The following is a 1,153,433-nucleotide window of genomic DNA, read 5'->3' as shown; positions in this document are numbered from 1 at the left end:
AGGCTGAGGCAGGTGGATCACCTGAAGTCAGGAGTTAAAAACCAGCCTGGCCAACATGGTGAAACCCCGCCTCTACTAAAAATACAAAAAGTAGCCAGGCATGGTGGTGGACACCTGTAATCACAGCTATTAGGGAGGCTGATGAGGCAGAAGAATCGCTTGAACCTGGGAGGCAGAGGTTGCAGTGAGCTGAGATCACGCCACTGCACTGCACTCCAGCCTGGGTGACAGAGTGAGACTCCGTCTCAAAGAAAAAAAAAGAAAAGAAAAGAAAAGAAAAAACTAAGAGTTGCCTAAGTACCTGACACCTATAACTCATTCCATTCTCCTCACAATCTTATGAGAGGGTTGCTGCCGGGTAGTCAGGGTCTTATCCCATTAATGCAAATCACAGAATTACTATACTCTTAAGTCTAGAATAGAGGTTGGCCAGCTTTATCTATAAATGGCCACGTAGTAAGTATCTTAGCCTTTGCAGGCAACGTGGTCTCTGTTACAATTATTCAACTCTGCCATTGTAGTGTGAAAGCAAGATGTAAATAAATGAGCCTGGATGTATTCTAATACAACTTTATTTATAGACACTGAAATTTGAACTTCATATAATTTTCATGTGTCACTCAACATTATTCTTCTTTGGATTAAAAAAAATCAACAATTAAAAAATTTAAAAACCATCTTGGCTCATGGACCAGACCAAAACAAGCAGAAGGCCAGATTTGGTCCCTGAGTGGTAGCTTGCTGGCCCTGGGTGTGGAAGATACCTCAAACTGGTTAACTTGTCCATTTCTGTCTCCAAATAAGTTCATGCCTAAATCATCCCAGGTCAAAAGACTGCTACTATGCATTTAAAGACAGGGAAATATCACAGCCCTTCTTAAAAGACCATTCTGATGTCTCATAGCCCCAGTTACGAAAAATGAAAAGTAATGTGAATATGCTTTAAAAACCTCTAGAGTGCTAAGTATTCTTACTACTGTTGTTATTATTCTATTATTATAAGTCCTTTCTTATGGCTAACCTAATGTACTCAGGCACACCAATTTATTTGGTTCTTTTACTTAGCAGGGACACAGAGCAGATACTTCCCATTCTCAGAATGGTATCTGAATACAGCTCTACTACCTTTGGGCTAAAAGCCATTCTAATTCCTTTAGCTTTTACTGATTCTTATTTTCTAAATGATTCATCATCTGTGTGGTTCTTACTTTTCCCCAGGTTTTTCTAGAAGAACCAGCACAATGCCATAATACTACTGATAGATATGAGCATACTTAATGCTATTTGATGATGATTAAAAAAAACCTTTAGGAGTTGGCAGTTCAGGTGGTTGTCCAGTGCTTTTCATTCTGTTCAGCTGCTTCCTGTGACAGCGGCATACTAAACATGGGTGGGTTTGGGACATTTGCATATATTCTGGGAACAGACAATGACACATGTGTCAGATCACAAGGTCTGAATCTTTTGTGATGTGTACAGCCAGGACGCTGATTCCAACAGCAAAACCCAGCTCCCTGGCCCATCTCTTTCCTGCCCCGCCTTCTCCCTTTGAGTCCTACTATCTAGCTCCTGACCTGGGCTGCCCCTGCTTAGCTGACAATATCAGACAAGATCACAGCCGTAGGCAGTACAGCTGCTGGCAGAACCTGGTGGCCCCCTCTGCAGCTGCTGTTTCTTGTGTCTGCGAAGTGTCTGGCTTGTCAGCCACATCCCCTCCCTGGAGCAGTCTTTGTTAACCAATTCCACCTCGGCCCACTGAACGGAAGATGAAACGCCTAGAGCTCCTCCAAAACCAACAAAGGCAGCAGCCATTACCAAGTCCCCATTCGAATCCCTTCCCCAAGGTGACTCAGAGCTGGCTTGCTGGGCATTTTTAACCCACAGAGGGGAGAGCTGAAGCTTGGGATGGGAGATGGCAGGTGCAGGGAGAGCCGTCTCCTCTCCCAATTCCTCCCCACTCCATCCTACACCCTGTCCTGCTACAGTAACTGGTGGAAATCCCTGATCACCAACTCCCTACATCATATCTGAGGCATTAGTTGGGCCATAGCAGAGTCAACAAGGCCCTCGGGAGGAATCTTCAATTACCTCTTCCTAGTGCTGGATCAAGCTAGGGTCAGGAGGAAGGAATAGTTCATACCAAATGCTCTTGACTCAGCTGTTGGGCATTCTGGGAGGTGGGAGCTGCACTCTTTTCTAGGGTTCCCTGGCAACCCATGTGCTGGCTTTCAGTCCTTCTTTGTAGCTAGTCCTGACCATTCATTTCCCGGTCATTTTTTATCCTGCTGATGCCCTTGTCTCCTCTCACCCTTCTCCTTCCCAAACTTACAGCCCAGGTCTAAGCAGAAAAAAGAAGACAGGGAGGCCACGAACACAGGGGTGAGAAATTGATGCAGAATGAGCAGTCTATTTGTTGGTATCTAGAAAAAGCCATTAAGAAAATAAGCACTTAAATGATTTTCAATCTGCCCATGGAAGCCATCTATCTTCATACTGGGAGGAAAAGGCCCATTCTCCAATCCCGGTTTTGACTGACTGGTTTCCAATTCTCTAAGCATTTCCCATAGGAGCCTCTCACCTATCTCCCATAATCACAGGCCTTTGCATTTCCAGGCAGTGTTTTACATTTATTTCCGATTTGCTCATAATGGTCAAAAATCTCTCTCCAATCCAAGGCATTTCTCCAGCAGCGCACGGTTTCCCTCAGGCCAAATAGCTCAGCTGTGATCCACGGAAAATGAGAATTTCCCAAACACATCTTTGGACTAGGGGAGGGTCTGGCATCACACATTCAGATGGAAAATTTCCCACTGTTATATCAATATCTGGGCTAAGAAAGAAATGCCACAGGGGCAGAGAGCTGGAGCAAAATGATTACAATCGGCACAATTACATTCACCGGCAGAATCAGCTCGCTGATTACTCCCAGGGATGGGGAGCTCCCGCTTCATCCACCACAGGATGGCTTGGGAATTAGAACATCACTCAGCATTTCATAATTCGACAGATATGCCCGTTGTCTTGGCATGAGTTCATTTTTCCCACATAGTACATCCCTGTAAGAGGAGTCATTTCAAGGAAAGAAGGAAGGAAGGAGGAAAGAAAGGAGGAACAAACAATGGAAAAAGGGAAAGGAAATCTCAGAGTATATGAGAGGCCAAAGCTGGTATATTGCAGGCAGAGATTAGAATATGCTGCTCTGGAATTTCCAGGTCAGGGATTTCACATTACATCTGCTTAGGTGTGGTTTAAGCCAGGTCCGTCCCAGAATCCCTCCCAGCCGGGACCCCATTGGGTAAAAAGGACTCAAGGAAATACACCTGAGTGACTTCATACTTATTTGTTGAGTAAGAAGTTTACTAGGGCCGGGCACAGTGGCTCATCTTATAATCCTAGCACTTTGGGAGATCAAGACAGAAGGATCGCTTGAGGCCGGGAGTTTGAGATAGGCCTGGGCAACATACTGTGTGACTCTTGTGTCTACAAAACACAAAAAATTCGCCAAGTGTGGTGGCTCACGCCTGTAGTCTGTAGTCCCAAATATTTGGGAGGCCAAGGCAGGAGGATTGCTTGAGGCCAGGAGTTTGAGATAGGCCTCTGCAACACAGCGAGACCCCTATTTCTATACACACAAAAAATTAGCCAAGTGTGGTGGCATGTGCCTGTAGCCCTAGAAACTCGGAGGGCTGAGGCAGGAGGCGCTCGCTTGCGGCTGCAGTGAGCTGTGAACGTGCCACTGCACTCCAGCCTGGCTGAGAGTGAGACCCCATCTCCATTAAAAAAAAAAAAAAAGAAAGAAAAAAAGTTTGGCCAGGTGCAGTGGCCCCTGCCTGTAATCTCAGCACTTTGTGAGGCTGAGGTGGGCAGATCATGAGGTCAGGAGTTCGAAACCAGCCTGGCCAACAAGGTGAAACCCTGTCTCTACTAAAAAAAAAATACAAAAATGAGCCGGGTGTGGTGGTGAGCGCCTGTCATCTCAGCTACTCCAGAGGCTGAGGCAGGAGAATTGCTTACACCCGGGGGCGGAGGTTGCAGTGACCTGAGATGGCGCCACTGCCCTCCAGCATGGATGACAGAGCAAGACTCTGTCTTGGGAAAAAAAAAAAAAAGTTTACTAGGTAAGTTTTCATTACCTCTGAACCAATCTGAAGTCCTTTTGGGGGCCACAGAAAAAAGACAGTCAGCTGAGAGCAGGGATTTCCACTGCATCTTTCCTCTGTTGAGCTTCGAAGAGGCAGAGCTCTCGTTGCTATCTTGCTGGTGGTGAATGCTGGGTAGGCGGGGGCCATGGCAAATGGATTGGGCACACTGCGCGGCTCTGTGTACTGACACCCGCCCCGGGGCCCATGGTGTCCCTACCCCCTCCCAATCTTCTCTTTAATCCCCCCAACCAGATAATGTGGGATTTGGAAGCATGTAATATCCATGAGACTCCATTATAGGCTATTACGAGCTTTATACCCACTACCTGGGGGATGTACCAGGCCGCTGCTGGGCAGTGCAGCAGCTGCAATGGAGAAGGACCACGGGAACGGTCCCAAAGGCCAGAGTGACTCTTCCATTGTTTCTATCCGTTTCCCCCCAAAAGGGAGCTCTGGTCTCTTGTGACAGAGAGGCAGGAAGCATGAAAGAGAAACAGCTTTCACTCCCTTAGGGAGTAAAAGCATAGAGGGAAATACAGGGAGAAACAAAATCACAGTCACTGGATGTATTGCTGGAGCCCTAGGAGACCATCTACCGGTGTTTCTGCATGAGAATACCATTGGAATTTGGGGTGGAATCTTCTCGAGCATTGCAGGTGTAGCATCCCGGGCCCCTGCCCACTAAATGTGAGAGGCAGCACCAGGCATTGTGCCAACTACAAAAATGGATCATGCCATTTTCAGTTGTCCCTGGGTGGGCAGGTGAGTGGGCGGTACCACCCTGGTGTGAAACCATCAGTTGTTCAACAGGCACGTTACAGAGGAGGAATCTGGGCCCAGAGAGGTGAGTGACCTAATCAAGGTCATGGGCAAGGTGAAGCCAGGACTAGAGACAGAGCCAGATCTCTCAGTTTAGGACCCTTTCCACAAAACAGGCAGCCTCTGAGGAATGAGAGACAGAGACAGACACACAGGAAGGGACAAACATATATGACAAGAAAGAAAAAGAGGGAAGCGAGGAGGGCAGGGGAGAATACAGAACAGAGAGATCAAAATAGTGAATGGGATCAGGGGACAGGAGGAAGGGAAGAAATTTCATCAAACTGACTGAATTTCCACCACTTCCAAGCCATGGGACATGAAAGAGGACTTAGGATCTCTGCCCTCAAGGGCAGGATGAGTCCTGAGAAGGGGCATAGAGGACAAGAAAACCAATAGTGAGAGCCCAAGGGCAGACTTGGGAATGGGCTGGAAATCAGCATGAGAATACTGGGATTCTACCGACTGAATCTAGATGGCTTCACCTCTTCTCTGAACATGAGGCCATGACTCCTCTCAGGGCCTACACCTGGACCCGAGATCCCTCCTGAAGGAGAGCAAATGGCCCAGGGCTTTGCTTTGTTTTGCTTTGAGACAGGGGCTTGCTCTCTCATCCAGGCTGGAATGCAGTGGTGCAATCATGGCTCACTGCAACCCTGACCTCCCTGGCTAAAGTGATCCTCTCACCTCAGCCTCCCAAATAGCTGGGATCACAGGCATGTGACACCACGCTTGGCTACTTTTTAAAAATTTTTTACTTTTTGCAGAGACAGGGTCTCATGATATTGCCCAGGCTGCTAGTGAACAAATTAGTGGCCTCAAGTCATCCTCCTGCCTCAGCCTCCTGAAGTGCTGGGATTACAGGCGTGAGTCGTCACATCAGGCCCAGGATTTTGAAACACACCTTCACCTAGGTGACTTATTTTTTAACAGGCAGACTGGATTACTGCTGCTGGGAATGAAAGAGAACCAAGAATTAAAGACAATCCAGGCCAATCTGTCGAGGCAGAGGGTAGAACACCAGTGTCTTTCATCTGAGGAACTGAAGCAACGTTTCCCAAATATTCGGTTGCCCAGGGGAGAAGTGGGGCTCTTGGACAATTCCGGAGGAGTTATCTATGCATATAAGGCCCTCAGAGCCCTGCAGGTAATGTTGTATAGCACTGGGGCAATGCAGGTGCTCCCTGCTCTGGGTGTCCTGGGTCCCAAGCAGCCAGCCCAAGACCCCCCTCTGGATGAGGCCTTTGCCCTGCAGGCTTTAGTCTTGACTTTTCCAGCAGGGCAGTGAAATATATGCGGCTGGCCTTGTCAATACAAGACAGGTCTAGATTCTGCACTCTTTTCTGCCCCAGGCGAAAGGCTTTCTGTCCACCAGGGTGAACCACATACAGAACTAATTCACCTTTCCCTGCTCCTGCCCTTTCAGGATGCAATTCGACAGCTAGGAGGCATAGTGCGTGACGGAGAGAAGGTGGTGGAGATAAACCCAGGGCTACTGGTCACGGTGAAAACCACCTCCAGGAGCTACCAAGCTAAGAGCTTGGTCATCACAGCAGGTCCTTGGACCAACCAGCTCCTCCGTCCCCTGGGCATTGAGCTGCCTCTCCAGGTAAGAGGAGCTGGAAGCCCGAGAGTTGGTGCTCAAGAGAAGCCTTGGAACCAGATGGAGTCAAATTTGAGTCCTGGATCTGCCTCTTGCTAGTGGACAACCTTGGGCACATTCATTCACCTCACCGAGCCTCAGTTTTATCATCTGTAATATGGGGGATGATAGCTACCTCATAGGGCTGTTGGAGAATTAAATTATTAGGCTGGTGCAAAAGTAATTGCAGTTTTACCGTTCAAAGTCATGGCAAAAACCACAATTACTTTTGCACTAACCTAATATATGCTGTATATAAAGCCTTTAAGAGGCCGAATGTGGTGGCTGACACCTGTAATCCCAGCACTCTGGAAGACCAAAGCAGGAGAATTTCTTGAGCCCAGGAGTTCAAGACCAGCCTGGGCAATATGGCGAGACCCTGTTTCTACAAAAACTAAGAAAAATTAGCCAGGTGTAGTGGCGTGTGCTTGTAGTCCCAGCTACTTGGGAGGCTGAGGCAGGAGGATGGCCTGAGCCCAGGAGGTTGAGGCTGCAGTGAGTCGTGATTCTACCACTGCATTCCAGTCTGGGTGACAGAGCAAGACCCTGTCTCAATAAAATAAAATAAAATAAAATAAAATAAAATAAAATAAAATAAAATAAAAATAAAGCCCTTAGGACATAACCTGGCTTATAGTAAGCACTCAATAAACCTGAGGTCTTATTAATTCCCGAAAAGAGACAGAAATATGGCTGGGGGCTGGGTGTAGTTATGGGAGAAAACTAAGAATGGGAGAAGAGACAGAGGCTCAGAGATCTTTGTGCATCATAACACATGTAACAGGTAAACAACATGAGAAGTGGGAGAGACAAACATGGATGAGTTCAACTGGGTGTCCAGGCTTGTGTTAGAGGGCCGCAGGGGCCCAGAGAAACTGCTTTCATTGCTGTAGAGTTCTATGGCTTTTCTTCATTTCCCACTTCCTCTCCCTGCCTCAAGACCCTGCGGATCAACGTGTGTTACTGGCGAGAGATGGTTCCTGGGAGCTATGGTGTGTCCCAGGCCTTTCCGTGCTTCCTGTGGCTGGGCTTGTGTCCCCACCACATCTACGGACTGCCCACAGGAGAGTACCCAGGGCTGATGAAGGTGAGCGGAAAGACCGAGATAAGGCAGGTAGATGCCAGTGCAGATTAGGGGAAGCTGCTCTAACTTTCCCCTCCATAGATGCCCTTGGGTCTCGGGGGCAGCAGCAGGAGCCTGCTTCACTCATGGCGATTTGCAAGGAAAGACCCTCAGCTGCCCTGAGGCCCAGCAAAAGGAGCCCTTCCTTTGCAAACATAGGGTGGTTGCAGGGACCAATAGCTAAGCAGCCTCAGGTGACAACCCACAGCACCTGCCAGGAGTGGGGAAGGCTGGAATGATGGATGGGGCTGTCCTGTGTACACGCCTGCCCTTCGGCTGTGGGTGTGTGTGGAAGGCCAGCCCGCACCACTCATGCCACTCTGATTGGGAGCCAGGTCAGCTATCACCACGGCAACCACGCAGACCCTGAGGAGCGGGACTGCCCCACAGCACGCACAGACATCGGAGACGTCCAGATCCTGAGCAGCTTTGTCAGAGATCACTTACCTGATCTGAAGCCCGAGCCTGCTGTCATTGAGAGCTGCATGTACACGGTAAGGGGTCTGGGCAGCCTTGCTGGGCCCCCTCACCACTCTACAGAAGGGAAGAAGGAGACAGAGCTTGCACTGGCCAGGCCCGATTGTTTGACCCCTGACATAGTGTGTGACTTTAAACAAACGGTCTCATTTCTGTGGGTAGGTTCACCTCTACCAGGGAGGGGCCTGTTCGAAATTATTCCTATTCTTCTTCATTAGGAAACTAGGCTATGCCTGGCAGTCGGTCCTTCACTCTGATTCCCAGAAGAGCTCTAAAAGATTTTCTGGCAAGCTCCTCCAGTTGAGCAGGCCTTAGGGACAAAGAGAAGAGACAGATGTCACCACGGCCTAAGGCATCTTGGCTAAAGTTAGTTTACAAAGATTAACTGAACACCTACTGTGTTTGTAGCTCTGTGCGAGAAGAAAGGCAGACGGACACATGAAAAAGACTGGCACACCCAGAGGGGCACGGGCATGCGGAAAGCATCCTTGTGCCTCATTCCATCCTTTCTGGAAAGAAATCCAGCCCATCCCCTTCCAGTTAGAGCCTGCAGTTCTTTCTCTTCCCTCGAGCCTCAAAGAACACAAGGTGTGACTGTTTCTTTCTAGAATACCCCTGATGAGCAGTTCATTCTCGATCGCCACCCAAAGTATGACAACATTGTCATTGGTGCTGGATTCTCCGGTGAGTCTGAGCTGGGGGGAATGGGGTGCCTTAAAGCTGACCTACCTCAGTGCCAGGTGAAATGGTATTTTCCACACTCTTAGCTGCCCAGATAGGTGCTGAAACCTGGACATTGTAGGTATAAGGAGGCTGGGCAGTCAGAAAAGGGGTATTCATGGTGGGAGGCCACTTCTGGCTTTGGGATGTGACCAGGAGGACAGTCAGCCCTGTCTGGGTAAGTAGGGGATGTCCAGAGAGCTCAACCTCTCTGTCTGTGAAGCTGCCTGAGAGTCTGCTCTTCCCTTCCTAGGGCACGGGTTCAAGCTGGCCCCTGTGGTGGGGAAGATCCTGTATGAATTAAGCATGAAATTAACACCATCTTATGACTTGGCACCTTTTCGAATCAGCCGTTTCCCAAGCCTGGGCAAAGCCCACCTTTGACCTCTGGCCAGAAGCCTCCCTTCTGTGCACAGGAGCCAGTTTCACAGATGGAGAAGATGTCTCAGATGAAGGGAGTGTCCCTGAGATATCATCCTTTTCTTCTGCCTCGCCTGAATCCCCCATAAACACCAGATGATTGAGTCTACCTTCTTTCCTTGGCCCGCTCCCTTTTTCTTCTGCCTCACTTGAATCCCCCGTAAACACCAGACGATTGAGTCTACCTTCTTTTCTTGGCCACCTCCCCATTCACAACTACTTTCTCGCTCCCAGAAGGTTGATCAGATATTCTACAATCACAGAGTAGCAAGGACCTTTGAGATGGGTATATCAGTAAGAAGAGGGCACAAGAACTGGCTCTGGAGACCAAAGCAGTTGTTAAAAATTCTCTTTGCTGGGGGCCGGGTGTGGTGGCTCACACCTGTAATCTCGGCACTTTGGGGGGCCGAGACAGGCGGATCACCTGAGGCCAGGAATTCAAGACCAGCCTGGCCAACATGGTGAAACCCTATCTCCACTAAAAATACAAAATTAGCGGAGTGTGGTGGCGCATGCCTGTAATCCCAGCTACTTGGGAGACTGAGGCAAGAGAATCACTTGAACCCGGGAGGTGGAGGTGGCAGTGAGCCGAGATTGCGCCATTGCACTCCAGCCTGGGCAACAAGAGTGAGACTCTGTCTCAAAACAAACAAACAAACAAACAAAACCAAAAAAAACCTCTTTGCTGGTATATTTGAAGAGCTTGGGATGGATTTGACTAAATCTGCCCCGAGGAGGGTGAACAAGATGATCTCAGAGATCACTACTGCTCTTGGAGTTCCTTCTCCTAAAGCTAAGGCCAGCCTCCATCACAAATGCCCATAAAATCTGGCTCATCTTTGATGAACAATAAATATTTGTTGAACAAATAAATAACTGCCCTGCATTAAGTCTGTAGCGGGCTTTCTTTTCTGTGTGACCTCATTTCTTCCAGGCTCTAATTGTCTAAATTAGCACCACAGAATCCATTAACCCAGGAACCCTTGGAGTCTTTATCCCCTCAATGCGCTGAACCCCCTTTCTCTGGATTCTTTGTCTCCTCCTCACCCCCTCTCTGGTTGTGTGAAGATGCTCAGCTCCCCAGTCTCTCATTAAGGTGTATTGTCAGGTCCTTATGAAGATGGAGCTGTTATACCAGAAAGAAAGAGAGAGACACACTCGCTTAGAAACCCTGTTCAATGTTTGAATGTTAAATGTGCCATTTTATTATCATTAGGATTGCTCCCACTTAATGAAACAGCATTAGCACCGAGTCGGCTGGCCTCCTTGCACTAATTGCTTTGGAAGGGAACAGGCTTATAACCACCCCAGGGTGGGTGGAGGGGTGAGGGGTGGTAACAGGGACTCGAGCAAGTCTGGATGCACTCAGATGAAACCCACCTGGAGGATCTCCACATCGGGCCAGTTCAATCCCAGAACAGGAGTTAAAATGCTCTAGAGAGAAAAACTGGGACTGGGCGGGGCAGATGTGTTAGGGGGAGTCACAGAGTGGGGAGGAGCAGGCAGTGAGAATGACAGTACAAATATCCCCAAAGGAAATACAACACAGAGGAAATGGCTCTTCAACTGCCTGAGTCCTTAAGGTCCTAGGCACATGTATTAGCACTGATTCTCCAGTGAGTTATAAAAGCCAGCCAAGGCCGGGCGCCGTGGCTCATGCCTGTCATCCCAACACTTTGGGAGGCTGAGCGGGGCAGATCACCTGAGGTCAGCAGGTCGAGACCAGCCTGGCCAATGTGGCGAAACCCCATCTCTACTAAAAATACAAAAATTAGTCGGGCGTGGTGGCGGGAACCTGTAGTCCCAGCTACTCAGGAGGCTGAGGCAGGAGAATTACTTGAACCTGGGAGGCAGAGGTTGCAGTGAGCCGAGATTGCACCACTGTACTCCAGCCTAGGTGACAGAGCAAGATTCAGTCTCAAAAAAAAAAAAAAAAAAAAAAAAAGCCAGCCAAGCCTGTCAACCCCATGCCAAGTCTGCTTTTCGTGTGATCTCAGATGGTTCCCTGAACCTCAGCCTCTGTAAAATGGGAGTATTATATCTGTAAATGGGAATAATACTGCCAACCAGCTCCACAGGGGTGTCTGAGGATCAAATAAGATCATTCATTCATGCATTTGTTCAAAACACAAATACTGAGTGAGCCTCTATTATGTGTCAGGCACTATGTGAGGCACCGTAGATACATCAGTGAACAAAACAGATAAAAATCCCTGTTCTAAAACAGCATGGTTGTTCCTCAAAAAATTAAAAATAGAATTACCATATGATCCAGCAATTACACTTCTGGTATATGCCCAAAAGAACTGAAAACAGGATCTCAAAGAGTTATTTATACACCCCTGTTTAGAGCAGCATTATTCACGATGGCCAAGAGGTAGAAACAACTGAGGCATCCATGGATGGATGAATGGATAAACAATATGTGGTATGTACATACAATGTAATGTTATTCAGCCTTAGAAATAAACGGAATTCTGGCTGGGCATGGTGGCTCACACCTGTAATCCCAGCACTTTGGGAGGCCGAGGGCAGGTGGGTCACTTGAGTCCAGGAGTTGGAGACCAGCTTGGCCATCATGGCAAAACCCTGTCTCTACTAAAAATACAAAAATTAGGCAGGGTGCAGTGGCTCACGCCTGTAATCCCAGCACTTTGGGAGACCGAGGCAGGTGGATCAGGAGGTCAAGAGATCGAGACCATCCTGGCCAACATGGTGAAACCCTGTCTCTACTAAAAGTACAAAAATTAGCCAGGTGTGGTGGTGTGTGCCTGTGGTCCCAGCTACTCGGGAGGCTGAGGCAGGAGAATTCTTGAACCCAGGAGGCAGAGGTTGCAGTGAGCCAAGATCGTGCCACTGCACTCCAGCCTGGCAACAGAGCAAGACCCTGTCTCAAAAAAAAAAAAAAAAAAAATTAGCCAGGTGTGGTGGCACAAGCCTGTAATTCCAGCTACTCGGGAGGCTGAGGCATGAGAATCAATTGAACCTGGGAGGTGGAGGTTGCAGTGAGCTGAGCGGCAGAGCAAGACCCTGTCTAAAATAAATAAATATAAATAAATAAATAAATAAATAAATAAAGGGAATTCTGATACATGCCACCACATGGATGAAACTTGAGGACATTATGCTAAGCGAAATAAGCCAGTCACAAAAACACAAGTGGTATTATTTCACTTCATACATATGAGGTATCTAGGGTAGTCAGAGTCATAGAGACAGAAAGTAAATAGCGGTTGCCAGGATCTGGAAGGAGGAAGAAATGGGGATTTGTTTAATGGGTACAGGTTTTCAGTTCTGCAGGATGAAAGGAGTTCTGTAGATTGGCTGCACAACAGTGCGAATGTACTTAATGCCACTTAGCTGTAGACTTACAAGTGGTTAAGATAGTCAATTTCGTTACGTGTTTTCGACCACAATTTTTAAAAAAATCTCATTTTTTTTTTTTTGAGACACAGTCTCACTCTGTTGCCCAGGCTGGAGTGCAGTGCTGCGATCTCAGCTCGCTGCAACCTCCACCTCCTGGATTCAAGTGATTCTCCTGTCTCAGCCTCCTGAGTAGCTGGGATTACAGGCATGTGCCACCACGCCTGGCTAATTTTTTTTTTTTTTTTTTTTTTTTTTAGTAGAGACGGGGTTTCCCTATGTTGGCCAGGCTGGTCTTGAACTCCTGGCCTCAAGTGATCCACCTGCCTTGGCCTCCCAAAGTGCTGGGATTATAGGCGTGAGCCACCGCGCCTGGCCTAAAAAAAAATCTCATTCTTACGAAGCTTACAGTCCAGTGAGAAGGAGACACATAGGCAATTCACGTAAGTAATTATAAATTAGAAGGTGATAAATGCTTTGGGGACAAAACAGAGGCAGGTGATGAGGAGGTGACAGGGAGTGCTGGGGGAGGGTCTGACCTTTCAGGTGGGTGGTCAGAGGAGGACTCACAGAGGAGGGCCTTTGAGCAGACTTGAAGGAGAAGGAGTGAGCCATGCAGGCCTTCGGATGCAGGTGAAAGAATGTGATGAGTTGTAAAGCAAGGTATTGTGTTATCACTGGTGGGGACAGACAAATGAGACACAGAGAAGGACCAGAATAAGATCCCACCAGCTCCCAAGCCGAGAAAGTTGGGAAGCTAAGATGCTCAGAATGCCCCCTCTCACCCCACAGCTGCCTGCAGTTCCCTCTGGCTTCTCTCAGTGCCACCCCTTCCCCCAGCCAGCTGCAGCTCCCCTTCCAAAATATCCAGCCTTATTCAGCTTGTTGGTGACAGCTAAAGGATGGACCAGTGTCTCCCAGAGGCTGAGAAAGGACGAGTGGGGGCTGCTCCCAAGCCCTGCCTCAGCTGGCGGAGGCCTCTCTAGATGAGCACAGGAAAGAGTGGGAGGAGGCAGGGGGGTGAATGAGGGAGGATGGGTGTGGGGGGATGGATCGGGCCAGCGAAGAAAGGAGACAGACAAGAAGCAGGAAAGAAGAGACTGGCAATGTGCAGACCACAAAGGCAGGTCAGGACCTCCAGGGATGCCACGCACCCCTAAAGCCAAAGGAAATGGGCCCAAAGTGCCCAAGTGGGAGGAAACCAGCCATTCTTAGGTGGGATGGGGTGGGATAGTAGAGGAGATGTTGGGAATAGTCTCTGGGCCTAGAGGAAAGCTAAAGTCATTGTAGAAACTTGAGGGTTTCAGTTATATCGAAGGATTTTCCAAAGCAGATCAACCAGTATTCTCTCTCTGCTTCCCTTCTGCCTGAGCGTGGCCAGGCATCCCCTTTCAGGCAGGCCGTACATATCTTCAGGATGGAAGAAAATCAAAATCAATCGGGCAGGCAAGAAGAGACCTCTGGAAGGGCAGCTGGGGTCTGCACAGGCTGCAGGGGAGAGATAAGGGCAACGAAGAGAAAGAGGCTGGCCTGGTTGGCAAGCAGACTGAGGAAAGCAGAGGCAGGCTGAAAATAGATTGGGGGCGGGAGGAAAGAAAGCCAGGCCAGGAAAGAAGGGAGAGCAGAGGCAATCGATGCCTTCGTGACTCTGACCCAATTTTTCATTTCAGCCTCACCAAAAGATGAGGAGATGGTGGGGAAATCGGGAAAGACTGGCAAAGAGGGAGGAGAGTCAGGGCAAAGGAATTTGAGTTCTAAGACCCAGGCGATCGTGGGGTACCAGTCAGGGATCGTGGTGGGGAGAGGAGGAGGTGTATACTATCCTCAGTACCAGTTTAGACCCCAGCAGAGTTTGGCATCCCAGAATGGGTTTAAGAGCTTAAGGAATGTGAGTGTACCCGGGAAGGAGGGTCAACTATCTAGAAAGGTCAAAGGAGACAACATGGCCGAGTCAGTCTGGAGACAGTCGGCTACAAAGTAACTCCAAGCCTGCATTTTCTTCTCAGAAGAGTGATGAAAGAGAATTTGGTTTTTTAAGTGGTGGGCTGTTAGAGCAGCAAGAGGGATTAAAGTTAGACTTCAGGAAATCCATCCCATTAGGTAGATTCATGAGATACTAAAACATGTAGATGAGCATACTTATATTCTTTCCTTGGAAATCTTAAAAAATTAGAAGCTCTGCTATTTGGGCCTGTAGAGGCTCGTCTGAAGGCCAGGGCCTCCCCTCAAAACTTCTGGATGACTGCTGGCTAGAAAGGGGGGTCTAAGATTTTTATTACCCTGGGGGTAGGGTCTGAAATAAATATCTGGGCCTAAGGCGGGGCTAATGCAGGCACCTGGGTTAGGGAGAATGGGGGAGGCCCAAGGTGGGCTGGATCTGTCAGCCCTGAAGGAGCCACAGAGACAAGGGGTGGGATTCTAACAGGCAGGACCTATGACATTTACATAACTTTGAATAATGAATAAGCCCAGCTCTGGGGTTCCTAGTTAGCACTGCTCATCTGCATCTTTATTCAGCTTTATAAATGATTCAGCTCCTACCCCTTCCCCCAGCCCCTGCCCAGCCTGCCCTCAAGCATCGGGGTAGTTGATTGCTCATTATTTTAGACTAGATTTGTTTCACCAACATTCAGTGAGACATGGAATGGGGGTGGCATGGGAGAGAGGAACAAGTCCAAAAGGCAAGTGGAGTGAAGGGGTCGGGGGCTGGAGAATGGAAACAGCAGCCGTGGGAAGGGAGGCTCACAGCTGCGAGCAGAGGCACAGAGCTAAGGACGTGGGCATCACTCTCCAAAATGCTCCTGGGGCCAGCATCTTCAGGAGAGAAAAGTTTCTTAGATTCTCCGATATGTGCCGGGTTCAAGTCCCACTCGAATCCCCGGGCTCCCTTACAACTGCTGCCAAGGCCCCCAGCAGGCCCCGTGCTCAGCTCCAGCACAGCACTGAGGCGTTGGAGCAGCCAAGTGAGTACAGCCCCCAGGGAAGTTCTCACTTTTTCCTGAGGCAGGAATTTTGCTATTTTCACGCAAAAAAAAAAAAAAAAAAAAAAAAAAAAAAAAATCTGCTACGCTTGTAAGGCAGGAACACGCACCAGGTATATTAGGGGAGAAAGAAATAGGAACAGATGTACATGGTATGAGAATCTGTAGGGAAAGGGAATGCTGTATCCACAGGGAGTTAGCACCCACCTTGAAAGAGGAACCTGGAGAAGATGGGCAGCCCTCACCTGATCGGAGCGGCTCTGGGAGCTGCCTGATCAGCTGGTCAGAAACGGGGAGAAGTATTTAATGGCATGAACATGGAAGAGTTGGCCGGAAGCTGGTAGGGGGAAAGGCAGAGCATTTCTCAACCCTGGCTGCACATTATAACCACCTGGGGAGCTTTAAAAAAGATGATGCTTGGGACCCACCCAAGACCATTTAAATTAGAATCGCCAAGGGAGAAGGCCCTAGGCACCATATTTTTTAAAAAGCTCTTCAATTTTATTTGGATCCTAGTTTAAACAGACCAATTTTAAAATATATGTTATAAAATACATAACAAAACTATATAATAAAATCAGGGAAGTTTAAACATTGACTGGATGTTTTGTGTTAAGGAATTATTGATCATTTTTTAGGTGTGATAAGAGTATTGTGATTATGTTTTTTAAAGAGTCATTTTCTGGCTGGGTGTGATGTCGCATATCTGTAATCCCAGTGCTTTGTGTGGCCAAGGTGGGAGGATCACTTGAGGCCAGGCGTTTGAGGCTGCAGTGAGCTATGATCATGCCATTGCCCTCCAGCCAGGACAAAAGAGCAAGATCTTGTCTCTATTTAAAAAAAAGAAAAAAGTTGGCTAGGTGCAGTGGCTCATGCCTGTAATCCCAGCACTTTGGGAGGCTGAGGGGAGCGGATCACGAGGTCAAGAGATGGAGACTATCATGGCCAACATGGTGAGACCCCGTTACTACTAAAAAATACAAAGAATTAGCTGGGCATGGTGGCACACGCCTATAGTCCCAGATACTTAGGAGGCTGAGGCAGGAGGCTCACTTGAACCCGGGAGGCAGAGGTTGCAGTGAGCTGAGATCATGCCACTGCACTCCAGCCTGGCGACAGAGCGAGACTCCATCTAAAAAAAAAAAAAGTCATTTTCCTTTCCTTTCCTTTTCTTTTCTTCTCTTTTCTTTTTTCTTTTCGAGACATCCTCTCACTCTGTTGCCCAGGCTGAAGTGCTGAAGTGCAATGGTGCTATCACAGGTCACTGCAGCCCTGACCTCCCAGGCTCAAGTGATCCTTCTACCTCAACCTAGCTAATTATTTTTATTTTTTGTAGAGATGGAGTCTCCCTATGTTGCCCAGGCTGGTCTCAAACTCCTGGGCTCAAGTGATCTGCTTGCCTTGGTCTTCCAAACTGTTGAGATTACAGATGTAAGTCACCGTGCCTGGCCTCATTTTCTTTTCTTTGAGGAATACTAAACTATTTCCTGGTGAAATGACATCATGTCTGTCAGCTTCAAAATAATACAGTGAAGAGAATGGGGAAGTGGGCAGCGTTGCCAACAAAGCAAGATTCCCTGTTGATAACTGTTTTAATTATTCTTATTTTAAATTAAATTAAGGCCAGGTGCGGTGGGCTCAAGCCTGTAACCCCAGCACTTTGGGAGGCCGAGGCGGGTGGATCGCCTGCAGTCAGGAGTTTGAGACCAGCCTGGCCAACATGGTGAAACCCCGTCTCAACTAAAAAAAATACAAAAATTAGCTGGGCGTGGTGGCATGCGCTTGTAATCCCAGCTACTCAGGAGGCTGAGGCAGGAGAATCACTTGAACCTGGGAGGCGGAGGCTGTAGAGAGCTGAGATTGTGCCACTGTGCTCCAGCCTGGGCAACAGAATGAGACTCCGTCTCAAAAAAAAAAAATTTTAAATTATATATATTTTTTAAGATACAGGAGTTTCACTATGTTTCCCAGGCTGAATTTGAGCTCCTGGGCTCAAGGAATCCCCCCATCTCAGCGTCCTGAGGTGTGATAACTGTTGAAGCTGCTTGATGGGTAAACAGGTGTATTAGTCCAGTCTCACACTGCTATGAAGAAATATCCGAGACTGGGTAATTTATAAAGAAAGATTTAATTGACTCAGTTCCGCATGACTGGGGAAGGCCTCAGGAAACTTACGATCATGATGGAAGGCATCTCTTCACAGGGCTGCAGGAGAGCGAATGAGTGCAGAGCGAAGAGTGGAAAAGCCCCTTACAAAACCATCAGATCTCTTGAGAACTCACTCACTATCACAAGAACAGCGTGGGGGTAACTGCACCCATGATTCAATTACCTCCCACCAGGTCCCTCCCACAACACAAGGGGATTATGGGAACTACAATTCAAGATGAGATTTGGGTGGGGACACAGCCAAACCATATCAACAGGTTCATTCATTATACTATTATTTTAAAACTTTTTGTATATAAACCAAAACAGCCAGGGGTGAGAACCTCAGAGCCAGCCACTTAGAAGGACAAGTGCCACCTCGGCAACTCTGCGGGCAGAACCAGCTTGGAGGAGAACAGGTTTGCAGGACCCTAAATAAGAGGGGAGGGCTCAGTCTCCAATGTCCTGGGCCCTGGGCAGCACAGGGCCACTTGGGGAAAGAATAACTGGCACTTAGAGATGCAACTTGGGGTTTGGAGGGCTCTGCAAGCTGCTTCACTGTAAGCCCACACAGCCTCTGGAGTTCCCATGTTTTGTGTACCAGGCCTGGAGGCCAGACTGAGGGTGCCGGCTGACTGAGGCAACCAATGCAAACAATCAGCTTCTTCTCTGTCTCCCTGCCCTCTCCTGACCAGCTCCACAGGGATTCAGACCCCCATCTCAGTTGACATCCCCCACTGCCCATCACCACTGCTTCCCTGCACTGTCACTCCTCCCATGGGCTCATCTGCTAGTGCCAGGGAACGTTAGCCCAGCTGACTTCTTCGGGGATCGGGGGAGGCTGAACGCAAATCTGTACAACTGTGGGCACCCAGACACCCATCGACAGAGGGAGCGGGAGAAGACCCCAGTGGTTGCTGCCAGAACTGTGTGAGCTGCTGAGAGATTCCCTGGTAGATTGACCCTACTTGCACATCACTCCTTCAATGAACAAATCAAATGAATCCTAAATGCTTAGGTATCTACCATCCTGGACTAGTTGAGTCTCCTCAGCCTTGGCCCATGGACCAATACAGGAATGCCCATGTTCTCCACATGCTCCTGAGAAATAATTTCCTGCGCCACTGAAGTGGATGCCCCCACCCTGCTGCACATCTCAGCCCTGTCCTCCACCCATTTCCGCTGGTGGCACTACTAGCTCCGGCCTCCTGCTCAGTTTGGGGCTCTATCTGTCTTCTGTGCTCCATTACCTTCCCCCATGGCCTCTAGGGGCTGGGGAGGGGAGAGTTGGAGGGGGGCTGCTTAAGAGATTTTTGAGATCAGTGCCTGCGCATCACCCGCTGCCATGAGTTATTTCAGCGCTGATGTTTGTCTCGAGCTGATTATTCCAGCCCGAGAACAGGTGGAGCAGCCTGCGGTGGTTTATTCGTCAGCCAAGGCCATCTGTTCCCAACAAGCTGAGATTTGTAGCTGATTTCTACTGGGGAGCAAGGAGTAGGGGTGGGGAGGGAGAGGGAGATCACACCCACACCCCAGGGGACTTGCTCCTCCCAGACCTGCCAGGATGCCTCAACCCCCGGGCTTCCCTTTTACTAGGGATCCCACATTTTCCAATTTCTCAGAGAAACTCACTGGTCACTCAAGTCAGCAACAATACTTCCCTAAGGGGCTACACCTTCTTAGATGGAACCATGTATTAGAAGCACAAATCTACCAGCCAGGCACAAAGTCTGGCCACTGAGCCATGTCCCCACCTTGCAGATCTTAAAAAAAAAAAAAAAGTATATCACTATGACACAAATGTCCTAAATGACCTTCTCAACTCTTGGCTCCTCCTCATCCCAACCCCACTGCCAGTCCCTTTAACAAAAACAGCCTCACCTAAACCGATCACCTGCAGGGCTCTCAGCTGCATGGGAGGGCTTGATCTAGATGCTCTTGTCTCATCTGCGCTGCTCGCCTCCCCTAAATACCCTGTTCATGTTCCACCCTCCAATCTGTTCCTCTTCCAGCTTCCCTCTCAGCCATGCCAAGAGAAGCCTGCTGCTTTAAGAATGGCTTTCCCTGAGCAAGGGATCTAAGCAGTTTCTAAGCAGATTTGCCACACGGTTTACCCCCTCCCGCCCACCCGCCTGCTATGATTTCTGTATATGAAATGTTGGGAAAGAAGTGATTCTTATAATCATGCTAATATGACAATTTGGGGCCTTCTTTGGTGTTGCTACACACATCTGTACTGACTTTTAAAAATTGTATGAAAACTTGGTATTGAAAGCACAGCCACTTCATCTATAACCCCACATCCCCAGGTAAAACTACTTACAGTTTTCAGAGGTCCCTTCTAATATTTATTTATTGATCTGTGTTTTCCCTCCTACTTTTGTCATGTCTATATGTAACCTTAGGAACCCATTAACAGAGCTGTAAGACTGCCTCACTTTCTAGTTGGTTCTCTAGGCTTATTTTGTCGGTTCCTGGGAGCAGAAGCTCCTTTCTACTATTAAAACCTGCCCAGTGGCTGAGTATGTTTCCACCAGAAACAGTAGCTCCCACAGATGTTCTCCGGAACCCACAAAGGCAGGCCATGAGACCTGTGCTTCCAGGGCAGAACCTTCCAGGGAGTGCACTCACTAGGGTCACTCTTCCTTGGACAGTAGTCCCCCAGCAGTCCTCAAGCAAGGGTGCCAACCTGCAGTTGATGCCAGGCCCCAGGGTTAAGATGAGCCATGAGACCTCTTTCATCACATACAATTTTATATTTGCCTGGCTGCCTGTCACTCACCGGTCTTTCAAAGTCCTAATGTTTCGGAAGCTATTGGCTATATCTTCCCCATACAGAGATTTTTTTAAACTCCTTTTTTTCTTTTTGAGACAGAGTCTCACCCGTCACCCAGGCTGGAGTGCAATGGCATGATCTCATCTCACTGCAAACTCCACCTTCAAGTGATTCTCCTGCCTCAGCCTCCCGAGTAGCTGGGATTACATGTTCCCGCCAACACGCCCAGCTAATTTTTTTTTTTTTTTTTTTTTTTGAGACGGAGTCTTGCTCTGTCGCCCAGGCTGGAGTGCAGTGGCTCAGATCTCTGCTCACTGCAAGCTCCGCCTCCTGGGTTCATGCCATTCTCCTGCCTCAGCCTCCCGAGTAGCTGGGACTACAGGCACCCACCACCACGCCTGGCTAATTTTTTGTATTTTTTTAGTAGAGATGGGGTTTCATCGTGTTAGCCAGGATGGTCTTGATCTCCTGACCTCATGATCCACCCGCCTCAGCCTCCCAAAGTGCTGGGATTACAGGCGTGAGCCACCGTGCCCGGCCTAATTTTTGTATTTTTAGTAGAGAGGGGGTTTCACCATCTTGGCCAGGCTGGTCTCGAACTCCTGACTCCAGGTGATCCACCCACCTCAGCTTTAACTCCTTTTTGTTTTAATTTCCATTTTCAAATTCCCTAGTGTCCTCTCTTTCCCAAATCCATTTGCTGCTTTTCCTAATCTAGTCAGATCATAGATGTGGCACAAAACATATAAAAATTTATTAAAATGTGGAAACTCTTTGACTCTTAAGCCACTTCAAATATAATTTGGCTGGATAGTGTCAAAACGTAATATCCTTTTTGAATTTTCTTTTTTTGTAAAACTGTCATAGCTGACTTTTGATATCTACAGCAAATTCTATCTGCACATATAAGTATTCCACTGGGGGATTTATGTGACTGACTTCAGTCGCAAAGCACACACTCTTTTTGGAATCTCCCTTATGTTTATGACCCATCTCTGGGGCTCACACTACAGAAGACTCAATTTCTCTGTACAATTCCTTCTAAACACATCCAGCATCCTTGTTAACTCCAAAATGGCTACTGCTCTGGAAATCTTTCCTCCCAGATCAAATAGCAGGGAATGGTCTGGATTGTTGTTGTACTGTAATGAAATTAGACTGAAGTGAATATAGCTTAAAATATGCATTCTGAGCGATGTGGAACTGTTATTCATATTGCTGGCACAGTGGGAGTGAAGTGAAAATGTGATAATATATGGGGGATGCTCTGAAAATTGTGAAGAGCGACGCAAATGTGAAGTAGATATTTTCCCCCCAAATTGCCAAGAAGCGTTTCCTTTCTGAGGCCAGGACTTGGCGAATGCCAAGCACACGCGATTTGAGATGAGGACCATGGTAGTGATTCTTTGCTTTCTTGCCTCTCACTGCATCCTCTGCCAAGGCCAGAATAGTTAGGAGACGCCTGGCCAGCTGCTGGAAGCAAGTTGAGGACTCTGCTTAGAAAGATGACATCACCCCTCAGCCTCAGTTTTCTTTCCAGGATGACGTCTTCACAGAGTTGTGATGGAGGTGAAATGAGATTTTGTAGGGCAAAGTGCTTAAGCGCTGGGGTCATCATAGTAAGTGCTCAACAAATGGGAACTGTTGTTAGTCCTTTTTTTTTTTTTTTTTGAGATGAAATCTCTCTCTTGTCCCCCAGGCCAGAGTGCAATGGCACGATCTTGGCTCACTGCAACCTCTGCCTCCCGGGTTCAAGCGATTCTCCTGCCTCAGCCCCCCAAATAGCTGGGATTACAGGTGCCTGCCACCACGCACGGCTAATTTTTGTATTGTTTTTAGTTGAGATGGGGTTTCACCATGTTGGCCTGGCTGGTCTCGAACTCCTGACCTCAGGTGATCCACCCTCCTGGGCCTCCCAAAAGTACTGGGATTACAGGTGTAAGCCACCGCACCCAGCCAATTATTGCTCTTATTACCCTCCTCTCACTACTGACAGGGTAGGAAGGGGCCTGTCAGTCCCAGTCACTGACTCTGGGCCTCAGCTCAGGCCAGAGTTCCAAGGGCCCTTAAAAGGGCGGGAAACATTATTTCCGGGTTGCTCGGAGAGTAGACCGGTCCTAATGCCGCTGTAATCATTAAAAGGGCAACACAGATGGGCTGCCCATCGGCGGCTTGAAAACCCATTTCTTTTAAGGGGAGTGGCTTCTGGGAAGTGCGTAAAGAACCTCCAGGCAGGGGCGGGACCAGAGGGCCACGTGTGCCAAAGAAAAGTGGATATGCAAATATATATGAATATGCTAATGAGCTCTCGGTTTCCCAGTGAATGGTAGGGCACAAGCCTGGACTGGCAGAGCGGGCTAGGGAAGAAGAGGAAATGAGAGGACCTCGAGGTTCAACCGAGTGTCTGAATGGAAACTAACTCCCAACAGACCATGCACAACGTTTCTTCCGCAGCACCCGGATCTCGAAGCCCCACTGGCATCAACTGTCAGTCCCTCACTAGGGGGGATGAAGGGGGAGGGCGTGGGAGATTCTTTTGGCTGTGGTAAGGAGCTCTGAATTTAGAAGCCAGAAGGTTCTTGCCAGCAATACTACCTTGTTTCACAGATGGGGAAACTGAGGCCTGACAGGTTAAGCCCCTTCTCCAAGGTCGCAGTGCTAGACGCAGAAGAACTCAGTTTGGCAGGTTTTGTCTATTTTTGCTTTGTTTTCATTACTGCAGGGGGGCACCACTCTGGAGGTGAAAAGGCAGCAGCCTGAAAGGCGGCAGAGCTTGGTACATTACCGAACGTGTCGGACTGCCCACCAGGCTGGAGGTTTTAGAAAATATGTCCTAGGGGAAGATGGAAGGAGTCAGGGTGGCCACCAGTAGAAGCAGGCAAGGACAAATTATCATAGACTTGTCTGGAATGTGTTGCTATATAAAAGGTGACGAAGTGTTCCAGCTTCCCAGAGAACCGGTGCAGTGGAAATGAACAGGGAACAGAAGGGATTAGGGTTAGATTTAAGGCAGTACTTTCTCCCAGGGATGATAATGGGGCCCTTCATTCAGTGACCAAGGCAGGCTAGGGACTCATCCCCCTCCCACTTCCGAGGCCTTTGGGAATCCATCTCCCTCCAGTCCCACACGGCCTGCTTGGAGGTCAGGAATGAATTAGATGACTTTGAAAAGTCCCCACTATTCAGGTAGGCGACCCTTTCCCTGGATGGGCCTCCTGGGCTCTTTGCTGAGGGCAAGGACAGCAGCCGCTCTGGCTCCAGGGCCCTGGGGAAGAAACAGCAGTCATGGCATCTCTGGCAACACGCTCCCTGCCAAATTGATTCAAATTGGCTTGGATATGAACATATGATTAAAGGAGCGGCGCGATTCATTTATCAGGAGAGATTAAAGAGCGGCATCTGCGCAGCCTAGCTGGGGGACAATTAAGGAGCAAATCGCTAAGTGTCTGTGCCACCAGGCAAGGGGGTGGAGGATGGGGGAAGGACAACTGGGATAATCTGCCAAGGAGACACAAAGACAAAAGAAGACCATTTAGGGGTCACTGCCTGCCACTGTCTTTTCTGGGCACAGACTGGGCACCATGGGGAGTCCCACAGGGGCACTGGTTCCCGCCCATGCTTATTCAGGAGTCAGAGCAATCCCGGGGATCTGCAGTTATAGAGGAGGATCTAGCAGGCTGGCTTTGAGCCTGGCAAAGGGCCAGATTTGCCTTCTGCAACATCTTAGGGACCAGAGGTACCATGAGCGTACAGGTAAGGTCAACAGCAGAGCCTTCAAGGTACACCCAAAATAAAGATGGGCTTTGGTGGCCCTAAAGGCTCCTGGACTCCTCTGGGGCCAAGGGAATTGTCTCCTTCTCAACTGAAACTTGGAGAAGCACTGGTCATGTGACAATGCACAGCCAGCCTGTGGCATGTTCTACCACCACCTCTCTTTCCCTGCCCCAGGACCTTTACTTAAACTCTTCTTCTTCTCAATATGCCTTTCCCAGCAACTGTACCTGTGGAAGTGCTATTTTCAAGCCCTGGTCAAAATAGCAGCTCCTTTTAGAGGCTTTCCCAATCCTTCCCGCCAAAGAGAGCATCTCCCTCCATGGTATGTCCAAAGCAACCTCTTCATCCTTGTTAGGTCTTACGTAATTATTTCCACATGGGTCTGCTCCAGCCCTCGTCCGCAAAACCCTGGAGGATGGATACTATGATGTGTTCCTCTCTACCCACTGTAAGCTTATGCATACTAGCAGGTGCAGCATGTATTTTGTGTCTACCTTCCTCCACTTTATGAAGGAAGGGAACTTATCCATCGCCAGCACCCAGAATGGGGCCTAGGCACAGCAGGCAGTCATGAAATATTTCTCAACTGTTAAGCAAATGAATATGTTTTCTGACTTGAACAAAGCTTTTTACCCCAGGCCGGGTTATTGGAGGTTGATGTTGGAGTTTCCAGTTAGCCAGAGGCTTGACTCAGTATGAGTGAACAGATTTGGGAATTCATCTAAAGGTGGCAGGGAGTTTGTCACACTAGTTCCTAGTAGAAACAGAAAATGTACCACGCTATGTGAAAACAGGAATAAAAGATGAGAGTGACAGAACTGAACATAAGCTAGCAGCCTTTTTTTTTTTTTTTTTTTTTTTGTAAAAAAAAGTAACTTAGGCCAGGCACAGTGGCTCACGCCTATAATCCTAGCACTTTGGGAGGCGAGGCAGGCAGATAACTTGAGGTCAGAAGTTCGAGACCAGCCTGCTCAACATGGCGAAACCCCGTCTCTATTAAAAATACAATAATTAGCCAGGCGTGGTGGTACACGTCTGTTAAGTCCCAGCTACTTGGAGGGTTTAGGCAGGACAATCGCTTGAACCTCGGGAGGTAGAGGTTGCAGTGAGCTGAGATCATGCCACTGCATTCCAGCTTGGGCGACATAGCAAGACTCTGTCTCCAAAAGACAAAAAGTAACTTCCCTTTTACTATTGTCTCTATCCTCTTCTCTGTTCTATCGTGGGGCAATGGAGGGGGCAGTCTCTGTTCGAGACGGATCCACTTCACACTCTGTCCCATTCATTTTGGGGGAGACTTTTCTCCCTTCTTCCCTTTTGGACTCTTTCTGGATGGCTGACATTATCAGAGCCTCGGCACTTGGGCTGTTTGCTATCTTTTCCCACCCATCTGTCCAAACTACTTTATTCATTCAGGGATTATAACTGGCCACACTACAGAATGAGAAGGTAGAAGGTAGAAGAGGAGGAGGGGTGTCATTTGTTTCTTGCCTTTCTGCATGAGCTGCCTCTTAGCTGTCAATGAAGGAACAAAGCATGGAGTAGGGCATGAAGACAGGGACCGAGCAGGGCAGAGACAGCACTCCCAACCTATTCACATTGCCCTGTGGGCCCGAGCTAGTTCTGCCAAGTTTTGATCAAAAAGTCACCTTTGAAATGGCTAAAATTAAGCTTTTAAAAAATGTTCTAATGAGAAGGGCTTGAATCCAAAAAGAAAGAGAATGAAAGAGAGAGAGAGAGAGAGGGGAAGAGGGAGAGGGAGGGAGGGACGGAAGGAGGAAGAGAAGAGAATCTCTGTAATTGGTGAGATTTAACAATCAGAGGGACCTCAACATTCCCTTGTGGAGGCTAGGGAGGATGAGGCTTGGAGTCTCTGCCACCCTTGCTAACCTGAATCACAGTCCCTAGGCTCTTCACATAAAAGGTGGGGCTTGTGTCTTCCTTGGCCAATCCCCTCATTCCACTACCTCTGCCTGCCCCAAAATGAGCTGCCTAGGCTCTTTAAGTGGCACTGGTCTGACACTTTGGGGAGCAGGCCAGAGACCAGGGTGATGCCCTCGCGGTCCCCATCAGAATCCTGCCTCTGCCCACCACCCCCAGGACCAATCCGGACTTTGCCTGAGCCTGAAGGAACAGGCAGGAAAACTGGCGCAGCCAGGAGGAAAAGGGCCTTTATTTCCATACATCGGGTAAACAGGGGAGAGCACAGCCCAGTGAGTACAAACCAATTGCAGGAGAGAAGGGGGGCGGCAGATGGGAGCAGCACCAGGCACTGCACTTGGGCTCCCAAGTCTGGTGGAGTTCTCAGGGATAACCTTTTTAGGGTGGGGGCTGGGACCTCCAGACCACATGGTGTTGTGTCTGGGATAAGTGTGTGGGGGCAGGGAGGTTGGAAGAAGAATGACACGGGCTCAGGACACAGAGTGAGGACTCATGTCTAATGAGCACTGGCCAAAACTTCCATCTTCAGTTTTTCTGATCACAAGTCCTCAACCCCAAGCCTTCCCTCTCAAGTTGAGTTTATGGTCCAGACCACCTGGACAGAGCAGGAGGGAGGCAGTGCTTGGATCAGCCCTGAACTGCTGTAGTTGGAATGGGTTTATCTTAAATAGGTCATTGCACATAACACGCTGAGACAAAGAGGGTGGGGTGGGGGCTGGAGGTGCGGATGGTCCACACACACACTTGTCTGCGTAGGCTTGCTCAACCCAGCCCAGCAGCACCGGAGAGCCCCTCCGCACCTCATTCTTAAGAACCTGGACCCGGCTCTCCTCACCAGCGTCTCCAGCTGCACAGAGAAAGGACTGCTCTCTGAAGGGTGAAGATGGAGATGACATTCCTGAGTCGTTCTTGGGAGCCCCAGCTACCACTGCAGCCCCCTCCCACTCTCAGGGATGCAGCTGTGATGGAGAGGTTGGGTATTTAAATTAAAAAGTAGAAAGACAGCAGGCACCAAGAAGAGAGAGCCCCCACCCCACACGAGAGGGAAGGCACTGCTTCTCCTCCCCCAATCCTCCCCATGGACCCGCAACCTAGAGTGTCCCAGTAGGCAACCTGTCCACCGTTCCTGAGCAGGGAGCTGAGAGGGAGGTCAACGTGCTGGCTCCATGCAGTGCCAGGCCACCTGCCACTGCCCACGGTGACCCAGGGTAGAAGCCAAGAGTCTGGCATTTTGAGACAGAGGAGCAAAAAGTTCTCTTCAGAAACTCCTCTTTCCCCCACCTCTTCCACGTGGAGACATCAGACACCCATAGCCTGGAAAGTCCCCCTGACAGAAGGTCAGGGTGTTTCCCATGCAGATCAGCAGTCGGGTGGGGGAGACTGGTGCCCCACCACTTCCTGGGAGAGGCGCCCAGGCAGCCACAGGCCCTGGGGTGAGAGGGCTGCCAACCACTCCCCTGGGCTATGCGTTAGTCTCCGTCAGCTTGGCCTCTGTGTCGCTGTCACTCAGATAGCTGTGGGAGTATCGGGGTCTGGAGGTGTTGTCGAGAGGGTCGTGCTCATCATCTGACCGATCAGGGGCAAGGGACTTCCAGTAGCTGGTGGGGCTGCAGGGACCGAGGAATAAGGTTAGGGACAAATGACACTCCTACCATTAAGCACCCACGCCTTTGGTTCTGGAGGCCCACAAAGCTGCGTCAGAGCACTCCCCAAAAGCCAAACATTGTTAAGTAAAAACCTTCCTTGGCTTACTTAGAAGATACTCAAAGTGCTAAGAGGAAGGAGACTCTGGAAGCTTTTAAAGCTCCGAGGAAAGGGATGCTGAGAGCAGTGAGTCTCGGACTCAAGCGTGCATAAGAATCTGATGCAGGTTCCTGGGCCCTTCCTCTTAGAAACCTTGAATCGCTGGCTTTTGGGTACAACCCAGCAATTCTGCATTTTCAGTCCTTCCCCAGAAGGCTCTGAAGCAGGCAGTCCGTGAACCACATTGGCTTGGAGACTGGAGGTCTGGTGAGCACAACTTGTCTAGGGTAGGGGCTCTCTTAGGCGAGTGATTCCTAAAAAGATTCCTTCTGAGGAGGAGGCGCTTTCCCTGTCAAATACTCCCAGATCTGAACCCTTTCCCCTAATGATGGCTCCCTGAGGCCTGTGAGAATTTTCACCTTTGACCATGCCATCATCTACTAACAAGAAATGGAGGCTCAGGAAGGAGAGGCTGGGAAGACCTGTTTTAGGATGGCCCAAGGGGAAAAGCCCCTTTCTTGGTACAATAACATAACTCAGAGTCTTCATCAGGCCTCTGGCTCTGGAGGCCTCCAGCTATCCCAGATGTGAAGAGGCCTCTTCCCCCCGGATGGAGCAGGATCACAGCACTGAACAGGGAAGAGGGGACCTCATCTCACAGCTCCATTCACCTTCTCTTTTCTTTCTCCCAAAGCCTTGGGGCCACCTTTCCCGTACTCCTCCTGCCTCCACTGCCTCCGTCAGTTCAAGTGCACTCTCGTTTCAACACCACTGGAGAAAACACAGCCCAGTGTGGCTCCTCTCCTACTGATGCCCCACACTCGGCGTGGTCCCTGGAGCTGCAGCCCTGCCTCCAGATCCTAGAGTTCCAACTTGGGCAAGCAGGAGTTCCATGTTCCCTGCTGCCTATAATTCTGACTTAAGCTGAAAAGGGACCTTTGTTTACTAGCCCTTTTAAAGTTCTATCCCCAAACCAAAATAGGAGGAGTCAACGTTCTGCAGCAAGAACCACCTTAGCTTTTCCCAAGGTGGCAGTGAGAGATGCAGAGGGCAAGATTTGGTCACTGAGTACTCCTATGTGTAAGACACGGCCTAGGCATGTGAGATAGGCTGTCTTACTCTTCACAATAACCCTATCAAATATTACGAGGAAGCCAGTCCAAAGAGATGAAAGGATCTTCCCCAAGGCCACACAGCCAGTATGTAAACTTGAATCTGGGACTCTTAGACCTCAAAGACTTTGGACGACTTCACCCCGCCACTCGATTGGTTGACCTGAGATAAAAAAAAAAAAAAAAAAAGACCAAACCTGAATTCTCCTGCTGGCTTGGGCAAGTGCCCAGGGGTTATGTAAAGAAAGGTCGGTCTCTATCCCTGGGGGAAAGGAAAAGGCTGATAGAATACATGTTCAATTATGCAAAATGGTTCAGGAATGGGGCAGTCTGGTTAATAGTTATCGTATTTCTCATGAATGAATTACCATTTTTAAAGGAATCAGGATAGCACAAAACACATTTAACACAAACTAGACTGAACATAAATGAGTCTTACTTTGATAGGCCAAAGGCACTTAGGGACTCTGGGGGGGTTTCTAGGACAAAATTATAAAGCTCACTGATGACTATGCAACATAGAAAAAAATTGGGGTTATTTTAGCTTTGGGGTTGTTTGAATTCTAAATTAGTGGGAGCCTGGTTTGGTTCTCATTCTTTACATAGAATTTCTGGGCACTCAGGGCTAGGGTCTGCCGTTAGGCTAAGGAGTGCCTGGCTTCGTGGAAAGACAGTGGGGTTACTTTGTGAGCAGAGGGGGGCGAGGCAGATGCCAGGGCTGGAATCCAGATGCAAATGAGGTGCTGCTGGCGAGCTCCAAGGCACTGTAAATTGCTGAATCAGGGCCCCTCTGGTCCTTTCCATTGCCTCACCTCTTTTTAAGGTGGGGGCTCCAGTCCCCAAGCCCACATTCCTGTACCTGCTAGGCAGACACCTGGATAAATGACAGCCGTGTTTCCATACTGTTTCATCAAGACGCTGGGCAGTAGCAGGAGCTGCCGGGGAGGTGGTAAACTCCATGTCTCTCTCTGCCTTGGGCTGCGGACCCACGAGATTGCCCTTGCCCGTAGCTTGGGTGATCTTTAGCCATTCTTAGTGGCTTCCACTGCTCCAGCCATCAGGGAGTCAACAGCAGGCCGCTGCCCTCCTCTCCAGGGCAAGAGTCAGAGCTGGCAATTTGAACATTTTAACCAAATTGTTTAAAAAAGCCTTCCTCCTCACAAGCCAGTGTCTCCTGCTCAGCACTGTCACAAACAATTTGGTACATAAGCTAATTCCTGCCAGGCAAGCCCAGGGCGGCAGCTCCCCTCCCCCTTGACTTTGCTATGGAAGCTGCGTTCCTGTTGCAAATTCTTGCTGGTCCTCATCACCAGATGGGAAGCTAAGTGACTGCTCCATCCCATGCCCCCACCCCAAAGCCAGTTGATGCTGAGCACCACTGAGGTCCTCCCTCCCCTGGCCTTCTCCTTCTGGCTCCGTGTTGGTTGGCTAGGTTCTGGCTTGATGCCACTCTACCAACAGTGAATCCAATCCTCCTTGGAGCGGGTGGTATATATGGCGTCAGGACTACTCCAGCTTTCCTGGTGGAAAAGAGGAACTGCGCTGGTGGCTGGTGGAAGAAACAGGCTTTTGGTCTTTTTGTTATTGCTGGTTGTGGGGTCAAGGGTGATGGTGGGCTGAGGGCTTTGGGGTCTGAAATCTGCCAGGTGCCAGTCAGTGTGGGATGGCCCAGCTTTAGGCCCATGTCCATCTGGGGGTAGAGGCGCAGTGTGCAACAAGGCCTGGCCCTCTTTGCTTTCCAAACCCCTCTCCCAGGTCCATCAGCTGACTTCCTGCCCTAGGGGTGTGGGGCACTTAGCAGGGCTGCTAAGAGGAAGGCTGAGATGCCTGATCAAATATTGACTCATATATATATATATGTTTTTTGAGATGGAGTCTCGCTCTGTGGCCCAGGCTGGAGTGCAGTGGTGCGATCTCGGTTCATTGCAACCTCCGAGCCTCCCGGGTTCAAGCGATTCTCCTGCCTCTGCCTCCCACGTAGCTGGGACTATAGGCATGCGCCACCACGCCCAGCTAATGTTTGTACTTTTAGTAGAGACGGGGTTTCACCATCTTGGCCAGGCTGGTCTCAACTCCTAACCTCAGGTGATCTGTCTGCCTCAGCCTCCCAAAGTGCTGGGATTACAGGTGTGAATAACTATGCTCGGCTGACTCTTGTCTTACTATGGAGCCAACACTGGTTCCTTGGTACAACAGAGATGCTTCCTGTTCCTCCCAGAGCACCCAGTAACCATCTGCTGCATGGGGGAAGTGACAGAGCAGGGCTGAGCCATTCCACTTGCTCCATTCCTTAAAAGGTCTTACATCAGTCCATTTGGTATAATCCATTCAAAGTCAGCCTAGGTGTCCAGCCGCTCCACAGCACAAGCATGCGACAGGTGTGTTAGTTCATGCATCTGGGAGACAAATGTCTGTGCCCCAGGGGCTGCACTCGGGGGACATACCTTCTGGGAAGCAGCAAGCTTGCCCTGGGAGGGCAGCATGCCAAAAACAGCTTCACATAAGCAGGGTGATCTAAAATGTCACCACCCACCAGGGAAACTGGCAACAATGGGATTCCAATGAGTCAGGCTCTGCCCTTCTTCCATGGTGGGGGTGTGGGCATAAAGGGCCTAACTGCTAGATCTCCCTCCCCACAGGGAGAAGAGCTGGGGGAGGCAGGAGAGCCAGGGGGAGGCTGTCACTCAGCAGTTGCTAATTTCTATTCATTAGAACTTTACAAGATGAGTAGAACCAAGGTGACGCCCATGTGTGGGCCTTTGGTGGGAGGGCTGGGGAGGGAGTCAGGCATCTCCTGGGTCTGCTGTAGGGTGTGGTGCTGTGTGGGCTGTAGCCCTGGGAGCCTTGTACTCCTAGGCTTGAGATCTATGCCAGAGAGGAAGGTAGCTTTGTGGGGGCAGGGTAGGGGAGGGAGAGCTAAGCAAAAGGCCCAATAATAGCTTAGGGCCACTGATGTGCACCAACCACAGCTGGGGTATCAGCTTGGGACCTTTCCTGGCCCCAGCCTGTTGGCGCCATGAATGAAAGCTCCTGAATGGGTGCTGCTGGGCACACACAGTAAACATGTTGCCCATGTGCTCTGCACTGGCTGCCTGGAGGAGTGGGTAAGGGCAAGAGTGCTGGAGTTGGGCAGACCCCATTCAGACCCTGGCAACAACCCTTCCCAGCTGTGCGTGACCACATGGCAAGTGACTTAACCTCTCCAAGCCTCAGCTTCATCTTCTATGAAACAGAGCTAATCAGACTTTGTTACGGAGTTACTGTGAGGGATAGTGACTAAAGTGTGGAAGGTATGAAGGACAGTCCCTGGTTCAGGGTCAGGACTTGTAAGTGGGAGCTATGACATCACCAGCGAGTTCGGCTGACAGGGCTCAGGGCTCAGGATGACTGACCAGCTTGGCTGGCCCCTGCTCATCAAGGCAGCCAGGAGGCTCTCCGAGGCCAGGCATGCCCGAGAGGAGTGCGGGTGGGCCCTAAGGTGGCGGCCTGAGGGGCAGGGAGGACGTTAGTTCACACAGGGTGGGACACGCCATGCTGAACCCAGGCCAGGTGCCACCTACTGCGCTAGTCGCTCTCGGGCCGGTACAGGTACCGCATCATCAGGCTGTCCACCTCTTTCTTGCGCTTCTTTTCCTCCTTCCTTGACGGCCGGTGCGTCTGCCCAGTTTCTTCACTTTCTGCAGCTGGGCCCTTCTTCACACTGGAGCGGCTGTGGCTGGAGACGGTCGAGCCGCTGGATGACGACGAGGAGGACTCAGACTCCGTCTCCGTTCTCTTTCTTCTCGACTTGGACTTCTTGCTCTTCCGAGAGCGCCCCTTCTTCCGCCTCTTGTGCTCTGAGGAAGCTTCGGAGCCGGAGCTGGAGCTGGAGCTGGAGCTGCTCCTTCTGCTCCTTCGCCGGCTCCGGCTCTTCCGGCCGCTGCGGGACCGGGACACATCAGCAGCAGAGGCGGAGCGGCGGATGCTGGCAGCTCGCTCCGGGGGGTCCAGTTGGGCGCTCCGGGCACTTTGGATGCTCTTCCTGTCATCCTCCTCGGAGTCGGGCTCCAGGCTGCTCCGCTGGAATGGAACAGGCTTGTAGCTCAAGACCTCGTTGATGGCAGCCTCCAGGTCTGGGTCCAGGTAGGAGTGACGGCTGACGGAGCGGACGCTGGAGCTGGGAGGCTCATCCACTGCCGAGGCAGAGCTGCGTGGCCGGGGTGGCACCGACAGACTGCGGGCCAGCGACGGGTGGCTGTACTGCGAGCAGGCCTCGCTCAGGGCCATACTGGCTCCATCATCCCACTCCTCTAGGCAGCTCCGGCCCAGGGACAGGCGAGAATCAGGGCTCTCCCGGCCTAGGCCAGAGGCCCGGCTCAGGGAAGGGCTGAGTGTCCTGGAGAGGCTGTCGAGCCGGGAGGTGCTGCGGCGGGAACCGGGCGAGCCCGACAGCGAGAAACTCAGGGAAGAGCCAGCCCTGTCCTCGCCAGAGCCCCGCCGCGTGGCCGAGGAGGCCCGGCTGACCGGTGCAGAGACGGTGGAGGCCCGGCTGAAGTCGGAGCCCCACCGCTTCTGCGGCCCCCGGCCAGCGCGCCCCCCGGTCCCCGAGCGGACGGAGCCGCACTCCTCCGGCTCCTCGGACTTCCTGCCTGGGCATGGCTCCTCCCTGGGGCCCACATGGGCCTTCCTAGGGGGCCTCTCGGGGGAGGCCGCCCGCTCACTCAGGGAGGTGAAGAGCGAATCCGCGTCCCCGGTGCCCCCGATGGAGTCCTTTAGGGTGAGCCGCTTCCGATAGCTCAGGGAGCTCACCACCGAGGACGGCCTCTCCTCCACCCCCGGGGCCTCCTTAGAGAGGCTGTTGAGGGCCGTTCCGAGGGAGGATGCGAGAACCAGACGTGGATGAGGGCAGCAGGGAGAGAGGGAGGTTGAGAGAGAGAGAGGAACAAGTATTAAACTCAGAGAATAAAGACACAGGGGGAGGGAGGCGAAAGGAGGAGAAAACGGCAGCAGCCCTGGCAAAGTGGTGGTGAGAGCATCGGAGGAAATGAAGCAAAATAATTTGCGTCAGTGAAAATAGCTTCATGGAGAATGTCATGTAAATTAGACTATTGTTCTATTTCATCACTTTTCCCCCTCTAAACGTTTAGTTCAATTTATTTCATTGTCAACTACCTGGAGCCTCGTGCCATGCCGTGGTGAACCACGGCAGTGGGGCGGGGAAGCCGGCATTATCTGCAATAACAAAATGTTGTTTGGCCGAATAAATTAAACCAATTAGAGGGGGCTGCTGGGTGCTTCTGGTGAGGGGCCAGGCTTGGGGAAGGGGCCTTGGGGGAGCTGGAGAAGGGAGGGAGAGATGTTACTTTTTCTACCCAGTCTACCTGCTGTCTCTGGGAGAGGATGAGGAAGGGTGTGTCCTGGAGGATCAGGATGGGCTTGATCAGGGGGTTGGGATTCTATGTTGTGGGGGGAGCAGGGATATGGCTTTGTGGGGGGTGAGGGGGGAGCGAGGGCTCTTCTTTCTCCCTGCTGCCACACTGGCCAGTAGGAAAGAGATGGGCAAGGGGAAGCTCTGGATTCCAGGGGTAGCTGTCTGTATGATCAGAGGACTATGACTGGCTAGAAAACAGGGGAGTACATTCCCCCAGTGGATGGGTATTAGGAGGAAAGAAGTGGGGGCAGTGAAGAGATTAGAGGAAGGAGAGAATGGGCAGAAAAAGACAGAAATGTGCCTGTAACTGGGTCAAGAATCAGTGGAACTGGTGCCTCTTCTGCTGCTATTCACGGTAAGACGTCAGAGATCCAGAGCTGGCCAGGGCTGTGGGATTAAGAGTCCCCTGTGCCCCATCCCAGTTTTGATTCCAAGGGTCTGAACTATCAGGAAGCTTGATCAACATTTGTTGAATGAATAAGTGGAGGTGACATTTAACTTACATCAAACCAAAGCCTGGAGCCTAATGGGAAAACATTCCCTGGAAAAAATAAGGGCGATGCAGCCCTGGCTAAGAAGAAACTTCCTGTGCCCATGCACATGCCAGGAGCATGCCCGGGCCGCAGTCACAAATGCCAGACAAGAGACACAGGCCTGCCCTCATGGGATCCAGGCGCTACTTGTCCATTCCTTGTGGCACAAGGTGGCTTTTCCTCCCAGCTCAAGGCCATATGCTCACCTGGAACTCTTTAAGCTGCCATCATCAGAAGCTGCCTTGGAAGGTCCCCTGTTTTTTGACAACCAGGACTTGACCCCGTCAACACGGTCCTCCAGCTCCGAGTCCACATCAGAGTCTCCCTCACTGTAGGGATGAGGAGCAGAAAGGTAGGCAAGGCATAGGCACCTGCTGCCCACGAGGGGAGCAGATGGGGGTGCAGGGGGTGTCTTGGGCAGGGGGGATGTGGGCAGCATGCACGTCGGTGAGTCGGGGGGGCGGGAATGAGAGAGGTTAGACAGAGCACACCACTCACAAGGAGCCTGTCCCCACTCAGCAGCCACACTGTGTGACAACCACCAAGAAGACCCTCAGGAGCATGGAGGCAGCTCCCAAGCCAGTTATCTGTGACAGGCCACTGACCAATCGAGGGAGAATGACTTAAAGACCATCCACTCATCAATTTCAGCTAAATGGCTCTGAGCTAAAAAGAGGAGCCCTGGGTTCTTCAGTGACTCCTTGAGGCCTACTCTGCTGTTTCTTGTCTGCCATTCCTCAGATTGTGGCTATAGCTGCTGTCAATTTCCATGCCTTTGTTACAAGAGCTGGGCTGCCAGCCACAGGGCAGAAGAGAAGGGCTTCGTAGGATTTGGAGTTAGCTTGAACCTGAAGGTCTCCTTAGTGGATGGCAGCACCAACCTGGGCTCTAGGTTAAGGAGGCCCAGGCCACATCCCAGATCCACCCTGTGGCTTCTCTGGCTCTTAATAAACAGAGAAAGGAAAAGGGGCGGGGGGGCGGGGGGCATCGGCATTTCCAGAGGGACTAGCAACAGTTTCAGTATCTAAATTGTCCCTGGAGACCCAGCTGGGCTCAGAAAGTCCCACACCAGAGCCCTGTCGCTCAAGGTCTCCTCTTCCGTCCTCAGGTAGCCCCCAGCCCTTGCTCACAGTGCTTCAGCCGGCAGAGCTGACCTTAGCACTTGCAAGAAAGCCCAAAGGAGTCCAATTCTGAGGCTGGAGTCATGGCCACCCCCTCATGAAGCAGCTGGGCTTGGAGATAGCTTCTGAGTAAGATTGCTTCTAAAATTCTGCAGAATGTCTGCTCACCAAGTTGCCCTGCTATGGATAGGCTAGGGTTTCTCCTCGATATAAATTTCCTTTCCTCTGTGTCAAGAGGAATGGCTCCATTCCTGAATTATGTTCTTAAATAAACAGCCACACAGACATGTGTGCGTGTATGTGCACACGCGCGCGCACACACACACACACACACACACACACGAAACCAGCAGACTGTTCTGGGGACCATGCGAGAGCCCAACTCATAGAGAGGGGAATAAAGAGGCATGTTTTATGGGCTTCCATCAAATACAGAATTATAACAAAGACGAGGCTGGCTGATGCCCCGGGTAAACAGGAGTTTAGCAGACAACCTCGAAACTGCTAATGCAAGCCCTGTGCCCGTCCGAGCCTGGCAGATTTACTGTGGTGCATGGGCCCCATGGAACACCAATACCACCTGATTTATACACCTGTGCAAAAAACCTCCCTCTCTAGCTTCAGAGCCTGTAATTTATCACCACCGTTCATAACCATATTGATTGCCTTTAGAAAGGAGGTGCTGTATGCATCGCAAAATCTATGTCTACATGTTAAAAGCGTTTCCGTATAAATCTCCCTTAATACCGTGCTGTTTACTGCTTTCATTAAGGTTATGGCAATAACAACTGTATCTCTAAGTAAATCGAAACATTATTTCTCTGCCTGCCTTAGTGCGCTGGGCTCAATAACTTGGAGCTGGGGCCCAGAGCTGCTGAGGAAGGAGCCACACCACCTCTCTGCCATCAGTCGGAACCTGGTTAGAGCTGCACGTCCCCATGCGTCTATGTGAGCACACACCAGTGTGTGTGAGTGTGTGTGCATGCGTGGTGTACCTGTGTGTGTGTGTGCCTGGCAGTGGTTTAGAATATGATCTTAAATGCGCATTTTATCAGCCCTTGAAGCTCTTGCCACACAAGGATGGCAGGGTTGAAACACACAGGGGCCCAGTTGTGGGCCCAGAATATGAATTTTCCTCCTTACATTCAGAACAGTGGATGGGTTGCAAAGCTGGCCTGCCTGCCCTCGCCTTCCCTTTAGTTGCAAGCATCTAGAAGATGTTCTTTTCCTTAAATAATCAGGCCCGTAAACAAACTCCAGGGGCAGGCAGGCTCAGGGGGCAGTTGAAATTTTAAATGGTTGGAATTAAACCTCACGTCAAATACAATTTATGTCCGGGCTCATGTGCTATTAGTTAACGGGGAGCCGAATCGCGGGGGAACAAACAAACGGAGACAGAACGGCGGGGGATATTAATTGTGTGTGACAACCAGGCTCCAGCGGCCCTCTATCACTGTTACACACTATTACATTTATCATTAGCTCTCACTGAGTCCTGTGCGCTGCCACCAGCCCATCCTGGCCAGGGGAGGGGGTCCATCAGGCGAGAGAGAGTGGGGGAAGAAACCCAATGCCATGCTAAAAAAAAACGACCTCTAAAAAACAACCCTGTCGAACTTGATGGAGGATCAGCCCGCTCTGCCTGAAGGCCTGCGCATCTGCATCCGCTGTCCAGCTCCCACCCAGAAAGCGGGAAAAGAGAGGGCTGGATTTCCTGGGCTTCCTGCCACCTGACAGTACCAGCACAAGCGCCCGCTGGGGCCTCCCTTTGCCCACGGTACCGCAGGGAGTAAAGTAAACACATCTGGCTGTGTTCCCTTCCCTCGCCACGGCGAGCAGCCCATGATTAGCTGCCTGAATGCTTTCTCCAAACAAGAAACTGGGAGATGCCCCTCACCTTCTACCCTTGTCTGCCAAGAGAAGGTGGTGGACCTTTAAAGATGAAACACGCCCGCTTCTTTCAGGCAGCTCAGGCTCCCAAGGAGCCCAAGGATGTGGACAGATCCAGCCCAAACAGACTTTTCCCCCCAGAGAAATAGGCCAGGGAGGTGGCCACACTTGGTTTTTGAGGGAGGAACGTGCTGGAGCTCAGGAAGGTAAACTTCTCAAATAGGCTGCGCTTTCCTTTCGGCAGGAGCCCCCCCATCCTGCCCGCCCACCAAGGGTGCACGGGCCAGCCCCAGCCTTCTGGGGAGCACACCTCATTGCCCGCTCCCTGCCTCCCCCGAGGATAGAGTCAGCATGTTAGCGTTAGAGACCAGTGAGGCAGGAGTGTGGGGAGGCTGTATCCACATGCTGCGTGCAGCGGCCCCAGGGTGGGAGCCAGTGTTAGGGGTGGTTAGACACCCGCGAGGACAGGCAGAGAGCACATGCGCTCCAGTCCTCACAGTTTATTCTTTCTTTTCTGATACTTTGTCACCATGTCCTGCAAACTGGAAATAGAAGGAAAATGGTGGGCAAGGGGTCCAGAGGAAACAGATGAAATCAATGGGCAACCCAAGGTGGACCCCTTAGCTGAAGACCTCTCTTCCCTCAGCAAGAGCCAGCTCTGGCTGGTTGAGACCAGGTAGGGGGATGCGTGATGGCACTGTCCTCAAAATCTGATGCGGGCTGCCCCTGGCACCTCTCCCCTGCCCCAAAGCAGCAGGGTCCCTGCGCTGCCCCAGACCTGCCTGCAGGATGGGCCCCAGCCCTAAGGTGGGAAGGGGGCAGGTCTAGGGTCCACCTAGGGCAGCCCTGGGAGCTTCTCCACGGCCTGGTGCCACCCCGCACTGCCGGCCTTCCTTCCTCGTGACTGTCTCAACCTAAGACTACAAATCTCTTTCTCTCCAAACCATTCCCTGGGTGGGTTTTATGAGAAAATCTCTGGCATAGTAACAAGGCACCACAGCCTTTAAATCTCTGCTCTCCCCAGAGTGGGGCAGGCGCCATCGGAAATGCAGCTAAACGGGAGAATAACTCATCTTGAGCGGGCAGAGCTGGAGGGCCTGGTCCTGGAGAGGGGAGACTGGCTGGGTGGCCTCGATCAGGGTGCACCTGTCTCACCGTCTGCCCCTGCAGGACAGGCTGTGCTGGGATCTGGCAGTAAAGGGAGGGTGGGTTGGCGGCTTGCTCATGGGGAGGCAGAGGTTGCAACTGTTCTACCCAGTGGTCTGGTTCCAGAGGCGGTCAAGAGGGCCTCCGTGCTAGCTGCAGATGCCCCAGAGGCCACTTCTCACCTGTTGATGAGGTCCTCATTTTCATCACTCTCCATCTCATCCTCGATGGCAGCCTGCAGGTCCCCGATGCGCTTGAATGCCAGCTTTAGGTCAGCCTGCAGGCTCTGGTTAGCAGCCTCCAGGCTTTCTAGATCCATCTCCTAGGAGGAAGGGGGCAGCCCAGTTTGCAGGAGGGCTAGCTTCTCCCCTAGATGGCCAGAAGAAGCCTGCTTCAAGTACTTTCCGGTCATGGGGGTACTACCCGAGGGCTGACACAGGCTGCCAGAGCCTTTTCCGCTCTGTTGCTGCTGGGCTGTGGGGTCCAAGCCTCACCTGAGGGAGTCTCCAGTGCCGCTGGCTTCCTGGCCTGCCCTCTTGATATGCTCCTCCTCCCTCCCATTCTCTGACTCATGTGCAGTTTCTTTGCACCCTATGCCCAACCAGGCCAGAGTGAGGCATACACTCAGCAGCTAGTCAGGGGGCTGCCATGTGGGCCCCGTGGGGGACAGGGGGCATTACCAGTTCGTGCTTCTTGCGGCTCGCCTCGGCCTCCTTCCTGGCAAGCTCGCCCATCTCCTCCTTGGTGTCCCGGAGCTGCCTCTGTAGCCGCTTGTTCTGTTCCTTCTCCCGGTTCTCGGCTGCAATGCGCTGATCCCGCTCCTCAGTCAGCTTCTCCATGTTTTCCTTGAGACGGCTAGCCAGGCTCTGGATAGGTAGGTGGGGAAGAAAGACACAGCAGGTAGGCCCATCAGCCAGGCAGAGGGAGGGTGTGGCAGAGCTCTGGGTCAGGAGGCCTGGGGTCGAGCTCTGGCTCCACCGTTCATTGGCTACATGGGCAAGCAACCCCGAAGCTTCCCTTACTTTTCTGTAAAATGTGGGGAGAATAACACCTAACCCCCAGGGGTCTTCTAAGGATGAATAAGGTAATGAATGTGAATGCACTCTGAAAGATGAAAGGTGCTATTATCGTTATTACTACACCAAGACTGAGGGAGTGTTCTGGGTACAGCCTGGTGGGCCTGTCGGTATTGACACTGCATGTAGAGTCCCCTCAGGTCAGCAGGGCTTCCCGCAGGGACTCTGAACCCAGAAGCCCCAAAAGCTAGATCCTGTGCTCAGAGGTAAATGGCTTTGCTGGAGTTCTGAATTAGGAGAGACTAAACAATCATCAGATTCCAAGCAGAGAGCATCTCTCTAAGCCTAATGAATCTCCTGCCAGGCAGTGGGATGCTGAGCAAAAAATGACCTGGAGAGAGGGGCTGAATGTGAGGGAAGAACCCCGCATCTGCTTGTAATCCTGGTTCTAACTCGGACTGGTCCCCCAGCCTCTATATCCCTAAAATAACAGAGCCAGGCTGCAGGATTGGGCTGTTTGTGTTTAACATCCTATGAGTCTAAACCACAAAACTCTCTGAGCAGAAGGGAACCTGAGGGGTAGAGGTGCGGGAAGGGACTAGGCCCAAGAGAAAAGGAGACAAGTCCTGTGGGCCTGTCCTGTGTCCACCAGACCAATGGCCTCTTCTGTCCCTTGATAGCTTTGTGACCTTAGGCAACCCACTTAACCCTTCCTGTATGTAAAATGGGGATCAAAATATTATCAGCCAGCCTGGGGTTGGGGTGGGCAGAAAATAAATAAATTCTTTTTTTTTTTTTTTGAGACGGAGTGTCGCTGTCGCCCAGGCTGGAGTGCAGTGGCACGATCTCCGCTCACTGCAGGCTCCGTCCCCCGGGGTTCACGCCATTCTCCTGCCTCAGCCTCCGGAGTAGCTAGGACTACAGGCGCCCACCACCACGCCCGGCTAATGTTTTGTATTTTTAGTAGAGACAGGGTTTCACCGTGTTAGCCAGGATGGTCTCGATCTCCTGACCTCGTGATCCGCCCACCTTGGCCTCCAAAAGTGCTGGGATTACAGGCGTGAGCCACCGCACCCGGCCGAAAATAAGTTCTTAAGTTTCCCCTAACTCTCTCCAGCTCTCCTGAGAACTGTGACCCTGCCTTGGGAGGGTCAGTTGTGCTCTCTTCCTGTGTCCAGGTTATTAATGCCATCTAGATGCCCACCTGTTTCTATCCCTACCTAAATGCCTGCTCCATGGACTGCGAGCTGATGGAGGAGGTGACAGGGCTGCCCCTCACCAACCACACTCATCAACACAGGGCCCAGGGAGAACCGACGGTGTGGAGACAAAGGCTTATAAACTCAAGGAGAACTTAAAAATAAGGTGAGAGGGATGTAAACCCAGGAGATAATCCTTTCTGCCTCTCTCTTGCTATCTGCTCTGCCAGAGATGGAAGGGGCTGGCCAATACTGGCTTTGGGAGACCGAAAGAAAAAGGATTGGTCCAGCATGGTGGCTCATGCCTGTAATCCCAACACTTTGGGAAGCTGAGGCAGGCGGATTGCTTGAGCCCAGAAGTTCAAGACCAGTCTGAGCAACAAGGCAAAACCCTGTCTCTGCAAAAAATACAAAAATTAGCCAGGCATGGTGGCACATGCCTGTGGTCCCAGCTACACAGGAGGCTAAGGCAGGAGGATGGGAGGATTGCTTGAGCCCAGGAGGTCAAGGCTACAGTGAGCCATGATTGCGTCACTGCACTACAGCCTGGGCAACAGAGCGAGACCCTATCTCAAAAAAAAAAAAAAAAAAGGGAAGAAGAGAGAATTAACCTTATAATAAAGGGAGAGGAGAATGGGATGGGAAGAGGGTAAGAAAGAGAAATAAGATTGGAGAGAGGAAAAAATATAAAATATTTCATGCCTGTAATCCCAGCACTTTGGGAGGCCGAGGCGGGCAGATCATGAGGTCAGGAGATCAAGACCATCCTGGCCAACATGGTGAAACCCCCTCTCTACTAAAATACAATTTAAAAAAAGCGCATGCCTGTAGTCCCATCTACTCGGGAGGCTGAGGCAGGGGAATCGCTTGAACCCGGGAGGTGGAGGTTGTAGTGAGCCAAGATCGTACCACTGCACTCAAGCCTGGCGACAGAGTGAGACTCTGTCTCAAAAAAAAAAAAAAAAAAAAATGAAGGGAGAAGAAAGAATAGGATCATAATCAAGAAAAAGGGAAAGAGAAAAAAAAAAGCAGAGACAGGAGGGCAGAAGAAGTGAGGAAGAAAGGGAATGAAGCAGGGAAGGGGAGAGGAGCAGAGCGAGGGCAGATGAGAGAACAGACTCCAGCCTGCACAGAAGTGGCACCATCCGCTGCATATTTATGACCCTGCCAGAGAACCGGTTGAGGGGAACAGGCGGGGGGAGCTCGTGGTGGAGGAAAATATGAAGACGAAGAGCTAAGCTGCTCTGGTCCCTTGGCAGAAAGCAAGCACGGAAACAGAATGTAAAGCAGGCGGGCTCCACGGTAGCCAGAGAGCAGGCCAGGCGGGGTGGGAGAGAAGCACCTGCCCGTCAGCTGGCCTGGCAGCGAGGCACAGGCCTCTGAGGACTGTCCGGGGGCCTGTCCAGCCCTGCTGAGCATGCGCGGCTCCAGCGCTGGGGCAGCTCTGCCGTTTGGTGCGGCCCGGGAGAAGTGTGAACCCACCTCCAGCCGTTTCACTTGCGTCCTTTCAAACTCCAGGCGTGTCTCCAGCTCCCGTATCTTAGCTTCCTGCCTGCTCACCAGGGACTTGTCCACCATGGACTGCTCCAGGAACTCCACCTGGCTCTGGAGGGCTTGTAGCTAGAGGTGGGGGACAGGAAGAGAAGAAAGAACTGAGCCCAGAAAGGGAGGAGACTGTGTCTGGGGCAGGCAATATCACCACAGTGACCAGAAGGCAAGGGGAGGGAGGGATGCACCTGGGAGGAAAGAGAATGGAGCCCTGGGCCAGAGGCCTCCCCCATCTGCCCCAGTGCTTGGCACAGATCTTGCCCTTCAGAGAGAAAGGAGAAAGCTAAGGATCGGAGAGGGAATACAAATGGGAAATGAGGCAGGGAAAGCCCAAATGTCTGCTATGGTGACATGGCTCCAAGCCTAGCTCTTGCTCCTCATTTACGCTGCTCTGTGGATTACTGATGGCAGAGAAAAGCGCCTTCTAAACTGTGAACTTGGGGGTTCCTCCCACACCTAGTGACCCTGGCACTCTCTCTCTCCTGAGGGAGCCCCTGGTCCTCACCTTCTCCTGCAGCTCCTGCTTCTCTTTGTTGGCTTCTTCTAGCTGAGCTTGGAGATCATTTATCTGAGCCAGGTCCCGGGAAGCCTGGGAAAGGAGTGAGAGCATCAGAAGCAGGATCCCCCATAAGCATTCAACCAGCCCAGCCCAGCTGGAACACCAGGGGACCGAGGTTCCCACTCCATCACCTCCCAAAACAAGCGGTTGTGCGGGGGACCCATGAGGAGGACCAGAAGGATGGTGACGGTGCAGAGTGTGACGGGCACTCCTGGCAGGGGTACCTGAGCCACGGCAGCCTTGTGCTTCTTCATCAATTCATTCATGTCTTCCTGATCTTCCTCCAGCCGGTTCTGGATCTCATTCTTCTCACGCTGAAGGCGGCTCAGCTGCTCCTCCAGCTGGAGAGAGGCAAAGACAGATCAGAGGGCCTCAGGCCCAGTGTGCCTGTGGGCTCCAGCTGCCTCCAATGGCAGGGGCATTGTAGAGAAGATGATAATGGGCTGAGCCTGGCTGCTGGGGTGGGTCCCAGGACTAGTGATGCTCAAGGAGCTGCCTGTCCTGCTCTGGACCAGGGAGATGAGGGAAAGGGCTGTGTGCAGTACAGGCAGACCCTGGGCCTCTGAGCTGAATGACAGCTGCTTCCTGGCAGCTCCTTTGAGGCTAATGAGAAGGCAGAAAAGGTCTGCCCAGAACAAATGACCCATCATCCTGGCACTATCAGTCCAGGCCCTGGCCTGCGTGCACTCTGCCCCCTTCAGGCCCCAGGGAAGGACCCCTCAAGTCTGCGAAGGTCTCCTGGCTTAGACTCTCATTTTCCCTGGGACTGCCCACTCCCTGGGCATCCAGCCCCCACAGCCAGTCCCCTCCTTGGGGGAGGGGAAGAGAGATCCAACAGCAGCTTCAGGAAATGAATGAATCTATTAGCCTGTAATTCCAAACCAAAATGACTGTGTTGGCTCCTTCTCTGCCCCATCCATCTTGTTACTGGGCTGTGGGGAGCTGGGGAAGCCTCCGCCAAGAAATTTATTAACTCAGATTTAAATAAAATGGTAATTTCATAACAACCTTTTTTAACACAATTAAGGAATTTGAATTACTCACCTGAAAACTGCTGAGGAGCACAAATGTCATGGGGATAAATCAAGCCCGTGAGATTGGCATCTCTCAGCAGCTAGGTGACTAGCTCAGGGGCCATGAAGCCACCAGCCAGCCCAGCCTCCTCCCCTGCCCCATTCCCTGCCCAAGGGGCCTGCCCACTGGGGTGGGTCCCAGGACCAGTGATGCTCAAGGAGCTGCCTGTACTGGCCGCATCCCAGTAATGAATTCTCTGCCGATGGATGGGCCGTGGGAGAGGTGGGAAATTAAAAGGGAGGCATTAAATAAGAGCTCTAATTAGCTGCCGCTTGGGCTTGTCAGTGGGCTGGGCAGGGGGAAGGGGAAGGAAGCCAAGCCATCCTGTCCTCTTATCGGTGCTTCTGCTAATCTCTAGGCACCTGTTTACATCCCTCAGCCACATTAGCTGCCTTTATTTATGGTGTTGGGGCCTGCGGCCAAGCTCCCGTAGGCAGGTGGTTAAACAGGGAGATGGGCCCTTGCTGTCTCCCTCTTCTGCCCGCTCCTCCCCGAGGCCTCTGCTCAGTGTGGAGAGACGCAGAGGAGGGGAGGCCTGCTCTTCCTGCAGCAAGTCCTGGCGTGAAAGGACCTGTCACAAGTCCTGACGTGGAGGGACCTGTCTAGGGTGAAGGGAGCCACAGAGGCAGCTCTATTCTGCCTCAGCCCCCCGAGCTCTGCCCCGGGCACCTTGGCCCCTCACCGCTGTCTTGGCTTTGGCGATGTCATCAATCTGCAGGTGCAGGTCTTCGATCTCCACCTCCATTGCTTTCCGTGCTTTCACGGCTGCCGCACAGGTGAACTCTGACTCCTCCAGCTGGACACAGACCACCCCCGCCCCAGGGAGAGATGTCAGCCATTCCTTGGGGGCAGGAGGGCTGTACAGGAAAGAGGGAGCTCGGATGCCCTCCTTCTCCTCCTCCATTCACTTCAGACCCCAGGGCCATGGCTGTGTGGTGGTGCACGCGTGGGGATCTCCTCCCGTGACATGGCTGGTGGGCACCAGGCCCCATCCACACCATCCCAGGCTGGGTGGTGAGACAGTAAGGCACACGCAGAGCCTGGGGAGTCTAGCTGCTACACGTGGCTCTCCCCTCTTTCCTGTCACTTTCCTTCCCAAGGACTCAAGAACCACTGAGAGGAGCGAGAGAGAGAAAGAAAATGGAAAGGTAAGCTCTGTTGTGCCTGGATCAGCCGTGTGCTCTCTGTGGATACCTGGTTCTTGAGCTGGGCAATCTCTCGCTTGCTGGGAGCACTGTTCTTCAGGTGGTCCAGCATGAGCTGGGCATCTGCCAGCAGGGCCTTGGTGCGCTTCAGGTCCTTCCGCAGCCGCTTCTCTGACTCAAAGTCCCGCCGGTTCACCTGGGTGGGCACCAGCAGTTGGGGTTCTGGGCTCTGCACAGGGCCTCCTCCTATCTTCCCCAAGCTCCCTCCTCACCACGTCCTCATTATCAGTGTCCCCATAAGGATGCTGGAAGAGCCAGGATCATGCCAACCAGCGATAAAGGGCTGGGTGTGCCAATGTATGGTGATGCCCCCATCCCACAAGGGATGACGATGGGCTCTTTGCAGCATCCCCACCCCCGACAGCTCTGTTCGTGGCTCCCCATCCCTAGGATCCCCACTCCTCAGGCCGCATGGGCAGGCAGCCGGCCAGGCTTGGTGGGTGGAGCATCCCCTGACCTGGTCGCTGAGGGTGGCGAGCTTGCCCTCCAGCTCCCGCTTCTCTCGCAGCACCTTCTGCTTGTCCTCATACTCTTCCTCTAGCTGCACCTCCATCTGTTTTAACTGGAGTACCGTGGGGACAGAGACCCGTCCGTCCCTTTAGTGCCTGGTGCCAAGCAGGCCCCTTCCATTCTGGGTTCCCCACTCCAGGAAAACAGTGGGGCAGGCCTGAGCACAATGATGTTGGTGGAGGGGTCAGAACCTAAATTCCAGGTTTCTAGGGTTTCAAAGCAGCCTGGGAGGGCGAGGAGGGATGGCAGGCCACATGCGGTGGCTAGCCAAGACAGAGTAGGAGAGACCTTGCCGCACGGTGGAGACCTGCCCGGCCAGGCTGGCTGACTGCAGGCAGCACCAGTGCAGCGTAGCACAGCAGGGGCACAGGGGGCTGCCCCTGGCACAGAAAGCAGGGAGCGTTAGTTCCTCAGGGGCCCAAGCTTCTCTACAGACTCTGAGCCAATACATCCTGCCAATGCTAGGATCCCGAGAGGCGCTTCCTGGCCCAGAATGACAATGGAAGACGATGTGGCTGAGGTAGGGAGGTGGAAAGCCCCTTACTTTAAAGCGGTGATGGGAACAGGTGTTTACGCTGGACAGGTAAGTACTCAGATACCTTACCTTCTTCTGACACGACTGCCGGGCCTCCTCCACCTCCTCATCCCGACTCTCCATCTCCTTAGAATGGGTCTGTCTCATCCGCTCCATCTCCATCTCCAGACGCAGCTTGGCCTGGAGGTGGTTGGAGTAGGGTCTGGGTTCCCTCCCCAGCTGTGGCCACCCCCTTCCCACCTGTGCATGGCTCTCCCTAGGCTCAGGGGCTGAGAACGTCCACCAGCCAGTTCCCTTTGCTGGCACCTTGCTCCCGTGGCAGCAGCTTCTCCAGAGCAGCTGAACTCCCTTACTAGAGGTCTGGCATAGGCCCACAGAGAGGCAGCTGGGGTGGGGACAGTCCTGCAGCTTCTCCGTCTGCCTGCAGGCTCCAGCTCCCTGAACTGACTTGGTGGCTGGGTAGCAGGCTGGGTGGGCCTGTGGCCCTCAGCTGCCATGCATCCTGAGCCCCTCCCTACTAGAGCTCCATCAGATTTGTTTTTGTGGAAAGTTCCACGAGTGCGTCTTCACACTGTGGCTGGCACAGATCAGGTGCTCACTCCACATTTTGTGAGTAGGTGAGTGAGTGAATACGCGAATGAATGGAGGCAGGATCCTCTGGCCCATGCCTGAGGCTGGCTGTGGGGATGGTGGCGGACTCGCTGTACCTCACCTCTCCCTTGGCCAAGCCCTCCTGTACCTGTTCCAGCATCTGGATAGTCCCTGCCTGCTCATCCAGCTCTTCTTCCTGATCCTTGACTTTGGCCTCCAGGTCCCGGAGCTGTTTCTTGACCTTGGCTAGAGAAGCCTCATCCTTGGACTCTTGGGAAGAAATGTCCTGGAGCTCTGCCTCTAGAGACACAACCTTCTGGGTGAACCCTGCAATGTCCATGTCTTTTTCCTGGAGCAAAAGAGATGAGGCTGGTGCAGGGCTGACCCCAGGTTGTGAGGGGGACAGGGCACAGATGGTGGGTGGCCCTACCCACCTCTAGTTGCTGCTTCAGGCTGAAAGCCTCAGCGAGGAGCATGTCCTTCTCCCGCTGCAGCTTCTCCCGCTGCAGCTTCTCCCGCTGGGCCTCCTCATGCGCCTGCGAGAGCTCACTGTCAAACCTGCGAGGGAGTGTGGCGGCTCCATCAGATGGGGAAGAGCCGGGGTCCCCCACACAGACACTGTCAGGAGGTGGTGCCATGGACAGGACTCAAGCAGGGGTGGGGGGACCCATGCAGCCCTAACGTGGGGCCAGTTGTAAGGTAGCGGTGACATTTAGAGGTGGCAGGTCAGGCCACTGAGGCCCAATTGAGCAACTGGCTCTGGGATAGGGAGCACTCAGGTGAGCCCTTTCACCAAGTAGGCCTAAGAGGGACCCACAGACTGCTAAACAGGCCCCCTCAGGAGTTAAGTCTCTACATTTTCCATTTCAACACATCAAAGAATGAGGGACCCAGGTGAGGGTGGGGTGGGAAAAGGATAGAGATGAGCACCCTGCTTCCACTAACTCACTTTCCACAGTTTGGTTCGACAACTGTAAGGGCAACAGCTGGCTCCTTGCCCCTGCCTCTGGGCACCAGCCTTTGGCCAGGACCACGCACCCCAGCAGTGCCGGCAGGACACCACCAGGACACCCCATACTGGGTTCAGAGCTGGCATTCCCACTGTGCCCAGCTGGCCACATGCCTCAATGGGCACACAGGGGGCCTCGTTCTTCACTCCTCCACTTGCCAGCCTTCCATTTCCCACTAAATATGGAGCAAATTGCTCAAATTCCTCTTAACACCTTCCCTAAATAGCTAATCAGGTTCCTGTGGAAGTTGAACGCTCCCCTTACCCCAACTCCACATCAAAAAAAGTAAGAAAACTCCGGGCAGCTGAAACCTAATAAGTTGCCCGGCGGGGAGCAGGGCAGCACAGTAACTAGGCCGAGCTGGCAATGTCATCGGGTGCTCAGAAGGGGGGTCGAGCTAAGGGTGCCAGCCTTTGGGTAAAGGGGTAGGGTGGGGGCAGAGATGAGAATGAGGGAAGTGGCGGTCATGGTGTCAGGTGGGAGGAATAGAAAACCTTCCTATTTCCCCCAGCTGGGGAGATGGTGGTTGGTCCAGGAGGCCGGGGGTAACCCAGGGTCACTGGAAAGGTTCTGTTCTGCCATCCTCACTCCCAGCGTTGTGGGTGTGGGGATACCCCTTCACAAAGGCAACCAGTGCCTCTGCTGAGAAGCCCTTCCCCTGCAGAGGAGAAATGGGCACTGTTCCCGCTCGCCAGGGCGCCCTGCTGTTCCTAGGGTGTGTGGGTTCCTCAGTACTGCTAATGAAGGCGTCCCATCCTCATTCCCAGCCCCGGAAATTAATTTAGATTGGATTTTCTCCTGTGAGGGCCACCCCCCTCCTTTGTATCATTACCATAATGAGATGGAAGTGGCACGGTAGTTTAACGACATTAGTCAGGAGAGTGTGTTTGTGTAGCTGAGGCAAGTGAGGGAGAGGCAGAGCTGGGGGCTGAGGGCAGGGACATAGAGGTTCCTGCACAGGCCCTGGTTGATGCACTTCCTGATGGGGCCTGGCACGGGATGACAGGCACATGATGCGGGGAGCACCTCTGAAAGCAGAGGCCTGGGCAGGCCTTCAGTGGGGACACAGCCTGAGTCCACCCTGGAGGTCAGGAGGGGGCCCCTTCACGTTCCAAGATGAGTGACCAGGCAAGCAAGGCCCCTGGACAAATTCAGGTCCTTCCTTCTTTCCTCCCTGGAGGGCGAGGAGGCAGTCCTGTCTGTGGCTGCTCCAGAAGGTTCTCTGGGCCCAGGGCAGGGGGCCCACCCACCTCCTCTGCTTCTTCTCCAGTTCGTGGTTGCGGACCTGCTGGCCCTCCAGGTGCAGCTTGGTGTCTTGCAGCTCAGCCGTCAGTCGCTGGCACTTCTTCTTGAGCTGCTGCAGAGCCCGCTGACTCTCCTCACTATCTGCCTGCAGGTCCCCGAGCTAGGGGCCAAGATGGGGTGCATATACAGAGAGACCCAGAAGCATAGGTGGAGAAGGTGAGGAGAGGGAAGTGGGTGAGTGAGGGGAAGACCCAGGGATGCGGGAGGAAGTCGGGTCTCCCAGGGAACTGAAGAAGCTCTAATGATAGCTTGCTCCTGATTGCCCCTGCACCAAGAAGCTAACATGCCAGCCTCCCCGATCCATTCCAGCCAGGCCTGCCTGCCCCCAGCGTTCACTGGACCGACACAAGGCACCAGTCCTCTCCTGGCCCTCCCAGGCACAGGCCTCAGCTCCTCCCCAGCCTCACCCGCCGTTCCAGCTGCCTCTTGTTCTGCTGCTCCACCTCCAGCTTGTCCTCAAACTCCTGCTGGAGCCGTTTCTTGGTGAAGTCCACCTCCCGCACAGCCCGCTCATACTTCAGCCGCCACTCGCCACCTGTGGGGTTGAGGCAGACAAGGGAGGATGGAGGTGCTGAGAGTCCCCAGAAGGGGCAGAGGGGAAGGAGGATGGGGCAGGGGGAGCAGCAGGTGGAGTCAGCCAGGGCTCAGAAAGCTCTCTGCAATGATGGCTTCCTCCCAAGGCAGAAGGAGCCACTAGCCAGGAGAAGACCAGAGCAGGAGATGTGGCTACATGTGCTGTGCCCCCCAAAGGACTGCTGGGACCACGGCCCTCAGTCTTTGTCATGATCATGGTTGTTTCAGCTCTACCTAACAATCCCCTGCATTTATTGGCACCTCTGCCTTCTCATCTGTTTCTTTCAGTTTAGCCCCATGGAGGGGAGACAGGCCTGGACAAGGGGCATGACTACCCAGGGGTGGGCATCAGGGCTCGCATTGCGGGCCACTGCCAAGCTCCTTGGGCCTCAGGCCCACCTGCATCATCATCATCCACTTCCCCGTTGATCTCCGCTGCCCGGATGAGACGGGCCTCCATCACCTCCATTTCCATAACCTCCATCTGCTTCTTCAGTGCATCGTACTGGGTCTGCAGAAGACAGGGTTTCAGGGTGTGCCATTCCATCCCCTCATACCCACTCCCCGAACCACACAGACCATGATCACATGCTTACCAAGGGCAGACAGGGATGCTGGGCTAGGGGTGAAGATGCCAACTGTCTTTGGGGGGAGCCAATGGGCACTAGGGTATGGCAGTCACCAGCCTGCTGTTCTCACCCAGGCCCTGCCCTCACCTGCAGTTCCTTCATCTCCTTCTCAGCCCGGAGCCTCTCTGCTGTCTCCGCGTCCAGCAGCTGGGAGGCGGACTCTCCTGTGTTACGCTCATCTGTCAGCTCCGATGTCAGCTCTGAGATCTGGGGTTGGGGGTAGGGAGTCACCACCAGTTGAAGTGCCTGCCTCACTCAGTCAGAACACCTGGGGGACCTGCAGGGGCTGGGTCTCCCTGCAGCCATGCCCAGTCGGTGTGGTGCCAGGAGTCACTCACCCGGCTCTCCAGCCGGTCACTGTTGAGCCGCAGCTCGTTCCTCTCCTTCTCCACCTTCTCGAGCTTGCTCCGCAGCTGCTGGATCTCCTCCTAGGGTGGACCAAAGAGGGCAAAGTGAGCCAAAGGCACTGCGAGGGGTTGGGGCCCTGGGTCTGCACCCCTGTAGTGAACGAAGCTGATGAAGCTTGGGCCAGGACGCCATGGGGAAGGCATGTCCCCAATAGCAGAGCCACTGCCTCCTGGGGATCCTGTCCCTAGACGCTTCCCAATAAGCTAGGGATGCCCAAGATTTTATCGTAAGAGGCTGTCCAGGGGCTCAGCCAGCACCCCAGAGGGACATCTTCTGTTTGATGAGCACATTTCAAGGATGCCAGCTCTCTGGACTAAACGAAGAAGCGCCTGGAAGCCCAAGATAAACCGGCAAGGCCTCCCCCTACCCAGAGACTTGGCCCTCTCAGGCTGTCACATACGTCTTTGTTCCGGATCTGCTCCTCTGACAGCTGTACTTCGATGAGGGGCCTCACTGTGGTAAAAAGCTTCCACCAAGGCCAGTCCTTCACCCCTTTGTTCTTCTTGATGTTCTTCTGTACACAGCGAATGGCCAGGTCCTGGATCTGCAGGTGGGGTGGGGGTGGTGCACAGCGGGGCTCTCAGTCACCCTGGCCAAGCTCGGCCCAGGATCCTCCCCACCACCAGCACAGGCCCCCAGGGCTGCTCCTCTGGCCCCCTGACCCCGAGTCAGATACTTATGCTCCCCCTTGCCCCAGGCTCACTCCATCCCTCAAAGGGTGGGCAGCACAGAACCCAGCCCTGGGAGCACTGCGCTGGGCACTAGCCACTCCACTGCCATTAGGAATAATTTCATCTGCTTTATTTGCTGCCTGATTATTTCCAGCACCCTGGCCTAGCTGTGCTATGAAACCTAATCTTGCTGAAACACAAGAGGCGGCAGTGCTGGCTGTTTTATGGACTTGCTAATAAGAAAAGGAGTCGCTGACACAGCTCCTTAATCTTCATGGAGCAGCCTATGATCCAGAGCCCACCTTTGCCTGGGCCCTGATTCCCCTACGCCTCAACAAAGCCCTCCAACCAGGCCCCGTCGCTGGGCACACCAGCACACTTGCTGGCACCAGGGAGCTGCCTGTTCCCCACCCTGGCCCAGGACATGGTGTCCTGGGAGGTTCCTGCCTCTTCTCCCCCTTATAGCCCCCACCCCAGGAACTTGGCTGTGCCCATCTAGGTTGGGGAGGGGGAGGGGATGTCTCTAGAGCAGCACCTTTCTCTTCTTGAAGTGCTGGCGGGCCAGGTAGCCCCTGCAGGCTGCTTGGAACAGGGTTAGGTTCCTGCTGGTTTGTTCATCCCGCTGCTCCTCCAGCCGTGCCAAGGTGCCCGCCCGGAAGAACACCTGTGAAAAAGCAGGCCAGGTGAAGGCAGGATACTGGGCCAGCCCAGCAGAGGAAAGGCAGAGAAGGTGAGGAACTGGAGAAACAAGCAGGCCAGGGAGTACAGCCCTTGGCTTGGGAAGAGCCTCAAAATCCAATTGTCCAAGAGAGGAGGGGAGGAGCAGGAAGAGGCCCTGGGAAGGTTGAGGGAGAAGGGGCTGGGGAGGTTTTGGCAGGGGAGGGGTAAGGTGTGAAATTTAACTTCAAAGAGAGATGAAAGGAGAGGGAAGGTAAAGGGAAGATACCTGGGGCAAGGAAGGAAATGGAGCAGTCATCGGTCAAACAGGGAGGGGGCGTCCTGCCACATCTGTGAGGGCTTCCTCACCCAGGACTGCCAGCAACCCTGTCAATGCCCCCTGTGCCCACAGCCCACTGCAGGGCCCAACCTGGGCTCCAGGCCCCTCTGACTCCCAACTGCTGGGATCGGGTGAGTGGATGCTGGAGAATGTCTGTGTGAGAAGCAGCGCTGGGGAGCAGCGTGCAGAGGAAAAGCGGGGAGAATGGGAAGGGGGGTGGTGGGAAGCTCCTGCCTTCTCCTCCCCCTCCCTGCTAGTTTCATTTCAGATGGTCTCCTCTTTCATGTGCCACCCCCCAACACACACCCAAGTTTCACCTTCTCATGAAGAAGCCAGTGAGGTGGGCGGGGGTTGGCCCAGCTGAGGGACCTGTCATACAGGTTTGGGGGCTGGAGGGCAGGCATGTGCAGAACCAGCTGGGTGCCCCCACGCCCGGCCTTTCCTTAACACTCTGTGCCGCCCTGAGATAGGGCTCAGTAAAATTTGCCACACGCCACAAAGGGAAGTGTGTGTGAAACGGGAAGGGTCAGGTGAAAAAAATGGCTCTATCCATGAGAGTGGGCAGAGACACCTAGGTATAGGCCTACCTCCAACTGGCACAGAACACAGAAAATTCCTTTTTGTAGGGCAAAGAGAAGATGTGAACATCATGGGAAACACAGGTTACATAAATGCACTCAGCCAACAGACACAGTATCCCAAGGCCCCCTTCAGCAAAGATGCAAACAGAGGGCCTAAACTTTCTGCTGAGAAAGCTCTACCTCTGGCAACTCCACAGAAACCTGGTCCCCTGAGGCTGGCCTTGGAAAAAGCCAGCTCAGTCCTTTGTGACACTTCCCTAAATCCCACCATCGAACATGGGGTTTCCCATGGGTCTTAAGTTCTACCTGAGCCTCAATTTCTTTTCCTTAAATTTATTTTGAACAGTCTTGCTCTGTCACCCAGGCTGGAGTAAAGTGGTGTGATCATCGATCACTGCAACCTCTACCTCCCAGGCTTAAGCTATCGTCCCACCTCAGCCTCCCCAGTAGCTGGGACTACAGGTGTGCACCACCATTCCCAGCTAATTTTTGTATTTTTTGTAGAGATGGGGTCTCCCTATGTTGCCCAGGCTGGTCTTGAACTCCTGGCATCAAGCAATCCTCCTGCCTCAGCCTCCCAAAGTACTGAGATTACAGACATGAGCTGCTGTGCCTGGCTGCTCAATTTCTTTCTTTCTTTTTTTGGAGACAGAGTCTTGCTCTGTCACCCAGGCTGGAATGCAGTGGTGCAATCTCTGCTTACTGCAACCTCCACCTCCTGAGCTCGAGCGATTCTCATGCCTCAGCCTCCCGAGTAGCTGGGACTACAGGTGCCCGTCACCATGCCCAGATACTTTTTTTGTATTTCAGTAGAGATGGGGTTTCACCATGTTGCCCAGGGTGGTCTCAAACTCCTGGGCTCAGGCAATCTGCCCACCTCAGCCTCCCAAAGTGGTAGGATTGCAGGCGTGAGCCACCACGCCTGGCCCCCAGCTGCTTAATTTCATATAATGTGCAAGCCTGAAATCCTGCTGGGGGTAAGGAATATCCAAGTCCCGCTGGAGGACAGCAAACACGCTTGGTTAGGACACATAGCCACCTGACCAGGGCAGAAGTGAGGTGCTGGAGTAGGGGGTGGATAATGGCTCAGAGACACAATGAGAAGAGAAAGAATGGTCTAGAGGCCAAAGCAGTGAGCCTCAAATCTCTCTTGAACATTTGGGGGGTTAAGGGTCCTTTTGGGTATTGGGTGAAAGCTCAGGGCCATCTCCTCCCCAGAAAACACATTCATACAAATTTTACAATGTCAGGAGGCTCTGAGCCCCCCCAGAGTCCTTATTGAAACTCTCAGGGTCCCATGGCTCAGATGAAGACCCCCCTCCTCTGAAGCAATGTGACACACAGGGAATCCTCGCCCATGAGTCAGTGTTAACCAGAGCCTAGACGACCTGAACTTTCTTTCCCAAACTAGATGTGAGCAGGCACCCAATGTTGACCCAGCTCTGCCCTTGAGTGACAGTGGGCCCTGGGGCTTGCCTGCCTCAGCCGGGCACCTGGCATGGCTCAGGACGACAGAAGGTCTGAGATGGCAGCTGGGGAGAGGATCAGCCTGTAGAGGCCCTTTCCTGCCCTTCCCGAGATAGGCCTGGGAACCCAGGCATGGGCTGGAGGAGGTGCCATCCCCAGTGGCAGCCAGCAGCAGCTCAGCCTGCTTGAGAGGCAGGAATCCTGGCGGGAAAGACCAGGGTGAGTGGACCCAGGGAGAGACCCCGCAGCTGAAGCAAATCCTGACAGCAGATAGCCCTAGGCAGGGGCCCAGCTGGCAGCCCCAGCTTAAAAAAGCAGGAGGAGGGGAACAGAGAGAGAGAAAAGAGCTGAACCAGACACAGAGGTAGACAAAGCAGTGACACAAACCAGAAAATGACACAGAAAGTGGATGGGACACAAAGACACAGAGAACAAGGAGAGAAACAGAAAAACAGAACTAGAAACCAAGGAATAGAGACCAGCAGGGACAGCCAGAGACAGCAGAAGCAAAGATGGGAAGACGCAAAGACACAGAGATGGGAGCGATTGACAGTGAGGAAGGGCAGGAGGAGCCAGGAAAGTGACTCAACATGCAGGGCCGAGAGGACCAAGCACACAGGACAAGTGAGACTCAAGCCTCTGCAAGCACCTCCTTCCACCGCACACGCCCCACGGGGCCCTGCAACCGAGAGTTCCTTCCCTCTCTGCTGGCAGACAACTGGTCCAGAACCCTCTCTGGCTCTCCACTGGCCTCCCTTCCACCCTGGCCCTGGGGCACACATGCGGGTGCCACCTGTCCAAGCTTCTTAGGCTCGGAAGAGAGGGGCATGCAGGGCTTCCTGCCTGTGGGAGGAATGCTCAGCTGACCCTTTGGTGAGGAGTGACGTGGCAGACTGGCACCCAGGGGCCAGCGTGCCTGCATTTTACGCATGGCGTTCCATTCAGATGAGGAATTTGGCCTGTGGGCAGGTGGTGGTGGCACAGCCTCACCATGTCCTACTTGCTCTCTGGAACCCAGCAGCCCCAGATAACTCTCCACAGGGGCTGTACCCAAGGCCTCCTGCCTCTTCCAGCCCACATCCTCTGGGTCCAGCCCTCCTGTCTCCCCCACTCCCCACACCAGGACTCGGGCCAAGTTCAGGGCCACCTTCCACCCACTCTCTCCTGACATCACAGAGGTGTTCCACTGAACAAGCCAGTTATCCAGAATGAAGGAAAGCCAGGTTGCTGCATCTGAAACCTCTAGCTCCCTGGCCCCTGGCCCTGAAGGGGGCAGCCCCTGAGTGGCTGGGCGGGGTGGAGCTGGGGGCAAGACTCAGAGGGCACCAGGAGACTGGTGATGTCTGGCTGAGCAAAGAGAACAGGAGGAGTGGGCCAGCCACCTGACAGGGGCCCCTGGAGTGAGGCCCGACTGCCCTCCTGTGGGACAACTCACCCGGCTCAGGCCCATGCAGCAGCTGCTCTTCTCCAGATCCAAGCACTCCAGCAGCTCCTCCACTGCCTGTGGAGAGAGGCCTCTGTCAGGCAGTCCGCCTGGGCCTCCCCTCACCATGCAGGGCTTTCTCCAGGCCCTTGGCCCTTCCCCTCCCTCCTCCTAGACAGTCTGTTATTCATGCACTTGCGTGGGCTTCCTCAGTGTCAGGCACTGGGTTGGACTCTGGGGACATAGAGATGACTACGAGAGGAACAAACCGTCTTGCTGGGGAGCAAGACAAGTGAACTTGTGCAGTGCCCACAGGAGGTCGCACCTACGCAAGGCACCTCAGACAGCTGTTGGTTGTGCTGAGAACTTATGATACAAGTGAGAATTTGTTGGACAAAGTAGGGGAGAGGGCATTTCAGGCAGAGGAACCAGTGTATGCAAAGGCCTGGGAGCACAAGACAGCAAAATGCACTGAGGAAACTCCAAGTCACTCACTGGAACTGGGGGGTGGGTAGTGAAGGTGCAACTACAGAGGGGGCTGAAGCCAAAGCATGTGGAGCCCCATGTGCTTCGGGAGCCCCTGAAGGGTTCTCTTAGGGATGGGCATGATCAGGTCTGCATTGGTAGAGGTCTCACTGGCAAATGGGTAGATGGATGGAGACCCACCCCACTTAGGCAGTAATCCACAGGAAGGGAGGCTAGAGCCTGGCCCAAGGGAAAGAGAAGAGGAGAACACGCAGCAGGTGTTAAGGAGACAGAGCCTTGCTGGATACGGGGATAGGGTATGTAAGGAGGAATCTAGGGCTATACTGAGATTTCCGATTTACGTAACTAAGCAGATAATGATGCCATTCCCCAAAGTAGGGAATATAAGAGAAAGAGGCGGCTTGTGGGGAGAATGAGTTTGGTTTGAACAAGCTGAGTCTGAGATGCCATAAGGGATAGGGTAGAGAAGTCCAGGAGGCAGCCAGATAGAAATGTATGTCTGGAGCTCAGGAGAGAGGCCTGGGCTAGGGGTATTGATTTGGGAGTCATCAATATATATGTGATAATTGAAGTGATGAGTGTGAATGAGGATGGCCAGGAAGAGGGTGCAGAATAGAAAATACATATGGCCAAGGACAGAGTCCTGAGGAAGACACCTCTTTACTTCAGGGGCAAGTGGAAAAGAGGACCTCAGAGGGAGTGAGAACAGAGTCAAGGGGGAAACCAGGAGTGGCAGCAAAGAGGCCCAGGAGAGAATGTCCCAGAAAGAACGGAGCCCCATGCTGCTAAGAATTCAAGTAACAGAGGGATAGTAAAGTGCCAGTTGCGCCAGGCGCAGTGGCTCACGCCTGTAATCCCAGCACTTTGGGAGGCTGAGGTGGGTGGATCATGAGGTCAGGAGATCAAGACCATCCTGGCTAACACGGTGAAACCCCATCTCTACTAAAAATACAAAAAATTAGCTGGGCATGGGCCTGTAGTCCCAGCTACTTGGGAGGCTGAGGCAGGAGAATCGTGTGAACCTGGGAGGTGGAGCTTGCAGTGAGCTGAGATGGCGCCACTGCACTCCAGCCTGGGCGACAGAACGAGACTCTGTCTCAAAAAAAAAAAGAAAAGTGCCGGTTGGCTCTGGCAATATGGAGGGCGTGAGGGATGAGAAGACCAGTGCCAGGGCATCAGGGAGAGGGACCAGGCAGCCATGGGCAGTGAGGGCAGCAGGAGGAAAGCCCAGGGCAGGCAGGAGGCAGAGCACAGTCCAGGGAGACGATGATAGAGGCTCCTTCCAGAGAGCAAAACCTGCAGGTCTGTGGGGAGTTTCTCCATGGAGAGAAAAGGGCCAGGAGAAAGAGATGCCAGAGGAAAAAGAGAGAGAAGTGAATTCACACTGATGGAATGGGTCTCTGGGGAGACCCAAGGAAATGGACTCCAAGGCACAGGATCAAGGGACTGGATGAGAGGGACCCTCCCCACCAAGACAGAAGGGGTACGGGAAGAAGGAGGCTGGGGAAGAGAGGTTTGCAGGAGGCAGAAGAAGCTGGAGCCTGATGTCCTGAGATCTGAAGGCTGGGCATCTGCTGGGAAGGTGAGCCAGGAAGGTGGGGCAGAGAGGATTTGAGAAGAAAGATGGAGAATGCAATAGCAGACAGGAAGCCTGGAGTCACGGCCAGATAAGGAGGGGACATTTAGAAGACTTGCTGGTCCCCCTGAGGGCCCACCAAAGGCTGAAGACCATGAACCTGTAGGAAGTCAAGTCCACAAAGTTGTATAATTTTCTCCCACCACCCTTGGGAGCCCAAAGCAAGGAGTGCAGACACCCAGAGGCTGGCGCTTCGGTGGGAGTTGGGCAGGCCAGGTGCTGCGGGAGGCTCAGGAGGGCTGAGGGTGAGGGAGGCCGAGTGACTGCAGAGTGAACCATGGAAAAGGAGACAATTCACAGAGAAATGGAGTGTGATCCAGAAAGAGAAGTTCTGATGGAGCCAGAGAGCGGGTGTCCTGAGGGGAAGAGAGGAGTGGGACCAGCAGGCACGAGGCTGTAGTCAGAGAAGGCCACGCTGGGATTTATGATTTTGGAGCTGGGGCATTTCCAGAGCTGATGAGGTACTGGTGTAGCCACAGGTGGGAGGCTGGAATGGAGGCTGAGGGCCTGTGAGAAGGGGGCGTGGGACGGGCATCTATGTCCACATGAGGTTGCCCAGGCCACCAGCAGGCCAAAGGAGGGAGGGAAGTTCTTCCGAGCCCCCTCCATGAATTCAGGTCTTTAAGGCAGGGGTGGAGGGGCAGGGGGGCACACACAGAGACAGGCTGGGCACTCTGTGGGCTTTCTGCCCCATTCTGCAGCATCCTCTCCATTTAGGGAAGCCATCCTAAGGTCTGAGGTGCTTTCAGAATCAGGCTGGGTGCCTGAGGCCCAAGCACAGTAAAGGAGGGGTCCTCTGCTCTGGGAGCCCTGTGACTGTCTAAGGGGCTGCCTCTGGGGCTCAAGGTGATAGCCCAGACGGGCAGGGAGACCCCTTCCACAGCCACAAGTTCACCAACCAGGGCCGGCAAACGGCCCGGCAGCCTATGTTCACCTGGCACCACGGAGGTCTCACCATATCCACCTTCCTTCTAGGAGGAATGTTCGCCCAGCCCTGGACAGCTTCCTGCTTCAGGAACCAATCCCTGACATGGGGGTCCAGGTGCCATCGGTGGGGCTCCCAAAGCACTAATAATTCTCATGCACCCTCAGTGCGCCCAGGCCCTGCTCGCTCCTGGATGATTGTCTGGCTCACCAGCAAGCAGACACCCCCAGCTCAGGCCTCCAAGGAGGGGGTGGCTCTTCTCCAGCTCCTATGGTCTGGGCCCCAGGACACAGCTGGGTGCTTCCAAAACTGGGAGCCTGAGCAGGGCCAGATGAGCTGTCTCCAGGGAAGGGAAGGCAGATGAGTCTGGAAAGGGCAGCTGCTTGAGGGGCCTGGGCAGAGGGAGAGCGGTCTGGGGACCTGGACCTACCCGCCTTTCATCCACCACGATGTAGTTACGCCCGTGTTTCTTGGTCAGGTGCGGGGCCAGGACATCAAAGCGGCGGCGGAACTCGGAAAACACCATGTGGTCAGGGTAACCTAGAGAGAGCAGCCCAGAGCCAGGCCTGTCAACGCCACCTGCTCCCAGCACACCCCAGTAGCCACTGTGCCTGGGCAGTCAGTGGAGAGTCACCAAAAGGGAAGAAACTGCAGGGGGTGGGGAGCCTGTGGTTGAAGGCAGGCCTAGAAAGGAGAGTGGGTAGGCAGGGAAGAGGAAGAGAAGGCCAGGAGGACAATCAGGCCTGCTCCACAGGGGGATAGGAAGGCCCAAAAAAGGAACAGCCTCCTTCAGAGAGAAGTAAGCTCCTAGTAGTCAGTGAGGTATGCAAATGGGGGGTTGTGGGGTAGCTGACCAGCTGGGAGGAAGGCTACATCCCAATCCCCAAGATGCTTTCCAGCCCTCAAAGTCTATGCCTCAGTGATAACCCAGACAAAATAATGTCTTATGGTCTTAAAAAAAAAAAAAAAAAAAAGACACCAGGCCAGGCGTGGTGGCTCACGCCTGTAATCCTATCACTTTGGGAGGCCAAGGTGGGAGGATCACTTGAGGCCAGGAGTTTAGACAAGCCTGGCCAGCATGGTGAAACTCTGTCTCTACCAAAAGTACAAAAAAGTAAGCCGGGTATGGTGGTGCATGCCTGTAGTCCCAGCTACTCAGGAGGCCGAGGCAGGAGAATCGCTTGAACTCAGGAGGCAGAGGCTGCAGTGAGCCAACATCACACCACTGCACTCCAGCCTGGGAGACAGAGCAAGAGTGTGTCTCAAAAAAAAAAAAAAGGCACCAGAGAGTAGCTGAGAGGAATCGTGCATTGGCTAGGTGCTGGATTCCTGGCCCTGCCTCTTAGGATCATGTGACCTTGGGCCAGTCACTCAACCTTTCTGAGCCTCAGTTTCTTCACCTTTAAACAGCGGCCCTCGCACTTATCTCACATGGTAGTCATGGAGATTAAATGAGAAACCAGGTAAAAAGCACAGTGTGACTCACTTGGTTGGCATTTAATAAACACTCCTTTTCCCCCTCTGTCCACTAGAGCAGGACATGAGAAAGGCTGCCCTCCTTGCCTCACTCTGACCTTGAGTCCTAGGCCAGGTGACCAAAAAGACTTGTAGATTCTCTTTCCCTGAAGAGTGTCTGGGCTTCAGGTCAGGGGAGGTGTGACCTGACTTTTGGCTTGGAGCAAAGTGGGTCAGAGCAGTGGCTAGCAGGAAGTGACCCCAAGTCACCCTGATCTTACCAGAGCCCAGGGTGGAGGGCCACGAACTCCACTCCCACAAAATCACAGAATTTCAAACTAGAAAGGGATCTTAAACCAGATCCAACTCATCTGTCAGACACAGAAACGGAGGCCTGGGAGGAGCGACTGGCTTGCTCAAGGTCACAAAGGCTGCTGCTGGGGGCAGAACTGGCTTCCAAACCTGGACTCCTGACAGCTAGCCAAGGGCGTGCTCCACAGCAATGATGGGCTAGCTGGCTCTGGGAAACCCTCCAGCTGGGAGGTGAGGCTGATGCATGTGCCTGATAATTGAAACAGGAGGTGGGGGCTGCTGAGGGGCCAAGACAAAGTGAGCTATTGATTGTATCTGAATTGCAATTAAATTGATGGGCCGGGATAGCAGGTCTGGACGCCTGGCATCTTAATTAATCATCAGTGCTATAGTCGGTGGCTGGGGGCCGGGTGAGGGAAGGGGGGCCTGCCGCTGCTGGCCTCATCGATCTGCTTGTTTGAGTAACGCACATTGATTTTGGTTCAGAGCGGTAACAATCTGGTTTTGAAATAATAAACACCAACTCCATATCAAGACGTGGGGACAGATCGATGATTTATTTAGAGCAGGGCAGGGAGCCTGTTTCCTGGCTTGGGCTGCTAAGGAAGTTTTAGTGCCCATGGGAATGCCTGAAGGGGACCTGGCTGTGGGTGGGTGGGACCCTACCTGCTCTTCTAGTGAAGGAGAAAAACAGCAGAAACCCAGCAACTCATAACTTCTCAGGCAAAAAACAACAAAAAAAACCAAAAAAACCCCACCCTACTTGAGAGACATGAGACATGACTCTACAGCCAGCCTGCCTGGTCAAATCCCACTCTGCCACTCAGGAGCTGTGTGACCTTGGGCAAGCTACTTAACCGCTCTGAGCCTCAGTCTCCTCATCTGGAATGATAGCAGTGTGCTATCCCGGTCCCCAGCCACCGATAACAGCTTCTAAGGACTCTAAGTAACCACTAATACTATCATCCTGTCTGTCGCCTCCTTTAGATGGATCCATAAAAAAGGGTCTGTCTGACCTTTCTTGGGAATTTTAAGTACTTCAGAAAGATTTAGCACCTCATTTCTCACTGGGCAGATGGCTCCGAAAGGGCACTGGGTTTGCTGCTGTGGGCAAAGCTGAACTGTCCAAACTAGGGACGTGGGAAGAAAGGGAGCTGTGGACAAATGACAAGGTGCAGGGTGGAGCTAGGAAGGGAGGGGGACAAAGAGAACTGAATATGGAGGGGAGAGGAGGAGGCAGGGACTCTGCAGGATGGAAGGAAATGGAGAAAGAAAGGGGCTGTGGGCTGGGAGAGATGAGGAGAGACCAGAGCAGAAAGGATCGTGAGGAAAGACAGGAGCAGCCCCACTGCAGCCCACGGGTCCCAGGTGGGAGGTGGGGCCGGGCAGGGCCAGCTCTGGAAAAGAGAGCCCAGAGTGGAGAGGAAAGGAGGCCCCACCTTGGCGGTACATGCGCATGGCATCGAGCAGGCGGGAGCCGCGGAGCTGGGTGCGGAGCAGGGGCACGTCGAGCTGCAGGAGCCCAGCCTCACAGTGGTCTCCCGAGGGCAGGTCCAGCTCACTGCTGCTGCTGACTCGGCGGGAGGAGGCGGAACGGGGCTCCCCAGCCCAGCCCTCAGCTACAGGCAGGAAGCAGTGCACAAAATGCAGCTTTGACTTCTTGATGGTGTCGATGAGGGCGTCCTGCCGAGGGGAAGGGACTGCCCTCAGTGGGCTCTGATGGCCTGTGCTCAGAAGAGCAGGGACTGGTGCCAGCGTCTCCACTGCTCACGGGGTAGCAGGGGCCCCAGCACCAGCCAGGACATGCTAAACCTGGACAACTCTGCCCTCGCCGGGCCTGGGTGGCCACTCACAGGTGGCAGCACTGAAAAGAAGACCCCCACCAGCAGCCATTGAGTCACAGTGGGACGCTGAGTGGGCACCAGATGGCCTCAGTGTGCTCGGAGTCCCCAGGCCTGCCTACCAGGGGTAAGGAAGGGTCCCCAGGCCTGCCTGCTGGGGCCCGGCTGGCACTCACCACCTGTAGCTTCATCTGGATGCACAGTGACTTCTTTTTGACAGCCGCCATGCCTGTGGTAAAGGTTTTCCGCATGCTGGTGGCCCGGCGCAGTGCCAGCTGCGAGCCGCCCTCCAGGCCCGCGATGGAGCCAGAGAGCACCGTGGCACTGCCTGCGCGGCCCAGAAACAGGTTGCTGATGATTTTTCTGCCAGAGGTGGGAGGATAAGGGAGGAAAAGCAGTCACATCGATGGAGTGGGAAAGGCCGCTCCTCCCCCAAGGCCCCAGAACACTAAACAGTCCCATTCAGCCACGTCCAGGGGCCTGGCTACCTGAACTGCATGCCCCACACCCTACAGAGAAACAAACTGTGGAGAAATTTTCAAACAGTAAGGAGAGAAAGCCAGAGGTGGGCAGAAGCCAAGGGGTGGACAGGAATCGGACAGAGGGGAGCAATCTACTCATCTACTTCCCCTAACCAGGGAGGGCAAAGGTGTGGAAGAGTTTCCAATGTGACAGGAGGGGTTAGGGTTCAACATCTTCTAACATACGATATAATTTATTTATTATGTTTATTGTTCATTATCTGTCTCTCCCATTAGAATGTAAATTCCACAAGGGCAGGGAGTTCAGTTTTGTTCACTATTATCTGCCAAGCACCTAGAAGCCCCCGTCGCAGGGTAGGTGCCCACTAACCATCTTCTGAAGAGTAGAACGGATGACAGGGCCCGTGGGGCTGGGGGTTCTAAGGCCGCTCAGGGCCTATGGGGCTGGGGGTTTCTAAGGCCACTCCTGCCTTCTTTGACTTGAGGGTGTTCTTCACATTTAAACCATAGGCTCTCCCACCATGTCTGCCTCCCACCTCTACTTCAAGAGGCCCCTCAAGCTCCTCAAGGCCAAGTGCCCTGGGCTGTTGCCTCTCAGGAATAAAGGCCATCTACTTTGCTAGTGAGGGGGCCTCTGAGACAACCCCAGGGGGAGGGAGCCCCAAAATCAAAACAGTCCTGGGTACAGGACAGGGGCAGAGGGAGTGGTGGTCTTACTTCTGGGAGTCCTGCAGGAGCCGGGGGGCATTCTGGGTGGCTGGGTTCTGCTTGGTGTAGTTCAGCCAGCCAGTCACATTGTACTCTACCCAGTTGGTGCCATGGCTGTGGCCCAGGAGAAAGTGGTGTGGTTTGCTGCTGTGCAGAAGGGGGCTTTGGCCTGACGGTGGGAGAAGCAAGATTTAGGTTGTCAGGGTACAGGCACAAAGTGACCCCCGCCCCCTCCCAGGGAGTGCCACCTGGACCCACCTGTATGTAAGAGGAAGCAGAGGAGCTACCCTCTAGGGATGCCACCTACCTTTTTTGTCACCTTCCTGGGGGCCATAATAGGAGAAAAGGCGCTCCAGGAGGGCGTCCTCACTGGCCCCTGGCACCAGAGCCTCCTCTTCCAATAGCCAGAGCAGGCCCCTCGCCTCGTCTGTGCGGGCCAGCGAGCGGACCTACAGAGAAGGAAGGAAATCCTTCCTTGTCATATGGAGCTGTGGGAAAGGGGCCAGGGTGGTGCCGGGCCCAAACACACCCTACAGAATGCTACACACGTGCACACATGCACACACGCACACGCCGCAGCTCCTGCCGCTCACTGCTGACACCTTGTGGAGGAAGCGGGCAGCCCGGGGAAAGGGGAGCCAAGAAAGTGAGCAGAGGGAAGCCCACAGCAAAAGAGGGTGCTTAGCACTCCAGTCCAAAGTCACCAAAGACTGCAGCCTTCCTGCTGGCCCGAGCCCGCGCCCCGAGGCACTCCTCCACCCTCGTCCCCTCGGAGGTCACCAGGGACTTGGATGAACCCCACATTGCTCTCACTCCCTGGCAGTGGGATAAAGTCTGGAAGGCCCTGAGCACAAGAGTTGGCCCTAAGGAAGCTGTCAGTAAGTGACAGCTGTGAGGTTAATCCTGGTCTCTGAAAGGAGAGAACCCAGAGGGGGCTCAGATGGCTGCCGGTGGGATCACTGCAGGGTCACTCAAGGGCCAAAAGAAGACAGGTGACTTAACGGACGTGGCAGCCAAAACGGGTAGAGGCTGGGGCAAGCTAGAGAGCAGGTATCCCTATCCAAAGGGAAAAACCACCACTGAGCTGCAGCCAACTGCTCTCCTGGAAGAACACTGGCCTAGCATTGATAAACCCTCTGGTTCTTCAAGAGAAGGTAGAAATATCTAATTCCAATTTCAAATATCCCATGAAGGCCAAACAAACTAGGCCTGTGGCCACATCTGGCCTGAAGGTGCCTTTTCTGTGGAGTTCCTGCATCTCTCTTGGGCAGGAAGGATGGAACCTTCCCCACACCCTATTCTGGCCTGGCCTTCAGGGGCTGAAGGAAAAAAGAAGTGAGAAAAGGGCCATTTTTCCTCTCTTTGACCCCAGCTGCCTGCATCTCCTCCCGGCAGATGCCCAAGGGAGTTGGCGTGATTACCAGAAGGAAGCAGAATGTGGCCAAAGGCCAAGGCAACTCTAGTGGCAGGAACCGAGTAGTAGGAACGAGCAATGAAGCAATGAGATGGGAAGACAGGCTTGGCACCGAGGGCCCCTTCCCCAGGGGTGCAGCCGCCCCATGCCAAGGTCCATTAGTCAGGAGAGACCACAGAAGAGAAAGGAGAGCCAAGCTCTTCCCACATGCTGTCTGACTCCTGCTGCTCATGCTGACATCCCCCCTCTCCCGGGAACCTCAGAACGGTTCTGAGTGAGGCCACCATAGGAGCCCAGGTGTCAGGAAAAGAAAATTCACTTCCCTGGGGAGATGCGGTGCTTGGGCACTTTAAACATCTGTCCCCGGGGGGATACTCACTCTTTCGCAGCCCCACCACTTGTGCAAGCCAAGCAGGGCCTCATGGCAGAGAAGAGGGAGGGAGAGGTAGGAATCAAAGCAGAGCAGGGAGGTCGGCAGCCTCGCAAAAATGCCAGTTCTCCAATAAAGCACCTTATGCAATTTCCCTAATGGCGGACAATCGCCAAATGCCAAGAGTTTGCTAGGCCAGCCAGTCCCCCACCGAGTGCCAAGGTGCCCAGGACACTAGCACAAAGGGTGACAAAGCCTGCCCCCAAAGTTGAGGGGCGAGGGTTCATATCCATGACAGTCCCCCAGAGGGCATTTGACAGCTTAGCACTGTTTCCCCTGGGAGCGGGAGGCTGGCTCCTGGCCCTGTTCTGTTAGGTTGCACCAGTCCTCTACTTGGGGACAATGGGAGGGAATGACTATGTCCTTGGGGTCTAGGCCCTCACCAGCTGGGACTGGTCACCAGGGCTCCTAGCAGACATACTGGAGGCTCAGCCAGTCACCAGCTGGGGCCCGAGCCTCAGCTGCTGAGAAAGGAGATATGCTTTCCTGCCTGACTGGGACCCCCGTGGGCTGTGGCTCCCCAGGGCACCAGGGCAGAAGAAAGTGCCACCTTCCTGGCCAGACTGCCTGAGTGCTGAGGGGCAGAGCCCCAGCACCACAGAGTAGCTGGTGTCTGGGCATAGCTGCTGGACCCTCCCTCAGCCCACAGTGGCACCCCCAGCAGCAGCTCAGATGGGGAGGGCTCCACCACGGGGAGAGGGGTGGGGAACGAGAGGAAAGGCTTGCCCAAACCCTCTCTGGAGCTCCTACCAGGGACTGATGGGAGGCCTGGTCCACAGCAGCCACAGAGTCATCCGTGGGGGGCTCCAAGTCGTCAAACGCCAGCTCGATGTTCTCCTGGGAAAGAAGGCCGAGCGGTACTGAGCATGGGGGTCACATTGGGGGGAACAGCCTTGTGAGCAGGCTGGGAAGGGGCTCTGAGATCAGCAAAGCCAACCTCCTTCTGTGCCGTGCAGGAGCTCCCTCCATCATCCCAAATGAAACAGCTCCCAAGGAAACACACTGTATTTTTTGCACAGCTAAAATTCTCAGAACCTCTTTTTATCCGAAGCCAGAGTCACATTCTCATTACTCACATGAGTTGATTAGGCAACACAGAACAAGCCCACTCTCAATTTCACACAATCATCCTTGAAACACTTGAAGACAACTGCCATTTTCCTTCTGAATCCTCTCTCGCCCCAAATAAATATCCTGACAATTCACTCAACTCACTTCCAGATGAGGCAGGATTTCCAGTTCTCGTCCCATCCGGGACACCCTTTTACAGAAGGCACTAAGTCATCACCTGGCACCCTCACAGATCAGGGAAGGGAGACGGGAAGGCCAGGCCCAGACACACTTGGAGCAGGAACCACACAGTGGCAATCACCAGGCCTGGGAGGTGCCTCAAAAGAGGCCAAGGGTAGACTCCTGGGGGCCTTCAATGCACCTGTAGGCTTCCTGGAGAGTAAACTCTCCACCAAGTAAGAACGTAGCCAAAGCCAGAGGCCACGGACAAGGGGGCAAGGAACGACTCCTGCTCCAGAGAGCGCAGGAGGACAGAAATGGAGAGTAAGGTGATGCCTTCTGCATCCACAGATGCCCTCGCTGGGGGTGCCAAGGCCAGAATCTGAGGCTAGATGAGGCCCAGGCCCCAGAGCTACCTCCTTGTATCTTTCCAACTCCTGCACGAAGGTGCGCTCGTGGAAGAGCCTCTGCAGCCGGTCCTGGGTGTAGTTGTGGCACAGCTCCTCAAAGGAGGCTCCGCGGGCTGACCCACCCTGCTCAGGGTTCTGGAAGCCCGGGGTGTCGACAATCATCATGGAGCAGAGTGAGTGCTGGCTGGACTTGAGAGCCCTGGATAGGGACAGCCTGGGTCAGAGCCTCGCTGGTTGGCCCCTGGCACCAGGAAGCCCCACCCTGCCCAAGCCAGACCTCTATCCCTGCCCAGGACCCTGGTGGGGAGGGCGTGCTGGCCTTGCTCATAGCCCATGGGACAGGGAGCCCCTGCTGGAAGAGACCGGCTCTGCCTCGGCCAACAAGGCATGAAGGCATCTACTCCACCTCTGCCAAAGCAGGAAAAGCCCTGGGTCCTGCCTGGCACTCACCTATTCACCAGGGAGACGAGAAGGGTGAAGAGCTCGCTGTAGAGGCCGGCCGCCATGCCCTCAAGGCACTCCAGTGCACTCAGTTTCGGGCCTGTGGGGCAGGGGGAGCAGCGCTATCTCCTTCTCCCCAGGGCTCCCCACCTGGGTAAGCCCCTGACCTGCCCAGGGCCCAGTCAGCACGGGGCCTGGGGCGGGGCCTCTGCCACTGACAGAGCATCTGTTCACTCCAGCAGTCCCCTCCCCCCCCAGGGATGGCAGCAAGCCCCAGATGAGGCCTCACGCTCACAACTACCAGCCAAGGGACAAAGGGTACCTGTCCCATCTCCCAGGCCACTCTCCTCGGGGCCCTGGCGGAAGGAGGTGGAGCGCTGCAGGGTGCCACCCTTGTGCTGGTGCTTGAAGATGGCTGAGGACAGCTCCTCCAGGCTGCAGCCCAGTAGGTACGCAGCCTTCTGGGCCCACTCATGGCGGGCAAACTGCTTGCGCCCAGCTGTGGAGTGGAAAAAGGGATCTGGCATCCTGGGTCTTTTTCCTTAGGCCAGCTGATGACCTGATGACCAGCTGATGACTATGCATCTTCTGGAGGCAAAAGCCAGCCCTGATGACACCTGATGGGCTTCAGGCAGAAGAGGGGCAGCCAGCAGTGGCCAACATTTCCTGTGTCCCGTGGGGATGGAGAGAATGAGCAGGTCCTAAAGGAGGAGGTAACTCCACATGCTGCCACCGGAGGGCAACAAACCAGCTGCAAAAATCCCTTTTCAGATGGCTTAGCTCCGGGGGTGCCCAACTAGGGGAAGGGCGGAGTCAGAGGATGAACCAGCCCACCTGGGATGGGCACAAGAACCCCGTGTGCCTGTGGGGGACTTATCTTGAGAGATCGCTCATGCCTCCACATTCCCTGGGTGCATTAGAACCCTCCCTCTTGCCCCCTGGCATCTGCCAGTGGAGACCACAAACACCCACTGATGGCCCAACAGTGGGGAGGCAAAAAAGCCACAGGGGAAAGGGAACAGCCCGCACAGACATATGTGCCTCAGCCAACATGTGTCTAATCACGGCAATTAGGGAAAGCTAACAAGAAACAAGGTTTTACCTTCAGCAGCTTCTGTAAGGCAAAGGACCAGCATGCAGCATGCAAAGAAAAACAGTGTGTTAGCAAACAGTCATCAATAGAGCTCGGCGCCTCGGAGGGACCGTGGGGCAGGGGTGTTGTGAGGATGAGCAGGCAAGAAAACACAACCACAGTCAGACTTGGGACAAACGCACACACACACACACACACAGTCTCCAGGGAGTATGTTTGTGGGTGTAATCACACTGACACACACAGAAAGAGACCCGCAAAGACATTTGTGCACACGTGTGTGTGCGCACACACACCCTCCCCCCCCCCCCCCGGAAAACACTGGAAGCTCTGAGGCGCTAACAGACATTGTTTGAGAAGATCCCTGTGCTGACACCCGGAGCTTTCCGCTTGCAGTTGGGGCTGGGTAGGTTAGAGGAAAGCTAGGCTTGTCACCGCCTCAGAGTGAAGTAACTTCCCTCAACACACAGCCACAAGCCTGCCCGCCTGTCTGTCCTCCACATTCTCGAGAAAACTTCTCTAACCTAGAGCCTGGCTCCTCCTGGGCAGGGATGCCACTTCTTGGGGTCGCTCGCACGGAGCCTCACGCCTGGGCACCCATTCCTCCATACACCCACCACCTGCCAGGACTTTCTCACTCCAGCTGAGCAGCCTGGGGCCCTTCACATCCCAGAAGGGGACAAAGCCAAAGCCCAAGGTGCTGTTCAGCGCCAGCATCCCCTTTCCCTAAACTGGAGAAAAAGGGGGTGAAGAGGTGCTCGAATCGCCACGCTCCAACGTAAGTCATCTTGAAGGATGGAGCAGAGCTCCTCCAAGCCAGGCCAAGTCCCCGAGCGCAAGTGCCAAAGCTGCAGCCCATTCGTTACCACGGTGCCTGCTGCCCCCTAGTGGCCGCCACCCTGACATGCAAGAGGAAGATACGGAGCTACCCAACCAGTGGAGAAGGGAAGAGGACTGGGGAAAACCGGTCTGGGGAGGCCCCAGGTAGCAAGCCCACCCTACCCCACCCCACAGTGGGCATCCTGAGAGGTTCCAGGATTCAGATCCAAAACTGGCAGGAGAAGCAGCTACTCCTGGGACTCTAGGACACCCCACAGCCTGCAGGCTCCACTTCCATTCTCAACCTCCAGGCTTCTCCCCAGACCAGTCCTCTCTGCAGCAACAGAACAAGCCCAGCCCCTAGAAAGTCCTGGGCAAGCACCAAGACAGGGCACGGTGGCCCCTATACCCAAGGGCGGGGCCAAGGTCAGTTACCCGCTTGCTCCTCGGGGGCCTCTGTCAGGAAGGGAACAAGAAGGAGAGTTATTCCAGCGGGGCTGCCCTGCCTTAGTGCCCTTCTCATCCCTCAGCCTCTGAACCCCCAGCCCTCCATGCTTCCTCATGGTGCCCCCCAGCACAGCCAGCTAAGTCCAGGCCTCGGGTCGTCACTGCCAAAGATGCTTCCCGGGCCTTCTGCTCTGAAGTGGGGGGCTGAGAAGAGGCACAAGCAAAAGAGGGTTGTCTCAGAACGGCTAAGTCTGTGCTGGGCAAGAATAAACTGGGAGTGGGCAGGGTCCCTGTGAGGTCACCCAGGGGACAGGCCAGCCTACTGGGACCCACTGCAGGTTACCTTTGGTGGCTCCCGCAGCCCCCAGGTGGTAGATGGCAGCCAGAATGAACCAGCAGGCCTTCTGTTCATCGGGGGAGATGCCCAGCACCTTCATGGCCGCCTGCAGCTTACTAAACTGCTGAGCTGCCTTCTGCTTTTCCTCAGGCTGTGGAGATAGATGACCTCAAAGGGCTGTCCCTCCCAGCACACCCCCATGAGGCTGGGCCCTCAGGGCAAGGCTTGGGTAGAGCCAGCAGCTGGAGCTGGGCTCCCACTATTCCCACAGGACCCATGGAGGCTTCTCCTACCCCCAAGGCCCAGGGCTGGCAACCCAGACCCCACAGACCCCTCACCTTAGCCAGTGGCACAATCCCAAACACATTGTTCTCTGCCAAGTGGTTGAGGTGGAGCTCTGTCCTAGGGGTACAAATGAGGCATCAGCACGGCACTTGGTCCCCATGCCAAGGCCATTTCCGCCCAGGGTGGAGACAGACAGACTCAGCTTCCAGACTCCAAGTTTTGTCTGCCCATCATCCCATCATCCCCAACTGGCGGGCCAGCTGTCACTGCTTTCCTAACTGGCCTGGATGCCTGGTTAGAGTACCATTCTCCTGAGGACAAGCCACCAGACATGCCCTGGTGAGAGGATGCAACCTGGCCCCCGGAAGGGAGCAGGGAACCTGCCCGAAGGGTGAGTCCAGCCAAGGCAGAGACGATGCCCTCAGTTACAAGAAGGGCTAAAGAGGACAATGGCCTGGGGCTGCTGGCTCAGCCTCATCATTTATCTCTTTTTAGTGAACACACGCAGCAAATCTGAATGTCTGAAGGGAAGAGCGTGGCAGAGGCAGCCAACGTGGGGCAGGAAGGGCTAGTCTGGAGGGCACTGGAAGAGGCATGGGCTTTTGGCCCCAGTGTGGATTCAAATACCAGTTCAGCCCCCTACCAGTCATGCGACAGTAGGCAAGTGCCCAACCACTGGTACCTCAGTGTGCTTTGCTTTCCAGAACTGGCTTCATGGGTAATGGAGATCCTAGCTAGGCCCTGGCAACACTGAAGGGCTGGCTGTTCCCCTCCCATATAGCCAGGCCCCAGTACCCAGGACCAGGGAGTTCTTGATAGGCAGGGACTATGTCTCATCCATCTCACTGTCCCTGGGGCCTAGCTCAGAGCCTAGCACATAGCAGACATGCACTGACCAAACAGTGCAGGATGCGATCAAGTGGCTTTAATTCTGGATGCAATCAAGGTCCAGGAGCCCAGTCAGTGGGCTGGAGTTCAGAGCACCCTTGTGTACCCTCTGACCCATCTCACCTGAGGGTGCCATCCCCACAGGCCAGCAGGTAGTAGAAGACGTTGAATGTGGCTTCACTGGCTGGGCGCCGAGCCACACGCAGCTTCTCCAGAAGCATTGTCTGTGACACAGCATGGACGTGTGGGTAAGGAGGGTAGTGCCAGATCAAGTTTCTCCCACCCCACATCAGAAGGAGTCAAATACATGGTCCTCTAGGCCCTGGGGAACAAGCAGCTGCATTTTTTTTTTTTTTTTTTTTTAAGATTTGAGATGGAGTCTCACTCTGTCACTCAGGCTGGAGTGCAGTGGAGCGATCTTGGCTCACTGCAACCTCTGCCTCCTGGGTTTAAGCAATTCTCCTGCCTTGGCCTGCTGAGTAGCTGGGATTACAGGCATGCACCACCATACCTGGCTGATTTTTGTATTTTTAGTAGAGATGGGGTTTTGCCATGTTGGCCAGGCTGTTCTTGAGCTCCTGACCTCAGGTGATCCACCCACCTCAGCCTCCCGAAGTGCTGGGATTACAGGCGTGAGCCACCGCACCCAACCTGCATCTTGTTTTTTAATTCTTTTTTTTTTTAAGATAGGGTCTCGCTCTGTTGCCCAAGCTGGAGTGCAGTGGCGCAATCACAGCTCGCTGCAGCCTTAACCTCCCAGGTTCAAGTGACCCTCCCATTTCAGCCTCCCAAGTAGCTGGGACCACAGGCGTGCACTACCACATCTGGCTCAATTAAGCAGGTGCATCTTATTCCCAAGGTGCTCAATCAGATACCAGATCCCTCTAGGATCAAATGGGGGACAGAAACCAGAATGAGGTGGAAGACGACAGGCCCAGCTCCCAAAGGGGCCCTGCTGCTCTGCCCAGCCCCCAGGTGCCTGCCTTCTGGAAATGGGAGCTTGTGGTGAGGTATTTAGCATGGGAAGGAATCAGCCTTGGCTGGGCCTTACTTTACTGACAAGCCAGTCCTCTGCTAGGTGAAATCGGCCCGAGAGAAGCCCCGAGCATGAATCTCAGAAAGTGGGAAGTAAGGCTGAGGCCCAGCAGTAGAGTGAGGACAACCCCAGGGTTGGGAGAGTGAAGGGAACTGGGCAGAAAGCTGGACTGGGCCCCATCCAGGGCAGGAGGCCCTGAGGGCAGAATGGTGATGCCTCTGGATAGTGCAGGCCAACCCTGCCCATGCCTGGGTCAATTTTGTTAGGGTAGAATCCCAGGAAAATGAGGCATGGGAGAGAGCCTGATGTCTAGGTCATGAAATCATGTGGCCCGTGTCCTACTACCCCGAGTCCTGGGCAGCACTCTCACCTGAATGGAGGCTGAGGCCACCTGGCCAGCTTGGTCAAAGTCCAGGGAGAGGATCTGGGAGAAGCGGGTGGCATTGCCATTAATGATGGTGGGGCTGTTCCCAAAGGCTTCCAGGAGGGTGTACAGAGCCTGCCACTTCTCCACTGCAGAATACAGGCCCAAGGGGATATCAGGAAAGCCAGGGGCAGCTTATCCCCCAGCTAGGAGCTCCACCAGAGGTATGAAGGCTTGGGGCCATTCAGACCAGAACTGCCCATGGACAGAGGGGTTTCGGGGGGATGGAAAGGCCAGGGAGAAAAAGAGCTGGCACTTAAGAGGGTGCTCTCTCCTCACTCCCCTCCCCTCACCCCACTTTCAGTTTTCTCCCTTGTCCCTGCCTCACCAGAAAACACCTTGTTCCCGCTGATGCCCGCGATGGTGGCCAGGTACTGCACCAGATGCTGGCAGCTGGTGGTCTTGCCACTGCCACTACTGCCCAGGAGGATGATTGACTGGTCCTGACGGCTCATCAGCATCGCCCTGTATGCGGTCTGGGCCACTGCATAGATGTGGGGTGCCATGTCCTCCCGCCGACAACCCTTGAACATGTGCATCACCTTGGGCAGGAGAGCAAGGGAGAGAAGGGGTTGGCTCTTAGCTGATCCCATTAAGACACCCCTCACCCCCAAGGTCCACATCTTTCTGGATTTTCCCTCCTGTAGTGCCCAGGGATTCCAAGGCCAAGGCCATGCATGGAAATGAAGACACTAAGTCCTGGACTCCATCAAAGGTTGTGGGGAGGTCCTGTCCCCCATCTCTTGAAATGACTCCTCTTCCCAAGGTCAACTGTGAGAGTGGACAGGAGCCCAGTGGGGTGCCACAGGGGAAGGGCAGAGAGCCAGGGCAGGGGGTGGGACCAGGAGTCTGCAGGGTAGCCTTGAGGGTGCTGCACCTTCTCAGAGTACACAGCAGGGGCCCCACGGGGGCCAAGAACCAGCAGGCTGGGGCCAGCATACGTGTGCAGCAGGCTAGCGCCATAGCGCTGGCGCAAGGTGTGCAGGACGCTGGACTCATTGAGGTACACCAGTGAGGCCAGATCCTCCAGACGGTCGCAGGAGGGAGCATTAGCCTGTGTGGGAGGACAGGCGGGTGGGTATTGGAGCAGCAGAACCCATCTCCACTGCCAGAGGATGGGCCTGCCCTGCCCAGTGCACTCCTGAGCCTCCTCCCCCACACCCAGCCCCCTGCCCACCTTCTCAACATCATCCTCATCCACATCCAGGATGGCCCCATCGTGGTCCAGCTTCACACGCACCTTCCCCTCAGGCAAGTTGAGCTCCTCAGATTTGAGTTGACTGGCTGCAGGGGAGGGACAGACAGCTGGGATGGGCCTGGGAAGCCTCTGCTACTCCACTTGGGAACTTCTCGGTCCTATCCTCCCCCCCACTGCATCACCAGCCTCTCCTTGCTCACTGCTCAGCCCTCACCAGATGCAGAAGGCACATTCACTGCCCAGCCCTGAGACCAGTGAGTCCTGACATGTGCCCCCAGACCCTCTGAGACTCACCCAGTGAGAAGCCGTCCCTATGGACCAGCCACACCTTCTCCGTCTCATTCCAGGCCTCTTCTGCTGCAATCTGTTCTTCTGTTTTCGCCTGTCAGAGAGAGAGAAGAATAAACAGGCCCTGCTATGGAAGACAGGGACAAGGACAGCCATAGAGGGGAGACAAGTGAGGGCATGGGCTTTGAGACAAGCCACTGGGCAAGGAATGAGTTAGGTGACAGACACAGAACACAGGGACATCAGAGGTGTCCAGGAAAGAGGGTGGGGAAGCTAGGAGGCAAGGGTGGCTCTAAGGAGCCCTGAGGACAGGACACAAAGGCTAGAGACCGTACCATCAGTGAGGGTCTGGCAAGACAGGGACACAGGGATCTTGTGCCCAGGAAAGAGGAGACCCCAGGAAAGCAAATCACCAGGTTCTCCCTCAGCCACCCTCTGCCCCTCCACCCTGTCAAGCCCAGGAGATCAGTGTCCTGAGTCCAAGGCCCTAGACCCTAGCCACAGCTACTAGGATCTTCCGTGCCCAGCTTCTCCCTTCATCCAAATGATAGGGCCTCCTTTGCCAAGCTGGAAGAGGGCATGTCCTCAGATCTCAGCGGGGAGTCGCCTGGACTTCGCAGTACGGAATGATAGGTGGGCTCGGAGCCCTGGCCTCAGCCCTGGCCCTCCCCTCCAGAGGGTGCTCTACCCGGACCGGGGGACAGTGCCCAGGTGCACACATCAGCCTCCCTGCTCCTTCTCCATGCCACCATCAGCAAAGACCCCTGTCACACAGACCTAGTGGACACGCTAATGCCACACAAAGGCACGAGGCAGTGCGGCCAGAGATATGGGGGTAGGGGCAGCCCTGCCCTGTCAAACACAGGGAGACGCTTACACGTTATACAGATGGGCACAGGAGCGGTGTAAAGGGGCTAGAAGCCCCCAGAGGCCTCAGGAGGTCACCAACTCAGACATAAGCATTCATAGGTACTGACAGGGTGTGGGGCTGTCAAACCTGGCACCCTCTAAGAAGGACACTTGAACTGGGAAGAAACGGTGTCTGGGGGAGCTGGGGAAACAGACGAGGGACCCAGGGCCCATCGGGCTCCTCTTGTTGTGTGTGGGCGAAATGGCAGCAAGGTCATCCCGTGCCCCGGGTGGGGGATGGGCACCCCAGTGGCATGGACCCACCCTCAGGTTAGCCTGAGCCCCTACACTCTCGGAGGGCCCCAGCTGTGAGGCACAGTCAGCCTGAAACCTGAGGCCCAGGCGTGGACACTGGCTGGGTCCTGACCCCCTGGGTGAGAAATCAGGAAAAGATAAGAAAACATAAGAAGTATGTTCTTTGTCACATTTCTTGGAGTTGAAAGTAAAGGAGATGTGGGCTCTCCTCTCAGGTTGGCTTCTGGCTTTAGACAGATCCCTCCAGTGCTGGATGGCCCTTCCCCAGATTGGAGTAGGAGGGCTGGGCTGCACCAGTGGCTCCCACATCTCTGGGTTTCACGGACCCATGAAATAACTCTGAATAGGAGGATCACCACGTGGCTGGCCACATTTCGGTGTGTTAAGTGAGGACATTAAAAAGGCTAGTTCTTTATATTTGAAGAACTATAACTATAAAAATCATGGCCAGGCGCAGTGGCTCACACCTGTAATCACAGCACTTTGGGAGGCTGAGGTGGGTGGATCACGAGGTCAGGAGATCGAGACCATCCTGGCTAACACAGTGAAACCCTGTCTCCACTAAAAATACAAAAAATTAGCTGGGCATGGTGGCGGGCACCTGTAGTCCCAGCTACTTGGGAGGCTGAGGCAGGAGAATGGCGTGAACCCAGGAGGTGGAGCTTGCAGTGAGCCGAGATTGCGCCACTGCAGTTCAGCCTGGGCGACAGAGCGAGACTCCATCTCAAAAAAAAAAATCATTACAATGTTGTATATATATATTTTTTCTCAAATCACATAAGACAGGGGAGACCTTTATGTTGAATAGACACCTTCTATGGGCCAGGTATTTGGGGACTGATGAATAAGGTGACATCATAGCCTGTAACTAACTCCCTTAAAGCTCATCTGAAAATGGGTTTCTCACATTGGCCAGGAGGTGGAGACAGAGAATGTCTCACGTTCAGGCATGGGCTGGGAAGAGGGCAGAGATTCTGCCTTTTCAGCTTTCTCTCTCCAGAGTGAGCAGAGTTGAAACACCTAGAACTCAACCAGGCCCCCCTTGGGCTCCAGTGGCTGAGAACCACATGCCACATGGGCCCAACTTGAAGGGTGACACTCGGTCTAGATGCTCCCCAGGGGCCTGACACAGAGCTGCACCATCTCAAGCTCCCGGCACTACCTCCCGCTGGGGTCCTCCCAGACACAGGGTGGGAGCCTGGAGGGGAAAGAGGCCTTACACTCCAGCAGGAGGCCCGAGCACAGACGCCAGCCCAGGTGCAGGCCAGTGGGGCTAGGTGGTCACCGGAGGGAGCGGAGGGCTCCTGAGTGGGGGGAGAGCACCCTACCTGGCTGTGGGCATGAGAGGCGGCCTCAGAGTCCAGCTACCGACAGCAAGCAAAGGAGAGAGAGAGAAGAAGGGTGAAGATAAGCAGACCACTGGCACGCCCCCTTCAGCAAGTGCTCCTGAGTCAAGTGGGCCGGCACTCTCTAGTTGTCCAAGGCTCGGGGTGAAGGTGGGGGAGCTTGGTGCCAGGACCTGGGACCTGGCCTGAGCAGGTGAACTGCACCCAGTCAAGGAGAGGCCAGGAAGGTGAAGAGACACTAGTGACCATCAGGCCTCTCAGAGGAGATGCTCCTGTAAGTCATTCCTGGTGGCCCGGGCAGGAGTCTGCCACTCTGCCTCTGGCCGCAGTCTCTCCTGGGCTGCCATCCAGTCTATTCTGAATCAGGCTCCCTCTTCTGTGTGTCTACCAGGCCAGGCCACCTCACCACACCCAAGGCCTGGGCCCCCTTTCAGCCTTTTGCCTTATCTCCAGAGCATTTCTCAGCCTAGCTCCCCTGTGGCCACCAGCACAGGGCTGTTCCTTGCCTTCTAACACAGCCCAAGGGTGCCACTCCCTAGGCCAAGGGCTGTGTTCAGAGCTGTCGCCCTGCACCTCTCATAGAACACAGCTCCCAGCAGCTTGCAGTCTAGAATCTCTTCCTCAACCCCGACGTACCCTATAGCACTCCCACCTCTGCCAGCCAGGCATACCGACCCCATCTAGATCCAACCTGGGGACCACTTGACAGCTGCCCAAGAGCAAAGGCACTGTGGGCAAACCCTGTGGCCAGCCGTGACCTCTCTGGTTACTTAAAGCCCTGAAAAGCCTTTCTGGGGAGGAAGGTAAGTCAACCAGGACTTGGATGTTACCTGTTAGAAATGGGCAAGGAGTTATCAGGCCCCACCTGGGTCTAGAGAGCCAGGTCACCAAAAATAGCGACAGCAACCTTCCTTACCACCCGCCAGGCCCTGACACCAACACATGTCCTCGAGGCAGGACAATGTGGCCAGAGAAAGGGACTGGGCCCTGAGCGAGGAGGGGCGCCCTCCCACATGCACAGGACTTTGGGCTCTCTGGAGGAACCACTCTCCCCAGAGCACTTCTCTCATTTCTTTAAGAGAGAGCCCAACATGAGGGCCCACAGGCCGCCATGGAGCCATCTTCACGGTCAGCGCGCCTACAGACACACACAGGGTCCTGCCGCCAGCCTCAGGAAGAGGGCGGCCAGGGACTGGGACCCACACACAAGAGTGGCATTACAGAAGCTGTGAAGATCCTCTCCAGCCGCTGGTGGGCCTCTTCCACGGGGGTCAGCTGGACCTTGGCAGCTCCTGCCTAAAGGTTAAACCACTATTAGTCCCAGCCCAGAAATGGCGAGGCCACAGCACGCGGAGCTCCCAGCCCAGGAAGCCACTGGGACCCACTAGGGAAGGGGAGCAGCGCCAGGGAGCAAGCCGCGCGGCAATCTGAGTTTTTAAACCATCAGATTAGAAAAAAAAGAACAAGTGCCTGGGAGCTCTGGGGTTATTTCTTCCCACCTGCCTATCTTGAGCACCAAATGGCCCTATTATCCCACTTGCCCTCTGGACCCTTCCCCAGGCCCAGGTGACAGGTGGCTAAACTCCAGGTCAGGGCATGTCTCAGCTCCCAACTCCTCCCTTGTGAGAGGAGGAGGGACAGGGAGGAGGGAGGGGAGGGCAGCCGCCCGGGAACAGGACCACGACACTCCCCACCTGCTTATGGGTTCTCCAGAGCGACCAACAGTTCTGCCCATACCCTGCCCAAAATGCCCATGCCAGCTCCTCCCTGTGAGCAGGAACAGGCACTTCCCTGATTCACAGAGTGGGCCAGGTGGGTGGGGGAAGCGGCGGCTGGCTTTTCTCTAAGTGCTGCAATGCCCAGGAAGAATGGGGAGCAACAAGGCTCCCCAGGTCCCAGGAGGTAACAGTCAGGGAGGGCCTCAAGGCCTCTCAGGCTATTCCCCCATACCCTCCAGACCCCTCTCCTTCCAGCCAGAAGGAGCCTGCATGAGCACAGGGAAGTAGTGGCAAAACTTGATGCTCCTCTCCCACACCCTGGGAGGCCTCAGCAGGGTCCAAAAAAGGGAAGCTTGAAGAGAACTGTCCCCAACTCAGAGGCCAGCCAAGAAGGCAACACTTTCCAAGGGAAAGAGGCTGGACTGACCCTCCCTCCTGCTTCTCAGCCTCCTGCCCCACCCAGAGAACACTTTCTGGGAAGATAGGGTTGCCCCTATATCCCAAGGGGCCCACTGTACCCATCTGCCATCCAAGCACAGGGCTCCTCAAGAGTCCTGCTGCCAGAGGGTCACGCTGGCCAGGCCTAAAGAAGGCAGTGATGGCAGTGAGGGCATCAATAACAACTGTTATTAGCACCACTATCAACGCTACCATTTATGGAGCACCCACCATGCCAGGGACCGGCTTGGAGTATTATCTGTATCATTTCTAATCTTCTGGTTACTTAAAACCCTTATTAACCCTTATTTGCAATTCCAAAATCCCAAAAGCCCCCCCAAACAAAATATTTTTCTTAACTATTTTGGCGGCAAAACCTGGCAGTTTATCCTCTATGCCCCTGTAATGTGAATATTCATAGATTTTGCTTTGGAAATATTAATGTTTGTTACACGTTGTTGCTCATTATGTATACTGTATGGCACTAAAATACAAAGATTACTAATTTCCAAAATACTGCCACATCCAGGGTATCAGAGAAGAAATTTTGGACCTGTATTATCCCCACTCAACAGAGGAAGTCTGAGATGGGACTTTGCTGAGGTCCCAGGGGATGAGTGGCTGGGAATGCAAGCCCAGATCCCTGACTTGAGAAAACAGTCTTTCCGCCCGGAACTGATCTGCTGAGACTCTGATCCTCAGGTTTGGGTCTCAGGCCTCAAGCTGGCGCCATGTAGCTGGGGACCAGGCCCTGACTCCCATGGCAAGGCCAGCATGCTGGTTAGCAGTTTCCATCCCAGCCGCCAGGCCAGAGCCCAGGCAACTGCAGGGTCCACATTGGGTTAGGGAAAGCCATGCAGCCCCTGCCGGCCATCAGCACACAACCCTGGGCCCAGCCTCTCGGTCATGCGGGGTTCGCTGAGGTCGCTTGGGGAAGCCGGCTGTGAGGGTGCCTGGCCCTTGAGCTAGGGTGGTGAGGGGCAGGAGCGGTTAGTGACACACTCTTGTACCTCCTGCTTCACACCAGGGACTGGTGACTTGGACTGCTGCTCTCCAGTGAGGTCTGACTTCGGGCCGGTGGAGCCTGGGGTCACCAGCTCTTCCGGTGGGGCTGGGGAGCGCTGCTTCTTTGGGGCTTCAGGCTTGGCTGGGGATCCTGCTTTCTCAGGGGAGTCCGCCCAGTCTGGGGAGCCTGGCTCCTGGCTGGAGGGCTTCTCCCCCTTCCCAGGAGACTGCTTGCCGCGGGCCTTGTGCTCCTTGCCCCTGCCCCGAGACATCAGGCTCCGCAGGCCCAGGGAGAGCTCATCCTTGGCTGCCTCCTTCTTCACTTCAGGCTTAGGCGGAGCAGGGGGAGGTGGGGGAGGGGGTGGCGGCTTGGGACTAGAAGCTGCCTTTTCTCCCCTCTTGCTTCGAGTCGGGTGCTCGGGGGACTTGACTCCTCTGCCTGGGGTCTCCTTGGCATTCCCAAGCTCCTCGCTGGGCAGCACCCTACTCACCACCTTCCTCACTGCATTTGCCACCCGCTTCCGGGACAGGCCCTGGGCCTCTTCGCTTAGGCCTTCTGCTGTGGCAGCTCCCGGGCCGTTCATGGCGAGTGTGGGTGCAGGGCTCCTGGCTCTCTGGGAAGTCTCTGGGGGTATCGGGCTGGTGGGAGGCTGAGGACTCCTAGATGGGCCACTGCCTTCCTTTGAGCTGCCCTCTAGCTACAGTCATACAAATACAGGTAGACATTAGCATCACCCCTGCAGCCCTGCCCATCCCATGCAGAGGGAATAAGAAGGTGTGACCTCACGCCCTGGAACAGATCTCCCATTCATCTACCAAGCAACACATGGCTCCACGAGGCTACCCCAGGAAGCCCACTTTCCATCTTACAGATAGGACAATTGCAGCTAAGAGTTTGGCTTCTTTCCCACAAAGCACAATCAGCACAATCAGGTACTACTGTCACCTGCTGTCTATCCCCAGACTTAGCATGGACCTGCGAGATGCCGGCACAGAGCGCCGAGAGGCCTATGAGGTGCTCTGGGGTTACTGGCTTTGTGTTAGGGCAGCAACCAAGTCCCATTCTAGGTGAGCCCACTGCCTCACAGCCCAGACACTGCAGAGATGGAGCATGGAGAGGTCAAACAGCCGAGTCCCACCTCCATTCCTACCACCAATCCCAGGCCTAACTCCAGGGCTTCCTGACCTTTGTAGTCCTTGGTCCTTCCATCACCTGTTTTCCGGGCAGTCAGACCAAGAGCCTACCCATCCTGAAGGAAAAAATGATCAGGGAGCTCTTCCTGGCCCCAAGACATGCCAGGCCTCCTCCTCACAGCGTCCCTCGTCTGCGGCCACTGTCTGCCCTTCATCTATGTTCTCAAGCACTGAGGAGCCCAGCACGGGCCCAGGAAGCTTCCACTTCAGCCTGCTTTCTGCCAGTCTCTTTGCAGTTTTCCTCCTGCAAACCTCTCAAGGGTTTGGAGACCCCCTAGTTCCCAGAGTGTGTATAGCCCTCAAGCAGCCTCAGCTCCAATCTTCCCTGGAGTGGACTGGTATACTCTAGCTGGTGTGCCTACCCTTCCCCCACACACTGGTGCTAACTGTCTGGGTCCCAAGGGACTGCCGCTGGAAGGCCAGGCTGGCTAACGGCAGGATAGAGTTTCCCATAAAGCCAGCTCCATTGCCTGGGGGGCGTAAGGGCAACCTGGGTTCTCCTTGTTGGCCAGGCAGAGCTCTGTCACCAGCTGAGCTGTGCTTGAGTCCTCGTTACCCAAAACAATGATCTTGGTTCTAGAACACATATGGGCACTGGGCTCCGTGAAGGCCCACCTGCCCATGCTTGCTTGGATGCAGGAAGACGCTCACAGTAGGCGCACCTGGGAGCTGCTGCCTCTGGATGCCACAAGGAGAAGTTGCTCCACCTTTTGAGCAGAGCTGAGCCAAGGGCCTTAATCTAGGCCCTGGTTACAGGTTGGCTCCGCTGAAGGGATAGAGAGAGTAAGGGCTTGAAGGTGCCTCTTCCTCAACCTCTTAGGCCAAGAGTGCTCAATGGCATGCCAGGGCACTGCAGAGTTGGCCAGTGGCCCTAGCCACTGGATCCTACACTCCTCCCCTCCCTCTTCTGGCTTTCCTCCCATCCCCCTTCCATCATTAAGATGATGACGATGGGCCAGGTGTGGTGGCTCACGCCTGTAATCCTAGCACTTTGCGAGGCCAAGGCAGGGAGACTGCTTGAACTCAGGAGTTCAACACCAGCCGGGCAACATGGTGAAACTGTTTCTACAAAAAATACAAAAAGTAGCCAGGCTTGATGGTGTGTGCCTATAGTCCCAGCTACGCTACTCAGGAGGCTGAGGTGGGAGGATGGCTTGAGCCTGGGAGGCAGAGGTTGCAATGAGCTGAGATGGCACCACTGCATTCCAGCCTGGGTGACAGAGTAAAACCCTGTCTCAAAAAAAAAAAAAAAAAAAAAAAAAGAAAATGATGACAATGATGATGATAGTAATTGGTAAGACTTACACAGTACTCACTATGGGCCATGGCACTCTTCCAAGCACTTTACATGTAGTTTTTGCAAAATAAAATAAAATAAAATAAATTCTGGGCAACTCTGAGGCCTCTCCCTCACACACACACACACACACACACACACACACACACACACACACACACCCCTTTCAAATCACAGGCTGGCTTTCCAGGATTGTTTGCAGATCAGGTGGAAGCCACAGTGCCTGGCTAATCAAACTGACCAAGGAAGTGCAGGGAGCCAGGACAGCCACCATCTGGGGTAATGAAGTAAGAATATGTGTTGTGATCCAGCTCTGCCCCAGAGCCCTGGGCACTCCTGCCCCCTGTGCTACCAGCTGCCCTCTCCTAACTACACATCTTTGGACTTGGCTATTCAGAAACCTAAGGCTATTCTTGCCTTAGGAGAGTCCAGGTTTATTCAGGGTCTCTATCCCAATGCGCTGGGGCTGGAGGCAGTGAGTAGCTGGAGCCTGCCTCCAGGTCACCTGCACCAAGCAGCTGACAGGGTCTTGGAAGAGACAGCAGCGACTACAGCGAAGTCCCTCCATGCCTTTGCCTTGTGCCACCCAGAGCAGGCTGAAGAATCCCAACAGCTGAGCTCTCATTCGACGCTCCCTGACCTAAGAGTTTGCCCACCCAAGCCTCTCCAGGCCCAAAGGGTTCAGGAAACCAGAACCAAAGGGAGGCAACTTAAGGGGATTGGGGAGGAGGTTAGGGGAGGTCCCCAAAGCACCTTGGCCATCTCCTTCACACACCTGAAGCTGGCATCACATACACCATACTTTCTTCCCCTTTACTAGAATTCTCTTCAGCTGAGCCACACAGGAAGGGGCCCCCTGCAATCCCCACCTACTCCATGGAGCTGTCTCACAGGCTAGTCCAGGGCTAGTGGGTGCAGGGGCAAACACACACACGCACACACACATGCACGCATGCACACACACATGCCCGCACACACACACGCATGCCTCGGAGCACTCAAGGATGCACTTACAGCCCCTTCCTCCTTGCCAGGAGAGCCAGGCTTTGGCAGAGTTTTGTCCTCCTCTTTAACCTGAGGGAGCAGATGAAGAAGTCACTGGCAGGTCAAGGCTGGGAGACCCAGCACTAAAAGCACAGGGAGAGAACATTCAAGGGGCCTCCTTCACCCTGAGGTGGAGCTCCTGAGTCTTTAGGAATACCGGGGCTAGGGGACCTGGGCAAGAGCTATCCTATCCTAGAATCAGAACTGTTCAGTGATGACTTCAAGAATGAAGAGTCTGTGGGGGGAAAAGCCAAGTACCCTTGCCCTCAGCAACCAGCCACTTTGCCCACTTTGGGGGCTGTCTAAAGAGGTCCACCCACAGTGCCATCGTGGCTTTGGTTACGTGGCAGATGGGAAGATCCAGCTAATTTAAGTCATCCAAACTACAAGAGTCATCCCTAGCTCAGGCAAGAAGTGGTTTGAACAAAAAGCTCCAGATCTAGTGACTGAGGAGGTAAAAGTAACCCAGTGTGGGTACCTGTGGGCCAGCAGCTTTTAGAGTAGAGTGAAGGTTGGCCCCTATTGGGCTGGCTCTGGCTTACTTCTTGATCCTGCACAACTCCCCCAGCTCAGCTGAGATCTTGCTGGAGGCAGGGAGTGGGGCAGAGGCGGAGATTCAGGAGGCCAGATATTTTCTCAACCTCAGACCCACAAAACTGCCAACCACGCAGCCGAGGGAGGGAACCCTGAAGTTAGGGGCGGGGCATGGAGGAAGGAAAGATGCCTAAGCTCTGGACACTGGGGCCAGGGGTTTGTGCTGGAGCCCAGGAGCTGGCTGGCCTGAGTCAGAGGGGAGGAGTGGAGTCGTGGAAACAGCAGATACCATCACACATCTGGAAAAAGGGCAGATGATGTGGAAGCTCTGAAGGTTCTTTCAGTTCAGAAACTGGCTCACAAAAGATTCAGAGAGGCCAGGCCTCAAGTTTAAAAAAGTCTTCTCCTTTCCCCTCACCAGTATCTCTCCCTCCAAAAGCTCAGGCAGTCCTATGGATTTAATTTCTCCTCTTTCCCGCGTCACCTAGGACTACAGGAAAAAGACAGCCCTGTTACCAACCCTACCTCCTCCTCAGCGTGCCTCTCCTTCCCAGCACAATGTGGGTAGGAGCATGGCAAGAAGTCCTTGATTCCTAAGGGAAAAAATCCTTAGAAACATCCAGAATCATTTACATGATCCACTGGGGGGGACTCTCCAATTTTAACCAGTGTCTATGGCTAATTTTGAGCTCAAATTAGCAGTGCCAGGGGCACTGGCTGGCGTGATGGCTGCTGCAGTTTTAAAGCTGCATCTTGTCCACAGAGCTATCTGCAACGGGCTCAATCTTCATAGTTAGCTCACAATGCCAAGGACGAGGGGAAATGGCAAATATTCACCAGAGTGGAGCCTACTTCTTTAAGAATTGGAATCGGAGCAGAGAAAGGGAAGGGAGGGACTGGTGGACAGAGGGAGGAAGAGTGGCAGGGTCTAGGTCTGTGCCTGCTGCCCCCCACCAAGCCATCACTCTCCCCCTTGCTGCCCCAGGGATCACACCATGCAGTAGTTCTGGGGCACACAGGTTAGTGGGAGGACAAGTGTTCGCAAACCACACAGACACACTCATTACTGCACGCAGTGCTGTTAACTTGGGTGCCGGGGTAGCCCAGATTCCAAGTCCACTCTGTGTTCTTCACCAGCTCCAAATCTGTCCTCCCTCCAGTGGCTCAAGTTTGGGACCCCAAATGTCTGGCCCAAGGTGTGGCATTGGGGAAAACACTGGGTGCCCCCCAAGTGTCTGAAACACTGGGCCCAGCTCTGAGCTCAGCTCTGGATTTAGCATCAGGCTGACTCACTGCTCCCTCCCCCATCAGAAGGGCTCTGGCTGTTGTAGGTCACTGCCCAGCTGGGGACTATGCACACGCATAAAGGCACACACACAGGCAGTCCCAAGTCTGTGGCCTGAATCACCCTCTGGACCCAGGTGGCCAACTGGCCTGACTCCCCACCCTTGGCCCCTTGTCCTCCTACCCACTGCAGCCCCCAGGATCAGGGAGACCCAGTTCCAGCGGTCCCTCCACAGCAGCCCACGTTCCAGGGGTGAGTCAAGGCAGCAGGGTGGTGGGAAGGGTGTGGAGGGGTTAACCCAGAGGGACACCAGCAGGACAAAAGGCAGCTCACCTTACCAGAGGTGGGGCTTAGGGGAGGAGCATGACTCAGTGCAGGAGCCCATCCAGCCAGAATAGGGAGTTCACCAGCCCCCGTCATTCTCCCTGCCACCCCCAATTATACACACATGCCCCAATCCATCTCTAGCTTCCAAAGCTCCCTCTCCCACAAGCCAGTCTCCTGCCTGCAGATACAACATGCCAAGCACACAGGAAAAACATAAAGATTTTAAAATCCAACTTTCCTTTTGCTCCCAGAAGGCGAACCTTGATGAAAAGGCCATGGCGCTGAAGGTAGCCTGTACCCTGGGTCAGAGAAGAAATGGGGGGCCGGGTCTCTCAGTGTCTCAGAGTCTTCCCAAAGGCCAGAACCTGCCAGGATAAACACTGCGGGCAACAAGGGGAAAGGAGGGATGGAGTGGAGGAGGAAGGATTACAAAACTCAAAAGGGCATTGGAGTAAGGAATAAAATATTAAAGGAAAATGAAGGAAAGTAGGCACAGAACATAGCACTCCCTACCCTTGGAAGCTGTGTGCTTTGTTTTTATTTTTTTATTTTTATTTTTTGAGATGCAGTCTCACTCTGTAGGCCAGGCTGAAGTGCAATGGTGCCATCTCGGCTCACTGCAGCCTCTGCCTCCCGGGTTCAAGTGATTCTCCTGCCTCAGCCTCCCCGGCACCACCACGCCCAGCTAATTTTTGTACTTTTTAGTAGAGATGGGGGTTCACCATGTTGGCCAGACTAGTCTCGAACTCTTGACCTCAGGTGATCCACCCGCCTTGGCGTCCTAAAGTGCTGGGATTACAGGTGTGAGCTGACGTGCCCGGCCAGAAGCTGTGTGCTTTGAATAAGCCACTTCGCCTCTTTGGGCCTCTCTGTAGAATTAGGGGCTAGTCTAGATAATGGCTCAAGGCCTCTCCATGTCTGGCACCTTAGGAGTCTACGTGGGGAGAGGCACTCAAACTCTATTTATTTATTTATTTATTTATTGAGACGGAGTTTCGCTCTTGTTGCCCAGGCTGGAGTACAATGGTGTGATCTCGGCTCACTGCAACCTCCACCTCCCGGACTCAAGCGATTCTCCTGCCTCAGCCTCCCAGGTAGCTGGGATTACAGGCACCCGCTACCATGCCTGGCTAATTTCTGTATTTTTAGTAGAGACAGGGTTTCTCCATGTTAGTCAGGCTGGTCTCGAACTCCTGACCTCAGGTGACCCACCTGCCTCAGCTTCCCAAAGTGCTGGGATTACAGGTGTGAGCCACCACGCCCAGCCAACACTCAAACCCTTAATACAGTAAACCAAAGTTGCGGGCCTGTGACCTAGGAGAGGAATTGAGGAATCTGCTTCAGGACCCCAGCGACTTTGCCTTCCAGCTGTAACACACAATTACGTGGGGCAAGAGGCCTGGAGAACTGCAAAACTGTCCATCTATGGATTAGAAACCAGAGCTGGGCCGCTTGAAAAATCAAGTCAGAATCTGCCTCAGTCCAGGGAGAGGCTGCATCCAAAGAATCAGGGCACTTCAGTGGAGTTTAATAACTGGTTCTTTTTTTTTTTTAATTGAGACAGAGTCTCATCTCACTCTATCACCCAGGCTGGAGTACAGTGGTGCAATCTTGCCTCACTGCAACCTCCGCCTCCCGGGTTCACGCCATTCTCCTGCCTCAGCCTCCCGAGTAGCTGGGACTACAGGTGTCCACCACCATGCCCAGCTAATTTTTTGTATTTTTTTAGTAGAGATGGGGTTTCACCGTGTGAGCCAGGATGGTCTTCATCTCCTGACCTCGTGATCCACCCGCCTTGGCCTCCCAAAGTGCTGGGATTACAGAGGTGAGCCACCGCGCCCGGCCAAGAACTGGTTCATTCTTAAAACTGCTTATCATGAATGAATAGTTAAAAATTAGGAAATGTTTTGTTTTCAATTAATTATTTCTATTTTGCTTTGTTGACTTCTGTTTTATTATTCAGTTAATGTGCTAGAGACTTTAAGTTTGTCTGTTGGTGTAATTTTAACTCATTTGATCTTTGATCTCTTGTTCAAGTTTTCCTACTTGTCCATAGAGGTCCCATCTGGCCCAGGCTGTGAGGACACTGGACCATTTCCACCCAGGCCTGTTCCTCTGCATCAGCTGTTCCTATGAGCTTCACTCTGAACACAGATGTGGGGCTCTCCCCAGAGGAAATTCTCTCTGTGGCTTTTATGCAGAATTGCCTAGACAGTTTTCCTCTCTCCCTTATCACTGAATTTGTTTAGGATCAAGAGCAAGTTATCCTGGAACTGGATTGTTTATAACCCAAAGGATAAATGCTTGAGGGGGTAGAGACCCCATTGTCCATTGCCCAAGCACATGCTTGTTTCTCAATGCATGCCCATATCAAAACAAAACATCTCATGGACCGGGTGTGGTGGCTCACGCCTGTAATCCCAGAACTTTGGGAGGCTGAGGTGGGTGGATTACTTGAGCTCAGGAGTTTGAGACCAGCCTGGGCAACACGATGAATCCTTGTCTCTACCAAAAACACAAAAAATTAACTGGGAACGATGGTGCATGCCTGTGGTCCCAGGTACTGGGGAGGCTGAGGTGGGAGGATCGCTTGAGCCTGGGAGGCAGAGGTTGTAGTGAGCAGAGATCGCAATACTGCATGCTCCAGCCTGGGTGACCGAGTGAGACCCCATCTCAAAAGAAAAAAATATATATATATATATAAATATATATATATATATATATATGTAATGTATCCCATAAGTATATAAACCTACCATGTACCCACAAAAATTAAAAAAAAAAAAAAAAGATCAAGTTACTGTTATCCAAGACAGAATGGGTAAGGAACTCAGGCCCCAAAGATGGTGGCAGCATCTGTGTTGGGAACATATGGCTCTCTGGAGCAAGGGTGTTTAGATCTAAGGCCTCTCTTCCTCGACTTGTTCTCTCTCTAGAGATTTCAGCCATTTCCAGCAACATTACTGAATATGGAGCACCTACAATGAGATGGGCCCTATACAAGGTATTGAACATTTATTTTCTAATGTAAATCTTACAACAATCTGAGGATTGGTGATAAGAGAATTATTATTATTCCCATTTTATCGATGAGGGAAAAGATTCAGAAAGAGATTAAGTCACAAAGTTAGTTAAGTGGGGGAACCCAGACTTGAACCCACACTGGTCTGCCTCCAAAGCCTGTGCTGCTTCCTCAGTGCCCACCTTTTCTGGTATGTTAGGCAGGCATCAGCTTTGGTAGCCAAATCTGGTTGATAAACTTCATCAGCGTGAAGGTTCAGAAGATCTGGTCAAGCCAAAGCATGGATTGATAGTGTGTTTTACTAGTGTGCAACTCTCCAAATCGAGTTTTTGGATATGCAAAAAGGGAGACCCCACCATGATTCTGCCACTCTGCAGGTCTACCCACCTCCTCCCTCTGTGGCACTTCTGAGGGACAGCAAGAGAGACCAACACTCACTGAACACTTACTATGAGCCAGGCACAGGGGAAGGCACTTCATACAGGTCTCCTCATTGAATCCTCATAACAACCCACTTTCTAGATAAGGAAATAAAGAAGGTGAGTTGCCGAGAGCGCTGCAACTATTAAGTGGCAGAGCTGGGAGCCACAACCAGAATGTATCTTGGGGAGCTGTTTGTGCGTCTTTGTCATCCCTGGACTGTGATTCACCTCTGAGCAGAACTTACCCATCTTACTCATCATACTGTAGGCGCTTAATAAATGTTAGCTGCACGAGAGTGCTGGGACAGGGGTTCTTTGCACAAACCTCTTATTCCCATCTAATCTCTTCCCCAAATATAAACTACAGAGAACAACACTTGCCCATTCTGATTCCCAGGGACATGGTACAAACAAGGGAGGTATAATCTCTAAACCTGCTCACAATAAATACATAGTGAACTCAATGCCTGGGTTTGCAGGGAGGGCAAGGACACTGAAATTGCTTAGTAGCTCTTTATGAACAATAGCCACAAAATGCATCATCCTCTGGCCTAGCCATTCCATCTTCAGGAATGTATGTCCAGTGAGCTGACTTAAAGAAAGAAAAAGAAAAAAAAAACGCAAAGATTTTTATAGATGCACTCTATATAACAGCTCCAAATTGGAAAGAGCCCAAATGCCTAGAATTAAGAAATGGTTAGGTACAACCCGTTGTTGTATTGCCATTTAAACTGACAAATGTGTGGACAATGTAACCATATGGAAAGCTCCATATAAAATGACATCAATCAAAAAAACTGGAACCCAAATAGTATACAAAGAGTGATCATAATAATCTTGTAAACTGTGTGAATTAGACACAACAGGAACACCTGGTATTTATTTTGGTAAGTATTTGTTACTTACTGCTTATTTTTATTGTGAAGATGGCTAAATAGTCAATAAAAAAAAAAAAGCAAAGGAGATAATAGCTAGAAGCATTTGTTCTCAAAGAGGAGAAATCCAAGAAATGTACTGAGGGACTGTCAAGCCTCAGCCCCAGGAGGCTTCTGACACTCTGGGAGCAGCTGGGGTTTACCCTCCACCATGCCAGCAGAGCCTACCCGCCCTTAACCTGCACTCTCTGGGCCCCTCACAGGAGGGAATGGGGGCACAAATGCTCCTGGGAGAATAATGCCACGCCTCAGGCAGCCCCTCAGGCCTGGAATGCCTGGCCTGGACAAATGCTTTGAGGCCCAAGCATCCACACCAGACATCTGCACACTGCAAGCCCTCGAGAGCAGCAGGTAACTCTCAAGAGAGTGCCCAGAGGAAGCCGAGACGTGGCTGGTGGCCGAGGTCACTTTCCCGCCTCGCCGCTTCTGACAGCACTCACACACCGGAGGCTTCTCCTTCTGAGGACCAAGAGGCAGGGCATTCTCCTCTCCTCCCTCTTTCCCATTCAGAGGCACAGAGGGCAGCTCCCAGGAGACTGCTTCCTCCCAGTCCCAACCTAGCACCAACTTATCTAGGGATTGAGGGCGAGGAAGGGTGGCAGGAACAAAGGAGAAGGGAAGAAATACTAGCATAATAGTAAAAAACGGTTAATCATTATTGAGCATTTGGTATGTGTCAGGTGCTGTGCTGAATCCCTCACATGAATCATCTCATTTGATCCTCACAACATCCCTCTGAAATAGATACTAGTGTGACTGTGTGACTGCTACTTTACAAATGAGCAAAAGGAGGCTCAGAAGGTCAGGTGACTCGCCCAAAGCCTCACAGCAGCAAGTGGCAGATCTGGGACTCACACTCAGGTCTCCTGCGAGAGCCCTCCACTGCTCACTTTAAGGGATGGAGGCACGCCCTGCCCTCCATTTCCCCTGGTTCACCTGCACTGTTGTCCTTCTACATCAGCTGCCAGAAGAGCAGCTTGGGAGGAAAGCAGGGGTTCCCAATGATGACCCGCCCCTCCACCCACCAACCTGAATATGCTTTACGTGGAACTGCTTGAGAGGAAGGGAAGCTCTCTAAGGAATGAACTGAAGGCCATGCTGCCAGACAGCGGGGAAGGGGGAGATGAGCTTGGCAGGGACAACCTGGCCCTTGCAGTCCAGCCTCCAGCCAGAGCCCTCCCCAGCCCCAGGGCGGAACAGAAAGCAGCCGGGCACCCGCCTCACTGCAGGCCAGCCCAGAGGAAGCAGGTGCACTGGAATGGCTTCCTGCCGCAACTGCAGTTGCAGAAGGGTCTTGGTTTCCTCCTCCAACGACTGAACCTGCTGGAGGCCTCCCTTCCCTGGGAATGCTCACTGCCCCTCTGGAGGGCACTTTGCTGTCTGCTTGGATATCACTGTGCATGGCCCTGAATCTGTGACCTGGTGCTAGTGGCCTGGGGGTGGCTGGGGGAGAGTACCCTAGACCAGGAAGCGCCCATCTCTCAGGGTGAGGAGCTCTCTCTGACCTCTCCCCCACCCCCGGGCATACTGCCCACACAACTCAGCCCTGGTGCCAGTTTGGGGGCTGAGGCAGGGCAGTCCTGAGCACAGAGAGATACAAGTACTCACGGGTACATCTCAGGCTCCTGATGCACCTCCGCACCAGGCCAGCCCACGTACTCTGCCAACTGCTGACACAACTGAAAACCTTACCCTTGGTGGCTGGGAGGGGTAGAGTCAGGGGAACAGAAAGGACTGGGAGCAGCTATGTCTCTCCTCACTTTCTTTTTTAAGGAACTTACTTATCTGGAGTAATCTCTACTAAAAAAGAGACTTAGGGCCAGTCAGAGCATCCCCAACACGCCATCTGTGCCCCTTGCAAGTGTCCTATGCACAGAAATGGAGGTGGCCATGCTAAGACTACTCTTGGGGACAGCGAGAAGGGTGCTCCCTGACAACTCCAAGGACCATCCCCTCTCAAGGAGGAAGAGAGGAAAGAGCTATACCAGCAACAAAGCAGAGACAAGACTACCGAGGACCTTGGGTGCTGTGGGGCTGGGGCTTTGGAAGAAAACAGTGTTCTAAGGAATGAAGGCCAAAAAAGCACTAATGGTTGGTCGGGAAGGCGTGTCACAGCCTTGGGGGTGGATGCAACCCCAGGAAACTGAGGTTCAGAAGACAGTGCCCCTCCAAAACTCCTGAAGTCATGAGTCAGGCCCAGGATGCCCTGCTCCTAGCCACGGAGGGGTTTTGAGGCTTCCGGGGCTGAGTAACTCCCTTCTTACCAAGAAGCTTGGAGAGGAGCCCCAAGGCTGCCCCACCCCTCTCCCCACCTACTTCAGCCACATCTGGGGAAATCACAAAAAGGTCCCTCCTTTCCTAAATGAGGAAATAGCATGAGGAGCCTGGGACATTTGCGGGGTGGGGGGTCAGAGGGACACTCACCCGCATAGCCTGGCCTGGAGCAGCCCAGAGCAAGGAGACTCCGCTCTGATGCTGCTCTGGCTCCGTTAGCAGCTCAAAATAGCACAGGCTGTGGCCCCGCCCAGTTCCCGCCCTCTCCCCGGCCCCTCCCGTCCCGAGCTGCCCAGCCCTAGTTGGAGCCAGCAGCCCGGAGGACTGCGGGTATCAGGTATGCCAGGAGGGAGAGGGTGATACAGCAGCGTGTGTGGAAGGGAAGGAGAAGGCTCTTAGGGTAAAGCCATTGGGGTGGGGGGCAGGCAGTGTTAGGGGGTTAGGGCAAGGACAGGGAGGGTGAGACTTGCCTATGGACACACACCCCAGCTCCGGGACAGCTGGGCTGATATGGCTCCTAAAAATAGCAGAGGAATTTGAGACCTGCAGCCCCCGGCCCCACAGGCCAAGCTTGAGACAAGCACATGTGCACTCATGTACATGTACACGTATACACACACACACACACACACACACACACCAGCATGCACGAACATTCAATCAACACAGTGTTCTTGAGAACACCCAAATCATAGGCCTACCCTAGCCATCTAATTACTGCGGCAGAGGCCAAGACAGCCACTAACGTCACATCCAAGACAACACACGGGGCCCACTGCACACTGTGCCCAAACAGCAGCCGCAAAGCAGTCCTGTAAGGTCTGGCAGGAGCAGAGACCCACACGGGCAGGCCCACTTACTGCCCCACTGCCATCAGCACACAGGGGACATGCAGAGAATCAATTGCACTCTCTTTGTTTACATCCCTCTCCCCTCCACAGACGCCAGGGACTGCACAGGCAGAGAGGAGGGTGGGGTGGGCCTCAGCCCTGCAGACAGAGGAAGTCATGGGTGTCTAGCCAATGAGTGATGGCTGCCTGTGAAAAGCCAGTGTTTCTTGTGAAGAGAAATCCTGGCCTGGCTCTCCAGTTAGCACCATGGGATGCCTAGACCAGGACTAGGGACCCGCTGAGACGCTGAAATGGGAGCTGGAGAACAGAATGTCAAGGGGCCAAAAGACAGGGAGAGCAAGTCTCAGAAGCCGTCAGCTCTGCAGAAAAAAGGAAACAGTCATTGCCTCCCTCTTCCTCTTTAGGATATAAAAAAAAAAATGGGGTGGGGGTGGTGCTAGGAAGCCCTGATACAGAACCACCTCCTAACCAGTCTGGCATACACCCCATGCTTCTTGCCCCTGGCCAGCTCTAAGGGCCATTGGTTCTATACATTGTCTGACTTTCTCCATGAAAAGATTGGTAAGCACTGCCAGAGAGGATGGAAACCCAGCCCTGCCTCCTACCTGCCATGCGCTGTCCAAGTCTCACTGTCATACAGTCACATACACAGACTCTTAGGACACGGCACTTGTGTCCTGCTCTCTAGGGAGTGGGATGTCTCCCCAGGGGAAGCATCTGGCCCTTCTGAAGCACGTGCAGTGTCACAGGTCTTCACATCTTCAGTGGCTACTTAGAACAATGGTGCCAGCCTCAACTGCTCACTGAAATCCACTGGGGAACTTGAAAAAAATACTGATGCCTGGAGCCCACCCTTTCCCTCTCAGTTTCTGACATAATTGGTCTGGGAGCAGGGGCCTGGGCACTGGGATTTTTTTGTTTTTGTTTTTTTTTGAGACGGAGTCTCGCTCTGTCGCCCAGGCTGGAGTGCAGTGGCGTGATCTCGGCTCACTGCAAGCTCTGCCTCCCGGGTTCACGCCATTCTCCTGCCTCAGCCTCCCGAGTAGCTGGGACTACAGGTGCCTGCCACCATGCCCAGCTAATTTTTTGTATTTTTAGTAGAGACGGGGTTTCACCATGGTCTCAATCTCCTGACCTCGTGATCCACCCGCCTCGGCCTCCCAGAGTGCTGGAATTACAGGCGTGAGCCACTGCGCCCGGCTGGACACTGGGATTTTTTATTGATAAAAGCTCCCCAGGTGATTCTTACATGCAGCCAAGGCTGAGAACTGCAAGACTCTAAGGTCAGCATAAGGCCTAGCACAGAAATGTCCATTTGTTAAATGAATGAGTGAATGAATGAATGATTTAGCTGTGTGAACACAGGCAGGTGACTTAAATTTCCCTTATCTGTAAAATGAGGATTACACCTTTACTGACTCTTACCCAACCAGTATGAGACTGGTACATAATGTATGTGAAAAGGCTTTGGTTCTCCAAGTTCTCAGGCCAGCAGCGTGGGCATCCCCTGGGGACTTGTTGGAAATGCAAATTCCAGGAACCCAACCCAGACCTGCTGAACCAAGAACTCTGGATATGGGGTGCAGCATCTGTGTTTTAACTAGGCTTCCAGGTGATGCTGAGGCACATTAAAGTCTGAGAAGCATGGCTTGAAAGGAATGATTCACAGCATACCATGGTTAGGAGTATGACCTCCAGGGCCACACGGCCTGGTTTAATCTCAGCTCTTGCATGAAGTAAACTACACAACTTGATCTCTCTGTGTTTCAACTTCTTTTCATTTGTATTTTATTTTTTGAAATAGAGTCTCACTCACTCTATCGGCTGGAGTACAGTGGCTCCATCTCGGCTCACTGCAACCTCCGCCTCCCAGGTTCAAGCTATTCTTGTGCCTCAGGCTCCTGTGTAGCTGGGATTACAGGCATGCGCCACCACGCCCAGCTAATTTTTGTATTTTTAGTGGAGACGGGGTTTCACCATTTTGGCCAGGCTGGCCTTGAACTCCTGACCGCAAGTGATCTGCCCGCCTTGGCCTCCCAAAGTGCTGGGATTACAGGCGTGAGTCACCATGCCCAGCCTCTGTGCTTCAATTTCTTCATTTGTAAAATGGGAAAATAATAGCACCTACCACATGGGGTTATTACATGGGTTAAAAGAATTAGTACATACATAGCTCTGAGAACAGTGTCCAGCACATTCATTTTCAATACTTAAAACAAAACAAACAAACAAAAGCTCTTTTGCCCAGGCTGGAGTGCAGTGGCACTATCTTGGTTCCCTGAAATCTCCATCTCCTGGGCATGCACCACCGTGCCACCATGTAGGTTTTTTTTTTTTTTTTTTTTTTTTTGCACAGATGGGGCTTCCCTATGTTGCCCAGGCTGGTCTCAAACTCCTGCACTCAAGCAATCCACCTGCCTCAGCCTCCCAAAGTGCTGGGATTACAGGCATGAGCCACCACATTTGGCCTTAATACATTTTAACTATTATTATCTACCTATGATCATAAGCGAGGGAAAAAATGAGGCATTGTAAGCAAAATTTCCAGGTAACTGGAGCCTACCCTTTTTAAGGGATAAAAGATTTAAGTCATTTTCTAAATTCTATACTATTTATAATCCTAAAAATAACCAACATATATACCCTGCTTCCTTAAGTACAACACTCCTAATTCATCTCAAAGATCTCACACTCTGAGCTTTCCTTCTTGAACCCAATCCATTTCTGCTCCATCCTGTACTGAAGGGCACGCCATCTCCACCATGATGACTCCTGACTTCCTGGCCTGGCTACAGCAGCCTGGCTTCTGCCCCACCAATGCCCCAGCCTCTCTCCAAGGGCACCAGCCCCTCTTAGGCACCACCATGCTGAAGCCTTGCATATGCCTATATTAGGAAGGCCAGATGCCCTTTGTGGCCATATGTCTGCTTTTTAATTCTTTTGTCCCCTACCTCATTAGGCCATCAGCTGTCACTCGTCTGTCAGTGTGCCTGTCTCCACTCAGCTTCACATGCAACTACAGCTAGTCCCTCTGCTGCCCAAAGCGTGGTGGTGCAATATCAGGGCATGGTCCATTTCTTTGATGAGTCTAACTGATGGCTCCAGAGGCCATGTGGACACTCCCACAGCCAGCCAGGCCACCCAAAGCCCCTCAGCTTGCCTCCAAGGACAGCTGGAAGCTATAATCTGGCCCCTCCTCAGACTTTACTTTCACTTTTCTAGTCTCTTCTCCCTCTTCCCAGCCAGCCTGGCTCTCCGTCATTTGCCTGCCCTTGTCACCACCAGAGCCATTCCTTACGAATGTGTCTCTACCTTGGCTGACCCTCTCCATCTCTCCAGGCCCATCTCAACTCCTGCCTCCCTTATGAAGCCTTCCCTGAAACCCAAGACCCACCCGGCAATGCAAAGAACGTGGGCTTGGCAGCCAGACACACCTGGGTCTGAATCCCAGCCTCTTTCTTGCTGTCTGACCTAAGGGAAAGTTACTTGACTTCTTAGAGTTTCTACTTTTTTGGCCTTAAAATAGTATGATATCCACCTTATGAGGCTGTTATAAGAATAGAAAAGGCAGTACATGTAAAGCAACTGATGTGCGGCCTGGCAAATTATAGTTATTAAATTATTAATATCATTATTATCATAAACCATAGCACTCACTGTCCACACCTGAACACATTACATACATACGGTTCTTGGTTATACTCAATATGGTGCTCTATTATATACAGTGGAGTCACACACTATATGGGGTTAGATTCCAAAGTCAGCATGTAAGGCAAAAATAGAATATAGTCCAAAACTCCTGAAAATCCCTTAAACTGCTCACAGAGTATAGTACACATGATTTTGAGTATGCCATTTGATATAATATAGCTGCAGGAAAGCATAATAGTCATGTACAGCATATAGTAAAAACACACAAAATATTATTTTTATAATTTTAGGCTACAGTAATATAGTTTCTTTCACAACCATATAGTTGAACTTATTGAAATTTACTGTCCACGTGCCATGACTATACAGCATAACTAATGTTCTGAATGATAATCGATTCGTGTTGAATGTTTAAGCCTGCTCTCCCTGGAGAGCTGGGACCATTTCCTACTTCCTTTATATCCCATCCCGTTCCCCAGCACTAGGCACACAAAAGGTGTTCCACGAAAATCCATATGGATTTAACCAACTGATCTGAACGGTGCACGCACAATAAGCGGGCTGGAATACAGTGGGGAACAAGGGGATCTCCATGTGTGGTGACAACTTCAACTGCTCTGCTCTCCCACATTGGTGGCGTGGATGAGTGGAAGGTCCTTGGCTCTGTTTCAGGCACTTGACCAGGCAGAGTGGCTAAGCAGAGCTGGGGGCAGGCCAGACAGGAGGCTCTGAGGGCTGGAGGAAGTCGTTCACTTATTCAACTAGCTGTGAACTGTAATACCTCAAGGCGAACACTGTGGGGAAGCACCGTGCCTGCTTCTTTTTCAGCTTCCCTACCACAGACTGAGCTTCCTGAGGCAGAGGTTGTGTGTTGTTCATTGCTCTATCCCCAGCACTCACCTAGCACTGGGCCCTGCTCAGAGACAATATGAGGCACGTTTGAGTGACTGAGTGAAAGAAGATAATTTAGTTCTTGTTTTCAACTAAATACTTCCTGATTTAAAAAAATGTACAGATCAGCAGAGGAGATAACAAATGTACCCCAATAATTAAAATTCAAGTCAGAATGTGCTCAGTGCTCCAACAGGGACGTCAATAACAGTCTAGGGAAGTTCAGAGGCAAAGATTTGTTCCAGTTACGGTATTAAGTAGACAGCTTACAGACAGCTTGGAGCTAGGCCAATGAAAGAGAGAAATGTTATAATGTGGCAATGAGGTAGGAAGGGAATTCCAGGGTGAAGAAGTAGTGTAAGAAAAGGCAAAGAGGGGCCAGGCAGGCGTGGTGGCTCACGCCAGTAATCTCAGCACTTTGGGAGGCCGAGGTGGGCGGACCACCTGAGGTCAGGAGCTCGAGACCAGCCTGGCCAACATGGTGAAACCCCGTCTCTACTAAAAATACAAAAATGAGCCAGGCGTGGTGGCATGTGCCTGTAATCCCAGCTATTCAGGAGGCTGAGGCAGGAGAATCACTTGAACCCGGGAGGCAGAGGTTGCAGTGAGCTGAGATCACGCCACTGCACTCCAGCCCGGGCGACAGAGAGAGACTCCATCTCAAAAAAATAAAATAAAAATAAAATAAAATAAAAGGCAAAGAAGTGGAAAAGCATGAGATGTGGACAGTAAGTCTGGAAGAAATGTATGACACATATAGGAAACCAAGGAGGGATAAAGCTGGGAAGGAAGCTGGGTCTCAAATCAAGCAAGTGTGTGCTGTAGTGGACATGTGTTGTTTCTGCTGCCCACCACCCATTCCTCCATCCTCTGATTATAGCACTCCATTTTCCCCTCTGGGGACCCACCCCAGCACATGACTTCGCCCTGGCCAATAAGAATATCCTGGCCAATAAGAATATCCTCAGGCTATAGGTTCATGGAGGGCATGTGACCCAATCAGTTTCAAGGATACATAATGAAACTTGGGGATTATTCAAAGAGTCACACATCTCTATCCACACAACTAGAACCTGGGGCTGTGACATTTTGCAATTACTTGTCTGAGGACCAAGGCTGCCTAGAAGATGGGGTGAGAGACAGAAAAGGTCAGGTCTTGGTCACACTGTTAATGTTTCCAGATAAGGCTGAGCCTGTAGCCGGTTCTACTGCTGGACTTTTCAGATACTGGTGACAACACATACCTTCTTTTTAAGCCAGTTGAGCTGGGCTTTCTGTTACTCTCACCTGAAAGAGCTGTACCTGAGATGAAAGCAAGGTGGGCAGTCAAAGGAACAAGAAGGTACACACCAAGCACTAGCCATGGCCAGGCACATGCTACTGGTTTTCCTCTCAAAACCCTGCGAGGTAATGAGAAGGGGAATTGTGGAATGGGGAAACGGGGTTTACAGAGGTTAAATAATTGCCTGTGATCACACAGATTGTGACTGGCCAGGTGATTTGAACTCAGATTGTTCAGATTCCAGAGCCCAGCTCCTTACACACCACCACCTGCCTGGAAAACAATGGGAGGCACAACAAGCTTTTGGAGAGTGATGGGGCATGATTTAACCTGTGCCTTAAGAATGCTGAGCAGGTCAGGCATGGTGGCTTATTCCTGTAATCCCGGCACTTTGGGAGGCCGAGGAAGGCAGATTGCTTGAGCTCAGGAGTTCAAGACCAGCCTGGGCAACATGGCAAAATCCCATCTCTACAAAAAACACAAAAATTAGCTGGGTGTGGTGGTGGCATGCCTGTGGTCCCAGCTACTTGGGAGGCTGAAGTGGGAGGATCACCTGAGCCCAGGGAAGGTCAAGGCTGCAGTGAGTCATGATCACACCACTGCACTCCAGCCTGGGTGACAGAGTGAGAGACCCTGCCTAAAAACAAAAAACAAAAACCAAAAAACATTCTGAGCTAACAGGATGCAAGAGGAGGAGAAAGGAGGCTGGAAGGTGAAAGAACATTAGAAAGTCAAGGTAGTCAGGCATGGTGGCTCATACCTGTAATCCCAAAACTTTGGAAGGCAGAGGCAGGAGGATCACTTCAGACCAGGAGTTCAAGACCAGCCTGGGAAACACAGAGACCCGTCTACAAAAAATTTAAAAATTAGCCAGGCGTGGTGGCCTGCAACTGTAGTCTTAGCTACTTCAGAGGCTGAGGTGGGAGGATCAATCACTTGAGCCCAGGAGTTCAAGGTTACAGATTACAGTGAGCTACGACCATGCCACTGCACTCCAGCCTGGGTGACAAAAAAAAAAAAAAAAAAAGGAAGTCAAGGTAAAAGGTGATGCCAAATGAGAGATAAGAAGGGTCTGCCTAGGATTCTGGCAGTTGATGGGGAAGAGAGGGTGACTCAAGAGAAAAAATAAGCTGGACTTGGTGACTATTTGGGGAAGAATGGGAAATGGGCACAAGCGGGTCTGGGTGGAGATTGAGAAAAGTAAGGAAAGATACCAAGGTTTAAAGCTTGGGAAGATATATTTTGTTAAGATATATCTTAACAATGAGATATATATATCTTAACAAAATATATCTTAACAAAAGAATACTTCTCTGACCCCATTTGTCCCTCTAGTTCCCCTGTAAATCGAAACTCCTAAAAAAAAGTCTATAAGCACTGTTGCCATAAATGGGTACTAATTATATGATCCTTGTATTACAAATTTGCGGTGTGTAAAGTGTCAATAATAGAACTCTATTTAGGGAGTTGGGGAGAGTCCTGTTTAAAGCACTCAGAGCTCAGGGCCAGGAGGGCCTGGAGCACTTGCTTTTGAAGTGGGAGGGCCCAGCCACTAGGGTGGCAGGTGCACTTCCAGGATGACCACTTCAGAGGTCCTCAGCACCAGCCCTAGGGCCAGTACTAGAGTCTACACCTGTCTCAAAGAAAATGCCAGCGCAGGAGTCCCTTCCCTTTCTTGGGAGGAATTATCCTTTATTCTTTTGTGTGTGTGTGTGTGTGTGTAAGTAACAAAATGTCACCTCGTATGAAACAGTAGTGTTAGGAGACAGCGATTGGTATTGAGGTGCCAAGATTTTTTATGAAATTCTACCAGTGCCGATAGCCAGTGGATTCTGAAGGGTTATAGGGCAGACTCCCTTTAAGAAGCCTAGGGATGGTCTCAGAGAGGAGAAGGAGGGCTGAGAGGAAACCTGGAGTGACCAACGGCGCATGCCCAGGGCCACCCCAGCCACTCAGCACCCTACGCACGGGTCAGGGTCTGTGAGGGCCGAGTCAGCCCCAGGCCCGCGGCGGCACTTCCCGGGTTGGCCCACCAGCCAGCCGGAGCCTGAGCGGGGCCAAGGGGGTGGGGCCAGGCCCAGCACATGCGCCTAGAGCCCTGGAAGCTCCGCCCTGCAGCGCCGCTGGCGCCCAGCAGAGGGTGGCAGCCCCCTTCTCATCTACCCTCCCGCTTTGCTGGGGCCGCTTTCACCTCCGCCAGGCCGGCCTCCGGGCCCCACCCCCAGGAGGCGTCCCCCAGGAGCTCCGGCCCGAGGGGGCTGCGGCGGCAAGATGGCCTCTCGCCGTCCCCAGGACGCGTACGGCAAGAAGAGGCAGGGATGAGCTCGGTGCCCACTTTGTTTTTATCACCGCTCTATCCCCAGAACCTAAAACAGTTCCTACATATAGTAGGCATTCAGTAAATGCTTATTGATGGAATAAATGAATGAATACATGAATGCAAGGTCAAAAGACGCCAGGAAAGCCTGTTCTAGAGAGGGGCCCAGGACAAGCAATCAGGAAGGTCAGTGGGTATGGGACGGCGAGCCACAGATCACTGCCCCAGAGGTGGTCGCCGAGGCTTGGGGCTCTGACACTCCCCCCAGCCCCTACACCCACCCAGTCCCTGCATTGGCACACCCATCAGTTTGCTCAGAGCCATGTGCCACCACACCTTTTCGGGCACAGAGCCCAAGTAGGGACGCCTGGGCTTGTCCTCTCTGCCAAGACCCTGAGTCAATCCCCAAAGACTAGGCAGGCATATGCGGCCGACTGCAGGGACCACCTGACTGGCCCGACAGCAGGCCTGCTGCTCTCTCAGCTGCTGGGGATTTCCTCATGGCCCCCGGGGATTTCCAAATTGCCTCTGCTTTGCCAAGCTCCCCCAAGGCCCAAAGCCATGAGCCAGCCTTGAGGATCGTTTCCCAAAATCCTCCACAGCCCTGCCCCACATCTCATCAGGACTTGGGTCACTTCTGGGTCTCCTAAATGTACCACATGCACTATGTTCTCCTACCCCCCCCCCTCCCCCCCCCCCCGGTAGACAGGAGGGAATAAACATAATGAAGCATTGTTCTGTTTTTCATATAAATGACAACTCTTCTCCATTTCCACAGAAGAAAAAAAAAGGAAGCCAGCTTAAGGGTCAGCCACAGCAATTTAAATAAAATATCAGTCAGGTCTTCCTGGGTGTGAGAGATGGAGGCCTGTGGTGCTTATTCTCAAAGTCAGAGAAGTTCTTCTAGACAAGCCTCAGGTTCCTCGTAACACTGGACATCCAATAAATATTTGAGAATCTGTGTGTTCACCTCTGGAGCCCCTATTGGGCCTGTTTCTAAAACCCTCTGAAGTAAAAAATAAAGCACAAACCCTATGTCCATAGAAACAGGAAGAAGCAAAAGCCTCTACCTTGCCTACCAACCCACCACCTCTGTGCTAACAGCCTGGGCCAAATCCACTGGGGCATGTGAGTACCTGTGTGTTACAAAGCTGGGCAGAAGACATCCTTGGCGAGGAAAGGAAGCGCTGCCCCAGTTGTGGCGGCACACAGCCAGGGACCTGCTGGCCCTGGGGCATTAGGATTCCAGAGCTGGTGGTGGTTGAGGTGTAGAAACTGCCAGAGAGGACAGCTCTTCCTTCTTGAGAGGAAGGGGAAATGCCACCATCCCCTGCCTCACCAGGGGGACTCTGAAGGAGGAAACAAACCTTCAAGAACACCCAACTATTTCTTTCTGGGAGCTGTTTAGAGCCGTACTGTTCAATATGGTAGCTACTAGCCATGAGTGGCTATTCAAATTGAAGCTGGCCGGGTGTTATGGCTCATGCCCATAATCCCAACATTTTGGGAGGTCTAGGCAGCAAGATCGCTTGTCTTCCTTTGATGACTGATTTTGAGGTCTCTCTTCTGTGCCTCTGAAAGACCCTATAGAGGGTCCTCTACCCTTTGTCCCACCCATTTTCTTCAAAATCCCAAAACTGTAGCTCTTATTGTTGCTGTAGAAACAGATGCTTGTCAAACATGAAGTTGGTTGGAAGGGCTAGTTTTGGCTGCAGGAATTGCTTTCAGCTCATCTGGGGAGGAGAGAGGAGGAAGAAAGGAGGAGAGAAAGGGCCCCAGGCAAGGGCCCACAGGTCAGGAGTTGCGTGTGGTTGCAAAGGTGTTGTTAACACAAGACCAGCCTGGGCAACACAGTGAGACCCCGTCTCTACAAAAAAAAATTTTTTTAATTAGCCAAGTGTGGTCCCAGCAACTTGGGAGGGGGAGGTGGGAGGCTCACTCAAGCCCAAGAGTTTGCTGCAGTGAACTGTGATGGTGCCACTGCACTCTAGCCTGGGTGACAGAGCAAGACCCTGTCTCAGAAAAAATTCCAGTTAAATGGAAACAATGAGGATACTTCTGATTAAATTAAAATCAAATAAAATTTAAGGTTCAGTTCCTACTAAGTTGGATAGCATTATAGACCATTTCCACCCTTGCAAATTGTTCTGTTGGGCAGGTCTGGTCTAGAGGTTCCCTTTCAGTGTGTCCTGGTCCCTCTACCAATGCCTCCTTCAGATGATGCCCCCGCCTACCTGCTGTTGTCTCCCTTCCTCACCCCAGAGTCTGCTTAGACTCCTATCCACACATGCCTTGCCTTGTTCCCTAGGCCTCCAAAAGAGGTGGAGGAGGGGACTGTAGTCACAATTTAATACCCAGCTGGGAGCAGAAGCCAAGGCTGAATGGAAACCTACTCCCACCCCAAGGCGTCCCAGGCCTGGGAGAAAGCCCCTCAGTGCCTGCACAATCACACAATGGTTCCTTGTTTCTGCATTCTCTGGGCCAAGCACGAATAAGACATCTGGAATGCAGTGGCCTGAGGGCTTCCCCAAGCCACCCGCTGCAGGACTTATCTGATGTTAGTACTCCTATAGAATCAGAAGTCCCAACAGAATCCTGAACTTTCAACAGCAAATAAGGCCAATGAAGCCTCATCCAGGGCATGCCAGGATTTCTGCCATGGAGCAGTGAGGCCCATAACTGGACACCTCCCTGTGTCACCAACTAGATGAAGCAAAGGAGGAGTAGGAAGGGGAGGACACGGTGGAGAATGGACTCTGGACATATCTGACATGCTGGAGAGGAGGCTCAGAGAAGCCCCCCAGCCCCGCATCCACAGAAGAGCAAAGGAACAGATTGGCGGGTCTGACCACTGTTGTGTTCCATCACAGAGACTTCACTGGAGGTTTTGCTGCAGTAAAAATCACAAGTGGGAGAGTCTAGGCATGCTCATATGGGTGGTGGAAGGAGCAGAGGACAGACTCTGGAACTGGCAGGTCAGGACTGTCTTTCTGTTTTATGCTTCAATTCCTGCTTAGTCCTAATCTAAATGGGCTGTCAGGAGCAAGACAGGTGTGAAGAAACAAAATAAATTGTAGAAAGACCAAAAAGTAGGGTAAGTTTGTTCAAATGGAAAACAAATAGGTAGAAAGACACCTGGTACTCCAGAGGTCTTGCCATCAGCTAAGAATCTGACTGGAGGGAGTCACAGAGAAAGCAGCCCAATTTTAAAAACTGGAATCAAACTTCAGACCAGATTGGAAACTCAGGCCAAAGCAATCCCTCGCTAAGATTACTGTGCAGCCCTGAGTAAGCTTAGGCCTGTTCCCCATCTCTACCTGAAAGGCACTTTGGGCATAAGCATCAGCGTGGGGACAAGAATAAAGCAGTTCTCCAACACTCCCCGTGAGCAGAGCTGAGCCATTAACAGGAACAGCACCTGTGACATTCCTGCGGGTACCAAGCTACCAGGCACCAGTGCTTCCTGACGTACCAGAGACAGATTAATGAGGATGATGATAATGTTCACTTCTTCTTTTTTTTTTAAACAGGATCTCATTCTGTCACTCAGGTTGGAGTGCAGTGGTGTGATCATGGCTCACTGCAGCCTCAAACTCCTGGGCTCAAGCGATCCTCCTGCTTCAGCCTCCTAAGTAGCTAGGACAGGCATGCACCACCACACTGGGCTAATATTTTTACTTTTTGTACAAAGTAGCACTATCTTTCCCAGGCTGGTCTTGAACTCCTAGCCTCAAGAGATCTTCCCATTTCAGCCTCCCAAAGCACTGGGATTACAGGTGTGAACCACCATGCCTGGCCAATGCTCACTGACTCTAGGCACTATTTTGAGGCACTGCTCTAAGTGGTTTATATGTATTGATTCATTTAATCCTCAGGACAACCTTACAAGGAAAGTACTATTATTTTGTGTTTGCTTGTTTGTTTGAGACAGGGTCTTGCTCTGACACCCAGGATGGACTGCAGTGGTGCAATCACGGCTCACTGCAGCAAACTCCTGGGCTCAAGCAATCCTCTCACCTCAGCCTCCTGAGTAACTGGGACTACAGGCACACACCACCATGCCCAGCTAATTTTTGTATTTTTAATAGAGATGGGGTCTCACCATGTTGTCTGGGCTTGTCTATGTTGCCCAGGCTAGTCTTGAACTCCTGGGCTCAAGTGATCCTCCTGCCTCAACCTTCCAAAGTGTTCAGGTTACAGGCATGAACAACCACACTGGACTAAAACTACTATGATTATTCTCATTTCATAGATGAGGAAAATGAGGCACAGAGGAATTAAATAATCTGCCCAAGGTCACTCAGCCAGTAGGCAGCATGGCCAGGATTCAGACCCAAGCAGTCTGGCTCCAGAGGCCAAGCTGTAGCCAATACTTAGCAATGTGTTAACAACACCTTTGCAACCACACACAACTCCTCACCTGTGGGTCCTTGCCTAGGGCCCTCTCTCTCTCTCCTCCTCTCTTCCTCCTCTCTCCTCCCCAGATGAGCTGAAAGCAGTTCCTGCAGCCAAAACTAGTCCTTCCAAGCAACTTCATGTTTGACAAGCATCTGTTTCTACAGCAACAATGAGAGCAGCAGTTTTGGGATTTTGAAGAAAATGGGCGGGACAAAGGGTAGAGGACCCTTTATAAGATGGGTCCCTCTTTTAGAGCACAGAAGAGAGACCTCAAAATCAGTCATCAAAGGAAGACAAGGGGGCTGGGGGAGGACCCCAAAGCCCTGATTAAAGCAGGAAAACTGATTCCCCTACCCCAGAGACAAAGTCCTCTGGTGCGAAGCCAGCTGCTTTCCTCTGGACAGAGAAGGAAAGGGCTAGAAGTAAATGGCAGAAATTGGAGGGGTCTGGGAGAAAAGGACAACCCACTCTAAATTCTGCAGTGTGTGTGTGTGTGTGTGCGCGCGTGTGTATGTGGCACCTAGGCCATTCCTAAGCTGGGTGTCCTGCCACAGAACCCAGTTCTGTGGTTCTCTTCCCCAGGTCGAAGTTAGGTGATGATGGGTGGAGGCAAGAGTGATCAGGCAGCCCCGGGAGAGGCGTGTAGACAGGCCTCAGTGTGCCCGCACAGGGTGGCTCGCCTCCCTCGAGGGAGGGCAAGGGCATTTGGGGTGAGGTGGTCAGGCTGGTACCCCTAGGAGAAGGCTTCATTCCTGCCTGCCCCTCACCTCATCTAAGCAAGAAACCCCTTTTCTTGTTCAGAAATCCTGAGGCCAGAATCTCAGGCTGCCAGGGCAATCGGGGCTCTGCCAGGCAAAGCCAAGTGCTAAGGGGAATAGGGATGTTTGCTGGTCACCGATTCCAGGAAGACAGGCCACAGCAGTCCCCCCAGGCTTCTCAGGCAGGGGGCCCAGTTTCCCTCTTGCCTCTGTTGATCTTGAGGCATGGCCAAGTGAGTGGGGACTCGACCCAGCCTGTGCCCGTGTCCTTTAGGGAACCTAGGTGCCTGCTGAGAGGAGGCAGGGCTGTGCCAGGCTCAGCACATGCTGGGTTCCCCCCATGCCTGAAGTGCCAGGCACACTAGCTCCCACAGCCTGGACAGCTCTGGGGAGGGCGAGGCAGAAGATGCCAGCCCAGCCGGGGAGGAAATCTTTTACTGCTCTGAGCCCAGTGCTTCTGCAATCAGCTTCACAACCAAAGCAGTCCACACATGAAGGAGGGGCAGGGGCATGAGGGAAGGGCCCCCAGCAGGAAGAACTAACCACACAAGGAGATGGTATCAGACCCTTCCCCTCGCCATGTCCCTGGAAGGTTCTACTGGAATCTCTAGATACTTTCCCCTTGATGTGTTGGGGCAGGGCATGAAACTGGGTGTCACGGAGAGTCATGACAGTCTCATGCTGCCTGACGGTGCTGTCACTGCCTGGCCTCTAGCCCATGCCACCCAGGGCTGAGATAGATCTTCCTGCACATGTCTTCTGTCCTTGCAGAAGCACAGGCTCCATCATCACAGGGTGCTATCTTCAGCCTTTCTTCTCCACAGAACCAGGCTCAGGGGCTGACACGGAGCAGTGTTCATCAAGGTGTCCTGACGTCCCACCCTGATTGCAACAAGGCTCTGGGGACATCCACATCTGGCCTTTCCTACAGCACAGAGCTCTGCCTCCTCCCCACCACACATGCAGCCCTATTCTGCCCCAGGGCCGGGGCAGCCTCAGTCCTGCTGCCAGAGAAGAGCTCCATGGGAAGGACCTGCCGCCCTGTGTGGACCCTGCTTGCCCCAGGGCCTGGCAGTGAGAGGTGCTGGGGAGGGAGGGAGGAAGTGAGTCAGCTCCCTGCAGAAATGGGAGTGGGAGGGAGGAGCCAGCAGAAATGAGATCGGGGGCAAAGGGCACAGGAGCCAGAAAGGTCACTAAGAGAGGGAACCAGGCCCCGAAGGTGTTGCGGGACCCACAGAGTACAAGACAGATACAGGTGATGAATTCGGCAGGGCCACCTCCAACCGAGGCTGGGTGGCCCCAGTAGGCCAGAGAACCTGGGTCCAGAGGCCTGGCCCCACCTGAGGATGGAATCCGAGGCAGCTCCCCTCCCTGACTCATGTTCACACCAGAGGTAGCAAGGCCTTGTGGGACATGGCCAGCCTCATTCTCTCCTCAGAGATGGAGTCTCTGGGCTCCAAGGCCTCCCACTCCCTCTCCTGAGCCCTACAGCTCCAGAAGCCCAGGTTCCCCCTGACCTGGCCTAGTAGGGACATGCTAAGGTCCTACAGACAAGTCACCTAGGCCAGTCAGAGCGGGAAGGTTCCAGGAACCAAAACTGTCTCCCAGAGGGGATGGGAGCTGAGCCTGGGCCCCAGGAGCAGAGCAACTGGGGCTGCCTTAGCACCCACTCTCTCCTCCCTGGTAGGGACGTGTGGGAGCTGTCCCCAGGCTCCAGCTGGAATCCATTGCTGTGACTGGGTAAGATCCTTGCTGTGAAAATTCCCATCCTGCTGACATTCCAGCATGAAGGCAGTTCAGGGAGAGCAGCGGAAGGGAAGAGGAAGCCCCACTGGGCCACATTCCAGCCCCTCAGAGACCTGCAGCCAGTGAGACAGGCGCATTCCTCCAAGGTCTGAGACAGACACTGCGTAGCCCCCATGTAATCCTGAATCTTCTTCTCACCCAAGCCTGGCACCTTCATGTGGGCTCCTGTGTGGGGGCAGGAGGCAGCCTGTCCCCAGGACCTCCCTTCCCAGGCTCCTGCTCCTGGATGCCCACAGAGCTGCCTCTCCTCCAGTCCTGTGAGAGATGCCAGGCCCCAGGCATGCAAGAAACAGTCCATGGGTGGAGATGGGACACGCTAAGGTCCTAGAGACAAGTCACCAAGGTCAGTTAGAGCAGGAGGGGTCCAGGACCCAAAACTGAGCTAAAGTTTTGGTTCTGGTCTGGAAGACCGAACAGAGAGAATGAGAAACCAGTTCCTGAGTACAGAACCATTTCTTTCCTTCAACAAATATCCTCTGCCCTCATGCAGTGCTCCAGCACTGGAGAAGGAATGAGATAACTCAGTAATTACCATCTTGTGAATGCTATGAGAAGGCTGGGGTGTTGCCAGGTGGGGACCTGACATGGTCTGGGAGGATCAGGGACAAGTGATATTCAAACTGAAGCCAATGTGTAGAAGTGTACAAGGGAGGGCAGGGAAAGGGGCTACAGACAAAAGGAACAGCAGGAGCTCAAGGGTAGACGCCAGTGAGAAGCCTGCATTGCCCCCACCACTGCTAGGCCCTCTGCCAGGCTGTGCTCCGCCACTGTTTTTCCACAACACACAGAGGAAACAACAGCGTGGCCCTGAGCAACACGGCAAGCCCACTCTTGGTCAGAGGTGACACTGCAGGGATCCTGTCACCCCAAGTGCTATGGAGATCAGCACTAGCATGCCAGTATGGGCCAAAAAGGTGAGAGGGGCAACGTCCCAGACTCCCAGATCTAGCATATGGCCCTCCACTCCTGGGGACCACATCAAATGCTGCCAATGTAGGTGCCACTTCTCTTCTTAAGGCGTCCCTCTTCCACCCTTCCCTCTCCCGGCTCCCACAGGATTGAATCCTGCCTGCTGCCACTTGGGCTCACTTCCTCTGGCTAACCCTCAGGAGACACTGAGAGCAATGGTCACACCCTTCTGCAGCACACCACCACAGCTCAAGAATGGCCCATCACTCCTGGTTTCCTTCTGGAAGGATGACAAGGAGGTGAAGAGGCTTTTAGTGACAGGGCAGCAGGAGTCAGAAGGTCTGAGTTAGGCAGTGGATTTATATGGATATCCGGATACTGCCTTGCTCTCCCCTATACAGCAGACTAGTCAAGAGCTGATGGCCTGAGTTCAAGTCCTGGTGAGTCACTTAATACCTGTGCAACCTTACACAATTTGCCTAACTTTAACCTCTCAGTAATGCAGTTTCCTCACTTTAAAACAGATTGTTATGATCCTTCAAAGGGTTGTTGAGAAAATTAAATAAGTGAATATATGTAAACACTGAGAACAGTGCCTAACCTACAGTGAATGTTAGACGTGATCCTCACCTTGCCAGAACTTTTCATGCCCTTCCCCCAAGGCATTTCTGTTTAGCTCAGTCTTTTTTTTTTTCTTTCGAGACAGGGTCTTGCTCTGTGTCCCAGGCTGGAGTTGAGTGACATAATCAATGGCATAATCACGGCTCACTGTAGCCGCAACCTCCCAGGTTCAAGGGATCCTCCCACCTCAGCCATCCAAGTAACTGGGACAGGTGTGCATTACCACCTCTGGCTAATTTTTGTATTTTTTGCAGAGATGGTGTTTTGCCATGTTGCCCAGGCTGGTCTCAAACTCCTAGGCTCAAGCGATCTGCCCACCTCAGCCTCCCAAAGTGCTGGGATTATAGACGTGAGCCACTGTGCCCTGCCTTGGCTGAGTCTTACCCAGATCAATTAAACACCACCTAGGGCACGTGTCTACACTATGCACCATACTGAGCGCCACAGAAAACACCCGGCGAACACCCGGCAAACACCGACATCCTGCCCTGGCCCAGAGTCTGTGCAAAGCAACCAGGCTGAGTCGCACCAGGGCAGAACGCCATGCCCTGATTCTGGAGAACATATGGCGGGAGATTAAGGGAGCCCGAGGGGTGACCCAGGTCTAAGGAAATAGTTTCCCAACCAAACTAGAGCCCACAACTGAAAAAATAAGCTTTGCTAACACTGTCCCCTGTATTTAACAGAACAGAAGCTGCTGCCAAACACCATGCGGGACTCTTGAATTGGCTGCCCCCCATCAAACTGCACAGCAGAGGTGGGGGCCCTGAAAACTCCGCTCTTTCCCAGTGGCTGTCTGGCATGGTGGGCGTCCTCAGTGCTGCCAGATGCCTGAGGCACAACCATACCCGCTGCCCAGGACTGACAATGGAGGCGCCAGGCTGCCTGCCCAGGCAGCAGGGGAGCCCTCACCTCAGCTGGGTCACCAGTCCCCACCGTCCCCCCAAGACTGCAGTGAGTAGAATACAGCAGCTTAGTGCAGTGGGGTGGCGGGAGCCCTGCTGGCAGGCAGCGCGTGCCTGTGGTTTCTGGGAAATGCTGTAGAGATTTGCAGCATTTTTAAAATACTTGTGTTCCCACCCGCCACACACTCCCCTTCACCCTACTCCCCACTCACCCCCAGTCAGGGTGTTTGCATATCTGGTATTTTCCAGAACCATTCCAATGTAAATAAGAGAGATTAGAAGGGAGCAGAGGGCAGGGTGACTTGGGGTGTCAGGGCAGGCAGGAAGGGACCATGACAGGAAGAGCCAAGGGCAGGCTACCTTTAAGACCCTGCCCCTGCACCAAGGCTCCAAGCTGTGCCCACAGAAGCAGCCATGACCATGTCATGTACCCATACTCAGGTCAGTGCAGCCTGGGCACTGTGCCCACCACCCACAGGCTGGATGGCCACGGTACTCCAGGGCTGCAATTCATCGAGCATCTCATAAGGAAGAAGGCAGAATGGTGCCTCCAAGGACAGAGAAGGGAGCCCTGGAAATGATCTAGTCCACTGCTTCGCCCTGACAGTCCCATGCATCCCACTACTCCACAATAGACAATCCCAAAGACCTTTCACCCACCACGTCCCATGCCCTTGACACCTGCCCCCTGCCCCCAGCCCTTCATTACCTAAAGGACTTAGATAGGGTCCCTCACCGAGCCCTCAAGCCAGGATTCTCACATGGCGAGACTCAGATGCCAGGGGTGCCTGAAGCTTTGGCACAAAATGAAGACAAATTTCCTGTTTTTAAAAAAAAAAAAACAAAGCAAACAAAAAAACAGAAACAGAAACCAAAAACCCAAAGCAAAACAAAACAAAACAAAAACGCTCCAAGGATCACTTGCAGTAAAATCAGGAACAGAAGCATTGTAGAACACTGAGCCAGGCAGCATACAGCTGCTCCACCACCAACAGAAGGCCCTAGGAAAGCCCAGTGCTCCAAACCCGGCCTGGCAGACCTAGAGGCAAGACCATTTTGAGTCTTCCCTTGGAATCCTGCAGGCCCCACTCCTGGCAGCAGCCAGGTACCCTAGGGACAAGGTTGATGAGGCTCATACAGTTTCTACCCAGGGGTCTAGGGCTTCCCCTACAGCAAAAGGGCTCTCCTGTCCTTCTCCCAGATGCAGGCAACCCTGACTTGCCCATCTCCTGCAGGGCCACCAATGGCCAAGCCTGCAGGCCCGAGAAGCTGGCCTCTAATAAGCTAGAAAAGGATAGGAAGCACCCAGAAGGCCATCTCTCCCTTCAGATGGCTGTCTATAAGGCTAGGGCTACAGGAAAATCCAGACGAAAGCATCAGAAAACCTCAGGAGCAAGGATGGGTGAACACTAGGATGGATTCATTAAAGAAGCTGCAAAATTACCCTCCCAGGATGGCTTTAGAGACTGGGCACAGGGAAGGGAAGGGTACTAATGTTTCTAAGCATTTACCACCTGCCAACATCTCACATACGTGAACTTGCCTAACATAAACATGCTTACCTTATATAAAGACCCACAAAATATACAGAATAAAAAGCAAGTCTCCTTTCAGCCTGCAATTCTATTCTGCTTCTCAGAGGCAATTGGAGTGAATTCACTGGGTATGCATCTTTCTCCAACTTAACCTTCTCAACCTCTGGGAGGATAGAATAGGCCTATTTCATAGAGATCACAGGTCACCTTCACCAGGAGGCCTCTCCTGATTGCCCCCCACTTCCCCCAGGCAGAATTTCCTCCTGCCCCACTGTATGCCTGCACAGACTTCTGCGATAGCAGCTTTGCATTTCTTTACTTAGGTCTATGCTTCCTCAAGGAAAGATTATATTTTGTTTATTTAATCCCCCAGTGCTAGCACAGTGCCCGGTCCTTAGGTCAACTTCATTAAATATTTACTGAGGGAAAAGTGAACACTGAGGCTCTGAAAGGTTTGATAACTTTGGTAAAACCCAAACCCAGGTCTTTCTGGCTCCAAAGCCCATGCTCTTTCCACTGTAACATGCCCTCTCCCAAACCCACCTGAGCGTGGAGGTGGTTTACGTGAACATGGCAACCTCATGAGGAACCCGACAGCCTGAAAGCCTTTGACTAGAAACTCCACCCCACACACTAAAACCTCCAACTAGCAGCCTCACGGTCCACCAGGAGAAGTACCCCTACCACAGCGACTAGACTTGGCTGGGAGGGAGTGGTAAGCCTTCCTTTAAGACCCCCTCTCCCTTCCCACCACATTCTCAAAAGCTCAGGGAGAGCCAGGTGTAGTGGCTCACGCCTGTAATCCCAGCACTTGGGAGGCCTGAGGCAGGTAGATAGCTTGAGCTCAGGAGTTTGAGACCAGCCTGGGCAACATGGTGAAACCCTGTCTCTAATAAAATATACAAAAATTAGGCTGGGCTTGGTGGCTCACGCCTATAATCCCAGCACTTTGGGAGGCCGAGGCAGGTGGATCACCTGAGGTCAGGAGTTCGAGACCAGCCTGACCAATATGGTGAAACCCCACCTGTACTAAAAATATAAAAATTAGCTAGGCGTGGTGGCAGGCACCTGTAATCCCAGCTACTCAGGAGGCTGAGGCAGGAGAATCGCTTGAACCAGGGAGGCGGAGGTTGCAGTGAGCTGAGATCGCGCCACTGCATTCCAGCCTGGGTGACAAGAGTGAAACTCCATGTCAAAAAAAAAAAAAAAAAAAATAGCCAGGTGTGGTGGTGTGTGCCTGTGGTCCCAGCTTCTCAGGAAGCTGAGGTGGGAGGATCGCTTGAGCACATAAGCCAAGATTGCCCCACTGCACTCCAACCTGGGTGACAGCAAGACCCTGTCTCAAAAAAAAAAAAAAAAAAGAAAAATGCTCAGGAGGCCTTGCTTTCTGGCCAGCACCTCTGGCTCTCCATGGCAGGACAACCACATTGGCCAGGGTTTAGCTGGGTGGGCTTTTCTGAGCTCAGCAGAAAAGTCCTATACTCCCAGATGCAGGAGGACATGCCTCGTCCTAAGGGACTCCATTTGTCCTCCCCTAGGATGGACCAACTGAGGATACAGACAGACTCGCCTTCTCCTCTCCCAGGCCCTAGTCTCCAGCCTGGCCTCTGCCCCTTCTCAATGGGCCTTGACTTTCCCATCCGGACTTATGGAAGTGGAGGAGGGAATTTTTGATCCAACTGGGGTTTTGAGATCCTCAACTTTACCAACATCTCCCCTAATCTCACCAGACTTAGGAAACACTTGGCCTTCAGCAAACTTAAGAGTAACTGATCCAAATACAGATGCCCCCCAAGAACTTTCCCTAAGGAATCAAAGGGGAAAGAATGTAGCATCTTCCCAGTACTCTGGCGGTCACATGACCCCTCCTCTCCCTCAGGCCCCTACCAGTGGGTCACCAAGACCCCAGAGTCTGACTCAGTTGCTCGAGTCTGAGATGGCTCTCCATCCCACTGCCTCTACCTGAGTCCAGGTCTCCATCCATTCTTCTAGGATCACAATCACTCCCTCACCACTCTCCCCACAGCCAACTTTGCTACACCCTAGAGCATGCTCCATAAGCAGCTAGAGTGATTTCCTAAAACCTGTTCCTATTGCTCCCTGATTAAATTGCTTCAGTGCCCTTTGGTTAAAGTTCACGTTCCCCAGCACGGCTCACAGGGGCCTCCATGACCTGGCTCCCGTGGATGCCTCCTAGTGCTTCTCCCAGCTTTCCCTTCCCACACACCGTCTCCCAGCGTTATTCCTGAAATATGTGATTCTCTCTCCATAACTTTAGGCCTTGGCATGTGTTTGTGACAGTGTTTCCCTTCCTCTTGCCTCCCCTTCACTCATCTACTACCCAGATATCAGCTTTCGCTGACCCATCCACAAGACTGGACTTGAAGCCCCTCTGCTGCACTCCCAGCACCAGGACTGGCCCCTGTGGTTGAGCTTCTCAGAGGGTACTGTCATGGTCTGCTACTGGACCATCTCTCCCGCTTACTATGAGCTCCTTGGGGCTGGGATTATGTGCTGCTCACCGCTGGAGCCCAGGACCTAGTATGCAGTAAGTGCTCAACAAATGCTTCCCTAATGGATGGGCAGGTGGAAGGATAGATGGCAGAAGAAAACGGTGTTCTCCCAGGCCTGCTGGTTGATTTCTACCAGGCCACAAGTCTACCCTACCACTGTGGCTCACCCCTGCTCCCAGCGGAACCTCATCTAGCAGCTACCAGGACACATGAAGGTGTGAACCCAGCATTCTGGACACACGCCATGTGAGAGGGAAACCCAAGGGGCTGTGTCTCCCTGGGGCCTTCTAAACAGGCCATGGAGAGGAGCCGGGGGCCTGGCCCCATCTGTGTGCAGGAAGATAACAGATGGCTAGTCAGCTCCCTCAGAGCTCCCTGGGGACAGGCAATGTGTGGACACAGTTGATGGATGGCCTGATGGCAGGGTGGCCAGCAAGAGGTGTCCCTGTGGGGCTACAGTCATCAGGGTATCCCTCCCAGGAGTCTGGAGGAGGCGGGAAGACTTCTCTTGGCGCATAACTGGGATTAGAACTGCTGCCAAGACAGGGAGTAGGAGGAGTAAAAGGAAGAGGAGGAGATACAGGCTGAGGGTACAGAAGAGGTGCAGCACCCCACGCCACTCCCAGCCCTGTCCCAGGAAGCTGGAAACGCTGGGCTCACCCTGGTCCTCTCTGCTTGTGGCATGAGTCCCCACCACCTACCTGGGTGAGAAAAGATACGGGCTTCTTTCAGCCCTATGTGTCTCCTTATCCTGCCACATGGCTCTAGGAGATGCATGGGGATGGGGTTTGCTACTGTGTCCTCTGGCAGATGAAACAGGCTGAGGCTCGGGGAAGAAGTCCTCTGGGCACCAGCTGGGCTTACCCCATAGGAGCTAGAGCGAGCCAGCATTTCAGGGATACCAGCTATAACTTGGAATCCACCAGGGCCTCCAAAGCTAAACCATCTACTTCCCCAGGGATGGGATAGCAGCAGATAGTTGGGAAGGGAAAGCTAGGAAAATCTGAGATGCCAGGATGATCCCTGTGCTATAAAGAGAAAACCAAACAGCATCTGGGATGCCAGGCCCAGGGCCCCACAGAGGCCTTGCTGTGGTTCAGCAGGGAGCTGGCAACAATCCCCTGGGGGATTCATTCTTTAAGAAGAAAATTCCATCTGTTAAAAGCAGCGTTAGCCTGGAAGAACGCAGACAGGCATGGCAACATGTTAGTCTTTCCTTCTGTTATTGTTTTTGAGACGGAGTTTAGCTCTTATTGCCCAGGCTGAAGTGCAATGGCTTGATCTCGGCTCACCGCAACTTCCGCCTCCCGGGTTCAAGTGGTTCTCCTGCCTCAGCCTCCTGAGTAGCTGGGATTACAGGCATGCGCCACCACGCCCAGCTAATTTTTGTATTTTTAGTAGAGACAAGGTTTCTTCCTGTTGGTCAGGCTGGTCTCGAACTCCCAACCTCAAGTGATCCACCCGCCTCAGCCTCCCAAAGTGCTGGGATTACAGGCGTGAGCCACCACCACCCAGCCCAGTCTTTGCTTCTGACATAAAGACCCCTCCTTGTTCTTCCCTCTCTACCTCGTGGTTCTCTGAGTTCCACCTAACCTGGTGGCTAAAACATAGTAGGTGCTCAATGTGTGCTTCTGGAATGAAGAGTCCAGGTCTTCCACACAGGCCTCCTCCTCCCATTCACTACTCTTCCCTGACTAACAAAGCTGCCTAAACCCAGCTAGCTCCGGGTTAAAGGAAGGCCTGGAACCCAACTACAGTGCTTCCTGACAGTCTGACCCTACCACTGCCAGCCCCTCTTCAGGCCCAAGGTACTACTGGGTTGAGTAGCAGCTGCTTCCCCTCCCTGGGAGAAAGCTGGGACCGGGACTCTGCCTGTTTCCTCCCATTAGCACTTCCTCCTATTTCTGACTTTGACACATCTGGCTGGTCACTTAGTACCAAAAGGTCCTGGTCAAGCAGCAGGGGCCAGATCTGGACGGTCCTAAAACCCACAGCTGGGAAGGGAAGATGGCCAGAGGTGGTCAACTTGTCCTTCGTATACTATCTCCAGGCAGGACATTCAAACTGCTATGTAGCCACCCTATCAAAAGACCCCTGGGATTAGTGAGCTTGATGCCCCATGGAGATCCGCTCCTCCATCTGATCTAAACCTCTCTGCTCCTGTGCCTCCTGCTGCTCTTTTTGCGCGGGCAGCTGGGGTCTCAGTGACAGTCAGGACATACTATCTGTGTAGGTTTTATCCCTCTTGCTTTTCCAGGTCCATGCTTTTTCTCCTTCCAGGAGAGGTAATAAAGACTCTTGGAGCCCAAGTGACCTTTATAAATCAGATCCAGTTACTCCCCTGCTTCGAACCCTTCAATAGTCCCATTTCACTGGGATGAAATCTGAATTCCAACTGTGACTTACAAGGTCCTTTATGATCTGCCCCTGCTTTCTCTGCAGCCTCACCTGATATTTCCTTGCTCACTCAGGGGCAAGAGGAGGCTCTGGCCTGAGGTCATCTTTCCCAAAGATATAATCATACCAGCTATACATCTCAGATGTTCCATGACGGCCCTAATTTGAAATCATTTGTCCTTTTTTATCCCCAAGATCTAAATACCATGGAAATATTGTATTTTACTGTCCAGATTGTCTCTTATATCTGGAAGTGACACATGTTAGCCTATACACCCCAATTTAGGGCTCAGGAAATATGGTGCCCAAACCCCTCACCTGTCCTTGTAATGAAGAAGCTGAATACTTTCACGGTAATTACTAACCAACAGCAGAGCTCTCTCAAGGGCTCCAGGGCTGAAACTAAGGTTCAGGCAGAGCTTGGTCTAGCCCAGCACCCTTGAGAAAGGCATTCCGCTGAATTCAGTTAGGTCAATCCAACAGACACAGAACACGGGAGGGAACCATAAAACCATGAGGCCTGCCCAAACTGCTCAGAACTCTACCGCAGTGAACCTTTGGGGACTTGTCCTCAGCTCCCAGACAAGGTTGAGAGACGAAGGTGTGACTCCTTTAATGTCCTTGTCTTTCTTCATTAGGTTAAACCTGGTGGGGGTGCTGTTTGTAGGGGTGGCACCCCCAGAGGATTATGAGCATGGGGCACCTTCTCCTGAGTTCATGCTTCCCCACAGGCTCAGAGAGCAGCAGGGCTTCCCCACTTACACACTGCTAGGCTCTGATAGCAGCTCTTGGGTAGCCCGATTACCCAGTCAAGCAGGAGGTGCCCACATTCCCCATCCCTGCTTAGCCCAGGTGCCCAGGGAAGCACTCACATCGGATGGCTCCCTGCGAGGTCCCTCGCCGCTCCGCAGCCAGCTCCTGCTGAGCTCGCTGAGCTCTGGAATGGGCTGCACCTTGAGCCGCACGCTGTCCCCTGACTGCCGGATCATCTCCACAATCTCATCCCTGGACTTGCTCTCCACATTGTGCCCATTAATCTCCACCAGTCGATCTCCTGGCACCAGCCCCAGGGCCAGGTCCTTGGTGCCTGCACCAGGCTCAGCAAAGTGGACCACACGCCGACAGGCCTGGCCCTCGGGGCCCCGATCCAGCATGGTTGTGCGCCTCAGGGAGAAGCCAAAGTCTCCAGTGGGCCGTCGTTGCAGCTCCAGCTCCCGGAGGGTAGGTGGGGGCAGGGGCACCACGGGGGGCAGGCGCAGGTCGACTGGGAACTTTTTAGTCACTAGCTCAGGGGCTCGGGATCGGTGCCCTGGTCGAGGGATGCCTGGGCCAGGATGCTGCACCAGCTGTCCCTCTAGAGTCCTCACCTCCACCTGTGGTGAGGGGGCGGCAGAGTGCTCTGAGGGCGTCGAGGTTTCTGAGGCGCTCTCATCCCGGCTACGCTGGGAGAAGGAAAAGCGCTTGACAATCATCTGTGAGTTCTGCTTGGCCAGTGAGCCGAACTTGGCTGCCCGCTGCAGCACCGAGCCACGGAAGCTACCCTCCTCACCCTTGAGGTCATCGCTGGAGCTGGCTGTGCTTAGGTGGCCCGAGTCCAGGATGACGCTGCCCCGGTTACTGTCGGAGTCAATGTCAGTCAGGTGCAGGTCAGAGCCGCTGGCCACCTTGATGGGGATGGGGTTGGAGATTTCCAGGCGCGTCTTGGATTCACGCTTGGAGGAGCGGTTCAGGTTGAAGAAGCCACGTCGCAGGCTCATCTCCTCCAGGCTCCGAAGCTCTGCCGCTGACATCCGCTCCTTTTTCTCCTTTTTCTCCTTCTTCTCCTTCCGCCCGCCATCTTTGTCCTTGTCTTTCTTCATTAGGTTAAACATGGTGGGGGTGCTGTTTGTAGGGGTAGCACCCCCAGAGGATTATGAGTGCTTAGCACAGGGCCTTGGTGCCCCACTTTGCTGCTGCAAACAGAAACACACAGAGAGAAAGGTTATTCGAACAGAGCCTCATGTGTCTCCAGTCCAGACATAACCAAATGATACAGCTACTCCTCACTGGGTGCTAGCTATGTGCCAGGCACTCTGCTTTACCCAATATTGTCTCCATTGATTTAATCCTTACGACCCTTCTATAGGTAGTTACTATTATTACCCCATTTTACAAATAAGGAAACTTAAGGTTTAGATAAGGCGGTAAAAGCCCAGATTCCAAAAAGGCGGTAAAAGCCCAGATTCCAAAGCCTGTCATTTCCTTGAATCTTTGATAGACCAAGGCTTAGGTGTATCTGGAGGTAGTATGTGGGAGACCTGACCTCCTGGTGAGAGAATGCTTCAAACCAACCTGGGACCTGACTTAAGATTCAAACACAGGCCAGGCAGGGTGGCTCATGCCTGTAATCATAGCACTTTGGGAGACTGAAGCAAGAGGATCGATTGAGCCCAGGAGTTTAAGACCAGCCTGGACAACACAGTGAAACCCTATCTCTAAAAAAATATTTTAAAAATTAGCCAGGCATGCTGGTGCATGCCCACATTCCTAGCTACTTGGGAATCTGAGGATTGCTTGAGCCCAGGAGGTCGAGGTTGCAGTGAACTATGATCACACTACTCCAGCTTGGGCAACAGAGTGAGACCCTGTCTCAAAAAAAAAAAAAAAAAAAAAAGATTCAAACTCAAAGGAAAAAGAAAAGGGACTCAATGCAACATCACCTCCCACAGACAATGTTCGTTTAAGCAACAGACATCCCATTCTTTGGACTCTTTCCTGAGCCTGTTATCCCTAGAGTAGCACCCTTAGCCACCGCCTAACAGAAGAACTCAAAGGAACCAACATTTATTTAATGACTACCACTGGCTAGGCCTAATGCCAGGCACTTTACAGGCACTATCTCCTCTGAACCTCACAGCATTCCTACAAGGTAGATATCATTATTTCCACTGTACAAAGGAAGAAAATGGGATACAGAAAATTAAGTATATGTTAGTTGTCACACAGCTAATAAATGGTGATGTTGGGATTCAGTGGCAAATATTGTGTTCTTTCTAGGGCCTGGGTGACCAAAGTAAAGCAGCAAGAGAAGGAAGGGAAGTTCCAGACCAAACAGAGGATAGACAGCTGCGAGGTGGGGGTGGGGTAGGGTCCACTGGATAAACAGGATCCTAAAAAATTCACATCCTTTTCCCCAGACCAACACCTAAATATAGCCCCAGGAAGAAAACTGTGGTAGCCTGAAAGAAAATCCCAGCCCCAGGGTGTGTGAAACCTACCCACCAACCTACCCAACCCCCTGCACATCTAACTGGGGACAGGACCCATAAAAACCTGGTGGGAAGAGTTGAGAGAGTCTTTCTTGTTCTAACCAGCAGGGAAGAAGAAGAAGAAATAGGCCATGCCACCTAATTGGAAATTAAATGACATTTTTTCTCTCTCTCTGAAAGCCTACCCCTCTGAGTTTCATACAGAGGATCTACAAGCTTATCCCTTCTAGTAATGGCCTCTTGCCAGGCCCTGGACAGGCCTTTCCTCTCTGTGTGCTCCACCCCTACAACCAAGCAGGGCCCTCCGGGATCCCCAGTCTACTGAGAGGGACCATCCTTCAACCCTGGTACAATGCTCAGGAAGGTATCAAGGTCAGAAATTCCCAAAGGCCGTAGTGCAATGGCTAATTGCTTCCCCCTGCCCAGCATCCTGACTTGTGTTGCTCCTGACATACCAACTCATCTCCTTTCTAGAGCAGTGCTGTCCATAAGAAACATAATTCAAGGCCAGGTACAGTGGCTCATGCCTGTAATCCCCAATACTTTAGGAGGCTGAGGCAGGCAGATCACTTGAGGTCAGAAGTTCAAGACCACTCATGCCTATAATCCCAGCACTTCGGGAGGCCGAGGTGGGCGGATCACCAGAGGTCAGGAGTTCGAGACCAGCCTGGCCAACATAGTAAAACCCCATCTCTACTAAAAATACAAAAACTGGCCAGGCATGATGGCGCATGCCTGTAATCCCAGCTATTCGGGTGGCTGAGGCATGAGAATCACTTGAACCCAGGAGGCAGAGGTGGCGCGATCTCGGCTCACTGCAACCTCTGCCTCCCGGGGTTCACGCCATTCTCCTGCCTCAGCCTCCCAAGTAGCTGGGACTATAGGTGCCCGCCACCACGCCCAGCTAATTTTTTGTATTTTTAGTGGAGATGGGTTTTCACCGTGTTAGCCAGGATGGTCTCGATCTCCTGACCTCATGATCCACCTGTCTCGGCCTCCCAAAGTGCTGGGATTACAGGCGTGAGCCACCGCGCCTAGCCTTGAACTTGTTGGTTCTAAATGCTACATGCACAGTACCTGGGAGTTAGAAAACAGGAAATCTAGGGCCCAAAAGGCACACAGCCAGGGGCCTTGGCCAGGTAGGTCTGGACTGATTTGGGGTGGAGGAGTACCTGACAGCCAGCATTCTCTCTTCAGGGCTCTACTGTGACAAGGGGAGTCTCTCTCCTCCTGACTGTTGATGGGGTGTGGCACAGACCTACCATAAACCAAGATGTGGGGTCTTCAGCTGTTACTGCCCACCTTATACCTTACCCACCACTGCCTGCACCATCTTAAAGGGATGGTTTAGAAGATAACTCCAGGGGCACTTGTGGAAGAAATGAAGAAAGAAATCCACCTTGGGGACTTGGATGGGACCAACAAGAGTATCATGGCCTCAGTTCAACCACAGAGAACCCAACTGACTAGAATGCTGTCCCACCAAGACGCCCAATTCTCGATCTATAATGCTTACCCAATCCTGGCTCTTTGCTGGGGGCTAGATCGCTGAGTAATATGAGTGGAAAGGATCTCCCAGAATTCTAGGATCTTTGGGCTGGAAAGGTCCCTGAAAAAGTCTGAGCAAAAGCTTGTTCCTCACTGTCATTGCAGCAGGCAGGACAGCAGACGGTCACAGCAGCAGCACAAGGGATGGCGCTGGCCAGAAGTTTCAGGAGATTTGGTATCTAGGCCTGGATCTGCCAAAAAATCGCTGGGGGACCTTGAGCCTGTCACTCTGCTCAAGGTTGAACTACATGATCTAGATCTCTTCTGGCTCTAAAATTCTAAATATCTAAGTCTCCTGTGGACACAGGTTAAGTTATTAACCTTCTGCCAAAGGCACCCCTCTCATCCCAACCCTGGGGCCTTCAGAAAATGAGGCTATGCCAGCCCTTCCCTCACCACCCCTGTCCTGCCACCACAATCTTCACAGCTCACAAGGCACCTCTTCCCCACTGCCATCCCCATAATCGCCAGGCCTGGCTGTGGACTGGTTCTCTCCTGAGTCTAGAGCTGCCTGGCTGCCTGCAGCCTCCCGTCCAGGATCAGATCTGCAATGCGACTGCTGCTCCATGGCCTTCTTGTAGACCTTGCACTTTCCGGCACCTCCTGGCCTCAGGTCCAAAGTCTCCAACAGCTCTGATACCACTACCTTCCTACCCCCTATCCCAGGCTGCAGTTTCCATCTGCCTCCCATTCCTCTCCTACCCTCTCCCTCCACTCCAGTAAAGGTAACCTTAGAATTTTCCTGACTTCCTTTTCTGCGTTTCTCTCCCCATCATACTCTAAGAAGTTTTTCCTAATTTTAAGAAAAGGAAGGCATCTATGTAAGTTAGGGTATGGACCCGAATTATCTTGCTCTTACTATCCCCAAAAACAAAAAGAAAGTACAATCTGTCAACTCAGCTGCTCTATCACTTTAAGAGAGTAAGCATCCCGAAGGCAATGACCATTAACCTCAAATATACATCTATCTGTCCATCAGAGTGCATAAACAATGCTCATATTCATGCAATGGAATACTACTCAGCAAGAAAAAGGAAACAACTAAAGATACACACAATGGGGATGGACTTCAAAATCATGATGTCAAGTGAGAGGGAAAGAAGTCTTTGACAAAGAGCACATATGGGTATGATTCTCTTTATATGAAGTTCTAGTGCAGGCAAAACTAACCTATGGTGGGGGTAGGAGTGGGATCGCACGAGGGAACTTTTTGGGGTGATATTCATGTCCTGTATATTGATAGCGGTTTGGGTTGATAAGTATATGCACTTGTCAAGTTATCAAATGGTGCACATAAGATTTGTGCGTTCAGCCAGGCGCAGTGGCTCACGCCTGTAATACCAGCACTTTGGGAGGCCAAGGCAGGTGGATCACGAGGTCAAGAGATCGAGACCATCCTGAAACCCCGTCTCTAATAAAAATACAAAAAATTAGCCGGGCGTGGCAGCACGCACCTGTAGTCCCAGCTACTAGGGAGGCTGAGGCAGGAGAATCGCTTGAACCTGGGAGGCGGAGGTTGCAGTGAGCCAAGATGATCGCGCCACTGCACTCTAGCCTGGGAGACAGAGCAAGACCCCATCTCAAAAAAAAAAAGATTTGTGCATTCATTGTTTGTAAATATTCACTCAAAAGAAAAGAACTATAAACAAATGTTGAACTCTAGTGAATGATATGTATGTTAAAGTATTTGGGGCGAAATATACTGATGTCTACATTTTACTTTGAGATGTGTAAAATTTTAAGACAGCTTGATGAGGTTGGGCAAGGTGGCTCACATCTATAATCCCAACACTTTGGGAGGCCGAGACGGGCAGATCGCTTGAGCTCAGGAGTTGGAGACAAGCCTGGGCAACATGGCAAAGCCCTGTCTCTACTCAAAATACAAAAAATTATCTGGATGTGGTGGTGCATGCCTGTGGGAGCTACTTGGGAGGCTAAGGTGGGAAGATCACCTGAGCCTGGGAGGTCGAGGCTACATTGAGCCACGATCATGCCATTGCATTCCAGCCTGGGTAACAGAGTAAGACCCTGTCTCAAAAGAAAGAAAGAAAAAAAACAAACAAACCATAGCCCGATGGATGGATCAAGGGATACAGATGTGTAAAAGCAAGGATAGGAAAATGTCAATTGTAGAATCTAGGAAATGGAGGGTATTCATTGCAAAATTCTTTAACTTTTCTGAATGTTTGCAGGTCATTGTGATAAAATTTTGGGAAAAAATATGTATCTATCAGCCACTTCCTAAAGGCAAGCAACATAAAGATAAATAAGCCCAGTGTCAGAGCTCGGGCTTTGGATATCAAGTAACAAACCTGTGAACAAATCTGAGTAAACAGGGCCGGGCGCGATGGCTCATGCCTGTAATCCTAGCACTTTGGAAGGCCGAGGAGGGCAGATCACCTGAGATCAGGTGTTCGAAACCAGCCTGGTCAACACGGTGAAACCTTGTCTCTACTAAAAATAGCTGGGCATGGTGGCATGCACCTGTAATCCCAGCTACTCAGGAGGCTGAGGCAGGAGAATCGCTGAAACCTGGGAGGCAGAGGTTGCAGTGAGCCGAGATCATGCCACTGCACTCCAGCCTGGGCGACAGAACAAGACTCTGTCTAAAAAAAAAAAAAAAAATTAAATAAAAATGAAAAAAATATGAGTAAATAGCTATGAAATCTCAGGCAAATCACTTAAGGCCTCCATGCCTCCATTTCCCCATCTATAAAAATGGAGATAATAATGGTACCTACCACCTAAGGTGGGGGAATTAAATGAAATATATTTAATTACCCTCAGAGAGGTACCTAATAGTAGCAGGGCACAGTTTTTGCCGTCTAAATGACACAGTAGAGAGGATAACAGAGTACACAAGTATGACTAAAATAAGTCAAAACCTTTGTACATGGAAAGTAAAGCCCAAAGAAGTGAAGGTAACTTGATAAGCACAAGGCCAAGCTGGATCACACTGGCTTGAGTCCAGAGGGCCCACGTAGCTAGTGCCAAGGATACTATGGACAGGCAATTTGTAGGGGCAGAAATACAAATGGCCATCAAACATGAACAGGTATTCAGCCTCCATAACATTCACAGACATGTGAAATTGAGGTATACTATTTTCAATTAGCAGTTTAGTAAAAACTATCAAGGTTGATAACATCAATCAATTAGGGCATGGGATGCAGGGAGTCTCATAAGTCTTGGTGGAAACACAAATTGGTAGGTTGGTGCAAAAGTAATTATGGTTTTTGCCGTTACTTTTTTTTTTTTTTTTTTGAGACGGAGTTTCGCTCTTGTTGCCCAGGCTGGAGTGCAATGGCCCGATTTCAGCTCACTGCAATCCGCCTCCCGGGTTCAAGCAATTCTCCTGCCTCAGCCTCCTGAGTAGCTGGAATTACAGGCATGCGCCACCATGACCGGCTAATTTTGTATTTTTAGTAGAGACGGGGTTTCTCCATGTTGGTCAGGCTGGTCTTGAACTCCTGACCTCAGGTGATCTGCCTGCCTCGGCCTTCCAAAGTGCTGGGATTACAGGCATGAGCCACTGCGCCCGGCCTTTTTTTTTTTTTTTTTTTTTGAGATGCAGTCTTGCTCTTTCACCAGGCCAGAGTGCAGTGGCACGATCTCTGCTCACTGCAAGCTCCGCCTCCCGGGTTCACGCCATTCTCCTGCCTCAGCCTCCTGAGTAGCTGGGACTACAGGCGCCCGCCACCGCGCCCGGCTAATTTTTTGTATTTTTAGTAGAGACGGGGTTTCACCATGTTACCCAGGATGGTCTCGATCTCCTGACCTCGTGATCCGCCCGCCTCGGCTCCCAAAGTGCTGGGATTACAGGCGTGAGCCACCGCACCCGGCCTGCCGTTACTTTTTAATGGCAAAAACCTCAATTACTTTTGCACCAACTAATGTATTTTCAGAGGTCAAGTTAGTGGTATCTGTGAAAAAAAAATTTTTTTTTAAGAGACAAGGTCTTGCTTTGTCACCCAGGCTGGAGTTTGGTGGCTCAATCATAGATCACTACAGACTTGAACTCCTGGGCTCAAGTGATCCTCCTGTCTTAGCCTCCTGAGTAGCTGTGACTACAGGTGTGCGCCACCATTACTGGCTAACTTTTAAAAAATTGTTTTAGAGACAGGTTCTTGCTATTCTGTCCAGGCTGGTCTCAAACTCCTGGCCCCAAGCAATCCTCCTGCCTCAGCCTCCTGAGTAGCTAGGATTACAGGCACCACCACTGCACCTGGCATATGAAAATATTTATGTACATATTCTTTGGGCAATTCCATTATAAGACATCTATAGGTACATTCACATAATATACATGGCTAATCCTTGCAGCATTGTTTATAATAGCAAGTCTATAAATATAAAAGTCCTTACTAGAGAATAGTAAAACTGGCCAGGTACAGCGGCTCAGGCCTCTAATTCCAGCACTTTGGGAGGCCAAGGCGGGAGGACTGCTTGAGCCCAGGAGTTTGAGACCAGCCTAGACAACACAGTGAGACTCTGACTCCACAAAAAAATTTTTCAAAAGTAGCTAGGCAGTGGTGCACACCTGTGATACCAGCTACTTGGGAGGCTGAGGTGGGAGGATCACTTGAGCCTAGAAGTCAAGGCTGCATGAGCCAAGATTCGTGCTACTGTGCTCCAGCCTGGGTGGAGGGAGATTATGTCTCAAAAAATAAAAAATAAAAATAATAATAAAATGCTGGGCATGGTGGCTCACAACTGTAATCCCAACATTTTGGGAAGCTGAGGCAGGCAGATCACTTGAGGTCAGAAGTTCGAGACTAGCCTGGCCAACATGGTGAAACCCCATCTCTACTAAAAATACAAAACTTTGCCGGCGTAGTGGCGCACCTGTAATCCCAGCTACTCAGGAGGCTGAGGCAGGAGAATCGCTTGAATCCAGGAAGTGGAGGTTGCAGTGAGCCGAGATCACGCCATTGCAGCACTCCAGCCTGTGCGAAAGGGCGAGACTCTATCTCAAAAAAAAGCTAAATTATACAACTGAGCAGTTGTATAATTAAAAGTAAAAAGAATGAAGTAGATTTGTATACACTGACCTGGAAAGATTCTATACTATATTGTTAAGTGAAAAAACAGGTTGCAGGATAGTTTATAATTTTGCTAAAATTTAAAAACCTATATCTATATATGTGCATGAATATATTACATGTACATTGTGTACAATATTTGCATATGTGTAGGAAAAACATATGCTCTGGGGAGGAGACTGGAATTTTAGAAGGGTCAAATAGACTTGTGTTTCATCCATATTTTAATTTTTTTTCTTTTTTTAAATAACAGAGATGGGGTCTCACCATGTTGGTCAGGCTGATCTTGAACTCCTGGCTTCAAGTGGTCCACCCACCTTGGCCTCCAAAGTACTAGATTATAGGCATGGGCCACCGCACTCGGGCTATATTTTAATTTTTTATAAGAACATTCATCTGGTAAATGTGTATTTGCTTACACCTAGGAGTTTCAGGGAGTGAGATTATCTATCATTTTTCTTCTACTTTTATTTCATCTTTTTTTTTTTTTTTTTTTTTTTTTTTTTGAGACAGGGTCCCACTGTGTCCTCCAGGCTAGAGTGTGGTGCGATCTCGGCTCACTGCAGCCTCAACCTCCTGGGACTCAAGCGATCCTTCCCACCTCAGCCTCCTGAGTAGCTGGGACTACAGGCACTCGCCACCACACCCAGCTAACTTTTGTATTTTTTGTAGAGACAGGGTCTTGCCATGTTGCCCAGCCTGGTCTCAAATTCCTGGGCTCAAGCAATCTGCCTATCTCAGCCTCCCAAAGTCCTGGGATTACAGGTGTGAACCACTGTGTCCGGCCTCCTACAGAAATTTTTTAAATATTTATATAAGATGATATTTTATAAAACATATATTAAACTATAAACATATATAATGCCTAAAATATATATATAACAAGCTTTTAAAAAGCAGTCTGGCCAGGCGCAGTGGCTGCTTTGGGAGCACTTTGGGAGGCCGAGGCAGGTGGATGACGAGGTCAGGAGTTCAAGACCAGCCTGGCCAAGATGGTGAAACCCTGTCTCTACTAAAAATACAAAAAAGTAGCCGGGTGTGGTGGTGGGCGCCTGTAATCCCAGCTGCTCGGGAGGCTGAGGCAGAGAATTGCTTGAACCCCGGAGGCGGAGGTTGCAGTGAGCCAAGATTGCGCCACTGCACTCCAGCCTGGGTGACAGAGCGAGACTCCTTCTCAAAAAAAACAGCAGTCTGGAAAAATTCGATCCAAAAATTTATCAGTGGTCATCTCTGGAGAGTAGGGGAGAAGAAGGGTAACACTTTAGTAACGCTTTAGCTTTCTACCTAATGATTCAACTTTTTTCCAGACTAAAAAAAAATGGACAAACTAGTAGGTAATCCACCAGCAGTAAAGCTGCAAACAGGGTAATGGTCAGTTTAAGGATTGCCTTCATGTCTTGTAAAAGACATGAAAAGCCTGACACTGAAAAGTGGCTTGGGGGACTTGGTTAAAATAGAGTTCACTGGTGTCTTGTGGCTGTAAGTGGGGACACATTTAAATGGGTCACCTAGCAGCTGGCAAAAGAAAAAAAAACCCAGGAAATGGAAACTATAACGTTAGAGTCCCAAGACAAGGGTGCCCAGAGTTGGCTGTGGTGGATAGATACTTAGGTCAGTCCTCCCACCCCCACCCCCAGACCACACTCATAAATAAATACAAAGGAAATACTTTCCCGAGAGAGCCGGCCTCTCTCCCTTGGCCTCTGACCTCCCTGAGCGGCCGTTTCCTCCAGCCCCGGGACCCCGGCTCTCTCCCCGCGCTCTGCCCCTCGCCAAGGGTTGTAGCAGCGGCCGGAGGGGTAGCCAGCACCTGGCCTGGCCCCGTGCTCCAGGGGGAGCCTCCTCCCGGCCGGCTGTGCTGAGCTCCGCAGCGCCGGGTGACTCCCTGCCAGGTCACACGGAGCTTATCTGGCTCCAGGTGTGCTCCCTCACGCCGACTGCACGCTTCTCACGTGACATTAGCCAGCCCTCACGCCGCCGCGCGGGGAGCCGGGCGGCCCTTGGCGTTTCCCCGCGGCTGGGCCGGCGCAGCCGCAGCCCCGCGGCGCCTCCCGCTGCGATCCCATCTCCCCCGGAAGGCAGCAATCCCGCGGGCCATGGAGGAACGCGAGCGGGAGAGCTCCTGCGGCCCCGCCAGGTTCCCTGCTGCTCTTCCAGGTGCACCGCCTGGCGCTCAGTTCCGCTAACATCCCCTTCCGTGTGACCTTGAGCAAGTCCCCTCCCCTCTCTAAGCCTCCACTATTTCAGCTACAGTATCTTCAAGGGCCTGACAGCTCAGATTTGGCCCTCAGCCTCTGCTGGAGAGCTATTCTGCTCAACCACACACTGCAGGTTGTAATCCCGCTCTGCCTCTGACTTGCTGTGTGACCTTCAGCCCATCATCCAACCTCTCTGAATATTAGAGAATAATCACAATAATCTCTTGTAAGTGATGATAAACTACTTGGCAGACAGAAAGGGCCCTGGGTCCTGTAAAATCATCAGTCTAACAACCAAAGCTGCTGCCTGACTCTAAACTGTTTAAAATGTCAAGGGAAATTGACATTTTACAAGCCCTGCAATTCCTACCTCAAGAGAAGGGCAGGGAAGTGAAGGTGGGAAGTGGAGGCTCACCAGGTCTGCTCACCACCCCTCCCAATCCAGCTCCTACCTCGGCACCTCCCCACCTCCTCTAATTCAGGCCACCTTGGAAAATGCTAGGGGGAAAAAATGGTGATAGGGGTGGGGTGTGCAGATCTTAAAGCACCCGGGGGTCTGACCCAAAGCAGAACTTAAACTCCATCAAGCTGCCCTACCAATCCCAAGTCCTGTGGGAACCTGTCAATTACAGCAGACAGTGGGCTGGGCCCTCCTACTGCCCCAAACCTTTAAACTACAACCAGCCAGAGCCCCTCAGTTTTCCCACCACACTCAGGCCTGGGACCCCAGGCCACCAACAAAACCCAGCTCACGTGGATGCTCTGGCTCCTGCCTGTGGCGTCCACCCCAGGTGAGAGGATCTGGCTGAGGAGAGACCTCTGGTTTGAAGGATTAAGAACAACCCTGCTGCCCTGAAGACCTGTGACACAGCAAGTCCAGATAAAGGCTTCCTGAGTTCCAACAACTCCCAGCTCCACCTCAGCAGGGTGGATTCTCCCTTCCACATGAGCCCCAGTTCTGCCCCACCCAGTCCACCTTTAGGTACCTGCCTCTGGGGGACCCAGAGTTTTCAGGCCCAGTTTCTGAAGACACATGCAGTCCTCAATGAATAGCCACTACCAGGGCCAGTGAGGGGGCCTCCAGGGAACTGGCTGGCTACCCAGAAGGCCCAGGAGTGAGGCTGAGAGACCAGGTGGGAGTCAGGAAGGGCATAACCCACATGAGGAAAGTCTGGGGCGCAGGAGGAAGCCCTCAGGCACACACTCTGGCACCTGGGCCAGGCCAGGAGAGAGTAAACAAACTAGACACTCAGAGCTACCAGGCACCAGGTCATCAACTGTTCAAAGTTCAAAGCTCCCAAAGGAAGTGACCGCCAGCCTGTGGCCCCTCCCATGCCCACCCTCCACCCCCACCTACAACCCTTCTCATTCCCCTAATCCCCTCAACACAATAGCTGCCCCCAAAGCCATGGTTTTCCTGGAATTGAGGCCACAACCCCCATGTCCTCAATCCAAAATGGACAAGCACACCTCCACCCGAGGCTATATATAACCCGTCATGTCAAATCCAGAAACCAGGAGGATGTTTCCTGGAAAGACTTCATCGCAAAAAAAGCGAGAGGAAGCTGAGGAGGTGGGAAGCCATGGACAAAGAGCCAGTGAGGCTTGTCAGGAAGCCAGAGACCTCAGGAGAGCAACTTTCAATATCTCCAGATAGAAAGTAGCCCCTGAACTAAAAAGGGTGGGGAACATTAGGCCAGGCCTGTTGCCACCACAACAGGGCACCAACCTGCTCAAGAAAAGGGCTCCAAAGCACAAGGGAAAGGCGGCTGATTCAATGGGCTCTGTACTCACCGTCCTGCTCAGGTGATCTTGCTCTTAATCACCCAGGTGGCCTCCCCTCCCTTCCAGCACACCCCAGTGCATACACACTTCCCAGAGCTCACTTGCCACAGGGGCACTGATGAGGCCTTCTCGGCCACAGACACGCCAGGGGCTCCAAAAGACAAGACGAACCCACACTAACTAGCCCAAGTCATTGGCAGGGTGAAGCAGCGAGGGAATCCAATTCTTTAATTCGGGGCGGCCATCTGAGGGAATGAAAGCCCTAGCCAGGACAGTCCCTCTCAGGAAGCATTCCCCCAGCCCTCCCCACACAAATACAAACTGAGGCCAGCGCCAAACACATGCCCCATTGGCAAAGTGGTCAGGCAAAATGAATACCCGCTCAAAAACAAACTGGCTGTCTTCCTCCCCATCTCCCCCACCCCCCACCTCTAGCTCATTCTGTCCGCAACCTTTCCAACTAATCAGCAAGACACATGTGCCTTGCAGTAGGGCAACTCCCCCATCTCCACCCCCAAAACAAAGCCCCAATGCCTGTCCCTGCGGGCCTTATCGCACCCAGGAACATGACCCACACTCCTGGCCGGGTTTGGGACCAAGGAGCGCACCCCCACTAACAAGGGGCAGGGTGAGGGGGCAGCCACCCCTACCACCTCCCCTTCCCATTGGCGAAACAACTGGCATGACAGGTTAGCAGGGCGGGGCGTCGGGGCGGTCTCTCCAGAGGCCTGGGGCAGCTTGTCCGACCTTCCCACACGCACCCCACCCCTCTGCAGGGAAAGGTGAGGTGAGCATTCAGTCGCAGGGCACAGCCTGCACTCCCTGATCCCCAAAGCCTGCCACCATTCACCCTCTCATCTTCTGTCCCAAGAGGAGGGGGCCCAGGGAAGCGGGGTCTCCATTGTTTTGCCAGCTGTCTAGCAGCTGCTCCTTTGAGAGGAGCCCGCAGTCTGCCCGGCAGTGAAAGAGTGAAGGCCGCTGGGAGGGATAAAAGGGCCGGTAGAGGTGCTCCCCTTCCCCGCTGCCTTCCTCAGCGCCCCGCTCGCTCGCTCCATCGTGGGGCCTGGACGGGGGCAGGAGAAGTCCCCCCACCCTCGAGGCTGCAGCCCCCACCCCGCAGCTCCGGGCCACCTGGGCGCCTCCAAGCCCCAAATCCCCCCACACTGAAGGCAACCCTGTCCTGCCTCCCTGCGCCCCCCAGGTTGGCTGGAAGGGCCGGTGGTTCCCCCTTCCCCGCCGCTCCCGATCGGCCCCCACCCCCGGGCGTCGAGCTCCACGGCGCCGCCAGGGACGGGAGCCGGGAGTCCGGGCCGCTGCTTCCAGGGGACGGGGGAGGAGGAGGAGGAGCCGGCGGGCCCCGCCGCCCGCCCGCCCTCCCTCCCGGCCGGAGCCCGCCCCGCCGCCCCACCAAGCCGGGCCCGCCACCGAGCGGCCGCCGCCGCCGACCCGCACTCACCGGCCACCGGAGCCCGCCCGGCAGGCAGCAGAAGCGGAGACGCGGCATCCAGCAGCCTCGGCCCGGTCAGGGCTGGAGCGGAGCGCAGCGCGGCGCAGCTCAGCGCCGCCCCCAGCGACCGCGCAGGCCGAGCCGAAAGGGAGCTCCCTGCTGGCGGCTGTGGGGATAAACGCCCGGCCTGCCTGGCAGCGCCAGTGCGCGCCGCCAGACGTGGGCCAGGCGGGCCGGGCGCTGCCCTGGCAGCCTCCGTCCGCTGTGGACTCCGAAGCCCCTCTCGCTGTGTCTGAGAGAGGCCCTGCCTGGAGTTTCTGTCTGCACTGGGCACTGGAGGCTGTCCGAAAAGGGTCCGAAAGGGGCTGAGTGGCACTGCCTAGGACAGGCACCAGGGTCATGATGAACGTATAGAAGAGGGGCTGTCCAAGGCAGGCACCGAACTCTGCAGGCTGTGTTCAAGGTAGTGCTGTCTAAAGGAAGCAATTAAGTCTTACTGGCCGCCTCCTCCCAAGGTGGCTCTGCAGAGGCACACACACGGCCCTGCTGGATGGTGCCCCAGGCTCAGTCCAGACCAGGTACTGCCTGCCATGTCCGAGATGGCACTGCCAGAATGCACTCCCCAAGGTAAAAACAGACTCCCAATAGCTTGGTCTGATACAGCCCTGCCTCAAAATGGAGTGGATCAAGAGGCGTACCAGGGCCCGGGAGCCATGGCTGTAAGTGCCACTCACTCCCTAAAGGAGTTCGCCAATGCCAAGATTAACACTTTCAGAAGCTCTTTGGAATGCAGTCTGTCCCTGGGTCCACTGTGTGCTGTAAATATCAAGTGAGCTGCTCTACCCACCAAGAAGACAGTTTATACTTCCTGGGAGAGGCCAAGGGACATCCAGATACCAGGCCTCCAAGATAGGTGCTATGTCTAGAGCTTGGAGAAAGAAAGAAATGGGGACACTTCCCTGGGCAGTGTCCATGCTGGAGTGGGGTGTGCCAGAATGTGGAAGAAACTGAGTGGGGTGGTGCAGGAAGAAGGGTGTAGCAGACAAAGGCTGCTGCCTCCCTAGACAGCCCAAACAGGAACTTCTCCAGGCAAGGGCAGCCCAACCTGACAGACCAGGGAAGGCTGGAGCAAGGAGGCTCAGAAAGCAGAGAGTTGAGTAAGAGTTAGGGAGTTCCTGAGGAATAGACCCAGGCGGGATACACATTTTGGAATAACATGCAACTCAAATTCAATTTAACAAACTGCCTGCTAAGTGCCAAGTGCAGCCCCAGGCACTTGGGGTGACACAGAAGGAGATCAGACATGGCATATCTCCAGGGAAATCACATGGGGAACAGGTAGACCTGAGCTGTGACAGTAGTAGGGTTCACCATGCTGGCATAACTTGGATGATGAGATAGGTGCTATGATGGGAGGCTTATTTGGCTTGAGGAGTGAGAAGAGCAGCTTCAAAAACATGACATTTGAGGCCAGGCATGGTGGCTTATGCCTGTAATCCCAGCACTTTGGGAGGCTGAGGTGGGCAGATCACTTGAGGCCAGCGTTCAAGACCAGCCTGGCCAACATGGCGAAACCCCATCACTACTACAAATACAAAAAATTAACCAGGCGTGGTAGTGCATGTCTATAATCCCAGCTACTTGGGAGGCTGAGGCAGGAGAATCTCTTGAACCTGGGGAGCAGAGGTTGCAGTGAGCGGAGATTACACCACTGTACTTCAGCCTGGGCGACAGAGCAAGACTCTGTCTCCAAAAAAGAAAAAAAAAAACCCAAAAACATGACATTTGAGCGGAACCTTGCAGGCTAAGTAGGACAACGACTATCATTAGTGTTTCCTGAGTACCTACTATATACTAGACACTATCTCTACTCCTCACAATGAACCTATGAGGGAGACATTATTATTATAGATAGGGGTTGAGTGCATGGACTCTGGAGCTGGATTGCCTGGATTCAAAATCTCAGTTCTGTAAAGTACTAGCTGTGTTACTCTGGGTGATTTTTTATAAATCACCTCTCTGTGCTTCACTTTGTTCATCCAAAAAATTGGGATAATAACAGTGACTCCCTCCCTCAAAATTTGTTTTGAAAATTATATAAGCTTAGTCTTTTCAACACATGGGGCTTTTCAACAAACTGGACATCCACATGCAAAAAAAAAAAAAGGGGGGGGTCTAGACACAGACTTTATACCCTTCACAAAAATTAACTCAGAATAGATTATATACCTAAATGTAAAACACAAAACTATAAAACTGTCTCCTAGAGGATAACATAGGAGAAAACCTAGATGACCTTGAGTATCACAATGACTCTTTAGATACAACACCAAAGGCACCATAAAAGAAAGAGCTGATAAGCTGGGCTTCATTAAAATTAAAAATGTCTGCTCTGCAAAAGACTGTCAAGAGAATGAGAAGACAAGCCACAACTGGGATAAAATATATGCAAAAGACATCTGATAAAGGATTGTTATCCAAAATACTCAGAGTTTTAAAAACTCAACAATAAGAAAATGAACCACCCAATTTAGAAATGGGCAAAAAACCTGATCAGACACCTTACCAAAGAAGATATACAGATAGCAGTAAGCAAAAGAAAAGATACTCAACATTGTATATCATTAGAGAATAGCAAATTAAAGCCAGGTGCGGTGGCTCACGCCTGTAATCCCAGCACTTTGGGAGGCTGAGGCAGGTGTGTCACGAGATCAGGAGCTCGAGACCATCCTGGCTAACACGGTGAAACCCCGTCTCTACTAAAAATATGCAAAAGACATCTGATAAAGGACTGTTATCCAAAATATGCAAAGAGTTTTAAAAACTCAACAATAAGAAAATGAACCACCCAATTTAGAAATGGGTAAAAAACCTGATCAGACACCTTACCAAAGAAGATATACAGATAGTAGTAAGCAAAAGAAAAGATACTCAACATTGTATGTCACTAGAGAATAGCAAATTAAAGCCAGGTGCAGTGGCTCACACCTGTAATCCCAGCACTTTGGGAGGCCGAGGCAGGTGGATCAGGAGGTCAAGAGATCGAGACCATCCTGGCCTACATGGTGAAACCCTGTCTCTACTAAAAGAACAAAAATTAGCCTGGTGTGGTGGCATGCACCTGTAGTCCCAGCTACTCAGGAGGCTGAGGCAGGAGATTCACTTGAACCCAGGAGGCAGAGGGTGCAGTGAGCTGAGATTGCACCACTGCACTCCAGCCTGGGTGACAGAGCAAGACTCCATCTCAAAAAATAATAATAAATAAAAAATAAAAGAGAATAGCAAATTAAGATGACCATGAGGTAAAACTACTCTATTTACCTAAATTTGGATTTTGGCCAAAATCCAAAATGCCAATAACTCCAAATGCTAGCAAGAATGTAGAGCAACAGGAACTCCCATTCTCTGCTGGTAGCAAAATGGTATAGCCACTTTGAAAGACAGTTTGGTGGTTTCTTAGAAAATGAAACATATTCTTACCATACAATCCAACAATCCCACTCCTTGGTATTTATCCAAATGAATTGAAAACTTATGTCCACACAAAATCCTGCACATGATGTTTGTAGCAACTTTATTCATAATTGCCAAAACTTTGAAGCAACCAAGATGAACTTCAGTAGGTAAATGGACAAATAACCTATGGTATATCTAGACAATGGCATATTATGTGGCACTAAAAAAGAAATGAGCTATCAAGCCATGAAAAGACATGGAGGAAACTTAAATGTATATTAATAAGTGAAAGAAGCTGATCTGAAAAGGCTACATGTTGTATTATTCCAACTATATGGCATTCTGCAAAAGGCAAAACTATGGAGACAATAAAAAGGTTAGTGGTGCCATGGATTAAGGTTGAGGGAGGGATGAAAATGCAAAGCACAGAGGATTTTTAGGGCAGTGAAACTCTTCTGTGTGATACCGCACTGTTGAATACATGTCATTATGTGTTTGTCAAAACCCACAAAATGTACAACACCAAGAGTGAATCCTAATGTAAACCATGGACTTTGGGGGATACTGATGTGTCAATGTAGGTTCATCGATTGTAACAAATGTACAACTCTGGTGAAGAGTGTGATCGTGGGGAAGGCTGTGCATGTGTCGGGGCAGGGGGCATATGGGAAATCTCTGTACTTTATGCTCAATTTGGCTGTGAACTTAAACTGATTTTTAAAATAATATTTATTATTATTATTTTGAGACAGGGTCTCAGTCTGCCACCCAGGCTGGAGTGCAGTGCTGTGATCTCAGCTCACTGGAACCTCTGCCTCCCAGGTTCAAGTGATTCTCCTGCCTCGGCCTCCCAAGTAGCTGGGATTGCAGGCATGTGCCACCACACCAGGCTAATTTTTGTATTTTTAGTAGAGATGGGGTTTCATCATGTTGGCCAGGCTGGTCTCAAACTCCTGGCCTCAGGTGATCCACCCACCTTGGCCTCCCAAAGTGCTGGAATTACAGGCGTGAGCCATTTTGCCCGGCCTTGTATTTATTAATTTTAAAAAATTACATGATTTAATATATAAAAAGAACAATGCCCAGCACATGGTAAGCATTCTATAGCTGTTAGCTTGGTTATCTTTCCTAACTCATAGTTGTGGAAATGAAGCACAGACAGCTTTGTGACTTGTACCCAGCCTAAGAGTAGCAGAGTCAGGATTCAAACTGAGGTCCCTAAGGCTCCAAAGCCCATTCTTTTCCCTACACCATGGCAGTGAAATGAATAGGTATATTAACAACTCTTTTTTTTTTTTTTTTTTTGAGAAAGAGTTTCACTCTTGTTGCCCAAGCTGGAGTGCAATGGTGCCATCTTAGCTCACTGCAACCTCCGCCTCCCAGGTTCAAGCGATTCTCCTGCCTCAGCCTCCCAAGTAGCTGGGATTACAGGCGCCCGCCACCACACCTGGCTAACTTTTTGTATTTTTAGTAGAAACAGGGTTTCCCCATGTTAGCCAGGCTGGTCTCAAACTCCTGACCTTAGGTAATCCGCCTGCCTTGGCCTCCCAAAGTTCTGGGATTACAGGAGTGAGCCACCACGTGCCAGTCAACAACTCTTTTATTTACATGTGTCTACACCTAGGGCACTCTCTGGGTAGCATATGGTGTCCCTGAGAGCTCTTCTTGCCTGAACCAGGAACCAGTTTCAGACACTAAGCAAGACTGAAACTCCAGGGCAGCACTCACACTGACACAGTAACTCTGGTTCTTCGTCACTTGATTTTAGTCTTTTCCTTCCCAAATGCCAGAATAAACCCTGCCCTAGCTCTAAGTAAAAGTAAAAGTAAAGCATCCCTCTCCTCTTCGCACAGAAAAAAGCCAGAGCAGTATCCACATAAAATCACCCAGATGGTCATGGGAAGGCCAATTTTTCCAGAAGATTCCTAAAGTCCTAAAATGATCCGACTTTAATCAAGAAGCCCTCCACCCCAGAAAGAAGCTGGGTAATAAAAATCACTTATATCAAGGGAGCCTAACTATGGGTCAGGCACTATGCTAACCCCTTAATCCACTGTCTCACTTAATCCCCAGAATTACCATATTAGGGAGATGCTAGTCTTATCCCCATTTCACAGATTAGAAACCAGGCTTGGGAAAGTGAATTAATTTGCCCAAGGCGCTGTGACTAATAAACAGCAGAGCCTGGAATGCTTGCCCTGAAGCTCTGGGCTGCATCCTGGGTGGAGTGGTGAGTGCCTGGGCTTTGGGGCCTCACAGAGAGGATGCTTGGCTCTAGCAGCTGCCAGCAAGCTCCTTAGCCTCTCTAAACCTCAATTTCCTCATCTATAGAAGAGGTATAATAATGTGGCCAGGCGCAGTGGCTCACGCCTGTAATCCCAGCACTTTGGGAGGCCGAGGCAGGCAGATCACCAGGTCAGGAGATAGAGACCGTCCTGGCTAACATGGTGAAACCCCGTCTCTACTAAAAAACAAACAAACAAACAAAAAAATTAGCCGGGCGTGGTGGCGTGCGCCTGTAGTCCCAGCTACTTGGGAGGCTGAGGCAGGAGAATGGTGTGAACCTGGGAGGCAGAGGTTGCAGTGAGCCGAGATCCCACCACTGCACTCCAGCCTGGGGGACAGAGCAAGACTCCGTCTCAAAAATAATAATAATAATATTAATATTGCCTACCTTGTAAGGATGTGAGATAATAAAATAAGCAAATTCATTTAAAGCAATTAGCCCAGTGCTCGAAACACAGTAAGTGGTTAACAAGTGTTAGGAATTATTAATCTCTCTGAACCTCTATTTCTTCATCTGTAAAATGGAGGCTGATAATAATATGTAGAGTTACTGTGAGGCTTAGAAGATATAGCAAATGGTAAAGTGTGTAAGATGATGCCTATCATGTGGTAAGTTACCACGATATGACTCTCCAAAAAGAATTGAAAATAAGCAAGTCTGCTTTTTTAAAAGTCCACAGAATTGCAAATCTGCCTGATAGCTGGTGTTGTTCAAACGTCAAAAGCACACCTTTAAATATTGTTCCTCAAACATTTATTAGCTTATTGCATTTATTAGCTTAAGATCCTTTACCCTTTGTGCAGAAACTTGGAGTGTGGGTGGAGAATGCTCTCCAGGAAACTTAAAGCTAAATTCTTAGAGTATTGGCTGAAGATCAGTCCAAAATGAAGAAACTCGTCTCTGAAATGAGGTAAAAAAGCTACTAACAGGAAGTCAAACACATATACATGTAAACAAAATAGTATAATAAACCCCCAAGTAGCCAGCATACAACTTCAATAGTTATCAACTCACAGAAATATTGTTTCAACTATCTTTCCACCTACTTCCCAACCCCCACACTGAGTATAATTTTGAAGCAAATCCCTGATATCAAATAATTTTATATAAAAATATTTCAGGCCGGGCCGGGCGCGGTGGCTCATACCTGTAATTCCAGCACTTTGGGAGGCCAAGGTGGGAGGATCATGAGGTCAGGAGATTGAGGCCATCCTGGCTAACACAGTGAAACCCCGTCTCTACTAAAAATACATAAAATTAGCCGGGCATGGTGGCAGGAGCCTGTAGTCCCAGCTACTCAGGAGGCTGAGGCAGGAGAATGGCGTGAACCTGGGAGGCGGAGCTTGCAGTGAGCCAAGATCATACCACTGTACTCCAGCCTGGGTGACAGAGTGAGACTCAAAAAAAGTAAAAATCAAAAAAAAAATTAGAATAAAAAAAAAAATTTCAGGCGGGTCGTTGTGGCTCATGCCTGTAATCCCAGCACTTTGGGAGGCTAAGGCAGGCAGATCACTTGAGGTCAGGATTTCGAGACCAGCCTGGCTGACATGGTGAAACCCTGCTTCTACTAAAAATACAAAAAAATACAAAACAAAAAAAATTAGCCTGGCATGATGTGTGTCTGTAGTCCCAGCTACTTGGGAGACTGAGACAGGAGGATCAGTTGAGCCAGGGAAGCGGAGGTTGCAGTGAGCCAAGATCACACCATTGCATCCAGCTTGAGCAACAGAGCGAGACCCTGTCTCAAAATAAGAAAAAAGGCTGGGCACGGTGGCTCATGCCTGTAATCCCAGCACTTTGGGAGGCTGAGGCGGGTGGATCACTTGAGGTCAGGAGCTTGAGACCAGCTGGCCGACATGGTGAAACCCTGTCTGTTAAAAAATATATATACAAAAATTAGCCAGACGTGGTGGCACACACCTGTAATCTCAGCTATTTGGGAGACTGAGGCAGGAGAATCCTGTGAAGCCAGGAGGTGGAGGTTGCAGTGAGCTGAGATTGTACCACTGAACTTCAGCCTAGGCAACAGAGAGACTCTGTCAAAATAAGAAAGAAGAAAGAAAGAAAGAAAAAAAAGAAAGAAAGAAAGAAAGGGAATTTCATTGTGTTTCTCTAAAAGGTAAGGGTTTGACAAGGTCTGGCTCTATCACCCAGGCTGGAATGCAGTGGCACGATCTTGGCTCACTGCAACCTCTGCCTCTGGGGCTTAAGTGATTCTCCTGCCTCTGCTTCCCAAGTAGTTGGGACTACAGGTACGCACCACCATGCCCAGGTAAATTTTTGTTTGTTTGTTTGTTTGTTTGTTTTGTAGAAACGGAGTTTCACCATGTTGCCCAGGCTGGTCTCCAACTCGTGAGCTCAAGCGAACCATCCACCTCAACCTCCCAAAGTGCTGGGGTGACAGACGTGAGCCACTGCGCCAGCCAGGATTATTTTTTAAACAAAACCATAATACAATGGTCATACCAATTTTTAAACAATAATTTTTTTTTTTGAGACAGAGTTTCACTCTTGTTGCCCAGGCTGGAGTGCAATGGTGCGATCTCGGCTCACTGCAACCTCCGCCTCCTGGGTTCAAGTGATTCTCCTGCCTCAGCCTCCCGAGTAGCTGGAATTACAGGCATGCGCCACCACGCCCAGTTAATTTTGTATTTTTAGTAGAGATGGGGTTTCTCCATGTTGGTCAGGCTGGTCTCGAACTCTCAACCTCAGGTGATCCACCCGCCTCAGCCTCCCAAAGTGCTGGGATTACAGGCGTGAGCCACCATGCCCGGCCTTAAACAATAATGTTTTAACATCGTCAGACATTCTATTATCTCCATGATGGAATGATCTCCATAAATTCCAATTGTCTCCGTAAATGTCTTTTTAAAAAAAATGTCTGTTTGAATCAAGATCCACACACTGCAGTGAGTTGACATGACTTTTAAGTATATTTTAATCTACAGGTTTCCCTTCTATCTCTTTCTGTTTTCCCCCTGCAACTTATTTGTTGAAGAAACATGATCATTTATCCTATAGATTTTCTCACAGTCAGGATTTTGTTTATTGCATCCACATAATGTAGTTTGATATCCTATCATTGGTAGATAGATCTAGAGGCTTGATCAGCTTTGAGTTTGATTTTTTTTTTTTGGCAAGAATATTTCTTATATCTGGAAGCACATAGTATCCAGTTGTCTCTGAAACGATACTTTAAGATATCAGAAATTAATGATTGTCTTCACTTGAAATATAAGAATATAAAAAGAGTCTATCCAGCAACAGATAAATGGATAAACAAAATGTGGCATATACATACAACGTATGCACATTTTTATTCAGCCATAAAAAGGAATGAAATTTTAATACAGGCTACAACATGGAAGACCCTTAAAAATGTTATGCTAAGTGAAAGAATCCAGACCCACAAGGACAAATATTGTTTGATTCTCCTTATATGAGCTAACTAGAATATGCAAATTCATAGAGACAGAAAATAGAAGTTACCATGGACTAAGGGTGGGGGGAACTGTGAGTCATTGTTTAATGGGTATGGAGTTTCTACTGGGGATTATTTAAAGTTCTGGAAATGGATAGTGGTGATGGTTGTACAATATTGTGAATGTACTTAATGCCACTGAATTGTACACATAAAATAATTTAAATGTACACATAAAATAGCTAAAATGCAGAGATTAACTATTTTATACATAAAATAATTAAAGCCCAGGAGTTCGAGGCTGCAGTGGGCTATGAGCACATGACTGCACACCACCCTGGGTGACAGAGCCAGACCCTGTCTTTAAAAAAAAAAAAAAAAAAAAGGTAAATTTTAGGTTATGCATATTTTACCACAAGAAAAATTTGTTTAAGAGCCTGGCTATTGCATAGAATATGGCCCCTCTTACAAACCCCTGATGGCATAAGTTTATGTAGTGGCCTTTCTATGAACCTACAGCCTTACTCTTGCACTGATCTACACATAGCTGTGGGGCTCCTTCTACACTTCCAAGAATTTCCTGACCTCTGCCTGATTCTACAGTGAGCAGGGGATCCATAGCCCTGCCAGCCAGGAGCCCAGCTCCCCAGACTATGGACATCTACAACCAGGAGGCAGCCAGGCAAATGCTTCTGGAGTTAAAAGGCTGAGATTGAGCCCTGCCTTTGCCACTTACTTGGCACAGGTGCTTCATCAAATGCCAACCTCTCCATCTCCACTCCTGTGCAATTGCAGCTACAAACTCCTACCTCGCAGGGTTATTGTAAGGATCAAATGAGGTCATACAATGGTCAAGTGCTGTACAAAGAGAGCTTTTTGTTATTATGGTTGGAGTGATTCAGAAAGGATCAACCTAGTCACTTGTGCCCAGGAGTTTGAGACCAGCCTGGGCAACACAGTGAGATACCATCTCCACAAAAAATCAAAATGAACCAGGTGTGCCTGTAGTCCCAGGTACTCGGGAGGCTGAGTGGAAGGATTGCTTGAGTGTGGGAGGTCAAACCTGCAGTGAGGTGTGATCGCGCCACTGCACCCCAGCCTGGGCGACAGAGCAAGACTCTGTCTCAAAAAAAAAAAAAAAAAAGGTTCAACTTAGGACTTAGGTCATCAACTTTAAGGAAAATTGATACCTTCAGAAGCTAGCTCTTTGCAAGCTAAACTTTTCTTGACATCACTCATGGTAAGGTCAGCAGTAGGGTGACCAACTCTGCTGGTTTGCCTGAGACTGAGGGCATTCCCAGGATGGGAGTTTTCAGTGCTAAAACTGAGAAAGTTCTGGGTGTGAGTTGGTCACCCAAGCAGTAACCGCCCAATTGCTAATTCTAGAGCCTGCCTCCCTGGCCTGCTAGTCAATGCCTATTCGACCTGCCTTCCTTCTAGAACTTGGCCTCCAGAAGTACTTGTGGATCTCCTGGCTAGATATACTTCCTCTGTTTGACTTTCATTGCTGACACTTCTCAGGATTTCTTCCTTTGCCTTTTGCTCTTATGATCCTACACTCCCTCCTTGGGAGATCTTGTTCATTCTCAGGACTCCTAAACACCTCCCACACAGTGGATAACTCCCAAATCTCCACGCAGACATTACTCTAGAGGCCAGCCTGGTATTTCCACCATCACTTACAAATACCCCAAGCTGTATCCAAAGTGAAATGTATAACCTTCACCACAGACTTTTTCCTTTTGGTTAATAACCCTAACCCTCTTTTGCTGGGGCCAGAAGTCCACTTTCCCTGCCTCCTTCCTCTCCTTCAGCCACCATCCTCAGGCACCAAGTCCTACTGATCTAATCCCTAAATATCTCTCAAATCTAGGTTGGGTGCAGTGGCTCATGCCTGTAATCCCAACACTTAGGGAGGCCGAGGCAGGCAGATCACTTGAGGTCAGGAATTTGAGACCAGCCTGACCAACATGGTGAAACCCTGTCTCGACTAAAAATTAGCTAAGTGTGGTGGCGCATACCTGTAATCTTAGCTACTCCGGAGGCTGAGGCACAAGAATCGCTTGAACCCTGGAGGTGGAGATTGCAATGAGCCAAGATCATGCCACTGCACTCCAGCCTGGGTGACAGAGCGAGACTCCACCTCAAACAACAACAACAAAAATCTCTCAGATCTCCATCAGCCACTCATTCCCACTGCCATCGCCTCAATTCAGGCCTTGTCAACTCTTAGCTGGACAATAGCAACGGCCTTCTCGTGGTCACCTGCTTCCACTTCATCCCCTCTAACTGGTCCTCCATGTGGCTGCCAGAGTTGTCTTTCCATAACACAAATATGATCATGTCACTTCTTGGCTTGGGATTCCTCAAAGGTTCCCAATGGCCCAGCTCAGGGGTCAGCACACTTTCTGTAAAGGACTTGATGGTAAATAGTTTACGCTTTGGGGACCAGATGGTCTCTGTCTCAACTACTCAACTCTTATTGTGGCACAAAAGCAATACACAAATGAATGGGCATGGCTGTGGTCCAGTCAAACTTTATTTACTCAGCCAGGTATGGTGGTGTGTGCCTGTGCTCCCAGCTATTCGGGAGGCTGAGGTGGAAGGATTACCTGAGCCCGGGAGTCGGAGGTTGCAGTGAGTCAAGATCATGCCACTGCACTCCAGCCTGGGCCACAGAGTAAGAGGCTGTCTCAAAAGTAAACAAAAACAAAAACAAAAAAACTTTATTTACAAAAACAAGTAGCATAACAGCCACCTCTCTCTTTGTTTGACCCAAGGGCAGTAGTTTGCTGACCCCTGGCCTAGGGAATAGAATCCAAGCTTCTTTTTCTTTCTTCTTTTTGAGATAGGGTCTGGCTCTGTCACCCAGGCTGGAGTGCAATGGTGCAATCTTGGTTCACTGCAACCTCTGCCTCCTGGGTTCAAGTCATCCTCCCACCTCAGCCTCCCAAGTAGCTGGGACCACAGGTGTATGCCACCCCTCCCAGCTAATTTTTGTAACTTTTGTAGAGACGGAGTTGTACCATGCTGCCCAGGCTGGTCTCAAACTCCTGGGCTCAAGTGATCTGCCTGCCTAGGCCTCCCAAAGTGCTGGGATTACAGGTGTGAGCCACCATGCCCAGCAGAATCCAAACTTCTTAGCATAACCCAAAAGACTTTTTACATGCAGCAGCCATGGGAAATGCCTTGCTCTCCCCAGAACATAGCACCATGCCTTTGTATGTGCTGCCCCCTCCATTTGAAACATCCTTCCCCATCTCCCAAGTTGAGGGAGTCCACTAGTTCTTCAAGGTCTATTCCAAATGTTAGCTTCTCTGTGGAGCTGCCCCACAACCCCTTCAGGAGGAGTTGGTCGTCCCTCACCGACTCCAGCACTTTCTGTCTCTTTTACCACATTTATCATTCTATGAATGTATATGGAATTTATTTGTCATCATGTCTTTTGACTGTGATGCTTCAAAACCAGTCTTATTTATACTTCTTCCTCCCCCTAGTCCCAAGCACATTGCTGGGATTATGATAGGGTAATAATAGCTACTGCTAAACACCATATGTGTGTTCTCATTTAATACTCTCAGCAAAGCCCATGGAGGTAGGCACTGTTATCCCCATTATACAGATGAGGAAATGAGGCGTGGACAGTAGAAGTAACTTGCCCAGGTCACGCAGCTAGTAAATGCATAGCCAAGACTAGCACTCAGATCTCTGTCCCTGAAGCCTAAAGTTTGATTACCATATTATACTGACCAGTAGTTATTTGCTTAATTAATAGATGTATTAAGACAATAAATGTATTAATTATTTCCATGGCACAAGATGTCAAAATTACATGGAAAGTGGCTTTCCCTTCAGTCAAGAGCCCTGATTATAGTCACGGAGAAGAGCTGGCTAAATTCCCTGAGAACAGATGGGGCCCAGGAGAAGAAGGTCACTGACTAGCTGATTATGAGCATGGGAAAAAGGACCTGAGCTATATTTCCACCATGTACCAAACCAGAGCAAGGTGGACCACTCCCATTTTAATCCTTCCAACAACTCTGCAAACTCGATGTTGTTATTTTCCTATTTAAATGAGGAACTGAGGCTTTAAAAGGTCAGAGATTGGCCAAGACCACACAGCTATTATAGATAATGTCAGAGGCAGGATTAAAACTCAAGTCTCAATGGCTCTAAAACCACAAGTAATTTCCACAAATCCAGTTTGTTCCAAAGAAAGAGTAACCACCAGGGTCTCCTGATTTCCCACATAGCATCCAGCAAATCCTGTCACCTGTCTCCAGCTCAGAGTTCCCACTTATAGAGGGGGGCTATAATCCTCCCAGCAGAGACAGAATGAACAAAACCAGGTTATGTCTCCATTATTCTTTCCTTGGAAAATGGCTCTACATAGAAATCTATTTGGGCTGGGTGCAGTGGCTCACACCTATAATCCCAGCACTTTAGGAGGCCAAGGCAGGAGGAGCACTTGATCTCAGGAGTTCAAGATGAGCCTGGGCACATAGGGAGACCCCATCTCTACAAAAAATTAAAAAATTAAACAATAGCTGGGTGCAGTAGCTCACGCCTGTAATCCCAGCACTTTGGGAGGCCGAGACGGGCAGATCACTTGAGGTCAGGAGTTCAAGACCAGCCTGGCCAACATGGAGAAACCCTGTCTCTACTAGAAATACAAAATTAGCCGGCTTGGTGGCGCATGCCTGTAATTCCAGCTACTTGGGAGGCTGAGGCAGGAGAATCGCTTGAACCCAGGAGGCGGAGGTTGCGGTGAGCTGAGATTGCACCATTGCACTCCAGCCTAGGCAACAAGAGCGAAACTCCGTCCCAAAAAAAGGAACAAAGGAAGGAAGAAAGGAAGGAAGGGAGGGAGGGAAGGAGGGAGGGAGGTAAAGAAAGAAAGAAAGAATTACTCAAACTCAGTTTGAACACTCAGTACCACCCTGCATTATCCTCCCCCTTCCCAGGGGCAACCACTATTCTGAATTGGATGTTTGTTATTTCCATGCACTTCCATACGCTTTTATTACATAGCATATATCCTCAAACAATATAAAATATTATTTTACCTAGTTTGTAAAAATAATACCACACTGTCATTACTCTTCTGAAACTTGCTCTTTTTGCTCATCATTGAAAGATTCCTATTATTTTTAAAAAAAAGAATAACAAAATAAAAAAGAAAGATTCCTATTAATATGATTAGCTCTAATTTATTCATTTCACTGTTGTATAATATTCCATGATGTGAATATAACACAGTCTGTCTATTCTTCTGTTGATAAATATTCATGGTTGTTTCTGGTTTTTGCTATTGCAAAATAATGCTGCTATGAACATTGTGAGACATATCTTCAGGTGCTCACTGTGCAAGATATTTTCTGGTGCATATATTTAGGAATAGAATTGCTGGGTCACAGGAGGTTTATATCTCCAATTATCCTAGATATTGTCCCCCTCACTTTTTTTTTTTTTTTTTTTTTGAGATGGAGTCTTGCTGTGTCTCCCAAGCTGGAGTTCAGAGGTGTGATCTCGGCTCACTGCAACCTCCGCCTCCTGGATTCAAGTGATTCTCCTGCCTCAGCCTCCTGACTAGCAGAGACTACAGGCGTGCACCACCATGCCTGGCTAATTTTTTTTATTTTTAGTAGAGACGGGGTTTCACCATGTTAGCCAGGCTGGTCTCGAACTCCCAACTTCAGGCAACTGCCCGCCTTGGCCTCCCAAAGTGCTGGGATTACAGGCGTGAGCCACTGCACCTGCCGCCCCCGCCACACACACTTTTTAGGACCTAAACATCAATAATCAGAGGCTGAAAAGCAGCTTCAATTGCAGCAAGCAGGACTCAAATTAGACCCTGCAAGGAACTTTTTTAGTTGTTAAAGGATTGTTAGAAATCGGCCCAAGTTGTGGAAGACACTGGAGGAATGTCTGTCACTCTGCTTTTCTGACATGCCTCAAGTACAGCTCAGTCTGGACTCAGTTCTAATTGTAGCCTAAAGATTTCAAAATTAATTAAATCGGCATATATGAGTTGAGCTCCTATTCCACGCAAAGTGCTAAGCTGGGAGCAGAAGCGTGTGTCCTCTTCCTGCAAAGCACATCGTCACAACCCCTCCTTGCAACTGAGATGAAAGACCGATGAGAGACATGTGCAAAGTTACACAGCAGGATGGGATTTAAATAACTGCTGAAGACCACAGTAAAGGGGAAGTCACAAAATACTGCGTGACTAATTGTTAAGTGAAATTGCCTTGGAGGCACAGAGGAAAAAAATCAGAGCAGTGGTCAAGGAACGTTGCACAGAAAAAAGGTAGTATCTGAGCAATAATAGTAGAATGTAGGTGATAATCATGGCATCTACTACTCATTGATGAACATTGTGTGCCTTGCACTTTACTCAGAGTATCTTGTTTAATCCTCACAATGACCCTGTGAAGAAAGTATGATTAGTCTCTTCTGACACAGCAGGAAACTGATCACCAGAAGACCAAGTAGCTTACGCAAGCTCACACAACCACCGAATGGCGGGGCAGGATTCGAACTTAGTCCTGAAGCCTCCCACGTCAGAGGTCCCCGGGAGGGAACACAAGCAAAGGGTGGGAGGTAGGGGAGGGAGCCTCTGAAGGGAGGGGAGGGAGCCCCACGCACAGCTCCTGGTGTGGCTAGAATGGAGGGCTTCTTTGGAAAAAGTAGGTGATCCGGCTAGAAAAGGAGGTCCGGGCTGGCTCATGGAAGATGCTGGTTTCCAGGCATAGGAACTTTAAGTGATTAATTCAAGGAGATTCCACAGCCAGGCAGGTGTATGTTGGAATGGAGGGAAGGGCAGTGCAGGCAGAGAGGTGCCTGGCAGGTTCAGCAACAGCAGTGCAGGGGGCCGAGAATACAAACTTGAACAAGGAAGATGACTTGGGGACCCAACAGAGGGGACAGGTGTAGGAGAGACTTGCAAGGAAGAATGTGTGGGGACTTGGCTTCCAACAGCAGTAAGAGCAACTGAGGGAGGAATTGACAATAGATTCCACGATTGTGGGTGGCCCAGGAAGCTAGGCAAGCAAAAGCAACGCTGTAGGCAGCTGAGGTTAATACAAATGGCTAACGTTTGTTACCAGCTACTATCTATAAGCACTTTACATGTATAAACTCATTTCACCCTCACAGCATTCCTATGAAGTAGGAGTGAGGATCTATTACGATTTCCGTTTTTCAGGTAGAGAAACTGGGGTACAGAGAAGTTAAGCAATTTGTCTGAGGTTACATCGCTGGTAAATGGCAGAGCTGGGATTTGAATCTGGGTTCCAGAGGCCTCACTCTTCATCACTTCACTAAACTGTGTCTGTTGAGGTAACGTCTTCAGGAAGAAGCAGGGTTTTCCACTCCCACTCCACATTCCCCACCCTCAAAGACCAAGCAGGATGGCAGGATTTTTTTGCTGAGTGGCATTGTTGGGGGGGAGTGTCAGGTCTCTGCTGCTACCCTAAGCCAGCTGCTTCTCACCACCGGGCAGTGAGCATGGGGCGTGCGGTGCTGGGGCCTGCACTGCCGGGGCACTCACCAGCAGGAGGGCACCTGGAGCACGGTCCTTCCTCATCACAGTGGAGCAGAAGTAGCACTAGCTGGTGCAGGCCACAGAGCGTGCCTGGCAAGGGAAGACCCAGCCCAGGTAGCACAGCTCCATCGGGTTCAGGAGGAAGCAGCCCAACCCCACCTGCACATGAAGTTCAGGAAGATTTTCTTCCTCATGGCTCTGGACACAAAGCAGTCAGGACTGGAGGGACAGGGGAGGAGTGGCAGTGAAGCAACATGGCACATCACACCCAGAGAGTAGACCCCACCAGGAAGGCCAGCTCCATGCAGGCCCGCAGCACCACGTGGGCAGTGCAGACAGCCGGGACCCTGTAAGACTGCAGGCTGGGGTACCAGGTGGCAGCCCCAAGGCATTTGGGGAAAACCCTCCTCTCCTACTAAGAGCTGCCCCTCTAGAAAGAAAGAAGCCCCAAGGGGCCCCAGCCTGGGTCCAGGGAGAGCCCCTCCAGCTGCCAGCTCTTGCACGGTTTCCAGCAGGTACCCCTTCTCCACATCCACTGTCTCCCCTTCACCATCTAGTGCAGCACACAGACAACAAAGAAGATGGAGGGTACGGCCACCAGCACAATCTGGAAAGCCCCAGCGGAAGTGGGAGAAGTGGTCATTGGTGCAGCCAGGCCGCAGGGTATTGCAGATGAACTTGCAGTGCTCATCCCACAGACAGCATTTCCCAGCAGGGCGACAAGCAGGATGTGTAAGACCAGGACAGTGAGCCATACCTTGCCAACCACGGTGGAATCGTTCTGCACTCGGGTCAGGAGCCAGCCCAGGAATGACCAGTCGCTCATCTTGTGATTTCTGCGGACACAGAAATCACAAGAAATTGAAGTGAGGGGACAGGAAGGGAAGGGGACGAAAACATAATGCCCCCACAGCCAGATATTTGCAAAGCTATTTCTGGCCCACAGCAAGAGCTCCAGCTCCATCTGTGCCTGACGCCCAGGCATGCCACTCGCTGCCTGACAAGGATGGGAAGAACAAGCTGGCAGAGAAAAGGACACTGCAGAAGAAAAGATGGAAGCAGTGACTCCCAGAAGGAGCCCAACGCAGCCCAACATTCACCAAGACAGGCTGCACACTTCTATTACAGTTAGGCTTCCACTGAACTCTTCCTAACTCAACAGGCTTTCGGGCCTCCCAACTGTCTTGGCATTTTCTTCAGATCGACATAGTACCAGGCATATTTCTCCCAAGATGCCACGGTGGAAATTCATGACCTATATTGTGTTTCTTCCGAGTCCAGGGTAACATGTTTTTTGACTACTATGTCAGGGTTTGAAAGAGACAGGCCTTACATCCTCCTGTCTCTGTCCAGTGGATTCTCCTTAAGGCCTCATATTGCAACAATCTCATTTTACTTTACATTTCTGCAGCTTCTGACCCTGAGAATTACTGAAAAAATTCCCAAGGTTATAGCTTGTGGGGCATTTACACCCATTATTTCTGTCAACACTCTCCCTTCTGCCTCTCAAATAAACATGTAGTTTATTTATTTATTGTATTTTTTGAGAGACAGGGTCTTACTCTGTCACCCAGGCTGGAGTGCAGTAACATGAACATAGTTCACTGTAACCTCAAACTCCTAGGCGCAACTGATCCTCCCGCCTCAGCCTCCTGAGTAGCTAGGACTACAGGTGTGTCCCACATGCCCAGCTAATTAAAAAAAAAATTTGCCGGGCACTGTGGCTCATGCCTGTAACCCCAGCACTTTGGGAGGCTGAGGCATGCAGATAACTTGAGGCCAGGAATTCGAGACCGCCTGGCCAACATGGCAAAACCCCAACTCCTGACTCTACTAAAAATACAAAAATTAGCCAGGAGTGGTGGCGTGTGCCTTGTAGTCCCAGCTACTCGGGAGGCTGAGGCAGGAAAATCGCTTGAATCCAGTAAGCGGAGGCTGCAGTGAGCCGAGCTCATCATGCCACTGTACTCCAGCCTGGGCGACAGAGTGAGACTCCATCTCAGAAAATATGTATGTGTGTGTGTGTGTGTGTGTGTGTGTGTATGTACGTGTGTGTATATATATATATATATATAGTAGAGGCATGAGGGAGTCTTCTTATCTCACCCAGGCTGGTCTCCAACTCCTGGCCTCAAGCGATCCTCCCACCTCAGACTCCCAAAGTGCTGGGATTACGGTCGTGAGCCACTGCACCCAGCTGACACAATACGTAGCCTGCTTACTATGCAGCAGTACGTAGCATGCTTACTATACAAACTCAGGGTAAAGACCAGACCCCAGCCTTCCCTGTAACTGATTGCCTTCCCTAACTCCCTCCTAAACAGAATCCTGGAGATCCTACTGAGACCCTTCCTTCTTCCTCCTTAACTTTCAGGAAGCCAAGTTGTCTTGACTCTTATCTCCCTGGCTGCTCCGTTTGAGTCAATGTGCTGTTCTTCTCTCCACTCTGTAGACATTAATGTTCCTCAGGATACTTTAAGCCTCTTACTGGTCCTGGAGGATGCAGTCCACTAGGATGGCCACAGGCATTTCCAACTCACATTAAACGTACTCTCCTGGGCCGGGTGTGGTGGCTCACGCCTGTAATTCCAGCACTTTGGGAGGCTGAGGCAGGCGGATCGTCTGAGGTCAGGAGTTTTTGAGACCAGCCTGGCCAACATGGTGAAACCCCAGCTCTACTAAAAATACAAAAACTAGCTGGGTGTGGTGGCAGGTGTCTGTAATCACAGCTACTCAGGAGGCTGGGGCAGGAGAATCACTTGAACCTGGGAGACAGAGGTTGCAGTGAGCCGAGATCGTGCCACTTCACTCCAGCCTGGGTGACAGAGTGAGACTCTTTCTCAAAACAAACAAACAAACAAAACTTACTCTCCTGGAAAGGAGTGTTATAGTGGCTATGAACTCGGACTTAGACACCCAGAGCTGTGTAACCTCGAGCAAGTTGCTTAAACTCTCTATGCTTCTGTTTCTTCATCTGTGTAATGGAGATTCTAAGGGGATTTACCTCATAGAGTTGTATGGGTTACTTGAGTTAATGTATGTAAAGGACTTAGAAAAGTGCTTGGCACATGGTAAGTACTTCATTAATATTAAGTATTATTATGTCTCCTCCAAAGCTACTCCTCTTCCTGTCTTGGCGAATGGCACCATCATCCAAGTTGCCCAAATCCTGATCATTATCCATCATTTCTCCCTCTCGCTTCTCCTCATCTAATTGGTAACCAAGTCCCCACAGTACTACTTCCTTAATATCTCTCACACCCACTGCCTTCTCATCAGTCCGTGGCATAGACTTAGTCCAGACCTTCCCCTTTCTCTTGCCGGCATTATTACACTAACCTCCTAGTAACTTGCTCTGCCTCCAGTTTTGTCCCTTTGATCTACCCTCAAATGGCTGCATTCCTTATAGATTTTTTTTTTTTTTTGAGACAGAGTCTTGCTCTGTCGCCCAGGCTGGAGAGCAGTGGTGTGATCTCAGCTCACCGTAACCTCACCTCCTGGGTTCAAGCGATTCTCCTGCCTCAGCCTCCTGAGTAGCTGGGACTACAGGCATGTGCCACCACACCTGGCTAAATGGCTGCATTCCTAAAATGCATATCTGGTTATGCATATGGTTTCATCTCCCTCATTAAAACTCAGCCACGTGCAAAGGCTCACGCCTGTAATTCCAACTCTTTGGAAGGCCAAGGTGGGTGTATCACTTGATCTCAGAAGTTGAGACCAGTCTGGGCAACACAGTGAAACCCCGTCTCTACAAAAAATACAAAAAATAGCTGGATGTGGTGGTGCATGCCTGTAATCCCAGCTACTTGGGAGGCTGAGGTGGGAGGATCACTTGAGCCTGGGAGGTGGAGGTTGCAGTGAGCCAAGATCATGCCACTGCACTCCAGCCTTGGTGACAGAATGAGAGCCTGTCTCAGAAAAAATAAATAAATAAATAAATAAATAAGTAAGTAAATAACTCTCCAATGGCTTCCATTGTCCTTGGGATAAAGCCTAACTCCCCAAGAAGGCATGTAAGACCCTCTCTAATCTAGTCTCTGCCTACACCTCCAGCCCCATCTATGCCCTCCTTACCCTTCAGCCCTTAGAATTCCTGGAAGCCCTACACACCTGCAGACAACTTCATGCTCCTGAGCAGTCACTCACACTCTTCCTCTGCCTGTCCAGCCCCACTGTCTTCCAGCCAATTCTTACTTACCTCCCAACATTCAGTTCAAGCAGTACCTTCTCCAAGGAAGTTTCCTGATCCTATCCCAGAAAGGACTGACCATGCCCATGGTGGTCTCCTGCTTAGTGCATTGTCTGCTGAACATAATGTCTATAATTTCCATTTATAAACAAATTTCATTTAAAACATAAGAATTATCTCCATTACTTGACTGTGAATCATTCAATGGCAGAAACTGTATCTTATTTGTCACTACTCTTATTATTTTTCGAGATAAGGTCTCACTCTGTACTCAGGCTAGAAAGCAGTGGCACAATCTGGACTCACCACAACCTCTGCCTCAGAGGCTCAAGTGATCCTCCTACCTCAGTCTGCCACCTCAGCCTCCCAAGTAGCTGGAACTATAGGCGTGCATCACCATGCCTGCCTAATTTTTGTATTTTTTGTAGAGACGAGGTTTCACCATGTTGCCCAGGCTGGTCTCAAACTCCTGGGCTCAAGCGATCCGCCCGCCTCGACCTTCCAAAGTGCAGATTATAGGTGTGAGCCACCGCACCCGGCCATCACCACTCTAAATATGAAGTAAGTGTTTAATATATGTTTATTAAATGAGTGAGTGAAAGAATGAATGGGTAGATGATAGAATTCCTCCATCATTGGGGTTCCCAGAGCTCCAGAGAGAGGCGTACTCTCCAAGACTTCTGAATTATTCCCATCTCCAAGAACACTCTTTGCTTTTTCTTTCATCCCAACCCTACCCACCTCTTGAGACCCACTTCCTCTAGGAATTCTCCCCTGACTATTCCAACCCACCCCGAATGCCTGCATCCCTGAATTCCTTATGCTCACTGCTATGCAAGATCCCTGTGCACATTCTGGCTGGCCTCATTCCCTGTTATCAAGCCTTATCTTGTTGTTGTGCCCTACAGAGCAGCCAGCACAAGGGAGCCACTCAGATAGACTCACACACTGGTCAACTTGTCCAGGAACAGAAAGGCCTGAGAGGAGGGAGGTTCCGGAGGAAGCTCTGCCAGATTTTACTCAGAGCCCAGAGCTCACATTTCCCCCACTGCTGGCTCCTCCTTACCACAGCTAGGAAGGATGTCAGATGAAATTGGGGAAACAGAGGCACCAGGCAGGAAAAAAACCCACCTGTTCTCATTCAAAGCTCCAGGCCTAAATTAGGTAGGTCAGAGAGAGAGAGGGACACCCAGTCAGCATTCCTGAGCAAGTTGTCAGTGGAAGGGAAAGAAAGAAAATGCAAGCCTCCTCCATTCCTCACCCGTACCTCACTTCAGACAGCTCCTCCATTCTCCCTCTTTGCCCCTCCTTTCTCTGGCCTTTGGAGCCAGACAGAACTGGGTTCAAATCCTGGTTCTGTCACTTGCTAGTTGTGTGACTTTGGGGCCAATTACTTAACTCCTCTGGGCCTGTTTTCCTGTCTGTGAAGTAGAGATTTTTAACATAGAATGACAAAGACATATTGACAATGAGAGATAATGTATTACTAAAAACTCTGCCCAAAATTCATAGAGGCAGGAAGTAGAACAGAGGTTCCCAGGGGCTAGGAGAAGGGGAATGGGGAGTTATTATTTAATGGGTGCAGAGTTTGGGATGATGAGAAAGTGCTGGGCATGGAGAGTGATAACAGCTGTGCCACACTGTGGAGATACTTAATGCCAATGAAGTGTACGCCTAAAAATGGCTAGAATGGCAAATTTTTATTTTATTTTATTTTATTTATTTATTTATTTATTTATTTATTTATTTATTTATTTACTGAGACAGAGTCTCGCTCTGTTGCCCAGGCTGGAGTGCAGTGGTATGATCTCAGCTCACTGCAACCTCCGTCTCCTGGATTCAAGTGATTCTCCTGCCTCAGCCTCCCGAGTAGCTGGAATTACAGGCACGCACCACCATGTCTGGCTAGTTTTTGTATTTTTAGTAGGGACGGGGTTTCCCCATGTTGGCCAGGCTGGTCTCAAACTCCTGATCTCAGGTGATCCACCCATCTTGGCCTCCTAAAGTGTTGGGATTACAGGCATGAGACACCGCACCCGACCAGAATGGTAAATTTTATATGTATATTTTACTACAAAAAATTATATAATTGGCCAGGCACAGTGGCTCATGACTATAATCCCAGCACTTTGGGAGGCCAAGGTGGGCAGATCACTTGAGGTTAGGAGTTCCAGACCAGCCTGACCAACGTGGTGAAACGTTGTCTCTACTAAAAATGCAAAAATTAGCCAGGCATGGTGGCGCACGCCTGTAGTCCCAGCTACCCGGGAGGCTGAGGCACAAGAATCACTTGAACCTGGGAGGCGGAGGTTGCAGTGAGCCAAGATCGTGCCATTGCACTCCAGCCTGGGCTACAGAGTGACTCTCTCTCAAAAAAAAACCAAAATGGCTGGGCGCGGTGCCTCATGCCTGTAATCCCAGCACTTTGGGAGGCCGAGGTGGGTGGATCACTTGAGGTCAGGAGTTCAAGACCAGACTGGCCAACATGGTGAAACCTCATCTCTACTAAAAATATAAAAATTAGCTGGGCATGGTGGTGCGTGCCTGTAATTCCAGCTACTTCTGAAGCTGAAGCATGAGAATCACTTGAACCCAGGAGGCGGAGGTTGCAGTGAGCCAAGATCACACCACTGCACTCCAGCCTGGGCAACAGAGCGAGACTCTGTCTCAAAAACAAAAAACCCAAAAAGCTTATATAACCAAATGGTGGGGGGTGGGCAGGACCTTCCTCAGTACCTGGCACCTGGTAGGGGTGCTCAGTGATAAATAGAAGCTATTATTATTGCTCTTAGCAGCTCCTCTCCTGCTGCCCCAAACCCCTTCTCTTCACTCTTCAGGAAGAAAATACTAGAAACCCCCAGTCTGAGTATTTAAACTCCTCACCACCACCATTTAGGAAGCAGAAGTTCCTGCAGGGCTGGAAGTTTATGTATGCCTCCTTGGTCAGGCAGCAGGCACCTGGGAGATGGAGGCACTTGGGAGATGGAGGCTTCTGGGCATTTTCTTTCCCTTTTTTTTTTTTTTTTTTTTTTGAGATAGGATCTCACTCTGTTGCCCAGGCTGGAGTGCAGTGGTGCGATCACAGCTCACTGCAGCCTCAACCTCCCTGGACTCAGGTGATTCACCCATCTCAACCTCCCAAGTAGCTGCGCCACCACACCCGGCTAATTTTTGTGTTTTTTGATGAAGAAGGGGTTTCACCATGTTGCCCAGGCTAGTCTGGAGCTCCTGGGATCAAGCAATCCATTTGCCACAGTCTCCCAAAGCGCTGGGATTACAGGCATGAGCCACCACACCTGGCCTTCTTTTCTGGCCAAGCAAAGACATCCAGGAGGGGGTGGCAAAAGGAAACTACCTGCCCCCCATGGTTCAAATATTTATTAATCATCTGGTGAGCTCCCTGCTCATCCTTGTCAGCTCCTGTCTTCCTGGCCTGCCTCTCCACAGAGCAGAGGCTGGGGCTCATTCTCAAACCCCAAAAGCCAGAACTGAGCCCCTGCTTCTCTTGATTTGAGCCCTGGTGGGAGAAGGGTGAAAAAGAGAGAAATCAACAAGGCATAGAATAGCGAGCGGGAAATGCCAGTTAGCCCAAGAAGAGAGTGGGGATTGAGGAGCTTGTTTTCTATCTCTCTTGAAGTTAGAAGGGAAAAAAGTTATAAAATAACAATAGGAGTGAATGAGTTAGAAGTTTCTGGTTGCCAGAGCTTTAAGGCAATGGAAGAGAATATAGTCTCCCAGGAGAACTTTGAAAATGGGGCAGGGATCTATCTTTATAGGCCAGGGTTTCCTAACTTCAGCTTTAACCTCAGCATATTCACATTTTGGACTAGATAATCTACAGTGTAGGAAACTGCCCTGGGCATTGTAGGAGGGTTAGCAACATTCCTGGCCTCTACTCGGTAGATGCTAGTAGCACCCCTGCTCCTGGCCACGACAACCAAAAATGCCTTTGTTGTCAAATGTCTTCTGATGGACAAAATTCCCCCCACCCTTATTTGAGAACCACTGATATATGCTAAACAAAGTGTTTTTCTGCTTGGAAACCCGGGAGAAAAGAATTGACCTTTATATTCTAGGATGTAAAATGTAAAACTCGGCCAGGCACGGTGGCTCACGCCTGTAATCCCAGCACTTTGGGAAGCCAAGGCGGGGGGATCTCTTGAGGCCAGGAGTTCGAGACCAACCTGGCCATTATAGTGAAACCCCATCTCTACTAAAAATACAAAAATTAGCTGGGCATGGTGGTGGGCACCTGTAATCCCAGCTATTCAGCAGGCTGAGGCAGGAGAATCACTTGAACCTGGGAGATGGCAGTTGCAGTGAGCCGAGATGGCACCATTGCACTCCAGCCTGGGTGACAAAGCGAGACTCCATCTCAAAAAAAAAAAAGGAATGAGTTCATGTCCTTTGCAGGGACATGGATGAAGCTGGAAGCCATCATTCTCAGCAAACTAACACAGGAACAGAAAACCAAACACTGCATGTTCTCACTCATAAGAGGGAGTTGAACAATGAGAACACATGGACACAGGGAAGGGAACATCACACACGGGGGCCTGTCGCAGGGTGGGGGGCAAGGGGAGGGAGAGCATTAGGACAAATACCTAATGCATGCGGGGCTCAAAACCTAGATGACAAGCTGGTAGGAGCTGTAAACCACCATGGCACATGTGTACCTATGTAACAAACCTGCACGTTCTGCACATGTATCCCAGAACTTAAAGTAAAATTAAAAAAAAGAAAAAGAAAAAGAAAAAACAATACAACGTCAAACTCCACAAGGGGTAAACAACATGTTGTGACCGGCTGGAAGTCAGGGAGAATAAACATAGGCCCCATATCCTAGGAAATTGTGAAGCTCCAGTCAGCTGCGCAAAGTCACACAGCAAGGATCTTGTAGGGTCGGGAGTGGTGACTCCCCAGGTCCTCAGCAATGACAAGCCCTGTCATGCAAATCAGCTCCACTGTGGATGGATTCCGCTCCCCTTCTAAACTCAGATCTTCTGGGGTTGGGGCAGGTTGCTAAGCAAGCATTCTCTGGGCCTTCCTAAGAGCCACATGGAAAACAGAAGCCTTCAAGAAGAGCCAAGGTCTGGAAGGAAGTTTCCCAGCTTCAGATCTTAATGTATCCTTGCCCTCCCCAAAGCCCTAGAACACTGGGCCAGAGAATGGCACTGATGGTGCCATTAAGCTCCATTAACAAGTGCACATTAAGCTCCCCTAGTCCCAAATCAGTATTATGGATTTTTCCTTTTGCCTCAGGCTCCAGTGTGCCCTGGCATGATACTGTTACTGATTCTGTCTTTATTGAAAACATTTTGTTCAATATGGATTTTTTTTGCATTAATTTGATTGCTAAAAAATATGGCATTGGCCAGGCACAGTGGGGTGCACCTATAGTCTCAGCTACTCGGGAGGCTGAGGTGGGAGGATTGTGTGAGCCTAGAAATTCGAATCCAGCCTGGGCAACATAGAAAGACCCCACCCCTAAAAATTTTTTTTAATATGGCATTAAAATATTGTTTATTTTGATTACTGAGTTGTTTGCATCCCATTGAGTACTATGACTGAAGTGAGTGCCTCACTCCCCTCACCCTAGTCCTGGCCCTGCTCAATGGGTCCCTAACAGGAGAGTTCATGAGGCATGTGTGAAGGCAGAGGGGGGCCCACAGGCTGCATTCTGCACACAAATAGGTTTTGTTTGGCTGGCACTATGTTTGCAAAAATGTCTTCACTTGTTGCCAATTTTCTTAAATCAAGAGAATCACATAAAAACCCAGATTTCTGGGAAAGAAAATTGGATAATCTGACAACCCTACACATCATGGGCAATAGCTTTTGGGACCTGGTTAGTGGTTTCCCATTTAGGAAAGGGGGTGCTGCCCAATCTCCCTTAGCCACACCCTGCCAACTTCTCCTGTTTACAAGACCCACCTTCTCTCCTGAGCACGGGTGAGCTGCAGCCAGCTCGCACCACTTCACAAGAGCTGATTGTCAACTTTTCAGTCGGTTAAGCACAGTCATTATAAAAAATTAAATTATATAAGCTTACAATTAAATAAATTATCTTCAAAACAAAACTCATAACTTTCTAATTATTTTACTACACTTTCCTATTATCTATGTTCTTGAGATTATGAATGTCTATTACATCTGTGTGGCGGAAGTGCAATACTGTGGTGTGCTGCTGTAAATCTCCTCCCAACTCCATGCTCAGTGATGTCACATTGGTAGCATGAACTTGGCCATGGTAAGAGTATGGAAATCAGCAAAACTGCAAAACAGGGCTTGATCTATTGTTTCGTTGATTGTTGAGACTTAAAATATTGATGGAGGCCAGGCACGGTGGCTCACGTCTGTCATCCCAGCACTTTGGGAGGCTGAGGTGGGCAGATCACCTGAGGTCGGGAGCTCGAGATCAGCCTGACCAACATGGAGAAACCCCAACTCTATTAAAAATATAAAATTAGCCGGGCATGGTGACACATGCCTATAATCCCAGCTACTCGGGAGGCTGAGGCAGGAGAATCACTTGAACCCAGGAGGCGGAGGTTACAGTGAGCTGAGATGGCACCTTTGCACTCCAGCCTGGGCAACAAGAGCAAAACTCTGTCTCAAAAAAAAAAAAAAAAAAAAAAAAAAAAACAACTGATGGAGAAATTGTTAATTATGTAGATTAAACTTAATAGTGTGTCTTGTCTGTAGCCATTACGTTATGAATAGCACAAGAATTCAAGGAAATATTCTTCCAGTGTTTGTAAACTACTATCTGATTCACCAAAGAGGTTGCTCACGTCATTGAATAAGGAATGAAATTCAGGACAAAAATTTTCATTGTTTCACTTTCATCTTCCTCCTCAACTTAAATGAGAGTATCAACCAACATTCCTGTGAAAACTACAGTTGTCTATCATTCATAACCTTAGGTTGGTTACTGGTACAAGTATTCCTCAAAAATCAATGAAAGCATTTTGAATGAATGGCTATATGGAATTTATAATAAGGATATATACAGTTATTCCATATATATAATTATATATAGTTTTTCCCATTTTATGGATGAGAAAACTGAATGTCAGAGCTGGGATTTCAATCTAGGTCTGCTGTCTCCAAAGCCTATGCCCTTTGTACTCTGCAGCCTCCAAAGGAGAGATGGTAGGACATGAAAGGCCTGTACATCTCATGATCCCAGAAGACAAAAAAAAAAAAGAGAAAAACTTGAACCAAACCCACAGACAAAACCTGCTCCAGAGCCTCATTCTCCTCCCCATCAGCAAGATGCTCCTTCAGTCTATCTTAAATCCCTCTGAGTATGGTTCTGCCTTCTGGAAACCCCCAGAGCCAGGACCACCATTCTCTTACCTGAAAGGCAGTAGTTGTCTCTGAGAGCTGGAGGTCCAAATAAATCTGCTGCCTGCTTAGGGGTACTGCAAAGCAGGGAATGTGCAGAATGTGGGCTGTTTATCCCCAGGCCTTGGGGGCCCTGCAGGAGGAAAACTCAGAAAAAGCTGGGACAAAAGCTGGGAGACACAATGGGCATCCCTCGTGCTCAAAATCCTGCCCACTCGGCACAACAGAAGCCACGAGAATCCCCCCACTGCCAGCACTCAGGACCTAGCTGTGCCCATGGCCTGCCAGATTTGTTAAATTTGCTCCACAGGTGTGAACGCCCTGAGGGTCCTGTGTGGTCACCCGTGTGGAAGAGCAGATGAGGCCTGGCTTGGAAACCACCTGGCCCCCAAGAGATCTTGGTCTACACTGGCAGGAGTGAATCAGGAGCTGTGGCTTATCCCTCCCCAAAGCAGTTCTTTTTCCCATTTTGGTGGAAGGGGCAGCGAAGCTTGGGAATGAAGTTTAGGAGCACCTTCCCAAGAGAGGGCCACCTTCTCCAGAAAGCCTGCCCAGCTTCTCTGGCCTTCCTGACCTCTCTCAGCATTCAAGCCTGAAACCAAGGATCTAGGGCTCTATGGCTTCCTGTGTGACTTTGGGCAACTCACTCTACATCTCTGGTCCTCATTTGTGTAGGAGAACCAACAAATATTGAGTGGCTTTCCAGTGCTAAACACATAAAAACTTTACATCCCTTTCCTTATTCAAATCCTCCTACCAACTCTATGAGATTGATATTAGGATCCCCACATTGTAGCAGAGGAAACTGAGGAACAGAGAGGTTAGGTAACTTACCTTGGGTCACACAGCTGGAATTCAAACTCAGATCTGGGTTGACTCAAACTCCATGGCTTCACATCATAAATTATACAGTACTTGACACAAGTGTAGCAGGAATGACTCCACCCTCAACTGCAGGGTATAGGAAATAGGTATTAGCTTTTGTATAACTCAGTTTAATCCCAGTCAATTTTAGTTTCCCCCTCCTTCTGCACCAGGAAATTTTCGAAGTGTCCAAAGGCAGGGGTGGAAGCGCTCTGCCTCTGTGTCATCTGCTGCTGATTAGTATCATTGTGTCATCCACTGTTCAGCTAGTCATTGGCTCACACATGGGTGTTTTTTGTTTTTTGTTTTTTGTTTTAGAGACAATATCTCGCTCTGTCACCCAGGCTGGAGTGCAGTGCCATGATTGTAGCTCACTGTATCCTTGAACTCCTGGGCTAAAGCCATCCTCCCGTCTCAGTCTCCTGAGTAGTTGGGACTACAGATTTGTGCCACCACGCCTGGCTTCTGGTGGCTTTTTTTTTTTACTACATTCATGCCAGCCTTGATGTTCCAGGATTCCAGGGAGGCAAGTTCCCATTTGCCCAGCCTCACAATGGGGCCATTCTCTTTCTGCTCACCTAGGCTGTGGTCCCAAATACACAGTAGAGTTCTTCTTGCTGGAACTCATGGCCACCTACATAGTCATCGCTTTTCATCTGCCACCAGCCTGGAGGAAGCTTCTTTAGTTTCTAAAGGGAAGCCCACTCCCCTTAAACCTACCCCACCCAGCTTTCACTTATGGTATTTCCTTCGACTATGTGGCCGATGTTCAGAAGCCTCTCCATTCCCCTAAAGGCTGGGTTTCTGGAGAACTAGGCCAGGAAGCAACTTTATTTCTGCAGCATCATCTTCTGCGGCAACGAGCACAGGACAGTCCAGCTCCTAGAAAAGGGGCCAGTGGTGGCCATGAAGTGTTAAAATGCCAGTAAGGAAAAAATAGGTAAGGTCTGCAAAACATCACATCAAGTTCGGGCGCAATGGCTCACTCCTGTAATCCCAGCATTTTGTAGGGCCAAGGTGGAAGGATCATATGAGCTCAGGAATTCAAGGCCAACAAAATGAGACCTTGTTTCTACAAAAAGTAAAAAAAATAGCTAGGCATGGTGATGTGCTCCTGTGGTCCCGGCTACTCGGAAGGCTGAGGCGGGAGAATCACTTGAGCCCAGAAGTTTGAGGCTACAGTGAACCAAGATTACTCCACTGCACTCCAGCCTCACTCCAGAGTGAGACTCTGTCTCTAATAATAATAATAATCAATAACTATATCTGAACTTATTGTTATTATTATTTCTTCCAATTTCCTTTTTCTTAGAGCCAGAGATATTATAGCCTGGCAGGACTTAATAGCAGTAATAATCATGGCTAATATGTGTTAAGTGCTTGTTATGGCCAGGCATTGTGATAAGCGCTTTACCTATATTATTTATTTATTTTTTTTATTTTTATTTTTATTTTTATTTTGTAGACGGAGTCTTGCTCTGTCACCCAGGCTGGAGTCCAGGGGCACAATCTCGGCTCACTGCAACCTCCGCCTGGAGGTTCAAGTGATTCTCCTGCCTCAGCCTCCTGAGTAGCCAGGATTACAGGCGCCCACCACCATGCCCAGCTAATTTTTGTATTTTTAGTAGAGACGGGGTTTCACCATGTTGGTCAGGCTGATCTCGAACTCCTGACCTCAGGTGATCTGCCCGCTCGGCCTCCCAAAGTGCTGGGATTACAGGTGTGAGCCACCGTGCCCGGCCAATATTATTTCATTTAATGCTCATAAAAGTCCTACAAGGCACTTATGATCCTCATTTTAAGAGGAAGCTGATCCTCAGAGGGCAAAATCATCTTGCATGAGGTCATCCAATCACTGAGCCACACCGTTCAGATGCACCACAAGACTCAGCAGTGTTCCTCAGGCTGCCCAGTCACGAGCATCGGGAACCGCTGTCCATGAGCAAGTAGATGGGACGGGTGCCTCCCTGGATGAGGATGTGATGAAATGCTGGCGTGAACTGGTTTTGCCATGCAGAAGCAGGAAGATGGCTAGGAAAGACTTAATGTCTTACCTAGCCATCTTCCTTCCAAGGATCAAAAGGTCCAACTGTAGGTCCTTCAGCCAGGTTGGCCCACCTGTCAATGGCTTCCCAGCCCACACTCAGAAGCGTTGCCCAGGGTTCTAGGCTGGGGCCACCTCCTGCCTGTCTTCCCTCTTTTCTGGAAGATGCTAGGAAAGTACTGCCCTAATCCAGGGTCCCCTCATTCACCCAGAAGTGACTGTGGGTACAAGGAAGTGGGTGGCACCACCACCAGGTGGAACAGGTGCCAGGAGTATAGTCCTGGGAGGTGACAGGGCAGGCCTGGGACCAGAAGCTGCAAATTCCTAGTCCATCTACTGCCTGGATGCTCCTGAGCTGATATTAAAGGCCCAGGACACTATCACTTCCTGTGTGACTTTGGGCAGCTCACTCTACCTCTCTGGTCTTCATTTGTGTAAGAGAACCAACAAATATTGAATGACTTTCCAGTGCTAAACACATATAAACTTTACATTACACACACACACATGCTGTGACAGAGCTAACCTTCCTCTAATATGAGATTCCTCTTCTTCTATAGTAATTGGATTTTTATTTATACCTAGGCAATGTCCGCCCAGAATAAAGACTTTATTTTTTCCAGCCTTCTTTTCAGCTAGGTATGGCCATGCGACTACTCCCTGGTCAACAAGGATAAACACTGTGTTGGTAAGTGCATCTTCCGGGCAAGGCTCAGCTGGATAATTTTTTTACTCCTTGTGCCACTGACTGAGGTCACTTGGTGGAGTTTAGCTGGTACACGGGTTGGCTCGGAGGGTCCATGACGGCTTCACTCATGTCTGGCATGCTGGCAGGGGCAGCTGGAAGGCTCAGCCAGAACTGCGAATTGGAACATCCACATGTGGCCTCTCCAGCTCTCAGGAGAGTTGGACTTTCTTACATGGCAGCCCAGGCTTCGGGAGCAGGTATTTCAGTGATCAAAGTAGATGCTCTATGGCCTGTTACAACTGAGCCTCAGAAGGTACTTGCCATCACTTCTGCCTATGCTAATAGACCTACTGTTTGGGTCAAGGCAGTCACAAGTCCACCAACATTTAAGGAGAAGGGACAGAGAACACTTAGAAACTTTACACACACACACACACACACGCTGTGACATAGACTACTAACCTTCCCCTAATATGAGATTCTTTTTCTCCTACAGTAATTGAACCTTTTATTTATAGCTCAGTGAGGCTGAGTCTCTCACTGACCAACTGCTCAATGAGAGAAGTGTCAAAGAATTTGCAACCTGCTGGGTGCAGTTGCTCATGCTTGTAGTTCTAGCACTTTGGAAGGTCAAGGTGGGAGGACCACTTGAGGCCAGGAAGTCAAGACCAGCCTGGGCAACAGGGCAAGACCCCATCTCTGCCAAAAATAAGAAAAATTAGTCATGTGTGGTGACGCAAACCTGTAGTCGCAGGTTCTCAGGGGCTAAGGCCAGGAGGATGGCTTGAGTCCAGGAGTTGGAGGCTGCAGTGAGCTGTGATTATGCCACTGCACTCCAGCCTGGGTGACAGAGCAAGACCCTGTCTCAAAAAAAGAAACACACACACACAAGACACCACAGCAATCCTGGACCACTTGGGTCCGGACCCTTAAGTCAGAGAAAAATAAACTTCCATTTTGTTGAAGCCACCACTCCTTTGGTTGTCTGTCACTCACGGCCAAATGCAATCCCAACAGAAACACACATATGCACAGACAAGCACATGCATACACACATACTCTCAATGACAGTGCATGCAGCCCACAAGACACAAGGAGAGACGTAAATGTTGAAATCTCACTAGGTTAGGAGTATTCATCTACTCACATGAACTCATACCACACACCAGTTTCAGGAGCTGTCCTTCCCCGAGGTTCACATCTCACTCCGCACTTCCCCTGCCACAACCCTCACTGTGGTATATTATAATTAGAATATACTTGTCCATATCACCCTTCCCCTGGTCAACCCTTGGACCCCATCTGTCTTGTTCATCATCATTCATTTAGCACCAAGCACAGGACTTCAATCAACATTTGACCAGGTTTGTATTTTACAAACAGCCTGCAGATGACACTTTGAGCTGCTGGGGACTAGAGTCTGAGTGTAATGAGACTGATGAGAAGCCTGCCTGGATGTGAGGAGACCCTGAACTGGAGCCTCAGTACTGGAGATGGGGATGAAATGGAGAGAGCAGGAGGTGGGATTGACAGGCATTGGGAGTGATTGGGGGGCGAGGGAGAAGTAGGAGTCAAGGAGCGCACCCAGATTTCTAATCTGGACGATGCAATAACAAATGGTGGCACTCTTTGCTGACAGCAGAAACAAGGGCGGAGCAGAAGACTCAGGAGAAGGTAACAAGCTCAGTTTTGCCTATCTGTATTTCAAATGCCTGGGGGCCATCCAGGTGGACTCATGCAGGAGGCAGCTAGACGGTTGGATGGAACAAAAGACCAGTGAAGACATGACCACGCTTTCCGAAACATTCCCATGCAAGTCATTCATTGTCCAGACAAAGTGTTGGAGGAAGCGGGGTGCAGGGCAGGGCCCTGGGTTGGAAGTTGACAGACCCACATTCCCTTCGCCACTACTACCTGATGTGTCATCTTGATGGGCAAGGGACACTGCCTTCTGGCTTGTAGTTTTCTACTTAGTTGTAAAAATGAGAAGCCTGCCTCAAACCTCTGTGTTTCCTTCTAGCTCTCAGATGCTATGGCTAAATATTTGAAATATTTGCAGGCCTACCCTCTGCAGGCTACTGGGCTGGGCCCTGACCCCATTTCCACTTCTCTCAAACAACAACAACAACAACAACAACAACAACCACCACCACCACCACCACCACCACCACCACCACCACCACCACCACCAAAAAGCAGGTCAACTGCAGGAGGAAACTGGGAGGTGAAACACACTGTAAGCTCCTCTGCTCCAAACTGCTCTTCTTTTTCCCCATTCCCTGCACCAAGGTCTCTGTCCACCCAATACACCAGAACGCCCTCCTTAGGTCTCCAGGACCCTCCGGCTACTCCCAACAACTATTTCCCAAAAGACCAACTAGGAATAAAAATTATCCCCATTCCTCCCCTTTGTGTCACACTTTACATTTCTACTTTCTCCAGTATAAATGATATTTACTGCACGGGAACCATATGGTAGGCACCATGCCAGGCTCTGGGATGAAGACCACACAGACCCTACCCTCAAAAAAGCAGGGAAGAGAGTTAGCAATGTAATTCGAGGTGAATGAACCACACAGGGGCCGTAGGAACATAGATGAAGGGAAGTGGTGTGTGTGTGTGTGCGTGCGTGTGTGTGTGTGTGTGTTCAGGAGGATCCTCAAACCCTGTGAAGTTTTGGGTTTTTTGTTTGTTGGCATGTTTGTTTAAGATAGAGTCTTGCTTTGTTGGCCAGCCTGGAGTGCAGTGGCTTGATCTCAGCTCACCGCAACCTCCACCTCCCGGGTTCGAGCAATTCTCGTGCCTCAGCCTCCCAAGTAGCTGGGATTACAGGCATGCACCACCATGCCTAGCTAATTTTTGTATTTTTAGTGGAGACAGCATTTCGCCTTGTTGGCCAGGCTGGTCACGAACTCCTGACCTCAAGTGAGCCACCCACCTCAGCCTCCCAAAAGTGCTGGGATTATAGGCATGAGCCACCATGCTCAGCCATTTGTTTGTTTTCTGATACAGGGTCTTGCTCTGTTGCCCAGGTGGGAGTGCAGTGGTGCAATCATGGCTCACTGCAACCTCGACTTCCCAAGCTCAAGTGATCCTCCCGCCTTAGCCTCCCTCGTAGCTGGAACCACAGATGTCCGCCACCATGCCCACCTAATTTTTTAAATTTTTTGTAGGGACAGGATCTTGCTGTGTTGCCCAGGTTGGTCTCAAACTCCTGAGCTCAAGCAATCCTCCCAACTTTGCCTCCTACAAGTGCTGGGGATTACAGGTGTGAGCCACTGCACCTGGCCCCTGTGAAGTTTTTATAAAACATTAGCACTGGAAGGGATCTCACAGACCAATTAGTCCCACTCCCTCATTTTACATGTGCAGAAACTGAGGCCCAGGCTGGCCACGCATGGTGGCTTACACCTGTAATCCCAACACTTTGGGAGGCTGAGGCAGGAGGATCATTTGAGCCCAGCGGTTCAAGACCAGCCTGGACAGCATAACAAGAACCCCCATCTCTACAAAAAAAATTAAAAATTAGGCCAGGCGCGGTGGCTCACGCCTGTAATCCCAGCACTTTGGGAGGCCGAGGTGGGCAGATCATGAGGTCAGGAGATCGAGACCATCCTGGCTAACATGGTGAAACCCCGTCTCTACTAAAAATACAAAAATTAGCCGGGCATGGTGGCAGGCGCCTGTAGTCCCAGCTACTCGGGAGGCTGAGGCAGGAGAATGGCGTGAACCCGGGAGGCAGAGCTTGCAGTGAGCCGAGATCGTGCCACTGCACTCCAGCCTGGGTGACAGAGCAAGACTCCGTCCCAAATAATAATAATAATAATATCTTAAGAGGTATAAGAGCTAATATGCTTCCTTCCGGGCTTCATTCTAAGCTCTCTAGATGGATTGATTCGTTTATTACTCACAACATACCTGAGAGTTAGGTTTTTATGTTCCCCTAATATGACAATATTGAGTCTTAGGTTAATTGACTTGCCTGAGGTCACACAGTTAACACAATATTGAATACAGGTAGTCCAAATAAAGAGCCATGAGCGTGGGGGGGAATTGCCTGGAGGCCTTAACATATGATTTCTATACCCTACCCTCAGAAAGTCTGATTCTCTCGGCCTGAAGTGAACAAGCTGGAATTTGCATTTTAGCCATGCACCCTAGGTGATTATGGTTTGGTGGCTATCGGACCACTCTCTGAAAAAACCCAGTTCGAATGTACCTTTTTTCTCAATTCAGAGTTTTCTGGCACAATCCTTCCCTTCCTTGGGACTCCCTGTCCTCAAGGGACCCCGCTTTCCGGAGTCTGCTGGGAATAAGGGTACTCTGGAAACGGACGTATGCCCCCTGGTGGTCAGAAATTAGAGGCTAGGCGCTGCAGCCAGCAGGGTCCCGTCAACCGCACAAATTTGTGAACTTTTCTAGAAGTTCGTTCAGCCAGTATTACTGAGGTGCCACTATGGGCCAGCACTGAGCCATTGTAATACACAGCACATTGGAGAGAAAGAAGACTTCTGGGGACAGAATTTTTCAAGGTGACTGCTCACCTATTTTCATCCGTGGATACAAAGGCATCAGTTTCAAGCTGCAATTGGACAAATTTCACCTGGTCTAAGTATTCGTATCTGGCAACATATAGCTCTGATCTTAGGTCTTTAGGAGGCTGAAAAAGAGTTTTTTGAAAAAGGCTGAGTCCACCCTCGGGAAGGAAACACAGGAGCATGTATATTTGCAGTGCAGTGAGAAGAGCCCAAGGCTTTGTAGTCAGGCTGTTCCAGCTCTGTTACTTCAGGCTCTGGGACCCGGGAGCAGTTATTTCATCTTTCTAAGCTGCAGCTGCTTCACCTGAACTATGTGAATAATAACAACACCTGTCTCAAAGGTTTGTGTGATGAAATGGTCTCTTAGTGCCTGGCACAAGTTAAACGTTCAAAAAAGTTGTAGGTATTTTGAAATATAATACTTTGTAGTTATATACCATAAAGTATACACTATATATACCAGGGTTCTAACATCAGCCTTAATTCATTCACCTTAAAAAGGAACACAAATGGGCCGGGCGCGGTGGCTCACGCCTGTAATCCCAGCACTTTGGGAGGCCGAGGCGGGTGGATCAACTGAGGTTGGGAGTTCAAGACCAGCCTGGCCAACATGGCGAGACCCTGTCTCTACTAAAAATACAAAAATTAGCCGGGCGTGCTGGTGCGCGCCTACAATCCCAGCTACTCGGGAGGCTGAGGCAGGAGAATCGCTTGAACCCGGGAGGTGGACATTGCGGTGAGCCGAGATCGCGCCACTGCGCTCCAGCCTGTGCAACAAGAGCAAAACTCCGTCTCAAAAAAAAAAAAAAAAGGAACACGAATAATTCTTGAGGCCAGGCACAGTAGCTCACTCCTGTAATCCCAGCACTTTGGGAAGCCAAGGTGGGAGAATCACTTGAGGCCAGGAGTTGGAGACTAGCCCAGACAACACAGTGAGACCCCTGTCTCTCCAAATAAAAAAAAATTAGCCAGACATGGTGTCATGAACCGGTAGTCCCAGCTATACAGGAAGCTGTGGCAGGAGGATCACTTGAGCCCTGTAGTTGGAGGCAGCAGTGAGCCACTCCTGCCTGGGTGACAGACCAAGACCCCATCTAAAAAAAAGAAAAAACTCTTGATCCACTGTAGTTGAGAGACAAGATTTCCTCCAGTTTTGAATCCTCTAATATGTGATGCATAGACATCTAAACTATTCCACACTGTTGGTGGGATTGCAAGTTAGTACAACTTTGAAAAATTGTTTGATAGCGTCTGCTAAAACTGAGCATATTTATGGCCCAGCAATTTATTCTTAGGTATATTCCCAAAAGAAATGTTTACATATGTTACCCAGAAAACATAAACAAGCATGTTTATAGCAATACTATTTATAACAGCCTCCAAGTGGGGAAATATCTAAGTGTCTATCAACACTACAATAGGTTTTTGTGTGTGTTTGTTTGTTTGTTTTGTTGAGATGAAGTTTCGCTCTTGTTTCCCAGGCTGGAGTACAAAGGCAAAATCTCGGCTCACTGCAACCTCCGCCTCCCGGGTTCAAGCAATTGTCCTGCCTCAGCCTCCTGAGTAGCTGAGATTACAGGTGCCCGCCACTACGCCTGGCTAACTTTTGTATTTTAGTAGAGACGGAGTTTCACCATGTTGGCCAGGCTGGTCTTGAACTCCTGACCTCAAGTAATCCGTCCGCCTTGGCCTCCCAAAGTGCCGGGATTACAGGCATGAGATATGGCGCCCGGCCTAGATGTTTATTTTTTATTTTATTTTATTTTATTTTATTTTATTTTATTTTATTTGAGACAGAGTTTCACTCTTGTCGCTCAGGCTGCAGTGTAATGGCAGTCTCGGCTTACTGCAACCTCCACCTCCCAAGTTCATGCAATTCTCCTGACTCAGCCTTCTGAGTAGGTGGGATTACAGGCGCACACCACCCTGCCCAGCTAATTTTTATATTTTAGTAGACACGGGATTTCACCATGTTGGCCAGGCTGGTCTTGAACTCCTGAATTCAAGTGATCCGCCTGCCTCGGCCTCTCAAAGTGCTGGGATTACAGGCGTGAGCCACCACGCCCGGCTCCAGCTACATTTTTAAATTGTGGTATTTTCATAGACTAGAACACTACATGCAGTAACATGAGTAAATTTCACAAATATAATGACAAAAGAAGCCAGACACTGAAGAGTCCATACCGTATGATTTCACTTATATAAAGTACCAAATGGTTGAAATGAAATGCCATTAGAAACTGGAATACTAATTGCCTTTAGGTGCAGAGTGGTGATTAGAGGGGGGCTAAAGGGGTTTCAGGGAGGGGATTGCCAATAATGTTCTATATCATGATCTGTGTGGCAGTTATACAAAGTGTCTGGACTTTATAAAAACTAATCAGACTGATTGCTTATGATTTGTGCACTTTTCTATAGTATGGATTCATAGATTTCAATGAAAAGTTAGATTTTAATTAAAAGTTTACCTAAAAACTCTCCATGAGTCCCTCATGACCAATCACAGAACACACCCAGTCCTCACTTATCATAAGCCCAGAGTCCCCCAGGGTATCAGAATCAGAAATTTAATGCCCTCTGGGGATGGGAAATGTGGCCTCAGGCCCATGAGCTGCAACCAGGTTTCCTGCTAAAAGTCAAGAACAAAAGAGTTGTCTTGTAGATAAAAACAGGTTCCAGAAAAACTGCACCAGAGCAAAGAGCCAGGTGTCTGCCTAGAGCCTGTGGGTGAAAAAATCACCCCTCCAACACTGTGCCAATCAGAGGGGTGGCACCTGAGTACACACCAGACTTGCTGTTTGAGAAACCCAGGACAAGAAATTAGTAAAAATCACCCACAGGCAGTGAAACTGCATAAAATACTTGCATAGAGAAACACAAAATAGCCTCACAGGAGTTCGTCCAAAACCTAGAGAATGAGAAAGACCCTGCTCCCTTAGGAAATGAATGAAGAAACAAATGCCATCATAAACAGATGGCAGATGCAAGGAATCAGAAAATGTGTGCGCCAGAAATCACAGATAAAAGGACAGTTTGAAAAAAATGTTTCAATTCATGAAACACAAATGCTAATTTAAAAGAAATGTGTTTCAGACTGGGTGCAGTGGCTCACACCTGTAATCCCAATATTTTGGAAGGCTGAGGTAGCAGGATTGCGTGAGGACAGGAGTTTTAGACCAGTCTGGGCAACAAAGTGAGAGCCTATCTCTATTTCAAAAAGAAAAAAAAAACTTTTTTTTTTTTGAGACGGAGTCTTTCTCTGTCACCAGGCCAGAGTGCAGTGGTGTGATCTCAGCTCACTGCAACCCCCACCTCCTAGGTTCAAGTGATTCTCCTGCCTCAGCCTCCCACGTAGCTGGGATTACAGGCATCCACCACCACACCCAGCTAACTTTTATATTTTTAGTAGAAAAGGGGTTTCACCATGTTGGCCAGGATGGTCTCGACCTCTTGACCTTGTGATCCGCCCGCCTCAGCCTCCCAAAGTGCTGGGATTACAGGCGTAAGCCACCACACTTGGCCCTTTTTTTTTTTTTTTTTTTTTGATACGGCATCTTGCTGTCATCCAGGCTGGAGTGCAGTGGCACCATCTTGACTCACTGCAACCTCTGCCTCCCGGGTTCATGCCTTCTCCTGCCTCAGCCTCCCGAGTAGCTGGGACTACAGGCGCCTGCCACCACACCCGGCTAATTTTTGTGTTTTTAGTAGATACGGGGTTTCACCATGTTGGTGAACAGGCTGATCTCAAACCCCTGACCTCAAGTAATCTGCCCGCCTTGGCCTCCCAAAGTGTGAGGATTACAGGTGTGAGTCAACATGCCAGGCTAAAAAGAAAAAAAAAAATAGATAAAAGTTTTGTTAAAAAAACAAACAAAAAAAACCTGGGCTGGGTGTGGTGGCTCACGCCTGTAATCCTAGCACTTTGGGAGGCTGAGGTGGGTAGATCACCTGAGGTCAGGAGTTCGAGACCAGCCTGACTAACATGGTGAAACCTTGTCTCTACTAAAAATAGAAAAATTAGGCAAGAGTGGTGGCACATGCCTGTAATCCCAGCTACCCGGGAGGCTGAGGCTGCAGTGAGCCAAGATCGCATCACTGCACTCTAGCTTGGGCAACAGAGTGAGATTCTGTCTCAAAAAAAAAAAAAAAAGGAAAAAACCTAAATGGCTATACGATTTATATTTCTAAAATTTTAGTTCTTTTTCAAACCCACCTTTCCTCCCATAATATCTCAGTCTCACCGTATTTTCTTTCTTCTTTCTTCTTTTTTTTTTTTTTGAGACGGAGTCTCGCTCTTTCGCCCAGGCCGGACTGCAGTGGCGCTATCTCGGATCGCTGCAAACTCCACCTCCCGGGGTCACGCCATTCTCCTGCCTCAGCCTCCCGAGTAGCTGGGACTACAGGCACCCGCCACCGCGCCCGGCTAATTTTTTGTATTTTTAGAAGAGACGGGGTTTCACCGTGTTAGCCAGGATGGTCTCGATCTCCTGACCTTGTGATCCGCCCACCTTGGCCTCCCAAAGTGCTGAGATTACAGGCGTGAGTCACTGCACCCGGCCTCTCATCGTATTTTCAAACCCACCTTTTCCCTCATAATATCTCACTCTCATCATATACATTCTACTTCTTCCTTTAAATATTTGAACATTTTAAACATATTTCTTTTATATTTTATTTTATTTTAAGAGACGGGGTTGCCAGGCGTGGTGGATCACGTCTGTAATCCTGGCACTTTGGGAGACCGAGGGGGGCAAATTGCTTGAGCCCAGGAGTTCAAGACCAGCTTGGGCAACATGGTGAAACCCCATCTCTACAAAACATACAAAAATGTGGCCGGGCGTGGTGGCTCACGCCTGTAATCCCAGCACTTTGGGAGGCCGAGGTGGGCGGATCACGAGGTCAGGAGATCGAGACCATCCTGGCTAACACGGTGAAACCCCATCTCTAGTAAAAATACAAAAAATTGGCTGGGCGTGGTGGCGGGCACCTGTAGTCCCAGCTACTCGGGAGGCTGAGGCAAGAGAATGGCGTGAACCTGGGAGGCGGAGCTTGCAGTGAGCCGAGATCGCGCCACTGCACTCCAGCCTGGGCGACAGAGCGAGACTCCGTCTCAAAAAACAAAAAAAACAAAAAAAAAAAACATACAAAAATGAGCTCGGCGTGGGTGCACACCTGTGGTCCCAGCTACTTGGGAGGCTGAGGTGGGAGGATCTCTTGAGCTTGGGAGGTCGAGGTTGCAGTAACCAGAAATTCTGCCACTGCACTGCAGTCCCAGCAACAGAGCGAGACCCTGTCTCAAGGGGAAAAAAAAAAAAAAAAAGGGTCTCGTTCTGTTGCCTGGTTGGAGTGCAGTGGTGTGATCATGGCTCACTGCACCCTTGTACTACCAAGCTCAAGAGATCCTCCCACCTCAGCCTCCTGAGTAGCTGAGATTACATGTGTGCATTACTACATCCAGCTAAACAAAACTTAGTAAACAGTTAACTAGATCCTGCTATACAGTGAATTAATGAATTAGAACAAACATGAGGAAATCATTCAGGAAGTGGTAAAGAGATAGAAAATAAGAAAGACAGAATGAAAGACATGGTGTATAGCATGAGAAGCTCCAAAACAGGAATTCAGAAGGAGAAAAATCACAACAGTGGAGGGAAGGCAGCAGACAAAGAGGTAATGGGGGAAGTTTCCTGAACTGAAGAAAGACAGGAGTTTGCCAGCTGAAGAAGCAGAAGTCCTGAGTAGGATAAATAAAAGCAAGTCTATATCTAACACATTCCTGTGGGATTGCAGAACATCAAGGGAGATAGAAAATCTTAAAGGCTACTAAAGAGAACAGATACCTACATCAGAACAATAGACAGACTGATAGGGGATTTCATGTCATTGCAGGAGTTTCCAGAAGACAATGACATGTCATCAAAGTGTTGAGGGAAATAACTACCAACCAAGAATCTTATTTCTAGCTATACTTACATTCAAAAGTAAGGCTGAAATAAAGTTGTTTTCAGACACATAAATATTAAGAAAGTTTATTACTTATAGATATTTGCTGAAAGAACTACTAAAAGATTATTTCAGTATCTATCTTTATTGTCTTTACAAATCCAGAAGGAAGGAGTGAAATACAAGAAGAAATGGTAAATATATAAATTGGTACATCTAAATAAGTATTGACCACTAAAACAATAAAATAAACAACCAAACCAAATATTAACATAGAAGATGGGAATGGAAAGTTCCCATCTCTATCTTGTTCAGAAGGGTAGAGAAACTGAAAACATTTAAAATGAAAGTGTAAATTTACAAATACTAGAAATAGAATGTATACCTTTCAAATTATTGGAGGGGAAAAAAAAGAGAATAAAAAGAAACACCAGCAAAAGGCAGGAATAGAGGGCAAGAAGCACAAAAAATGATGAAAAAGGTCAGGCGCAGTGGCTCACGCCTGTAATCCCAGCACTTTGAGAGGCCACGCTGGGAGGATTGCTTGAGCCAGGAGTTTGAGATCAGCCTGAGCAACATAACTATAACCTGTCTCTTAAAAAAGAAGAAAAGAGATCGGGTGCGGTGGCTCACGTCTGTAATCCCAGCACTTTGGGAGGCCAAAGTGGGAGGATCACCCTAGGTCAGGAGTTCAAGACCAGCCTGGCCAACATGGTGAAACCATTTATCTACTAAAAATACAAAAAAAATTAGCGGGGCGTGGTGGCCAGTGCCTGTGATTCCAACTACTCGGGAAGCTGAGGCAGGAGAATCCCTTGAACCCGGGAGGCAGAGGTTGCAGTGAGCTGAGATCGCGCCATTGCACTCCAGCCTGGGCAACAGAGCTAGAGTCTGTCTCAAAAAAAAAGAAGAAGAAAAGAAAAGAAAGAGGTTGGGGTGGGGGTGGAGGCGGGGGAGGGAGGGAGAAAAGAAAGAAGAAAATAATGAAAAAAGAGAGATACAAAGTAAGATTGTAAATTGTAGCATATTCATGCTGTGGAGTACTACACAGCTCATAAATTGAGTCAACATGATCTACATGTATACATATGGACAGATTTCAAAAATATGTTGAAGGGAGAAAGTGATTTGCAGATTTTTTTTTTTTTTAGACAGAGTCTCACTCTGTCACCCAGGCTGGAGTGCAGTGGCGCAATTTTGGCTCACTGCAAGCTCCATCTCCCGGGTTCACGCCATTCTCCTGCCTCAGCTTCCCAAGTAGCTGGGACTATAGGCACCCGCCACCATGCCCGGCTAATTTTTTGTGTGTTTTTAGTAGAGATGGGGTTTCACCGTGTTAGCCAGAATGGTCTCAATCTCCTGACCTCGTGATCTGCCCACCTTGGCCTCCCAAAGTGCTGGGATTACAAGCGTGAGCCACTGCACCTGCCCTGATTTGCAGATTTTATGAGTCATATACATCATATACAATGTACATGTACTTTTTTTTTTTTTTTTGAGAGGAGTCTCACTCTGTTGCCCAGGCTAGAGTGCAGTGGTATGATCTTGGCTCACTGCAACCTCCGTTTCCCAGGTTCAAGTGATTCTCCTGCCTCAGCCTCCCGAGTAGCTGGGACTACAGGCAAGCGCCACCACACCCGGTTAATTTTTGTATTTTTTAGTAGAGATGAGGTTTCGCTACATTGGCCGGGCTGGTCTCAAACTCCTGTCCTCAGGTGATCCACCTGCCTCCACCTCCCAAAGTGCTGGGATTACAGGCATGAGCCACTGCGCCCGGCCTACATGTACTTTTTTTGTTTTTTGTTTGTTTGTTTGTTTTGTTTTTTTAGACGGAGTCTCACTGTATCGCCAGGCTAGAGTGCAGTGGTGTGATCTCAGCTCACTGCAACCTCCGCCTCCCGGGTTCAAGCAATTCTCCTGCCTCAGCCGCCCAAGTAGCTGGGATTACAGGCACGTGCCATCACACCAAGCTAATTTTTGTATTTTTAGTAGAGACAGGGTTTCACCATGTTGGCCAGGCTGGTCTTGAACTCCTGACCTGAAGTGATCCACCCACCTCAGCCTCCCAAAGTGCTGGGATTACAGGCGTGAGCCACCACACCCACCCCTTCCTTGCTCTTTCGAAACACACAGGAGCTGGGAGCGGTGGCCCAGTCCTATAATCCCAGTGCTTTGGGAGACTGAGGTGGGCAGATCACTTGAGACCAGGAGTTCGTGACCAACCTGGGCAACACAGTGAAACCTGGTCTCTACAAAAAAAATAAAACATTAGCTAGGCATGGTAGCACACTCCTGTGGTCTCAGCTACTTGGGAAGCTGAGGTAGGAGGATCTGCTTGAGCCCAGGAGGTCAAGGCTACAGTGAGCTGTGATCACGCCACTGCACTCCAGCTTTCAGGCCACTGCACTCCAGCTTGGTTGACATGGCGAGACCTTGTCCAAGAAAAAAGAAAAAAATAGAAAACCTCAGGAAACTCCCCCTCTGCTCCCCCACCATGGATATGAACAATGAAGAATACAGCCCCAATTGCTACTGGAAAACACCCAACAATGATGAAAGCAGTCAGCCTTAGGATGAAGTCAACAATGAATTCAGTAGGACGGAGATGGAAAAAACCCGAGTCATGGAAACATCACTGAATCAACAAGCCTGAGGCTTACCTTACTGTGTATTTTTTGTTAAGTGAACTAAATAATTTTTTTTTTTTTTTTTTTTGAGACGGAGTCTCGCTCTGTCGCCCAGGCTGGAGTGTGGTGGTGCAATCTCGGCTCACTGCAAGCTCCTCCTCCCAGGTTCACGCCATTATCCTGCCTCAGCCTCCCAAGTAGCTGGTACTACAGGTGCCCGCCACCACGCCTGGCTAATTTTTTTTCTTGTTTTTCAGTAGAGACGGGGTTTCACCGTGTTAGCCAGGATGGTCTCGATTTCCTGACCTCGTGATTTGTCTGCCTCGGCCTCCCAAAGTGCTGGGATTACAGGCATGAGCCACCGCGCCCGGCGAACTAAATAATTTTCTTATTGGCTATGCCAATTTGCATTCGGTTTTCTATGACTTGCAGCCAAACTTATAGTAAATGATACAATGGATATGGAGAAGTGGAGCCATATAGGACTATTAGGGAGGTAGAATTAGCAAGATTCAGCCAAAAGTTAGATATGGTGGTGAGAAAGAGAGAAGTGTCAAGATTGATCCTAGACTTCTGGCTTGAGTGGTACCATCTCTGAGATGGGGAACATCAAAGGAAGATCAGGATGGGGTTAGGGACACTAGTGGAGATCATCTGAACAGCTTGGCTGTGTTGGGTTCAGGGAATCTGTTGGAAGTCATCTAACTGGAGATGTCTGAAAGGTAGTTAAAGAGTACACTGTGTTGAATAGTATCTCCCCAGAATGCATGTCCACCTGGAACCTCTGTTTATGACCTTACTTGGAAACCGGGTCTTTGCAGATGAAATAAGGTAAATTGAGATGAGTTCATACTGGATTAGAGTAGGCACCAAATACAATGACTGGTGTCCTTATGAGAAGACCATGTAAAGACACAGTGAAGGCCGGGCACAGTAGCTCACACCTGTAATCCCAGCACTTTGGGAGGCCAAGGCGGGTGGATTGCTTGAGGTCAGGAGTTCAAGACCAGCCTATCCAACATGGTGAAACCCCATCTCTACTAAAAATACAAAAATTAGCCAGGTGTGGTGGTGCGTGCCTATAATCCCAGCTACTTGGGAGGCTGAGGCATTAGAATCGCTTGAACCCAGGCAGTAGAGGTTGCGGTGAGCCAAGATTGTGCCACTGCACTCCAGCCTGGGTGACAGAGCAAGACTCCATCTCAAAACAATAATAATAATTAAAAAAAAAAAAAACACAGTGAGACACATAAAGAGTGCTATGTAAAGACAGAGGCAGAGATTAGAGTGATGCCTCTACATGCCAAGGAGTACTAGGCATTGCTGGCAACCACCAGAAGAAAGGAGGGAGGTCTGGGACAGTTTCTGCCTTAACTTTCTCCTTAAGTCAAGGAACCACCCTTGATTTAAGACTTCTGGCCTACAGAACTGTGAGAGAATACATTTCTGCTGTTTTAAGCCAAGTTTGTAGCAGTTTGTTACAGTAGCCCTAAGAAACTAATACAAAAAGAGATGTGTGAATTGGAAATATAGATCTGGGAGCCACCAGCAAAGTAGTTATTGAACTCTTGGGAGTAGATTAGATTACCTCAGGAGAGTATAGAATGAGAAGCGAAAAGAAGGCCAAGAACAAACCCTGAGCAAGACTGACATTGATGGAACCGGAAGAAGAAAAGGAGTGGACAAAAAACAGTGAGCAGGAGCAGCAGAGAGAGGTGATTTGGAAGTTAAGGGGAAAGAGGTATCTAAAGAAAGAAGTGTTCAATAGTCTCAGTGGTGTAGAGATATTACATGTAAGAAAAACTGAAAAAGAGTCATTGGGTGTGGCAATGGAAGTCACTTGTCTTCCCTACCAAAGCTGTTTCAGAAGAGTGGGAAGGATAGAGATACGAATGCTATGATTGAAGACTGAGTGGCCGATGAGGACATTGAAATGGCCACCATTCTTTTAAAGCCTGGGGCTACGAAAGGCAGAGTGAGAATGGATGATTCTCCAGAATCACCTTCCAGAAAGGGAATTAGAGTCTTTGGTGGGTTTTATGTTTCATTTTGAGATGAAAGAGATTTAAGCATGTTTACAGGCTGAAAAAAAGGATCTTGAAAAAGGATCAGTAGAAGAAAGTTTAAAATTGCAGGAATAGAACGTGGAGACCAAAAAACAGAAATTCAAACTAGTAGATATAACTTGTTAGATCTTTAAGACAAAAAGCGAATGAGAGTCTTCAAGGAGGGGCCATAACTCACCACTCCCTAAGTGGGGGCTGTGCATGGTGACTTTCTTCCAAAGAAGGCAGTAAAAAGGAAGAAAATAAAGTAATTTTTTAAGTGGAGAAACCTGACAAACTACCTCACGCCAGCGATAAGTCACTTGATAGTACGTATCCTTGACATGATGTGATGTGATGAGAATGGCTCTTTCTCTCTACGATCTTCCAAAAACATATTACCCTAGTCTAATCATGAGAAAAACAACAGACAAATCTTAATTGAGAGATAAAAATATACCTGACCAGGCCAGGTGCGATGGTTCATGTCTGTAATCCCAGCACTTTGGGAGACTGAGGAGGGAGGATCACTTGAGGCCAGGAGTTCAAGACAAGCCTGGGCAACATACTATTACAAAATAAAAACAGGCCAGGCACAGTGGCTCATGCCTGTAATCCCAGCACTTTGGGAGGCCAAGGAGGGCAGATCACTTGAGGTCAGGAGTTCAAGACCAGCCTGGACAACATGGTGAAACCCCAGCTCTACTAAAAATACAAAAAATTAGCCAGGCATGGTGGCGACACCTGAGGTTCCAGCTACTTAGGAGGCTGAGGTATGAGAATCCCTTGAACCTGGGAGGCAGGGGTTGCAGTGAGCCGAGATCACGCCACTGAACTCCAGCCTGGGCGATGGAGTGAGACTGCATCTCAAAAAAGAAAACAACAACAAAAAAATAAAAACAATTAGCCAGCCAGCCATGATAATGCATTCCTATAGTCTCAGCTACTTGAGAGGCTGAGGCAGGAGGATCACTTGAGCCCAGGAGTTCAAGACTGCAGTGAGCCAAGATTGCGCCACTGCACTCCAGCCTCGACAACAGAGTGAGACTCTGTCTCAAAATAAATAAAATAGGCCGGGCGCGGTGGCTCATGCCTGTAATCCCAGCACTTTGGGAGGCCGAGGTGGGCGGATCACGAGGTCAGGAGATCGAGACCATCCTGGCTAACACAATGAAACCCCGTCTCTACTAAAAATACAAAAAATTAGCCGGGCATAGTGGCAGGCGCCTGTAGTCCCAGCTACTCTGGAGGCTGAGGCAGGAGAATGCCATGAACCCAGGAGGCGGAGCTTGCAGTGAGCCGAGATGGTACCACAGCACTCCAGCCTGGGCCACAGAGCGATACTTCGTCTCAAAAATAAATAAATAAATAAATAAATAAAATAACAGATTGGCAAAAGAGTTTGTGACAGAGAGAATTATGGCCCTCTAGAGATGTCCACATCCTAATCCCTAGAATTTGTAAATATGTTCTTATGTGGCAAAAAGACTTTCCAGATGTTATTAAGGAACTCGGGATAGTGAAGCGAGATTGTTCTGAATTATCTGGATATGTAATCACAAAGATCGTTATGAGGGAGGCAGGAAGAAAGGTCAGCATCAAAGAGATTGAAATTTGAAGATGCTGTGCTGCTGGCTTTGGAGGTGGAGGAAAAGGCCATGAGCCAAGGAATGCAGGCTGCTTCTAAAACCTGGTAAAGGCAAAGAAATAGATTCTCCCCTAGAGCCTCCAGAAAAAAAATGCAGTCCTGCTTCCAGAATTGTAAGATAATAAATTTGTGAGGTTTCTTGTGTTTCTTTGTTTGTTTGTTTGAGACAGAGTCTCGCTTTGTCACCCATGCTGGAGCACAGTGGCGCAATCTCGGCTCACTGCAACCTCCGCCTCCTGGGTTTGAGTGATTCTCATGCCTCAACCTCCCAAGTAGCTGGGACTACAGGCTTCTGCCATCACGCCCGGCTAATTTTTGTATTTTTAGTAGAGGCAAGATTTCACGATGTTGGCCAGGGTGGTCTTGAACTCCTGACCTTAAATGATCCACCCACCTCGGCCTCCCAAAGTGCTGGGATTACAGGCGTGAGCCACTGTGCCCGGCCAATTTGTGTTGTTTTAAGCCACTAAATTTGTGGTAATTTGTTTTTAAATTTTTTTTTTTTGAGACAGGGTCTCACTGTATTGCCCAGGCTGGAGTGCAATGGCTCAGTCTCGGCTCACTGCAGCCTCGACCTCCCAGGCTCAAGCAATTCTCCCACCTCAGACTCCTGAGTAGCTGGGACCACAGGCATGCACCACCACACTTGGCTAATTTTTTTTGATGTTTTTGCTTTTGTTTTGAAATAAGGTCTTGCTCTGTTGCCCAAACTGGAGCGCAGTGGCATAATCTCAGCCTACTGCAGTCTTTTTTTTTTTTTTTTTTTTGAGATGGAGTCTTGCTCTGTCGCCCAGGCTGGAGTGCAGTGGCGCGATCTCGACTCACTGCAACGTCCGCCTCCCGGATTCAAGCAATTCTCCTGCCTTAGCCTCCTAAGTAGCTGGGATTACAGGCGACCGCCACCATGCCCAGCTAATTTTTGTATTTTTAGTAGAGACGGGGTTTCACCATGTTGGTCAGGCTGGTCTCGAACCCCTGACCTCGTGATCCACCCGCCTCGGCCTCCTGAAGTGTTGGGATTACAGGCGTGAGCCACTGCGCCCAGCCTACTGCAGTCTTGACCTCCCAGGCTCAAGCAGTCCTCCCATCTCAGCCTCGCAAACAGCTGGGATTACAGGTGCGAGCCACCACAACTGGTAATTTTTTTTTTTTTTTTAAGTAGAGACGAGGTCTCGCTACGTTACCCAGGATGGTCTCGACCTCCTGAGCTCAAGCAGTCCTCCCACCTTGGCCTCCAAAAGTGTTGATATTATAGGTGTGAGCCACCATATCCAGCCATTTTTTTAATTAAAAAAATGTTTTTAATTGGAATAGCTTTTAAGGTACATGTGATTTCTGGCTACATGGATGAATTGTAAAGTGGTGAAGTCTGGGATTTTAGTGCACACATCACCTGAGTAGTGTACATTGTACCCGATATGCAGTTTTTTATCACTCACCTCCCTTCCACCCTCCCCCTCCTGAGTGTCCATAGTCCATGATATCACTCTGCATGCCTTTGCATATCCACAGCTTAGCTCCCACTTCTAAGCGAGAACATACAGTATTTGGTTTTCCATTCCTCAGATACTTGACTTAGAATAATGTCCTCCAGCTCCATCCAAGTTGCTGCAAAATACATTATTTTGTTCTTTTTATGGCTGAGTAGTATTCCATGGCTGGGTGTGGTGGTTCATGCTTGTAATCCCAGCACTTTGGGAGGCCGAGGCAGGAGGACTGCCTGAGGTCAGGAGTTCGAGACCAGTCTGGCCAACATGGTGAAACCCCATCTCTACTAAAAATACAAAATAATTAGCTGGGTGTGGTGGCGTGTGCCTGTAATCCCAGCTACTCGGGAGGCTGAGGCAGGGGAATTCCTTGAACCAGGGAGGTGGGGATTGCAGTGAGCCAAGATAGCGCCACTACACTCCAGCATGGGTGACAGAGTGAGACTCCTGTCTCAAAAAAAAAAAAAAAGAAAAGAAAAGAAAAAAGAAATCTCCATACTGTTTTGCATAGAGGTTATACTAGTTTACATTCCCACCAGCAGTGTATAAGTGTTCCCTTTTTATGGGGCAATTTGTTTTAGCAGCAATAGGAAATTAATAGGGGTTAAAAGCTAAATCAAGGAAATCTCTTAGAAGTCAGAAAAAAAGGCTGAGAGCGGTGGCTCATGCCTGTAATCCCAGCACTTTGGGAGGCCCAGGCAGGAGGATCACTTGAGCCCAGGAGTTTGAGACCAGCTTGGGCAACATGGCAAGACCTCCATCTCTACTAAAAATACAAAAATTAGCCAGGCACAGTGGCGTGCACCTGTGGGCCCAGCTACTCAGGAGGCTGAGGCAGGAGGATCGCTTAAGCCTGGAAGTGGAGGTTGCAGTGATCCAGATCGCGCCACTGCACTCCACCCTGGGCAACAGAGTGAGACTCTGTCTTAATAAAAAAAAAAGTCACAAAAAAGACAAAGAAACATAAAATAGTAGAGACATATAAGAAAACTAGAATATCATTTCAGGAGGTCCAACATCCAACCAATAGAAGTTGCAAAAAAACACATTAAATACAAATGAGAAAATGATTTTTAAAAAATTACAGGAATATTTCCAAGAATTGAAGAACATAGATTTCCTAAGGTTGGAAAAGTCTACTAAATGCCCGGAAAAATAAAGAAAATAAGATTTTCACCAAAGCATAGCCTCAGGAAATTCAGATTTTTAGGGATTAAAAAAAATCCAAAAACTTTTAGAAAGAAAAAAAAAATCTTATACAAAGAATCAGAAATCAAAATAGCATCATACTGGCCAGGCGGTGGGTCACTCCTGTAATCCCAGCACTTTGGGAGGCCGAGGCGGGTGGATCACCTGAGGTTGGGAGTTTGAGACCAGCTTGACCAACATGGAGAAACTCCATCTCTACTAAAAATACAAAATTAGCCGGGCATGGTGGCTCATGCCTGTAATTCCAGCTACTCGGGAGGCTGAAGCAGGAGAATCGCTTGAACCTGGGAGGCGGAGGTTGCAGTGAGCCAAGATCGCGCCATTGCACTCCAGCCTGGGCAACAAGAGTGAAACTCTGTCTCAAAAAAAAAAAAAAAAAAAAAAAAGCAAAAAAAAAGCATCATACTTCTCAATAGCAACATTGCCCATAGAAGACAAAGGGGAAGTATTTTCACAATTTGTAGAGTACTGTTACCGTACTCTATATCCAGCCAAACCTTCAATAAAATGCTGCTGTACAAAAATACATTTTTAGACATCCTGATCTCAAAAAAAGTATCTCTATGTACCATGTCTCAGGACACTATTAGAGAATGTGCTTTACCAAAACAAGAGGATAAACTACGAAAGAGGAAGATACAGGGTTCAACGCTGAAGGCAAGCAAAGGGAATGCCCAGGACATCAGTCAAGAGAAGTCTCTGGGCAGTAGCTATGTACAGGGAGAAAATTCCCCAGATTGGAACCGAACAGAAGCTTCCAGGCTGGGCATGGTGGCTCACACCCGTAATCCCAGCACTTTGGGAAGCCAAGGTGAGCGGATCACTTGAGCCCAGGAGCTTGAGGCCAGCCTGAGCAGCATGGCAAATATCCCCGTCTCCACAAAAAATTCAAAAATTAGCTGGGCATGGTGGCATGCATCTGTAGTCCCAACTACTTGGGAGGCTGGGGTGGGAGGCTTCCAGAAAGGAGGTCTCCTGGGGGAAAAATGGAGCTGAGACATGATCTGAGAGGTTCAAATGTAGAATATCATATTAGAAGTATTTTTTTTTACCATTTTTTATTATTATACTTTAAGTTCTAGGGTACATGTGCACAACGTGCAGGTTTGTTACATATGTATACCTGTGCCATGTTGGTGTGCTGCACCTGTTAACTCGTCATTTACATTAGGTATATCTCCTAATGCTGTCCCTCCCTACTCCCCCCACCCCTGTGTGACAGGCCCTGGTGTGCGATGTTCCCCACCCTGTGGTAGAAGTATTCAATGAAGTTGCTGGGAAACTGAACCTATGAAAAACATTAGGCATTTTCTTAACTCCAGAAAAAGCAAAACATGGTTCAAGAAAGGAAATGTTATTAAATTTTGCCTGGTCAGCAGTGAACAATATTTACAAACTCATAGACAAGGAAATGCTGAATATGGATTTAAGTAAAATTTATAATACATCCATAGGATGGTGGGGAGGGGGAGAGAGCCATAAGAAGGATAAAATCTTTTTTTTTTTTTTTTTTTTTTTTTGAGACAAGAGTTTCGCTCTTGTTGCCCAGGCTGGAGTGCAATGGCGCGATCTTGGCTCACCGCAACCTCCACCTCCTGGGTTCAAGTGATTCTCCTGTCTCAGCCTCCTGAGTAGCTGGGATTACAGGCATGTGCCACCACGCCCAGCTAACTTTTTTATATTTTTAGTAGAGACAGGGTTTCTCCATGTTGGTCAGGCTGGTCTCGAACTCCCAACCTCAGGTAATCCATCCACCTCGGCCTTCTAAAGTGCTGGTATTACAGGTGTGAGCCACCGTGTCCGGCCCTTTTTTTTTTTTTTTTGAAACAGAGTCTCACTCTGTTGCCCAGGCTGAAGTGCAGTGATGCCATCTCGGCTCACGCAACCTCTGCCTCCTGGGTTCAAGCAATCCTCCTGCCTCAGCCTCCTGAGTAGCTGGAACTATAGGAATGAAACACCATGCCCAGCTAATTTTTTTTTTTATTATTTGTAGAGATGGGGTCTCTATATGTTGCCCAGGATGGTTTCAAACTCCAGGGCTCAAGTGATTCTCCCACCACGGCCTACCAAAGTGCTGGGATTATAGGCATGAGCCACCACACCTGGCCAGAGGGATAAAATCTTATCTGCCAAAACCTATAATATATAATGTCAAAATTGATGAATACCAGGAAAAAAAAAGCTTAAAAAGTTGAAAATGGTAACCTCTGGGCAGGGTAGCTGCTGGGTTTTTTAAAAATATGTAGGCCAGGTGCGGTGGCTCACACCTGAAATCCCAACACTTTGGGAGGCCGAGGCGGGTGGAAGATCACTTAAGGTCAGGAGTTTGAGACTAGTCTGGTCAACGTGGTGAAACCCTGTCTCTACTAAAAATACAAAAATTAGCTGGGTGTGGTGGCGGGCACCTGTAATCCCAGCTACTAGGGAGGCTGAGGCAGGAGAATTGCTTAAACCCAGGAGGCAGAGGTTGCAGTGAGCTGAGATCGTGCCATTGCACTCCAGCCTGGGCGACAAGAGCAAAACTCCATCTCAAAAAACAAAAAATAAATAAAAATAAATAAATATATATATATAAAAATATATATACATATATTATATACCTTTGATGCACCAAATATTTATCACACAAGAAAATATGACTTCTTAAGTTATACATAATTTTCTAACAAAATATAGCAGTTGCTTTTTAAAATACTAGATAAAAAGGGGCTATTGATTAAATGAAGTTCCTGAGATGGTAGGAAGGTGTATAATCCAGGACAGGAAGTGCTGATCATCTGGGGCTGGAGATAAAGAGGTGAGGTGGGTGTGGTAATAGATACTCCTGCAGGTATTGCAGGTTCCAGGGGCAGAAAGTTGAGGAAATCCATGCCTGATGAAATAGGTTGTAATGTCACCTGCTGGGAGCAAAGGGAGTCTAGGCGTTGAGCAGCTTGAAGACAGTGTGAAGGAACATACACATGGAGCAGGATGTTACTGTGGAAATTTCAGGCTGGGTATGGTGGCTCACACCTGTAATCCCAGTACTTTGGGAAGCCAAGGCATGAGGATCACTTGAAACCAGGAGTTCAAGACCAGCCTGGGCATCATAGTGAGATCCTGTCTCACAAACATTTTTAAAAATTACCCAGGCATAGTGGTGCACACCTGTAGTCCTAGCTACTCAGGAGGTTGAGGTGAGAGGATCACTTAAGCCCAAGAGTTCGAGGCTGCAGTGAGCCATGATCGCACCACTGCACTTCAGCCTGGGTGAGATAGCAAGGTCCTGTCTCTAAAAAAAACAAAAAAGAAAAATCAGCTGAGTCACCAAAGTGGTAGATATTAGAAGCCAAAGTAGTGAGTTGTGCAACAGACCATTATACAGAAATTTCTTTTTTTCTTTTTCTTTTTTTTTTTTTTTTTTTTGATACACAATCCACTCTGTCACCCAGGCTGGAGTACAGTGGCGCGATCTCAGCTCACTGCAACCTCCACCCCCAGAATCAAGCCATTCCCCTGCCTCAGCCTTCCCAGTAGCTAGGATTACAGGTATGTGCCACCATGCCCTGGCTAATTTTTGTATTTTTAGTAGAAACAGGGTTTCACCATGTTGGCCAGGCTGGTCTCCAACTCCTGACCTCAAGTGATTCACCCGCCTCGGCCTTCCAAAGTGCTGCGATTACAGGCATGAGCCATAGTGTGTGGCCTACCCTTCCTTCTTATACCAAGAATATAAAAGAATTGGAGACAGAGACAGAAAGAAAATTTTGGGAGATAGCTGTGTTGTGAATCCCACTGCCCTTCAGGGGAAGGGGTGAAGGAGCTTCACTGCAAGGCAAAGGAGAAGGCTACGAGGGGCCCACTCTGAAAGCTTAAGATGCGTCCCCTGCAGACTAGAATCTAAAGGTCAGAAGTTAGGCTGGGCAACTGCTGAGGGATGAGGCCAAGCAAAGGAGGCCGATTGAGTAAGAACAAGCCCACATGCCAGAATTGGCCACAGCAAAGCATGTGTGAGTGCTTCCCATGGATGAAAGGGAGGTCATGCCTGAGAGGGAGCTGGAATGGGGTTGTAGCGACTTAGACCTGGAGCACAGATGTGTCCTTAGCAGAATGACACTGGAGGTGACCACCAGGTACCTAGGAGCTGTAGAAGGAACAGGTAGCCAGAGTGGAGATGCATAGACCTAGATCAAAGTTATTGCAGGTGGGGGCTCTCCCAAGAACCATTAAGTGCCCACAAAACTGACAGCTGTGAAGAGTTGCCAGATACAGAGTAGTGTGAAGCCATCTAACCACAGGACCAGTCAAGTAAGAAATTTTCTGCCCTCTTCCTCTCTTGTTCCTTCCACTCCTGGAAGGGTCAGAAACCAGTGAAATAGTGGGAGAAAGAAAAAAGGTTCATGCTGGGCACGGTGGCTCACGCCTGTAATCCCAGCACTTTGGGAGGCCGAGGCAGATGGATCACGAAGTCAGGAGATTGAGACCACGGTGAAACCCCGTCTCTACTAAAAATACAAAAAATTAGCCAGGCGTGGTGGCGGGCGCCTGTAGTCCCAGCTACTCGGGAGGCTGAGGCAGGAGAATGGCGTGAACCCGGAAGACGGAGATGCAGTGAGCCGAGATAGCACCACTGCACTCCAGCCTGGGCGACAGAGCGAGACTCTGTCTCAAAAAAAAAAAAAAGAAAGAAAGAAAGAAAAAAGGGTTCACTTTCCCTGGGTCCCTGGGTCCAGGATTTCTGCCTAAAGCATGTCCTGTCTGGGATTACAAATAGATGACTTACTTTTGAATGGGGATTGAAGTTTTGGTTGCTACCACCATACACTGAACATACGCATTTAAAATTGAGATTGTCTTTTTTGTGATTTAAAGTAACTATCTAGGCCCAGTTGAGGTGACTCAGGCCTATAATCCCAGCACTCTGGGAGGCCAAGGCAGGCAGATCACCTGAGGCCAGGAATTTGAGACCAACCTGGCCAACATGGCGAAACCCCATCTCTACCAAAAAATACAAAAATTAGCCAGGCATGGTGGTGGGTGCCTGTAATCCCAGCTAATTGGGGGGCTGAGGCACAAGAAACACTCGAATCCGGGAGGTGGAGGTTGCAGTGAGCCAAGATCACACCACTGCGCTCCAGCCTGGGTGATAGAATGAGGCTCGGTCTCAAAAAAATAAAATAAAATAGGCCGGGTGTGGTGGCTCACACCTGTAATCCCAGCACTTTGGGAGGCTGAGGCGGGCGGATCACCGGAGGTCAGGAGTTTGAAACCAGCCTGGCCAACATGGTGAAACCCCATCTCTACTAAAAATACAAAAATTAGCCAGGCGTAGTGGCGGACACCTGTAGTCCCAGCTACTTGGGAGGCTGAGGCAGGAGAATCACTTGAACCCAGGAGGCAGAGGTTGCAGTGAGCTGAGATCATGCCATTGTGCTCCAGCCTGGGTGACAGAGCAAGACCGTCTCAAATAATAATAATAATAAAATAAAAATAAAATAAAAGTAACCATCTAACTTTTTATTACCAACAAGTGTCAAGAAAAGCCATGAGACCATTCAAATTTACACCTAAGGCAAAGAAGAGAAACTAGCCCCACCAGAAAAAGAAATAAATAAAGGGGCCGAGGAGATGAGAATAAAGTTGCTTTCCTGGCTACTCTGTTGTTCACACAAGTCAAGAGGAAGAGGGATGCCTATAAGCAACATGATAAAAAATACAGATTTTTGAAACAAAGAGAATTGAGTTTGTAATGTGGCTCTGCCACTTCCTAGCTTATGTGGCCTCAGGTTGATAACATAAGTTCTCTGAGTGTTTTCTGCATTAGAAAATGGAGCTAGTTAGGCATATCTCCCAGGGTTATTTGGGAGCACTAAACTAGATAACATTTGGAAAAAGACTTAAAAACATATTGGTTTTCTTCCTTTCTCCTCTTTGTTATAGGATGCTGTGGTTGGCTGGTCAGCCTGGGTAAGCCAGGGAAGATTTCCTGCAGGTGGTGACTCTTTACACTGTCTTCTCCAAAGGACAAAAGAGAAGCAGATTGGCAGAGGCGGATCATGGGATGCTCCAGACAAAAGCAAGATGAGACTAGGGTTGGCAGATAAAACGCAGGATACATACCCAATTAAAGCTGAGTTTCAGATAAACAACAAATATTTTTTGAGTAGAAAAAAATGTTTGAGATCTACTGATACTGAAAAAAAAAGCCATTATTTACCTGATATTCACATTTAATTTAGTGTCCTATATTTTTACTTGCTCAGTCTAGCAACCCTGAATGATACAGAGTTGGACTGCTTGGCTACAGTGGAGAGAGTGGGCTGAGTGTCACACAATAGGACAAGTCCCATCCTTGTACCTACTTTTCTAGCTGTTTCATAGGGGTTCTAGTTGAGAGGAAGTGACTAAATCTGCAGTATTGAGAAATTCACTTAGACTGAGTTGAATTGAGATGCTCTGAGTCATTTACGCACAGAGCAAGCAGGCTGTGGAGGTTGGGCCCTTAGGACAACAGCTCTCCCAGCAGGTTGGCATCCTTTTATGCCTGGAAGCAGAGGAATGGATGACCTCAGAAAGGGTTCAGAAAGAAATGGAGGCAAGTTCTCCCCCAGTGCCTGCCCTACTGCCTTTTCAGGCCCAGCCAGGCCCTGGCTCCCCTGCCTGTTTAAAGAGGTAGAAAGGCACAGGGCAAAAAAACAAGATCCTGCAGCAGCAGCCCCTCATGGGGGAGGTGGGTGCAGGCTGAACGCTGACTGGGCCCTTTGCTTTGTACCCATCCTGCTTATTCCCACACAACAAAAGTGCTGCTCAGCCGCCTGGCCAGCTCCATTGTGCACTTACCACAAAGTGCTGAGTCCAAGGGCTTCCCTGGCCCCATGACCTCACTCCCTCTCCCCCGGCCTAGAGGCAAGGCCAGGGAGTCAAAGCCATCCACAAAATTCCATTGAGCATCTATGCTGCTTGGCATGTAACCCGGGTGTCCAGAAGCCCAAGGTTCGAAATGCCCTGGTTACATATGGGGAGCTGTCATGGTCCTCTTAATGTCAGATATCACCTCTAAATCTAACAGCGCACCCCGCTGGACAGCCAGTTGTCTCATTCAGTTGTGCAATGAGTGTGCAGGCTGAGAACACAGTTTGCAACCTGTGTCCCCAAAAGATCCATGCCCTCTAGAAAACTAGACTGACAGAATACACTGCTAAAATTTAATAAAGAAAAATATCGGAAAACAAGAAAAATGGAGTGAATTTTCCAAATTCACAGGAAACATTTTTTATCTGAATTTTTTTTCTAAAATCTGTGCTACTTGCTCCCACTTGTCTCTATGAGAATTTAGCAAAAGATGGTATCTGACTTGGCACAGTCAGTAATGCAATTACCATGTGGTGATGAGTTCTGAGTACCTAGCATTGCTCTAAATCCCTTTATTTCCCTTCATCTGATAGCAGTGGTTAAGGTAGATATTATCACCCTACTTTGTGCCAGGAAGAAAGAAGATGGGCTTTGCAGTCAGATAGACATGTACTGAAGTCCCTGCTAGGTTCCCTGGCCCAGAACTTTCCTGGCCTCTCAGAACCTCAGTTAGCTCATCTGTAAAATGGGTATTATTGTCTACTTCACGGCATTGTGGTAAGGATTACAAAGACACTGTCTGGTTTTGCAGTCAATGCTCAGTAAGCTGTAGTTATTATTAATAAGGATGAACAGGAGAGACCCAAACTCAGCCTGGGAGAAGGGATTCCAAGCTGGTTGCTCCCTTCATTACCACTCTTTGAGTGGCTCTGCTTTAACTTTCCTGGAATGAGATGGGGCTGGGGGCTGCCGCAAGGGAAGCAGCAGTGCCAGACAATGTCAGAGGGGGAATCCGCCAGAACTCTGTTAAAAACTATATTGAGTTGACATTTGGAAGGCTTGGTGGTCAGTACTGGAGAGCTGAGAATCCTCAATCTTTCAGGACTTAAGGTGATTGAGAAAAGTGGATTGAGGCCAGATGAGGACTTATGACTCCAGGAATGTATGATGGATATTTGTAAATTGTTCTCACAATAACCCTGATTCCCACCCGACCACCACTATAGTTCTGTGCATGTGTGTTTGGGCTTTTCAATCAAACATAAAAGCCTCGCTTCTCTGCAAAAATTAAAAATTAGCTAAGTTGATCTCCATGTACTAGCAATTCAGTAGGATGTAAAGCCCCCATATTACGATGCTGAGGGTGTGTGAAGCCCAAGCAGGCCAGTTGTGGCTGGGGTGAGAAGGCCAAACTCAGCTGGGTGCTCCTAGCAATAAGGACTATGCCACCAGAATCACAAAACCCAGTCATTCATTCATTCATTCATTCATTCAGAATATACTTATTGAGCTAGAAGTTATGCTTAGAGCCGAAGACGTAACAATGAACCAGGCAGGGTGCAGTGGCTCACACTTGTAATCCCAGCACTTTGAGAAGCTGAGGCCAGTGAATCCCTTGAGTCCAGGAGTTCGAGACCTGCCTGGGCAACATGGCAAAACTCTGTCTCTACAAACAAATACAAAAATTAGCTGGGCATGATGGCGCACACTTATCATCTCAGCTACCTGAGAGGCTGAGTTGGGAGGATCGCTTGAGCCCGGAAGGTGGAGGTTGCAGTGAGCCATGATCATGCCACTGCACTCCAGCCTGGGCAACAGAATGAGACCCTGTCTTAATAAAAAAAAAAAAGAGAAAGAAACAACCAAAAAAAAAAAAAAAAAACCCAGTGAACTAGACAGATGAGGCTCCTGCCCTAATAGAGTATGGAGGCTAGTGGAAGAATTAGATAGGTAAACAATGTTTTATTTTTTTAAATCACTTAGTTTTAATAGAAAATATGTTCCCAATGTTCAAAATTTAAAGATTACAGAAAAATATACTATGAAAAGTCTTGTCCTATATCTGAGGCCCAAGTGCCTCAGTTCCCCCCAACCTTTGGAAACCAGTACTTCTAGTTCCTAAAGCAATTTCTGCAGCATGATCAACGTGATCTTGTGTAATTGGAAAAGCACAGGATGACATGAGGACACACTGTGAGGGCCTAAGCCAGCCTAAGAGTGGATGATTGAAAAAATGACTAAATGAGTGTTTCCCAAAGACCCTAATTCTGGAGAAGAAAGGAAGGAGGAAGAGAAGGGAAAGGAAAGAAGAATCACCAACCATAGACAGCTAGTGCTTTAAGCCCTTGCACAGCCACCAGGTGGCCAGAGCATGCTATGATACCAAAAGCAACTCTGTCCCCTGCCAGACATCCGTCCAGACATCACGAGTTAATCAAGGCATCAGAAACATCCTTGGGGCGATGTGCCATGCTTAGCATCAGATTTATATGTCTAACAGCAAGTTTGTCCAACCGGCAGCCTGCAGGTGGTATGTGGCCCAGGACAGTTTTGAATGCATCCCAACACAAATTAATAAACTTTCTTAAAACATTATGAGATTTGTTTTGCAATTTTTTTTTAGCTCATCAGTTATCATTAGTGTTAGTATATTTTATGTGTGGGCCAAGATAATTATTCTTCTAATGTGCCCCAGGGAAGCCAAAACATTGGACACCCCTGGTCTGGAACATTCTACCCAAATCTGCAAATACTCGAATACATACCAGACCTCACCCCCTGATTTTTGGTTCTGAAGAAAAGGGGGCACTGATGAAACGAGTCGGGGACTGGAGTGATTGCAGAGGAATTGGGAGAACTTTCTTTTTCTCTCCAAGCTGCTATGAAATTTTCTTTTTTCTTTTTTTTTTTTTTTTTTGAGATGGAGTCTCGCTCTGTCCCCCAGGCTGGAGTGCAGTGGCACAATCTCGGCTCACTGCAAGCTCCGCCTCCCGGGTTCACGCCATTCTCCTGCCTCAGCCTCCCAAGTAGCTGGGACTACAGGCGCCCGCCACCACGCCCGGCTAATTTTTTGTATTTTTAGTAGAGATGGGGTTTCACCGTGTTAGCCAGGATGGTTTCGATCTCCTGACCTTGTGATCCGCCCGCCTCAGCCTCCTAAAGTGCTGGGATTACAGGTGTGAGCCACCGTGCCCAGCGAAATTTTCAATAGTATCTTTCATTGGAAAGAGAGTAGGGTAAGGAGTCATAAGCCTACAATGTATCAGGCAGATATTCTATTTTTGAGGTTGAGAGAGTCTAAGTGACTTGCTTCAAATCTCCCAGCCAGGAAACTGGGATTTGAACCCACATCTGCCTGGCTCAAAGCCTTCCACATCCATTGCAGCCTCTTGCTTCTCACAATATCTGTGATGCTTGCAGAACACATCTTCCCCTTCAGGGCCCCTGGGGAGGCCCACGATTCCCCTACCTTACCTTCATCAAGTGTCCTGAAGTTTCTGGGAGAAGTCATTTTACACTTTAAGGTACTATACGCATAGTAACTTGGGCCTGTGAGATTTCCAAAGACCTAAAACAATTCAGTAAAACCTCAAAATTGGCCGGGCACAGTGGCTCACGCCTGTAATCTCAGCACTTTGGGAGGCCGAGGCAGGCAGATCACTTGAGGTCAGGAGTTCAAGACCAGCCTGGCCAACATGATGAAACCCTATCTCTACTAAAAATACAAAAAAATTAGCCGGGCATGGTGGCAGGTGTCTGTAATCCCAGCTACTCAGGAGACTGAGGCAGGAGAATCACCTGAACCTGGGGGGCAGAGGTTGCAGTGAGGCAAGATCGCACCACTGCACTCCAGCCTAATCAACACAGCGACACTCTGTCTCAAAAAGAAAAAAAAAAATTGGTTTTGAAGGTGTGGGTGGCAGGAATTCTCGCCCCTGGCCTGGGTGAGCTAGAGGGGAGAAGCAAGGACATCTAGGTCCCTATCACCGCTTGCCTAGACAACTTCACAGGAAGGCCCCCAGGAATCTGAGATGGAGCAGGTGAGCCCTTTACATCTAGATGGTGAGTCCAAAGGAGGTATTCAGAGGGTTGCCTTCTTCCCCTTCCTACTGCTGCCCAACGATGACCCGCAGGCTGAAAGAGCCCTTTCCTCCTGGAACTGATGTGGGACCTGGCCTGTTTGGGAGCAGAATGGTGAAAGGAATTAACATGGAAGACAAAGGGACAGGCAGCCAAGATCATTTGAGGAGGAAAAATTGCTTCATTTCTAGGCTCCTTCCCCTTTTGAAACAGATAAGTTACATCCATTATATGCTCAGTGTTTATATTCAGAACTGCAGTTCTAGCCAGGGGGGTCTCTTTCCTCTCCTGGAATTTTTTGGGCCATTTATGCATTACTCCTGAGGGAGGGCCAGTGCAGGGCAGTGACTTTGGTGTTGGTTAGAACTGGATTCGAGTCTTGGCTCTGCCATTATAAATACTGTGACCTTAGGCAAGTCACCTGATTGTTCTCTTAGTTTCTTAATCTGGAAAATGGAGGTGAAAATAGCACTGTTGTGGTGACTGTGAAAAAGTATTTCTTTCTTTTGTTGTGGAAAAGTATTTAATTGAAACTTTTTAAGTAAAGCATTTAGCACATGTCTAATATATAGGAATTATTCAATAAATGGTTTAATTCTTTTTTAAAAAACCCAAAAGTTATAGCTCCAAAATTTTTAAAGAAAATTGCAAAATTAAAAGGAATATTTAATAAAATAGCTACAGAGAGACACATGTCTGCTAGTCAACTATAATTGAGGTCAACCCTTACATAGTTATATATAAATACAGCATAATAAAGATTCCCAAGAATACAATGAACCATTTTTTCTCATATTGAGTTCAGAATTACAATAATTCTTTCACATTTTTAAACAACAAGAAATGCACATCCTGTATGGAAGTGAGGTGCATTTTGATGTGTTTGATATGACATGGGGTCTCCCAGGGTCTTAAGGTCTTAGGAAGATCCCAAGGTGGTGTGAGGAACCTGGAGAAGGACAAGAGACAAATACTCATGGCAGAGACTTCTGTCCTCACCCCCTAGCTGCTCTGAGATTAAGAAAGACTAGAGCAGCCAAGGCCTGCAGCAGCCAGCCACGCCCACAACAGAGGGGCCTCTCTGGATTTCTGTATCCCTGGTTTAAACAAAGGCCCCAGCAAGCTGAGCCACCAAAGCTCTGGGGATCATGAGGAACAAAGGCAGAGGGAGAGCAGAGTGCTGACAGGGCCAGAGGCCAGAGGCCGCAGGGCTATAAAGAGGAGGGCCACAGAGCAAGTGGTACCAGATGGAGACCCAGGCTGAGCAGCAGGAGCTGGGTGAGTAAGGCCCTCAGGGTGCCCTTGCCCTTCCTCTCCTTGCCCTGCAGAGACATGCCCAGGAGAGGGCCCAGTTCTCCTGCCTAGTGTGTAGAGCCTTCTAGGGTGGCTGGAGAAGAGTGGGGAACTCTGGCGGAAGACAGCCTTCTCTTGTCACCCCAAGAGGAGTCACTTATATAGCAATAACCACTGCCCTAGCAACTAAGGCTGGGGGATGGGCATGGGCCCCCAAGAAACAAGCAGGGAGAAGGTATGGGAGCAGGACCTGGGAAATGTTGCTTATTCAGAGATTCAGAATGGAAAAATATATTACAGAGTTTACATGCATCATTCCTGGGCCCAATACCAGCCAGGAGGAGGGCCATGAATGTCTGTCCTAAGAAACCTAATACACACCTGCCTGTCTTCCTTCTTCCCTTCCTCCCCCACTTTTCCTTCCTCTTTCTTGCTCTGTCCTTCCTTTTTTAAAACTCGTCCTACCATCTTCACTGTCTACCTAACCTCTTTGAGCCTCAGTATCCTCATCTGTAAAATGGGGATAATGATAATTCTTAATTCATAGTCTGTATGTGAAGATTAAATGCATGAATGCATGTAAAGCATTTAAAACAGGGCCGGACATGTAGATAGCCATTTTTGAGTGTAAGTATTATAACTCTTTTCTTCTTCACTTTCCTTCAATAAGTCTTTTTCAATGTCCCCCTGATCCCTCATCTCCACATGTGCTCAGCACGATGCTATACCAATCCCCTAGAAGACCGAGGCCTTGCCATTGAGGTGCTCACCAGGACATCCAACCAGAACACAGATTGGTACTGTGATGAGTGCTATAAATCAAGAAAGTAAGCAAGTGGCTGTGGGCTGGAGAAGGCTGGAAAGCCTCTGAGGAGGCAAGGTCAAGGCTGGATAGGATCTAGGAGATAGAAAAGCAGAAAGGAATGGCCGGGCGCGGTGGCTCACGCCTGTAATCGCAGCACTTTGGGAGGCCAAGGCGGGCAGATCACCTGAGGTCGGGAGTTCAAGACCAGCCTGACCAACAGGGAGAAACCCCGTCTCTACTAAAAATACAAAATTAGCCGGGCATGGTGGCACATGCCTGTAATCCCAGCTACTAGGGAGGCTGAGACAGGAGAATCGCTTGAACCTGGGAGGCGGAGGTTGCGGTGAGCCGAGATTGCGCCATTGCACTCCAGCCTGGGCAACAAGAGTGAAACTCCATCTCAAAAAAAAAAAAAGAAAAAGAAAAGCAGAAAGAGGCCAGATAAGGATGAGACCGTGAAGGGTTACGAGGGAGTCTGGGGCTTGGGATCCTGGCATGGCTGGCTGTTTGGCCAGTCACATGAGGGGTCTGGCCTAGGTGGTTGCCAAAGAGTTTATATTGCAGACAGAGATAATGCTGTCACCTGAAAGCAAATGAGAGGACAGGGTCTCAGTGCTTTACCTGCATTATTGTTTCTGATCCTTGTTTTTTTTCTTTTTTTTTTTTTGAGATGGAGTCTCACTCTGTTGCCCAAGCTGGAGTGCAGTGGCATGATCTCAGCTCACTGCAACCTCTGCCTCCCGGGTTCAAGCGATTCTCCTGCCTCAGCCTCCTGAGTAGCTGGGACTACAGGCGTGTGCCATCATACCCGGCTAATTTTTGTATTTTTAGTAGAGACAGGGTTTCACCACGTTGGCCAGGCTGGTCTCAAACTCCCGACCTCAGGTAATCCGCCCGCTTTGGCCTCCCAAAGTGCTGGGATTACAGGCGTGAACCACCGTGCCCGGCCTATTATTTCTGATCCTTACAATAACTGCATGTCGAAGCTTTACCAATGGAAAAACTGAGGCTCAGGCTGGGCGCGGTGGATCACTTGAGGTCAGGAGTTTGGGACCAGCCTGGCCAACATGGTGAAACCCCCGTCTCTACTAAAAATATAAAAACTAGCTGGACATAGTGGTGCATGCCTGTAGTCCCAGCTACATGGGAGGCTGAGGCGGAAGGATCACCTGAGCCCAGGAGGCAGAGGTTGCAGTGAAGTGAGATTGTGCCACTGCACTCCAGCCTGGATGACAGAGAAAGACCCTGTCTCAAAATAGCAACAACAACAACAAAAAACCCCGAGGCACAGCTAGTGAGCAGCAGAGCCAGAATTCCAACCAAAGTCTGTCTTGCAGACTTCAAGTCTCCTTTACCTTTCGAGGCATTCCCTCACCTCACCCTCCTCCCAAGAGGCCACATCATTCGTGTGTGCTCTGTCTTCCAGAAACCCTTCCAACCACCAAGATGGCTCAGACCAACCCTACGCCGGGGTCCCTGGGGCCATGGAAGGTAAGCCCACCCCCATCACATCCAACAGGGCAGGGGTGACATGCTGCACAGAGCAGGCCCCAGGCCTGTGCTCGTCCATAAGGCAGTGACTGACCAGAAAAACCCCAGTTTGTAGGGGAAAGGTCCACACAAGCTCCAGTGCTGTCGAAGGAAGGATCTCTCAGGATGTCCCACTGGACAAAGGAAGGATGACTGTGGATGCCATTGATGGGTGGGAGATGATACCTAGTTTCCTAACTCCTCTCTCCTCCCCACTAAAGTCATCTTAAAATACAGCAGCCCAGCAACAGTTATGTTCATGGAGAAAATGAGGGCCCATAAAGATATTTACTACTAGATCCCAAATAAATTACAGGACTCAGCCTCCCATCCTGAGGTTGGCTTTAACCATTGGCCGAAGTGGCTGATCCTCAGGCTTCTCACTGGCCTCTCTCCAACACTCCCCACTCTCCTCATTGGGTCAACTCTGAGGCCAGCTCACAGCTTTGGGAGTGGTCCTCTGGCCAGGTCCACGAGCCAGGTTTTAGTTCAATGTACAAAAAGGGTTGACCATAACTCTCCTTTACACTCTAGGTTTCTATAGGGGGTATGGCTGGAGAAGCTAAGAATCTATAAGGAGCTCCTGGGACTCCCAGAATCCTGGCCTCTGGGCCATGCTTATGAAGGAACTGTGGTGGAATGGGAGCCCATAAGTCCTTGGCCTGTCCATTGGTCTAGATATTATCCCTGGCAGACCATTTCTATCATAAACCAATCCTCCTTCCACCTCATCCCTACTCTGGGCAAATGAACACCAACCAGTGGCATTAATTCAAACCCCTTCCTGCCCTGTCTACACTGGAAGAGACCTCATCAGGCATCCCAGGCTACAGCTGGTAACAGAAAGCACAGAGTCAGACTGAAGTTAAGCTGTTGACGTGGACCTCTGTTTTTCCTGATGTTCTAGCTCTCTTGCGCCATTCAATCTCATTTCAGATAACCATCTACGATCAGGAGAACTTTCAGGGCAAGAGGATGGAGTTCACCAGCTCCTGTCCAAATGTCTCTGAGCGCAGTTTTGATAATGTCCGGTCCCTGAAGGTGGAAAGTGGCGCGTGAGTATGGACTTCCGCAGAACCGCAGACCTGAAGGTCCCTTCAGACAGGGGACCATAGAGTGGGGATAGGGGAAGAAGGATGTTCCCCTAGGCTCTAGTCATTTCTCGGAGACAGGCCTCGAAAGAAATCACTACATGCATAATTTAGTAAGCCAAAGCTAGAAGGAAGGAACATGAGGTTCTTAGTGGCTTGGTACTAGATTTCAGGGGCTGGATAAAGAAATACATACAATGGGGTGGGACAGTGGCAGTAATCAAAATTTTGCTTCTGGAGCTCACAGGCTGCTACCTAGGGTGCCCTCAGAACAGCCACAAGACCCTTGAGTTTTTCTTGCCTGCAGAAAATTGGTAGAGAAGAAAGTGTCAAGTGGCTGCCTCTTCATGGCTAACTCTCCTCCTGCATATCCCAGAGCAGACACTGTTAGCTAATTTCTTTATGAAAAAAAAAACCTTAACCCCACGACTCCAGAGACATATTAGCTCCTGATTCATCTTTCAGGCAGTTTCTTGTTGATGGTTAATCTTGGTGAGGGAGACCCTCTCATTTTTGTCCTCTGACTCTTGGCAGAGTAGTTGAGGCCTTTATCATTAGCCTGAAAATACCTAAGGAAAAGACTCACCCTTGACTAGGCAGAATTGGCCTTGCATGTGGATAGGCTTCCACAAGTTGCTTGCCACCAAAATTAAGCTCTTCAGTCCTTTAAAAGATGTAACACTTTAAGGTGTCATCACTAACTGAGACCCAGTTGTGAAAAACTGAGCTGAGTGTTTCAAGTTTTAAGTACAGGTATGGGGCACTAGGAGAAAGAACTCGCAAGTCACAGGAAGAAAAAAGACTAGTAATCCATCAGTTGCTTGTTCATCCCTGTGCTTTCTTAAGAACAAGCCAACAGGTTTGGCTTGAGCCAAAGCAATAGTCCAGGGGTGTCTAATCTTTTTGGCTTCCCTAGGCCACACTGAAAGAATTGTCTTGGGCCACATATAAAATACCATAACGATAGCTGATGACCTAACAACAACAAAAAAAACTCATAATGTTTTGAGGAAGTTTACAAATTTGTGTTGGGCTGCGTTCAAAGCTGTCCTGAGCTGCATGCAGCCCTTGGGCAACAGGTTGGACCAGCTTGCAACAGTCACTAGATCCTGAAACAGGTAGAGAATAGGTGATTTGGAGAAAAAGAAAAAAAATTTTTTTTTTTTTTTTTTTTTTTTTTGAGGCAAGGTGTCACTCTGTTGCCCAGGCTGGAGTGCAGTGGCACAATCTTGGCTCACTGCAGCCTCCACCTCCAAGGCTCAACCCTCAGCCCCCTGAATAGCTGGGACTGCAGTAGTGGGTCACCGCGCCTGGCTAATTTTTGAGTTTTGTAGACGGGGTTTCGCCATGTTTCCCAGGCTGGTCTCCAACTCATGGGCTCAAGCGATCTGCTTGCCTTGGCCTCCTGAAGCGTTGGAACTACAGGCGTGAGACACCACACCCAGCCAGGAAATATTATTTTAGATTGGCTTTGCTAATACACTTCACTCAGACCAGTGAAGTAGATAGACCTTTTCAGTGATAACCCCCAAACAAATATTACATTCACTAACCTGCTTAGTATACCTGTCAACTCATTCCTCAACTCTTGTGACAAATTACTTTGTACAGCTCTACTGGGATTGGCTTGATATTTTACCCCACTATTGACTTATCTAAAACAAAAGATGCCTTCTCCCCAAGGCCATATAGGCTTTGAACACCATGAACAAACACTACATGTCTTTGGCAGCTGGATTGGTTATGAGCATACCAGCTTCTGTGGGCAACAGTTTATCCTGGAGAGAGGAGAATACCCTCGCTGGGATGCCTGGAGTGGGAGTAATGCCTACCACATTGAGCGTCTCATGTCCTTCCGCCCCATCTGTTCAGCTGTGAGTCTCTGAAATTTCCACTTCCGTGCATATGAGGGATGGGACAAGAGGGTGTGGACAGACTGACGTTCATGCTATTCTATTTCTCATCAGTTATGCTGAATGTGGCAGGAAAAAAGACAAAAGTAAAAAAAGAGAAAACATCACTTTCTTCTCTAAGCCTGCTATTTGATTTTTCTCCACCAGGTGGTACTTCCCTTAAGCTAAAACTAAGGGTCTTACAAGTGGCAATAAGTGGATACTCAAGAGCCCAGTAAACTTGTGAAACACTAGTAAATGAGTGAAAGTGCTTACCCTGCAGCAAAAAGTAAATCCTTGGCCAGTTAAATTTCAATCTGTGTAACATTTTTACTGCAGAAACAGGAAAATGCTGAAGTAACCTTTCAGTAAGTGGGAATGACTGAAGAAATAGGCAAGTCTTCCAGTATCGATCTACACTGATTGATAATAATCTTCTTGTTCTGAACACTTAAGTATTACTCAATAATGCATCAGGCTGGGATGTTTCTGGTCTTTGGAAACAGTTCAAGCAGAAAGCAGAATGACCTTAAGGGGTGTGTTGAAAATGATCCCTGTATTAGGAGTTAGGTTGGGCTAGAACCTTTCCAAATATTCAGTCTATGTGTGAGTTTCTCGTGATTTTGGTTAATAATCTCATCTTGGTTCAAAGTCTTGCCAAAATTCAACTGGTGGAGAAGTTAACCTAAATAGTTCTAATCCAAATAAATAGTTGCCTGTCTGGAAATTATTTCAATCTCACTTTTAAAAACATTTCATTTGCCCACCCTAAGGTATAACTGACATACAGTAAAATGCACAGATCCTAAGTGAATATTCTCATGAGTTTTGAAAAATATATAGATCCATGTAACCAACACCCTAACCATATAAAGAACATTCCATCATAGTTCCCTGGTGTCCCTTTCCACTCAATTGCTCCCCTACCACTTTCTATTACCAAACAGTTTTGTCCATTTTTGAAGTTCATACAGGTTAGTCTCTGTCTTTTTAATGCTTGTGTAGTATTCATGTCCCCTACTGGACATACAGGTTATATCCAACAACACACATACACACGCAAGCGCACACATACATATTTGGGCTTACTTTTTGTAATAATCTGTGAGATCTTTTTTCACATTAGTGAATATTAATCCCTTGGTTGGCTGCATTTTGTTAGTACTTTTTCTCACTGTCAAATCCTCTTCATTGTTCCAAAATAGTATATCAGTTATTTGTACATTCAAAATGTTATGGTATTTAAATTGGAATAAACAAAATTATGGGTAACTTTTTTCTCACAAATCTGTTGCCTTAATCTTTTTAAATTATCATGTGCTTCCTTGTATAATCCAAAAGTGTTTCAATTTTGAAAAACATGAAGAATGATAGCCATAGCACTAGTACTAAACATTTTAAAACAATTTCTGAATTACAGAATCATAAGGAGTCTAAGATGACCATCTTTGAGAAGGAAAACTTTATGGGACGCCAGTGGGAGATCTCTGACGACTACCCCTCCTTGCAAGCCATGGGTTGGTTCAACAACGAAGTCGGCTCCATGAAGATACAAAGTGGGGCGTAAGTACAAAAACAGGGTTGGAATATACTTCAAAGTAACTCCTGAGGTTGCATCAATGGTTATGTTTTAATCAGATTTCATACGTATCGGTATAGATGTCACATTCTAGTTCTACATAATTTTGAATCTCAATTTCTTTATACCAACTACCACTTAAGGTTGCAGATTTATCTCCCCCAGACATGCCTCTATGGAAGAATTTACGTTGACTACTTATACCTGTTTTGATGATTAAGGCTAATTAACTAGCTATAGCCATATTATGCTTACAAATAGTGCCTGACACATTTAGGATAGCTATTTTTTCTAAGCCTAAAAGCATCTCATACCATTGTGTTGAGTAAAGAGGCTCAGGTTTTGGGGTATTAACCAGATTTTAATAATGAAATGTACTTTGAATTTCCTAGCTGGGTTTGCTACCAATACCCTGGATATCGTGGGTATCAGTATATCTTGGAATGTGACCATCATGGAGGAGACTATAAACATTGGAGAGAGTGGGGCTCTCATGCCCAGACTTCGCAGATCCAATCAATTCGCCGAATCCAACAGTAGCTGATTAAAACCTCCAAGTACGATAATTCCTCAAGCATGAGACCTTGCTAAGCACTCTAGAATAAGTTTTATGTTCTGCTCACAGACATTGCTTTCAAATGTTAGCTGCTGAAATCCACAATAAACGTCATTTAAAAAAAAAAAAAACTTTGTAGACTGAATTAACTACCATGCTTCACATAAGTCACACCTAAGTGGATGAGAATTTTTTTTTTTTTTTTTTTTAGTTATTTTGCTCTTGTTGCTCAGGCTGGAGTGCAATGGCGCTATCTTGGTTCACCACAACCTTCGCCTCCCGGGTTCAAGTGATTCTCTGCCTCAGCCTCCCGAGTAGCTGGGATTACAGGCATGCACCACCACACCTGGCTAATTTTGTATTTTTAGTAGAGACGGGGTTTCTCCATGTTGGTCAGGCTGGTCTCGAACTCCCGACCTTAGGTGATCTGCCCGCCTCGGCCTCCCGAAGTGCGGGATTACAGGCGTGAGCCACCACGCCCGGCCTGTGGATGAGAATTTTTGTTGTTGTTGAGACAGGGTCTCACTGTCACCCAGGCTGAAGTGCAGTGGTGCGATCTGGCTTACTGCAGCGTCATTCTCCTGGGCTCAAGTGATCCTCCTGCCTCAGCCTCCTGAGTAGTTGGGACTACAGGTGCCTGCCACTATGCCTGGCTAATTTTTGTACTTTTTGTAGAGATGAGGTCTCACTATGTTGCCCAGGCTGGTCTCGAATTCTTGGGCTCAAGTGATCCACCCACTGTGGCTTCCCAAAGTGCTGGGATTACAGGTGTTGAGCCACTGCGCCTGTCTGGATGAGAATTTTTTAAGTCAAGCTTCCATAAAACTTCACATTCTCTTTTGTGTCCTTGCAAGTCACTCACCAGGCCAAGGACAATTATTCCTTATCTCAAAGAACAATAAAGCATATGACCTAAATGTTATCAATCTCTATAGCGACTGACACTTTTGGTAAATGTTTTTATGTCCTTTCCTCCCGTCTCCTGCTCTTTCTAATAATGTTCAAGTTGGCATTGATTTTCCTTTCACCTTGTGACAAATCAGTACTAAAGAAACAGGAAGTTTCTCCAGTGTGTACTGCCACATATTTCAACATAAAGTTATGAATAAATCCAGAATCTTGGCAGCTTAACATTCTAGTTGCTCAACTGCTTAGCTCAATTTTGATTTATTTCAATTGGAAGGGCATAAGGCTTAATGTCCTGCAAAAAGGCAGGATAGCTCTGGATTTTTCAATAAGCAAGCTAATTCTAAGCACTGTAAAAACCTGTATGATTAAACAAATTTTTAAAAATCATAGGACCACAGTATACTGAAGACTTAAATTCTTCACATATTTGACCCTTTGGAAAAAAATCATTATCAATGTCACAAACTTAGTTTTCAGTTTTTTGTTTTTTTACTTATCAGCTGAATTTAAGATTAGTCAGTAAAGACTTTTTAAAAAATTAAAGCACACAAAAGATAACAAACACCTCAGAAACTTTAAAATTTTTTATTCAACAATGTACACTTATTGTCTCTCAATTTGATCTACAAATTTCTCAAGTTTTTTTTCTGATAAAATAAGTAAATCTGGGTATGGTTGTAGAGTGTTTGTAATTTATATTTTTAAAACACTGAACATGATGAAGACATCAATAAAGGAAGATCATCACGTAAATGACACTTCCTCAGAATCCACGACATCAGAAACAGCTATAGCAAATACCTAAGCATTTAGCAAAAGGGAAAATTTCTGGTGACTGTTCTTATATGTAGAAAAGACCTATATTTTTGACTGGGCAAAACAAACATTGAAACTTTTTTTTGAGCGGGGGGAACATCCTTTAACATAACTGTACTCCACTTATTATCCATTCCCCCAGATTAAGAGGTAACTCAGCTCCTAAGTGCCTCTGCACAAGACAGAGAAATTACTTCGCTCTTCCAGTAGGTTCTAAGACTGAACATAAGTGAACTACTGACAGATGCGGAAGAGGAACCATAGCCATCTAAAATGATGCTTGCTACACTCCTGCATTTCTGCCTTTTAAGGCCATGCAATTAATATGGGTCACCTTTTAAGTCTTAACTGGATAACTTAGTTTTTAACTGCCACTATCAATGAAGATACATATAGAAGGGTTTTGCTGTGTCCTCAAAGGCAACAATATACTTGATGAAGAAGTAACCCTCTTCTGTATATTGAAAAAGCTATAAAATGGAAATATTTATTTTTTATGTAGGAGCATGGGGAAAATGCTATCAGTAATATCTTCTACTTAAACATATTAGCCTCTCCTACAAAGGTCCTGAACCAATTAAAAAACAAAAACTTTAAAAAAGATGATTTGACAAAACCTGGGTAGTACATCTACACATTATAAGTACACATACACAAAGTAAAGCTATTTAGTACATGCAGATTGCAGCACTTGAACCAAATGTACCCAACTTCTAAACTTGTTCTAATCAGCTTGGGCAATTTTTTAAAAGATACATGTTATCTTTAAAACAACCAGTGCTTTCATCTTACAAACAACTGAATAATTCTAATCTCAAGTCAGTCAATTCAGTAAACCAAATTTATGCTAAAGCAATAAAGGTAAAAGGCTATCCTACCTTTAAACCAGCTTTAAGACATAAAATCGTCACCAAGTTCCATATGACAAAAAAGGGTCTTTCAGTTTGAATTACTTTCCATTTCTATTTGATCAAATAAACCAAAATATTACTAAGGAAGAGCATCCAATGATTTGTAAAGCTGATAAAACTGCCCTGTTTCAAGAAAAGCCCTTTAATAGATACAAGTCAAGCTCTCGTTTAAATTGAACTTTATTAAAATAGGTGCCAGTTTTCCTCTCTCCTAGTTCCACTGATGAGCTAGCCCAGAACTATGTAACTTTGAGCCAAGTTTCCAAAGATGGTAAAGCTAACAACAGCAAAGTAGTAAGGACAAATCGGTCACTTTTGGTAATGACACACAAATTAAACTTTCAAAACATGTGCATAGCTTTATTCATCTACTTAGATCTAACCTTTTCACGGAGCTTCGGCAAAATTCGAGTGTGCAAAATGCATTTCTAAAACGTAATGCAAGCAAAGCTTTCACATTTACACTGGCAGGAAATACAGAGAGAAACTAACAAGTCACATTTGGGAAAATTCAGATTTTTTTTTTTTTAATGACAAGAATTGCACAGTTTATTATTTTGAGACAATTGTTGCAGACATAAATATTTAAAATTTTCTAAGCAAGGTGCTTTTAACAAAATTTTTAAAGTTGGAAAGAGCTGATAACCTGGATTATAGCTCACACAGAATTCCAAATTAAAGTGGACTCCATTATCTCCCTATATTTTGCAAACAATGCTTTGTATAACACTTCTTTAAAACACTAAAAGAGACAGCAAGCTGAAACTTTTTTCAAAGCACACAAGAAATGTTTACTTGAAGAAGGTGCTGAGGGGAGAAGGGAGTGAAGAATCCTTTTACTATTTCCCACTACAGGACAGCCACTAACAGACTAAGAACAAAAAAGATACAACAAAAAAAGTAAATCACTTCCCCAGCTTATAAAATAGTTCCAGTTTCGCAAGATCTGTAACTTTAAACAGAGAGCACCAGTTGGGCAATAGAATGAGCATTTCATACTGCATAAAAATTAGTGAGGTGGTAAGAACCATCGACTATCTCAGGCATTACTACATGGCGTTTCCAATTTTTTTTTTTTAATATACATGCAAGGCACATTGATATAAAAATAGATCTCTGGCCAACAAATATATTAAATAAGCAAATTAAAATTTTGGCTTTGCGATATTGGCAACATCAAAATATAACCAGATAGCTTTGGCCCACACATCTTTCTCATTCCTCCACCTCATTTGGTGTTTCCCACCCATTATTTTGGGTTCAATCACCTTCAAGTTTGGGTATGTGCTTGAGAAATGACTTTTCTTCTTGTCAAGTAGCATTCACTAAAGTTTTCCTTTGCTAAGTAAAAAGACAAGAGAAACAGCTGGAGTTTTGATTGATTTGATTTAAACTAAATCTGATTGGTTCAGGGCAGCATTATTTCCCCTCTATATACAAACAAAAAATAAGTCCCCAGCTTACATAGACAAATGTTTTCTAAAAGATCAGCAACAAATCAATGACACCACGTCCTTTAAGCCATTCTTCCCAATTCCTCTTTCTGAGGCAGAGAGAGGGAATAATAGAAACAAAGCTAAGATTTAAACTATTTTCAGTAGTAGAAGACATTTAAGGCCAAAAAGTGTACTATTAACAGAATTCTTATATTCCTAAGTTATTGTCCTTCACAGGACAATATCAGCTAAGAATTAGTTACTTGTATTGATTCCCTCCCAAAAAGAATTTTATAATTCATTCATTCTTGTTAGTGGCTGTGCTACAGGAAAGGTATCAAAGCAACCTATGGTATATGTATGGTATATAGTAATGTAAAAAGTGCATCACATTCTTGATTTTCAGTTTCTCATAGCAGCAGGATTAATCTAAGACAGAAAACAGTTGTATTTTCATTCTTAAAATGCAACAATATCTAATGAAATGTATTCAAGATCATGAAAGGATCCTCCTCTATGAAGGATAAATGAAAACAGATTAATAATAGACAAACAGGGTAAACTAAAGGCATTCATTCATATTTACATATTAAAACCACTTTTGTTAACACCAAATCTTTACATCTAGCAAAAGAAATAAGCATTTTAAGAATAAAGCAGACATCACTAAAGCAGTATCCATTTTCAGAGCCTTTGATTAGCACCTGAGGAAAAAAGGGTACATGGAAAGCTATGTAATTTGCCCTCAAGTTAATTTGTTGGTCTGAAGAGTACAACAACTTTGATATGCACTGAAAGTAAAACTAAATTGGAAAATAAAGGTTTGTAGTTAGTTTAATAAGGCTGTAGAAAAGAGATACTTGGCCGGGCACGGTGGCTCACACCTGTAATTCCAGCACTTTGGGAGGCTGAGGCGGGCAGATTGCCTGAGGTCAGGAGTTCGAGACCAGTCTGGTCAACATGGTGAAACCCCGTCTCTACTAAGAATACAAATTAGCCAGGTATGGTGGTGTGCGCCCGTAATCCCAGCTACACGGGAGGCTGAGGCAGGGGAATTGCTTGAACCAGGGAGGTGGAGGTTGCAGTGAGCCAAGATTGCGCCACTGTACTCCAGCCTGGGCAACAGACAGTCCGTCTCAAAAAAAAAAAAGGTGGGGGGGGGATACTGCAGTATTATAAAATGGCTTTAGAACTCTGCACATAACAAAATTGTATGGAAAATAGGGAAGTCTGAATCAGCAATCCCATCACATATGAGGATGGCCATTCCATAGTTTCTAGCCCATAACTGATTTACCATTCCCAATAATGCAAGAGCAACATACCAATCATGCTGCAATGGGTGTTTTTATTATGCAGACAACCGAAAATTCTATTCGCACTATTGCTGGCATCCTTTAACTACCTTAAGACCTTTCTTGAGCAGCAAAACAGTGTGAAATTTAAAACTCAGTAAAGCAATGCTTTTGAGTGGAGCCAATGATTCATCACTCTCCCAGGTGGTCCTGGTTCTCACACAGGTGATGTATATTTTAAAAGAAACATTTTAAGATACCAAAACAGAAGCCCACCCTTTTCACCATGAAAGAATCTTGGTGCTCTGTTGATTAATTACATTAGTAAAAATAACATCGATATTAAGAACTAATGTTAAGCTATGTGCCTCTGGCAAACTTAGAGCAGCTATTTATGCTTCTAGTCTTTTCCTCTGCCTCTCCCTTTTAAACAAATTATCAAAATTTTGTGGCGGGTAAGGGGACAAGAGCAAATCCTACGTTTTCCTTTCAAATCCAACAGTTAAGTCATGGGTAGGGTTACTAAGATACTGCCCTATCAGACTCTACCTTGACTGGTGTGGCATCAACCAATCTGACCATAATGACCATTATATTTGTCCCATAACATAACTGTTCTGCACAGTTAACTTATTTATACAAGAAGGATCAGCTGTTGTTGAGGATGTGGCCCAGCGGCATAACTATACTAATAATACCTGGAAATTGGACTTTTAACCTATTTCTCTGAAGAGAGCCTTGTAGGAATGACTCCCTCCTTATTTACAGTGGAATTAAAATTGAGTAAAGTCCATTTCCAATGGCCATTTGATACATGACAATTTCACACTAAATGGCTTATTTTAAAAAGTTTACAGCAATTACAAAAGATAAATCATTAGATGCCTCTGATGTGGGGAAGCAACAAGCCTAACAACCAAGTATGATATTATCACTATGTAATGTTTTTTCAAAATTTTGTATTGTGGACAACTCCCAGAGTTGAGGTTTGTCATATTTTCCCTACAAATTGTTATTTGTAAAAACAATGCAGCACTTTTCCTTTATGAAGTTTCTGCAGATTGAGTAATGACTAGGTAAGCAGATGATTAAGGAGGACAGCAAAATTCTAAAATGGAGAAACTCTGGCCATTTATTTCAAAGAAAAAAAAATCTGTCATTAAATTCCTAGTTATTGGCTATCCCCTCCTAGAAAGTAGAAGAGGAAGGGCTGGCTACTACAGACGCTGTAAATACACTTTATGTGAAGGTTCATTACTAAGGAGGTTAGAAGAAAGGCTATGTAATTAACTTCAGTTCAGCAAAGTGGGGGTGAATAAAGAGAAAGATAATACACCCTGTGTATTTTGTGGGAAAAGGGGATTATTGAGGACACCTACAAGAGTGGTATGTGACACAGAAGCCTACAATAATCAAAACAGATTTAAAAAGAAATCTTCACCCATAATTAGTATCTTCATAGCTATTAAAAAAATAGGTCATAATTTCATTCTTAGTGCCATTTTTCAATACTACCCTTTTAAGGATTTAAACCACCTGACTTTTTTCTGTGTAATGAAAACAAATGGCACAAAATAAATACAAGTTCATTCTCTGAATACTAATGTCTTATACACATTCATTTACTAATTTTTAATATCTCCATCTTTTCCTCACACACACTCAACACACATATACATACATACATAAACACACACACACACACACCCCTTTTTCAGTCTTTATACTGGAGGGATGTTAAAAATCCCCTCTAGACTGTATTTGGTTTATGCTACAGTACTAATACTCTGAGTTGAAGGAAAATTCTTTATACCAAACAATAACACGTTATTTAAATGTGCTAAATTAATCACAGCTGAAGTTTGTTTAGAAGCTTACACAAAATAATCAGAAAACAGATCAACTCTTAAGATTTTTTTAATAAGTGCTCTGTAAGGAATTGTGTGAGGACCTAAGGAGAAAGATTGCAACAAATAGAGTTAAGTGTTACCAAACAGCACAAAGAGATTTGTCCCAAAGTCCTGCTTGTACCTAGGCAATTAAGTCTATTAACCTAATGCCCCCAAAATACTGACAGTTAATATGATGGGGCACTAGGGTTCTCAGAAAGTTAACAGACATTCCTAACTACATACCTCTAACCATATAATCAAGGAAATTTCAGTGGAGAAATCAAAGTGAAATGTTGCATTGTTTCATTTAGAAGTGAGACTCTCAAAAACCTTTGGACAGACAGAGAAGTGATACATTCTTTTTGGCTTCTCTGAACACTGAGGCCTGAGGGATATGGAAGGAAATTAGAAAAGCAATAGCTTTCTAAAGATGTTTAATCAAGTGTTGCTTCTAAGTTAAAAAGCCCAATTCAGGTGGGGTCTGGGTTTGTTTTTTGTTTTTTCCTTTTCAAATATATACTCATTCAACCTCTGTATGTCACAAACCCAGAAAGTTTCTTGTGAGTTGTGAGACGGAAGAACTTTAAAATTCCAGGCAAGCAAAATGGACATTTAAAAAAGGGGACTAGAGAGGGGAATCTGGCCCTAAGGCGACAAGTGGTTACACAAGGCAATTGAACACACAGCAGAACTTTAAAACCTGTAAAACAAACTGGAGCCTTTTTTCCCTTTAATCAACCTTATATGTCTTTTTTTTTTTAACTTTTTGAAAATTTTTATTTAAAAAAACACAAAAACACAGACTTTTTTCACTTCAGTTATGTGGTATGTTGCATTTTCCAGTTTGTTCAATGCTTTAAAGCTCAAGGATGCCTCTGCTTTCAATTGTACATGGGGCCTGAAGCATCCTAGCTTTTGGCAAGCAGGCAGGAGACTCAACAAAAATCAAAATAGGAACAAGGCAGACTAAATGCAGGGCACATCTGTAAACATATTATACATTTGAAAATTACAATATCAGTCAAAGTGATACAGTTTACAGGTGAAATGAAACTATCTGGAACTGGCCTACCACAAGTTTCTGAACCTGGACTGATACAATAAGTTATTTTATATATATATATATATTATGTATAAAAAAAAGTTTTGTTTACATCAAGTGGAATTGGCAATCCATGCTTATACTTTTAAAATCTAAGCAGGGCAGAAATCCAGACTAAAAAGATAGTTACTCTACTCTATGTTGAGTCCAACAGCTTCTTTCATGAACTACTTGTTTTAAAAGCCTCAAATAATCAACAAAACAAGAAAACCCATCCATACTACAGTCACTCAAAACTGGACATTTCTAGGGGTAGAGCAAAAGTAGTTACTTTCTCCCCAAATACCCCAGGGGATCCAGTCTACTTTTATCAGAAGACTACAACTCTTTATATAAATGCCCTGATATTTTAACCTGTATTTGACATACATGGATATACTAATTTGTGTGTGTGTGATGTGATGCTGTGTCAGGCCAGACAACTTGTTATTATGTTACTAACATCACCCAATCTCAATTGGACCCTTAATTTCTGCACACACACACACAAAAATTTATTTTAGCATGCTATACACAAGCTGCAGTGCAACAGGATGGCAATGTAATGATAAGACAGGGCTAATGCTCTTCTCTGCCCCAAAGAAAATTTCCAGAATTTCACATTATTTTCCTTAAAAACCCATCTTGCTCTAGTAATAAAATATATTTATTAAGATATAATTAGAAGCTAACAAGCTCAGAAGTATAGTTTGCATGAAAACACACCTTCTACAGTCAGGGTTTATTATCTTCTCACTGGCTAAAAACATGAAAAGTTTTAGTTTTCATGGACTTTTTTCTTCCCCTTTTAGATTTTGCTGAGAAATTAAAAGATAATTTACAGAAAGGTCTAAGTTTGTCTTAAATGTTTGATGAAAAACAAGGAAAACAGCACATTTAGTGTTAGTGACGGAGAGCAAGTCTGGAGCACCTACAGTTGAAAAGCAGAATATATTTTTGCTCCCAGTTATACAATTACATTAAAATATGGGCACAGGAATATTTTTCCAGATTGTATATCTAAGCCAATTGCTTGTTCTGCAACTTTTCTTTAAATGACACGCATAGATTCTTCAGTTGTTAAAGTCCAATATGTAACCGAAGCCAAGTTAACTATGTACCATCAACTAACTATTCCAGAATTGTAGAACTTCAATGCCCTCCCCTATCCCCGCCCCACAAAAAATAAATGGAAAGAAATAAAGTATTTCCCCAACACCCACAGAGGCCGCTTAACTCCTGGCAAGACATGCAAATCATATTCGCTAAAAAAATACACCCTGCTAACTTCAAGGCATTTATCCAGCATTCTCGCAGGGCTTAATTAAAGTAAAACCAAAAAGATCAAGGGAGGAGTGGGGGGAAAATGTTGAATCATTCTGGGTTCCCCGTGATTAGTGTATCACTTCAGTCACAGAACAAGATACAGAGATCTTTTAAGTGGATTTGCCTTTCCAGTGGGTCATTTGTTGCCCAAGTTGATGACAGCAGGAACTTTAGAACCACACTTGTTAAGTCTGTATTCATTAATCACTTGCATTCACACTTAAAAACAAAAACTAACAGAAGAAAAAAAACCTATTCAGTACCGGAGATTAAATAACCATGTGTAGTCTCTTGAAATAAATTTGATTCCTTAAGAAGTCTAATTACTTTCAGTTGCCTTTTTTAAATAACTATATATATATATATATATGTATATATATATATTTGTATATATTATCCTGTGATTCTACTTATGGTTCCTCTGCTGCGTTGAAGATCTAGGAGCATAAAAGCCTTGTGTCCCCCATGAACGATGGCTCTAATGCTGCAGAAAGGTTACGAATAGGCAGTCTGGTCCTTCATTGATCTGGACTATCCATGGCTTCATTGTAAGTGATTATCCTTTTGGGATCTAGAAAGGTTAAAAAAATAAATAAAAATAAGGTCTAGAATCTCAAAATGCCCGTATTCCAATAACAATCCCAAATAACCATCATTTAAACTGACCAATTTTTTTATGAAAACAAAACTTCAAGCCCATTTCCTCCTTGTACCAACACATGTATGATCCAGTTTCTCAACCTGGAAGTAGCTATTTGGAATTCCAATGAATTCCAAGTACAGGGTCCTCTAGCCAGTGAGGGCCTCAACTCCTGCAGATCAGAGATGGTTGAGTTCACTTAAGGGTTTTATGTACTTCTACTGATTACAAAAGCAGTGTATTTGAATACAGCAGCCAAAGAAAAAAGCTTGTCACCAATAATCCAATATTAAAAGAAACACTTGGATTTTTCTTTTGCTGTTCCCAGCAAATGAAGTCAAAATTTATTTTAACCAGTGTGGGAACTATCTAAGTAAAACCTGCCACCAAAAACTTGACGTTAAATTAATTAGCAAAACTGCCAATTCAGTCCTAATCAAGACTGACTCAATTTCCCACAGTAACACCAGCCTTTATTCTCAGCACTAACAAAAGACTATGGATCTTTCAGATTCAAAACATAAAACTGTTAGAATGTGTCTGGAAAAAGACTCCAGGGTTATTCTAAATTCTTACTATTTACGCTGCGTGCTCCCCTCTTCTGGAGGGGCACTGTTTTTATTATATATTATTTTATTATATATATTATATTATATATATACACACACATATAATTTCTACCTTCCCTAAGAACTTTTTCAAGTGTACATGCTTAAAAAAAAAAAAAAAGGCAAGTCAATACAACTGGTCACCCAATGGAAAATTTTAAAGGCCTGAAAATAGTATCAGAAAAACTCAAGTCCACTTCAGCTAAGAATCAATCTAGTTTAGTCCAGAGATAATATAATAATATCCTTTCTGGGACTCCTAGGGCCACCCATTGGAAATGTGCCATGAAGAATATGCTCATTCCTAAGAGTTAACGGCAATTTTACAGTAAAAACAGGTAGGTCTACTTTGCAGGGTATATTTTCTTTTCCTTTTTTTCAGATGAAGTTTCGTTCTTGTTGCCCAGGCTGGAGAGCAATGGTGTGATCTCAGCTCACTGCAACCTCCATCTCTCGTGTTCAAGCGATTCTCCTGGCTCAGCCTCCCTAGTAGCTGGGATTTACAGGCATGTGCCACCACGCCTGGCTAACTGTTTTAATAGAAATGGGGTTTCACCATGTTGGCCAGGCTGGTCTTGAACTCCTGAACCTCAGGTGATCCACCTGCCTCCGCCTCCCAAAGTGCTGGGATTCCAGGCGTAAGCCACCGTGCCCAGCCTGCAGGGTGTATTTTCTAGTCTATGTTTTTTTCATTTGTTTGGTAAGATACACAGAAAGTTAACTCCAGAAGAAAGAGCAACGTTGGGAAATCAGGGGAAGCTACATTCTAGTCCTGCCACTTTCTAGTTTACAGAAACCTCACTGGGCCTCACTTTCCTAATATGTAAAATAAGAGAAATTTCTACACATTTCAAGTCCTGAAATTCTAGGAATTTCACATCCATCTGAAATTCACTTATATTAATTAGCAAAGTAAATGAGGAATAGGATACAATTCAGGAATTGTATACTATTCAATTCAAAATGAATAGGATACAATTCAGGCTCCTATAACAGCTAATATTTTTCTGAACTATGAATTTCAATTCTTAGGCTGTTTGTTGTCTACCACACAAATACAGAGAAAGACCAGCCAAAAGTGGAAATACTTATTCTTGTTGGTTTCCTACATTAATAACATTTATGGCTTGTCTTACTTTCATAACCAGGAGGGGAAAAAAATCATTCATATCTTCATCTAGTAGGTAAATAATACTTTCATCTGTTTTTTTCACTTACAGTATTGCCCCATCCTCGCCAGTCCTGGTATGGTAGTGTCTTTTTGTTGCTGTTTTCTTTTTTCGTATTCACTCTTAATACTATCTTTTTTTTTTTTTTTTTGGAGATGGCGTTTCGCTCTTGTTGCCCAGGCTGGAGTGCAATGGCACAATCTCAGCTCACCGTAACCTCTGCCTCCTGGGTTCAAGCTATTCTCTTGCCTCAGCCTCCCAAGTAGCTGGAATTACAGGCGCCTGCCACCACGCCCAGCTAATTTTTGTATTTTTAGTAGAGACAGGGTCTCACCATGTTGGCCAGGCTGGTCTTGAACTCCTGACCTCGGGTGATCCACCCGCCTCAGCCTCCCAAAGTGCTAGGATTACAGGCGTGAGCCACTGCGCCCGGCCCTACACTTTTTTTTTTTTAATTTAAAAAATAGAGACGGGGTCTGGCTATGCTGCCCAGGCTGGTCTTGAACTCCTGGACTTCAGCAATCCTCCCGCCTTGGCCTCCCAAAGTGTTGGGATTACAGGCATGAGCCACCCTGCCCAGCTGCTAGTGCCTTTTGATTGCAGTTATTAAATAACTCAAAATACAAAGTCTATTTGGTAAATTACCACCCATCTGTTAATCCCACCCAAAAATAATGTCCAGTGGTTACTTATCAGTGACATTTTAAGTAATCTAATCATTCTTACCTTGCTTCTGCAAATTCCAAATAGATTCCATTTCTGCAAAGAAAAAAAGAGAATTACATACTAAGTTTTGGTGAGCAAAGTCTGAAGTGATGCTTTTCATTTTAAATCTAAAAATCCTAGACTGATTACTGCCAGACTGGAGGTAGGGTTGAAAATGGCAAAATTCTATGAAGTTCAGATAAAGCATTCATATTTTCCTATAATTTTCTTTTTTTTTAAGAGACAGGGTCTTGCTCTGTTACTGCAGCCTCAAACTCCCAGGCTCAAGTTATCCTCCCACCTCAGCCTCTCAACTATAGCTGCATGCCATCACACCCAGCTAATTTTTCTTTTTTTCTTTGGTAGAGATGGAGTCTGTTGCCCAGGCTGGTCCTCCTGCCTCAGGCGTGAGCCTGGATCCTGTAACTCTTTTGTTTTTTTGAGACTGAGTTTCGCTCTTTGTTACCCAGGCTGGAGTGCAGTAGCCCGATCTCGGCTCACTGCAACCTCCGCCTCTCGGGTTCCAGCGATTCTCCTGTCTCAACCTCCCGAGTAGCTGGGATTACAGGTGCCCGCCACCACGCCCAGCTAATTTTTGTATTTTTAGTAGAGATGGGGTTTCACCATGTTGGCCAGGATGGTCTTGAACTCCTGACCTCAGGTGATCCGCCCACCTCGGCCTCCTAAAGTGCTGGGATCACAGGCGCAAGCCACTGTGCCAGCCCGGCTGGCTCTTATAATTCTTAAGTGTCATGTAGATTATTATCTGAAATCAAATTGCCAGAATAATTTTGTCTTCACAAATTGCAAAGATATGCAAGACACATGCTACAGATAAAATAATACTTCTCATAACAGCTCATCATTATTTAAAAAACACCAAGTATTTCTTGGTAATCCACTGACTCCTCAATGAGGTGCCCAAATTTTTTGAACAAAGCATTCATCAAATTTGACTAATTAAAATTGAAGTTTAATTAGTTTAACCATTCAGGCAAGTAGTTCTAACCTCTAAACCACACCTCTTTTTTATTTTTATTTATTTATTTATTTTTACCCCCGGCACGGAGTTTCACTCTTGTTGCCCAGGCTGGAGCGCAATGGCACGATCTCGGCTCACCGCAACATCCCCCTCCCGAGTTCAAGCGATTCTCCTGCCTCAGCCTCCCGAGTAGCTGGGATTACAGGCATGCGCCACCATGCTCAGTTAATTTTGTATATATATATATATATTTTTAGTAGAGACGGGGTTTCTCCTTGTTTGTGAGGCTGGTCTTGAACTCCCGACCTCAAGTGATCCGCCCACCTCAGCCCCCCAAAGTGCTGGGATTACAAGCATGAGCCACCACGCCCAGCCCTAACCACACCTCTTATTTTATCCTTTAAGGTCAGAATGCCAATCCACATCTATTATTAATGGCACACAATCATTTGTTCTAATTTCATCCAAAATGTCTACAATGTGCTTAGTTTGGCATCTTAAGAAAATTATGTACATGTACAAATTATAGCGACATACACAGAGAATGCAGTTAAAAACTCTACCTGTGATACATGAAAGCTTCAGGGGGCTATACATAGTCAACAGTAATTGACTATTACACAAGAACCAAAGAATTGGACCTTGAAAGGAAATATTCTATCTGGAGATTAACACAAACTACTTAGTAACAAAAATGAACTATAACAAACATTAAGGATAAGTAGTCTTCTGTGGTAATAAAACTATCATTTTGAAAGGACAAAAAGATTATTTTAACCCTGCTTAACTATTATGTGTAACTACATTCCAATTTAACAGCAATCAATTATTAAAGAAAAGGAAAAACTGAAACTCATTAAGATGGGATACATCTAGACTTGGGTTACAGTTAAGGCACAACATAATCCCTCCGTAGGACAAAATAAGATACAGATCTAAAATTATTATTTTCTGATTGTATGTGTATAAATAGGGGCAGGGAATGGTAGAATCACATTCCTATCTCTCTCCCTACTCCCCTAGCAAAAATTAAAACTGTAAAAACCAATTTTTTTTTTTTTTTTTTTGCACAGGGGGACAAGGTCTTGCTCTATAGCACAGGCTGGAGTACAGTGGCATAATCATGGCTCACTGCAGCCTCAATCTCCTGGGTTCAAGCGATCCTGCCTCAGCCTCCCAGGTAGCTGGGACCACAGACACATGCCATTTGTAGAGATGGGGTCTTGCTATGTTGCTCAGGCTGGTCTACTGGGCTCAAGCAATCCTTCCACCTCAGCCACCAAGTCTGGCACTTTTTTTTTTGAGTCGCCCAGGCTGGAGTACAGTGGCGCGATCTCAGCTCACTGCAAGCTCCGCCTCCCGGGTTCACGCCATTCTCTTGCCTCAGCTTCCCGAGTAACTGGGACTACAGGTGCCTGCCACCACGCCTGGCTAATTTTTTGTATTTTTAGTAGAGACGGGGTTTCACCGTGTTAGCTAGGGTGGTCTCGAACTTCTGATCTTGTGATCCACCCGGCTCGGCCTCCCGAAGTGCTGGGATTACACGTGTGAGCCACCGCGCCTGGCCAAGCCTGGCACTTTTAAAAAATATTTTTTACAGTACTCTCAGCTTTTTGAAAATTTGTCAGATCCATATACTGGGATCAATTAATAATTCAGGAAGAATAAGATAATTATCCAGATAAAATCCCATTCAAGATATTACAGTGATTAAACCAAATCTGGGAGTTTGCAGTAAAGGTGCCAATTGTCCAAGCTTAGTTGTATGGCATGTCCATCAAATCTCTGCGCAGACACCTATCCAAAGAAAGGCAGGAAAATTCCCTTTCTCCTGAGAGGTCTAAAAACGGGAGAACTATAATCAATCTAACCTGGAGAAAAAAAAAAAAAAAAAGATGACGATCGGAAATTCTAGTCACAGAAATCACACTTATCACTCCAATATAATTTCTTATTCCATTAGTTTCAAACAATGAGGAACAGTTAAATGGTCTTTATTATCTTACAAATTTCTGGATTTCAGAATGGCCTATTTTAAAAAGTCCAAATATAAACCTTCTCTTGGTTGACCTACTGCAAAAAAAAAATTGATCCAATACAACCAATATTTTTTATTTTAAAGCACAGAAATTTCATATTTTGTAGCAAATAAATTCCTGAAGAATTTTGTATATAGTAATAACTTGATATTCATTTTGTCTACTGCAAAGATAAATCTATATTTAGTCATACGCTGAAAAAAAAAATTGGCCAGGTGTAGTGGCTCACGCCTGTAATCCCAGTACTTTGGGAGGCCAAGGCAGGAGGATCACTTGAGGGACCAGCCTGGGAAACATAGGGAGACCCTGTGTCTATTATTAAAAAATAAATAAATAAGAAAAAAGAAAGAAAAGAAAAAAAGTTAATCCAACTTTTCATGTTAACCACCTATAAGTAACATTTCTTTTTTTCTTCCCCACTGGAAACTCAACCTATCCCTGCACTTTCCCCTTTTTTTGAGAATACACTTCAGAGTCACAGTAACAACACTGCTTTAAAAACAAAGCAAACATACATATTTTAGAATAAAGGCGGCAAAACAACTATTTGCAAACACCCAAGTTGAAGATACTTCTTTACTGCAGCTTAAGGTTTTACTCAAATACTATACATTTAAAAATGATTTATGATAAAATGTTATTACTCTTAAATGTGAGCTCTAGAGTAGTGAGTTTGATCATGACTTCTGAGGGGGAAATAGGGATGTATGATGTACCTATAAAACTAGCTATGAAGCAAGCCAAGCTTCTAGCAAAGAAATAAATCAGCATATTCCTGGTGCGGAGGGGCTCACATCTGTAATCTCAGCACTTTGGGAGGCTGAGGCAGGTGGATCACGAGGTAAGGAGTTCGAGACCAGCCTGGCCAACATGGTGAAACCCCGTCTCTACTAAAAATACAAAAATTAGTAACGCATGGTGGTGCACGCCTGTAATCCCAGCTACTGAGCAGGCTAAGGCAGGAGAATCACTTGAACCCCGGAGACGGAGGTTGCAGTGAGCCGAGATCGTGCCACTGCACTCCAGCCTGGGCGAAAGAGCAAGACTCCGTCTCAAAAAAAAAAGAAAAGTAAAGAAAGAAATCAGCATTATCAGAAATGCTGAACTAAGAAGTGAATGCAATTTCCCTTCCTGTTACTTAATATTAATTACTTCTTTGACTACTAGCAACTTCATTTACTTGATCAAAATTTAAAAGTTTCCCTGAAACTCAAACAAGGTTAGGATCAGAAAGAGAAAATGAATCAAACAGCATTTGCATGATGCTATGCTTAACCTTAACAAGACTAACAAGAAATGACATGGCCGGGTGCGGTGGCTCTCACCTGTAATCCCAGCACTTTGTGAGGCCAAGGCAGGTGGATTACCTGAGGTCAGGAGTTCAAGACCAGCCTGACCAACATGGTGAAATCCCATCTCTACTAAAAACACAAAAAAGTTAGCCAAGTGTGGGGGCGGGCACCGGTAGTCCTAGCTACTCAGGAGGCTGAGACAGGAGAATCACTTGAACCCGGGAGGCAGAGACTGCAGTGAGCCCAGATCACGCCACTGCACTCCAGCTTGGGCAACAGAGTGAGACTGTCTTAAAAAAAAAAAAAAAAGAAAGAAAGAAAGAAAGAAACAAATGACATTATCAATAGAACACATAGGAAAGGGCTGACATTACATTCTGTCCTCAAAAAAAGGTTACAAAAATCTCAATTCAGATTTTAAATATGAAATGTGTTCTTTTTTTTTTTTTTTTTTGAGACAAGAGTCTTGCTCTGTCACCCAGGCTGGAGTGCAGTGGCGCTATCTCGGCTCACTGCAAGCTCCGCCTCCAGGGTTCACGCCATTCTCTCGCCTCAGCCTCCCGAATAGCTGAGACTACAGGCGCATGCCACCAAGCCCGGCTAATTTCTTGTATTTTTAGTAGAGACGGGGTTTCACCGTGTTAGCCAGGATGGTCTCGATCTCCTGACCTTGTGATCTGCCCGCCCTGGCCTCCCGAAGTGCTGGGATTACAGGCGTGAGCCGCTGCACCTGGCCCCTCGTTTGTGTGATTTAATGTTTTGACTATCCCTGAGAAGCAAAACAAGTGAATAGTATAAAGAAGGCTAAGGAAGGCAATTTGAATTATACAAAATCATCATACACATACAAGTTGAGTATCCTTATCTGAAATGTTTGGGACCGGAAGTGTTTTAGATTTTGGAATGTTTCCATTATATTATTGGACAAGGAGCATTTCCTTTTTGAACATCATGTCAGTACTGAAAAATTTTGGATCTTGAAGCATTTTGGATCTTAGATTCTCAGATTTGGGATGGTCAACCTCAGTAACTGATTTTTTTTTTCTTTTCTTTTCTTTTTTTTGAGAGAGTCTTGCTGTCGCCCAGGCTGAAGAGCAGCAGTGGTGCGATCTCAGCTCACTGCAACCTCCACCACCTGGGTTCAAGCTATCCTGCCTCAGCCTCCCAAATAGCTGGGATTACAGGCACACGCCACCAGGCCCAGCTAATATATATATATATATATATACACACACACACATATATACACACACACACACACATATATATATACACACATATATATACACACACACACATATATATACAGGAGACAGAGTCTCACTGTCACCCAGGCTGGAGTGCAATGGTGAGATCTCGGCTCACTGCAACCTCTGCCTCCTGGGTTCAAGCGATTCTTCTGCCTCAGCCTCCCAAGTAGCTGGAACTACAGGTGCACGTCACCATACCAGCTAATTTTTGTAGTTTTAGTAGAGATGGGGTTTCACCATATTGGCCAGGCTGGTCTTGGAACTCCTGACCTCGTGATCCACCCGCCTCGGCCTCCCAAAGTGCTGGGATTACAGGCGTGAGCCACCGCGCCCGGCCAATTTTTGTATTTTTAGTAGAGACAGGTTCCGCCATGTTGGCCAGGCTAGTCTCAAACTCCTGACCTCAGGTGATCCACCCACCTTGGCCTCCCAAAGTGCTGGGACTACAGGCGTGAGCCATCACGCCCAGCCTTGATCTTTTAACACTGCTCTCTTCTACACACACACACACACACACAGACACACAGCACAAAATCTAACTTGCCAGTTCTTTTTGAAGAGTGATCACAGCATCTAATTATGCAAATATTTATTGAGAAATGCCCACAGGGCCAGACCTAATAGAACGTAAGTAAAAGTTTTTGCTCTTAAGATATACCCAAGTAGGCAATTAGGCCTAATAGAACCTAAGTAAAAGTTTTTGCTCTTAAGATATACCAAGTAGGCAATTTTGTTAAAATTCTGTATTTTAAACCACTACCACCACCCAATCTGAAATTTCTTTATATCAAAACTTATATTTAGCTATGCCACTCAAATGAAAAGTTAATGTTCAATTTCCTAGAGCAGACTTTCTACATAATACCTCCCTATCACAATGCTTCCTATAGCGAAATGTCCAGTTTTCTACAAGTTCTTAATTCCAAGTTGATTGAAAAAAAAATACTACTCACCAGCTCAGGGTATGAAAAAAAACTACTACTCACCAGCTCAGGGTATAGATGCAAAACCAAAGAGTCTGCCCTCTGTGAGCTTACTCTAGTAAGCAACTTCACTGGGAGGGTGGGTTATCAGTAAGAGCATCAGCAATGAACAAAGGTCGGTGGTATGTGTGTGCTTTAACAAGGTGTGTTTGAGCAGGGGTGAACAAACAATTACTATCCACCATCTGTTTTTGCAAATAAAGTTTTAATGAGGGCCTGTGGTGGTTCACACCTGTAATTGCAGCACTTTGGGAGGCAGAGGTGGGAGGATCACTTGAGACCAGCCTTAGCAAGATGGTGAGACCCTATGTCTACAAAACATTTAAAAACTAGCTGGGTGTGCTAACAGCACATGCCTGTAGTCTCAGCTACTCAGGAGGCTGAAGCAAGAGGATTGCTCGAGTCCAAGAATTCAAGGAGGCAATGAGCTATAATCATGCCACTGCACTCCAGCCTGGGCAATAAAGTGAGACAACCGTGTCTTAAAAAACAACAAAAAAAGTTTTAATTGAACACAGCCACATCCACTGTATATGTACCATCTATGACTGCTTTTGAGCTATAATGCAGAACCAAGTATTGAGTGGTTGCAACAAAGATGCTACGGTTCACAAAGTCACTAAGAATGAGAGATTTAGAGAAAGAACATTATTCAGGGGACAGAGTAAAAAGCTACATATGAAGTAAAGTTTGTTATTTCATTATATAGGTGAAGGGAAGCCACTGAAGAAATCTAAGGTTATTGTACTAAATAGTGATGATTCTTCCAGGTAATGAACAGAACAGATGAAGTGACAATAATATACAGAGAGTCCAATAAATGTTAAGAAGAGATGAAGACAGTATGCGAGATAGAAAAGAAAAAAATGGAGATCTTAGAGAAATGATCCATATCATCTAATGACAAAAAATTGGGTTAATGCTAATTCACTAAGAGCAAGAAAGAAAAAGCAGGTTTTGGAAGAGAATGAATTCAATTTAATATACATAGAATTGCAGCGATGATATGGAATATATACGGTCTGAACTCAGTTTTTTTTTTTTTGTTTTTTTGAGAAGGAGTTTCACTCTCGTTACCCAGGCTGGAATGCTCGATCTCGGCTCACTGCAACCTCCACCTCCTGGCTTCAGGCAATTCTCCTGCCTCAGCCTCCCAAGCAGCTGGGATTATAGGCATATGCCATCATACCCAGCTAATTTTTTGTATTTTTTTTGTACATACAGGGTTTCACCATGCTGGCCAGGCTGGTCTCGAACTCCTGACCTCAGGTGATCCACCTGCCTCGGCCTCCCAAAGTGCTGGGATTACAGGCGTGAGCCACCATACCCGGCCTCTGAAGAAGTCTTAAGCCTAGTATATATAGTAACAGAACTGGACGAGATTATCCAGGGAAATTGATGTAACATGAAAAGGGAACTCAAGGAACAACATTTGAGAAACAGAGAATGACCCCAGGAAGGTTATAGTAAAGGTATAGGATATAAGAGTGGGTAGAGTCAAGGAAATTCAAACTAAGGAATTTACAGAGGCAATGTTCAACTCTGGTAAATCTTAACCAAAGGTAAGACACTTGCAACTTTCTAGTCATCTCTTTTTCTCCAGCCCAATGTCATTGCCCTGGCTCAAGCAGTAGTATCTTTTCAACATTTATGCAGTTGCCTTTTAACTGGCCTCCTTTGCCATTACTCAGGCCTCACTTTCTGTCTTCTACAACCTGGCTAACCATTCTTTTCCTTTAAAAATGTAAATCTGACAGCCGGGTGCAGTGGCTCACACCTGTAATCCCAGCACTTTGGGAGGCCGAGGCGGGTGGATCACTTGTGGTCAGGAGTTCGAGGCCAGCCTGACCAACATGGTGAAACCCCGTCTCTACTAAAAATACAAAAATTAGCCGGGAGTGGTGGTGCGTGCCTGTAATCCCAGCTACTCAGGAGGCTGAGGCAGGAGAATTGCTTGAACCCAGGAGGCGGAGGTTGCAGTGAGCCAAGATTGCGCCACTGCACTCCAGCCTAGGTGACAGAGTAAGACTCCGTCTCAAATATATATATATATCTGAAAGTGACCACATTGCTCAAAACTTTTCAATGGATTCTCACTGCCTACAGCAAAAGCTACTAGCACTGTGAAATTGAATTTGTGTCTCCTAGCACTTGACACAATAGCTAGTACATCAACAGATTAATTAGATAACTAACTTAAAGGACTTTAAACTTGTACCATTCATCTTCCTTTAAACAAACTGAATGGCTGGCAATCTTCAAACACTATTATTTCCTCCACCTAAAGTAATCTTACTCTCCGGGCACAATAAACAGACTAATGCCCACTTCTTTTCGGAATCCTGACTGCCCTTCCCTCACCTTGCCCCCATCTTAAGGGTTCCAATTACACTTGGCACAATCTTGGCTCACTGCAACCTCCACCTCCCAGGTTCAAGCGATTCTCCTGCCTTAGTCTCCTGAGTAGCTGGGACTACAGGCACGCGCCACCATGCCTGGCTAATTTTTGTATATTGTTTTAGGAGAGATGGGAGTTTCATCATGTTGGCCAGGGTGGTCTCTAACTCCTGACCTCAAGTGATCTGCCAGCCTTGGCCTCCCAAAGTGCTGGGATTACAGGTGTGAGCCACTGTGCCCAGCCAACAATAGTAATACATTTCTTTCCATATGTTTCACTATTAGACCAAGTTTCTTAATGACACAAACTCTCACCTCTCATCTATTTATCACTACTGCTTCTCACAGGGCTTGGTGCAATAAGTAGATACTGATTTGAACAAATACTATTCATAAGTCAGCCAGGAAGTAATAATATAACTGTAAACAGTATTAGGCAGACCCATTTGGCATTGCTCACACTCAACTTCTTCTGACCTACAAAAACAGCAATTTCATATAGTCAAACTGAACAGATACAGCATTTAATTATTAAATCCCTCAAGGAAAAAGACTGAAGCTAAAAGGGCTAAAGCTAACTAGAAGCTTATTTTTTGCATTTAAAAATGAATAATACTATTGTCTCAGCTAATAGAACATTTTGTTTTTGGAGACAGTCTCGCTCTGTCGCCCAGACTAGAGTGCAACAGCACAATCTTGGTTCACAGCAACCTCCGCCTCCCAGGTTCAACAGATTCTCCTGCCTAAGCCTCTGGAGTAGCTGGGACTACAGGCACGTGCCACCATGCCCGGCTCATTTTTGTATTTTTAGTAGAGACCGGGTTTCACCACACTGGCCAGGCTGGTCTCGAACTCCTGACCTCAGGGGATATGCCCACCTCAGCCTCCTAAAATGCTGGGATTTGCATGTGCCACCGCGTCTGAACCTAGAACATCTTTTAAAAATTAACATCTAAATTAAATGGCTCCACCAGAGATAGATAACAAATCAACATAATGCCAAACAAACTGACTCCCACAACTGAGAACCCCCAAATCAATTTATCACTAATCATGCCTTCCAATCCCTTATTAAGCCATTTTGGATCAAATTCTGTAAAATTCAGCAAGGATGGTGACATGGTAAATTAAAATTCTGCTTTCCCCCTCCTAATTCAGATTTGCCCATTTTTTGGATGATTACAGGTTATTATACCATGTTTTGCTATTCTGATTTCCTTTTTCTTAACCAGTCTGCCATACTTGTGCCTATTCTTTTACAAAGAAGCTTGTCAGAAATTTCTACCACCCTTTTTCAGTTTGACAATACCCAGAGAGAAATATAGCATGTTTTCCGGCCAGGTGCGGTGGCTTATGGCTGTAATCCCAGCACTTTGGGAGGCCGAGGTGGGTGGATCACCTGAGGTCAGGAGTTTGAGACCAGCCTGACCAACATGGTGAAACCTCAGTCTCTACTAAAAATACAAAATTAGCCAAGCGTGGTGATGCAAGCCTATAATCCCAGCTACTCAGGAGGCTGAGGCAAGAGATCGCTTGAACCCAGGAGGTAGAGGTAGCAGTGAGCCGAGATCGCGCCACTGGACTCCAGCCTGGGCAACGAGAGTGAAACTCCATCAAAAAGGGAAAGGGAAAGAAAAGAAAAAGAAATACAGCATGCTTTCAAGTAATTCTGAATTAAGGTAGTTGGAAGTCACCACCTTTTCAGTAGACCCCTTAATGAACTCTTTTCTGAAGCTACAACAAACCAGGATAAGAAGAATTATCCAGACTACTCCTAAATAGAAACTCGGAACTCAAGTTGTTTTTGTTATTTTTCTCTTTTCTATTGCTCTTATTCTAATCCCATGTACTTTATTTTTTTTTTTTTTTTTGAGACAGAGTCTCGCTCTGTCCCCCAGGCTAGACTGCAGTGGCGCGATCTCGGCTCACTGCAAGCTCCACCTCCCGGGTTCACGCTATTCTCCTGCCTCAGCCTCCCAAGTAGCTGGGACTACAGGTACCCGCCACCGCGCCCAGCTAATTTTTTGTATTTTTAGTAGAGACGGGGTTTCACCGTGTTAGCCAGGATGGTCTCAATCTCCTGACCTCGTGATCTGCCTGCCTCGGCCTCCCAAAGTGCTGGGATTACAGGAATTGAGCCACCACGCCCGGCCCCCCATGTGCTTTATAAGGGTAAAAGTTGCTTGGAATGAAACTGCTACTACTATGATAGTAATAAACAATTTCTGGTTTTGCTACTATCATTATAGTAACAGCGTCTGCTCTTCTTACAGCATAGATGGTTATTTCCCTCACACTCAGGACTTAAGCTAGTGAAATCTGGAAGTTAAATTTTAACTTCCAAAAATTCCTTACAAGTGATCTTTCACCAGTATCAAGGTGAATATATTATTACTGTATTCATAAAGCAGACATCATGAAACATCAAGCAGTCAGTATGGGTGCTAAACAGCCAGTATGAGTTCTCTCACTGGGAGAAAGGGGACCTTATCCCATATTAGGAATTATTTGTTATATTCATTACTATATGTCCCACATTATTATATCTTCATAAACAAGTACCCTTTCCAAATCTAGGGAATCCAACCAGCGCTAAAACCAAGGCAAATCTTAAAACTGCCAAATTTGCAGGCACACATTAATAAGCTTATTAGAAAGACAGCTGTGATGTCAAATAGGCATTCAGGAAGCAATTGCAATGAAATGCAGTAAACGTGAAAATACTTATTCACATTGTGTTTAGAAGAGAAAATTTAATATTCAGATCCTTCTCTGAACAATGTCCAAACTGTACACCTAGTCCCTGTCAATTTTATGGATTAATCATAATTTGTCTCTTCATATCCTGTTTCCCAAATCTTGTTATGTAATCTTATCTGTTCCCTTATGCCCTTTCCCAATCTAAAAGCTTTTTAAAAATTTTTTTTAAAAATTCAGATCATTTACATGGTTGAAAATACAAAGCAGAAGACCTTTATTATACCTCTGCCTGCACTATTCCAAGAAACTGATCTTCTAGTCAACAGAAAAATGGCTTCCAGTCTACCCAAATTGGTGCCATATTAATCTACCTCAACACAGATCTGTAAGTAATTGCTTAATACCAACTGTTGTATGTTTTTGAGACAGGGTCTCACTCTGTTGCACAACCTTGAGTGCAATAGCACGTTTATGGCTCACTGCATCTTTGACCTCCTGGGCTTGGTGATATCCTCCATCTCAGCCTCCACATGCCACCATGCCCAGCTAACGCTTAAAATTTTTTTGTAGAAATCAGGACTTGCTATGTTGCCCAGGCTGATCTCAAACTCCTGAGCTCAAGTGATTTTCCTGCCTCACTTCAAAAATGCTAGGATTATAGGCAAGAGCCACAGTACCCAGACTTTTTATTTTCATTTTTTGAGGTGAAGTCTTGCTGTGTCTCCTAGGCTGGATAGAGTGCAGTGGTGTGATCTCAGCCCACTGCAACTTCCACCTCCCAGATTCAAGCGATTCTCCCACCTCAGCCTCCCAATTAGCGGAGACTACAGGCCTGCACCACTATGCCTGGCTAATTTTTGTATTTTCATAGAGATGGGGTTTCGTCATGTTGGCCAGGTTGGTCTCAAACTCCTGACCTCAGGTGATCCACCCGCCTCGGCCTCCCAACGTGCTGGGATTACAAGTGTGAGCCATGTCTGGCCCCAGCCTATTTTTAAATGAATATTCCAAAATGTCAGCATTTCAAATGCTTCATATCCTTCAGTGCCATAACAGCCATGTAAGACAGATCAACCCAGTTTAAATTGGCACTGTGACCAAACACACAACTCGTATCAATTATTATTTCCAAAGACTTGGCTTCAAATGACTTTCAACCATTTCAAAATCAAAAGTTTACTTCAAAAAGTTAGGATCTAGTGTTCAAAGCTTTTAAAGTCAAGTCAAAGAGAGGCTTGCTAAGCATTCTGAGATAACTACTTTTAAGAAGGTACAGTTATATGTCCCAGGTATGTACACTAAGAGCCATCACAAGCTAAGCATGGTGGCTCATGCCTGTAATCCCAATACTTAAGGAGGCTGAAGCAGAAGGATCACTTGAGGGCAGGAATTCCAGACCAGCCCAGACAACATGGGTGGCAGCGCAAACCTATGGTCCCAGCTACACAGGAGGCTGAGGCGGGAGGATTCCTTAAGCCCAGGAGTTCAAGGGTGCAGTGAGCTAGGATCATACCACTGCATTCCAGCCTGAGTCACAGGGTGAGACCCTGTCTCTTAAAAAAGAGCCATCACAGCCAGGTGTGGTGGCTCATGCCTGTAATCCCAGCACTTTTGGAGGCGGAGGTGGGCGGAGAACTTGAGGTCAAGAGTTCAAGACCAGTCTGGCCAACATGGCGAAACCCCGTCTCTACTAAAAATACAAAAAAATTAGCCGGGCACGGTGGTACATGCCTGTAATCCCAATTACTCGGGAGGCTGAGGCAGAATCGCTTGAACCCAGGAGGCAGAGGTTGCAGCGAGCTAAGATCGCACCATTGTACTCCATCCTGGGTGACAGAGTGAGGCTCCGTCTCCAAAAAAAAAAAAAGGAAAAGAAAAGTTAGGACAGGCATGGTGGCCCACACCTGTAATCCTAGCACTTTGGGAGGCTGAGGCAGGAGGATCCCTTGAGGCCAGGAGTTCAAGACCAGCCTGGGTAAAATACACAGACACCGTCACTATATGTATATATACATATATAAAAAATACAAGAATTGGCTGGGCAGCCGGGCACGGTGGCTCATGCCTGTAATCCCAGCTACTAAGGAGGCTGAGGCAGGAGAAATCACTTGAACCTGAGAGGCGGAGGTTGCAGTGAGCCGAGATCACGCCACTGCACGCCAGCCAGGGCGACAGTGTGAGACTCCATCTCAAAAAAATAAAAATAAAAAAATTAGCTGGGCATTGCGGTGCACACCTGTGGTCCCAGCTACTCAGGAGGCTGAGGCAGGAGGATCACTTGAGCCCAGGAGCTCAAGGCTACAGTGAGCTATGACCACACCATTGTACTCCAGCCTCAACAACACAGCAACACCCTGTCTCAAAAAAAGAGAAAAGTTAATGGCATAACATATTATATAAAAAGCTAAAAGATCCCAGGCATGGTGGCATACACCTGTAGTACTAGCTACTCAGGAGGCTGAGGAAGGAGGAGAGCTTGAGCCCAGTTCCAGGCTGCAATGAGCTACGATAGTGCCACTGCACTCCAGCCTGGGTGACAATGAGATCCTGTCTCTTTAAAAAAAAAAAAAAAAAAAAAAAAAAAAAACAGCTAAAAGGAAAATCCCAAGAATTAGAATCCACACAAATCCCGCCCCCCCCCCCCTTTTTTTTAGAAGGAGCCTTGCTCTGTCCTCCAGGCTGGAGTGCAGTGGCACGATCTCAGCTCACTGCAACCTCCACCTCCCGGGTTCACGCCATTCTCCTGCCTCAGCCTCCCAAGTAGCTGGGACTACAGGCGCCTGCTACCACGCCCAGCTAATTTTTTGTATTTTTAGTAGAGATGGGGTTTCACTGTGTTAGCCAGGATGGCCTCGATCTCCTGACCTCGTGATCCACCCTCCTTGGCCTCCCAAAGTGCTGGGATTACAGGCGTGAGCCACCGCACCCAGCACAAATCCCCTTTTTATGCTCTATTGTATCTTTACTTCATACCCTCAATTGTACTTAACACTCAAATTTTTAAAAATCCATAGTACGCTTAAGGTTCCAAGTAATTGCTTAATCTAAAAACTTCCTGTATAAAAAAAAACCCTTGCCAGAAGCTGCCGCCATGCACTTGGACTTCCCAGCCGCCAAAACCTTGAGTCAAATAAACACCTTTCTTTGTTGGGTGCAGTGGCTCACACCTGTAATCCCAGCACTTTGGGAGGCCAAGGCAGGTGGCTCACGAGGTCAGGAGACCAGCCTGACCAACACGGTAAAACCCTGTCTCTACTAAAAATACAAAATTAGCCAGGCATGGTGGCGTGCACCTGTAATCCCAGCTACTCAGGAGGCTGAGGCAGGAGAATCGCTTGAACCCAGGGGGCGGAGGTTGCAGTGAGCCAAGACTGTGACACTGCACTCCAGCCTGGGCGACAGAGCAAGACCCCATCTCAAAAAAAAAAAAAACCACCAAAAAACAAAATAAAAACACCTTTCTTTATATAAGTTAAATAAATAGTGCACCATTCTTAAAGAAGTGATATAACGCACTCTCTTACCCACTATTTCCAAATTAAGTTGCTGAAGAGCTTATTTTTGAAGTCAGGAGAAACACAGAGAACTTCCAATTCTAAGCCCAACTTCAACTACTCACTTAGAGATTACTACTGAATATCTGAAAACTACACTAAAGCACAAAGAAAATAATACAGATGTTCTTAAAGGATATTCCAGTAGCCCAACTGATTATTACTTCTTTTAGAGTTAACTTTAAAAAAAAAAAAAAAGCCTTCACTTATAAAAGATCTTCAAATATAATTCAAGTAAAGAAAAATGAGTGGCCAATGGACCACTAATGGACCAATCAACATTTGGCAGGAATTCAAAGAACTTGCTACTCTGGAACCCAATTGAACTGAGTATTATTTATTGTTCTAGAGGGGTAAAAATTTTGATGCCAATCTGATTAATTTCCAATCATGTCCAAATACAAAACTCAAGATGACACTTTACCTACAGAAAATTTTTTCATTAATACCAGCAAAACTAAATATAACTGCACCCATATAGGGGTATTCAGCTTATATAAATACCACTGATTTCATATTCAGCTAGCCCATGGATAGGGAAAATGCATAAAGAGTAAATTCAGGTTAACATTCCAATTTAAAAATGGCCTGCAATTCCACATAATAGAAATTGTACATAAGAACTATTAACCAGTTACCTAATGGAACATATCCTACACATTTTGTTGTTTTGTTTTGAGACAGGGTCTCACTCTGTTGCCCAGGCCTGAGTGCAGTGGTGCAAACATAGCTCACTGCAGACCGGGATCTCCCAGGGACAAGTGATCCTCCCTCCTAAGCCTCCCAAGCAGCTGGGACTACACATTGTTGCCCAGGCTGGTCTCAAATTCCTGAGCTCAAGTGATCCTCCCACTTCGGCCTCCCAAAGTGCTGGGATTACAGGCATGACCCACCACACTGGGCCTCCCAGAATATTTTGGAGGTGGTAAGAGAACACAACACAACCAGATACCCTCTCAGGCTCACACAATGATCGCCAGTGCAAAATACTTCGGTAAACATTTTCCAGTAATAGTCTCTAGAGGGCAGACGGCACAGAAAACAATACCAAAAAACTCAACTCTCCTGGCAGAGGTTAACTAATGTATAACACATGTCTTAAAAAACGAAGCATTTATCTTTTTGCCCTAACATTGCTAAAAACAACCAACTCCTGTATTTACCTCCAAAGAGCAGAGCTGGAGAATAAGTGAAATCAGGTAAATGTTATCTGTGAGGATTCCTAAACTTCCATTAAGCAATTCTACTACTTCCATTTTTAAGGAAGTAAAATGATATTAAAAGGACATCTATTTATTATACTCAATGTCCTCCAGCTTGCAGATAAGGAAACGTATGCAGACTAGGAAATTTGCTTAGAAGTCACATAAATCGCTTTGTTATTCATCCCTGAGGCAGTATTTCTTCCAGAGAGAATATGGTAATTACCCAATTCCCACAATCTGGTATGGTCCCCTTTCCCTGCAATTGTAAGTCACTGCCTAAATGAGCCACTGTTAAAATGGGAATGTGCACTATGTATTAAGTGTGTACATGCATGCATGGAGCATACATTTCTGTTAGAGAAAGGAGGAAGAGGTAGGAAAGATGGGAAGACTGAAACCCACTGTTCTCAAAAGCAAAAGGATATAAACATCATTGTTAAACCTCATTATTTGCTCTAAGGATTTAGATTACAGTTATGCCATACAGCGAATTTTTCTTTAAGACACAAACAAACCACATTCTAAGAAAGTGATTAACATGAGGCCTGGCACGGTGGCTCACACCTGTAATCCCAGCACTTTGGGAGACCCAGGCGGGTGGATCACCTGAGGTCAGGAGTTTGAGACCAGCCTGGCCAACACGGTGAAACCTCATCTCTACTAAAAATACAAAAATTAGCCAGGCGTGGTGGTGGGCACCTGTAATCCCAGCTACGTGGGAGGCTGAGGCAGGAGAATCACTTGAACCCGGGAGGCGGAGGTTGCAGTGGGTCAAGATTGCGCCACTGCACTCCAGCCTGGGTGACAAGAGTAAGACTCCATCTCAAAAAAAAAAAAAAAAGAAAAGAAAGTTATTAGCGTGAAACTTGAAAGATACCTGGTTCCCTTTAAACTTGGGCTTTAGGGCTATGAAAAGGAGAATCCCAAGAGCCTGGTCTCAACTATGCTAATCATACTTGACACTGTAATTTGTCTAACTTATTTTCCAGTTACAAACTGGCATCCATTACTCCAAGACTTATCAGACTCCTCTTCAAAAACAGTGCTTCTACTCATTTTAATCAAATTAGAACTATTAAATGAGCTCACTATTAAAGACGCATATGATATAAAAAGCAAAGGAGAGGCTGGGCGCCGTGGCTCACACCTGTAATCACAGCACTTTGGGAAGCAGAGGCGGGCGGATCACGAGGTCAGAAGTTTGAGATCAGCCTGGCCAACACGGTGAAACCCGTCTCTACTGAAAATACAAAAATTAGCTGGGCGTGGTGGCGCATGGCTGTAATCCCAGCTACTCGGGAGGCTGAGGCAGGAGAATCACTTGAACCCAGGAGGCGGAGGTTGCAGTGAGCCAAGATCACACCACTGCACTCCAGCCTGGGTGAGAGAGTGAGACTCTGTCTCAAAAACAAATAAACAAATGGGTGTGGTGGCTCACACCTGTAATCCCAGCACTTTGGGAGGCCGTGGGTGGATCACAAGGTCAAGAGATCAAGACCATCCTGGCCAACATGGTGAAACCCCGTCTCTACTAAAAATACAAAAATTAGCCAGGCATGGTGGTGCGTGCCTGTAATCTCAGCTACTCAGGAGGCTGAGGCAGGAGAATCACTTGAACCTGGGAGGTGGAGGTTGCAGTGGGCCGGGATTACGCCACTGCACTCCAGCCTGGCAAGAGAGTGAGACTCCATCTCGAAGAAAAGAAACACAAAACAAAACAAAAAGGCGAAGACAAAAAAGCCAAGGAAGGAGAACATATGTTCAATAAAATTTTTTTTCAAGCACTCAGTCAAGAGAAAATATAACATCAATACCTTTAAGCAAGTTCTCCTCACTTCTGTTCTTTGAACCAGGTAGGTCAATTATGTTTGTATTTTTAAAAATCCTTTTAAGTTGGAAAAGTGAACATTTCTTCTAAATTTTAATCATACTAGTTCCAAGGACCCTGAATTAGTTTGACACCAGCTGCTTATCCACATTGTCATTCTCTTAAAATACTCTTAATATGAACAACTAATTCTCTTAAAATTCTCTTAATATAAACAGTATACTAAATTGGCCAATAAAAATCTTTGTATAGGAAACAAATGAGTTACCTTTAGTGTGATATACAATAGCAGCCCTCAGGTCAAAAGAACCCCAGCTATCATTCCTTTCTAGGCCTCTCTGGTATCTCTGTTCTTTGGCAGAGCCTAACAAAGTGTTCGTAGGAGAGGCCAGAGGATTTTGACTTTCTATCTCGTAGTCCTTTGAGAGAAACACTAAAGCACCTTGACTACTGGTGTCTGCTTTCTGCAGGTCACCTATATGACTGGGTTCCAAGGATAAGGCTCCACTCTCACTAGTAGTCCCAGATTTTAGAATGCTACCCAGAACTTGAGGACTAGTCCGTTTCTCCAGCTCGTAAGCCTTGGGAAACACAGGATGCTCAGTTCCTGAGGGAATTATTTCAGCACCCTGTGAAACCAAAGTAGCAGGATATTCTCCTTGAAATGTCACCTCCATCACTTTATGCTCTGATGACTTCCCAATAACAGTCTCAGGGCCAGCACTGGGCTCATTTATAAATGATAAACCCCACTGATTCTGGAAGATATCCCCCAGGTTTTGCTGATCTGTCTGAGAGGGCAGATCCACTTGTGCTGTGCTCAACAGCATAGTTTGCATATTTGAAGGATAGATAAAAAGGCTAGTCTTAATTTGTTCAACAGCTGCTGAAGTTAGACTCATGTCCTGGAGAACTGAATCTGTCCCAGAAGAGATGGGTGTTAGAGTATTAGCAGCAGTAGTTAGCAGTGGCTGACCCCCTGGAGGATAAACATTTCCATCAGTCCCTGCTAAAACAGGCCCATTAGAAAAGTTGGCAGAAGTAACAGATTTCAGCGCTGACATAGGGACCTGGGATAAGCGACTTGATGATTGAGTCTGAGTTTCCCCGGTAGATGATGAAGATGATGAAGATGAAGTTGGTGACACAGAAGAGTTCTGTATAGTTTTGTTGAGGTTTTCCTTAACTTTGCTTGCATAACTTATTTTAGGAACTATTTTAGCACTGCTATTGTCCACTGGAAAAACTGGGGGTGGTTTAAATAGGGTCCACGAGTCCTCTTTGGAGGCAACAGCTGAAGCATGCTTTCCTTTGGGCCGATCATCAAACTTTTTGCTGCTCACACCAGGTTTACCATCTGAGCTTTTCCGAAGCATATCACCCACAGCAGGTTTTCCTCGACTTGTTCCTCCAGGCCCAGTTTCATACTTCCAAATGGGCTTTGAACCATCTACTCGATTTCCCTTTTGTTCACTATAGTCAGGCTTGAAAGTTTCAAGTCCCTGTTTTAAGGTTGGGACACTGGTCTCTTGTTGCATTATTTTGTCCTGCACTATATTAAGGTTTTCACAACCCTTGGCACTATTGCGCCTAGCTTTCCTTTTTTTAGGAGTTGTATATCCACTCTCAGATCCACTACCATCATTATCTGCTCCTTTACCCATATAACCATTAGTAATATAACCAGAATTATTTGTTACCACACCATTTGGAATTGGTATAGTATCAGACTTATCTACAGACTGATTCTCTCCAGATTTATTTTCATAAGACTTCCCATTCTTTTTGTCCATACTGTTTTTCTGAATGAAATTCTTGGTTTTAATTCCTGCTTTCCCAAAGGTGTTGGCCTTTACAGTCTGCTTCAGGCTAGTGTCTACAACTTGCTGGTTGCCATTGAGGACCCTGGAAATAGGGTTGGTGGCTTCATCAGAACTCAGGTTCTTTAAAGGTATTTCTCTTTCTCCAGCATTACCGTTTAGTTCACCATAGCCTAGGGGAGGGAAAAAAAAGGATTAAAAAAAAATCACAACATGTAAATTACACTAATACCTAACATTTAAGAACTATTTACTGTATGCTAGACACTATGCTATGAGCTGTAGCTTTATATTATTTCACATCTCTATGAGAAGACACCTGTCAGCCCCATTTTACAGACTAGGAAATGCAACCTACTGCTAAGCAAAGCAAGAGGTAGAACTCAGCAAAGATTCAAACCAAAGTCTGAGGCCAGAGAAGACAAGACCTCTTAAGCAGTATGCCAAATACCTCTCATCTAACAGAATCAATCTACCCATCACTCTCACAAGGCTGTTATAAAATTTTCTTTTTTCAAGACGGAGTCTCACTCTGTCGCCCAGGCTGGAGTGCAGTGGCGCTATCTCCGCTCACTGTAAGCTCCACCTCCCGGGCTCACGCCATTCTCCTGCCTCAGCCTCCAGAGTAGCTGGGACTACAGGCGCCCACCACCATGCTCGGCTAATTCTTTTTGTATTTTTAGTAGAGACAGGATTTCACCATGTTAGCCAGGATGGTCTCGATCTCCTGACCTCGTGATCCGCCCGTCTCGGCCTCTCGAAGTGCTAGGATTACAGGCGTGAGCCACACGCCCGGCCTAAAATTTTCTTTACAATTCAGAGCAGAGATGCCCTCTGGGCAAAAATCAAGTTTTATTGAAACAGTAATTATTACAAGGAAATTAAAGACTTCATTTCTACAAAACCATAAATAGCTGGTAGTCACTATCAGCAGTTTCCAAGGCATCTATCAGACAAATATCTAACACTTGTCAACTTTTTCTAAAGTATTCTTAAATTTCATTTTGACATTTCCCAGATATTGGATATTGTTAATACGTGAAACCAAAATATCTATGTACCAATGTTTCCAACCTTTATAAAACATACTTTCTTCATTTTACATTTAGATAAACAGACTTTAAGAGAGATGAAGTAAATTGCCCAAGTCAAAGTGACAGAACTGGAAATCTGACCTCCAGTCTATCTGCAATCCATGGTTTCCTATCACTATGTAATACTGCCTTGACTCAAAAGATGCAATGAGAAAATATTTACTAACAAAACTACAATAAAAAGCATCCAATTTTTTAGTGTTATGGTATTCAGGTTTAATTAAAAGTCTTCAACTGCCAGTGGATCATGTCTGTAAACATAGCACTTTGGGAGGCCAAGGCAGGCAGACTGCTGGAGTTCAAGACCAGCCTGGGCAACATGGAGAAACCCTGTCTCTACTACAAATACAAAAATTAGCTGTGCGTGGGGCATGTGCCTATACTCCCAGCTGGGGGAGCTGAGGGAGGAGGATAGCTTGAACCCAGGAGGTCGAGGCTGCAGTGAACATGCACTGAGATGGCACAACTGCCTTCTAGCTTGAGTGACAAAGTGAGACCCTCTTTCAAGAAGAAAAGAAAAAAAAACCTTCAACTACCATAAAAAGTCAATTCTATTATAGGTGATTCAAATAGTTTTCCACTGTAACAAAATGGTGCTATTAGTTATCTACCTTTTTATGAAATGTTCACAAAAGCATCTTGAGGTCAAGTCATTAGAAACAGATATACAAGGCCGGGTGCAGTGGCTAATGCCTATAATCCCAGCACTTTGGGAGGCCAAGGTGGGTGGATCATTTGAGGTCAGGAGTTCAGGACCAGCCTGACCAACATGGTGAAACCCCGTCTCTACTAAAAATACAAAATTGGCCAGGCATGGTGGTGCACGCCTGTAATCCCAGCTACTTGGGAGGCTGAGGCAGGAGAATGGCTTGAATCCGGGAGGCAGAGGTTGCAGTGAGCCCACACTGGGCCACTGCACCCCAGCCTGGGCAACAAGAGCAAAATTCCACTTCCAAAAAAAAGAAAAAAAAAGAAAAAAGAAAGATACACAATAGAAGGACACTCCACACACACATTTAAGGCAGCAGGAAGTGAGGAGTCTAATAGGAATACTGCCATTTTTATAAGTCTGAGAACCATTGTTCCAAAATAAATTAATGTAGAAGTCTATTAGATTCACAACAGGACTTACTCATTCTACATTAGAAAAAAAAGTACAAATACTAAAACTGAATAAAGGCATTTTCTTCTCCTGTATTAAAGTAACCCAAGAAAACATACTCAATGCATAATCATTCCTAAAACAGACTGGCACAAAACTTGTACCACGAGAGAATACATCTTATAACAGTTATTTTTTTTCTTTTTTTGAGACAGATTCTCGCTCTGTGGCCCAGGTTGAAGTGCAGTGATGTGATCCCAGCTCACCACAACCTCCACCTCCCAGATTCTCCTGACTCAGCCTCCCGAGTAGCTGGGATTACAGGCATGCACCACGATGCCCAGTTCCGCCATGTTGGCCTGGCTGGTTTCGAACTCCTGACCTCAAGTGATCTGCCCGCCTGGGCCTCCCAAAGTGCTGGGATTACAGGTGAGAGCCACCACACCGGCCTCCTAGATTTCTTAGAACTCTTAAGAGTTCTTAGATTCCACAGGGTTACATTTTTAAAATTTTTTTGGCTGCTGGAAAAGCTATGATAGCCAATCAAATCAAATTTTTGGTGGCACAATTTTAACTATGAAACAGGAAGAAAGAGATTATTGCTTAGGATGTTTTCTAAAAGCTTTTTTCCTCAGAAAAATCCCAGGCACAGTGGCTCACATCTGTAATCCCAGCACTTTAGGATCCCAGGCAGGTGGATCACTTGAGGTCAGGAGTTTGAGACCAGTCCGGCCAACATGGTGAAGTCCTATCTCTACTAAAAAAAAGAAAAAAAAAAATCAGCTGGGCGTGGTAGCATATGCCTGTAATCCCAGCTGAGACAGGAGAGTCGCTTGAATCCAGGAGGCAGAGGTTGCAGTGAGCCGAGATCATGCCACTGCACTGCACTCCAGCCTGGGCCACAGAGTAAGGCTGTGTCTCAAAAAAAAAAAAAAAAAAAAAAAAAAAAAAAAAAAGAAAGAAAAGCATAAAGTTCCTAAATAAAGGCTCTTCTCATCATTTTTAACAGATATAACTTTATCTCCTTACCTAACTCTGGATAAGACCTACCTGTATCATTTAATATGCTAACAGGTTAAACAAAGGTTTGTATCCTTGGGCCCATTAGTCACAACTTTTCAGATTTCAATTAAAGATGAGCAATCTGAAATAGCAAAAAATCCAATCTCCAAACTGAGCTGAACCAAAGCTAACAAGAATAATTCTTCCTAAGATTACTAGTATGTAGCGACTCAGATACTGGAAATCACCAAACAATGAAAAAACGGCTTAGAAGCCACTGTGCTCCCACCCGCAAGTTTTAATAACAAAAAAAAAAAAAAAAGAAAAGAAAATCTTGTTTAACTACATAAAGTTTTTCTCATGACAACCTTGTTGATATGTATGAAGTATGCTGGAAAGAAATTTTCTTTTTAAATAGTAGATATTTAAGAAAAATGTAAACATTATAGAATAAATTTAAGAAATTAAAGGATTCCTAGCGCTTTATTTAGGGCTGCTTATACTAACCCTACTTCCAAAAGACTCAGCAAAACTTGAGTCCTGATACATCTAGCTTTTCAATTAGAAACAAATTACTCAACACATTTGGCCTTCTCTTGCGCCCTCTTCTGGATTAAAAAAAACTGTTCCTCTTTAGGTTTGTGAGCAATGGATTACCAAAGCCTACCTCAACATGTTACAGATAAATTTCAAAAATATTGTAATGTTTTCTTAGTTATTAGCATTATGCATGTCAAAGCAACAGTACTGTGACCAAATCATACACTCGCCCCAAATTGTTTACATTCTGTCAAAACTGCTAATTCCAGTTTCCTCCTCTTTATCCACCCCTTCCAAGATAAGAAATATTTGGAGGAATACCACCTTGAATGGTTCAGGGGTTGCTTCTACATGTAGAGAGAAGTCTGGCAAGAGTATATTAACCTGACCGATGAGATACAATTTTTCAATCTCAACAGTAATATTGCCTTATGCAGCCATAATATGGTAGTATTTTCTCATCTTTTGAACAAGATCTAATGCTAAAAAATCTAGTTATACAGTCCCTAACAGTTTTTAAACTGTTCCAAATCTTTAGGATTAAAACACCTAACTCGTGCGTATGTGTTCACTTCTATTGCATACTATCGGGTCCCTACGAAGTCCCAAAATGGAAAATCTGACATTCTAATTTCAGTCTTCAAGTTACAATCTGCAATAAAAAAGCACTTAGTATTTCTCCAGCTCTCAACAATTCCTTCTATCAAATTTGATACGCTGGGTTTAACATACGCTTTCTTACGCTTCATTTCTCTTCGATTTATAAAGAGCCCTTATTTTTTAAAATCTGCGTGGGTTATAAACTTTTAAACTCACTTCTCGTGAAATACTTTCTTACATGACTTTTACCCTCAATTTCTCGTTTATTAAGATTAGTTTGGGGATCAATATCGATTTTAAAATACGAAAAACACCTTTCTTTTTAACACGGAGAGAAGCCTCATCCGAGGCAAGATGGTAGTAGTCTAACCTCATGGATGAGCCACTTGGGTTCACCCTTAAGGACAAGAAAGAGGGGTCAAAAAGCTCGCACTCTTCCCCACCCTAACATTTTTTAAAATCCCTCACCTCAAAGACACTACCCAAGCTCAGAAGGTAAGTGCTGGGTCGGGAGGGGAATGGAACAAGGTTTTTGGATTTTTTTTTTTTTTTTGGTAGAAAATGAGCTGCTAGAAGGAAAAGGCCCAAGTGAAAGCCTCAGAGGCGGAGTCGTGAGCGAACCTGGCAGGAGACGAGGTTCCTGTGGCAGAGAAACTCGTGACCGGGGAGCTGGGTTCCCGCTGGGTACCCCACCCGGCCTCAGGCACCGCCTCTACCCAAAATGAATCCCCCCGCCGCCCCCCCAGGCCTCCTGCCCCTAGGAGCGCCGCGGCCGCCGCCCGCGGCCTCCTTCCCTCTCAGCTCCGCTTCGAGGCCGGCTCCCCGCCCCGACTGCCCGCGCCTCCCGCCGCACCCGGGAGCGGGAAACGCGGCCGCTGGCGCGCGGGGCCCTGCGCAGGCCGCTCCCCTCGTGGCCGCTTCCCTCCCCCACCCCAACCGCCCCCGCCCCTCACCCCAGGGACCCGCCCGGGGCCGCGCGCCGCCACCGGGTTACACAACCCCGGCCGGCGACGGGGGGAGGGGCGGCCGCGGTGCGGGGGGCGCCGGCGCCCCCGCAGTGCAGGGGGCGAGGCTGCGGCCGGTGGTGATCCCGGGTCACCCGGCTCCGCCGCCCCGTGTGGCCCTCGACACCCTTCCCCCTCCGCTCCTCAGTGGGCCGGAATCGGTGACAGGAATCGGCTTCCAACATGGCGGACAGGAAGCGGCCCCGCGAGGAGGAGAGAACATTCCAGCCGCGCCGGCTCTGGGGGGAGCGGGCGCGGGGCGCCGGCCTCGGGAGGAGCCGCGGGACAAGACTGCGGGGTCCGGCGCCCAAAAAGGGCGTTTAGTGGTGGAAATGACCCGTGAGATGAGGGGTCCCAACAGCCCCCCCCACCGAGACGGGGAGCCCCAAGGCCACAGGTGGGCTTGGGGTGGCGGGTGAGGGGCACTTCCTCAACTCACCCTACCTACCCACTCCTCGCCGCCTGCAAAAGGGTCTCGCGACACCATCCGAGTCGGGATTCGCTAGGCCTTCCTGAGTTACACCTCGAGGGATTTTTTGGGGGGGGTAAGTTTACCCCATCTCAGGGCCCCCAAATTGAGGTAACTCCAGGGACGCAGGGAGGTGAATGGGAAAAGAATAATGAGATTGGACTTGCAAGGCCGACCCAGCAGGTCTCCCTTCAGCCGGGGCCGGGGCCAGGAAGGTCACGCTGGCCTGGCTGGGCCTCTCCCATGCTGGAGGGAAGGAGAGGGCGCTGCAAACCCCATTGCTCAGCCCGAGCTCTAGAATGAAAGGGGCATCCCCAGAGCCGGAGGGGACACACACACACACACACCCCGACCCCGTCCGCGCTTTTCGGATCCAGCCCCACCCCCATCTCTCCTGTCCTCCACCCCCAACCCCCTTCCCCCACCCGTCCTCCCTCCCAGACCTGTTTTCTTCTTCGGCGTTTCCTGGTGCTGCTGGAGGGTGTGTTTCTGCTCATGTTTCAGCGGCTTTGGCTGGGCCTTGGGGCTGCCCTCGGCTCCATGCTGCAGGTATTGGTGAGGCTGCTGGTGATGATGGTGGTGGTGGTGGTTGTGGCTGTGGTTGTAGAAATAATAATGGTGGTGGTGGTGCGGCTGCTGCTGCTGCTGCTGAGGGTGATGGTGCGGATGGTGGTGGCTGTGATGGTGCTGAGGCTGTGGCTGGCCGGGCTTCTCCTCCATTGAAAGCGGCTGGGACTCCCTGGCTGAGGCTGCGGGCTGCTGCACCGTCAGGATCTGAGACTGCTTCTCAGGGCTCACTCAGTATATCTGAGCGCGTCTCGCCAGCGCACTGGTTAACCGAGCGATTCTGCGAGATTGGCAGCCGCACTCCAACAATCAGGAGCCACGTTGTGCCGCAAGCCCCGCCCCCAGCTCAAATCCTCTTTCCTTCCCCTTCGCCGCTGCCGCCTGGCCAACGCCACTTACCCTGTGCAACCTCACAGGGCCGGGCCTTCAACGTCAGCACTATGGCTCTCTCTTCTGTCGCTTTCTCTCCTTCACCACGCAGTCTGTGAACAGCACTTTCTACACTCCTCGCCGGCAAGCAGGCTCGTGTCGAGGGTAGCAGATTCCACTGGCGATTCCACTGGCGCTGTGAGCCATCTGCTGGCTTTGCACCTCTTAGAATCTGGTGTTTTTTTGTTTTTTGTTTTGTTTTGTTTTTAATCCTTTTCCGGGTAACCAGAAAGGGAAGCTCAATTCCCTTAACCCCGAGACCACTAAAGGGGCAATACAAAAAGAGGAAATAAATACATTTTTAAGCATACAAGAGCTTCACAATCCAGTAGATCATTTTGTATTCTGGATTCATTTTGCTTTGTATTCATATGCTAATCTCTTCCTTTCCACGAAGGGATTATAGGGTTCCACAATGGGGTATCTGTGTAATTTTCTAAAAGGGCACAAAGGGTTTAAATCATTGTTTCTTTGTAGTTGGAGGCAAGGGAGAGCAGGAGGAATGAAAATTTACACTGAAGGTTTTTTTTTTTTTTAATTAAACTCTGCAGGTGAGGTCAACTGTGGAACCAAAATAGGTTTTAGAATCAGAAGTTTCAAGAGCAAAGGAAGGGGAGAAAGAGCACTTAAAAGTTATTAGGTGGGGTGTTTTTTTTTTTTTTTTTTGGCACTTATGGAAAAATTGAAATTAAAAGAAATATTCTGTAGCGTTTTGTAGTGTAGATTTAACTTATCCTGCATTACCACATCACAGTATATGATTTTCAAAAGCAAATGTTAGAGCCATGATAGTGATTACTCAGGAAGGAAGAGGGTTGTGATGGGGAGGGACACAGGTTACTCTGATAATATTTCATTTTGGGGGCTAGGTGGTGATTACATATATTTGCTTAGTAATTATTTGTTAAACTGAATATACAGGTAAAATGCACTTTTCCCAATGTATGTTATAGATTGGGGGATTTTTTTAATTGTAAAATATTCATAATATAAAATTTACCATCTTAATATTAAGTGTATGGTTCAGGTGCATTAGGTACATTCGTATTGTTGTAGAACCATGACCATCATCTATCTCCAGAACTTTTTCATCATTCCAAACTGAAACTTCATACCCAATAAAAATAAATGTCCTTTCCCTCCTCCTTCCATCCCTTGATAACCACTGTTCTGTTTTCTGTCTCTACGAACTTGACTATTCTGGGTACCTCATATAAGTGGGATTGTACTGTATTTGTCTTTTTGTGACTAGCTTTTTTGCATAATGTCTTCAGAGTAGCATACATCAGAATTTCCCTCTTTTTTAAGGCTGACTAATATTCCATTATATGTATATACCACATTTTGTTCATTCACTCAGCAACGGACATATGGACTGTTTCCTCAATGTATGTTACGTTTTTGAATTTTTAAAATGTGGCTTGAATTCCTACAACAGGACAACATTAAAGGAACAAGAAGCTTGAAAGCAAAAAGTTTATGCTATGAAATTAATGAATGTCAATGCAAAAGCTTATTTAAAACATAAAAGCTGGTTTCCAATAACAAATGTCATTGAATCCTGAAAACCATGACCAAATTTTGGCATGTTCTATACAGTAAGGATTTGTGTTGCCTTGCTAAATTTTATTTTATTTTATTTTGAGATGGAGTTTTGTCCTTGTTGCCCAGGCTGGAGTGCAATGGCATCATCTCAGCCCACCGCAACCTCTGCCTCCCGGGTTCAAGCAATTCTCCTGCCTCAGCCTCCTGAGTAGCTGGGATTACAGGCATGTGCCACTGTGCCAGGCTAATTTTGTATTTTTAATAGAGATGGGGTTTCTCCATGTTGGCCAGGCTGGTCTCGAACTCCTGATCTCAGGTGACCTGCCCACCTCAGCCTCCCAAAGTGCTGGGATTCATGAGCCACCAGGCCCAGCCAGCTTTGCTAAATTTTAAAGAAAAACCTCTTTGGGGGTAACTTTACCCAATTTTGAGAATGAAAACCCTAATAATATCATATCACAATAAGTCTTTACCATTGAATAATATTCTGCCACGTTCCCAATTATTAAAGAAAAAACAGGTCAGGTGTGGTGGCTCACACCTGTAATCCCAACGCTTTGGGAGACCATGGCAGATCAGTTGACCCAGCAATTCGAGACCAGCCTGGGCAACATACAGAGACTCTCTCTCTGCAAAAATTTTTAAAAATTAGCCTGGCATGGTGGTGTGTGCCTGTAGTTGGGAGGCTGAGATGGGAGGATCACTTGAGCCCTCAAGGTGGAGGCTGCAGTAAGCTGTGATTGTGCCACTGTACTCCAGTCTGGGCAACAGAGCGAGACCCTGTCTCAAAAAAAAAAAAGAAGAAGAAAGAAAGAAAAGTATATATACAATTTAAGATTATGTTGGTATTTTTTGTTGACTTAGACATTTAGTTGGAAGGCTTGAATTTCTGAGTTCCAACTTCCCTGTCTAGGTTTTCTACATTATACCTGCAGGCAAACCAAAAGCACTCATTCTGTATTTCTGATTTATCACACTTTTGCCTGCCTTAGCTTTTCACTTACAGTTGTACTGACTGAGTTTAATAAACTAAATCTTATTCTCAGATGCTGTAGTTACTATGAATGTTGCCTTAGTAGTATGCAGTAGTATGGAGAAAGGCTTATGATATAATGTAAGAAAAAAAGCAGAATAGTACATTCTTGTATACATTAGAATCATAATCTTGAACACGAATTTTAAAAATAAGAATGGAAATACAACAGTAAAACACAGACCTTTTTTCTTCTTGATTTTTCTGAAGTTGTTTTATATAAAATATAATTGGGATTTGCCATGAATGTGAAATATTCCATTATAATAATGCCCTTAGCCGGGCGTGGTGGCACACTCCTGTAATCCCAGCACTTTGGGAGGCCAAGGCAGGCGGATCACGAGGTCAGGAGATCGAGACCATCCTGGCCAACATGGTGAAACCCCGTCTCTACTAAAAATACAAAAACTAGCTGGGCACGGTGGCACATGCCTGTAATCCCAGCTACTCGGGAGGCTGAGGCAGGAGAATCGCTTGAACCAGGGAGTCGTCGGAGGTTGCAGTGAGCCGAGATTGTGCCACTGCACTCCAGCCTGGAGACAGAGCGAGACTCCGTCTCAAAATAATAATAATAGTAATAATGCCCTAATACTAAACTTTTGGTGAGAAGAAAATAACTGGGTCTACTTATTTCAAGCATGTTTTTATAAAACGGAATCTGCATTAATGAAGAAAACACAAGAAGGGAATATAGCATAAGTCTGATGAAATTATAGGTGCTTCTTTTTTTCTTTTCTCTGTTTTCCAAATGTTCTGTAGTAGTTGTTACTTTTCATATACATTTTTTTTTTCTTTTTTGAGATGGGCCTCACTGTGTTGCCCAAGCTGGAGTGCAGTGGTGCCATCACGGCTCGCTGCAGCCTTGACCTTCCTAGCTCAGGTGATCCTCCCACCTCAGCCTCCCAAGCTGGGACTACAGGCACATGGCACCATGCCTGGATGATTTTGGGGTGTTTTTTTGTTCTGTGTTTTGTTTTGTTTTGTTTTTGAGACACAGTCACGTTCTCTCACCCAGCCTGGAATCCAGTGGCGCAGTCTCGGCTCACTGCAACCTCTGCCTCTGAGGTTCAAGTGATTTTCCTGCCTCAGCCTCCCAAGTAGCTGGGATTATAGTCATGAGCCACCGCACCTGGCCTTGTGGAAATTTTAAAAGTAATCTATTTTTGTATTTTTTTATTTTTCCCCAAAGATCTCACAAAGTCAATTTTTTTCTTCAATTTCTGCTGACCAGAATCTAGAAGTCATTAGAAATTTCTGCTTTTTTTTTTTTTTCTTTGAGACGGAGTTTCGCTCTATCGCCAGGCTGGAGTGCCGTGGCACATCTCAGCTCACTACAAACTTTGCCTCCTGGGTTCAAGCGATTCTCCTGTCTCAGGCTTCCAAGTAGCTGGGACTACAGGTGCACGCCACCATACCCAGCTAATTTTTGTATTTTTAGTAGAGACGGGGTTTCACCATTTTGGCCAGGATAGTCTCCATCTCTTGACCTCATGATCTGCCCACCTTGGCCTCCCAAAATGCTGGGATTACAGACGTGAGCCAGTGCGGCCGGCTACATTTTTTTTTTCTTAATGAGAGTTCCCCAAAACCTGGATTCACCTCTACTTATGATCATTTCAGAATTCGACTTAGAAGTATTGTAATTGCAGTAAGTACTTTAAAGGATTATATTTCATAACAATACGGAAGAATGTGGGCACCAGTAACTCAAGTACAAAAAGCAAAGCAACAAATTATATGTATGTAGTATGACTGCATATAAAATATAAATTCAGGCTTGGTGCGTTGGCTTAGGCCTGTAATTCCAGGATTTTGGGAGACTGAGGCGGGCGGATCACTTGAGGTCAGGGCTCGAGACCAGCCTGGCCAACATGGTGAAACCCCGTCTCTACTAAAAATACACAAATTAGCCGGGCATGGTGGCGGGTACCTGTAATCCCAGCTACTCAGGAGGCTGAAGCAGGAGATTGCTTGAACCCAGGAGGCAGAGGTTGCAGTGAGCCGAGATCATGCAATTGCACTCCATCCTGGGTAACAAAAGCGAAACTCCATATAATAATTATATGTATATATATAATTTCAGCCAGGCACGGTGGGTCGTGCCTGTAATCCCAGCATTTTGGGAGGCTAAGGTGGGTGGATCACTTGAGCCCAGGAGTTGGTGACCAGCCTGGGCAACATGGCAAAAACCCATCTCTAAAAAATGCAAAAAATTAACTGGGTGTGGTGGCATGTGCCTGTGGTCCCAGCTACTTGAGAGACTGTGGTGGGAAGATCACCTGAGCCCAGAAGGTCAAGGCTGCAGTGACCCATGATTGCACCACTGCACTGCACTCCAGCTTGGGTGTCTCAAAATATATACATATGTATTTTTTATTTATTTTTTAAAGTAATGAATATATATATATATATTTTTAAGGACCATGAGAGAATTTGAAAAATGAAAGCAATTTTTTTTTTTTTTTTGAGAGGGAGTCTCGCTTTGTCGCCCAGGCTGGAGTGAAATGGTGCAATCTCGGCTCACTGCAACCCCGGCCTCCTAGGTTCAAGCAATTCCCTGCCTCAGCCTTTCAAGTAGCTGGGACTGTAGGGACTACAGGTATGTGCCACAATGCCTGGCTAATTTCTTTGTATTTTTTAGTAGAGACGGGTTTCACCATGTTGGCCAGGTTGGTCTCAAACTCCTGACCTCAGGTGATACACCCCCCCCTCAGCCTCCCAAAGTGCTGGGATTACAGGCGTGAGCCACCAACCATGCCCGGCTGCAATAAATTGTTTTATTCATTTGTTCACTCACAAATAAGTATTATGCAACTTTTATGTACCAGGTATTATATTTTTTAATTTTTTTCATTTATTTATACAGCTTTAGAAATTGGTTAAGTATATTTGCAAGACTGTCTCAATTATCAAATGAAAATTTTCACAGGCCATTAATCTTATACTTTGTGTACTATGACAACCTAAAAGAGACAGAAATGTTTAACTCTCTGGGCTTCAGTTTTCTCATCTCTAAAATATGGAGGATGAGGTAGGTGGTCTCTAAATTTGTTTCTATTCTAGCATTCCATGGTCATATTCTCTGCTCTTTCTTCCCAAACCACGCATTTATTTCATTATAATAAAACCGCACAACCGCAGGACATTTTGCTGAAAAACATCTAGTTTTCAACTGTAACAATTGGCTATAACTTTACAGAAATTATAATCAGAAACAGTATTATGTCATTTTATATAAATGGAAATTGGCTCTCTGATGATAGTTCCAGTTTCAAAATGAGGCAAATCACTGGTAACACTCACTGTTTTATTTCAGCAGGAAAAGAATTTTATTAATGTATATTTCTTTTAGATCTTAAAATTTTTGCCTAGAGACACTAACTTCAAAAACTTTCAAAGGAATGGTACAGAGGTGTGGATAAATTAGGTTGGTTTTTTAATAACTGGAATCTGACGATTTTTCTGACTATGAACGTTTTTTTAAATGACATTTTGCGTTTTTAAAAAGTATAATGGGGAAAAAGTTTGAGGGAGAAACTACAGCAGAGTGGTGTGAGCATAAGTTTTATAGTCAAACAACTGAGATGGAATCCCTTTCATGAAACTCCTTATTTTTATGATCTTTTTTGGGCAGATTACTTAACCTCTCTAAACCTTAGTTTACTCATTTGAAAACTGAGGGTAATCTTATTACCCAACACACAAGGTTCAGTGAGGTTTAAATAAAATAATGGAAAAAAGTTGTCTAGTATAGTGCTTATAACATCAGTAAGTGGTACTAATTTTTTTTTTTTTTTTTTTTTTTTTGAGACAGGCTCTTGTTCTGTTGCCCAGGCTGGAGTACAGTGGTGCAATCTGGGCTCACTGCAACCTCCACCTCCTGGGCTCATTCGATCCTCTGACCTCAGCCTCCCTAGTAGCTGAAACTATAGGCGCACACCACCATGCCCAGCTAATTTTTGTATTTTATTTTAGTTTATCTGTTTATTTTTTGAGATAGAGTCTCACTCTGTCGCCCAGGCTGGAGTACAGTGGCGTGATCTCGGCTCACTGCAACCTCTGCCTCCTGGGTTCAAGCGATGCTCCCGCCTCAGCCTCCTGAGTAGCTGGGATTACAGGTGCCTGCCACCACGCCTGGCTAATTTTTTTTTTTTTGAAATGGATTCTCACTCTGTTGCCAGGCTGGAGTGCAGTGGCATGGTCTCAGTTCACTGCAACCTCCGCCTCCCAGGTTCAAGCGATTCTCCTGCCTCAGCCTCACAAGTACCTGGGAGTACAGGCGCCTGCCACCATACCTGGCTAATTTTTTGTATTTTTAGTAGAGACAGGGTTTCACCGTGTTGGCCAGGCTGGTCTCAAACTTCTGACCTCATGATCTGCCCACCTCAGCCTCCCAAAGCGCTGGGATTACAGGCGTGAGCCACTGCGCCCGGCTCACCTGGATAATGTTTGTATTTTTCAGTAGAGACAGGATTTCACCATGTTGGCCAGGCTGGTCTCAAACTCCTGACCTCAGGTGATCCATCCACCTCCACCTCCCAAAGTGCTGGGATTATAGGCGTGAGCCAACGCGCCCAGCCTAATTTTTGTATTTTTTTTTTAAGAGACAGGGTTTTGCCATGTCGCCGAGGCTCGTACTAAATCTTAAATGTTTGTGATACTGAGTTATTAGAGATTAGATATATACAGCTAAACTTTCAGATATTTCATTAAGGAAATTGAGTTTTAAAGAAATCAATTATCTGTTTAACCAAGGATAGAGTGTTTTCCCAAGTTTTGAAAGGAAAGGCAAATGCTGTCAACTGAAATTCAAGAGCACATTCAGGCCGGGCACGGTGCTCATGCCTGTAATCCCTCCCTTTGGGAGGCCAAGGCAGGCAGATCACCTGAGGTCATGAGTTCAAGATCAGCCTGGCCAACATGGTGAAATCCCATCTGTACTAAAAATACAAAAAATTAGCTGGCCATGGTGGCGGGCACCTATAATCCCACCTACTTGGGAGGCTGAAACAGGAGAATCACTTGAGCCCAAGAGGCGGAGGCTGCAGTGAGCTAAGACCATGCCACTGCACTCCAGCCTGGGTGACAGAGTGAGACTCCATCTCAAAAAAAAAAAAAAAAAGTACATTCAATCTCAATAGCAGTCCTGTCTAAGTGTCAGATTCAAAAGTGACTTTCGGCCAGGCGCAGTGGCTCACACCTGTAATCCTGGCACTTTGGGAGGCCAAGGTGGGTGGATCACCTGAGGTCAGGAGTTCGAGACCAGCCTGGCCAACATGGTAAAACCCTGTCTCCACTAAAAATACAAAAAATTAGCCAGGCATGGTCGTGGGCCCCTGTAATCCCAGCTATTCAGGAGGCTGAAGCAGGAGAATCACTTGAACCCAGGAGGCGGAGGTTGCAGTGAGCTGAGATCACGCCATTGCACGCCAGCCTGGGCAGCAAGAGTGAAACCCTGTCTCAAAAAAAAAGTGACTTTCACTTTCTTTTTGTTTGTCTATTTCTCTAAATGTTGAACATTAAATATTTATTTCTTTTCTGTAAAAAGAAAAAAGCGTTTTTAAGGAATGAATTCAGCATTCAACTGTCTTATAAACATTAATCTAAAATAAAGACCAAGGTTTTTTGTAGCCGGGCATGGTAGCTCACACTTGTAATCCCAGCATTTGGCGAGGCTGAGGTGAGAGGATGACATGAAACTATGAGTTCAAGACTAGCCTGGGCAACATGGTGAGACTCATCTCTACAAAAAAACAAGAAACTTTTTTTTTTTTTTTTTTTTTTTTTGAGACCGAGTCTCGCTCTGTCGCCCAAGCTAGGGTGCAGTGGCGCGATCTCGGCTCACTGCAAGCTCCGCCTCCCGGGTTCACGCCATTCTCCTGCCTCAGCCTCCCAAGTAGCTGGGACTACAGGCCCCCGCCACCACGCCCGGCTAATTTTTTGTACTTTTAGTAGAGACGGGGTTTCACCATGTTAGCCAGGATGGTCTCGATCTCCTGACCTCGTAATCCGCCCACCTCGGCCTCCCAAAGTGCTGGGATTACAGGCGTGAGCCACCGTGCCCGGCTACAAAAAACTTTTTAAAGATTAGCCAGATGTGGTGGCCTGCACCTGTAGTTCTAGCTACCTGGGAGACTGAGGTGGGAGGATCACTTGAGCCCATGAGTTCAAGGCTGCAGTGAGCTATGATTGTGCCAGCCTGGATGCACTCCAGCCTGGCTGACAGAGCAAAAACCTATCTCTAAAAAAGCAAACAAAATAAAGACCAAGGGAATTAGTATGCCATTTTGGATGCCATTTTAAATCTCCAGCAGCCGTGATGAATTTATGTATGAATGAATCAGTAAATATTTAGTTGTCAGTAGGTATATGCAGTATGTTGGAATCAATAGTTAGATGCAAACAGAAGTTTGTCTGAAGGTGATCCCTGAAAGTAAAACTAGTAAGACTCAACATAAACTGGATTAAATTAGCCACTAATAAGAATCTAGTCAGTATGATTTGATGTCTAAGAAGCTATAAAAAAACTACAACTTATTGGCCAGGCATGGCAGCTCACACTTGTAATCCAACACGTTGGGAGGCGGAGGCGGGTGGATTGCTTGAACCTAAGTGTTCGAGACCAGCATGAGCAACATGGTGAAAACCTATCTCTAAAAAAAAAAAAAAATACAAAAATTAGCTGGGCATAGTGGTGTGTGCTTGTAGTCCCAGCTACTTAGGAGGCTGAGGTAGGAGGATCACTTGAGCCCAGCAGATGGAGGCTGCAGTGACCCATGATCACACCACTGTAGTCTAGCCTGGGTGACAGCATGAGACCGTGTCTCAAAAAAAAAAAAAAAAAAAAACCCACAAAACTACAACCTATTGAATTTATTTCCTTCCTCTATTCTATTTTAATGCTTCAAATTAGTATTTCACATCGTATGATTGGTATTGTTAGTTATTGCTACTAACAATTTATCCCAAAACTTAGTGCCTTAAGGCAACAAACATAGATTGTCTCACAGTTTCTGTGAGTCAGGAATCTGGGTGCTGATTAGCTGGGTACCTCTAGCTCAGGGTCACTCATGAAATCAGTGGGAAGATCTACTTCCAAGCTCACCCATGGTTGTTGGTAGGACTTAGTTTTCAACCCCATGAGGTGTTGGACTGAAGAACTCAGTTCCTCATGACTTTTCACTGGAAGTTTCTCCATAGGGCAGTTCACAACATACCAATTGTCTTTCCTCAGAGCAAAGAACAAGAGAAAGTTTTCAAGAAGAAGCCACTGTCTTTTTGTAACCTAATCTCTGAAGTGGCATCCTGTTATTAATACTTCTATGTCCATTTGTTAGAAGTGAGTTATTTAGGCTGGGCACGGTGGCTCATGCCTGTAATCCCAGCATTTTGGGAGGCCGAGGCGGGTGGATTGCTTGAGGTCAGGAGTTCGAGACCAGCCTGGCCAACATGGTGAAACCCTGTCTCTACTAAAATACAAAAATTAGCTGGGTGTGGTGGCACACATCTGTAATCTCAGCTACTGGGGAGGCTGAGGCTGGGGAATCGCTGGAACCTGGGAGGCAGAGGTTTCAGTGAGCTGAGATCTCACCACTGTACTCCAACCTGGGCAAGCCTCCCTCTGAAAAAAAAAAAAAAAGTGAGTTATTCAGTCCAACCTATATACAAGGGGAGGGGAATCACACAAGCTGTAAATAGTAGGAGGCAGGGATCACTGGGGGTCTTCTCACAGGGGTCAAACCCTACTACAGGTATAAAAGCATTCATTCATCAAACTTACTCTGCTTGCTCTGATGCCATCACTATATTCTGAATGTAATTTTATTTCATATATGAGTTGTCTACAGGGAGAGAGAGTATACTAACCAGCACACAGGTGTTCCTTATCATTTATTAAATTAATAAGTATTTTTATATGCTTGAATTTTGTCATTTGCTAGACTTGTGATTTTGATTACTGTGATTCCATGTCCCTAATGCTGGTCAGTATCTGAACCTGAACTTATGACCAGATCCAGGACTATAGTTCTGCCTTGAGATGGCCTACCTGAGCAGATAGGAGGCTGCTCTGGGCAGCAGAAGTGACAATATAAAATGCATACATGAAAAAAAAATGCATACATGGGCCAGGCAGATAACTTAACTTGAGCTACGTTACTTGTGTATAAGCAAAATTCGGTGTAAGAAACATTTCTCCCAACACAGCATCAAATTCTATAGTTCTATTAAAATATATACCCGTGTACCTTAAGAACTAGATGACTTAATTTCTCAGTGCAGTATCTGCAAAAAGATAATGCACACACAGACACAGACATACACAAATAAGTGCATGTGTAACAGGTAAAATCTGAATAAGCTCTATGGATTATACCAGTCTCAACTACCTGATTTTAATATTGTGCTATAGCTGCGTAAAATGTCAACATTTGGCTGGGCGCGGTGGCTCACACCTGTAATCCTAGCACTTTGGGAGGCCATGGTGGGCTGATCACTTGAGGTCAGGAGTTTGAGACCAGCCTGGCCAACATGATGAGACCCCCGTCTCTATTAAAAACACACACAAAAAAAATGCCAGGCGTGGTGGTGTGAGCCTGTAAACCCAGTTACTCGGGAGGTGGAGGTAGGAGAATTGCTTGAACCTGGAAGGCAGAGGTTGCAGTGAGCCAAGGTAGTGCCACTGCACTCCAGCCTGGGCGACAGAGCAAGACCACGTCTCAAAAAAAAAAAAAAAAAAGTCAACATTTACAGAGGCTGGAGGAAGCGTACATAGGAATTCCCTATATGTTTCTTTGCAACCTCCCGTGAACGTGTAACTATTTTTTTTTTCCAAGATGTAGTCTCACTCTGTCACCCAGGCTGGAGTGCAGTGGCTGGATCTCCGCTCACTGTAACCTCCACCTCCCAGGTTCAAGCAATTCTCCTGCCTCAGCCTCCCGAGTAGCTGGGATTACAGGCACATGCCACCACGCCTGGCTAATTTTTGTATTTTTAGTGGAGATGGGGTTTCACCATGTTGGCCAGGCTGGTCTTGATTTCCTGACCGCGTGATCCAATTGCGTCAGCCTCCCAAAGTGCTGGGATTACAGGCATGAGCCACTGCACCTGGCCCAAAATGAAAAGTTTTTTGAAAAATAATCTGTTCCCAAAGTAAATTTAGCCCTCAACGTCTTCTGTAATTTATTTATTTATCTTTAAATGTAATTATATTGTAAAGCCTTACTTGCTGCCGGGCGCAGTGGCTCACGCCTGTAATCCCAGCACTTTGGGAGGCCGAGATGGGTGGTCAGGAGTTCGAGACCAGCCTGGCCAACATGGTGAAACCCCGTCTCTACTAAAAATACAAAAGTTAGCCTGGCGTGGTGGCGGGCGCCTGTAATACCAGCTACTCGGCAGGCTGAGGCAGAGAATTGCTTGAACTTGGGAGGTGGAGGTTGCGGTGAGCTGAGATCGTGCCAGTGCACTCCAGCCTGGGTGACAGAGCAAGACTCCATCTCAAACAAACAAACAAACAAACAAAAAATTCTAACTTGCGTAATATTGACTTAGAACTAAAAAGTATTAATTAGAAAAGAGGCCAGGCACAGTGGCTCATGCCTGAAATCCCAGCACTTTGGGAGGCTGAAGTGGGCAGATCACGGTCAGGAGAGAGAGACCATCCTGGCCAACATGGTGAAACCCTATCTCTACTAAAAATACAAAAATTAGCTGGGTGTGGTGGTGCACGCCTGTAGTCCCAGCTACTCAGGAGGCTGAGGCAGGAGAATCGCTTGAACCCGGGAGGCAGAGGTTGCAGTGAGCCAAGAATGCGCCACTGCACCCCAGCATGGCAACAGAGGGAGACTCCGTCTCAATAAATAAATAAATAAATAAATAAGAGGCCAGACACTGTGGCACATGCCTGTAATCGCAACACTTTGGGAGGCTGAGGCAGGAGGATTGCTTAAGCTCAGAAGTTCGAGACCCAACCTGAATAACGTAGTGAGACCCTGTCTCTGCAAAGAAATATCTTTTTTAATTAGCCAGGCATGGTGTTGCATGCCTGTGGTCCCGGCTACTCAGGAGGCTGAGGTGGGAGGATTGTTTGAGTCCAGGGATCACTTGTGCCCGGGAGATCAAGGCTGCAGTGAGCTATGATCGCACCACAGCACTCCAGCCCGGGCAACAGAGCAAGACCTGTATCAAAAATTTATTAATTAATTAATATTTTAAAAAATATCTGGCGGGGCGCGGTGGCTCATGCCTGTAATCCCAGCACTTTGGGAGGCCGAGGCGGGCAGATCACGAGGTCAGGAGATTGAGACTATCCTGGCTAACACGGTGAAACTCCGTCTCTACTAAAAATACAAAAAAATTAGCCGGGCATGGTGGCGGGCGCCTGTAGTCTTAGCTACTCAGGAGGCTGAGGCAAGAGAATGGCGTGAACCTGGGAGGCGGAGCTTGCAGTGAGCGGAGATCGCGCCACTGCACTCCAGCCTCGGTGACAAGAGAGACTCCGTCTCAAAAAAAAAAAAAAAAAAAAAAAGAGAGAGAGAGAGATGGAGACCATCCTGGCCAACATGGTGAAACCCCGTCTCTACTAAAAATACAAAAAATTAGCTGGGTGTGGTGGCGTGCATCTGTAGTCTCAGCTACTCGGGAGGCTGAGGCAGGAGAATCGCTTGAAACCGGGAGGCAGAGGTTGCCGTGAACCGAGATCGCACCACTGCACTCCAGCGTGGCGACACAGCGAGACTCCATCTCAAAAATAAAATAAAATATCCCTCTCCTTAAAAAGTTTCTTTTAAGACAAAGAGATATGAATACTTATGGAGCATTTTGTCAAGCATGAAAGTTATGTCTACATACATAAGGTAAAATGAAACTGTTTAGATCAAAGTCACTGTTATGTATCAAAAGGAAAATCATGGGTAACTTAGCAGTACAGCATGGAAATTTCCACAGCCGTTTGTTAAAAGCAGATTTACCATTTGTCAGTTATTTAGTAAATGTTCCTCCCTCTATATATCCATCTATCGTTCCATCCATCAATTCATCCAACAATGTCTTCTATCTTGAATTTGCAGACCATTGTCACTTCTTCTGTCCATCAAATCTCCCTCTGACTCACTCTTACAGACGCTTGTCATTGGATTTAAGGACCACCCAGATAATCCAGGACAAGCTCCTATTCTCAAAATCCCTCATCACATCTTTTCACATAAGGTAGTATTAACTCTTTTGCCATTATGAGGTGATATCCATTGGTTTGGGGGATTAGGACACGGACATATCTTTCTAGGGACCAACATTCAGTCCACTATAGGGGCATTATCTATAGAGAATTTTAGAATAATAGTAAAACTGACTAAAAGTCCACCTACCTTTTATTATCACCATGTGCAGGCAATTTTATTTATATTTTATTTGTTTATTTATTTATTTAGAGACAGAGTTTCGCTCTTGTTGCCCAGGCTGGAGTGCAATGGCGTGATCTAAGCTTACTGCAACCTCACCCTCCTGGGTTCAAGTGATTCTCCTGCCTCAGCCTCCCAGGTAGCTAATTTTTGTATTTTTAGTAGAGGTGGAGTTTCTCCATGTTGGTCAGGCTGGTCTCGAACTCCCGACCTCAGGTGATCTGCCCGCCTCAGCCTCCCAAAGTGCTGGATTACCGGCATGAGCCACCATGCCCGGCCTATTTTATTTATTTTTGTTTATTTATTTGGAGACAGGATCTTACTCTGTCACCCAGGTTGGAGTCCAGTGGTGCAATTCTTGGCATACTGCAGCCTCAACCTCGCAGGCTCAAGAGATCCTCCCATCTCAGCCTCCCAAATAGCTGGGACTACAGGCATGGGGCAGCATGCCTGGCTAATTTCATTTATTTTATTTTTATTTTTGGAGAGACAAGGTCTCACTATGTTGTCCTGTCTGGTCTTAAACTCCTGAGCTCAAGCAGTCTTCCTGCCTCGGCCTCCCAAAGTGCTGGGATTACAGGTGTGTGCCACCTGCCCAGCTGGCAATTTTATTTATTTATTTTATTATTATTATTATTATTTGAAACAGAGTCAGTGAGATGGAGTCTTTCTCTGTCACCTAGGCTGGAGTGCAGCGGCAGGATCTCAATCTCTGCTCACAGCAACCTCTGCCTCCCAGGTTCAAGTGATTCTCCTGCCTCAGCCTCCCTAGTAGCTGGGATTACAGGCATGCTGCACAATGCCTGGCTAATTTTTGTATTTTTAGTTGAGACGGGGTTTCGCCATGTTGGCCAGGCTGGTCTCAAACTCTTGACCTCAAGTGATCTGCCAGACTTGGCCTCCCAAAGTGCTGGGATTATAGGCCTGGGCCACTATGCCCAGCCTCCAGCTGGTAATTTTAATTGTCAGTGATAAAATACTCCCCATGGGAGCAGATCACTCCCAGCCACCCCCCTTCTTGGTGCACCACTACTGAATATTCCAATACAAGCTATTTGGCCTACCTTAGCTTTTCAGGGCCAAATACTGCAAGACAATTTGGTTGCTCATCACCCCCTAATCTTGGTATGTCTGGCTCCCCATCCTTCAGGAATCAGTAAATGTCACCTCCTCAAGGAAAGTTGCCCTAAATATCCTATCCAGACCCTAAGTACCATCCCCTGCTTTTTTCCTGTATTTGTTTCTTTCACACCACTCACCAAAATTTGTAGTTATTTTATCTGTAAGTTAACTTTTTTCCATCTCCCTTACTAGTTTATAAGCTCCTATACTTGTCTGTCATGTTCTGAGTTATCCCCAGAGCCTAGCACAGTGCCTGGCACATGATAGATGCTCAATATATGTCTATTACTATTGTGTTCTCCTCAGTTTCTGTGCTGCCAGCAAAGTGTATTTGCTTAACATTGGACAAATCCTTCTTTCTTCATCTCATGTCCATTACTAAAATAAAATAGCTGCTTGTTGTCTAAGATCGGTGAAATAGAAAGCCATTTAGCAGCATAATTCAGAAACAGCTGCAGCACCATGGATCTTAGTAAAGTTGTTTTCTCTCATTCCAGACTCCAACTCTGGCGTGATTAGGGATGTTTTATTCTGAAAATTCATGGAGATACAATAAGACTGAATCATAAAATAAACTATAAATGTAGCATTAACATTTGAAAAGGGACCTATATATTTTGCTCAGGCACCGCATTAGGAACGACAGGAACCCAGTCAGGACCCCAAACTTGTCAAGTTCCAAACATAAATCATCAATTTCCTCTCTAAACCACATGCTCCTCTTAATTTCTTTCAGCATTTCTTTTCAGTAACATATCTGTTCACCTGGTTAGTTCTCCAGGCTCAATTCTGGGATTTCTTTTCTTTCCTTTTTTCCCTACCCTCTCATTAGTGCTGGTATGGGCTCTCTTTTCTACTCTCTACATTGTCTTCCTAGGAGATCTTACCCATTTCCAGGGCTAAAATATTATCCCAGTAGTGTTCACTCCTAATATATGTCCTCAGTCCTCTCCTCTGAGCTCCAGACATGCAATTGTCCAGTTGTGATATCTTTTTAGATACATCACAAGCATTTCAAATTTATCATGTCCAAAACCAAACTCTGGCCAGCCGCCGTGGCTCATGCCTATAATCCCAGCACTTTGGGAGGCTGAGGCGGGCAGACCACTTGAGGTCAGGAGTTTGGGGCCAGCCTGGCCAACATGTTGAAACCCCGTCTCTACTAAAAATACAAAAATTAGCTGGGTTTGGTGGCGCGTGCCGGTAATTCCAGCTACTCAGGAAGCTGAGGCAGGAGAATCACTTGAACCCAGGAGGCAGAGGTTGCAGTGAACCGAGATCATGCTGCTGTACTCCAGCCTGGGTGACAAGAGCAAAACTCCATCTCAAAACAAAACAAAACAAAAACAAACAAACAAACAAACAAAAAAACTCTTAGTTTTTCTTCTCCAAATCCCTTTCTCTCTGATCTTCACCATCTGTAATGATACCACCATTCCCCAGTGACTTGCTCCAGAAACTTAGGAGTCATACTTGTTTCTTCTTTTTCTCCCACCCCCACAACTAGTTCATTGATAAGATCTATCAACTCTATTTACAAATGTATACTAATTGGATTTTCTTCCTTCTATATCCTCTACATCCTAGTCTAAGCTACAATAGTCTCCTAATAGGTCTCTCTACTTTCATTCTTTTTTTCCCCCTCAGTCTTGCTGTCATCCTATCTACTTTCTTTCTCAAACTCCTACCCATTCCTGCACAAAACACATGGCGTAATCTTAAAACATAAATCTAATCACTCCATTCCACTCTAAACTCATTTTATCTCACTCTCTGCTCAACCACTGTGTCACCACCATTCACCATGAATGGTGATGGGCTTTGCCCAGGTCAGAGCCTTAGCATATTCTGTTTATTCTGCTCTTCCCATAGTAGATTCCTGCTCATCCTAAGGCTTGATTTAAGTGTCACTTCAAATAATCTTTTCCTTCCTGCCCTGTCAAAGTATTTCTTGCCTCTCCTACTCTTATTTGCATGTATTGTATCCTATACATTTTCTTCATAACACCTTATGTAATTAATATATTTGATTAATTTTCCTCCCTGGGAACTATGTGTTGTCTGCTCATGTATATCTAGCTCCTAGTGCAGTGTCTGGCATACAACAGGTATTTAATCAGTTGTTGAACAATTAAGTTGTCCTATTCTGTTTTGGCCTATAGGTTACAAGTGTGATGCATTTGCACAACGTTGCACACAAGGAAGAAAAAAAAATTTTTTGAGACAGAGTCTCACTCTGTTGCCCAGGCTGGAGTGCAGTGGGGCAGTCACGGCTCACTGCAACCTCCACCTCCCCAGGCTCAGGTGATCCTCACACCTCAGCCTCCTGAGTAGCTGGGACTACAGGCACACGCCACCATGCCTGGCTGATGTTTTCTATTTTTGTAGAGATGAGATCTCTCTGTGTTGCCCAGGCTGGTTGCAAACTCCTGAGGTCAAGTGATCCACCCACCTCAACCTCCCGAAGTGCTGAGATTACAGGCGTGAGCCACTGAGCCTAGCCATAAGGAAGAAATTCTTATTCCTTCATTTCATGTCCATCACTTCTAAAAAGTCACATGTCTAAGACTAATGACAGAGAGAGCCACTTATCTCCATAGTGCAGAAATAGCTGCAGTGTCATGGATCTTAGTGAGGATAATATCTTTTCCCATGACTAGGAAAATTCCATACTGAATCTTATAGAAATTTCATTTAACAATTGAATCATAAAATACAGGAAGGTTTAATAGCATAAGGGGGGTAGAACAGAAAAGTTTTACCTGGCACAATAAGATATTTTCTTTAAACTTCTGAGATAACCATATAGATGTTTCTTTTTGCACACTTTCAAATCATCTCACAAAAATAGACAACGTCTGTGGCCTGTGCTGGCCAGAAGTATGAAAGTTGTTTACAGAGGCATAATTAACCCACCAAGAGGGCTTCATTTCCATAAAGAGGGGAGGCAAACTAATTTCAGATAAATCTGGTGTAGTAATTTGACCTAACAGAAAAGTGAGACTACATTTACCACTGTCTTTTGTTTTGTTTTGTTTTGTTTTTGTTTTAGAGACAGAGCCTTGCTCTGTCGTCCAAGCTGGAGTGCAGTGGCGCGATCTCGGCTCACTGCAACCTCCGCCTCCCGGGCTCAAGCAATTCTCCTGCCTCAGCCTCCTGAGTAGCTGGGATTATAGGCGTGTGCCACCACACCCAGCTAATTATTATATTTTTTTAGTAGAGATGGGGTTTCACCATGTTGGCCAGGCTGGTCTCGAACTCCTGACCTCAGGTGATCCACCCGCTTCAGCCTCCCAAAGTGCTGGGATTACAGGCATGAGCCACCGCACCCGGCCAACCACTGTCTTGAATCTTACACAAGATGACAGTGTCCAAAGCAGTGTCTCTACCTCAACTATACTTCAGAGCTGTTTTGCATACCAGGGCTTCCCAGCAACCAGGCCTCATCTGCTATCCCTCAAGCGCACACTCTTTGGTCTAGCTCAAAAGTGCTCAAAGCTATAATAGCATTCAAACAATAACAAAAAGCCCTCAGATTTCCTTATTGTCTGTCTTTGAACAGTTCAAAGAGCTTCCACATTTATTTTTTTCATAGTGCTTTCTCTGTCACACTATGACGTAAGAAAATCTAAGATTAGAGAATTTGAAGTTCAAATGGTTTGTTCAAAGCTGCAGTGAAATTACATATCACAATCAGAATCCATTCTCTCATTTCCCACTAGACCATGTAGTTTCCCAAGGGATTTGAAACCTTTTATGAAAAAATGTTAAAACTACATATAATTATAAGTCTTGAGCATTTTTTTCTAACCTTCTTCACACAGAAAAAAAGTGTTATTTTGTGGTTTTTAAATAAAATGGCTTTGCGAGGACAGGCTTCTAAATTGCCTCATTCTAAATTCACATTGAAATGATCAAAGGAATAAAAATAGAGGGAAAATTTTCCATATGCCAGAAACTTTGAGGAATTTCTGCTAGTTAGAACGTAGACGTTCCCAATTAGAAGGAGAGGTCAGATCAAGATTCTACTTCTATAAAATATCTTATCACCCCATTAGAGTTCTATGAACACCCCATTACTCAGGGTTGAAGACTAGGTGAGGGCAGTGGAAAGGGAAGATAGGGGATATACTAAGACCCATTCCAGTTCTTTTCTTTTTTTTTAGACAGAGCCTTGCTCTGTCGTCCAAGCTGGAGTGCAGTGGCACAATCTCAGCTCACTGCAACCTCCACCTCCCAGGTTCAAGCGATTCTCCTGCCTCAGCCTCCTGAGTAGCTAGGATTAACAGGCATGCACCACCACGCCCAGCTAGTTTTGTTTTTGTATTTTTAGTCGAGACGGGGTTTCACCGTGTTGGCCAGACTGGTCTGAACTCCTGACCTCAAGTGATGAGCCTCCCAAAGTGCTGGGATTACAGGTGTGCACCACTGTGCCCAGCCACATTCCAGTTTCTAATAGAATTCACCGCAATGTTCATTTAAGTATTATCGAAAGCTGGACAAGCATAGACCTCTTTATGTTAAGATGAGCAAGTGGTGGCCAGGCTCAGTAGCTCATGTCTGTAATCCTAGCATTTTGGGAGGCTGAGGCAGGAGGATCGCTTGAGGCCAGGAATTTGAGACCAGCCTGGGCAAGATAACGAGACTCTGTCTCTACATCCCAGCTACTTAGAAGGCTGAGATACGAGGATCGCTTGAGCCAGGAAGGTAGAGGCCACAACGAATCACGATTGTGTCATTGCACTACAGCCTGGGTGACCAAGCGAGACTGTCTCAAAAAACAAAACAAACAAACAAAAAAACAAATGGAGAAAGATCATAGGACTATGAAAAGATGCTATAGGCTGGGCACAGTGGCTCACGCCTGTAATCCCAGCACTTTGGGATGCTGAGGTGGGCAGATCACTTGAGGCCAGGAGTTTGAGACCAGCCTGGCCAACATGGTGAAACCCATCTCTATTAAAAATACAAAAATTAGCCCGGCATAGTGGTGCACACCTGTGGTCTCAGCTACTCAGGTGACTGAGGCATGAGAATCGCTGAACCCAGGAGGCGGAGTGCAGTGAGCCAAGATCATGCCAGGCGACAGAGCAAGACTGTTTAAAATAATAATAATAATAATCTCTGAGGAACAAAAGTCAAGCTGGCCTCAGAATTCTGCAACTCTGTTTTTTTATTTTATTTATTTTATTGAGACTGAATCTCCTTCTGTCGCCCAGTCTGGAGCGCAGTGGCGTGATCTTGGCTCACTGCAACCTCCACTTCCTGGGTTCAAGCGATTCTCCTACCTCAGCCTCCCGAGTAGCTGGGACTACAGGCGCCCACCACCACGCCCAGCTAATTTTTGTATTTTTAGTAGAAAGGGGGTTTCACCATGTTGACCAGGCCGGACTTGAACTCCTGACATCAGATTATCTGCCTACCTCAGCCTCTCAAAGTGCTGGGATTACAGGTGTGAGCTACCAGTCCAGGCAGAATTCTGCAACCCTGTAAGCCACAAGTCATTAAAGCATATAGTAGAGAATTCTGAGGGTAATTTAAGAATTCTACATTCAGCTAAGTTGTCATGCAATTGTGAAGACCTCAGAAATAAGTACTCAGATATAAAAGACTCAAAAATGATACCACCCAGGTTATCTGTTCTGAAAGAAAACTGCTCAAAGATATACTTTTGCTGAATGAGAACTTAAGAATAAAAAAGAACTATAAAAGAGGCCAGGCGTGGTGGCTCACACCTGTAATCCCAGCACTTTGGGAGGCCGAGGCGGGTGGATCACGAGGTCAGGATATCGAGACCATCCTGGCTAACACAGTGAAACCCGGTCTTTACTAAAAATACAAAAAATTAGCCAGACGTGGTGGCGGGCGCCTGTAGTCCCAGCTACTCGGGAGGCTGAGGCAGGAGAATGGTGTGGACCCAGGAGGCGGAGCTTGCAGTGAGCCGAGATCATGCCACTGCACTCCAGCCTGGGCGACAAAGCGAGACTCCATCTCAAAACAAAACGAAACAAAAAACAGAAACAAAAAAGAACTATAAAAGGACTTACACATAATAGAACTTTACTTAAATGTCCAAAATAACTTTTGTAAGAAAAAATTGTAATGTAAAAAATGAAATGTCTTTTTCCAAGAGGAATAATAAAGGTTTAAAAGGACAAACAATATTAATAAAACTGAGCTGGGAGGGTTGGGAGTGGGAGATAAAGAATGAGGGAAAATAAAAGTATGCTAAATACCCCAATCATACACGGGAGAAATCAGGAGCTGCTGTTTCATTTTAACATTGAAAATAGGTGGGTTTTTTTTAAATTTAAAGGTAGGCACTTTTAGAATAAAACCCAGATGATCATCTTTCGAAGCAGTAGACAGCATTTTAAAAGCAAAGAAAACAGTTCATATAGAAAGAGACAAAAGGCCGGGTGCTGTGGCTCATGAGGCCCAGGCGGGTGAATCACGAGGTCAGGAGATCGAGACCATCCTGGCTAACACAGTGAAACCCTGTCTCTACCAAAAATACAAAAACTTAGTTGGGCATGGTGGCACGCACCAGTGGTCCCAGCTACTTGGGAGGCTGAGGCAGGAGAATTGCTTGAACCCGGGAGGTGGAGGCTGCAGTGAGCCGAGATCGCACCACTGCACTCCAGCCTGGGCGACAGCGCGAGACTCTGTCTCAAAAAAAAAAAAAAAATTAAGATGATTAAAATAATCTCAAACATCAGAACATCTATTCAATCCAAGCTATACCAGTGTGTGTATGTGTGATAAACAATATCTTATTCATTCATTTATATTCCTTAATCTTATAGATCATAAAGTCATGAAAATTAAGTTAGTAAAACATATGAAATGCTGTAAGAGCCGGGTGCGGTGGTTCACACCTGTAATTTCAGCACTTTGGGAGGCTGAGACAAGCGGATTACTTGAGCCCAGGAGTTCCAGACCAGCCCGGGCAACATGGTAAAACCTCATCTCTAGAAAAAAATACAAAAAATTAGCCAGGCATGGTGGTGCATGCCTGTAGTCCCAGCTACTCGGGAGACTTGTTTTGTTTTTTGTGTGTGTGTTTTTTTTTTTTTTTTTTGGAGAGAGAGTCTCGCTCTGTCGCCCAGGATGGAGTGCAATGGTGTGATCTCTGCTCACTGCAACCTCTGCCTCCCAGGTTCAAGCGATTCTCCTGCCTCAGCCTCCCGAGTAGCTGGGACTACAGGCGCCTGTCACTATACTCAGCTAATTTTTGTATTTTTAGTAGAGATGGGGTTTCACCATGTTTGTCAGGCTGGTCTCTAACACCCCACCTCAGGTGATCCGCCCACCTTGGCCTCCCAAAATGCTGGGATTACAGGCGTGAGCCACCGTGCCCGGCCTACTTGGGAGATTGAGGTGGGAGGATTGCTTGAGCCCAGGAGGTTGAGGCTGCAGTGACCTGTGATTGCACCACTTCACTCTAGCCTAGGTGACAGCGCAAGACCCCACCTCAAAATAAACAAAATTATTTCTATGGTAATTCCAGTTTGATTTAAAACATAGAAATGTACACACAGCTATATAGCATAATGATTGAGATTATAGACTTTTAGATCTAGATTTGCATCTCAGATCTACCATTTACTAACGACATGACCTTAAGCAAATAAATTGATACTCTCAGCCTCCGTTTACTCATTTATAAAGTAAGAATAAAAATATCTTCTCATATAACTATTGAGAGGATTACAAGAGTTAATATGTTTAAAAAGGAAATGAAGTTTCCTGGCATATTCAGTAAATAACTAGTATATCCTTATGTATGTGATCATTTTTTTGAGACAGAGCCTCACTCTGTCACCCAGGCTGGGAGTGCAATGGTGTGATCTCGGCTCACTGCAACTTCTGCCTCCCTGGTTCAAGAGATTCTCGTGCCTCAGCCTCCTGAGTAGCTGGAATTACAGGCATGTGTCACCATGCCCAGCTAATTCTTTGCATTTTTAGGAGAGGTGGGGTTTCACCATGTTGGCTAGGCTGGTCTCCAACTCCTGGCCTCAAACAATCCGCCCACCTTGGCCTCCCAAAGTGCTGGGATTACAGGTGATAACTATTATAAATATGCGTGTGCACCTACCCAAACATACACATAGAAATAAGGCTGAGCTGGCCAGGCACGGTGGCTCACACCTGTAATCCCAGCACTTTAAGAGGCTGATGCAGGCAAATTGCTTGAGCACAGGAGTTTGAGACCAGTCTGGGCAACATGGTGAAACTGTGTCTCTACAAACAATGTAAACAATTAGCCAGGCAGCTGGGTGCGGTGGCTTATGCCTGTAATTCCAGCATTTTGGGAGGCCAAGGTAGGTGTATCACTTGAGGTCAGGAGTTTGAGACCAGGCTGGCCAACATGGTGAAACCCCATCTCTACTAAAAATACAAAAATCAGCCAGGCAGGTGGCATGAGCCTGGAATCCCAGCTACTCAGGTGGCTGAGGCATGAGAATCACTTGAACCCTGGAGACGGAAGTTGCAGTGAGCTGAGATGGTGCCACTGCACTCCAGCCTGGGTGATAGAGAGAGACTCTGTCTCAAAAAAAAAAAAAAAAAAAAATTGGCCAGGCGTGGTGGCATGTGCCTGCATTCCCAGCTACTCAGGAGGCTGAGTGGGGAAGATTGCTTGTGCCTAGGAGGTTGAGGCTGCAGTGAGGCATGATTGCACCACTGCACTCTAGCCTGGGTGACAAAGCAAGACCCTGTCTCAAACAAAAAAAAAAGAGAGAGCGAGAAAAGAAAAGAAATAAGGCTGAGAGAAACTATACCAAAATGTTAGCAAGGATTATCTCTAATGATGAGATTCTGAGTGATATTTTTTGTTTCTTTCTACTTTTTGCTTTTCCTTCATGCTTTTCTGCATCTTCTAAAATTTCTACAAAGAACATACTTGTTTTTACAATTAGAAAAAATACATTATTAAACTATATAATACAAAGTTTGTAGGATATCAGTACAAATAGAAATATTATTTAGGCCAGTTGCGGTGGCTCATGCCTATAATCCCAGCACTTTGGGAGCCCGAGGCGGGCAGATCACGAGGTCAGGAGTTTGAGACCAGCCTGGCCAACATAGTGAAACACTGTCTCTACTAAAAATACAAAAATTAGCCGGGCATGGTGGCGCATGCCTGTAGTCCCAGCTACTTGGGAGGCTGAGGCAGGAGAATTGCTTGAATCCGGGATTTGGAAGTTGCAGTGAGCTGAGATGGTGCCACTGCACTCCAGCTTGGGCAACAGAGTAACACTTTGTCTCAAAAAAAAAAAAAAAAAAGAAAGAAAGAAAAAAGAAAAGAAATATTATGTCCATCCAAAAACAATGCCCACTCTTGGATACCTAAAATGCACAAAATTATCTATAAATGCAGCTGTGTCTTTCATATAGTTTAAGTTCAGTTTTAGCAAAACAAAACAAATGTCTTTTCCTTTGCATGGTGAATGCCTTGGAGTTACTCCAGAATAACATTGAATTATTCACATTGAATGGTGAATGCCTGGAGTTAATCCAGAATAATGTGAAATCAAACTTTATTTCAGTAAGAACCTCTAAGCCTAAAATCCTGTAAACTGAATCAGTCTTGGTACACGTATCTGTTCCAAAAACTAGTCTCCAAATATACAGAGATTAGGGCTTGGCACTAGGAGATTATATGTGGTAGACAAATGCTACTTGATGGTGAGGGTAGAGATGGGGTGATGGTAGAGGATGCTTAAACCCAACATCAATCATTTAAATATTGTTAGTAACATTTATTTCTACCCCAAGCTATCCTTTACCAGAGTAGCATGTAATAAACAACATTTCATTCATTTATTCATTTATTCTCTCAATTAATATGTATTTAAGAGCCTGCTATACATGCAGCATGCAGCACTGTGTTAGGCATTGTGTTAACATGAAGAACAAAACAGATGGGGGGCTGGGTGCAGTGGCTCACGCCTGTAATCCCAGTACTTTGGGAGGCTGAGGCGGGTGGATCACTTGAGCCCAGCAGTTTGAGACCAGCCTGGGCAACATGGTGAGATCCTACTAAAAATACAAAAAAAAAAAAAAATAGGCTGGGTGCAGTGTCTCACACCTGTAATCCCAGCACTTTGGGAGCCCGAGGCAGTGGATCACCTGAGGTCGTGAATTCCAGATCAGCCTGGCCAACATGTTGAAATCCCATCTCTACTAAAGATACAAAAAATTAGCTGGGCATGGTGGTGGGCACCTGTAATCCCACCTACTCAGGAAGCTGAAGCAGGAGAATCACTTGACCCCGAGAGATGGAGGCTGCAGTGAGCTAGGATCGTGCCACTGCACTCCAGCCTGGGTGACAGAGATTCCATCTAAAACAAAAACAAAAACAATAACAAAAAAATAGCCAGGTGTGGTGGTGTGGTGGTGCACAGCTGTGGTCCCAGATACGCAGGAGGCTAAGGTGAGGTGGGAGGATTGCTGGAGCCCATGGGGTGTGGGTGTGGAAGTTGCAGTGAGCTGAGATCGCGCCACTGCATTCCAGCCTGGGTAAGCGAGCAAGACCCTGTCTCAAAACAACAAACAAACAAAACAAAACAAAAAACAAAACAAAAAGACAACAAAAACAGATGGTATCCCTGCCTACATAGGGCTAAGAGCCTGTTAGAGAAGACAAATACATACACAAATAGACATATAATTGCAAATTGTGATGAGTACTCTGGAGGAAAGTATAAAATACCGTGAAAGAGAATGAGGGAGGTAGGGCAGGAGAGGGACACCTAAACAGTCTCTCTGACATCTCAACCAGGACCCAAAAGATAAGAGTTAGGGGAGGGGCCAGGCACGGTGGCTCATGCCTGTAATCCCAGCACTTTGGGATGCCGAGGCAGGTGGATCACAAGGTCAGGAGTTCAAGACCAGCCTGGCCAAGATGATGAAACCCTGTCTCTACTAAAAATGCAAAAATTGGCCAGATGTGGTGGTGGGCGCCTGCAATCCCAGCTACTCGGGAGGCTGAGGCAGAGAATTGGTTGAACCTGGGAGGCGGAGGTTGCAATGAGCCAATACAAAGGCCATTAAGATAGAAAAAAAGCTTGGAGCCTTGGGGTAACTGAAAGAAGACCAGTGCAACCTCTTATGGAAAGGCGTGTGTGGGCTTCACTGTTCCTCATCCCAGTAAGAACAGAGCACAGTGCAATGATACAGTGCACAGATGGCAGCAGCACAGGTCTTTCTCAGGTCTGACACCTAACTTTAACTTTATTGCTGGGCCTTGTTTCAGCATCTTCAAAATGAGAATAATGGATTTCCTTCCTGAATCCCTTGTGAAAATTCACTCTATTTCATCTGCACAATACTTGCCCTTTTTATGATGTTACGTAAGCATGTATGTCATGTAATAATCAACAAAATGTGGCATTTTTACTATTAAAATGCACATTCTGAGGAAGAAGAGTAGAAACTCCCTACCAGTATAGGAATAGGAAGTGAAAGGAGAGAATTATATTCGCGCATTAGCAATTGTCATTCAATTCCAGAAGGCTAATTATGATCATGAGCTAGGTCACCTATTTTTGTGAAAGTAAACTGTTATTTGCAAGGAAATGGTCTATTTGAAGCTTTCTCAATGGGAATCCACTGGCTTAGCCTGAGAGTTTTCTTGTAAGTTTTCTAGATCGTCATGGTTTTCACTTAAACTCTTGCTTTGAGCCATGTGGTACCTGGATAAGTGTCAGAATCAAACTGACAAGAATATATCCAGAGCGAGTCTCACCCCAACCTCTACCACCATTCTGCATTGGTCCTTAACTCCCATTTGGTAGCTCTTATTAAATAGTAGAAATGTAATACTGAAGTATCACCCCCTTATCACCTTATGTAACTTTTCATAGAATTTTACTACCATAATTTGTTACCATAATTTGCTGAACACTTGCATGCAATAGTTTAGTTAAGCCCTGCAACAACACTATGTATGAGATAGTGAATTGTTGTTATTTTTAGTAGTTGTATTTTTTGTTTGTTTGTTTTAAGACAGAGTCTCGCTCTATTGTCCAGGCTGGAGTTCAATGGCGTGATCTCGGCTCACTGCAACCACTGCCTCCCGGGTTCAAGCAATTCTCCTGCCTCCGCCTCACAAGTAACTGGGATTACAGGCGCCTGCCACCATGCCCGGCTCATTTTTTGTATTTTTAGTAGAGACCGGGTTTCACCATGTTGGCCAGGCTGGTCTCAACTCCTGACCTCAGGTGATCCACCTGCCTCGGCCTCCCAAAGTGCTGGGATTACAGGCGTGAGACACCGCACACGGCCTATTTTTAGTAGTTGTGTTTTATAAAGTATCCACGAACACTGAATTAGTGAATAGCAAGCCATTGCTCCTAGGGGATACACAGGGTTAGGTTCCTTCGAGCCTCTGATCACAATATTTTCTTTTTTTATTTTTGAGACGGGGTCTCGCTCTGTCGCTCAGGCTGGAGTACAGTGGTGCGAACTCGGCTCACTGCAAGCTCCGCCTCCTGGGTTCATGCCATTCTCCTGCCTCAGCCTCCCCAGTAGCTGGGACTACAGGTGCCCACCACCACGCCCGGCTAATTTTTTTTGTATTTTTTAGTAGAGACGAGGTTTCACCGTGTTAGCCAGGATGGTCTCGATCTCCTGAACTAATGATCCACCCACCTCGGCCTCCCAAAGTGCTGAGATTACAGGCGTGAGCCACCGTGCCTGGCCTTTGATAACAATATTTTCATCAACCAATCAAAGACATTATGTTCAATACATACTGTTGACTCCTTAACATTAAACCCATGGCTGGGTGTGGTGGCTTATGCCTGTAATCGCAGCACTTTGGGAGGCTGAGGCGAGAGGATCCCTTGAGCTCATGAGTTTGAGACCAGCCTAGGCAACATAGTGAGACTTCATCTCTAAAAAAATTAAAATTTAAATTTAAAAAAATCATTGAACTCGTGGCCAGCAGCATTATAACTCATGCTTGAATGAAGCTTATCTAACACACATCTTTTTTCCATCTTTTCTCCATCACAATTTTCTTGCACTTAAGAACTGTAGACAGAACTTCAGCAATACACTTGGGGGCCATTTTAACAGTGAAATCACCAATAAAAAGCACAGAAATGTAGAAAACATGGCACTAAATAGACGACAATGAGGATACTTGTTACAGTATGAGAGCTAAAACAAGAAGGCAAAACATTGCCTTGTTCCACCTTGGCTAGGAACATGCATTTTGGGCAGCTCAAACATTTTCCTCTTCTGTAGTGTCAAGCAATGAGTGAAAAAACATCATGAGTATTGATTTTGGGGTTACAAATAAATTTTGGCATGTAAGCAAATTCATAAATACAGAATCTGCAAATCATGAGAATAAATTATAGGTTAATGATTTTCACAATTCAGATGAAAAAATTGAAGATGAGAGAGGTTAAAGTCACTTACCCAAAGTTACTCTGATAATAAATGATAGAGATGGGATTTAAACACACATCTGCCCAACACCAAAGCCAAATGCACTTGACCACTATTATCTTCTGAAGTCCTTTAATAAGGAACTAGTTAAACAAATTATGGTAGTAAAATTCTACGGAAAGCTACATAAGGTGATAAGTGGGTGATACTTTAGTATTACGTTCCTACTATTTAATAAGAGCTTCCAAAAGAGATCTTAGATGCTATATAAGGAATTTTCTATTTATTTCTTTCTTGATTCTCACAGTTACCCAATGAAGTAGGTGCCATCAGAATTACCATTTAATGGATTAAAAAATTGAGGCTCAGGCTGGGTGCAGTGGCTCACGCCTGTAATCTCAACACTTTGGGAGGCTGAGGCAGGCGGATCACTTGACGTCAGAAGTTTGAGGCCAGCCTGGCCAACGTGGTGAAACCCTGTCTCTACTAAAAATATGAAAAGCCAGGCATAGTGATGCATGCCTGTACTCCCAGCTACTTAGGACGCTGAGACAGGATAATCGCTTGAACCTGGGAGTCGGAGGTTACAGGGAGCCAAGATTGCATCATTGTACTCCAGCCTAGGCAACAAGAGCAAAACTCCGTCCCAAAAAAAAAAAGAAAGAAAAGAAAGAAAAAGAAAAACAAATAGAAGAAGAATCATTTCATTCTGTAGGTGTCTTATTACTAGCATGAAAAATCTTTCCTCAAAGACATTCTCACTCCCGCCAGCAGAACTGTTTTTATATATCATTAGCCGTAATTATGTCACATGCTCATGCCTAAACCTTGACTGGCTTAGACCAATGAAAATTCACCTCTTAGCGATAGGGAGGACCCAGATATCTGTATCTTAATAAAACTGGGATTCTGTTAGAAAGAAAAAAATGAGAGGAGGGGGCTGGCCATGGTGGCTCACACCTGTAATCCCAGCACTTTGGGAGGCCGAGGAGGGCAGATCATGAAATCAGGAGATCGAGACCATCCTGGCTAACATGATAAAGCCCCGTCTCTACTAAAAATACAAAAAATTAGCCAGCCGTGGTGGCACGCGCCTGTAGTCTCAGCTACTGGGGAGGCTGAGGCAGGATTGTTGCTTGAACAAGGGAGGCAGAGGTTGTAGTGAGCCGAGATCATGCCACTGCACTCCAGCCTGGGCTACAGAGCGAGACTCCATCCCAAGAAAAAAAAAAAAAAAAAAAAAAGGAGGAGGGAACAATAGTTGGGTAGGCAAACAACAAGTGTCTATCATACTGCCCAGTGCAGTGGCTCATGCCTGTAATCCCAGCACTTTTGGAGGCCAAGGTGGGGCAGATCACTTTAGGTCAGGAGTTCGAAACCAAGTTGGTCAACATGATGATATCCCATCTCTACTGCAAATACAAAAATGAGTCAGGTGTGGTGGCACATGCCTGTAGTCCCAGCTACTTGGGAGGCTAAGACAGGGGAATCTCTTGAACCCAGGGGGCAGAGGTTGCGGTGAGCCAAGATCACACCACTGCACTCCAGCCTGGGTGACAGAGCAAGACTCCATCTCAAAAAAAAAAAAAAGAAAGAAAGAAAATATACTGCATGGGTACTAATATCCTATACACATTATAGATGTCATTGATTAATAATGGTGCTCTTTAATGAGTCATATATTCAACATCACAAGTTTACTTTTTTTATAAGAATACTATAAATAACTTTCTCCCCAATTTACTTGGATGAAAGTTGACAACATTATGTCCCATTACCCACAAATACAGTATGTAATTAGAGTGTAATTCCTACAAACATAAATATTCTCCTACATAACCACAATACAATTATCAAAATCAGCAAATTAACACTGATACATTACTACCATCATTGTCCCTTTAATGCCCTTTGTAGCTATAGCATTCAACCCAAGATCGTATGTTGCATTTAGTTGTGTCCTTTTATCTGAAACAGTAGTTCCTCAGTCTTTCCTTGACTTTCAATATCTTACACTTTTGAAGATTACAGGCCAATTATTTGGTAGACTATTCCTCAGGTTTGTCTGATGATTCTTCATGAATAGAGTCAAGTAATTTATTTTTGGCAAGATTATCACAGGAGTGATGCTGTGTTTTTCTCATTACATCCTATCAGGTGGTGCACAATTTCAATTTGTCCTGTTAGTGGTAATGCCAACTTTGATCACTTGATTAAGGTGGTATCTGCCAGGTTTCTCCACTGTAAAGTTACTTCTTCACTTTGAAATTATGAAGTATTTTGAGAGGAAGTATTTTGAGACTATACAAATATTCTGTTCCTCATCAAATTTTCACTCACTAGTTTTAGCGTCCACAATATTTCCTGGCTGGTTTTTTGTGGGTTTGTTTGTTTGTTTTGAGACAGAGTCTCACTCTGTCTCCCAGGCTAAAGTGCAGTGGCATGAACTCAGCTCACTGCAGGCTTTGCCCCTGGGCTCAAGGGATTCTCGTGTCTCAGCCTCCCAAGTAGCTGGGACTACTGGTGCACACCACCACACCAGGCTAATTTTTTGTATTTTTAGTAGAGATGGGGTTTCACCATATCGGCCAGGCTGGTCTTGAACTCCTGATCTCAAGTGATCTGCCCGCCTCAGCCCCACAAAGTGTTGGGATTACAGGCGTGAGCCACCGCGCCCAGATTCCTATTTTATATAATTCATTACTATATTATTTATTTTGATGCTCTTATTGTCCCGAATTTAATCCCATAGAGCTAGCTTCTGTGTTGTTTGACATGCTCCCATTATTCTTTGAATACTATCTTATTTTGGCACAATATATTGTTCCAAGCTTATCTTGTACTTTTCATATCCCAGACCCGGAATAAGCTGTATTTCCCAGCATCCTTGAAATCTTTTAACAGAGTACCATATAGAAACCAAGATATCAGCTGGGCAGTGCGGCTCACACCTGTAATCTCAGCCCTCTGGGAGGCCGAGGTGGGCGAATCGCTTGAGTCCAGAAGTTCAAGGCCAGCCTGAGTAATATGGCGAAACCTACAAAACAAAAACAAAAACAAAAAACAGAAACCAAGATAAGGGCACTTGGTGTGCTCATTGATATTGGGTTGTTGCTGCTCCCAGACCGTATATGAGCTAAAGGATATATATCTGCTATAGTCTGAACATATGTGTCCTCTCAAAATTCGTATGTTGAGGCTCGGCATGGTGGCTCATGCCCGTAGTCCCAGCACTTTGGGAGGCTGAGGCAGGCCAATCACTTGAAGTCAGGAGTTCGAGACCACCCTGGCCAACATGGTGAAACCCCATCTCTACTAAAAAATACAAAAAGTAGCCAGGCATGGTGGTGTGCATCTGTAGTCTCAGCTACTCAGGAGGTTGAGGCATGAGAATCACTTGAACCTGGGAGGCAGAGGTTGCAATGAACCGAGATCGCCACTGCACTCCAGCCTAGGCAACAGAGAAAGACTCTGTCTAAAAGAAAAAAAAAAGTATATGTGGAAATGCTACCCCTAAGGTCATGGTATTAAGAGGTGGGGCTGGGTGTGGTTACTCATGCCTATAATCCCAGTGACTCAGGAGGCTGAGGTGGGAAGATGGCTTGAGGCTGGGAGTTCAAGATGAGCTGGGCAACATAGCAAGACTCTGTATCTAAAAAGCAAAAAAATTAGGCCCAATGCAGTGGCTCATGCCTGTAGTCCTAGCACTTTGGGGGGCTCAGGCAGATGAATTGCTTGAGCCCAGGAGTTTGGGACCAGCCTGGGCAACGTGACAAAACCCTGTGTCTACAAAAAAATACAAAAATTAGCCAGGCATGGTGGTGTGCACATATAGTTTCAGCTACTCAGAAGGCTAAGGCAGGAGAATTGCTTCAACTCAAGAGGTTGAGGCTACAGTGAGCCATGATCACGCCCCTGCACTCTAGCCTGGGTAATGAAGCAGGACTCTATTGGGAATAAATAAATAAATAAATAAATAAATAAATACAAATTTTAAAAAATTAACCAGGCAAGGTGGCTCATACTTGTAGTCCCAGGTACTTAGGAGGCTAAGGTGGGAGGATCACTTGATCCCAGGAGTTTGAGGCTGCAATGAGCTGATCGCACCACTGCACTCCAGCCTGGGCAACAGAGTGAGACCCTGTCTCTAAAAAAAACACAAATGACAGAGCCCTTGAGAATGGAATTAGTGCCCTTATAAAGGAGGCCTGAGGGAGTTTTTTGCCCTTCTGCCGTGTGAGGACATATAGAAGGTGCCATTTCTGAGGAACAGGGCCCCTTGCCAGATGTCAAATCTGCTGGCATCTTGATCTTGGGCTAGGAAGCCTCTAGAACTGTGAGTAATAAATTTCTGTTTTTTATAAATTACCCAGTATCAGGTGTTTTGCTGTAGCTTCCCAAACACATTAAGACAGTGTCTCTTATACATTTAAATTTAAATAAATCACAACACTTAAGCTAGAGCCTTGCTACTACTCCACAGACCAGTATCATCAGTATCATCTGGGATCCTATCAGCAATACATGACCGGGCGCGGTGGCTCACACCTGTAATCCCAGCACTTTGGGAAACCGAGGCGAGCAGATCACATGAGGTCAGGAGTTCCAGACCAGCCTAGCCAACATGGTAAAACCTCGTCTCTACTAAAAATACAAAAATTAGCTGGGCGTAGTGGCATGCGCATGTAATCCCAGCTACTTGGGAGGCTGAGGCAGGAGAATTGCTTGAACCCGGGAGGCAGAGCTTGCAGTGAGCCAAGGTAGTGCCACTGCACTCCAGCCTCGGCGATAGAGCAAGACTCTGTCAAAAGAAAGAAAGAAAGAGAGAGAGAGAGAGAGAGGGAGGGAGGGAGGCAAGGAAGGAAGGGAGGGAGGGAGGGAGGGAGGGAGGGAAGGAATCTCGTCCCACACCCTAGACCTACTGAATCAGAATCTGCATTTAACAAGATCCTCCCAGGAGATTCATCTTCGTATTAAAATTTGAAAAAGATTGAGGGCTGGGAGCGGTGGCTCACATCTGTGTAATGCCAGCACTTTGAGAGGCCAAGGTGGGAGGATCTCTTGAGCCCAGGAGTTCGAGACCAGCCTGGACAATATAGGGAGACCTCATCTCTACAAAAAAATTAAAAAAAAAAAAAAATTGAGCCCAGGAGGTCAAGGCTGCAGTGAGCCATGACCATGCCACTGCACTCCAGCCTGGGTGATAGAGCAAGACCCTGTTTCAAAAATAAATAAAAATAAAAATAAATAAAAAGCACTGAGTTAGAACAGTCACCAGCTAGTAGCAAAATCTACTCTGGGTTTACTCACAAAATGTAGGTAGTAAAAGTTCATCTCCTCTAGCCCTAGAAGTCAAGGATAAAAGTATATACTCCTAGCCAGGTGCAGTGGCTCAGGCATGTAATCCCAGCACTTTGGGAGGCTGAGGTGAGTTGATCACTTGACATCAGGAGTTCAAGACCAGCCTGGCCAACATGGAAAACCCCGTCTCTACTAAAAATAAAAAATTAGCAAAGCCGTGGTGGCGCACGCCTGTAGTCCCAGCTACTCAGGAGGCTGAGGCATGAGAATTGCTTGAACCTCGGAGGCAGAGGTTGCAGTGAGCCGAGATCGGGTCACTGCACTCCAGCCTGGGTGACAGAGCAAGACTCCATCTCAAAAAAAAAAAAAAAAAAAAAAAAAAATTAAATACTCCAGCCAGCAGTGGCATGCACTTATAGTCCCAACTCAAGTCCCAAGGCCAAGGCAAGAGGATTGCTTGAGCCCAGGAGTTCACGTCCAATCTGGGCAACATAGCAAGACCCTGCCTACTAAAAAAAAAAAGTGAATATTGTATCTTATTTCTTCCCTTGTACTACTATTTTTATTCCCTCACTTTCTTCTTCTCTTCCTATCTGTCTGCCTGCCTCATCCCTTCCTCCTCTCCTTTTTAAATGCCTCCTTCCCCTAACTAGGTGATACACAGCTTTATAATAAGAACTATTTGTTCTGCAAGTTTACAGTGTAGTAGGCAGATATCAAAAAGCCTGGCTAGTGATTTACACACTAACTTCAGGGGAGCTATATCTAAAGAGTACAATGAAATAAAGCCCAGTTAGATTGCTCTAGTTTCAGAATTAGCTCCAAATCAGAGGAAAAATTATTTTTCATTATTTTTCTTACTAGAAAATGTTAGCATTTCAATTCTGGAATCAGATAAACCTGGATTCAGATATCATTCTTCAACTGTGGGCTGTGTAATCGTGAGCAAGTCCCTTAAACTCTCTGAACTTACATTTCTATTTTTGGACTGCCTAAGCTCATGAGCTTTGTAATTAGAGAGACTAGCTTTCAATCCTGCTTCTTCTTCTTCTTACTTATGTAGACTTGAGCAAACTATTTGCTCTCGATAAAATACAGACCTAGGCCGGGCACAGTAAAATACAGACCAGGCCAGGTGCAATGGTTCACACTTGTAATCCCAGCACTTTGGGAGGCCAAGGCAGAAGGATTGCCTGAGCTAAGAAGTTTGAGACCAGCCTGCACAACATAGTGAGACCATGTCTCTAGGACAAAATTTTAAAACATTAGCCAGGTGTGGTGGCACACGCCTCTAGTCCCAGCTACTCCAGAGGCTGAGGCAGGAGGATTGCTTGAGCCAGGAGTCTGAGGCTGCATTGAGATATGATCACACCACTGCACTCTAACCTAGGTGATGGAGCAAGACCTTGTCTCTAAAAAAAATAAAAAATAAAAAAAATACAGACCAGGCAGGGCATGGTGGCTCACACCTGTAATCCCAGCACTTTGGGAGGCCAAGGCAGGTGGACCACTTGAGGTCAGGAGTTCGAGACCGGCCTGGCCAACATGGCGAAACCCCATCTCCACTAAAAATACAAAAATTAGCCAGATTGGGTGGTGTGCACTTGTAATCCCAGCTACGCAGGAGGCTGAGGCAGGAGAATCACTGCCAGGAGGTGGAGGTTGCAGTGGAGCCGAGATCACATCGCTGGGTGACAGAACAAGACTCCATCTCAAAAAAAAAAAAAAAAAAAAAAAAAAATGCAGACCTACTTCAAAGGTTTATCATGGGAAAATGTATATCAAGTGCTTAGCACAGTTCCATGGCACATATCACATGTTCAATAATTATTAACTTTATGTTCTTTTCTTCCATTTTGAAATAAGAATAATAAAAATCTACAGCAAAAGTGCTTGTGAAGACTTAGATGAGATGACACACAGTCTGAAAAGTATCTGGCACAAGGTAAGTGCTCAGTAAATATTAGCTATGATAGGCACACAGAGTTGTTGTGAGGACTCATTGGGATAAGATGTATGATACTCATAATCATTGTTGTCCTCTCCTGACAAGGGGAAATTCTCACCCTGAATTCAGAGAATTTTGACTATACCGTTTTTTGTTTTTTGGATTTTTTTGACATGAGTCTCGCTCTGTTTCCCAGACTGGAGTGCAGTGGCGCAATCTCAGCTACTGCAACCTCTGCCTCCCGAGTTCAGGCAATTCTCCTGCCTCAGTCTCCCGAGTAGCTGGGATTACAGGTGCCTGCCAACAAAACTGGCTTTTTTTTTTTTTTTTTTTGAGATGGGGTCTCACTCTGTCACCAGGCTGGAGTGCAGTGGCGTGATCTCGGCTCACTGCAACCTCCACCTCCTGGGCTCAAGCAATTCTCCTACCTCAGCCTCCCGAGTAGCTGGGACTACAAGCACGTGCCACCAAGCCCGGCTAAGTTCTTGTATTTTTAGTAGAGACGGGGTTTTATCATGTTAGCCAGGATGGTCTCAATCTATTGACCTTGTGATCCGCCCTCCTCGGCCTCCCAAAGTGCTGGGATTACAGGCATGATCCGCCACACCCGACCTTAACTATACTGTTTATAACCTGCGTGGGGTTTTAAAAAGCCATTCCAGGCTGGGCACGGTGGCTCACGCCTGTAATCCCAGCAGTTTGGGAGGCCGAGGTGGGCGGGTCACCTGAGGTCAGGAGTTCCAGACCAGCCTCAACGTGGGGAAACCCCGTGTCTACTAAAAATACAAAATTAGCCAGGCGTGGTGGTGCATGCCTGTAATCCCAGCTACTTGGGAGGCTGAGGCAGGAGAATTGCTTGAACCTGGGAGGCGGAAGTTGCAGTGAGCCGAGATCAAGCCATTGCACTCCAGCCTAGGCAACAAGAGCGAAACTCCATCTAAAAAAAAAGAAAAAAAAAGCCATTCTACACCTTGCTTAATCCCTACACTTATCACTTATTTACATCCTGCGATGCTCTAGAAGTCAGCAACCAGGCATTTAGATTCAGACCAGTCTTGGTAGTGTCCTTTTGATCCTAAGGTCCTGCTCCTGAAATGGCCGGTGCCATCCAGCTCTTCCCAGATGAATGGCTGGACCAGACGTCACAAAGAGAAAAGGAAAAGCAGATGGAAAGGAATGTTCCAAAATCTTTAAGATAAATGGCAAGGACTACGTCTGCCTGGGAAACCACTTTAAAGGCCATGCAAAGGATAAAAGGAGGACCAGTGGAAAGAGCAGTATCCAATTGCTATGGCAACTGAAATTTTGCAAATAAATACTTCAGCATAGCTTGTTTATCAAACACACTGACCTATTCTTTCCGTTCTTTGGTCCCCCTCCTGCTTCCTCATCCTTCCTTCATCAGTATACACCCATTCCTACCATACCTTGGGACAAAAGGAAAAGTACTCCCATTCCCCCCACCAAATAAAATCTAGCAGTATACTGTTTGTTCATACAGTGGAACAGGAAGTGTCTTTACTATATATCGTGAACTCTGTCCCTTTACGGGTGTTGTCATATTGAGCTCCTGGGAAGTATGGTAAGCCAGGAACCTTTTCAAAATCCTGACAATCAAAGGCACACTGGTGTACTAATGACTAGCTGAGTCACCAAATTTCTCTAAGCCTCCCTTTCCCTGTGTGCATGAGGGAAATACTGCTCTAAATTATAGGAAATATGGGCAAGATTTGGGTCATTTGTATTCTTATTCAACTGACCCAGTTTGGGCCCAGTCTCTCTTTCTAGCCTAAGCTCTCACTGGTCTCCTGTGCCTTAGCCAAACACGTCTACTTGTTCCTGGCACACACATTTCTGTGCCTTGGCTCTTGCCATTCTTTCTGCCTGGAACGCCCTCTCTCCTTCTCTCCATTTCCTCCTTCTATTTCATTAAACTCTCATCTGTCTTCCTATATGTCTCAAACCAAATAGCACCTCTTCCACAAAGCCTTCTCTGATTCTATAGCTGGTAGAGATCTTGCTTTTCTTATTTGTGTGCTTTTCTGGCATTTGTGGTTGCTTATGTGCATCTTTCATCCCCCCTGCCACCCCCAGAACAAATGAACACCTTGAGAGCAGAGACCATGTTTTCACCTTGAGCACCCCAAATTATAAGTGGCCTTTTAATTAGATGTATCTCTCCCCAATTAACCTTTGACTTATAAGCTCTTTGGGACCAAGGGCTACTTCTTGTTCCCTGTTATCTACCCAGCACCTAGCTCATTGCTTGGCACATAATTGGTGCTCCAAAAATATTGGTTAAAGTAATGAATAAAAATAGATGCTTTGTGGGGAAATGAAGTAAACAGCTTGTAAACTAGAGCTTTAATGGGAAAAATATGTTGAGCAGTTACAGCTGTATGGGATTCATTCATTCATTCATTCAGCAGTGATCAAACCAATTTTTTTTTTTTTTTTAGACGGAGTGTCAGTCTCTTACCCAGGCTGGAGTGCAGTGGTACGATCTGGGCTCACTACAACCTCTGCCTCCCTGGTTCAATCAATTCTCCTGCCTCAGCCTCCCAAGTAGCTGGGATCACAGGCACGCACCACCACACCCAGCTAACTTTTGTATTGTTGGTAGAAATGGGGTTTCACCATGTTGGTCAGGCTGGTCTCGAACTCCTGACCTCAGGTGATCCACTCGCCGCAGCCTCCCAAAGTGCTGGAATTATAGGCGTGAGCCACTGTGCCCAGCCGGCAATTTTTCTTTTTTTTTTTTGATACAGAGTCTCGCTCTTGTTGCCCGGGCTGGAATGCAATGGCGCTACCTCGGCTCACTGCAAACTCTGCCTCCTGGGTTCAAGTGATTCTCCTGCCTCAGCCTCCCAAGTAGCTGGGATTACAGGCATGTGCCACCACACCCAGCTAATTTTGTATTTTTAGTAGAGACGGGGTTTCTCCATGTTGGTCAGGCTGGTCTGGAACTCCTGGCCTCAGGTGATCAGCTGGCCTCGGCCTCCCAAAGTGCTGGGATTACAGGTGTGAGCCACCACAGCTTGCCAAAATATATTTTTTTTTTTTTGAAACAGGGTCTCACTCTGTCACCCAGGCTGGAGTGCAGTGGCACAATCATGGCTCTCTGCAGCCTCGACCTCCTGGAGCTCAAGCAATCCTCCTGCCTCAGCTGGGACCAAAGGTGCATGCCACCCAAAAGACTAATGTTATGATGATTTTTTTTTTAGTAGAGATCAAGGGGTTCTCATTTTGTTGCCCAGGCTGATCTTGAACTCCTGGACTCAAGTGATTCTCCCACCTCAGCCTCCCAAAGTGTTGGGATTACAGGCGTGAGCCACCGCACCTGGCCACAAATGAGCAATGAGAATCTTGACTTTATGAAACTTATATTGAGGCCGGGCGTGGTGGCTCATGCCTGTAATCCCAGCACTTTGGGAAGCAGAGGCAGGATTCCATCTCGAAAAAAAAAAAAAACATATATTGTAGTGGAACAAGTAGAGAATTAACAAATAAAAAATAAATAAATTCACGTTGTGAATAAATAAACAGGGCAATGAAATAGAGTCATTTTAAGTAGGATGTTATTTATAGTATTGTTTGTAGGATTTCCCAACCTCTGCACTATGGACATTTTGGGCTAGATAATTCTTTCTTGCAAGGCACTGTCCTGTGTACTGTAGGATATTTAATAATATCCCTAGAGGCATGTAGTGGCCTCTAACCACTACATGCCAGTAACAAACAATCCCTAGGGTTGTGACTATCAAAAATCTTTCTAGAGATTGCCAACAATCTCTGGGGATCAAAATTATCCCTACTTGAGAACTACTGTGTTAAAGGGGTGCCTCTTTGAGTGAATGACATGAGCTGAGACCTAAAAGACAAGACAAAAATAAACCTTCAACACTAGTGAAGTGTATTCCAGGCAGGAAAGTGGACAGCAACACAAACAATGGGACCACAGTGGCCGAAGATAATGAGTGAGGAGGGGAGTGATATATCATGAGATTGGAGACAGAGGCAAGGACATAGATCACACAGTTGCTTGGAGTCATATAAGGAAACTTAGATTTCATTTTAAAGCAGTTGAGACCATAAAAGTTTCATGTGTTTTTGTTTTGTTTTGCTTTTCTTGAGATGGAGTCTTGCTCTTGTCACCCATGCTGGAGTGCAGTGGCACAATCTCAGCTCACTGCAACCTCTGCCTCCCAGGTTCAAGCGATTCTCCTGCCTCAACCTTCCAAGTAACTGGGATTAGAGGGGCATGCCATCACACCTGGCTAATTTTTGTATTTTTTTTGTAGAGATGGGGTTTCACCATATTGGCCAGGCTGATCTTGAACTCTTGGCCTCAAGTCATCTGTTCGCTTCAGCCTCCCAAAGTGCTGGGATTACAGGCCTGAGCCACTCACTGTGCCCGGCCAAAAAGCTTAGTTTACTTAGCATAATGTCTTCAAGGTTCATCCACATTGTATCATACATCAGAATTTCACTCCTTTCTTCCATCTGGGGGGCCTGAAGCAGGGAAGGAAAAGAATTTCATTTTAAGGCTGGATAATATTCTGTATATATATATATATATATATGTATATATATATATATATACACACAGTATATATATACATATATATACACACAGTATATATACACGTATATATATACACACAGTATATATACACGTATATATATACACACCGTATATATACACGTATATATACACACAGTATATATACGTATATATATACACACAGTATATACGCGCGTATATACACACAGTGTATATATACATATATACTGTATATATATACTGTATATATGTACATATATACAGTATATATACATATATACAGTATATATATAAATATATACTGTATATATACACATATATACAGTATATATACATATATAGTATATATATACATATATACAGTATATATACATATATAGTATATATACATATATACAGTATATATACATATATAGTATATATACATATATACTGTGTATATATACATATACACAGTATATATATACATATATACACATTATATTTTGTTTATTCATTTATCTGTCCATGGACATTTGAGTTTCCACCTTTTGGCTATTGTGCATAATGTTGCTATGAACATGGGTGTACAGATATCTCTTCAAGACCCTGCTTTCAATTCTTTTGGGTCCTAAAAGTGTAATTGCTAGACCATATGGTAATTTTACGTTTATGTTTTTGAGGAGCTGCCATACTATTTTCCATAGTCTCATACCATTCTACATTCCCACCATTAATGCATGAGGGTTCCAATTTCTCTACAATCTGACCAACATTTCTTGTTTTCTGTTTTTTGGTAATAGCCATGCTGATGGGTGTGAAATGGTATCTCATTATAGTTTTTTGTTTTGGTTTGGTTTTTGGTTTTTTTTTTTTTTTGAGACAGGGTTTCACTCTGTCACCCAGACTAGACTGTAGTGGCGTGATCAAGACTCACAGCAGCCTCAACCTCCCATGCTCAAGTGATCCTCCCACCTCAGCCTCCTGAGTAGCTGGGGCATTAAGCGCATGCCACCATGCCCAGCTAACTTTTATACTTTTTGTAGAGACGGGGTTTTGTCATGTTGCCCAGGCTGGTCTCCAACTCCTGGGCTCAAGCGATCCACCCATCTCTGCCTTCCAAAGTGCTACAATTACAGGCATGAGCCACCACACATGGTTGACTTGTATAGTTCTTCAAAGATTCGGAATATTAATTCATTATTCAATATGTAATTTGCAAATATCCTATTTTGTGGATAAGATGGAAATTTTAAGATTTGGTGCCTGATTAAGCAAATGCTGTGAAACAACTTCACCAAAACAAGCTCTAGTCTTGTTTCAGCTTGCTCTGGAGGTCTGGGTCAAGGTGATATTAAATAGTGGCTTAAAACAGTTCATGGCTGGGCACAGTGGCTCACGCCTATAATCCCAGCACTTTGGGAGGCCAAGGCAGGCAGATCGCTTGAGTCTAGGAGTTCGAGACCAGTCTGGCCAACATAGCAAAACCCGTCTCCACTAAAAATACAAAAATTAGACCTGGCGCAGTGGCTCACGCCTGTAATTCTAGCACTTTGGGAGGCAGAGGCGGGTGGATCACTTCAGGTCAGGACTTCGAAACCAGCCTGACCAACGTGGTGAAACTCTGTCTCTACTAAAAATACAAAAAAATTAACCAGCTGTGGTGGCGGGTGCCTGTAATCCCAGCTATTTGGGAGACCGAGTCAGGAGAATTGCTTGAACCCGGAAGGCGGAGGTTGCAGTGAGCTGAGATCGTGTCACTGCACTCCAGCCAGGGTGACAGAGTGAGACTCCGTCTCAAAAAGAAAAAAAAGAAATACAAAAATTAGCTGGGAGTGGTGGTGCAGGCCTGTAATCTCAGCTACTCTGGAGGCTGTGGCACGAGAATTGCTTGAACCCGGGAGGTGGAGGTTGCAGTGAGCCATGATTGTGCCACTGCACTCCAGCTTGGGAGACAGAGAGAGACTCCTCAAAAACCAAACAAACGGTTCATATCTGCTCCAGAGAACCCTCCTGAGAAGCTGGTTGTGTTTCACATTTACCCCCTAGATATTTTATTTTCCTCCTTAAAGATCAAAGAATCAAGGCAGAGGAAGCCATGAATGTGGGAGTCAAGGTAAGGCTGGAAATAAAAGACTGTCCTATTCTTATCACAGATGGATTATTCTCTTATTTTCTAACTTAGTCTGTAAGTTTCTTCATGGCAGGTACTGCTATATAAATTTAAAACCAATATTCTATTCAGCACCTAGCACATCAGCCTTTACATAGTAAATGCTCAATAAATTATTGTTTATTGACATTAATTGATTAGCAATTCCTATAATTCTAGAAGATTGTCATGAAGTGGTCTATATTGTCTCATATGAATAATAACAGATTGCATTCTTACTTGAATATTTGATATCAAATAAATATTTGTATAAAGTATTTATAAAATTATAAAATAAAGATATGCTACAAAGCTTCTTCTTTCTTTTTCTTCTTCTTTTTTTGAAATAAGATCTTACTCTGTCCCCCAAGGCTGGAGTGCAGTGGCACAATCATGGTTCACTTCAGCCTCGACCTCCTGGGCCCAAGCAATCCTCCTACCTCAGCTTCCCAAGAATCTGGGAGTATCTGGGACTACAGGCGTGTGCCACTATCCATGGCTAATTTTTCTGTAGAGATGGGATTTTGCCATATTACCCAGGCTGGTCTTGAACTCCCGACTCAAGCGATCTGCCCACCTTGGCCTCCCAAAGTGCTGAGATTATAGGCGTGAGCCACCATGCCCAGCTAAAATTTATTTTTAAATTCAATAGACATGAGGGCCAGGCTCAGTGGCTCACACCTGTAAATCCAACACTTTGGGAAGTAGAGGCGGGCAGATCGCTTGAGGTCAGGAGTTTGAGACCAGCCTGGCCAACATGGTAAGACCCTGTCTCTACTAAAAATATAAAAATTAGCTGAATGTAGTGTCATGCGCCTGTATCCCAGCTACTGGGGAGGCTGAGGCACAAGAATCACTTGAACCTGGGAGGCAGAAGTTGCAGTAAGCCAAGATCTTGCCCCTGCACTCTAACCTGGGCAACAGAGTGAAACAGTGTTTCAAAAAAAACAACTTTGTTAATCACTAGACCTGTGATAGATTGGGAGGATTCAAAGGTGGACAAGGCAAATCCTTAGAAGAATTTGCAGTTTCATAGTTAAGTAGACAATAAGCAGCAAACATGCCATGATAATGGAGAGCTATAATACAGGTAAGCACTGGATGCCATGGGGCAGAACATAAGGAACACCTAACTCGGTTCATAATTGGAAGAAAGGGAAGTTGGAAAGGTTCCTGAGCTGCTTCTTAAAAATAAGTATGGGCCAGGCACAGTGGCTCGCACCTGTAATCCCAGCACTTTGGGAGGCCGAGGAGGGTGGATCACCTGAGGTCAGGAGTTTGAGACCAGCCCTGCCAACATGGCAAAACCCCGTCTCTACCAAAAATACAAAAATTAGCCAGGTGTGGTGACAGGTGCCTGTAATCCCAGCTACTTGGGAGGCTGAAGCAAGGCGAATCACTTGAACCTGGGAGGCGGAGGTTGCAGTGAGCCGAGATCGCGCTGCTGCACTCCAGCCTGTGTGACAGAGTGAGACTCTGTCTCAAAAAAAAAAAAAAGTATGATCAGTTCTTATGAGTACAGAAATAAACTCGCATTTATGGTCAATTGCTTTTCAACAAATGTGCCAAGATGATTCAATAGGGAAAAGAAAAATCTTTCCAACAAATGGTGCTAGGACAACTAGATATCCACATATAAAAGAAAAAAATTGGACCCTTTTCCAACACTACACACAAAAATTAACTCAAAATAGACCACAGACCTAAATGTAAGAGCTAAAACAATAAAAATCTTAGAAGAAAATGTAGAAATATGTCTTTGGGAACTTGAGTTAGTTAAAGTCTTCTTAGATACGAAACTAAAAGCACAAAGCAGCAAAATAAAATAAATAAAGTGAATTTCATCAAAATTAAAAACTTTTGTTCTTCAATGAAAGGCATCCAGAAAGTAAAGACACCTCTCAAGATAGGAGAAAATATTTGCAAATCATATATCTTTTTTTTTTTTTTTGAGATAGAGTCTTACCCTATTGCCCAGGCCGGAGTGCAGTGGTGCAATCTCAGCTCACTGCAACCTCCACCTCCCCGGTTCAAGCGATTCTCCTCAGCTGCCTGAGTAGCTGGAATTACAATCATGCATTACCACACTTGGCTAATTTTTGTATCTTTAGTAGAGCTAGGGTTTCCTCATGTTGGCCAGGCTGGTCTCGAATTCCTGGCCTCAGGTGATCCGCCTGCCTCAGCCTTCCAAAGTGCTGGGATTACAGGCATGAGCCACTGCACCTGGCCATGCAAATCATATATCTTAAAAGGGATTTATATTTAAAATATCTAAAGAATCTTAAAATTCGATAATAAAAGACAACCTCATTAAAACATAGTAAAGAGAAGGATGAAATAAAATCATCTTTGTCACAGATGACATGATTATGTAGAAAACTGGAAATGACAAAAGAAACACCTGGAACCAATAAGCAATTATAGCAAGTGATGATAGTTGCAGAATGCAAGGTTAGTATACAAAAGTCAGCCAGTTGCGGTGGCACGAGCCTGTAGTCACAGCTACGCGGGAGGCAGAGGCAGGAGGATCACTTGAGCCCAGGAGTTCAAGGCTGCAGTAGGCTCCATGGAGTGGCTCATGCCTGTAATCCCAGCACTTTGGGAGACTGAGGAGCACAGATCACTTGAGTCCAGGAGTTTGAGACCAACCTGGGCAACATGGTGAAATCTCGTCTCTACAAAATATACAAAAATTAGCTGGATGTGGTAGTGCGTGCCTATAGTCCCAGCTTCTTGGGAGACTAAAGCAGGAGGATTGCTTGAGCCTGGGAGGCGAAGGTTGCAGTGAGCTGAGATAACACAACTGCATTCCAGCCTGGGCAACAGAGTGGGACCCCCATCTCAAAAAAAAAAAAAAAAAGCCAATGACTTTCCTATATCTCAGTAATGAACAAGTGAGCAAGACTCCATCTCAAAAAAAAAAAAAAAAAAAAAGAAAGAAAGAAAAAAAAGAAAGCAAGCACAATTTCATTTACATTAGGCACCCTCCAAAATGATTTTTTTTTTCTCGTGGACTTTCGCTCTTGTTGCCCAGGCTGGAGTGCATTGGCATGATCTCAGCTCACTGCAACCTCTGCCTCCTGGGCTCAAGCAATTCTCCTGCCTCAGCCTCCCAAGTAGCTGGGATTACAGGCATGCGCCACGACACCCGGCTAATTTCGTATTTTTAGTAGAGACGGGGTTTCACCATGTTGGTCAGATCCACCCGCCTCAGCCTCCCAAAGTGCTGGGATTACAGGTGTGAGCCACTGAGCCCGGCCTGAAATGCTTTTTTACAAGAGCATAAATCTACTTTTATTTATTGACTTTTCATTAGTTTAAATCCTTGAGGGGTACAGCATGAGGGTACAGCATCACTTGGATTCTGTGTCCAATAGCCTTAGCAGGAAGATTGCTTCGGAATTTGGCACAAGCCATGCCACTGTTTCTGTGGGCCAGAGTTACCTTTCCCCAGATTACTCTGGTTTTGTTTGGTTTGCCGCCAGGAGTCACTTTGTTGTTCTTTGCTTTGTATACATAAGCACATCTCTTGCCCAAATAGAATTCTGTTTCATCTCGGGCATAAACACCGTCAATTTTAAGGAAAGTTGTGTGCTCTCTTTGGTTCCGGAGACCCTGCTTATAGCCAGCAAAAACGGCCTTGGACCACAGCTTCCAGACATATTTTCTTTTAGAAGTCTTGTTCCCAGCAGGATCCAAGATGGCAGGAAAAACCAAAATGAAATATTTTGATATAAATATATATATATTTTTGAGACAGAGTCTTGCTCTGTTGCCCAGGCTGGAGTGCAGTGGTGCAATTTTGGCTTACTACAATCTCTGCCTCCTGGGATCAAGTGATTCTTCTGCCTCAACCACCTGAGTAGCTGGAATTACAGGCACCTGCCACCACACCTGGCTAATTTTTTTTTTTTTTGTATTTTTAGTAGAGACAGGGTTTCACCATGTTGGTCAGGCTGGTCTCCAACACCTAACCTCAAGCAATCCACCCGCCTTGGCCTCCCAAAGTGCTGGGATTACAGGCATGAACCACTGCACCTGGCCTATATTTTGATTTAAATCTAACAAAATATGTTTAAGATCTATGAGGAAAACTAAAAACTCTGATTTTAAAAAACCAAAGAAGAATCAAATAAATAGGGAGATATTCAATGATTGTGGGTAGAAAAACTCAGTTATCAAGACATCAGTTCTTCACAACTTGATCTATAGATTTCAATACAATCCCAATTGAAATTCCAGCAAATGATTGTATGGATATCAACAAACTAATTCTATAGCCAACACAATACTGAAGGAGAAGGCAAAGTTAGAAGACTGACAAGGTCAGAGGACTGATATTACCTGACTTCAAGACTTACTATAAAGCTACAGTAATCAAGACAGTGTAGTATTGCTGAGAGAATAGACAAATAGATCAATGGAAAAGAATAGAGACCAGAAAGAGCCCTGGCAGAAAAGTAGAGGGGGAGGGTGGTAGGATGGGGAAGGGAAGAGGGTGGAGAGGAGCGAAGAGTAGGGAGGGGAGGTGGAGGACAGGTAGAAGATTGAAAATGGATGGAGGGATGATGCCTGGAATACAAACCAGGATGTGTTCTAGAGCACTTATGGATAGGCTTGGAGAGAAGGCAGGACTCTTTTTCCTTTGAGACTAGGGAGAAAGATGGAGACTGCTGGTAAGACAGAGATAATTTGTTCAGAGGCAGGGCAAGAAGTTGAGGGAATCCCTGACTGATGTAACATGTTATTCATCCAGCAAATGATTATTGGGCAACATTTATGTGTCAAGCCCTAAGCCTAGTGCTAGAGATTGAGAGATGAATGAGATAAAGCGCTTGCTCTCTCAGAACTTAGAGTCTGGCCAGGCATGGTGGTTCACTCTTGTAATCCCAGCACTTTGGGAGACCGAGGCAGGCAGATCACTTGAGGTCAGGAGTTTGAGACCAGCCTGGCCAACATGGTGAAACCTTGCCTCTACTAAAAATACAAAAAATTAGCCAGGCATGTTGGCGTGCACATGTAATTCCAGCTACTCAGGAGGCTGAGGCAGGAGAATCGCTAAAACTCAGGAGGCAGAGGTTGCAGTGAGCAGAGATCGTGCGACTGCATTCCAGCCTGGGCAACAGAGCAAAACTCTGCCAAAAATAAAAAAACTTAGAGTCTAATGGTCTCTACTTTCTTTCTTTTTTTTTTTTTTTTTTTTTTTTTTTTTAGAGAAAGTCTCACTCTGTCACCCGGGTGGAAGTGCAGTGGCATAATCTGGGCTTACTGTAGTGATTCTAGTTGCAGGATATAAGACATCCTGGGGCTCAAGTGATTCTCCCACCTTGGCCTCTGGAGTAGCTGGGACTACAAGCACCACAGCACCTGGCTATTTTTTGTAGAGACAGGGTCTCACTGTGTTGGCCAGGCTGCTCTCGAGCGATCTTCCCGGGCTCAAGCGATCTTCCCGCTGTGGCTTCCCAAATGCTGAGACTACAGGCATGAGCCACTGCACCTGGCCCTCTACTTTCTTTATGAAGTAGAAGATAAAGTTTTGCTAGAAGGAGGTATGTGGGAGACGTAGGGGACTTGAGTAGAGTGGCGAATATTTAGAATACTTTTTCAGGAAATGAGAAACCAAAAATGAATAGGAAAATGTTGTAAGAATTGCTGCTTGCCATGGATTATCCAGATGAGAACAGATATGTTTATGGTAGTATGAATCCAAAAAGCGATGTTATTTTTTTCCTACTAAATTTCTTTCTTTTTTTTTTTTGAGATGGAGTCTCACTCTGTCGCCCAGGCTGGAGTGCAGTGGCGCGATCTTGGCTCACTGCAAGCTCTGACTCCCGGGTTCACACCATTCTACTGCCTCAGCCTCCCAAGTAGCTGGGACTACAGACGCCCACCACCGCGCTCGGCTAACTTTTTGTATTTTGAGTAGAGACGGGGTTTCACTGTGTTAGCCAGGATGGTCTTGATCTCCTGACCTCGTGATCCGCTCACCTTGGCCTCCCAAAGTGCTGGGATTACAGGTGTGAGCCACTGCGCCCAGCCTTTTCCTACTAAATTTCAGTAGCCCAGATGAAGTAGCAGAGGAGATTGAGGGATAGATTTATCTGGAATTGGAAGTTTATGAGGCAGTTGCAATAGAAGGACAAGGAAGAGAGAGAGTTGACAGTGCTGGCAAAAGAAGAATTGAGCTGATAAATTACTGGATGGGACATTAGTCTCTTTCAGTTGGCAAGAAGCAGAGATACCCTTAGTTCAGGTTATCACAAAGGCTGAGGTAGAAGATAATGACACTGAAGTAGAAGGCAGGAAGCCCAGGAAACTTGCTCCACAGACAGGCATCGGGGAGAAACGAAAAAATGCCTAGAATAGGATGCAATAGATGTTCTAGTCTATTGAATAGAATTTCACCCCAATGTCAGCTCTAATCATCTGGTTTGCTTCTACTCTCTCAGAAGTAAATGCCCATTTACTCCTTTTTCCGGGAATTCTCCCATATTCATAACTCAGCTTCTTACTGCCTAGTTTCTCTCTCTCCTCTTCTGCACATACTTACTACTTCTCCCTGTTTGTATTAATTTTTCTGTGACTTGCATCCAAATTCCCCCAAAAGAGGACTTATTGAGTCAGTTAGGTTCATCCAATATGGACCACATTAAAGACTTCTGGTCTTCCCTTATGTTTAGCCTATAAATGTTTATCTTCTGCTATTTTATAGATTTCTGATCTAATCAGCCACAACCAGGGTAACACAATGATGATGCTGGAAAAAGGTCCCAACCCAGACCCTAAAAGAGGGGTTCTTGGATCTCATGCAGAAAGGAATTCAAGGCAAGTCACAGAGTGCAGCAAGAAGAGATAATTTATAGAAAGCTACTCAGTTACAGAGTAGGGCATCCTTAGAAAGCAAGCGGAGGAATGAGCACTGTCTTTGTTTTGTTTTGTTTTGTTTTTGAGACAGAGTTTCGCTCTTGTTGCCCAGGCTGGAGTGCAATGACGCGATCTCAGTTCACCGCAACCTCCGCCTCCCGGGTTCAAGCGATTCTCCTGCTTCAGCCTCCTGAGTAGCTGGGATTACAGGCATGCGCCACCATGCCTGGCTAATTTTATATTTTTAATAGAGACAGGGTTTCTCCATGTTGGTCAGGCTGGTCTCAAACTCCCGACCTCAGGTGATCTGCCCGCCTCAGCCTCCCAAAGTGCTGGGATTACAGGTATGAGCTACCGCGCCGGCCACTTTATTTTAAACTCTTCTTATATAGAGGTCTTATCTATGTAAAAGCTAAGCTATGTCTACATGCAGGTAGGCTGACAGCATGACAACATTTATTACTTTGTTGATTTAAAGATAGTTATCCTTGGCATTTTAGTGCGTAAGTACATCAAAGCATGACTATAATCATCTTAAAAGCATATATCGTTATGTGATATCGGGGCATCTGGACATTCTGTGGTTGCAGGAGTTTGTCCTTGCAGGCATTATTAAGCTGCTTTCTTAGCCGTAAACATCTTGTGACCATGGGTCATGAACTGGTGAGGAATGTGCCTTGCTAGCTTTAAGATGGAGTATATTTTAAAATGGTGTCAACCTTGCTCTCTGATACTCCTGTTTCCCTAACAATTATATAACATAGAGCATGGCCACCCCAGCCTACTTTTCTCAGAAAGGAATTGTGAGTAGAGCTTCACAGACCATGGAGGACTCCATCATAGAAAAGGAAAGAAAAGCAGGAGGGGGATTGATGGCCAGGTGTGGTGGTGTGTGCCTGTAGTCTCAGCTACCCCAGAGGCAGAGGTAGGAGAATCGCTTACACCTGGGAGCTCGAGGCTGCAGTGAACCCTGATCACGCCACTGCACTTCAGCCTGGGTGATGGAGCAAGACTCTGTCTTTAAAAATGTGTGTATATACATATATAGCTCCATAATCTTAAAGAACTTGAGTATTAGGAGTGGGGAAATGAAAGAGCTAGAAGGAACGATAAGGAATTTCAGATTGTTAGAAGAGTGAAGATAATGGGATGGTATAAGCCAAAAAATGTTGAGGACAGAATCTTAGGTGGCTCATCCACATGAATAAAGTTACACAACTCAGAAGACGACAGATGCCGGGTTGAAAAAAAGCCAGATTATCGAAGTTTGCAACAAATGTAGAGGCATGTCTTGGAAGTCAATACAAAACAATGATCAGGAGAGATAAAAGGTAAGATGAGGAAAGCATGGACTGGAAAGGAGGATAGTGTAGTGGTTGGAAATGCATCTGAGGAATGATGACATAATCTCTCATCCCCAAGATGCAGGGGACATGAGGGAATGCATAGGGAAACATGTATGTTATGTAAGACAAAATTAATGCATAGTGTATATTAGGAGGTGCAGTGATCTATAAAGTAAGTATATAAGACACAGAAAGTACCATTCTATTGTTTCACAGCTTTTGTCTGAAATTAGTGTATGTGGTATAAGAAACATTAAATTGGCCGGGCGAGGTGGCTCACGCCTGTAATCCCAGCTCTTTGGGAAGCCGAGGTAGGCGGATCACCTGAGGTCGAGAGTTCAAGACCAGCCTGATCAACATGGAGAAACCCCATCTCTACTAAAAATACAAAAAAATTAGCCGAGGTGGTGGCGCATGCCTGCAATACCAGCTACTCAGGAGGCTGAGGCAGGAGAATCGCTTGAACCCGGGAGGCGGAGGTTGCAGTGAGCTGAGATCACACCATTGCACTCCAGCCTGGGCAACAAGAGCGAAACTCCATCGCAAAAAAAAAAAAAAGAAACATTAAATTTCAAAATTAATGTTTATTTTGCTAATAGTGTTAGAGATGAGGTAATTAAGCATCCTCATTTTACAGAAAGCTTCAGAAGGTTTAGTGATTTCCTTAAGGCATGCAGGTGATTAAGGCTGCCCAGGCTGGAGTGCAATGGCGCAATCTCAGCTCACCGCAACCTCCATCTCCCGGGTTCAAGGAATTCTCCTGCTTCAGCCTCCTGAGTAGCTGGGATTACTAGAATTTAGAAGTATTTTTTAAGCACCTTGACCTCCCAAAGTGCTGGGATTACAGGCATGAGCCACCACGCCCGGCCTAGAATTTTGAAGGATTTTATGGGGAGGATGATATTGTTGGCCCAGACCTGTTAAACTGTTAAAGTGTTAAAGTTTGATTTGATTTTTTTTTTTTTTTTTGAGACAGAATCTCGCTCTATTGCCCAGGCTGGAATGCAGTGGCGCAATCTTGGCTCACTGCAACCTCCACCTCCCGGGTTCAAGCCCAGATTTTTGTGCCTCAGCCTCCTGAGTAGCTGGGACTACAGGCAGGTGCCACCACGACAGGCTAATTTTTGTATTTTTAGTAGAGATGGGGTTTCGCCATGTTGGCCAGGCTGGTCTCACCTGGCCAGGCTGGTTTGACCATGTTGGCCAGGCTGATCCTGACCTCAGGTGATTCCCCCCCGCCTTGGCCTCCCAAAATGCTGGGATTACAGGCATGAGCCACTGCACCTGGCCCCTGTTTGTTGTTTTTTTTGTTGTTTGAGACAAGGTTTCACTCTGTCGCACAGGCTGGAGGGCACTGGCACCATCAAAGCGCATTGCAACCTCAACCTCCCTGGTTCAAGTGATCCTCAGCCTCCCAAGTATCTGGGACTACAGGCATGGGCCACCACACCCAGCTCATTTTTCTTTTGTAGTGATGGGGTCTCCCTGTGTTGCTCAGGCTGGTCTAACTCCTGGACTCAAGTGATTTTCCTGCCTTGGCCTCCCAAAGTGCTGGTACAGGTATGAGCTACAGCACCTAGCCCTCTTTGTTTTCTTCTTTTTTTGTTTTTTTGAGACAGAGTTTTGCTCTTGTCACCCAGGCTGGAGTGCAATGGCATGATCTCGGCTCACTGCAACCTCTGCCTCCCAGGTTCAAGTGATTCTCCTGCCTCAGCCTCCCAAGTAGCTGGGATTACAGGCGCCCACCACAATGCCCGGCTATTTTTTTTTTCTTTTTTTGAGATGGAGTCCTACTCTATCACCCAGACTGGAGTGCAGTGGCGTGATTTCAGCTCTCTGTAACCTCTGCCACCTGGGTTCAAGCAATTCTCCTGCCTCAGCCTCCTGAGTAGCTGAGATTACAGGCACCTGCCACCGTGCCCCCCTAATTTTTGTATTTTTAGTAGAGATGGGGTTTCACCATCTTGGCCAGGCTGGTCTTGAACTCCTGACCTCGTGATCCACCCGCCTCAGCCTCCCAAAGTTCTGGGATTACAGGTGTGAGCCACCGCACCCTGCCAATTTTTTTTTTTTTTTTTGGTTTTTTTTTTTCAGACGGAGTCTCGTTCTGTCACCCAGGCTGGAGTGCAATGGCACGATCTCAGCTCACTGCAACCTCTGCCTCCCAGGTTCAAGCGATTCTCCTGCCTCAGCCTCCCAAGTAGCTGGGACTCCAAGTGCCTGCCACCATGCCCAGCTAATTTTTTGTATTTTTAGTAAAGACGGGGTTTCACCATGTTAGCCAGGATGATCTCGATCTCCTGACCTCATGATCTGCCCGCTTCAGCCTCCCAAAGTGCTGGGATTACAGGTGTGAGCCACCGTGCCAGGCCCAATTTTTGTGTTTTTTTAGTAGAGATAGGGTTTCGCCATATTGTCCAGGCTGGTCTCAAACTCCTGACCTCACGTGTCTGGGAGGCCCGCCTCAGCCTCCCAATCTTTTTTTCTTAATAAACTTCCTTGTAAACCAGAGTACAGTTTTCAAGACCAGCTCCAGCTCCACTCCTAATATTCTAGTTCTGAGTAGCTCCAGCTACTCAGGAGACTGTGGTGGGAGGATCCCTTAAGGCTATGATTGCATCACTGCACTCCAGCCTGGGTGACAGAGTGAGATCCTATCTCTAAAAAATAAAATAAATAAATAAATAAATTTCCTTGTAGCAAAGAGACACAGTCAAAATCAGTCTAATGATCTTCAAGCTGTTTCTAAAATTAGGAGCTCCATAAATATTGTGGTTGATGATTATGGCATTTCTCCCATGGAAGGCATATTTTAAAGTAATGGTTGACGAAATACATCTCCCTTTTTCTTTCACTTTCCTCCTCTACACATGCAACTCTTGGATGACAACTTAAGCCAATCACTATATCTCGTATTCCTTTAACTCCTCTCACTCCCAGATTGGTTCAGGAACAGGAACGTAATCATATGACCCAGCTAAGGATATTCAATGCTAATAAGATCAAATTTTTGGAACTTTTTCCAGCTATCAGGGAAATCGAGTCTCTTTTCTACTGGATGGAAGTACATAGCTTCAGGACCTATTAGCAGCCAGCTTGGCACCATGAAAGGATAGCCTGCCCAGAAACGGAGTCATCACCAAGGAAGAAGATGTCATTTGAACCCTGGATCAAGTTTCTTTCAAGAAGAAGCAAGAAACTGTTTCACTGGCATATGAGCAATAATAAACTCTTTGTTGTTGTTGTTGCTGTTAAATCAGTTCTAGTTGGATTTTCTACCATTTGTAACATACAGTCCTAACTAATACAGATAAGTTCTGGTATACAAAACCATAGTAACCATGTTTCTGTTTTTTTTTTTTTTTAAGACGGAGTCTCACTCTGTCACCCAGGCTGGAGTGCAGTGGCGCAATTTCAGCTCACTGCAAACTCTACCTCCCAGATTCAAGCGATTCTCCTGCCTCAGCCTTCTGAGTAGCTGGGATTATAGGCATGTACCACCACACCAGCTAATTTTTGTATTTTTAGTAGAGACAGGGTTTCACCATGTTGGCCAGGCTGGTTTCGAACTCCTGACCTCAAGTCAGGCCCACCTCGGCCTCCCAAAGTGCTGGGATTACAGGTGTAAGCCACCACACCTGGCCATAACCATGTTTCTTAATACAAGTCTGCATTGCAACTAGCTATATACAAAGATACAGTTTTAAACTGTGATTTTTGGAATTCTTGAGACTCTTAACATGCCATCACTCCACTTCACACTTTATTGGAAAACCAGCAAAAAACAAAAACAAAAAAAAGGCCGTGTCTTAAATACAGATTTATAAAATCTATTCAAAAATAATTTCCTCTTAATAAAATGGAAATCACTATATCCCAAAGTCAATTCAATTGTTGCAACAGACAAAGGATTTCTTTCCATTTTCTATACTTTGCTTTCACCCAAACTTAGATTCAAATTTAAACACAGATGTTTTGAGTGATACATTAAAATACTGCTTCATATTTGCTAAGATAGATATAAAATGAATCTCTGACTTCCCATATAGTACTGTGCTTGTTTTATGCAAAAACTGGAAATAAAGAAGTAAAAAGTGGTTTTAAAAAATGTGATATAGGTAGGTCTTAAATAAACATTGTTAAGCTGAGTAGTAAAAAACAGTAAGTGTCATAAAAGGGATATACACAAAATGTTTTTGGAAGCCCAGAGAAGGGTAAAGTAATGCTGGCACAGCCAGAGAGGAAGTGACATTTGAGCTATGCTAAAAGATTGGGAAGGAATTTACCAGGCAGAGAAGAAAATAGTTATACTATACAGGAGGAAGAGTTATGGCATTTTCCTTTTTTTTGTTTTTTGTTTTGTTTTGTTTTGTTTTTGAGACGGAGTCTTGCTCTGTTGCCCAGGCTGGAGTGCAGTGGCGCGATCTTGACTCACTGCAAGCTCTGCCTCCCGGGTTTACGCCATTCTCCTGCCTCAGCCTCCAGAGTAGCTGGGACTACAGGCGCCTGCCACCACGCCTGGCTATTTTTTTTTTTTTTTTTAATTTTTAGTAGAGACAGGGTTTCACCATGTTAGCCAGGGTAGTCTTGATCTCCTGACCTCGTGATCTGCCCACCTCGGCCTCCCAAAGTGCTGGGATTACAGGTGTGAGCCACTGCGCCTGGCCGAATTATGGCATTTTCAAAGTCTGTTATGTAGCTAAACTTTTCTCTGTCTGTCTTAAAAGCTAAGAGCTGAAAAATTACCTATTATTATTTGGGTCTGGGGTTGATGACTGTGAAGGCAATGTAGAATATATAGATTGGAAGCTGCAATGCCTTTTATGACCTAGTCTCTGAACTCAAATACCATCACTTCTGCTGTATTCTTTGCATTACAAGCAAGTCACTAAGCCCAGCCCACACTCAAGAGGAGTGGGATTAAACTCAGTCACTTAAAGGGAGGAGTATCAAAGATTTCTGTGGACATATTTTAAAACCACAACAAATATCTAGCACACTGTTACTCCTTGAGGGTAATCTTGGACACTCTTTTCTTCTCTATTATAATCTTTTCTTTCTTTCTTTCTTTTTTTTTTTGAGACGGACTCTCACTCTATTACCCAGGCTGGAGTGCAGTGGCGCAATCTCAGCTTAACCTCAACCTCCACTTCTCTGGTTCAAGCCACTCTCCTGCCTCAGCCTCCCAAGTAGCTGGGATTACAGACGTGCACCACCAAGCCCAGCTAATTTTTTTGTATTTTTAGTAGAGACGAGGTTTCACCAGGTTGGCCAGGCTGGTCTTAAACTCCTGATCTCAAATGATCCACCCTCCTCGGCCTCCCAAAGTGCTGGGATTACAGGCATAAGCCACTGCGCTCAGCCTGTTTTTTTGTTCTTTGGTTTGTTTTTTGAGACAAGGTCTCAATCCATCAGTGGTGTGAGCCACCATGCCCGCCTATTTATTTATTTATTTGTTTTGAGACGCAGTCTTGCTCTGTCACCCAGGCTGGAGTGCAGTGGCATAATCTCGGCTCACTGTAACCTCTGCCTTCTGGGTTCAAGCGATTCTCCTGCCTCAGCCTCCCAAGTAGCTCGGATTACAGGCGAATGCGCCACCACACCAGGCTAATTTCTGTACTTTTAGTAGAGACAAGGTTTCACTATGTTGGCCAGGCTGATCTCAAACTCCTGACCTCAAGTGATCTGCCCATCTCAGCCTCCCAAAGTGCTGGGATTACAGGTGTGATCCACTGTGCCTGGCCTTCTCTATTAATCTTGATTTGCTTCCAAGCCTGGTCTTCCGTTAGCTTTCCCCTTCTTAGTAAATGACACTACTTCCACTTAGTTACTAAAAGCCACAGTCATCCTTGATTCTTTTCTTTTCCTCAATCTCCATTCCCTAATAAATCCATCAGCAAAGATAAAGTATATACCATGTTCCTTGGTATCTGTGGGGGACTAATTCCAGGTACCCCTTGGATACCAAAATCCATGGATGCTCAAGTCCTCCATACAAAATGGCATAGTATTTGCATATCGCCTACACATATCCTCCCATATACTTTAAATTATCTCTAGAGTACATATAATACAATGTAAATGCTATGTAAATAATTGTTATTTATAAGCACTGTTTACAGAGTAATGACAAAAAAAAATGTCTGTATGTGTTCAGTACAGATGCAATCATCCATTAAAAAAAAATTTCCATTCACAGTTAGTTGAATCCAGGGATGCAGAACCCACAGATATGGAGGGCCAACTGTATATGTCATTTGTTTATTCCCTCTTCTGGCCATTAATCCATGCTATCATGAACTCTTGCTTACTTCAGTGGCATCATAACTTGTCTTCTTCTACTTTTGCCTCCCTACTGTCCATCTCCACACACCAGCCACCTTTTTTTTTTTTTTTCAGAGACAGGGTCCTCCTCTTTTGTCCAGGCTGAAATACAATGGCAAAATCATAGCTCACTGCAGCCTCAAACTCCTAAGCTTAAGTGATCCTCCCATCTTAGCCTCCAGAGTAGCTGGGATTACAGGGGCACACCACTATGCCTGGCTGATTTTTAAATTTTTAATTCTTATTTTAATTTTTATTTATTTGTTTATTTATTTATTTATTTTTGAGACAGGGTCTGGCTCTGTCACCCAGGCTAGAGTACAGTGGCATTATCTTGGCTCACTGCAACCTCCGCCTCCCGGATTCGAGCAATCCTCCCACCTCAGCCTCCTAAGTAACTGGGACTACAGGCACATACCACCACACCTGGCTAATTTTTGTATTTTTTTGTAAAGAAGGAGTTTCACCATGTTGGCCAGGCTGGTCTCTAACTCCTAAGCTCAAGAAATCTGCCCACCTCAGACTCCCAAAGTGCTGGAATTACAGGCATGAACCACCACACCTGGCCTAATTTTTAAATTTTTTGTACAGATGAGATCTCACTATGTTGCTGATCATAGGTGTGAGCACCAGTCTAGACTGGCCAGTCAGCGTTTTTGTTTGTTTGTTTGTTTTAAGACAGACTCTCACTCATTGCCTGGACTGAAGTGCAATGGTAAAATCATAGCTCATTGCAGCCTCAAATTCCTAAGATAAAGTGATCTTCCTACCTTAGCCTCCCAAGTAGCTGAGACTACAAGTGCATGCTACCACACCTGGCTAATTTTTTTTTGTAGAGACAGGGTTTCTTCATGTTACCCAGGCTGTCCTTGAACTCCTCCGTTCAGGTGATCTGCTTACCTTGGCCTCCCAAAGTCCTGGGATTACAAGCATAAGCCACCACATCTGGCCCAGCCAGCCACCTTTTATTAAGCATGTACTTTGTGCTTTGCAGAACGATAAGTAATTTGCATGTATCATCTAATTTAATCATCACACCTGTCTAAGAAATAGTTATTACTATTTAACACCCTTGCTTAAAAACCTATTTTCACTATTATAAAGATAATGCATCTTCACAAATATATTTTTCCCTCTCCTGTTAAATTACTTTTCTTAGGATAAATTTTAGGAAGCAGAATTACTAGGTTAAAGAATATAAAGATTTTAAAGCCACCAATAACTCTTTTTCTATTCTTACTTGGAGGACTTGTCAGTTCTCTTTCTTTATATTTAATTTTTCACGGTGGTGGGGGGTGGTCCTCCATTTTCTGATGTCCTGTCCATGAGTAGATACATGTTCCTGGAAAATAGTCTAGAATAGTAGTTCTCAAGTTCAACTGCACATTACAATTACCTAGGGAGCTGTTAAAAATATCAATGCCAAGGACTCTAGATATTCTGACTTAATTAGTCTAGGGGAGCATGAGCATGGACTTTTTTTTTTTTTTTTTTTTGAGGCAGAGTCTCACTCTGTCGCCCAGGCTGGAGTGCAATGGTGCCATCTTGGTTCACTGCAACCTCTGTCTTAAAAATGTCCATGCTTGGCCAGGTGCGGTGGCTCACACTTGTAATCTCAGCACTTTGGGAGGCCGAGGCAGGCAGATCACTTGAAGTTAGGAGTTTGAGACCAGCTTGGCCAACACGGTGAAACCCCGTTCCACTACAAGTACAAAAATTAGCTGGGCGTGGTGGCGGCTGCCTGTAATCCCAGCTACTTGGGAGGCTGAGGCAGAAGAATTGCTTGAACCCACGAGGGGGAGGTTGCAGTGAGCTGAGATTGCGCCATTGCACTCCAGCCTGGGCGACAAGAGCAAAACTCTGTCAAAAAAAAAAAAAAAAAAGAATATCCTTGATGAAACAGAAAAAAAATATTGGTTTTATTAGATCCCTCAGAACATGTTTTTAATTATTTGGTATGACAAGATATGTATGCATGAAGCACTTCTGTTGCATATCAAAGAATGATTGGTGGTTGTCTTGAGGAAAACCGTTTCTCTAATTCATTGAGCTATGAGCTGACCTTTTTCATTGACCACTATTTTTACCTGAAAAAACGACTAACAGACAAACTATGGCTATCAAAACTTGGGTATTTGGCTGAAATTTCCCCATAATGAAGAAAGTGAGCTTGCATGTCAAGAAAAATAACTGATAAACTGATATTGTTTCTTGCCAATGACAAAATTTGAGTTTTCAAACAAAAATTAGAATTTTGGAAAACTTATATCTACTACCATGAGCTTGACAGTTTCCCAATACTTAAAGATTTTCCTGATGATAATAAATGTGTTTTTTTTGGGGGGGGGACATCATATAATGAAATGTGTCAACATTTGGAAGATATGCATATCTCAAGGAATTAATATTTTTCAAATGACTAGGGCATATATTAAATCATGCATGGGTAAAAGATCCATTCAAAGAGAAAGACAGACCAGTGGATTTTATTTTATTTTATTTTATTTATTTATTTTTTTGAGATGGACTTTCGCTCTTGTTGTCCAGGCTGGAGTGCAATGGCAAGGTCTCAGCTCACTGCAACCTCTGCCTCCTGGGTTCAAGCAATTCTCCTGCCTCAGCCTCCCGAGTAGTTGGGATTACAGGTGCTCACCACCATGCCTGGCTAATTTTTGTATTTTTTTCAGTAGAGACGGGGGTTTTACCACGTTGCCCAGGCTGGTCTTGAACTTTTGACCTCAAGTGATCTGCCCACCTTGGCCTCCCAAAGTGCTAGCACTATAGGTGTGAGCCACTGCACCCAGTCCTAATGGATTTTAATGAAACAGAGGACAAAAAGTTCATTTAATAATGTTTCAGATTCTACATTGCAAATAACTTTTTTTTTTTTCTTTAAAGACATCAGATCTCACTGTGTTGCCTAGGCTGGACTCAAACTCCTGGGCTGAATTAATCCTCCCACCTCAGCCTCCTGAGTAGCTGGTACTATAAACCCGCACCACTGTGCCTGGCTGCAACCAACCTTTAAGAAATTACCATTTGTTGGCCGGGTGCGGTGGCTCATGCCTGTAATCCCAGAACTTCAGGAGGCTGAGGCAGGTGGATCACGAGGTCAGGAGTTCAAGACCAGCCTAGCCAACATGGTGAAACCCCGTCTCTACTAAAAATACAAAAAAATTAGCCAGGCGTGATGGGGCACACCTGTAATCCCAGCTACACGGGAGGCTAAGAGAGGAGAATCACTTGAACCTGGGAGGTGGAGGTTGCAGTAAGCCGAGATTGTGCCACTGCACTCCAGCCTGGGACAGGGTGAAACTCCGTCTCAAAAATGAAAAGAAATTACAGCTTGTTGCATTTCCATGTACTATCAAAGAATAACCACAATGGTCAGAAAAAAACTATCTAAAAACTTCTTCCAGCTACATATCTGTGTGAAGCCAGATTTTCTTCATATCCTTCAACTAAAACAACATATTGCAACAGACTGAATGCAGATGCATAAATGAGAATCTATTAGCTAAAGCTGACGTTAAAGAAATTTGTAAAAATGTAAAACATTGACACCCTTCTCATTATATTTTTTGTTTTGGAAAATATAACTGTTTTTCATAAAAATATTTAGGTTAATGTACAATAAGTTTGCTGTTATTTAGTTTTAAATTCTAATACAGTAATTGATAATACACATACATATCCCACATAAACGAAAGCTCATTAGTTTTTAAGACTTCTTGGTTTGAGAACTACTACTCAAAATTTTTTGTTTGTTTTGAGAGAGGGTCTCTGTTGCTCAGACTGGAGTGCAATGGCACAATCATAGCTCCTGACTATAAACTGAACCTCCTGGGCAATCCTCCCATCTCAGCCTCCTGAGTGGCTGGGACTACAACACCTAGCTTTTTTTTTTTTTTAATTATTTTTAGTAGAGATAAGGTCTCGCTATGTTGTCCGGGCTAGTCTCGAACTCCTGAGCTCAAGTGATCCTTCTGCCTCAGCCTCCAAAAGTGCTAGGATTACAGGTATGAACCACTGGGTCCTGCCTAGAAGTTTTACTAAATTTTAGAGGCCTAAAATCTGAAATAGTTAAGAACCACAGACCTTTGAAAAGGAATAGACGAACTGATTGCATATTCTCAGTGAAGATTATTTTTCTCAGTTAAAAGCTTTTGAAAAGTATGAAATGGCAATGAGTTCTAGATTCTATTCCTGATAAGAACTTGCCAACAGCTCTGATATGCCAATTAACTGCTGACCCTTAATATTAATGGGTTTTAAACAACTCTTAGATGTTCAAATCCCAATTCCTTAATATGATATACAAAGCATCCTGTATAAACTGTGCTTTCCAAGAATTAACTGATTTAATTTGTGACAACTCTATGTAGTAGGTACTGTTACCATGTATGATTTGTACATTCTGTTCAACAAATGAATGAATACAATGAGTAAATAAAATTAAGAATTTTTTTTTTTGAGACGGAGTCTTGCACTGTTGCCCAGGCTGGAGTGCAGTGGTGCGATCTTGGCTCACTGCAAGCTCCACCTCCTGGGTTCACGCCATTCTCCTGCCTCAGCCTCCCGAGTAGCTAGGACTACAGGTGTCCACCACCACGCCTGGCTAATTTTTTCTTTTTTTGTATTTTTAGTAGAGACGGGGTTTCACCGTGTTAGCCAGGATGGTCTCGATCTCCTGATCTCGTGATCCACCTGCCTCAGCCTCCCAAAGTGCTGGGATCACAGGTGTGAGCCACCGCGCCCAGCCAAAATTAAGTTATTTTTATTTTTATTTTTTTGAGACGGAGTCTCGCTCTGTTGCCCAGGCTGTAGTGCAGGGCACCATCTCGGCTCGCTGCAGCCTCCGCCTCCTGAATTCAAGTGATTCTCCTGCTTCAGCCTCCTGAATAGCTGGGATTACAAGCACGCACCACCATGCCTGGCTAATTTTTGTACTTTTTAGTAGAGATAGGGTTTCACCATGTTGGTCAGGCTGGTCTCAAACTCCTGACTTCGTGATCCGCCAGCCTCAGCCTCCCAAAGTGCTGGGATTACAGGCGTCACCGTGCCCGGCCTAAGTAATTTTTTTTTTTTTTTTTTTTTGAGACTGAGTCTTGCTCTGTCGCCCAGGCTGGAGTGCAGTGGTGCAATCTTGGCTCACTGCAAGCTCCACCTCCCGGGTTCACGGCATTCTCCTGCCTCAGCATCCCAAGTAGCTGGGACTACAGGCGTCCACCACCATGCCCGGCTAATTTTTTCTTTTTTTGTATTTTTAGTAAAGACGGGGTTTCACCATGTTAGCCAGGATGGTCTTGATCTCCTGACCTTGTGATCCACCTGCCTCAGCCTCCCAAAGTGCTGGGATTACAGGCAGGAGCCACTGCGCTGGCTAGTAATTTTAAAATCTAGATCCAAGTCCAGTTTAGAAAAGAGAAACATTCTCAACTCCAGCTCTGTTCATTCAATTAATGATCACTTCCTGTCTTTTTCCTCATTATTTGCCTATCTGCAGTTTTCTTCTGTGTTTTTACTGCCATCTGCCTCTTCTCTGTTTCATCTCTTCAAAAGTCTCACTGTTAATTCCTTTCTTTCTTGGGATTTTAGATCCCTCTAAATCTGCATGCACCTTTTGAAAACAAATACGAACATCACAATATTTACCAACTAGTCTCATAAGAGCTAACCTTCATGGAGTAATCACTATGTGATACATGCTTTACTGCATGACCTTACTTAGTCTTCATTGTACTACGGTACTATTTTTATCATCCCTATTTTACAGGGATGGGACAACAGAGGTTAACAGAACTAAAATAACTTGGCCAAATCTCACAGCTAGATAGTGGTAGAGCCAGGATTTGATTTAAACCTGTGTCTTTTCCTCCTACAGCTTTAATTAGAAATAATTTATGCATTATAAAATTCACCTATTATAAGTGTACAGTTCAATGCTTAGTAAATTTATAGAGTTGTGCAACTATCACCACAATTCAGTTTTTAGAATATTTTCCTCACCCCAAAAAGTTCCCTTGTGCTCATTTGCAGTCAATTCCTGCTCCCAACCCTAGCCCCAGACAACTACTAATCAGCTTTCTGTCTCTATAGAGTTGCCTTTTGTGGAACTTACATAAATGGAATCCTACATTGCATGTAAATAGAATCTTTGTGTCTGGCTTTTTTCATTTAGCATGATGTTTTTGAAGTTCATCCATGTTGTATAGTGTGTCAGTCATTCATTCCTTCTTATGGCTGAACAATATTCTGTTGTACAAATATACTGTGTTTTGTTCCATTCACCATTTGGGTCGTTTCCACTTTTTGGCTATTATGAATAATGCTGTTGTGAACATTCACATACAAGCTTCTGTGTGGTCATATATTTTCATTTCTCTTGAGCAGTACCTAGGAGTGAAATTGCTGAGTCATAGAGTAAGTTTATGTTGAACTTTTTTTTTTGAGATGGAGTCTCACTCTATCGCCCAGGCTAGAGTGCAGTGGCGCAATCTCGGCTCACTGCAACCTCTGCCTCCTGGGTTCAAGCAATTCTCCTGCCTCAGCCTCCCAAGTAGCTGGGACTACAGGTGCATGCCACCGGGCCCGGCTAATTTTTTGTATTTTTAGTAGAGATGGGATTTCACTGTGTTAGCCAGGATGGTCTCGATCTCCTGACCTCGTGATCTGCCCGCCTCAGCCGCCCAAAGTGCTGGGATTAGAGGCTTGAGCCACCATTCCTGGCCTATGTTGAACTTTTAAAGAAACTCCAAAACTATTTTCCAAAGTGGCAGTATCATTTTATATTCCCACTAACAATGCATGAAGGTTCTAATTTCTCCACATCCTCATACACATTTGGCATTGTTGGTCTTTTTAATTATAACCATTCTAGTGAATGTGAAGTGGTATCTCTGTGGTTTCAGTTGGCATTTCCCTAATGACTAATGCTGTTGAATATCTTCTACTACATTTGTTAGCCATCCATATATCTTCTTTGGTGAGAACTCATGACTACAAAGTAAATGCTACTCAACCAATGTTTCTCAAACATGCCATACACATTCTTGCCTCTCTGCTTTTTATTTATTTATTTTTTTGAGACAGGGTCTCCCTGTATCACCCAGGCTGGAGTGCTGTGGTGCCATCACAGCTCACCGCAGCCTCAACCTCCTCGAGCAATCCTCCCACCTCAGACTCCCAAGTAGCTGGGACTCCAGGTGCCCACCATCAAGGCTGGCTAATTTTTGTGTTTTTTGTAGAGATGGGGTTTCGCCATGTTGCCCAGGCTGGTTCAAACTCCTGAGCTCAGGCAAACTGCCTGCCTTGGCCTCCCAAAAGGAGACCTCCCAAAGTGCTGAGATTACAGACATGAGCCATCGTGCCTGGCCACCTCTCTGCTTTTAAGTATACTCTTCTTCTAATCTAAAATGCCCTGTTATTTTATGGTCCAAATTTACCATTTCAAAAAATTTATCGGCCAGGCATGGTGGCTCATGCCTGTAATCCCAGCGCTTTAGAAGCCCAAGATGGGTGGATCATCTGAGGTCAGGAGTTCAAGACCAGCCTGGCCAACATGGTGAAACCCCGTCTGTATTAAAAATACAAAAAATTAGCCAGGAGTGGTGGCGCATGCCTGTAATCCCAGCTACTCGGGAGGCTGAGACAGGAGAATTGCTTGAACCCAGGAGGCAGAGGTTGCAGTGAGCTGAGATCGTGCCATTGCACTCCAGCCTGGGTGACAGAGCGAGACTTCCTCTCAAAAAAAAAAAAAAAAAAAAAAATATATATATATATATATATATATATATATATATATAAACTAGCCAGGCGAGGTGGTGGGCGTCTATAATCCCAGCTACTCAAGAGGCTGAGGCAGGAGAATCATTTGAACCCAGGAGGCAGAGGTTGCAGTGAGCTGAGATCACTCCACTGCACTCCAGCCTGGGCAACAGAGTGAAACTGTCTCAAAAAAAAAAAAAAAAGGCCAGGCGCGGTGGCTCATGCCTGTAATCCCAGCACTTTGGGAGGCCGAGGTGGACAAATCACCGGAGGTCAGGAGTTCATGACGAGGTGGCCAACATGGTGAAACCCCGTCTCTACAAAAATACAAAAATTAGCTGTGTGTAATCCCAGTTACTAGGGAGGCTGAGGTGGGAGAACTGCTGAACCTGGGAGGCAGAGGCTGCAGTGAGCCGAGATCGTGCCACTGTACTCCAGCCTGGGCAACAGAGCGAGACTGTCTCAAAAAAAAAAAAAAAAAATTACCCACAGATTCTCATCTCCTGTAAGAGTAATGTTGGTCCAATCCTTTACACTTCCTATCTGTCACAGTATTCTCATACAGCAATAAGACAATAAATGTTAAGTTTATGAATGAACTTTGACCTGGTTAAAACATACAAATTCTATTCCATTTCTGAGCAGAACAGATCCTCAATATATATTTCTTGAAAATGGGTACTATAGAAGATACAAAGACAAATAAAGCAAAATAAAATATAAAAATGTTTTATTGGCCGGGTGCGGTGGCTTATGCCTGTAATCCCAGCACTTCAGGAGGCTGAGGTGGGTGGATCACAAGGTCAGGAGTTCAAAACCAGCCTGGCCAAGATGGTGAAACCCTGTCTCTGCTAAAACTACAAAAATTAGCCAGGCATGGTGGCAGGCGCCTGTAACCTAGCTACTTGGGAGGCTGAGGCAGGAGAATCGTTTGAACCTGGGCGGCAGAGGTTGCAGTGAGCCAAGATCGCGCCACTGCACTCCAGCCTGGGTGACAGAGCGAGACTCCGTCTCAAAAAAAAAAAAGTTTTATCATCTAATACGATGCGCAGATATGGGTCCTGCTGTGGTTTGAATGTGTTCCCCAAGGAATACATGTTGGAAACAATCCCCAATGCCAACAGTGTTGGGAGGTAGGGCCTAATGGGAGGTGTTTAGGTCATGAGGATGGAGCCCTCATGAATGTGTTAATATAATATCCAATTAAAAAGGGCTTAAGGCTGTGAGTTCTATGGCCTGCACTCACCCTTTGCCTTTCACCTGCCAAGGGATGACACAGAAAGAAGGCCCTCATCAGATGTGGGTCCCTAGAACTTAACCTTCCCAGCCTCCAGAAATAAATTTCTTTTCTTTGTAAATTACCCACTCTGTGGTATTCTGTTATAACAATACAAAACAGACTAAGACAGGCCCAAATGATGCAAAAGTATGTCCTCTGCAATTGTACTACCACTTCAGGCCTAAATAAGACCCAAAGGCCTAGTATCCATATATCTATTAATTTGTTTAACAATGATTTATTAAGCATCTTTAATGTATTTGCCACTGTGTAATTGCTATTGTTAGAGGGAGAATAGAAGTAATAGATATGATCTTTCTATTTGTTCATAGAAAGATGAAGAGAAGTGACAGGTAATCAAATAATTTTAATACAATGATAAGTGCAATAATAAAGATAGCTCCAGCCAGGCGCGGTGGCTCACACCTGTAGTTCCAGGACTTTGGGAGGCCTAGGCGGGCGGATCATGAGGTCAAGAGATCAAGACTATCCTGGCCAACATGGTGAAACCCCATCTGTACTAAAAAAACAAAAAAATTAGCCAGGCGTGGTGGCCCGCGCCTGTAGTCCCAGCTACTCAGGAGGCTGAGGCAGGAGAATCACTTGAACCCAGGAGGCAGAGGTTGCAGTGATCTGAGATCGCGCCACTGCACTCCAGCCTGGTGACAGAGCAAGACTTCATCTCAAATAAATAAATAAATAAATAAAGGTAGCTCCACCTGTAGGACTGCACATGTTATCACAGTGTCACAAAAGAAATGACTTTGATTTGGTTCTTTAAGAAAGAATATTAGCCAAATGAAACATAGGGCTTCCTGGTGTCATCCTGGCCCAGCTCTGGGTTTTTCCCTCACCACAAACTGTCAAAAAGCCTGATCCAATTTTGTATCAGTAAAATAATCAAGACATTTGAAAAAGTGCTGGACTGATCTGGGTTCCTGGGGTTATTGGGATAATGTCAACAACAGCACTTCCCCCCACATTTCCCCTTTTCTGGACTCATTTCTAGGTATCATCCTGAGTTTTTAAGACACTTAAATAGTTTTAGAAATCAACAAGGGTAGTCTGGGTGCAGTGGCTCATCCTGTAACCCTAGCAATTTGGGGGGCTGAGACCAGAGGATAGCTTGAACTCAGGAATTCAAGACCAGCCTGGGCAACATAGCAAGACCTCATTTCTACTAAAAACCAAAAGAACTAACTTGGCATAGTGGCACATGCCTGTAGTCCCAGCTCTTCAGGAGGCTGAGGTGGGAGGATCACTTGGGCCCAGGTGATGGAGGCTACATGAGCTATGATCATGCCACTGCACTCTAAAGAACCTGTTTCAATACAAAACAAAACAAAAAAGCACAACACACAACAACAACCAAAAAAAAAAAAAAAAGGAAAGAAAAAAGAAATCAATAAGGGTAGGAGGACTTGAGGACTAGATAAAAAATGAACCTCTTGAAAAAGACTGTCTTTAGCAGTCTGATCTCTCCAAGCCTGGAGGAGAGCCCAAGAGATGGAGGTGAGCCAAAGAGCTGGAGGCTCTTTATTGTAAATAGGGTTAGTTGTTTCCAGGTAAACCATTAGGTTTTTAGATCCCCAAATTCTGCCCATTGGTATTGCTCAGTTGTTGTTTGGTTTTAGCCCATACGGCCTTTTATTTAAACCTCCCTTGGAGGGCTTAATCTGGAAAGCAAAAATGGATGATGGCCAAGGAAACAGGGAAAATATGGAATAGTAATATTTGTCCTGGGCATCACGATTCTGAATAACAGGAAGTTATTTCTGTGGCCATCAACCTGTTGTAATGAAAGACATTCAAATTTCAGTCATAATTTGAATACTGACGCTGAAACCTTGTTCAAACTATTCAACACTATTAAATCAGAAGCTCTTTAACAGAAAAATAATCTACCTTTAATTCTTTGGTGAAAATTAAAAGAAAGTATGTAGCGACCCCTCGTTATCAGTTTGACAATGGTGATGATAATACTAATACTTCTACTAATCACTTACACTTATAGAGCGTTGTCTATGCACCAGGCAGTGTTTCAGAGTGCTTTGTATGATAATGATGATTTGTTGAATTTCTAAGTCTCAGTTTCTGATATTTATATCGGCTCTCCACTATGCCTGTATGAAAGACGAGTATATTGCGGATCACTTGTGGACAGGAGTTCCAGATCAGCCTGGCCAACATGGTGAAACCCCGTCTCTACTAAAAATTCAAAAAAATTAGCTGGAAATTGCTTGAACCTGGGAGGCAGAGGTTGCAGCGAGCCGAGATCGCGCCATTGCACTCCAGCCTGGGCAACAGAGCGAGACTCCATCTCAAAAAAAGAAAAAAGGGCCAGGCGCAGTGGCTCACGCCTGTAATCCCAGCACTTTGGGAGGTCGCGGTGGACGGATCACCTGAGATTGGGAGCTCCAGACCAGCCTGGCCAACATGGCAAAACTCCATCTCTACTAAAAGTACAAAAATTAGCCGGGCCATGGTGGTGGGCACCTGTAATCCCAGCTACTCAGGAGGCTGAGGCAGGAGAATCGCTTGAACCCAGGAGGTGGAGGTTTGCAGTGAGCCAAGATCGCGCCACTGAGCTCCAGCCTGGGAGAAAAGAGCGAGACTCCGTCTCAAAAAAAAAGCAAAGCAAAGCAAAAAAGAAAGACCAGTGTGTTGCTGTTTGTCTTAGGCAGCTTGAGGTGCTGTAACAAAATACCATAGACTAAGTGGCTTAGACAACAGATTTTGGCCGGGCGCAGTGACTCATGCCTGTAATCCCAGCACTTTGGGAGGCCAAGGCGGGTGAATCACCTGAGGTCAGGAGTTCAAGAGCAGCCTGACCAATATGGTGAAACCCCATCTCCACTAAAAATACAAAAATTAGCCAGGCTTGGTGGCAGGCACCTGTAGTCCCAGCTACTCAGGAGGCTGAGACAGGAGAATTGCTTGAATCCGGGAGGCAGGGGTTGCAGTGAGACGAGATCACACCATTGCACTCCAGCCTGGGTGAGAGAGCAAGACTCTGTCTCAAAAAACAAAAACAAAAACAAAACAGATTTATTTCTCAAAGTTCTGGAGGCTGGGAAGTCCCAGATCACAGGGTCAGCATGATCAGGTTCTTGGTAAGGGCCTTTGCCCTGGCTTGCAGATGGCCAACTTCCAGCTGTGTCCTCACATTGTGGGAGAGAGAGACACACACACACACAGAGGTCTGGTCTCTTCCTCCCTATCAGGACACTAATCTCAATATGAGGCTTTACTCTCAAGACCTCATCTAAATCTAATTACCTCCCAAGGTCTCACCCCCAAAACCCACCACATTAGGGGTTAGGGCTTCAACATATGAGTTTAAGAGCGGCATATTCTGTCCATAACATCATTCTAAGAACTGCTTCTCCAACCTGGCTGCATATTTTATCATTCAGGGAGGCTTCTAAAAAATACCAATGCCTATATGCTAAACCAATTAACTCAGAATATCTGGAAGTAGAGCCTAGCTCCTCTTTGTAGATTGAACGAGAGTTAGAAAAGGGTAACTAAGGCCAAGTGCGGTGGCTGACACCCATAATCCCAGCACTTTAGGAGGCTGAGGCGGGCGGATCACCTGAGGTCCGGAGTTCTAGACCAGCCTGGCCAGCATGGTGAAACAGTCTCTACTAAAAATACAAAATTAGCCGGGCATGGTGGCGCATGCCTATAATTCCAGGTACTCGGGAGGCTGAGACAGGACAATCGCTTGAACCCGGGAGGTGGAGGTTGCAGTGAGCCGAGATCGCACCACTGCACTCCACCCTGGGCGACAGAATGAGACTTTGTCTCAGAAAAAAAAAAAAAAGAAAGAAAGAAAGAACAGGGTAGCTCACATTCACATTTTCCCTAAGTAAGGAGCATCCGACTTTTTTTCTTAAAGCCTTAGTGGTCAGCCCAAGGAGTCCTGATTTCACTCAATTTTCACTCAATTTCTGGGTTTCTGTTTTTCCATGTGGGAAGAGAAGCTTCTTTGAGGATTTCTATGTTTTGTTTTAAGACCAGGTTTTGTTTTGTCACCCAGGCTGGAGTGCAGTGGCATGATCAGGGCTCATTGTAGCCTCAGCCTCCAGGGCTCAGGTGATCCCCCTACCTCAGCCTCCCAAGTAGTTGGGACTACAGGCCTGCAACACCACGCTGGCTAATTTTTGTAATTTTTTTTTAGATGGGGTTTCGTCATGAGTTCAGGTTGGTCTTGAACTCCTGGGCTCAAGTGAGCTGCCCCGCCTTGGCCTCCCAAAGTACTGGGATTACAGGCATGAGCCACCGTGCCTGGCCCATTGCTTTTTTTTTTTTTTTTTTTTTTTTTTTGAGACAGAGTCTCACTCTGTTGCCCAGCCTAGAGTGCAGTGGTGCGATCTCAGTTCACTGCAACCTCTGCCTCCCGGGTTCAAGTGATTCTCCGGCCTTAGCCTCCTGAGTAGCTGGGAATACAGGCGTGTGCCACCACGACTGGCTGATTTTTGTATTTTTTAGTAGAGACGGGGTTTCACCATATTGGCCAGGCTGGTCTTGAACTCCTGACCTTGTGATCCGCCCGCCTTGGCCTCCCAAAGTGCTGGGATTATGGGCATGAGCCACCGCACCCGGACACCTGGCCGATTTCTATGGTTTTTAAAGAAAAGATGTTTCTGAGGCATGATTAACACAGTATTTGCCTTTTCTCTTTTTATTTTATTTATTTATTTTTTTTTTTGAGATGGAGTCTCGCTCTGTCGCCCAAGCTGGAGTGCAGTGGCGCGATCTCGGCTCACTGCAAACTCTGCCTCCCGGGTTCACACCATTCTCCTGCCTCAGCCTCCCTCCCGAATAGCTGGGACTTACATGCGCCTGCCACCAGGCCGGCTATTTTTTTGTATTTTTAGTAGAGACGGGGTTTCACCGTGTTATCCAGGATGATCTCGATCTCCTGACCTTGTGATCCGCCCGCCTCAGCCTCCCAAAGTGCTGGGATTACAGGTGTGAACCACCACGCCCGGCCTTTTCAGTATTTGCCTTTTCTCAGAGTCCTATCAGGTCTCTTATTGTTGGTTTCTGGGATAACTTGTGTTTTTCTTTTAAAGATACTCTGCCCTGGATTTACTAATTTGCTTACTATATATTGACTGCATTCCATGCATCAAGAGCTGTACTGAGTGGTGGGGATTTAAAGAAGATAACAAATCTCTTATCCCTAAAGAATTCACTCCTTGGGGTAAGAGACTCACACAAATAACACATAAAAAATGTGAAAAGTTAATGTAAAAGTATTGTGAAAGGCTCTGGGAAGGAAACAGTTAATTGTGGACTATCAGGGAAAACTAAAAAGGGAATGCGCTTGCCCTTTGAGTTGAGCTTTAAGGACAACATGACAATATGGGATGGGAAGTAGAGGGAGTACAGGGGGGCATTTCTGGGAGAGGAATAGTGCGAACAGTGGGTTGGAGGTGCGATGGAATGTTAAGTGGTCCAGTTTAACTCAAATTCAGGGCATTTAAGGAGATTATAGAAAATGAGAATAGTGGCCCGATGTGGTGGCTCACTCCTGTAATCCCAGCACTTTGGGAGGTCAAGGCGGCCAGATCACCTGAGGCCAGGAGTTCGAGACCAACATGGTGAAAACCTATCTCTACTAAAAATACAAAAAATTAGCTGGGTGTGGTGGCGGGCAACTGTAATCTCAGCTACTCTGGAGGCTGAGGAAGGAGAATCACTTGAACCTGGGAGGCGAAGGTTGCAGTAAGCCAAGATCGCACCACTGCACTCCAGCCTGGGCAACAAAAGCGAAACTCTGTCTCAGAAAAAAAAAAAAAAAAGAGAATAAGATAGTAATTTCTACCCTATTTTAAGGAGGTAAAGATTAGAGGAGGAAGTTTGAAGAGAGTGGTATAGCTTTGAAACAGCCATTTTGCAGAATGAAAAAGGGAGTTCACTAGGAATAATGACATCAGCTACTATTTATGAGTGCTTACTATGTGCTAGGCATTCTGCTAGGTTCACCATATATCTTGATGAACTAAGCAGCCATGGTCCTTGTTCTCATATGGAGCCTACAATCTAGTAGGGGAGATAGAAAACAAATAGGTATATTCTTTTTGGGGGGTGTAGGGGGACAGGGTCTCATTCTGTCACCCAGATAGAGTACAGTGGTATGATCACTGCTTATGGCAGCCTTGACCTCCAGGGCTCAAGTGATCCTCCTGCCTCAGCCTCCCAAGTAGCTGGGACCACAGATGGAAGCCCCCATGCCTTGCTAATTATTTATTTACTTATTTATTTTTTTGAGACGGAGTTTCGCTCTTGTTGCCCAGGCTGGAGTGCAATGGCGCGATCTCGGCTCACAGCAACCTCTGCCTCCCAGGTTCAAGCGATTCTCCTGCCTCAGCCTCCCTAGTAGCTGGGATCACAGGCATGTGCCACCACACCCAGCTAATTTTGTATTTTTAGTAGAGACAGGGTTTCCCCATGTTGTTCAGGCTGGTTGCAAACCCCACCTCAGGTGATTAGCCTGCCTTGGCCTCCCAAAGTGCTGGGCTTATAGGCGTGAGCCACTGCTCCTGGCCTGCTAATTTATTTTTATATTTTGTAGAGAGACGAGTCTCCCTATTTTGCCCAGGCTGGTTTTAAACTCCTCTTGTTTTTTCAGACAGGGTCTCACTGCGTCACCCGGGCTGGAGTGCAGTGGCGTGATCTGGCTCACTGCAACCTCAACCTCTTGGGCTCAAGCAATCCTCCCACCTCAGCCTCCCAAGTAGCTAGAACTACAGACATGCACCACCACATCCAGCTAATTTTGTTTATTTTTTGTAGAGACAAAGTCTCACTATGTTGCCCAGGCTGGTTTCCAACTCCTCAACTTGAGTGATTCTCCCACCTTGTCCTCCCAAAGTGCTAGGATTACAGGTGTGAGCCACCTTGCCCGGCCTAGATTAGTATTTTTTTACATAGGTCTGGAGACTATGGGCCAGCCGCGGCAACTCACACCTGTAATCCCAGTGCTTTGGGAGGCCGAGGCGGGCAGATCACCTGAAGTCAGGAGTTCAAGACCAGCCTGGCCAACATGGAGAAACTCCATCTCTACTAAAAATACAAAAATTAGCCCGGCGTAGTGGTGGGTGCCTGTAATCCCAGATACTCAGGAGGCTGAGGCAGGGAGAATTGCTTGAACCCGGGAGGTGGAGGTTGCAGTGAGCTGAGATCACGTCACTGCATCCAGCCTGGGAGACAAAGCAAGAAAAAAAAGAGGAGACCTATGGAGTTTTGAAATAATAAGATATTGAATAAAATGGCATTCACTGGGCATTTGTCTCTTATACAAAATGCCTAAGTAGGGTCTCTATAAAAAACTGTAACTAAAGGGGAGTGAAAACAAACCCTTTGCTTACAGTTTCAGTGGGTTTAATGAAAATTTATTTATATGGATGAGCCAGTCCACCCCACATGCAATTTGTATTTAATGTATTTGGATTTAGAGTTCTTGCAAACAAATTCAAAAACACTAGAATAGATTCATTGTGTCTCCTCTTTTCTATAGGAGAGGCAGTACAACCTAATTGTTAAATTGAGGGCATTAACATTAGACAGACCTGGTTTTGATTCTTGCTCAGCCACTTCCTAGCCCTGGGACCTTAGGCAAGTTATTCAACCTCTCTAGGCCTAGTTTTCTCATTAGTGCTGTGCAGATAACAAAAGAACCTATTTCAAAGGATTGTGTTGTAAATATTAAACGAAAAATTAAAGCATTTAGCCCAGTGCCTGGAAGGCAGTCACTGACACATTCCATTGCAGAAAGACATAATAGAAACAATATAATATCAAACACTTATTATGCCAGCTACTGTGCTAAGTACTTTAAATTCATTATTTCATTTAATCCTTTGAGATAGGCATTATTTCTTATTCGCATTTCACTTGAGGAAAGGGTGGTTTAAGGAATTTCAGTAATCAGAGAACTATAAAAACATCCAGTTAGCACAATCACCCTCAGGTGTGCACGTGTAATTTGATGCAAACATATGCATGCATACAAATGCAAGAATATTTACATAGTCATTATTGCCTGTACCATGTTTCCTGGCACTTCCACCTGGATTGATGGTGCTGTAATAACATAGTGGCATTAGTGGAACTGGCTGGAAGAGCACCCACTCAACCAGAATGGGTGTTTTATTGGAAAGAGTGATGCATTGCAAAAGGCCCAACTCTGTCTCTACCTTGCCCTCAGACCTTGAATAAGTCATTTAACTAAATCTTTGGGCCTCAGTTTCCTCATCTGTAAAATAAGGGGGCTGGCTCAGGTCTACTCTAATCAGCTCTGAATCAAAAGCAGCCCTCAATCCTGCCACCTTGTATAGGCAGTTCTATACAAACACACTCGCCCCCATGGCAACGGCCACTCAGCTCTCAGAAGCACTGGTATGCCGCTCTACTCCAGCCAACAGTACTATTTCCATCGCAAATTCCTGGGTGAATAGAGGGCTTGGATGGGGGAGGGATCTGTTCATCAGTAATCTTAAAGCCCCTGGCATTAAAAGAAAGTCTAGAATAAATTGTCTGTGGGTGGTGCATATGTGCTAAATCAGAAACAGCATCAGCATTTAATTCACAATATTATCCTTCTAGGAGGTGGAGGAGCTATCTTAGCTGAGGTGAAATTTAGAGGGTCACTTTGCCACTGAAGTGCTGAGTCAATGAGTGGAGGAAACTGTGACCCAAGTTATTTAAAATTGGGGAGGATGCCAAAAGAACATTGCCAGAGGGTGTTTAAATCAATCTGGATTTTTGAGAAGCAATTCCAGTGTTTATTTCCAAGCTACATAGATAGACTCTCTTATTATCTTATCACAGCAGACACTTATCAGAACTTCATCTTGGAAGCACAGAGGCTGTAGGGCAAATGGACTGAGAATAAAGATGCAAGAAAAAGAGAACATCTCTTTTCAAAAAAAGGAGGAGATATCCTTGAGAAGGCTGCCCTATATCTGCCCTACCCTCTATTTTCAAGCCTTCACCAAGTTGTTTCTAGAGTCTGTTGCTGATAATGGTGAAATGGTGACGATGACAATGATGAATTCATGGCAAGGATTAGCTCTTGCCTTTTCTTCCTCCACATTGCATAGATTTGAGCCAAAGGGGGCACTATTCTTTTATAACTCAGATGAAAAGGAAGTAGATGCTCACTTAAGATAGAGTTTGAATTGCCTTTCTCACAAGGAATGGTTCCAGGAGAAATGTAATAGGCACTACACTAGGTTTCCAGCTGAGGGCAGCCGTGTTAGCCTTTGCTGACTCCTTACGGCTGCCTACTGAGAGATCTGCAGAGGAAAGGCACTGAAAACAGGCAAACAATGTGAAGGTGGACTGGGAGTTTGGAAATCAGGCTGGTGAGAGTTCCCAGAAGAAGGCTGTCTGTAGTTAGAGACCGACCTGTGTCCATGAGCTGGGGGAATCCCGGAATGAATGGATGGTCTTTGCTGAGGATTGTATGAGCAGCAAAACTTTCTGAGCTATGACGTGCAGGGCAAATCAAAGCTGGCTGCTCCTTACAAACCTGTGGAGTTGGACTTGCTGTTTTTCCTCTTGCCACTAGAGGGTAGAATATGAAAAGAAGATTAGCATGTTTTCATCCTTGCCTAGTTAGCCCTGTAGGAATTCTAAGTGTTAAAGGATAAGAAATCTTGATCTTGCTAACACATATATCTGTCCAAGCTATTTCCTGGCTTACACATGTTCAATGGCTCCCTAAAGTTTCCAGAATAAAGTCTGAGTTGATGAGAATGGCATACAAGCTCTTCCCAAATTCGCCTTGGTCTTCCTTCATAACTCTGCCCTTCAGTCCCCTGCTCTTCATCTACAATACAAATCCTCGGGGAAGTAGTGTGGTAGAAGGAACATAGGTGTCGGAGACAACTGGAAGTCAGTTAATCATCCCAGACCACTTATTTTACATCAGTACCACATGCAACTCACCACTAATTCCTGTCTATTCTATCTCTTAGAGAAACTCTTTGAGGGCAGGGACCATGTCTACTTTGCTCAAATTTGTATCTTTTTTTTTTTTTTTTGAGACAGAGTCTCGCTCTGTCACCCAGCCTGCAATGTGCAGTGGTGCAATCTCGGCTCACTGTAACCTCCGCCTCCCGGGTTCACGCCATTCTCCTGCCTCAGCCTTCCGAGTAGCTGGGACTACAGGCGCCTGTCACCTCGCCCGGCTAATTTTTTTTATTTTTAGTAGAGATGAGGTTTCACCATGTTAGCCACGATAGTCTCGATCTCCTGACCTCGTGATCCATGCACCTTGGCCTCCCAAAGTGCTGGGATTACAGGTGTGAGCCACCGTGCCCAGCCTCAAATTTGTATCTTTACTGCCTAGCACTCTTCATGGGAGCTCATTCAATATTTATTGATCAAAATAATAAATGAATGATTACATCCATAGCACTGTTGTCCTCCTAGTCCAAGTTAATACCATCTCTCACCTGGTCTGCAGTGGGGTCCCAAGTGGTCTCCCTACGTCTCCTTTTGCTCATTACAATCCATTTTATACTCTGCAGCAAGAATGATCTTTCCCAAATGCAATTTTGCTTTAAAACCCTTCAATGGCTTCCCATTGCTCTTAAAATAAATACCATTATATTCTGAATATGACCCACAAAGTAAATATAATTTCATTTATTAGCAGTTTGGCCACTTGCTAGTTATGTGATTATTAGTAAATTAGTAAATCTCACTGAGTTTTGGTTTCCTCATCTTAAAAATGTAAACAATAGGCCGGGCACAGTGGCTCACACCTGTAATCCCACTTTGGGAGGCCGAGGCAGGCAGATCATTTGAGGTCAGGAGTTCGAGACCAGCCTGGCCAACATGGTGAAACCCCATCTTCAGTAAAAATACAGAAAATTAGCTGGGCGTGGTGACAGGTGCCTGTAATCCCAGCTACTAGGGAGGCTGAGGCAGGAGAATCACTTGAACTTGGGAGATAGAGATTGCAGTGAGCCGAGATTGTGCCACTGCACTCCAGCCTGGGTGACAGAGTGAGACTACATCTCAAAAAAAAAAAAAAAAAAAAAAAAGAGGCCCGGCACGGCGGCTGGCGCCTGTAATCCTAGCACTTTGGGAGGCTGAGGCAGGTGGATCACCTGAGCTCAGGAATTTGAGACCAGCCTGGGCAACAGGGTGAAACCCTGTCTGTACTAAAAATACAAAAAAAGAAAAAAAAAATTGGCTGGGCATGGTGGCACATGTCTGTATTCCCAGCTACTGGGGAGGCTGAAGCAGAAGAATCACTTGAACCCAGGAGGTGGAGGTTACAGTGAGCCGAGATTGTGCCATTGCACTTCAGCCTGGGCAACAGAGCAAGACTTCATCTCAAAATATATATATATGAACAATAATTATTCCTACCTCATGTTGAGAGGATTAAATAAACTAATACATACAAAATAATGAGCACAGTGTTCCGTTCTGTGTTCAGTAAATGGTAACTACAGTTTTTAGCACCTGAATGACATAGTCCCTGTATATCTCTTGCTATTCCCCCTCATTTTCTGGCAGTCTCATTAAGTTTCTTTCAGATCCTGGAATCCCATGCTCTTCTTTTTTTTTTTTTTTTTTTTTTTTTTTGGTCCAGGCTGGAGTGCAATGGCAATGGCGCGATCTTGGCTTACTGCAACTTCCATCTCCCAGGTTCAAGCGATTCTCCTGTCTCAGCCTCCCAAGTAGCTGGGATTACAGTAGCCCGCTACCACGCCCAGCTAATTTTTTTTTTTTTTTTTTGAGATGGAGTTTCACTCTTGTTGCCCAGGCTGGGGTGCAATGGCGCGATCTCAGCTTACTGCAACTTCTGCCTCCTGGGTTCAAGCAATTCTCCTGCCTCAGCCTCCTGAGTAGCTGTGATTACAAGCATGTGCCAGCAAGCCCACCTAATTTTTTGTTTTGTTTTGTTTTGTTTTTTGAGACGGAGTCTCCCTCTGTCACCCAGGCTAAAGTGCAGTGGTGTGATCTCGGCTCACTGCCACCTCTGCCTCCCAGGTTCAAGCGATTCTCCTGCCTCAGCCTCCTGAGTAGCTGGGATTACTCAGCTACTCAGCACGTGCCACCACGCCCAGCTAATTTTTGTATTTTTAGTAGAAACGGGGTTTCAACATGTTGGTTAGGCTGGTCTCGAACTCCTCCCCTCGTGATCCACCTGCCTCGGCCTCCTAAAGTGCTGGGATTACAGGTGTGAGCCACCGCGCCCCCAGCTAACTTTTTGTATTTTTAGTAGAGAAGGGGTTTCACTATGTTGGCCAGGCTGGTCTCAAACTCCTGACCTCAGGTGATCCGCCCACCTTGGCCTCCCAAAGTGCTGGGATTATAGGCGTGAGCCACCACCCGGCCTGCCATGCTCCTTTTTATTCCTACTTCTCTATCTGGTCCCATGTGGAGTTTCCTTCCTCTAAGAAGCCTTTCTTGACATCCCATGTCTTGTTCGGATGGCCCTGCAATGGGCTCCCATGGCATCCTAACACTCCTCAAAGCATTTGTTATCTATTCCTTACATAGTGACTGACATTTAGCAATCCTTCAGTAAATATCTGTTGAATCAACTCCAGACACTGCATTTCTCTTTCCCATGCTCTTTGTACATGTTGTTTCTTATTTCTTTTCTAGACAGAACATCATGACTGCTACATCCACATTTCCTTCCCAAGGGAAACTTTCCCACCCACAGCCTCTGTTGAAGAGACAGCCTCTAGGTAGCCATAGTTATGTCCCTTTTGCCTTAGCTGACTGGACCAGAATTGGCATCTGACACAATGGTGGATAATCCAGGACCTGGCTAGCAATTTCCAACATATCTGGCAATTAAAAAGGAGTAGGTTGATCAGACACTGTCTCTCTTTTTAAAAACTTATTATTTTTTAAAAATATGTGAAATGGGGTCTCACGGTTTTGCCCAGCTTGGTCTCGAACCCCTGGGCTCAAGGGATCCTCCCCACCTTGGCCTCCCAAAGTGCTGGGATTACAGATGTGAGCCACTGCGCCTGGCCCAGATTCTCTTTATTTATTTATTTTATTTTTATTTTATTTTATTTTATTTTGAGACGGAGTCTTGCTCTGACACCCAGGCTGGAGTGCAGTGATGCAATCTCGGCTCACTGCAACCTCTGCCTCCCAAGTTCAAGCGAGTCTCCTGCCTCAGCCTCCTGAATAGCTGGGATTACAGGTGCGTGCCACCATGCCTGGCTAATTTTTGTAGTTTTAGTAGAGACAGGGTTTCACTATGGTGGTCAGGCTGATCTCGAACTACTGACCTCGTGATCCACCCCCCTCAGCCTCCCAAAGTGCTAGGATTACAGGTGTGAGCCACCGCGTCTGGCCTATTTATTTATTTATTTATTTATTTATTTATTTTGAGACAGCGTTTCACTCTTGTCACCCAGGCTGGAGTGCAATGGCACGATCTCGGCTCACTGCAACCTTTGCCTCCTGGGTTCAAGCAATTCTCCTGCCTCAGCCTCCCAAGTAGATGGGATTACAGGCACCTGCCACCACACCCAGCTAATTTTTGCATTTTTAGTAGAGATGGGGTTTCACCATGTTGGCTAGGCTGATCTCAAAGCCCTGAGCTCAGGCAATCCCCCTGCTTTGGCCTCCCAAAGTGCTGGGATTACAGGCATGAGCCACTGCACCCAGCCTCTCTTAATGTTTAAATTTTGAGTTAGCAAAAGGAGAGAATGCAGCCTTTTTTTTCTTTTTCTTTCTTTCTTTTTTTTTTTGAGACAGTGTCTCACTCCATCACTCAAGCTGGAGTGCAGTGGCACAATCTTGGCTCACTACAACCTCTTCTGCCTCCCAGGTTCAAGCAATTCTCCTGCCTCAGCCTCCCATGTAGCTGGGATTACAGGCACCTGCTACCACGCCCAGCTAATTTTTGTATTTTTAGTAGAAATGGGGTTTCACCATGTTTGCCAGGCTGGTCTATGAACTCCTGACCTTAAGTGATTCACCCACCTCGGCCTCCCAAAGTGCTGGGATTACAGGCATGAGCCACCGAACCCAGCCCGAGGATGCAGCTTCGAATGATAAGAACACAAGCTGAAATGATACCTAAAGAAAAGCTATTAATATTAAGATAAATTCAGAGCCATGAGGAATCAAGGAAACCTACAAGGAAGTAGAAACTATGAGGTAGAGAACATTCATCTGAAAGGAAGAATAAAGAATCAATCAGTACTGGTGGAAGAGGCCCTGCCAGGAGGAAAATAGCTAAGTCATGCTAATGAGTGAACATCAGAGTGAAAACAATAAAAATGCCATCTCTTGCTCTTCTGGGCTCTTAGTTTTCCTGAGTTTCTGTGACATAGATCTTTAAAATAAAATTGTTGAACTAAATGAAGCAAGTTATTATTTGCAACCCAGAGTTCCTAAATGATATACCATTTCTCTGTTTTGGGAAAACCCAGCCATCCTCTAAGGGTAAATTTCTGGCTCTCTCCTCTGTTTTCTCTCTTTGTTTAGAGAAGCACTTGTCACATTACCTACATATTGGCTTGTCTCTCTTTACCCAGAGAATATCAGGCTGTTAACTCTTTGAGGACAGGTTACATTGTCTGTGTTTCCCAGCAGCATACTGTGTCTAGTAGTAAACTTGATATAAAAAAGATGCTCAGCATATAAAACCAGCTACTGTTCTAAGCACTTTATAGATTTGAATTTATTTAATCTTCCCCAAAATCCTCTGAAGTAGATACTCGTATTTTCCTCATTTTACAGATGGGGAAAGGTGAGGCACAGAGAAAGGCTTACGAAAAGTTGCAAAGTAGAAGATTCAATCCAGGAAATTTGGCTCCAGAGTCCCAGAGCTTAACTACTATACTATATAGCCTGAACTAAAGGGGAATGAGGACAGGGAATACTAGTTAATATGAATATTTGAGCACTTATCTAAAAGCACTTTCACACATATTATATGAGGCCATCAAGAGTCTCCTCATTGTGGGAAACTAGCCAGAAGTTTATCCCTGAAATACCAAATACTCAGATTCTTCCTATAGGCACAGAAAAATGAAAATCAGTAAAGGGTACATGCAGACTTATTTTGTAAAAAATTCCATGGACACCTGGTAGGTAGGTTTGATTTATAGGCTAATGTCTAAGGGAAGAATTGTATTAGAGTATGAAAACCTTTCATATGGGGCAAAGCAGCTACTTTCTCAGCTATTCCAAGAACTGTGAGTCTCTCCCTAAAGCCAACAATTGAGGGTGTGTATGTGGGGTGGTAGGAAGGGTGGATATAGTGGTGATTCCCTAGTGTATTATTGTTTTTAAAGGAGTCTGGCTTTAGGGAGCTCTTGCAGATGCCTTTATTGGCAGTGTCAACCGTTTCTTTTGAGTTGCCATGGCACCCAAAAGACAAAGTTGGGGGGCTGTCTATTAGTGAATGATTAGGAGCCAAATAAAAAGGAAAGTTCTTTGAGGGAAGGCTGGGGTTGTTTGGGGAGCGGGGTGGAGCTGGGTGTTTTAAGTATTGATATAGGGTTAATCCAGACAACTCTTGGCATGACCCATACACAAGCAACAAAGACCGGAACAAACAGGAAGGCTACCTAGGAGCTTTCCAGCATGGTTTCTTCTTCCTAATTGCCTATGTCTAAGAGAGATCTCAGTAAGTGACCAGAGGAGAGGTCTGAAGCTAGCAACTGTTCAGCACTGAAAATGTTAAGTATTAATGGTGCCCTGTAGGGACAAAAAGAGTCTTTGGGCTCCTCAGAAAGTGAGGGAACAGCAGGAGCTGCCTGTACCTGAATAAAATTCACCAGGGAGGTGAGTGAGATTTCTGTTTGGGATGAATTCCTGGTGACACAGCCATATGGCTTTTACTGACTGCCATCCTCCAGACAGTATACTCTTTTTGGGGAGAAGCTAAAGTATACAGAAGATTGTGCTTTCCTCACTGTCATCTTTAATCCCTCCCCCATCATTAGCTGGAACTCTTAAATGAAGACTCAAGTGTCCCAATCTATCCTTCCAGCCTGAATTCCTGCCCAAGATCAAGGGTCCTCCTTCCCTTTCCCCAAGCCACTTCCCCACATCTCTGATTTTCTCCCTAGAGTAGGAGGCTCCAGGGGACCACAGCTGACTCTGCCAGGCACAGAGGGTTGAGTCATTCTGCAGGCGTCAGAGCTGTTAGCAACAGCTCTGCTGATCTGTATGCAGCTCCAACTCCCTCTCCAGTTCAGAGTTTTGGAGCCGTCTTGTTCAAAAGTAAAGAACAGAACACAGATGGCTGGTAACAGGATCCCACAGGGGCCTCCTTTCCCACTGAGCCCATCCTGCTAATCCTTTTACAGAAGACAAAATAAATGGTGAGTAGAGAGAGAGGAAAAAAAAAAAAGAGTATCGGCTTCTGCACTGTTCTGTGGGTCCTAGTGGAAGGTCTCTGGTAACAACCCCAAGCTACTCACTAAATTTCCTAGGCATATTCCCTTCCTGATCCTTCTTTCTCTTCATCCACTTCATTTCCCTTCCAATCTCCCATTCTGCAACCCAGTTTCCTTTTCTCTGTAGTATCTTTTAATCTGATGGAGTATTTTGCCCAAATGCCTTCTATTTGTGCCAGGCAATTCTAATCCTTATGTGTATAGGACAATCAAAAATACTAGGAGTTCTTGGCTGGGCGCGGTGGCTCACGCCTGTAATCCCAGCACTTTGGGAGGCCGAGGTGGGCGGATCACGAGGTCAGAAGATCGAGACCATGCTGGCTAACACAGTGAAACCCCATCTCTACTAAAAATACAAAAAATTAGCCGGGCGTGGTGGTGGGCGCCCGTAGTCCCAGCTACTTGGGGGCCTGAGGCAGGAGAATGGCGTGAACCCGGGAGGCGGAGCTTGCAGTGAGCCGAGATAGCGCCACCGCACTCCAGCCTGGGCGACAGAGCGAGACTCCGTCTCAAAAAATAAATAAATAAATAAAAACAAAAGTACTGGGAGTTCAGAGTCGCTCATTTCATCAACCTTATCTCTTGGGAGGTCCCCATAGTTCCTTCTCTTCTACTGAGGTAGCACTGTGCATTATAAAGAACACAGACTTTAGGTCAGGACGGTGGCTCACACCTGTAATCCCAGCACTTTGAAGGCCGAGGTGGGTGGATCACTTGAGGACAGGAGTTTGAGACCAGCCTGGCCAACACAGCGAAACCCCATCTTTACTAAAAATACAAAAAATTAACTGGGCGTGGTGGTACACGCCTGTAACCCCAGCTACTCAGGAGAATGAGGCTCGAGAATCGCTTGAGCCCACGAGGCGGAGGTTGCAGTGAGCCAAAATAGTGCCATCACACTCTAGCCTGGGTGACAGAGTGAGACTCCGAACCCTGTTCTAAAAGATACATAAACAGGCCGGGCGCAGTGGCTCACGACTGCAATCCCAGCACTTTGGGAGGCTGAGGCGGGCAGATCACGAGGTCAGGAGATGGAGACCATCCTGGATAACACGGTGAAACCCCGTCTCTACTAAAAATACAAAAACAAAATTAGCCGGGCGTGGTGTCGGGCGCCTGTAGTCCCAGCTACCCGGGAGGCTGAGGCAGGAGAATGGCGTGAACCCGGGAGGCGGAGGTTGCAGTGAGCCGAGATTGCGCCACTGCACTCCAGCCTGGGCGTCAGAGTGAGACTCCGTCTCAAAAAAAAAAAAAAAAAAAAAAAAAAAAAAAAAAGTACATAAACAAATAAATAAAAAGCTAAAAATTCTGCTCTGCCATTTACTAAAGATGTGAGCTTGGGCAATTTACTTAAACTCTATGAACTCCAGGTATGGCATCTGATGATATCTATAGTAGCATCTACTTTGCCAGCTGGCTTACAGATTAGATAGAGGTAAAACATACTATCTGGAATATAATAGGTCCCCAATAAATATTAATTCTCTCTCTATCCCCCTGTTGCTGTAAGTGCCAGGTCCCTGTTTTCAACAACTGAAAAAAAAAATATCCCACTGAGAAAGTTAGCATTCACGCTCAATTGCTGCTGATACAGTTGAGGTAAGAGAGTGGGAAGTGTGGGTGAGTTTTGCAAGACTAGAAGTCTTTGTAAAAACTAGCATGTGAATACACTAATGTTGGTTTTCCCCAATATAGGGATTCTTGGTGAAGAGTGCTGGTTTCCTCATGTTGGTGCTGCAGCATGGTTGATACTAATTTATTTTCCTTAGAAAATAAGATGCTGAGGCCGGGCACGGTGGCTCACACCTGTAATCCTAGCACTTTGGAAGGCCGAGGCAGATGGATTGCCTGAGCTCAGGAATTCTGGACCAGCCTGGGCAACACAGTGAAACCCTGTCTCTACAAAAATACAAAAAAAAAAGAAAGAAAAGAAAGAAAAATTAGCCAGGTGTGGTGGCAGGCACCTGTAATCCCAGCTACTTATGAGGCTGAGACAGGAGAATTGCTTGAACCTGGGAGGCAGAGGTTGCGGTGAGCTGAGATCGTGCCATTGCACTCCAGCCTGGGTGACAGAGTGAGAGACTCCATCTCAAAAAAAAAAAAGAAAAGAAAATACGATGCTGGTTTGCTGATTGTGTGGCTTTAGGTAAGTTCTTATCCCTCTCTGGGCTTCACTAGAACAAAAGATTACTGCTCCTCTTCACTCCAGGAAATTAGGAGGATTCGTTGAAGTTTGTGTAAACTCCAGGTGAAAAGTTAAGTACAGGATGGTATTATCCTTGGCACTGAGAATCCTGGAAGTGTTTTTGCACAATCAGGTCAAATGCCATTGTTCAGTTTATGTGATTACCAAAGACTCAGCTGACACAGAGTTATGGTTTGACATGGTTCCTTTGTTCCGGATAATAAACATGTGTAATGTCAATTATACTAATGTGTTTTGTTCTAGTCGAAACAAGAAGGAGGCTGGTGATGAGGCTGGGACATCATACTTCATTCTCTCTGACCAGGCGCACTCTGACAACACGTTTTTCCTGTCTCTCTTTGTAACTGGTAATTAGGTTCTCAGCTGAGCTGTTAGGAATCTTGATAGGTTTCCCAGGCAGTCACCATCTGACAATTTACAACTTTGGGCTTTTCACAACTGGCGTGTTCCCTTCCAGGGAACAAAAGTTTCTCAATCCTGTGTTCCTCCTATCATTCAAAGAGTCTGATCTGAGAGAAATGCTAGCTTTCTCAATGCATTATCTAATTCCAAAGCAGACTGTTGGGTCTCTTAGCAGTGATGGGGAAAATCTCTGTGTTCATGTGTGTCCTGAGCAATGAGGGTTGCCCCTATGGTGTAATAATGGAGTGAAAGTCATCAAAGCCAGAAGTGGCACGGCAGTATGGGAATTTAACATAGCCTTTCAAAAGGAGAGGAAATAATAGTAAAAATTAGTACAGTTGCTTTTTCTTTCTTTTTAAAAATAGACGGATCACGAGGTCAGGAGAGCGAGACTAATCCTGGCCAACAGGGTGAAACCCCATCTCTACTAAAATACAAAAAATTAGCCAGGCGTGGTGGCACGCACCTGTAGTCCCAGCTACTCAGGAGGCTGAGGCAGGGGAATCACTTGAACGCGGGTGGCAGAGGTTGCAGTGAGCTGAGATCATGCCACTGCACTTCAGCCTGGCAACAGAGCAAGACTGTCTCAAAAAAAAAAAAAAAAAAAAAAAAGAGACGGGGGCCGGCCACAGTGGCTCATGCCTAGCATTTTGGGAGGCCGAGGTGGGCAGATCACCTGAGGTCAGGAGTTCAAGACCAACCTGGCCAACATGGCGAAACCCTGTCTCTACTAAAAAAATACAAAAATTAGCCAGGCACAATGGCGCCCACCTGTAATCCCAGCTACTCGGGAGGCTGAGGCAAGAGAATAGCTTGAAACTGGGAGGCGGAGGTTGCAGTGAGCCAAGATCGCGCCATTGCACTCCAGCCTAGGTGACAAGAATGAAACCCCATCCCAAAAAAAAACAAAAAAACAAAGAAAACAATTTTTTTAATTTTGTAAAGGTGTGATAATGATATTGTGGTTATGCTACAATAAAGGTCTTTGTTACAGATACATACTGAAGTATATACAGGTGAAATGTTATGATGATTTATAAGAGGTTTATTTAAAAATACTCCAGGGGCCTGGGTGAGGTGGCTCATACCTGTAATCCCAGCATTTGGGAGGCCGAGGCGGGTGGATCACGAGGTCAGGAGTTCGAGACCAGCCTGGCCAAGATGGTGAAACCCTGTCTCTACAAAAAATACAAAAAAATTAGCTGAGCATGCTCTACTAAAAACACAAAAAAATTAGCTGGCGTGGTGGCACATGCCTATAATCCCAGCTACTCAGGAGGCTGAAGCAGGAAAATCGCTTGAACCTGGGAGGCAGAGGTTGCAATGAGCCAAGATTGTGCCACCGCACTCCAGCCTGGGTGACAAAGTGAGACTCTGTCTCAAAAAAATAAATAAATAAAAATACTCCAGGGGGTGTTGAGTGGGTGTGATGGCTCATGTCTGTAATGCCAGCACTTTGGGAGGACAAGACAGGAAGACTGCTTGAGTTCAGGAGTTCAAGAGCAGCCAGGGACACATAGTGAGACCCCTATCTCTACAAAAAAATTTTTAAAATTAGCTGAGCATGGTGGCACACACCTGTAGTCTTAGCTACTTGGGGGGCTGATGGGGAGGATTGTCTGAGCGCAGGAATTTGAGGCTGCAGTGAGCTATGACTGTGCCACTGCACTCCAGCCTCGATGATAGAGCGAGACCCTGTCTCTAAAATAAATTAAAAAAATAAACAAACTCCAGCAGGGAGAATAAAGGTTTATGGGAGAAGAGGTAAAAGATAATGATAAAGTGTTTATACTAGTTGAAGCTAGGTGATGAACACCTGGAAGTTTATTATTTATTGCACTCCTTTTGAATGTTTGAAATTTTCCATAAAAAATTTAAAAAATACTAGGGAAAGCCTGAATCTCTTTCCACTCCCAAATATATGAAATAACTAGAAGAGAACATTCTTGCTATAACAATTTCAGGAAAAGAGATCAGGATTGGAGGGACATCTTTTAAGGGGTAGGTGAAGGAAGAGGACCCTGCCAGGACAGGAAGGTGGAAGGAAATCTGGTTTTGAGTGGTGTTGAAAAAGCCAAGGAGGAACACAGTTTCAAGATGGAAGCAGTGTCAATGACGTCAAATATTGCAGATGACAGGAATAAAACTATTAAATGACTTCACTAGACATTGCAACCAGGAAGTCAGTCTTGACCTTGGCAAGATCAATATTAGTAGAGGGGGGTGGGAAGATAGATAATTTGAAATTCCAAGAAGCTTGGCTATAGACAGGAGAGATGAAAGTAATCTTTCTTTTCTCCCCAAAGAAGAAGAAACTAGGGCATGTTTTTAATGCTGAGGGGGAGTTGCCATTTGAGAGTGGTTGACAACATAGGTGAAGAGAGGAATGACCAACTCAAAGAGCAAGGACCCTTACTACAAGAGGTAGTATTGAGAACAAATCATATACACATCGCATTGAAGCAGATAGCTTCCTTTTCTGATCCTTAGAGTTAATTTTTATTTTTTTATTTTCAAGACAGAGTCTCGCTCTGACACCCAGGTTGGAGTGCTATGAGCCACTGTGGCTGGCTGTGAGCTTTTAAAACAAACAAACAAAAAGCAGGTTTGGTGCAGGGGCTCACACTTATAATCCTAGCACTTTGGGAGGCGGACGTGTGAGGCCTGCTTGAGGCCAAGAGTTTGAGACAAACCTGGCCAATAAAGCAAGACCCTGTCTCTATTTTTATTTTTTATTTTTGGAAACAGAGTCTCGCACGGTCACCCAGGCTGGAGTGCAGTGGCACGATCTCAGCTCACTGCAACCTCTGCCTCCCGTGTTCAAGCAATTCTCCTGCCTCAGCCTCCTGAGTAGCTGGGACTAGTCGCACATCGCCACGCCCAGCTAATTTTTTTGTATTTTAGTAGAGACGTGTTTTCACTGTGTTGCCCAGCCTGGTCTCAAACTCCTGAGCTCAGGCAATCCGCTTGCCTCGGCCTCCCAAACTGCTGGGATTACAGGCGTAAGCCACCAAGCTCAGCCTTTTTTTTTTTTTTTTGAGACAGAGTCTTGCTCTGTTGCCCATCTCACTCAAACATGTCTACAGAAGGATGCCTGATAGAAGTGTGGTTTTACAGGCTGGAAAATAAAGCTGATCATATACGGAGTTGCTTCTTGAGCTCTATATTCTCATATAATGTGATCCATTTTGTGAAAATCTTTTAAAAATGCCAATCCTTTTAAAATGCCCTGCACATGGAGGCAGCATATTCTTCTATTTTAACCTACAAGAATAGATAAATACTGGGCCAAGGTACGTAACAGTTGGTAGAATACAACTCGATATAAGAAAGTCCTGACCTAGGCCGGGCGCGGTGGCTCAAGCCTGTAATCCCAGCACTTTGGGAGGCCGAGGTGGGCGGATCACGAGGTCAGGAGATCGAGACCATCCTGGCTAACACGGTAAAACCCCGTCTCTACTAAAAATACAAAAAAAAAAAAAAAAAAAAAAAATTAGCCGAGTGTGGTGGCAGGCGCCTGTAGTCCCAGCTACTCGGGAGGCTGAGGCAGGAGAATGGCGTGAACCCGGGAGGCGGAGCTTGCAGTGAGCCGAGATAGCGCCACCGCACTCCAGCCTAGAGATGAGTGAGACTCAGTCACAAAAACAAAAACAAATTGACTTTGGGTTGGGCATAGCGGCTCACTCCTGTAATTCCAGCTACTCAGAAGGCTGAGGTACGAGAATTGCTTGAACCCAGGAGGCAGAAGTTGCAGTGAGCCTAGATCGCGCCACTGCACTCCAGCCTGGGCGACAGAGCGAGACTCCGTCTCAAAAAAAAAAAAAAAAAAAAAAAAGACATTGACTTTGGAGTTCCACTTCCATCACTTACTAATGTCGGTAGCTGCCCTTACTTTGTGTCATTCTCATAACCAAGCTGAGGATTCTTTTCTTTATCTGTAAAATGGAGTTAATATTACCTTCTTCAGAGGGTCATGTGAAGATTAAGTAAGTAAGATTAAGTAACATGTAAGGTGCTTAGCACCATGCCTAGTCCATGGAAAATGTTTTAAAGTGTTAGGTATTACTGTGTATGTGCAAGGAGGTAAATATTCATCCCACTTCTCTGACACTACCCTCTGGCAGGCATCCCATGATCAGTGCATCATGGTTGATTGTCTGGGACATCTGTGGCTATAGGAAGGGTTGGGCAGCATGTTTGTGGACTGAGAGGTTTTTGGAATGTATCTTCAGGACCAGTTGGTGATTTTATTATGCCCTTTGCTATGGCTGACATCTGCCAGGATTTAAAAAAATCTACATGAATTCCTACCAGATTTCTGCCACACATCATATGAAACACAAACAGCTGGCAATCAACACATAAAATAAGTTAATATTTTATTGGCTTGGGATTTTCTTTAGGCTTCCTCTTTGGACTTCTCTTTACTAAATAGGAGTAATATACTAGTAGGAAGTCTTTTGGGGCCAGGTGCACTGATTCATGCATGTAATCCCATGACTTTGGTAAGCCAAGGCAGGAGGATCACTTGAGGCTAGAATTCGAGACCAGCCTGGGCAACATGGCTAGACCCTGTCTCTACAAAAAATAAAATAAAAAATTATCTGGGCATGGTTGTGTGTGCTTGTAAGTCCCAGCTACTTGGGAGGCTGAAGGTGGAGGATCCCTTGAGCTCAGGAGTTCGAGGCTGCAGTGAGCTATGATCACCACTGTACTTCAGCCTGAGTGACAGGGCAAGACTCTGTCTTAAAAAAAAACAAACAAAAAAAGAAGTCTTGTGGTTGAAGGTGACAATTCAAATCAGTTTGTTTTTTTTTTTTTTTGAGACGGAGTCTTACTCTGTCGCCAGGCTGGAGTGCAGTGGCGTGATCTTGGCTCACTGCAACCTCCGCCTCTTGGGTTCAAGCAATTCTCCTGCCTCAGCCTCCCAAGTAGTTGGGACTACAGGTGTGCGCCACCATGCCTGGCTAATTTTTGTATTTTTAGTAGAGACGGGGTTTCACTATGTTGGCCAGGCTGATCTCGATCTCTTGACCTCGTGATCCGCCCGCCTCGGCATCCCAAAGTGCTGGGATTACAGGCGTGAGCCACTGTGCCCGGCCCAAATCAGCTTAAGGGTGGGAAAAAAGAAATATATTAGGCCCTGTAACTGAAAAATCAGTGCCACAGGAGCTTAAAAAGTTTTGTTAAGTGTTTGACTCTGTCTCCCTTTTTTCTGTCTCTCCACACACCACACCCAGCTCCCAATCCCTGGGTATTTTTCTTTATAGATTGGGTTTTGTTATAAAGTTGAGTGTCCATACTGGGGCAGGGGATACAGCTGGTGAACTGGGGACTTGGGTGCTTCCCACTGCTGCCACCTAGTTTTAATACACCTCAACACTGAATGCTGTCATGGATACTGTCTACACACAGGAAATGAATCAGGAAAATTTCTAATATCTGTTTTAATCAAATGCTTCCTTTGGCCAGGTGCAGTGGCTCATGCCTGTAATCCTAACAGTTTGGGAAGCCAAGGTGGGCAGATCACTAGAGGCCAGGAGTTCGAGACCAGCCTGGCCAACATGGCGAAACCCCTTCTCTACTAAAAATACAAAAATTAGCCCAGCATGGTGGTGCATGCCTGTAATCCCAGCTACTCAGGAGGCTGAGGCACGAGAATTGTTTGAACCCGGGAGGCAAAGGTTGTGGTGAGCCGAGATTGTGCCACTGCACTCCAGCTTGGGCAATAGAATGAGACTCTGTATCAAAAAAAAAAAAAAAAAAAAAAAATCAAATGCTTCCTTTACTGATACGTTGTATTATACCCACTAGAGACAGTGAGTGTCTCAAAATTCAGGTTTTAAACAACCTCTCCTACATAACCTGCTCTCTCCTACTCACTGCCCAGAAACCCCCGAAGAAGGGACAGAGGTCTGGCCCAGTTATCATATGGCACCATGTAAATGGTTATCATGAAACTTGCCTTTTATTTCTCCTCTTCATAAATTTACTCAACACAGAAATGTTAGAATGTTGTAAATGTAGAATTTGAAGGCATTTGAGACTTTGTGAGGATGAGATCAGAACTTGGAGCTTATGAACCATAGACATGCTTCTATAAGCAATTTAAGCAGGCTTCACATAGATCATATGGAGGAAAGCTTGCATCTTGGTAGTTTATTTTATGCAACAGAGGGATGCTGGATGAGGGAGATGGGGTCTGTGTGGGAGGAACTCCATAGAAAGTCTAGATTTACATCATCCCAGTTTATGAGCCCAAAGGCAAAGCAAAACTTCTCACTCTCACAAAGCAGTATATAAAATCCAAATGAACATCTCTGAGTGGTCCAGCTTGGGCTCTGGGTCATGTACCCTTCCCTGGCCCAGTTGCTTCACCAAGGGGTGAGCTATTTTGGTTGCCCACGCTGTGACGGTGTGCCCATCTGTAGCAAGAGGCCCAGAGTAACAACCCCACAAGAACTCCACAGAACAACAGACAGGAAAGTTCTCTAAGAACTGTAGAGTACTTAAAAAAAAATTTTTTTTGAGACAGGGTCTCACTTTGTCACCCAGGCTTGAGTGCAGTGGTGTAAACAGGGCTCACTGCAGCCTCAACTTCCCAGACTCAAGTGATCCTCCCACCTCAGCCTCCCTAGTAGCTGGGACTATAGGTGCACACCAGCACACCCAGCTAATTTTTGTAGAGATGGGGTTTCCCCATGTTGACCAGGCTGGTCTCAAACTCCTGAGCTCAAGTGATCTACCTACCTCAGCCTCCCAAAGTGCTGGGATTGCAAGTGTGAACCACCACACCTGGCCATAGGGTACTTTTTGCCAGAAGAAGAGGGAGAAATTTGGGACAGACAAGAATAACAGATGTTCACTACAAGTGGAATAGAACTGCTAGTGAGGCTAACTGATACATTTTTTGTGGGGATGCTAGCTAGAGTAGAATATATTAGCACTTGTGGTCAGGTGAAATAAAGCAGCTATCACCTGGATACAACAGAACTTTCATATCCAGACAGGATCTTCACTATAAGTCTGAGACATGGGTAGGGCATATTCATTTTACAGTATATGCTTTTGGGAGTCAAGAGACACAGAGAAGCATAGCAGAAAACACATCATTTACATGACAGGACCGGCTATAACTCTGATACGTACATCAGTTTGGGAAGCAGGTGACTTCTAGACATTCTTAGAACCTTAGACAATCCTGAAAACATCTGACATGTGTAAGACTCCAGAAATACCCATTGGCCAGGCACATAGTGCCAAAGTGACAGTAACCTCCAGAGAACTCTAGCATGTGTGTACACCTTTTCCTAGAGTTCTCTGTCACACTAACATTTGCAGCAGCTATTCTTCCATACACTCCAGGCAAACGGCTTTCATTCACTCACTCTTCTTGACATCTCCCACACCTAACCCAATTTCTGACACATAGGAGAAAATGTCTGCAGAATTATTGAACTGATAGCAAACATTTGTTGAATGTCATTATGTACATTATGCTAAGTTTGTGGACATAGATATAAATAAGACAAATATTCATATGCTTGTGAAGATCACAGCCTGGTGGGAAAGGCCAAAAAATAAACAGTTCTGTGTGAGGACTATTTGGTTGCAAACAAAAGAGAACCAGACCCAACGTTAGCTTAAGAAAAATAGGAATGTTTTAGCACACAAATGCTAAAAACTCCAGGGTCAGGACTGACCAGACAGAGTTAGTTCCAGGGCTTCAGTGATCCTTTTTTATCTCCAGAATGTGTTTCCCACTGAGTTGCCTTTGTTCTGGGGCTTCACAGCAAAAGGCAATAGCAATTCCAGTCCTTACATTCTCTCAAGGAGATAGAATGTAGTGGCTCTGAGAATTGCTTGAAGCCGGGAGGTGGAGGTTGCAGTGAGCTGAGATCGTGACACTGCACTCCAGCCTGGGCAGCAGAGCGAGACTCCGTCCCAAAAAAAAAAAAAAAAAAAAAAAAAGAATATAGACCAAGCACGGTGACTCATGCTTGTAATCCCATCACTTTGGGAGGCCAAGGCGGGTGAATTATGAGATCAGGGGTTCGAGACCAGCCTGGCCAATATGGTGAACCCCCCGGTCTCTACTAAAAACACAAAAATTAGCCGGGCGCAGTGACACGCGCCTGTAGTCCCAGCTATTCAGGAGGCTGAGGTAGAAGAATTGCTTGAACCCAGGAGGCAGAGATTGCAGTGAGCTGAGATCGCGCCACGGCACTCCAGCCTGGGCGATAGAGCGAGACTCTGTCTCAAAAAAAAGAAAAAAAGAAAAAAAAGAACACAGTGGTTCTGGATGAAAGCTGAATTTGACAACTGGCTTCACCACAAACTGGCTATAAGAACTTTGACAAGTTAATCAAAATTCTTCTCTGTGCCTCAGTGCCACTCTTTCTTTCTTTCTCTCTCTCTCTCTTTCTTTCTTTTTGACAGAGTCTCGTTCTGTTGGCCAGGCTGGAGTGCAGTGGCACGATCTCCTCTCACTGCAACCTCCGTCTCCTGGGCTCAAGCAATTCTCTTGCCTCAGCCTCCTGAGTAGCTGGGATTACAGGCGTGTACCACCATGCCCGGCTAATTTTTTTCACAATGTTGGCCAGGCTGGTCTCGAACTCCTGACCTCAGGTAATCCGCCCACTTCAGCCTCCCAAAGTGCTGGGATTACAGGCATGAGCCACCGCGCCAGGCCCAGTTCCACCATTTCTAAAAAGGAATAATAATTATACCCACCCAATATGGTTATTGTGAGGAGTAAATAAGTAGAGTGTTTAGAACTCTCTCTGGCATATAATCAGCACTCAATACGTGTTAACTATTTCACTATTTTTGTTATTATCATCATCATCAAATTTCAGAAACTTTGCGCAGTGGCAGTATTGTAGCCAATGAGATTTATCCGAGGTGTGATTATTGCTCATTGAAAAATCATAGGCTGGGCACGGTGGCTCACATCTGTAATCTTAGTACTTTGGGAGGCCGAAGCAGGTGGATCCTTTGAGGCCAGGAGTTCAAGACCAGCCTGGGCAACATGGCGAAACCCATCTCTACAAAAAATACAAAACTTAGCCAGCACGGTGGCATATGCCTGTAGTTCCGGTTACTTGGGAGACTGAGGTAGCAGAATCATTTGATCCTGGGAGGCAGAGGTTGCAGTGAGCCAGGATCACACCACTGGACTCCATTTTGGGAGTTCAATATATATATTACATTTTTGGGAGAAAATAAGAAAGTTTCTTTCCCAAAAAGCCAGAGAAAATCTTATTGTACCCATTGGCTCTAATTGGATCATGTGCCCATCCCTGAGCCAGACTAGAGGAAGGTCATACATACACTGTATACACGGATTGCTTAGGCCTGATCAACATGCTCCTTCCTTTGAGCACAGATCTACTGTGGCCAGCCTGGTCTCGAACTCCTGACCTCAGGTGATCCGCCCGCCTCAGCCTCCCAAAGTGCTATAATTACAGGCGTGAGCCACCGGGCCCGGCCCAGAGTTAATTTTTATTCATGAAACTCATATAACAGGTTTATTTATTTCAGTCGTTTTGTTGGTTAAAGAACCAAGATTTTTTATGACTACACTTTGTGTACACTTTTAGGTTCTCTTTTTTTTTTTTTTTTTTTTGAGACGAGTCTCACTCTGTCGCCCAGGCTGGAGTGCAGTGGCGCAATCTCGGCTCACTGCAACCTCCGCCTCCCGGGTTCACGCCATTCTCCTGCCTCAGCCTCCCGAGTAGCTAGCTGGGACTACAGGCGCCCACCACCACGCCCGGCTAATTTTTTTCTATCTTTTAATAGAGACGGGGTTTCACCGTGTTAGCCAGGATGCTCTCGATCTCCTGACCTCGTGATCCGCCCGCCTCGGCCTCCCAAAGTGTTGGGATTACAGGCGTGAGCCACCGCGCCCGGCCTTACACTTTTAGGTTCTTGAATAAGTACTGAGGGAGTTTTCCCTAAAAAAAAAAAAAAAAAAAAGTTTTGAGATAAAAGAATAAAAACTCTACTTCTTCTTTGCATAGGAGTCTTTAGTTTGTTTGCTGCTCTTGTTCCAAAACTTCTCATTACTCAACCTACTAAACTCACAGACACTTTTCAAGAAGTTATCTCTTTTCTACATCACCAATATATAGGGTGGCTTAGATCTGTATTTCCAAGTCTTACTGTCGTTCCAAGAATTAGTATCAACTATTAGAATCTCAAAAACTCAACTGCATACTGATTGAGCTGCCCAGTGTACCTCTGAATCCCACGGGGGAGGGGGTGTAGAACCGAGTTGTGCAGGAATGGGATATTCCACACTTCAGGGCAAACTTACTCGCAGGATCAGTGGCGGGCTTTGGAGGTGGGAAGCAGGAAGGAAGGGGAGTGCAGAAAAACTCTTCTTCTTCAGATCTCCGGGGTGAAATGAATGCACCTGACGCCCGCGTGGCATTAGAAGCTCCGCGAACTCAGTGAGGCCATGCTGGACAGAGGCTGGGACTCCGGGCCACCGGGACAACTCTGCCCGTAGCAAGCCTTGCGCGCTCCTGTGAGGGCGCGCGCGCGCGCATGTAGTCGTGTCTCGCGCAGGGTCCGGCCTGTCAGGCGGGAAATCTCGCGAGATCGGAGACGGGGGATGACGGTCGGGAGGAGGGGAGTGGTGTCGGGTAAAGGGGGGGAAGCTGGGCAGCGGCCGGGCTCTGTGGCTTCAGGGCTCGGGGAGAGAGAGGGAGGGTGGCAAAGAGACTGAGTCGGTGCCGCCGCCTGCCTGAGGAGAGAGGAGGGGTCCCGCTCGCCCTGCGCCCTTCGCGGGCCGAAAGCACTAGGCACTCGCGAACATCTGAGGCCTCCCGGCCCCGGGGGACCCCGCCCCGCCGTCCGCCGGCCGGCCCGCGGCCTCCCTTCCCTTTGTGAGCGCCTCCTTACCAGGGGTGGTGTTGGTGGCGGAGGGCTGCGCGTGGGCCCGCCCGCCGAGGGGCCGCGGCGGGGGACCGAGAGGGCCTCGGCTGTGTGAGGACTAGAGGCGGCCGAGGCCCGGGCCGGTTCCCCCGAGGCGGCGACGGAGACGGCTCCCGGCACTTCCCCGCGCCATCTTAACTGAGCCCAAGCGCTGAGGGCGCCTCCTCGACCCCGGTCGTCCCCTCGCCCCCCCCCCCCCCGCCCCGCCGCCGCCGCCCCTTGTTGCAGAGCTTGGGCTGGGCGGCTTGCTGGGGCTCGGGGGTGGGGGGCGGCGATCTGTCGCCGGGCCCCCTCCTCCTCCTCACTCCTCACCCTCCAGGGTAGCGGCTACCGGAGCGCTGCAGGGGGCTGCGCCTGCCTGCTCCGCCCCAGACCTGTCGGCGAAAGGGTAAGGGCACCTCTGCTTTGGGAAAGGGGGATATAGAGGGGGGCGGGGAAATTCGGCCCACTCGGGCCTGTGTGTGGAAGAAGGGATGTGGGAGTGGGGTGGGGGAGGGAGAAAAGGAGGGTCTGTGATTCTGTGGGTGGGGTGAAGAAGCTGGTGAGCTGGGCGCTCTCCGGTTTTAAGGGGCGAGAGCAATTCCATTCCTTTTTCCTGAGGGTCACCGGAAGGGGTGGTGGAAGGGGGATGTTTCGAGGAAGGTGTGGCCCTCACAGGGAGACTGGGTTGATGTGCACCCCGGTTTAAAGGCGCGAGGTCCCTTTCCCCTCTGGTGCCTTTGCTCCTCTTCTCCTTTGTAGTGTCTGTGTATTCTTGGGAAGGGAGACTGCTCTGGGTGGCTTGCTGGGTGGATTCCACCCCCTAGCACAGGAAATCTATACCCCTCTTCTGTAGGGGCGATGGAAGCGTTTCTCTCCCCGTACCCTTCCCCCTTCCCCATCCTCTAGTCTACTGCAATGCTGCAGAAGTCCAAGGCAGTTTCTTCATACACAGACCCATGTATACACAGAAGGGAGGGGGAGCAGGAGAGGGAACTAATGGCGCTTCCCTTGAAAAGGTTACTCTTTTTCCTTTGGTTTTAAATCGACGACAGTATCGTTTTAATACTCTTCCCCTGAGATCTGTCCATGGGAAGTGTATCTGTTCTGGTGTTATTGTTGGGGGATATGACTTCTCGAGAGGGACACCTCTCCTGTTAGAACAGTTTTGATGTCTCTCTTTTTGAGAGATGTCTGGATTGACATTTTTTTGTGAGCAGGTTGGATTTTAGTTAGTATTCAAATAAAATAATTTTGTACCTCCTCATCCTCATTTCCCTTTTCTTTTTCTATGACTTTTGTAGTTCATGAAGAATTATTGGCCGGGCGCGGTGGCTCACGCCTGTAATCCCAGCACTTTGGGAGGCCGAGGCGGGCGGATCACGAGGTCAGGAGATCGAGACCATCCTGGCTAACACGGTGAAACCCCGTCTCTGCTAAAAATACAAAAAATTAGCCGGGCATGGTGGCACGCGCCTGTAGTCCCAGCTACTCGGGAGGCTGAGGCAGGAGAATCGCTTGAACCCGGGAGGCGGAGGTTGCAGTGAGGCGAGATGGTGCCACTGCACTCCAACCTGGGCGACAGAGCGAGACTCCGTTTCAAAAAAAAAAATTATTAACAATTATTACATACAGACAGCCTGTCTGATGGGCATTTCTCCCTAAGCTGTGAATTTTTAGGGTTGATACTGTTGTGTATAATATTGAAATTGGATTTTTTTTTTAAATGGTAAGGTTACAAACCTTTCTGCAGCTGTTTCTTTGTTCTTATTAATCTGCCTAATTATTCTATGATCTATTTTCTGTAGTCAGTCATTTTTCACTTCTTTTGCTACCTGTCATGTTTGTCTGAAAGCAGATCATCTTATCTGGTTTACAGTAGTACTTGTTGGTTTTGTTCTTAGTTGAGTAGAAATAAATAAAAATTTAAACATTCTGGAAATGTGCTGCCAAGTGCTTTTTGTGACCAAAGAGTAGTTTTCAAGTCTCCATGTACTGATGATACATTTTTTTCAAGTGTTTAGTAAATACTGGTGATGTGATTTCAAAATATTCCACATATGACTATTAATAGAATTAATTTTTTCCCAAAGTGAAGAAGAAGACTAAAATGTGTACAGATAATGAGTTGTCTTTGGTGTATTTAGTGTTTTCAGCTCTACTTAGTGACTTATTTTTAAATACTTCAAATGCCATCTACATTTTATGTTGTCATTAAATGTTGTCCAATAGAGCTTTTGTGGTGTGTTTGTTGCATTTTGAAACCTGTTTTAAGATAGGGATTTAAAGGTGTTAGTAGTAGCGCTAGGCACTAACTTAGTTTCTGTCATTTTATATCATGATTTTGATGTAGGAGACATGGTATGTTAAATAAGTTTTATTATTTTTTTTCTCAGAAGATGGAATTCTCTTTGCTTTCTTTATTCCCTTTTAATGGTCATCTCAATTCATTGAAATAACACTATTCATTTGAGTATTTATTTCATGGGACAAAGCTGCATGTTGTTGATATGTAGAGTTTTCTCCATAATGGCGAATTATGCCAGGAAGTCTGATTCTCCGTATTATGGCTTGTTGTTGATAATTATTTCATATATACTAGCATGTGTTGATCGAAGCATACTGCTCAGTAAGGAGTGACTGCTTTTACCTTGGAAAGTTGTAGGCAGAGAGGATTTATCAATAGAGGCTACAAAACTTAAAGGATTTACATAGGGTGTAGGTTAACTATTTACTTGCTGTATTTCAGCATGCTATAACTAAGGACAACCGGAAAAAAAACAACTCTCTTTTTTCATAGCTGGTGGGAATGTTGCCTAAAAGTGGAAAAGTATGTTCATGATCAATTAGATAAATACATTATTAAGGAAAAATTGCCTGAGGGTTATTTCAGATGACCTCTGATGCCACTGTCAGAAAGAAAATGCTGAGAGCTGTTAGTCTGAGTTGATTCTAGATTAGTATGGCACTTCTTATGTTTCTAAATAGTTCATCTACAAAATGGCAGTGTACATCACTTCCTGTTCTTTCACAACTGGCTCTTTCACTGGATTCTCTTTTAATGACTTAATTTTTGGCATTCTGATATCTGATTTGTTAATTTGGTTATAATTCTCATGTTTTATAGGTGGAAGAATTTCTGAGAATCAGCTGGATTTAAAGGCTTTTAATAGTTTAAGATTATCTTGACAGTAACAAAACATTGCTTCCAAACTAAAGGATAGTATTGCAAACAAATTTAAACTCTGAGAGGTTTTAAAGAAGTACAGCAATGTACAGAATCAGAAGTATGAGGGCACTGAATAGAAAATAATTATCGTATTTTTTATAATGTCGATTTTGGGAGAAGTGAGGATATGGCAAGTAATTGAATGGGTGTTGATATAAAATAAACTTTCTGTATAACAAGGTGTATACATGATATTTGGGCCCATGTTACGATGCCATTTTAACAGTAAGAAAGCAACTCATTAGTTACAGGATACTAGAAAGACTGGATGCTCATAACTAACCATGAGTATGATTTATTTTAATAATTTGCCAGTTCTTTTTTTTTTTTTTTTTTTTTTTTTTGAGACGGAGTCTTGCTCTGTCGCCCAGGCTGGAGTGCAGTGGCACGATCTCGGCTCACTGCAAGTTCCACCTCCCGGGTTTACGCCAGTCTCCTGCCTCAGCCTCCTGAGTAGCTGGGACTACAGGCGCCTGCCACCAAGCCCAGCTAATTTTTTGTATTTTTAGTAGAGACGGGGTTTCACTGTGTTAGCCAGGATGGTCTCGATCTCCTGACCTTGTGATCTGCCCGCCTCAGCCTCCCAAAGTGCTGGGATTACAGGCTTGAGCCACCGTGCCCGGCAAATTTGCCAGTTCTTAATAGACATGAATATTTAGTAAATCCAGAAGATATCTAGGGGTCAGTTGTTGGCATTGAAATTAGAGTTGAGATTAATCTGTCTTTCATGTCTTTCACCTGGAAATAAAGTCTGTGTTTTGCATTTGGCTTATTTGTATATTAAAATCACTTAATTTTTCATTTGTATCTCTGTTTTGTTTTCACTAGTCTCTGTTACTTATAACAATTAATTGCACTCATACTAATTTAATCTTTTAGAAATGAGGAGCATTTTTGGTACATATTAGTTGAGGGTTGCTGTTTGGATGAGGATCATATGTGAACGAATCCCTTCAAAAAAGTGTTATTTCTGGGCTGGGCAAAGTGGCTCAGGCCTGTAATGCCAGCGCTTTGGGAGGCTGAGGTGGGAGGATTGCTTGAGGCCAGGAGTTCAAGAGCAGCCTGGGCAACATAGCATGACCCTGTCTCTACAAAAACAAATTTTTTTTTTAATTAGCATGGGCTAGGCATGGTGGTTTATGCCTATAATCCCAGCATGCTGGGGGCTGAGGCTGGAGGATCACTTGAGCCTAGGAGTTTGAGGCCAGCCTGGGCAACATAGTGAGACCCTGTCTCCAAAAAATAAAAAATGAAAATATTAGTGGGGCGTGATGGTGCGTGCTTGTTCCAACTACCTGGCGGGCTGAGGTGGGAGGATTGCTTGAGCCCAGAAGATGGAGGCTGCAGTGAGTTGTGATCATGCCACCGCATTCTAGCCTGGGTGACAGAGTGAGACTGTCTAAAAACAAAACAAAAGCCTGTGTGGTGGCTCAAGCCTGTAATTCCAGCACTTTGGGAGGCCAAGGTGGGCGGATCACCTGAGGTCAAGAGTTCGAAACCAGCCTGGCCAACAAAGAGAGACCCTGTCTCTACAAAAATAAAACAGATTAGCTAGGCATGGTGGTGGGTGCCTGTAACCCCAGCTACTGGGGAGGCTGAGGCAGGAGAATCACTTGAACCCAGGAGGTGGAGGTTACAGTGAGTTGAGATCGCGCCACTGCCTGACAGCCTGGGCGGCAGAACAAGACTCCATCTCAAAACAAAACGAAACAAAAAAGTGTTATTTCTCTAGTAAAGTTTCGCATAAAATTGAGATGTTCATTAAGCAGAGTACCAACATATGCTCACCTGCCTTTAGGTATGTGTACTTTTTTTTTTTTTTTTTTTGAATTTGAGACAGGGTTTTTGCTGTGTCGCCCAGGTTGGAATGCAATAGCGTGATCACAGCGTATTGCAGCCTCAGCCTCCCGGGTTCAAGTGCTCCTCCCACATCAACCTCCCAAGTAGCTGGCACTACAGGTACATGCCACCACGTCTGGCTAATTTTTTTTTTTTTTTTTTTTTTGTAGAGATGGGGTTTTGCCATGTTGCCCAGGCTGGTCTTGAACTCCTCAGCTCCAGCTATCTACCTGCCTTGGCCTCCCAAAGTGCTGAGATTACAGACATGAGCTACTGCACCCAGCCCGATTTCCGTACTTACTATTAATGGTTGGATTTTAAAAATTATTCTTCAGGTTTTCCTATTATAAAATATGAGAGGATACAACCTGTATTAGTTCATTCCATTCTTAAAGTATTTTAGTTTTTAGTAATAAAAATTGATGTTTAATTTCATTAAAGATGTCTCATACCTTCTAAAAATCTACATGAATTAAAAAGTTGTGTGGAGGGACTAGCAACAATTATTTTCAGTTGGGACGTTTCTGTCATCATTTGGTAACAGTTATTTCTGTATCAGTCTATTTGTGCCAGAAGCAGACTTTTTGTTCTAAAATACAGTCTAAGGCTATACCTTTTTGATGACAAAATTAAGTATCCTATAAAAGTTGGAAGAGTTTTTAAAATGTTAAGTACCTGGCATGTAAATAAAGTAAGTAAAAGTATAAATTATTAAGTGCCTTGCATAATAGATATACTGCAGCCTCCTAAAAATGCCAGTGACCGTTGTGCTGTAGGTTGTTATTTAAATATAATGGCACTTAATTACCATCTAATTTATCTTTAAAGCTGAGAAGGGGTTAATTTTTCCTTTTGATAAAATTATTTGATCAAATAGTTTTATGCAGGTTTAGAAGTAGATGAATTACTGTAACATTTAGAAAGACATTCAAAGTTTAGTTTCTGAGAAATATTATCAAATAATAGGATGGAACAAAACTTTCTGGTTTGCAGCTACCAATAATAAAATTGGCACTTACTATATATTAATGTTGGCTGGGCGTGGTGGCTCACGCCTGTAATCCTAGCACTTTGGGAGACCGAGGTGGGTAGATCACTTTAGGTCAGGAGTTCAAGACCAGCCTGGCCAATGTGGAGGAAACCCGTCTCTACTAAAAATACAAAAAATTAGCTGGGCGTGGTGGCGTGTGCCTGTAATCCCAGCTACTTGGGAGGCTGAGGCAGGAGAATCGCTGGAACTTGGGAGGTAGTGGTTGCAGTGAGCTGAGATTGTGTCACTGCACTCTAGCTGGGCAACAGAGTACAACTCTGTCTCAAAAAAAAAAAAAAAAAAAAAAAAAAAAAAAAAGCCTGGGCATGGTGGCTCACGCCTGTAATCCCAGCACTTTGGGAGGCTGAGGCGGGTGGATCACCTGAGGTCAGGAGTTCCAGACGAGCCTGGCCAACGTGGTGAAACCCCGTCTCTACTAAAAATACAAAAATTAGCCGGGCGTGGTGGCACGTGTCTGTAGTCCCAGCTACTCGGGAGGCTGAGGCAGGAGAATCATTTGAACCTGGGAGGCAGTGGTTGCAGTGAGCCAAGATCGTGCCACTGCATTCCAGCCTGGGTGACAGAGTGAGACTCCATCTCAAGAAAATAATAAAAAAGTTAAAAAATGGCTGGGTGCCGTGGCTCACGCCTGTAATCTCAGCACTTTGGGAGGCCAAGCTGGGCAGAACACAAGGTCAGGAGTTCGAGACCAGCCTGGCCAGCATGGTGAAACCCCGTCTCTACTAAAAATACAAAAAATTAGCCGGGCATGGTGGCGCGCACCTGTAGTCTCAGCTACTCAGGAAGTTGAGGCAGGAGAGTTGCTTGAACTCAGCAGGCGGAGGTTGCAGTGAGCCGAGATCGTGCCATTGCACTCCAGCCTGGGCAACAGAGTGAGATTCCGTCCCCCCCCCAAAATATATATATATACATGTATACATGTATATTCATGTATGCATACATGTATATACATATATACACGTATATATACGTGTATGTATATACACGTATATATGTATACATGTGTGTATATTCATGTATATATGTATATTCATGTATATATGTATATACATGTATATATATGTGTATATATATGTATGTCACCATTTACTAGTGTAAATGTGTAACTTTTTCAGTTTTTGTTTTTTTGGTTTTTTGAGACGGGGTCTTGCTGTGTCACCCAGGTGGGAGTGCAGTGGCACAGTCATGGCCCATAGCAGCCTCTGCCTTCAGGGCCCAAGCCGTGAGTAGCTGAGACTGCAGGCCTGTGCCACCATACTTGGCTTATTTTAAAGTTTTTTTCTAGAAATGGGGTGTCTATGTTGCCCAATCTGGTCTCAAACTCATGGGGGCTCAGCAGTCCTCCCTCCTCAGCATCCCAAAGAGCTAGGATTACAGGCATGAGCCACAGTACCAGGCCTGTGGTAACTTCTTTATTTAACTATTTATGCCTCACCTTTTCTTTTCTTTTTTTTTGAGACGGAATTTTGCTCTTGTTGCCCAGGCTGGAGTGCAATGGCATGATCTCGCTCACTGCAACCCCTGCCTCCCAGGTTCAAGCGATTCTCCTGCCTCAGCCTCCCAAGAGCTGGGATTACAGGTATGCGCCACCGTGCCCAGCTAATTTTTTGTAATTTTAGTAGAGATGGGGTTTCTCCATGTTGGTCAGGCTGGTCATGAACTCGTGACCTCAGGTGATCGCCTGCCTTGGCCTCCCAAAGTGTTGGGATTACAGATGTGAACCACTGTGCCAGGCTTCTTTTCTTTTCTTTTCTCTTTTCTTTTCTTTTTTAGAGATGGAGTTTTGCTCTTGTTGCCCAGGCTGGAGTGCAATGGCGTGATCTCGGCTAACTGCAACCTCAGCCTCCTGGGTTCAAGTGATTCTCCTGCCTCAGCCTCCCGGGTAGCTGGGATTACAGGCATGTGCCACCATGCCTGGCTAATGTTTTTGTTTTTTTAGTAGAGACAGGGTTTCACCATGTTGGCCAGGCTGGTCTTGAACTCCTGACCTCAGGTGATCCACCCACCTTGGCCTCCCAAAGTGCTGGGATTATAGGCGGTCATGAGCCACCACACCCTTTAATGTGAAGATAGTATATACTGGGTTGTTTAAATAGGATAATGCTTGCTAAGTACTCAACTTACTGCCTGATACATGCTAATACTCAATAAATTGTTGGCTATCACACACTAGCTGCCTAATATAAATGTTTATGAGTACATTGAGATAATTTTTTTTTTTTTTTTTTTTGAGACAGGGTCTCACTCCTGTCAGCCAGACTGGAGTGCAGTGGCACGATCTCGGCTGCCTGCAGCCTTGACCTCCCAGGCTCAAGTGATCCACCCACCTTTGCCCTCCAAGTAGCTAGGACTACAGGCAAATGCCACTGCCTGGCTAATTTTTGTATTTTTTGTGGAGATGGGGTTTTGCCATGTTGCCTGGTCTGGTATCGAACTCCTGAGCTCAAGTGGTTCCACCTGCCTCAGCCTCCCAAAGTGCTGGGGAGAGTCTAATATTTAAGGATGAGTTGCATTATATAATTTTGATTTGATATTGGATTTATTTTTATTTATTTATTTTGAGACGGAGTCTCGCTCTGTTGCCCAGGATGGAGTGCAGTGGCACGATCTCGGCTCGCTGCAACCTCTGCCTGCCCTGTTCATGCCATTCTCCTGCCTCAGCCTCCCAAGTAGCTGGGACTACAGGCGCCCGCCACTATGCCTGGCTAAATTTTTGTATTTTTAGTAGAGACGGGGTTTCACCGTGTTGGCCAGGATGGTCTTGATCTCCTGACCTTGTGATCTGCCCGCCTTGGCCTCCCAAAGTGCTGGGATTACAGGCGTGAGCCACTGCGCCTGGCGATATTGGATTTATATATCTGGAGTCTGACATATATTTTTGAAAGAAATAGTTAGAATATCAAGGTAGCTTAGTAACTTTTTGCACCTATAATGGACTACTGTGTAGTACTTAATGGGAGTTTTTTTCTTTCTTTGGGATAGATTCTCGCTCTGTCACTCAGGTTGGAGTGCAGTGGTGAGATCAAAGTTCACTACAGCCTCAATCTTCTGGACTTAGCGATCCTCTCACCTCAGCCACCTCAGCAGCTAGGACTACAGGCGTGCACCACCACACCTGGCTAATTTTTTTTTATTTTTAGTACAGACAAGATCTCACTATGTTGCCCAGGTTGGTCTTGATCTTCTGAGTTTAAGTGATCCTTCTGCCTTGTTCTCCCAAAGTGGCGAGATTATACACAGGAGCCACTGTGCCCACCTCTGATGGGAGTTTTTAATTTATCACAGGTTTTCTTTTTCCTTTGCTGGATATAAAGCCTGTCTTAAGAAATGACATTTCAGGCCGGGCGTGGTGGCTCAGGCCTGTAATCTCAGCACTTTGGGAGGCCGAGGTGGGTGGATTGCTTGAGGTCAGGAGTTCAAGACCATCCTGGCCAAAGTGGTGAAACCCCGTCTCTACTAAAAACACAAAAATTAGCTGGGTGTGGTAGTGGGCACCTGTAATCCCAGCTACTTGGGAGGCTGAGGCAGGAGAATCACTTGAACCAGGCAGAGGTTGCAATGAGCCGAGATCACGCCATTGCACTCCAGCCTGGGAGACAAGAGCAAAACTCCGTCTCAAAAAAAAAAAAAAAACAACAACAAATGACATTTCTTTTCCAGTACTTACTTTGTTTATTTAAGAAAAATTTGGTATCCCTCTTCTACCTCCTGGAGCTCTTTTTACCATCCCTGTCTTTGAAGGGATTCAGAGTACCCATGCTCTTCTACGCATTTTTATTTAGGTATCTTTTGTAGGTATGTCCTTACCTTGAAAGTGGCTTACGTTCCAAAATGTATTAATTCAACAAACTTTAAGTGATTATTATGTGCCAGATAAGACAGTATTTCAGCCCTGGGAGAATTCCACCTTCTGAATAGTTTTCTCAAGCTAGATAATCATAGGAAAGCAAGGACTTTCCCATAATTTTTAGTTCCTCTAAGCCAGTGCTTTCAAACTTTAGTTTGTGATCCATTAATGGCTTGTAAATTCAATTTAGTGAGTCACAATAACAATTTTAAAAAGTAATGGGGAGTGTCAGTGTGGTGCATAAAGTAAGGGTAAACATTATTATGGGAAACTTTTGTTTGCCTCTTTTTTTTTTCTTTTTTTTTTTGATGCCAGGGTCTTGTTCTGTTGCCCAGGCTGGAACGCAGTGGTGTGATCATAATTCACTGCGGTCTCCACCTCCTGGCTCAAGTGATCCTCCCACCTCAGCCTCCTGAGTAACTGCGACTACAGGTGTGCACCACCACACCCAGCTAATTTTTGAAAAAATTTTTTTGTGCAGACAGGGTCTTGCTATGTTGCCCAGGATGGTCTCAAATTCCTGATCTTAAGTGATCCTCTTGCCTTGGCCTCCCAAAGTGCTGGTATTACAGGTATAAGCTATTGTGCTCAGCAGTTTGCCACATTTTTATATGTTCTGGGTACCCAGTTACACTGTTACAAAGACATACCTGAGACCGGGTAATTTATAAAGAAAATAGGTTTAATGTGCTCACGGTTCTGTGGGCTATACAGGCATCTGCATCTGGGGAGGCTTCAGAAAACTTACAATCATAGCGGAAGTGGAAGTGGGCATATTTTCCCATGGTTGGCAGGAGAGACAGAGGGAGAGTGTGCATGTGTGTGGACACCCAAGCGAGTGAAGGGGGAAGTGCTACAAACTTTCCACTTTCTGACAACGGTAGCTCTTGAGAACTCACTATCAACTAGAACAGCAAGGGGGAAATCCACCCCAATGATCCAATCATTTCCACCAGGTCCCTCCCCCAATTTTGGAGATTACAATTTAACATGAGATTTGGGTAGGGACACAGAGCCAAACCATATCACTTTCTTTTTCTTCTCTTTTTTTTTGAGACAGGGTTTTACTCTCTTGGGAGGCTGGAGTGCAGTGGGGTGATCATGGCTTGCTGAAACCTCTGCCTCTTGGGCTCAAGCAATCCTCCCACCTCAGCCTCCTGAGTAGCTGTGCCACCACGCCTGGCTAATTTTTGTACTTTTTGTTCTTTTTGTTTGAGACGGGGTTTCGCCATGTTGGCCAGGCTGGTCTTGACTCCTGGCCTCAGGTGATCTGCCCACCTTGGCCTCCCAAAGTGCTAGAATTATAAGCGTGAGCCACTGTGCCTGAACTAAAATTTCTTTTTTTACCTCATCCCTTTTACTTCTAATCTTCTGTCTCTGAAGTATGCTTGTTTTAGTTTGCTTTTTCCTTTTTCTTTCAACAACTCTCCTTCAATCTCTACTGATTCATCTGTAGTCTATTTAGTCGTTATATTGGGTATATTTACCTTTCTAGGTTTCAAAGCTTAGGAGATAGCAAGGACTTTGCCTAAAAGATCCTGAGCAGGGTACCAGTAGTTTTGGATAATCATGGTAACTTCTGAGGTTTTTGTATTAAGGAACGTGTTATCAGATATCTAATGTCACACACTATGTGTGAGTGCAGTTTCTCATGAATTGCAGAATTTTAAAAAAAGAAGACTTTTTATTTAATTTTTTTAAGACGGTCTCAGTCCCCTTCCCTATGCTAGAGTCCAGTGGCACACAATGATGGCTCACTGTGCCTCTACTTCCCGGGCTCAGGTGATCCTTTCACCTCAGCCTACCAAGTAGCTGAGACTACAGTCATGCGCCACCATACCTGACTAATTCTTTTGTATTTTTTGTAGAGATTAGGTTTTGTCACATTGCCCAAGCTGGTCTCGAACTCCTGGGCTCAAGCAATCTGCCTGCCTCAGCCTCCGAAAGTGCTGGGATTACAGGTGTGAGCCACCATGCCTGGTTGAAAACTTTTTATTTGGAGGATATTAAGAAAATATCTTTTATTTTTATTTTATTTGGGGACATATATAGATTTAATTTAATTGAAATACATCTGTTCATAAAATTATTATGTGACTAATTAAGTATATTAAGTATATTTTAAAAATGCCAGGCCAGAAGTGATGGGTCATGTCTGTAATCCTAGCACTTTGGGAGGCCGAGGTGGGTGGATCACTTGAGGTCAGGAGTTCAAAACCAGCCTGGCCAACATGCTGAAACCCTGTCTCTACTAAAAATACAAAAAAATTAGGCCCGGCACGGTGGCTTACGCCTGTAAGCCCAGCACTTTGGGAGGCCGAGGTGGGCAGATCACAAGGTCAAGAGATCAAGACAGAGCAAAACTTAGTCTCAAAAAAAAAAACAAAAAAACAAAATTAGCCGTGCATGGTGGCGGGCACCTGCAATCCCAGCTACTAGGGAGCCTGAGGCAGGAGAATTGCTTCAACCTGGGAGGTGGAGGTTGCAGTGAGCCAAGATTGTGCCATTGCACTCCAGCCTGGGTGACAGGGCAAGATTCTGTCTCAAAAAAAAAAAAAAAAAAATCAGTGTGCTGCAATGTGTTACATCTAACCATAATATTTATGTTTTAGTTGATGTTTTTAATTCACTCATGGTAGTAGTTACAAACCTCTAGTTTGTATTTTGGATTGATTTGTTACAATTTATTCCCATTGAGGCTGAGAAAGAGGTTTCAGAAAAGGTTGATGAACAGCATTACTAAACAAGGTCAAGGTTTTTCCGTTTTTAGACTTGGGGAATTTAGGGTTACTGAAAATTGGAAAAGCTTTGTCTTTTTGCCAAAACCATCCATATCCTTGATTGTACTTGATAAGGAAACTTTGCTCTTCCTTGTTGTACAGAAACTTTGTATAGTATATGTTGTTTTATTTAATACATAGTATTTAAGTAATCTCCTGCTGCATAAATGGTAGATGATGATGATGTTTTATAGGGCTCATTACTTGATAGGAGTATGGTATTTCAGTTGGTTTTATTTACTGGAATTAGAGTTTTGAGTCCCAGAGGGGCAGTATAATGTGCTCACTTTCAGATTCTTTTTTGTTTTTTGTGTTTCTTTTCAGACAGGGTCTTGCTCTGTCACCCAGGCTGGAGTGTAGTGGCACAATCACAGCTCACTGCAGCCCTGACCTCTTACACTGAAGCAGTCCTCATACGTCAGCCTCCTAAAGTGCTGGGATTACAGGTGTGAGCCACCATGCCTGGCCTAGATTCTTTATTTTGACATGTCGCTATTAGTGATAATGATTTTTTAATTCTCTAGAAAAGTACAAATAATTTGAAAATGGAGTAATTAAAAGATCATTTTATCTTCAGCTTAGGTAGTGAAAAAGTATTTTTGTGTTTTATGTGTGAATGTCTAGTTCTATAAAATAATGCCATTAATCTTTAATCAAGAATACAAAAGTTGGCTGGGCATGTAAAAAATAAAACAGTGTTGAGATATGAAATATTTCTGTGTGTGTGTGTGGGGGGGATTTTGTTTTGTTTTGTTTTGTTTTTGAGACAGGGTCTTACTCTTTTAAGAACCTGTTGTAGGACTCCAGACTGGAGTGCAGTGGTAGGATCACAGCTCACTGCAGTCTTGACCTCCTGGGCTCAAGTGATCCTCCTGCCTCAGCCCCACAAGTAGCTAAGACTACAGCCCTGTGCTACCACACCCAGCGAATTTTTTGTATTTTTAGTAGAGACGGCTTCACCGTGTTGCCCAGGCTGGTCTTGGATTGCTGGACTCAAGTGATCCACCCAGCTCAGTCTCCCAAGGTGCCAGGATTACAGGCATGAGCCACCACACCTGGCCTGAAATATTTGCTAAAATAAGTAAAATAACTATGATATAAAAACTTTTGGCTAGGCATGATATCTTCCGCCTGTAATCCCAGCACTTTGGGAGACTGAGACAAGGGGATCGCTTGAGCCCAGGAACTCAAGACCAGCCTGCCAACATAGTAAGGCCTCATCTCTACTAAAAATAAAAAATTAGCCAAGTACGGTGGCATGTGCCTGTGGTCCCAGCTACTCAGGAGGCTGAGGCAGGAGGATTGCTGGAACCTAGGAGGATGGAGTTGCAGTGAGCCATGGTTGTGCTACTGCATTCCAGCTTGGGCAACAGTGAGACCCTGTGTCTAAATAAATAGGTAAGTAAAAACTGTTTAATTTTTTGACAATATGTTAAAATACACTACCATTCTGTATTTTAACATAAATTTTATTAGATTCAAGTTAGGTGGAATGATAGCCAAGATTTTAGTATCCATTATTTTACTCTATTTTATTCAAATGGCACTATGATATGAGTTCAAAAAATTTTTGAAACAGTGTCCTTTGTTTTGAGATGGAGTTTCGCTCTTGTTGCCCAGGCTGGAGCGCAATGGCATGATCTCGGCTCACCGCAACCTCCACCTCCCAGGTTCAAGTGATTCTCCTGCCTCAGCCTCCCAAGTAGCTGAGATTACAGGCATGTGCCACCAGGCCCGGCTTATTTTTGTATATATATATTTTTAGTAGAGATGGGGTTTCACCATGTTGGTCAGGCTAGTCTCAAACTCGTGACCTCAGGTGATACACCCGCCTTGGCCTCCCGGAGTGCTGGGATTACAGGCGTGAGCCACCTTGCCCTGCTGAAACAGTGTCCTTTTAAAAATCCTTTCAGAGCACAGTCATTAAGCCAGTTGGTTTACTCATGCTGCAGTAAATTTGGAAATAAATTTCAGTGTAATACTCTTTTGAGATATTCACATAGTTATAATTTGTAATTTGTTGGTATGTACTATGAAAACACCAAGTCAAGATAGTGATTGATGGAATTTGCTTTTAAAGACCACAAGTTTAGGCCAGGAGTGGTGGCTCATGCCTGTAATCCCAGCATTATGGGAGGCCGAGGTGGGCGGATCACCTGAGGTCAGGAGTTTGAGACCAGCCTGGCCAGTATGGTGAAACCCCGTCTCTACTAAAAATGCAAAAATTAGCTGGGTGTGGTGGCTCTCGCCTGTAATCCCAGCTACTCGGGAGGCGGAGGTAGGAGAATTGCTTGAACCTGGGAGGCGGAGTTTGCAGTGAGCCAACATCGAACCTCTCTACTCCAGCCTGTGAGACAGAGTGAGACTCCATCTCAGAAAAAAAAAGACAACCAGTTTAGCCAGTAAATTATGTAGCTTTCATATCAAAGTAAGATTCAGCAATGACATACGTATTTCTTATATTTTTTGAGTGTAGCATTCTAGGCAGTGTGGTTATTAAAATAGGTTCAGTAATGACACATCTGTATTTATTAATACATTTTTTTGGTGTGTTATTTTGTAGATACTGTGCCAGTATACAGAAATGAGTAAGACTTGATCCCTCCCATTTTGTAGTTTAGTAGGGATACAGGCTTGCAAGTAAATACATACAATAGTGTAGTGCAGGGTTTCCCAATCGTGGTAGTATTGACATTTTGGGTAGGATAATTCATTGTTGTGGGGATCTGTGCTATGCATTATAGGATATTTTGCAGCATCACTGGCTTTTACCCATTAGATGCCAGTAGCGTCACCCCTGGTTGTGATGATCAAAAAATGTTTCAGGTATTACCAAATGTCCCCTAGGGAGCAAAATCACCTGATTGAGAACCATTTATTTAACTGTTATACAGGTAGAGTTAAGGGGTGTTTAGGAGTAGTGACTCCTGAGGGAGTGAGATTTTATATGGGTCTTGAAAAAAAAATAAAAGTACAAAGGGTATTATATACCTGAGAGCATGAATGATCAATATTGAAGAGGGTGATTACTGATCATATGTGGCTATAGGTTATTTATGTGATTTGGGATGGGTATTTGGTAAAATGAAGCTGAAAAGGTACTTTTGGGCCATATCTTTTTTCTTTTCTTTTTTCTTTTTTGAGACTGGATCTCACTGTTTTGCCCAGACTGGAGTGCAGTGGCACAATCACGGCTCACTGTAGCCTTGCTTGACCTCCCTGGCCCAAGCAGTCCTCCCACCTCAGGTTCCCAAGTAGCTGAGACCACAGGAGTGCACTACCCACCCCCCCAACTAAGCAGCTGGGAGACTGCTGGCGTACACCACCATGGCCAGCTAATTTTTGTAGTGACAGGGTTTCTCCATGTTGCCTAGGCTGGTCTTGAACTCCCGGGCTAAAGTGATCCTCACACCTCGGCCTCCCAAAGTACTGGCATTACAGGTGTGAGCTACCATGCTTAGCCATTTTTCTTTTTTTAAAACTGTTTGAGGTATAATTAATGCAGCAAAGTGCATAAATATGAAGTGTAAGCCTGTTGAATTTTTACAGATGTATATGTTCATGTAACCATCACAAAGAACAAGATAGAGAACATTCCTAGTACCTCTTACAGTTCTTTCTTTTTTTAGATACAGGGTCTTGCTCTTTTGCCCAGGCAGGAGGGTAGTGGTGCCATCATAGCTCACTTCAGTCTTGAACTCCTGGGCTCAAGTGATCTTCCCATCTTAGCCTCCTGAGGAACTAGGACTGACTATAGGCACATATAGGAATGGGGACTTGCTGTGTTGTGTAGGCTGGTCTTGAACTCCTGGCCTTAAGCCACTCTCCTGCTTTGGCCTCCCAAAGTGCTAGGATTACAGGCATGAGACACCATGTCTGACTGTCTTCCTTCTTAAAATTTGTATTTTACTGGTTGTTCTTTCTTACTGCTTTTAACAGTAGGTGTCTCTCAACACAATGCTCTTTTCTGTCTCCCTCTCTTCCTGCTGCCTCCCTAACTCCATCCTTTATACCCAATTGCCTGACGGAGATAATCTTTTTTTATTTTTATATTTTTTTGAGACAGAGTCTCACTCTGTCACCCAGGCTGGAGTGCAGGGGCACAATCATGGCTCACTGCAACCTTGACCTCCCCAAGTTCAGGTGATCCTCCCCCCTCAGCCTCCCTAGTACCTGGGACTACAGGTGCCCACCATTACACCTGGCTAATTTTTGTATTTTTTGTAGAGATGGGGTTTCGTCATGTTCCCCAGGCTGGTCTCGAACTCCTGGGCTCAAGCAATCCGCCTGCCTTGGCCTCCCAAAGTGCTGGGATTACAGGCATGAGCCACAATGCCCAACCGAGGTATCTTACTCTTTTTGAAGACACCTTGAGGTGAACATATCTAAATTGAACTCATCTTCTTAATCTTTTGCAAAAGTTTCTCCTTATTTACCTACCTATTTCAATGTTTTTTTTTTTTTTTTTTATTGATCATTCTTGGGTGTTTCTCGCAGAGGGGGATTTGGCAGGGTCACAGGACAATAGTGGAGGGAAGGTCAGCAGATAAACAAGTGAACAAAGTTCTCTGGTTTTCCTAGGCAGAGGACCCTGCGGCCTTCCGCAGTGTTTGTGTCCCTGGGTACTTGAGATTAGGGAGTGGTGATGACTCTTAACGAACATGCTGCCTTCAAGCATCTGTTTAACAAAGCACATCTTGCACCGCCCTTAATCCATTCAACCCTGAGTGGATACAGCACATGTTTCAGAGAGCACAGGGTTGGGGGTAAGGTCACAGATCAACAGGATCCCAAGGCAGAAGAATTTTTCTTAGTACAGAACAAAATGAAAAGTCTCCCATGTCTACCTCTTTCTACACAGACACAGCAACCATCCGATTTCTCAATCTTTTCCCCACCTTTCCCCCCTTTCTATTCCACAAAACCGCCATTGTCTTCATGGCCCGTTCTCAATGAGCTGTTGAGTACACCTCCCAGATGGGGTGGTGGCCGGGCAGAGGAGCTCCTCACCTCCCAGTAGGGGCGGCCGGGCAGAAGCGCCCCTCACCTCCCGGACGGGGCGGCTGGCCGGGAAGGGGGCTGACCCCCCCCACCTCCCTCCCGGACGGGGCGGCTGGCCGGGCGGGGGGCTGACCCCCCACCTCCCTCCCGGACAGGGCGGCTGGCCGGGCAGAGGGGCTCCTCACTTCCCAGTAGGGGCGGCTGGGCAGAGGCGCCCCTCACCTCCCAGACAGGGCGGCTGGCCGGGCGGGGGACTGATCCCCCCACCTCCCTCCCGGACGGGGCGGCTGGCCGGGCGGGGTGCTGACCCCCCCACCTCCCTCCCAGACGGGGCGGCTGGCCGGGCGGGGGGCTGACCCCCCCACCTCCCTCCCGGACGGGGCGGCTGGCCGGGCGGGGGGCTGACCCCCCCACCTCCCTCCCGGACGGGGCGGCTGGCCGGGCGGGGGCTGACCCCCCCACCTCCCTCCCGGACGGGGCGGCTGGCCGGGCGGGGGGCTGACCCGCCCACCTCCCTCCCGGACAGAGCGGCTGGCCGGGCAGAGGGGCTCCTCACTTCCCAGAAGGGGCAGCCGGGCAGAGGCGCCCCTCACCTCCCGGACGGGGCGGCTGGCCAGGCGGGGGGCTAACCCCCCCACCTCCCTCCCGGACGGGGCGGCTAGCCGGGCCGGGGGCTGACCCCCCCACCTCCCTCCCAGACAGAGCGGCTGGCCGGGCAGAGGGGCTCCTCACTTCCCAGTAGGGGCGGCCGGGCAGAGGCGCCCCCCCACCTCCTGGACAGGGCGGCTGGCCGGGCAGGGGGCTGATCCCCCCACCTCCCTCCCGGATGGGGCGGCTGGCCGGGAGGGGGGCTGACCCCCCCACCTCCCTCCCGGACGGGGCGGCTGGCCGGGCAGAGGGGCTCCTCACTTCCCAGTAGGGGCGGCCGGGCAGAGGCACCCCTCGCCTCCCGGACGGGGCGGCTGGCCAGGCGGGGGGCTGACCCCCCCACCTCCCTCCCGGACGAGGCGGCTGGCCGGGCAGAGGGGCTCCTCACTTCCCGGTAGGGGCGGCCGGGCAGAGGCGCCCCTCACCTCCCGGACGGGGCGGCTGGCCGGGTGGGGGGCTGACTCCCCCACCTCCCTCCCGGACGAGGAGGGAGGACGCTCCTCACTTCTCAGACGGGGTGGCTGCCGGGCGGAGGGGCTCCTCACTTCTCAGACGGGGCGGTTGCCAGGCAGAGGGTCTCCTCACTTCTCAGGGCGGCCGGGCAGAGACACTCCTCACATCCCGGATGGGGCGGCAGGGCAGAGGTGCTCCCCACATCTCAGACGATGGGCGGCGGGGCAGAGGCGCTCCCCACATCTCAGACGATGGGCGGCCGGGCAGAGACGCTCCTCACTTCCCAGATGTGATGGCGGCCGGGAAGAGGCGCTCCTCACTTCCTAGATGGGATGGCGGCCGGGCAGAGACGCTCCTCACTTTCCAGACTGGGCAGCCAGGCAGAGGGGCTCCTCACATCCCAGACGATGGGCGGTCAGGCGGAGACGCTCCTCACTTCCCAGACGGGGTGGCTGCCAGGCAGAGGCTGCAATCTCGGCACTTAGGGAGGCCAAGGCAGGCGGCTGGGAGGTGGTTGTAGCGAGCCGAGATCACGCCACTGCACTCCAGCCTGGGCGCCATTGAGCACTGAGTTAACGAGACTCCGTCTGCAATCCCGGTACCTCGGGAGGCCGAGGCTGGCCTATTTCAATGTTAATAACATGTTTTGTTTAGTTTTGTTTCTGAGGCAGAGTCTGGCTCTGTCACCCAGGCTGCTGGAGTGCAGTGGCATGCGCTGCAGCCTCGAACTCTTGGGCTTAAGTGATCCTCTTGCCTCAGCCTCCCAAATAGCTGGAACTGCAGGAGCATGCTGCCATTCATTCCTGACCAATGTTTTGATTTTTTGTAGAGATTTTCTAGATACTGTGCCAGGATACAGAAATGAGTCAGACTTGATCCTTCCCTAGCCTTGCCATATTGCCTAGGCTGGTCTCAAACTCCTGAGCTCAAGTGATACTCCTGCCTCAGCCTCCCAAAGTGGTGGTATTACAGGTGTGTGCCACTGCACCTGGCCATAAGGTTTTTTTTTTTTTTTTTTTGAGACACAGGATCTTGCTGTGTCCCCCAGGGCTGGAGTGCAGTGGCGCAATCTCAGCTCACCCCAACGTCTGCCTCCGGGGCTCAAGCTATCCTCTCACCTCAGCCTCCCAAGTAGATGGGACTACAGGAGTGTGCCACCACACCTGGCTAATTTTTTAGAGATGGGGTTTCGCCATGTTGCCGAGGCAGGTCTCAAACTCCTGACCTCGAGTGATCCGCCTGCTTTGGCCTCCCAAACTGTGGAGATTACAGGCATGAGCCACTGCACCTGGCCCATAACGTTTTTTCAATCAATTTTACCAAGCTTTAATTTATTTGCAATAATTTCACAAATTTTTAATGTACAGATCAGTGGCTGTAACAATCACTTTAATAATAGAGTAATTTTTACTTCCCCCCAAAATTTCCTAGGCCCCTTTGCAGTCTCTTTTCAGTCTTATTCCTGTGCAGCCGCTGATGTGATTTCTTTCTTTTTTTTTTATTTTTTTGGAGATGGAGTCTCACTGTGTCACCTAGGCTGGAGTGCAGTGGCACAGTCTTCGCTCACTGGAACCTCCGCATCCTGGGTTCAAGCAATTCTCCTGCCTCAGCCTCCCAAGTAGCTGGGATTACAGGTGCATGCCACCACGCCTGGCTAATTTTTTGTATTTTAGTAGAGACGGGGTTTCACTGTATTGCCCAGGCTGGTCTCGAACTCCTGAACTCAGGCAGTCCACCCGCCTCAGCCTTCCAAGATGCTGGGATTACAGGCATGAGCCATCACACCAGGCCTCTGATGTGATTTCTATTGCTGTATATGAGATTAGTCTTTTCTAGAGTTTCATAGAAATGGAATTATACAGTATGAAATTTTGTGTTTGGCTTCTTTCTCTTGGCATAATAGCTGTGATATTTATCTATGTTGCGTGTTTCATTAGTTCATTTCTTTTTATTGCTTAGTAATCGTCCAGTGTTTGGATATATCACTGTTTGTTTATGTTCACCTGTTGATTGATAATTGAATTATTTCCAGTTTTTGGCTATTATGAATAAGATTGCTAGCAATATTTGTATATAAGCCTTTTTATGGACATATATATATATATATATATATATATTTTTTTTTTTTTTGAGATGGAGTCTCACTCTGTTGCCCAGGCTGGAGTGCAGTGGTGAAATCTTGGCTCACTGCAAGCTCCGCCTCCCAGGTTCATGCCATTCTCCTGCCTCAGCCTCTCGAGTAGCTGGGACTACAGGTGTCCGCACCATGTCTGGCTAATTTTTTGTATTTTTAGCAGAAATGGGGTTTCACTATGTTAGCCAGGCTGGTCTTGAACCCCTGACCTCAGGTGATCCGCCCGCCTCGGCCTCCCAAAGTGCTGGGATTACAGGCGCGAGCCACCACACCTGGCCTATATGTATAGATCTTAGAATAGTACCTGGCATATTGTGTTAACATAAGTGTTAGCTAGGTTTTTTGTTTTTTGTTTTTTGTTTTTTTTTTGAGATGGAGTCTTGCTCTGCCGCCCAGGCTGGAGTGCAGTGGTGTGATCTCAGCTCACTGCTGCAACCTCTGCCTCCTGGGTTCAAGCGATTCTCCTGCCTCAGCTTCCCAAGTAGCTAGAATTACAGGCGCCCACCACCACGCCTGGCTAATGTATTTTTTTTTAGTAGAGACGGGGCTTCACCATGTTGGCCAGACTGGTCTTGAACTCCTGACCTCAGGTGATCCACCCGCCTTGGCCTCCCCAAGTGCTGTGATTACAGGTGTGAGCCACTGCGCTCGGCCAGCTAGTACTATTATCTTAATTCTACTTTACTTAAAAGGCTGTCTTTTTCTCTCCCATTTCAGTTCCCCTTACATATTGGTATAAGACTTATCTCCTTATGTAATATCTGATTTTTTACTTCTACAAACCTACAAAAGTACTTTCTTTTTACTGTTTTTTTGAGACAGAGTCTCACTCTGTTGTCCAGGCTGGAGTGCAATGGTAGGATCTCAGCTTACTGCAACCTCTGCCTCCCACGTTCAAGCAATTCTCCTGCCTCAGCCTCCCAAGTAGCTGGAACTACAGGCACACACCGCCATGCCTGGCTAATTTTTTTTTTTTTTTGGTAGTGATGGTGTTTCACCGTGTTGGTCAAGCTGGTCTCAAACTCCTGACCTCAAGTAATCCACCTGCCTCTGCCACCCAAAGTGCTGGGATTACAGGCGAGAGCCACTGTGCCTGGCCTACAGAAGTACTTTCTATATCATAATCTGGCAACCATTTGTGTGTATTTTTTTCAGTTGTGATGTACAAACAATAAAGTGCTTAAGTGAATTTTTTTTTTAACCAATGTATCTACTAAGATTAAGTTATGGAAAGTTTCCAGCATTCTTGAAGGCTCCCTCATGTCCCTTCTCCCTTAATAACCAATCCTCCATATCTGTTCTGACTCTTTACCATAAATAATTTTTGCATGTAATTGTTTTTATTGTTTTTTAAGATTATCTTTGATTGACCCCTCCATATCTATGCAGCTTGCTTTTCCTTCCTTCCTTCCTTCCTTCCTTCCTTCTCTCCTTCCTTCCTTCCTTCCTTCCTCTCTCTCTCTCTTTCTCTCTCTCTTTCTTTTTTTGAAACAGGATCTCACTCTGTCACCCAGGCTGGAGTGCTGTTGTGCGATCTCAGCTCACTGCAACCTCCATCTCCCAGGTTCAAGCGATTCTCCTGCCTCGGCCTCCCGAGTAGCTGGGACTACAGGCATGCGCCACCATGCCTGGCTAATTTTTGTATTTTTAGTAAAGACGGGGTTTCACCATGTTGACCAGGTTGGTCTCGAACTCCTGACCTCAAGTGATCCGCCTGCCTCGGCCTGCCAAAGTGGTGGGATTACAGGTGTGAGCCCCCACGCCCAGCCGATACAGCCTATTTCTGATTACTGCCCAGCACACTTTGCCTATGTTTATGATGTCTCTTTTAGTGCCCTTTTGGTCTCATCTCTTCTTTTTCTCTGTCCATTCAAGTCCTCTTCCATTCAAGTCCTCTTCCATGAAGTTGTCCCCAACTGCTTCAGCTTATACTGTCCTTGTTCTTCTCTAAGTTCTTTTTGGCTCATTTATCAGTGTCCCAGTTTAGTACTTAATGAGATATTTTCCTTTTTTTGTAAGTACTTAATTGTCTTAGCTTTTACTAGGACTATGGTTATTTTGTGTCCCTCCCATTTAATGCCTAGCATAGGACATACAGTACTAATTGTTGAATAGAATCTAATTGAATTTTTAAAGTTTAAGTTCTTTAAGTGTTGGATAGCAGCTAGCAGTTATAATAGAGAATTTGGCAGTGAACTAGGGCAACTATTTATACAACGAAAGTAAAAAGCACAGCATAGCTTCATGAACCCGTGTAAATGTTGATGCTATTCCACTGTATTAGACCGTAGTAGAATCAGAAATGCTGAACCCATGGGAATTGCTTGTGTAAGTCTTGCACAGGAATTGCACAGTAGGTCTTTGAACTTTCTGAGGTTGTGTACAAATTTGGTATGAATATGCACATGTGCATTTTTCTAGGGTAAGAATTCATACCTTAATTGGGTCTTCAAAAGTATCTGTGGCTAAAAACATTAAGATCCTGTGGTCTAGCAAAAAATGTCATTTTACGGATGAGACAACTGAGACTCAGAATTAAGACACAAGAGGAATGGCTTACTCATAATCATTGTTATACATAATGGTGATCCTGAGTCAACAGGAAATATTAATTAGGTTCGATGTGGTCTGCCTTATAAAAAGGGAAATAAGACTCCATAGAAGTGTCTAAATACAGTTAGGAAATATTTCCATCCCAAATAGCTAAACTTAAAAAAATTGAGGTGAAATTCACATAACATAAAATTAATCATTTTAGGCCGGGTATGGTGTGGCTCATGCCTGTAAGCCCAGCACTTTGGGAGGCTGAGACCGGTGGATTGTTTGAGCTCAGGAGTTCAGACCAGCTTGGGCAACATGGCAATATCCTGTCTCTACAAAAAGTACAAAAATTAGCTGGGCATGGTGGCATGTGTCTGTAGTCCCAGCTGCTTGGGAAGCAGAGGTGGGAGGATCACTTGAGTCCGGGAGGCGGAGGTTGTAGTGAGCGGAGATCACGCCACTGCACTCCAGCCTGGGTGACAGAGTGAGACCCTGTCTCAAAAAACAAAAACAACAACAAAAATAACCATTTTAAAGTAAACAGTTCAGTGGCATTTAATACATTCACAGTGTTGTATAGCTACCGTATGTATGTTCCAAAGCATTTTCCTTAACCCTCAAGCAAACCATGCACCCATTTATTATAGCAGTTGCTCGCTATTTTCCTCTCTTCCGTCTCTGATAATCACCAGTCTTTGTTCTATGTCTATGGATTTGCCTATTCTGGATACTTGATAAAAAAGGAATTGTACAATATTTGACCTTTTGTTTCTGGCTTCTTTTTTTTTTTTTTTTTGAGATGGAGTTGCTCTATCGCCCAGGCTGGAGTGCAGTGGCATGATCTTGGCTCACTGCAAACTCTGCCTCCGGGGTTCACACCATTCTCCTGCCTCAGCCTCCCTAGTAGCTGGTCCTATAGGCGCCTGCCACAAAGCCCGGCTAATTTTTTTGTATTTTTAGTAGAGACGGGGTTTCACTGTGTTAGCCAGGACGGTCTGAATCTCCTGACCTCGTGATCCGCCTGCCTCAGCCTCCCAAAGTGCTGGGATTACAGGCGTGAGCCACCACGCCCAGCCTGTTTCTAGCTTCTTTTACTTAGCATAGTGTTTTTGGAGCTTCATCCATGGTGGAGCATGTATCAGTACTTCATTATTATTTGATACGGAGTCTTGCTCGGTCGCCCAGGCTGGAGTGCAAGTGGCATGATCCCAGCCCACTGCAACCTCCACCTCCTGGGTTCAAATGATTCTCCTGCCTCAGCCTCCTGAGTAGCTGGGATTACAGGCACACGCCACTGTGCCTGGCTAATTTTTGTATTTTTAGTAGAAATGGGGTTTCACCATGTTGGCCGGGCTGGTCTTGAACTCCTGACCTCAAGTGATCCACCCGCCTTGGCCTCCCAAAGTGCTGGGATTACAGGCGTGAACCACTGTGTCCAGCCCAATACTTTATTTATTTATTTATTTATTTGAGATGGAGTCTCACTCTGTCACCAAGGCTGGAGTGTGGTGGCACAATCTCGGCTCATTGCAACCTCCGCCTCCCGGGTTCAAGCGATTCTCCTGCCTCAGCCTCCTAAGTAGTTGGGACTACAAGCACGCACCACCATGCCCAGCTATTATTTTTGTATTTTTAGTAGAGACGGGGTTTCACCATGACGGCCAAGCTGGTTTTGAACTTCTGACCTCAAGTGATCCGCCCGCCTTGGCCTCCCAAAGTGCTAGGATTACAGGCGTGAGCCACCGCACCCTGCCTACTTTATTTTTGTTTATGGCTGAATAATATTCCATTATATTTATGTACCACAGTTTGTTTTCCCATTCATTTGTCGATGGACATGTGAGCCGTTTTATACCTTTTTTTTGCTCGGAGGTGGAGGAACGGAATTTCGCTCTGTCGCCCAGGTTGGAGTGCAGTGGCGCAATCTTGACCTAGGCTCACTGCAACCTCCGCCTCCCAGGTTCAAGCGATTCTTCTGCCTCAGCCTCCCAAATAGCTGGGATTACAGGTGCGTGCTACCACACCAAGATAATTTTGATATTTTTAGTAGAGACGGGGTTTCGTCATGTTCCCTGGGCTGGTCTGAACTCCTGAGCTCAAGCGATCCACCTGCCTCAGGCTCCAGAGTGCTGGGATTACAGGCGGTGAGCCACTGCGCCCAGCTGTTTTATACTTTTTGGCTACTAGGAATAGTGCTAATGTGAACATATTTGTACATTAATATGTACTGTTTTCAGTTCTTTTGGATGTATACCTAGAAGTGAAATTGCTGGGTCACATGATAATTATGTGTTTAACTTTTTAAGGAAACGGCCACCTATTTTCCATAGTTGCTGAACCATTTTACATTACCACCAAAAATATATGAAGGTTCCAGTTTCTCCACATCCTCTCCAACAATTATTTCCTGTTAAAAAAATTTTATAGCCATCCTTGAGTGTGAAATGGTACTTCTTTGTAGTTTTGATTTGCATTTCCCTGGTGACTAATGATGTTGAGCATCTTTTCGTGCACTCATTAGCCATTTGTTTATCTTCTATGGAAAAATATAAAATAAACTTCTAATTCTCAAAGAGGTCTGCTTCAGTTAGCAAGAAAAGTCTTTGAAGATGTAAAGTATTTGGTGTTTCTATATAATTAAGTGCCAAACTGGTACAAATATAAAATACTGTGGTAATTAAAAAGAGAAGATATGGTGAAACTGGTTTAAATTTTGAAAGCAAGTGTTTAAGAACCCGTCTACTATTATGTACAGTTATAAACTGTAATGCAGATAAATTGATTGGAGGTTTTTCTTGCTTCAAATATTCGCATATTGCCCTTTGACTTGGCATTGAAAGATGTCTATTCAATTTTCTGCATTAAAAAAGAACAGTTTTGCCGGGGCGTGGTGGCTCATGCCTGTAATCCTAGCACTTTGGGAGGCTGAGGCAGGCGGATCACCTGAGGTCAGGAGTTCGAGACCAGCCTGGCCAACATGACGAAACCCCATCTCTACTAAAAATAGAAAAAATTAGCCGGGCATGGTGGCGGGCACCTGTAATCCAAGCTACTGGGGAGGCTGAGGCAGGAGAATCGCTGGAACCCAGGAGACAGAGGTTGCAGTGAGCTGAGATTGCGCCACTGCACTCCAGTCTGAGTGACACAGTGAGACTCCGTTTCAAAAAATAAAAAAGATTATGTATAGGGATTTTATTGCAACATTATTTATTTTTATTTTTATTGGATAGATTTAGAAGTCTGATACTTTTTTTGCTCTTCTTCATTTCAACGCATAGAGAGAAATAGTCACATGGAAGATTCACAGTACCCATTAGATTTAATGGGAAAAAAAGCTAGTCTTAAGACTTCTCAAAGAGAAGTCTTAGAGAAATTAATTGGATCATCGGAAAAGGGGCAGTTATACATTGGAAATGTATACAACAAATTAAATATTACATTATTTAATTAAATATTACATTAATTAAATAATACAACAAATTTAATAGAACACATTGAGTGGCTTCTTTCCTTATTGCAAGCCGAAACCATGTATTTGCCATCTTTTAGGCTTGTTTAATTTTAAAACTTTGCTGAGTAAAATATTTTTAAGTAAAACTTGAGATTTTAGTTTTCCTCCTTGGAATTGTATTCAGTGTCATGTTTGATACTACCGTAGAGAGGCAAAATTTGAACTCATTAATTTTCTAAAAGGGGTAATCATCTTCAGGGCAGGGTTATCTTTTATTCTTTTGTATCTTTTAGTTTATTTAATAAATATTTGTTAAATGCAATTACGATCAAGTTTTTATCATATTTTCCCATCCCACTTCATTGTTTCTCAACCCAGCATCAAGGACAGTGCCGGGGATATGGTAAAGGTCTGGTAAATATTGAGTGAATTATCCTTATTTTAGTTTACCAGTTTTTTTGTTGTTGTTGTTGTTGTTTTGAGATGGAGTCTCACTCTGTCGTCCAGGCGGGAGTGCAGTAGCACTTTCTCGGCTCACTGCAACCTCCACCTCCTGGGTTCAAGCAATTCTGCCTGCCTCAGCCTCCTGAGTAGCTGGGATTACAGGCGTCTGCTACCATGCCTGGCTAATTTATGTATTTTTTATTAGTGAGGGGTTTTGCCATGTTGGCCAGCCTGGTCTTAAACTGCTGATCTCAGGTGATCCACCTGCCTTGGCCTCCCTAAGTGCTGGGATTACAGGCGTGAGCCACCGCGCCCAGCCCCTTCCCTCCATTTTTAAGTTGGGTTGTTTGTTTTCTTATTGTTTAGTTTTTAATTCCTTATGTATTCAGGATAAGCCCTTATTAGATGTAGGTTTTGCAGATGCGTTTTTTTCGTTCAGGGCTTTTTGTTTCTTTCCACAAAAGTTTATTCTTAAATGTACAACAGGCTCCATTACAACACTTCAGTCCAGCTATAGGTGGCAAAAGATGTTATAGTAGGGAATGAAATCAAGGGTCACCATTGCCTCAGGCCCATGGAACAGCTTACTTTTTGCCAGATTTCTTAATTCCACCTGTGGCCAGGGGCCCCTTCCCTATAGTTTCTTCTGGTCCTCTTTTTGTGTCTACTTGAAAGCCTTGCCTTCCTTGTATATCTCCTTGGCCTGCTTTCTGGGCTGTTTCAGGGGTTTCTTCTTGCCATCTTTGTGGCTGGACATGGCACCTGCCGCCCTTTCCCCAGACCCTGCCACTGGAAACCCAGTTACGGCTTTTAAAATTTTTTCTTAATGGTATCTTTCACAGAGCAGAAGTTTTTAATTTTGATAAAATCTAGTTCTTTGATTCTCTCTCTTCTCTCTCTTTCTTTTTCTTTCACAGCGTCTTACTCTGTCACCAAGGCTGCAGTAGAGTGGCGTGATCATAGCTCACTGCAGCCTCGACTTCCCAGGCTCCAGTGATCCTTCTACTTCAGCATCCCAAGTAGCTGGGATCACAGGCGCACACCACCACACCCAGCTAATTTTTGTATTTTTAGTAGAGACAGGGTTTCGCCATGTTGCCCAGGCTGGTCTGAACTCCTGAGCTGAAGCAATCCATCTGCCTCAGGCTCCCAAAGTGCTGGGATTACAGGCATGAGCCACTGTGCCCAGCTTCTTTGTTTTGTTTTGAGACAGGATCTTGCTCTGTTGCCGAAGCTAAAGTGCAGTGGTGTGATTATAGCTCACTGAAACCTCAAACTCCTGGGCTCAAGTGATCCTCACATCTCAGACTCTTTAGTCGCTAGGACTGCAGGCACATGCCACCGTGCCTGGCTAATTTTTAAACTTTTTTTATTTTTTATTTTTATTTTTTGTAGAAATAGGGTCTTGTATGTTACCCAAGCTGGTCTCCAACTCCTGACCTCGAGTGATCCTCCCACCTTGGCCTCTCAAAGTGCTGGGATTACAGGTGTGAGCCACTGCACCCAGCCTATCATAGCTTTATATAGTCATTCCTTGGTATCTGTGTGGGATTGGTTCCAGGACCCCTGTGGATACAATCCATGAATGCCTAAGTCACTTATATAAGATGATGTTGTATTTGCATATAACCTACACACATCTTCCTGTATACTTTAAATCTTCTGTAGATTACTTATAATACTAAATGCATTCCCTACACATCACTTCATTCTTCTGGATTCACTGTACTACTTGGTGCATGGCAAATTCAAGTTTTGCTTTTTGGAACTTTGTGGAATTGTTTTTTTCAGAATATTTTTGATCCGAGGTTGACTGAATCCAGGAACGTGGAACTAAGGATACAGGGGGCTGACTATAGTAAGTTTTAGCATCAATTAGAGTTCTTCACGTTTATTCTTTTATTCAAGTTGTTTTGGCTATTCTGGGTGCTTTGCTTTTTTTTTTTTTTTTAAATGTATGTTTTAGAATCAGTTTGTCAGTTTCTTCAAAAAAGGCTGCTGGTTTTTTGGGATTTTGTTGAATCTTTGGATCATTAGTGGGACCATTGATATCCTGACAATACTGAGTCTCCCAGTCTATGAATTTAGTACATTTCTTCATTTATTCGGGTCTTTTTCTTAACTTTTCTCATCAGTGTTTTGTAATTTTCAGCATACAAATCGTGCACACATTTGTTAGATTTATCTCTAAGTATTCTGTAAATTTTTTTTTTTTTTCTTTTTGAGATGGAGTTTCACTCTTATTGACCAGGCTGGAGTGCAATGGCATGATCTCGGCTCACCGCAACCTCCGCCTCCTGTGTTCAAGCGATTCTCCTGCCTCAGCCTCCCCAGTAGCTGGGATTACAGGCATGTGCCACCACACCCGACTAATTTTGTATTTTTAATAGAGACGGGGTTTCTCCTTGTTGGTCAGGCTGGTCTCGAACTCCCGACATCAATTGATCCACCCGCCTCGGCCTCCCAAAGTGCTGGGAATGTGAGCCACTGCGCCCGGCAGTATTTTTTTTTTTTTTTGAGATGTAATCTCTCTCTCTGTTGTCTAGGCTGGAGTGCAGTGGTGTGATCAAGGCTCACTGCTGCATTCATCTCCCAGGCTCAAGCAATTCTCCACCTCAACCTCCTAAATAGCTGGGACCGCAGGCACACACCACCACGCCTGGCTAATTTGTTTTGATTTTTAGTAGAGATGACGTCTTGCTGTGTTACCCAGGATGGTTTTGAACTCCTGAGCTCAAGCGATCCTCCCACTTCAGCCTCCCAAAGTGCTGGAAGTATAGGCATGTGCCACTGAGCTCAGCCATTATTTTTAATTTTATTGAAAATGTTATCTCCCCCCTCCACCAAATTTCAGTTTCATTATGAGTATGTAAACATAAAATTGTTTTTTTGTTTGTTTTTTGAGACAGGGTCTCACTCTGTTGCCCAAGCTCAAGTGCAGTGACAGAATCTTGGCTCACTGCAGCCTCAACCTCCCGGGCTCAATTGATCCTCCCACCTCAGTCTCCCAAGTAGCTGGGACTACAAGTGTTGCTGCAACACCTGGCTAATTTTTTTTTTTTTTTCTTGAGATAGGGTCTCACTTTGTCACCCAGGCTGGGGTACAGTGGTGTGACCTCAGCTTACTGCAACCTCTGCCTCCTGGGCTCAAGCAGTCCTCCCTCCTCAGCCTCCCAAGTAGCTGGGACTACAGGTGCATGCCACGACGCCTGGCTAAATTTTTTTATTTTTTTAGAGATGGTTTCTGCATGTTGCCCAGGCTGGCCACAGACTCAAGCAATTCACCCGCCTCGGCCTCCCAAAGTGCTGGGATTACAAGAATGAGCCACAGTGCCGACCATAATTGATTTTTTTGATATTGACTTTGTATTCTGCAACCTTGATAAATTCACTTATTTCTGGTAGCTATTTTGTGGACTGGGATTTTCTGTGTACACAATTATGTTTATTAGTACAGTTTTATTTCTTCCTTGCCAGTCTGAATGCCTTTTTTTTTCTTCTTGCCTTGTTGCACTGGCTAGCTCCTAAAGTACAATGTGAGGGTGGATATCCTTGTCTTATTCCCTATCTTATGAGGAAAATACTTAATCTGTTTTTTTTTTTTTTTTTTGAGACGAAGTTTCGCTCTTGTTGCCCAGGCTAGAGTGCAATGGCATGATCTCGGATCACTGCAACCTCCGCCTCCCGGGTTCAAGCGACTCTGCTGCCTCAGCCTCCCGAGTAGCTGGGATTACAGGCATGCGCCAGCATGCCTGGCTAATTTTGTATTTTTAATAGAGACAGGGTTTCTCCATGTTGGCCAGGCTGGTCCTGAACTCCTGACCTCGTGATCCGCCTGCCTGTAATCCCAAAGTGCTAGGATTACAGGTGTGAGCCACCGCGCCCAGCCGGAAAATACTTAATCTTTTATCATTGCATGTGATATTAGCTATAGGGATTTTTTGTTTTTCTTTTTGAGGCAGTGTCTCGCTCTGTCATCTAGGCTGGAGTGCAGTGGCTCAGTCTCAGCTCATTGCAACCTCTGCCTCCCAGGTTCAAGTGATTCTTCTGCCTCAGTTTCCCAAGTAGCTGAGATTACAGGCACCCACCACCACGCCCAGCTAATTTGTGTATTTTTTGTAGAGACGGGTTTTCCCCATGTTGGCCCAGATGGTCTCAGTCTCCTCGACGTTGTGATCCGCCCGCCTTGGCCTCCCGAAGTGCTGGGATTACAGGCGTGAGCCACCGCATCCAGCCGGTTATACATTTTTAGACTAATAAAGTGAATTATATGGATTGATTTTTACTCCTGAGAGGAATCCCACTTGATGATGTTATATTCTTTTTATAAACTGCCAGCATCTATTTGTAAATGTTTTGTTGCAATTTTTACATTATATCTGTTTGAGATACTGGTTTATAGTTTTCTTGTTGATATCTGGTTTTGGTATCATGGTAATGTTGACCTCATAAGTTGATAAATGTTTATATGCTGGAAGAGTATATGTAGAACTGGTATTATTTTTTCTTAGATATTTGATAGAATTTCCCTGTGAAACCATCTGGGCCTAGAGTTTTCTCTAGGCAAGGCTTTTAATATGAATTATATTACTTTAGTAGAAACAGTAAGTTAGGTTATCTTTTTTTGTTTGTCTCGCTGTGTCACCCAGGCTGGAGTGTAGTGGTGCCATCACAGCCCACAGAAGCCTTGACCTCCTGGGTTCAAGTGATCCTCTTGCATCAGCCTCCCAAGTAGCTGGAACCACATGCACATGCCACCACACCCAGCCAGTTAAAAAATTTTTGGGGGGTAGAGATTGGGTTTTGGCATGTTGCCCAGGCTGGTCTCAAACTCCTGGGCTCAAGTGATCCTCCCCACTCGGCTTCCTATAGTGCTGGGATTACAGGTGTGAGCCACTGTGCTATCCTCTATTTATCCTTTTTTTTTTTTTTTTTTGAGATGGAGTCTTGCTGTGTCACCCAGGCTGGAGTGCAGTGGCACGATCTCAGCTCACTGCAAGCTCCATCTCCCGGGTTCACGCCATTCTCCTGCCTCAGCCTCCCGAGTAGCTGGGACTACAGGCGCCTGCCACCACGCCCAGCTAATTTTTTGTATTTTTAGTAGAGACAGTGTTTCACTGTGTTAGCCAGGATGGTCTCAATCTCCTGACCTCGTGATCCACCCGCCTCGGCCTCCCAAAGTGCTGGGATTACAGGCATGAGCCACCGCGCCCGGCCTATCCTTTTTTTTAATTTATTTTTTGAGATGGAGTCTCGCTCTGTCGCCCAGGCTGGAGTGCAGTGGCGCAGTCTTGGCTCGCTGCCATCCCCAACTCCTGGGTTTAAGCGATTCTCCTGCCTCAGCCTCCTGAGTAGCTGGAACTACAGGCGCGTGCCACCACACCCAGCTAATTATTATTTTTTTTTTTTGTATTTTTAGTAGAGACTGCATTTCATCATGTTGGCCAGGCTGGTCTCAAACTCCTGACCATCCTCAGGTGATCCGCCCGCCTCAGCCTCCCAAAGTGCTGGCATTACAGGCGTGAGCCACTGCTCCCGGCCCCTCTATTTTTGAATGAACTTCGATAGTTTATGTTTTTTCAGAGACTCTCCATTTCATGGGAGTTATCAGATTAACTGGTAAAATTACTTATAATAATCCCATATTTTTCTTTTAATGTTGATAGCGTCTGTAGTGGTATCACCTCTTTAATTCCTGATACTGGTAATTTGTTTTTTCTTTCTCTTTGGCATTAGTTTGTCTACAGAGTTACCTAGCTAGCTTTTGAGGATGGGCGTGCTACTGCACGCCTATAATCCCACCACGTTGGGAAGCAGAGGTGGGTGAATCACGAGCGAGGTCAGGAGTTCGAGACCAGCTTGACCAACATGGTGAAACCCCCGTCTCTACTAAACATACAAAAATTAACCGGGCGTGGTGGCAGATGCCTGTAATCCTAGCTACTCAGGAGGCTGAGGCATGAGAATCACTTCAATCTGGGAGGCAAAGGTTGCAGTGAGTTGAGATCGCCTCATTGCACTCTAGCCTGGGTGACAGAGCAAGACTCCGTTTCAACAATAACAACAACAAAAATCTAGCTGTTGGTGTCATTGACTTTTCTTTATTGGTTTCTTTTTTTTCCCCCATTTTTTTTTTTTTTACTTTGGCTCATTATTTCCTTTTGCTGTGTTGTATTTAATTTGCTCTTCCTTTTTTTTTTTTTTAAGTTTCTTAATCTGGATGCTTATATTTTGGTACTAAATCTTTCTTCTTTTCTTTTTTTTTTTTTGAGACAGAGTCTCCCTCTGTCTCCCAGGCTGGAGTGCAGTGGCGCGATCTTGGCTTACTGCAAGCTCCACCTCCTGGGTTCACGCCATTCTGCTCAGCCTCCCGAGTAGCTGGGACTACAGGTGCCCGCCACCACGCCCGGCTAATTTTTTTCTATTTTTTAGTAGAGACGGGGTTTCACCGTGTTAGCCAGGATGGTCTCGATCTCCTGACCTCATGATCCACCTGCCTCGGCCTCCCAAAGTGCTGGGATTACAGGCGTGAGCCACTGCGCCCAGCCTCTTCTAATATAAGGATTTAATGTTATAAAATTTTCCTGTGTCCCTGTATTTCAATTCAGAATATTTTCCAATTTCACTTTTATATTTCTGTTTGACAAACCATGTGTATTTAGAAGTGTGTTGTTTAATTTTTAAATATTTAGGAATTTTCTTGATATTTTTCTGATTTTTGATTTCTGATTTAATTCTGTGTGGTCGGAAAACATACTGTCTGAATTTAATTCTTTATTTATTAAAACTTGTTTCAGGCTGGGCGTGGTGGCTCACACCTGTAATCCCAGCACTTTGGGGGGCTGAAGCAGGCGGATTGTTTGAGGTCAGGAGTTCGAGACCAGCCTGCCCAACATGGCGAAACCCCGTCTCTACTAAAAATACAAAAAATTAGCCAGGCATGGTAGTGGACGCCTGTAATCCCAGCTACTCTGGAGGCTGAGGCAGAAGAATTGCTTGAACCCGGGAGGCGGAGGTTGCAGTGAGCCAAGATTGTGCCACTGCACTCCAGCCTGGGCGACAGAGTGAGACCCTGTCTCAAAAAAAAAAAAAAAAAAAGCAAACTTGTTTCATGGCCCAGTATATGGTCTATTTTGGTTGTTCTGTACATACTTGAGAAGAATGTGTATTCTTGATTTGTTGTGTATAGTGTTCTATAAATGAGAATTAGGTCAAGTTAGCACTTTGGGAGGCCGAGACGGGCAGATCACAAGGGCAGGAGATCGAGACCATCCTGGCTAACACAGTGAAACCTCGTCTTTACTAAAAATACGAAAAAATTAGCCAGGCATGGTGGCGGGTGCCTGTAGTCCCAGCTACTTGGGAGGCTGAGGCAGGAGAATAGCGTGAACCTGGGAGGCGGAGCTTGGAGTGACCCAAGATCCCGCCACTGCACTCCAGCCTTGGCAACAGAGCGAGACTCCCTCTCAAAAAAAAAAAAAAAAAAAAAAAAGCAAATAGAGACACGGTAACATTTGCTAAGGAAAGAAGACAAATACTGGGCAGAAAAATAGGAAGACTCATCCACTTCTCCTTGGTTGCTAAAGTATAGAAGTTGGGTGACCTACATATCTTTCTTTGGAAGTTGTGCTTATCAGAAAAAAGGAGGTCAATAGTAGGAGATGCCTGTTTTTGTGTCATGTATTAGATTACTTGTCAGAAGTTTTCTTTGTTGACTGCTGACCTTTAGTTTCTCTTTTTGCCGTTTAGAAAATAGTTTGAAGTTTTGTACAACTTACATAAGTTTAAAATTTTTTTTAATGGAACATTTCATGAATTTGTATGTCATCCTTGCTCAGCAGCCAGGCTAATCTCTGTATTGTTCCAGGTTTTTAGTATATGTGCTGCTGAAGTGAGCACATGTAAGTTTCTTTTGGAATATTTTAACAATTTTGGGGGGATTGTCATTTTTCATTATAGATTATGTACAAAATGTATTACTCTACCTGTGCTAAAGATTAATGTGCTATTGAGATATACTACTTTGTCTCCATTATAACAACCAGATAGTTAGAAGGAAAATTATTTAAAAGTTAGACCATTAAATTTATTAGTAAATACTTATTGGTTTTGGTTTTTTGAGGTAGAATCTCACTCTGTCTCCCAGGCTGGAGTGCAGTGGCACGATCCCGGCTCACTGTAACCACCACCTCCCAGGTTCAAGGGATTCTCCTGCCTCAGCTTTCCCAGTAGCTGGGATTACAGACACACACCACCATGCCCGGCTAATTTTTTTCTTATTTTTAGTAGAGATGGGGTTTTAACATGTTGGCCAGGCTGGTCTCAAACTCCTGACTTCAAATGATTCTCCTGCCTTGGCCTCCCAAAGTGCTGGGATTGCAGGTGGGAGCCACTGTGTCCGGCCCATTTTTGTTCACTTTAAAACTTATATCCAGGCTTGGTGGCTCCTGCCTGTAATCCCAGCATTTTGGGAGGCCAAGCCGGGTGGACAGCTTGAGTTCACGAGTTTGAGACCAGCCTGGGCAGCATGGCGATACCCCATCTGTACAAAAAATATAAAAATTAGCTGAGTAGGGTGGTGTGTGCCTGTAGTCCCAGCTACTCGGGAGGCTGAGGTAGGAGGATGGCTTGAGCCTGGGAGAGCTGAGATTACACCACTGCATTCCAGCCTGGGTGGTAGAGCCAGATCTTGTCAAAAATGAAAAACAAACAAACAAACAAAACAAACTTTTTACTTTAGTAAGGGAGATATGAAAGATGATAAATTATGTTTGAAAATATCATTCTTGTAATCTAAGATCAAGTGAAATTAGATTCTGTTAAAATTGATAGGTAATTTAAATATTGTAAAATTTCTCTTATTTTAATGCATTTTACATAAGAATGAATCAGGTTTTTTTTGTTTGTTTTGTTTTGTTTTGTTTTTGAGACGGAGTCTCGCTCTGTCGCCCAGGCTGGAGTGCAGTGGCGCGATCTCGGCTCACTGCAAGCTCCGCCTTCTGGGTTCACGCCATTCTCCTGCCTCAGCCTCCCGAGTAGCTGGAACTACATGCGCCCACCACCACGCTCAGCTAATTTTTTGTATTTTTAGTAGAGACGGGGTTTCACCGTGTTAGCCAGGATGGTCTCGATCTCCTGACCTCGTGATCCACCTGCCTCAGCCTCCCAAAGTGCTGGGATTACAGGCGTGAGCCACCGCACCCGGCCAAGAATGAATCAGTTTGATTCATGGTTACATTGATTTGGCACCTACTATGTTTAGGTGCTATGTAGTAGGTGAAAACGTAATGGTGAAAAAATGTGACCTGTGTCTGCAGAGAGCGTATTGTTCCAGGGTAGGAAATCAATGGAGAAAATAAATAATTATAAGCTAGTATGATAAGTGCAATATCAGAGATATTTTTATATTACAGAAACACAGAAGAGGGTTCTGAATCCAAATTAGAGATTAGGGAAGACAGTAAGTATAGTAGTCTGGGAGGACATCTAGGAGATAGTTGCTGAGCCAAAGGTAGAAAAAAAGACATTCTGAGATGCAGTAAAAGGCTAGAGGAAAGACAATATGGGAAGTATGTGTGGCTCTAAGCCAGGGGCATCTGTCAAAGGGGCGAGTGAGGACTGAAATTAAGTCTGTGCTCTGTTATCCATTATCCATGTCTTGTGCTTATGGAGTTGCATATCCTTAAAAGGAGTCCCTTTTTCAAATTTCTTCAAAGGTTCAGTAGCTTAAGAGGCCCTCATATGTGGGACCAGCTGTTGGTACATTGTATGATTTGTTATGGATTTTGAATTTGATTTTCTATGCCTGTTATTCTCTAACTTAGATCTGAGCAACTTCAGGGTGTTTTGGAGTGGCATCCTGGTGAGATTAAGGAAACACCTAAATAACTTCTTATATTTTCCTTGAATATTTTATAGTAGAGCAAAATAGATTATATGCTAGAGCTAAGCTGTCCAATATGGTAACCCCTAGCTACCATAAATTTAAGTTAAACTTAATAAAAATTAAATAAAATTCAGTTTCTTAGTTGCACCAACTACATTTCAAGTGGAATTGGATGAGAATTAATATACTAGGGAACAATGAAATAGATTCGGAAGGGTGGGTAGGATTTGTAGGCAGACATGGGGGTTTTGTGGATAGCATTCCAAGTGGAGAGAATAACATTAATGAATGTAATGCCATTGGTGGAAAATAAGTTTAGAAATGTAGTTTGGACCGAAATGGGGAGAACCCTGAAAACTTAACCTGGAGAAGATTATATAATATTGAGAACTTGTAGGTTAAAGTTTTTGAGCAGGAAGATTGAGTAATTCTTTAGAAGTGCTTTAGAGATCTTGGCTAGGTGCGGTGGCTCACGCCTGTAATCCTAGCACTTTGGGAGGCTGAGGCGGGTGGATCACTTGAGGTCAGGAGTTTCAGACCAGTCTGGCCAACATGGTGAAACCTTGTCTTTACCAAAAAATACAACAATTAGCCAGGTGTGGTGGTGCACGCCTGTAGTCCCAGCTACTTAGGAGGCTGACACAGGGGGATCGCTTTGAACTCTGTCTCAAAAAAAAAAAAAAAAAAAGAAAGAAATGCTTTAGAGATCTTATTTGAGTTAGGAGTGATGTATCTGTTAGGGTTTTTGGAAGCAGAGAAGTGATACCAACTATCTTAAGAATTTTCTTGGCCAGGCGCAGTGGCTCACGCCTGTAATCCCAGCACTTTGGGAAGCCAAGGCGGGCGGATCACTTGAGGTCAAAAGTTCCATACCGGCCTGGCCAACATGGTGAAACCTTGTCTTCACTAAAAATACAAAAATTAGCTGGGCGTGGTGGTGGACGCCTGTAATCACAGCTGCTCAGGAGGTTGAGGCACGAGAATTGTTTGAATCCGGGGGCGGAGGTTGCAGTGAGCCGAGATTGCGCCACTGCACTCCAGCCTGGGCAACAGCGTGAGACTCTGTCTCAAAAAAAAAAAAAAAAGAAGAAGAATTTTATTATAAGACTATTAAGTTGCTCGCAGACTGAAAAGGAAGGCGGAAGAGAGTCTAGGATAGCTCCTGGGGTCTTGATACAAGGAATGAATAGACAGTTTCATCAGGATGCCACCCAAATGAATAAGTGCCAGCCGTTTTTTTCCAGACTTGTATCATTTGTTCAAGATTCAGAATTTCCAAAAACCAAGTACATGTTTCCTAGAGGGGAATACCTAGGCAGAGGAGAGGTAATATCTCAAAAGGAAATCTAAGACCATTACTAAAACATCCTCATAGATGTTGGGAGGCTGAGCAAGAAGCTGTTCTTTACAGGTGTACAGAATGGACTAAAGAGAATAAGACTAGAGATTGGAATGCTTGAGAGGTGTTTTGCTGTAGAACAGACAAGAGGTAACAGAGACCTAAACAAAAGGTAGTGGCAGTGGGATTGGCAGTGAGGGTTTTGATGTGAAAAATGCCATAGAGGTAGAATCTGTAAAATTTAGTAACAAATACTTCTTTTTAAATACACAGATGACTGTAGAGTGCCTAGATAACCTAGAGAAAGTTGATGATGAGGTATGGAAATCTGGCTCTGTTACCTAGTAGCTATATGATAGTGAGCAAATTACTTACATTCTTTGAACTTCAAGTATAATTTGAGGTGGTAATTATTTTAAAACAGTTGTGAGAATTATATATATATTTTTATTTTTTGAGACAAGATCTGGCTGTTACTCAGGCTGGAGTGCAGTGGGTCAACTGCAGCCTCTACCTCCTGAGCTTGGGGGATCCTCCCACCTCAGCCTCCCAAGTCGCTGGGACTGCAGTTGCACACCACAACGCCTGACTAAATTTTTTTTTTTTTTTTTTTTCTGTAGAGACAGGGTTCCACCATGTTGCCCAGGCTTGTCTCGAACTCCTAGGCTCAAGTGATCCTCTGCCCTCGACCTCCCAGAGTGCTGGGATTACAGGTGTGAGCCACTGCCCCCACCCCAGTTATGAGAATTAAATAAGCAAAATGCCTGGAATATAGCGAGAAGTCAATGAGTGTTAATTCCCTTCCCTATTAAACAGAAAAATAGAGAATATTTCTTTTGATTGTTTTTTTGTTTGAGGGTGCTGCAGGCAGGTGCTATAGTTTGTTATCTCTGTATACTTGGTTTTAGAACTTAATGCCTTTCTAGGTGGGTATTCTTATGGAAGCAGATGGGAAGTATTCTGGATTAGAAATCAGTTTCAGATTTAGAATTTTAAAATAAGCCTTTTGTTTTTACTTAATAATTTCAGATGTACAGAAAAAGTGCAAAGAAGATAGTACAGAGTTCTTGTATACCTTTCATCTACTTTCCTCTGATTTTTTTTTCTTTTCTTTGTTTTTTTGGAGAGTCTCACTCTGTCCCCCACACTGGGGGACACTACACCCTCCGTCTCCTGGGTTCAAGTGATTCTTGTGTCTCAGCCTCCCAAGTAGCTGGGATTACAGGTGCACGCCACCAGGACTGGCTAATTTTTGTATTTTTTAGTAGAGACAGTGTTTCACCATGTTGGCCAGACTGGTCTCAAATGCTTGACCTCAAGTGATCCGGCCACCTCAGCCTCCCAAAATGCTGGGTCTACAGGTGTGAGCCACCATGCCCGGCCTTTCCTCTAATGTTAACATTTTAAATAACCATGGTACATTTGTCAATGCTAACAAGTTAACATTGTTACAATATTATTAACTAAACTACCAATTTTGTCCAGATTTTCCACTAACATCCTTTTCCTGTTTCAGGATCTAATTTAGGATACCACCTTGTATTTAGTACCTTTAGGTTTTTTAGTTATAGTTTTGTTATTAACTGTGACCTTAAGCACACCACCCAACCCTTCAGGCACTTGTGCATCTAAGATACCTTTTATCTCTGAAGTTTTGAGTTTGTTTAATATCTGTCATACAGTGTGCCCTATTTTTATTTTGAAATAAATAAGACTATAAGATCTAATCAATACAACTGATCTTGTTGACAGTAAAATTTAATTTTTATCTTGTAATTTTACTTTAGTATTAAAGGAAAACTATAATAATGTTGAATTTTGGGAAAACTCACAAGAGCTTTTTCTTCCATTTGAATCAAAAAGATAAAAAGAGAGGGCTTGTATTTTTGTCACCAGTAGAGGGTCATGACTCCAGGTTCTTGGCGTTTTGGACAAAGAATTGGTTAAAATGTCCAGCAAAGCAAAGAAAGAATGAAGTAACAAAAGAACAAAAGCAGGGATTTATTGAAAATGAAAGTACACTCCACAGTGTGGGAGCAGACCTGAGGAGCGGCTCAAGGAGCCCAGGTGTAGAATCTTCTTGGGTTCAAATACCCCCTAGAAGTTTCCCATTGGCCACTTCATGCTCACCTCATGTAACTGAAGGGTAGCCTGCAATCAGTCTGATTGGTTGGGGAAAGCAGCCCACCAGAGGCTGATGTGAAGTTACAAAGGTCACACTCCTGTGCAAACATCCGATTGGTTGCAAAAACTTTGTAACTTCGCATCTGCAAAAAGCAACCAATCAGAGGCTAGGGTGAAGTTACAAAGTTGCAAACGAAGACTCCACCAGCAAATCAGTCTGATTTGCTGGGGACAGCCAATATCCCATCTGCAGTGCTCAGGAAAGGTCAAAGGGAGTCACCTCTGGTCCTTTTGTTACTTAGGCATGGAAAGTTAGGGTTTTCCTTTCAATTTAGTTCTAGGAAATTGACATGAAACAGCCTTAGGTTCCCTGCCTCCAGACCCTATTCTCCTGCCTCATCTTCCTCTGAGAGACATGATCCCTATAAATCTTTATGGGAGGCAGAAGGACTGAAGGTCTTTCTTCTGTAACTGCTTCATGCTGATTTGGGGCTTAGTCCCTACGTGTTGGAGATCACGGAACTCTCACCCTGTTCTGTCTAGTGGAAGGAGGGTAGCTTTTTGATGGCCAGGGGTAGTATCTTCACCTGGAACTGGCTGGAACTTTGCTGCATGATCATCTGAAGTTTGGTGGTCTCTAGGCGAGGGGAAATGAAATTGATTAAAAGACTTAATGGGAATTTTGGGAGTGGATACCTATGCTGTTATAGAAATTTGCTGGAGAAAAAACAAAACCTGCTCTGTTCTAGAATCTGTGTGTTTCCTTAAAGTCTTAGCACAAGTGATTCCATTTTGGTTTGGTTTGTTGGGGCCCAGTGCATGAGCTTAGTCCAAAACAATGACCTCCCAGAATTTTGTTTAAAAAAACTCCCCCTTTTTGGTCAGGTTCTCACTTAGGTGAGAGTGCTTGCACTCTGGAGTTTGAGGCCAGCCTGGGCAACATAACAAGACTTTGTCTCTACTAAAAAGAAAACATATTAGTTGAGCATGGTGGTGTGTGCCTGTAGTCTCAGCTGCTTGGGAGGCTAAGGTGGGCGGATCACTTGAGCTCAGGAAATCAAGGCTGCAGTGAGCTGTGCTTGTGTTACTGCACTCCAACCTGGGCAACAGAGCGAGACCCTGTCTCTAAATAAATAAATTTTTAAAAAACCTTAGGTTTTTGTATTACTAAATTGGATACATTAGTGTGACACACTTTAATTTTATAGGCAACTCAGAAAGAAGATTGGCTTGAATGACTAGATTATTTTGAGTTAGAAATTTCTTTGAGATATTGAAGTGGAGACATACGGTTTTATAAGTAAATAAATGTAAATAAGTATAAGTTAAATTTTTTTTTTTGAGACAGAGTTTTGCTCTTGTCACCCAGGCTGGAGTGCAATGGCGCAATCTCAGCTCACTGCAACCTCCGCCTCCTTGGTTCAAGCAATTCTGTCTCAGCCTCCCGAGTAGCTGGGATTACAGGTGCCCACCACCATGCCTGGCTAATTTTTTTTTTTTTTTTTTTTTTGAGATGGAGTCTCACTCTGTTGCCCAGGCTGGATTGCAGTGGTGCGATCTCGGCTCACTGCAACCTCTGACTCCCGGGTTCAAGCGATTCTCCTACCTCAGCCTCCTGAGTAGCTAGGACTACAGGCGTGAGCCACCACACCCTGCTAATTTTTGTACTTTTTAGTAGAGATGGGTGCCGAGACCAGCTCTGTGTGCGGAGACCAGCTCGGTCGTGGAGACCCTAACCCAGCGTTGCTAGAGGAATTAAAGACACACACACAGAAATATGAAGTGTGGAGTGGGAAATCAGGGGGCTGACAGCCTTCAGAGCTGAGAGCCTCAAACAGAGTTTTACCCACATATTTATTGACAGCAAGCCAGTGATAAGCATTGTTTCTATAGATTATAGATTAACTAAAATGGGAAACAAAGGGATGGGCCAAAACAAAGGTATGGGCCCTGGCTAGTTATCTGCAGCAGGAGCATGTCCTTAAGGCACAGATCACTGATGGTATTGTTTGTGGCTTAGGACCACCTTAAGCAGTTTTCCATCCTGGGTGGGCCAGGTGTTCCTTGCCCTCATTTCGGTAAACCCACAACCTTCGGCGTGGGCATCATGGCCATCACAAACATGTCGCAGTGCTGCAGAGATTTTGTTTAAGGCCAGTTTTGGGGCCAGTTTATGGCCAGATTTGGAGGCCTGTTCCCAACAGATGGGGTTTCACCATATTGGACAGACTGGTCTCAAACTCCTGACCTCGTGATCCACCCATCTCGGCCTCCCAAAGTGCTGGGATTACAGGCGTGAGCCACTGTGTCCGGCCTGCCTGGCTAATTTTTGTATTTTTTAGTAGAGATGGGGTTTCACCATGTTGACCAGGCTGGTCTTGAACTCCTAACCTCAGGTGATCCACCCACCTTGGCCTCCCAAAGTGCTGGGATTACAGGCGTGAGCCACCACACCTGTCCAAATTTTTTTTTTTTTTAGAGAGAGACAGAGTTGTGCTCTGTCTCTCAGATCATAGCTTACTGCAGCCTTAAACTCCTGTGCTCAAGGGATCCTTCTGCCTTAGCCTCCTGAGTAGTTAGGACTGCAGGTGTTTGCCACCACACCTGGCTAATTTTTAAAGTTTTTGTAGAGACAGTGTCTTGCAATGTTGCCTAGGCCAGTCTTGAACTCCTGGGCTCAAGCAGTCCTCCTGCCTCGGCCTTCCTAAGTGTTGGGATTATAGGCATGAGCCACTGAGTCTCCAGGGCCTTACCATAGTTATCTTTTTGAATTACTAGTAATGCAAGAGAATGTAAGTAGAGTTTGAGTCTCAGTTATAGGGCTAATAAAATAATGTAGCCAGGTGCAGTGGCTCACGCTTGTGAGCCAGCACTTTGGGAGGCCAAGCCGGGCGGATTACGAGGTCAGGAGTTCAAGACCAGCCTGGCCAACATGGTGAAACCCTGTCTCTACTAAAAATACAAAAATTAGCTGGACGTGGTGGCGGGCATCTGTAATCCCAGCTACTCAGGAGGCTGAGGCACGAGAATTGCTTGAACCCGGGAGTGGATGTTGCAGTGAGCCGAGATCACTGCACTCCAGCCTGGGTGACAGAGCTAGACTCTGTCTCAAAAAAAAAAAAAAAAAAAAAAAAAATGTAAAAAGATTCTTCACTCTAGAAATCAACTAAGGCAGCTCTGTTAGCATTGCAGGACTTTTCCTTAGTTCAGCTGAAGAACTTGTCCGTCCCATGGCTATGAAAATTCAGGCTTGCAGACAGTTTAAAGGGTGAGTAAAGCAGAGGGTTTTATTGGGTGAAAAGGGAAAAAAAGGGGAAATAGGGATACTCCACAAGGCCAGAGTCTCCTGCTAGAGCACTTCCCGCCCTGCCATTCAAATCTCAGGTTCCACACAGGAAGAGGAGGGGCCACACTCCTCCCCACTGCAAATGGCATGAACCTCCTGAGGCTCAGCTCCAGTGGGCAGGCTTGTTGTAGTTTCTCTGGGGACCCTCTCCCACCTGGCTATCTCATTTCCCCTCTAATCTAGCAATTGTTAGATTAAGGACACGGACGAAGACCGATCTTAACTGCTTCCTGCTGACAGGGGCCTGTTTTGGGGGAAACAGCAGTCAGAGCTCCCTAAGAGGCCTATTTAGGGGTTCCCAGCAGAAGGGGCCACCATCAGAGGCTCCGGTTGCATGACCATTTGGAGTTTGATGGCCTGAAGGCAAGAACAGACAAACCGGGTTATTAGAAAACATGCATCAAAACGAAACAAGGGGCGGGGTAAGGAGAGCTGAAAAATACTGAGGCCTTTTACCAATTTTCACAGGGAGAGGGAGGCCAAAAACCTGACTTTACCCTTTTGCTGGCATGTTGGGCTTTTGGGTTCCCTTCCTCTGAGCCCAATCCTAAGCCAACCAGTTTAAAGTTTGGGAAATTAACTCTTTCTAGTTCGGAGGATGCATTTGAGGGGAGTGTCTTGTAGTACAGAAACACAATTATCTATTAGTGAAGAGAGAACTGAGGAGAAAAGGAAAAAGCCTCCTTTTAAAGGAGTCCCAGAGGTTCAGGATGCATTTGAAAGGGGTACAGATTGAAGATGAATGGCTACCAATCTAGAAAGAGGGAAGCAGGCCTCCCTGGTTCCCTTATTTTCCTAGCATATACCCAGGATACGTGAGGGTGAGAGGAAAGAGTGTCCTCTTTCAGTCTTCTGTCCTTGCATCCCCGAGTTCTGGCGACCTTGGCAGGTGCCACCATGAGTACCAAAGTGGCTTGCACCCATGAAACAGGGGCGTCTAGACAATAGGAATTATTTGTCTCACCTATGTCTCTTTCCCACCTACTGTCAGTAGCTTTGGAGTCCCTAGGCCTCATTTATGCCATGGATATTAATGTGGCCTTTATCCATGAAACAGGAAGCTTGGAGTTGGCTTAATCAGCAGGAGTCAGCCACGCTCACCTGCAATGTGCCTTTTAACCTCTGTTGTCATTTGCCTCTGGATCCCTCAGATCCAGTTTTTTTCCTAGGGCTTTGACCTGAAATTTGGAATTGAGTCTGGGACAAAGATGTGTCTCAGGGGGGTTGCATGGACTCCTTGTAAGCCAAATGCTAAGGTGAAACTGTGGAACCGAGTCCTCCTCCAGTAAGGGAGAGGAAAGGATGTCTTGGGACACACCCAGATAACTGGTGGCTCTAGTTATGCTTGCTAGGATTTGGGTGCATGGTGCTTGGCTTTGGTTAGCTCCCTTGGTCTTACTTTCCCAAAAGGAAACCTCTGTGATGGGCATCCTATGTATTCCCATCACCTGGAAGAATTTGAAGGATAATTGCTCAGAACTAGAATATTGGTCCAGATTTTTACATTACCCATCCCTGTTGTTCTTTCTGAGATGCAGCTGGAGATTGCTGGTTAATTCACAGGAACAAGCAGGGTTAGTCTAAAATGTAGGTGAAAACTTAAAAACAACTAATGAGTTTAGAATTTAATGACAAATGTATGGTAAATTTTGGAACATGATCTCTCTCTTTCCAGTCCTCATTTTTGTTAAAAAATCATGATAGGACTGAGTGGTTTGCAAAATCCCTTAGCCCTATACTTGACCTGATTATTTGCCTAAAGTATAGCAAGAATAATTATGTCTACATAGGCCTTTTAGATTGACTTTGATGGAACTCTATTCCCCAAGGAATCTCAGATAAGACCTTGAAACACCTATGAGTTGGGTGATCCTCTCCTCTTAAGGTCCCAAGATAAACTTGGAGCTCCTAGAACCTGTTAGAAAGTGACATTCTTTACTGACCACAGGTCAGGAACCCTGTACAAGGACTGCGAAGATGAGGGTATTAGGTCACTTTCTCCATGGGGCTTTTGTTGGTTCTGCAAGTTCGACTTCGAGCTTGACTCCTTAAAGGGGAGCATACCCTTCCAGTAAAAGCCTTGTTAAAATAACCATTTTCTCCAGTTGTATCCTGTTACAAAAGAAAAATGGATTCTCATTGCACTATTGCAAACACTTATATTGCCATAAGAATACTCACAGATAGGCGGGGTGCGGTGGCTCACGCCTGTAATCCCAGCACTTTGGGAGGCCAAGGCAGGCTGATCACGAGGTCAGGAGGAGTTCGAGACCAGCCTGGCCAACATGGTGAAACCCCATCTGTACTAAAAATACAAAAAATTAGCTGGGCGTGGTGGCTGGTGCCTGTAATCCCAGCTACTTGAAAGGCTGAGGCAAGGGAATCGGTTGAATCCGGGAGGCAGAGGTTGCATTGAGTTCAGATTGAGCCACTGCACTCCAGCCTGGGCAACAAGAGTGAAACTCTGTCTCAAAAATAAATAAGTAAAAAACGTTTTAAAAATTTAAAAATCAAAAAATTAAAGAATACTCACAGACAGTTTTCAAATTTTAGAGGCACCAGGCAGAGAGAAACATAACATGCTCCAAAGTTTTTTTCGTAGGAATATACCTTACTCAATTATTAAAGGCCGTAAATAGTTCAAAATGAGTTTCCTTGACTCTGAAAAACCAAACAAGGATCAGCAATATTCCAACCAAAAGTCAAAAAGGTTGCTTCAGCTTTCTGAGTTCAGTCCATTTAGTTAACTCTTGTTTTGCTTGATATTTGTAAACATTTCAGCTCTTCATGAGTCCTGTTCATTTTCCTTTATTAAAATGTTAACAATCTCCAAAGTTATCTGAAGTCTGTATTTGAGAGCACCTGTTAAAGTCTTACAGTCTATTATAAACCATCTTCTGAAAAGGATTAACAAGACAACAAACATCTGTGAATAGCCAAGTTGTCAGGGTAATTATAGTCAGAAACACAGTTGGCAAAGAAGTTTGGTTATCTCCATGGTTTACAATAACTTAACAACCTTAATTATGATTGATAGCAAATATGGAGACATTAGAACTTTAGAAATCCCATGCAATTTTGGAGCATACATAAGCGTTATTTACTAAGATATAACCTAGAGAAGATTAAACACCATTTTGGCAATTCCGTGTACGTAAACGTGTCACATAATCCTGTTTGCCTTTCTTTTCCAGACACTTCAGGGGCCCTCTGAAGTATCTGAAAAGCCAGGTGCCAGGGAAGAAAATTTTGAAACTGAAGTTTGATTTTGGGAAGGCTGCTAAATGTTTGAGGTTTAAAACACTTGATATTATAAAATAAAATTTGAGATTACTGCAAGTTTAAAGAAGAAAAAAACCTTTTTTGTTTGTTTGTTTGTTTGTTTTTGATATGGAATCTGGCACTGTTGCCCAGGCTGGAGTGCAGTGGTGTGATCTTGGCTCACTGCCACCTCCTCCTCCTGGGTTCAAGCGATTCTCCTGCCTCAGCCTCCCAACTAGCTGGGACTACAGGCGCCTGCCACCACGCCCGGCTAATTTTTGTATTTTTAGTAAAGACGGGGTTACACCATGTTGGCCAGGCTGGTCTCAAGCTCCTGGCATTGTGATCCGCCTGCCTTGGCCTCCAAAAGCACTGGGATTACAGGTTTGAGCCACTGTGCCTGGCCTAAGTTTTGCATTTTTAGTAGAGATGGGGTTTCATCATGTTGGCCAGGCTGGTCTTGAACTCCTGACCTCAAGTGATCTGCCTGCCTCAGCCTCTCAAAGTGTTGGGATTACAGGCCTGAGTCACCACGCCGGCCTATGTATTTCTTAAAATTGGTTTTATAGAGTATATTTAACCTATTATTAAAAGTTATTTCTGATTAAACTCATTAATCCATGTCTGATTAATTTTGGCATATAATGTATAAGATATAATAATCTAACTTGGCTTTTTGAAGTAGAAAACCTGGAAGTGGGAAATAAGTTTTGCATTCTATTTCAATTCTGATAAAGTGAAGGAGTACTTATGCCTTTTGAACTGCCTTTATATTCTTCTTTTTTTTTTTTTTTTTTTTTTTTGAGATGGAGTCTCACTCTGTCACCCGGGCTGTAGTGCAGTGGTACGATCTCGGCTCACTGCAACCTCCGCCTCCCAGGTTCAAGCGATTCTCTTGCCTCAGCCTCCCGAGTAGCTGGCATTACAGGTGCCCACCACTATGCCCAGCTAATTTTTTGTATTTTTATTAGACATGGAGTTTCATCATGTTGGCCAGGCTGGTCTCGGCCTCCTGACCTTGTGATTCGCCCGCCTTAGCCTCCCAAAGTGCTGGGATTACAGGCGTGAGCCAGCGTGCCCAGCCGTAACTGCCTTTATATTCTATGGGGAAAATGATATGGTGGATCAGCAATGTCTTTCTTCCATAGGTATAAGGGGATGGTATTGAGAAGACTGTTACAAAACATTCATATGTATAAGCCCAAATTTAAACATTGTTCCAATATTGTATTTTTTAAATTTATTTTTATTATTTTTATTTTTCGAATGTTCCAATATTACTATTTGAATATTCTATTGAAAATACCATTTTTATATGAATTCAGAGTAAAATTAGTTTGTGGATTTTTCTTTTTCTGTTGTTTACTATTAGAATTATGTGAGCATCAAAACAAATTTAAGTTTCCTACTTTTCTCTGTTGAAGTTTGCAAATACCTATAAAGCTATCTGGTTCTGGCTGGATGCAGTGGCTCATGCCTGTAATCCCAGCACTTTGGGAGGCTGAGGCGGGCGGACCACATGAGCTCAGAAGTTCGAGAATAGCGTGGGTAACATGGCAAAACCTGTTGTCAAAAAATACAAAAATCAGTTGGGCGTGGTGACACATGCCTGTAGTCCCAGCTACTTGGGAGGGTGAGGTGGGAAGATCCCTTGGGCCCAGAGCTCAGGAGGTCGAGGCTGCAGTGAGATCGTGGCACTGCATTTCAGCCGCATAACAGAGTGAGGAGACCTTGTCTCAAAACAGACAAACAAATAAAGCTATCAGATTCTAAAACATGATTAGAAGTAACAGTTTGTTACTCTTTCTAATTACTGTCTAACAAGAGACAACAGTCCCACCTCTTGAGCGAGTTTTAGTAATTAATTATTTAGTCTACTGTTGTTGGACTTTAGTAATTATTTAGTCTACTGTTTAGGACTTTCCAACTTTTTATTTTGAAAAATGTAAAACTTATTGAAAAGTTGCAAGTCTAGTAAAATGAATAGCCATTATACCTTCATGAAAGCTTACCAATTCATTAACTTATTGCTCTATAACATATATTGCTATGTTACGTAGACACTTTTTTTCCCTGAACCGTTTGAATTAGTTGCAGAATCATGACCCTAAATACTTCAGTATGTATTGCTCAAGCACATTTTCCTGCTAAGCACAATATAATTGTGATAGGAAATTTAGCAGCGATATAGTATTCTTATCAAATATACAGTCTGTTAGATTTCCTCAATTTGTCATGATAATTTCTTTTTTTTTTTTTTTTAAGACTGAGTCTCACTCCTCTGTCACCCAGGCTGGAGTGCAGTGGGGTGATCTGGGCTCACTGCAACCTCCGTCTCCCGGCTTCAAGCAATTCTCCTGCCTCAGCCTCCTGAGTAGCTGGGATTACAGGTGCGCGCCACCATGCCTGGCTAATTTTTTTGTATTTTTAGTAGAGATAGGATTTCACCATGTTGATCAGGCTGGTCTTGAACTCCTGACCTTGTGATCTGCCCGCTTCAGCCTCCCAAAGTGCTGGGATTACAGGCATGAGCCACCGTGCCCAGCCGATAATGCCTTTTAAAGCTGGAATTTTTTTACCCAATCTGGGATTCAGTCAAAGGCCATACATTGCATATTGTTGTCTTGTCTCTAGTCTCCTCCAGAACAGTTACTTATGTATTTTTTGTCTTTAATGATGTTTTGAAGAGTCCAGGCTAGTAGTTTTACAGAATCTCTGTTTTGACAGAAAATCATTCTTGTTAGATTTTTTAGTGTGGAGTTATAGATATCTAAATAGTCCATAATTACAGGGCAAGGACTACCAATCTGTAGTCCCAGCTACTTAGGAGGCTGAGGCAGGAGAATCTCTTGAGCCCCAAGAGTTTGAATCCAGCCAGGGCAACGTAGTGAAAAAGACTCTGTCTCCTAAAAAAAAAAAAAAAAAAAAAAATTTTTTTTTTTTAAGATAGTCTGTAATATAATAGTGGGGAGTTATAGTTATAATTTGACAGTCCTACTTCCACTCCTCATCCTCAACCTAAAAGTAATCTTTTAGGAGAATGTCTTCCAGCGTATGCGTGGAATTTTTAAAAATGAACAAAAATCTTTCTACTTTGCAAAGTTGTAACATAGATTTTGAGCTATGATATTAAACTTAAAAAATTCCTGCTTCACCCCGTCTTGCATTTACCTTTCTGACACTTGAGAATAGTCACAACTCTGTTTTTTTAACTTGCATTTTTAAAAATCACACGAGCAATGTTAATTTTAAGCAAAATAAACTAGAAAATTCTGGTAAGGAAAATGACAAAAATAAGTCTTATATAAGTCCTAGCACTCACATAGAAAAACTGTTAACATTTTGGGTCAATACTCTTTCAAACTTGAAGGAATGTAAGTGCTTGTGAGAGAGACATTACAAGAATTTTGTGTCATATTATAACTCTGTGTTGTAGTCTGCTCCACAACCCCCCAAAAGTGGCTACAGTATTAAATAATGAAAGCATGGAAAAGTAGAGGTACCATATGAGCTTATTAAAAGGAAACAGCTGGAAGGAGAGGCTCTTGTCTTATCAGTCAGTATTTAGATACTTATCATATACTGTAAATAATTCTTAATGGTTATATCAATTACTTTTCTTTTTTTTTGTTTTTTTGTTTTTGAGACAGAGTCTGCTCTTTTGCCCAGGCTGGAGTGCAGTCACGCGATCTCAGCTTACTGCAGCCTCTGCCTCCTGGGTTCAAGCAATTCTCCTGCCTCAGCCTCCTGAGTAGCTGGGATTACAGGCGTGTGCCACCTCACCCTGCTAATTTTTGAATTTTTGGTAGAGATGAGGTTTCACCATGTTGGTCAGGCTGGTCTTGAACTCCTGACCTCAGGTGATCTGGCCACCTTGGCCTCCTACAGTGCTGGGATTACAGGCATGAGCCACTGGCCCAGCCTGTTGAGTGTTTTTATTATGAAAGTGTGTTGCATTTTATCAAATGCGTTTTCCATATTTATTGAGATGATTGTGGGTTTTTTCCCTTCATTTTGATAAAGTGATATATTACATTGATTTCTTTTCATATGTTGAATCACCCTTGCATTCCTAGAATAAGTGCCACTTGATCATAATGTATAATCCTTTTAACATGCTGCTGGATTCAGGTATTTTCATTGAGGATTTTTGAGTCTATATTCATAAGGGGTATTGGTCTGTAATTTTTTCTTCTTGTGATATCTTTGTCTGGCTTTGGTATCAAGGCACTACTGGCCCATAAAATGAGTTAATTCTTATTTAAATATTTGGTAGAAGTCTGGCTTGGTGGTGCATCCTGTAGTCCCAGACTTTGGAGACCGAGACTACAGGATCACTGGAGCCCATGAGTTCGAGTCCACTCTGGGCAATATAGCGAGACCCTGCTCTTTAAAAAAATTGTAGAAGTCATGAGTGAAGCCATCTAGTTCCAGGCTGTTTCCTCTGATAGTTTTCTGATTACTGTTTTATCAACGTCTTTACTTGTTGAAATTAGATCTAGGTCAATTTAGTCTGTTGAAATGTTCTGTTTTCTTGAGTTAGTTTTGGTAGTTTGTGTGATTTTAGGAATTTGACCATTTCATCTAGATTACCTAATTTATTGGTTGTTCATATTATTCTCATATCCTTTTTATTTCTGTAAGTTTAGTAGTAACATCTTTGCTTTGGCCAGACACGGTGGCTCACACCTGTAATCCCAGCACTTTGGGAGGCTAAGGCAGGTGGATCACGAGGTCAAGAATCGAGACCATCCTGGCCAACATGGTGAAACGCCGTCTCTACTAAAAATACAAATACTAGCTGGGCGTGGTGTGTGCGCCTGTAGTCCCAGCTACTCAGGAGGCTGAGGCAGGAGAATCGCTTGAACCCAGGAGGCGGAGGTTGCAGTGTGCCAAGGTCGCCGCCACTGCACTCCAGCCTGGTGACAGAGCAAGACTCCGTCTCAAAAAAAAAAAAAAAAAAATCTCTGCTTTCATTACTGATTTTAGTAATTTGAGTCTTCTATCTTTTTGTTCTTTTCTGTCTGGTTAATAGGTTTGTCTGTTTTGTTTCTTTTCAATAACCAACTTCTTGAAAGTTGGCTTTGTTGATTTTTCTGTCTTTTTTGTTTTTTGTTTTTTTTGAGACAGGGTCATCCAGGTTGGAATGCAGTGGTACAATCATGGTTCACTACAGCCTCAACCTCCCTGGCTCAAGCAATCCTCCCACCTCAGCCTCCTCCCAAGTAGCTGGGACAACAGGCATATGACACCACACGCAGCTAATTTTCACATTTTTTGTAGAGATGGGGTCTCCCTAGTTTGCTTAGGCTGGTCTTGAACTCCTAGGCTCAAGTTGTTTTCCCACCTAGGCCTCCCAAAGTGCTGGGATTACAGACCTCACCACTTACTGAGCCACTGCACCCAGCCACTTTTTCTCTTTTTATGGTTTATTTTTTTCTGTTTTTTTTTTTTTAATATTTTCTATTTCACTTATCACAGTTCTGCTAGCATATTTTTGTAAGTTTAGTGGCCATTTGTAACCTTATTCTTTGAATTGCCTATTTATGGAACCTATTTTTTGTTATTGTTTTTTGTAGAATGCTTTATGTATTGTGGCATATGTTAACAGCACCAGGACCTCTGAACAGTGTTGAATAATAAAGGTTTCTTCTTGACTGTAATGTAAATGTATTTCACCATTAAATAGGATAGTATGGTTAAGAAAGTTTCTTCATCTTTCTAGTTTACTAGGAGTAGGTAATTGTGATGTATAAGTTTCCTACAAAAATCTAGTGGTATATCCATACAATAGGATACTGCTTAGCAATAAAAATGCTCACAACAGGCCTGGCATGGTGGCTCATGCCTGTAATCACAGCACTTAGGGAGGCTGAGGCGGGCAGATCACTTGAGCCCAGGAGTTTGAGACCAGCCTGGCCAACATGGTGAAACCCCATCTCTACTAAAAATACAAATGTGTAGGTAAGCCTGATTCGTCCTATAATGTCAAATTTCTTGCTGGTATTTCTCAGTTGTATTATCATTTCATTTATTGTTATAATTACATATGTGTGTGTGTTTGTGTGTGTCTATCGAGGGAGGATATAGTAGATAGTATAATCTCTACCAGTTGAGTGTAAAGAAGCAATTTTCTTTCTCTAAAGGGACTACACATTTTACTAAATTGGCTGTTTTCTAAGCCTGAACACTTTGACTAACAGATGTAGGGAAAAGGGCTTTATAATATTAAATCAACTGCTTAGGACCAACAATGTCCTTCTTGTGAAAATCTGAAGGTTCTTAAAAGATGAAATACTATGACATTATCATTGTTGATTCAAAGAGCATTCCTCAAGTAATACTGAATGTGCTGTAATTATCAGTACCTTCCCCCATCTTCTTTTTGTTGCTCTTGAATGATGTTATTGTCTATTATTTGACTATGTTTTGCAAATTTGGAACAGTTACTTAATTCTGAAAATCCTACTTTGGTCTGAGATTTTAAAATAAATTATATTGGATTTTATTCTTGTTTTATCAGCTTTCTTGGAGATGTATGGGTTTATGATTGGATAAAGTGACACCACCCACAAAAATTATGTATGCCTTTCACATTTGCAAGTGTAAATAGCCTAAAAAGTGCTAGGCTTCTCTGGTCTACTTTTGTGGAACCAGGAATAAATTAGATCTCATTGGCTGTTGATGTGATTGTTAGTTTCTTTTTATTGTTCACTTTATTAGGAAGGATATGGTAAATTGCTTTAATGATACTTTCCTGTAAGAACAGATTAGATAATTTAAAAAATGTAATCTAATAGACTTTCTAAATGAAAATCATATATGCTGTTTCATAGTACCTTTAAAAAACTTGTTACAAATATTTATATTTTTAAAACCTGATCTAGGCTGGGCATGGTGGCTCACACCGTGAGCCCAGCACTTTGGGAGGCCGAAGCAGGCAGATTACCTGAGGTCAGGAGTTCGAGACCAGCCTGCCCAACATGGTGAAACCCCGTGTCTACTAAAAATACAAAAATTAGCTGGGCATGGTGGCACACACCTGTAATCCCAGCTACATGGGAGGCTGAGGCAGGAGAATTGCTTGAGCTCGGGAGACAGAGGTTGCAGTGAGCCGAGATGGCACCCCTGCACTCCAGCCTGGCTGACAGAGTGAGACTGTCTCAGAAAAAAAAAAAAGGCCTGATCTATAGTTTATACACTTATATTAGTCCTACATTTTGTTTAGGTATTTCTGTATGTGTATTTAGCAGACTAGAGAATTATGGAGTCTAGGATTGCTGTGAAAGCTCCTTGCTGCTGTTTCTTTCCTGTAGTTTTTTCATGACAGCTATTAAAAATGAACAAGACCTTTCTATGTTAGTTTACATTGACAGCTCTGTTGTAACAATATTCTGAATAGGTGCAGGGTAACCAGGATGGTGCTAATTTTTAATAATAAAGTGCTTTCAGGAACTTTAGTATGTATAGAAAAAGAAGCAGTTATGCACTGGATGCTGTTAACTCTAGTCTAACAGTGTAATGATGTATTTCAGGGTTGTCTTTTGGGAGTTCTCGTGTATTTATATATTTTATTTTTTACTTTTTCCTGTCTTCTAACAATCCAAACAATATACATAGGTGTTATTGGATCTTCAGGTAATATGAGTGCTTCACCTTTATTCTTTTTAAAAAGTTATTTTGGCTACTTTGGAGCTTTTGCCTTTTCATATACAGGCTAGAATCAGTTTGTTGATATCTACAGAAAATCCTGTTGGACTTTTGAGATTGTGTTGAATCTATGAATCATTGAATTTTTGGATCAGTTAGAAGAGAATTACCTCATAACAATATTGAGTCATTCAGTCCATGAATACAGTACATGTCTCCATTTAATTAGGTTGACTTTGATTTCTTTCACCAGATTTGTATTGTTTTTACTGTATAAATTCTACCCATATATTATTAGACTTATGTTTACTCAGTTTTTTTCCCATTGCTATTTTGTACATTTTTGGGATTTTCTCTGTACACAATAATATTGTCAATAAGTAGAGACAGTTTTCTTTCTTTCTGTTACATATGCCTTTTAGTTCTTTTTCTTGCCATATAACACTGACTAGAACTTCTAGTACAGCGTTGATTAGGAGTCATTAGAGTGGATATCATTGCCTTCTTTATAAATTTATTTTTTACTTTTAATTTTTGTGGGTACATAGTAGGTTTATATATTTATGGGGTACATGAGATGTTTTGAAACAAGCATGCAATGCGAAATAAGCACATATGAAGAATGGGGTATCCATCCCCCCAAGTGCTTATCCTTTGAGTTGCAAACAATCCAATTATACTCTTCAAGTTATTTTAAAATGTACAAATATGGAACACTTTACAAATTTGCGTGTCATCCTTGTGCAGGGGCCATGCTGATCTTCTTATTCCAATTTTAGCATATGTGCTGCCCAAGCAAGCACCCGTTATGTTATTTCTAATCTTTAGAGGAAAGCTTTCAGTCTTCAAGCATTAAGTATGATGTTAGCAGCAGGTTTTTTGTAGATACCTTTAATAGGTTAAAGATGTTCCTTTCTATTCCTAGTTTGAGTGTTTTATCATGAATGGATGTTATCAATTTGATTTTCTGCCTCCGTTTATATTTCTTCTTTAGTATGTCTAGAATGGAGTATGACAATGATTTTCTAATGCTGAACCAGCCTTGCGTTTCTAGATAAATCCTGCTTGATTGTGCTGTGGTGTCATTTTTATATATTGCTGAATTTAATTTGCTAATTTTGTTGATGATATTTTTGCTTTTATGTTGATGACTTTTGCTTTTATATTGGTCAGAAATCTTCAGTTTTTGTCAGTGTTCTGAAGCCATCAATGTCATGATGGCTTCATAAAATGAATTGGGAAATGTTCTCTCTTCTAAGCTTGAAGAATTTATGTAGAATTGGTATTATTTTTTTCTTTAATGTTTAATGAAATTTGATAATGAAACTATCTAGGCCTGGAGTTTTCTTTTATATTCATATGACTAATCAGGTTACTTTCTTGAGTGACTTTTTGGTAGTTTATATCTGTCAAAATAGTTTGTCCATTTCATCTGTGTTGTCAGATTTATGAGCTTACAGCTGTTCATTGTATTTCCTCATCTTTTTAATGTGTGTAGGGTCCGTAGTGATATACTCTCTTTTGTTTGCATTATTGGTAATTTATGTCTGCTTGTTTTCCTTTGTTAGTTTGGCTAGAGGCCTTTCTGTCTTACTGACTTCCTCTGCTTCCTCCCAAATAACCAATTTTTGACTTGATTTTTTTTCTCTATTGGCCTTTTGTTTTCTATTTCACTGATTTCCATTCTATTTAGTATTTCCTTCCTTATATTTACTTTTGGCTTAACTTGCTTTTTTCTTTCTTTCACGCCATTCTCCTCCCTCAGCCTACCGAGTAGCTGGGACTACAGGTGTGCACTACCACGCCCAGCTAGTTTTTTGTGTTTTTAGTAGAGACAGGGTTTCACCGTGTTAGCCAGGATGGTCTCGATCTCCTGACCTCGTGATCCGCCTGCCTCGGCCTCCCAAAGTGCTGAGATTACAGGCGTGAGCCACTGCACCCAGGCTGTATTTTAGTTTTTATTCAGTTCATAGTCTTTTTCTAATTTTCCTCAAAACTCCATTATTGACTCATGAGTTACTTAGAAGTATGTCACTCACTTTCCAAATGCAGTCATGCACCATGTAACAATGTTTTCAGTCAACAGTGGACCACACGTACAACCATGCTCCCATAAGATTATAGTAATTGTATTTTTACTGTACTTTTTTTTTTTTTTTTTGAGATGGAGTTGTGCCCTTGTTGCCCAGGCTGGAGTACAATGGCACAATCTCAGCTCACTGCAGCCTCCGCCTCCCAGGTTCAAGCGATTCTCCTGCTTCAGCCTCCTGAGTAGCTGGGATTACAGGCATGCACCACTATGTCCGTCTAATTTTTAGTATTTTTAGTAGAGGCAAAGTTTCACCATGTTGGCCAGGCTAGTCTCAAACTCCTGACTAGGGATGATCCACCTGCCTTAGCCTCCCAAAGTGCTGGTATTACAGGAGTCAGCCACTGTGCCTGGCTTTTTTTTTTTTTTTTTTAAGGGAAGAGGTCTCACTTTGTTGCCCAGGCTGGAGTGCAGTGACTATTCGCAGGCATGATCAGAGTGCACTACAACCTCACACTCCTGGGCACAAAGTAATTCTCCTGACTGAGCCTCCTGGGTAGCTGGGACTATAGGCACCCACCACCATGTCTGGCTTCCCCCGTTTTTAGTAACTATATTAGGGGTATTAGGATGTTGTCCATTTCTTCTCTGTTTTTCAAAACTCCACATTGTTAAGGATATTAACTCTTATGTAAGTTTCAAACTTTTTAAAAGTTTATCTTATTATTTGAGACAGGGTCTCGCTGTGTCACCCAGACTGGAGGACAATGGCACAGTCTGCTCACTGCAGCCTTCACCTCCCGGATTCAAGCACTTCTCCCACCTCAGCCTCCCGAGTAGCTGGGACTACAGGCATGCACTACTATACCTGGCTAATTTTTGTATTTTTAGCAGAGACAGGGTTTCGCCATGTTGGTCAGGCTGGCAGGCTGGCCTCAAGCTCCTGACCTCAAGTGATCTGCCAACCTTGGCCTCCGAAAGTGTTGGGATTACAGGTGCAAGCTACCTCACCCGGCCTTTTTATTTTATTTTATTTATTTTTTTTTTTTTTTTTGAGACAGAGTGTCGCTATGTTGCCCAGGCTGCAGTGCAATGACACGATCTTGGCTCAGGGCATCCTCTGCCTCCTGGGTTCAAGCGATTCTCCTGCTTCAGCTTCCCGAGTAGCTGGGATTACAGGTGCTTACCACCGCGCCCGGCTAATTTTTGTATTTTTAGTAGAGACAGGGTTTCCCATGTTGGCCAGGCTGGTTTTGAACTTCTGACTTCAGGTGACCCACCCGCCTCAGCCTCCCAAAGTGCTGGGGTTACAGGCGTGAGCCACTGCACCTGGTCTTTTTTTTTTTTTTTTTTTTTAATTCTTACAGATGTACTTCCTGCTTTCATACCGAGTTTATCTTTTTTTTTTTATTATTTTTGGTATCTTTTACTGTGTTCCTCTCAAGCTTTCTTTTTTATATTGTCAAATATGTTTTTTTCTTACTGCTTTGCATGTAGATCATAGATAAGTTTCTTCACACTGGTTACAAAGAAATTTACTCATATTTCCTCCCAGTACTCGTATAGTTTCTTTTTTTATATTTGTGTATCTGATCCCTATGTAATTCTGATGTTCGGTTTGAGGAAAAGGTATAATTTTTCTCTCACATGGCTATTAGGCGCTCTCAAAAACACATTTTTATCAAATCAATCTTTTTCCCATTGATTTGAGATGCCTTTTTTAGCCATTTAGCAGTAATGTTTACGGTAAGATATGTGATAGGCATATAACTTTTTTTGCAAATGGATTGTCAAGTTTTCTCAACCTTTATTTCTTCTCCTTTAACTGTGTGTGTTAAATTCGAAGATAGACATACATGGGTTTGTTTCTGGGTCTTTTAGGTTATTAATTTCCTTGTCTTTTTGTTTTAGTATTTTACTCTTGTGATGGTGATAGTATTGTGTTGTCCTTTGGTCTTTGGTAGAACAAGTATTTCAATTCCCTAATTATCTCTTGTCTCTCTGAATTTCTGGAAGTTGCTATCCTGCATTTTCTCTGTTCTTAACAACTTTAAAGTTTTTGTATATCATAGTCTTATGCATACTGTTTGTTCTGTAAGTATTTGTGGAAGTGAAATCATTTTTAGGAGTTACATAGAAGATAATTAAGTATATTGTTTTATTCAGCAATATTTATATAATAACTGTAGATGGTAAGGGGTAGAAGCTGGAGAGATGATACAAAAATGAATGAGACACATTGTGCCTGCTTGTTTAGGAAAGAGAGAGTTAAATAATTGCAATATAATACGGTAAATGCGGCAGGATGCTTTGGGGGCATAAAGGGAGAGTAACTGACTTTTCTAATAGAGTTAAGGTTCTGCAAACATTATGACATTTAATCTAAATCTTGAAAGACTTTGAGTGGGAATTTGTTAGGTAGATAAGAAAGAAGATGCCCATCATGGACTCAGCTAGAAAATTTTAATGTAAAATAATTCTTGTAATAAGGGCACTAAAACTTAATCATTCAAAATTCTTAACTATGGTCTTAAGTAACACTGAAGTTTGTTTTTTTAATAGTTTGATTAATTGAAAATTAATACTTTATATGGAATTTAGTTCAGCCTACTCAGTTTAGGGATGAGAAGTTAAGTGACTTTGCTATGGTCACATATTCTTGGAAGAACTGTGATTGAGACTGCTCCAGGGAACTTCTAGAACAGGGAAATTGGTAAAAGTATATGGGGCAGCCTTGGATATATATTAGAAATTGAATGCAAATTAAGAATTTATATATTTTTATTGCAGTGTGGTGTTAATTTAGGGGGGTGCAAAAGACATATAAATGTATTTTATATAGTTACAAAGAAGTTTTCTAGCAAGAATTAAAATTGCTTGTTACTTGACAAGAATTGGATGGAGCCGTTTTTTTCTCTTAAAAGTCTGATGAAATCAGGCCAGGTGTGGTGGCTTATGCCTGTAATCCCAGCACTTTGGGAGGCTGAGGCAGGCAGATCACTTGAGGTCAGGAGTTTGAGACCAGCCTGGCCAACATGGTGAATCCCCGTCTCTACTAAAAATACAAAAATTAGCCGGGGGCGGTGGTGCGCGCCTGTAGTCCCAGCTACTTGGGAGGCTGAGGCAGGAGAATTGCTTGAACCTGGGAGATGGGTGTTGCAGTGAGCTGAGATTGTGCCATTGCACTCCAGCCTGGGTGACAGAGTGAGACTCTGTCTCAAAAAAGGAAAAAATAAAGCCTGATGAAATCAATTTTGGAGTTTTTAAAAATTGTTGAATTTGAACAAGTTAAAAGAAAATAGCTAACACTTACTATAGTGCTTATTACTCCAGAGTATTACTCTATGCTTTCATTTATTAACTCATTTAACCCTCCTGATTACACTGTGAAGTAGATTATTTCCTCCTTCCTTCCTTTCCCTTTTCTTTTCTTTCCTTTCCTTTTTATTTCCTTTTTCCTTTCCTTTCCTTTCTTTCATCTGACAAACAGGGTCTCTCTCTCTTGCCCAGGCTGGAATGCCATGGGGTGATCATCACTCACTGTAACCTCGAACCTCTGGGCACAAGTGATCCTCCCACCTCAGTCTCCCAAGTAGCTAGGACTATAGGAGCACACCACACCACCCAGCTAATTTTGTAATTTTTTTTGTATTGGAAGATCTTGCTGTGTTGTCTGAGCTGGTCTCAAGCTCCTGGCCGCAAGTGATCCTTGCACTTTGACCTCTCAAAATGCTTGGATTACAGATGTGAACTTTCACACCTGGCCTATAGTCATTTTACAGATTAGGAAAATGATACTACCTAATTTCAGAACTAGTGTTGCTGGGATTCCTATCCAGCAGTGTCATTCCAGAGTCCAGGTTCCAAAGCCTCTGAATTATGACATCCAGTTTTGTTTTGTTTTGTTTTGAGACAGGATCTCACCCTGTTGCCCAGGCTGGAGTGCGGTGGTGTGATCATAGCTCACTGCAACCTTGACCTCCTGAACTCCAGTGATCCTTCCGCCTTAGCCGCCAAAGTAGCCAGGACTATAAGTGCATGACACCACTCTTGGCTAATTTTTTAAATTTATTTTTGTAGAGACAGGGTCTTACCATATTACCCAGGCTGGTCATGAACTCCTGGTCTCAAGCGATCCTCCTGCCTTGACCTCCCAAAGAGCTGGGATTACAGGCATGAGCCACTGAGTCTGGCTATGACAGCCAGTATTAAAACTGGGTAATCTGATATAAAGGAATTGATAGGACAACTGCCAGGAAGTTTTCTGGTTATCTGTATTTCTACTTATTTAATGAAACAGTTGATAAAGGGCATATTTTAATGTGAATCAGGTGAATCAAGTTTATGGAGAAACAGTTGTCTGTGAAATACATTACTTTCTCCCACTATATTTTTCTTTGAATGTCTGTTAGAGTTGATTAGTACACTAGCATACGGTATCTGAAAAGAAAAGAAGTTTCCTGTTGTCAAAAATACTGTGGGCACATCGTGCGTTATTGTGTATTTTTAAAATAGTCTCTTTTATATTATCTTCTCTATTGATGAGATGACTGCATCAGAAGTGGATAAATTTTTAAGTATTGACTTAGAAAACCTCCCAAGATACAAAGATTATCTCATTTTTTTAAAGTGCTGTATAGTAGGAATCTGTTTTTGAAGTACCATGGTGTTTATGATGATGAAACAGGTTTAGGAGCTACTGCAGTAGTACCCACACTGCCTTTTCAGTGAAATTCTAGACATGAGATAAATTTGTAGATCAGTATATGACCTTATACTAATTATTCTTAGCAGTTTTTGCCTTTTCTGACTTTTTTTTTCTATTTTTCTACAGTAGTTTATGCCAACGTGACTTCATTCATACAGATGAACCAAGGATCGGGATAGCAGTATAAAATTAGAATCAAGACAGCTGACTGCTCAGCAGGATGCCATCAACTAACAGAGCAGGCAGCCTGAAGGACCCTGAAATTGCAGAGCTCTTCTTCAAAGAAGATCCAGAGAAGCTCTTCACAGATCTCAGAGAAATTGGCCATGGAAGCTTTGGAGCAGTGTATTTTGTAAGTGTTAGTGGCTTGATGTCAGTGACTAAAATTTACTTAATGTCCACTCCTGACAGAGCAAAATATAGTAATGAAAAGAGATATAGGCCATAGTCATTTTATAGTCACTTGCATAGGGGGAAGAGAGAGAGCGCAAGAGCGAGAGCGTGGGTGAGTGTGTGTGTCTGTGTGTGTGTGTGTGTAAAATTCAAATATGAAAATAATTTTATTTATTGAACTTCTTGGATTATTGAAAAAATGAGAAAGAATATTATTTTGTGGGCCAGGCTTGGTGGCTCACGCCTGTAATCCTAGCACTTTGGGAGGCAAGGTTGGGTGGATTGCTTGAGTCCAGCAGTTTCAGACCACCCTGGGCAACATGGTGAAACCCTGCCTCTACAAAAAATACAAAACTTAGCCAGGTGTGGTGGTGCACACCTGTAGTTTCAGGTACTCAGGAGGCTGAGGCCAGAGAATCACCTGAGCCCAAGAGGCAGAGGTTGCAGTGAGCTGAGATTGTACCACCGCATTTCAGCCTGGGCAACAGAGCAGATCCTGTCACAAAAAATAAATACATAAATAAATAAATAAACAAATGAAAGAAAGAAAGAAAAAGGAAAAAAAAATTTGCTTTAACTTTTTTTAGAATTCTTAGCACACCTATTTTATAAGTCTCATGGCTTGCATTGCTATAGAGTTAAATACTGCAGAACACAGACTTCCACTGATTTCTACTTCTGTAAAGTCCCATTCAGAGTCAATCTTAGTCTTGTGGAGGTCTAGGATTATTATTTGACAGATATACCAAAGTCTGTTTCTTTTATATGCATTTGTGTGTGCGTGTGAATTAAAAAAACTTATCAAATTTGCTGTTTTAATTATTTTTTAACATTTGCACAAACATTACCACCATCTACTTCTAAAACATTTTCATCACCTGAAATAGAAACTCTAGATCCACTGACAGTAACTCCCATTTCACCCTCCACCCAGCCCCTGGTACCTGTAATCTCCCTTGGTCTCGATGAATTTGCTTAGATATTTCTAGATATTCATAGAAATGAAGTCAAACAATATTTATTCTTTTGTTTCTAGCTTATATTATTTAACTGATTGTTTTTGAGCTTCATCCATATTGCAGTATCTGTGAGAACTTCATTCTTCTTTATAGCTGAATAATATTCCATTGTATATTAAACCATAATTTGTTTATCTATACATCTGTTGATGAACACATGGGTTGTTTCCACTTTTGACTATTGTGAATGATGCTGCCATGAACATTGATGTGTATCTGGTTGAGTCCCTGTTTTCAATTTTGAGTATGTACCTAGGAGTGGATTTGCAGGTTCCTACAGTATTCTGTGTTTGTTTGTGGGACTGCCTAACTGCACCACAGCAGCTGCACCAGTCTTTGTTCTATGTCTATGGATTTGCCTATTCTGGATACTTCATAAAAAAGAAATCGTACAATATTTGACCTTTAGTTTCTGGCTTACTTTTTTTTTTTTTGAGATGGAGTCTCGCTCTATCGCCCAGGCTGGAGTGCAATGGCGCGATCTCGGCTCACTGCAAGCTCCGCCTCCCGGGTTCATGCCATTCTCCTGCCTCAGCCTCCCGAGTAGCTGGGACTACAGGCGCCCACCACCACGCCCGGCTAATTTTTTGTATTTTTAGTAGAGACAGGGTTTCACCGTGTTAGCCAAGATGGTCTCAATCTCCTATAGGCACGTGCTACTAACCCCTGGCTAATTTTTGTCTTTTTAGTAGAGACGAGGTTTTGCCATGTTGGCCAGGCTGGTCTCAAACTCCTGACCTCAAGTGATCCTCTTGCCTTAGCCTCCTGAAGTGTTGGGATTACAGGTGTGAGCCACCACACCTGGCCTATTTTGAGTTAGATTTTTTTGTTTTGTTTTGTTTTTGTTGTTTTGAGACAGAGCGTCGCTCTGTTGCCCAGGCTGGAGTGCAGTGGTGCGTTCTCAGCTCACTGCAACCTCCGCCTCCTGGGTTCAAGCAATTCTCCTGCCTCAACCTCTTGAGTAGCTGGGATTACAGGTGCATGCCACCATGTCTAGCTATATTTTGAGTTAGTTTTTATATATGGTGTGAGGTAGAGGTCTAACTTCATTCACTTAGATTTTTTTTTTTTTTTTTTTTTTTTGAGACAGGGTCTCTCACTCTGTTGCCCAGGCTGGAGTGCAGCAGAGTCATCATGGTTCACTACGTCCTCAGCCTCCGTGGGCTCAGGTGTTCCTCCCACCTCAGCCTCCAGAATGGCTGGGACCACAAGCGTGCACCACCAGGCCCAGCTAATTTTTTTGCTTTTTTTTTTTTTTTTTTTTTTGGAAATGGGGTTTTGCTGTGTTGCCCAGGCTGGTGTTGAACTCCTGGGCACAAGCAGTCCACCCATCTTGGCCTCACAAAAGTGCTGAGATTATAGGTGTGAGCCACCACACCTGGCCCCAACTTCATTCTTTTGTGTGGGTAAATCCAGTTTTCCCAGTACATCTGTTAAAGAGACTGTTATTTCCCCCATTGAATTGTCTTGGCATCCTTGTCAAATCAGTTGATCATATTTCGTAGATTAATTTCTGATCTCTTAATTCTATTCCATTTATCTGTATGTCTATCTTTATGTCAGTACCACACCGTTTTGATGACTGTAGCTTTGTGGTAAGTTTGAGATCAAGAGGTTTTATTCCTCCAACTTTGTTATTCTTCTTAAGGTTTGTTTCAGAGCTCCTTGAAATTTCATATGAATTTGAGGATTGGCTTTTTTTTTTCTTATTACCACTTTCCAGTTGACGTGGCTTTTTTATTTCTGCAAAAAAAGACTTAGAATTTTGATAGGGATTGTGTTGACTCTATAGATCACTTTTGGTAGATCTATAGATCACTGTCTTAATAATATTAAGTCTTCTAATCCATGAACACAGAATGTCTTTCTAAACTTTTATTTATAGCTTTAATTTCCTTGAGCATTATTTTGCATTTAGTTGCAAATGTTTCACCTCCATGCAACATATTCTTAGGTTTTTTTGTTTTTTTTGGTTTTTTTTTTGTTTTTGAGACGGAGTCTCACCCTGTCACCCAGGTTAGAGTGCAGTGGTGCGATCTCGGCTCACTGCAACCTCGGCCTCCCGGGTTCAAATGATTCTCCTGTCTCAGCCTCTCAAGTAGCTGGGACTACAGGAGCATGCCACCATGCCCAGCTAATTTTTTGTATTTTTAGTAGAGACGGGGTTTCACTGTGTTAGCCAGGATGGTGTTTTTTGTTTTTTGTTGAGACAGTCTTGCTTTGTCACCCAGGCTGGAGTACAGTGGCACGATCTTTGCTCACTGCAACCTTTGCCTCCCAGGTGATTCTCCTGCCTCAGCCTCCTAAGTTGCTGGGATTACAGGCGCACACCACCACACTTGGCTAATTTTTGTATTTTTAGTAGAGACAGGGTTTCACCATGTTGGCCAGGCTGGTCTCGAACTCCTGACCTCAAGTGATCTGCCTGCCTCAGCCTCCCAAAGTGCTGGGATTACAGGTGTGAGCCACTGCATCTGGTCATTCCTACGTATTTTATTCTTTTAGATGCTAGTGTAAGTGGAATTACTTTCTTAATTCCATTTGAAATTGTTCATTGCTGATGTATAGAAACATAGCTGTTTTTTGTATCTTCATCTTGTACCCTACAACTCTGCTGAGTTTGTATGTTCTAGTATCTTTCTGTTGGATTCTTTGAAATTTCTACGTACAGTATTATATCATTTGCAAATGGAGATGGTTTTACTTCTTTCTTTTCAACTTGAATGGCTTTCGTTTTTCCTGTCTTAATACCCTGGGCTAGAACTTCCAGTACAGTGTTGAACAGCCATGGTGAAAGTGAGCATGTTGTCTTGTTCCTGATAGTAGTGAGAAAGCCTTTTCAGCCTTTTACTATTGAGTATGGTGTTAGCACTGGGTTTTTAATAAATACCCTTTATCATGTTGAAGAAGTTCCCTTTGTTCCTGTTTTTTTGAGTGTTTTTATCATGAAAGTATTGGATTCTATCAAACGCCTTTTCTGCATCAAGCTGGATCATGTGTTTTTTTTTCCTTCATTTTATTAATGTGGTATATCAATTGATTGATTTTGTTAGTTTAAATCACCCTTACATGTCTGTGATAAATCAAACTTCATCACGGTTTGTAATTCTTTTAATATGCTCTAGGTTTCTGTTTGCTAGTATGGTGTTGGGAATTTTTCATTCCACATTTGTAAGAGATGCTGGTCTGTAGTTTTCTTGTGATGTCTTTATCTAGTGTTGGCATCAGGGTAATACTGGCTTCATAGGGTGCGTTAGGAAGTGTTCCCTTCTTTTCTATTTTTTGATAGAGTTTGTGAAGGATTGGTATTAGTCTTCTTTAAATGTTTGGTAGGGCCGGGCGCGGTGGCTCATGCCTGTAATCCCAGCACTTTGGGAGGCCAAGGCAGGCAGATCACCTGAGGTCAGGAGTTCGAGACCAGCCTGGCCAACATGTCAAAACCCCGTCTCTACTAAAAATACAAAAATAAGTTGAGTGTGGTGGTGCATGCCTGTAGTCCCAGCTACTCGGGGAACTGAGGCATGAGAATCGCTTGAACCCGTCCGTGAGGTGGAGGTTGCAGTGAGCCAAGATCATGCCACTGCACTCCAGCCTGGGGGATAGAGCGAGACTCTGTCTCCGGGAAAAAAAAAATGTTTGGTAGAATTTCCTAGGGAAGCCATTTGGTTCTGAACTTTTCTTTCTTGGGAGGTTTTTGATTACAGATTCAATCTCTTTACTTATGATAGGTCTGTTGAGATTTTCGATTTTCTTGAGTTAGTTTAGTTTGTAAGTTTCTAGGAATTTGTCTATTACAGGTTGAGCATCCCAAATCTGAAAATCCAATGCTCGTTGGAGCATTTCAGATTTTGGATTTTCAGACTGGGGATACCCAGCCAGTAAGTATAATGCAAATATTCCAAAATGTGAAAAAATTTGAAATCTGAAACACTTCTGGTCCCAAGCATTTTGCACAAGGTATACTCAACCTATAATGTTCTCATATAGTTCTATTTCTTTTTTTGTTTTGTTTTGTTTTTAAAACGGAGTCTCGCTGTGTCGCCTAGGCTGGAGTGCAGTGGTGTGATCTCAGCTCACTGCAAGCTCTGCCTCCCGGGTTCACTCCATTCTCCTGCGTCAGCCCCCCAAGTAGCTGGGACTACAGGCGCCTGCCACCACGCCTGGCTAATTTTCTGTATTTTTAATAGAGACGGGGTTTCACTGTGTTAGCCAGGATGGTCTCGATCTCCTGGTCTTGTGATCCGCCTTCCTTGGCCTCCCAAAGTGCTGGGATTACAGGCGTGAGCCACAGCATCTGGCCATATAGTTCTATTTCTGTAACGTTCTCCCATTCTTTTCTTCTCTTTTTTTCTTTTTCTTTTTCTTTTTTTTTTTTTTTTGAGACAGAGTCTCACTCTGTCTCTGTCTCCCAGGCTGCAGTGCGGTGGCATGATCCTGGCTCACTGCAACCTCCGCCTCCTGGGTTCAAGCACCTCTCCCACCTCAGCCTTCCAAGTAGATGGGAATATACAGGTGCATGCCACCATACCTGGCTAATTTTTGTATTTTTTGGTTGAGATGGGGTTTCACCATGTTGGCCAGGCTGGTCTTGAACTCCTGACCTCAGGTGATCCGCCCGCCTCGGCCTCCCACAGTGCGGGGATTACAGGCGTGAGCCACCACCCCTGGCCTTTTTTTTTTTTTTTTTGAGACGGAGTGTGGCTCTGTAACCTAGGCTGGAGTGCAATGGCGTGATCTCGGCTCACTGCAACCTCCACATCCTGGATTCAAGTGATTCTCCCACCTCAGCCTCCTGAGTAGCTAAGATTACAAGTGCGCACCACCATGCCTGGCTAATTTTTGTATTTTTAGTAGAGACGGGGTTTCACCATGTTGGCCAGGCTGGTCTTGAACTCCTGACCTCAAGCGATCCACCCATCTTGGCCTCCCAAAGTGCTGGGATTACAGGCGTGAGCCACTGCACCTTGCCTGAGTTTACTGATTTAAGTGCCATCCAAACAATGCCTTCGCAGAAACATATAAATAGTATTTGACTAAAGATCTGGGTACCATGGCCTAGCCCAGTTGACAGATAAAATTAACCATAACAAAAGGCCAGGCACAGTGGCTCACGCCTGTAATCTCAGCACTTTGGGAGGCCGAGGCAGGCAGATCAGGAGGTCAGGAGATCGAGACCATCCTGGCTAACACGGTGAAACTCCGTCTCTACTAAAAATACAAAAAATTAGCCGGGTGTGGTGGCGGACGCCTGTAGTCCCAGCTACTTGGGAGGCTAAGGCAGAAGAATAGCGTGAACCCGGGAGGTGGAGCTTGCAGTGAGCCGCGATTGCGCCACTGGGCTCCAGCCTGGGTGACAGAGTGAGACTCCGTCTTGAAAAAAAAAAAAAATTAACCATAACACTGTTATATGATTACTCCACAGTTTGTTTCTCCATTCTTCTGTTGGCAGAAAGCTTTACTGTTTACGGTTTTTGGCTATTATGAATAAAGTTGCTGTGAACAATTCATGCACAGTTATTTTTTATGGATGTTTTGATTTCAGTAAATATCAAGGATGGGGTTATTGAGTCATCAGGCAAGTTTATGTTAGTTTTATAATCAATTCCCAGATGTTTTTATCAAGAGGGAGAAATTTTACAGTCCCATCAGCAGTGTATGAGAATTTGGTTTGCTCTTTATCGTCTCCAACATTTGGTATTGACAGTCATTTTAATTTGCATTCTGGTGGGTGTGTAGTAGTATTTCAATATGGTTTTTTTTGTTTTGTTTTGAAACGAAGTCTCGCTCTCTTACCCAGGCTGGAGTGCAATGGCACAATCTTGTCACACTGCAACCTCTGCCTCTGGGTTCAAGTGATACTCGTGTCTCAGCCTCCCCAGTAGCTGGAATTACAGACATGCGCCACCACACCTGATTCGTTTTTTGTATTTTTATTTTTTGTTTATTTATTTTATTTGTTTTTTTTTGTGAGACAGAGTCTCACTCTTTTGCCCAGGCTGGAATGCAGTATTGCAATCTCGCCCCACTGCAACCTCTGCCTCCTGGGTTCAAGCAATTCTCCTGCCTCAGCCTGCCGAGTAGCTGGGATTATAGGCGTGCGCCACCACGCCCAGGTAATTTTATTTTATTTTTATTTTTTATTTTTTTGTATTTTTAGTAGAGACAGGATTTTACCATGTTGGCCAGGCTGGTCTTGAATTCCTGACCTCAAGAGATCCACCCGCCTTGGCCTCCCGAAGTGCTGAGATTATAGGCATGAGCCACTTTGCCCAGCCTAATTTTTGTATTTTTACTAGAGATGGGGTTTCACCATGTTGGCCGGTTACTTAAGGAGAATTTGTAGATTTTTGAGCTTCTGCTTTTCAGCTTCCTTTTCTGAGATTGTGCTTTTGTTAGCTTCTGACTCTGGCTTCTGTCTCCTCAGCCTGGCTTTCTTCTTGGACTCTGTTTTCCTTTCACAAGTTCAGAGATGAAGCTGGGGTAAATTTGGAGTTCATTTTGCATACTGTTGTTTTTTTCAAGGATTGTAGTCTCTAAAGTTATGCCTGCATTTGTTGCTCTCTGGTAATTTTATATAATTGTTTTACATATATTGCCTGCTTTGTCAGCTCACTGCAAACACCGCCTGCTGGGTTCAAGTGATTCTCCTATCTCAGCCTCCCGAGTAGCTGAGATTACAGGCGCCCGCCCCTACTCCCGGCTGTTTTTTTTTTTTTATTTTTAGTAGAAACGGGATTTCACCATGTTGGCCAGGCTGGTCTCGAACTCCTGACCTCAAGTGATCCACCTGCCTCAGCCTCCCAGTTACAGGCATGAGTCACCACACCCGGCCTCATTCTTTTTTTATGGCCGAATAGTACTTCATTGTATAAATGTACCACATTTTCTTTATCTATTTGTCTGTTGGTGGACACTTACATTGTTTCCAGCTCTTGGCTGTTGTGAATAGTGCTGCAGTAAACATGAGAGTGCAGATATCTCTTTGATAATACTGATTTTCTTTATGTTGGGCATATACCTAATAGTTGGATTGCTGGATGATATGGTAGCTCTATTTCTAGTGTTTTGGAGAACCTCCATCCAAACTCTTCTTCATAGTGGTTGTGCTAATTTACATTCCCAACAGTGTACAGGGGTTCCCTTTTCTCCACATCCTCACTAGTCATATTATTTGTACTTACCTGGGCTTTTCATATATCCTTCTGTAAAGATGTGGTGTTTTGGAGCAGTGGGTCTTTCATTGTTATATTGGAAAGTTTTGAATTTCAGCAGGTTTTCCTCAGACCTCTTTAGGCCTGCCTATATGATCTACAAAGTGGTGAAAGTAATGTTTCTTGCCCTTTTCCTTTTATTAAAGAGACAAAGTCCCATCTTGGCAAAATATCAATGATTTAACTTTTTCAAAATAAAACTATAAAATTGCATTATCCCAATTCTAGAACTTTGTCAGTAGTCTTTTTTTTCTGAGACGGAGTCTCACTCTGTCACCCAGACTGGAGTGCAGTGGCACGATCTCAGTTCACTGTAACCTTCACCTCCCGGGTTCATGCAATTCTTCTGGCTCAGGCTCCTGAGTAGCTAGCATTACAGGCATTTGCCAGCACACCTGGCTAATTTTTGTATTTTTAGTAGAGACCGGGTTTCACCATGTTGGCCAGGCTGGTCTCGAACTCCTGACCTCATGATCCACCCGCCTCGGCCTCCCAAAGTTCTGGGATTACAGGCATGAGCCACCACACCCGGCCTGTCAGTAGTCTTTTTTGACAAGTATGACTGAAGTTGGTATGTCTAGGATCAAGGGTATAGTGGGAACTAAAGATGTAATGGGAGAAAAGAAAGATAATCAAGGGCTCTTGAAATACCTGCTACATTACCCTAAGAAATATGGGCTTTATTCTGAAGTCTTCAGGGAACCACTGAAGTACAAAAGAAATATTTTATTTCCATTTGTGAAGTAAAGTTTACTCTTGTATTAATGTAGAGGAAAGGTTGGCATGTATCAGAGATCGAAGCAGAGAGACTGATTAGGATGCTTTTATAATAATTTAGGAAAGAAATGCAGAGAGCTTAGTAGCAGTGAGAGTGGAGAGGTAAGTAAACAGTTGAGAATGAAAGTTTTAATCAGTAGAATAAAGAGTATTTATATTCTGATAAGATAAAGGGTGCATGTGGTAGTGTCTCACTCCTAGAGTAGAATTATTAAAGAGAGTGAGAGGAAGTGATTCTCTGTTGTTTGCACCTCCTTATGTAATAATTGCTAAGATTCTTCTACCCAAGCTGGATGATTTCAGAGAGCTGTAGTTGAAGGTCTCATAGTCTCAGAAATAAGATTCTAACAAGAAAACAAAAACAAATTGTTGTAAGTCAGATATCTGGAGCTGATTTAGGAGAGACTCGGAAATTAGGCATAATGTGTGATCCTGGATTAGAAAAAAAAATCCTGTAAAGAGCATTACTCAAACGTTGGTGAAATTTGAGTGCGTACTATGTATGCATCTGGATAATGATATTATATCAGTGCTGAATTTTCTACATACGGTAATTGTACTTTGGTTATTCATGAGAATGTTCTTGTTTTTAGGAGATACATGAAGAAGTGTTTTAGGACTAAGGATCAGAATATTCTCTAATGGCTCTTTAATTATAAAATAATGATAACAAAAGGTATATTTAGATAGAAAATCTCAAAGGAAATGTGGCAAAATGTTAACCAAGAATTTTTCTATAGACAGGGCCAACAAACTACAGCCCTGACACCAAATCCAACCTGTGATGTGTTTTTGTTCAGCTCCTAAACTAAGGACAGTTTTAACATTAAATAAAGAAGAATATGCAACATAGATTGTATGCGGCCCACAGAGCCTGAAATTTCTACTACTTGCCTTTTGGAGAAAAACTTTGCTCACTTCTGATCTAAAGGAAGGCGTAAGAAGGGTTCACTGTGCTGTGCCAACTTTGTCATATGTTTGACAGATTTGTGTAATGAAATGTAGAGAGCGAAATTTTTTTTTTTTTTTAATGCTGATTTAGGGGGCCAGGAAACTCTCCAATTCAGGTTAGGACCATCCCAGAAACAATTGAATGAAAGCACAGAGGAGTCAAGGTTAATTAACTCAAAGCAGGTTTTTTCTGTTATGTTTATTGATGTGTGGGAAACATGAACATGTAGATGAGGAAAGTTTGAATGTAGTCCAGAATTGAATCTTTTTGCTGCAATTCTATTTCTGGGTCACTAATCTTCATATTTTGTGGTATCAGAGAAACCCATGCACACACTGTTCTGTTGTTACATTTCCTCTCATCCCCACTCCATGACGGGATGAAATGTGCAGTGTTTGTTTATAGACTATCTAAAGGAAGGACCCTCTGGTCAAATTTTTTTAGGTGGCTAAAAATAGCTCTTTAACACACTTCTGAATTTTAATTAATTGGCAGGGATCACCTTAAATTAAAAAATACTCAAATTGAGTCAGCCAGCATGGCTGTTTCATCAGGCAAGCTAATCAAGGACTGGTATCGTAGTGAGTATTTGAAACTAAACCAGAGTCAGATGTCCAAAAGGATCACTGTCTCTAGATTACCAGGAAGATAAACATAATCTTTTAGTTTCCAACACCTTAAATAGAACCAATGTGATGTCAGTAGATGGGTCACACAATAAGAAATATAATATAAAAGCCAAAGAGAACACTGGCTTGGGAACCAGGCAGCTTGCTAACAAATATGGTAGACCATGTATGGTCCCAGCAAAATCATTTATTTACTTTCTAACAAAGTGGGTTTTTGTTCATTTCTTGAAACGGGATGTAATATTTACCTCTTGTTTCCTAGTATAAGATTTTACTAATCTGTGCTCTCTTAGCAGGTTTGCAAGTTTTATATTTTCAGTGATTACAGTAAATTGTTCGGTGTTGTTCACATTAGTCTCATAAGACCATTTGTATATAATTAATTGATATACTGATTTCAGATCATTCTTATGAATTTATTAAAATAGATCCCAAATGTATCTTCACAGACAATTTCCTAGTTTGAAACAAAATTATTTATTGTGTGTATTTTCTTTTTCCTACTCTCTCTGACTATTTCTGTTCCCGTTTTTCTCTCAACAGCATCTAGTTTGTCTTTAGGACTACAACTTATTTTGTTTTTGCTCTTTTTCTCTCTGGAGGTGAGAATAGATGATGTGTAGTATTGTGTTCTTCGTTAGTTACTTATAGTTCATTTGGTTCTGTTCTACACAGTGTTTTATTATGTAAACAAACACTTTTGCAAGCTTTTCTTACTGTTACTTTCTACTAGAACATTCCATCTTTTTTTCAAGTTCATTTGTTAATATTCTGTCATGTCAAGTAAAATGTAGAAATTATTTATCCCTTTCCATATTCTTTATGCTATTCTTGTCATATGTATTGTATCTACATATATTATAAACATATAATACAATGCCATAATTTTTGTTTTAGGTAATTTTTTGCTTTGTAAATGCAAAATAATGAAATTGGACTGCTGCCTCATACTATATATAAAAATTAACCCAGGCCAGGCACGGTGGCTCATGCCTGTAATCCCAGCACTTTGGGAGGCCAAGGCGGGCAGATCACCCAAGGTCAGGAGTTTGAGACCAGCCTGGCCAACGCGAAACCCCATCTTTACTGAAAATAAAAAAAATTAGCCGGGCATGGTGGCATGTGCTTGTAATCCCAGCTACTCCGGGGGCTGAGGCAAGAGAATCACTTGAACCCGGGAGGTGGAGGTTGCAGTGAGCCGAGATCGCGCCACCGCACTCCAGCCTGGGTGACAGAGCAAGACTCCATCTCAAAAAAAAAAAAAAAATTAACTCAAAATAGATGACAGACATAAGTTTAACAGTGAAAACTATAATACTCTTAGAAGAAAATGTAGGGATAAATCTGCATAACATTTGTTTTCACAAAGCCTTCTTAGATGGGACATTAAAAGTGTGAACAACAACAACAGGATAAATTGGACTTCTTCAAGATTAAAAACTTTCCTGCTTCAAAGCAGTGAAAAGACAACAGGAGAAAATATTTGCAAATGGTATATCTGACAAGGGACTTGGGTCTTGAATATATGAAGAACTCTTACAACTCAATAATAAAAAGACACTCAATTTTAAAAATAGGCAAAGGACCTTGAATCAAGATTTCTTCAAAGAAAATATACAAATGGCCAAGAAACACATGAAAAGATCCTCAACCTCATTAGTCATGAATTTTGACTTTATGCTAAATGAAAGAAGTCAATTACAAAAGACCACATATATGATTACATTTATATGAAATGTCCAGAATGGGCAAATCTCTAGGGACAGAAAGTAAATTACTGCTTAGGTCTGGGAGGTAGGTAAGGAGACAGGAGACTGATAGCTAAAGAGTTTATGGGCCAGGCGCGGTGGCTCACGCCTGTAATCCCAGCACTATGGGAGGCCAAGACAGATGGATCATGAGGTCAGGAGATCGAGACCATCCTGGCTAACACGATGAAACCCCGTCTCTACTAAAAAAAAAAAAAATACAAAAAAATTAGCTGGGCGTGGTGGCGGGCACCTGTAGTCCCAGCTACTCAGGAGGCTGAGGCAGGAGAATGGCATGAACCTGGGAGGCAGAGTTTGCAGTGAGCCGAGATTGCAGCGCTGCACTCCAGCCTGGACTACTAAGCGAGACTCCCATCTCAAAAAAAAAAAAAGAAAAAAAAATGTTCTGCAATTGACCGTTCTAATGGTTGCACATATCTGTGAATGTACTAAAGGCCATTGAATTGTGTACATTAAAATGGGTAAATTATATGGTATATGAATTATTTCTCAATAAAGCTGTTATATGACCTTTTAGTCCTATTAATCAAAATCAGGGGGCTCACAGGTAGGTGAGTAGAGAACATTTTGGAAAAAGAAATTCATATCTAACAAGACTTATGTGGCTAGATCTACTTCACCCTTTACAGTGAGTGGTACAGGTTTCCACTAACCAATCCACTAGCAGTTGAAATTAAAATGTCCTTAGTTCTTCACAGTACTTATGTAGCAGAACACAGATAATAAGCTCTGTCTTTTTTTTTTTTTTTTTTTTTTTTTGATACAGGGTCTCTGTTGCTCAGGCTGGAGTGCAGTAGCGCAATCTCAACTCACTGCAACCTCTGCCTTCTGGGTTCAAGCGATTCTTGTGCCTCAACCTCCTGAGTAGCTGGGACGACAGACATGTGCCACTATGCCTGGCTAATTTTTATATTTTTGGTAGAGACGGGGTTTCACCAAGTTGGCCAGGCTGGTCTTGAACTCCTGACCTCAAGTGATCCACCCGCCTCGGCCTCCCAAAGTGCTGGGATTATAGGCATAAGCCACCATGCCTGGTCTTATTTAATTTTTTTTTTTTTTTTTTTTGAGATGGACTCTCACTCTGTTGCCCAGGCTGGACTGCAGTGGCTCAAGTGCAATGGCATGATCTCGGCTCACTGCAACCTCTGCCTGCCATGTTCAAGCGATTCTCCTGCCTCAGCCTCCTGAGTAGCTGGGATTACAGACGTGCACCACCACACCTGGCTGTTTTGTATTTTTAGTAGAGACGGGGTTTCACCATGTTGGTCAGGCTGGTCTCGGACTCCTGACCTCGCAATCCGCGCGTCTCTGCCTCCCAGAGTGCTGGGATTACAGGTGTGAGTCACCGCGCCTGGCCCTTACTTAATTTTTTAAAGCAACCTTTATTGAGGTATAATTTTACAGGTGCTGTCCTTTTTTAAAAAAAAAGTTTTTTGAGGTATAATTTACATACCATAGGTCTACCAGTTTTAAGTGTACAGTTCAATTATTTTTAGTAGATACAAGTTTTGTAGCCATCACTACAATCCACTTTTAGAACATTTTGTCTTTGGGAATTCATTAGAGCCTGAATTGAAAACGAGTTCTTGCACAGATGGTTTGAGATGGTTTCTAACCCTTTTACTAAACTCATTTTAAATATTTCACAGCTATTGCCTTGTACTTTCTTAATAGTTATTTTTTGTGTGTGTATAGTGGGAGTTTCGCTCTTGTTTTCTAAGAGTTAACTGTCAAGTTTCTGTGCTTTTTTTTTTTTTTCCAGATTTTCCACAACAGTATTAAATAATCATCATGACAGCATTTTAAGGAGTCTGGTCTTGATCCTGATTAGCAGTTGTTTTCAATAGACAGCATATGTTGAGGAATTACCTTGCTAATTTTGTTTTTCTAAGAGTTTGGCCTTCTCTACAATTGAATACATTTAGCGTTAGGCCTGTCTCACATTTTCAGCATTTATTGAGAGTTTATATATATTTTTCCCCTTGACTTTTAAAAGATGTGGTGAATTATGAAATGTTTTTCTAGTTTCAAAATCTTTTGCATTCCTGTGTGTTTTGTTTTTTGAGACAGTGTTGCTGTCCAGGCTGGAGTGCAGTGGCATGGTCACGGCTCACTGCAATCTCCGACTCCCAGTTTCAAGCGATTCTCCTGTCTCAGCCTCCCAAGTAGCTGGGATTACAGGCGTGCACCACCACACCCGGCTGATTTTTATATTTTTAGTAGAGATAGATTTTCACCATGTTGGCCAGGCTGATCTCGAACTGCTGACCTGAGGTGATCCACCCGCTTCACCCTCCCAAAGTGCTGGGATTACAGGTGTGAGCCACCATGCCCAGCCTGTAATAGTATATTTTATCCAAAGGAAAAATCTTTTAATGCCCTGTAAAATTTGGTTTGCTAATTTTAGAGTTTTCCCATCTATATTCACAAATGCAATTGGTACCTAACTTTCAATTTTGTACTCTTTATGAGGTTTCAGTTATAGGGTTAAACTGCCTTTGTAAAATTAATGGGATAGCTCTTCTATTTTTCTCTTATATATTCTGGAAAGTTCCTTTGGTAAAACTGTTTTTCACTGAAGACTATGTTAAAGATCATTCATTGGTATTCTTTTCAATCTGCCATCATTGTTTTACTCATGTTATTGTCTTTAGGTCAGTTTTAGTAATTTATTCTTTCTTAAAAAGTTGTCTGTTTCATTGAGATTTCAAACTTTATTAGCATAGACTTTTATACACTTGTATTGCATTGTCTCTTTGTTTATAGTACTACTCAAATTTCTGTATTTTTCTTCTCAGATTACTCAAAGGTTTATTTTCTTATTTTTTTACTTTGCTTTATTTTCTTTTTAAAGTACTAGCTCCAGGATAATTTTATAAGTATTGCTGTATAGTGTTATTTTTAAAATTTTCTTTAAAAGTGGTTTTGATGTCCTTTTTGACATGGTAGTTTACAAATGCTTTTATATTCACAAAGAAATAGTTGCCTAGATTTCACCTGTTAATTTTTACAGTGCTTCTTTCTTTCTTTCTTCTTCAGGCACGAGATGTGCGTACCAATGAAGTGGTGGCCATCAAGAAAATGTCTTATAGTGGAAAGCAGTCTACTGAGGTAGGTTAAATATGTACATTCTTGTTTTTTTCTTATATTTATCTCAGAATAAATATATACATTCTTTTTTTTTTGAGACTGAGTCTCGCTCTGTCGCCCAGGCTGGAGTGCAGTGGTGCAATCTTGGCTCACTGCAAGCTCCGCCTCCCAAGTTCACGCCATTCTCCTGCCTCAGCCTCCCGAGTAGCTGGGACTACAGGCACCCGCCACCACGCCCAGCTAATTTTTTGTATTTTTAGTAGAGACGGGTTTCACCGTGTTAGCCAGGATGGTCTTGATCTCCTGACCTCGTGATCCGCCTGCCTTGGCCTCCCAAAGTGCTGGGATTACAGGCGTGAGCCACCGCGCCCGGCCAATATATACATTCTTATTGGTATGTTAGAGGAAGACATAATTTTTAACTGGGGAGGAAGGTTGGGAATTTTTTAAGTGTTAACAGGTGAAGTATACACATCTTAAGTGTATATCTCAATGAATTTATTTTCACAAACCGATGTACCCATTTAACTCTAATAGTACTGAGAGCCATAAACAGAGCATTATTGGTATCTCCAAATCCCCCCTACTCTTGCCTCCTGCTTTTATTTTTATTTATTTATTTATTTATTTTTATTTTTTTTAGATAGAGTCTCGCTCTGTCACCTAAGCTGGAATGCAGTGGCACAATCTTGGCTCACTGCAACCTTCGCCACCTCTCAGGTTCAAGCAGTTCTCCTGCTTCAGCCTCCAGAGTATCTGGGATTACAGGTGTGCGCCACCACACCTGGCTAATTTTTGTATTTTTAGTAGAGACAGGGTGTCTCCATGTTGGCCAGGCTGGTCTCAAACTCCTGACTTCAGGTGATCCACCTGCCTTGGCCTCCCAAAATGCTGGGATTACAGGTGTGAACCACTGTGCTCGGCCTGCTTTCAATTTTTTTTTTTTTTTTTAGGAGCTGGAGTCTCGCTCTGCTGCCCAGGCTGGAGTGCAGTGGTGCAATCTCAGCTCACTGCAACCTCTGCCTCCCGGGTTTTAGCAATTCTCCTGCTTCAGCCTCCTGAGTAGCTGGGACTACAGGTGCATGCCACCATGCCAGGCTAATTTTTTGTATTTTAGTAGAGACAGGGTTTCACCATGTTGGCCAGACTGTTCTCGAACTCCTGACCTCAGGCAATCTGCCTGCCTCGGCCTCCCAAAGTGCTTGGATTATAGGCGTAAGCCACCGCTCCCAGCCTTAATTTTTTAAACTGTCATTTTAAATATTCTCTGTTTATCTTGGAAAGATTATCAGTTTCTAAAAAATTAAAGTAAAATAAGATGTACTTGACAGTAAATTATACTGGATATGATCTTTTTTTTTTTGAGACAGAGCATCTCTCTGTCCACCAGGCTGGAGTGCAGTGGCGCGATCTTGGCTCACTGTAACCTCCACCTCCCAGGTTCAAGTAATTCTCCTGCCTCAGCCTCCCAAGTAGCTGGGATTACAGGCGCCTGCCACCACACCTGGCAAATATTTTGTATCTTTAGTACAGGTGAGGTTTCACCACGTTGGCCAGGCTGGTCTTGAACTTCTGACCTCAAGCAATCCACCTGCCTTGGCCTCCCAAAGTACTGAGATTACAGGCGTGAGCCACCGCACCTAGCCTGTGATCTTTAAAATGGTTTAAACATTGTTTAATGCCTGTTTTAAACAAACTTTAATCAACATGAATGTATATCTAGTCTGAGAAACGAGCAATGTATAACAATTTGAAAAATTAGAAAATGAAATTATTAATGCTACACTGAATGTACTTTTTAGTTCACTAATATTCTAATTAGTTCTCTTCAGATTATATTCTACCTAATTTCATAAATTTATTTATGAAATGTAGTCTGCTTTTAAAAATCTGCAATTCTGCCTGGCACTGTGGTTCACACCTGTAATCCCAGCACTTTGGGAGGCCGAGGTGGGTGGATCATTTTGAGCCCAGGAGTTCGAGACCACCCTGGGGAGCATAGTGAGATTTCCCCCCTCCCCCGCCCCATCTCAGTCAAAAAATAAAATATTTATAAATGAAAAAAGAAAAAGAAACTCTAGAATTCTCTTTAATCTTTAAATTTTTTAAAATTATTTTTAATTGTGGTAAAACATACAACATAAAATTTGCCATTTTAACTATTTTCAATTCCACATTTCAGTGGAATTAAGTGCATTCACATTGTTGTGCAACCATTATCACCATGCATCTCTAGAATTCTTTTTATCTTGCAACATTAAAACTCTGTAGTCATTAAACAATAATTCCCCAGCCTCTTGCAACCACCAGTCTACTTTCTGTCTCCATAAATTTGACTAGGTACTTAATATAAGTGGAATCATTTGGGATTTGTCTGTGACTAGCTTATATCACGTAACCTAATATCCCCAAAGTTCATCCATGTTGTAGTTATGTCAGAATTTCCTTCCTTTTTAAGTCTGAAAAATATTCCATTGGGTGTATGTATATCTACATATGTATCTATATCTGTCTGTTTCAGAGTCTGATTAGTCACACCTAGAACAAAAATTTTCATTTACCACATCATCTTTTAATATCTAATGTTGGCGTCCTTCATGAAAATTTTTTTATATTAAGGAATACATTTTTTTGAGTCTGCCTTCCAGAGTATTCAAATTTGAAACTTAAAGACCATAGAACAGATTTTCTGGATTTAGCATTTTATAATGTATCTTCCACATTTTACACAAAACACCGGAACATATTTTGTTGTGTTCTGTTAAGGCCTTGTGAAATAACATAGGAGGTATATGATCTTAAATCTAGTATACAACATTTCTTATTCTATTTATACTGCTTTCCTTGCCATTAAGAATATAGCCCAAATCAGTGATAAAACTTAAAATAATTAAAAAGAGCAAAAACAGATTTCTAGTCCTCCTCTCACACCTACTGAATCTGTGGAATTTCTGGGTATGGACCAAAGGATCTGTATTTTTAGAGTTCTCGGGTTGCTTCTTAAGAGTAACTATGTTTAGGATGTGGCCTAAGTGTTTAAGGTTGTCATGAAGTAGCTTAAGACCAAAGGTTTAACTGTATTTCCTGATAGGTATAGGTATTAGTGAATAAGCCTCTTAGTAAACTATGTAGGAAAAGATTTTTGTACTGCTTGGTTTTTTTCTGTGAACTTTTATATATAATAGCTAATTATTCACTAGCATTTTAGAGTCTGCATTTAGGAACTTAAATCTCAGAGGAATTACTTCATTTGAGTTAAACCCTAACATTTGGTAATAGAAATGAGCCAAAAACACAACAGGTGAACTTTATGGTATATAAATTATATATCAATAAAACTGTATTAAAAAAGAAAGGTTGGACTTTTGAAGAAAAATCACTGAATATGGTATATAGTTATCAACATGATTGGTGTATGGTTGTAAAATTTTAATGAGTCATTAATGATAAATTTTATCAAACTCAAATTTGTCTTACCTACCTTGAGTGAAATAATTTTGTAAATTATATAATTGAGTTGTAAACTATAGGCATGACTTGGAGATATTGTGGGTTTTGTTCTCAACCACTACAATAAAGCAAATATCATAATAAAGCAAGTCACATGAATTTTTTGGTGCCCAGTGCATATGAAAATTATGTCTAGGCCTGGCACAGTGGCTCACGCCTGTAATCCCAGCACTTTGGAAGGCCGAGGCAGGCGGATCACTTGAGGTCAGGAGTTTGAGACCAGCCTGGCCAATGTGGTGGAAAACCCTGTCTCTACTAAAAATACAAAAATTAGCCAGTCGTGGTTGCAGGTGCCTGTAATTCCAAGGTACTTGGGAGGCTGAGACAGGATAATCACTTGAACCCAGGAGGAAGAGGCACGAGAATCACTTGAACCCAGGAGGCGAAGGCTGCAGTGAGTCAAGATTGTGCCACTGCACTCCAGCCTGGACAACAACACAAGATTTCATCTAAAAAAAAAATATATATATGTCCATGCTATACTGTAGTACCGTAGTCCATTAAGTGTGCAATAACATTTTGTCTAAAAAAGACAGTGTATGTACCTTAATTTTAAAATATTTTCTTTCTTTTTTTTTTTTTTTTTTTTTTTGAGATGAAGTCTCACTCTGTCGCCAGGCTGGAGCGCAGTGGCGCAATCTTGGTTCACTGCGACCTTCGCCTCCCGGGTTCAAGTGATTCTCCTGCTTCAGCCTCCCGAGTAGCTGGGACTACAGGTGCCCGCTACCACGCCTGGCTAATTTTTTGTGGTTTTAGTAGAGACGGGGTTTCATCATCTTGGCCAGGATGGTCTCGATCTCTTGACCTCGTGATCCCCCCACCTCGGCCTCCCAAAGTGCTGGAATTACAGGCGTGAGCCACTGCGCCCAGCTTAAAATATTTTATTTCTAAAAAAAAGTTAATGAAAATTTGAGCCTTCAGCATGTCATACTATTTTTGCTGGTTGAGAATCTTGCTTCCATGTTGATGGCTTCTGACTGATCAGGGTAGTGGTTGCTGAAGGTTAAGGTGGCTGTGGCAATTTCTTAAAATCTGACAACAGTGAAGTTTGCCCATCAGTTTTCTCTTTCACAAAAGGTTTCTCTGTAGAATGCAATGATGTTTGACAGCATTTTACCCATGATAAAACTTTCAAAATTGGAGTCAATCCTCTGTAACTCTGTTACTGCTTTATCAACTAAGTTTATGTAATATTCAGAAATTACTTTCTTTGCCCATCTATTACAAATAGTTTCTCATCCACTCAAGTTTTATCATGAAATTGCAGCAGTGTAGTCACATCTTCAGGCTCCATGTGTAATTCCAGTTTTCTTGCTGTTTCCACCACATCTGCAATTATTTCCTCCACTGAAATATTGAACCCCTCAAAGTCATCCATGAGGGTTGGAATCCACTTATTGCAAACTCCTGATAATGTTGCTAATTTGCCCTCCCATCAGTCGGAAACATTCTTAATGGCATCTAGAATGAATTATTTCCAGAAGATTCTCAATTTACTTTGCCCATATCCATCAGACAAATTGCTGTCTATGGCAGCTATAGCCTTTGTGTGTTCTTTTTTTTTTTTTTGAGATGGAGTTCATTCTTGTCGCCCAGGCTGGAGTGCAATGGCATGATCTCGGCTCACTGCAACCTCTGCCTCCCGGGTTCAAGCGATTCTCCTGCCTCAGCCTCTCGAGTAACTGAGATTATAGGCCTGCATCCCCATGCCTGGCTGATTTTTGTATTATTAGTAGAGACAGGGTTTTGCCATGTTGGCCAGGCTGGTCTCGAACTCCTGACCTCAGGTGATCCACCTGCCTCGGCCTCCCAGAGTGTTGGGATTACAGGCGTGAACCACCATGCCCAGCTGCTATAGCCTTTCTTTCTTTCTTTTTTTTTTCTTTTTTTTTTTTTTTTGAGATGGAGTTTCGCTCTTGTTGCCCAGGCTGGAGTGCAATGGCACTATCTCGGCTCACCGCAACCTCCGCCCCACTGGGTTCAAGTGATTCTCCTGCCTCAGCCTCCCAAGTAGCTGGGATTACAGTCATGCACCACCACGCCCGGCTCATTTTGTATTTTTTTAGTAGAGACAGGGTTTCTCCATGTCGGTCAGGCTAGTCCTGAACTCCCGACCTCAGGTGATCCGTCTGCCTCGGCCTCCCAAAGTGCTGGGATTACAGGCGTGAGCCACTGTGCCCTGCCGGCCTTTCTTAAATAATAAGGCTTGGAACTCGAAATTATTCCTTGATCCATGGGCTGCAGAATGGATGGTGTATTAGCGGGAATAAAAACAACATAAATCTCCTTTTATATCTCTATCAGAGTTCTTGGGTGGCTAGGTACACGGGCAAAGACCAGTAATATTTTGAAAGGAATCTTTCTGAGCAGTAAATCTCAACCGTGGCCTTAAAATATTCACTAAACCATGCTTAAATGGATGTACTGTCATCCAGGCTTTGTTGTTTCATTGAACAAGCACAGGCAGAGTAGGAGTTTTGGAATGGTAAATGTGCATTGACTTCAACTTAAAATCACAAGCTGCATTAGCCCCTAACAAGAGAGTCAGCCTGTCCTTTGAAGCTTTGAAACCAGGCATTTCATAGTTGCTCTGTAGCCATGAAAGTCCTAGATGGTATCTTCTTCCAATATAAGGCTATTTCATCTACACTGAAGATCTGTTGACTGGGCATGGTGGCTCACACCTGTAATCTCAGCACTTTGGGAGGCCAAGGTAGGTGGATCACTTGAGGCCAGGAGTTCGAGACCAGCTTGGCCAACATGGTGAAACCCCGTCTCTACTGAAAATAGAAAAATTAGCCAGGTGTGGTCGCAGGAGGAATGCTTGAATCCAGGAGGCACAAGTTGTAGTGAGCCAAGATCGTGCCACTGCACTCCAGTGTGGATGGCAGAGTGAGACTCTCAACAACAACAACAAAAAAATCTGTTGCGTAATGTAGCCACCTTCATCAATGACACATTGGCTAGATCTTCTGGATAACTTGCATGTAGCCTCTACATCAGTACTTGCTGCTTCACCTTGCACTTTTCTTTCTTTCTTTTTCTTTTTTTTTTTTGAGACAGAGTCTCTCTCTGTTGCCCAGGCTAGAGTGCAGTGGCACTATCTTGGCTCACTGCAGCCTCCGCCTCCTGGGTTCAAACGATTCTCCTTCCTCTGCGTTTCCTCCCTAGTAGCTAGGACTACAGGCACGCATCACCACACCCGGCTAATTTTTGTGTGTTTAGTGGAGATGGGGTTTCACCTTGTTGGCCAGGCTGGTCTTGAACTCCTGACCTCAAGTGATCTGTCCGCCTTGGCCTCCCAAAATGCTGGGATTGATTATAGGAGTGAGCTACCGTGCCGGCCTACCTTGCATTTTTATTTTACGGAGATAATTTCTTTCCTTAAACCTGATGAAGCAACCTCTACTAGCTTCCAACTTTTCTTCTTCAGCTTCCTCACCTCTCTCATCCTTTGTAGAGTTAAAGAGAGTTAGGGCCATCCTCTAGATTAGACTTTGTTTTACGGGAATGTTGTGGCTGATTTGATTTTCTATCCAGACCATTAAAGCTTTCTTCACATCAACAATAAACTTGTTTTACCTTCTTATCATTCATATATTCACTGGAGTAGCACTTTAAATTTTCTTCAATAACTTTTTCTTTGCATTTACAACTTGGCTATTTGGTGCAAAAGGCCTAGCTTCAAAGCCTGTCTCAGCTTTTGACATGCCTTTCTCACTAAGCTTAATCACTTGTAAGTTTTGAATTGAAGTGACAGATGTGTGAGTATTCCGTTCACTTGAACACTTAGGGGTCACTGTGGGGTTATTGATGGCCTAATTTCAACATTATTGTGTCTCAGAGAATAGGGAGGCCCAAGGAAAGGGAGACAGACCGGGGAATGGCTGGCTGGTGGAACTGTGAGAATACATGTTTATTGATGAAATTCACCATCTTATATGGGCACAGTTCATGGCTCCCCAAAACAATTACAATAGTAATGTAAACAATTACTGATCACAGATCACCATAACAGGTATAATAATAATGATGAAAAAGTTTGAAATATTGTGAGAGTTACCAAAAGGTGACACAAAGACATCAAGTGAGCCCATGCTATTGGAAAAATGGTGCTGGTAGACTTGCTTTGACACAGGATTGCTACAAACCTTCAATTTGTTTTAAAAAAAAAAGAAAGTAACATCTGTGAAGTACAATAAAGCAAAGTGCTGTAAATTGAGATATGCCTGTATATGAATGTTATTTATTTATTTATTTGTTTTATTTTTGAGACCGAGTTTCGCTCTGTCACCAGGCTGGAGTGCAGTGTGGCTCGATCTCGTCTCACTGCAACCTCCACCTCCCGTGTTCAAGCTATTCTCCTGCCTCAGCCTCCCGAGTACCTGGGACTGTAGGTGCACACCACCACGCCCAGCTAATTTTTGTATTTTTAGTAGAGACACGGTTTCACCATGTTGGCCAGGATGGTCACAATCTCCTGACCTTGTGATCCACCTGCTTCAGCCTCCCAAAGTGCTGGGATTACAGGCGTGAGCCACTGCACCTGGCTGAATATAATTTATTTAAACTTTTAAATTTTGACATTTTATCTAAAAATGACCATATTTTGGGAGGCCAAGACAAGTGAATCACTTGAGGTCAGGAGTTTGAGACCAGTCTGAGCAATGCAGTGAAACCCCATCTGTACAAAAAATAGAAAAATTAGATGAGCATGGTGGTGTGCGCCTGTAGACCCAAATACTTGGGAGGCTGAGGTGGGAGGATCACTTGAGCCCACAAGATGGAGGTTGCAGTTAGCTGAGATTGTGCCACTGCACTCCAGCCTGGGTGAAAGAGCAAGACCCTCCCAATAAATAAGTAAAACCAAGCAAAGTTGCATGTTCTTGTTAACTCTTCTAAATTTAGTAATTACTTTTATTCTTATATAACTTTCTGAGGAAAAGTCCTGTTCATAATTCTTTACCTTTTTTCTCCCCACAGAAATGGCAGGATATTATTAAGGAAGTCAAGTTTCTACAAAGAATAAAACATCCCAACAGTATAGAATACAAAGGCTGTTATTTACGTGAACACACAGCATGGGTTGGTATTTGTTCTCCCCTTGTTGCAATTTTAGCTGATTTTGGTTTATAATGCATTAATTCAGAATATCTCATACTGGTTGTGTAAATGCATGCAAAAAACACCTGAAATGTTAGTTCATACTGAAAGAAAACAAGCAATATTTCCTAGAACTTGTAGGCAGTAAGAGATAATAGAACTTTTGCAAGTCTCACTGCAGAGATTTTTCAGAATTCTGTTGACCTTTGTATGTATGATAAAATGTCCTATGACAGTATTAGTAGTACCATTCAAACATTGTGAAAACAATCATGTTACTTGAGGTTGAAAGTTAGCATATGTTTTCTTGACATAAATGTACTGTAATGCATTTAACCAGAAAGATCTTGGTGAAATTTGGGTGAATCCTGGTGAAATTTGAGCTGATCACGATTCCTTGGTCGAATAACACTAAAGATAGAGAATTGTTGCACTTTATTATAAGAAGTAGAAATTTATTTTGCCCTTTTGTTAGCAGGAATGGCCCCTTATTTTGAATAATTAATAAGTCACAGCTAAGTATCATTTTAGTATACGTACTGTAGATTTAGATTTGTAGTGTTTGGTGCATTTTTATCCAGTTTGTTTTGGTAGTGGTAGTGGTGACTTGTAAAATTGAGGCTATGATTAAAGAAAAAGTAACATTAGATGGGTAACCTCTCTGCTTCTCGGGGTTCTCCATCCATAAAACAAGGATACTAATAAGACCTACCTCATAAGATTATTCTGAGGATTAAATTGGTTACTATATAAAAAATACCTGGCACATAGGAGGTGCTCTGTGTTTGCTTTCAAAGAAACGGTTGTAACCTAAGCTTTGTATAGTTTTTCCTCAGTATCTGTGGGGGATTTGGTTCCAGGACACCCACCCCCAGGATACCAAATCCCTTCTATAAAATGGAGTATCTGCACATAACCTGGGCACATCCACCTATTATTTATTCAATCATCTGTAGATTAGTTATAATACCACAATGTGAATGCCATGTAAATAGTTGTTACGTTGTATTGGCTTTTTGTTTTATTTTTATTGTTATATTGTCATTTTTTAAAATTTTATTTATTTATTTATTTATTTTGAGACAGAGTCTCGCTCTGTCGCCCAGGCTGGAGTGCAGTGGCGCAATCACGGCTCACTGCAAGCTCCGCCTCCCAGGTTCATGCCATTCTCCTGCCTAAGCCTCCCGAGTAGCTGGGACTGCAGGCACCCACCACCACACCCAGCTAATTTTTTATATTTTTAGTATAAATGGGGTTTCACCGTGTGTGCCAGGATGGTCTCAATCTCCTAACCTGGTGATCTGCCTGCCTTGGCCTCCCAAAGTGCTGGGATTATAGGCATGAGCCACTGTGCCCAGACAATTTTTTTATTTTTTCAATTATTTTTGATATATAGTTGGTTGAATCTACAAATCTAGAACCCACAGATGTGAAGGGCTGACTATACATATAATTCTAGAGAACACAGTTTTCTGTCTTCTAACAATGATCAATATTGTTACTATAGGTTTGTAGTAATGGAATAGTACATTTTTAAGAAATAGTGTATTTCTTTATAATTTTAATTAGTAATTATATATGAAATACACAGCTTATAGAAGTGATTATATGTTGGCATTATTAAAAGATTAATGTATCATTGGCTTGACTTTATGCATTTAACAAATCACTGAATACATAACTTTTTTATTAAAAAATTTTAAAAATATATTATTCTGAGTAATATCTATATAACTATTTTTTTAAGGTAAATGGTGACTAGAATTTTACTTCAAACTATGTTCTTGATCTACTGTGTGAACTTATTTTATCTTAAATTTATATTAAATCTTTATAATATATTTTAATGCTTTTATAACTTTTCCATGTAGCTTGTAATGGAATATTGTTTAGGATCTGCTTCAGATTTACTAGAAGGTAAGTTCCCTTTGATTATTTTTTTAAAAGTATTCACAGAATAAAATGATAATTTAGACATTATTTAAATGATATTAATACCAAATAATGTAAAACTTTCCAGAAAGAGCAGAACTCTTAGTCTTGTTCAAATTCTCAGCATGGTATATGCTGTCCTTATTAAATATTATATGTTATACAGTAGCTTAAAATAGTCATGTTTTCTCATTGTGACTTTACAAGTATTTTTCTGAATTCTCTGTCATTCTGCTCCTCTTGTTCAAAACAAAGATAAGTGAGAATAAAGAGAGAACTCTGTTACTATTGTTTTTACATCACCAAATAATTATTTAATATTGTTAGCTAAGAGAAGAATTGGCTATGAACTGTACTTTAACAACTGACACAACTGCATACAAGTTATAAAGTTTAATAATCTTTATCATCTTGGAAAATAAATCTCTTCTTGCTAAGTATCAGTTTTTAAAAATTGCCCCATGTATTAGATATGTATTTTTTTAACAAAAATGTTCTGTGTATTAATTATTTTGAAATAAATTTTAAGTTCACAAAAAGCCATTACAAGAAGTGGAAATAGCAGCAATTACACATGGTGCTCTTCAGGGATTAGCCTACTTACATTCTCATACTATGATTCATAGGTAAGTGCTTTGGAAATTATCATATATTGATAAGTAAATGGCTTGTTGCATATACCAACTTTAGAATTTATTAACTCTAAAGTTTTTATTGGTTAAAGCCAAATAAAATAATATAAGCTCATATTTTTTTAGATTTTTCATGTCCTAAAATGAACATAGTTGTATACTTTATCTCACTAGGATAATTTTTATCTTTGCCTACATGTGCTGCTGGACCTTGTAAAAATATGTATACTTTCTAGATTTGTGGTAGAAATTTAGCTATAGAATCATTTAATTTGCAAACTGGAATGGGCATTAGAGAATCATACAGTTTTTCTTTCTCATTTTACCGGTAAAATCACTGATGTCTCAATTTGTGACTAATTTCCTAAAGGTTGCAAAGCTGAGTAGATAGAGCTAGAACTAAATCTAGATCTTTTGTCTTCTGGTTACTGATAATGACATATTTATTCCATTGATTCTATGACATGGACGAATAAAAGCTGCTTAAGGCCAGGCGAGGTGGCTCACACCTGTAATCCCAGCACTTTGAGAGGCCTAGGCAGGTGGATCACTTGAGGTCAGGAGTTCGAAACCAGCCTGGCCAACCAATATGGTAAAACCTCGTCTCCACTGAAAATATGAAAATTAGCTGGGCTTTGTTGTGGGCATCTATAATCCCAGCTACTCGTGAGGCTGAGAGAAGAGAATCACTTGAGCCCGGGAGGTGGAGTTTGCAGTGAGCTGAGATTGTGCCACTGTACACACTGTACACTGTACCACTGTACAGCCTGGGTGACAGAGTGAAACTCTGTCTCAAAAAAAAAAAAAAAAACAGAAGCTGCTTAAGACTTTTTATGCTTTTGAGCTGTGGTCCTTGATAATCCTTGATAATGGATAGTAACTTTGAAGTTAAAACATTTTATAATGTATTTTTGGCACTGGTATTGGTTCTAGCTGTTTTAGAAGAAAGTTAGCATTTTCTTATTACATATATGAACCAGGCAGTACATTTTAAACTATATAATAGAGTCATTGTGAGTTAATAGGTTATCATTTTTTAACATGAGGATAAGATCTGAGAGATACCCACAAGCTAGTAAATAAGTGAGTGCCATAGTTGGAATTTCAACCTAAGGTTTTCTCAAATTTAAGATACCTCTCCATTTAAAAAAAATCAAATGGAGGAAAAATAGATTCACTTCGTGTTATGCTCTAAAATATTATAGTGAGAATTAACAAGGGCTTGGAAATTCAGCACTTTAATTTCTATTTTAATTTTTGAATGATTAAGTATATATTATAATGCTAATTAGATGGACAGTCTTATTATATAAATACATGTTTTCTTAGTTTATATAGACAGTATGTTTGCTATTTCAGAAAAGTAAATTTGGGATCATTGATACTACATTATCCATATATTTCAGTTTTTATTTTATATTTAGGAAAACTATGCTGACGTTTGGAAATGATACGAATACATCTTTATGTATTTATTTATTTTGAATAAGTCTTTTAAAAAGTTTGGAGAATAAGGTTATTTTATATTTTCTTTTTTGTTTTTAAGTTAAGTATGGATACTCAGAAATCTTACGTATGATGAAGAGATTGTTTGCTAATTGCAATGTATTTTAAAAACCATTGTTTCTACCAATAAACAGAAACTAAAATATAAACTATGCTCCAATGAACTAATTTTCTTTTTTTTACTGCTATTTGTCTTCTCTTTTAGAAAATTATTACTATATGTTTATTTGAATTCTGTAGTTTTTTGTTTTCTAATTTGAATATTAATTCTCCTTATCCCAATTGTGAGATTACCCCAGCACTTAATTATTTTGATTTCTCTTTCTCTATCCTATGAATTCTTGTTTTATTTTTATCGTTTTAAACATAATCTATTGAGGGAAAGTTAAGTAATTTTCTGTATTCCCTAAACCTAGAGATATCAAAGCAGGAAATATCCTTCTGACAGAACCAGGCCAGGTGAAACTTGCTGACTTTGGCTCTGCTTCCATGGCATCACCTGCCAATTCCTTTGTGGGAACGCCGTATTGGTAAGAATAGTTAAAGCAGTCAGCAGCCGTTTTAAGTGTCTGTCTATGTTTAACATGAAATACAAATGAAGTGTAAGGTAAAGTACTGTCAGGAATGTTAAACTCGGCCAGGTGCAATGGCTCACACCTGTAATCCCAGAACTTTGGGAGGCCGAGGCAGACAGATCACTTGAGGTCAGGAGTTTGAGACCAGCCTGGCCAACATGGTGAGACCCCATCTCTACCAAAGAATACAAAAATTAGCCAGGCATGGTGGTGCATGCCTGTAGTCCCAGCTACTTGAGAGGCTGAGGTAGGAGAATCACTTGAACCCAGGAGGCAGAGGTTGGAGTGAGCCGAGATTGTGCCACTGTACTCCAGCCTGGGCGACAGAGTGAGGCCCTGTCTCTCAAAAGAAAAAAGATTAAAATTTTAAAAAAAGAATGTAGGACACTAATTGAAGACATGAATTAGTGATTAGTGCTTCATTTACAAATAAGATGCCCATAAGATTGATAATTGTGTGATTGAGTTGCAAGCTGCCCTAGCCACGTTTATCATGGAGCACCATTTTTATTTGAAAGAAAGACACAAACAAACTATGATTATTCAGTCTTGGTTATTGTGGCAGATAATTTTCTTTAATAAATGACATGAGCTTATAACTTCAAGGAAAACAACTGACAATACTTGTTGCCAATAGTAAAATTCAATCTTTTAAGGAAAAATTAGACTTTTTTTTTTTTTTTTTTGATACGTAGTCTTGCCCTCTCGCCCAGGTTGGAGTGCAGTGGTGTGATCTTGGCTCACTGCAACCTCCGCCTCTTAGGTTCAAGCGATTCTCCTGCCTCAGCCTCCTGAGTAGCTGGGATTACAGACAGCAGCCACCACACCCGGCTAATTTTTGTATTTTTAGTAGAGATGGGGTTTCACCATGTTGCTCAGGCTTCTGGAACTTCTGACCTCGTGATCTGTCCACCTCAGCCTCCCAAAGTGCTGGGATTACAGGCGTGAACCACTGTGCCTGGCCAAAAAATAGACTTTTGTAATGGGATCCTGAGACCAAAATATTTGAGAACCACTGGCCTAAAGGATATGAAATATTATAATCTGCAAACTTGAGCAGATGCAAAATATAATTCTGCCTTGGGAGCCTCTTTCTTTTGGGGTGGCTGTTACATGATAATGATGGATAGTGAAAATAAATCTCTCACTATGGGCCAGGTGCGGTGGATCACGCCTGTAATCCCAGCACTTTGGGAGGCCAAGGCGGGCGGATCACCAGGTCAGGAGATCAAGACCATCCTGGCTAACACGGTGAAACTCCATCTCTACTAAAAAATACAAAAAATTAGCCAGGCGTGGTGGTGGGCGCCTGTAGTCCCAGCTACTCAGGAGGCTGAGGCAGGAGAATGGCGTGAACCCGGGAGGCAGAGCTTGCAGTGAGCCAAGATTGCGCCACTGCACTCTAGCCTGGGTGACAGAGCGAGACTCCGTCTCAAAAAAATAAATAAAATAAATAAATAAATAAATAAATAAATAAATAAATAAATCTCACACTATATATGCATTGCTAAATATTTACCTCACAACCTGTAATGCACTTAGTTCCCGTTATAAAAATTCTTATGTCCAGATATATTGGCTAGAATTCAAACCAGTGATCTCCATGTAGATGACTGTTACATTCTCAAAGGATAGTATACTTTTTTAAAAAAATCTTTAATTTAAATTAACGTTTTGTTCTAGGATGGCCCCAGAAGTAATTTTAGCCATGGATGAAGGACAATATGATGGCAAAGTAGATGTGTGGTCTCTTGGAATAACATGTATTGAACTAGGTAAGCATTGTTCTTCATTACTATGGATTAAGTTTTGATCAATGTTTTACCTCAATTTCTGTACCAATCTATAAAAATTATAGATTTTTATCTTAAATGTCACTTTATAAGGGGGGCAATACATTTATTAAGGTTTTCACTTCGGTTATTTGGTAAGTTTTATTTATATTAGGGTTACCTATATTATATTTGCTCTGTTCCATTATATCTAAAATAATTTTCCACTGTGGTTTTAATTAAGTTTGAGGAATCTATGTCTAACATTAATGAGTATTTGTTAAACACCTAGAATATGTTTATGATTACCAGATTTACCAGCTATAGAAGATCTGTAAGCCATTCATAACTAGCTGGGGTAGTTACTACTTTTTTTTTATTTTTAATTAGGGATGAAATTAGATGTCAGACTGTCATACCTACATACCATTTTGTAACAGTTTGATATATATATATGTATATATATATATATATATATATATTTTTTTTTTTTTTTTTTTTTTTAGGACGGTAAGGCCGACTTCATTCAACAGGGGCCATGATCCATAGGTATATGGATCACTGTAGCAGGGTCTTGCAATGAGAGAGAGAGACAGATTGGACTCAATTTCCTGTAGCAGTTTGATTTTAAGCACACATTTTATTAAGTTGTTCATAAATAGAACTGTGCTAAAAAGAGTGGACCATCATAACTTCTGTGAGCCAATAAACTGTCACTGTAATTGAAGATGCTGGCCGTCTTCTTGCTCTGGATTTCCCAATGGAGGTCTACCAGCCCAATAGTCTTTTCCTTTTTATCTTCTTATAAGAGCATTGCATTAAATTTTACTTATTTATTTATTTTTGAGACATGGTCTTGCTCTGTCACCCAGGCTGGAGTACAGTGGTGCAATCTCAGCTCACTCTAACCTCTGCTTCCTGGGATCAAGCAATCCTCCCACCTCAGCCTCCTGCATAGCTGGGACTGCAGGCACACACCAGCACACCAGGCTAATTTTTGTATTTTTAGCAGAGACAGGGTTTCGCCATGATGCCCAGGCTGGTCTTGAACTCCTGGGCTCAAGCTATCTTCCTGCCTCAGCCTCCCGCAGTGGGGGGATTTCAAGCATGAGCCACTGCGCTCATCTAAACCATTCTAAAAGGAGTGACTAAGGATGGAAAATAATACATTAAAAGTAAAATCTGTTGGTAATTTTGATTAATCATTATCTACTCGAGTTTGCCAGTAGTTTTCTAAAATAAGTATAGGGAAAATGAGGTAAAATGAAGGTAAAATCTTGCTTATTATTACACAGTAGATTAAAGTTACGATTTCTATTACAACCAGACTACCTTGCAGTCCAGTTTTTTTTCCCTAAAATGTAATCTTTAAGTATTTTCACTTTTGTTGGAATTCCTCTGTTAACTACTCCCTTCAAGCTCCACATCCTGCTGTTTGTTTTATAGTTTAACAACATCAACAAACAGAGATTTGGAGATTACCATGTCATACTTGGGATTTCTTTGTCTTAATTTGAAGTTTGCCAAACTATTTCTTCCATTTGAAAGTACCTTTAGGTGTCCTAAACTCTAATCTCTATTCTTTTACCTATGATTCTTTTTCCTACCCATAGATCCTAATTTAATTTCTTAAGAAGCCTGGGTATACATGTACAGAAGCTGGTTAATGTACTCTTTGCCCATGGGGTCCTTTTACATTCTTAATGCTGGCCAATGCATACATGTGCCCCTCAGTGATAGTGAAATTGCATTAATGGACCTGCTAGATTTCATTGATATATTTTAAGATTTATTTGATTAGAAGGTATTTGTTGGCTCATTGTTGTGCTTAGAACAAAATCTACCTAAACTTTGTAGTTTCCGTGAAATGGCTTCTTCTTTCTAGCTTCTTTTTATTCTACTTCATAAAAGAGTTCCTTCACAATAGAAGTTTTTATACTTAAAGGAACTTTAGATGTGACTGCCTTTAAATAATTTTGCATGGGAGAAATATTTGAAATAATTTCTTAGAATTTTAGGCATTCATTTGGTATCTTCACTTTTGTAATCTTTCATAATAACTTTAAACATTTTACTTACAAATGTTTTGAATATTTTGAAGTGCTAAGTCAGGAACTATATTTTAAGCCTGATTATGGTTCTAGGTGAAAGGTCTAAAGTAGCACAGGCCAGGAAAACTTTCTGCAGTGAAGGAAGTGTTCTGTAGCTATGGCTTTTCAGCTAAAGGAGTGAATTTTCTAAAATTTTATTTAAATACATTTGCATTTAAATAGTCACATGTGCTAGTTAGCTACCTTTTTAGATAACACAGGTCTAGAGGTATGATTTTCATTTTTTTTCTTTTCTTTCTTTTTTTGCGGGGTGGGAGGGAGACAGAGTCTCGCTCTGTTGTCCAGGCTGGAGTGTAGTGGCACAGTCTTGGCTCACTGCAACCTCCGCCTCCTGGGTTCAAGGGATTCTCCTGCCTTAGCCTCCCAAGTAGCTGGGACTACAGGTGCCTGCCACCACGCCCAGCTAATTTTTTTATTTTTAGTAGAGATAGGTTTTCACCATGTTGGCCAGGCTGGTCTCCAACTCCTCACTTCAGGTGATCCACCCACCTCAGCCTCCCAAAGTGCTGGGTTTATAGATGTGAGGTATGATTCTCAATGCAAATCCGATTCAGTCTTGGGACACATATTTATGATAATATCCTTTTCTACTTTGGAAGAGTTAAGGATAGCAAATTAAAGCAAACCATTTTCTTACAGTATAGGTAATAGAAAAAATTTACATCAATTTTACCATTATTGGTCTTGATAAACATAGTTGTGAGTAGATATGACTCTTGCTTTAGTGTCACAAAGGTTGAAATTACTTGGTTATGTCTTAATACCAAGAAATCTTATAATACATAATTTTTCATGAGTGGGTTTGCTTACATGTTTCTTTATAGTTAATCTGATGAAAATTCTTAGTTTGTTGTTATTCAAGCTGCATGATTATATAATCTTTATAAAAATATAATTTACCATTTTTAATTACATAAATATATGTTTAGGGTATAAAATTATAGAAATACAAAAGGAGCGAAAAGAAAATAAATTATTCATAGTTCTACTCTCAGCTGGATACAGTGGCTTACATCTGTAATCCTAGCACTTTGGGAGGCCAAGGCGGAAGGATTGCTTAAAGCCAGAAGTTTGAGACCAGCCTGGGCAGCATAGCAAGACCTTGTCTCTACCAAAAACAAGACAAATAAGCTGGGCACGGTAACCTCACACCTGTAGTCCCAGCTACTCGGGAGGCAGAGGTGGAGGACCCCCTTTAGCCCAGGAGTTTGAGGCTGCAGTGAGCTATAATTATGCTACTACACTTCAGCCTGGGTGATAGAGTGAGGCCCTTTCTAAACAAACAAATTAATTAAATTAAAATAAAACAGGAAACAAAAGTACACATAGTCATTTTTCCCATTGAGAGGAATAAATGAAAATAGTAAAATTTGAACCCATTTATCTCACCCTTTGGTGATTACTCTTCTGTATAAGTATATATAATTTGAACTCTTTCTCTGGAAATTTTATCACTGGACATTGTTTCTGAGATTTACTTTTTAGACCGTTCAGTTCTTCTATCTCAGTTTCATCTAATTTCCTCTTGAGTTTTGGAGGTATTAATTTTACAGAAGCAATCCAAATTTATGGGTAGAGACGTTTTAGAAACATGCACAAGATAATAAGAAATAGTATCTCTAACTTAAAATAAATTTGGTTTAAAATTAAGTGGTGGCTCATGCCTCTAATTGCAGCACTTTAGTAGGCCAAGGTGGGAAGATCGCTTGAGCCCAGGAGTTGGAGACCAGCCTGGGCAACATGGAGAAACCCCATCTCTACAAAAAATACAAAAAAAATTAATTTGGCATGGTGGCATGCACCTGTAGTCTCAGCTGCTTGGGGGCTGAGGTGAGAGGATCACTTGAGCCCAGGAGGTCAAGGTTGCAGTGAGCTAAGATCGCGCCACTGCACTCCAGCCTGGGTGACAGACCAAGACTTTATCTCAAAAAAAGAAAAAAAGTTTAGTAGTAGCTTATAAAAATTTGAGATAAAAAATATTTGGCTGAGTGCAGTTCAGTGGCTTATGCCTGTAATCCCAGCACTTTGGGAGGCCAAGGCGGGCAAATCACTTGAGGTCAAGAGTTTTAGACCAGCCTGGCCAACATAGTGAAACCTCATCTATACTAAAACCGCAAAAATTAGCTGGGCGTGGTGGCGCATCCCGGTAATCCCAGCTACTTGGGAGACTGAGGCAGGAGGATCTCTTGAACCGGGGAGGCGGAGGCTGCAGTGAGCCGAGATCGTGCCACTTCACTTTGATCTGGGTGACAGAGTGAGATCTGACTCAAGAAAAAAAAAAAAAGTTATTTGAATTTATGAGAGTCTAACACATTGTAAATTTGGTGAATCTCTTCTGTGATTTTTAGGCAAGTTTAATGTTCTTTGATAAAATTGAGAGATTTTTAATTTAATAGTGAATGACAAAATTAAAAAGATATGTTCTAGTTTGATACAGGTTTGATATATTGACGGTATACCATTTAAAAGGCTTAGTGACCAAGAGGTGAAGTGGAATGGGGATTCAGAATTTGAACAGAGAAAGGAGGGCATCTGTTTAAGCAGAGAGAAGATGGTCACAAAGATGGGATATTGGTTACATAGGAGGAATTTATCAGATAGAAAAATATATTAAGGGCCAGTTGCTGTGGCTCATGCCTGTAATCCCAGCACTTTGGGAGGCCAAGGCGGGCAGATCACCTGAGGTCAGGAGTTCAAGACCAGCCTAGTCAACATGGTGAAACCCCATCTCTACTAAAAATACAAAAATTAGCCGGGCATGGTGGCCCATGCCTGTAGTCCCAGCTCAGGAGGCTGAGGTAGGAGAATTGCTTGAACCTGGGAGGCACAGGTTGCAGTGAGCCAAGATTGTGCCATTGCGCTCCAGCCTGGGCAACAGAGCGAGACTGTGTCTCCAAAAAAAAAAAAAAAGTATTAAGGATAATGAGAGCAGGGTTTCTCTCATTGTCAAATAAACACTATGGTGTTGGATTGGAATTTGAGATATTGTAGTAAATTTATTGTTTTCAAATATAAGTATTCAATATACATCATGTATTTGTACAGATAGGTGTATAAATGTATTATGTACATGTATATATTCCCAACTCTGTTCATTGAGCGTGTCTGAGAGCAGTGACACCCCAGTAGCAGTAAGCACACCTAGCACAACAGCCCCTTGGAGAAATGATTGATCCAGGGTCTGGGCTAGGGAAAGCACAAGATGAAGCTAGGACATCTTAGTGTACCAGAAAGCAAGAAAGTAACCAAATAATAATGGGGCCATGTCCAAAAGACGCAAGCCAGCTTAAAAAGGTTTCTACTGTTCAAATATGGGATAATTTGAACATCAAAATAAATGATATAACTTATTAAATAAAATAAAAAATCTGTGACTCCATACAATAAATAAATAAAAGAATAAAGTTGAAAGTTTCATGAGAAGCAGAATATTTATGTAGATTCAGAGTACCATCTTACAAAATGCTTATTAATTACAAAGGAGAAAAGAGAAACTTTATCATGAAGAAGACTGGCAGACATGGGCCTTAACCAAGTGATCAAAGTGAATACCATCAGTAACAGAACTTCTCAAAATCATGTGCCGCCTCATAGGATATAAATTATAGCATTACCTCTGTGATACTCCTGCCAAAGGTGTTTAGCCTAACTCTAATAATAGGAAATGTCAGAAAATCTCAAACTGAAGGACATTCAGGAGTCCTGTATATCTCAGAATCTTCAGAGGATTGGTTCCAGAACCCCCTCAGATAACAAAATGTGCAGATGCTTAAGTCTCATATAAAACGGTGTAGTTTTTGCATATAACCTATGCATATCCTACCATATACTTTGAATAATCTCTGGATTACTTATAATACCTAATACAATATAAATGCCATGTAAGTAGCTGTCTTAAAAATTTGTATTTTTGGCTGGGCGTAGTGGCTCACACCTGTAATGCCAGCACTTTGGGAGGCCGAGACGGGTGGATCACCTGAGGTTGGGAGTTTGAGACCAGCCTGATCAACATGGAGAAACCCTGTCTCTACTAAACATATAAAATTAGCCAGGCGTGGCAGCGCACTCCTGTAATCCCAGGTACTCGGGAGGCTGAGACAGGAGAGAATCGGGAGGCTGAGACAGGAGAGAATCGCTTGAACCCGGGAGGTGGAGGTAGTGGTGAGCCAAGATCGTGCCATTGCACTCCAGGCTGGGCAACAAGAGTGAAACCACATCTCAAAAAAAAAAAATAATAATAATAATAATTGTTAATTTTTTAATTGTTAAAACTTTTTTTCGCCAAATATTTTCAGTCTATGGTTGAAATATTTCAGTTGGTTGGTTCAGTCTGTGGACGCAGAACCTACAGATACAGAAAGGCGACCATACTTCAATTTGTCAAAGTCATGACTTCAACTTTTACCTTAAACTAAAACAAAGAGCAAATTGAACACAAAATAAGCAGAAGGTAGAGGATAATAAAGATCAAAGCAGAGATCAGTTGAATAGAAAACTGAAAAACAGTAGAGAAAATCAGTGTGGATATTAAAAGAGTAATGGGGAAATATGAACAATTTTCTGTCAATAAGTTTGACAACTTGGATAAAATGAACAAATTCCTTGAAGATTGCCAATACTCAAAGCTCATTATTGCTACACGGGATATTATTGGGACATTTGAATGAAACTTGAATGTAGTTTGAATGTAGTGTAGTCTTATGTCACTATTAAATGACCTGATTTAATGGATGTATTACGGTGCTTTAGGAAAATGTTCTTCTTTACAGGAAATATACACTCAAGTATATATTAAAGATGGTGAGGCTTCAGGTCAGCAATTTATTCTCAATTGATTATTTGAAGAAGTTCTTGGAGGCTGGGTGCAGCGGCTCACACCTGTAATCCCAGCACTCTGGGAGGCTGAGTTGGGAGGATCACTTGAGCTCAAGAGTTCAAGACCATCTTGGGCAACATGGTGAAACCCCATCTCTACAGAAAATACAAAACTTAATTGGGCATGGTGGTGCACACCTGTGGTCCCAGCTACTCGGGAGGCTGAGGTGGGAGGATTGCTTGAGCACAGGAGGTCAAGGCTGTAGTGAGCCGAGATTGTGCCACTGCACTCCAGCCTGGGTGACAGAGCAAGACCCTATCTCAGAAAAAAAAAAAAAAAAAGCTCTTTGAACTCTACTTGCAATTTTTTGTGTAAGTTTAAGATTGTTTCAAAATAAAATCATTTAAAAAAAAAAGGAAAAACGTGCCCAGGACTTGAGTACCCCTGGAACCTATTTTAACAGGAATGTTTCCTTTCTTTTACAGCGGAAAGGAAGCCTCCTTTATTTAATATGAATGCAATGAGTGCCTTATATCACATAGCCCAAAATGAATCCCCTACACTACAGTCTAATGAATGGTGAGTATTGTTAATATATATATTGCTCAGTGTTGAATAAATGAAATGCTTTTTCATAATCTGTTATCAAAGTGATTTAATTTCAGTTAGGTAAAATGTATCACCTTATAAGATATTAAAATAGATGTATTTAACCCTTTTAAATATATTTATTCTTTATCATGTTTCCATTTCATGGCATACGTATAACTGAGTTCAGAAAAGGATGGATGATGTCACATGAATGCAAAAAGTATTCATTTTACAAGAATTTGTATTTTACTTTCTCTTTAAATTTAGGAATACCTAATCCTAATTAAATAATAAATAGCATTTAAGCATTAATATTTTATAACTAAAATATATGTATTATTACAACCTATAGTGATATTTGATTGGAGGATGGTTTATAATTTATATGATATAAAAATATAAGTAAAATGATTTGACTTTATCAAAATTACCAGGTAATTAAAAATATTGGGATCACTCTAATTATCATATTTGTTATTCAGTTTTATCTGATATTCCTTCTAGGACTTCCTTGATTTGTTAAAATTTAGTTCATTCATGTAAAGAGGTTTATGGACAACAGATTGACAATTTTAGAAAACTAGGATTTTTATCAACAGTATAAAACTGTAGTAGAAAATTAATTCCTCAGGTGTACCTAGCATTCGATAAATTCTAGGGGGATATTTAGCATATTTAATAAATATTTTGAAATTCACAGACATATAAATTAGGGGTACTTAATTATTTAAAGAGTACATAATTATGGCACATTCATATAAGTCTTTGCCACTTAAGAATGTGCCATATAACTCTACTAAACTAATAATGCTAAAACTCTGTGCCAAAAGATTCTTTCTATATAACTCTACTTTGTGTTTAGAATTATATAGAACGAATCTTTTGACACTGAGTTTAGTGTTATGGTATGGTTTAGTACATTTTGTGCTGCTGTAACAGAGTATCAGAGGCTGGGTAATTTATAAAGAACAGAAATTTATTTCTCACTTTCTGGAGGCTGGGAAGTCCAGGACCAAGGCACTGGCAGGTTAGGACCTGGTCCTCCTGCTTACAAGATAGTGCCTTTAACTCTGCATCCTTTGGAGGGGAGAAACATTGTGTCCTCACATGGCAGAGAGCAGGAGAGAGAGAACCCTCTCCCACAAGCCCTTTTTATAGCAGAATTAATCCATTCATGACCTGAACAACTCGCATTAGGCCCCACCTCCCAACACTGTTGCACTGGAGATTAAGTTTCAACATCAGTTTTGGAGAAACAAAAACATTGAAACCATAGTTGATACATATAAGTAATAAATATATTGAACACAGACTGTCTTTACACTGTGTTTGAGACTTGGAGATTTATAAAAGAATTCTTGCCTACAAGGAACTTAAAATCTTATTTGAATATTGGAGACAAACATTGATGGAGTAATTATTTACTGCCTTACTGAACTCTTGTCAATAACACTATATAATAATGTGTTACAGACTTCTAACGTTTTTAAAAATATCTTAATTGGTTTTCTAGGTTTAATGGAAGTCTTATCCATTTGCTCAGGGGCACCAAATACTCAGGTATAAAAACACTCTCTCCAGAGCAGATAGAGTGATATTCTGAAACATGCTATATAGAAGAAGATCCAAGGGGCAAATAAGAAAGAGCTTATTATAAGAAAGGCTTAGCAAAAAGGAAAATAGAAAGGAATGTTATCTTGGGTTTGAAAGAAAAAAAAAAAAGTAGATAGGCTTCCCTCATTTTGCCTCAATATAGTAATATGAGTTGTGATATTTAAATATGTAGGAGCAGGATTTTAAAGTAATCTGTGTGAATTTATCTTTGGAAAATGGTGAACATTCATTGGTTGCTTTAGATAGATCTTCATAGACTTATATGAAACTATATAGTCTCTGCTTTTTTTTAATCATTCCCTTTCCATTTCCCCTCCCACCAATAGGCACGTGTCTTAATTTGTGAATGTATTTTTAAAGGAAATAGCAATGTGTTCACTTGATACTTTCCTTTACAATAGGTCTGATTATTTTCGCAACTTTGTAGATTCTTGCCTCCAGAAAATCCCTCAAGATCGACCTACATCAGAGGAACTTTTAAAGGTCAGTTCTATTATAGTTTATTTATTTATTTTATTTTAAGACAAGGCCTCACTTTGTCACCCAGGCTGGAGTGCAGTGGCACAATCACGTCTCCTGCAGCCTTGACCTCCCAGGCTCAAGCGATCCTCCCACCTCAGCCTCCCAAGTAGCCGGGACTACAGACACACGCCGCTGAACCCGGCTAATTTTTGTATTTTTGTTAGAAGTGGGGCTTTGCCACATTGCCCAGGCTGATATCGAACTCCTGGGCTCAAGTGATCCACACCTGCCTCAGCCTCTCAAGGGCTTGGATTACAGGCGTGAGCCATCAGTTCCATTATACTTTAAATTTGTTCTTACCCCTAAGAAATGATTGTAAAGAATGTGTTTTATTATTTGATTCTGAATTAGGATTAAGTATACTCTACTAGTTTTTAATAAAATACTAGTTTTTTATGCCGTTGTTTCTGATAACTTTTCTTAGATACTAAATTTTTGTATTTTGTTTTTCAAATTGATTAGCTGCTCTTACCATGTCTAAATAGAATATGTAGTTAAGTATTCAAATAGCTCAATACTTAATATGTGCAAGAATATAATCATGAGTTATAAATTTTAATTCATGTGGAACAATGTCTTATTTCAAAGTTGATAAAACATAGCTTAGCCAGGCGCGGTGGCTCACGCCTGTAATCCCAGCACTTTGGGAGGCTGAGGCAGGCAGATCGCGAAGTCAAGAGTTCAAGACCATCCTGGCCAACATGGTGAACCCCCCGTCTCTACTGAAAATACAAAAATTAGCTGGGCGTGGTGGCGCATGCCTGTAGTCCCAGCTACTCGGGAGGCTGAGGCAGGAGAATCGCTTGAACCTGGGAGGCGGAGGTAGTGGTGAGCCGAGATTGCACCATTGCACTCCAGCCTGGGCAACAAGGGTGAAACCCCTTCTCAAAAAAATAAAAAATAAAGAAATATAAGGTTTTATGTTTTTGGATGAAACAATATGGTAAATAGTAGGCTGGGCACGGTGGCCCACGCCTGTAACCCCAGCTCTTTGGGAGGCCGAGGCGGGCGGATCACTTGAGGTCAGCAGTTTGAGACCAGCCTGGCCAAAATGGTGAAACCCTGTCTTTACTAATAATACAAAAATTAGCTGGGTGTGATGGTGGACTCGTGTAGTCCCAAATACTCAGGAGGCGGAGGCACAAAAAGCTTGAACCCCAGGAGGCAGAGGTTGCAATGAGCCAAGATCGTGCCACTGTACTCTAGCCTGGGCGATAGAGTGAGACTGTGTCTCCAAAAAAAAGAAAGAAAGAAGAAGACAATATTGTAAATAGTGGTACACATCAAACTAAAGAAAAAGTAAGAATGGCCGGACGCGGTGGCTCACTCCTGTAATCACAGCACTTTGGGAGGCCGGGGCGGGTGGATCACCTGAGGTTGGGAGTTCGAGACCAGCCTGAGCAACGTGGAGAAACCCTGTCTCTACTAAAAATACACAATTAGCCGGATATGGTGGCGCATGCCTGTAATCCCAGCTACTCAGGAGGCTGACGCAGGAGAATCGCTTGAACCCAGGAGGCAGAGGTTGTGGTGAGCTGAGATCGCACCATTGCACTCCAGCCTGGGCAATAAGAGGAAGCTCCATCTCGAAAAAAAAAAAAGGAAGAATGTGACTGGCTTCTTACATTTGCCAAATAGAAGCAAAAGAAGCCTTTCTAATTCAGGTAGTAGTAACCCAGCCCACTAGTATTTGGTGATTAGATCCTAAGTCTGCATATATTAATAGTATTCATTTGCCTGGCCCCTAGTGTATATTATCACAGCCCTATTTGAAATGATAGGAAATAGTTATCATGAGCTTCTTATCTTTTGGACTAATTACATTTCTGTTGCAGTCTATCATAAAGAAAAAAACTAATAAAAAATTTTAATGTATGAAGCTATTTATCATGGAATTAAAAATTAGAAATAGCTGCCCCAAATTAGAGTAATGGTTAAGTGATTTGGGCACAAACATTTGATGAAATATTCTACAGGCATTATGTTTATGAGTTTGAAATAATAATAATTATTATTTTTTTGTTTTTGAGACAGAGTCTTGCTCTGTCACACAGGCTGGAGTGCAGTTACATGATCTCAGCTCACTGCAACCTCTGCCTCTGAGGTTCAAGTGATTCTCGTGCCTCAGCCGCCCGAGTAGCTGGGATTACAGGCCTATGCCTCCACATCCTGCTAATTTTTTATATTTTTAGGGTTTCACTATTGGCTAGGCTGGTCTTGAACTCCTGGCCTCAAGTGATCTGGCTGCCTTGGCCTCCCAAAGTGCTGTGATAACAGGTATGAGCCACTGCGCCCAGCTAAAATAATAATACTTATGACTGTGAAAATTGAATAAAATAGTGTATAGAGGCTGGGCGCAGTGGTGTAATTCCAATGCTTTGGGAGGCCAAGGTGGGAGGGTCACTTGAGGCCAGGAGTTTAACTCTACCCCCCACCCCCCAAAAAATAAAATAAAATTAGCTGGACATGGTGGTGCACACCTGTAGTCCTAGCTGCTTGAGAGGCTGAGGTGGGAGGATTGCTTGAGCCCAGGAGTTTGAGGTTACAGTGGGCTGTGATTCATAGTTACAACTCTTTGCATAAAAAAGAAATAAATTTGAGCTAACAAAGGAGGTAAAAGTTGTCTTAAGAATTCAAGGATAGCTGGGCGCGGTGGCTCACACCTGTAATCCCAGCACTTTTGGGAGGGCGAGGCGGGCGGATCACGAGGTCAGGAGATCAAGACCATCCTGGCTAACACGGTGAAACCCTGACTCTACTAAAAATACCAAAAATTAGCCGGGTGTGGTGGCGGGCTCCTGTAGTCCTAGCTACTTGGGAGGCTGAGGCGGGAGAATGGTGTGAACCCGGGAGGCAGAGGTTGCAGTGAGCCGCAATCGCGCCACTGTACTCCAGCCTGGGCGACAGAGCGAGACTCCGTCTCAAAAAAAAAAAAAAAAAAAAAAAGAATTCAAGGATATTTCGTAGAACTCAAGGGATGGCAGAATATGTCTTTCTGGAATTTACATGCTACCTATGTATCTACAAAACATTTTATACATAGAAAATTTATGAAAAGAAGTATATTACAATGTAACTGTGATCATCATAATGGTGGAATTGTTTTTTTCTACTTTTTGTATTTGATAAGGTGAAATTATATTAAATGCTAGTGATTAAAAAGTAATAATTTAATGGCTTTTAGCCTGTGTTAGTATTTTATAAAGAATATTGTTCACACAGCTTATAAAGGAACCCAATATCTAGTGTCTAAATTCATCTTTCATAATTCACCATCATTAAATACATTCCTGTTGAAACAAATATGACTCAGAGCTGAACATGTCTTTTGTGTGAAATCATCAGTTCTTAGAATATGTAAACCTTGAGAGCTCTGATTGGACTTAATTCTTAGTGTTTAGACCCTTCAGTTATTTTAACTCTGCATTTTTAGTTGGCCAACAAAAATATTATGTTCAAAATAAAGAAAAAGAATAGTTATGTATGCACAGAGTATATGTATGTAAATGATAATTTTATAAATAGAGGAAATTTAACAGAATTATGTAGCTATAGATTACATGCATTATCTATCATAGGATATTATCTCTAGGGTCTGAGAAGGAGTACCTTGTCACTAATTGAAAAAAAAATCAACCTTTTACCTTCTACCCTATCTAGCACATATTTGTTCTTCGGGAGCGCCCTGAAACCGTGTTAATAGATCTCATTCAGAGGACAAAGGATGCAGTAAGAGAGCTGGACAATCTGCAGTATCGAAAGATGAAGAAACTCCTTTTCCAGGAGGCACATAATGGACCAGCAGTAGAAGCACAGGAAGAAGAAGAGGTAAGAGATAAAAAAATGACTCCAATATTGAATTTTCACTATTGGTTTCTTTCCTTATGCAGCTTGCCCTGCCATAATTTACCTTATATACCAAGGGTTTCCAGGTTGTATTTTCTCAACACTGGTCCTATAAAATCCCAGTTAGGAATAAAAAAAGGTCCTTTTTTCTTGGAGAAATAAGAAAAGTTAAAAAAAAAATTTTTTAAGTCTTTAATCATGTTAGATTGCATGCTCTAAATCCAACCCCTTTATGGTACACAATGTCATAATGAAGGTTCTGAGAAGTCCTTCGTTAAAGAAACTTGTTCATCTTTGTTTAGTCTAGGCCTTCTCTAATTTCTTGACCACTGAACCTGTTTTTTTATTTTTTAATTTTTTTATTTATTTTGAGATGGAGTTTTGCTCTTGTTGCCCAGGTTGGAGTGCAATGACATGATCTCGGCTCACTGCAACCTCCACCTCCCTGGTTCAAGCGATTCTCCTGCCTCAGCCTCCCGAGTAGCTGGGATTATAGGCGCGCACCACCACACCTGACTAATTTTTATTTTATTTTATTTTTTGTATTTTTAGTAGAGACGGGGTTTCACCACATTGGCCAGGCTGGTCTTGAACTCCTGACCTCAGGTGGCCCACCTGCCTCGGCCTCCCAAAGTGCTGGGATTACAGGCATGGGCCACTGTGCCCAGCCTGAGCCCTTTTTTGACTGATTGTCCAGTTCCATATGATGTGCTTTTGGAAGTTCTTGAATTACAGAATGTGAAGGTTGAATGTACTCTCTCAGAAGTCATGAGAAAGTTAGTAGGCATTCGACTGTGTCACCAAAGAAACTTGATTTCATTCCATCTACACCTTTTTTTTTTTTTTTTTTTTTTTTTTTTAAAGACAGGGTCTTGCTCTGTAGCCCCAGTTTGGAGTACAGTGGCACGATCTCGGCTCACTGCAATCTCCACCTCCCGGGTTCAAGCGATTCTCCCCCTTCAGCCTCCCGAATAGCTGGGACTACAGGTGCGCCACCACACCCAACTAATTTTTTGTATGTTTAGTAGAGGCGGGGTTTCGCTATGTTGGCCAGGCTGTTCTCCATCTCCTGGCCTCAAGTGATTCATCTGCCTCAGCCTCCCAAAGTGCTAGGATTACAGGTGTGAGCCACCGCACCTGGCCTACACTGTTCTAAAATACTCATTTTACAGATACCAAAAGCAAGGCCACAATAAATTAAGTTGCTCACTGTAGGTAGAGGAACATGGGTTCAAATTCATACCTCTTTTACTCTCAAGGCCAAGTTCTGTGTTGCCTCTTAGGGAGCATGGAAATACAGATTTGCTATAGAAGTATTATAGAACTTCCTCATGAAGCAATATACATATTAAGTATATTATGTGTAAAGCTATTTTTTCCCTCTAAATATTTTGTTTCTTCTTTGCCCCGTCAGAATTCATAAAATTTTATTCTTTTCTATTGCTTTCCATCGAGAGAGACCACTTTGTATTCTGAAACCGTGCTCAATACTTTCTTTTCTCTTTTTAATATCACTAAATAAATAATGAACTGTCAAATATAAGACTTTATAAACTTACAATTTTTGGTTTGGGGATTATTTTTAGTTCTTAATGATAGTCACTAGAAAATTGGGATGATTTCAGATATGTGAAATACTTTAATAAAGTGAAATTAATAAAATTCTATATAGTTAAATTGTTAACAACATCTGTGTTAGGCTGGGGATGTAAGAAAAGTCCCTATCTATATATGTGTCTGTGTTTATTAAATTCTGCATATCTTAAAGAATTCTGGTATGGTAAGACTACTGTAATGTTAGTGCCCAGATACTACAGCTGCCCGTTTACATCAGAAAAACATTCTTATGATTGTGATTTGAAACAATATAATATGTAATTGTTAGTTTACACAAGAAGAGGTAGGAATTAATGTTAAATTATTTGGTGGTAAAAAGATAATCTAGAGTTCCCCAAAAACCTATTGAAATACAAAAAAAAAAAAAAAAAGAAAGACAAGAAAGGTAATCTAGAGACTATGTTTTCCGGAAGAAAGAAGAATCTACTTATGAAAGGCTGATTTAATAAAGAAGAATAACAACTACAATGAAGTTTCTAGTACTTTATTTTTTTTTAAATGCTCCTTATGGAGCAGGGCTACCCCGTAGGCACTGTGCCCAGAATAGCCAGTGCTTTTTTTTTTTTAAAGGAGAGATTTGTATTAACCAAGAATTATTGAGAAATAAGCAGGATCTCTATATATACCCCATGAAATGTATTGTAGAAACGGTTATTTTAAAATATCAAGCAATTTAGATAAAATATTGTACTTTGAAAATCACCCAAATCTGATCAGCTGACTTTGTTTTAGACAGTTGGTTGAATTTTTTTGTGATTTACTTGTTGGTCATTTTTGTTTTTCAATAAACTAACAGTTGATAAACTTCCTGGTCTTGGAAAATAAAAGCAATTTCTCATGATAGACCAACTTTCTGAGACTGTCTGCCAAGTGGTATGCTAGGTGCTTATAGTCAAGAATTCAGAAGAGAGAGAGATATATATATATTTGAACTGAACTGAATGTCCTTTTCTTTTAGGAACAAGATCATGGTGTTGGCCGGACAGGAACAGTTAATAGTGTTGGAAGTAATCAATCCATTCCCAGCATGTCCATCAGTGCCAGCAGCCAAAGCAGTAGTGTTAACAGTCTTCCAGATGTCTCAGATGACAAGAGTGAGCTAGACATGATGGAGGGAGACCACACAGTGATGTCTAACAGTTCTGTTATCCATTTAAAACCAGTGAGTATTTGGATTTCAATGAAAAAAATTCAATGTTGGTAAACTGTTTTCTTCATCTGTTAGTTTAAGAGAAGGAAGAAGGAAGATAAGGAAGTTTCCCGAAGTTTGGAACATGGCTGGGCTCAGTGGCTCATGCCTGTAATCCCAGCACTTTGGGAGGCCGAGGCGGGTGGATCACTTGAGGCCAGGAGTTCAAGACCAGCCTGGCCGACATGGTGAAACCCTGTCTCTACTAAAAATACAAAAATTAGCTAGGCATGGTGGCACGTGCCTGTACTCCCATACTCCCAGCTACTTGGGAGGTTGAGGTGGGAGAATCGCTTGAACCTAGGAGGTGGAGGTTGCAGTGAGCCAAGATCCCACCACTGCAGTCCAGCCTGGGCGACAGAGTGAGACCCTATCTCAAAAAAAAAAAAAGTTTGGAACATTTTTTAATGGAAAAAGCCTTGTTAACTCCTAACCTGTTATCTCCATTTGGAAAATTCATGTTTTGAGAATACAAAAAGAATGTGGAACTATTTCAAAATATTAGAAGAAAAAGTACAGAAACTTCAAATATATTATTTGACATTATTTACATGAAAAATAAAATACTAAAAAATAGGAAGGATACACATAAAATGATAATGGTTGCCTTTGGGGAGTGAGAAATGGTTGGGATGAGTGATGATCAAAAGTGAATTTTATGTTATCCATAATGTTTATATCTTTTTTTTTTTTTTGAAATGGAGTCTCACTCTGTCACCCAGGCTGGAGTGCAGTGGCCACAATCTTGACCCACTGCAACCTCCACCTCTCAGGTTCAAGCGATCCTCCTGCCTCAGCCTCCTGAGTAGCTGGAATTACAGGTGTGTGCCACCCTGCCTGGCTAATTTTTGTATTCTTAGTAGAGACAGGGTTTCACCATGTTGGCCAGGCTAGTCTCAAACTCCTGACCTCAAGTGATCCACCTGCCTCAGCCTCCCAAAGTGCTGGGATTACAGGTGTGAGCCACTGTGCCAAGACGTTTATATCTTTTTTTTCTTTCTTTCTTTCTTTTTTTTTTTTTTTTTTTTTTTTTTTATGAGACAGAGTTTTGCTCTTGTTGCCCAGTCTGGAGTGCAGTGGCGCGATCTCGGCTCACTGCAACCTCTGCCTCCTGGGTTCAAGCAATTCTTGTTCCTCAGCCTCCTGAGTAGCTGGGATTACAGGTGTGCACCACTACGCCCAGCTAATTTTTTGTATTTTTAGTAGCAAAGAAGTTTCATCATGTTGGCCAGGCTGGTCTCGAACTCCCAACCTCAGGTGATCCACCTGCATTGGCCTCCCAAAGTACAGGGATTACAGGCGTGAGCCACTGCACCCAGTCTGTATCTTAAAAATAAAGCTGAATGTAATTGTAGAAAACTGTAGATTCTGGGTTTAGGAAATGTGGGTGTTTGCTGCATTACTCTTTACCCTTTTGAATATAAAATGTTAAATCTTCTGAAAAATACTGGAAAGTCAGGTAACTCCTTTTAACAATTAACAGGAATGCTAAGGCTGGGAGTAGAGGCCCACCCCTGTAATTCTAGCATTTTGGGAAGCTGAGGCGGGCAGATTGCTTGAGCCTGGAGTTGGAGAACAGCCTGGGCAACATGGTGAAACCCTGTCTCCACAAAAAAATTTAAAAATTAGCTCGGCATGGTGGTGCATGCTTCTAATCTCAGCTACTCGGGAGGCTAAGGTGGTAGGTTCACTTGAACCCAGGAGGTAGAGGTTTTCAGTGAGCCAAGATCGTACCACTGCACCTCAGCCTGGGTGATAGAGTGAGACTGTATCTCAAAAAACAAACAAACAAAAAATAGGAATGCTTCCTTTTTCACTTCACAGCTTGTGTTATTATCTAAAAGTAGTAGGTACAATGGCTAAAAGCTGGAAACAACCCAAATTATTCATCAACGGATGTATTAACAAATTGTGGTTTATAGGCCAGGTGTAGTGGTTTACACCTGTAATCCCAGCACTTTGGGAGGCCGAGGCGGGCGGATCATGAGGTCAAGAGATTGAGACCATCCTGGCCAACATGGTGAAACACCGTCTCTACTAAAAATACAAAAATTAGCCAGGCGTGGTGGCACACACCTGTAATCCCGGCTACTCAGGAGTCTGAGACAGAAGAATCGCTTGAACCCAGGAGGCAGAGGTTGCAGTGAGCCGAGATCATGCCACTGCACTCCAGCCTGGTGACAGAATGAGACTGTCTCAAAAAAAAAAAAAAACTGTGGTTTTTACATCCAGTAGAATATTATTCAGCTATAAAAAGGAATGAAGTTCTAATACATGCTGCCATATGGTTGAATCTTGAAAACATGTTAAGTGATAAAAGCCTAGACACAAAAGGACAAATATTGTATAATTAAACTTCTATAAAATATCTAAAATAGGCAAATTCATAGTGACAGAAAGTAGGTTAGGAGTTACCAGAGACTGGGTGGAGGTCAAAATAGAGAGTTATTGCTAATGGATGCAGAGTTTCTGTTTGGGTTGATGAAAAAGTTTTGGAAGTAATAGGTGATAGCTATACAACGTTGAGAGTATAATTAATACCACTTAAAATGGTTAAAATGGGCTGGGCACTGTGGCTCATTCCTATAATCCCAGCACTTGGGGAGGCTGATTCAGGAGTATCACTTGAGGCCAGGAGTTCAAGACCAGCCTGGGCAACATAGGGAGACCCCATCTGTTTTAAAAAAAAGAAAAGAAAAGAAAAGAAAAACAGCCAGGTGTGGCATATGCCTGTGGCCCCATCTACTCAAGAGGCTGAGTGGTGGAGGCCCACTGAGTAGTGGAGGATCAGTTGAGCCTGGGAGATCAAGGCTGCAATTAGCCTTGATCATACCACTGCACTGCATTCTGGGCAACAAAATGGAGACCCTGTCTCAAAAAAAAAAAAAAAAAAGATTATTCCCACAATTAATTGGTTGCTACTTAACTGATGTTCTCTTCAGCTAACAAATTGAGTTCAGGGAAGGATATCAGTCCTTCAGTTTTTTACAACTGTTTTTGTTTTTGCTTATTTTGGACAGATGGCAGAAGTATTAAAAAGATAGCTCCATTGCTTCCAAAACCCAAGAGCCTTTGAGCAATTAATTTTCTGCTACTCCTATTTAAAACATTGACTATATTGGCTACATGTTTCATCAGCTTTGTTTTCAAGTTATGTTAAAGCTTTTCAATTTTGCATATAATCGGTAGGATATAAATCTAGTCATGTGCCAGGCACAGTGACTCACGCATGTAATCCCAACATATTGGGAGGCCAAGGCAGGCAGATTGCTTGAGCCCAGTAGTTCAAGACCAGCCTGGGCAACATGGCAGAACCCCATCTCTACAAAAAATACAAAAGTTAGCTGGGCATGGTAGTGCATGCCTGTGGTCCCAGCTACCTGGGAGGCTGAGGTGGGAGGATCGCTAGAGCCCAGGAAGATGACGCTGCAGTGAGCCATTGAGTGTTTACCACTGCACTCCAACCTGGGTGACAAAGCGAGATCCTGTCTCAAACAACAAACAAATCAATCAGTCAATCTAGTCATGTGCATTTTCTTGTCCTGAGTCTGTGTACTATTTTATACCCTGTACAAATAATTTCTTCTAATTATATTGAAAATAAAGTTGGACATATTGGCTTCCACCTGTCATCCTAGCACTTTGGAAGGCCAAGGAGGGAGGATTGCTTGAGCCCAGGAGTTCTAGACCAGCCTAGTCAACATAGGGAGACCTTGTTTCTAAAAAAATAAAATTAGCCTGGCCTGATAGCCCGTGCCTGTAGTTCCAGCTTCTCAGGAGTCTGAGGTAGGCAGATCGTTTGAGCTTGGGAGGTTGAAGCTACAGTGAGCTATGGTCATACCACTGTACTCCAATCTGGGTGACACAGTGAGACCCTGTTTCTAAAGAAAAAAGAAGACCAGCATTTCTACTTTTTGGCTTTGCTTTTTAAAATTATGTCTTTGAGATTGATTGATCAAGTTGTCTTTAAACTTTAATTTCCATAAAGATTCAAACAAACTGTTCACCTTACATAATATTGTCTTTTTTTTTTTTTTTTCCTAGGAGGAAGAAAATTACAGAGAAGAGGGAGATCCTAGAACAAGAGCATCAGATCCACAATCTCCACCCCAAGTATCTCGTCACAAATCACACTATCGTAATCGAGAACACTTTGCTACTATACGGACAGCATCACTGGTATGTACTTCCCCGAATTAGAGATAAATATATTTTTCATGTGGGACCTTGGCAATATAAACTCAAGTATAGCTATATATTGTTTTGTATTTGGGTTTTATTTTACGAAATACTCATTTAATATTTAAGTGCCTATTAAGAGAAAGATGTTATTCAGAGAACTCTGAGAAATGTTAAACTAACAATGTCTTCATGACACGTACACAAAAAACGAGTATGTTAGAATATCTTAAATAAGATAACTACAAGGCACTAAAGAGGAATTCAGATAACTTTTGATTAGGAGCATAAATGAAGTATTTATGAAATAGTTTGAGTGTTTAAAATTAGTTGGATTTAGGCACAGCAGGGAGAGGAGAAATGAATGGTATTTCCATATAAGAAGAATGTGGGCCAGGCACAGTGGCTCATGCCTGTAATCCCAGCACTTTGGGAGGCCGAAGTGGGCGGATCACGAGGTCAGGAGATCGAGACCATCTTGGCTAACACGATGAAACCCCATCTCTACTAAAAATACGAAAAATTAGCCGGGCGTGGTGGCAGGAGCCTGTAGTCCCAGCTACTTGAGAGGCTGAGGCAGGAGAATGGCGTGAACCTGGGAGGCAGAGCTTGCGGTGGGCAGAGATCACACCACTGCACTCCAGCCTGGGCGACAGAGCAAGACTCTGTCTCAAAAAAAAAAAAAAAAAAAAAAAGAATGTGGACAGTAAGGAAATATATTATGTGGGGCTCACCAGAAAGAGGGGAATATTGGAAATGGCAAGCAGTACAATGTGGTATACTCTAAATGTCATTCTGATTTTCCATATAATATGGATTATCTGTTCATTACAAGGATGCTATAATGGGGCACTTAAAATCCTAATCAGACAGATAAGTAAAACCAAAGCATGATAAAGGATACTAAGGATACAATGAAATTACATTAAGATACCATAAGAAAAGTAGGCTATTAGAAAACATAATGTAAAGGCTGGGTATGGTAGCTCATGCCTGTAATTGTAGCACTTTGGGAGGCTGAGGTGGGCGGACCACTTGAGCTCATGAGTTTGAGACCAGCCTGGGCAACATGGTGAAACTCCATCTCTACAAAAAATACAAAATTCAGGTGGGGTGCGGTAGCTCACACCTCTAATCCCAGCAATTTGGGAGGCTGAAGTAAGTGGATCGACTGAGGTCAGGAGTTCAAGACCAGCCTGGCCAACATGGCGAAACCCTGTCTCTGCTAAAAATAGAAAAATTAGCTGGGCATGGTGGCGTGTGCCTGTAATCCCAGCTACTCAGGAGGCTGAGGCTGGAGAATCGCTTGAACCCGGGAGGCGGAGGCTGCAGTGAGCTGAGATAGTCCCTCTGCGCTCCAGCCTGGGTGACAGAGGTAGACCCTATCTCAAAAAAAAAAAAAAAAAAAAAAAATTTCAGCTGGGTGTGGTGGCATGTGCCTGTAGTCCCATATACTTGGGAGACTGAGTCAGGAGGATTGATTGAGCCCAAGAGATGGAGGTTGCAGTGAGCCGAGATCACGCCACTGCACTCCAGCCTGGGTGACAGTGCCAGACCCTGTCTCAAAAAAAAAAAAAAAAAAAAGGAAAGGAAGAAAAAAGAAAGAAAGAAAAGAAGAGAGAGAGAAAAGAAAGGAAGGAAGAAAGGAAAGGAAGGAAATGAGGAAATGAGGCCAGGCGTGGTGGCTCACACCTGTAATCCCAGCACTTTGGGAGGCTGAGGCGGGTGGATCACCTGAGGTCAGGTTGCGAGACCAACCTGGCCAACATGGTGAAACCTCATCTCTACTAAAAACTACAAAAATTAGCTGGGCGTGGTGGCGGGCACCTGTAATCCTGGCTACTTGGGAGGCTGAGGCAGGAGAATTGCTTGAACCCAGGAGGCGGAGGTTGGAGTGAGCTGAGATTGCACGATTGCCCTCCAGCCTGGGCGTCAGAGCGAGACTCTGTCTCAAAAACTAAAAAATAAAAAAAAGAAAAGAAAATATGATGGGGAAAAAAAGATATGATAGCTATCTGACTTCTCAACTATGTAATAAGCAGATGTTGTAAATCCTATGCTGTAGTTCATGAATCTATATGACATGTGGGGTCGGGAACATAGTACCCTACCATAAGTCAGGTTATTCCTACTATTCTGCAACATGTAAATAACACTTTGAACAGAGCAAGTGGTAAAGATTGCTTAATTTTTGCATGACTATTTTGATAAATATGTTGAGAAGGACCAGCTCAAAGGAAAACCTCTTGGTAACTTGGCATAAGTTAAATGTTTCCCAAGAAAGTGTTCTCTCCCAAAGTTTGGCTTCCTCAAATCAATTAAGGACATTTTAAATTTATGGATTTAATGAATCAAAAATCTGAAAGAGATTTATATTTTTAAAGCCAGTAGTTTCATTTACTTCACTTAAAATATTCAGAGCATAAGTAGTTTTTTAATACAAATAAGCATAGCTATATTATTCATTATAAGTGCTATATACCATAACTTAGTCTACCTTCTCCTGCCTTGGATTTTTTTCATACAATAAAATGCACAGATCTTAGGTATTCAATTTGAAGAATTTTTACAATTCTGTACACCTGCCTTAACCGTCTGAAACAAGGTACAGTTATCCCTCAGTATCTGTGAGGGATTGGTTCCAGGACTCTCCACAAATCCCAAAATCCACCGATAACCCAAGTGCCTTATATAAAATGGTGGGCCGGGTGGAGTGGCTCACAGCTCTAATCCCAGCACTTTGCGAGGCCAAGGCAGGCAGATCACTTGAGGTCAGGAGTTCGAGACCAGCCTGGCTAACATGGTGAAACCCTGTCTCTACTAAAAATACAAAAATTAGCCGGGCATGATGGCAGGCGCCTGTAATCCCAGCTACTCAGGAGGTTGAGGCAGGAGAATTGCTTGAACCTGAGAGGCGGAGGTTGCAGTGAGCTGAGATTGCGCCATTGCACTCCAGCCTGGGGGACAAGAGTGAGACTTCGTCTCAAAAAATAAAAAAAAGAAATCAGGAGTTCGAGACCAGCCTGGCCAACATGGTGAAACCCTGTCTCTACTAAAAATACAAAAAATTAGCTGGGTATGGTGGTGCATGCCGGTAGTCCCAGCTACTCAGGAGCCTGAGGTGGGAGAATCACTTAAACCTAGGAGGCAAAGGCTGCAGTGAGCTGAGATCGTGCCACTGTACTCCAGCGTGGGCAACCCACCGACCCTGTCTTTGAAAAAGAATTGAAAACGTTATCAACAAGATGAAAGATAACAAGTATTGGCAAAAAGGGGAACTGTTACACATTGTTGGTGATAACCTAAATTAGTATGGCCATTTTGGAAAATGGTGTGGAGGTTCCTCAAAAAACTAAAAATAGAACTACCATATGATCCAGTAATTCCACTTCTGGGTACATATTTAAAGGAACTGAAATTAATATGTTGAAGGGATATCTGCACTCCCATGTTCATTGCAGCATTATTCACAATAGCTAAGTCATGGAATCAACCTAAGTGCCTATCAGTGGATGAGTGGATAAAGAAAATGTAGCATATATACACAATGGAATACCATTCAGCCTTAAAAAGGAAAAATCCTGTCATTTGCAAGAACATGAATGAATCTGGAGGATTATGCTAAGTGAAATAAGGCAAGCACAGAAAGACAGATACCACATGATCTCACTTTTATGTGGAATCTAGAAAAATAAAGTTGAACTCATAGAATAGAGGTAGAGAGTAGAGTGATAAGTTACTAGAATTTAGGGAGAGAGAGAAATGGGGAGTTGTTGATCAAAATGTACAAAGTTTCAGAAAGATAGGAGGAATAGGTTTGGAGATCTTTTGCATAGCCAGGTGACTATAGTCGACAATAATATATTGAATATTTTGAAATAATTAAAAGTAGATCTCAAATGTCTCACCATAAAAAATGATGCATAAGGTGATGGATATGTTAGATTGATTTAATTTAATATGTTGAATACATATATCAGTATATCACATGTACTCCATAAATGTATACAATTATGATTTGTCAAAACATTAACATTTTTTAAAGCAATTGAAAACAGGTACTCAGACAAGTGCATGTACACACAGTCACAGCAGCAGTTTTCACAGTAGCCAAAAGATGGAAAGAACACAAATGTCCATCAATGGATGAGTGGATAAACAAATTGTGCTATATATGTACAGTGGAATTTTATTCAGCTATAAAAGGAAATGAAATACTGATACATACTACAACATGGATAAACTTCAAAAACATGCTGAGTGAAAGAAACCAGCCATAAAAACTCATATGACACTACTTATATGATATATGCAGAATAGGTATATCTATAGAGACAAAAAGCAGATTGATGGTTACCAGGAGGGGAGAATGGAGAGCAACTGCTTAATAGGTATGGGATTTTCTTCTGAGGTGATAAACATGCTTTATAACTAGATAAAGGTGATAGTTGCATGGCATGGTAAATACACTAAACATATTGAATTGTTCACTTTAAGGTGATTAATTTTATGTCTTGCATTTTATCTTGATTTTTAAATTGAGGTTTGTTTTTTGTTTTTTTTTTTCTTTGTGGTCAGTGTTTTTTGTGTCCTGCCCAAGAAGTATTTGCTTACTCCAAGGTTATAAAGATATTTTGTGTTTCTGCTTTCTGATTCTGGGTTTTACATTCAGTTCAAATGATCCTTCTCAAATTAATTTTTATATATGACATAAGTGATATAGGGAGTCAAGGTTTATTTGTTTTTTCCTATGTAAAGAACCACTTGTTTCAGCAGGATTTGCTAAAAACACTATCCTCTGAATTAACTTGACTTTCTTGGTAGAAAAATCAATTGAACATATGTGGATCTCTTTCTAGTTTTTATTCTATTTCCTTGATCTACTTAGCCTATCTTAAAGCCAGTATCACATTGTCTTGATTACTATAGTGCTGCATGTCCTCCAAATATTTTTTTTCCTCAAGATTGTTTTGGATATTCTAGGTTCTTTTATATCCCCATATAAATTTTAGAACCAGTCAATTTCTTTAAAAGACTTGTTGGAAATTTCCTTGGAATCTGCTAACATTGGGATATTTTACACTAATTCCCTACTTAGTTAATATAGAATTGTCTAAAATGCTTTTCGAAGAAGAATGTTTTATTTTCTTCTTTTCCTTACATTATTTGTATGTCTAGGTTACGAGGCAAATGCAAGAACATGAGCAGGACTCTGAGCTTAGAGAACAAATGTCTGGCTATAAGCGAATGAGGCGACAACATCAAAAGCAACTGATGACTCTGGAAAATAAGCTAAAGGCTGAGATGGATGAACATCGCCTCAGATTAGACAAAGATCTTGAAACTCAGCGTAACAATTTTGCTGCAGAAATGGAGAAACTTATCAAGAAACACCAGGCTGCTATGGAGAAAGAGGTGGCTTATTCAGTATTATTACTTTGCTTATTTTAGGTTTTGAATGTCTCAGAATTAACCAACATGGCAGTTTGATGTTAGCGTATCTGTTCCCAGGAACCAAGCAAATTGGGGAAAAGGAGAAGCATTTATGTGACTTATATAAAGGTTTCTGTAAATTGATATTACAAGAAAAGGTGGCACCTGTGTGTTTTATCTCTCACTAATTTTGTGTGTGCGTCATTTAAAACAAATCAGTCTTAAAACTGTTCATTGGAGTAGTCCACTTTATAGTTTTTGTAATAGCCAACAAAATTTTGAGTCTGAAAAATTGATGTGTTTTAATATCAAGTACTAGGTCTGGGAACTAATAAGACATGGGACCATTTCCTGATTCTTGATAGTTTTGTAGTGTCACAATAGGTAAGTTACTCAGTTATTTTAAGCTTTTCGTTTCCTAGTTATCTGAGGAGTTTGCTAAATCTCCTATCATTAGGTGATTTAGGTCTCAAAAAGTCACTTTTATTCTCTTTTTTGTATTTTTTGGAAACTACCCTTGAATTTCTGGCAGCATTTTAATATCAGAATGATTTAAGATTACTGTAATAAATACAGATAATGTTGGAGATTATAAGTTATGAAAGATTCAGATTCAGATTGAGCTCATTTGATTACTGACAAATAATTGTCATTATTTTACATGATAAAAGTTAGTTTTTAGGATTTTTGTTATGTGAAACCTTTTCTTCTAATGTTTTTGGTGTCCCATTGTTTTACTTTTTTTGATAGCCATGTTTGTCAAGTAGAATGTAGACTTCTCAGTAAATTCACACAATATCATTAAAATATGTCCAGGTAGTCTGCAGTGAGGCATTATTTATCATAGCTACCCTCTTCTCCCTTTTCACAAAAAAAGAACATTCTTATAGTAGTAGGGACCTTGACAAAATAATTTATAGTATAAATACATATTTGATTTTGAAATAATTTGATGAAACAATGTATACATATTTAAAATCCTCTGGGCATTGGATATTTTCATTTTTTTATTTTTTATTTTATTTTTATTATTTTTTGAGACAGAATCTCCCTCTGTCGCCCAGGCTGGAGTGCAGTGGTATGATCTCAGCTCACTGCAACCTCTGCTCTCCAAGTTCAAACAATTCTCCTGCCTCAGCCTCCCAAGTAGCTGAGACTACAGGTGCATCTACTATGCCTGGCTAATTTTTCATCTACCATGCCTGGCTAATTTTTGTATTATTTTTATTTTAGTAGAAAAGGGGTTTCACCATGTTAATCAGGCTGGTCTCAAATCCTTGACCTCAGGTGACCTTCCTGCCTCGGCCTCCCAAAGTGCTGGGATTATAGATGTGAGCCACCACACTTGATAGATATTATTTTTAATAGCTTGGGAAAAGGCGATACTAACATATTTAGGAAAACAATTCCTGAAGCAGATATGCAATGTGGTAACAAATTTGTTTTAAAAGTATATAACCAGGATGGGTGCAGTGGCTCACACCTGTAATCCCACCACTTTGGGAGGCCGAGGTGAGATTACTTGAGCCCAGGAGTTCAAGACCAGCCTGGGCAACATGGGAAGACTCTGTCTCCACACACACAAAAAATAAATTAGCTGAGCAGGGTGGCATACGCCTGTAGTTCCAGCTACTCAGGAGGCTGAGGTGGGAAGATCACTTGAGCTCAGGAGGAGGCTGCGATGAGCCATGATTGTACCACTGCACTCCAGCCTGGGTGACAGAGTGAGACCCTGTAACATATTTTTTGAGACAGGCACTCGCCCTGTTACCCAGCTGGTCTAGAACTCCTGGGCTCAGGTGATCCTCCCACCTCAGCCTCTCAAAGTGTTGGGATTACAGGTATGAGCCACAATACCTACTTAATTATATACATACAAATATATGTGTGTATGTGTATGTGTGTGTGTTTGAGACATGAACATTTATAGAAAAAATTAGAGTCCGGGCATGGTGGCTCACGCCTGTAATCCCAGCACTTTGGGAGGCCGAGGTGGGTGGATCACCTGAGCTCAGGAGTTCAAGACCAGCTTGGCCAACATGGCGACACCCCATCTCTTCTAAAAATACAAAAATTAGCCAGGCGTGGTGTCACACACCCGTAGTCCCAGCTACTTGGGAGGCTGAGGCAGGAGAATCACTTGAACCCGGGAAGCGGAGGTTGCAGTGAGCCGAGCTCGTGCCACTGCACTGCAGCCAGGGTAACAGAGCAAGACTCCATCTCAAAAATAATAATTTAAAAAAAAGAAAAAATTACAAAAGATATGCACCAAAATGTTTACATTGGTTATCTCTGGATGCCAAAATTATGTAAGATGTTTCTTGTTTTTCTGTATTTTGTAAATATTCTACAATGAACGTGTATTGCCTATAGAATCAGAAATAAAATATAGCATTTGTTTTGTTTTACTGAGGGATTGAGGGTTGGGAGGAAGGTATACTTCTGTTAAATGAAATAAAAAGTTGACAACATTTTTGACCCTGTAAGAGATCAACATTTCAAAGATGAGTTTCATCTTACTGATTCTATGAAGTTCAAATTATAAGGATGCCAAGTAGCACATGTTTATAATTTGGTTCAGTCTTTTATTTTGGTAATGTTTCTAATGATTTCTTGTTCTTAGAAAATAAAAGGTATTCTTAATGATGTATATTAAACCACTACTTTAAATCTATCTACTTAACTAAATTTGATTCATTTTTTAAACTTCATATAGGCTAAAGTGATGTCCAATGAAGAGAAAAAATTTCAGCAACATATTCAGGCCCAACAGAAGAAAGAACTGAATAGTTTTCTCGAGTCCCAGAAAAGAGAGTATAAACTTCGAAAAGAGCAGCTTAAAGAGGTACTTATGTCATAAAACTTTTCAAGCAAATTTTCTGCTTATTAATTATATCCAATGGTGACCAACTCATAGAAGCATTAGGATAAAATTATCTTTTGTTGTTTATGGTCACTAAATGGGTATTAGTTTAAATGATGACATTGATTATAATCAGTTACCCTTAACTGAGTTATTTAGTTGAGTAGGATTTAAAATGAATCATTTCCTGAAAATATACTTTTTTAATGTTTTTATTTTATATTTATTTATTTTTGAGACAAAGAGTCTCGCTCTGTCACCCAGGCTCGAGTGCAGTGGCGCGCTCTCGGCTCACTTCAAGCTCCGCCTACTGGGTTCACGCCATTCTCCTGCCTCAGCCTCCCTAGTAGCTGGGACTACAGGCGCCCACCACCACACCCGGCAAACATTTGGTATTTTTTTTAGTAGAGACGGGGTTTCACCATGTTAGCCAGGATGGTCTCGATCTCCTGACCTTGTGATCCGCCTGCCTCGGCCTCCCAAAGTGCTAGGATTACAGGCATGAGCCATCGTGCCTGGCCTTATGTTTTTATTTTTTGTGTGTATTTTTTGAGACAGTCTTATTCTGTTCCACGGGCTGGAGTGCAGTGGCACAATCATAGCTCACTGCAGCTTCGACCTCCCGTGCTCAAGGAATCCTGCTTTAGCCTTCCAAGTAGCTGGGAACACAAGCACACACCACCACTCCTGGCTGATTTTTAAATTTATTTTTTGTAGAGACAGGGTCTTGCCATGTTGCCTAGTCTGGTCTCAAACTCCTGGGCTCAAGCAGTCTGCCTACCTCGGCTTCCCAAAGTGCTGGGATTATAGGCATGAGCCACCGCACCTGATCACATTTATTACTTTAAAAGTAAACAATAATGTCTTACTTTTGGATCAGAAGATTATAATAATTTGTTTTTATGCCAATTTAAATGTAGAATAAGGGAGATATTTGCTTATCAGGTTTTTTTTAAGTAGAATATGCTGATTATTTCTTTGTGGCTACAGGGTTTCATATTTGTTTGCCCTTTCTTGTGCTGCCCGGCCTCCCCCCCACCCCCCGCTTTTGAGACGGAAGTCTCACTCTGTCATACAGGCTGGAGTGCAGTGGTGTGATCTTGGCTCACTGCAGCCTCCCCTCCCCCCAGGTTGAAAGGATTCTCCTGCCTCAGCCCCCCCGAGTAGCTGGGATTACAGGTGTGTGCCACCATGCCTGGCTAATTTGTATATTTTTTTTAGTAGAGACGGGGTTTCACCATGTTAGCCAGGCTGGTTTCAAACTCCTGACCTCAGACGATCTACCCACCTCGGCCCCCCAAAGTGCTGGGATTACAAGAGTTAGCCACCACTCCCGGCTCCTGTGCTGCTTTTTGTTTGTTTGTTTGGTTTGGTTTGGTTTGGTTTGGTTTGGTTTGGTTTGGTTTGGTTTGGTTTGGTTTGAGATGGAGTCTCACTCTGTTGCCCAGGCTGGGGTGCAGTGGCATGATCTCGGCTCACTGCAACCTTTGCCGCCTGGGTTCAAGTGATTCTCCTGCCTCAGCCTCTTGAGTAGCTGGCATTACAGGCGACTGCCACCACGCCTGGCTGATTTTTGTATTTTTAGTAGAGATGAGGGTTTCACCATCTTGGCCAGGCTGGTCTTGAGCTCCTGACCTTGTGATCCACCCGCCTCAGCCTCCCAAAGTGCTGGGACTACAGGCGTGAGCCACAACATCCAGCTGACAACTTTTTTTTTTTTTTTTTTGAGACAGAGTCTTGCTCTGTCACCCAGGCTGGAGTGCAGTGGCGCGATCTCGGCTCACTGCAAGCTCTGCCTCCCAGGTTCACACCATTCTCCTGCCTCCGGCTCCCGAGTAGCTGGGACTACAGGGACCCACCACCACGCCCGGCTAATTTTTTGTATTTTTGGTAGAGACTGGATTTCACCATGTTAGCCAGGATGGTCTCAATCTCCTGACCTCATGATCTGCTCGCCTTGGCCTCCCAAAGTGCTGGGATTACAGGCGTGACCCACCATGCCTGGCCCGACAACTTCTTAAAGAGGATCATTATTCAAGATAGTCACTAGGACAGAAAAATGATATGTCTTTTAATTTATCCACCCCCCCGTCTTATAGGATGATTGAAATTTTTAGTTCATATAATTAATTAGCATACTATGATACATCGATTGATTTTGATAAAATAAGTATAATCAATTTGATATTAATGATTTTTGTATGTGTAGGAATTTGCCTTATAATCAGATACGTATGTCTTGTTGTGTACATATTGGTGGCACAAAGACTTGCTCTATATCTTGCCAAGTGAGCTTCACTGACAAGATTTTTACAACTCTAAATGGTATAATTTGCAGTATACTCCCATGACTATAATTCGAAAGCCAAACTCTACTGGAAGTTTGAGTTTGAAACAATAGTAAATAGAGTTTCCAACTATAAATAAATCTCCAACAAAATGCAGTTGTTTTGTTTTCCAGTGAAATCAGACTTTAGCTTTATGGATTAGTTTGTTTAGATAATCCTTTAGGCATATACCATATAGTCAAACAAATAAATGCATTTTCTTTTAGAAGCTAAGTTGTTGTGTATGTATTTGTGTTCATTTAGAATAATGATTCTCAGTAGAGAGGAAGGGACATATCAGAGTCTTGGAGGGGAGAGTTCCCTGGCAGAAGATTTTGAAAAAGATACCCAGGTATGGCCAGGCGCGGTGGCTCACCCCTGTAATCCCAGCACTTTGGGAGGCCGAGGCGGGCAAATCACAAGGTCGGGAGTTTGAGACTAGCCTGCCCAATATGGTGAAACACTGTCTCTACTAAAAATACAAAAAAATTAGCCAGGCGTGGTGGCACATACTTATAATCCCAGCTACTCAGGAGGCTGAGGCAGGAGAATTGCTTGAACCCGGGAGGCAGAGGTTGCAGTGAGCCGAGATCATGCCACTGCACTCCAGCCTGGGTGACAGAGTGAGACTCCATCTCAAAAAATAAATTAAAAAAATAAAAAGTAAAAAAATTAGCCAAGCATGGTGGCACACAACTGTCATGCCAGCTACACAAGAGGGTGAGGCAGGAGAATCCCTGTAACTTGGAAGGTGGAGGTTGCAGTGAGCTGGGCCACTGCACTGCAGCCTGAGCGACAGAGCTAGACTCTGCCTCGAAAAAGAAAAAGATAACCAGGTATATAGTCTACTTGTGTGCCCATGTTATTCCTTTCTCTTCCCATAGCGTGCATACACATAAACTCTTAAGTAATAATTTATGTGCTTTTTATTTTTATGTGTTTGAATATTTTATTAACTAAAGGGAAAGACCATGAATGAGGTCTAGTAGTCTCTGAAAAATGATCCTATACTAAGAAAAATGAGCTATTTATATTCTAAACAATGTTGATGGTGTTTTGTTTTGCTTTTTTTGAGACAGGGTTTCGCTCTGTCACCCATGCTGGAGTGCAGTGGCACAACACTGCTCACTGCAGCCTTGACCTCCCAGGCTGAAGCAGTTTTCCCACCTCACCCTCCCAAGTAGTTGGGACCACAGACGCATACCACCATGCCCAGCTAATTTTATAATTTATTTTTTGTAGAAACAGTGTTGCCATATTCTCCAAACTGGTCTCAAACTCCTGGGCTCAAGCAATCCTCCGGCCTTGGCGTCCCAAAATGCTGGGATTACAGATGGATGTGAGCCACCATGCCTGGCCACAGAATGCTAATACTAGTATATATTTTACCAAAAGAGTATCAAGGCCAGAGTGGTGGGTGGCACATGCTTATAACAGCACTTTGGGAGGCTGAGGTGGGAGGATCGCTTGAGCCCAGGAGTTCAAGACCAGCCTGGGCAACATGTTGAGACCCTGTGTCTAGCAAAAAAAAAAAAAAAAAAAATTCATTAGCCAGGCATGGTGGGACACACCTGTGGTCCTAGCTACTCGGTAGTCTTAGGTGGGAAGATCACTTGAACCTGGGAGGTCCATGCTGCAGGGAGCTGAATTCGTGCCAGTGCATTCCAGCCTGGGTCACAGAGTGAAATTCGATCTAAAAAAAAAAAAAAAATTCTAGTTTGCTCCATTGAGTATATTGCCAGTTTTTTCACATTGCTCAATATAAATGCATTCCTGTTGAGATAGTTTATGAGCTGGTATGTAAAACAATGTAGAAAATCATTAATTTTGATTTGTTCAGTGGTTATTAATGCTGAAAATTAAATACCACTCATAAAGTATGTCTCTATTCTCCCATGGTTTTGTTTATTTTCCATTTAATTTCCAGTTTTCTTATGCTGAGTCCTTCCATAATTTTGCCAAAAACTTAGCATCAAGGATGTCAAAAACCAAGAAGCGAGATGTTTAACTGTATTTTTGTCCTAGTTCACTCGTGATTTTTACCTGAAAGTACTATCTTCTGTCTCTTCTTGGGAAGGTTTTAAAGAAGGATGTGTTTTACTTTATTAACCAATCATTGTGTACTTCGAAGTTAGGAACCATCAGAAACGTAGCTGTGCAGAGACAAAAGGTACACATGTTTTCTGGCGTACATATCTCTCTTTCCTTTCCGATTGAGTGGGTAACTCAAGAAAGATCTAAAGGCCGGGTGCAGTGGCTCACACGTGTAATCCCAGTACTTTGGGAGGCCGAGGCGGGTGGATCACAGGGTCAGGAGATCGAGACCATACTGGCTAACATGGTGAAATCTCGTCTCTACTAAAAATGCAAAAAATTAGCTGGGCATGCTGGCAGATGCCTGTAATCCCAGCTACTCAGGAGGCTGAGGCAGGAGAAATCACTGGAACCCGGGAGGCGGAGGTTGCAGTGAGCCGAGATCGCGCCACTGCACTCCAGCCTGGGCGACAGAGCAAGACTCTGTCTCAAAAAAAAAAGAAAGATGTAAATACTACTTGCCTTCCGGTTTTGTGGAATGGAGAGGGGGGAAAGGTGGGGAGAGGATTGAGAAGTCGGATGGTTGCCGTGTCTGTGTAGAAAGAGGTAGACATGGGATACTTTTCATTTTGTTCTGTACTAAGAGAAATTCTTCTGCCTTGGGATCCTGTTGATCTGTGACCTTACCCCCAACCCTGTGCTCTCTGAAACATGTGCTGTATCCAAAAAAAAAAAAAAAAAAAAAAAAAAAGAACTTACTGAAAGTTAAATATGCTGTTAAAAAAAAAAAAAAAAATACTACTTGCCTTCTAGAGGTCATTGCCCTGCCTGAGCATTAGAGAAGAAACACAATTAAGAACTTTTATTTGTTTATTTTAATTTTTATTTATTTATTTATTTTGAGACGGAGTTTTGCTCTTGTTGCCCAGGCTGGAGTGCAATGGTGCGATCTCGGCTCACTGCACTGCAACCTCCGCCTCCCAGGTTCAAGTGATTCTCCTGCCTCAGCCTCCCGAGTAGCTGGGATTGCAAGCCTGCACCACCATGCCTGGCTAATTTTGTATTTTTAGTAGAGATAGGGTTTCTCTATGTTGGTCAAGCTGGTCTTGCGCTCCCGACCTCAGGTGATCTGCCTACCTCGGCCTCCCAAAGTGCTGGGATTACAGGCGTGAGCCACCGCGCCCAGCCAAGAACTTTTATTTAAAATTTACTGATGCAAAATGATAATATTCACGTAGGTAATTTTTATGGGGTTTTCGTTGTGTTGTTGTTTTTGTTTTTCTGAGACTGAGTTTCACTCTGTCACACAGGCTGGAGTGCAGTGGCACAATCTTGGCTCACTGCAACCTCTGCCTCCCAGGTTCAAGCAACGCTCCTGCCTCAGCCTCCCAAGTAGCTGAGACACCAGGCACGTGCCACCACACCTGGCTAATTTTTTTTTTTTTTTTGAGACTGAGTTTCACTCTTCTTGCCCAGGCTGGAGTGCAGTGATGCCATCTCAGCTTACTGCAACCTCCACCTCCTGGGTTCAAGCGATTCTCTGCCTCACCCTCCCAAGTAGCTGACATTACAGGTGTGCACCACCATGTCTGGCTAATTTTGTATTTTTGGTAGAGGCCGGGTTTCTCCATGTTGGTCACGCTGGTCTCGAACTCCCAACCTCAGGTGATCTGCCCGCCTCAGCCTCCCAAAGTGCTGAGATTATAGGCGTAAGCCATTGCGCCCGACCCCTGTTTTTTGTTGTTGTTGTTGTTGTTGGTTTTTTTGTTTTGTTTTGTTTTTGAGACGGAGTTTCACCAAAGAGTGCAGTGGTGTGATCTTGACTCACTGCAACCCCTGCCTCCTGGGCTCAAGCAATTCTCCTGCCTCAGCCTGCTGAGTAGGTGGGAGTACAGGCCCATGCCACTGTACCCAGCTAATTTTTTTTTTTTTTTTGAGACAGAGTCTCGCTCTGTCACCCAGGCTGCAGTGCAGTTGCGAGATCTCAGCTCACTGCAAGCTCCGCCTCCCAGGTTCACACCATTCTCCTGCCTCAGCCTCCCAAGTAGCTGGGACTACAGGCACCTGCCACCATGCCCAGCTAATTTTTTTTGTATTTTTAGTAGAGACAGGGTTTCACCGTGTTAGCCAGGATGGTCTCGATCTCCTGACCTCATGATCTGCCCGCCTCAGCCTCCAAAAGTACTGGAATTACAGGTGTCAGCCACCACGCCCAGCCTGATTTTGTATTTTAGTAGAGACAGTTTCGCCATGTTGGCCAGGCTAGTCTCAAACTCCTGACCTCAGGTGATCCGCCCACCTCGGCCTCCCAGAGTGCTGGGATTACAGGCGTGAGCCACCGTGCCCGGCCTATTTTTACCTGAGTTGTTTTTTATGTTGCCAGGAGCTAAATGAAAACCAGAGTACCCCCAAAAAAGAAAAACAGGAGTGGCTTTCAAAGCAGAAGGAGAATATACAGCATTTCCAAGCAGAAGAAGAAGCTAACCTTCTTCGACGTCAAAGACAATACCTAGAGCTGGAATGCCGTCGCTTCAAGAGAAGAATGTTACTTGGGCGTCATAACTTAGAGCAGGACCTTGTCAGGGAGGTAAGTTTGAGTGATAAGAAATTTTAAATCCTTTATCAAAAGAATCTTTCCTGAAAATATTCCAATTCCATTCTAGTCTCAGGGACTTTGCACTTATACTTGCCTCTGTCTGAATCATTCTTCCCCAGATATTCACATGGATTGTTTGCTCCCTGTATATCTTTACTCAGATGTCATTTCCTCAAAATCTCTTTCTTAACCACCAAAATTTTTTTTTTCAAGACAGTCTCTCCATGTCGCCAAGCATGGAGTGCAGTGGCTCCATCTTGGCCCAGTGCAACCTCCACCTCCTGGGTGCAAGTGATTTTCGTGCCTCAGCCTCCCAAATAGCTAGGATTACAGGTGTGCACCACCACACCCAACTAATTTTTGTATTTTTAGTAGACATGGGCTTTCGCCATGTTGGCCAGGCTGGTCTCGAACTCCTGGCCTCATGCGGTCTGCCCGTCTCAGCCTCCCAAAGTGCTAGGATTACAAGCATGAGCTACCATGCCTGGACTTCACCACCACATTCTTCTGCTTTCTTTAAATATTATTCTTTGCAGCCAGGTATGGTAACTGTAATCCGAACACTTTGGGAGGCCAAGGCAGGCAGATCACTTGATCCTAGGAGTTTGAGACCAGACAGGGCAACATGACAAATCCCTGTCTCTACAAAAAATATATGTATACAAAAAAATTAGCTGGGTGTTGTGGTGTGCACCTGTAGTGCCAGCTACCTGGGAGGCTGAAGCATGAATATTGCCTGAGCCCAGGAGGTTGAGGCTGCAGTGAGCCATGATCATGCCACTGCACTCCAGCCTGAGCTACAGAGCAAGACCCTGTCTCAAACAGACAGACAACTAACTAAATACATATGGTCTTCTTTGCACTCTCTTTCTCACATGAACATGTGTGTGTTCACAAAACCATGTGTTTCTGTAGGGTAGGGAGGTTGTTCCTGACTCCCTCACTACAATGGAAGTTGTATGAAATCACAGAATTGATGCAATTTTTTATATCTCCAGTTTCTGACTCACAGTAGGCATTCAATAAATATTAACCAATCCACAAATGAAAAATTTTAAATGTTGATTTTTATTTTTTATTTTTACTTTTATTTATTTATTTATTTTGAAACAGAGTCTCGCTCTTTCACCCAGGCTGAAGTACAGTGGCAATCTCGGCTCATTGCAACCTCCGCCTCCCAGGTTCAAGCAATTCTCCTGCCTCAGCCTCTCAAGTAACTGGGACTACAGGCATGCATCACCACACCCAGCTAATTTTTGTATTTTTAGTAGAGACGGGGTTTTGCCATGTTGGCCTGGCTAGTCTCCAATTCCCAACCTCAGGTGATCCACCCACCTCGGGTGGATCCCTCCCAAAGTGCTGGGATTACAGGTGTGAGCCACAGTGGCCAGCCTTGATTTTTACATATGAGGAAATTCACTGGGCAGTTTTTGCCTCTGACCTGAAATGGGTTCCATGAAGTGTGTGCTGCCCTTAAATACATTTTTATCATCATGTAATTATTAATTGGGTAAATGTTGTAGAAACTCTTCTGCCAATGAAAACAGTTATTCTTGGCTGGGTGTGATGGTTCATGGCTGTGATCCTAGCACTTTGGGAGGCCAAGGCAGGTGGATCACTTGAGGTCAGGAGTTTGAGACCAGCCTGGCCAACATAGTGAAACCCCATCTCTACTTTTAGTAGAGATACAAACAAATGAGCCGGACGAGGTGGCGGGCGCCTATAATTCCAGCTACTCAGGAGGCTGAGGCATGAGAATCAACTGAACCCAAGAGGCGGAGGTTGCAGTGAGCTGAGATCGCACTGCTGCACTCCGGTCTGGGCGACAGAGCAAGTCTGCATCTCAGAAAAAAAAAAGAAAAGAAAAAAATTATTCTCATTATTAGGATACCTGTGAGTATAGATAAATTTATTTCTGAGAGTGGGTTGAAATAAGCTTGTAATATAGCATAATTGTGCGAGTTTACTAATAAATTCAAATTAAAACAGTTGCATCCATTATGTAAGAAAAATGTAAAAGATACAATCAATCCTAGTAATAGCATGTGTTAACAGACACTATTAGTAAGAATATAAATTGATATTGCCCCTTTGGAGCATGATTTAACAGTAGCTTTTAAAATTTAATACGCACATAGCATTTATCCATCAAATCCACTTCTAGAACTCTGTCCTACAGAAATAGTAACATGATTCTGTGATACAGTATACATAGATATTTATTGAAACTTTTTTCATAAAAGTGAAACATGGGCTGGAGCAGTGGCTCTCACCTGTAATCCTTGAGGTCAAGAGTTTGAGGACAGCCTGGTCAATGTGGTAAAACTCTGTCTCCACTAAAAATATTTTTAAAATGAGCTGGGTATGGTGGTGCATGCCTGTGATCCCAGCTACTCAAGAGGCTGAGGCACAAGAATTGCTTAAACCTGGGAGGCGGAGGTTGCAGTGAGTTGAAATCACACCACTGCACTCCAGCCTGGGCGACAGAGTGAGACTCTGTCTGAAGAAAAAAAAAAAAAAAGTGAAACATGGAAACAGCTTAAATGTCCAACCACAGAGGAATGATTGAAAGAATTAAGGCGTCACAAAGCAGTAGGTTACAATGAAACTTTAAAAATTTCTATGTACTGGCTGGGTGCAGTGGCTCACACCTATAATTCCAACACTTTGGGAGGTTGAGGTGGGAGGATCACTTGAGGCCAGGAGTTTGAGACTGTCCTGGGCAACATCGCAAGACCCTGTCTCTACAAATTTTTTTTTTTTGAGACTCTGTTGCCCAGGCTGGAATGCAGTGGTGTGATCTCGGCTCACTGCAACCTTTGCCTCCTGGGTTCAAGCCATTCCCCTGCCTCAGACTCCCAAGTACCTGGGACTACAGACATGCACCACCATGGCCTGGTTAATCTTTGTATTTTTAATAGAGACTGGGTTTCACCATGTTGACCAGGTTGGTCTTGAACTCCTGACCTCAGATGATCCGCCTGTCTCGGCCTCCCAGAGTGCTGGGATTACAGGCGTGAGCCACCGTGCCCAGCCAAAAATTTTTTTTTAATTGGCTGAGCAGGCCGGGTAGTAGTGGCTCACGCCTGTAATCCCAGCACTTTGGGAGGCTGAGGTGGGCAGATCACGAGGTCAGGAGATCGAGACCATCCTGGCCAACATGGTGAAAACCCATCTATACTAAAGATACAAAAATTAGCCAGGCGTGGTGGCACATGCCTGTAGTCCCAGCTACTCGGGAGGCTGAGGCAGGAAGAATCACTTGAACTCAGAAGGCAGAGGTTGCAGTGAGCCAAGTTGGTACCATTGCACTCTAAGCCTGGTCGACAGAGTGACACTCAGTCTCAAAAAAAAAAAAAATCTTTTATGTACTGATCTGATCCGGATACGTGTATATTATATTATTAAATGAAGAAAGCCAGTTATGTGCCTAAAACATATATTGTTGTTCAGATTTTAAAACTGTATGTTTTTGTAAAATAGACTAATCTGAATAAACTTGGGGAAGGTTGAGAAGCACATGCACCAAACTGTTGGCCTATGGGGAGAGAGTCTGCAAAGGCAAAAGGAGCAAGTTTGACTTTTACATTATATATGTATGTGTTTACTCGTTTCCAATATGAAACAAAATTTTAGAATCTCTTTAAAAAAATGTTTAGAGCCCTGTGAGGTCTAAAATAAAGGAATGACATTTGTTGAGTACCATGTGCTAGGTATTATTCTGAGAACTTTTTGTTTATTAACTGATTTCATCTTCACATTAAATCTGTGAAATAGCTGTATTATTATATGCATTTGAGAAATGATGAAACTAAAGCACAATTAGTTTAACTAAGTGAAGGTCTCACTGCTCACAAGTAGCAGAGCCAGAATTTAGAATACAGGCAGTATAGCTCTCTAGTGTCCATGTTTTTTTTCTTTTGAGAGGGAGTCTCGCTCTGTCGCCCAGGCTGGAGTGCAGCGGCTTGATCTCAGCTCCCTGCAAGCTCCGCCTCCCGAGTTCATGCCATTCTCCTGCCTCAGCTTCCCGCGTAGCTGGGACTACGGGCGCCCGCCACAACGCCTGGCTAATTTTTTGTGTTTTTAGTAGAGACGGGATTTCACCCTGTTAGCCAGGATGGTCTCGATCTCTTGACCTCGTGATCCACCCGCCTCAGCCTCCCAAAGTGCTGGGATTACAGGCATGAGCCACCGCGCCCAGCTGTGTCCGTGTTCTTAATCACTACACTAACCAGAGTAGACTGCGTGTAAAATAATTGAATAGAATACTCTGAAGAAATTGAAAGGATAACTTAGGAGCCCTCTTCAAATATAAAATTAGGAAGTATACAAAAGAAGAATGTTAAACCTCTTGATATAGATTTAGTCTTAAGCTAATGGTAATAAAATAATATGAATAAATAGTAAATGAATATAAGGAAATTTGTGCTACTAATTGCCCATTTAAAGAGGTAAAAGCCACAACCCTCATATTTACTATGCAACTATAATAAAATAACAGGGTTAATTACATCTGTTTACTGGTTATTCTGTTAATTAGGACTTTTTTCTGGCATTATACAGCAGTAAATTATACCTTTGTCTTTTGTGTTATGGATTAGGAGTTAAACAAAAGACAGACTCAGAAGGACTTAGAGCATGCCATGCTACTCCGACAGCATGAATCTATGCAAGAACTGGAGTTCCGCCACCTCAACACAATTCAGAAGATGCGCTGTGAGTTGATCAGATTACAGCATCAAACTGAGCTCACTAACCAGCTGGAATATAATAAGCGAAGAGAACGAGAACTAAGACGAAAGCATGTCATGGAAGTTCGACAACAGCCTAAGAGTTTGAAGGTATGGTTAGCCTAAGCTTTTTGATAACAGGGAAGAGAATGAAAAGGTATCCATGTAAGCAGGAAAAGTCTTAAGATGATGTCTAGTCATAAAGAAATTGACTAAGCTTCTTTTCATTTTTAGCATCTTTGGTTGACTTTAATATTAAATGCCTGTTGCTACAGTCTTTTGCTTATGTATTTCTCATCAGAGTACAAAAAAGTGGCCAAAACTTTTAACCATGGGAAGTGCCAGTAGATAAGAATCAAGATTCTTGTTTTAAACTTATCCAAGGGCAGGGTGCAGTGGCTCACGCCTGTAATCCCAGCAGTTTAGGAGGCCAAGGCGGGTGGATCACCTGAGGTCAGGAGTTCAAGACCAGCTTGGACAACATGGTGAAACCCTGTCTCTACTAAAAATACAAAAATTAGTTGGGTGTGGCGGCACATGCCTATAGTCCCAGCTACTCGGGGGGCTGAAGCAGGAGAATCCCTTGAACCCAGGAGGCAGAGGTTGCAGTGAGTCAAGAACACACCACAGCACTCCAGCCCGGGTGACAGAGCAAGACCCTGTCTCAAAAAAAAAAAAAAAAAAAAAAATGTACTCAAATGTCCAAGGCCGATATTATATTCTACATGTCAACAAGCTTACTATTTGGCTTCTCTCTGTTGTTCCAAGTAAAATTTTAGAACCCTAATTTGCTGTAAATATGACTTGTACAAGATTTAAAAATATGAAAGTGCATTATAAAGTAAAAAGTTTAAAGCTGCACAGCTACTAGTTAGAAAAAAAAAAAACAAGAAAAAAGTTTTCTTCTCTATGCTTGTTCCTCCAGCCACCTGGTCCATCTCCCTCCATCAAAGTCAACTGCAGTTAACAATTCTGAAGTTTTTGTTTGTTTGTTTGTTTGTTTTTGAGACAGTCTCGCTCTGTCGCCCAGGCTGGAGTGCAGCGGCATGATCTTGGCTCATTGCAAGCTCTGCCTCCTGGGTTCATGCCATTCTCCTGCCTCAGCCTCCCTAGTAGCTGGGACTACAGGCGCCTGCCACCACGCCCGGCTAATTTTTTGTATTTTTAGTAGAGACGGGGTTCACCGTGTTAGCCAGGATGGTCTCAATCTCCTGACCTTGTGATCCACCCGCCTCGGCCTCCCAAAGTGCTGGGATTACAGGCATGAACCACCGCACCTGGCCACATGAATCTTAATATACAAAACCACCCACTATCTGTCATCGATGATAAGCACCTCAATTGCTCTGTACATATCTGTACGTTTAAAACTTTTATTTATATTCAGTAAGGTCCAGTTTCCACAGTATTTCCTATTTAAAGCTTCTCCTGTACTCCTACCCAGCCCTTTTTATAAGCTATTTGATATTTAAACTATAAAATGGTTCTTGGTTTTACTCTGAATAACTATGCTGGAGTACAATGAAATTCATTCACAGAGGTAATGTGTGTCAAAATCTAGAAGCTATAACACACTCAATGGTATTCCCAATGCCCACCCAACTCCATTCAAACAAGCTGTTCTGAACAAAATATAGAAACAATGTTAAGATGCTTTATTGTTTTCATGTGAATGTGAGTAAAATTTCACCTTGCTATATCTTCAAAATAGGTAATTATTATTTACAGAGTAGTTATGTTGACTACTAACATAATCTTCCTTAGTTAATGCTTAGAAAAATTAGAATTATAATGATTTTTTAGATTTGTTTTTGCAGTGGGGAGATACATAATCATTTAGCTACAGAATAGACAATCTCCCATGAACAGATTTTTAAACCAACATGTCAGCAAAGTCAATTATGATTTTAAAGCCAACAGCACCGAGGAATAAACCAAACTGAAAGTTGTACCGTAAATCTGATATGACTGCATTTCTCTGGGGCTTGGGTGATGGATAGGTGTTTGACATTTAACCATTTCTTTCTGTCATTAGAACCTTTCCGTTTTATAAACAGTAGTCCGATTCTCTCAGATAGTACGTTAAAATTGAGGAGAAAATAAAGCTTCGTTATCATAGTCAGGCTTTAAATAAAATGCCTTTCTGATTACAAGTGAGCTTAAGGTTTCCTGTTAGGAAAGAAAAATCACCATTTTCCTCATATTTAGGTGTATCTATTTACTTAGTCAACTTGAACATTTTAACACCAAGTCATCACATTTCTATTTACTTAAGTAATCGTTGCCTCTTTCAATTTTCTCCTTTAGTAGCGGAGGCAGAATTTAGAATATAGCATCAACTGTGTTTGATGGAGGAGAGGAGACTGCAGTTGGAACATTTTATTTATGTTGATTAGGATTTGTAGGGGTGGGGTGCTGTTTCTATGGAAAGGGTTGGGTGAAAATCTGCTGCCTACTCCGCTGTTTCTTCAGCTGCCATCCAGATGATGCTTTGTCAGCACTAAATGAGTAGAAATAACTGTAACTTGCCTTCATCTCGCTTTCACTTGAGTCACACATTGAGGGATATAGTTTATTCTTAGTATAAGCATTAATTTTACTCTTGTTAAAGAAAAATTTTTCAAAGAGTTATTTTTTTCTCATTAGGCAGGAATGTGGAATGATTACAGTATTCCTGGCACAATGTTTGTTTTTTTGTTTTGTTTTGTTTTGTTTTGTTTTGTTTTGTTTTGTTTGAGATGGAGTTTCGCTCTTATTGCCCAGGCTGGAGTGCAATGGCACGATCTCAGCTCACCACAACCTCCGCCTCCCTGGTTCAAGCAATGCTCCCGCCTCAGCCTCCCAAGTAGCTGGGATTAAGGTGCACACCACCACGCCCGGCTAATTTTTGTATTTTTAGTAGAGACGGGGTTTCACCATGTTGGTCAGGCTGGTCTCAAACTCCTGACCTCGTGATCCGCCCGCCTCGGCCTCCCAAAGTGCTGGGATTACAGGCATGAGCCACCATGCCCGACCTTGTTTTCTTTCTGAGACAGAGTTTCGCTCTTGTCGCCTAGGCTGGAGTGCAGTGGCATGATCTTGGCTCACTGCAACCTCTGCCTCCCAGGATCAAGCGATTCTCATGCCTCAGCCTCCCAAGTACCTGGGATTACAGGCGCCCACCATCACGCCCTCGTGTTTTTAGTAGAGACGGGTTTCACCATGTTGGCCCTGCTGGTCTTGAACTCCTGACCTCAGGTGATCCACCCACCTCAGCTTCCCAAACTGCTAGGATTACAGGCGTGAGCCACCGCACCCAGCCCAGCACAATGCTTTAAAAATAAAAACTTTTGGCTGGAGTAGTCACTCACACCTGTAATCCCAGCACTTTGGAAGGCCGAGGCAGGGGATCATGAGGTCAAGAGACCATCCTGGCCAACATGGTGAAACCTCGTCTCTACTAAAAATACAAAAATTACCCAGGCATGGTGGCACGTGCCTGTAGTCCCAGCTACTTGGGAGGTTGAGGCAGGAGATTCACTTGAATCCAGGAGGCGGAGGTTGCAGTGAGCCAAGGTCGTGCCACTGCACTCTAGCCTGGCGACAGAGCGAGACTCCGTCTCAAAAATTAAAAATAATGTCCGGGCGTGGTGGCTCATACCTGTAATCCCAGTACTTTGGGAGGCTGAGGTCGGGAGTTCGAGACCAACCTGACCAACATGGAAAAACCCCATCTCTACTAAAAATACAAAATTAGCCGGGTGTGGTGGCACATGCTTGCTCTCCTAGCTACTTGGGAGGCTGAGGCAGGAGAATCACTTGAACCCGGAAGGCAGAGGAAGGTGGAGGTTCCGGTGAGCCAAGATCGCGCCATTCCACTCCAGCCTGGGCAACAAGGGCAAAACTCCATCTCAACAAATAAATAAATAAAAATAAAGCCTTTTAAAAGAATGGATGCTATTTTACTGAGGCAGAAGATACTATCTAAATTTCATTGTTTCATTTCTGTCTAGAAGCACTTGGAACAACTTTGTTAACCATGAATGGTTTTTTTGTTTGTTTTTGTTTGTTTTCGCTGTGTCACCCAGGCTGGAGGGCAGTGGCGCAATCTCGGCTCACTGCAACCACTGCCTACCAGCTTCAAGTGATTCTCCTGCCTCAGCCTCCTGAGTAGCTGTGATTACAGGCATGCACCACCACCCGGCTGATTTTTGTATATTTAGTAGAGAAGGGATTTCACCATATTGACCAGGCTGGTCTTGAATGCCTAACCTCAAGTGATCCACCCACCTCAGCCTCTCAGAGTCTTGGGATTACAGGCATGAGCCACCACACCCGGCCTAAGAATGGTATTTTAAAATGGTGCTACTCAGCCTGAGCAACATAGTGAGACCCTGTCTCTAGAAAAAATTACCAGCCTGGGCAGCATAGGGAGATCTCATCTCTTTAAAAAAAAAAAAAAAAAAAAAAAGACAGGCACAGTGGCTCACGCCTGCAATCCCAGCACTTTGGGAGGTTGACGTGGGCAGATCACGAGGTCAGGAGATTGAGACCATCTGGCTAACAGGGTGAAACCCCATCTCTACTAAAAATTAAACAATTAGCTGGGTGTGGTGGCATGCACCTGTAGTCCCAGCTACGCAGGAGGCTGAGGCAAGAGAATCACTTGAACCAGGGAGTCGGAGGTTGCAGTGAGCTGAGGTAGCGCCACTGCACTCCAGCCTGGTGACAGAGCAAGACTCTTTCTCAGGGAAAAAAAAAAGAGGCTGGGCATGATGACATGCCTGTGGTGGTCCCAGCTACTCAGGTGGCTGAGAGGCAAGAGGATCACTTGAACCCTAGGAGGTTGAGGCTGTGGTTGAGCCATGATCATGCCACTGCACTCCAGCCTGGGTGACAGTGAGACCCTGTCTCAAAAAAAGAAAAGAAAAAGATTCAAAAGCCAGGTGTGGTGGTAGCTCACACCTGTAATCCCAGCTACTTGGGAGGCTGAGGTAGGAGGATTACTTGAGCCTGGGAGGTCAGGGATGCAGTGAGCCATGATCATGGCACTGTACTCCAGAGCCTGGACAACAGAGTGAGACTGTCTCAAAAATAAAAACAGTGCTACTAACCATAGCTAAACTAAGAGTTTCTCTTACTAGCTAGACATTTCTTGACCCCTCACAAAATAAAGACATATTACTAGGGTCTAGTGCCTCAGATGGTGAAAAATACAGAAAGGCATATTTAATGTTGTAGTATTGAGGGGAGTACTTTCTCTTAGACAAGTGTGTAAATTTGGTTACATATCCATTTGTTGCATGATGAATCAACCAACCAATACCTGGCAGTATTTATATTAAGATAAAATAATTTCAACAATAGGTTCTGCCTCAGTGCAGTAAATGAATGTGTTCTCACTTGTAGGATCAACTGGTACACCTTACAGAAACAGATCTCATCTTATTGAAGCTTTTTAAAACCTGAGTTCATAGAATACCCAACCTACTGATTAAGCAAACACTAAAGCCAAAGATCTTCTGTCTCTAAACTTAAATATTTTCATCTCAGAAATGTTTATATACTGTAGTTCATGTCTGTTACCCCACGAAGAGGATTGTCTCCTCCGTTACCACAGAAGTTTTGTTTAACCTTTGAAAGATTAGTTTTGTTATTTTGTTTGTTTGTTTGTTTTGTGTGTGTGTGTGTGTTTTTGAGACAGAGTCTCACTCTGTTGCCCAGGCTGGAGTGCAGTGGTGCAATCTTAGCTCACTGCAGCCTCCACCTCCCGGGTTCCAGCAATTCTTGTGCCTCAGCCTCTTGAGTAGCTGGGATTACAGGCACATGCCACCACACCGGGCTAATTTTTGTATTTTTAGTAGAGACAGAGTTTCACCGTGTTGGCCAGGCTGGTCTCAAACTCCTGACCTCAAATGATCTGGCCACCTCAGCCTCCCAAAGTGCTGGGATTGCAGGCGTGAGCCACCACGCCTGGCCAAGATTTGTTAACTTGACTGACTTTTAAGTTTTTGCTTGTGTTAAAGAGTAAACCATTGCGAAGTATATCTCTACCTAGTTTATTCTCTTAAGGAAAAGACCATTGTAATAACAATATTAATAATTCCTAATAGAGATTTCCAAGTCAGCCTCACATTTGGTACATAAACTGTATAGTTAGAGTTGAGAGTGTCATGAAAAGAAATTGGGGGCAAGGCACAGTGGCTTATGCCTGTAATCCCAGCACTTTGGGAGGCCAAGGTGGGCGGTTTGCCTGAGGTCAGGAGTTCAAGACAAGCCTGGCTGACATGGTGAAACCCTGTCTCTACTAAAAATACAAAAATTGGCTGGGCGTGGTGGTGCAAGCCTGTAATCCCCACTACTCAGGAGGCTGAGGCAGGAAAATCGATTGAACCCAGGAGATGGAGGCTGCAGTGAGCTGAGATCACACCACTGCACTCCGGCCTGAGCAACAGAATGAGACTCTGTCTCAAAAAAAAAAAGAAAGAAATTGCAGCAAAGTGTTTCTAAAACGAACAGAATAAATGTGCTTTATTTTCTATCTCTAGATCTGATAAGATATTGTCTCACCAATAAAGTGCTTTTATATCTTTTTTTTTTTTTTTTTAAGAGACCAGTGTCTCACTCTATTGTTCAGCCTAGAGTCCAATGATGCAATCATGGTTCACCGCAGCCTTGAACTCCTGGGCTCAAGTGATCCTTCTGCCTCAGCCTCCCTAGCAGCTAGGACTACAGGTGAACATCATTATGCCTGGCTAATTTTAAAAATTGCTTTGTAGAAATGGGGTCTCACTATGTTGGCTCAGGCTAGTCTGAAACTCCTGGCCTATAAACAATCCTGCCTTGGCCTCCCAAAGTACTGGGATTACAGGCATGAGCCACAATAACTCTATTATGCTTAATTCATGAGAAAAAATTTAATTTTCTAAGCCAGGTACAGTGGCTCATGCCTATAATTACTGTACTTTTAGGGGCTGAGGTGGGAGGATCGCTTGAGGCCAGGAGTTTGGAACCAGCCTGGGCAACATAGGGAAACTCCATCACTAACAACAACAACAAAAATATCCAGGAGCTGGGTATGGTGGCTGACACCAGTAATCCCAGCACTTCAGGAGGCCAAGGCAGGTGGATTGCTTGAGCCCAGGAATTTGACACCAGCCTAGGTAACACAGTGAAACCCTGTCTCTACAAAAAATACAAAAATTGGCCAGGTGCAGTGGTTCACGCCTGTAATCCCAGCACTTAGGAAGCCAAGGCAGGCAGATCACTTGAAGTGAAGAGTGCGAGACCATCCTGGCCAACATGGTGAAACCCCGTCTCTACTAAAAATACAAAAATTTGCTGGGCATGGTGGCACATGCCTGTAATCCCAGCTATTCGGGAGGCTGAGACAGGAGAATCGGTTGAACTCAGGGAGGCGGCGGTTGCAGTGAGCCAAGATTGCGCCATTGGACTCCAGCCTGGGTGACAGAGCGAGATTCAAAAAAAAAAAAAAATTAGCTGAACATAGTGGCGCACACTTGCGGTCCCAGCTACTCAGGAGGCTGAGGTGGGAGGATTGCTTGAGCATAGGAGGTTGAGGCTACAGTAAGCAATGGTTGCACCACTGCACTCCAGCCTGGGTAACAGAGTGAGACTCCATCTCAAAAAAAAAAAAGAAAAAGAAAAAGAAAAAATGTAATTCTCTATCATGAATATGCATAGTAATCAAAGCTAATTTTAATATCTACTCAGGTCACTAACTTTATTAGTGAAACAACAGATATTGTTACAAGTCCTATCATAAATGGGGCTGTTTATGCCCTAATGTTTTAAATGAGGTTTTTTGTTGTAAAACTGCATAAAATTCAATCAGCGGTTTGGCCAAATAGCCAAGTGCAAAAAGTACCTGCAACCTGATGATCTGACCTGCTTGGCTTTCCTCTCATTTTTTTCCTAGTAGCCTTTATTTTCATGTATGTAAGCTTACCGCATACCAAATGCCTTTCGTTACAACTTACATAAATGTATTTTTTTTTTCTTCCCAGTCTAAAGAACTCCAAATAAAAAAGCAGTTTCAGGATACCTGCAAAATCCAAACCAGACAGTACAAAGCATTAAGAAATCACCTGCTGGAGACTACACCAAAGAGTGAGCACAAAGCTGTTCTGAAACGGCTCAAGGAGGAACAGACCCGGAAATTAGCTATCTTGGCTGAGCAGTATGATCACAGCATTAATGAAATGCTCTCCACACAAGCCGTGAGTTTGCTTTTTTTTGGGCAAAACAAATTTAGTGCCCCTTTTCTTCCACCACCTGAATGAAATCACAGCAATTAAAGTACTAGTTGGAAATGATAGCTCTCCTGAAGCTTGGGAAATGTGGTGGTGGTTCATTTTCTTCCTGTTCTCAACATTGCTTGAAAATGTCATGATGCATGTAGAATTCTCATTGATACATTTAGACATGAGGTTCTAAATAGGCTCCCTGCCAGCACAGATCCTAACACCTTATTGAGATTAGAATAGCAGCTTTGGGAAGCAGTGAGCAAAAGGTATGATTGTAATGGGAATAAAAATGGTTGTGTTTGAGTACAAATACAAATTTTTTTTTTTTTTTTTTTTTTTTTTGAGACGGAGTCTCACTCTGTCACCCAGGCTGGAGTCCAGTGGCGCGATCTCGGCTCACTGCAAGCTCCGCCTCCCGGGTTCACGCCATTCTCCTGCCTCAGCCTCCCAAGTAGCTGGGACTACAGGCGCCTGCCACTATGCCTGGCTAATTTTTTTTTTTTGTATTTTTAGTAGAGACGGGGTTTCACCGTGTTAGCCAGGATGGTCTCGATCTCCTGACCTCGTGATCCGCCTGCCTCGGCCTCCCAAAGTGCTGGGATTACAGGCATGAGCCACCACACCCGGCTACAAATTTTTTATTTATTTATTTATTTTTTTTTTTTAGATGGAATTTTGCCCTGTGGCCCAGGCTGGATTGCAGTAGTGCGATCTCAGCTCACTGCAACCTCCACCTCCCGGGTTCAAGGGATTCTCCGTCCTTGGCCTCCCAAGTAGCTGAGATTACAGGCGCAAAATATTTTCTATATAAGAGCTTTGTAAACTTTTTTTTAAAGGGCCAGATAAGGCTGCGTGCAGTGGCTCACGCCTGTAATCCAAGCACTTTGGAAAGCCTAGGCGGGTGGATCACCTGAGGTCAAGAATTCGAGAGCAGCCTGCCCAACATGGCGAAACCTCGTCTCTACTAAAAATACAAAAATTAGCCAGGCGTGGTGGTGGGCGCCCATAATCCCAGCTACTCTGGAGGCGGAGGCGGGAGAATCACCTGAACCCGGGGGGCAGAGGTTGCAGTGAGCCGAGATTGCGCCATTGCACTCCAGCCTGGGCAACAAAACGAGACTCCGTCTCAGAAAAAAAAAAACAGGGCCAGATAAGACTTTTTAGGCAGGAGGCAAAACTAAGGCTATTATGTGGGTACTTATATAACTGCTTAAGACGTAACCCTTTCTTTTTCTTTTTTTTTTTTTTTGAGACGGAGTCTCGCTCTGTCACCCAGGCTGGAGTGCAGTGGCACGATCTTGGCTCACTGCAAGCTCCACCTCCCGGGTTCACGCCATTCTCCTGCCTCAGCCTCCCGAATAGCTGAGACTACAGGCGCATGCCACCAAGCCCAGCTAATTTTTTGTATTTTTAGTGGAGATGGGGTTTCACCGTGTTAGCCAGGATGGTCTCAACCTCCTGACCTTGTGATCCGCCCGCCTCAGCCTCCCAAAGTGCCGGGATTACAGGCGTGAGCCACCGCGCCCGGCAATATGTAACCCTTTCAAAATGAAAACACCACTCTTAGCTCATGGGCTGTAAAAAATAACAACAAAACAGGCGCCTGCCCATACTTTGCTTGTAGACTATAGTTTGCTGGTCTTTGTTCTATAGTTATTTCCACTAGAGAGGAAGAGATTCAGAGATCTAATGAGATTCTAGGTTTTTCTTTTTTGTTTGTTTTTTTTTTTTTTTTTGATCATTCTTGGGTGTTTCTCGCAGAGGGGGATTTGGCAGGGTCATAGGACAATAGTGGAGGGAAGGTCAGCAGATAAACAAGTGAACAAAGGTCTCTGGTTTTCCTAGGCAGAGGACCCTGCGGCCTTCCCAGTGTTTGTGTCCCTGGGTACTCGAGATTAGGGAGTGGTGATGACTCTTAAGGAGCATGCTGCCTTCAAGCATCTGTTTAACAAAGCACATCTTGCACCGCCCTTAATCCATTTAACCCTGAGTGGACACAGCACATGTTTCAGAGAGCACAGGGTTGGGGGTAAGGTCACAGATCAACAGGATCCCAAGGCAGAAGAATTTTTCCTAGTACAGAACAAAATGAAAAGTCTCCCATGTCTACTTCTTTCTGCACAGACACGGCAACCATCCGATTTCTCAATCTTTTCCCCACCTTTCCCCCCTTTCTATTCCACAAAACCGCCATGGTCATCATGGCCCGTTCTCAATGAGCTGTTGGGTACACCTCCCAGACAGGGCAGAGGGGCTCCTCACTTCCCAGTAGGGGCGGCCGGGCAGAGGCGCCCCTCACCTCCCGGACGGGGCGGCTGGCCGGGCGGGGGGCTGACCCCCCCCACCTCCCTCCCAGACGGGGCGGGTAGCCAGGCGGGGGGCTAACCCCCCCACCTCCCTCCCGGACGGGGCGGGTGGCCGGGCGGGGGCTGACACCCCCACCTCCCTCCCGGACGGGGTGGCTGGCCGGGCGGGGGCTGACCCCCACCTCCCTCCCGGACGGAGTGGCTGCCGGGCGGAGACGCTCCTCACTTCCCAGACGGGGTGGCTGCCGGGCGGAGGGGCTCCTCACTTCTCAGACGGGGCGGCTGCCGGGCGGAGGGGCTCCTCACTTCTCAGACAGGGCGGTTGCCAGGCAGAGACGCTCCTCACTTCCCAGACGGGGTCGCGGCCGGGCAGAGGCGCTCCTCACATCCCAGACGGGGCGGCAGGGCAGAGGCGCTCCCCACATCTCAGACAATGGGTGGCCGGGCAGAGACGCTCCTCACTTCCTAGATGGGATGGCGGCCGGGAAGAGGCGCTCCTCACTTCCTAGATGGGATGGCGGCCGGGCAGAGACGTTCCTCACTTTCCAGACTGGGCAGCCAGGCAGAGGGGCTCCTCACATCCCAGACGATGGGCGGCCAGGCAGAGACGCTCCTCACTTCCCAGACGGGGTGGCGGCCGGGCAGAGGCTGCAATCTCGACACTTTGGGAGGCCAAGGCAGGCGGCTGGGAGGTGGAGGTTGTAGCGAGCTGAGATCACGCCACTGCACTCCAGCCTGGGCACCATTGAGCACTGAGTTAACAAGACTCCGTCTGCAATCCCGGCACCTCGGGAGGCGGAGGCTGGCGGATCACTCGCGGTTAGGAGTTGGAGACCAGCCCGGCCAACACAGCAAAACCCCGTCTCCACCAAAAAAATACGAAAACCAGTCAGGCGTGGCGGCGCACGCCTGCAATCGCAGGCACTCGGCAGGCTGAGGCAGGAGAATCAGGCAAGGAGGTTGCAGTGAGCCGAGATGGCAGCAGTACAGTCCAGCTTCGGCTCGGCATCAGAGGGAGACCGTGGAAAGAGAGGGAGAGGGAGACCGTGGGGAGAGGGAGGGGGAGGGGGAGAGGGAGAGGGGATTCTAGGTTTTTCTTAAGAAAAATATGGTTATTCAGGCATCTTCCAAATAGCTTATGATAGCTTTATCTTCATACCGATATTATTGGTTATTCTGCGTTTCTTTTTCAGAGATGTTTACTCCAAGATACAAGAGAGAAAAATTATCTAAACTAAAAAAGAGTAGTCTGTCTTCTAACACTCCTCCTCCTTTCCATAGGTCATGAATTGATAGCTAACATTAGGATATATCTTTTTTTTTTCTCTCTCTCTCTCTGTCTCAGCTGCGTTTGGATGAAGCACAGGAAGCAGAGTGCCAGGTTTTGAAGATGCAGCTGCAGCAGGAACTGGAGCTGTTGAATGCATATCAGAGCAAAATCAAGATGCAAGCTGAGGCACAACATGATCGAGAGCTTCGCGAGCTTGAACAGAGGGTCTCCCTCCGGAGGGCACTCTTAGAACAAAAGGTATAAGTAATAGAAGGAAAAATCATTGTTTTCGAATTAGCTTTTGTCAGAAGCGTTTTATAAATATATTTTCATGTTGGCAGAGGTCACATTAGATTTCTTTCACAATACCACATTTCCTGAATTCTAGTTATGGCAGCAGATTTTTCTTTAAAGTTACTGATTCACTGATGAACCTTATCATTAATGAGCTCCAGAAATCAAGGGAATATAATTAAGTAGTAATTGCTAGAGAAAAGATATGGGTGCGTGAAGACAGTCAGCTGAATTTGAGAGTAGCAGATATGGCTCCATTTTCCTCACTTCTGTGTTCTTAGCTTGCTCTACCTAAGGAGGTTGGAGAAAGACTTAACTAGTGAAGAAAGAGAGCTGCATTAATTGCCTGAGAGAGCCAGGGACAAAGGATCAGGAATATTTACCTTACTCATACATCCTTGGCCTGGAGCTGTACAGATTGGTAGAGGATTACTAAGGGACAGAAGGTAAAATCAGTTCCACACAGGTGAAAAGTCAGGCTGAAAAAATGTTATTTCTAGATGCACATCTTTACTTTTTCTGAATTATTCTTGTCAGATATATTGGAAAATAGAACTAGAATACCCAAATTTCCATCCTTCAGGATACTAAGGTGTGTGTGTGTGTGTATTAGGGAAAGGGCAATGGACAGAAGATTTTGAGAAGTAAAGAGAAGAAAGGCATTTGTTGCAAGAAGTGGTAGATTAGGCTGGGCTTAGGCCTCCCAGCACTTTGGGAAGCCAAGGCGGGAAGATCGTCTGAGCTCAGGAGTTCGAGACCAGCCTGGGCAACACAGGGAGACCCTATCTCTACAAATATTTAAAAATTAGCTGAGTGTGGTGGCTCACTCCTGTGGTCCCAGCTACTTGGGAGGCAGAGGTGGGAAGATGGATTGAGCCTAGAAGGTTGAGGCTTCAGTAAGCCATGGCTGCACCACTGCACTCTAGCCTGGGCAACAGGGCAAGATCCTGTCTCAAAATAAATAAATAAATAAATAAAACAGTGGTCGATTATCAATTGTATCCAGGATTCAGAGATACATTCCAGAACTCTTGAGTCTTAAATTCCCAACAGCTGATGTAGTCTTAGGTCCGTCAGTTATCGCATTTAATACTTACCTAATGATCTTCCTAAAGTTGTCATTGTTTCTGGACCATAGGCCTGTAGATTTTTCCTCTATTTCCTATAGTTCCTGTGATAAAAATAGAATGCCTTATTAAAGTAAAAAATATCTTTTAAACCAGGTGTTGTGGCTCATGCCTGTAATCCCAGCACTTGGGAGGCGGAGGCAAGCAGATCGCTTGAGCTCAGGAGTTCAAGACCAGCCTGGGGAACATGGCAAAACCCTGCCTCTACAAAAAATACAAAACTTGGCCAAGTGTGGTGGCAGACACCTATAGTCCCAGCGACTAGGGAGGTTTAGGTGAGAGGATCGCTTGAGCCCAGGAGGTTGAGGCTGCAGTGAGCTGAGATCATGCCACTGCACTCCAGCCTGGGTTACAAAGCGAGACCCTGTCTCAAAAAAAAAAAAAAAAAAATCTTTAAAAAAATCACCTAAATAAGATATAAGATGTTACTATTTCTCTAGCACAGCTGTCTTTATTACTGGCTTCTTTGAGAGGTATTTGCATCTAAATATTATCTCAATTTTATTTCTCATTCAAGATGAGAAAGATAAGGCCAGGCACAGTGGCTCACGCCTGTAATCCCAGCACTTTGGGAGGCCGAGGGTTGGGGGGCGGATCGCCTGTGGTCAGGAGTTCAAGACCAGCCTGGCCAACATAGTGAAACACCATCTCCACTGAAAATACAAAAATTAACCAGGCGTGGTGGCAGGCGCCTGTAATCCCAGCTACTCCAGAGGTTGAGGCAGGAGAATCCCTTGAATCAAGGAGGCAGAGGTTGCAGTGAGCCGAGATGGCGCCACTGCACTCCAGCCTGGGCAACAGAGCGAGACTCTGTCTCAAAAAATAAGATGAGAGGCCGGGGCATGGTGGCTCACGCCTGTAATCCCAGCACTTTGGGAGGCCAAGGCGGGCGGATCACAAGGTCAGGGGAGATCGAAACCATCCTGGCTAACACGGTGAAACCCCGTCTCTACTAAAAATACAAAAAATTAACCCGGGCATGATGGCGGGTGCCTATAGTCCCAACTACTTGGGAGGCTGAGGCAAGAGAATGGCGTGAACCTGGGAGGCGGAGCTTGCAGTGATCCAAGATCACGCCACTGCACTCCAGCCTGGGCAACAGAGCAAGACTCCATCTCAAAAAATAAATAAATAAATAAATAAGATGAGAAAGATAGAAACATAAATCTTGAAAAATATAGCTTCTTCCATGTGCAAATTTCCTAAATCCGTGTCATTCAAACTTTTTTTTTTTTTTTTGAGATGGAGTCTGGCTGTGTGGCCCAGGCTGGAGTGCAGTGGCGTGATCTCTGCTCACTGCAAGCTCCACCTCCTGGGTTTACGCCATTCTCCTGCCTCAGCCTCCCGAGTACCTGGGACTACAGGTGCCCACCACCACGCCTGGCTAATTTTTTTGTATTTTCAGTAGAGACAGGGTTTCACCATGTTAGCCAGGATGGTCTCGATCTCCTGACCTCGTGATCCGCCTGCCTCGGCCTCCCAAAATGCTGGGATTACAGGCGTGAGCCACAGCGCCCGGCCGTCTCATTCCATCTTTTATATTTAAAATTTAATCTAAAGTTCTCTCTTAGGATTCAGTATTATCACTAAATGGAAAACTCCCTATAATATTTCAAGAATGGTGTTATGAGAGAAATATTGGCACTATTAAAGTATGGTTATAATTTTAGCTCCACCTAGTGGTTAACAGTTAAACAGCACTAATTAGCATCTTAGTCTTACTTAATATCCTAACCAAAAACTGCATGTTAATACAAAGCCATTACAATGCAGGCATAAAATCAGTACTCATTGGTGAAGGTACAGTGACACTTTTATACAGTGTTAATACATCTTGGAAAGCAATTTGGAGTTGGGTGTATATATACTTGTTTGTTTTTTTTCAAGTGTCAACATAGTCTCACTCTGTTGCCCAGGCTGGAGTCCAGTGGTACAATCTCAGCTCACTGCGTTCTCCATTTCCCAAGGCTCAAGCGGTCCTCCCACCTCAGCCTCACAACTACAGGCATGCACCACCATGACCACTGATTTTTTTTTTTTTTTTTTTTGGAGGGGGCAAGGATAGAAATGGGGTTTCTCCATGTTGCCCAGGCTGGTCTCAAACTCCTAGGCTCAAGCAATCTGCCCACCTCGGCCTCCCAAAGTGCTGGGATTACAGGCATGAGCCACTGCGCCTGGAGTTGTATATTTAGCCTTGTAAATGTTAAATGTTTAAAACTTTGAGGAAAAGAAATCCAAATTACAGGGAAAAAGGAAAAGAAATCCAAATTACAGGAAAAAAAAGGACTGCATAAATATGTTAATTATAACAACTTTATAATAGTTTAAAACAACCTAACTATTTAAAATAGAGATACGGCTGGGTGCGGCGGCTCACGCCTGTAATCCCAGCACTTTGGGAGGCTGAGGCAGGCAGATCACAAGATCAGAAGTTCAAGACCAGCCTGGCCAATGTGGTGAAACCCCGTCTCTACTAAAAATACAAAAATTAGCTCGGCATGGTGGTGCGTGCCTGTAATTCCAGCTACTCGGGAGGCTGAGGCAAGGGAATCGCTTCAACCTGGGAGGCAGAGGTTGCAGTGAGCTGAGATCACGCCACTGCACTCCAGCCTGGCGACAGAGCAAGACTCCATCTCAAAAAAAAAAAAAAAAAAAAAAGGTAAACATGGCCAAGCCAATAAAAAAATCTTATTCAGCCATTTAAATGATGTCTGCAAAAACAGTATTAATATGGAAAAACGTTTATGGTGTGTTGAACAAAATTTTAAAAGACAAATCCTACTTGAAGTAATGTTAGTAGTGGCTATGTTAATGTGATAGGTTGATTTTTTTCTCTGTTTCTTTTTTAAAATATGGTTTTATTCATTTCATAATGGAAAAATGCATACAATTATTTAGTATTTAAAAGAGTAAAAGAACAATAGGACGGTACATCTATAGTACTTCAAGATGTTACTTGGTTTTTATGGCTAATATTTTGCCTTTCAAGCGAAGTATGTGACTACAAGGCAGGCTGGGGTCAATTAGCAATCACTAAGACCCTGTACCTCTCTACAAAAACTTTGTAAAATCTTAAAAGCTGTGATTTCTGCACTTTATGCTTGCCGGTTGTACATACAGATAAGAAGGAGACATCTGAAAATAAATAGAAATGGAACTGGAGTGAATGTTAGTTGATTCTAGATGAAAAATCATTCTGTTTGAAGATTGTTGTAAGTCTCCAAGTGAACCAAAAATTGTTCATTTAGTTTGAGACAAAATGAGCCTCACATGTACATGAAGTCTTGTTTCAATGTTTCTCATCCTTCATTTACATTAAATTTTTAGATAACAACACAACTATAAATGTTAAATTATATGTGAAATATATATATATGAAAAGTAGTAGCATTTCCAGAGTATAAATGACCTTTTTTTAATCATCTCACTTAATTTTCTCTCAAGATTTCACTTAGTATTAACATCATGGTTAGTAGTGTTTTTAAGTAAGAATTAAAATTTGGGGGTGGGTGCAGTGGCTTACACTGTAATCCCAGCACTTCGGAAGGCCGAGTGGGGCGGATCACTTGGTGCTCAGGAGTTTGAGACCAGCCTTGGCAACATGGTGAAACCCCGTCTCTACAAAAAAAAAAATACAAAAATTAGTTGGATATAGTGGTGTGCGCCTGTAGTACCAGCTCCTCTGGAGGCTGGGGTGTGGAGGATTGCTTGAACCTGGGAGGTAGAGGTTGCAGTGAGCCAAGATTGCACCACTGCACTCCAGCCTGGGCAACAGACCAGACCCTGTCTCAGAAAACAACAAACATATTTTTGCGTAGGAAACAAAAAATTGCAGAAGAGGCCGGATCGCTTGAGATCAGGAGTTTGAGAGCAGCCTAGGCAACATGGTGAAACCTCCTCTCTACCAAAAATACAAAAAATTAGCTGGGTGTGGTGGTGCATGCCTGTTTTTTGTTTTGTTTTGTTTTTTGTTTTTTTGAGATGGAGTTTCACTCTTGTTGCCCACGCTGGAGTGCAATGGCACTATCTCGGCTCACTGCAACCTCTGGCTCCCGGGTTCAAGCAATTCTCCTGCTTCAGCCTCCCGAGTAGCTGGGATTACAGGCATGTGCCACCATGCCCGGCTAATCATGTATTTTTACTAGAGATGGGATTTCTCCATGTTGGTCAGGCTGGTCTCAAACTCCCGACCTCAGGTGATCCTCGTACCTCAGCCTCCCAAAGCTCTTGGGATTACAGGCGTGAGCCACTGCGCCTGGCCAATTTTTGTATTTTTAGTAGAAATACCCAGTTACCCAGGAGGATAAGGTGGGAGGATAGCCTGAGCCTGGGAGGTGGAGGTTGCAGCGAGCCACGATCGCGCCACTGCACTCCAGCCTGGGTGACAGAGCAAGACCCTGTCTCAAAAAAAAGCAAAAATTGCAGTAGAATGTGGCAAAATATAATAACAGATTTATAAAGTATAGCAGAAATACAAACGTATAGGAGTGATGTACTCTATAGCGGAGGGAAAGTGGGGCAAAGAAATCTCAGGGAGATGGTATAAAGAGTGCTTTCTGAAGGAAGAATAGGTTAACCAGAAACACAAGGAATGTGTAAAGGCATGGAGAAATGATAAAATAAGAAATGTTTGGGAGAAATTACAAACAGGCCAGGATGGACTGGAGTAAGAAGAGTTTGAAAATTGTTATTCTAAAACATGTTGTTAAAGAGGCATTAGGCATTTTTTATGAAAGTTGAAGGAGGACTTAAACATGGAATATTCTTCTCAGGGAAAGATACCAAATGTCTGTATGTCTGTACCATCTTCTTTGAGACTTATTTGCTCCACTTTTCCTCCCCTATAGAGCAAACCGTTCAATACTTTTTTCTGTTTTTTTGTTTTGTTTTGTTTTTTGTTTTTGAGACTAAGTCCCATTCTATTGCCCAGGCTGGAGTGCAGTAGCCCCATCTTGGCTCACTGCAACCTTCGCCTCCCAGGTTCAGGTGATTCTCCTGCCTCAGACTCCTGAGTAGCTGGGATTACAGGCACCTGCCACCACTCCCGGCTAATTTTTCTTTTTCTTTTTGGGTTGTTTGTTTTCTGTTTTTGTTTTTATTTTTGTTTTGAGACGGAGTTTCACTCTTTTTGCCCAGGCTTGAGTGCAATGGTGCTATCTCTTCTCACCGCAACCTCCGCCTCCTAGGTTCAAGCGATTCTTCTGCTTCAGCCTCCCGAGTAGCTGGGATTACAGGCATGTGCCACCACGCCCGGCTAATTTTGTATTTTTACTAGAGACGGGGTTTCTCCATGTTGGTCAGGCTGGTCTCGAACTCCCAACCTCAAGTGATCTGCCTGCCTCAGCCTCCCAAAGTGCTGGGATTACAGTCGTGAGCCACTGTGCCTGGCCAATTTTTGTATTTTTAGTAGAGACGAGGTTTCACCATCTTGGCCAGGCTGGTCTCAAACTCCTGACCTGAAGTGATCCACCCACCTCGGCCTCCCAAAATGTTGAGATTACTAGGCATGAGCCACCACGCCCGGCCTTGATACATTTTTTATTTCTGTAGTACCTTATAAATATCTTAACCCATTCTATTGCAATTTTTTATTTGTATTTGCTTCCCATGAAAAAAATTTTTGTTTTGTTTATTTGTTTGTTTTGAGATGGAGTCTCAGTCTGTCGCCCAGGCTGGAGTGCAGTGGTGTGATCTCTGCTCACTGCAGCCTCTGCCTGCCAGGTTCAAGTGATTCTCCTGCCTCAGCCTCCCAAGAAGCAGGGATTACAGACGTGTGCCACCGCGCCTGGCTAATTTTTGTATTTTTAGTACAGATGGGGTTTCACCATGTTGGCCAGGCTGGTCTCGAACTTCAGACCTCAAGTGATCTGGGTAGCCTCAGCCTCCCAAAGTGCTGAGATTATGGGCGTGATCTACCGCGCCCGGCCCAGATAGGACTTTTGACTTTAATGTAATCATAATTCCACTGTGATATCTAACAGAATTCATAATAATTTTTAAATGCATGTCTAAATTTCCCCTATTATCTCAAATTCTCAATCCCAGCACTTTGGAAGGCTGAGGCGGGAGGATCATCTGAGGTCAGCAGTTCAAGATCAGCCTTGCCAACATGGTGAAACCCCATCTCTACTAAAAATACAAAAATTAGCTGGATGTGGTAGCACATGCCTGTAATCCAGCTACATGGGAGGCTGAGGCTAGAGAATCGCTTGAACCCAGGATGCGGAGGTTGCAGTGAGCTGAGATAGTGACATTCCACTCCAGCCCAGGCGACAGTGCAAGACTCCGTCTCAAAAAAAAAAAAAAAAAAAAAGGAACTTGATTGTACTTTTTTTTTTTTTTTTTTTTTTTTTTTTTTTTTTTTTTTTTTTAGCTTACAATAAGTATTTTATTCTCACATTACAGTTTTCTGTGGTTTGGCTGATCTAGAATGGGATTGGCTGAGAAGTTTTACTTCATGCTACAGGTTGGCTCAGCTAGGTTCCAGGCTGAGTTTGGTTTTTGTCTGTTCCACACGTATTTTTTTTTTTTTCTTTTTTATTGATCATTCTTGGGTGTTTCTCGCAGAGGGGGATTTGGCAGGGTCACAGGACAATAGTGGAGGGAAGGTCAGCAGATAAACAAGTGAACAAAGTTCTCTGGTTTTCCTAGGCAGAGGACCCTGCAGCCTTCCGCAGTGTTTGTGTCCCTGGGTACTTGAGATTAGGGAGTGGTGATGACTCTTAACGAACATGCTGCCTTCAAGCATCTGTTTAACAAAGCACATCTTGCACCGCCCTTAATCCATTCAACCCTGAGTGGATACAGCACATGTTTCAGAGAGCACAGGGTTGGGGGTAAGGTCACAGATCAACAGGATCCCAAGGCAGAAGAATTTTTCTTAGTACAGAACAAAATGAAAAGTCTCCCATGTCTACCTCTTTCTACACAGACACGGCAACCATCGGATTTCTCAATCTTTTCCCCACCTTTCCCCCCTTTCTATTCCACAAAACCGCCATTGTCTTCATGGCCCGTTCTCAATGAGCTGTTGAGTACACCTCCCAGATAGGGTGGTGGCCGGGCAGAGGAGCTCCTCACTTCCCAGTAGGGGCGGCCGGGCAGAAGCGCCCCTCACCTCCCGGACGGGGCGGCTGGCCGGGCGGGGGGCTGACCCCCCCCACCTCCCTCCCGGACGGGGTGGCTGGCCGGGTGGGGGGCTGACCCCCCACCTCCCTCCCGGACAGGGCGGCTGGCCGGGCAGAGGGGCTCCTCACTTCCCAGTAGGGGCGGCCAGGCAGAGGCGCCCCTCACTTTCCCGACGGGGCGGCTGGCCCGGCGGGGGGCTGACCCCCCCCACCTCCCTCCCGGACGGGGCGGCTGGCCGGGCAGAGGGGCTCCTCACTTCCCGGTAGGGGCGGCCGGGCAGAGGCGCCCCTCACCTCCCGGACAGGGCGGCTGGCCGGGCGGGAGGCTGATCCCCCCACCTCCCTCCCGGACGGGGCGGCTGGCCGGGCGGGGGGCTGACCCCCCCACCTCCCTCCCGGACGGGGCGGCTGGCCGGGCGGGGGGCTGACCCCCCCACCTCCCTCCCGGACGGGGCGGCTGGCCGGGCGGGGGGCTGACCCCCCCACCTCCCTCCCGGACGGGGCGGCTGGCCGGGCAGAGGGGCTCCTCACTTCCCAGAAGGGGCGGCCGGGCAGAGGCGCCCCTCACCTCCCGGACGGGGCGGCTGGCCAGGCAGGGGGCTAACCCCCCCACCTCCCTCCCGGACGGGGCGGCTGGCCGGGCCGGGGGCTGACCCCCCCACCTCCCTCCCAGACAGAGCGGCTGGCCGGGCAGAGGGGCTCCTCACTTCCCAGTAGGGGCGGCCGGGCAGAGGCGCCCCCCCACCTCCTGGACAGGGCGGCTGGCCGGGCGGGGGGCTGATCCCCCCACCTCCCTCCCGGATGGGGCGGCTGGCCGGGAGGGGGGCTGACCCCCCCACCTCCCTCCCGGACGGGGCGGCTGGCCGGGCAGAGGGGCTCCTCACTTCCCAGTAGGGGCGGCCGGGCAGAGGCACCCCTCGCCTCCCGGACGGGGCGGCTGGCCAGGCGGGGGGCTGACCCCCCCACCTCCCTCCCGGACGAGGCGGCTGGCCGGGCAGAGGGGCTCCTCACTTCCTGGTAGGGGCGGCCGGGCAGAGGCGCCCCTCACCTCCCGGACGGGGCGGCTGGCCGGGCGGGGGGCTGACTCCCCCACCTCCCTCCCGGACGAGGAGGGAGGACGCTCCTCACTTCTCAGACGGGGTGGCTGCCGGGCGGAGGGGCTCCTCACTTCTCAGACGGGGCGGTTGCCAGGCAGAGGGTCTCCTCACTTCTCAGGGCGGCCGGGCAGAGACACTCCTCACATCCCGGACGGGGCGGCAGGGCAGAGGTGCTCCCCACATCTCAGACGATGGGCGGCGGGGCAGAGGCGCTCCCCACATCTCAGACGATGGGCGGCCGGGCAGAGACGCTCCTCACTTCCCAGATGTGATGGCGGCCGGGAAGAGGCGCTCCTCACTTCCTAGATGGGATGGCGGCCGGGCAGAGACGCTCCTCACTTTCCAGACTGGGCAGCCAGGCAGAGGGGCTCCTCACATCCCAGACGATGGGCGGTCAGGCGGAGACACTCCTCACTTCCCAGACGGGGTGGCTGCCAGGCAGAGGCTGCAATCTCGGCACTTAGGGAGGCCAAGGCAGGCGGCTGGGAGGTGGTTGTAGCGAGCCGAGATCACGCCACTGCACTCCAGCCTGGGCGCCATTGAGCACTGAGTTAACAAGACTCCGTCTGCAATCCCGGCACCTCGGGAGGCGGAGGCTGGCGGATCACTCGCGGTTAGGAGCTGGAGACCAGCCCAGCCGACACATCGAAACCCCGTCTCCACCAAAAAAATACGAAAACCAGTCAGGCGTGGCGGCGCGCGCCTGCAGTCGCAGGCACTCGGCAGGCTGAGGCAGGAGAATCGGGCAGGGAGGTTGCAGTGAGCTGAGACGGCAGCAGTACCGTCCAGCTTCGGCTCGGCATCAGAGGGAGACCGTGGGAAGAGGGGAGAGGGGAGAGGGAGCTCTATCTACCACACAGTCTTGGGTGCAAAGTCCCCACACGTATTTTTTTCTGTAGCCCAGGCTAAAGTGGTCTGATTGTACACATTTTAAAAATATAAATTGTGCTGATTCCTAAGGGACATCTCTTTTTATTTTTTTATTTTATTTTACTTTTTATTTTTTTTATGAGACGGAGTCTCGCTCTGTCGCCCAAGCTGGAGTGCAGTGGCGCGATCTCGGCTCACTGCAAGCTTCACCTCCCGGGTTCACACCATTCTCCTGCCTCAGCCTCCTGAGTAGCTGGGACTACAGGGGCCCGCCACCACCATGCCCGGCTAATTTTTTGTATTTTTAGTAGACACGGGGTTTCACCGTGTTAGCCAGGATGGTCTCGACCTCCTGACCTCATGATCCGCCCGCATCAGCCTCCCAAAGTGCTGGGACTACAGGCGTGAGCCACCGCGCCCGGCCTTGATTTTTAAATGTATATCCATAGCATCAAATAATAGACACTAGAGACTACAGAAGGTGGGAGGGTGGGAGATGAGTGAGGGTTGAAAAATTACCTATTGGATATAGTGTTCCCTATTCAAGTTATGGGTGCACTAAAAGCCCAGACTTCACCACTACGCAATATATGCATGTAAAAAAATCTGCAGTTGTACCCCCAAATATATAAAAACTTTAAAAATTTTTTAATAAATTAAAGGGAAAAAGTTTAAATAAAATTTGAAACTCATGGACAAATATACATCCATAAAATAGGCACTTCAAAGCTGAATAATTATTGCTTCCTTTCTTTATAGACTTAAAAATAATAAATTGGCTTTCATTTTTCTTCCAATCTCCAACAGATTGAAGAAGAGATGTTGGCTTTGCAGAATGAGCGCACAGAACGAATACGAAGCCTGTTGGAACGTCAAGCCAGAGAGATTGAAGCTTTTGACTCTGAAAGCATGAGACTAGGTTTTAGTAATATGGTCCTTTCTAATCTCTCCCCTGAGGCATTCAGCCACAGCTACCCGGGAGCTTCTGGTTGGTCACACAACCCTACTGGGGGTCCAGGACCTCACTGGGGTCATCCCATGGGTGGCCCACCACAAGCTTGGGGCCATCCAATGCAAGGTGGACCCCAGCCATGGGGTCACCCTTCAGGGCCAATGCAAGGGGTACCTCGAGGTAGCAGTATGGGAGTCCGCAATAGCCCCCAGGCTCTGAGGCGGACAGCTTCTGGGGGACGGACGGAGCAGGGCATGAGCAGAAGCACGAGTGTCACTTCACAAATATCCAATGGGTCACACATGTCTTATACATAACTTAATAATTGAGAGTGGCAATTCCGCTGGAGCTGTCTGCCAAAAGAAACTGCCTACAGACATCGTCACAGCAGCCTCCTCACTTGGGTACTACAGTGTGGAAGCTGAGTGCATATGGTATATTTTATTCATTTTTGTAAAGCGTTCTGTTTTGTGTTTACTAATTGGGATGTCATAGTACTTGGCTGCCGGGTTTGTTTGTTTTTGGGGAAATTTTGAAAAGTGGAGTTGATATTAAAAATAAATGTGTATGTGTGTACATATATATATACACACACATACACATATATTATGCATGTGGTGAAAAGAATTGGCTAGATAGGGGATTTTTCTGAACACTGCAAAAATAGAACGTAGCAAAATGGCTTCAGTTATCACTTTTGGGTGTCTGTATCCTAAGAAGTTTCTGAAAAGATCTAAAGCCTTTTTATCCCATATCCCAAATTCTTATGAGCCACTCACAGCAGGCAGCATATGTTGAAATAAGTTATTACTGGTACACACCTGCATTGCCTCACCAGTGTATTTATTTGTTATTAAATTGATCTGACTTCTCAGCCTCATTTGGACTAAAAAAAGAAAGCAGAAATCCATGAACACATTGCTTCTCGGCCTTTTGGCTAATATCAAGTGTAGAAATCCATGAACACTAAAGGACTTCATTGACTTTTTCAGAGAGTAGAAAACAACTTAGTTTTTCTTTTTTCCTGAATGCGTCATAGGCTTGTGAGTGATTTTTGTCCATTCAATTGTGCCTTCTTTGTATTATGATAAGATGGGGGTACTTAAGGAGATCACAAGTTGTGTAGGGTTGCATTAACAAACCTGTGAGCCTTCAATGGGGAAGACCAGAAGGGTGAGAGGGGCCCTGAAAGTTCATGTGGTGGGTATGTCCCGCAGCAGAGTGAGGAGATGAAGCTTATGTGTCCTGACGTTTTGTTGCTTATACTGTGATATCTCATCCTAGCTAAGCTCTATAATGCCCAAGACCCCAAACAGTACTTTTACTTTGTTTGTACAAAAACAAAGACATATAGCCAATACAAATCAAATGCCGGAGGTGTTTGATGCCATATTTGCAAATTGCCATCTATTGAAATTCTCGTCACACTACATAGACATAATTGTTATCTCCTTTTGGCTTATGTGATTTTCTGTTTACAAGTAGAATAGCCAATTATTTAAATGTTTAGTTGCCACAGTGAACCAGGAGTCACTGAGCCAATGACTTTACCAGCTGCTGACTAATCTTCATCACCACTGTAGATTTTGCTGCATGTGCAGGTCCTCTATTTTTAATTGCTGTTTTCGTTGCTGCAGTACTTTACAAACTTCTAGTTCGTTGAGACTTAGTGACCATTTGGCATCAAGTTAACATCACACAATAGGAAACACCACTTCCACAAGTCTCAAGCCTCAGTGCTAAAGTACTACTGAAAAGGAACTAGGAAGTTTGGCCAATTAAAAAAAAAAAGTAAAATAAGTTATAGTGGTCAGGGAATCTCTTGACGAAAGCTAACTCTTATTTTTCAGGGGGCACATGTTTTGTTTTGTTATGTTTTGTTGTACAATGAAGGATGAACCCAATGCTAAGAAGTCAGTTATTTTCTTGGTTTTCCATTTCTTGTATAGAAATTGTGTTGGAGGTGGGTAGGAAGCTGTGAGTATGACTTGAAGAAAAATATCCTTTTCAGTGACAAATCAGAGTTTCTTACAAGTTATTGTCCTGCTCCCTTCCAAGTTGTCTTGAAGAATCCTTGCTGCTAACTCTGGATCCTGCTTTTCCTATAGTCAGAGGGCTCCAAGGTAGAACTCTCTAAGTCCCTCTCAATGGCACTCTTTGCCTAGACCAAACTAATGACCAAACAGTAATCAATCTATCACTCTTGAAGTCCTGGTTTTCTCAACCAAATTTTAAGTCTTTCCCAGGTATGTCAGTCGAGTTGCCATGAATCCTCACCTGTAGGAGTTTCTGGGATTCATTTTAAGGAAACTGGAAGAAAATTAATGTTTTAATGTAAATGTTTTTAAAACCAAGATCACCATAGAGTTCACACAAAATTTTAGGCAGTGTTTCAAGAAGCACTCTTATGTGTTGTTCTTTCAGCCCATGCTCCAGGTCACCGGTTTTTAGGTAAACATGAAATGACATGTACTTGTAATATCAGTGAAAGGGGCTTTTAGTCGTCTCAGTATCTTTTTTGCATTCAGGTATTATAGCGTTTCCAACAAATTAAGAAATTACTTATTTGGTGTAAAATGACGAGAGAGCTTTAGAATTTAATAAAATGTCAAAAATACAATTTGATACCCTTAAAAATTATTCATAGATCTGGCTGCTGTGTACTACTGGATGGGTGGAATAGGGAAGCAGATCACTTTTGCATAAAAAAACTCTTTCAAACCCAAAATATTATTGGTGGTACATTTTAAAGTCCAATTGTGGACTTAAATTAGTCAAATTGAGAGTTACTGAGTCCATTCAGATCTCCAGTAGGGTTTTGTATCTAATGTATTTGTTTGGCCACCAGTTTTACATGTAGGTCATGACTATACCTGGATTTTATCATTAAGTTAACTTTAAAGTATATACAGTTTGCAAAAAATGATTCAAATTAATTGGTTTGTATATGTTTGTGAGATCTAGCTTCTGAGGAATCTCATACATAGTAGGAACCATCATAGAGTAAAGCTTGTAGCAGAAAAATTGGAAGGGTTTTGAGATATCCTAGAGAAAGAGCAAGCACTTTCTGAATCAGTGGGGAAATATCAATATTTGATCAAATTAACACTACCTCCTTCCCAGTGTTGGTGTTCACTCACTATATGTCTTTAAGAAAATTAAAAGTATGGAAAATTTGTCTAGCATATCAGAAGTTGTAAATGCTATATCTGGTATCCAGAGGCTGGCTGTAAAAAGTTCCTTGGGGTCACTCTATCTCCCATTTTTTTTGGTTAGCATTTTAAAAATGCAAAGCCACATACTTTGAAATATATTATTCCAAATTGAGCTCCCTTCCCTTTGCACATATTTTTTCCCTCCCCTTATTGAAGTCAGCTCTAACCCCAAATTCTAGTATCCAAAAGTATTTTTATTTGTATAATGCTATCTGAAAAATGTGTTTATATTTTCAGAGCTGCAATTCTTATTCGCCATTTCAATACCTAGAGATAAAGAGTCTTGTATTTGAAGCCACACACACTGGTGTAATATGCTTAGTACTCTAGGTCAAGGATTTGTTGGTAAATGGAACATTTTAGCATAGTCATGATTTTTGGTTGCCTAGACATCAGGTAAACATTCAGTACACTAAAGAAACTATCCTGGACACTCCCTCCTGCTTCCACCAATTTTTTTCTCACCCCCTTTTCAAAAATTGAAAACTCTATGAGTGTCTTTTTGAGACCATAAAGCAGACTTTAGTAACTTTCTATTTCTGTAAGTACTAAATGTCTGGCATTTTAAACTTTTGTAGAATACATTATGTTGGACACTGGAATAATACTATTTATTTTCACCTGTGAAAAATGACTTCATTGTACTTGAAACACCTCCTTTGCATTTCTCCATTTGTGCCATTCACTAGTGGAAATAAATTGTATTATACCATGATCTACTGGCTTTTTAAAACTGTATTAAATATGCACATTTTTGGTATAGCTATTATCATTTGTATGTATATATTGTATATACATATGAGTGTCTGTATGTGTGTATAGATGGATGGATGTAACTCATACTGTACATTTCCATCAGGGCACTTAAAAGTTCTGTTATTTTTGTTTGGTTTTGTTATTTCAGTCCTCAGTTAAGGCAAGAATGCATGTGTTTCTTAAGAATGAGTACTCTGCGTTGATGTTTATGAGAAGGTGGTCATTAGATGCAGTCTTTTCCTTTTTAATCCCCTCTTAGCACTTGTGTGAGTGGAGAGGACATTAAGTAAAATTTGGAATCATAAGTTGCAATGCAGTAAAATGGTGCTGGGGAAGGAGCCAGTTAGTGTTTCTGTGAGTTTGTGTTGTGATGCAATAAGAGATAAGTAATGCAGAGAGAAATGAACCATGGAAAGTAAGAACACTGATGGTGATTCCTCTGCAAAGATGATAAGAAAAAGAACCAATACATCACACAATCTTTATGTGCTTTCTATATGTATTTCTTAGTAGTGATACCATTGATCCTCTTACTTTTTTTACTCCATTAATACTAATAATTATATACTTTGCTGAGGATCAAAACAGCCAAGAAAGGAATTACTGCTAAAGCATCTAAGATTCTCCTGAACTGTAAAATCAACAGGAAATGGCCACTGGGAGAGAAGGATTTGGTATTGGGTGAGGGGCTTTCTCCCTTTACCTGCCTCTTCTTGCTTGCTAATAGTAAGTTCTTTGTGCACCTTCCACCACTTCTGAGCCACTACTATTCAAGTAGAGATTTGCCCCAACACATTAACTTTTTCCTTGGAGATTTATATGGTCCTGCATTTTGTCCTATGCTCACAATGTGAAGTGTCTTCTGTATTCAAATCAAAAAATAATATATTTAAGGTATATAAGTGTGAATCTCCTATAATGATGGAAGAAGAGGTTCTCTTGTCTTAGATAGAAAAGAGCCTTCTCCAAGAGCAATGTCAAAACTTGGGCTGTCATCTTTGAGCTGTTTACCAAAATACAGACCATTATTGAAGAAAAACAAATTATCTATTTTGTTTTCCCCCATCTAACATGATAGTGCCCCCAACCAGGTTGTACATTGCCTTTTAAAAGAGACTCACTCAACTCTTAGTTTTTAAGAACTGGAAATTTCCCATCCTCAGATCCCTTAAAGGATGAAGAGTTGGCTGTACACTTAGCGGACTTGCCTCTTGTATGCAAGGACTACTGATTGAAGTCTGTTTTGCTGTGTCTGGTTATGTTGTCTGCACTTTTATGAAATCACTACAATAGGTCTGCATTGGAAATGACTATTAATTTGTAAAGAAGTAAGTTTTATTAAACACTGTCTAGAAAAAGAAAGTGAAGCTGAGAACTCTTCCTTTATTGTGCATTTATATTTTCTGCTGAATTCCGGTAGTTCCCTTTAAAGTCATGTTGACTAATGTTTTCCTCCTTGTTCGTATTCAGATTTCCAAAATTTCACTCATACAAGGGAAGAGACTCCATTTAGCTTAACGGTAGTCTTTAGATCATAAGAAATATATAAATTAGTATGCACCTTATCTGCCTGTTGTGGGTTTCTTAAACTTGCACTTCCTACCCACCCAAAGATAGATATCCTTTAAAGAAAATAAAGGCAGAGAATTAAAACTGGGGAGCCATTTACTATGTCACCATCACTGTTAACTGTTTCCCAGCAATCTAAACTTTTTGAAGTTTCAGAGGTGTATTTTTTTTTTTTTTGTATATATGTCTGTGTGATTGTATTGTTTTGTTTCTAAATATACAAGGAATTCTTTAAATAGAGAAAAAGGTTAATCCTCACTGAAACACCAGGATGCCCACTGGATATACTAATCTGAACATCTGTAGGTAGTTTGTCATGAAAAAGTGGAGAGAAGATGAGACTTTTGAATGAATGAAAAAGGGTATCTTGATACCCAGAATTCCCCCCAAAGTACGGGTAATTCAACCTGCACAGTTTTCTTTCACTCAAAGTGTTCAGCACTTGTGAGTGAAAAATCATGTAATTATCTGTAAATATGTAGCTAACAAATTGACCTAGTTTCTGTATTTTTTTGTTTTTGTACTAAAGTTTATAGGTCTGTGCCAGCTAGAGAGAAGTTGCTGTCATTACCAGTTGTGGTCCTAGCATCTAACCCTGAAACCATCCTAGGTGACATTTTTAGAATTAATACTTAAATGTTAAACAGGGGGAAATGAAGCTTAATCATGGTCAGGTTTGAGATCTTTTGCAGTGAAATAATTTTATTTAATATAAATGATCACATGTCCTCAATCATGAATGAGGTAGGGAGCCTCTCTCCCCCAGTGGCCATGTTTACAAAAGTGTGTTTTGTCTATAAAGTGCAAGTGTTTTAATGTTTATGTAAATTATGCAGGTGATAACATGGTTTGGAACTGTTTATTGGGCTCTTTAACTGAATTTTCAAATGAAATGAACTATGCTTATTGCTGGCACATTGATCCCATTTCTGGAACATTTTTCCTATTTCCAGAGTTAATATGTTCTTTTGTCATTACCCAATTTAACCTCCCTTTCTCTGATATGCCTTGTAGCCAAAGTATTAAAGGCTGATGAACATAGACAAGGGAAATGCATTTCTTAGAAATCCGTGAACCCTCAGTTGTATGCTTTCAGTACTCGTGTTAATATGTTTCTATGGCAACTCTGAGGTCAGTGGTTTAGAAATGAGATACCAGTGTTAATGAAAAGTGTGTGCTCTTTGCTTTTGCATGGCTTGGCTTAGTATCCAAGGTATATTAGGGCCACTTGAAAGCATGAAGACCAGTTATATAGGGAACAGGTTTCTCTCAGTGGCACATTTTGCTTTTTCTGAGCCCCAAATACATTGCCTGGGCATGAACATTGTTACCGTAAATTGCACATGGTCATGGACTGAATTATGTGACTTTAAAGGATGTAACTGCCCAACATTTGCAGATTCTGGGTGGTCTCTGTGACCATTTGTCTCGTATCTGAAAACCCCGGGGCTATTGGAACCCTTCCAACACTTTTTCCTTTGTCATAGACAAGTTTATATATAACTTACCAAGATGTTGGCTGTCCTGGTGTATTGCCAGACAGCTCTCTTTTGGTTCCCATTCCAAATGTGCTGCTGTCCTTCTTTGCATTTCACAATATCAAAGAAACCACCACCCTTCTTCCTAACAGCATTTTATGCCTTTTATTCCACATTAAATGGGAATTGTGCCTACTTAGGAGTGCCCCTCCAATTAATTACATGTGTCCAAGAATAATCCAAGCTAGAGACACAAGGTGGGAAAACATTTCAAAAAAAAAAAAAAAGTCCTCTTAAGGCCAGTAATTGATCTGAAAAGGTATTTTATCACACCTTGGCACCTTATATATGAGCCTATTAGGAGCTGCCGGTGGTTTCATAGGGTAAAATCCAAGAAAAGAGAAGGATGTGTGGGGTTTCTATTAGAAGATAATTTTGTTCTCATTTTACCTTTTCTTTTATGATCCTTCTCTGCTAGAACAGGTTAATTCTCCAAATTTGTTTTGTTTTGTTTTGTTTTGTTATTTTTTAGGGAACTTTTTTGCAAAAGCAATGGTCAGATGTAAATAACATTTAAAGTATAGTGCACATAACTTCCCCGGACTGTTCCAATCTGATAATTTGTAAATGCTTTAGAGTTTTTTTAATTAACACTTGTGTTGCTAAATTCTATTTATGTAAGTCTGCTAAAGTTTTTTAGCCCACTTAAAACTTAAGACAACCATTTAAAATAATGGATGGGTTACTATGAGCAATTTCGCTTTCAGAACCCCCTTGTTTTAGTATATGAAAAAGCCTAATGCGCATTAATGAGGTTGAAGAGACTATGAGAAATATGTATAGTGTATATTTTAAAACAGCTTTGCTTGTATTGTGAAGATTTAAAAACAAACTTGAGATTTTTAACGTAACTATTAACACAGTTTTAACATAAGTTATCCCACTGGGTTTAAGAGCATCTTGAATGTATAATCCTTTTTGTAACCCAGGTTGGTTTCTACTTTTACCAGTCACCCAAACATATTTATGTTTTTAGTTTTATGTACTCATTTCCCTTTGTTTTCCTCAAACAGCATGATTTTTTTGCACATGTAGAAATTTTTTAAAAGAAAGAAATTAGTACATCATTTTCTCTGGATTTTCTTCACTTCCCTCTTCCTTTCTACTAACTCCTTCCTTAAAGGCCATATCACTCCATTTGCATTATTTGTGCAAATGCCAGGGTTGGTTTTTATTTTTATTTTTGCTATTTACCTAAAAAAAGAAAATGCTTCAGTCAATTGCTTTTTTATTTAAAAAAAAAAGAAAAGAAAAAAAGCTGTAACCTTATCATTTCTGAGTATACCATTGAGCGATGAATGCACACCTGTAGTAGCCCAGGACCAGCTGTGGTGGCTAAAGGGAATATGTTAATTAAGCAAGAGGTTCTTTTCTAAAAGTGGTATCTGTTATCCACAATGTATTTTAGTTATTCCCACAAGTCAGGGGTCCAGATAAAATGAGGGTTATCAGCTAACTGATATGCTATCATTGAGGTTCATCAATGAATTTGTACATTTCTAGTTCCCTTTGGTGAAGGGAAAAATGATGATTTTGCAAGACCTAGATTTTGGCTTGGTTTCTTGCCTCCTTTTTTGGCAGCCTTCATCTTGTCATCTCCCAAACCCCCTGAGCCCGTAGGGTTTTCATAGTGGACAAAGAACTTGTGGTCTTTTAAAACTGGGACTGATACTTTTTTGAGAGAGTATCGTGTCGAAAGTGTGATGTTCTACCACTTTACCAATAACTAATTTTAAATACACATTGTCCTCTCGATTTTTGGACCAAACAGACGCTCACAGTGGAGGCTTATCAAGGGTTGCATTGGGGAAGAAGCCTCTCCCTCTCTGTCAGCACCAGCTGGTAAAGGTGACTGTACAGATGTGCATTTTCTTTTTGGTATAAATGGTCCACAGCACTAACTGGTAAGGCTTATTGTACAGTATATTGTCAGTATTCTTCTGGTTCAGCATACCTTATAGTTCATATATAACCTGTATTAATTGTATAGATTGTGCATTAAAAGCTGTTACCAAGTTGTCAGAACATAAGAGCGAAAACAAGGTCATATGTAATATTTTGTTTGTAAGTATCCTTTGTATCATAGCAAAGGAAATGTTTAAAAAAATCAACTGTAATAAAGTAATTTTAGTACACAGTGTCTGTCCAGTTTTTTTAAGCAATTTTATTCCCATGAAGATAAACTCTATTGAGTGACTATTGGATAATTACTGAACCTTAGGCAGTGTGCTGAATGTTGGGGTTACAAAAATGGGATTACCACTCAGATGGTAAGAGTGTACCATCTGATAAAAGACATAAACCCTCATCCGGGTGCGGTGGCTCGCACCTGTAATCCCAGCACTTTGGGAGGCCAAGTTTGGTGGATCACCTGAGGTCAGGAGTTCGAGACCAACCTGGCCAACATGGCAAAACCCTGTCTCTACTAAAAATGCAAAAATTAGCTGGGTGTGGTGGCGGGTGCCTGTAATCCCAGCTACTCGGGAGGCTGAGGCAGGAGAATCACTTGAACCCAGGAGGCGGAGTTTGCAGTGAGCCGAGATCGTGTGACTGCACTCCAGCCTGGGTGACAGCGAGACTCCGTCTCAAAAAAAAAAAAAAAATATATATATATATATATATATACCCTCTAGTCTAATTGGCTCACCTTCTGTCTGCCCAGAGTGAAGTGGCCTATTGTGTTCTGGGTGTGAGATTATTCTAGTTGAAATTCTGACTGCTTGATGCAAGTTCTTACGTTTTATTTCTACCTTGTGGTCTGCATAACTACAACGCCGATACACGGAGCCATAAATGTAAGCAGTTCTCTTGGGTCTTGTACAAAGCCTCAAAAGGTGGTCTTATCTGGGCTTATCTCCCTAGATTTGAAAAATCAAATTTTAGCCCTATGTGGGGGCAGTAAACCATGGAATCAAGTCCTGTTTAAAACACTGTGACTTTTTTTTTTGTCAGAAGACTAATTCAGAGGGAGAAATGCTCAGGGGCTGGGATTTATGTTTTTTAATTTAAAAAGAAAATAGGGCCGGGCGTGATGGCTCAACCTGTAATCCCAGCACTTCGGGAGGCTGAGGCAGGCAGATCACCTGAGGTCAGGAGTTTTGAGACTAGCCTGACCAACGTGGTGAAGCCCCATCTCTACTAAAAATAAATGGTGAAACCCCGTCTCTACTAAAAATACAAAAAATTAGCCGGGCATGGTGGTGGGCGCCTGTAGTCCCAGCTACTCGGGAGGCTGAGGCAGGAGAATGGCGTGAACCCGGGAGGCAGAGATTGCAGCGAGCTGAGATCATGCCACTGCACTCCAGCCTGGGCGACAGAGCGAGACTCCGTCTCAAAATTAAAAAATAAATAAATAAATAAATAAAATAAATACAAAAATTAGCCAGGCGGTGGGTGCCTGTAATCCCAGCTACTAAGGAGGCTTAGGCAGGAGAATTACTTGAACCTGAGAGGCGAAGGTTGCAGTGAGCCAAGATCAGGCCACTACACTCTAGCCTGGGTGACAGAGTGAGACTCCATCTCAAAAAAAAAAAAAAAAAAAAAAGAAAATAGCTTTTGGGTTTTTTGTTTGTTTTTTTTGTTTTTGAGGCAGCCTCTCTCTGTTACCCAGGCTGGAGTGCAGTGATGTGATCTTGGCTCACAACAACCTCCGCCTCCCAGGTTCAAGTGATTCTCGTGGCTCAGCCTCTGAAGTAGCTGGGATTACAGGTGTGTGCCACCAAGCCCAGCTAATTTTTGTATTTTTAGTAAAGATGGGGTTTCTCCATCCTGGCCAAGCTGGTTGCGAACTCCTGACCTCAGATGAACCATCTGCCTCGCCCTCCCAAAGTACTGGGATTACAGGCGTGAGCCACCACACCCAGCCAAGAAAATAGTTTTAAGTACCATTTTTAAAAGTATAATTTAGGTTGGGCCGGGCGCGGTGGCTCACGCCTGTAATCCCAGCTACCCCGGAGGCTGAGGCAGGAGAATGGCGTGAACCCGGGAGGCGGAGCTTGCAGTGAGCCGAGATCGCCCCACTGCACTCCAGCCTAGCTTACAGAGCGGGACTCCGTCTCAAAAAAAAAAAAAAAAAAAAAGGATAAAGTATAATTTAGGTTACCTACCATATTGAAAAGAAGACTTAAAGTGGCAGTTTTTTAACTCCTAGAATGTCGACATTTGAACTATTTTGAGATTAACATTTCTATAGTGTTTAATTTGCTTGCCTCAAACAGCTGTGTGGCAGCCAGATGCAGTGGCTCATGCCTGCAGTCCTACCACTTTGAGAGGCTGAGGTGGAAGGATTGCTTGAGACCAGGAGTTTGAGACCAGCCTGGGCAACATAGTGAGACCCTATCTACAAAAAAATAATAAAAATATTAGATGAGCATGGTGACACATGCCTGTAGTCCCAGCTACTTGGGAGGCTGAGGTGGGAGGATCGCTTGAGCCTGGAAGGTTAAGGCTGCAGTAAGCCATGATCATACCACTACATTCCAGCCTAGGTGACAGAGCTAGACTTTGCCTTGCAGAGCCAGGATTAGATCCCAGACCTCATCTCCAGTATTTTCAATATACCCACCTGAATTTGGACTAACTCAATGGGATTAAAAAACAAGATTTCTAGGGCATAGAGGCTCATGCCTATAGATCCCCCCCTACTCAGGAGGTTGAGGTGGGATGATTGCTTGAGCCCAGGAGTTTGGTGTCCAGCCTGGGCAACATAAGGAGACTCCGTCTCTAAAAAAAGATTCTTTGTTTTCTCCTCACAATTGGGTTCTTCAAATTACAGTGGGATGAAAGATTCGAGTTATGCTTAGAATTTAAAATCTATCCTACCTGACTATAAAAGAAATTTGAACATAAAATTAGTCATGGGAGGTCGGGCACGGTGCCTCACACCTATAATCCTAGCACTTTGGGAGGCCAAGGCAGGCAGATCACTTGTGGTCAGGAGTTTGAGACCAGCCTGGCCAACATAGAGAAACCCTATCTCTACAAAAATACACAAATTAGCTGGGTGTTGTTGCGCATGCCCGTAGTCCCAGCTACTTGGGAGGCTGAGGCAGGAGAGTTGCTTGAACCCAGGAGGCGGAGGTTGCAGTGAGCTGAGATCATGCCACTGCACTCCAGCCTGGGCAACAAAGTGAGACTCTGTCTCAAAAAAAAAAAAAAATTAATCATGATTGTCAGCTAGCTTCACAGCCCCTATGCCATCACCTACATCACATTTCGCCAGCTGCAGAATCAGGGTCTTCCTGTATGTGTCCTGGGCAATTAATGACTTTACCTTTTGCTACCCTATTTTCAGGTACTTGTTCTTAACGGATACAGGGAGAGAAGGCTGCTGAGGGTGTTAGCTCTGTGCAGGCTGTGCAGTGAAATTTAAAGGGTGCCATTTGTAGATAACGTGCATGGCTCCCCCCATGCAGTTGTGCACCCCGGCAGCTCTGAAGAGAGATTCCCTGAAACCCCCACCCTTTTGTTAAAATCCTTTACATTTTGGAGTCCAAAATGGACATTGTTTAGTATCATCTCAGACAGTGATTAGGAAAAGGCAAATAATGTATGGCATAAAGAGCACTAATTTGGGTCTGGTCTTAGCCCCACCACTAACCATGAGATCTTAAAAGTCACATCGTCTCTGACCTTCATCTATAAGAAATAGAAATGCAGATGGTTTTTGACAAAAATTGATGTGAAACCAATTAGCTGTGACATAGTATCAGTGTGTGTGTACATATATGGGGGTGGGGATGGGGAGAGTTTGTCCTCAACTGGGCAACCCAAACCCAACTTGTGAGGCTCAAAGGTGCTGCTCTTCCAGGCCCTTCCCAACTTTGCAGTGCAATTAATAACTGGAACTTCTTAGCCTTATAAGATGTTGATCAGAGAATAAAGACTGTGATTTGAAAGCAGATGCCCCTTCATCATGGAGGTCTTTGAGCTCTGGTTGAGGAATTAAATAGAGTCTTGGAGAATGGGATCTGTTTGCTATTAAGTATCTCATTATATCCTAACAGACCTTATAAATTAAGGCCTATACACATTCCTAGTCTTTTCATATGGAACAACTCATAAAATAACTTTCTCAGGGTCACTTAAGTCATAGATGAAGTAGAAACTGGAACCCACATCTCCGAACTATTACTTCAGTATCCTATCAACACACAAACACTGTTTGCCCACTGAATAATATATTTGTTGTAGGCACCATCAATGATCAGGGAATTGTGCGCCTGCTGGGAAATTATTAGCCCAGAACAGGAGACCTGGTTATTGATTAAACAGAGCTGCCGCTGGTTAGTGTTAGGCCACACGAGGCTAGATCTACAAAAGTGAGGCAACATCCAGTGGCTAGAGAATGTGCACTGAGGCTCTGCTAAACGCCACAGTAGGCAAGCATGGCTTAGTACACAGAGGACTTCAGAAGACAAACAGCACATATTTGTTTCTGGAGATTTAAAAAATAATACATTCCAGTGTTACTGGGAGACTGATTTACTATTCAGAGGCAAATAAGTTGGAGAGAAATTTTTTGTTCAACCATACTAAATACTAAGGCAAGGTATTGCATTATTACAAGGTAAGACTAGAGGGACTAGAGACTTACTTTTGATGCATGAGTGTCTTATTGTTTCAATGAAGTATCATTTTACCTTCAAAACTTTAGCTCCGGCCGGGTGCGATGGCTCACTCCTATAATCCCAGCACTTTGGGAGGCCGAGGTGGGCGGATCATGAGGTCAGGAGATCGAGACCACAGTGAAACCCCGTCTCTACTGAAAATACAAAATACACCCCGTCTACAGGCGTGGTGGCAGGCGCCTGTAGTCCCAGCTACTGGGGAGGCTGAGGCAGGAGAATGGCGTGAACTTGGGAGGCGGAGCTTGCAGTGAGCCAAGATGGTGCCACTGCACTCCAGCCTGGGCGACAGAGCGAGATTCCGTCTCAAACAAAAAAACAAAAAAACAAAAAAACCTTTAGCTCCTCTGAGCAATTGCGACTAGAGCATAATCATTGGCTATCTTAAAAATATACTCTGATGCCAGGTGTGGTAGCTCACATCTATAATCTCAGACTTTTGGGAGGCCAAGGTGAGAAGATCCCTTGAACCCAGGAGTTCGAGACCAGCCTGAGTAACATAGTAACAAACCCTATCTATACAAAAAATACAAAAATTAGCTAGGCATGGTGCTGCACACCTGTAGTCCCAGCTACTTAGGAGTCTGAGGTAGGAGGATCACCTGAGCTCGGGAGGTCGAGGCTGTGGTAAGCCATGATCACACCACTGGGCAATCCAGCCTGGGTGACACAGCAAGACCCTTTCTCTAAACAAAACAAAACACTCTGGGCTGGGAATGGTGGTGGCTCATGCCTGTAGTACCATCACTTTATGAGGCTGAGGCGGGAGGATTGCTTGAGCTCAGGAGGTTGAGGATGCAGTGAGCCAAGATTGCACCACTGCACTCTAGCCAAGGTGACAGAGCAAGACCTTATCTCAAACAAACAAACAAAAACCACAGACACACACACTCACTCTGGTCACTTTGGCAGGTTTATTTTCATTAAAATTTATGTTATCTCTCAACTCCCAGGATCCTAGTCAGGTCTGTGGTTTTCTGATCCTTGAGCCCAGAAACCCACCTTAAGTTGTTACAAACACTAAGATCATTAGCATTATTTATTTTAATTCACAGACCTTAGATGAGAAGAAACTGGATATCTGATCTAGTTCATCCTCATTTCTTGCCACATGTTCTCTCCATGATATGTGCCAAGGGGCAGTCTAGCTTGAATATCCCACTGATGATGTGCGACTTACTGTTTCCTGAGGCATTCATTTAATCTCTGAGTACTTGGACACTCCCTATGTATAACTTCTCAAGCCTTCCTGAATGCACTCTTATCTCTGCAAATTGTGATAATGAGTCAAAGCAATTTCTGGTGTCATCCTTTCTGGCTTGACTGAAGAATCACAAATACTCCTTTTATTGGCATTGTTACCAAGTTCTACCAGAGTGGCCAAGTGTATCTGCTTGTTTAAGCAGGGAGAGGAATTCATGCTAAAATTCATCTCTAAAGGAAGATACCTTGGCATTCATTACTAAAGGTGACTGATTGAGAAAGGACCTTGTGGTTTGGGATGGAAGATGAGTACAGAGGAGTTTCTGACTCTAGGTGGTTCTGAGGTTATGTATAAAGCCAAGGTGACACTTCCTTGTTTTGAGACCTTTTCTCTTTCCTTTTTTTGAGACAGGGTCTTGCTCTGCTGCCCAGGCTAGAGTGCAGTGGCATGTTTACAGCTCACTGCAGACTTGACTTCCTAGGCTCAAGTGATTCTCCCACCTCAGTCTCTCTAGTAGCTGGGCCTACAGGCATGCACCACCATACACAGCTGATTTTTGTATTTTTTGTAGAGACAGGTTTTCACCACGTTGCCCAGGCTGGTCTCAAACTCCTGGACTCAAGCGATCCACCCACCTCAGTCTCCCAAAGTGCTAGGATTACAGGTGTGAGCCACCATGCCTGGCCAAGGCCTCCTTCCTTCCTTCCCTCCCTCCTTCCTTCCATCCTTCCTTCCTTCCTTTTTCTTTCTTTCTTTCTTCTTCTTTCTTTCTTTCTTCTTTTTTTCCTTTCTTCTTTCTTTCTTCTTTCTTTTTCTTTATTTCCTTTCTTTTTTTCTTTTTTTTGAGACGGAGTTTTGCTCTTCTTGCCCAGGCTGGAGTACAATGGCGCAATCTTGGCTCACCGAAACCTCCACCTCCCGAGTTCAAGTGATTCTCCTGCCTCAGCCTCCCAAGTAGCTGGGATTAGAGGCATGCACCACCACACCTGGCTAATTTTGTGTTTTTAGTAGAGACGGGGTTTCTCCATGTTGGTCAGGCTGGTCTCGAACTCCCAACCTCAGGTGATCCACCCGGCTCGGCCTCCCAAAGTGTTGGAATTACAGGGGTGAGCCACTGCGCCCGGCCAAGACCTATTTTCTATCAGTATCCAAGTCTTAGGATATCGTCACTCAAAACAGAGATGATGTCTTCTCAGAGAATTTAGTGCTGTATTTTTCATACTGTCATCTCCAGCCAAGCCACCCTGGAAATCTATGTATAAATACATAAAATACTAAATTATGAGAATTAAGTTATAGCTTAGCACAATCTTGATATCAGAGATCAGAACTTAGAACTCACAGAAAATTTCAGAAGCAGTTGTCTGCTTTCTGCATTCTGATCCATGGCTAGAGACAGAGGACTCAATTGCCACTTCTGAATTAATGCCTCCTTTTAGTCATTGGCTTTTTGTTTTTGCTTTATTGTTTTCATTATGATTTTGAGACAGGGTCTTGCTCTGTTGCCCAGGATGGAGTGCAGTGGCGCAGTCTCAGTCCACTGCAGCCTCTGCTTCCCAGGCTCATGCGATTCTCTCACCTCAATCTCCCAAGTAGCTGGGACTACAGGCGTGTGCCACCACACTCAGATGGAATTTCACCATGTTGGCTAGGCTGGTCCTGAACTCCTGGACTGGAATGATCTGCCTGCCTCGGCCTCCCAAAGTGCTGGGATTACTGCACTTTGCAGTGAGTCACTGCACCTGGCTCGTTTCCTTATTTGTATTTATTTTTTTATCTTACCATTTGAAGGTGTTGGTAAATAACGGACACCAAAAAGGAGGCAAGCAAGTAATGAGGCCTGAAGATTACTGAAGACCCACCACCTGGAAAGTCCAACTCAGTGGTTCTTAGGTGTTCGGGAGGGGCTCACTGAAGTCTCGACCTCCAGGGCTGAAGCAGTGCTACCACCTCAGTCTCCCGAGTGGCTGGGACTACAGGGTGCACCACCATGCCTAGCTAATTTAATTTTTTGTAGAGATGGGGTTTTGCTATGTTGGCCAGACTAGTCTCGATCTCTTGGCCTCAAGTGATCCTCCCACCTCAGTCTCTCAAAGTGCTGGTATTGCAGGTGACAGCCACTGTGCCCCGCCTATTGGTTGGTTTTGTTGTTTGTTTCTTGCTTCCTCAAACTCATAACTTGCCATTTTGTTCAAGGGCCACCCATTCACAGAAGAGTGTGCCTGGGGCTCCTCCAGCTGGCTTCACACAATTAGCTATTTACCAAAGCAGAATTCACCTGTGTGATTCTTGAATCATTAGGCTAAAGGACAGGGCCATCCAAATCTTTCCTGCTTGAACAGAAATTACACTTTCTTAGCACAAAACAGGCATTTCAGCCCTAGTCTTCAAGTAGTAATGGGAAAATCAGAGAATGTTCTTGGGATATGCAGTGGGTGCATCTGACACAAGGGCCACGGAAGAGAAATACTTTAGGGTTCGGGTCACTAGAGTTCAGGGTTCAAAGGAATTAATGGAACCTGAACTGGGGCTGATTCTGCCATTCTTCTGACTGTAACTACAAAGTTTATACATTTCTCTCCCTGGAAAACTTTCTTTCCTATCAAAAGGGAAAGGAAAACCAACCACTATTTCTCCAAAAGCTATTCTCTTGAAGAACCAGAGTCTTGCGTTATCTGGATAGTTTCTAGAGAAACTATGCAGATTTTCACCCTTAGGGACTCTTTAAGCCTTAGGGTTTAAAAACCACTAGGCTGCTTCCCATTTTGCAGGGCAACTGGGACTGCAGGACCCTAATTAACTGAAATCCTCACTGTCCCAGATGTGGAGGGCAGCTGGTGGTAGCGGATGGCCAGATGGCAGTAAATCTCCCTCACCAAGCCTTACACCAAGGCTGTTGTTCACCGGCAGTAGAGCAGCTTAATTTCAGTTCCTTTTTATTTATCCTGCTTAGAAATGGCAAAAGAACGTCAGATGAGGAATATGGAGGAGGAGAAACAAGAAGTGGGGAGAAGGGAGATAATTTTTCTTTTCTTTTTTTTTTGAAACACAGTCTTACTCTGTCGCCCAGGCTGGAGTGCAGTGGTGCGAACTTGGCTCACTGCAAGCTCCGCCTCCCGGGTTCACGCCATTCTCCTGCCTCAGCCTCCTGAGTAACTGGGATTACAGGCACCCGCTACCACGCCCGGATGATTTTTTGTATTTTTAGTAGAGATGAAGTTTCACTGTGTTAGCCAGGATGGTCTCGATCTCCTGACCTCGTGATCCACCCACCTCGGCCTCCCAAAGTGCTGAGATTATAGGTGTGTGCCACCGCTCCCAGCCAGGAGGAGATAATTTTTCACAACAAGATAATGTCCCTTAGATTATCGAGTGCTGTCTACATTTCAGTGCAGATTCTTGGAGTTATTTCAAAGTTTCTTCTGATTTGATCTAGAAGAATAAGATCTAGAATCTGGGGCAAGATTATCCAAACCTGAAATCATGGCCTCAGGAATACCTTATACCAAGTCTTGGAATGTGGGTTTTCGTATAAGCAGCTCTCTTCTTTACAACAGCTTTGCTGTTTTTGAGGTCAGAACAGGAGCCCTCTTTCTCAATGACGATTAAAATAAAACTTCAGGGCAAAGTTTTTGAATCTTAGCAACACATGGAAACATATGTCCTGTTGCCAAAAAAATTTTAATTGCCTAATCCAAACCAGAATATTTAGATCAACCTGTATACTATATATTATCTCTGATATACTATATCTGTAGTCCTCAGCATTATTCTTCATAAAACCAAATACCCACTTATTCGCTGAGTGGCCAGATCTAAGAGGAAGCTTTTCTGCCTTTACAGGGATGGCCTTTTGAATAATTGAGCAGATGAAGCATTGGAATGTGAAATATTTGTAAATCAATGGTCAGCTCTAGTCAACCTCTTGGTGCTTTTGTTTCCTCTGGTCCCAGATGTGTCTCCTGGCTCTGGAAAGGGAGAGGCCAGTAGTAGGATCAGAAAAGGGAGCAACTAACCAGAAAACACCTAAGTTATGAGGTTTGTGCTTTTCCTGACTTAGAGAAAGTCCACATCTCAGGAGATAAACAGTTCTGGCTGCAGCTCTCTGGAGTAATCCCCTGAAATGGTGCCAGAGGGAGCATGCAGGGTAGCCAAGATTCTGACTCCTTGAACCATGGTCTAGCAAAGCCCTCAGATCCTGCATGAGAGCGCTTCCTATTTGTAAAATACCCTGGGGATCTCTCCAGTGAGGCTTGGGGGCCAGATCAGCCCCATTCCTAGCTGAGACTTGCAGAGCTCCTCTGAGAGATTGGACCTTCGCATTCCCTTGAGATGGACGTTCACATTCTCTACCTGCTCAGCCCTCAGCGAGCCAGCCCCACTGCCTCTGCCGCCCTTCTCACACACACAAGCCTGCTGCCGCAGTTGCCAGAGCATTCGGTCAAAGCAGGGCGCCACAACCACAGAGCAAATGAGGGAAGTGGGGCCGAGACACAAACATCCTGTCCTCATGACATCAAATGGCTCCAGCTTGAGAATCGGGGTCACTGCCCAGTGACATACACAAACGTCTCATCCCTCTAGCCACTGCCAGTAAGAGGGCATTTTCTCCTGAGTCCATGGATTGAAAAAGTGCTATCCTTTGGCTTGTGATGTCAGTGACAGGTGACAGTGACTAGAACGCGCCGCTGCTGACCGGATGAGTAGGGATGTGTTGAGCAGAGGCCAGGCAGGAGTTCTGCTGAGGATGAAGTGAGTGCAGGCTCGCAGGACGTTCCTTCTCTTTCAAGGCACCAATTTAAGAGAGAGGGACTGAATGAGGAGCACAGAGCTGGAGCTCCCTCTGTTCAGTCCGTCCCATCTTTCCAGGACTCCCCCTTGCCCAGCTCTGTTTTTCTTTGCAGGACTTGGGGGTTCTCGCGCCAGGTCTCTCACCTTGTGTATGACCGCTTCCAGTTAAAGATCTCCTCCAGGTTGGAAGAGGAAGAGACTTCCCGCCTCTGCAAGGCTCCCCCACGACGACGGCCCCCAAGGAAGGAAGCTCTGTGCCTGCTCAGCCCTTTAATCCTCTCCTCCGTTCGGAAGAACTCAGTCAAGGTCCGGAAGGACTCCAAGATGACCTCATGGCTCCAGGCTGGCAAGGGCTCCTGGCGCAGGAAGCCACAGTGGCCTCCGTGGCGACTGAGCAGGAGGAAGAAGTAGGGGTTGCTGTGGAAGAGTTCAGTTGTCAGAGTGTGGTCTGGGGGTCCACACACGGGGTCGTCAGCACTGCAGATACACAGCACAGGCACGGCCGCCTCATCCACATCCCGGAGGGGGTCGTTGCGGTCCCAGTAGGTATCCCAGCTGATGGGGAAGCTTTTCGTGTGGCAGAAGAGAGCCTCCTCAAACTCTCGAAGGGAACGGCTCCTGAACAGTCTGCTGGTGTCCACAGTGTCCTCCAGGGCTGTGGCATACCTGGCAGCGAGATGTTTAGTGGGGAAGGTGGGAAAGAGAGGGAAGAATGAGAACATCAGGTGACAGCAGATGAGACAGACAGACAGCCCGCAGGCCAGATCTGTCCACAGAGGCTTTCTTTGGCCATTTAGGGCTTCGAAAACATTTAATTTCATGGCCATCATTTAAAACCAGATAAGGCTGGTTGCGGTGGCTCACGCCTGTAATCCAAACACTCTGGGAGGCCAACGAGGTGGGTGGATCACTTAAGTCCAGGAGTTTGAGAACAGCCTGGGCAACAGGGCGAAAACCCATCTCTAAAAAAAAAAAAAAAAAAAAAAAATTAGCTTGGCATGGTGGCTCAGTCCCAGCTATTCAGGAGGCTGAGGTGGGAGGACTGCTTGAGCCTGGGAGGTCAAGGCTGCAGTGAGCTATGATTGCACCATTGCATTCCAGCCTGGGTGACACAGAGAGACCATTTCAAAAAATAAAATAAAATAATATAAAATAATAAAATTGGCCAGGCGCGGTGGCTCATGCCTGTAATCCCAGAACTTTGGGAGGCTGAGGCAGGTGGATCACGAGGTCAAGAGATTGAGACCATCCTGGCCAACACGGTGAAACCCCATCTCTACTAAAAATACAAAAATAAGCTGGGCGTGGTGGCACACACCTGTAGTCCCAGCTACTTGGGAGGCTGAGGCAAGAGAATCACTTGAACCCGGGAGGCAGAGGTTGCAGTGAGCCGAGATCGTGCCACTGCGTTCCAGCCTGGTGACAGAGCGAGACTCCATCTCAATAAATAAATAAATACATAAATAAAATAATAAAATTAGAAGATTTCACATAAAATGCAGGTGTCTGGCTTCTCTCGGGAAGTGGGAAGATCCAGCCACATGGGTGGGCATTTCTCAGCACAATGGGTTCCTCCCTCCTTCCTGTGTGATGGTGCCCACTAGGCCTGTCATTCACAGCATCACTGCACCTGTCTATGTGCCCTAGGGGCAGCATTTGACTTCACAGCTGCTGACAGTTCTCCTAACCTCAACTTCTGGCCCTCTGTGGAGAACTTGCTATGAACTGTAACCTCCTAAACTGCTCCTAGAAGAACTTGCTGCTCAGAGTATCCAAACCAGCAGGTGACACCTCTGCTAATAATTCACATTTGACTTTAGGTTGCATTCATTGTTTTTATTTTTGTTTTTTAAACTAACATCCTGTCCTGGTAATGTCACATGACTGTGATGTTGATCAGGTATACCTGGGGCAGATATTCCTAGAGAGTGTGCTGCCTGGCAGAGGAAGCAATTGAGTCTGTCATTAATTTACTGAGTGGATTCCTAAATGGGGGCCTCAGAGCAACTGCTTTGGGTAACAGGGAACATCTTTGCTGTTTCTAGCCCCCTGGAGAGGGCTTGGCATCCTGACAAGGAGGCCAGGATGAGCAGCTCCGTCATTTGAATAGCTCAATCCAGCCTCAGACAGTTGAAATTAGATGTTAATCTCTGACCAGGCATAGTGGCTCACACCTATAATCCCAGCACTTTGGGAGGCCAAGGCGGGTGGATTCCCTGAGTCTAGACATTCAAGACCAGCCTGGACAACATGGCACAATCCCATCTTTATGAAAAATACAAAAATTAACCGGGCATGGTGGCATGTGCCTGTAGTCTCAGCTACTCGGGAGGCTGAGGTGGGGGTCTGGCCCCCACATCCCAGGTCTTTCTGCTACACCACACTGTTGCCATAATGACTTCGACCTCATTCTGCCATCTCCTAAGAAAGCCAGAGTGCAGGCTGGGAATGTCACCTGAGCCCAGGAACTCAAGGCTGCAATGAGTGGTGATTCCACCACTGCACTCCAGCCTGGGCGACAGAGTAAGATCTTGCCTCAAAAAACAAACAAACAGCTGGGCACGGTGGCTCACACCTGTAATCCTAGCACTTTGAAAGCTGGGGCAGGCGGATCACTTGACATTAGGGGTTCCAGACCAGCCTGGCAAACATGGAGAAACCCTGCCTCTACCAAAAAAAATTTAAAAATTAGCTGGGTGTGGTGGTGCACGCCTGCAGTCCCCAGCCACTTGGGAGGCTAAGGCAGGAGAATAGCTTGCACCCAGGAGGTGGAGGTTACAGTGAGCCAAGATCATGTCACTACACTTCAGCCTGGGTGGCAAAGTGAGACTGTCTAAAAAAAAAAGAATTAAAAAAATAATGATTTTAATAAATGCCTACATATATGCGTGTGTGTGTATATATATATATATATATAAATTTTTTTTGAGACAGGGTGTTGCTCTGTCACCCAGGCTAGAGTGCAGCCTAGACCAAGGCTCTCTGCAGCCTCGAACTTCTGGGCTTCGGTGATCCTCCCATCTCAACCTCCTGAGTAGCTGGGACCACAGATGCATGCCACCACACCCGGCTAATTAAAAAAAGAAATTTTTGTAGAGACAGGTTTTCCTATGTTGCCCAAGTTAATCTCAAACTCTTGGGCTGAAGTGATCCTCCTGCCTTGGCCTCCCAAAGTGCTGGGATTACAGGTGGGAGCCACTGCACCTGGCCTCAAATGCCACCATATTTCTGATTCCTGTCACCTCCAGGCTCAGAGACTGTGAGTAAACATTCTGGGCAGATAATCGTTTGCAATTGCTTCCAGAGTGCTCTTTGCTGAGTTGTCAAGCTGTGGGCTAAGTGGTAAATGTCAGGTATCTCTGCTGTCGTGGGCCAGGTGCTCAGATTGCTAGGATACAGCAGGGGGTGCTGAGATGAGGCAAGGGGCCGGGGCAGGAGTCCCTGCTCTAGCACAGTGATACTAGCTGAGTCCATCGATGACCTTTAAACCCGCTTCCCCGGTTCTGTCTAGATTACAGGGTTTGGAAGGCTTTGGAAGATGTGTTCAGAGAACTTTGCCCAAACTGGCCCACGCCTGTTCCAATGCTATGCATAGCTGTTTCTGATTCTTAGCCAGCTCAGGCCCTCTATTGTTTCCATGCTGGTCTGCGGCCTCCGTTACCCACCTGCTGAGGGCGATCTTCTGGTGGAGCAGAAAGCCCCGCTCGTAGGGCCAGGGCAGGCCGGCCTCGAACCACTCTCGGCAGCGCAGCACGGGCGAGATGCAGGCGGCGCCTGTCACGTAGCTGGAGGAGCCGCACTCGCCCAGGTAGGACAGGAGCAGCGCCGAGCCCGAGCCTTCGCTCACCGCGAACAGCGGCGCCGCCGGGTGTCGGAAGCGGATGTATGTGACCGCCTCCTTGAGGTCGGACGGGTCCCCGAAAGGCTGCAGCCGGGGGCTGACCAGTGGGCAACCGTGGTGGCCGCGGCGATGGAAGATGACCGGGTAGTAGCCGCGCTCCAGGGCGAGCAAGCAAAGGCCGAGCACGTTGCGGGTGAGGCGACCCCACGCATTGGGGATCACCAGAAGCACCGCAGGAAGGCCCCCGGCGCTGGTGATACGGCGGCCCCGAACACAAGGTCCCACCACCCAGTCCAGGGCCACTAGCCCATCGTCCGCCAACTGCAGGTACTCCCGGGCCAGCTCAGGCCCAGACGCCACGGGCAGGACGAAGTGGCAGAGGGTCTGCAGGTGGGGCCCGGAGAACCAGGAGCGCGGGCCGGCCTCCAGCGCCTCTGAGCGCCGCAGGGCACGCAGCAGGCACTGGGCCAGGGCCGACGGCTTGCAGACAAGGCTGCACCCTCCCGGCAGTGGCTCGCGCCCGTCGCTGAACTGGTCCGCCGGGCCTCCGCCGTCCGCCTCCTCCCCGTCGCCTCGGTCTTGGGCCCCCGGCAGGGTCCTCCCTCCGACGGCGCGCCCCCAGGGTCCCCGGAGCCGCGGGCCGAGCAGGCCGAGAAGGGCGAGCACGGCCAAGATGAGCGCGAGGGCGGCGCCCCACGGCGGCATGGCGAAGCTGGAGAGCCCCGGCGGGCAGCGGGCGGCGGGGCCGTCTACTCGGCGAGCTCCGCGCTTTGCCCGCGGCTCCGCCCGCCGGCGGCGGCTGCCCAGGGCCCTCCCGCGCGGGCGCGCTCTGGATTGGCCGTGGCCGGGCAGAGGCAGCCAGTTTGGGCCCGGCTGCCCTCGCCCGCCCCCCACCCCGCCCCGGCCCTTTGTACAGCAATTGCAACAAGTGGGAGCAGAGGGTGAGAGGAGCCGGGGCCACCAGGGAGGGAGGGCGCGCCGGCAGCCGGAAGGGAGTGGGGAGGGCACGAGCCGGGGAGAGCGGTGTTGGCCATGGAGAAGTGGGGAGACTGGAGGCCGAGGCTTGGGGACCCGACTGTCATCAGTGTCTTCCGCCAGACCCTGGGCGCTGCGCCCTCAGAGGCCGATGAAAAGAAGCAGAAGGGAGAGGTGAGTAAGTCGCAGCTCCGGGCGCCGGCTCCCGGGGCCCCGTGGGGCGGCGGCAGCGCGCGCGCTCTGCCCTCGGGCGGCCCCGCTCTCCCCCGCCCGGCCCCGCAGCCCCGCAATAACTTGGCTGGGCGGGGTCCGGCACTGGGCTAGAGAGGTCGAGCGCGGCGTCTTGAGCCGCTGGCGGGAGGCTGCTGCTTCCCCGCCTGCATCAGTGCGGGTCCCGCGGACTCCTCGCCCCCGTCCCCGCGAGCTCGGGGCTCCACATCAAGGAAATCCTCAGCCCGGGAGTGGCTTCCCCAGAAGCAGCAGCCCCAAGCCTCCGAGAGTCAGTCGGAGAAAAGGACACACTCAGGCGCCCTGCGACAGGGATGCCCGTCCGACCTACAAGGAACGCCTCGTAAACCGGGGTGCATGGGAGACCACGGAAATAACACGTTCTCGCTGTTTCCAAGCTTTGGGATAGGCATCTCGACCCTCGCTCTCTACCCACGTTTCCCCCCCAAATCCTGGAGAGGGAACCAGAACCAGCGCCCCGCTGCGGGGCGGGCCGGCCAGCGCACCTCCTGGGGGTGAGGCCTGTGGCGTCCCCATCTCGCGGCGACCAATCTCTTTCTAGACGCGCGCCTGCCACCGCTGGGCGACGGCGGAGGAGGGGAAGACAGCAGCCTCTCGGCTGGCTCCGGCCTCCCGGGGCTTCTGGGTTTGGAGAGTTTGGGGAGCGGAGACACCTCCCGAGGCTCCTCCGCGTTGGACCCTATTTGCGAGGGCGGGAGCGGGGTGGGCCGACGGCGAAGCTCCAGAGGTGGGACCCTCTCCCTTCAGCAGCTCCTCCTGACTTCATGATCCTGCCCCTCTTCTCGTTGCAGGTCACACCGACAAATCTGAAGCGGGTTTGCCAGGGGAGTGTACCCGTCTCCCCGGCCTGGGCCACCCGGTCCACAGGGATTCCATTTCCGGCCTTACACTCCGCTCCACGATCCCATCCAGGCGCTGCAGCTGTGCAGCTGCTCTACAGACTGCAGGGACCTGCTGAGACGAATCCCCGGACGAGGAAAGGGGTCCCCCGCCTGCCCTACTGAGCCTTGCGCGCTGACCCGGCTCCTACACTTAACTTTTCCGGCTTCGGGTTTAAGACGCGTGCGCGCACACTCCGCTGCTGTGGGCGGGCATTGGGGCGGGGCGATACCGGGGGCCCACTGTCTGGGGAGGGGCGCGCGCGAGCCCAGGGCCAACGGACGCGCGGGCGGCGTGGGCGGCGCGGGGGCGCCGGGGCTGGAGGGGCGGGACGCGCGCGCTCCCTCGCTGGCGGAGCGGCTGGGCGGCGGGCCGGGCCCGGGGCCGCTTGGAATGGCGCCTCCTCCGCCTTCGCCCCTACTGCTTCTCCTGGCAGCCCTGGCGAGGCTCCTGGGTCCCAGCGAGGTAAGGTGACCCGCTCCTGGGAAGGCCTCGGCCGGGGAGCTCAAAGCGCTTTGCCAAAAGTTCGTCCTGGAAGGAGTGGCGCGCCGAGGGGGACGCGGAGTTCTTCCGCTGGCGGGCTGGGCCTGGGGAGAGAGAGGGCAGGGCCTCGCCGTGTCCAGCGCCCCAGCTCTTCGCTTTGGACCCACAGGTGATGGCTGGACCGGCGGAGGAGGCGGGAGCCCATTGTCCCGAGAGCCTGTGGCCTCTGCCCCCGCAGGTAGGAGCCCTGGAGGGCCCAGGGAGAGAGGGATGTGAAAGGCTAGCCCAGTCCCGCTCCGTTCTCGCCGCACCCTCCACAGTCACTATCTGGGGACCTCTGCCGGTTCCTCAGTCCTCAGTAGCCAAATTCTCCATCCCAGCCTAGCGCTTGGGGCCTGCCGTCCGCTCCCCACCACACACACACGGAGTCCCCCAACTGCCCTAAGCTCTGTTCTTTCCCCATGTATAGGTGTCACCAAGAGTGACCTACACACGAGTGAGCCCAGGGCAGGTGAGTACAAGCAGGGGCCCACCACCCTTGGTGTCCACGCCTGGAGACAGGCGCTCCTAGCAGGCTTCGCCGCCTGTTCTGCTGATCGGCCCCATTCCTTACCACTTCCCTCAGGCAGAGGCAGGGTTCTAGTTCTCCGCCCCACCTCCAAGCCCAGGACAGATCAGCCCCAGGACAGATGGCTCAAAGACAGTGAGCCATAGGCCTGTCATCTGCAATGCTGTGTCAGGATGCTGTTGGGTAGCTGGCTCTGCGGACAAGTGGCTGTGAGTGGAACTCTCTCTGAGAGTAGCTGGAAAAAACCCAGGCTCCAGCTCCCTGAGAAGACAGCGGGAAGTCTCCTGACTTTGTGGGCCCCAGCTTTCTGTAGGAGAGGGTATTAATTCTGTCTCTACCTGTGAGCAGCGAGGGAGGGTATGTGCCAGCACCGTGTACAGTACAGAGCTGCATCGTGCAAGGAGTGTGCCTCCAGTTGCCAGGCTCCACACTGCGGGCTCAGCTTCCGTGGCAGCGTCTCCATCTTCATCGCCAGCTCCTCTGATTTTTCCTTTGAAATACTTATTATTATTATTATTATTTGAAATAGAGTCTCACTCTGTTGCCCAGGCTGGAGTGCAGTGGCACTCACTGCAACCTCTGCCTCCAGGTTCAAGCAATTCTCATGCCACAGCCTCCCGAGCAGCTGGGATTACAGGCGTGTGCCACCTAGCTTAGCTAATTTTGTATTTTTAGTAGAGACGAGGTTTCACCATGTTGTCCAGGCTGGTCTTGAGCTCCTGACCTCAAGTGATCTGCCTGCCTCAGCCTCCCAAGTGCTGGGATTACAGGTGTGAGCCACCATGCCTGGCCTGAAATACCTAACTTAAATTGGCCAGGCATGGTGGCTCACGCCTGTAATCCCAGTACTTTAGGAGGCTGAGGCGGGTGGAACACCTGAGGTCAGGAGTTCAAGACCAGCTTGGCCAACATGGTGAAACCCTGTCTCTACTAAAAATACAAAAATTAGCTGGGCGTGGTGGCACACCCCTGTAATCCCAGCTACTTGGGAGGCTGAGGCAGGAGAATTGCTTGAGTCCAGGAGGCAGAGGTTGCAGTGAGCCGAGACCATGCCACTGCACTCCAGCCTGGCCGACAGAGCGAGACTGTCTCAAAAAAAAAAAAAAAAAAAAAAAAATTCTCTGTAATAGCTCCAGGCCAAGAGTTGTTGCCTCACGCCATCTACCAGATTCCTTTCCTCAAACAGCCCTTTCATGAAGTCATTCCTCTGTTCACAAACTGTCAATGGCTCCTTATTTCCCACCTTATCGTGGCCATATTCTCCGGCCTGGCTTTTCAGGCCTTACTTAAGTAAGCTTCGTCTGACCTCTCCACATCCTTGGTTCCTCTCCAGTTGTGCCAGGCTGTTTGCCACACAAATGAGTGCCAGCCTCGCCCTCACCACAGCCCCTTTGCTCCTGTTTATTCTCCTCCACACCTGGCCTATCCTGACTCGGAGAGTGCAGCTCCCTGCCCTCCTGCCATACTCCCCCAGCCATCTTCCCAGCCCCAGCAGGCATCAGCACCCCCTGAGACACTGCCCGATGGCATCAGCCTTTATTCCTCCCCTCCTCCTCTGAATCTATCTCTGATAATTTAACAACTAATCACTAAGTTTTATTAGTTTGCTGTTTTATTTGCATTAGTTGTTTCCCTGAGTTTCTTACACACTCCTTGCAAGCAGAGTCCAGGAGTTCTTTGGCATCTCCCACAGCATCTAGCACAGCACTGAGCACCAAGTCAACTCAATCAAAGAATAATGAATGATTGATGGAGTATTTCCATCCTGAGATTGTGCACCTGCTGCCTGCCTGCCCTGTATTTGGATGCTCTTGGGAGATTGTATAGATTGGATCGATGGTCTTCATTTGGGGGTTGCTTATGGCTTGGATTGTGGACCTGTAGAGCCATCGTTACACCTGCAGGGAAATATGGCTACAGTGTGGTCTGAGTCTGGCAGGATTATCCAGGCATGCTGTGAGCTTTGAAGGGTGGCACTTGATGGAGAGGAAGGGTGAAAGGAACACTCAGAGGCAAGAGTGGGTACATGCCAATACCCAGGGCCCTTTGTCCTTTCCTGGGCCCTGAAGGTAGAATAGCCATCCAGCTATCCTGGGAGTACCTTTAAACTGGTCCCCTGGATGGGAGAACTTGAGATTCTCTGGGAGGGCTCTGGGCCTGCTTTGATGTCTCTGTGCCTTTCCTCCAGGCTGAGGATGTCACCTTCCTCTACCACCCCTGTGCCCATCCCTGGCTGAAGCTCCAGCTTGCCCTCCTGGCCTATGCTTGTATGGCTAACCCTTCCCTCACCCCTGACTTCAGCCTCACGCAGGATCGGGTATGTAGCTGATGAAAGGCACTTGCCTGGCCCTGGCAGAAGGCTATGGCCCCGTGTGCAGGGAATGGAAAATTCAAGGGTTTCCTCTTGCTTGTCCCCACCTTCCTCGTAGCTCTAACAGTTACCTCCTCTCATAGCCCCTGGTGCTGACTGCATGGGGGCTGGCGCTGGAGATGGCCTGGGTAGAGCCAGCCTGGGCTGCCCACTGGCTGATGAGGCGGAGGAGGAAGCAGAGGAAGAAGAAGGCATGGATCTACTGTGAAAGCCTTTCAGGGCCTGCTCCCTCCGAGCCAACCCCCGGTAGAGGGAGGCTGTGCCGAAGAGGGTGTGTGCAGGTGAGAGACGCTGGGCCCAGGCTTGTTGGCCCTCGGGTTCTCTGAGAGGGGCAGCAGGGTGATTGCTCTCTCCCCTCTCCTTAGGCCCTGGCTCTGGCCTTCGCTCTGCGGAGCTGGCGGCCCCCTGGCACAGAGGTGACATCTCAAGGGCCCAGGCAGCCCTCTCCCAGTGGTGCCAAGAGGCGGAGGCTGCGGGCTGCCCTTGGTCCCCAGCCCACTCGCTCAGCCCTGAGGTTTCCCTCTGCTTCCCCAGGGAGCTTGAAGGCCAAGCAGCCCATGGTGGGAATCCCTGGTAGGGAGAGTAATGCCCCATCTGTGCCCACTGTCTCCCTGCTGCCGGGGGCGCCTGGAGGCAATGCCAGCTCCAGGACAGAGGCTCAGGTGCCCAACGGGCAAGGCAGCCCAGGGGGCTGTGTCTGTTCAAGTCAGGCTTCCCCGGCCCCTCGCGCAGCAGCGCCTCCACGGGCAGCCCGGGGCCCCACCCCACGCACTGAAGAGGCCGCCTGGGCTGCCATGGCCCTGACCTTCCTGCTGGTGCTGCTCACCCTGGCCACGCTCTGCACACGGCTGCACAGAAACTTCCGACGCGGGGAGAGCATCTACTGGGGGCCCACAGCGGACAGCCAGGACACAGTGGCTGGTGAGGAGTTCCCTCCCTACCCTACCCGAGGCCCCCGCCCCACCTTGCGTCGCCCGCCGCCCCCCATAGTTTCCCTGCCCTCCCGCCCTTGACTGCTCGGCGCCCGGCCCACAGCTGTGCTGAAGCGGAGGCTGCTGCAGCCCTCGCGCCGGGTCAAGCGCTCGCGCCGGAGACCCCTCCTCCCGCCCACGCCGGACAGCGGCCCGGAAGGCGAGAGCTCGGAGTGACGGCCTGGGACCTGCCACTGTGGCGTGCGGCTCCTCCCCGCGCCGCGAGGCCGCGACCTCTGCCACGTGGACCGCGCGCGGGGCGCCCCCTGGTGGCGATGGCGCGGCACTGGCCGAGCACTGCGGGGACTTTCCTCCTTGTTGGTTGATGAGTGGGCGGCCAAGGGGAGAAAAGGAGCCGCTTCTGCCTCCCTTGCCAAAACTCCGTTTCTAATTAAATTATTTTTAGTAGACTCTGGAGTTGAGCTTGTGCATCTGCCGCACAGAGACTCCCACCCGGACCCTAGTCCTAGGCCATGGAGGTGGTGTTTGAGGCAGCCCGCCCCCGCTGGCCAACCTGTCCCTGGACATGGGGCTTTAGGAATGTGCTCATGGGAGGGTGGCGTTATCATCATACATGTTAGCTTTGTTATTCGCAAACTAACTCTTCCACTAGACAGACGTTCCCAGCACAGGGGCTTCCCTAGGGCGGGGGTCCTGGGGCACTTGCAGTCACCCTTCATGTCTGCCACCTCCTTCCAGCCCCCATTCTCTAAGCATCAGAAACAGCTCATGGTCACTTCTTTATTTTTGATACAAATGTACATGACACGTCTTGACAGCCCACCCACCACCACACAGGTAGGGCCTGGCCCCCAGGGAAGAAGCGGGATGGGGAGAGAGCTGGTGGGTCCCACCGTCTGCCTCTCCAGCCTTCCCAGGCTGCAGCCAGGTTCCCAGGCCTCCAGAGGGTGGGACCACAGCAGGTGCAGGTAGTGATGGTGGGTGCTGGCCTTGCCGAGGTTACGGGGAAGGGACTCAGCTCCACAGCCACCAGCTGAGTCGGGGACCCCGGGGAGCCAGCCCCAGGCTCAGGTGCTCAGTCCTCCACCCTAGCCAGCACACATTCCCCCTCCACGCAGGAGCAGGAGGAGATGGAGGGAAGTGGTTTTTGATTTAAGTTCATAGAGAAGGGGCGAGAGTGGGGAGGGATCAGGGAGGCAGCGGGCAGGACCAAAACTGGCTACCCGGACAGTCCCTGGCTCCAGGTGGGGAAGGGAAGCTGATCCCCATGCTGGTCCCACTGCTCTGGTCCCCTCACCCCTCAAAACTCCAGATGGACCAGGCCTCCGGAACGGCACTGCCGCCCACACACTCAACACGCAGGCACGCGGGGGCACTCAGTTACCACAAAGTTAAAATTAAGGGGTGGGGAAGAAAAAAGAAAAAAAAAAAAACAGACTTTCCAGTGTTTGCTGCTGGGGACCCCAGCACACAGGTTGGGGCCTGTGCCCTAGGCAGGGGCCATATGGCATTAAAGGGAGAGCAGCAAGGGGCTGGTGGCTACAGGGCAGGGACATCCATGGAGACTATGTACAAAGGAGGGGATGCCCCCGCTCAGCCCCCAGTAGGGCTGAACTGGCTCATGGGGGTGGGGCGCATGTACGGAGAGCTGCCCCACTTGGAGTGTCCCCACCTGCCCCTTTGCTGAGGGTACCCTAGAAGGCGAGGGGCTGGGAGTGATGCCTTGCAGGCCCCTGCTCACTAGGAGGGGGGAGATGCTATATACAGAGGGGAGGTGCATGGAATGTGGGGGACAGAAGCTCCTGCCCCCCCACCTCCCCATCCTTAGGGGCTCGACGGGGTGGGCACCAGGGCACCTGGCTGCCAGGGAGTGTGGCAGCACTAAGGGCACTTGTGCCAGTGGCTCTGTTGGGGTGGGGATTAATGTCTGGAGTGGCCCAGCTCCTATGGCCAGTGAGGTCCTAGGGTGCAGGTGAGGGTGTGGGGAGAGAGGTCACTGCTTCTTCTCTCGGGTGGTGATGGTGACCAGCTGCTTGGCAGCCTTGGCGATGTCATAGGCGCACTGGATCACCTGCTGAGTCAGCAGCTGGAAGTCCACTGGGGCACCGGGCTCTGGGGGCACTGTCTTCCGGCACTCACTCTGCAGCCGGTAGGCGCTGGCGTTGAGCAGCCGCAGTGAGCTCCGCACTGGCTCCAGGGCTGGCCTCTGGAGGGGGCAGGAGTGAGGCTGGACCTTGGACTTTAAGCCGCCAGCTGAGATCAGGGCCCAGTTTGTCTGTGTCTCCACCCGGGTAGCGATCAGATGGGATTCTCCACGCCTGCCCCAGCTCGAGGCCCTCCCACTCCTGGTCCTCTCTTTGGCCCCTGTACCTTTGGGAAGAGGGAGGCCATCTCGGTCACAGCCAAATGGATCTTCTCTGAGCAGGGCACGAAGCTGCGGGGAGAAGGGAGGCTATAAAGCAGGGGGCTCTCAAGGGAGGTTCCCAGGGACAGCAGAACCCAGGGCCCCTCATGCTCTCTGCAACACCCTAGAAGCCAACAGGAACTGCATCCCCCTCACCTCCCCCTCCACTCAGTACCTGTCATGCTTGAACTCCTGGGCTGCCCGCAACAGTTCCTGAATGTTCTTGGTGACCTGCTCTGTCTTCAAGATGACATCCTCTGTGCTGGGAAGCCCAGGATCTAGGTCTCCATCCAGGCTTTCCAGCTCTGGGTGGAAGTCTTCCTCTTTGCCCAGCTCTAGAAACCTCTTCCCTTCCAGCCTGAGGCCCAGGTCCAGAAAACAGAGACAAAGATACATATAGAGAAAGACACGTTCCAGCCTCAGAGCCGCCCGCCTTGGTCCTCACACACTGGGGGCCCTCTCAACCTCCCCGCCTCGGCATGTGAGCAGGCTGGACTGGAGACCCAGGGAGCCTCACCCCAGCAGTGGGTCCCCACTTTGCGTGTTCTCATAGTCACTGTCGGCTCCGCTGCCATGGCGGGAAAGCTTGCTCTGGAGGGCGGAGGGAAGGGGCTGTGAGCGCCGTGTTCCTGGACCCACACTGCCCCTAGCCCACACGGCCCCCAGCCACCCTGTGGGCACTGGGCATGGAAACATTACCGTGTGGCGGCTTCCCTCCTGGGAGCAGGACAGCAGCGGGGAGGAGGGAGTGAAGGGCACGGCTGAGGCAGACACCCCTTTCCGGATCTGAAACCCAGGGCAGCGCTGGATGGAGTCAGTGTGCCCCACTGCCCCCTGCTCACCAGCAGTGCGGCAGGGACCAGGTCAGTCTAATCATCTTAAGCCCCGCATTCAGCACAGAGCCCAGAACCCCCTGGGGCTCAGAACCTACTGGCTAAGATGGACACGCCTTCCCCAGGCTTACCCGGTAAAGGCCAGCAGGGACGTGCACTGAATAGATGGCGTCGTCCTCTAGCTCCTGGGGATGTTAGCACAGCGAGCGTCATGGTGGACCCTGCGGCAGCCCCACCCATCTCCCCACACCTTGAGACCCACAGGTGACTCACAGTGCTGTGGAAAGGCTGCAGCCGCGTAGTGAGCTCGTCCCCAGGGGGGCCCCCAAAGGGCTTCAGGGCAGAGCCAGGTTCATACATGGAAAAGGCCTGGCGGTCCCTGCGGTGTGTGCTCCCGCCTGGCGCCATGGGTGTGTGTTCCGCCCGTTCAGTGGGGAGTGGAGGTGTGGGCACCGGCCCTGGAGGCTGCCGGAGCTGCAGGTTCTCCGCCTGCAGCTTGTGGATCTATGGGTGCAAAGTGCTGTCAACCCCCTGGAGTCCTGGGACTCCCCCTCCCACCGAGGCTGCACCCTCACCTCTCGCTGCAGCCTCCGGAGCTCGTCGCTCAGGCTACTGTTGACCTTCATGAGCTGCTGCACCTTTGCCTCTGATGTAGCCAGGGCCTTCTTCAGCTCCAGGTACTCCTGCAGCGTCACAGCCCCGTCAGACAAGTCCGAGGAGTCCATGCTCTGCAGAGAGAGACCTAAGCCGGTCAGCACCTGGGGGCAGGGAGGCCAACACCCGCAGGGGGCAGTTATTGAGGCTAGGAGCGGCCCACCTGTCCCTCAGGCCCCTGGGCTACAAGAGGACAGAGCTGGGCCTCGGCGAAGGCCTGGGTCAGGGCACAGGGGAGTGGGAAGGAGGGTGGGACTCAGACCCGGGCGCGGTTGCTCCGAGTGGCGCCGGTGCTGCGCAGGGGCTCCTGGTCTGTGTCCTCGTCAGAGGCCACGCTGTCGTAGTCGTGCTGGTCGTCGAGGTCACTCTGGCTCCGCAGAGACAGCTCGAGGTTGTCTGAGGACACAGGAGTGTCACTCAGGCCACACTCCACCACACAACCCATCTCTCAGGTCACCACTGGCAGGGAGAGCCATGCAGGAAAGACCCCTGGAGCCCCGCCCACTTCCCACACCCTCCCACACAACCCTCCCACCTGTGGGGCTGCTCAGGCTCTTGCCCTGCTGTCTCCGCTTGGCCTCACTGAGAATGTCGATGATCAAGGTGGCAAACTCTCGGGCATTAAAGCGGGCCAGCTTTTGTCGCCCCTGCAAGGCAGAAAGGGCCAGGCTGGCTTCAGGGGACCCCTTATGACTGACGCAGGGTGGCAGGGACCAAGTAGCAAGGCATGGCCCTGCCATTTAATTTAACCCCAGCTAAAGCATCCCAGCCTAGCTTCACCTGGCTAGTCAGCAGCCAAGGCCACCCGCGGCAGGGTATGATAGAGTAGGGTGCCTGAGCAGAGGCCGGAACATCCACCGGAGCTGCTCCCCAAGTGCTCAAAACAACAGCCTCCTGACCTTCCCAAATCCCAGTGCCAGCTGTGCCCTGAGGGAGGCCCTGGCAAATGCTGGAGAGCTGTCTCAGGCCCCAGCCCACTGCCGGATGAGGAGGGACTGCGGGGATGAAGTAGACCACCCCAGGCCCCCAATCCAGCCCCCTCACCTGATTCCGCGTGGCTGAGTATTCCGGGTTAACAGGCAGGAAGGGCACGGCACTGCGCTCTGTCACCAGAGTGCTGTGGTTTTGGGTAGCCAGCCACACTGTAGGGGACGGACAGGAGCAGATCAGCCACGGTGGCCAGGCCCCCAAGGTGGGGGTGGGGAAGCACTGAGCCCAGCCTTCCTAGCTGCCCCCACGCCTACTGAGCACTGATGTTCAGAACAGGAGTGGTCTTTGGGCACACAGAGCTAGGCTGGGCCAGGGCAAGGCTGGGCGCGGCCGGCTGGGGACAGACAAATGGAACAAGGCCAGTCCCACTCATCCAGACCCAGAGTTTGGGCTGGAATCCGGCTGTGGCCAGGAAGGAGTGATGCAGGGGGGTGGAGCGGTACCAGGGAGACAGCCAAAGTGGGAGGCTGCCAGAGCAAGAGGAGCCCCAGTCTGAGGCTGGGGGAGGAGCACGCTAGCCGCCTCCCCCTCAGCACTCTACCCAGCCTGGGACGCTGCCCAGGCAGGCTCACAGCCAGCAGGGGCTCATCTGCAGGCCTCTGAGCAGCCCCAACCCCAGGCACCCCTTCTTAGCCCAGTAAAGGACCAGAGACCCATGCCTGGGCCGCTCGGGTCCTCCACGCCAGACACTCCTGCTCCCTGACTCACCTGCATCATTTTCTCTTCGATCCACCTCGTCATACACGTCCATGGCGAGTTCCTCAAAAAGCCGGTTGCTGAGCTGGAGGAAGAGAGGGGCCCAGATGTTGTCAGATGCATCGGCTCCCAGTGCCAAGGCCAGCTCCCCAGCATGTTGTGAGCCTTGGGGAACCGGTGGCCTTCCTTGTGCTGCCCAGCCCCTACAGTCTCAGAATGGGAAAGTGGGAAGGGATCATGTTCCAAACTCCAAGGTGGGAGAGAAGGGACCAGTCCATCCCTTTGTAGGGAGGTCAGGGAGAGGGGACTGCTGAGGCCAGTGAGGGGACAGGTCAAAGACTTGGAAAAGGTCATCGAGTCAGAGGCAGGGGAAGCAAGAGCAGAGGGTGGGGGATCAGAGAGGGGCCAGCTTCAAGTGTCAGGGCACTGTTGGAGCAGACTTACCGCCTGCAGCTTCTTTTTAGCAGCTTTGGCCAATTCGGATAAGTCAAGGCTGAGGGCAGAGGGAGATGGGAATTGGGAGGAGAGGAGAGACCTGAGAGGTGGCCAGGCCCATGCCAGCAACCTCCCCAACATGCAGGGATCCCAGGGAGATGGCACCCCAGATGCTGCACACCAAATGCCTCCCTGCCCTACCCCACCTTCAGGCCTGCTGCCCCGGCAGGCACCATATACCTCTGAGACATGCACTTTTGCCGAGATCTAAGTCCAGAGGAAGGCAGCAGAGGGAAGAACAGGACAGAGGCGGCAGTTACCCAGGAGCAGGGCAGCACATGCCTTTTCACATCAGGCCCAGACCCATCTCCACGCACACCCGGCCCAGAAGGGACAAAGCTGAATTCATCTCACCGCGTCCCCCACCCCTCCTCCTCTGGCTTGCTCTTCCTCTCAGTGACCTGTTCGTCCACCACCAGTGTCAGCCACCTGGCAGTCACCTGAAGCCTCCCTCACCCTCCAGTCCTAGTGAAGCTCCCCAGGTTCCTCAATCACCTGTTGCCTGGGCTTTGTAAGTTTCTTAATCTCCCTCCTTCTAGTCTTGTCCCTACAATCCTGTTCCACCCAGCAGCCAGGGTGATTTTTTGGATACACCTGGCTGCACTACCCCTTGCCTTAAAGCACTGCAGTGATAACACGTGCATATGGCACACTCCAAACATACTTCATCAGAATACCCTAGGGCCGGGCGCAGTGGCTCACACCTGTAATCCTAGCACTTTGGGAGGCCAAGGTGGGAGGTTCGCTTGAGGCCAGGAGGTGGAGACCAGCCTGGGCAACACAGAGATACAAAAGCAATTTAAAAATTAGCTGAGCATGGTGGCATGTGCCTGTAGTCCCAGCTACTCAAGAGGCTATGGTAGGAGGATCGTTTGAGGCTGTGGTAAGCTATGATCAAGCCACCGCACTTCAGCCTGGGCAACAGAGCGAGACCCCAACTCTTTAAAAAAAAAAACAAAGGCTAAACATTTTGCATACATTCTTATCTAATCCTCTCCTCCCTGAAAAATAGATGCTGTCATCTCCATTTCCAGGAGAGGTAACCAAGGCTCAGAGAGGTCAAGCAGCCTGCAAGTCACACAGCCAGTAAGCAGCAGAGATGACTTCACACTTCTGTGCCTGGAACTCTCCGCTCTCGGGATGGTCACTGCTCCTGCTGATGCTCTCGGGGCTGCTCATTCTCCAGCTCGTCTCTATCCCAGTCTTGCTTGTAGGGTTCCCTGCCTCCCATGCTGTGCTCCAGCCCGGGGGCTGCCTCAATTCCCATGCAGCATTTCTACCCTCCATGCCTCTGCCTCTCTTGCTGCACTCCCCCATGAGGACTAGAATCACCTGCCTAGGCTGCCTCCCCAGCTAGATTGTGAGCTCCTTAAGGGCAGGGATTGTGTCTCAGGTGCCTCTGTGCTCCCAGTGCCAAGGGCAGTAGCTGGCTCCGGGAAGGTGCTCAGTTAATGTGCTGTTGAATGGAGCCCATATGTGGGTGTATTTACCATACACATGCACGCATGCACACACAGCCCAGGTAGAATCAGACCATAGAAGTAGGAGCCTTGGGGTCTGGAAGAGGTCTGGGTTTAGGATCTGAGTTGCCCAGGCCTGGTTATGCCCATCTGCCCACACAGGCCCTTGGGGAGGAGAGCACCTCCTCTCTCCAGATCCAGGCCAGCAGGCACAGCCTGGCATGAGGACGTGGCCATCAGAGGTGGCCACCAGGTGGCACCAGCATCCATCTTATGTGCTGGGTGAGTGGCAGGGGGTGTCCCACACTGCCTCTCAGACGGAAGCAGAAACACCTCATTCAACCAGCCTCAGGGCACCTGCCTAATTCTGAGCACGCTAGAGGCCTAGCCAGCAGTCACAAAGTTAGTCACATCCCTGAAGCCCACTCATCTTTTCAGCGAAGAGCAGAGGCTTCTCTAAAGACAGTGGGGTTGGTGCCACTGGGACAGAACCCAGTGGCCCACCCTCCCAGCCGGAGGTAGCTTCTTTTTCTTTTTTTTTTTTTTTTTTGAGACGGAGTTTGGAGTTTTGCTCTTGTTTCTCAGGCTGGAGTGCAATGGCGTGCTCTCGGCTCACCGCAACCTCTGCCTCCTGTGTTCAAGCGATTCTCCTGTCTCAGCCTCCCAAGTAGCTGAGATACAGGCATGCGCCACCACGCCTGGCTAATTTTGTATTTTTGGTAGAGACGGGGTTTCTCCATGTTGGCCAGGCCAGTCTCAAACTCCCGACCTCAGGTGATCCGCCCGCCTCGGCCTCCCAAAGTGCTGGGATTACAGGCGTGAGCCACCACGCCCGGCCCACAGGTAGCTTCTCACACCCGAGCCCTCCATGTACTTGACAGTCACGGGGCTCAGACTATGCGGGCCACATACGGAGCTGACATTTTTTACCTGCCTTGGGGCCCAGCATTAGGGACTGAGGACTAAGCTGTGCCTCTAGTCTCTGGGGGGAGGGAGCAGGGTCCTAGGCCTCTGAAACCTGGGCTGGGAGCTCTGGGGGTCAGCCACCCACATGGCATCCAACAGCCTCTGGAAAGGGGCATCAGGTGGGCACTCACCTGTCAGCCATCTGTGGGATGATGTAATGCCCATTCTTGTGATCTGAACAAAAATAAAAATGCCAAGTCACTCACTAGTGCTGGGTGGCCTCAGCAGCTGGGAGCCCACCTCACTGCCATGAGCAGGGCTGGCACCCAGAAGTGTCAGGGGAAAGTGGGGAGGGCAGGCCACCCCCAAGAATGCTGGGAGCTCGCGGGAGGATGCAGGATGCCCACCCCCACTCCCTAGCCCCAGCGATGCTATGGCCCAGAGCCTGCAGCAATTTCACAGGAGCCAGTTGCCTAGCAACATTGCTCCCCAGCCGCTCTGTCACCATAGCACCTGCTGCCGGGTGTGTCCAGGTCCCACCTGCCCAGCCCCAGCCAGGCCTGCCACAGCCAGGCGCCCCCCAAGCTCTGCTCACCCGGCTTGCGTCCACAGAGGTAGAAGGCCAGCCGGTCAGTGAGCTCATATTGGCACTCAACCAGCCTTTCCGCCAGCTCATGGTGCCCCGCCTGCCTGTGAGGAGGGGGTATGGCTCAGACCTGCAGCAGCAGCCCTCACCCACACCCCCACCCACCCACACTGCACCCTTCAGCCAACCCTCACCTGGCATAGTCAATGGGTGTGCGGCCATTAACATCAGGGGAGCCAGGGTCAGCCCCATACACTACAAGCAGCTCGGCCTGCAGTGTCTGCCCTGCCTTGGCAGCCACGTGCAGAGGTGTGGTGCCCTTCTCTGGGTGGAAGAAGTTGGCCTGGGCACCCAGGGAGAGCAGGCGCAGACATGTCTCCAGGTTGCCTGTCCGCACGCTCGAGTGTAGTTGCTAAGAGGAGCAGAGTGTGCAGTGAATACGCATGTGCGTGAGGCGCACCTCCCCACCCACAAGCTGCACCCTGGCTGCCCCTGGGACACCTAGCAGCTCCAAGGAGGCCTGCCCAAACCAGGCTATGTCGGGAGGACAGAGGCTTCCCGCTAGGGGTTAATGCCAATTAATAAACGCTGCCGTCAGTCACCATCTACCACGTGTGCTGTGTGCCCGGCTTAGATACTATTTATGAAGTAGATGCTGTTATTTCTTTCCCATTTTACAGATGAGTAAACTGAGGCTATGAGTGGCTAAGCAACTACCCCCAGGTTTTCCCAGCTTCTGAGTGGCAGCTGTGGGCTTCTAGCCTTGTGTGTCTACTTGGTTGCTGGGGAGCCTCAGCCACACACGGCCTGACCTAACAATCTGCTCTCTCCATCCTGTCTACTGTTACCCCGACCTGGCTGCCTTTGGCGCCCAGGGCTCAGTGGGGACAAAGGAGAGGCCTTCAGAGAGTCGTGGATGGGAAGAAGAGGAGGGGGCCACCCATCTGTTGTAGGGCCCCTCAAACCTTGCTGAGGTCTTTGGCGGTGACCCCATCATCGTCCCGGCAGGGAAGCTTGTGCACAAATGCCAGCATCTGGTACTTGGCCCTGATGAACTCTGACTTGATGGGGCTGCATGGGGCACACAGGAGGAATGGGGAGCATGGTGGGAGAGGGTGGTCACCTTGCCACCTCCCAGGGCCCTGTCCCGGACTGCGCAGTCTCTGCCCACCACCCCTCCAGCCCCACTCACTGGACTTTGTCTTGGGGGTTGGCTTTACGCCGGCCGCTCTGCACTTGTGCGGGGTCCAGCAGGGAGTGCTCCCAGATGGAGTTGGCCCCGTTGCTGGCAAGCGTGTGCACCATCTGCAGGGAAGAGATGCCAAGTGAGAGAGTGCCCACTGCGTGCTAAGCAATGGGGGAAACACCTCCTGAGCGCCTGCTGTGGCTGGCGTAGCTGGAAACGGTACCAAGGGGGCCTACTGTGTGCCCGCACAACCACACCTCCATCTAGTCCAGCTGCCCAAAGACACAGATCCCATGAGTGTGCCAAGGCTCAGAGAGGTGAAGCAACTTGCTCAATGCTACACGACCACGTTGATAAGTGGCAGAGCAGGGGTGTGAGCTACTCTTCTGCATGAAGTGAGTAGATGGGAGGAAAGGGTCAGGATTAGGCTCTGCCCTAGGGGGGTGCTGCCCCTTGGAAGCTGCAGATTCCAGATGGGGGTGTATGTGGGTGAGGGGGAAACGCCCTCATGCTCAGCACACTCTGCCTGAGGGGAAGGAAGAACCACCCAACTGAGCCCTGTACCTGCAGCAGCGTGGGAGGCCAGGCGCTGTGACGAAGGTGCTTGACAATGGAGATGTGGCGTCCCAGGCTCCGGTGCACGCTGCAGCACTCGTCACACACCAGCACACCCCTGCTGATGGATGCCCAGCCAGGGTCTGCCAGGGTGAGGGCAAGGGTCAGCCGGAGCCAGATGATGGGCCAGACCTCCTGAGCACCTGCTCTGGCCCGTGCCAAGCCTAGTACTCTCCACACATTCACTCACTCAGTCCCCAACAGCCTAGGAGCTGGGACCATCACTACGGCCAGGTTACCAGTGAGGGATCTCCCCAAGAGCTCACAGCTGGGGGCTGACACAGCCGTGCCCTTTCCTACATCCTTACCCCTCTGGGACATGCAGTCCCCAGGGCCCATTCAGCAGGCACAGTTTCCTGCCCTGCAGCCACTGCTACCAGTCACTCAGCCTTTTCCCAGGAAACGAGGTCTCTGCCCCAGCCCGTCCCGAAGGGAGGAAGGGATCCCCAAGGGGATGCAACCCAGATGCTGCTGCATGCCAGATGCTGTTGAAACATGCCTGACAGATCACACCCGTCCACAGGTCCTGCCTCTGGCCTCCTGCCAGCAGGTGAGGTCCTTTCATGCTGGAGCCTCCTGCCATCATCACTGAGGGTGTAAGCTGGAGCCCTCTTAAGGAGGATGGACAGAGCAAAGGAGCTGGGCTTGACTGGGCACCCACTAGGTACCAGCTGGGTACATTATGTGTGATGCTGCTTGCAACTGTCAGGCAAGGTAGGACATGCTACCTCTGTGATGAAGAAACAGTGGCTCAGAGAGGTTAAAGGGCTTATTCAAGGTTGCAAGGCTAATGAGTAGAATTGCCAGGATGTGGCACTTTTGATGCCTGAGACCATGCCATGTCCACACTTGCTGCTGTCCCTCTGCCTCTATAGCCTGCTCTCCACTCTTTTGGGAAAAGTGAACTTTGGAAAGAAGAAGCAGGGCCAGGACTGGGTGGGAGTTCCGAGGTTCTTCTCAAGGGTGGAGGAGATGCCACCCATCCTAGGCCCCTTGGGAGACAGCTGCATACGACTCAGGCTGCGGAAAGGTCACGGGGGAGAAAGCAGCCATTGTGTGCCGCCTGAGAGTGGGGGCAGGGCGCCTCTCTCCCAGGACACTTTGCTCTGCCCAGCGGCCCCCACCCTGTCTCAGGAAACCCTGTCCTGGGGTGGGGGTGGGGGACTGGCTCTCTGCCTTGCCCTGTAGCGCTCAGGGTGTTCAGAAGTATCCCCATCAGGGGAGGGACAGGCTTAGGGGGATAAGAATCTCTCCCAACTAGAAGGCAATTCTCAGGCCTTTCCCCTCTAAGGACTTCCACCAAAGTTCCCAGGAAAATTGAGGAGACTCTGAGTCAGGGGCCCAGCCTGAGCTCTGCCCACAGCAAGTGACCCCCACTGAGGCATGAAAAGAGGAAGTAAAGGAGAGAGGCCTGTCTTTGGGTTTAGGCTTTTTAAGGGACCCCCTCCCAATCAGGGCAACAGAGGGATGCCCAAGGTGACCGCCAACACCTTCCTGGGGGGCTGACTCCAGGGCTCAGGAGGAAGGGACCAGCCTCTTCGCCAAGAGGGGGAGCCCTAGCATGCACTTCTGGGCTGGCTTTACCCAAATAGTGAGGCACCCCAGGTGTGGAGAGCTCCCTCTCCCCACTCCAAACACCACTGGGTCAGGGGGCTGCCAGCTAGCCACCTCCAGCAGCCCAGGCAGGAAGCCGGAAATGATGCAGCCCAAATTCCTCTTGGTGGGGTTTCCTGTAAGTGGGGAGCCGCCCAGGGCAGGATCATAAATGGGCTGACCTGAGGTCTGTGGTCCTACCGGAGAAGCCGGGCGTGGAAGGCTGACTATATATCCACGGCCAATGGCTCCAGAGCCCTAAGCCATGGGCAGACCAGACGTGGTGAGTGACCCTGGCTATGGCAGTAACCAAGACCAGGATGCAGGAATGTGGTCCAAGGGTTTGCCTGGCACTTTCCCCCAGCCTGGGGGAGGGGTTCTCCCTCTCCTCCAGGTGACCTGAGAAGAATGGTAGGCAAAGGACACTGTCCTGGTCTGGGCAGCCGACATTGGTGTCAGCTCATTTCTGGATGACACAGATGGGACGCCCACCCTAACCATTCTGTCTCCTCCCTCTGTGCAAGTGCCCTTGGGACTACCCAGATTGTAGTTTAAGGTGAAGGGATCCTTGCATCAAGAGGCTCCTTGGACCAAACCTGGGACGGAAAGGACAGGAACTATAAGGGAACTCGTCAGCCCTCCCCCTGCGCTTCTGGCTCCACCGGCAGGGTATGGGTCTGTATGTGTGGAGAGGTAGCAGGCGTGATCCTGGGATCACGTTAACCAGTGCCAACCCCATGGAGGCCTCTACTACGGTGAATTCCTGCCACCACCTGAAGCCATCAGTGGCCTCCAGGGCCAGTAGGTTTGCACATACAGGCCAGCCTCAGGCCTCCCTCCCCTGAGCTAAGGGCCAGATCTCCACTAGACTAAGGGAAAAGCCCACATCATGAAGGCAGGCGAGAGTAGTCCTTGGGGTAGAGTCAGAATGGTGGTTACTTCTGGGGTGCACGGACTGGGAGGGGGTACTTGGAAGCCCCCTAAGGTGATGGAAATGTTCTATAACATGCTTGTCTAATCTGCAGTCCATATGCGGCCCAGGCAGCTTTGAATGTGGCCCAACACAAATTCATAAACTTTCTTAAAACATTATGAGACTTTTTTGTGACTTTATTTTTTATTTATTTTTTGCTTGTTTTATTTAGCTCACCAGCTATCATTAGTGTTAGCGTATTTTAGGTGTGGCCCAAGAAAATTCTTCTTCCAATGTGGCCCAGGGAAGCAAAAAGATTGGATACCCTTATTCTATAACATGATCAGAGCGGTAGTTACACGGGTATACACACATGTAAAAGCCCATCAGGATGAACACTCAGGTGCAGGCATTGACACACACAAATTCTACCTCCATAAGGGAGGAAGAGGAGCCCAACATTTGTCCCACTCTGCAATCTACACTATGAAGAGACAAATCAGCCTGTAGCTTGTCCCGTAACATGTCCCCGGCCTTGCTCACCAGAGATACCTACAGGACAGGCATCTTGAGGCCTTCACTCTCACCCCCAGGGTTGCCAAAGTGGAAAAGGCTGAGATAGAAGCCCATGGGGTGAGGAGAGGCCCTTGACTGAGATCGTGTGGCAAGGTGGGCCAAGGCTAAGGAAAGGGGAAGATGCACATTCTCCAGGGCTCCCTGCCCCCTTCCTCTCTTGGACTCCCCAGGCAGGCAGGAACACACACGGTGCCTGACGAGGTGGCACAAGCTGCCAGAGCAGCCATGTCATGTCCAGCTGCCTAGCAACACACTCACACTTGTCCCGTGTGCCCATGCCCGGGAGCAGAGGGAGGATGGGGCTCTCTGGGGACAGGCTGCATCTCACCTCTGACCTCCATGACCCCCCAAATTAACCAAGCACAAAAAGTCCCTGGCCCCACTCCTGTGGTTGGGACTGCAGGGCTCCTATCATAATAAAAGAAGCCTGTGACCCTGGGGTGGAGCGATACACCATGGGGCTGGCACTGGATCTGGACTCCGGACTGCTGGGTACCCTCATGCCTCTCTGCCTGAGATGCCACAGGACCCAGACCAAACATGCCGCTGCATGCCAGGGCCAGCATCCTAGGGTCCAGGTGTGGGATAGTCCTAAGCAGCCAGCCAGGGTCCTAACAAGCAGCCAAACACTCAGGGAGTGCCTGCCATGTGCTGGACACCTCGCTGGGTGCTAGGTGGGCTGATGAGTAAGACTGTCCACATCCTCCCCACCCCACCATCCTCACCTTCTCACCACCTTCCTGACTTCTATTGTGAATCAGGGGAAAGGAGGCATCTGGGGCACAAATTCCTCTGACGGATGAGGACCTGGGAGTAGGAGCTGGGCAATCCAACACATCTGATGCCCACCATTCCTCCCTGAGCCCACTGGGCATCCAGAGGCTGTGGTCGGACATTCAACGCAACATAGAAAGGACAACTGCCTTGCTGGTGCTGCCCTTCACCCCTCCACCCCAGAATCAGACCATAGATTCGGAGATGGCAGCCCCCCAAAAACCATTTCTACTCCAACTTCTTTGCCTCTGAATTGAGGAAGCTGAGGACCCCACAGTGAGGAAAGTCTTGTTGGGATTACAGAGTAAGCTGGGAACAAAGGCAACACTAAGCCCCAGACTCCCCCGATTGGGCGCCTGCTAAGACTCTCCTCCACATTCCATGCCATGCTTACCCCACGGAGTTGTGGAACAGTGGGGAGACATTTATAAGGCAAGGTGCATCCTCAGCCCTGCCATCCCCAGACCTGCCTGCAGCTCGGGGAACGGAGTCACAGTTTCTTAGGGGTATGGACCCTCAACCCCAGGGCCCTCTAAACCATGATAAGCCCCTAGGAGGCCTTGGTCATAACCACCTATGGAGTATTTTGTGCCCAAGCCCTGCTAAGTCATAGTTCCCAAATACTCTAGCTTGGCACCCCCAGAACCACCAGAGCATCTGTGAGGCTCAACCTGTGGGGTCCTGGGCCTGCTCAAGGGGTGGCTGAAAGTTACGGGCCCACAAACCAGCACCCCATACTCTCACTCTTAATCATGCCCACAGCCCCGCTAGAGTTCACGGACCTCCGAAGCCTGATCAGGGGCCTACCAGGGAGATAGCTTCTTTGCTAAAGAAAGAATGGATGTGGGCTAGAGCTTCCTTCCCAGGCCAGCTGCAGAGCCCCGTCACTGGCTGTCCTCCCTCATCAGAAGGGAGCAGCCTCTTGGATCATTACCCCTGACTTCCTCAGCAGGCCTGGGGGGTTTCACTCCAGCCCAGTCCTAACTCTGTTAGGAAAAAGAAGGGAACCACCATGTAAATACAGCCAGGAGACAGGCCAGGAAGCCAGCAGGATACGGGGAATCTCGGCACGGCCTCCCACCCATTTCTGGCCAGACTGGGCTAGGGGACAGGGAGGGGCCCGCGCCCAGGATAGCTTGATGCCAAACTCACTTTCCCAAGCAGGCTTTACCGGTGAACAGGAACAGCAGGGTCCAGCCGAGCTGTTCCCAGTCACCACCAGCAGGCCTGGGGATGCCTCCTGAGAAGACAGCCGGGTCTAGACTGGCCCTGAACGCCAGGCCCGGCAAGGAGCGCTAGCCTTAGGAACCCGAGGCAGGGAGTCCTGGGAGTAGCCACCGCTCATCTGCTCCTGAGGAGACGGTATTCAGGCCCCACTGGCGCATCTGCCCGGCCCTCTGCTCCTTGCCCTCCACCACCCCGGCAGGCGTACCGACCACGCGAGCAGCAGGTGCAAGACGCGGGGGTGGCACTGAGATGACATAAAACCACACTCGCCCCCACCTCCCAAGCCCTGACGGCCTCCGCCACGGCCCTCCTGCCACCCCAGGCTGGCGCTTCCGTCGGATACAGAGATGGAGGTGGAGGAGCAGCCAGCTGCCCGCCTCCCTCAGACCGAGGGGCGGAAGGCGGCGCCGGGAACGTCCTTCCTCGCTAGTCCACGGCCTCCAGGGAGCATGGGCACCCCAGGCCGGCCCTCCCGCCAAGGGCGCAGCTCCGCAGTGGCCGAGGCGGGGGCCCAGCCTGGAGGCCGCAGCCCCCCGCCCCGCCCAGCCCTCCGGCCCCGCACAGCGCTCTTGCCAGGCCCCGGCGCCCGCCCGGCGGCGGCCTGGCTGTGCGGTCCCGCCCCCGGCCCCGCCGTGCTTACCCGGGGCGCTGCAGTCCGCACACACCTCCGCTCGCGGCCCCTTTCGGGACATCCTCAGCGGCGACGCGGCCGCAGCCCTCTGGGCCAGCGTGGGGGGCGCGGGCGGCGGGCCCGGGCGGCGGCGGCGGCCCCTGCTGCCCGGCCCGGCTCCGGCGAGGCCCCGGCGAGGCTCCGCGCGCCCGGCCAACCGTCCGCCCCGGGGCTGGCCCGGAACCCGCCGTGCCCGCCTGCCCGCTCGCCCTCGGGCGCCCTCCGCCCCGCGCCGCCCCGCCGCCTCTCGCGGCTCCTCTCTCCGCCCCCTGCGCGGCTCCCAGCCGCTTCTGCAGGAAGCGGCGCAGGCCCTGCCCACAGGGGGAGGGGCCGCACCCCCGCCCCGCCGCGCGCTGCCGGCCGCGCCCCCTAGAGAAAGGAAGCCCGGGCGCGGGCGGGAGGGGGCGGGGGCGCTTAAAGGGGCCGCGGCAGATGCCCGGCCCCGGCGGGCAGCGTGGCCTGCGGCCCTGGCCTCCGCTGCAGCGCTCGCCTGGCCCGGAGGCAATGTGAGTCACCCTCACAGCCCCCTCCCCTTCACTTTCCGCGTGGGGTGGACCGGGGGACGCTGGGCCCACGGACGGCGAGGGCGGGGATTAGGGAAGAAGGACTTGGAGGCCCAAGTCCCGCTCCAGGTCAAAGGGGCTGTGCCTTGGGGTACCAGTCTATCTCTGGTTGGGGTGAGGTGTGCGTCCCTGTCCCGTAGGTGTCCACATCTGTGTGTCCAGGTGTGTGTGTGTGTGTCACACTCTTGCTGAATACGCCCACTGCTAACAATATGGACGCCCAGGTGCCAGAAAGGTCAGGCAGTGTATTCCCCTGCCTCCGGACTAAAAATATATCTATTTTTAGATAGATGCATCCTTCCATCCAGAGAGGAGAGAATCTGGGCGGTTTTTAAAGACCTCCCGAGGAGTGACCACTGTGCCTGTGTGCACTCACATCCACTTGTCATCCGCCTTACACGCACCCACGGTGTTTCTGGGCCACCAGAGGTGTGTGTGTCCAGAAAGGGTGCATATAACATAGAGGGGCCGTTTCAGGTGACGGCCTTTCTTCCTGGACTTCACACGACGAGGCAGGCAAAGGCAAGGCAGGTGAGGGACGTGGGTGGGCTGGGGGGCAGGGAGCCTAGGTAGAGGCCACACATGAGCGCAGCCCCCGCACTGAGCATGCGCCCCCATACGCGTGTGCCGCGCGTGTACCCAACCCCCAATCCCTGCAGCAGCAAAAGGCCCGGGCACTCTGCTTGTGGGGAGAGGGTAGAGGTCCCCAGGGCCAGACCTGGGGGCCAGGTCGGTGGTGACAATTGAGGAGGGGTTCTCCAAGAGTCAGAGACTCCTGCTTGTTAAGATGGGGGCAGTCTTTTGGCAGGGGTGCTCAAGTTGGTCGATTATCCCAGCGGTGCCAGAGCGGCAGTGATTTGTGGGTGGGCAGGCTCCTTCCCTAGGGGAGACAAGTAATGCTCATGAGTCACACCACCCGAAATACATGCAAAGCTGCCTCCATCGCCTTTTGCTGCGGCCCAGATTGACAAGTTTGTTTGAAATCGCGATCCATGGGCTTTATTTATAATTGCACCTTAAAAAAATCTTGCAGGCCTCCCCTCCCTCGACAGCCAGCCGCTCAGCTGGTGGGGCTTTTGCAAGCAACGATACCTAGCTGGTGTGTAGGGGGGAGCACCACCTGCCGCCCCGAGCTGCTCTCTCACCAAAGAGTCCATGGGCTTGGTGGCCCCAGCGGGAAGGGGGTAAGGGGCGGGGGGAGTGAGACGGGAGGAGTGGCCAGGCAGCCCGTGCCAGGCGCTCAGTCCACGAGCGGTGGCCGCCCGTTCACCCCCGATCGACCCCCAGCTATGGAATTTCATTTATTAAATGTCGAGGAGGCTGCTGGCAGCCCTGCCGCTTGGCTGTCTTTGTTTCTCCGCTGTGTGGGCGCGTCTCGAGCACGTGGCAGCTGAGAGCGCGGGCCGAAGCGCAAGCGACCTGGGTTCAGTGTCTACCGCCGCCTGGCAAAAAAAGAACACGGCCGCCCAGGGGACAGCTCCCCAGAATCGACAGCTCCCCACAATCTATCCTGAACTCCCCCTGTCCTCGGACTCCTGGGCTTTGCTGGGGAAGAAGGATGATTCACTCTGCTTACCCCTCCACCCCACTCCCCATCTCCTGGTTGGCTCAGAGACTACCTGGGAGTGGCCCTGGCGCGGACACAACGTCCAAACTTTGTTTCCCCCGGCCCCGTCACAGCCAAACTTCTGGGCCTGGGACTGGAGATAAAAGGGTTTCTGGATTCCCCCGTGGAGATGTCACCACCCCAGGAAGCAGGACTGCTACAGTGGAATCACACACAAGGTTCAAAAAACAATTTAATAAGGAAATGCACAGGCATGCTCCCGGCCACTCCTAGATGCCCCTCAACCGCGCCAGCCCCCTCCCCTGCACTGGCTGCAGCCACGACACTCTGCTGACCCCTGGTGGTGCAGGCGGGCAGCGGTCCCGGGCCGCCGGAGACGCCAGCTGGCTCCTCCCAGGCGGGAGAAAGGGGCGAGGCAGCCCGCTCCTCCCTCATCTCTTCCCGCTGGGGCCTGGCACCACAGGGTGTGGAGGAGGAAGGAGGGAAGACCACACAAAGAAACCTGAGAGAGTTTGCAAGCTTTTGCTGGCACCTCCCACACAAACACTTCTTGGATTGTTGTTTTAAGTAGGGCCGGTGTGGAATCCCTTATTCCTGCCTTGTTCTGAGGTGGGCTCAAGAAGGCACCGTGCCTGGTCCCGCCACCTGTCTCGGCCCGCCTGGTTGGGGGAGGGAGGCGCTGTTTCCAGGGCAGTCATTATCCTTAGCTCACCCCAGGAGGTAGTATCTAGATTCTCATTTTGAAGGGGAGTGGACCGAGAAAGTCGGAAAAATTAAGCAGTTTGCTCTTTTAAGGTCAGGCAGTTGGAGCTATTCGAACTCTGGTCTCTCTGACATCACAGTCCCCTCCCTCCAGGGACTGGTCCAAGCCTCTTGGTCCTTCCAGGCCTTGCAATTGGCGCTTGAGAGGCCAATTCAACTTTTACCACACCCTCTGCAGGGACCATTCTGGAAGTACCTCTTCACCCTGGGGTCATTCAGGAAGGAGACAGTCTCTGGAATCAGTCACTTCCCTTCCTGAAGGGCCAGCTGGGTGGAGGAACGGAGCTGCCACCTGCTGCTTTTTCTGTCCAACCTCACTCTGGTTCTTGCTGGGGACAGTGTGCGGGGGGGGGGGGGGAAGGGACCGTCTTTCCCGCGTTACTGGACATTCTGTTTCCAATGACATGTGTGGAAGATGGAGTTTAATTTTCTAACAGGGCAGGGAAGACTCAGAAATGTTCCAGGGGCCAGACCCCTGGCTGCCCCAATGACCCTTGGTACTGATGCCCCACACCTTTCTCAGGAGTTCCCAATCAGACGCTCTCTTCTGGGAATCCGGATCCTTCTTCATGGCCCCTGGGACCCAAGCTCAATTCTGAAGACCACACCTCCACCCAGTCTCCCAAACGCTCGACCTAGGCCCGTGCCCCCCCCACTTCCCCAGCAAAAGGCAAAATGCCAGCGGGGGAGGTGCGTCCTAGCCCACCTGGCGTCAGAGCCCCGCCCGCGTCTGGGCCAGGCCTGACTCCCCGCCCACTCTCCCACGAGATCCGGGGACAGTGCAGACCCTCTTCGGCCACCTGCCACCCCCAGTTTCACGAGGCGCACTACAAACCCCATGATGCCGCGGGGCTGAGCTGACAAGCTCTACCCGGGGCGCCTGGTCCCCTTCCTCTCTCCCCATCATCCCCACATCCCCGTATCCCGCGCCGGCCGCTCGGGCTGAGGGCCGGGCTATGCAGCTGTGGGGACCCGGGGGCTGCGGGCGCGCGTCCCTGCGGCGGCGTCCCCGGGGCCCGCGTCCCGTGCGCCCCCGCGCCCGCTGCGGGCGCCTGCTCCCTCCGCCGAGCGGCGTCTTTGTGTGCGGGGGTGTGGGAGGCGAGCGCGAGTCCGCGCAGCGCCGCCGAGTGCCCGCTCCCTCCCAGGGCGGGTGGGGGCCTCTCCGCGCCGCCCGCCGCCGCCGCCTCGCGAGGACGCCCGTCGCCCGCGCCGCCCGCACCGCGCCGGGCGCGCCGCCCCCGCCCGCCGCCGCTCGCACATGCCCGAGCCGCAGCCCCGCGAGCAGGCAGCGCCGGCCCCCCGCCCCGCGGCCCCGGGCCCCGGCTCCGGCGCCGTCCCTCCTCCCCGGCCGGGCGCCGCGGCCCCGGCATGAGGAGCGGGCGATGATCCCCGCCAACGCCTCCGCCAGGAAGGGGCCCGAGGGCAAGTATCCGCTGCACTACCTCGTGTGGCACAACCGCCACCGCGAGCTGGAGAAGGAGGTCCGCGCGGGCCAGGTAGGAGCGCCTTCGGGGCGCCGCGGGGACCCCGCGGCCGGGCACGCCCGTCCGGCCTGGGGAGGGGGTGCGGCGCGGGCTGTCCCGCCTCCCTGGCGAGTTTGCGGCGCGTCTTTGTTTGCGGCCGCGGCTTTTGTGCTTGTTGACCCGGAAAGGGTGATGGGAGCGGGCCCTGCCCGCTCCCCTCCGGCCGGGACGGGCGGGACCACACGTGTTTCGGACTCTCCTAGATGAGGGTAGAGGCCTCTGTGCCCCTCCTCCGCCGGGGCAGTGAGGGCTGCAGGGAGGGGCTGCGGGCTAGGTCGGTGTTCCATGTGGTGGAGAGTCCGCCCCAGCCAGTTGAGCGGCGACACCTCCCGAGTGAGGGTGCGGAGGTGGGAAAGGCTTGCGTGGGGAGGGGGCCATAGGTCAAGAATGGCAAGAGGCTGTGTCACACTCCCAGGCACCCCAGCCCCACCCAGCGCCCTCTCCCCAACGGTGAGCTCTTTCTCTTTTAGCTCTCAAACTGGGCAGATCCTTGGATCTCTCAGAGCCCAGCCCCAGCTCAGGAACAGGGAGTGGAGAAAGACCCTCTTGGGAGGCCCCAAGGGCCTTGTCCAGGTGCTGAAAAGCGCTCTCCTGCCCTCTGGTGCTGGGGCCTGGTTTCTAGGCGCAGAGGAAGCTGAGGGGCCCTGGCTGCTGGAAGGACTTGAGGTTCTGCACACCAGGTGGGCTCCCTGGTTTCTGCTGGTCAGTAAGGCCACGTGGGTCACCAGCTTTGGGCTGGGCAGTGGTCTCCAGAAAACAGGGGAAGGGGGGATGTCTTCTGGCCATGCTTCAGGATGTCTTCTGGCCATGCTTCAGAACAAAGGCAGGCACAGGTCACAGATTGCCACTTCTGCCCTTGGCACCCAGGCCACAGGTAGGCACTCATGGCAGATATGACCCCCCGCCTCCAGGGTGGGCTGCAAGAGCCAGAGCTGGGCCCGGGTCCCATGGCTTGCTGCAGGCTGAGAACCCCAGTTTTGGTCAGGGTCTGAGACCTTGGGGCCATGGGCTGGGGGTGGTTAGCGCAGTTGCCCGCTGTGGGAATTTACCTTCTGAGGGCTGCTTATTGAGTCATGAGAAGTTCAGTCTGAGGAGCTGTGCAATCGCCAAGGGAAGCATGGAGGTGGAGGGCAGGCCATCGGACTGAGCAGGCTGGGGGTCAGGATGTGTCTCTGAAGTCCCATGCTGAGCCAGCCCCCAGGCCTGCATGGCATCCAGCTCTGCATGGCAGTCCCTGTAAATATGCGAGTGACCTGTGCCCGCAGGCCTCTGGGCTGGTCTGGGTGGCCACTTCCTGTTACCTGTGCCTATGCCAGCACTCTCCGAGTTTCTCCTCAGACTGAACTCCTCAGACCCTGTCTCTGTTTATCTATCATAAAGGCAGTGCTCTGCAGCTACGAGAAGCCTGTTAAAGAGAGTGGGTCACAGTGCCCCCAGGAAACAGATGAACAAACAGGGCATCAACCCCTGCCCTCAAGGAGTCTCTGTTCTGGTGAAGCAAGTGTGAACAGGGAATTCCAGGGTGATGTGCAAAGCGCTAAGACATGGCCAGCCAGCCTCTGCTGGCTCTTCTCTGCTTTCCTTCCCTGAAAGCAAAAGAAGACAAGCCTCATGTGGGAAAAACTTCCCAGGGGTCCAAGGATCACTAGGCAGAAGGCTGAATCTCCAGAATGCCTCAGTCCCACTCCCTTGCCTGAGGGTGGGTGGTCCTTTTACTGCAGAGACTGGAGAGAGGCAGAATGCCCTGGGAGAAAAGACTTCTCCAGCAGGCCTCTCTGCTGATAATCCTGAAGTGGGTGGCCATCTTGCTGGGGTAAGGTTGGGGTGGGGGGCACCGGAGCCGCTGCAGGTAGAGGTGTTGGGGGCTGCTCATGTGTTTCTCTCTCCCACCCCTCTGGCTGCCTCAGAAACAAGGTCCCAGGTTCACCCCTACCCCTGCCCCAGTGAGTTAATGTCTCCTTGAAATGGACACTGCCTGCCCTGGATCCAGGCCAGGGGGAATATAGGGCACTGGTGGAGGTTAACCCTTGTTCAACCACAGAGGAGCCAGGCCAGTCCTCTCCTTCCCTCAGGCGTGCCAAAAAGAGGAATGCCAGTCCGTGTGGGTGGGAGAGTTCCCTAGCTGTCTCCCCTCTCGAGGACTGGCCCAGAGTGAGGCTTGTATCCAGATGTACACTGCCTACTCCCCAGGGCACCAGGCTCTGTTTTCTGCAAGGGGGACCTGGGGACAGCCACCTAACATCATGAGAAAAGCACTGTGGAACCCTGGCATCCCAGCCAGGGGTCCCTGGCCTCTAGTCCCCCTGGTACCAGCTGCCACAGAAACAGCTCGGCTTTCCTCAAGCACTCAGGAGCCAGGTTTCCCTGGTCTTGGCTTGGCATAGCTGCCTCTTCTTCACTCCAAGAAAGCCCCGCAGAGGCCCTCCGTGGGCAGGCTTGGCAGTGCAGCTGGCTGAGGAGGGGGCCAGCATGGCCACCTTCAGAGCAGGTTAATGGGCTTTGCTCAGCCCCGAATTGCTCTGCTGGAGGCTGGAAGCAGGGAGTGATGGGCAGATAGGAGGTGCCTGGTGAAGGGAAGGGGCACCCAGCAGTGCTGTGATGCCAGCCCGGTGCCCTGCTTGCCGCTATGCATGTTCTCTGCCAGGTCGGGGGGGACAGGGTTGTAAGCCAGGGAATGTGCCAGTTCCCCCTTGCCTGGCATGGCCAGCTGGGCATGGTCCTGGTTCTGGAGTCACGAGTTCCTGGTGTTCCCTGGGGTGGGAACAGGGGGAAGGGTTAGCCTGTGCGGCTCCCGTGGGAGGGACATGTGTGGGCTGGGCCTGGGGAGCAGGACTCTGCCCCTGGCAACCAGAACCCTGAAGTGGGCAGATTGTGGTCCCAGAGAAACATTTTCCTTCTCCCTGGGGCGTTCTCCACCGTGGGCTTGCCTCCTGCTTTCCCTGTTCACCCTTCTGACCTAGAGGCAGGGGAGATGGGTTGTGGGGCCCAGGATGTGCGAGGAGCACCTCAGACCCCTCCCTTTGCCTACAGTGGGCAGTCCTGGATGTGGGGCATCACCACAGCTGGTAAGCTAGGAAGCTCGGGAGAGGGAGCCGCAAACCCCAGAAACCAAAAATCAATGTGTTCTGGGATGAGGGGGAGGGGCTGCAAGGGCAGGATGGGAGGGGTGACATGGAGGGAGAAGTCCAGGGTGCGGTCCCCACAGCCCGTGGCCTCCTACGCAGCTTAAGGATGCATCCTGCCTCCCTCCCCTTGAATGAGCTCAGGCAGACCTGCCCCTGCACCCCACGTTGGGCAGGAGAGGTCAAGCAACGACTACACCAGACTCCTGCCTTCCTCCTCGTGGGCTGGGGAAGGGGCTGAGCAGGCACCACCTTGAGCACAGGCTCTGCGTCCCTCACCTTCCTCGCAAGCACCATGTTTAGCCCATACATTAGGTGTATGCTTTTCATACTTCCCTTAACAAAAGGATTCTGCTCATGCTAAAGGAGTTTGGAAAGTACCCTGCTAGTGCACATGGGTGTGAGGGGTGTTCCTGTGCAAATACGCACACACACGTTACACAGGAGTGGACTCCTGCAGGGCCAGAAGGCAGCTGGGCATTTATGTGCTTGTACACTTAAGGGCACACGTGAGTACCTATGAGCGTACAAGTGTGTATCTGTATGGTACCTGTGTGTACTAGAGTGTGGTGTGTGTGCCTGAGTGGAGGTAGGGAGGCTCTCTGCCCAGGGACCCCCAGCTACAAAACTCCAAAGACCACCTTTTGACTCCAGCTGAGGCCTGCTGGGATAAGGAATCTCCGTTCTCTTGGTGGGGAGGGCTGGGTGTTGGGTTTCATGGGAAACCTTTTCATTCCAGCAATTAAATAGCTAGAGGCCTCTGCTGAGGAGAAGCTGGAGGCCTCTGCTGAGGAGATTAATGAATTCTCCTACCTGGGCCCAGGGCAAGGTGCCACTTACACTGCAGGCGGCACTCTGGGCTTGTGGGGAGAGCTGCTCTGGAGCTTGGCTGAGTGTATGGGGTTCTGCATGGGGTGTATGGGGTGCTGAGCCATCCAGGCCTCCCTGGGGAGGCACCCTGGGGAGCGCTCCTGAGGTGTGGGGATGGGGAGGGGCACCCTGCTTGCAAGGAAGTGCCAGCCTCTCTCTGGAGCCTGGAGCTGAGGCACCTGATGGGGAGGTGGAGGCAGCATCTGGAGCCCTGAGGCCAGGCAGGGGCCTGCCAGCTCCCTAGGGTCTTATTAGCTGCAGCGGCTGCGGCTGCAGCATCTGGGGCAGGGCTGGGAGGCCTGGATTGCTCAGCACTTCCCCAGTCAGCTCGGGCCCTGTGGCCCTCTCCCACTCCCGCTGCCAGGCTCAGGACCCCACCCAGGTTGCAAGCCCGGGAGTCCAGCCCAACCAGGATTGGACAAGAGTAAACAACGCTCCTCTTCTCTGTGAGGGGCCACAGCTCAGAGGCCAACAGGGGCCAGGCCCGCTGGTTTTTTTGAGGCTCCCAGTATATTGAAAAATGAAGAAATTCCAGGACAAGGCTATAAAAATTATATAAATAATCTTAAATTATTTAAAATGTTTCATTTTTGACAATGGAGTTCATGGTCATGCTTTAAAATATTTAACTGTTGCTAGAAGATGCGTAATGAAAAGCAGTGCTCCTTGCTCCGCCTCTCCCACCTCCCCAGCACTCTGGACTCCTTTTGTCATTTACCTCCCTAATTATAAACAATATATTGTTTATATTGCCCTCTCCCCTCCCCTTCTCCCTCCCTCCCTCCCTTCCCTGCCTCCCTCCCTTTCTCTTTCTTTCTTCTTTTTTTTTTTCTTTTTTCATGAGACAGCATCTCACTCTGTCACCCAGGCTGGAGTGCAGTAGTGTGATCACAGCTCAGTGCAGCCTCTGCCTCCCAGGCTCAGGTGATCCTCCCATCTCAGCCTCCCAAGGAGCTAGGACTACAGGTGGTGCCACCATGCCTGGCTAATTTTTGTATTTTTTTTTTGTAGAGATGGGGTCTTGCCATGTTGCTCAGGCTGGTCTCGAACTCCTGAGCTCAAGTGATCTGCCTACTTTGGCCTCCCAAAGTGCTGGGATTACAGACGTGAGCCCCCCGGCATAAACAATATACTTCTGCAATGATTTCTTGGTTAATTACCTTCCCCTCCTTGTGCCCCCTCAGCCTAGTACTCTATGCATTTGTCTAGCAAATATTTATGTGCCAGGTGCTGCCTGGGGAGTGGGGAACCAGCAGTGAACAAAGCAGACAGGGACCTGGCTGATGGGGCTTCTGTCCGAGGTGCAGGAGGTGCTCAACAGGCACTTGGATGGGCAGTGGATAGAGCCATAGCAGCTGTCACCTCAGATGGGCTGTCAGGGTGGGCTTTTCTAAGGAGGTGACATTTGAGCAGCAGCCTGAGTGAAGGGAGGGAGAAAGCTTTGGGGCTCTCTGGAGGATCCTGGAGAACATTCCAGGGAAGGCCATTGGCGAAGGGTGGAGCAAATGAGTTCAAAGAGAAGTCTGGGGCCATTGGATTCCCTGCTACCTTCGATGGAAAGCCACTGGAAGATTTTGAACTAAAGAGTGTCAGGACCTGAGTAACACTTCACAGGGTGACTTTAGCTGCCATGGGTGAGGTGGACGATAGAGCCTGGCAACCAGGGGAGCAGCAAAGAGGCAGTAGGGGGCTGCCAGTGAGAGATGGGGGGGCAACAGCTGCAAGGTAGTGGAAACTGGGAGGCTTCTAGGTCTGTTTTGAAGGCAGAGCCTATAAGTTTTTCTGATGGGTTAGATGTGGAGGGTGCGGGAAAAAGAAGAGATGTAGACAGTTTCAAAGGTGGTTTTTTTTTTCCACCTGAAAATGAAGTAAATTCAGGTGATGTTTACTGTTTATGGGGGCAGGTGCAGCTGTCCAGGAATGCAGAAAACAAGGAAAAGTTAAGAAAGTCACTTCCAGAATGAAGAAGGCAAGAGAAAGGGCAGGAGACGTCATGGAAAGCCAGGCTGTCCCATTTTGTTTCATGAATTCAATGATCTTTTTATATTTTTCCTGAGGATGTAAATTACTGTTTTCCCCCAGAGAGTTTTCTTTTATTCCCTGCATCAAGAGAATTTCCTCTGGGTTCTTAGCATCTAATTTGTTTTTTTTTTTTTTTTTTTTTTTTTTTGATACGGAGTCTCGCTCTGTCCCCCACGCTAGAGTGCAGTGGCGCAATCTCGGCTCACTGCAAGCTCCGCCTCCCGGGTTCACACCATTCTCCTGCCTCAGCCTCCTGAGTAGCTGTGACTACAGGCGCCCGCCACCACGCCCAGCTAATTTTTTGTATTTTTAGTAGAGACGGGGTTTCACCGTGTTAGCCAGGATGGTCTCGATCTCCTGACCTCGTGATCCGCCCACCTCGGCCTCCCAAAGAGCTGGGATTACAGGCGTGAGCCACTGCGCCCAGCCGTCTTAGCATCTAATTTGTATGTTTTGGTTTATTTCACATGGGAAGCTTTCATCAAGTGTCCAGTTTCTCCTGGCTGTTGGGTCATATTTAAGAATGGGGCTGTGGAGCTCAGGGATGTGTGGGTGCTACTGTGAGGTGATCAGGTGGCAGGCTGGCCTGTTCATTGTAGGGTCACCAGATGTCTGTATTCTGAGGTCTTTGGGACAACTTCCTACTCGGGTAGATAGGGTGGTGGTGGTGTGACCTGGCTGCCAGTGGTTCAGGACCCAGGTAGGGAAGGGGCTGGGGTTTCACGGATCACTGGCTTTCAGCACCATATCTCATCCTCTGCTGTGGCCAATGCTCCTGAGTCCAGAGCATCTCATGCCCAATTTCTACAAAGAATAAACCCCTGGTGTCCTGTGGTGAGGAAGGGGGGCATCTCCCAGCTTAATGAGGCTGGGAAGGGGACCAGGGGATCCTGAATTGTAACCAGCCTCCCTGCACTCAGCTCTAGCTTCACCTCCACCTCTGCCATCCCCACTGCCTGCAGGTCCTACCTACACCTTTCAGGGGGGCTGGGGGTCACCTGGCTTGCTCCTTATGTGGACGTTTCCCTCTGTGGCTGCTTTAGTTTCAGCTTCCTCTGCTCCCCTAAGTCAGTTGTGAGGCCCCAGCCACTTTCCATGTTCTAAAGTTGTGTTGAAGTTTCTCATCCGCTGACATCTCTTCTCTTTATTCTTGTGGGTTTTAAATATTTTATTGACTTTTTTTTTTTTTTTTTTTTTTGAGACAGGGTCTGGCTTTGTTGCCTAGGCTGGAGTGCAGTGGGATGATCTCTGCTCACTGCAACCTCTGGCTCCCTGGCTCAAGGGATCCTCCCACCTCAGCCTCCCAGTAGCTGGGACGATAGGCATGCACCACCACGCCTGGCTAATTTTAGTATTTTTTTGTAGCACAGAGTTTCACCACATTGCCCACGCTGGTTTCAAACTCCTGGGCTCAAGTGATCTGCCCACCTCGGCCTCCCAAAGCTTACAGGCATGAGCCACTGCGCCCAGCCTGACATTCTTTTTTTTTTTTTTTTGAGACAGAGTCTCTCTCTGTCACTCAGGCTGGAGTGCAGTGGTGCGATCTCTGTTCACTGCAACCTCCACCTCCCAGGTTCAAGCGATTCTTGTGCCTCAGCCTCCCTAGTAGCTGGGATTACAGGAATCCCCCACCACGCCCAGCTAATTTTTGTATTTTTAGTAGAGATGGGGTTTCACCATGTTGGCCAGGCTGGTCTCAAACTCCTGACCTCTGGTGACCTGCTCGCCTCGGCCTCCCAAAGTGCTGGGATTACAGGCATGAGCCACTGTGCCTGGCCTCCTGACATTCTTATACATTTAACATTTTTTGGCACTCTTCAATCCTTTGTACAGATTCAAGTTTCTATCTGGGATCATTTTCTTTCCACCTGAAGAACTCCCTTTAACATTTCCTGCACATCTGGCAATAAATTCCCTTAGAATTTGTTTGTCTGCCAACATATTTATTTCTTCTTCAGTTTTGAAGAATATTTTCACCGGGTATGGAATTCTAGGTCAATACCAGTCATACTGGATTAGAGAGAAAAAAAAAAAAGAATTCTAGGTTGAAAGTTTTTGTTTTTGTTTTTTTCCCCCAGCACTTTAAAGATTTCATTATATTGTTTCCTGGCTTGCATAGTTTCTGATGAGAAGAATATAGTATTTCCTGTATCTGTTCTTCCATACCTAATGGACCTCATTTCTTTGAATGCTTTTAGGATTTTCTTTTTACCACTAGTTTTCAGCATTTGATTATGATGGACCTTGGTATAGTTTACTTCGTGTTTGTCTTACTTGGGGTTCATTGAATTTCTTGGTTCTTGGCTTTATCTTGGTATTAGTTTCCACAACAAATTACTACAAACTAGGTGGGTTAAAACAACAAATATTTGGCCGGGTGTGGTGGCTCACGCCTGTAATCCCAGCATTTTGGGAGGCCGAGGCGGGCGGATCACGAGGTCAGGAGATCGAGACCATGCTGGCTAACACGGTGAAACCCCGTCTCTACTAAAAATACAAAAAATTAGCTGGGCGTGATGGTGGGTGCCTGTAATCCCAGCTACTTGGGAGGCTGAGGCAGGAGAATGGCGTGAACCGGGGAAGCGGAGCTTGCAGTGAGCCGAGATCACGCCACTGCACTCCAGCCTGGGCGACAGAGTGAGATTCCATCTCAAAAAAAAAAAAAAAATTTATTCTGTCACAGTTCGGGAGACATAAATACAAATTTGAGATGTTGGCAGGGTGGCAGTCCTTCCAAAGGCTCTAGGGAAGAGTCCTGCCTTGTCTCTTTCAGATTCTGGTGACTGGGCCACAACCCTCTTGGCTTGTGGCTGCAGAACTCTAGTCTCTGCCTCCGTCTTCACATGGCCTTCCCACCTCTCTGAGTGTCTTAGAAAGACACCTGTCATTGGATTTAGGGCCCCCTGGGTGATCCAGGATTATTTCATCTTGAGATCCTTAACTTAATTATGTCTGCAAAGACCCTTTTTTCAAATAAGGTCTCATTCATAGGCTGTGAGGGTCAGAATGTGATGTGGACATGTCTTAGGAGGGGCACCATTCTTCAACCCACCATAGTAGTTTTTATCAAGTTTGGAAAAATTTTGGACGTTCTTTCTTTCTTTTATTATTTATTTATTTATTTTGAAATGGAGTCTCCCTCTGTCGCCCAAGCTGGAGTGCAGTGACACGATCTCGGCTCATTGCAACCTCCCCTTCCCGGGTTCAAGTGATTCTCCTGCCTCAGTCCCCGAGTAGCTGGGACTACAGGTGCCCACCACCACGCCTGGCTAATTTTTGTATTTTTAGTAAAAATGGGGTTTCACCATATTGGCCAGGCTGGTCTCAAACTCCTGATGTTGTGATCCACCCGCCTTGGCCTCCCAAAGTACTGGGATTACAGGCGTGAGCCACCGCACCCGGCCTATTTCTCTAAATTTGTCTTATTTGTCCTACTTCTTTATTCTGTCCTTTGGGATTCCAATAGATATATGTTAGAATGCTTGATAATGTCTTACAGATTATGAGGCTCCATAGAGACAGGGTCTTGCTCTGTTGCCCAGGCTGGAGTGCAGTGGCGTGGTCATAGCTCACTGCAGCCTCGAACTCCTGGGCTCAAGGGATCCTCCTGCCTCAGCTTCAGAGGAGCTGGGACTACAGCTGCTTGCCACCATGCCCAGCTAATGTAAAAGTTGTTTTGTTTTGTTTTCTTTTGTTTTGTTTGTAGAGACAGAGTCTTGCTGTATTGCCTGGGCTGGTCTTAAACTCCTGAACTCAAGCCAACCTCCCGCCTTGGCCTCCAAAAGTGCTGGGACTATAGAAGCCCAGCCAACTTTATTTTTCAGTACTATTTTTCTCTTCTGTGCTTCAGTTTGGAAAGTTCTATTGCTGTCTTCAAATTCACTGATTTTTAAATTGTGCAGTGTCTAATCTGCTGTTATTTCTATTCAGTGAATTTTTCATTTCAGTTACTGTACTTATTATCTTTAGATGGTCCACTGGGTTCTTTTTTATACCTCTCATTCCTCTCCTCATGAACATCTTTTTCATGTTTTTCTTTAAACTCTTGAGTATATTGAGCCATCTATCATCTTTATCATTTCTGAGTTTTGTTTCTATGAAATTATTTTTCTCCTGATTATTAGTTATATTTTCTTTCTTTCTTTCTTTCTTTTTTTTGAGATGGAGTCTCTCTCTCTGTTGCCCAGGCTGGAGTGCAGTGGCGCCATCTCGGCTCACTGCAAGCTCGATCTCCTGACCTCGTGATCCACCCGCCTCAGCCTCCCAAAATGCTGGGATTACAGGCTCACGTGAGCCACCGCACCCTGCCTATAAGTTTTATTTTCCTACTTTTTGGCATATCTAGTAATTTTTAACTGAATGTTGGACATTGTAAATATGATGTTAAGCATCTGGATTTGTTATTGTTCTTTAAAGAGTGTTGGGCTTTGTTCAGGCAGACTAGGTAAATTACTTGCAAATCAGTTTGACCTTTTTGAGGCTTTTTTTTTTTTTTTTTTTGAGACAGAGTCTTGCTCTGTCACCCAGGCTTGAGTGCAGTGGGGCAATCTCAGCTCATTGCAGCCTCAACCTCCTGGGCTTAAGGGATCCTCCTGCCTCAGTCACTGAGTAGCTGAGGCTACAGGCACATGCTACCATACCTGGCTAATTTTTTGTATTTTTTGTAGACATGGGGTTTTGGTATGTTGCCCAGGCTGGTCTTGAACTCCTAGGCGCAAGTGATCTGCCTGCCTCAGCCTCCCAAAGTGCTGGGATTAGAGGTGTGAGCCACCGTGCCTGGCCTTTGATGCTAATTTTTCTTTTTCTTTTTCTTTTCTTTTCTTTTTTTTTTTTTTTTTGAGATGGAGTCTTGCTCTGTCACCCAGGCCAGAGTGTAGTGGTGCAGTCTTGGCTCACTGCAACCTCCGCCTCCTGGGTTCAAGTGATTCTTGTGCCTCAGCCTCCTGAGTAGCTGGGATTACAGGCACCCATCACCACGCCCGGCTAATTTTTTTGTATTTTTAGTAGAGATGTGGTTTCGCCATTTTGGCCAGGCTGGTCTTGAACTCCTGACCTCCGGTGATCTGCCCGCCTCCACCTCCCAAAGTGCTGGGATTACAGGCATGAGCCACTGCACCCGGCCTGAGGCTAATTTTTAATCTGTTAGGGTGGGTCTAGGTGAGCCTTTTCTCTAGGGATAGTTTAGCTCTACTGCTAAGGCATAACCCTTCTGAGGTCTGATTAAATATGCATCTCCACTCTAGGAGGCTGGAGCTTGATTATCTCCCTGCTTTTGGTGAGCTCTGAGAATTTACCATTTTATTGCTCCTTTTTGTGTGGTCTTACTGAGTTTCACTATACACATGTGAAGTTTAGTATTCAGGAAGACTTGAAGAGACCCCTATGCAGATTTCTGGAGTTTTTTGAGTAGTTTACTCTTTTCCAGAACTGTGCTCTGCTGCAACCTTTAATACCTTGGCTTCCCTGAATCCTGTCTCCATCTTCTCAACTCAGGAAGAGCACCATGCTCTGCTCCGGCTTCCCCTCCTTGAATTACAGTCTGGAATGTTCCTCCAGGCAGAAATCCAGGGATGTTACAGAGCTCACCTTGTTCATTTTCCTTACTTCAGGGATCACAGTTCTGGACTTCTAAAAACAGCTATTTCTCTTTACATATATTTTCTATATAGAGAAATATATATATATACACACACAAACACACACACACACACACACATATATATACACACACACGCATATGTATATATATATTTGAGACAGCGTCTCACTCTGTTGCCCAGCCTGGAGTGCAGAGGTGTGATGATACCTCACTGCAGCCTCAACCTCCCAGGCTTAAGCGATCCTCCCACCTCAGCCTCTGAGTAGCTGGGACTACAGGCACAGGCCATCATACCCGGCTAATTCTTTTGTATTTTTTGTAGAGATGGGGTTTTGCCATGTTGCCCAGGCTGATCTCTAACTCCTGGGCTCAAGCAATCCGCCAACCTTTGCCTCCCAAATTGCTGGGATTACAGGGGTGAGCCTCTGTGCCCAGCCTTCATATATTTTGCAGCAATAATTTTCTCATTGTTTATGGTGGCAGAGTAATTTCATTTATTATGGTAGGAGTAGAAGCCTTTTTACTGGCGTTTTAATCAAGTTCAGAGAAGAGGAGGGAGTTACATGCATGTGGTCAGTTCACTGTTCTTTCTTTTTTTTGAGACGGAGTTTTGCTCTTGTCGCCCAGGCTGGAGTGCAGTGGCATGATCTCGTCTCACTGCAACCTCCGCCTCCCGGGTTCAAGCGGTTCTCTTGCCTCAGCCTCCTGATTAGCTGGGATTACAGGCATGGGCCACCACGCCTGGCTAATTTTGTATTTTTAGTAGAGATGGGGTTTCTCCATGTTGGTCAGGCTGGTCTCGAACTCCCAACCTCAGGTGATCTACCCGCCTTGGCCTCCCAAAGTGCTGGGATTACAGGCATGAGCTACCGCGCCTGGCCTGTCAGTTCACTGTTCTTAACTAGAAGTCCTAGACTCTTGAAATATATTTAAATACTTATGTTTAAGACCAGGCGTGGTGGCTCACGCCTGTAATCCCAACACTTTGGGAGGCCAAGGCAGGCGAATCACTTGAGGTCAGGAGTTGGAGACCAGCCTGGGCAACATATCAAAACCCCGTCTCTACTAAAATTCAAAAATTAGCCTGGCATAGTGGTGCTCGCCTGTAATCCCAGCTACTCAGAAGGCTGAGGCACAAGAATCGCTTGAACCTGGGAGGCGGAAGTTGCAATGAGCCAAGATGGCACCACTGCACTCTAGCCTGGGTGACACAGTGAGACTCTGTCTCAAAAAACAAACAAACAAACAAACAAACAAACAAAACTTATGTTTAACAAACATGCTTTCTAAGCCAGGTGCAGGGGCTTGTAATCCCAGCTGCTTGGGAGGCTGAAACAGGAGGATTGCTCAAGCCTAGGAGTTTGAGACCAGCCTGACATAGTGAGACCCTGTCTCAAGTAAAAAAAAAAAAAAAAAAAAAAAAATCTTTTGTCTGGGCACTGTGGCTCACACCTGTAATCCCAGCACTTTGGGAGCCCGAGCCAGGTGGATCACCTGAGGTCAGGAGTTCAAGACTAGCCTGGCCAACATGGTGAAAACCCATCTCTACTAAAAATACAAAAAATTAGCCAGACGTGTTGGCGAATGTCTGTAATCCCAGCTACTTGGGAGGCTGAGGCAGGAGAATCGCTTGAACCTGGGAGACGGAGGTTACAGTGAGCCGATATCACGTCATTGTACTCCAGCCTAGCCAACAGAGTGAGACTCCGTCCCCAAAAAAAAAACCCAAAAAAAAACCCAAAAAAAGCTTTTATCACTTTTATCACACGACAGAAATCTCATGCAATGTAATCATGTTATTCACAAAATTATAGGATTTGTACAAATTTTAATGCATAGTGTCCCACAAGCACAGGACATGGTTGTGAAATTGTATTAATACCATGAACTTGTTATTTCATTCCTGTCTGTGTATTACTGTAACCGTTTGTTAAACCTCACTCAGTGATAATGTCAGTGATCTAAATTGGTAGCTCTTCCTGAAGGTGGCCTGGGACCCTTAGGGTAGGTCTGGTCCCAGGTGAGCTCCTTGGCCAACAGCCTCTTTGCCACCCCACTTCAGTCCCAGGCTTATTCTTGGTAGGCAGGCCACTGGGCCCTGGAGGAGAGGACCCAGCCAGGGGCCCTTGGTGGACAGGAAGGGAGGAAGCCCTCCCTCTTCCAGAGTTACTTTCTGTCCTGTCTTCTAAGCCCCTTTCCATCCACGTGTCTGTCTTTCCGTTGCTCATAGTGTCTGTCTTTCCGTTGCCCATAGTGTCTGTCTTTCCGTTGCCTTGTGAGGTTGGTGAGGCAGAGCAGCCCCAGCAGGGGGTGGGGGTTGCTGCCTGCTCCAGGGCTGTCTGGCTCCGGAGGGCTGCCTCCGACGTGACTGGGGCTATATCTTCCACTCCTCCTCCTCCTCCAGGTGGACATTGAGCAGCTGGATCCCCGCGGCCGGACTCCCCTGCACCTGGCCACCACGCTGGGGCACCTTGAGTGTGCCCGTGTGCTCCTGGCGCACGGCGCAGACGTGGGCAGGGAGAATCGCAGCGGCTGGACAGGTGGGCAGCCCTGCTCACCCCAGCCCCACAGCCGGGGCCTCCCCAGCATCATAGACCTATGGTTGGCTGAAGGGTCCTGCCCTGTGACCTTGCCTCCCCCTCCCCCAGTGCTCCAGGAGGCTGTGAGTACCCGGGACCTGGAGCTGGTGCAGCTGGTGCTTCGGTACCGGGACTACCAGCGGGTGGTGAAGCGGCTGGCGGGCATCCCCGTGCTCCTGGAGAAGCTGCGCAAGGTGAGGCCCAGCCTCTCAGCCTCCACGGGAGCCCTTGAGCCCTTCTCCAGTGCAGACTTAGCTTCTCTCCCCTTCGTCCTCCAGGCCCAGGACTTCTACGTGGAGATGAAATGGGAGTTCACTAGCTGGGGTAAGCGGGCTGCAGCAGGTCGCTTCTGGGCTCTCCCACTGTAGGTCCTGCGCTTGCTCCCCTGCCTGGAATGTGTTCTCATAGCTCTTCCGGCGGTTCCCTCTATGCCTTAGCTCAGCTCAGGGCCACCACCTCAGCTAGGCCTTTCCAGATTGCCCCAGATACTGTCTTGATTCCATTATTATTCTCTTCACTCTGTCATGATTTGCTTACTGTATTCATGACCTGCAGCTCCTTGTTAGAAGGTAAGCTCTGAGAGAGCAGGAGTCCTGTCTTTTTCACTGTTGTATTCCCAGTGGCTGGAACACTCAGTAGGTGTTTCATAAATATTTGTTGAAAGAATGGATGAAAGAGTGAGTGAATGAATTAACAAATGGTGGACACTAGGGACTTAGTGGTGACAGAAACATGCCCGTCCCGACCTCAGGTTGCTCTTCTGTGTGAGTATGGTCTACACTGGCCAGGGAGGGGGTTTTGGAGGAGAGGCTGCTCTCTCATCAGTTCCCTCCCCTGTTCCTGGCCACACGGATCCCAAACCCCATGCCCTGAGCTGGTCCAGGCCGCGTAGGCCAGACCAGTCAAAGCCACCTCCAACCTCCGCTTCCACCAGTGCCCCTGGTGTCCAAGATCTGCCCTAGTGACACCTACAAAGTGTGGAAGAGCGGCCAGAACCTGAGGGTAGACACCACACTCCTGGGCTTTGACCACATGACCTGGCAGCGAGGGAACCGCAGCTTTGTCTTCAGGGGCCAAGGTCAGGCAGGCAGGAAGTGGGGCAGGGTGGGGACAATGGGAGGCAGCCCCAGGCCACCCCTGATCCCCCTGTGCTGTTCCGTGGCTGGCAGACACAAGCGCCGTGGTCATGGAGATTGACCACGACCGCCGGGTGGTGTACACAGAGACTCTGGCACTGGCTGGGCAGGACCGGGAGCTGCTGCTGGCTGCTGCTCAGCCCACTGAGGAACAGGTGCTGAGCCGGCTTACCGCGCCCGTCGTCACCACTCAGCTTGACACCAAGAATATCTCCTTTGAGAGGTGGGTGGACATGGCCTTGGTCACCCTTGAGCCAGCCCGGTGGGGTGCCTGCCTCACCTGGACCACTCTGCTTCCCCAGGAACAAGACTGGCATCCTGGGCTGGCGCAGTGAAAAGACGGAGATGGTGAATGGGTATGAAGCTAAGGTGAGGCTGCAGCTCCCAGCTGCCAGCCCAGCTGCACTCTTGCCTACAGCAAGCTGTACAGGGGATTCTGACCTCCCTTCCCCAGCCCTGGAGGTACAGAAGCAATGCAGCGTGGTCAAGCACTTATATTTGGGTTCAAGGCACTTCTCTGGTGTTTTATATGGATGTATGGATGTATACACAGGGCACGTGCACACGCACACACACACACACACATTTATTCCTCACAGCAACCCTTTCTGGTAGGTGCTGTTCTATTAGTATTCCCATTTTACGCATGTTTATTGAGTCCTTTCCTTGGCATCCCATTTACTCTTCACAACAACCCCAGGAAGTAGGGATGATCGGTCCATTTTATGATGAGGAAATAGAGGCTTAGAGTGGTTCTGTGACCTGTACAAGGTCACACAGCTGTTAAGTGGCAGAGCTGGGGTTCAGATCCTGGCTGGCCTGACCCTAGAGCCAGGCCTTTATCCCTAAAAATGACTGCCTGGCCGGGCATGGTGGCTCACGCCTGTAATCCCAGCGCTTTGGGAGGCCGAGGTGAGCGGATCACCTGAGGTCAGTTCGAGACCAGCCTGGCTAACATGGTGAAACCCCGTCTCTACTAAAAATACAAAAAATTAGCCGGGTGTGGTAGCAGGCGCCTGTAATCCCAGCTACTCGGGAGGCTGAGGCAGGAGAATTGCTTGAACCTGGGAGGCGGAGCTTGCAGTGTGCAGCGATCCCGCCACAGCACTCCAGCCTGGGCAACAGAGCGAGACTCCATCTAAAAAAAAAAAAAAAAAGGCTCTGCCTGTTACTCTGGGACCCCTATGTTGCCCACGACATGAAAGCAGGAACTAACAAATGCCATGGGTTTTGTGTGCGGCATCTCCTCTGAAAGCCTCCCCTGCTTCTGTAGTCTGGGAAGGCCTCTGTGCTACCCCCACCAGTGCATGGACCATGCTGTTATAACTCCATTTTATTGTCTCCTTATAGAGATTGTAAGTCTCAAGAGGGCAGGGATCATGTTTGGCTTGTTTACTGTATCCCTGATGCCTACCTCAATGCCTGGCACATAAAGGCTCCTCAAAAAATGTTTGTTGAATGAATAAGTGAATGAATGAATGAATGACCTCATATATTCACTTACCCAAAAGCCTGAAGCAGAGTCTCTCCAGGACCCTTTGCTACAGGGAGTGTTCCCAGTGCCCTTAGGGGTAAGACACAGGGTAAGACCAGAACTGCCTATGAGCCCTTTCTTCATCTGTCCCCAGGTGTATGGGGCATCTAACGTGGAGCTCATCACCCGCACACGGACAGAACATCTTTCAGAACAGCACAAGGGCAAGGTCAAAGGTAATGAGGCAGAGCTGGATGGGGAGAGGTGTTGCAGGACTGCGGGAACCAGCTCCCACTTCAGTGCTTCCATCAGTATTCCCACTGGCATCCTAGCAAGAGGCTGGATGCTTTATTCAGGCCGATAGATTTCAATTCAGGTGCCAAGCCCTAAGGATGGGTAGTGGCTGCCTAGAGTACTAAGAAGATTCTAAGGACTCATCTGGGTTCAGTGGAAAGCCATACTGCAAGTGATTACTAATGTTGCTGTTGAATTTGGGAGGGGAGAGAAATGCCATGTATGCCATTTATTGGCCATTCTAGTCTAGTGGGACATATCCTAGGTAGAAGGTCAGGGGACCTTGCCACAGATTCTGTATGCCCATTGATGCCACACCTGATTCTCTGGGTACCAGATACCGTGTCCGAGGTGAAAAAGCATAATTTCTACCTCACAGGGGAACAACATGAAATCATGCCAATGGAAGTGCCTGAAGCAAACACACACACGCACAGGCACACCCCACAATGCCCACCTGGGTGCCTATGGAAGTGCCTGAAGCAGAACACACACACGCACATGCACACCCCACAGTGCCTGCCGGGGCAGGCGTTTTACTGTCCAGGGTCACCGAGCTGGAGAGGAGCACTTTTGGAAGTTTCTTCTGACCTCTAGGCCTTCCTTTTAGTGTTTTAAGCTGTGCTCACAGAGGCCCTGGCCCCTGGCCCTTGAAGCCCTCAGTCCCCTTCAGGTGAAGGTGCCTGAGTATGTGGTTGGGTGAGCAGGCCCCACCCCAGGAACCGGCCTCCTCCCTAGGTCTTGGGTGCTGTCACCTCTGATGAGGTGCCCAGGTGTGTGTGGAGTTGCAGTGTCCTCTGAGATGCCACATTTCTTGTAGGCTGTAAGACACCTTTGCAGTCCTTCCTGGGAATCGCTGAGCAGCACGGGGGCCCCCAAAATGGGGTGAGTGTGTGCAGGGGTACCCGTAAGTGGAGGGATGTGGATGTGGCTCAGGAGGAGGCTTGGGAAGCGTCCTGCTTAGCATGGCCTGTGTGGACCTCCTTTCCGCAATGCCCAAGGCCATGTCAGCGCCACACTGGCAGAGGGGACAGCTTGGGGGCCTTGTGACAACAAATGAGCTGGCCTGGCATTAGGAACTGAGGGGAGCTCCTGGGCCCCTCCCCATGTGGTACAGACCCTGATCACTCAGACTCTGAGCCAAGCCAACCCCACTGCCATCACTGCAGAAGAATACTTCAACCCCAACTTTGAGCTGGGCAACCGTGATATGGGCCGCCCCATGGAACTGACCACCAAGACACAGAAGTGAGGCCCCTGCCGGTGCTGGGAAGGTGGGGGGCCGGGGCTCCAGGAGATGCTGGGAGGCCATGGCTTCCTGCAGTGTCCCTTACCCCTTGGGATCTGGTGGGGGCAGGTTCAAGGCCAAGCTGTGGCTGTGTGAGGAGCATCCCCTGTCCCTGTGTGAGCAGGTGGCCCCTATCATTGACCTCATGGCCGTCAGCAATGCGCTTTTTGCCAAGCTCCGGGACTTCATCACCCTGCGTCTGCCTCCTGGCTTCCCAGTTAAGATTGGTGAGACCGCACGGCCATTTCTCCTGAGCCCGTGGCGGGCCGACCGGGGTTTAGATGAGGTCGGGGTGGGGCTGAGGCTGAGGTGTGAGGGGCTGAGTGGTGGCGCCTGAAGGTTTCCTCATCCTCAGAAATCCCGATCTTCCACATCCTCAACGCCCGCATCACCTTCGGGAACCTCAACGGCTGCGACGAACCGGTGCCATCGGTGCGAGGCAGCCCCAGCAGCGAGACGCCTTCCCCAGGCAGCGACTCCTCCAGCGTCAGCAGCTCCAGCTCCACGAGTGAGGCCCCCTCCCCGCGAGAACGCCTGCCCCTCGGCTCTCCCCGGGGTGGGTGGGAGGGGCGCGCCCGGCCGTGCCTGACCCAGCCCCCGCGCCCCCAGCCTCCTGCCGCGGCTGCGAGATCTCCCCGGCGTTGTTCGAGGCCCCGCGCGGCTACAGCGTGATGGGCGGCCAGCGGGAGGCGGCGACCCGGGACGACGACGACGACCTGCTGCAATTCGCCATCCAGCAGAGCCTGCTTGAGGCGGGCAGTGAGTATGACCAGGTGCGTCTCCGCGGGCGCGCGGGGCCACGGGACTCCGCGCCGCCACGGCTAACGCCCACGCCTCCCCGCAGGTCACCATCTGGGAGGCGCTAACCAACAGCAAGCCAGGCACCCACCCCATGTCCTACGAGGGTCGCCGACAGGACAGGTCAGTGCCCGCTGGGCCGGAGAGAATCCTCCGGAGAGGATCCTGTCTCCCCTAAGCCAGGACACAGCCGGAGAACCCGCGGGGCCCTCGGCAGGGACCCTCCTGGTATCGGGATGGCTTCTGCCACCACTCCTGCCTCCGAGGCGGCAGGCAGGGGTCAGGGATCCAGGCTTCACCGCGGAGTTCAGACTCTCCCCAGGCATTGAGGGGAGAACTTGGTAGGGTCTGGGCTCCGCCACGACCAGGTGGGGGCCAGGACGCCGCGGGACTGACCGCCTCCACTAGAGGGTGGTGGCCGCGGGCCGCCCTGGAGCCTCCACGCCGTGTCCCGGCCCCGGCCGGTGGGTGGGTGCGCCCGGGAGCCCGCGACATTCCTTCCCCACCCCCAGGAGCGCCCCGCCCACGCCGCAGCGCCAGCCTGCGCCCCCGGCGTCAGTGCCCAGCCCTCGGCCCAGCTCAGGGCCAGGTTCCGGCGGCCACGTGTTCCGGAGCTACGACGAGCAGCTGCGGCTGGCGATGGAACTGTCGGCGCAGGAGCAGGAGGAGAGGCGGCGGCGCGCGCGCCAGGAGGAGGAGGAGCTGGAGCGCATCCTGAGGCTCTCACTGACCGAGCAGTAGCGCCCCCTGCCGGGACCCTCGCCAGCGCCACGCGCGCCACGCCCAGGGCCAGGAGCCAGACAAACCTCGGCCTGCGCGCCTGCAGAGCGGCGGCTGGAGACTGGAGCCACCGCCTCGCGGGTGCAGCAGCACAGCAGGCACGGTTCGGGGAGGGATTCGGCATGGCCGCGGGGTACCTTCCCAGGCCAGGGCCCTGGAGGCAACTGGCACGGCCTGGTCCCCCTGCTTTGCTGTATTCTGATTCCCCAACCCGCTCCCCTGGGCTCAGATCTGTCCTGTCCTAGGGCGGAGCCAGGCGGTCCTGAGGGGGAGATGAATCCTTAGAGGAGCGCTGTCCCTATCCCTTGCTCCTTCTGGCCGGTCCGCATTTCTGTTCACTAACCCCACTCCAGGACACTGCCCCTGAAGCCTTTGCATCTCTGCTCTTCACTCCTGGGGGGCAGCTGAGCTCCCCGCGTGCTGTGTCACTGCTTTGTTCCAGACACAAACCAGCACGTCTAGGGCCCAGCCCCTCCCCCACCCCGGCATTTCAGCGTCAAGTGCACTTAGCGGGGTACCCGGCTCCCCCAGCCCCCACACCCGTCCTGGGTCTCAGGGTGGTTCCAGCTTCTCCTTGGGCAGCCAGAAGTTGGAGTCCCATCCCCCAAGGCACATTTTTTTTTTTTTTTTTTTTTTTTTGTGATCAGGGAGTGTGTCCAACGTAGCCCCCTGGCCTGTGCAAGCCCTGACTCCCTCATGGTGCCTCGGAGAGTGGGGAGCATATTGGGCTGGGGTAAGCACTAGACCCGAGTAGACTGGACACAAAGGGCTCGCCCAGGGCCCAGGCGCCACCCCCACCCCTTCCCACCAGCTGCTGCTAGCCTCTGTGGTTGTACATCCCACTTGCCCCCACACGGAGACTGACTCTAAAACCCTTCATCCAATGGTGCTAACCCCCGGCTCTCCCCTGCCCCACCTCACCCACCCAGAGAAGCACAGACCCCGCCAGGGGCAGGGGCCCACCGCACACCCTCGTCCCGGGCCTGTCTGGGACTGGCCTTCCCGGCTCAGCCAGTGAGGCTCAGAAGGGACACAAAGAGGGATGGAAGAAAAGAACAAAGAGAAACTGTTCCTCCCACCCCCTTCCCTGATGCCAGGGGCACCAGACTGATTCTGAGGCACAAATAAAAGAGGCTTCATACCGGAGGCTTTTGCTACCTAACTTTACTTGGGGGGAACGCCTACGGTGTGGGTTGGGGTCCTTCTGAACCTCAGAGTGGAGAGAGCTCTAGGGTAAGAGGCTGCCCGATGGGCCCTGAGCCCAGGAGTGCATCGCCAGGTCTCCCAGGAGCCTGGGGGTAGCATTTGCAGAGGCTGGGGGTCTCGTTCCCCTCACTCCCACCCATGCAGGAGGCACAGACTGAACGCTTAGTAAAATATTTCATTCAGTACGTCTTGTTTTTCTGAGAGAGGCAACGGCAGAGGGTTGGGGGCAGTGTGTGTGTATTTGTGATGAACCTAACTCCTCATGCCAGTTCTGTCGAGATTTCTTCGCGGGGGCTGCCGCGAGGAAGCAGCCCTCGCCCCTGTCGGTGGAAAGAAGGAAGAGAGCTCTCTACCACAGACCGCTGTGGGTGTAGCTACTGGGTCCGGCTCTGCAGCAAAGGGGTTGTGTATGTGTCTGCAGAACTGGGGTGACGCCCATCTGGTTTACCGCTCAGGGTGATGGAATCCAGTGAGCTGATTAGGAGAAGCGCTGTCATTTTCCCCAGCCTGGGGGTACCCATCAAATCGCCACCCGTTTGAGGTCAAGCTCAGGCTCCAATATCCCCAAGCATCACGCTAATACTAAGCACTTTCCCTGCCCTGGGCGGAGGACAAAGGGGGACACCACCTCGCCGTGCAGCACCATTGCTGAGCCCCCCAGGTTACCACGGGCCTCCCTAGGCCAGCTCCAGCCGAGTCCCAGACGAGGCTCGCAGTCCAGCCTCCGCTGGAGCGACGTGGGTCTCCCCTAAGCTCCAAGAGTTCTGGTCTCCCGCGAGGGGCGGAGTTCCCTTCCCAGTCCCGCCCCCGGGCCCAGCCCAAGAAGGCGGGGTCCGGAGTTCGGGACTAAAAGCCGGGGCGGGGCCGAGCTTGTGCGCCCCGCCCCGCCCCGCTCCGCCTGCCTGGCGCGCGGGGCTAGTCCGTGCCGTCCACCAGCTCGCACAGCATGTTCTCCAGAGCCGTGATGCGCTGCTCCTGGGCCTGCACCCGCTCGCGGAGGGCCTTGATCTCTTCCAGCAGCGTCTCCAGAGTGTGCTGCTGCTGGGGCGGAGGACAGAGAGGTCGTGTCGTATAGGGGCGGTTGGGGGAGATGTAGATTGGGCCAGAGTGCAGCAGGGCCGATCTTACCGACAAGGGGGCGTCGCTGGCCGACTGGCTGCGGCGGGGGCCGGAGGGCGGGCGAAGGTCCAGGATGTTGCGCTTCGTGACCCGGAGCTCGCGGTGCTTAGGGGGCACATAGCCGTCCCTCAGCGAAATGAGCACGGGTTCGGCGTCCTGGCCGGATAGCCATTCGTCCGCTTCTAGGGCCGGCTCCGGGCCTGGCGTATCCGGGTACAGATCGTCCTGGAACAGGTCTGACTGCGGGGGTGGGTGGACAGGAGGACCTGCGTGAGAGGGTGCGGGGCTTGCTCTGCTCCCTTCCGCCTCGTAGCCCTGCCCAACCCTTCTCAGGCCCCTCACCTTGCGGGGCACAGTCATGATGATAGGTTCACACTTTCTTTCGTGTAGCTTGTAGAACCTATAAGGGAGCAGGGTTCAGCACCCCCGCAGACTTCCACGTCCTTAACTTCTCCTGTCTAAGACCAAGGGGGTTGGAGGCCAACACTTGCTCAGCGCCTACCATGCATATTGCACATTACACACATTATTGGTTCTGCAATAAAACACCCTGATGGTGTGTTCACCATCATCTTATAGATGAGGAAACTGAAGTTGAGAATGTAAGGCTAGTGAGCGGTGGGTCTGGCACTGAAACAGAGCTGTCTTATCCCCCCGCCCCGCTTTTCCAAAGCACTGCATTACTGGGGAAGCCCCGTGGCTAGGACCCGACATGAGTGGGGGACAGAGGCGTGTAGGTGTTCAGGAGGGGCCAAGGCTGCTGACCGGGCGATCTCACACTTGCTGACATCCAGTCCCCTTTTGGGCATGAAACCCATGCCCCGCTGCGGCTCTTTGCTGCTGAACGTGTTCAGGTAGTGCACGAAAGGCGGCTCGTCGGTAATCTCAAAGTACCGAATGCTGCTGTCGCCCTGCAAAATTAGTCGGTTCAGGGGCGCGCCCGGACAAGGCCCTCCACATCTCCATCCAGCGCCCTGTTCTCCCTGCCCGGCCGTGAGCACCTTGCCACACAGGTAGACGATGCTGGAGTCGGGATCGTAAAAGGGCAATAGGACCCCGTTGCTTGTGTCCATCTCCTGCAGTGCCACTGGCTCCTCGAAGTTGTTCTGCCCGAGCACAGGAGGCGTGACCAGCCCTGCCCCACCCTCCCGTGCTACTTCGGGACCCCCAGAAGCCCCTTTACGCTTCCTGGCCTTCCCAAACCCTATGCCCCAAACCTCTAGTGACCAGAGTTGCAGGCCCCTCCCCTGGGCACATCTCTCCTCCTCCCCTGCGCACATAGCTCCTCCTCCCCTGCACATATACCCGCTGCGCGCCGCATGCAGTCACAGCAAACCACCCCCAGGGACTCGGCATCACCAGGTGGGGGCGCCAGCGCAGGATCCTTCACGCGACGCAGCAAAACTGGGCAGAGGGGTGGGTGTGAGAATGGCAGGCGCTGCAGAGGTGGCAGCAGCCTTCAGTCCTGTCCAGGTGGGCATGCCCTGCGGGTGGGGGGCGCCTGGCCACTCTCCCGTGATGCCAGTCCCCGAGGCACACACCCCAAGCCTCCAGCTGCGTTACCGGGTCCCACAGGCCCAGCTCTCGCTGGCTCATGCGGGTGAAGCCCGTGGTGAAGATATGGCCCTGGCGCGTGAAGACGGCCCGCATGGGCCTCATCCCCTCGTGGGCCGCAAACCTCTCCTGGGGGGAGGGGGAGACAGGGAGGGACATCACCCAGCTGCCTGCCCTGAGGAGCATGGAGGGATGAGCAACCAGCTTGCTAACTTGGGTGTCCGGGGTGGAGGAGCGGATGCGGGGAAGAGACAAATGGGGCCTAAGCACTCAGCTTCCTGCGGGGCCACGTCTGGCCCCTGACCTGGAGAGCATCCGGGCCTGGAGAGAGCAGGAGGCACGCGGCTCTCAGCCGATCCCGAACCCTTAAGCGCGCTCAAAGGCCGATCCCTAGAGCAGCGGTGTCTGCTGGCTCCCCGGAGTCGCAGCGAGGCTTTTCCCGAATGGGAGCTCCCCGCTCCGCTCTGGCCTCTTGGGCGCCAGCCACAGCCCGGGAAGGCGCTCCCGGCAGACCCAGAGAAGGAGCGAGCTAGCGCGCCCGGCGCGGCCTGGCCTACCGGGTCCCAGAGCGCGAGTTGCCGCTCACTCATCCTGCTGAAGCCGGTGCTGAGCAGCTTCCCGTCTGCGGTGAAGACAGCCCGCAGCGGGCGGGCGCCCTCGTGAGGCCGGGCTTGCTCCTGCTCGCCGGGTTAGTGGGTTAGAGCGCCCCGGCGCCAGCCCCGACCGCTCTCGGCGCGCTTGCTCCACGCAGACATGCACGCGGCCCACGCACCCGCACCCCAGGTTAGACTTGAGGCTAGCGAGGCCAGGGCCGCCGCCCTCCCAGGGCACCCGGCTGGGATAAGCAACGCGCGAGGGTTGCCCCCATCCCCCGCCCAGCGGGTCCACAAGGAGAAAGGGCCAGCCCTCGAGCCAGTGTCAGGCCCCAGACCCTGGAAGATGCGTCTGGGTGCCGGCTGAGAGGAGAGGGGTCCAGGAGCTCAGGTTTCATGCAGGTTCTGGTGGGAGGATGGAGTTTCCAGCTTCTCCCCTCCTCAATCCCAAAGCGAGGAGCCCTTCTCTGAGCTTCTGAGATGCAAGGGAGGGGAGGGAACAGGAGCCGGGCAGAGAATTGCAGGCTGGGGGCTTACTTAGGGCAGAGACCTGTGGTTGCAGAGACGGGGGAAGGGGGCTAGTCTCTGGAGCAGGGATGCGACAGGTGAAAGCCGGGACCAGGGACTCTGATAATGGTGGGTACAAGGGTGCTGACAGCTGGCCACTGGTCAAGGGGTTCTGGGGAGTGGCCAGGCCAGGCACTCACCGCCACCACTTGGCCTTTTCTGGGGTCAATGATGCGCAAGGTCTTGTCCTTGCAGGTGGTGGCTAGCAGGCTACCGTTGCTGTTCCAGCACACACTGTGGATGACGTCTGGGTGCATATCATCCAGGCTCAGCAGCACCTCCCCGGTGCCCACATTCCAGATGATGATCACATTGTCACCACCTGCCCAGAGTGGCCAGGCATGGTCACCTGGGTCCCACCTTTGCCACCACCCACCCATCTATGGGGGACCCCTCCCTAGCCCCCAGACCTGCACTGAGCAGGACATTCCTGGCAGTAGGGTGCCAGGAGAGGATGCCCACACGCTTGGAGTGGCCCTCAAGTGTGATGATAGGTTCCGTAATGTTGCGCATGGGGGTATAGTCTGGAATCTGCCACACCTGGGTAGGAAGAAAAGGTATATGGTGGGTGGAATGAGGAGCCACCCTGTCCCTCCACTCCTTCCCTACCTTTTTTTAACCCTACTGGCTCTCTTGAGTGGTAAGGGTCAAATACAGGGCAAGATGTGGTGGTGCATGCCTAGAACAGAAGCAGCTGGGAGCCAGGAGGGGGCACTGCCAGCTCTCCAGAGACCTCCCATTCTCTCCAGCAGGGAGACTTCAGAGCACTGCCCTGCTGCTCTCCAGGCACCAAGTTGGCCATGGCTATAATTAGTCCTAAGCAGTGCATCCTGGGAGGGGGTGGGCATGTAGCTAAAAATAGTCCAGGAGCTGGGCAGGGCAGGGCCCTGGGACCCAGCACCTCCCTTATTACCACCCTTAGCACCTTCCCCAGCACAGGTGAGGCAGCCTTCCCTGCTCCCCTGCTCAACTGCCCAGCAGTAGCCACCTGGCTCCTACCATGATGGTGGTGTCGTCTGAGGCACTGGCGATAACGTTGTCATTGTGTGGACACCAGTCAATATCCAGCACAGGGGCAGTGTGCCCAGTGACCAGTGGGTAGTTCTTATCCACTCGCCCTGTCTGAGGGGTTGGAGAAGAAGATGTGGGGCTACTCTCCTGTGTGTTTTTTGGGGAGTGGGTAGCAGATCTGCTTACATCTCGATTCCTTATTACCTATTTTCTCTTTGCAGATCCCTCTCTGCACTTCTAACCCCATCCAGTCCACTTCCTGCACTTTACTGAAGGCAGAGTTGAAATAATTTAATGTTAGGGACTCTGACACAGAGAGGTAAGATGGCCTCATCAAGGACACACAACAAGATACTTGCAGAGCTGAGATTTGAACTTTCCCACCCAGTGCTCTTCCAAAGACACCTACTTGGAGGAGGCTGTTCTTCAGCCTGTTCTCCTGTTGAAGTGTCTGTGGGAATCTCCTGGTGGAAGAGGTCAAGGTGAGATAATAGTGTAGTGCTGGACAGCCCTTTCCTGGCCTCCCTTGGCAGATCTCTTCCTTGTGAACCACTTTTACCTTGGAACCACAAGCAGCAAGCAGTCCTGGTGCCTACTATCCCCAAATGGGAGCTGGGGACCCATCTATTTTTTGGTCTTCACAGGCTGCTTGTGGGGGTTCTGAGACCTCTGCAGGGGCAGACACTGGTCCAGACCAGGCAGCGGGGGAGAGGGTGGCTATGTGGTACTGAAAGAGCAGACATATTGGGGGAGGAGGCAGCTCTGGCTGAAATTTGAGCCCTGGAGCTGTGTCCCAGGATGATGTCTGCATTGTCTGGGGTGAGTCACTGGCTTTTTCAGGCCTCTTCCTGACCCCGCCACCTGTGGAGCCTACCCTAACAAGGTGTAGGGGCCAGAATCCAGGTCAAGGTCATACCTTGGGGGTTGGGGGAGAGTCATCCTTGGGATGTGGATGGTCAAGGGGCTTAAGGTTATGAAGCTAATGTGGTAGTCATTGCCTGGTCCCCATCCTGAGGGTAGGGAGGGCTCTGGCTTTATGTGTCATGTCCCCCTTCCTTTCCGTTCCCTTTCTTTCTACTTCACTGCAAGTGTCCTTGGAGGTAACCAGGGACTCTTTGGATAGAGCCTGACCCTGTCCTCAGTTTGCTGCTCTGGGATGTGACTTAATCAAATGGTCATCTTGGGCTAGGGAGGAGGTTCTCCACACCCAAAACATGAGGGGATGCGGCATTAGGAGAGGCAGTGATGGAATCTGGCCAGGCTTGGCTGTGCTGTGTCCCAACCATCTCCATCACCCGGCTCCCCTCCTGGTCCCTGCTGGGAATGGGGTGGTGCATGGAGAGGTGGGAGGGCTAGGGAGTGGGAGTAGGCCACCCTGATGTTAGGGTGGGGTGGGGTGGCCTCCCCTCTGGTCCTTGAGGGCTTGGGGAATAGGGAGGAGCCAATCCACACAGATGCTTCTCCTGACTATGGAATGGAACTAGGTGAGAACAAAGGCTCAGGAGTTCCCAGGGGCCCCAGCTAGTGTCCTCCCACTTGCTTCCTTTCCCTGATCCCTCACCTTGGCCAGAGGCAGGACAATGAAGGCACCCCCGCCTCCAGCCTCCACAATAATGGCCAGGAATTTGGGGTTGACGGCACAGAAGAAGCTGTCCCATGTGACCTTGGACACACGGATGTCCTCGTAGGCCTGGTCGGCCTTTGCTGCCTGCCCAAACACATGGCGGAACTTGCTTTGCCGAACCACACGTCTGCTCATAGCTGCAGGCAGAGAGGTGGGATCTCAGTGCCCAGAAATGCCTTTGGTCCTTAGTCCTGTGAGCTGCGGGAGGGAGGAGGAGTGGAGGGGTGGCTGATGAGAAGGGTTATGTGGTCAGGAGTCAGGTATAAATCCATATAGTGTCTGGTCCTAGAAGCAGGGAGCTTTCTTCAAGGTGGTCAAAGTATGGGAAAGTTATTTTGCTGTGTAAAATGCTGTTTAATGTAAGTGGCTAGGATTTGGGGCCTGACTTCTCCACAGAGACCCAGGCTGAGGGGATTGTGGAGCCTAACGGACTGAAAGCTTTCTGGACGTTGGAATGTTTTTGGGAGGAGCCTCAATGCCACACTGCCTGCACCCCCCGCTCCCACCACCGCCAGCCTTGATGAGCATCTCTTCACGGACGTGGTTGTAGCTCCCAGAGGCACCCTGTCCAGAAGCAGAAGACTTGACCATTGGATCTTGGCTTAAAGCCAGGTATGGGGCCAAGACTGCAGCCACCACAGGATACCGAACTCGCATGTCTGGAATAGTTCAGGCAGATGGGGTTTTGCCTTTTCCTAAAAATTTGCCAAGGGGGAAGTTCCTCCTGTCCGCCAATCTGAGTCCTTTCTGCTACTGTTTTCATCCCATGCTTTGTGGGGGGACGGGTGGCAGCACAGAGTGAGGTGGATCCCTCTTCTCCCACTCCTTTCTGCACTGGCTTCTCCAGGAAGCCCTGATCATGGTCTTCTGGCTTTTGCCTACCATAGGCTTGTCCGGTTTCTCCTCTGGGTCCTCTGCCCTGGTTGGGCCTTCTTCCTAGTGAACTCTTCTAGGGGTGGGGTCTTCAACCCCATCCTCCACCCCTGCCCCCGCCACGGCCAAGCCAGATTTGCAGGGGTGGGGAGGGTGAGGTGACTTTTCTCCAGCTAGGGTCTCCCCAGAGGACACACCGAGCACTCCCAAAGCCCCAGCCAGTGGCTCCTGCCCCACCCCAGCCCCAGCATCCGTGTGCCCTTCAAGGCGCGTCTGCGGCCCCGAGCCTGAGGCCCGGCCTCCCTGCACCCTTCTCCAGCCTGCTGCCCTGACACTGCGTTCTTGCGAGACGAGGTGTCTGCGCCCTCCGGGAGCGCTGGCTGCTGTCCGGCCAAATATAGACACCACGTCCTCCCCGCCCGAAACCGAATTTGGCGGCGCGGGGGGAGGAGGCGCAGACCTCGGCCCCTCAGGGACCCCGCCCGCTCCGCTGGCTGCGGTGACGGCCGGGTGTGGGGGGCTGGGTACCTGGTCCTGAGCGGGCTGCGGGGCGCTCACGCTGCGAATCCTCTGCGGAAGGGGCCCGAGTGCGTAGGGGGCCGAGGAAGGCGTCAGGGCGAAGGAGCCACCTCTCCAGGTGTCTGTAGTATCTGGGACCCGGGTGTCCAGCTCCGCACTCTGGCCGCTGCCTGCGGCTCTCTAGGGCCCGGCGCCGCTGCAGCCCCAGCTGCCGCTGCCATCAACCTAAGAGGGCGGGGCCTAGCATAGGGGCGGGGCCAGAGCCCAAGTTGCCCCGCCCCCTCCCGCGGCGGGAAAGTCGAGCGACCCCGACTCCCCTCCCAGCTTCCGCCGGCCTCGGAGAACCATCGAAAATAAATGTGCAGCTGTGTGCTAGGTGCGCACGCTGCTTCCCTCCCTCCATGACTCCCGGGTAGGCTGGGGAGGCTCGGGTTCGCAGACCTAGAGCAGGACGCTTGGAGAGGGAACGGGCGAGGGGGCGTGCGCCCCTAGAGCGGGCAGCCGTGCGAGATCAGGTGCCTCCGCCCGCATTCCAGCCTCAACCGCGCTCCCAATTTAGCTGTCCCGATCGGCCGGGACTGCGGGACTGCACTTCCAGGCCTCCCTGGGGGAAAGAGGCCCTAGGGAATGAGGACCCAGGCTGATCCTGATGTAGGGCAAGTGAGAGGGCACCCGACACAGGGTTGTGAATGTTAGTTATTGTTATGAATGGCAATAGCGATCATTTGAGAAACCTAAAATGCTGGCTATGTGCTAGGCATTTCACCCCATTAGATGAGATTCCATGGAGCAGGGCGGGAAGCAGCTGGAAGAACAAGGGGAGGACCGAGTGTAAAGTGAACCCGCCTTGACACTCCCTCCCCTCCCAGATGCAGGGAGAAGAGGCTAGCACAGGTCTCTAGTCACATTTTAGGGGTCAGAGAAGCCAACTCAGAGGCCAGACTCCTAATGTTTTCTGGGCCTTGTTTGAATTGGCGCCCGACTGTGTTCCAGGTAAGCTTCCCTCCCCCGTCTCCCCCAATATTCACAGAACTGAATGTTGACGGAGGTCAAGGAGATTAAAGATAACCTGATCAAAATACAGCCAGTGAAGACCAGCCAGTCCCGTAGCTCCAGTATACCCAGTGTCTGCACATTGCCTGGATTTCTTCCCTTGGATCATAAGGGCATCTGGGGCCAGTTATTACTTCCCACCCTCCAGGGCACACCCGGGAGTGAGTGAATGGAACACAGCCTTCTGAAGGGCAGGAACCAGCACTGGGGAGGAAGGGGAGGGAAGGTGGTAGAAACCATGAAGGGCCCACGAGGCTCCTTTGTTTCTCAGGAAGAGTCCAGGTGGCTTGCAGGGACAGAATCAAATCAAGAGTCAGTGGCTTGTAGGGGAACAGAATAAAAAACTGTTACGAGTGCTCCAGAAATAACTCCTGGCGTAGGGGTGCTGGGGCAGGGTATGAGGGTATGTGAGTCATCTCTCTTTTACCTAAAGATTCCAGGCACATGATTAGGAGGAAAATACCTGAGTGACTCAGTTGCTCCTTTACAACAATAACCCATGCTTATGTGCTAGGCACTGGCACTAAGGGCTTTATATGTATTAATTTCATACTCTTAACAATCCTCTAGGCTGGTCGCGGGTGGCTAATGCCTGTAATCCCAGCACTTTGGGAGGCTGAGGCAGGTGGATCACCTGAGGTCAGGAGTTCGAGACCAGCCTGGCCAACATGGCAAAACCCCATCTCTACTAAAAACACAAAAATTTGCCAGGTGTGGTGATGCACACCTGTAATCCCAGCTACTCAGGAGGCTGAGACACGAGAATTGCTTGAACCTAGGAGGCAGAGGTTGCAGTGAGCTGAGATCATGCCCCTGCCCTCCAGCCTGGGTGACAGAACGAGACTCTGTCTCAAATAAAACACACGCACAAAAAACCAAAAAGCAATCCTCTAAGGTGGGTACTGTTGTTATCCCTATTTAACAGTTGAGGAAATGGAGCCACAAAGAGGTTAGGTGGCTTACCCATCACAACCTCAACTGGTATTTGATGTAGCTATGATTCTTACCCACGTGGTCTGGCATCTGGTCCTTGCTTTTCAGCAGCATGCATTTCTGTCTCTCCCTGAAGGACAGTGCCACTTTATCTCACAAGTGCTGAGCTAAAACGTAACTGAGAGTTTATACTGTGTGGCACAGAGGAAAGGATGCCTGGAATGAATTAAAAAACTGGTTCCAGTCCTGGCTCAATCGCCATATTTTTACAGCTCTCTGAACAGGATTGGGTCAGATTCTTTCCAACTCTGCATCACTCCTTAGCAGAGTAGGGATTTTATGTGCTGCCTCCTCTGAAATGGCATCTCCCCTACCCCCACCCTCCTCTTTAAAGAGAACAGGAGACTCCCTTCTAGAGGGAAGGGCTTGGGACTAGGAAGCAGGAATCCATCAATGCATGCTCCCTTCAGTTCCATCATCTAGGAAGAGCAGTGCTTTCTGGGTACAGGGATTCAGATATTTGCTTGGGCCTGGCGTAGCTCAGCCCTGCCCTCTAGCCTTCTTCTGGCTGCCAAGGCCTGACAGAGCTGTGAGTGGGCAGAGTTAAGGCAGGAAGAACCAATCAGGGAGAGAAGCTACTTGGGCTTGGTGCCTCCCTTTTGAACTGTTAGCTCTGAATGGCAATCCATAGAAGACAGCCATGGATTTCATCTTTTAGGAAGCCATTTTCTGGATGAGGTAGCTGGCAACTTAGCCATGATTTGGTCCATCTGCTTTGGCTAGAAAACCAAGACTGAACTTATCTAGATTGGTCAGGGATCCCAGAGATCCTTAGAATATTTTGTGAAAGACCTTACCTTCACCGTCATGCACTCCAGCTAAAGACCAGCACTGTGCCCCTCCCACTTGATATGGATGATTCAGAATGAAGCAGGCTGACTTTAGTTCAAGGCAGTGATTTTTTTTTTGAGGGGGGCGGGGACTTCAAATTTTGTTAGCAGTTGGGAGCTGGAAACTGAGCTCTCCCTAGATGGTAGTCCTGCCTTGTATGTGATGAATGGCACCACTAAATATCTCATGATGTTCATGTCCCATTTCTAGACATTTTTCAGTGGGCTGAGGTGTTTCATTTATTTCTGGGGACTCAGCTCTCTCTTCAGGGTGACATGACTGGGATCAATCATTGAAAACTACTGGTGTTCACTGTGTTTCCTCTTCTGACTCTCCCACCTTCTCCAGCACCTCCCTCCTTTGTTGCATCTGATGAAGTACACGTTTCATCTTCAAAATAAAAATTTATTCAATCTGTAACAAGAACATTGAATCTGCACATTTGCGCACAAGTTCACATTTAAAAACAGTGGGGCATATCTGTAATAAAAAAATCTATGATACAAGTGGAACATCCCAACCACCAGGAAGATTAAGGAAGGAGATGAGACCACTCTATATTCTGCTTCAAATGCCTCAAAAATGTCCCAGAGATTCCAGGGAGCACCTGCTTTAATAAAACATGAGCATAAAAGTTTGGGGTGGCTTGGGGCAAAGGTAACAGTCAGAGGAGAGTCTTCTGGACTTGTTTTCCATGTTAGAACAAGTCCTACAAAACAAAGCAGAAAGAAAAAAAAAAGAAAAGTAAAGTAAAGGCACCTTTAGATATGCCAAGCAAACCAAAATCCAACAGAACATAAAAATCAAACATTTCCCTGTGGGCTTACTGATTGGGAAGCACTTCAGGGCCAGTTACCCAGTTTTTAGTTTGGGTATTAGCTCTGCATGTGTACACAGGACGCTGCCACCAGCATTGCTTTGAGGACACAGATGGCAGCACCAGTCAAATGCCTCTTAAGGGATCTTCAAGGTGATTAAGGATGATTCCAGTTTAGAAATCCTATCCTAGATCTCTGGGGCACTGAGAAAATGAGGCTGGTTATCTTCTCATAGCAGGAGCCAGGGCCAGTCACCCTCCATTTCCAGGCTGGAAAAGTACAGAAGCACCTTGCAATAGCTCTTCATGATGTCAAGGGACCCCACACCCTGGGAGAAGGGTTAGGAGTGTGCAGCTTCCTGCTTTGGTGGCAGGCCTTTTCCTAACATGGGTGTCAGAGGAGTTGAGGCAGCAAATATGCTTGTGTCTAATACATGCCTTGATCTTTTAGTTTGGAAGCGAAAACAAAGTCCAAGATGCTTTTAAGTTGGATTGATGCTGAAACAGCTAAAATTTCATCTTATCCACCATCAAAAAGCAAAACAAAATTAAACAAAATGACACTAGCCATTCACCATTACAACCATCACTATAAGACACACCATCACTGAGGAAATGACAACTATTTCCATAGAGAGTGCTGGATGGGAGGGCAGGACACAGACGGAAGTCAGCTTCAGGGTATACCCACTTATTCACAAGGGCTGACCATGATGGCCCTGCTCTGCATGAGGACTCACAGGACAGCTAGGGCACTGATGCCTGCAGGACTGCATGGCCGACAAGATGATGCACATTTTAATATTCAAAATGTAAACAAAGTATCCACAAATAGTCCAAAAAAGCCAAAGAATGGCTTTACTTAAAAATTTTTAAATGCCCTTAAAAGTGACTTTTTGCATAATGCTTTCTTAAAAAAAGAACTCTCACAAAAACATTTTTACCAAACATGCCTAGATCACTTCAGAACTGAAATCCTCAGATGAAACAGGTGAACACTTCTGTGACCTGCTACATCTCAGAAGCTTCTCATAGGAAGCTTTGAGTTTACCCAACAGCATCTGTCTGGGGCCTGTGAGCAGAGTACCTCAGAGCCTGAGGCACTGAGATCTTCAGGCTGTCCTTGGAGCTCTGGGTAGTTTGCAAAATGAGAAAGAGGAACTATCAGTAGGGATAAAGACACAGAACAAGGAAATCCATAACCCTGTCTCAAGCCTCCTCAGAACCAGGAAAATACTAAAGATCCTGAAGAGACTAAGATGATAGGAACGATCCCAAACATTTAGAATCTGAAAGGCAACTAAAATGAGGAGAGATGAATATTACGGTACTATAGTACTACATGTCTACTACAGTATCCATTACTCCTGGGTGTCTCCAAAAATCAAGAAAGGGTTGGGGTTTCCCTTTCTACTGACCAGGTTCAGCTCAAGTTCTGTATGCTCCTGGGGCTTTTACCCCATACACCAAAACATCAACTGTTTTTATATATGTACATATGTGTACACATGCACATACACTCCTCCAAAATAAGTGAGAGTCTATGGTGGTTTAAAAAGAGAGAGAGAGAGAGGAGAGAGAGAGAGGCAGGCAGGCACTGGGCAAGAGTCAAAGTTTTTCCTATTCATCTTTGCCAGTCTATCAAATCTGCCGTTTCAGGTCAGGTCATGAACAAAAGAAAAGGGAAAGATGCCACTGGAGATTATAAAAGAGTCTGAAGAGAAGACAGTCTGGAAAGTCCTTGACAGTTCACTGCGCACCTCCCCTGGACACTGCTCAGCTATGTAAATAACCCAGGAACACCCAATTCTGGGAGTCTGAAAAGGCTGGCACAAACTCCTTGGCATGGTTGAATGACAGATACTCTGTAGAAGATGTTTATTTAGGCAGGTAAATTAAATGATAAAAAAAGTAATTATAAAAAGGCAGAAAGACTTTCCTCTGCTCTTGAAAATTTTTTTTCCCCACAGCATTAGTGGGTTTTGTCCCATCTTTGTTGTTATTTAATGCAGTGAGTGAACATTAAACACAGTGGAGGGGAGAAGAGGGAACAGTCCAAAACTTTGGTCCTGCTTGTACCTCTTAGTGTGTGGGATGTCATCATCGTAAGGGGTTACCACAAGTGGATGCCACTCTCTTAACTTCCAGGCAAATCCTCTCCCCACCCTGCCACAAGTTCCTGCCCTTCCCCATCATACTGGTAGTGGAACTGCTTCAAGAAGGCAGGGTATTCTACATGGAAGAGCTCTGGAAATCCATAACCCTGTCTCAAGCCTCCTCACATTGGTTCATACCACCTAACAAAACACTTTACAACACACAAATATCCAGGAATCACAAAACTGAGTGGATGATATACTTGAACATTCAAGGAAACTACTGAGCAACAGCACAGGGTACACATAATCACTACACCATAGAGACGCTTTTAGCAAGTGGTTTCTGTCCAACCTGCTTCCTGGCAGGGATGTCAGACCCAACCTTGGCTTCCACACAACTTCACAGCTCCTCTTAAGACCCAGTGGCCCCAGTCTACCTTTTCTGCATCTTTTGGGTCGCCCTGCCATCTGCCCCCACCAAACTCTGGCCTCTGACATCATGCTGACAGTCTGTGCATTTGTATTTTCCTCAGTGCTGTGATAAGCCAAAAACCTGTCTCCAGTCTATACTCAGTCAATCCTCAGTAACGTGGACATCAACGAAAGCAAATCTGCAAGCCTCTTCAGTTTCAATGAGATGCAGAGGTGTTTCATGCTAGACTAAATCTGTTTTCTGTAAGAAGCTACAAGAGGCTTGTTTATGACAGGCGCTGCTGCGTTAAGGATCTCCACAACAGTAGCAAAACGACAGCATCCTAAATGGAGTCACTGTGGGCACTTGCCCCTGGTTGAGGCCTCCCCTGTGGCCTTCAGCCTCTACTAGGAGCTTCCACTCTGGGCAACTCACATATACTTCCTGGCTGTGGTTGAGATACTGGCAAACAATGTTCTGGGATTTCAGTCTCACAGAGAAATCAGCTTTCAGTCACGCTGTGACCTAATGGGAGCCTTTGGGGGTGTCTCTGAGGAAGAAGTTACAATGCATAATTTGGCAGGAGCTGGTGATTGGAAGTCTCCATTTAAACAACTACAGCCACCATCAACATATTGTACAGATTCCTATCAACACCCAACACTTTCATTTCTGGTGTCTGTGTGTTTTCCAGTTGCAACTCTACTCCTTCTTAAAAAGAATAAATCAAAATTACCCTACAACATGAACAAGACACTAAGACAGTGACAGTATTATGTACATAAATACTGTGTACAAACTTTAGAGAAATGACAAACCTTCCAGGAAAAGGAAAAAAAAGTGTTAACAGTGATAATACCAAAAATAAAACGTTGCATTCAATGGATGTTAAACATATGTAACAATTCAAATATAATCTATGAAATTTAAAAAAATAGGCAGCATGGGGACAACAGCATGGGGAAGGAAAATAAACTGGAAGAAAATATGGCCATTAAACTCAGAAGGCCCAAAGAATTATTCAAGTAATGGAAGGGTTAAAACCCTACATACATATTCATTTTACAAGAACACACTGACTTTCGATTGCTGCTTTTCAAACATGTCACTGTTGTTTTCAGTTGGGAGGACACTGCAGAGCACATTTTTCTGGCAGGGAGAGCCAAGATGCCCTCTGTGTGGATCCCACCAACCCAGCAGTTTCTGGGCAGCAGCCTCTCCACCCCCAACTTTATGTCTTCCTCCTCTTATCATGCTTTCCTCTACAGAAGACCACTTGGATTTCATTTGGGGTCCTGTTTTAATTTCAAAAATAATTTTCTTGGGAAAAAAACTATATGATAAATTTGCAGAGCCGGCCATTATCATGTCTTACTGTAACGATACACTCTGGAATACCGGAAGACCCTCTTTTAAAGCAAAGCGGAACCTGCCTCCTTCAGGAACTCTAAAGGGCTGCGGCTGGATGAAGGCTGAGAGCCCTCTGACTTCTGGCTGCCGTTTAGCCCATTCGATGCCTCAGGTCTGGAAACCAAACCATCATCACAAAGGCAGGGGAACATCTCCAATCCCCAGCTTTATCTCCACCCCTCCGAATCTGCTTCCTTCCCTCAATTAAGAAACCATGCCTTTTCTCAGAGGGCAAAATGAGAAGCAGGTGGCAGCTGACTGAAAAACAGCAATTTGCCTTTGATAAAGGTGTTCTCTGAAAATGACTTTTTTGAGGTTTGATTTTTTAAAATAAAAAATGATAAACGGTCTTGCCATCCAGATCAATCTCTCTTTCCCCTTACATATACACACACATACACACTGAAAAACCCAAACCCTGCATGCGCCAGAAACAGTAAAACGACCAAAATATTATAAAATTAACCAATAAAGTGCATGTTCCTTACATATTACACCTGCCCCTTTTACAAACATTTCTTCTAGAAAGTCACATGTGTAGGCTCAGAATCACATGGTATTATAGAAGGGGTTGGTTGTCCGTTTTTTGTCATTTGCCTTTTTCAGTCTCCTAAGGGGGTGAGTTCTGCCGTGTTGCTGACGGGGTGCCACGGCCAGCCCTGGAGCTGGGCATGCACACTGCAGTCCCTGGGTCTGTAGCACGGGAAGGCCTCCTTCAGAACTAGTCAATTCAAGTCCTGCCCTGGGGAGCAAATACTGCTGACTAGAACCAAATTCTTTGGCATACTGCACAAGGGGCCTCTCCACTGGCTTGCTCTGCACAATACACTCTGTTGTTGTGAGTTGTTCTACAAAAGACTTGGTGGGCTCTGGGTTGTGGGGGGCACCTGGGTTTTCTAGGGACTCTTGGTCCTCCATCGTGTGCATGCCTGAGTCTGTTCTGAGGAAAGGCTGAAGCAGTTTGAGATGAGGGGATTCACAGGAGGCAGGCTCCCTCTCTGGTAAGCAGTCTTTACAGAGGTCCAAGTAACCTAATTTGGCGAGAGAAGCTGAGCGCCTCATTTGGGATGGTTTGGTAAGCCCTGCCTGGAAAACCACTCGAGACTCGATTTCTTTAGCACGCTCCTTCACCACACCAGGGCTGTGGCTGAGACTCTTTATGTTTTCACTACTAGAGCTATGTGGGAGTCGACAGGCTACAGACAATGGGTCCATTTTCTCCTGTAACTCCCCAGTGTTGTCACCAAGTTTGCTAATTAAACTTAGGTCTGCGCTACTTAGCTGGGAGTCCTTATATGGCACCTCACCGCCACTGGAGAGAGGGCTCTCCTGACTTTCTTCCCAGCTAACCTGTTCTGCAGAGGGCTCATCTGTAGTGCTGCTCTGCTCTGTGAAGCCCTCCAGGTGAACCATAATCTGGGGATGCAGGTAATCCAAACTGGCAGACAGTAAATGGGTTGTATGACTGACAAAAGGTGCTGCTATCTCCAGGGCTGTGGACAGGCTGCTGCCTCTGTCTTCAGGGCTACTCAGGATGGAGGTCGGATGGTCAGTGGGTCTGTTGTGCTCAGGGGAGGAAGAATGAGGCAGAGGTAGCACTTGGGGGTGCAGAGAAACCTGGTTGGGGTCCAGAGTCCTGTTTAGATTTTCATCCAGTGTGCAGAGCACAGTGACAGATTTTTCCACGTTCACTTTCCTCAGCCCTTGCTCTCCGCTCTTCTCACCAGTGGCTATTTCACTCCCTGGCCCAGTGTGATTGGGTGATGTAACTATGTGGGTATATTCAATGATTTCTACCCTCTTGGGAAGGGGAAGAGGGACCGCCTGTGTTTCAGACTCCTGGTATGGAATCACAGTCCTCAGATCCTTCAGGACTCCTTCCTGCTGTGTTCCAGTATCTGACCCTGGGCCCTCCTGAGGATCTGGCAAGTGGTCAAACTCCAGCACCTTGGGAGCTGGAACAGTGGCATTCTGCTCAGAATGGGACAGTGAGCCAGCCTCAGACCCACTGTATTTCCCTTTGCCTTTGCTCATTTCTGGTTCCTTGAGGACAAATGAATGTTCTGGGGGGGCTTCATCACTTTTCCCTTTTGGTGCTAGGTCTGCCACAGAAGAATCATTCTTTGAATTCTTACGAGTGGACAATGAGGTACATGTTGGGGCAGCACCATGATGCTCTTGCTCCTGCCGTAAGCGCTCTTCGAACTCCAAGGTGGCTCGCCTCACAGACCCAGGGTACCACTTGGCACCTGGGTGCATCCCTGAGCCCTGGAGCTCTTGTTCCCCCTCAGCTGGTTCCCCTTCTTCCAAGTCTGCTATAGATGAGTGTGTGGTTAGGCAGCCTTCTGGGTTGCACATCCCTGAGTCTTTGGCTAGTTCAGGCTGGGCTGTGCAGGAGCCCTCATCTTGCTCCATATGTCCAGGTTTGTTCTCTGGAGTCTGGGCCCTCTCAAGGAGCAGCTCATGGATGCTGTTCTTCTTTGGTGTATGGCATGGGTTGGGTAAGATGTCTCCTTTCAGTTGAATCTGCCCAACTCCTTGACTGATGGACTCAATTTCAGTGACAATTTCTTTGACTGAAATTGCATTTTCCGAGTGAGACTGCATGAAGATGTCTGGGCTGACCAGTTCTGAAATTGCCTAAGAAGAGAAAGTAGTGAGAAGATTATGGCAAACTGTAGTCTAATTGAAAATGCTGGATTTTCTGCTTATTAATCCTCTGATCCAGGACAACCTATCTGACTATGAGAATACAAATCATGGAGTGCCTGGGACCACACTCTGCCCATCTGTTTTGTCAGACTACAAGAAAAAACTGGATTCATCAAGGCTAGACATAACATTTGTTATAGCTTGTGTTACTCTCTACTAAACTTTCTGTTCTGTTTACTCAAGCAGAATTCCAATCCAATACTTTGCTCCCAAATGAACAGCAAATATTTTTGGAGGCTCCTATAATCTATATTTTCCTAAGACTATGAGCCTCCAGGATTCAGGCCATACTGTAGTAAATGAAACCTTTCCCCCGTGGCCTATCAACTTCTAGTTTGATCCTAACCTATCTGAGGGAAAGAGTTCCATTTAAGGGCTAAGATATGTCCTTAGATATGTCCCAGTGATAGAGCAAGATGGACGAGGCTATCACCTGATGTCTGATTTGGAGACTCACTGCTCTCTTCACTCCTCTGTCTTGCTAGCTTTCACCCAAATCCTCTCACTGCTTCCCCTAGCAGCAACATCCCAGTACCTACAAGCAGGGAGAATGCACTGTCTGACTACATAATCTCTAAGTTTCACATGGTTCCTTCTGGGAAAGGTTTACTTGGCTTACACAGCCACATGCCTTAGCAAACTTAGAAACCATAACTCTCTAATATTTTACTATTTTACCAGCTATAAATTCCCAGGTGGATTTAGAACAAGGCCAAAGAATACTGACCAATGCAAAATCAGGTCCTACTGTAAAAAAAACAAAAGAATCTCAAAATCTGGGAATAGCCCTTGGACACCTCTTAAAGTAGTATCATTATGAGTATCAATCTAGTTAACATTTTTATAAGCCTTCAAAGTATATTTCCCTGGAACTGTTCTGGTTTTTCTCCCTCAAAAGAGAGTCAGAGTTAGTACAATCTAACAAGGTCAGTAATGCCTTTGGGGGAAATGTGCCATGACATCAGGCAGAGGCAAACTTGCCATGAATGGGAGAGAAGCCACAGTGGGCCCAGTATGTGCATGGGCCATGGAGGGAGGGCTCATATGACCAGGGACTTTGCAGAAAGGCTATTTCTGTCAGTGCTGCTACAGTCAATGGTCCAAAGGAGAGCACAAGCATCCTGCCTTCTCAGTAGAAAGGAAACAGGGGCACAGCTTTGCATGTGGTGAAAAGACAGAAGCAGAGTCAAGAATCACAGTGGGGTAGTTAAGGAGAGAGAACAAATCGTTAACGGACAAAGCAGTAAATATAAGCAGACAGACATCAGGAGAGCCAAATAATCTATGACTAGCTCCACTAATCATTAAGTGAAGTTTGGTATGTTAGAGTAAATCTGTCACAGTTTATTTCCCAACTACTGTATTGTAATGATTTAAGACACTGCTGTATATAAGATGTCAGAAGTGTCAAAATGTGAGTAAGTATGAGTCTTAGAATTGATGCGATATAGTGATTCTTTTCCTGGTTTGAGATGGCTTGTAAGAGCTCCTATGCCACAAAGAAGAATCTTAGGATTCTGTCTGCTGGCAAATTCATTTCCTTTTGATTATTATTATTATTATTTTTGAGACAGAGTCTCGCTCTGTTGCCAGGCTGGAGTGCAGTGGCATGATCTCAGCTCACTGCAACCTCCACCTCCCGGGTTCAAGCGATTCTCCTGCCTCAGCCTCCCAAGTAGCTGGGACTACAGGTGCGCGCCACCACGCCCAGCTCATTTTTGTATTTTTAGTAGAGATGGGGTTTCACCATGTTGGCCAGGATGGTCTTGATCTCTTGATCTCGTGGTCTGCCTGCCTCAGCCTCCCAAAGTGCTGGGATTACAGGCGTGAGCCACTGCTCCTGGCCTTCCCCTTGATTCTTGAGTACCACAGCATTGGAGATGAAGAAGTCAGGTACATTATTATTATGATATTGTTTGAGACAGTCACACTCTGTCATCCAAGCTGGAGTGCAGTGGCGCGACCTCGGCTCACTGCAATCTCTGTCTCCTGGGTTCAAGTGATTTTCCTGCCTCAGCCTCCTGAGTAGCTGGGATTATAGGCATGCGCCACCACACCCCAGCTAATTTTTGTATTTTTTGTAGAGACAGGGTTTCACCATGTTGGTCAGTCTGGTCTCGAACTCCTGACCTTGTGATCCGCCCGCCTTGGCCTCCCAAAGCGCTGGGATTACAGGCGTGAGCCACCGCGCCCGGCCAGCACATTATTAATAGCAGGAACTCAGCATGGGAAGCAGTTGCTACTGTAACAACTATTCACGCATGTCTAGTCTTTGACTTTTCTGAGACAATAAGAATTTCCCAAACAAATCTATCTTCTCAGAGACACAGCTCTCACTCAGGCAGCATCTGAGTCCCTGGCATTTTTTTGGTAAGATCTGATATTAACTGCGTATCTTTGGACTTCTTTTTTTTTTGAGACAAGAGTCTTGCTCTGTCGCCCAGGCTGGAGTGCAGTGGCACAATCTCGGCTCACTGCAAGCTCCGCCTCCTGGGTTCACACCATTCTCCTGCCTCAGCCTCCCGAGTAGCTGGGACTACAGGCGCCTGCCACCACACCTGGCTAATTTTTTGTATTTTTTAGTAGAGACAGGGTTTCACCGTGTTAGCCAGGATGGTCTCGATCTCCTGACCTTGTGATCCGCCCGCCTTGGCCTCCCAAAGTGCTGGGATTACAGGTGTGAGCCACCGCGCCTGGCCATCTTTGGACTTCTCGTTGTTCAGCCAGGACACTTGTTTTTGGCTCACTCCTTCCTCTGTCATCCCCTCTTAGAAGTGCTTCCAATGACACCAGAAAGGTAAATTCCCAAAAGGCAAATTATTTAAAAAATATTTAAACCCTAAGTTTTCAAGGAAAACCTCAGCCAGACTCTCCATCAAAAACAAACATAACATAATCCCAAATAATTTACCTTTGAAGAGAACTTCATTAGGTGGAAAACTATAAAGACAGTTTTTACCTTTGACTGTTCCTCATCCATTGAAGATTCTTCTGATGCATGGGGAGTATTACTCAAAGAGCTGCTTCTCTGGTCATCAGCTGTCACTTTGGAAGGGGCTACTTCTACCACTGACAGTCGACAGCTCTCATTCCTTCCTCCACCCAGTTCCTCCATCCTTGAATGGGAAAAAGATCGTGACCGGGTTTCTTGGGAGAGCTCCACAAACTTCTCTAGGGCACTAAAAAAGTCAATGCGATCTGTACTGAAATCTGAGATTTCAGTCTGGCAACTGGGTTGGGGGCTTGGTGACTCAGGATCAGGGGACATGGGGAGGTCTTTCAGTGGAGATGTCAATTCTTCCATAGGCAGTAGGTGGACATTCATGTCTGCTTTCAGTGCATCTGTCTCCAAATCTTCCACTGTTAAGTCTGGAAACTTGTTGGCCATTTCTGGGACATGTCCAGGCTGAATTAAGGCTTTGGATGCATGGCAATTGTCAAGAGGAAGTTTTGATTCATTCAGACAACACCCTGATGAGCATCCATTGATGTCATTTAAGTTTAATTCATCCTCCATCTGGCCAGCATGAAATTCCCTAGAAGTAAACTCCAAGCAGATCATTCTTTCTTTGGTACACAGGCCTTTCTGATTTGCATCTTGTGGGACCATATGTTCCACAAAGACAGGAGGTATGGGTGGGTGACTCTCCATGGTCTTCACCTCAGCAATCTGGTCTGCTGAGGTGGTGATATCCTTCTTGTTGAGTTCTAGCCCAGGTTTGCAGATGGGTTCGTGGTGGTCTGAGAGGTCACTATCTGAATGAGATCTCCATAGTTTGTTATGCCGCTGTTTGCTGTGGAGGACATACACAGGAAGTATCTTAATCTGGTTTGTAAAGATAATCAACACCCTCCCAGGAAAACACTCCCAGATAAATCTTAACTTGTAAAAATGCTTTGTTATTGCTCAATGGAACTAGGCAATAAACGTTTGAAAAGACACTCAATTTAATAGCAAAAAACAAAGCAAAACAACAACAAATGAGTGTGAGTTTTTTTTACCTATCAGTCTGACAGGAATTAAAATGGTTGGTAACAGCCAGTGTTGATGATGGTATGGCTAAACAAGCCCTCTCATATACTGATAGGAGGAGTGTGAATTCAGAATTTTTGTTTTTTGTTTTTTTCAGAGTCTCGCTTTGTTGCCTAGGCTGCAGTGCAGCGGCTTACTGCAACCTCTGCCTCCCAGGTTCAAGCAATTCTCCCACTTCAGCCTCCCGAGTAGCTGGGATTACAGGAACATGCCACCATGCCTGGCTAATTTTTGTATTTTTAGTAGAGATGGGGTTTCGCCATGTTGACCAGGCTGGTCTTGAACTTCTGACCTCGAGTGATATGCCCACATTGGCCCCCCACCACAACCAGCTGAACTGTAGATTTTAAAGACTGAAATCTGGCAATAGCTCTCCAAATTTAACCCTTTAACCAACAATTCTTCCTTAATACATTTTTCTTGGAGGAATACTACTACAAGTACACACAGATATCCATATGGCCAGGTAAGGTGGCTCACGCCTGTAATCTCAGCACTTCATGGGAGGCCGAGGCGGGCAGATCGCTTGAGCCCAGAAGTTCAAGACCAGCCTGGGCAACATGGTAAAACTCCATCTGTACAAAAATATAAAAAATTATCCAGGTGTGGTGGCGTATGACTGTAGTCTTAGCTACTCAGGGGGCTGAGGTGGGAGGATTGCTTGAGCCCAGGAGGGTGAGGATGCAGTGAGCTGAGATTGTGCCACTGCACCCAGCCTGGGTGACTGAGTGATCCCTTGTCTCAAAAAAATAAAAAATAAAAAAATAAAGAAAGATATATACAGATATTTACTGGCCGGCTGCCGTGGCTCATGCCTGTAATCCCAGCACTTTGGGAGGCTAAGGCGGGCGGATCGCTTGAGGTCAGGAGTTCGAGACCAGCCTGGCCAACATGGTGAAACCCCGTCTCTACTAAAAATACAAAAATTAGCTGGGCGTGGTAGCGGGCACCTGTAATCCCAGCTACTCGGGAGGCTGAGACAGGAGAACTCCTTGAACCCGGGAGGCAGAGGTTGCAGTGGGCCGAGATTGCACCAATGCACTCCAGCCTGGGTGACACAGCGAGACTCCATCTCAAATAAACAAACAAATAAACAAAAAAAGATATTTACTATGACACTATTTGTGATACTAAAAGATGAGACACCAAACAACAACAAAAAAGGATTTACATTATAATCCATACAACTATATGCTGTGAAGCTGTTAAAAGCTGTCAGGTCTACAGAAATCTTCTGTGATAAGAAAAAAAAAAAAAAAAAAAAAACCTGTCAGGTATTTTAGCGGAATGATATACAAGGTATACTATTCAGTAAAAAAAAAAAAACCTCAAACACATTTGAAATTAGTGTCTATGTTAGAATAATATAGGAAAAAATCTGGAGGAACATCACCAAACTGATAATAGTGATTCTTTCAAGAAAGGTAGAAATACTTCTGGGGAAGGCTTTTACTTTCTATATTTTACACACACACACACACACACACACACACACACACACACACACACACGGTCTCACACTGCCACCAGGCTGGAGTGCAGTGAAACGATCAGAGCTCACCGCAGCCTCAACCTCCTGGGCTCAGGTGATTCTCCTGCCTCAGCCTCCTTAGTAGTAGCTGGGACTACAGGTGTTTGCCACCACACCTGGCTGATTTTTTAATTTTTTTTTTTGTGGAGATGGGGGTCTCACTATGTTGCCCAGGCTGGTCTTGAACTCCTGGGTTCAAGTGATCCTCCTGCCTTGGCCTCAGGGATTATTGGAGTGAGCCACCAAGCCTGGCCTCTATATTTTTACAATTTTTGAATTTAAAAAATGGGCATGTTTAACAATTATAATCAGAAAAAAACCTACTAAAATCAAAACATACAAGTAACACAAAGGGAATACTCTGTTGGAACCTATTACCAAGTCCTCATAACTGGGATGAAGAGCTGATGTAGGATTAATGACTGACATGGGGGCATGAGGAGCACGGTAAGCATTCTGGAATCAGAAAGCAAAGGAAGGGCTAGTAAATTTGGAGAGAAAGCTTAGTAACAGAATGAAGGGAATAGCATAAAGGATAGGCCCTTTCAGAAGAATCTCTGGGTAAAAATCATTAAGCTAAGGAGACACGTGGAAAAAGCAGGTGGGCCAAAGGAAGACTCCCCTCCATCACCATTTTATGAAAGAGGTCTGAGGTAGGGAGGAGATTTCATTTCAAACCACACACTCTTAAACAGTTCCCAAAACCCCAGCCAAAAAGAGAAAGGTGGCCCTTTTGTTGGTCAGGTTCATCTGCCCAGGAAACAGGTCACTAAGTATGGTCCTTGGGGGTGTGGTCTCCATGACTTACAAGCTGATGAGGAGTTACCAAACCGCAGGGTGGAATGGGAAACTCAGCCCAAAACAACTTGCCCTGGGCTCCGGGCCACGCCTGGGCTCTGCCGAGTCATGCTCAGGCGCCTGCACTAATGTGACCCCCTGTTTGTTCTCAACTCTGCACCTGCTCTCAGCTACCCCTGCCTGTCTGCTGCTTGGGTGGGGCTCTCTCTGACTCATGCCTGCACAGCAAAGGGGTGCTTTCCTGGGAAGGAGCAGGTCAATCTTTTTATGAAGACAAGCTGTAATCAATCAGCTGGGTATAAGATGGGGTTTTCACCCTTTCCAAGCTGCATGAGCTCCAGCCACCCCTAGGAGGAGACAACATATCACGCATCTCAAGTGAGTGGCTGTGGGGAGGGGCAAGCTGACTGTTTGGATAGGTGGGGCCTAAGTTGTACATTATGACCAACTGAGGCCAGTGGTTTCCTTTTAAAGTTTCTTCTCTTATATGCAGACATCCTCGTTTCCTGAAATAAATATGAGTGTATTCCCCAATTTCTATCCCTCACCTATCATGAGGATGTTCAAACCTGCACCAGCTTCTCTCACCCACCATAGTAGGACAATGCCTGGGATGCAAATCACTGGGAAGACCTCTCAGGGGGTGGCTGTTTTCACTCTTCTAATAACAGAACAGGCAAAATGAGAAGTTTAATGATCCCAAGAATCCTCCAAAGTATGTTTTTTTTGTTTTTTGTTTTTTTTTTTTTGAGACGGAGTCTCGCTCTGTCGCCCAGGCTGGAGTGCAGTGGCGCGATCTCGGCTCACTGCAAGCTCCACTTCCCGGGTTCACGCCATTCTCCTGCCTCAGCCTCCTGAGTAGCTGGGATTACAGGCACCCGCCACCACGCCTGGCTATTTTTGTATTTTTAGTAGAGACGGGGTTTCACCGTGTTAGCCAGGATGGTCTCCATCTCCTGACCTCGTGATCCGCTTGCCTCAGCCTCCCAAAGTGCTGGGATTATAGGCGTGAGCCACCACGCCCGGCCCCTCCAAAGTATGTTTTTTAAACTGCCTGCAGATCACTAATCAGTCAGGAGAGAATGAGAGACTGAAGTTATGCTAATAGGCAGCAACAGTGCATGTTTCAGAGGAAGTCTGACATCGCAGCTGTGTAACCAGCAGGGATTTCCTTCTCTTCCTTGGGGAGAAAATCATCAGAAAATACTGGGCCAGGGCTCTGGAATTAAACTGACACTTGTAAAAGAGAGGAAAAAAAAAAACAATCTAAAGATAGGTCTGATGCTGCTGCCTTGTTTTCATTTTTGCAATAGGACCTGGAGGGAGAATGGCAAGCAGCTGATTCATCTCCATTGCCTGTGAAACACTGCTACTCCACGTGTCACTTCTCACTCAGGGGTCCCCTCCTCACTCCTCCCTACTCAAGGGTAACCTCCATCCTGAATTTTGTGCTTATCATTCCCTTTTTTTTCTTTATAGTGTCAACATGTTTTGTTCCTAATACTGCTTTGTTTTGCATGTCTTGAACTTTATATAAATGGTATCCCACTGTATATATTCTTCACCAATGGATTTTTTTTAAAGATTCATCACTGTGTATAAAGGTAATCCACAGAGTGTAATGAGTATGCCACAATTTATTTCCCTTGTGTTGGTTCAAGCAATTCTCCTGCCTCAGCCTCCAGAGTAGTTGGAATTATAGGCATGCGCCACCATGCCTGGCTAATTTTTGTATTTTTAGTAGACACGGGGTATCACCATGTTGGACCAGGCTGGTCTCAAACTCCTGACCTCAAGTGATCTGCCCACCTCGGCCTCCCAAAGTGTTGGCATTACAGATATGAGCCACCACGCCTGGCCTCATCATGTTTTAGTCGGTTACACTAAACTGTTTTTTTCCAATGAAGCTTTGTCCTGAGACAGTTTATTCTAACACTTCATCACTGGTAGGAATAGATGTAATGTATTAGATCATATCTATTATTTTAAACTATTAAATTTTAAACTCGGCCAACTCCCCACCTCCCACCCCCTTCCAGGCAGGCAGCAAATAAACAGCTTGCCAAAAAGGAACTTCAGAGTTGGTCTGTATCCTGGATGATATAACCAAGTCTCAGATCCTTTTCCCCCTTGAGTGGCCTCTGACCTGAATTTGGATTCATATAAAGACACAGACATACATAAGGTGATTAGGTCATTCTGGGAAATAATTGGCCTTTTACCTAGTTAATGAACAAGAGGAAATTTTATTTTTATTTTTAAATATTTTTAAGTTGTCAGCCTTGTGTAGGGGCCATGCCAATCTTCTCTGTATAGTTCCAATTTTAGTGTATGTGCTGCCCAAGTGAGCACAAGAAGAAGGAAATTTAAATGACAGATGCATAAGGCGTCCCATTATCTTGCCTCCACTTTCATATTGTTACGTGTTTGGTGAAACATCAACTCTGAGAAAGTTATATAAAGGAAAAGGCTGCTAAAAATGGAGTACTTGCACCTGTAATCTAGCTACTCAGGAGGCTAAAGCATGATGATCACTCCTAGAGCCTAGGAGTTGAGTGAGACTAGCCTGGGCAATATAGACATTGTCTTTTTAAAAAAAAAAAAAAAAAAAAAGAGGGCCAGGAGTTATAGTAAAATCAGGCTGCCTATAGTTACTTTTTGGGGTATTAGGCAGCCTGTATAAAGGAAGAGAAAAAGCATTATCTGAATATTTTTTTGTGTGATGTGCATCGCCCAAGATGCTTTAAGATTATTTAACTGGAAAGCTAGTAAGAAAATCCTTTTAAATCTCCATTGCTCTTGGCTGTCACCTGACCAGGAGTCCATGTCTTTCCTTCTCAGGTTGCCTACTGCCAGCTGACCAATGTGCATCAGCTAACTAGACCTCAGTGTCTCCACCAGCAAAGCCAGGGTAAAAGACAACCCTGCCTCCTCTGGCCCTTGTGACAGGGGCACTCAAAGAATCAAAACTGACATTTCTGAGGAAACATGGCACAGACTCTCCCTGGTCACCACCCAGGTTTTTTTCCTTGTCCCCTATACACTGAAACCTAATACCACAGACACACGGTCCAACTTGCAAATGGTCTGCTTGAAATCTAAACCTGTCTAATGGAACATAAATCTGCCAGATACCTGCATGATCAGAGTGCAGAATAACAAACAGGGCTGCTGGCAGTTTAATGGAGTTTTAAAACACAGGCACACACACAGACACCCCCCCCGCCCCACCGCCTCTTGTTTTGCTCCCATCCCCCATCTATAAAAACAGAAAAAATAAAATCAGATATAAATGCTATAAGTAGCTTTATGATACCCTTCTTTTTAGGTCTAAAGGGAAATATTAAACATTAGCCTTCTCCAGGCTTTTAATGATATACTGGGAGGTGCAAAAAGTCCCTTGTATTTCAGAGGGGCTTGGCCCATACCCTCATACTCTGATTAAGACTGTAACCAATTCACAAATCAGTACAGGAGCCTGGTGTCACTTTGAAAACTTCTCTTCTACTAAGGCCAAAGTACTAAGTGAATGCCCTCAAACAGAGAGCTGCCACCTCAAATTAAATACCCAGGGCCACCCTGGATAACCACGGAGCTAGCGAATGCTAGGATCAGGGCTCTGCCTCTTTGAGAAAACCACCACAGGCCTCTTGGGATAAAATATAAAATGCAAGATCTAAACACTTGGACAGGAAATGGACTTTCTCTGCAAACAATGAGTGAGATTTTTCTAAGGATTTTCCTCTCCTGCTTACCTAAATTGCAAGGCTTGATAGAGCTTCATACAGTCATAGGAGTCTGGAGATTTTTTTCTTTGCTCTTCTAAGCAGGCAGATCTGGAGTGGTACTTTGGTGCTGGGCAAGTCTGCTGGGCCTATTCACTTGGCAGTTAGCCTACAAGTGCCAAGGTGTCCTAATAACACATCATAGATTGCAGACCCTAACAGCTATACATCCAACAGCCATTTTTCTTACTGTCAGAGGCCTGATTTGATTTGGGTGTTCACTGTCCCATGGGTTCAGGAAATGTGGCACTTCCCTAGATCCAGAGGATAAATGTGAATACGCTTTTTTTTTTTTTTGACACGGAGTCTTGCTCTGTCACCCAGGCTGGAGTGCAGTGGCATGATCTCGGCTCACTGCAAGCTCCACCTCCTGGCTTCATGCCATTCTGCTTCAGCCTCCTGATTAGCTGGGACTACAGGCGCCCACCACCACACCCAGCTAATTTTTGTATTTTTAGTAGAGATGGGGTTTCACTATATTGGCCAGGATGGTCTCAATCTCCTGACCTCGTGATCTGCCCACCTTGGCCCCCAAAGTGCTGGGATTACAGGCATGAGCCACTGCACCCAGCCTTTTTTTTTTTTTTTTTTTTTTTAAGATAAGAGTTTTGCTCTTTTGCTCAGGCTGGAGTGAAGTGGCGTGATCTCAGCTCACTGCAACCTTTGCACCTTGGGTTCAATGATTCCCCTGCCTCAGCCTCCCGAGTAGCTGGGATTTGTAGGCGCCTACCACCATGCCTGGCTAATTTTTGTATTTTTAGTAGAGACGGGGTTTAGCCATGTTGGCCAGGCTGGTCTCGAACTCCTGACCTCAAGTGATCCACCCGCCTCGGCCTCCCAAAATGCTAGGATTATAGGCGTGAGTCACCGTGCCCGGCTGTGAATATGTTTTATCCAGTCCTGGAAATTCTATTTTCTTGGCCATATGACCCAGTCCTAGGGCAATGGGTGGGGAGCTTTTGGGGAAGGTCTTCCTATCCAGTTTAAATGCCCCTTTTCTTCAGCCAGATGCTGTACAATTTACAGACGCCTAGAGATGTGGCAGACATCTGGCAATTGTCAGACAACCTCAAGGACCAAGCTGTTAACTAAGGAAGGTGGAACAGAAAGCTGTAGAACACCAGAGTCCATGATTACATTACCACTGAGCCATTACAGAGACCACTTTTTTGTTTCTTTTTAAAGGAGATGATAAGTGGTACAACTTTTATCTTTTATTTGCCCCGCAGGGTCCACTCTTCAGCTTCTCCACCCTGTTTGCTGCTGCGGAGGCAGCACAACAACAGGGCCCCTAGTTTTCTGACTTCCAGAGGGTTTGGCTATTGGGGAGTTCTGGAAGGAGACTGGAGGAAAGAGAGTGAGGGCAAGGTATTTACTCCCCTAGCTCCCTCAGCACGGGGCTACCTCAGGCTAGCTGTGTCCCTCTGACAGGAAGTTATTGCTTGCCTCTTAAAGTGCCTTTCTCTAACAAGAGTCTCTTTCCAGGTTCTAGTAACTGCTTCCTCTCTTTTTGGGTCTAGGAGCTGTTTCCAAACAGCCCTGCTGATACAAGTCCCTTGATTCCACTACAATGCCACACTTGTAAATAGTCCCTTTATAAAACTCTCCTCAATGGCCAGGTGCGATGGCTCACGCCTGTAATCCCAGCACTTTGGGAGGCTGAGGCAGGCAGATCACGAGGTCAAGAGATCGAGACCATCCTGGCCAACATGGTGAAACCCCATCTCTACTAAAAATACAAAAATTAGCTGGGCGTGGTGGCACACGCCTGTAGTCCCAGCTACTCGGGAGGCTGAGGCAGGAGAATCCGGAAGGCAGAGGTTGCAGTGAGCTGAGATCACGCCACTGGACTCCAGCCTGGCAACAGAGTGAGACTTTGCCTCGATAAATAAATAAATAAATAAATAAATAAATAAATAATCCTCCTCAAATAATCCTAATCTGAGTCTGCTGTTTCTTGCTGAGATCCTGATTGAGGTAATTGATTACTTGCAGCCAAAAGCAGCCTAAGTGACATCCCTAGCACTAGATAGTACTTAAAATCCAGAAAACACCACAATATAGGAAATTCTAGGAACACTTCCCATTTCAGTTTTGAATGGAATATGTCTGTGGGTGGCAGGAGGCAGTAGTGATGTCATGGAAGAGGAAATAAATGGCACATACACGTGTCTTCTGGGTAGCCTTGGAGGAAGATGAGAATCATATCTGAATAACTCTCAACGATACGTAATAAACATTCAAACACATTTTTATTCACAATAACCCTGTGAGATGGATCTCTTGATTTTCATTTTATAGATGGGGTCAGGTAAGGATGAGAAATGTGAAGTAACTTCTCAGGGTTGCAGCAAGAGGGTGAACCAGGAATGGAAACCAGATCTACTGACTCAAATTCTGTGCTTTTCTCTCCCCAGGGCTTGTCCCTCCCTCCATGAATCAAGCCTAGGAAGCTGAGATGGAGCAAAAAAAGGAAGGGAAAGGAAAGAAAAGGTGATTTTGGGTTTATACTGCCCTTCTTATCCTCATCTAAGATTTTTCTGAAACTCCTTCAACAACTAAGGAAAACCACACACATTAAAAAAACCCAACCCAACAGCTTGCAGAAGCCTGGGATTCCAGAATAAATACTAAAATTGGCAGGACACGTAGTATCCTTTCTCTCAGTGGGTCACGTGAGGACACTGCCCAACATCTGTCATGTGTGTCTGGGAATATATATTTATTTCTTGCTGAATGCTCAGATGCCTCTTTCTTGTGCCAAAAAGAGCTGCTACATCCTACCTTCTGATCTAAGCTAAAAATGCCATCAAAATCTGGCCCCAAAGACCTACAAATTATTTTAAACACAGGATGCTTCAGTATCCTCCCAGCCTCCTAAGAGAATGGTTCAGATAAAATCATGCCAAATGTTGAGTAAATGGGAGGGGTTTTTTAGTGGAAACCATAATGCTATGCTGTGGCCACATTTTCACAATACTTCGGGGGCGGGAGGGTGATCCCTCTGCCCAGATAGGCTGGAAGGCTATGTAACATTTTGTTCAGGGGAAACACAGTCCAGATTCAAGAGTCAAGACCAAATCATAAGACTCACTGGAGTCAAACACTGGCACCAGCCCCAACTGCTTCTAGACAGCTGTGCCTTCACCCTAACAAAACCACCTAGAATATACCTACATGGAAAAAACAAAGCAGAATCTAGAAATCCACAGAATTTCAGCATGTAGCATCTCAGGAAACTGATCCTTAAATCACTTAATATCTGATGCTTGTTCCCAAGAGCTGCTGAAGGTGGCTTTAACCACCAAAGGGATAATAATGTAGTGCAATTAATTACTCATTTTATAACCAATTACCAAATTATTATTGAAAACAGCTGGTTCTTACCGATACAGGAAGACATTCAAGACCTGTTACTGAGTGGAGAGGTAGACTACAGAACAGTTTTTGTGGCGAAAATAGCCACCAAAATATGTGATAGAGTAAAACCTTGAGAAACTGGTAATGTCAACTGCTGTCTGTGTGTATTGAGCTCATTAACTATTTTTTCCTTTTGCAATTTTCTGCATTTTTGAAAAGCATATATAATTGGATTAAATTGTTTTTTTGAGACAGAGTCTCACTCTGTCGCCTAGGCCGGAGTGCAGTGGCGCGATCTCAGCTCACTGCAACCTCCGTCTCCTGGGTTCAAGCGATTATCCTGCCTTAGCCTCCCGAATAGCTGGGACTACAGGTGCCCGCCACCATGCCTGGCTAATTTTTATAGTTTTAATAGAGATGGGGATTCACCATATTGGCCAGGCTGGTCTCAAACTCCTGACCTTGTGAGCCGCCCGCCTCAGCCTCCCAAGGTGCTGGGATTATAGGTGTGAGCCACCACGCCCGGCCAAAATATTTTTTAAATAAGAAAGAATTGTTTCTAGGAAGTGCTTTCATACCTCAACGGAGTTATACACATCCCTATTCTGCTGATTTGTCACATGATCAAAATTACTGGAGAAGGCTCAGTGAAAACAAGCACTGAGGTAAAGAAATACCCAAATTAGCAGATGGTACTTATTTTTTTTTTTTAAAGAGTCGGCCAGGCCGGGTGGGGTGGCTCACGCTTGTAATCCCAGCACTTTGGGAGGCCGAGGCGAGCGGATCACAAGGTCAGGAGATCGAGACCACAGTGAAACCCCATCTCTACTAAAAATACAAAAAATTAGCCAGGCATGGTGGCGGGCACCTGTAGTCCCAGCTACTCGGGAGGCTGAGGCAGGAGAATGGCGTGAACCTGGGAGGCGGAGATTGCTGTGAGCCGAGATCGCGCCACTGCACTCCAGCCTGGGTGACAGATCGAGACTCTGTCTCAAAAAAAAAAAAAGAGTCGGCCAAAGGTTGCAGCGAGCCGAGACTGTGCCACTGCACTCCAGCCTGGGTGACAGAGTAAGACCCTGTCTCAAAAAACATAAAAAATACAAACAAAATATGAATGAATGAATGGGCCAAAAAATTTCCAAGAATTTCAGCTAAGCCTCGCATTACCTTGAGAGTCACTGGTATCCATTTTTTTTTTTTAAAGGCAGCTGAACCTAGTCTTATAAGATGTTGAAAAGTGGTATTAATATTTAGTATTTCCATCCTTTAGTTTAATTATATCAACCTGAAAGATTAAATGCTTAATCTTCCATACTACTCTTTTTTTCTTTAAAAAAAATTTTTGGTACTGCTCCTTATGGGGCAGAGCTATCCCATTGGCAGTATGTCCAGGGAAATCTTTCTTTTTTTTTTTTTGAGATGTTGTTTCGCTCTGTTACCCAGGCTGGAGTGCGTGGTACGATCTCAGCTCACTGCAACCTCTGCCTCCCAGGTTCAAGCGATTGTCCTGCCTCAGCCTCCCAAGTAGCTGGGATTACAGGGGCCCATCATCATGCCCAGCTAATATTTGTATTTTAAGTAGAGACGGGGTTTCACCATGTTGGCCAGGCTGGTTTTGAACTCCTGACCTCAAATGATCCGCTTGCCTCAGCCTCCCAAAGTGCTGGGATTACAGGCGTGAGCCACTGTGCCCGGCCAGCCCATGCAAATCTTAAATGCTTACACTTATGTTTTGAAAACTGGATTGATAGAGAAATAAGTCTTTTTTGAAAAAATATAACATCCAAATCAGCTTGAGAAGTAGCTACAGAGAAGGACACTTCATCTTGCTTTAGGGATCTTAAAAGGAGGGAGAATTGGAGAAAGTCACTTGACTCACCTTGCCAGCAAGATCCCCTGATACTCTTCCAGTTGTCTCATGAAGCTTGGGTTGGGCTTGGTTACCGTTCGTCTTTCTTTCACATAGTCATAGGCTCGGTCCAGATTCCAGCCATATTCCTTCATTGCATAGGCAATCACGGTGGAGGCTGAGCGACTCACCCCCATTTTGCAGTGCACAAGGCATTTAGATCCATGTTTCCTTGTTTGGGGGATTGAGGTAAAGAATAGAGGAAAATACAATAGTGGGGATATTTTAAAAGTTGGTTTCTAGATTTTTCCAAGTGTCCTGTCCTGCTCTTCCATTTTCTTGCTATGCAATCTCTCCACTTTGGTACACTCATATACATTTATAATCAAATGTGTGGGTAGGGTAGAGTGAGGCAGCTCACTACTAATTATTCAATGTTAATATTATGCTTCTTTAATCCATTCAGCAAACATTTACTAGGCATTTACAATATGTGTAAGGCAATGTGCAAAGTGCTGGGATGCAAAGGTAAGTAACATACAGCTTTTATCCTAAAGGGTAGGATTCAGTGGGAGAAACACAATTAAAATGCAATATGGGGCTGGGTGTGGTGGTTCCCACCTGTAATCCCAGGACTTTGGGAGGCTGAGGCAGGTGGATCACTTGAGGTTGGGGGTTCGAGACCAGCCTGGCCAACATGGTGAAACCCCGTCTCTACTAAAAATACAAAAATTAGTTGGGCAGACTGGGCGCAACGGCTCATGCCTGTAATCCCAGCACTTTGGGAGGCTGAGGCAGGTGGATCACGAGGTCAGGAGTTCAAGACCAACCTGGACAAGATGGTGAAACCCTGTCTCTACTAAAAATACAAAAAAATTAGCCAGGCGTGGTGGTGTGTGCCTGTAATCCCAGCTACTCGGGAGGCCGAGGGAGGAGAATTGCTTAAACCTGGGAGGCGGAGGTTGCAGTGAGCCGAGATGGCACCACTGCACTCTAGCCTGGGCAACAGAGCAAGACTCTGGCTCAAAAAAAAAAAAAAAATCAGGGTCCTGATTAGGATGAGATATAGGAGCATTTTAAGAGATACACACTCTTAGGTGCTGATTTATGCTCGCAAAAGCCTGAGAGTGAGTGCCCTCAGTTGTGCCTGGGTGCCCCGTACGTCTCTCCCTAATCCTAAGTAAAATTAGCCTTTCTTTTCACTGGGACTGGGGCCTAGCCTTCTAGTACCTTTTCCTTATAGAACTAGACTATTCCAGTACCCTTGGATTCTGAAATGAGACAAGTTTTTTTCCCCCCCCCTAAACCCAGGCTCAAGTGCAGTGGTGCGACCACAGCTCACTGCAGCCTCAACCTCATGGGCTCAAGCGATCCTCCCACCTCCCTCAGCTTTCCAAGAAGCTGGTATCACAGACATGCACCACTGTGCCCGGCTAATTAAAAAAAAATTTTTTTTGTAGAGATAGGAGGCTTGCTCAGGCTAATCTTGAACTCCTGGGCTCAAGTGATCCTCCCGCCTCAGCAAGATCTTTGTTCAAGTCCTATCTTCACCACTTATTTGACCTCTCTGAATGTTGACAACATCTGCCCCTCTGGATCTTAGAAAATACTACATGAGAGAACAGTAAGCATGCCACGAATGGTATTATTACTGGGAATAATTTATTAACAGAATTCAAAAATATAAAACACTCTTTTAGGTACTTGCTGAGAATAAAGGAATAGGCTCAAAGCTAGAGTATGAGGATTTAGAGAAACTAAGAGGAAGAACTTCCTGACCATGAAGGTCCTTAAGAGAAGTGTGAAATTATTTTTGAAGGAGTTTAAATACAAAAGCACTTCTCATCTGCCAGGGATGGTTTGAACATAGTCCTACCTGAAGGAAGATGTGGCAAACAAGCTCGTTTATGGTTCTCTCTAGTAAAGGAATAAATAGGATTGGCAAGGAAATCCCCAAGGACTTAAAAACAAAAAGGCAGTGTTGACATTAATACCAAACACTAAGTTAATACAAAATACTCTCACTAGAAGAGCCAACTAATTTAAGGAAGACATCAACAGAAGGGCCACAGAAAAATTTTATCATTTAGAGTATCATAAAAATAAAGTAAGAGAGTAGGAAAAGATTTCCAAAGTTTGTCTCCTTATCTTCAGCGGGGAGGACCAGTATTCTATCTATCTGAAATAATTTCTATGATATAACTTTTAAAACTCCCCACTGGCAACTTAATTTCATTCAGAATTTCTTCCTTCTCTCATTTCTGTATCTTTTGCTGCAGTTTAAGTCTATTTTCTTTAATTCTGTGCTCAATGGAAATAGCCAACATGAGGTTACTTTCTCCTAGGGGTTTACTTTACTTAAAGTGAGTCACTAGTCTTTTGCCTAGGATTAAACAGATTTCAGTCTCCTCCTTTCCTTAGTTCCTTTTTCCTGAGTACCATCAGTAAGTTGTCTACAGCCCTCAGGACCCAGCCATGTGTGGTGGGGCAAGAGGAACAGAGATCACAACATTGTGCAGGACTATTACTCACTTTGCTTTAGAGATGAATTTGTAAGTGTCATTCCAGTACGCCAGGAGATCCGTTGCCTCTTCATCATATACCCGAATGTTATGATACTCAAAGACTCCTGGGAAGAAGTTATCTATCTCTCGAGTGACATTCAAGATATACCGTACCCTGCAAGGAAACCAAGGGAGAATATGTGCTCTACTACTCAGGCTAAATCCAATTCCCAGCACTGTTTTTTCTTACTTAAAACTTGTTTATTCCATAGACTGAAATTAAATACAAAAATAATGAAGACAGCTAAAAAACTAAGAGGTTATATTTATTTATTAGAGAAATGATACAGCAGGGTTCCTGGGCATACCTGGGCACCAGGGAATTATTAAGCAAAAAGTTATTCACCATGTTCAACATCTAAATTCCATTTTCAGTTTATGTAGTTACAAAATCGTATCCTTGATAGTATTCTGAAAATATGCCTCATATTTTACTCCAAAGAATCAACTTGAGTCCATAATCAGACACTTTCTCAGTTACTAAAATTGTCAGCAATACAATTTATTCTCTGAAAGTCATCTGTATAAAATCAGACTACTGACATGTACCCCAAGGGAAAAAAGAGAGAATGAATAACGATTTCTTCCTATTTTTCTGAATGCCAGATTGTTAGGCTTTGTGCAATTACTCTCTCTAAACTACATGAAAGGCAAATGAGGACAGAACTGGAAGGGTCAGAGAAAAGCTGGACTTCAAACTCCCTTAAACTCATTTGACTGCATTACTGGCTGCTATGGCATCGATGTATCTGAAGATTCTTCTACACTAAGATGCTTGCAGAAGAGAGTTTCTCTATCAAAACAGTCTTCTATTATCTTTCTCACTGCACAATCTCAATAAATGCTTGAGCTCCATTTACCAAATGTTATCTTTTCTTAATGCTGTGATTTAGACATAGCTGGATGTCTAAGTTTACTCCAACAATACAGCATGGACTCACTCATTTCTCTCTGAGACATTGCTTCCTTCTCAGCACAAATGTGAAGTTCTATAAACCCAAACTCTGAAATCAATGAAATGAATACAGAAAAAGAAAGCAGCCATAGCTAACCAAATTTGTGGTTAAGGTCAAGTGGCCAAAAATTTTCTCAGACACGAATTGAATCTGTTTTAACTTGGCATCAAAGCCCATTACTACAAATTTTTTTTAAAATTTAATTTAAAAAGCGAGCTTGGCCAGGCGCAGTGGCTCACACCTGTAATCCCAGCACTCTGGGAGGCCAAGGTGGGCGGATCACCAGAGGTGAGAAGTTTGAGACCAGCCTGGTCAAGATGGTGAAACCCCGTATCTACTAAAAATACAAAATTAGCTGGGCGTGGTGGCACGTGCCTGTAATTCCAGCTACTTGGGAGGCTAAGGCAGAAGAATTGCTTGAACCCGGGAGGCGGAGGTTGCAGTGAGTCGAGATTGCACCATTGCACTCCAGTCTGGGCAATAAGAGTGAAACTCAGTCTCAAAAACAAAAAAAAAGGTGCAATTGCTATGGAAAACAGTACAGCAGTTTCCCCAAGGGTAAACACAAAATTACCACAGGACCCAGCAATTCCTTTCCAAAGAATAAATCCAAGAGAAATAAAAATATAAGCCCACCCGAAAACTTGTACACAAATGGTCACAGCAGCATTATTCAAAATAGCCGAAGAGTGGCTCTTTGTTAGTTGATGAACATTAGTGATTTCTAGGGATTGTTGGGGCAGGGGTAAGAAGAAAAATGGAGGTGACTCCTGAAGGGTACAGGCTTTCCGAGTTGAAAAAATGTTCTAAATGGATTGTGGTGATGGTTGCACGGCTCTATGAATATACCAAAAACCAACAAATTATACATTTAAAATGGGTGAATCGTATGGTATGTAAATTATATTTCAATGAAACTTTTAGAAAAAAAAGGCAACACTCCAGCCTGCGTGACAGGAAAAAAAGGAAAAAGAAAAAAAGACAGGCAACACACTTTCCTTATTTTATTTTATTATTTATTTATTTATTTTCCCCAAGATGGAGGCTTGCTCTGTCGCCCAGATCTGGAGTGCAATGGCACGATCTTGGCTCTCTGCAACCTCCGCCTCCCCTGTTCAAGCAATTCTCCTGCCTCAGCCTCCCGAGTAGCTGGGATTACAGGTATGCGCCACCACTCCCACCTAATTTTTGTATTTTTAGTAGAGATGCTGTTTCACCGTGTTGGCCAGGCTGGTCTCAAACTCCTGACCTTGTGGTCTGCCTGCTTCGGCCTCCCAAAGTGCTGGGATTACAGGTTTGAACCACCTTGCCCGGCCTCCTTATTTTATTTAAAATAAAAATGAACAATCTCCCACCTCTAATCCCATACCTCATAATAAATTATGGCACTATCTTTCTAGAGGCAGGACACAGCTTCCCAATCCTTTTCATTACAAAGCTGTAGGCAGTCACTGCCAATTGGAACTAAACTCCTTGAAACTTTTTTCCCATCTCAGCACCAAATGACTCTATACAGAGTAACATTTTACTTTGGGTAAGGTTCTGAAGTCAGCAGATTGGATGGAAATGGCCTTAATGTCAAAATTACCCTTGAAAATCCCATTAAGTCATCTATAGGCAGCACTATATGTGGTTTTGTGTACAGATCCCTGAACTGTAATTCTTCACATATTAAAATTTAACAATCACTGAATTTAAGAAACAAGATCTAAGTAGCTATCTGGGAATTTGACCATACTGTTTTTAAAGACAACTAGATATAGTTAGTTGCATTTTATAATTTAGCCTTCTAAGAAGCAAATGATATGATGGGTCTCATCTCCAGCTGGGGTTATATTCTAAATTCATATGTATATATGACATGATTCCAGTGCTTTTGGCAAACACTGCTATACCGCATCTCAGACTTAATATTAAACACTGTATCTAGGTTTCCCAGAAGTACAGATTTTTTTTTTTCCCAGACAGAGTCTCACTCTGTTGCCCAGGCTGCAGTGCAGTGGCATGATCTCGGCTCACTGCAACCGCCACCTCCCGGGTTCAAGCAATTCTCCTGCCTCAGCCTCCCGAGTAGCTGGGATTACAGGTGCCTGCCATCACACCTAGCTAATTTTTTTGTATTTTTAGTAGAGACAGGGTTTCACCATGTTAGCCAGGCTGGTCTCGAACTCCTGACCTCAAGTGGTCCACCTGCCTCAGCCTCCCAAAGTGCTGGGATTACAGGCGTGAGCTACTATGCCTGGCCAGAATTACAGAATTTTTAAAGCTTGATGACTTGAGAAGCTTGTAAAAAACATTGTCCCACTCCTAAAGAAATCTTAAGGAGACTCTTGTATATAAAGCAGATGCAATGTTATTAATCTTGTTGAATTATGGGGTCCTTATGCTTCAGGGGCATTTCCAAATAAGGCAAACGGCAGATACAGGATTAGAACTGAGGTCTCTGAATTCCCAACACAGTTTGCTAATTGATTTTCTCTCCTTATCTTGGCCATCAGCCAAGTCACAGTGTTCAAATATGTGTGAACATACCTATCATTCATTCACATTTACTGAGCACCCTCTTGTTATACAGCTCTGAGCTAGGTAGATAGTAAGCTATAAGCAAGACTAAGATACAGTCTCTGCCTTGAAGAACTCTAGACTTTCTTATTAAGTTTTCCAAGTTTTGTTTAACTTCAAATTTTAAATTAAGCAACCAGATTCCCCTCCCCACCCCCCGGAATTCTTTGTATAATCATTTGGCTTAAGTCCTGTTCCAAGTTCATTTTGCCAATTATGAAATACTTTTCATGTGGGGAAAAAGTAGGGAGTATTTATCCACTAATGGTAAAGATAACCAGGAGGCTTATGGCTGAGAAAACAGGCAGCCAGCAACCATCACTACCTCTGAGTCTCAGCTGGTCTTATCTCTTTCCACAATGAGTTAGCATGGCAAATTTCAGACCTTATTTTCTCTTTTCTTATTGGGATTAGCTGACCTCCTAAAGTGAATGAACTTCAATAAGAAACTTAGTAGGCATCAGCTAAGGGAAAAATGGCAGCTTTTTACTTGCTGAATGTTCACTGTAGTCTCTATTGTTACAATCAAACTTAATAACCATGCTGCTTAGGGACAGTTTTCTTAATATAAGATAGGTCCTCTTCAATTTCAGAAGCTTGTCCAGTTCACAACCATAACCTACAGTCTTTAAGCAGCTTACTACACAGGATAGGGACTGAGTCTTAATTTATCTGTGGATCCCCAGCACCTAGCACTTTGTCCCACAGAAGATGCTCAATCAATGTTGAATGAACAGCTCTGTGAACCCTACATATGCAATTCTATGTATTCTTGCATAAAAATAGAAATTTGATTTTAAACATCACCAATGGTTTGCACATTTGTTCTTCAAAGCCCTTCAATTAAAGCAGCTGGTATTCTTGGGAGGTGGGGGGACGAAACAGGGAGAATAGCTGTTTTTCTTTTTCTTTTTTTTTTGAGATGGCGTCTCGCTCTGTCACCCAGGCTGGAGTGCAGTGGCGTGATCTTGGCTCACTGCAAGCTCCACCTCCCAGGTTCACGCCATTCTCCTGCCTCAGCCTCCTGAGTAGCTGGGACTACAGGCGCCCGCCACCATGCCTGGCTAATTTTTTTGTATTTTTAGTAGAGACGGGGTTTCACTGTGTTAGCCAGGATGGTCTTGATCTCCTGACCTCGTGATCCACCCGCCTCGGCCTCCCAAAGTGCTGGGATTATAGGCATGAGTCACCGTGCCCAGCCCAGCTATTTTTATTTTTCTTAGATTACATCTGATTAGAATCAGTCAGATGCAACTCTTAAGATTAAAGTTACCCACTGATACCTCTTTGATGGGAAAATGAAGATAAAACAGGGACTTCTGTTACACAGGGGTGCCAGCTATTGCTTTGTGTGCTTACCCTCGGTTCTGTAAGTCCTCTAAGTTGGAGGCATTCCATTCTGAGCCCTATGGAGCCAAAAAGACAAGGTTAAGGAGTATTAGCAAATCAACCAAACAATACTTGAAAAGGAGCGAGGGAAGAAGAACTTTCAAAAAGAAGACTCATAACATCTACCAGTGCCCTTTAAGTTGCCAGGCACTTCATATGTTATCACATTTAGTTTTCACAAATGATAGAGTAAGAATGTTATTTTCATCTTCATTTTTACAGATACAAAAACCAACTCATAGAATTCAAATAATTTTTGCCCATGATCATACAGCAGGAGAGGTGTCTTTAACCATCATCCAATCTAAATTAGATGTCTTCTGTTATTCTTGCTCATAGTAATCTCCTATTTTCCTCAACAGCATGTATCACAATTTGCACCTATATATTTATTTATGTGCTTACTTTCTAACTACCTTTAATATAAGCTCCTAGAGGTCGGGAACCAGCTCTTTTCTTCCCTATGGAAACCCACGCACCTTGCACAGTGCCTGGCACCTGGCAGGTGCTCAATAAACATTTGCTGAATTTTTACACATACAAAAGCAGCATTATTATGCATTGAACTACACCTTATTCCAAAGCTCACACTCTTTTTTTTCTGAGACAGCGTCTTGCTCCGTCACCCAGGCTGGAATGCAATGGCGTGATCTCGGTTCACTGCAACCTCTGCCTCCCGGGTTCCAGCAATTCTCCTGCCTCAGCCTCCTGAGTAGCTGGGATTACAGGTGCGCGCCACCATGCCCAGCTGATCTTTGTATTTTTTAGTAGAGGCAGGGTTTCACCATGTTGGTCATGCTGGTCTCAAACTCCTGACCTCGTGATCCACCCGCCTCAGCCTCCCAAAGTGCTGGGATTACAGGTGTGAGCCACCGCGCAGGGCCGCTCACACTCTTTTTAGTGCATTAAGTTGCATCTAAGGAGTTAAAGGACAGAACTTGTGTGTGGCAGGAGAAGACACTGAAATAGCAGCTTCTGTCAAACAAATGAGGGAAACATTATATGTAAAATTTTAAGATAGGGATAAATGGCAAACTTTGGGGGAAGAGGTTCTGCCGATGATCTGGAGGACACAATTATTAATATTTTGCCATATTTGCTTTCTTTCCTTCTTTCCCTTTTCTTTTAGTACATATCATACTTTTTCCCCCTGAACCATCTGAGAGCATTTTGTGCACCATGACACTTTATTTCAATACTTGAGCATGTATCATCTAAGAACATTTTCTTACATAATATGATCATACCAAAGAAATGTAACATTAACACAATAACCTGATACACTATACATATTTGAATTTCTACAAATGTCCCCAAAATGTCCTTTATATTTACTCAGTCAAGGATAATTCTTCACATTTAGTTGTCATGTCTCTATCCTCTAGCTACACTTTTTTTTTTTTTTTGAGACAGAGTCACCCAGGCTACAGGGCAGTGGTATGATCCTGACTCACTGTAACCTCCACCGCCAGGGTTCAAGTGACTCTCCTGCCTCAGCCTCCTGAGTAACTGGGATTATAGGCGTGCATCACCATGCCCAGCTAATTTTTGTATTTTTAGTAGAGACAGGGTTTCACCATGTTGCCCAGGCTGGTCTTGAACTCCTGACCTCAAGTGATCCGCCTGCCTCGGCCTCCCAAAGTGCGGGGATTACAGGCGTGAGGCACTGTGCCCAGCCTACTTTCTTTTTTCTTTTTGAGACGGGAGTTTCACTCTTGTTGCCCAGGCTGGAGTGCAATGGCACAATCTCGGCTCACTGCAACCTCCTCCTCTGGGGTTCAAGCGATTCTCCTGCCTCAGCCACCCGAGTAGCTGGGATTACAGGTGCCTGCCACCATGCCCAGCTAATTTTTTGTATTTAGTAAAGACGAGATTTCACCATGTTGGTCAGGCTGGTCTCAAACTCCTGATCTCAGGTGATCCACCTGCCTCGGCCTCCCAAAGGGCTGGGATTACAGGTGTGAGCCACTGTGCCCGGCTACTTTGTTTTTTTTTTTTTTTAGAGACAGAGTCTTGCTCTGTTGCCTAGGCTGGAGTGCAGTGGCACACTGCAGCCTTGAACTCCTGGGCTCAAACCATCCTCCTGCCTCAGCCTCCCGAGTAGCTGAGACTACAGGTGGGCAGCACCATGCCTTGCTAATTTTTTTACTTTTGTTTCTTAGAGATGGGGTCTCACTATGTTGCCCAGGCTGGTCTCAAACTCTTGGCCTCAAGTGATCCTCCCCACCTTGGCCTCCCAAAATTTGGGATTGCAGGAGTGAACCACCACACCCAGCCTAGCTTTAATCTAGAACAGTACATCTTCTGCTTTCTTTGGGAGTGTGGGAGGGGGTCTTTCATAATATTGACATATCGACATTTTTGTAGACTCCACATCTGTTATCTTGGAGAATTCCCCACAATCTGTATTTTTTTTTTTTTTTTGAGACGGAGTCTCACTCTGTTGCCCAGGCTGGAGTGCAATGGCACAATCTCGGCTCACCGCAACCTCTGCCTCCTGGGTTCAACTGATTCTCCTTCCTCAGCCTCCTGAGTAGCTGGGATTACAGGTGCGCACCACCACACCCAACTAGTTTTTGTATTTTTAGTAGAGATGGGGTTTCTCCATGTTGGTCAGGCTGGTCTCGAATTCATGACCTCATGATCCGCCCACCTCGGCCTCCCAAAGTGCTGGGATTACAGACAGGCATGAGCCATTGTGCCCAGCTGTATTTTTTTTTTTTAAGAGGTGGGTCTCGTTATGATGCCCAGGCTGGAGCTCAGTGGCTATTCACAGGTACTATCATTGTGCGCTATAGCCTTGAACTTCTGGCCTCAAGTGATCTTCCTGCCTCAGCCTCCTGAGTACCTGGGACTACAAGTGCATGCCACCATACCTGGCTTGTATTCAATTTTAGAGTGCTTTTTCTATTCTTTTCCATTTAATATTTTGGGCATACAAAACTTTTATGTGATTAAAAGTCAAAAGCTTATTAAAAAGTAAACTTAGAGGCTGGGTGCAGTGGCTCACATCTGTAATCCCAACACTCTGGAGGCCGAGGCAGACGGATCACCTGAGGTTGGGAGTTACAGACCAGCCTGACCACCATGTCTCTACTAAAAATACAAAATTAGCCAGGTGTGGTGACGCATGCCTGTAATCATAGCTACTTGGGAGGCTGAGGCAGGAGAATCACTTGAACCTGGGAGGTGGAGGTTGCAGTGAGCCAAGATTGTGCCATTGCACTCCAGCCTGGGCAACAGGAGCGAAACTCCGTCTCAAAAAAAAAAAAAAAAAAAAGTAAACTAAGAAGTCTCACTCTCACTCCTATCTCTTTAATTCCTATTGGTGACATTTTCATTAGTTTCTGATTTACTCTATTTTGAAAAAATATAAGCAAACATATGCTTATTGCTACTTCTTACTCATATTACCAATTCTTACATGAAAGTAATATGCTACACATAATTTTTTATTAATTGCTTTCATTTTACATATATTTCATTTTATATATCCTCAAAACCACTAAATGTAACAGTTCATAGAGATCTTATTTTTTCCTACATCTGCATAGTACTTCATGAGTACTGATATAATAGTTTATTCAACTAGTCTCCTATGAATGATATTTCTTATTTGTGGAAGCAGGTTTGCTAGGTCAAAGGCAGGATACACTTTTGTTAAACACTGCTAAATTTCCCTCCGCAGAGGCTGAAACAATTCTGTGGTCCCACCAGCAATGCATCAGAGCACCACTTTCCCCACAGCCTTTCCAATAAACTGTGGTTAAGCTTTTGAATTTTTGCCAGTCTGACAGTCTGATAGGTGTCTCAGTGTAGTTTCAATTTGCATTTCTCTTAGAAGTAAAAGTGAGCAACTTTTCATTGTTTAAGATCTATTTTCTATCTTTGAGCTATCTGTTCATATCTTCTGAAAAGGCAGACATTTTATTTTATTTTATTTTTGAGATGAGACTTGCTCTGTCACCTAGGCTGGAGTGCAGTGGCACCATCTTGGATCACTGCAAGCTCCACCTCCCGGGTTCATGCCATTCTCCTGCCTCAGCTTCTCGAGTAGCTGGGACTACAGGCGCATGCCACCATGCCCGGCTAATTTTGTTTTTTGTATTTTCAGTAGAGACGGGGTTTCACCATGTTAGCCAGGATGGTCTAGATCTCCTGACCTCGTGATCTGCCTGCCTTGGCCTCCCAAAGTGCTGGGGTTACAGGCGTGAGCCACTGCGCCTGGCCAGACATTTTATATATATTTTTTGAGACGGAGTCTCGCTCTGTCGCCAAGGTGGAGTGCAGTGATGTGATCTTGGCTCACTGCAATCTCCGCCTCCTGGGTTCAAGTGATTCTTCTGCCTCAGCCTCCCGAGTAGCTGGGATTACAGGCACGCACCATCATACCCAGCTAATTTTTGTATTTTTAGTAGAGATGGGTTTCACCAAGTTGGCCAGGATGGTCTCAATCTCCTGACCTCGTGATCTGCCTGCCTTGGCCTCCCAAAGTGCTGGGATTACAGGCGTGAGCCACCACGCCTGGTCAGGGCAGACATTTTATAATAAGAGTTTACTCTTTCAGAATTAGAGGCATTAATGGAATTTAGCATTAGAAGACTTAGGTTCAAGTTCTGACTGCCCTTCCTACTGTGGGTGGGGACATTAGGGCCAACTGCCTAACCTCTCCTTTTTTTTTTTTTTTTAGATTGCAGTCTCGCTCTGTCGCCAGGCTGGAGTGCAGTGGTGCAATCTCAGCTCACCGCAACCTCTGCCTCCCAGGTTCAAGCGATTCTCCTGCCTCAGCCTCCCGAGTAGCTGGGACTACAGGTGTGCGCCACCACACTCAGCTAATTTTTGTATTTTTAGTAGAGACGGAGTTTCACCATGTTGGCTAGGATGGTGTCCATCTCTTGACCTTGTGATCTGCCTGCTTCAGCCTCCCAAAGTGTTGGGATTACAGGCATGAGCCACTGTGCCTGGCCAACTTCTCTGTCTTTATCTGTAAAATGAAAACCCCTTCCCACCCCAGTAGTATATATTTAATGGGTACATTTCCCTCAAATTATACATGCAAAGTTTTTCCCATATTAAAATGGAAAACCCCTCTCTCTCTCATAAATCCTCCTGCAGACTCTGTCCTTTCTCCCTTTCCTTCATGACTTGATAGAAATAAAGTCAAATACTCACTTTCTGGATGGGTGCAGTGGCTCATGCCTGTAGTCCTAGCACTTTGGGAGGCTGAGGTGGGCAGATCACCTGAGGTCAGGAGTTTGAGACCAGCCTGGCCAACATGGTGAAACCCCAACTTTACTAAAAATACAAAAATTAGCCTGGTATGGTGGTGCGTGCCTGTAATCCCAGCTACTTGGGAGGCTGAGGTATGAGAATCACTTGAACCCAAGAGGCAGAGGTTGCAGTGAGCCGAGATAGCACCATTGCACTCCAGCCTGGGCAAAAAGAGTGAAACTCCATCTCAAAAAAAAAAAAAAAAAAAAAAAGAAAAGAAAAGCAAATACTCATTTTCTCTATTTCCTCATTTCCCACGTATCTCATCCATAGCACTTGGGCCTCTGCCCTCATCACTCTTGCTGATGTTACTAATGACCTCTCCTAATTGTCTTATCACCACTGTATCCTTATTCCATTGGCCTTCTCTGAGTATCTATCTGATATGGCTCATCATGCTCTCCTTCTAGAATTAGATCAGACTGTACAAATACCTAGTCTCATACCTCACACAATAAAGAGGATAGACAAATGTTTGTTAATTGGAAGATCAAATGTGACCAGTAAATGAAGCACTGTGAAAATTGTTAAGTGTTGTGTAAGTACTATCATATTACAGGTGATCTGTAATCTGGCCGTTGAACTGGGAAAGCTCAAGGACACTGTGCTGAAGTTCCATTTAGGAAAAGGTCAGTGGTGATGTACAGGCAAGAGCCCTGCTGGCTTGTTTTAAAAAAATATGGGAGGCTCTGAAGGCTCTGCTCAACCTTAGAAAACAAGCTTCTGCACCAAAGAAATAGCCAAGAACTACAAAGGACTTCAAGGAGACAGATGCCAAACAATAGGGGCTGAGAAGTTAAACCGGAGCCAGCGAAATGTGACCACCTCACTTCTTAATTTAGAAATCTAAATCCTTCGTGGAACTCTGTCCAGTTAGATGAAAATAACATTGACGCGATGGATAAAGTCCCTAGTTTTCATCTACCTGTCCAGAGAGAGTTCAACCTGACAATGTGAAGTGATACCTATCCATTGGCAAATAAATTAAAGGCACTGGTTACTGACTCACTGAAGCCCATACAAAGGGACTTGGGCTACACTTAGGGCTGCTTCAGGTTCAGTTTGAAAGACCTAGAGACCACTTGGTATAATTACTTTTCTGTCCTCAATACAAATGCCATGTATATTAGACTTCCGGGGCCCTTCGCAGACCCAATTTCCCCCCCGCCCCATGCTTCATAGGCTTATGGTGACGTAATTCTACCAGGGTTTCCATTATGTTCTATGTAATTATGCAAAGCATATTCTAATTTTACTGAAGTGTAAAATGAAACCTTTGGACTATAATACATTTTAAAGTAAGTTCATTTCCATCTTTTACTCTGGTTCCCTTGCACGGTACGCTGGCCCAAAGACCCAAGTAACTGATTTCTTTTCATGCTATCCTCAGGAAATAGCCTTGCTGGAGTCCAACTGTCCAAGGAAAATAGAAGACGACAGCATATTTATAGCAAACAAGGACTGTACTGTGGGAGTTCTGCTAAGATAAATATAACTTGACATAATATCCAAGGACTGGTATCTCTGTCCGTATTTTATCATATCATTCCTATAGCCTCAATACTGTAAGTCACATTACTGTGGCAACCAGGCATAAGCTGTTTATTAACTTTTCCTTCTAAGAGAAATTTATGCCACACCTCCTGAATTTATCACATTCAGGGACAAAAATCATGAATGTGATAAAATAATCCTTTGTATTACTGTCTCACCTATTTACACACCCTCTGTTTCTCCTCATCTACATTAAAAGTAACCAATTTGAGGATTTTTTTTTAACTTTTAAGTTCAGGGGTACATATGCAGGTTTGTTACATAGGTAAACTTGTGTCATGGGGGTTTGTTGTACAGATTATTTCATCACCCAGGTATTAAGCCTAGTACTCATTAGCTATTTTTTCCTGATCCTCTCCCTAGGCTGAATTTTTTTATGAAAAGGAAACACTTTCCCAAAAGATGTCAAATCTTGTAATGTCAAATCTTGAAAAAGATAATCAGCAGTAAAAGTTCTATTTTTCAAATTCATGAGCAAAATTACTGGTTATGTGTCCAATATACTTGTTTGCCTGCTTTTCTGCAAAGGGTCTCTATCAACATCTAGCTTTTTCTCAGCCAAATCGGACAGCCTCCAGGAGAGCTGATGATACTGAAACTTAGTTGGGCAAAGGCTTCCAGCTCAGAGAAGTGATATGCTTGTAAGGGTGTAGAATCTCTTTTTCTAGAAACACCCTGGCTTCCCACCAATCAATTCTCTCTTCTCAATGCAGCTTTTATTTAAGCTATAATCTACACTTTCCCACTCCATACCAGCTGGATACTTTCCCTAATAAACAGATCTCTGTGCAGTACACTGCAGAACTGAGCATTCTTCCAAAGGGAAGGAGAAATCCTGTTGCCTCTCTTTACTCAATCTGGTTGAGCTCCAGGCATGGCAGCTATGCACAGGATGAGATGACTCTGCAGAAAATCAACACCACCACTTGCAGCTAGAATGCCTCTTTTTCCGTGTCAACTGCTAGGAAAGCCAGCAAGGCAAAGACTCAATGGAGAAGAGATAGGGAGTTGGACATGGGATATGGCAGTGTAAACAAAGGGAGGAAGCCACCAAGGAACAAGTATAATAAGATGTTTAGACAACCTGTTCATGCATTTACTTTGTTAAGTAGGATTTAAATTACAGAGATCCTCAATTTTGAAGTTTTTTTTTCCCCCAAATAAATATTCACAATAGAAAGAAAATGTCCATTTTCTAGAATACAGAATTATACCTGAAGCTGAAGAGATTTTCCTTTGTTCAAAAATATGTACATATATACACAATGCTGATGTGCAAAACAAGTACACAGATGTGTATTTAAAAAGTAAAAACTTCTATGTGATACTCTAATAGTGAATACAGACAACAAATTTGTCCAAATCCATATAACGTACAACACCAAGAGTGAACCCTATTGTAAACTATGGACTTTAGTTTACAATGATGTGCCAATGTAGAATAATGTGCTGTAACAAATGTTACACTCATTTGTTACACTCCACTCTGGTGGAGGATGTTGACAATGGGGGAAACTATGCATGTGTTGGGATAAGTTGTATATGGGAAATCTCTATACCTTTTGCTCAATTTTGCTGTGAACCTAAAACTACTCTTTAAAAAAATAAAGACAATGTATCATATCTGTGTGTGTATACACAAAAATATATATGTACATCTATAAATAAAAGTAAAAAAGATTGGGGCTGGGCGCGATGGCTCATGCCTGTAATCCCGGCACTTTGGGAGGCTGAGGCGGGAGGATCAGGAGTTCAAGGCCAGTCTGGCCGACATAATGAAATCCCGTCTCTACTAAAAACACAAAAAATTAGCCAGGCGTGGTAGTGTGTGCCTTTAATCCCAGCTACTTGGGAGGCTGAGGCAGGTGAATCGTGTGAACCTGGGAGGCGGAGGTTGCAGTGAGCTGAGATCATGCCATTGCACTCCAGCCTGGGCAACAGAGCGAGACTCCGTCTCCAAAAAAAAAAAAAAAAAAAAGATTGGAAGGCAATATTATATAATAAAAGATGATGGTGATTATCAGTCTTGATGATTAAATAAATATGATAATCTGTTGTCTTCTAAAATTTTTTAAAATGAACATGGATTATCATTATTTTTAGACAGGCTCTCTCTTTGTTGCTCAGGGTGGAGTGCAGTGGCATGATCATGGCTCACCGCAGCCTCAAACTCCCAGGCTCAGGTGATTCTCCTGCTTTGGCCACCCCAAGTGCTGGGATTATAGGTGTGAGCCACCACACCTGGCCAGAATTATTTTTTTAATAAGAAAAAAACTCAAGACAGAAGATTACACCTGACAATAATGAAATCATGGTATTAATCTACTGGCACAAATGCTCACATGCATTTGTAGTTGATTAGGGAAATGTAATTTTGGGGAAATTAGATTGTTTTTTCTGCTTACAATACTATTAAAATTTGCTTGCATGGCCTAAAATATACCATTTGAGGAGTAGTTCTTGAGTGGGTGGCACCAGAGACACAGGGAAGCATGCATGAAATAAAACAGGTTGATCAGTCAGAAACTGACTGTATTTCATATTTATCATGTCCATATTCTTTTACGTGTTAAAAGTCAAGCTCAATGGGAAACTTGACTCTCAAGTTTGCAGCTTCAGTCACATGAGCTCCTTTTGACTACAGATATTTGTCCTTCATAAAAATTAGTCTCAGGGAAACAGTTGGGAGGGCCCCATAGAATGAGTGACTCACAAGTTTTCTATAGATAACACAAAGATTCTTTCCAATAATACAAGAGCAGGATATATCTGAATCCTTGTGGAAGTATACATAAGAGACAACAAAGCCAGGTGTCTTGCAAATGGAAAAGCCAATGACAGTTTTGCAGTATGATCTACAACCAGAAATGCCAACACATACTGGTCAGTTAAAGTAATGGAAAAGAAGTCCCCCTCCCAGCTCACAGCTTTTCATGAGTAATTTCATAGCTAATATACCACTATGAATCACTCTAGACACATATATCCTAGAGTGTCAACAAGTTATTTCAGGGCACAAGCCTTCAAAGGCATAGTCTGAGTGCCTCATGAAATAAACTCTTGAATATTCAGAGTGAGGTGGATCCAGTTTAGTCAGTTCCTGAGCATTTATTCTCCTTCTCTTCTGTTTCCCAGCTTCTAATCATTTCACAGTTCATAAACGTCCTCAAGAAGAGAAAGGAAGTGAAATTCAAACCAACTGATTTACTTCCTTGTAAGCATTTTTGGTGAAAGTGTGTGGGAAGTGGACACAAAATGAGGTTTTGGCATTCTCCATTGATTTTAATTATTCTTGTTAACTTTGTTCCCACTACATGTACAGATAAGAACTAAAACTCTAACACTTGAGAGAAAAATAGACTTTAGAAGCTTTCAAAATCTACCTGTCAGAGAGGTCTCCTTGGGCTAATTACAAAAGGTCACTAAATGTTCAGGAACCATGAAGAACAATTTTTAGTCACCAATTTTTTGGTAATCATAAAAGTAGGGACTCAAAGTGTAGCTACAAGGTTTCATATGTTTGAAAGTCCAGTAGTCTCTTGTCTCTCAGTTATATAGTAGCTCCCACCAGCTCTGCTCAGATATATCAGAACCTAGACACATTTGGCAGATTTGAGAGTGACCTTAAAGGATCATCCTATTTGGCGCCAGGCGCGATGGCTCATGCCGGTAATTTGGGGCCAGGTGCGATGGCTCATGCCTGTAATACCAGCACTTTGGGAAGGACTAGGTGAGTGGACTGCTTGAGCTCAGGAGTTCGAGACCTGCCTGGGAAACATGGTAAAACCCCATCTCCACAAAAAATACAAAAATTAGCTGGGGGCTGGTGGCACACGCTTGTGGTCCCAGCTACTCAGGAGGCTGAGAAGGGAGAATCACTTGAGCCTGCGAGGCTGAGGTTGCACTGAGCTGAGACTGTACCACTACACTCCAGGCTGGGCAACAGAGCGAGACCCTGTTTCAAAAATAAAAATAAAAATAAAAATAAAATTAAAAATGAGGGCCAGGCATGGTGGCTCATGCTTATAATCCCAGCACTTTGAGAGGCCAAGGCGGGCAGATCACCTGAGGTCAGGAGTTCAAGACCAACGTGGCCAACATGGCAAAACCCCGTCTCTACTAAAAATACAAAAATTAGCTGGGTGTGGTGGTATGCACCTGTAGTCCCAGCTACTCGGGAGGCTGAGGCAGGAGAATTGCTTGAACCCGGGAGGCAGAGATTGTAGTGAGACGAGATCATGCCACCGCACTCCAGCCTGGGCGACAGAGCGAGACTGTCACACACATGCACACACACACAAAAAGTAATAAAATAATTAGGAAGTGATGAGGTTTGAGTACTTATCACTTTTGTCTTTAAAGTAAGTTACATTTTATTTATGTATAATAAAATTTAATAATTACCCCTGCCCATGAGTCCATATGGGCTAGCGTTAGCACACCACTTAAAGTGGCTTTAAAACTTACCAGGAACACATGCTCAAATATCTGTGTAGGGCTATCCATTTGACCAAGGATCACTATCATTTCATTGTCTATAAATTCCTTGAATTCCCGCAAGTTGCACACCATTTGCATTTCCAACTCTGTTCTTATCTGAAACAAAGATGATATATTGGACCCATCTCTTAAAGTCCCTCTGTACTTTCAACCATGCACTATTTCCAGCCCCACACCTACTGTTATCCCACTGCTAGCCTTGGAACAAACAAGGACTCAAGGTCTCTTACCTCTTTGGATGTAATATTCTCCAAATCCTTCTGCATCATGATCTCCCTTAATTTGGTTTTAATTAGCCTTTCTGTTCGTTCACGTTCAGTAGGTCTGAGAAGAGAGAAATAACGATTATTCTTAAACGATATTCTTAATAACGATTATTCTTAAATGGGAAAGAAGAATGATCCTGTCTTCTTCAATAAGGCAAATCCTCTTCCAAAATCGGTTCTAGAGATCAACAACTTAGAGCGTGGGTCCCCAGTGAGTACCGGTCAGTGGCCTGTTAGAAGCCGGGCAGCAGAACAGGAGGTGAGCAGCGGGCAAGCATTACTGCCTGAACTCTGCCTCCTGTCAGATCAGTGGCAGCATTAGATTCTCATAGGAGCGCAAACCCTATTGTGAACTGCACATGTGAGGGATCAAGGTTGTGTGCTCCTTATGAGAAGCTAACTAACGCCTGATGATCTGAGGTGAAACAGTTTCATCATGAAACCCTCCCCACTCCACTGCTCCGTCTGTGGAAACTGGTCTCTGGTGCCAAAAAGGCTGGGGACTGCTGACTTAAGAGCCCTTCCATCCAGAATGCTTTCCTTTTAATGACAACTCTCACAATATCTCTGTGAAACACTTATCCTTTTCTATAGGGAGAGGAAACAAACAACTGAAAAGCTAAATGACATGCTGATAACCACGCTGGGGCAGGAGAATTACAACGCTCAGCCTAGCCTAATGCTCTACCTGAAGGATTATGTCACTTCCTTTAGTCTTCTGACTGTCTTAAAAATAAAATCACCCTTGGAACTTTAATATGAAATCAAACTAGGTAGCTGACTCTCCAATTATTAGAAAGGTAGTGGTTCAATGTAACTGGGTACTCCTCCTCTAAAGCATTATTTCAGATTATGCAGAATTTGAATGAGGTTGACAGAGAGTACTTTGTTTCATCTCCTCCCCAACTCCCACCACCTACTCAAGAAAGGTATCTGGCTCTGCACCTCCTTATTTGGAGATGAAAATGGACTAAGCTTTCAGGCATCCTGCCTGCCCTTGCTGCCTACAGCCTTATCACTGGTTGCAAAAATAGCTTTGGTAATCTCCAAAGATGGATGCTCCAACCCCACAACCTTGGGGCTTCCCACCACTTGGACTCTTAATTTCTCATGAACCCTACAGAATACAGCTAATACCTGAGCTGTTTCTCTTCAACCAGCCAAGGTATTCCTGTCTTAACTAGGATTAAAATTCTTATCCATGCTTTATTTGTCCTAGACATAGCTAATGGTAGAAAATAAATGTATAATTTCAGTCTTCCATTAAAAATAAATATTGGGCCAGGCACAGTGGTTAATGCATGTAATCCCAGCACTTTGGGAGGCCGAGGTGGGGGTACTGCTTGAGCTTAAGAGTTTGAGACTAGCCCAGGCAATTGGCAAAACCCCGTATCTACAAAAAATAAAAATAAAAAATTAGCCAGGCATAGTGACACACAGCTGTAGTCCCACAGCTACTTGGGAGGCTGAGGTGGGAGGACTGCTTGAGCCCCAGAGGTGGAGGCTGCAGTGAGCCCTGATTGTACCACTGCACTCCAGCCTGGGTAACGGAGCAAGACTCTGTCTCAAGGAAAAACAAAAAGGTAAAAACAAATTTTAGTACCTGTGTTCATGGGTCAGATTCCCTAGTTCCTAAGCAATTTTTCCCTCAATCCCTCACAAGTGTTTGAGGCAGAGTGGTTGGGGAGTAGAAAGACCTAGGTTTTAATCCCAGCCCTGCTATTGGTGGTGTGACTTCTAACAAGTTCCTTCTCTTCCCTGAGCCTCTGTTTCCTTTTCTATAAAATGAGTAGAGCAGGCCGGGTGTGGTGGCTCACACCTATAATCCCAGCACTTTGGGAGGCTGAGGCAGGTGGATCACCTGAGGTTAAGAGTTCGAGACCAGCCTAGCCAACATGGTGAAACCCCGTCTCTACTAAAAATACAAAAATTGGCCGGGCATGGTGGTGGGTGCCTGTAATCTTAGCTACTTGGGAGGCTGAGGCAGGAGAATTGCTGGAGCCCGGGAGGTGGAGGTTGCAGTGAGCCGAGACAGTGCCATTGCACTCCAGCCTGGGCCGACAACAGTGAGACTCCGTCTCAAAAAAAAAAAGAAAAAAAGAGTAGAGCAATAATACCTGTCTCATAATATTCTTATGAGGATTAAACAACATGTATGAAGTGCTGGGCATAACACCAGATGTGTATCCCATATATGTATATTCCCTTCTTCCTCCTTTCCTTGGATTTCAAAATATAAATTATTCACAGCAGAGTATTTCAGTCCATTTTGGCACACATTCTCCCTGTATTCTCAGCTTTGTTTTATAAGCTTTTCTAGTCAGTTTAGGGAGGAGGAGGAATGGAAAAAGCATTACAACACACAAATCTGCTTTTTCCTCCTCAATTTCATTGGAGAAAAATTTGGAAAATACATAAAAATATAAAGTAAATAAAAACCACTGAAAATCCCTCTACCCAGAGATAATTATTAACACTCTGGCCTACAGCTTTCATGTATTCTTTTTCCGTAAACAGACAGAAGTTCTTAAAATATATCTCAAAATTAGGGTTATTATTATACATACTAAGAACTAACAGTTAATAAGCCTCTATCATTTGCCAGGGACTGCCTTTATGTTTTTTGCTTAGGGATGTAAAGAGAGTAAGAGCAATATCTTTCTTCCTCTCTTCTTGTTTGTTGTGTAGTATCAAAATCTTCTCTAATAAAATCTTTTTTTTTTTTTTTTTTTTTTGAGACTGAGTCTCCCTCTGTCGCCCAGGCTGGAGTGCAGTGGTGTGATCTCGGCTCACTGCAACCTCCACCTCTTGGATTCAAGTGGTTCTCCTGCCTCAGCCTCCTGAGTAGCTGGGATTACAGGTGCCTGCCACCATGCCTGGCTAATTTTTCTATTTTTAGTAGAGACGGGGTTTCACCATGTTGGCCAGGCTGGTCTCGAACTCCTGACCTCAGGTGATCTACCTGCCTTGGCCTCCCAAAGTGCTGAGATTACAGGCATGAGCCACCACGCCCGACTGTCTCTAATAAAATATGGGAAAAATGGGAAGAAAAGTTACCTCTCTCTCATCTAAGTCTGGTTTAGAATGTGCTTTTCTGAGCTAGATGAGACATCCATTTCTCTGAAACCCATCATCCAGCTGTAAAGCATGAAATCACCAGTAACATTTCCCATGAACCTTTATCTTTTCAATTAGTGTGAGATCTTGAAAAGACCAAGGCTACTAAAAAGAAGGTCCTAGCAGCAAAAACATCCTGTGCAAAAAAAGATTCCACTGCTTTTTTGACTGTTCCTTTCATGCAATTTTTGGAAAGTCCACCTTTTCTAGTAAAGAGCATTTTTTAGGGCAGGTGTGGTGGCTACGCCTGTAATCCCAGCACTTTGGGAGGCCGAGGCAGGCAGAGACCAGCCTGGTCAACACGGTGAAACCCTGTCACTACTAAAACTACAAAAATTAGCTGGCCGTGGTGGCATGCGCCTATAATCCCAGCTACTCGGGAGGCTGAGGCAGGAGAATTGCTTGAACCCGGGAGGCAGAGATTGTAGTAAGCCAAGATCATGCCACGGCATTCCAGCCTGGGCGACAGAGCGAGACTTGGTCTCAAAAACTAAAATAAAATAAATTATTCTGTTAAAAAAAAACCAAAAACCATGAACTGTTTTGGCATGACTTTAGGAATCTAAAGGAGAATCCTGAAGGTCAGACAGTAACTAGCTACTCTTCTTTCCCTGCTGTAGAATACCTTGGAAGTGCAGAAAGATCAAATTAGAGCAAAAGAAACATCATGACGAATTTACAAAGCAGGCACTAAGTGTAAAAAAATTTCCAAAATAGTCACAGAAGTTTCAACACATAGACCTAAAAAGGAAATAAACATCAGCTTTACCTTAGGCCTTTATCTAACTCACAGTACACTAGGGAGATTTAATTAAATTGTACTGACAAGGACTTAACAAGGCAAAGGTAGAGCAGAATGACATCTGAATGATAAAATATTTAAAAAAATTTTTTTTAAGTTAAAAATTAGCAGGCTGGGCGTAGTGGCTCACACTTGTAATCCCAGCACTTTGGTAGGCCTAGGCAGGAGGACTGAGGCCAGGAGTTTAAGACCAGCCTGGGCAACATAGTGAGACCCTATCTCTAAAAAAATAAAAATTTAAAAATTAGCCAGGTGTGGTGGCACATGCCTGTAGTCCTGAGAGGATCACTTCACCCAGGAGTTTGAGGCTGCAGTGAGCTATGATTGTGCCACTGCACTCCAGCCTGGGTGACAGAGTGAGATACTGTCTCTTAAAAAAAAAAATTTAGCTTATTAGTTAGGCATTCTTTTAAGTTGACTGGAAACATCTTGTTTTCTTAAGTATTACAAACATGACTTTGAAAGCTTCTTTATATCACTAATATGCTTACTAAAATGATTCTTTCAGATAATGCAAACTCAAACTTCAGCCCAACTCCTTTAAACTCAAATTTCAAATTAATGGAATCTGAATAATGAAATTTTATCGTATTGCAGTTTTTGACTATGGAGACTCTATTGTGCCTTGGGGTGAAGCTTCTCAGGCCTTTGCAGGCAACAGCAAGAATAGGATTCTTCATATGTGGCAGACACGTGCTATTCACAATGACTAATATTCCTAGGTAAGATTAACTCCCCAAGAGAAAAGATTAGGGAGGAACATGCTTCTTATGACTCCTCAGGACATAATGGAGAGAACTTCCATAATCCTTAGCAAACTGACTTACATGTCGGTGAAGAGAGCTGGAGAGTCGGGCCGGTGGGACTGTACATCTTGCATTGCATTCCATTCATTGACTGAGGATTGATCAGAGTTGATATGGCTCTCATAATAACTCACCCAAGTGAGAAATAGGCTGCCTGGGTAGTAGTTATGCGCTCTGGCGACTTCACAAGCCTTGTGTAAGCTCTGTAGTGCAGACCTGAAAGACATGCTGGGAAATGAGCACCATAGAACTGTGGGGTGCCAAAGGCCAATAACCTGTGTACTCCAAACTCTTCTAATTTTTAAATTCTATAGAATTTGTCCTCTGGACAATCTTTACTCCTTGAAAGTCAAGATTCTCCAATTCTGATTATACCATATTATCTATCCACAGCAATGGACAAGACATTTGCTGAAAGATATGATGCATCATTAAGGTAGGGAGAAGGCGGGGAAGGACAGCTGACAACTCACCAGTGAAAAATAGGTCCAGGTACCTATGGAGGACATGATCCTATAGTTGGGACCATGCAGTGACTGCCGTATCATTAGAAAACTAAAGATCTGAATAATTTGCCATATAAAGATTTGTTTCCCTCAGCACAGGATGTTACAGCATATATTTTCTGTAATTCTTAACAGGCTTCACAAAGATCACATAGATAGATGTCCCTAAGCCTTGAGGACATGTCCTTTAATGTCCAGGAAATGTTGATCTAATGATACTTATTATTCCTGCTGCCTTAGTCTCCTAGTCTCTTTAAATCCATGAGCTACTTTCTAAGAACAGATCTGGTTATTCTTTTTTGTTGAGACAGTGACTCACTCTGTCACAGAGGCTGGAGTGCAGTGGTGTGATCTCTGCTCACTGCAACCTCCACCTCCTGGGTTCAAGTGACTCTCATGCCTCAGCCTCCCGAGTAGTAGCTGGGATTACAGGTGCATGCCACTACACCGGGCTGATTTTTGTATTTTTAGTCGAGACGGGTTTTTGCCATGTTGGTCAGGCTGGTCTCAAACTCCTGGCCTCAAGACATCTGCCTGTCTTGGCCTCCAAAAATGCTGGGATTACAGGCGTGAGCCACCGTGCCTGGCCTAGCTCTGGTAATTCTGAGACTAATTAAAACTTCTGGCTCTGTCTGAACTCAGGAACCCAAGAAGAGTAAACAAATAGAAAAGTATGTTTTTCATTATATATGTGGGAAAAGCTTAAGCTAGAAATACTAGGAAGTTATACAAGAGCAAGAACTTTTCTACATTTTGTTTACCCAAGTGACTAAAAGAATACCTAGTTCACAAGTGGAGCTCAATTAGTATTTGTTGAGTGAAATGTCATTAGCTATAAACTAATGTCTCCCTAAAAAAAAAAGACATTATGGCCAGGCACGGTGGCTCACGCCTGTAATCCTAGCGCTTTGGGAGGCCAAGGTGGGTGGATCACTTGAGGTCAGGAGATCGAGATCAGCCTAACCAACATGGTGAAACCCCATCTCTACTAAAAATACAAGGATTAGCTGGGAACGGTGGCACATGCCTGTAGTCCTAGGTACTCGGGAGGCTGAGGAGGGAGAATCGCTTGAACCCGGGAGACAGAGGCTGTAGTTAGCTGAGATGGTGCCACTGCACTCCAGCCTGGGTGACAGAGTGAGACACAATCTCAAAAAAAAAAAAAAAAAAAAAAAAAGTATTTTTGTTTCCCTCATAGCAAAAGTGATCCATGCCTACTTTAGAAAATTAGGGACCTCAGAGAAAAGGCAGAAATATCTTATAATCCTACCACCCTGAAATAACCACTGTTAAGGTTTTAGCATAGATCTTTCCAGTCTTTTTGGCTATGCATAGATGTATAATAAACAAAGATATGACCATATTCTCCATATCATCTATAACTTGCTCTTTTGCTTTACAGCCTATCATCAACATCTTTCCATGTCAAATATTTTTCAACTGGATCATTTTTAATGGTTGCATAATATTTAATGATATAGATGTACCATAATTTACTAATTCTATTTTTCAATCATTTGTTTTTTATTTTTTGCTATTATTAGAACACTGACAAACATTCTTAGAGCTAAAATCTTTGCACACATCCATGTTTACAAACTTAGAGTAAATCCATAGAAATAGAGTTACTAGGACAAAGATCATGCAAAATGATAAGGCATATTGGCAAATCACTCTCCAGAAAGGCTGCTCCAGTTCATTCTTCCACCAATAGTACATCACAGTGTTTGTTTCTTGAACCCCTGTCAACCCTATACAATGTAAATTAAGAAAACAAATTTAAACCAATTTAATCAGAGGAAAATGTGTCAGTCCATTTTTATTAGGAAAACACATTTTTCCTTAAAAACAAAGTTGCAGAGTCTTTTAAAAATGCTTTATATTATTCAAAGTAAGCCAAAGTCTCAAGAGAATAATCTGAGAATTTCAGTTTCATTACACAGATTCAAAGGTAAGAGCCAGCTTAGTGTAACTTACAGGATGCCTAATGCATGTTTCTTCATCTAGGAAACACATGCTCCAAAAGCATATGCCACAGAGTCTGGTGCAACGGTCCTAAAATACACTCAAGGCCTAGCCACCTCAGATACTCCAGCTGCATCAGAGTGGGAGGCTGCAGTAACTATCTTCCTGTGAAGGAAACACCTGGTCTAAATGTTGCTTTGATCCACACATCATCTATTTTTTTCCCCCTGTGACTTCAACTCACTACTCCCCATAAGGTATATCAAGAAAAGTTTATTTTGCAATAAGAGCTAGGACCAGTCAATTTACTTTTACAGGGGTGTCCAATTTTTTGGCTTCCCTGGGCCACATTGGAAGAACTGTCTTGGGCCACACACAAAATACCGTAATGATAGCTGATGAGCTTAAAAAAAAAATGCAAAAAAAAATCTCATCATATTTTAGGAAAGTTTTATGAATTTGGATTAGAATTTTAGGAAAGTTTTATGAATTTGTGTTGGGCCGCATGCAAAGCCATCCTGGGCTGCATGTGGCCTATGGGCCACGGGTTGGACAAGCTTGCTTTAGAACATCAAAGCTTGATTTAAGGTTATTACTTGAATTAAGACTGCTCTGTACTCTTCCCCAAAATATACCTGAAAATGCTGTCATTTATCGTTGTTACTGCTGTTTGGTTTTACTTGTTACTTAGGAATAGATAAGTCAATCGTCTTTAACTGAGCCTTAGTCAAAGGGGGTCATAAATTTCCTGTTTTCCATGAGAAACTTACCTGCAAAATATGCCCTAACTCTAAAAATCTGGTCTAAACACATGACCTGAAACTGTCCTATCTCAATCACTGCAGGAAATGATAAGACTTAATTTTTCAGTGAGTCTTTGGACTCCACCCACCTCCATCCTATCAATTCTGTTTTCAGGGGTAGATTATCTCCCTGGGGTCTTTTTCAGGCTCTTTTATTTCTTGTTTTGCTTGCATTCTATCCATTCCGCTCCCCATGGGGACTTCTACTACCTAACAGGAAGCTGAATAGGAAACTGAAATTCAAATCCCTGACTGGGGAATGGATTCTGAATCTTAGTCACATTATTCTCTGGTTGTATTAGATAATTTTCTAGATAATCTAAAATAAGAGAATAAGAGGCCAGGTGCAGTGGCTCACACCTGCAATCTCAGCACTTTGGGACGCCAAGGCAGGAGGATTGCTTGAGGCCAGGAGTTCAAGACCAGCCTGGGCAACACAGAGAGACCCCCGTCTCCACAAAAAAAAATAAAAAAAAATTAGCCAGGTGTAGTGGCACATGCCTGTAGTCACAGCTGCTTAGGAGGCTGAGGTAGGAAGAACACTTGAGCCCAGGAGTTGGAGGCTGCCATAAGCTATGATTGCACCACTGCACTCCAGCCTGGGCAACAGAGGGAGACCCTGTCCCTTTAAAAGAGAGAGAGAGAGAGATATGAGAGAGAGAGAGAGATCTATCCTGTCTAAATGTAAGAAATACTCTCAGGGCAGTTATGTAACCCATCCAAAGCATGTTTTCTCACCCATAATAAGGGGCTAATAATATTATTTTGGGGGCTTGGTATGATGATTAAATATAATCCATGCAAAGCATCTGGCATGTAGTAAATAGCCCTGAAATGTCCATATGCCAGCTGATGGTTATTAGCAAGTATAATGTTTTCTCTAGGCTTTATTTGCATTATGCAAATAGCCACCAGCAGTTTAAATGGAATTTATTTATCCATAAAGTAACGAATGCTATCCCTGGTTACCTTAGGAAATAGCTAATGCAGGCCAGGCGCAGTGGCTACACCTGTAATCCCAGCACTTTGGGAGGCCAAGGCGGGGTCAGGAGTTCAAGACCAGCCCAGCCAATATGGTGAAACCCTGTCTCTACTAAAAAATACAAAAAAATTAGCCAGGCGTGGTGGCACATGCCTGTAGTCCCAGCTACTCAGGAGGCTGACGCAGGAGAATCGCCTGAACCCGGGAGGCGGAGGTTGCAGTGAGCCGAGATCGCGCCACTGCACTCCAGCCTGGGCAACAGAGTGAGGCTTCGTCCCAAAAAAAAAAAAAAAAAAAAAAAAAAAGAAATAGCTAATGCATAGCAACGTGATGTTCTAGATTTGGCTCTTAGTCCACTAACTAACTTAGTCAATATGTCCCTAATAAAACTCGGTATCAACTGGCTTATCTAAACCGTTAAGTCTCTGCCAGAGCCTAAGAATAACACCTCTGAATTCCTCTGAATTTCACTTGTTCACCAATACTCAAGGCCTTCCAATTGCAACAATTTGAATATTGCATTTCTAGGTCATCTTTAACTACGATGGTTATACAAACAGATCATTTAGCATTTTCATAGCAAATTGTACCATTTCAAACATTTCTTACAAAATATTCCTCCAATAACATTAAAATACTTTTGTAGAGATAGTAAAAGTCATCTTACCACATTGCCTGCACAGATACAGGTTTGAATATGTGAACTCTGTTATCCGTCGATACACTGAACCCACTAAGGACAAATGAGAACAAGACAAAAATCCACAAATTAGGGTAGGTTATTTGAATTGTGAGTTTTCATGGATGTATCCCAGGCTAAAAACAACTGGCTCCATAGAGGGAATCATCAGGCATTTCACGTAGAAGTTTTAACTAGAGTGTAAGACTTGACCAAAAAGCTTTGACAAATTGTCTGACTTCATCTACCAGGCAAAATGAATGGATTCCTATATTGGAGTTAGAGAATTCAATACAGTTTCCCAGCTGTAGCTATGGACAAACTGTTCTGTATATTTCTATTTGGAAGTCTTGTGGGTTCTTAGCAAACCTGACCCTGGTTTTATAAACTGGAGCAAACATCTTGGTCTCTTGGGGACACATTCTAAAAACATTAGGAGGTAGGGTGGGGGTGGGGTCACTGGAAGGCACTGGCACAGGAAAGGGGTTATACTGTAGGCTGACAGCTGGCAGAGGCAGCAAGAGGTTATTTGAAACAGAACATATCATCCTTTGGGAGAGCATTGCAACAGTCCCACAGACTCAGATTAAAGAGCCAACAAACTAGTTCTTCTTTGTCTTGATTCCTACCACAGTCGGCCTAGAAGAACAGAAGTGAGAGACCCTGGCAAGTTGTATTTTTACTCCACTTTACAAAACAGGAGTTTAAAAGGACTCATTCAGCTGTTGACATGAAAGTTCAGTTGGCACACTGGGCCTCCCTTTTAGCTGAATGAATGTGCAGTAAGATGGAGCCCCACCCCTTGGCTTTCTGTAACAGAATAAAAAAGGAAATCTCTTACCCATCACCATCCAAATGAATTAGCGTGTCGCTCCAGAGAGGCAAAACTAAGCCCATGGTACAAGTGCTACTGCAAGACAAGAAACAGTCCACAAGTTACTCCCCATTACTCTGGGAAGCAGTCTTCTGTTTACTAACTCTTTCAACACCAAGGATAAACCCTTAAATTCTAAATTCTGGCATAAGTGTTACAATGAAGAAATTTCTATCATATTACTATTAATCTTATGTATGTCCTCAGGAGCTGTTTTAAAGAGATAGTCAGTTCCTTAAATATTTAATGAAGAAAACTTACTGACTCAGCTTCCTACATTGTCATCTTGCAAATGGCCACTATCTAAAAAATGCAGATGATTGCTGCTGACTTGCATTTGGCAGGTCTTAGCACATAGTACAGTGTCCACCTCAACTCCAAGGATTTTTTTTTTTTTTTGAGATAGAGTCTTACTCTGTTGCCCAGGCTGGAGTGCAGTGGTGCAGTCTCAGCTCACTGAAACCTCTGCCTCCCAGGTTCAAGCAATTCCCCTGCCTTAGCCTCCCCAGTAGCTGGGATTACAGGCGAGCGCCACCATGCCTGGCTAATTTTTTTGTACTTTTAGTAGAGATGGGGTTTCACCATGTTGGCCAGGCTAGTCTCGAAGTCCTGATCCACCCACCTCAGCCTCCCGAAGTGCTGGGATTACGGGCATGAGCCATGGTGCCCAGTCCCAAGGATTATTTTTAATGCCAATAACTATTACTGGTTGCTGGAGAGCTTGGGATGTGTTATTTGCCTCTAATTCTGAGGTTTACATAGATTTACTTAACACCAGAACACACTCAATAGTCTAAAAGGCAAAGGGAATTAAAAAATGTAAAGAAGTAATTGTTAATAGTTTGTGATCAAGATAGGCAAAATAGACATAACAAAACTTAAATCAATGAAACACTGCTTTGTGACTGTGCACTGAACTAGCACTGCTGAAACACAGTTAATAGAAATGTCAACAACCAAGAAAAGGGTAGCCCTAGTATGGTATTTAAAAATACTATTTCTTTTTTTTTTTTTTTTTGAGACAGAGTCTCCCTCTGTTGCCCAGGCTGGAGGACAGTGGCATAATCTTGGCTCACTGCAACCTCCACCTCCTGGATTCAAGTGATTTTCCTGCCTCAGCCTCCTGAGTAGCTGGGATTATATGCATGTGCCACCACACCCGGCTAATTTTTGTATTTTTAGCAGAGATGAGTTTTTGCCATGTTGACTAGGCTGGTCTCAAACTCCTGGCCTCAGAGTGATCCACCCGTCTCAGCCTCCCAAAGTGTTGGGATTACAGGCATGAGCCACTGCACCTGGCCTAAAATGCTATTTCAATCTCACATTAGCCCAGGAAAGGCTTTAAGTTAATGGAAGAGGTTCGTACAGAAAGCCATGGACCCCTGATTGTATGCTCTATCACATCTCTTCTCTGGGAAACAGTAACCTACCCTAGGCCACTGCCACTATCTCTCCTTAACGCTGCTGTAACTGCTTTCCCACTCTGGCTAGTCTCCGAAAGGCTTCCATGATGCTCCATGCCAATCTATCTAGAGCGGCAGCATGGTGTACTAGAAAGAATCTGGCATAACCATACTGTGGAAAAGCACAGTATGGTTAAGAGCTCTGGAACCTGGGTTCACAGTATGATTATGGGCTCTGGAACCTGGTTTCTTGCACTAACTGTATAATCTTTTTTTAAAATTTATTTATTTACTTATTTATTTATTTTTAAGATGAGTTTCGCTCTTGTTGCCCAGGCTGGAGTGCAATGGTGTGATATCGGCTCACTGCAACCTCCACCTCCTGGTTCAAGCGATTCTCCTGTCTCAGCCTCCTGAGTAGCTGGGATTACAGGCATGCACTACCACGCCCAGCTAATTTTGTATTTTTAGTAGAGATGGGGTTTCTCCATATTGGTCAGGCTGGTCTTGAACTCCCAACCTCAGGTGATCCACCCGCCTTGGCCTCCCAAAGTGCTGGGATTACAGGCGTGAGCCACCGCGCCCAGCAACTGTATGATCTTAGGCAAATTACTTAATTGTCTTGTGCCTTAATTTCTTCATTTGTAAAACTGGGATAAAAATATCTTCTTCATTGCACTGTTTTGAAGATTAAATAACAAATAAAAGAGTAAAATAGTGTCTAAGTGCCTAAAATGTAACAGTCATTACCATTTATTGAACATCTGCTATGCCAAAAGATCTGGGATTGATTTCCTTCAGTATTACAACTTTTTTTTAAACAAATTATTTAACCTCTCTCAGCCTTAATTTCTTCATCTTGAACTGTGAATAATAAAACCTATTCTCATAGATATAGGTATAAAGACATAACATACTTAAAATAAAACAATATATGTGAATATACTGTCCTGTAAAACAAATGTTGAATATGAATCTGTAATGGGTGCTCTAATATATCTGAAAGTGATTGGGGGAAGGGGAAACCATTATGCTTTAAAAACAACATAATGAATACCAAACTTTAACTGTTAGTCACTGCAGGGTTAAAGGAGGCTAGCCCTTAGTTGGGCTTTCCACTACACTTGCTGGCCTGTGCTACTTAACACCTTAAGAGTGATTCCAGGCCAGGCACAGTGACTCATGCCTGTAATCCCAGCACTTTGGGAGGCCGAGGTCAGGACTTCAAGACCAGCCTGGCCAACATGGCGAAACTCCATCTCTACACTAAAAATACAAAAATTAGCTGGGTGCAGGGGCAGACAGACGCCTGTAATCCCAGCTACTTGGGAGGCTGAGGCAGGAGAATCACTTGAACCTGGGAGGTGGAAGTTGCAGTGAGCTGAGATTTGCGCCATTGCACTCCAGCCTGGGAGACACAGCAAGACTCCCTCTCAAAAAAAAAAAAAAAAAAAAAAAAAGAGTGATTCCAGAGCTCAGGAGATTCAAATCAAGACTGAAACAGCTTATCCACATTAGAACCTGGACCTGAACAACAGAAACACAGCTACCATGCCAGAGTCCAGGAGCAAGACAGCTCTACCACAAGTTTTGTTGAGTAGATGAGATGAGCGCACAAAAAATTTGTTTTGAAAACGGCTTCCCAAGATGAAGTGGGGATAGTTTTACGGTAGCTTTTTGTTTTGTATTTAATGAGTGCTTAGCCAGGTTCTTAGCAACAAGTATAATTTGGAGTATAAATATGGTGGGTTGGTAGCCCAATGACAAATCTAGAAATTAACTATATAAAAAGATACAGAAGCTGCAAAAGAGTGTGATCTATAAGCTTGTGACCAGATTTTGGTTAACCTTTGGACAAGTGACATTGATATACAGGAATCGACATTACATTTTTGGCTTGTATTCAGGCCAGAATGCTTTTTTACATTAAGAAGTAGCTTTTTCAGCAGGGCGTGGTGGCTGTAATCCCAGCACTTTGGGAAGCAGAGGCGGGCGGATCACGAGGTCGAGATAGAGACCATCCTGGTCAACATGGTGAAACCCCGTCTACTAAAAATACAAAAATTAGCTGGGCATGGTGGTGTGCGCCTGTAGTCTCAGCTGCTTGGGAGGCTGAGGCAGGAGAATCGCTTGAACCCAGGAGACGGAGGCTGCAGTGAGCTGAGATTGCACCACTGTACTCCAGCCTGGCCACAGAGTGAGACTGTCTCAAAAAAAAAAAAAAAAAAAAAAAAAAAAAGTAGCTTTTTCACGCAACAGGAAGGAAAGGACTGAATAAGGCACGCTTGGTATTTTTATCCAGGTTACCTCAGTCTCTCAAGATTTTTCTCCATTAAAGTATAACTACTTATTTTAGTAAATATTCAATTCATTCAATAAAAATTTATTTAGTGCCTACTATGTACCAGACATTTCAAGGTGTTAGGGGTACAAAAAGAAATGGAAAAAAACCCCCCCAAAAACCATGAAGCTCTATTATTTTATAACTTAAAATATATGTTACACTTTAGAAACCAAGATTATGCTGCATATTTAAAAAATTATTAAAATATAACATAATACTCAAAGAACTTGTAAATGGGCTAAATGAATTGGCTGCAACGTATTATTAAGAACTATTTGTACTTGTCATAATCTGGGTTCCACTTTGGCTTAATACTATTTTGAAGCATTAACATTTACATTCTCAGATATGAAATGATACAAATTCAAATTCCTTCAACAACAACTGAGACAGAAATGATTTTAGATTACCTGAGCATCTGAGACTTCTTACTGTCCAAGGAACTCATTAAAGCAGAGGATGTATGGGAATTTCATAATAGCAAGTTTAGCAAACAGAATGAAAACTAGTTTCTAGCTTTTCATGTTTTAAGTTTGTCTTCTATAAACTATAATTTCCTTTGGCTAGTGACACTGGTCAGATATGATTCAGACAGGGCCATTGGCAAAAGATAGATGTAATTTACTGAGTATAAACTACTGGATACCTATATTAATATGCATTCTTTCTGGTAAAGTTTAGGACAAAGTGAAAGAGAAATGATTAGACATGTGCTTGCTCATATTCTGGGTCAGGAGAATCTGCAGTTATTGTCTTCTGTCTCTAGGGGAAGATTCAATTGAAGCTTTATGAGGTTCCTGTTCCTGTTTTATAGGGTTTTCAAGGGAGGGGGTCAGGGAGAACTGAACAAAGGAAATATGAGCTAGAACAGTGCTGTCCAACTGAACTTTCTGCAAGAATGGAAAATGTTCTATACATGTACTGTCTAATACGATAGCCACTAGCACATACAGTTACTGAATACTTGAAATGTGACTAGTTAGAACTGAGGAATTGAAATTTCATTTAATTTTAATCTATTTAAAAAGACACGTGCATGCTGTATGCAGTGGCTCATGCCTATAATCCCAGCACTCAGGAAGGCAGAGGCAGGAGCTCAGGAGTTGAGACCAGCCTGGACAACACAGAGAGACTATGTTCTTCACAAAAAGGAAAAAAGAAAAGAAGAGAAGAGAAAAGGAAGGAAGATGAAAGAAGGAAGGAAGGCAGGCAGGCAGGGAGGAAGGCAGGCAGGCAGGCAAGAAGGAAGGAAGGGGCACATATGGTTAGTGGCTACTATACTGGACAACACAGATCTAGAAAGATTAAAAACCTAAATTAGAGGTCCTAAAATCCTAATGAATGTAAACAAGGTAGGTGCTGTTATAGGAAAATGCTTACTGAAAGCTCTGTTGCTTAATCAGAAGTTAAAACCATGCAGGAGAAATCTTCCTAAATCTGGTTTACAAGCCTGTGTAAATTCAGAGCCTACAATTAAATGCTGTTAAGTGGTATACAAGCTAATAACTTTAGCTTTGGGAATCCCTGTGAACCCCCAAGTCATTTTCAGGTTGACTTCTATATAGGAATAAGGTAAACATTGGTTTGGGAAACTTTCTAGTGACAAAGTGATTTTTTCCCCTCAACATCAGGACAATTAGAATCATTCCCAGGCTCCTCCTCTCTTTGTGGCTAAATTTCCCTAGGCCTGGGTCACACCCCTAGCTACCCCATAGTTCCATTCTAATCCTGAACCAGGAAGTCAATGCTTTGAGACATCTGGCAGGATTTCCTGAGGCTGATTATCCACAGCGTGAAGATCTGCTTAGCAGCCACATTCCAAAGTCTTCCGAAGGTTTCTCCAGAAAAAGTGGGAAAAATAAAAAAGGAAAGCAACAAACCTTAAGGACACACGAAAAGGCCAGGTGTTGTGTGTCATCTTTCATCATAGAATGTAAAGTACAGCTAAAGCCAAAGGTACATAAAAAGTTCTGCTTTGAGTTTAAGGAGCCATCCCGTACCACCCCATCCCCGCCCCGCCCACCATCCTTTTTAACTCAATAGAAGGAAAAAGGAGGCATAGCATTTGGTAAAAGCAAGGTTTAAACAAAACAGACTGTAGTTTAAGTGGGATCTCTTTGTATCTGGGACTACTGGTATACTACCACAAAGGGTAGGTGCCCTAGAATCACCAAAGTGAATCATTACTGACTACAATAGAGTAGGCCAGGTGCAAGGCTCATGCCTGTAATCCCAGCACTTTGGGAAGCTGAAGTGGGAGGATTGCTTAAGCCCAAGAATTCAAGACCAGCCTGGCCAACGTAAGGAAATCTTCTCTCCAGAAAAATAAGGAAAAAAAAAAAAAAAAAGACCAAATAGCTGGGTATGGTGGTGCATGCCTGTACTTCTAGCTACTTAGGAGGCTGAGGTGGAAGGATTCCTAGAGCCCAGGAGGAATTTGAGGCCGTAGTGAGCTGTGACTACATCACGGCACTTCAGCCTGGGCAGCAGAGCGAGACGCTGTCTCAAAAAGAGAAATAAAAAGGCAGCTTTTTTCCCCTGGAAATGTAACTTTGAAACCACTTGCTTTATATTGTGACTATCTAAAGATGAGATGAAGGTATGGAATAATGGTAAATTGGAAACACACGACCAAAGACATTCACTAAACATTCTTGTTTCTCAAGACTGTGGCTAAGATACTTATGTTCTTTAGTTTTATGTCTTGTACTTTAACAGCAGAACTGCACAAGATATTTTTGTGATAAAAGGCAACTGGGGCCAGGCACAGTGGCTCATGCCTGTAATCTCAGCACTTTGGGAGGCTGAGGTGGGTGGATCACTTGAGGTCAGGAGTTTGAAACTGGCCAATATGGCAAAACCCCATCTCTACTAAAAATACAAAAATTAGTTTGGCATAGTGGTGCACACCTGTAATCCCAGCTACTCAGGAGGCTGAGGCAGGAGAATTGCTTGAACCCGGGAGGCGGAGGTTGTAGTGAGCCGAGATTGAGCCACTGCACTCTAGTCTGGGCAACAGAGTGATGACACTCCGTCCCCATTAAAAAAAAAAAAAAAAAAAAAAAAAGCAACTGGAACAGGTTACTTAAAAAGCAGTTTTCACATTTTGAAATGGTACCACCATACCTGTCATTAGAGGAGAAATCCATTCCTAGGACGATGCTTTCTTCAGTGTCTTGTCTACCATTAGTTGAAACCACTACCATATAGCGTGTTCGATTCTGGTAAGTACTTTCCAGTCTTACAGCCTGGAATTTAGCAGACAACAGAGAAATTATGAAATTTAGGACATTAATTTCAGATCATTTCAACCCTTTTTCATCAGCATCTTAAAGCATACTCAGGAAGGCAGCAGAGCCAGTAGTTAGGAGACATAAATTAAAATCTCAGCTCGTACACTAGCTATAAAAACTTTGGTAAGTTACTAAATTAATTGGAGGGAGATATAATAATACCTAACTGTCAGGTTGTTTTAAGAATCTTATAAAATAATACATGTAAAGCACAGTGCTTGGCACACAGTAAATGCTCAATAAGATGTTTGTTATTAGTGCAATTTATACTAATTACCACAGTGTGTAATAAAGACTGAAGAGGGAAATGTGAGGTATATGAGTGTGAGCATTGGTCTCAGAGATGCAATTCCCACAAACAATTATAATATGGAGCAAACTATTAGCATCATCTAAGGGGAGTACCGACTTTGCTATACTGAATTCCTGCATGTTAATGCACTATAAGATTTTCTTCAGTTTCGATGATAATTAAAGGAGATTGCATTTTTAGAAACTTCTCATTTTTTGTCAAAAGTTTTAATTTATTCTTAATTAAATTTTAAAAGGACCCTCAGAAAATCTGAATATGGACAGGGTCTTAGATGAAACTAAGGATTTACTGTTAATGTAATAACAGCATTGTGGTTACTGTGACTTTTTCTTAAGTACCTGGAGTGAAATGACATGGTTTCTGAGTTTTACTTTAAAATGTTCCAACAAAAAAATTTAACAGGGAGTGGGGACAGATGAAAGAAATCAGACAAAAGGTTGATGGTTATTAAAGCAGAGTAATGGCCAGGCGCGGTGGCTCATGCCTGTAATCCCAGCACTTTGGGAGGCCAAGGTAGGCAGATCACCAGAGGTCAGGAGTTCAAGACCAGCCTGGCCAACATGGTGAAACACTGTTTCTACCAAAAATACAAAAAAAATTAGCTGGGCGTGGTGGCGCACGCCTGTAATCCCAGCTACTTAGGAGGCTGAGGCAGGAGGATCACTGGAACCCAGGAGGCGGAGGTTGCAGTGAGCTGAGATCACCTCACTGCCCTCCAGCCTGGGTGACAGAGGGAGACTCTGGTTCAAAAAAAAAAAGCTCAGTAATGAGTTTGTGAGGATGTACTTTCTTTCTTTCTTTTCTTTTTCTTTTTTTTTTTTTTTTGAGACAGAGTTTCGCTCTTGTTGCTCAGGCTGGAGTGCAATGGTGTGATCTCGGCTCACTGCAACCTCTGCCTCCCGAGTTCAAGCGATTCTCCTGCCTCAGCCTCCCGAGCAGCTGGGATTATAGGCATGCGCCACCACATCCAGCTAATTTTGTATTTTTAGTAGAGACGGGGTTTCTCCATGTTGGTCAGGCTGGTCTCAAACTCCCAAGCTCAGGTGGTCTGCCCACCTCGGCCTCACAAGATGCTGGGGTTTACAGGCGTGAGCCACCGCACCCAGCCTTGATAAGTTCAAAAAGATATCTTATAAGCCTTAAAAATAAAACAACTACAGGCAACACATTCAAATATTTATTACACATATTATACATACAATAACAATGCCAAGTGCTGAGGATTCAGTGGTAGAAGAGAGAGACATGATCTATGCCCTCATCGAGTGTATAGTCTAGGCTACTCTTCTTTCATTTGTTAATAATAGTTTTAAAATGACAGTTTTTTTTTTTTTTTTTTTTAAGAGACAGAGTCTTGCTCTGCCTCTCAGGCTGGAGTGCAGTGGTCTGATCTCGGCTCACTGCAACCTCCACCTCCCAGGTTCAAGCAATTTTCCTGCCTCAGCCTCCTGGGTAGCTGGGACTACAGGCACATGCTGCCACGCCCGGCTAATTTTTTTTTTTTTTGTATTTTAGTACAGATGGGGTTTCACCATGTTGCCCAGGCTGGTCTCAAACTCTGAACTCAGGCAATCCACCTGTCTCGGCCTCCCAAAGTGCTAGGATTACATGCACGGGCCACTGCACCCAGCCTTTTCTTTTTGTTTTTTTGAGACAGGGTCTCCCTCTGTCACCCAGGCTGGAGTGCAATGGCATGATCTCAGCTCACTGCAACCTCCGCTTCTTGGGTTCAAGCGATTCTCCTGCCTCAGCCTCCCAAGTAACTGGGATTACAGGCACATGCCACCATGCCTGGCTAATTTTTGTATTTTTATAGAGACAGGGTTTCACCATGTTGGCCAGATGGCCAGGCTGGTCTCGAACTCCTGCCTCAGGTGATCCACCCACCTCAGCCTCCCAAAGTGGTGGGATTACAGGTGTGAGCCACCCACCTGGCAAAATGACAGATCTTTGAAGCCAGAAAAATGTGCTCTGGAGGCAAATTCTTCTGTATAAAATAACCCCTATTCCTTAGAGAAACAGAATTCTAATCCATCAACTGGCTCATTATATTTGTCAGAAATTTCTATTTGGAACTTTTTTTTCAGTGCTGCTGTTCTTGGAGTCTCCCTCCTGTTAACTCTGTCACTATTCCAAAATGGCCAGGCCAAGGGAAAAAGAGGCATAGTTACACGGCTCAAATGACCCATTTAGCAAGGCAGAGGTGAGACTCCCATGGCTATCTTTTTGTCTCTATTCTGATACTCCTAGGAAAAGCTAGGGAAGCACAAACAGCAGAAGTGGCTACATTAAATCTTGTTTCTAATAAGAATGGATATAACAAGAATGTAATGCTTACCATTCTGATGCCAAATGCATAAGATAGAGAGCTGTACTTTTGACTTCATGTTCCATAAAGTAATTGAGCATTTAAAACCAAATTCACTTATAAGAAGCTAAGCGGAACTAACATTTAAATGGACTAAGATCTAGAAGGCTGGGATCAAGGGTGGGATATTATACACACAGAAAAATGAATAAATAGTAAATGTACATGTGGCAGACCGGGAGGCAGTACTGACTCCTTCTCTGATTGTAGAAACACTCTACAACATGTTAATTAATCAGAAATCCTGGTGCAGGTAAACTGGATTTTCTTATAAACAAGATCTCGCATATTATTACATATTTATATTTGGGCCTCCCTTGGCCCAAGTTTCCTGAATGTGTTAGAGGCTCTTTTATTCTCTGTCAACGCTCCAAGAATTTCTGGCAAGGCTCAAATACAAATGGCCTGGGAACAAATGAACTTTGTTTCTGACAATTTATTTACAGCTCCTACACCAACCAGTGGCAACTGATTGGCTAAGTCAAAGCTGATAAAAGGAAAAATATAACTTTCATAAGTATTATCTATAATGCAAGTTACCAGCCAAGTTAGAAGTGGGCTGCAAGAGTTTCTTTGTAAGTGATATTCATTGCAAACATTAGTGTTTTTTTTTTTATTTTTTGAGATGGAGTCTCACTCTATCGCCCAGGCTGGAGTGCAGTGGTGTGATCTTGGCTCACTGCAACTTCCGCCCCCCGGGTTCAAGCGGTTCTCCTGCCTCAGCCTCCCAAGTAAACGGGATTACAGGCACCTGCCACTGCGCCTGGCTCATTTTTGTGTTTTTAGTAGAGATGGGGTTTCACCATGTTGGCCAGGATGCTCTCGATCTCTTGACCTTGTGATCCACCCGCCTCGGCCTCCCCAAGTGCTGGGATTACAGGTGCGAGCCACTACGCCTGGCCAGTTGTCTCTTTAAAGTTTATTTTATAATATCAAAAGCATTTCAAATGTTTGGCTCTCCCTTGCTTACTCAAACTGTAACAGAAGTTCCCAAACCTAATGAGAAGGGCCCCAGACATTTAATACTGACTTAGGCTTGAATAACATGCATATCTCAGATCCATTCAATTTTAAGCTTCTTTTTTGTTTTTGTGTTTCACTCTGTTACCCAGGCTGGAATGCAGTGGCGTGATCTGCAACCTCTGCCTCCCGGGGTCCAGCAATCTTCCCACCTCAGCCTCCCAAAGAGCTGGGACCACAAGTGCCCGCCACCATGCTTGGCTAATTTTTTGTATCTTTGGTAGAGATGGGGTTTCACCATGTTGTCCAGACTGGTCAATTTTAAGCTTCTTAAATGGAAGAATAGCACTTAAGAGTTCCTGGAATTTGATCACAGGCCTCTAGACAGTACCTACAGTATTAATTCAACACCTATATCCTAATTAGAAGGATGAGATAAAAATCTTTGAAGAAAAAATTCTGAAATGTGAGGGGATAAACCCAAGACTTTAATTAAAGTTCCTTTTAGGCCGGGCGCAGTGGCTCACGTCTGTAATCCCAAAACTTTGGGAGGCTGAGGCAGGTGGATCGCTTGAGGTCAGGAGTTCGAGATCAGCCTGGCCAACAGGGCAAAATCCTCTCTCTACTAAAAATACAAAAAAAATTAGCTGGGTGTGGTGGCGTGTGTCTATAATCCCAGCTACTCAGGAGGCTGAGGCAGGAGAATTGCTGGAACCCAGGAGGAGGAGGTTGCAGTAGGTTGAGATCACGCCACTCCACTCCAGCCCGGGCGACAGGGCAAGTGAGACTCTCAAAAAAAAAAAAAAAAGTTCCTTTTAAGCTTCAAGATTCTAGGTTAAGGAATTAAAAATCTATGTGCCGCAGCCATAAGGAAAAGTCTAACGCCCATCCTGGTTTAAGGTTTATTTCGTATTCCTCTGTTGGAGATAAGATTAAGCAAAATCTAATAATTTATTAACACAGTCAAATAAATTTAAAATGGCAATTTTGTACATAATATCCTAATTTTGAAAAGGACAGCATTTCCAATGTTTCTTCAGTCTCCAGAACCTATATTGAAATCAATGACTGGAATAAGACGATAATTGAGATGCATTTGATTAATCAACTAAAGTTCTCCTTGAAAAGGACACTACTGAAGTCCATTTTAATTGTCTAAACAAAACAATTATTCTGGACTTTAAAACTTGGCAGCAATAGTAACTAAGATTATATTTCCAAGAAACTACATTTACTGCCTAAATGTGGAAGCCTATTACAAGTTACAGGTGAATTGGATCCAGCAATCTTAGGACTGAAGTAGGTCTGAGAAGTCATCCCCTGCCTCTTTATTCCTGAAGAACCCAATCTGTTTTCAAAGCTCATCTATTAAAGAATAATGCTATTCCCTCGGCATCCAATTTAAACGCTTAACCTAATTACAAGCAGTTCACAAACACCACCTGATAAAAGAGCTGCTCTTGGCTTAGAGTGGTGGCTCACACCTGTAATCCCAGCACTTTGGGAGGCTGAGGCAGGTGGATCACTTGAAGTCAGGAGTTTGAAACTAGCCCGGCCATGATGGTGAAACCCGGTCTCTACTAAAAATACAAAAATTAGCGGGGCATCATGGCATGTACCTGTAATCCCAGCTACTCAGGAGGCTGAGTCATGAGAATCAGTTGAACCCAGGAGGCAGAGGCTGCAGTAAGCCAAGAACACACCACTGCATTCCAGCCTGGGTGACAAAGCGAGATCCATCTCAAAAAAAAAAAAAAAAAAAAGAGCTTCTCTCCTCAGCATCATCTAACATCAGGAAATACTCCTCCTTAAGCTTAAACTGTAACTTTGCCTTTAATTTCTTTTCACCACTGGGTGCAGTGGCTCACGCCTATAATCCCGGTCTCTCCTAAATATACAAAAAATTAGCCAGGCATGGTGGTGCATGCCGGTAATTCCAGCTACTCAGGAGGCTGAGGCAGGAGAATCGCTTGAACCTGGGAGGCGGAGGTTGTGGTGAGCCGAGATTGCGCCATTGTACTCCAGCCTGGGCAAAAGAGTGAAACTCTGTCTCAAAAAAAAAAAAAAAAAGACTTAATTTCTTTACACCAAGAGTCTTACATGCATGCCCCTGTGTGCATGATGTAAGACTCTTGGTGAAAAGAAATTAATTACCCCCAGTAAACTACATTATAAAGGCCCAATGTCTAAGACAGGCAGTTCACCCAATCCATCAGAGAGAAAGGTTCCAAAAGTAGGTAAATATTAAATGCTAGTCAAAAGAATGAAGCAAAATCAATAGCCAAAATTAAAACAGGCTTCACTTGTGACACTAGTAAACTAAAGAACACTGTCTTCAAAAGAGAAAGATTAGAGCTTGAGGAAGTCTCTGAATTTTTTTTTAAATCAGTCTGTATGAAATTCTTAAATATGAATTATATTCTGTGTAGCCATTAAAAACCATGATTTATTTATTGACATGGAAAGATATCCATGATAAACTATGAAGAAAGTAGGTTACAAAAAGGTATTTCTATTTTTATCACATTTTCGTAGAAACAAAACAATGCTCTTCCTCTCACTCTTTACACACACACACACAGATACACACACACACACAGACACACACACACTCTCTCTCTCTCTCTCATATATACATATTTAAAAAAAGAGTGGAAGGATACTTATCCAAATTGCTGAGAACGGTTTTCTCAGAATGTAGAATACAGAGTGATTTTTACTTTATTTATACCTTTTTGCATTGTTTGGGAGAAAAAAAACCCCACATAATACATTTATAGCTAGAAAAAATGAACCAATTTCCATTTTAGAAAGCAACATATGATGAAAACCAAAATCATAAAACTTCTCATTTTCTTGAATTCTCCTGCAAAATACTCAAAAAAGACCTCTTTGTACCTTATCAACACTTCAGCTTTAGTTAAGAACATCAATTGAAATTACTTCAAATGTCCTGAAAATTCTTAATTTCTCAGATTAATGTTTTAATTAAATGGTTGATCTTTGGTAACGTGCAAGAGTACTATAAAACCACTTTCTTTATTTTACTAGCTACAGTTTTTCTAAGTACTACAGTTAATGCTTGATGCCTGTATTTGGAACACAGAGCTTCCCTGGAGGAAAAGATTGGCTTTGTCCTATTTTCTCTTTTTTTTTTTTTTTTTTTTGAGACAGAGTCTCGCTCTGTTGCCCAGGCTGGAGTGCAGTGGCACGATCTTGGCTCACTGAAAGCTCTGCCTCCCGGGTTCATGCCATTCTCCTGCCTCAGCCTCCTGAGTAGCTGGGACTACAGGCACCTGCCACCACGCCTGGCTAATTTTTTGTATTTTTAGTAGAGACGGGGTTTCACCGTGTTAGCCAGGATGGTCTCGCTCTCCTGAACTCGTGATCCACCCGCCTCGGCCTCCCAAAGTGCTGGGATTATAGGCGTGAGCCACTGTGCCCGGCTTATTTTCAATGCTAAAGCAAAATGTGTGGTTTGGTTGGGTTATTTAAAAAATGAAGTCAAGACTTTCAGCCGGGCGCGGTGGCTCATGCCTGTAATCCCAGCACTTTGGGAGGCCGAGATGGGCAGATCACTTGAGGTCAGGAGTTCAAGACCAGCCTGGCCAACATGGTGAAAGCCTGTCTCTACTACAAATACAAAAAATTAGCCGGGTATGGTGGCATGCGCCTGTAATCCCAGCTAGTCGGGGGGCTGAGACAGGAGAATCACTTGAACCCGGGAGGCAGAGGTTGCAATGGGCCGAGATCGAGCCACTGCACTCCAGCCTGGGCGACAGAGCAAGACTCCGTCTCAAAAAAATAAATAAATAAATAAATAAAAAATAAAAAAAAACCCAAGACTTTCAGTTGACTATCAAACTTTTAACCTTCTGCACAAATCTTCAGAGTTTCAGCATTACAAATTTAACTCAAAACAAAAGCCTTTGCTTTGAGTCTACAAATGCTCCTTTCAGTTACAGAAGTGCTAATTTGTCCAAAGTCATACAATGCATTGACTCATTTTCTTGAAGATGACTCACTCAATAAGCTGAAACATAATGACTATGTGTTTGTAACAACTCAAAACAACTGTAAAACGGCTTGTCATTTGAACTTTGAATTCAGAGGCATCAGTTACATTTTCTGAATTTATATTTTATAAATGTAAAGCAGCTGAAGATGCATATTTTAGTAAGAAAAGAATTGCCAGCTCTGCCTTTGTAACTGCTTCCTTCATGTTCTTCCAAGTCTCTATGCAGTTAAAATTATTTTAATATTTAGAGGTTCAAACCAAATTCCAGAAGGTTATCAATGAGAAAACGATAAAGTGATGTTAGATCTCTTTAAAGCTTTAGCTTTACCAAAACACACAAATGTTGAAAGCTATCAGCAAATATTTATTGGGCATCCAGTATGTGCAAGTGACTGTTGTTATGGGTTTTCAAAGAGGTGTACTCCAAGTGTGATTCCTGGATCAGCAGCATCAGCAGTGTTTCAAAACTGGCTTAAAAATACAAATTATCTCTGCTTCCCCTTTACTAATCGAACTCTGCATGTGGAGTCCACCAATTGGTGATTTAACAAAGCTCTCCATGTGATTCTGATATACTTTAAAGTTTGAGAATCATTGCTTCAGATGATGATGATGATTATTATTATTAGAGGGTCTTGCACTGTTGCCCAGGTTGAGGGCAGTGGCGTGATCATGGCTCACTGCAGCCTTGACCTGCCAGGCTCAAGCAATACTCCCACTGCAGCCTCCCGGGTAGCTGGCATGCCACTATGCCCAGCCAATTTTTTACTTTTTGTAGAGACAGGGTTTTGCCATGTTGCCTAGGCTGGTCTTGAACTCCTGGGCTCAAGCGATCCTCCTGCCTTGGCCTCCCAAAGTGCTAGGATTACAGACATGAGCCACCACACCCCAATCACTCCAGATTATTAATACTGTAAGAATAGCATCCCCCCCATTCCCTTTTAAATAATAATAATAACATTATTATTATTTTTTGAGACAGAATCTTCTTCTGTCATCCAGGTTGGAGTGTAATGGCACAATCTCGGCTCACTGCAACCACCGCCTCTTGGGTTCAAGTGATTCTCCTGCCTCAGCCTCCTGAGTAGCTGGGACTACAGGTGTGTGCCAACACACCTGGCTAATTTTTGTATTTTTAGTAGAGACAGGGTTTTACCATGTTGGCCAGGCTGGTCTTGAACTCCTGACCTCAAATGATCTGCCCACCTCGGCCTCCCAAAGTGTTGGGATTACAGGCGTGAGCCACTGTGCCTGGCCTTAGATAATTATTTAAGAAAGAAATATATCAAGAAATACAGACAAGATTTATATAAATGTATAATGTTACTTTTGGTTAGGATATAAAACATTTAAAAAATTAAAATTAAGATATAAAATAACTATGAAAAGATTCCTTTAAATTTTTATATATTCTAATCAAAGGACTCATTACCACATACCTAGATTACTGCCATAACTACCCTAGCAGGCCTCCCTGATTTAAAATGATCTTTTCCTCCTCTCTATTCTGTATTAGCTTCTGAGGAATCTTCCCTAACTACTATAGCTGTCCCACGGCATTCTTTGGCTCAAAAACCTGTAATGTTTCACAAGTGCTTATTGAAAAGGGAGAGGTACTACCTTTAGTTAGTAATCTAGAGCAGGCAGCAAGCTTGTGCAACCCGTGGCCCAAGATGGCTTTCAATGTGGCCCAGCATAAATTCATAAACTTTCTGAAAACATTATGAGATATTGTGATTTTTTTTTAAGCTCATCAGCTATCGTTAGTGTATTTTATATGTGGCCCAAGACAATTCTTCTTTTTCCAGTGTGGTCCAGGGAAGCCAAATGATTGGACACCCCTGAGAGGCTCAGATGGGAAATGTAAATAAGGAAAGTAAGTCACGTGAATATTGAATGGGTAGAAATACTTTCCAATTTCCACAAAGAAATATGGTCATCTCAGTTTTGTTTTCCTAGTTTTATTGGAGGTATTACTACAACAGTGCAGGAATGATGACAAATGGTGACACTTGACTTAAGAAGACAATAGGGGCTGGGCACTGTGGCTCACGCCTGTAATCCCAGCACTTTGGGAGGCCAAGGTGAGTGGATCACGAGGTCAGGAGTTCGAGACCAGCCTGGCCAATACGGTGAAACCCCATCTCTACTAAAAATACAAAAATTAGCTGAGCGTGGTAGTGTGCACCTGTAGTCCCAGCTGCTCGGGAGGCTGAGGCAGGAGAATCGATCGAACCTGGGAGGCGGAGGTTGCAGTGAGCCGAGATTGTGCCACTGCACTCCAGCCTGGGCAAAAGAGCAAGACTCCGTCTCACAAAGAGGATTATGGTAAATTAAGAACCCATGCTACATCTCATCTAACTTTAAAATTCTGGCTTACGTTTTTTTAAAAAAACACTGTGATCCAAACAAAATGTATCTCTGGCCTATACACTGCCAGTTTGAGACCTCCAGTTTACAGCACTAAATCCATATTTGCCTGCCTTGTTTTCTAGTCTCTATCTTCCCAATAATCATAATAATAATCCCCATACTTAGACAGCATTTTGCACTATGCAGTATGTTTTCATGTCCAGTTGACCCTCTCAACGTGAGAGGTAGTCAGGAGATGAGGAAATGGGCACAGACAGGGTAAAGTAACTTGTCCAGTATCATATGATTAGTAAAGACCTAAGTCCACGTCTCCTGAGTCTGAAGCCAGCATCAATCTTTGGCCATTTCACTCCCTCCTTGTCCTTCCCTATGTGTGTTTTTGCTTGTTAAGTCCTTATCTAGAATAATTTCCTTCTACCAATCCAAATCTCATCATCTTTCAAGAGTCAGCTCAAGCTCCACTGACTACATAAATCTTCCTAATCTAGGTCAAATCCCCAAGGTTTTTCTCCATTTTCTGAACTTCAATTGTTATTATAGTTAATAACTTACAAATTGGTGCTTACCAACAGTCTTAAACCATCAAATTATTTCACAACACTCCACATTATCTTCTCTCTTACTTCACATAGTTCCCAGCACTGTGTTGGGATGTAAAAATGACTGTTCAATTTTGGCTATCTTAGATAGTCTTTTGAGGAAGAAAATTATGATGACACCACTAACTTACCAGCCTGATGTTGTCTTCTGGGCGGAGTAATATGAACATTGCTTGGAGATGCTGTTGGAGATCGCCTGGTGAAATTTACAAACCAAAGGATAATTATTCTCCATTCTAATGTTGACAGAGAGGATTCCTTCTACTTTAGTGACTTTTGTAAAAGAAAGTTCTGATTCATTAAAGGACTCTAATTAGACATAGAAATTAAATGATTATTAACTTGTTTTAAAATGGAAAGACAGACTGCTAGACTGCATCTTAATACATTTTCTTTTAGTCTATACTACATTAAAATTTATGTCTGTTCTATGAAAGGTACACTTGAGACCAGTCTCAGTTTTGTATTATGGTGGATGTTCATGAGAGACTTGTTGGTGAGATCTGTTAGGCAGAGGTAGCACCCACTGGCTGTTTTTGGGCCCACTGAAGGTAGCAATGAGGGCACTTTGAAAATGGGTGTAGTAGTGTAGTGTTAGAGGAATTATCCATAACTTTAAAAAAGCTAACCATTTTTTCATTCCTATTTCTATAATTATATGCTTCGGTTGCATTTGACCTAGGAAGACTTTTGGATTCTCCCTAGAATAAGGTCAATAGTTTAAAATGATTTTCATATTAGTGACTGATATTATTTATTTTAATTTTTTTTGAGATGGAGTCTCGCTCTGTCACCCACGCTGGAGTGTAGTGACTGATATTATAATGAGAGTATGTATATATACACACACACACACACACACGTATATGTATATACGTATACATACACACAGTGAGACTCCATCTCAAAAAATATATATATACACACATGTATATATGTATATACACATGCATATATGTATATAAATATACATACATATATACACATATGTGTGTATATATACTCTCATAATATCCATACATATAAATATATATTTATATTTATACATATATATTTATACATATCCATACATATAAATATATATACACATATATGTGTGTGTATATATATACTGTCATTATAATATCAATCACTACACTCCAGTGTGGGCGACAGAGCAAGACTCCATCTCAAAAAAATATTAAAACTCATGCTAGAGCTTGCAGAGCCGAGATTGCGCTATTGCACTCCAGCCTGGGCGACAGAGCGAGACTCTGTCTCAAAAACATATATACATATATATATATATATATATACACACACACACACACACACACACACCTATGTATGTATATATATACGTACGTGTGTGTGTGTGTGTGTGTGTGTGTGTGTGTGTATTTTTTGAGACAGAGTCTCGCTCTGTCACCCAGGCTGGAGTGCAGTGGTGCGATCTCTGCTCTGCAAGCTCCGCCTCCCAGGTTCACATCATTCTCCTGCCTCAGCCTCCTGAGTAGCTGGGATTACAGGCGCCTGCCACCATGCCCGGCTAATTTTTTGTATTTTTAGTAGAGATGGGGTTTCACCGTGTTAGCCAGGATGGTCTTGATCTCCTGACCTTGTGATCCGCCTGCCTCGGCCTCCCAAAGTGCTGGGATTACAGGTGTGAGCCACAGTGCCTGGCCAATGAGAGTATATATTAAGTATGCCACATAAGGGATATATATTCTCCTGAACATATTATTAGGTTCTTTAAAATGGCCAACCATTATTTGAATCTTCACTTGTTCTTATACATCTTGTCAAACTAAGTTGAAATTTCTTTGTTTTAACTATTATAGATTTCCTCATATTCCTAGGAAATCTGAGGCTTTAGATAGCAGGAGATAAATAATGTACTATCATAAATTATGAAAATCTGTGAACAAAAAAACCTCATTCTTGCCGACTCAGATCTTGCCCTTATTAAAGTCTAAGGTGACTGACATAGTCACATAACCATGAATGCCAGTATAACTTGTTCTCACATTGGTCTTGAAATCTACATAATTTTCCTTCAGTTAACTAATAGCTGTTAATTATGAGATGAAATACTGTTATGTACAAGAAGTGGATAGAGGCAGGAAGAAAAAAAAATAGGTTGGCAAACGGGTTGGTGCGTTTGTCTAAATGGTCAGCAAGTCTGAAAGCCTTTCCTTTCTTCTCCCTCTTTCCTTCTCATACAGAATAGTTTTCTTAATCTCAGCACTTTGGGAGGCTGAAGCGGGGGACTGCTTGAGGCTAGTGAGCTATGATCATGCCACTGCACTCCAGCCTGGGTGACAGAGCAAGACCTTATATTTAAGGTCTTGAAATAAATAAATAAACAAAAACCAAACAACTCCCCCACCCCAAACCAAAAAGGATGGTTTTCACTGCTGGCTTCTGACCAATTAATTCCATATTGCAGAATCTTTCAATTTTCAAAATTAAAATGGAGAGTCATTATGTTTGGCCAGATCCATTCTACTACATTTCAAGGCCAGGGACACAATCTAAGTCTCATATGCACAAACCCAAGAGAAATGAAAACGTATGTCCACCCAAAAAGTTGTACACACATCTATATACAGCATTATTCATAATAGCAAAAAAGTGGAAACAACTCAAATGTCTATCAAATGATGAATGGATAAATAAAATGTGGTATTATCCACAAAATGTAATATTATTTGGTCATAAAAAGGAATGATGTACTGATACATACTATACCATGGATGACCTTTGAAAACATGCTAAGTAAAAGGAGCCTAACTCAAAAATCCATTTATATGAATCCATTTACAGAACATCCAGAATAGGCAAATCTATAGAGACAGAAAGTAGATTAGTGGTTGCTTAGGGCTGGTAGAGAGGGTGAGAGAAATAGGGAGTGCCTGCTAATGGACATCGGGTTTATTTTCAGGGCGATAAAAATGTTCTAAAATTAGATTGTGGTGATGGCTGTACAACTCTGTGACTATTCTAAAAACCCATGCATGTACACTTTAAATGAGTAAACTGGGTGAATTATATGGTATGTGGATTATATCTCAATAAAGCTGTTAAACAAAAAATAAAAGAACAAGTATGAGGAGACAAAGTGTTAGGTATAAACAGTGAAAAGCTACTGGAGTTACAAGTTGCAACTGAGTTAAGCAACTGAGGATACTTTTTATTTTATTTTTTTTCTTGAGACAGGGTCTTACTCTGCCACCCAGACTGGAGTACAGTGGCGCTATCACAGCTCCCTACAGCTGTGACCTCCTGGGCTCAAGCAATCCTCCCACCTCAGCCTCCAGGGTAGCCAGGACTAACTACCCTAGGTGTTGTGCACCACAACGCCTAGCTAATTTTTTGTATTTTTTGTAGAGATGAGGTTTCACCATGTTGCCCAGGCTGGTCCCAAACTCCTAAGCTCAAGCAATCTGTCTGCCTCGGCCCCCCAAAATGCTGGGATTACAGGCACAGACCACTGCACCAGGGCTGAGCTTCTTTGAAATTAAGTTTCCTTCTGTCCTACCAGTAGAAATAACCAGAGGAAAGGATTTTTAGGATGGAGAACTTCTGGAGGAGAACCCTAAATAGCAGCCCAAAGTCCCCACTCCAAACACTACTGGCCCAAAGATTCAGCTGGCTTATTTGAAGCTCAGACAAAAACCAGGAGTCCTACTCAAGTAAGCCTTCTTATGTGAGTTGGAAGCTCAGGTATGTCAGCTACAAAAAGTACTTACTGCTCTGAGCAAACTGCATATCATTTACTACTGGGCAACTGTTCTTCACAGAGTCTAACAGAAGGCAATATATTGATATAGCATTAAGATAACCTTCCCTACATTTCCCTACCATATACTTCATTTCTAGGAGCTAAATTTCAAATTTCTATTGGATTTTATAGACTTTTCATTGTTTCCATTTAAAATACTGGCAGACATTCACCCATAATACCCTTTTTTGACTGCAAAATAGTATTTGGATATTTCAAATGCAGCCCAGTTAAAAAATTCTAACTAGTTCAAGAAACATGCATAAGGAAGTACAACTAGACAAGGTAAGCCCTTGATCTGCTCTCAATTCTGCCATCAACTTGCAGTTACTGTGGGCCTGGCCAAGGCAGCTTCAGTTTATGTGACAGCCTGGCTTTTACAAGCTGAGTTTATACTCGCACTGCCTCATCTGTTCCGGTCTGGATCACAAATCAAGTCCATTCAGCTTGTGTTAAATCTGCTTTTCTTTTTAGTATGAGGAAAGCTAAGTGAACAATGTCAAGTAGAAACCTGGGTGGCAGCTGAGTGTAGAAGTTTGACCAAAGAAAAATGCCAACCAGTGCCAGGAGCTTTAAAAGCCACTGACCCCATTAACTATTACATGCCATAGAGTAATTTGCCCAACATTCTAGTCAGACAAACTGGATTTAAACCAATAATTTGTCTTCTTTTTACTGTAAGGGATAAATATCCACACTGAAAAGAAATAAAAAGCTTAGTGGGCATACTTCATCCGCACATTCAAGTTTTTTGGGGAAGTGTCCTCCCCTACCCGACCTCTGGTACTGGGCCCTGGGGAGGAAGGTTTTAGAAAGTGTAATCCAAGCTAATTTCCAAAAGAGATTATTTCTTCCCTTACTCTAAAAAATTTTCCATGGCTGGAGAGTTCTGGTAGGAGGAAAATATTGTCCAAACAAAATGGATTATGATTCTGAGCTGCCACAGTTGCAACTAGGTGAAGGCCCAAACAGGTAGTAGGGCAGCCACTAAAATAGCCGAGATTATCATGACTAAAGCTATGCTCAACTACTGGCTCAATGGGATCCAATATTTTTGGCTTTTACCTCTGACCTAAACACTTAAGGTTATCGTAATCTTTGTTCCTTTCTTAGTAATTACAATTTTTTTCACTCCTGGAGGTCATAAGTGGTCAAAGTGGCACATTTATGACAACAAGCAATCACCTCTTTCTGTACTACTGATCAGGATTAGTGTCCTCAGGCTGACTTTTATTTTTTTTCCCCAAAATGATAAATAAGGACTGCCAGTAGAAGAGAAGCATCAGGTTATCTTCTTAAACTGTGGATATCCTATACCTGGAGATCTCTCTCCCTAAGACACATTTTCTATGGTTCTTTTAAAACCTCATCATCACAGGTGTTCCTGATTTTAGAGAAATCCAATATAAAAGAATATAGTGCATATACTACTGTTAGTTGATATTTCAAAACAAGAGTCTTATACTCATTCCTATGTGAACATTTGATGATTCCTCTGGGTTAAATTTCCAGTCTTTTTAGTGTATACATTCAAGTAGCAGACACTGGCATTTTAATATGTGACATAATGACTCATTATCACAGCAAAAAGTTTATCTTAGTATATTCTGTATCATTCTCCTCCTCATACCATCACCAGACAGTAGAAAGAAATCAGAAATTGAATCTTTGATTAGTTGAAGTAATTCTGAATAAGATTCAAGGGAACAGCTAAACTTCTTTTTTTCTTTTTGAGATGGAGTCTCATTCTGTCGCCCAGGCTGGAGGGTAGCAGCGCAATCTCAGCTCACTGCAACCTCCATCTCCCAGGTTCCAGCAATTCTCCTGCCTCAGCCTCCTGAGTAGCTGGGACTACAGGCGCGCGCCACCATGCCTGCTAATTTTTGTATTTTTTTCTTTTTTTCTTTTTTTTTGAGATGGAGTCTTACTGTGTCGCCCAGGCTGGAGTGCAGTCGCGCGATCTCAGCTCACTGCAAGCTCCACCTCCCGGGTTCACACCATTCTCCTGACTCAGCCTCCTGAATAGCTGGGACCACAGGCGCCCGCCACCATGTCCGGCTAATTTTTTAAAATTTTTAGTAGAGACGGAGTTTCACCATGTTAGCCAGGATGGTCTCGATCTCCTGACCTTGTGATCCACCCGTCTCAGCCTCCCAAAGTGCTGGGATTACAGGCGTGAGCCACTGTGCCCGGCCTAATTTTTGTATTTTTTATAGAGATGAGGTTTTGCCATGTTAGCCAGGCTGGTCTCAAACTCCTGACCTCAGGTGATCCACCTGCCTCGGCCTCCCGAGGTGCTGGGATCATAGGCGCGAGCCGTGCCTGGCTCTTTTTTTTTTTTTTTGAGACAGGGTCCCACTCTGTCACCAAGGCTGGAGTGCAGTGGTGCAAAGATGGCTAACTGCAGTCTCAACCTCCCAGGCTCAAGTGACCCTACCACCTCAGCCTCCCAGGTAGCTGAGACCACAGGTGTACACCACCACACGTCACTAATTTTCTTTTTTTGAAGTGGAGTCTTGCTCTGTTGCCCAGGCTGGTGTGCAGTGGCATGATCTCGGCTCACTGTAACCTTCGCTTCCCAGGTTCAAGTGATTCTCCTGCCTCAGCCTCCAGAGCAGCTGAGATTACAGCAGTGTGCCACTACGCCCAGCTAATTTTTGTATTTTTAGTAGAGACAGGGTTTCACCATGTTGGCCAGGCTGGTCTCGAACTTCTGACCTCAGGTGATCCACCTGCCTTGGCGTCCCCAAATGCTAGGATTACAGGTGTGAGCCACTGCGCCTGGCCACATTTGGCTAAATTTTTTTTTTTTTTTTTTTTTTGTAGAGATGGGATTTCACCATCTTGCCCAGGCCGGTCTCAAAGTCCTTGACTCAGGCAATCCTCTTGCCTTGGCCTCCCAAAGTGCTGGGATTACATCTGTGAGCCAATGTGCCTGGCCCACCTGAACATTTTTAACCTGAACACTCAAAATCTTAACTGAGGGCCGGGTGCGGGGACTCACACCTATAATCCTAGCACTTTGGATAACTGAGGTGGGTGGATCACCTCAGGCCAGGAGTTCGACACCAGCCTAGCCAACATGGTGAAACACCATCTCTACTAAAAACACAAAAATTAGCTGCATGTGGTGGTGCATGCCTGTAGTCCCAGCTACTTGGGAGGTTGAGGCAGGAGAATTGCTTGAATCCAGGAGGCGGAGGTTGCAATGAGCTGAGATTATGCCATTGCACTCTAGCCTGGGTGACAGAGTGAGGGTCTGTCTCAAAAAAAAAAAAAAAAAAACAACAACAACCCTGGCCGGGCGTGGTGGCTGAAGTCTGTAATCCCAGCACTTCAGGAGGCTGAGGCAGGCGGATCACCTGAGGTCAGGAGTTCGAGGCCAGCCTGGCTAATGTGGTAAAACCCTGTCTCTACTAAGAATACAAAAATGAGCTGGGCGTGGTGGTGGGCGCCTGTAGTCCCAGCTACTCAGGAGGCTGAGGCAGGAGGATCGCTTGAACCCAGGAGGTGGAGGTTGCAGTGATCTGGGATCGTGCCACTGCACTCCACCCTGGGTGACACAGCGAGACTCCATCTCAAAAAAACAAAACAAAACAAAACAACCCCAATCTTAACTGAGAAGTTCCATATAACTTCATTATTTTGGTACCGTCTTATTATTATTCCAACAAAAATGTATTGAACATCTACTATGTGTAAAAGGCTTTTTGCGAAGCGCTAAAAAAATTGGTCTGTGAGGGTAAAAGTCATTACGGCCCTGTACAATGCTTTCTTTCACCATTAAAGAACTTCTGAAGAGATGGGGATGAGGTAGTCAACCTTTTAGAATGTAACAAAAGATATAGTTACCAAGAAAGAAATGGTGTATATGCAAGCATTACCTGCATGCTTGTTCCGTCTGTGGCTGATTCTTGGTGTGGATGAGCCATTTCCCCGTGGTAGAAAAAGGGCAGCACCTTTGACAGTTAGAAAGCTCTCGCTGATGCTACAAGGAAAAAGTCAAAAGAAAATAAATTACTTAGGAAAGGAAATCAAAGAGTAGGATGGATAACCACTTTTGGATTCTCTCTTCTCTATTCCAAAGTCCCAACTTCACGGAACGAAGTAAAAACATAATCCAGAGAGGCTGTGGTTACTCACTCATACGCTCCTGTCTACTCTAGACAAGTTTTCTTTCTTTTTCTTTTTTGAAAGGGAGTCTTGCTCTGTTGCCCAGGCTGGAGTGCAGTGGCGTGATCTTGGCTCACTGCAACCTCCGCCTCCTGGGTTCAAGTGATTCTCCTGCCTCAGCCTCCCGAGTAGGCTGGGATTACCGGCGCCCGCCACCACGCCCAGCTAATTTTTGAATATTAGTAGAGAGGGTTTCACTATGTAGGTCGAGATGGTCTCAAACTCCTGACCTCAAATGATCAGCCCACCTCGGCCTCCCAAAGTGCTGGGAATACAGACGTGAGCCACTGTGTGTGGCCTCTAGACAAGTTTTCTGAAACAAAACTTTACAATATTCTTTTTTTTTGAGATGGAGTCTCACTCTGTTGCCCAGGCTGGAGTGCAGTGGTGCGATCTTGGCTCACTGCAACAACCTCCGCCTCCCAGGTTCAAGTAATTCTCCTGCCTCAGCCTCCTGAGTAGCTGGGATTACAGGAGCGAGCCACCACGACCAGCTAATTTTTGTATTTTTAATAGAGATGGGGTTTTACCACGTTGGCCAGGCTGGTTTTGAACTCCTGATGTCACGTGATCCACCAGCCTCGGCCTCCCAAAGTGCTAGGACTACAGATGTGAGCCACTGCACCCAGCCAAAACTTACAATATTCTATATACATTACATGGCAGCAGTTAAGAGCACAGGCTCTGAAACCAGAATGCCTGAGTTTGAATCCTGGCTTTACTTCTTCCTAATAGAGTAGGCCTAAATTTCCTTATCTGTAAAACAGGGATAATAAAATGAAGTTGTTGTAAAGAGCCAATGAGAACAGAGCTTCTTAAAGTGGTGCCTAGCATACAGTAAAAAGCCCTTAATAAATATTAGTTATTATAAGTAGATTAGTAGAAGGTTATCAGTAATGATGTTTCAATACCATCCTGATCAGATGTGAAGTATGTTACAATATTTAGCTACTAGTAATAGGTCCAAAGTTTGCAAAAAAAATTTGTTTAAAATATACACAACAGTAAAGTGTTACTCAAAATTTTACTACTGCCAACTTGTATCCCCATACTCACTGAAAAGTAGTAGGCAGGAAGTGTGTTTAACCTACTTGAGTTTGTCATTCACAAGATGATAATATAGGTGGAGAATTACTGCTGAGGATAGTAACTATTCAAAATACAATTACTGGTCTGGTCACAGTGGTTCATGCCTGTAATCCCAGTGCTTTGGGAGGCCAAGCCAAGAGGATTGCTTGAGTCTTGGAGTTTGAGACCAGGCTAGGCAACACAGTGAGACTCCATCTCTAAAAAAATATTTTAAAAATAGCTGGGGGTGGTATCACATGCCTGTAGTCCTAGCTATTCAGGAGGGTGAGGTGGGAGGATCACTTGAGCCTAGGAGTTCGAGATTATAGTGAGTTATGATGGCGCCATTGTACTCCAGCTGGGGTGACAGAGCAAGACTCTGTCTCTTAAAAAAAAAAAAAAAGCAAAACACAAAAACTAGTGGATACCCACAAACAACCAGAAAATAAATCTAAATTATTTCATATCAATAAACTAAATAAGCCTTTCAAGTTATCCATCAAGTTTCTCACAGAATCTGAAAGGACAGAACTTAACTCACAAATAGCCAAGTTTAGAAATACCTAATAGAGGATTCTAAATTGCTTTTGAGTACAGTACTGCTATTAAAGGTTAGCTAGCAGACTGTAAATGACATTGTCTACTCAGTATTTCCACTTGGAAATCTTAATTGGCATGTTAAATTGACGTTGCCAAAACTAAATTCTTGAGTTCCCCCACCCTCAAGTCAATCTCTGGCCTCGTTCTCCAGCCTCATTCTCCCAGTTGTTTAGGCAAAACACCTAATAGTCATCCTTAGTGTCTTTCCTTCCTATAATATATATCTAATCCATTAGCAAGTCCTGTGAGCTTTACTTTCAAATATATCTTGAACCTGCCCACTTATCCCTATCACCACTATCACACTGGTCCATGGCACCAGCATTCCTTACTTGGACCACTATTTAAAAAGTTTTTCTTAAGCCTTTTATTATAGAAAATTTCAAACATACACAAAAGTAGAGGGAATAACTATGATAAGTAAGCCCCCATGTTCCCATCACATTTGAGCTTTAATTTGTGGCAAATTTTGTTTCTTCTACATCCTCACCCATTTTACCTTGCCCCTAAAGTGAAACAAACCCCAGGTGCTGTATCAAAAAAAAAAACTTCTTAACAGGTCTATCTGCAACCACTTCTGCCCTCAATTATCTACTCACCAAATAGCAACCAGAGTGACTTAAAAAACATCGATTGTACAGTGTCACTTCCCTGCTTAAAACCCTCCAAAGGCTTCCTTTTGTACTTGTAAATAAAAAAAACAGTCTTTAGCTTGGTCTTCAAGGACCTGTAACATCCTACAGGACTACTCCTCTGATCTTGTATCGTCTCCCCTTTTGTTTACCATGATCTACGATTCTTCTTTCTGTTTCTTCGATGTTTGAGGGACTTTGTGCTTTCTGTTCCCTACTTGGAATACTTTACTTGTGGCCTACCATTATGTAAGTCTCAGCTTACATATCACTGCTCCTTCCCCCAATTCCAATCATACTCTACCCTGTTGTTCTGTTTTGTTTCCTTCAGAATATTTATCATAAACTAAAATTATATTTATTTAGGTGTATACCTGTTGTGGTTACCTTCCTATAGTAGAATATAAGCTCCAAGAGGGCAAGGACTTAATTTTGTGCATCACTGTAGCTGCAGCACTGGAAATAGTGTAAGGCACATATTAGCTGCTTGAACAATAGGTGATGGATGAATGAATTTATCCCAGTTTTTTCCACGCTGTATGTCTGTCCTGTCACTGTAGCAGAAATTGTAATTTAGGACAAGTCTCACATGTAAAAATGATAATTATATAACTCAATATATGTGGCAGATTAATGGACTTTAAGATATTTGATGATAGATTAGCAAATGAAGTTAAATCACCTCTATAATGTTATCAGACATTGATTCAATTTTATCCTTTAATAAAGTCCATGAAGCTAATAAAACCTTTGAGGTAACCTGCCAAATAGACTGAAACACACCTTCTAAAAACAAAAGAATCCACAGATGTCACTTTAAAAATTTGCATGCTGGCTGGGGGTGGTGGTGCCTTGATTTTATTTTGTTTTCATCTTTAAATAAAGCATTACTCTCTTGTGGTCTGTTGCACAAGCCTTGTCTCTTGTTACAACCGTGGTGTTCACATGCCATCCTACTGTGGGTCACTCTGTTCCACTCACATTACGGGAACAACCTAAAACAAAATGTCTGAGTGACAGGATGAGTGGGCCACACCACAGACAGGAAATGAAATTCACACTTTTGCCAACACAGCAACTGCTGCTTTACTAAATGAAAATATTTTAAAAATAAAGGCTAAATATTCTACCTATTCACCAGGCAAAGTAACAGCTTTGGACACTGTGGGTTCCAGTAAACAAAGCAGTTCGCTACATCTACAAAAGAAGTGTGTATATTTGTTGAAGAGTTTAAAACAACTGAACATACTTCAGTCACTCCTTTTGTGAGATAGGTAGTTTCTCTTTGACAAACACTATTTTAAGAACTTCCTGGTTTTTGGAGTTCAGCAATACTGTTTTTTTTATAGATACATTTGTTGCTTATGCTTTAAAGCATACGTAAGTACATTCTTGCTTTAAAGCATATCTAAATGTGTTATTTAAAATGAATGCAGGGCTTTCTCAAAGTAAGGGTTAAGGAGCTGGACAAGGGCTGTTGGTTAGTTCAAAGCCACCTGGACTCCAGAAACTCCTGATTATAAAAGAAAGGCCAGGAGTCAAACTCACATATAGTATAAATATCACAAATTCACATATAAGAGAAAAGAGGCTTTCCTATTTGAAACACAAATGTCAATAAACTTTTCTGATGGAACAAATTGTACAAGGTAGGCCAACAGACTACTATTTTTTTTTTTTTTTTGAGATGGAGTCTTGCTCTCTTGCCCAGGCTGGAGTGCAATGGTGAGATCTTGGCTCACTGCAACCTCTGCCTCCTGGGCTCAAACAATTCTCGTGCCTCAGCCTCGCGAACAGCTGGGACTATGGGCATACGTCACCATACCTGGCTAATTTTTGTATTTTTAGTGGAGACAGGGTTTCACCATGTTGCCCAGGCTGGTCTGGAACTCCTGACCTTAAGTGATCCGCCTGCCTTGGCCTCCCAAAGTGCTGGGATTACAGGTGTAAGCCACCATGCCCAGCCCGAGACTACTATTAAATACTATTATAATAGGCGCGATACAGGCTCCCAGAGACTCGTGGCAGATAATCTGGATGGTACAATCAATCCTCTTTATTCCATGGCCCCAGGTTATGAACCCTCAGTTATCAAAAAAGTGACATTCTGTTGGTCACAAGGGGACCAGAAATAAGTGTGTGGCTGATTACAAAAATCTCTTATCATAACAGAAAAAAATTCATAGCATGGAAGTGATAAAACAAAATTTATAACCACCACCAGAGTTTAGGTAGATAAAATTCCACTTGAAAATTAAATGCTTTATTTGCATATGAAGAAAATTACATGTAAATTTAATCACATATACTTTTGTGTAAGATAAAAGGTTGGTATATCTTGCCAGAATAGTAAAAGATTTATTATGTAAATATGTCTTCCTGAAACAGCTGCTTAAAAATTCAATTGACAAGGAGTTGTCAATTGTCTAATTAAAAAGTCTGTTCTTGCTAGGCGTGGTGGCTCACACCTGTAATCCCAACACTTTGGGAGGCCAAGGCGGGCAGATCACCTGAGGTCAGGAGTTCGAGATCAGCCTGGACAACATGGCGAAACCCCATCTCGACTAAAAATACAAAAAAATTAGCCAGGCGTGGTGGCGGGTGCCTGTAATCCCAGCTGCTAGGGAGGCTGAGGCAAGAGAATCACTGGAACCTGGGAGGCGGAGGTTGCAGTGAGCCGAGATTGTGCCACTGCACTCCAGCCTGGACGACAGAGTGGAACTCTGCTTCAAAAAAAAAAAAAAAAAAAAAAAAAAAAAACCGGTTCTTTAGAAAGGCACGTGAAAACTTTTTCATGTTTCTGAATTGACTAGTTCTGTAGAGTCTGGCACAGAAACAGAACTGCAGTAAACTCTATGAAGTCATTTGTATGTGATTACAGATACCTAAGTTAAATATAACCCCGAAGGACTTAAGAACCCCCACAGTAAGGAATGAATGAGATAAAGAGAATACTATTTTCTTGATCTAAAGAGAATAATTAGCTGCTTGATACAAAAATGACAGAATCACCTTTCTAATAGAGCACTCCTGACAGTGAAGTTCTCCAGAGTCTTTATAACTTAAAAACATCTATGCTTCTCTTTGCCATAGATTGCTTGCTCAATAAGGGGAAAGTCATCCCTAGTTAAGAAATATATATATATATATATAGAGAGAGAGAGAGAGAGCTAATAATAACTAACTCAACTAGGTATCTACTGTATGCTAGGTGCATTTTACATTACTTTATTTAACCTTCCTAACAATTCTATGAAGTAGGTACTATTTTTACCCCCAATATACATGTAAGAGACTGAGGGCTCAGAGATCATAAGTTACTTGCCTAAAATCTATACAGCTAGTAAGTCTCAGAGCAAGGATTCAAACCAAGATTTGACTTGAAAGCTTATGCTCCAAATCATGCTCTACCATGTTGTTTTCGCTTTATGATATAGTTTATGGCGGATGAAATACAATGTCTTACCTACACACCTTTTCAACAGAATAGAATTTAAAAGTAGAGTACAGGGGCTGAGTGTGGTGGCTCACGCCTGTAATCCCAGCACTTTGGGAGGCCAAGGAGGGTGGATCACTTGAGGCCAGGAGTTCAAAACCAGCCTGGCCATCATGGCAAAACTCCGTCTGTACTAAAAATACAAAAATTAGCCAGGTGTGGTGGCACACGCTTAAAATCCCAGCTACTTGGGAGGCTGAGGCAAGAGAATTGCTTGAACTCTGGAGGTGGAGTTTGCAGTGAGCTGAGATCACGCCACTGCACTCCAGCCTGGGAAACAGAGCGAAACTCCATTTCAAAAAAAAAATGTAGAGTACAGGAGTGAGAGAAAAGAACTGAAATTCATTCGGATTCCAACTCTTCTCATTTTCCCCACCACTTCCCCAACAAGGCCATAAACAGAAAGACTACACTGAGGGGAATAAAGAACATGTCTGAGATGAATCCAGCTGGGCTGGACAGTAGAGCAAGTTGTAATATCTGTTGGGAATGACAGTGGCATCTCAGTCTCAAAAAATGGAGGAAAGAGCACTCGGCTTTAAATATATTTGGGAAAGTGCTCTGTGACAATCCTTTCTGATCAAAATCACTTCCTAAAGTATGACATTTGTTAACTGGTAGTTTCTTCTTAGACAAAGTGTGGAGAAAAAGGTCAACTAAGGGAAGAAAATATTTAACTGTTCTGAGGTTGAAATAATCTTTGAGGAATGTGGCCAGGGTGATCATCCATGACCAGCAGGAAGGTCAAGGAAGCAAAACAAAGCAACAACATACCTGGCCTAACTGCTGAACATCAGTTGGATAGAAATTCCACTGTTCTACATGCACACATATAAGAAGAAATGGCTCATTTACTATGAGAAATCAAGTGGCACAAAGTAGATGTTATACTAAAACGAAGGAAGCAGATTTTCATGTTTATGTTTGTAATGCCAAACTCTGGAGTTGGTTTGATATTTCTGCTTGAAGCCAAAATTAGCAGGCAAATTATTGTGTAATAACGACTGCATGCAGTATTATTGCACAAAGTGAGTTGGTTGGTATTTATGTTAAATTCAAGTACCACACATAATCTGAACTCATACTTTTGTCTTGAAAAATACTCATCTAGCAAAAACTTTCAAATACATTCCACTCTCCCAATATTTTTCCCCTCCTGATAAGCCTTCTCTGCTTCGTTGTTTTTCAACGAATTTTCAGATTCAAGGTGCTAGGACAGCTTCTGTAAACCCCACTAGGTGGAAAGGAATTCATGTTCCCACTTGGTGTGACCACACCACAGACAGGGAATTTCATAATAAAAAGTTTCAAATATCAGACCAGAGTTCAAGGAATTACACAGCTATCAATACTAATGCCTAATGAAAAAATCTGGCCAAAACCCTAAAACTGGAAGGAAAAAGTAATTGTTTCTTGATGTATGCAACCTGGCTTCAAAAGTCAAAAGTACACCTCTAGGTAGTGAAGAAAATGTGATTCTGTAATCCTAAAGGAATTTAGAATACAACAGGAGAAAATCCAAACTCATATATCGTAATGTTCTCTGTAATTAGACATTCCCGCCCTACCCCTGCAGCATGACCAAACATTGAATACTAGAATGCCCAGCCATACCTGGAACCCTCTCCCTGAGGGCATTGACTTCCCAGACACATGCCTCTGAATGCAAGAGTCAGGATTATTTATCTCCTTATCACCAGACCAGCAGAGACTGGGCCACATGAGTAAACCAATTACCGGCCGAAGCAGAGAAGAGCTTAGGACTCTGGTTCTTACTCATTAACGATAACCATCAGACTTAGTTCCAGCTCATCTTCCACTTAAACTCTGTTGCACAATGCCCAGCACAACTATACTAGGATGCAGCTATCTGTTTTTCCCATTTCCTAAAACTGAAGGGGGGAAAAAGGATCTGTTTGTTCAAGATTGAGAGACAAATTCCAATCTGGACGAAACTTCCTGGTCTTTTCACTACAGATCATCAATGGAAGGCAAAAACAAAACAAAAAACCAAAATTACTTGTTCTGTTCATTTTGAATGTTCACTTACTGATACGATCTTCTAATTCCATTTTTGCTTTAACCATGTGCATCTTAGAAATGTCTGACAGAGACATAATTTAGGATCAATAATTTTACCATTGGTCATACAATTAACCTTCTAGCTTTTACAGATGGGGCACATCTGCTTTGACATTTGTTGGTTTTGGCTGTTCAGCAATAGATTTATCTTTTTCAATATCACCCTACTCTCCTTTTGGGGAATCCATTCAAATGTGGTTCTGGTGGCGTCCAACTCTGGAACTGCAAGGGGTTTTGTAGGAAGCTGGAATGTGGCTTACATCTGGCAGTTGGAAATTCTCCCCGTGGAATCTGAATCTCCCCTGGAAACTCTCCCCTGGGACCATACCCCATTATTCGTACTGCTTTAGATACATGGGGAGTGTCGAGGTATGGGACACTCTGCTCCTGCTCCCTGGTCTTCCCTGGATGACCTTAGCTCTTTCCTTTGAACCCCAAATATCTGAGACAGGTCTCGGTCAATTTAGGAAGTTTATTTTGCCAAAGTTAAGAATGTATGCCTGTGACACAGCCTCAGGAGGTCCTGACGACATGTTCCCAATGTGGTCGGGGCACAGCTTGGTTTTATACATTTTAGGGAGACATGAGACATCAATCGATATATGTAAAATGTACACTGGTTCCGTCAAGAAAGGCGAGATAACTCGAAGTGGGGAGAGGACTTCCAGGTCATAGGCAGATACAAGACAAATGGTTGCATTCTTTTGGGTTTCTGATTAGCCTTTCCAAAGAAGGCAATCAGGTTTGCATTTATTTCACTGGGCAGAGGAGGGATGACTTTGAGTTCTGTCTGTCCTTTGTCCACAAGGAAATTCCTTGTGAGGGAGGTATGTAGCTTTAAAAAATCTTAGTAGCTATCTTTTTAGGAATAGAATGGGGGGCAGTTTTGCCCTAAGCACTTCCCAGCTTGACTTTTCCCTTTGGCTTGGTGATGATTTGGGTGATGATTTTGAGATTTATTTTCCTTTCATATGTCTGTTCTCTAAGTTTGGTCCTCTAGCCTCCCATTAGGATGTCTGACAACTTTCTGACAAATATTTTACTTATGATAGTTAAAATTCATTTCTGGCTGAGCGCGGTGGCTCACGCCTGTAATCTCAGTACTTTGGAAGGCCAAGGTGGGTGGATCACTTGAGGTCAGGAGTTCGAGACCCGCCTGGCCAACATGGTGAAACCCCATCTCTACTAAAAATACAAAAATTAGCCGGGCATGGTGGCATGTGCCTGTAATCCCAGCTACTCGGGAGGCTGAGGCAGGAGAATTGCTTGAATCCGGGAGGTGGAGTTTGCACTAAGCCAAGATCACGTCACTGCACTCCAGCCTGGGCGACAGAGTAAGACTGTCTCAAAAACAAAACAAAACAAAACATTTATGAGCTTGTAACAGAGAATCTAATATATCAACTGAAGCCCAGAGAATTTACTGATTTACCCTAAAATCACATAGCTAGTTAGCAGTAGGGCCGGGCTTAAGCCCCCATGTCATCTGACACTCTGGGCAGCACTTTAACCCTTTATTCTGTGTTCGATGTTATTACAACAGGACATATTGCTAAATAATAGCTTAAACAACTAGCAGTTAAAAACACTGCCAGTCGAGGCTGGGCATGGTGGCTCATGCCTGTAATTCCAGCACTTTGGGAGGCTGAGGCAGGTGGATCACGACATCAGGAGTTCGAGACTATCCTGGCTAAAACATCGAAATCCCATCTTTACTAAAAATATAAAAAATTAGGCAGGTGTGGTGGCATGCGCCTGTAATTCCAGCTACTCGGGAGGCTGAGGCAGGAGAATTGCTTGAACCCGGGAGGCGGAGGCTGCAGTGAGCCGAGATCGCGCCACTGCACTCCAGCCTGGGCAACAGAGCGAGACAGCGTCTCAAAACAAACAAACAAACAAACCCCCCCCCCCAAAGAAAACGCCACTGGTCAGTTCATCTGAAGAGAACAAAGGCAGGATTTCACTGCAAAGCTTGGTATGATGCTTGTTCTGTTTCTCTTTTTCTTTCTTTCTTTTTTTTTTTTTTTTTTTTTTAGCTTTTAGCTTTTGGTTTGAGTTTTAAATTACTACCAAATCATGAAAGATCAGAGCTGCAGGGCCTTTAGGGAGTCTAAGGCAGGGCTCTAAATGGAAGTAGTTGGGCCTAATTCACCATGTCTTATGAGACCAAGCACAGATCTAAAATAATTTTGACTTCTGAATACCTTTGAAAAGAACACACCCTATCCCATTCCTCCAGGTAGCCACCATTCTTGGACTTATACCAAGCAGCCTTGCTACAAAACACTTCTGAGTTTGCTAAGATCCAAGAGACCAGACCTTCTCATGACACCACTGCTGTCTTCTTGTCTTCCTCTCTGTGCAGCCACCCTAGCAAGGCTCAGCCTCAGTCTTGCCTCCAGTCACCATCCAAAAATAACCACCACCTCCCTCACCCCCAAACAAAAACCTAGGTGCTCAGGAAAGGAACTGGTCTCAAGTAACTTCCCAACACACAACTGACCCAGGTCCTCCTGGTAACTGACAGTGGTGGAGAGTTTTGTTTTTGAGAAGGTCCTCCTCCAAAGAGAGGAGAAACTGCCTCAGCTCAAAGGAACCCATTTCCCTTACAGACTGAATCAACAAAGCTTCTTGGTCCTGCAGCCCTAAATTCTAGATGTAAATACTTTTTCAAAATGGAAAAATTTAAAAGCTGTCTGGACTCAAAAGTAAATGACCTGAAAAGTTCTTTCTTAGTATTTAAAATGCTGGATGTCTTGGTTACTAAGAGACATGATGATGACCAACATGTCTCTTAGTAACCAAGACATGGCACCAAGTTTAAAATAGGTGGGAATAAACAAACAAAATGAAAGGAGATTAACTCAGAAAAACTGTTCAGCATTTAAAAAATAATTTCATTTGCATGATTCAACAAATACCTTCCCAGGTATTTAAAAACACACCCGCAGAAGAAATGCAAATTAGGCTTTCAAGCATTTGGCCTAAGTGTCAAACCCTGCTTTCAGACCATTCTCTTTCACCCTTGGCAATGTGTCTTTGAGGCTAAGGTCATCTTCTGTTCTTTGTTGCTGTTACCTTCTGATATCCTTGTCACTCTTTTTTTAACCCCTTATCTTGTCCAATCTTCTTTCCCCAATTCCCCAAATCCTACTATAATCTTAAGATATTTCAGTGTTCATACAGATGAACATCCAACAACTTTGTCTCAAAATTTCTCATCCTCTTGGTCTTCAAAGACCTTTACTCCTTTTAGACTTCTAATTCACAGGGTCCCTCTGGAAGTCACGAGTTCTTGGTGGACTTAATTTCAGAAATTAAACTCACTTTCTGATTACAACTCCCTCTCCTTGTAATTCCCATGTGCTCACTCCCTCTTCAAGCTGAGGGAGACTCCTAGACCCCTGATTCCTGAATTTTTTCTTTCTTTTTTTCTTTTTTGGGACAGAGTCTTGCCCTATCACCCAGGCTGAAGTGCAATGGTGCAATCTCGGCTCACTGCAACCTCCGCCTCCTGGGCTCAAGCAATTCTCCTGCCTCAGCCTCCAGAGTAGCTGGGATTACAGGCACGCACCACTGTGCCCAGCTAATTTTTGTATTTTTAGTAGAGACGGGGTTTCACCATGTTGCCCAGATTGGTCTTGAACTCCTGACCTCAGGTGATCCACCAGCCTCGGCCTCCCAAAGTGCTGGGATTACAGACGTGAGCCACTGCGCCCGGTGATTCCTCAGTTTTTTCTAGCTATCAACCTCCTTTTGGCTTTTTCTTTCCTAACCAACCTAGTCCCATGTCCTATTTCTTTCTTTTTTTTTTTTTTGAGATGGAGTCTCGCTCTGTTGCTCAGGCTGGAGTGCAGTGGCGTGATCTTGGCTCACTGCAAGCTCCGCCTTCCAGGTTCATGCCATTCTCTTGCCTCAGCCTCCCGAGTAGCTAGGACTACAGGTGCCCGCCACCACGCCCGGCTAATTTTTTGTATTTTTAGTAGAGATGGGGTTTCACTGTGTTAGCCAGGATGGTCTCGATCTCCTGACCTCGTGATCCACCTGCCTCAGCCTCCCAAAGTGCTGCGATTACAGGCGTGAGCCACTGCACCTGGCCTCCATGTCCTATTTCTTAACTGGTTTCCCTACAGTCTATTCTCTTTGCTCCTGATTTCCCTTCATAATACTACAGCTTAAAATGGTACGGTTATTTGATGTGTTATTTATTATTATTACATGTCTGAGCAGTAACTCTCTATTGTTTAGCACATTACCTGACACTAAATAAATGTTTAGCAATTATAGTAATTATATGTGGAATAAATGAAAGAAAAGCAGCTGAACACTTAAGGAGATAAGAAACCATGTCTCTGGATGCCACAGCACATTCACGGTCTCAGTGCAAGGATATCAGAGACGACAGCAATGACACTGACTTGACTCAGCGGGGCACTTAACACCTCTGGACAGCTCCCTCTCCTACTCCTTTCCACTGTTATTCCAAACCCTCTCTACTCTCCCAAAGTCCCATTGCAACTTCTGTTTCCTTCAACTTTCCACAGTTAACCTGGCCTTCTATACTACCAAGAAAATGGAGGCTAGCTAGTGTGATTTCTCTCAATTACTTTCTCTCACCTGCAGACTTATCTCCTTTCTCCAATCTGAGAGAATGATGTGACCTATGTCCTTGGTCCCACTCCCTCATCTCCTAGTTTTCTCTCTCCAGTGACTACTTCTCCTCAGCCTGGAAACATGCTTAAGTCTGGTCTCTCATACCCTTAAAAGAAAACAACCTCCATGCCCCCAAACCTTAACTTGATCCTGTGTTCTAAGTTCTTATTTATTTATTTATTACAGTTGAACCCAGGTACCTTTCTCTTTGGCTTCTTTTTCTGATCATTTTCTTTCACGTGCTTCAGGAAGCTGTCTTGGCTCTTAGAGTGCTTTATGTGCTCAATACACACATTAATTAGAGTGCTTAATGTGCTCAATACACACATTAATTCTCTTGGCAAGAATCTTGCCCTCAACTTGTGTACAACAATGCCAGCAGCATGCTGGGTAACATTGTAGACTCCTTCAGTTCTGCCATGGTAACACTTGTGGGGCATTCCTTTTTGAACAGTACCCATTCCCTTGATGTCTACATTATCACCTTTCTTACAGATTCGCAAATGCATGGCCAAAGGAACAACTCCATCTTTTCTAAAAGACCTAGAGAACATATATCGGGTGCCTCTCCTCTTTCCCTTTGTGTTTGTTATTTTGGTGAATTACTGGAAGATGGCAGTTCCGGCTGAAAGTCTAAGTTCTCTTTATTAAGAAGGAAGTCTCTACTTGCTGTCCCCATTTTCTTCCCTTGCCAGTCAATTTTTCTACCCACTGGCATCTTGCTTCTGTCTCATCACTCCTCTGAAACTCCTCCCCCACTCTAAGTTTGCCAATGATTTCCCCAGTGATAGATCCTAAAGACAAAGACCCCCGGTCTTTAGCTTAGCATCAATTTCTGTTCTTCATTTAATACCTAATGTGTACCGGCAAATCACTTTCTCCTTTTTGACTACCCTGCCCCTGCTCCCCTCAGTTTCTAAGACATTAAGTCCCTCTGGTAACTCTCTGACCATTCCAGTTCCATATCCTTTGTCAGTAACCCTACCCTATCCACCGCCCTTAAAACAGAGAGTCTGTTTGACCTTCAAAGTGCTTTGAAACATAAATTTATTGACAATTTTTTTGAAGCAGGGTCTCACTCTGTTCACCCAGGCTGTAGGGCAGTGGTGTGTTCATGGCTCACTGCAGCCTCAACCTCACAGGCTCAAGCAATCCTGCCACTTCAGCATCTTGAATAGCTGGGACTCCAGGTGTATGCTACCATGCATGGCTAATTTTTTAATATTCTATAGAGATGAGGTCTCACTATGTTGCCCAAGCTGGTCTAGAACTTCTGGACTCAAGCAATCCTCCCACTTTGGCCTCCCAAGGTGAGGAGATTATAGGTGTGAGCCACTGCGCTCAGCCCATTGACAATTAATTGTACTTAAAAATCCAGCTTCTTTTGAAAAATCATAAAATTTGAACACACATGTCCATCTAGCAACAACTGGCCAGAGATGAGCAGTGGCTGCCATTTTAGACATGAGATGGTGTTAAGTGCTATGGAGAAAAATGAAGCAGAGAAAGAGTAACAGGGAGTGCTGCTGTGTATACTTACTTGTGTTATAAGCTATGGCAGGGAAAATCTCTTCACTAAGCTGACATTTAAACAGAGATCTGTAGGAATTAGGGGAGGCAGCCATGCAGCTGTTTGGAAAAAGAACATTAAAGGCAGTGGGGGGAGCTAGGCATGGTGGTGTGCACCTGTAATCCCAGCTACTCTGAAGGATGAGGTGGAAGGATCACTTGAGCCCAGGAGTTTAAAACCAGCCTGGGCAACACAGCTTGTGCTATCTGAAAAAAAGGTAGTGGGAGCAGCAGATATAAAAGGCCCTGAGGCAGAAGAATAACTGGCTAGCTTGGGAATTAGCAAGGAGGTCAGGGGCACTGAAATGTAGTTAGCCAACAATGAGTGGTAGAAAATGAGACCAAAGAGGTAGAGAAGGGCAAGTGGTGTAGGGTTTCAGTGTTTCTACTTTCTCATTTGTAATTCACTTTCCAACACATTGTAATTGGGATTTTCTTTTGCTTGTAAAATCCAATGAACATTTTCTCAGTCCTTATCAAATGCCTGACCATTTGATATGGTTAACAACCATCCATCTTCTTGAAACTTTCTTATTATTCCTTCTATGTTTCTGACTATTCCTTCACATACTCATTTGTGAGCTCCTATTCTTTTGTCAACTTCTTAAATAGGATGTCTTCCACGATTTCGTCACCACTCCTCTCCTTGTTCTATATACACTCTTCTGAATGTCTTTAGCCACACTTATGGCTATCACCATCCTGTATGTTGATGACTCCTTATTAGTTATCTATTGATGCATAGCAAATTATCCTAAAACTTAAAAGCCTAAAACCACAAAAAACATTTATTATCTCACAGTTTTTGAGAATCAGGAATTCAGGAACAGCTTAGCTGGGTGGTTCTGGCTTAGGATCTCTTAAGAGGCTACAGTCCCGTCCTGGCTAACACGGTGAAACCTTGTCTCTACTAAAAATACAAAACATTAGCTGGGCGTGGTGGCAGGCACCTGTAGTCCCAGCTACTCTGGAGGCTGAGGCAGAAGAATGGCATGAACCTGGGAGGCGGAGCTTGCAGTAAGCCAAGATCGTGCCACTGCACTCTAGACTGGGCGACAGAGCAAGATTCCACCTCAAAAAAAAAAAAAAAAAAAAAAAAGAGGCTGCAGTCATCTGAAGCCTAGACTGGGACTGGAGGATCTGTTTCCAAGATGGCTCATTTACATGGCTGCTAATAGGAGACCTCAGTTCTTTGCCATGTAAATTTCTCCTCTGGGCTGCCTGAGTGTCCTTATGACGTGGCAGCTGACTTTCCCCAGAATGAGTGATCCCAGGGAGAACAAGGTAGCAGAACAATGCTTTGTGACTTAATTTTGGAGGGCACACATCATAATTTCTGCAACATTATACTGGTAATATAGGTCAGCCCTATTTAGTGTAGGAGGGGACTATACAAGGATATCAATACTGGGCGGCAACAACCAATATGGACCACCCTGGAGGCCAGCTGCCACAACTCTCTGACTCTCTAAAAGATCAGATCTAACATCAGAGCCCCAGACCTATAAAATCAGCTGCCTACTGGATAGCTGTTGTTTATAATGGCAAGAACTTTACCATTACTTCAGAAACTTTCATTTGTAGAAACTCAGAATCTGTTACAATGGCACGTCCATCAATGTTCTCTTTGGGAGTTGTGTGATGGTCATGGTAGTGGTTAGGTGTTGGCTTTGAGCACTGTGAAATAAAGTTAAAGAGGAGTTTGGGCCCGGTGTGGTGGCTCACGCCTGTAATCCCAGCTACTCGGGAGGCTAAGGCAGGAGAATCACTTGAACCCTAGAGGTGGAGGTTGCAATAAGCCAAGATCGTGCCACTCCAGCCTAACAGCCTAACTGACAGAGCAAGACTCTGTCTCAAAAGAAAAAAAAAAAAAGAAAAGGGGACTTTGTAACTATCATTTATTGAGTACCCACCTGTGTTAGGCATGATGCCTAGTACTTTACAACCACTATCTTAAAACAACTTGATGAACAGAAGTTCTTCTTCCCATTTCACAGATGAGAAAACAAAGGTTTTGAGAGTAACTTGCTTAAACTTACCAATTACACAACTAGTAAATTACAGAGCAGGAGTCAAAATGTAGGCTTCTTTTCTTTTCTTTTTTTTTGAGACAGAGTTTTGCTCTTGTTGCCCAGGCTGGAGTGCAATGGCACAGTCTCGGCTCACTGCAACCTCCGCCTCCTGGGTTCAAATGATTCTCCTGCCTCAGCCTCCCAAATAGCTGGGATTACAGGCACCTGCCACCGTGCCTAGTTAATTTTTGTAATTTTTTAGTAGAGATGGGGTTTCACCATGTTGGCCAGGGTGGTCTCGAACTCCTGACCTCAGGTGATTCACCTGCCTTGGCCTACTAAAGTGCTGGGATTACAGGCATGAGCCACTGTACCTGGCCTACAGGCCTATTTTCAAGTTTTGTTGTTTTTGTTTAAAACATCACTCCCTGGCTTTCTAGCATTTTGAATTCTTTGCCTGTTCTGTACAACAAGGACACCACAGTCCCACTGTAGTGTTATCCACCAATGTACCAATAGGGTTCTAAAAGTGAATTCTCAAATACTAGAACACCAAGGAGTTTTTTTGTTATTTAAAAAATTGAGTCAGTTCAGTGCTACTTTATTTCAACTTTACCAGTAACTCTCAAAATTAATTGGCCACAAAAACTGAACTCCATCTGCAAAACAACAGTTTCTCAATTTTCCTTACCAAACCATCTCTTCTATAGTTGTTTTCTACCTTACTAGGCTGAACATAAAAAATATATTGCCAGTAGGACCTCTTAAAAGTTCCTCAAAGTTACTAATTCCCAAATATTAAACCACGGGGAACAGAGAAAGGCATGGTAAAGTATGTTGAATCTCTTTTAAATCTACTGCCTGGTTTTCTGTACTATCGCTGGACTGCCTGACTTTTTAAAGTCCCTGGACAAATTCTTCTTTTCGTAACTGTTTAAATGCATATTACAGATCCCGTGGGCCATGCACTAATGCATAAATGAAATCTAGGAGGGGCACTGCTGCCAGTGCTTAGGTTCTGACACTTGCAAAAGCAGTTAACTTCTGTTAAAAAAAAAAAAAAATTAACGATGATGGAGGAGGAGGAACAGGAGGAGGAAGAGAAAAAAATAGCAAAAGGCAAAGTCCAAATGACAATTTAAGGAGCTGTCAAAGAAAAGGGAAAAGAGAAAGCAAGTAGAAGTCACTGTCCTTAATTACCTCACAAATTTTCACCCATCCAGTGTTCCCTGTTTCCTAGTCTTTTCCCCTTACAGAATCACTACAGAATTGTAACACCATTACAGATGAAAAATTCACTCTACTGGTTTCTTGCAAATTTAATTTATTAAGCTTTCTTGATGTCCAATCCAATGTTTAACAGTTCAAATTCACTAAATGCACATTTTAAAGTAAATTTATGAAGACGCAATGATCCACAGCTCTTGGGGAGCTGGGGACAAAGAGATCACACAGTAGTATTTTGCAGTACTCTAGAGTGGGATGTGAAATAACAATAATTCCAAACATTTTAGTTAGGGTTTAGAAAAAGAGGAAAATAACCTAATCAAAATGATCCAAGAGTAAATTTAACTTTCATATGTGTTTTAAATGTATCAGAGAAAAGAAGTTAAGATTCATTATATATTTGCTCCAGCACAGAACGGACATTGCAGTATAATCCTACACTTGTTCCCCAGATTGCTTTTAGGTTTTGGTTGAGCTAGGTCCTATAATCTACCCCAGTGGCAACTCAGGACCCAGGAAAACAAGGGAAAAAGGAAAAACTTTTAACCACTGGTTTTACTACTAAAGGCAAAATTTCTCTGCAATGATTGGAAGGAAAGCTAGAATTCTGAGGGTCTTTTGTTTTCTCACACAGTAAGACAGCTAGAAAAGCTGTATGTAAATCCTGCAGACTTCCTAAGTCATCAGGGGACCCTAGACACCACAGGTCCAACCCTTCAAATGTCTAAATATCGGGGATTACGGTTTCTGAAAGGAAGGTGGCTGAAGATATTCAATAACAAACTTTCTACCAAAACAAGGAAACATGGTCCATTTTGTTCTTTTTGTCAAACAAGAAAGGGAAAATGATGAGGAGGCATGGATGTGTCCTTATTCACCATTAAGAAGACAAAGGGTGAGACATAACAGCTCTGAAAAGGGAGACGACCAGTTACAAGTGAAACACTATTACTAACAAGATTAGTCAGGTATTGGAAGAGATGAGGCTTGCAATTCAACAAAGGGCAGAAAAGTATAGACACATCTTTTTTCTAAATGAGACTGTCCTTGGGTGGGCAGGGTAATGTTTCTTGAAAGTCAATGTAATTTTTAAGGCCGGATGCGGTGGCTCACGCCTGTAATCCCAGCACTTTGGGAGGCTGAGGCGGGTGGATCACGAGGTCAGGAGTTCAAGACCAGCCTGGTCAAGATGGTGAGACCCCATCTCTACTAAAAATACAAACATTGGCTGGGCATGGTGGCCGGCACCTGTAATCCCAGCTACTCGGGAGGCTGAGGCAGAGAACTGCTTGAACCCGGGAGGTGGAGGTTGTAGTGAGCCGAGATCGCGCCACTGCACTCCAGCCTAGGCAATAGAACGGGACACTATCTCAAAAAAAAAAAAAAAAAAAAAAGTCAGTGTAATTTACAACAGCAGTTTCTAAATATTAAAAAAATCCTTCACACATGTTTTATGTCTTACTTTTAAAAAGTTGGATCTCAGCCATACTCTGGAGTACTTGGGTTTCAAAAGTCAGAAAGGAAAATAAAAATAAGGACTCATCGATGGAGTACTGATAAGCTGCAATGTCCTTTGAGTCACTCAAGACCAAAAACCAAAAGATAATGCCAGGAAAAAAACAGGGAAGTGGCTAAATGACAAAGTATCTGAACTTCTGCTTAAGACAAAGGACACAATTACGCAAAAAGCTATGCACGGGAAGATAACATGGCAGGAATGAAAACAGCTATCAATAAGGATAGTAATATTGTGGGTGATTTTTTTCTTTTTGAAAATTTTCTTAAATTATGTTATTATACTGTGTTTTCAGTTTTTAAAAAGGACCGAAAAGTGGGGAGGGGCAGTACAGGAAAACACACCGTGGGAACAGAGTCAAGCACACAGATGTTTTGCGTAAGCTAAATTTTCAGACATCTGCCTTTGTGCAAGACTGGAAAAAGTAGAACTGCTGTCAACAAGTTCTCTGCAGTGAGAGAGGGGTGGAGCCTGAGAGAAAGTGAACCGTGAAGAAACCAACAATCCGAAGCCACAGGGCTGAGGAACAAATAATTTCTTAGATTAAGTTCCTCATTTATGAGCTACCCCTCTTCCCAAAATGCTTTGCCATCGGCAATGTCTACTACTCAAATAAGGAGACCTTAAGCTGCCCATATGTCTCCACTTAAGTGACTGAGGTTCTCTGTCAGTAGCACTACTTAGCTCTATGCAAGATATCCCATCTCTGTGGGCAAGATATCCCATCTCTGTGGGAGATGAGATATGGTACAATATACTGTATAAAAATCTGGGTGAGATGCAAATGGCCCCAAACCTCCCTTCATTTTCCAATTCCAAATAAAAAAAAGCTTATCATGTACAGAAAACTCATGTAAAAGCAAAGACAATACAGTTGTTCATCTGCTCTACTGCCTTGCTTTGATATATGTTTAACTTTATTTCTGTTTAGTTAAATGAATACTCCTAGGCCTATATTGTTTCCTCTTGCATGTAAGGCAATGAAGGGAAATTGCCATTCACACTGCTTTATATAGTGCCCAGTGTAACGCTATATACACAGTGCTTAATGAATGTGATCTGAAAATGGTAATAGGGAAGCTGAAGACTCAAGAACACTTTGGAAGATAAGAAAGTATGGAAGATATTACAAAACCTCTTCTCTGGTACATGTGAAGAACGGGAAGGTAACATGGCAGGAATGGAAATGGCCCTAAGTAAGGAACTTAACATTGTGGGTAATTTTTTCTCTTTTTGAAAATTTTCTTTAATGATATTATTCTGTGTTTTCAATTTTTATAAAGGACCAAAGTGATTCTGGGGTGGGGGGTAGGGCAGCTCTTCTGGCAGGTGAGAAAGCCCACATTTGTCATACAAACCACAGGAAAGGCCTTATTTGTTCTTGTTTGCAGCCTTTAATCAGGCCTCATGCTAGGGGGAACTTCTTCCACTTGAAAAATTTACTTGCAAAGTTCTATCTGGTGTTCTGTCTTGAACTTCCCTTTTCTGAGAAGTTGGGTGTATTGTATGGGATACTCCCATACATCTACCTTCTGGGCAAACTGACTACAAAAGACGTGGGAAATCTCTTGTTCAGGCCCAGTAGCCTCTCTTAGGTCCTATATAAGCTCCTCTTCCTGAATTCTCAGTCAGTTAATTCCACATAGTTCACAGGACCCACATTTTCCTGTTGGTGACAGCAAAAGCTACAACAGACCAAATTATAATTTAATCAACTAGATACAGATTTTAACTCAAAGGTGTAATACATGCAAAACAGATGAAGGTGCCTATTCTTTCTGTACTCATATAATCTAACTGAGGTTTTAAAATGTGGATGTCAGAACCTATTCTAGCCGGGCAGGGTGGCTCACACCTGTAATCCCAGCACTTCGGGAGGCCGAGGTGGGTGGATGGCCTGAGGTCGGGAGTTCAAGACCAGCCTGACCAACATGGTGAAACCCCATCTCTACTAAAAATACAAAATTAGCTGGGCGTGGTGGCACATGCCTGTAATCCCAGCTACTTGGGAGGCTGAGGCAGGGGAATCACTTGAACCCGGAAGGCGGAGGTAACAGTGAGCCAAGATTGTGCCATTGCACTCCAGCCTGGGCAACAAGAGCAAAACTCTGTCTCAAAACAAAACAAAACAAAACAAAACAAAACAAAACAAAACAAAACCCTATTCTAAGGACCCAGATTTGGTAATTTTTTTTTTTTTTTAAAGAGACAGAGTCTCGCTCATTGCCCAGGCTGGAGTGCAGTGGTGCATTCTCAGCTCACTGCAACCTCCACCTCACGGGTTCTAGCAATTCTCCTGCCTCTGCCTCCCGAGTAGCTGGGATTACAGGCGCATGCCACCATGCCCAGCTAATTTTTGGTATTTTAGTAGAGACAAGGTTTCACCGTGTTGCCCAGGCTGGTCTCAAACTCTTGAGTTCAGGCAATCCACCCACCTCGGCCTCCCAAAGTGCTAGGATTACAGGTGTGAACCACCGTGCCCGGCCATTAATTTTTTCTGAAGGTGTTCTAGTTGATTCTGAAACTCAGTTTGGTTTGAAAACTTTTCAAGAATACATCACAGATTTTCATTCAACAGGTATTTGTTGAGAGCTTATTATGTAGCAGGTCCCATTCAAGGCACTGGAATACAGCAATGAACTTTTATAAAAGCCAGGGAATCGGCCAGGCACGGTGGCTCACGCCTGTAATCCCAGCACTCTGGGAGGCCGAGACGGGCAGATCACGAGGTTAGGAGATCGAGACCATCCTGGCTAACATGGTGAAACCCCGTTTCTACTAAAAATACAAAAAATTAGCCGGGCATGGTGGTGCGTGCCTGTAGTCCCAGCTACTCAGGAGGCTGAGGCAGGAGAATTGCTTGAACCCAGGACGCAGAGGTTGCAGTGAGCCAAGATTGCACCACTGCACTCCAGCCTGGGCGACACAGCAAGAATCAGTCTCCAAAAAAAAAAAAAAAAAAAAAAAAAGCCAGGGAATCCCATTACTGGGTATATACCCAAAAGATTCTAAATCATTCTACTATAAAGACACATGCCACATGCACATGTATGTTTACTGCAGCTACATTTACAATAGCAAAGACTTGGAACCAACCCAAATGCCCATCAATGATAGACTGGATAAAGAAAATGTGGCACATATACACCATGGAATACTATGCAGCCATAAAAAAGAATGAGTTTATGTCCTTTGCAGGGACATGGATGAAGCTGGAAAACATCATTCTCAGCAAACTAACACAGGAACAGAAAACCAAACACTGCATGTTCTCACTCATAAGTGGGAGTTGAACAATGAGAACACATGGACACAGGGAAGGGAACATCACACACTGGGGCCTGTCGGAGGGCTGGGGGCAAGAGGAGGGAGAGCAGTAGGACAAATATCTAATCCATGTGGGGCTTAAAACCTAGATGATGGGTTGATAGGTGCAGCAAACCACCATGGCACATGTATACCTATGTAAGAAACCTGCATGTTCTGCAAATGTATCCCAGAACTTAAAAGAAAATTTTAAAAAAGCCAGGGAATCAATAGATTTGTGACAGTGGAGGTAGAGAGACAAATAAGTAAAATGTCAGGTGATAATAAATGCTGTGAAGTAAGCAGTAGGTAAGAGGCTAAAAAATGACAAGGTGCACTGCTGTTTTAGGTAAGGAGGTGGTCAAGATGATATTCGAGCAGAGACTTAAATAAACAATAAAACAAACACACTAACCGCCCTCTCCAGAAGAGAGGGGAGGCAGAATGCTTCTTCCTCCATGGAAGGACATCTATTCAATCCATTCTGGAGCCTGGGTAGGCATTAGTCAGGTGAAAGGAGGTTAGGAGGGAAAAGAAAGGATGTTTCAGGCAGGGGGAGCAGCATGTGCAAAGGCCTGGTCAGAGGGACAGAACAACTTCAATCCTATTGTATGGGGAAACAGTGGAGAGGGCTTCAGTACAGATGGGGAGAGGTACAGATTTGGAAGGGTTTTCTATGGCTTGCTAAGGAATCTAGCTTTATTCTGAGGCTAAGAGAGAGCCAGAGTTTGCATTTCTAGAAAGATTCCTCCAACTACAATATGGAGAATGGATTGGAAGAGGGGTGAAACTTAGAAAAAGGGAGACAGATGTCACTTTGTATTCCAGGCAAGTAACAAGGGTGGTCTGATCTGAGCTAATGAGAATAAAGAGAATATAGATACCATGGGGGCTATTTGTCTAGTTTATTTTTTAGTACAATGGTAAATTTACTCCATGAAGATATTCAAATTATAAGAACAATGAGAAATGTTTTGATATGTGAAAATCCCTTGCATTCATAAAGAATGTTTTTTCTTTGAAGTTCTTGATTCTTCTGACAGGTCCTTGTCTCTAAAAAATTGCTAGGCTTTGAGTCACCCAGCAGGGTCAAAAAAGGTCTATCTACATGGCTATTGCCTTTCATACCATCTGCCTTTGCCCAAACTTTTCTCAAAATAGGTTTTTTCCACCATCTCAATTTTGTCTTAAGTTACACTTGTGAATCCTCAGATTTGGATATCAAATCTCCCTTAATCTATCTACCGGCTGCCAGCCAATCATCCTGGACAAGCCAGGGAAGCTTACAGGCAATTCTTCCTTATGTCATTTTGTTATCACACATGTCTATATCATTTCCTGCCAGGCATCAAACTTACAGCATTAGGGAGGAACAGCTGAAGAGAATGCTTTTACACAAAGGACTTCCTTCCTTATCCCCCATTCAACGGATATGACAATATACTAATGGGCTCTAGTCAAATGAACAATAATGCACATAACTTCTGAAACTACCATTTTAAACCAATAATAGACAAAGAAAGTTCAGTTTCCTGAACACAGTAACAAGGAAAAGATGAATGGGAAATCTGAAGCCAGCTTCGATCAAAAGAAGACAAGTGAATTTTACAAATTCATCTGTATTACAATAGGATGTTAGTGAAAAACTGGCAAGCAGGTAATATTAAATTTCTTTGACTCTCAGCTAAATTAAGTAATCCATTATTAAAAAATATCTATGAGAAGGCAGTTTTCAGGAACTTGAATTTCCCTAGTTCTAAAATCAGTAGTTGTGTAAAACATGGCTGCTGGAGAATGAAAAGATAATTTACGTTAAAGATGAACCACAGGCTATCCCTAGGAAATAACTGGTGGAGTAAGTCCAGAGAATAAGATTTGATCCAATATATATCTTAACCACAGAAAAGCTGTCATATTTTAATAGGTGACTAACTTTGCTTCTTACCTCTCTTCTATAAATGCAATGGTAACACTTAAAAAGATGTTAGAACCCACAGCTAGTAAGTCGCTGAATGGGGAAAAACAGAAAACCCTTCCTCTAAGATCTGGAACATGACAAGGATGCCCACTTTTACCACTGTTATTCAAAATAGTGCTAGAAGTCCTAGACAGGGCAATCAGACAAGAAAAGAAACAAAGAGCATCCCAATTGGAAAGGAAGAAGTCAAATTATCCTTGTTTGCAGGCCAGGCGCGATCGCTCACACCTGTAATCCCAGCACTTTGGGAGGTCAAGGTGGGCAGATCACAAGAGGCCAGGAGTTCGAGACAAGCCTGGCCAACATGGCGAAACCCCTTCTCTACTAAAAATACAAAAATTAGCTGGGCGTGGTCTCAAACTTCTGGCCTCATGATACACCCACCCCAGCCTCCCAAAGTGCTGGGATTACAGGAATGAGCCACTGTGCCCAGGCAGATGATATGATCTCACATTTGAAAAAAACCTAAAGACTCCACCAAAAAACTATTAGAACTGATAAACAAATTCAGTAAAATTGTGGGATACATAATCGGCATACAAAAATCAGTAGCATTTCTATATGCCAACAGCAAACAATCTGAAAAAGAAATTTAAGAAGTAATACCATTTACAGTAGTCACACATAAAATTAAATACCTCGGAATTAACCAAAGAATTGAACAACCTCTATAATAAAAACTATAACACACAGGTGAAAGAAATTGAAGACGACACCAAAAAAGGAAAAGATATTCCATGTTCATGGATTGAAAGAATATTGTGAAAATGTCTATACTACACAAAACAATCTAAAGATTCAATGCAATCCCTATCAAAAAACCAATGACATTCTTCACAGAAATAGAAAAAATAATCCTAAAATTTACATGGAACCACAACATACCCAGAATAGCCAAAATCATCCTAAGCAAAAGGAACAAAACCGGAGGAATCACATTGTCTGACTTCAAATTATATTACCGAGCTATAGTAACCAAAACAGCATGGTAATGTCATAAAAAGAGACACATAGACCAATGGGATATAACACAGAATCCAGGAATAAATCCATACATCTACAGTGAACTCATTTTTGACAAAAGTGTCAAGAACATCCATTGGGGAAAGGAGAGTCTCTTCAATAAATGATGTCAGAAATACTGATGTCCATATGCAGAAGAGTGAAACTAGCCTCCATCTCTCGCCATATACAAAGTCAAATCAAAATGGATTAAATACTTAAACCTAAGACCTCAAACTATGAAACCACTACAAGAAAACATTGGGGAAACTCCAGGACATTGAACTGGGCAAAGATTTCTTGAGTAATATCCCACAAACACAGGTAACCTAAGCAAAAATGGACAAACAGGATCACATCAAGTTCAAAAGCCTCTGCACAGCAAAGGAAACAACAAAGAGACCACCCACAGAATGGGAAAAAATATCTATAAACTACCCATCTGACATGGGATTGATAACCAGATTAATATAAGAAGCTCAAACAACTCTATAGGAAATAAAATCTAATAATCTGGTTTAAAAATGGGCAAAGGGTCTGAATAGACATTTCTCAAAAGATGACATTGAAATGGCAAACAGTTACATGAAAAGGTGCTCAACATCACTGATCATCAGAGAAATGCAAACCAAAACTACAATGAGATATCATCTTATCCCAGTTAAAATGGCTTTAATCCAGAAGATAGGAAATAATAAATGCTGGTGAGGATGTGGAGAAAAGGGAACCCTCATATGCTGTTGGTAGGTGTGTAAACTAGTACAACCACTATGGAGAACAGTTGGGAAGTTCCTCCAAAAACTAAATAGAACTACCATACGATCCAGCAATCTCGTTGCTGGGCATATACCCAAAGAAAGGAAATCAGTATAAAAAGAGATATCTGTACTTCCATGTTCATTGCAGCTCTACTCACAATAGCCAAGATTTGCAAGTAACCTGTGTCCATCAACAGGTGAATGGATAAAGAAAATGTGGTACATTCATACAATGGGGTACTATTCAGCTATAAAAAGAATGAGGTCCTGTCTTTTGCAACAACATGGATGGACTGGAGGTCATTATGTTAAGTGAAATAAGCCAGGCACAGAAAGACAAACTTCACATATTCTCACTTATTTGTGGGAGCTAAAAATGAAAACAATTGAACTTATGGAGCTAGGGAGTAGAATGATGGTTACCAGAGACTGGCAAGGCTAGCAGTTGTGGAGAGGAAGTGGGGATGGCTAATGGGTACAAAAATATAGTTAGACAGAATAAATAAGATATAGTATTTGATAGCACAGCAGGGTGACTAAAGTCAACAACAATAAATTACTGTACGTTTAAAATAAGTAAAAGAGGCCAGGCATGGTGGCTCACACCTGTAAACCCAGCACTTCGGGAGAGGCTGAGATGGGCAAATGGCGTGAGCTCAGGAGTTCGAAACCAGCCTGGGCAACATGGTGAAAGCCCATCTCTACTAAAAATACAAAAAATTAGTTGAGTGTGGTTGCACGTGCCTGTGGTCCCTGCTACTTGGGAGGCTGAGGCGGGAGGACTGCTTGAACCCAGGAGGTTGAAGCTGCAGTGAGCTCTGCTCACTCCAGCCTGGGTGACAAAGCGGGACTCTGTCTAAATATATATATAATTTTATATATATATAATTTGTTTGTAACACAAAGGAAGGAAAAATGCTGGAGGTGACAGATACTCCATTTACCCTGATGTGATTTGACTTTTTTTTTTTTTTTTTTTTTTTGGAGACAAGGTCTTACTCTGTCACCCAGGCTGGAGCAGAATGGCATGATCACCGCTCACTGTAGCCTTGACCTCCAGGGCTCAGGTAATCATCTCACTTCAGCCTTCCAAGTAATTGGGACTACAGATGTGTGCCACCACACTCGGCTAATTTTTTTGGTATTTTTTGTAGAGATAGTGTTTCACCATGTTGCCCAGGCTGGTCTCGAACTCCTGGGCTCAAGCGATCTGCCTGCCTCGGCCTCCCAAAGTGCCGGGATTACAGGCATGAGCCACTGCACCCAGCCTAATGTGATTTATTACACATTGCATGCCTGTATCAAAATATCTCTTGTACCCCATAAATATATATACCTACTATGTACCCACACAAGTTGTTTTTAAAATTTTAAAAAGATATGAAAATAAAATATGATGAAAAATATGATAAGGTGACTGTTACATTCAGAATACAGCTATTTGAGAAGGGGCTCATCACTGGAAGTTCAAAATATCTCTAAATCAAACCTTTCCATAAATGGACTTACAGTTCTCAGATCATGTTTTCATTGACTTGATAGAGGCAGTACACAGTAGGTACACATTTGGCTAAGACTCAACTGACCAGGATTTTCTAATCACACTTCACTTATGTCTGGGTGCCTTTGAGTCAGTTTTAGCATTTTAGGCAGTTTCTCCATTCACATGAGATAAGGGTAGTATCTCAACATTTAAAGGCAGACAGGAAAAACATGGAATAGACAGGTGACCTGGAGTTCTTGCTCTGTCACTAATGAATTATATAATATGTGGTGAGACAATCCAGATTTCATTTCCTCATATTAACATTATAAATTCTTAAAGTTCATGATTTTAGGAGATTATCACTGGGGACCTTAAAAGCACTCTATTAAAGATGAGATCACCATATTTCTATAGTATTAAATAAGCAAAAATACCAACTAGGTTTTTCATAGCAGAAGTATTTTTTACTTATTTATTTATTTATTTATTTTGAGATGGAGTCTCACTCTGTCGTCCAGGCTGGAGTGCAGTGGCACGATCTCGGCTCACTACAACCTCCGCCTCCCGGGTTCAAGCGATTCTCGTGCCTCAGCCTCCTGAGTAGCTGGGATTACAGGCATGCGCCACTACACCCGGCTAATCTGTGCATTTTTAGTAGAGATGGGGTTTCACCATGTTGGCCAGGATGGTCTCGAATTCCTGGCCTCAACTGATCTGTCCACCTGGGCCTCCCAAAGTGCTGAGATTACAGAAGAAGTAATTCTTAAAGAATGCCTCTAAAGGTTATGTCACAATGGGCTGGGCTTCTCTGCAAATGTGACCGTTCCGACCCTATAGGGTACTAAACCCTATTTAGTAATGAAATGATTAATTTGTTCATTCATTGGATCCTTGCTTCCACTGGAAATTTTTTCTGCAGATAGAATCCTGTCCCTCCAACCCCCTCACCCCACAACCCCAGTGCTGGTCAATTAAAAAAGAAAGGGATGGAGGGAGAATTTCTCCCACCAAAATTCTTGTAACAGAGAGCCTGCTTGGGTGATTTTATGCTCACAGAAGAGGGTAAAAGACAGCTGCCTGAGCTAAAGTGTGGTGAAGTGATATCTCCTGCATTGGTTATATTACTGATTCACTTAGTCCCCTAGAAAAGTCATTTTACCTCTCTGCATCTGAGCTTCTTCATTTGTAAAACTAAATTAATGATATCTACCTTGTCTCACATACTTGGGGATAAAATATTTTCTTTCTTCTTAGTAGGCAAAAGTTTGCAGAAGCATTCTAAAAAGTAGCAAGCACCAGGAGTATATAAATGCAAATTATTATTCTAAAGAACATAAGGTACATGAAAAGCTTAGGCTTTACCTTTCACATTTGGAATAAATGTTGAATTCTGGACAATGAAATAGAAACAGAAGCCACCCTCCAGGCATGTTTTCATGTGGAATTAACTTCTGGCTTCTTTCTGAAATAATTTGCTTTGGCTTTTAAAACAATTTTTTGGTCTAGTGCAAAAAAATTTTACCTAAGGAAACTGAGCAGCTGGAAAGAGCATTTCAGCCTATAAGCAGAACAAAAAGTGTTCCTATTTCGTTAAATATAATTCTAACAGTAGAAATGGAGACCAGCTAAGGTCATTTTACTGTCTCTCTCTATATCAGCCAAGTTCACACCTCGCTATATTTAGGCAAGGTATGCACACCCATTAAAGATAGAAGGAGGCTTCGGCTCATAGCAGTGAGGTCATTACCTCAGCTGAGGGGAAAAGACACTAACAGAAAAACTGTATTGGTGTGTTCCTTGGAAACCAACAGAACAACCAATGATCAATTTTATTTCATCTGGAATAGATAAATGTATAATCTCTAATACGCACTGAGCAATCTCTACCACACATAACTCTGGTACAGTCATGCCTAAAGCAAAGCAGCAAATATCTTTCAGGTAACTCACTTTCCAGGACTGCCTGCCACGCCTTAGCCAGAGACAAGAGCTACCCAGGTCAACAGGGTAAAATGTTCAGCAGTTTAGTCTCCTGGGAAATGGAAAAAATACAGGTTTTCAACCTGGGAATCATCATTGTATCAATTAACACCAGGGTCTAGCTGGGAAGAGTCTTCCAGCAGTCTTTTAGTTGACAGCTTCCTGGATCCAGCATCCAGCAAAGGAAGAACCAAATGGGGACAGAGCTCACTTACAGATTTAGCAAAAACAAGCAAACAAATAAAAAACAAAACAAAAGCAAATCTTGTGGTACACAGATTTTCTAATAAAGATTGTGTTGAAGTGAGTCAGGCACAATAGGTGCCCTCAAGAGGAAGCTAAGAAAACCCCACTAACAACCAGATGTTTTTGGAACCTCCTCAACTGTCAGGGGAAACCAATTAAACATATTGAAAGAATGCAGTAAACATACTTCTGAAACATAAGTATAACAAATAGAAATGTTTATCTTCATTCAAAGAAACTGCATGTTGCAATTATGAAATTTCTTCTGCAGGAAAGTTAAACAGATATTCGATGTTTCCCCAAAGGTTTTCTAATGTCACTAAAGAGGATTATGAAATCTGCTGTACTTTTTTTTTCAAATCAGCAGTTAGTGCTATAAAGGTAATATTTTGAATGTTTTACTTTTCTCTTCATATTTAAACAATAGTTACCAAACAGAAACTTAACATAGTTCATATGCATTTATGTATTCATTTTCCAATATTTACTTCTAAACCAAAAGTTGTATAAATAGTTCATAGCTCAATACTTTAAAAAGGGTGAATTTTGAAAAATCTCATCTTGTTTCTTCTGTATTAAAAACACTATTTAATGAAAAATGTCTATCTAAATATTCTCATTTAACACTAAAAAGCTGAAATAATCCCCTTGGAGGAAAAATTTCTAAGATACATAAGTTTCTCCTTTACAGGGTGTTTCATTTCTTTCTTTCTTTCTTTCTTTTTGAGATGGAGTCTCACTCTGTCGCCCAGGCTAGAATGCAGTGGTGCGATCTTGGCTCATTGCCTCACTGCTACCTCCACCTCCTGGGTTCAAGCGATTCTCCTGCCTCAGCTTCCCAAGCAGCTGGGACTACAGGCGCCCGCCACCATGCCCGGATAATTTTTGTATTAGCCGGAGATGGTGATGGGGTTTCACCATATTGGCCAGGCTGGTCTCGAACTCCTGAACTTGTGATTCGCCCACCTCGGCCTCCCAAAATGCTGGGATTATAGGCATGAGCCACCACACCTGGCCTAATTTCTAAGTGAGAGAAAATGGTCTGAGTTTTCTGAAGGCTTTCAAGACATAGAAAGGCTTTCTATACCTTGAGAAAGCCCAGAAATTGCCAGCGCAAATAAGCAAATGGCAAGTTGGCAAAAATGGCACATAAAATGTGGTTGCTCACACTTCCAAAAATTCATAACTATGCATGGTAGGCTGCAGAAATCAGCCTTAGTAGCAAAGAATGGCTTAATGGGTTGAATTCTTGGCCCTCAGTGCACAAACAGTTAAACAGCACATTCATTTCACTAAATATCCAAGCCTAGGGCAGCGGTCTTCATCCCTAAACCTCCTAACATCTCTTTATAATTAATTCAATAGGTACCTATACTAAAAGCAGTTAGAAACTCTCCTATTGCCTCTCGAACTTTTTCTTGAAAGTAACAACCTTAAATCATTTTTGCCTCCCTGGAATAGTTCAAGCACTAGCAATATTTTACCCTAACATCGCTTCATTTTATTACCACATAGGTTGTGCTGAGAAACACAAATATTCAGGCTTTATTGTAATATTCCAAGTTTTCTTTAAACAAATACCATTCTTGGAATATCTACTCTAAGATTATTAAGAAGGAGAGGGTATTCAAAGGGCTGCATAATCCTTCTCAATAGAGAGAAAAACATTAGCTCACATTCTTTCGGCTTGGGGAAATCATGAGTGATTGTTTAAAAATGGATAAAATAAATCTCAGTGGTTAAGTTCAAAGAGCTTAAAAAGAGTTTACTTGGGTTTCTAAATCAAATACCTAAAGCAGTCTATTCAAGGTTCAAAATTGGGGGTGGGGGAGATGTTGGGGTAAGGTCGTTAGATTCCTTTGAGAATCAGATGAAAGCTATGGCCTTTTCCTCCAGAAAAAATTAATGTTCTACTCATATATAGGCCCACATTTGCATATTATTTCAGTGTATTCATGAATTTCCTGGTCCAAAACTCTGGACTAAAGGAACCTGATAAACACCCTAAAGAAATTATGGGTAGGTAAGAATTCATAGCCTCCCCACTACTACCCCTCACTTTTTAATAGATAACAGCTCACCTTTAACAAGAGGCAAACACTCAATGATTTTTGCTTGGCTTTAATTTTGAAACCAGAGGAAACACAATGAATGGGAGTTGCACAGGTTCTTCTGTTAATACTGTGGACTCTCATTTTAAAGCATACTACAGGGCCAGGTGCAGTGGCTCATGCCTGTGATCCCAGAACTTTGGGAGGCTGAGGCAGGCACATCACTGGAGGTCAGAAGTTTGAGACCAGCCTGCCCAACATGGTGAAACCCCATCTCTACTAAAAATACAAAAATTAGCTGGGCATGGTGGTGCATGCCAGTAATCTCGCTACTCAGGAGGCTTGAGACAGGAGAATCACTTGAACCTGGGAGGTGGAGGTTGCGGTGAGTCGAGATCGTGTCACTGCACTCCAGCCTGGACGACAGAGCAAGACTCTGTCTCAAAAAAAAAAAAAAAAAAAAAAAAGTAAGTAAAGAAAATAAAGCACACATCAGGCAAATCCTATTAAGACCCTCTACCTGTCCCATCATGCTGTCTCCTTCACTCCCCATTTCTGAAAAATACCTCTACAATAAACATTTCTAGCTTGTAATCCCAGCACTTTGGGAGGCTGAGGCGGGCAGATCACTTAAGCTCAGAAGTTCAAGACCAGCTTGGACAACGTGGAGAAACCCCATCTCTACCAAAAATACAAAAATTAGCTGGGTGTGGTGGTGCGTGCTTGTAATCCTAGCTACCTGTGAGGCTGAGGCACAAGAATCACTTGAACCCAGGAGGCGGAGGTTGCAGTGAGCCGAGATTGCGCCACTGCAGTCCAGCCTGGACGACAGAGTGACACTATCTAAAACAAAACAAAACAAAAAAATTCTATATTACAAAGATTCCCAAGCATTAAGTGAAAGTTGACTTACTAAAGCCCTACAGTACTAGACTTAACAGGATTTCAGTATAATAAAGGATTTTGGATAAGATTTTGAAATTCATTAACATTAAATCTGACCAGCAAATGAGGTTGTACACTTCTCTAAACCCGTTGGACACTCTAGAAATGTCAACAGCTACCCAGAGCATGCCATTTGATGACAGTACTTATTTTCCAGCAGTGTGAGAAATCTAAGATCTTATGCAGAAAGTGATTCAGCATCCAAGGAAATGATTAGATTTAGGGCTTTACTGATCTTGATTTTATAATCCATGCTACATGGGAAAAAAGATTAAACATAAGGTATAACAGTTACTATAAAGGCTAATTTTTCGGTTGGGCGTGGTGGCTCACGCCTATAATCCTAACACTTTGGGAGGCCAAGGCGGGTGGATCACAAGGTCAGGAGATCGAGACCATCCTGGCTAACATGGTGAAACCCTGTCTCTACTAAAAATATGAAAAATTAGCCAGGCACGGTGGCACGTGCCTACAGTCCCAGCTACTCAGGAGGCTGAGGCAGGAGAATTGCTTTAACCCGGGAGGCGGAGGTTGCAGTGAGCCAAGATCGCGCCACTGTACTCCAGCCTGGGTGACACAGCAAGACTCTGTCTCAAAAAAAAATGGGCCGGGCATGGTGGCTCACGCCTGTAATCTCAGCACTTTGGGAGGTCGAGGCAGGCAGATCACAAGGTCAGGAGATCAAGACCATCCTGGCTAACACGGTGAAACCCTGTCTCTACTAAAAATACAAAAAATTAGCTGGGCATGGGGGTGGGCGCCTGTAGTCCCAGCTACTCGAGAGACTGAGGCAGAAGAATGGCGTGAACCCAGGAGGCGGAGCTTGCAGTGAGCCAAGATCGCACCACTGCACTCCAGCCTGGGCGACAGAGCAAGACTCTGTCTCAAAAAAAAAAAAAAAAAAAAAAGGCTAATTTTTTTAACAGTTAACAATCCTCATCTATTTTCATTACATCTATAAATGCAGTGGCCTTATATTATTTAGATTATCTGTTATATATACCTAAAAATCGACTTACACATTTACATAAAATGTCTACACTTTCGTTTGTGGTTCAAGTAACAGTTTAACAGTCTTCTGACCATTTTCTCTAAAATAGTCTCTCCCTCCCAGCTTTCCTTCTGTCCTGCATTATTTTTTCTTTAGAGCTATATCATCAGCTAATTATTTATAATAATTTATTTACAGTCTGGAATGTAAGATCTAGAGCTGTGACTTGGTCTTTTTTTGTCCACTAATGCATTCCTAGTGCCTAGAACACGGTAGGTGACCAATAAATAAATGAATATTTACTAAGTAGGGATATGAAATTAACTACAGACAAATAAGGCACAGTACAAAAGCATGGGATATAAAGTTAGAAGACCTGAATTTCAGTCACTGCCCTTTCGTCTTCAACAAGTCATTTAATCTCTTTGAACCTCAATCTTGTTCCTTTAAAATGATGCTGAAATACAGCAACACAGGGTTATTCCAAGGGTTACTGCAAATAACAGAAGTGAAAATTTGTAATATTACTATAACCCAGCAGTTATTCTCAGAACACTAGCAAAAATTCCATAAAGTAGACTGATCTTGAGAAAGCAAGATATTCTGCTAACTTACCTTTGATCTTACAGAACAGTGAAGGCAGAAAGAAGTAGTGAGAAAAGTCACAGGCTTGAACTTCACTTACCAGCTGGCTGACCTTGAGAAAGTCTCTTATTTATTTATTTTTATTATACTTTAAGTTCTAGGGTACATGTGCACAACGTGCAGGTTTGTTACATATGTATACATGTGCCATGTTGGTGTGCTGCACCCATTAACTTGTCATTTACATTAGGTATATCTCCTAATGCTATCCCTCCGCCCTCCCGTGACCCCACAAGGGGCCCGGGTGTGTGATGTTCCCCACCCTGTGTCCAAGTGTTCTCATTGTTCAATTCTCACCTATAAGGGAGAACATGCAGTGTTTGGTTTTCTGTCCTTGCGATAGTTTGCTTAGAATGATGGTTTCCAGCTTCATCCATGTCCCCAAAAAGGACATGAACTCATCCTTTTTTATGGCATAGTATTCCATGGTGTATATGTGCCACATTTTCTTAATCCAGTCTATCATTGATGGACATTTGGGTTGGTTCCAAGTCTTTGCTATTGTGAATAGTGCCGCAATAAACATACGTGTGCATGTGTCTTTACAGCAGCATGATTTATAATCCTTTGGGTATATACCCAGTAATGGGATGGCTGGGTCAAATGGTATTTCTAGTTCTAGATCCTTGAGACCTTGAGAAAGTCTCCTAACTTCTCTGAGGCTTAATTTTCTTTTTTTTCTTTTTCCTTTTCTTTTCTTTTTTTTTTTTTTTTTTGAGACGGAGTCTCGCTCTGTTGCCTAGGCTGGAGTGCAGTGCTGCAATCTTGGCTCACTGCAAGCTGCGGCTTCCGGGTTCACACCATTCTCCTGTCTCAGCCTCCCAAGTAGCTGGGACTACAGGTGCCCGCCACCATGCCCGGCTAATTTTTTTGTATTTTTAGTAGAGACGGGGTTTCACTGTGTTAGCCAGGATGGTCTCGATCTACTGACCTTGTGATCTGCCCGCCCCGGCCTCCCAAAGTGCTGGGATTACAGGCGTGAGCCACCACACCCGGCCTCTGAGGCTTAATTTTCTTATCTGTAAGATGAGAGGAAAAAATACTAACTGCCTCAAAAGCATAATTGTTTGAATCAAATGTTATATGAATTGTGAAAACACTTTTAAGACTATAATGTGGTATACATATATTTAATTAAATAATCACTTTCCTAAAAACAAAACTCTAATCTTGATTGCTACACCAGCCAAACAGAAGGAAACACTATCGCAGAAGTTCTCACATGGACTAAGAAAATAAGTATACATACTCCCAATTCTTACTGCAGGTTCTCCAACTTTGGTAAGAGGATAGACTACAACAAGAAAAATTTTATAGGAAGATAAAAAATAGAGAAAACAGGGGTTCAGAAACAACATAAATAAGTAGCAGAGTTCGAACCGAATCCACTATCTATTTAACTTCACATCCTAGTCAGGGGTGGACTTGTGACCTGTGCGGGGTTTGGTGCTTGAAGGGTCCCAGAATTGGTTTAATGCTCTGCTGTCTTGAAATTCTTGTTTCTGAACAACAGCCCCTGCCTTTTCACTTTGCACCAGGCCCTGAAAATTATATGGCTGTCCTGCTCACAATCTTTTTACTAGACTAGAGGATAAGGACAATAGCTTAGCTTAGTCTCTCAATGATTCTATATATAAGGATCACTGCTAACTTAAAGGATATTCCCCAAAAAGAAAACTTTGAATCAGGCTGAAGATTATGTATTTGTAGTATCTGAATTCTGAAGTTAGCCAAATACTTAGTAAAAGCCAATTTAATTAAAAAGTGTTAGCCCTAATAATAAATGCAAATATGACTTGCCTTTCTTTCCTAATGCTCCATCAGATCCTAATAGGGCAAAAGGTGATGTTAGTATATGAAATACCTGAATCTAATCTAATTGACTTCCCATTAAAAAACCCAACAAAAGGCCCTGGTGATTGTAGTTTACCTTTGGTTTTTTTATTTGATATCTGCGTTCTCACAGTAAGCAAAGCAACACTCACACAGAAACCATTTCTGGAGAGAAATCTCCAATACATCACAATTTAATTAAATTGCATCCTTTAAAAAAGTTTTCTTTTCTGCTCCTGCTGACTGCAGAAACAGCTAGTGATTTTTCTTTGAGTGGAGCTGAAAGGCCAAAGCTGATGAACTGAACATCTCTCTGGCTGCAATTCAGTTTTTGATGCCTCCATGTCAAAACAACTGCTTTCTCCTTAAAGCTGGATTGACCTCGCAGTATCTGTTTTGACCTCTGAACTCCTTATCAGTCACCTTTGGTCTCTGACAGTAGGTGGACAGGCCAACCACAGAGGTCCACTCTCCAGTGAACAAAGGCTTGCTATGTCAAACAGATGGGCTGCGGGCAGAGATCCGATCTGAAGAGAAGGTGCTGAACTCATCCTCTGTTCCAGCACCATGTCCAGAACTGCTGCCACTACAAAGTGAAACTTCACCCAAAAGCACTTTCCCTGTCTGTGATTTAAACACACACCTTCATTAAGGAAGCATCGCAGTCTCAAAGAGAGGCAGGCAACCAACACTACAGAAACCAGCAGTAATAGACAAGAAACCTCCTTCCTGTCTATTCTTTTTCTTTTATTTTATTACCCCTTTTTCTTTTTCAGTAAATTTGCCATAGGTGCCTATGGATACTGTTTAGATCTGCTGGTGACATTTAAAGAAAGAGCCTTTGAGAAACATGCATACTTTTCTCTTTTCTCCTATATTCAATACTCATATAGCCTAAAAGATGGAAACTGGTTCAAGAATTTAAATGACTTGTTCCCTAAAAAGTTAATCTCCTCACCTTTGTGAAATATATCAAGTGCTTTCTATAAATAAGGGCAGGAAATGCTAACTTCATAAGCATAGTCCTAGTCATTAAAATAATTTCTTTGATCATCTTCTAAAATTTAAGTATGATAGTAAGACAGTAATATGGGAAATCTCAGTATACTTAACACTTCCTAAACAGCACAATGAAATGTTGTTCAAGGTCTGAATTAATTTGCTACAGGACCTAAGCAAGTCTGTTTGCTTATCTTTTGGCTTTAAAATTCTTTAAGTCTAAAATGGTGATAATTTTAGAATAAACTGACAATGTGGGGAACAAACTTAAATTCACAAACACTACCCATATGCTCAAAAACTCTCTGGGATAATTAGTTTCTTCATTGTAACTATTGATGTACTATTATTTCATCTTTCCATTAGTTCTACTCAAATAGCTCACAAACTAGAGCATGTTTCACCAGTACTTAGGTATGAAACAGGGTCTTGATAACAAAGACAAGTAAGAATCAATTTTTCTGGGTCTTCAAGTAGCTCAGGTGAACTGAAAGATAGAATCATATTTTTAAAAACTTTTATTTATAATTTCAGAAGCATTAGAAATATGAATTACTACAACTGTTGATGGGAGTGTAGACTGGTCCAACTGGTGAGCAAACCAGCAGTATGTATCAAAAGCCCTAGAAATATGTATGTCCTTTGTCCTAGCAATCCCAGAATTGACCCTTAGGATATGTCTTTTAGGGACATGGGCAAAGATTGAAGCATAAGGATGTTCATTCAGTGAGGTTTTGTTTATAACTGCAAAAAACTGGACATAATCAAAATGTTCAACAATCGGACTGAATATGAATCAGTCTTATGGAAAACAAACAACCAGTTAAAAGGATATGAAAGAAATGCATTTGGGGACAATGACAGGATGTTCTCAATATGCTGAAATGAAAATAATGAGGCTGCAAAGCAATAGACACGAAACAATCCCCCTCCTTTTTTTTTTTTTTTTTTTGAGACGTTGTTTTGTTCTTCTTGCCCAGGCTGGAGTGCAGTGGCACGATCTCAGCTCGTTGCAACCTCCGCCTGCCAGTTTCAAGCTATTCTCCTGCCTCAGCCTGTGAGTAGCAGGGTTTTGCAGGCGTCTGCCACCATGCCCAGCTAATTTTTCTATTTTTGGTAGAGACGGGGTTTCACCATGTTGGCCAGGCTGGTGTTGAATTCCTGACCTCGTGATCTGCCCGTCTAAGCTTCCCAAAGTGCTTGGGATTACAGGAGTGAGCCACCATACCCAGCCGGCAATCTCATTTTTTTTTTTTTTTTTTTTTTTTTTGAGATGGAGTCTTGCTCTGTTGACCAGGCTGGAGTGCAGTGGTGCAATCTTGGCTCACTGCAACTTCCGCCTCCCGGGTTCAAACAATTCTTCTGCCTCAGGCTTCCAAATAGCTGGGATTACAAGCGTGTGCCACCATGTCCGATTAATTTTTTGTATTTTTAGTAGACACAGGGTTTTCACCGTGTTCAACAAGATGGTCTCGATTTCCTGACCTTGTGATCCGCCTGCCTTGGCCTCCCAAAGTGCTGGGATTACAGGTGTGAGCCACTGGCCCGGTTGCTTCACTGATAAGACTAGTTCGGTTAAAAACAAACAAAAAACCAAACAAACAAACAAAAAATCACTCACCCAGGACAAGTTCTTCATTTTTTTTTTTTTTGAGACAGGTTCTTGCTCTGTCACCCTGGCTGGAGTGCAGTGGCACAATCACAGCTCACTGAATCCTTGACCTCCTGGGCTCAAACAATCCTCCTGGGTCAGCCTCCTGGGTAGTTAGGACCAGAGGTATGTGCCACCACACCCAGCTTTTTTTTTTTTTTCTTCAATTTTTTGTGGAGGTGAGGTCTCACTATGTTGCCCAGGCTGGTCTTGAACTCTTGGGCCCAAGCAGTTCTCCCGCCTTAGTCTTCCAAAGTGCTGGTATTACAGACATGAGCCACTGTGCCTGGTTAGTTCATTTTTTGTTTTTTGAGATGGAGTCCCACTCTGTCACCCAGGCTGGAGTGCAGCGCCATGATCTCAGCTCACTGCAACCTCTGCCTCCCGGGTTCAAGCAATTCTCCTGCCTCAGCCTCCCGAGAAGCTAGGATTACAGACCTGCCCACCATGCCCAGCTAATTTTTGTATTTTTTTTTTAGTAGAGACGGGGTTTCACCATGTTGGCCAGGCTGGTCTTGAATTCCGGACCTCAAGTGATCCGCCGACCTCAGCCTCCCAAAGTTCTGGGATTACAGGCGTGAGCCCCTGTGCCCGGCCTTCTTTTGATTTTTTGAGACACAGTCTCACTCTGTCGTCCAGGCTGGAGTTCAGTGGCGTGATATCAGCTCACTGCAACCTCCACCTCCCGGGTTCAAGGGACTCTCATGTGTCAGCCTCTCGAGTAGCTGGGATTACAGGCATGTCCCACCACGCTGAACTAATTTTCGTATTTTTAGTAGAGGTGAGGTTTCACTATGTTGGCCAAGATGGTCTTGAACTCCTGGCCTCAAGCAATCCAAAAGTGCTGGGATTACAGGCGTGACCACCATGCATAGCACAGAAGTTCATTTTTAAGCTGAGTTCATTATCAACTTTACTGTATATAATGGTAGAGAGTTCTTTTTTTAAATGCCTAGGGGATTCTCCATTTGGAAATTTCTCCCGAAGTTATTTATAAGATTGCCATAAAGAAGAGCACTGACATTCAATATTTATTTGTTGATTTTGATTCTAATTGAGGAAGAGACTAGATTTGTTTTTTTTTTTAAGCATAACGAACTTTTTCATTATGACACTATCATTTTCTGACAAATGGGGCATATGGCCTTACTGAGAATTTCTCCAAGCATCTAAAGTAGCAACAAAACAAGAAGAGAAAATTCCAGTAGCATGGGCATAGTAGACTACGATAACTGGGACTGACTATGGGAGAGCCACAGGGGTGAATAAGCTAATAACCAGGATTAAAGCGTGTTCTTAACAGACGTACTCAAGCACTTCCAAGGGGAAACAATAAAAAAAGTATGATTAAAGCAATAGTTTTTCATCTTTACATTAGAGATAACTAGCTAGTCTACTACATTATTCACTTTTAATTTTGAAAAAAATTATACTGGGTTTAAATTCATTTGGTTAGAATCACTAAATGTTATGAAATATGCAGTTTCTCTTACCTAGTTTCAGTATGCCATTTTTCTTGGCATAGGCATTATTAGGGCATAATTTCTTTTATCTTTTTTCCTTTTTTTTCTTTTAACAAAACAAAACGCTTTTATTTGGTCCATTGGAGCCTGAGTCGGAAGCCACTGTGGAGAATCCTATCATAAAGGAATGGGGCTGACAGTTGATAAAATAGTCTCTGTGTCACAAGAGCTGGCCGTATTCACAGGGTTAAAAATATTCACAGCTCAGAGTACAGGGAGGCCAAAGGGCAGTGGGAATGTTTCTCTAGGTGAAAAGGCCCCAGAAGCCCCTGCTGGGGTAGGAGGGGGAGTGGGGGGCGCGGCTGGCCCGCTGCCGGGGGTGAGGGGCCAGGTGGGCCGGGTGGGGATGCAGGAAGCTGGGCTCAGACGTCCACACACTCCTGGGCTTCTGTGGGGAGGCGGGAGCGGCTGAGTCCTGCCGATGCCCAAGATGGGCTGGGGTCCCTCTCTGGCAGGGCCGGGCCGAGGGACAGGGTTGGCTGAGGAGCCTGCTGGTCCCGGCGTGTATTAGGGCATAATTTCTAACTTTTTAGTAGCTGCAGTATCTCTTTTTTGACTCAATATCATTAAATTATCATTTGGGCTTAATGTAACATGGCATTTATATAGTTCTTGATCTTTACTGATAATGTATAATCACAGGCTTACTATTTGTATGGAAGATTCTCATATCCACTAGGGTGATTTTCACGTGTATTTGACTTAGAAACTAAAGAGTTGTACATTGCTTATATAGAACATTAAATACATTAAGCCATTAATTGGCAACTAGGCCATTAAACTAGTAACCAAGCCAATAACAACAAGGAAAAAATGGCTATCAGCACACCCTTCCCGTTATAGCTCACTCCATTGTAAATATTATAAGCCCTCTGTGTCATGGGAATAACCCTGCCTACCACGTGATGCTGATGAAATAATATCTAAAGCTAAGCACCTGGAGGAAGAAGAGAAAGAAGTTTTGCTTTGGATTACTTGAATGTATGTATGTGTGTGTGTGTGTGTGTGTGTGTGTGTGTGTGTGTGTGTGTTTAAATAAACAAACCATAAAGCCACTAGCAGATAGTTTAATGATTTCTGTTCTTGTGTTGCCTGTGGGGATTTCACATTGTGCTCACAGTCACTGGTACTGATTCAATAACAATGGCCTTGCAAAATTGGCAACCTTCCTAAATAAACTATGTAAAATCTGCAAACACTGGTTACGGTGCTATGTGCCTAGTAGATACTCCGGATGCTCTGCCCATATGATATACCCAAAGTATGCTCAAAGTAATTTTCTTTTCGTTTTTCTTCTTTTTTTTTTTGAAACAGAGTCTTTTTCTGTCACCTAGGCTGGAGTGCAGTGGCAGGATCTCAGCTCACTGCAACCTCTGCCTCCCGGGTTCAAGCGATTCTCATGCTTCAGCCTCCCGAGTAGCTGGGATTACAGGCGCCCGTCACCACACCCGGCTAATTTTTGTATTTTTAGTAGAGACGGGGTTTCACCATGTTGGCCAGGCTGGTCTTGAACTCCTGAACTCAAGTGACCCGCCTGCCTCGGCCTCTGTGCTGGGATTACAGGCGTGAGCCACCGCACCCAGCTACAATGATACCCTTCTGTTCTCTGAATTTCTAAAGCACAAATTGTACTGTTCATCTGACACTTACCATGCAATAAATTGTGCTCTTATTTATCCCTTCATTGACGTCTTATTTCCTCAACAAACTGAGTATCCTGTCTTCAGGAACCATGTCTTGTACTTCTTTTTTATCTCTTACTTCTTACACAGAATAGATGCAATTTAGGATAATGATGGAAATGACAGAATGTTTACCATCATGCTAGGGTGCCACTCTAATTATTTCTCCTATAATTTGGCTCATATCAAAAGAGCAAAATGAGCAAAAATTTAAGCTACCATATCGTATTTAATCCTCATAGGTATTATAAGTTCCATTTTACTGATGAGGAAACTAAGGTTTAGGGTGATTATATAATATGTTCAAAGTCACACAGATAATAAATGATGAACTCTGGAGCTCAGGTCCATTTCATTTCAAACACTGCACTATTACTATTAGGTACAATAACAAATGGCAAGTAGTTATTCTGAATATGTGACCCAATAAATCTTTTAAGAGTTTTTAAAGAGAATGTTTAAGGAACGGGATACTTTAAGAATTAAGTGTGAGATTTTATTGAGGAGGGAAGGGCATCACAGAGGTAGGATTAACACAATGATAGATATCAAGTCTGTTCAAAGGGACTTCAAAGAGGTTCAGTTTTATTTGTTGTTTGAATCCATTTATTTCACTCATCTCTTAGGAAGAGAGATTTACATTGAGAATTCACATCCTGCCACAGAAACCCCAACTTTTCAAACTAAAGCTCCCCCTAAAAATAGATGAGGCCAGGTGCAGTGTCTCATGCCTGTAATCCTAGCACTTTGGGAGGCTGAGGCAGGCAGATCACCTGAGGTCAGGAGTTCAACACCAGCTTTGCCAACATAGCAAAACTCCGCCTCTACTAAAAAAAAACAAAAATTAGCCGGGTGTGGTGGTGGGCGCCTGTAATCCCAGCTACTAGGGAGGCTGAGGCAGGAGAATCCCTTGAACCCGGGAGGCGGAGGTTGCAGTGAGCCAAGATCATACCACTGCACTCCAGCCTGGGCGACAGAGTGAGACTCTGTCTCAAAAAAAAAAAAAAAAAAAAAAAAAGGAAAAAAGAGAGATGATACAATTATGGGAAATTAAAACTTTTGATGTTCATGAGAACTGTGTATATTAACATTAAGAGAAAGGGTAACTTAAAGGGACGTGGGTCAGAGGAGAGTCCTGAAGAAATGGCATTTCCCAAGAGCTCTGTTGTAAGTGATATTTATTTAAAATCAGAGGAAAAAAACTCTCATTCAATTTAGCCCTCATGGAGACTAACTGGTTTTTATGACACAAAATTCAGAGAACAGCAGACACAAAAATGCACCAATAAGATGCCAAGCTCATAAACCTGACCAGCTTTTTGCTGGGGTGATGAAGTATGCTTAAAGTGTTGCTTAAGTTGCAAACAGATAAAGCCATATGTAGCATAAACTTTTCCGCAGTCACTACAGAAGACAATCAATATAAAGTCCACAATTAGAACGCTCAGGACTTGAAATATCCTGTTATGGATCACGAATATCCATGTAAATTTTGATGGATAAATATTAAGTACAGATGATAAAAGTAACAACCATAACTGGAATTTTTATTGTTCTTTCTTGTGAATAATTATCTCACGTGATATCCAAAATGTCCTGAAATGAGGCAGATACCATCCTCAAACAAACATATACAACAATTTAAATAGTTTAGTTCATTACCAAAAAAAATCAAATAATTCTACTTCTTCTACCCTGGAAACCTAAATTGTTACAACTTTTAAAGAAAGCTTATAATTGGCTAATACTGAGGCTTCTCTTTATTTAGGAGTGATTCAAACCTCTGGATTTTGTAGCTTTACCAAGTGTAACTAAGCCAAATCCCTCGAATTACTAAAAGAGGGGTTATACCCCTCTAAAAATAGATTAATGCAGAAAACACAAGTTGTTAAATTCACACAACATGCAAAAAGGGTGAGCCCAGATTTGCCCTTTGGTGTGCAACAATAACAATCTATTTATAAATTATTGGCTACACCCTTTCCAAATTACAGGAACACCTAAAAAGGCCTTGATGTTCTTAGCATATTTCTTTAAGGTAAACTTAATTATGTTAGTTATACAGCAACCATCCTGTATCATTCAACGATGCAAAGCTAACTCTAACCCTAACTAAAAATAGGATACTGATTTTTTCTTTCCACCTTAGAAATTGTAAAGTATGTGAAAGATTCAGAAATTGTGTGATAACATCTACATCACTGTTCTTTAGCCCCAAGGCAGTATAACATATGGTAGATTAAGAGGACTCCCATTTACTGGAAGGACCCAAGAACAGATGTGAGCAAGATGATCTACAGCAGTTTCAGCCTCTCTATTATTGCGAGAACCAACAGCTCTTGGAAACAGAGACTGACAACATCTTTAGTTATTTGGCTTTGGGCAGTGTTTATCAGTGTTAAGTCTAGAGACATTTTCCAGTTTCAGGAGTAAATATAGGTGAGCACAAAGGCAAATAGTAGTAGTTTAGAAAAAAAAAGAAATCCATTCTAGACTTATCAAAAAGAAATCTTGACTTGAGCACATCACTACCTTACCATTCCTGTTCATCTTCATTGTGCAGATTTACTTCCCAGTTAACTTGGCTAAGCATGATTCCAAGAAAGCCAAAGTTGAGAGCTCTTTTTTTATACCCCTCAGTTATAGGTTAATTACTGCTCTGCTGATTTTAAACAATCACAAGGGTGGATAAAGCCACAGAAAGTTACCACCAATAATAAAAACACAAATGCATCTTTATACTTTGACAGGGGATCATTAACTGTTCTTTCACATTTGAAGGCCATAACACCCAGAAGATTCACTAGATGTAAACCAATTTGATCACTTTCTTAAAAATACTAAATTTTAAGGCTATATTCTCTAAGGATCAAAAATAACCACAAAAAGTCAGTATTAATTTAAAATCAAAGAGGCATCTCATACCTCTCTTAAATATTAATATTAGTCTCTTTATCCACCAAAAAGAGAAAAAAAAAGCCCTTAAACCATAAATGAATGCCTGGTTTCAATTACTCAATTATCAATTATTCAGTTATGTTTGCCCATTTCTGTAGAAGACAAGATCTAGATTTTAAGAGCATCACAGATGATAATTATATTTATTCAATGCAAACATGGAAATTTAAAAATGTGAGTGGTAAAAAAAAATTTCATAAAATAAAAAATACTTGGAATAAAACTTCTTGGTTCTAAGCTTTAAAATACAGATAATCCTACTACAGAGCTGTTTCAGAGCACAGAAAAAAATGAAAAACTACCCAAATCATTCTGAAAATCAGACATAAGCTGGACGAAGACAGCAAAGATTCAATAAATATTTAGATCCCTAAATGCAAAACCTTAAATATTTGTAAACCAAGCCTAGCAATATGTTAAATGAATAATGCAAAAAGGGTGTAGTTCAGTTATGTAAGGATGATTCAACTTCAATAATTCAATGTGTCATTACATTAGCAGTAAAGGGGAAAATATTATTCCGTAGATATAAAAAAGCAGTCAGTAAAATTCAACTATACCTAACTGAAAAATCTTTGTAAATTAGCAATAGTAAGAAATGGCCTCAGCTTGATAAATGATCTGTGCCAGAACCTACACCACACAGTATACTCATTTACAACACATAAGAAGCCTTCTTTTCACACAAGCCCACTAGTATCGCACTACTTAACATTAGAAGGCCTAACCAAAGCAATGAGAGTTATAAATACAGTCATGCATCACTTAATGACAGGAATACATTCTGAGAAATTCATCATTAGGCAAGTTTATCATTGCGTGAACATCATAGAGTATACTTACACAAACCTAGATGGTACAGCCTACTACACACCTTGGCTGGCTATATGGGATAACCATATAGGTGAAAAACCTGTACAGCATGTTACTATACTGAATACTGTAGGCCAACTGTAACATAATGTTAAGTATTTGTATCTCTAAACATATCTACGCATAGAAAAGGCACAGTAAAAATGTGGTATAAAAGATAAAAAGTGGTACACCTGTAAGGGGCACTTACAATCAATGGAGCTTGCAGGACTGGAAGTTGCTCTGGGTGAGTCAGTGAGGGAGTGGTGAGTGAATGTGAAGACCTAGGACATGACTGTAACTACTGTGGACTTTATAAACACCATACACTTAGGCTACACTAAATTTATTTTAAAAACTTATTTTTTCTTGTTTGTTTTTTGAGATGGAGTCTTACTCTGTTGCCAGGCTGGAGTACAGTGGCGTGATCTCGGCTCACTGCAACCTCTGCCTCCTGGGCTCAAGAGATTCTCCTGCCTCAGTCTCCTGAGTAGCTGGGATTACAGGTGCTCGCCACCACGCCCGATTAATTTTTGAATTTTTAGTAGAGGCGAGGTTTCACCATGTTGGCCAGGCTTGTCTCAAACTTGAGCTAGACCTCAAGTGATCTGCTCACCTTGGCCTCCCGAAGTGCTGGGATTACAGGTGTTGAGCCATTGCACCCAGCCAAACGTTCTCTTTTTTCAACAATAACTTTATCTTACAGTAACTTTTTAACTTTATAAACTTTATAATTATTTTAACTTTTTGGCTCTTTTGTAATAATACTTAGCTTAAAACACAGAAAAACTGGCCGGGAGGGGTGGCTCATGCCTGTAATCCCAGCACTTTGGGAGGCCAAGGTGGGCGGATCACTTGAGGTCAGGAGTTCGAGACCAGCCTGGCCAACATGGCGAAACCCCATCTCTACTACAAAATATACAAATTAGCCAGGCCTGGTGGCACGCACCTGTAATCCCAGCTACTTGGAAGGCTGAGGCAGGAGAATCACTTGAACACAGGAGGTGGAGGTGGCAGCGAGCCGAGATGACGCCACTGCACTCCAGCATGGGCAACTGAGTGAGACTCCGTCTCAAAAAGAAAAAAAATTTTTTTTAAATAAATAAAAATAAAAAACAGAGAAATTGTACAAATATACAAAAATATTTTCTTTATATGCTCCTCCTCCTTCTTCTTCTAAGAGACAGCGTCTCCTCTGTTGCCCAGGCTGCAGTGGCACAATCATGGCTCACTGCAGCCTCAAACTCCTGGGTTCAAGTGATCCTCCTGCCTCAGCCCCCAGAGTAGCTGGGATTACAGGCACAAGCTACTGTGCATGGCTATACCTTTATTCCATAAGCTTTTCTATTTTTAAAATGTATTTTTTTGGCCGGGTGTGGTGGCTCATGCCTGTAATCTCAGCACTTTGGGAGGCTGAGGCGGGCAGATCACCAGGTAAAGAGATTGAGACCATCCTGGTCAACACGGTGAAACCCCATCTCTACCAAAAACACACACACACAAAAAAAGTTTTTTTTTTTACTCTTGAAACTTTTTTGTTAAAGACACAAACACACATGCTAGCTTAGGCCTAAAGAGTCAGGATCATCAAGATCATTGTTTTCCATCTCCATATCTTGCCACACTGGAAGGTCTTCAAGGGCAATAACATATATGGAGCTGTCATCTCCTATGATAACAATGCCTTCTTTTAGAATACTTCCTGAAGGACCTGCCTGAGGCAGCTTTACAGTTAATATTTTCTTCAAAGTAGAAAGAGAGTACACTGTAGGCCGGGCGCAGTGGCTCATGCCTGTAATCCCAGCACTTTGGGAGGCCGAGGCGGGTGGATCACCTGAGGTCTAGAGTTCGAGACCAGCCTGATCAACATAGTGAAACCCCATCTCTACTAAAAATACAAAAGTAGCCAGGTGTGGTGGTGCATGCCTGTAATCCCAGCTACTTGGGAGGCTGAGGCAAGAGAATCGTTTGAACCCAGGAGGTGGAGGTTGCAGTGAGCTGAGATCGTGCAATTGCAATGCAGCCTGGGCAACAAGAGCGTAACTCCTGTCTCAAAAAAAAAAAAAAAAACAAAAACAAAGAAAGAGAGTTCACTCTACAATACTGATAAAATGTTCAATACAGTAAATACATAAACCAGCAACGCAGTCACTTATTATCAAGCATTATGTACTGTACATAACTGTATGCACTATATTTTTATACAACAATGCAGGTTTGTTTGCACCAGCATCACCACAAACACATGAGTAATACATTATGCTATGACATTATGACAGCTACAGTCACTAGGTGATTTTTCATCCCCATTATAATCTTATGGGACCACTTCTGTATCTGTGGTCTGTTATTGACCAAAATGTTGTTATGTGGTGCATAACTGCACTCAGAGAGATAAAATTCATTTACAGATAATATAATCATCCATGAAGAAAAGTCAATAAAATCAAGTAAAAACATATACTAGATATTAGAACCAAGTAAGAGTTTTAGCAAGGTGGTCTGATATAAAAGCAAATATCAAAAGTGATAGTTTTATGACCCACCTGCTGTAACTAATTAGAAAACGTCATGGGAAAGTAGAGCTTATTCACAAGAGCAACAAAAACCTTATAAAATGCCCATGAATATACCTAATAAGAAATGTGTGATTACCATATAAGGAAAACTGTACAATTTAAATGAAGAATACTTAAAAAACTGAATAATAGATCCATACATCACATTCTTCATTGGGCAGGCTCATTTTGTAAAACTGTTAATTTTCTCCAAAATTAATTCAGTAAAATTTCAATCAAAATCCTAATACAATTTTTAAAAGTGAAAATTGATAAGCTGATTCTAAGATTTATCTGGAAAATCAAATAAAAATAGTTAGGACACTGAAAAATACCAACAAGGAGGTAAATCACTGGCATACATTTGTCTACTAAAGGTGTAATAAGTAAAATGAGTACTGGCATATGAACAGAAAAACATGAACAGAACTTAAGAGTACAGAAGTATACTCCAAGCATCTGTAAGAATTTAATATATATGTAGCATTTCAAATTAGTGAAGTAAGAATGTATTAAATAATGGTATTAGAATAACTATCCAATTGGAAAAAAAAGGTTAAGCTAGATTTTTCCCTCACACTATAAATAAAAATAAATTCCAGATGTTTTAAAGAGTTAAATATTTAAAAATGTAAACATGCCAGAAAAAATATAAAATAACACTTTGAGAATCCTGAGGATGAATGGCAAGAGGTTTTTAAAAAGCAAGATGCAAAATCTTGAAATCATAAGATAAAATACAAAAGATTTGACTATATAAAAATGTAAAACTTTTATATGGGACGCAAAGTTAAAAGTCAAGCAATAGGCTAGGAGAAAGTATTTTTGCCACATACTCAGAATATATAGAGAACATAAAAAAGAAAAAAGCCAAATATCAATAGAAAAATGGTCAGAAGCACACTCAAATCACAGAAAAAAAAAAAAAAACAAAAAGATCAGTAACACATAAAAAGATGCTACACCTCCATAGCAATAAGGGGAATTGTAAATAGAGAGGTATTTAAGAGCAGGGACTCTGGAGTCTGACTGCCTGTGTATGCATCCTGGCTGGATAATCTCAGACAAGTTAACCTCTCTGTGCCTCTCTTCTGTAATTGAGGATAATATCTAACTCATAAAGTTGTTAAGAAGAGAGAATGAAATAATATATCCACTGCTCAAAACAGTGTCCCTTAGATAGTAAATGTTCAGTAAAAAATTATCTGCCTTTTTTTAATTTTTTGAGACGGAGTCTTGCTCAGTCACCCGGGCTGGAGTGCAACAGCATGAACTTGGCTCACGGCAACCTCTGCCTCCTGGGTTCAAGCGATTCTCCCTCCTCAGCCTCCCGAGTAGGTGGGATTACAGGCACCCACCATCATGCCCAGCTAATTTTTGTATTTTTGTAGAGATGGGGTTTCACCATGTTGTCCAGGCTGGTCTCGAACTCCTGACCTCAGGTGATCCCCCCCCACCTCAGCCTCCCAAAGTGCTGGGATTACAGGTGTGAGCCACTGCGCCCGGCTTATCTGCTATTAATGTTATTATTGGGGTTGGTGAAGATATAGGGAAAGATATGCCTACACACTGCTGGTTAAGAGCAAATTGGTGGCCAGGTGCGGTGCCTCACGTCTGTACTCCCAGCACTTTGGGAGGCCGAGGCAGGTGGATCACGAGGTCAGGGGTTCGAGACCAGCCTGACCAAACATGGTGAAACCCCGTCTGTACTAAAAATATAAAAATTAGCTGGGCGTGGTGGCTGGCGCCTGTAATCCCAGCTACTCAGGAGGCTGAGGCAGGAGAATTGCTTGAACCTGGGAGGCAGAGGTTGCAGTGAGTTGAGATTGTGCCACTGTACTCCAGCCTGGGCGATAGAGTGAGACTCTGTCTGAAAAAAAAAAAAAAAAGAACAAATTGGTAAAGTCTTTTTAGAAAGCAATTTGGCTATATGTATCAAATTTTTAACATATATACAACATTAGGTCCAGCAATTCCACCGCTAGAAATTTATCTAAAGAAATGTTTACATATGTATACAAAGATGTGTGTATCAGGATTGTGAGTGCAGCACTACAGGAGCTCTGGATTCAGAGACAAGAAATGCTTGTTCTAGTTTCAGTTCTACCATCAAGCCATGTAGCCTTGTGCAAATCACTTCAGCATTTTGATTCTCTAGTTTGTTATGCTATAAAATGTGGACGATGACTTGCCCAATCTGCCTCAGAGGAATACTTTAATTAAGGTAGGGTCCTTAGGCCATCATCATTAGCATCATCTAGGAACTTGTTAGAAATGCAAATTCTCCAGCCACATCCTAGACTTACAGAATCAGAAACTCTGGGGACTGTGGGTAGCAATTTGTGTTTTACCAAGCCCTCCAGGTGATTCTGATGCAAGCTTAAGTTTGGAGATAAGTTCATGTGAAACCCCTTGTACAACTACAAAGTGGAACTGAAAGAGCATTAGTACTATTACTAATATAAAAAATAAGACTTTCTACCTTTTGATTTCATGAAAAGGTACATTTTGGATGAACATCCAATATGCTCCTCTACTGCTGACGCTAAGCCTTAGAAAGCACTCATGTGCTTCTAGGAAGTCAAGTTCATATATGAACCAAGTAAATAAATAAAAATATTTTAGGTCAAGTATATAAAAAGCTTAAGATAACCTCAACAGCAAATCAAGCAATGTTTCAGTGCCTTAGTTTCAAGACAAGACTTTTTTGATCAGAGGTTTTCATAATGGGAATATTTTATTTTATTTTTATTTATTTATTTTTGAGACAGGGTTTTGCTCTGTTGCCCAGGCTGAAGTGAAGTGGCACCATCTCGGCTCACTGCAACCTCTGCCTCTCTGGCTCACACCATCCTCCCACCTCAGCCTCCCAAGTAGCTGGCACTACAGGCACGCACCACCATGCCCAGCTAATTTTTTGTAAAGATGGGGTCTCCCTGTGTTGCTCAGGCTGGTCTTAAACTCCTGGGCTCAAGGGATCCACCTGCTTCGGCCTCCCAAAGAACTGAGATTATAGGCGTGAGCCACTGCACCCAGCCGGGAATATTTTAAATGGTAGTCTTTGCCAGCATTTTATCTAACAATTTTTATTCTTCCCTGAGCTTCTTAGGACACAAAAATTGCCACTTGTTTAGTATATAATGATAACACTAACACCTTGGCTCCTTGCTTAGTGACTACTTCCCAGGGACTGGATAATAGCTCTCTAAAAAATAATACAAGCTTCCATATTTTTCAGAAGTTCAGCTTTTTGTTTTACTAAAATGCATGTACAGACTCTTAAAGGGTATGAACTTTTTATGATCATTCTCATCAGTCTAATCCAAGACTCTTGAAGTTTGACCAAATGATTCTCTGAGTTGCTCATATATATTTTTTTTCTAGTAGAATTAACACTTAACGGTATAATAGTAACTACAGTTTATTTCTGGAATGATTTTGATCATTTATTAATGTTCTTCATTGACAGGTAAAAAATAATACCATATTTGGTGAGTTTTATATAGCGGCAAGGGTAGACCTTAATCTAATAATGATGACATAATTACCAATAAAATACAGTAATACCCCAGCTATTCCATAATTTCACCTATTATATATAACACAGTTGAAAGTAATAAGAGCCTATGAAATTACCAAAATAGATGCCCAAAAGCCACACTCCGAAAGTCATAAAGTTTCCTTCCTAGGAGAGTCCATAGGATCTCACTTTGGTCTATTCACTTTTTTAAATTTTCTTTTCTTTTTCTTTTTTTTTTTTGAGATGGAGTCTCGCTCTTTCGCCCAGGCTGGAGTGCAGTGGCACGATTTCGGCTAACTGCAAGCTCCGCCTCCTGGGTTCACGCCATTCTCCTGCCTCAGCCTGCTGAGTGGCTGGGACTACAGGCACCCGCCACCGCACCCGGCTAAATTTTTGTGTTTTTAGTAGAGACGGGGTTTCATCGTGTTAGCCAGGACGGTCTCGATCTCCTGAGCTTGTGATCCACCCGCCTCGGCCTCCCAAAGTGCTGGGATTACAGGGGTGAGCCACCGCGCCAGCTAAATTTTATTTTCAAAGAGATAGAGGCTGGGCGCAGTGGCTCATGCCTGTAATCCCAGCACTTTGGGAGGCCGAGGCAGGCGGATCACCTGAGGTCAGGAGTTGGAGACCAGCCTGACCAACATGGGGAAACCCCGTCTCTACTAAAAAAAGAAAGAAAAAAAATTAGCCAGGCGTGGTGGTGCATGCCTGTAATCCCAGCTACTCGGGAGGCTGAGGCAGAAGAATCGCTTGAACCCAGGGGGCGGAGGTTGCGGTGAGCCGAGATCACTCCAGCCTGGGCAACAAGAGCGAGACTCTGTCTCCAAAAAAAAAAAAAAAGAGAGGGAGATAGTCTCCCTCTATTGCCCAAGCTGGAGTGCAATGGCACGATCATAGCTCACTGTAACCTCGGATTCCTAGGCTCAAGCAATCCTCCTGCCTCAGTCTCTTGAGTAGTTAGGACTACAGGCATGAACCACTACACCTGCCTGCCTGCCTGCCTGCCTATCTGTCTATCTATCCATCCACCCACCCACCCACCCATCCATCCTCTCTCTTATCTATTTATTAGAGACAGGGTCCTGCTACATTGCCTGGGCTGGTCTCAAACTCCTGTCCTCCCAAAGTGCTGGGATTACAAGTGTGAGCCACTGCCCTTGGCTCCAATTTACTCTTTAACACAATTCTCACAGGATTTGTTTTTTGGTGTTTTTTTTGTTTTTTGTTTTTTGTTTTTTTTGAGATACAGTCTCACCCTGTCGCCCAGGCTGGAGTGCAGTGGTGAGATCTTCGCTCATGGCAACCTCTGCCTCCCGGGTTCCAGCAATTCTCCTACCTCAGCCTCCGGAGTAGCTGGGACTACAGGTGCGTGACACCATGGCTGGCTACTTTTTTTGTATTTTTAGCAGAGATGGGGTTTCACCATGCTGGCCAGGCTGGTCTCGAACTCCTGACCTCGTGATCCACCCGCCTCAGCCTCTCAAAGTGCTGGGATTACAGGCGTGAGCCACCCTGCCTGGCTTGTTTCTTGGTTTCTAAACCCACAGCAAACCTGAGGGCAGCAAATGAGAAAGGGCAAAAAGCTCTTTTGAGAGGGTTCTCAGCAGTGACGAGAGAACCACTGGGCTAAGTGTACTCATGTATCAAGGTACTCCCTCCCCCAAATACAAAATCTTTTGAGTCAGTCTTCACTTAGGACCCTAAATCTGAATTGTTTAGCTGCTCCCACTAGTTATTGCTACGTACCACAGGGAAATACTCACAGCACTTGAGGTTTACAGAATCAGGTCTTAGAAATAACACTTCCCTTTAGGAAAGAGCTTCTTAATCTTTTTTGAGATCACAGATCACTTTGAGAATCTGATTTTAAAATATATTTATTTACTCAACATTTTCATATAATCTCAAGGAGTTTGACTTTTTGAAGCCAATCCATAGACCTCTAGGTGACCATGGACCTCAAATTAAGAACTTCTTTATTAGGTGCTAACAGTGGGTATATTTAAGTTCATAAAGTTTAGCAGTTTACTCAGAATGATTCCTAATAATTTTTTTAATGATGATAAGCTGTGCAGCACTATAAATGCTAAATAAACATGACCTCTAAAGTAATACTAATAAATACAGTTTAGAAGAAGTGAATATTATAGCAAGTCTCTTTAAAGAAAAAAGAAGTGGCTGGGCACGGTAGCGCACTCCTGCAATCCCAGCACTTTGGGAGGCCAAGGCAGGAGGATCACTTGAGCCTGGGAGTATGAGATCAGCCTGGGCAACAAAGTGAGATGCTGTCTCTACAAAAAAAAAAAAAGAGAGAATTGCTTGAACCCAGTGGTGGGGGTGGGGGGTGGGGTGGGGGGCCGGGGTTGGGGGCGCCAGAGGTTGCAGTGAGCCGAGATCATGCCACTTCACTCCAGCCTGGGTGAAAGAGTGAGACTCGGTCTCAAAAAAAAAAAAATTAGCCAGGTGTGGTGGCATGTGCCTGTGGTCTCAGCTACACAGGAAGTTGAAGCAAGAGGGCTGCTTGAGCCCAGGAGATCGAGACTGCAAGTGAGATGTCTTCAAGCCACTTCACTCCAGCCTGAGTGACAGAGCAAGGGCCTGTCTCAAAACAAAACAAAACAAGAAACAAAGAAAAAAGAAGTGGGAAAATAGTGACAAAAATAAAAGACAAATATTCCAAAAATTCTTTAAAAGTTTGTCTTAGTAGCAAAACTCAGTATAGCAAATACATTTTTCAGGAAGTTGAAGATTTCAGCAGTCAAAGATAATTCCTCAGACTGCCAAGTCTCAAAAGTGACCTTGCAACTACTAAGGCAAAGTATCATTTTTATAGCAGTTAAGGGCAGTGGCCTAGGAAATAGATCTGGATTCTAAGGACAGTTTTGTCACTTACTACCCATGTGGCCTTGAGCAACTACTTACCTTCTCTAAGCCTCAGTTTCATTATCTGTAAACAGAAAAATTAGTTCATAAGGTTGCTATGATTAAATGAGATAGACGTACATTAAACTCAGCACTGTGAAAATGGTCAATAAACAGCAGCTATTAGTTATTAATTTCAATTAACTTTTTGTGCAGAGATTTACAGTTCACAAAGTGTTATCAAATATATGATTTCTTAGGATCTTATGGGGTAAAAACCACTGTATCCCCATTTGACAGTGGAAGAAACTGATGTCAAATTATTTACCCAAAGACATTAATTAGTAGGAAAAAAAATTTGGACTTGATTGACTAGAAAACATGATTTACAACTCCTTTCCCCCCAAAAAGCTTATAATCCCTGTCTTTAAAAAAATTATTTTATTATTATTATTTAAAGAGGCAGGGTCTTGCTCTGCCACCCAGGCTGGCATGCAATGGCACACTCATGGCTCACTGCAGCCTTGAACTCCTGGGCTAAAGTAATCCTCCTACCTCAGCCTCCTGAGTAGCTCAGACTACAGGTGTGTAACACCACACTCTGCTAATTTTAAAAATTTTTCATAGAGACAGAGTCTCAGTATGTTACCCAGGATGGTCTTGAACTCCTGGCCTCAAGTGATCCTCCTGTCTCCCAAAGTGCTGGGATTACAGGTATAAGCCACTGTGCCTGGCCTTTTTAATTCTTTTTTATTTTTTTGAGACAGGGTCTTGCTCTGTCACCCAGGCTGGAGTGTGGTGGCATGATCACAGCTTACTGTAGCCTCAACCTCCGAGCTCAAGCTATCTTTCCACCTCAGCCTCCTTAGTAGCTGAGACTATAGGCATGCGCCACCACACCTGGCTAATTTTTTCTATTTTTCTTAAGATGGAGTCTCACTATGTTGCCCAGGTTGGTCTCCAATTCCTGGGCTCAAGCAATCCTCCCACCTCAGCCTCCCAAAGTGCTGGGACTACAGGTGTGAGCAACCACACCAGGCCCTTTTAAATTCTTTTTATTGTGCTTATTAGGTTGGTGTAAAAGTAACTGCAGTTTTTGCTATTACTTTTACTGGCTATGAATATACATAGCATAAAATTTACCATTTTAACCATTTTAAGTGTACAGTTCTAGGGTATTAAATATTTTCACACTGTTGTGCAACTACCACCATCCATCCCCAGAATTTTTTCATCTTCCTCAAATGAAACTTTGTACTCTTCAAATACAAATTTCCCACCCCTTCTCCTTCAACCCCTAGCAACTACCATTCTACTTTACTTCTCTCTGAATTTGACTTCTATAGATAGGTACCTCATATAAATGAAATCATATAGTATTTATACTTTTGTGACTGGCTTATTTCACTTAGAATAGTATCTTCAAGGTCATTCATACTGTAGCATTATGTCAGACTCCTTCCTTAAGGCTAAATAATATTCTACTATATGTACATACCACATTTTGTTAATCCATTCATCCATCCATGGACACTTGGGTTGCTTCCACTGCCATTTTTAAAGTACTGTTAACACTATTATTTTCATACTGGTTATCAGTGTCAGATTATTTACCCATTAACTTCTTCACTCCATGACCGTTCCCGTTTTTAGACGGAAAATGCAAGTCAGTTTATTTAATTGTGGAGCTTTTACAGTACAGGGCAGTAAAACAACTTTTGTGACTTTTTTTCTATTTTTTTAGAAGCTCCACCATGAATCAACACACAGGGGAGAAAAAAAGAAACTCAAACGAGTTTAATTCGATTTGGTAGGATAGGAGGGCAAACCATCTATGAAAATAATAAATTAGTTGTGAGATTATCTAGAAATCACCTTACATGCTATTCTCTAGACCTTTAATAAGGGATAATGTAAAGTTTCTGTTGTTGGACATTAAAAAGTTGACCTGGGAGGGAGACAGTAGCTTTGCTTAAGTGCAAAGAGTCTAGGAAAATCCCAGCAGGTGACTCCTCTGAAGCCACTTGGAATGAGTGTCAACACACTAACACAGACCCAACTGCTGCTATCTAAGTAACCTTAAACCACTGCATTGATTTAAGGATGGAACCTGAATAGGAAAAGTTCCTCTACTTGATAACTGTGAAGTGAGATTAACCACAAGCTTCAGCACACACACTTCTCAGAAACAGCTAAACCACAGTGGAATGACAACTCTCTAGAGACTTCAAAAACAGCGACGATTTAAAGATGCATTTGCGCTTTGGTGAATGAAGGTGTGTGTGCAGGCTTGGGCTGTGAGCACGTACCAGTAGTACAGGAGGAGATAAAATAGAAACTACCGAAATCTAACCTTCTGGAATCACTCCAGACTACAACCAGCAGGAGCGAAGAATGGTCTTTCTTTTTGTAAATGGTTAGCAACAGAAACTTTAAAAAAAAAAAAAAACCATAATCACGGAAAGCTGCTCACCAGCAGGACCCACAGGGACTCCCGCTTCCGATTCTGTCGACTACCCTTCACCCAAGTCTTCCAAGTGCCAAACAGCTCAGCTGTCACTCGGTCACCACAACTTCTGAGGGACAACCCGCACTTTCAAAGTCCCTCAAAGTTAAACGGAAATTCTCCCAAAGGATTCTTCCGTCCACCCCCACCCCGGGACACTTTCCGCCTCCATGAATCCCCCCACCGTTCTACCCCAGCATCCTTCCCTCCAGACGCACGGAGACCTCCAGGCACGCAGGATGCGCGCTCGCCCTCGCTTGATTGTTTGCTCCCCAGGATGCTGGGGAAAGCGGCTGCTGAAAGAGCAAACTTTCTGAGCGTTCGCGGAGGCGGAGGGCGCGCGGCGGACTCACAGCTGGTTGATGGCGTTCTGCGAGATGACCGCGTTGGCGGAGAAGTAAGGAATCATGTCGGGGCCACCGAGGCTGCAGGTGCAAGCGAGGGGCGCCTTCCTCTTGCGGGCCAAGGTGCTCAGGGTCATGGGGCCGGCTCAAAGTGCACAACTCCGCATCCTGGCCTCTGCTCTGCTCCGGCACGAGGCGCAGGCTGTGCGTGCACCCGGCGGCGGAGGCGGGCCCGCCGGGTCGCGCGGAGGCAGCCGCCGAAGCCCCGGGGCTCGGCAGTAGAGTCCGGACTGACGGGCGCCGCCAGCAGTTCGCCCCCACCCGCGTCCGGGGCGGGACGGGCGGGTCCTGAGAGCGGAGAGGGTAGGCCCGGCCGGCGCCCCGCCCCAGATCTCGGGACGCCCGCGCGGATCCCGCAGCGCGCGTCACAGCCTTTAGGGCATCCGACGGCCCCAAGACACTGCTGCCTTGGTAAGGGAGTGAAGCTACTCAAGGGTGGACGAGAAAGGCTTGCATTTCTCTAAAGGAGGATGTTTCAACAGAAAAGTCCTGCCTCTTAAAGATTGGCGCTATACATTGTACCTCAAACCCGTTTTTGAAAGATCTTAAAAAATGTAAAGGCCATAAATTCACAAGTGCAACAAATATTTATCAAAGACTTCCTATGTGATTTGGAAATTCAGAGATTACACTCACATACATATGTGTGTGTGTGTGTGTGTATATATATATATATATATATATTTTTTTTTTTTTTTGAGATGGAGTTTCTGCTATTGTCGCCCAGGCTGGAATGCAATGGTGCGATCTTGGTTCACTGCAACCTCCGCCTCCCAGGTTCAAGCGATTCTCCAGCCTCAGCCTCCCGAGTAGTTGGCATTACAGGTTTGCGCCACCACGCCTGGCTAATTTTTGTATTTTTCGTAGAGATGGGGTTTCAATGTGTTGGCCAGGCTGGTCTCAAACTCCTGACCTCCGGTGATCCGCCCGTCTCGGCCTCCCAAAGTGCTGGGATTACAGGCGTGAGCCAGGGCTCCCGGCAAGATTTTTTTTTTTTTTAACAGTTGAAGTTATGGTCAAACAAACAAAAACCAATTTAGATTGTCGATAACATCTACTAATCTTTGTAAGTAAATCTATAGAGGGCTTTCTTAGCCATCCCCCAATTAAAAGATTCACAGCCTTAGCTGCACATAGGAATTACTTGAGGTGGGTTTAAAAATCTCAATGCCCAGGCTGCACCTTAATAAAATTGGAATCTCTTGAAGGTGGGATTTAGACGTATTTTTCAAAGCTCCCCGGGTGATTCCAAAGTGCAGCCATGGTTGAGACGGCAGAGTAGAGATCATATCTTCACTTTACAGATACAGTAACATTTAAGGTCTAAGCAGATGACCTCGTTTATAAATAATGTCATTCAGGAACCCAGGTTGTATGACATTTGATCTAGGGCTTTTACCTTCAAACTGTATTCCCTGACGCCTTTACAGTTTTAAGCCCTTACCATGTTCCTTCCAATTCACTGAGCAGTGCCTTTCACCTGACCAGGGACCAGCTCTTTGTAAAATATGACTGCGCTCTCTCTCTCCTGCATGCTGTGCTCACAAATGGGGCTGGCATGGTGCAGGCATTCAATAGAAGTTAGCTTCCTTTTATTTTACCTTTCCAGTCTCATTATGCTACAGCAAATATTTTCAGGTATCAGCATTTTCAGCATTTTTGAATACTAGACTAAAATATATATCACTGAAGCTGCCTTAGAATTCTGGAGTCAGAAATTAATAATAATTTCTAAAAACTTCACTAACCAATTAGATTAAAATTAGGAAGAAGTGACTTTAAGACTCAACATGCTATAATCAAGAAAGGAATAAGCTTTTGTTTTATATAAATATTTATGCTCTTTTCCCATTGGAAAGTTTGGCAATTTTCAAGATACTAGTAATGAAATAATCAATCCAAATTATAAGGTCTATGCCTAAAACCAGAATTACTCGTTAGTTGATTCTTCTATAAAACTTAAGCCTGTTGCCAAAGCACCTTGAGGGACTTGAAATACTGAAAACTCATGCTGTAAAGAGTTATCTAAGTTTCTGAGATATCTGGTAATAGGAAAGCACCAGGTGGCAAGTGAAGAGTTAACGGAAGGTCTGGATCTTGGAGTTCATCATCTTCATCCATCTCTAGGAAGGAAAATGTTTGAAAGATTTATTCAGGCTGTGTCAGCAGGCACCCAAATGGTAGTGTAAAAAAAAAATCTGCTGATACACCCCAAAATAAATTGCTTAAAATATCTGGCAAACTTGCCAGTTTGAAACTTCTTCCAGACTGTAATTTATTACAGCCTCCTGCTGTGATAAAAAAAAAAAAAAAAGCAGCAGGCGCGTTAGAACAGCACTGTTAAGGTGAGTCCAGTTCCTTTCATGACACAGCAGAGAGAGGATTTTATTGAAGTCAACACTAAATGATGCCATTTAGGACAGATGATGGCATGGTAATCATCTGTATCTGTCTGAAAAAGCAGGAAATGTATATTATTCAATTCATACTTAATATCTCTTGCATTTTAAAATGCCAGAGATAAAGATTTCATAAATATGTATCTTGTCTTTTATAAATAGGTTCCTATAGCGACGCCCCAGAAGTGCATAGTCCTTTCCTTTCTCCTCAGAAGACCTCTGTCAGTGTCTGTTCAGCTAAGGAGGCTATGTTAACATCCCTATCCAGGCTTTTTCAAAAGCTTCTCAAAGTTAAATTCTCACTTTGAACTGTAATATAGGAAATTGAGAAAGTGCTAGAACATGTCTCCTGCTTTTTTTTTTTTTTTTTCCCGAGACAGAGTTTCACTCTTGTTGCCCACGCTGGAGTGCAATGGCGCGATCTCAGCTCACTGCAACCTCCACCTCGCGGGTTCAAGTGATTCTCGTGCCTCAGCTTCCTGAGTAGCTGGGATTACAGGTGTGCGCCACCATGCCTGGCTAATTTTTTGTATTTTTAGTAGAAACAGGGTTTCACCATGTTGGCCAGGCTGGTCTCGAACTCCTGACCTCAGGCAATCTGCCCGCCTTGGCCTCCCAAAGTGCTGGGATTACAGGCGTGAGCCACTGCACCCGGCCTGTCTCTTGCTTTTTTAAGAAAAAAATTAAATCATCTTTGCAAACTGGGATACCTTTAAGAAAATAGTTCTTTGTGCTACTGTCTGTTTTTAAAAGTTGAGCAAATTCCTTTTCTTTGCACAGTGTGCAGAGTGTCAAAATGCCAATCAATTTAGTTTCAGCTCAATTTAATTCTTTACTCTCCACTATCGGGAAACAAGCCTCTAGGGAGCAAGCTCTCTGTACCCATGCATCTAGGAATTCAAAAATGATTTCAAATTAGATTGAGCAGCATGAAATAAACTAAGTTAGTTGTCTACTCTACATGAAGTCAGAAGGGGCTTTCTGTAAAAAACAAATTTTGCACAAAGGCCCTGAAGAAAAATTGCTGCCTTTCTTTACATTCTTGCTGGAGTTGGAAGATTTGAAATTAGCTTTATCATGTCATTTGCTGACCATTTCAAGATTCAAAATGTGAATATTCTAAAATGTTGGCTCTTGACAACATTAGCTATGACCAAATTAAGTTTTTGTAGGATGACACATTAATAGTATTAAAAATGCTTAAGTAGAAAATGCTTAAGGTACTTCCATTACTGTGTATCCATGTATCCCTTATGGTATAATCACTGTAAAACAGTGAAAACTGGAGACTTACATGCTGACCTAACTGTATTCCAGGACAGACCTGAAGGTGTGCTGAAATGCGAATGAAGGATGTAGTAAATATGTTTTTGCTGCTGTAACAAAATTTCAACATGAGTAGATCACTTGAACTGATGCCAAAAGCAATGTGCTATAAGCCAGGGGACCTAGTCTGTAGTTCTAACATGGTCACTTAATAAACTAAGACTGGCCAAGTCCCTTCATCTATAAAATGGGATAGCAAAACCCTAATGAAATGTCCCTAGATCTGTTCTTATGAGAGTTGGGGAATTTTGAGAAAGGAATCTCATCCTTCTGGAGAATCCTGAGAAAATGTATCTAATCCAGTTAAGATAAACAGTCACCTAGTGCAAAGCAGTAGAGCCCAGTAGTTAAAAACTCTGGCCTTGGAATTAATAGGCCAGGTTTGGATCATACTGCAACCATTAGCTATGAATTTCAGTTACTTAGTCTTTGGCTCAGTACTTGGCACTTAATTTAGAAAGTTATCGTGAGGATTAATTAATTTACATAAAGTACTTAAAAGAGTACCTGGCACAAAAATTTACTCTTTCACTTTAATGTCTGGCAACTTGAAGGTAAGACTCACCGTGCACCTTAGTTTATTCACTGAGAAAATGAAAATGTTTAGATTAGAGATTATCCTCTATGCTCTTTTCCACAAATCTGAAAAATAGCTAAAGTGGACAACATTAGAAAGTGGTAATGATGCTGATATCAGAAGTTCCAGATTCTAGCTGCTTTGTCTATGGGCAAACCTTAATCTATCCTAGCCCTACTTTCTTTAATCTTAAACTGAGGTAATGTTTACCTCACAGGCTGATTAAGATACAGGGACAAAAGGCTGGGCATGGTGGCTTATGCCTGTAATGTCAGCATTTTGGGAGGCCGAGGCCGGTGGATCACTTGAGGTCAGGAGTTCAAGACCAGCCTGGCCAACATGGTGAAACTCCTTCTCTATTAAAAATACAAAAATTAGCCAGGCGTGCTGGTGGGCGCCTGTAATCTCAGCTACTTGGGAGACTGAGGCAGGAGGATCGCTTGAACCTGGGAGGCGGATGTTGCAGTGAGCCAAGATCGTACTGCTGCACTCCAGCCTGGATGACAGAGTGAGACTCCGTCTCCAAAAAAAAAAAAAAAAAAAAAAGATACAGGGACAAAAGTACTTTGTGAACACCACCAAATTCAAATTTATTATTATTATTATCATCATCATCCATAAATTGGTCAGTCAGCTTTCAATAATAGAAAGCTAATTGTATTTGTTTTCTTTCATTACCCTGAAGTTGACAAATGAATGAATGAACATTAAAATACCTGTCTGGGCACAGTGGCTCACACCTGTAATCCTAGCACTTTGGGAGGCGGAGGCAGGAGAATTGCTTGAACCCAGGAGTTTGAGACCAGCCTGGGCAAGATAGTGAGACCCTGTCTCATTAAAAAAATAAAAATAATGCAGGAGGCTGAGGCAGGAGAATCGCTTGAATCCGGGAGGTGGAGGTTGCAGTGAGCTGAGATCGCGCCACTGCACTCTAGTCGGGGCAACAGAGTGAGACGCTGTCTCAAAAAAAAAAAATAATAATAAAGAAAAAAATAAAATATATGCAAATTTCCCCTATGTACCACCATTTCATCCAAGAAGTCTTTACTATGATTGTTTGCCAGGTAGTTTTACATTAACTCAGTATTACCGTCTGTAGTAATGTGAGATGTGCAGTGCTCAATTTTTGTATTTTTAAAGCTTTCATGTAATAGCTTTAACTTACATAATTTTAGTTTTAAAATACTTACTCATAAGAAAAAATGATTATACCACAGGACCTATTTGTATTTTTATGTTTTCTCTAAGGGCTCGATGTAGAAAAATAAACAGTAAGTTAATCCCCTGAGTATCAAAAGGGAGAAAACCAACACTTAGAATTACAGAGTAATGCAACATTCTGTCTCCTGTTAATCTGTAAAACACTAGGACAAAACTCTCAAGATAATATCTGAATTTTCACCAAGAGGTATCTTACTACACTTAGTCAATGGCATTCTTTATATAATACAATAAACCAAACTTTGTAAACAAAGGCACTTAAAAGCAATCGTGTTTTGCAATCACCATGTGGCTAATTTTTAAAAAAAGAATATCTGACCATAGTTTTAAACACTGGATTAAGCAATGTCACTGAACCTTTATAGTCTTTTCCATGGAACTTTTCCTCCATAAGAGCAATGGAAAACACTGAAAAGATCTGCCTATCAACTCTAGGAGAGGTGATCTCTAAGGCATTCATCCCCCCATGGTCTTAAACACCATATGCTCCTGTAGGAAGAGATGCTGAAATGCTGCTTTCTTCAGGTTACAAAAGCCCCAAACTCTATTGTTTAGTAAAAATAATAGGTATTTACAGATCACTTTTCACATCAAACACACTTTACAAAACATTTAACCATTTAGTCCCCACTTTATCTCTTTAAACGTTTTCTTTTTTCTTTTTTTTTTTTTTAGACCTCTCAGGGATGAAACATTTTATTTTTTAAACTAGTTTTTTTTTTAAATAACATTAACACATGCTGAATGCTTAAATCTTTTTAGAATTCAGAAAGGTAAAATGAAAGTCACCATTCTCATTCTCATCATCTTACTCCCAGAGATGATTGTTATTAATATTTCCAGAAATTTTGCTTGTATATGCAAACAGCAATATATCGTAGCTGCTCTTTAAGAAGCATACATGCACACACACGCACACACATGCACACACACACACAGAATTATACATATTATTCTGCTTGCATTTCCCCCTACTTATCACTATACCTTAGACATTTTTCCATGTTATTGTAAGTCTCCCTCATTCTTTTAAAGGAGTATAAGGCATTTTATTGTACAATCATATATAATCTATTTAAATAGTCCTTTACTTATGGGCATTTAAGTTGTTTCCAGTCTTTACTATTATATACAATATCACTATGAACATGTGTTTGTATAATTTTTGTTCATGTCATGACAGGGATATTGAAAAAAATATTTGTGCATACATGTCAATATACTTGTTGGATCAACACCTAGAGGTGGAATTGGCAGTTTGAAATATTTTAAACATCTTAGGACCTGGTAGATATTATCAAACTGCCTACCTAAAGAGTTTAGTTTTTTATTTTCCTGTGCATTATTAGTGTCTCCTGCTACTCCATGATCTATTAAATTAACTCAGGGCCCAAGATGCTCTTCTATACCCTGTCTTTTACACATTACATTAAAAGCTAAAAATATATATATTAGAAAAGTAAAATATGCTTATGGGAATAAAGTAGAAAATTTATAAAGAAAAATATTATGAGGAACTATATTATGGATTATTTTTTCCAAAGAACTACTTAGACTATAACAAGATAAATGTAAATTTTTTTTTTTTTTTTTTTTGAGACAGGGTCTCGCTCTGTCATCCAGACTGGAGTGCAGTGGCACAATCACAGCTCACTGCACTCTTAACCACCTGGGCTCAAGCAGTTCTCCTGGCTCAACTTCCAAGTAGCTGGGACTGCAGGCATGTAACACCACACCTGTCGAGACGAAGTCTTGCCATGTTGCCCAGGCTGGTTTCAAACTTCTGGGCTCAAGCGATCCTCCTGCCTTGGCCTCCCAAAGTGTGGAGACTACAGGTATGAATCATCATGCCTGGCTGGTAAATGTAATTATTAAGCTACTTTGAAGATAATATAATTTTAAATTCAGAAAATTTTAAAATTATTTACCTCTAATTTAGGAATATATTGGAGCTTTTCTATAAATTCAGAAGATATTTTGAGATCTGTTCAATGATAATGCTGTAGAACTTATTAACATTATAGGTGAATGAACCTAATGTGGCCTAATACCATCAGTGTCCTAGAATGTAGTAAGACAGAGATAGAAAAATGGGAAGTGATTTTGGGAGTAACAAAGAATGGAGGCTAAAAGAGCCAAGAAGGTTTTGAAAATAAAATAACTGAAATTTTTGAGCTGACATTCAGTGTGTGTCAGGTGCTCTATTAAGAGTTTACATGGCCAGGTGTGGTGGCTCACACCTGTAATCCTAGCACTTTGGGAGGCAGAGGCAGGAGGATCCCTTGACTCCAGGAATTCGAGACCAGCCTGGGCAACATAGGGAGACCCTATCTCTGTAAAAAATAAAAAATAATTAAAAAAAATAGAGTTTACATGCACTATCTCAATTCTTATAAACAATCCTATGATTCTATTATTATCTCTATGAGGCTCAGAGAGGTTAAATAATTTGCCTAAGCTTATACAGCAGTATTTCAAATCCAGCCAGTTATTCTGGCTCCAGAACCTTCTTTCTTAAACAGTATTCTATATTGTCTCCATGATGATGGAGGTTCATTACAGGTTTAAACTGAAAAGGTCTATTGCCAACAGGGAGAAAGAACTCTTGGGGACCTTAAATACCTACCTGACTGCATCTGGTATTTTCTTCTCTACTTGATCCTACTTATGCCTAGCAGGTTCTGACAATAATAGGGACATAACTTGGTACTAAATATAGCAGTAAGATGATCTTTTGGCTGCTGTATACCATCCTCTTGCTACCAGATCCTTTAGAACTCTGTATTTCAAACTTGTATTCATCACATTTTCCAAAGCACTTATATCTAAAGATATTTTTGTGTTTGTAGTTTTTACACAACATCCTATATGAAGGAGGCATTTAATGTATTTGTGAATGATGATGGCATCACCATCATCTTATTTGATGTTTAAAATAAACCTACTAGCTGGGCCCGTATTATCATTCCTTGTTATAGTTAAAGAAAAAGATGAATCAGACTAACATTGAGTTGATAAGAAGCCTAGATTCTAGGCTTATCAAATGTGTCCAATTCATCCTACATATTATTGACAGATTAACTAAATTCAGTTTGACTAATCTTGAATACCTGTATGCCAGGCACTATGTTACATGCTGATTATCAAAATGAATGAGTTAAATAACTTTTACACTAATTCCCTACTCAAACTCCCCAAATACTTCTCTATTCCCTTTCAGATCAAGTCTAAACTCTTCCTTCTAGCCTACAGATCCACCATAATTTAAGTCCTACTATAATCCAGTCATTACGGCACATAATCCTCAACTTCATCCTTTCTCTAACACAATCAGTGTATCAGTGTAACTACCTTTCAAAACAAATTTTTGCTATATTTAGTTTTTTTTTTTTTTTTTTAACAGAGTCTCACTCCATTACCCAGGCTGGAGTACAGTGGTGCGATCTCTGCTTACTGCAACTTCTGCCTCCTGGGTTCAAAAGATACTAGTGATTCTCATGCCTCAACCTCCTGAGTAGCTGGAATTACAGGCTCGAGCCACCACCCCCAGCTAATTTTTTATTTTTGGTAGAGACAAGGTTTTGCCACCTTGGCCAGGCTGGTCTGGAACTCCTGACCTCCAGTGATCTGCCTGCCTTGGCCTCCCCAAGTGCTGGGATTACAGGCGTGGGCCACCCTGCCCAGCCTAATTAGTTTATTTCTATCCTGTCCTTCTATATTCAAGTCTCATTCTCTTTTTTTATAATTAAGTCACTTTTTTTTTTTCAAAATGGAGTCTTGCTCTGTCACCCAGGCTGGGGTGCGGTGGCATGATCTTTGCTCACTGCAACCTCTGCCTCCCAGGTTCAAGCGATTCTCATACCTCAGCCTCCTGAGTAGCTGGGACTACAGGTGTGCACCACCACGCCCAGGTAATTTTTGTATTTTTAGTAGAGATGAGGTTTCACCATGTTGGCCTGACTGGTCTCGAACTCCCGACCTCAGATGATCTGCCCACCTCGGCCTCCTAAAGTGCTGGGATGACAGGCGTGAGCCACCGTGCCCGGCCCAAGTCTTATTCTCCTATGTTCAAATTGTTCCCATTCTGAGACCACTTCTATTCAGCCTTTCAGGTTTTCCATGTATAACATGTTTTTCAGACCTAGTTTAATTCTCAGCTCTTTCAATAATCAGAAACTCTATAGTGTTTTCATATCCATCTTCACTTAATTCTAATTAAAATCCTGTGTAGGTAAGGAGAGCTAGCTAGGATTATCAACTTTATTTTACAGATGAGGAAACTAAGGCTCTGAAATTAAGGGACCTGCCCAAACTTACATAATAAATGTCAGAGCTAGGATTTGAACCTACGTCTTCTGATTAAGTCCAGTGATCAATTCCTGGTTTGTAGTATGCTGTGACACTTTTCTAAGTCCTCTAGAATGTATAATATGTATTACGTTATTCAAAGTCTTATTTTCTATCCTCTATTTTGTGGCACATAATGCATATTTATATAGACAACAATTAGAGCATATTTATTTGTTGTCCTCTAATTGCTGCCTATGTAACTTATCTCTCTACTGGAGCAAATCAGACACTAACTCTTTTGTGGACTTTATATAGCCTAGCACAGTGCTATGCAGGTCATAAGCACTAAATACATCCTGGTTAGATGACTGATCCTTTGCACTACATCACTTTATATCTTTCTTAAGATATATCATCTTTCTTTCACACACACATTATGCTCTAGTAAATATTTCCTTAAAGAATCAATACATTAATGATGGAAGTTCTTTTTCCCTGGGAGCACTGCCTCACTAAATAAGGAGTAGCCCTTAAGACTCCTTTTCACCACCTTTCATCTCTCTCTTGCTGCCTCTTGTTCTTTGGATAGATACCTCCTTCACACACAGAATTCAGTAGAGGGCCTGAAACACAACCTAGTAAGTAGGTAAGGGTTTTATTTTTATTTTCAAGCCTGCTCTAGACTTTCAGGAGCCAAAAGTTCAAATCACAGCAGGATTGATTCAGCCCTTTCACAAGCAATTTAGTACTATGCAGTTTGTTTAGGATGGTCAAGTTTCCAGGCCCTGGCAGAGCAGCATCATTATCTCTCTAAGCCTTCGTGTATCAACTTCCCTGGCCATATTTCACTTTCTATGTCTTTCTTCTCTGAAATCAGGTGAACATGCAAAATCAGACACTTACACAATTATACACTTTTCAACAACCATGTCAAATATGTTCAAGAATTTACCACAACATTGGAAGTTGTTTTTTCTCTCTGGATTAGATAAAACCAACAAGTATGCAAAAATTAACTCCTCAGTCCTTAGTAGAAAGGGGGCAGTATTTATCATTCTTCAGCTAGTACATCAACTAACTGAGAAAAGATGTGTTTTTTTTTTTTCCAGATTCTATTCAGTCCACCTCACAGCAACCTAAAAGGATAGATGGGCAGATGTTATCCTCATTTTACAAAATGAGGAAATTGAGGGCTACCATAGTGTGAGGTGAGACGGAACTAAAATCAGGTCTTTTTTTTTTTTTTTTTGAGACGGAGTCTCACTCTGTTGCCCAGGCTGGAGTGCAGTGGCGGGATCTCGGCTCACTGCAAGCTCCACCTCCCGAGTTCACGCCATTCTTCTGCCTCAGCTTCCCAAGTAGCTGGGACTACAGGCGCCCACCACCATGCCCGAATAATTTTTTGTATTTTTAGTAGAGACGGGGTTTCACCGTGTTAGCCAAAAATCAGGTCTTCTTACTCTTACTTAATTGCTTTCTCTCTGTGGTAGTTAATTTTAGGTATCAATGTAACTGGATTACAAAATACCTACAGAACTGGTAAAGTATTACTTCTGGGTATGTCTCTGAGGCTGTTTCCAGAGAAGATTGGCATGTGAGTTGGTGGACTGAGTGGGGAAGATCCAGTCTCAATGTAAGCAGGTACCAACCAATCTACCTGGGCTACAGGCCGAGATAGAACATAAAAGGAGAAAAAAGCTTTCCTCTCTCCTCCTGGAGCTAGGATACTCTTCTCCTCCTGCCTTTGGACATCAGAACTCCAGGCTCTCTGGACTTGGGACTCCAGGCTCTCTGGACTTGGGACTCCAGGATTTACTCCAGTGAACCCCTCCAGGTCCTTAGGTCTTTGGCATTTGACTGAGAATTACTCTAAAGGCTTCCCTGGCTCTGAGGCTTTTGGACTTGGACTGAGCCACACTACCAGTATCCCGGTGTCTCCAGCTTGCAGATGGCCAGTCATGGGACTTCTCGGCTTCCATAATTGCATGAGCCATTTCCCCATCTGTCCGTCCATCCATCCATCCATCCATCCATCCATCATCCACCCATCCATCCATCATCCACCCATCCATCCTATTAGTTCTGTGTCTCTGGAAAACTCTGGCTAATATAACCTCTACTACTCTGCTGGACGTCCAGACTTCCCTTGATGACCCCTTTGTATATAAAAAGAAAATCAACACTGCACACTTGGAATCCTACCTAACTAAACAGGAAGATTAAATCAGAACTGAGTTTCTATCCATAGAAATAATATTACAATGTAGAAAAGAAAAGACAAGGGGTCCTATTCCTTGTCATTACACAGTAGAATAGAAAATATATATTTAAAACTCATACACATTTTTTGTTTAATTACATTTTTAAAAACATTTTAATTTTACCTGGGAAATCTTTTGTTTTTCAGAAATCTTGTTTTCTAAGCACCTCATGAATAGATGGCAAACATTTTGACTCTCTTTTCTGAAGACCAATATTCTACAAATAATACTAATCTTCAACATCTTAGTTTTATTAAATGCTCTTTAATTTCACTTTGTAAGATTTCTCCATCAGATGGTTTACACATCGCCTTTTGAGATTATTAAATATGAATTTTGTTAAAGTGATATGAAGATATGGGCAGTTTGAGAGATCATTTGGGTTATTTTTATTTATTTATTTGTTTTTAGATGGAGTTTTGCTCTTGTTGCTCAGGCTGGAGTGCAATGGCACGATCTCGGCTCACCACAACCTCCACCTCCTGGGTTCAAGCAATTCTCCTGTCTCAGCCTCCCGAGTAGCTGGGATTACAGGCATGTGCCACCACACTTGGCTAATTTTTAGTAGGCATGGGGTTTCTCCATGTTGGTCAGGCTGGTCTTGAACTCCTGACCTCAGGTGATCCACCTGCCTTGGCCTCCCAAAGTGTTGGGATTACAGGCGTGAGCCACCACGCCCAGCCATTTGGGTTATAATAGGAATCTTTCCATAGTGTCTGTTTCCTTTAAAATATATTTAAGACATAAACATATGCATAAGGAGCATATACATACAGGTTTCAAGGTAAGAAAAACCATGTATATAAGGAGTTCCTGAAGTTTATACTGTTTAAACTCATAAACATAAGATCAGAAGAGACAAAAAACAAAAACTTGACCTTATACTAAACTCAGCAGTTCTGAATTGTGTTCATAATAAACCTTTCCTAATAGCCTTTTACTTTTTCATCCAAAACAAATAACTTGTAGTGAACAAGAAGGAAAAATTTTTTTTTTTTTTTTTTTTGAGATGGAGTTTTGCTCTTATTGCCCAGGCTGGAGTGCAGTGGCGGGATCTTGGCTCACTGCAACCTCCTCCTCCTGGGTTCAAGCAATTCTCCTGCCTCAGCCTCCCAAGTAGCTGGGATTACAGGTATACACCACCATGCCTGGCTAATTTTGTATTTTTTAGTAGAGATGGGGTTTCACCATGCTGGTCAGGCTGGTCTTGAACTCTTGACCTCAGGTGATCCACCCGCCTTGGCCTCCCAAAGTGTTGGGATTACAGGCATAAGCCACTGCACCCAGCTTATTAATTTTTTAAAATTTCCTGCATACTTCGTGGAGGAAAGTGAGATTCTAATTTTGGGGGTTGGGATTGGAGAGTAGAGAAGTGGATAAGAATGATGGGCAAAACTTTAGTTCTTATATATATGCTGCTGCTTTTTTAAAAATGAAGTTTTTATTCAATTGGGAAAATCATACTGGGAAAGGGTAATAGTACTATAAAAAGTTAATCATCCGGTCATGAATTACATTTAAAACTGTAAGGTGCAGGATGGCAAGAGCAGCAAGAAGATCAACATTGCCACCTGTGGACAACTCGAATAAGTTTGACTTGTGTTTCACCTTAACCACCAGACCATTCCTTCTGTAGCTCAGGAGAGCACCCCTCCACCCCATTTGCTCGCAGTATCCTACACTCGTTGTGCTCTCACTGCAGTTCCCTTTGAGTTCCGTGTTTTCCTTGTTCCCTTCCATGCCTAGCTGGATTGCAGAGTTAAGTTTATGATTATGAAATAAAAACCAAATAACAAAACAAAACTGTAAGGTGCCTATTGCTATACAAACTTTCCTAGTTTCAATTTATACATTTATCACTCATTTACTCAGTAATTTAACAATTAGGTAATTCATGCCTATTAATTGCCAGGGCTTGGATTGGACCTTGAGGATAAAAAATGAAGAATGCATGAGATCTGACAGCCTAGAAGGGAGACAAACTGGAGTGTGAAAAATGAAGTCCTTCTTTCCTTTCCTTTTTTTTTTTTTTTTTTTTTTTGAGACAGGGTCTGGCTCTAGCGCCCATGCTGAAGTGCACTGGCGCAATCTTGGCTCGCCTCAACCTCTGCCTCCCAGGCTCAAGTGATCCTCTTGCCTTAGCCTCCCATATTATGAACTTTTCATTACTAGATTTATTCACCAAATTAATATACAACAGAACTGCAAATAATACAGTTCTAGAACAGAATTAGCATCAAATTCACTAAAACATTTTTCTTTTAATCAGTGAGGAAACCATCCTGTGAATGTCATTTTTTGAGGATATATAGCTGTCTTTTATTTGTAGGTTCTGGTTTTCTTTATTCATAGAAAAGAAAGTCCTCTCCTGATCTGAATTTATGCATTCAAACTTGTTCCTTAGATTTAACCTTGGCTGTTTCATTTTGTAGGGTAGGGACTTATCCTGAGACAATGGTCTTGTTAAGTTGGTAAAGCCATTCCATTACAAGTCATCAGTACTCTATCCGTGCCCTTGAGTTTTTCACAACATGAGTTGGTTTTAATTTTAAACATAATCTGAAAAAAATTCTTCAAATGCTTCAAATACTCTGTGTTCCAGGGGAGATATCAGGCCTAGCAGGAATTTGGATCATGAGCAGCTTCTAGAATCAGGCTCTGGCTAATAGAATCCACATATCTGCCTGTGTAGACTCCTTCAGTAGCAGCTTGGCATGGTTCTTGCCAAGGTCCTCTGGAGCACTGCTGCTCTGTTGCCCTAAAGGTTGAAGGCCAGTTCAGTACTGAGGAAGGTTCTATTGGTGGTCTCAGCAAAAAGTGATAGCCCAAAGCCCAGCGACTCCTCAGGGTTGGCTCCTTTCATTTGATCCAAGTAAATAAAATAAGAACTTGTTGAGCATGCTCCTCAAGCATGCCGTGATTTAGTCAGCCATCTGAGGTGATACACCTACGGAGTATGCTATTCCTCTAACACTTTGGATTTATCTAGGATCTGTGAGCTGAATAGGTCTCAAGATCTTCCTTCAGGACATGAGAAAAATATTTTACCACCTCTATGAGGCATGCCCAACACACCGTCTTTAGCTCAAATAACTTACCAACAATCCCAAACTATTTCAGCAGAAGGTTGTGGTCATAAAGAGCCAAGCAAAGAAGGTTTCCAAGTAAAGCCACCACTGTGATGGACATTACAGTTGTGTTCCACAGACCCACCATACAAAGGCCTACTTAATAATAAAGGGTTGTCCTTGTTTGGTTTATTTTCATTCAAGAATCATTAGTTTTTCTGTCCACCAGCTTTGTAAAGTTGACTTCAGAATCTCTGAGGCCTGCATTGTGGTCTTTGCATGGATCTTTTAGAATTTGATGGGGCGAACAGGCACTGACACAAGAAGTTGCAGCCTACAGAGCTGAAAAAGTGGATCTGGATTGTCACGTGGGTGCCATGGAATTATAGGGGGCTATCAGTGAAGCTTGGAGGTGATGCCACAGCATGGAGCTGTGGCTTCAGCTCCCTCTTGCAGTCCTCCTGACTATGCCTTTTAAAATGGATTAACTTTTAAAAGGATATTTGTATAGCATTTTGCAATTGCTGAAAGTAGCCTTTTAATTCAAAAAAGTACAGAAACCACATTTTAGATTGTGGCTAAAATTTTAAATTCATGGCTGGGCATGGTGGCTCACGCCTGTAATCCCAACACTGTGGGAGGCTGAGGCGGGCAGATCACCTGAAGTCAGGAGTTCAAGACCAGCCTGGCCAACATGGTGAAACCTTGTCTCTACTAAAAATACAAAAATCAGCTGGGCATGGTGGCGCACATGTGTAATCCCAGCTACTTGGGAGGCTGAGGCAGGAGAATTGCTTGAATCTGGAAGATGGAGGTTGCAGTGAGCCAAGATCTTGCCACTGCACTCCAGCCTGGGTGACAGAGTAACAGAGCCAGACTCCGTCTCAAAAAAAAAAAAAAATTTAAATTCATTATGATTATCAGCTATTTAATCATTAAATCTTATACCTTACAGCATCTATCTAGTTCTTATTGGAAAGGCCTCCTTGGCTTTAGTAGTTAACACATACATACTTATGGATTATTGAGAATTATTTATTTTGCTGGAGGCAAACTCATATACTTTTAATTACTAGCCCATCCTGTTTAAGGACTCATGCTTTACTTATAAAGTGTTATTCAGGGACAACCTAATACGAAAATGTATGGTGCACTGAAATAATGAAAATGCACAATTCCATGGTACCTACATTCATTCTACAAAGAATAAGGATGGAAAGAGAATCTTCCAAACACCAATCCTTGTCTTTAGAAAATTGAAATGTCATTACAAACAATTCTTTCTACAACCAGCTACTGGTTGATCTTACATTTGATCTGGTGTGCAATGGCTGCAAACAGCAGCCTCCTTGGTGGTGTTTGCAGCCTGTTGCTTGTATGAGTTGCCCTAATGGACCTTGGAGACAGCCCTTTCCAATGTATATTCATGCCTCTGACCCTGCACTATCCCCAAACTAGAACAAAACAAAACAAAACAAAACCTGATCTGGACGGTCTTTGAGATAGAGGTCACTGTTGCCACATCCCATCCTGCCTTGCAGCCTGCCATGAGTAAGGGGCCAGCAGATGGGAACAGTATCCTCTCAACTGTTCCTCAAGAGTTCTTGACTGTCAGCTCTTTCCCCTCCCATGAAAGGAATTCTTCTCTTCTGATATGATTATACTGTTGCTTTTCCCCATTCCTCTTTCCCCTACTAGAAAAAAAAAAATAAGTACTGCAATGAATATTTGTTCTAACATTTTACAGTTTTTCAATGAGAACTGAATTATGGGATATATAAATGTTTTGCATGGTGGGAAAAGGGTAGAGGCCACAATTTCACAGCTACCCAAATCACATTTCTCTTCTAGTAAAGGATTTCTGCCTTAGACCTTTTCCCTCTGGAATACAGAATTTCTGCAAAACATTGACCCTGGTAATGAGAGAGAAAGTCCAGCTGAAAGGAAAGTATCATGCTCTCTTTTCTCCAAGATGCAATCTGTAAGAATCTATAGTCGTAAGTCATGTAGCCTGGATGGGCGTGGTAGCTCACGCCTGTAATCCCATCACTTTGGGAGGCTGAGGCGGGAGGATCACCTGAGGTCAGGAGATCGAGACCAGCCTGGCCAACATAGTAAAACCCCATCTCTACTAAAAATACAAAAATCAGCCGGGCATGGTGATGTGCATCTGTAATCCCAGCTACTCAGGAGGCTGAGGCCGGAGAATTGCTGGAATCCAGGAGGCGGAGGTTGCAGTGAGCCGAGATCACACCACTGCACTCCAGCCTGGGCGACAAGAGTGAGATTCTGTCTAAAAAATAAATAAATAAATAAAAATAAATAAATAAATAAATAAAGTAGCCAGGTGTGGTGGCAGGCACCTGTAATCCTAGCTACTCGTGAAGCTGAGGCAGGAGAATTGCTTGAATGCTGGAGATGGAGGCTGCAGTGAGCTGAGATCATGCCACTGGACTCTAGCCTGGGTGACAGAGTGAGCCTCCGTCTCCAAAAAAAAAAAAAAAAAAAAGTAAGTCATGTAGCCAAGAGGATTTTGTTACTACTAAATAATCATTTGAGTTTTTATTAGTCTGGGTTTTCATAATATCCAGGAAAACAACTCTTCCAAAAGTCAATTTGGCAAAATTAAGAATCGAAGGGACATTTACTTTACTTTTGTTTTTCTTATATCATGAATAACATCTAGGGGGGAAAAGTAAAATTATTTACCTAGATTGGAAAGATATACCTAATTTTTTTACTAGCGGAAGGAAGGAAGGAAGTGAAGGAGGGAGGGAGGAAGGAAGGCCGGCCAAATTTAATTATGGCTGTGATAATCAGATTTGCTTTTCAAATCAGATTTAAGAAGTATGGCTTTCACATCCACCAGACACAGTACACATCAGATAAATATAAAATAGTGTCTGTGAATACATTCTTCAGAAACAAAGAATACTTCAGTGAAATGAAAATTCTTACTGCTGTTAAGTAGCTAGGAAAAGAGGCTTTAAAGGTGTACACTTAACCATCCCAGCGAGGCTACTCTGTACGATAGCAGAAATTTAAGAAAATGAGAAGACAGCTCACTACACCCCCTGGTGGCCACCCCCCAAACATTTATAAACGGCAGATAGTTCTCTATTCTGTACAGGAAAGTGTAACCCACATGGTGGGAGGTGCACAGTCAGGGTGCAGAAAGGCCCACAGCAAAAGATGAACAGTGGCTGGGCATGGTAGTTTATGCCTGTAATCCCAGCACTTTGGGGTCAGGATTCGAGACCAGCCTGGCCAATCCTGACAGGTGAAACCCTGACTCTACTAAAAGTACAAAAAATAGCTGGGCGTGGTGGTGGGCCCTGTAATCCCAGCTACTTGGGGGGCTGAGGCAGGAGAATTGCTTGAACTCAGAAAGTGGAGTGTGCTGAGATCGCCCCATTGCATTCCAGCCTGGGCGACAGAGTGAGACTCTGTCTCAAAAAAAAAAAAAAAAAAAAAAAGACGAACAGCTTCAATGTGATCAGTTACAGCCACTTTCTAATAAATGGAAAGCTCTACTTTTGTTTAGAAACAACAACAACAAAACAAAAAAACAACTCTGGCCAGGCGCAGTAGCTCACTCCTGTAATCACAGCACTTTGGGAGGCCGCCGGATCACCTGAGGTCAGTTGTTCGAGACCAGTCTGGCCAAAGTGGTGAAATCTCATCTCTACTAAAAATACAAAAATTAGCCGGGCATGATGGCACGTGTCTGTAATCCCAGCTATTTGGGAGGCTGAGGCAGGAGAATTGCCTGAACCTGGGAGGCGGAGGTTGCAGTGAGCCTAGATTGTGCCATTGCATTCCAGCCTGGGTGACAGAGCGAGACTCCATCTCAAACAGCAACAACAACAACAAAAACCCTCTGTTTCTCTTTCTAATGTATATTTCCTGTCATAAGTGCAATCAATATTCAGCTTCTCCATGAAATGTTAACATCATCACTCTATTTCTTAAAGAAGAGTGAGGTGATAGAGCATTTTATTGCCAAATGGCTCAGAAAAAAAGTTCCTTGTATTGTATTTGTAATTTCTCTGTAAGTATGAGATTGTTTCAATTTTTTTTTTTTTTTTTTGAGATAGGGTCTTGCTGTGTCTCCAGGTTGGAGTGCGATCTTGGCTCACTGCAACTTCCGCCTCCCGGGTTCAAGCGATTCTCCTGCCTCAGCTTCCCAAGTAGCAGGGATTACAAGCGCGCGCCTCCAGGCCCAGCTAATTTTTGTATTTTTAGTAGAGACGGGGTTTCACCATGTTGGCCAGGCAGGTCTCGAGCTCCTGACCTCGTGATCCACCTGCGTCAGCCTCCCAAAGTGCTGGGATTACAGGTGTGAGCCACTGCGCCCGGTCTAAACATTTTTTTAAAGATAAAAAAGATGAGCATTAAATTATCAGCTCATATTTACAATGGACCTACTTTTTTCCCCACTTTTTCTCCCTTTTTTATTTTTTATTTTTGAGAGGAGTCTCGCTCTGTCGCCCAGGCTGGAGTGCAGTGGCACGATCTTGGCTCACTGCAAACTCCGCCTCCCGGTTCACGCCATTCTCCTGCCTCAGCCTCCCGAGTAGCTAGGACTATAGGCGCCCACCACCATGCCCGGCTAATTTTTTGTATTTTTAGTAGAGACGGGGTTTCACCGTGTTAGCCAGGATGGTCTCGATCTCCTGACCTGGTGATCCACCTGCCTCAGCCTCCCAAAGTGCTGGGATTACAGGCGTGAGCCACGGCGCCCGGCCTTTTTCTCCCTTTTTAAAATTTAAGTACCATGCTCATATTCTCAAAGTTAATATAGTCTTTAACTAGAACATATACTGAGGCAGAAATAAATTTGTCCTCTTTTCATTGCTGAAAGATGGGCAAAATAGTATATATATTGTCATGATATTTAAATCCATAGAAAAATTATTTCACCAAATAGGTTTGAATAAAGATGAAGTCCTATCTCAAAGATAAAAAATAAACAGAGCAAATACACAATAAAGAAAACTTGACAAGGTACCAAAGACAGAAATCTGGAAGAAAAATTTAGCTGCAAATTAGTAACAGTGCCACTGAGAAACCATCTCTTATATAAGGACATGCCCTAATCCTGTGTTTTCTTTCTTTCTTTTTTTTTTTTTGAGATGGAGTCTCACTCCATTGCCCGGGCTAGAGTGCAATGGCGCAGTCTCAGCTCACTGCAACCTCCACCTCCTAGGTTCAAGCGATTCTCCTGCCTTAGCCTATCGAGTAACTGGGACTACAGGTGCGTGCCACCACGCCTGGCCAATTTTTGTATTTTTAATAGAGACAGGGTTTCACTATGTTGGCCAGGCTGATCTCAAACTCTTGACCTCATGATCCGCCTGCCTCAGCTTCCCAAAGTGCTGAGATTACAGGTATAAGCCACGGTGCCCGGCCCAATAACTTCTTTTCTTTTCTCTTTTCTTCTCCTCTCCTCTCCTCTTTTTCTCTCTCTCCTCTCTCTCTCTCTTTCTTTCTTAACAGAGCCTCGCTTTGTCGCCCAGTCTGGAGTACAGTGGCAAAATCTCAATCTCGGCTCACTGCAACCTCTCCCTCCCAGGTTCAAGCAATTCTCCTGCCTCAGCCTCCAGAATAGCTAGGATTACAGGTGTGCACCACCATGCCTGGCTAATTTTTGTATTTTTAGTAGAGATGGGGTTTCACCATGTTGGCCAGGCTTGTCTTGAACTCCTGACCTCAGATGATCTGCCCACCTCAGCCTCCCAAAGTGCTGGGATTATAGGCACGAGCCACCATGCCGGCCCTGTGTTTTCTTTTAACTGCCTTCAAACTGTTTCTACTTGAATAATGCCCTGTTGTTTCATATATCCAAAGGCAAACTCTTCATATGGTTTCTGACAGTTCCCTTTCTTAACTAATATTATTTCTAGTACAGTAATCAATATTCTTCTATTCCTGTTAATTCACTAAGCATTTACTGAGTGCCAACTACATGCTAATTGGATACCAAAGTAAAATACATAATCCCTGTCCTCATGCTGCTCTCGTACAGGAACTAGCCATTTGCCTGAATTACTGCAACAGCTTTCTTGATAGTTTTCTTGCCTCCCTTCCCCTCATGCTGTATAATACTGCCAGTCTCCTTCTGGAAGTCATGTTATACATTTTTTCTTTTTTTTTTTTTGTGCGAGACCAGAGTTTTATTACTACTCAAATCAGTCTTCCTGAAAACTTGAGGATCAGAGTTGTTTTTTGTTTTTTTTCTGAGACGGAGTCTCATTCTGTCGCCCAGGCTGGAGTGCAGTGGTGCGATCTCGGCTCACTGCAACCTCTGCTTCCTGAGTTCAAGCGATTCTCCTGCCTCAGCCTCCCAAGTAGCTGGGATTACAGGCATGCGCCACCATGCCTGGCTAATTTTTGTATTTTTAGTCGAGATGGGGTTTCGCCATGTTGGCCAGGCTGGTCTCGAACTCCTGACCTCAGGTGATCTGCCCGCCTTGGCCTCCCAAAGTGCTGTGATTACAGGCATGCGCCACTACACCTGGCTAATTTTTGTATTTTTAGTAGAGACAGGGTTTCACCATGTTGGCCAGGCTGGTCTGGAACCCCTGACCTCAGTTGATCTTCCCATCTTGGGCTTCCAAAGCACTGTGATTACAGGCATGAGCCACCACGCCTGGCCTGGATCAGAGGTTTGGTATAAAGGATAATTTGTTGGCTAGGGGGCCATTGAATTGGGAGTGCTGATTGGTTGGCTCACAGATAAAATCATAGGGAGTTGAAGCTGTTCTTTTATGCTGAGTCAGTTCCTGAGTGGGGGCCACAGAACTGATTGGCAGGTCCAGGTGGGGTCATTCGGTTGTTAGAAATGGAAAAACCTTATTTATTACGGTTCTCTATAGGGACAGAACTTTATATAAATATAATATTTATATAGTTATATAATATATATTTTATATATATATACATATAAAGGAGAATTTTTTAAGTATTAACTTACATGATCACAAGGTCCCACAATAGGCTATCTGCAAGCTGAGGAGCAAGAAGAGCCAGTCCGAGTCCCAAAACTGAAGAAGTGAAGAACTTGCAGTCCAACGTTTGAGGGCAGGATGCATCCAGCATGGGAGAAAGATGTAGGCTGGGAGCTAGGCCAGCCTGTCCTTTTTATGTTTTTCTGCCTGCTTTATATTCGCTGGTATCTGATTAGATTGTGCCCACCAGATTAACTGTGCATCTGCCTTCCCCAGGTAATCTCTTTTGCAACACCCTCACAGACACACCCAGGATCAATACTTTGTATCCTTCAATCCAATCAAGTTGACACTCAGTATTAACCATTACACCTGAAAAGGCATCTCAAAAAGCTGATCTTAGGTTCACAATAGTGATGTTACCTTTAAGAGTAATTGGGGGCTGGACGCGGTGGCTCATGCCTGCAATCCTGGCACTTTGGGAGGCCAAGGTGGGTGGATCACCTGAGATCAGGAGTTAGAGATCAGCCTGGCCAACATGGTTAAACCCCATCTCTACTAAAAATAAAAATAAGCTGGGCGTGGTGGCACGTACCTGTAATCCCAGCTACTCGGGAGGCTAAGGCAGGAGAATCACGTGAACCTGGGAGATGGAGGTTGCAATGAGCCAAGATTGTGCCATTGCATTCCACCCTGGGCGACAGACCAAGATTCCATCTCAAAAAAAAAAGAGTAATTGGGGGCCGAGGCGGGTGAATCACTTGAGGTCAGGTTACAAAAATTAGCTGAGTGTGGTGACGGGTGCCTGTAATCCCAGCTTCTTGGGAGGCTGAGACAGGAGAATCACTTGAATCCAGGAGGCGGAGGTTGCAGTGAGCCGAGATTGCACCCCACTGCACTCCAGCCTGGGTGACAGAGCTAGACTCCTTCTCAAAAAAAAAAAAAGAAAAAAAAAAAAAGAATAATTAGGGAAGTTGTGAATCCTATGACCTCCTGAATAATGGCTGGTGATATTTAGAATTAGTCATGTCATTCTTCTACACATAGATCTATCAAATTGAAACTCCTCTGCTTTTAAGGTATAGACAGTTACCTTCTTACTTTCCTAAAACACATTAGCACCTATTTTCAGACTTTTGATGACATCCTTCCATTCTCCCCACTCTCCTATGTTTGGAATGCTACCCTTTTCTTCTGTTCTCCTATCTAAATCCCATTCATTCATCATGACTCAGCTCTTCCAAGAGGTTTTATGAGACTTCTCTGGCCCACATTGCTTTTTTCCTCTCCTCTGCTGCAAATTTTATTTTCATTGCTATCTTTGAAACAACTGAGGAAAAGACCAAATTTTCTTTTTGTTTTGTTTTTATTTTGCTTCATTTTTCCCTTATAAAGACCAAATTTTCAAAGGTGAAGAATTTTTTCAGCAGATGGTGAGTAATTTTTTATGTCCATGAAAGACTAAAGAGGAAGAAACCAGGCTTAAAAATAGGGGAGGGTTTCAGCTGAACATGAAAAATAATTTCTTCATTTTCAAAGTAATCAAAAAAAGTATAATATATTATATGTATTGCTGGAATTGAGAGAAGAAATGTAAAACTCCTTACTTTATACAATTCTTATCTTGGGGTTGGCACACACAAGAATGAAAGAATTCTACTATAATTAAAATTAAATTAAGATCTCAAAGTACTTTGTTTCCTATCATAACTATTCACTATTCACCTTTAAAAAGGTGTCCTGAGATTGCAAAGATATATTTCAGTGCAATCTTGTTCATTTTTATTTATCATCTTATAATTTATTAGGTTGACCCATATGAGACAGCTGTTTACAGTTAATATGTTTGAATATTGGTGTTTCATTTTTTTTTTTTTTTTTTTTTTTTTTGAGACAGAGTCTTACTCTGTTGCCCAGGCTCTGGAGTGCAGTGGTACCATCTCTGCTCACTGCAACCTCTGCCTCCCGGGTTCAAGCGATTCTCCTGCCTCAGCCGCCTGAGTAGCTGGGATTACAGGAGCGTGCCATCACGCTCAATTAATTTTTGTATTTTTAGTAGGGATGGGGTTTTGCCATGTTGACCAGGCTGGTCTCGAACTCGTGACCTCGAGATCCACCCACCTCGGCTTCTCAAAGTGCTGGGATTGCAGGCGCGAGTCACCGCGCCCAGTCCGTTTACTTTTTTTTTTTTTTTTTTTTTTTTGAGACGGAGTCTGCCTGTGTAGCCCAGGCTGGAGTGCAGTGGCGCGATCTCGGCTCACTGCAAGCTCTGCCTTCTGAGTTCACACCATTCTCCTGCCTCAGCCTCCCCAGTAGCTGGGATTACAGGCGCCCGCCATCACGCCCGGCTAGTTTTTTGTATTTTTAGTGGAGACCGGGTTTCACCGTGTCAGCCAGGATGGTCTTGATCTCCTGACCTGGTGATCCACCCGCCTCGGCCTCCCAAAGTGCTGGGATTACAGGCGTGAGCCGCCGCGCCCGGCCCCGTTTACTTCTACAGTTATCTTCCTGGCTATTCCCCGGTCAGCAAAGTGGGTCATCACACAAGAAAAAGCTGAGTTCATAAATATGCAAAGGAAATACTGGCATCAAATTTCATCCATTTATCTTTTGACCAAATAGTGAGACAAACAGGTTGGAAAGGTTCCCTGGCAAAACTCCAGCCAGCCTGCATACTGAGGTGGAGCTTCGGGAAGTTCGCACAATTTGCATGGGGAGGAGCCTGGCCCCTCCTCTTCCTTTGTGAAACCTGGGATTCAAACTGCAAGGCAGGAAGAAACCAGCAGGAATTCTAGCCTTGCGGAAAGTCCCTGTTCCCCCTTTGTTTTCCTTTTTGCCCCATAAATCCCATTATTCTCACCCTTCAATCATCTGTGAGCCTAAATTTTTGTTGCCATGGGACAATAACTCTGTCTTTAGCTGAACTAAGGAAAAGTACTGCAACAATAGTCAATGATATAAAACCTGATTTTCTGTAATTATGTTATCTTTTTATGCCTGTCTTCTGAGAAAAAAAAAATATTGCTGGAGTTTAAATATCACAAAAAGGTGGCCAGCGATGGTGGCTCACACTTGTAATCCCAGCACTTTGGGAGGCTGAGGCAGGAGGATCACTTGAGCCCAGCAGTTTGAGACCAGCCTAGGCAACATAGGGAGACCCTGTCTCTACAAAAATAACAGAAAATATTAGCTGGGCATAGTGGTGCATGCCAGTGGTCTCAGCTACTTGGGAGGCTCAAGTGGGACTGAGCCCATTACTGTATCGCTGCACTCCCGCCTGTGTGGCAGAGCAAGACCCTGTCTCAATCAATCAATCACAAAAAGGGGCTAGTATGGCATAAATACATTGTTTCTTAATTGTGGCAAAATAAACATAAAAATTTCCATCTTAACCACTTTTAAGTGTACAGTTCACTGGCATTAAGTACGTTCACAATGTTGTGCAACCACCACCACTATCCATTTCTAGAACTTTTTTCATCTTCCAAAACTGAAGCTCCGTACCCACTAGGCAATAACTTCCCACTCCATCCATCCCCCAGTCACCATTATTCTGTCCGCATGAATTTGATTATTCTAGGTATCTCATGTAAGTGGAATCATACAGTATTTGTCTTTTTGTGATTGGCTTATTTCACTTAGCTTAATGTCCTCATTTTTACCCACGTTGTGGCATGTCATAACTTATTTCCTTTTTAAAGGCTGAACAATATTCCACTGTACATATAATACCTCATTTTGTTTATCCATTCATCATTGATGAACACTTGGGTTGCTTCCATCTTTTGGCTATTGTGAATAATGTTGCTATGAACACGGGTGTATGAATCTCTTAAGACCCTGCTTTCAATTCTTTTAGGTATCTACCCAGGAGTCCAGAAGTGGAATTGCTGGATCATATGATCATATTCTATTTTTAATTTTTTGAAGAATCACCATACTATTTTCCATTGCAGCTATGCCATTTTACATTCCCACCAATAGTGCACAAGGCTTCCAATTTCTCCATATCCTCACCAACGCTTTATGTTGATAGTGGCCATCCTAATGGGTATGAGGTAGTATCTCACTGTGGTTTCAATTTGCATTTCCTTAATGATTAGTGATTTTGAGTTTGTTTTTTTTTAAGAGACAGGGTCTTGTACTGTTACCCAGGCTGGAGTGCAGTGGAACCTTCTTAGCTCACCACAGCCTTTAATTCCTGGACTCAAGCAGTCTTCCCACCTCAACATTCTGAGTAGCTGGGACAGGTGTGTGACACCACACCTGGCTAAATTTTTTTATCTTTTGTAGAGATGGGGTCTTGCCATGTTTCCCAGGCTGGTCTCAAACTCCTGGGCTCAAGCAATCCTTCCTTCTCAGCCTCCCAAGTGCTGGAATTACAGGCATGAGTCACTGCATTCGGCCTTGAGCATCTTTTCATATGCTTATTGCTTATTTGTTTATCTTCTTTGGAGAAATGTCTATTCAAGTTCTTCGCTTATTTTTTAATTGGGTTGTATGATGGTTAATTTTATGTGTCAACCATCAACCTGACTGGGTCACAGGATGTCCAGTATTTGGTTAAATATTATTCTCGGCTTATCTGTGAGGGTGTTTCTGGATAATATTAACCTTTGAATCAGTAGACTGGGTAAAGCAGACTGTCCTCTCCAGTGTGGGTAGGCCTCACTCAATCTATTGAAGGCCTGAATAGAACAAAAGGCTGAATAAGGGAGAAGCTCCTCCTTCTGCCTTTGAGCAAGGACATTGGTCTTCTATTTTCGGACTCAGACTTGGACTCAGCAAATGGTGGACTGAGCCACCATTGGCTCTCCTAGTTCTTAAGCCTTTGGACTTGGACTGGAACTATACCATTAGTTCTCCTGGGTTTCCAGCCTACAGATCTTGGGACTTCTCAGCCTCAATAATGTAAACCATTTACTTAGAATCAATTTCTTTCTTTTCTTTCTTTCTTTCTCTCTCTTTTTTCTTTCTTTCCCTCCCTCTCTCCCTCTCTCCCTCCCTCCCTCCCTCCCTTCCTCCCTTCCTCCCTCCCTCTCTCTCTCTCTATATATATATGTATCTGTCTATCTCTATGAGATACCCTTTTTGGTTCTATTTCTCTAAAGAACCCTGACTAATACAGATATTGGTCCTGAGAAATGGGGTGCTGAGGCTTTGAAACCAGGTAATGGGTAGAAGAGTTTTGAGGTGCATGCTAGAAAAAGCCAAGATTGCCATGAAGGGACTGCTAAAGGCAATTCTGGTGAGTGCTCAGAAAGGATAGAGGAGATCTGGAGAAAATGCTTCCATCTTCTTAGAGAATACATAAAGAACCACGAACAGAATATTTGTAGAAATATGGATGGAAAAGCCCTTTCTGACGAAGGCTCAGATGGAAACAAGAAACATGTTAGTGGACAATGGAGAAAAGGCAATCCTTGTTATAAAGTGGCAAAGAACTTGGGCTGGATTGTGTTTGTGTTCTAGTATTTTGTGGAAGGTAGAACTTGCAACAGTGGAATTGGACATTCAACTACAGTGGTTTCTAAGCAAAGTGGTGAAGGAGTGGTTTGGCTCCTTCTGGCTGCTATAATAAAATGCAAAAAGAGAGAAATGAATTGCAGAAGGAATAGTTAAGCAAAAGGGAACCAGAACTTACTTGGAACATTCTCTGCCTGTGCATATTGCAAAAAATGAGAAAGCATGTTTGGAAGGGAACACCAACAGTGTGGCTGACTGACCATATAAGGAGGGTAGTGTTGGTGTGAACCACAGGCCTAATCAGCCATCTCAATAGAAGCCAGGATAGAGAAGGGATTATGCAAACAGAAATACTGCCAGCTAGGACTAAGGGAAACAGAGAAAATGAAATGGAATAAAGGAAGACTGTGACTACGCATTATCCTTCAAGAAAGGGGAAGAAGGATCCCCCCAAAGGCAATTCAGTGATGATCATCAGGGCTTCTACTCTCATCACACCCACCATGGGTGGTGATCAGGGAGCAGGCTGTCTTCACTTCAGTTTCAAAGGCTAGGACCACTGGCAAGCAGAGTTGTGTGGGCAGGGCTCTTGCAGAGAGCCCTGCGGATGGCACTCCACTGAGCTGAAGGGGCAGGGCCACCACATGAAGCAATGAGGGTGACGCTGCCACTCAAGTGCATCTGGAGAGCAGAGCATCAAACCAAGAAGGACTATTTTCAAGTCTTAAGACCTAAGGGGATTTGCCTTGCTAAGTTTTAAACTTATTTGGGACCTATCACTCCTACTTTCCTACTGATTTCTCCCTTTTGAGATAGGAAATCTATCCTATGCTTACCTCACCATGGTATTTTGGAAGTGCTTAATTTACCTGGTTTCACAGGTTCACAGCTGGAGAGGAATGTTGGCTCAGAATGAATCATTCCTGGTCTTACTTGTATCTGATTTAGATGATATTTAGATAAAACTTTGGACTTTAGGCTTCAGAATTGATGCTGGAATGTTTTGTCTTTTAAAGATGTTGAGATGGAATGAATATATTTTGTATATGAGAACATGAATTTTGTGGGTTCCCGGGCAAAATATTATGGACTTAATGCTTGTGCCCCCTGCTAATTCATATGTTGAAGCCCTATCCTCGAAAGTGAGGCGAGGCCTTTGGGAGGTAGTTAGGGTTAGATGAGGTCATGATGGTGAGCCCCCCATGACGTGTCCTTAAAAGAATAGGAAGAGACCAGAACATGCTCTCTCTTTCTTTCTCCCCACCAAGTAAGAACACTGAGAGAAGGTGGCTGTCTGCAAGCCCGGAAGAACACCCTCACATGAACATTCTGGCACCTTGATCTTAGATTTCCCAGCCTCCAGGACTGTGAGAAATAAATGTCTGTTGTTTCAGCCACCCAGTCTAGGTATTTTGTTATAGTGGACTGACTAGGGTTTTGTTTTTATTGAGCTGTAGTTCTTTATATCCACATTCTGGATTTAACCCCTTATGATTTGCAAATATTTTCTTCTGTTCCATGGGTTGCCTTTTCACTCTGTTGATAGTGTCTTTTGATACACAGAAGTTTGAAATTTTGATGTAGTCTAATTTATCTATTTTTGTAGTTATGGTTGTTATCTGTGAACAAAGCCATCATAGTTTGGTCTAATTGTACTGAAAGATTTTTTTTTTTTTTTTTTTTGAGACAGAGTCTTGCTCTATTGCCCAGGCTGGATTGCAGTGGCGCAATCTCAGCTCACTGCAACCTCTGCCTCCCGAGTTCCAGTGATTCTCCTGCCTCAGCCTCCTGAGTAGCTGGGATTACAGGCTCATGCCACCACACCTAGCTAATTTTTGTATTTTTAGTAGAGACAGGATTTCGCCATGTTGGCCAGGCTGGTCTCAAACTCCTGACCTCAGGTGATCCACCCACATGGCCTCCCAAAGTGCTGGGATTACAGGTGTGAGCCACTGCACCTGGTCTGAAAGATTATTTTTATGACTTTGTCAATAAATGGCATTTGGTTAAGATTATTATTATTATTATTATTAATTTTTGAGACAGAGTCTTGCTCTGCTGCCCAGGCTGGCGTGCAGTGGCTTGATCTCGGCTCACTGCAACCTCCACCTCCAGGATTCAACCAATTCTCCTGCCTCAGACTCCTGAGTAGCTGGACTACAGGCGTGCACCACCACACCCGGCTAATTTTTTGTATTTTTAGCAGAGATGGGGTTTCACCATGTTGGCCAGGCTGCTCTTGAACTCCTGACCTCATGTGATCCGTCTGCCTCAGCCTCCCAAAATGCTGGGATTACAGGCATGAGCCACTGCCCCTGGCAAAAATAACAGATTATTAATGCAATGTCTTCTTTGTTACCTGGAACTGGCCTTTGGTTTTAATGATATGCTGTTTACTATTTAATTTCCTACTACAAGCTACATTTGAACCCACAAACTGACAAGATGAGTTCAGGCATGCTTAATGAAATAATTCAATGCTCGTTTATTCTGTGGTGAGTGATGGAGAACTCTGAACAATCTGTAGCAGTCAAACATACAAAAATCAATCTCTTACATACCGTATAGCTACAAGGGGCATTCAACTGGCAGGTAAGATAAGTTTCTTTGCTTCAAGTCGGACTAAAGCCTTTAGATTTAGAAATAGCTTGGCAAACACACTAAATGTAAGACATTATAACAGATTAGCAAATTTTGATTTTTTAATAGTTGCTACTAGGTTTTTTTCATTTCTTATTTTTATAAGTAATCCTTCTCTTGTGAATAGAAGAAGCCTGCAAAAACCCTCTGCTGGTCAAAGTGACAAAGTATTGCCAAAAACTTAAAAACAGGTCTTTATGATTCTTCTTCTTCTTCTTTTTTTTTTTTTTTGGTAAGACAGAGTCTCACTTTGTTGCCCAGACTGGAGTGCGGTTGTGTGGTCTCTGCTCACTGCAACCTCCACCTCCTGGGTTCAAGTGATTTTTCTGCCTCAGCCTCCTGAGTAGCTGGGATTACAAGCATGCACCACCATGCCTGGCTAATTTTGTTTTGTATTTTTAGTAAAGATGGGGTTTTACCAGGTTGGCCAGGCTGTTCTCAGACTCTTGGCCTCCCAAAGTGCTGGGATTACAGGTGTGAGCCACCGCGCCTGGCCTTTATAGTTCTTAATGGCTTGACAATTCAGTACTGTGAATAAGAGAATGACTTCCATTGCCTCATCATTAGGTAATTTTTTGGAACAACATTATTCCAGTGGATATTGAGTCAATATATAAAGCTTGAAATTGACTCAGAGAGCTTTAAATCTGACCTTCTAGAAAATATAAGAATTATTTTTTCATTCTAATGGGAATATGATTATGATGCCTCTGGTACACATTCAGCTAAAATTTATTTTTGGTTTCTACCTCCTCAGCCCTATGCAAAAGAAGGACACTTCTCTTTGCTAAGAGACACGAGAAATTAAGCCTTAAGCCCACAATTTATGTGATAACAAGTCAGGAAAAAAACTACCGATAATCTCAGTTACTGATGAAAAGGAACTATTTTTATATTAAGTTGTAGTTTACAAGAAGGAGGTATATATCAACAAACACCTGATAATAATAATAATTTTTATTATTTTTTGTTTGTTCTTGTTTCTGAGACGGAGTCTCGCTCTGTAGCCCAAGCTGGAGTGCAGTGGGGCGATCTCGGCTCACTGCAAGCTCCGCCTCCCGTGTTCACGCCATTCTCCTGCCTCAGCCTCCTGAGTAGCTGGGACTACAGGCACCCGCCACCATGCCCAGCTTATTTTTTGTATTTAGTGGAGACAGGGTTTCACCGTGTTAGCCAGGATGGTCTCGATCTCCTGACCTCGTGATCCGCCTGCCTCGGCTTCCCAAAGTGCTGGGATTACAGGCGTGAGCCACCGCGCCCGGCCTGATAATTATTAAAGCAGCATTCCCTTTAGCCAGCTTCTTCACAATGAGCATGCTTATTGATTCTTTCTCTGTATCATCTAGAATGGCTCATTTGAGTTCAGAGGATACAAGTTTGGTAACATTGAAATGACCATCTAGAACTTACCAGGCCTGTTTCTTGTGGGAGGGAGTTACTTTTAAAAACCCCTTAAAGGAGATAAAATAAATGTTATTTTATACTTCCTAGATTTCTCTCACAATTGTTTTCTTTTAATGTTACTGGGTACTGGCACCCTTCTAACAACATGCCCACTATTCCATGAGAAGAGGGTAAAAATGTTTCACTGCATTTTAAAAGATTAGGTAGGTTACTCAGTATACTTACTCAGTATACCCTTTGTATAAAAACAAAGTGAAATATTTACCAATCTGCAAGAATTGCCAAAATTTATCAAATATGAATGACAAATTAAGTACAAAACTGAAGGCTGAAATGTTCTTCAGTTGATATTTTCCTAAAAGGTAAGGAAAATTTGCTTTTTTATTACCCCCAAGATAGTTCCTTGGATGCTTGGGTGAAAACTGAGCCAAAATTGACCTTTCTGCCTCTTTTTAAACCAATGTACCATTGAAAAATCTTTCTGAGTCAGTAACTGGATTCCTAAAGCATTCGCTCTTACTCTTTTTTTTTTTTTTAAAGGGAGGAAGGTCCTGATACGTTGTCTCGAACTCCTGGCCTTAAGCAATCCCAAGTAGCTGGAATTACAGGCACAAGCCACCATGCCCAGCTGCAATCTGGTTTCTTGAGAGACCAAGGAAGCACGTAGAAAAACAAGGATAAGCTAATCTGATAAGACTGAAAAAGAATTAGAGAAAAAACAACTACTACAAAAATATCCTACAACAAAAATGCCGTAGGATATAATGAACAAACATACCTCCTGGGCTGTGACCGGCATTCTTCCTCCCCACTGTCTGCCTCCTGTATAGACAGAAAATGAAAAAAAAAATTAAAACCTGAGGTTTCATATCATAATATCACTAATATAATTTTACTAAGTTTCACATGTTGTGTACTTGAACTAAATTACTCATGTTGTATACTTGAACTAAATTCTCTTTAAAAAAAGTGACTTCAACCAACCCAGGAAGTTGATGTCAATAGAACTTACTCCTGGAGGTAACTTCAACAATAGTCCATGAACAAATTTCATTGACAATGAAGTGCTATTCATTAAAACAATTACCTCCAAAAACCAACTAAATATGTTATTTTACTGTTATGCTACTTCAGCTTCAAAACGAGTGGGCATTCTGACTACCACCAATAAATCTCATCAATATAACCTATTAATGATTCTGATCCCCAAAGAACAACCTAAACAATGAACACCACTTAAAAGAGAGTGCTCATGATCAAATCACCATCAACATCAACATAATGGCTACCACTTGTTGAGTACTTACAATGTGCTAGGCACTGTGTTCCTCAATTTAAGTACATTACTGTACTTATTCTTTATAAACCCAGAAGGTTGATGGTACCAATTATTTTTAAATTATTCAAATACACACAGTAACATAGGATAAATCAATGTCATATAAAAGCACTGATGGTTAATGACCCACCCAGGGATGCCAAACAATGATGACAACAAAAAGCACTGAATCATAGTTCAATTACAATATTTATTTCTTCTTAGTGTGGCACATAAAATAATAGAAAGTCTTATAACTTATGTCAATTTAGACTCAATGAATATTTTACAGATGAAGAAGCAAAAGGGAAATAAGCTGTCCAAGGAGACTCATGTGGTAAAGAATTAAAACGAAAAAATATTGACTCCCAGCTAGCTGAAAAAGCTTATCATTTACCTCTCCTTGCCCTGGGTTAAAAATTAGTATATGTTATGATATTATACTGATCTTCACAGAGGCAAGAATATTGACATGAAGGAAAAGTGAGGAAAGATGAAGAGGCTTTTTCTTTAAATTTGCTCCCTGACAATTTGTATTTGTTCTCTCATCACTTTTGCCCTATCTGGCAAACACAGAACTATTAGGTAGAAGGAGAAAAATAATCTCAGAGAATATGTGTACTGTCTGCCAACAAGTCACCTGCATTTTCATTTATGAAGCCATCCTCATCTACCTTTACATCATTCTGCCTCCTTTCCTGGGCAGCCAAGCCTAGTTCTGTAACTTTCATTCCCATGTTACTTTCATTATTCATTTCAAACATGTCTTTCTCTCTGTCTCTCTTTTTTTTTTTCCACAAAGGAAGAACAAAACAAAGATTCTGCTTCCAGGAGTACAGGTAGAAAGTGTCATAGTGTATTACACTCTTTGCATATAAGAGAGAGGTTTTAGGTTAGAAAGGTATGCCCTTTAGAGACTGAAAAAAGGTTTAAAATGGGAAAGAACTGTCTCTAGAATCAATAATCAGAACCTGGAAAGTTTGCAAGAATGAAAATAAAAGACTCAGATAAACAAATGTAAATGTTAGATTTTTGTGCCCAAAGAACTGTAATAAATAGAAATGATTTCCCGGAATATCATTTAACAAAGAGTGCTTCAGTACTGTTATTATTAATAGATCTCAAATTATAATGCAGTCTTCTCACATTTTTTTCCTTATCTTTTTTTTAGACGTTGTCTCACTCTTGTCACCCAGGCTGGAGTGCAGTGATGCGATCTCGACTCACTGCAACCTCCACCTCCCAGGATAAAGCAATTCTCCAGTCTCAGCCTCCCAAGTAGCTGGGACTACAGGTGCCCGCCACCATGCCTGGCTAATTTTTGTATTTTTTAGTAGAGATGGGGTTTGGCCATATTGGCCAGGCTGGTCTCAAACTCCTGAACTCAGGTGATCCACCCCCATCGGCCTCCCAGAGTGCTGGGATTATAGGCATGAGCCACCGGCCCGGCCACATTATTTTTTAATTGCATTAAATATTATATAAGAATATGTTTAACATATAAGTTATGAGGTACAATAATAAAATTAATACCTATGAACACCATTCCACCTAAGAGCTATAATAGTACCAACACTGTTGCTTCTGTTTGCCTCTTATCTCCCATTCCTCTTTCTATTATGTGACTACTATCCCAGTTTATACTTTTTTGTTTCCACCTCATTTTATTATTTTAAAAATTTCAAACATAAAATTGAAAGATCTTATAGCGAACTTGTATATCTACCATCTAGATTGTATCATTAATATTTTCTATACTTTTTTTTGAGACGGAGTCTCGCTCTGTTGCTCAGGCTGGAGTGCAGTGGCGCAATCTCAGCTCACTACAACCTCCACCTCCCGGGTTCAAGTGGTTCTCCTGCCTCAGCTTCCTGAGTAGCTAGGATTACAGGCATGTGCCACCATGGCCTGGCTAATTTTTGTATTTTTAGTAGAGATGGGCTTTCTCCATGTTGGCCAGGCTGGTCTCGAACTCCTGACCTCAGGTGATCCGCCCACCTCGGCCTCCCATGGTCTAGGATTATAGGCGTGAGCCACCATGCCTAGCCAATATTTTCTATACTTTTTAAAAATCATATGTTTATTCATCTATCTGTCCATCTATCCATCTTATTTTTTGGATGCATTTCGATTTAAGTTACTGATATCAGTACATCTGCCTTTAAATGCATAATAATTAATTAGAATTCAGTATTTCTTTATAGTTTTTTCCTTTCTTTTTTTTTTTTTTTTTGTTTAGAGGTAAGATCTTGCTCTGTCACTTAGGCTGTAGTATGTGCAGTAGCATTATCACAGCTCACTGCAGCCTCAAACTCCTGGGTTCAAGCAATTCTCCTGCCTCTCCCTCCTGAGTAGCTAGGACTACAGATGCACACTGCCAGGCCTGGCTAATTTTGTTCTTTATTTTTAAATTTTTGTAGAGACGGGGTCTCACTATGTTGTTCAGGTTGGTCTCAAACTTCTGGTCTCAAGTGATCTTCCTGCCTTGACCTCCCAGAGTGCTGGGATTACAGGCATGAGCCACCGCACCTGGCCAGTTTTTTTTTTTTTAAGGTAAAATTTATATACAATGAAATATACAAATCTTAAGTGCGCCATTTAATGAGTTTTGACAAATGTATGTGTCTACATAATTCAAACTGCTATCAAGAAATGGAACATTTCCATCACCTCAGAAATTTTTCTCATAGCCATTCCCAGTCAAAATGTGGCACCACCCACTCCTGAGGCAACCCTGTTCTGGTTTTCCACCACAGATTTTTGCCATAAAAAATTAGTACACAGGATATGATTCCATTGTTCATTAAATGGGATTATATACTATGTACTACTTTATGGGAGGATTTTTGAAAAATATTCAGCATAATGTTTTCGAGATTCATCCCACGTTGTTGCATAAAATAGCAGTTCATTCCTTTTTATCGCTGAGGATTCCATCACATGAATATACGAGTTCATTTATTTATTCTCTTATTGATGGATACATTTGGGATATTTGAGTTTTTGCCTATCACGAACAAAGTTATTAGCCAGACATGGTGGTTCATGTCTGTCATCCCAGCACTTTGGGAGGCTGATGCAGGAGGATCACTTGAAGTCAGGAGTTTGAGACCAGCCTGGGCAAAATAGCAAGACACAGTCTCTACCAAAAAAATAAAATAGTTAGCCAGACATGGCACCTGTAGTCCTACTCTGGAGGCTGAGGTGGGAGGATCGGTTGAGTCCAGGAGTTTGAGGTTGCAGTGAGCTATGATCACGCCACTGCATTCCAACCTGAGAGACAGAGTGAGACTCTAAAATTAAATAAATAAATAAATAAAGCTATTATATGAATATTCTTTTGTGAAGTTTTTTTTGGGGGGGGATTGACATAAGTTTTTATTTCTTTTGGGTCACAAGACAGAGGCATGTATAGTTTCATATAAAATTGCCAGGGCTTCTCCCAAAGCATTTACACCGCTTTATACCCTCATCAACAATGCGTGAGAGTTATAACTTAACTCTAATTGGCAATTCTTTTCCCCTATGGTTATTGTTTTCAGGTTCTCAAAAACCTTTGCCTACCCTCTAGTCATGAACATATTCTATCATTTTTTCTTTCTTTCTTTTTTGAGAAAGTCTTGTTCTGTTGCCCAGGCTGGAGTGCAGTGGTGGGATCTCAGCTCACTGGGTTCAAGCGATTCCTGCCTCAGCCTCCCGAGTAGCTGAGATTACAGGCGTGTACCACCGTGCCCGGCTAATTTTTGTAGTTTTAGTAAAGGTGGGATTTCACCATATTGGCCAGGGTGGTCTCGAACTCCTGACCTCGTGATCTGCCCACCTCAGCCTCCCAAAGTGCTGGGATTACAGGTGTGAGCCACCGTGCCCAGCTCAATCTTTTATATTTTAAAGAATGTCTCTTTAAAGATATCAATAGGCCATATTTTTGGCATATTTGAATTTTTACAGAAAGAACATCATAACCATTATGATTATTATTGTTATGCATATTACATAACCTCATTGAGTGTTTATTCTACACTAACACTGTTCTACAAACGTGAGATAGCATTATAATTATCCCATTTTAGGAATGAAGAAATTGAGGTACAAACTGGTTGTTGCTCTTTGCCCACAGACAGCATTTGAACCTTACTTTATTTTATCTATTATGACAATCTTTGCCATTAACTGTGGTGTTTAGTACGTTAACATTTAATATAATTTTTGATATTGTTAGATTTGTGTCCACCATGTTACTATTTATTTTCCGTTTGTCGCCTGTATTTGTATTCCTCTGTTCTTCCTTTTCTGCCTTCTTTGGTATTATTTGAATATTTTTTAGAATTTTGTTTTAACTTGCCTATTGGGTCTACCTCTTTGCATTATTTATTCCCTTGTTTTTTAAAAAATTACATATGCCTACATTCTTAAACAATGTATTACTCATTTTTTATTGTTTGAGGGCTTAAAAACTGTGTTATACTGTGTGTAGTTTTCCCAATATGCTTTTTAAAAACTAAATATTATCCTGAAAAGATTCATCTACTTATTACATATAGCTATAGTTCACTCATTTTTGATGGGGTAAAATTCGAATATATCATAGTTTATCCATTCTATTTACATAGACTAGATTGTTTCTATTTTTTTGGTGACATACACAATGCTGCTATCAGCATTCTTGTACGTGTCTTTTGGTGTACATGCAAAATATATCAACAGTATATATACCTATGAGTGAAACTGCAGGGTCATAGAGTAAATAAAGGTTCAACTTTACAAGATAGTACCAAATTATTTTCCAAAGTGGTTGTACTGATTTATACTCTCACCAGAAAGAGTAAGAGTTTTAGTTGATCTAAATTCTAGCCAACACAGGATCATCAGATGTTTTCTATTTTTGCCAGTCTAATGTTTTATCTCATTATGGTCTTAATTTGCTTTGTCTTGAGATTAACTAATGAGGTTGGGCATCCTTTCATAGGTTTATGGGCTACTACTAGTTTCATAGCCTTGCCCTTATTTCTAAAATAAGCACACCAAAAGAAGGATAATTCAAATTATTTTCAGTTTTTTGGTGGATTTTTCTACCTATGAGAATTGTGATGAGAATATGTGGATAAGTAAAAAGCAAAAACACCCTTGATGCTTTCTTATAGGGCACAAGCAGCCAAAACCAGTTATGTCTACAGGGGTGAACTACATTTATTGAGTACTACTATGGGCTAGGTACTTTATATGTTGTTTCACTGAATGGGTACCACACCCTATGGGACTTATTCAAGGTCATAAATGGTGGAGTCAGGATTTGAACGTGGGTCTATCTTTCCGCTATAATCAGCTGCATCTAAACTAAAAATCTTACTTTGATACTTATAACCCAAGATGGCAATTCAGAGGGAGCTGAAGAAGAAGGAATATCTTTTTTCATGGCTTTTAATAAAGTAATATCCTTTGCATCTTTCCTCTATGACTTCTACACTTTAAAGTAGTGCCAAAAGCGTAGAAAATTCCTTTGGCTCCCCCAAAAAGCAAATCAGAACAGTGTTTTTAACACAAGATCCCCAAATAATTTTTTCTTTCTTTATGTTTCAATAGCCAGCCAAATGAATAATTTGCTTTCCCTTCTGTTTACTTTGAAAAAAAAAAACTTGAGGGAAAGAAAAACTAAGCATATCAAGGCATTGTAGGTCTTAGGGTAAAATGGATTTAAAAGGAATGAAAAAATGTTCAATTATGTTAATTTCAGCAGAATTCACTGCCAAAAAAGCAAAGACACAACACTTCTTATTTAATAAGAGTAACTATCGGGTAATGCAGTTATCTTGAACAATAGCATTCAAATGGTAGCTGAAGGTGGAATGCTTACCATTCTATTCTAACAAGTGCAGAAACCAGATATAACAGCCTTTCTTGTCAAGTAACTTCACACATTGTTACTGAAAAATGCCAAACAGTCAATCTCTTCAAAACATTGGAAATTACCAGGAGAAAAGTGTAGAGACAGCTCTTAGTTTCTTAGTGAACAGAATAATTTCTGATACATAACGAGAATATCTAAATTAAATAATTAAATAAATTACTAAATGTTTAATTAATTAAACATTTAATTAATTTAATAATTAGACTAAATGTTTGTTGGCTTTTTTATGATCAAATTTCCAAGAGCCCTATTGTTAAATAGCTTTTAAAGAGTATAATTACTTCTTATGTTCTTAAGAAAAAATTGACCTAGAAACAGTAAGGTATTACATTTAATTTTAGGGTGTTCAGGAACCATTAAGTCTTTTTTTCTTTTTTTTTTTTTCTTTTTTTTTTGAGACAGAGTCTCACTCTGTTACCCAGGCTGGAGTGCAGTGGTGCGATCTCGGCTCACTGCACCCTCTGCCTCCTGGGTTCAAGCGATTCTCATACCTCAGCCTCCCGAGTAGCTGGGATTACAGGTGTCTGCCACCACGCCCTGTAATTTTTGTATTTTTAGTAGAGATGGGGTTTTGCCATGTTGGCCAGGCTGGTCTCAAACTCCTGACCTCAAGTGACCCACCTATCTCAGCCTCCCAAAGTGCTGGGATTACAGGCATAAGCCACCATACCTGGCTCCATTAAGTATTAATTGAAAGATTAATGCATTCTTATTAATCTGTTTACTACCTGATCATAAAAACAGGTCACTAAATAAAATATGTCTGGAAAATATAGAAGCACTGAAGTAATATTTGCTGAGAAGTAGGCTTGGTGGAAGGAGATGCTGTCAGCCTTGAACACTGCGCTAGCAGAGTGTTAAGCAATATTTTCCCAAATCTTATCATTCAAGATTCTTTACACTTTCTATTTGCTCCAATCCAAGTCGTCTCATTTATCATTCTCCAAACGTACCTATTGACTTCCTTTGTTCATGCTGTTGTATCAACCTAGAAAGCCCCTCTCCCCTCTCCTATATTCTTTTCCAGTCTTCAAAGCTAGTTTCAAACACTAGTAGTTTGTGACATTTCTTTTATCACCTGACTGATGCTCTCTGTCTCCCTCCAAACCTAACGGTTGCTGTGCATCATTTTTGCGACACTACCAGTTCTGTTTCTGGGTTATAACTGGGTACTTGTTTTATCTCCCATCATCAGATTGTAATCTCCTTAAGGGCAGGAACTATGCCTCATTGCCCTTTGCATCTCACTCTGTGTTTAGCACAATGCCCTATGTGCAGATGGAACTCAATAAAGGGTCGAATGAGTGACTGGAGCAGCTAACTAATGCCATGTGAATGCTTGAAGCTAACTAGCTATACATTTTCTGCTAGTAAGGACTCTATGCCAGTTACATTTTAGCCTTACCAGGTTAAAAGAATGGTTTTTGTTGCTCAGGAGTAGCCTGTGGCTAAGATCTGGCAGTAATACCTTAATACCTTACCCAAAGACTATCCTTTTGGTTAAGCAGACAGAATCATTTACTTGATCTCAATTTTTAAAACATATTATTTTTTTTGAAAGATGAGGTCTCGCTATGTGCCCAAGCTGGTCTTGAACTTCTAGCTTTAAGCAATCCTCCCACTTCAACCTCCCAAAGTGCTGGGATTACAGGTGTGAGCCACTGCACCCAGCCCATCTGCTCTCAATTATATATTCATTCATTCTCATTCATTCATTCATTCAACATTCATTGACTACCTATTATGTTTTAGATACCAGGCACCAGGGAATGAAAGTAAGCACAACTGTCCTTAAACAGTTAGTATTGTAGTGGGGGAGACAGTTCCATAAAACAGAAATTATAATGATATGTCATTTAGGCCTACAGCAAAACGACATACAAAATGTTATAGAAGCAACAGAGGAGGAAGTGACTAACTGTGCTGTTGGGAAATCCTTCACAAAAGTTAATTTTTTGGCCGGGCTTGAACTAGTGGGTTTTTGTCAGATGGCCAGGCATGGTGGCTCTTGCCTGTAATCTCAGCACTTTGGAAGTCCAAGGTAGGAAAATCCCTTGAGGCAGGAGTTTGAGACCAGTCTAGGACACATAGCGAAACACTGTTTCTACAAAAAAAAAAAAAGAAAAGAAAGAAAAAAAAAGTAAGTAAGAGTATTTCAGGGAGAAAAACAGGCAAAAGAGCTGAAAACTGTAGAAGAATGAGAGTCTGATAAATTTGGGGAAGAGTGAGCAGCTGTGGATTTTTGAAGCAAAGGTACAGGTATTGGGGGTTAAGGCTATCAAGTAATATTACTGTTATGAGTCTGCAATGATGGAAATTCCAAGATAACAGTTCTATGATCAGAAAAGATGGTTATGAATTGTCAATTCACTGGATATCAGATTATCCATCAGTTACCTCAGCCCTTGGAAATAAATGAATAGTAGGAGGTATCTATCAGACAGGAAAAAGGAATCTAGTAGTCTTTCTAAGAGACATATGTGCTTCGAAACTGGAAGAGATAATGCCATGCTTCTGGCTTTTGAAAAAAGCAGATATAAAACACACAGGCTTGAGGAGGAATAAAGGCATCAGGTCTGCCACTTGGCCACTTGAAAGAGAAGGCTTAGATCCACTGCTAGAAACAGAAAAAACAGCTGTTTGGGTTATCTATTGCTTTATAACAAATTACTGCTTTATTATATTTTATGATTTTATGGGTCAGAAATTCAAGCAGCACTTGGCTGGGTGATTCTTCAGTTCTACATGGTATTGCTAAGGGTCATTCAGTGCTATTCAGGTGATATTTAGTTAGCATATGAGCTGGTATGGAGGATCTAAGCAGCTTCATTCACATGTCTAATGTCATAGCCTAGATGGGTGGAAAGCTGGGCTCAACTGGAAATGTCAACTGGAGTGCCTAAACATGATTTCTAATTTATCTTGTGCTTCCTCAAAGCACGGTATCCTCAGGGTATTCCTTATGGTATCCTCAGGGTTGGTCTTCTTGAATAATGGCTCAGGGCTCCAAAAGGACTAGTCATCCTAAAGGCTAGGCTCAGAGCTGGCATAGTGTCATTTCTGCCACACTTTATTGGTGTACCAAAAAAGTCCAACACAGATTCAAGGAATTTGTGAGAGGAATTAGATTCCCTTCGCACAATAGCAGAAGTAACAAGAATTTGCAGCCATCTTTCGACCCTGGTGATTAATTGAATAAGTAGACAAAATGAACAGGACAGAAAAACAGGTAGTTAATGACAGTGAATGAAGTAGAGCTCCTAAAGCCTAGGGCCATAGAGCTATTTAGGAGGGAAAAGCAGCTAACTCTTAGGTCAGTGCAAGGAGGACTGAAGGCCATATGGATATTTTTATAGGTTAATGTCTATAAAGAAGTGTTCTCTTTATTGGGAGGCTAAGGACAAGAAAGGACCTGCAAGCATGGCAGTAAAGACACACAGTATGGTCCAGGACCAGAGTGAATACCTAGGCACTCATAATCTGAGAAAGCTGGTTTGGAAGAGGCTCAGACATGATCAAATCAGTAGTTCCCATATAATCTGACCTTGTTTTAAAGTCTAATTTAGATCAAGATATATAGTATTGGCTGGAATCAGGAATCAGAGATTCAATTTAATCATATTTTATAGAGATATGACATGCATTAAAGTAAAAACAAAGTCAGAGGATCCTGGAATACTTACAATTAAAATCAAAGTCACATCATGCTCCTATTAATATTATGACAGGGTTTAAGAAACCTTAAATAAATAAACTTTCTTCCCTATAATTTTCAAGCAATAGAAAACCTCTGTGAGACACCTACTATTTCTCTAGTGTTTCTTTCAAACTCCTTTAAAATACAAATAGGTGTGAATCACAGTCAGGATGGTCAGCAACAAGAAAGCGAGCTTGTTTAGAATTTTGCTGAAATAGCTTTGATTCTAAAGAAAAAAAAGTCCCTGGACAACAGCTAATTTAAGAGACATCACAGTCCAGTCAATGCCCTATAGAAAAATCTGAGCTCTGGATGTGAAACTGTTACTGGATGTCTTTTGTCTTCAATCCTTATTCCACTTTTTAAAAAGTTATTTAATGTGTGCAACCTAACTCACCCACTTGTGATAATTTCAGAGTTGTTATACAGTCTTTTCTATCACTAGAGATCAAATTCATTGGTTTTAGAAAGCAACAAGTCTTTGTTGTTGTTGTTGTTTTTTGAGCCAGGGTCATGCTCTGTTGCCCAGGTTGGAATGCAAAGGCACGATCATAGCTCACTATAACCTCAAATTCCTGGGTTCAAGTGTTCTCCCGCCTCAGCCTTCATGAGTTCACAAGTAGCCAGGACTATAGGTGCATACCACCACATCTGGCTTTTTTTTTTTTTGAAGGGGGAAGAGATGAGGTCTAACTAAGTTGCCCAGGCTGGTCTCGAACTCTTGGCTTCAACTGATCCTCCCACCTTGGCCTGCCAAAGTGCTAGGGTTACAGGTATGAGCTACCACACCTGGCCATAAAAGGCAATAAGTCTTACAGTGTTCTGAACCTGTCACATCTGACAGGCATGCAATATGGAAACTTCACAAGTCACTGGTTACCTCTGGGTCCCTTTTAGAACTTTTTTAGTAACAAAAAGCTCCAGGCCTCATGCCTATAAATTATTATTATTATTATTATTATTTTCGAGATGGAGTCTCATTCTGTTGCCCAGGCTGGAGAGCAGCGGCCCGATCTCGGCTCACTGCAAGCTCCGCCTCCCGGGTTCACGCCATTCTCCTGCCTCAGCCTCCCGAGTATTTGGGACAACAGGCGCCACCACCACGCCCGGCCAATTTTTTGTATTTTTTAGTAGAGACGGGGTTTCACCATGTTAGCCAGGATGGTCTTGAACTCCTGACCTCGTGATCCACTCACCTCGGCCTCCCAAAGTGCTGGGATTACAGGCATGAGCCACCATGCCCGGCCCTCATGCCTATAAGTTCTTATTCTTTAGCTCTGACGTTGGTCCACTGGTGTGCTGGAGCTGGCTAGGTTGTTAGATAACAATTGTTACATTTTTAGGAACCTTGTGAGACACGTTGGTAGCCAAGGCGGATGTGTTTATCAGCAAAATCAGCAAATGCCACACATGAGCCCCTGCTTAGAAAACAGGCTTTTAAACATTTACTAGCATACAACAAGTTGTGGGGCCTGGGAATCAGTACATTAAAAAAGCTCTGTAGATAACTGATAAGCAGTTAAGACTGAAAACCTTTGGCTTAAAGTTTTGGAGAAACAACATCAAAAAGCCCAGGGTACACATAGCCTCTACCTACTCAAGGTACCTGTGCTAGGTAACCAAGGAGAGCAGTATGATCATAGAAACTCAGCTATCAAAAAAAAAAAAAAATTCCCTTCCTAGACTGTAAGCTCTGTAGAGCAGGACTATGTTTTTATAGTGCTAAACATACAGAAGATGCTCAGTAGATATTAGACAAATTAATAAATGTGGTTCAAGATTTCACAACCAGTAAGTGGCAAAACCAGAAATAAACTTAGGCTAATTTCACTATATTTTGTACTTTTTTCCTCCATTAAGTTATTAGTCATATACTTGGTTTGCCAATCCAAGATGAGTGCTTAAATATGGGGCAGACAGCATGCGGCACCCATCATAAGATAGTAAGAAGACTCTGCCTCTGTGTCATTCTCTTGTTTGCCAGAACCAGAAAAGTCAACAAAGTCTCTTCATGATTATTGTCTCATTTGAACCACCCTGGAATGAATGCCATGCAGGTATGATTATAGCCTTATTTTTCAGTTGATGAATCTGCCTCATGGAAGTGAGATAATTTGCTCAAAGTAACCTAAGAGTACACAGCCAAGTCAGGATTCTGTCTGAAAAGGTCAAATAACACCTTCTGCCAGAACAGGTTGCTCCTCTTGTGTTAAAGGAATGCTCCAGATTCTGCTCCCTTCTATTCAGGTGAAATTCCAGATCCCACTTTCTGAAGACCCCACACTTGGTCCATTTCCTTCATTGTAGCCTGAGCCCTCAATATGGACATAGAGTGTTATGTTCAGCCAATACATACTGATACAGCTGTACTAACTGTTAAAATATTGAAATATTGACTGCCTGGAGCCCCTCTGAGTGTGTCATGATCCAGCCACAACCAGGTAAATGCCTAGTGCAGCAGGGGACGTCCAGGTCTTGCTCCCATCTTTTCTGATTGGTTGATGGCTATACCATACTAGTTGTGAAATATTTTGAATATCTCCTCCTCTACTTATAGCCACATCTCTTCTGTTCTCTAAACTTTGGTTTAAAACTCTTAACTGTGATCTTAGCTTCACCTTGGGGATCCTACCTGTATGCCTCTTTTGCCCATATATGTTTTCTTATTTGTCTGTCCTACCAGCTATACCAATTGCTTAGCCTGGCATCTGGGTTTAGCACCAGGCCTCTGCTACACATGATTACCACGCTTCCACAAGAAACTTAAACAATGAGAAGCACTAATAACACCTGGAAGAGGCTAAATAAAATCCATCTGTTATGTTTCTTGTAGCATTAAACATTCTAATTGTTCATGGATATAAAGAACAAGAGGACTAACCAAGGTTACAAAAGGAAACATTATCTAGAAATAAGGATGAAGAACATGTAAAGAAGGATAATGAAGCAACACCGATTACTTAACAAATACTCCTAAATGAACAGCATAATTTTCTCAAACTTTCTAAAATCACTTTCAAACTACAAAGTAGGGAAATACAGTTAGTGGCCCAAGTAAAAAAGAAATTAGAATACTTAAGATGTAGGTATACTGCTAAGACAGTTTTCATTAGGGGGAAATGAATTGTTACTACGTTAATATTTTACTATTTATATTTAAATCTAGACAATTACCTTTTCAGCTATCAACAGAGGAAAAGAGGATATTGAATATCTCTGAACAGCAAATAATCAATATACTCACTGAGAGTTGCTGGAGTCTATAGGGGACACAGAAAAGTGTGAAACAGTACCATACTCAAGGAGTTCATCTGCCTGAAGGGGAGTTCATCTGCCTGTTTTATCTGAAAAGTTGATCCAAAATATACAGTATAAACGTATGGCACAGGAAGTACATGTCACAGGAATTCAGAAGAGATATGAAGAAAAGGGAAGAGCAGTAGAAATACATTTAACATCTTGGAGTGGCAGTGAACTGACTAGCTGAGTTAAAACCCAGAGCTTTCCTTAAGGTAGGCTGCAAAGATAAGCTGCAGGAGACAGGACTTTGAACCTGATCCTATGAGGTAGCCAGGGAAGGTATTTATTAGCATCTTAGAAAATTATAAATATGTTGTTTTGATGGCTTTTTTTTTTTTTTTTTTTTTTAGGAAACACTACAATTTGGAAAGCCAATCGAGAAAAGTTAGGTAGTTTTTCCAAAGCCAGTGACACTGCTAATTTAACTATGGGCCTCCACTAGAGGGCAGACGAGTCGAAGCTTACACTGTGGTTGAACTGGAGAAAGCAGTGCATTCATAGAAAATTCTGAGAAAATTATTTTGTTTAAAGACCATTTTCAGTGCCTTCGAACTTGGACAGAGTCTTTAGCTAGCAGATCAGTCTTTCACAGAAAATCTTTCTGTGGTATAAAATGCTTCTTTTTTTGTTTTGTTTTTGAGACAGAGTCTCGCTCTTGTAATCCAGGCTGGAGTGCAGTGGCGCAATTTCGGCTCACTGCAACTTCCGCCTCCCAGGTTCAAGCAATTCTCCTGCCTCAGCCTTCTGAGTAACGGGGATTACAGGCGCCCGCCATCACGCCTGGCTAATTTTTGTACTTTTAGTAGAGACGGGGTTTCACCATGTTGGCCAGGCTGGTCTCGAACTCCTGACCTCAGGTGATCCGCCCGCCTCGGCCTCCCAAAGTGCTGGGATTACAGGCATGAGCCACCACAGCCGGCCTAACGTGCTTCTTAATTGCAAAATAGACCAGTAGAAAAGTTATACTTTGGGAGTCTGGCTCAGCTGACAGCCACATGTACTTATATGTGGTAGGCATACCTGGAATGCCAACAACAGCACTCATCACTGACTATCTTACCTCAATCTTCCCCACCCATCTCAGGCACATCCTAACCACCACCCAAGTTGATGTCTAACTATGTGTATAATATCTGGACCATAATTTCAATCTAGATTTTCCTTTTCATTTTGGTCAACTGGGGAAGTTCTTTATCCCTTTAAAGTCAGAGGTAAGGTGAGGCCACTAGACAGAGACTCTGATATGTGCATTTGCCTCAGCAGGCTGAGGAGCTGTTATATGGTGGAGTGGGGGTTGGTAGGAGTCTTCAGTTCTCATTAACTAGAACACAAGGTGAATGTTAACAACTAAATAAAAAGGTTGAGAATTTCATTAAACTTTTGAGAGGCTAAGGCTAGATTTTGTAAAGTACTATAAACTCCTTTTTCTGCTTTGATCTGTCAAAAAAAGATGTAAGAGCAGGCTGGGAATGGTGGCTCATGTCTGTAATCCTGGGACTTTGGGAGGCTGAGGCGGGCAGGTCACTTGAGGTCAGGAGTTCAAGACCAGCCTGGCCAACATGGCAAAACTTCGTCTCTACTAAAAATAAAAAAAATTAGCCATGCGTGGTGGCACACGCCTGTAGTCCCAGCTACTCAGGAAGCTGAGGCACAAGAATCACCTGAACCCAGGAAGCGGAGGTTGCAGTCAGCTGAGATTGCACCCCTGCACTCCAGCCTGGGCAACAGAGTGAGACTCTGTTTCTAAATAAATAAATAAATAAATATGCAAAAGCAATCCTATTTAGTAGCTTGATAGACTGCCATTAGCTGGAAGTTACTTTTCCTCTACTCCTCACCAGTGTTAGTATCACAAGCATTTTCTTTTACCCATATCCTACAAAATGATACCATTTAGCTTCAGATATAGGTACACTTCAACTGCAGGTAAATTTTGCTGTACTTAAAGTCTTGTAGTATCTCTAACACACCACTCCGTCTTGTCTCAGACTTTACTGTTCCCTCTGCCTAGAATACCCTTCATTCCCCCTTTTGCTTGCCTACTTCTATTCATCCTTTATTCCCTCATTCATGAGATGAAATCTAACTCTGAAGCCCAGACTGCAGGGCAGTGGTGTGATTATAGCTCACTGCAGCCTTGAACTCCTAGGTTCAAGAGATTCCCCCACCTCAGCCTCCTGAGTAACTGAGACTACAGGCACACACCACCGTGCCCAGCTCATTAAAAAAAATTTTTTTTAGAGACAGGGTCTCGCTTGGTTGACCAGGCTGGTTTCGAACACCTGGCTCCGAGCAATCCTCCCACCTCGGCCTCCCAAAGTGCTGGGATTACAGGCGTGAGCCACCCCACCAGCCCTACTTATCTTTTAGGTTGGAACTTAGGTGTCCCTTTCTCCAGAGGCCTTCCTTGATCCCTCTAGGACTGGGTTCCATGGTCTTTCCAAATACAACCATACTCCCTCTACAGTTCTCTAGTGTAGCAATTCTCACACTGCCTGTTTACTTGTTGGTCTCCAAATTATAAGCTTGAAGGCAGGAACTGTCTCTTGATCACTGCTGTATACTCAGCACCTAGCAATGCTGAATAAAAATTTTGAATACATGAATAATGTAAAAGAAAGAACAAGTATTGTAGGACAGATTCTCCAACCAAAGTGCCCCATTTTCTATAATGTAGATTCAGTCTGCAAACACCCTGATTTAAAATACAAAAAGATAGTAATTCCTCAAACAAGAATATTCTTAGCTATAGCCATCCCACATTTTCACATACGCAATCATTTTAGAGACTGCACAACAGAATTCTCATAGAAACAAAGATGAATGGGTCAATGTTGTCAATAATAATCATAAATTAGGGAACTAATCATCATCATCTGCTTTTAGAAGTGGGTTCTATTTATTTTATTTTAGATAGTCATATCTAGCAATCTTTATAGCTTCTATTTTTTAACTTGCATATTTAAATAAGTTTCCCAGAAAACAGTTCATTAATTCATCTACAATTTATTGTGGTATATGGTTGAAGATGGAGCTATCTAACTTAATTTTCTCCCCAAATAGTTAATTGTTATTACAGCACTACCTGGCTATTTATCCATTTTCCCCAACTGACTTGAAATTCTACCTTAATCATACACTAAATATTTTCATGTACTAAGGTCTATTTCTGGGCCTTCTAGGCAACATCTGCTATGTTGACCTATTTCTTTCTTGTACACCATGCTATTATTAGCTTATAATTGTTTTCAATATGTGACTGTGAGAATCTCATCTTTTAATTTTGAGTGCACAATTTCACCCACTTAGTCTTCCAAATGACTTTGTTAGGTTTTCAACACCCTAAAAATCCCTTTAGAACAAGCTTGTCCAACCCATGCCCAGAATGGCTTTGAATGTGGCCCAACGCAAATTCGTAAACTTTCTTAAAACATTATGATTTTTTTTGTAATTTTTTTTCTCAGCTCTTCGGCTATCATTAGTGTATTTTATATGTGGCCCAAGAAAATTCTTTTTTTGTTTGTTCGTTTTTTGGAGACAGAGTCTCGCTCTGTTGCACAAGGTGGAGTGCGGTGGCACAATCTCGGCTCACTGCAACCTCTGCCTCCTGGGTTCAAGCGAGTCTACTGCTTCAGCCTCCCGAGTAGCTGCGACTACAGGTGCGCACCACCACACCTGGCTAATTTTTGTATTTTTAGTAGAGATGGAGTTTTGCCATGTTGGCCAGGCTGGTGTTGAACTCCTGGCCTCAAGTGATCCATCCGCCTTAGCCTCCCAAAATGCTGGGATTACAAGTGTGAGCCACTGTACCTGGCCAGGAACTTTTTAATATTACATTTGATTATATTATATATTACGTAATATATAATGGTTATTGCCAGCAATATACAAAAGCAAATCATTTCTATATATTTATTTTGATATTAACTGGTTTATTGAAGTTTTAAAAAGTAAATTTTTATATATTTTTCATTTAATAATCACTTTTCAAAGAGTAAAAATGTAAAAAGCTATTCATTGAAGTTAGGTAAACAAGTGCTTCCACTCACAAATAAGATAGAAATACTTATAAATGAAATGTGAACCGCAAGTTTTTTTTTTTTCTTGGAGACAGAGTCTAGCTCTGTTGCCCGGGCTGCAGTGCACTGTTGCGATCATACCTTACTGTTGTCTTGAACCCCTGGGCTCAAGTGATCCTTCCACCTCAGCCTCCCAACTAGCTGGGACTACAGGTGTGCACCACCATGCCCAGCTAATTTTTATTTTTTGTAGAGACAGAGTCTCACTATGTTGCCTAGGCTGGTCTTGAACTCCTAGGCTCAAGTAATTTGCCTACCTCAGCCTCTTGAAATGCTGGGACAGGCATGAACCAAATAATTTAATGCAAGCTTCACCACCTAATTCTCTAAGAATTTGTATAATCTCAAGTATAAAAATATCTAAAGAGTTTGATTTTCTATCGACTATTTTAATTTACATTTAAATATATTTATGATTTTTATATAAAAGACGAGATTACATATATCCAACATAAGAACTGTTGTCAGGGAGCAAGTGGTAATACTTATCTCTAACCCTCATGAAAAATAAGAAAGAAAGACTCATTCATTAAACTGTGAACCTTTTGAAACAGGGACTGTGTCTTATTTTTATACCCTGATACCTGGCCATAGTATGTGTTTTTTTTTTTTTTTTTTAAGTCTTATTGAGAAATAATTCATATACCATACAATTCACCTATTAAAAGTATACAATTCAATGTTTTTAGTATCTTCACACAATTTTTTTTAAAATATATATTTCTGCCTTTTTTTTTGAAGATAGGGTCTTGTTTTGTTGCCCAGGTTGGGGTGCAGTCACACAATTTTGGCTCACTGCAACCTCTGCCTCCCAGACTCAAGTGATTCTCTCACCTCAGCCTCCTGAGTAGCTGGGACTACAGGCACATGCCACCATGCTTGACTAACTTTTTAATTTTTTGTAGAGATGAGAGCTCACTCTATTGCCCAGGTTGGTCTTGAACTCCTGGATTCAAGCGATCCTCCTGCCTTGGTCTCCCAAAGCACTGGGATTACAGGTGTCAGCCACTACGCCTAGCCTATTTATGCATTTTAAAACCATGCCAGCCGGGCGCGGTGGCTCATGCCTGTAATCCCAGCACTTTGGGACACCGAAGCTGGTGGATCACGAGGTCAGGAGATCGAGACCATCCTGGCTAACACGGTGAAACCCCGTCTCTACTAAAAATATAAAAATTTAGCTGGGCATGGTGGCGGGCGCCTGTAGTCCCAGCTACTTGGGAGGCTGAGGCAGGAGAATGGTGAGAACCAGGAGACGGAGCTTGCAGTGAGCCGGGATCACACCACTGCACTCCAGCCTGGGTGACAGAGCAAGACTCCATCACAAAAACAAACAAACAAACAAACAAAAAACCAACCATGCCATATATTCAAAACCAAAAGTGTATACAGAGAGAGGGAGAAGAAAAAATAAAAATAAAAAACAAAATTTAAAGTCCAACGAAAAGATTTTCACCGTATATAAAGAATGAATTAATAGTCTCAACGAACAAGGAATTCCAATTAGAAAAAGACAAACACCAATAAAAAAATGGGGGCAGGGCACGGTGGCTCACACCTGTAATCCCAGCATTTTGGGAGGCTGAGGCGGGTGGATCACTTGAGGTCAGGAGTTCAAGACCAGCTTGGCCAACATGGCGAAACCCCATCTCTACTAAAAATACAAAAATTAGCCGGGCGCAGTGGTGAGCGCCTGTAATCCCAGCTACTTGGGAGGCTAAGGCAGCAGAATCGCTTGAGCCCTGTAGGCGGAGGTTGCAGTGAGTTGAGGTTGCGCACCACTGCACTCCAGACTGGGTGAGTGAGACTCTGTAAAAAAGGCAAAGACTAGAAGCAGATAATTCACAAAAGAAATACAAATGAAAAGGAAGTGAAAATGTTTAGCTAGAAATTTACAAAACAAAAAATTTAAAAAACAAAAATCCAAACAAGGATGCTGTACTATATTTTCCCTAAGAAAATCATTGAAGCAGCCGGGCACGGTGGCTCACGCCTGTAATCCCAGCACTTTGGGAGGCCGAGGCGGGTGGATCTCTTGAGGTCAGGAGTTCGAGACCAGCCTGGCCAACATGGTGTAAACCCCGTCTCTACTAAAAATACAAAAATTAGCCAGGCGTGGTGGCAGGTGCCTGTAATCCCAGCTACTTGGGGGGCTGAGGCAGGAGAATCGCTTGAACCCGCGAGGTGGAGGTTGCAGTGAGCTGAGATTGCACCACTGCATTCCAGCCTGGAAGAGAAGAGCGAGACTTCATCTCAAAAAAAAAATAAAATTAAATTTAAAAAAAAGGCTGGGCTTGGTGGCTCATGCTTGTAATCCCAGCACTTTGGGAGGCCGAGGAGGGCGGATCACCAGGTCAGGAGATCAAGACCATCCTGGCTAACATGGTGAAACCCTGTCTCTACTAAAAATACAAAAAAATTAGCCAGGCGTGGTGGCGCGCTTGTAGTCCCAGCTACTCGGGAGGCTGAGGCAGGAGAATGGCGTGAACCTGGGAGGCGGAGGTTGCAGTGGGCTGAGATGGCGCCACTGCACTCCAGCCTGGGGGACAAGAGTGAGACTTCGTCTCAAAAAAAAAAAAAAAAAAAAAAAAAAAAGGCCGGGCACGGTGGCTCATGCCTGTAATTCCAGCACTTTGGGAGGCCGAGGTGGGCGGATCACCAGGTCAGGAGTTCGAGACCATCCTGGCTAACATGGTGAAACCCCGTCTCTACTAAAAATACAAAAAATTAGCCGGGCGTGGTGGTGCGCTTGTAGTCCCAGCTACTCGGGAGGCTGAGGCAGGAGAATGGCGTGAACCCGGGAGGCAGAGCTTGCAGTGAGTGGAGATTACACCACTGCACTCCAGCCTGGGCGACAGAGCAAGACTCTCTCAAAAAAAAAAAAAAGAAAAGAAAATAATTTAAGATAAAACGATAATATGCAATACTGTCGAAGGATCAGGAAAAACGGGCAATCTGTATCAACAGCTTTAGTATTGACCATGTTTTTGATACCTTAGAAAAATTCATTCTAATAAAAGAAATCAGATATCATCAAAGGTTTATGCAGACTATTCATAATGGCAAACAAACTGTAAGCCACTTTAATGTACAAAAACCGGGAAGTTGAGTAAATTAAAAAACTGCCACGTAATAGAACTTTATTAAGCCATTAGCTTATATTGCCTAAGTATTATATATTTAAAATAAAAACATGAGCAGAAAATAATAATTACTGGGGAAGAAGCAGGTTTCTTCTGGTATGTGAATTATAAGTGATTACTTTCTTATATATGATCATCTATATTTTCTAAACTTCCTACAATGATCATATATTACATATATTATAATGGGAAAGTGAATTAGGGATAGGGAAAATGTATAAATTACTGTTCCTTTTCTTTCTTTTTTTTTTTTTTTGAGATGGAGTTTCGCTGTTGATACCCAGGCTGGAGTGCAATGGTGTGATCTCAGCTCACTGAAACCTCCACCTCCCAGGTTCTAGCGATTCTCCTGCTTCGGCTACCCAAGTAGCTGGGATTACAGGCGCCCACCATCACACCTAGCTATTTTTTGTATTTTTTTTTTTTTTTTTTTTTTTGAGACAGAGTCTCGCTCTGCCGCCAGGCTGGAGTGCAGTGGCTCCATCTCAGCTCACTACAACCTCTGCCTCCTGGATTCAAGTGATTCCCCTGCCTCAGCCTCCCGAGTAGCTGGGATTACAGGCACAGGCCACCACACCCAGCTAACTTTTGTATTTTTAGTAGAGATGGGGTTTCACCATGTTGGCCAGGATGGTCTCAACCTCCTGACCTCGTGATCCGCCCGCCTTGGCCTCCCAAAATGCTGGGATTACAGGTGTGAGCCACCGTGCCTGGCCCCTATTTTTTGTATTTTTTAGTAGAGACGGGGTTTTGCCATGTTGGCCAGGCTGGTCTTGAACTCCTGACCTCAGCTGATCTGCCTGCCTCGGCCTCCCGAAGTGCTGAGATTACAGGCGTGAGCCACTGTGCCCAGCCTGTTCCTTTTCTTAATTAGATGTCTTATGAGGTATTAGGTAGATGAATACACATATCATCTAACCAACGTTTTAAGAGAGACTTAATAAGTTGGAAGATCATCAACAAGTGAAAGCCTCTGCTAGCAGGTGGCTGGCTACCTAAATAAATGACACTCTCCCTTTCCTCCTTCTTTGTACAGCAGCTTCTAATCTCCTGCTACAGCCATGTAAACTCAGCTCAAATTCACAATCTTTTCTATCCTATTCAATGTCCTTTTTCTCTAGAGCCCTGATTGTTTATTTTTTATTTTTTTTCTGGGGTGGGGGGATAGAGTCTCACTCTGTCACCCAGGCTGGAGTGCACTGGCGTGATCTCGGCTCACTGAAACCTCAGCCTCCCAAGTTCAAGCAAATCTCATGTCTCAGCCTCCTGAGTAGCTGGGACTACAGGCGCGCACCACCGCATCTGGCTAATTTTTGTATTTTTAGTGGAGACAGGGTTTTGCCATGTTGGCCAGGCTGGTCTTGAGCTCCTGGCCTCAAGTGATCCACCCACCTCAGCCTCCCAAAGTGCTGGGATTACAGATGTGAGCTACCATGCCTGGCCTAGAGCCCTGATTTTTAAACTGGGGTACAAGTATCCCAGGGTCATACCTCAGTGCGGTAGGGATTATGGAAGCCAAAGAACGAATATAAAGTTTATTCTCAGAGCATCAAATTTACTTAATGGGAAGTAATATTTTTATAGTTACGGATATAGAGGTAGATCTATAGAGATATATTCATTTACATAAGGCTTAAAATAAACCATAAAAATTCAGGTAATGGGCTCCTTTAAATTTTCTATACCCAGACTGCCAGGGGTTGCCTATTCACTCTCCACTACTGTTATAGAAATTTCTTGTGGAAAGAATTGAGAAGCACTGCAGAGGACTGTTGTATGTAACTTTAAAATCAAGCCTGTGTTTAATTAATATTGAACAATTAAGACATAAGCTAAATGTTAGGGGGTATGGTAGGTTAGTAGATATGAAGAGAAGATCGGATGCTTAAGATTCCTAGGTCTAATTCCTTGATCTAGTTCTAGGACTGAAGGCATGTCACTTAACTTTATTGGGCTTCCAATACAAAATAGTGAAAAAGAAGATTCTGCACTTAAAAAAAAAAAAAAAAACTCAAAGCCTCCATGCTTAATTTATGGAAATGAAGGAGAAAATTTGGAGTCAGAAATCAGAATGTGATCTCATCCCTAATATAAATTAGGCCTAGCTAGTGATCCTTGCTAACACACTGGAAATCATAAGGAGACCAATTACTAACAGCCTTTTGCAGTTAAACACTCCTGGTTTTATTAATGAAAATAAATGACAGAAGAAAAAATTAATTGGCAACTTAATACAGGAAGATTTTAATTATACTTACAGAACTATTAACCTTGACAACCCACCAGCTCATGTATAATAAGAAAGCATTTCCCTCACTAATATAAATCTAAGTAAAACTACACGAATACAAAATATTATATAAAGAAGGGTAAAATCTCCTGAGAAGCACTCTGTCATCTGAATTTCCTCTGCAATTTGTTGAAAATCAGCATCATGCATTGTCAACTTACAGACCACTAAAGCTACCTCAAAAGCTGCTCAGCTACATATTTAAAACAATATCCACTGTTTTTCTTTAACAACTTCCACACTGTCCTCTCCATTCTCTCCTCCAACCTCACTCTTACTTCCTTAAGGCTCCCATATACCTTACCCTCCCATTTTACACAAGCCTCATGAAGTTCTCTTCTTGGACTTCTTTGAATTTTTTATCTTGAGATTACTTTAGAAAACATTTATGATCTAAAGTCTGAGAACACTTTATTGATGCATCTTATCCCCTTGAAGAGAGAAGAAACGGTTATAACCAACTTTTCAATACAATCCTTTCCTTCTGCCATCCTCAGGGAGTCATAATATGCTTCATCCATGATACTCAAAGTCATTAGAATTTTTATAATCAAGCTAAATAACTACAGGAAGCCTATGATGATACAGTCATATTATTCTGCTAATTATCCTACATTATCTATTAGTAATACACAGTCATCCCTCCATATCCATGGGGGATTGGTTCCAGGACCCTCCTTCAGATACCAAAGTGAGTGGATGCTCAAGTGTCTTATGTAAAATGGCATAATATTTGCAGATAACCTATGAACAATCTCTTGTATACTTTATTTATTTATTTATTTGAGTAGGGGTCTCGTTCTTGTTGACCAGGCTGGAGTGCAGCAGTGAGATCATGGCTCACTACAGGCTCAAACTCCTGGACTCAAGGGATCCTCCCGCCTCAGCCTCCAGAGTAACTGGGACTACAGGCATGTGCCACCACGTCCAGCTAATTACTATTATTATTATTATTATTATTATTTTTGTAGAGACAGGATCTCGCTGATTTACCTAGGGTGGGCTCAAACTCCTGGATTCAAGCAATCTTCCTACTACAGCCTCCCAAAGTGCTAAGATTACAGGCATGAGCCACTGTGCCTGCCTCCCATATACTTTAAATCATCTCAAGATTACTTATAATACATAAAACAATGTAAGTGCTATATAAATAGTTGTTATGCAGTATTTTTATTTGTATTATTTTTTATTATTGTATTGCTATTTTTTAAATTTTCTGAGTATTTTTAATCCATGGTTGGTTGAATCTACCATGGGTATTCTTCCTTTTTTTTTTTTTTTTTTAAGAGATGGAGTCTTGCCTTGTCGCCCAGGCTGAAGTGCAGTTGCGTGATCTTGGCTCACTGCAAGCTCCGCCTCCTGGGTTCATGCCATTCTCCTGCCTCAACCTCCCGAATAGCTGGGACTACAGGTGCCCGCCACCACGCCCAGCTAATTTTTCGTATTTTTAGTAGAGATGGGGTTTCACCATGTTAACCAGGATGGTCTTGATCTCCTGACCTCATGATCTGCCCGCCTCAGCCTCCCAAAGTGTTGGGATTACAGGCATAAGCCACTGCGCCCGGCCAGCCAAGGGTATTCTTAAATCTAGATCTGCCCCCTCCCCAAAACTGAACAGAGCTGGGGAGAAAAAGGAAGAAAAAATGGCAAACAACAAAGAGCAAGATGAGTACACCTGATAGGAAGCCCCCTCCTTTATGTCTTATTCTAATATAAATGAGAGTAACTTTGAAAACATCTATCCTTATTGTCATTAGTTAAATATTTTTTTCATGAGAAACTTGTACAGTCCCAATAGAGAGTTAGCTGTATATGTAAATTAAAAGAATCAATAAAAGGCACCAGCTGGCCAGGTGTGGTGGCTCACATCTGTAATCCCAATACTTTGGAAGGCTGAGACGGGAGGACTGCTTGAGACCAGGAGTTCGAGACCACATCTCTACAAAAAAAAAAAAAATTAATTTTTTGTTTAAAAAAAGGCACCAGTGGCCAGGTGCAGTAGCTCACACCTGTAATCCCAGCATTTTGGGAAGCCGAGGCGGGCGGATCACCTGAGGTCGGGAGTTTGAGACCAGCCTGACCAACATGGAGACACCCCATCTCTACTAAAAATACAAAATTAGCTGTGTGTGGTGGCGCAAGCCTGTAATCCCAGCTACTTGGGAGGCTGAGGCAGGAGAATCACTTGAACCGGGGAGGTGGAGGTTGTGGTGAGCCAAGATCGCGCCATTGAAAAAAAAAGCACCAGCAATTTCATAAAAATGCAATTCCTGGAAGCAAACACAAATATAGAAAAGCATTCCCCAAGCATATCCTGGGGTCAGTAAACACTTTCCTTGAGCAACTAGCAGGAAATATTACTTGCCTAATTTCCTAAGAAGCATAACTTTCCTGATAAACAATGCCTTGAACAGCCCATGAAAGGAATAACCAAGGCTACTAAGCATTGGTAAAATGAAACATTACACAAAACTATTTTGTATAAAATAAATAGTCAACTGAAAATATGGAATAAGATGGTAGTTATAAAGTATGCTGCAGATTAAAAAAAACTCTCAAACTATCAGAGTAAATTGAGATGGCACACAAAATGGTTTCGTTCTATATTTTCTGCAAGATCTAAGACACTAACAATGAGAAAAACTAAGCTTTGAAGAAAATCAGGAATAGCTTTCAGTTCTATCTATGTGTATTATGTGAACACGTGCACATTCATTATCAGTCCGAAGTGCTTCCACAGAGACTCTGCTTTTTATAAAGTGATAATTTCCAATTTTCCTATGTTTGAGGAGTCACAGAATTGAATACTTGGTATGCACAATCCACTGGGAAGTAGGCAGTCATTAATAGACCATTACCTGGGACAATTATAAAAGCTATGTAAAAATATTCAGATCTGATCCTCAGCCTTTAGAACAACTGCATTGAATAGATAATACTTAATCAATGTTGAGTTCATAAATACTTCTTTCTTGGCCTGTAATAAGGAAAGGTTTAAAATATTTTCATATAAGTAAAATATAAGAAATATTTAAAAACATTTTTCCAGTGAAGTCAAACAAATCTACTTTTTAAATTCTAAATTTAAAAAGGTGTACTCATCTTGCTCTTTGTTGTTTGCCATTTTTTCTATTTTACGTGAACCAGTCCCCTCACATTTTCATACCAGGGAGGATGGGCAAATAATTCCAAAGGCACGGTTCTTGTCCTTGTACTGGTTAAAGACGTAATGATAATAATAGCTATGTGAATAATGTAAAGAGTCAAAGTAAATGTGAACTAAAGGGCAGAACACAGATTGTAAACACCTAATTTTTGTTTCATACTTCACTTTAAAAAGCCTGTGTGAGCAAAGAAAGATCTGTTTCTGTATTGGCTCTTAACACTCTAAGATTCTGCAAAATTAATTCACCACAGGAACACGGGACATGTTCATTCATTCAAGACCTATCTCTTAAGTTTCTCCAGGCACTGTGCTAGCTGCTGGTATAAAACAGATCGAGTCCTTGCTTCAGTCTGATGAAAGAAGCAATCAAATGAACACATAAGCAAAAGTAAAATTACAACTACAAATAGGAAATACAATACTACTTCTGGTGTTTGTAATGCATACACACTGACAGCATACCCCATGTCTAAACTCTTATGCTATCTACAGTAAAAACTCCCTTCTAGAAAGTATTCCCCAGCTTCCTTTCATTCCTCATCATCTGTTTACAGAATAAAGCAAATTTAAACAAAACATGCACACTGAATTTCTGATACAAAGAGTGCTGCCCTGGAGACCACCTCAACCAGAGGCCATGAATGTAGACTTTAGATTTTTAATTCTAAAGAAGTCTACTAGAAAACTAGCTAGAAAAAAAAATTCCAATACATATGAAGTGCAGATTCGATTAAACTCAGCCCCTTGTCACCTCTCTCTTCCCAGGGGTCCTTGGACTATGCAGAAATTTCTGCCTCTTCTACTTGGGGGAATCAACTGTGAGAACTCCAGACACTTTCATTTCTCTCATATGCCCTCTAAAAGCATCTGAAGAGTCCATGAATTCCAAACCATATCAAGTTATTCTTAGCACTGCATCCCAGGGAAATATCTCAGTCAAAAACATATTTTGTTTTGACCCCCTTTCATCAAAGACTTGGCTCCTGCTTTTCAGGAAGAAAAATAATGCAAAATTCAAAGTCTCTGATCTTCAACTGGGTATAAGCCCTCCTTTCCTAAAGTCCTGTTCTTTCTTCTCACCTTTATCTTCTTCCTTGTATTATAAATTACATGCATTCACATCTTATTTATTTATCTATCTATTTATTTGTTTATGAGGGGGTTCTCACTCTGTTGCCCAGGCTGGAGTGCAGTGGTGCAATCATAGCTCACTGGAGCTTTGAACTCCTGGGATCCTCTTGCCTCTGCCTCCCAAGTAGCTGGGACTCCAGGCATATGCCATCACACCCAGCTCCATATTTACTAAGAGTAAAGCACTTAATGGGTACTCAACAAATATTTATTGAACAAGTGAGTTATTGGAGCAAATAAATTATGAAAAAAAATTCTAAGTAAGGAAAGGGAAAAATCAGTAAGGACTTTAAAATGATGAAAAACCATGGAGTAGGAAAACTTCTGATACAGTATACAGCTTTTAAGGAATAAAAATCCAACCAACCAACTAACCTGATAACCAAGTCAATTTTTTTTTTTTTTGAGGTGGAGTCTTGCTCTGTTGCCAGGCTGGAGTGCAGCAGCGCGATCTCGGCTCACTGCAACCTCTGCCCCCGGGTTCAAGTGATTCTCCTGCCTCAGCCTCCCGAGTAGCTGGGGCTACAGGCACACGCCATCACGCCCAGCTAATCTTTTTGTATTTTTAGTAGAGACGGGGTTTCACTATGTTGGCCAGGCTGGTCTCGATCTCTTGCCCTCGTAGTCTGCCCGCCTCGGCCTCCCAAAGTGCTGGGATTACAGGCCCGAGCTGCCAAACCAAGTCTATTTTAAGAATCAAAAGAATATCTGTAAACCTTGGAATTCATGGTCATAAGAAACTGGAAACATGAGCTAAACAGTAACCTTGGTCAAATTTGTAGCTAAGTAAGGGCAAAGGCCACACTTAATATGATCACAGATGGAACCAGATTCATCAGTGTCTTATCATTCAATGCATTTGTCCTGTGAATTCAAAGATGCTGCTACCTCTGTGTACACTAGCCCATCCCCTTCAGCATCTCCAGTGATAAGTGACTTACCAGGTCACCTGAGACTGGCATTTAGTAAATGAGTACTGCACTTCCTTGGCTTCATTAAGTTAAGCAAATTTTAAGATATGAAAAGATATTTCTAGATATGAGAATCTACTGTTAAAATGATGTCATATAATCATTGAAAAAAACTTCGTATGAGCCAGGGACCCTTTTTTTTTCTTTCTGAGATGAGGTCGCACTCCGTCACCTAGGCTGGGGTACAGTGGCACAATCATAGCTCTCTGCTGCCTTGAATTCCTGGACTCAAGGTATCCCCCTGCCTCAGCCTCCCAAGTAGCTGGGACTACAGGCGTGTATCACTACGCCTGGCTCATTTTTAAATTTTTTGTAGGGATGGAATCTTGCCATGTTTCCCAGGCTGGTCTTGAACTCCTGGGCTCAAGTGATCCTCCCACCTCAGCCTCCCAAAGTGCTGGGAATACAGATGTGAGCCACCTCATCCAGCTGAGCCAGGGACTCTTAAACTTTCCTTTCTTCTGGTCCTAGTTTCCTCCAATTCCTATTTCCACAAAAGCAACTTTAATGGACAGTACTCTTGGCTTTCCTGGCTCTAGTTCTACGCAAATATCACGATGGGAGCTAAGACTGACCATATTTATCACTAATAAGGTAGGGATAATCTTCACTACCTAATCATATCTGCAAAGTGAATTCACTGTACTGTGCTGTGGTGTCAGTATTAGTGGTGAACTGAAAATTTTGTTTACAAAACTCAAAGAGTTTGGGAGGGATAGCAGTGTGCCTGATATTTTTTCCTCAAAAAACAATTTTTATCAGATTGCATTTGAAACCTAAAAAGAGTACCAGAGAACAGTTGTGAAAAAATAAACTTCTTTAGTTCTATTCCACTGAAAATTAAAATAAAAAACATCTATATAGATGAAAGGCAGTATAGATTATAATTAGTAAAATGTATACATTATAGAAAATAAACTGACTTTCTGTGTTGGCAAAGTTGCTTTAATCAGAAATGTCTTTGAGGAGTTTCATGTAATATATTCAAATAAATAATAGTTTCATATTTTTTAAAAACATATGAGGCATTGGAAATATTAATTTTGTGACAGTTTACAAAATGAAATACAGGTACATTTTGGGTACATATGATTACAAACTTATAGAAGAATTTCCAGAACAGTATAAAGCAGGTATTTTCTTCACCCACCTCAGGCTTTGACCCTTGCACTGGGCTAATGTTCCTCTGTGTGGATGATGCCTTCCTCACATTCCTCCAGCTCTAACACCCCACATTGGGCCACCCTCTAATCCCTTCTCTCTACAGTAACTCCCTCACCCTGCTTAGGCTCTAACATCCAACTCCAGGGTACCTCCCCCATGCGGATGCCCTCCTCACCCACTTGGGTGCCAATATTCCACACTGGGGTCGGGTGCGGTCTTATGCCTGTAATCCCAGCACTTTGGGAGGCCAAGGTGGGCAGATCACTCTGAGGTTAGCGGTTCCAGACCAGCCTGGCCAACATGGTGAAACCCCATTGCTACTAAAAATACAAAAATTAGCTGAGTGTGGTGACGCGTTCCTGTAATCCCAGCTATTCGGGAGGCTGAAGTAGGAGAGTTGCTTGAACCCAGGAGCCAGAGGTTGCAGTGAACCGAGATCATGCCATTGCACTCCAGCCTGGACAACAGAGTGAGACTCTGTCTCAAAAAAAAAAAAAAAAAAAAAATTCCACACTGGGCCTTTGCTGCCCACTCAAAGACATCTATTTTGTTTAATCCCATCTAAAGGCTTTTATACTGAATTGTTACAGAAGAAAGGTGTTTTATTTTTTAGTGCTTAAATCACAAATACAAATAAAGACAACTGAACTTCAACTATGTGCAAGGCACTGTTCTAGGTCTAGTGGAACTATATAGCCCTCTAAGAGCTTCTTTCATGACTGAGGAACCCACAACATCTCTACTTACTAGTCATGATATTTTTCAGTCACAAGTGGTAAAAACAAAAACAAAAACAAAACTACCTGAACATGCCTTAAATAAGGAAAACTATCATCTTACATAACAAAAGGACCACAGTTGGTTACTTCAGTGGCTGAACTTTATCAAAGATGCAGTTTCCCTATCTTTGTGCTATGCCATCCTGATTGTGTCAGCATTGCTCTCAGGCTAATATGGCATCACGATGACTGCCACAGTCAAGGTGCATCACATACATCCCCAACAGGCCCTGAGAAAAACAGACCCTCCCCTGTGTCTTTTTAAGTGCAAGGAAAATTGTCCCAGAAGCCTCCCAGACTCCCAAGCTTCCCCTCTCATTTCACTGCCCTGAAGTGGATCACATGCTCATGCCTAAGCCAACCTCTGGCAAGGGGATGGCACCCTCTGACTGGCTGGGTCTAATCAGGATTCATGGGATAGGGCTTGGTCAGTTTCCCTTGAGGTATTCGGCTACCTGGAGGAAATGGATACCTACCAACCTGAACAAAACCGAGTTTTTAGGAATAGCAGTAGAGAATGGATATAGGGTATTCAACCTGCTGTGTCTGCTACAGACAACTATGCCTGTAGTATAGCTGTACACTTTACAACTTTGAATTTATATGTAATGAACATTTGTTGTTTTTGCCTGCCCCATCAATTCCTCTTCTTATAATAACTTATTTTCTTGCAGGGAACCATCCTTTTGTATTCTCCAGCTAGAACTACTGAAGAAAAAGATATCTTTCCATTAGGGTGGCTTAGCTGATAAAAGGTACAACTAGAGTTATAGATGGCTGTTTTTTTTCATTGCCTTATAGGGAGGGCCTGTACAAAAATGAAACCAACATAGAAAAAAGCAGAGGTATGTGGTGAAGAGAGATTACCTCGATGAAATAATTTGATGCCCTGAATCCAGTCATACCTTAAATTTATCCCTTACACTTCCCAGTTACATGAACCAACAAATCTTTATTTTCCTACGGACAGTTTCTGTTACTCTCAATCAATAGTCCTGACAAATACATTATATACCACATTTTCCTATGTGCACAATCAAGGAGAGGTAGGAGAGGAAGAGAAATGTTTATTTCCTTTTAGAGGCAGAGAAATTAAAAGTACCCAAAGGTTACATGACAGGTTAGTATGTTCTGCCCATGAGAATATGCTATCCTTCATGTAAGCTGGAGAATCCAATACAAAGATTATAATAATTATACAAATATTTAGCAAAATATTCCATAAAATTTCAGTAAAAAAATTTAATACATTGCCTTTGAAGTCCAGGATTGCGGAAGTGGGAGAAAATATGACATGTTTTATGTGGCATGAACAAATGGCATTGCTCGTAATACTCTAACATGGCTTAAAGAGGATGTTCATGCCCACAGAGCTCACTGCTGTCTGTAGTATATACTTACTTTGAAGACTAGAGGCACCTTCCTTGATGGTTATCTGACAAGGGCTGTTAATTTCAAGGCCTCAATACTGATACTACATGGCTGCAAATCAGGCTTTTGTTTAATCTGTCCTTGAACCATTTCTCTATTTTCAGATAGCAAGGCCTGGTCGGAAGACGCCATCATTGTCCTGCCCACATAAGAGGAATTGTTATGGGCAAGGCTAGAGTGCTTACATAGTGTCTGAGTTTTAAACACCTGTCATTATAGACTTTGTCCTGCCACATGATATGAAACAAGGCAAACTATAATTTGGTCAGAGGTCACAGCCGTAAAAGCAGGTTTAGTTCCTGTATGGTAAACCAGGAAATACTGCTGCTTACCTCTGGCCTACTCTTAATTCTGAACAAGAATAGCTACATATATTAAATATTTTAATAACCTAATTCTGTAGACATTCATGTTTTTAGATGTTATACTAAAATATTTTTTCACCTGAAGTATTTAGAAAAATTTAATATAGAAAAATGTATTCCATACAGGTATTAGTCAGAGGGGCTGCAAAAACACACAGCATCAAAATCTTAGTGACTGAAAACAACAGTTTCTCATTTATGTTACATGTTCATCCTAGGTTGGTGGATATTCTGTTCCATGTTGTTCTCTCTCATCTTGACTGGTCACTGTGACAGGGAGAATGGAATATAATGAATTATGCATCAGCTCTTAAGACTTAAAAGCTTCCACCTAGAAGTGACAAAAACCACTTATATTTTGTTTGCCGAAACAGTCACATGACCATGTCAGTTCCCAAGGAAATATAATCCTACCAGTATGGAGAAGGAGAACCAAAAATATTGACAAATGCAAACGATGACTACAATCATAGATAAGGATATTGTATTATACAAGATGCTTTCAGTTGCAAGCAATCTGACTCAAGAGAAACAAAAAACACAGTAGTTTATTTAACTGGTAAATTCAACAGGGATTCAGAAATGCATTGATGTTATTAGGTCTTTATTTTCCACTCTTTCTCTTTGACTTTGCTTTCTTCTTATTCTTAGGTAGACTGTCTCTGTGTGGTGGTAAGATGACCACCTACCACACTAAGCATATATCATCCTTTTAATCAGAGTCCAGAAAAAAATTAACCATTTTTACCTCCAGAGAGACCTATATCCATCTCTCAAAATGACAGTGGCCCTGCTTGGGTCATGTGCCACCATAATATCCAGGGAAGAGGAGTGCTTTGATTGACCAGCCTGACATGGGTCTATGGACATATGACCATCCAGTGGTAGAAAAGCAAGGCTGAGTGATTCTCAGCCCTACCAGAATCAGATGGAGTAAAGTAGACACAGTTCCCAAAAGGAAAAGATGAAGACTATACCAAAAGGTAGCAGCTACCTACCAAGAGAGCTCGACTTTTTCATTTCCTTCATCATTCCCCTCAACTCTGATGACATGTATGAGACTAAATTCCATAAATATAAACCTATGTAGTCTTGGTGTCATACTACAAATTGTTGCTGATGTTAAGCCAGGTCAGTTGTAAAAACACACACTAGGGAACACATATGGGTAAATGCTGGGACAAAACTTCTTTAACTTATTTTGCATAAGGCACTTCTGAGTACAAATCCAAGCAAGTTACAACGAAATTCCCTCTTGCAGAATGAACTGCTAACAAATTATTCTTGAGATGCTTATATAAATGATAAAATGGCAACATGATTACCAGGCTTCTTACTAGTAAAAGGCTCGAAGAAGATAAATGACTTCCCAGTCACAGAGAGCATATAGTAGTGCTAGGATTTAAATCCCAGTTTGATTCTTTCCTTGGCAGGGGCAGAGGGTGAAATGGTAACAGGCATCAGATTACTAACTTCAGAAGGACAGCAATTTTTGTTTTTGTATCTCAAGCAACTAGAACAGTGCTTGGAACATACTAAGTTAGTGATAAAGAAGCCCAAGAATTAAGCTCCTTTTCCTATATTAATAGTCAACAGCAATAAAAATAAATTTGGTTTTCTCACTTTGTCATTCTTCTAAAACTTGGCTAAACACATTTCCACAGGAATAAAATGCTTGAAAGTTCCAGGTAATATGCATTATGACTTGGCATATCCCTCAGTATAGCTTTTTGAAGCTGGAAAGGACAAACACAAAACAATGAAGAAATAATTTAGGGAAAAAATAAATAGAATGAATGAGTACAGAAAAAAAAAAAAAACAAAAACCCCAGCGTAGCTACAATATCTGTAATGTGAATGTTTTTCTAAATCAATATAAGCCTTAGGTTTTAGTAGTAATGCTATCTAATACATTTCTTAACCATTTTAAAGAGGATAATTACATATGATAGAACCTCTGCTTACCTTCCTGCCATAGCTGGGTTAAGCTGTATTTCTAGCCAATTCCTAACACTCTCCTAATTACTAGAACAATTTAGCTGATGCTTTTGGTTCTTCACTTAGAGAACTAAGTAACAGAAAAGGCAGCCATGGAGGTAGAGCCATCATGTTAGACTAGATAAAGGATAAGATACAAAACTCACCTGTATGTACAAAAACAGAATTATTGATCATCTGTGAACCCTGCCATCACAGGAAGTCTTTAACAAATTCAGTAAGTGATCTTGATTGCAATGAACTCTCATTGACTACACAAGAAACTTTTAATTTTTCCTTTCGTAGCACTTGGTAGCAAAACCCCCTTAAGAATCCTGCTCTTTTATCTTCTTAAGCTACACAACAAATTTAAATACAAAGTAAAGACTTTCTCAGCAGGGTCTGAATCCACTGTGAACTTTTAGAATAGATTCCCAACCACTCAAAACTCCCTAGGACTCCTACAGAAAGATGGCATGCTTTAACCCCTCTTCCTAGTTCCACAAAAATGGATCAAAAGCAGAAATGTGTGTTTTAGAGAAAAGGCTAAAGACAAAAGTCAGGCAGTGAGAATCCCTGGAAGCAAGTGACTTGCCAAACTTTAAAGCAGAAGAGAAAACACATTTTCTGGTTACCAATTCCTTAGAAAATATTAAATCAGAAGATCCCAGTTTCCAGGCCTAGAATTACATATTGCTGAATGAAATACATCAATGGTATTTAAATCCTTTGTGAAGCTAGAACAATCTATTTTGGTAAAGCAGTTTTTGGGGAGACATTATTAACATTTCAAACACTGTCAACAATTAACCTTGATCAACCTGAAGCTTTGTTCAGCAGTATAATTACAGACGTTATCTAGTATTGTGGGAAACAAAGACACACAGACGTTTCCAAGCAACTAACTACATTCTGTCATTTCCTGCAAGTGACAGAACCTTTTCATTGGTGTTTGTGAAAAGCCAGCTTCGAAGCAAAACCCCAGTGGTGTTAAAGTAAGCAACCCTTCTGCTTCCATTTCCATCTCCAAATGACATTTGTAAAATTAAACCATATACATGTTTCTGTACCATTCGAGACTAGAGTCCTAAAGTCTGTTAGTGTAGGCTAGACAAGTCCACATGTGACCCATGAATGGAGTGCTATTCCATGAGCCACAAAAAGTGGGTGGATCTCAGAGAGACATCTGAACCTTTCGTGAGATTGTTAGACTGTAATAGTGGCTGTTTATTAAAGGCTAACAATGTGCCAGGCCTTAGTCGAAGTGCTCTGCAACCATTATCTCATTTAATCTTCACACTAATCCTCCCTCCAAGGTAGGTATACTATTTATCATTTCCATTCCTTGGATGAAGAAATTAAGACAGAAGAAAAGTAACTTAACTAGGGTCATATACATTCCTTACCACCACACCATAACACCATACTACTATTCTGTCAACTTCCCTTTTATTAAGAGCTCCATTCCCTGACAAGTAAGTTAACCAAACTAAATCACAGGGATATGAAGCCCCAACTGTCGATGGCTTGTGTGTGTGTGTGTGTGTGTGTGTGTGTGTGTGTGTGTGTGTGTACATATATATATGGAGAGAGGAGAGAGGGAAGAAGGGAGCCTGGGTTCTTCCTTCGCTGCTGTATTCACATTTCCTTGCCTGACCTCTTTCTTCAGGGTATGACTTTAGCTTCCATTTATTGTGTATACGTTACCTATCACTCATTTATTCTTCTTTTAACCAATATGTACAGAGTACCTCCTATGTGCTAGACATTGTACTGATTGCTGGGGAAATAGTTGTGCTCATAAAGAAGCCCATTCTCCATAGCAAAGACAGGCAAATATTTTTTAAAAATCTCAACCTGGTCACTCCCCAGCTGAAAACTCTTCAGTGGCTTTTTGTTGTCCAAGAAATAAAGATCAAGATTTTTTTTTTTTTTTTTTTTTTGAGACAGAGTCTCGCTCTATCGCCCAGGCTGGAGTGCAGTGGTGCAATCTCGGTTCACTGCAAGCTCCGCCTCCTAGGTTCATGCCATTCTCCTGCCTCAGCTTCCCGAGTAGCTGGGACTACAGGCGCCCGCCACCTCACCTGGCTAATTTTTTGTATTTTTAGTAGAGACGGGGTTTCACTGTGTTAGCCAGGATGGTCTCGATCTCCTGACCTGGTGACCCGCCCGCCTCGGCCTCCCAAAGTGCTGGGATTAGAGGTGTCAGCCACCGCACCCAGCCAAGATCAAGATTTTTGACTTAGTTTATAAGGCTGCAGCATCTGGCCTTTTGCTGACTTTATCAGCACCAGCTTGTTATTTTCTCCCTTATTTTCTTTGTTCCAGCCTTACTGACCTTCTGTCAGTTCCTTGAATGTGCCAGTTTCCTGATCTGTAAGTTTTTAATTCGTGTTCCCCACCTAACTTTTCCCTGGTTGACTTCAACTCATCATTAGAGTACAACTCAAAATACCATTTCCCCAAGAAGGCTTTCTCTTGACCACGAACCTTAACATCACTTTTTCCCCCAAGCCAGGTTGGGTCCCTGATTGCTATATTCTCATAGTATTGTATACTTTCCGATTTGCAGAATTGATCATAATTTAAAATTTCACTGCATAATTAGCTGTTTAATCCCACCTTTCTCCATTAGAGTATAAGTTTCAAAGGGAAGAATCATGTTTATGGTTTATCACATGCACCACTATATCCTCAGCAACCAGTGCAGTGTCTAGCACATAGGAAGTACTCAGCACATATTGGTTAAAAGAATAAATGAGTGAAAGGTAATCATATACATAAGAAATGGGAGCTAAGGACATGCCCTTAAGACATAGGGGTCAGGCAAGAAAGAGTAAATACAGTCAGTGAAGTAAGTACCCAGGCCAGTTCTGCTCTCCTTTTGGTATTATGCCTGGTATAGCTGCTCCAGTCTGAGCCAGTTTAATTAGTTCAAGATAGAGATGTAGAACCAGACTAGTGGAAACCACAAATGGGAAAGGAAATGAAGCAGTAGTGCTTTAATGCATGACAATGAGAGATGGAGGCTGACCATAAGTCCTGGGCATAACTTTGCATAGTAGAATTTAAATTATTACTACACAGCAACATTACATTTGATTAACGTGCCAGTGGATTTTAATTTTTACTTGTTATATGGAGCTCATAACAGGATAAGCCATAAATTCTGGGTGCCAGAATTGTTTGATATAGTCGTGGCTGCTTTGCAGCTCACCTTTAAGGCATCTAGCAGACCCAGGTGAGGGTCTGCTACTGTTAAAGAAATTTGAGAAGGAAAAAAGCAGTTACATGTAGAAAGAAACCTCCCCCAAAGGACATTGAACACGTCTGCGGACATAACCTATACCCTACTCAGTTCCAAGGCTCTTCACAGTAGCCTGCAGAGATTCAGACTTAAATTGAGGAGGGGAAAGGTAAAAGGATGTGTGTGATAAAAACCTCTTTCTCTCCTGTATTAACTTAGGGCAAATACAGTATTTCCTATATTTTCATCTTTAAGATGACAAATAAGAGACGCTAATCTAGATGTAAGACTCCAAAGAATCCCAGCTTATTTTTAAGTCTAAAGTGAATTTTAAAAATTTTCACTGTAAGATACCAATAAAACAACTTTGACACTTCTTGCCATCTCACCACCAGAATGCAACTGTTTATCTTTTTTTTTTTTTTTTTTTTTAAGATGGAGTCTTGCTCTTGTTGCTCAAGTGCAATGGTGTGATTTCGGCTCACTGCAACCTCTGCCTCCTGGGTTCAAGTGATTCTTCTGCTTCAGCCTCCTGAATAGCTGGGATTACAGGCATGCGCCACCACGCCCAGCTAAGTTTTTTTTTTTTGTATTTGTGGTAGAGATGGGGTTTCGCCATGTTGGCGAGGCTGTCTCCAACTCCTGGCCTCGGGTGATCTACCAGCCTCGGCCTCCCAAAGTGCTGAGATTACAGGTGTAAGCCACTGTGCTCAGCTGCAACTGTTTATACTTAAGGCCTCTTGTGTGTTTTCATTCTTCTTTTGTTATTTATTTATATATAGTTTTTATGTAGTTGTAATCAGAGCGTATATGTAAGTTTTGCTCATTTTTCAAATTTGGCAAGGAATGGACTATTCTCTTCTTGTGCCGCAACTGTACCTATTATACACATTTTCTCTATTACTGTACTTACCACACTGTATTTCAATCATTTTACTTATAAATCTGTCTTTCTAGGCTTTGAGCATTTGAGGATAAAAGCTATCTTCTGGTTTTTTTGACATGGGGTCTCGCTCTGTTGCCCAGGTGAGGGTGCAGTGGTGCTATCACAGCTCATTGCAGCCTTGAATTCCTGGACTCAAGGGATCCTCCCACCTTAGCCTCCTGAGTAGCTGGAATCACCATACCCAGCTAATTTTTTAAATTTCTGGTAGAGATGGAGTCTCCCTATGCTGCTTAGGCTGATCTTGAAGTCCTGCACCCAAGTGATCCTCCTGCCTTGGCCTCCCAAAGTGCTGGGATTATAGGCGTGAGCCTGGCCCTGTTTTTCCTTTAAGTAATGTTTGAATAAATGAATGATGGCTATACAATTTTGTTCTACCCATTTGTTTCAAGAAATTTTAAAATTTCTTTCTTAACTGCTTCATTGACCTGCTGGTCATTCAGGAGCATACTGTTTAATTTCCATGTATTTATATAGTTTCCACAGTTCCTCTTGTTACTGATTTCTAGTTTTATTCCATTGTGGTCAGAGAAGATACTTGATTTCAATTTTTTTTGGTTTTCCAGTTTTTTCTTTTCTTTTTTTGAGACAGTCTTACCCTATTGCCCAGGCTGGAATACAGTGGCATGATCTCAGCTCACTGCAACTTCCCCCAGGTTCAAGCGATCCTTGTGCCTCAGCCTCCCGAGCAGCTGGGATCACAGGTGTGCACCACCACACCCAGATAATTTTTGTGTTTTTAGTAGAGACAGAGTTTTACCATGTTGGCCAGGCTGGCCTTGAACTCCTGGCCTCAGGTGATCTGCCTGCCTCGGCCTCCCAAAGTGCTGGGATTACAGGTGTAAGCCACAGAGCCCAGCCATTTTTTTCTTTTATTTTGTTAAGACTGGTTTTGTGGTCTAACATATGGTCTGTTCTTCAGAATGCTCCATATGCTGAGAAAAAAATGTGTATTCTGTAGCCATTGGAAGAAATGTTCTGTAAATATCTCTTAGTTCCATTTGGTCTATAGTGCAGATTAGGTCTGCTGTTTCTTTGATTTTGTGTCTGGATGATCTTTCCAATATTGAAAGTGGAATGATGAAGTATCCAACTATTATTGTATTGGGGTTCATCTCTCTCTTTCACTCTAATAATATTTGCTTTATATATCTGAGTGCTCCAATGTTGGGTGCATATATATTTACAATTGTTATATCCTCTTGCTGAATTAATTCCTTTATCATTATATAATAGTCCTCTTTGTCTCTATAGTTTTTGTCTTGAAATCTATTTTATCTGATATAAGTATAGCTACCCTTACTCTTTTTTGGTTTCCATTGGCATGGAATATCTTTTTCCATTCCTTTATCTTTAGTCTATATGTGTCTTTATAGGTGAAGTGTGTTTCTTATAGGCAACAGATCATTAGATCTTGTTTTTTCTCTATTTGGTTATTCTATGTCTTTTGATTGCAGAGTTTAGTCCATTTACATTCAATGTTAATATTGATAAGTAAGGACTTACTGTTGTCATTTTGTTATTTGTTTTCTGTTTTTTTTCCTTCCTTCCTTCCTTCTTTCCTTCCTTCCTTCTTTCCTTCCTCCCTCCCTCCCTTCCTTCCCTCCCTCTCTTTCCCTCCTTCCCTCCCTCCCTCCTTCCCTCCCTTCCTTCTTTCCTCCCTCCCTTTCTCCTTCCCTCCCTCCCTCCCTTTCTCCTTCCCTCCCTCCCTCTCTCCCTCCCTTCCTTCCTTCCCTCCCTCCCTCCCTGCCTCCTTCCCTTCCTACCCTCCCTTTTTTGAAAGTTATTTTCTTTGATGTTATGTTTTAATGTCTTGCTTTATGTTTTTTGTGTATCTATTGTAGGTTTTTTGCTTTGAGGTTACCCATGAAGGTTGCAAATAACATCTTGTAACCCGTTATTTTAAACTGATGACAAATTAACTTGATATAATATTTTTTAAATATCAGAAACACAATAGAAAAATACACAAAAGAAGTTAAATGACTTTCACAGAAGAAAAACATATACAAATGGCTTAACATTTGAAAAAAATATTCAATAGTTCTCATATCTAATACATTGTTTTTACCTCTCAAACAGGCAAAGATAAAAATAAGTCTGATATCACATTGAATTGGCAGGTAACAAAGAAATGATGAATGCTTGAAGTGATTGAAACCCCATTTACCCTGGTGTGATTATTACACATTGTATGCCAGTATCAAAATACCTCATTTATCCCATAAATATATATACCTACTATGTATACATAAATATTAAAAATTTTAAAATATTATAGAACACATTATGTATTATAGAAAATAGCTCTTTGTCATGTGTTGAAAGTCTTTTTCCCAACCTGTGGTTTTGACTTTGTTTATAGGATCTTTTAATGTAGATTTTTTGACTTTATGTACTTGAATTTAGCAATGTTTTCTTTTATTGTTTCTGGGTTTTGTGTCATAAAAAGATCCTCCCTACTCTAAGATTATAAAAAAATTCTCCTACATGATCTTCCTTGTGGTGTCAAATTTTTTACACTTAATTCTCAGATCCATCTATATTTTGTCACAGAGTGAGGTAGAGAGGCAACTTAATTTTTTTCCATTCATTTAATATTAATTATACAATTTCTCATGGAACTATATAGTTTTAATTAAGTTTTTCACTTTAATGGCTTCACTATATTACCATAGTTTACTTAACCATTCCCTCCTCTCATTACTAAAATATTCATTAAAATTTTAGTACATATCCTTTTTAAAAAATATAATTTCCTCAGAGGAAATATTCAAGAGTTAGATTTCTGGGTCAAAGCATTTGATCATTATTATAACTCTTGACTAAAATGTCAGATTGCCAGGATCAAATCAATCTATAATCTTTACAACCAATCATCAAGTAAGATGCATATATGAATATGGTATATGAAACCTTTCCAAACAGAAATTCCCACTAGGCATTATTCAAATCTAAGCAGGTTTATAATCCAGAATCAGAAAAACTGCATCACACTTCTACAGAATCTGACTAGCCTAAGAACTGCTGTTATTTCTTTGGGGCAAAAAGAATAAGTGGACAGATTCTTTTGGAGCAAAGGGCATTTCAGAAGAACTCTGTTGGAAAACCCTAAAACAAAAACAAAAACAAACAACAACAACAAAAAAAACTTAGCCAAAACGGCATTGCACTGGACTCAGAAGAATACCATAGCATTCAAATTCAAGGTTGTATTTCATTGTTCACGTTGGTCCTTTCCCTTCCCAAGAGCAGTTTCCCTTTCACCCACATTCTTTCCAGATACCTTAAGGATCTAACCATCATCTGACACTTTGTAGTCAGGTTCCTCCATGAGCAGTCTTCTGCTCAGCTCCTGGACCAGGCCCTGCAAATTCAGTTCAAGTAAGACCAGGAAGTAAGATGTTGATCCAAAGTGGAATTTCCAGCCCCAGCTCATGCATGATAGGAGGGCACTTCCTCATGCAAATGCACCTAGTGCAGCTAGAGCAGATTTTTAGCTTCTTTGGAGCTGTGTCTCTCTCTATAATTTATTGAAATTCATATACTGTTTATAGCCCTTTCTTCTCTTTCCCTTGTCCCTGCTGCCTCCTGGGCTCTCCTTAAAGGAACATTTTACCCTATCTCTACTAAAAATACAAAAAAATTAGCTAGGCGTGGTGGTGGGCGCCTGTAGTCACAGGAGAATGGCGTGAACCCAGGAGGCGGGGCTTGCAGTGAGCTGAGATCACGCCACTGCACTCCAGCCTGGGCGACAGAGCAAGACATCGTCTCAAAAAAAAAAAAAAAAAAAAGGAAGCATTTTAGGAGACAGGTTTCTTTTGAAAGAATTATTATTATTAATAATTTTATTATTTATAAATTTTATAATGCCTCTTCTGAAAATTTGGTACAATGTCATGGTATGAATGCTTATATGACCAGAGATGTGAGTCACAACCCTGGGGTGGATTCCAAGTACATATCTGACAGGCAAAATGGCATGGTGAGCATAGCCTTGGAAATCAGACTTGAACTTTATCACTTAATAGATGTGTGATCCTAAGCAAATCCCTTAAATATATCACCACGTTAGAGAGGCCCTTCTTGAACATCCTTTATCTAAATGATAAATCTTATCATCGTTTTTCCATTTGAATTTTTCATAACATTATCATATTCTGTAATTGAATATTTATGTTTTTTATTGTGTCTTCCCCGATGGACTGTAAATTCCATAAGGGCAGAGTTTGCTTTGTTCATCACTGAATACCCATTGCCTAGTGCTCTGTGCCTGCCACAGAGTAGACTTAAATAATTGTGGAATAAATAAGCTCAGTTTTCTCAAAACTCAGAAAACAAGAATATCTCTTCTAGAACAGGGATAAATACTACTGACATCAGAAATGTAATGTGAAATAACGTAAGTACTAACATTTGTTTTTACTAACCAGGCACATGGTAGTGCTCAAGAAATGTTAGCCATCTTTTCAGTTATTTGTGGTTTTAACAGCAAGTCATGGCCTTTGTAACTCTACTTTTCTAATTATAAAGTGAGAGGAAAAATTACTACCCCTTTTCTACTGCCAAAGCGCACTGTTGAGATTACAGAAAATATACAAAAGGCATTAGGAGTGACTCAGCAGACAGGATCCACTGAGATTAAGAATTTGTTAAATTTACAACTCTCATGACATTTGTCTTAATCGGGGTCATCCATTGCTCTCTACAAGGTTAACACTTCTTGCCTAATAGCTTTGAAATTACAGCTTCACCAGGACTTTACATTCAGCACTAAGAAAACAGACATCTTAGGCTGGGTGTGGTGGCTCATGCCTATAATCTCAGCACTTTGGGAGGCCGAGGAGGGCGGATCACCTGAGGTCAGGAGTTCGAGACCAGCCTGGCCAACATAGTGAAACCTATTCTCTACTAAAAATACAAAAATTAGCCAGGTGTGGTGGCAAGCACCTGTAGTCCCAGCTACTTGGGAGGCTGAGGCAGGAGAATCACTTGAACCTGGGAGGCAGAGGTTGCAGTGAGCCAAGATCATGCCACTGCACTCCAGCCTAGGTGACACAACACAGTGAGACTCTGTCTCAAAAAAAAAAAAAAAAAAAGTAAGAAAATAGACATCTTAGATAGCAAACTAGGGTTGAGAAAGATTGTGCTTGAGTACAATAGTGGCAGCACTCTAGAAATTCACGGAAAGAAAGGAAAAAATTAATCTGGCTATAAAACACCCCAGTAATATCCAATTTCCAGTGATAGATACCATCTTACTGGTGGCAGCAGTGGGCTATCCATTGTAGCTGCCAGCTGTAGTGGGGAGGCATGGGTGGTGGCAGCAGGAGCAGCTACGGGAGCAGCAGTGGTGGCGGTGGGACCCCTGTGGCCCATGTCTCCGAGGCAGCCAACTGCACCACCCCCACCCTTGCACGGCTGGTCAGGACCCACTCTCCCAGGCCCAGAGCCTCTGCTGTGGCCTCAATCTTGCTCCCTGCCACATCCCAGGAGCCTGTGAGAACCCAGCCAAAGGCACAGCCAAGACTTGCAGGGCTGGTCCCAGGAGCATCAGGTTTGTTTGCACAGGGTTGGCTGGGGCCACTGTGCCACCTGCATCTTGCCCGCTGCCACCGTGAGGGAAACGCAAAGAGGAGGCATGGCCAGGGCTGCGCACTCCATGGAGCTGGGGGGAGCTGGGGAAAAGCAGAAGCCCTGCCCCTTGCAAGCTGGCAGGGTGGGAGCTCCCCAGGCACAACTGCAGCTGCACAAGCCGTGGCTGCAACCTGGGCACCCCTGTGCTCTTGGGAGCCTGAAGCAGGCGGGAGCCCTGCCCTCCCAGGCATAGCTGCAGCTGCCCAAACCTCGGCTGCAGACCCAGGCATCTCTATACTTTTGAGGGCCCAGGAAGGTCCCTCCTTCCCCAGCAGGCTTGGAAGTGCCTACTCTCACTGTCTGGCTTCTCCTGGCTGTTGGTGCCCACTCTGATCATGGAGCAAAGCTGAGGCTGAGCCTGGGCACTGGTGCAACCCAGCCAGGTGTGTGCATGCTCAAGGCAGCACTGACATGCCAGCCCCCTGGCACCCTGGTCCCCTCCAGACACTGGGTTTGGTCACTGACAAGCATGAGATGGAGGCTGAGGGGGCAGGCCAAGGGCAGCTTGGTGTTGGCCTGCAGGTGCCCCTTGGCATGAACAGCCTGGGCACCATGAATGGAAGCAGGAAGCAGGCAGGCTCCTAGGCAGACGGTGGTCAGTCCCTGGTGAAGTCCCACCTGCAAGCCACGAAGGACCTGAAGCATGGAGGCCAGGCTGCTGGTCCCGCAGACTGCAGTGGGAATTTGTAGTGCTTTTTCTGGGCTGCCCACGTCCACTCATGAACCAACTGGCATGCACTTCCTTCCCTCTGAGGCCCATGAAAAGCCCCGGACTCAGCCAGACCAGAAGAGAGGACGGGATGATCTGCCTGTAGAGAGGAGTTACCCTCTCTGTTGGAGCTGAACACTCATCGGGATGACCCGCCTAGCAGAGAGGGGCCACCCTCTCTGCTGAGAGCTGAACAACACCCTGGCTATGGAGAGGAGCTACCCACTGTGGGTCTCCTCTGAGCCATTCTATCGCTCAATAAAGCGTCTCTTCACCTTGCACACCCTCCACTTGTCTGCATACCTCACTCTTCCTGGACACAGGACAAGAATTCGGGACCTGCTGAATGGCAGGGCTAAAAGAGCTGTAATACAAACAGGGCTGAAACGTGCCCCTTGCTCACCATGTTGCAGGCGACAATAGGGAAAGAAGACAATAAGGAGAGAAGAGCTGTGGCCCTTTGGGGAACCCAGACCTAGGAGCTCAATGAGCCAGGGTTGTGACACCCTCTTTAGGGATCTGTGGTTCCTGGCATCTCTAAGCTTCCAGGAGCCATCACGTTCCCCAGTGTCAGCCGTGGAAGCTGGCTGCTTATGGTATGCCAGGCTTCCATCACCATGGCAACAGGGGCTGATGTCATACCAAGCCAAAAGATCAGGCTCTGCCTCTCCCATTGCAGCCAGTGTGCCTGGCTGTGCACAGTGGCTGGACCCTTGCTTACACACCCCTCGCCACCCCATGCCTGGCTCACCCTTGGCAGGTATGGGATCCAGGCCGGTAATGTGTAACCTGCCAGGCCGAGTGGGTGGAACGAGCTCAGCAGGCCAGAGCAAAAGTTGGGCAAAGGCGCCATTGGCCACAGAGGTTTCTGGCTGGCAAAGCAACACCCCAAGGATGCTGTAACATTACCTCTTGAAATAGGAAACTTGATTATTAAGCTAACTCTTCCTTCCCTGTACTTCCAATAACAATGTATCTTTACAATATTCCAAATTCAGTCTTCAGATGCCCCCAAATCTGTAATCTTATAATTCCCCACTAGTGAATTTCTGAGAATTGTGATTTTCAACTCTGGCACACAATCACCTATGGACCTTTGTGAAGAAGAAATATGTCAGGTCTCATTTAAGACCTACTGAACAAGAAACTTCCTAAAGTGAGACTTAAGTTTCTATATTTTTAAAATAAACTCTACAGATTATTCTTGTGTAAAACTAGAGTTGAGAATCACTACTGCATTTGACCCTGACCTCCTAGCACCAGAATAACAACATTACATTCAAGGGCAAAGGCAATCCAGCAGAAGTTAAAGAGCACCGGCTGGGAGTGTCTGGCAGACTTAGCTGTCACTACCAGCATGGTCACATACCTTAAGCAAGCCTGGTTCCTCACCTTTAAACACGGACTACTAAAAGTATTTGCCTCAAAGACTTGGATTCAACACTAAACTGTATAAAAAGCATTTAGTACAATGGGTGTCACATGGTAAGTACTCATAGTAAGGGGTCCTTCCCCTCACCCCACCCTTTCCAAAGGGTAAATTTTTCCCAAGCTATAATCTTAAAAATCTGAGAAAACCTACAACTCCTCCTGTTTTGCTTGCTCTCCCAAACCAAAATAAGAGGAAAATATACCTCAGCAGGACCTGCCTCAGATTATGGAAGTAAGATAACTCAACTAGTTGGAGCTTTTATTTGGTTAATTTTGCAAATTTGGCCGAGGCTCCTTGTTTCTGCCTACAAATTGTTTCACTGCCACTTTCTGCATTCTTTGAAACATGCCAGATGTTTCAAAAATACAGCTCTGGTAAAAAGAGGGATCAGGAGCCTAGACCAATACAAATCCAGCACAGGAGAGCATGGTGTGTCTGAAGTATCATTTTAGATTCCTTTAGCCAAGGCATCAACTATGTGCAATTTACAATTAAATCACTGTGCTAAGAGCTATTGATAATATAAAGATGTCTAAGAGAATATTTTTGGCCTTTCAATAGCCATTTCATGTACTTAAATAATATATTTTAGAAGTTGTCACAAGTTAGCCAAGCCACAAGCCAAATTAGGGATGGTGAAGAAAATGGAAGATGGTCAGGATGCCCACTTTTTCTTCTTCTTTTTCTCCAGAGCTGAAGTATGAACTTCATTATGTCTGCAGACAACAGTGGCACTGCCTTGACTCTGTTGAAGAGCTGGTGACATGAGGGAATCCTGCATCTGCCCTGCTCTCTACTTGGCACAGATAATGCGCCAGCCCTCTAAGCACTTTAAATAAGTTATCTCATTTAATTCTAACAACTCCATGGGATAGGTACTATTATTATTCCCATTTTATAGATAGGGGAATTGAGGCTTAGAGTGAAGTCACAGTCAGTAAGTGGTGAAGCTGGGCTCTGACCCAGGTTGTCTGAACCTTCAACTTGAGCTCTTTAACTACTACATGATGCTGAGCCCTCTCTCTGATTCTGAAAGTCTGAGAGAGCCCTCTAAAAAGCATAGCCTGATAGCCACATCAAAATCACATGGTCAAGAAGTCGGGAAAGTGGTTATTCCTGGTGTATGATGGCTGGGAGGGTGAGTCAGTAGTGACTGAAAGGAGCAAGGAGGGATTGGCAAAGGGGGAAATAGTACTGAGGAGTTGTAATATTCCATTTCCTGATCTAGGTACAGGTTACTTACTTCATGATTGACCTGTGTTTGTGAAAACATCAGTTTGTGAAAATTCATTGTTATACATAAAAGCACAAGATAAGTACACTTTTCTGTATGTATATTTTACTTCAGTAAAAGTATAAAACACAAAGTATAAAGTGATCTTTAATTATTTTTTCTTTACTCTAGCTCCCTAGCAATGTTGACACAGGAAGAATAAGTCTTTATACCCTTTATACCTTATGGAAAAGACATGGAAAACTTTACCCTTCGCTGACTTAAATTTATACTAGATTTGGATTATCTCATTTCAGTATCTTGCTTTTAACAGAAGACTAGCCAAGGAATTTCACTGAATAGAAAGAATGTAAGTTAATTGTGTTGTACCTGAGTAATCAAATGCATACACCCAACTCTTAAAAAATTGTAGTCTATCTCACATTTTATCCTGCTGCTCAAGGAATAGATGTTACAATGTTACAAATGTTGCAGATTAGATTTCTAATATGGAGGTGCAAAAATTAGCATAGCTAGAGTTAAACCAGTGTTCTTTTTCTGTTTTTTCTTTTCTTGAGACAGGGTCTCATTCTGTCACCCAGGCTGGAGTGCAGTGGCATAATCCTGGCTCACTACAGCCTCAACCTTCTGGGCTCAAGTGATCGTCCCATCTCTGCTTCCCGAGTAGCTGGGACTATAGGAGTACACCACGCCCTTGGCTAATTTTTTTTTTTTTTTGTAGAGACAGAGTTTTGCTTTGTTGCCTAGGCTGGTCTTGAATTCCTGAGCTTAAGCGATCCTCCCGCCTCAGCCTCCCAAAGTGCTGGGATTACAGGTGTGCACCACTGTCCCCAGCCCAAACCAGTGTTCTTAACCCTTGATTCATATTAGAATAATCCTGGAAGCATTTAAAAAAATACCAATACCTGGGCCCTACTCACAGAGATCCTGATTTAACTGGAGGGGGGTGAGACCCTGTTATTAATTTAAAAGATCATCACAGCCAGGCACAGTGGCTCATGCCTGTAACCCCAGCACTCTGGGAGGCCGAGGCAGGTGGGTCATCTGAGGTCAGGAGTTCAAGACCAGCCTGGCTAACATGACGAAACCCTGTCTCTACTAAAAATACAAAAATTAGCCGAGTGTCATGGCAGGCACCTATAATCCCAGATACTTGGGAGGCTGAGGCAGGAGCATCTCTTGAACCTGGGAGGCGCAGGTTGCAGTGAGCCGAGATCACGCCACTGCACTCCAGCCTGGGCGACAGAGCGAGACTCAGTGTCAAAAAAAAAAAAAAAAAAAAAGATCATCAGGTGATTCTAATGGGCAGCCACAATGAGAACCACTGAGTTAAATAAGGCTAATGTCAAAAATAGCCTTTATACCCAAGATTACTACAAATCTTATTTCTCCTTAAATGTCACTCAAGAGTGTAAGATTTTTAAAAGAAAATTATTTCTCATAATAATTATTCTGGGATAAAATCATTGAGCTATGCTTTCTTACATCTTAACCTGGAACAAAATAAGTTTAACATCACATTCCTATTAGTGTAAATTTGCATCAGACCCCTTCCAAAGTAAAAAAAAAAGGATATTGTTCATGGTAAAACTATGTTTGCCACTAGCAACACTTTTTTTATCTTTTTTCTGACGATGGGCCCTAACAATCTCTCTACAATGCAGCAGAGGTGATGCAGAAACAATTCAAGTAATCCTAAACTCCTGTGGGGCAGCTGTTTGCTATTGGCCAACTGGCCATTTAAAACTCATAATAAAACTCATCTTCTTAGCACCAAATTTCCCTTTTCCCCCCCTCTTTTTCTATTTGTGTATGTTGGCTACTGAAAGGTGTTCTGCAAATGAGTCTGAAAAAATAAACAGAAAATACACATGGTACAGATAGCAGAAATGAAGAGAGTAAATACAAATTATCAGGAATGACAGGACGTGCTTGCTATAGGCTTAAACACCATCCCCACCTTCCAGCTAACCAGTTTGTTGTTGTATCTGGATGTTCATCCACTACTATCTTGTTTTTGCTTATAATCTCTAGAGATTTACAAAAGTAGATTTAATTACTATAGCAGGCTGGGCGCGGTGGCTCACACTTGTAATTCCAACACTTTGGGAGGCTGAGGTGGGCAGATCACTTGAGGTCAGGAGTTCGAGACCAGCCTGGCCAATATGGCGAAACCCTGTCTCCACTAAAAATAAAAAATAATTGTTAAAAATAAAAAAAATTAGCCAGGCATGGGTGGTGCATGCCTGTAGTCTCAGCTACTCAAGAGACTGAGGCATGAGAATCGCTTGAATCCAGGAGGTAGAGGCTGCAGTGAACTGAGATCGTGCCACTGCACTCCAGCCTGGGTGACAGAGGGAGACTCAGTCTCAAGAAAAAAAAAAAAAATTACTATAGCAGTTTCCCCCTCCTAAGTGTAGTTTTCCTTTCTGAGCTAACCATTCATTGTTTTGATCGTTCCAATACACTACATTCCAAAACTTAAAACATACAAGAACAGGATATCTCAGAAGAACCCTGAGAATTGAAGTCCTTTCTATCTTCAATCTATAAGGACTGGCTACTCCACATCAGGCCTTGAATTAGGGTTTACCCTAATGGTGATAACTTTTAAAAATTCTTAAATCCTTCATCTTGAACTTACTATTAGGCTAAATCTTCTCTCTCTCTCAAGCCATTTTTCCACTCCCCAAATGACTCCATGTTAAAAATCCCATAGAAGCTGATTATCAACAAGGATATTGTATTCTGAGACACTGTCCTTCCCTAGAAGAGAATGCAGATCTATAGTCTAAAAATGTAAAAATATTCTAAACCAAATAATTCTTACATTTTAGACTTTCTTTGCATCTGCCTTTTCCACATTTGATTCTAGGGGGTGGCTTTTTCTTTTCTTTAATAACGCAAAAGGCTAACATCTCTTCCTTTCACTGGGCTATTCAAACATAAAAGCTTTTTTCTGATTGCACAGAATATAATATTATATCCTTCAAGAATATAATAAACCAAGCAAAGGAATGGAACAGACCATAAAAATAGTATGACTATTCTATATATGACCTTCTGCCTGTTTGGTTGGGTAGGGGTTGGGGTGAGAAGACCAGGGAAATGAGATAAATAAGTTTTATTTTTAGGAAATAAACTAATATAACAAATATTTTCCTGACCACCAGGCTGGGGAAGAAATAGCCCTACAATGGTAAATGAATCCAGTTGTTCCTAGGTGACCACCCATAAGCACAATAATTGGAATCCCAGCTCATCCAGAGCTTCTTCCTCCTTTTAGGTAGGATAGCAGTGGGTACAGGAGAGGGAAATGAAGAGAAGCCTCAGGAGTCTCAGTGCCTGTTGCAGTCACTAGCATCCCAACCTGCTCTAGTCACTGCCTACATTCCTTCTTATCTGAAGCCAAGGTGAAACTCCTGCAGCTAAAGCCAGTATCTTCTTTCTCTGTGACCTCTTCCAGTCACACTGTTACCTTTCTCTGGGGGCAGACAGATCCTCTCCCCATTATGGAGACCTCTAACAAACCTGTGCACAGTAGAGGGAGCAAGTAGCTGCTTCTATCTATTATCTGGTTTCCTGGAGACTGAGTGGGATCAGAAAAGGGGCAGGGGCCTCTCTGCACTCCTGCCTTCTCTTCCAGGAAAGCCCCAAGAGATCTAAGGCAGCCAGCCCTCCAGCCAAATTGGCCTCCAGCCAAATTTATTTCCACTTATCCAGATTTCTTCTCTTCTTCCCACATACTGCATGTAATGATTTTCTCCTTTCCTTTTCAGGGTTTTCCACGAATAGCCATAAAACTAATCTGTGAAGTATAGAGTATACTTTCTCTAAGGGCCCCTACTCCCCTGGGCCCAGTGATTTGCACATGAGTCAATCAATACTTGGTGAATGAATGAATTATGCAGAAGCAAATGAATGAATAAAACTAACCAAAGTTCATACTTCTGTTATCCCAAAATTGAAGAGAAAGTTCTTTGACGATTGACTTTATCTTCTACTCTTCTTCTTTACATCAGTATTTCTACTTCAAATACTTATCAAGATCCCATACCACTTCCTTTGCAGAAAACTAAGTAATGGAGATTTCAATCATTTTGCTCTGCAAATAACTGCCCCCCACCCCACCCCCAAGGTTAAGGCTTCAAATTACGAAGAAGCTCTTCAATTCCATTTGACATGGGGGTGGGAACAGGGAAGTGAGAAAAGGGGGAAAAAAAAGGTGTGGGAAATACTCCCTGGAAAAACAAAACAGGAGGAGGATCTAACACCTTTAAAAAGCCAGCCAAGTACATGAAACAACTTTTGCCTCTTGAGGAAAAGACGACAACAAATCTGACTTAAATGAATGAAAGGCTTGGCAATAAAATAAAGCAACCCAGAGTAATCTGTAAATACATATACCCAACTAATTGTTTCTCTTTATTTTTTTTGGAGACAGAGTCTGACTCTGCTGTCCAGGCTGGAGTGCAATGGCATATCCTTCCGCCTTAGCCTCCCAAGTAGCTAGGACTACAAGTATGTGCCACCATGCCCGGCTAATTGTTTTATTTTCTGTAGAGACAGGGTCTCGCTGTATTTCCCAGGCTGCTCTTGAACTCCTGGGCTCAAGTGATCCTTTTGCCTTGGCCTCCGAAAGTGTTGGGATTACAGGCATGACCCACCGTGCCTGGGCCCAACTAATTGTTTCTAAGGGAGAAAAACCATTAAAACTAAAGTTACCTTTTCCCGACGTGTCCAACTTCATGAAAATATTCTTCATGTAGATTCCCATGCACTAGTCTCTTTGAGACAAAATCAGTCGAAATAATATGCCAGTATAATAAGTCCAGAGGACTCCACTGCAAACTGAACAATTTTTTTTTTTTTTGAGATGGAGTCTTGCTCTGTTGCCCAGGCTGGAGTGCAGTGGTGCAATCTTGGCTCACTGCAACCTCCACCTTCTGGGTTCAAGCAATTCTCCTGCCTTGGCCTCCCAAGTAGCTGGGACTACAGGCATGCACCACCACGCCAGGCTTTTGTATTTTTAGTAGAGACGGGGTTTCACCATGTTGGCCAGGCTTTCTCAAACACTTGACCTCAAGTGATCTGCACACCTCAGCCTCCCAAAGAGCTGAGATTACAGGCATGAGCCACTGTGCCCAGCCTGAACAAAATAAATCTTATAGGATACCATATAAGGAGACTGGTACATATTCCATCAATGAGGTTGCCCACTGGTGATGAGCTCATGATGGCTATCAGCTGAGATTTCATGTCAGCACTGCTCCTGCTTATCACACAACACTGGACAAAGATTATAACCTTTCACCCTCAGTTTGTCATCTGCAAAATACTGATAATAAGTGTTCACATGGATTTATCAGTTAACGTTTGCAAGCACTAGGAAAATGAGCACCACTCCAGCTATTAATGAATCACAATAACTTAACTCATGCCATTCCAGATTCATCAACACTGAATGAAATGCAGTTGCATAAATAAATAGGTGAATGAGGTCCTGAAATGGTAACTGCATTCACTGTGACATGAAGATGAGGAAGCCAGCCTAAGTGCAGGTAGTAATATGGTGATATACTTGAGACACATCTTACTTCAAGAGATAGTTTACATTAGTGAAACTTCAACAACATGTATGCAGTGCTACTATGAGCAATAAATATCCTGATACAGACAATTCATTTTTTATGGTCAAGGTTTGTAGAACCTAGTTTTAGTGACAGCTACCTGTTGGAAGAGATCAAGTCAAGTAAAATTATAGAAAACAATCAAATCTGTAAAAAACAATACAGTTTTGAAATGTGTTATGATTCGGTTTATATAAACTCTACTTTTTAAAATTTGTGAAGTAGGATTCATTCTATACCAAGACACAGAAAAAAAATGTCCAAGTGGGAAAAAGGTTTGCTATGTTTCTAAACTTCAGTTTGATACAAGGCCATCTTGAACCTCACATAAAATAGGGGGGAAAAATTCCAAGAGCAGCCCAGTCTCCTATGGGTATAACAGTCCAAAAATATGCTTGAATAAAGTCTTTCCTCACAGTGCCATCCCTAATCTGCACAAGCTTCACAGTAAAGGGCAGTACACCTTAAAAAAAATCAGGTTGTCACCAAGTCTTCAACTTAGAGCCACTGAGAAGCAAATAGATAAAAATGTCAGGCATCTGGGCTGAAAGGTGAAGCAGAGGGCAGAGACCAGGGCCTCTCACAAAGAGCTGGTCCTCTCTATTTCTAATTTTCATTAATACAACTGGGACAGTGTCTGCATTTTTGTAGCCAACCCCCTCAGGTTTTTTTGAGGGGGGGTGGTGCTCAATAGGAGACAGTTATCTAAATGACAGTTGGAGAGCTCATTAATTTTCCTGACCCACAACTCTTCCCTTCACTTCCCTCCAGAATACTTCCAACACCCCTTTAAGGTAGAACAATGTGTATGAACTAATAAGGCAAGAGTCCAGCAGGACTTGTTTTCTGGTCACAACACTGCTGAACAAAGTAGGATCTGTTCCAGATGGGATAAAGCAAAGAAACTGGCCAAAACCAGCAGACTGTGACAAGGGCAATCCCTGGCTGCCCTCATTGCTCATTAGCATGGACACTCCCACCAGCATCATGACAGTTTACAAATGCCATGGCAATGACCCAGAAGTTACTGCCCCTTTCCTAGAAAGTTCTAAATAACCCACCCCTCAATTTGCATTAACCTGCCCCTTAATTTACATGTAATTGAAAGTGGGTATAAGCGAGTATATATACAGTTGCCAAGAGCCCACACGTTGCAGACTCTGGGTACACTATCTATGAGTTAGTGCTGTTCCACAAGGAGCAGTACTGTTCAATAAAAGATTGCTGTCTAACACCACAGGTTTGCCCTTGATTTCTTTCCTGGTGAAACTAAGAACCCTCCTGGGCTAAGCCCCAGTTTGGGGGATTATCTGTCCTGCATCACTACTAGGCCATTCAATACTCAGGGGGAAGTTCACTTATATCTCAGGATATACTGAGAATTTCCACTGCTCATTGCAACACACAAAAATAAGTCAATTTAAGTTGTTCTCTAACTTCAGCCTGACTCTGTGGGTAAGTAAGCAGGAGGTCAGATGGGATAAGTAAAATTTATAACATCCCATGAAATGTAGTTAGATTAAGTTCTACATTTAAGATGATCAGGTTGGGTTTCCAGTCCAGTGATTATAACACTATTTGGCTTAACATTATCAATAGCAAAGACATGTGAGGCCCATGTACGTGAGGAATAAAGGCCCTGTGGCAGCACCAATACCAAGCAGTTGCCACAGGGAAAAGAATAATACTATTGACCATTAAAAAAATGTGTGCATGAGGGGAAAAAAAATCCCACAAAAACAGTCACACTCTTTATTGAAGGAGACTCACTCAAGGTTCCAAGATGCCACATTTTTTCTACTTCGATAAATAACTTTTGAGTGGTCATTGCCATGGCATTATGCATATACATGTACCATACTGTTTATATATACACTCATTCTAAGCCACCTATTTGCCTTCCCAGACTATTTGGCTGAATGGGGTCAAATAGATAAAATAATAGGCACTATATCAGTTGCATTTAATAGCCAAATTTACCCAATAAGATTTTACTTGAATCACCAAAGTCTGTATAAAAACATATACCTACGTACATTGGAATCAGTAAAGATTTCTGATTCTTCACATTCACAGCAAAGTAATGCTGCTGATTCACTGTCTTCCAAATGAGAGCTCTGTAATACAAACAAGATCATTTCAGAGATCCAAACGAATGGGCCCATAAGCACGAGGGGAAAAGCAAGCTGAAATCACTGAGTCAGTGGTGTTAGCTCACAGGTGAGAAGCTGCAATTCTGATTAGTGATGGCTATTTTGAGAGAACACTGCCAACAAGGTGACTGGTTAGTTGACTGAGGAATGCTTGATCAACTGAAGCATTTCCTATGGTTTCCCGATTTGGGGAAAGAGCCAGCACATCTTTTTCTGTAAAGATGGTGCTGCTAGCCGGGCACAGTGGCTCACGCCTGTAATCCCAGCACTTTGGGAGGCGGAGGCGGGAAGATCACAAGGTCAGGAGATCGAGACTATCCCAGCTAACACGGTGAAACCTGGTCTCTACTAAAAATAGAAAAAATTAGCCGGGTGTGGTGGCCGGTGCCTGTAGTCCCAGCTACTCGGGAGGCTGAGGCAGCAGAATGGCGTGAACCCGGAAGGCTGAGCTTGCAGTGAGCCGAGATCGCGCCACTGTACTCCAGCCTGGGCGACAGAACGAGACTCCGTCTCAAAAAAAAAAAAAAAAAAGATGGTGCTGCTAATCCTTTATAGTATGTACTCTGAACTCTTCTCAGACTGGGGATAGATTTGTGTTCATTTATCTTCACATCCAAAGATACACATTTGATATATTTGTTTAGAGATAGGCTATAGAATATAGCATAGGGCCTGATTACGGGATCTAACTCTTAGCCTAGCCTCATTAGCTCTCTGCTGCCAAGTGTTCCTATGAGCCAAGAGACAGGCCAGGCACAGTGGCTCATGCCTGCTAATCCTAGCACTTTGGGAGGCTGAGGCAGGCAGATCACCTGAGGTTAGGAGTTTGAGACCAGCCTGGCCAACATAGTAAAACCCTGTCTGTACTACAAAAAAAAAAAAAAAAAAAAAGTGTATATATATATATATATATATATATATATATATATTAGCCGGGCATGGCAGTGTGTGCCTGTAATCCCAGCTACTAGGGAGGCTGAGGCAGGAGAATCGCATGAACCCAAGGGGCGGAGGTTTCAGTGAGCTGAGATCACGCCATTGCACTCCAGCCTGGGTGACAGTGCAAGACTCCATCTCAAAAAAAAAAAAAAGAGCCAGGAGACATGCCCTACCCAAGTCCCCCAACAGGCACCAGAAAACAGTTTAAAACCTTTTCTTCTGTTCTCTAATCTCTTTCTAAAAATCTGTCTAGAAGACAGACAAGGAAAATAAGACAAAGGAGTGAAATAATTAGCTGGTAACATAGGAGTATTTTTCCCTATGACTAACAACTCAAAAAAGGGAACAGAAAAGGCTCCAACTCTGACTCATTAGATTCTATTCAAATGTTTGCTGTTTAGCTAACAGCAGCTGGAAACTGAGTTATCCCTACATGGATCATTGATGCATAAGCTTACGTCATTAAAACTTCTCACTACCAGTGGCTGAAACTTATAACTACTTCATGGCTATCCTAGTTGATTCCTACTTTAATTTTTTACAGGTAGGGCTGTGTTTCATCTAAAGTATACCCTCAGAGATAAGAGTTTTAGAGTGCAAATAAACTTAAAGAAAGTAAAGCTCAGAGTTAACTCTTTCTGATAACAGCCTTGCTCCTGGTTTACTTCCTTCTCATTTTTTTCCTACTCTGACCCTTTGTCTACTTTTAGTTTTCTGTCTTAAAACCAAGTCTCATCTGGCATTGTCCCTCTTTCTTCCTCTTTTAGAAAATAATCAGAAATAACCAAATATTTAAAATCATTGTTGCCCGAGCGTGGTGGCTCACGCCTATAATCCCAGCACTTTGGGAGGCCGAGGCGGGTGGATCACGAGGTCAGGAGATCAAGACCATCCTGACTAACATGGTGAAACCCCGTCTCTACTAAAAATGCAAAAAATTAGCCGGGTGTGGTGGCGGGCGCCTGCAGTCCCACCTACTCGGGAGGTTGAGGCAGGAGAATGGCGTGAACCTGGGAGGTGGAGGTTGCAGTGAGCCGAGATCGCGCCACTGCACTCCAGCCTGGGCTACAGAGCGAGACTCCATCTCAAAAAACAAACAAACAAACAAAAATCATTGCTAAAAATCCTACAAATGTAAAGTCTTTTTAATTCTTGTTCTCTTATATTTTGGAGGGGGGAGAATAAGAACATTTACTCTCCATCTAGCTTAAAAAATATATAAAATATTTGAAGACTTCTGGAACTCGTATTAGGAAAGCTAAAGGCTTAATAATAAATATTTGAAAGAATTAAAATGGTAGAGATCAGAGCTGTTTTCAATCTTCCCAAGCTCTCATACTACAACAGATAATAATATAGATAATACTAAGCACATCAAAAGTGGCTTGTCATTGTCACAGTATAAAAACTAGAGAGAGGCTGGGCACGGTGGCTCACACCTGTAATCCCAACACTTTGGGAGGCGGGTGGATCACCTGAGGTCAGGAGTTCAAGACCGGCCTGGCCAATGTGGTCAAATCCCGTCTCTACTAAAAATACAAAAAATTAGCTGGGCATGGTGGCGGGCACCTGTAATCCCAGCTACCCTGGAGGCTGAGGCAGGAGAATCGCTTGAACCCAGGTGGTGGAGGTTACAGTGAGCCAAGATCATGGCCATAGCACTCCAGCCTGGGCAATAAGAGCGAAACGCCATCTCAAAAAAAATTAATAATAATAATAATAATAATAATAATAATAATAATAATAAAAACTGGAGAGAGCTTGAGCCCAGGAGTTGGAAACCTGCCTGGGCAACATAGTAAGACCCCATCTTCATGACAAAAAAATAATAATAATAATCAGCCAAGTATGGTGGCACACCTCTGTAGGCCTGGCTAGTTGGGAGGCCGAGGTGGGAGGATAACTTGAGTTTAGGAGTTCAAGGCTTCAAGTGAGCCATAATTGTGCCACCGCCATCTGGCCTGGGCAACAGAACTAGATCCTGTCTCCAAAAACAAAACAAAACAAACCTGAAGAGAGAAAAGTAAAAATTAAACCAAATTACACTAGTTAAGATGTTGCAGCTTTCATTCTTATAAATATTTCAGATGTCCACACTAGCTCTTTCAAAATGACCTTTCGGCTGGGCACGGTGGCTCATGCCTGTAATCCCAGCACTTTGGGAGGCCGAGGTGGGTGGACCACCTGAGGTCAGGAGTTCGAAACCAGCCTGCCCAACATGGTGAAAACCCGTCTCTACTAAAAATACAAAAATTAGCCAGGTGTGGTGGTGCTCAATCGTAATCCCAGCTACTGGGGAGGCTGAGACAGAAGAATCACTTCAACCCGGGAGATGAAGGTTGCAGTGAGCCAAGATCACGCCACCAGAATGGGTGACAGAGTGACACTCTGTCTCAAAGAAAAAAAAAATGACCTTTCAAGAAAGAGGTCCTGTAACCACACTTGCATTCCTAAAGTTATTTTAAGACTTTATATATATATTCATCAATTGAAACAATTCATTAAGATACAAGGTATCCATTAAAGTGGGCTGATGGCATTACAACATAATTGGTTCATGCAACAATTGTTTACTTGCAACCAACATATTTAGTTCTAAATTAAATTCTGAGAAACCTAAAGGAAGACAAAGGACAAAGGTCAAGTTCATTTCCCTGCCTTCTGAAACCTGGTAATTTTTTTTTTTTTTTGAGACGGAGTCCCGTTCTGTCATCCAGGCTGGAGTACAGTGGCGCAATCTTTGCTCTCTGCAACCTCCGCCTCCTGGGTTCAAGCAATTCTCCTGCCTCAGCCTCCCGAGTAGCTGGGACTACAGGCGCGTGCCACCACGCCGGCTAATTTTTTGTTTTTTAGTAGAGATGGGGTTTCATGGTGTTAGCCAGGATGGTCTCTATCTCCTCAACTCATGATCCACCCACCTCGGCCTCCCAAAGTGCTGGGATTACAGGCGTGAGCCACCATGCCCAGCCAAGACCCGGTAATTCTAATTCCTGAATTGTTTCCGGGTTCTGCAGAGTGAACAGTCTTTCTCATGAGTATATGGCTTATTCCAAGATTGCAAGGACGCATTAATATTTAGGACCTCTACTAAACTACACAATTATTTAAATAGATGCTAAAAAGCGTTTGACAAAATAGTCATTTCTGGTTTCAAACATTTTTAGTAAGCTAGGAATACAAAATGCAGCCTTAATTCACTGCAGAGATTTTTTTTTTTTTTTTTCCAGAGTCTCACTCTCTGTTGCCCAGGCGGGAGTGCAGTGGCGCGATCTCTGCTCACTGCAGCCTATGCCTCCCGGGTTCAAGTGATTCTCCTGCCTCAGCCTCCCGAGTAGCTGGGACTACAGGTGCACACCACAACGACCGGCTAATTTTTTATTTTTAGTAGAGACAGGGTTTCACCATGTTGACAAGGATGGTCTCCATCTCCTGACCTTGTGATCCGCCCACCTCGGCCTCCCAAAGTGCTGGGATTACAGGCATGAGCCACCGCGTGCGGCCTAGGTGGGCTTAATTATACATAGCACCTCTCAGTGGTAGGCCTTTACCTCAACCTTGTTGCCTGAATTTCATATTGTAAATTCCCTCAATGTTTCTTCTAGCATGAAGGTGGTGATCTTCCCCAGTTTGTAGTGCAGATACCAATTCTCTTTTCTTTATTTTCTTCTTTTGCATGTCCCTTTGGCAGGAATTTTGAGGAGGGCAAAGTCAAACTCATATTCTTGCATTGGATGTATCAAGCCCAAATCTTAACTAAACTGAGTTCATATCCTGGTTCTGCCACTTACTAGCAGTGTGATTTTGAGCACATTCCTTAATTTCTTTGAGCTCAGTTTCCTCATCCATAAAAATGGACACAACAATAACATCGATCTATTAGGGTTGTTGGAAAGACTGTATGAGAGATAACATAAGAAAAGCATTTAGAGACTTAGAGCCAGGTGTGGTAACATGTGCCTGTAGTTCTAGATACTCAGCCGCTCTAGAGGCTGATGTGGGAGGACTTGAGCCTGGGAGTTCAAGTCCAGCCTGCACAACATAGCAAGACAGGTGTCTCTACCAAAAAAAAAAGTAATTAAAAAAAGCACTTAGAATAACTTAGCTTCTGATGTTGCCACTATTACTGCTGCTTCTAATAATAATAATAAATATTACTATAATAATATTAATCTCCTTCCTAGATGTAAAAGGCTTATACATTTGGGTTAAAATTTTCTTTCAAAGAAACTTTTGTCTTCAAGGGAAATTTTGCTTATATCAAGTCTTAAGTGCTTTTCATTCTTAAAGACAAAATCATATTCCCTACATAACCTGGAAGCAACTGAGCTCACAATGAGTCATTCATTGCCATTTATTGTACCCCTACTGCGTATTAAGCACTTTTCTGGGTGCTGAATTATTAGTAGCTAAGGTAAAACACCAAACAAAAAGGGAAAGGTAACTGAACAGGTTACAAAAACAGTTTTTTGCTTTTTATGGGGACGCAAAAACTACAAAGATAAGATATGATTTGGGGAAACATGTCCCTTTAGCTAAGTATTGTGTGGAGAAAAACGGGTTAAGATTGTTGGTAAGAAAAACATCTGCACCATAACAAGAAGTTTCAATCCAGAACAGCTTCTAATGAACAATTATAGTAATAAAATGTTGCAATTTTTATATGGACTGTATGATGCAAGAACTCATATACTAAGAAGGAGGTTTTCAAGAGTGTAAAATCTAACTTGTTCAGTTACCCAACAATTTACAAGCAGAAGTCTTAAGAAATAATCCCACAAGAGGCCAGGCACGGTGGCTCACACCTGTAATCCCAGCACTTTGGGAGGCCGAGGCGGGTGGATCACCTGAGGTCAGGAGCTCGAGACCAGCTTGGCCAACATGGCAAAACCCCATCTCTACTAAAAATACAAAATTAGCTGGGTGTGGTGGCAGATGCCTGTAATCCCAGCTACTCGGGAGGCTGAGGCAGGGGAATCACTTGAACCCAGGAGGCAGAGGTTGCAGTGAGCCGAGATTGCGCCACTGCACTCCAGCCTGGGAGACAGAGCAAGACTCCATCTAAAAAACAAACAAACAAACAAACAACGAATAAATCCCACAAGAGTCAAAACCTGTTGTCCTGTTGTTACTGTTAAGTCTCTTTTACCCTATTCTTGTTATAGATTATATGCTTTTAAGAGGCAGAGAACATTTACTATTTCTTTCCTCTTTCCTTTTTTCCTCCATCTTTCATCCTCTCCTCTTTTTTTTTTGTATCTTTTTTTGTGGTTCTAAGTGAATACATTGCAGGTGTACTTAAAGAAACTAGTGACTCTGAAAATGTACTATTAGACATAGGCTGGGCGTGGTGGCCCATGCCTGTAATCCCAACAATTTGGGAGGCTGAGGCAGGCAGATCACTGTAGCCCAGGAGTTTCAGACCAGCCTGGGCAACATTGGCAAAACTCTGTTCTCTACTAAAAATACAAAAAATTAGCTGGGCGTGGTGGCGTGCACCTGTAGTCCCATCTACTCAGGGGGCTGAGGTCGGAGGATCGCCTGAGCTCAGGAAGTTGAGGCTGCAGTGAGCCGAGATCACGCCACTGCACTCCCACCTGCACAATAAAGTGAGATCCTGCCTCAAAAAATAAAAAGAAAAATATACTATCAGACATCAAACAATAAAATATATTTATACCCCAAAGCCCAGCAACTTTGGGAGTAAGAGCTTTTAATCCTTTAAAGGCCAAGACATACCCTGGCACTTAGGTGTAACTGCATTGACAAAGCAATTTCATAATCTGTGTCTGATCCAACTAAGGAAATTCTCTAAAGTCTTTGCTCAAATTATACATTTAAAAACAATTATTTCAATTCTTTCCTGTATCTACTGAGAGAATGAAGACCATTCTTGGCAATCAGACTATTGACATTCCAGAAAATGCAGACATCACTCTGAAAGGATGCACAGTTATTTTGAAGAGCCCCAGAGGAAGTTAGGGAGAGACTTCAATTACATCAATGTAGGATGCATTCTCCTTGGAAAAGAAGAGGCGCTAGGTTGACAAATGATTGGGAAATAGAAAGGAAGTGGCTACTGCTTGCACTATTTGTAATCATGTACAGAACATGATCAAGGGTGTTACACTGGGCTTCCATTACAAGATGAGGTCTGTGCATGCTCCTTTCCCCATCAACTTAGTTATCCAGGAGCATGGGTCTCTTGATGAAATCCAAAATTTCTTGGGTGAAAAATACATCTGGATGGTTTAGATAAGGCCGGGTGTTGCTTATTCAGTTATCTTAAGTCCAGAAAAATGTATTAATCCTTGAAGGAAATGACATTGAGTTTGTTTCAAATTCAACTGCTTTGATTTAGCAATCCACAACAGTTAAAAACAAAGATAACAGAAAACTTTCAGATGATCTGTATGTCACTGAAAAAGGAACAGTTTAGCAGGCTGATGAATAAGATCTAAGAGTTGTCCAGCTACAGCAACAAGATACTGTATGGTTGCTAAGACCTGTTTGTGATATTTTAATGATGCATTAAAAGACCTCTATTACAGCTGGGCTTGGTGATGCATGCCTGTAGTCTCAGCTACGCAAAAGGCTGAGGCGAGAGGACCATTTGAGCCCAGGAGGTTGAGGCTGCAGTGAGCCGTGATCCCACCACTGCACTCCAGCTTGGGCAACAGAGTGAGACTCTGTCTCAAAAAACAAAAACAAACAAACAAAATCCCCCAAAACAATTATTTTAGTATGTAACACATATATGTGGTAAACAACTAAGAAGGTGTCAAAGAGTATTTTTAAGTCTTCCTCCATCCCCGTCCTCCCACCTACCACAACCCCATTCCTAGAAGTAATCACTATGCCAGTTCCCAAGGAATCCTTTCAGGATTATTCTGTGTACATACAAGCATTGTGTGTGTAGATGTTCTTTCTCCAAAATACACAAATGAAAGCACACTGCACCTATTTTTCTGCCCTTGCCTTTTAAACTTAGTATCTTTGTTTCACTATTTTTAAAAAACTACATAACATAAAAAATAACATAACATAAAATTTACCCATGATTCAATTAACTCCTACCAGGTCCCTCCCACAACATGTCGGAATTCAAGATTTGGGTGGGGATGCAGCCAAACCATATCATTCCACCCCTGGCCCCTCCCAAATCTCATGTCCTCACATTTCAAAACCAATCATGCCTTCCCAAGAGTCCCCCAAAGTCTTAACTCATTTCAGCATTCTACTGGTACCAATTTACTGTATTAGTCTGTTTTCACGCTGCTGACAAAGATATACCCGAAACTGGGCAATTTACAAAGAAAGAGGTTTAATTGGGCTTACAGTTCCACATGGCTGGGGAAGCCTCACAATCATGGCAGAAGGCAAGGAAGAGCAAGTCACATCTTACATGGATGGCAGCAGGTAAAGAGAGAGAGCTTGTGCAGGGGAACTCCTCTCTTTAAAACCATCAGATCTCAGGAGACTTATTCACTATCATGAGAACAGCACGGGAAAGACTTGCCCCATGATTCAGTTACCTCCCACCAGAGTTTCCCTTCTACAACACGTGGGAATTCAAGATGAGATTTGGGTGGGGACACAGTCAAACCATATCAACCATCTTAACTGATTTTTTTGAGACAGAGTCTTGCTGTCACCCAGGCTGAAGTACAGTGGCATGATCATGGCTCACTGAAGCCTGGACCTCTCAGGCTCAAGCGATCCTCCCATCTCAGCCTCCCTAGTTGCTGGGACTAAAAATTACCACGCCCAGGTAATTTTTAAAATTTTTCTGTAGAGATGGGGTCTCACTATGTTTCCCAGGAAGGCTGCAAACTCCTGGGCTCAAACGATCCTCCTGCCTTGGCCTCCCAAAGTGTTAGCATAAGCCATCACACCCGGCCCCATCTTAACTATTGTTAACTGTACAGTTCAGTATATTCACACTGTTGTATAGTCAATCTCTAAAGCTTTTTCATCTCAAAGAACTGAATCTATATCCATCAAACAACTCTTCATTTCCCCCTATTCCAACCCTTAGCAACTACCACTCACTTTGTTTCTGTGAGTTTTGACTTGTCTAGATAATTCATGTAAGTGGAATCATACAGTGTTTGTCTTTGACTGAGTTATCTTACTTAGCATAAGGTCCTCAAGATACATGCATGTTGTAGCATGTGTCAGAATTTCCTTCCTAAGTCTGAATAATATTCTATTGCACACATATGGCATTTTGTTTATCCATTCATCTGTTAAGACATTCATTTCATTGTTTCTGATTGCTGCAAACATTTCATTGCAGAGATGTCCCATGATTCAGTTAATCAGCCTCCTACTCATATTAAACTCATTTTCTAATATGCTATAACAAATTACCACAAACTTGATGGCTTAAACAACATACATTTATTATTTTACAGTCTAGAGGCAAGGAGTCCTAAAATCAAACAGTTGGCAGACCTGTGTTCCTTCTGCAGGATCTAGGGGAATGTTACAGGCTAAATTGTGTCCCCTAAAACTCATATGTTTAAGTTTCAATCCCCAGTACCTCAGAATGTGGTTGTAATTGGAGATGGAGCCTTGGTGCTGGAGAGGATGTGGAGAAATAGGAACACTTTTACACTGTTGGTGGGACTGTAAACTAGTTCAACCATTGTGGAAGTCAGTGTGGCGATTCCTCAGGGATCTAGAACTAGAAATACCATTTGACCCAGCCATCCCATTACTGGGTATATACCCAAATGACTATAAATCATGCTGCTATAAAGACACATGCACACGTATGTTTATTGCGGCATTATTCACAATAGCAAAGACTTGGAACCAACCCAAATGTCCAACAATGATAGACTGGATTAAGAAAATGTGGCACATATACACCATGGAATACTATGCAGCCATAAAAAATGATGAGTTCATATCCTTTGTAGGGACATGGATGAAATTGGAAACCATCATTCTCAGTAAACTATCGCAAGAACAAAAAACCAAACACCGCATATTCTCACTCATAGGTGGGAATTGAACAATGAGATCACATGGACACAGGAAGGGGAATATCATACTCTGGGGACTGGGGTGGGGAGGGCGGAGGGGGGAGGGATAGCATTGGGAGATATACCTAATGCTAGATGACGAGTTAGTGGGTGCAGCGCACCAGCATGGCACATGTATACATATGTAACTAACCTGCACAATGTGCACATGTACCCTAAAACTTAAAGTATAAAAAAAAAAAAAAAAAAAAGAGTAATCAAGTTAAAATGAGGTTTAGTAACCTAGGGGTGGTTCCAATATGGGTGGGCCCTAATCCAATATAGGTGGGCCCTAATCCAATATGACTCATATTCTCATGAAAAGAGATTAGGGCCACATGTAGTGGCTCATGCCTATAATCCCAGCACTTTGAGAGGCCAAGGCAAGAGAATCACTTGAGGCCAGGAGATCGAGACCAGCCTGAGCAACATAGCAAGATGCCATCTCTACAAAAAAATAAAAACAAAATAGCTGGGCATGCCTGTAGCCCTAGCTACTCGGGAGGCTGAGGCAGAAGGATTGCTTGAGCCCAGCAGTTCAAGTTTACAGTGAGCTATGATCACACCACTGCATTTTAGCCTAGATGGCACAGCAAGACCCTGTCTCAAAATAAATAAATAAATAAATAAAATAGAAAAAGAGAAGAGATTAGGACACAGATACACCCAGAGGAAAGACCATGTGAAAACAGAGGGAGAGGACAGCCTTCTACAGGCCAAGAAGGTCAGCCTCAGAAGAAATCAACCCTTGCCAACACATTGATCTTTGACTTTCAGCCTCCAAAACTATGAGAAAATAAATATTTGTTATTTAAGCAATCAGTCTGTTTAAATGGCTTATACTTGTTATGGTAGCCCTAACTATTTTTAGGAGAATCAATTTCTTTGCCTTTTCTAGCATCTAGTGGCTATCTGCATTCTTTGGCTCATGGCCCCCTTCCTCTATCTTCAATATCGGTAAAGGTGGGTTGAGTTCTCTTAACGCATCAATCTGACCTCCTTTCCTGGGTTCCTCTTACACTTTTTTTTCTTTTTCTTTTTTTAACTTTTAAGTTCCTGGGTATATATGCAGGTTTGTTATATGAATAAACTCATGTCACAGGGGTTTGCTTTATAGATTATTTCATCATCCAGGTATTAAACCTAGGACTCATTAGTTATTTTTCCTGATCCCCTCCTTCTTTGCACCCTCCACTCTCTGGTAGGCCCTGGTGTCTGTGTTCCCCTCTATGTGTCCATGTGTTCTCATCATTTAGCTCCCACTTATAAGAACATGTGGTATTTGGTTTTCTGTTCCCATGTTAGTTTGCTAAGGGTAACAGCATCCAGCTCCATCCATGTTCCTGCAAAGGACATAATCTTGTTCTTTTTTATGGCTGCATAGTATTTCGTAGTGTATATGTACCACATTTTCTTTATCCAGTCTATCATCGATGGGCATTTAGGCTGATTCCATGTCTTTGCTGTTGTAAATAGGGCTGCAATGAACATATACATGCATGTGTCATTATGATGGAATGATTTATATTCCTTTGGGTATATACCCAGTAAGGGGATTGTTGGGTCGAATGGTAGCTCTGTTTTTTTGTTTTTGTTTTTTTGAGATGGAGTTTCGCTCTTGTTTTCCAGGCTGGAGTGCAATGGCACGACCTTGGTTCACTGCAACCTCCACCTCCTGAGTTCAAGCGATTCTCCTACCTCAACCTCCTGAGTAGCTGGGATTACAGGTGCCCACCACCAAGCCCAGCTAATTTTTTGTATTTTTAGTAGAGATAGGGTTTCACCATGTTGACCAGGCTGGTTTTGAACTCCTGACCTCAGGTGATCCACCAGCCTTGGCCTCTCAAAGTGCTGGGATTATAGGCGTGAGTCAGCATGCCAGCGGTAATTCTGTTTTTAGCTCTTTGAGGAATTGCCACACTGCTTTCCACAATGGTTGAACTAATTTACACTCCCACTAACAGTGTATAAGCATTCCATTTTCTCCACAATCTCCTCAGCATTTGTTATTTTTTGACTTTTAATAATAGCCATTCTGACTGCTGTGAGATGGTATCTCACTATGGTTTTGATTTGCATTTCTCTAATGATCAGTGATGTTGAGCTTTTTTTCATATGATTGTTGGCAACATGTACTTCTTCTTTTGAAAAGCGTCTCTTCATGGCCTTTGCCCACCTTTTTTTTTTTTTTTTTTTTTTTTTGAGACAGAGTCTCACTCTATCACCCAGGATGGAGTACAGTGGTGCAATCTCAGCTCATTGCAACCTCTGCATCCTGGGTTCAAGCAATTCTCTTGCTTCAGCCACCGCGATTACAGGAGCGTCCCACCATGCCCAGCTAATTTTTGTATTTTTAGTATGGACAAGGTTTCGCCATGTTGGCCAGGCTAGTCATGAACTCCTGACCTCAAGTGATCCACCTGCCTCGGCCTCCCAAAGTGCTGGGATTACAGGCATGAGCTACTGTGCTCAGTCTCCTTTGCCCACTTTTTTTCTTTTTTTTTTGAGACAGAGTCTCGCTCTGTCCCCCAGGCTAGAGTGCAGTGGCATGATCTCAGTTCACTGCAACATACACCTCCCAGGTTCAAGCAATTCTCGTGCTTCAGCCTCCCAAGTAGCTGGGATTACAAGCGTGTGCCATGACGCCCGGCTAATTTTTGTATTTTTAGTAGAGACAGGTTTCACCATGTTGGCCAGGCCACTCTTGAACTCCTGACCTCAAGTGATCCTCCCACCTCAGCCTCCCAAAGTGCTGGGATTACAGGTGTGAGCCACCGTGTCCGGCCCTTTGGCCCACTTTTAAATGGAGTTTTTTGTTTTTTTTTCTTGTATATTTGTTTAAGTTCCTTATAGATGCTGGATATCAGACCTCTGTCAGATGCATAGTTTGTAAACATTTTCTCCCATTCTACAGGTTGTCTGTTCACTCTGTTGATAGTTTCTTTTGCTGTGCAGAAGCTCTTTAGTTTAATTAGAGTCAACTTTTACTTCTTTGCAATTGCTTTTGGCATCTTTGTCATAAAATCTTTGCCTGTTCCTATGTCCAGAATGGTACTGCCTAGGTTGTCTTCCAGGGTTTTTATAGTTTTGGGTGTCCCTCTTCTACTTTAACAGCCTTTGTGACTGATTATGTTGCATCCTGCCCCGATAATCCAGGGTAATCTTCCTATTTTAAAGTTATATATGATCAGCAACCTTAATTCCTCGTTTACTATGTTAAGATAACATATTTATAGGTTCACAGCTGATTAGAATGAGGACTCTACTGGGGGCCATTATTCTGCCCACCACCATAATCTTCTTCTTTTTTTTTTTTTTTCTTGAGACAGTCTTGCTGTGCTGTTCAGGCTAGAGTGCAGTGGTGCGATCTCGGCTCACTGCAATCTTCCACTGCCGGGTTCAAGAGATTCTCCTGCCTTAGCCTCCCAAGTAGCTGGGACTACAGGCGCCCGCCACCATGCTCGGCTTTGTATTTTTAGTAGAGATGAGGTTTCACTATGTTAGCCAGGCTGGTCTTGAACTCCTGACCTCATGATCCGCCCACCTGGGCCTCCCAAAGTGCTACAGGCATGAGCCACTGTGCCTGGCCCATAATCTTCGTCTTTGAAGGCTTTACTGGGGGGAAACAATTGTTTTCTAGAATCCAGTGTTTACACCAATAAACTGGGAAGCAAAAAATTAATTAAGTACAATGGGAAATACAACACTATAGTTATATACTTTGCACATAAAGAGGATCGCAAAAACTTAATATCAGCCACAGAATGTTTGAAATAGCTTTTTCTGGAGAGGTGATGATTTGGATTTAATCCACTCATAGTATTTTATATAGGCTTTTTTCGTGATAAATGGTACAGATTTGCAAATTGTCTAGTATTAGGGATACAATCTGTGGTTACTGAATTTAACTGAGTCAATTTGAAAATTTAAATCAGGATAAATTGACTGGTTCCTTCTTCCAGGCATCCACAGTTCCTTGTGCACACATTTTCTAACTCTTAACTCACTACTGTAATTATTGCTATACAGGTTCTTTATCCCCCTCTGGACTATGAGCTTCTCAACTTGTACTGCCAGGGCCTGGCACACAGTAAATATTCAATAAATGTTCAATGAATCAGTGACTTAGTATTAGTTGTTGCAATTCTTCCTTGTTGCTATAAAAATAACACAACTTGAAGATAAGTTATAATCTTTGTATGTAGGTATAATTAAGAGACCAACAGTCTTCACTCCCCTGAACACACGATATTTGTTCCTTAATAGTAATAGTAGCAACAGCTCCTACTGGAAGAGCCAACTGTTACATGAAACACTGCCTCCCTTGGGGTCCAGATCAACATGGAAGCTTTAAGCCAAAAGAGCATCTTCATTTCTCAGAGCCTCTTAGCAGCTTGGCCTGTCAGTGGCTAAGAGAGTCAAGATACTCATGCCACATTACTCCCTAACTCTGGCCTGCAATTAGCCTATTTCATTTGCAAAGGTATTGCTGCTCTTCACTCATTGCACGTAACACACAACTGTGTTATGGTAAGTATCATAGGCTTGTTTCTCCTCTCACTGTGCCCTTTAGAAGGAACACATCTCTCAGTCCAAATCTCACCCATCCTTCAAAGCACCAGTCAAATCCCAGAATTTCAGGAGGCTTCAAAATGATGACTTCAGTCCCACTGAAGTAGGAGATCCCTTCTGAACCTTCCTTATGTAGGCAGGGGTTGGCAAACTATAGCCTGTGGGCCAAATGTGGCCCATGGTCTGTTTTTATACAGCCAGCAAGCTAAGAATGGCTTTTGCATTTTAAAAAGGATTGTTTGTTTTTTTAAAAAAAGGACAAAGGATGTGCAACAGAGACCGTATGTGGCTTTTGGCATCTTTAGGGGAGGCCTGAAATATTTACTAACTGGTCCTTAACAACAACAACAAAAAAAGATTGCCAACTCCTGGCCTAGAGCACACAATTCAGCCTAATGATAAATTGCCCAGAACTGTTCTCTAATCTGTGCATAGTCTTGTCTCCCTGTGGCTTCTGTTTCTGTTGTCTACCCAACAGTCATCTCTAACCTCTTTTACCTACCAGTCCCAGTACTCAGGCTGACAATGCCAAGTACCTGCCTTTTCAGCTTAGCCTCCCTGAAGCCCAGAACAGTCATACATCTTAATACTGGTCTTCAAGGCTTGAGGACAAGTCTGCTGTGGCTTGTGGGAAAAGTTTTCCACCATGACAAAGGAGATTTGAGAAAACAAACTGCCCTTTCTATGCCTTTGGAGGCAGTTATGCAGATTTGATATCTAGAGCTGTGACAGCCATTTTGTGACCTCAAAAAGAGAGGCCCAAGGACAAAAGGAAGCAAGTTAAAGATGGTAGAGCAGACAGACAGAACTCAGAACCTTGACAAGTGCATTAATCACTGTATCAAGTCTATAATTGCCTTGCTCCTGGCCTTCTCATCTTAAACATTATCTCACTTTTAATATGGTATTCTGGTACTTTCAAAAGAAAGAATCCTAAATCTATAAGTAGATTTTGTGTGCTTGGAGAATAAGTCCCACATCTTCTATGTCTGCACTTCTACAGATGCACAGGGGTGTAATTGTTGGGATCCAATTATTTTACGAGTAATTACTTCGGATAAAATTTATCACCCTTAAACTTTGAAAAGATTCCTGAGTGTACAAAAGCAACTGAGGAGGCCAGCTTCTATGAAAGTAACTTTGATGGACAGCTACCATAGGTAAAGCATTTCAGATTTCTTATCTCATTCAATACTAGGCTGGGCGCGGTGGCTCACGCCTGTAACCCCTGCACTTTGGGAGGCCGAGGTGGGTGGATCACCTGAGGTCAGGAGTTCAAGACCAGCCTGGCCACCATGATGAAACCCCATCTCTATTAAAAATACAAAAAATTAGCTGGGCGTGATGGCAGGCGCCTGTAATCTCAGCTACTCAGGAGGCTGAGGTAGGAGAATTGCTTGAACCCAGGCGGCAGAGGTTGCAGTGAGCCGAGATTGCGCCATTGCACTCCAGCCTGGGCAACAACAGCAAAACTCCATCTCAATAAATAAATAAATAAATAGATAGATAGATAGATTTAAAAAATACTAAAAGAACCCAGTAAGGTTACACACTCCAAATTCATATAAATGAAGTCTAAGTGGTAGAGTAGAGATTTTAATTCAGGTCTCTTATAGATATACTCACACTTTTTCACAGTATCTCTCCTTGTCTTTCTAAGTCTTCTATTGCAACTAACGGTGATAAGATTTAAAGATTTTGCTTATCATTCTTTGAATGTTCACTTGATCACATCTCAGATCCCATACAAATGCCACATTACTTGTAGTTGCAAATTCACACCCTCACACAGAGATAATCTGAATATTTACTTAAAAAAAAAAAAAGAAAGAAACAACGCTGTCATCTCCTTGAGGTAGTTTTGTTTGTTTTTTGTTTTTGAATTTTTTCCCTTCTCTTTTTCTAATATAATCAGCTTCCCTAAAAGGGCATGTTTCTGAAATGAGAGAAAAAAATCCTCTAAGCAGTGATTCTCAGGGTGGTCTCCAGACCAGCAGAATCACCTGACAACTTGCTAGAAATGCAAATTCTTGGGCCCCACCCCTGATCTACCAAATAAAAATCTGGTGTAGTGCCCAGAAATGTGTTTTTCACAAGCCCTCCAGGTAATTCAGATATAAATGAAAGTTTCAGAGCCACTGGTCCAAAGTATTTGCTTCTGTATATAGCACTTAAATCACTGCATTAAAACTAGAATGGTGGAATCATATCACTCCTATGAAAACAGTTAAGCAGTGGGTTTCCAAATTCCAATGACTTCTCCAGGCACTGAAGAAACAGTTTCTCTACAACCAAATTGAAATAAGAGATAAATGTCTTCTCTATTATACATATTTGACTCAGATACAAAAACAGACAATATTCTAAAATGGTAAGTCTACAATTAAAAGAAGTGTAAAGTAATTTCTGCAACTTAAGATTGATACAGCACAACAATTAAATCACTGCAGCTGTGTGGAGAGATAACATTTATTTTAACATCAGAGCTTGGAGGGAAGAAAGAGAATCAGCAGTTTAAACTCAATTTGGAAATTAGAGATCCCCAGCAGGAAAGCTTTACAACCCAGTTTCCTATCCAGTCTATAAAATAAAGAGGGAGGACTTGGGATTCAACCTCTTCCTGGCAGATAATTTGCTGAGAGTAAAAATGCACTGTATCATTTGTCAGGGCTCTAAGGAACTTCTAACCCTAGTTTAAGGAAGAATCATGGATACCAAGAATAAATCACAAATACTCTAAAAAATCATTCCTTGAAGGGGAAGAAGACTTTGCTGACCTTAATTCCTATCACAGATTTCACTGAACCCAAATGGGGTTTGGTTTCATTAATTTAACCTATAAAAGACAGAAATAGTTGAAGCTGCAGAGAAAATAGCAATGGAACCTGAAACAAAGTCTAATTGTGATTAATTAAAAATTAGTGTCTTCTAAAGACTACCAGAAGATGAAGAACAATAAATTTACAAATATCAGAAATGAGGGAGCAGGCTGGGCATGGAGGCTCACGCCTGTTATCTCAGCACTTTGGGAGGCTGAGGTGGGCGGATTACCTGAGGTCAGGAGTTCGAGACCAGCCTGGTCAACATGGTGAAACCCTGTCTCCACTAAAAATACAAAAAATTAGCCAGGCATGGTGGTGGGTGCCTTGCAGTCCCAGCTACTCAGGAGGCTGAGGCAGGAGAATCGCTTGAACCCAGGAGGCAGAGGCTTCAGTAAGCCTAGATCGTGCCACTGTATTCCAGCCTGGGTGGCAGAGTGAAACTCCATCTCAAAAAAAAAAAAAAAGAAAGAAAAGAAATAAGGGAGCAAAGGAGACTATATGCTGGAAGAATTTGAAACCAGTTTAGAAAAATCAATTAACTGAAAACAAGCAGTACAAAGATCATTTAGAAATTTATGTGTAGATATTGAATTATGTTTTCCCACAGAAACATTCCTAACTAATGCTTGGATTCCTAAACTAGCAACCGATAGCAAAACTACCAAAAGCAAAGTGGGGTTATCTCCAGTGAGATGCAAAAGCAGTCATTCATATGTACAGGTTATTCGGTTTACATAGAGGGCTGCTACTTGTATTTGATCAACACCTATATAGTGCAAAATGCACACTCAGTTAGGTACTATGACAGATTCTGAGAAGTAATCATCCACAAAAAACAACAAGTTAATAAACAAGTTTATACAGACAGGGAAAAGCCAAGGAGCCAGTGGTAGATGTTCACTCCTGTCTGAAAACCCATGAAAAGAACAATGAGAAAAAAATGGCAACAGCATCTCAGAACTTCTAGACCTAGAATATCAGGGCACAAAAGAGAAGCTCTTGGAGTTATGTGTCTAGTTGCTAATTAAATGGCTGAGGAGAACTGAAATGGAAATTCATAGAGAGGCTGGTTTCTCTCTCCTTAGGCAAACCAAATATTCTATTATTTTCCATTTTGGGTTAGGCTTCTGCTATTAAGTTAGCTGCTGATTTCCCTCCTGTTCTGTGTAGGAGTTTTATTTATTTTATTTTTATTTTTAGAGACAAGGTCTCGCTCTGTTGCCCAGGCTGGAGTGCAGTAGTGCCATATCGGCTCACTTCAAACTCCATCACCAGGGCTCACACGATCCTTCCATCTCAGTCTCCTGAGTAGCTGAAACTACAGGCCATGTGCCACCATGCCCAGCTAATTTTTTGATTTTTTTTTTTTTTTTTTTTGGTAGAAATGGGGTCTCCCTGTTGCCCAGGCTGATTTCAAACTCCTCGGCTCAAGTGATCTTCCTGCTCCCTCCCAAAGTGCTGGGATTACAGGCATAAGCCAACATATCCAGCCCTGTGTAGGAGTTTTTAAAAGATCAGTCCTGTTAACTTCATGAGGTAACAGCAGGCTGGCAAAACAAGGAGATACTGCAAGGTTAACTCTGTGTGTGCTGAAAGCATGCAATTCTTTTGACCTCCATTCACTGGTAAATCACCTTACATATTAGTTTTACAGTCTTTAAAACTGTAGCATTCTAGTTATTTATTTCCCTCCTCAGACCAATATATGAGAGCTATCTGTGGTTTAAATACAACCATCAACTTCCCCCAGCCCCTGCCACAAAAACACTTAACAAAAAAAATCTGTGTAGCTTGATTTGGGACCTGGACTATGAAAGTAAATTAGGTTTTAGAGATGCTAACGTGTGTATCAGGTAGTATGATCACTGTATGTGTGCAAAGAGGTGGAGTTCTGTTATTTCCTTACAGAATGAAGGTTTGAACAGCAAAAGGCAGATATTTTAGAGAAACTAAGCAACTTCAGAAAGGCATCTGAAGAAAAGAAGACACTGAGTAAGAAAGGAGGGAAAAGCATCCCTTGAACATTTGTCTGGGGATGTACGCCAGGAAAGAAAGACAAGTGCAGAAAGATCGCTGTTACTTAGAATGCTGAGACTACAAAGTTAGGTGTCAGATGATTGTGAAAAGAGCCTATTTCCTCACAAGTAAAGAGCTCTATTCCTTCTTTAATAAATAAGAGAACTGAAAGATTTAGCTCTAGTATTAGAAGAGGAACCTAGATTGATATCAAGGAAGGCTAGAGATACCTAAAATTAAGAACTACCAGGCTGAACTGGGGGTAAAGTGAGTGATGGTCTTGTATTTGCAATTAATTTCCTATATAGCATTCTGACCACAAGATGTCCTCACACTGTAACAAGGTCATTTTGTATTCTAATTGATTAAGTGCACTATGATGAGAGAAGCTGCCTAGAAGGAGCTAAGTGAAAGCTTGTAAACCTCAGGTATAATCTTTCAAAGAGATTCATTCCCTGTTCTTTGGAGAAACAGTTATACCAATGATTAAAACTCTCTGAGAAGAATATCACCTGAATAACTCTCTAGGGCTCTTCTTTCCTGATCTAAACCCTTGACATGTACTAAAAACTCAGTTAATTTTGGGTACAGCAGAGGTAGTACCTACCCCTCAAGATCCTTGAATCCATAAAATTGTTAAAGATGAGAGAAGCCCAATTACACATTTTGTCCTAGTCTGCCTTTCTTCTCGGTCACCCACAGTTCAGTAGCCAACACCATAGGGAGGTTGCCAAGCGCCTTGGGGGAACCCTCATGGAGGCAGAAGACAAGGTGCTCACATAAAATTCAGTTCCCGGCTGGGTGCGGTGTCTCATGCCTGTAATCCTAGCAGTTTGGGAGGCCGAGGCGGGCGGATTGCCTGAACTCAGGAGTTCGAGATGAGCCTGGGCAACAAGGTGAAACCCCATCTCTACTAAAATACAAAAAATTAGCTGGGCGTGGCAGCTTGTGCCTGTAGTCCCAGCCACTTGGGAGGCTGAGGCAGGAGAATTGCTTGAACCCAGGAGGCAGAGGTTGCAGTGAGCTGAGATCGTGCCACTGCACTCCAGGCTGGTCGACAGAGCAAGACTCCATCTTAAAAAAAAAAAAAAAAAAAAATTCAGTTCCCACCAGGAAATTCTTGGAAGAAGCCCTGTCGAATATTGGTCATGGGCCTGCAGAATCCTCCCCGTTCCCTTGGATGGGGAGAAAAATTGGCAGACTTTTCAGTCCCTCTCATCCAGCATCATGGAAAATAACCTAGAAAAGTGGGACTTTATAGAATGCTAATAGAGGTAGCTCAGAGCTGATTACAGGTTGAGCAATGTCAGGAAATAAGTAAAGGGATAAGAGTAGAAGTGTTTCAAAAGATTCTAGCCATAAAATAGCAATGCCCCAGAGCCAGAGAACAGAGGAGTGAGAGTGTCTAAAAAGAGATGTTTCTCAAAGAAATGAACATTTCTCTAAACTAGTTTCCATCTTAGGAAAAGGATTTTGGAGATGAATTCAGAAATTGCTTCAACGGACAGAGATTCTAGAGAGATGGTCAATACAAGGGGTCTTACCTACTAAACCATAATTGGGAGGTGTCATGAGAACCACTGGGGTGAGAGACTCCCAAAAGCTAGAGGATCTTAGTAATCTAGGGACTTCAGTAATCAAGGAATGCCTCCTACAATCAAGAGTGTTGGTTGCCCGAAATCCAAGCCAACCGTAACTTAAAGAGCAGCTTGCTGGTGAGCCGAAGCTCAAGTTTGAGGTAGGGCTTCAGAGATAGCCACAAGGCTGTCCCCTTGTAGTGTCCCTTGCCTAGGATGCTTTGTGTCTTTATGGAGGCCAAAGAGAAACACCTTGGGTCTCTAAGCTTTAGGCCAAAGGGAAGATTCAGGACAAGAATTTAGCCCTAACTAACAAAAGCAAGAGACTAGAGACCCAAAATAGGAGAGCATCAAGGAAGAAATGAAAGATCGGGGAACTGCCAAGTCATAGGGAAGAATTACCCTGCCCAGGGCAAGAGATTAGCAGAGACCCTTGTGAATAAGACCCCCTGATTATTGCCAAAGAAAAGAGTTCCTCTGAAAAGAAAATTGCAGGAAAGAATAAGCTGCTTTTGACAACGGCTTTTTCTCATAAACCATAAGAAGTGCAGGAAGGTCGCCTGCAGAAATCAGTCTGTGTTGATCTCTGCACAGAGTGCAGGCCCAGTTGAAATCAGAACTCTCCTCATAGGCAGTAGGAATAGATACTAAAGCATAGGTGTTTATGATAGTCATTGGCCTGATCCTAGAAAAAAACCTGAGGCTTAGGCATGGACTTCTTGCATGGGATATTGGTCGGTACTATTTTTTTTTCAGGTTTGGTTTTAGGATAGGACCTTTGGTCCCATCCTAGCTTTATGTCTATTAAAAATAAAACTATTCCCTTTGGGCCCGCAATTCTATTTCTAGGAATTGATTATAATTATGTTAAATGACATTTTCCTAATGTTACTCATTGCAGCATTTATTATAATAACGATATCCTGGAGACTGGTTAAATACATTATGGTATATCTATATAATGGAATATTATCTGAAATAAATAAAAACAAGGAAGTTTTTGATGTACTAATATGGAAATATTTCTAAGGCAGAATAGGTAAAAAAAAAAGCAAAATATGCAATATTGTATATAGTATGTCACCATTAGTGTAAAAGAGAAGAATGTTTGTGTGTATGCTTGCATGTCTATGCATAGTGCTGCTCCAAAGAGACAAAGAAAACTATTATTATTGTTTGTGAAGAGGAGAACTGGATGGCCAGGGTACGAAAGTAGAGGATGACTTCATTATATACCCTTTATGAGGTTTTGACTTTTGAACTTTGTAAATGTATTACCTAGTTTAAAAAATTAAACAAAAAATAAATTTTAAAATCGAATAATAACAAAAGAACGTCTTCAGCCTTTTAGCAGTAAGCAAGTCCCAGGAAAAGCCAGATTTGATTAAACTCTGACATGTGAGTGAGGATACTGACAAGTGTCACACAGGCATCTACTGGGGTCTGTGTGAACTTGTTTGGAGATCTGGAATACTGATACTATAAATCTAAAATCTGTACATGAAATCATTCAGACACTGATTTAGCAAATTTCTACTGAACTACCATGCCTTCATTGTCTATTTGATAAAAATAAGAGTTTTCTCTTAGAGTTTTTCTCTTCATAATCTGTAATTTCTACCTCAATACAAAACAAACAGGCTTTCTTTTAGATGGATATGATACAATTGAAGTCTGCACACCCCAAAGGTCAGAATGGAATCTTTCATGAGTAAACTCTAATTGCAGACAAAGACTCTTCTATATATGACAACATCATACAGGGCCAACTGAAGCAGTACTAAGACTTTTTGAAGTTGTTATATTCCCTTAAGCATTTCTAAAACTTTTCACATGAGAAAGTAAGGAAGCAAAATATGGTATTTTTGGAATGAAACTCTGGCTAACAGGGTTATGGGGCATCTGAGAAGTCACGGGATAGGTCTAACTTTCTCAGAGGGGAGGCTGCAATTGTTTTTTTTTTTTGTTTTTCTTTATTTCCAACATCTGCTCTTAAAATTAGTTCTGCACAAATGTTTGCAGATACAGAGCAGCTGGCAGTCTTGCCTGCATTTTGCCCATTGGTGGATTGTAAGGAAGTCACTGAAGTAGGGCTATTGAATTTTCCATTTGTGTTCCAGTGTTTTCAGAGAACTGGCAAATTTATGTTCTGGAACATTGGACTCAGAATGTTAACATCCTACTGAATACTGTTTAGAGCTTGAGATATTCATAGCAGAATTGTAAGTTTACATCTAATCTCTCAAGACAACAAGATTTGAAAATATACTCTCTTGCAGCCATTTGTAGGCAATTCTTTTTCATGTCAGTGTGGAATAAAGATATACTGTTCTATTTATATTAGTGCTTTCTGATTCATTTGATTTTTTAAAATAAATAAGAAAATAAATCATAAAAATAAACATGCCCTACTTAATTAATAAAAAATGCAAAATAAAACAAGCTCCACTTTCATCTTTCAGACTGGCAAAGATAAGAGATTATAAATGTTTCCAAACCTGGGAAAAGTGAAAGAGGAACTCTCATATACTAATGGCTGGGAGTGTAAAATAGTAAAATTTTTCTGAAAGTAATATGACATTGTGTCAAAAATCTTAAAGATGTTCATGACCTATTAGTCGATTACAGAATTTAAAGAAATAGGTGTATAAATATTTATACAAAAAATATTCCCTATTTTTTTCTTATATTACATATATCAGCTCAAATGTTCAACAACAGATGAATAATTACATTGTAGAACACTGAAATGAGTTACTGTCCTTAATACAACATAGGGAACTCTTATTTCAGCCAAATCCTTTAATAAGCCTGATTGATTTTGTTAAATGGAAAAACACTGGTGGAAAGCAGTTGTCTATTAGACATTATGATTGCTCTTTGTTTTCAAAGTTATTAAAGGGTTAAATTGTTTCTTTTGTATTATGCACATGTTTGTTTTTAAACTAACTCCAGCTCTAATTCTTGAAAATGGAGAGTTTACAGCTTTCAATTTGTTTTAGAATCCCATGGAATTGGTGACTATTATTAATATTACTCAGTGGCCATAACAGCACAGTATAACATCAACATGAACTCTTGGCTCCCATTCAAGAATCAAAATAGTAATATTAAAAAGAGTGTATATCCGTATTCCTAGAGACTACATTAACAAAGAAAGAAATCTCCCTCCCTCCCAAAAGAGAATAATGATATTTACAAAAGGTTAAGTGGGTACAGGAACAATAACTAAAGAAGGCAGAGAAGTCCTGGCATGGTGGCTTACGCCTATAATCCCAGCACTTTGGGAGGCTAAGGCGGGAAGACAGCTTCAGGCCAGGAGTTTGAGACCTGCCTTAGCAACACAGCAAGACCCCCATCTCTACAAAAATAAAAAATAAAAATAAAAAAAAGGCAGAGGAGCTAGCGGTCTCGTAACAAGGTGCTATGGAGTACAAGAGGAGGGCTTATAGGTGGATATTCCTGGTAGTGTAAAAAGTATTCTGGGGGCCGGGTGGGGTGGCTCACGCCTGTAATTCCAGCACTTTGGGAGGCGAAGCAGGTGGATAGCTTGAGTCCAAGAGTTCGAGACCAGCCTGGACAGCATGGTGAAACCCCATCTCTACTAAAAACACAAACATTAGCTGGGCGTGGTGCCGCGTGCCTATAATCCCAGCTACTCAGGAGGCTGAGGCATGAGAATCACTTGAACCCGGGAGGCAAAGACTGCAGTGAGCCGAGATCACACCACTGCACTCCAGCCTGGGCAACAGAGTGAAACTTGGTCTCAAAAAAAAAAAAAGTATTTTTTGGTACAGTAAGGTGAAAGTAATAGAACTCTGAAGTGCTTCATGTTAGAAAGAATAATTTTTAAAATTAACTTTGGTGAGTTTTAGAGCTACGGAGTTAACAAGGCAAGCAAGCCAACCTGCAAGCAAAACAAAATATCCACAGTTACTTACGGGTTACCTAAAAAGCCAAGAGAAATGGAATTGGGTAGGATTCGTTTTAATATGACTTTTAAAACAAAAAATCTTTAAGATGTACATCTAGCTCAAAAATCTCCAAAGAGGCCGGGTGCAGTGGCTCACACCTGTAATCCCAGCACTTTGGGAGGCTGAGGCAGTAGATCACCTGAGGTCAGGAGTTCGAGACCAGTCTAGCCAACATGGCGAAACCCCATCTCTACTAAAAATACAAAAACTAGCCGGGCATGGTGGTGCACGCCTGTAATCCCAGCTGCTCGGGAGGCTGAGGCAGGAGAATCACTTGAGCCCGGGAGGTGGAGGCTGCAATGACCTGAGCTCGTCCTGCTGCACTCCAGCTTGGGAGACAGAGCCAGACTATGTTTAAAAAAAAAAAAAAAAAAAATTCCAAAGAAACACATGGAACAAACATATGGAGACAAGAAATATAAAAAACAAAGCCATAAATCCAGAAGAAAGGTTGAGCTGTAGCATTATCACCCACCAAGGCAAACATCAATCAACTTTTACTATTGATATAGGACATAGGGCCTGAATAGAGCAAATTTAAATTACTTGGAAATCCCCATCCAAGGGAAAGTTTCCTTCCATTTTCCATTCTGTTTTTAGAAGAGGTTATAGACAAGAACAGAAATTGCTATCAGTGACTGACTGACTTACTTAAACAAGCTTCTAGGGAAAGTTCTTGGCAAATTAGATATTTGGTCGAGTTTCCTCCACCTTCTACATTTATTTTCCCTTGAGAGGGAAGTGTTCAAAATAATGTTTGGTTTCCAGAAAAGTTTATTAATAGGCTAAAGAAAGATATTTTATTAAAAGGGGTTTTCAGGCTGGGCGCAGCAGCTCATGCCTGTAATCCCAGCACTTCGGGAGGCTGAGGTGGGTGGATCGGATAAGCTCAGGAGTTTGAGACTAGCCTGGGCAACATGGCAAAACCCCATCTCTACAGAAAATACAAAAATTAGCTGAGTATGGTGGTGCGTGCCTGCAGTCCCAGCTACTCAGGAGGCCAAGGTGGGAGGATCGCTTGAGCCTGGGAGGTGGAGGTTGCAGTAAGCCGATTGTGCCACTGCACTCCAGCCTGGGTGACAGAGCAATACTCTGTCTCAAAAAAATGGGGAGGGGGTGGGTGGGTTTCAGGTTAACACATTTAACTTACAAAATAAATTTGGTTTTATAAATAAATATTTTGATATGGTTAGGCTTTGATATGGGTCCCCACCCAAATCTCATCTTGAATTGTACTCCCTATAACCCCGATAAGGGAGAGACCAGGTGGACTTAATTGAATCATGGGGGCAGTTTCCTGCATGCTGTTCTCATGATAGTGAGTGAGTTCTCATGAGATCTGATGGTTTTATAAGGGGCTCTTCCCCATTTTGCTTGGTACTTCTCCTTCCTGTCATCTTGTAAAGAAGGTGCCTTGCTTCCCCTTTGCCTTCCACCATGATTGTAAATTTCCTGAGGCCTCCCCAGCCATGCTGAATTGTGAGTTGATTAAACCTCTTTATAAATTACCTAGTCTTGGGTATGACCTTATAGCAGCATGAGAACAGACTAATACTTTAATTATTTACAAATAAATAATTAAATTGCCTTTATGAGCTGTGAAAAGAACATGGAGATGCAGAATTCTCTGTGATTGTCAGATAACATCTAAATCAGTCAGAAAATTAAGTTAATTATAATGCTGCAGATTTTCAAAAGATTGGGCTGGTCCTGAGCTCTCTTTTCTCTCTCTATAACTTTCCCCAAGTGATCCCATTAGTACCAGGACTTTAAATATCAACTATTTGCCGGTGAATCCCAAATGTACAGATGCTCCTCAACTTACAAGGCTCAGTTCTGATAAAGTCAAAAAAATCATAAAGTCATAAAATCATTGAGTCAAACCATGGTAAGCTGGAGACTGTCTGTATATCACTCTCTCTAAACTCTGAACTCATATATTCAACTATGTGTCATCTCCAATGACAGTCTCACAGTCATCTGAAACTTATCATGTTAGAACTATACTCCCCACTTCAACTTCCATTCTCTCCCCATAAGCCTGCCCAGGACTAGTATTCCTTATCTCAGAAAACAATGCAAACATACACCTCAGTTTCTCTAATCAGAAATCTAGAGTGATCCTTGACCCTTTGCCTCAAGCCTCCTGTTCAGCTTATCAGTAAGCCCTGTAGGTTCTATATCCAAAATATGTCTTAAGTTTATCTAACTCTTGTCATCTCCTCTTGAGTATCACCTCTTATCTGCAATTGCCTCCCTACTGGCCTCCTTCTTTCCATCCTTATCTCCTAGTCTCTTCTCCACACAGCATCCAAAGCCATCTTTTGAAAGCACAAACATGGTCACTCCCATGTTGAAAACCTTTCAGTTGTATTCCCATAGTTCTTGGGGAAAAAAATCAAAACTTCTTACTACAGTCTGTAAAGCCTCACATGATTTCATCCTTATCTACTTCTCCATAGTTTCCTCATTCAGCCCCACTACATTATGATCCGGCCACATTGCCCTCCCTTCAACCTCCTCAAACATGCCAAACTCTCTCCCACCTTGGGGCTTTGAATATGCCTTTTGTTTAAATGACTCTTTTCCTTTTACCCCATGCCTGGCTCCTACTTATTCTTCAAACCTCACTCGGTATAACTCCATCATGAAGGCCTTGCCTAACATTTAATCTATGTACTGCTCCCTAGTTATTTCAGTCATAGAATTATAATTTGTAATTATGAATTTGTACATATGCTTATAATGAAAACTATAAACCACTGATGAAAAAAACTGAAGAGGACACCAAAAAAAAAAAAAAAAGGAAAGATATTCCATGTTCATGGATTGGAACAATCAATACTGTGAAAATGTTCACAGTACATACACAAAGCAATCTACACATTCAATGTAATTTCTATCAAAATACCAGTGACATTCACAGAAATAGGAAAAACCCTAAAATTTATACAGAACCATAAAAGACCCAGAATAGCCAAAGCTATCCTAAGGTAAAAAAAAAAAAAAAAAAAAAAAAAAAGGAGGAATCATATTACCTGACTTCAAATTATACTACAAAGGAATAGTAACCAAAACAGCATGCTACTGCCATGAAAATAGACACATAGACCAATGGAACAGAATAGAGAATCCAGAAAGAAATCCACACATCTATAGTGAACTCATTTTTGGGAAAGGTGTCAAGAACAAAATTGGATTATTAGATTTTTTTTCCTATAGAGTTGTTTGGAGCTCCTCATGTGTTCTGGTTATTAATCCCTTGTCAGATGGGTAGTTTGCATATATTTTCTTCCATTTTGTGGGTTGTCTCTTCACTTTGTTGATTGCTTTCTTTGCTGTGCAAAAGCTTTTTACCTTGATGTGATCCCATTTGTCCATTTTTGCTTAGGTTGCCTGTGAGTTAAACCTCAAGAACATACATTGGGGAAAAGATAGTCTCTTCAAAAAGTGTGCTGAAAAACTGAATATCCATATGCAGAAGAATAAAACTAGACCTCTGTCTCTCACCACATAAAAAATCAAACATAAATGGATTAAAGAATTGAATCTAAGACCTCAAACTATGAAGCCACTACAAGAAAACATTGGGAGAACCCTCCAGGACATTGGACTGGGCAAAGATTTCTTGAGTAATACCCCACATGCACAGGCAACCTAAGCAAAAATGGACAAATGGGATCACATCAAGGCAAAAAGCTTTTGCACAGCAAAGAAAACAATCAACAAAGTGAAGAGACAACCCACAAAATGGAAGAAAATATATGCAAACTACCCATCTGACGAGGGATTAATAACCAGAACACATGAGGAGCTCCAAACAACTCTATAGGAAAAAAAATCTAATAATCCAATTAAAAAATGGGCAAAAGACTTGAATAGACATTTCTCAAAAGAAGACATACAAATGGCAAACAGGCATATGAAAAGGTACTAAACGTCACTGATTATCAGAGAAATGCAAATCAAAACTACAATGAGATATCATCTCATCCCAGATAAAATGGCTTTTATCCAAAAGACAGACAATAATGAATGCTGGTGAGGATGTGGAAAAAAGGGAACCCTTGTAAACTGTTGATCGGAATGTAAATTAATACAACCACTATGGAGAACAGTTTGGAGGTTTCTCAAAAAACTAAAAATAGAGCTACGATATGATCCAGCAATCCCACTGCTCAGTATATACCCCAAAGAAAAGAAATCAGTATATCACAGAGGTATCTGTACTCCTATGTTAGTTGCGGCACTGTCTACAATAGCCAAGATCTGGAAGCAACCTAAGTGTCTACCAACAGATGAATGGATAAAGAAAATGTGGCCCTTATATACAATGGAGTACTATTCAGTCATTTAAAAAATGAGATCCTGTCATTTGCAACAACATGAATGAAACTGGAGGTCATTACTTTAAGTGAAATAAGCCAGGCACAGAAAGACAAACATCTTGTATTCTCATTTATTTATGGATCTAAAAATCAAAACAATTGAACTCATGGAGATAGAGAAGGATGGTTAACAGAGGCTGAGAAGAGTAGTAGAGGGGTTAAGGGGAGGTAGGGATGGTTAATGGGTACCAAAAAAAAAAAAAAATAGAATGAATAAGACCTAGTATTTGGCTGAGCAGGATGGTTCACATCTGTAATCCCAGCACTTTGGGAATTTGGCAGACTGCTTGAGCCCAGGAGTTTAAGACCAGCCTGGGCAACATATTAAGACCCTGTCTCTACAAAAAAATTAAAAAATTAGCCAGGCATGGTGGCTTGTGCCTGTAGTCCCAGCTACTTGGGAGGCTGAGGTGGGAGGATTACCTGAGTCCAGGAGGTCAAGGCTGCAGTGAGCCAAGATCATGCCACTGCACTCCAGCCTAGGTGACACAGCAAGACCCTGTCTCGAAGATAGCACAACAGGGTGACTGCAGTCAATAATAACTGTACATTTTAAAAGAACAAAGAGGCCGGGCACGGTGGCTCATGCCTGTAATTCCAGCACTTTCAGAGGCCAAGGAGGGCGGATCACCTGAGTTCAGGAGTTCGAGACTAGCCTGACCAACATGGAGAAACCCCATCTCTATTAAAAATACAAAATTAGCCAGGCGTGGTGGCGCATGTCTGTAATCCTAGCTACTCGGGAGGCTGAGGCAGGAGAATCGCTTGAACCTGGGAGGCAGAAGTTGCAGTAAGCCGAGATTGCGCCATTGCACTCCAGCCTGGGTAACAGGAGCAAAATTGCGTCTACTGCTACAGATAAAGCAAGCTTCATGAGGTAATTATGCATGGTTTATTCATCAATGCATACTTATTGCCTAGCATAGTGTGTGACACATAGTTGATGCTCAAAATATATGTTTAGAATAAATAAATCAATGGATGAAGATTTTAAAAAAACAATTGGAGAAATAGATGGAAACAAAGATCAAATAAGTATAGACTACAAATCTCCCTTACTACCTTATTCAGCACTCATATTTCTTCTAGATTTCCACTACAGTAGATATTCCATATTAAATAATGAGTTACTAGTCATAGTATTACCATAAGGCATATGCAAATAAAAGAAAATCCAGCTGTGCCCTACTATACTACGTTATGATTGTAATAAGCAAATTAATGGTATAATATGAAACTCAAGATCTCAATTGTTTAATTTTCTGAGCTATATAAAAAATGGATAGGCAGAGAAACAAGCTCAAAGCAGCAAGTGAATAACAGAAAAAGTCTGGTTTAAGATTCATTGATATTCTGAAGTCAATCACAGGAAAACTTAACAAATACAGACAGCATTATGTTATTTGTCATAATTATACAAACTGCACAAATTGGTGGCTAAATTACATGATTTCCCCTCACATCTCATGTCTGTACATTTTACTTTTTAAAATGTGTCCAGAAGTATATGGTTTTAAAATTCCATGGTAAAAAGTCCAAGAGCTGAAATATGATGACCATATTTTCCCAACAAAAAAATCAGAATGTTGACCTATATTTAAACTAAGAATATTGAAAATCTGTAATATAGTTTAAGTATTATCATTTCCATATTATGGATATACACGGACTCAGCCATGTTATCTATCCAAGGTGAGTGATAATTGTGAGAGGTAGAATCAGTATTCAAATAGGTTTTTCTTATTCAGAGGCTCATGCTGTTTCCACTTCTCAGGAACAGTGCTTTCTGCTGTTTTTTTTTTTTTTAATAAACTTTATTTTTTAGAGCGCTTTTAGGTTCACAGCAAAATTGAACAGAAGGTAGACAGATTTCCTATATATCCCCTGCCTCCACACATGCATATAGCCTCCCCCATTATCAACATCTCCGACCAAAGTGGTACATTTGTTACAATTGATGTGCTGCTCATTTTCTCATTCATTCCAATATGAACTGAATACCTACTAGGTGTTTTTGTGAACAAATGGATATTAGAAAGAAAATGCAACTCATCCCTAAAGTTAATAAATACTCCCCAAATCAAACAAAACCTAAACTGAGGGAACAGACCACCTGAAACAAAGAAGATCAACTGTCTTTTTCTTTGCAAAGTCTGCTCTAACAGCATGTGACATCCATTTGAGGCTTCCAGCCAATCAGAAAATCATCAAAACAAGATGCAATGTTTCCAAATCCCAGCCAAAGCTCAGGAAAATTAAGCTGGTGAAAGCAATGCCACAAATTTAATGTTGGGCATACTAAATTTTGACACCTAAAGATGTAAGAGACTAGAATGTTAAAAACATAAGAGATGTTTTCAAAAATGTATTGTTATATTTTGCTCATGAGACTCAAATAAAAAAAAGAGCAAACCAATTGCAAAGACAACTCAATATACTGTATACACATGCTGCTAGGATGAACAGCCTTCTAGTCATTCATTCGATTATCCATCCATCCATCCATTATCCATCTAGCTAGCTGGCCATCAAACATCATTGAGTGCCTACTACATGTTTGGCACTCTGCTGAACAGTATACAGGATAAAGTGCAGTGACACAATCACAGCTCACTGCAGGCTCGAGCCCCACCGGGCTCAAATGATTCACCTCAGTCTGCCATGTAGCTAGGACTACAGGCACGTACCACCATGACCAGCCAATTTTTTCTATTTTTTGTAGAGACAAAATATGTTGCCTAGGCTGGTCTCAAACTATGTTGCCTAGGCTGGTCTCGAACTCCTACACTCCAGCAATCCAACTGCCTTGGCCTCCCAAAGTGCTGGGATTACAGGCACAAGCCACCACACCAGGCCCTTTTTTTCTTTAAACCAGAGGTTGAAAACTGGAAGCTCACAGGAAGAATCCTCCCTGTAGAACTGTTCTGTATAACTTTCATGGTATTTATTTTTAATTAATCTGATTTTTAGACAAGAGAGATACACAGAGACTCCAACAATTCCCTAAGTCTTATATAGGCCCAATTCATATATTCATGCTTCCCTCCTGGCTTTGGTAAGCAAATGAGTTTTGACTCTTGCTTTGCACTGTGCTGCCTTCTCTAATAGTACAGGCTGAATTTCATTAAGAAAGTTACTTCCCTTCCATCCCAATTCTCAAAGGCAAAGGTTTTTTCTTCTCCCTAAGAACACTACCTCATATTTGAGCAATACTTTCATAAAAATAACATTTTTTGTGTAGGACATTTTATAAGGATGCAAAGATAAATGAATTTGCTCATGGTTACAAAGCCAATTAGGGGTAGACCTGGGGATTCCTGGCTCAGTTCAGGAGTCTTATTAATATTAAGCCTTGAGCCCAAAGGACCAAACAGCATATCCCACAACAATTCATTTATGGCTCAATTCTTTCTTTTCAGAAAAATATTTATATCAAACTTAAATGAACATATTGAATTCTGAATAACATCTTTCATAGGTATAAGGAAATCTAAAAGATACAGAGTAGTATCTGTGTGCTCATTATATATTCTAAATTGTGATTAATGTCTTCAAATACAAACATGTTAATCAATTATCACAAATGAAATGTAAGAATAACAAAGTGACTAAAGAGTTTTTAAAGAACTAAAGACTAGAAACTAGAATTTGATACACTGCCAGCATCTATACATATGTGAAGTATTGAAGATTTCCCAAACCTCAGTTATAGTAGCTATAAACTAAGTTTGTTATCGTTGGCCACCAAAGAACAGTAGGATAGTTTTTCAGTGAAAAGGAGAAATCAAAATCTTTATATTAAATGGAGTTAGGGAATTGTGAACAATCTGTAGTGCCTATTTTCCCTCCTGTCTTTCTTTCGTTTGTTCTTTCATTCTTTCTTCCTTTTCTTCCTTTCTTTTCTCTCTCTCTTTCTCTTTCTTTCTTTTTTTCCGAGACAGTCTTGCTCTGTCACTCAGGCTGGAGTGCAGTGGCACAATCTTGGCTCACTGCAACCTCTGCCTCCCACGTTCAAGCAATTCTCCTGCCTGAGCCTCCCGAGTAGCTGGGATTAAGGCACCTGCCACCGCACCCAGGTAATTTTTGTATTTTTAGTAGAGATGGGGTTTCACCATGTTGACCAGGCTGGTCTCAAACTCCTGACCTCGTGATCTGCCCACCTCGGCCTCCCAAAGTGCTGGGATTACAGGTATGAGCCACCACACCCAGCCCACCACTGCGCCTGGCCCTACTTTGTTAATAAAATGAAATAATTATGAAAAGTACATGTGGGAGATGAAATCAGAACTTGAAAATTTCCCCAAAACTTTAAAATGAACTCAAACTTTTACAGGCTTCAAGGAGAAAAACAAACAAACAAACAAACAAACATCTCCAAACATTTCAATTGAGGAAAAAACTGCATTATTTGCTTCTTAAGATGTACAGGAAGTCATTTGGTTACAGAACTCAATGGCTGAAAGCTTCAGGGAGATACAAAGATTGATACATAGCTGTCCTATTATACAATGCCAGTCTTAACTTTTTCTAAAATGAGAATGTAATTTTTAATATTTGGAAAATGATGTCTGGAGCATACTCACTGATGTCTGGAGCATATTACTGATGGAAGTGTAAACTAATACAACTTTTCTAGAAAGCAATTTGGCACACTTACCAAAACCTTTCAAAAACTCACAGCCTTTTCTCTAGTAAATCCCTTTTGATGTGCATATTTCTTTCTCCCACTATCATCACCATCAAAAGAATCCAACAAATTTGAAATCATCAAGGATTTATAACTGGCCTTAAGATAGTAGCCTGGACTTTTCCCTGCACCTCATTATATACTCAAGGTAGCATTCTATTCTCACATGGAGCTTTACAATACATGCTTTTAAATAAAGATGCTCTGGCCGGGCGCAGTGGCTCACACCTGTAATCCCAGCACTTTGGGGGAGGCCGAGGCAGGTGGATCACAAGGTCAGGAGTTCGAGACCAGCCTGGCCAAAATGGTGAAACCTCATCTCTATTAAAACTGCAAAAATTAGCTGGGTGCAGTGGCAGGCACCTCTAATCCCAGCTACTCAGGAGACTGAGGCAGGAGAATCGCTTGAACCCGGGGGGTGGAGGTTGCAGTGAGCTGAGATCGCACCACTGCACTCTAGCCTGGGCAACAGAGCAAAACTCCATCTCAAAAATAATAAATAAACAAATAAATAAAATAAAGATGCTCCCAGCTGGAAGTCTACCAAGTTATCATCAAAGACAATTTTTTTCTTTGTAAAAATTTTTTTGTAGAGACGGGGTATCACTATGTTACTCAGGCTGGTCTTGAACTCCTGGGCTCAAGCGATCCTCTCGCCTCAGCCTCTCAAAGTGTTTTTATTAAAGGCATGAGCCACCATGCCCAGCCCAATTTTTTTCTTAATGGCCAAATCATAATCTTATGCCTAGAATCCTTTTGTGATTCATAAGCATGGTGACTGGGTTTTCATGCTTTTGTGTGAGATGTGCCTCCCTTAAACCTTGTTACAATATCAGCACATTACCTGTCTGATGTGAAAAGAAATAAAATAGAAAAGAAAAAAGAAAAAAAAAACTCTCATGCTTAGTGACAAGTTGAATTCTGGTATGGTAAAAGGCTTCTATTAAAAACTGGTATTAATTTTTAGAGTTAGTAAGTTCAAAGAATTTAAACTCTGAATAATGAGTACCTTTTATATTTTGGGCTATATCTTTGTAATTCACACATTTTCCAAATCCTATGTTAGGTGTCATTTTATTGAGTGCCCACTATGTGCTTAACAGCTGTAAAAAGAAGAAAGAATTTTAAAAGAATCACAAGACACATTATCCTATCGTGTTTCAGAAAGGTTTCTGCTAATCTCTATAGTAGTCAGGGCAACAGATTAGTCTTAACTAAATATACATGACATACTATAATATCTAAATATAAGTTATACTGTATATAAATAGAAATTTTTATCTATGCATGACGAATTGATAAAACTGCACATTGGATACACTTTATAAGTTCTCCTGGAGTAAAGAATGGTAATGTCATCCTGTATAGTAAGGTTAAATCATAACAGGAAATAGATATTTAAGTCACAGAGGATGAGTTAATTCTCTTCCCGGCCAGCCTAACTTCTCCTGTTCCAGACTAACTCCTTATTTAGTGTCTTAGACCAGTCCCCTGAGACCTGTTCCTATCAATTATCTCCTGTCTCACTTTTATCTTCTATCTCTTTCCCCACTGCCATTACTTTGGTTCATTTCCTTTAGCACAGAAACATTTTCAAGTCTACTGCATACTTTAAAAACAAGAAAAATATTTGACCTTGCATTCCTCCGTCTAGATATAATCCTTTTTCTCCTTCTATTCATGAGAACTCTTGTGAAAATGAATACTCTATTTTTACTGTTTCTTTACATACATATATATATGATGAGTGAGAGAGGTTACTATGTTGCCCAGGCTGGTCTCGAACTCCTGGGCTCAAGCAATCCTCCCACCTTGGCTTCCACAAGTGCTGGGATTACAGGTGTGAGCCACTACACCTGGCCTATATTCACAATTTGTTTGATCAATTTTCTCTTCAACTTACCTCAATCAGGCTTCTCTGTCCCACCTCTCCACTGAAACTACCGTAGCCAAAGTCACAGGTGGCTTCCACACTACCAACTCATAACACTTTTCTTTGTATTATCGAATTTCTCAGTTGCATTTGACAGAATTGGACCACTGATTTCTTCCTAAAACTTTTGGCACACTATTTTCTACTGGTCTTCCACAAATTGCTTTCTGATTGCTCCTTTCAGTCTGTCAAATTCTCCTTTTCTACTTTTACCCCTTACATATGGGGGCTTTCAGGGTTCTGTCCTTGGCATCTATCTCCATGGGCATTCCTTGAGTGACGTCATCTCTCTCACAGCTTCAAGAGACTACAAACATTACTTTAGGATATTTTCATCACTGGTCTTCTTGGATATCTTACTGCCTAATTGGAACATGTTTGCTAACATATTCCACAGGATTACATACCTCAGCTGGTCCGCAACTGAACTCATCTTCCCACTAAAGCTTTACTTCTTGTATTTTTGTTAATATCATCTGCCATCTACTCAGCCCAACCAAGCTCAAAGTCTTCAAGAGTTAACCAGTCTTCTATCTTTATTTCACCTCATAATCCATCATCAGGCCTCTACCACTTCACTTTGTATATATTTCTGTAATCTATCTCATCCTGTCTATCCCAACCACAACTGCCTTAGTTTGAGTCTATGTTAGTTCCAGGACTTGGCAACTGCAACAATCCACTCTAAATTGTAACTCTGACCTTACATCTCTACATATAACTTTTATGTTCCTCACTGCCAAAAGCAGTATTTTTTGTGTCAGGGTTACCTGTGGATGCTTGTAAAGATGCATATTCCTGGGTCAATCTGCATTTTTACATATTTTTCAACTTATTCTGATGCAATGTAAAGCCTGAGTACGGGCTAAAGTTTAAGTTTAAATTTCTTACCAAGGCATAAAAAGCCTCCAAGGTCTTGGCTCTTGCCTACTTAGTTCTCTAATCTAGCACCTCCCTTTTTCTCCCATCACGTGCTTTATTATCTAGAGTACTGAATTCATTTACACTTATCCAAGTGTCTCTGGCTTCCATGCTTTTGCTGTTCCTCTTTCTTCTCACCAAGTCTTATGCAACCTATTGCGTATTATGCTTTTTTTCTATCAAGCAGGTACTAACTTTTAACTCTTATTAACCAAAGACTGGGGTTTCTTGCTATTGTATCATAAAAAAAAAAAAAAAAAAAAAAAAAATCAGGTCTTTTTCCCCAGTTCCTGACACAGAGCTCCTAAAACCCTTGGAATTTCCTTAGTGATACGAGTGATAGAAGCATCTTTAGTTTTAAGGAAGTGTCTCTTGGCTGGCCCCTAGATAGCTTTAGGATGGGAGCTAGTCACCAGAAACACCAATCCTTGATTAGAAGCTTGTAATTTTCAGCTCCATCACGTAACCAGGGAAGGAGTGGAGATTGAGTCAGTTACCAATGACCAATGATTTAATCAATAATGCTTACTGATATGGTTTGGCTATGTACCCACCTAAATCTCATCTTGAATTGTAGCTCCCATAATTCCCACATGTGATGGGAGGGAGCCAGTGGGAGGTAATTGAATCATGGAGGCTGGTTTTTCCTGTGCTGTTCTGGTGATAGCAAGTCTCACGAGATCTGATGGTTTTATAAAGGGGATTTCCCCTGCACATGCTCTCTTGCCTGCCGCCATGTAAGATGTCCTTTTGCTCTTCCTTATTCTTCCACCATGATTGTGAGGCCTCCCCAGCCATGTGGAACTGTGAGTCCATTAAAACTCTTTCCTTTATAAATTACCCAGTCTCAGGTATGTCTTTATTAGCAGCATGAGAACAGACTAATACAGTAAATAGGTACCAGGTAGTGGGGCACTGCTATAAAGATACCCGAAAATGTGGAAGCAACTTTGGAACTGAGTAGCAGGCAGAGGTTGGAACAGTTTCGAGGACCCGGAAGAAGACAGAAAAATGTGGGAAAGTTTGGAACTTCCTAGAAACTTGGAGGGCTCAGAAGACAGGAAGATATGGGAAAGTTTGTAACTTCCTAGAGACTTGTTGAATGGCTTTGACCAAAATGCTGATAGCGATATGGACAATAAGGTCCAGGCTGAGGTGGTCTCAGATGGAGATAAGGAACTTGGGAACTGGAGCAAAGGTGACTCTTGCTATGTTTTAGCAAAGAGACTGGTGGCATTTTGCCCCTGCCATAGAGTTCTGTGGAACTTTGAACTTGAGAGAGATGATTTAGGTATCTGGTGGAAGAAATTTCTAAGTGGCAAAGTGTTCAAGAAGAAGCAGCGCATAAAAGTTTGGAAAATGGCCAGGTGTCGTGGCTCACACCTGTAATCCCAGCACTTTGGGAGGCTGAGGTGGATGGACCACCTGAGGTCAGGAGTTTGGGACCAGCCTGACCAATATGGTGAAACTCTGTCTCTACTAAAAATACAAAAATTAGTCAGGCGTGGTAGCGTGCACCTGTAGTCCCAACTACTCGGGAGGCTGAGACAGGAGAATTGCTTGAACCCAGGCGGTGGAGGTTGCAGTGAGCCAAGATCATGCCACTGCACTCCAGCCTGGGCGACAGAGAAAGACTCCATCTCAAAAAAAAAAAAAAAAAGTTTGAAAAATTTGCAGACTGATGATGTGATAGAAAATAACCCATTTTCTGGGGAGAAATTCAAGCCTGCTGAAGAAGTTGCATAAGTAACAAGGGGCTGAATGTTAATCACCAATTATAGCGCTCCTTCAACTTCTATTACACAGTTCTGAAGACACTTTACCAAGAGTATGTGGTATCCTTAAGTGCTAAAGCTGGACAGGACCTTAGAGATTAAAGATTTTTTTCTCGGATAAGAAAACCAGGACTAGAAAGATGAAAAGATTGACCAGAGCCAGAGTTAAGTGGTAGCAAAGCCAGATGAATGGCTCTCCTATCGAGCCAATGTAATTTCTTCAACATCATGCAGCTTATACTACTTTGGGGCCACCTATCTTATTTAATTATATCCCTATAGAGGATATTTTGTTAACAACTTAATACTTGAGATCAGTAGTAGTGTTATAAAAGCAAGCTATTAGCATAGAACACAATAAAAAAAAATCTTGGAGCAAGCATAGAAATTTTTTTACATCTTAGGTATTATAACTATGAAATTATTTAGTGAGGATCAATAGAGGATAAACTTGAGCTTTAGTAAGAATAAACAAAAACAAAACAGAGTACTTTAGGTGTATTTCCTAGGTCCTATTTCCTAGACCCATCAAAAATGACATGGAATTCAAGACTGGAGTTTAAGACAAGAAGGGTAAGGCAGGCCAATCTTTGGTACGTGCTTTCAAGACAAGGGTCTCTGAAGTCGGATTGCCTGGATTCTAATCCTGTCCTACCCCTTATCTGTGCCTCTATTTCCTCATCTGTAAAATGAGGATGGTAATAGTACACATCTTCAGAGGGTGGTTGTCAGGACTGAATCAGATCATATTGATAAAGAGCTCAGAATAGTGCCTAGCACAGAGTAAGCCAATGTTGGTTGTTCTTATTTCTTTCTCTTTGAAGAGCAGAAACCTGGTCATCATAGTAGAGGGAACAGAGCTACTTTTAAATGGTCTTCTGCAGTTCAGGTTAGGGAATGCTATTACTAAATACTAATTTTAGAAAATAAATAAGTGCTTTCAGCTTATTTTAATGTAATTTAATGTGAAGAAAACATTTCCTTATCTTTTATAAAAACTAAGATGACCTTACAGAACACAATATAGTTTTTGCAGATTAGTATATGTGAAGATTATGAAAGAAACTATACTGAGGCCAGGCGTGGTAACTCATGACTGCAATCCCAGCACTTTGGGAGGCCAATACAGGAGGATCACTTAAGCCCAGGAGTTTGAGACCAGCCTGGGCAATGTAGTGAGATCTCATTTCTACAAAAAAATTTAAAAGTTAGCCAGGCATAGTGGTACCTGCCTGTAGTCCCAGCTACTCAGGAGGCTGAGGCAGGAGAATTACTTGAGCCCAGAAGGTTGAGGCTGCAGTGAGCCATGATCATGCCACTGCATTCCAGCCTGACCGAAAGAGTAAGACCCTGTCCCGTCCACCCTACCCCCAGAAAGAAACTATGCTGAGACAGAGACTGCACTTGACTCTACCATGGAAACTAACAGATAGTGGTGAGAAAAAGCCTAAAATCACGAAGTCTAAGACTGAGGAATCTTTATGGTTCCATGGGATGGTTGGAAAGAGATTTGGAGAGAATCAGGCGTTCAGTGTATTTCTTTCCCACTGAAATCCCAAGAAAGCAGAGTTGGAGTTTTATGTATGAGACTTAGTGCCATAGCATGGACAGCTTGGAAACTGGACAACTCTCTGGGATGGAATCCGTATACGTGTAAAGCAAAAACCTAGTAATTTTTATAGACCAAATATTTTGATGGTTTATATTTCTACAGTATTAACAGCAACCTTAACCATACAAACAGTAGAAAAAGTCAGTATAAAGAAAGTGACAGCCAGGTGCAATGGCTATGCCTGTAATCCCAGCCCTTTGAGAGGCTGAGGTGGGAGGATCACTTTAGGCCAGGAGTGTGAGACCAGCCTGGGTAACATGGCAAAATCACATCCCTACAAAAAACTTAAAAAAAAAAAAAAAGCCGGGCATGGTGGCACACTCCTGTAGACCAGCTACTCAGGAGGCTGAGGTGGGAGGATCACTTGAGCTCGGAGGGTTGAAGGCATGATAGTGCACCACTTCACTCCAGCCTAGGTGAAAGAGTGAGATACTATCTCAAAAAAAAAAAAAAAAAAAAGAAAAGAAAAGAAAAAAAGACTACTATGTTTCTAATTTAAAATAAAATTAAAGGCATTGTATATAAAATTTGAGTTTAGTTTTCTTAAAAAAAAAATGGTGCTGAGACACCTGCAAAGCCACATGCAAACAAATACCATATACAAAAATTTACTCAAAATGGATCAAAGGCCTAAATGTAAGAGAAAAATCATAAAACTGTCAGAAGAGTCTGGGCATGGGGGCTCACACTTGTAATCCCAGCACTTTGGGGCGCCAAGGCAGATGGATCACTTGAGGTCAGGAATTTGAAACCAGCCTGGCCAACATGGTAAAACCCCGTCTCTACTAAAATACAAAAATTAGCTGGGCATGGTGGCACACGCCTGTAATCCTAGCTACTTGGGAGGCTGAGGCAGAAGAATTGCTTGAACCTGGGAGGCAGAGGTTGCAGTGAGCTGATATTGCGCCACTGCACTCCGGCCTGGGTGACAGAGACAGACTGTCTCAAAACAAACAAACAAAAAACCAAAAAACTCTCAGAAGAAAACATAGGGGTAAATCTTCATGATGTAGGATTTGCCAAAGAATTCTTAGCTATGACACCAAAAGCATGAACAACAACAAAATAGGTACACTGAACTTCATCAAATTTAAAAATTTTGTGCTTCAGAGTACACCATAAAGAAAGAAAAAAGACAACCCAGAGAATGGGATAAAATATTTGCAAATCACATATCCGACGTGGGACTTGTATCTGGAATACATAAAGAACTCTTACAACTCAATAATAAAAAGACAAAAAGTCCAATTTAAAAATGAGCAAAGGCCAGCCTGGGCAACACAGTGAGGCCCCATCTCTACCCAAAAAAAAAAAAAAAAAAACCAGCCAGGTATGAGATCAGACACCAAGACTGGGGCAGGAGGATGGCTTGAGCCCAGGAGTGTGAGGCTGCAGTGAGCTGTGATTGTTTCACTACACTCCAGCCTGGGAAACAGAGCAAGACCCCAGTCTCTAAAAAAATTTTTTAATTAAAAAAATAAAAAATGGGCAAAAGATCTGAATAGATATTTCTCATGTGAGGAAGATACACAAATGGCCAGTGAGCACATGAAAAGATGTTCAACATCATTAGCCACTAGGGAAATGCAAACCCAAACTGCAATGAGATAATACTTCATATTCACAAGAATGGCTAGAATCTGAAGTTAGGTTACAACAAGTATTGATGAGGATGTGGAGTAATCAGAGCCCTCATACACTGCTGGTGGGAATGTAAAATGGTGCAGCTGCTGTGGAAAACAATCTGGCAGTTCATCAGTTAAAAAGAGTTATCATATGCTCTAGCAATCCCACTCCTAGGTATATGCCCAAGAGAAATGAAAACATATGTCCATACAGAAACTTGTACACAGATGTGTCCAGCACCATTCATAATAGCCAAAAGACAGAAACAACCTAAATGTCATCAGTGGATGAAAGGATAAAACACTATTATTATTTGGCCATAAAAAGGAATGAAGTGCTAACACAGGCTATGGCATGGATAAGCCTTGAAAACATTATGCTAACTGAAAGAAGCCAATCACAAAGACAACATATGATCCCACTCATAGGCCAGTCCAGAATAGGGAAGTTATAGAGACAGAGATTAGTGTTTGCTTAGGATCAGGTGGGGTGTTGGGTGGGATAGAGTGGTCATAGATAAAGGGGTTTCTTTCTGAGGTGATGAAAATTTTCAAAAACTGACTGTGGTGTTGGGTGCATATATCTGTGAATATACCAAAACCAATGTATTAACTGTATAGCATTTGAATTATATTTCACCAAAGCTGTTCGCTCTGTCACCAGGCTGGAGCGCTGTGGTGCGATCTCGGCTCACTGCAACCTCTGCCTCCTGTGTTCAAGTGATTTTCCTGCCTCAGCCTCCCGAGTAGCTGGGACTACAGGCACACGCCACCAGACCCAGTTAATTTTTGTATTTTTAGTAGAGACAGGGTTTCATCATGTTGGCCAGGATGGTCTTGATCTCTTGACCTCGTGATCTGCCTGCCTCAGCCTCCCAAAGTGCTGGGATTACAGGTGTGAGCCACCACGCCCGGTCTGAAAAAAATCTTTAAAAGATCATCCTGTGAGAAGCACCTGAACATACACTCCTCTGATTTGGGTTCTAACCATGGACACTTTTGCTACAGTCAGTGTAAGGACCAGCCTGGATCAGGCCTAATCACAGGCTGGATTCCCTGCACCAGTACTTTTCATATGTTAGTACTTAACAGAATCACCCAAGAGCCTGTTAAAAAACACACAGTCCTGACTATCTCAAGAGAGACTGAGTAGGACAGAGATGAAACCCACAAATCTACTATGCTTAAATTCCCACATGAATCTAGTGCAAGTGGTTAGCAACCACATTTGCTACAAATATTTCTCTGCACTGTTATCTAGACAAAACCCATCAGATTTAGCCTTCACTTCTAAATAAATTCTTTTTTTTTCAAAGCAATGAAAGAAAGAAGCAACAAAAGCACAGATTTATTGAAACAAAAGTACACTCCATAGAGTGAAAGCAGGCTCAAGCAAGCAGCTCAAGAGCCCTAAATAAATTCTAAATTCTAAAATGTTGAATATTATGTCATAGTAATAGAAAAAAAAAACAAAATAGCCTTCAAACTTCTGACAGGTGAAGAGCAGACCAAAGGTAACTGCAGAATTTCCAGACTTCTCATTTGACCAAAAGGGCTATTCAATTATAGACAAAAGAAACATAATTAGCTAAAAAAGTACAGAGCAGAACCGCATCATTATATAGTGACCCACTATAAATCAAAAAGTCTCAGTACAGACCACACCACTAAGAATATTTAATCTTGCACAATTTTATGGTTATAAGTCAGGACCTTATGTTCTGACTAGCCCATTAGCTTTCCAGATTCTAGTTAAAACCCATCTTCAAACTGAAGAGATTTTGTATAAACAATATATAGCTGAAGATATCTACCACTAAGAAAGAAGCTTTATAAAATTAGGAAAATGGCTTTTAGAATTTACAAAAGAAATTCTAAAATGCACAAATGAAGTAATAGCCAACTTTCTTTTTTTTTCTTTCTTTTCTTTCTTTCTTTTTTTATTAAAAAGAGACAAGGTCTTGTTCTGTTGCCCAGGTTGGCCTTGACCTTCTTGGGCTCAAGCAATCCTCCTGCCTTATAGTCTCCCAAGTAGCTGGGGACTACAGACATGTGCCACAGCATTTGGCTAATAGCAAACATTTTAAATAGTAAATACATATAAATTAAAAACATCTGAAAGTTTCCAAAGCAGCCCCCACCCCCACCTCACCTATAAAAGGAATTCTAAGTGCAGAAAAGATGCCCCAAAGTTTATAAACTGCTTCCCTGGTGTGGATGAGGGTGTTGCTCTTTAGACCTTCAGATTATTTACTCTTAATTCCTGAAAAGCCTGGTTTTCTAGTTGGAAGCAGATAGGAAACAGCAAAGTAAAAGTAAAAGCTGCTAGAGGAAGGCACAATGACAGTAGGGAATGTCAACAGCCACCACTGTGACAATGAAGAGGAAGATTCAGTAAAGCTATACAAAGTAGACCCAAGTTGGTCTGAAGGTTGTGGGTCACTGTTAAGCTCATTAACATTGTCTCGACCATGACTGACTAGCTTGAATTATTTTTTTGTAAATTAAAATAAAATAAAAAGTAGACAAAACAATAAACATAACAATCCTACTAGGAAAAGAAGTTCCTAAGTGCATCTGTACTAGAGCTCACTGTAATATTATCCAACCTTCCAAATCTCTCTCTCTCTGTCCTCTGGAACCTCTCTCCTCCCATTTCCTCCAGAAACTTGCTCCATAATTCATTCCCTCTTCCCTACCCTCTTCCCGTACCCTTTTCTTTCCTAATGATCACTTCCCCTCAGCAGAAAAATATTCTCAGATCTCTTCCAAATAACCAAAAAGAGCCCTTCTCTCACCCTAAATTTCCCTCTAGCTACTCTTCCTTTCCTTGATACTAGGTTTTAAAAGAACAGTCTCTACTTGCTACTTTCCTTTCCTCACCACTAATTTACCTTCTAACCTGCTGCAACTGGTCTTCTGATCACCCACTCCACCAAAGTTGATCTTACGAAAGTCACTAGTATCCTAATTGCCAAAGTCAATGGACTTTCTACTCTTCCTTCTCTTCACCTCCTCAATACATCTGACCCAACAGTGCACACTTCCTTCCTGAAACTCCCTCTTTGCTTAGAGTCTGTGATGCCACACTCACCAGAATTTCATCCTAACTAGAGTACCTAGTCCTGGAATGTCAATGGAATTTAGGCCAAAAAAAGGGGGGGGGGGTGGGGGAGAATTGCTATAGTCTGAATGCATCCCCCCAAAATTGATATGCTGAAACTTAATCACCAACATGATAGTATTAAGAGGTCAGGCCTTCAGGAAGTAAGTCATGAGGATAGAGCCCTCGTGAATGGAATTAATGACCTTATACAAGAAGTGCCATATAACTGTTCACCCTTTTTCCCCTTTTGCTATATGAGGACACCACATTTGTTCCTTCTACATGAGGATGCAGCAAGAAGGCTTTTCCCAGACACCGAATCTGCTGGCACCTTGTCTTGGACTTCCCATCCTCCAGAACTGTGAGAAATAAATTTCTATTATTTATAAATTACCCATTCTGTGGTATTTTGTTATAGTAGCAGGAATGAGACTATGACAAGGGTCATATCATATACATGATCAAATACTTTTGGGAAATGTGGTATTAAAGTTAAGTATTTTTCTTTACTACAGATTTTCTCAGATCTTCAATATACTGAGGTGTATTGTGACTCTACAAGATGAGTTTCTCCAATGTTTTCCCAAATTTCTTGACTATAAAACTCTTCCATCCCTTTTAAAGAACTATCTTAAATAACAAATTGAGTTGGGAAACACATTTTGGGTTAACATTGCTCTTGATGTTCTTTTTCAGTCTTATTTGCAGGATTTTCCTTCATTAGTCTCCCAAATGTCCCATTCCCCAAAAGTCTATCTTTAGGCTTCTCTCATCTCACACCTTAGTCACCTTTTAGTTCTCCACTTGTCTCATGTTACGTTCTCCATAAGTGATCTCATTCATATCCTCATGGCTTCAGTACAGCTTTAGAGCCTATAAGTTTCTCTGCCACTTACTGTGTAAGCTTGGATCTTGGTTTCTTAATTTATAAAATGAGAATAATAATTCCTAAGTACTAAATGACATATATAAAGTTTCTGCCACAGTACCTGACATATTTATGCAAAGGCTCAATAAATGGTCACTATCATTTTTTCTTTCTCCAGCCTAGATCTCCTTGCTGAGTAACACATGTATCTCTTCAGCTTGGGACTTTCCTTTGCTTGTTTTGTATATAGTCATCTCTTGGTATCCACAGAGGATTGATTCCAGGACCCCTACAGATATCAAAATCCACAGATGCCCAAGTCCCTGTTATAACATGGCATAGTATTTGCATATAAGCTATGCACATGCTCCTGTACACTTTAAATCATCTCTAGATTACTTACGATACCTACTTCGATGTAAATACTATGTAAATAGCTGTTATACTATTTTTTATTTGTATTATTTTTATTATGGTATTGTTATTTTTATTGGGGTTTTCCCAAATAGTTTCAATCCACAATTGGTTGAATCTGCAGATGCAGAACTTCCAGCTACAAAGGACTAACTATTTACCTTCAACTCAAGATGTTCACCACCCACTCCCACCACTTAAACTGGCCCCAGTATTCTTTACCTCAGGGTATGGAACCACTGTCTACCTAGATGCCTAAATCTGGAACACTGAAGCCATATTCTAGACCCTTCCTTCTCAATTACCATCCTTCCACCTTCCCCCAATTAAGTAACTAAGTACATCTAGCTCCACCCCCGCCCCCCCAATACAGCTTCAGATGTGCAAATCTGATCATACTTAAATTCTTCCATATTCCTCATGGTTTTCAAGACAAAATTCAAACTGGTATCACATAAGGCTCTTCATGATCTAGCCTCTTGAGTCTCATCTCCCATCATGCCCCTTCTCTGACATAGACTCTCCACTCCAAACCACATAAAATCACATGTATTTCTACAAATGGCTATGCTGTCATGTTTTCATACATTCTATTTATAGATAGATGTATTTTATACATTCTATTTTATTTATAGATCACAGAACGTATAAAATACATTATATTTTATATACAATATATAAAATATATTTTATATGTACATTGTATATATAAAATATATTTTATATGTACATTGTATATATAAAATATATTTTATATGTACATTTTATATATACATTTTATGTATAAAATATATTTTATATATACATTTTATGTATAAAATATATTTTATATATACATTTTATGTATAAAATATATTTTATATATACATTTTATGTATAAAATATATTTTATATATACATTTTATGTATAAAATATATTTTATATATACATTTTATGTATAAAATATATTATATATACATTTTATGTATAAAATATATTTTATATATACATTTTATGTATAAAATATATTTTATATATACATTTTATGTATAAAATATATTTTATATATACATTTTATGTATAAAATATATTTTATATATACATTTTATGTATAAAATATATTTTATATATACATTTTATGTATAAAATATATAAAATATATTTTATAAAAATATTCCATAGCTTATATGCAAATACTATGCCATGTTATAACAGGCACTTGGGCATCTGTAGATTTTGGTATTTTATAAAATATATTTTATTTTAAATATATTTTGGCATTTTATAAAATACATTATAAAATGTATTTTATACATTCTTTTATCTATATGGTCCATTCAATCCCATTCCCACTTTATTGCTGGTCTTTTTCATTTCATTTTAATTACATGATATTCTAATCCTATCCTTTAAATTTTCTATGTATCATATGTAAAATGCAGCCTACACATTTAAATATTCATTCTCAACCTATTTAATATTACAAAATACAAGCAATTCATCCACTATGCTTAGGTAAAATTATCAACTCCAGAACTGTCTTATTTTAGTAATGAGTAAGTCTGTAATTAAATGAGATTAACAGTTCTTCACTGACATCTATTTATTACCTATTTATCATATTCCAGACACTAAGGGGGTTACGAAAATGAACAAGAAAGGTTCCTGACCTCAATCTAATGGGATAGGGTGACAAAAATACTACTGTAATGCTATAAAGACATACATATATGGGTGTGTATATATATATTTATATAATTTCTATGAGAACAAAGAGGAATAAATAACTCACTTAAGTAGTTACAAAAGAATTAGAACAAACTCTAAATAAAACGAGCTCCTGAAGGAAGCACTAAACATGGAAAGGAACAACCAGTACCAGCCACTGCAAAAGCATGCCAAAATGTAACGACCATCGAGGCTAGGAAGAAACTGCATCAACTAACGAGCAAAATAACCAGCTAACATCATAATGACAGGATCAAATTTACACATAACAATATTAACCTTAAACGTAAATGGCCTAAATGCTCCAATTAAAAGACACAGACTGGCAAATTGGATAAAGAGTCAAAACCCATCAGTGTGCTGTATTCAGGAAACCCAACTCATATGCAGAGACATACATGGACTCAAAATAAAGGGAGGGAGGAAGATCTACCAAGCAAATGGAAAACAAAAAAAGGCAGGGTTGCAATCCTAGTCTCTGATAAAACAGACTTTAAACCAACAAAGATCAAAAGAGACAAGGCCATTACATAATGGTAAAGGGATCAGTTCAACAAGAAGAGCTAACTATCCTAAATATATATGCACCCAATACAGGAGCACCCAGATTCATAAAGCAAGTCCTTAGAGACCTACAAAGAGACTTAGACTTCCACACAATAATAATGGGAGACTTTAACACCCCACTGTCAACATTAGACAGATCAATGAGACAGAAGGTTAACAAGGATATCCAGCAATTGAACTCAGCTCTGCACCAAGTGGACCTAATAGACATCTACAGAACTCTCCACCCCAAATCAACAGAATATACACTCTTCTCAGCACCACACTGCACTTATTCCAAAATTGACCACATAGTTGGAAGTAAAGCACTCCTCAGCAAATGTAAAAGAATAGAAATTATAACAAACTGTCTCTCAGACCACAGTGCAATCAACCTAGAACTCGGGATCAAGAAACTCACTCAAAACCGCTCAACTACATGGAAACTGAACAACCTGCTCCTGTATGACTACTGGGTACATAATGAAATGAAGGCAGAAATAAAGATGTTCTTTGAAACCAACGAGAACAAAGACACAACATACCAGAATCTCTGGGACATATTTAAAGCAGTGTGTAGAGGGAAATTTACAGCACTAAATGCCCACAAGAGAAAGCAGGAAAGATCTAAAATTGACACCCTAACATCACAATTAAAAGAACTAGAGAAGCAAGAGCAATCACATTCAAAAGCTAGCAGAAGGCAAGAAATAACTAAGATCAGAGAAGAACTGAAGGATATAGAGACACAAAAAAACCCTTCAAAAAATCAATGAATCCAGGAGCTGGTTTTTTGAAAAGATCAACAAAATTGATAGACCGCTAGCAAGACTAATAAAGAAGAAAAGAGAGAAGAATCAAATAGACACAATAAAAAATGATAAAGGGGATATCACCACCGATCCCACAGAAATACAAACTACCATCAGAGAATACTATAAACACCTCTACGCAAATAAACTTGAAAATCTAGAAGAAATGGATAAATTCCTCGACACATACACCCTCCCAAGACTACACCAGGAAGAAGCTGAATCTCTGAATAGATCAATAACAGGCTCTGAAATTGAGGCAATAATTAATAGCTTACCAACCAAAAAAAGTCCAGGACCAGATGGATTCACAGCCGAATTCTACCAGAGGTACAAGGAGGAGCTGGTACCATTCCTTCTGAAACTATTCCAATCAATAGAAAAAGAGGGAATCCTCCCTAACTCATTTTATGAGGCCAGCATCATCCTGATACCAAAGCCGGGCAGAGACACAACAAAAAAAGAGAATTTTAGACCAATATCCCCGATGAACATTGATGCAAAAATCCTGAATAAAATACTGGCAAACTGAATCCAGCAGCACATCAAAAAGCTTATCCACCATGATCAAGTGGGCTTCATCCCTGGGATGCAAGACTGGTTCAACATACGCAAATCAATAAACATAATCCAGCATATAAACAGAACCAACGACAAAAACCACACGATTATCTCAATAGATGCAGAAAAGGCCTTTGACAAAATTCAACAACCTTCATGCTAAAAACTCTCAATAAATTAGGTATTGATGGGACGTATCTCAAAATAATAAGAGCTATCTATGACAAACCCACAGCCAATATCATACTGAATGGGCAAAAACTGGAAGCATTCCCTTTGAAAACTGGCACAAGACAGGGATGCCCTCTCTCACCACTCCTATTCAACATAGTGTTGGAAGTTCTGGCCAGGGCAATCAGGCAGAAGAAGGAAATAAAGGGTATTCAATTAGGAAAAGAGGAAGTCAAATTGTCCCTGTTTGCAGATGACATGATTGTATGTCTAGAAAACCCCATCGTCTCAGCCCAAAATCTCCTTAAGCTGATAGGCAACTTCAGCAAAGTCTCAGGATACAAAATCAATGTGCAAAAATCACAAGCATTCTTATACACCAATAACAGACAAACAGAGAGCCAAATCATGAGTGAACTCCCATTCACAATTGCTTCAAAGAGAATAAAATACCTAGGAATCCAACTTACAAGGGATGTGAAGGACCTCTTCAAGGAGAACCACAAACCACTGCTTAAGGAAATAAAAGAGGATACAAACAAATGGAAGAACATTCCATGCTCATGGGTAGGAAGAATCAATACCGTGGAAATGGCCATACTGCCCAAGGTAATTTATAGATTTTCAATGCCATCCTGATCAAGCTATCAATGACTTTCTTCACAGAATTGGAAAAATCTACTTTAAAGTTCATGTGGAACCAAAAAAGAGCCCACATTGCCAAGTCAATCCTAAGCCAAAAGAACAAAGCTGGAGGCATCATGCTACCTGACTTCAAACTATGCTACAAGGCTACAGTAACCAAAACAGCATGGTACTGGTACCAAAACAGAGATATAGACCAATGGAACAGAACAGAGCCCTCAGAAATAATGCCACATATCTACAACTATCTGATCTTTGACAAACCTGAGAAAAACAAGCAATGGGGAAAGGATTCCCTATTTAATAAATGGTGCTGGGAAAACTGGCTAGCCATATGTAGAAAGCTGAAACTGGATCCCTTCCTTACACCTTATACAAAAATTAATTCAAGATGGATTAAAGACTTATATGTTAGACCTAAAACCATAAAAACCGTCAAAGAAAACCTAGGCAATACCATTCAGGACATAGGCATGGGCAAGGACTTCATGTCTAAAACACCAAAAGCAATGGCAACAAAAGCCAAAATAGACAAATGGGATCTAATTAAACTAAAGAGCTTCTGCACAGCAAAAGAAACCACCATCAGAGTGAACAGGCAACCTACAGAATGGGAGAAAATTTTTGCAATCTACTCATCTGACAAAGGGCTAATATCCAGAATCTACAAAGAACTCAAACAAATTTACAAGAAAAAAACAACCCCATCAACAAGTGGGCGAAGGATATGAACAGATACTTCTCAAAAGAAGACATTTATGCAGCCAAAAGACACATGAAAAAATGCTCATCATCACTGGCCATCAGAGAAATGCAAATCAAAACCACAATGAGATACATTCTCACACCAGTTAGAATGATGATCATTAAAAAGTCAGGAAACAACAGGTGCTGGAGAGGATGTGGAGAAATAGGAACACTTTTATGCTATTGGTTGGACTGTAAACTAGTTCAACCATTGTGGAAGTCAGTGTGGCGATTCCTCAGGGATCTAGAACTAGAAATACCATTTGACCCAGCCATCCCATTACTGGGTATATACCCAAAGGACTATAAATCATGCTGCTATAAAGACACATGCACACGTATGTTCATTGCGGCACTATTCACAAAAGCAAAGACTTGGAACCAACCCAAATGTCCAACAATGAGAGACTAGATTAAGAAAATGTGGCATATATACACCATGGAATACTATGCAGCCATAAAAAATGATGAGTTCATGTCCTTTGTAGGGACATGGATGAAGCTGGAAACCATCATTCTCAGCAAACTATCGCAAGAACAAAAAACCAAACACTGCATGTTCTCACTCATAGGTGGGAATTGAACAATGAGAACACATGGACACAGGAAGGGAAACATCACACACCGGGGCCTGTTGTGGGTTGGGGGGAGGGGAGAGGGATAGCATTAGGAGATATACCTAATGTAAATGACGAGTTAATGGGTGCAGCACACCAACATGGCATATGTATACATATGTAACAAACCTGCATGTTGTGCACATGTACCCTAAAACTTAAAGTATAATAATAAAAAAAAAAACCAATGTTTTCTCTCTCAGTAAGATGAAATTTTTTACTTAAGAGTTAGATTAGGATAAAATTCAATCACTATCAAGATAAATTCCTGTTTCTAAACAAGTGACAAGTTTTTGTATTCCTCTGTTGCAAAGCCTCACAGTATAACAGGATGTGGGCATACTTAAATTTTAAGTAAAAATTCTAAGTAGTCAAAAAGGCAAACATTAGAATATTCAGGAAAATCCAGCAATATATGCTCATGAATACAATATAGGTTTGTTGAGTCTAACCATCCCATTTCACAGACGTTCTTTGACCTCTGATTAACAAGAAATGGTTCTTCCTCTAAACTGCTACAAGAGAGAGAAATGAACTTTAATCTTACTAATATGTCTCAGTGTGCTGAGGCTCCTTCCTTCCTTCCCCACTCCCTTCCTCCCTCCCTCCTTCCTTTTCTTTCTTTCTCCCTTCCTTTCTCCCTTCCTTCCTCCCTTTCTTTCTCCCTCCCTCCCTTCCTTCCTTCCTTGTTAAGAGACAGTGTCTTTCTGTGTCGCCTAGGCTGGAATGCAATGGCATGTGATCATACCTCAATGCAGCTTTGAACTCCTGGGCTCAAATGATCCTCTCACCTCAGCCTCTCAAGTAGCTAAGACTATAGGCACATGCCACCATGCCTGGCTAATTTTTAATTTTTTTTTTGTAGAGACAGAGGCTCCTATCTCTTGCTCAGGCTGGTCTTGAACTCCTGGCCTCAAGGGATCCTCCTACCATGGCCTTCCAAAGTGTTGGGATTACAGGCATAAACCACCCTGTCTGGCCATGGGCTCTCTTTTTTATAGCAGCTTGGCCTATTCCTTAACTAATAAGGCAGAAATGGCAATGAATGTACACTACTTTCTGAAAGATATGATACATGAAACTTAAAAATTAGTTTCCAAAATTCACATTTAATATGCTGTAAGGTCTCTTCTTTACTCAATTGCAAAGTAAAATACCAACTCATATAGATGCATAAAAGCAGCCTTTGTTATGAGTGTGTCATAACTACTTTAAAAAAGCAACCCCATGAATGTTCACCTTAGATTGTTTTCTAGAATCCCCATCACTATGGTAGCCATATACCCCAGTCTGCCCGTTCTAGTTAACACTTGTTGCACAGTGAAATGATCACTAGCATTCCTTTTATTCCATTATTATCCTGGAATAAAATTTTTGAATAGCAAATTATAAGTTCACCCTACCTATCATCTACTTTCTGTTGCCCTTAAAAAAAAAAACCCCAATAATTTGTCTTTTCATTCTGGAGGTCAGTTTCTATCATTTAACATCTTTAATATCTTTAGGAAAAAAAGGTATCCAGTTTTAACTACTCAGTCTCTGAGAGTAATTGGCTAAAAATATTCTTCAATTTTACTATTAATGTACCTCTTCCCCCCTCCCTTACCCCCATATTTGCTGTGAAAGAACACCCTTGCCTTCTTTAGCTCAGAAATTTTTTAAAAAGGAGATCGTAGAGGCATCTAGGAGAGGTAGGAAAAATGGACCAATTCTGTATTAATTTTCCATGGTGAATACTTTTTGAGACTATCTCAAGGTAAAAATATAGAATTCAATTTAAGTCTATAAAATAATAAACTGTCCAGGCACAGTGGCTCACACCTGTAATATGAACACTTTGGGAAGCCGAGGCGGGAAGATCACTTGAGGTCAGGAATTCAAGACCAGCTTGGCCAACATGGTGAAACCCCGTCTCTACTAAAAATACAAAAATTAGCTGGGCATGGTGCCGGGCGCCTGTAGTCCCAGCTACCCAGAAGGCTGAAGCAGGAGAATTGCCTGAGCACAAGAAGTAGAGGCTGCAGTGAGCCGAGATGGTGCCACTGCATTCCAGCCTGGGCAAAGAGCAAGACTCTGTCTCAACTTAAAAATATATATATACACACACATATATGTGTATATATATTTATATATTAAAAATATATTTATATATTTAAAATATAATTTCAAAATATATTTATATATTTAAAATATAATTTCAAAATATATTTAAAATATATATATATAAATTAAAAATAATGAATACTTTTTAACCAACACAACAGAATATATATTTTTAAAAGTGTTCCCTTCAAATAGTCATTTTGAGAAGTTCTATGATATACCACAACTTGAAGCATTTTCAGAATATCTGCTTGGAAACTGTGTTTAAGCCAGTTCAAGATTTACCAAAAAAAAAAAAAAAAATCATTTCACTAACTTATAGACAAGCCTATTTTTACTGCCTTTCCTTTACTAAAATTATTAATTTTGTGAATAATTCTCCATGGCCAAGAGCCCCTTCTCTGTTCTGCATCTCCCTGATAAATCCCTTAGTCTTTTGATGTGCCATCTGCCCCAGTGCTATGTATCAACCATTCCTCTACAGCTCTGAAACCAGGAACTGATTATTTCACTCTTTTTCCCCTAGGGGCTGAAGTACAAGACACTCAATTAAGATGTTTGGGATTAATTAATTAATATTCACCAAATATGGATACATGTTATTTTTGGCTATTTCCAAAAATCAAATTTACCTTCAAAGGAAGATTTGCTACCCTTGGAAATATTTAAAAGAACTGAAGGCGATGCCAGAAAAAGGAGCTCCAAAGATGCTAAACAAATGTTGCATCATTTGCATAAATACATTATCCAACATACACCCTCCTGAGACTGAACCAGGAAGAAAATGAATCCCTGAATAGACCAATAATGAGTTCTGAAATTAAGGCAGTAATAAATAGCCTACCAACCAAAAAAAAGCCCAGGACCAGATGGATTCACAGCTGAATTTACCAGAGGTACAAAGAAGAGCTAATACCATTCCTACTGAAACTATTCCAAAAAATTGAAAAGGAAAGACTCCTCCTTAATTCATTCTATGAGGCCAGCACCATTCTGATACCTAAACCTGGCAGACATACAACAAAAAAAGAAAAATTCAGGCCAATATCCTTGGTGAAAATCGATGGAGAAATCCTTAATAAAATACTGGCAAACTGAATCCAGCAGCACATCAAAAAGCTTATCCACCACGATCAAGCTGGCCTCATCCCTGGGATGCAAGGTTGGTTCAACATATGTGAATCAATAAATGCGACTCATCACATAAACAGAACTAAAGACAAAAACCACATGATTTTCTCAATGGATGAAGAAAAGGCCTTTGATAAAATTCAAAATCCCTTCAGGTTAAAAACTCTCAATAAACTAGGTATTGAAGGAACATACCTCAAAATAATAAGAGCCATATATGACAAACCCACAGCCAATATCATACTGAAAGGGTAAAAGCTGGAAGCATTCCCCTTGAAAACCAGCACAAGACAAGAATGCCTTCTCTCACCACTCCTATCAACACAGTATTGCAAGTTCTGGCCAAGGCAATCATGCAAGAGAAAGAAATAACAGGTATTCAAATAGGAAGACAGGAAGTCAAATTACTTTTGTTTACAGATGACATGATCATATGTCTAGAAAACCCCATTGTCTCAGCCCCAAAGCATCTTAAGCTGATAAGCAACTTCAGCAAAGTCTCAGGATACAAAATTAATGTGCAAAAATCGCTAGCATTTCTATACACCAACAACAGGCAAGCAGGGCCAAATCGTGAATGAACTCCCATTCACAATTGCTAAAAAAGAATAAAATACCTAGAAATACAGCTAACAAGGGAAGTGAAGGACCTCTTCAAGGAGAACTACAAACCACTGCTCAAAGAAATCAGAGAGGACAGAAACAAATGGAAAAGCATTCCATGCTGATAGGAAGAATCAATATCATTAAAATGGCCATATTACTTAAAGTAATTAATAGATTCAATGCTACACCCACTAAACTATCATTGACATTCTTCACAGAATTAGAAAATCTATTTTAAAATTTATATGGAACCAAAAAAGAGCCTGAATAGCCAAGACAATCCCAAGCAAAAAGAACAAAGCTGAGGCATTACACTACCCAACTTCAAACTATACTACAAGGCTACAGTAACCAAAACAGCACAACACTGGTACAAGAACAGACACATAGATCAATGGAACAGAATAGAGAACTCAGATATAAGACCACACACCCATGACTGATGGTGGCAACTGCTCCAGTCAGCCTGCCATCACTTGCCCAGCAGGGAGGTGTGGCTGGGGCTGCATGCTCCAAGACCCAGGCAGGAGCCCTGCTCTCCTGGGTGAGGCTGCAGCCACCCAAGTTGTAGCTGCAGATCTGAGCCTCCTTGTGCTTTTGGGGAGCTGGGAGCAGGCAGGAGCCACCACTCCTCAACCCAGATTTGCCTGCCCCTGCTGCCTGGCTTCTCCCTGCTGTCCACAACTGCTCAGATCTTGGAGCAAAGTCAGGCAAGCCTGAGTGTCATTGAACAGCAGTGGGAGGCAGACAGAGTGCCAGGTGGAAGGGGGCGGGTCCCTGGTAAGGTCCCTCCCTCAGGCCAGGGAGGGCCTGTGGGCTGGGGGCTGGGCTGCCAGTCCCATGGACCAGAGTGGAAACTGGTGCCTTTCCCAGGACTGCCCATGGGCCAATCCGCATGCACTTCCTCACCTCTGAGGCCCATAAAACCCTGGGCTCAGCCAGAGCTGAGCAGACAACTGAACTGGATGACTAACTGCAGAAAGGAGCTACCCTCTCTGCTGAGAGTTTCAGAGACCTGCAGAGATCCCCAAACGACCTGCCTGCAGAGAAGAACTACCCTCTCCAGGGCCTCCTCTCTGATGAGAGCTGAACACTCGATGGATGACCTGCCTGCCTACAGAGGGGAGCTACCCACTGCGGGTCTCCTCTGAGCAGCTGTAAGCCTAAATAAAGCTCTTCTTCGTCTTCTTCACCCTTCATTTGTCTGCATACCTCATTCTACCTCATTCTTCCTGGATGGACAAGAACTCAGGCAAAGGCACAACTGGCCACAGAGGTTTCCAAAAATTGACACCCAAAGATCCCGTAACACAACCATCTGAACTTAACCTGACAAAAACAAGCAATGAGGAAAGGACTTCCTAGTTAATAAATGGTGCTGGAAGAACTGGCTAGCCATATGCAGGAAATTGAAATTGGACCCCTTCCTTACACCACATGCAAAAATTAACTCAAGATGGATTAAAGACTTAAATGTAAAACCCGAAACTATAAAAACCCTAGAAGAAAATCTAGGCAATACCATTCAGGATATAGGCATGGACAAAGATTTCATGACAAAAACGCCAAAAGCAAGTGCAACACAAGCAAAAACTGACAAATGGGATCTAACTAAACTAAAGTGCTTCGCACTCCAAAATAAACTATAATCAGAGCAAACAGACAACCTATAAAATGGGAGAATATTTTTGCAATCTATCCATCTGATAAAGGTTAATATCCAGAGTCTACAAGAAACTTAAACAAATTTAAAAGAAAACAAACAACCCCATTTAAAAAGTGGGCAAAGGACATAAACAGACAATTCTCAAAAGATGACATACATGCGGCCAATAAACATATGAAAAAAAGCTCAACATCACTGATCATTAAAGAAACGCAAATCAAAACCACAATGAGAAACTATCTCATGCCAGTCAGAATAGCTATTGTTAAAAAGTCAAAAAACAGATGCTGGTGAAGTTGTGGAGAAAAAGGAACATTTTTACACTGCTGGTGGGAGTGTAAATTAGTTCAACCATTGTGGAAGACAGTGTGGCAATTCCTCAAAGACTTAGAGGCAGAAATAAAATTTAACCCAGCAATCCCATTACTGGTATATACCCAGAGGAATATAAGTCATTCTGTTATAAAGATACATGCACACGTATGTTGACTGCAGCACTATCCATAGTAGCAAAGACATGGAATCCATCTAAATGCCCATCATTGATAGACTGGATAAAGAAAATGTGGTACATACATACCATGGAATACTATGCAGTCATAAAAAGGAATGAGATCATATCTTTTGCAGGGAAATGGATGGAGTTGGAAGCCATTATCTTCAGCAAAGTCACACAGGAACAGAAAACAAAATACTGCACGTTCTCTCTTATAAGTGGGAGAGAACATGTGGGACACATGGTGGGGAAGTACACACACTGGGGCCTGTTGGGGGTGGAGTGGGGGGAGGGAGAACATCAGGAAGAATAGCTAACGTATGCTGGGCTTAATACCTAGGTAATGGGATGATCTGTGTGGCAAACCATCACAGTACATGTTTACTTATGTAACAAACCTGCACATTCCTGCACATGTATCCCTGAACTTAAAAGTTGAAGGAAAAAAAGAAAAAAAATACATTGTCTATTTTCCTTAGGCACTAGAGAACAGTCTTTCGAATATACAAGCTCTGTTATGTTTGTTAAAAGAATGAGTCTTATTGCCCCATGGCCTAGAGCTCCTTAACTAACTGAAATCTTCCAAATAAAGAAAGAAAAAACTCAGTCCAGAGCCAAACTGGCTACTCTTCATCAATATCTGGCCTTAAAAGTGTTCTTACTTTTAAAGACTCTAATTCTTCTCTCCCAGATAAAACTGCCAATCAGTCAGTGTCAAAATGCATCAACCCTGACAAAACCTTTTTTTTTTTTTTTTTTTTTTTTTTGAGACAGGATCTCACTCTGTCACCCAGGATCTAGGTTTCAGTGGTGTGATCATGGCTCACTGCAGCCTTGACCTCCTGGGCTCAAGCAATTCTCCCACCTCAGCCTCATGAGTAGCTGGGACTATGGGCATGTGCCACAACCCTGGCTGTTTTATTTTTTGTAGAAATGAGGTCTCACTATGTTGCCCAGGCTCGTCTTGAACTCCTGGCCTCAAGTGATCTTCCCACCTCGGCCTCCCAAAATGCTGGGATTTTGGCGTGAGCCACTGTGCCCAACCCTGACAAAACCTTAATTACTTTATAATCCTTTCCCTAAATTTTTCACTAAACATTTCCCCAAGGCCAGGTAATCCATCTGTAACGATAGCACTTTGGGAGGCTGAGGTGGAAGGATTGCTTGAGTCCAAGAGTTCAAGACCAGCCTGGGCAACATAATGATAACCCATCTCTCCAAAAAAATAAAAAATAAATTAGTCAGGTATGGTGGTACACACCTGTCTTAGTCCTGCTACTCAGGAGGCTGACGTAGGAGGATCACTTGGGCCCAGGAGATCAAGGCTGCGGTATACAGTGAGCCATGATTGTGCCATTGCACTCTAGCCTGTGCAACAGAGGAAGACCCTGTCTCTTAAAGAAAAGTTTCTCTGGCTGGGCGCAGTGGCTCATGCCTGTAATCCCAGAACACTGGGAGGCCAAGGTGGGCAGATCACTTGAGGTCAGGAGTTCCAGACCAGCCTGGCCAACATGGTGAAACCCCGTCTCTACTAAAAATACAAAAATTAGCTGGGCATGGTGATGTGCACCTGTAATCCCAGTTACTCGGGAGGCTGAAGCAGGAGAACTGCTTGAACCTGGGAGGCGGAGGTTGCAGTGAGCTGAAATCACGCCACTGCACTCCAGTTTGGGCGACAGAGCAAGACTCCGTCTGAAAAAAAAAAAAAAAAAAATTGGCCGGGAGTGGTGGCTCACGCCTGTAATCCCAGCAATTTGAGAGGCCAAGGCGGGTGGGTCATGAGGTCAGGAGATCGAGACCATCCTGGCTAACACGGTGAAACCCCATCTCTACTAAAAATAAAAAAATTACCCAGGCGTGGTGGCGGGTGCCTGTAGTCCCAGCTACTCGGGAGGCTGAGGCAGGAGAATGGTGTGAACCTGGGAGGTGGAGCTTGCAGTGAGCCGAGATCGTGCCACTGCACTCCAGCCTGGGTGACAGAGCAAGACTCCGTCTCAAAGAAAAAAAAAATTTCTCCAAACCTTAGCTTTAAAGGATTTATTATTAAAAACTATACTCTACCCTACTGTAAAAATAGCTTGGGTTTAAGTTTTAACATGACTTCTCTTATAGGAAATTAGAAAAATCTCTAAAGATATATAACTAGGAGAATAAATTTCTATGTATCTTTCCAATTAACTAGACCTGTCCCCCTTTTTACTAACAAACAATATTTCCGGGTATCATGGCAATGCTTGTATAGCTATAAAAATGCCAAAATCAAGTTTCCACGAGACCTAGTTCTATAACCACGGTAAGATTAAAAAAAAAAAATAAGGCTCAGTAGCTGAACTTAATTAACTTTAAATGAATAAATCATCCAATCACAGATGAATGAGTCTCAAGGGGCAGTAAAAGAAAAATTATCACAGGTAAGGGAGACTGCTCGATATTTAAAGACTTGAAAAAGCATAAGCTAATTATAACTCAGACGTTATAAATGCCATACCTTAAATTTCCATGATCACATAGTAGTGAAATTTAGCTGTTTTCTTACTATTAAGACTGTCATGGAACCAGGTTGTACACACAGATTCTTAGGAATTCCCAAATATAAGAGTTAAATTATATGAAAAAGTTACCAGTATTTGTTATTTCCAGTGCTTACACTGAGCAAAAAAACCACCCCATTACCAACCTACCACATCACTACATGAGTCACCTTAAAACAAGATTTTCCTCCTTTATTAGAAACAAGACAGTCTTATACCTAGCAACAAGTGATAAGGTACAAGTACGACTTTATTTTCAGTAAAGTCAGCACCTGACAGCACTTGAACAAAAGCATATTACTATTCTTAGAGTTTTATTCTATCATTGTTGTTGTTATTGTTGTTGTTGTTATTGTGGTTGTTGTTTTTAGAAACGGGGTCTCACTCTGTCACCTAGGGTGGAGTGCACTGGCATGATCACAGCTAACTGCAGCCTCAACCTCTTGGACTCAAGTAGTCCTCCTGCTTCAGCCTCCCAAGTAGCTGGGACTACAGGTGTGTGCCACCACAATTGGTTAGTTTTTTAATTTTTTGTAGAGACGAAGTCTTGCTATGTTGCCCAGGCTGGTTTCAAATTCCTGGCCTGAAGCAATCCTCCTCTCACCTTGGCCTCCTGAAGTGCTGGGATTACAGGCTTGAGCCACCATGCCCAGCTCACTGTTATTCTTACTTTTAAATGTTGGATCCTCAAGAAAAATGTTCAGAGGGTACACCCCTGCCCATTGTAACCTATAAAAAAAACATTTCTTTTAAGAAAAGGAAGGCCCTATTTGTCTTCCTGTATGGCAATGCTGCAGATACCTAGGCGATATTTATGCCTTACTCTACATATGATTCATTAATTTGAGCACCACAATCTGACCCAAGCAACTGAATTCCCAAAATAACAAATACACATTTATTCAGAGAGTAAGTGTACAAAGATTATATCATTATATACATAATACTTTTTGTCAATAGTATAAGATCTTCTTAGACATATGTGTCAACACTGTAAAACAGATCATTTGTAACTTTATGGTTGCATAAGCTTTGGATGAAAATGGTTAACATCCTTGATGAATGACTCCCAGATGAATTTTATCATTAAGGTTTCCTGACATCTTGCATTCTACTTAATACCACTTTGTCTTTTGAAATCTTTACATCATCAACTTAAAACAAAGCATTATTTTTTGCTTTTGAAATCAAAATATTCATTTGTGTGAATGATATACTTCACAATTCAAACTGAAAAAAAATAAAATTTGCATATTATTTGTATGGGATTGTGTTAATTTTGGCCCATAAACTTGGAAGCAGTTATGTTAGCATTTTCCCTTGAAATATAATTGATAATTCTATATCCTTATCTCTGAAATGGTGACATTATTCCCTTGGCCATATTCATGTCTTAAAAATCTTGGCTGATGTGGCAGAAAAAAAATCATCATTGATCCATGCTGTTGAAGCCCTGGACAACCTCCATTTCTTTATCCTCAAATATCACATGCTACACCTATGGTAACAGTAACAGTTACCATTTATTGAAGGCTTAAAAGGGCTAGGTTCTATGCTAAGCTGAATATGCGCTGGGTAGAAAATAAACATGAATAAAAATGTAAGTTATATTTTAGTGCACATGATCTTACCTGTCATTCCACTCAACAAGTGAAGGTAACAAAGTAAGCATGAGATGGAAGAAACTGTGTCCCTTCAGACAGTCTCAGTTACAGAGTTGTATGCCCAAAACCATTTACTTTGTTCTTTGTGAGGGATTTAAGAGATTTTTTAAGGATAATTTTTACTATATTTGATTTTTGCCCTATATGCTCACTTTAGAATCCTAAGGTGGGACTTCACTGTATCACACTTGGCCCTCATAAATGACTACGTGAGGTAGTATACAACTATAAGCCCCATTCTACAGAGTTGGAAACACCAAGAGAGGTTATGCAACTTGCTTGGCAGAGACAGGATTCCAACTTAGGTTGTTCTGATTCCAAAACCTCTGCACTTAATTACTATGCTATATTGCAATGTTATATATCAATTTTCCAGATAAGAAATGGGAGGCTCAGAAAGATTAAACAAACTTACCCCCAAAAAACACTGCTAACAAGTCTCTATACCAGGACTTAAACTCAAGCTTTCTAATTTCAACTTCCTTGGCCATATAATAAAATGACTGATAGAAGCTAAGAATCAGTAGTAGAGTAATGAAATGGAAGGAAAATATATTGTTTATAGTGTCTACACATTGGTGACTCACTAGCTGAATCTGGGCCTCAGATATGTTCTGTTTAGCCTTCAAGATATAGTTCTTTAAATCTGTATTAGTTGTTATACAAAGTGTGACAATAGCTATTCCAAACATTCTTATCCCTTGCTGTCACTCAATGATTAAAATGGAAAGCCATATACTTACTTTCCCAGGCTCTATTGCAACTAGAGTAGGCCATGTAACCTAGTTCTGGTAGGAGACTTAAAGAGAAAGCTACTGGGAATGAGCAGTTGGTTTCTGGGAAAATTTTTGCTTCCTAATGAATGGTACAGCCACTGCTGGCACTGTACCTTTTACCCCTTTCTGCAACAAATATGGATGTACTGCCAGAGCTACAATAGCCATCTTTTATGTGGAAAAAAGCAGAAAGATGGGAATCAAATACACTATTAATGGCAAAACAGAAAGATATAAACAACTTAGATCTTTATGGTATTGCTAAGTTAGTCCTAGACTATATGTATCTTCAAATTTATTGTTAGATAAACCATATTCCTACTGTTTAAATTTGGTCTTCTGTTACTTACAGTCAAAATAATTTCCAGCCAATTCAGTTGCCAACATTTAAAAATCAGAGGATTTCAGACAGGCAGAGTGGCTCACACCTGTAATTTCAGCACTTTGAGAGCCTGAGGTGGGAGAATGGCTTGAAGCCAGGAGTTTGAGACCACCCTGGACAATATAGTGAGACCTCATCTCTACAAAAACTAAGAAAAAATAGCTGGGTATGATGGTATGCAACTATAGTCCTAACTACTACTCAGGAGGCTGAGGTGGGCAGATTGCTTGAGCCCAGGAGTTGAAGGCTGTAGTGAGCTACGATCTTGCCACTACACCCCAGCCTGGGAGACAGAGTGAGATCCTGTCTCTAAAGTCCACCCCTCCCACCAAAAAATATCAAAAGATTTCATATAATCTGCTAATTACTAATGTTTCTCGAGATATAAGACTTTTCTGGCAATACTGGGTCTACACAGAGTCACACTGGCAGCCTCTGAAGATAGAGCTCATAGTCTCCTACTTACCACAGATCCTATTTGGCCAGCTTCACTAATGTATGTCATCTGCCAAATCTTATAGCCACACTTAAATGTACAACTTCCTATATCTCAATCTAAGTCTGGTCTAGAACCCAAGTGGCCACCTGAACACCTAGCATTAAAAAAAAATCTCCAGCCAGGCACAGTGGCTCAGGCCTGTAATCCCAGCACTTTGGGAGGCTGAGGCAGACGGATCACCTAAGGTCGGGAGTTTGAGACCAGCCTGGCCAATATGATGAAAATCCATCTCTACTAAAAATACAAAAATTAGCCGGGTGTGGTGGCACACATCTGTAATCCCAGCCACTTGGGAGGCTGAGGCACGACAATCGCTTGAACCTGGGAGGTGGAGGTTGCAGTGAGCCAAGATCACGGCACTGCACTCCAGCCTGGGCGACAGAGCGAGACGCCATCTCAAAAGAAAAAAAAAAAAAATATATATATATATATCCAATTTCTACTAAAGATGTAGTAAAGGGCTTTTACACTAGCAAAAGCTCTCCTGAAACTGCCCAAGAGGTAAGCTGTTCTGACCTTTATTCTTGGAGCCAAACTCTGGCAATTATTTAACAGTAAAATGGGCAATTAAAGTAGTCAATTTTCCAGTTATGAAATTCTGTGAACCCCTAGGAAGCAATATTTATGAATAAATCCCAAGATTCCAATAATAAAGAGTCCAAGAAGCTTCCTATATTTCTTTCTTTTTTCTTTTTTTTTTGAGACGGAGTTTCATTCCTATTGCCCAGGCTGGAGTACAATGGCGCAATCTCGGCTCACCGCAACCTCTGCCTCCTGGGTTCAAGTGATTCTCCTGCCTCAGCCTCCTGAGTAGCTGGGATTACAGGCAAGCACCACCACGCCGGCCTAATTTTGTATTTTTAGTAGAGACGGGATTTCTCCACGTTGGTCAGGCTGGTCTTGAACTCCCGACCTCAGGTGATCCGCCCGCCTCAGCCTCCCAAAGTGCTGGAATTACAGGCATGAGCCACCGCTCCCGGCCAGCTTCCTATATTTCTTACATAGAAGTGGCAAGGCAATATAAAACCACAGCATCTAAAATCCCCCAAGCAAGAAAATAAGGTTGTCATTTGGTAGTCTCAGTAGCAAAGTAAGCTTGTACCACCACTGCACAGTCCTAGTGAAGGGTTTAGGATTCCTGTATCCAAAGCTATCTTACAAGTGTATATCTTATATACAAAGCAGACCTTACAAGTCACAGTTGAGGTGATGTTCTGAGACATTTCAAGGAGACTGTCATTTAGGATAAACTGCTTGACTTTCACTACAAGCAGTTTCAAGAAATGACACACCTATCTCGACTGCCAAAAGACTATTTCTGGCCAGGTGTGGTGGCTCACACCTGTAATCCCAACACTTTGGGAGTACAAGGCAGGAGAATTGCTTAAGCCAGGAGTTTGAGACCAACCTGGGCAACACAGAGAGACCATGTCTCTACAAAAAATAAAAATAAAAAAAGTAGGCAGGTGTGGTGGTACGCACCTGTAGTCCCAGCTATTTGGCAGGCTGAGGTGGTAGGATGGCTTGAGCCCAGGGGGTTGAGGTGAGCTATGATCATACCACTGCACTCCAGCCTGGGTGACAGAGAGAGACCCTGTCTGAAAAAAAACAAAAAACAAACAAAAAACCCCAAAGAGTATTTCTTGTCAGTTCTTCAAACAAACATTAATAATTTAAATGAAGAGCCAATTATTTTAAAAATCATTCAACTGTGCCCAATGAGCATTAAATGAGGATGCAAATGTCCAATGTAAAAGTTCATTGCATCTCTATCTAAAAAGAATTTTAATAGCTTTAATGGTAGCTAAAGATAACAACAAACAACAGTTCTATCTTCAAATATACTTCATTACACATGACTTCATTACCATTACCAAGATGGTCATGCCACTTTCAATCTAAGGTGTACTGTGTACAACTTCTCATAAAATAACACATGAGAGAAATATATATTTGACAAATATATATTTGCAACCATAAACAGTTACAAATGATCTGTTTTACCTAACCAAACTTCCTTTACAGTCAATACAGTTTCCTTTAAAATTTAATAGAAAACCATGGAATCAGCATAAAAATGCTCAGAGTTGTGAAAGTTTCAGTTTGTATAGACAGATCAAGAAGACAAATTAGCATATTATGTTCACAGAAAACTCAGTGTCATTTTTTTCAGTACTCAAAGAAGAAATAGGTTGTTTCTGTTTTTTGATAGGATTCAATAAAAACTGTAATCTTAAAGCAACCAAAGCTTGAACCAAAGATCTCTTGTTATATTATATGTGAGTTCATTCACATGTTCTCCTATTGTTGCTTCAGACACTTATAGAAAAAGCACATTCAGTTGCTTTGGAAATGCATTTAAGAGCAGCATTCAATTTCAACTGCCAACTGCTCGTAATAGCTGGATTAGACAGATCATTCTTCTCACCTATTGTTTCCCTTTACAAAGATATATTTAAACCCATGAATACACTCAGTGTCTTTGGATCTCCATATTTTAAAAAAATATCTGGCAATTTCTATTTTGCCACATGATTTATAGTCTCAATCACTAAAAATACCAACACATTCATTCTATGATTTGACTATACAAACTAAAGTGACCACTTGCAACGATCTGTCCCACTATATTGAAAAACAGTCAATGGATTAATATGCTGCTAAGCATAGCCTATTAAATTGATAAACTTTCAAGGGAAGAAGAATTTTAAAGATTACAGTTGGATTAATCATTCTGTATGGTGCTCCAGGGTCATCACAAAATCAAACACAAAAGACTTTGCTGTGGAAATTGGCAACTAAAACAAAGATTCTCTAATTAAAAAAAAATGAAGCCATTATGAAATAACAAAAATTTAGTTTTTTAAATTTTATATATATATATTTTTATTATACTTTAAGTTCTAGGGTACATGTGCACAATGTGCAGGTTTGTTACATATGTATACATGTGCCATGTTGGTGTGCTGCACCCATTAACTCGTCATTTACATTAGGTATATCTCCTAATGCTATCCCTCCCCCCTCACCCCACCCCACAACATGCCCGGGTGTGTGATGTTCCCCTTTCTGTGTCCAAGTGTTCTCATGAAATAACAAAAATTTAAAAAGCGATAAAGAGAAATTAAACTCTGAAATAGGCTTTCCATGTGAATTACATTGTCATAAAAAAATAACTTCCCCACCAAATTTGTTATAATGAAAAAATTGCTTAATAACCAAATAGCAACCCTAAATCACCATCATTATAAAAATGACTAATACTTTGTGAATACATGTTTATTTGGTGCCAGGCATGGTGCTAATGCACTCCCTGGCTTAACACTAACAATATTTTTGTGAAAGAAGTACCATATTGCCCCTATTTTACAGGTGGGCAAACCAAAGCATAGAGCAGTTAAGTGACTTGTCTAAGTCTAGCAAATTATAAACTCAGGATTCAAATTTAAGCAGACAGTTTTCCAGACCCTGTACTGCCACTGCATCATGTTGTTAAAGATTTTTTTTTTCTTTCTTTTTTTTTTTTTTTGAGACAGAGTCTTGCTCTGTCACCCAGGCTGGAGTGCAGTGGCGTGACTCACTGCAACCTTGGCCTCCCAGGCTCAAGTGATACTCGTGCCTCAGCCTCTGGAGTAGCTGGGATAACAGGCGTGCACCACCATGCCCAGCTAATGTTATAGGTATTTTTGAAGTCCTAAGGAGAGAAATAAAAATACTTTTAGGGCTTCTCCACCCTCATAAGGCTTATGTTAGGATAACTGGCAGGTAACATTTTTATTCTAAATCACAATCACTTTATCAAACTCCAAAGAATCAATGAGCTTCCTTAATAGATTAAGATAATGTATTACAAGATGCTAACACGTGGTTTATCCTAATACTTGCCTGAGATGTGCTAAATATTGTAATTATGAAGAAAAGGCTATCTCAAATTCCTACTGTTTCTATTTGTGTCTGATGGAACAATAGGAGAATCACTGCTCCAATCAGCAAGCTGCATGGAGGTGTCTTCTTTAACTTCAATAAATATAATTTCTTACATTTCCTGATCTGTCTGTAGCAGTAAAAAAAAAAAAAAAGGGTTTGTTAGGTTTTTCCCTTTTTCTTTAAGTGAGGAAAAGTACAGAGGTGGGAGAGCAAAGAATAGGTGAGGGGCAAATACCCACAAACACACACTTTCCAAACATAGAAGTTTCAAATCTGGCTGCCATGTCTTAGATAACAGTATCTTATAATAATCATTCAGTAGAAAAAAAAAACTGGCTTCTAATTATAAATGAAACTGAAAGGAATTAATATCTAGAAGGAAAAAATTTATCTCATTTTGCTAACTGCAAAGATATTTTGCTCTTCCATCTTTTCCAATTTAGTTTTTTCCAAATTCCCTGACCATTATCCCCTTTGGAACTGATGTTTCCTTCACATGTACACATTTGGTTTGTGCCTTTCCTACTGCTCACCATACGAGGCAATTAAACATGCTTAGTTTATAGCTGCCTTCCCCACCAGTCTTGTAAATTTGAAGGCAAAGGTAATGCCTTATATCATCCCTCAGTGTTTGAGAAGGCTCTCAACAAACTTCTGCTGAACTGCCTTCATATCAAGTACTAAGGCAGGAGCAGCAAAATGACACAAATTGCAATGATTCAAACTATGGCAGGGCAAATCTAAAACTAAATGATTAAAAAATAGAATAAATCCCATCCTGGCTAACATGGTGAAACCCCATCTCTACTGAAAAATACAAAAAATTAGCAAGGCATGGTGGCGGATGCCTGTAATCCCAGCTACTCGGGAGGCTGAGGCAGAAGAATCACTTGAACTCAGGAAGCGGAGGTTGCAGTGAGCCGAGACTGCACCACTGCACCCCAGCCTGGGCGACAGAGCAAGATTCCATCTCAAAAATAAATAAATAAATAAATTTTAAAAATAGACTAAATCAGGCCAGGTGCATATGGCTCATGCCTGTAATCCCGGCACTTTGGGAGGCTGAGGTGGGAGGACTGCTTGAGCCCATGAGTTTGAGACCAGCCTAGGCAACAAAGTGAGATCCCCATCTCTACAAAAAATTAAAAAAATTAGCTGGGCATGGTGGCGTGAGCATCTGTGATCCCAGGTACATAGGAGGCTGAGGCAGAAGAATCCCACTTGAGCCCAGGAGGTTGAGGCTGCAGTGAGCTGTGTTTGTACCACTGCATTCCAGGCTGGGTGACAGATGGAGATCCTGTCTCAAATAATCAATCAATCAATCAATCAATCAAACAGTACTTTGATTGACACTGAGAAGGTAACACCTAAGGGCAGGGGGGTGGAATTTAGTAGTTGCTTTCTGACTCTGACAAAGTTCAAATCCCAGCTCTGCCATTTCTAGCTGGGGGAGTCTAGACACCTCCCTGAGACTCAGTTTCTTCATCTGTAAATTGAGAACAATAATAGTACTACTTCCAATGGTTATTGTGATGCCTATTTAGTGCTGAACCCAGTGTCTACAATCACAAATTTGCACAGTCACTTTAAAGAAAAGCCAACTGTATTCAAGGTAAAAATAAGGGTGCAGATGTTAAAATTCAGAAGAAATTATCTTTACTTCTCCAGCCTTATTTTCTGCACTTTACATGGCATCAGCACTGTACTGCCTGTGGTTCCCAGCATATATCATGCTATTTGTAGCCCTGTGCCTTAAGTTCTTGCTTAATAATGTTTCTTTTGACTGGGCACTGTGGCTCATGCCTGTAATCCCAACACTTTGGGAGGCTGAGGTGGGCAGATCACTTGAGGTCAGCAGTTCAAGACCAGCCTGGCCAACATGGCGAAACCCTATCTCTACTAAAAATACAAAAATTAGCCAGGTGTGGTGGCCTGTGCCTGTAGTCCCAGCTACTCGGGAGGCTGAGGCAGAAGAATCACTTGAACCCGGGAGGCGGAGGTTGCAGTGAACCAAGATCGCGCCACTGCACTCCAGCCTGAGCGACAGAACGAGACCGTCTCAAATAAAAAAAAAAAAAGAATGCTGCTTTCCCTCCTGCCACTCACCCCTAACCCTCTGTTTGCTGACCAATTCCCACTCACTCTTCAAGGCTCAAGTTATAAGTCCTTGCTGGCCTTCTTCCTCTTTCTCAAGGCTTATGTATTTGTGACAACTACACTGTAATCTACTGACCTATTTAATATCAATCTTTCTACTTCTACTGTAAGCTTCCTGAGGTTAGAGACTAACTGGCTGCTGGATTCCCAGCAGTGGTATAAATGAGTAAGTAAATAAATATGTCTCAGACACAAAAAAGGTACTAAATAAGTTTTTCAGAAAATTAAATCAAACAGTTCCATAAAAACTAAGCTGGAACAGAGTATTATCTCTCCCCATCTGTTTCTAAGCACATCCTTTCCCACTCAATAAATGAAGTACTTCCCTCTATCTTTCAGGAAGTCTAGGGAACCATGGGACCTTTCATTACATTTCAGAGCCACGAGTACCTCACCAGACTTTACCTTGAGAGGAAAATGAGGGGCACTGTGATCAGTAGCTTTGCTGCTCAGATGGGCAAGAAAATGCAGGGTAGTTTATAAAGGTATCTGAAGAGAACTCAGTGCTGAGAAACAAAGGAAGGGAATGTATGAGATCACCTGCACAAAATAGCACTCACTAAATACTTCTGATTAACAAGATTCTTAAGGTTTTACTCATGTACATCCAGCCTCTGGCATATTTCAGGTTGGGCAAAGGGGCTCATCAAGAATTACACTTTTTTTTTTTTTAAATTGGAAATACTTTCCCTACTACTAGGTTTACTGAATGGAAAAACTACAGCTAGGTGTTTTTGTTTTTTTAATGGATTAACAAATAAACATAAAACATGGACATGTGAATAGCTTCAAAAGGCTAGGCACTGCTGCAGACAACACTACAGCAGGCATTTAATGGAAAAACAGTAAATCTTAAGCTGCTGAAACCAGGAGTGATTTATTTATTTATTTATTTTTTGAGACGGAGTTTCCCTCTTGTTGCCCAGGCTGGAGTGCAATGGCGTGATCTCAGCTCACCACAACCTCCGCCTCCCAGGTTCAAACCATTCTGCCTCAGCCTCCCGAGTAGCTGGGATTACAGGCATGCGCCACCACACTCAGCTAATTTTGTATTGTTAGTAGAGACAGGGTTTCTCCATGTTGGTCAGGCTGGTCTCGAACTGCCGACCTTATCTGCCCACCTCAGCCTCCCAAAGTGCTGGGATTACAGGCATGAGCCACCATGCCCAGCTATCAGGAGTGATATTTAATGGTGAAACCTAGGAAGGCAGTGCTGCACAGTGTCTTTTTCAGCGTGAGCATAATCTAGAAACTGCTCCCTCTCACTTAAAGCCAGATAGGAAAGATGAGAAACCTGAAGATACTTTTTGAGGACCAAAGGCCTTCTCTTTTTCTGGGCTTCCCAGGTACTTGAGTGAAAATTCAAAATGTAAGCTAGTTTAAAGTTTATTTTCTATGCATGCAATTTAATAAATACTAAGTAATATATGCTAAACTAAATTCCTATGAGACTTGCAATGGAACTTCTATGGAACACCTTATACCTGAATTAAGTATTTGGGAATTTAGTACTTCCCAAGGAGGAGTTCCACACCATTGGAAAAAAGGAGTGACTGTTTCATATAATGAACTAAGAAAAGCTGCTATTTGGAATAAAATAAACATAATCCTTACTTCACATCATGTAGTAAAATTAATTTCAGACAATTAAAAGATATAAAAATAATACTATAAATAGCTTTAAAACATATAGGTCTAAATTTTTTCAATAAGTAGAATATTTCTATCCTTATTGATGGAAAAGTGAACTAAGAAAAATAATTTTAAAAACCCACACACAAGACTGGATTGATGGCATTAAAATTTTGTAAATGTCTGTATATACAAATGAATAAAATAAAATAAACAAAACAAAATGGCAAATGAAAAACCAGAGGAAAATTTGCAACATAACAGAAAAAGGTTAATATTCTTAGTATATAAAGAATACTTACACATCAATATGAAAAAGTAAATAGCCATGAAGAAAGCTGGGCAAAGAACATGAACGATTTACAAAACAAGGAATATATAATAAAACATATAATAGTAAATATTTGAAAAAATGTTTAGCCTCTAATTTTTAAAAATGTAAATTAAAACAACAATAAAATACTAGTGATTAAGAGAAGGGGTTGTGAGGTCAGACACCAGGCCTATAATCCTGGACAATTCACTTAACTTATCTGAGTCTGTATTTTCTTGGTAAAATCAAGAGAATAACAATGCTTACGCCACAGGAGTGATGTGAAAATTAAGCAACATGAGGCACAAAAGGTACTCAACACAGTGTCTAGTATACAGTAAGTATTCAATAAATATCCCTATGATGATGATGCTACTTAAGGCTGTGAGACTACACTTAAACATTTTTATACAATGCTTGTAAACAAAGATTGATTCAACCTTTCTGCTGGATAATTTGGCAACATGTATCAAAAGTCTTAAAAGTGATCATATCCTTTGGGCTTCTCAAGATATCTGTCTATGCTTAAAAACAGTAGAAGAACTCAAAATAGAAGATTGCTAAATATGACTATATCTGTTGATCATCCATTGATCCATGTGTCAAATACTTTTTTTTTTTAAGAGGGAGTTTCACTCTTATTGCCCAGGCTGGAGTGCTATGGCGAGGTCTTGGCTCACTGCAACCTCTGCCTCCCGGGTTCAAGCGATTCTCCTGCCTCAGTAGGAGTAGCTGGGATTACAGGCATCCACCACCGCATCTGGCTAATTTTTGTATATTTAGTAGGCTGGTCTCAAACTCCTGACCTCAGGTGATCTGCTTGCCTCAACCTCCCAAAGTGCTGGGATTACAGTAGTGAGCCACCGCGCCCGGCCCCATGCGTCAAATACTTTTGAGCTCTGATAATACAAAAATATGCAAATGACCCAGTCCCTGACTTATAGGTTAGTGGGGGAGATAAGTAATAAAACAAGTACAGTAGAAAGATAAGAGCCACCATGGGTAAGTATAGGGTGCTATGCTGTGCGTAGAAGGAGCACCTACCATGGTCTGAGGGGGTGGAGTCAGGGAAGCTTCCCAGAAGAAGTGACATTTAAGCTGAGACCTGAAGGATGAGTAGGAAATAGTTAGGTAGAGAGATGAGGGAAAAGTGTTCCAGGTAAAGGAAACAGCATGTGCAAAAGCCTAAAGACCAAAGGGAGCATGGGCATGTCAGCTTAACTGTGAGCAGTGTGCAAGGCAGGGACTTGGGAAGAGACAGGGCTGAAGAGGTAAGCAAGGCTGGATCATTTAAGTTCTCACTAGCAATTCGAATTATAGACTTTATTCTAAGAATAATACAAACTGAATTAAAAAGCAAATAGTTTGTAACAAATATAATAGTTAATATTTGTAATACATCGAGGGTACACAAACTGAAAAGAATAGCTCATAAAAAGGAAATACAATTGAAGTGAGTGTTGCACAACTCTGTAAGTTAATTAAAAATAATTGGATTGTATACTTATTAAAACAGGTACATTTCAGAGTTTGTAGATTATACCTCAAAAAATATATCTTTTCAAAAACTTTAATGTAAATGCCTAATAAGCATTTGAAAAATACGTGACCTAACAATAAAATACAGATCAAACCAACTAGGTACTACCCTTTATCCTAAAAAATTAGTAGTGATTAAAATAAAAATGAAATGAGGCTGGACACATTGGTGTGTGCTTATAATCCCAGCTACTCAGAAGGCTGAAGTGGGAGGATTGCTTGAGCCAAGGAGTTCAAGACTAGCCTGGGAAATAACAAGACACCAATTCAAAAATGAAAATGAAATGAGAATATCCAGTGTAAATACAATTAGGAAAAATGAGCATTCTTATACTATGCTAGCTGGAATAAACATTAATTGGAGTAACTTTTCTAGAAAATATATATAACAGAAGTCTTTAAAAAAATTGTTTTTTTTTTGACGGAGCCATGCTCTGTTACCCAGGCTGGAGTGCAGTGGCACAATCTCGGCTCACTGCAACCTCTGCCTCCTGGGTTCAAGCAATTCTCCTGCCTCAGCCTCCCAAGTAGCTGGAACGACAGGCATGTACCGCCACACCCAGCTAATTTTTTGTATTTTTAGTAGCGACAGGGTTTCACCATGTTGGCCAGGCTGGTCTCAAACTCCTGACCTTGTGATCCGCCCACCTTGGCCTCCCAAAGTGCTGGGATTACAGGTGTGAGCCACCGTGGCTGGCCTTAAAATTGTTTATACCCTATAATCTAGTAATTGAATTTCTTGAAATCTTAATAAATGTTCCAAACTGAGTCAAATAGTTATAGCCAATGATGTTCATTGTAATGTAATTTATAATAGAAAAAAAAGGGCTGGGTGTGGTGACTCACATCTGTAATCCCAGCATTTTGGGAGGCTGTCGTGAGAGGACTGCTTGAGCCCAGGAGTTCAAGACCAGCCTGGGCAACAGGATGAGACCCCATTTCTCCAATTTAGCTGGGCATGGTGGTGCATATCTATGGTCCCAGCTTTTTGGTGGGGCTGAGATGGAAGGATCACTTGAGCCCAGGAGGTCAAGGCTTCAGTGAGCTGTGATTGCACCACTACACTCCAGCCTGGGCAACAGAGTGAGATCCTGCCTCAAAAAAAAAAAAAAATCCGGGGGCAGGGGGGTTGGAAAAAAACTGAATGCCAACCGATAATGGAATGGAAAGGTTAGAATGAGTTAAAACTACTGAATGGAGCCGGGTGCGGTGGCTCACACCTGTAAGCCTGTAACTTCAGCCAGGCGTGGTGGTGCACGTCTGTAGTCCCAGCTACTTGGGAGGCTGAGAAGGCAGAATCGCTTGAACCCAGGAGGCGGAGGTTGCAGTGAACCGAGATCATGCCACTACACTCCAGTCTGGGCAACAGACTGAGACTCTGTCTCAAAAAACCAAACCAAAACAAACAAACAAAGACTACTGAATGCGGTGATTTAAATGATATGGCAATACATCTGTGATAGACACCAAACTTCTAAAAAAACAAAGATATGAAATTATATATACAGCAGCACTTCAGCTTTATAAAATAAATGGCACATGTCTTTTTTTATCTTTTCTGTACTTCTCTGTATTTCTGGATTTCCTACAATAGTCATTTCTAGAGTTTATGAAAATTTCTAAAGCTGTCTTCAAAAAATTCAAAGGCATCACTTTTTTTTTCTCTGTCACTGGTGCCTAAATAAGGAAAAGCATCACTTGTGTTTATACTTAATAGAAATCAATTTCGTATTTGCCTTGGCTTTATTTTCACAAGCTAGGCAGAGAAGTGTGCTATATTTAATCCATATGTACATATAACTCAATAATATTCATTCAGCATCAAGAAATAAAATGTATATGTAAATTGATTTACCCATTAATTAGAACGTGCATCTTAAATGTCAAAACTTTGGTGAAACTTAGATGGACATCTATCTAAAAATATACCACACTCAATCCTGATCGCTTAAATCAAGATTTAAAACAAGAGTAAGCCTTCTTATGATGATTCAGAATCATCATTACGAACGTATAATAGTAGCTCTCAGGAACTACTGGGTCCTAGAGGGCTATCTGTCCCTATATTAATTAGGCAAGAATTGCTCAATTTTTTTATTATGCCAGGTACTTGTGGGTTTTTTTTTTCCTTTTCCCTTGTGGTGAAACCAACAGCTATCCTTTCCCAGCACTATAGGGAACCTGCCTTTAGCAGCACCTGTAATTTTCCATTATTATGTTGCTTTTGGTAATCTAAGAATAAGGAAACTTAATATCCACATTTATAAGATTTATGTATAAAGTAAGAGTTAATAGGCTTCAAACAAAGCTATCACCTAAAATGGTTTGCACAAACTTAGATGATTCTGTTCTAGGTAGTCAAGGTTGCAATATAAATGATCTCCAGAGAGTGTGAGTTCTTGATTGTGCCTCATATCTTGCACCTTTACTCAACTGGCAGTCAAGTCTCTGGAACAGAAACCGCATATGCTGTTTCTCTTATCACATCATGGAAAGAGATATAAACCAGGAGCCAAGGAACTTACTTCTATGCAGTTATTACACCCACAAGTTTTGTCACTTTCAGCCAAGTCTTTAAACTGTGGTACCTGTCCTGCATAATTTTTGGGGCTACTTGAGAATTAAATTAGATCACAAACACACACACCCCAAAAACCACTCTGAAAAGTATAGGGCACTACAGAAAACTAAAATATTATTATAGTATTATACTTTGTTTATTTAACCCTGGATCAATATAGGTATCAATTCAGAAAATTCACACCAGATTGGGGATTGGTGGGAGAATGGGGAGGAGATGATGGTCAAAGGGTACAAAGTTTCCATTAGACAGGAGGAGTAAGTTATGAAGAGCTATTGTACAATATGGTTTCTACAGTCAATAATAATATATTGTAGACTTGAAAATTGTAGCCGGTCACAGTGGCTCATGACTATAATCCCAATTCTTTAGGAGGCTGAGACAGGAGGATCCCTTGAGGCCAGGAGTTCAAGACCAGCCTGGGCAGCAAGACCCCAAGCAAGTCCCCATCTCTACAAAGAAAAAAAATTAAAATTAGCTGGGCAGTCCCAGATACTCAGGGGGCTGAGGCAGGAGGATCACTTGAGCCCACGAACTTGAGGCTGCAGTGAGCTATGATTGTGCCACTGCACTCCAGCCTGTGCTACAGTGAGACCCCATCTAAAAAAAATAAAAATAAAGGAAAGAAAGAAAATTGCTGTGAGTACATTTTAAATGTTTTCACCACAAAAAAAGCTAACTAGGTGAAGTGATAGATGTTAATTAGCCTGACTTAATTATTCCATAATGTACACATATATCAAAGCATCATGTTGTATATTATAAATGTTTTGTCCATTAAAAATTAATACATTTTTTAAAATAAAAAAGTTTAAAAAAAGAAAATTTATACCAGAAAGAATCAAAAGAGACAGAGATGATTCTTATATTGCCCTCTAATAATCAGGAAACATCTATTATCTAGGAAGAACAATATCTATCCTAAGAGTTGGCATCTCTGATCCCTCCCTGCAAATCTAATCAGTTCCCAAGTATTTTCCACAACCCCTCACATCTGTCTCTTTCTTTCCTTTACCACTTCAAAATCGCAGTTTGGGCATTTATTACCTCACACCTGGGCTTCTAGAACAGCCTCTCACTGGCTCCACTCATGGCCTCTCTCTCTTTCTCAAAGCCCTCTGGCTCATATCTACTAGATCAATTTTCTTAAAATAGGCCAGGTGTGGTGGCTCATGCCTGTAATCCCAGCACTTTGGGAGGCCAAGGTGGGCAGACGGCTTGAGCCCAGGAGTTCGAGACCAGCCAGGGCAACATGGCGAAACCCCATCTCTACAAAAAAAAAAAATACAAAATACAAAAATTAGCCAGGTGTGATGGTGCGTGCCCGTAGTCCCAGCTACTGGGGAAGCTGAGGTGCGAGGATCGCTTGAGCCCAAGAGGTGGAGGTTGCAGTGAGCCGAGATTGTGCTGCTGCACTCCAGCCTGAATGGCTGAGTGAGACCTTGTCTCAAAAAAAAAAAAAAAAAAAAAATCTTAAAATACCACTGTGATCATATCTACTCAAAACCTCAGCAGACTCTCCATTACCTTCTCCATCAAGTTCAAACTCCAAACTCCCAAGCTCAGTAGTCCCTGTGCAGCCCTAGCTGCCTCCTCGCCTTTATCTCTTACTACTGTCCCATACAAATCCTTCCTCAAACTGGTCTATTTAATTCCTTCAGATATGCCCTGTACTCTTCTGCCTCTAAGTTTTGGTGTACACAATTTCTCTTCACTTGCAATACTCTCTTCTTCACAGCTTGTCTCTTGGCCTATAGAAATTCAATCCATCCTTCAAGAACTAGTTCGAGAGCCACCTACTAGGCATACTTTTTGATCACCAAGGAGGAAAAGATGGCAGATTCTAAAGTTAGACACATCTGGGTTTGAATTATAACTCCAGTCACTTACTGGCTGAGTGACACTGCGCATATTCGTTAATAACTCTGCCTCAGCTTCATCTTTAAGATGGGGATAAGAGCAACTTCCCTAAGGCATACTGTGTAAAGTAAATGAATTAATTCATGTAAAGCGCTTAACATGATGCCTGGCATAGATGAGGACCCAAGAAATGTTAGATATTGTTATACTCTTATTATTAACATTGCCATTAGTGAACTTATCTTAATCTGAATTCAGACAATACTTATGGCCATCACAAACTCTTCAGGTACCTACAGTATCATTCCCCTTCTTCTTCTTTTCCCTCTTACCTTATGTTTGTTCTTCCTCCAATGCCCCAGCCCCCCAGATTGCAAGATCCTGATGAACAGGTCAATTTCCTATACATCTTAGTATCTACAATGGTCACTCACACCTAGCATATTGTTTAATGCCTAATGAAACAACACTAAAGAGCTGGCAGTATTAAAATGCCCTGCATCCTATAGTGTAAAAGTATTAACAGCGTACTTAAAGTGATTAATAAAAAAATGTAAATTTCCAGTCTCACAAAATTAAATCTCTTCTTTCATGGTCCTCTAGGTTCTTTTTGCTCTCTATTTTAAAACAAACAACCCAACCTATTCATACAGCAAGAGATAGAACAGCAAAATATATGGAGGTCAGACAGCAGCCAAATGCTAGAGTACAAGGACCTCGAAACAACTCAGCTGAACACAATTCTGGATGAAGTCCAATAGGAAGACAATTTAAAGAGAAAGGAAGCTGGCTTATCAGTTATGCTAATGATGCTGATTGTTACACCAGCCTTAGGATTCCTTTGCATTCAGGGCCAAGTATAAACAACTGAAATAACCAGGCTAGTAGATATAGAAATATTAGTGATTTTGCTCAACAACTGAGCTTATTACATGATCAATTTAATTACCTATGTCAAAAGTGACTATTAACATACCTCAAGATTCTAAAGTAACTCAAGTTTTGGCTAATGAAGTCATATCAAGTGTACACGGTCTTACTGTATACTAATCATTCACTTCAAGTAAATTAGTATGATGACAACTTGATATACATATATTATCATAGCATAAGCTATTTTCAACAGTGCCCAAGGAAAATAAATGTTACTATAGTACTGATTTCTAGTTTATTTGCATGACTCTACTAACTTTCAATCGATTTCTTCAAAATCAGGCCTAGTAACCACAAACCAAAGAGTTTACTAGTGGAGTGAATTAAGAAGGTTTGATGGTATGTTAATGACTTTCCAAAAACTAGCATAAAGTACTACACATAAGAATAAATTATATTAAAGATTTATTCCTATGATACTTGTCTTCAGATGACCCTAAAATGTTTTACCAGCTTTGAAGTACAAGTATTCTCAAATCACAAAATCTTAGATTAGAAATAGTCTTAGAAGTCCCCCACTGCAGGAATTCTTTATACCACCTCCCAGGCAAAATGTTCTCCAGCCTTTGCTTGAATATTTCCAGCAATGTGCACTCACTATTTTGCAAGGCAGTGCACTCCTGTTACAAATTCTTCCTTACAATCACTGGAAATCTGCCTCCCTGAACCAAGAATCCCAGTTCTGCTCTCTGAAACAACACAAGATATATAACCTTTGAAATAAAATCACTTATTAAGATATAGTTGTCAATTTCATCACACAAAATGCAATTAAAGCTCAGAAAAGAAGAAACCACAACCATACACAACAAAACTTTGAAATTCAGGAAATTATACTGAAATGACAAGCCAGCAAATTTCAGGATATCAAAGCTCACACCTCAGTTAACATACAAATATTAAGGGTAACCTGATTGATTTTTTTACAGTGGAAAGTGGTATAGTGTTTATTAAATACCTTTTTTTGCAACCTGATACTACCAAATCCACCAACACCGTTTTAAAAATTACAGTTCTGTAGGAAGTTCAAGGTGGTTTTCCCAGTTGCTCGCATTTTCACTCAGTTTATTTCTCTCTAAAACATCTGGATGTTGGTTTTTTAAAGCCCATTTGCCCCACTGGTGCAATATATTGTTTTTAAAAATAAATATTTTCAAAAATGGAGCCTAAGAGAATGGAGTGTAAACGAATGGGGGTAGGGCGAGGAGAGAAGGCAAAGACGGGCCCAGCGGGGAAAGGCTGGTTACTGGGTATTTTCCTTCTGAGAGCATGCTTTATTGGCATAGGCATCTGAGGTAACGAGCCATACAAACACGACCTTAGAACAAGAATGATCACGAGCAATGAGTGTAAGGCATAAATATCTGTAAGACGGAAATAATTTGACACTGATCACCAAGCAGCACCAGATGCTTCGGGACCTCATAAAGGAAAGGTAAGAGGTCCAGGAAACAGAGATCATTGCTACCCTTTGGGGTGGGGGGCAGGCGGGAGAAACCAAGGAATAACTACGGTTGGGCAGTTCAAAGCCTGAACAGTACAGAGCAAAAGAAAGCCAGCAAGTGACTAGGGGAAGGCACACACCCTGGCGAGTCCGAAGAAGGGTGTGCAGTGTGCAAATACTGAACAGGTCTATGAAATGGTGTGGGTAAGAGATGTGGGTGTGGGTAAGGGGCAACGCAGGAGGCTCACGGTCCCCTCCCTGCAGCAGAGCAACAGAGGGTAAAAGAAGGGGGAGGGTGAAAAGCAAGAATGACTCATTACCAAAAGGAAGTGCTCAAGCCATAAGGAGGCATGCCACAGGGGATTTCAGGGCGAGGATTGTGAGGAGCTAGGTGCTCAGGGTGATGGGTGCAAAAATCAACGTCTTGTAGTTCCTGCTGCTAGTCTTTAAGATGGGGGTGTGGGGGGGTTCGCGGCAGCCGAGTGCCAAGGCCTGGGAAGCGGCGCGGCGCGTGCGCAGTGGCGTTCGGCGGGACCCGCTGAGGCAAAGCGGAGCCGCAGTGACAGAAGCAAGCGGAGCGGCCGCCAGGAAGGACTCACCGAGGCGCAGGGGCTGGAGGTGGTGCTGGGGGTAGGTGACCGCTGGACCGTGACCAAAGCCATCTAGGCGCTGCTGGGTTGTTCCGGGCAGGGCATTCTTGTCCTGAGTGTGGGGGGCGGGAGGGTGACGGAGCCGGGATGGGGAAAGGGGTGCGGGGTGGGGGTGAAGGGAACGGGGAGGAGGAGGAGGCCGCGGGAACGGCCGCAGACTCCGCACCCACCACCAGACTGTCGCCGACTGACGCGCCGAACGGGCGGCGGGCGGGCGGTTCGGCAGCTGCGGGGCACAATGAGCGCTCCCAGTGCGCAGGCGCCACCTGTCAGCTACCGCCTCTCCCCTCGGCGCGCGCCGCCGCCTGGTCGTAACCCTTGAGTTGCCGGAAGCTGGCCGAGTGCGTGCGCCTCGGGCCGCCGCACCCTCCTGGGTTTCCTCCTTCGTGCTGGAATCGCGCGGTTTGCCAGCACTGGGTGCTGTGGAGTGGGGTGGGGGAAGGGGCCGAAGGGAGCCAGCCCGGTGAGGGGTCCCAGGGCGGGGGGCCGCTGGAGTCTTCACTCCTGAGAGACAACCATTTTATGAGGTGGGGCGGCGCACAGCTTAACCAACCTTAAAAAAAAGCAGCTGAGATGAAAATCCTGAAGCAAACACGTTTTCTATTGGGAAAGGGCTCCGCGGAGTTTCAAACCCTCTCACTGGGCACAGACAGGACTGGGCTAGACCAGTTTACTCCCTTCACCCCGGCTCTCGGGGGCTTTTTCTTAACTTTCCCACCCTTCCGTCTATGTTTTATGATGAGACTTCTGGAAAGAAAACCATTTTCCGTTTGATACCCTGGAAAGGTTTGTGGTACCCTCATGCTTCCTCTATTGCCTGTCTAAAGACTTATTCATTATTCCTGAGGAGAAGAGAAGCTGAGCGCGCCTGGGAGTCCGAGGAAGCCAGTTGTGAGGGTCCAGCCTGCTATTGACCTCTCACTTGCCTCCTGCTGTGAAGACAGTCTTTTAATTAAACAGGATTTGCTCGTTAAGCTTTCTTCTCCTTCGTCTCTAAATGTCATTCTTTCATAGACCTATGTAAAAATGTAGATTAAAAGATATTTTAAGGGAATGGTTTTCTCAGGGGTAAATTGTCTGCAGAACATAAGCAAAGAATGTAATGGAAAATCAAGATTAAAAAGGAAAAAAATTGCACAATGCAAATATCACTGATTATTTACACAAAGAAAGAGAGTTGACAAGGCTATTTCTCAGCTTGAGTGGATGAGCTGGTAAATACCACCGTACATATCAAAGCTGTAGAAAACACACACACTTGGGAGTTTGCAGTTATTAAAACCCACCCCCTCCTGTTTGTCACTCAAACACTCTTGGATCTCATTGCTTCTTTTAAACTGACAGGGCTGTCATGAGCTCTTTCTGGCTGCTGTACGGTTAAACGCCACAAGAGTCCTCTGTGCTGAGCCTTTGTTCTCTCCCTGGGGCCCTGTGGTTGAAATAATTAGCAGGGAGGTTCCATCAAGAATCAGACACTGAGGGTCCCTGTACTGTACAGTCCTATGTAGAGTGTAGTGCAGAGAAGCCAGCTGGTAGGCTTTTGCCCCCTGGTGGTGATCAGGAGTGCCTGTGAGACAAAATTAAACAAAGATGTATGGTTCACAGATTAAACAATCTGACTGTGTTTTCCCCAGAGCTCCGTAGTAAACAGGAAAAGAGAAGGCAAGTTTCAGAAGTAAGAACTTTGAACCAATGCATGGGAGACCAAAGAGGAAACTAGATACATAGCCAAAAAATACACATAGCTAGAAGCTGAATGAACTCAAATAAATGAAATATATGTGCTTTATGAACCAAAGTATCATTCTAGAAAAAGTAATATTCAAATCTTTAGGTCTTAGTACTTGTATGTTGATTCTCTGACTCAGGGAGGGCAACAATGATGTTCTACTTTTTCATGGTAACATACTCTTCAGAAATTCTTTTGGAAGATGAAAGGCTTAAGTCCATTAACCTTGCAATGAGAAAGAGCACTACCATAGGAATCAGAAGACCTGGTTTCTAGTTCCGGCTCTAAAACCTTATGCAAATGGCTTGAACTTTTTGAGCTTTAATTCCTTTATCTCTACAATGGAACCCTAACTGACAGGATTCTTGAGATAATGTATGGTAAAGTTCAGAATAAACTGTAAATAAAGCCCTCTATGCAATTAAGATAACTTTTTTTTTTTTTTTTTGAGACGGAGTCTGCCTTTGCCACCCAGGCTGGAGTGCAGTGGTGCAATCTCGGCTCACTGCAACCTCCGCCTCCCGGGTTCAAGCAATTCTCCTGCCTCAGCCTCCCGAGTAGCTAGGATTACAGGGGCCCGCCACCACACCCGGCTAGTTTTTATATTTTTAGTAGGGACGGGGTTTCACCGTATTGGCCAGGCTGGTCTCGAACTCCTGTCCTCAAGTGATCTGCCCACCTCAGCCTCCCAAAGTGCTAGGATTACAGATGTGAGCCACTGTGCCCGGCTTTTTTTTTTTTTTTTTTTTTTCTGACACGGAGTTTTGCTCTTGTTGCCCAGGCTGGAGTGCAATGGCACGATCTCAGCTCACTGCAACCTCCACCTCCCGGGTTCAAGCTATTCTCCTGTCTCAGCCTCCTGAGTAGCTGGGATTACAGGCATGTGCCACCACGCCCGGCTAATTTTATGTCTTTTTAGTAGATATGGGGGTTTCACCATGTTGGTCAGGCTGGTCTCGAACTCCTGACCTCAGATGATCCACCTGCCTTGGCCTCACAAAGTGCTGGGATTACAGGTGTGAGCCCCCGCACCCGGCCATCATTCTTTTTCTTAATAGTAGAAGTAGATTAGTGGTCAAGACATGTTTCATCTGTAGGTAAGTGTGGAACATTTTTGTTCCACATATCTAAGGTGATAAAATCCTGATCAAAATTGAATTATGGGATGACAAAATTCACATTGTTTGTATCAGGAAGTTAATTTATTAATTTTCAGGGGAAATATCTCTTCCTGGTATATACCTTTTAAGGAAACTAAGATTTGGAAATTATTGGTGCATGTTCATTAATTTATTTACTAATAATTGAGAAAATATTTATTGAATGTGTATCATATACTAGACACTGCTTTAAGAACAAGACAAATGTTTATCTACCTCTTAGGGGCTCAAAGCCAATTAGTAGGGGAAAACACATCAACAAATAATTACAGTGTAGCTTAGTGGTACCATGGCTTCTGTCACCTCGGCTAGGCGCGAAAGGAGGTATGTAGAAATATAGAAGAAGTCTATATACGTACAAAGTTCTATAGAAACAAAGGAGAGAAGGTCTGGGCAAATGTGCTCTTTATGATATTGGCTTTCAGGCTTTGTCTGCAGATCCCAGTACAGTCGCTTTGCGAATGGAGCTGGACCACACTAAGCATTTGATGAAATCTATGCTTTGTGCCCCATTTATACCTAATTTCCCTAGGCTCCACCCTGGTTCCTGCTAGGTCTTCTGGTGAACTGAGAGAGGAGATATCTTCTAATAGAGTGAAGAGCCTAGGATCCTCTTACTATTCTAGCTGAATTTGAGGAGAGAGAGGCCAAGAGCAGGATTCCCAAAAGAGGGAGCCAAAGAGACAAAAGTCCTCCTAGTTCTACTTATAGCACTTTCACTCTTCCCACCTGCGATGCTGGAGACCTGGTTGTACCACTGGAGTCCATTTAACCCTTAACTTGTATCAGTACTTCTTCCGGGGTGAAATTATAGGGGAGCTTGAAATCTCTGAGGTTAGCTGGTTCTCAAGCTTTGAGAACCTGATGAAAACTATTGACCTTCTCTCCAGAAAAATGTACTTGCATATTTCTCATACCTACTAAAACCTATCAAGGAACCAAGGTGAAGAATCCTGATCTAAATGTTAAAGGGGTGGTTCTCTACCTTTTTTTTCCACATCATGACATCCATAGAAATAATATTTGTACAGCACACTGGGATAAATTAAAGGGGATTTGGAGGCAGCTAATTACATGGGGCTTGGTGAAAAAAATTGTTTTCTTTATATTACTTACTTTTAATGAGAAAAATAAACATATTAAGGATGACACTAAATATTGAATTTGTATACGTTTCCAAACAAAGATGTCTAAAAATTTAATGAAAAACCTGAGATTGCTTCTGTAAACATAACATTTTTTATACAGGATTTTATGATTGAAATGACAGCTTGCAGTTCTTGAATGAGACAGTTTAACAGTGATCTCTTCAAATTCTTGGTAGTCATTATTGATGAGAATTTAGTTCATACAAGTAGGTGATAAAAAAACTTTTAAACAATTTTCACAACAATTCAAAATTTAAAAGTGTAAATTATAATTGATAATATATCCACATTATCACAGGGTATTTCCTCATTACATTTGCCAATGGGAATTTCCCCATCTACCCAAACACTTTTTGTGTCAAGTATCTATTGCAAAATATTGATAAAGGTCTAATTTGCAGAGTTAGATTGTGTTACTAGATCAATAATTCTTCATCTAACTTGAACGTAATTAAAAGGACGCATCAGATATAAACAAAAGGAAGAATGCTATATATATAAAAAGAGAGATCATAAGCTGAGTTCATCAGGAGTACCTAGCAGGCCTCCCTGCATTTCCTGGCCTTATCTGAGGCTGTAAGTCCTGCTCTTTTGGTACCTGGAACATCCTCCAAAGCTCAGTGTTTACGATAGGCAGCAGTGTGTACTACAATTGTCTTATGAAAGTGATGACCTGGTGGTAGAATACTCCTTGGCTTTGCTTGGCAAGAACTTCATTGTGCTGTCCACCAGTGGGACCATGGGCATACTAGGGTGGGTATTCACACCCTGATTTTGGGGGGCTGCTGAGAATCTCTAGATCACACTGCTTCTTGCCAGGAGTGAATTACCTAGATTTATCAACCACTCCAGTTATTTTAAGTAACTCCTCAGGCTGAATAGATCCCTATCTTGCAATATATCTATAACTCATTCATTGCATACCAAATGAAGTATTTCACTTAAAAGATTATGACTTGTATAGCTAAGCTTAAGAGAGAGCAAAAAAAAAGTGAGTCAAAAAAAAAAAGACACAAGAAATCATGGTCCTATCCTTAATAATCCAATCCCTTATATTTGAAACAATTTGGGCATAATTATAAGTATAAATTAATATAGCATAGATATATAAGAGCTGAGAGCAACTGCAGTATTATTGAGTCATGTGTTGCCTTCACTTGGTTGTATTTTTTCTTAAGTTTTATAAAAACTTTAACTTTTACTAACTTCATTTAACTGTGTCCTGACAGGAGACAGAAAGAACACCAGCTTGGGTGGGGTGTGGTGCCTCATGCCTGTAAGTCCAGTACTTTGGGAGGCTGAGGCAGGAGGATTGCATAAGGCCAGGAATTTGAGAGCAGCCTGGGCAGCATAGTAAGACCTCATCTCTCCAAAAAATACCACAATTAGCCAGGTGTGGTGGTACACACCTGCAGTCCTAGCTACTTAGGGGGCTGAGATGGGAGAATTGCTTGAGCCCAGGAGGTTGAGGTTGCAGTGAGCTATGACTGTGCCATTATACTCCAGCCTGGGTGACAGAGCAAGACCTTGTCTCAAAAAAACAGAAACTCTACCAGTTATTTGCCAAGAAATTTTAACAAAGAATTAATAACTAGATATAAAGTTGTTAAGTAGATACCTAAAAAAGTAAAAAGAGAAATCTGAGGTATCACAATGGTGAGTAATTCCTCCCACCTTAAGGGCTAGAAAAAAAAAACAAACAAACAAAAAACAAGAAAAAACAGAGGAAGCAAAGGGAAAAATTTAGAAATTTAGAGGATTGGCCCCACAGAGCTAAAACTAAGGTCTCTGAAGAGAAAGTGCTGCTCAGCTGGTGTTAGTGCCTCTGAGATTAGAGGAGGGGCTTCATGGCACCCATGGTTCTGAGACACAGACTTCTGAAGCAGGAGCACTGGCTGGCTGGTGGTGGTGCCTTAGAGTAATGAAAATTATAGAACTATAGAAAAACTACTACAAACTGGATTCAGCTGTTGCTACAAAAAGGAAATGCTGCTACCAGGATGAAGAAGCATTACTAGGTAAAGCACACAGGAACCAAAAGGCCACAAGAAGCAGTCAGGGAAAAAGTGGCACATATACACCATGGAATACTATGCAGCCATAAAAAAGGATGAGTTCATGTCCTTTGTAGGGACATGGATGAAGCTGGAAACCATCATTCTGAGCAAACGATCGCAAGGACAAAAAACCAAACACCTCATGTTCTCACTCATAGGTGGGAATTGAACAATGAGAACACTTGGACACAGGAAGGGGAATATCACACACTGGGGCCTGTTGTGGGGTCGGGGGAGAGGGGAGGGATAGCATTAGGAGATATACCTAATGTAAATTATGAGTTAATGGGTGCAGCACACCAACATGGCACATGTATACATACATAACAAACCTGCACGTTGTGCACATGTACCCTAGAACTTAAAGTATAATAATAAAAAAAAGAAGAAGCAATCGGGATAGACAAGAAGGAGCAAGTCTCTTGTCTTCCCTTCAGGTATGGGATGTCCCTCTGGTGCCCCCAGTTAGCACAGTATAACAAAGCCAGCTGGCAAGGCAAAAGAAATGTGATTTTCAGGGTCTCAGCTTTAGCAACAAAGAAGAGTAAATATGGGTGAATTTGGAGATGAGACAATAATTTAATAACTGGCACTTGATTGATAGGGAAATTGATGCCAGAATGGAATTTATTTCCCATCCTCTGGTTTGCATATATCTCTTAAAGACAGTTAAAGACCTTGCTACTTCCTGCTCCTCGGATACAATCAGCATACTTTCATCAATGTGATGCTGACTGGGAAGTCAAGATGCTCAATATCTCTGTAGACTATATTATGGCAGAGAGCTAGAGAAATGATGTAGCCCTGAGCAAGTCTGTGAAGGGATATTGTTGGCCCCGCCAAGTAAAACCAAACTGCTTCAGGTGTTTCTTGCCAATTTATATGGAGAAATAAGCATTTTTCTGGGACAATAGCTACATACCAGGTGCCAAGGACTGTGTTGATTTGCTCCAATAAAGATACTACGTATGGAAGAGGAGGTGCAAGTGGAGGCATAATCTGATAAAATTTACAGTAATCCACAGTCATTCTCCAAGATCCATCCACCTTCTTCACAGGCCAAACAGGCAAGTTAAATTGGTGTGAGGTAGCTTTCATCACTCCTGCTTCTTTATTTATTTATTTTTTTTTTGAGACTCCTGTCGCCCAGGCTGGAGTGCAGTGGTGCGATCGCGGCTCACTGCAACCTCCGCCTCCCAGGTTCAAGTGATTCTCCTACCTCAGCCTCCCAAGTAGCTGGGATTACAGGCATGTGCCACCACGCCCGGCTAATTTTCATATTTTTAGTAGAGACGGGGTTTCACCATGTTGACCAGGCTGGTCTCAAACTCCTGACCTCAGGTGATCCACCCGCCTCGGCCTCCCAAAGTGCTAGGATTACAGGCATGAGACACTGTGCCCAGCCTCACTCCTGCTTCTTTCAGATCTTTACTGGTTTCATTAATCTTTGTAATCCCCCATCCTCCCAACCCCAAGGAAGCAATATTTTTGTTTACTGTCCTGGTGTGTTTGAAGGGAGTTTGAGGGGAGGTTTTCAAAGGCTTCCACTTGGCCCTTCCTACTATAATAGTCCTTATTCCAGAGTCAGAGAAAGGATATAGAGATCCTGCCAGTTACCAGTATCTCTGTTCTAATTATATATTCAGGGACTGATGAAATCACCACAGGGTGGTTCTATAGCCCTACTAAACCACTGTGATTCAAACTTGAGTTAAGACTCCATCTGGCCACCGCAAACCCCCACTTAACCTTATGGACTGAAGTGGTATTTTGGATCCCCAGGATTAACATCAGTTTAGAATCAGTGTTTAGATATCTCTGAAAAACCTGGATATTCCTTTTCCCTAACACAAAGCCATTTTAGGAAATGGCCATCAATCTCTGTGGAAAAGACTTAGAGGAAGATTTTTCAGTATATACTAGTGGCAATGCTACAGAGCTCTTTCTCAAAGGGACCCACCTTTCAATTAAGGAACTGGGTGAGAGGTTGGAATTCTCCATTGTGATGACTAAAATTATATTTTTGGCCCTCATACAGGCAGACCTGGGTGATATTTTGGGTTTGGTTCCAGACCACTACAATAAAGAGAACATCACAATAAAGTGGTCACATGAAGTTTTGGTTTCCCAATGCATATATAAAAGTTATATTTATACTATAGTCTATTAAGTGTGCAGTAGGATTATGTCTAAAAAATGTGCATATCTTAATTTAAAAATACTTTTTTTGCTAAAAAATGCTAACAATCGTATGAGCCTTTATCCACTCAAAATCTTTTTGCTGATGCAGGATCTTGCCTCGATGTTGATAGATGATAACTGATCAGAGTAGTGGTTGCTGAAGGCTAGCATGGCTGTGAAAATATCTTAAATTAAGACAATTGAGTTTGCCACATTGATTGACTCTTCCTGTCTTGGATAATTTCTCTGTAACATTTGATGCTGTTTGATAACTTTTTACCCACAGTGGAACTTCTTTCAAAATTAGTCAGTCCTGTCATATCCTACCACTGCTTCAACAACTAAGTTTATGTAGTATTCTAAATCCTTTGTTGTCATTTCAATGATGTTCACAGTGTCTTCACCAGGAGTGATTCCACCTCAAGAAACTGCTTTCTTTGCCCATCTATAAGAAGACACTCCTCATTCCTTCAAGTTTTATCATGAGATTGCAGCAATTCAGTCACATCTTCAGGCCTCACTTCTAATTCTAGTTCTTTTGCTATTTCCATTACATCTGCAGTTACTTCCTCCACTGAAGTCCTGGGGCCCTCAAAGTCATCCATGAGGGTTGGAATCAACTTCTTCCAAACTCTGTTAATGCTGATATTTTGACTTCCTTCCATGAATCACAAATGTTCTTAATGACATCTAGAATGGTGAATCCTTTCAAGAAGGTTTTCAATTTACTTTGCCCAAATCCATCAGAATCATCACTGTCTATGGAAGCTATAGCCTTATGAAATGTATTTCTTAAGTAAGACTTGAAAGTTGAAATTGGTCTTTGATCCATGGGCTGCAGAATGGATTCTGTGTTGACAGGCATGGGAACAACATTAATTACCTTGTACCTTTCCATCAGAGCTCTTAGGTGACCAAGTGCACTGTCAATGAACAGTAATATTTTGAAAGGAATCAATTTTCCTGAGCAGTAGATCTCAAGGGTGTATTTAAAATATTCCTTAAGCCATACTGTAAACAAATGTGCTGTCATCCAGACTTTGTTGTTCCATTTATAGAGTATAGGCAGAATAGATTTAGCATGATTCTTAAGGGTTAAGATTTTTGAAATGATAAATTAGCATTGGTTTCAACTTAAAGTCACCAGCTGCATTAGCCCCAAACAAGAGAGTGAGCCTATCCTTTGAAATTTTGAAGCCAGACGTTGACTTCTCTCCAGCTATGAAATCCTAGATAGCATCTTCTTCCAATAGAAGGCTGTTTAGTCTGCATGGAAAATCCATTGTTTAGTGTAGCCACCTTCATTGACGATCTTAGTTATATCTTTTGGGTAACTTGCTGCAACTTCTACATCAGCACTTGCAGCTTCACCTTGCACTTTTAAGTTATGGAGATGTCTTCTTTCCTTAAACCCCATGAATCAACTTCTGATAATTTTCAGCTTTTCCTCTGCAGCTTTCTCACCTCTCTCAGCCTTCACAGAATTGAAGAGAAGTTAGGGCCTTGCTCTGGATTGGGCTTTGGCTTAAGGGAATGTTGTAGCTGATTTGATCTTCTATCCAGACCACTAACACTTTGTCCATATCAGCATATCTGCTATATGAATTCTTCAAACACTTTTTGAACCTTGAGTGTTTGTTCCTTCTGCTTCAAATTTCTTACTAGTCTTTTACTATCCAGCTTCCTTTGTGAAAATGTCCCTAACTACCCTGGGAAAATTAGCTGCTTATTTCTCTGTTGCTTAACATTTTGTGTGTACCTCTACTGTTGCACTTTGCAGATTGAATTGCATCTCTTTCCCTCACTGAACTGGCAACTCTTTTTTTTTTTTTTTTTGAGATGGAGTTTCGCTCGTTGCCGAGGCTGGAGTGCAATGGCATGATCTTGGCTCGCTGCAACCTCCGCCTCCCTGGTTCAAGCCATTTTCCTGCCTCAGCCTCCTGCGTAGCTGGGATCACAGGCACCCGCCAACACACCCAGCTACTTTTTTGTATTTTTAGTAGAGACAGGGTTTCACTATGTTGGCTAGGCTTGTCTTGAACTCCTGACCTCAGGTGATCCACCCGCCTTGGCCTCCCAAAGTGCTGGAATTACAAGCGTGAGCCACTGCGCCCGGACTAAACTGGGAACTCTTTAAGGCAGGTCTTATTCATCCTTTTAAGCCCCAACCTTTGCCTGCATATAGAAAGCACCTAATAAAGTCTTATTGAGTTGAATTTATCTGAGTGCATCCAAACCAAATAGATTTTAAAAGAAATGGAAGGAAGCTTCTCAGGAATTTCAGGAGATGGACACCATAAGCAAAGAAATGAGGCTGTTGAGAATATACAGTTGGGAGCTATCACATAAATTTATTTTCTATTATTTATTATTTATTAAGCGCGTCAAAAAGGCTTTGAGGCAGCTATTTTTAAATGTTGGAAACTCTTCTCTCCAAAGGCAGTACTTTTGGTTTATTTAGCTAGAACATGTGTTATGTTGATAAAAAGAAAAGGGAATGGCCGGGTGCGGTGCCTCACACCTGTAATCCCAGCACTTTCAGAGGCTGAGGAGGGTGGATCACTTGAGGTCAGGAGTTCAAGACCAGCCTGGCCAACATGGTGAAACCCTGTCTCTACTAAACGTACAAAAATTAGCCAGGCATGGTGGTGAGCACCTGTAGTCCCAGCTACTCGGGAGGCTGAGGCAGGAGAATCACTTGAACCCAGGAGGCGGAGGTTGCAGTGAGCCGAGATTGCGCCACTGTACTCCAGCCCGGGCGACAGAATGAGACTCTGTAAAAAAAAAAAGAAAAGAAAGAAAAGGGAATACGCTAGAGCATTAGATACATACTATTTCAAATTAGAGTCTCTAGACTGTAACTGTCCTGGAGGCAGACTGTGTGAATATAATTTACGCTTTACGCAACACCTAGCTCATATATATACAAACTCTTAAATTATTTTTGGCATGGCAGTGATTTGATAATCTGTGAATCTACAGTCATTTGCAGTAAAGTGGGGATCTGGTAATTATTTATTTTAATACCTCAATATAAATAAATAAACCAGATAAGTCACATTCCTCTGGAATTCTCCCTTGCCAAAAAAATGCCTTTTGAGATATTATTATTCTATTCTCTATCTACCTTTCTTGCATGAATTAGGTAGCCATAAAAGTTTCACTTTACCTCACCTTGTTATCTCAAAAATTAATGAGGATGACAATCATGTTAAAAATGCAATTGCATTACTGCTGCTGTATTTTTTTTTTTAATGATAGTAGTAATGATTACTATGGTGAGTTTCCTTGTCTCCCTGAGCAATGATCTAGCTTTGGTCAGTAGCAACAGTCATAACAGTAATACAGTTGGAAAAGTTCAGCAGTTGAGAATTTATCATTCAATAGAATTGTGGGGTGAGGTGAGGGCAGGAGTGAGGGAGCTTTTTTAACTTCTGGAGTACTTTGTGATGTTTATTAATATTTTCTTTCTTTTTGTTATTAATACTGGTCTAGTAATATTCTTCTATACCATTTGGTGATACCTTTTGGAGTCCAAATGAATGAGTCAGCATCTCAAGAGGAACTCAGACCTGCTCAGGTTCTTGTCCTACATAGGTTTATCACATTTATGGGAAGATTTGAGATTCAACATTCTTGGGAAAATTGAGATGCAATATCACAGTCTGTCATTTAATTATTTCTCTTTTTGGTTGAAGTATTCTGCATCAGGTTTTGACAGAAATGCTGTAAAAGGGGTCAAAATAACAGTTGAGTCATGGCGACCTGCTTCTAGTTGGTTGGCATTCCTTGATTATATATAAAAGTCTGTTATTGTTTGAATTTGTTGATACAACTACTTTGTGTAATTTTATTTCACATGATATTTACTCATTATGTGAAATTTTTAAAAATTAAAAGCTTACTGTATTAAAGTATGAGACAGTAGTTTAATCCACAGCTCTTTTTGGATGCCATTTACTAACACTGTTTGCATTTCAGGAAAACGGAAAAGAAGACAAAGAGAGGAAATGGAACTTAACTGAAGTGAAAGAGCTTCATGAGGTAGAGTTGGCATGAATAAATCAGATATTAATGCTGGAGAATAAGCTAGATAAATCAATTTTCTTATGATAAAAGAAAAGATGTGGGTATTCAAAAAGATAACTAAAATTGCAAAAGGAAAAGGACAAACTCATGTTGATTATTAAGCTGATTCATTTGAGTAAGTTGCAGGAAACTTCCATGGACAGGTAAATTATTTGTGAAGAACTGTTATAAATTACAGATAAATAAAAACTGCTTTCTAAAGTTACCCTAAAAACTATAACCACCAGCTTTTAGGGTCACTTTACTATCATGCTGAAAATGTAATTTCCAGGTTAATCATTTAAGTAACTTTGTGTTTAAATAAATACAAGGCTACAATAAAGAAGAATGTTTCATAGAAAAGGGGAGGCAATTAAAAATAGTCCTATAGATTCACAAGTGAGTTGACTAATATGAGTTTTTAAAATATCCTATTGATTGTCGATGGCTCACACTTGTAATCCCAGCACTCTGGGAGACTGAGGTGGATCACTTGAGGTCAGGAGTTCGAGACCGGACTGGCCAACATAGCGAAACTCCATCTCTACTAATAATACAAAAATTATCTGGGCCTGGTGGTGCATGCCTGTAATCCTAGCAACTTGAAAGGCCAAGGCAAGATAATCACTTTAACCCGGGAGGCGGAGGTTGCAGTGAGCCGAGATCATGCCACTGCACTCCAGCCTGGGCAACAGAGTGAAACTGCGTCTCCAATATATATATACATATATATAGTCAGATTTTTAAAGTACATTAGCATGTATACAAAAACTATTTTGTTGCTATTCATAAAATTAATCTTTAATTTCCTCAATTAAGATTAAATGCTTTTTCTTTTTGCCACAAATACAGAAAGTGATTCTAGTAGTAAAACAGTAGCATTTCCAAAGGTCTGATTTCCTTATGCTATGGTCTCAAATCATGTCTCTATAAACTATTGTATAATTCAAGAATTAATGTACATCTAAAATGATATTCCTAGCATATTACTTTGTTAGTAATAGGAAGATGTGATGACATTTTGAACCAACACATTTTATCTTGTAAATGCAGAAAATACACTGTGATTACCTCTTTGCTTCTAATATACAGCATTAGATCCCAGAAAAATTAACTAGGAATGTTTGGTTAACTCTTACAAAGCAATTAACTTTCCTTTAATTGGAATAATTTATACAACTTTGTTGAAAATCAAGTCACATTGAAATTGGTGATTTTTTTCCTCTTTCCAAAGACTTTACAACAGAGTGTGCCAGACGTTCCTGTAAAAGAGGACACCAACAGTGTGGTGGAGAAAGCAATGGATGAAATCAAATCCCAAGGTAGAGAACTAGCCTTTCTCTTATACAATAGAATCTAAAACTGGCTGGGCGTGGTGGCTCATGCCTGTAATTCCAGCACTTTGGGAGGCCGAGGAGGGTGGATCATCAGAGGTCAGGAGTTCGAAACCAGCCTGGCCAACATGGTGAAACACCATCTCTTCTAAAAATACAAAAAATTAGCTGGGCATAGTGGCGAGTGCCTGTAATCCCAGCTACTCTGGAGGCTGAGGCAGGAGAATTGCGTGAACAGGGAGGCGGGGGTTGCAGTGAGCCGAGCTCGTGGATTGCACTCCAGCCTGGGTGACAGAGCGAAACTCCATCTCAAAAAAATAAATAAATAAAAGAATCTAAAACTATCATTAACATTTTACTGGGGATGCGTTCTTCAAGATTTTGCATTTTAAAGATATAATTTCGGGGATATTTTATTTTATTTTTATTTTCAGAGATGGATCTTGCCCTGTACCTAGACTGAAGTTCAGTGACACGGTCATAGTTCACTGCAGATTCAAAGTCCTGGGTTCAAGTGATCCTCCTACCTCAGCCTCCAGAGTTGCTGGGACTATGGGCACACATTACCTCACCTAGCTAGTTTTTTATTTTTTATTTTTGTAGAGAGAAGTTCTTGCTATGTTGCCTGGGCTGGTCTCGATCTCCTGGACTCAGGCGATCCTCCTGTCTCAGCCTCCAGAGTCACTGAGATTATAGGCCAGAGGGTATTTTAAATGGAGTTTGGGAAACAATTTAAAATGTATTTCATTCACCTTCTATTAATGCTTTTGAGGCAATTTATGATTATTCATCTTGCACTTAAAGAGAAAATTTATCTAAGAAAGCTGACTGACATCTAGCAGGCAACCCACTAATACAATAATAAAATGAAGAACTCCAGTGATTTGGGCTGCTTATTGTCCTTGGCCCTGTTTATTGTTTTTGGGTTTTTTTTGTTGTTTTTTTGTTGTTTTCTGTTTTGTTTTGGTTTTTTTTTTTTTTTTGAGACGAAGTTTTGCGCTTGTTGCCCAGGGCAGAGTGCAATGGTGCAATCTCAGCTCACTGCAACCTCAGCCTCCCGGGTTCAAGCAATTCTCCGGCCTCAGCCTCCCGAGTAGCTGGGATTACAAGCATGTGCCATCACACCCGGCTAAGTTTGTATTTTTAATAGAGACGGGGTTTCCCAATGTTGGCCAGGCTGGTCTCAAACTCCCAACCTCAGGTGATCTGCCTGCCTTGGCCTACCAAAGTGTTGGGATTACAAGTATGAGCCACTGTGCCCGGCCAACACTGTTTATTGTTTTTACTCCTGTACTTGACCACATATTTATTCCATTTGATCCAAAGCTTGACTCCTAGCCCCATCCTTAACCCAAATTCCACATAATTATGCAGATTGAAAATTTATAGGATTAAAAAGTCTTCAAAAAGTAGAGAAGACATTCATCTCTTTCATTACAGCTCTTTTAACTCCAAATACTTAGTGAAATCCATACCACCAGAAATTCTTTACAATATTTAAAATTTAATAATTTTACTATAATTTTTCTTCAATTTACCAGTATTGAATGTTTAGTATATGCTAGGCTGAGCTAGGACTGAAGTATAGTAATATCAAAGTGTTTTCTAAACTATAAATTGATATATAGATGTTAGTTGTAATTTTTAGGTGCTGGGTTTTTTTTTTTCCCCAAAGTGTTCTTCTCTCTTTTTAAACCAACTAAGAGTAATTATTTACTATTTCTTCCTAGTAATACACATTATAATACATATTCATTAAAACCCGAACTTTCACTTGTTGTGGTGGCTTATGCCTGTAATCCCAGGACTTTGGGAGGCTGAGATGGGAGGATCATTTGAGGTCAGGAGTTTGAGACCAGCCTGGGCAACACAGCAAGACCCAATCTCTAAAAAACAATTTTTTTTTAAGAGAAAAAAAAAAGGAACCAAACTTTCCTTCAAATTATACTACAAGGCTATAGTTCCTGAAATAGCATGGTACTGGTATAAAAGTAGACACACAGACATAATAGAGAACCCAGAAATAAAACCAAATACCTACAACCAAACTTGACAAAGCATACAGAAACATAAACTGGGGAAAGGATACCCTATTTAATAAATGTTGCTGGGGAAATTGGCTAGCTACATGTAGAAGAATGAAACTGCATCCCTATCTCTCACCTTATACAAAAATCAACTCAGGATGCATCAAAAACTTAAATCTAAGACCTGAAACCTTAAAATTCTATAAAATAACCTAGGAAAAACTCTTTTGGACATTGGCTTAGGCAAAGAATTTATAATGAAGACTCCAAAAGCAAATGCAATAAAACAAAAAATAAATAAATGGGACCTAATTCAACTGAAAAGCTTCTGTACAGCAAAAGAAATAACCATCAGACTAAACTGACAACCCACAGAATGGAAGAAAATATTTGCCGTGGGTCCAACAAAGAACTAATATCCAGAATCTACAAAGAAACAAATCAGCAAGAAGAAAAAAATAATTATCCCGTCAAAAAGTGGGCAAATGACATGAACAGACATTTCTCAAAAGAATATATACAAATGGCCAATGAACATGTGAAAAAGTGCTGAACATCACTAATCATCAGGAAAATGCAAATTAAAACCACGATGAAATACTACCTTACTCCTGCAAGAAGGATCATTATTAAAATGTCAAAAAACAATAGATGTTGGCATGGATATGGTGAAAAGCTAATGCTTGTACACTGCTGGTGGGAATGTAAATTAGTATAACCTTTATGGAAAAGAGTATGGAAATTTCTTTTTTTTTTTTTTTTTGAGACAGAGTCTCGCTCTGTCACCCAGGCTGGAGTGCAGTGGCATGATCTTGGCTCACTGCAAGCTCTGCCTCCCAGGTTCACGCCATTCTCCTGCCTCAGCCTCCCAAGTAATTGGGACTTCAGGCACCTGCCACCAAGCCTGGCTAATTTTTTCTATTTTTTTAGTAGAGACGGGGTTTCACCATGTTGGGCAGGATGGTCTCGATCTCCTGACCTCGTGATCCCCGCCTTGGCCTCCCATAGTGCTGGGATTACAGACGTGAGCCACCATGCCCGGCTGAGTATGGAAATTTCTTAAAGACCTAAAAGTAGATCTACCATTCAATCTAGCAGCCCCACTACTGGGTATCTACCCAAAAGAAAATAAGTCATTATATTAAAAAGACACCTGCATATGTATGTTTATTGCAGCACAATTCACGATTGCAAAGATATGGAACCAACCTAAGTGCCCACCAACCAATGAGTGGATAAAGAGCACTTTGGAAGGCCAAGGTGGGCAGATCACAAGGTCAAGAGATCGAGACCATCCTGGTGAAACCCCGTCTCTACTAAAAATACAAAAATTAGCTGGGTGTGGTGGCAGGTGCCTGTAGTCCCAGTTACTTGGGAGGCTGAGGCAGGAGAATTGCTTGAACCCAGGAGGCAGAGGTTGCAGTGAGCTGAGATCACGCCACTGCACTCCAGCCTGACAACAGAGCGAGACTCCATCTCAAAAAAAAAAAAGAAAAAGAAAATGTGGTATATATACACCATGGAATATTACTCAGCCATAAAAAAGAATGAAATGATATCTTTTCCAACAACTTGGATGGAGCTGAAGGCCATTATTCTAAGTGAAGTAACTCAAGAATGGAAAGTCAAATACCATCTGTTCTCACTTAGAAGTGGGAGCTAAGCTATGGGTATGCAAAGACATGCCGAGCGATATAATGGGCTATGGAGACTCAGAAGTGGGAGGGTGGAAGGAGGGGCAAGGGATTTAAAAAAACTACATATTGGGTACAATGTACACTACTCAGGTGATGGGTGCACTAAAATCTCAGACTTCACCACTATACAATTCATCCATGTAACCAAAAATCACTTGTACCCCTGAAAATTTAAAAATTTTTTTTAAAAGAACCAAACTTTCCAACACTTATTCTGTCTTTCTTATAAACTTAGTACTGTTTTCACAGCTTCACTAACTTCTAAAAATTTTCTTCCTGGCAAGTCTTTACTTATCCTCCTCTACCTGTCCCCACCTCCTGTTTTTCTGATTTTACTTCCTTATGCCAAACATCTACCACCAACACCACATACATATACTTTGCCTTTACCTTAATCGCTTGGGCCAGGTTTATAAATTAACTCATTCATTTTATTTTATTTTATTTTTTGAGATGGAGTCTTGCTCTGTCGTCCAGGCTGGAGTGCAGTGGCGCAATCTCAGCTCACTGCAACCTCCGCCTCCCGAGTTCAAACGATTCTCATGCCTCAGCCTCCCAAGTAGCTGGGATTGCAGCCACCTGCCACTATGCCCATCCAATTTTTGTATTTTTAGTAGAGACGGGGTTTCACCATGTTGGCCAGGCTGGTCTCAAACTCCTGACCTCAGGTGATCCGCCCACCTCGGCCTCCCAAAGTGCTGGGATTACAGGCTTGAGCCACCGCGCCTGGCCTAAATTAACTCATTCATTTTAAAGATGCCAAACAGAATTTTGATATAGGTAATTTGTTATAAATTTAATTAGATGTTCACTTTAATTAGTTTGTGGCCACATTTGCACCTACAAAACTGTACATATGTATTCCATCAGGTAATTTTTCACCTCCCCAGAAAACATATCAAGCAAGAGTTTGTGGTCTTTCCTCTTCTTCTACTTTCAATTTCTCTTATTGCTTTTCAATGTATGGTAGAGAGAAATGTGTTTTGTTTAAATCGATTTATCCCAGTATATGATATGTACTGAAAACATTGCAGTTGCTTATTCTGATATCAAACACAATGCAGTGTACTTATTTATTAAATAATCATTATTTATGATTATTAAAACTTTTTACTCTAAATCCCTCATTTGTGAATGTGTGTGGGTATATACAAAGTAGGAAGAGGAACTGTTACTGCAATTTCAACAGGTCAAAGGAAGTGTCTTCATCCTTGTTACATACTTGTCAAAATTAAAGTCATGTTATCTTGATAAGCAGCTCCCAACATGCACTCAAATACATATCGTTGCATAGAAAATACTGTGGTTAAATATATCATGTCAGTTCCTCATTTCTTTACCCTTGTTTTTCTACTTTTCAGGCTGAGCTTAACTTGCATTTTGAGAATTTTTTTTAACTATCAGTTTGCTCAGTTATATTCTTATTACACAGCCCTAAGATTAACAGTGTTTTGTAGGAAACTGCCTTTTCCTTTATCTATTGAATTTTAATTCCAGTGGTGTTTAGTAGTACTTCTTTACCTCTTTCCTTTGCAGCAGTCATTCTACATCATGTGCCAATGTTAAGAAATCCTGATAACAAGGACAAAGCCGCTGAGTTTCAAACAGGGCCTGTGTTTAAAGAAAACATCATACAGCTTAAGTAGCCCTGCTGGGTCAATTTTCACCAGTTTAATCAGCAGCCAGACCCACTAATGTTATATGCCTCCTTGTGAAGAAAGAGCCTGCTAAGACTTATTACAATATGAATTATAATTCATTCCTATTTATGTCCTTAAATAGGCTTTGTACTGAGGCTCTGCCCAGCAGTGGGCCATACACTGAGAGCTGAAAATGATAAAAGTCATTATAAGGCTAGACTTTTCAAAATATGTACAAGGAATTCTTTTGTGTCCCTACTTATTTAGTTGAAAGCACTTATACTCATAGTGCCTGGATAGTTCTTTTTATATTAGAAGGTAGCCCACTAGAGTGGCGAAGATGTACATATTGGGGGCAGAGTTTGAAAGGCTCTTGATTCTTGGAAAAGTTTAGGAAGATGATCCTGAAAAAGAATTCCAGTGCCTGGCACGCAGTGAGAAATTAATAGTTATTTATTGAGTCAGTATATAAATGAATTAATCAATCAATCTTAAAAGGTTTGGGATGTCCAACCAGAGACCTGCTAAAAAATCCAGTACATCTTTGAAACTATTCAGTTAAACCTCTGAATTAAATTGCCCTTGGGGCAGTGCTGTAATTTGTGATCCATGAATTCAGAGGTCACTCAGTCAAAAGACAGCTTCATATAGGCTTGTTCAGAATCCAGATTTGTTGACCCTGCTGTTGCTGTGCTTCTTTTTCTTGTTTTTGTGGTTCTAAGAGAGAAGTGTTTGACTACAGTGGTAACCAAACACATGTCGACTTCCATTCTGTACATCAGTGGGGACAATGCAAGCACTAGGATTATTGCTTAGCAACCAATGATAGCCAAGTACACTAGAAGAGCACTAACAGGCTGCAATGAAGATGGAGAATGCCTTAGTTCACGTGTGAGTTTACTAATGAGCCATGACAGATGGGTAGATATTAAGTTGCCATATATCCTTAATGCAGGAGGAGGAATTGTCTGCCTTGGGTTATGGGAGACAGGTTAAAAGGAAAGAGTACAGTTGACTCTTGGACAACACAGTTTGAATTGCATGGGTCCACTTATACACAGATTTTCTTCCACCTCTGCCACTCCAAAGCAGCAAGATCAACCCTTCCTCTTCCTCCTCTCCTCAGTCTATCGAACATGAGGACAATGAGAATGAAAACATTTATGATGATCTGCTTCTACTTAATGAATAGTAAATATATTTTATCTTCCTTATGATATCCTTCCTTTCTTCCTTTCCTTCCTTCCTCTCTTCCTTCCTTCCCTCCTTCCCTCTCTCTCTCCCTCCTTCCTTCCTCCTCCCCACCACCTCTCTCTTTCTTTCTTTTTAAAAAAAATACAGATACATGGTCTCACTCTGTTGCCTAAGCTGGAGTATAGTGGTGCAATCATAGCTCACTGCAGTCTCTCCCTCCTGGGCTCAAGGGATCCTCCTGCCTCAGCCTCCTGAGCAGCTGGGACTACAGGCATGTACACCACACCCACCTAAGTTTTTAATTTTTTTTTGCAGAGACTGGGTCTTGCTATGTTGCCCAGAGTGGTCTTGAGCTCCTGGCCTCAAGTGATCATCCTGCCTCAGCCTCCCGAAGCGCTGGGATTACAGATGTGAGCCACTGCACCTAGCCTCTTATGATTTTCTTCATAACATTTTCTTTCTCTAGCTTACTTTATTATAAGAATACAGTATATAATACACATAACATACAAAATATGTGTTAATCAACTGCTTATGTTTTCAGTAAGGTTTCTGGTCAACAGTAGGCTACTAGCAGTCAAATTTTGGGGGAGTTGAAAGTTATACATAGGTTTTTGACTGTGCAGATATTGCTTCCTCTAACCCCTACATTGTTCAAGGGTCAACTGTACATTAGAACCTATAGACTTGAATGAATTCCTTTCTTTTTACACTTATTTAAAAATAAAAATAAAAGCATTATATATTTATGAGCATTGTGACAAAACAGAAGGGAAACACACCTTTCCCTCTTCCCCCACCCAAAGCAGTTAATAAGTTTGCAAATCCAACTTAGAGATGAGGGGGAGCATTATACTACCCTCTTTACTTTTCCCATATTGGAATAAGAGAAGAGGCCAAGGAAGAAATCAAAACTTGGGAGAGAGATTGATAAATACTATCCACTGTTAGATTTAAGACATTCTGTAGATGAAATGTTGGCTTTTCAAGGGTTTCTTCACAGACCAATTTTTCTCCTGGACAGAAAGATGGATACTATCTAAATAAGATTTAAAAGTATTCTTCAGGATATTGTTTTTTTGTTTTTGTTTTGTTTTGTTTGGTTTTGAGACGGAGTCTTTCTCTGTCTCCCAGGCTGGAGTGCAGTGGGGCGATCTCCGCTCACTGCAACCTCCACCTCCTGGGATCATGCCATTCTCCTGCCTCAGCCTCCCAAGTAGCTGGGACCACAGGTGCCTGCCACCACACCTGGCTAATTTTTTGTATTTTTTTTTTTTTTTTTTTTTTAGTAGAGACGGGGTTTCACCGTGTTAGCCAGGATGGTCTCAATCTCCTGACCTTGTGATCTGCCTGCCTTGGCCTCCCAAAGTGCTGGGATTACAGGTGTGAACCACCGCACCCGGCCAGGATATTGGTTTTTAAACTTTTCTAAGGCAGAAAAACCTTTTTTTTAAATGAAAATTTCCTATGCTCTACAATTATGTAAAACAAATTGAAGCATAGCTGTTCCAGTCACAAACAGTACAAGGGGCTTAGAGTCCTATGGCCTTTGAAACTCCTTCTTGGGACCCTGAGAAGCATAGTTCAAAACCACTGCTCTACAGTAGGAACTCTTATTCTTGCAGGTGGTGACATAAATTGGAACCAATCACTCTGGGAAATAATTTAATAATATCTCCTTAAGGTGAAATGCACATACTTATGACCCTGTGCCAGTCTGTTCCTGCTGCTATAACAAAATAGCATAGACTGGGTAATTTATAAACAGTGTAAATTTAGTGCTTACAGTTATGGAGGCTGGGAAGTCCAAGATCAAGGCACCAGCAAGTTTCATGTCTGGTAAGGGCCTTGTCTCTGCTTCCTAGATGGCACCTTGAACATTGTGTCCTCCAGAGGAGATGAACACTGTCCTCACATGGCAGAATAGATGGAAGGGCAAAAAAAGGGAGGTTCCTAGCTAGTTCCCTCCAGCCCTTTTAGAAAGGTACTGTTAATCCATTCTTGAAGGCAAAGCCCTCATGACTTAATCACTTCCCTAAAGGTACCACCTTTTAATACTATTACATTGGGTCTTAGGTTCCAACATATGAATTTTGGAGGAACACATACATTCAGAACATACCACCTACAATTGAAATCCTAGTAATTATATACCAGAGAAACCCTCACATGTGGACACAAAGAGACATATGCAATACTTTTCATAATAGGATTGTCTTTATAGTAAAAAAAGAAAAACTGGAAATAACCCAGTCTATCTAAAAGAGAATGAATAAACACATTACAATACAGTTATATCATAAGGTATTATGCAGCAGTGAAAATGAATGAACTAGACCTATACCTTTCAATATAGATGAATCTTCCAAATACTAAGTATAAAAAAGACTGTAGAATATATATAGTATGAAATTTTTTATGAAATTAAAAAACAAGAACAATGTTGTATTGCTTAGATAGAATAAAAATAAGTGCATGGAAATGATAAACATGAAATTCAGAATAGTCTATCTCTCAAAGTAGCAGTCTATGGGAGGCTTTAATATATAGGTAATTTTTTTCTTAAGCTAAGAGTAGATACATGCTACTTATTATATCATCATTATACTTGCAGGTCTTTAATATTTTGTAATAAGTAAGGTTAAAAAAACTGCTCTAGAGTTATAAAGATTCTGGTCTCTTGCTATTATTATATAATATTTATTGAGAGTTATTAATGATTGAAGCACATCTTAATAACTACTCTCCAGTTAAGGTTAAAAATAGTGAGTTTACCTGGCCAGAGCAATCAGGCAAGAGAAATAAATAAGGGGCACCCAAATAGGAAGAAAGGAAGTCAAACTATCCCTGTTTGCACACTACATGATCCTATATCTAGAAAATGCCATATTCAGCCCAAAAGCTCCTTAAGGTGATAACCTCAGCAAAGTCTCAGGATACAAAATCAACGTACAAAAATCACTAGCATTCCTATACACCAACAACAGTAAAGCCAAGAACCAAATCAGGAACACAGTCCCATTCACAATTGCTACAAAAAAAATAAAATAAAATACAGCTAACCAAGTGATATGATTTGACTGTGTCCCCACCCAAATATTGAATTGTAGCTCCCATAATTCCCATGTGTCATGGGAGGGACCCAGTTGCAGGTAATTGAATCGTGGGGAGCAGGTCTTTTCCATGCTGTTCTCATGATAGTGAGTAAGTCTTACAAGATCTGATGGTCTTATAAAGGGGAGTTCCCCTGCACATGCTCTCTCTCTCTCTTACTTGCCACCATGTAAGACCTGACTTTGCTCCTTCTTTGCCTTCCACCGTCATTGTGAGGCCTCCCCAGCCACATGGAACTGTGAGTCCATTAAACTTTTTTCTTTATAAATTACCCAGTCTCAGGTATGTCTTTATTAGTAGCATGAGAACAGACTAATACAGTAAATTGGTACCAGAACTGGCATGCTACTGTAAATATACCCAGAAATGTGGAAGCGACTTTGGAACTGGGTAACAAGAAGAGGTTGGAACAGTTTGTAGAGCTCAGAAGAAGTCAGAAAGTTGTGGGAAAGTTGGAACTTCCTAGAGACTTGTTGAACGGCTTTGGCCAAAGTGCTTATAGTGATATGGACAATAAAGTTCAGACTGATGTGGTCTCAGATGGAGATGAGGAACTTGTTGGGAACTGGAGCAAAGGTGACTTGCTATGTTTTAGCAGAGACTGGCAGCATTTTGCCCCTGCCCTAGAGATCTGTGGAACTTTGAACTTGAGAGGTAATTTAGGGTATCTGGGGGAAGAAATTTCTAAGCAGTGAAGGGTTCAAGAGGAAGCAGAGCATAAAAGTTTGAAAATTTTGCAGCCTGACTACTATGCAATAGTACTATGTGTAGTACTATGCAATAAAAAAGAAAACCCCATTTTCTGGGGAGAAATTCAAGCCAGCTGCAGAAATTTGCATAAGTGACAAGGAGCCACATTTTAATCACCAAGACATGTGCAGAAAATGTCTCTGGGGCATGTCAGAGACCTTCATGGCAGCCCCTCCCATCACAGGTCCAGAGGCCTAGGAGAGAAAATGGTTTCATAGGTCGGGCCCAGGGACCCCCTTGCTGTGTGCAGCCTTGGGACTTGGTGCCCTGCATCCCATCCACTCCAGCTGTGGCTAAAAGGGGCCAATGTACAGCTCAGGCCATTGCTTCAGCAGATGCAAGCCCTAAACCTTGGCAGCTTCCACATGGTGCTGGGCCTGTGGGTGTGCAGAAATCAAGAACTGAGGTTTCGGAACCTCTGCCTAGATTTCAAGGATGTATGAAACTCCTGGATGTCCAGGGAGAAGTTTGCTGCAGGGATGGAGCCCTCATGGAGTACCTCTACTAGGGCAGTGTGGCAGGGAAATGTGGAGTTGGAGCCCCCACACAGAGTCCCTGCTGGGGCACCACCTAGTGGAGCTATGAGAATATGGCCACCATCTTCCAAACCCCAGAATGATAGATTCACCGACAGCTTGCATCGTGCACCTGGAAAAGCCAGAGACATTCAATGCTAGCCTGTGAAAGCAGCCAGAAGGGGAGCTGTACCCTGCAAAGCCACAGGGGCAGAGCTGCCCAAGGCTGTGGGAGCCCACCTCTTACATCAGTGTGACCTGGATGTGAGACACAGAGTCAAACGAGATCATTTCAGAGATTTAAGATTTTACTGCCCTGTTGTATTTTGGACTTGCATGGAGCCTGTAGCCCCTTTGTTTTGCCCAATTTCTCCCATTTGGAATGGATGTATACCGAATGCCTGTACCCCCATTGTATCTAGGAAGTAACTAACGTGCTTTTGGTTTTACAGGCTCATAGGCAGAAGGGACTTGCCTTGTCTCAGATGAGACTTTGGACTGTGGACTTTTGAGTTAATGCTGAAATGAGTTAAGACTTTAGGGGACTGTTGGAAAGGGATGATTGGTTTTGGAATGAGGGAACATGAGATTTGGGAGGGGCCAGGGCAGAATGATATGGTTTGGCTGTGTCCCTACCCAAATCTTGAACTATAGCTCCCATAATTCCCATGTGTCATGGGAGGGACCTGGTGGGAGTTAATTGAATCATAGGGGTGGGTCTTTTCCATGCTGTTCTCATGATAGTGAATAAATCTCACAAGATCTGATGGTTTTATAAAGGGGAGTTCCCCTGCACATGCTCTGTCTCTTGCCTGCTGCCATGTAAGACATGACTTTGCTCCTTCTTTGCCTTCCACCATGATTGTGAGGCCTCCCCAGCCACGTGGAACTGTGAGTCCCTTAATTTTTTTTTCTTTATAAATTACCCAGTCTGGGATATGCCTTTATTAGCTGCATGAGAACAGACTAATACACCAAGGAAGTGAAAGATCTCTACAAGGAGAACTACAAAACACTGCTCAAAGAAATCAGAGATGACACAAATGGAAAAACATTTCATGCTCATGTATAGGAAGAATCAATGTTGTTAAAATGGCCATACTTCCCAAAGAAATTTATAGATTCAATAAAATTCCTATTAAACTACCAATGACATTCTTCACAGAACTAAAAAAAAAAAAAACTATTCTAAAATTTATGTGGAACCAAAAAACAGCTCGAGTAGCCAAGCAATCTTAAGCAAAAAGAACAAACCTGGAGGAATCATGCTACCTGAGTTCAAACTATATACAAGGCTACAGTAATCCAAGCAGCATGGTACTGGTACAAAAGCAGACAAATAGACCAATGGAACAGAATAGAGAACCCAGAAATAAGGCCACACACCTACAACTATCTGATCTTTGACAAAGCTGACAAAAACAAACAATGGGGACAGAGCTTCCTATTCAATAAATGGTGTTGGGATAACTGGCTAGCCATATGCAGAATATTGAAACAGTTTTTTAGGGAATAGACAAATCTGGAATCTATTAAATTGTCTATCAACAGTAGAATAAATAAATTGTAATATAGTTATACAATAATATACTACGTAGCAATGAATAACAACTGTTAAAAGAAAAGCTTTAGACAAATTGAACAGAGTTTAATTGAACAAAGAACAATTCAGGAATCAGGCAGCTTCCAGAACCAGAAAAGGATCAGAGCAACTCCAGGGCTATCACAGGGTCACATGACATTTACGGACACAAAAAGGAAAGTGATGTACAGAAAACAGAAGTGAGGTGCAGAAACAGCTAGATTGGTTACAACTGGGCACTTGCCTTATTTGAAGCTGGTTTGAACAGCTGACTGTCTGCGGTTGACAGAAGTTTGGCTGCTGTGATTGGCTCACACTCAGCTACTTGTTACAACAGTAGGTTATGGTCTTTTTACACATCAAGTTTGGTTACAGTTCACTATGTATGGAGAAACCTTTAGGCCAAATTGAAAATTTGTATGGATGCAGCTTTAGACCAAACTTGATTTAACACAACTAATGCCACACAACATGACCCTAAGTGGTTATGTCGTTGAGTAACAACAGATACAAAAGAGCACATACTCTGTGATTCCGTTAATATGAGGTTCAAAAGCAAGCAAAATTAACCTGTAGTGTTAGAAGTCAAGGGAGTGATTGAAAGAAGGAAAGCGGGGAGGGAGGGAGAGAGAGAAAGAAAGAGAGAGGTGGGCTGGGGAGAGAGAAAAAGAGAAATCCTGCAAATAAGGATAATTTGACTTCTTTCTTTCCATTTTGGATGCATTTTATTTCTTTATCTTATCTGATTACTCTAGCTAGGACTCCAGTACTATGTTGAATAACAATGGTAAAAATGGGCATCCTTATTTTGCTCCAGATTTTAGAGGAAAAGCTGTCATTTTTTTTCCATTCAGTGTGATACTAGCTGTGGGTCTGTCATATATGGCTTTTATTCTGTTGAGGTATATTCCTTCTATACCCAGTGTTTTGGGGGATTTTATTATGAAGAGCTGTTGAATTTCATCAAATGCTTTTTTAGCATCAGTTGAAATGATCATATGGTTTTTGTCTTTCATTCTGTTGATATGATGTGTCACAGTGATTAACTTACATATATTGAACCATCTTTGCATCCCTTGCATCCCTGGCATGATGAGGGATTTTTTTTTTAATTTTTATTTTATTTTAAGTTCCAGGATACATGTGCAGTACATGCAGGTTTGTTACATAGGTAAACATGTGCTATGGTTGTTTGCTGCACCTATCAAACCATCACCTAGGTATTGAGCCCCACATGTATTAGCTGTTTATCCTGATGCTCTTCCTCATCCCACACCCCTCCAACAGGCCCCAGTGTAAGTTGTTCCCCTCCCTGTGTCCATGTGTTCTCACTGTTCAGTTCCGACTTATAAGTGAGAACAGGCGGTGTTTGATTTTTTGCTCCTGTGTTAGTTTGTTGAGGATAATGACTTCCAGCTCCATCCATGTCCCTGCAAAGGACATGATCTCATTCCTTTTTGTGGCTGCATAGTATTCCGTAGTATATATGTACCACATTTTCTTTATCCATTCTATCATTGATGAGTATTTGGGTTGATTCCATGTCTTTGCTATTGTGAATAGTGCTGTAATGAACATATGTGTTCATGTATCTTTATAACAGAATGATTTATATTCCTTTGGGTATATACTATATACCCAGCAATGGGATTGCTGGGTCAAATGGTATTTCTGGTTCTAGATCTTTGAGGAATCACCACACTGTCTTCCACAATGGTTGAACTAATTTACATTCCCACCAACAGTGTAAAAGTGTTCCTATTTCTCCACAGCCTTGCCAGCATCTGTTGTGGCTTTACTTTTTAATAATTGCCAATTAATTATCTTTTTAATGTGTTGTTGAATTTGGTTTGCTGGTATTTTGTGGAGGATTTTGCTTCAATGTTCATCAGACTAAAGAAATATCTGACTACAGAAATATTGGCCTGTAATTTTATTTTATTAAGAAAAAATATTGTAGCTGAATATTGTTATCTTTTTCTGGAAAATCTTCTGTTTTTATCCTTTTAAATAAACTTTCTACCCAAATCTCTCTCTCTACCTTCTCTTTAAGGTCAATAACTCTTAACTTGGTCCTTTTGAGTCTATTTTCTAGATACTGTAGTCATGCTTAGTTCTTTTTTATAGTTTTGTCTCCTCTGACTGTGTATTTTCAAATAGCCTGTCTTCAAGCTCACTAATTCTTCTGCTTGATCAATACTGCAATTGAGGGAACATCATACATTCTTCAGTACATTAATTGAATTTTTCAGCTCCAGAATTTCTGCTTGATTTTTAAAAAATATTTCAATCTGTTTGTTAAATTTATCTGATACGATTCTGAATTCCTTCTCTGTGCTATCTTGAATTTCATTGAGCTTCCTCAAAACAGCTATTTTGAATTCTCTGTCTGAAAGGTCAGATATCTCTGTGACTCTGGGATTGGTCACTGTGTTCTCTTACTTTGTTTGATAAGGTCATGATGTTTATTGATGTCTGGGCATTGAAGAGTTAGGTACTTACTGTGGTCTTCACAGTCTGGGCTTGTTTGTACCCATCCTTCTTGGGAATGCTTTCTAAGTATTCAAAGGGAATTGGGTGTTGTGATCTAAGCCTTCAGTCACTGCAGCCATATCTGCATTAGAGGGCACCCCAAACCCACTAACACTGTGACTCTTGAAGCCTTGTAGAGGTACTGCCTTGGTTGTCTTGGGTAAGATCCAGGAGAATTCCCGGGATTACCAGGCGGAGACTCTTGTTCTCTTCCCTTACATCTCCCCAACCCCCTGCCAAAATGGAGTCTGTCTCTCTCTCTGTGCTGAGCTGCCTGGACTTATGGGAAGAGTGACACAAGCCCCGCTGTGGCCACCATCACTGGGACTGTGCCAGGTCCAACCTGAAGCCGGCACAGTACTGAGTCTCACCCGAGGCCTTTGGCAACTATTGTCTGGCTACTGCTGATGTTTATTCAAGGCTCAAGGGCTCTTTAGTCAGCAGCTAGTAAATTCAGCCTGTGTCTTTCCCTTCAGGGCAACGAGTTCCTTTCTGGCCCAGAGTGAGTCTAGAAATGCTGTCCAGGAACTAGAGCCTAGAGTTGATACATTTAGAAATCTACTTGGTGTTTCATTTTACTGTAGCTTAGCAGGCACCCAAGTTGCAAGACAACATGCTTTTTACTCTTCCCTCTTTTTTCTTCAAGCAGAAGGAGTCTTTTCCATGACCACCACAGCTGGGAATGTACTGGGTCATACCTGAAGCCTGCACGGCACTGGGTCTCACCCAAGGCAGTGAGTACTGCCTGGCTACCACTGATGTTTATTCAAGGCCCATGGGCACTTTAGTCATCAGGTGATGAATCCTACTGGGTCCTTTCCTTCAAGAGAGTAGATTCCCTTCTGGCCCAGGATGTGTCTAAAATTGTCATCTGGGAGGCAGGGCCTAGCATGGGGACTCCAGGACTCTGCTTGGTACTTTATTTTACTGTAGCAGAACTGGTATCCAAGTTGCAAGACAAAGCCCTCTTTACTGTCCTCTCTCCTTTCCTTAATTGGAAGGAGTCTCTGCCGAAGCTACGAGCTGCACTGTCTGGAGTTGGGGAAGGGGTGACACAACCACTCCCTTGGCTGCCCTAGCTGGTGTCTCACTAGGTCATGTACACCCCAAGTCCACTGGCTTTGAGCCCAGTACAGCATCAGGACTTGCCCAGGAACTACAGTCCTTATAGCCTAGATTTCCTTTCAAGTTTATTTAGAACCCCAGAGCATTTTAGCCCTCAGTGGTGGGCTAGCTGGAACTCAGGTACTGACTGCTGGGATGGAAAATTCCCCTCTGGCCAGGGCTGGTCTAAATGCTCCCTCTGTGGGCACCAGCTGAATTCTACCCCATGTTGCTTTCCACTGTGACAGGGCAACACTGCGTGACAATGCAAAATCCCACAGTCACTGTGCTCTCCCTGCCCCAAGCATCATATTCTGTCTCTGTACTGTGAGGCCACTGCTGGGGGATGGAGGAGGGGTGGTATACGCATTTCAAGACTGTCTTTCCTATTCTCAGTGCCTCTTTCCTTGATATGGTATTAAAACCAGGTATTGTGATCAGTCACCTGATTTTTGGTTCTTATGAAGGTGCTTTCTTGTGTGGATAGTTGTTCAATGTGGTGTTCCTGTGAGGGGGATGATCACTAGAGGGTTCTGTTAGGCCATCTTGCTCTGCCTCTCTCAAAATTTCATTTTTAAAAATATTTTATTTTATTTTAAGTTCTGGGATACATGTGCAGGATGTGCAGGTTTGTTACATAGGTAAACATGTGCCATGGTTGTTTGGTGCACCTATCAACCCGTCACCTAGGTATTAAGCCCCGCATGCATTAGCTATTTATCCTGATGCTCTCCTTCCCCTACCCCCAAAATTTCATTTTTTCAATGGGTGAATGATATTTCATTGTACATCTATACCTCATTTTGTTCACCCATTCATCTGTGAATGGATGCTTGAGTTGTTTCCACTTTTACTGATTGTGTATACTGCTGCCATGAACACTGACGTGCAAGTATCTGGGCCCCTGCTTTAAATTTTTTTGGATATATACATAGAAGTGGGATTGCTAGGTCATATGTAGTTCTAGGTTTACCTTAAAAAATTAAACTATATTACTATTATTGATTATTATTATTATTTTTTTAAGAGACAGGGTCTTGGTATGCTACCTAGGCTGGAATTGAACTCCTGGGCTTAAGCAATCCTCCCACCTCAGCCTGCCAAGTATCTGGGACTACAGGCACATGCCACTGTACCCAGCTCTACGTTTAATGTTTTGAGAAACCACAACAGTTTTCCACAATAGCTGCATCACTTTGCATTCCCACCAGCAAAGCATGAGAGTTCCAATTTCTGTACATTCTTACCAACACTCGTTATTTTCTGAGTTTCTGTTTGTTTTTGTTTTCTTATAACCATCTTAGTAAATGTGAAGTGGTATCTCATTGTAGTCATGATTTGCATTCCCTAATAACTCATAATGTTGAACATCTTTTCATGTACTTATTGACCATTTGTATATTTTCTTAGGAGAAATGTCTGTTCAAATCCTTTGCCCATTTTTGAATTAGGTTGTTTTATTGTTATTGAGTTTTAGAAGTTCTTTATATATTCTGAATATTAATTCCTTATCAGTTATATGCTTTACAAATATTTTCTCTCATTTACTACATCATCTTTTCACTTTTTGACATAATTCTTTGATGTACAAAAGTTTTTTAATTTTAAAGTATATTTTATCTTTTTTTGTTTGTTTTCTGTGCTCTTGGTGTTATATCCATGAAGTCATTGTTAAAGCCAGTGGCATGAAGATTTTCCACAGGTTTTCATTTTTCATCTAAGAGTTGTATGGTTTTGTTTGTTTGTTTTTAGAGACACAGTCTCACTCTGTTGCCCAGGGTAGAGTGCAGTGGCATTATCATGGCCCACTGCAGCCTTGACCTCCTGGGCTGAAGTGATCCTCCTACCTCAGCTTCCCAAGTAGCTGGGACTATAGGTGTGCATCACCAAGCCTGGCTAATTTGTTTTTTTAATTTTTTGTAGAGACACAGTCTCACTATGTTGCCCAAGCTGGGAAAGTCATATCGTTTACTCTCTTCAGTTTAGATCTTTGATTTGTTTTCAGTTCATTTTTGTATATAAGGTAAAGGACCAACTTCATTCTTTTACATGATGTATCAGGTAGTCTCAGTACCGCTTGTTGAAAAGATTATTCTTTCCCTATTGAATGGTCTTGACACCCTTGTCACAAATCAATTGACTATATATGAGAGTTTATTTCTGGCCTCTCTATCCTATTTTATTAGTCTATATGTCTGTCCTTACTCCAGTACTGTTTTATTTGTTGTAGCTTTGTAGTAAGTCTCAGAGTTGGGTAGTGTGAATCCTTCAAGTTTGTTCCTTTTTTTTTTTCAAGATTTATTTTGGCTATTCAAGGGCCTCTGCAGTTTCATATTAATCTGAGGATCACTTTTTCTATTTCTGTGAAAAAGACTATTGGAATTTTGATTGCATTGAATCTGTAGATCACTTTGGGTAGAATTGATATCTTAACAATGTAAAGTATTCCTATCTATGAATAGGGACATCTTTCTATTTATTTATGTTTTCTTTAATTTCTTTCAGCAATGTTTTATAGTTTTTAGCATATATCTTTCACTTCCTTGGTTAAATTTATTCCTAAGTATTCTGTTCTTTTAGCTGCTTTTGTAAATGGAATTGCTTTCCTTTTTCCCTCTGTTTTTATTTTTTTAGAGATAGGGTCTCACTCTGTTGCCCAGATTGGACTGCAGTGATGTAATCATAGCTCACTGCACCCTTGAACTCCTGGGCTCAAGCAATTCTCCCACCTCAGCTACCAACAGCTGGGACTACGGGTATGTGCCACCATGCCTGGCTTTTTTTTTTTTTTTTTTTTTTTTTATAGACAGGGTCTCGGTATGTTGCCCTATTGAATTTGTTCAATAGCTCTAGTAGCTTTCTTATGGATTCTTTCTATAGGATCATGTCATCTGTGAATAAAGACAGTTTTACCTCTTTCTTTCCAATTTGGATGCCTTTTGTTTGTTTTTCTTGTCTTATAGCTCTGGCTAGAACTCTGGTATGATGTTGAACAGCAGTGGTGAAAGTAGGCATTCTTTTCTTGTTACTCATTTTAGGGAGAAAGCTTTCAGTGTTCCATTACTGAGTGTCATGTTAACTATGAACTTTTTATTTTTATTTTTGTTTTGAGATAGGGTCACTTTCTGTCTCCCAGACCAGAGTGAGTGGCATGATTATGGCTCACTGAAGCCTCAAACTCCAGGGTTCAAGTGATCCTCCCATCTTAGCCCCCCAAGTAGCTGGGACTATAGGCATGTGCTACCACACCCAGCTAATTCTTAAATTTTTTGTAGAGACAGGATTTCACTATGTTACCCAGGCTGGTCTTGAACTCCTGGACTCAAGCAATTCTCCCACCTCAGCCTCCTAAAGTGCTGGGATTAGAGGCGTGAGCCACCACACCTGGCCAACTGTGGATTTTTAAATAACTACCTTTATTATTTTTAGGAATGTTCTCTCCATATGCATTGATTATGTGGCTTTTTTCCCCTTCATTTTATGAATGTGATGGATTACATTGCTTGATTTTCTTATGTTGAGCCACCTTTGCATTCCTGAGATAAATCTGGAAAGATTTCATGTTGAAAAGGCTTTTACTATGGTCTTGGATTTGATTTGTTAATATTTTGTTGAGGAGTTTTGCATCTATATTCATAAGGAATATTGGCCTATAATTTTACTGTGATATCTATCTAGCTTTAGTATCAGAGTAATTCTATCCTCATAGAAAGAATTAGGAAGTGTTCCCGCCTCTTCAATTTTTTACAAGCATTTGGTAAGAATTCATTTCAATTCTTCTTTAAATATTTGATAGAAGTCACTAGTGAAGCCATCTGATCCAAGACTTTTCTTTGTTGGGAAGTTTCTGATCACTGATTCAATCTCTTTACTTGTTAGAGGTCTGATATGGTTTGAATGTGTGTCCCTTCCAAATCTCATGTTGAAATGTGACCTGTGATGTTGGAAGTGGGCCTAGTGGGAGGTTTTTGGGTTATGGGGTGGATCCCTCATGAATGGTTTGGTGCTGTTCTTGCAGTAATGAGTGAGTTCTCACTCTATGAGTTCATGTGAGATCTGGTTGTTTAAAAGAGCCTGGTACCCCTTCCCTCTCTCTCTCTTGCTCCCTCTCTCACCATGTGATATGCCAGCCCCGCCCCCACCTTCCACCATGATTATAAGCTTCTTGAGGCCTCACTGGGAACAGATGCTGGCACTGTTTCACACAGAGCCTGCAGAACCATGAGCCAAATAAACCTCTTTTCTTTGTAAATCACTCAGTCTCAGGTATTCCTTTTTTTTTCAGATATTTCTTTATAGCGACACAAAATAAACTAACACAAGATCTGTTGAGACTTTCTACTTCTTCTTGAGTCAGTTTAGGTAATTTCAAGGAATTGGTTCGTTTCTTCTAGGTTATCCAATATGTTAGCATAAAATTGCTCATAGTATTTTCTTATAATCGTTTTTGTTTTCCAAGACAGAGTCTTGCTCTGTTGCCCAGAGCTGGAGTGCAATGGTGTGATCTCGGCTCACTGTAACCTCTACCTTCTGGGTTCAAGCAATTCTCCTGCTTCAGCCTCCCAAGTAGCTGGGATTACAGGTGCATGCCACCACACCTGGCTAATTTTTGTAATTTTAGTAGAGACGGGGTTTCACCATGTTGGCCAAGCTGGTCTCGAACTCCTGACCTCATGATCTGCTTGCCTTGGCCTCCCAAAGTGCTGGGATTACAGGTGTGAGCCACCACGCCCAGCTTATAATTGTTTTTTGTTTTTGTTTTTTAATCTCTGTAAGGTTGGTGATAATGTCACCACTTTCATTTCTGATTTTGGTTATTTATGTATCTTTGCTAATGTTTTTTTCAGTCTAGCTCAAGGTTTATTCATTCTGTTGATTTTTTCAAAGAACCAATTTTTGGTTAAATTGTTTTTCTCTACTATTTTTCTATTCTCTCTTTTGTTTATCTGTACTTTAACCTTTATTATTTTCTTTCTTTTGCTAGTTTTGTGTTTAGTTTGTACTACTTTTTCGAGTTTCTTAAGGTGTATAGGTTACTTATTTGACTTTTTTTTTTTCTTTTTTGAGACAGAGTCTCACTCTGTCGTCCAGGCTAGAGTGCAGTGGCCTGATCTCGGCTCACTGCAAGCTCTGCCTCCCGGGTTCACACCATTCTCCTGCCTCAGCCTGCCGAGTAGTTCGGACTATAGGCGCCTGCCACCACATCCGGCTAATTTTTTTTTTTAATTTACAGAGATGGGGTTTCATGGTGTTATCCAGTATGGTCTCGGTCTCCTGACCTCGGATTTGACTTTTTAAAATGTAATCACTTACAGCTATGTTTCCATCTGAGCCCTTTTTTCACTGCATCCTATAAATTTTGATATGTTGTGTATTTATTTTCATTTGTCTCTTATTATTTTCTAATATCCCTTGTGATTTTTTTGACCCATTAGTCATTTAAGAATGAGTTGTTTATTTTCTGTAGCTTTGTGCGTTTTCTAGTTTTCCTTTATTGATTTCTAACTTCATCAAGCTTTGTGCTCTTCATTAAAGAGCAGATATTTTATATGGTATCTATTTTTTTAAATCCATTGAGACTTGTTTTGTGGCCTAACATATGGTCTATCCTGGAGAATGTGCCATGTGCACTTGAGAAAAATATGTATTCTGCTGTTATATTGGGTAGACTATTGTATATATGACTGTTAGGACTAATTTTAATTTTCATGTATGGTGTAAGGTAGGCATCCAGATTCATCCCTTTGCATGTAGATATCAGTTGTTATGGCACCGTTTGTTGAAGAGACTGTTTTTTCCATGAAATTGTTTTGGTACCCTTGTCAAAAATCAATTGGTTTCAGAGTACAAGAGGAACTTTAAAAAATATAATCAATTGGTCATAGATGTATGGGTTTATTTCTGGACTCTCAATTTTATTCCATTGATCTATGTGTCTATCCTTATGCCAGTACTACTTCAGTAAAGTTTTATAGCTTTCTTCATATTAGTCTGACACATTTCTGTTTAGTTTATTTCTAGATATTTTAAATTTTTGTTGCTATAATGACATGAAGCTTTATAAAATTATATTTTCATTGATAACTAAAAATATAAAACATTTTAAATTGGTTATTAATTGGTAGTTCCAAGGAAATAAATTTACTTTTGTATTTTAATCTTGTATCCTGTGTTTATTTGGTAGGCTTTTAAAAAATTCGTGGTAAATACATATATCATAATATTTACCATTTAAACTGTGTTAAAGTGTACAATTCAGAGCCATTAAGTAAATTCACAATGTTATGCAACCATTACCACTGTCTAGTTCCAGAAAGTTTTTATCATTACAAATGGAAACTCCATTTAGTAAGCCTTTCAAAGCTGAAGATTTGTGTCTTTCTTCAGTTCTGAGAGATTTCTTACATTATTTATTTGAATATTTCATTATGTCTAACACTTGGCTAACACCTTCTGATGCTTTTATAAGATTAATATTAAATGTTCTGGATTGGCTGGGCATGGTGGTTCATGCCTGTAATCCTAGCACTTTGGGAGGCCAAGGTGGGTGAATCACTTGAAGCCAGGAGTTCAAGACCAGCCTAAGCAACATAGTAAGACTTTGTCTTTATCAAAAAAGAAAAAAATACAAAAATTAGCTGGGCATGGTGGCATGCACCTGTAGTCCCAGCTACTTGGGAGGCTGAGTATATGCTGTCATATACTCATATACATATACATATGGGTATCATGGTGTCAACATGATGTGTTACTGTTGATGTTAATAATGATTGTTAGGCTGTGATAGTATTTGTCAGGTTTCTCTACTGTAAAGTTATTTTCCCTCTCCCATTTCCATATTGTACTCTTTGAGAGGAAGTCACTATATGCAGTCCGCACTTAAAGAGAGCGGAGTCATGCTCAACATCCTTGAGTGTGGAGTATCTACATAAATTATTTGGACTATTTCTGCACAGGAAATTTGTCTTTTTACTTATTTACTATAGTTTTTTTTTCAGCACTTCCTTACTTTCTGGCACTACAAGATATTCCAGGCACTACAAGATATTCTTGTATATATTTCCTATATACAAGATGAGCCCAATCCTATAATCAGCTGTATCTCCAAGGAGTTCTGATTTTTTTAATTGGAGAGTGATATTAGAAACCAAGATGTGAGCACTAGATGGTCTACATTCTCTTAAGTGTTCTTTTTAATAACTTTTAATTTCTTCTAATTTCTCTGCTCTGAGGATATTCTTTTAAAGACTCCTTACATTTGTGCTATTTAATGGTATTTCCTTGGGTGGCATTAGTTATTCTGTTTGTTGAATTTAGTCATGGGGATGATTTTTCTTAAACATTCTGTGAATGTGTGCTTACATTTGAATTTGAGATTCTCTGTTTGCTTTCCTGTAGAGTTACTGTTTTCTATAGTCTGATGCCAGTGGGGGAAGGACAAGATGTGCAGACAGTGAAGCTGTCAATAGGTCATTTTCTCTGCGTGTGGAAATCTTGCTTCTCTAGCCTAAGCATCTATATACCTTAACTCAGTGCAGGGGAAAACCCTTCTGGTGCCTGATGATTAGCTGAAATGGGAATTAAGATATACAAAAAGGTCAGTCTTTCCCCTATGACCCATATCTACATCCTCTAAACTTGGGGTGCCTCAAATCTGCTCCCAAATTTTATAGTGGTCTCCACCGTATCTTTTTAGTCCTATAGTTTCTTCAATCAGTTGAATTCCCCTGCTTGACATTTTTCACAGATCTTCAAAATTCCTGACTCCTGAAGGCCCCCTTCATGATTGTAGTATTCTTGCGCATTTTTTAAATTTTAAAAACATACACACAACTTTTCCTGTCATTGCTAGAGATTTTGGTAGGGGAGGGGATATAGGTGCCTGTTCTCAGTCTACCATCTTGGTCTAATATCTCCGTCCTGCATTTAAAAAATGAAAACATAAAGGAAGCTGGGAATAAAATGAAGAGAAATGTATTTAAATATACATGTGTGGTAGACTCTTTGCTTACTCACCACACATTTCCTCACCTTTTTTTTTTTTTTTTGAGACAAAGTCTCATTGGAGTGCAGTGGCATGATCATGGCTCACTGCAGCCTCGACCTCCAGGGCTTAAGTGATCCTCCCACCTCAGCCTCCTGAGTAGTTGGGACCACAGGTGTACGCCACCATGCCTGGCTAATTTTTTTATTGTTTGTAGAAACAGCATCTTCCTAATGTTGCGTAGGCTGGTCTTGAACTCCAGGGCTCAAGCAGTCCTCCCGCCTTGGCCTCCCAAAATGTTGGGATTACAAATGTGAGCCACTGCGCCCAGCCTTCCCTTTTTGCCTGCCAGCTGAACCTCAGTGTTGTAGCAGATGAAAATCACTTGTTATCAGAGAATTTGAACCAAACCCTGGCACCAAGAAATAAGTTATAATTTGTCTATACTATTCATAGTAATCGCATTTCCCTTTACCAGCGATTGGTCTGGGCATGGGCATGTATCCTCGTTAGGGCCGATGAAAAAAGGGAAGTCTTAGAGTGGGGAGTCTGGGATCTTCTCCTCTCGGATAATAAAACAGAGCCTCAAGAGGAGAAAAACCCTTTGTCCTCTATGCTTTTTTGCTGTGAGGAAGTGATGGCTGGAGCTCTAATAGTCATCATGTGATCATGAGGTACAAGCAAAAAAATGAACGAAAATAAACAGAAACAGCCTATGTATTTAATGAAATCACTGAACTGCTAAATGGCTTCTGATTAAGTCAACAATAAATGTCTTTATGGTTAAAGTCACTTTGTCTGATTTTCTGTTATTTTCAGCTGACATTCTTCCAATCCACTGTGTAAATGGATATAAAAATTTTTTCAAATATTATTCTAAAGTCACATAGATTAAAATTTACTTCTAACATTTCTTACATTTCACTTTTTTCCCCCCTCAGAATTAAACCTGGAGGGGCAGCGAAAAATTTCACCTGGTTCAATAAAGGACTCTAAAACTGAAGCCTCAGGTAATATTGCAATTAGAAAATCTGCAAAAGTGATTTTTGCTTTAGATGAAACTGGACTGAAATCAAAGCCAGAGCACACATGGAAGAAAAACCTTTTTGAAAGAATGGAGGCAAGAGCCCAAGCAATGCAGCAGAAAATAATAGATAAGGAAAATCTGAAGAAGGAACTAGAAAAAAAGGCTGAAAAAAAACTCCCTAGGGATAATTTGGCCAAAGAGTGGTTTAATACTGAAAGCATGACACTGAATAATAGTGCATATTTGCTTGACAAACTTCTACCCACCTTAGTTCCTGGAGTAGAAAACATATTAACTCAAGTAGAAAAGAAGAAGGTTTTGACAGAAGCTGGTACTCCAAGCAAGTTTGACCCAATTAATTATTTGGGGGAATATTTAATAAGAAACAATCCTAATTATATCAAAGACCCAGGAATGTCTGGTTACCAGAGGGTGATGAAAGAAGTCACAGAAGACCTGAAGATATATGTTCCTGACACTATCTGCAACAGGTACAATCTGTTATTGTTTCAGTTCATGATCTGTCTCCTTACATTGAAAAACTAGTAGAAAAAATAACATAATCATGGACAGGACTTAAAAGAAGTGATTCTACAGTTATTCAGAAAGTATTTATTGAGCTACTAGTATGTGCTTCACTCTTTTTGAGGCACTGTGAAGACTAACAAAATAAATAAGTTCCTTGTATTCATAGATTTAATTATCTCACTATGACTGCAAGTGTATAATGATTTGTATTTTTATTTATCTGCCTGCACTGGAAAGTAAGCTATATAAAAGTTGGAACTTTTTAAAAATTTAATTTTCCATATAGGCAACCTGGTTTAAAGGTCAATATGTAAAAAATGTTATATAGTGAAAAGTTTCCCTCCCATTCTTATCTTCCATCTACCCAATATTCCACCTCCACCATAAATAACTACTATTCTTAATTTTCTATAGATCCTTATAGAATTTCTTTATACATACATAAGGAAATACAAACATGGATTATTAATTTTTTCTTTTACACAAAAGCATGTGATACATGTTACAAATACCCATTTTTACCTGCCATTTATCTTTTTTCATGTAGAAGATTTTTTATTTCTATATAGTCAAATTTAACTTTTCTTTTATGGCATCAGGATTTTGAGGCACTGTTATATTTCAAAATATTAAAAGAATTCTTCCATGTTCTCTTCCAGAATTATTATTTTAATTTTCATTTTAAATACTGACTCATTTGGAATTTAACCTAGTGTAACATGTAAGGATTCAACTTTATCCTTTTTCAAATGTCTACTTAGTGGTCCCAATAAGAGTTGAGTAGTCTATCTTTGCCCCACTGGTTTGGGACTGAGCCTCTATTAATAAATTCATATATATTTTGGGGTGTATTTCTGCATTTTTCCATCCTATTCCATTGGTCAGTCTCCCTTTCATGCATTCGTACCACACTGCTTTAATAATTGAGACTTTTAAATATATTCCATAGATCTGACAGTGCTGGTCCCCACTATTTGCTCTTCTTCTTTTCTGATGTTTCCTGGCTATTTTTGTTTGTTTACTTTTTTTATATGAATTATGGGAGTAACTTGTCTACTTGAAAAAAAATGGGGAGGGAAAACGAAAAGACAAACCTTACAGGAATTTTTATTGAAATCTGATTACATCTATTAATACTCTTAGAAAACCAACATCTTCAAGGCTGCAATTAGCCAAAATTACACAACTGCACTCCAGCCTGGGTACCAGAGCGAGATCCAGTCTCAAAAACAGACACACACACACACACACACACACACACACACCAGAAAACCAACATCTGTAATAATGATGAGTGTTTCGGGGTGTCTTTCCATTTGCTCATCTTATTTTGTATGAATTAGTGTTGCCCTAAAGTTTTTTGCAGCTGGGCATGGTAGCTCACGCCTGTAATCCCAGCACTTTGGGAGGCCAAGACAGGCTGATCACCTGAGGTCAGGAGTTCGAGACCAGCCTGGCCAAACATGGCAAAACCCTGTCTCCACTAAAAATGCAAAAATTAGCCCAGCGTGGTGATGCATGCCTGTAATCCCCGCTACTTGGGACGCTGAGGTGGGAGAATCACTTGAACCTGGGAGGCGGAGGCTGCAGTGAGCCGAGATGCACCACTACATTCCAGCCTGGGCAACAGAGTGAGACCCCATCTCAAAAAAATAAAAAGGTTTTAATGTAGGTTTTGTATCTCTTTTATTAGATTCATTACTAGTTATATTTATCATTCTTTGTTGCTATTTTAAGCAGGGCTTTCTTCTGTTACTATATTTTCTATCTGGATGTAGTCTGAAGACATGAAAGCTACTAATTTCTATATATTTTTGTACCCTGCTACCTTACTGAGTTCTCTTACAGTAACATTTTAGTTGGTTTCTTGGGTTTTCTAGGGAGGTAACCATTGTCTGCAAATAATAGTAGTTTCCCTTCTTCCTTTTCAATTTTTATACTAATATCCTACTACCTCCAATACAATATTAAATAATAATGGTGATATGGGCATCCTTGTCTTTTTACAACTTTAGTAGAAATGCTGCTTCTGTTACTGCTTCATTATGGGCAGTTTTTATATTACTAGTTCTATTCCATTTGGATATGAAAAACATTTTATCTCAATGGGAAAATGTACCTAATTTCTACCTTTCAGAGTGATTTTTAAAAATTAAGACTTGATTTTATCAAATGCTTTTTCAACACCTATGAAAGTGATAATATGATTTTCACCTTAGATTCCTTAATGATGAATTTTACTAATAGATTTCCTACTATTCAATTACCTTAGAATTCCTGAAATAAATCCTGCTTGGTTGCTATGTATTTGGGTACACTGAAATATGCTTTCTACTTGTAAGACAGAATATTTATTTCCTTTTAATTACAGATTTTTCAGAATACAGTATATATCTATCTACCTATCAATAGTCACCGCTAGTGGCAGCAAATGAAAAATGTTTTCCCCTTTTGGGAAAGGGTTCCTTTTTCAGTATCATCGTGGATGCATGGATTTTAATATATATTCAATATATTTTAATCAGTTATAGTCTTTTTTTCTGTTAGATGCTCAAATTGCACCAACTTTGGCTTCTGTTTTCTGACATTACCCCTTTAGTCTTTGAAAACGTCATGCATTTTTTTTTTTTTTTTTTGAAATGGAGTCTTGCTCTGTCACCCAGGCTGGAGTGCAGTGGCGCGATCTCGGCTCACTGCAAGCTCTGCCTCCCGGGTTCACGCCATTCTCCTACCTCAGCCTCCTGAGTAGCTGGGACTACAGGCACCCGCCACCGCGCCCGGCTAATTTTTTTTTTTTTTTTTTTTTTTTTTTGTATTTTTAGTAGACATGGGGTTTCACCGCCTTAGCCAGGGTGGTCTCGATCTCCTGACCTCGTGATCCGCCCGCCTCGGCTTCCCAAAGTGCTGGTATTACAGGCGTGAGTCACCGCGCCCGGCCCAGGCATTTTTTAAATGGATTCCTGGCTCCTTTTAAAATGGGGATCACTCACTTGTGAGCTAGGAGTGCTCATAAATATTGTGTAGTCATTGTTTCTAGGCCCTTCAGGACTAAAACATATAATTTTTAGAGTCAATGACCCGTGACCAGACATCACCTGCAGCCTCTTCAGGCGTGCCACCGCTGCCGGGCCTGCTGTACGACCCGCGGGCTCTGGGCCGTGCCTGCTCTTGCGCCCGGCTCAGGAGGACCCTTCTTGATCCAGGAGTGGACCCTGGTCTCATTGAAGCCAGTTGGGGTCTTGTGGCGGCCTGTTAGGGATGTGATCCAGCGCTTTGGAGGCAGGGCTTCAAGCTGGTAGGGATGAAGATTCTGTGGCCGGCCAGAAAGCGTCCTTGCTGAACACTACCAGGACCTGCGAAGGAAGCCCCTCTACCCAGCCCTCCTTAGCTATGTGAGCTCCAGGCCTGTTGATGGCCGTGGTCTGGGAAGGGTACAAGGTGATCCATGCCTCGAGGGCCATGATAGATACACTGACAGGGTTGAGGCTGACTCTGTGACCATATGGGGAGACTTCAGCGACGTCCACATCAGCAGGAACATCATTCACACCAGCTATTCAGGGTAGGGGGTCAGAAAGAGATCCAGCTGTGGTTTGAAAGCAGTAAGCTGGTGAACTAGCTCCCCTAGACAGGGGCCACTGCAGGAGCGTCTTCCCAGCCAGAGGGCTCAGGCTCCCCTTGGCCACCCCAGCCTTGGTCCACCAGGACCAACTACCTCTGTCACAGGAACCCAAGCCCACACTCCTACAAGTCTCTCCCAAACCACTTCCCTGTGCACATTCTGCCCTACCCCACCCCGGAGGACTTTGAGCCACAAACTTTATGTGCCTTTCTGTATCTTAGCCAGCACAAGATTGGGCCAAATCCTTTCTGCACCAAACTGCCAGACAACCTTTGGGGTGTCTTCAAAAGTGGGTAAGGCAACCTCTCCTCCCGCAAAAGGGAGACATTAAAATTCGCTGTGCTGAGAAAAGAAATATGTAATTTAAAAAATGAGTTAATATTGACAGTTGCATATTAATGTTTCAGGTCTTTATCTAATTTCTTTGATATTTATATTTCCTTCTTCCTTTTTTTTTTTTGAGACAAAGACTTGCTCTGTCACCCAGGCCGGAGTGCAGTGGTGGGATCTTGGCTCACTGCAACCTCTGCCTCTGGGTTCAAGCAATTCTCTGCCTCAGCCTCCTGAGTAGCTGGGATTACAGGCACCCGCCACTACACCCTGCTAATTTTTGTATTTTTTGTAGAGACAGGGTTTCACCATATTGGCCAGGCTGATCTTGAACCCCTGACCTCGTGATCCACCCGCCTCGGCCTCCCAAAGTGCTGGGATTACAGGCGTGAGCCACCGCGCCTGGCCTGTATTTCCTTTTATCTTACATAGAAAATCTTGGTTCCTAATGACATTGACATAATTACTGATTTGTTTTATCCTACAGTTTACATAAAAGCTTCAAAATGGCCCAGCGCGGTGGCTCAAGCCTGTAATCCCAGGACTTTGGGAGGCCAAGATGGGTGAATCACCTGAGGTCAGGAGTTCGAGACCACCCTGGCCAACATGGTGAAACCCTGTCTTACTAAAAATACAAAAATTAACTGAGTGTGGTGGTGTGTGCCTGTAATCCCAGCTGCTCAGGAGGCTGAGGCAGGAGAATTGCTTGAACCCGGAAGGCAGAGGTTGCAGTGAGCTGAGATTGTGCCACCTGCACTCCAGCCTGTGTGACAGAGTGAAACTCTATCTAAAAAAAAAAAAAAAAAAAAGCTTCAAAATAATAATACCAACAAGCTTACTAATAATAAAAATATTAAACAAGGCTTTACGTTTATTTGCAGCTTTTTTGTCCTTAGAATATATCCTTGCCAGGTGCAGTGACTCATACCTGTAATTCCAGCACTTTGGGAGGGATCTCTTGAGCCCAGGAGTTCGAGACCAGCCTGGGCAACATAGCAAGACCCTGTCTCTACAAATAATAATAAAAAAATTATCTTGGCTTGGTGGCACATGCCTACTACTGCCAGTTACTCCAGAGGCTGAGGTGGGAGGATCACTTGAGCCTGGGAGATCAAGACTGCAGTGAGCTGGGTCATGCCACTGCACTCTATCTTGGGTGACAGAGCAAGACCCTGTCTCAAAAAAAAAAAAGAATATGTCTCACTAGGTATATATATGTAAAAAATAGAGCCATGCAAAAAACTAGAAAAAAACAGGGATTAAATCCCTTTATGCTGGAGATAATCCTTTTTAACCATGACTCAAGATCATGAAAATTTTGGAAAATTTCATTACATAAAAAATGAAAGCGTTTTGCCAGGTAAATTGAGTCACAACTTCTCAGTTCTGCTGCTGTAGTGCAAAAGCAGTCATAGCATATATGTAAATGAGAGAGCATGGCTGTGTTCCAGTGAAACTTTATTCGTGGATACTGAAATTAGAATTTCATATAATCTTCACATGGCACAAAATATTATTCATCTTTTGATTTTAAAAAATGATTTAGGCTGAACACAATGGCTCACACCTGTAATCCCAGCACTTTGAGAAGGTGAGGGCAGGAGGATTACTTGAGGCCACGAGTTCAAGACCAGCTTGGGCAACACAATGAGACCCTATCTCTAAAATAAATAAATAAATAAATAAATAAATAAAATAATAAAATTTTAAAATACAAAACTAAAAATATAACAACCCCTCAGCTTTTGAGCCATACAAAACCAGTCAGTGGGCCAGATTTAGCCCCCAGGTTGTAATTTGCTGACCTTTTGTCTAAATGGTATCTATTAGGTCTCTTCCAGGTCTAAAACAAAAGCGATACACTTTTCCTTTTAATATCTTCTGACATACAGACCTACACTAATTTTTTTTTTTTTTTGAGACAAAATCTCACTCTGGTTCTCCAGTCAGGAGTGCAATGGCACAATCTCAGCTCACTGCAACCTCCGCCTCCCGGCAGCGATTCTCCTGCCTCAACCTCCCAAGTAGCTTGGATTACAGGTGCGTACCACCATGCCCAGCTAATTTTTTGTATTTTAAGTAGAGATGGGGTTTCACCATGTTGGCCAGGCTGGTCTCGAACTCCTGACCTCAGGTGATCTACCCACCTCGGCCTCCCAAAGTGCTGGGATTACAGGCGTGAGCCACCACACCTGGCCCACCTACATTCAAATTTATAATTTCTTTTGACTTGTTTTAGTGTCTTTCCTATAGGGTAAACAACTAATTAGAAGCTTTAGAATAGTAATTCTTTTGGAATTAGGCACAGATATCCCTCTGGGATAAAGTAAGAGATATGTGCAGAACTCTTGTTTTATGTGTGGTTATGAAATTTTTATTTTCAGTTGAAACAGGCTTTCTAAGATCATGGTTGTCTATCAATGACACCAGAATCACCTGGGGCGCTTGGTTAAAAGTGCAGATTCCTAGATCCTTCCTCAGATCTTCTGAATCAGAACCTCTAGGAATGCATTTAAAACAAGTTCCATAAGAGGTTATTATTGCACACTAAAGTTTCAAGACCAAATTAAAAAGAAAACAAATTAAGAGAGGTTTAGTACTAGTGAAAACTTCCAGTAGTATGCAGGAAGCAGTTTCATTAAATTTAATAAATACCTTAAGGAACATTTCTGCTCACCATCTGTTCTTGCAGTGCAATAAATTAGACTGTATTTAGATCTATTTCCACTAAAAATACTTACAATCTGTGAACTGATGTTGTCTGTAAACAAATATATTGACAAACACTTCCTCTTGTTACAGATATGTAAATCTCAATGGGTATGTAAAACTCTAGACATTTATTAATGTCTATAATAAGATAGTAATAAGCACACTAGGACATTGGGTTCCATGACACAGGAGAATTAGGTTGTTTCACTGATATTTCTTGAACTGGGAGTTTGACTTCTTAGGGTCATTTGAGGCTTGGTAAAAGTTTTAGTTAAAGGTTGCTCTATTGGAGCAGGAATTTCATGAAATAATTAATCAAAGTTGCTTTGTTTACCTGGATTGTTAGAATTGGGGCTTCATCTTTTTCTGGCAAAAATCCAAGATCTGTATGTCAACAGATGACAGTGTCAGGCATTTGTAGAATATTCAGAAATCCTAAGGATGTTTTACAACAGTGTGTTCTGCTCCTAATCCCTATCGACTTAAAGCTTATATACCCAGCAATATTAGTAAAAACAGTCCTGCTTTGAAATTCTCAGAACTATACCATTGTTTGTGTTACCTTCAATCCATTGCAAAGCCTTAGAAAAGTCCATTCACTTTAGGAATGAAATTTTCCTGAATTATAGCCAAGAAAAAAAGTCAAAAGAAAATGTATTTGTTTTAATGAGACTCTATCTTGTGGTAATGTTTAAGTGTTCATTTGCTTCAGCTTGATCCAAAAAGCTTTTGTCTGCCTACTTTCTAGGACAAAAGGGATTCATCTCTGTTAGGTCTCTAAAAACAACAGATAGAGAAGACACTGCTTACTTATTTGGAACAATTTTTATAGTGGTAGCCACTATATCTGAAAAATACAGTATCACTGCTGTTTGTAGGTTTTATATGTGCAATGTAATTTACTACTTTTCATTGGGGCTCTTGAAAGACATAGATATAGAATTAAAGTGGACTTTAATTCTTACGTGCAATTTTGGACAACTGTAAAGTAGGTTAAGTTTGTATCATTCACTTTTCTTCATATTTTCTTTTCTTTTAGTATGCTTTGTAAAAAGTATCTTTTCCCTCTGACTCTTGATTTCTCCAGTGTTTGGGATTGCATATTTGAAGGTCATTACCACCTTATTATGAATTGATAATGAAAAATATTTGCTCCTAAAATAGGATTACAAACTTTCAATAGCCTAATTATGATGGTGGTTATACATACTCATATATGTTAAAATTCATAAAACTATGTGCCAAAGAAGGTAAATTTTACTGTATGATATTTTTTAAAATATAAAACTTTTAAGCAGTAAAAAAAGAAAACTGTTAATGTTAGAATTTGAGACTATTCTACTTTACTACAAATTTCCTCTCTTTTCTCAACTAGTCTTGAACCATAATAACCTAGAATGAGTTCAAATGAACCGGAAAGTAGATCTAAGAGACCCCAAACAGAAGCTTGTATCTTTTCCTGTATAATGCATACCCAGTTCTGCCTTGGTAGTGATCTCTTATAATTGCATATTCACTATGGGGTCTGTGTTGCAGTTTGAGATATCTTTTGGGCATTTTTCCTGTGACTCCTCTTTATTAGCTTTATGCATTAATGATGGAACATTTAATCCATAAAGAGAGAGAAACACAAAGAGGTATTTCAAAGAATTACTTTCTCTACCACAGCTACATACAAGAGAAGACCAAGTTAGTATAAATATTCAAGCCTTAAGGATACACAAACCAAGTAAAATTTCAAGGAGCGAGGGACACAGGCCTTTATTTTATTAATTTCTTGCATATTAAGTCGTGTAGTGTTCAAAGAATTTATGTAAACTATGTGACAAAAATCTATTGTGTGTGTTTCTATCGGAATGTGTTATTTGCAGAGTTCTCAAATCTGCTTCAAAGTACTTTTTGTATTTTTTTTTTAAAAAAGCTTCAAAATGTCTTACTCATCCTTACAAGATGCCAGCAGTAGGACTTGGCAAGACAGAGGGAATGTTTCATCCTTGATATGGGTCTTCCTGAGTTGCCAGGAGACAGTGGCTTCCTAGACAGCTGTCTGCTCATATTCTACACCAGCTGCCACCCATTTACTGAGCCATGTGCTTATATTATGCTAGGAAAACCCACAGGTGCTTCTGCACGGGTGATATTAGTAATATTAATCATCTTGTCGATTTATACTGAATATCAAATTTTGTCAAGCCAGTAAAACAGATTATGAGTGATGTGAGTGAATGGACAAGGAAAATATTTTTGTAGTATTCAAATGACTGTTACATCCAATGGAATGGTGGTAGGACTTTATCCAAACAGGTTCTACTCTTGTTCAACCTGAAGCATAATGATAATTTATGTACACTGACTAGTTTCATGTCCATCTCTAAACCTTTCTCTGTTGAGTATGTATATATCCCATTATTAAATACTTAAGAAATTCAACCACTTATGGACTGCAAGATCATGGTCTCCCTGGATGACATCCTTGTATTCTACACCCTACCCTGCAACTTGATATTAAATGAGTCTCTGGTTTGCTTCAATGACATAGAATGTTCCTAATGTTAGAGACTGAGGTAGAGTCCCTGAGTCAACTTCTCTCCAGCTAGGGCTGGGTATCTGGTAAAATGCCTGACAAGGTGTGGTTGTCCTGAAGTAGAAACTCCTAAGACTATTGAGAATGTCCAGAAATTTTTAGGATTTTCCGTATAATTCCATTGATTCATTTAAAAGTATCCAGTGACAGCCTCAAAAGAAGATAATTTGTCTGTTCATAGAGGAGGTTGTGGCCTTCTAATGGCTGAAGACCTTATATGCAATTGCTTTGGTTTTTACATCCTCAGTGCTAACTCAGTCTTTCACCATCGAAACATGCTTCCCAGCTTCCCTGGGGCAGGGGGGATGGGGGGAGTGGGGAGTATGCTTACTCTGTTGGCCTCTGCCCTGCTCTTGCTTTTCCAAAAAGGTGGCTCAATTGGAACTCAACTCACCTCATTTAGAAATAGGAAATCCTGGCTGGGCACGGTGGCTCATGCCTGTAATCTCAGCACTTTGGGAGGCCGAGGTGGGTGGATCACGAGGTCAGGAGTTCAAGACCAGCCTGGCCAACATCGTGAAACCCTGTCTCTACTAAAAATACAAAATTTAGCCAGGTGTGGTGGCACACACCTGTAGTCCCAGCTACTCAAGAGTGGGAGAATTGCTTGAACATGGGAGGCGGAGGTTGCAGTGAGCTGAGACCACACCATTGCACTCCAGCCTGAGTGAGAGAGTGAGATTCCATTTCAAAAAAAAAAAAAAAAAAGGAAATCCTCACCATTGAGGCCAGCTGTAAAGCTTGGAGGCATTATATCTGAGCTACCCAGCATATAGTCACAATGACCACTAAGCCCTGATTTAGTCCATCCTGGCCAGATAGGCTGCATTATTTATGCATAACAGTTTTACTACCATACATATTAACTAATCAAAACCACCAGCCAAGTGTCCTCTTTGGGAATCCAGAGTGCCAGCTTTCTCTGTCTAAAACATCCCTCCCTTTGTTTCTTTAGCTGGCTAAGTTCTCCTTGTCCTTCAGTAGTCAGCTATAGCACCACTTTTGTCACAGTTGGTCTGGATTAAGTACTTTTTCTATATATTTCTTACATTTCTGAAACACCTGTAGGCTCATGTCAGCCCCCTTAGCACACTGTAATGTAATTGTTATTTACCTTCCCATAATCCCTTTGAAGACAAGGGCTATCTTCTATTATACCTATATTTGAAACTGAGCACAATGCCTGGCATGAGCTGGGGCTCAATAAATGTTAGATGAATTAATTAATAACCTAAACTTACTAGCCGGCCACGGTGGCTCATGCCTGTAATCCCACCACTTTAGGAGGCTGAGGCAGGTGGATCACCTGAGGTCAGGAGTTCGAGAGCAGCCTGACCAACATGGTGAAACCCCCATCTCTACTAAAAATACAAAATTAGCTGGGCATGGTGGTGCATGCCTGTAATCCCAACTACTCAGGAGGCTGAGGCAGGAGAATTGCTTGACCCCGGGAGGCGGAGGTTGCAGTGAGCTGAGATCAGGCCATTGCACTCCAGCCTGGGCAACAACAGTGAAACTCCGTCTCAAAAACAAACAAACAAAACTTAAACTTACTGAGGAACCTTTACTCAGTCAATTAGTATTTATTGCATAACTACTGAGTTCTCAGTGGTGAGCTATACCTTATAGGGAAAAAATACAAAATTTGATTTTTGTCATGAAGAACTTATACAGTCTATTTGAGGAAATATAACTAAAACAGCCAGTTTTATCAAAAGCAGTTGTCCATATACACTCTCCCCACTTCCCACATATTTTTTAACCTGTTACTTCTGGCTTTTGTGCCAGGCTTTCTCTAATAAATGGCACTTGCCAAAACCACAATGTTTTCCATGCTTCTAGGCCCAGTAGAAAGTTTGCCATTTTTATCTTACTTGACCTCTTAGCATTATTTCCATCTTGAAATACTTTTTCCCTCCTCTTCCATGATATCATACTTGTCTAACTTTCCTTCTGTTTCTCTATTTAGTCCTTCTCAGTGTCCTTTTCTGGCTCATTCTCTGCTACTTGATCTTCAAATATTAAAGTTCTTTAACCTGTCACTCTATATTCCATCCCTGAGTGCTCACATTCCAACATGACTTAAGTTACCATCTATACATTCATGACTTTTAGATTTATATCTTTGGTTCAAACACCTTCTTTGAGCTCTATCCCAGTACATCCAACTATTTATTCAATATCTGTACTTGTATGTTTCATAAGCACCTCAGTTTCAAGAAGTCATTGTCCTCAAGCCAAAAACTAGCAAATCAACCTGGACACCTTCTGATGATCTCTCACTGTTCATTTCTAGTCAGTCATTAAGTCCTGGTGATTTCACCTTCTTTTCTTAAATTTGTTCATTTCTGACCATCCCCCACTGCTTTCATCCTAGTCTGAGCTACCATTGTCTCTTGCCTCCACTATTGCAATAGTTTCCTAATTGGTATGTTTACATCCAGTTGCCTTCTTCCAATCTATTCTTCATCCATAACTAAAGTGATTTTTTTAAAGGCTAATATTACCATGTTGTTCCCCAATGTGAACCCTTTCAGTGGTACCCTTTTACCCTCAGAATAAAGAACAAAATTCTTAACTAAGCCTATGAGACCTTCCTTGGATGACCTTGTCCTTGCCTGCTTTTCCAAGCTTGGCTCCTGCCTCTCTCCCCACACTATACTCCAGGCACAGAGGATTTCTTTCGTTCTTAAACATACTGTGCTCCTCCCTACCTCAGGGTCTTCACATATGCCATTCCCTCTGCCTATACCACTTTCTTCCTCTTTACTTAATCCTACCCATCCTTTAGAGTTCAGGCTCAGACACCATTTCATCATGAAATTGGGTTGGGATCTTCCCTTATGTGCTCTCATAGCATCCTGTGTTTCTCCTTCATTGCACTTATCACAGTTGTGATGGTGGTTTCCTCTGCTACAATATAAGCAGGAACTATGTCTGTCATAGTCACCACTGAATCCTCAGCATCTAACACTGTGTCTTATGAGTAATGCTCAATAAATGTTTGTTAATTAACCTATTCCAGTCTGCCTTAATGATGAAAGTTTTCTTCTGTTTTTATTTTATTTTTGCTTTTTTGTTTTTAGATACATAAGATTATTATGAGATATGTCTTAATGCTCAATAACTATGGGAGAGTCACCTCATTTTCACACATCCCTTAATTTAGAGTAATTGAATTTTTAACTTTGAAATATCTGGAATTAATCATCACTATTTAATGAGGATGCTATGATAAATGTTCTTTATCATTTTATAAAATTCTGAAGAGGCCTAATTATTCATCTGCTTAAATATTATTGATTAATTACTTAGATTTTTCTTAAATCATTAAATTATATCAGCATCCTCATTTATGTAGTAAGATATAAATTGAATAAGCAAAGAGAAAATAAGTAAGTATAAGAAGTAAGTAGGCATATATTTCATATATGGATTTTTAATAGGAATACTCATTATGGGACTAATATGGACATACTCCAGGAATGGCAAGAAATTCAGTTTAGCGGCTGGGCACGGTGGCTCATGCCTGTAATCCCAGCACTTTGGGAGGCCGAGGCGGATGGATCACAAGGTCAGGAGATCGATGCCATCCTGGCTAACATAGTGAAACCCCGTCTCTACTAAAAATACAAAAAATTAGCCGGGAGGCTGAGGCAGAAGAATCGCTTGAACCTGGGAGGTGGAGGTTGCAGTGAGCCAAGCACCACTGCACTCCAGCCTAGGTGACAGAGCAAGACTCTGTCTCAAAAAAAAAAAAGAAAGAAAGAAATTCAGTTTAGCTTTGTGAAACTAAGACCACCAGAGCTTAAAAACACCTTCAAACAAACAAACACTGAGTTTATTAACTTGCCAGGCAAAGGAATATACACCAGTGAAGACTTCACTGAATGGTATGTGGAAGGGGGAAATTCAGGGGCTTTTAATTGTTTTATAATAGATATACTTATAAGAACTAAAAACTTATCACATTGTATAGGACAGAGTGAGTCCATAGATCTGTACATGATTGATTAAAACAAGTCCCAGTTTTTAGTGGTCAAGAAAGGGTCTTCAGTTACGTATAGCAATGATCTGGTATACTGAGGTCACTCAAAGTTCATGGTCAATTATCCACTTAAGCTGATTAGAACCAATTTTGATGTAATACAACTTTCACTTTTGATATAATCTAGGCAAATGTTTCTGTAAATAGAAGATTTTCCTTATACAGCTTGAATTGATGGATAGAATTTGGATTGTCACAACTAGGTGGGGAAGCATTTTTACTTCTACTCTTTAATCAGATTTATATTATGCTTTTCTTTAAAAGGTCTCGAAACACTCATTCATATAGGAAAACTCTTTTCTTAGTTAGCTTTTGCTGCATAACAAAATACTCCAAAACTTCATGGCTTAAAGCAATAGAATTTATTTGCTCATGATTTTGTAGATTGGTAACTTTGAGCTGGGCTCATGGCCCATCTCTGTTCCACATGGTATCAATTAGACTCACTCATGAGATGCAGTAAGATGAAACCTTTCAATCATATCCCTTTACTTTCAGAATAACAACCAAAAGTGATGACCTCAATCACTTTTGAAGTGGTTGGCAGTCTCTTTGCAAAAGCAATGGAAGTAACTGGATCATCATCCAGCAGGCGAGCCCATGCTCATTTCCATGATGGTATTGTAGTGGAAGGGCTCCCAAGTTCAATAAAAGAGGGCAAGCCCCAGTGTTCAAGTACTTTTCAACTTTCTGCTTACATTCTGTTTTCTAATGGCCCATTGGCCAAAGCATGTCACATGGCCAGAGGCAGACAAGGAGTACAGGAACAGACTCCATTTCTTCATGGGAGGAGCTGCAAAGTTATGTTGCATTCATAGAGACATGCATACAGAAATGGGAAGAATTTATGACTATTTTTGCAATTTTTCCATAATGTAGTTTTTCTTCCCTTCCAGTCCCCTTACACTTAGAATGAATCTGCTTATAGGTTATGTCTACCCTGTACTGCCCAAATTAAGAGTTTTGGATGCTTTAGAATTCTCTGGATTAATGTAAAGTAAACATCTTCATGAGATAATGCAGGCTACAGAAGACAAATTTTATTAATTCCCTGAATGGGTGACACAATCAATTTAAAATCCATTTGGATTATATTTTGAGTCTCATGTACAGTGGCCCAGAAGCACAAAAGTAGATTTTGTTTCTAGATATGGACATCAATAAATGGGAGGAAATGATGTCTGAGGTGAGACCTAAAGCATGTGGAGGATCTAGTCAGGCAAAGAGAGGGAGAAAAATATTTCAAGCAGATGGGAAAATGACAGAAAACCAATTTTGTGTATTCATTTTTGTGTCACATGAGAATCTGGAGACACTTAGTACTTACCCTAAAATTCGTTTACTTATCTGTTCTGCCATTGGACCCTAAGCTTTATAATGGCAGAATCCATAGTAGGTGCCAAATAAATATTTATGTAATGAATGAGTGAGTGAGTGGTTTAGTGAGTGAGTGTATGAATGAATAATGCAAAAGAGCTGGGTGAAAAACACAGATACAGAAGACAGAGCCACAGAGGAATGAAAACAGAAATTGAGAAGAATCCTAGCTAGAGATGAGGGGGAAAGGAAAAAGCAGCAGAGGATGAAATAGATAAATAGCAGAAGGGGAGACAAGCAGAAGAAGCAGAAGAAGACAAGCAAACAAGCTCTCAGAACTTTGGTAGCTGACCGGTAGAGCTGACTGGTAGAGATTTGGTTGGTTAGCAATTGCATCAGAGAAACTTAGCACTCCTTTAAAATACTCATTAAGGCCAGGTGTGGTGGCTTACACCTGTAATCCCAGCACTTTGGGAGGCCGAGGTGAGCGGATCACGAGGTCAGGAGATTGAGACCAGCCTGGCCAACGTGGTGAAACTCTGTCTCTACTAAAAATATAAAAAATTAGCCAGACTGGTGGTGGGCACCTGTAATCCCAGCTACTTGGGAGGCTGAGGCAGGAGAATTGCTTGAAACTGAAAGGCAGAGGTTGCAGTGAGCCAAGATTGTGCCACTGCACTCCAGCCTGGGCAACAAGAGCGAAACTCCATCTCAAAACAATAAATAAATAAATAAAAATAAAATACTTATTAATCTTCCAGCAGTTCAGACCCAGCCCCTTCTGTACTATTAAACTGCTTGTCTGCTTTTATTTTCAAACTTCAAAGTTCATTTTTGAACACTTGTTTTTCTAGAGAATTTTGAAGGCCTTATATAGGCATAAGGTAATGACTTAGATTTTAGTAGTTTCTTTGGTTCATCAGATATATCCAATTTACCAGTTCCCACTGAAAATCTTTTTGCATTTTAAAATATGTCAGATTGTCTTAGTCTTTCTTCTTTGAAAGATGAAGACTTGCCTCCAACATTGTTGGGAAAAAATTGTACTTGAAACCAGCAACTATTTTTATTATTCTGAGCCATTCTATTTGATTTCAATCAAAACCAGTTTGGGGTTTTTGGAGTCCTAATAGGAGTGATGCACATAGGTACAATTAAAAGCACAGTTTTTCCCCCATTCTCAACCTGGGTGATGCAGTTCTGGCTGCAAGGGTAACTCTTATGCTCAGCACTTCAGCAGTGGCTGGCAAAGCATGAGACTTTGGCTAGATAAAGGCAATTAGCTGAGATATACCCCTAGACAGATTTCTCAGAAGTTTGATCCAAGGCATCAGAATGACCTGAGATGCTTGTTATAAATGCATCTTCTAGGCTTCCACCCTAGACATGAATGCTGAGACCAGCTCAGTCATGGAGACCCTAACCCAGTGGCACTAGAGGAATTAAAGACACACACACAGAAATAAAGTGTGGAGTGGGAAATAAGGGCTGACAGCCTTCAGAGCTGAGAGCCTGGAACAGAGTTTTACCCACATATTTACTGACAGCAAGCCAGTGATAAGCATTGTTTCTATGGATTGTAGGTTAACTAAAATTGGAAACAAAGGGATGGGCTGAAACAAAGGGATGGACTCTGGCTAGTTATCTGCAGCAGGAACATGTCCTTAAGGCACAGATCGCTTATGCTATTGTTTGTGGCTTAGGAACGCCTTAAGTGGTTTTCCACCCTGGGTGAGCCAGGTGTTCCTTGCCCTCTTTCCGGTAAACTCACAACCTTCAGCATGGGGATCATGGCCATCATGAACATGTCACAGTGCTGCAGAGATTTTGTTTATGGCCAGTTTTGGGGCCAGTTTATGGCCAGATTTGGGGTCCTGTTCCCAACATGTTCCCCATTTTTGTTTTTGCAAGACAATAAAAGCAAAGGCGGCTTTATCACAGTGAGCTACTTCTTTCAGTAGTCAGGATCCACATCTACAGACTATACAAAGACAAACAATACAGATTAAAAGCACAATCATCATTGAAATCACAGAGCTTCCAAGTGTTTTTATCCAGTCTAATGGGTTAATAGCTGCTAATCCATCTGTAGCTCCTTCAAGCGCTCCAGTTCCTGGCATTAAGGTCAGGTGTGTCTGGGATACTTTAAATATTTGTTCTTTTAATTTTGCAATATCCAAAGACAAGTTTGTAGAGTGTCCTTCTAGACGTTTTTTATTATTTCCCAAATTTTGATCTTATTAAGAGCCATGAATAGTTTCCACAAGTCCTTAGGTTTAGCTCCTACAGCGGGCCATATCATTTGAGGTTGAGGTGCCACTATATGGCCATGTTTCCAGATAATAGGAACTCTTGCCATACTTCTTACCATTTCTACCATCTGACCATTTTGTTTAGACCAGCTGAACATAGTGTGGCCATGGCACGCAGACTGAGAGGTGAAATTCAAGGTAAACATCCCCTTAGGGGACCAATCAATAATGATTCCATAGGAATCGTTGTACAGCACCTCTGCCTGTTCTGCAGTGCAATCTTCCCAAACAAGCACATTCATTATTTCTGGCCAGGTCCAATTCTGCTTACAAATAGGTTTTTGAGGGTGGTATGCCTCAATTATAGGAGTATATTCATTTTGGTAAATACTGAGACCAGAAAGCATGTGTAACTGTGCCATAGAGTGATTACGTCCAGGCATTATTGCCAGCCAAGATTGATAAATATGCCCAATAAGTATAATTGTTCTCTGTGTCAGCCCTTGTTGAAGGAATACTCATGGCGGTGGTGATCACCACTATCATAGCTATCATTAAATTACTCATTGTGACTGATTATCCCACTTTCCTCAGGTTTTCTTCCGCCATCTGTGACACCTTCTTGATCTGTCCCCAGGTAGGTGGCTGTGTTCGACAGGTGTTGCTCTTGACAGTTGGAGTCTTCCTCAGCGTCAGTCTTGATATGTCTGCAACCGGTGGGTCTTTGGGATCTTCCCAAAACCTCTTCCTGGGTATCTGGCTCTTAGTAAGGCTTTAGATGTCTCGATGGCACCCAAATTGGCTGTTGATTCAATCCTGGAGAAATACAAGCATAACCTCTACCCCAAGTTATTATTTTACCTATTTCCCAAATTTTTATTATCAGATCTCTCCACCAAACCAGTTGTTCTGCTTCTGTCTTTGCAGCTGGTTTCTGTAGATGCTGTTCAGCTGCTGATAGTATTTGGTCTTTAGGCAGGCTAAAAAAATTTACAGTCAATAATGCTAGATTCAGTTGCATATGTGGTGTCCCATAATCCCTGTTTTCCCCCCTCTGCTTTTGCAATTGGTGTTTCAGGGAGAGATTCATTCTTTCCACTATGGCTTGTCCTTGAGAATTATATGGGGTATCAGTAATGTGTTTAATATTCCATATAGAGAAAAATGTAACTAGAGCTTGTCTAGTATATACTGGGGCATTGTCTGTTTTAATAGAAACTGGAATGCCCATACCACAAAGCACTGCAAAAGGTGATGTTTAACACAGGCAGAAGACTCTCCTGTTGGCATGTAGCCCAGATGAAGTGAGAAAAGGTGTCCACACATACATGTACATAAGCTAGTCTCCCAAACGAGGGAACATGTGTGACATCCATTTGCCAAAGAGAATTAGGTTCCAATCCTCGAGGATTAACTCCTCCTGTGAAAGATGAGGAATGCACCATTTGGCAAGTTGGGCATCGCTGGATAATGGCTTTAGCTTCTTTCCAGGTAATGCAGTATCTGTGTTTGAGACCAAAGGCTCAATTTAACATGGGTTAAATTGTGAAAGTGTCTAGCATTAGGTATTGCAGTAGCAACTAGGTGATCAGCCATTTGATTCCCTTCAGTTAAAGGTCCTGGAAGAGGTGTATGAGCCCTAATGTGAGTGATGTAAAAAGGGTGCATTCTACTCCTAACTGCTGTTTGCAATTGGGTAAATAAAATCATCAGTTGTTCATCTGTATGAAATCATAACTGAGCATTTTCAATTAATTGTGTGGAATGAACCACGTATGAAGAATCAGAAGTCAAATGAATAGGCATATTAAAAGCAGTCAATACCTCAGTTACAGCTACAAGCTCCACTTTTTGAGCTGAAGTATAGGGTGTCTGGAAAACTTTACCCTTCGAGCCAGAATAAGCTTTACCATTAGTAGACCCATCTGTAAAAACATTCTCAGCACCTTCAATTGGTTTAAATTTAGTTATTTTAGGGAGAATCCAATTAGTTAATTTCAAAAATTGAAACAGTTTTGTTTTTAGGAAAATGATTATCGAGAATACTCACAAAGTCAGTTAAATGGGTTTGCCAAGTAAGACTATTTATAAAAGCTTGTGTATTTGTGCCTTTGTGAGAGCGACAATAATTTTTCCAGGATCATATCCATGTAATTTAACAATCTGAGTTCTCCCATTTCCTATCATAGTAGCAATTTGATCCAAAAAAGGAGTTAGAGTCCATGAATTAGTATGTGGAAGAAAAAGTCACTCTACAAGATCTTGCTCTTGAACAATAACACCAGTAGGTGAATGCTGAGTTGAAAAAAATTAGCAAATCTAGAGTCTTCTCTGGATCTATTCTATTTATTTGAGTCTTATGCACTTGCTTTTCAATCAGCTGCAACTCTGCCTCAGCCTCCTTTGTTAATTGCCAAGGGTTAGTGAGACTAGGATCTTCTCTAAGGATAGAAAATAGATTACGTATGGCATAGGTAGGAATGCCTAGAGCAGGTCGTATCCAATTAATGTCCCCTAGTAATTTTTGAAAGTCATTTAATGTTTTCAATTGATCCCTACATATGGTTACTTTCTGTGGCACTATTGTAGGGTCATTTACTAAGGTCCCCAAGTAGGAATAAGTCTGAATTTTGTCAGGAGCTATAATTAAACTGGCGTGAGAAATCGAGTTTTGCAAGTGATCATAACATTGGAGTAATATTTCTTGAGTGGGGGCAGCACAAAGTATATCATCCATACAATGAATAATGTAACACTGTGAAAATTTTTTACGAGTAGGTTCAATTGCTTGCCCTACATACGTCTGGCAAATTGTTGGACTGTTTAACATGCCTTGTGGCAACACTTTCCAATGAAAACACTTAGCAGGCCGCAGGTTGTTTACCACAGGAATTGTAAATGGAAACTGTTCACAGTCTAGCTCAGCTAAGGGAATAGTAAAGAAACAGTCTTTTAAATCTATGACTATTAAAGGCCAATTTTTTGGAATCATAGCAGGAGAAGACAGTCCTGGCTGCCATGTCCCCATAGGTTGTATAACTGAATTAATGGCTCTTAAGTCAGTTAACATTCTCTATTTACCTGATTTTTTCTTAATTATGAAAACTGGAGAATTCCAAGGGGAAAATCTTGGAGCTATGTGTCCTTTTTCTAATTGTTCAGTAACTAAGTCCTCCAAAGCCTCCAGTTTCTCTTTACTTAGTGGCCATTGTTCTATCCAAATTGGCTTATCTGTTAACCATTTTAAAGGTATAGGTTCTGGAGGCTTAACAATGGCTGCCATAAAAAATGATATCCTAAACCTTGGCGGGAACTTTGTCTTTCTGCTTGAAGCAGTTCCTACAAACCTTGCAAATTTTTTCCTAGTCCTACACCAGGGACACACCCGATTTCATGCATCATATGTTGACTTTGAGGACTATATCATTGCTCTGGAATTAGAACTTGTGCTCTCCATTGTGGTAATAAATCTCTCCCCCCAAAATTTATAGGTACAGAAGTTATAATTGGTTGAAGAGTCCCAAGTTGTCCATTGGGCCCTTCGCAATGCAAAATATAACTACTTTGATATACTTCAGGGGCTTTACCAACTCCAACTATGTTAAATTGAGCGGGTTGAATTGGCCACGCAGATGGCCAGTGCTGTAGATAAATGATTGAAATGTCCGCTCCTATATCTAACAAACCTTTAAATTTCTTTCTCTGAATAGTTATAGGATGTTTATCAGTAATTTGATTGACCCTATAAGCTGCTTTGCCTTGTTTATTTGTGCTTCCAAATCCTCCTGTTCATTTAATTTCATTTTTCCCCATTTCCACATATGGCACAATCAGGAGCTGTGCTATATGCTCTCCTGGCTCTGCTTTCCAGGGAACAAAAGTAGATATAACAATTTGAATTTCCCCATTGTAATCTGAATCAATGACTCCTGTATGTACTTGCACTCCTTTTAAATTTAAACTAGATCTACCTAGAAGTAATCCTGTCATCCCCACTGGCAACAAATGACTGGAGACAGCAACATTCTTTAACAGTCTCATTACAAAAAGAGAACCTGGTCCATATTGATTAATAGCTTGTTTAAATTCTTTGAGTAATTTAAAAGGAAAAGGCTCAAATGTAGCTATAATATTTCCCTGTTGATCTGGTGGGTGTATCCTAACAGAGAACTGCCAGGCCTCTAAATCACCCTCTCTTGTAGCTTGCTGAATTCCTGCCTGAATAGAACTGAGAGCAGTCGCTCGAGGTGCTGCTCGAACAGTCACTGGGGCAACTACTTTTTGCCCAGTGTCCTCCAGAAAAGAAAGATCTGGAGGGTCAGGCCACTCTTTTTCTTCAAAATAATGAGGGAGTGCAGAAGGGTAGGGACAAACCTCTCCCTCCTTTGCCACTTTAGCTTTAGCTGGCAAACAAACCTGCTCTGTCACCTCTTCGGTTACTTCATCATACTTTCCTTCCTCCTCATTATCAGTGTGAAAAGGTTCCAAGGTGGAATGAACCAGGGCCCAAACTTGTCCCATTGTTACCCTGATGCTTCCGAGCTCCCCTTCTTACTCACCACAGGGACTGCTTAAGAGTACTCGGGTGTCCTCCAGCTTAGTTCCACATTCTCCGACTGTCACTCCAGTGACCCTTCGACCCAGGTTCCAGCCCCATGTATGGGCGCCATTTGCTGAGACCAGCTCGGTCATGGAGACCCTAACCCAGCGGCACTAGAGGAATTAAAGACACACACACAGAAATATAGAGTGTGGAGGGGGAAATCAGGGGGCTGACAGCCTTCAGAGCTGAGAGCCTCGAACAGAGTTTTACCCACATATTTATTGACAGCAAGCCAGTGATAAACATTGTTTCTATAGATTATAGATTAACTAAAATGGGAAACAAAGGGATGGGCTGAAACAAAGGGATGGGCTCCAACAAAGGGATGGGCTCCCTGGCTAGTTATCTGCAGCAGGAACACATCCTTAAGGCACAGATCGCTCATGCTATTGTTTGTGGCTTAGGAATGCCTTAAGCGGTTTTCTGCCCAGGGTGGGCCAGGTTTCCTTGCCCTCAGTCCAGTAAACCCACAACCTTCAGCATGAGCATCATGGCCATCACGAACATGTCACAGTGCTGCAGAGATTTTGTTTATGGCCAGTTTTGGGGTCAGTTTATGGCCAGATTTGGGGGGCCTGTTCCCAACACCTGAAATCAATCCCTTCAGATGATTTCTCTGTCCAGGGAAGAGAGAAGCTCACTACCCTAAGGCCTTATTGCATCCAACCTTGCCTTTTCAGTATATATAGCAGCTTCTAGAGCTATTTTTACTACCTGTTTTTTAAGTTGTAAATCAATATCTCATAATTATATACATTTGCAGGGTCAAAGTGATGTTATAATTTGTGAATACAATGTGAAATAATGAAATCAAACAAATTAGCGTATCTATCACCTCAAATACATATCATTTTTTTGTGGTGAGAACATTTGAAATTTACTCTCAGCAATTTTGAAATGTACACTAAAACTTATTCATCTTGTCTAAATGAGATTTTATACCCTTTGACAATCATATCTCCATTTCCCCCATTCCCAGCCTCTGTAACCACCATTCTACTCTCTGCTTCTATGTGCTTGTTTGTTTTATATTGCACAGATAAGTGAAAACTTGTGGTATTTGTCTTTCTGTGCCTGGCTTTTTTCACTTAGCATAATGTTCTCCAATTCCATTCACGCTGTCAGAAATGACAGAATTTCTTTCTTTTTTAAGGCTGTATAGTATTCCATTGTATTTATTTATTACTTATTTTTTGAGACAGAGTTTCGCTCTGTCGCCCAGGCTGGAGTGCAGTGGCGTGATCTCGGCTCACTGCAAGCTCCACCTCCAGGGTTCACACCATTCTCCTGCCTCAGCCTCCCGAGTAGCTGGGACTACAGGCGCATGCCACCACACCCGGCTAATTTTTGTATTTTTAGTAGAGACAGGGTTTTGCCGTGTTAGCCAAGATGGTCTTGATCTTCTGACCTCGTGATCCGCCTGCCTTGGCCTCCCAAAGTGCTGGGATTACAGGCGTGAGCCACTGTGCCTGGCCCCTCCATTGTATTATAAACCACATTTCTTCTATCCATTTGTCTGTTGGAGGACACTTAGGTTGGTTCTATCACTTGGCTATTATGAATAGTGTCACAGTGAACATGGAAGTGCAGCCATCTCTTTGACAAACTGATTTCAGATCTTTTGGGTAAATATCCAGAAGTGAGACTGCTGAATCATGTAGTAATTCTGTTTTTAGTTTTTTGAGGAACCTCCCTACCAGTTTCCACAATGGTTGTACTAATTCACATTCCTACCAATACTTCTTAAGTCTAGTATTTAGTTGGGTAAAATAAGGCCTACCTCTATAAAAAGTCAAATAGTAGAAAGCACTCTGTGATTTATGCCAAATTCAATAAGTGCTTGTGGAAGAAGGGCTCACTACAGGCCTGAATCAAAGATTTTATGGAGAAAAGACAGGCAAACATTTTCAAAGAGAGTCTGAATTCCTGTGTTCCAATCTGGACCAAATCCAAGGGTATTAACTCAACATGTTTTCTATATCTACATCCTGCAGAGTATCCAAGATGAAGGAGAATATTAAACAGAATAGAAAACAAAGAGAAAGCATAGACAAAATCAAAGTCAAGGTGGCCAACACACGGAAACAGGCTCTGCAGGAGCAATTCGATGAATGGATTCTAGACCCTAAAGGAATGATTCCTAAGTCAGTGGTAAGAAAATTGGGGGTATATGTGAAAGGTAGGTGGGGTAAGTGGTAAAAGGGCAATTGCTAGAATACTGAGTAGCATACTAGAAGCCTCCCTTGAAATTTTCAGTATTGCTGAGGTAAGTCTTGACCTGTCTGGTCCGTGAGTGTTGATTCCTTCAATTTCTTTTGAGCATTACCAAAAAAAAAAAAAAAAAAAAAAAATTCTAGCTAGATTTCTAAAATCTTGACTCTGGCTGAGGTTCCCAAACTCATCACTATAAACCAACATATATTTCATTTGTTTGTTTGTTGTGTGTGTGTTTGTATGTGTGACTACTTCTGTGAGACCTGCAAGACTATCTCTTAGCTCTAGAGAACAACTGTACTCTGAGAGTTAAATGCTTTCTCTTAAGTGTATGTGGATTTGGAAATACTTTTTCATTAGATACAATGCTAAGCATATTTTCAGTTTAAAGTGAATGATTAAAAATAGATCAAGGAAGACAAGCCACAGACTGGGAGAAAATATTAGCAGAAGACATATCTGGTTGGGTGTGGTGGCTCACACCTATAATCCCAGCACTTTTGGAGGCCGAGGTGGGAGGATTGCTTGAGGCCAGGAATTCGAGACCAGCCTAGCCAATATAGGGAGACCCTACTTTTATGACGAATTTAGAAATTATCCAGGCTGTGGTTCCAGCTTCTCGGGTGGCTGAGGTGGGAGAATTGCTTGAGTCCAGGAGGTCGAAGCTGCACTGAGCCATGATCATGCCACTGCACTCCAGCCTGGGGAACAGAGAGGGACTATGTCTCTTAAAAACAAAACAACAACAACAACAACAAATATATATATATATATATGTGATATATATATCACACGTGCACACACACACGGTGGGGGAGCTCTTTGTACTTTCCGCTCAATTTTCCTGTGCACTTAAAACTTCTCTAAAAAATAAAATGTTTTTAAAAATGGACTAAGAAGAACTTGGAAATTTCGTTTTTAGTAATTGAAGAATGAGAAAGTATAGAGGATTCTTTGGATGGCCAAAGTGCTTGCCAAAAGTGCCTTAGCTCCATCATGCCGTGTCTGAGAGTTGCTAGAAGTGTCCCCTGGAGAGGGCAAAATGGGGTCACTGTCAGCATCCCAATCCTAATCACACAAAAAGGTTGGGAATCATTGAGAATATATGTGTAAAATAACTTTATATACCCTTAAGTATTCTAAGAGGAGACTTCAAAAAGTTTGTGGAAAAATTGAATTAAAAGATAATAAAAATATAAACTTTATATCTCAACATAAGCTCTATCAGGCTGGGCGCCATGGCTCAGGCCTGTAATCCCAGCACTTTGGGAGGCTGAGGCAGAAGGATCGCTTGTGCCCACGAGTGCAAGACCAGCCTGGCCAACATGGTGAAACCCTGTCTCAAATACTATCTTGGTGCAGAAGTAATTGTGGTTTTTGCCATTACTTTTTAAATGGCAAATAAATAAAAAGAGGCTCCATCAAGTTTAAGACACTTGTAAGTGATGATACCAGCCATTTAGTCCATCCCTAAAGAACTGAGGGTCCTGGGAATTTAACCATTTCAATGCAGTATTTTTTGCATTATTAACTGACGAAAAACAGGTGTCCTTTAATGATTTTTTTTAAGATTAGAAAATAAAAAGTCAGAAGGAGCTAAATCAGTACTGTAAGGTGGATGCCTGATGATTTCTCATTGAAACTCTCACAAAATTGTTCTTGTTTTGTTAGTGGAGATGGGTGTTGCTATTTTGTCCAGGCTGGCACAAACTCATAGTTCTTCTACCTTAGCCTCCTGAGTAGCTGGGACTACAGGTGTGTGCCACTGTGCCCAGCTTGCCCTTGTTTGATGAGAAGAATGAGCAAGAGCATTGTTATGGTGGAGAAGGACTCTCTGGTGAAGCTTTCCCAGACATTTTTTAGCTAAAGCTTTAGCTAGTGTTTCTCAGAACACTCTTATAGTAAACAGATGTTATTGTTCTTTGGTCTTCCAGAAAGTTAATAAGCAAAATGCCTTGAGCATCCCAAAAACTGTTGCCATGACCTTTGCTCTTGATCAGTCTGCTTTTGCTTTGACAGGACCAATTCCACATCTTGGTAACAAACCATTGCTTTGATTGTGCTTTGTCTTCAGGATCATACTGGTAAAGCCATGTTTCCTCTCCTGGTACAATTCTTGGAAGAAATGCTTCGGGATCTTCATCCCACTGTTTAAAATTTCCATTTGAAGCTCTGTTCTTGTCTGCGTCTGATCTGGGTGCAATGGTTTTGGCACCCATTGACTGGAAATTTTTTCAACTTTAATTTTTCAGTCAGAATTGTGTAAGCAGAGCCAACTGAGATGTCTATGTGTTGGCTATTGCTTCTGCTGTTAATTTTTAGTCCTGTTCAATAAGGGCATGAGCAAGATGATTTTTTTCTTGCAAATTGGTGTGGATAGTCTGCACCATGGGCTTTATCTTCAACATCATTTCATCCTTTCTTAAAATGAATTATCCATTTGTAAACTGCTGATTTCTTTGGAGCATTGTCCCCATAAACACTTCATAAAACACCAGTGATTTCACCATTCTTCCCGCCAAGCTTCACCATAAATTTAATGTTTTTGCTTCAATTTTAGCAGAATTCATGTTGCTCTAATAGGGGCTCTTTTCAAACTGATGTCTTATCCTTTTTAGTTCTTCAAGCTAGATCTTGTTCAGACATAACAAGTTAATGACAAGTTTATTTTGGTGCAAAAAAAAATTGAAATCCATGCATTTTTTTCATAATACACATTTTCCATGAACTTTTTGAAGACCCCCTTGTAGAAAGTACATGTGACTTATTACTATTTCTGTCCTTGGGTTGGAAAGATCACCCAATAATAAAACAGAAAGACTATAGATGGCTTTTAGTCTAAAATAACAAATATGTGGTAACTGAGGAGTGGCATATGGTTTCTTTCTTTTTTTCCTCTTTTGATTTGCAGATTCAGAATGTTCTTCATGAATTCTTTCAAAATCCAGATTTCAAGCTTGGTAAGTCTGCCTATTACTCTGATATTTTTATTTTTATTTCTTTTTTGGGTGGGGGACACTGAATTCAGATGAAGAGTCAACATGAGACAGATGTTATTCAAAACTCTTGCGGGGGCAATTAGGCTCTTCCATGCTGTCCAGATACAGAATGTATACAAGCAGAAAAGCAATCTGTGATTCTCAATCCTTTTAGTCTTGTGTCCATTTTATTACCGGTACTCTGCAATACTCTTTTATTATCCTATGACATTCCTAGAAAATATTTCTTACATACATAGAATTTTAAAAGAAAGATATGATGTCATAACTGTGATGTAAAGGAGAAATAAAAGTAAAGGCATAAGAAAATTATATGCACTGGCCAGGCATGGTGGCTCACGCTAAGATTTACCAGAGTTGAACACTGCCTCCGTAAATTCCTTAGTTTGAATTTCCTTGACTCTACCCAGTCTTATATCCTACACCTTCACTATAACCCTCCTGGGGTCATTCTCTGTTTCTCAAATGTTGTTTCTTGAGTTCCCTTTTCATGTTACATAAATTTCCCTGGATAATCTCATCCAGTTCTGTTACTATATATACTAGGATTAAGACTTCTTCAGAGGCCGGGCACAGTGGCTCACGCCTGTAATCCCAGCACTTTGGGAGTCCGAGATGGGCGGATCATTTGAGGTCAGGAGTTTGAGACCAGCCTGGCCAACATAGTGAAAGACTGTCTCTACTAAAATACAAAAATTAGCCGGGCATGGTGGCGGGCGTCCGTAATCTCAGTTACTTGGGAGGCTGAGGCAGGAGAATCACTTGAACCCAGGAGGCGGAGGTTGCAGTGAGCCAAGATGACGCCACTGCACTCCAGCCTGGGTGACAGAGTGAGACTCCTTCTAAAAAAAAAAAAAAGAAACAAAGAAAATTATATGCACTGTATTTCAATATATAAATGCTTTGTTACGACTTCGCTAGAAGACGTAATAGTCAGATATTTCTACCTACTTATAATGTACCTTTAGATATAAGAGAAGTAAAATTATATACAATTGACCATTTTATTTGTTTTTGACATTTTGGAATAGGGCAAAATGAATATATATATATATAGAATTCCCAGAAATGCAGACTGACACAGGTGTGTTGTATTAGAATTCAGATACAATTTATATTACTCCCTATTACACAAGTCCTGAAATGGTGAACAACTCTTGGTAAAGTTCCAGAATTAAACAAAGTATAATTCTCCCTCAAATTTTCATATAAGTTATATTCTTGGAAAATTCCACAGCAAAATTATATTCTGCATTTATATGTAAAATAGAGTTGGGTTCTAAGTTCAAAATTATTATAATCAGGTTTTTCATCTACTTGAATGTCCTGCAGAAGGGGGAAAGTCTATGTGCAAAAATTTCATGTGTTCTGCCTCTGCTCCTATTCCTCATCACTGTGGCAATAAAAATTCACCCAAAAATTTCCACCATGCTCCCTGGGAGGAAAGGAGGACAGCAACACCCCTATGGAGAGTCACAGATTTTGGTGCTTTTGTTTTCAGAAAGATTTCCCTATATGAAATTAGGTGGAAAAAAAAAAACAAACCTCACTTGTCCCATAGGAACTAGAGTTTGGGTCCTGAGATTTACATAATTAATATCCAGTAGATTTTTTTCCAATTGATTATTTGACTACTTTTGTTACATTGCCAACAATACATTGTCTGAAGTCTGTTGTCACTTTTAAAAATAAAATATGCTTCCCGTCTTCCTGATCACTGATCTCCAAGCATGATTTGGGCCTTACTGATAACCTTTTGTCGTTCTACCTGTTCTCACATTTTCCAAAAACCGTAATTCTTCAGTCAGCTCATCTTTTACTCTTGTTTCAAAAAATCATTGAAATAGCTTCATTTATTTTTGAATGAGGGTACAGAAGGAGTGAGTTAAGAGAACTCAATTTGGGATCCTGATAAAATTACAGAAATTCCAGAACATTCCAACTGACAGTGATTGTTTCTCCTCTCACCTCCTACACTACAATATTTATTTCTGTACTATTCATTCGGTCAATATTCATTGAGCCCTCACTTAGTTCCAGATACTGTAATGAGTTAGAGAATGCAAAGAGGACTGACAAGACATGTTTCCTACCCTTAAGTTGCTCAAACTCCAGTCAGAGACAGACAGACAGGTATACTTAATAGCAACTGTTACTGCTAGAAACGTCTGGTTTGCATAATCATCTGGAGCTTGGGGGAAGGTCTGGGATGGAAATGTCTGCATCTAATGCATAAGTTTATATGAAAATTTATATAGTCTTCCTATGGCCACAATAACAGATATCTCATAATTAGCACTTACCAAATTCAAGAGTGATTGAAAAATCTTTTCTATGCCCTTGTGCCAACCCATGATAGGCAGGAAGAGTTACTATTAGAAGTAGGAGAGGAAGCCAGTGTATAGTTCTTTCATCATGAGCTTTCATACAATTTATGTATTTTTCTCTTGTAAGGTCAATAAGGATTACATAAATTGTCATATCAAATGAAGGTTTAAAAATCTGTATTTGAACTAACGGTCACATTCATCATTACTGATCACTCTAATTTATGAAACTCTTTTTTCTTGGTTTTTGTGATATCGTTCTCTTGATTTTTTTCTTCTATTTTTGTTCACCTTTTAGTGTTTTTATTTCTTGACTCTTCTTTTGCTTGCACCTTAAATTTTGTTTTCCAGAGTTTCCTTTTAGGCTTTCTTGTCACTATACACACTATACACATTCTGTGGGTTTTCTTATTCAAGTCCATGACTGCAGCTGATGACTCCCAATCTATATACACATTACGAACTTTCCCTGAGCCCCAGGTCCTATTTGAAAAAAAGCTACGAGTGGTAAATGAAAAAGCAAGTTGCACATCAAAATGATCATATTTATAAATAGAAAAACAAAAGGTACATGTGTATATATATATATACATTTGTATACATACAGAAATGCATAGAAAGGTTGCTGGAAGGATGATAAACTGTTGACAGTGGTTACATCTGGGGCAGAAAGGAGTGAGAGTGCTGATGGGAGGTAGAGACAAAGGAAGATATTCATGTTTTGTTGCTTATATTTTTGTATTATTTGAATTTGTTAACTAAAAGAACATTTTTATGCATTATTTAATTTAAGAAACATTAAAGACAAAATAAAGTTTTTAAAAAGAAAGCTTGCAGAAGTGTTTTGTTTAAGGACCTGCTAGCATAAACCAACACAGATGTTTTTGTAGCCTTTTATACTATTGATGTGCATATTTATTTCTGCTTTATCCCAATCCAGATATTAAAAATATAGGCTCTTTTTTTTTAGTATTTGGTTTGCTTGCTCAGCCAGGAAAAGTAATAATTTTGTAGTATTTGGTATGTTACCCAACTATATGTAATTCACTTTATTGTAATTATGGATAGACATTAGCTAATAAATAATTTTATGTTCTTTTAAAGCACTATAGTATAAATATCAAATATATATTACAACCTAACTAACTAGCAAATAATCTTCATTCCATAAATAGGATCACACTGCAAACAACTGGATATTACTGACTCAACAGAACCAAGATTGAACAAAATGGAATTTACAGAAGTAAGAGTTACATTATTTAATGTTTGAATTGAATTATTTTGTCAATTGTTTCAATTGTCAGTTTCAATTGTCTGTTGGTGGCTGTCACACATCATTAAATTAGTATTAAATGAAAGCACAAAACTTATTTTATACATTCTAAAATATGTACTTTAAAATATTTCAACTCCTCTGAAATTTTACAATTTCTTTCAATCAGTATCACGCATGATGTGAGAGTATAAAAATCTTCCACTGACACCTTCTGGTAAGATCAAGAAAAACCAGCATCTTATATTCAGTGAAATCTGGTTATTCAAACAATAATGAGATCTAAAACTTACAAAAACTTTCCTATGGGCCAGGTGTCATACATGAACTTGGTTAACCCTCTCAGCAACCCTTTCCTCCGCTTTTACAGATGAAGACACCAAGATGCAGAAAGGTTAAATAACTTACACACTGTTTCACAATTAGTAAAACTGGGGAAATTTGTATTCAGTCAGTTTGGTTTCAAAGTCTACATAATATTGCATATGAAAAAGTATGGTTCTATTGTACTGGAATAAGTGAAATAAGCAATTTAATGGTACCAGAGTCCTAAGTCTTCCACAGCCTACTTATATATTTTTTCATGTTTCTCCATTTCCCCTTGTTTTTCTCTGATGAGTTCCAGAGTCAAGGTAACTTTCTGTTTCTCTTTTCATACACCTTTGCACGATTGAAGGTGAAGATTATGCACTATATACAGTTTCAAAGTTCTGTATGAGGGATTTCTGGAATTCTTTTAAAAATTATTGTATAGATAAGAATTTGGCAAATTCTACCTCAGTTATGTTCTAACTGTGTTTTCTTAGATTCTGTGTTTGTCTATTTGTCATCCATTACTCACAAGGCCAAACTAATGGCCACAGTTGTTTATATCTCCCCTGTGATCCAGAATCCATACTATGAACCATCTCCTTACTAATTCTCACACACTGAGCTAATATTTCTCCTGCTCTAAATCAACCCAGAACCAGGTACCAGACAACCAGAGATAGCCCTTGTGCCTCAGAGTCTGCCAGAATTATTCAAACCAGCCAATCCTCAACTGTTTAACCTGCCGTGGCTTGCATTTCTGGAAACTCCAGTAAGGATTCTGGCTTAGGCTGTCCCTTTGCTCCCTTCTGTTCTGCCTCCTGACCCAAACCTGGTGCTTCCCCTGTGGCCCTGCATGGTGTGGCATGCTTTCTTCACTCGGAAGTCTTAAGTAATAAAAATTTTCTTTCAGTGGCATTAGCCTCTCCATGTCATCACTCAGTCACCTCCATAAATTAAAATTCCACAGATACAAATGAGACAAGCTACTGGAAGAAAAATACACAGAGGAACAAATGATAGTATTAAAATTGTTCATGAAAAGTCAAAGCTTTATCTCTTTAATACAGTAATAAACATAACTTACATTTCTTTGCAAGGGACTGATGTTCAGTGGTACTTGCCTATTTGTCTTATATTAGTTTCCCTAAAAGTATGCAAGTTAGAACATTTTCCTATTTTTTTCATTATAAAAGTAGGCCTGATGTGGTGGCTTATGCCAATGACTAGGGAGGCTGAGGCAAGAGGATTGCTTAAGACCAGGAGTTTGGGACCAACCTGGGCAACATAGTGAGACCCTCATGTCTAAAAACCATTATAAAATATATTAATTTTATGATATGTGAATTATGTCTCCATAAAAGATAATATAAGTTCATTATAGAAATTTAAAGGCATAAAAATGTAAAGAAGTAAACAATTTTAAATCCACAATTTACCACCAATAAAAGCCACAGTTAACACTATATTTTTTTTGTATAATAATAATAGCTAACACTTTTGACTCCTTTTTATGTGCCATATTGTGTACTGAGGTTATTACATGCACTTTCTTGTGTAATCGTCACACAACTCAGTTATTATTATGTTCATTTTGCAAATGAGACCTAAAAAGGTTGAACACTTGCCTTGAGATCACACAGCACATAAGTGACAGAGCTAGACTAGACCCAGGTCAGCCTGACTTCAAAGCTCATCACAGTCTTGACCCTTGTGCTTTATAGTGTCTATTATATTCATAGTGAGACATGCAAGTTTTTAGTTTTAATTTTGTGGTTTTTCCATATAGATCTTTGGTTATGCCTAATATCCTACTTTTTTCACTTAATATCGTCTCTTGATCATTTCTCTATGTCAATAAATATTCTTTAAAACATGTTTTAAAATTTTTTTATTTTGAAATAATTATATATTTACAAGAAGTTGCAAAGATAGTACAGAGAGGTCCCATATGCCCTTCATCCAGTTTCCCCAAAGGTTATATTTTGCATGACTTTAGTATAATATCAAAACCAGGAAATTAACATTGATATAATGTGTGTGTATAGTATTATGTTATTTTAGCATGTGTAGATTTCTGTTACCGCCACCAAAATTAAGATACAAAACTATTTCAGTACCACAAAGGTCTACTGGGTCTACTGGTAATGACATTTTGCCAGTTCAGGGGAAATGTAGAAATCTTACCTTCCTTTAAGTCATTTTCCACTTTGCCACTTAAAACATCATTGTCTGAAATATTTCCCATACATCCATCACATCAGGCACTGTTACGCTTTGCTTCCACTGTTAAACATCATTTAGAAAACTCAAGATGAGAAGAAAAGTCTGTTGTATTTACCTGTGTTTTTTGCTTTTTTCATTGTTCTTCCTTCCCGATGTTTCAAGATTCCTTCTTTTATGCACTCTATTTAGAGAATTTCTTCTATAGCCATTCTTTTACAGCAGATCTACAGATGAGACAACTTCTATTAGTTTTACATTGTCTGAGAATGTCTTTATTTTCCCTTTATTCCTGAATGATAATTTCACTGGATATAGAATTCTTGATTGAAAGTTCTTCTATTTTAGCCCTTGAAAATGTTCTCTCATTTCCTTCTGATCTCCATGGTTGGTGATGAAAAATCCACTTCATTCCAATTAATTTTCCTCAGTAGGTAAAGTATTGTTTTTCTCTTGTTGGTTTGTATTTAGTGTTCTGAACTCTGAAGACATGAATGTTAGATCTTTTATTATAATCCCACATGTTGCTGAGACTCTGAGATTCTGTTATTTCTTTTTTCCTCTTTTTTTTGGGGGGGGTCTGATATTTCCTCTGTTGTTCGGGTAAATTCTACTGTTCTGTCTTCAAGTCCATTGATTCCTTCCTCTGTCTTTTCCACACTGATGCTAAGCCCATACCTTGAGCTTTTTATTTCAGTAGTTTTTGTTGTTGTTGTTCTTTTTCAGACAGGGTCTTGCTCTGTTACCCAGGCTGGAGTGCAGTGGCATGATCACGGCTCACTGCAGCTTCAACCTCCCAGGCCCAAGCCATCCTGGGAACTTTAGCCTCCCAAGTAGCTGGGACCACAGTCATGCACCACCATATAAGGCTAAATTTTATTTTTGTAGAAACAGGGTCTCCCTATGTTGCCCAGGCTAGTCTGAAACTCCTGAGCTCAAGAGATCCTCTCATTTCAGCCTCCCGAAGTGCTGGGATTATAGGCGTGAGCCACTGTGCCCAGCCTTGTTGTTGTTTTTTTAAGAAATGTGGTTTTGGGGAGGGGAGAAAAAGAAAAAAAAAAAAAAAAAGAGATGTGATCCTCCCACCTCAGCCTCCTGAGTTGTATTTTTCAAAATTTTCGTTTTTCTTAATGTCTTTTATTTCTTTGCTGAGACTTTTAAGTTTTTAATTTATTTTAAGCATGTTCATAATTGCTTGTTGAATTATTTTTATAGTGGCTGCTTTAAAATCCTTCTCAGATAATTCCAACAGCTGCGTCATCTCAGTGTTGGCATCTGCTGATTAAATTTTCTCATTCAAGTTGAGATTTTCCTAGTTCCTCATACAATATGTGATCTTCTGTTTTGTCTTGGACATTTTGGTTATAATGCTATTGATGCAGGATTTTTTGCTCCTTAGTTCAGCTAAAATCCAAGTTCTTGTCTCACAACTAGGGAAATGAGGCACGCAGACATATTGAAGGGTGAAGATGGATTTATTAGGCAAAAAGAAAGCTCTCCACAAAGAAAAAGAGGGTCCATCCAACAGGTTCTCACTTCACAGACTGAATACCAGGTCACCACATGGGAGCCGAAGAGGCCTGGCTTCTCCCCTCGCATAAGGCGTGAATTATTGGTGGCTCTGCCCCATTCTCCCAATGCACATGTGGTCCCCCAATCATTTGCAGGCATGCCCAGGCAAGACCCTGTGCAAGGTTTCCTTAGCTTCTCCTGCATCTATCACTATGAGACTTGGGATCTTATTTGCATCTTCTTTTAAAAAGCTTCCTCTGATACCATGCTGGTGGAAGAAGGGGAGTGCCACCTCTCTACTGCCAGGTGGGCATAAAGATCCAAGTTCCCCATTCAATCTCCATTGACATTTTGGAGGCAGGGGCAAGGTGCCTTGTTATGCTCAGTGGAGGCGAAATTTTCTGATCTCTCTAAAGGTTAGATAACAATTTAGTTTTAGTTTAGTGTTGTGGAACCTCAGTCTGAGTTACTCCATTTTGATTTTTAGTCTGGTCTGTTGGGCCTGGTTCAGGAGCTTAGTCCAAGACAACTGCCTTCTATAATTTTTATTCAATAACCCTCACCAGATACTAACTCTGTGGGCACTTTTTTTTTTTTTTGAGATGGAGTCTTGCTCTGTCGCCCAGTCTGGAGTGCAGTGGTGCAATCTTGGCTCACTGCAACCTCCACCTCCCAGGTTCAAGCGATTCTCCTGCCTCAGCCTCCTGAGTAGCTGGGATTACAAGAGAGTGCCACCACTCCTGGCTAATTTTTTTTTTTTTTTTGTATTTTTAGTAGAGACAAGGTTTCACCACGTTGGCCAGGCTGGTCTCGAACTCCTGACCTCATGATCTGCCTACCTCGGCCTCCCAAAGTTGTGGGATTACAGGTGTGAGCCACTGTGCCTGGCCTCTGTGGGCACCTTGATTTGGACTTTCCAGCCTCTAGAGCTGTAAGAAAATAAATCTCTGTTGTTTAAGTCACCCAGTCTATGGTATTTTGTTATTGCAGCCTGAGCTAAGACACAGTTTCAGTGTTAGAGTCCCAGAAATGGAACAAATATGTCAAAGAATAAATATTTGAGGTTTTAGTATCTATTTGTCAAATTGTGTTCTTGGTTATACTGATTTATTCTCCTCAGCAATGCATGATGGCTCTCAAGGCACCGTATTATCACCAACAGTAGGTATTATTGAGTATAAGAAATCTCTTGGTGAGGCCAAGTCAGGATTGCATGAGCCCAGGAGTTCAAGGCTGCAGTGAGCTATAATCAAGCCACTGCACTCCAGCCTGGATGACAGAGCAAGACCTTGTCTCAAACAAATAAAAGTAATTTGATGGCATTTTGTTTTTTAACTCTTATCTTTGAGATTTCTGGTGAGATTAAAGATTATTCTATGTAATTTAAAAATTTCTTCTTACGTAAATTATGCATTCAGATCCTTTGGCCATCTTACCTGATTTTTATTTTTTCTTATGGAATTGTAAATGTTCATTATATATTAAAGACATTATTTATGATCACAAATTGCATATGTTTGTAAACTAAAAATATAATCCTAAGCCTTCTGCTGACTGAACAGACCCCCTCTTAGCCAAGGGAACCCCAGAAAAACCTTAAAAACTGAATTCCCTGCCATGACAAGAAGGGAGGTCAGGCATGCCTCATTATATCTCCTCCCCTTTGGAGTTTAGGCACAGTAAGTGACGATTGTTAATGTTAAAATACAGATCCTAAAACTGACAAAACAGACTCTTTTTGGCAATAAGATACTAAGTTACAAACAAGACCTAAGGCCATGTCAGGTAAGGGTTAAGTCAAGCCTGTAAGCCATCAGTCTTGCCACATAACAGCCTTATCTTAACTTAAAACATTCCTTTCTGCTGACTCCAAGTTTTAGACAGAGCCTTACTCCTTTAAACAATTGCAAATTAAATAATCTCTGAATCCACCTATAACCTGCAAACCCCTGCTTCACGATATCCCATCTTTTGGGGCCTAACCAATGTATACCTTCCGTGTATTGACTTATGTCTTTGCATGTAAATTCTGCCTCCCTAAAATGTATAAAACCAAACTGTAATCCGACTGCCTTAGGACCACTTACTCAAGGCTTCTTGGGTTTGTGTTTTCCTCAGGCTGTGGTCACTTATATTATCTCAGAATAAACTTCTTTAAAATATTTCATAGCGTTTGGTTTTTCTGTTAACATATTTTTCAACGTTTCTCAATTGTTTTAAAATTTTGGTGGTTTCTAATTTACAAAAAAATTTTAAAATTTTATGCAAACAAATTTATAGATTTTTTTTGGAGATCTTTTTTATTGCTCCCATGCTTAGAAGGTTCTCTTCTTCCCAAATCAGTTAAATATTCACCTAGTTTTTTCTAGCTCTTTTTACTTTTTAAAATTAACTTGAAAATTGTTTTGATAAGTAATAGAAGGTGAGAATCTAACTTAATTTTTTCCCCCTAAAATGGCCAGCAAAGCATATCACTATGTTTATTAAACTTTCCAAATAAAAGTTTTTCCACATTACTATTTTCTTCCTTTCCAATGGAAAATAAAAGTAGAACATTTTACAAAATTTGAATTACTGAGATTTTATCTTATTTTTTTGAGACAGAGTCTCACTCTGTCACCCAGGCTGGAGTGCATTGGCACAATTTCGGCTCACTGCAGCCTCAACCTCCTGGGCTCAGGTTATTCTCCCACATCAGCCTCCCAAGTAGGGGGGATGCCACTTTGCCTGGCACATGCCACTTTGCCTGGCTAATTTTGTTTATTTTTGTGGACATTAATCTCCCTATGTTGCCCGGGCTGGTCTCAAATTCCTGGATTCAAGTGATCCTTCCACCTCTGCCTCCCGAAGTGCTGGGATTATAGGTGTGAGCCACTACGCCCAGCTGAATGAGAGATTTTTTAGTGTCCATGTAAATTTTGATTTTTACAGAAAGAAGAGTATAGCATGAATTTTTCCAAGAATGTATATATTTTAATACACTACCTATTGTCCTGTTGATAGAAGATAAATCAAAACCAGAAGAATGGAAAATAGTCTTTTTTGTTGTTGTTTTTGCTTTTAGCAAACTCGGCTGCAAATAGCATACACAATATTAGGTAAAATTTTTTCAGTCATCCCAAGATTTATTAGGGGAAGAAATGGGTAGACAAGCAGTGGATAAATTAGAAGCGGTAAGAAAACCCTAGTTCCATGTGGCTTCTTGTTACTTTGTCTGCTGTTGATGAAGCTGTCATCCCTCCATTATCTTTTCATATTTATTGGGAAATACAATTTAATCTGCCAGACTGAAATGAAAAGATAAATCGAGTATGACTTCTTATTCTTGTTCAGTTGGGAATAAATTTATTCCAGAGTCTTATTTTACTCATAAACTGCCCAAGTAACATCACTGGAGTAAATTTTTAAAAATTACACAAACTATTATTAAGAGAATATTGTAAAAATGAACCCCTCGTTCTTCCCAATTTATAGAGACAGAGGTCTTCTCTGACCATGTCAGTTTAAAATGTAACTTTTCCGATTCTTCTGTGTGGTTGGAGACTTCTAAACAGGAAGTCCAAACAATCATATTTCCATAATTCCAAGATGAGTGGTTTTCCTTTTGCATCTCTGAAATCAAGGTGCATCATTTAGCCCAGAGTGGTGACCCACACCTGTTATCCCACCATTTTGGAAGGCCAAGGCTGGAGGATCGCTTGAGCCTAGGAGTTCAAGACCAGCCCGGGCAACATAGTGGGACCCTGTCTGTACAAAAAATTAAAAACATAGCCAGGCATGGTGGCTCACGCCTGTAATCCCAGCTACTCAGGAGGCTGAGACCTAGGAGGATTGCTTGAGCCTGGGAAGTCAGGCTGCAGTGAACCATGATTGCACCACTGCACTCTGGGCAACAGAGTGAGACCCTGTCTCAAAACAAAAAAACGAAAAGCTGCGTCATTTGATAAAGCAGTATGTTTTCCTCTCTTCCCCAATCCCCCTAATCTATTAAGTCAATAGCCCATCTAATGATTGATGGGTTTTGCTGATTAAAAAAATAAAAGCTGTACTATATGCATTTTATAAGCTAAACATCTAATATAAAAGGATGAAAAAAGATGAAAATAAGAAAATTGTTAAAGGAATAGCAGATACATTAAATAAACAAGTAAATAAACAAAAAGCAGATTTCAAGGTTAAAAATCATTTAATGAGATCAAGACTATTTTTTATATTTGTAAATGTGAAAATTTTATATTTTAAGGCTGGGTGAGGTGGCTCACGCCTGTAATCCCAGCACTTTGGGAGGCCGAGGCAGGCAGACTGTTGGAGGTCAAGAGTTCGAGACCAGCCTGGCCAACATGGTGAACCCTGTCTCTACCAAAAATACAAAAATTAGCTGGGCATAGTGACATGTGCCTGTAGTCCCAGCTACTTGGGAGGCTGAGGCAGGAGAATCGCTTGAACCCAGGAGACAGGTTGCAGCAAGCTGAGATCATGCCACTGCACTCCAGCCTGGGTGACAGAGCAAGACTCCATCTCAAAAAAAAAAAATTTTTTTTTATTTTAAAATTTAAAATTAATGAAGTTAATAGGACTCTCTTAAGCTTTATGAGTTTATAGCACATTGTAATAGAATATATAAAAATATAAATAAAAGGTAAAAAATTTACAATAATTGTGCAGATTTTTAAACTTTTTTTGGTAGCAGCTTTATTCAGATAAAATTTACAAACTGCATTTATTTCCTGTGGCTGCTGTAGCAAATTACTGCAAACTTGGTTGCTGAAAACAGCAGACATTTATTTTCTCACAGCTCTGGAGGCCAGAAGTCCAAGATCAGTATCACTGGGCCAAAATGAAGGTGTTGGCAGGGCTGCACTGCTCTCAGGAGGGTCTGTGGAAGAATTTGTTCCTTGGCTCTTCCAACTTCTGGTGGCTGTTGGCATTCCTTTACTTGTGGCTGCATCACCAGTCCCTGTCTTTGTGGTCACATTGCCTTTTCTTCTCCTGTCTGAGAAATCTCCCTCTTAAAAGGATATATGTGATTGCATTTTAGGGTCTACCTAGATAATTTAGGATAATCTCCCCATCTCAAAATCCTTAATCACATCTGCAAAGACTCTTTTCCCATATAAGGAAGCATTTACAGATCCAGGGATTAGGACTTTACATCTTCGAGAGCCATTATCCAACCTACTATACCTACCTTATACCCATTTAAAGTGTACAATTGAATGGGCTTTAGTATATTTGCAGAGGAGTACAACCATTAAAACAATCCATTTTAGAACATTTTCACCCACAAAAGAAACTCCATACCCATTAGCAGTCACTCCCCATTTCCTTCCAAACCTCCAGCCCTAGGCAGCCACAAATCTCTTTCTGTCTCCATAGCTTTGTCTATTCTGAACATTTCATATATATGGAATATACAATATGTGGTCTTTTGTTTTTGGCTTCTTGTACTTGTCATAATGTCTTCAAGGTTACTCCATGTTGTAGCATGTATCAGTACTTCATTTCTTTTTATTGCCAAATGATATTCCTTCTTATGAACATACTACCTTTTATTTATCCACTCATCAGTTGGTGGACATTTCGGTTGTTTTCATTTTTTGGCTACTGTAAATAATACTACTATGAACATTTGTGCCTAAGTTTTTACATGAATATGTGTTTTCTGTTCTCTTGGGAGTGGAATTGCTGGGTCATGTGATAACTTTGTGTTTAACCTTTTGAGGAACTGCCAGATTGTTTTCTTTTCTTTTTTTTTTTATTATACTTTAAGTTCTAGGGTACATGTGCACAACGTGCAGGTTTGTTACATATGTATACATGTGCCGTGTTGGTTTGCTGAACCCATTAACTTGTTATTTACATTAGGTATTTCTCCTAATGCTATCCCTCCTCCATCCCCCCCACCCCACGACAGGCCCCGGTGTGTAATGTGTCCTATGTCCAAGTGTTCTCATTGTTCAATTCCCACCTATGAGTGAGAACATGCGGTGTTTGGTTTTCTGTCCTTGTGATAGTTTGCTCAGAATGATGGTTTCCAGCTTCATCCATGTCCCTACAAAGGACATGAGCTCATCTTTTTTTATGGCTGCATAGTATTCCATGGTATATATGTGCCACATTTTCTTAATCCAGTCTATCATTGATGGATATTTGGGTTGGTTCCAAGTCCTTGGTATTGTGAATAGTGCCGCAATAAACATACGTGTGCATGTGTCTTTATAGTAGCATGATTTATAATCCTTTGGGTATATACCCAGTAATGGGATCACTGGGTCAAATGGTATTTCTAGTTCTAGATCCTTGAGGAATTGCCACACTGTCTTCCACAATGGTTGAACTAGTTTACACTCCTACCAACAGTGTAAAAGCGTTCCTATTTCTCCACATCCTCTCCAGCACCTGTTGTTTCCTGACGTTTTAATGATCACCATTCTAACTGGTGTGAGATGGTATCTCATTATGGTTTTGATTTGCATTTCTCTGATGACCAGTGATGATGAGCATTTTTTTCATGTCTGTTGGCTGCATAAATGTCTTCTTTTGAAAAGTGTCTGTTCATATCCTTTGCCCACTTTTTGATGCGGTTGTTTGATTTTTGTAGATTCTGGATGTTAGCCCTTTGTCAGATGGGTAGATTGCAAAAATTTTCTCCCATTATGTAGGTTACCTGTTCACTTTGATGGTAGTTTCTCTGGCTGTGCAGAAGCTCTTTAGTTTAATTAGATCTCATTTGTCTATTTTGGCTTTTGTTGCCATTGCTTTTGGTGTTTTGTTCATGAAGTCCTTGCCCATGCCTATGTCCTGAATGGTAATGCCTAGGTTTTCTTCTAGGGTTTTTATGGTTTTAGGTCTAACGTTTAAGTCTTTAATCCATCTTGAATTAATTTTTGTAAGGAAGGGATTCAGTTTAAGCTTTCTACATGTGGCTAGCCAGTTTTCCCAACACCATTTATTAAATAGGGAATCCTTTCCCCATTTCTTGTTTTTCTCAGGTTTGTCAAAGATCAGATGGCTGTAGATATGTGGATGTGTGGTGTTATTTCTGAGGCCTCTGTTCTGTTCCATTGGTCTATATATCTGTTTTGGTACCAGTACCATGCTGTTTTGCTTACTGTAGCCTTGTAGTATAGTTTGAAGTCAGGTAGCATGATGCCTCCAGCTTTGTTCTTTTGGCTTAGGATTGTCTTGGCAATGCGGGCTCTGTTTTGATTCCATATGAACTTTAAAGTAGTTTTTTCCAATTCTGTGAAGAAAGTTATTGGTAGCTTGATGGGGATGGCACTGAATCTATAAATTACCTTGGGCAGTATGGCTATTTTCACGATATTGATTCTTCCTATCCATGAGCATGGAATGTTCTTCCATTTGTTTGTGCCCTCTTTTATTTCATTGAGCAGTGGTTTGTGGTTCTCCTTGAAGAGGTCCTTCACATCCCTTGTAAGTTGGATTCCTAGGTATTTTATTCTCTTTGTAGCAATTGTGAATGGGAGTTCACTCATGATTTGGCTCTCTGTTTGTCTGTTATTGGTGTATCAGAATGCTTGTGATTTTTGCAGATTGATTTTTGTATCCTGAGACTATGCTGAAGTTGCTTATCAGTTTAAGGAGATTTTGGGCTGAGACGATGGGGTTTTCTAAATATACAATCATGTCATCTGCAAACAGGGACTATTTGACTTCCTCTTTTCCTAATTGAATACTGTGGGTGGCAAGCCACCCAGGTGCCAAGGCAAGAGACCGAGGACGCGAGCTGTTCCAGTATAATAAAATATAAAACAAGAATAGTTATACCATATATAGATCTTAGATATGATTATATATGAATATAATTAATCATTAGTAGTACTTATTCTTTATTCCAATATTGTAATAATCCTCGCTCTATAATCATAACCTAGGAAAAACCAGGCCATGCAGAGATAGGAGCTGAGGGGACATAGTGAGGAGTGACCAGAAGACAAGAGTGCAAGCCTTCTGTTTTGCCCAGACAGGGCCACCAGAGGGCTCCTTGGTCTAGCGGTAACGCCAGCGTCTGGGAAGACGCCCGTTGCCAGGCAGACCGTGGTCTAGCAGTAGCGTAAGTGTCAAGGAAAAACACCTGCTACTTAGCAGATCGGGAAAGGGAGTCTCCCTTTCCCAGGGGGAGTTTGGAGAAGACTCTACTCCTCCACCTCTTGTGAAGGGGCTGACATTAGTCAGGCTTGCCCGCAGTTATCTGGAGGCCTAACTGTCTCCCTGTGATGCTGTGCTTCAGTGGTCACGCTCCTAGTCTGCTTTCATGTTCCATCCTGTACACCTGGCTCTGCCTTCTAGATAGCAGTAGCAAATTAGTGAAAGTACTAAAAGTCTCTAATAATGGTGTAAGTTGTTTCTCTCTTTGTCTCCTCTCTCTCTCTGCCTCGGCTGCCAGGCAGGGAAGGGCCCCCTGTCCAGTGGACACATGACCCACATGGCCTTACCTATCACTGGAGATGGCTCACTCTCCTTATCCTGCCCCTTTGTCTTATATCCAATAAATATCAGTGCAGCCTGGCATTTGGGGCCACTACTGGTCTCCGCGACTTGGTGGTAGCGGTCCCCCGGGCCCAGCTGTCTTTTCTTTTATCTCTTTGTCTTGTGTCTTTATTTCTACACTCTCTCGTCTCCGCACATGGGGAGAGACCCACCGACCCTGTGGGACTGGTCCCTACAGAATACCTTTTATTTTTTTCTCTTGCCTGATTGCCCTGGCCAGAACTTCCAACACTATGTTGAATAGGAGTGGTGAGAGAGGGCATCCCTGTCTTATGCCAGTTTTCAAAGGGAATGCTTCCAGTTTTTGCCCATTCAGTATGATATTGGCTGTGGGTTTGTCATAAATAGCTCTTATTATTTTGAGATACATCCCATCAATACCTAGTTTATTGAGAGTTTTTAGCACGAAGGCTGTTGAATTTTGTCGAAGGCCTTTTCTGCATCTATTGACATAATCATGTGGTTTTTGTCTTCGGTTCTGTTTAGCTGATGGATTACGTTTATTGATTTGTGTATGTTGAACCAGTCTTGCATCCCAGGGATGAAGCCAACTTGATCTTGGTGGATAAGCTTTTTGATGTGCTGCTGGATTCGGTTTGCCAGTATTTTATTCAGGATTTTCGCATCGATGTTCATCAGGGATATTGGTCTAAAATTCTCTTTTTTTGTTGTGTCTCTGCCACGCTTTGGTATCAGGATGATGCTGGCCTCATAAAATGAGTTAGGGAGGATTCCCTCTTTTTCTATTGATTGGAATAGTTTCAGAAGGAATGGTACCAGCTCCTCTTTGTACCTCTGGTAGAATTCGGCTGTGAATCCGAATTCTGGTCCTGGACTTTTTTTGGTTGGTAAGCTATTAATTGTTGCCTCAATTTCAGAGCCTGTTATTGGTCTATTCAGAGATTCAACTTCTTCCTGGTTTAGTCTTGGGAGGGTGTATGTGTCCAGGAATTTATCCATTTCTTCTAGATTCCCTAGTTTATTTGCATAGAGGTGTTTATAGTATTCTCTGATGGTAGTCTGTATTTCTGTGGGATCAGTGGTGATATCCCCTTTATCATTTTTTATTGCATCTATTTGATTCTTCTCTCTTTTCTTCTTTATTAGTCTTGCTAGCGGTCTATCAATTTTGTTGATCTTTTCAAAAAACCAGCTCCTGGATTCGTTGATTTCTTTGAAGAGTTTTTGTGTCTCTATCTCCTTCAATTCTGCTCTGATCTTAGCTATTTCTTGCCTTCTGCTAGCTTTTGAATTTGTTTGCTCTTGCTTCTCTAGTTCTTTTAATTGTGATGTTAGGGTGTCGATTTTAGATCTTTCCTGCTTTCTCTTGTGGGCATTTAGTGCTATAAATTTCCCTCTACACACTGCTTTAAGTGTGTCCCAGAGATTCTGGCATGTTGTGTCTTTGTTCTCATTGGTTTCAAAGAACATCTTTATTTCTGCCTTCATTTCATTAGGTACCCAGTAGTCATTCAGGAGCAGGTTGTTCAGTTTCCACGTAGTTGTGTGGTTTTGAGTGAGTTTCTTAATCCTGAGTTCTCATTTGATTGCACTGTGGCCTGAGAGACAGACTGTTGTGATTTCTGTTCTTTAACATTTGCTGAGGAGTGCTTTACTTCCAACTGTGTGGTCAATTTTGGAATAAGTGCAATGTGGTGCTGAAAAGCATGTATATTCTGTTGATTTGGGGTGGAGAGTTCTGTAGATGTCTATTAGGTCTGCTTAGTGCAGAGCTGAGTTCAAGTCCTGGATGTCCTTGTTAACCTGTCCCGTTGATCTGTCTAATATTGACAGTGGGGTGTTAAAGTCTACCATTATTATTGTGTGGGAGTCTAAGTGTCTTTTTAGGTCTCTAAGGACTTGCTTTATGAATCTGGGTGTTCCTGTATTGAGTGCATATATATTTAGGATAGTTAGCTCTTCTTGTTGAATTGATCCCTTTACCATTATATAATGACCTTCTTTGTCCCTTTTGATCTTTGTTGATTTAAAGTCTGTTTTATCAGAAAGTAGGATTGCAACCCCTGCTTTTTTTTGCTTTCCATTTGCTTGGTAGATCTTCCTCCATCCCTTTATTTTGAGTCCATGTGTGTCTCTGCACGTGAGATGGGTCTCCTGAGTACAGCACACTGATGGGTCTTGACTCTATCCAATTTGCCAGTCTGTGTCTTTTAATTGGAGCATTTAGCCCATTTACATTTAAGGTTAATATTGTTATGTGTGAATTTGATCCTGTCATTATGATGTTAGCTGGTTATGTTGCCTGTTAGTTGATGCAGTTTCTTCCTAGCCTCGATGGTCTTTACAATTTGGCATGTTTTTGCAGTGGCTGGTACCAGTTGTTCCTTTCCATGTTTAGTGCTTCCTTCAGGAGCTCTTGTAAGGCAGGCCTGGTGGTGACAAAATCTCTCAGCATTTACTTGTCTGTAAAGGATTTTATTTCTCCTGCACTTATGAAGCTTAGTTTGGCTGGATATGAAATTCTGGCTTGAAAATTCTTTTCTTTAAGAATGTTGAATATTGGCCCCCACACTCTTCTGGCTTGTAGGGTTTCTGCTGAGAGATCTGCTGTTAGTATGATGGGCTTCCCTTTGTGGGTAACCCGACTTTTCTCTCTGGCTGCCCTTAGCATTTTTTTCCGTCATTTCAGCCTTGGTAAATCTGACAATTATGTGTCTTGGCTTTGCTCTTCTTGAGGAGTATCTTTGTGGTGTTCTCTGTATTTCCTGAATTTGAATGTTGGCCTGCCTTGCTAGGCTGGGGAAGTTTTCCTGGATAATACCCCGAAGAGTGTTTTCCAGCTTGTTTCCATTCTCCCCGTCACTGTCAGGTACACCAATCAAATGTAGATTTGGTCTTTTCACATAGTCCCATATTTATTTGAAGATCAAATTAATGAAATGAAGCGAGAAGAGAAGTTTAGAACAATGCCAGACTGTTTTCTACTGCAGTTGCACCATTTTACATTCCCACCAGCGGTTTACAAGGGTTGCAATTGTTTCACATCCTTGCCAACACTTATTCTCTGTTTTGTTTTTTATTATAGCCATCTTTGTGGGCATGAAGTGGTAGCACATTGTGCTTTTGAAATGCATTTCCCTGATGGCTAAAAATGATTTTGAGCACCTTTTCATGTTCTTATTGTTCTTATTGGTTATTTCTTTTTTTTTTTTTTTTTTTTTTGAGGTGGAGTCTCGCTCTGTTGCCCAGGTTGGAGTGCAATGGTGCAACTGGCTCACTGCAACCTCTGCCTCACTGCAACCTCTGCCTCCCAGGTTCAAACGATTCTCCTGCCTCAGCTTTCCAAGTAGCTGGGATTACAGGTGCTTGCCACCACGCCCAGCTAATTTTTGTATTTTTAGTAGAGACAGGGTTTTTCCATGCTGGCCAGGCTGGTCTCAAACTCCCAACTTATTGGTCATTACTATATCTGCTTTGGAAAAAAATGTTTATTCAGATCTCATTTTAAAATTGGGTTGTCTGTTTATTATTGGATCATAACTGTTCTTTATATATTCAATCCTTTATCAAATATGTGATTTGCAAGTATTTTCTCCCATTCTGTGGGTTGTTTTTTAACTTTCTTGATGGTGTTATCTGAAGCACAAAAGTTTTAAATTTTTATGAAGCACAAAAGTTTTAAATTTTTATGAAGCCCAATTTGTTTATTTTTTTTTCTTTTGTTGATTTTGCTTTTGATGTCATATCAAAAAACCATTGCCTAATTCAAGGTCATATATTCCTGTGTTTTCTTCTGAGAGTTTTATAGTTTTAGCTTTTACATTTATGTCTGTTTAAGTCTTTGATCCACTTTGAGTTAATTTTTGTCTATGGTGTGAGGTAGTAAAACTTTTTAAAAGTCTTTGATAAACTGAAGAGGTAAGAAACAAATAACAATATAAAGAACCTATTAATATCAATAACTCATTATATGTGTATATTGAACTTTAATCCTTACAGTGACCCTCTTCCAATTTTCATAAAATTTTGGTCAAAATTCATCAACAATAGGCCACGAAGAATGCCTTATAAGTTCCAAAAGGTAGAAATATGACATGGTATATTCTTTTCTTATTATGTAATACAATTGGAAAATAATAAACTTAAAAATTAAGTCCAACCATTTGAAAATATTTAAAAAACTCTCCTTAATAACTTTTGGATCAAAATCTTATATCTAATTTTATGGAATGCTACTAAATGTGTACTCAGATGAGAAATTATAATCTTAAAACTTTTAAATGAGATAGGATGAGGAATTTTTGAAACACAGATAAATACAAAACAATAGAATAACAGCCAGCCACAGTGGCTCATACCTATAATCCCAGCACTTTGGGACGCCTAGGTGGGAGGATCTCTTGAGCCCCAGGAGTTTGAGACCAGCCTGGGCAACATAGGAAGACCTGTCTCTACAAAAAATTTAAAAATTAGCTTGGCACAATGGCACGCACCTTTAGTCCCAGCTACTCAAGAGGTTGAGGTGGGAGTACCGCTTGAGCTCGGGAGGTTGCAGCTGTAGTGAGCCGTGATCATGCCACTGCACTACAGCCTGGGTGACAGAGCGAGAACGTGTCTCAAAAAAAGAAAAAAATAATAAATCCAAAAACCAACCAAACAAAAAACCACACAAAAGATAGAATAACAATATGCATATTACCATCACCCAGAATTAAATCTTGTTACTTTGGCATATTTTTCTAAGGAAGATTATTCAATGCTGTAAAAGTGATGCAGGACCATTAAAAAGAATCCAAACAACACATAAAAGTGCAAAGATGAGAATTTTTAAATCATCATTAATTTCTTAGGTGAACATCAAAACAGGTTTATATACTACACCACTACAGATAGATGGGTACATAGCAAGTAGATGACCATAAATAGTTACAAGCATTTGATTACTTAGAAAATAAAAATATAATTGTACTTGACTCCAACAGAGGAAAAAGACACTAAAGTGAAAATAAGGGAATTACCGAAATTAAACATACCTTCACAAAATTTATTCTAAAGACATTCTAAGAAATAACTATACATATCTGTATATCTCTATAGCAATATATATCACAAAAGAGTGCAGTCATTTTTTAAAACCACATATTTTAATTTTGGAAATAACAATTGATATCCTACTATAAAAGATGAGAGTATTTAATATTTTCTCATATCTTTCTATTTCCCAGTTTTAGTTATTTTATAATTTTTATTTTATCCAGATTTACACTATTCACCTTCTTTTCTGTAATTACAATTGCCATAGTTGATTAATCTTAATTCAATATTTAAATGGATCCAAGGCTCATTTCCTGTCCTTTTACAATGTGTTTTGCTATTCCCAAATTATTTATTTTGATTCATCTCTTACTTGGCTGAATTTATTGTAGTTTTTTAAAGAAGATCACATGGGTGCTATATTTTCTGAGTTCTTATATATTGAGAATGTCTGCCTACACAGTGCCTTTATACCTAAACCATACCTTGAATGGTATACTGTAATTGGGTCACTTTTTTTTTCACCTAAAACAACATAAACATTGCTTAATTGTTTCCTGGTATTGAATGTTGTGGAGAAGTCTGATGTCAGTGTTTTTTTTTCTTCATTCATTTTAATTAGTTCAAAAAATATTTTATTGATTGCCAGGCATTGTTCTATGTTCTGTTATTAAAACACTGGAAAAAAAGAAAACAGAAAACAGAAAAGTCAGTGTCTTCCTATTGCTTATTTTGTAGGTGACTTGGTTGTTAGCTGGGATACCTTGAAGTTCATCTTCAAAGTTAAAGAGTTTAAGTAGAATTGTCTTGGTATAGAGCATTTTGTTTTAAAAATGTATTGAATATGGTGTGATCTTTTGATTTTTATTGTTTTTTTTCATTTCAGGAACATTTTCTCATGTCTTTGAATACATCTTATATTCTATTTTTGGACTGCCTACATTAGGGAAACTAAATATCCTTATGTAGGATTAGATTTGTTCTTTCTAATTTTATTAATTTTCTTGTCTTTTCACCTGAATTCACTGTGATAATCTAAACCTTTCTCTCTGTCAATAATTCCATTTTATGATGCTTGCACTTTTAAATTTTGATGCTCAATTTGGCTGCTTACACCTAAACTCTACCCTTTTATCTCATTCTGCTGTTGCATCAGCTTGTCTTTGAGTTCTTGTCATATTGAATCTGTGTTCCTATTAAGTTGTTCTATAGCTTAAAGCAATGGCGAGGAACTTTTTTTGTTTTTTAGCTATTTTTTGCTAGATTGAGTTTATCTATTTGCTTTTATTCTCCCTGTGTTGTTTGCACAGTTGCCACAATCCTATGTTACTTCTTTTTGTAGTCCTTGTGCTTGCATGATCCTGCCCTAATTTCTATTTATTCTGATATGGTATGGATGCTTTCTTGACTTTCTTCCTAGCCTGACACCAGTTTGTTTTCACTTTGAATCTTCAGTTTAGAGGCTTGACATTTTCTTTTCTGGTGACTCTTCTGATTCCTCCTGTTAGAGTAAGAGAGGAAGAGAAGAGGAAAGTGCCTCTGGAACAAATGCAGTCTTTGTAAGCATGCCTGGGCTTTGTATTCTGTTTTATTCCATCCATTTATTCATTTATTTATTCAATAAATATGTTTGCTCTTATTTATAATGAACATTCTGATAAATACCAAGTTGAAGAATTTCCCTCTATGCTTAATTTAATTGAGTGTTTTTAAAGCAAAAATTGATTTTGAGTATTATCAAAAGGCTTATTTTATTTATTGAGTAATCATATGATTATATTGATTTATTCTATTAATATAATGAATTATATCAACAAATTCCCAAATATTGAACCATCCCTCTCTCCCTCTCTTTCTTTTTTTTTTTTTTTGAGATGGAGTTTCACTCTTGTCGCCCAGGCTGGAGTGCAGTGGTGTGATCTCAGCTCACTGCAACCTCCGCCTTCCTGGTTCAAGCAATTCTCCAGCCTCAGCATCATGAGTAGCTGGGATTACAAGTGCCTGCCATCACACCTGGCTAATTTTTGTATTTTTAGTAGAGACGGGGTTTTCCCATATTGGCCAGGCCGGTCTCGAACTCCTGACCTCAGGTGATCCACACACCTCGGCCTCCCAAAGTGCTAGGATTACAGGCGTGAGCCACCGTGCCCAGCCCATCCCTCTGTTTCTAGAATAAGCCTCAGTCATGCATATTTTAGAAGAATTCCTAAAATCAGTCTTTTAATTCTCAGTTGTGCTTTTGTTCTTCATCTATTATTCAGCGCCTCTATTTAGTTTATTTTTATCAACATTTTTAATTGACAAATTATAATACGTGTATTTATGTACAACGGGATGTTTATATATATAAAATGTAGAATGATTAAATCAAGCTAATTAACATATTCATCATCTCACATCATTTTTCAAGATTTTACATATGTGAGATCGTGTTGTATTTGTCTTTCTGTACTTGGCTTATTTCACTTAGCATAATGTCTTCCAAGTTTATCCATGTTGTCACAAATGACAGCATTTCCTTCTTTTTCAAGGCCAAATTATATTCCATTGTGTATATACACCACATTTAATCTACTCATTGTTAATGAATACTTAGATGGTTCCATATATTGGCTATTGTGAATAATACTGCAAAGAATATTAGAGTACAGATTTCTTTTTGGCATAGTCTCTATTTAGTTAAAAATTGTGTTATAATTGTTATTTCTATGAATATTTTCCTTCTTTAGGCTTAGTTTAAGTTGGATTTTACCTATGCACTATTCTTTTTTTTTTTTCTTTTTTTTTTTTTGAGACAGAGTCTCTCTCTGTTGCCCAGGCTGGAATGCAATGGCATGATCTCGATTCACTGCAACCTCCGCCTTCCAGGTTCAAGCAATTCTCCTGCCTCAGCCTCCCGAGTAGCTGGGATTACAGGCGTGTGCCACCATGCACAGCTAATTTTTGTATTTTTAGTAGAGGCCAAGTTGGCCAGGCTGGTCTCAAACTCCTGACCTCAGGTGACCCACCCGCCTCGGCCTCCCTAAGTGATGGGATTACAGGTGTGAGCCACTGTGCCTGGCCCACATATGCACTATTCTTAAAGTCTGTAGTATGTAGTCTTGTTTATAATTATACTCTGAGACCCTGTGAAGAGACATCCCAAGATAATATGAATTCATCTTTCATGTGATGGCAATTGACTCTCATCCTCCACAGCAGGCTCAAGCCTGACCTTCCAATAAGGTGACTCTGAAGCAATGCAATTAAATTTTTTGGACCCCACTGTGGTCACTTTTTAATGTGTATGCCAGCTGTTGGGGTTACAGAGGTAAGTGAGGAGACAAACAGGCAAATAATTACAAATTATTGTAATAAAGGTTACACTAGAAGATATCAGCATGTCAGAGGAGGAACATTAACAGAGTAGGTGAGCCAAGATGTCTCAGATAATATATATAGCTGGGTCTTAATATGTATGTAGCTGGACAGATGTAGGAAAAGCAGAAAGGCTTTCCAGGAAGGAACAACATGTAAAAAGACATAAAGGTCTGAAAGAGTATGGTTTGTCTACATGATAGGAAATAATTTTTTTTTTTACTAGGATGTGAGGAATATGACTGGGGAAGGATGAGAAATAAGAAAGGAAAGTTAGGTTAGAACTCCATCTACAAAGGTATTATATAGAATGCTAATGACTTTATATAAGTACTATTAGGTATATATCACCCTTACCCCATTTTCTCCTTTGTGTCATTTTTTATATATATAGCATATAAATATTTAATAAATATGATATATATTATATGTAAATATATTATATAAATATTTTTACATTTATATAAAATATGAGCATGTATTTGTGTGTTGTTATATATAATATAATGTTTATTAAATATTTATATGTAAATATATATAATACATGTATATAAAACAACACACAAATGAGAAAATGGAGTGATATACATTATTTATTTTATATATATAAACAAATATAATTTTGTTTTAATGGATGGCTTGAGCTAATTAATATTAGTTTTCCTGAAATTTCCCACTTTCTCTTCTTGAAGTGCAAACAGCACACAATCAGACACTTTCATTATAAAGAAGAGCTGTTACCTGAACAGAAACAAGAAAGTATTTCTTACATAGAAATATTTATTGAAAGTTTTTAGTTATCTCACCAACAAATCATTGGGCCATCCCATATGACATAGAAGTAGTGTTTGGAGCACTTGCTATCAAAGAGATTGCTTTAAAGCTATCTTATCAGTACTCATTTAACGAAACTGGAAGATAATGTAATAATAAATGTTGGGCTTGAAGTAGAGATGTTACACACAGGTGCCGCCTAGTGGAGATACTATGTCATACAATTGCCCCTCAGATCATTTGTAAAGAGCAATGTAATTAGTACTCAGGATGGAGTATGGAGAAAACTGAGTCACTGAGTAATAATTAATATTGAGAAAAAGAGAAATGGAGAGAATGAATGTCACAGATGCCTTCATATTCCTACCATTTTCCTAGCATATCTGTTTTCTGATGGATAAATGAACAGGTGATAATCTCTTTGTTGACTGTGACCTCTCTCACTTTTCATCTGTTTTATCATAGTAAATGAAGACCCAAAGTAACTACTTTAGAATGTTTACTTCTGGTCTCTTAGTTATTAAGAAAATAAAAAATATTTACTCAATACAATAATGCATTGTTGTATGGGAGTGTGTCTGTAGGTATATGCAGGAATTTATTTCCCCGTCTGAGGGTTGGAGACACACGTGTGCACAGACATACTGGATTGGACTAGGGTAGAACCAGAGAAGGAGAGGATCAAAATATTAGCAAATTAAGGACACACGCAGGCACGCACACAAGCACGTGCACACAAACACACACATACAATTACAAAGCAATGAACAGACGGCAATGAACAGATGCAAACATTATAAACTAGTATATTCATTGCTGCTGAGGGATGCATAGCAGAAGAAAAGTGAGACTTCAGCAGGGTGGGTTAAGTGTAGGAAACTCGTCTGGTGGTCGTGAGTTTTAATTTTCTTCCACCTTCCACTTTGTTTCCTTACTTCAGAAAGAACCTTAAGAACAATGTTTTCAAAATTCATATACTGACGGAAACAATTTAAAAGGTAGAATATACTGGTTTATTTTGTTTTGTTTTATAAGTCAAGTGTTTAGAAATGTGTTTTAGGACTATATCAGGTTTGTTTTAAATTATCAGAACACTAGCAAATGTAAAAGAACAGAAATTATAACAAACTATCTCTCAGACTGCACAGTGCAATCAAACTAGAACTCAGGATTAAGAAACTCACTCAAAACCACTCAACTACATGGAAACTGAACAACCTGCTCCTGAATGACTACTGGGTACATAACGAAATGAAGGCAGAAATAAAGATGTTCTTTGAAACCAACGAGAACAAAGACACAACATACCAGAATCTCTGGGACACATTCAACGCAGTGTGTAGAGGGAAATTTATAGCACTAAATGCCCACAAGAGAAAGCAGGAAAGATCCAAAATTGACACCCTAACATCACAATTAAAAGAACTAGAAAAGCAAGAGCAAAAACATTCAAAAGCTAGCAGAAGGCAAGAAATAACTAAAATCAGAGCAGAACTGAAGGAAATAGAGACACAAAAAACCCTTCAAAAAATTAATGAATCCAGGAGCTGGTTTTTTGAAAGGATCAACAAAATTGATAGAGCACTAGCAAGACTAATAAAGAAAAAATGAGAGAAGAATCAAATAGACGCAATAAAAAATGATAAAGGGGATATCACCACCGATCCCACAGAAATACAAACTACCATCAGAGAATACTACAAGCACCTCTACGCAAATAAACTAGAAAATCTAGAAGAAATGGATAAATTCCTCGACACATACACTCTCCCAAGACTAAACCAGGAAGAAGTTGAATCACTGAATAGACCAAAAACAGGATCTGAAATTGTGGCAATAATCAATAGCTTACCAACCAAAAAGAGTCCAGGACCAGATGGATTCACAGCCAAATTCTACCAGAGGTACAAGGAGGAACTGGTACCATTCCTTCTGAAACTATTCCAATCAATAGAAAAAGAGGGAATCCTCCCTAACTCATTTTATGAGGCCAGCATCATCCTGATACCAAAGACAGAGACAGCAAAAAAAGAGACAGAGACAGGGTAGAGACAACAAAAAAAGAGAATTTTAGACCAATATCCTTGATGAACATTGATGCAAAAATCCTGAATAAAATACTGGCAAACCGAATCCAGCAACACATCAAAAAGCTTATCCACCATGATCAAGTGAGCTTTATCCCTGGGATGCAAGGCTGGTTCAATATACGCAAATCAATAAATGTAATCCAGCATATAAACAGAACTGAAGACAAAAACCACATGATTATCTCAATAGATGCAGAAAAGGCCTTTGACAAAATTCAACAACCCTTCATGCTAAAAACTCTCAATAAATTAGGTACTGATGGGACGTATCTGAAAATAATAAGAGCTATCTATGACAAACCCACAGCCAATATCATACTGAATGGGCAAAAACTGGAAGCATTCCCTCTGAAAACTGGCATAAGACAGGGATGCCCTCTCTCACCGCTCCTATTCAACATAGTGTTGGAAGTTCTGGCCAGGGCAATTAGGCAGGAGAAGGAAATAAAGGGTATTCAATTAGGAAAAGAGGAAGTCAAATTGTCCCTGTTTGCAGATGACATGATTGTATATCTAGAAAACCCCATTGTCTCAGCCCAAAATCTCCTTAAGCTGATAAGCAACTTCAGCAAAGTCTCAGGATACAAAATCAATGTGCAAAAATAACAAGCATTCTTATACACCAATAACAGACAAAAAGAGAGCCAAATCATGAGTGAACTCCCATTCACAATTGCTTCAAAGAGAATAAAATACTTAGGAATCCAGCTTACAAGGGATGTGAAGGACCTCTTCAAGGAGAACTACAAACCACTGCTCAATGAAATAAAAGAGGATATAAACAAATGGAAGAACATTCCATGCTCATGGGTAGGAAGAATCAATATCGTGAAAATGGCCATACTGCCCAAGGTAATTTATAGATTCAATGCCATCCCCATCAAGCTACCAATGACTTTCTTCACAGAATTGGAAAAAACTACTTTAAAGTTCATATGGAACCAAAAAAGAGCCTGCATCGCCAAGTCAATCCTAAGCCAAAAGAACAAAGCTGGAGGCATCATGCTACCTGACTTCAAACTATACTACAAGGCTACAGTAAGCAAAACAGCGTGGTACTGGTACCAAAACAGAGATATAGATCAATGGAACAGAACAGAGCCCTCAGAAATAACGCCGCATATCTACAACTATCTGATCTTTGACAAACCTGAGAAAAACAAGCAATGGGGAAAGGATTCCCTATTTAATAAATGGTGCTGGGAAAACTGGCTAGCCGTATGTAGAAAGCTGAAACTGGATCCCTTCCTTACACCTTATACAAAAATTAATTCAAGACAGATTAAAGACTTAAACGTTAGACCTAAAACCATAAAAACCCTAGAAGAAAACCTAGGCATTACCATTCAGGACATAGGCATGGGCAAGGACTTCATGTCTAAAACACCAAAAGCAATGGCAACAAAAGCCAAAATTGACAAATGGGATCTAATTAAACTAAAGAGCTTCTGCACAGCAAAAGAAACTACCATCAGAGTGAAGAGGCAACCTACAAAATGGGAGAAAATTTTCGCAACCTACTCATCTGACAAAGGGCTAATATCCAGAATCTACAATGAACTCAAACAAATTTACAAGAAAAAAACAAACAAACCCATCAAAAAGTGGGCAAAGGGTATGAACAGACACTTCTCAAAAGAAGACATTTATGCAGCCAAAAGACACATGAAAAAATGCTCATCATCACTGGCCATCAGAGAAATGCAAATCAAAACCACAATGAGATACCATCTCACACCAGTTAGAATGGCAATCAAAAAGTCAAGAAACAACAGGTGCTGGAGAGGACGTGGAGAAATAGGAACACTTTTACACTGTTGGTGGGACTGTAAACTAGTTCAACCATTGTGAAAGTCAGTGTGGCGATTCCTCAGGGATCTAGAACTGGAAATACCATTTGACCCAGCCATCCCATTACTGGGTATATACCCAAAGGACTATAAATCATGCTGCTATAAAGACACATGCACATGTATGTTTATTGTGGCACTATTCACAATACCAAAGACTTGGAACCAACCCAAATGTCCAACAATGATAGACTGGATTAAGAAAATGTGGCACATATACACCATGGAATACTATGCAGCCATAAAAAATGATGAGTTCATGTCCTTTGTAGGGACATGGATGAAATTGGAAATCATCATTCTCAGTAAACTATCACAAGGACAAAAAACCAAACACCGCATGTTCTCCCTCATAGATGGGAACTGAACAATGAGAACACATGGACACAGGAAGGGGAACATCACACTCTGGGGACTGTTGTGGGGTGGGGGGAGGGGGGAGGGATAGCATTAGGAGATATACCTAATGCTAAATGACGAGTTAATGGGTGCAGCACACCAGCATGGCACATGTATACATATGTAACTAACCTGCACATTGTGCACATGTACCCTAAAACTTAAAGTATAATAATAATAAAAAATAAATAAATAAATAAATAATCAGAACACTTTGATCCCCAAAAGACAACTCATTCCAGGAGACAAAACTTAACAATTTGTATCACTTTTAACACTGGTGCCGAGTTCCCTATACAAGTTTGAAAAGACATAGAAGTCTTATCATGAGTGAACTCCCATTCACAATTGCTTCAAAGAGAATAAAATACCTAGGAATCCAACTTACAAGGGATGTGAAGGACCTCTTCAAGGACAACTACAAACCACTGCTCAAGGAAATAAAAGAGGATACAAACAAATGGAAGAACATTCCATGCTCATGGGTAGGAAGAATCAATATCGTGAAAATGGCCATACTGCCCAAGGTAATTTATAGATTCAATGCCATCCCCATCAAGCTACCAATGACTTTCTTCACAGAATTGGAAAAAACTACTTTAAAGTTCATATGGAACCAAAAAAGAGCCCGCATCGCCAAGTCAATCCTAAGCCAAAAGAACAAAGCTGGAGGCATCACATTACCTGACTTCAAACTATACTACAAGGCTACAGTAACCAAAACAGCATGGTACTGGTACCAAAACAGAGATATAGATCAATGGAACAGAACAGAGCCCTCAGAAATAACGCCGCATACCTACAACTATCTGATCTTTGACAAACCTGAGAAAAACAAGCAATGGGGAAAGGATTCCCTATTTAATAAATGGTGCTGGGAAAACTGGCTAGCCATATGTAGAAAGCTGAAACTGGATCCCTTCCTTACACCTTATACAAAAATCAATTCAAGATGGATTAAAGATTTAAACGTTAGACCTAAAACCATAAAAACCCTAGAAGAAAACCTAGGCATTACCATTCAGGACATAGGTGTGGGCAAGGACTTCATGTCCAAAACACCAAAAGCAATGGCAACCAAAGCCAAAATTGACAAATGGGATCTAATTAAACTAAAGAGCTTCTGCACAGCAAAAGAAACTACCATCAGAGTGAACAGGCAACCTACAACATGGGAGAAAATTTTCGCAACCTACTCATCTGACAAAGGGCTAATATCCAGAATCTACAATGAACTCAAACAAATTTACAAGAAAAAAACAAACAACCCCATCAAAAAGTGGGCGAGGGAGTTGAACAGACACTTCGCAAAAGAAGACATTTATGCAGCCAAAAAACACATGAAAAAATGCTCATCATCACTGGCCATCAGAGAAATGCAAATCAAAACCACTATGAGATATCATCTCACACCAGTTAGAATGGCAATCATTAAAAAGTCAGGAAACAACAGGTGCTGGAGAGGATGTGGAGAAATAGGAACACTTTTACACTGTTGGTGGGACTGTAAACTAGTTCAACCATTGTGGAAGTCAGTGTGGCGATTCCTCAGGGATCTAGAACTAGAAATACCATTTGACCCAGCCATCCCATTACTGGGTATATACCCAAAGGACTATAAATCATGCTGCTATAAAGACACATGCACACGTATGTTTATTGCGGCATTATTCACAATAGCAAAGACTTGGAACCAACCCAAATGTCCAACAATGATAGACTGGATTAAGAAAATGTGGCACATATACACCATGGAATACTATGCAGCCATAAAAAATGATGAGTTCATGTCCTTTGTAGGGACATGGATGAAACTGGAAACCATCATTCTCAGTAAACTATCGCAAGAACAAAAAACCAAACACCGCATATTCTCACTCGTAGGTGGGAATTGAACAATGAGATCACATGGACACAGGAAGGGGAATATCACACTATGGGGACTGTGGTGGGGAGGGGGGAGTGGGGAGGGATAGCATTGGGAGATATACCTAATGCTAGATGACAAGTTAGTGGGTGCAGCGCACCAGCATGGCACATGTATACATATGTAACTAACCTGCACAATGTGCACATGTACCCTAAAACTTAAAGTATAATAAAAAAAAAAAAAAAAAGAAAAGACATAGAAGTCTTATCCCTTAGATTTCAGTGGACTTCCATTAGAAAAACAAGCTGCATTGTCTTGTGTTCAGGCCAAGAGTATGCAGGTGTTGTTAGGCAGATCCTTTCTGAAATTCCCATCATTTAATCTGACAGAGGATCTACTCTTTCATTTCATTATCTAGTTGGTTAATTTGTTTACCAGCAAAAGAAAACCACTATAAAAGTATATTTGTTTTATTCAAACGTCAATAATGTAGTTATTAAAAATTTAATTAACTTTTTAGGTAGGAGAGTTCTCTTTTATTTCCTGGACTTTTTTAGTTGTACATGTTCCTCTCATTTTATTGTTCTAACAAGGTCCATACAGAATTCTCTTGGTTTCAACTTCCCATCCTTGATGATAAGAATATTGCTTTCCTTCTAGTATAGAGAGGGCATCTTTCTTTTGTGTTTTAATTTTTTTGTAGAAATGGGATCTTGCTATGTTGCCCAGGCTGGTCTCAAACTCCTGACCTCAAGTGATCCTCCTACTTCAGTCTCCCAGAGTTCTGGGATTTCAGATTTGAACCGCTATGCCCAGCAGGAGGCATCTTTCACAAGAAAATTTCATCTTCTGCTTTTAAAAAACAAAAGGAGGTCAGAATGATTTCCTTGTACCTTTTTTTTTTTTTTTTTGAGATGGAGTCTCGCTCTGTTGCCCAGGCTGGAGTGCAGTGGCACAATCTCAGCTCACTGCAAGCTCTGCCTCCCAGGTTCACGCCATTCTCCTGCCTCAGCCTCCCAAGTAGTTGGAACTACAGGCGCTTGCCACCACGCCTGGCTAATTTTTGTATTTTTAGTAGAGACGGGGTTTCACCGTGTTAGCCAGGATGGTCTCAATCTCCTGGCCTCGTGATTCGCCCACCTCGGACTCCCAAAGTGCTGGCATTACAGGCGTGAGCCACCATGCCCAGCCACACCAGTCTTTTTTTTTTTTTTTTTTTTTTTTTAGGCACCTTTAGCTCAGAATAATTCTTATGGCAAAGTAGCATATTTGGGGGTGGCATATTCTGAACTTCTTCACATGTATACCATAGAATATGAACTCTCTATATACTTTATTAGGTGTGGTTGTCCCAATGGAATGATGACAGAAAGATGCTGCAGACACAGCTAAAGGCTGTGACGTTTCTTTTATGGCAAAGGATACAGGTATAGACAGTTTGTTATGTAAAGCAGGATACGATACAGCATACGTCCAAACAGAAGTCTCCCAAAGGTCTCCACAGGGATTATACCATCGGCATGCATCGAGGTATAGGGTGTCAAGCCATCCTGGCTTGCCTGGGACTGAGGAGTTTTCTGGAACATGAAACTTTCTGTGTTAAAACCAGGTTTTTGGTTCCAGGCAAAGTGAGGCACTTGGTCACTCGATTTGAGGAGTTTACTTGGCTATACTTACATGCTGTCCAGACCTTACTGCCCACCTGATTATTGTGGCGACTCTAGCCCCACGTCTACCTGCTTACCAGGGGCAAGTGAAAACACCCAATACATTCTTCTTTACTATGAGACTATATAAAGCAAAGGTCAGTTTCCCAGGTTCATTCTTCAGTAGACCTGGGCCTCAAGCAGTCTGAGGTCCACTCCTGAATCATATAATGGGTTTAAGAATAATTATATGCAAAACTACAAATACTAGAAAGTATGGGATTCAGATATTGACTTTTGATTCTGCTACACGGAGGAACTGTTGTATCCCTTAGCCAGGAGGAATAAGGGCCATGCCTCTGCCTGGATTCTCTTTTTTGGGACCCATTCTGTTCTTGCTCAGTGGTGGTCCACTCTGAGATGGTCACTTCCTTATGGGATTGTTTAATATCAGTCATACAATCTGAGGCCTTCAAACTGATGTGGCTCCAAGTTTAAATTTTAAAGAGAAAGGCTTCGTCAACTGTACCCAAAGATTCTGTCTTTCCTTTAATATACTCTACTAAATCCAGGCTGTGCATTTTTCTTACAATGATATTTATCTGAATGGCTTTCTATTCTGTCTCTAGTTCATCTGTATCTTGTATTTTTTGCTTGTTTTGCTCATTTTGTTTTTTATGTGCTTTGAGCTGTAGCATGGAAAGACAGAAAAAATAATCACAGCTTTTGGCGAGGTTTAGGCAAGTATGTTGTGAAAATATATGAGAAAACCTTAGGGAGAAATGAGAGAATTTTAAGCCGGGAAAATAGGTGAACTACCCTCCAATTGGATGTGTCTCTTCCTAGGCAGTCTTCAACTATAGGAAACATAAATCAAGGACCTGCCTGATCAACAAATCCTTATTGGCTGTATTAGTTTGCTAGTGCTGCCATACCAAAGTACCACAGATTGAGAGGTTTAAACAACCGAAATTTAATTCCTCACAACTGTGGAAGTTAGAAGGCTGAGACAAGGTGTTGGCAGGGTTGGTTTCTTCTGAGGGCCTCTCTCATTGGCTTGTAGATGGCTGATTTTTGCCCTTGTCTTCATAGTCTGTACACTCTGTACATGTCTTTAAGTCCAAATTTCCTCTTCTTTAAGAACACTAGTCAGATTAGAGCCCACCCTATTGACCTCATTTTAATTTAATTACCTCTTTAAAGACCCTATCTCCAAATACAGTTATATTTTGAGATACCGAGGGTTAGGCTGTCAACATATTAATTTTAGGGAGTAAAACTTAGCTTATAACATTACCTAAGCTATCGTTCACCATCAGAGGCACATTTTTAATTTGTCATTTTTATTATTACTAGATAATAAATGTGGCCTTTGTTCAATTCATTTGTTAAGCAAAGTTTTGAAAAATCAGAAGAGTTAAAAGTATGTTACTACTTTGTTAAGTACAGATGCTCTTTGACTTATGATGGGATTACATCCTGGTAAATTCATTGTACGTTGAAAATATCTAAGTAAAAAATGCATTTAATTCATCTAACCTACTGAACATCACAGTTTAGCCTAGCCCATCTTAAATGTGCTCAGAACACTTATATTAGCCTACAGTCGCAAAATCATCTAACAAAAAGCTTATTTTATAATGAGGTGTTGAGTAGCTCATGTAATTTATTAAATATTATACTGAAAGTGAAAAACAGAATTGTTGTATAGGTACTCAAAGTACAGTTTCTACTGAATGCATATCACTTTTGTGTCATCATAAAGTGGAAAAATTGTTAAATTGAACCATCATAAGTCAGGGGCTGTCTGTATATAATTAGCACTAATCTTTTTTTTCTTTTTAAAGTTTCCTCCCTAAAACTGGAAAGCTAATTTTCTGCCCACAGGCTATAGGAACACACCATTTCTTCAGTGATAGATAACAAATATAACCTGAGTACTTCAATATTCTGTACTCCTTGTTTGCATTCCTCGTATACTACCAGGGCTTACAAATACCGTTTGGAAGTTAATACCTAAGATAGATAGTTTCCAAACATAGTTTTCTTCCTATTGCTCTTATATCACCCAATTCATCAACTCTTCAGTATGTCTACAATTAAATAAGTATGAATCCCACTGTCCCAGAGCTATAGAATCTTATAATAGCTATTAAATGTGATATTTACCACATTCTCAGCATTAAGTCAGAAAGGAAAATCCCAGAATTCATTACATTGGGACTTAGCACATAGAGATAACTTGACTAAGTATAGTTCAAATGTTTAACATCTCACAGAGATATTAACTGAAGGATATTGGTAATTATATTCTTAAATTAAGCAATCATTCCTTGGAAAGGTATGAAAACACAAAGGCTCCCATCGATTTTCACCTTTTTCTGTTTTTACAGGAGACATTGGCAAACTTCTGTAATTATCTGGAATTTGATTTGTAGTTGATATCGCCAACTGTTAGTCTTTATGCCAGCTAGCCTAAACTTACAGAACAATCAGAATATGCTAACTCAGAAAACCGACAGACTATAGCTCCAGAATATTTTTTTTTTCCGTCAGAACTTTCAGGGATGAAAAATCCAGAAGTGTCTCTCAGAAAAAGGTTGGTTTGTTTGTTTGTTTTGAGACGGAGTCTCGCTCGCTCTGTTGCCCAGGCTGGAGTGAGATGGTGCAATCTCGGCTCATTGCAACCTCTGCCTCCCGGGTTCAAGCAATTCTCCTGCCTCAGCCTCCTGAGTAGCTGGGATTACAGGCACCCACCATTATGCCTGGCTAATTTTTTATTTTTAGTAGAGATGAGGTTTCACCATGTTGGCCAGGATGGTCTTGAACTCCTGACCTCAGGTGATCCGCCCACCTCGGCCTCCCAAGTGCTGGGATTACAGGCATAAGCCACTGCGCCCAGCCCAGAGAAAGGTTTTTTAACTAATTCTTTTTTTTTTTTTGAAACAGGGTCCTGCTCTGTTGCCTGGGCTGGAGTGATGTGATCATAGCTCACTGAAACCTTGAACTACTGGGTTCAAGTGATCCTCCCACCTCAGCCTCCTGAGTGGCACTACAAGCGTGCACCACCACTCTTGGCTAAATTTTTAAATCTTTTGTAGAGATGAGGTCTTCCTATGTTGCTCAGGCTGGCCTCAAGCTCTTGGCCTCAAGTGATCCTCCTGCCTAAACCTTTTAAAACTAATTATTGATTCAATAGCATTCCCACAGCCAGAAAGCTCATATGGCTTTGAAGTCAATTCCCAGATACTTAATTTAAAATTGGTGTTCTTCCAAATACCAATTTTTTTTTCAGCATTAGAGGATTGAGCTACATTGTTGCCAGAAAAGGTCAATTATTCAATAATTCTGACTTATGAGTAATATAGAAAAATACCTACTAGTCAAGTAAAAAGTCATTAAGGATCAAACAACAGGATCTTAGGATACGGGACTAATTAGGACCAGATACCCCAGATCATGTAGTTCAGTGGTTCTCAAACTTTAACAAGCATCAGAATCACCAGGGAGGCTTGTTAAATTATAGATTGTTGGGCCCTACTCCCAGAATTTCTGATTCAGTAAATATGGGGTGGGGCCTAAAAATTTGCAGTTCGGACAAGTTCTCAGATGATGCTGATGCTGTTGGTCTAGGGATCACACTTTGAGAACCGCTGATCTTGTTGGGTTTTCTCCTTCTAAAGTTGTTTATCAGCTAAGAGGACTGTTTATTTAATGAAGAAGATGTTCTTGACCAATTCGTTACCTACCTCAAGAGTAGACAAACAAAATGGCTGAAGAGAACTTACTACGTGAAACACCCAGATCGTACATACCATAACTCAGTGAGGTAACTACTACTGTGATACCCATTTCACAAATGAACGGATATGAGAACAGGGAGTTGAGCCCAGACAGGCTTCAGAGTGAGTTCTTAACCACTTCCACTACTCTGCTTGTTCCCATGGTAACAGCTAAGAACTTAACTGTGTGCATTGATCCATCAAGAATAATGATAATGATGCTGGGTACAGTGGCTCATGCCTGTAATTTCAGTACTTTGAGAGGCTGAAGCAGGAAGATGACCTGAGCCCAGGAGTTTGAGACCAGTTTGGCCAACATAGTGAGACCCTATCTCTACACACACACATTTTTTTTTTAATTAGCCAGGTGTGGTGGCTCATACCTGTAGTCCCAGCAACTCAGGAGGCTGAGGTAGGAGGATCACTTGAGTCTTGTGACCAAGGCTGCAGTGAGCCATGATTGTGCCACTGCACCATTGCACTCCAGCTTGGGCAACAGAGTGAGACCCTGTCTCTAAAAAAATAAAAATAAAAATTATATGTCAATGAAATATGCCAAAAACATGTTCCATTTTAAACAAATTACTAAAGTGGAACATGATTTTTACAAACCATGTTAAATACATGCTAATTACAAGAACCAGAAACCAACCTGAGCTGAATATGTACAACTGAATATGAAATGTGCACAATCCAAGGGCTTCAGGAAGAGACTAGAACAAGGACTTGGAAAGTGTTAAGACTGTTTCTCTCTGCTTTGCATTTCATCTGTTTCTCTCCATAACAGACTTTCCCGGCAGTCTCAGTTCACATGGAGGAATCTGGCCACCCTAAAACTCTTAAATTTACATTTGAAGGGTGGCAAAATATGCTACCCCGAAACGTTCCACTTTGGCATAAGGATTACTTTCAGCTAAAGGCACTTGAAAAATAGATAAAAGAAGGGCATTCTAATCTCTTTTTCTTCTGGAAAATAGGAAGTTAAAATCTCCCATGTAAAAGATGTCCTCCCTGTAACAGGAGAAAGGAAACATTATTCAACTGGGAGTCTTAGCTGAGAGAATTCTGTACAAACAGACCTTGTTAAAATAATTATTATCTTCCTTTTAGTTTCCCAACATAATTTAGTTACTTTTCCACAATTGCCTCTCTTTGTTCAACTCAATATATTAATAAAAGCATGTAGTTTTTGCCATTTCTTTGGATCTTCATTTCTTTATGACAGCTCCTATGTCACATAAAATTTATATTAAATCTTTATGCCTTTCTCCTGCTAACCTATCTTATGTCAATTTAATTCTCAGGCCCAGCCAAAGACCCTAAGAGAGTAGAGGTAAAGTTTTGCCTCAACTACACATTCACAAATTCAGGCCCCCTCAGATTAACTGGCTGTTACTCAGTTCTAATCCCCAATTCCTAGTGGAGAGAATCTGAATGGCCTTAAGGGTTCCCCCTGGTTCAATCATTTATGGCTATGGAAGTGGGGTCATGCAGTATAACTTTGGCTACCTCTGTGCGTGAGGCAGGGGAGGAAATCATCGGCTGTGAGCTGAGCTCACACTTTTTTTTTTTTTTTTGAGACGGAGTCTCGCACTCTCGCCCAGGCTGGAGTGCTGTGGCGCCATCTCGGCTCACTGCAAGCTCCGCCTCTCGGGTTCACGCCATTCTCCTGCCTCAGCTTCCCGAGTAGCTGGGACTGCAGGCGCCCGCCACCACGCCCGGCTAATTTTTTGTATTTTTGGTAGAGATGGGGTTTCACCGTGTTAGCCAGGATGGTCTCAATCTCCTGACCTTGTGATCCGCCCGCCTCGGCCTCCCAAAGTGCTGGGATTACAGGCGTGAGCCACCGTGCCCGGCCGAGCTCACACTTTAAAAGGAGTGCACTCAGAGACTCTTGCAGTGCTTGATCACTTCTCTCTATCACAGGATACCTTCTATCTCTTAAAGTGTAGACCAAGAATGTAATTCGTTCCTGACCTATCAAATTGGCAAAAACCCAGATGCCAATATACACTGATGGTGAGGCTGAGAAGAAATAATCACTCATGCATTAGTCATAGGAGTGCAAAAGTGGGCAAGCCCCATGTCAAACCTACAAAATATTCAGGTGCATTAATCCTCTAAGCTAGAAATTCCACTTCTGGGAATCTACTCAACAGGGATCAAGAGAAATGGCCGAAGAGTATAGACGTTTTCAGTCCCTATACTTTAAAAGAAGATCATAGACAAAGGATATCTTATTGCAATATCAAAAAACAAAAAGCCACCCATGATCGTTGTCGCTTACACTCCAGTAATTAAATGCAGCCAGTCTTGCAATACACAAGCTTTTATATACCATATACCATAGAAAAACTGCATTCAATTTTTAGAGCTTTTAATTTGCAGGTAGCATTTTACAGGCAACTACTGCTATTTCATACTGTGAGGAAAGTCTGCCCTATATAATGTTGATGTGATATAGAGGGAAATTGCTCCAAAAATATCTAGTCCTACTGATGTGTGGTATTGGGGACTGCATTAGTTACCTCTCTCTGCATCACAGCTTTTACAGCAGCTAGCATGAACATGCTTCATCTAAGTGATAAGCAAATCATATGGAAACATTTTACAGCCAATGTATTTCATGCACATTGGTTGAATCTTGGGGAAAATCCAAGTAGAGCATGGTTTTAAGTCAATCGTTTATCCTCTTTTTTTTCCCCTGTAGTACATCTCTTCACATATTAAAGACTTGAAGAGTGAAATGTTTGAGGAACTCCTTAAGCACCTTTGCCACTCTGCAGATGAATTTCGGGAGGTCATAAAAGCTGACATGCGGAGGCAGATGTTCGCTGAACTCTTCCTACATTGTGACCACGGGAAGGTGGGTTAAGACATTTAAATAATTGCTTCTTGGCCAGACACTGTGGCTCACGCCTGTAATCCCAGCACTTTAGGAGGCTGAGGCTGGTGGATTACTTGAGCCCAGGAGTTTGAGACCAGCCTGGACAACATGGTGAAACCCCATATCTACAAAATAGATACAAACTTTACTGAAATATATTTGTTTATGAACCTTATATTTATTTGTTTGTATCTCCATGTCCAGAAAGAATTTAAGTAAGCCTGCAAGAATAGATAAGATGCAACAACAAAATGTAAACTAAAAGTAGGATGAAAGAAGAAAAAAATAAGAGAGGGGATAGTAAATGAAGCTGGGAACAAAGCCCCAAAATGCATAACATAATGACCTAAATAGTCATTGTGAGTTGTTTACAAGTTTGGATCTAAGCTTCCTAGCAGTGAATGTGAAAAGGGAAACATGACCAAACACACTATTAAGAATGTTTATAAGATAATTACAAACAAGTGCTAAGAAGCACAGAAATTTGGGGTTCAAATTATAGTTAGGAGCTTCTCTTTATAAAGGGGCCCTTATGTGCTGAAGTGAAAATCTTTCATGATGGGCTTGTAATAAATTAAACAATGACTTTTTTAGGGCAGTTTCTTATAGTTACTTCAAATGTAGGCAAACGATGCCACACTGGACTGCAATTCAGAAAAAGCAATTCTTAAAAGAACCGATATATTGCAATCTAGGTTCTTAGATTCCTGCTAATTTAAATGAAGTCAGGAATATATTTTATAAAATCTGAAATGTCTATGTGTCTTTCAGTTAATCCTTATTGAATATTGCTTCTTTTAACAGAGCTTGTAATAAATATTGAGTGACAAGTGTCAAAGTTTTACTCCCTGGTAAAATGCCTGAAGGACAACTATTCTCTGTTGGCCAATTTAACACCAATTCGTGTGCTGTAACAAACATAGTGGGATAATATTTAGAGCAATTAATTGAGGTTTGCTTTCATTCTTTGCTTTTCTTCCCATCATTCAAGCAGTAGTTATATGCTGATATTGAAAGTGCAGGGGCAGAAAAACTACACTTCCATCCTCGTAGGATTCCTGCTGGGTCTGAGCATTAAACTGACAGAAGATAGAATAACAGGAGAAAACCATACAAATTTAGTTACAAGTTTTATATGGCACAGGAGTCCTCTTAAGGAAATGAAGACCCAAAGAAGCAGTTAGAGCCAGTTACTTATGTACTGGATTGGACAAAGAACAGTAAACCGTGAAAATGTGATTAAATTATGTGGGGAGTCTTATAAGAGTTATTCTAACAAGGTCTGTACAGTATTCTGTTGGTCTCAACTTCTCATCCTTGAAGATAACAATTATGCCTTTCCTTATAGTATAGGGAGAGTTACTTTCACAGGGGAATTTCGTCTTCTGCTTTGAAGAAACAGCACGAAGGTCAAGTGATCTTCTCATATCTGTTGCTTTTCAAGTGTCTTTAACTTAGTCAATATGCCAGAATAGCATATTTTAACCCCTTCAGAGGAAAGATAGAGTCTCAAAAAAAGAAGTTAGATGAGTTTCTGAATGGAATATATCTCTGGGAACAAAGCCCCAAAATGCATAACATAATGACTATGTATATGTCTTATACACACACATGCATATATATAACTATATATGTATATATTTTATATATAACCATATATTTATATATATTTTATATATAACCATATATTTATACATATTTAATATATAAATATATATGAGGCACTCTATATATAATATATAATATATTATTATATATTATATAATATAGGTATGTATAAATATATATTATAATATATGTATATTATATATGCATATATAATGTATGTATATATAAATATAGAATATGCATATATAATGTATGTATATATAAATATAGAATATACATATATAATATATAATTATATATAATACACATATATAATATATAATTATATATATAATATTAGAGAGAGAGAGAGAGAGAGAGAGGGAGATTGCGCCTGTGAGAGACAGAGCCTCACTCTATCACCCAGGCTAGAATGCAGCGGCATCATCATACCTCACTACAGCCTCTACCTTCTGGGTTCAAGTAATCCCCCAACCTCAGCCTCCCAAATAGCTAAGACTACAGGCATGTACCACCATGCCTGGCTAATTTTTAAATTTTTTAGAAACAGAGTCCCACTATGTTGCCCAGGCTGTTCTTGATCTCCCGGCTCAAGAGATCTTCCCACCTTGGCCTCCCAAAGCCCTGGGATTACAGGTGTGAGCCACCACATCCAGCCTCGAATGTATCTTTTTAACCAGCAGCTGAGACAAAAGTTCTAAAAGTCCAGACTTTAAATGGAAAATGCTGGGCTCTTAAGAAATAATGGAGAATCATAAAGTAAAGAAGAATGCAAAATATGGCATCAAAGCAGTTATTCTATCAATGGGAAATTGTGACCAGCTGAAGAGAGAAGGAGGTTGGAGTGTGTGTGACTAGAGTTTAGAGGTTGTCTGGGTCCCTAAGTCAGAGTTAGCACCTGATCTCCCATTCCTGAGCTCCAATCATGGTTGGAGATTGAGGGCAACATTATTGATACCCCTGGAAATTCCAGGTAGGTTGAGAGGAAATTTAAGAACAGCAGGCACTTACACTTCATTTTCTAGGTGTAGCTGAGAGACTACAAGCTTCATAGAGAAGTGCTAAATCCAACATGGCACTAAAGAGAAAGAGTAGCAGCTATAGAAGGTAGGGTGTAGGTAGATGGGCCTGAAGATACTCCCTTTCACTCCTGTGGCCAGAGGAAAGATGATGAGTATTCCTAAATACCTGTGTGTAAAGGACAGTGGGTGTGCAGAGATGATGACTATGAAAGTTCTGGGAGTACCCCCAAGAAGACACCTGGGTTAGGACAAGGATAACTATGGACATAAATAGCAAATACCAAAATAAAACTTCCAAATGACTCAATGAGATGAAGTACATACACCACAGTCACAGTCAACAAGTACTGTGGCTGGCACTGAGCTAGACTCTCCTTTCTCTGATGGCAGGACTCTATATAAGCACCCCCACCCCCCAAAATATGGGCGAAAGATATGAACACACAATTCATGGAATCACTATATACTCAATAGGTGACCAAAAATAGTTTTTAATGATAATACCTATCACTGATATGAATAGAAGAAAAACATTTCTCAAACATTCCTGGTGAAAATTTAATAGTTGTATCTTTGCAAAGCATTCTGGATATATCTACTTAAATGAAAAATGTGTACGTGCTTCAGCCAGGCAAGCCATTCCTGAAATTTTTATTCCATAGAAATAAAAGTATTAGTAAATTAAAAAATACACATGCAAAGAAAATTCTTAATGCGTTGTTTATAAATGAAGAAAAGGAGAGAAGTTAATGAAATATTTACTATATAGGGGAATGCTTTAAGCATCCCTATTTCCTGAGATACAACAATATTAAAATTAGGCCAATTAATAACCCTAGAAAGGGTTATTAATTGTGTGCAAGTGAAAGGAAGAGTCACATATCTCTCACTTTAAATCAAAAGCTAGAAATGATTAATCTTAGTAAGGAAGGCATGTTGAAAGCCAAGAGGTGGCTGAAAGCTGGGCCTCTTGCTCCAGTTAGCCAAGTTGTGAATGCAAGGAAAAGTTATTGAAGGAAATTAAGAGCACTACTCCCACAAAGACACAAGTCATAAGAAAGCAAACAGCCTTATTTCTGAGAGAAGTCAATGCCTGGCTTCAAAGCTTCAAAGGCCTAGCAGACTCTCTTCTTAGAGGCTAGTGCAGCTGGTGACTTTCAGTTGAAACCAGTGCTCATTGACCATTCCAAAAATCCTAGCCCTTAAGAATTATGCCAAATCTACTCTGCCTGTGCTCTATAAAGGAAACAGCAAAGCCTAGATAACAGTAGATATGTTTGTGGCATGGTTTACTGAATATTTTAATCACACTGTGGAGACCTACTGCTCAGAAAAAAAGATTCCTTTCAAAATATTACTGTTCATTGAGATGCGCCTGGTTAACCAAGAGCTCTGATGGAGATGTACAAGGAGATGAATGTTGTTTTCATTCCTAATAACACAATATCCGTTCTGCAGCCCATGGATCAAGGAGTCAGTCATTTTGACGTTCAAGTCTTGTTACTTAAGAAATACATTTCATAAGGCTATAGCTTCCGTAGATAGTGATTCCTTTGATGGATCTGGGCAAAGCAAATTGAAAATCTTTTATAAATAATTCACCATTCTAGGTGCTCTTGCCACTGTTCCATCTGTGATTGAGCATCCTTTCTGCAGAAAGTAAAGATAGCCTTGCTGAGAGATCTTTTTTATCCATGCTGATTTTTCTTCTTGGCACCAATTATCTATTTCTAACAATTTTGGTATTTCTAACAATTTTGGTGGCCCATATGGGGATACATTCTCCTCTGGTGTTGGTCTCTGGTCCTTTCTCATGAGGAGGCGCCCCACCGCCTCTTGCGGTGGCCTCAGGGGTAAGGGACCGAGACCCACCTGGTGTGACGAATAAACCCAAACTCTCAGCAATGCAGAAAGAAACCAGCCAGCAACCTGGGGTAAAGGATCCTCACATACTGCGGTGCCGAGTCTGTGCACAGACCATACAAGGAGAAGCCGCAGGAGCCGTCTTTTAGCACAGCTACCACCCTTAGAATTTCCGGTAAACCAACACCAGCCTGAGAACCACATCCTCACCAAAGGGTGGAAAGAAGGGAAACTCAAGCCAGCCTGGGAAGGACCCTACCTTGTGCTGCTAACCACCAAGACTGCTGTTAGTACAGTGGAAAGGGGATGGACACATCACACCCGAGTCAAGCAAGTGCCATTATCATCAGAATCATGGGCCATTGTTCCTGGATCAAGCCCTACCAAATTAAAGCTAAGAAAAGCTTCATCTTTCCATCTTTTCCTTTCCTTTCCTTCCCTCTAACTATCCCTCATCTTGTCATCAGTGTAACCAAATCAGATTCACCACAGGTTATAACATTTGATGCTTGCCTTGTTATACCTTGTGGAGGTTTGCAAAGCCAGAGACAACTCTCTACTTCAGAAAAATACCTCTGCCACTCCAGGGAGACCACTGCCACCCCTGCATCTTGCTTGTGGTGGAGGTAACAAGATACCCCAAGTTGGAATTTATATGCTCAGTGGGTAGATGTCATCTGGATCAAGGCTGGACCTCTGAGGAGGGATGTGCCGACTTAAAGCCATACCTCCACCTTACTAAAGGGATTGCTCCCGCCCCAATTGTCAGTCCCACCAGTGTAACCCAGTGCTTATATCCATTACTATTCCTACCACTAGCAACTCTAACCCCACTTTAGAGCGTTTTTATGGTTTAGGATCAGAGGTCACTGGAAAGGATCCTTCTTTAAGATGTGCTTTGTTCTCCCTTCTCCACCTCCTACAACTGCCCTTTTCCCAAATCTATGAAATCAAACCACACCTCGCCTCATGCCAAATGACAAAAGCAAAGTCTCAGTAGTAGAAATAGGAGACCTAAGGCAAACCAGTGCCACTGAAACAGGGTATAAAGATGTAAATGCTTGGTTAGAATGGATTAAATATTCCATTTGCACTTTAAGCAAAAGTGACTGTTATGCTTGTGTGCACAGTAGGCCAGAGGCCCAGGTTGTCCCCTTTCCACTAGGATGGTCCTCAAATCAAGTAGACATGGAGTGCATGGTAGCTCTTTCTCAAGATTCCACCGCCTGGAATAATGAATTGTGCCAAGCTCTTTCTCTGCTATTTCCTGAAGTTCAACATCCTGCAGGTCAGCCCCCAAGGGCCATGCAGTCTCCATCTTCCAAAACCAATTTTACCTCGTTTCTCCAATGACAAGGGGAAAAATTTGGCGTTCCCTGGAGACTTAACAGGATGCAGTGCAGTCAGGCACCTCCAAGATCTGACCTATCAGTCCACCCTTATCCATCCCCGAGCAGTTGTATGGTGGTATTATGGAGAACCTTTACTGGACACTCTGCCAAATAATTAGAGTGGTACTTATGCTCTAGTTCAGTTGGCTACCCTTTTTACGCTGGCATTTCATCAACCAGAAAAAGAAGAAAAAGTAGCCTCAATTCTTACCTCTTTAACAATTATAGTAAGTATACTCCTTAGGTGCTATGTTGTACCATACATCCAGAAGTTAATCAAAACAACTAAGCCAATACATATTAAGTGAGTTTGAAGAGGAAACTATAAAGTGAACTTTATAGTTATCTTGGTTTAAAAATAAAATAATAGACACTAGGAATAATAGCTCCTTACTCTAAAGCCTCCTATCAACTATTAGTTCTTACAGTTTAGCCCAGTTAGTTGCTTTGGCTTACTCAGGCATGTCTGGACAGGTCCAGGCAGGTCTTAGCTCATAGCTTATGCCCCTTCCTTATTTGGAAATGTTTTTGCTTCCTTAAACCTTTCGTAAGCAACTTCCTCTCATTCTTTGTTCTTCCCTGCACTTACCTATTTAGGGAAGTTTTAGGCTATTAGCAAATCGGGTATCAGTTTAAGAGTGTGAAGTCCAGCTCCAGCCAATGGATGCAGGACCCAACAGTAAGGACGACCCAAATGTGTAAGGGATAAATATGTCGGCTTTTCCTTTGTTTAGGTGTTCTCTTGCCATTGTTCCATCTGTGATTGAGCACCCTTTCTGCAGAAAGTAAAGATTGCCTTACTGACAGATCGAAAGGAAGGAAGGAAGGAAGGAAGGAAGGAAGGAAAGAAGGAAGGAAGGAAGGAAGGAAGGAAGGAAATAATTCACCATTCTAGATGCCATTAAGAACATTTGTGATTCATGGGAGGAGGTCAAAATATCAACATTAACAGGAGTTTGAGAGATTTCAACTCTCATGGATGACTTTGAGAGCTTTAAGACTTCAGTAGACAAAATAGCTGCAGATATAGTGGAAATAGCAAGAAAACTAGAATTATAAATGGAGCCTGCAGATGTGACTGAATTGCTGTAATCTCATGATAAAACTTGAATGCATGACAAATTTTTTCTAATGGATAAGCAAAGAAAATAGTTTCTTGATATGGAATTTACCCCCGGTGAAGACATTAGCATTGTTGAAATGACAACAAAGGATTTAGATTATTACATAAACTTAGTTGATAAAGCAGCAAGTAGGGTTTGAAAGAATTGACTCCAATTTTGAAAGAAGTTCTACTGTAGATAAAATGCTATCAAACAGCATCACATGCTACAGAGAAATCCTTCATTAAAGGAAGAGTCAACAGATGCAGCAAACTTCATTGTTGTCTTATTTTAAGAAATTGCCACAGCACACACCCACCTTCAGCAACCACAACCCTAATCAGTCAGTAGCCAACAACATTAAGGTACAACCCTCCACCAGCAAAACAACTATGGCTTGCTGAAGGCACAGATGATCATTAGCATTTTTTAGCAATAAAGTGTTTTTAAATTCAGGTGTGTACTTTTTTTAGGCAATTAATCTATGGTACACTTAAGAGACTACAGTTTAAGCTATTGAGCACTTAATAGACTACAGTATAGTATAAACATAACTTTTTTTTTTTTTGAGATGGAGTATCGCTCTGTCTCCCAGGCTGGAGTGCAGTGGCGCAGTCTTGGCTCACTGCAACCTCTGCTGCCTAAGTTCAAGTGATTCTCCTGCCTTTGCCTCTGGAGTAGCTGGGATTACAGGTGCGCACCACCATGCCCAGCTAATTTTTGTATTTTTAATAGAGACAGGGTTTTGCCATGTTGGCCAGGCTGGTCTCGAACTCCTGACCTCAAGTGACCCAAGTGCCTCAGCCCCCCAAAGTGCTGGGATTACAGGTGTGAGCCACCACACCCAGCCATAAACATAGCTTTTATATGCACTAACAAACCAAAGCGAATTTGTGTGACTCACTTTATTGCAATATTTATTTTATTGCCATTGTCTGGAACTGGACCTCTGGTATCTCTAAGGAATGCCTGTCCTGATATCAGGAAAGAAAGCGGGAACATCATTACAGACCCAGCAAACATTAAAAGGATGATATGAAACATTATGAACAACTTTATGCCAATGAATTTGCAAATTACATTAAATGGATAAATTCCTTAAAAGACACAAATTACCAAATCTAACTCAAAAGAAAATAGGAAAACTAGATATCCTTATATGTATAAAGAAGTATAATTAATACCACTAAAAAAAAGTTCCACAAACAAAACCCCTGGCCCAGATAGCATTACTAATAAATTCTACGAAACATTTAAGGAAGGGATAATTTCAAATCTACATAAACTCTTTGAGAAAGAGAAGAGGAAGGAACACTTCCCAACTCATTTTATGGGGCCAGCATTATTTTGATATTAAATCCAGACAAAGATATTTCAATAAAAGAAAACCATACACTAACAGTCCTCATGAACATAGACCCAAAAATCTTTAAGTTAATTTTAACAAATTGGTTAAGCAGTACATTAAAAAGATGATATATAAGGATCAAATAGAGCTTAATCCAGGGATACAAGAGTGGTTTGACGTTCAAAAATCAGAGCTGAGCATGGTGGCACGTGCCTATAATCCAAGCTAAGGAGGAGATTGAGGTAAGAGGAGTGCTTGAGCCCAGGAGTTCGAATCCAGCCTGGGAAACATAGCAAGACCACCCCCATCTCTTAGAAAAAAAAATCTATCAAAACAATTCATCACATTAAGAGACCAAAAAACAAAACTATATAGCTGTGACAAAATTCAACACTCATTTATGATACAAAAATTTTTTTAAAAACCTCTCAACACACTAAAATTTCTTCAACCCAATAAAGCACATCTATGAACAACTTACAGCTATACTTACAATGGTAAAAAATTTAATGATTCCCTCCTTATAACAAGGACAAGGCAAGGATATCCACTCTCACCACTTTTATTTTACATTGTACTGGAGGTACTAGCCAATTAAATAAAGCAAGAAAAAAAAAAAAGAAAACTCTGCTATTCACAGACTACATGATCTTCTGTGTAGAAAATCCTAAGGAATCTCAAGAAAAAAGTTGAATTCACTAAAACAAATACATAAATTTAGCAAGGCTTCAGGATACAAAAATCAATACATGGAAGTCAATTGTATTTCTACATACTAGCAAAGAAATATTGGAAGATGAAATTTGTAAATGCCATTTACAATAACATCACACACGTGAAATACTTAGCAACAAATTTAACAAAGTATTTGCAAATATCTACAGGCTGAAAACTATGAAATTTGCTAAGAAATGAAAGACCTAAATAATAAGAAAGATCCTTTATTGTTTCTGTCAAAGACTATATGAACGAATAAAAAAATTCAGTATTGTTAGTCCCCAAATTGACCTACAAATCCAACACAATTCCAATCCAAATCCCAGTGAACTTATTTACAGAAATTGACAAACTATTCTGAAATTTGTGTGGCATTTCAAAGGACTCACAACAGCCAAAACCATGTTGACAAAAAATAGACATCACCAAAATATAAAATTCTGCTCTTTGAAAGATACTAGTAAAAGAAATGAAACGACAGCTATAGACTGGGAGAAAATATTTATGATATATTTAATGACAAAAGACTTGCATTCGGACCATATAAAGACTCCTACAACTTTATAAAACAACCCAATTGAAAAAATAATGGGCATGCCAGAAAAGAAGATATAGGTGTATCCAATAAGCACATCGAAATAGGTTCAATTATTCATCAGATTATAATTAATCTGATCAATTATTTATCAGATAAATAATCATCAATTTTTCATGCAAACTGAAGCCACAGTGAGATAAAAATTAAACCTACTGGAATGAATAAAATTAAAAAGACTGGGAGAGTACAGTGGCTCACGCCTGTAATCTCAGCACTTTGGGAGGCCAAGGTGGGCAGATCAGTTCAGGCTGGGAGTTCAAGACCAGTTTGGCCAACATGGCAAAACCCTGTCTCTACTAAAAATACAAAAATTAGCTGGGCGTTATGGCCATACCTGTAATCTCAGCTACTGGGTGGCTGAGACACGAGAATCGCTTGAACCTGGGAGGTGGAGTTTGCAATGAGCCAAGATCACACCACTGCACTCCAGCCTGGGCAACAAAGCAAGACTCGATCTCACAAGAAAAAAAAAAAACTGATATTCATTATAATTAAAAAGAAAAAAACACTGACAATACCAAGTGTTGGGAAAGATGTGGAAAAACTTAAATTCTCTTAGATTGCTGGTAGGAATGATACAACCACTTTAAAAACAGTTTGACAATTTCTTAAAGAGTTAAATATACACTTACTATATGACCTATCAATCAGCAATTTCTCTCCTAGATTATATACCTAAGAGAAATGAAATGAAAGAAATTAAAACATATAATTAAAACTAAAAGACTTATACATGACTGTTCTTAGCAGCCTCATTCATAATAGCTTTAAGTTGGAGACAACCCAAATGTCCATCGACTTGTGGATGATAAACAAATTGTAGTATATTCACACAATGGAATACTACTCAGTGATAAAAGACAATGAACCACTGATACAATAACACTGATGAATCTCAAAAATATTATGCCAAGTGAAAGAAGGCAGAACCAAAGGATGCACCATTATTTTATTTATATGAAATTATAGAAAAAGGAAAAGTAATTTACAACAATAGAAAGCAGATCAGTGGTTTCCTGGGACCATGAGTGAGGGGACTGATTAAGAAGGGACATAAGTGGCCGGGCACGGTGGTTCACGCCTGTAATCCTAGCACTTTGGAGGCCAAGGCAGGTGGATTGCCTGAGCTTAGGAGTTCAAGACCAGTCTGGGCAACTTTGGCCTCCTAGCACTTTGGAGGCCAAGGCAGGTGGATTGCCTGAGCTTAGGAGTTCAAGACCAGTCTGGGCAACATGGCAAACACCCTTCTCTACTAAAAATACAAAAAATTAGCCAGGTATGGTGGCACATGCCTGTAGTCCCAGTTACTCAGGAAGCTGAGGCAGGAAAATCGATTGAACCCGGGAGGCAGAGGTTGCAGTGAGCCAAGATCGTGCCACTAAACTCCAGCCTGGGTGACAGAGCTAGACTCTGTCTCCAAAAAAAAAAAAAAAAAAAAAAAAAAGAGAGACATAAGGGAGCTTCTGGGGATAATGAAAATGTTCTACAGCTTCACTGTGGTGGTAGTTACATGAGTGTATACATTGTCAAAACTCATTGAACTATACACTTAAAATTGGTACATTTTATTGAATCTATACTTCACTAAAGTTGATTTAAAAAGACAAGAATGGACTGGGCACAGTGGCTCACACTTGTGAAGGCAATGTAGTGAGACCCCCTCTCTACAAAAAATAAAAATTACCTGGGTATCACGGTGCATGCCTGTAGTCCTATCTACTCAGGAGTCTGAGGCAAGAGCATCACTTGAAGCTAGGAGTTCAAGACCTGCCTGGGCAACATAGTGAGACCTGGTCTCTACAAAAATAAATAAATAAATAAAATTAAAAATAAATAAATAAATAAAAGTTAGCTGAGTGTAGTGGCATGGTACCTGTAGTCCCAGCTATTCAGGAGGCTGAGGCAGGAGGATAGCTTGAGCCCAGAAGTTAGAGGTTACAGTGAGCTATGATCATGCCACTACATTCTAGCCTGGGCAACAGTGTGAAACCTTGTCTCAAAGAAAACAAAAACAAAAATGAACAAACTAATCTATAATGATAAATATCAGAATAATCACCACCTTTGGAGGAATTATTGACTAAGAAATAGTAAGGGAGCCTTCTGGCAGTGATGAAAATGTGCTATGTCTTTATCTGAGTGGCAAACATTCAGTGAGCTAAACACTTAAGGTTTGCATACCTCATTGCATATTTGTTGCTCCTTAATGAAAATTTTCTTAAAAATAATCACTTACGGTTGCTTGGGATGAAGTGCCTATTAAAGGAAAAAGCTTTTGCTGCATTTGGCCATAATTACAATAGTGATGACCCCTGGGGTTATCAGTGGGTGGGCTTCATCTCACAGTATTAGAGAGGTTATAGAAAGTAAAAGACAAGCTCAGGACTTTAAACTCTCAGCTCAAATTGCAGTCAGAAAACCTGATCATTATATAGAAATCTCTATTTCTTGTAGCTTCAGGGCAGATACGGATGAAAAATCAGCCCCCAAATATAATGTGACAGAATCAAGATGTAAGTTGAATTCACAGATTTGCCAAGTCTTTTACATAAAAGTTAGCACATTGGAAAATAGATGAGACCCTGAAATTTGGAATAGTTACATTTGGGTGGACTCAGAGGAATCTGAGACTTGAGCCACAAATCTTCCCAAGCTTTCCTTGGCAGGAGAAGCAACCCCTTCTCTCCTGTCTGAGAATATTAGCTTTTCTTTCCTTAGAGATCCTTTAATAACTTCTCTTGGGGCATTTAGCTTGCAAGGAGGTGTCTATTTTCTTCAAGATCCACCTGTACAACATTCATTGCCTTTAAATCCAAAATTGGAGTCTGATCTCGGTATTGCTCCAGGAATACTAGTTCAAAGTCTGTCTTGAGAGATGAGTGTTGGTACTCCAAGAGATCAGTAAGTTTTTGCTAATTTCTAGCAGCAGAAAGCTGGGGAATATGTGTGGGAATTGATTATAGTACTTTCAGACTAAGAAGGATAGATATAACTTTGGATTGCCTCAAATTTATCAATATTGCTATACTTTGCAGTATATACTTAGCAGTAACATTTTTGATATCTGGGAATAGTTTTAACAATTTTCTTGGTAGATTAAATAAAACCTTGACTCAAAGATAGCCTGCATTCAATGAGGTTGAGATGCTGGAATCTTCTTGGCTTACTATACAGTAAGAAATCTAAAGGCTTTCAAGATTTCTGAAATTGATTTTTCATATGTAGCCTCTATATGTGCACTTCTACCATATCGCCCAGGACAGCCCAAATGACATTCCCTTGAGAAATAACTAAAGAAATTAACGAGGGGAGCACCAATATCACTAAAAAGTTCTATGGTTGCTGTCCTGGGGATGATGGTGAGAGATACTGTCATTGAAGTAAACTCTCTAATTTCAAGGGAAATGATTGGCTTCTAGAGTGACAAAAGATATATGACATTTAACTACCAGAGACAAGTCCCACTAGTCAAACATAGTGCTCATAAGTATAATTAATAATAGTATTTTGATCCAATCTCAAAGATCCAAGGCCATATTTTAACGGATCCAGTTTGTCTAGGACTCACACTGTGGTTAGTTCCTGAATATATACTTGGAATTACCATAATGAACAGTGGGAGTTAAAGTGGCCATCTAAATGTTTTCTTGGTGATTACAGTTTCCTTAGGAATTAAATGGATATAATGCCTACTAAATTATTACTGGATCTACTTACAGAAAAGCACTAACTATAGGTCCAGAAACATGAGTTGAGATACCACAATGGAGAATCTCAGCCTCTCACCTAGATGCCAGACTTAAGTCAGTTGGTATACCCAGAACTCTTTGGTTGAAGGGAAGGCTGGGTCTCTTGGGGAAGAATTCGACAAGACTTCCTCAAGTATATATTGTAGATTTTACTCTAGGCTTTACTCAAAGGGCCTGTAGCCATTTATTAGGGTAAATATGCATTGGCAAAGGAAATATCACAGACTCAGGGATTACCAGATATTGATTCCAAGTTAACATCAATTCCTAGGATCCCAAAACACTCCCGTGGACCACTGGGTAAAGTTAGGATGTATAGATGTCAGATAATAAATGCTATTTTGGTCAAAGTTTATGTCATAGGTCCAATTACTCTGTGGACTTAGCTATGGTTATTTCTGGTTCTTGGATGTTTAATTGGAATAGACACACAGCAACTAGCAGAATCTTCACATTTGTTCTCCATTTTGGGAACTGAGGACTATTATGGTAGGAAGGACCTGGTATTATGGTAACAGAAACTCCTGAACTTTCCCTGTCTGCCAGAATGTTAAAAAAAAAATACATAATCATATAACAAAAACAAAAAACTCCACAGAGATAGATATGAAAATATATAAATGATTCAGGGGAAGTAATCCTATCATATTCTTATCTAATTTTCCTGTCTTGTCTATGTAGAAGGTGGAGGATACATCTTTTTTTTTTTTTTTTTCTTTTGTGAGACAGAGTCTCACCCTGTCACCCAGGCTGGAGTACAGTGTCATGATCTCAGCTCACTGCAACGTCCACCTCCTGGGTTCGAGCGATTCTCCTACCTCAGCCTCCCAAGTAGTTGGGACACGTGCCACCATGCCTGGCTAATTTTTATATTTTTAGTAGAGATGGGGTTTCACTGTGTTGGCCAGGCTGCTCTTAAACTCCTGACCTTAGGTGATCCGCCTACCCCAGCATCCCAAAGTGCTGGGATTACAGGCATGAGCTGCTGCGCCCAGCCTACATCTTGAAGAATGTAGATTACTGTGGCTCTATTTACATGGCTATTCCAGGTGTGGAATCTTTATTGAACCAAATTGACATAGCTCTCTCATTCACAACAACTATTGGTCTGGCAAATGCTGTTTTCTCTAGAGAAGTTTACAAGGACCAAAAGAAATTTGATTTCACCTGTCAAGAATAGCAATACTTTTCACTGCATTCTCTTAGGGCTAAGGCAGTTCTTCTTTTCTCTATTGTAATCTAGTATACATAGGCCTTGATTGTATTGACATCACAGAACAGGTCCATGATATCCATCATGATGATTGGACTTGATGAGCTGAAAGCAGCATTAGATACCTTGGTAAAGTAGCATTAGATACCTTGGTAAGACAGCTAATGTGTGTCAGAGGATGGGAGATAAGCCCCATAAAAATACAGGGTTTATGACCTTGTTAAAATTTTTGCTTTGGGAGGCTGAGGTGGGCAGATCACGAGGTCAAGAGACTGAGACTACCCTGGCCAACATGGTGAAACCCTGTCTCTACTAAAAATACAAAAATTAGCCAGGCGTGGTGGCATGCGCCTGTAGTCCCAGCTACTCCGGAGGCTGAGGCAGGAGAATTGCTTGAACCCGGGAGGCGGAGGTTGCAGTGAGCTGAGATCACGTGACTGCACTCCAGCCTGGCAAAAATCTCCGTCTCAAAAAAAGGAAAAAAAAAGAGAAAAGAAATTTTAGCAGTCCAGTAGTTCCAGGTATAGGGTAAATTGTTGTACCATGTGCCACCTACCACTAAAAAAGAGGCACAATGCTTATTGGATCTTTTTTACATTTTAAAAACAATTGTTGCCACATTTGCATGTGCTGCTTTTATGAATTAACTGAGCACATTTGTGTGTGTTGCTCTTATGCATTAAATGAGCCATCAGCTTCCAAAGTGGGTCCCAGAGCAAGAAAAAGCTTTGTAGGCTTTTCTAGACTGCAGTGCAAAAACTCTTCTTTACCTTGTGCCTTATTATATAGAAGATCCTACAGTATTTAGAGGGAATATGGCAATTTGGAATTGCATTTGGAATGCTGTGGCAATTCAAACAGTAAAATCATATTGTAGTTTCCTTGAGTTTTGGAGCAAAGCTCTGCCCTCTACTAAAGCTTGTGATTCTCTTTGAGAAAGTGTTCCTGTGTGTTTTTTTATTCCGATAATTCATAAAACCATATACTTAGGTTTTGTGCACTTTTCTGTGTATAGGGCATATATATATTTTAAAAGGTTTAGTTAAAAAATTTAGATGGGAAAATCAAGGTTCAAATATAGCAAAAATAATTACAAATGAAAAACAAGTTGGGGAGAATTTCCCTGATTTTTTTTTACTTTTATTTATTTAATTAATTAATTTTATTTTTTGAGACAGGTCTCACTTTGTCACCCAACCTGGAGTGCAGTGGTGGGATCTCGGCTCACTGCAGCCTCCACCTCCCAGGCTTAAGCCATCCTCCCACCTCAGCCTCCTTAGTAACTGGGACTACAGGCGTGTGCCACCATGCCCAACTAATTTTTTTATTTTTCGTAGAGATGGGATTTTGCCACATTGCCCAGGCTGGTCCAAACTCCTGAGCTCAAGTTATCTGCCCACCTCGGCCTCCCAAAGTGCTGGAACTACAGGTGTGCACTACCTGCCCGGACAACTTTTATTTTAGACTCAGGGGTACATGTATGGGTTTGTTATATAGGCAAATTGTGTGACATGGGGGTTTGATGTACAGATTATTTTGCCACCCAGATAATAAGCACGGTACCCTATAGGTAGTTTTTTTATCCTCTCCCTCCTCCCTCCCCTGACCCTCAGATAGGCCTCGGTGTCTGTTGTTCCCTTCTTTCTGTCCATATGTACTCAGTGTTTAGCTCCCACTTATAAGTGGAAACATGTTGGTATCTGGTTTTCTGTTCCTGTGTTAGTTCACTTAGGATTATGGCCTCCAGCTCCATCCATGTTGCTGCAAATGACATAATCTCATTCTTTGTATGACTGCATAGAATTCCGTGGTGCATATGTACCACATTTTCTTTTACTTTTTTTTTTTTTTTTTTTTGGAGACAGGGCCTTGCTCTGTCACCCAGGCTGAGTGTAGTGTGATCACAGCTCACTGCAGCCCAGGCTCAAGTGATTCTCCCACCTCAGCCTCAGGACTAGCTAGGACTACAGGTATATACCACCAGGCCAGGCTAATTTTTTATGTCTCTGTAGAGATGGTAACTCACCGTGTTACCCAGGCTGCTCTTGAACTCCTCAGCTCAAGCGATCCCCCTCCTCGGCCTCCCGAAGTGTTGGGATTATAGGCATGAACCACTGCGCTTGGCTTGTACCACATTTTTTTATACAGTCTACCATAGATTCATATTTAGGTTGGTTCCATGTCTTTGCTATTGTGAATAGTGCTGCAATGAACATACGTGTGCATGTGTCTTTACGGTAGAACAATTTATATTCCTTTGGATATATACCCAATAATAGGATTGCTGGGCCAAATGGTAATTCTGCTTTGAGTTCTTTGAGAAATCACCAAACAGCTTTCACAATGGCTGAACTAATTTACATTCTACCAACAGTGTATAAGCATTCCCTTTTCTCTGCAACCTTGCCAACATCTGTTATTTTTTTGACTTTTTAATAATAGCCATTCTGACTGGTGTGAGATGTATCTCATTGTGGTTTTGATTTGCATTTCTCTAATGATTAGCAATGTTGAGCATTTTTTCATATGCTTGTTGGCTGCGCATATGTCTTCTTCTTTTTTTTTTTCTGAGACAGGATCTCACTCTGTCGTTCAGGTTGGAGTGCAGTGGCAAGATCACAGTTCACTGCAGCCTCAACCTCCTGGGCTTGAGCGACCCTCCTACCTCAGCCTCCCGAGTAACTGGGACTATAAGCCACACCACCGGGCCCAGATAATTTTTGTAGAGATGAGATTTCACTATGTTGTCCAAGCTAGTCTCAAATTCCTGTGCTCAAGAGGTCTGCCAGGCCTCCCAAAGTGCAGTGATTACAGGCACCAGCCATGTATGTCTTCTTATGAAAATTGTATATTCAGGTTGGGTGTAAACAGAGTAAACACACAAACAAACAGGAGATAGTTTATTTTGCTGTGCAGGAGCTTATTTTTAAAATAAACTCATATTAATTAAAATAGCTTTGGCTTTGGTACTGGAATAGACAAATCAGTGGAACAGAATATTAGATCTGGCATCAGATGCAAGAGCATGTGGGAATTTAGTATATAACACGGGTGGCAATATAAATCATTGGGAAAAGGAGTAATCAATGAGTTATACTAGGACAATTAATTTTCCATATTGGGAAAATATAAAAGAGATTCCACCCTCATTAATGAGGAAAAGTGAGTTCTAGCTAATCAGAAACCTAGATGTGGAAAACAAAATTTTTAAAATTTTAGAAGAAGCCAAGTGTGGTGGCTCATATCTGTAATCCCAGCAACTCCTGCTGAGGCAGGAGTATTGCTTGAGCCCAGGAATTTGAGGATGCAGTGAGCTATGGTCATGCCACTGCACTCCAGTCTAGGTGACAGAGGGGAGACCCTGTCTCAAAAAAAAAAAAAAAAAAAAAAAAAGCAAATTTGGAGCATATATTTGGAACTCAGAATGGTTTGTGCTTATTTGGAGTATTCCTTAGGAGTATTCCTTAGTGAGACCCTGTCTTAAAAAGTTTTAGAAGCAGCCAGGCGTGGACTCATACCTGGCTGCTTCTAAAATTTTTTAAATTTTGTTTTCCACATCTAGGTTTCTGATCAGATAGAATTCACTTTTCTCATTAAGAGGGTGGGATCTACTTTTATGTTCTTCCCAATATGAAAAATTAATTGTCCCAATATCATTCATTGATTTTTCACTGTATATCAAAAGGAAATGATTGATATATTTGACTACCTCAAAATTAATGTATATCCTCAAAATTAATGGATAACATTGATATGGCTAAACTCACCAAAAGTTAAATTGAAAGATAAGAGATAAACTGGGAAAAAATATTTGCTATATAAATAAAAGAATGGTCATTCTCAAAATTTTACAAATTCATCAGAAATAGACAACTGGACGGGGCGCAGTGGCTCACGCCTGTAATCCCAGCACTTTGGGAGGCCGAGGCGGGCAGATCACAAGGTCAGGAGATTGAGACCATCTTGACTAACACGGTGTAACCTCATCTTTACAAAAAAGACAAAAAGTTTAGCCAGGCGTGGTGGCAGGCGCCTGTAGTCCCAGCTACTCCAGAGGCTGAGGCAGGAGAATTGCTTGAACCCGGGAGGCGGAGGTTGCAGTGAGCCGAGATGCCACTGCACTCCAGCCTGGGCGACAGAGCGAGACTGTGTCTCAAAACAAAAACAAAAACAAAAACAAACAAACAAAAAAAAAAACAAAAGAAATAGGCAACTGGTCCCAACTGAAAAATGGGAAAAAGATCTGAAAAATCCATTCACAGAAGAGGAAAAACCCAAACATATAATAAGCACATGAAAATATATTAAATCTCACTAGTAATCAGGGAAATGCAAATTAAAATAATGATACCATTTTTATCTATCAGATTACAAAAAATAATAAACTCTAACAATATCAAGTATTGATGTGGATATGAAGAAATAACACTGTCATTCAATGCTGGCAAGAATGTAAATTGGTATGAACATTTTGTGAAGCAATTTGGCTATAACTAATAAAGTTGAAATGCATACATTATGCAATCCAGTAATTCCACTTCTAGTTATTTATCCTAGAGAAACGTTTGCATATGTACACAGGAGACGTGTATAAGGATATCCATCGCAGCATTACGTTGATATCAAAATACTGAAAATAATCAAAACACCCATCAATAGAGTTTTTTTTTAATTATGGTGTTTCCATATTACAGAATGCCTTATTGCAGTTAAAAAGTATAAAATATATTTCTTTACAGATATGAATTAGATCTCAATGTTGAGTAAATAAAAGCAATTTGAAGAAAGACATACGTACTGTATCAGGTACTTTTTTTTCTTTTTTTTTTTAAGATGGAATTTTGCTCTTGTTGCCTAGGCTGGAGTGCAATGGCATAATCTCTGTTCACCGCAACCTCCGCCTCCTGGGTTCAAGTGATTCTCCTGCCTCAGCCTCCCGAGTAGCTGGGATTACAGGCGCCCACCACCATGCCCAGCTAATTTTTGTCTTTTTAGTAGAGACAGGGTTTCTCTGCGTTGGTCAGGCTGGTCTCGAACTCCCGACCTTAGGTGATCCACCCACCTCAGCCTCCCAAAGTGCTGGGATTACAGGCATGAGCCACCGCGCCTGGCCTATATCAGGTTTTTTTGTTTTTGTTTTTGAGACAAGGTCTTGCTCTGTCAGCCGGGCTGGACTGCAGTGACATGATCATAGCTCACTGCAAATCAAGCTATCCTCTGGCCTCAGCCTCTGGAGTGGCTAGGACTACAGGTGTACACCACCATGCCTGGCTAATTTTTTATTTTTTGAAGCAATGGAGGTCTCACTGTGTTGCTATATCAGGCTTTTTAAAGCACATACACAAAATGTTAACAATCAATATTTCTGGGTGTTGGGAACACATATGTTAATTCTATCATTTTCTATATTTTTCTATAATCAAAAAAATTTTTCAAAAATAAAAATGGAAAAAGGACAAGTAGGGAGCGGTAAATTGTTTCAAGTGACATACTCAGGTCAGGTAAGATAAGTACTGAACATTATACATTGGATTTAGCCATCAATAAGTCAGTCACAAATATTTCTTAAACATTTACTAAGTAGAGGTCATTTTGACATGTCACAGAATGGGAAAGTAGAGTATAAGCCTAAAGGCAAGATATAACTTTCTTGATTTTGATGCTGCAGCTTTTATTTACATGATAATGATTGTTGTGGTGATAGTGATGATAAAAGCTTCAATAAGCCACGTTCCAGCTGCATAAAAATCTTAAATCTCCTGTAACAACTAATCACAAACTTTCTTCTTTGCTTAGGTAGGGTTTTTGGATCGGCAGAGGACATTGGCCCTGCTGGAATTGTTCTATGACCATAGTTCACAAATGCTTAGGAGTTTACTTCGAAACCCACGACAATGTAAGTGCCGCTCAGAGGGAGTATGTTCAAGCTGGAGTGTCGCAGTGCACTGATATGTACTGATATGATACACTGATATGTTAACACAAGATTATTCTACCACCATGGAATCCCTTCACATAATAGCTCTCTTAGATCATGATAACTGTATCTAGTTGTTTATTCCCTCCACGAAATTCACTCTTCATCACAACTAGATGTATTTTTCACCACAGTGCAATACTCAAAAATTTTATATCAGAACTCAGCTAGAACTCAATTCTAAATTCATTCAAATGAAGAAATGCTTTAGTGACAGTCTGAATGTTTTGGAAATTAAGTTAGTAATGGTAATTCCATTTTATTAACAAAAAATTTTTTTTGAGTCTTACTCTTCTCACCCAGGCTGGAGTGCAGTGGCATGATCATGACTCACTGCAGCCTCAACCTCCCAGGTGGGAGATGATTCTCCCACCTCAGCCACCTGAGTAGCTGGGACTACAGGTGTGCACCACCATGCCCAGCTAATTTTTTGTATTTTTAATAGAGAGAAGGTTTCACCCTGTTGCCAAGGATAGTCTCAAATGCCTGGGTGCTGGGATTGTAGGTGTAAGCCACCGTACCCAGCCTGGTAATTCCATTTTTAATGCCCAACTTAAAATTATAAAATGTATAAGAACAGTATTTCCTTTTCCCAAGCATTTACTTATACAGTAAAATATCCTTTTTATGTTATTTCCAAAACAAGTACAATTATGGGGGTTTTTTTTATGTTATTTTACGTTTTCAGAGATGGGGTCTTGCTATGTTGCCCAGACTGGCTTCAAATTCCTGGGCTCCAGCAATCCTCCTGCCTCAGCCTCCAGAGTAGCCAGGACTACAGGAATGTGCCACTGTGGTCAGCTTATTTTCTTTTTTTTTTTTTTTTTTTGAGACGGAGTCTCGCTCTGTCGCCCAGGCTGGAGTGCAGTGGCGCGATCTCGGCTCACTGCAACTTCTGCCTCCCAGGTTCAAGCGATTCTCCCTGCCTCATCCTCCCAAGTGTCTGGGATTACAGGCGCCTGCCACCACACCCAGGTATTTTTTTGTATTTTTAGTAGAGACGGGGTTTTGCCATGTTGGGCAGGCAGGTCTCAAACTCCTGACCTCAGGCATCCATCTGCCTTGGCTTCCCAAAGTGCTGGGATTACAGGCATTGAGCCACCACACCTGGCCAAGAATGTCAATATTTTATTTCTGTGTGAAGATTTATTAATTGGATACTTACAAATCTGTGGGTGATATACTTGGAGTATTTCTGAAAATTGTGAGAATTGCAATTTTATAGCTTACCACTACTGTTTTGGGAGAAATGGGGACAGTCTTGTGGCATGATTTCCACTCTTTATAGTACAGACACCGGGGTTTTATTGTTGTTGTTTAACAGTGGGATTCTGTGAATACTATCCAGTCTTTCCCTAGTATTCTGTTCTAGGTGTCCACATAACTGTAGAGGAAAATAATTGAGGAATGAAGAACAAAGAAGAGGGAAAGAGATAGGGGGAAGAAATGAATGTTGGAAAAACATAGCCTCATTGAAAGATTGTCATGGATAAAGACTTGCTTTTTATATTGCAAATATTGAAAATATATTTGAGATGAAAGATGTGTCCCTTTTCCCATCCCTATGTGATGCTTATTGTAGAAGACCACAAAGGTAGAGGACAAATTCTATTTGCCTTGGCAGTCTAAGCAACACTCCAAGTAGCAAAAGGAGAACCCTATTTATTTCCAAAATCACACCTTTTAGGAAGGGATGATTTCTAACTTATAGTAGTATAAGTTCTTTTGGGTACCTTTTTACTTTTTATTGTGTTGCAGCCAAAGATAACTGATATTTATTTAGAGCAATAGGCCTATATTACAATCTCTGTGCTCAATGCTTTTCTTTGCATTAATTTAATAGCTCTGATTCTGCATTATAAGATCAATGGTTTAAGTGAATATTTTGTTTTCTGCATTAGGGCCATTCATTGAATTTGAAGAGATAAATTTGACTGAGTTGTGGGGAGACATGGATAATCAGAAACACATTTATGAAGGTTTTGACAAAGTGCTCTTGGAGATGAATACATTACTTTCTGCAAATCATGCTAGCAAAACCCAAAGTAAATTATTAGAAAGTCCAGATCAACCTAAACTTGACGAACAGAGAACATCAACACCATCACCAAACCCGCCAGAACAGCAGAAAGGAGTAACTGCAGAACAAGGACCACAAAGAATTTCAACTGAAGAACAACAACAAGGCAAAAAGCCAACTGCAGAGCAAGAACTGTACATAGAATCAGTAACAGAACCAGGAACACACACAGAGTCAACTCTAGAACAAGGGTCAAGTAGAGGGTTACTGACAGAACAAGAAACACACAGAGAGTCAACTACAGAACAAGGACAGCACAAAGGGTCAATAGAAGGACAAGGACCACGCGGAGTGTCAGTTTCAGAACAAGGATCAAGCAGAGAGTCAGTTGCAGAACAAGGGTCACGCAGAGAGTCTATTGCAGAACAAGATCGACACAAAGGGTCAGTAGCAGAACAAGGATCACGCAGAATGTCAGCTGCAGAACAGGGATCACTCAGAGAGTCAATAATAGAAGAACCATACCAAAAATCAGAACAAGGACCTTATGGAGAGATAATTTCAGAAGAGCAAGAAGACATAGGCTCAACTTCACAATCAAGAAAAGATAGTATCTTAAAAAGTACAAAATATGGGGAACCTATACCCTCTGAGTACATTGAAGTCCCTCTACAGGAAAAGAGGTCTTGGGAACAAACATATGAAGAGGAAATATTCCTGAGTTCTGAACTGCAAGAGGAAGTTCCAACGTTAAGTAGAAAAGATCACTTTCCAGGTAGTAATGCAGTTCTTCTACAACATCAGTTCCCTGTTTTGTGGAATGGTTTTTAAAGTCTTTTCAGAAAATACTCATTTAAGTTAGAATTTTTTTTCTGGCGTATCAGATCATGCAAACCTCAGGCATATTTTGCTGCTCCACGTTAGTCTAGACCTTGAACAATAATCAATTAATTACATTCACCAATGAAATGCAAGCCAGAATGTCTGTATTGTCAATTTACGTATAATTTCCATTGCACTAGATTATAGAAGTGTTTTAATTGGGTTTCTGAAAAGGTAGTAGAAGCCCTTTTGTTTTAAATGTAATGTCTGATATTAGAAACCACTTTAAAAATTTTCTTTTATTTCAACTGTAAATGGGTCTCGCTTTTTTCAGTTAAATATAAAATATATGTCTAGAAGAGTTTCTGAAAGTCATATTCAAGACAGAATGCACCCTGCATTTCAAATATTTATTCTCATGTCTTTGGTCAGAATTTAGGCATACAGTAGTTCCCCCTTATCCGTGGTTTTGCTTTCCACAGTTTCAGTTAACCACAATCAACCACAGTCAGAAAGTATTACATGGAAAATTCTAGAAATAAACAATTCATACATTTTTAACTGTGCACCATTCTGAGTAGTGTAATGAAATCTTGCACCTTTTGTTCAGTATGTCCATGTTGTCTATGTTACCTTCTCATTAGTCACTTAATAGCTGCTGGATTATCAGATTGTCATTATGTTGCAGTACTCTTGTTTAAGTAACTTTTATTTTACCTAATAATGGCTTCAGTCACAATAGTAATGGTGCTGGCAATTTGGATATGCCAAAGAGAAGCCATAAAGTGCTACCTTTGAAGTGAAAAGGTGAAAATTCTCAGCTGGGCATGGTGGCTCATGCCTGTAATCCCAGCACTTTGAGAGGCTGAGATGGGTGGATCGCTTGAGCCCAGGAGTTCAAAACCAGCCTGAGCAACATGGCGAAACGCCATCTCAAAAAAAAAAAAAAAAAATTAGCTGGCCATGGTGGCATGCAACTGTAGTCTCGGCTATGCAGGAGGCTGAGGTGGGAGGATCACCTGAACCTCAGGAGGTTGAGCCTGCAATAAGCCATGATTGCACCACTGCACTCCATCTAGCCTAAGCAACAAAGTGAGACCCTATCAAGAAAGAAAGAAAGAAGAGAGAGAGGGAGGAAGGAAGGAAGGAAGGAAGGAAGGAAGGTTTGTTCTCAACTTAGTAAGGAAAGAAAGAAAATTGTATTCTGAGGTTGTTAAAATTTACAGTAAGAACAAATCTTTTACTTATTAAATTGTGAAGAAGGAAAAAGAAATTCATGCTACTTTTTCTGTCACACCTCAAACTGCAAAAGTATATGTACTATCTGCAGTTTCAGGCATCCACTAGGGATCTTGGAACATATCCTGCCAAGGTTAAAAAGGGGGCTATTGTATAGCAATACCTAGCTGTGAGGGTGGCTGAGAAATGTAGCCCTCATTTTGCATGGCCAAATTGGATACAATAATAGCTTTTGCTATAGAGCTGCTTTCAACATTTCAAGTTATTAAGTGACTTCACTGTGGTTGATTGCAACACTGCATATATGGGAAAGTACTTAGAGTTTTTGGTGTTCTGTATGCAATGCATTTCTATCACTTATTAACCTTAAAATAGCTAATGGAATATGTAATGTCTAATTCATAAGCATTTTCATTTGCACCTTTTAGAAACTACAAAAAAGGAAGTTCAGAAAGACAAGCCCTGTGAACCCAAGTCCCAAAAAATAGAAGGAAAGTCATGGTCAGGTAACTCCTCATTTAATCCTCCTTTCATTTATACCCTAGAACAAAAATATTGTAAAAGCGAAGTTTGATTGGCTATGTTATGGAATGTGTTTTTACAGGTGAATTTTTTACTTGTAACTGGAAAATGAAGTATGTCACATTTGAAGATGAGGAACAGGCAAACTTAATCTATGGTAACTCCAGGTTCACAGGTACATGTTAACAATGAAAGTAGGAAGAATAGATGGCAGTCCAAAAGATGGATTTAATTTACTGTGGCACTCGATGATAAAGACTGAATTTAGCTAAGGCAGAATGGGAAGGTGTTCCTTGCATTATTTTGTCCTTGAGCTGGTGAATCTAAATATATACCAGATAGATATATTTGGTGGTGATGTACTATTGATGGTGGCATGTGCTATTGATGAATGCTCTTCTGCTTTAAAACTTATGGCATTAGTACCCATTTTTTAACCATGATATGGCCCTACCACTGCTTTAAAGCTATGATCTAAGCATACAGAGAAAATCAGACATTAGATACTAAAACTCAATAGAAATCATTTCAGCTATTCCTTTACCTGGTAGGGCCACATCTAAACATATGAGACAAGTGAGAATCTATCTTGTTTTTGAAGACTTGCAAAGAAAGATCTACTCAACAGAGCAGAGTAGTTTCTGGCTTTCAGACAAAGCATGTCTTTAAAATGATTGTTCCAAAAACACTCATATTTCACTAAAATGCTACTATATTGTTTTGCCTTTCACATCAACAAGTTGTAGAACTAAATTAGATCAAGATTATCTTCTTCCTACCTGCAAATTTTTCTCTCATTTAAGCCTCAAATAACAAACTTTCTATCCTCAAATTTTCTGGTGAAAATGCATGGCATTGGTCAACCTCTTGCAGCCTGCTAGTTCATGTTCTCCTTTAGTCATCTTTATATCAATTTTGCTTTACCAATGTATGTAAAAATTGTGAGTAATCATTTTTTTGAATCACATCAAATCTCATATAGAAGGTATAAGGGCATGAATGATTGAATCAATGAATAAATCAAACGGAAGTCACTTTGCTGACATTTTATGAAATATACTTCATACTGTACTATTGAGCTAAAAGGTAAATATATTAGCCAAGACTCTTGGAGGAAGGAGTTGTGGTGGTGGTATTTAGTAATTTGTTTAACTAGAAAGTTCAGAGTGCAGCTGTTTTCAGGCACAACTAGATTCAAAGGCTCAACAATAGCAGCAGGATACTGTCTGTCTTCCTCTAAGCCCTGTTTTTCTGTGTCACTTTCAATTGAGACAGTTTTCTCCATGTTGTGACAAAAATGGCCATGAAAGCATCTCTAAGCTTATACTCTACTAGTTCAGCAATCAGAGTACAAAAAGAGTGATTCGTCCCTAATGGTTCTTCCAAAAGTTCTGAGGCTAACTCTCATTGGCCTATAGTAGGTTACATTGCTATCATATATGAATTGTTAGCCAGATGTATATCACATGACCATCCATGGCACAAAAGTGGGAGGCACAGTATGACCTGACTCATCTGAACTGACAATGGAGAGATGTTTTTCCAAAGAAAAAAGGAGGATGCTGTCCTCATGAAGGGAGCATGGATTCCTGACAGTCAAAAATGGCAGGTATTCATTACAATAGGCACTCATTTATTTTCCCTAACTGAAAAAATTGTTCACTTTACTGCTTGGTAATGTTTCTTGCTTGACAGATTTACACTCAATTATCAGAAATATTCAGTCTTGCAAGGAGGTAAAAGGCAGAACTGCCTTCAATGGAGTTTCATTCAATCTGCTCCAGTTTGTGCAACTCCTGGAGACATTTGTTGGTGAAGACGCTCCCTTGAGTGTCAGCGAGACTCTCACCTCCTTTTTTAAGGAGGGCTATGTTGAAACAGAACAAGAGAAAATGAATGCCTTAGAACAGGTGGGTAATATTATTTATTAATGATACAAGTGAGGTCACTATTATAAGTAAATCTCTCAACCTCAGTTGCTCCCGATGTGGCTCGTGTTAAAAAATGTACAACCAAACTGATCACTTTCTTTCAACAAGCATAGCCATTAAAGATTCTATTTTATCATCAAATATTCTAAGATCACACCCCAGAGAACTCATTCCCCTAATAATAACATGATTGCTCCTAGCAGGAGATGGTTTATTGTACAGCTTTATTCTTTCTCTGAAGCTTTTTGAGAAGCAGATATGGATATATGCAAAGATGTATATGTGCATTATTTGCCTGTGTGTGAGTGTCTTTACAAGTACACACACCTGGGGTATGATTATGGCCTGAGTATATATTTTTACTCATGAACACCCAGGTAGTACATATTTCCTAAGAACTTACTACTTACTTGGGTGACAGGTAAGTGCATACACATTAGCTTATATAAACAATTTATTCTCTCTTATATGAAATATGTAAATTACTTTCACTAAGCTTATTCGGTAATCATCAGCCTTATGAGTCTTTTCAACCTAATTCTAGACAATTCCCTTTACCTTCTCAATTCCAGTTCTTCCTACTAAATCAAAAGGTGTATATTCATTTTATTTTTGCAATTAAATCTATCTAGATATTAATTCAATTACTATCTCACTAATATAATTAACCTAGTGAAAACTCTAAAAGACAAATAAAATTAATGTCAAATATAGTCAATCTTAAATATAAAAAAATAATTTTTAAAACACAGCCATTTTTCATTATTTAAACACTGCCATTCATTCCCCTTCACTCAAAACATATCCCTTAGGGCCAGCTGCAGTGGCTTATGCTTGTAATTCCAGTGCTTTGGGAGGCTGAGGAGGGAAAATCTCTTGGGCTCAGGAATTTGAAGTTACAGTGAACTGTAATTATGCCACTCTATTCCATCCTGGGTGACATAGCAAGACTCTGTCTCTAAATAAAAATAATAATAATTTTTAAATACAGTCTGTGTATTTATCACATTCCTGAACAACTAGAGAAGGAGTGGAAAAGAATGGTCAAAGATTCTTAAGGTTTGTAGAATAAATTTGAAAAAAAAAAAAAAAGGATTCTTAAGGAATACTAATGCAGAGAATGCCTGTGTTGTTTTTTTTCTTCAAAGCCAGTCAAGGTTAGCAGTGGGAGGTTGTATACCAACTTTAGTGACACTAATGTTAATAAGTTCTGATAACCCCCTACCATGGGACCAACCAAGAATGTCTGTTTTGTTTTGTTTTTGTTTTTGTTTCTGTTCTGGCCTAGAGGTAAAACAGAGAAATGGTATTTAAGGGATTAAAATTAATCACTGCATTTTCTTTTCTAAAAAATTTTTTAAAAAAATTTTTTTAAGACTGAGGTCTCACTGTGTTGCTCAGGCTGGTCTCCAACTCCCGGCCTCAAGCGATACTCCTGCCTCAGCCTCTTGAGTGGCTGGCTTTACAGGGATGCACCACTGCTGAATCACTGCATTTTCCATTAATATCATGCTTAGCCTCAAAGTAAACCTGTTTTAATAGAAGACGCTGGACTTTTTTTGGAATAAACACAGAATGCTAGCTAGCACAATGAACATGTATCTTCCGTGCTTTATTATCCTGTTTGTATCCTAGTTTAGCCAAAATGCTTTCCAAGTCCGACAGAGGCTTCTCCTAGAAGCCATCTTTCAGAAGTGGGACAGTGATGGCTCAGGCTTCCTGGATCTGAAGGAAGTTGATGAACTCTTGTACACATACAAGGAGGGAATGGAAAAAGAATCTATGAAGAAAGGTAAAATATAAGAATGTTCTTATTTAAATTGTGGTAATTAACTTGGCTTCAACTTTCTCAGTACACATATACAGTGAAAATACTGGTTATGCTAAAACCACTAGATAACCTTCATGTCTACCAGTATAGATATACATTTATCTTATTTATTTTTAATTTCTAAAAATAGAGATAGGAGTCTCACTGTGCTGCCCAGGCTGGGCTCTAATTCCTGGGATCCAGTGATCCTCCCACCTCAGCCTCCTGAGCAGCTGTGACTGCAGTACCTGCCACTGTGCCCAACTCTGGCTATAATCTTTTAAGTAGAAAATAACAAGTGTTGGCAAGGATGTGAAAATATTAGAAGCCTTGTGCATTTGTCAACACAGTCAGAAGTGGAATATGTTGCAGAATGCTTTGTCCAAAATCTTAAATCTATATAGTTAGATTCCTTCAGTATACCTGGCTACTCTCACTATGTAACTAACCTGCACAATGTGCACATGTACCCTAAAACTTAAAGTATAATAATAACAAAAAAAAAATAAAAATTTTAAAAAAAGGTTAAAAGGATTCAAGCCATTCCACAGTTCTGCTTGTTCTCTCTTCTTGTTTTATCTCTTTGTCTTCACTGGCTTGCAAATTTCTTCTTCAATTTACTAACTTCTTATTCTCCTTAGTGACTTTTTATGTATTATATTTTTCTCTTATGACCAATATTTACCAGTCAAAAGCCACTAAAATTCTCATTCCAGTATGATAAATTCCTTTCTTCATTTTATTAGATCTTAGTTTAAATTATTTTTCTCTTCACTGGGTTTAAAGATTTATCTGGTTAACTTTGGTGTACCAGATTTTCAGTTTTTAAAGTATATAGTGCACAAGGGAAAGAATTGTCAAGGTTAGTTAAGTTCTTCAGCCCTTTCAAAAATCATTGTATTGGTTGAGCGTCAAATGTTCGTAAGTTTATTGATTGTCATGTTCTCTTCAGTAACTATGTCTTCTACAAACTTTACATTATACTACCTGGCTTGTCTTAGGATACATCCAATGAGAATTTACTTAATGAAATTCCAAAAGGCATAATGATGTGATTTTCACTTATAAAATGGGCAAATTTCGTAACACAAAACCACATCCTACAGAGAACACTAGACAGTAGTTAGAGCAGCTGGGTTCCAATACTGGATCTTCACTAAATGATCTTGTGATCTTTGGCAAGTTCCTTAACTTCCATAGACCCAGGTCTCCTTGTTTTCAAAACGAAGGCTTTAGATATGAAGAATCCTAGAATTTAAGGAACCTGAGGGTAATGTTATAAGGAAGTCCCATATATTAGATGATATGGAATCCAATTATGTGGAATTATATGGGATCATATATATGAGTAAGGTATAGCAATAGGGACAGATAGATAGCATAAAATGTGAAGGATTAAGCCCAGCAAATGAGAACCAGGACAGCAATGAGGAGGCAGAATCTGCTGCCAGATAAAAATGTCTGCAAACAAGAACAATTATTCTCTCCAAGGGCAGGCTTATACAAAACGACTCTCAATAAACACATATTGGTAGCCATTTGGTCTGAGGAGATGATTGCTGAGCTGATGGCAGTATGGAAGAAAAAAAGCAGATTTATGCTCTTTAAAAAGGAAGAAGATTCTAAATTTCAAGCATTGCCAATAACCGATTGGCAAATCTTCAAACAGCTCTTTTGTTTGTTTGCTTGTTTTGGTCTACTCCTATTGCTTCTTTGTCCAAGATTTAAAATTAGGATTTAAATAGCATAAAATCATAGGATTAGAAGTTTTTAGAAAGGTTTCTGCTGGTGTCCTCAAAATGGAAGATTTCTATATGGAAGAGGAAGGTTGAAACTTTTAGTCTGTCTTCCCCCTCCCCACCTTTTTTTTAGAGACAAGGTCTCACTCTGTTGCCAAGGCTGGAGTGCAGTGGCATAATCATGGCTCACTCCAGCCTCTATCTTCCAGGCTCAAATGATCCTCCCATCTCAGCCTCCCGAGTAGCTAAGACTATATAGGCTGTGCCACCATGCCTGGCTAATTTTTTTTTAAGACAGGGTCTCACTATGTTGCCCAGGCTAGTCTTGAACTCCTGGGCTCAAGAGATCCTCCTGCCTCAGTCTCCCAAAGTTCTGGGATTACAGGTGTGAGCCACTGCACCCAGCCTCATTTCCCCTTTTATTCCTGTCTAATACAGCCTAATCTTTTGGGCAGAAACATCACAAATAAAAAGCTATAGAACATGTGGCCTGTCTGCATTGTTGAATTGAATGGAATAAGTCATTTTTTCCCCATTACTTTTCATAGGATAGCTATTAACATTCTTGGCTATGCCTTTTAATTTTCTATTTAAATGATGAAATTTGCTTTAATATGTTCATTTCTATTCCAGTAGGACACTTAACTCTTTTATAATTAAAACATTTTGGAAACATTTATTTTGGTGACATCAGCAAGATGGCCAACTAGAAGCTCTTAGGGCCTGTTTCCCTCACAAAGACAAGCCAGAACAACAAATAAACAATTACATTAAGAAAAATAACTGAGGGAGAGTGCCATCTTGCATCAGAGGAGTAGCAGAAATCCTGGTGAGCACAGAAACTCAAGATGGCCACATAGAGAACAGAAGGCGATGCCAGGTCTCCACTACCCCATCCCCCAACCAGGATCAGGTGGGAACTGGGAAGAACTTCTACCTATGAAGTGGAAGTAAGCAAGAGGATCCCAGCAACCCCCATCGACACCTTGGACACCTACACAGCTCACTACTGGGGTCCCCTGCAGTCCTCACAGGCATTAAGCCCAGCTGAGGGAGCTGCCTCTAGACCACATACCTGTGCTCTCCCCAGAGAAGAAGCTGACATAGTGCCCTGACCCTTGTGGCCCGTGTGGCTACTGCACTACACCAGCTTGGGATTGGAACTACGGCTGGAGTGTGTCTTGCTCAGGGGTGAGTAGTCACGACACCCCTTCATCCCTGGGGCTAAGCCACCACCAAATCACCTCAGGCCAGTGGCCCAGCATCCTCAAGTGGAGCTGCAAGCACTCTTCCACATGAGGCCAAGTGGAGGTGGAGTCACTCCATCTACCTCTCCCTTCATTCCCTTGGGCCAAAGCTGAGGCAGTACTCTGCCTCCTAGAAAAACAATTCCTTGGCCACTCAAAGCAGTCATTCCTCCTCAGTGCCTAAGTTGAAGAAACTCCCTGCATCCCAAGAAATGGTGCCTTGGCCACTCAGAACAGTCACACCCCCAGCCCTGAGCTGAAGCAGCACATTGCCCTCTGGGAATTGGTACCCTGGCCAAACTGAGCTGCTACACATCCCAGTGCTGAGTTGATGTAGTAACCTGTGTCCCAAGGAAACAGAGCATTGGCTGAGCTAAGGAACTCTGCCCTACAGTCCAAACAACTCTAGTACCTGGCTTCTCTGGAGCTTTACTGGACTCTTAGAGTCTGAGTGGCTGAAATACCCGTCTCCCTGGGAAGTGGAGTCACTGCTATTCTTTTCCTTGTACTCCCTAAGGCCCAAACAACAGCTGTGCTCTGCCTTTCTGGGTTACTTGCTGCCACCGTACCTGGTCTTACAGTGTCTTGGATAATGCTGAGCCCCACCATTCCATGGTCTTGTGTCACTACTACACAGTGCCTCATGCCCTGAGACCTGAGTTGCCTTTGAGTTTTATTTGCTTAGGTTCCCGTATTGCAACCATATCTTCCTCCTGGGCCCAAACTTCCAGAGCAAGTTTTCTCTCTGGAGTCAGGCCAGTGCTGTGCCCTGCCCCCCAGGGGTAGAATCACAGCTACAGCCCAGCCTCCTGGGCTCAAGCTGCTAGGGGGTGCCTCAGAGTCACAGATCCTGTCTCTATGGGCAACCTACACCCAACCCTGCCACAGAAAGCAAACCTGCACCCCAAGAATCAGGAGCCACAGTAAGTTTGGGAGATCCTGTGCTTAGGACCCTAACCCGACACCTGCCCTGAGCACCTGCACCTGGAACCCAGTGCCACTGCAGCTGCTTATAGGCCATGTCAGACCTGACACCAAGAGGGATCCCCCTCAGCTAAGTTTGCCCATTGTGGGGAAAACAAGAGTAAGAGGACTCCAAAAGCCCTCAACATCAAGGACATTAATAACCTATGCCGCTGCTGCTGCTGCCACAAACTTTCTACTGCCTAGGCCACTGAGGTGCCGACAGGTATTGCTGATGTTGAACACAGCTGAAGAAACTGCACAGAGACTATACCATTTCACCTATCTGGAAACAATGTTGCCATGTCCATCCCAACTAGCACACAAAATTTCAACTACAGGTGAAAATCTTCCTCTATAAAAGCCACTCTAGAAAGATTGGAAGAGGCAATTGTTCCACCAAATAAATGGACATCAATGCAGGGACACAAGAAACATGATAAAGCAAGGAAATATGGCACTACCAAAGGAATATAACTCTCTAGTAACAGACACTGAAGAAAAGGAAATTAATTAATTGCCAGGAAAGGAATTTAAAATAATGATCTTAAGGAAACTCAACAAGACAAGAAAATTCAGATCGACAGTTCAACGAAATCAGGAAAACAAGTCCTCATATGAATGAGAAATTCAACAAAGAGATAGAAATCATAAAAAAGAAGCAGACAGAAACCCTGCAGCTGAAGAATTCAATGAATGAAATAAAAATACAATAGAGAGCTTCACCAGCAGACTTATTAATCAAGCAGAAAAACTAATCTCTGAACTTGAAGATAGGCCATTTAAAATTACCCAGTCAGAGAAAGGAAAAAGAAATAAGAATGAAAAAGAGTGACGAAAGCCTACAATTATCACTATTAAGTGAACAAATATTTGTATTATGGGACTTCCAGAAGGAGAAGAGAAGGGAAAAGATGTTGAAAACCTATTTAACAAAATAATAGCTGGAAATTTCCCAAGTCTGGGGAGATATATGGACGTCCAGATACAGGAAGCTCAAAATTTCCCAAATAGATACAGCCTAAAATTCCTCTCCAAGGCAAATTAAAGTCAAACTGTCAAAAGTAAAAGACAAAGAGAGAACTCTAAAAACAGCTAGAGAAAAGTATCATATAAGGGAAAGTCAGAGAAAAGTCACATAGAAGGGAATCACCATTAGACTAACAGTGGAGTCCCCATTAGAATAGCAACAGATTTTGTTGCAGAAATCTTAAAGGCCAGAACAGAATGGGGTGATATATTCAAAGTGCTGAAAGAAAAAAAAATTGCCAACCAAGAATAGTATACCCAGAAAAACTATCCTTCAGAAATGAGAGAACAATAAAGTCTTTCACAGATAAGCAAAAACTTGAGGGAAATTATCACCACTAAACCGGCCTTACAAGAAATGCTCAAGGGAGCCCTGTATCTGGAAGTGAAAATATGATAATCCCTATCATGAAAACATGCAAAAATATGAAACTCACTGGTAGAGCAGATACACAAAGGAGAAAGAAAAGAATCAAATCTTATCACCAAAGAAAACCAACACACTGCAATAATAATAAGAGGGGAAGAAAGGAACAAAGGATATAGAAAACAACCAGAAAAGAATTAACAAAATGACAGGAGCAAGTACTCACCTATCAATAATAGCTTTGAATATAAATGGATTAAATCCCCCACTTAAAAGATATAGATTAGCTCAATAAATTAAAAACATGACCTAACTGGCCAGGCGTGGTGGCTCATGCCTGTAATCCCAGCATTTCAGGAGCTGAGGCAGGCAGATCACAAAGTCAAGAGATTGAAACCATCCTGGCCAAAATGGTGAAACCCCATCTCTACTAAAAATACAAAAATTAGCTGGGTGTGGTGGCATGCGCCTGTAGTCCCAGCTACTCAGGAGGCTGACGTGGGAGAATTGCTTGAACCCTGGAGGTGGAGGTTGCAGTGAGCCGAGATTGCACCATTGCACTCCAGCCTGGGTGACAGAGCCAGATTCTGTCTCAAAAAAGAAAGAAAGAAAGAAAAAAAACATGACCTAACTATATGCTGCCTAGAAGAAACTCGGTTCACCAGTAAAGACATATACAGACTGAAAGTGAAGGGATGGAAAAAGATATTTCACGTGAATGGAAATTGAAAGCAAGCAGGAGTAGCTATACTTAGACACAACAGACTTTAAGTCAAAACTGTAAAAAGAGAAAAAGGTCATTATATAATGATAAAGAGATCAATTCAGCAAGTGAACAATTCTAAACATATATGCACCCAACATCAGAGCACTCTGATATTATAAAGCAAATATTGTTAGATCTAAAGGGAGAGATAGACTCTAATACAATAGTAGTTGGGGACTTCAACACCTTACTCTCAGCATGGGACAGATCATTTAGACAGAAAATCAATAAAGAAACATTGGATTTAAACTAAACATTAGACCAAATGGACCTAACAGATATTTATAGAACATTTTATCCAACAGCTAGCTGCAGAATACACCTCTTTTTTTTCAGCCCATGGAACATTCTCCAGGATAGACCACATGCTAAGTCACAAAACAAATCTTATCAAATTTAAAGGAATTGAAATCATATCAAATATCTTTTCTGACCTCAATGAAATAAAAATAGAAATCAATAACAAGAGGAACTTTTGAAGTTAAACAACATGCTCCTGAATGAGCAGTGGGTCAATGAAGAAATTAAGAAGGGAATTTAAAATTTTTTTTGAATTTTTACTTTTTACTTTTTAATTTATTTATTTTTTAAATTTTCTTCTACTGAGGTCCTATGCCATCATAAAATTTCTTGGAACAAATGAAAATAGAAACAGAACATACTAAAACCTATGGAATACAGAAAAAGCAGTATTGAAAGAGAAGTTTATAGAAATAAATGCTCACATCAAAATTGTAGAAAGCTTTCAAATAAACAATCTAACAATGCATCTCAAGGAATTTGGAAATCAAGAATAAACCAGACCCAAAACTGGTAGAAAAAAAGAAATAATAAAGATCAAAGCACAAATAAATACAATTGAGACCAAAAAATAACCAAAAAATCAACAAAACAAAAAGTTGGTTTTGTAAAAGATAAACCATATTGCCAAACCATTAGCTAGACTAACCAAGAAAAAAAAAGACCCAAATGAATAAAATTAGAAATGAAAAAGGAGACATTACAACTGATACCACAGCAATACACAGAATCATTAGTGACTATTACAAACTATATGCCAACATAATAGAAAACCTAGCAGAAATGGATAAATTCCTGGATACATACAACCTACCAAGATTGAAGCAAAAAGAAATAGAAAACCTGAACAGACCAATCACAATTAACACGATTTAATCTGTAATAAAATGTCTCTCATCAAAGAAAAGCCCAGGATCTGATGGCTCCACTGTGGCATTCTACCAAATATTTAAAGAATATCTGATATCAGTTCTTCTCAAACTCTTTTAGAAAATTGAAGAGGAGGGAATTCTTCCAAACTCATTCTATGAGGCCAGCATTATGCTAATACTAACACCAGACAAGAACACAACAACAGAAACAGAAATTATAAGCCGGTATCCCTAATGAACATAAATGTAAGAATTCTCAACAAAATGCTAGCCAACTGAATCCAGCAACACATTAAAAAGATCATTCACACAGAGAATAAAAGAAAGGCTGGGTGTGGCAGCCTTTACCTCTAATCCCAGCACTTTGGGGGGCCAGGGCAGGAGGATCACTTGAGCCCAATAGTTTGAGACTAGTCTGGGCAACATAACAAGACCCTGTCTCTATTTAAAAAATAATAATAATAATAAGGAAATAAAAGATCATTCACCCTGATCAACTGAGATTTATCCCAATAATGCAAAGATGATTTAACATAAAATAACCATAATACATCCCATCAACAGAATAGACAAAAAATTACATGACTATCTCAATAGATGCAGGAAAAGCATTTGATAAAAATTCAATATTCCTTCATGATAAAAACTGTCAACAAGTTAGGTTTAGAAGGAAAATACCTCAACACAAGAAAGGCCATACATAACAAAGGCAACATCATACTGAATGGGCAAAAGTTGAAATCTTTTTTTCTAAGATCTGGAATGAGACAAAGATGCCCACTTTCACCACTTTTACTCAACATCTGTCTATTCTAGATGTCTTAGCCAGAGCAGTTAGGAAAGAGACAGAAATAAAGGGCATCCAAATTGGAAAAGAGAAAGTCAAATTGTCCCTGTTTGCAGATGACATGATCTTATATATTAAAAAACCCTAAAAGCTCCACCAAAAAATTATTAAAACGGATAAACGAATTCAGTAAAGTTGCAGGATACAAAATCAACATATAAAAATCAGTAGGCCGGGCGCGGTGGCTCACGCCTGTAATCCCAGGACTTTGGGAGGCGGAGGCGGGTGGATCACCAGTTCAGGAGATCAAGACCATCCTGGCTAACACGGTGAAACCCCGTCTCTACTAAAAATACAAAAATTAGCAGGGCGTGGTGGCACGCTTGTAGCCCCAGCTACTCGGGAGGCTGAGGCAGGAGAGTGGTGTGAACCCGGGAGGTGGAGCTTGCAGTGAGCTGAGATGGCGCCACTGCACTCCGGCCTGGGCAACAGAGTGAGACTCCATCTCAAAAAAAGAAAAAAAAAAAAAAAATCAGTAGCATTTCTATACACTAGCAATTAACTAGAGGAAAAAGAAATTTAAAAAGTAACCCCATTTACAGTAGCTACAAAAAAAATAAAATACATAGGAATAAATATAACCAGGGAGGTGAAAGAGGTCTACAAGGAAAACTATAAAACGTTGATGAAAGAAATTGAAGAGGACACCAAAAAATGGAAAGACATCTCATGTTCATGGATTGGAAGAATTAATATTGTGAAAATGACCATACTACCGCTGTCACCAGCTGCTGACATGGGCAGGTCCCTTGTGGGGCTGCCGGTGCGGGTCGCTAGGGCAGTGGACATCACGCTGCTATTCCGGGCCAGCGTCAAGACCGTGAAGACGCAGAACAAGGAGCTGGGAGTGGCGGTGGGTGGCAGAGTTGATGGCAGCCGGGATGAGCTGTTCCGCAGGAGTCCCTGGCCCAAGGGCAACTTCTCCAGCCGGGCCCGCGAAATGATTTCTCACACTGGCAAACTGAGAGATTTTCTTCTGGAACACAGGAAGGATTATATTAATGCTTATAGCCATACCATGTCTGAATATGGGAGGATGACAGACACAGAACGAGACCAAATAGACCAGGATGTCCAGATATTCATGAGGACCTGTTCAGAAGCAATTCAACAACTACGAACAGAAGCTCACAAGGAGATACATTCCCAGCAAGTGAAGGAGCACGGGACTGCTGTTCTGGATTTCACTGAAGATTACTTAAAAAAAGAGTGTGTAAACTTTACTCAGAACAAAGAGCCATCTGAGTTAAAAGAGTGGTGGATAAGAAAAGATTATCTAAGCTGGAACTAGAACCAAATGCAAAGACAAGAGAATCCACATCTTCTGAGAAAGTTTCACAGTGTCCTTCAAAAGACTGAAGAAAACCCTGCCACTGAAGAACATCCAGAAAAGATTTTGACTGAAACACAACCTGAATTGGGAACATGGGGAGATGGCAAAGGTGAAGATGAGTTATCCCCAGAAGAAATACAAATGTTTGAACAGGAAAATCAGCGACTAATTGGTGAAATGAACAGCTTGTTTGATGAAGTGAGGCAGATCAAAGGGAGAGTGGTTGAGATTTCCAGACTTCAAGAGATATTCACGGAAAAGGTTTTGCAACAGGAAGCTGAGATTGATGGCGTTCACCAGTTAGTTGTGGGGGCAACTGAAAATATCAAGGAAGGCAACGAAGACATAAGAGAGGCCATTAAAAACAACGCTGGCTTCCGCGTATGGATCCTCTTCTTCCTCGTGATGTGCTCCTTCTCCTTGCTCTTCCTCGACTGGTACCACAGCTAGCCTGGGCCGCGGGGGCCCAGCACGAGAGTCTGCATGGGCGCTCACAGGCTGTGTACTCTCATGTACCCCCCGTAGTCTCATGTACCCCCGGTGCTGGAGCATGGTATGACCACATTTTATCACAGAGCCATTTTAAGAGAAAGGGGTTCAGACAGACGGACATATTCCCCAAAAAGGGATACCCAGGCCGATAGTGTTCAGCCCATTTCGCAGCTGAAAAAGAAAACAGTGCACACCAGTGGGAAGTGGCCTATGTAGCTATCATAAGGCTAGACAAACTGAATGCTGGAGCTGGTGATTAGCTGCTCCTGAACTTCAGGCCGCCTTGGCAGGGGGGGCTGCTCCAGTAGCAGGGGCACAGCAGGCCTCCAGAGCCCCCAGTTGTCTCAGGGTTCAAAGGAAGTCACTGACCTTTCCCATCCCAGTAGCTTCAGGGAAGAACATAGTTTAATAACGTCTCTCAACAAATGATTACTTCTTTGTTTCCTTGTGGCTTCTTGTCTGTCTGAGTCAACCAATAAACAGACTCACTGGATTATAGAAAAGAAAATTCACATTTGCCTTATTAATCTAATAAATACAATTACAGCCCCTTAAAAAAAAAGAAGAAAAAGAAAATGAAAAATGACCATACTACCAAAAGCAATATACAGATTCCATACAATCCTGATCAAATACCAATAGCATTTTTCATAGAAATAAAAAAAATTCTAAAATTCATATGGTATCACAAAATGCCATGGATAGCCAAAATAATCCTGAACAAAAAGAACAAAGAGGCATCACACTATCAGACTTTAAAATATACTACAAATGTCTAGTAACCAAAACAGCATGGTACTGGCATAAAAACACATAGACCAATGGAACAGAATAGAGAACCCAGAAAGAAATCCATATATTTACAGCCAACTGATTTTCAACAAAGGTACCAAGAACATTCATTGGGGAAGGGAGAGTTACTTCAACAAATAATGCTGGGGAAATTGGATGTTCATATGAAGGAACATAAAACTAGACCCCTATCTCTCGGGCCAGGCACTGTGGCTTACACCTGTAATCCCAGCACTTTGGGAGGCCGAGGCAGGTGGATTACCTGAGATCAGGAGTTCCAGACCAGCCTGGCCAACATGGCAATACCCTGTCTTTACTAAAAATACAAAAATTAGCCAGGCATGGTGGCACGTGCCTGTAGTCCTAGCTACTCGGGAGGCTGAGACAGGAAAATTGCTTAAACCCAGGAGGCAGAGGTTGCAGTGAGCCGAGATTGCGCCACTGCCCTCCAGCCTGGGTGACAGAGCGAGATTCCATATCAAAAAAAAAAAAAAAAAAAAAAAAAATTCAATTTAAAATGGATCAAAGACTTAAATGTAAGACCCCTAGACTATGAAACTACTGAAGAAAACATAAGGGAAACACTTCAGGACATTGGTTTAGGCAAATACTTTATGGGGAAGACCTCAAAAGCACAGGCAACAAAAGCAAAATTAGACAAGCGGGATTCTATCAAACTTTTAAAAAGCTTCTGCAGTGCAAAGGAAACAATCAATGGGGTGAAGAGACAACTTGCAGAAGGGGAGAAAATATTTTCAAACTATTCATCTGACAAGGGATTAATATTGAAAATATATAAGGAACTCAAACAAAGCAATAGCCAAAAAAAGAAAAAGAAAAATCAAATAATTCAAATTTAAAATGAGTAAATGAGCTGAATAGACATCTCTCAAAAGAAAATAAAAATGGCCAACAGGTATTTGAAAAAATGCTTAACATCACTAATCAGGGAAATACAAATCAAAACCACAATGAAGTATTATCTCGCCCCGGCTAGAATGGCTATTACTAAAAAGACAAAAAATAACAAATGCTGGCGAGGATGCAGACAAAGGGAAACTCTTATACCTTGTTGGTGGGATGTAAATTAGTAGAGCCACTATTGAAAACAGTATAGAGGTCCCTCAAAACACTAAAAACAGAACTACCATATGATCTAATCTCACTCAAAGTATATATCCAAAAGAAAGGAAATAAGTATGTTAAAGAGATTTCTACATTCCCATGTTTATTGCTGCATTACTCACAATAGCTGAGATATGAGATCAGCTTAAGTGTCTATCAACAGATGAATGGATAAAGAAAATTTGGTCTATATATACAATGGAATAGTTTTTAGCCACCAAAAAGAAAAAAATCTGTCATTTGCCACAAGATAGATGAGCTTGGAGGGCATTGTGTTAAATGAAATAAGCCAGGCACAAAAAAGATAAATATTACATGTTCTTACTCATATGTTGAAGCTAAAAAAGTTGAGCTTATTTAAGGAGAAAGTAGAATAGTGATTACTAGAGACAGGGAAGGTTAAGGGTAGAGGGGATATCCAAAGGTTGGTTAATGGATACAAAAGTACATCTAGATATGAGGCGTAAGTTATAGTGTTCTATAGCACTGTAGAGTGACTATAATTAACAGCAATTGGTTGTACATTTTCAAATAGCTAAAAGAGCAGATTTTGAATGTTCCCAACACAAAGAAGTGATAAATGTTTGAGGTGATGAGTATGCTCATTATGCTGATTTGAGTATTACATGTTGTCTACATGTATTGAAATAACACTCTGTACCCCATAAATATGGACAAGTATGCATAAATTAAAAATAATAAAGGCAAAAAATACAGTTGGAAGTAATAAAACATTTATTTTGAAACAAAACAACAACAACAAAAAACATTTTGGTGATACTTTTTGTCACAAAGTTACAGAAACCATGAAAATTAAGAACCATAGTTATTTAAAAGTCTCATTGAAAAGCACACAAGAGTTTTTTAAAGAAACTGAAAACTGGATAAGTAGCTAGCATAAAATTCCTGATGCTATTCCTTTGCTCTGGAACTCTGGAATAAAGAATCTCTAAGAAACTCTTCCATCTTTCTTTGATTTCCATAACCTTGACACTTTTGAAGATTATAAGTTGGTTGCAGTATGTCTTTCATTTAGATTTATCTACTGTTTCCCCATGGTTAAATTCAGGTTATTCATCTTTGTCAGAAATATATCACAGAAGCAATGCTGTGTTCTTCTTATTGTATCTTCTCAAAAGTCCTATAGTAATAACGTTGACCAGTTGATTAAGATTATATCTGTCAGGCCCCTCCACTTTAAAGCTACATTTTTCCTCTTTGTAATTAATAAGTATTTAATGGGTGTCCATTGAAACCATATAAACCATTCTTCCTTTTTGTCAACTTTTGATTTATTCATTTATAGCAGTATGTATTCATGGTTTCCTTTTTTATTCAATGGGTTATATTCCAATATTATCACTATTTGTTTTGATACTCATATTGTCCCAGTTTTAGACAATGGGAGTTCTTTCACTCTGCACTCTGGCTCCTGTTTCCTCCCCTCCCCACGCCCAACCTTTATTTTTTTTTTTGAGACCAGGTCTCACTCTGTCGCCAGGCTGGAGTGCAGTGGCGCAACTGTAGCTCACTGCAGCCTCCAACTCCTGGACTCAAGCGATCATCCCATCACAGACTCCTGAGCAACTGGGACTACAGGTGTGCATCATCAGGCCTGGCTAATTTTTCTAATTTTTGGTATGGATGGGGTCTCTCTGTGTTGCCCATGCTGGTCACAAACTCCTGGCCTTAAGCAATCCTCTCACCTCAGTCTCCCGAAGTGCTGGGATTACAGGCATGAGCCACCATGCCCGACCCCAGCATTTCAGTATGAAAACTGTCAAACATGGCAAAGCTGAAAGAATTTTACAGCAAGTACCTATATACCCACAACATAAATTCTATCATTAATATTTTACCTCACTTTTTAATCTGTCTATTCATCTCTCTGTCCCTCTATCCTTCCATCTCTCTTATTTTTGATGCATGTGGTCCATTTTAAGTAAATTATAGAAATCAATACATTTCTCCCTAAATACCTCAGCATGCATATCATTCATTAGAGTTTGATATTTGTTAACAGCTTTTTTCTTTCTTTTTGCACGTAGGGAAAGAAGGAAGTTTTTTCCTCTTGAGACCAAATTTCCATAAAATGAGATGCAAAAATTTTAAGTGTATATTTGCTGAGTTTTGACAAATACATGCCCTATGCATCCCATACTCCTATCAAGATACAGAACAAAGAGCACCGTGACACTCACCTGTAATCCCAGCTACTCAAGAGGCAGAGGCAGGAAGATTGCTTGAGCCCAGGAGTTCAAGATCAGCCTGGGTAACACTGCAAAAACCATCTCTTAAAAAAAATAAATAAAAGATATAGAACAAAAAAAGTCCCCACACCTCTTTCCCATTCAGTCGTCCACCCTCCAATCCCCAGAGCAACCACTTTTCTATTTTCTACCATAAATTAGTTTTATCTCTTCTGGAATTTCATAAAAATGAAATTATACAGTATGCATGTTTTTTTACAGAGTTTAAACTCTATGTACTCTTTTTGTAAGGCTTCTTTCACTCAGCATAATTTTTACTTTTTTAAAAATTTTTTGGGGGAGACAGAGTCTCACTCTGTTGCCCAAGCTGGAGTGTAGTGGCATGTGATCATAACTCACTGCAGCCTTGAACTCTTGGGCTCAAGCAATCCTCCCGCCTCAGCATCCCGAGTAGCTGGGAGACTACAGGTGCACACCACCATGCCTGGCTAGTTTATAAACTTTTTGTAGAGACAAGTTCTCACCATGTTGCCCAGGCAGGCCACTAACTCCTGGCCTCAAGTGATCCTCCCTCCTCACACTCCCAAAGCTCTGAATTACATTCATAAGCCACTGGGCCTGGTCGACTCAGCATAATTTTTCTTGAGAGTCTTAATATGTTGCTACATGTATCAGCAATTTGCTTCTTTTTATTGCTGAGTAGTATTCCATTGTATGAATATACCATGGTTTGTTTATCCGTTTTCCTATGTATGGACACTTGGGGCTGTTTCCAGTTCTTAGCTATTATAAATAAAGCTACTCTGCACAATCTTAAGTAAATCTTCTGGTGAATATGTTTTCATTTCTTATTAATAAATACTTAGGAGTGGAATTTCTAGGCCACAGGGTCTATATATGTTTAGCTTTATAAAAAACTGCCAATTTTCTGCATCCTTTTAACATGTATCCCTCATTCTTTGAGCACATCCTTGCTTTCTGGCACAAAGAGATCTTCCAGGTTGATCTTATATTTTCCCTGCTTTCACCCTGGAATTATTCATCTCCCCAAGCCAGCATCTGGGTTCTACATGTGCTCATTACTCATGAGTCTCCTCTCTCAGATTTCTCAGTGGACAGATGTAGAAACTGTGTATGTGTGTGCGTGCATGCCTGTGTATGTAAATGTATGTACACATTTATATCTGTACATACCTTTCTGTCTACTAATATTAAAAACCATGAGTTCACACTGGTAATTCCAAGTCTAATCCAACACAACAGGGTTCATTCTAGTTTCTTCTCATTCCCTTTTGTAGTTCCCTTTTCTCTGGTTTGTGTTAACCTAAATATATTTATTTATTTGATCAATCCCCCAATGAATCCATTAGTTCTATATGGAACTAATCTCCCATCACTGTCGCTGTCCTCTCTTCCACACTGATTTCCTTCTTACTACATTTAAATTCTAACATCTTGCACTAATCGGCCCTTCCCACATGGCTATCCTCCTTACTCTGCTTAGGTTCTGACACCCCTCAACAGATCACCCCCTCCAAGTGGATGCCCTTTACATAGTCCTTAGGCTCTAACACTCCATGCCAAGGCACATTTTCATGTGGATTCCCTTGTCAATTCACTCAGGCTCTGACTCCTTATGCTGAGCTGACCCCCAGCCTATGTGGATGGCCCTTCCATGTAGACACCCTCCTCACCCTGTTAAGGTTCTGACTTCCCAGGCCAGGCCATCCCTCGATTTGGATGCCCTCCTCACCCTGCTCAAGATTAAACACCCCATGTTGGGCATCCATCTCATACGGATACCCTGTTTGTACTGCTTGGAATCTGACACCCAAGTTAAACCACCTCTCTGTAAGGCCAGCGTCTTTACCCACATGGACTGAAGGTTGCCGTTCCACATGGATACCCTCCTCGCTCTGCTCAGGCTCTGACAACCCATGCCCAGCTAACCCTGCACAGATTTGGGCCCTGATACCCTGCTAGGTGCCACATTGGCTTCACCTGTCCAGAAACAGATGCTTACCTTGCTCTGCCCCACCTAATGGCTTTAGGATCAAATTGTTCAAGGAGGCAAAAGAATGAAAGGGGAAAAAGAAGAAGAAATGGAAGATGAAGAATCCACAAGGCACTTTTAATCTAATTGAGGATTGTACTAGTTAAGATCCTTTTGGCTCATGTAACAGAGAACACAACCCAAAGTGGTTACACATAAGAGGAATTTATTGGTTCATACAATGAAAAAGTCCGGTACTAGTTTAGGACACAACTAGATTTGGGAGTCCAAATAATGACGTTAGGACAGCTGTCTGGTTCTTTCTCTTTGTCTTGCTCTCTTCTGTTTTAGCTGCACTATCATAGAACCTCTACCTTTGTGGTAACCAGGTCCAGTTTCACATGCTCACAGTTTCATTCAAGTCCAATGGAAATAAAAAAGAAAGTGTCTTCTTCCTAATCATTCAATCAAAAAGTCTGGCATTAGTCTGTACTAAACCAACCACTCTGGCTAAAGGAATAGAATGTCGTGACTGGCTTAAGCCTAAGGCACATGCTCCACCTCTAGAACTATGAGTGGAACCCCATTCAAACACATGATCAGAGATGGGAATGAAGTTGTTTCCCCAAAGCAAAATTAGAGATAAAATTACTAAGAGAAAGGTGAGTGGGTGCTAAGGAGCAAAAAATCAATAAATGTTCAACTACAGAAATGAGAAACTCACACATGATGTGATGTCTGTGAGTGCCAGGTAGTATTTGTTAATTGTCAAATAAATGGTGTAGAATAGATGCTATCGTCTTTCAAGAGAAGGAGAAATCACGACGGAAGTCTTCTTGAGGGAGGAGGAACTTTGAACTATACTTTAAAGGGGAAGGGTACATACCCTGTGACTTACTAATTTATAACTGTCAAAGAATCTTGCACATATGCACCAGGAGACATTTACAAAATGCTCATAACACTGTTCATATGAGTAAAATATTGAGAATAACCGAAACACCCACTGACTGTAGAATAAATCAGTAATGATATACTCACATAGTAACACACATTGGTGAAAATGAATGAATCATAGCTACAGTAACAACATAGAAAGATATGTTGAAAAGATAAACAACATGGAAGATATGTAGCATAGTGTTGAATAAAAAAGCATGTCCAGAAAACTACACATAGTTTGCTAACCTTTTTCTAAAGTTTATAAACATGCAAAACTGGCTGGGCACAGTGGCTACACCTGTAATCCCAGCACTTTGGGATGCTGAGGTGGGCAGATCATCTGAGGTCAGGAGTTAGAGACCAGCCTGGCCAGTATGGTGAAACCCCACCTCTACTGAAAATATAAAAATTAGCCAGGCATAGTGGTGCACATCTGTAATCCCAGCTACTTGGGAGGCTGAGGCAGGAGAATCATTTGAATCTGGGAGATGGAGGTTGCAGTAAGCCGAGATTGTGCCACTACACTCCAGCTTGGGCTACAGAGCTAGACTCAGTCTCAAAAAGATAAATAAATAAATAAATAATGCAAAACGAAACCACATGTTGTTTAGAAGTGTGTGTGCATATGCGTGTGTGCGTGTGTGTGTGTATGTGTAGAACACATATATTGTTATGTAACTATAATAACACTGGGAAAATTACAAGAAAGGTAAAGATAAAGCCAAATTCAGGATATCAGTGGGAGGTGTGGGGAGGCAGGGAATGGAATAGGGCAGATCGTAGAAGAATATATGTTACTGGTAATGTTCAGGTTTGGTAGTAGGTTCATGATTATACAATTACAAAACTAGAGAAGACATGTGAATACAGAAGTGTGCAAGACATGGACAGGGACCATGAGTAGAATGGAGATACTGCAGTAGATAATTCCTATATGGCCTTATGGGCAGATGTGATTGGAAATAGACTGGATCCAAATATGGTAGGACTTTGAACCAGGGAATTGCATAATGCAAGTTGTGTTTTAATTTAATTTTACAAACACGTATTGAGCATTTACTATTGTTAAGTCAATTACAAAGTGATAAACGCTGGCTCTGGGGTTATGAAAGTATGAAAGGAGAGGAGTGGCCACACTGCCAAAGAGTAACAGGATAGAATTAAGTGGTTTATTGGATATGGAAGGCAAAAGGTAGGGAAGGAGTCAAAGCAAACCTTGAGGTTTCACCAGGCTAGGTGGTAAAATTAAAACAAAACAAAAACAGAAGCTGACACAGGAGTCATATTGAGTTCAACATAGAAATTCATTGTAACATATTCCACTGGTTTTCCAGGAGAGCAGTTGCCCAGGGCTTCAATTCATCGTAAGAGGAGAATGAAAATTCCCCCCACCAATGAGTGAACTTTTGGTTAGTTCTTGGTTTCGTGTTTGTGTCTTTTAGCTAAACTACACATCCAATTTCCAAAGCCACACCCTGGTCACGAAGTGAGATTGTCTTCAAAACAATTTCAGAATTACATAGAATTGGTTGTGTCTGAACTCAGGGGCAATGAAGACCAAGTTCTGGAAAGTGTTGTGGAATTTCTGATGAATGCTTTAGAGAGGAGCCACATTGAGAGTCTGAGGAATTGTGCCAGGCGGAAATGGCTGCACCAAATCCAATGTGCTGCAGAGACAAGTGGGGTGTCCCTAGAGCCGGTGTATAGTGAGACCTTTAAGGCCCTCACGCAGGTACGTTTCCTAAAGCAGTATGTAAGAGGAAACATTTCCTCAAAGTAGGCGATGTTCAATGTTTGCAAAAGAGGAGCATCTTGAATTCTCTTGAAAAATCACTGGGTGCTGCTGTAGATATTTTATTCATTCCAGTCCATTACAAATGGCCCAAAGCCTAGGAGAGATACAACTGGAGTGACTGCTGGTTGACAAGACAGAAGCAGAGGAGAAAGGTAGAAAAGACAGATGTAGAAAAGATGTCTTGGGATTTCTAATTTCATTTCTGCTAAGAGTCAAATAAGCCTAGAATGGACAATAGACAGATTATGAACAATATCAGTAAGGAGATGTACAAACAGTTCAAGCTACATTTCCCTTGCATGGTATTTTGGGAGTCAGTTTTAAAAGGAACTATTTAAATCATAAACTCATTATCGAGTCTGACACCACACAATATTTCACAGCATTGCCTAGAAGCAAGCTGAGACTACTGCAGAATCCTGTCACTTAGAACACATGGCCCTGAGGGGCTACTGCCTACAGCCTTGCCACCTCCTCAGAGACTCCCAGGTTGCTGCTATTCACAGGCAGAAACAGCACAGCTGCCTTCTACATGTATCATAGATTCCACTAATCCAGGGAACCTATGCCAGTCATCTCAGCTAAATAGCGATACTTGCTCAATTGAATCATCTCCTGAATGGCCGAATTTTCCAGTGTAGTTGGAAATGGGGCACCGGGACCAAAAGACCACTCAAGAAGAAGAGGCATTGTTCTAACTTGCTTCAGAGGTCTGTGGTATCCTAAGAGAAATCTCGCTACATATTTGTTAATGACTCCATAGATCTTGTATGTGGAAAGAAGGAATAAAGGCAAAAGAAAAGGGCATGGAAAGCAAACCCAAATATATAGAAAGAGGAGAAAAATATCAAGGAAAGTGTCTCACATGTCCCCAATTTATGGATATATTTAATGTATATATTGACACATAATATTGTTAATAACATAATAATAATATTTAAGGTACAGAGAATTTATAGTTGCAGAAATAGTAGTTGCAGAAAGTCTGCAATCTTGGGCCACAAAAAAATCCTTCCTGAAATCACATAGATCAAATATACAAAGTGTGTTAAGAGTTCCTCGAGAGCATTTTTTTCACTTTCACATCACAGTCGACGGTCAAGAAATATGAGTGAAGTGAAGGCATCTTCTTGGCCCAGCTCTCTCTCTCTCAAATCAACACTTTCAATAGAAACACAGACAGTTTGACCATAGGCCAAAGGAATCCAAGTTTTAAACCTCTAAATTTGAGTAGACTTGAGAGTTTTTTGGTTTTGTTTTTCTTTTCTGGTAAACCAGTCCAGTTGGCATAGAGGAAACCCATTATACCCACTAAAACTCAGATTTACAGGATAGCTATGGTGTCAACCTTTTCCCTACTGCCCATGAATAGTAATATATGCATTCTTTATTCAGGAAAATGAAACTACTGGGGCAAGATGCATGAATTAACTAGTAAGGGGGACATGATTAGGGGAGTTCTTTGGCTGTTGGCAAACACATGGTCGGAAACGTTTTGCTGTAGGATGCTGAAGCCCATGGAAATAAAAAGATCAGTGCTCACATTTCCCTCTTAGAAGAAAACCTACTACTGCCTGAGAAAGGGAATGTTCTATTGAGGAATGTGGCTTGTACCTTAGATGATGCTCAATTTGTACTGAACAGAGTGCTCTACAGGGACATGAAAGGAATCAGGTAAGAACTTCTTGAAGAGATTGGTTTTACCCTCCTAAAAAAATAATTCCCTTTCTGAGTAAACTGGCATCAAGATCCCAGCTAGCTGCTCAAAAGAGAGGTGCCTCAAGTCACCAGTGCTTCTGGAGTAGAAGCTGATGGCTTCCAGTCCTGGATGATTTCACTTATTTCTAGAGCTCGCTCTTTGGTAATGATTCGCCACATGGGGACTCTGCGTCACAATATCATCTCAATTATTTCTGCCTGCTCCATAAGTTATGTCTCTGGAGTTCTGTTTATATTTGTTTTCTATGTCCACATCCAAGCTTGTTTTTTTTTGTTTGTTTGTTTGTTTTGTTTTTGTTTTAGTCTTTCTCAAGTCAGACCTCCAAACTGGTCATCTTATCTGAGTCCACTGCTCGGTCATATAATGCCACAGATTGTGAATAGAGAATCGCTCTAGTTTCCTCCATGGTTTAATCTAAATCTCTCCCTGTGCCTTTCTTCCATCCTCATACTCTTTTTCCTCAGCTTTACAGTAGTGGATGAAGGGAAGCCAATCCATGTTCCCCAAGTTCAGTACCATGGGAACATCTTCTTCTGGAACCAGTCCCGTAATAAGAATGATTATAATGGGTCATTCCTGGCTCTGCCTCTTCAAGATGCATATATGAGGATCTTTGGGGTCTTGGCTGTTGATACCCTTAGAGATCCCCACGAAATAAACATCTTTCTACCTCATGAGATCAGATTCTATCAGGTAAGTCATAGAAGTCTTCAAGAGCGGTGGTAGGATGGCCTCTCTTTCTAATACTTTTTAAAGAGTGAAACCTGAAATCCGATGAGAGTAAAGCTGTGTATATAGATAACATCATCATACTTGCTCCTGTTCCCTGAATGTATGTTTCAGTCTTTTGAGAAGTTCCCCATTACTTATGGAAGGACTTTCAGCCTCAGTTACATATCCATGCCTCAGCCTCATGTGTCCCATAGCATTAATCACAGGAATAGAATTTTATGCTACAGAACAGAAATCCAACCATTGACCATTAAGACCCACAAAGCGGGAATGAACTTTTAGAAGGGACATATTTGTGTTTTACTAATAGTGGTATCTATCTAGAAATCTTTTGTACTTTCTACAAATGGTACTAATTCTGATATGCATCCCCATAGGTCTTGATTTCAGTGTTATAATTTTTGAGGATGAAAAATAAAAAGGCCTAAATGTTTCTTGAGTATTCATGTTTTTAAATTAGATCACAAAATGATAGGCACTTTTAAGATCATGAAATAGCTAGACCATTTCTACAAGCATTTTTATTTAATTTATGGATAGAACTTGCAATAAAGGAAGATCAAAAGCCTTTATGGAGACAATGAACTGTGGAGTCTAGCAGCAAGTTAGGAACTTGAACTTGCTATGCCCTTATCATTTGTTACCCTGTAAGCCTTTGGCTCTTTATGTTTATTTACCATTATTTTTCACTTTCTCTTCCCATTTATTGGGTGGATAGTTGAGGAAAGTGGTAGTACCTCTTTCTCTGGACACATTTTCAATAATAAAATTCATTCTCATCTGACACAAGAATTATGTGAAGATATTAAAATGGAAGAGTATGGAGTTATCAGTAGGTGAAGTATATATAGTCTTGCTAGAGAGCTTTTCAAAATGAATTATACATTGGCACTCTAGCCCTTAGAGGTAAAGGCTTCTGGGTTACCCTTAGATGCCTTGAGTCCTAATATAAAAGGCATATAATTTTGAAGAGTTTGTGATTCCTAGAGTTTCCTGACAACAGGCCCACATATGGGTTCTAAAGATTTCCCATCCCTTCTCTGTGGAACAGGGTCTCCTTATGCCTATAAGAGGACTACGTAATCTAGCACACTGTGGGTCTTGGAACCAAACATGTCCTATACTGTCGATCTGATGATAGTGGCCATGTCTGCACAGATGCAGGCATTAACATTGGCATCCGATCAAGGCAGCTCCTACCCACCTGCCTAAGATTGGCATTCGTTCTTGGCTTGTTAACATTTTTTTCTCATTTCAAAGTTTATCTTGTTCCTTTGATGCTATTCTCTAATAGCACATACCACAAATTTCACTGGATGACTATCAAAAGCATAAAAAGGTATGTGGGCCTCTCTCTTTATACCTCTTTTTTTTTTTTTTTTTTTTGTGAGACTTGCTCTGTTGCCCAGGTTGGAGTGCAGTGTTGCGATCTCAGCTCACTGCAACCTCCACCTCCTGAGTTCAAGCAATTGTCCTGCCTCAGCCTCCTGAGTAGCTGGGATTACAGGTGTGCACCACCATGCCCAGCTAATATTTGTATTTTTAGTAGAGACAGGGTTTCACCATGTTGGCCAGGCTGGTCTCAGACTCCTGACCTCAAGTGATCCGCCCTGCCTTGGCCTCCCAAAGTGCTGGGATTACAGGCATGAGCCATGGCACCTGGCCTATAACTTTGATTTCTTGATGATCCTTTTTTTAATAGTAGAATCTGGAACACTGCCCTTTGAGGACTGCTGAATAATTTGTAGGAAGTAGATTATCATGAAGTAATTAAATTACTGGTAAAGGTAATCCAATTACTATATTACTAATTATTTTTCTATTTTAAAAAGAATAGGCTATTTGAATTTTCTGTCTCTACAGGGTGTTGCTAATGTCTTTAGCACTGCCTATCACTACGTCCACAGCCGGGAGCACATTCTGCATATTGTGATCACTGGCATTGGCTGGCTTTATGACGTCACATCCAGCATCACCTCCATCACTACGTACTTTGTAGAGCCTAGCCCAGCCCAGGTAGGCAAGGCTCAGTAGTGGTAGATCTCTCCAAGGTAGCTGAGTGTCTAGATGTTATTTCTTGCTAATATTTGAAAACCATATTAATTAGCTATTAGTCTAAAGGAAGACAGATTTCCCAATACCAGACCCTTGGTTGTGAGTGACAGGAATCCATCTCAAATTGCCTTAGGCAAAAGGGAGAATTAACTGACTCACGTGACCAAAATGAAGACAGGGCAGGAGTCAAGCTATCTTTCAGGATGGCCAGATCCAGGGACTTGAAGCGATCAGGGCTCTCTTGTGTTCATCTCTCCACTTCTCATGTTTGTTTCCCTCTGTACATTGGTTTTGTTCTTCCAGCTAAAGATGAGCTTTTTCTGCAGAGCAAGTCAGATGCTTACTAAAAGCATCCTGTAAAAAGTTCCAGTTTGGAAAACTCAAGAAAGAAGACGGAGTCTCGCTCTTGTTGCCCAGGCTGGAGCGCAATAGCGCAATCTCAGCTTACCTCAACCTCCGCCACCCGGGCTCAAGCAAGTCCCCTGCCTCAGCCTCCCGAGTAGCTGGGATTACAGGCATGCGCCACCATGCCAAGCTAATTTTGTATTTTTAGTAGAGACGGGGTTTCTCCATATTGGTCAGGCTAGTCTTGAACTCCCGACCTCAGATGATCCAGCCACCTCAGCCTCCCAAAATGCTAGAATTACAGGCGTGAGCCACAGCGCCCGGCCAGAAAACTCTTTTTGACTTATCCTGAGATACATACCCCTGGCCAGAGTGTGGAGTTCACAGTAATGGGCAACACTCACCAGAATCATATGGGTGGAGTGGGAAGGGACTAGGAGCTGCTGTTTTGGAAGGACTCAGTTATATGACACCGATTTTTTTAAGCCCTCCTATCCATAATGTCATGAATTCTTGCTGACTGTTTGCTTTGCTTCTTTATACTTTGTGTTAGGATTTTGCATATGATGAGAGTGGGTGGAAAGGTTTTTCCTTTCAGAAAGGCTGAATGACTCTGGGAGGTGCTTGGTTGGGTGGTAGTGTCACCTGGTTGTCTCCCAGTCCCTTGGCTGGCCCACACAGGCATGTCCACACTTCCCTCCGGGCTGCTTCTTTCCTTTTTCCCACCAGGTCCCTACTTCCCTCCCTCAGTAGCTAGGTCAATCTGATGAGGCCTTGATCAATGAGGGCAGAATCATGGAGCTCTCTTGTGGGGTGGCCAGGCCATGGGAGCCTCCAAGGGCACTTAGGCCTGGGGCAGAGCACCCTGTTTGAAGGGCCCCAGCTACAATGGCCCTTCAAAGCACATGGGGCCCCAGGGAAGATTCAGAAGAACATTGTCAGGGCCTTAAGAGAAACAACACATAGGGCACCATGGAAAAGCCAAAATAGCCCAAAGCAGCAGCAAGAAGCATGACTTCAGCGGCTGTAAGTTCAGAACCAAGAGTCCACAGACAAAGCCACCAGGGTCACACCCCATCTGACCTGGACCATCTCATGGTGGTGAAGAAGATCCTGCCAAAAGTCGGGGGAGAGAAGGACCACCCAGCAGTCGGGTTGTGAGTGAGATCATGGTGGGGCAGAGACCAGAACAGCCTGTCTAAGCTCTTTTCAAGCACTCAACGATCATAACTTCCTAAGCCTCCCTCTTCCCCTTCTGCAGCCCCTCCAGATTCACATTTCTCTCTCTTCTCCAGGCTGCTCTGTGTCTCAAAGATAAACCAGTATCCATGGGCTCTTTGGCCCTTTGGCTTCTGCTTGCATTTGTCCAGTGACAGCTGCCAACAGGACACTGGAGGGCAGAAGTAGAGTGCAACTGGGGCATTGATGCTTCTGTTTCCCTCTCTGCCAGGTTGCTGTGGGTTAGCTGTGTTTCTCTCCTAAAGGCCACTTCACCTTTCATCAGGCAGTCCTCTCCACATAGCTGTCCTTTGTCGGTTCTGGTCATTGCTTCCCCCGTCCCCGCCCCCTCTCCCCGCCTCTTCAGGCTAAGAGTGGTAACAGCTCTTCCTTATTACCAGGTCGGAATTCTAAACACTGCCTTCATAAATAGTCCCTTTATTAAACGCCCCTTAAATTACCCAGCTGTGGCAATCTGCTTCCTTGTGATACCCTGACTGATACGAATTATAAAGTAAATCCTGTGATACTCCCCCTCACCTCAAGCCCATGTTCCTGTAAGGTACAGAGTCATAGAGGGAAAAAAAATTACTGCTCTGTTAACAGTAACCATAGATGAGTAAAAACAGATTCAAATTCTCTTAGGTATGAAATTCAGGGTATTTTAGCTTATCACCCCAAAGCACCTCTGTCTATTTCTTTGGAGTACCAAACTTATTAAATAGGTAACTGCATCAGGCACAATAATGCCTTCCCATAAGATGGCCATGTCCAAATTCCTGGAATCTGTGAGTATGTCAGTTTACATGGCTCACGCCTGTAATCCCAGCACTTTGGGAGGCTGAGGCGGGCGGATCACGAGGTCAGGAGATCGAGACCATCCTGGCTAACATGGTGAAACCCCGTCTCTACTAAAAATACAAAAAAATTAGCCGGGCGCGGTGGCGGGCGCCTGTCCCAGCTTCTTGGGAGGCTGAGGCAGGAGAATGGCGTGAACCCGGAAGGCAGAGCTTGCCCTGAGCCGAGATCACGCCACTGCATTGCAGCCTGGGCGACAGAGCGAGACTCCGTCTCAAAAAAAAAAAAAAAAAAAAGAAAAGAAATAAATTTGGAAAGAAGCTAGAAGCCCAATCGTCAATGTGGGATAATCTTAACAGTTTTCCAAGGATAATGTTGACAACATTTCCCTTCTAAAGAGTTTGGAAGAACCCTTGATGTCATGGAGTATAGAGGCAAGAGGAAATTTCACATTACAAAACAGCTGTTCCTCTTCCAAGCACCATTCAACATGCAGCCCCTATGGATCCTCTTATCATATTTTTTCTTTGTTCCAATAATTAGTTATCTTTATTTTTATTTTTTTAGAGACGAGGTCTCATTCTGTTGCCCAGGCTGAAGTGCAGTGACATGATCAGAGCTCACAGTAACCTTGAACTCTGAGACTCAAGTGATCCTCCTGCCTCAACCTCCAGGGTAGCTAAGACTACAGGCATGCCCCAAGAATTTTTTTTTTAAAGGAATGATTCATAAAAACCCCTCTTTACATCTCTTAATTGAATTTGTGTTTCCTACAGTTAGTGTATTTACAGAATATGTTAATATACGTTCTTATAAATAAACTAGTTTCTACGAAAAAAATATTGATCAAGACTCATTAAAATATTTTCACAACCCACATGTAAGTTGTGGGTTGACCTACAGTTTGAAAACTTCTTAGAAGTAAGGGAGATAAAGAAGCAGGGAGAATGAAGATTGTTTAGTGAGGTAGAAGGAGAACCAGGAGAGAGTGTCGTCCCAATAGCGAAGTGAAGAAAGTAAATTGGCCGGGTGGTGGCTCACACCTGTAATCCCAGCACTTTGGGAGGTCGAGGCAGGTGGATCACCTGAGGTCAGGAGTTCGAGACCAGCCTGGCCAACATGGTTAAACCCTGTCTTTACTAAAGATACAAAAAAAAAAAATTAGCCGGGGCCGGGAGTGGTGGCTCACGCCTGTAATCTCAGCACTTTGGGAGGCCAAGGCAGGTGGATCACATGAGGTGAGGAGTTCAAGACCAGCCTGGCCAACATGGTGAAACTCTGTCTCTACCAAAAATACAAAATTAGCTGGGTATGGTGGTGCATGCCTATAATCCCAGCTACTTGGGAGGCTGAGGCAGGAGAATTGCTTGAACCCGGGAGGCAGAGATTGTGGTGAGCCAAGATCGTGCTATTGCATTCCAACCTGGGCAACAAGAGTGAAACTCCATCTCGGAAAAAAAAAAATTATCTTGTTCTCTAATAGTACTAAGTAAAATGTCACTGTCCTTAAAGCCAGAGGTCATCTAAGCTTTCCTATTTTTTTTCTATTTATCTGTCCCCAAAAGCTTTAATGAGAATATGAGGTCTAATTACTCCTAATGAAATGCCTTCCTCTTTTCAAGGATTCAGACTATGTTTTACGCAACATGATGGTTACAGGGCAGCTGGGTCTAACAGAAATCCACAAAAATCCTCCTACCATCCACAGGAAGTCATGCATCTTCAGGTTAGAGACATGTCTGTTTTGTTTGACTGCTAGAACACATCCTTCTGGTACAATAGTAGACCTGAAAGACACAGCTTCTGACTCTTGCTCCACACTGACTTTTATTCTTTCTTTTTAATTTAATTTAATTTTATTTTAAGTTCTGTGATACATGTGCAGGACGTGTAGGTTTGTTACACAGGTAAACTTGTGCCATGGTGGTTTGCTGCACCTATCAACCCATCACCTAGGTATTAAGCCCCGCATGCATTAGCTATTTTTTCCTAATGTTCTCCCTACCCTCGCCCCCTTGACAGGCCCCAGTGTGTGCCCTTCCCTGTGTCCATGTGTTCTCATTGTTCAGCTCCCACTTATAAGTGAGAACATGTGGTGTTTGGTTTTCTGTTCCTGTGTTAGTTTGCTGAAGATAATTACTTCTGGTTCCATCCACGTCCCTGCAAAGGACATGATCTCATTCCTCTTTATGGCTGCATAGTATTCCATGATGTGTGTGTATACCACATTTTGTTTATCCATTCTATCATTGATGGCCATTTGGGTTGATTCCATGTCTTTGCTACTGTGAATAGTGCTGCAATGAACATATGTGTGCATGTATCTTTATAATATAATGATTTATATTCCTTTGGGTATATACCTGCTAATGGGATTGCTGGGTCAAATGGTATTTCTGGTTCTAGGCCTTTGAGGTATCACCACACTGTCTTCCACAATGGTTAAACTAATTTGCATTCCCGCCAGCAGTGTAAAAGCGTTCCTACTTTTCCACAGTCTTGCCAGCATCTCTTGTTTTTTGACTTAAGATCACCATTCTGACTGGTATGAGATGATGTCTCATTGGGGTTTTGATTTGCATTTCTCTAATGATCACACTGAATTTTATTCTGATTGGCTTTTAAAGAAAAATTTCTGCAGAATGTTGTCTGCCTGGGACATATTTACTCTTTTTTTCCCAAATCCTTTTTTCTTGAGAGATGGGTTCTCACTGTGTCACCCAGGTGGGAGGGAGTGCAGTGCTATGATCTTAGCTCATGGCAGTCTCAAACTCCTGGACTCAAGCTAACCTCCTGCCTCTGCTTCCCAAATAGCTGGGACTACACGTATTTGTTAAGCCCAGCTCATTTAATTTTTTTTTTTAAGAGACAGGGTCTCTTTATGGTGCCCAGCCTTCCCAAGTCCTTTTTAAAACAGATTTCATTGGCATTTTATTTTAAAATTGCATGTTTTAAAGCATGAAAGTGTTTTATTTTCCATGAATTTCCTTGTAAATATGGAATTCAACAAAAGCCCACCATGATTATGAATAATACATTCACATCACTCATCAGAGCTCATGTGTGAATATTAGCAAGACTGTGAATGTCTTTTTTATTTAAAGAAGACATGCAGAGTTGGAGAGAAGGCAAAGCATGTTGTATTTAATAAGTACTCGGTTCTAAATTACTTAGAATGACTCTCACTTGTCAAATGCAAGGAATACTACTAAAATGTGTACAAATGTAAACAGATCTTAACTGAGAACACACCTATTGCGAAAGGGAATGACTGCTTCTTAGGGGGTCACTGTCGTTGAGTAGGTGGTAACTCAGTAATCCCAGACCAGTAGGCTAACTCAACATTTAATTACATATGTCAATTAAATTTTAGTTTGGCCTCATGCCAGAATGTTGGTTCAATCTCAAGCTCTTTTCCACATAGTTATTCCTTGTGCTGGTCAAGTTTTACAGAAGTCCTTGTAATACCCAGACTCATAGCCCTGGATTCTTTTTTTTTATGTATTTTTAAAATTATACTTTAAGTTCTAGGGTACATGTGCACAACGTGCAGGTTTGTTACATATGTATACATGTGCCATGTTGGTGTGCTGCGCCCGTTAACTTGTCATTTACATTAGGTATATCTACTAATGCTATCCCTCCCCCTTCCCTCCACCCCACGACAGGCCCCGGTGTGTGATGTTCCCCACCCTGTGTCCAAGTGTTCTCATTGTTCAATTCCCACCTATGACTGGGAACATGCATAGCCCTGGATTCTTGTGTGTAACTTAGAACAGATGTCTTTGGAGGAAGTCAGTTGACCAATGGGCTCTATTGTTATTCCTGGAAAGCCTAGTATGATGCATTATTACTATGGTACTCATCGAGACACAACACAAAGTGGTGGCTCAGCAGCAGCAAAAGGGGTGGGAATAGCAGAAGGACATCATCTTACCTGTCACTGTAGGATTGATATAGAAACTATAAATGCGCTTTTCGAGGATGCAAAGTACCAATTTTTTACAAATACCTTAAAGAAATGGCATATCAGAATTAATGTAGATGGGGAAAGGGAAAAGAAAGAAAAAGAGGTGTGTCTGTGCCTCACCAAGAGAAAGAAGCAGCCACCACATTTCCATGAAAATCTCAAGTCTCTCACTGAGGCAGATGCTATAGATGCTCTACCCAGATCCCCAAAATGCCTTTTACCAGCTGCTGTAGGCACGGCCTGGCTCACACCGTAACTTTCTCTGGAGGAGTGCCCTTGAGCGATTGGAGCTCTTCACCAGGAGTTACCTAAGAGATGGGTAAACACTCCCCCAGCCCAAACTGCCCACACACCCAGGGCAGCTTAGAGCCAATGACTGACTAGTGCTAGGATGCAAAAATCCCCTCCCTTTGCCTCAAGGTGGGACAGATTCTTTGGTACAATTGACCTTTCAGAGCTCCCCTTGGGATCAGGCCGAGGCTAGACTTCATGTGAAATTACATTCTTACTTAGCTTCTTCCCCTTGCCTGTCCTGCTTCATTCAGTCCCTCACAGGTTTCTCCAGCAAACACTCGCTCAGTAAATCACTTGCATAAGGATCCCTGTCTCAGGCTCTGCTTCTAGGGAACCCGACCTAACACACTCATCATTTCTGCTGGCACTCAACCAAAGCATAATGGACAATAGGTAAACAAAAAATGAACACCTTCAGATAAGCCAAGACAACGAAGTAAAGTATCATGATGGAGAGTGGCTTGGGCGCTGCTTGAGATTGGGTGCTCAGGGACGCCTTCTCTGCCGAGGGGATGTTTGAGCAGAGACATGAGTGAGCAAACAGACAGCCATGTGAAATCAAGGGCTAGAATGCTCCAGGCAGATGAAACAGCAAGCAGGGCTGGCATGGTGGAAGTGAGGTAGGCACAAGAGAGTAATTCAATATGTTTCGGTGGAATGATGTGAACAGACAGATGTTTAATATCCTTGTGCTTATTTGGTTTTGATTTCAGAGATTTCCTCTTTAAATGTACTGACAGTTCAGAAGTTGTTCTGGCTTCTGCCTGTGGAGAAACGCATATAGTAGTTCCACTTCGTGAGAGAACAGGAGAGGCTCTGGGAGTCCTCGATTTTAACATCGGCCAAAATAGGATGTTGTTGTGTCAAGAATATAAAGATCTACAGAAAATGATGAAAGTGGTCCAAGTGGCCTGCTATGAAATACTTGGCGAGTTCTCTGGAGAGATAAAGAAAAAATATATCTTAGGTATCGTTCATGTGGCATCAGTCTAAATTCACAGGTTTAATAGGTTTTGGGGAAATCACAGGCAGTGCAATGAAATATGCACTTTCTAAAATGAATTGTTACAACATACACATCTTTTCATGTAAAAGGAATTCCCTTATGCAGTCTTGCACTGACGAGTAATGTCTACAAATTAAAGGAAACAGCCTGGAATCACATTCTCGTGGTTAGATTCCTACAGTTTTAGAGCTGGAAGGGCTCATAAAGGCAAGCTAGAACTAGCATGTATTAAATACCCCCATTATGTGCTTCAGATATTATTTCATTCAATCCTTGCCATAACCCCATGAGATGAATAGTGATACCCCATTTACAGGTGAGGAAAGTAAGCAAATTGCCCCCAGTCACACAGTGAAGAAATGGTGAGGGCTGGATTTGAACCTAGATTTGGGTGCTCTTCCCACTATGTTATACAGCATTAAGTAATCAGAACATCTCGTTTTACAGATAAAGATGCTAAAGACTGCAAAAGTAAAGCGGATTATCTAAGGTCCAATAGCAAGCTGGTGGGAGAGCCAGGATTAGACTTTAGTTTTTGTGATTCCACATCCACTAGGCTACTCTCAGCGCAATGCCAGCTGGAGAGAGGGAGGGAGGAAGAAGGCCTGGAAACCTTTGGCTTCCTAGAATGAAGTGAATAGAATTAGCAGAGTAACACTATGTGGGATTGAGCCAAAGGATTTGTAACTATGTCATAGAGTGGGATAAGAAGAAAGGAGAAATTTCATGTCTCCTAAGTGTTCACTATGTGTAACGCCTGTAACTAAGCACTTTTACATATATCATCTTCTCTAATTCTCACAGCTAACCAAGGAAGTAGGGATTAAGCCCATTTTCACAGAAGAGGAAAAGGATATTCAGAGAGACAATAGACTAATAAGGGTGACAGCGTGTGTTCAAACCAGGGTCTAACTCTAAAACCCAAGTTTTTGCCTTTTCTCTTCCTATGAGCTTCACCAGGAGTAATTTCATTTCTTTCTTTTGATTTCATGGCTAAAGAAACTGAGATTGTTTAAAACCAAAGGATATGGTCTGCTTTTTCTTGACAAAAACATTTACTATAATATGTTCAGAATCCTATGAAAAAGTAATGTACAGCAATGTACATTAGACTGAACAGCAATGTGAGCTATCATTTTGTTGTTCCAGAGATTGAAAATGTCAGGGAAGTCCAGCGGGCAGGAATTCTCTTCTTCCGAATCATGCTGCTTGAGCTACAGGAAAGCATCCAACTACTCAATTCCATGGAATTTGTGTCACTGTTGCTCTATGACCATACTCTTGTAACAGAGCCAAATTCTCCTCAAGACAGCAAATCTATGGAGTTGGAAGCCAACGTGAAACTAGTGCGTGACATCCTGAAGGCGGTTATCTTGTTCTTTCATCCAGAGTTGGAATTTTCAAGTGACTTTGGAAGTTGGGATAAGTGTAAATTTGTAAGTTTTTTTTAAAAAACACCTTTTAAATTGAAGAATCGCCTAAACAAATTTAACTGTACAAATCATAATTGCATAAATCATAAGGGTACAAACGCAAGAATTTTTACTGAGTGGAACACGTTCACGTAACCAGACCTAGATCAAGAAATAGAGCATTTATGGAATCCCAAAAGCTCTCCTTTGTACCCTTCCTCATCATCCCTTCACCCCACCCACCCCAAGGGTAACCATCATCTTTTTTTTGAGACGGAGTTTCACTCTTGTTGCCCAGGCTGGAGTGCAATGGCGCTATCTCAGCTCACTGCAACCTCCGCCTCCTGGGTTCAAGCAATTCTCCTGCCTCAGCCTCCCGAGTAGCTGGGATTACAGGTGCCCGCCACCACGCCCAGCTAATTTTCTGTATTTTTAGTTGAAACTGGGTTTCACCATGTTAGCCAGGCTGGTCTCGAACTCCTGACCTCAGGTGGTCCTCCCATCTGGGCCTCTCAAAGTGCTGGGATTACAGGCGTGAGCCACCACACCCGGCCATGGGTAACCATCATCTTCACTTCTAACACCATTGATTGGTTTTGCCTATTTTAAAATCTATATAAATGGAATTATGTAAGCTGTTGAACTGGGCACTGTATTTCTGCTTCCTGGTGATCCCATAAATTTTCTCTTGTTGTTTGTTCACAGTATGTTAACAAATATTTAGTCAACAATATTTGTGCCTTTGATCCAACTGCCAAGCATGTGGAAGTTAATGTACAGCTTATTGATGAATATATCAGAGGTAAATTTCCACTTAATTACAGCCTAAATCTATGCCAACAGCAATAAAACACAGTTGTGATTTTTATTAGGATAAAGCAAGTGGGTCATAAATTCAGTTTTTAGGAGAAAATAGTTATAAGTCTTCTAAGAGGAGGGACACTATGTAATCTATTGCATCATTCCCCAAAGTCATTGTCTATGCCACATTTTGAGAATTCAAAAGCACATCTATCTCCCACTTATTGACTACATGTGCATTATTTATTTTTTAAAATGCAAATGGGGCTTCAATGAGAATGGAAATTTTAAGCAAAAAGGCTATCTTTAGCTTCAATAAATAACCAAAGAAAATAATAGACTTTTTCAAGGAGGAGAATCACCAAGAATGGAGAGCAGCGAGGCTCTCGGGTTGGAGAAGACGATTAGCTGTTTGGCCACAGGGAATAGGCCACATATGAGAGTAAATATACAAACAGAGGCCCAAGGTCCTCCACTGACCTGTATTCTCCCACCAGAGGCCTCAGGCTGTGATGAGGAATTCATTTATAGTTTGTTTTTTTCTTTGTTATGAAAAGTAATCATAACTGGGAAAATGGCTCTGTAGAAATTGCTCACTAAATCTATCCCTTTCCTCCTCTTCCCGCTCTCCTACTATCTGTGGAGGCTCTAGACCAACGCAGAAGAGTTTCTGGATTAACGGGGAACTATCCTAGCTTATTCCTGAGCAGCCTTGACCACCAACGCTACCAACCACTTTCTGCTTTCCAATAGTGCCCTCTGGTGGAAGAAATATTAATTGCAGTTAACGGAGCCCGACTTAGCCAGAAAATAGCCCATAGGCTCCCCAATCACCGCCGCCAAGCCTTTAGCGTTAACCACAGTCTCCGCAGCAATCAAGAAAGTTCGTAGGTCACCCAGATACCAACCCTCTCTCCTTCAGATGCAGTTATATCAGGAAATTCTAAGCTTCCAGCTTAGGGGAAGGGAGAGGAATTCTTCGGGGTGCCTTTCTGTTTGTGCCAGGAGAGGAGTCTTCAGGCAGGGCAGTCTGCTGCTGGAAGTTTACCTGGCCTAGCAGCTTTAAGTAAGGGCCCTACTCCACGAATCTACCCAGAATGAAATGTCACCAATAATACCTGTAGGTTCAGCCTGTGACAGGCAGAGACTGCTGGACTATATAGCATAGCTCCTAACCCACCACGCCTTCCAAACTATTATTTTACCAAAAGGGCAGAATTAGGACTGGTAATGTGTCCATACTTTCTTAGGGCTTCCACTGCCAACTCTCACCCCCACTTCATCCTAGTTCAGGAAAAGAGTATTTCCTAATGTAAATGACGAGTTGATGGGTGCAGCAAACAAACATGGCACATGTATACCTATGTAACAAACCTGCATGTTGTGCACATGTGCCCTAAAACTTACAGTATAATAATAATTTTTTTAAAAAGAAAGAAAAGGGTATTTTTGGCCAGGCACAGTGACTCATACCTGTAATCCCGACACTTTGGGAGGCCAACGTGGGCAGATTGCTTGAGCCCAGAAGTTGGAGACTAGCCTGGACAACATGGCAAAATCTTGTCTCTACAAAAAAAAAAAAAAAAAAAAAAAAAACTAACTGGGTGTGGTGGTGCACGCCTGTAATCCCAGCTACTCAGGAGGCTGAGGTGGGAGATCACTTGAGCCCAGGAGGTTGAGGCTGCTGTGAAATGTGATCATGCCACTGCACTCCAGCCTGGGCAACAGAATGAGATCCTGTCTCAAAAACAACAACAACAAAAAGGAGGTACTTTTTTTATTCTGATGAAACTCTAGGCAGCTGTGTCTTGCCTTTAGATTGAGCCAGTCATCTGTGAAGTAACACTGGGTAGCTTTGTTGGGCAGGCCTGGCCTCCCAAGACTGTGCCATTGCAGGTGAGTGCTGCTGACATACTTCCCTGTGGGGGACCCTCTGACTCCAGTGAGCACTCCCAGACAGCTGTGTTTGCAGTAGTACATCAATAGCCTACTATTCTCTGTCACTTTGCGTAAGATACTCCTAGTAGTTGGTCTTTTCTACCTGGAGATTCATGACTTGACCACCCTCTCAAGGACCTATTCTCCCCACTCCACTTTGGACCTCTGCTGCCAGCCTCACCTGGTCGTTCAGGATGCCCCATAACTGCTGCATGTCTCCCTCCCAGGAATTTTAGACAGATGTTGCCTGTTTGGAAATGTTCTTAGACCCAGAGGCAAGAAGAGCTGTCCCCTATTGCAAGTATAACCAGAATCACTTTTCTGTGTAGAACCTGGGTGTCTCTGCCAAGTGACCATACCTCCTCCCCTAAATCCAAGTGTTTACAAGTCCACAGACATTGGTCTTGGCAGGAGTGCCCCCGGCCCTCCACTTCTCCTACAGGGGTCCCAGAGCTCCAACTCTGTCAAAGCAGCCAGAGGCTCAGTGCTGTCACCATTTATAAAGAAACCCACCAGCTTCCTCAATAAAATGACACCATGATCCTCTAAGGGTGACAATGAAGGAAGGTGCCTTCAGGGGAGGACTGCTGGACTCACAGTCCTAATTAACTTTTATCTTCAAGATTCGCCTTCCCTGGGAGATCCTTCCCTAATTGCTACTGCTGCCATCATGGTGGCTCTCATAGGTGCCACGCTCCCTGCAACTCCATTACAAAAATGGAACATGACTCATTCCTTAACTCCCCACTGCACAGCTAAGGACCTGACAGGAACCTTGGTAGAATGATTCTACCGACAATCCAGAAATAACAAGTAGGAAACAGCACTGAATCTGCAACTCTGAGGACGTGCCTTTTTCTTTGAAATGGGTCAAGCCAAAATGGACAACCAGACACCAAGAACATTGTTCTCTCCTATTCATTTAAACCTTCTGTATGCTAACATTGGTTTGGATTCAATTACAGTTCTCTGCTGTCTTTTTGGACTTAGTCATCTTGAATGGGAATTGTTGGCTCCCTCTTAAGGAAAAAACTTGCCATCGCAGCTAGACTTGGGTTTAATAGAGAGCTAAGAGTGCGCCATTTATTTACAAGTTGCTCACAGATTTTAGGCCATGGAGGAGGAGATATCAGTTCAGCTTGAGAACAGATTTCCTTTGTCCTGGCAAGAGCCCCTTAAAAATCCCTTTTAGTTACGAGTTATGATATTAGACAAGTACTCATACAATGCACAAGAGAAGGGTATAACACTCTGTTCTGGGTAAAGATCTCAGGCCTGGATGTTTGACCTATTTCCCATGCAGGCAAACCCCCTGCTTTTCAGTTCCAAGTTATTCAGAGGAAAAAAGACAATCGAACCAGCCATTCTCTTTATGTTTCTTATCACTTCTTGTGATTTAAATTTTGAAATTTTCTAACAGTAGTTATTAAGAGGAACAACTAAATACAGTTTTACATGTATAGATAACATTACTGCTACTTTGATATCTGATTAAAGACTTTTAAAAATGAGCTTGATGAGACGTGGAGCATGGTGGCGTGCACCTGTGGTCCCAGCTACTTGGGAAGCTGAGGCACAAGGATTGCTTGGGGCCAGAAGTTCAAGACTGTGGTGCACAATGATGGTGCCTGTGAATAGCACTGCACTCCAGCCTGGGCAACATAGTGGATACCGTCTCTAGAAAAAAAACTTGGTTTAATAAGAACATTTTTCTATTTAATTTGACACTCATTTTTTAAAATTTTAGTGGCTGTTAAAACTGTCTTTTATCCTGAAAGGATATAAATATTATATATATATATATATATATATATTTTTTTTTTTGAGATGGAGTCTTGCTCTGTCACCCAGGTTGGAATGCAGTGGCCCAATCTCAGCTCACTACAACCTCTGACTCCCGGGTTCAAGAGATTCTCCTGCCTCAGCCTCCCCAGTAGCTGGGATTACAGGCACGTGCCACCACGCTTGGCTAATTTTTGTATTTTTAGTAGAGACGGGGTTGCACCATGTTGACCAGGCTGGTCTCGAACTCCTGACCTCAGGTGATCCACCTGCCATGGCTCCCAAAGTGCTGGGGTTACAGGCATGAGCCACTACCGCAGTCACAATTACATATACATATACATATACATATACATATACATATACATATACATATATATTTTTTTTTGAGATGGAGTTTCGCTCTTGTTGCCCAGGCTGAAGTGCAATGGCGTGATCTCGGCTCACCGCAACCTCTGCCTCCCAGGTTCAAGCGATTCTCCTGCCTCAGCCTCCCGAGTAGCTGGGATTACAGGCATGTGCCACCCTGCCCAGCTAATTTTGTATTTTTAGTAGAGGCAGGGTTTCTCTGTCTTGGTCAGACTGGTCTCAAACTCCTGAGCTCAGATGATCTGCCCCCTCGGCCTCCCAAAGTGCTGGGATTACAGGCGTGAGCCACTGAGCCGGCTTTAAATTTTTTATTAAAGTAATTGAAAAGGTCACATAGAACTAAAAGCCTAAAAAGAGTCACTAGCCCATATCTTCTCTTTCATACTCTTCAGTCCCCCTCGCCAGAGGCAACCATGTTTTGTTCTTTCACTGTTTCTTCTTGGCATTTGCACATCTATTTCTATTATGCACATATTGCTGTCTTTTGACTCATCAATTTTAAACCTTATCAGTCAATTTCCTCTGATTATAAATGAAGATTTTGTTCTGTTATACCACCATTCTCTTACCCCATCCTCCCAATGTAGTTATATTTATAATTTGGGGTTAAAGATGCAATGTTTACATGATTTTGCCTATGCAAATATTATACACAGCTGAGGATTGTAGCATATTTTGATTCCTCATTTTTTTTTCCTGAAGTAAATAATTGTCTTTTATTTTTAAACTTTCTTAGTTTTATTTGTACTTCTTGATAATTCCCACCCCTTCCATTTTCTCTCCCATAAGACAGTTCTATCAGGTAATTTATTAGTTCTAATTTATTTTCTTTTCCCAAAGCCATCTCTTCTAGAGATCTCAGTTCCTCTGTTTTTGTTTTGTTTTGTGTTTTGAGACAGGGCCCCACTCTATCACTCAGGCTGGAGTGCAGTGCCACAATCAGAGCTCACTGCAGCCTCGACCTCCCTGGCTCAAGCAATCCTCTGGGCTCAGGTTTCCAAGTAGCTGGGACTATAGGCGCGTGCCACCACGCCCAACTAATTTTTTTATTTTTTGTAGAGGTGGGGGTCTCACTATATTACCAGGCTAGTCTTAAACTCCTGACCTCAAGGGATTCTCCCACCTCAGCCTCCCAAAGTGCTGGGATTACAGACATGAGCCACCATACCCAGGCTTCAATTCTTTCTCTATCAGTGGCTCATGCCTGTAATCCCAGCACTTTGGGAGGCTGAGGTGGGCTGATCGCTTGAGCCCAGGAGTTCAAGAGCAGCCTGGGCAACATACTGAGACCCTGTCTCTGCAAAAAACTTGGAAAAAAAAAAAGCTGGGAGTAGTGGCATGTGCCTGTAGTTCCAGCTAGTCAGGAGAGCTGAGGTGGGAGGATCGCTTGAACCCAGGAGGTTGAGGCTGCAGTGAGCCATGTTTGCACCACTACACTCCAGCCTGGGCCACAGAACGAGACCCTGTCTACAGAGAAAAAAAAAAACTCCTGGGCTTAAGCTGTCCTTCCACCTCAGCCTCCCAAGTAGCTACAGGACTGCTGCCACCACACCTGGCTTTCCATTGTCTTTTTTAAAAACTGAGACATAATTCACATGCCATAAATTTCACTCTTTGTACATTTTAAAGTGTAGAATTTAGTGGTTTTGAATATATATCCCAGATTGTGCAGTTATCACCACTATGTAATTTTAGAACATTTTCATCACCCCAAATAGAAACCCTGTACCCATTAGCAGTCACTTCTTTCCTCTCCCTCTAGCTCCTGGGAGCCACTAATCTACTTTCTGTCTCTATGGATTTACCTATTCTGGACATTTCATATACATGGAATCACACAATAGGTAGCCGTTTGTATCTGGCTTCTTTCACTTAGCATGTTTTCAAGGTCCATCTATGTTCTAGCTTGTATCAGTACTTCATTTTTGCATGTGTGGCTGAATAATATTCTATGATAGACAACATTCTGTTTATTCATCTATCAGTTGATGCACATGTAGGTTGTTTCCACTTTTTGGCTACTGAATTATGCCTCCATTAACATTTGTTTACAAGTTTTTGTGTAAACATGTATTTTCAGCTCTCTTGTATACATACCTTTGGAGTGCAAACATATGGTAACTCTATGTTTAACTTTTTGTGGAAAAGACTCCATTGTCATCCAACTTTAAAGATTGCTGTTGACAGCCTGGGCAACATAGTGAGATCCTGTCCCCACAAAAAAAATGAAAAACTTTGCCAGGTCTGGTGGCATATGCCTGTAGTTCCAGCTACTCAAGAAGCTGAGCCCAGTTAAGGCTGCAGTGGGCCATGATCGTGCCACTGCACTCCAGCCTGGGCAACAAAGTAAGACTTAATCTCTAAAAAAAAAAAAAAAAAAAAAAAGGCAAAGATTGCTGTTAAGAAGTCTGAAGCCTTTCTAAATCGGTGTGACCTTTCTTTGTTTTATATCTCTCCAGAAGCTGTAGAATCATCCCTTCATCCCCAAAGTTGCAAAAATTTCATAATGATATGCCTTTTTATGGGTCTGTTTTCATCCATCGATCTGGATACTGGCTGGGCTTTTTCAATTGTGAAATCTAGGTTGTTAAGTGCTGGATGACTTCCTCCATGGCATCAAGATTGCTACTTACAGCTGTGCAGTTTGTACACTGCACAAAGGTGCTCTGCTGAGGAGGTGGGTGGGGGCCAAAATGTATCCCGGATTCCATTCACTAGACTGTGTGCCTTAACATCTGCTTGGAGGAGGAGCATCTTTTTCATTCACCAAGCTGTGTGCCCACAGAGCGCGTTCCCTCACAGTAGGTGTGTTTTTCTCACCTTTACACAAAGGTGACCTATAAGGCTGGTGGTGGCCCTGCCCTCTTTTTTCTGTATTCACTCTTTGGAATTCCTATTATTCAGACATTGGATCTCCTAGATTCAGTCTTCAAAATCCCTATATTTTCTCTCCTCTTTCCTAAACAGCTTCAACAAACCCTTCTGAACCCTTTGAGGATTCTGGGATATACAGAAGGTTGGTTCTAGGCTTTCTCCACTGCTGATTTAGGATTCCACTTTTCTCCTGTCTGCTACCACTTCTTCATCTGCTTTATATTTTTCAAATTTTGTTGTTCTGTCTTTCACTCAACTAAAATTATCTCAGTGCTATCCATGTGACAGGCCCTATTCTAGGTTCCGAGGGTACAGTAGTGAATGACATAGAACAAGATCCCCGCCCTCAAGAAGCCTACATTCTAAAGGGGAGAGCAGAGGATAACAATAAACATAATAAATTATACACTATGGTAGAAAATAAGTGCTATGGGGGAAAAAGCAAAGTCGAGTAAGGCAGTGGATGCAAAGGTGGGAAGCAGGGAGGAGGCATGGGCTGCAAATTTAAATAGTCAGGTAGGCCTTATCAAGAAGGTGAGATTTAGGCCAGGCGTGGTGGCTCATGCCTGTAATCCCAGCACTCTGAGAGGCTGAGGTGGGTGGATCACCTGAGGTCAGGAGTTCAAGACCAGCCTGGCTAACATGCGAAACCCCATCTCTACTAAAAATACAAAAATTAGCTGGGCATGGTGGCAGGCACCTGTAATCCCAGCTACTCAGGAGGCTGAGGCAGGTGAATTGTTGCAACCCAGGAGGCGGAGGTTGCAGTGAGCCAAGATCGCACCACTATGCTCCAACCTAGGCGACAGAGTGAGACTCCGTTCAAAAAAAAAAAGGTGAGATTTAAGCAAAGATGTGAAGGAAGCGAGGGAATCAGCCATATGAATGTAGAAGGAATATTCCAGGTGTTGCTTGATGTTATTTTATCCTAAGAAAAGAAAAAGAGTATTCCAGGCAGAGAAAAAAGCCAAAGCAAAGGCCCTAAGGCAGAAACAACCAGTGTTTTCAAATAGCAACAAGGAGGCCACTGTGTCAGCAGCAGGGTCAGAGAACGGGAGGTAAGTAAGGAGATGAGTTCAGGAGGTAATGGAGGACTGAATCAATTAGGGTCTTGAAGACTATCATAATGTCTTGATTTTATGGCTTATGGTGATCCTCCTGCCTTGTCCTCCAAAGTGTGGGATTACAAGCATGAGCCACAACACCCAGTGAATTAGAGCCATTGCAAGGTTTTAAGCAGAGGAATGATATGACCTATGTTTTAAAAGGATCACCCTGCTGCTGTAATGAGAAGACACTTTGGAGGTCAAGAAGAGAAGCAGAGAGACCAACTAGAGGAGTTGTTGCAGGAATCTGGTGGAAATGGTGAAAAGTGGTCATATTATATATATTTGAGAGGCAGAGCCAAAATATATCTTGACAGTTTGAGTGTGGAATGAGAAAGAAACAGAGGAGCCAAGGTTGACTCCATGGTTTGGAAGGATGGAGTTACCATCAGCTGAGATTGAGAACACGTAGGTGGAGCAGGCTTTGGTTGGGGGAGATGAAGTGTTCAGATTTTGACATGCTGAGTTTGAGATATCTATTAGATATGGAAGTAGAGATGTGACTATGTAGATGGTTAAATAAATCTGGAGTTTTCGAGAAAGGTCTAAGCTGGAGATATAAAATCGAGATTGGTTGGTGAATAGATGATTGGCAAAGAGAGGAAAGTCCCCTAGGTGGGAAGACTGAGTAGAGAAGATTCTGAATGTTTTGCCACAAAGGGGAGCAAAGAATGGTGTGGTAACCGGAGGAGGAAATGGGGTCAAGGTTTTGTTTTGTTTCTCAGATGGGAGAGATAACAGCAGGCTTCATTCTGATGGGAAATCCTGTAGAAAGCAAGAAGTTGACAATGTTGAAGATAGAGAATTCCTGAAACAATGTCCTCAAGCACGTCAGAGAGGATGGGCTGTTAGAGTAACCATACGTTCTATGTTTACCTTGGAACAGCCCAAGTTTTTGCTTGTTGTTCTGGTGACTTGTCCAGTTAGCATCCTCTTTCTCTCTCAAGTGTACCAATTTGAGCAATGAATTATTTGACTACCCTGGATCTACCGCACCAAGGGAGGAATTGGCTTAAGACAGCAAGAGGACAGAGAACATGGGTGCAGATGAGAGTGAGTGGGTAGGTGTGCTGGTAGGAGTCTACGGAAGGAGAATATGGGTGCCGATGAGAGTGAGTGGGTAGGTGTGCTGGTGGGAGTCTATGGAAGTTGCCTTCTGATTGTGTCAATCTTACAGAGAAGCTGAAAGCAGAGTCATCAGCCAGAGTGAAGATGGGAGAAGAAGTTGTTGGGACTTTGAGGCAGTGGGAGTAGGAATTAAATATTGGTGTTTCTTTTCTCCTGATCTTTCTATCATTGGTTTTATGTCTTCTTTTATTAATTAATTAATTAATTAATTATAGAGGCAGGGTCTGTCTCTGTCACCCAGGCTGGAGTGCAGTGGTGTGATCATGGCTCACTGTAACCTTGAACTCCTGGGCTTAGGTGATTCTCCTGCCTCAGCCTCCTGAGTAGCTGGGATTATAGGCATGAGCCACCATACCCGGCCCTTATGTCTTCTTTTTCTTTTTCTTTTCTTCTTTCTTTTCCTTTACATTAGTCTTCGTAGGAATTTCAGATGTAGCAAAATTGAATGCATGTTAATCATCTAGAAAAGCATTATCCAGTCAATTTCTTTCATATTTTAACTTGGTGGTCTCCAAAGTTAAGTGGAAGCACCCCAGAAGATTTTTTTAAAAACTCTCTCTAGGGCGCAAGAAAAATATCAAAGATGATTCTGTTGAGACATTGAAAGACAGAAAGAAAGAAAGAAAAATACCAAAGGACTAAGGACTTTTCTTTTTTTCTTTCTTTCTTTTTTTGGAGACAAGGTCTCACTCTGTCACCCAGGCCGAAGTACAGTGGCACAATCTTGGCTTACTGCAACCTCTCCCTCTCAGGCTCAGGTGATTCTCCCTCCTCCCACCTGAGCCTCCCTAGTAGCTGACACTAGAGGCCCACACCACCATGCCCAGGCTGGTTTTGAACTCCAGGACTCAAAAATACAAATAATTTTTGTATTTTTTGTAGAGACAGACCATGTTGCCCAGGCTGGTTTTGAACTCCAGGACTCAAGCAATCCACCTGCCTTGTCCTCCCAAGTGTTGAGATTACATGCGTGAGCCACTGCATCCGGCCAAAGGACTTTTCTTTATAATGGTTTTAACTCATTGTTAATTTCTATTTTTTGTTTAAAATGTTTTAAAATAAATAATTGATAAATATATATATTATAAATATATATATATATATGGGCACATGCTCAATGTTTGTTACTGATAGAGGTACATGAGCAAAAGAGTTTGGAGGCCACTACATTAAACTATGAATTTTGTAAATATAATTTGCATTGATTTCAATTTACACATGACTTGATTTATAGCTACATCATTTAAAAAGCCACTACATGTGATATTGTATAGAAATTATGTGATATTGTACAGAAATTATGCTTGTGACACCATACAGAAATATGCTTGCCATGGGAATGAAACTGATATACGTGCAAGAACTCAGCATTCATCCTGGAACAAACTTCCCCCTCAAACTTCGATTACTAGAGAAAAATGTGTTTTTAACTCCCCGTGTAACATTGATATTTTTCCTGATAAATCTGGGAGGCAGTACACTACAGTGCCTTTGGGACCATATTAAATTAACAATGACATATTAAATTCCCGATTGCCATGGCAAATGTAAGTTCTCCTGCCTACAAAAAGATTGATTGAAATTTGCATATATTACCGGGCGCGGTGGCTCACACCTGTAATCCCAGCACTTTGGGAGGCCAAGGCACGTGGATCACCTGAGGTCAGGAGTTCAAGACCAGCCTGGCCAACGTGGTGAAACCCCATCTCTACTAATAATACAGAAGAATTAGCCAGGCGTGCATGCCTGTAGTCCCAACTACTCAGGAGGCTGAGGCAGGAGAATGGCTTGAACCCATGAGGTGGAGGTTGCAGTGAGCCAAGATCACGCCATTGCACTCCAGGCTGGACAACAAGAGCAAAACTCCATCTAAAAAAGAAAAGAAAAGAAATTTGCATACACATACCCTCCTATTGCTGCAAGGACCTTCAGTTTATTGTGTGTGGCTGTCAAGGAGTGACTTGGGGTATGTGAAGCAATAGAAATGAGAACTAAAACTAAGAGAACTAATGAAAGAGAGGAACATCAACAAATGCGGCTGATCTTGGATTGTTAGTTGAAAGGAGCAGTTACATTTTAGCTTTTGTACTTGAAGCTTAAGTACTTCTTTCTTTTTGCTTTGCCCATCTATACTAATTATCCATCATCCCCAAAAGATTTAACTTTATTAATCCAGTGTTAAAAGCAGGGATCCATAAAAGGAGTTTTAATTCAGAAATATCCTACTATAGCCCAGTGTTTCCAGCATAATGAATTCACTATGTAATTAAAAGTTTGATTAAACTAGAACCTACAAAAATGTCATGTTTCTGAACTAATGTCCATAGATAGACTCAAAGGTCACCCAGTACTCTCTATAGCTTAGATATATTCAAATAATTTACTATACACTTTTCCAAAGCAAAGCAAAAAAAAAAAAAGCGTTATTTCTATGGTTATAAAAGAAGCGTTTATCTGCTTGAAAAAATTGCAAAGTCTGTGTGAGTGGGGTCTGTCGTGGGTCAAGCTGCAAAGATCCGGCCTGCATCTACCACAAGAGGGCAGTAGCACTCAACCGTTAATAGGGAACCCAGCAGAGCGCTGGAGGCTCATTAGAGGAATCGTTAGAGCCGGTCGTTAACGCATCAACCTCTGGAAAGGACAGGGAAACAGGAACCGCCGTCCAGACACTTTCGGAGCTTCTGTCTCGGTAACAATAAGACAGGAAATAAGCAACAGGGCCTTGTGAAAGAGAGCGACCTCGCTCACCATCCCCGTGTCGTTGAATCACCATGGAGATGGCGACTAGCTTAATAATGGCTTGCAGATGGGCGTCTGCTCATGTGGATGTTCAGATAAGAACACTGTGGCAGGGGTCAAAGGAACAGAGCTCTTCATGGGCATTAGGGAAGGGCGGAAGAAAAGCTGAGGGGAGCAGCAGAGCTGTTTTGTCTCCGAAAATAAGGACTTTTAGGAGTGTCCTAGGGTGAATTTTATTTAGCTTCATAGCATTGAAACATTATCTTTGGAAACCTGTATCATTTACCTTGCAGGGTTTCCAGGAAACTAATTAACAGAAAGAGAGATGAATTGGCCGAGCGCGGTTGCTCACGCCTGTAATCCCAGCACCTTGGGAGGCCGATCATCTGAGGTCACGAGTTCGAGACCAGCCTGGCCAACATGATGAAACCCCGTCTCTACCAAAAATATAAAAATTAGCCAGGCCTGGTGATGGGCGTCTGTAATCCCAGCTACTTGGGAGGCTGAGGCAGGAAAATCGCTTGAACCCAGGAGACGGAGGTTGCAGTGAGCCCACAAGGTGCCACTGCACTCCAGCCTGGGTGACAGAGTGAGACTCCATCTCAAAAAACGAAACAAACAAACAAAACAAAACAAAAAACAGAAAGAGAGATGAATTATAACAAATGCACCTTCAATATTTTAAGTATGTATGTCGATTGGTCTAGTATTGCTCATAAAATGAGATGAATCAGGTATTTTGAATGTGATCTCATGACCAGCATCTGTTTTGTTTTTATTCATAATTCTCTCTAATGTTACTGAGCTATAATCTGGAAAGAATTTTAGTATTTGAGAAACCTAATTCATTATTCTTTAATTTAATGTTTCAATTTAACATTTATTGAACACTTATAATTGAATGAGAAAAGACAATGCCAGGGTGGTGTGTGTGTGTGCGTGTGTGTTAAAACAGAGAATTTTAGAAAATTAATTGGATCCACGCTTTAAAGTCAGCTTCAAATAAAAATTGAGACTTGTGAATGTTTTCCACATTTTACGTGCCATTCCTATCCCATATTATACCTTTTGTTGTATAGTTCCTTCCAAACCATAGGACAGCTAAACCTAATTCAGAGAATCTTGTTCCTTTGTGTTGATAAAAGACAAGAAAATAAAATATGTTCTGCTTAGCAATTCTAATAGATCATTGTCATTACTGTTAATAAGCTATTGGATAGAAGACTTGATATTTAAAAGCTTTTACTCAATTAAAAAAAAAGCCAGGTTCAGTGGCTCATGGCTGTAATCCCAGCACTTTAGGAGGCCGAGGTGGGAGGATTGCTTGAGGCCAGAAGTTCAAGACTAGCCTGGGCAACATAAGACCCTGTCTCTATTATTAAAGATAATGAATAAATTATTTATTTATAATTATAAATAAATAAATAATAAAGCTTTAACTCAGTTATAACCAAATGGTTTACTCAAATCAGCAAACATGTATTGGGTTAGGCACTGAGTTAGTTACTAGGAATAACAGAAATGAATAAAATAGACTTGTGGATGAGAGGCATCTGAAAGAAAGGGGGTAATTATTATTATTATTATTTTTTGAAATGGAGTCTCACTCTGCCACCCAGGCTGGAGTGCAGTGGCACAATCTCAGTTCACTGCAACCTCCACCTCCCAGGTCCAAGCGATTCTCCTGCCTCAGCTTCCCAAGTAGCTGGGATCACAGGTGTCCGCCACCACGCCTGGCTAATTTTTGTATTTTTAGTAGAGATGGGGTTTCACCATGTTGGCCAGGCTGATCTCAAACTCCTGACCTCAAGTGATCCACTTGCCTCTGCCTCCCAATGTGCTGGGATTACAGGTGTGAGTCACCGTGCCCAGCCGGTAGTTAATATTTTTGAGCAACTACTCTGTGACAGATCTTCACATATATTTTCTCAGCCTCTGGTCCCAGCTACTTGGGAGGCTGAAGTGGGAGGATCACCTGAGCATGGGAGGTTGAGGCTGCAGTGAGCCATGATCGTGCCACTGCACTCCAGCCTGGGCAACAGGGCAAGACCCTGTCTCAAAAGAAAAAAACAATTCTTACAATTTTGTTTTATGGAAGAAGAAACTGAGGCTCAGAGCAGTTAAGTGACAAAACTCATTGGTGTAGAGCCAAGATCTGTTCAACTCTACATAGTCTTTCCATTGGACCATTCTGTTTGAATATTAGTCATTGACTCCTGGGAAAAAGCAACTTTTATGAATGACAGTTTAACAGTTTTCAATTTAAAAAACTTAAAACATATAATGGTGTGCAGTTACTATATAGCTTTAAATTTTAATTAGGAAATATTTCAAACATGCAAGTATAGAGAATAATACCTGCATAGTCATTATGAAGCTATATTCTATATCCAATCTTAACACTATATTTGAGTTAGACTTTTTAAAGAAAACATTATAGGAACAGTTGAGGATTTCTATCTTTCCTCGATCCCACTGTCTTCTCGTCTTTCCCTAGAGATAATACTATCATGAATTTGGTATTGGTTTCATGCATGATTTCTTATTTTTACTATATGCTAATGAATCCATAAATAATATAATACTATCTTGCAGGTTTTAAAGCCGTTTAATTGTGCCCAAAAGTACACATTATTCTATAACTTACTTTTTGTATTGAATATTTTGAGATTTATTCATGAATACAAATAACTCTAATTCTTTGTTAACTGCTGTTAAGTATTCCATTGTATGACTATACCAAAATTTATCATATTCCTGTAATTACATATTTACGCAAGATTCTGCTTGGTTTTGACTCAAAACATATCTAATGAACTTTAATCATAATATTAGAACTTATAATTTTAATAGTAAAGTGCAAAACTCTCCACTCTTACTTTTTTTTCCCTGATGCAGATCATTCCCGAACTGAAGTATGGAAATTTGGTAATGTTGTCATTGAACATCTATACCACTGGATACACATCTGTTCAGCTCTCACGAAGATAACCAAACAACTAAATAGTGGTATTACACCTCCGTTGCCCTCCAAGACTGACAATTATATGTATGCAAAAATGCCAGGGGAAGGTTTGCAAGAGAAGTGATAATGGATGATAATGGAATTGATACTGTATTTAGGATCCTTTGTTTGTGTTCAGTTTTGTTTGTTAACTATAAAATATTTTCCATTGGAAAGGGGTACCTATAAATGTCTTCTGCTGCTAATATTTATCTCAGCACTTTCTAAACCCAAAAGTGCTACCTAAGAAGAAATTTAGCCAAAAAATACCCAGCTAAGGTAGCCATAGCCAAGTGTATTTAAGTATGTTATAGAATATATTTGAAAGCTTCCTTTCAGTTTGAGCTTTGTATCTGCTGTGGAACTGTTATGGTTGATTGGGTAGTTATTTTTCATTCTTATAAGGTTCAAAGTAACAACTGAGGATTTAGAAAACAAGAATACCAAATAGAATACCAAATAATAAAGATAAACCAAAAGAATACCAAATAATAAAGATTTTTAAGAAATGGACTGAGAGTTGTTTTTCTAATTTTTCAAAGACTTATCTAAACATCGCCTCTTCCCTCTCTCTGCCTCCATACTCTTGCCTTAACAACTCAAAAGTTGCTTTTGGTTTTTAACTTTTTAATTTTTAATTTTTGTGGGTACATAGTAGTTGTACATATTTATGGGGTACTCAAAAGTCATTTTAATGAACAGAAATTCTTGTGGGAAAATGTCCATGACTCATGGAAAAAAGAAGACACTTTTTTAATGATAAAAACCTCTTCAGTTCAAAAGTACAAAAAGAATTTATATTTGTTTAAAGCTTGTTTTTATGACAAACTTTACTGCTCTGTGGTGAGATTTCATCTTTGCAATAGATATCTGATGACAGAGTCCAGTTTTAATAAAATTTTGGGAAATTAAACTTTATTTTCTTTATTAGATTGACAAAATGTGATGTGTCCAAATATCTTATAATTTGAGATTGGCCGTCCCTTTTTAACCTTTTCTGATAAGAGGGCAGTGTTATTACCAGTCCTCCTCTCTCGGATGATCACATGCCAGTTTTAACCTATATGCCTGTTTCATATTTGGAAGGGGGCTTTTTAGGGCCTTCAGAGCAACATTCCAAGGAACAGTGTTCTTGAAGATATTAAACTCATAGCCACATATCCTGATGGCTTCAGAGCAAGTTTACAGAGTTCACTGTGAATACAAATGGCATTTTAGGTGGCAAGGAAGGAAAGATTTTGCAGAATGCCATGTTTGTAACCGTTATCCTGGAAATTAAATTAACTAAAGGACTTCTAGCTTGATGAAAAATATCATACATTTGCATGGCACTTTAACTTGAAGTGTTTTCGCATACTAGCTTATTTGATTCTTCCAATAATCTATAAAGTGGGTAGTCCTGATATTATCTCTATTTTATTTTATAAATGAGTTGCCCAGTTCACAACAGGCATAAGAGGCAGAGCGGACCTAGCACATAATTTCTGGTTTATTGCCCTTGCCAGCACCCTAGAAATCTCACACTTTCCAACTTTCTTACTAGGCTAATGACCATGCTGTCAGTCTTTTGAAAACTACTTTAAAATTTGCAGCCAAACAAGCCAGATTGGTTAAATTTATTAAATAATCATTCAAGTAAAATACTGTCCCTTAACCTTAGGAGCTTATATTTTGAGTGAGGAAGGTGTTATTTATACCTGACGAAGGTTAGATACAGATTTATATCTAAATCCATTTATTTCGCTGTTAATAGATTTATTTATTTACTTATACTTACATATGCTTCAGAAGCTTGGACTTGATTAACTGAATTTGTTATTGGCTCTTTCCTGATAGCTCATAGGTAACAATGACACTGTACAGTGTAGACCATCCAGACCACTTTCTCTCCTTTGCTTTCTTTTTTATTTTTTTAAGTGACAGGGTCTCGCTCTGTCCCCTAGGCTGGAGTGCAGTGGCTTGATCATAGCTCACTGCAGCCTTAAACTGCTGGACTCAAGTGATCCTCCCGCCTCGGCCTCCCAAAGTGTTGAAATTACAGGCATGAGCCACTGCACCCAGCTTCACTTTCTTTTATACTTTTGGCTTGTCATGACTCAGGAACAACATGAAGTATCAAGATAATGACAATGGAATCTCAAAAAAGCTCCAATTGCCTTTTTAAACAGCTTTACTAACATATCCACATACCATAAAAGTTACCCATTATAGCGTAGAATTACTTTTTTTTTTTTTTTTTTGTATATTCACAGAGTTGTACTACCCTTACCACAATCAACTTTAGATTTTTTTTTTTTTTTTTTTTTTTTTTTTTGAGACAGAGCCTTGCTCTGTTGCCCAGGCTGGAGTGCTGTGGTGCATCTTGGGTCACTGCAACCTCCTGGGTTCAAGCCTCCTGGGTTCAAGCGATTCTCCTGCCTCAGCCTCCTAAGTAGCTGGGATTACAGGCGCCGGCCACCACGCTCGGCTAATCTTTTGTATTTTTAGTAAAGACGGGTTTTCGCTATGTTTGCCAGGCTGATCTCGAGCTCCTGACCTCGTGATCCGCCCACCTTGGCCTACCAAAGTGCTGGGATTACAGGCGTGAGCCATCGCGCCCGCTGAAAATTTTGATCATCCCAATAAGAAACCACATACCCATTAGCAGTCACTCCCCACTTTCCCCTACCCCCAGCCCTAGGCAACCGCTAATTTTTTTTCTCTACCGATTTGCCCATCTGGACATTTTGTATACAACATGTGGTCTTTTGTAATTGGCCTCCTATTCCCTCTTTTTTTTTTTTTTTTTTTTTTTTGAGACAGAGCCTTACTCTGTCACCCAGGCTGGAGTGCAGTGGTGCAATGTTGGCTCACTGCAACCTCTACCTCCCGGGTTCAAGTGATTCTTGTGCCTCAGCCTCCCAAGTAGCTGGGATGACAGGCACGCACCATCACACCTGGCTAATTTTTGTATTTTTAGTAGAGACAAGTTTCACCATGTTGGCCAGGCTGGTCTTGAACTCCTGGCCTCAAGTGATTGGCCCCCTCAGCCTCCAAAAGTGCTGAGATTACAGGCGTGAGCCAGTGCACCCAGCCAATTCCCTCTTAATCTAAATATGCTTAAGCGACCAGATGCCCTGAACTTCTAGACATTCTCAATCTTCTAACTCAAAAGACCATTTGAAGGTAATTTAAGAATTGTGCAGGCCAGGCGCAGTGGCTCATGCCTGTAATCCCAGCACTTTGGGAGGCTGAGGCGGGCGGATCAACCGAGGTCAGGAGTTGGAGACCAGCCTGACCAACATGGAGAAAACCCGTCTCTGCTAAAAATACAAAATTAGCCGGGCATGGTGGCACATGCCTGTAATACCAGCTACTCGGGAGGCTGAGGCAGGAGAATCACTTGAACCCGGGAGGTGGAGGTTGCAGTGAGCTGAGATCGCGCCATTGCACTCCAGCCTGGGCAACAAGAGCGAAACTCCGTCTTGAAAAAAAAAAAAAAAGAATTGTGCATTCCTCTCATATATGAGGTTTTATGCAATGCCAGTCCCAAAAACCTCACCCCACATCATCGATGCCATGTTCTTACTCTCCTTCCACAGAATCTTGTTACAAAGACCTCTCTCAGGATCAGAAAAAGTAACTATTGGATACTAGACTTCGTACCTGGGTGATGAAATAATCTGTACAGTGAACCCCCATGACACAAGTTTACCTATATAACAAACTTGCACATGTACCCCCGAACCTAAAAGTTAAACAGATTTTTTAAAGCAAAAATAAAAATTTTAATTAAAAAACCTCTCTCAACTGACAAGATCAGTGAATTAAATATTACCTATTTCACCTGTTTTCTGGTTATAAATATAGCTCACCACTTTGCAAGAAGGGCCATTGTGAACCATCTTTGGTCTAGAATGCTGTCCAGTTCCATAATCTTTTTCTTGGTCAAATTTGTTAAATTTATAAATAAATAAATATTGCCTAATTTCTCTGCCCTTAAACTTGGTTACTACCCTCAGTAGGTGTACCATCTCCTAGTCATTAACCGTATTTAACCTCTCCTCCATCTACTGTCTGAGCTTAGACTGTCCTGCCCAAGGACTTCAAGTGATGAGGCAACCCTGGGTGGCCATTACGTGACTGACTCTGTAGCTACAGTTGTTTGAATTAGGGGTGACCCCTTACCAAAGTGAGACCAATTTGTGAAATGGCCTAATATAAAAAGCACCCAAACCATGGACAAGCCAAACTGGGAAACAGCAATGGGAGCAGTGTCTAAAAGGAAATTAAGGCCGGTGCGGTGGCTCACACCTGTAATGCCAGCAATTTGGGAGGCCGAGGCGGGTGGATCACCAGGTCAGGAGTTTGAGACCAGCCTGGCCAATATGGTGAAACCCTGTCTCTACTAAAAATACAAAATTAGCCGGGCGTGGTGGTGCATGCCTGTAATCCCAGCTACTCGGGAGGCTGAGGTAGAAGAATTGCTTGAACCTGGGAGGTGGAGGTTGCAGTGAGCCAAGATCACACCACTGCACTCCGGTCTGGGCAACAGAATGATACTCCATCTCCAAAAATAAATAAGTAAATAAATAAATAAAAAATAAAAATTTAAAAAATAAAAGGAAATTAAGTGCTTAGAGAGGCCAAAGGTGTCATGACAGGCCTTGAAGGAAGTTGGTGCATACTGCCTTCAAGATGCTACAAGTTAGCAGAAACTATAGGTAGAGAAAAGGTGTGAGTAGTTGGTTGGGGAAAAGATTGGGTGCAAAGAGAAGAAACTGAAAGTAGTGAAGTTAACATTAGTAACACTAGTGTCAAAAGATTAAGTGGAAGATCCAAGGGTTTCGGTAATGGATCCAATTTAGTCAACTGTTCTGTTCTGGAAGTTTAAGATGATTGGAAATTTCTGTTGTATAACATCCATGAGGATGGTAGTGATGATACTATCTTTTACTGGTTTACCCAGCTTGTCCTTACAGCATTTCTTGTTAAAGTTTCAAAAGTTGGGTTCTAAAATGTTAGGAGGCTTCTCTGTGCCCTTACTCACCGCTGCAGTTACCACCACTGCTGCAGACTCTACAACACTGCATCTGAGAAATTGTCCCTTCTAGCCTAGGGAAAATCCCATGACTGCTTCATTAAAATGTCCCAAAGGCAATGGAAGAATACAGAATATAACAATTGAAAAACTCAAATTATCTAGGATATTGAGTTCTCCCCTGGGTAATTATGGGTAACTAATTCCCCATTCAGTCTATTCAAGCAAGAGGCAGGCAGCCCTGGCAGGGGGCTTTATTTTTTACTCTTTATTTTAAGCAAAGTAACACATACTCATAAAAAGTCATTCTGTTATACAAGGTCTGTTGAGACCACAGCATTTCCCAGCCCCACCTTACCTTTATTTTCCTTGCTTCTGAGTCAGCTACTTTCAATTCTTTTTGCTCAGGAGTTGGTAAACAGCCCATTGGCCAAATCTGGCCAGCTGCCTGGTATGGTAAATAAAGTTTTATTGGAATAGCTATGCCCATGTCTGTGGCTGCTTTCACATTACCAGGGCAGAGTTGAGTAGTGGCCACAAAAACCATATGGGTCACATGGACTAAACTATTTGCTATCTGACTGCAGAAAAAGTTTGCCAACCCCTATTTTAGCTGTGGTTTTGACATTTACCTCTATATTGTTAAATTACATGCTTGTGTGGCTACTTTTGTTTTCCGATTTAGGCAATATCTATTAATCTCCCAGTATACAATACAAAGATTTAGCTCCTTCCTCAGCATATATACACACACGCTTCCCATCCATTCTTCCCAATATTATTACATGGTAATGTAATCAGAATAGATCAATATTCAGTGTTTATATTATCATGATTATGTATGCTATTTACAGCTTAGCCATGTTGTAAATTACAATTATTTTCCATTCCTGTACATCCTTTTGCTTTCCCTAGAGTTAATGTCAAAAGAAAACTGGAGTGCTATAATATCACACAAGTAGATTTCAGAGCAAAGAATATTATAATGATAAAGGTTATTTGATAATGAAAAGTCAATTAAGAAGACATTACAATCTTAAACCTAATAACAGAGCTTCAAAGTACATGAAGCTAAAACTGATAGAACTTCAAGTCTATAGACATAAAATATTTACCTAGGACTGGGGGATTTGGAGGAAAATAGGAGTGGCTAATAGGTATATGGTTTCTTTGTTGGGTATTAAAAATAATCTAAAATTGGCCAGGTGCAGTGGCTCACACCTGTGATCCCAGCACTTTGGGAGGCTGAGGCGGGTGGATCACCTGAGGTCAGGGGTTTGAGACCACCCTGGCCAACATGGAGAAACCCTGTCTCTACTAAAAATACAAAAATTAGCTGGGTGTTGTGGTGGGCGCCTGTAATCCCAGCTATTTAGGAGGCTGAGGCAGGAGAATCGCTTGAACCCAGGAGGCTTGAACCCAGGAGCTTGCAGTGAGCTGAGATGCACCATAGCTCTCCAGCCTGGGAAACAGAGCAAGGCTCTGTCTCAAAAAAAAAAAAACTAAACTAAAATTGATTGTGGTGAGGGTAGTACAACTATGACTATACTAAACATACAACTTGACTATACTAAACCCCACTGAATTGCACACTTTAAATGAATGAATTGTATGATATGTGAATTATCGCTCAATAAAACTTTTTAAAAATATTTTTAAAAATATTATACTAGATAGAAATCTGAATCTATACAAAGACATGGAAACACCAGAAATGATAAATATGTGGGTAAACGTATTTTTCCTATTCAAAAAAATCTTTTTAAAAACGAAGTTACTTTTTATAGCAAAAATAATTTATTGTGCATTTATGACATAGTGACAATAGCACAAAACTAGGAGATAAAATGGAAGTATGCTTTTCTAAGCTTCTTATACTATACACAAAGTGGTAGATTCTTACTTTAAGGCAGATTGTGATAAGTTTAAGACATATATTAGAAACCCTAAAGCAACAGCTTATATAACAAGCAAAGAAGTATGGTCAATAAACCAACAAAGGAAGCTGAAGCATGAAAATCATAAGCTGAATCACAGTTGGGAAAAATAGAAAACAAATAGCAATCAAACTTTTTTTTTTTTTTTTTGAGATGGGGTCTGGCTATGTTGTGCATGCTGGCCTCAACCTCCCAAAGTGCTGGGACTACAGGCCTGAGCCACCCCACCCAGCCTGCAATCATAGTCACTTTAATGAAAATGTTTTAAGCATCCAAATTAAATGGAAGAGACTGTCAGACTGGATAAAAAAGCAAGACCCAACTATTTTCTGTCAACAAGTGATCCAATTAGAATGTAAATACACAAATAGATTAAAATGGGTTGAAAAAGATACACTATGCTAGCATTAATCAAAAGAAAGCTAGTTATATTGATAGCAGACCAAGCAGACAAAGAAGAATAAAGGAATAAAGAGGGCCACTTCTTAATGCTATAGAGGTTAGTAGAGGTTAATGCAAGAGAACGTAACAATCCTAAATGTTTACATACCTAACTTCAAAATACATGACACAAACTGATAGAATTGAAAGGAGAAGCAAATTCGCAATTATAGTTGGAGATTTCAACATCCTTATCTCAGTAATTGATCTCTTTGGCTGCTCTGAGACTAGCTGGGAATGAACCAAGAGTGAATGAGTGCACAGATGTGGGCAGAGTTTTCAAAAAGGTATCATATACGGGCCAGGCACGGTGGCTCACGCCTGTAATCCCAGCACTTTGGGAGGCTGAGGCGGGTGGGTCACATGAGGTCAGGAGTTTTGAGACCAGCCTGGCCAACATGGTGAAACCCCGCCTCTACTAAAAAAATACAAAAATTAGCCAGGCATGGTGGCGGACGCCTGTAATCTCAGCTACTCAGGAGGCTGAGGCAGGAGAATCGTCTGAACCTGGGAGGCGGAGGTTGCAGTGAGCCAAGATTATGCCACTGCACTCCAGCCTGGGCGACAAGAGCGAGACTACGTCTCAAAAAAAAAAAAAAAAAAAAGTATCATATATGATCCTGATTCCTATACCCAATGGCCCGTGAACAGTATTATTAATAATTTTGGTCCTTGGGCCGGGCGCGGTGGCTCATGCCTGTAATCCCAGCAATTTGGGAGGCCGAGTCGGGCGGATCACCCGAGGTCGGGAGTTCGAGACCAGCCTGACCAACATGGAGAAACCCCGTCTCTACTAAAAATACAAAATTAGCCGGGCGTGGTGGCACATGCCTGTAATCCCAGCTACTCGGGAGGCTGAGGCAGGAGAATCGCTTGAACCCGGGAGGCGGAGGTTGAGGTAACCGAGTTCGCGCCTTTGCACTCTAGCCTGGGCAACAAGAGCGAAACTCCGTCTCAAAAAAAAAATTTTTTTTTAATAATAATTTTGGTCCTATGTAAGGTATTATTAATACACAGATTTTCATTTTTCGCCTAATTATCCTGAACCAGTTAAAGTGAACACTTGGAAGGGGGTAGGGGGAATATCGATAGCCATGGCAGTGGTTTTCAAACTTTATCAGAATTACCCGCTGGTTAAAATTCAGATAACTCGCTTCACTCCAAAGTTTCTGATTGTGCAGGTTTGGGGTGGGGCCCGAGAATTTGTCATTTTAACAGTATCTCCGGTGTTGCTGATGCCGCTGGTCCCAGAACCACACACTGCGAACAACTGGCCTAGAACGTTGTCATTCCTTTCTCCTACAGATTTTGAGGCAGCCGGTGGGCTCCGAAACAAAACAGAGGTCACTGGATCCGATTCCCAGTACCATAGAAGTGACTCAGACCAGCGATTCAACCGACAAGCGGGATCCGGGCCACCCAAAGCCGCGCGAGAGTTTACGTGACGACATGGGCGTCAGCGTCACGGAGGCGTCGGCCACGTTCAGCGGACACGGGAGCAAGATGGCGATTCCGGGCAGGCAGTGAGTGATCCGGGAGTTAGGGTCAGGCTGGGGGATGAGAAACTACGGCGACTGTGTCTTTGGCCGAGGAGTTTTAAATGCGCTGGAAGTGAAGGGACTGTGTCGTCAGGGGTAGAGACGGGAAAAAACGAGAAGTCCTGAGGAACATAGATTCCCCTCCCCCGTACATTTTCCCGGATGGAAGCCCGAAGTTTGAGGGAGAAACTTGTGAGGAAATAAAGGAAGTTAGGCTGAGGGGCAGAGAGCGAGACTTTTCTATTTTCCAAAAGCTCGGTCTGAGGCCCCTCAGTCTTGCTTCCTACCCCGCGCTTGAGTTTCTCCCCGCTTGGATGCTCTCAGGGGCAGTGTGAAGAGAGACAGTTCCTGGCTTCCTTAGAGGGCCTTGTTCTCCTTGGCAGAAGCTCAAGTCCTGATTCCCGCCCTTCCTTCTCGTTTTAGGAATATTGTTCTGAGAAGCCACAGAAAAAGGGTAGGCATATAGGAAATTGGGGTATACGTTGCCGCAAAAGAGACAAATACTGTACGTACTTGAAAGTTTTACCTTTGATGTGTAATCCTTCCTTTTGATGCGGCCTCCCGTGATCTCCGCATCTTAAAGGCCAAAACGTGAGAAACTAAAGGAGTTGGATCTGATGGGATGGTTCTCTCAGATGCTCCGAGGCAAAGCACATGATCTTAATAAAGTGTAATGCGAACTTGCCCCATGGCTACTTGGGTTTCTCAGTTAATCTTTTAAAAATTTTCGTGAGTTACACTATCCAGTCAGTTCTTAGAAACTGTGTAAGTACACAGTAGGAAAAAAAATCTAGCCATTTTCTTGACTGTTTAGACCACAAGGATAGTTGAAAGCATTTTAAAATCTTTAGTGGACATGAACTAAACTTTCCACTACACATGTTTTTTTTTTTTAAATGTTACTGTCACTTCGCCATCTTAAAACATTTCTGAACTTTTCATTTAGTTCTCTTCTTTGATAAAAATGGTATTCGAGTTTGGCCCGTGTCCACAAATGATCACTTAGAGTAGTAATTATAGAATCTTACGGCATGTTAGAATTTTGAGATCACTGAGAAGCAAAAACAGTCTGTTATGTGTTCATAAAGCTTATGACATGTTTTGATTTGGTAGCTTCATGTGGAAGAGGTAGTAGATGTATTTGTTAACATTTAAACATAAAGGTTTAATTTCTATTTCAAAAAAAATATATGCAGGTATGGGCTTATTTTGCCAAAGAAAACACAGCAGTTGCACCCTGTTTTGCAAAAACCATCAGTGTTTGGGAATGATTCTGATGATGATGATGAGGTAAGGAAACCTATGTTTTACTCGTGCATGGTTGGAAATGTAAATTTTTTAAAAATTGAACTTGTGACTCTGATACCTTTGCCTTTGTTATTTGTCAATACAGTGGAGTATAATTTACAGAATTGTCAAAAAGGAAGGTGTAAAGAAAGCAGCTCCACCGATTTTTTAAAGATTTTTTTCCCTCTAAAAGCTGCAAACTTTACCTTTAAACAAATACACGGTCTTTTCAGACTACTGAAATTGTCATAACAAAACTGTTGGTGTAAAGATCCCTAGGTATGAGTTATTAAGATGTCGCCAATTTTCTACAAATTTTTATTAGCAAAGCAGTTTTTAATTTGTTAACCATGAGCTAAGATCACTATATAACAGTTCTTAACAACGCTACTTTTTTTTAAATTCAGTGTCTGCCAAATGTAATTGCTCAGTTATAATCGTGGTAGTGAATAGTTACTCTTGATAGTACTACAATAACATCTAATATCAACATTTTCTATTTTAGCAGCCAAAACTACTTCTGTGAAACCCACAGTTATATATCAGAAACAACCCCAAATGTGTGCTTTTCTTTTCTCTTTTTTTTTTCTTTTTTTGAAACAGTGTCTTGCTCAGTTGCCCAGGCTGGAGTGCAATGCCGCGATCTCGGCTCACTGCAACCTCCGCCTCCTGGGTTCAAGCGATTCTCTTGCCTAATCTTCCTGAGTAGCTGGGATTACAGGCACCTGCCATCATGCCCAGCTAATTTTTGTATTTTTGTAGAGACAGGGTTTCACCATGTTGGCCGGGCTAGTCTTGAACTCCTGACCTCAGGTGATCTGCCTGCCTCAGCTTCCCAAATTGCTGGGATTACAGGCGTAAGCCACCGCACCCAGTAAATATGTGCTTTTCTAATACTCCCTTCATGTTTTAATATTTTTTTTTCTTTTTTTTTTTTTTGAGACAGAGTTTCGCTCTTGTTACCTAGGCTAGAGTGTGATGGTGCAGTCTTGGCTCACTGCAACCCCTGCCTCCCAGGTTTAAGTGATTCTCCTGCTTCAATCTCCTGAGTAGCTGGGGTTACAGGTGCCTGCCACCATGCCTGGCTAATTTTTATTTTTTTATTTTTTTGTATTTTTATATTTTTAATATTTTTTATATTTAGTAGATTTTCCTGCCTCAGCCTCCTGAGTAGCTGGGATTACAGGTGCCCCACCACCACGCCCAGCTAATTTTTATATTTTTAGGAGAGATGGGGTTTCACCATGTTGGCGAGGCTGGTCTTGAACCTAACCTCAGGTGATCCACTTGCCTCGGCCTCCCAAAGTGTTGGGATTACAGGCATGAGTCACCGTGCCCAGCCTCTTTTTTTTGAGATGGAGTCTCCCTCTTTCGCCCAGGCTGGAGTGCAGTGGTGCGATCTCAGCTTATTGCAACCTCCGCCTCCTGGGTTCAAGCGATTCTCCTGCCTCAGCCTCCTGAGTAGCAGGGATTACAGGAACACACCACCACGCCTGGCTAATTCTTGTGTTTTTAGTAGAGGTGGGATTTCCCCATGTTGATCAGGCTGGTCTCGAACTCCTGACCTCAGATGATCCACCCACCTTGGCCTCCCAAAGTGCTGGAATTACAGGCATGACCCACTGTGCCTGACCGGTTTTCAGTTTTTATTATATAATAGCATGGGTGGATAATTGAACATATTTGATATTTCTTTGCTACTTTTGAAGACATTGGCTCTTTATGGCTCACAGTTTTTAAAAATTGAGGTATAATTTACATATAAAATTCTCAGATTTTAAGTGTACAGCTTGATGATTTTTGACAAATGTATATGCCCCAATCAAGATTTAGAACATTTCCCTCTCTCCCAAAAGGCTTTCCATACCCTCCTGCAGTCAGTCTACCTCCCCACTTGCTACCCCAGACAAATGCTCATATTTCTATCACTAGATTAGTTTTGCCTGTTACAGAATTTCATATAAAAAAAACATATAGTATGTACTCTTTTATGTCTGACTTACTCCACTCAGTATAATGCCAGATTTATCCATGTAGTTGTAGAATCACATTTTTCTTAAAATGGATTTTTCCCCCTTAACAGTGACTTAAGTTTTTCTTCCATTTTTCTGTTTTTATTTCTTCATAAAATATTAGAATAATTGACCATAAGAAATGAATCAAGGTTACTAGTTAAATCTCCATTTCTGCGTAGCCAACTAGAATATTTTCAAATGGAATATTGAGGAAGTTACTAATTACAACTTTTGAATTTTTAATTATGTCGTTGCATTAGTAGATATTTAATACCTACAATAGGTTAAGAGTTGATCAGTTTTGCATCTATATAGCCTATATACTTTTTATTATGTGGTACGCTTTTAACAGTTTTTTTGGGGACCTTATATAGTGTTGCTTTCAACCAGTGTCTAGTCTAGTGGGGAAGACAGACATGTGAACATGAATATAAAGCAAACTGAAATATGAAAAGGAAACTAATATACTGAGGATTCCTGTGTGCTCATTATACTTTATTTGATCTTCAGGATCACTCTGATGTATTATTATTCCCATTTTACAGGTCAGAAAATTGAAGCTCAGGTTAAGTAATTTGTTCAAGGCCATGTGGCTGATAAATAAGTGTCAAGATTGGGATTTGAACACAGGCCTATCTGACCTTCAAACCTATACTATTCTTCTGTCTTGCCTTGTTTTAACAGTAGCGTTACAGAATGTGAATGAAATGTAGAGAATGAAATGATTCTTGTTGCAGGAAAATCAAGGCAGGAATAAGCATTTAAATAACATTCAAGGCTGGTTTAGATTTAAATAGGCAAAAATAGAGGTGAAATAATTTCATTTGGGAGAGAACAGCAAGAAATACAGAATGGCATACAAGTACAAGGCATTTTTGTGGAATAATGTGGCTGGAGAAGAGGGTATATAGGAAAAAATGTTGCAGATGCGGTTGTAACAGGATTGGGCCAGATTGTGGAGTGCCTTAAATTTTTCGTATAAAATTTCAACTTTATATTTTCAAGTAGTTTTTGAGTAATTCGGTGATATCATCACACTTTTGGGAAGATAACTCTTGAATTGTAAAACAAAGAAAGGGAGAAATGAGAGATAAGTTTCAAAATGCTTGTTAGAAGGCTTTTTTAGTAGTTCAGGTGAGAGATCTCAACCTAGGTTGAGGTCAGTGGGAATTAATGGGGAAAAATGTGAGCGATACCACAGAAATAAGTAGGACCTGGCAGCCACATTGAATATATGGGAAAGAGATGGAGTCCTGATGCAAGATCTTTTTTTTTTTTTTGGTCATCATTTTCCCTCGTTAAAAAAATATATAATTCACACACTGTATACTTTACCCTTTTAAAGTGTACAATTCACTGTGTGTGTGCGTGTGTGTGTGTTTTTTTTTTTTTTTTTGAGACGGAGTCTCTGTCACTCAGGCTGGAGTGCAGTGGCATGATCTCGGCTCACTGCAACTGCAACCTCCACCTCCCGGGTTCAAGCAATTCTCCTGCCTCAGCCTCCTGAGTAGCTGGGATTACAGGCACCTGCCACCATACCCAGCTAATTTTTGTATTTTTAGTAGAGACGGAGTTTCACCATGTTGATCAGGCTGGTCTCGAACCCCTGACCTTGTGATCCACCTCGCCCGGCCTCCCAAAGTGCTGGGATTACAGGCGTGAGCCGCCGCGCCGGGCCAATTCACTGGTTTTTAAGAGTTGTGCAGGCATCACCACTGTTTAGAACATTTTCCTCACCCAGAAAGAAACTGTGTACCCATTACCATCACTCCCCATTCTCCCCACCCCTAAACCCTGGCAACCACTAATTTACTTTCTGTTTCTATGAGTTTCCCTATTCTGCACATTTCATATAAATAGAATCATGCAATAGGCTTTCTTTTGTGTCTGACTTCTTTCACTTAGCATGATGTTCTCAAGATTGTAACGTGTCAGTACTCTTTATTTCTTTTTTTATTACTGAATAATATTCCATTGTATGAATGTACCATATTTTATCTATCAGTGGTAGGCATTTGGGTTTTTCCCAATTTCTGGCAATAATGCTGCTATAAATACTTGTGTATAGGTTTTTTGTGTGGATATGTTTTCATTTCCATTGGATATTCTACTGGATATGTACCTAGGATGGAAATTTCTGGTTCATATGATAACTCTGGTTACATATATATATATTTATTTTTTGAGACGGAGTTTTACTCATCACCCAGGCTGGAGTGCAGTGGCGTGATCTCGGCTTATTGCAATCTCTGCCTCCCTGTTTCAAGCAATTCTCCCGCCTCAGCCTCCTGAGTAGCTGGGATTACAGGCATGTGCCACCATGCCTGGCTAATTTTGTACTTTTAGTAGAGACAGGTTTTCACCATGGTGGCCAGCCTGTTCTTGAACTCCTGACCTCAGGTGATCTGCCTGCCTCGGCCTCCCAAAGTGCTGGGATTACAGGTGTGAGTCACCACACCTGGCCTGGTTTTATTTTTTGAGGAACTGCCAGACTTTTTCAAAATGGCTGCACCATTTTGCATTCCTGTCAGCAGTGTATGAGGGTTTTGACACTTCCACATCCTGTCTAACATTTCTTTTTTATTGTAGCCATATAGAAGGTGTACAGTGGTATCTCATTGTGGCTTTGATTTGCACTTCCCTGGTGGCCAATGTTGGACACTTTTTTGTTTTTGGAGAAATGTATATTCATGTCATTTACCTTTTTTTTAAAAAAATTTAAAATTGAGATGGGGTCTCACTATATTGGCCAGGCTGGTCTTGAACACCTGGCCTCAAGCAATCCTCCCGCCTCAGCTTCCCAAAGTGCTGGGACTACAGGTGCAAGCCACTGTTCCCAGCCACATTTATCTCTTTTTATTTTATTTTATTTTTTGAGACAGAGTCTTGCTCTGTAGCCCGGGCTGGAGTGCAGTGGCACGAACTTGGCTCACTACAACCTCCACCTCCTGGGTTCAACCAGTTTCCCTGCTTCAGCCTCCCGAGTAGCTAGGACCACAGGTGCAGCTGGGATTACAGGCATGTGCCACTACGCCCAGCTAATTTTTGTATTTTTAGTAGAGATGGGGTTTCACTATGTTGGCCAGGCTGGTCTCGAACTCCTGACCTTGTGATCTGCCTGCCTCAGCCTTCCAAAGTGCTGGGATTACAGGCATGAGCCACCGTGCCCGGCTTTACCTCTTTTTAAATTGGGTTGTCATTTTATTATGGATTGTAAGAGTTCCTTTAGTATCTTATTAGATATGTGGTTTGTAAGTATATTCTCCTGTTCTGTGGGTTGTCTGTTCACTTTTCTTGAAAATATCCTTCAAAGCACAAAAGTTGTTTTGAGGAAGTGCATTTTTTGCTGCTGTTGCTGGTGCTTTAGTGTCCTACCTAAGAAACCATTGACTAATCCGAGGTCACAAAGATTTCCACTATGTTTTCTTCTAAGAATTTTGTTGTTTTAGTCCTTGAGTTTAGGTCTTTCATACATTTTGAAATTTTTTTTTTTTTAATAAGAGAGAGGGGGTTCAACTTCATTCATTTGCATATGGATATCCAGTTGTCCCAGCACCTTTTGTTGAAGACTGTTTACCATTAAATCGTCCATCGTCTATTTACCATTAAATTTTCTAGCACCCTTGTGGTTTAATATACAAATAATTATAAAAATCACTTACTATGGATACAACAGAAGGATTGGACATGCTTATCTTGCATTTCACATTAAAGCACCCTGGTATACTGTGTAACACAAAGCATCATGGCCAGGCATGATAACTCATGCCTGTACCCTCACGCACTTTCGGAGGCTGAGGTGGGAGAATCGCTTGAGGCTAGGAGTTCAAGTCCAGCCTGGGCAACAGCGAGACCCCGTCTCTATAAAAGAAAAAAAGTGTGGTGGCACGCACTGGTAATGTTAGGTACTTGGAAGGCTCAGGTGGGGAGAATTGCTTGAGCCCAGGTTTGAGGTTGCAGTGAGCTAGGATTGTGCCACTGCACTCCAGCCTGGGCAACAGAGGGAGATCCTGTCTCTAAAAGAAAAAGAAAAAGCGATATGAAATGACCACAACATACCACAGTTTGAGAAGGATGGGTTTACACAAGTAATCTAGAGAGTTTTTTGATGTTACTGCTGTTTCTTTTCCATTGTGAAATGAGGCTGGTGTTAGCTAGCCAGTGGGTACACTAGAGTCAGCAAAGATAGGCCTGGGCCATTTTGTGCTAGCTTTCTCCTTCCCTCCTGCTCTTCCTCTTTTCCTCCTTCCTGTAGTGGGACTTTAATACAGAGAATTGTTAACATAGGTGATGGAAGACTTGAGATGCCAAAAAGGGGATGATGAGGCAGTCGAGAGATTAGCAGCAGTAAGAAGCAAGTAGTGATATATAGAGGGATACAAGTAGGAGATGGTTCTTGGAGGCTGGGGACCAGAGTTACCTGGTGGGAACTGGGCTTGTCCAGAAGGAGCAGAAACATTTGGGAGATTCAGTCTTAGAGAGAAAGGTTCTCCTACCTTCCGGTCAAAGCCAATGGACAAGGGAGCTGCAGCTTATTTCTTAGTGAACGGAATATAAAACCATTCCTTAGAATAATTTCCTTACCTATAAAAAAATCAGTCCGGTTAATTCTAGCTTGTCTTTTTACTGAGAAGTAAATTTATTGAGTATATTTAAATATTTGTGAGATTTGGCCAGTCATGGTGGCTCAGGCCTATAATCCCAGCACTTTGGGAGGCTGAGGTGGGCAGATCACTTGAGGTCAGTAGTTCAAGACCAGCCTGGCCAATATGGTGAAACCCCATCTCTACTAAAAATACAAAAATTAGCTGGAGATGGTGGTGGGCACCTGTAATCCCAGCTACTCAGGCTGAGGCAGGAAAATCACTTGAACCCTGGAGGCAGAGGTTGAGTGAGCTGATATCAAGCCACTGCACTCCAGCCTGGGTGACAGAACGAGACTCCGTCTCAAAAAAAAAGATTAAAAAAAAAATTTGTGTGATTTGACTATATATTAAAATCTCTTTCATAATTAGTCAACAATTTAAGCAACAATTAAATTATTAGTGCTGTGGAAAATATAGAAGAAAGATAATTTCTTATTCCCCTCCTGAGGAAAGCATTTGATACACCTGGAAAGGAGCTGCTATGAAGCCAATTTATCTGTTCTTTTTATCAATTCAGCAGCATTTAAGATCAGATTTTTTCTCTAGTGGTCCAGCAGAGGGAGCCCTAGCACATGAATTGTTTTCATTTTGTGCTTGCATCCAGGTTTAGTTTAGTGGGAAAGTGGTAGTCTATCCCTTTTAATTATAATTTAAGCAGTTCCTCCTTTCTTTTTTGAGACAGAGTCTGGCTCTGTCATCCAGGCTGGAGTGCAGTGGCGGCATCTCGGGTCACTGCAGCCTCCACCTCCCAAGTTAAAGCAGTTCTTGTGCCTCAGCCTCCCAAGTAGCTGGGATCACAGGCGTTCGCCACCAGGCCCAGCTAATTTTTGTATTTTTTGTAGAGATGGGGTTTTGCCATGTTGGCCAGGCTGGTCTTGAACTCCTGGCCTCAAGGGATCTGCCTACATCAGCCTCCCAAAGTGCTGTGATTGCAGGCGTGAGCCACCATGCGTGGCCTAGTAGATCCTCTTTTTCAAATTGTCAGAATAAGTTAGAAATAATTATCATTTTGTTCAAGGTGGGAGAGATGGTTGGGGGGGGTGAAAGTTTTTACACCATATGAGTAAGAAAGCATATTCTGATGCTGCTATCAATTCATAAGTGAGTGGTTTTGCTGTCATAATTTTCCGGTCTCACTGTCACCATGTTCATTCTTTTCTGTTGGATTATTTTAATTGTTTCATAACTAGTTTCCTTATTATCTATCTTCTCAAATTATTTATGATATTGTCAGATTGATCTTCCTAAAGCACAGTTATAATCACTGATCCTCAATCCTGAACGTAATTATATTTAAAATCTAAACTGCTAATCTTGACTTTGAAAACCTTCTCTATGCTTTGCCCCTAGAATGCTTACTAGCATTTTCTCCTAACTGTTCCTCCATAAAAAGTACACTGTCGTGCTTGCAGTTTTTCACAGCTCTGCTTTTCTTTACACTGGAAGTCTTCTCCCCATTTTTTTAATGTCCAAATTATAGCCATCCTTCAAAACCCAGCGCAAAAGCTACTTCTTTCAAGATACCTTCTTTGATTTTCCTCACTGGAAAGAATCTCTTCCTTTTTCTTACACTCTTTACCTTTCTTATTGCACTTAGCTTTTAAAAGCTTGCATTATAAGTTGTTTACATACATGTCTTGTCACTGTACTAGATAAAGTATGAGCTCTATAAGTTAGGATCTGGCCATCTAGCCTAGCTTCGTTTTTATTTTTTGAAACAGAGTCTTGTTCTATTGCCCAGGCTGGAGTGCAGTGGCGCGATTTTGGGTCACTGCAACCTCCGCTTCCCAGCCTGAGCAATCTTTTAGCCTCCGCCTCCTGAGTAGCTGGGACCACTGGTGCGAGACACCACTCTCGGCTCATTTTTGTATTTTTTTGTAGAGACAGGGTTTCGCCATGTTGCCCAGGCGGGTCTCAAGCTCTTGAGCTCAAAGTAAAACGCCCACCTTGGCCTCCCAAAGTGCTAGGATTACAAGTGTGAGCCACCATGCCTGGCCTAGGCTAGCTTCTAAAAATTAGTAAGATTATTTATTCAGGTGTTTTAGCTGTCTGTATTGTAAAGATCCAGATAGTAAATGTTTTAGGCCTTGCAGGGCAACTGTACAACTTCAGTCTCAGTGTGAAAGCAGCCATCAGGCAGTATGTAAATTATGAGCATGAGTAATAAATGTGTTTTAATAAAATTTTATTTACAAAAATGGAGATGGGCTGTATTTGACCCATAGCCTACAACTTGCTGACCACTGGTCTGTATGATTGTTCTCAAAAGTATTTTTGATAACAGATATTTAATGAGTGTTGTTAAGTGACCAAAATGGTTAGATGTTGCATGACAGATTAAACCTAGAACTCTTTTTTAGATGTTTATCTATGATAAATGCCTGCCCATTTTGCAGAGCATAATGAATTTTCCTTTTAATGTCGGCAATTGAAATGTTTATTTCTAAACAATGGTATACTTGTGAAATCTAGTTTTGTAACATAATTTATATGCCATTAAGAGATACGATGTATACAATCTGAAAATTGTTGCACTTTTTTTGGAGACAAGGTTTTGCTCTGCTGCCCAGGCTGGAGTGCAGTGGTATGATCACGGCTCACTGCAACCTCGACCTTCTGGGCTCAAGTGATCCTCTCACTTAAACACTCCAGTAGCTGGCACCACAGGGATGTGCCACCACATCTGGCTAATTTGTTTATTTTTTGTAGAGACAGGGTCTCCCTCTGTTTCCCAGGCTGGTCTCAGACTCCTGGCCTCTAGTGATCCTCGTGCCTCAGCCTCCCAAAGTGTCGGGATTATAGGTGTGAACTACTGTAACTGGCCTAGTTGTTGCTTTTGGATAAAGAGACAAAACTTTTTAACCACTTTAAAAGAGAGTATTAAGTTTAGATAGCTAAAATTTATTAACTTAGTTTTACATTTTATTTAATTTACATTACTTATTATTTTTTTTCATTTTTTGAGACAGGATCTTGCTCTTTCACCCAGGATGGAGTGCAATTTGTGCAGTTGCAACTCATGGCAGCCTCAACCTCCCAGGCCGAAGCACGCCTCTCACCTCAGCCTCCCAAGTAGCTGGGACCACAGGCACACACCACCATGCCTGGCTAATTTTTTAATTTATTTTTTGTAGAGACAGAGTCTCACTGCGTTGCCTAGGCTGCTCTTGAACTCCTGGGCTCAAGTGATCCACCTGCTTTGGCCTCCCAAAGTGTTGGGCTTATAGGTGTGAGCCACTGCACCTGGCTGTGAACTTAGTATGTGTATATATGTATATGTAGTTATATATATATATAAAATTATATATATAAAATTACTCAGAAGCCATGGTATATTCCTTTTATAGGTTAAGCATTTATAGAAATTATAAGGGAAACATTAAAACCCTAGCAGAAAAAAAAAAAGAGGAAGGCCGGGCGCGGTGGCTCACGCCTGTAATCCCAGCACTTTGGGAGGCCGAGGCGGGCGGATCACGAGGTCAGGAGATCGAGACCATCCTGGCTAACACGGTGAAACCCCGTCTCTACTAAAAATACAAAAAATTAGCCGGGCGTGGTAGCGTGCGCCTGTAGTCCCAGCTACTCGGGAGGCTGAGGCAGGAGAATGGCGTGAACCCGGGAGGCGGAGCTTGCAGTGAGCCGAGATCGCGCCACTGCACTCCAGCCTGGGCGACAGAGCGAGACTCCGTCTCAAAAAAAAAAAAAAAAAAAAAAAAAAAAAAGAAAAAAAAGAGGAAAACACATTTAGAGACAAATATAGAAAAAAATAGAAATATCTAATGAACATTAAAAATACTCAATTTTACTATAAGAAATGTAAACTTAGGACAATAGTGAGCTACCATTTTTTGCCATCATATTAGCCAAATACTTTTTAAAAATGAAATGGCAAGATCTTTGTGAAATTGCACTCGAATTTTTGTTATAAATTGATGCACATTTTTGGAAGCAGATGGACCTCTTCTGGAAAGCAGTTCCAAAAATTAGTATAAATCTTTTAAAAGTTGACTATTGTTTACCCAATATTATCAGTCAGGAGACAGAAACCTTGCCAATATTTTCTTTTCTAAAATTTTGTCTTGGAATTGTCAGAAATTGATATAACATATTTTTAGGTATTCAAAAGCATTTATCTTGGGTCTCTTTATGATCGTAAAAACTTAAGACCAGTCCAGCTTTCAACGGTGAAAGCATGAGTAAGTAAAGTGTGTGCAATACTACGGCTATCACATTCATCATGAAATAACATTTAGTGAAAAAATATATACAAATTTGTTATAGATAAAAGGAAAAAAGACAATAAAGCATTTCATATTAATGGTAGTTATCTTTGTATGGCAGACAATGAGTGGTTTTTTTGTTTTTTTTTTTTTTAATTTGTAGAGATGGGGGTCTCGCTATATTGCCCAGGCTCATTTTGAACTCCAGGCCTCAAGTGATCCTCCTGCTTTGGTGTCCCCAAGTGCTGGGATTACAGGTGTGAGCCACCACGCCTGGCATGATTTTTTTTTTTAATACTTTTCTGTATTTTCAACTATTTTTTAAGAAAAATTATGGTGAATTTTAAGGATTTCCCATAGTGTATTTAGTTTCTAAATCATATTAAAATGTAAAAAGATATAACACATTTTATCTGATAGAAGACTAGGAGAGAAAATATTGGGACATTTTAAAAGCGTGAGGTAGATGAAATAAGGATACAAAATTGAATACTTAGGGTTGTACAATGCTATAGGTGCACAGATAAGTAAAAAATAATAAATGAAAATGATTACTTTTTAGCATGGTAGTGTGAGTTTTTTTTCAAAATCATATTATTATTTTGTTATAATTTTGACGAATACAAGGAAGTGAGTGCTTAAAAAAAAAAAGATAACCATAATTGTGTATTCCCAAAGTAAGAAGCATTAGCAAGTTACAGGATTACATAAGTGTATACACTTCCATTCCTTTCACTATTTCTTAATATTTCTCCTCTTTAATCTTTTTAAAAATTTTCTTAAAAAAGTAAGTTGAAGGTTTGGTTTTCCTAATGAAAAATTAATCTTATTTTAGCTGGAAGCCTGTTTGGCTTACTATTGGTAAGAAAAAGTTAAAATTTTAATCTGTCTGAACATTATAGTACATCCAAATCAATAAAATGTTTTAGTTGTGGTTTTTCATCAGTTTTAATCAGATAATGTCTTACTTCTGTAGATATAGTCTAGTATAGTTCAAATAAAAAGACAGTTGTATATAGATAAGACAAAGCATATTGTGAAAATGTTGGGAAATTTAGGTTATTTTAATGATGGCTGAGAATTTGTGAACTTTTCTCATATGCTATTAAACTGAATTACTAGTAAATTTATGGTACCGAGTATATCAGAGTATAAACAGTGAGGGATTTAAAGTAATTTTGCAATTTGCTAAAATTTCATCCTTAACCTACTGGCTAAGAGTGAAAAAGCAAGAAGAGAGAAAAGGAAAAGGATGGAACTAAGACAGTTCTATTAGAAGTGGGGAGATGGCAAGAGAATTCTCTCCTCCTTATTTTTCTTTTTCTTTTTTAAAATATTTCATTTTGAGACAGGGACTCACTGTTGTCCAGGCTAGAGTGCAGTGGCTCTGTCACAGCTCACTGTAGCCTCAACCTCCTGGGCTCAAGCAATTCTCCCACCTCAGCCTCCCAAGTAGCTGAGACTACAGTCATGCACTACCATGCCTGCCTAATTTTTTTTAATTTTTTTGTTGAGACAGAGTCTCACTATGTTGCCCAGGCTGTTCTGGAGCCCCTGGCTTCAAATGATCCTCCTGCCTCAGCCTCTCAAAGTACTGGGATTAGAAGTGTGAGCCACTATGCCCAGCGTCCACTAGTCTTTTTAACCATTGTTTTCCATTTCTGAGGTCTTTGACTTAATTTCATAGTTTTTCAACATGTGCTCATTGGGGCATTATTTCTTAAGTTTTTGATTGTTAAATAATGCTTGCCCATTGCTTTTGTCACTTAAATATCTACTTGATTGGGTGTAATATTTCTACAATAACAATTTATTTCAAAATCTTACAGACATTAGTGATTTTTTCTGGTACTTAATGTTCTTATCAGGAAGTACAACACTATAGTTTCTTTTATCCCTACTTCTAGACTTTTTTTAATTGGCTTGGACTACTGGAGAGTATATAGCCTTTTTAACTCAATGTGTCTTGCTGCAAATAATGTTGAATTGTTTTTTCCAGGAATACACTGTTTCTTTTTCTCTAAATATTTAGCTTTTTCTTCATTTCATTGAAATTTACTGTCATCCATGTGCTGGGTTATCATTTTGGAGGATCATCTTTGTCTTTCATATCATCGTCATGCATTTATTAATGCATTCAACAGATATTTATTGATCACTTGCCCTGTGCCAGTGAAACATAACAAAAGCCACTGCCTTTGTGGCACTTATATTCTCAAGGTGGTGGTGGTGGGGGGTGATAAGTAATTAACATAACAGATAAGTAAGTTACATGTGAATTTAGAAGATTACAGAGCTGTGAAAAAGTAGAGCAGAGTAAGGAGAATTAAACAGGTATTTAGGGAAATTATTCAGTCTATGTCTTTTTCTCTCTACTAAGATTAAACTTTTGTCAGTGTTTCAGTTACAGCTTTTCTGTTTCTTACTGTTTCTAATTTATTAGCTCTATTGGTGTTATTTTAGTCTTCAATATATTTTCTTTAGCTCTACAGTTTCTCTGTCTTTTATTGTCCTCTCATCTGAATAGTAACTTTTAAAATTTAATTAGTAATCTTATTTTGAAAGAGTTTGACAGGGAAGAGAGAGAGGAAGAGATGGAAATGATAGTTCGAAGATACACAGACCTCACTGATATTGTGGGTATGGTTCCAGACCACTGCAATAAAGTAAATATCTCAGTAAAGCAAGTCATGTAAGTTTTTTGTTTCCTAGTGTATGTAAAAGTTATGTTTATGCTATGCTGTAGTTTTTAAAGTGTGTAATAGCATTATAGCTAAAAAAAAAATGCCTATACCATAATTTTAAAATACTTTATGCTAAAAAATGCTAATGATCATGTGAGCCTTTAGCCAGCAATAATCTTTTTGCTGCTGGAGGGTTTTGTCTCAATGTTAATGGCTGCTGACTGATCAGGTGATGTTTGCTGAAGGCTGGGTGGCCGTAGCAATTTCTTAAGACAAAAATGAAGTTTGCTGCATTGATCGACTCTTTCTTTAATGAATTATTTCTCGGTAACATGTGATGCTGTTTGATAGCATTTACCCACAGTAGAACTTTAAAAATTGGAGTCAGTCCTCTCAAATCCTGCTGCTGTTTTATCAACTAAGTTTATGTAATAATCTAAATTCTTTGTTGTCATTTCAACAATGCTCACGTCGTCACCCTGAGTAGATTCTATATAAAGAAACCAGTGCAAGGCCAGGCGCGGTGGCTCACGCTTGTAATCCCAGCACTTTGGGAGGCTGAGGCGGGCGGATCACAAGGTCAGGAGATCAAGACCATCCTGGCTAACATGGTGAAACCCCGTCTCTACTAAAAATACAAAAAATTAGCCGGGCATGGTGGCGGGCGCCTGTAGTCCCAGCTACTCCGGAGGCTGAGGCAGGAGAATGTCATGAACCAGGGAGGCAGAGCTTGCAGTGAGCTGAGATTGTACCACTGCACTCCAGCCTGGGCGACAGAGCGAGACTGTCTCAAAAAAAAAAAAAAAAGAAAAGAAACCAGTGCAGTGGCTCATGCCTATAATCCCAGCACTTTGGGAGACTGAAGTAGGCGAATCACCTGAGGTCAGGAGTTCAAGACCAGCCTGGCCAACATGGTGAAACCCCGTCTCTACTAAAAAATAAAAAAGCCAGTTGTGGTGGCGTGCGCCTGTAATCCCAGCTACTCAGAAGACTGAGGCAGGAGAATCATATGAACCCAGGAGGTGGAGGTTGCAGTGAGCCAAGATCATGCCACTGCACTCCAGCTTGGGCGACAGAGCGAGACTGTCTCAAAAAGAAAAGAAACCATTTTCTTTGCTCATCCAGTAGAAGAAATTTGTCATCAATTCAAGTTTTATCATGAGATTGTCATCAATTCAAGTTTTATCATGAGATTGTCATCAATTCAAGTTTTATCACGAGCAGTTCAGTCACATCTTCAGACTCCGTTTGTAATTCTAGTTCTCTTGCCATTTCTACCCCATCTGCAGCCACTTCATCTACTGAAGTCTTGAAGCCCTCAAAGTCATTCATGAGAGTTGGAATCAGCTTCTTCCAAACTCATGTTAATGATGTTTGGCCTCCACCCATGAATCACAAGTGTTCTTAATGGCTTCTAGACTGTTGAATTTCTTCCAGAAGGTTTTCAGTTTACTTGCCCACATCTGTCAGAGGAATCACTGTCTGTGGAAGCTGTAGAGTTTATGAAATGTATTTTTTTTTTTTTTCAAGACAAGGTCTCGCTTTGTCACTCTGGCTGGAGTGCAGTGGTGCGATCTTGGTTCACTGCAACCTCTGTCCCCTGGGATCAAACGATCCTCCCACCTCAGCCTCCTGAGTAGCATGGGCCACAGGCACTCACCACCACACCCAGCTATTTTTTTTTTTTTTTTTTTTTTGGTAGAGAAAGGGGTCTCACCATGTTGCCCAGTATGGTCTCAAACTCCTGAGCTCAAGCAATCTACCTGCCTTGGCTTCCCAAAGTGCTGGGGTTACAGGTATGAGCCACCACACCTGGCCTTGAAATGTATTTCTTAAATAAGCCTTGAAGGTCAGAATTACTCCTTGAACCATTTGCTCCAGAATGGATAGTGTGTTGATAGGCCTGAAAACAACATTCATCTCCTTGTACATCTCTGTCAGAGCTCTTGATAACCCAATGCATTGTCAGTGAGCAGTATTTTGAAAGGAATCTTTTTTTTCAAGCAGTGGGTCTCCATGACGGGATTAAAATATTCAGTAAACCAAGCTGTAAACAGATGTGCTGTCATGTAGGCTTTGTTGTTTCATTTATAGAGCACAGGCAAGTAAATTTAGCATAATTTTTAAGGGCCCTAGCATTTTTCAAATTGTCAATGAGAGTCAGCCTTTGAAGCTTTGAAGCCAAGCGTTGACTTCTCTTGGGCTTTGAAAGTCCTAGATGGCATCTTCTTCCAATAGAAGGCTGTTTTGTCTACATTGAGAATCTGTTGTTTATTGTAGCCACTTTCATTGATGGTCCCTGTTAGGTTTTCTGGATAACTTACTGCAGCTTCTAAATTGGCTTAAGGGAACATTGTGGCTAGTTTGGTCTTCTCTTCAGACTACTAAAATTCTCTCCATATCAGCAATAAGGCTGTTTGCCTTCTTATCATTCATGTGTTCACTGGAGTAGCAACTTTTAATTTCCTTCAATAACTTTTCCTTTGCATTCAGAACTTGACTGTTTGACTGCAAGAAGCCTAGCTTTCAGCCTGTCTCGCCTTTCAGCATGCCTTCCTCAATCAGCTTAATCATTTCCAGCTTTTGATTTAAAGTAAGAAACCTGCTACTCTTTCTTTCACTTGAACACTTAAAGGCCATTGTAGGGTTATTAGTTGACCTAATTTCAGTATTGTTGCGTCTCAGGGAATAGGAAGGCCTGAGGAGAGAGGAGAGAGGAGAACACCGGTTGGTGGAGCAGTCAGTCAGAAAACACACAACATGTATCAGTTAAGTTACCCATTTTATCTGGGCATGGTACATGGCTTCCCCAAACAGATACGTTAATAACACCAAAGATTGTTGATTACAGATCATTGTAACATGTAATAATGAAAAAGTTTGAAATATTGTGAGAATTACCAAAATGTGACACACTGACATGAAGTGAACACATGCTGTTGGAAAAATGGCACTGATAGACTTACTCAATGCTGGGTTGCCACACATCTTCAATTTGTAGTAAAACATCCGTGAAGCACAATAAAACAAGGAATACCTATAATGGTACGGTCATTGTAATTTTCCTTTTTGTTGTTGTCTTAGGATAGAGATAATTTGTGCAGGTTTCAGCTGAAAGAGAAGCAGCTAAGGAAAAATGAGAGATTTTACAGCTAAGGAAACTAGGGTGTCAAGAAGTTAACTGGTCAATAGCACACACAGGGTACTTAGATAATAGAGCTAAATTTTGAATCCAGGTCTGCCTGATTCAAGTCCATGCTTTTAAACAATGTAATGTACTCCCTCTGAGAGTTAGTTTGTTCATAATGGAATTTCCAGAGTTTCAGAGAATGGATTTCAGAAACAATAGAAAAAGGGTTAGTAGGGGACTGGCAAAGATCAGGTTGACTTCAAAGGGTCAATCTTGTTTATTATTTGGAAAGGGAACACAAATAGAAGTTGTGTTCAAATGTGCTTTTTATCATGTGAAATTACACAACTTTGCCTTCCAGTGACCTAGGAATATTTTGAGGAGATTAGGCTATATTTAATTTTCAACAAAATTGACATCCCATTGTCCGGATATATATATATATATATATATATATATTTTTTTTTTTTTGAACAGTCTATCCCAAGGGTTTTCAATGGGTATGCTGCTACTTCAAGAGGAAATTCAGAAATTTGTGGAGTGGCTTTTACTTATCATAATTGTTTTATTTATTTATTTATTTCTTTATTTGAGACAGGGTCTTACTCTGTCTCCCAGGCTGGAGTGAAGTGGTGCAGTGACAGCTCACTGCAACGTCTGCGTCCAGGACTCAAGCGATCCTCCCGTTTCAGCCTGCTGATTAGCTGGGACTACAGGCATGTGCCACCATGCCCAGCTAATTTTTGTATTTTTTTTTTGTAGAGACAGGATTTCACCATGTTGGCCCAGGCCGGTCTTGAACTCCTGGGGCTCAAGTGATCTGCCCACTTCGGCCTCCCAAAGTGCTGGAACTGTAGGTGTGAGCCACCATGCCTGGCGCTTATCAGAGTGTTAACTTAGGTAGGGTGTTGTTGGCACCTGTTTTTTGTTTTGTTTTGTTTTGTTTTTGAGACGGAGTCTTACTCTGTCACCCAGACTGGAGTGCAGTGGCGCGATCTCGGCTCACTGCAAGCTTCACCTCCCGGGTTCACGCCATTCTCCTGCCTCAGCCTCCGGAGTAGCTGGGACTACAGGCGCCCGCCACCACGCCCAGCTAATTTTTTTGTATTTTTAGTAGAGACAGGGTTTCACCATGTTAGCCAGGATGGTCTCGATCTCCTGACCTAGTGACCCGCCTCGGCCTCCCAAAGTGCTGGGATTACAGGCGTGAGCCACCATGCTCGGTGTTGGCACCAGTTTTTGATGAGGACCAGGGGTGGTAGATACTGTGCATCTCATGCCCCCATTCATATAGGTGAAATCCCTCTAAACATGCATATAGATGAAAAACTGCTTATTTTATTTTATTTCATTTTTGTGATCATGGCCCACTGTAGCCTTGATGTCCCAGGCTCAAGTGGTGGCTCATGCCTGTAATCCCAGCACTTTGGTAGGCCAAGGCGGGTGGATCACCTGAGGTCAGGAGTTTGAGACCATCCTGGCCAACATGGTGAAACCCCGTCTCTACTAAAAATACAAAAATTAGCTGGGTGTGGTGGTGCACATCTGTAGTCCCAGCTACTCGGGAGGCTGAGGCAGGAGAATTGCTTGAAACTGGGAGGCAGAACAAGACCCTGTCTCAAAATTAAAAACAAAAAACAAAAAGAGTATTGGGTATGATACAATTGAGAACTACCAGTCTGGGCTTTTCCCACTGACATAAAATGGCTCATTTATTATATATTAAATTTCCATAAATATGTAGATTTGTTTTTTTGGACTATTCTGTTTCATTGATTTTTTTTCTTTAATCCTGGTTCAATACCATATTATTTCAATTACTCTAGCATTATAATCTCTTTTAATATATGATAGGACAAAGAATAAGAAAAGCTAAAGTTTATTGAGTACTTTGTTTATGTTAGATATGGCTTTACGTGTTTGATATGAATTATCTCATGTAATCATGTTAATTGGTTTACCATATTTTATCAAATCTAAGCTGCTTTGATATTGATGCTTTCTTGGTGTTACCAGAAAGTGTCAATGAAAACTTTTCATACAGAACATCATTATTGCTTCCTGGGTGACAGCATTTTTTAAATAAGTCATTGATTTCTGAGAGATTAAAATATGAAGAATCTGTGTTTTAGAATCAGAAATAAGATGTCATTATTCTCATTTTATAGTTGAGGAAACAGGCAGAAAGTTTAAATAACTTGCCTGAGATTACACAGCTAATTGACTTAATAACCCATATGATTGATTGGGATCTTTTAAAGTTATTACATTTTCTAAGCATTTATTGCTGATACACAGCAGTAGTAATTATACACACACACATTTGTACATATGTCATATTTTATGTATATATCTAAGGATTTTTTTTGTATGTGGATATAGTATCTGAGCACCTTGCTAAACTCTTCTATTACTTGTAATAATAGGTTAAAATTCTCTGGATTTTCTGAGTAGGTAATCATATTACCTGAAAATGATTTTAATACTAATTGTTTTTCTGGTCTAATTGCATTGAGTAGAACCTCAAGAGTATTGTTGAAATATAGTGGTAATAGCAGGCATCCTTTTCTTGTTTCTGACCTTATGAAGATATTTCTAATGTTTCATCATTAAGTATGCTATTCACGCTAGGTTCATGGTAAATATCCTTTTTCAAATTAAGGGAGTTTCTCTGTATTGTAGATTTGTCATTCACAAATCATCTTATTTACAACTATTCGGCAATCCTCTCTACTGAGTTTATCTCTATAATAGAGTCCTTCTACCAGGTGCCCCTCCCTGTGAGAGAATATACTTCCTACCTTCTTGATATCAGGCTTAGCCATGAGGCTTGCTTTAGCCAGTGGAAGTGATGTATGCTGTATCTGAGCAAAACTTCAGGAGTCATTGCTTGATTAAGTCATTGCTTTTCCCCCCTCTGCCATATGAACAATATGTTGCATATAGGTACTGTGCCTTCAGCTTCAGTCCTAGAATGAAGACAGTGAGGAGCCACAGCCGTCCACAATGGACATGTAGCATGAGCGAGAAATAAACCTTTGTATTGTAAGCCTTGAGACTTTGGTGATGTTTGTTAACACAGGATCAATTCTCAAAATTAACCAATAACTTTAGTTGCTAAACATTTTAATTAGGGATTGAATTTTGTCAGCTCTTTTTTCAGCATCTGTTACTATTGTGAATTACATTGATAGATTTTTTTCAAAAGTGAAACCACTCTTTAAAATACTAGGATAAACTGTACTTAGTCTTGGTGTATTATTCTTTAAATGTGCAACTGAATTTTATTTGCTGTTTTTTAAATTGTAAAATATGCATAACATAAAATTTACCATTTAAGCATTAAGTGTGTAGTTCAGTAGCATTAAATGCATTTACACTGTTGTTCAACTATTACCATGGTCTATTTTGAGAACTTTTTTATCTTCCCAAACTGAAAGTGTATACTCATTATATAATAACTCCTCTTCCCCCAGTGCCCTGCCCAGCCCTTAGCAACCACCATTCTACTTTGTGTCTGTAAATTTGACCATTCCAGATACCTCATATACATGGAATCATATAGTATTTGTCTTTTTGTGACAGGGTTATTTCACTTAGCATAATGTCCTCAGTGTTCATCCATGGTATAGCATGTGTCAGAATTTTCTTCTCCATTGTATATGTGTATCACATTTTGTTTAATCTGTTCATCCATGCCTGGACCTTTTGGCTGTTGTGAATAATGCTGCTATGAACATGGCTGTATAAGTAACCATTTCATTTCCTGCCTTCAGTTCTTTTGAGTGTACAGTTGTCCCTTGGTGTCCTTGGGGGACTGGTTTGAGGTCCTTCCTCCCACAGATATGAAAATCTGTGAATGCCCAAGTCCCTGATATAAAATGGCATAGTATTTGCACATAACCTATGCACGTTCTCCCATATACTTTCAATCATTTCTGGATTACTTGTAATACCTAATACAATGTAAATACTATGTAAATAGTTATACTCTATTGTTTAGGGAATAATAACAAGGAAAAAAAGCCTATACATCTTCAGTACAGGCAGTTTTTTTTTTCCAAATATTTTCAAACCATGGTTGGTTGGATCCACATAGATGGAACCCACAGATACAGAGGGCCAACTGTATACTTTGGGGGGTGGCGGGGGAATTGTTGGATCATATAGTAATTCTGTGTTTAAGTTTTTGAGGACTGTTTCAGTCTTGAGGAACCACCACAGTGGCTGTATCATTTTACATTCCTACCAGCAATACACACAAGTTCCAATTTCTCTACATCCCTTCACAGCACTGGGTATTGACTGTTTTATTTGATAATAGCTATCCTAAGGGGTATGAAGTGGTATCTCAAGTCTTAGCCTTTTTTTTTTTTTTTTTTTTGAAATGGAGTCTCGCTTTGTCGCCCAGGCTGGAGTGCAGTGGCCCGATCTCGGCTCACTGCAAGCTCCGCCTCCCGGGTTCACACCATTCTCCTGCCTCAGCCTCCCGAGTAGCTGGGACTACAGGCGCCTGCTACCATGCCTAGCTAATATTTTGTATTTTTAGTAGAGACGGGGTTTCACTGTGTTAGCCAGGATGGTCTCGATCTCCTGACCTCATGATCCAACCGCCTCAGCCTCCCAAAGTGCTGGGATTACAGGCATGAGCCACCGCGCCCAGCTATCTTTGCCCATTTTTTAATCCGGGTTTTTGTTTTTGTTGAGTTGTAGGAGTTCTTTTTTCAGTCCGTTATCCAGATATATGATATGCATATATTTTCTCCTTTTGGTGGGTTGCCTTTTCACTCTGCTGAAAGGGTCCTTTCCTGTACAAGTTTTTAATTATGCTGATCCAGTTTATCAATTTTTTTGTTGCCTCTGCTTTTGGTGTCATATCTAAGAAATCATTACCAGATCCAGTTTCATTAAGTTTTCTGTTTTCTTTCAAGAGTTTTATAGTTTTAGCCCTTATGTTTAGGTCTTTAATCCATTTTGGCACAAAATTTTTGTGTACAGTGTGTTTGCTATTAAGTCGCATTGGCCTGTAGTTTTCTTGTGCTGTTCTAATCTGGTGTTGATTTTGCTCTCCCTCTTTTTTTTTCCTCTAAAACAATGGCTCGACAGGTGTGAAATGGGGGTAGCCCTTGGGAGTTACTTAGGATCTGCAAAAACAAAACTTTTTCACAGGAATACTGAGACACTATTTGAGGCCGGGCATGGTGGCTCACGCCTGTAATCCCAGCACTTTGGGAGGCTGAGGCGGGCAGATCACGAGGTCAGGAGATCGAGACCATCCTGGCTAACACAGTGAAACCCTGTCTCTACTAAAAATACAAAAAATTAGCTGGGCGTGGTGGCAGCCACCTGTAGTCCCAGCTACTGGGGAGGCTAAGGCAGGAGAATGGGGTGAACCCGGGAGGCGGAGCTTGCAGTGAACCGAGATCACACCACTGCACTCCAGCCTGGGTGACAGAGTGAGACTCCGTCTCAAAAAAAAAAGACATTATTTGCTTTTTACTCTCATAGTCTCACAAGTATTTGGTGTTTTCCAGAGGCTGCTTACATGTAATATTATAATTGAACATAGAGCACATACGAGAATCCAGCAATCATTTGTTAACAGATTTGCAAAAATCCAAAATACTTCCACTTTTCTAATTTTTTTGAAACTAGTTATTTTTCACAAGTTTTATAACCTTTGATAAGAATGTCGTTAGCATGAAATGGGTTATTTTATAGTGAATTAATAACTTAAAATTTTCTCTTGTAATTTCCACTGTGGTAAATATTGACAGCTAAACCCATGCATGTAAACAAAAGCTGTTTGGGTACTCAATAATTTTAAAGAGTATAAAAGAGACCAAAATATTTGTGAACTTCTGTTTTAGGACAGTTAACAGAAATTTTGTTAAAATGAAAGGTAATATATTTGGAATTGGTCCTTCACTATTTCAGTTTCTGATTTTTTTTAATTGTTCAGATTTTACTTTTTTTTTTTTTTTTTTGAGATGGAGTCTTGCTGTGTGGCCCAGGTTGGAGTGCAGTGGCGTGATCTCGGCTCACTGCAACCCTCCCCTCTCAGGCTCAAGCGATTCTCCTGCCTCAGCTTCCTGAGTAGCTGGGATTACAGGTGCACACCACCATGCCCAGCTAATTATTGTATTTTTAGTAGAGACAGGGTTTCACCATGTTGGTCAGGCTGGTCTCGAGCTCCTGACCTCGTGATCCGCACTCCTCGGCCTCCCAAAGTGGTGGGATTACAGGCGTGAGCCACCGCATCCGGCCCCAGATTTTACTTTTTCAGCTAATTTTGGTTATTTACATTTATTTAGAGACAGGGTCTCACTGTGTAGCCACGACCTCCTGGGCTCAGGTAATCCTCCCACCTCAACCTCCTAAGTAGCTGGGATTACGGCATGTGACACCACATCTGGCTAATTTAAAAGAAAAAATTGTTTTGTAGAGATGAGGTCTTGCTGTGTTGTCCAGGCTGGTCTTAAACACCTGGGCTCAAGCAGTTCTCCTGCTTTGACTTCCCAAAGGGATAAGCATCAGCCACCACACCTGGCTAGAATCAGCTTTTTGATTATTCATTGTCCACTGTCTTTTAGTTTTCTATTTTATTACTTTTTTCTTTTATCTTCATTATCTCCATATAATCTTTCTTTGATATTAGTTTGTTGTCTTTTACAATTAATTTTTTTCTAAGAAATTTATTAATAGCTGTAAATTTTTCTTCAGTGCTGCATTGAGTGCATGCCACAGGCTTTTATTTAGTGACCACATTGTGTATTTTTTAGACATAATTTGTAATTTTTGTTTTGATTCTGTTTTTAATATAAAACGTTTAGAATTATGCTTTTAATTTTCAAATATTTGGCCTTTTTCCTCCACTTTTTGCTGTTAATCCTAATTCATTTTGTCTATAAACATGTCCATGGCCCATGTGACTTCTGTTTTTTTGTAGTTTTTTTACATTTTCTTAGTATCTTAATAAATGGTCACATTTTGTGACAATTCATGTATGTTTGAAATGAATGTTTTCCCTGTTTTCTTTAAAGTACTATATACCTTTACATACATATGTACGTTTGAATATGTATTTGTGCTTTGTTAATTGGCACAAACAAATTGGTTATCGTGACAATTTTTAAAACTTTAAAAATGTGAATATCGGCTGGGCGCAGTGGCTCATGCTGCTAATCCCAGCACTGTGGGAGGCCAAAGTGGGCGGATTGATTGAGCTCAGGAGTTCAAGACCAGCCCGGGCAATGTGGTGAAACCTCGTCTCTACTAAAAATACAAAGAATTAGCTGGGCATGGTGGCCCGCACTTGTAGTCCCAGCTACTTGGAAAACTGAGGTGGGAGGATCGCTTGAGCCCAGGAGGTGGAGGTTGCAGTGAGCTGAGATCATGCCAGTGCACTCCAGCCTGGGCAACAGAGTGAGACTGTCTCAAAAAAATTTTTTAAATGTGAATATCTTTAGGTGGGGCGTGCTCTCTTTGATTAGCTGTAGTTTCTTCCACTCCCTACTGTATTACAAGAGGCTGTGTATCTCTACCTTGCAAACAATTTGTGTATCTCGTCCAACCTTAATTCTGTTATTCACATCTATATCCTTTCTCACTGGTCTACATGATTTTTATAAGTGTGGTGTGATAGTTTTCCACTATGGTTATAGTATTTTAAATATCTCTCTTTTGAAATAAGGTTTTTTTAAATGTATTTCAAAACTATGTTAAATATGTAAAGACTCATTACTTTTTTAAAAATGTATTTTATTTTTTTAGAGACGGGGCAGGGGTGGGTTTTGCTTTGTTGCCTAGGCAGGAGTGCAGTGGCTCTATCATAACTCACTGCAGCCTCGAACTCCTGGGCTCAAGTAATCCTCCCACCTCAGTCTCCAGAGTAGTTGGGAATATAGGCATGTGCCACCACGCCTGGCTAATTAAAAAAAAAAAAAAGTCGTAGAAATGAAGTCTTGCTATGTTGCCCAGGCTGGTTTGGAACTCCTGGCCTCAAACGATCCTCCCATCTCAGTCTCCCAAAGTGCTGGGACCTCACCCGACCTAAGTATTAGAAATAGTGTATCTTAAGTGTTTAGTCCAGTGCATAACACAGAAGTGCAATAAGTGGTAGCTATATTGCTACAATAATAATTATATCTGTGCAGTAATTACTGTTCATCATTAGTGGTCTGAAAGTTTCCTGTGTTGTCTCCATCCCACTTTGTTTTTGACTGTCGTATTTGATATCCTGGCTTTTTTGTGACCTTTTAATAGAATCATGATCACGAATTTGGGTTTGTGGCCATTCACTATGTACCATTATATTAGAAAAATTCCATAAATAAGGCAGTAATGTCCATAATTACATTTTTGAGTTATTGTTTTATTTGGTTTGTGTACAATCTCATTGCACTCTTTTTACTCAACCTGTTTGACAATTTCTAATTGGAAGATAATGTAAGCTTTACTTCCAAATTTATGAAGTTAAATAACAAAATTAGCTTTCTGTTTCTCCAAAACCATACACATCTGCTTCCATATACTGACAGGCTTTGATATTACCCATTCCAACTTTACCATAAAAGTCATTAAAAAGAAGTTTTTCCTTTATTTTCATGTTGTGTTTCAGTGTATGTTGTCAGACAGAAAGCAATAATCCCTCATCTCACTCCTGAATTTATCAAAAGCTGGAAATAAAATAGATCAAATCACTTTCTGAAACAAAATTACTTTATTAGTTTAGTAATAATTTGAGGTTACTTTAAAGATAAGAAGCAGCATTTGGAAGGAGATTCATTTCCTGCCTTTGGGCTTTATCTGCAAGAACTACATCTTTAGTGTCAAGAGATTGTGTATTTATAACTGAACTCTAATAAAATCTGTACTGGGGACACTGCACACCTGACTTGGTCATTGTGGTTATATATTAGGTGCCAAACTATTGCTTGTCTCTTGAAAAAAAATACATTACCAAGTGTTTTTCATTAAAATTTGCCCTGTGTAGAAAAGGTTATAAGACCTTTGACTGTTCATTATAAGTGTGCTAGTTGTTACCAACATAGTTAATGATGTTCCTTTTGAAAATAAGTTTGTGTTTCTAACTGAAACAAACTTATGGAGTTTTTCTTTTATTGGTTAATTAAGCAATAATTGGAAAACATGTCATTAATTCTAGTATATATGTTTTCACTAAAGCTTATTAAATATTTGCATTTCCGATAGCACAGTGGGGTGACTAGTCAATAATAATTTGTATATTTTAAAATAAAGAATGTAATTGAATTGTTTGTAACTAAGTATAAAAGCTTGAGGGGATGGATAACCCATTCTCCATGATGTGCTTATTTCACATGGCATGCCTGTATCAAAACATCTCATGTACCCCATAAATGTATACATGTACCATGTACCCACAAACATTTTAAAAATAATTTTTTAAAAATTATAAATATTTTTCTACCACTATTTTTGGCTAACGTTACAGAATATTGAAAACCATATTCTGATTTTTTTTCCCTTTAATCAGTATTTTAGACTATATGCGAGTGTCAGGGAACTATACCGTTTTCCTTATGAGCAATCTAAAATTACCCTCCTATTCACAACCCGTTTATGCTTCTCCCACCTTTTGCTGTGGTTTTTGTTTTTTGTTTTTTAATCTCAGAGAAATTATCACGCAAGGCATGTAAGATTATTATTATTATTATTTATTATTATTTTTTTTTTTTGAAGCAGAGTCTCACTCTATTGCTTAGGCTGGAGTGGAGTGGCACAATCTTGGCCCTCTGCAACCTCTGCCTCCCAGGTTCAAGAGATTCTCCTGCCTCAGCCTCCTGAGTAGCTGGGATTACAGGCATGCACTATCATGCCCAGCTAATTTTTGTATTTTTAGTAGAGACATGGTTTCTCCATGTTGGTCAGGCTGGTCTCAAACTCCTGACCTCAGGTGATCTGCCCACCTCGGCCTGCCAAAGTGCTGAGATTACAGGAGTGAGGCCACTGTGCCCGGCAACATAAGATTATTTTCGAACTGCATCCTTCATGACATTTATATGTGTATTTGCCACTGTATGTGTATGTATATGTATAGACACACACATCCCTATGTCTATATAGATATATCTGTCTTTCTGGAAGTACGACATCTCTTTTACAAAAGAAAGAACTGTTATGCCTATGCATACAATACACTTCTTTTTTGAAACATATTCAGAGAATCGTTAGTCATGCTCCTCATTTCAAGGCGCATACTCCTATCATCAGCCTAGCCTGCACAAAGCTCTTTTCTTCTTTATTAATTTTCCTCTTCTGATCCCCTCCCATTCCCCTTTAAATATATATATGTGCTGCTTGGATATCTGTGTTTGATATATGTGCTGATGTGTTTGATATATGTGCTGATGTGTTTGATATATGTGCTACTTGGATATCTGTGTTTGATATATGTGCTGATGTGTTTGACATATGTGCTACCTGGATATCTGTGTATACTTTTAAATTATATTTTGTTTTGAGTACATATGATTTTGTAAACATAAACGTTACTGCATTATCTCATTTTTTTAGTCAACACTGTGTTACAGTATGTATACCTAGTTAATTGTTTTTAACTACAGCATATACGTCTACTGTATTTTATCTATCCCATTCCTTCTGAGATAAACACTTAAGTTACCTTCAGTTCCCTGCTACCACAGTGATATTATTTTTAAAAATTCTCATACATGTCTCAGTAGAAACCCGTGTGAAAGTTTTTATGGGGATATATATTCAGGGGTGGGATTTCTAGATCATAGGGTATGTATATAAATTATTGCACTAAGGCCGGGCACGGTGGCTCACACCTGTAATCCCAGCACTTTGGGAGGCCAAGGTGGGCGGATCACGAGGTCAAGAGGTTGAGACCATTCTGGCCAACATGGTGAAACCCCATCTCTACTAAATATACAAAAATTAGCTGGACGTGGTGGCGTGCTCCTGTAGTCCCAGCTACTTGGGAGACTGAGGCAGGAGAATCGCTTGAATCCGGGAGGTGGAGGTTGCAGCGAGCCAAGATCACGCCACTGCACTCCATCCTGGCAACAGAGCGAGACTCCATCTCAAAAAAAAATTATTTCACTAAGTACTGATAAATCACTTTCTGAAATGGCTTTATCAGTTTACGTTTTCATTGGTGGCCACTGTTGTTTTTCTCATCAGCCCTTTATTTATTTACTTTTTTTTTGGAGACAATTTTTACAGTACCATCCACAAATAGTGGATGCATTTTTTCCTCATTTGTGGGTCATCTTCATTATGTTGTATTTCCGTATATCCGTGAATCTGCTGCTAAGCTTTCCTGTTTTATTTTTATATGTTGCTGCGCCAAAACATAGTTTGTTTTGTTTTAGACAAGGACCCACACTGTTCCTCAGGCTTGAGTGCAGAGGCATGACCATGGCTCACTGCAGCCTCGATGTACGGGGCTCAAGCAATTCCCCCACTTTTGTCTTCCGAGTAGCTAGGACTGCAGGTGCATGCCACCATGCCCAGCTAATTTTTGTGTTTTTGTTAAGTTGGAGTTCTGCCGTGTTACTGATGCTGATCTCGAACTCCTAGCCTCAAGCAGTTCTCTTTCCTTGGCCTTTCAAAGTGCTGGGATTACAGGTGTGAGCCACTGTGCTTGGCCAAAATATCGTTTTTTAAATTATTGTAGCTTAGTATATCTAGTTGAGTGAGCCCCCTACTCTACACTTCTTTTTCAAACTTGATCAAACTATTTGTGGACTTTTATTGTTATATAGATAAAGTTTGTGAAATTCCTTCAAAATTAGAACTCTTCTGAGATTTGTATTAGAACTGCCTTGGATTTATAAGTTATATTAGTCTTTAAGGAACTACATGTAAGTGTGGTATAGTTCTTCCTTCATTTAGACTTTTTAAATTTTAAATAGAAACAGGGTCTTGCTATCTTGCCCATGCCGGTCTCAAACTCCTGGGCTCAAGTAGTCCTCCCACATTGGCCTCCCAAAGTGTTGGGATTACAGGTGTGAGCCACCACACCCCTCCTAGACTTTATGAGGTAATTTTTTACCCCATTAATGTCCTGTGCCTTATCTGCAGTTTAATTTCTAGATACTTCCTACATTTTGTAGCTATTGTGAGTGGTACCATATTTTCAGGAATATATGTATTTTTAAGAGTCTTGCTCTGTCCCCCAGGCTGGAGTACAGTGGCGCAATCTTGGCTCACTGCCACCTCTGCCTCCCGAGTAGCTGGGATTTAGAGGCGTGCAGCACCATGCCCAGCTAAATTTTGTATTTTTAGTAGAGATGGAGTTTTGCCCTGTTGGCCAGGCTGGCCTCAAGCAGTCTGCCCACCTGGGCCTCACAAGGTGTTGGAATTACAGGCGCAAGCCACCACACCTGAGCCTAATCATATTTACTGTAATAGTTTGTTTAAACCATCTGCTTCATCTCTTCTAGTCCTTATACCTCTTTTTCCTGTTTTACTTTATTAGACAAGTTTTCAGTAGTATGTTGAAAAATGTCCTTAGTGAGCATTCTGACCTGTCTATCCTAAGTGATATCCTAAGCTTCTGAAGTTTTTCCAGTAAGTTTGATTTTTGTTATTGGCTTTTGGTATATAGACTTTTTCTTTTTCTTTTTTTTTTTTTTGAGACGGAATTTTGCTCTTATTGCCCAGGATGGAATGCAATGGTGCGATCTCGGCTCACTGCAGCCTCCACCTCCTGGGTTCAAGTGATTATGCTGCCTCAGCCTCCCAAGTAGCTGGGATTACAGGCCTCCGCCACCATGCCCCAGCTAATTTTTGTATTTTTAGTAGACACGGGGTTTCACCATGTTGGCTAGGCTGGTCTTGAACTCCTGACCTCAGGAGATCTGCCCACCTTGGCCTCCTAAAGTGCTGGGATTACAGGTGTGAGCCACTGCACTCGGCCAGACTTTTGTTTGTTTGTTTGGTTGGTTTTGTTTTGTTTTGTTTTGTTTTGTTTGAGATGGAGTCTCGCTCTGTTGCCCAGGCTGGAGCGCAGTGGCCAATCTCGGCTCACTGCAAGCCCCGCCTCCCAGGTTCACGCCATTCTCCTGCCTCAGCCTCCTGAGTAGCTGGGACTACAGGCGCCCGCCACCACGCCCGGCTAATTTTTTGTATTTTTAGTAGAGACGGGGTTTCACCATGTTAGCCATGATGGTCTCAATCTCCTGATGTCGTGATCTGCCCGCCTCAGCCTCCTAAAGTGCTGGGATTCCAGGCGTGAGCCAGTGCGCCCGGCCCCGGCCAGACTTTTTTAAGTTAAGGAACTCTTCTATTCATCACTGACCAACTTTTTTTTTTTTTTTGAGACGGAGTTTCGCTCTTGTCCCCCTGGCTGGAGTGCAATGGCGCAACCTCAGCTCCCTGCAACCTCTGCTTCCCGGGTTCAAGCAATTCTCCTGTCCCAGCCTCCCGAGTAGCTGGGATTGCAGGCATGTGCCACCATGCCCAGCTAATTTTTTGTATTTTTGGTAGAGTTGGGGTTTCCCCATGTTGGCCAGGCTCATCTTGCGAACTCCTGACCTCAAGTAATCAGCCCGCCTCAGCCTCCCAAAGTGTTAGGATTACAGGCGTGAGCCCCTGTGCCTAGCCTGACAATTTTTTATAAATCACAAATAGGTACTAAATGCCTTCCTGAATTTATTGAGCTAGTTAAGTCACTTTTCTCCTGTGGTTCATTAATATGGTTTATTAGATTGATACATTTTTAAATGTTAAACCATTCTTGAATTTCTGGCTTAAATCCTTTTGAGCAGGATGTATTATTTTTAATATGCTAGTGAACTCGATTCACTAAAACTTGATTTAGGGTTTTCAAACATCTATGTCTATAAGTGGAAAAGGCTTTGTTTATTGTCTAAAAATGTCTGTAGGATTTTAATTTATGGAGGTGACAAATGACATATTGAGACTAATGCCCTTTAAAAGAAGATTATTGTTATGTACATTTACTGACAGGAGAAGACATGCCATTTCATTCAGGGCTACATAGGGAAGAACCAGTTTGGATCAGGAAAAGCCTGGTTCAGAGTCTTTATTGTATTTTTCATGGGAAAGGAAGGGAAACAGTTTAGGATTGGCTAGTTTGAATCTTGTCAGTTGCCTCTGGGCTGTAGCGGTGATCACCAGTTTTTTTGTATCTGGCCCTGGGCAATGAAGGCAGAGGACTATTGCTTCCTGGCTTGTAGGGGCCAGAGGAGATGGTTCTAAGTTTGGGCTGTGGATTGGCTGATTTACAGTTTTTGGAATATGTATCTGTTCTGCCCAGGTTTTCAGATTTAATTGTTCACGATAGTATTTTTTAAATCTTTCATCTACTGTTACTTGCATCTCTTTACTTTTCTTGATTAATCTTGCCAAAAGTTTGTCTATCTTATAAAATCTTTTGAAATAACTAGCCTTTGATTTTGTTCATCTATATTTTGTTGATTTATTCTCTAATTTCTGCCCATATGTTTATTGCTTCCCTGGGTTATTTTGTCAATCTTCCTAAGTTTCTTTTTGAGTACTATTTTAGCTGTATCTCACAAGTTTTGGCATGTAGTGTTTTCAGTGTTATACATTTATAAATATTTTGTAATTTCCTTTATGATTTGTTTAACCTGAAGACTTACAGGTATAGCTTTTAGTTTTGACATACAGGTTTGGTTTTCTCAAGGATATTTTTATTGCCGTTTCTATTCTTTTATTTAATTTTTACTTAAAAAAATAGAGATGGGGTCTTGCTGTGTTGTCCGGGCTTGTCTTGAACTCTTGGTCTCGAGTGATCCTCCAACCTTGGCCTCCCAGAGTGTTGGGATTACAGGTTTGAGCTACTGCACCTGGCTGCTGTTTTTATTCTTATGTTTTATTGTGTTATGACCAAAGAACATAAGATTATCCGATGTTTATTTTTATTCTTGATCTATTTGTTATCAGAGAGGAGTAAGATTGCCATCTAAAATGGTTGTTGTCCTTATATTTCTGAGAGTTGATGCTTTTTATTTATTCATTTATTTAAACAACTTTATTGAGATAAAATTCACATAGCAAGGCCAGGTGCAGTGGCCTGTAATCCCAGCCCTTTGGGAGGCTGAGGCAGGAGGATTGCTTGAGCCCAGGAGTTCAAGACTAGCGGGGGAAGCATGGTGAGACCCTGTCTCTGCAAAAAATTTTAAAAATTAGTTGGGCATGCCTGTGGCACATGCCTGTGGTCCTAGCCACACAGGAGGCTGAGGCGGGAGCATCACTTGAGCCCAGGAGGTCAAGGCTGCAGTGAGCCATGGTCAAGCCACTATACTCCAGCCTGAGTGACAGAGCAAGACCCTGTCTCAAAAAAAAAAAAAAAAAAAAAAAAAAAAAATACCAAAAGCTCTGTGGTTTTTAGTATATTCACAGAATTGTGCAGCCATCATCACTATTTTAGAATTTCATCACCCAGAGAGAAACCTGATCATTAGCAGTCACTCCTAATTCTTCCCTCTACTCTGCCCTTGGCAATCACTAATTGACTTTATGTCTCTACAGATTTACCTATTTGGGACATTTCAAATAAATGGAATAATATAGTATAATACCTGTTGTAGAGATCTTTTTTTTTCTTTTTTTAGATGAAGTCTTGCTCTGTCGCCCAGGCTGGAGAGCAGTGGCGCAATCTCAGCTTACTGCAACCTCTACCTCCCGGGTTCAAGCAGTTCTCCTGTCTCAGCCTCCTGAGTAGCTGGGATCACAGGCAGGCACCACCACGCCTGGCTAATTTTTGTATTTTTAGTAGAGATGGGGTTTCACCATGTTGGTCAGGCTGGTCTTGAACTCCTGACCTTGTGATCTGCCTGCCTTGGCCTCCCAAAGTGCTGGGATTACAGGTGTGAGCCATCGCGCCTGACCAATATGTGGTTGTTTTTTTTTTGAGACGGAGTCTCGCTCTGTCGCCCAGGCTGGAGTGCAGTGGCGCAATCTCGGCTCACTGCAAGCTCCGCCTCCTGGGTTCACACCATTCTCCTGCCTCAGCCTCCCAAGTAGCTGGGACTACAGGCGTCCGCCATCACGCCCGGCTAATTTTTTGTATTTTTAGTAGAGACGGGGTTTCACCGTGGTCTCGATCTCCTGACCTCGTGATCGACCCGCCTCGGCCTCCCAAAGTGCTGGGATTACAGGCGTGAGCCACCGCGCCCGGCCCCAATATGTGGTTTTATGTAGTCACAAAACATGGCTTCTTTTACTAAAGTAGCTATTGTTTTCAAGGTTCAGCCATGAGATAGCATTTATCAGCACTTCATTCCTTTTTATGGCTGAATAATATTCCATTGTATGGATATACATGTCATATTCGATGTTTCTACTTTTTGATTATTATTCTTGAGTAAGGCTACTGTGAACACTGGTGTGCAGATTTTTGTGTGGGTATATGTTTCACTTCTCCTGAGTGCATAACTAGGAGTGGAATTGCTACTTCATATGGTAACTCTACATTTAACCTTTTGAGAAATTGCCAGAATGTTTTCCAAAGTGGCGATACCATTTTACATTTTACAATTCCACCAGCAGGGTACGAGGGCTCCAGTTTTTCCACATCTTTTTTTTTTTTTTTGAGACGGAGTCTCGCTCTGTTGCCAGGCTAGAGTGCAATGGTGCGACCTCGGCTCACTGCAGCCCCCTGAGTAGGTGGGACTACAGGCGCACGTTGCCACAGCTAATTTTTGTGTTTTTAGTAGAGACAGGGTTTCACCATGTTGGCCAGGATGGTCTCGATCTCTTGACCTTGTGATCTGCGCGCCTCGGCCTCCCAAAGTGCTGGGATTACAGGCATGAGCCACCGCGCCCAGCTGTTTTTTGTTGTTGGTTTTTTTTTTTTTTTTTTTTTTTTTTTTTTTTTGAATCTCGCTCTGTCACCCAGGCTGGAGTTCAATGGCGCGATCTCGGTTCACTGCAATCTCCGCCTTCTGGATTCAAGCGATTCTCCTGCCTCAGCCTCTGGAGTAGCTGGGATTATAGGTGCCCGCCACCATGCCCGGCTAACTTTTGTATTTTTAGTAGAGATGGGGTTTTGCTGTGTTGGCCATGCTGGTCTTGAACTCCTGACCTTAGGTGATCTGCTCACCTCGGCCTCCCAAAATGCTGGGATTACAGGTGTGAGCCACCACACTTGGCTGTTTCCACATCTTTATGACCATTTGTGACTCTTTTATTTTAGTCATCCTGTTGGGTACGAAGTGGTATTTCAATGTGGTTTTGATTTGCATTTCCCCAGTGGCTAATGATGTTGAGCACCTTTTCATGTGCTTTTTGGCCATTTGTATATCTTCTTTGAAATAAATTTGTATTTCTTCTTTGAAAAAAGTGTTCAACTCCTTTGTCCATTTTTTAGTTTGTCTTTTTATTGTTGAATTGTAGGAATTCTTTATGGGCTGCAAGTTCCATAACAGATACATGATTGCAAATACAGTTGATTCTTGAATGATAGGGGGGTTAGAGGTACCAACACCCGTGCAGCTGAAAACTTTTGACTACCCCAAAACTTAACTACCAGTAGCCTATTGTTGACCAGAAGCCTCGTTGATAAACAGCTAACACACTTTTTATATGTATTATATACTGTATTCTTACAGTTAAGCTAGAGAAAAGAAAATGTTATTAGGAAAATCATAAGGAAGATATATAATAAAATATATTTCCTATTTATTAAGTAGAAGTGGATCATCATAAAGGTCTTCCTGTTCATCATCATCTTCACATTGAGCTAGCCGAGGAGGAGAAGGAGGGATTGGTCTTACTGTTTCTGAGTGCCAGAGACAGAAGAGGTGGAGGAGGTGAAAGGTGAGGCAGGCACATTGGGTGTAACTTTTACTTAAAGTCTACATATAGGTGTGCCCATGCAGTTCAAACTTGTATTGTTCAAGAGTCAGCTGTATTTTTTTCCCATTCTGTGGGTTGTCACTTTCTTTTTTTTTTTTTTTGAGACAGAGTTTTTCTTTTGTTACCTAGGCTGGAGTGCAGTGGCACAATCTCAGCTCACTGCATCCTCCGCCTCCTAGGTTCAAGTGATTCTCCCAAGTAGCTGGGATTACAGGCATGCGCCACCACGCCCGGGTAATTTTGTATTTTTATTAGATACAGGGTTTCTCCAAGTTGGTCAGGCTGGTCTCAAACTCCTGACCTCAGGTGATCCACCCGCCTCGGTCTCCCAAATGGTGGGATTACAGGCGTGAGCCACCACACCTGGTGTGTTTGTCACTTTCTTGATGGCTTTTGAAGCAACAATTTATTTTGATGAGATTTGAAATAATTTTTTTTTTTTTAAAACAGAGTCTGTCTCTGTTGCCCAGGCTGGAGTGCAGTGGCGTGATCTCAGCTCACCGCAACCTCTGCTTCCCGGGTTCAAGCGATTCTCCTGCCTCAGTCTCTCGAGTAGCTGGGACTACAGGCATGCACCACTGTGCCCAGCTAATTTTCTTTTTAGTAGAGACAGGGTTTCATTCTGTTCGCCAGGCTGGTCTTGAACTCCTGACCTCATGATCTGCCCGCCTCAGCCTCCCAAGGTGCTAGGATTACAGGCGTGAGCCACTGTGCCCAGCCTAAGAATTTTTTTTTTTTTTGTCATTTGGACTTTTGGTTTTAGCTACGCAGATTTTGTCATGTGTCTAATTCAAGGTCACAAAGATTTACTTGTATTTTTTCTTCTGTGAGTTTTATAGCTAAATGTAAACGTTTAGATTAACTCCATTTGAGTTATTTTTTGCAAAGGGGGTAAGGTAAGGGCCCAACTTCGTTCTTTTGCATATGTATATCTAGTTGTTCCAGCACCATTTATTGAATAGACTGTTCTTTCCCCATTGAATTGTCTTGGTGTTGCTTTATTTACTTGGAAGATACATTGTTAAAAGCATAAATGTTTATGATTGCTATTTCTTCTTGATCTGTTCCTCAGTATCTAGTAACCTACTTTGTTCTTCACATACGTTTCTCTTTAATTCTATTTTTCTGATTTTATAATTACTATCAAGCTTTTGATTCATATTTGCCTTTTGTATTTTTTCCCACTCATTTATTTTCAGCTTTTTTTTTTTTTTTTTTTTTTGAGACAGAGCCTTGCTCTGTTGCCCAGGCTGGAGTATAGTGGCATGATCTCAGCTCACTACACTGCAACCTCTGCCTCCCAGGTTCAAGTGATTCTCATGCCTCACCTCTCCTCAGTAGCTGGGATTACAGGCGTGCACCACCACACCCTGCTAATTTTTGTATTTTTTTAATAGAGACGGAGTTTTGCCGTGTTGGCCAGGCTGGTCTCAAACTCCTGGCATCAAGTAATCTGCCTGCCTCAGCTTCCCAAAGTGCTGGGATTACAGGCATAAGCCACCGTGCCTGGCCTATTTTCGGCATTTTTATATCCTGTTGTATTTAGGCTCTTTTTGTAGACCTCCTATTTCTAGATCTTTTAAAAATCCAATCCCAGAGTTTGTTGTCTTTTTTTCTCTCTCTCTTTCATTTAATAGGTTGAATTTTCTTTTCCTAGTTTGAAAGGTACACATTTCATTGTGTTTCAGTTAAAATTTTGGTCATTATCCCAAACCAATCTATGCTTACATTTATACGTTTGGTTTCTTTTGTTGTTGTTATAAGTATCTTTATATCACTCACTGCCTTCAACATAAATACCTTGGCTCACTCTGGCTACCTTCTGGTTGTCTTCTCTCCCTCTCTTCCACCTGCTGCTTGCCTTGCCACTGTGTTTATATCATCCAGATGAGGTGTTGGCAAACTATGTCTCATGTTGGCATCCTTTTTAAAAATAAAGTTTTATTGGAACACAGCCTTGCCATTTGTCTGTCTGTGGCTACTTTTGTGCTACATGAGTAGATGCAACAGGCCACATGGTCCACCAGCCTGTGTATTCACCATTTGTCCCTTGAGGAAATTTGCTGACCCCTGCTCTGGATCTGTGCTAATATGATAGCCAGTAGTCTTAGAGGCTGTTTTAGCTTAAGTAAAATTTAAAAATTAGTTCCTTAGTCACATTAGCCACATTTAATGTGTTCTATAGCCACGTGTGACTGGTGGCTAACATATTGGACAACACAGGTAAAAGATATTTTAGTCATTTCAGAAAGTTGTATAGCCCTGCTCTAGATTTCGTCCTGGATTGTTATGGTTGTTTTTTGTCTTATTTTAAAAGATAATATTAGGGCCAGGTGTGGTGGCTATCACATGTGCTGTAATCTCAGCACTTTGGGAGGCCGAGGCAGGAGGATTGCTTAAACCCAGGAAGGAGTTCAAGACCAGCCTGTGGGTAACATACTGAGACCCCATCTCTACAAAAAAATAAAAAAATAAGCCAGACGTGGTGGCAGGTGCCTGTGGTCCCAGCTACTCGGGAGGCTGAGGCGGGAGAATTGCTTGAGCCTGGGAGCTTGAGGCTGCAGTCAGTCGTGATTGTACCACTGCATTCCAGCCTGGGCAACACAGTGAGACCCTGTCTCAAAAAAAAAAAAAAAAGATATATTAAGTTTTACTAAGTTATATATTTACCTTTCATGTATCTCATAATACTATTATTGGGAGTACAGGTTGAGTATCCCTTTCTGAAATGCTTGGGGCCAGGTGTGGTGGCTGGCGCCTGTAATCCCAGTACTTTCTGAGGCTGAGGCGAGAGGATTGCTTCAGCCCTGGAGTTCAAGAACAGCTGGGCAACACAGTGATACCCTGTCTCTACAAAACACTAAAAAATTACCTGTGTATAGTGGTACATACCCGTAGTCCCAGCTACTCAGAGGCCAAGGTAGGAGGATCGCTTGAGCCTGGGAAGTCAAGGCTCCAGTGAGCCATGATCGTGCCACTGAACTCCAGCCTGGGCAACAGAGTGAGACCCTGTCTCAAAAAAAAAAAAAAAAAGAAGAAAAGAAAAAGAAAGAAATGAATGCTTGGGACCAGAAGTGTTTCAGATTTCAGATTTTTTCAGATTTGGGAATATTTGTATTATACTTAACAGCTGAACATTCCTAATCTGAAAATCCAAAATGCTTCTTTGAGCATACTGTTGACACTGGAAAAGTTTTAGATTTGGGATTGTTGGATTAGGGATATTCAACCTGTACTTCCTTTATTTACAAAGAGGGCTTTTATGAGGCAGACCTGAGATTTTATGTGCTTAAAACATCTTTAGTTTTGATGATAGTTTTTCTGGATATATACTTTTTAGTTCAAAGTGCTTTCCATCAGCACTTTAAAGTTACTCCATCTGGGTAATGTTAATTAAGATTTACTACCTTTTTTTTTTCTTTTTAATTTTTGTGAGTATGAAGTAGATGTATATATTTATGGAATATGTGAGATATTTTGGTATGGGCATGTGGTGCATAATATGGATTACTTGTTCTTAAATCCCAAGTTGCTGATGAGGTATTTGATGACATTCCGATTGTACTCCTTTATAGCTGACCTACTCTTCCTTGTTGGAAACTCTTAGAATTTTCTTTTTGTCTTTCATTTCCTTAAATTTCATTATAATGTATCTAGTTGTTGTATATGCAGGCGTGTGTGTTTTATTTATCCTCTGTCCTCTTTTGCATTCAAAACCTGTTCAATATGATATTTTTCTCCAATTCTAGAAAATTACCAGTCATTCAAATATTTCTTTGAATCTGTTTAGTTTATATGTCTTCCTCTGGTCTTCTGTTACATAAATATCTTTCATATCACTATACCTTTTTTTGCTTTGTTTTTAAGAGATGGGGTCTCACTATATTGCCCAGGCTGAAATGCAGTGGCTGTTCACGGTCATGATCATAGTGCACTATGCCTCAAACTGCTGGGCTCAAGTGATCCTCTTGCCTCAGCCTCCTGGCTGTAGCTAGGACTACAGACGTACGCCATCGTATGGCTTTTTTCTTTTTTTAAGCATTTTACCCTTTCCATGTGTGTTCTAGGAGTTTCTTAGCCTAATATTCTAACTTATTAAAACATTTTTTCAGCTATATCCATTCATTCATTTACCCATCTCTTAATTTTATTTTATTTATTTATTTATTTTTTGAGATGGAGTCTCAGTCTGTCACCCAGGCTGGAGTGCAGTGGCACGATCTTGGCTGACTGCACCCTCCACCTCCCAGGTTCAAGCAGTTCTCGTGCCTCAGCCTCCCTAGTAGCTGGGATTACAGGCACCTACCACCAAACCCAGCTAATTTTTATACTTTTAGTAGAGACAGGGTTTCACCATGTTGCCCAGGCTGGTCTCAAACTGCTAACCTCAAGCGATCTGCCCGCCTCGGCCTCCCAAAGTGCTGGGATTACAGGCGTGAGCCACCACGCCCGGCCCATCTCTTAATATTTTTATTTTGACTATATTTTCCATGTACATTATTTCAAATAGTTTCTGTTGACCTTGTCTATCAGGACACCTTGCAGTAAATCCATCAGGAAGTTGCTGTTTATCAAGCACAGACCCTCATGGAAGTTCATTGAGCAAACAGATGAGGGCTGCCACCTCAACCTGGCTAGACTGCTGCTCTGATGTTACCTTCAGCACTAGGTTGGTGTTGCTTTTTTGCCTCAGAGGAGACTAAGGAGAGACAAGAACATTTCTGAAAAGCTCTCTTTCATCCTGCCCACCCCACCCCTGCCTCAAGTGGTGTGCCCTTGTACTTTTCAACCCTGGGTTGCTACGCTACCCTACGTCCATTTACACAAGTGAGCTTCTGCCTCCCCAGGGGTTTTTACAATTTTATGTTTACTTCTCAGATCCAACCTCCCTAACTTGTAGAACCTCTTCAGAGGGAGGGAGCCTGACTTAAGAGGAATTGGAAGCTGAGTATAACCAATTTTTTATATATATTTGGCCTTTGAGTACATAAGATTTATTTCCACAAATTTACTAATTATATTTAAACTTTTACTGGTTGTTTTGTATTTAGTCATCACATGTTGTCTTATTAGTGGGAGAGGAACACAAGAGAGTCCCTGGGCAATGGAAGTAAACTGGTCTAGAAATGTGATAATTCAAAAAGTGGAGAATTCGGGTTTCAGTAAACAATTAAATTTTGTTATTGATACATACTATTTGTATATATTTATAGGATACGTGATATTTTTACATGCATAGAATGTGTAATGACCAAATCAAAGTATTTAGGCTTTCTGTCATCACTAGCATTTATCATTTCTGTGTTGAGAACATTTCAACTCCTCACTTGTAGCTATTTTGAAGTGTACAGTACATTGTTGTTAGCTATAGTCACCCTACTCTACTATCGGACATTAGAACTTACTCCTCTAACTGTATGTTCGTACCTATTAGTACCCATTAACCAACCTCTCTTTATCTCTCCCCTCCCCCAAGTCCTTCCCAGCCTCTGTTCACTATCATTCTACTCTCTACCTCTATGAAATACATTTTTTTAGTTCATACATATGGGTGAGTACATGAGATAGTTGTCTTTCTGTGTCTGGCTTATGTTACTAAAGATAATGACCTTCAGTTTCATTCATGTTGCTGTAAGTGATATGATTCCATTCTTTCTTTTTTTTTTTGAGATGGGGTTTCACTCTTGTTGCCCAGGCTGGAGTGCAATGGTGCAATCTCGGCTCACCGCAACCTCCACCTCCTGGGTTCAAGCGATTTTCCTGCCTCAGCCTCCCAAATAGCTGCAATTACAGGTATGCACCACCATGCCCAGCTAATTTTATATTTTTAGTAGAGACGGGGTTTCTCCATGTTGATCAGGCTGGTCCCGAACTCCTGACCTCACGTGATCTGCCTGCCTCGGCCTCCCAAAGTGCTGAGATTACAGGTGTGAGCCACTGTGCCCCGCTGATTCCATTCTTTTTTATGGCCAAATGGTACTCCACTGTGTAAATATGCCACATTTTCTTTGTCAATTCATATGTGATGGAGACTTAGGTTGATTCCATATTTTGGCTGTTGTGAGTAGTGCTGCAGTAAACATGAAAGTGCATGTATCCTTTTGATATACTGATTTTCTGTCCTTTGAATAAATACCCAGTAGTGATATTGCTGGATCTTACGGTAGTTCTGTGTTTAATTTTTTGAAAAATCTCCATACTATTTTCCATAATGGCTGTACTAAGTTACATTCCCACCTACAGTGTATGAGAGCTCCTTTTACTCTGCATCCTTGCCAGCATCTGTTAGTTTTTGTCTTTTTGATAATAGCTATTCTAACTGGGTAAGATGATATCATTGTGGTTTTGATTTGCATTTCCCTGATAATTAGTGATGTTGGGCATTTTTTTATATACCTGTTGGCTACTCATATGTATTTTGAGAAATCTCTATTGCCCACTTTTTTCCCCTTTTATTGATATATAATTTACATATTTATGGTGTACATGTGAGTGTTTGTTACATGCAAAGAATATGTAATGATCAAGTCCGGGTAATTGGGGTATCCATCACCTAGAATGTTTTATCATTTTTATATGTTGGTATCATTTCAAGCCCTCTCTTCTAATTACTTTGAAATGTACATATTATTATTGCTAAGTATGGTCACCTTAGTCTGCTATCAAACATTGGAACTTATTTCTTCTATCTAACTGTATGTTTGGGTACATAAGAAATAAGTTCCAGTGTTGGATAGCAGACTAGGGTGACTATACTTCTTATAGTCTTTGTCTCTCTCCCCTCTTTATCCCCTCTCCTCCTCCCCTTCCCAGTCTCTGTTATCTATTGTTCTATACTCTATGTCCATGAGATCAAGTTTTTTAGCTCCCACATATGAGTGAGGACATGCAATATTTGTCTTTCTATGCCTGGCCTATTTCACTTAAAATAATGATCTCCATTTCTATCCATGTTGCTGCAAATGACATTATTTCATTATGGCCAAATAGTATTCTATTGTTTAACACACTTTATCCGTTTATCTGTTGCTGGGCATTTAGGTTGATTCCATATCTTTGCTATTGTGAATAATACTGTGGTGAACATATGAGAGTGTCCTTTTGATACACTGATTTCTTCTTTGGATAGATACCCAATAGTGAGATTGCTGGGTCTTAATGGTAGTTCTAATTTTACTTTTTGAGAAATCTCCATACTGGTTTATTTACTAATTTACATTCCCACCAGCAGTGTATAAGAGTTCCCTTTTCTTACCAGCATCTGTTATTTCCTGTCTTTTTAATAATAGAGGTTCCAGCTGGGGTAAGATATCTTATTATGGTTTGGATTTGCATTTCACTGATGATTAGTGATTAGCATTTTTTCATATACCTGTTGGCCATTTGTATGTCTTTTGAGAAATGTCTATTTCATGTCCTTTGCCCACTTTTTAATGGCTTTTTTTTTTTTTTTTTTTTTTTGCTATTGAGTTGTTTTGAGTTCCTTCTATATTCTGGATATTAGTCACTTGTCAGATGAATATTTTGTAAACGTTTTCTCTCATTCATCAGGTTGTCTCTTCTGCTGAGGGTTTTCTTTGCTGTATGGAAGTGTTTTAGTTTAATACAGTCCCATTTATCTATCTTTGTTTTTGTTTCCTGTGCTTTTGGGATCTTGGCCATAAACTCTTTGCCTCAACCAGTGTCCCTGGAGCATTTCTCCTATGTTTTCTTCTAGTAGTTTTATAGTTTGGGGCCTTATCTTAAGTCTGTAATCCATTTTGTTTTGATTTTTTATATGGTGAGAGACAGGAGTTTAGTTTTATTCTTCTCCATGTGGATATTTAGTTCTCCTAGCACCATTTATTGAAGAGGGTATTCTTTCCCCAGTATACGTTCTTGGCACCTTTGTTGAAAATCAGTTGGATATAAATATGTGGATTTATTTCTGGATTCTCTATTCTGTTCCATTTTGGTCTATGTGTCTGTTTTTATACTAATACTATGCTAGTTTGGTTACGATAGCCTTGTGGTATATTTTGAAGTCAGGTAGTGTGATGCCTCTAGCTGTTCTTTTTGCTCAGGATTGCTTTGGTTATTCAGGCTCTTTGTAGTTTCATGCAAATTTTAGAATTGTTTGTTCTAGTTCTGTGAAAAATATTATTGGTATTTTGGTAGAGATTGCATTGAATCTGTAGATTGCTTTTGGTAGAATGGTCATTTTCACCATATTAATTCTTCCGATCCATGAACATGGGATGTCTTTCCATTTTTTTGTGTCCTCTTTAATTTCTTTCATCAATGTTTTATAGTTTTCCTTGTAGAGGTCTTTCACCTTGGTAAAATTTATTCCTAGGGTTTTGGGTTTTGTTTTTAGTTTTGGAAATATGATTGCTTTCTTGATTTCTTTTTCCTCTAGTTTGTTGCTAGTATATTGAAAGTTATACTGATTTTTCATGTTGATTTTGTGTCTTGCAGCTTTACTGAATTTGTTCATTAGTTTTAAGAGGTTTTTTTTTTTTTTTTGTGGAGTCGTTTGGTTTTTCTAAATATAAGATCATGTCATCTGCAGAGAGGGACAGTTTGACTTCCTCTTTTCCAGTTTGGATGCTTTTAATTTCCTTCTCTTACCTGATTGCTTTGGCCAGGACTTCTAGTATTGTATTGAATAAGAGTGGTGAAAGTGGGCATCCTTGTCTAGTTCCAGTTCTTAGAGGAAAAGCTTTCAGCTTTTCTCTGTTCAGTATAATGTTAGCTATGGGTTTGTCATATATGGCCTTTATTATGTTGAGGTATATTCTTTCTTTTTATTTTTATTTATTTGTTTATTTATTTTTTGAGATGAAGTCTCACTCTGTTGCCCAGGCTGGAATGCAGTGGCACGACCTCAACTCACTGCAACCTCTGCCTGCTGGGTTCAAGTGACTCTCCTGCCTCAGCCTCCCAAGTAGCTGGGACTACAGGCATGCACCACCATGTCTGGCTAATGTTTTTTGTATTTTTAGTAGAGATGGCGTTTCACCATGTTGGCCAGGCTGGTCTCAGACTCCTGACCTCAAGTGATCTGCCCGCCTTGGCCTCCCAAAGTGCTGGGATTATATGTGTAAGCCATCGTGCCTGGCCAAGGTATGTTTTTTCTGTGCCTAGTTTGTTGAACATTTTTATCATGAAGGGATGTTGAGTTTTATTGAATGCTTTTTCCGCCCCAATTGAGATGATCATATGGTTTTTGTCTTTTATTATGTTGATGTGATATATCATATTTATTGATTTGCATATGGTAAATTATCTTTACAACTCAGGGATAAATCCCACTTGATTGTGGTATATTGTCCTTTTGATGTACTGTTGGATTTGGTTTGGTAGTATTTTGTTGAAGACTTTTGCATCTGTGTTCAACTATGGCCTGTAGTTTTTTTGTTTTGTTTTGTTTTGTTTTTTAATGTTGTGCCTTTGTCTGGTTTTGGTTTCAGGGCTTCACAGAATGAGTTAGGAAGAATTCCCTTCTCTTTTATTTTTTGGAATAGTTTGAGGAGAATTGGTATTCTTTGTAAGTTTGGTAGACTTTGGCAGTGAAGCCATCAGATTCTGAGCTTTTCTTTTTTAGGAGACTTTTAATTACTGATTCAATCTCATTACCCGTTGTTTGTTCAGGTTTTCTGTTTCTTCCTGATTCAATCTTGGTAGATTTTATGTGTCCAAGAATTTGTCCATGTCCTTTAGGTTTTCCAGTTTGTGGGTGTATAGTTGTTTGTAGTAGTATCTGATGATCTTTTGTATTTCTGTAGTGTCAGTTGTAATGTCTCCTTTTTCATTTCTGCTTTTGTTTGAGTTCTTGGTTGGTCTAGAAACATAATTTTGTAAAATGGTTTTCTTGTTAAACACTTGAACCATCATTCTTGATCATCTGGTGTGTAGAAGACACCGTACTGGATACTACTGGTAGTAAGTAGAAGGCTGCATAAGACAGATCTGTGCTCTCAAGGAGATTTATTATACATTATGAAAATGAATTTATAGGTAATTCAAGTTAAAACTAAAATATCTTCACTTCTGAGAGAAGCTAAAATTTCAGAAGCTACTAAGGGGCTTTGTTAGGATTAGGGGCTTTTCTCATTGCGTAACCAGGAATAAAAGACAGCCTTACTTTGAGAAGACCATAAACGGGTGAATGGATAAACAATTTGTGCCATGTTTATACAATGGAAACACTACTTGGCAAGAAAGAACAGACTTGATACATGATGTGAATTAATCTCAAACTAATTATGCTGAAAGAAGTAGATAACCCCCCCCATACAAAGTATATATGTTTCTGGGTTTTGGCTATTACAACTAAACTGGCTATAAACATTTGTATACAATTCTTTATGTGTACATAGGCTTTCATTTCTCTTAGGTAAATACCTGTGCATGGAATGGCTGGGTCGCTTAGGGTATCTGTTTAAATAGGCATTTTTCTAATTATTGTAAATGTCACTTCTTTCTTATACTAGGTTTCTATATATGCTTGTGTTCATTTTTGTCTCTTGTCTGTGGATCTGCTTTGCACTGTATTAGCACTATTATATATACTGTTTTAATTTATGTGGCTTTATAATATATCTAATGCATATTTGGGGAAAATTTTTACCCTGTTGCTTTCCTATGGAATTGTTTCATATAAACACATTTTTAGTTTATTTGCATATTCTTCAAAACCTAAATATTTGAATATTAAAGAAAAATGTGGAAAACAGAAAATTTTCCTTTTATGATAAGATACAGTATTGTAAGACAGTTAGATTATGAGAATCTTGTCCTGTGTATGGGATTTGAGTCATCAGTGGTGAACTGTTGAAATAAGACTTGTCAAAAATGATACATTCAGATCCTTTTGGATAGGAAGTATAATTTTTCTTTTGTTCATATTTAGAACCATTCTGAAAACACACTATGGATGAAATGATCTCTCTGTAACATTTTCTCTGTCACATTTTTATGTTGTAAGAGTATGTCTTTGCTTGCCAGTATACCTTGCCAGGGTTGAGTAATACCATTTTTAAAATATTTACCAACATGATAGATGATAAAAGTTAATATTTTTATTTTCACCTCTTTAGTAATTGCTAAGATTGAACATTTTTAATATAGTTAAGAGTCATGTATATTTTCTCTTTTCTAAATTTTCTCTTCATAGCCATGTCTTTTTTTTTTTTTTTTTTTGAGATGGAGTCTTGCTCTGTCACCCAGGCTGGAGTGCAGTGGCGCAGTCTCAGCTCACTACAACCTCCTCCATCTCCCAGGTTCAGGCGATTCTCCTGCCTCAGCCTCCCAAGTAGCTGGGACTACAGGCGCGTGCCACCATGCCCGGCTAATTTTTTATTTTTTTACTTTTAGTAGAGATGGGGTTTCACTGTTTTAGCCAGGATTGTCTTGATCTCCCAACCTCATGATCCACCCGCCTTGGCCTCCCAAAGTGCTGGGATTACAGGCGTGAGCCACTGCGCCCAGCCAGCCGTGTCTATTTTTTTCTGTTGTAGTTAGTGTTTGTCTTAGGTCTGAGCTTATATTATATAATGAAAATGTTAGGGTACTCATCACAGCCCTTAAACTTTGTACTTACAAGAGTTGTGAGAATGTGGACAAATAGAGATTGCTGAGTTGTAAGACTTTTAATAAATGATCTGTTGCTAAGTTTAAAAAAGTAAAAAAGAACAGGAAGTTCTCAGAGCACGACAGAAAATTTTAGCTGTGAGCCATTTGAAAGAAGGATTGGTTCTTGAACTGTTTTTGTTTAGCTAAGAGCCATTTTGGATAATTGGGTAGGTGCAACTTTTATTTAAGAAAGAAGCTCATATGTCCCATTGTGCTTTATTAGTTATAGAATAATTATTTCTACAAAAAGAAAAAATTCAGAACCCTTTACTAAATTTTTGTATTAAAATAAATTTATTATTGAAGGAAGGTAATTTAATAATATAAATAATGGTCTAGTACCTATACTTTTTTCAATGTCATTAGACTATATTTTGTTTCCTGGTGAAGGAGTACCAATAATACAGACCTAATTCCCTTTTTTTTTTTTGAAATGGACTCTCACTCTGTCATCCAGACTGGAGTGTAGTGGCACGATCTGAGCTCACTGCAACCTCCGCCTCCCGGGTTCAAGTGATTCTCCTGCCTCAGCCTCCTGAGTAGCTGGGATTACAGGCACGTGCCACCATGCCTGGCTAATTTTTTTTTTGTATTTTTAGTAGAGACGGGGCTTCATCAGGTTGGCCACGCTGATCTCAAACTCCTGAGCTCAAGTGATACGGCTGCCTCAGCCTCCCAAAGCGCTGGGATTACAGGCATGTACCACCACATCCGGCTAATTTTCTGTGTGTGTGTGTGTGTGTGTGTGTGTGTGTGTTTTTAGTAGAGACGGGGTTTTACCATGTTAGCCAGCCTGGTCTCGAACTACTGAGCTCAAGTGATCCACCCTCCTCGGCCTCCCAGAGTGCTGGGATTACAGGCATGAGCCACTGTGCCTGACCCTAATTCTTTTCTGATGGTTACTACTGCCCAGGAGGTAATCGATTTAAGCTTGTATAGTGATGCAACAAAGGTACATAGTCATGTATTTTCTCTTCGATTTATCTGAGCTAATGGTAAAGATTTTTTATTTTTTTGTATGTCTCCCTTTTAGGTCATATCTGACTGCTATTCAAAATGAAGCAAATATTAGATTGATTAAATAATTTTTATTCTCTACACAGAACAATGAAGGGAGAAAAAAACTAAGAAATCTAGTTGTAATGTTTTTCTTAATTCTGCAGTTTATGGTGCCTATACTTTGACCACTTTTTTTTTTTTTTTTTTGAGATAGAGTCTCCCTCTGTCACCCAGGCTAGAGTGCAGTGGCACGATCTCAGCTCACTGCAACCTCCACCTCCTGGGTGCAAGCAATTCTCTTGCCTCAGCCTCCCCGAGTAGCTGGGACTACAGGCGCGCACCACCATGCCCAACTAATTTTTTTTTGTATTTTTAGTAGAGGCGAGGTTTCACCACGTTGGCAAGGCTGGTCTTGAACTCTTGACCTCAGGTGATCTGCCCTCCTCGACCTCCCAAAGTGCTGGGATTACAGGCATGAGCCACCGTACCCGGCCAATGACCACATTTTTACCCCTTATAATGTGTATGTGTGTGCGCGTGCGTGTGCGTGTGTGCGAAGTATTGTTTTATATTATTTGTGATTGTAAAATAGACCAGTCACTTTCTTCCCTTTTTTGTGGGTTCCTTTCTTATTTGGAATTAAAGCTAACTGGAACCTACTAACTCTTAAGACATAAATTTAAATGTTGACCAAATATGGCTGCTTTCCTACTAGATTATAATCTTTTTGTAGCACCTAGCCTAAGTGCTGTACACATATTAGGCTGTCAGCATGTTTACTGAATTAAGTTAAAACATTTGGAAGGAGCTACGGCTTCAGGTTTTTGAAAAGGTATTTTCCTGAGATTTTGATAAAGAACCTATCTTGAAATATTAGTGTGTTTTTTGTACTTTTAGAACAGTTCTAATGTTTGCATTTGAACCTATTTGTTTATAAGTTGATTTTTTTTCCTTCAAGATAAAGTCCCTTATAGGAAGTAAATTTTGTCTCCCTAAATTTAAAACTAACGATTTTATTAGAAGGCACCATTGGCTGAGCATGGTGGCTTATGCCTATAATCCTAGCACTTTAGGAGGCAAAGGCGGGAGGATTGCTTGAGCCCAGGGGTTTGAGACCAGCCTGGGCAACAAAGCAAGACCCTGTCTCTACAAAAAAATAAAAAAATTAGCTGGATGTGGTGACACACATCTGTAGTTCCAGCTACTCCAGAAGCTGAGGCAGGAGGATTGCTTGAGCCCGGGAGGTCGAGGCTGCAGTGTGCTGTCTTCATGTCACTGCGCTCCAGCCTGGACAACAGAGCAAGACCCTGTCTCAAAAAAAAAAGAAAAAAGAAGCCAGTTTTAAGGAATATTCTCCTGTGTTACATTGCAAACTGGTCCTCAGGCATAGAATTAAAATAATTGTCTACCTACTAATTTAGAAATGAGTCAATGACTTTATTGTGTGGTTTGGTCACATTCAGCCTTAATCTTTTTTTAAACAGCTGTTTTTCCCTAGATAACTTGTAAGCTAAGATATTTTGTGGCAAGAACGAAATGTTTTTGCGATATTTATACTAAGCAAAATACAAAATACCCTTGAAAGTAATGCTAGTAGAAAAGAGCCAATCTCAAAACGATATACTGCATAATTCAATTTATTTAACATTCATCAAACACAGAGATAATGGTTGCCAGGGATTAGAGATGGAGGAGGAAGGATGAGTATGGTTTATAAAGGAGTAGTGCAAGAAGTATTGTGGTGACTAGTACAATTAAGTATCTTGATTGCGGTGATAGTTACTTGAAGCTCTGTGTTATAAAATGGCATAGGACTATGCACATACATGCACAGATGCGTATGTGTAAAAATGGTGAAATCTGAATAAGCAGTGTGGGTGTACCAGTGTCAGTTCCCTGGTGTTGATATTGTACTCTATGCAACTTACTAACTTTGGGAGAGGTTAGGTAAAGGGTACACAGTACTTAACTGTACATTTCTTTGAAGTTTAAAAATACGCTTTTTAAAACAAGCACTTCCCCTTCTCACCCCAAACCAGGACAATTATTAGAGACAAACGTCTGTTCATTTGGTGTGTCCTTGTATCTTGCCATTTGATTATAGCAGCACAGCAGAGGATACCCTCAAAGGAGAATACGCTCTAATCTACTCATGTTTTGGGGGCAGTGTATTTTTGCTTATGAATTAGTTCCTACTAAAGCCACTATCAGTTCTAGAAAACCCATTTCTAGTTATGCTATAGCTCCCATGGCTAATTAAGGATTCAAATGTATGCATCCTCCATTTTCCTGTTTATGGACATACTGAATATAAAACCTTAAAGAATCAACACAAAAGAAAACATATACAGCCTTTTAAATATTCAGCAGAATAGATTTTTCTAATTCAGTGGATGGAAATATATTAATGTCACTTCAAATAAATACCAACCTTACATTTTATTAAGCACACTGATAAATATACTATAAAGAGGAATATTGTTTGCATGCTTTTCTGGTGAATAATTTAAACTATAATACTCCAAGAAAAAAAAAAAGTACAGCTACTGTGTTCTCATAACTTAGTTTTGATTTGTTTAAATATAAGCATTTCTTCAGCCATATATTTTTAAACAGGAACATAATAATAACAAAAATGGTAGCTAACCTTTGTGAGGTAGGTACTAATATCTAGAGGAGGAAACTGAAACAGGAAGAAATTAACATACCTAGAATAACAAGCTAGCAAGAGAGAGAACAGTTGTAGACTGTTTCTGAGTCTACACTTGTGAACGTTATTTTGTAAGTTCTCCTCATGCTGTACAGTATAGGAACACTGAAGTTAGAGATTAATAATCTTTGCAGTTATTATATAAGTTTTGTTTTATTCACAGGGCACATATGAAATCTATTTTTTCTCTTGCTGAGTTCAATAAGATCAACCCTTCCCTGATTTATGGCAAGAGGATCTGCTTTTGTGATGTTTACCTTCTTGAGTATCCTTTCTGTTTATGAAAACCAGACTAAATTAAAAGTTCTCTTAAAATTTGTGTTAGTATTTGAAAAAATTTTATACAAGTTTATGGGATACCTGTGAGATTTTGTTATATGAATGCAATGAAGTCAGTCAGCAATTAGTGTCTGTTACCCAAGTACAATACGTTTTTGTTAAGGATAGTCACCCTGGCCAGGCGCAGTGGCTCATGCCTATAATCCTAGCACTTTGGGAGGCCGAGGTAGGCAGATCACTTGAGGCCAGGAGTTCGAGACCAGCCTAGCCATCATGGCAGAACCCCATCTCTACTAAAAATACAAAAAAAATCAGCCACGCATGGTGGCGCACACTTGTAATCCCAGCTACTCGGGAGGCTGAGGCAGGAGAATCGCTTGAACCTGGGAGGCAGAGGTTTCAGTGAGCTGAAATCACACCACTGCACTCCAACCTGGGCAGCAGAGCAAGACTCCATCTCAAACAAACAAAAAGGATAGTCACCTTACTCTTCTGTCAAACACTGAATATATTCCTTCTATCTTACTGTATGTTTGTACCCTTTAACCAGCTTCTCTTTATCCTCCCCATTTCCCTCACTTACCCTTCCCAGTCTGTTATCTACCTTTTCACTCTACCTCCATGTGATCAAAGTTTTTATTTTAGCTCCCACATGGAAATGAGAACATACGATATTTATCTTTTTGTGTGTGGCTTATTTTACTTAAGGTAATGACCTCCAGTTCCTTCTATGTTGCTGTAAATGATATGATTTCATTCTTTTTATGGCCAAATATTATTCTGTTGTGTATGTATACTGTATTAGTATTTTAAGGATACCACTAAAAACGTAAAAAGACTTGACCTTTAAAAACATAAGATCTGGCCGGGCACGGTGGCTCACATCTGTAATCCCAGCACTTTGGGAGGCCAAGGCAGGTGGATCATGAGGTCAGGAGTTCGAGACCAGCCTGACCAACATGATGAAACCTTGTCTCTACTAAAAATACAAAAATTAGCTGTGCATGGTGGTGTGCGCCTGTATTCCCAGTACTCAGGAGGCTGAGGCAGGAGAATCTCTTGAACCCGGGAGGCGGAGGTTGCAGTGAGCCGAGATCGCGCCACTGCACTCCAGTCTGGGCAACAGAGCGAGACTCTGTCTCAAAAAAAAAATAAGATCTTACTGATCTGCTTTTAATTGTAGTAGTTTTTTTTTTCTCACACATAAATATATGTATTTAAGATATTTGTTAAAAAGAAAAATATTTTCCCATTCATGATATGACTACAATGTATCTGAAGGAATCTGTTTTTCATTGATACTATGGAGTAGATGTAGAAACAGTACTTAAAATATCAAATACTAAATAGACTCGTTTTTCCTTTAATGTTAATAACATTCTGTGTTTTCATTTTATGTGACTTTCCACTCTAATGGTCAACAGTACATGTACAGTTATAATAATACTTATGTTACTCTAGTAGATGGAATCATACCTCAGCTTTACGTTTTCAGAGGAATCATCTCAGTTGGTGAATTTCCAATAATAGCAACATAGGACACCGCTCAATATTATAAAGTTTAAATCAGATTTATGCTATAGGCTATTTGTACCTTTCCATGCCTTTTAATTCTGTGTTGTCTTGAGGCATTTCAGTGTATATCCAGTACTGGTGTTTAAAGGAAAGTTATTAAAGTTTGGAATAAGAGTACCTGAATTGGAATCTTGCTTTGCCATTCACCAGCTGTTTGTCCTTAAATTCTCTCAGGTAATCTGTAGCCTTAACAATTAAAGGTGACTTCTGTATGTCATTTAGCTTACTTAGCATCCATTATTTCTGAAGTTGTTAGGATTATTGTAACTACTGTTGTTGTTACTATTTTTAGATTAATATATTTCCTTTCTGGATTTCCATTTAAAATATATTTAAAGAATCATAAAAATTAAACACAAGCAACATCCTTTTATATTCTGCACAGTTCTTAGCAGAATTATAGATTCAAAAAAGACACACAGAATAGGCCACAATACATGTGCCAATTTTTGTTCTCAATCTTAAAATTACATAGTATAATTATTATGGTTATCTGAAAACAATCACGTTGTGCACATGTACCCTAAAACTTAAAGTATAATAATAATAATAATAATAATAATAATAATAATAATAAATAAAATAAGTATCTGCTCTTTTATGAGGAAATTGTTTTTAATTGTAGTAGTTATTTTTCAGTCTGATCTGAATCTAGATGAGTTTTTTATGTTATATAGAAGATCATTTTATATATTTTTATATAGGGTTACCATTACAGAAAAAAGTAAAAGTTTTACTGCTACTCTTTTAAGCTTTTTGTATTTGTTTAAACAGGTTTTTGGCATTTAATCGTCATCCTTAGTAGTCATTGTTAAAGTACCTTTATTTAGAAAATTGAGAATCAAATGACCTTCAAAAGATCATCAGTTTTTCCTGACTTTTTCAGGTTAGGTTCAGAGTTATCCACTGATGCTGTTGAATTCTAGGGATATAAGTTTGTGAATAGAATATGTAAAACTATTGCACTCCTTCCATTATGTTACCTTCCTGTGTAAGTAGTAACAGCTTGTTTTTTCAACGGTCATACTTCATTCTTCTAAACAGCTATGAACATAGAAACAAAATCTTTTGAGGTGTCTCAAAATAGATATAGTCTACATTGGAAAGGCCTTTCTCAGTGTGCTTATTCTATATTTTATAAAAGTCTGAAAAGGTATAGCCTTGTGTTTTTCTTTCCCAAGTTTTCTTTTTAAAAGTTATTTTATTTCTCTGAGAATCTTCAATAACAACCAAGTTACATAGTTTAGATTGAAGCATCCAGTTTGAAAGGCAGCAGGTAAACTCTGACAGACTAAAGGTGACAGACTGAAGGAGGAGATAGGAAAAAATAAAAGCAAGTAAAAGAGGAAAACATCCAGCATTTGGAGATGTATTCTTCTCAGTCAGTCCTGAAGACATCATTAACTCAGTGGTCAAGAAGAATATTTTTCATTCATACTAATCAGAAATACAGACATGAAAATACATTGGAAATATTAACTATTACTTTCAGTTTTGGTATTTAAAATTGATATTCTAGTGAATGAAAGTTTCATATTACATGTAACAGAAATTTGGATTAAATTAGTAATACATGTAATACACAACTAGTATACTTAGCATAGCACCTAGCTCAATAAATGTTAGCAGCTATTACTGTTTTTGTTATCAACATCTTTCCCCCAGTTAGAGTCAGTTTACCATCACCTAAAATGTCTTTAGTTCTTTGCATACTTATTTAATTTATTAAACATGTATTATATGACCTTTGTGTATTAAATTGATTTGTCTGTGGTCATAGAGAACTATTTTGTTCTGGTTATTACCATGAAAAAAAAAAAGCACCAATTGCTGGTACAATACAACTGAAGATAGCACGTGTTAATAGGCTGGACTACTATAATTCTAGAGCTGAGGATTTTGTGTACATATATATATTTAAAACTTACACATATGTTTTTATGTATATTTAAGACTTCTTTTTTTTAAAACAGCAGTTTTAGACTGACAGCAAAATTGAGAGGGACAGAGATAACCCATGTAGCCCTTGCCCCCACAAATGAAAGAATTAAAAATGCATCAGTAGCTTTATTTTGGCTTTTTAAAAAAGATGTAATTCACATAGCATAAAATTCATGCTTTTATACAATTCAGTGTCAGTATATTTGCAAATCCTGATACTTGAAAAAAATTAACTGTGCATATTAAGGTATATAACAATTATGGGATATAGATGGTAAAAAGTTTACTACAGTAAAGCAAATTAACATGTCCATTATCTTACATACTTTTTTTGTTTCTGTGGCAAGAGCAGCTACAGTTTACTTATTTAGCATGAATACCATATATAGTACAATTTTATTACCTATTGTCCTCATGTGGTACATTACATCTCTAGACTTGTTCATCTTGTTACATACCTACCTCTTCCCATTTCCTCTCACCCCACCCCTAGTAACCATTGTTTTTAAGTTCTTTATCTCTGTGAGAGATTCCACTTACAAATGATGTCAGGTACTATTTTTTTTGTGTGTGTCTGGCTTACCATGTAGCATAATGTCCTCCAGGCCCATTCATATTGTGGCAAATGGCAAGATCTCCTTTTTAAAGGCTGAATAATACTCCATCATACATATTTACCACAGTTTCTTTATCCATTCATTTGTCAATGAACACGTAGATTGTTTCCATACCTGGCTATTGCAAATAATGCTGCAATGAACATGGGAGTGAAACTGCCTTTACCAGGTGGTGATTTCATTTCCTTTGGCTATATGCCAAGAGGGATTGCTAGGCTGTATGGTAGTTCTATTTTTAATTTGTTTATAAACCTCCATACTGTTTTCCATATTGACTGTACCAGCCTACATCTGCACCAGCAGTATATAAGAATTCCCTTTTCTGGCACCCATGCTAACCTTTATTATTTTTTGACTTTTTTAGAATAGCCATTCTAACAGGTGTGAGGTGTTATCTCTTAGTGGTTCTGATTTACATTTCCCTGATGATTAAAGCCTGTACTATTAAGGAAACATATTTTTCTTAAGTATTTTTTTTCTTAGCTGTATGTAATCTTTAGTTTTGCCCATGTGATGACTACTTCCTATCTTCCTCTTGCATTCTTTTACATTTTTATTCTCTTTGATTCTGGTCTAATGTCATATCTCTTTTGGAAAGGGATTCTTGATTCCTCATATACATTTAGTTGCCTTCTCTGCCCTGGGCTCCCACAGTGCTTTGTTTATTCCTTTATTATATTGCTTATCACATTTATATTGTAATTGTCTTTTTTTTTTTTTTTTTTTTTTTTTGAGACAGAGCCTGGTTCTGTTGCCCAGGCTGGAGTGCAGTGGCACAATTTTGGCTCACTGCAACATCTGCCTCCCAGGTACAAGTGATTCTCATGTCTCAGCCTTTCAAGTAGCTGGGATTACAGCTGTGCTCCAACACTCCCGGCTCATCTTTGTATTTTCAGTAGAGACGGGGTTTCTCCATGTTGGCCAGGCTGGTTTCAAAACTCCTGGCCTCAAGTGATCTGCCTGCCTCAGCCTCCCAAAGTGCTGGGATTACAGGCATGAGCCACCGCGCCTGGCCATATATTGTGATTATCTCTTTAATTGTCTTCCCTTTCAGACTGTTTATCTGAAAAACAAGATTTTGTTTCAGTCTCTGGCCTAAGACTGAGACTGTTCTTGCTTTTTCACTATCCTCAGGACCTAAACATGCTTTTTGGTACATAGTTTTCGATTATTGCCACGAATAGTTGCTGCTGTCCCTAAGCCTTAAACATAAACCGAGAGCTTGATACACTATATTGAGTGGTGAATATTAAAATAGTTTGCTTTTTGTAAGCTGGGAATCATACCATTTTAGTGTTGGAAGGTACCTGAAATATTATCTAGACCAGTCTTTCCCCATTTCACACACACACACACACACACACACACACACACTCTCTCTCTCTCTCTCTCTCTCTCTCTCTCTCTCTCACATGTTCACATGAAGCAAATTGAAATCCGTAAAGGTTGAATGACAGTAGTGAATTTAGGACTAAAAATTCATGTTTACTCATTTTTTCCTGTACCATTCTATTTTCTCTGATACCTTATAATCTATTCTGAGGATTTACAATGCAAATTCATTTATTTCCTGAAGTTTAGGGAAAAAACCCTGAAAATGTTAGTTTAATTTGTATTATTATCTTTTTACTTTTAACTATAAGTAAGGCACCATTGCCAACCAGAAAACAGGTTGAGCATCCCAAATCTGAAAATCAAAAATCCTAAATGTTCTAAAATCTAAAACTTTTTTGAGCACTAATGTGAAGCTCAAATGAAATGCTCATTGGAGCATCAGATATCAGATCTTCAGATTTGGGGTGCTGAACCAGTAAGTATTTTAAAAATCTGAAATACAAAACACTTCTGGTCCCATGTATTTTAGATAGGGGACGCTCGTACTGGAAAAGAAATTTTAAATTTGTTTAAAAAGTGACAATATATTTCTGTTTTACAGACCTCTGTGAGTGAAAGCCTTCAGAGGGAAGCTGCTAAGAAGCAGGCCATGAAACAGGTAAGGTAGAAGACTGGGATAAGTGCATTCAGTGAAGCATTCCGGCTCATTTTTAAGTATCAGTTTTGGTATCTAGGTGCTGAGACTAAAACAGAATAGATTTAAGGAAAAACACAATGAAGAATTAGCTCCTTATTGCTGTGCTATAGATTAAACCAGTTCTGCTTGTAGATGACTCATTAGTCTAATAATGGATTGTTTGGCCTGTTGTTATTACTAAATTCTTGCTAGTGAGCTTACTTGCAGGGAAAAAAAAAACCTTTTCACAACCAAAATGGTTTCACAAACTTATAATTATTTGAAACTCATCTGCCAAGAAAGAAGAATATCAGAGATAGATACAAATATATAGATATATAGATATATAGATTTTTTTTTTTTTTTTTGAGATTGAGTCTTGCTCTGTTGCCCAGGCTGGAGTGCCGTGGTGCACTCTCGGCTCACTGCAGTCTCCATCTCCTGGGTTCAGGCAATTCTCCTGCTTCAGCCTCCCGAGTAGCTGGGACTAAAGGCGCATGCCACCATGCCCAGCTAATTTTTATATTTTTAGTAGAGACGGGGTTTCACCGTGTTGGTCAGGCTGGTCTGGAACCCGTGACCTCAGGTGATCCGCCCACCTCAGCCTCCTGAAGTGCTGGGATTACAGGCGTGAGCCACCGTGCGCGGCCTGATAATTTTTAAAAGACGTGCTTGTTTCCAAGTGCTTTTTACATACATTTATCTTTTACAGTTCTCACAAACTTGCCCATAGTACTGATTAAGAAATCTGAAACTCAAAAAGGATAAAGTGCTCCTTAAGATCATACTACTAATTATCGAACTAGGCCTGAAGGTTTACTAATTTTTTCTGCTATTGTAGACTAGTATATCTTAGATTTTCTGCTATAGAATGTAATGAAATTAAACAATAGCAAGGTGCCTTTGTTTTTCATTTTGAATTATTTATCCTCTCCATTAGCTTTATAATTTTTGGTCCTATTTCCTCTTTGTCTAACTGGAAACCTGCATAAAGATAAGTTTATTAAGCACTTTCTATGTGCCAGGCATCATGGCAACTATGTTTTAAGAATGATCTTTAATTCTTACAATAATTCTATGAGATAGATGCTTTTATAATCCTTATTTTATAGTTAAGGAAATGAAGGCAAGAAGAATTTATGTGACTTGCATGAGACCACATAGTTAATAAATGGTGGGGCTGTGTTCAAAACTAGACAGTGAAACCTCAGAACCTAGGCTTTTAACCACTGTGTTTCACACCCTCCCGGACGAATTGGCACAGAAGGATATATTTAGTCATTTTAAGATAATGTCAGAGTTTCACAGTGAAATATAATGTGTAACTCAGCAGCCTCAGAATGATTTAATATACACATAAAACATAAAAAACAGTGATTATTTAACATAAATACTGGAGTGCTTTGAGTCAGAATTTTGGAGAGACCATTAAGTTCAACTTCCTCACTATATAAATGGGAGACTTAGTTCTGGAGAGTTGGGTAACTTATCCAAGGTAATACAGCTATCTTGTTTTCCAGGATTATTTTAACATTTTTGTGCTGCCTTTTTTTCTTCACTTAAAGCATGAATCCCAAATCTGATTTTATTCTTAACTCTGTCTTGTTCAAGCCACTTTATCTGTTTAGTGGGACTTTTTTATAGTTTGCTTGGAAATTAGGAATGCTGCTACAACTCTTACACCTTTCACCTGCTTTCTGCTGATTTTTTCTCGCACCTATATTACTTACTTTTCCCTTTGTTCCCCACTTGATTGATTCAGCTCATCGAATGTCTTTATCCATACGAATTGAAACTATTTTTCATTTTACCATGAAGAATACTAGCTTGATTGCATTTACTAAATCTTAGAGAAAATGCTTTTTAAAATGGGGTACTTTAAACTATTTTTTTCTTCTATGTGGACCTCAAGTTTACAGAACTGATGATGGCAACATTATTGTCATATTCCGTTTCATTGGGAAAACTTTCAGTATGTCATCAGTAAATAAAACATTTGCTGTAGGTCTCTGATAGATATTTGTTGCTAATCTAAGGAAATTATTTTCTTAGTTTGAGGGTTTTGTTGTTTATTTGTTTAAATGGTGAACTACATACAAAAAGGATACTGCTTCATGACCATGTTGGTTTTATACCAATAATGTAAAGTCAGCTTAACTTTAGAAAATCAATCATTGTAACTTCACATAAGTGGTATAAACTTAACATAAGCATAAAATGTTATCATTTTCATATATTGTTGCATTTGGCTTACTAAAGCTTCATTAAGAGTTTTTAAGTATTGAAGATTTTTGCATCATAAGTGAGACTGGGCAGAATAGGATGGTTTCCTTTTCTTTTGCTGCAATTATCCAAATTGAAAAAGTCTGATAATACCAAGGTTTGGCGAGCCTTATACAATGAGCTAATATGATACTATATACATTTTGTTTGTTTCTACTTCGTTTTCTGTCCTGACAGATCAGTGTGTTCTTCATTCTGTTTTCTCTGGGTTTATTTTGTTATTTTTCTAACTTTTTGAGATTGGTGCATAGCTCTCTGTTTTCCGTTCTCTTTTCTAATATATGCATTTAAGGCTATATGTTTCCCTCTAAGTACTTCTGTAGCTGTATCTTACAGATTTTGATAGGCAATATTTTTGTTGTTTCATGCAAAACATTTTCTGATTTGCATTATGATTTCTTGTTTGACCCATCTATTATTAATTTCTGAACATAACGGAGGTTTTTGATTACCTTTTTGTTATTCATTCCTAATGTGATTACTTTGGTTTTTTGCTTGTTTGTTTTTTGGGGTTTTTTGTTTTGTTTTGTTTTGTTTTGTTTTTGTTTTTGTTTTTGAGATGGAGTCTTGCTCTGTACCTAGGCTGGAGTGCAGCGGCACGATCTCAGCTCACTGCAACCTCCACCTCCTGGATTCAAGCGATTTTTCTGCCTCAGCCTCCTGATAGCTGGGATTTCAGGTATGCATCACCACACCTGGCTAATTTTTATATTTTTAGATGGCCAGGCGCTCTCTTGACCTCAGGAGATCCGCCCGTCTTCGCCCCCCAAAGTGTTGGGATTACAGGCATGAGTTGCCACACCCAGTCCCTAACATGATTATTTTGGATTCCAAGACACTGCACTGTATTGTTTCATTCCTTTAAAACCTGTAGAGGTTTACTTTATGGTCCAGTATATAGTCAGTTTTTATAAATATTTCCTCTGTATTTGAAAATGTTCTGTATTGATACAAAAATTAGCTGGGCATGGTGGTGTGCACCTGTAGTCCCAGCTACTCAGGAGGCTGAGGCAGGAGAGTCACTTGAACACAGGAGGTGGAGGTTGCAGTGAGCCAAAATGGTGCCACTGCACTCCAGGCTAGGCAACAGAGCAAGACTCCGAACCCCCCCCAAAAAAAAGAAAAAAGAAAATGTTCTCTATGTGTCCATTGGGCCAGTTGTGTTAATCCATATATATTCATACTGTTTTTTTTGTTGCTGTTGTTGTTTTGTTTTGTCTGTTCTGTTACTGAGAGGCATATGTTAAATCTCCCACTGTGATTGTGGATTTGTCTATTTTTCCTTGAATATCTGTTCAATTTTTGCTTTATTTATGTTGCAACATAGTTAATAGTAACATATCTACTCAAGTGCTCCCCTACAGCTCTCCTCCCAACATATACAAAGGCATGTCATCAGTTTAAAACAGCCCTGGCCGGGTGCAGTGGCTCATGCATGTAATCCCCGTACTTTGGAAGGCCGAGGTGGGTAGATCACGAGGTCAGGAGTTCGAGAACAGCTTGACCAACATAGTGAAACTCCGTCTCTACTAAAAATACAAAAAATTAGCCAGGCATGGTAGCAGGTGCCTGTAATCCTAGCTACTCAGGAGGCTGAGGCAGGGGAATCGCTTGAACCCAGGAGGCGGAGGTTGCAGCGAGCCAAGATCCTACCACTGCACTCCAGCCAGGGCAACAGTGCAAGACTTCGTCCCCCCCCCCCCCAAAAAAAACAGCCCTCAGTCTCCCTTTTTCCTTGCTTTTTGTTATTGTAGTGGTGATTATTTCTTAGATTCCATGTTTCCCTCTTTGTGTTATCCAGGCTGGTTTTGGGGAGTGAGCAGGAGTGCCAATTCAACATCTAGGCAGGAGAATCTTTCACTTTCTAAAGGTTGAGAAGTGAAAAAAATGAATTTCTTAATATTTTAAACAATATTCTAGAAAAAAAGTTTTTCAGTTAGCATGTGCATTATTCAGAGTTTAAATGTTGGTATGTAAAAACCCTAGTCTATCAGATAGATTCTTTTGAATAATTATATCATCCTATCACTTAAAAAGGATCCCTCTTGGGTTCTACATTAGCCAATCTAGCAATTGAGGAAAAAATCAAAGTGTGTAGACTCTGTACCTCAGGAATTTACAACCGGGGGCAAAAGGCTAAGATTTGTAAAACGGGAAGTAAAAACGCCCATGCCTGGCATGGTGGCTCACGCATGTAATTCCAGCACTTTGGGGGACGCTGAGGTGGGTGGATCATTTGAGCCCAGGAGTTCAAGACCAGCCTGAGCAACATGGTGAAACTCTGTCTCTACAAAACGTATAAAAATTAGCCAGGCATGGTGGCACACGCCTGTAGTCCCAGCTACTTGGGTGGCTGAAGTGAGAGGATCACTTGAAGCCTGGGAGGCAGAGGTTGCAGTGAGCCAAGATCACACCACTGCACTCCAGCCGGTGCGACAGAGCGAGACCCCATCTCTTTAAAAAAAAAAAAAAATCTAGTGTAAATATTGCAGAATAGAATGTTCCTCAGAGTTTAGAAGAAAGATCATTGGGGGTTAGAGGCCTCAGAAATGGGCTCATAGAAGAAGTAGGGCTGACCCTGAAACACTGGGTAAGATTTTGATAGCTTGAAAGAGGAGAAAAAAACATCATTTGAGATGGAAGGAACATGATAAAGGCAGAGACTTTATGTTTAACAACTCTAAAAATGATAATGAAAGTTTAATATATAATACAGGCCTCTCAAAACCAAAGTTAGGTGTTTCCATCGTACCTTTTGACCTTTTGATGGGGATAATTATATACAAATGAATAAATGATAATAATAGTTGATGTTTATTGAATACTTATTCTCTATCAGGCTCTGTTTTAAGTTTAGTCATTTAATTATAACAGCTTAGAATGTAAATATAGTCATTATTCTTTCTCTTCTAGATGAGGAAATTAAGGTACCAAAAGATTACAAACAAACTTGCCCGGAGTAATTAGTAAGTGTAGAGCCAGGATTCATACCCAGGCAGCCTGGCTCCAGAGTTTATTCGTATTTCCTATCTAAAAATGTGATTGTAATTTTTATGATATATTTTCAATTTATGAACCATTCTCAAAAAACATAGACTTTGTTGTATCTATTGGCTGGCTCATATTTTTGAAACATGTTTAATTTTTTTTTAAGACCAAACTGGAAATCCAGAAGGCCCTTGCAGAAGATGCTACTGTGTATGAATATGACAGTATTTATGATGAAATGCAGAAAAAAAAGGAGGAAAATAATCCCAAATTGCTTTTGGGGAAAGACAGAAAGGTTTGTAAGCTGAAATAACAAACTTTCTTTGACCTTGACCTACATTTTGTGTCTTAATCTTATTTTAACATGAGAATGATCTGAGAAAAAGCTTTTAGGTATGTGAGGTGTGAAGAGTCCCTAATTCCAGATATTAAAATTTGATTGTAGAACTCAAGCAGCACTACATATTATCCTAATAGGCCAGGTGAATTATCTAACAATTTTGTTTTTTGCTTTGAAACCTTTGCAAATAGTTTTTTGAAAACTTTTCCTTGGAATTCTAATGTACCAAATTTGTACTGTTCCTGCCCTGTGTATGTTTATTTGTGTTTTATTACCCTCTCATTTTTTTATTTCTTCCTAGCTGGTAACTGAATCATGTGCCTGAACCTATCATGATTTTATTTTCAGTGAGAAAAGAATTTGGGAGGGGTAAAAACTGAAATAAGTTCAGATTTTCTTTCTATCAACTCTTGTTCTTTCACAAGCACAGGCTGATTTTTAAGGGCATTTGCATCTGACAGTTATCTACTAGTAGAGTGATGGTATAAAATTATATTAAGCTACTATTTTAAATAGTCATATTTCTACTAAATGTGAAAAACTAGCAGGAACTTTTCTGATTTTTTTTTAATTAAGATAATACCAGAAAAAAGAAAAAAAATTATATTTAGTTTGATGTTTTATTAAAGTTAAATCACATTATAAACAATTTCTATCTCTGCTACACCTAAATTTTTATGGAAAACTGTTTCAATATTAATCTTGCTAGTAAGTTTATATTGAATGTAGGGAAGACAATCTTATTTGGGCCGATCATTTCTATCTTAATGAATTCATTATAAAAATTATAATATTAACAATTACTATTTTTTTACTCTTTTCCTAAATCTTTTTTATTTCCTTAGCCCAAGTATATTCACAACTTGCTAAAAGCAGTTGAGATCAGAAAAAAGGAACAGGAAAAAAGAATGGAAAAGAAAATACAGAGAGAACGAGAAATGGAAAAGGGGGAGTTTGATGATAAAGAAGCATTTGTGACATCTGCATATAAGAAAAAACTGCAAGAGAGAGCTGAAGAAGAAGAAAGAGAAAAGAGGGCTGCTGCACTGGAAGGTAAAATGAAAGAGTGGGAAAGGCACAAGGAAACAGTAGCAGAATCTCTCCCCTGTGGTTAGCTGTTTGCTCTGTCACTGAACTTTAGGGCTATGAGTTTGTGATCATAATTTATATATAGGAATTCAAGACACAAGGAATATGGTATTATATAGTAGTATAAAACAGAAAGGAAAGTTTAACTAAAAACACAGTTGAACTCTTCAGTAACTATTAATTCTACTAGACTTTTCTCTTAGTTCTCATTTTGTGGCTTTTGCCTTAGAACATGATCTGAAATGTAAAAACATTTATTACAAAGTATAACACCATGGCATTTGTCAGAAACAATATAAATATAATTTTAAACCCTAGTTATATTTTTTTGGGATGAGAAAATAATAGAGTAACACCACTCAAGGAGGATCAATGAGGCAATTAGAAAAAGAATAACATTAATTGAAGAAAGAATAAAAATTGGATGAATTAAGAATATCTTAATGCTTTACCTTAGTGCTTTCTACTCATGATTATTTCTCAAGATCTAAGTAGAATATGTATTTATAAAATACTTTTTTTTTTGAGACTGGGTCTCTGTCACCCAGGCTGGAGTGCAGTGGCTCAACCATGGCTCACTGCAGCCCTGACCTCCCAGGCTCCAGTGATCCTCCCACCTCAGCCTCTTGAGTAGCTGGGACTACAGGAACATACCACCATGTCTGGTTAATTTTTGTATTTTTTGTAGAGACGGGGTCTCACTATGTTGCCAGGGCCGGTCTCGAACTCCTGGGCTCAAGCAATCTTCCTGCCTCAGCCTCCCAAAGTGTTGGCATTACAGGTGTGAGCCACCATGACCAGCCCTGTAAATACTTTAATTGACAAATGTTCATCAGCTTTTTGGACAGAGTCTCGCTCTGTCGCCCAGGCTGGAGTGCAGTCGTATAATCTTGGCTCACTGCAACCTCTGCCTCCCAAGTTCAGGTGATTCTTATGCCTCAGGCTCCCAAGTAGCTGGGATTACAGGCATGCACCACCACACCTGGGTAATTTTTATATTTTTATAGAGATGGAGTTTTACCATGTTGGCCAGGTTGGTCTCGAACTCCTGAGCTCAGGTGATCCACCCACCTCAGCCTCCCAAAGTTGTAGGATTACAGGCGTGAGCCACTGCGCCCATCCTCTTCAGCTTTTAAGTAGAAGAAAACCAAGTCTATAACATTCTGTCTAAGCATGTACTATGTGTTTAGAGTGCCAGTCGGCAAACTTTCTGTAAAGGACCAGATAGTATTTTAGTATTCATATTTTAAGACTTTAAATTTATAAATTCATATTTATGAATGCCAGATCATATTCATACTTTAGGGCTTTTTGTGTATATGATCTCTGTCGCAGTTACTGAGCTCTGCCTTTGTAGTACAAAAGCAGTTGTGGACAATACATAAATGAACAGGGCTTTGTTTCAATAAAAATTTATTTATGAAAACAGGCAACAGGCCAGATTTGGCCTGCAGTTTGCCAACTCCTGATCCAGCAAGTAGTTTACACACTGTATGTTATATACTGTATGTCTGTAAAATGAAACTGCACTGTGCCTTATTGAATATATTCTAATTTTTGCTTTCCCTCTGTTAGCATGTTTGGATGTAACCAAGCAGAAAGATCTCAGTGGATTTTATAGGCACCTATTAAATCAAGCAGTTGGTGAAGAGGAAGTACCTAAATGCAGCTTTCGTGAAGCCAGGTGAGGAGACGTGTATGAAATATTTTGAAGAAAGATACTGTTAATAATCTGTGGTTGTGGGGTCATTTTAACCCTCTGAAAGATGGAAGATTACAACATTGCGTATTGTGTTGTCAGCCAGCCTTACCTAACTGAATGAATGGCTAGAAATTTGCAGTTTCTTGATTTTAAAACCTACAGATTTAGTTTAAGATCATTTTTATTCTGCATTTCACAGAAATTGTTACCTTAAAACAGTGATTGAGTTTAATATTATTGTAAAACCAAAGACAGACTTTTAATGTATAAAGTTTCTGAATTTTTAAGTGATTTATGGGTCTTAACAAGGGAGAGCAAAATCTTCAAGGGAAAGCAAAATCAAATTGTAGTTTTTTCTTTTTTCTTTTTTTTTTTTTTTTTGAGGCAGAGTCTCACTCTGTCGCCTAGGGTGGATGGAGTACAGTGGTTCAATCATAGCTCACTGCAGCCTTTGCCTCATGGGCTCAAATGATCCTCCCAAGTAGCTGGGACTACAGGTGCAAGCCATCATGCCCAGCGAATTTTCTTTTTGTGTTTTTTGTTGTTGTTGTTGTGTGTGTGGTTTTTTTTTTTTTTTTTTTAGATGGAATGGAGTCTTGCTCTGTCACCCAGGCTGGAGTGCAATGGCGCGATCTCTGCTTACTGCAACCTCTGCCTCTCAAGTTCAAGGGATTCTCGTGCCTCAGCTTCCTGAGTAGCTGGGACTATAGGCGCATGCACTACGCCCGGCTAATCTTTGTATTTTTAGTAGAGATGGAGTTTCACCATGTTGGCCAGACTAGTCTCGAATTCCTGACCTCAGGTGATCCACCCGCCTCGGCCTCCCAAAGTACTGGGATTATATGTGTGAGCCACCACGCCCAGCCTCTTTTTGTATTTTTGTTGTGGAGATGGGGCTTTATGTTGCCCAGGCTGGTCTTGAACTCCTGGGTTTGAGGGATTCCCCCCTCTATCTCAGCCTCCCAAAGTGCTGGGATTACAGGTATGAGCCACTGCACCTGGCTGCTTTTTTTTTTTTTTTTTTTTTAATAAGAATGTGGGTATTCCTCATGATCCTTAAAATGATTGGTGCCTGGTACCTTAAAATGATTTTGCTATCAGAATTAAGGAGAAAGTTGGAAAGAATTAGGTGTCTACAATAAGTCTTATATATATGTTCAGATAGTGTATAAAAAGGAAAGTGGTTTGTTTTCATAAATAGAACCCAGCCTTCCTAAAATGTAAGACTTACATATCGGGGCTAGAACTGCACTGTTAGTATGTAGGCACTAGTCACGTGTAGCTACTTAAATTAAAGTAAATAAAGTAGGTTGGGCGCAGTGACTCACGCCTGTTATCCCAGCACTTTGGGAGGCTGAGGCAGGTGGATCATGAGATCAGGAGATGGAGACCATCCTGGCCAACATGGTGAAACCCTGTCTCTACTAAAAATACAAAAATTAGCTCGGCATGGTGGCACATGCCTGTAATCCCACCTCCTGGGGAGGTTGAGGCAGAAGAATTGCTTAAACTCGGGAGGCGGAGATTGCAGTGAGCTGAGATAGCGCCACTGCACTCCAACCTGGCGACAGAGCCAGACTCCATCTCAAAAAATAAAATGGCTGGGCACGGTGGCTCATGCCTATAATCCCAGCACTTTGGGAGGCCAAGGCGGGCGGATCGCGAGGTCAGGAGATTGAGACCATCCTGGCTAACACGGTGAAATCCCGTCTCTACTAAAAATACAAAAAATTAGCCAGGCATGGTGGCGGGCACCTGTAGTCCCAGCTACTTGGGAGGCTGAGGCAGGAGAATGGCGTGAACACAGGAGGCGGAGGTTGCAGTGAGCTGAGATTGCGCCACTGCACTCCAGCTTGGGTGACAGTGCAAGACTCTGTCTCAAAAAATAATAATAATAAATAATAAAATAAAATAAAGTAAATAAAATTTAAAGTTTTGATCACAGCGGCCACATTTCATATACTCAGTTGCCATATTTGGCTGGTGGTTGCCATACTGGGGACAGCTCACATATGAACATTACCATTTCTTGAGGCATTTCTATTAATGCTGGTCTAGAAGGTAAAGGATTAGAGGATTTTTGAATAAAGTTATAAGGTATTATAGGAATGGTGAGATGATTATGCCATAATTATGTAGCTGAAGGTAAAAGAGTCTGTCCTAAGCAAAAAAAAAAAAAAATTTTTTTAACAGGAATGTTCTGGGTAGATCTGAGTCTGTGTTGCTAAGGAAGGGAAGAGGTAGGAGAATAGAATTAAGGTGAGGAGAGAAAGTTTATGCCCCACTCCCTCCCTACGCTGCTAGGCTTTGATTATAAAATTGGTGAGAAGTATGAACCTAAGAAAATGTATTTGAAGATTCAGGTTTTGAATGGAAATTATATTATGTTATATCTTTGTATTAGAGTTTCATCTGGAATATTTATCAGGCTGCCATGAAACTCTGTAATGTCGTTGACATAGTTGTACTTCTCAGAGTCTAATAATCGAATTCCTAACTGTTAGTGGGTCCTTTAGCCAAGATAGTTCTGCCAGTAATTCCTGGAGAACCAAAGTTGTTGCACCATTAGTGTGATTAGTAAGTGATTAGTAAGAATCACTGAGTGATTCTTATTTACATTATACTCATACTATAAAGTTAACTGTACTTGCCAGCTGGAACAATGAAGGTAATATAATTTTAGTATTGTTGATTCTAATGGACAAATTAATATATTTCCATTTTGTTGTGATAGGTGCCAAGGAGTGAATCAGGATACACTCATGAGAGAGAGTAAATATTTAGGATTATATTTGCCACTATTTTGCTGTGCAAAGATTATCTTCATGTATTTCTAGGACTATTTTTATAATTTTTTAAAAAGAAAAAGGCCAAGCATGGTGGCTCACACCTGTAATCCCTGCACTTTGGGAGGCCAGGGTGGTTGGATCACCTGAGGTCAAGAGTTTGAGACCAGCTTGGCCAACATGGCAAAACCCTGTCTCTACTAAAAATACAAAAATTAGCTGGGCATGGTGGTGCAAGCCTGTAATCCCAACTACTCGGGAAGCTAAGGTGAGAGGATCACTTGAGCCTGGGAGGCAGAGGTTGCAGTGAACCGAGATTGTGCCACTGCACTCCAGCCTGGGTGACAGAATGTCTCAAAATAAATAAATAAGAAAGGAAACGACAAATCCAAGAGTCACAACTTAAGCTTCATGTTGTGAAAATAGAACTTAGATTCATATATTACTTTTCCCAATTACTCTTTGTCTTAGGCTTACCAAAAAATGAAGACCTGTACAGACCCTTGCCTGTAGGTTCTAGTAGTATAGTAGACAAGGGCTAATTTTCTCTTTTCACTTCTACAAATATTGAAAATATTCTGAATGGTATGAATTTGAAAATACTAGTTTGCATAGACATCAGGACCTTTTTGCATTTGGATAATCAGACAGTATATATCACTATAGGTGTATTGATTTGAGTATTGATAAAAATTATATGAACCCTTCATTTGCTTATTACAACTGATAATGTGGCATTTTTTTCTGCCCTTTTTTGTTTTTTGTTTCTAAGATCTGGTATAAAGGAAGAAAAATCAAGGGGCTTCTCCAATGAAGTAAGTTCAAAAAACAGAATACCACAAGAGAAATGCATTCTTCAAACTGATGTGAAAGTAGAGGAAAACCCAGATGCAGACAGTGACTTCGATGCTAAGAGCAGTGCGGATGATGAAATAGAAGAAACTAGAGTGAACTGCAGAAGGGAAAAGGTCATAGAGACCCCTGAGAATGACTTCAAGCACCACAGGAGTCAAAACCACTCTCGGTCACCTAGTGAAGAAAGAGGGCACAGTACCAGACACCACACGAAAGGATCACGAACGTCGAGAGGACATGAGAAAAGGGAAGATCAGCACCAACAGAAGCAATCCAGAGACCAAGAGAACCATTACACTGACCGTGATTACCGGAAAGAAAGGGATTCTCATAGGCACAGAGAGGCCAGTCATAGAGATTCCCAATGGAAGAGGCATGAACAGGAAGATAAACCAAGGGCGAGGGACCAAAGAGAAAGAAGTGACAGAGTATGGAAAAGGGAGAAAGATAGGGAGAAATATTCCCAAAGAGAACAAGAAAGAGATAGACAACAAAATGATCAGAACCGACCCAGTGAGAAAGGAGAGAAGGAAGAGAAAAGCAAAGCAAAGGAAGAGCATATGAAAGGAAGGAAGGAAAGATATGAAAATAATGATAAATACAGAGATAGAGAAAAACGAGAGGTAGGTGTTCAGTCTTCAGAAAGAAATCGAGACAGAAAGGAAAGCAGCCCAAATTCTAGGGCAAAGGATAAATTTCTTGACCAAGAAAGATCCAACAAAATGAGAAACATGGCAAAGGACAAAGAAAGAAACCAAGAGAAACCCTCTAATTCTGAATCATCACTGGGAGCAAAACACAGACTCACAGAGGAAAGGCAAGAGAAGGGTAAAGAACAAGAGAGACCACCTGAGGCAGTGAGCAAGTTTGCAAAGCGGAACAATGAAGAAACTGTAATGTCAGCTAGAGACAGGTACTTGGCCAGGCAGATGGCGCGGGTTAATGCAAAGACCTATATTGAGAAAGAAGATGATTGATGGCTACCCCAAGAGAAAGATTTAAGGAAGCACAGAAAACTGTAATTCCTGGAACCTGCTGCGTAAAACCATAAAGGAGTGTGTTACCAGTAGTTTGGAGGGCATTTTTAAATTTATTTTCAAAATTTTAAGTTAAAAGTCAGTCTTACAGCTTGGATGTTTGGATGTGGATGTTTGGCTGAATTTATATATAGTGTGTACTCATCAATACCACATTCTTTGTTGTATTCAAGAACCGTTAAGAGTGTGCTAATTCCCTGTAGGTACATAATGAGGAAAATTTGCTCCACTACAACCATTAAAAAATAATTTTGGCCAGATACGGTAGCTCGTGCCTGTAATACCAACATTTTGGGAGGCCAAGGCAGAAGGATATTGAGGCTAGGCATTCAAGACCAGCCTAGGCAGGATAATAAGACCTTGTCTCTATTTAAAAAACAAAAAGCCTAGCATGGTAGTCCATGCCTGTAGTCCCAGCTGTTCGAGAGGCTGAGGCAAGAAGATCACTTGAGCCTAGGAATTTGATGATACAGTGAGCTATGATCATACCACTGCTCTCCAACCTGGGCAACAGAATGAGACCCTGTCTCTAAAAAAAATTTTTTTAAATAAATAATTTGACTCTTCTAATAATGTTTTGTTGCAGGAGCTGTATTTCAGATAAAATATGGATTTGAAAAACAGAAAATATACTTTATGTTCTGAAATTTGTATTTAAGTATAAAATGTGAATCATCTTGTCTAAATAGCTTACAGCATAGTTGGCTTAAATGAAAATAAAATGATATGCTTATACATTTTATTTATGCATTTATTTTAAAATAATTTTACTCATGTCACAATTCATCTTTTCGCTTTTAGTAGAAATTAATTTGTAATTCTGAAACCTTGACAAGTTAGTAAATTGGTTATGTATGTAAATCACTTTTAGTTAAAGGTGAAGCTGTGGAGACATTAGCCTAAATGAAATTAGCTAAAGATCCAGGTGGCCTGTTTCTAAACATGTCTTGTTTCACCTACTCTGAAAAAGATAGTGCAGTTTATTACAAGTTCCACTTGTGTATAAAAATAAAACTAATATCTTTCTTCTGAGTCTTTGAAACTCAGGAGAAATATACACTGTAAATATTTTATTTATGGGGAAAGATGAATGCTGTGGAGAAAATAGTTCTCTACTAGGTCTTCCCATTAAGAAAATGCTGTTCATATATCTCACAATACCTAAAGAGCACACTTTCTTATTTTTAGAAGGATAAACTTGGTTTAATAAGAATGCTGACTAGATGAAATATATTAAGGGTCAGATTTAGAATTTATAAATCATTTTATTGTACCTTTAAAACCAGAAAGGAAAAGTCACAGGAAAGTTAACGCCCAAATCTCTGACTGATACATTAAATGTCAGTTACATCCTAATACTCTAAAGTCAATCAGTGACAGTGACAAACCCCCAAAATCACTGACTTGGTGTACAAAAAGGGAGCAACATAACATCAGTATGGAAAGGTAAAAGGGTGACATCATGGAAGGACCATGAGTGACAGAAAAAATCTTTAACTTTGGTGGGGAGTATGGTTTCTTTCTTGGGATTGTTTTATAACTAGAGCCATGCATTGGGAAGATTAATTTGATCGTAGTGTGCAAGGTAGTCTAGGAGGAGAGACTGATGTCAGAGACATCTGATGATAAACTCAGTTTCCCTTTCCCAGAGGGAAAAGCTCAGAGACTTTTACAAAGCCGCTTGGATCATTAGATAGGAAAGCTATAAATTACTTTTATTAACCAACTTAATTTGACATAAATCAGGATGAGAGACTGCAAATGAAGAGTTTTCTTCTGTCTCCTCCAAATATACAGAATGTTGGTTTTGCCTCTCTGGTATTCATTCCCCCTTTTCCTGGTAACAGCAGGATTTGCCTTTGAGAAAACACACCTTTACTACTCTTAGTCCATGGGTTCAAATGGGGCAGAATAGCCTACAGTAAGGGTATGTGACTCAAGCTAGGCTGATGCTGGTCCTGTTGTCAGAATTTACAGAAAGATGTTTTCTGTTGTCATTGCTGATTATGGCGATGAGGTAAGTCTGGAGTTTCATGGAGAGTGCCTTGCTGCCTGGCAGAAAAAAAACCCACAACAAGAAAGCCAGACAGAGAAGAACAAAAAACCTGATGATTGCTTTTGCATCTCTGGCTCTAGTGTAGCTTTTTTTTTTTTTTTTTTTTTTTAAGACATTTAAACCAATACTTTTCCCTTTTTCTGTTAGGTTAGTTTGAATTGGATTTCTGCTGTCACAACCCAAAAAGTCCTATTTGATACAAAGTTCCATTCATGATAGCTCTGTGCCAAAAGTTACCAGAACACTCTTAGTAAATTTTTTTGTTGTAGTATAAGGTTTAAAGTGCACATGGAGTTTACAGCTTAATGGATTCACACAGTACACCTAGTTTAAAAAGACATTACCTGTGCCATAGGAGCTCCCCTTAAACTTCTCTCCCAGCCTACTCCTTCTGATTTTTAGCACCTTAGAGTAGTTTTGCTTGTTTTCTAGATTCTTTACTACTACATTCTGTTGATGGACATTGGTTATTTCTTTTTGGGGTTATGAATAATTGTATCTTCTAGGTACATTCTTGCGCTTGTCATCTAGTACATACATGTATGTTTTGGTTGGGTAATTCTGAGGAATGGAATTGCTGATTCATAGGGTATGCTCATGTTGAGCTTTAGTAGTTAACTACCAATTAGTTTTCCAAAATATTTGAACTAAAAGGCACTCCCTCCATCAATGTATGAGAGTTCCAGTTGCCCCACATCTTGCTCACCCTTGGTATTTGTCTTCTGGCTTTTTGTCTTTTAGCTACTCCGGTAGGTGTTGTGGTATCTCATGGTTTTATTTTGTGGTTCCCTGATGGCTCTTACATCTTTATTAACATTTAACATTTGGGTATCTTGGCGGGGGTTGGTATTTGTTTTTGAGACAGGGTCTTTGTCACCCAGGCTAGAGTGCAGTGATGCAATCATGGCTCACTGCAGCCTTGACCTCCCAGGGTGAAGTGATCCTCCCACCTCAGCCTCCCAAATAGCTAGGACTGTAGCTGCATGCCACCACGCCTGGCTAATTTTTTGTAGAGACGGGGTTTTACTATGTTGTCTAGGCTGGTCTCAAACTCCTAGGCTCAAGCAATTTCGCCTGCCTCAGCTTTCAAAGTACTGAGATTACAGGCATTAACTACCTTTCCACTCCCTGCTTTTTTTTTTTTTTTTTTTTTGAGGGGGGGGGTGGAGGGGAACTATCTGGCTTTTCCTTAATCCAGTACAGGTTTTGTTTTGTTTTGTTTTGTTTTTGAGATGGAGTTTCGCTCTTGCTACCCAGGCTGGAGTGCAATGGCATGATCTCGGCTCACAGCAACTTACACCTCCCAGGTTCAAGCGATTCTCCTGCCTCAGCCTCCCGAGTAGCTGGGATTACAGGCGCCTGCCACCACGCCTGGCTAATTTTGTATTTTTAGTAGAGATGGGGTTTGTCCATGTTAGTCAGGCTGGTCTCGAACTCCCGACCTCAGGTGATCTGCCCGCCTCGGCCTCCCAAAGTGCTGGGTTTACAGGCATGAGCCACCTTGCCTGGCCCCAGTACAGGTTCTTAAGATATTCTAGGTACGAGTTATTTGTAAGGAACTTCTCCCTCCCCTCTATGGCTTTACCTTTTCACTCTTAATGGTATTTTTAATGAACAGATATCTCTAATTTTACAAAGTTAATTAAAATTAATAAAATTTAAAATACAGTTCCTCAGTTGCATTAGACATTTCGAATGCTCAACATGTGGCTGATGGCTGCCACATAGGACAGTGCAGGTTTATAGAACATTTCTACTGCAGAAAGTTATACTGGACAACATTTTCTAGAAGCATTATTGCCTACATTTCCCATTTAGATCTACAGTGCACTTGGAATTAATTTTTGTTTGTGGTGTAAGATAGGGGTTAAGATTTTTCTCCATATGGATATCAAACAGACTCAGCAGCGAATGACTATTTGTTCAGATTAAAACCACAGTGAATACCATTACACATTCACAAGGATGACAAAATGTTAAGAGTCATAATACAAAGTGTTGAGGATGCGAAGCAACAGTATTTTTTTTTTTTTTTTTTTTTTTTTTTTGAGATGGAGTCTCGCTCTGACGCCCAGGCTGGGGTGCAGTGGCGCGATCTCAGCTCACTGCAAGCTCCGCCTCCCGGGTTCACGCCATTCTCCTGCCTCGGCCTTCCAAGTAGCTGGGACTACAGGCGCCCGCCACCACGCCCAGCTAATTTTTTCTATTTTTAGTAGAGACGGCGTTTCACCTTGTTGGCCAGGATGGTTTCGATCTCCTGACCTCGTGATCTGCCCTCTTCAGCCTCCCAAAGTGCTGGGATTATAGGTGTGAGCCACCATGCCCGGCTCTCTCTTTTTTTTTTTTTTAAAGATAGTCTTGTTCTGTCGCCCAGGCTAGAGTGCAGTGATGCAATTTCAGCTCACTGCAACCTTTGCCTCCCGGATTCAAGCAGTTCTCCTGCCTTAGCCTCCCGAGTAGCTGGGGTTACGGACGTACACCACCCCGCCCGGCTAATTTTTGTATTTTTAGTAGAAACGGGGTTTTGCCATGTTGGCCAGGCTGATCTTGAACTCCTGGCCTCATATGATCTGCCTGCCTTAACCTCCCAAAGTGCTGGGATTACAGGCGTCAGCCACTGCATCCAGCAGCAATAGTAATTTTTGTGTGCTACTAGTAATAGGTGAACTGGCACAACCTTTTGGGGAAAAGTTTGGCTTTACCTAGTAACTGACACTGCATGTTTCCTGTAACTCGTGTTCCACAGATGCACCAGGAATATCTATAATACATTTTCAATAAATGACAACCTAAATCTCTATCAGTAGTAAAGAATATATAGCTATGCGTGGTAGCTCACGCCTGTAATCCTAGCACTTTGGGAGGCCAAGGTGGGCAGATTGCCTGAGCTCAGGAGTTCGAGACCAGCCTGGCCAACATGGCGAAACCCTGTCTCTACTAAAAATACAAGAAATAGAAATTAGCCAGGCATGGTGGTGCGTGCCTGTAATCCCAGCTACTAGGAGGCTGAGGCGTGAGAATCACTTGAACCCAGGAGGCGGAGGTTGCAGTGAGCTGAGATCACGCCATTGCACTCCAGCCTGGGCGACAGAGCGAGACTGTCAAAAAATATATATATATATATTCACACACACACACATAGGCAATGCAACAGTTAAATGAATACACTAGAGCTATACCCAACTTGGATGAATTTCAGTCTTGTGAGAAGAAGTAATATATATATATAGGGGAAAAAAGGCAAAACTATATTAAAAATACATGGGTAGGTGGTAAAAGGGGTTATAAATATGGAAAGGAAGAAAATTAGAATGAACTTTGTAGTGTTGGGTTGGAATTGGAGATATTGGTGTGACCTCATGGTTTTTAAGATAGAGAAATAACTATTAAATGCAAATTATGTATACACACACTTCTATCCAGTGAGAGGGCTGAGGATCAGTGACAACTCAGTAGCCATGAGAATACCTAACACCTAGATCGTGGTTTCTAAATATGCTCTTGACTAAAAGGAACCAGGGCTTCTTGGAGATATAGCTGATTTCAGAGCTGTGGCAGAGAAAGTACAAGCTGGTCCTGAAACATCTCACTCTGGAAAACAAGGAACTGTTCCAAGAATGATGGGGACATGTCAAAAGCACACAGAAACCAGCTTGAAGGGACTCTCACTGGCTAAATATAGGAAAAATTGAGCATCAAAATTAATAATGGGGGCAGGTGCTGTGGTTCATGCCTGTAGTCCCAGCACTTTGGGAGGCCAGGGTGGGAGGATTGCTTGAGCACAGGAGAACCGCCTGGGCAACATGGTGACACCCTGTCTCTACACAAAATACGAAAGTTAGCCAGGCATGGTGGTATGTGCCTGTGGTCCCAGATACTCAGGAGGCTGAGGCAGGAGAATCAGTTGAGCCTGGTCGAGGCTGTAGTGAGCTGTGATCACACCACTGTACTCCAGGCTGGGCGACACAGCGAGACCCTGTCTCAAAAAAATGAATGAATGAATAAATGAATAAAATTGATTATAATCCATTGGATAAAACAGGAATCTATTTTTAAAAATAAGTGGATTGATGAGGACAGGATATTTGCACAGTGTCAGAATAACTCCATCCCCCAAAATATTAATGACAAAAAGAAAAGGAACTTTACAGTGGAAAGCCCGGTAGACACCACCTTAACCAAGTGATTGAAGTTAACATCACCAGTGAGGGGACAAATCAAAATCATTCTCCACCTGGTAGGATGCAGGGAAAACAACACAGCACCATTCCAGTGATAGTCCTGCCAGAAATACATAGCTTGGATTTAATCAGCAGGAATTGATCTTCAAACAAATCAAATTGAGGGACATTCTACAGAATAACTTGCCTATTAACATCAAAGGCTTCAAGGTCATGAAAGTCAAGGAAAGACTGGAAAACGGTTCTAGACTGAAGAAAACAAAAGAGACGTGCAATTAAATGAAAATGATTCTGGACTAGATCCTTTTTCCTAAAGATCATTGAACAGGGTCTAAAGATGAGTTGACAGTCATGCAGCAGTGTTACTTTCCTAACTATGATGGTTTAATTGTGGTTATGTAGGAGAATGTCTTCATTTGTCAGAGATACATGTCTCATTTTCATTTTTGTAGTTAGAATCTATAAGATATATTCTACTTTTTATTCAAGTCCATTTATTCAGATCTCAGCATTAACTATCCTCTCCACCATTTTACATATTGAATTTTTTAGTTTATAAAAACCATGTCACTGGGTGCAGTGGCTTATGCCTGTAATCCCAGTACTTTGGGAGGCCGTGGTGGGCAGATTGCTTGAGCCCAGGAGTATGAGACCAGCCTGAGCAACATGGCAAAACTCGGTCTCTATTAAAGATGCAAAGAATTAGCCAGTCATGGTGGTGCATGCCTGTAGTCCCAGCTACTCAGCAGGCTGAGGTGGGAGGATCACTTGAGTCCAGGAAGTCAAGGCTACAGTGAGCCAAGATCACGCCACTGCACTCCAGCCTGGGTGACAGGACACTTTGTCTAAAAAAAAGAAAGAAAAAAAAAAGTGTGTAAAAAAAAAATACTGGTAATCATTTTGAGATCTTTAGTTATTACTTAGTGATATGTTCCAAAACTGGAGCTGAGACTCCAAAGAGATTCCTGTAATTGAAATATTACACTTTAATACTGGAGTTGCCCTAACTTTCTATAAAGCACTGACAACATTAGCATTTATTTTAAATAATAGCAATATCCCTGGAAAAGCAGCAGGACCCAGAGTGACCACTAAGCCTTAGTGATAATAAATGGCATCTCATAACTGGATGAAACAGTTATCTCTAATGAAGCCTAGGATCAGATTTGTGGCATACCAACAGCACGTGAAAGTCATTCTGGTGTGACATGTAGCCTCATTTCTGGTCCCATTTTATTTTCTCGCTCTTGTTTTTCTTTCTTTTTGTCACCCGTCTTTTGCTTATGTTATCCTTTATTTTGGGAATCCCTACCTTAATACCTCTTTAAACAAGTCAATGTAAATCAGATAATTTGAATCTAGTACAAGGATTAGATTTAGTGCGGTGATGGTAACTGGAGAGTCTTTAACTGTAGGGCAGGAGGTCTGTTAGGAACTGGACCACACAGCTCATTACCACCTGAACTTCACCTCCTGTCCCATCAGCGGCAGCATTAGATTCTCACAAGAGTGTGAACCCTGTCGTGAATTATGCATGCGAGGGATCTAGGTTGTGTGCTTCTTATGAGAATCTAATGTCTGATGAACTGAGGTGGGATAGTTTCATCCTGAAATACCCCTCTGCTCCCCACTATCCGTAGAAAAATTTTCTTCC

General features: G+C 43.5%; 16 protein-coding genes, 2 long non-coding RNA genes, 4 other non-coding genes and 5 pseudogenes across 149 annotated transcripts in view; 15 read left to right on the top strand and 12 right to left on the bottom strand.

The window, feature by feature from the left end:
* Positions 1-10,233, top strand: part of PIPOX (pipecolic acid and sarcosine oxidase) — a 14,436-nt gene extending 4,203 nt beyond the window's left edge. The window contains exons 3-8 of the mRNA XM_511370.9: positions 5,895-6,108; positions 6,388-6,570; positions 7,544-7,690; positions 8,062-8,220; positions 8,812-8,887; positions 9,177-10,233. Of these exons, the coding sequence (XP_511370.3) occupies positions 5,895-6,108; positions 6,388-6,570; positions 7,544-7,690; positions 8,062-8,220; positions 8,812-8,887; positions 9,177-9,307 (910 nt within the window). The 3' untranslated portion in view covers positions 9,308-10,233. The remainder of the gene's footprint in view (positions 1-5,894; positions 6,109-6,387; positions 6,571-7,543; positions 7,691-8,061; positions 8,221-8,811; positions 8,888-9,176) is intronic.
* Positions 10,234-26,540: 16,307 nt separating this feature from the next.
* MYO18A (myosin XVIIIA) lies at positions 26,541-162,578 on the bottom strand. Of its 38 annotated transcripts, XM_063798795.1 has the most exons (48): positions 162,364-162,578; positions 161,542-161,606; positions 150,745-150,823; positions 118,882-119,961; positions 80,844-81,536; positions 78,899-78,973; positions 77,660-77,695; positions 75,174-75,261; positions 74,859-74,965; positions 74,559-74,735; positions 74,010-74,223; positions 73,628-73,770; positions 72,345-72,445; positions 71,387-71,450; positions 71,055-71,199; positions 69,455-69,466; positions 68,675-68,851; positions 68,362-68,452; positions 67,918-68,110; positions 67,022-67,108; positions 64,735-64,876; positions 64,437-64,596; positions 63,414-63,600; positions 62,836-63,079; positions 60,060-60,169; positions 56,595-56,660; positions 52,650-52,778; positions 51,844-51,987; positions 51,374-51,463; positions 51,123-51,242; positions 50,806-50,917; positions 50,241-50,368; positions 49,779-49,933; positions 47,953-48,076; positions 47,667-47,867; positions 46,997-47,107; positions 46,340-46,444; positions 45,872-46,018; positions 45,360-45,473; positions 43,828-43,944; positions 43,550-43,633; positions 42,979-43,116; positions 39,962-40,147; positions 39,464-39,603; positions 38,633-38,677; positions 35,331-35,453; positions 32,742-34,015; positions 26,541-27,933 (listed from the first exon to the last, which is right to left on the bottom strand). In XM_063798795.1, exons 4-47 carry the CDS (start codon positions 119,878-119,880, stop codon positions 32,746-32,748), a joined length of 8,094 nt encoding a protein of 2,697 aa, XP_063654865.1. In that variant the 5' UTR covers positions 119,881-119,961; positions 150,745-150,823; positions 161,542-161,606; positions 162,364-162,578; the 3' UTR covers positions 26,541-27,933; positions 32,742-32,745. The 38 variants fall into 38 exon arrangements, 35 of the variants coding, with proteins under 35 accessions (XP_063654865.1, XP_063654864.1, XP_063654877.1 ...); XM_063798794.1 differs by lacking the exon at positions 161,542-161,606; XM_063798807.1 differs by lacking the exons at positions 118,882-119,961; positions 150,745-150,823; positions 161,542-161,606; positions 162,364-162,578 and adding exons at positions 84,344-84,405; positions 86,760-86,899; positions 89,991-90,059.
* On the top strand, positions 86,369-90,142 carry LOC107969208 (uncharacterized). Of its 2 annotated transcripts, none has more exons than XR_001710877.2 (5): positions 86,369-86,444; positions 86,771-86,806; positions 88,252-88,344; positions 89,456-89,523; positions 89,919-90,142. It is a non-coding gene; the product is annotated as an uncharacterized LOC107969208 (long non-coding RNA). The 2 variants fall into 2 exon arrangements; XR_008540174.1 differs by having other exon boundaries at positions 88,249-88,344.
* A 34,107-nt stretch (positions 162,579-196,685) lies between the features above and the next one.
* CRYBA1 (crystallin beta A1) lies at positions 196,686-204,408 on the top strand. Its single transcript, XM_523590.9, has 6 exons — positions 196,686-196,811; positions 199,058-199,122; positions 200,098-200,216; positions 201,985-202,126; positions 203,565-203,707; positions 204,116-204,408. The coding sequence occupies exons 1-6, from the start codon at positions 196,781-196,783 to the stop codon at positions 204,261-204,263; spliced, it is 648 nt and encodes a 215-aa protein (XP_523590.2). The 5' UTR covers positions 196,686-196,780; the 3' UTR covers positions 204,264-204,408.
* A 1,349-nt stretch (positions 204,409-205,757) lies between these two features.
* On the bottom strand, positions 205,758-339,557 carry NUFIP2 (nuclear FMR1 interacting protein 2). The gene is made up of 6 exons (XM_511374.9): positions 339,296-339,557; positions 319,372-319,530; positions 243,372-244,187; positions 235,566-237,290; positions 217,089-217,121; positions 205,758-214,516 (listed from the first exon to the last, which is right to left on the bottom strand). The coding sequence occupies exons 3-6, from the start codon at positions 243,646-243,648 to the stop codon at positions 214,464-214,466; spliced, it is 2,088 nt and encodes a 695-aa protein (XP_511374.4). The 5' UTR covers positions 243,649-244,187; positions 319,372-319,530; positions 339,296-339,557; the 3' UTR covers positions 205,758-214,463.
* LOC107969035 (large ribosomal subunit protein eL33-like) lies at positions 289,621-291,669 on the bottom strand. Its single transcript, XM_054671128.2, has 2 exons — positions 291,638-291,669; positions 289,621-290,170 (listed from the first exon to the last, which is right to left on the bottom strand). Exons 1-2 carry the CDS (start codon positions 291,667-291,669, stop codon positions 289,681-289,683), a joined length of 522 nt encoding a protein of 173 aa, XP_054527103.1. The 3' UTR covers positions 289,621-289,680.
* Positions 337,837-337,960, top strand: LOC112206218 (U4 spliceosomal RNA; annotated as a pseudogene).
* Positions 339,558-339,562: 5 nt separating the features above from the next.
* TAOK1 (TAO kinase 1) lies at positions 339,563-505,501 on the top strand. 3 transcript variants are annotated; one of them, XM_063798761.1, is made up of 21 exons: positions 339,585-339,869; positions 340,238-340,306; positions 401,785-402,010; positions 417,448-417,519; positions 425,992-426,093; positions 427,983-428,028; positions 428,573-428,669; positions 430,598-430,711; positions 432,440-432,531; positions 439,941-440,034; positions 442,062-442,143; positions 445,843-446,010; positions 448,604-448,807; positions 452,879-453,013; positions 458,192-458,428; positions 461,163-461,291; positions 468,054-468,257; positions 472,868-473,107; positions 481,003-481,215; positions 484,894-485,076; positions 496,141-501,618. In XM_063798761.1, the coding sequence occupies exons 3-21, from the start codon at positions 401,879-401,881 to the stop codon at positions 496,600-496,602; spliced, it is 3,006 nt and encodes a 1,001-aa protein (XP_063654831.1). In that variant the 5' UTR covers positions 339,585-339,869; positions 340,238-340,306; positions 401,785-401,878; the 3' UTR covers positions 496,603-501,618. The 3 variants fall into 3 exon arrangements, with proteins under 3 accessions (XP_024206161.1, XP_063654831.1, XP_054526087.1); XM_054670112.2 differs by lacking the exon at positions 339,585-339,869 and adding an exon at positions 347,500-347,595 and having other exon boundaries at positions 340,133-340,306; XM_024350393.3 differs by having other exon boundaries at positions 339,563-340,306; positions 496,141-505,501.
* Positions 367,900-368,072, bottom strand: LOC129137537 (translation machinery-associated protein 7B-like). Its single transcript, XM_054670113.1, is given in 2 exon segments — positions 367,900-367,952; positions 367,955-368,072. Coding segments are annotated over 2 exon segments (171 nt in total).
* LOC112206123 (U6 spliceosomal RNA) lies at positions 375,109-375,214 on the bottom strand. The gene has a single exon (XR_002940331.1). It is a non-coding gene; the product is annotated as a U6 spliceosomal RNA (small nuclear RNA).
* On the bottom strand, positions 395,624-395,724 carry LOC112206233 (U6 spliceosomal RNA; annotated as a pseudogene).
* Positions 505,502-514,112: 8,611 nt separating the features above from the next.
* On the bottom strand, positions 514,113-520,933 carry ABHD15 (abhydrolase domain containing 15). The gene is made up of 2 exons (XM_523591.8): positions 519,650-520,933; positions 514,113-516,650 (listed from the first exon to the last, which is right to left on the bottom strand). Exons 1-2 carry the CDS (start codon positions 520,528-520,530, stop codon positions 516,125-516,127), a joined length of 1,407 nt encoding a protein of 468 aa, XP_523591.2. The 5' UTR covers positions 520,531-520,933; the 3' UTR covers positions 514,113-516,124.
* LOC134808989 (sterile alpha motif domain-containing protein 1-like) lies at positions 520,529-521,969 on the top strand. Its single transcript, XM_063800066.1, has 3 exons — positions 520,529-520,766; positions 520,980-521,543; positions 521,841-521,969. Exons 1-2 carry the CDS (start codon positions 520,529-520,531, stop codon positions 521,435-521,437), a joined length of 696 nt encoding a protein of 231 aa, XP_063656136.1. The 3' UTR covers positions 521,438-521,543; positions 521,841-521,969.
* TP53I13 (tumor protein p53 inducible protein 13) lies at positions 521,839-526,731 on the top strand. 4 transcript variants are annotated; one of them, XM_063798792.1, is made up of 8 exons: positions 522,257-522,393; positions 522,581-522,649; positions 522,881-522,922; positions 523,037-523,188; positions 525,168-525,296; positions 525,434-525,631; positions 525,716-526,271; positions 526,386-526,731. In XM_063798792.1, exons 4-8 carry the CDS (start codon positions 523,153-523,155, stop codon positions 526,496-526,498), a joined length of 1,032 nt encoding a protein of 343 aa, XP_063654862.1. In that variant the 5' UTR covers positions 522,257-522,393; positions 522,581-522,649; positions 522,881-522,922; positions 523,037-523,152; the 3' UTR covers positions 526,499-526,731. The 4 variants fall into 4 exon arrangements, with proteins under 4 accessions (XP_016787600.1, XP_016787599.2, XP_063654861.1 ...); XM_016932111.3 differs by lacking the exons at positions 522,257-522,393; positions 523,037-523,188 and adding an exon at positions 521,839-522,111; XM_016932110.3 differs by lacking the exon at positions 523,037-523,188 and having other exon boundaries at positions 522,188-522,393.
* A 317-nt stretch (positions 526,732-527,048) lies between these two features.
* Positions 527,049-543,152, bottom strand: GIT1 (GIT ArfGAP 1). Of its 4 annotated transcripts, none has more exons than XM_511377.8 (21): positions 542,831-543,152; positions 537,057-537,190; positions 536,499-536,611; positions 536,272-536,377; positions 535,501-535,718; positions 535,316-535,410; positions 534,912-534,954; positions 532,535-532,561; positions 532,304-532,352; positions 531,872-531,944; positions 531,218-531,315; positions 530,709-530,820; positions 530,436-530,569; positions 530,095-530,247; positions 529,793-530,023; positions 529,651-529,704; positions 529,386-529,472; positions 529,204-529,277; positions 528,862-529,044; positions 528,653-528,716; positions 527,049-528,488 (listed from the first exon to the last, which is right to left on the bottom strand). In XM_511377.8, the coding sequence occupies exons 1-21, from the start codon at positions 542,880-542,882 to the stop codon at positions 528,276-528,278; spliced, it is 2,313 nt and encodes a 770-aa protein (XP_511377.3). In that variant the 5' UTR covers positions 542,883-543,152; the 3' UTR covers positions 527,049-528,275. The 4 variants fall into 4 exon arrangements, with proteins under 4 accessions (XP_511377.3, XP_016787597.1, XP_003315594.1 ...); XM_016932108.4 differs by having other exon boundaries at positions 527,049-528,509; positions 542,831-543,119; XM_003315546.6 differs by lacking the exon at positions 532,535-532,561.
* A 135-nt stretch (positions 543,153-543,287) lies between these two features.
* Positions 543,288-568,383, top strand: ANKRD13B (ankyrin repeat domain 13B). Of its 3 annotated transcripts, none has more exons than XM_054670102.2 (15): positions 543,288-543,366; positions 561,293-561,428; positions 561,537-561,661; positions 561,746-561,791; positions 562,402-562,545; positions 562,637-562,826; positions 562,906-562,972; positions 564,232-564,313; positions 565,192-565,256; positions 565,489-565,619; positions 565,729-565,886; positions 566,015-566,167; positions 566,269-566,432; positions 566,504-566,580; positions 566,970-568,383. In XM_054670102.2, exons 4-15 carry the CDS (start codon positions 561,767-561,769, stop codon positions 567,196-567,198), a joined length of 1,485 nt encoding a protein of 494 aa, XP_054526077.1. In that variant the 5' UTR covers positions 543,288-543,366; positions 561,293-561,428; positions 561,537-561,661; positions 561,746-561,766; the 3' UTR covers positions 567,199-568,383. The 3 variants fall into 3 exon arrangements, with proteins under 3 accessions (XP_054526077.1, XP_003315599.3, XP_016787596.2); XM_003315551.6 differs by lacking the exon at positions 543,288-543,366 and adding an exon at positions 546,644-547,248; XM_016932107.4 differs by lacking the exon at positions 543,288-543,366 and adding an exon at positions 546,652-547,248 and having other exon boundaries at positions 565,696-565,886; positions 566,970-567,302.
* A 215-nt stretch (positions 568,384-568,598) lies between these two features.
* Positions 568,599-576,538, bottom strand: CORO6 (coronin 6). Of its 11 annotated transcripts, none has more exons than XM_001137500.7 (11): positions 576,313-576,538; positions 574,849-575,109; positions 573,276-573,398; positions 572,687-572,816; positions 572,417-572,598; positions 571,126-571,245; positions 570,564-570,668; positions 570,328-570,473; positions 569,905-569,962; positions 569,572-569,802; positions 568,599-569,484 (listed from the first exon to the last, which is right to left on the bottom strand). In XM_001137500.7, exons 2-11 carry the CDS (start codon positions 575,044-575,046, stop codon positions 569,359-569,361), a joined length of 1,419 nt encoding a protein of 472 aa, XP_001137500.1. In that variant the 5' UTR covers positions 575,047-575,109; positions 576,313-576,538; the 3' UTR covers positions 568,599-569,358. The 11 variants fall into 11 exon arrangements, with proteins under 11 accessions (XP_001137500.1, XP_009430762.1, XP_009430761.1 ...); XM_009432487.4 differs by having other exon boundaries at positions 568,599-569,481; XM_009432486.4 differs by having other exon boundaries at positions 574,849-575,048.
* Positions 576,539-579,564: 3,026 nt separating this feature from the next.
* Positions 579,565-883,293, bottom strand: SSH2 (slingshot protein phosphatase 2). Of its 24 annotated transcripts, none has more exons than XM_016932091.3 (16): positions 882,988-883,288; positions 801,967-802,047; positions 747,161-747,204; positions 656,901-657,004; positions 649,385-649,449; positions 638,456-638,577; positions 631,550-631,618; positions 630,697-630,762; positions 625,795-625,989; positions 621,013-621,106; positions 620,750-620,878; positions 609,428-609,474; positions 604,519-604,665; positions 602,017-602,217; positions 589,590-590,424; positions 579,565-586,558 (listed from the first exon to the last, which is right to left on the bottom strand). In XM_016932091.3, exons 1-16 carry the CDS (start codon positions 883,048-883,050, stop codon positions 584,468-584,470), a joined length of 4,353 nt encoding a protein of 1,450 aa, XP_016787580.1. In that variant the 5' UTR covers positions 883,051-883,288; the 3' UTR covers positions 579,565-584,467. The 24 variants fall into 24 exon arrangements, with proteins under 24 accessions (XP_016787580.1, XP_063654823.1, XP_016787582.1 ...); XM_063798753.1 differs by lacking the exon at positions 801,967-802,047 and adding an exon at positions 881,543-881,633 and having other exon boundaries at positions 882,988-883,280; XM_016932093.3 differs by lacking the exon at positions 801,967-802,047 and having other exon boundaries at positions 882,988-883,293.
* On the bottom strand, positions 595,234-595,344 carry LOC112206236 (U6 spliceosomal RNA). Its single transcript, XR_002940419.1, has one exon. It is a non-coding gene; the product is annotated as a U6 spliceosomal RNA (small nuclear RNA).
* Positions 731,206-731,331, top strand: LOC112206146 (small nucleolar RNA SNORA70; annotated as a pseudogene).
* Positions 808,900-809,473, top strand: LOC100612037 (large ribosomal subunit protein uL6-like; annotated as a pseudogene).
* On the top strand, positions 836,838-836,941 carry LOC112206184 (small nucleolar RNA U13). Its single transcript, XR_002940383.1, has one exon. It is a non-coding gene; the product is annotated as a small nucleolar RNA U13 (small nucleolar RNA).
* On the top strand, positions 882,733-1,066,450 carry EFCAB5 (EF-hand calcium binding domain 5). Of its 15 annotated transcripts, none has more exons than XM_054670090.2 (24): positions 894,670-894,709; positions 894,809-894,893; positions 895,295-895,357; positions 896,616-896,703; positions 921,796-922,372; positions 945,872-946,028; positions 949,003-949,051; positions 952,593-952,663; positions 988,725-988,880; positions 1,009,310-1,009,409; positions 1,011,392-1,012,285; positions 1,014,000-1,014,077; positions 1,014,176-1,014,268; positions 1,015,789-1,016,003; positions 1,017,660-1,017,816; positions 1,036,294-1,036,583; positions 1,038,151-1,038,320; positions 1,038,831-1,039,059; positions 1,040,962-1,041,114; positions 1,045,137-1,045,240; positions 1,048,492-1,048,745; positions 1,049,934-1,050,220; positions 1,050,902-1,050,998; positions 1,065,832-1,066,450. In XM_054670090.2, the coding sequence occupies exons 2-24, from the start codon at positions 894,852-894,854 to the stop codon at positions 1,066,020-1,066,022; spliced, it is 4,515 nt and encodes a 1,504-aa protein (XP_054526065.1). In that variant the 5' UTR covers positions 894,670-894,709; positions 894,809-894,851; the 3' UTR covers positions 1,066,023-1,066,450. The 15 variants fall into 15 exon arrangements, with proteins under 15 accessions (XP_016787577.2, XP_016787575.2, XP_054526070.1 ...); XM_054670091.1 differs by having other exon boundaries at positions 894,677-894,714; XM_016932086.4 differs by lacking the exons at positions 894,670-894,709; positions 894,809-894,893 and adding an exon at positions 882,744-883,018.
* LOC134808874 (syntaxin-18-like) lies at positions 1,026,466-1,028,435 on the top strand (annotated as a pseudogene).
* Positions 1,048,437-1,075,904, bottom strand: LOC107969205 (uncharacterized). 2 transcript variants are annotated; one of them, XR_001710873.2, is made up of 2 exons: positions 1,075,387-1,075,904; positions 1,048,437-1,048,715 (listed from the first exon to the last, which is right to left on the bottom strand). It is a non-coding gene; the product is annotated as an uncharacterized LOC107969205 (long non-coding RNA). The 2 variants fall into 2 exon arrangements; XR_002940196.2 differs by having other exon boundaries at positions 1,075,400-1,075,904.
* NSRP1 (nuclear speckle splicing regulatory protein 1) lies at positions 1,073,441-1,146,284 on the top strand. 32 transcript variants are annotated; one of them, XM_063798769.1, is made up of 11 exons: positions 1,074,808-1,074,858; positions 1,075,297-1,075,327; positions 1,076,070-1,076,163; positions 1,110,549-1,110,675; positions 1,115,248-1,115,383; positions 1,115,593-1,116,507; positions 1,132,388-1,132,444; positions 1,137,900-1,138,028; positions 1,138,919-1,139,126; positions 1,140,738-1,140,846; positions 1,144,423-1,146,284. In XM_063798769.1, the coding sequence occupies exons 7-11, from the start codon at positions 1,132,436-1,132,438 to the stop codon at positions 1,145,480-1,145,482; spliced, it is 1,515 nt and encodes a 504-aa protein (XP_063654839.1). In that variant the 5' UTR covers positions 1,074,808-1,074,858; positions 1,075,297-1,075,327; positions 1,076,070-1,076,163; positions 1,110,549-1,110,675; positions 1,115,248-1,115,383; positions 1,115,593-1,116,507; positions 1,132,388-1,132,435; the 3' UTR covers positions 1,145,483-1,146,284. The 32 variants fall into 32 exon arrangements, with proteins under 32 accessions (XP_063654837.1, XP_511382.6, XP_063654835.1 ...); XM_054670106.2 differs by lacking the exon at positions 1,110,549-1,110,675 and adding an exon at positions 1,122,930-1,123,025 and having other exon boundaries at positions 1,074,810-1,074,858; positions 1,116,385-1,116,507; XM_063798786.1 differs by lacking the exons at positions 1,075,297-1,075,327; positions 1,110,549-1,110,675 and adding exons at positions 1,122,930-1,123,025; positions 1,135,328-1,135,424 and having other exon boundaries at positions 1,074,811-1,074,858.
* MIR423 (microRNA mir-423) lies at positions 1,075,074-1,075,166 on the top strand. Its single transcript, NR_035795.1, has one exon. It is a non-coding gene; the product is annotated as a microRNA mir-423 (primary transcript).
* Positions 1,146,285-1,153,433: the final 7,149 nt, after the last annotated feature.

Source organism: Pan troglodytes, chromosome 19, assembly GCF_028858775.2.
Source record: "Pan troglodytes isolate AG18354 chromosome 19, NHGRI_mPanTro3-v2.0_pri, whole genome shotgun sequence".
Taxonomy (NCBI): domain Eukaryota; kingdom Metazoa; phylum Chordata; class Mammalia; order Primates; family Hominidae; genus Pan; species Pan troglodytes.
The sequence above is the reverse complement of the archived record's forward strand: the minus strand, read 5'-3'. Positions and strand labels throughout refer to the sequence as shown.

What these genes read in the sequence shown, in the direction of transcription:
- CRYBA1 (XM_523590.9), top strand. Translation starts at nt 196,781, where the DNA reads ATGGAGACCCAGGCTGAGCAGCAGGAGCTGG. An exon ending in GGCTGAGCAGCAGGAGCTGG is followed by an intron (nt 196,812 to 199,057) that starts GTGAGTAAGGCC and finishes TCTGTCTTCCAG; the next exon opens with AAACCCTTCCAACCACCAAG. An exon ending in ATGAAGATACAAAGTGGGGC is followed by an intron (nt 203,708 to 204,115) that starts GTAAGTACAAAA and finishes TGAATTTCCTAG; the next exon opens with CTGGGTTTGCTACCAATACC.
- TAOK1 (XM_024350393.3), top strand. Translation starts at nt 401,879, where the DNA reads ATGCCATCAACTAACAGAGCAGGCAGCCTGAAGGACCCTGAAATTGCA. An exon ending in GTGGAAAGCAGTCTACTGAG is followed by an intron (nt 417,520 to 425,991) that starts GTAGGTTAAATA and finishes TTCTCCCCACAG; the next exon opens with AAATGGCAGGATATTATTAA. An exon ending in ACACTACAGTCTAATGAATG is followed by an intron (nt 440,035 to 442,061) that starts GTGAGTATTGTT and finishes CCTTTACAATAG; the next exon opens with GTCTGATTATTTTCGCAACT.
- GIT1 (XM_016932108.4), bottom strand. Translation starts at nt 542,882, where the DNA reads ATGTCCCGAAAGGGGCCGCGAGCGGAGGTGTGTGCGGACTGCAGCGCC. An exon ending in CCGCCAAAGACCTCAGCAAG is followed by an intron (nt 535,719 to 536,271) that starts GTTTGAGGGGCC and finishes TGCTCCTCTTAG; the next exon opens with CAACTACACTCGAGCGTGCG. An exon ending in CTAAAAAGAAGCTGCAGGCG is followed by an intron (nt 531,945 to 532,303) that starts GTAAGTCTGCTC and finishes CTCTTCCTCCAG; the next exon opens with CTCAGCAACCGGCTTTTTGA.
- EFCAB5 (XM_054670090.2), top strand. Translation starts at nt 894,852, where the DNA reads ATGAATGAGTCAGCATCTCAAGAGGAACTCAGACCTGCTCAG. An exon ending in AAGTGAAAGAGCTTCATGAG is followed by an intron (nt 895,358 to 896,615) that starts GTAGAGTTGGCA and finishes CTCTTTCCAAAG; the next exon opens with ACTTTACAACAGAGTGTGCC. An exon ending in GGATGAAATCAAATCCCAAG is followed by an intron (nt 896,704 to 921,795) that starts GTAGAGAACTAG and finishes TTCCCCCCTCAG; the next exon opens with AATTAAACCTGGAGGGGCAG.
- TP53I13 (XM_016932110.3), top strand. Translation starts at nt 522,322, where the DNA reads ATGGCGCCTCCTCCGCCTTCGCCCCTACTGCTTCTCCTGGCAGCCCTG. An exon ending in TGTGGCCTCTGCCCCCGCAG is followed by an intron (nt 522,650 to 522,880) that starts GTAGGAGCCCTG and finishes CCCCATGTATAG; the next exon opens with GTGTCACCAAGAGTGACCTA. An exon ending in CACGAGTGAGCCCAGGGCAG is followed by an intron (nt 522,923 to 525,167) that starts GTGAGTACAAGC and finishes CCTTTCCTCCAG; the next exon opens with GCTGAGGATGTCACCTTCCT.
- SSH2 (XM_016932091.3), bottom strand. Translation starts at nt 883,050, where the DNA reads ATGGCTTTGGTCACGGTCCAGCGGTCACCTACCCCCAGCACCACCTCC. An exon ending in CAGGGGATCTTGCTGGCAAG is followed by an intron (nt 590,425 to 602,016) that starts GTGAGTCAAGTG and finishes TGTCCTCCACAG; the next exon opens with CAAACAGCGGCATAACAAAC. An exon ending in TGGATGAGGAACAGTCAAAG is followed by an intron (nt 586,559 to 589,589) that starts GTAAAAACTGTC and finishes TTCTCTTCTTAG; the next exon opens with GCAATTTCAGAACTGGTCAG.
- MYO18A (XM_063798795.1), bottom strand. Translation starts at nt 119,880, where the DNA reads ATGTTTAACCTAATGAAGAAAGACAAGGACAAAGATGGCGGGCGGAAG. An exon ending in ATGAGGATGATGTTGAGAAG is followed by an intron (nt 74,736 to 74,858) that starts GTGGGCAGGGGG and finishes CCTCCCACACAG; the next exon opens with GCTAATGCTCCCTCCTGCGA. An exon ending in TGTGGGGATGGCACCCTCAG is followed by an intron (nt 71,451 to 72,344) that starts GTGAGATGGGTC and finishes TTGTACCCCTAG; the next exon opens with GACAGAGCTCCACCTCAACC.
- ANKRD13B (XM_016932107.4), top strand. Translation starts at nt 546,709, where the DNA reads ATGCAGCTGTGGGGACCCGGGGGCTGCGGGCGCGCGTCCCTGCGGCGG. An exon ending in AAGAATATCTCCTTTGAGAG is followed by an intron (nt 562,827 to 562,905) that starts GTGGGTGGACAT and finishes CTGCTTCCCCAG; the next exon opens with GAACAAGACTGGCATCCTGG. An exon ending in CGGGCAGTGAGTATGACCAG is followed by an intron (nt 566,433 to 566,503) that starts GTGCGTCTCCGC and finishes GCCTCCCCGCAG; the next exon opens with GTCACCATCTGGGAGGCGCT.
- NUFIP2 (XM_511374.9), bottom strand. Translation starts at nt 243,648, where the DNA reads ATGGAGGAGAAGCCCGGCCAGCCACAGCCTCAGCACCATCACAGCCAC. An exon ending in TATTGTATATCACACTAAAG is followed by an intron (nt 217,122 to 235,565) that starts GTAACTCATTTG and finishes TTTTCTTTGCAG; the next exon opens with AAATGGAATCTATTTGGAAT. An exon ending in TTGGAATTTGCAGAAGCAAG is followed by an intron (nt 214,517 to 217,088) that starts GTAAGAATGATT and finishes TAACCTTTCTAG; the next exon opens with ATCCCAAAAGGATAATCACT.
- LOC107969035 (XM_054671128.2), bottom strand. Translation starts at nt 291,669, where the DNA reads ATGTCTTATATCCTGCAACTAGAATCACTACA. An exon ending in CTGCAACTAGAATCACTACA is followed by an intron (nt 290,171 to 291,637) that starts GTAAGCCCAGAT and finishes GTAGTAAGCCAA; the next exon opens with AATTGCACCACTGCACTCCA.
- ABHD15 (XM_523591.8), bottom strand. Translation starts at nt 520,530, where the DNA reads ATGCCGCCGTGGGGCGCCGCCCTCGCGCTCATCTTGGCCGTGCTCGCC. An exon ending in CAGAAGATCGCCCTCAGCAG is followed by an intron (nt 516,651 to 519,649) that starts GTGGGTAACGGA and finishes TCTCGCTGCCAG; the next exon opens with GTATGCCACAGCCCTGGAGG.
- LOC134808989 (XM_063800066.1), top strand. Translation starts at nt 520,529, where the DNA reads ATGGCGAAGCTGGAGAGCCCCGGCGGGCAGCGGGCGGCGGGGCCGTCT. An exon ending in GCAACAAGTGGGAGCAGAGG is followed by an intron (nt 520,767 to 520,979) that starts GTGAGAGGAGCC and finishes GGGAGAGGTGAG; the next exon opens with TAAGTCGCAGCTCCGGGCGC.
- CORO6 (XM_001137500.7), bottom strand. Translation starts at nt 575,046, where the DNA reads ATGAGCAGACGTGTGGTTCGGCAAAGCAAGTTCCGCCATGTGTTTGGG. An exon ending in CAGACGACACCACCATCATG is followed by an intron (nt 572,817 to 573,275) that starts GTAGGAGCCAGG and finishes CTTCCTACCCAG; the next exon opens with GTGTGGCAGATTCCAGACTA. An exon ending in CCAGCGACGCCCCCTTGTCG is followed by an intron (nt 569,485 to 569,571) that starts GTAAGATCGGCC and finishes CCTCCGCCCCAG; the next exon opens with CAGCAGCACACTCTGGAGAC.
- NSRP1 (XM_511382.9), top strand. Translation starts at nt 1,074,785, where the DNA reads ATGGGCGTCAGCGTCACGGAGGCGTCGGCCACGTTCAGCGGACACGGG. An exon ending in ATGGCGATTCCGGGCAGGCA is followed by an intron (nt 1,074,859 to 1,076,069) that starts GTGAGTGATCCG and finishes AAATATATGCAG; the next exon opens with GTATGGGCTTATTTTGCCAA. An exon ending in GAGGGCTGCTGCACTGGAAG is followed by an intron (nt 1,139,127 to 1,140,737) that starts GTAAAATGAAAG and finishes TCCCTCTGTTAG; the next exon opens with CATGTTTGGATGTAACCAAG.